General features: G+C 40.1%; 4 protein-coding genes across 18 annotated transcripts in view; 2 read left to right on the forward strand and 2 right to left on the reverse strand.

Annotated features, from left to right (window-relative positions):
- Window positions 1-127,117, reverse strand: part of LOC136866204 (uncharacterized) — a 327,755-nt gene extending 200,638 nt beyond the window's left edge. The window contains exons 1-2 of one of the 2 annotated variants that reach the window (XM_067142964.2): window positions 127,052-127,117; window positions 44,706-44,746 (exon numbers count right to left, since the gene is read on the reverse strand). In XM_067142964.2, the coding sequence (XP_066999065.2) occupies window positions 44,706-44,746; window positions 127,052-127,069 (59 nt within the window). In that variant the 5' untranslated portion in view covers window positions 127,070-127,117. Of the gene's footprint in view, window positions 1-6,631; window positions 6,723-44,705; window positions 44,747-127,051 lie in introns of those variants that run through there. The other variant, XM_067142968.2, reaches the window with a different exon arrangement.
- LOC136866203 (uncharacterized) overlaps window positions 1-437,092 on the forward strand; it is an 873,476-nt gene extending 436,384 nt beyond the window's left edge. The window contains exons 1-24 of one of the 5 annotated variants that reach the window (XM_067142960.2): window positions 58,628-58,737; window positions 148,796-148,943; window positions 185,066-185,210; window positions 202,175-202,450; window positions 209,161-209,292; window positions 212,864-213,029; window positions 215,285-215,409; window positions 218,110-218,234; window positions 224,775-224,993; window positions 245,819-246,015; window positions 260,735-260,926; window positions 264,907-265,107; window positions 268,033-268,171; window positions 268,264-268,414; window positions 300,528-300,729; window positions 307,896-308,057; window positions 314,600-314,714; window positions 334,940-335,055; window positions 346,231-346,386; window positions 348,744-348,916; window positions 351,286-351,494; window positions 392,152-392,385; window positions 405,334-405,492; window positions 436,582-437,092. In XM_067142960.2, the coding sequence (XP_066999061.2) occupies window positions 148,806-148,943; window positions 185,066-185,210; window positions 202,175-202,450; window positions 209,161-209,292; window positions 212,864-213,029; window positions 215,285-215,409; window positions 218,110-218,234; window positions 224,775-224,993; window positions 245,819-246,015; window positions 260,735-260,926; window positions 264,907-265,107; window positions 268,033-268,171; window positions 268,264-268,414; window positions 300,528-300,729; window positions 307,896-308,057; window positions 314,600-314,714; window positions 334,940-335,055; window positions 346,231-346,386; window positions 348,744-348,916; window positions 351,286-351,494; window positions 392,152-392,385; window positions 405,334-405,492; window positions 436,582-436,725 (3,876 nt within the window). In that variant the 5' untranslated portion in view covers window positions 58,628-58,737; window positions 148,796-148,805 and the 3' untranslated portion in view covers window positions 436,726-437,092. Of the gene's footprint in view, window positions 1-58,627; window positions 58,738-137,674; window positions 137,736-142,945; window positions 143,035-148,795; window positions 148,944-185,065; window positions 185,211-202,174; window positions 202,451-209,160; window positions 209,293-212,863; window positions 213,030-215,284; window positions 215,410-218,109; window positions 218,235-224,774; window positions 224,994-245,818; window positions 246,016-260,734; window positions 260,927-264,906; window positions 265,108-268,032; window positions 268,172-268,263; window positions 268,415-300,527; window positions 300,730-307,895; window positions 308,058-314,599; window positions 314,715-334,939; window positions 335,056-346,230; window positions 346,387-348,743; window positions 348,917-351,285; window positions 351,495-365,143; window positions 365,256-392,151; window positions 392,386-405,333; window positions 405,493-436,581 lie in introns of those variants that run through there. The other 4 variants (XM_067142958.2, XM_067142961.2, XM_067142959.2 and 1 more) reach the window with 4 other exon arrangements.
- A 50,580-nt stretch (window positions 437,093-487,672) lies between these two features.
- LOC136866206 (inhibitor of growth protein 1) lies at window positions 487,673-562,984 on the reverse strand. 3 transcript variants are annotated; one of them, XM_067142971.2, is made up of 4 exons: window positions 556,450-556,679; window positions 541,848-542,019; window positions 504,682-504,885; window positions 487,673-491,215 (listed from the first exon to the last, which is right to left on the reverse strand). In XM_067142971.2, the coding sequence occupies exons 2-4, from the start codon at window positions 541,951-541,953 to the stop codon at window positions 490,593-490,595; spliced, it is 933 nt and encodes a 310-aa protein (XP_066999072.1). In that variant the 5' UTR covers window positions 541,954-542,019; window positions 556,450-556,679; the 3' UTR covers window positions 487,673-490,592. The 3 variants fall into 3 exon arrangements, with proteins under 3 accessions (XP_066999072.1, XP_066999070.1, XP_066999071.1); XM_067142969.2 differs by lacking the exons at window positions 541,848-542,019; window positions 556,450-556,679 and adding an exon at window positions 562,698-562,984; XM_067142970.2 differs by lacking the exon at window positions 556,450-556,679 and having other exon boundaries at window positions 541,848-542,039.
- Window positions 562,985-563,147: 163 nt separating this feature from the next.
- On the forward strand, window positions 563,148-961,361 carry Jupiter (microtubule-associated protein Jupiter). Of its 8 annotated transcripts, none has more exons than XM_067142973.2 (5): window positions 800,295-800,424; window positions 928,328-928,517; window positions 928,623-928,697; window positions 929,091-929,419; window positions 960,134-961,361. In XM_067142973.2, the coding sequence occupies exons 2-5, from the start codon at window positions 928,462-928,464 to the stop codon at window positions 960,298-960,300; spliced, it is 627 nt and encodes a 208-aa protein (XP_066999074.1). In that variant the 5' UTR covers window positions 800,295-800,424; window positions 928,328-928,461; the 3' UTR covers window positions 960,301-961,361. The 8 variants fall into 8 exon arrangements, with proteins under 8 accessions (XP_066999080.1, XP_066999076.1, XP_066999074.1 ...); XM_067142981.2 differs by having other exon boundaries at window positions 800,310-800,424; window positions 929,091-929,245; XM_067142975.2 differs by lacking the exon at window positions 928,328-928,517 and having other exon boundaries at window positions 800,278-800,333.
- Window positions 961,362-1,153,433: the final 192,072 nt, after the last annotated feature.

The raw sequence follows: 1,153,433 nt of genomic DNA on the forward strand, positions 1-1,153,433 counted from the left end.
GTTGCAGTGTAAACAGGTTCAAGTGTGACCCAATTACACCCGCGGGAGGAGGTGTTGGTGTTAATGTGTGTCGTTAACAGAGTTAATATAAAACAAATACGGCCGAGAGAACATGTAAATAATTTAACTGCAACGACACTTAACGTTGAATAGGTTCACAATCAACAGCTTAAATTTCGTTGTATCCTTATTATACATGACCATGGACATGTTAGTCACACAGGTGTTTCATAGTGACTCCACGTATGAAGTGCCATCCCTAAAGACATTTTAAAAATAACTGTCATAAAAACCACATCCTATTACCAATATTTACCCCCTGTGGATGCGGACGGTAGAACATACCCACTGTATCCCGTTCCGGTCGTAAAAGACCACTAAGAACGGGACAGGAAGCGTTAGTTGATGGCCACGGTTCTCCTAGATGAGTCTGACATTGTTCCTACTTACTTTTCTCAGGCTCCTCACTTTCATCTTTCTTATCCGACCTCCGTTGGTCAACTCTTGTTCTTTTCCGACTTCGACAGCATTCAATTTGTGAGGCCTAGGCAGTCTTTCACTTTCACAATCTTCTCTTCAGTTTAAGGAGTAAAACATCCTATGACACAGCTCATTAGGGACCTTGGCTTACTGCTCAGCCAGATATTGGAGTGGTACGTGGTCAACGTAACCGTGACCAGGTACACCTCCTCTCATAACAGGCAACTTCTCAGCTGACCTCACAAGACTGAATGAAACCCGTTTCAACTGTTAGTGGCGAGTTTAAATCCTTGTTCTCCAAGGATCGAACCTAGGGCATCTTGATAAGTAGCAGACAACACCTAAACTATGAGGCTGGCATCCGACCTGCTTTGGTCAATATTTGATCGTCACAGTACTCAGTTTATAAGATCTAGAAGTCCTAAATATCCTTTTTCTTTCTTTACCTGAGACCCTCATACGTCTACAGGTAGAACTCATCCATATCTTTTACAATGAATGTTAATAGGACAGATGATCTCGTTGTTTTACACTTTAAAAACAATTACCACCTCTTAGTTTCCCATACCGATTGTGTGGTGTACATGTTCAGATGGTCGCTTTTTGTGTTAATGATTATGAGACCGGATTCCAGCACCGGTGGTTGACATTTAAGAATGCTTAATCCTCTCTTTTCTTCTTATTCTTCTTCTTCGTTTGCCGCTTTTCCCATATCCTGATGGGTTCACGGGTACACACTGTCATGCAAATGGACTTGGCCCTGTTGTACAGCCGAATGCCCTTACTGACGCTAACCCTATGCAGAGGGATGTATTCAGTATTGTATGTTTCTATGATAGTTGAAAGTGTGGTGTGTTGTGTGTATTGAGACAAACACAAAACATCCAGTTCCTGAGCCCGAGGAATTAACCAGATGCAGTTAAAATGCCCGAATCGATCGGGAATAAAATGTAGGGCCGTATGATTATTTTTCCATTTTTGAAGCTGAAGGTTTATTTTATAAATAAATCAACATATGAACATTTCAAAGAAGAAAAACTATCTACAACAACCTAAATTTTCAGTACTTTTGAGTATTTCTAGCTTTTCCAGCATAAAATTAGGGATTTTTTTACTCTAGACGTTTCTATCAGGTTCCATCATACCCTTCTCAATTTGCTTACCAGTGGACGCCATGTCATATTTTTATTTGTCACGTATAGTCTTCAGAGAATATTCATTCCATAATCTAGAGGCAGCTACATTTTTAAGGAACGATTATGTCAGTTGTTTACATTGCTGACGGACCTTCAGGTTCGTACGCAAAATGAATGAAGTCGAGCGAAAGGAGCCCTGTTCGTTAAACGTATACGGAACACAAAAGTACCAATAATAATAATAATAATAATAATAATAATAATAATAATAATAATAATAATAATAATAATAATAATAATAATAATAATATTTGCTTTACGTCCCAGGGGAGTTCCTCAGGGCAGTGTTATCGGACCTTTATGTTTTCTTATATATATAAATGATATGAGTAAAGGAGTGGAATCGGAGGTAAGGCTTTTTGCGGATGATGTTATTCTCTATAGAGTGATAAATAAGTTACAAGATTGTGAGCAACTGCAACGTGACCTCGAAAATATTGTGAGATGGACAGCAGGCAATGGTATGTTGATAAACGGGGCTAAAAGTCAGGTTGTGAGTTTCACAAATAGGAAAAGTCCTCTCAGTTTTAATTACTGCGTTGATGGGGTGAAAGTTCCTTTTGGGGATCATTGTAAGTATCTAGGTGTTAATATAAGGAAAGATCTTCACTGGGGTAATCACATAAATGGGATTGTAAATAAAGGGTACCGATCTCTGCACATGGTTATGAGGGTGTTTAGGGGTTGTAGTAAGGATGTAAAGGAGAGTGCATATAAGTCTCTGGTAAGACCCCAACTAGAGTATGGTTCCAGTGTATGGGACCCTCACCAGGATTACCTGATTCAAGAACTGGAAAAAATCCAAAGAAAAGCAGCTCGATTTGTTCTGGGTGATTTCCGACAAAAGAGTAGCGTTACAAAAATGTTGCAATGTTTGGGTTGGGAAGAATTGAGAGAAAGAAGAAGAGCTGCTCGACTAAGTGGTATGTTCCGAGCTGTCAGCGGAGAGATGGCGTGGAATGACATTAGTAGACGAATAGGTTTGAATGGCGTCTATAAAAGTAGGAAAGATCACAATATGAAGATAAAGTTGGAATTCAAGAGGACAAACTGGGGCAAATATTCATTTATAGGAAGGGGAGTTAGGGATTGGAATAACTTACCAAGGGAGATGTTCAATAAATTTCCAATTTCTTTGAAATCATTTCGGATAAGGCTAGGAAAGCAACAGATAGGGAATCTGCCACCTGGGCGACTGCCCTAAATGCAGATCAGTATTGATTGATTGATTGATTGATTGATTGATTGAACTACTTTTTCGGTTTACGGAGACGCCGAGGTGCCGGAATTTAGTCCCGCGGGAGTTCTTTTACGTGCCAGTAAATCTACCGACACGAGGCTGACGTATTCGGGCACCTTCAAATACCACCGGACTGAGCCAGGATCGAACCTGCCACGTTGGGGTCAGAAGGCTAGCGCATCAACCGTCTGAGCCACTCAGCCCGGCACACTAAAGTACCAGTACAGTCGCTCAAAATATTTAGCACATATACACATTTTTCGCAGGTATTTTATGAAACACATTTGAACCTATAGATATAATGTTTGTTGTGGAGTGTCACAGGGTTTGTATCTATATAGGAGGTGAATTATATTTTGGTAATAATTACAATAAAGTCTGATAAAATATTAAATGTGAGGAAGATACAATACCACGCGGTCTTTCCTTTTGTGAATAATTACATGAAAAAATCCACAGCCTGTTACCATTTATTCGACCGGGTCAGGGATGGAATGAATGAAGGCCATCTAACGGCGAGGATAGGAACTGTACCGGCTGCCGAAGCCTGTCGCACTCCTCTGGGACAGTGATTAATGACTGACAAATGAAATGAAATAATATTGGGGAGTGTTGTTAGAATGAATGACGACAGGAAAAACCGGAGTACCCGGAGAAAAACCTGTTTTTTTTGTTTTTTTTCTTTACGTCGCACTGACACAGATAGGTCTTATGGCGACGATGGGATAGGAAAGGCCCAGGAGTTGGAAGTAAGCGGCCGTGGCCTTAATTGTGGTACAGCCCCGGCATTTGTCTGGTGTGAAAATAGGAAACCACGGAAAACCATCTTCAAGGTTGTCGACAGTGGGACTCGAACCCACTATCTCCCGATTACTGGATACTAGCCGCACTTAAGCGACTGCAGCTATCGAGCTCGGTGAGAAAAACTTGCCTCGCCTCCGCTTTGTCCAGCACAAATCTCACATGAAGTGACCGGGTTTTGAACCACGGAACCCAGCGGTGAGAGGCCGTCGCCACATTTCCTTATACATTTGTGTGATCGTTCAGTTGAGAACAGAAATCTAAATGGACAGGACAGACTGCAAGCAGCAGTTGTTGCGAACACCACTATAAACACTTCAATGGCCCTGAAATATTGCAACGCTCGCTCCACGTAGAATAGACCTGAAAATGCCAGTATACTGTTATATCACTCTATTGGAGAATGAGACAGAGAGCAGCTTATTGGTGCGGTGAGGAGAAACAGGTTCCGTACTCCGCTAACATTGCTACTCGCTGTAACCAAAGACCTGACGGTCCTTAACGAGGATAGAGCACCTATAAAATCACCCTCACTTGATGCAAACAGTACGATTTGTATAACATGCGGCCTAGTTTATTTTATAGGTTCGGCGTCCGTCCGACCTTCCATCCCAAGTCATGACACAGTTACAACATTCCCTGACTTGTTACTGAGTAATGTTCACGAAATCAGTTGTTAGACCTCATTTGGAACTCTAAGGGCGACAGTCGACTTAATGTCATATTAAAGAACATCACCTCCAGAACTATTTTCCGGTACTCTGGGGTCTCTTATTCCCAGCCACCCAAAGCAGTTTCATAGCGGACTAAGGAGTGGAGCGGGGATCACTTAACCGTGCGAAACCAGCTGACGAGGTGACTGATAGAAGAAGCAGCAGAACTAGTCAAGAAATGTCTAGTCGGTGAAATGGCTCAAGTTCTCACCACGTCAACGTCAACCAAGTGACACTCCAGTATTTGCATCATCATTCGTTCAAGTAATAATCTTGGCTGGCCAAGGCCATCAAGGATGCATGTCCTACGAGTTTTGTTTGTTTGTTCACCACATAGGAAATAAGCTGAGCTGACGGGAAGGAAGGAAAATGTAGTGTTGCATCAAAATCTGAAATTATACGTTTTCCATTATAGAATAGCAGAAGCTGTAGAACTTTTCTCATTTGAATTAACAAAAAAAAAAAAAACGATTTTAACTGCGGTAGTTTTGTTAACAAGTCAGCAGCTCTTACTTTATCTGGAAGTGAAGATAAATTTGTGAATAACATCATACATATCTGAAGGCATGTAGGCCTACTGTACAAATAATAGAGAGCAAATTTTCAGATCCAGGAGTGCAAAATACCTAAATACTTGAATATTCATTTTAAGGGAAAGTCAATTAGATAACCAACCCCTTTTAACGCTAATCAGAAGAGAAAAAGGAACAGGTTTGATCCTTCAAAGAATGAATGCATCAGCAAAGAAACAGAAGGATCACAAATGGCGTCAAAATAAAAAAGAATCCGCAGGTCTCGTATAATTAATCCCAGCGGAATCGGAAGAGAACTAGAGTTGACAGAGGGAGGTCTGACAGGGGAGGTGAAAGTAAGGGGCAGTAGCGGCTGCTGGGAGGGCTCAAATCTGGGTAACAGATACTAGAGTTGAAGCTAAATCGTCGGCTTGTGTCTCTCCAAGGTATAGATACTAGTAAATGAAATGTCGTATGGCTTTTAGTGCCGGGATAACCCAGGACGGGTTCGGCTCGCCAGGTGCACGTCTTTCTATTGGACGCCCGTAGGCGACCTGCGTGTCTTAATGAGGATGAAATGATGATGAAGACAACACATACAACCAGCCCCCGTGCCATTGGAATTAACCAATTAAGGTTAAAATCCCCGACCCGGCCGGGAATCGAACCCGGGACCCTCAGAACCGAAGGCCAGTACGCTGACCGTTCAGCCAACGAGTCGGACATAGATACTAGTAAAAGAACACTAATGTGCGGCTTCGGTGCTGTAGAATTGTTAACACCTGCCACAATCCCTCCCTGCTCCATTTGGATCGGCCGCCGCTGGTTAGGAGCTTAGTTATAGCCTATCAGGTTCAAATAGGGCCCCTGTGGTGGACCAATCTACGCGGTCACAAGTTGATAATTTATTAAAATTGGTGATATAGCTCCTGCACCACACGGAATATGACACTTTTTCTTTAACCTTTATACTGTAATACAACCACAGAACTGAAACCGCAGACTGAAAGGCTGATTTCATTAACTTGATATTCATTGCTATCAGCACATTTCAATTTCTACGTATATTTCGGAAGAACTGATAACAATGTTGATAAAATAAATATGTTCACAACCACAACTGAAACAGCAATGATCTTACGAGAGAAGCCCTGTGTCAGTTAGCCTACTCCACTTAATGACGTCACATACTTTCCCCAAGGAACGTCATATTGCAGCACCCTTTCCATCCTGGTTCAACAAGACGCCCCACGTGGAAACATTAAACTTAAAATTATATCACCTGATTTCCGATTAGGGCATTTTGAGTGATTCCATTTTTACTAATTTCTTACGTAATCAGTGAATTGCACCTAAAATTAAAAAAGCATGTTATGAAACCAATGGAAAATTGCTATCAGCACATTTCAATGTCTACGTATATTTCGGAAGAAATGTACGTATGTAATTGTTCGCAAAGAAGTCACTATATTCGTACACGTTCAATATCAGATAACTATCTGTTTCCAGTGAGTCTACTGTCAATGTTACGGAACAATGCGCTGCTCATCATCAGACTTAACCTGAGAGGAGACTACTACACATTGTTGCCTTTGAAAGTCAGAGAAATCTCAAAAATACTTAGAATCTTAGCAACAAAGTAACAACTCGTTCTTTAATGTCGTCATTGAGAAGACGATGTTTACTTACTGTTGATGGAGATGGTCAACTCTCCCTTGGTCCACCTGTGAACAGCACTGTTGGAGCGAGAGGCGCCATCTTGCACATCCTAGCCGTATTGATCCTGGGAGAGCTGGGGTTGCTATGGAGACGGCGGGAGGCTGCTCTCCACTGCGGATCAGACACTAGAGAGCGTGTTATGCTATGCTTCCGGCTAAACTCCTCCGCTTCGTTCCAACTTCCCACTGCCTCTATCTGAAACAGTGGCGGTTCCAACACGTGCTCTCTCACTGATGAGACGTGACTCGCCTCAAGTTAGATCTGGCATTGCACCCATGTCTTAAATCAGGCCGTTCTCCTTCCTTCGTCGTGCCCAATTTTTCCTCCTCATGCTCTTTCTTTCAATTGCATTTACGAGCGGAACTCATGCGGTCCGGTGAACGTACAAATCGTAATAAGTTGCGAGTTACCAGTGTTGTCATTCAGCCGGTCCGCACCGGTTGGTCCGAAACGATTGTTCAAATTACTACAGTTCAGAGAACTGGTAGTTAAATTTAACTTAAATGTATGCCCAGATTTTTATATTTATTTTTATTTCATTTTTTTTTTACAGAGAGAGCTACAATTTCATATGAAATTCGCCTTTGATATTGTAGTGAACATTGCAAAACTCGACGGGAGTCCATCTCAAAGCAAATTAATATAACTTCAATGTTATGTTCTGCTAAAGGCTCAAAGAGCCAAAATGGGATACGCCTGAATCCCTGACTCCTAACTGCGATTAGTGTGAATTAACTGAATATGGGGTTGGTTTGTAAACTTACACCAAACAAGCAAACAAATGAACAAAGAATGCCATGCCTGTTGGTCAGTTGGCGTTTTAAACAGTGCTTCATTTAGGACGTAAATAGCAAAGCTAAGCAATGTCATCTCCGTACAGGCCATGAAGGCCCTTGGAGGGGTGGAAGGTGAAGGCTTCCACTATCCGTAACCGCGGCACTTGGTGGGATAGAGTGGTTAGCTCTACGCCAGGCCGCCTTTGCCCCCAGGAATTAACCTGGTACGCATTTTTGGTGTAGGCTGAGTGAACCTCAGGGCCATGTGCACCTCCGGAAATTGAAATCTCGTTTCTTAAATTTAACGACTTCCTGACGGGGATTCGAACCCACGTTCTTCCGGGCGAACTGAGCACGCCTTTACCGCCTCGGCCAGGCAGTCCCTTAGGACGTAAATGGGAAGAAAATATTCACAGGATCAGCTAGCTTTATGGTCTATGTATAATCTTCATACAGAATTGGTAAGATCTGAAATTATTGCACGCTTAACTGCCAAAGCATGTTGCATTCAACTTTTCTATATTTGTAGCAGATTGTTACCTTATTTAATATGCATGTTATGCACTCGGTCCAAAGGGTGGTTGGATCATCAACATCTCTACCATCAACTGTCATAGACGGCCTAGGCATCACTGAGGCGGTGGACAAGGGAAGTAAGGAGTGAAGCAGTCTCCAGAAGTTGCTACTAAATACCATTCTGTCAAGCCCATGTAATGCACGCACCAACCGAAACTATGACAGCGACATTTCCACATCATTCGTAACAGGAACTGACTGCATAAGAAATGGCATTAATAGCAACGCGAATACTTCCATCACTTTCATATTGTCAAAGCCAAGGATGAGACAGACAGGTCAATTAAAGTAACACATTTACTCAGCCCATTCCAGAAGACATAGTACACCGGAAAAACTAGATCTTACCAGCAAAATCAGGTATTTATTAAGCCATCTTTATACTGGTCCGCCTCTGTGGTGTAGTGGTTAGCGTGATTAGCTGCCACCCCCGGAGGTCCGGGTTCGATTCCCGGCTCTGCCACGAAAATTTGAAAAGTGGTACGAGGGCTGGAACGGGGTCCACTCAGCCTCGGGAGGTCAACTGAGTAGAGGTGGGTTCGATTCCCACCTCAGCCATCCTGGAAGTGGTTTTCCGTGGTTTCCCACTTCTCCTCCAGGCGAATGCCGGGATGGTACCTAACTTAAGGCCACGGCCGCTTCCTTCCCTCTTCCTTGCCTATCCCTTCCAAGCTTCCCATCCCCCCACAAGGCCCCTGTTCAGCATAGCAGGTGAGGCCGCCTGGGCGAGGTACTGGTCATACTCCCCAGTTGTATCCCCCGACCAAGAGTCTGAAGCTCCAGGACACTGCCCTTGAGGCAGTAGAGGTGGGATCCCTCGCTAAGTCCGAGGGAAAAACCGAACCTGGAGGGTAAATAGATGATGATGATGATGATGATCTTTATACTGAAATTAAGACGGTTACGGTAATTATTGGAGAGAACTGTATGTACGAAAATTAGAATTACACCGCTGTATATTACCAATGGAAAGGAGCGAGTTACATGATGATAATTATTAACAGCTGAAGAAGGACCAGTGCTTTCTTCACATTGAAAATCCACAGCCTGTTTCCAGTCATTCAACCGGGTCAGGAATGGAATGAATGAAGCCCCCAACTAGCGGCGAGGATAGGAATTGTGCCGGTTGCCGAAGCCTGTCTCACTCCACTGGGACAATGATTAATGGATGAAAGATTAAATAAAATGATATGGGAGAGTGTTGCTGGAATATGACAGGAAAAACCGGAGTACCCGGAGAAAAACCTGTCCCGTCTCCGCTTTGTCCAGCACAAATGTCACATGGAGTGAGCGGGATTTGAACCACGGAACCCAGCTGTGACAGTCCAGCGCGCTGCCGCCTGAGCCACGGAGACTCTTTTCTTCACATTAAAAGTCCAAATTACATTCAATAATTATGCACTGAGATTTATTTCCTACAGATTTATTTAACTCTAGCCTTTACCCTAGCTTCGCACGCGTAGAATTACTCTTAGGTGGATATCGATTTCATAGTGCTTCTGTGCTCATTGTGAACAGTATGTGAAGCTTGTCAGTACGAGCGAAGCTAGCGGAAGCGGCATATATGACACCAAGAAAGTCTGGATCTTGTGGTAGGGAGCAACTACTCCTTGTGTTCGTTTTCTTTTCTTTTCTTTTTTTCGCATCGACATACATAGATTTTGTGGCGACCATGGGATAGCAGTGGGAAGAAAGCTGCAGGGCTGCCGACAGCGGAGAACGAACCCACTATCTCCCCAATGCAACTGACAGCTACATGACCCAAACCGCGCAGCTACTCGCTCAATACTCCGTGTCTCCCTCTCTACGCGAGGGGAAAACCTTCCTTCTATCCTCACCGCTTAAGAACAACGAACCTACCGAAAAGCGTGTTTTGTCTTAAACACTTTCTAAAGTGATTGATACTAGCCTGATGATCCAAAATACTGTTACGAATAAAACGCTGATTGCTTTATTGAACTACGATGACTACGATGACTCAACCGCGCGCACGCAATTATTATACTCTACAGTGAACGACAGCACTTTACTAATTATTGCCAATTTACAAAAGTCTCCTATCCTCACAACGGGTCTTCGGCTGGCAGTCTTTAACTGAAATGGGCGGTCCTCTGTAATCTCTGAAAGCTTTCACCCTTCATTTTCACTTCAGTGCACGCGCAACACAAGCACTTCACAGGCAGTTCCATGTAGTCAGGTTCGAACGCACGACTGCTGTACACTAGGCTCGACTCCAGACAAGACCGACAACCCGCACAATCAGTTTACGTGACAGCCCTACACACTGAACGCTCAGCTCACGACTCGTAACTGACTACTCAACACACTACATTCAACAACAATAAAACACAACCTCTTAGAGGTGAACCTGCTTTTATATACCTGTTGATAACAATGATGGAGTGCGGCCTCCGGAAAGGCCTGATGCAGGTTTTCGGAGTTGGCGCAAATAGGCGACCCTCGCGCCTATGAGAAGGAGGTTCTACCTATGATGAATTTTAATACTTAAGACGGCACACATTTAAGACCCCGAAGTCATTGGAATTAACAAATAAAGGTTAAAATCCGGGATCCGGCCGGGTATCGGACCAAGAATCCCCTGGACCAAAGGACTGTAGACCATTTAGCCATGGGGCCGTACTCCCTGGTGATGAAGTTCTAGTATCTCGCCGTACGGCCAGAATATGGGCGTTCTAGTTTCGCCTTCCAGAAAATTGCCAGATATACCAGACGAAATGGACAGCCAAACCAGACGGTGTCACGAGCCCACAGGCCGGCTGGTAGCTCCTCAGTCTGACTCAATCATTCCTTCCACGTACTACTGAAGGTGACTTCAAGAGACCTGATAGTCACATTAAATTGTAACAATACATATTGTAGCATACATTATTCCAATGTTTACACTGAAATTCATTTTATGAAGATCTTGCTTGCATCCGGGAGATAGTGGGTTCGAACCCCACTGTCGGCAACCTTGAAGATGGTTTTCCGTGGTTTCCTCATTTTCACTTTAATTAAGGCCACAGTCGCTTCCTTCTCAGTCCTAGGCCTTCCGTATCCCATCGTCGCCATTAGACCTATCTGTGTCGATGCGACGTAAAGCAGCTAGCAAAAAAAGAAAAATCTTGAGTTTTCTTTTCCAGTATTGGACCATGCACTATACGCATAATTTTAAGACGATGAACATGGAAAGCCCTGTGCCGCAAGCTCGAAATGCTCCTCTTAATACTGTAGATAAAGCCATTTTTAAAATTTTAAAGTAGGCTACATAATTGAAAAATGCTGTCGACGCTCGTCCAAGATCACTTTGAAAACAACCGGGCTGGGTGGCTCAAACGACTGAGACCCTGGTCTTCTGACACCAACTTGGCAGGTTCGATCCTGGCTCAGTCCGGTGGTGTTTCAGGGTGCTCAAATACGTCAGCCTCGAGTCGGTAGATTTACTGGCACGTAAAAGAACTCCTGCGGAACTAAATTCCAGTACTTTGGCGTCTCCGAAAACCGTAAAAGTAGTTAGTGGGACGTCAAGCAAATAACATTAACTCTGAAAACAGGCTATCTCTAGGAGGTGACTCGTTTTCGAAACGGCAGTCCACTGTAGATGATTGACCGATATGCGCTTGTAACAATTCCCAACATGGCTTATCTGTGTTCGTACTGCTACACGGCTGAAGGCAACGAGAAACTACAGCCGAAATAACTTCCAAGGACATGCAGCTTCCTCAGTATGAATGACGATGACCTCCTCCCCGGTAAAATATTCCGGAGGTAATATAGTCCCCCATTAGGATCTCCGGGTGAATACTACTCGGGAGGGGGCAATCATCCGGAACATGGATACTGACATTCTACGAGTCGAAGTGTGGAATGTTACTCGTAGAAGCTTGAATCGTTGTGGTAGGTTAGAGAATTTGAAAAGGGAGATGGATAGACTAAAGTTAGATGTAGTTGGTATAAGTGATGTACGTTGGAATGAAGGATTTTTGGTTAGGTCCCTACAGAATCATCAACACAAAATCAAGCAAGGGAAATGAAGGAGTTGGTTTAATAATGAATAAAAAGATCTGGCAGCGGGTAAGCTACTATGATCATCATAGTAAAAGAATTATTATTGTCAAGATAGACACCAAACCATCAAAATAGTGTGGTTCTGTATGCCTACTAGTTCCGCGGATGTTGAAGAAATAGAAAGAATATATGAAGAGATAGAATATTTAACACAGTATGTAGAAGGAGACGAGAATCTAATAATTGTGATGGTAGACTGGAATTCAGTGGTAGGCCAAAGAAGAAAAAGTAATACAGTAGGAGAATTCAGATTGGGGCTAAGGAACGAAAGAGGAAGTCAGCTGGTTGAATTCTGCACCGATCATAACCTAGTCCTTGCTAATACTTGGTCCAAACACCACAAACGACGGCTGTGTACATGGACGAGACCTGAATACACTGGAAGATATCAAATAGACTTCACTATGATAAGCTAGAGATTCAGAAACCAGGTGTTGGATTGCAAGACCTTTCCAGCAGCAGACGTGGACTCTGACTACAATGAAATGAAATGCCGAATGGCTTTTAGTGCCGGGAGTGTTCGAGGACATGTTCGACTCGCCAGGTGCAGGTCGTTTGATTTGACTCCCGTAGGCGACGTGCGCGTCATGATGAGGATGAAATGACGACACATACACCCAGCCACCGAGCCAGCGAAATTAACCAATGATGGTTAAAATTCCCGACTCTGCCGGGAATCGAACCCGGGGCCCCTGTGACCAAAGGCCAGAATGCTAACCATTTAGCCATGGAGCCGGACACTCTGACCACAAATTGCTGGTCATGAAATGCCATCTGAAGAAATCGAAGAAAGAAAGAAAGGAAGGAAGGAAGGAAGGAAGGAAGGAAGGAAGGAAGGAAGGAAGGAAGGAAGGAATGCTTCGGAGATGGGATCTAGACAAGTTGAAAGAAAAGAGTGTTAGGGATTGTTTCAAGGAACACGTTGCATAAGGAAATGACTGAAGGAAACACAATAGAGGAAGGATGGACAATCGTGAAGTGTGTGGTCAGTAGGGCTGCTGAAGAAAAGTTAGGAAGAAAGGAAAGATCAACTAAGAATCAATGGATAACTCAGGAGATCGTAGACCTGACTGATGAATGACGAAACTACAAGAATGCAAAAAAAAAATGAGAAGGGCAGAAAAGAATAAAGGCGATTAAAGAATGAAGTGGATAGAAGGTGCAGGATAGGTAAGGAAGAATGGTTGAAAGAGAAGTCCAAGGATATTGCAGGTTGTATGGTTGCAGTAAAAGTAGATGCCGTATACAGGAACATCAAGTGAGCCTTCGGAGAAAGGAAGACTAGGTGTATGAATATTAAGAGCTCAGATGGAAAACCACTTCTAGGGAAAGAAAACAAGGCAGAAAGATGGCAGGAACATATCAAACACTTGTATCGAGGGAAAGAAGTAGATGGTTCAGGCACAAGAAGAGGCTGGTGATGCTGATGAAATGGGAGACCCTATTCAGAGGTCATAATTCTACAGAGCTTTGGGAGACCTAAACAAGAACAAAGAACCTGGAATTGATGACATTGCCTCTGAATTGCTGACTGCCTTGGGAGAAACAACCATGGTGAGGTTTTTCCATTTGGTGTGCAAGATATATGATACAGGAGAAGTGCCATCCAATTGTTGGCAGAATGCTCTTATACCTATTCCCAAGAAATCCGCTGCTGACAAGTGTGAACATTATCACTCCATTAGTTTAGTATCTCACGCCTGAAAAATTTTAACACGTATTATTTACAGAAGAATGGAATTACAACTTGAAACTGAGTTGGGAGAGAAGATCAATTTGGCTTCATAAGAAGTGTAGGGGCACGTGAAGCAATCCTGACTTTATGTCCGATCTTAGAGGATCGAATTAACAAGGACAAGCCCACGTACATGGCGTTCGTAGATGTAGAAAAGGCTTTCGATAATTTTGAGTTGAGGAAGCTATTTGAGATTCTGAAGGTGATCCAGATAAAATACCCAGAAAGACGAACTATCTACAACCTGTATAGAAATCCATCTGCAGTGATAAGAATCGAGGGACTTGAAAAAGAAGCTGCAATCCAAAAAGGAGTGAGACAAGGCTGTACTTTGCAACTCCCTCCCCCCTCCACTAATATTCAATGCTTATATAGAACAGGCGGTAAAGAAAACCAAAGAAGAATTTGGAAAATAAATCACCCTCTCTAGAAATGCCGATTATACTGTTATTTCATCTGAGACTGCAGAAGATCTGGAGAAATTGCTGGTGGTATGGACAGAGTCTTGGGGAAGGAGTAAAAAATTAAAATAAACAAGTTCAAAACAAAAGTAATGGAGTGCAGTCGAATAAAGTGAGGTGATGCAGGAAATATTAGATTAGCAAATGAAGTCTTAAAGGAAGTAGATTAATATTACTACTTGCGTAGTAAAACAACTAACGATGGCAGAAATGAGGAGGGCATAAAATTCGGACTAGCAAGAACAAGGAAGACATTTCTTAAGAAAAGAAAGTAAACATTGATACAGGAATAATAATAATTTCGTGTGGCTACTTCTAGCCGAGTGCAGCCCTTGTATGGCAGACCCTCCGATTAGGGTGGGCGGCATCTGCCATGTGTAGGTAACTGCGTGTTATTGTGGTGGAGGACAGTGTTATATGTGGTATGTGAGTTGCAGGGATGTTGGGGACAGCACAAACACCCAGCCCCCGGGCCATTGGAATTGACCAATCAAGGTTAAAATCCCCGACCCGGCCGGGAATCGAACCCGGGACCCTCTGAACCGAATGCCAGTACGCTAACCATTCAGCCAACGAGTCAGACAGATACAGGAATTAGAGACATGTTTTGAGAACTTTCGTCTGGAGCGTAGCATTGTATGGAAGCGGAACATGGACGACAACACCTCGGAAAAGAGAGTAGAAGCTTTTGAAATGTGGTGATACAAAAGAATGCTGAAGGTGAGATGGATATATCAAATCAAGAATAAAGTACTGAATCGAATTGATGATAGGAGATCAATTTGGCTATTTTTTTTTCTTTTGCTAGTTGCTTTACGTCGCACCGACACAGATAGGTCTTATGGCGACGATGGGACAGGTAAGGGCTAAGAGTGGGAAGGAAGCGGCCGTTACCTTAATTAAAGTACAGCCCCAGCATTCGCCTGGTGTGAAAATGGGAAACCACGGAAAACCATCTTCAGGGCTGCCGATAGTGGGGTTCGAACCTACTATCTCCCGAATACTGGATACTGGCCGCACTTAAGCGACTGCAGCTATCGAGCTCGGTAATTTGGCTAAATTTGAAAAGAAGAAGAGATAGAATGATAGGACACATCTTAAGACACCCAGGACTTGTTCAGTTTGTTTTTGAAGGAAGTGTTGGCGGTAAGAACGTTGGGATAGACCAAGGTATGAATATGACTAGAAGATTGGAGCAGATATACGATGCAGTAGTCGCGTAGAAATGAAAATTTTAGCACAGGATAGGGCGGCATGCAGAGCCGCATCGAAACAGCCTATGGACTGATGACTCAAACACAACAAAAGGAAAGCATTTCTTAAGAAAAGAGATTCGAACATTGATACAGGAATTAGAAAGATGTTTTTGAGGACTTTCGTCCGAAGCGTGGCATTGTATGGAAGCGAAACATGGACGGTTTGCTTACAAATTTCAATTGCAAATCAATACTTAAATTTGAATTGGAATGTAATTTATTGCCGGATTATTTCTATTGCATGCCATTATGTAGTTAATGGAAAATAATGTACTTCGTATGTTGAAGTGATGAAATATTATCCGTAGGTTAAATAATAAAATTAGGGGTCGGTATGCTTCATGGAGTGGCTTCCTAGGTAGCAAAGACGTGCACTGTTCACCCGGAAAGTAGCCCATGACCATGAGGTTCACTCAGCTCACACAAAAAATGAGTACCATGTTAATTTCTGGCGGCAAATGCGGCCCTGCATAGAGCTAACCGCTGTACCCCCACTTAGTGCCGAGGTTAGGGATAGTGGACGCCTTTACCTTCCACATCTCCAAGGGCCTTCATGACCTGTACAGAGGTGGTCCGCATTCTTTATACCTTACAAGCTGTGACTTTCCTGACTCTCTTACTAATTTTACAAATATTATAAAACTGCATTTAACTTGAAAATCTGTGAATATCTGCATTTAAAATGGAAATTATTAAAATTAATATTCATTAAATAAAATACACACTCGTCGGACCTTGTACTCACACTTACTTGTTACCTGCTTACTTACACATACATTATTTGAAGGGCGCCAGCTACCACTCAGTGCAGCAATAATAGAATGAGACTCTTGACTATCTCTAGGGTGTGGGGTAATAAGCTTACTTTTGACAACATACAATATAAGTTCTGGGAAAAGGAGATTGGCGTTCGACTTCCCCATTAATTTTGAGGTTAAGATATTTTACTGTAATTGAAATAAAACTATGAATTTGTTTGATAGAACAAAATATTACTTTAAATAATATATAAAAAATAGTGAGTCTTGTTGCGATAAAACAGATGAGAATATGAAATTATGACATTGCAACTGAAAGAAACTAGGCATGAATTTGAATTCTTCTTGACCGGACATTTAACAATTTATACGAAATATTTCCCTCACTGATTCACTTGACTGTACCTTCAACACTTTGAGTGTAATTACGACGTAATCCTTTGATCTGGTGTTTACTGTAGATATGTCACGCCTAACTTGGTGATACATCCTTGTGACTGCTTCTTCTCCATATCATCTGACTTCTTTGTAAGTCAATATGGTATTACCTCTTGGCAGGTCCAGGGTTGACCTCTCTGACTCCATGGTAAGCCCTTGCGTCCGTGTCTTCCACTAAGTGACGGACCAACTTCGGCCTCACTCTCTCAATGACCAATAATTAATGGCTCACTGAGTCTTCTCCATCTCTCGTTCACACTCGTTGACTGACCGACTGAGGCCTCTTCATTTAGTAGACTTGTTCACTGTACTGCTTCCGTTTAAATAATGGCTGACGCTACAATATTCATCCACCTTTTATAGACGTTGGTTGACACAGCTACGTAATCTCCAGAAATAACAATGACATACTCCCACAACGCGGCAAATATTACATACAGTTGTGAAACCGCCGCCGGCTCGTTGGGTTTCTCAAAGAAAGTGAGCTCAGTGCTAACTAAATACGATGACGTAGCCATGGCGGAGCAATGACTTGGCAGAATCGTCAGTAGTATAACAATATAACGACGTCATATCCACATCTGATACATCGAAACTCTCACTGTACAGGTATTTACTGATAATCTACATATACGTATATATGCATACACTCAATTACAAATACGCATGCGACAAGCTTTGCGTACTGGAATTGAATAATAATTATAACAAAATAATAGTAATCTCACAAATGAAATAATAATAATAATAATAATAATAATAATAATACTGACATAATAATAATAATAATAATAATAATAATAATAATATTAATAATAATAATAATAATAATACAGTTAAAATAAAATAATAAAAATACAGATATCACCTTGTAACGGGATTTGAACCGTTACAATTCGCCTCCCTCATAAATAAATCGAAGAACAAAGAATCGATTGGTTTATGAACAAAATTATATATATAACACTGACACAGATAAACACTTTAAATGAATATGCAACAATAATTTTCTTTTTCAACATCCATACATTTTATAAAATATCACAAATATGAGAATTTTTCTCGCACATTGCCATCGTAGATAACTGTTCAGTGTCCCATTCTCATACAATTCACAAGAGCATAGCCCTTAATTTAACACACACAAATAATTTTAAATCAATATACAACATTCTTCTTTTTTTAGCATATCAAAACTTTTTGTGAAATATCACTTATATGAGAACTTTTCTCGAATATTGTTATCGTAGATAACTGTCCAATGTCCTGTTCTCCGCTTTTGCCACACAAACACATGACAATGTAGCACTTATTCTTCCAATACACCAATACGACACTTGGTTCACACGCAAATTCACATATGTTAGTTTTATTTTGCCAGTTTCTCACAAAAACTTAATCATCTTATTCTTATCTCAACAAATCTCACGTGAAGTACTTCTTCAAATTCCTAATGTTTTAAGTACCGACAATCTTCCCTTCCTGATCTTTTAAGGAATATGCACAGTTCCCGATACGGTTCACAATAGCGAAATACCCCTGATACAAAATAAAGAATTTAAGACATATTTCCCGCCTCTGCAGATGATGGGAATGGAACTCTGAGTAGCACTCTGTCACCCAAACTGAATCAATTTTGCCCTCATAAACTACATATCTCAAAAAATCACATCCTACTTGGCAACAATAATTAAAGGATCAATACCATGGCTACAAGATGGTTCAATTATTCCGTAATCCAGCATAATGTTTATTTGTTCTTAGACTTCACCAGCATTTTTAAGTTGAATGGGGTACATACCTCCCACAAATGATGAATGGTCGTGCACAACAAATTTATGTTCATATACGTGTTCTTCCTCACTTAACCACTAAATACATCTCGATGCTTACCTAACATCGAATACAATTACTCCTCCTGTAATTCACTCAAATTACCTCACGTCACTGCCTCATACCGACTATCCCTCGGATACTGGTCGTTATAGACACGTAACACACATTTCACCACATTTCCTCTCACTAGGAACAACTTCACTTACCTCTCATATATTTCAAAGAACACACGTTACCAAACACTTACCTCAGACCATCATAATTAACACGTACTTCTTTGCTAATTTTACTCCCAGAACAAACACACACTACCTAAATTAAAGTCTATTCTACTTCCACAATTTGCAACCAAGTCAGCTCCTAAAATAACTGAATACACACGTTTTGGTACAACAAGGCGTGGCTGAAACTTACAATTATCTTCAATTACGATTAGTACCGCTATCATTTTATTTACTCACTTTGACTTACCCAACGACTGTTATAAAATAGTACCTTCTTCACATCACAATTTCCATCATCGGAGTTGCGATCTCACTACTTACAGTAGATTCTCAGTATTATACGTACTTACATCACTTAACAGAACACTTCTTACGTCTGACTTAATACTACCATTAATTACTTCATGATCTACGACTACGTCATTACATAAATATCTCACTTAACACTACTTAGGTCACAATCACACTACTCTTAAATCTACTTTCACTACATAACTGCTTATACTAAATATCAGTTCATTTTCTACCTTCAGCCTGTCTACTTAACTTACCCGATTCCCTGTGAATCTGAAATACTCTGGCTCGATAACGACACCTTGATAACATTCATATTCAGACTATCATAGTCCCTCTGATAACTTAAACCCGTACGCCTCCCATCTTCCGATTCTCTCTGATTACTCTTCTGACCTTCTCTCTCACAACTCAAATATATACGCCTCCCATCTTCCGATTCTCTCTGGTTACTCATCTGACCCCTATCACCATCGACATAACTCTTAATCCTCTGCTCATCAGGATTACTACTACTCTGATACACGACTAACATTTTCCCCCCCTCTCTCTAATATACTACTTTCCCCAGCCATCATGCGCTCTCTCTCTCTCTCTCGCGCGCGCCCTTGCACACATTCCTCCCAAAGCCTATCAATGAACTCTTTAATCTCTCCTAAATTATACATATTATCCCAGTACACTCGAAACCACGTTTTACTTTCACCAATAAAAACATTCGACAAAATCTCCAGCACATATTCCCATTCAATAATATTATTCCTCAACTTACTAGCAATTCTTTTCTCAACTACTTTTACAAATTCTATAGAACTGAACTGTTCTCCAGAAAACCCAGTTAAATCACGATCCCTACTGAACAAACCACTCGCTAGTATCCCCTACCCGCCGACTCACCTGCAAATTCCTGCGTCACTCCCTGGCAGTTCACAACTTCTTCTTCTTCTTCCGCTGCTCTTTCAGCATTCCCTTCCACTATTCTCACGTCTTCCCGCAATTCTTCCTCTCTCTCTCTCACCTGCTGTGATAGCGTTTCCCGTTCGTTCCGTAGTTCAGTGACCTCCACAAGTTTGCTTTCAATTTGTTCATTACTACTAATCTGTTCCCTCATCTCTTCCACAACTACAATGTAAATCTTGTCCAATCTTTTCTCGACTACCTCATGAATTTCTTCCCGATTACTAGAAGTTTTATCACTTAACAGTACGATATTGCTAGTCCTCTGTAAATATTCCCTTGACTTTCTCGGTCTGAATATGAAGATTGCTCTGATCCAACTCCATTTCTCCTCTAAGGTCAATACACTCTTTATTTAACTTATTTTCTAACTTAGATATTTGATCATTGATCATATTAAAATTTTCGTTACATCTACCAATCATTTCTTCCATCTTTTTATTATTATTATTATTTTCACTACTAGTATCAATCTTGTCTTCCATTTTGCTACAGCTACCAATCATTTCTTCCATCTGTTTATTATTATTTTCATTACTACCAATTAATTCTTTCATCTCTTTCTTATTATTTTCACTACTACTACCAATCATTTGTTCAGTTTTATCACTTATCTCTTTCTTACTATTTTCGTTCCTAATATCCAACTTTTCACACAGCTCGTTTATTTTGGCCAACATCAAAATAAGAAATTGTCGTTCCCTACCCCCTGGGACTTCGTATTGAGTTTCAACGTGCTTCTCAATTTCTGCACTTTCCTGAATTACCTCAGAAACTTCCATCAAATTCACCTGCTCCCTACTCTGAATTTCACCTTGGATGTCTGCAGAAGCAACAACCTCGTCGTCACATGACTTGTTATTGTCTTCCTTGTCCATCTTTGGTTCACTAATACGCGATATCAAATTAATTTCCATCTTCAAATCCCTTGACATATCCCCAAAATACAAATATATATCACAAAATTACACTCCTGACATTTACCGGTAATAATTTCCGTTGGCTTAAATGCGCATACTCTTCTCAAAATGAACCTATGATATGTTATCATTCAGAGCAAGTACTGAATTTCTTCGTGTACCACGTTGCGGAGCCAAATTGTGACTTACCTGACTCTCTTACTAATTTTACAAATATTATAAAACTGCATTTAACTTGAAAATCTGTAAATATCTGCATTTAAAATGGAAATTATTAAAATTAATATTCATTAAATAAAATACACACTCGTCGGACCTTGTACTCACACTTACTTGTTACCTGCTTACTTACACATACATTATTTGAAGGGCGCCAGCTACCACTCAGTGCAGCAATAATAGAATGAGACTCTTGACTATCTCTAGGGTGTGGGGTAATAAGCTTACTTTTGACAACATACCATATAAGTTCTGGGAAAAGGAGATTGGCGTTCGATTTCCCCATTAATTTTGAGGTTAAGATATTTTACTGTCATTGAAATAAAATAATATTAAATGTTAAAGAATCTGCAGTCAGATAATAAAAAGTCGTACGATGTCAGAAGTGAATAAATAAGTCAGTTGATAATTCTGTGAGAAATAAATGAATCAAGGAATATTGAGATAGAAAGGGATATAAATTCCGTACGAGAGACACTTCGGATATTGAAATGAGTGTAAAATGTACGGGCAGTGTCACAGAGAAATACTGAGTTACGTAGCGGGTAGAATTCGAACCCGTGACAGCACGTACGAAATAAATAGACTGCGTAGCTATTCGTTGAGATACAACGGATCTAAGGATAATGAGAGTTCAGAGTCCACATAAATGATCGTATATTGTAATCATTGTAATGACGAGTGATGACAATCATGATGTCGTGATAATGATAATAATAAATATTGCAGATAAAGGATTGGACCGCCTTAATTAAATGAGCGTTGATAAAGATGTTAAACGGGAATCTAAATGATAATATGCAACCGATAATAATAATAACAATGTTAGGACGATGTTAAATCATCGCGGTCAGATTAATAATAATTGTCATAATAATAACAGTAATGATGTCGCTGGCTGATCAGCGAAATAATTGTAATTACGACCGATATCTTAATATATTTTGGCGGAAGTGACCGGTTCATTAATAATAATAATAATCTTGAGTGACATTAATAACAATAAAAAATCTGGAGTCACCTATTCATTAATAATAATAATAACCACAAGAGGGATATAATAATAATAACAGTAATAACCATTTGTGTTTGGTGTGCTTGTTTACTTCGCTGGCGATGCGAGGGGAGGTCATTGGCACGGTATTTCCCACCGCTTCTCGTTATCTCATTTGTGGCAGTAGTCTACTGAGGCTACTTTGTAACATTTCAAATCATGTGTAAATAAAATATAAATGCTAGTTCAGTGGTATGGCATCAGCTGGACATCGTAAGATAGGAACTGTCCGTGTAATCCATTTTTCGTAATTCACGAGAAACATTACCCAGTCCGAGTACCGGTCTCGGAAAAATGTATATAGCCGGGGTACATCATCTTAGTTAAATCGAGAAGCCGACCGTAACATGGGTTATGCTCGGGCTCCCGATAGAAGGAAGCTATATCCTTGAACAACGGTTCGATTCAAATGGAATCGATCCGTAAGTTATACTCCACTTGTAATTCCTTTCAGAAGCAACCCAGCAACGTATTGATACCACTTGCGGTATAGCAAGTGATTTGTTTATGTAACATGTGTGGAAATTTAAATATCATTGCCAAATGTATCAAAGTTTCGTACGTCGGATGGCGTAATAAACTGCTCCTTCTGGCAAATTATTTCAAAGGAAACCATTCTCATAATCTTTTTGTTGTAGCTAGATGATACCCTTTTTAAAGTTAACTGCAACTTCCTAGTCCTATCATGGAGTCCTTAAATTCAAGTTTACAATCGAGCTTTCCCCATTTTAAATTTAATTGCTCCGTTCATTCCCGTGTTCTATTATGCCTCTATATTTATATATTCGTGGACTTAAAATAATGAACCGACACCCCTGAGATTAATGCTAGTCTGGGACTCGGGAGGTGGACGGGTGCAGTATATATGCATACACTCAATTACAAATACGCATGCGACAAGCTTTGCGTACTGGAATTGAATAATAATTATAACAAAAAAAATAGTAATCTCACAAATGAAATAATAATAATAATACTGACATAATAATAATAATAATAATAATAATAATAATAATAATAATACAGATAAAATAAAATAATAAAAATACAAATATCATCTTGTAACGGGATTTGAACCGTTACAAAGCAAAAGGGGTAGGGCATTACATTCACCTTATGAAATTTGCGTGTGAACTAACAAACCAAAAAGAAGTAGGCTCGGTATATATGTATGTATGTATGTATTTTTTATTTTTTGCTATTTGTTTTACGTCGCACTGACACGGACAGGTCTTATGGAGACTATGGGATAGGAAAGGCCTAGGAATGGGAAAGAAGCGGCCGTGGCCTTAATTAAGGTACAGCCCCAGCATTTGCCTGGTGTGAAAATGGAAAACCACGGAAAACCATTTTCAGGGCTGCCGACAGTGAGGTTCGAACCTACTATCTCCCGATTACTGGGTACTGGCCGCATTAAGCTACTGCAGCTATCGAGCTCGGTGTATGTATGTATGTATGTATGTATGTATGTATGTATGTATGTATGTAAATGAAAATGAAAAACTACCTTGGCCTCGCGAACATACCTGTAAAAAATAACACACTAATGAGCAAAGAATGACATGTTTCTTTCTACAAAAACATCCTATTATATCAATCACGTTTAACCATGCGTATATAAGCACTATATAATTTTCGTTGCGTGAACTTGTCAATGATTATGAACTGATGATGTTATGTGCAAGCGAGACTAAATTATGAATGCAGAAGTCCTCCACTGTCATCTTTGTAACGTTGAGAAAATTTTCTGAACTTATCTTAAGCTGCTAACCGTCCGTAACCTCCGGCGAGTAAGTTTGGACTGCAGCCAGTTTCTTTGCTCCAATCGAGGGATGAGGGGAAGGCGGTAGCCAATAATTCTGTTCAGTGAAGTGCGTTCTCGCCATTAGAGACTTTTACTATGTTATTATTTATCCCTAAATAATAATATAAAGGTACTTTTTGTAATTCATTCCCGCATTTTTATTAAAAAGCATTATCATGAATTCATCAAGACAAACATTACATAACCAAGTAGCATTTCCCCTGGCCATCACATCAAGCGTTTTTAAAATGTTACATTAAATTTTAGATTGTTTGAAAATCCATTTTATTGTAAGCAAAAATGGTGGTAATGTTTAAAACCGCCAGTTTATTGAAAATTTATATTTTACATTAAACTGCAAGTCCTAAGCCTACAATAGAAGCTCTAACTCATATTCATAATTCACTACTTAGAGTAAGTGTGAAGGAGAAATTACTATAGTTTTCTTATATGTAACAAATTCGCGCAATGTATGAACATATTTTCATCCAATTTACGTAATTAGTTACTGAATTTGAATCACGCATTTCAGATACAGATTGTGACCATAACGCGAAACGTCAGTACTCTTTGCATTCGATACGACTTAACGAGCTGCAAACCTATTTCAAGTTGGACCATCATTGTCTCGGAGTCAAAACAGACAACGTTGAATTATATTGTATATTTCATTTTCAATTGATGTATGAATTGCTTGCTCCAAATTTACCCACTGCCTCTGAGAGATAAACTTGATCGAGTCAACAGTAATCACTTCTGTATGAGAAAAAGCAATCACAAGTGACTGTACTGCAAAAATTTGGTATATGGACCATTTTAATTGTATTCTGTAACTTAGAACACGTCCTGTTTTTTGTATGGTTTCTATTTCAGAAGCAATGTATTTACCCTGTCCATTTTAAAAACCAAGGACGTTAGTCCACATGTTTTATAAATTGAACTCCATCCGCAGGAGAGGTGTCGTGCTAAGGGATGTCAAGGGGAACATTTAATGAAGCACCTGGCAAGCGCTCAACAGCGATCGAAATGGAATAGATTATCACAGATGTATGAGAATGAAGTGTCGTTCAGGAGCGTTCCACGCGTAGGCGTCTACGACAAATACAACTTTTTCTCTCCCTCTCGCTACAGGAAAACAACCAGGGTCCATCGTAAGTGATGGCTAGGTGGGGAAACCTCCAGGGGCTCTCAACTTAGGAGCGTTGGCTGGTGACCATAGAGCCACTAGCTGAATCAGGCATTGTTCCCGCTTACTTGAGCCAGTGATCTCGCACTCAGCTTTCCCATCCGGCCTCTTCCGGGATAAAATGTATACATATTAGAAGCTAAACATTACTAGTTTTCTTTATTGAGGCATGCGAAATTTAAAGAAAATTCATTTTTACGACTATAAACTTTGTCCACAGTTCTGACTGAGAAGCGCTAATCTGAGAAATGTCAGCAAAATCTGTGTAAAATTATACATTGAAAACAATTTTCTAAAGAAGGTCCTTACAGATTACCTTTAGGGAAGCTCAGTTTGCAATTGGATTTACGTCGCACCGATAGAGATAGGTCTTACGGTGACGTTGGGATAGGAATGGGTTAGGAGTTGGAAGGAAGCGGCCGTGGCCTTAATTCAGGTACAGCATTTCCCTGGCTTGAAAATCGAAAACCACTGAAAACCAGCTTCAAGGCTGCCGACAGTAGAGTTCGAACTCATTCTCTCCCGAATGCAAGCTCACAACTGCGAGCCCCTTACCGCACGGCCAACTCGCTCGGTGAACGTTAGTTTGCAGCGTTTGAGAACTGGTGGGGATTAATGACATTAAGATAATAATAAGAATAAGAATAAGAATAAGAATAATTGTACCGGTTGGTACACCTATACGCCGCACATTTGAATTTTCCGCCTTAAAGTACGCCTCTACAGCTGAAACTCTGAACTTTAAAACTGAATTAATTCAACCGTTTATCTGAAGATGTCACTGTGTTAATTTCGAATTGTTTTCGTTTACTAATTATCAAGAAGTGTGGACATTTTCTCACAGATGTCTCTACCAAAAACTATGATCATGCACCCTGGTGCGGAGTGATGGAACTTTTCTTGAAGATATTTTATACTCATAAGTTTTCCTATAACTAAATTTCGTTCTTTCATTTGTAGGTTGGCAATATAAATCTTTCTTTCCGCCAGTTTTGAACTTAGCCAATCCCGAATTTCTTTAATTAATTTTGGACCAATCGTGCCCTTCTTCCTCAATTTTTGATCTGTAACTTTAGACGACCAATAAACGTCTGTGGGTGTGTCTTAATTATTCATGAAAGGTCTCGAATCATCCCCGAGAGTATAAAAACTGCTGATTTTCCGGGCGCTCGGCCACTCGTACAACATCTAGCTTAGTGTATGGAAGCGCCTCTTTCATCCGCCAGCAGCTCTTCTACAAGGTAATGGCCTTTTAACATCTTTAATTCTTGCTAGCTCAGCAGTTTAGCCCTCGGTGAAGGTTCGAAACCATTTCAAAGTATCCTACCTGTTCAAAAATGTAACTTAGTGCCGGCTTATGTAAACATTTTCTTATTACTTTAACTGTAAATCGGGGATAGAGAGTGTTTTACCCTCTCGAGCTCCCCTTCAATTTGGATTTGAGGTGACTACGTTTTCATAACCGATTTTCTTCATTAATATGTTTAATTACTTTTCTTATACGAGTCACCTCCCTAGTATGGGAATAGCCCCTGCGTAATCGGCCTAGTGCCCCTTAGGTTTTTACAAGTTGCATGTAGGAGTGCAAGCAACGCCTCCATTCATATTGGTATTTTGGTCCATTTCATTAACCTATTATTTTTCTTTTAAGGCCCAGTAGATTGGGTACGAGATACCCCTGTTCCATTATAAGTTGTGCCTTGATGGCAGCTCAGTGTAATATTCTGTTATTGCCTTTAATGGGCTTGGACGATTGAGAGCGGATCAACTCTTTCTGGTATTTTGAAAGGTGCCTCTAGGAGGCTTGACATTACGAGGTGGGAGCAAGTGCTCCATGTAATTAGGGGTTTTCTGCCCTTTGGTAATTTGTGGTTGTGAGCCGAGAGCTCAAAGATCGTCAAATTGGGGCTCGAAGCCCAGGATTTGTAAAGACATCTTAACTTGTGTTTTCGCTTGTAAAATTATTATTGTACCTGAATATTCATTGTTATTTCACCTACTGAAATATTGTTAAATCTAGTTATCTGTTGAAAATATAACCTTTATTTAAATTTTGAATTAATCTTTCGGCCTTTTAGTTAGACCCATTCAAGCCCGCACCTTCTTTCACCTCTGCTGATCCACAGATACCTCGGAAAATAATAATAATAATAATAATATTAATAATAATAATAATAATAATAATAATAATAATAATAATAATCTGTGGCCTCAGTTTCCATGAGCAGGCATTTTAGTTTGACGCCATTTAGGTTGTCTACGCGTCGATTTAGATTTAGATGGCAGAGTAAACCGTTTCTCTCTGGGCGATCTATAACCGAGTTTTAAATTACTTTTATTTCGGAGACGTAAAATGTATCACCGGAGATTTTTTTACATGCCAGTATCGTACAACATGGAGTGTCCAATGGACTTTCTTCTCCCCTTCAAAAAATCCGATCCTACCGAGCGAGTTTTTCGTGCATTTAGGAGTGCTCAGCTGTGAGCTTATACACGGGAGATAGTAGGTTCGAACCCCACTGTCGACAGCGCTGAATATGGTACTCCGTGGTTTCCCATTTTCACACCAGGTAAATGCTCGGGCTGTACTTTACAACACGGCCGCTTCCTTCCCACTCCTAGTTCTCTCCTGTCCCATCGTCACAATGAGACCTATCTGTAAATTGTAAAAAAAAAATTCCAAATACCTCTGCCGGGTTTCCACCCGCGATCTTTACATTCGGAGGCCGACACTCTACCACTGATCTATAGAGGGAACTATTGAAGTACGTGGTGCTGAAGAACGAAGAAATTTAGTACTGTAAATTCTTAGTACCCTGGAGTGAGCAGTCTTGGTGGGGGTGGTGGTGGTAATTATTATTTTAAGGGGGCGACCAACTTTCTTAACACTTTGCTGTTTGCGTTACGTCACACCGACACAGACAGGTCTTATGGCGACGATGGGTAGGAAAGGCCTAGGAATAGGAAGGAAGCGGCCGTGGCCTTTAATTAAGGTACAGCCCCAGCATTTGCCTGGTGTGAAAATGGGAAACCACGGAAAACTATCTTCAGAGATGCCGACAGTGGGGTTCGAACCCACTATCTCCCGATTACTGGATACTGGCCGCACTTAAGTGAGTGCAACTATCGAGCTCGGTTTTCTTAACACTAAGAATGAGGATGTCAGCAAAAGAAAGTGAGGGGTCGCGAAGGGTGTGAAAATAAGGCCTTACAAACCTATTACTTTCAGAGGCGGAAGAGAACAGAAGGAAACCAAGGGAGGTCGGGTAGGAAAGATAGGACGCTGACAGAAGTCAATGGAAGCAATTCTGGAATCAGCTAGGGGGCCCGTTTTACTCAATCTACTCTCCCAAGATGAGAGCCCTTAGGCTTCCCCTTTTAAACGTCTCTTACGATAGATCGGTGATACCGCGGACGTATTCTACGTTCCCACCCTCCACCCTATTACAGACAGTAGCCATCACTGGAAAGGTCTTCCACAGTAGCCAGTACGCAACTGGTCCAAATATACCCTTCTGTATTCAGATTTCAGTACAGCATTACAAAGGAGTCCAGTAAATTCCATGAAAAAACTCGTGATTACATTGCCAACTCCTCTGCTAGCTCTACACATGCTGACAGATATCGTTCTCCAGGAATTCACCACACCGAAACCTTGCCATTAGAATTTCACAAGCTACAGTGTAATTCATCACCCCAGATAACACGTTTCCACGAGACAGCAGTTCAGTCAGAACTAATGTATGTAGATAAACAAATCATAGATAATTCTTAATTTATTATGTACATCGTCAGAAGTTTCGTTATGAGATGAAATTTCAAACTACTTTTTAGGTCTTCTGATGTGTTTTACTATCTAATCTTGAATATACTCCTTGTCTTATATACTTTTGTTGTTAAAAATAATGAAATAGACCGCGGGTCCCGGTATTTCCCCTGCATTAGTACACAATGTCAACATAAGTAATTTAAAGACAATCTATAATCGAATTAGTTCACCGTAATATTTAGCTTGTAGTACACGTTCATAATACAATAGGTCAATAAATGGATCAATTAAATTTGTAAATTACCGCACGGTTTATCTATGATTCATTATCATTATATTAGATAATCCTTATAACAGAGATGCACAAAACATGGCTCTGGGAGTAAGAGCGTGTATTGAGGCTCTTGTCGGCCATCCCGAGCTCACGTCCCCACCACTCGCCTCGCTCTTAACTGTCTACGGTCCCTCGCACACTCTACTGTTTGTTTGATGTCGTAACCCTCGCACAGGAAAGTTAATTTTCCTTAATGAAAATTATGCAGCCTCCACTGAGAACATTATTTTCTGAAACAAGGTTTAAGACTTCACTTCTTCGATGTGCTGGAACTCCCTCGCATCAGAAGTTGAAACATTAGTGGAAAGAAAAATGAGGAAAGACGATAAATTTTAAACGCACCTTTCCCTAGTCCCCTCTATTCCGCAATTAGCGTATCAGTATTGCGAATTTGTTTATTTCTGTGACTTTGTTTTTTGGTATCAATTATTTAGCGGGAACTGAATATTAATTTGCATTAAGACGTCAGCTGATACGAGATAGCGATGACTTCCCACCAGTAGATAACGATATTTATCACACGTACTTACTTTTCCAAGTTGAACATTAAAACGTATCTACTAATAAACAAGTGATACCATGTAAATAAATATGAATATACAAATAACAAAGCCTTTGCAAGGGCCCCTTATATTAGAGCGGCCTTGGCAATGCTCAGCCAGCCAGCTTTTGCAGATAAAACTCCGTATCGTGCTCCGTACCGCTTGGTGGCTCCCTATGCATACTCGCCAAACAAATCAATCATCCCACGGCACAAGAGTATAATACGGGCCTCCTGATATCCTTTGTGAAAACGTAGTTCGTAACAAAGGGACCATGGAAAATAAAGCGGACAGACATGTTTAAATCCCTAAGCGAGAGGATATCCCCCAACATCTCCGAGAAAGAAGCCTTCGAATCACTATCAACAAAATAGAAATGTTTATGAGCTAATTGGAAGTGTCTACGACAAAAGATCCTATCCTTCAACACTATACAAGTCCATGTCTTGCATGTTCTTAGCTTTGCCTTTTTTTTGGATAACCAGGTATGCTTTAAGTTTCTTCGCGGGGGTTTACGCTTCTGCGTGTCTTCACGTGTAATCATCGGACAGGAGACCCTATGCGAAGCGCAATGCTTCGCGATAATAGGAAAGTGTCGATGAGAAACCAGAAGTCAAGGAAAGAAACATCCTGAGAAAAATTTTGGGTCAGAGAAAACAGTGAGCATCACATAGAGAAGATAACAGCGCGATTCGGAAATAAGGATTGCTTTGGCTATATGACGCGAATAAGCCAATGACAGTGGCCAACAGGTTAATTATCTATTTTCTACCTCAACAAAATCAAGGGTGGCTCCTCATGGATATGTAAAGGAATATGCAACAAGTGGTGATTACACGTGAAGACATCCAGAAGCGTGAACCCCACGAAGAGACGTAAAGCACACTTCGTTGTCCAAGAGAAGGCAAATCTAAGATCAGGCAACGCATGGACTGAAGAGAGAAAGGAAGGAAGGAAGGAAGAATACAAGAGTATAGAGAACGAGTGAGGGAATAATAATAAGAAGATTAATAAGAGGCCTAATAATAATAATAATAATAATAATAATAATAATCATAATAATAGCTCCAAGGCCTCAGCCACAGGTTAGTAAACCACCTAACATGTTGCCTGTCTAATATGTAAAAATCTTCGCAGACCAAGGCCCAAATGGGCGGGGGAGAGGGGGTAGACTTCTGTTATCAGTGCAGTGATTCGTTCTTCATTCGCCACCCGTAGTGCAAGTTAAAAGTTTGTTTTGATCATTTTGTGAACTCCGGTGATGACCACTTCGTGGAATATAACTCCTATCTCCCACTGATCAATTCCTAGTCAGAAGCAGATATGCTTTTTGTTCCACTCAAAGGTAGATTTCCCAACGTTATTCCTACAGACAAGGTTTACCATTAATAGGTGATATTACGTATGCAAAGGAGCCTCCGTGGCTCAGACAGCAACGCGTTGGCCTCTCACCACTTGATACCGTGGTTCAAATCCCGGTCATTCCATGTGAGATTTGTGCCGGACAAAGCGGAGGCGGGGCAGGTTCTTCTCCGGGTACCGTACTCCGGTTTTTCCTGTCATCTTTCATTCCAGCAACACTCTCCATTCTCATTTCATAGCATCTATCAGTCATTAATAAATCAATTTGGGAGTGGCAACCCCATCGTACTAATAGCCTATATACAGTATATGCTTCATTCATTACATCCCTAACGCGGTCAATGACTGGAAAAAAGGTTGTAGGTTTTCATTTTCATTACGTATGCAAATTAGACGTTGTTTGGCATTTTCAACGATATCAACGTATTCATGACCTCGAAGTGGTGTAGGTGCCGTGGTAGTTTGAAGTCGATAATGGGTGTGAAAATACTCCGATATAATAAAGGGGAAAAAAAGAACCGAGCCGACACGCATGTTAAAGAACGTTGTGCAGGATCCGCCTTGAAGTGCTGGATAGAAAGCTTTGGACTTTCTGCAATAATTTCATTAAAAAATACTGTACGTTGTTATAATTACTATTCTAGATTAGCATTTCTGTCGAATAGCAAGCACAATAATAATTAAACATGAATTAAACACGTACTTCATTCCCAGTGACGTCAATCTAATAATAATGCATGGATTTGTAATATAATTTAAACTTCATTTAATGAAATACCTGTATAACACTGAACCTGGAACGGGAAATTAAATTGGATTTAACCAGTTAAAATTAAATTGGCGTTTTTCAAGTAAATCTCGACAAAATGAAGCTTACATAATTGCAATATTTATCCTTCAGTGATGCCGTCATCGAAATGAAAGTACCAACTAAGCAGCCCTGACAATATTATTATTATTTTATGAAACCGAAAATTATTACACATTATTACTAGGTTTCGCACCAATCCAGGGAAAGTAATATTCTCTGTTTGTCTCGCTGCGTAACCATCTGACAGGTCAGTGAGATTAAAATTTTTGTTCTGATAAATTTGTGATTTACGCCTATATAACATAGAGGAAAGTACCTATTAAGATGAATGATATACTGATTGAAACTGATTGAAATCAAACTAATAACACAGTTCGATACATTAATTATATTATATTATATTATATTATATTATATTATATTATATTAAAAACTGGCGGAAAATGAAATCTCACCACCAAGAAGACATTAGTTCAGAAGAATGCAATCTATGTTAAGTAATTTTCTAGGTAATATATTTATTTGATTCAAGTTTCCAGGTCACAGAATCAAGTATGCGTGAGAAGACATGTGACATGGTAATACATTAATAACCGCTGTAGTCACCACGATTTTGAATGCAAGCATGCAAAAGTGCGTGCAGTGTGTCATGCAGGTGGCCTATGTCATTTTGTGGGATGGAGTTCCACGCCTGTTGCACCTGGTCTGTCAAATCAGCAGCGGTCAATGCTGTTATTGGATGGCGCTGGATTTTTCGTCCCATAATATCCCATACGTGTTCAATAGGTGATAGATCTGGTGATCTCGCAGACCAAGGCAACTGGTCTGAACACCGTAGAGCACGTTGGATGACAACAGTGGTATGAGGACAAGTGTTATCCTGTTGGAAGACTCCCCCTTGAATATTGCAAATGAATGGCAGCACAACCGGATCAATCACCAGTTTCACGTACAAATCCGATGGCAAGGTTACTGGGATAACGACGACAGTTCTCCTGCTGTGAAAGGAAATCGCTCCCCTGACCATAACTCCGGGTGTAGATCCAGTGTGTCGACGCCTCAGACAGTTTTGTTCCAAGAGCTCACATGGTCTCCGTCTTACTAATCGAATTCAAGTCTGCGCATTTCACCTGCGACACATTCAAACACAAACACACAAACAACGTATATTGGAAGGGAAAGCTTCTGAACCATTTCTTCACTCCCAGATATCTAGGAGTCACGAGTCACCCTGGATAGCACACTGACTTACAAGAAACACTGCCAGAACATCAGGTAAATGGTATCCGCAAGAAACAACATTTTTCGCAAGTTCACAGGTACTACTTGGGGAACTCAACCACAAACCCTTAGAACATCTACTTTAGCCTTGTGTTACTCTGAGGGTGAAAAAGCTGTACACTGTACTGAACGAAAGCTGTAGAATCATTACTGGATGTCTGAAGTCTACTCTTGTTGAGAAAATCTACTATTAGCTGCTATTGCTCCTGGGGAGATACCCAGACAGGTAGCAGCGAACAAGGTATTCACATCACAAACGCGCCCACTATTAGGATATTTCCACGCACGAACTCGCCTTAAATCTAGGGAAAGCTTCCTTCAGGCAACAGTCGGTCTCAACATGAATGCCGATATCGCTAAAACCAGAATGTGGAAGGGAAGAACTGGTCATCTCTCCAACTGGATGACCCCAAAAGAAAGTCTCCCTCCTTGCGCAAGAAGGAATGGACTACATGGAAGGCTCTCAACAGACGACGAACTGGAGTCAGTAGAACCTAGCTGAACCTGCTGAAATAGGGGCTTTTGAGTGGCCGTCCCTTCTGTGATTGTGGCGAACTACAGATAGTTCAACACACCTTTACCAGTGCACCTTGTACCCAACAACATGCATGATGCAATACTTAACACTTGCCAACCATAATGTCATTTACTTCACCCGCTACTGGAAACAGAACATTTAATAGGATAAGGCTACCTGGCGATCAGACCTTTTTTGGTATGGATCAACTGACTTGTGTCTCGGCGTCATGAATTTATAGCGTTAGGTTTAAAACAGTTTGAATATTGTATTTCTATTAATAATTAACTGCACTATATCTTACATACATACATCATCACCATTATATACCGATATTCCTTTCAGAGTTCAGTCTGAGAGCCTCTGTGAATATACTAAATGTCGCCACAATCCTCTATTTGCAACTAGTGCTGTAGCCTCATTTAGTTCTATACCTCTTACCTTTACATCGTTAGAAACTGAGCCTAACCATCGTCGTCTCTACTACTATTACCCTCCATAACAGAGTTCATTATTCTCCTAGGTAGCCTGTCCTCCTCCATTCACCTCACATGACCCCACAACCGAAGCCGGTTTATGCGTACAGCTTCAGCCATATAGTTCATAGTTACCTCCTCATTCCGAATATACTCCTGCCATTGTTCCCACGTGTTTGTAACAGCAATCATTCTCGCTACTTTCATGTTTTTATTGCTAGTGGCTTTACGTTGCACCGACACAAGTAGGTCTCATGGCGACGATGGGATAGGAAAGGCCTAGAAGTTGGAAGGAAGCGGCCGTAGCCTTAATTAAGGTACAGCCCCAGCATTTGCCTGGTGTGAAAATGGGAAACCACGGAAAACCATCTTCAGGGCTGCCGACAGTAGGATTTGAACCCACTATCTCCCGGATGCAAGCTCACAGCCACGCACCTCTAACCATACGGCCAACTCTCCCGGTACTTTCATGTCTGTTACTTCCAACTTATGAATAAGATATCCTGAGTCCACCAGCTTCCGCTCCCGTAAAGCAAAGTTGGTCTGAAAGCAGACCGATATAAAGATATACGTAGTTTGGTCCGGGAGCTGACTTCCTTCTTACAGAATACTGTTGATAGCAACTACGAGCTCACTGCATTAGCTTTACGACACCTTGATTCAGTCTCATTTACTATATTACCAACCTGAAAGAACACACACCCTAAATACTTGAATACAGTGAATACTTAGCCTGGTATACTAATCAATGAAATGAAATGTCGTATGGCTTTTAGTGCCGGGATATCCCAGGACGGGTTCGGCTCGTCAGGTGCAGGTCTTTATATTTGACTCATGTAGGCGACCTGCGCGCCGTGATGAGGATGAAATAATGATGAAGACAACACATACACCCAGCCCCCGTGACATTGGAATTAACCAATTAAGGTTAAAATCCCCGACCCGGCCGGGAATCGAACCCGGGACCCTCTGAACCGAAGGCCAGTACGCTGACCGTTCAGCCAACGAGTCTGACACTAATCAATAAGATACCTCGATAGTCGTTGCGATCGTTCCTGTTCCCTTGCTTATAGATAGGTGCAATTACTGCTTTTGTCCAATTTAAGGTACTTTACCAACACTCCATGCTAATCTTACTCATCTATGAAGCCATTTAATCCCTGCCTTCCCACTATATGTCACCATTTCAGGTCTAATTTCATCTATACCTGCTGCTTTATGACAATGGAGCTTATTTACATACCCTTCCACCTCCTCAGGCGTAATTTCACCAACATCATTTTCTTCCTCCTCATGAGCTTGGTTGTTCGCGATACCATCAGGAAGATTTCCCTTCACGTTGAGAAGATTTTCAAAATATTCCCTTCACCTGCCCAGTGATTCCCTGGAATCTATTGAGTTTACCTGAATTACTCAAAACACTGTTCATTTCTTTTTTTCCTCCCTTCCTAAGATTCTTTATTACTGTCCAGAAAGGTTTCCCTGCTACTTGACCTAACCTTTCCAGGTTATTACCAAAATCTTCCCACGACTTCTTTATGGATTCAACAACTATTTGTTTCGCTCAGTTTTTTTCATCGATGTACAGTTCCCTGTCTGTATCAGCCCTTGTTTGGAGCCATTTCTGATAATCCTCCTTTTTACGTTTACAAGTTGCTCTCACTTCATCATTCCACCAAGATGTTCACTTTTTCCCATCTTTACACACAGTTGTTCCTAGGCACTACGTTGCTGTTTCTACTACAGCATCCCTGTACGCCACCCTTTCTCTTTCTGTATCTTGAACCTGCTTACTGTCCACTGTTCGGAAATTCTCACTAATTATATCCATGTACTTCTGTCTAATTTCCTCGTCCTGGAGATTTTCTACCCTTATTCGTTTGCAGACAGATTGCAAATTCTCTATCCTAGGCCTAGAGATGCTTAGTTCACTACAGATCAGATAGTGGTCTGTATCATCGAAAGATCCCCGAAAAACCCGTACATTCCTAACAGACTTCCTGAATTCGAAGTCGGTTAAATTATAGTCTACTATAGATCTGGTACCCCTAGCCTCCCATGTGTAGTGGCGAATAGTCTTATTCTTGAATAAAATGTATTCGGTAACTGCTAAACCCATAGTAGCACAGAAGTCCAGCAAACGCTTCCCATTCCTACTAGCTTCTGTATCTTCCCCACATTTACCAATCACCCCTTCGCATCCTTCAGTTCTATTTCCAGCTCTCGCATGGAAATCACCCATTAGGACTATCCTATACTTTTTATTGACCCTGACTACGATGTCACTCAGTGCTTCATAAAACTTGTTAACTTCATCCACAACTGCACCCTCACATGGTGAATACACTGAGACATTTCTCGTTCTAATTCATCCAACTGCCAAATCTACCCACATCATTCGCTCGTTTACGTGCCTAACAGAAACTATTTTGCGTGCAATAGTATTCCTGATGAACAGCCCTACCCCAGACTCTGCCCTTCCGTTTTTAATACTCGTGAAGTACACTTTATAATATCCTATCTCTTCCTCGTTATCTCCCCTTACCCGAATATCACTTACTCCTAGTACATCCAGATGCATCATCTTTGCTGACTCAGCCAGTTCTACTTTCTTTCTTCCATAAGCCCCATTAATATTGATAGCTCCCTATTGAATTCAATTTCGTTCGCCAAGTTATTTCCAAGGAGTCCCTCACCTGTCAAATGGGAGTGGGACTCCGTTACTCCCATAGGTCCAAGGCTTGCTTAAAATGTTCTGAGCTCGGCAAATTCATGAAGCAGGATGCTACTATACTTACACATAGTACAAGTGAGGATCTTCCCTCTAACGGGTTAGGGACCACGGTGGTTTGTATAGCCCTAGCCGCCTGAGCACAAGGAAAGCCATGACTCAGAATATGTCCGAGATGCCTACTCCCCTTCCATAGCAACTGGTATTCAGACTCTCAGGGCCACTTACTGGCCACTCAGCCGTTGTCCATCGTTCACAAACTACAGTAACCCACACCATGAACCATACTATACCTTAATGTATGTGTTTTGCTTATTACTGTCCGTTATCTGTGCTTATGCTACTAACCTACGGCCATCATTGCCACCAAGCCAGATACTGTTCTGAGAACACAACAGATCTCCACTCAGCCCTTCAATGAGCTCTAGCTTAACACCACTGAAGTCGCAGATGGCAGTGATTCGGAGTGTGCTACACATTGTCCGCCCCTGTGGTGTAGTGGTTAGTGTGATTAGCTGCCACCCCCAGAGGTACGGGTTCGATTCCCGGCTCTGCCACGAAATTTGACAAATGGTACGAGGGCTGGAACGGGGTCCACTCAGCCTCGGGAGGTCAACTGAGTAGAGGTGGATTCGATTCCCACCTCAGCCATCCTAGAAGTGGTTTTCCGTGGTGGTTTACCACTTCTCCTCCAGGCAAATGCCGGGATGGTACCTAACTTAAGGCCACGGCCGCTTCCTTCCATCTTCCTTGTCTATCCCATCCAATCTTCCCATCCCTCCACAAGGCCCCTGTTGAGCATAGCAGGTGAGGCCGCCCTGGCGAGGTACTGGTAATTCTTCCCAGTTGTATCCCCCGACCCAAAGTCTGAAGCTCCAGGACACTGCCCTTGAGGCGGTAGAGGTGGGATCCCTCGCTGAGTCCGAGGAAAAAACCAAGCCTGGAGGGTAAACATATTAAGAAGAAGTGCTACACATTTCGCGGACTTGACCTACGCGTTTAAAAAAGGAGGTCAGGAAGTCCTTCGCTGGGAAATACAAAATGAAACATATGAAGAAGTTTCCACCTCGCTCTTCATAGCGTGTTGCCAGTAGAAACAAAAAGAACTTGTCGAGTGGGAGGAACAATGAGCTGGCGAGACTGCAGGCTCTATTATCCACTTGAGTGCGCATGAGCAAAACTCTGTAACACCTTTAATTCTACTCATAGGGGTGATGCGGGGACCTGGGGTTCATTTACATAGCGTTCTCATTTCCGACTAAAATATCCTTTGATCTTGGAATAAGAATCACTTCAAAACGCCGTCTCTCTTGTAATACAATATTACCATTTCTTCTTTGTAGCGAGTCATTTCATTAGCTTCCCTTCCAGACTTCATACGTATTATTTCAAGAGGTACAGGTTGCTCAATAGCACGTTCACTTAATAGAAAAAGTTCTCTTTCACAATCCATAGACAGTTTCTCATGAGAATCAAAAAATCCCCTGGATTTCTACATTTCCTTCAGAGTCCTACGTTAGAGAGTTAACGTTGGTCAACTGGACCCATCACTACAAGAACTCAAAAGTCTTTTTAAGCAGAATACATCTATCACTCGATTTCTGGGCTCCTCCGTAAAAATCAACTTTCTTCTTTTTTCTTAATCCGTTTACCCCCCAGAGTTGGTTTTCCTTCGGACCCAGCGAGGAATACCACCTCTACCGCTTCAAGGGCAGTGTCCTGGAGCGTAATAAGACTTTGGGTCGGGGAATTAGAACTGAGTGGAGGGCCAGTATCTCGCCCAGGTGGCCTCACCTTCTATGCTGAACAGGGACCTTGTTGGGGATGGGAAAATGGGAAGCAATAGACAAAGAAGATGGAAGGAAGCTACCGTGGCTCGGCATTTTCCTGGAGGAGAAATGGAAAACCACGGAAAATCACTTCGATGATAGCTGAGGTGGGAATCGAACACCCCTGTACTCACTTTACCTCCCGAAGCTGAGTGGACCCAGTTCCAGCCTTCGTACCACTTTTCAAATTTCTTGTCAGAGCCGAGAATCTAGACCAGGCCTTCGGGGGTGGCAGCTAATCACACTAACCACTGCACCACAGAGGCGTACCGTAAATATTAACACGCCCCAAAAATATGTACATTAGACTTCTTTCAATCATTTCAAAAGTGGTGGTGGTGGACAACCATCCTCTATTAACACTAATCACAGGGAAAATAAAAGAGGTCCGATACTTCAAAGAATTAAGGTATCGCTAAAAGAAAGGGAAGGATCACGAAGGTCGTGAAAATGAAATACTTCCTAGGCCTACAAAACCTAATACCGTTGGGATTGGAAGAGAACAAGAGTTGACCACGCAAGATGAAAGTGAGGAGCCTGACACAAGTGGATACAATGCCAGATTCACTTTGGGGATCCGTAGTTGCCAGCCCACGCCCCCAAAATGAAATATTTTGGGTCCCCTTTAAGTCACCTCTTTCTTTCTTTCTTTCTTTCTTTCTTTCTTTCTTTCTTTCTTTCTTTCTTTCTTTCTTAATCCGTTTACCATCCAGTGTTGATTTCTCCCTCGGACTCAAGCGAGGGATCCCACCTCTACTGCCTCAAGTGCAGTGTCTCCTGGAACTTCATTCTTCGGGTCGGGGTGAGAAGGACCAATAACGCTCAAGTACCTCACCTGGTACGCTGAACAGCATCCTTGTGGGAGGATGGTAAGATCGGAAGGGATAGACAAGGAAGAGGGAAGGGAGCGGCCGTGGCCTTAAGTGATACCATCTCAGCATTTGCCTGGAGGAGAAGTAGAAAACCACAAAAAAACCACTTAGAGGATAGCTGAGGTGGGAATCGAACCCCCCTCTACTCAGTAGACCTGAGTGGAACCCGTTCCAGTCCTCGAACCACTTTTCAAATTTCCCGGTAGAGTCGAGAATCTAACCGGACCTCCGAATGTGGCAGCGAATCACACTAACCACTACACCACAGAGGCCAGGTGTATATTTCTATTCGCTGCGAAATTTGGAATTGTGCTCTTAATTATGTTAGTCCTGAAATGACTGTTTTAGACATACAGTAAATCTATCCATCGGCTTGAACAACTTGTTGGAGCCGACATGGCATTGTCTCAACAAGCTTCCTAAAGTATTCCTCGCCGAGGGTGGTCTCGTCCCATGCGTCCAGCATAACACCCCACAAAGCAACATGCGAACGGAGGGGAGGATACTGTTTCTTTATAGGGCGTTTCCCGCTTGCCCGCACATGTTCAACGGGATTCAAATCTGGAGTTCGAGGGACCCAACTGAGCAGTTCAGTGGAGTCCAGCTCAGAAAACACGCCATAAACACGGTCGCTCGTGTGGATTGGAGAGTCATCTTGCACAGAACTCAGAACCATAATAATTTGCAGCATGTCCAAATGTTAGTCCCATGTGAGACGATCATCTCTCAGATGAAGCACTTCAGCCTCATTAGATGATGTCCACCCCCAACTCTACACAGATAGGCATCCACTGCATGAACACTCGTCTATATTATATTTTGTCGTATTGGCTCCCCGTGGCCTGTAAACATGAACCGGCCGGACCTTCGCCCCGAAAGAAGTCTCGTCAGAGAAGATCACATGATCCAAATTAGGGTTTAACTCCATTTCGGCAAAGGTACACCGATCGACCATATCTGCATCGGGGAGAGAGACTCTTTGACGGCAGCTATTCATCAATGGAGTCCGATTTCTCGTAGTCGTTTACGGACCGTGTATGGACTTCGGGGAAAATTGGTCACCTGCATGAGCTTCTCCGAATTTAAGAATGGGTTCTCCTGTGAAGTTCCAACTAACCTGTACTCTGCTTACCTAGTAGAAACCCGCTGTAAACCAGCGCTTGGTAAACGTCCAATGTACCCTGATACCCAACAGTGAGCAGCCCTAGACGAAACGCCACACACATTTCACTAGCTTCTCTTCCAGGTTTTTTAGTACTGTTTCAACAGGTACAGGCTGCCCAATGGTATGTTTGCTTAATAGAAAATTTCTATTTCACAATCCTTAGACAATATCTCATAATAATTCAAAACTCATCTCAATTCCTACATTTCCTCCGGAGTCGTACATTAGAGGGTTAGTGCTGGTCCTTACAATTGGGCCCATCACTACAGAGAACGCAATGGAAGAGGTCCGGTACTTCAAAGAATTAAGGTATCAGTGATATAAAGGGAAGGTCCACGAAGGGCGTGAAAAGGAAAGACTCACTAGGCCTCCCAAACCTAATACCATCAGATCAACCCACGCTTCCAAGATGAAAGCACATGTGTCTCCTCCTACGACAGACAAGAGATACCGTGGATGTATTCTACCCTCTCCTCACCCACACGGAGACGTGGACGTGGGAGGAGCCTCCCCTTCCCGATGAAGGAAGCACAAAATAGGACCGCATGATTGACAATTCACTGCGATGAGAAGACACCAGAAAAAGGCGAAGAAGAACTAATCCCCGCAGTTTTCTCTTCCAGTATTGAAACATTGCCTTTAACTAATATTTCGAGTAATAAGCAAGCTGGCAAAACGCTCACTCGCTCTAATAGAAAGGCCACAATCTGTATCCATTTACACAGGTGAAAAGTTATATGTTGCCTCACGGCAACAGTATGCAATTCGAGTACCCTCCTGCTATTGCTCCCGCTAGCCCAGCTCAGCCTGGCGTGTTCCGTCAAGCGGAAGAGGCCAGGCCCGGCGGAACACACGTACAGTGTGGCCAATGAGTGCTTCATTCTGATTGGCTCCGCCGTGTTTTAGCCAAATGTCCCGTCAGCTGATTTAAACGTATGTATTCCGTACAGGGAAGATCACTCTTTATGCAGTTTTAGCGAAGTACAGGCTACCTGTTTTAACTTTAATACTATCGAAAATACGTTTTTATTAAACACGGGATATTACTTTATCTTAATAGTTTCAAAATGTGTGTGAATTTACGTATTTCTGAGGTCTGAGGTTTGAATAAAATTACGCCAGGCTGTTGTTCTTATGGATGCAGAAACAGATCAGAAGGGGATTTAAAATGAAATTGGACAATTGCTTGGTTTCAGCTCTGAAAGTAGCACGTTATAGGCCTAAGACGCTTCCAGCAACGAGTAGAGTTGTCTCATGCATTATAATGGTAACAATAATTACAAAATGGGATAGTAATTTTATGGAGGTCAAGGCAGTAAATGTCAGATTTCTCCGTTAATACTCGCCGTATCGAAAACCTGTACCCTTCATAACGAAGATTGTTTAGAATATAATTTCCGATCTTTTACGCTTCGTGAGATTTGCCGTGTAAGGAAAAATAACACATGTTCACATTTATGGCATTTTTCACAAATTTCTAAATATCACCGAAAATATCTGTTTTATCCAACACCTTTACATAACAGAAGTTATAAGAAAGGTCACTCCCGATCATTAATGTGTTATTCATTTTCACCGTATGAGATATCATGATTGATATTCTCGAATTCAAGCTTTTATGGCTATTCATCTCTTAAAGGACGTGGTTATAAGTGCCACCTAACATCAAGTTGAGTTTTCCGTACATTATAATGATAACAATAACAGTCCGTCTCCGTGGTTGAATGGTCAGCGTACTGCCCTTCAGTTCATAGGGTCCCGGGTTCGATTCCCTGCCGGGTGGGGTATTTTAATAGCTCGAGCTTGGGGACTGGGTGCTTGTGTTTGTCCCAACACTCTTCTCTTCATATTCAGACAGCACACCACACTACAAACCACCACAGAAACATGCAATAGTGATTACATCCCTCCATAAAGTATTGGCGTCAGAAGGGGCATCCGGCCGTTAAACAGGTCCAGATCCACATGTGTGACGCAGCTCGCACCCAAAACGCCACAGTTGTGGGAAAAGCTGTTGAAAAAGAAGAATGTAATGATAACAGTAATCACAATGTATTAGCAAAACCGATGGAAGCAAATAGAATGTTTAAAATTCAGCGGATATCTACTAGTACTAAGTGAACCGGGGCCCAGAACTAGTCTCACATCACGGGGATCGAACCGCGGGTGGTCGGTATAGTACTCCGAGAGCAGAATAACTGCTTGTTTTCACCGAGCAACAAGTAGTATTTACACAAACGATATTGTATAGTGATGCCAATATTTAATTGCTCATTCCGGGGATCAAACCGTAGCATCATTAACAGAACACTATACAAAACTACCCCGGGACCACGGCAGTTGCTTGTTTTCATCACTAAAGAGTAGCAGGTTTGTGTTTTTATTTATATTAGTACCACGAGTAGAATGGTACAGTAGCCTATATTATGTCAACATAAACATGGAGTTAGGTAATAAAATTTTGTCTACACATCGATTAACTAATCATATTACTTTCTATCTTCTGCGTGTGTTAAGATTATATACATACCGATAAGTCATACATCAAAAAGTACTTTTCTATGTATAGTAAAACCATGTAACCTGGAATATGGTAATGTTAATGAATTGAAATAGGCTAATTTTACAGTCATCACATACATTATTCAAGACAATGACTGTACTATTTTATACCACATGTATTATAAATATTATTATATGCCTAGCACCCAACACAGCATTTGTAACCTCATAAATAATTGTGACTTGTATACAACGTATAAATCTAAATTTTGAAGTCTTACATTAGGTACTCAGAATCTGAATATAACAAATACTGATAAGCCTATATACACACAATAAATAACATCTTAAAACGTTGAATTAGCCCACTCTTTATTGAAACAATAATAATATCACTCTCCTTCATCTATCAGCTGATTGAGTACTTGGCTAAAACATCGCGGCTGGACTGGACTTGGCCACACTGTACATATACAGTCACTGTAAACACACGTAGCGCTGGGTTCTGAACGCCCTGTATATGAAGAAGGAACATAACACCCACCCCCTAATCTGGATTATTACACCTTTTAAAGAACGTAGAACTGCAACGACGGCTGCTACCCAGAGAGGTAGTCTGCTGATATACAGTAAGAGCGCCAGGTGGTTGGCATGAAGACTTTCTTAGTGTTGTTCCTTAGATTTTTTGACCGAATTTCTTATATAAATTAGCTTAGAAATTTACATCATGAAGCTAGTTGGATCCCGTTTCGATCTTCATATCAGCATTAAAATCTTTGAACTAGCTGGGAATCGTATCTAGGGCGTCTTTATAAGAAAGAAAGATGCTGCTAGGTTAGCAAAAGAGAAAACGTAGTTATGCCGTACGGTATAGAAGGCAAGCAATGTTTTCTCGGGAGAAAGGAACAGTCTGTTATCTTCTCTTCATAAAACTCTATGTTTGTCCATCTACCGAGGAACCAGTTTGAATCCATACTTGTGAATTATCTGGAGACAATTGAGAATACTTCTGAATTAAATACATAATTTGACATGGAATACCGTACCGTACTAACTTTTAGAAAAATGTATATTAAGTGTCCTATGTACTCTTGGTCTAGCTCTTGCACAAGAAATACCGGCCGTTGCCCTTTCGGAATATACTTGACAAAACGATTTGATTCCCATACGGTACCAACTTTTATGAGTCGTTTAAAATGTGGAGTGAAATTAAAAATAAAAATAAAAATAAAATAAATTAAATTAAACGATTCTGTTGTTATATTTGATTATTAATTGAAAATTAGCTTACCTCTTCTTGGATCTCACTCTCCTCTTCGAGACACTCGTTGTCTGAAAAGAGAGAAAAAATATGTATCACAAATTCTCAACCAGAACACTAGATGACTGATTCACTGACACATCCATGGAGAAATTCATTTCCATTTATTCATCTGATAAAATATTTCAAGGAAACGTATCAGAAAAGAAGACCTGCGAAGCTGTGCTTTTTGATTGAAATGTGCCGCTTTCTGTGGTCATAGCTGAAACCTAAAGGTAACTTTCTAGATAGGTAGCCGCTTGAAAATACGTGTAGAACACCAAAATGGCGGCCATTAAAGAAAGGCATCCATAGCAACTACACTAAACCAATTCTCTACAGGTTGCCATAATAGAAGGAAGAGAAGACCAGGCCAGACCGGTGTCCACTCCCCAGCAACCATGGTTCATCCCAATCCTTCTGGCTCCGGAATGTTGTCCATCACTGAGCATGCATGATCCCAAACTTGTTCTGCTTACTGCCTCTTTTGCTGGGGATCAGACTTTGTAGACTGCGACTTTTGAAGCAAAAATAAGATTTCTAACATTTTTTCTATCTGTACGGTTGTGGTATAGTCATTCCTGTTCAATTTTCCACTCAGTTCCAAATCTGAAATTGACATTTCGAAAGAGGTTGTTTGGTTTACTTTGGCACATGTGGCTCCTTCGAGGGTATTGTTACAGGCTTGACAGCACTGTAGCTGTCTGGAAACTCTGGCACTTTTCTGTTGCTATAATAATTATAATTTCGTGTGGCTATTTCTAGCAGAGTGCAGCCCTTGTAAGGCAGACCCTCCGATGAGGGTGGGCGGCATCTGCCATGCGTAGGTAACTGCGTGTTATTGTGGTGGAGGACAGTGTTGTGTGTGGTGTGTGAGTTGCAGGGATGTTGGAGACGGCACAAACACCCAGCCCCCGGGCCATTCGAATTAACCAATGAAGGTTAAAATCCCCGACCCGGCCGAGAATCGAACCCTGGACCCTCTGAACCGAAGGCCAGTACGCTGACCATTCAGCCAACGAGTCGGACTTTTCTGTTGCTGTGATCAATACATGAAATGCTTGTGACAATTTCACGAGGTTCACAGACCTCTCCTTAGGTGGGAATATGAAAGATAGAAATTTCTCTTCCATATAAAGATGATTCTGAAATTGTGCTGCTATCGTTATGATCAATGTTGCCATGTAGCAAGTTTGAAGGGTAAATGACACCTTCTTTTTGAGCTCTGAGAATCTCCAAGTAAGACTTGATGTTATCTCCCTACTTCTACTTGGTGATATTGAGAGGCCTCTTTCAAGCATGCCTTCAATTATTGTTTTATTTTCTGTTCTTCTAAATACAGACAGACCCAGGTGTAATGTAAAAGGCGATTCAAGACTTTTCTTCTGTTTCTATTGGGAATACATTCTCAGTTTCTCCAGATTCAGAGGCCTGGATTTTCTCTCTCATGAAGAGTGCAACGTAACCAAAGGCCATACTTTCGCAGATAGATCTGACCTCTTCCTCTTGATGTTATCAGACAGTTTGTCAGATGCGTAGCACTTCGAGTAGTACTTTGCTTCTTTGGCAACTAAATCGCCACAATCAATCAAACAATCAATCAATACTGATCTGCATTTAGGGCAGTCGCCCAGGTGGCAGATTCCCTATCTGTTGTCTTCCCAGCCTATTCTTAAATGATTTCAAAGAAATTGGAAATTTATTGAACATCTCCCTTGGTAAGTTATTCCAGTCCCTAACTCCCCTTCCTATAAATGAATATTTACCCCAATTTGACCTCTTGAATTCCAACTTTATCTTCACATTTTGATCTTTCCTACTTTTAAAGACGCCACTCATACGTATTCCTCTACTAATGTCATTCCACGCCATCTCTCCGCTGACAGCTCGAAACATACCACTTAGTCGAGCAGCTCGTCTTCTTTCTCCCAATTCTTCCCAGCCCAAACTTTGCAACATTTTTGTAACGCTACTCTTTTGTCGGAAATCACCCAGAACAAATCGAGCTGCTTTTCTTTGGACTTTTTCCAGTTCTTGAATCAGGTAATCCTGCTGAGGGTCCCACACACTGGAACCATACTCTAGTTGGGGTCTTACCAAAGACTTATATGCCCTCTCCTTTACATCCTTACTACAACCCCCAAACACCCTCATAACCATGTGCAGAGATCTGTACAGTTTATTTACAATCCCATTGATGTGATTACCCCAATTAAGATCTTTCCTTATATTAACAACTAGATACTTACAATAATCCCCAAAAGGAACTCTCACCCCATCAACACAGTAATTAAAACTGAGAGGACTTTTCCTATTTGTGAAACTCACATAACCCCGTTTATCAACATACCGTTGCCTGCTGTCCATCTCACAACATTATTGAGGTCACGTTGCAATTGCTCACAATCTAACTTATGTATTACTCTATACAGAATAACGTCATCTGCAAAAAGCCTTACCTCTGATTCCACTTCTTTACTCATATCATTTATATATATATAGGAAAACATGAAGGTCCAATAATACTGCCTTGAGGAATTCCCCCCTTAATTATTACAGGGTCAGATAAAGCTTCGCCCACTCTAATTCTCTGAGATCTACTTTCTAGAAATATAGCAACCGATTCAGTCACTCTTTTGTCTAGTCCAATTGCATCATTTTTGCCAGTAGTCTCCCATGATCCACCCTATCAGATGCTTTAGACAGGTCAGTCGCAATACAGTCCATTTGACCTCCTGAATCCAAGATATCTGCTATATCTTGCTGGAATCCTACAAGTCGAGCTATAGTGGAATAACCTTTCCTAAAACCGAACTGCCTCCTATCAAACCAGTTATTAATTTCACAGATGTCTAATATAATCGGAAAGAATGCCTTCCCCAAGCTTACATGCAATGCATGTCAAACTTACTGGCCTGTAATTTTCAGCTTTATGTCTATTACCCTTTCCTTTATATACAGGGGCTACTATAGCAACTCTCCATTCATTTGGTATAGCTCCTTCAACCAAACAATAATCAAATAAGTACTTCATATATGGTACTATATCGCAACCCATTGTCTTCAGTATATCCCCAGAAATCTTATCAATTCCAGCCGCTTTTCTAGTTTTCAACTTTTGTATCTTACTGTAAATGTTATTGTTATCATAGGTAAATTTTAATACTTCTTTAGCATTATTCTCCTCCGCTATCTGGACATTATCCTTGTAACCAACGATCTTTACATACTGCTGAAAGAATACTTCTGCCTTTTTTGAAGATCCTCACATACACACTCACCTTGTCCATTAATTATTCCTGGAATGTCCTTCTTGTAACTTGTTTCTGCCTTAAAATACCTATACATACGTATATAAAACATATTTTGTCTTTCATTTTAATGGGTAATGTTGTACGGCTCCCAGACCTTGTTTTCCTTTTCTTCATTTCATTCTGATGGAATCTGAAGACCGACTTCAGATGTCGTACTGGACAAGGATGATGAACATTTGTGTTTCTTTGACCTTTCAAGTTTTGTTTCAATAAAATTAAGGGCAAACTTTTGTGACACTTTGCTTTGCTTTTTCGAAATGTTCCTTCTATTGTCTCTCTCATTTAACTTTTGTAAATTCAAACCATGGGGTACTGCGCCTAAATTCTGAAAATCCATTAAATTTTCTGTAAGTTTCCTGCAGCCAGCACCAACAAGTGATTCAGCAGTGTGTGTGACAGGGCAAATGAAGTCTTCATCGCTAGACTTTTGACATAAGCAACATATGGTCCAGTATATGGTACTAGGAGGAGAATTAATATGTGCCGGTCGTAGACGTCTTGAAGTCATGTTCATTAAGTTTCAAAACGTTTCAATGTGAAACAAAGAGGGTTCAGTGTTTAAAATGAGCAAACCCGCAATGGAAACAAATTTAAGATAACGCCACAAATTATCAAATTACAAAAACGAACTCCTAATTACTTTTTAAATTACGCATAATCCTTAGATATAAATGAATGGGATTAAAAGCACCCTCTTCACAACACCTTTAAAACAAACAAGATAAAAAGAAAATTGAAATCCGACCATTAGAGCTGAGATACAAATCAATTTAGTGCGCCAATACGGTGGCTAATGGCGCCATCTTTGATGGCCGCCATTACATGGATTTTCAAGTGGCTGCTTATCTGGAAAGTTATCTTTTGGCATCGACTACGTCCACAGAAAGTGGCGCTTTACTTGGTGTACCCACCGTACTATATATTGTAGTACTAAAAAATATAGATCGACTACTATACAAGATGTAATGTTACGGCGTTTGGGCGCTGCCATGGAGACCTAGTAGACTGGTGAAATATTTGCTGTCGCTTAGCAATTCAGCATAGCTTATTCCTTCTAACTTTCCTGGATTCAAGAGCCAGTTATTCGCTATTCGTTTTCCTCATTTAAACTCCACATATTTTCGGAGATCAATGGCGCTTCCTGGAGAGATTGGGAGAAAACTATCACCGAATATGTTAAAGGAAAAACGGCATTTCACTCAAAATAAGCCTACAGTCTATAGTCGTGTTTTAATTGCGTACATCACCCTCATCATCAGCATCAGCATCATCATCATCATCATCATCATCATCACCATTATTTATACATATTCATTATAAACTGTTATGCCTTTCAGCGTTCAGTCTGCAAGCCTCTGTGAATTTACCATACACCACAATCCCTTTATTTGTAACCAGTGCTGTTCCCTCGTTTATTCTATGATTCTTAACTTAAAATCATTAGAAACTGAGTCTAAGTAACGTCATCTTGGTCTTCTACTGTTTTTCTTACCCTCCAGAACTGAGTCGATTATTCTCCTAGGTAACCTATCCTCCTCCATTCACCTCATATGATCCCACCACCGAAGCCGATTTATACGTTATCTGTCGAGTTCACCCCTAAATTAGTCTTTATCTCCTCATTCCGAGTACCCTTCTGGCATTGTTCTAACTTGTTTGAAGCAACAATCATTCTCGCTGCTTCATGTACGTTACTTCTAACTTTTGAATAAGATATCCCGATTCCAACCAGCTATCACTCTCGTAAAGCAACGTTTGTCTGAATACAGACCGGTGAAAAAATATAGTTTTGTCCGAGAGCTGACTTCCTTCTAACAGAATGCTGATGATCGCAACTGTGAAGTCACCACGTTATCTTTGCTGCACCTTGATTAAATCTCACTTACTGTACAACCATCCTGGGAGAATGATGATGATCAGGTGCCATCAAGTCGACGTTGACTCCTGGCGACCGTCTGGATGGACTGCCTGCAGATGTTTCGGTCTTCAGCCATGTACTTCATGTCCTTCAGTAACATGTTCATGTTGGATTTGATGGAGTCGATCCATCTCAATGCTGGTCGCCCTCTTCTCCGAGACCCCTCCACCTTCCCAAGCATAATAGTATTTTCCAGTGAATCAGAGCGTCTCATAAAATGTTCAAACTATGACAGCTGTAATCTTGCAATGAATGCCTCAAGAGACAGATCTGGTTTGAACTTTTGAATGACTCATCCATTTGTCTTTTTGGCTGTCCACAGGATACGCAGTATCCTTCTCCAACACCAGAGCTCAAATGCATCAATATGCTTCCTATCTCGCTGTCTTATGGTCCAGCTTTCACAATCATATGCAGCTATGGGAAAGACTAATGCCTTAACCATTCTGATTTTAGAATAAAAAGATACACTGAACACTTGAACATCTTATCCAGGCCTTTGAATTCTGCTCTTCCGAGGGTAGGTCTTCGGCGAATTTTTGGACTGCTTGAGCCACTTCTACTAATGGTTAATCCCAACGAACAGAAACTATTCACCTCTTTTATTAACTCATTAATTGATGGTAAACCTGTTGTCATGATTTGGTTTGTTGACATTAAGGTACAGGCCCATGTTCTCACTTTGTTCTCTAACTGTCATTATGTTGTCCCCGAGCTCGTCCTTACCTTCAGCAACCAAAGTTGTGTAATATGCATACCTCAAATTGTTTATATTCAATCCACCGATCTTATAACCATGAGGCGACTCATCCAATCCACACTTCCTTATGATGTACTCAGCGTACACACTGAACGAGTAAGGTGAAAGTATACAGCCTTATCTTACGCCCTTACTAATGGGAAACCATTCTGTTTCACCATACTCGGTTTTAACGTTGGCTTCTTGTCCCAAGCAGAGGTTACGCATCAGGACATTGAGATGTTCAGGTATGCCCATTTGTCTGAGTACATTCCGCATCATCTCCTGACTTACGCTATCAAAGGCCTTCCAGTACTCTATAAAGCACATGTGTAGCTCCTTCTGATAATCCTTTGTTGTTTTAATCATCCAATGTACGTCACCAATGATGTCTCTGGTTCCTCTACCTAACCAGCTTGAGTAATAGACATTTCACGATCCATGTATGATTCCAATCTTTGTTGTATGATTTTCAGCATCGCCGTGCTGGCATGTGTAACAGAGCTATTGTGCGATAGTTGGATCAGTCCAACAGATCTTCTTTTTTAGGTAAGGAGATGAAAATGGATCGTTTCCCATCTGTGGGCCTAGTTGAGCTTTTCCAAATCTGTTTACAGATTACAGTTAAAACTTTAACAGATGTTTCTGCTGTTGCTTGCCAAATATCAGGTAAGAGAATACACATCCTGAATACTGAAAAATATCTACCTGACATCCATTTCTCCTAGGTTTCATACCTACTTAGCTACTTACTTATCTTTAGTCATGGAAAGGCTAATTTTCATATCATACTCATAGCGCCTATTTTCACGTTACATCATATTAGATATTAGATTGTAGGCTTCCAGCACTATTATTATTATTATTATTATTATTATTATTATTATTATTATTATTATTACAAGCTTAACAACTACTGAAATCACGACTACTTTGGCACTGCACTATTTCACTGATCACAATCACAAGCGACATTAACTAAATTCACGAAAACAAATAGGCTTTCAACGTTCACGCCCGAATTTTTCCCGTCTTGCCCAAATCTCAAAGCATAAAATCTTGTTTAAGAATTTTACCAACCTACAAATAGTGCCGTCAACTTATGGTTACTTTTTCAATCATTATTTTAGCTTCTTTGTAGAAATGAATTGTTTAAATAGCCAGTATAATGGAATTCATTGTTCTGTAAAATGTTTTGGAATGAATCTCTTACAACAATTAATGTACGCCAGTCTTACCTAGACAGTCAGCAGGTGTAGACGTGCTGATGCGGGTGTGCCGGTACAGCGGTAGTGGAGTGCGAGCGGTGCGTGGAAGAAGGAAGACGGGAGCGAAGAGGAAGATGATTGGTGTCGAACAATATCGGGCAGTTATCGGAAGTTGGCAGGGGCGATGGAAGAAGAAACAGCCAGGAGTGAAGGAGATAAAGTGGAATCAAGATTGAAGGGTGAGGTGATATTGGTGGCAACGGTGATTATGCTACTGCTAGTCGTAGGGGTTGTGGAAGTAAACCCCGGACCGACTCCCATTGGCAATATGAGCTGGGAAGATGTGGAGGTAATAAGGAGGGTGATTAGGGAGGTTGTGGAAGAAGTATGCCCATTTGAGCGAATTAAAAATATGATGAAGTAACAAGTGAAAGAAATTGAGAATATGAGGTAATGGATACAGGGAAATACAGACGAAACAAGGACCAAAGTAGGAATCAACGAGAGAGAAATTGCGTCACTTAAGGAGAAAATAAGGGACATGGAGAAAGAGGTGGTGAAGCTGAAGGATGAAATAGCAGCTGCCAAGAACGCAGGAAGAAATGCTTATTTACATATGTAGTGCCAGATGAAAAAGGAGAGGACAAAGTGTTGATAATCTACAAGGTTGTGGATCTTATCCAAAAAAGGATGAAAATTAACTTCAGTGAAATTGATATAGACGATGTAGAGAGGATAGGTAAAGCTCGGGGCAACAGACCGATAAAAGTGAAGTTGTTTTCCACCCTGATGGCGGAAATAGTGATAAGAGGCGCGGATAATCTACGGATCACAAAAATATGGATTAAAAGAGACATGGGAAGAGAAGGGATGAGGAATATAAATACCCTAAAAAACATTTAGTCCGGGCGAGACTTCAAAGGTTAAGAGCTTACATTAAGGGTCAACAACTAGTGGAAACCAATGGCCGTTGGACCAGGTTTTGGACAGTGACAAAACTACGGGATTTGGAAGAGAATATGAAGAGAGAAGAAATGGGGAAGAGAGTGGAAGAAAGGCAAGTGTTAGAGTAGTGTTAGAGAAGGCGGACATGGTGATAAAGAAATAACTAAAGGAAGCAGGAAGTTAAGCGAGGAAAGACAGGGAGATGAGCATAGTGAAAGTGCAACCTTACATAGTGAATAGGAAAGTGCAGTCGACAACGGGGCGAGAATAGGAAAGCTTAGGGATACAGCTATTGACATAGACAGAGAAGAGGAAAGTCAGAGAGGCGAATGCAGTGAAGGAAAGGATGTGCATAGAGAAGAGGAAAGAGCAGCGGAAACCAGGCAGAGAATAGAGCTATATATGAGCAAAGGATGAAGCAGGAGCTTAAGGGACATGTGGGAAATGAAGAAAACTGAAGAGGGTAGTGTCACAAGAAGTAAAAACTCTAATAACTTAGTAAGTAAATAAGGGAATAGTGGTCGAAGACATCGTGATGTTTTAGGGAAAGATAGATAAGTAATTTTAGATCGTATATGTCTATATTTTAAGGTTTGGTTCGTGAAGAATGATGAAATTGTAGTGGAGGGAGGTTTTGATATAGTCGAGATAAAAGTGGGATAATTTAAGTGAATGTGTATTTATGTTAATTGCAATTGTATGGCAATTATGAGTGAGTTATCAGCAAGTTAATGATAGTATTTTAAGTTAATATAGCTTTAGCAACTTAACGGTGGACTCAAGTATATTTAATTTATAAGTGGAAGTGTTTGGTAAACAAGTATAAGTTGGAAGGTGTCGGACTGAGGTTGTTTTGGTATAAGAGGTAGGTTTGTTGGTATGTGTCGGTGTTTTGACTGCTTTTTGCCAAGTAAAAAGACAAACAGTATTAGTAAGTAAGCTGGGTAATAATGAAAGGTGATACGAGGAGGTGGTAGAGTATGTGTATTGATTGTATGTGAGCTAAGAGAGAGGTAGCCATTGAACTGTAATTTAATGTGGAGTTTGGAATGACACCGGACTGAAGTAGGATCCAACCCACCAATTCAGGCTCAAAACGTCAGAACTTGTCCATCTGAGCCACTCAGACCTATAGTAGTAGTAGTAGTAGTAGTAGTAGTAGTAGTAGTAGTAGTAGTAGTAGTAGTAGTAGTAGCATCATACTGCCTTCCTACAAAAACTCATAATCCAAACAAAACATTAAAAAGTAATTTCCTTGCACAGAGTATATTATAGCAAAAATCATGCTTGAATGTGCGTAATCCCAATGATGGAAGGTTCCGAAGTATCGCTGTTTAAAAGTTCGCGCACTGAAGGAAGACTTGTTACACATTAACGTTGAAAGTATTTATCTTGTTCATAGAATCTGTAAATATGCAAAGAATGTACAAGTTTGGACTCTTTACCATCCATAATACAGTGGGAAAAAGATTCTGTTAAATATTGTATCTTAATTACTTTACGTAAATTATGAAAACATGCCTGTTGGTTTTACACAAAATCTCTGTGGTTGAAGAAACATGGTCAACTAAGGAAGATGATGATCACTTAAAATCCCACCCTCTGCGTAGTAGTAAAGATTATAAGAAATACCACTCGGCACTCATTAATTTTAAAATGTACAGGAACCTTCGAAGAACCCACAACCGTTTGAGTAAAATAGAACAAAATAAGCAGCTAAGGAAGCAAGGAGGCCCTACGTTGGGTTTTCCCTTTTTCACTATGTAAAAATGCCCTTCATGAAGTAGACAGACTTAGAACAATGGATGACCGTTGCCAGGGAGACAACCGTAAGGAACTTCTGTATTCTATAGAAAAAGTTATGGAATCTCGGGTGAAAACAGTACGGATTCATTTCATATATTTTGGTCGAATGTTTGATAGGTAATCAGCCCAGAAGCTGATAGAATTCCCAGATAGTATCACCCAATGTTATGCGATTATTGGGAAGGCGCACAAACCGATGACGGCACCAAAATTTTAAATTTTAAATTTCTACTGAAAAATTTCATTTTCGGGATTACGAGGTGCCGCACTTGCAGTGTTGATACTTGATATCACACGCAACCATGTTCCTGTTTTAACTAGTAGGAGCAATTCATCAACCTTCAGTCTTCATTTCTTTTTTTTTTTTTTTTTTTGCTATTCGCTTTACGTCACACCGACACAGATAGGTCTTATGGCGATGATGTGATAAAAAAGGCCTAGGAGTTGGAAGGAAGCGGCCATGGCCTTAATTAAGGTATGGTGTGGAACTGGAAACCACGGAAAACCATATTCAGGGCTGCTGACAGTGAGATTCGAATCCACTATCTCCCGGATGCAAGCTTACAGCCGCGTGCCTCTAACCGCTCGGTCAACTCGCCCGATCAGTCCTCATTAGAGGGACTGATATTCCTATATATTTACCTCTTAAAACGCAATAAGAATTGTACCACCAACTCCTTATCTGTCGAGGAGGGTATGAACTTGTACCATAGTGAAATACGTGGCTGTTTGTCACGGTGACCTGATCACAGCACCATGAGTCACAAACGCCTTATCTCTTCGGTTCTGACCTCACTGTCATGGTCACTTATCACTGCTTTGAAGACAAAAACACATTTTACTCCGGGTCATTATTGATAATAATCTTTTCGCAGCAGTTCGACCATCCTTCTCGTTCTATCATTCCTAAGCTCGTCCCAATAGCTTTCACTGTATCCACCTCAACTAATATAATGTAAACAGAACTTGGATTACTTTCTGTTATCATTTGGGGGCTGGTGGATTCGAATCCCACTGTCGGTAGACCTGAAGATGGTTTTCCGTAGCTTCCCATTTTCACACTAGGCAAATGAAGGCCACGGTCGCTTCCTTCCCACTCCTCGCCCTTTCCTATCTCATCGTCACTATAAGAACTATATGTGTAAAGCAAGTTGGAAAATCAAAGGACTTCATGACACTCCAACGAGTTTCGAAACGGAGGTCACGATTGCATACGAGATGTTTTAATTTCAGAAACTCATTTCTTGGAATACCTAGTCTGGTTTTGATTTCTACAGCCGGAACCTTTCCTTGTTTAGCCAGCGTCCTCACTTGAAAGGTGACATCCATTCGATGATGCCTCTGTTCAGGGTGATAACACGGTTGGTGAATTTCTGTTTGATGGTGACCATGAATATTGTTTTCTGGATGTTTGAATTTCTTCATTCAAAAGGAATTATTGAATTACCTACTAAATTAAGCTGCTCTTAGTAGTAATTACACGTGTTTATGGACCTTGACAAAAATATTGTACCGATCGAGTTGACCGTGCGGTTAGGGGCACATAACTGTGAGCTTGCATTCGGGAGATAGTGGGTTCGAACGACACTGTCGGCACCCCTGAAGAGGATTTTCCGTGCTTTCCCACTTTAACACCAGACAAAAACTGAGGATGTACCCTAATTAAGGCCGCGGCTGCTTTCTTCCTATCCAATCCTCACCATAAGACATGTCTGTGTCGGTGCGACGTAAAGCAAATTGTAAAAATATATATTGTAAGTATAAATGTGCACGACACAAGAACACTGGATGAATGGTTAACTTGTGCTGATGAAAGCTGAGCATCTCGAATTGCCGGTCCTCCAGATAGCATTGTTAGGAGCATCAAACACGTAACATTCACCTGGAAATGCTACTTTCTTCCAGCCGTGCTTGATCATGATATTGAATACTATAGCGTTGAACTGATTATGGACAAGATAATAAAGAGTGATTATAGCATTACGGCTTTGGAGGTCGATATCAATGTTGTCGATCAAACCTCGCTCACAAAAGCACTTGACGAACTTCTTCTGTTGACAAGAAAATGTATACATCTAAAGGTTGAACCAATGAAGCTGCACCAAATGGAGTGGTTGCTAATCCATGTAAATGTGCGGAATTGGTTGATGGGGTGAAAATGAATCAAGAACCAGAAATCTTTTCGTTTCAATATTAGTGTAGAGACAATTATCCCGCCGTTGTTGAAGAATATCCTTGCCCAATTTTCCCAGATTTTCAACTCGTAACATACGAAATACAGCCTAAGTTTGGAGGTCGGATTTCTATTGCTCAAGAGGACCAAACACGTCACCTGGTTCATGTAAGACAATAAATCATACATCCAGTTGCGTATTGCCACGTGAATTTATCCTAATAAGTATTAAAGACCTCATTTCCGATTTACTGTAGGCTGAGTGATTCCAGGGTCATGTGCTTCTCCAAAAGTGAAAATCGGGTTTCTAAATGTTCCCAATACCGGAAATTAGGAATGAACTCTTTGGATGAAGCTGTGCGTATGAAGCATGTGTGTGGCGAATAGAGGGCAGGTTACCTAGGACAATAAAGGACTCGACTATGGAGTGATGTGATGTAGCGTGGTCTCTGAATAGGCCTAGTGCAGGTCTTTCTAGCTGACTCCCATGGGCAGCCTGCGCGTCTGGTATGACGACGACGACGATGATGATGATGATGATGATGATGATGATGATGATGATGATGATGATGATGATGATAATAATGATAAAGAGGTAGGTAGAGGGTGAAACCCAGTGTTGTCTCATAACCTACTCTTGTAAAATAACACAAAATTCAACATTAGGGTAGATACAATTATCCCGCCATCGCGGAAGAATATTCTTCCCCGATTTTCCCAGATTTTCGCAGGCTTCACGTCCGTCCGATGGACGAACCACTATCAACTGCATCTATACCCTCACTCCATCCGAACATTCCGGAGAGATTTGGTGCGCTATTTAATGATTAGCAATAGCACCATCTCTCCTACCTTGCCGGCAAATGTTCTGCTGGTGAAAATGTTTCCAGCAACGTAACTTGAAACAGCTGACCATGATGTCCAGATCACACTTGACGCCTTAATGATCATGATCAACAGGCGGGATAGGCCATGGAGTGTAAGAGAAACAGACCGAGGGGACGGTGGTTGGGCCACAAAGCTAGTTACAGATAGAGGATACCGGGTGAGTTGGCCGTGCGGTTAGGGTCGCGCAGCTATGAGCTTGCATCCGGGAGATAGTCGGCAGCCCTGAATATGATTTTCGGTGGTTTCCCATATTCACACCAGGCAAATGCTGGAGCTGTACCTGAATTAAGGCCACGGCCGCTTCCTTTCAACTCTTAGGCCTTTCCTATCCCATCGTCGCCATAAGACCTATCTGTGTAGGTGGCGACATAAAGCAAATAACAAAAAAGTGGATAGAGGATCATGGAAGTGCTTAGTTAATTCACAGAGTCAAACAGACGGAATGAATGATGAATAGTCTATAATGAAGATGTACGTATTGAATGTTCTTTTACAATGTGTTTTACGTCACACCGACACAGGTAGGTCTTATGGCGACGCTGGGAGAGGAAAGGGCTAGGAGCGCGACCGTGGCCTTAATTAAGGTACAGCCCCATTTGGCTTGTGTGAAAATGAGAAACCACGGTTGCCGACAACGGGGTTTGAACCCACTATCTCCCGAATGCAAGCTGGCAGCTACGGGACCCAAACCCTGCAGCCACTCGCTCGGTATATACAGTATGTATGTATGTATGTATGTATGTATGTATGTATGTATGTATGTATGTATGTATGTATGTATGTATGTATGTATGTGACTGTGGTGCCATTAGCTTGTCGCGATGAAGTGATCAAAGTACACTGGCAGAAAACCATGCTCGCTCAGCAGACAGTAATGTGGCCGAAGGTTACGCACACGGAACAGCCATCTGATATCGTGATGCAACCACGTGGAAGTCATTTCCATTCAGCTCGGGCGACATACAGTCAGTAAACTATCCGCTCTGTGCTGGTGGTAACACGAGACATCCATTCGGAGGCCAGAATTCTCAAGTAAGTTCCTTTAACTACAATACAAATACACCCAGGTTCCTTGAAAAAATCTTACTCAAAGTCGAAGAAGTATATATCTGATCCAGGATTGAATATTTTGCTTTCACGACCACACCGACTATTTTTGTTCTGTACTTAACGTCTCTTTCCGCCTCTGTGGTGTAGTGGTTAGTGTGATTAGCTGCCACCCCCGGAGGTCCGGGTTCGATTCCCGGCTCTGCCACGAAATTTGAAAAGTGGTACGAGGGCTGTAACGGGGTCCACTCACCCTCGGGAGGTCAACTGAGTAGAGGTGGGTTCGATTCCCACCTCAGCCATCCTGCAAGTGGTTTTCCGTGGTTTCTCACTTCTCCTCCAGGCAAATGGCGGGATGGTACCTAACTTAAGGCCACGGCCGCTTCCTTCCCTCTTCCTTGTCTATCCCTTCCAATCTTCCCATCCCCCTCCAAGGCCCCTGTTCAGCATAGCAGGTGAGGCCGCCTGGGTAAGGTACTGGTCATTCTCCCTAGTTGTATCCCCCGACCCAGAGTCTGAAGCTCCAGGACACTGCCCTTGAGGCGGTAGAGATGGGATCACTCGCTGAGTCCGAGGGAAAAACCAACCCTGGAGGGTAAGCAGATTATGAAAGAAAGACTTAACGTCTCTACTCGAGACGGCCTAATAAGTTATAAGTCTATGTATGTCAAGAACAATGCTAAATATTCAATCGAATGGCGCACAGCGGACTACTAACACGCACTCTATACACGTGCTGACCGTAGAGACAGAAATGTAGCTCAGATCCCAGCCAAGAGAACAAGAATGACCGAGACCACTATACCTCAATAGGGGCAGCATTGAACGTGTAATCCGAAGGTTGTGGGTTTAGTTGCCACCAGTGTTCCGCTGATCATCTCTCTTTTGTGGCTGGAAGTCTATTTAGCGGGAAAAGAAATATGTCATATTTTGTAATACCCAGTAATAAAAGTAAGATAGCGATTGTGAAGTCCGAAGCAAGGGTGCTTCTACCTTAAGAGCGAGAGGTCACATTCTCCCCGACCAAAGGTTGTTAATTCTATTGAAAAAAATATGTCACTTGTTTCAGATAGTTCCTCGTTCAAAAACTGGCTCCATTTTAATTTGATTTCGTGATTTGTACGCCTTCACAATTTGGCAACAGACTGGTGTGGATTTCTTGACACATTCTCTTAGAAACATCCCATGCACTCAGCTGAAGGAGGTGAAAAATTTCATTGATTTAGGGCAAATATAATTCTCTTGTTTCTCATCGTAGCGCTGTCATAATTTTATCGATATACGGTAGTTACTTCTGCATCGCTATATAGGCCCTAGTCTTTGGTTTCTTTGCTATCTGGTGCTATTATAATTCTGTCCGTACAGTTACTCCTGCAGACGCTAGATGGTGATTGTTTTTCAATTTGTTATTTATTTCCTTTCCTTAATAAGAATGGTTTCACTTCTTTGTTTATGGCTCTAAAAGGAAAAGGTATGTGCGTCCAAGGTGTTTTTGTTGAGAATTTTCAATATTACAGCAAATGCCCAGAGAGAGATTTCATACAATTGTCACATTGAATCCTAAACTAGAAGTTACAAAATTCTGCAGTCGTGAAGACCAGCGTAGTGCCTTTAGTGAATTACACCTGTTTGCAGTTCTTTATGACAATAATATGTCGCTGACATCCTACGAGGGTTAATTGATTCTGATGACTGAATTTCATGACAATCCTATCCTTTGAGAAGAAGATGGTACATTCCATAAGCTGATAAAAGGGAAGTCCGCTTTTTATAAAATGGGAGAATAGAATTGATCTACAAAAAAAAATTAATTAAGAATGTGTTTTGGTTAAGCAGGTTTTTCATTTCACATTTAATGTTAATTCCATAAAAGTGATTAACTCATAGCTTAACACTGAAATACCGGGCGAGTTGGCCGTGCGTGTAGAGGCGCGCGGCTGTGAGCTTGAATCCGGGAGATAGTAGGTTCGAATCCCACTATCGGCAGCCCTGAAAATGGTTTTCCGTGGTTTCCCATTTTCACACCAGGCAAATGCTGGGGCAGTACCTTAATTAAGGCCACGGCCGCTTCCTTCCCACTCCTAGCCCTTCCTTGTCCCATCGTCGCCATAAGACCTATCTGTGTCGGTGCGACGTAAAGCAACTAGCAAAAAAAAAAACACTGAAATAAAACGACATTTAAGAGCAGATTTTGTTTAACCGGAGCTTGAAAATGGTATCTTGATACAATGTACAGTATTTCATGAAAATATTATGGTGAAAGAGCGATAATCAACATATCTCCGAAGTTAAGTGGCGTTGAAATAACGTATTGCCAAACTTGCAAAAAAATCCCTGCATCTCCAAAACATCCACAGCTAGGACTTCAAAATTTTAGAGTTACTTTCAGCATCTGTTATAAGTTTACTATACTAAAAATAAGAGGTACGTATGGTTCAAGCGTGATTAGTGTATTCTTTCTTACTTTATACAATATTTGAAAAGAAAGATAGCTGCAGATTTGTATACTTCAATACGTTAAAGAATTCTTCCTATAAATTTCGTTCAATGGTTTCTCTTAATGTCGTTTTATTGCACCTTTTAAAATGTGTTGTTATCAGTTTAATAATTGGTGAAACAGATATGAGAAAAAATTTCAAATTCTAAAAGCTGACATCAGAGTACTTCAATATCAAAACTCCCACAGCAGAACCAAAATTATTTATTTATTTATTTATTTATTTATTTATTTATTTATTTATTTATTTATTTATTTATTTATTTATTTATTTATTTATTTATTTATTTATTTATTACAAGCCAAGGCTCGTAAGGGTTCAGTACAATTAATTACAATTGACAACAGAAGTGAAATTAGATCACATTAGCACAGAACAAGAAATATACTATATATTGAATGCTAATATGTAAATATTATGGTGATACAAATTAAATTAGGGGGTTATTAGTACAGTATCCTAGTTTCTGGCTTTCCATCCGGCCGCGTTAAGTTCGAATCCCCGCCACTCCTGGATTGGAATTTTCACCTGGCGTCAGGAACAACATCAAGCGCTAAACTTCTGACCAAAACCAAAATCAGCTTGAGTTGCACTAATGACCCAAGAAATTTCTGGGATAAGCTAAAGAAAGAAACTGAATGTGACCAGAAGTAATAAAAAATACTGACATATAACTCTATAAACTTTCATCCCTTCAGATAATCAACAATCTTAGTTTTAAGGACTGGCAATTTAGTAGCATATGCTCAAGAAGGCTATCGGTAAACTTGAAAGAGTAATGCCACAAAGAATAGTAGATTGTGTTGACTAACAGACTTACTTCGAATATCACAAACTAAATACCGAACTACAGGCAGATATACTTGGTAAGTAAATGGAAAAAAATTAAATGTACTCCTTAAGTTAGAGCTCAATCATTCAATCAATTAATCAATCAATCAACCACTCAATCAATCAATCACTACTGATCTGCATTTAGGGCAGTCGCTTAGATGGCAGATTCACTATTTGTTGTTTTCCTAGCCTTTTCTTAAATGATCGCAAAGAAATTGGAAAATTATTGAACATTTCCCTTGGTAAATCATCCCAATCCCTAACTCCCCTTCCTATAAACGAATATTTGCCCCAATTTGTCCTCTTGAATTCCAACTTTATCTTCATATTCTGATCTTTCCTACTTTTAAAGACACCACTCAAACTTATTCGTCTACTGATGTCCTCCCACGCCATCTCTCCACTGACACTTCGGAACATACCACGTAATCGAGCAGCTCGTCTCCTTTCTCCCAAGTCTTCCCAGCTCAAACTTTGCAACATTTTTGTAACGCTACTCTTTTGTCGGAAATCACCCAGAACAAATCGAGCTGCTTTTCTTTGGATTTTTTCAAGTTCTTGAATCAAGTAATCCTGGTGAGGGTCCCATACACTGGATTGGGGTCTTACCAGAGACTTATATGCCCTCTCCTTTACATCCTTACTACAACCTCTAAATACCCTTACAACCAAGTACAGAGATCTGTACCTTTTATTAACAATCATATTTATGTGACTACCTTAATGAAGGTCTTTTCTTATATTAACACCTAGGTACTTACAATGATCCCCAAAAGGAACTTTCACCCCATCAACGCAGTAATTAAAACTGAGAGGACTTTTCCTATTTGTGAAACTCACAACCTGACTTTTAACCCCGTTTATCATCATACCATTGCCCACCGTCCATCTTACAACACTATCGAGGTCACCCTGCAGCCGCTCACAATCTTGTAACTTATTTATTACTCTGTACAAAATAACATCATCTGAAAACAGCCTTATCTCTCATTGCACTTCTTTACACATACCATTGACATATATAAGAAAACATAAAGGTCCAATAATACTGCCCTGAGGAATTCCCCTCTTAATTATTACAGGGTCAGATAAAGCTTCGCCTACTCTAATTCTCTGAGTTCTATTTTCTAGAAATATAGCCACCCATTCAGTCACTCTTTTTTCTAGTCCAATACCACTCATTTTTGCCAGTAGTCTTCCATGATCTACCTTATCAAATGCCTTAGATAGGTCAATCGCAATACAGTCCATTTGACCTCCTGAATCCAAGATATCTGCTATACCTTGCTGAAATCCCACAAGCTGAACTTCAGTGGAATAATCTTTCCTAAACCCAACCTGCCTTCTGTCAAACCAGTTATTAATTTCGCAAACATGTACAATATAATCAGAAAGAATGCTTTCCCAAAGCTTACATGCAATGCATGTCAAACTGACTGGCCTGTAATTTTCAGCTTTATGTCTATCACCCTTTCCTTGATACACAGGGGCTACTATAGCAACTCGCCATTCATTTGGTATAGCTCCTTCGACCAAACAATAATCAGTAAGTACTTCAGATATGGTACTATATCTCAACCCATTGTCTTTAGCATAACCCCAGAAATCTGATCAATTCCAGCCACTTATCTAGTTTTAAATTTAATTTAATATCATCGTTGTCATATGTAAATTTGAATACTTCTTTAGCATTAGTCACTGCCTCTATCTGGACATTATCCTTATAACCAACAATTTTACATACTGCTGGCTAAATACTTCTGCCTTTTGAAGATCCTCGCATACACACTCCCCTTGTTCATTAACGATTCCTGGAATGTCCTTCTTTGAACCTGTTTCTGCCTTAAAGTACATATATATCTATATATATATAAAGTAGCTTGTCCTGACTGACTGACTGATTCATCATCGCCGAGCCAAAAGTACTGGACATAAAGAAATGAAATTTTGGGCATGGATTCATATTAAGATGTAGGTGCTCACTAAGAGAGGATTTTTTGATATTCCGTCGCTAAGGGGGTGAAAAGGGGGGTGAAATTTTAAAATGAGTGTGTCTATATCTCAAAACTTTAAAAGTTTACAGATGTGAAAATTGGTATTTAGAATCTTCTTTAAAAATAAGGAAACACGTATTTTTTTGTTTTCAGACAATCCCAATAGGAGGGGTGAAAAAGGGTGAAAAAGGGGTTGAATGCCTTTAATCCGGATGCGCTACATATATCTCAGAAACTGAAGATATTACAGACCTCAAAATTGGTACTTTTGATCGCTGTGAAAAATAAAGAAACACGTATTTTTTTGTTTTTGGAAAAATCAAATAATGGGAGGGTGAAAAGTGGGTGAATTTTTAAAATGAGTGAATCTATATCGCCAAACTTTTAAAGTTTGCAGATGTAAAAATTGGTATTTAGAATCTTCTTTAAAAATAAGGAAACACGTATTTTTTTGTTTTCGGAAAATCGCAATAGGAGGAGTGGAAAGGGGTGAAAAAGGGGTTGAATGCCTTTAATGAGGCTACTTATATCTCAGAAACTGAAGATATTACAGACCTGAAAATTGGTGTTTGGGATCTCCTTTAAAAATAAAGAAGCACGTATTTTTTTATTTCTGGAAAATCCAAATAAGGGGGGTGAAAAGGGGGCAAATTTTAAAATGAGTGTATCTATATCTCAAAACTTTTAAAAGTTATAGATGTGAAAATTGGTATTTAGAATCTCCTGTAAAAATAAAGAAACACGTATATTTTTTTCGGAAAATCCTAATAGGAAGGGTGGAAGAGGTTGAAAAAGGGGTCGATTGCCTTTCATGAGTCTACTTATATTTCAGAACCTGAAGATATTACAGACCTGAAAATTGGTATTTGGGATCTACTTTAAAAGTAAAGAAACACGTATTTTTTCGTTTTTGGAAAATCCAAATATTGGGGGGTGAAAAGGGGGGCTGAATTTTTTAAAATGAGTGCGTCTACATCTTAAAAGTTTAAAGTTTACAGATGTAAAAATTGGTACGGTAGTTAGAATCTCCTCTAAAAATAAAGGAACACGTATTTTTTGTTTCCTGTAAATCCCAATAGGAGGGGTGTAAAAGGGTGAAAAATTGGTTGAATGCCTTTAATGAGGATACATATATCTCAGAAACGAAATATATTACAGAACTGAAAATTTGTATATGGGATCTCCTTTAAAAATAAAGAAACACGTATTTTTTAGTTTTTGGAAAATCCATTAATGGCGGTTAAACATGAGTGACAAAAGGGGGTGAATTTTTTGAAAGACTATATCTACAGAATCTCTTGGAAACGTAAAATGTTACAGACGTAAAAAGTGGGTGTTTGGAATCTCCTGTAAATGTAAAGAAACACAGGTGATTTTTTTTTTTTGGAAACTCCACTTAAGGGGAACTCAAAAGGGGTGAAATTTTAAAATGAGAATTTTTACAGTATATCTAAAAAAACTTAACATGTTACAGAAGTGAAAAATGGTATTTTTATCTCTATTAAACATAAAGAAACGTGTATTTTTAGTTTTCGGAAATACCACTTGAGTGGAGGGGGGGGGTAAAAGTGACTGAAAATGGTGTTGAATTCTTTTAATTAGGCTACTGATATCTCAAAAATGAAGATGTTACAGACTTAGAGACGAGAAATTTGATATTTGCAATCTGCTTTAAAAGTAAAGAAACACGTATACTCGGTAAATCCAATGAAGGGGGGGGGGTGAAAGAATTGAAAAATTAATTGACTTAATTGTATGAGAATACATACATCTAATAAAAACTAAAGTTGTTACAGACGTGAAAATTCGTATTTGGATCTATTTTAAAAACAAAGAAAAACGCGTTTGGGGGGGGAGGGGCATCTTGGAGGGTGGGAGTGTAAAGGAGTTGAATTCCTTTCATGAGGACACATAAATCAAAAACTGAAGAAGTTAGAGTCGTGATAATTGGTATTTAGATTATCCTTTACTATTAAAGAAACAAGTATTTTTGCGGGAAAATTCACTTAGGTGGGGGGGGGGGAATAGTGTGACCTGAAGTGAAAAAAGTAAATTATTTTTATGGGGATACTTATATCTCAAAACTGAAGGTAATAGACGTGAACATTGGTGTTTGGAATCTCCCTTAAACATAAAGAAACAAGCCTTCTTTTAATTTTTTTTGGGTGGGGGAGGGTGGGGGAGGGTGGCGGTAAATAAACTTAACGGCGGTGCGGTGTAGAAGGAGGTGAGACCAATTGATATTACTGTTCATAATGTACTTATAAGGATCCTCCGTTGCTCAGGCGGCAGAGCGCCGGCCTCTCACAGCTGGGTTCCGTGGTTCGAATCCCGGTCACTCCATGTGACATTCGTGCTGGACAATACGGAGGCGGGACAGGTTTTTCTCCGGATACTCCGGTTTCCCTGTCATGAGCCACTCCAGCAACACATAATAATAATAATAATAATAATATTCCGGACCGTCGTCAAATGTGCGGACCGCGCTGGAAACGGGTCCTGGACGGGTAATGACTAAGAATGCAGTCCGGCCGCGGGTTCAGTGCCTCCAAGGCGCCCATTATGTCACCACGCCTGATCTCCTGAAGGATTTTATCCACATTAAAAATTATTATAGGAAAAGATGGCAAAGATTTACGGACCCAACTGACCGGGAGGAATACCTGAGCCTAGCCCGGGAAGTACGAAATCGATTGCTGGAAAGAAAGATTGATAAATGGGAGGAAACGTGCCGTAATCTAATAGAAAACGAGTCAGATCAGGAATTTTGGTGGATTCTCGCAGAAAACGAGTCAGATCGCGAATTTCGGCGGATTATATATCTAAAACAATAAGCATTCAATTATAAATTTCAGTATAATACCGTAGCGAAGCACGGGTATCTTGCTAGTATATATATATATATATATACCCTTGCATTTTTCACTAAAATTTGTATGACCACCAATTATGCTTGCCATCATGTTATCCTTAGCCGACTTCTTAGCTAGATTCAATTTCCTAGCAAGTTCCTTCAATTTCTCCTTGCTTCCATAACAATTTCTAAATCTATTTCGTTCCAACCTGCACCTCCTTCTTAGTCTCGTTACTTCTCTATTATAATATAGTGGATCTTTACCATTCCTTACAGCCTTTAAAAGTACAAACCTATTTTCACATTCCTCAACAATTTCTTTAAACCCATCACAGAGTCTGTTTACATTTCTTTTACCATTTTCCCGCGATCATACTTACTTTTTTAAACTCCCTCGTGCCTGTTTTATCAGCCATATGGTACTGCCTAATAGTCCTAATTTTAATATCTTCCTTTCTTTCACATTTATTTTTAACTACGACAAAAACAGCTTCGTGATCACTAATACCATCTATTACTTCTGTTTCTCTATAGAGCTCATCTCGTTTTATCAGCAGCACATCCAAAATATTCTTCCCTCTAGTTGGTTCCATCACTTTCTGAATCAGGTGCCCTTCCCATATTAACTTATTTGCCATTTGTTGTTCATGTTTCCTGTCGTTCGCATTACCTTCCCAATTGACATTTGGTAAATTGAGATCACCCGCTACAATCACGTTCCTTTCCTTATCGTTTCCCACATAGCTGATTATATTATCAAATAATTCTGAATCAGCGTCAGCGCTACCCTTTCCCGGTCTGTGCACTCCAAAGATCAAGTTGCCTATTATCTTTAGAGATGAGCCTTACACCCAGAATTTCATGTTTTTCATCCTTAACTTTCTCGTAGCTTACAAATTCTTCTTTCCCACCATTCCTATCCTATCTCTACGATACACACTCCAGTTCCGTGAGAATATTTCTGCATCCATTATATCATTTCTCAGCCATGAGTCAACTCCTATTTTAAGTATATATCTATAAAATAACTTAATTCGATACCTTTGTTTACAATGCTTCTACTGTTGAGCACTAACATTTTTATGTCATCCCTACTTGATTTCCAGTTCCCTGTTTCCTTAACACCGCTCCCTACGCCACCCCGTTTCCCTGAATGTACCTGCCTATAACCCTTCTAAACAAGTTTCCTAACTTATACCACTGCGGTTTAAGTGAAGGCCATCTGAGCGCAGATCCCTGTCTCCTACCCACCCATTAGGATCTAGATATCTCCCTCCCAGTTTCCCACATACCCACTCCATAGTCTCATTTAAATCCCCAATCACCTTCCAGTTAGTATCCCTCCTACACAGTATTCCACTGATAACAATCTCCGCTTCCTTAAACATCCGTGCTGCATTTACCAGATCCCACACATCCCCAAACATGTTGGTACTTATACCTGCTTGCCTTACGTTGTTAGTACCAACGTGAAACACTACCACCTTCTCCTTTCACTCTTCCTTCTCTTCTGCTTTCCTCAACATCCGCCTCAACCTGATTCCTGGATAACACTCAACCCTGGTTCCCTTTCCTCCACACACTTTCCCCACATGTCTAACGATGGAATCCCCCATGGACCAGAGCCACAACCCTACCCACCTCATTTGAAACCCTCCCCTCCTGTTCAGCCCTATCTTCTCTCACTGCTGCAGAAGCTACTTCCTCCTCCCTTTTATCCCTCCCATGACCCTGTTCCACCTGTATTTTCCTTTCCAATACACTACATTTCCCTTCCTCCTACTTCCACACATCTTAGCAAGAGTTCGCTGTTCCTCATCTTCCCTCGGTTGTTCTACCTGCAGTGATTCGTACCGATTTCTCACAGACACCTGTCCTGAATTCTGATCCTGAACAGAGCCCTTAGCCTGCAATCTCCTTCCCCTTAAAACATTAGACCACCCGTTTTCACAGACTTCCATGTTTGGTAGTTTAGGAAATGCAGAGGGTTCTATACAATCCTGTCCAAAATGGGACAGTTTTAACACAATGAACGTAAAATGGAATTCGTGAGTCAAGAACGAGGTTCTTAACAATTTTATTACAGCATTCTTGAATTTGGGGTGGGGGTGATTAAAATCTGAAATTCTCAATAAGTTTACTTATAGTGTTCTTATTACTCTTCTCAGACGGTTGAGGCGCTGTCCTTCTGACACCAACTTGGCAGGTTCCATCCTGGCTCAGTCCAGTGCTAATTGAAGATGCTCCAATACGTCAGCCTCGTGTCGGTAGATTTACTGGCACGTAAAATAACTCCTGCCGGACTAAATTCCGGCACCTCGGCGTCTCCGTAAACCGTTAAAGTAATTAGTGACACGTAGAGCAAATAACATTATTATTATTATTATTATTATTATTATTATTATTATTATTATTATTATTATTATTATTATTATTATTATTATTATTATTATTATTATTATTATTATTATTATTATTATTATTATCTTACTGCTCTTAAGCAACACTAGGCGTGGTAATCTACGTACATTTGGCCAGAGCAGGAGAAGAAAGGAACTGGCACAAGGATACCTTTAAAGCAGGCTCTAGTTAGGCAGGGGGGAAGTAACTAGGGCGCCATAGACCAGGTTTGGATAAGCCACTTACAGCATTAACGTCAAACTCGACAAGGAGATCCATGGTCGCCACGTCTAGACAAAACTAGTGATTTGCAGCCGCTTCCGAAATAAGGTTCTTGCGGTAAACAACAAGAATGTATCATGACGCATGGAAAAGTTTCTCAAGTCATGTCATTTCAGTAAGCTATTTGACTATCAGTTTGTTTGTGAGAAATGCATGAACTTGCCTGATTATCTTTTATGTGAGCCCTGACTTTTCTGTTTACAGGCCTTGTCTCATCTCCATTCGTGGGAGGTAACGACCTACTTCCTCAGTGACGTAGCTAAACGCTACGTTCTCAGTCAGGTCAGAATCATGGCCGCCTAAATGTAGCACAAATAGTACAGCTATGGCCAATATCATAGCCTCCTAAACGTGATACAAATAGTACAGCCATGGCCAGAATCATGCCTCCTGAATGTAATAAAAATGCATCTATATCTAGGATTTATTTATTTATTTATTTATTTATTTATTTATTTATTTATTTATTTATTTATTTATTTATTTATTTATTTATTTATTTATTTATTTACTAGGTGATGTACCCGTGCTTCGCTACGGAATTCTACATTATATACGGAGTTCTACTGTACACATTGTGAGCAAGATTGTATCAAATTGCATAGCTCTGAATGTCACCCTAGAGAAGCGACGGGGAAGTCACCAAACATCTTTCCTCATATGAAGACTGAGCTAGGGAATTATCACTGTAATGGTAGACCCGCTTGCATACCATCAGTCACAATCAGGTTGGGGAGTTTTCATTATAATGGTACCGAGCTCGATAGCTGCAGTCGCTTAAGTGCGGCCAGTATCCAGTAATCGGGAGATAGTGGGTTCGAGCACCACTGTCGGCAGCCCTGAAGATGGTTTTCCGTGGTTTCCCATTTTCACACCAGGCAAATGCCGGGGCTGTACCTTAATTAAGGCCACAGCCGCTTCCTTCCAATTCCTAGGCCTTTCCTATCCCATCGTCGCCATAAGATCTATCTGTGTCGGTGCGACGTAAAGCAAATAGCAAAAAAAATAAAATTATAATGGTAGACACTCACTCTCCACCTGCCTTTTTACATCTTCAGAAAGACTGTCTTAGTGATTTCCCAACTGAAATGAACATACATTACCATGACGTCTGTATGAATGGCGCGATTAAAAGCAGTGCTTTCATGTGAAATGCTCAATCAAATGAAACACCATACATTTTCTCACTTTTAATGAACAGGATTACACTGACGATCTAACAGTCCAAAGTTCCAGAGCTGGAATGACCAAGCCACAGACAGCCGTGATTCGTGAACACTCTTCGTCATTTTTCGGCGGGGAGAGAGTTGAATAGTGGAAACTCCCAGGGTAAATCTATGCCCTTTTACTAATCTGTTTCCTAGGAGTGCCCAATGAGTCGGAAAATATCAATTCCCTCCACTGGTGGTGGAAAAATATGTCTGTCTTGGAGGCAAATTTTTTCCTCTAAGCCAGAGGAGAAACCCCTCTTCACTGATAATTTGGAATAAAATTAATGTAGAATTTGATAAAAGTGAAGGAGAAGAAGATTTTCTTTAGAAACGACCCTTTTCAGGGTTGAATTTTGAGTTATTTACTGAATTGTGGTGCTATGATATGGAATCGGCCTAAATTGTCACTCCTCAGGCCATACTACTACTACAACTAATACTACTACCACTACTACTAAGTCAGCCTCTGCCTTAAGTATGCACACTGCTCATTCAAAACAGCGCGTCAGAGTAGGGATCGAATAACTGGAATACTATGAAGAACCAGTGTGTTACGTACCAGCTGTATCAGAAAATGTATGAACCAGAGAAATGGCATGCTGAAGAAGAATTTTTCTAACTCCCCGGCTATTTCCCGCCAATATTTAGTCAGGCTCGGTACGCAGCAGTAATCCCATCTATCGGAGTTGAGAGGCAGCATAAAAGACAAATAACATCACAACAAACAATGGTCAATCTAATGCTTGTTGATCAATGTTATGCGCTTTCGATATTGTAGGCCTTCACATTTAGTTTTCTCCCGACTCTGAAATACCACTCATCATAGTCGGTACGGTAAAACTGAATACAACTTAAATGATCGGAAATTGTATTCCCTGTAACTTTCGTTATGTAGTACTTTTCGATAGGACCAAAAACATAGCTATTTAAAAATAAAATTTTAGGCGCCTTCCCCTGAACTACAATTTCATCCAGGGTGAATAAAATTGTTTATAGCTTAGACTGTAGTTTCTTATTCCCCGACTCTATAAATCGATTTTCATTAAATTGTGTTAACCCATTTTCTCGTGGCTCGGCGTCGGTAGTATTTATCGATACGACCATTAATACACTGAAGAAAATGGAAATTCCAACACCCAGAAGTAGTGGTGCTACATTGCTGCAATTGAACATGCAGGACGAGTGTTCGGTTATGGTTCGATGATTACACTTTCAGGTCCCTCTGACCGCAAGTTTGGACAACAATCAATACAGGATGTACCCACCACGAGCTGCAATACATTGATGAATTCGTCGAGGCATGGAGTCAATAAGGCCCTGGATCGCTTCCTGAGGAATTGTGGTCCATGCTTGCTGCACTGCACGGGTCAGTTGTTCCAGAGTTGTGGGTGGCTGAGGACGGTTGGCCAGTTGTCGACCCATCATGTCCCACACATGCTCAATAGGACTGAGGTCCGGAGATCTGGCGGGCCATTCTAAAGTTGTGATGCCTTGGAGAACTTCTCTGGAGATGCGTGCGGTATGAACCCGGGCATTGTCCTGCTGAAACATCCCATTAGCAATGTTCGCCATCATAGAGACAACCACTGGATTGAATACCTTATCAACGTACTGTCGAGCAGTCATAGTGACCTCAACAAGCACTAATTGTGATTTCACATTAAAGCCAATAGCTCCCCAGACCATAATGTTTGGTGTTGGCCCTGTGTGCCTCTCGACAATAAGATCTGGGCGGCCCCTCTCCCCGGTACGTCGGCGCACACGATTCCGGCGATCACTGCGGGCAAGACAGAAGCGCGATTCATCACTAAAGACGACCCTATGCCATTCGTCGACCCACGTCGATCTTTCTCGACACCAGGCCAGCCTTACACGTCGCTGTTGTGGGGTCAATGGTACACCTTCTGCAGGGACACGGGATCGTAAGCCAGCTGCACGCAGGCGATTACCAACTGTTCGTTGTGTAACGTGGGGTGCCACAGCTGCTCGAATTTGCGCTGCTGTTACATGGGGTTCCATCCGGGCCATCCGAATGATGCGGCGATCCTCTCTCACAGTTGTCTGTCGCTCTGGGCCTGTGCTAGGTCTACGAGTGCGGGTACCTTCATTTGACCACTGCTGCCATACACGTTGTACCGTAGATGCCTGTCGGCCAACACGTGCAGTGACAGTCCTTAGTTATAATCCAGCCTCACACAGCCCAATTATCCGAGCCCCCTCAAAGGGCGACAGCTGTTGATAGCGTGCTCTTCTCTGTCGTCGAGGCATGTTTGACGGGGAATACTTCACTGCACAGACTGCCACTTAACTACGCTACACCAGAGTCCGTATACTGGAGTTGATTCCTCCGCGACCAATCACGTGGGGAGACCTGTAGCAACAATCCAATGGGTCCGAAACTTTGATCGTTTACATGCCTATATGGCGTCGTTCCATATCTTGAAAATCAACACAAACAACCAATGCCTTCATGGTATTGCAATTTCCATTTTCTTAAGTGTAATATAAATATGTGAGAATTAAATTTTAGGCATTTCCTTAAACTACCATTTCATTCAGCGTGAATAAAATGGTTTATAGCCTAGACTGTAGTGGCTCATTCTCCAACTTTGTATACTAGTTTTCATTGAAATAGGACCACCAATGACCTAAATATTTAAGAATTAAATTTTAGACCTTCCCCTAAACTACCATTTCACTCAGCGTGAATAAAAATTATTTATAGGCTAGATTGTAGCGACTTATTCTCCGACTTTGCATAACGATTTTTATTAATTTCTCTTTAGCCGTTTTTTAGTGATGCGTGTGCAGACAGACAGACAGACAGAAATTATGGAAAAGTAAAAAGGTGCATTTCCTTGTTACTGTGGATATGACCGATACAGAAATACCACCCTTTTCAAATTCTGAGCAATATACAGACAAAACTCTTATTTTAGTCCGCCTCTGTGGTGTAGTGGTTAGCGTGATTAGCTGCCACCCCCGGAGGTCCGGGTTCGATTCCCGGCTCTGCCACGAAATTTGAAAAGTGGTACGAGGGCTGGAACGGGGTCCACTCAGCCTCGGGAGGTCAACTGAGTAGAGGTGGGTTCGATTCCCACCTCAGCCATCCTCGAAGTGGTTTTCCGTGGTTTCCCACTTCTCCTCCAGGCAAATGCCGGGATTGTACCTAACTTAAGGCCACGCCCGCTTCCTTCCCCCTTCCTTGCCTGTCCCATCCAATCTTCCCATCCCTCCACAAGGCCCCTGTTCAGCATAGCAGGTGAGGCCGCCTGGGCGAGGTACTGATCATTCTCCCCAGTTGTATCCCCGACCCAAAGTCTGAAGCACCGGGACACTACCCTTGCGGCGGTAGAGGTGGGATCCCTCGCTGAGTCCGAGGAAAAAACCGAACCTGGAGGGTAACCAGATTAAGAAGAAGAAGAAGAACTCTTATTTATTTATTTTTTTTATTTATTTATTTATTTATTTATTTATTTATTTATTTATTTATTTATTTATTTATTTATTTATTTATTTATTTATTTATTTATTTATTTATTTATTTATTTATTAATGTCTCGTGCAATGGCAAACCTAGAGCTCTAGGCTCTAGCTTACATTTAACCACATTATGTTTATAATCTGCCGGCCCCGTGGTGTAGGGGTAGCGTGCCTGCCTCTTACCCGGAGGCCCCGGGTTCGATTCTTGGCCATGTCAGGTACTTTTACCTGGGCCTGAGGGCTGGTTCAAGGTCCACTCAGCCTACGTGATTAGAATTGAGTAGCTATCTGACGGTGAGATAGCGGCCCCGGTCTAGAAATCCAAGAATAACGGCGGAGAAGATTCGTCGTCCTGACCTCACGACACCTCGTAATCTGCAGGCCTTCGGTCTGAGCAGCGGTCGCTTGGTAGGCCAAGGCCCTTCAAGGGCTGTAGTGCCATGGGGTTTGGTTTGGTTTGGTTTTATGTTTACAATCTCAAGTTAATAATAAATGTATTAAAATAGTTAAAATAATAAAACTACAGCGGAATAATTAACAGACTAGACGCAATACAAAATATAGTAGACCGTGGCCAGGTTCATGGCTTCCTGAACGTAATATTAGTAATACAGTGAAATGAAATGGCGTATGGCTTTTAGTGCCGGGATGTGTCCGAGGACTTCGGCTCGCCAGGTGCAGGTCTTTTGATTTGACACCTGTAGGCAACCTGCGCGTCGTGATGAGAATGAAGTGATGATGAAGACGACACATACACCCAGCCCCCGTGCTAGCGGAATTAACCAATGATGGTTAAAATTCTCGACCCTGCCAGGAATCGAAGCCGAGACCCCTGTGACCAAATGCCAGCACGCTAATCACTTATCCATGGAGCCGGACAATAATACAGTCATAACCAGCAACATGGCAACCATGGGCAGGATTATGACCTCCTAAAACGTAACAAAAATAACACATCCATGGTTCCTAGAACAAACTTCCATTATAGAGAAGTAAAAAAATGACAGTCATCTCACTGGCTTGAAGCCCATCATCAATAGTTGATCGATAGTGTACCAACATACTATTGCCGTACCCACTCAAAACAGAATGGTTTCCAAACAATAAATAATGAAACGTGTTCCTTCCACTACTAAGTTAATAGGGAACATGCATGATCCGGGGTTTTAATTAAAAATATGCTAATCTGATTCCAAATTGCATGCAGAATTCAAACATGTGATCAGAATGTACAAATAATAACTCCAAACATGATAAAAATCTACGAAAATGTCACGTCACGCAAGTACGCGATCTCATTGGCCTGACGTCATCGTACAGGTTGACTGAATTAGCAGACGAAATAACACATAGTGTGCTGTGAGAAGCAGGATACACTTCGCGTATTTCTACTTTACGATAGTGTCTAGTATGGTTAAATTCGAGGTCTATACATTGGATAATAATCTGAGTGGTATATTTTAGACTTAAAATGAATCCTGCGCAGACACTGAGGCAGAAAACTTATAAATGGTGTAGAGTTCCGATGTGCAATAGCACATCGCATACCATACCAAACAAATTGTTTATAAACGTTCCAAAGACGCTAAAACTAGGGAGAAATGTATTTTGGCGAGCTGGAGAAATGCTGGTGATATATCGGAAAAATCTACAGTTTATTTGTTTGAAGATTTTAACGTAAGATGAATTTGTTTGAATTTTCAAATCACTTTTCCATGTCAGCTGTTCTAGTGGTAAAATTTTAAATTTTAATGTATGATGCTTTATTTAAATGCTTCAATTACATCTTGGAATATGAAAGTAATAAACAGTGCATTAAATAATGCTGATTATTAAAGTATTCTCCAAACCTAACCAATGTTTTGGGTGATCCATGTCAAGATAATAAATCAAAGGGGTTATGAACCATTTTGACAGCTCTAATTCTACCAATATATCTTGGCATGGGACAGTTATGTATGTATTTATTGAAGAGCTTAATTGGTAAAGAAATTTAGGCTATATCTAAATACTCTATAATGTAACAAAGAATAGGCGTGTACATCATGAAAGGAAACAACGTGAATTTAACAAATGTATAACTCTACACAAAACCAATGCTTGTCTGTTGGGGTCCTATAAGTTAACAATGCTCAATTATAATAATTATCATAATATTAATGAAATAAATAACATAATTGCACACAGGTGAAAATAGTGATGTAGGTGTTTAAAATATTATCCAACTTAGCCTAAGTTTTAGGTTATACAAGCCAAGTCAATAAACCGAAGGGTAAAAATACCGCGCGAGTTGGCCGTGCGGTTAGGAGCGCGCAGCTGTGAGCTCGCATCCGGGAGATAGTGGGTTTTGAACCCCACTGCCGGCAGCCCTGAAGATGGTTTTCCGTGGTTTCCCATTTTCACACCAGGCAAATGCTGAGGCTGTACCTAAGGCCACGGCCGCTTTGTTCCCATTCCTAGGCCTTTCCTGTCCCATCGTCGCCATAAGACCTATATGTGACGGTGTAACGTAAAGCAAACAGCAAAAAAAAAAAAAAAAGTAAAAGTCACAGCACCCAAAGACATTCCTGTATTGAGCGACTAAAATGTCACCAGGACACTTTTCTTTCCTGATATGCTCAGCTTGTTAAAAGCCAAATGTAATTAATGTTACTGGCTTCACGCCCCGCTAACTACTTCTACGATTTTCGGAGACGCCGATGTGCAGGAATTTAGTCCTGCAGGAGTTATTTTACGTGCCAGTAAATCTACCGACACGAGGCTGACGTATTTGAGCACCTTCAACTACCGCCGGACTGAACCAGGATCGAACCTGCCAAGTTGGGGTCAGAAGGCCAGCACCTCAACAGTCTGAACCACTCAGCCCGACTTGTGAAAACTAGATGAAGTCATATTTATCTTTATCATGTTTAACTTTTTCCCTCCACAAAGATATTTAATTCTCTTTCATGGGCCCCGGAAGTGGGTAGGCCAGTTGTCCCAACCATAAATATATATTTTTTTAGGAATGATAGATTATAGCCCTATAGTACTATGATCTTTCTTTCTTTCCTTATTTCTTTCTTTCTTAATCAGTTTATCCTTCAGGGACTCCGCGAGGGATTTCACCTCTACCACTTCAAGGGCAGTGTCCTGCAACGTGAGACTTTGAGTATGGTGATGAAACTGGTGAGGAGGGCCATTACCTCGCCCAGGCGGCCTCACCTGTTATGCTCAACAGGGGCCTTGTTGGAGGATGGGAGGATCGGAAGGGGTAGACAAGGAAGAGGGAAGGAAACGGCCGTGGCCTTAGGTGCCTGGAGGAGAAGTAGGAAAATACGAAAAACCACTTCGAGGATGGCTGAGATGGGATTCGAAACCCTTCTACTCAGTTGACATCCCGAGGCTGAGTAGATCCCGTTCCAGCCCTCGTACTATTTGTTTTCAACTTTCATGGCAGAGCCGGGAATCGAAACCGGGCCTCCGGGAGTGGCACACATTAACCACTACACCACAGAAGCGGACTAGTAGTATAATGCTACCTATATGTTTATGTTGGTGCTGAAATCCGATTTCTTATTTTACTAATGCTGAAAGCCCGAAAATGTAATGTTATTCTTTAATAGGGGAATCAGTCTAGAAGGAAATGTTGAAAGTGATGTGATTTCTATCCAGGTTCGTTGTTATCCTAATACTATGGGTTACAGTACATTGCACGTATATAAAAGACGCCACTTACAAACTTGCTTGTTATCCGCGAATTTCTGCGGCCACAAAAGTCACTATTTTTCAAGAATGATGACATTTACACATGATAGGTTGTCTGATTGTGCTGTTTTGAACCTTTCTTCTGTCATTTTGAAGTTATTCGCGATCACGAATAATAAACAATCTGCTTTTAGCAACGGCTGATGCACAACGGCTGGTAGAGCTGCATGCGGTACTGGATCGTGACGTCACAGCGCGCCGCTTACGTCAGAGACCGTTTCACTCGCCTTGCGGAAAGGCACTATTAAATATTTTTTAATGGTAGAAAACAAGGCAACATGCCACAATGTAATACGTTTACGTACTATTTCATTGGTGTACTTTTCAAAAAAAATATTTTTGGAAATGATGCATGTTCCCAATTCTATCGTGTTTTATGTGAAGTAAAAGGTACAGCGAAGCACAGACTTCGTTATGTTATTGGCTACGGAGTAAGCTGTGGCCATTTTTACAACGGGATAACCAACCACCCTCCTGATACGAAAGATGAAAGTGGACAGAATGACATGAATTGGCAAAAGCACTGTCAGGCACAGTCTGGGGCCCCGATGTTGCTGACTCACGTCCACAACTTGAAATAAACTGGGAGTTTTCATAACAGTCTATCTCTAGTTCCGTTTCCTGATATGGGGCTGGGGATCAGGTGAGATAAAGTTATATGGAATTATATGGCCAGACACCCTTCCTGACGCCAACCTACTGTAAGCAACTAATGAAGATGAAATAGATGATGGTTTATGAAAATGAGTTGGGAGGTGGAAGGAATTTCAAATTACAATTTTGGCGAGGAGCGGGAAGGAAGCAACCGCGGCCATAATTAAGGTTCAGACCCAGCATTCACCTGGTGTTAAAATGGAAAACCACCAAACGCCATCTTTAAGGCAGCCGACATGGGTTTCGAACCTGCTATCTCCCGAATGCAAGCTCAAAGCTACGCGACCGTACCCGCACGGCCAACTCGCTCGGTATGGAAGGAATCATATGTGGCCTATGAATAGGAACTGCCCTGGCATTTGCCTGGAAGTTAAAATGGTAAACCACAGAAAACTATTCTCAGGATAGCCGACGGTGGGGTTCGAACTCACTCGTCTCCCGAATGCAGAGTTTTACTACATAGCGGAAGAGCGTTGGCACGCCACTTCGCTCGGTTGGGAGTTTTGATAACTATATTGATTTATTTGTCTGCACCCATTCCCAAAAACAAGCCTTCTTTATTTGTAGATGTAATAATAACAGTCTTAAAGGACATCGAGATGAAGGCATTCTGAACTGAAAAATGCGCTTGTGAACTTACTGACACTGCTCTCTCATATGTAAGCTCTAGTAAATGAAAACTGACTGATGAAATTCGATTTCACAACACTGATCACGAGAATGCTTTGTCAAGGAAAAATTGACCGCCACTGCATGATACGTTATTCTTCTTTTTTAGATTATTATGCCTATTAGTAAGATGAAGGTTATTTATGTTGTTTTTTTTTTTTTTTTGCTATTTGCTTTACGTCGCACTGACACAGATAGGTCTTATGGCGACGATGGGATAGGAAAGGCCTAGGAGTTGGAAGGAAGGGGCCGTGGCCTTAATTATGGTACAGCCCCGGCATTTGCCTGGTGTGAAAATGGGAAACCACGGAAAACCATCTTCAAGGCTGCCGATAGTGGGACTCGAACCCACTATCTCCCGATTACTGGATACTGGCCGCACTTAAGCGACTGCAGCTATCGAGCTCGGTATTGATGTTTTAAGGGGAAATCAATTATATAATCAGCCTCGACTTAACACTAAAACAAGAAAATGGAAGACGTCTGGTCCTTCGAGGAATGAAGGAATATTCGAAAGAAAGAGAAGGGCAACAGTCTAGGATGTCTAATACCATAGGATTTGGAAGAGAAAAACGTGGACAAAAGAAGGCCGTAAAGTAGCTCGACAGAGGAAAGTCGAAGAACTGCCCAGCTCAACCCTAGGGTCCCACGTTGTCACTCCACGTCTCCAAGTTAGACTGAGAGCTCGTGGAGGAAATTCGCCTAGAAATAAATGCATATTTATCACGACATTGTTTTTCTTCTATCCTTCTTTCCTTAGTACGGCTCTTCTATTTCTTTACTTCCTTTTCCTAATACCATTAGCTGTGTGACGAACGCTGTTGTAGACCACATATTGTAAAATTGAATGTAACGTTTGATAAATCAATTCATTCGCAGCTCTATTGACATGAAAATGCAATCACACCACAGTTTACTTTACAAGCGGTATAGAGGCGGACTGGAAATCCATTCATTTGTAAATCATACTGAAGCTCCGTATATTCCAGCAGGGAATAACGCAAACAATTAAATAACTACTACGGTGAATTGTGGCACAGTATATTTGCCAATTTTAACATGCAGGAAGGGCCATACATGGCTAGAGTTCAAAACATTCATCAAGTTTGCAGCAGTTTGCTTTATTTATAATAAAAAGGATATTCATAAAGGAAGAGGGTGTGTTCTAATCCCACCGCTGGCAGCCGCTATCTGTTCATACCTAGCCCTTCCCCATCACTGCGTTGCCATAAACCTTCTATGTGTTAGTGTGACGTTAAACCACTAGCTAAAATATATTTTTTAAAACAGAGAAATACGATCTGAACTCGTATGAGCACAGGAAAGCTAGTTACCCCGAAGACGTCGTCGCAGTGATGGTTATTCATCGTGAGTTTGAAAAGAATAATCACAAATTATGGTACGAACAACAGATTTCTTTTATTCATAAAAGGTTACTTCAATGGCACACTGAGCCATTCGTTGCCCTTCTATCCCTAAGCTAGCGGGTTTGTTAACGGTTGAGGTCAGTGGCATTTGAAGATTTTTAAATGTGACAACTCAGTGTCACTGGCTCCTGGCACTTTAAAGAACGAGTGGAGGAGAAAAAGCTGTCACCCTAGCGTCATTTAAGATCTACAACAATAATTGACATCATCTACTCGTAACTGTCGATACAACGACTGCGTTTTTGCCTGTCAATGGATACCTGTCGTAAAAGACTATTGAAAACGGTCCTTGCGAGCTGGATTTGGGGATTGAATATGCAGTAGAGTCACTAAGTTTGTGAACTGATCGCTTAGTGTCCATGTGGTGCACTACAGCGGAGAGTTTCTACCACAGGATGTTACCGTGAAGGTTCTTCCCTAGTCCCAGCAAGAAGCAGTTGCGTGAATACAGTATAAGCAGAATTACTGTCTGTGTTGTGAAGGGTAGTTGAACGTCAGCGGCGGAACTTTAGAATGTCGTAGTTTGAGCAACGGGCAAATTTCAAGTTCTGCCAAAAATTAAGCAAATTCGTTAGTGAAATGTTTGAGATGATCAAGTCGAAATCACCCGGATGACTACGACGGGAAAAAGACGCGAAAATACAGGTCAAATGTCTATGTGATCCTTGAACTGTTAGTGCCAGTCCACGAACATGTTGGCTTTAGTACGTTGCCTACACGTAAGCGCCAGTCCAAGAAGTTATTGACTGTAGTGCATGAGTGTACGTCGTGTTGCCTAAACTTTAGGCACCTGTGCACGAAGTTATTGACTGTAGTATATTTTTGATATCCACTGCTTCTCGTGAAAAGCAGACTCTCTTAAACTGGGAGCAGGAAATTAAAAAGAGTGTCTGATAAAGGTTCTAAAGCTTGGAAGTGTAATTCGGGGACTGAATACATACTTCGTATTCGCTGCTTGTCGTAAAAAGCGAGCGAAAAGGTTATCTGCTCAGGTTCTTTCAACTTGGGAGCGTGATTTGGTGACTGAATACATAATCACCACATAAAATTAAAGCCATTGTAACAGTGATCATAACAGTCTATATCAACACATATTAAAATAATTTAATCTAAACCCGGTTTTTCAGAATCTCCGTTCCATCGTCAGTGGATCATTAAAATTAAAGTATCAAAATTCACATAATTGTGAATTTTAATATTTCAATTAATACTTCATATAATTGTGAATTTTAATTTTTCAATTTTAATGATCCACTGATGATGGAACGAAGATTTCTAAAACCTGTTTTAGATTAAATTATTTTAATGTATACTGATATAGTTATTTTTATTTTAATAACTGACAATACATCCTTGGTACCCACCGCCTTTCGTAAAAGACGAGTAAAAAGGGTGTGTCTTCTCAGGTTCTCTCAACTTGAGAGCGTGATTTGGAAACTGAATACATTCTTGGTATCTGCTGCCTGTCGTAAAAGGTAATTAAAAAGCGTGTGTTCTCAGGTTCAATAGTTTGGGAGCATGGTTTGGGGACTGAAAGCATCCTTGGCATCCGCCGCCTGTCATTAAAGACAGTTGAAAAGGGCTTCTGCTCAGGATCTCTGTGGGTGGGGGCGATAGAATAACACCCACGCTAGCCCCTAACTGTCGTAAGAGGCGACTAAAAGGACCCCAGTTGCTCTTAACTTGGGAGCGTCAATATGCGACCACGAGGCCCTTAGCTGAGTCCTGGCATTACTTCCACTTACAAATGCCAAGCTCCTCACTTTCACGTATCCAATCTGACTTCCCTTGGTCAACTCTTGTTCCTTTCCGACCGCGACGGTACTAGAGCATTCGAGGCCTAGGGTGTCTTTCATTTTCACGCCCTTCGTGGCCCTTGCCTTTCGTTGGCCGATACCTTCATATTTCGAAGTGTCGGAGCCCTTCCATTTTTTTGCTCTCTGATTAATATTATAAAGAGGGTGGCTGCCTTATTTTACTTCCTCTTAAAACAATAATCACCACCACCACAGTCTCAATTTGGGGACTGAATACATCCTTTGTATCCTCCACCTGTCGTAGACAACGAGTAAAACGGGTGTCTGCTCAGGTGCTTTTAACTTGGGATCCTCGGCTTTCTGGTATTGCAGCCAAGAACTGGATCGAAGATGTATTCACGTAAAAAAAATAAGTGTTTTAAATTTTGAAATAATATATTCGAAAATAAAGTAACTGGAGATACTCATATCTTCTCGATATAAGCTTCCTTTATTCAACACTTTTTATTGTATTAAATATTGAGTAGAGTATATGTTTTTGTCTTGTTTTTTACAATTTGCTTTACGTGGCACCGACACTGATAGGTCTTATGGCAACGATGGAATAGGATAGGGCTAGGAGTGGGAAAGAATTGAGTATGGCCTTTAGTAAGGTACAGTCCCGGAATTCGCCTCGTGTGAAACTGGTAAACTACGGAAAACCGTCTTCAGGACTGCCGACAGTGGGGTTCGAACCCACTATCTCCCGAATTCCAGCTGATAGCTAGGTGGCCCAAGCCGCGCTACCACTTGCTCGGTATATACATTACATGTCTCCGAATGTCAACATTTTACAGAAATATTATGAACAAACTATTAACATGACGAATATAAGAACAAGTGTGAGGACTCCTTGAGTTCAAGCGCGCCCCGCCAGGCAGCGCTAGACTGGGAAGCTCCACAGTACCGATCAGCTGGTCATAGGAATGATGCCATAGGAAACGTATTACTCCGTCACTGATAAGTACAGTATATACACTGTCTTTCAAAAAACAATGAGAGGTTACAATTCAAATACCACGGCAGGGCACAATGGAAAAAGTTATACAGGAAATAAGAGCTACGGCCTTCATCACATGTTGCGGAAAGCACAGGTTACTGGAGTGTATATATACAGATAAATAGCACAGAACTCCCAGCATATTAAAACAAATACCCACGAACTATTTACTTACAAACTCAATTTGTGGGTTACTGGACTTTCGAAAGCTTGCGTGAAGATTTGGCGGATGTTCGAGATTGAAAATCTCGCCGGATTTCCTTCGTTCTGAAGAAAAATAGCGACTTCAGATAATGTTAAACAAGTCTGGGGATTATATCCTTAACATGTTGAAGACAACAGCCAGCTGCTGAAGGATCAACTGAATTTTTTTCTATGGAATCCTTTCGGTGATTTTACTCTCAACAATAAACTCTCTAAAGTGAATTCATTGTTGTACCTCATTACCTCATTCCATTAGAAGATTTCACCTGGCATTTCTAAAGTATAGTGTCTATTATCATCTTTTCCTTCTTGCGAAGGTGTTTGTTATCTCTATAATTAAATGTCTGTGTATTTCTAACCTAAATCTCCAGCAAATTAATACTCGATTTTGCTGAGTTGAGACTGGATTTAGCTCGAATTAAATTTCGATTAGCATTTTCAGACGCCTTTTGAACGATAATATTGTATTTTCGGCATCAGAAAGTACACTAGAATGACACGAATGTTGATCAACATTAGACTGAACTTTTAATTCTCCATTCTCTGTTGTACTCCCGTCTTCAATCTTCTTTCTTCTTTTCCTTATGGTGTCTAGGTTATTTTTTCACGTTGGGAGTTTCACGGGACTTAATCTCACTTGAAAGGTATTTCGGCAAATTAGGGGAAATGTGAGGCACGGATCTTGGGCGTAATTTCCATCTCACACGAAAGGTATCCACTTTTTCACCATTCACAATAAAATTATCTGATTTTACTATCAAATCATCAGAGAAATGAACATGACAAATTCTACTATTACGCATTAACTAAGTATCCTTCCGTTAAATAGCTCTGCCCCATTTTCAAACTGATTTATATCCTTGGGTGGTGAAAAAAATCGCATATCATCAACTACTCTACCATAGCCTGACTTACAGCCAGTCACAAAACAGCACGGCATGCTGAACTATTAAATTAATCAAGCCGCATAAGATACCTGCTTGAAGTACACAACACACAGTGAACTGAGTTTAGGAAGAGAAAACAAAGAAAATTCAACTTATTCACCGAAATATCTCGCACTGTAACGTCTCTCGCAATTTTCTATACCCGGCTTGCCGGACCTACAGGATCACGTGTTGGATATAATCGCTTGCAGTGCTTGCAGTGGCGGGACCACAAACTACCATGCTATAATGGTTGATTCCTCACACTTAGTCTTATATTCGTCATGCTATTAAAGATAAGATCTTCATTTCTTTATACTTGTAGATATAATACTACTATATACAGAATAAAATAACTGTTTTTAAGAATTCCGTTTCATATTAATATGATCTGAAAACAAAATGTATTAAATTTGGTCTACTTCCCTACATTTAAAAAAATCTTAGTCACTATTGTTTCCTCCTCAAAGCAAGAAACGGACTCTGTTGACAAAAGTGAATTTATTTGTTCAGATTTCGAAACTTGCGCCTGACCTTATGCAGCCCTTCACAGACTGCAGCCGACAGGAAATTACAATCTCTGCCCACTTCAGTTGAACAAGTGTTGCATTTCTGTTTGCTTGATGGGTAGCCTCGTGCTTCTTGTGGGAGCTAAATCTCACTGTTTGGAGGCCGATAACTTTCGATGTTAGGCCCCTTTAAACAACAAACATCATCATCATCATCATCATCATCATCATCAAATCTCACTGTTTTTATTATTTATCATCTATCAATATAAATAAAATTATAATTTTGTCTGTACACTTCAAATTTAGGCCTACTCCGTATGTTTTTTTTTTTTAAATTTGCATTACGTCGTACTGACACAGAGAGATCTTATGTCGACGATGGGATAGGAATGCGCTAGGATTGGGAAGGAAGTGGCCGTGGCCTCAACTAAGGTACAGTCCCAGTATTTACCTAGTGTGAAAATGGGAAACTACGGGAAACCATATTCAGGGCTGCCGACAGTGGGGTTCGAACCCACTATCTTCTGGATACTAGCTCACACCTGCCCACCCGTTACCGGTCGCCCAACTCTCTCGGTACTTCGTATTTATCCCGGATTGGGTATACAGTAGTCGAAAATAGGTTCAGTTCAATTTTTGTCCGGATGCTTGTGTGAAATTCACGGGAACATGGCTAGATACAGTTTCTTGAAATTCGGAATTTATGTTCATGAATATCTGTAGCTGTTTAGAAAAACTGTACACAATACAAGTTGTGCAAAATATAATTCCCAGTCTCTTACCTTTCGTGCCCTTTTACCGTACCTACTTGAAGTAATAACGGAGATATCGGAATTATTACATTTCTTACAAACCTATAAGTATCTTCGTAAAAATGAATTCTATCAGTACATAACAACAACTACATGAAATCCTTTTCAATATTTTTTGTCTTGGGCAGCTTTGCCGTACAAGCTGTACCAACTGGGATAATGACGAATTTAGGTTTTTATTACGAAGTCCACAACCGGTGAGCAATATAGACGTGGAAATATTGTTCAGTTGTTATGGTAACGAACCTGCTGGCGATGGTGGTGTTAGTTGTGATTTTACCCACATTCAGAAAAACTGCGTGACCATTAGCCCCCTAATGATCAGGATGATAATAATAAAGATGCCTATCGAAATGAGATGAAGAGCGTGAAGGAACGATCATTCGAAGAATGAGGGAACACGGAATCATAAAACAGGGGGTTGGAAGCCAAGGCCTCGAATGTTCTAATATGTGCTCGTGTGCAATGTCCTGATTCCCTAAACATTATCAACAATGACATTACACTGACATAGTATTGTTATTATTTGAGGTGTGCTCTGTCTCTTCTGCTACCAGTCGTCTCCGCAAAATGGCATTGCTGCAGCCAGTATATAAAACTTACCCGTCAATGACGAGAACGACAGCTAGTCGTAACATAATAAACACTATAGTTTCCGAGAAAATTGAAACATTTTCAACCTTTTTTAAAGACCACCACAACTACAGCTAGCGTAATTCCTCTGAGTCACAATTCCTTTTCCTGTATCATTCACGAAAGTCTCCGTGGCTCAGGTGGCAGCGTGCTAGCCTCTCATAACTGGGTTCTGTGGTTCAAATCCCAGTCACTCCATGTGAGATTTGTGCTGGACAAAACGGAGGTGGGACAGGGTTTTCTCCGGGTACTCCGGTTCTCTCTATTATCTATCATTCCAGCAATACTCTCCAATATCATTTCATCTGTCAGTCATTAATCATTGTCTCAGAGGAGGCAACCGGCGCAATTCCTATCCTCGCCACTAGATGGGGGCTTCATTCATTCCATTCCTGGCCTGGTCGAATGACTGGAAACAGGGCGCGGATTTTCATTTTTTCATCATTCACGGCGCCATAAATTTGACAACGCAGATTCATTAAACTGCCAAGACGTCGGCGGATGCAGAATCGGCCATGACTGGACCGTGGCTCGACAGCTCTGCAATCTGACCGATCAATCGAGCAGAGTAGGCTTCGGCTGACTGGTCGCCTCAGCTCTACCATGGCTCTACAGCTCTGTGCGACTGGACCCCACCGTCAGCTGTCCTGAGAATGGTTTTCCGTGGTTCTCCATTATCCTGCACAAAGGTGAAATTCACACCACTACCACAAATCTCCCTGGCCTGAGAGACGGCGTTATAGTCTAGGTCGCCAGCCTATCCTGTCCGAGCACGATATGAAAACTTTTACCTACCTAAACTGCCAAAACTAAAAGTATTGATGTATTCAGATATGTGGTTTTTTTCGAATAAAAGTAGCATTTTTATCTTAATAATATTGTAAACAACCCTTACGATATAGGGCCTAATTAAAAAGCTTATATTATGCATGTGAAAACAAAACCTTTCAGATTTATATCTCTAAGGTCCTGCCTGCTGTCATTTCTTGATGGATACAGTACTTTTGCATCCATCTCTTGGCACAGGCCAGAGTAAAGTGTAGCTTCCACCGAAGTCCCAGTCAACATCCATGGCTGTGAAAATGTGGAAGTTGCTGGGGTATCTGCAGTGCTGAGTAATGACATTCAGAGCATGACTAGTGCATCTGAGTGTTATGAAAGGTGCTGCTCATAGGGTCAGTCGTGCTGCAATAGTACTTTTTGATCCAGTGAGGAAAGCAATGGCAAACTACCTCACTCCCCATATTGCCTAGTACGCCTCATTTTGGTGCTGCCATTGGTTTTGGGGGTTTCCTTATAACCGCATAACCGTTGGTGGTGCTGTTTGAGGATCCAACCAGCCTCTGGGCTGATGACCTAACAGACAGACATCTCTAAGGTCAACTAATTGTAACGACTTTTTCTGTGAGCGTTATTGCAGTTAGCAAAATTGTTTTATATAATCTTGATTTTTGAGGCTTTTCTACATTTATTTAGAAATTTGCGAATTTTTTAAAAGACGCAAGTTCACTTTTGCAGATTTTTGTCCTCTTTACATTTATTCTCCTGAGCAGTGCTTTGACTGTTCGAAGTGGTAAAGGCCTTCATGGACAACTCAACGCCATTCCAGTCTGTTAGATTCTGTTATCTTCCAGTTACCGGTAATTTGACACTTCTTAGTGTTGGACTTAGAATATCTTCAGACAGTGATTTCTTCATAAACATCTTCATAACATCTCTTAGCCACCATCAAAATCCATTTTCGTTTCTCCTTCGAAGCTGTTTCCAAGATGGCTGTAACGTTTTCTCTGTCCTCCCTGAGATCTTCGGCCATCGTTTCTAAACACCAATCACAAGGGAATAAATTGAAGGGGTCCGACACTTCGATAAATGAAAGTATCGGCCAAAGAAATACAAGGGCCACAAAGGGCGTGATAATGAAAGATTCCCTCGGCCTCAAAAACGTAATACCGTCGGGGTCGGAAAAACAACAGTTGACCAAAGGAGGTCGGATAGGACAGATTTAATTTAATTTCGTGTGGCTATTTCTAGCCGAGTGCAGCCCTTGTAAGGCAGACCCTCCGGTGAGGGTGGGCGGCATCTAGCATGCGTAGGTAACTGCGTGTTATTGTGGTGGAGGACAGTGTTATGTGTGGTGTGTGAGTTGCAGGGATGTTGGGGACAGCACAAACACCCAGCCCCCGGGCCATTGGAATTAACCAATGAAGGTTAAAATTCCCGACCGGACCGGGAATCGAACCCGGGACCCTCTGAACCGAAGGCCAGTACGCTGACCATTCAGCGAACGAGTCGGACGGATAGGATAGATGAAAGTGGGTAACGTGACATAAACTAGTTGAATCAATGCCAGGATCCAGCTAAGGCCCGTGTGGTCGCCAATCCACGCTCCAAAGTTAAGAGACCCTGGGACCCTTAGTTGGCTCTTACGACAAACAGGGTTAACCGTGTGTGTATTCTACCACCCCCACCTACATGAGGAGACCATATGCAGTGGAATTGCCAATAATATGTGGAAAATTTCATGAAGAAGAAGAAGAAGAAGATAAGGAAACGGAACGCTATTTGTTTTAACGGGACATTCGGCGTCCCGAGCACACTTTTCTCAGGATTTCGGAAACGATGCTGGTCACCCTGTGTGTTATTGCGACGTTGAACTGTTAATGAATGGAAAATGGTTGTCAAGATATTAAAAAATAGTAATACCTTAGTGGCCACTAAATAGACTTCCATAATACCGTATAGTGTGTACCTCATATGTTTATGAGAGCTAACAAAGCACTTATGGCCAAGTGTGTTATACAGTTTACTGCTCTGTTCCCGTAAATTACGGCTAATATAAGTAATTGTGTTAGAACGTTGAATATGTAATCCAATATGCAAACTGGGCAATAAATAGCAGTAACATTCATCGCTTAAATTTAATAGCGGAACGAGCTAATTGCTTTAACGTCATTAGGTACAACCTGCGTCCCCTAATAAAGGCTGGGTGGAGAATCACGTTCACAAGTTTCCGAAATCAAGTCCTTATTAAACTCACATACTCCTGAAATGGTTTCTGTGTGTATCATTTCACACATTGTCATACAATTAGGAAATCAAAGTTGACAGTTCCAGTCTAAGTTGGTAATTTCTGACGCTGTTATCTTAGATTCGAATCCTGGCTCTGCACCGAATTTTGGGGACTAATTTGAAGGTCTGAAACAGGGTATCATCCTCGATGTAATGAAGTGGGTTAAGAACATTCTCTCTGCTATCCAAAAATAGTTTCCTCATTTTATTTTACCTCCTATCAGGATCTTTCAAATTGGGAGTGTGGAGTGGCAACGCTTCTATCTTACTCAGGCAAAACTTCCTCTTAGTGTCTGCTCCTCTCTCTCATATTTCCTATCTGATCTACTTTGGACCATAATATCACTTATTTTAAGCCCCACTTACTAATTTTTCTATCTACTATTTTTATTTTTTTATGTATTTTTACATCTGTCTCTTGGGAGGATGGTTGCCTAGTTGTACTTCCTCTGAAAACAAAAATCACTACCACCATCACCACTCTGTCTATTAGTGCAGTCCAGAGAAAAATGTAGCTCCCACTGAAGTCTATTTCATTTGTGCCTGGGACGTTATGGAACCTGCTGAGGTATCAGTGGTGCTGAGTAGTAATATTCAAGAACACGACTACTGTGTCTGGATGCTATGAAGGTGCTGTTCATAGGGCCCGTCGTCGTGCAATTGCACTTTCTGGCCCAATACGGAAAGAAATGGCAAGGTAATTAAATCACCATGCCTTCTACGACTCCTTTAGTGGTGATTTGTTTGATAATCCAACCATCTTTCAGGCTGAAAACTACTTCCAGACAACTACTTTTACGGTTCTCGGAGACACCGAAGTGCCAGAATTTTGTCCTGCAGAAGAAGTTTTTAGATGCCAGTAAATCCGCTTATATTAAGCCGGTGTATTTTTTAGCAACTCCGAATACTACGGGACTAATCCGGAACAAACCCACCAACTTGGGCTCAGAAAGCTGTCACTCTGCCACCTGAGCCATTTAGTCCGACCATTCTTGTTCTCTTCCATCTCTGTGGCAGATTTTGAGGCCTAGGAAGCCTTTCATTTTCACCTCTCTTATGCCCTTCGCTCTCTTTTGCTATTACCTTATGACTAGCTCCCTCTATAAACCAGTGGTAGAGGGCCGGTCACCGCATCGCAGATCGTGGGACTAAACCCGGCAGAGTTAGTCGGATTTTTGAAGGGTGGGAAAAATTCCAGTCGGCACTCCATGTTATACGATGCCAGCATGTAAAACACCTCTGGTGACATATTTGGTGCTTATCCGACAAAATTAATGAAAATAATATATCCCATGTTGGTGTCTTAAGACAAGGAAACGAAATTGTAAAGTAAGTATATAAATTTTCCTATGTAGATAGTATTTATTTCCCTAAAAGATCCTTACTTTGGCTTCCTTATTCTCTTTGAAGATGTGAACTACTGTAAGTTTGAAGCATTGCTTACAGTGAAATTCCTTCCTAGCAGTTTTTCATGGCAGTCACCGCTGGAAGTTTCTCTGAATACACATGTTTTAAAATATCCTGACTTGCTCATACGACAGGGAATGGTGTGAGCGATCTCACTCGTGAAAGTCCTACGTAACGTTGCCTATGGCTGAAGTTTGGTTTTGGAAAATAAAGACATATTTCGTCAAAATGTTGACACCGAGACTTATTACCGTCATTGAGACAGCTAACCCTGTTGGGAATTGTCTTCGTTTAAACTTGATAGGTATGCATGCGTCAGGGGAAGCAAGTGATATTCTGTGTTTGAAAGCAGTTTCTGTACTAACGGAATACACAACATTTTTCTCCATTATACACCCTGCAATTATTCAAAGAATCTTGCATTTTTAGGTAGCATTTTGAAGGCATTTTGAAGGCATTTTAATCGCCGTTCCAGTCTTACCTTCTCCTACTTCTAAAACCAAATACCACAATTTCTCTCAAAACTCTAAATTCACACACGGATGTTTTAGGGAGTGTCAATACATTGAATTTATTTCGAAGTTTATGCTGCTTCGCACGGATGGAAACAGTCACAAAACGTTAACCTCTCATTATTACAGGCAGTACTTGACAGAAATCCGTTATCCAGTAGAATGACCTTACCACCGAAAAGTTTGGCACAATTAGTTAGATCCTTGAGAAGTTTCTCTACTGCTAAGAATACAGTACATTAACGTGCGTCATTCGAGATTCATCCCCCATTATAAATCATCATCAGAAGTCTTTTGTTTCACGAGCATTTGGCTTTACATTGCATTTGTAATTAGCATTCAGAGTCATTGCTATTCTGAAAGAAAAAAAAAAGGAATGAGCTCTTCTTCCTCCAGGTAAAAGTGTATCTGCTATTCCGGTAGACTTTACTGGACTAGCTTGACTTCCCCTTTTTTTCGTCTGATTATATACTGGCGAAAAATCAAATATCAACACCAAGGAGTTGTACTAGATAATCTAAATTCAGCAGGCACATCTGAAAAATGACGCCTATTCAAAATTTGCGCAGTAGTCGACGAAGAGTGATGCTAGAAGCGCTACTATGACTTTCAAAGCAAGTTTGTTTTAAATACGTGCTGTACACTTCGTGAGCTTTTGTCATCGCCCAGTATTGACGTTGTGAGGTAAGTGTGAATCAAACGTGCCTTTAAGGAGACAAAACATGCAGTATGAGCAGCGTACTGAGTTCGAACGAGGCCGCGTAATAGGACTACTAGAAGGTGGATGTTCTTTCCACGATATTGCAGAAAGTGCATCGATGTTGGCAACAATGGTCAAGGGGAGGCACTGTCTCAAGAATATCGCGGTCCAGCCGCACACGGGCTACTACCGAGAAGGAAGACCGTCGCATTTGCCACGAGGTTGTGGCGGATCGTACTGCATCTGCAAATGCCATTAGAGCTTCAGTTTGGTACCAGAGTGACACAGCGAACTGTAACAAATCAATTACTTGAGGGACAGATCCAAGCCAGACGTCCTGTAGTGTTCATGCCACTAACTCCAAATCACATCGATCTGCGACTTCAGTGGTGTCAAGCTAGAGCTCATTGGAGGGTGGAGCTTAGATCTGTTGTATTCTCAGATAAGAGCCGTTTCTGTCTTGGTGCCAGGGATGCCCGTAGTTTGTTAATGAGAAGGCAGGTGAGCGCTTGAAACCAAGCTGTCTGCGTCGTTGACACAGTGGGTCTACACCAGGAGTTATGGTCTGGGGAATGATTTTCTTTGACAGCAGATGCACTCTTGTTGTTATACCAATAACATTGACAGCGGATTTTTACGTGAAATTGGTGATTGATCCGGTTGTGCTGCCATTCATTTGCAATATTCAAGGGGGAGTTTTCCAACAGGATAGCGCTTGTCTTCATACCACTGTTGTCATCCAGCGTGCTCTATCGTGTGCAGACCAGTGGCCTTGGCCTGCGAGATCACCAGATCTGTCACCTATTGAACATGTATGGGACATTATGGGACGAAAACTCAAGCGTCATCCAATACCAGCAACGACCGCTGCTGATTTGACAGACCAAGTGCAACAGGCGTGGAATTCCATTCCAGAAAATGGCATACGGCACCTGTACAACACAATGCGTGCACGTTTTGTATGCTTGCATTCAAAATCGTGGCGACTACAACAGTTATTAATGTACCACCATTCCATATGTCCTCTCACGCATACTTGAACCTATGACCTGGAAACTTTAATCAAATAAATATGTTACCTAGACAATTGCTTAGCCTAAATTTCATTTCGAAGCTTGCATTCAGGAAATGGTGGGTGCGAATCCCACCGTCGGCAGCCCTGAAGATGGTTTTTCTATTGTTTCCCATTTCCACACTTTGGTGTTGCCATTTCACTTTCTGCCAGTGTATGTAGCAGTCTCACGTAAACAGATGTCTTACCTATATCAACTGGTCTATCTGAAAAGAAACAATTTTATGTACGTGTTTGATTTTCATATATTGCATCAAGGACTGCATCAACAACCATTCGTTGTCCTTCATTGAGGTTTTGTCTAGTGCTGATGGCCAGAAGGGGTGCACTCCTATAATGTGCATGTGCAGCTTTGCACCTGATAAATTAAATTTCTTCACGCGTAACTCGTAAGAATAATGAAGGTCACAGATTTCTAAAAGTGCATATTTTGGACCACTTTCTTCAGAATATGTCAAAATATCGGTGTATAAAATCTTGAGATGTTGCATCGCTATTATGGTCCCAAAGTCTGAGAATGTTTTCTGGTCCACATAAACCATAGATTGGTGCAAATAACATTCGCAGGTAAAGCGGTATAGGTGTGTAAGTTAACTTCAAATAAAGTATAATGCCTAATTTCATCTCCCTGAAAGAGTCTGCGCTCTTTATTCTCTGAAAAGGTTTGGCTCTCTCCTGCCTCGTTATAAACATGCACATAAAGAAAGTATTCTCTATCCTGCATACTAGCTACTGATATTTTTCCGATTACCCCTTCGCCACCCCGCTATCGCCGTTTCCATTTTGTTTTACCTTTATCGTACCCATGTTAATTCGGTATATCTGTGTAAGTACGGATACGCGCTTGTTCTTCACATTCATTTTGAACCCAGCAATTAACATCGTGCTGCAATTGCCTGGTGTTCTTGTACTTCGTGAAGAACTACTTCATGTTATTGTTGAGGTAAATGCACAGGTAATCTGATCACTGCATTTCTCTTAAATGGTAAAATCACTGATTACATTACTTCCAGAGCACTAACGTATTGACTATCGACGATAAAATTTCACCAAGATTGAGTTTTGGCTTAACTCTTTTTGTTTCCAGCTTAAAGGATGCGGAATCATGCCCCGTGCAGTTATATTTGTAGAATTGTTCTACATTCTACGCAAAATTATTGATTGCCATGGATTTTTTATGCTAACGGTTTAACGTCCCACTAACACATCAAAGTTTCTCGGCGACGGAAGGACAGGAAAGGGCAAAGATTGGCCTTAATTAAGGTGCAACCCCAGCTTTATCCTGGTGTGAAAATGGGAAACAATGGAAAAACCATCTTCAGGGCTGCCGACGGTGTGATTCGCACCCACCATCTCCCGAATGCAAGCTCACAGTTATGTGACTCTAACCGCATGGCCATCTCGATCAGTCGTTGGATTTCTTTCATAAACCAGCAGTAGTATAATAGACGGGTTCTGCGGCCTCCTCCTCCCCCGGCTCTCGGAAGAGGCCTCCTCCTCAGCCAGTGGCCTCCTCCTCCTCCTCAGCCAGTGGCCTCCCAGTGGCCACCTCCTCCTCCTCCTCAGCCAGTGGCCTCCCAGTGGCCACCTCCTCCTCCTCCTCAGCCAGTGGCCTCCCAGTGGCCTCCTCCACCTCAGCCAGAGGCCTCTTCCAGTGCTGCCAACTTAACCTAACTAGCGCGAGATAAACAAAGCCACGTGCTTTTTGACAGACAACAACGCACCGCTAACCTCAGTACTGCCATCTTGACGGGCCTAAACCTCAGTAGTGCCAACTTAACCTCACAAGCGCGAGGTAAACAAAGCCACGTGCTTTTTGACAGCCACGTGCTTTTTGACAGATTTGTAAACAAAGCCACGTGCTTTTTGACAGACAACAACGCATCGCAAACCTCAGTACTACCATCTTGACGGGCCTAAACCCCAGTAGTGCCAACTTAACCTAACTAGCGCGAGGTAAACAAAGCCACGTGCAGCTGTCATCCGCCATCTTTGAGCACAGTGCTGCCCTCTTTAGCTACTTACCTTTGAAATGTGGTGGCGGATAATTTGAAAAATGCTTTTTTGACAGCAGCCATATTGCATCGCAAACCTCAGTGCTACCCTCTTTAGCTAGATACCTGTGGTAGCAGACAATTCCACGTGACAGCAGCCATCTTTGAGCACCGTGCTGCCCTCTATGTGGTGACGGCAAATTCCACGTGCTCTTGTTTGGAAACAAACCCACGTGCTTTTTTTGACAGCTACCATCCACCATCTTTAATCAACAGAGCACAGTGCTGTACTCTTTAGCTAGATACCTTTGAAATGTGGTGGCGGCAATTTGAAAAATTCTATGTGCTCTTGTTGGGAAACAAAGCCGCGTGCTTTTTTTTGACAGCTGTCATCCGCCATCTTTAATCAATAGAGCACTGTGCTGCGGGCAATTTCGTTAGCTGTCATCCGCCATCTTTAATCTAGAGAGAACAGTGCTGCACTCTATGTGGTGGCGGTAAGTTCTATGTGCTTTACAAACCTATGTGCTTTTCTGACAGCTGTCATCCGCCATATTTAATCCAGAGAGAACAGTGCTGCCCTCTATGTGGTGGCGGCAAATTCCACGTGCTCTTGTTTGAAAACATACTCACGTGCTTTTTTGACAGCTGTCATCCGCCATCTTTGAGAACAGTGCTGCCCGGTGACGGCAAATTCCACGTAGAAACAAAGCCATGTGCTTTTTTGTCAGCTGTCATCCGCCATCTTTAATCACCGTGCTGCCCTGTGACGGTAAATTCCACGTAGAAACAAAGCCATGTGCAGCTGTCATCCGCCATCTTTAATCACCGTGCTGCCCGGTGACGGCAAATTCCACGTGGAAACAAAGCCATGTGCAGCTGTCATCCGCCATCTTTAATCACCGTGCTACACTCTATGTGGTGACGACAAATTCTAAATGCTTTACAAACCCATGTGCTTTTCTGACAGAGCTGTCATCCACCATCTTTAATCACCGTGCTGCCCCGGTGACGGCAAATTCCACGTGCTCTTGTTTGGGAACAAAGCTTTTAATCCAGAGAGAACAGTGCTACCCCGGTGGTGGCAAATTCTACGTGCTTTACAAAGCTATGTGCTTTTTTGACAAAAAAAAATTCTGCTCTCGAGATACTTACCGAACTATACTCACGAAACTGCTCATCACCTTCTTTCTTCTATGAGTAATAAACAAAAACTCTATCCTGCAAATAAGGAGCGGGAGGAAGGTGATACCTAACCTAAAATAAAAGAATATGCCAATTCTACATTATTTATTTACATCTTGTATGTACAAGTTTTATCTCGAATCATTTCACCCTAGCGTACTTCTCGATGCAATTCTTGAATGTACAAGTTTAGACTTGCCGTACCAGCGTTCCTCCCCGAATTGTGATGTAAGACAGCGTAACGTAAGTACACACACCTCTAGCATAATGTTTATGTAAAGTAGTACTTATCAATACTACTATGCCCCCAGGCTAGCGTGTTGGTAGAATTTGGAATGACAAACCGTTTACAATCATCGCTATTAAGGGCTACCTTACTAATTAAATGAGTGTACAACTGGTGCTTCTTGCTTCTAATGACAGACATTTGCTTATGCAAAACAGGTGGATTACTTTTAATGCAATTGTTATAGTTTTCAAAACTTAGCTGATTCTGAACGACATTCTTTTTAACCCCCTTCAATCTCTTTATTTGTAATTCATTTAAGAGTTTTATGCAATATGACTTGGATTTAGTACCTACAAATGAATCGATAATATTCCCAGCACATTCATCTTTCATTTTACCTAGAACCTTTTTGTTCACTAGCGGTAGATGATATTGATTATCTGCAGGATAGTTACTCGTATCAAACCTACCCAAGTCAGGCTTTATATCATTGTAATAGTCATCAGTTTTGATTTGATAAATAAACGAATCGGTATCTGTGTAGAGCAATTGCGCATTATGCGCGTACTTCTTCATCATATAATCGTAATGGAATTCATACATGAGTGTTTTAGCCAATTCAAGTACTGTGAAGCCGACGTAGGTAGGTTTGTCATACTTAACCTTGACACGATTCATCTGTATAATAACTAAATTCTCGTGTATGATGGTGCAGCTGTGGAAATTTGGTTTACTTATTAAATAGTTAGCACCATACCTTTTCTTAATATTATCCCAGTTTGTAATCAATTTTACATCAACGCGTTTGTCAACATTCTCCATAGTCTTACCAAACACACTATTATTCATGAGCTTGTAGAAATCTTTTTCAAACTCGTTAACCGCATTCGTTCTTAAATTATTGTTCAGATCGATATATGGCTTTAGCCACGGTGACTGATTAAATTCTAGTACGTGATGAATTTTGGATAACTTCAAACCATGCTGCAAACACTGTTTTAAATTTCGGTAATGAATGATATACTTAGATTTATCGCATAAATTAGCAATGAGCATTTTCGTCGTTGATGCAATGTACGGGGACTTCATATTTTCAGGGCAGAACGGTAGGTCATTATGAGAAGTGTGTAACTCTTTCGGATACTGTAAGTCAACTTCGAGGAAATAACCTTTATCAGCTTCATCGCCTAGGGCGTGTAGCTGTAAAGCATCAATTTCGCACTGCGTCAGCCAGCGGAAACCACTCACCGGTAGATGCTGACTCATCGCCCACCCATACTGATTATTAGCATCCAGATAAACAATATACCGAGATTCCTGACTGGAATCGAAACTCGGCATGTACTTATTATTAGCACTCGAATACCGGCCGCTACACTGACTCAGACCGCCTCGAATGGATGCTTTTATAAAGTGCACCATATCGATATCCGTTAGCAGCTCCAAATTCACTCGCGTGTATTTTAACATCGCGTCCCAACTTAACCCAGGTGCAGTAAAATACTGACATGGGTCAAGGCTGTAGGTGTTCATGCAAACACAGCGAAAATTTTCAAAAACATCAGCTAACAAAAGTACATCTGTCTTTAAATATAAATCGGAGTATTCACCCAGCGTTTGAATGTGGAACTGCTCCCAGATATGTTGTGCATGTAAATAGTCATCATCACTAATATCTGCTGAATTCAGCGAGCTGTAAAAGGATTGTTTCGATGGTAAGGCACGTTCTTCGAGGCGGTCTAAGCAGTCGAGATATTCGTAACAAAAAACACCCTTACGCCGAAGTAAATTAAACTGCGCTTCTTCAGGGAAAACGCGTCGAATTTCCGTAAATTGTTCAGGCTGTAAATGACTAGAAAGTTTATCGAGGCTACTCGCCATAAAGCGAAACGAGTCAAGGAATCTCAGTTTTATAGAATGCTCAGCATCTACTTTTACAGACTTTGCAAACGCAATGTACCGCTCTTTATTCTGAGGGATTATATCTACTTTTTCATCCGAAGCTCCAAATTGTGAAATGATGAAATGAGAGTCGTAACCGGATAAGTTATGAAAAATTACAGGGATGAATTTAGGAACTCTATACTTAAGATTACAGCTATAATGAGCGGCACATCTGTAGAAACCAGTTAAATGATCATGATCAAAAACTTTAGGGTCATTTTCGGAAAATTCCCCATCACAAATGCTACACTTTGTAGCACGTTCATGATCATTTAACTGAATGTCGGTGAGTGGCTTCATAGGAATATTACTATTCAGAATACGACCGAGACGAACTGCATCACTTTCAAGTCTTTCTAAAAATACTTTAGCAGCATCATGTCCTCGATACAGCTCTAACTTGTTAAGCGTACTATCGTAACTACACTTGATGTAATACGCGAAGCTATACGGGACATGCATGTGCGTAGTATTAGTGAAAGAGTTGTCAGGATTAGGTGAGCATGTGTTGCATGGCGTGAGGATGGCTTCAAAGTCTGCATAAATCACGAACGGTACCCACATCTGCTTGTGAAAATTTGTAAATTTTAAAACATTATTGCCTGTAGTAGGTATCTCTGTACGTACATGATTGCAGTCATTCTTGGAATGCTTCGTTAACTGATCTTCAGTTTTAAAATACTGCAAGCATCCATCACATAGCCACTTTTTACACTTATCTTTGGATAACTGACTACCAACAAGTCTACCCAGATTTTTAATCCAGCAAAAGTGGCTATTCTCACTGTTTTCAATATAGAGTAAATTAACGTGAGTACTCTTCTTATGACATGTATAATACAGAGGACCTACTACAGACTTTTTCTCTACACCATACACATTGATACTAATGTTATTTAGTTCCTCAAAGCGCTTAATATCCTTTAACTGTACGGGAAATTCTATACTATCGAAATTTAGCTGCGTTGAATAGTGTGGATAGGATGATGTTCTCTTAGCTACGTCTGATTTCGCAGGATTTAAAGCCGACATCACCGCCCATGCAAAACATGCTTCGTCATTGTTTTGGATGTTTACAACAGCTTTTCTTTGCTGAATCCATGTCGGCAGCTCGATGTACGATGAACCTCGCATGGGATTGTACTTATTGATGTTAACTTCTAGATACATTATTTCAACTAAAGCCCACCCTGATTCCTTTTCCTGAAATTCCTCGCTCTTAGTTGAAATAATGTTAGAGACATCCCTAAGTACATCACCAAAATTAGTCGACTGACTTATGACAAAATTCTTCGTATTAAATGATTTAATGTCCGTTATTTCGGATTCATCCGTGCTTTTAATGTACAAGGCGAAAAGTTCAAAATTAACTTTAAATAAACTATGATTGGACAAAGATTTAGCAAGAAGCTGTTGTACATCCGGTTGAACGCAATTTAAAAAGTTTGAAGTGCTCTGAAACTTTTGACTGGTGCGAATTCGGTAACTAGCAATCCTACTTTTAAATGCTGTATTAATTTCCTCGATGTTTGCGTTACTACCACTTCTACACGCATTATTTTTATGCGCATTACTCCGTAAGTGTCCCTGAAAATGCGAAGATGGTACATCAGTGTTACAGTGCTCGCAGTGAATAGTTTGAAGTTCATTTTTCCTAGGTTTTTTACTACTAGTACTTTCTACAGCTACATCAGTAGCTGCACGCTTTTTCCCTACTACTACCTGAGGGCAAGTAGATATTTGATGTACCTCTGCTAAGTGAGCCTGGTATTGCTCTACATTAGCGAAGTACAGCCCGCAAACATCACATAAAGCAGATGTTATGCTAGGGTGTTTTGCTTTTATATGACGTGCGAGGTTATCCTGTCTTACGAACGTTGCCTTACACTGTTCGCAGGGGAACATAGTTGGGTTATAGTCGCAAGCAGATAGCTGATGATGTTTTGTTTTTACATGGCGTGCAAGGTTGTCACGTCTTGTGAACATTGCCTTACACAGCTCGCATGGGAACATAGTGTCTTCTCTTTCTTCGAATAAAGTGTTTAGGTGAACAGCGTATGCAACAAGTTCTGAAAAGAGAACAACCAATAGAGATTAGCCTAAAGTTGCGATGTTCAACCTATAGAGGTTGGACATGGCTGTGAGTTAGGCCTATAGCATGAGGATTGAAGAGAACGACTAAAGTTACGATGTTCGGAAGAAACCAAGTTTCAACCTGTTGAGGACAGACATAGCTACGTGTGCGTGTTTGAAATTATACCACGTCTATAGTATGTTGATTAAAGAGAACAACTATTTATCAATAGACTAAAGTTACGATGTTCGGAAGAAACCAACTTTCAACCTGTTGAGGGCAGACATAGCTATGTGTGCGTGTTTGAAATTATACTACGTCTATAGTATGTAGATTAAAGAGAACAACTATTTATCAATAGACTAAAGTTACGATGTTCGGAAGAAACCAAGTTTAAGCCTGTTGAGGACGGACATAGCTATGTACGCACCTCGTCTATAGTATGTAGATTAAAGAGAACAACTATTTATCAATAGACTAAAGTTACGATGTTCGGAAGAAACCAAGTTTCAGCCCGTTGAGGGCAGACATAGCTATGTGTACGTGTTTGAAATTATACCACGTCTATAGTATGTTGATTAAAGAGAACAACTATTTATGATTAGCTTAAAGTTACGATGTTCGGAAGAAACCAAGTTTCAGCCTGCTGAGGTCAGACATAGCTATGCGTGCGTGTTTGAAATTATAAGATTAACCTCTTCTATGACATGCAGATTAAAGAAAATAACTATGTGTCAATAGACTAAAGTTACGATGTTCGGAAGAAACCAAGTTTCAACCCGTTGAGGTCAGACATAGCTATGTGTGCGTGTTTGAAATTATACCACGTCTATAGCGTGAGGATTAAAGAGAACAACTATTTATCAATAGACTAAAGTTACGATGTTCGGAAGAAACTAAGTTTAAGCCTGTTGAGGGTGGACATAGCTATGTACGCACCTCGTCTATAGTATGTAGATTAAAGAGAACAACTATTTATCAATAGACTAAAGTTACGATGTTCGGAAGAAACCAAGTTTCAACCCGTTGAGGGCAGACATAGCTATGTGTACGTGTTTGAAATTATACCACGTCTATAGTATGTTGATTAAAGAGAACAACTATTTATGATTAGCTTAAAGTTACGGAAGAAACCAAGTTTCAGCCTGTTGAGGGCAGACATAGCTATGTACGCACCCCGCGTGAGGATTAAAGAGAACAACTATTTATCAATAGACTAAAGTTACGATGTTTTAGAAGAAACCAAGTTTCAACGAATAGAGGTCAGACATACCTTAAAATCTTCGCACTGCAAACTGTTACTCGGATGTATAAAATGCGTGCGTTCAAGCCTGAAACTCGAATGATAATATTCTGGTCGTACCTAAAAAAAGAAAAAACATATATGAATGTAGTGTAGGGTACATCATCTAACCTAATTATCTTTACAACTCAAAGTTCGAAAACATACCTTTAAAAAAAATGCACGTGCTGCAGGCTGTTACTGGGATGAATAAAATTGTTGCGTACTTTCGAACGGTACCTAAAAAGAAAAGAACATATATGAATGTAGATGTCTAGCGTAGAAGTTGCTTTGCAAATAAAAAAAAAAGGTAATTAACAGTTCTACCTTACCTTAAGCTGAAGAATAATATTCACTGCAGACGGGAGATGCGTGTGTACGTAATAAACGCATACAGAGAACTGTGAGCACTTCGCGCAGACTGCTGCGGCTAAATATTCTGCTTGTTACCAAGCGGATATGATAATCGCTGAGCTGACAACTGCGGTACAGTCGGAACGAATGCAAACAAGAGCTCCTACCTGCAGGCTGACGTATTCAAACCTCCTGTTGATACCGAGGTGTCAGAATTTAAGAGTTCGATCCTTGGAAAGTTAGCGTGTGATCCTCGACTTCTCGAGGGTACATACGCGGTATTCCTTACCTGTAGGTATTGAGCTAAAGCTAGATCATGTAATGACGATCGCGCAGGCCCCCCTCGCCTAGCATTTACGGCTTCTAGTTCGAACCCGCTATCCCCCGAAGTAGTGAGAATGATTGGAGAGTGTTGAGGGTGATTCATTCGTCGGATGGAGGCGTTAAGCTATGTGCAGGCTTCTTCTAGTCAGGGTACGCGATTCAAATCCTGGCAACTTATACCGTCGGGAAGGGCATCCGGCTAGATCATGCAATGACGATCACGCAGGTCCCTCGCCTAACATTTACGGCTTCCAGTTCGAACCCGCTATCTTCCGAAGTAGCGAGAATGATTGAAGAGTGTTTGAGGGTGATTCATTTGTTGGATGGAGGTGTTAAGCTGACTTCTTCGGTAGGAGTAGGCTATGTCGGGATATCGATTTAAAATCCTAGTCAGGAAGGGCAACCGGTCGTATAAAACTATGGTGTGAGGCGGGGTGTGTGTAAAAGCTAGCAATAAGTAAGGGCTGTTGATGGGGACGTTAAACCTTGTGCAGACTCCTTCGAAAATGATTTTTGAGTACATGACTTGACGGTGATTCATTTGTCGGATGGAGGCAATAAGCCTTGTGCAGGCTTCTTCTAGTCAGGAGTAGGCTATGTGTCGGTACTGGGATATCTAGTTATAAAACCCACTACAACAAATTTATCGCGTATACTGCGATTTAAAATCCTAGTCAGGAAGGGCAGCCGGTCGTATAAAACTATGGTGTGAGGCGGGGTGTGCAAAAAAGCTAGCAATAAGTAAGGGCTGTTGATGGGGACGTTAAACCTTGTGCAGACTCCTTCGAAAATGATTTTTTGAGTACAAGACTTGACAGTGATTCATTTGTCGGATGGAGGCAATAAGCCTTGTGCAGGCTTCTTCTAGTCAGGAGTAGGCTATGTATCGGTACCGGGATATCTAGTTATAAAACCCGCTACAACAAATTTATCACGTATACTGCGATTTAAAATCCTAGTCAGGAAGGGCAGCCGGTCGTATGGTGTGAGGCGGGGTGTGCAAAAAAGCTAGCAATAAGTAAGGGCTGTTGATGGGGACGTTAAACCTTGTGCAGACTCCTTCGAAAATGATTTTTTTGAGTACAAGACTTGACAGTGATTCATTTGTCGGATGGAGGCAATAAGCCTTGTGCAGGCTTCTTCAGTGGAGTAGGCTATGTATCGGTACCGGGATATCTAGTTATAAAACCCGCTACAACAAATTTATCACGTATACTGCGATTTAAAATCCTAGTCAGGAAGGGCAGCCGGTCGTATGGTGTGAGGCGGGGTGTGCAAAAAAAAGCCAGCATTAAGTAACGGCTGTTGATAGGAGGCGTTAAACCATGTGCAAGCTCCTTCACCAGGAGAAGCCTACATGCCGGTACCGTGCAGGTTCTTTCGATAGGAGTAGGCACTGTGTGTGTTTTAACCTCTCCGTACAATCATGATAGTTTACGTTAGGAACTTATATAGGCTAAATGCTACACATTCCGTGGCAGAGCCAGGAATCGAACTCGGACCTCCGAGGGTAGCAGCTAACTACTGCACTACAGAGGTGGACTATTTCAGAATATTTTACAACCTTAATTAGTACTGTGTTTTAAGAGCTTGAATGGTACTCACATAAGAAGACGTTCGCGAGTTACAAGCCGCTTATCAGTGTCCTAGCTCAAGGTCGAGCCGGAAGATACGTGTACAATTTCAGCTAACACATGCATTCTACACAACTCGCTCAGAATGACTGTGCTGATACTTCGAGGACTGTAGAACAAATCTATAGCCTACAGTATGCATGCCTCTCACCCGGTAGTCTCGGGTTCGATTCTCTTGGGGATAAAAATGTGTTTAAATCACATGAATGTGTTGAGTTATCCTTCCTGATGCAAAACTAGCAGTATCTAACCTCATAGTTTTACGACCGGTTGCCCTTCCTGACAACTCAGATTAAGAATCTGTTTTACAACGTCTAACACGGGGAATCGGGGATTTACAGCTAGATGCACTTCTTAGATTTTAAATCACGAACTATTGTTTTACGGCCGGATGTCCTTCCTGACTAAGATTTTAAATCGCAAGAATTTGTTTTTAAGACTAGTCGCCCTCCCTGATGCAAAACTAGCAGTATCTAAGCTCTTGGTTGCCCTTCCTGACAACTCGGATTAAGAATCTGTCGAGAATCGGGGATTTACAGCTAGCTTAGATTTTAAATCACGAACTAACAAGAGAACGTGGAATTTACCGCCACCGGGGCAGCACTGTTCTCTCTGGATTAAAAGCTTTGTTCCCAAACAAGAGCACGTGGAATTTGCCGTCACCGGGGCAGCACGGTGATTAAAGATGGTGGATGACAGCTCTGTCAGAAAAGCACATGGGTTTGTAAAGCATTTAGAATTTGTCGTCACCACATAGAGTGTAGCACGGTGATTAAAGATGGCGGATGACAGCTGCACATGGCTTTGTTTCCACGTGGAATTTGCCGTCACCGGGCAGCACGGTGATTAAAGATGGCGGATGACAGCTGCACATGGCTTTGTTTCTACGTGGAATTTGCCGTCACAGGGCAGCACGGTGATTAAAGATGGCGGATGACAGCTGACAAAAACGCACATGGCTTTGTTTCTACGTGGAATTTGCCGTCACCGGGCAGCACTGTTCTCAAAGATGGCGGATGACAGCTGTCAAAAAAGCACGTGAGTATGTTTTCAAACAAGAGCACGTGGAATTTGCCGCCACCACATAGAGGGCAGCACTGTTCTCTCTGGATTAAATATGGCGGATGACAGCTGTCAGAAAAGCACATAGGTTTGTAAAGCACATAGAACTTACCGCCACCACATAGAGTGCAGCACTGTTCTCTCTAGATTAAAGATGGCGGATGACAGCTAACGAAATTGCCCGCAGCACAGTGCTCTATTGATTAAAGATGGCGGATGACAGCTGTCAAAAAAAAGCACGCGGCTTTGTTTCCCAACAAGAGCACATAGAATTTTTCAAATTGCCGCCACCACATTTCAAAGGTATCTAGCTAAAGAGTACAGCACTGTGCTCTGTTGATTAAAGATGGTGGATGGTAGCTGTCAAAAAAAGCACGTGGGTTTGTTTCCAAACAAGAGCACGTGGAATTTGCCGTCACCACATAGAGGGCAGCACGGTGCTCAAAGATGGCTGCTGTCACGTGGAATTGTCTGCTACCACAGGTATCTAGCTAAAGAGGGTAGCACTGAGGTTTGCGATGCAATATGGCTGCTGTCAAAAAAGCATTTTTCAAATTATCCGCCACCACATTTCAAAGGTAAGTAGCTAAAGAGGGCAGCACTGTGCTCAAAGATGGCGGATGACAGCTGCACGTGGCTTTGTTTACCTCGCGCTAGTTAGGTTAAGTTGGCACTACTGGGGTTTAGGCCCGTCAAGATGGTAGTACTGAGGTTTGCGATGCGTTGTTGTCTGTCAAAAAGCACGTGGCTTTGTTTACAAATCTGTCAAAAAGCACGTGGCTGTCAAAAAGCACGTGGCTTTGTTTACCTCGCGCTTGTGAGGTTAAGTTGGCACTACTGAGGTTTAGGCCCGTCAAGATGGCAGTACTGAGGTTAGCGGTGCGTTGTTGTCTGTCAAAAAGCACGTGGCTTTGTTTATCTCGCGCTAGTTAGGTTAAGTTGGCAGCACTGGAAGAGGCCTCTGGCTGAGGTGGAGGAGGCCACTGGGAGGCCACTGGCTGAGGAGGAGGAGGAGGTGGCCACTGGGAGGCCACTGGCTGAGGAGGAGGAGGAGGCCACTGGCTGAGGAGGAGGCCTCTTCCGAGAGCCGGGGGAGGAGGAGGCCGCAGAACCCGTCTATTATACTACTACCAGCTTTAACAGGAGTCGTGTATCGTCTTGTGTACTTTCTCTGAACTCCTTTAGAAAGTTTTTGCAACACGCAACCTCCTTCATGCTTGGTGAACGTTGATCAATTATACCACATTTTGTTACGATTCCAAAATATCTAGGGTTGATAGGCCTATTTTTATCAAGTATTTCCACGCTTACCATCTCGTCAAAGTAATCTCCAAATTCCATTACGTAAATTTATGCTCGAACGTTTAGAAGGATGTTGCGTTTTAGAATACCATTCAAGAGTTCAGTTAATTTCATTTTGTAAACCCGTATTACTATGTCTGTTCATTTTTCAGGCCGTTGGAAGTCTTACATTTCGTACATAATTTCAGTTGACATGGGGTTGCATGTACAATTGGCTATATTTTATGATAAATAAAGTTCGCCTTCTGCTACGAAAATAATATATATTTAATCTTATAACGGAAACTCAAATTCATCGCCACAAGACCTATCTGTGTCGATGCGATGTAAAGCGAATTGAAAACAAAACTCCATCGACTTATTGTGTGCTACATACATGTGATATACGTAGATATAGGTAAATCTGCAATTGGTGAAACCAAGTCAACATTTGTGATTTTCTGTTTTTCATGGAAATTGATACCTGAGACTAAAGCCGACCATTTGGTCTTATAATGAAACAAGTCATAGTTCTGTGTATGGAATAAATTTTTCAATACTATATCTTTCATCTATGAATATAACGTAGAGAAATTATTCCAGGTTCCTTAGTGGCTTGCTCATCTAACAGAGTGTCTATTTTAAGAAGTATATTGGAACATGAACAAAACAATGTAACTGAATAAGAGCCATCCAAAGCAAAATCATTCTATAATGAGTTACTCTCTTTGCCAGTGGCAAACTGAATATGTTTACAAACAGTAATAATGGCGTGTGGCCTCCAAAGAGGCCTGGTGCAGGTCTTTCAACTTTACGTGGTATAGGCGACCTGCGCGTCTGTGAGAATGAGGCCTTCACTACGATTAATTCTAATTCTGAAGACGACACACACACACACACACACACTGCCCCCGAGCCATTGGAATTAACCAATGAAATTCAAAATCCCTGACCCGGTCCGGAATCGAACCCGCGACCCTCTGGATCGACGGCCAGCGCACTAACTATTTAATCATGGAGCCTGACTTTACATACAGTACTCACATTTATTTGATATCATTATAAAAGAATGTGTTATGACTTGCAATATCGTCATACTCAACAGTTTTCTATATGTAATGAAAAAAATGGAAACTCACATAAAAATAAGTTTATTTATAATTTAATTGTTGAAACAAAATACGTCAGAAATATTCGATATTGTTAAAACTAAATGATACGCAATAGCTTAATATTTCTGTTGTCTTATGCGCAAAATCAATTTATGTTTCCTTCTTCTTCTGACGCTTTTCGCACACCAGTGGGATCGCGGGTGCAAACTACGCCGCACAATTGAATTTGTTCCTGTTTCACTGCCGGATGCCCTTCCTGACGCCGATCCTATATGGAGGGATGTAATCTCTATTGCGTGTTTCTGTGGTGTTTGGTAGTGTGGTGTGTTGTGTGAATATAAAGAGAAAAGTGTTAGGAAAGACGCAAACACCCAGTCCCCGAGCCAGAAGAATTAATCAGAAGCGATTAAAATTCCACAACCAGGATGGGAATCGAACCCGGGACCCTCTGAACCGAAGGGCAGTACGCTGACCATTCAGCCAAAGAGTCGGGGAAATCAAGTTATACATCAACTTTAAAAAATTCACATTTACAGCAATAACGCAAATGGAGACAATCAGTTCTTCTCTCACCTAAGTGCGAAAATCTGACTTACTTCCCTTCACCACTGACGATTCATATCCCCCTGTGGGTGGGGGCGGCAGGATAACACCCGCGGTATTCCCTGCCTGTCGTAAGAGGTGACTAAAAGGGGCTCCAGGGGCTCTGAACTTTGAGCGTGGGTTGGCGTCCACGGGGCCCTTAGCTGAGTCCTGTCATTGCTTCCACTTATTTGTGCCAGGCTCCTCACTTTTATGTATCCTATCCGACCTCCCTTGGTCAACTCTTGTTCTTTTCAGACCCCGACGCTATTAGGTTTGCGAGGGCTAGGGAGTCTTTCATTTTCATGCCCTTCGTGACCCTTGTCTTCCTTTGGCCGATATCTTCATTTATCGAAGTGTCGGACCCCTTCCATTATTTCACTCTGATTAGTGTTATATAGAGGATGGTTGCCTAGTTCTACTTCCTCTTAAAACAATAATCTTTACCACCACCACCTGACGATTCATACACAGCGTGTTCAAAAACAACGTGAAGCGGGTATATGTGCGTTAGAGGGTTGGTCATACTAGTAAGTCATTTGAAAAAATTAATTCGATGTCTCGCGCCGTTGTTATTTTATTAGCTTCTGAGGTTAGCCAATGAGATCACTTCGCGGGCGAATTCAAATAGGCTTTGCGAGGCGATGTTGCTAAATGTGCATGTGACTTAAACCCGGCTTGAGAACCATGCCAAGAAATCGGCATCAAACACAAACACACCGTGTGTTTCAGCTGGTGTCACCATAGCGCGATCCTGTCAGCTCGGAGTTTCGTGTTTCTTCGATTGATGCTCTCAAGCCGGTTTTTAGTCACGTGCAGATGTAGCAACACAGCCTCACAGAGCTCATTTGAATTCTCCCGCGAAGCGACTTGACTGGCTACGTTCAGCAACTGATAAAATGACAACGGCGCGATGTATTAATTTTTTTTTTCAAGTGGGATATTGGTATGAACCCCTCTAATGCTAATATGCCCGGTTCACGTTGTTTCCGACCACCCTGTACAGAAAGAGTAAGAAGCAAAATTATTTTATCTAGCGCTGAGAAAATTTTGAACATTATTTAATATTCCTCGAGAAAACAATAAGTCCGCCTCTGTGGTGTCGTGATTAGTGTGATTGCCTGCCACTCCCGGAGGCCTGGGTTCGATTCCCGGCTCTGCCACGAAATTTGAAAAGTGGTACGAGGGCTGGAACGGGGTCCACTCAGCCTCGGGAGGTCAACTCAGCCATCCTGGAAGTGGTTTTCCGTGGTTTCCCACTTCTCCTCCAGGCAAATGCCGGAATGGTACCTAACCTAAGGCCACGGCCGCTTCCTCCCTCTTCCTTGTCTATCCCTTCCAATTTTCCCATCCCCCCACAAGGCCCCTGTTCATAATAGCAGGTGAGGCTGCCTGGGCGAGGTAATGGTCCTCCTCCCCAGTTGTATCCCCCGACCCAATGTCTCACACTCCAGGACACTGCCCTTGAGGCGGTAGAGGTAGGATCCCTCGCTGAGTTCGAGGGAAAAACCAACCCTGGAGGGTAACCAGATTAAGAAGAAGAAGAAGAAGAAGAAGAAGAAGAAGAAGAAGAGAAAACAATAACACGACGATAACAAAGTTTATATGAGGAGGATCAAACGCGAGAATTACAGGCGGGATTCCACTACTGTATGTTCATCCAGCTTCCGGAAAATCACATGGGGAGAGGTCTGGGATGCAGGGAGGTTGTTGGTGGGTTTCCCATCCAAATCTCTGCATCATATTATTCACAGAGTTGGCAGTGTGGGGGCGGACATTGTCATGAATAAGGATAATGCCTTTGAATAACTTTCCAGTGCTTTTTGACATTATGACACGCCTCGACTTCTGCAACGAATCTTCATAGCGCGGTGAGTTGATTGTGGCCCAATGATCGAGCTGAAGAAAGACATTCGTGCAAATAGATTTTCATCGGACAACGACATGGTTCCTTCCACAGCCCACCATCGATGTCTCATCACCCAGTGAGATAAATGTTTTAACAGTTCTGTTGATTCGTTTTGAGGTTTAAAAAAAAGTTCTACTACACTTTCTGCCAGGTAACCCGTTTTCGCTTGACTGTCCGTTATAGAAAAAGTCATACAAAAAAAACCCTTATCTGGAAAGTGCTGCTCTATAGTTGTGACTCCTGAATATTAACAAAACAAGACAGGAAACACATCGAAGGTTTTGAAATGTGGGTCTGGAGACGAGTTCTGAGAATTAGCTGCGTAGAAATCTAGTAAAATCCAGAGATCTAGTAAAAGCGCCCTGAACAAAATGTAAGGCAAGAGTGAACTACTCACAATGATTAGGTAAAGAACGTCGAGTACCCTGGGGAAATCCTATTACGTAACAGCTTCCTGACCAACGTTATATATTTTTTATTATTGAACATAACAGGCGTTCAGCCCAAATAAATGTTCGACCAACGTTATAGAGGTAACGTTAAGATAAGGAATAAGAGAGGGTGAGAAAGACCACGGAACAAATAGCTTCCAGATCTGATGGTACATCGTCAGAATACCACCTACCATGAGATGAAGCACGAACCTGAAGACAGGGGTTGTAGTTACGTCGACTAGGCATCGCCTTCAGAAACTAAAAATTAGTCCAGAAAACATTCAATTACGATTACTACCTGTTCTAATAAGACACTACAATTCTTACTGAAGTGACGACAGCAAGGAATTTTCAATTTAATCGTAGATTTTGTGATGTGATGGCTGGAATTCCCTTAGTTGCCGTAAAGGTAAAGTAATCGCCTGAATATCATACAAGCCCGCTAGTCAGGTAAGGCAGAGAGGTTATCGATGCAACCTAGTGCACCAGGTGCCCTATCCCTCCGGTTATGGCATGTCACTGAGTAACCTTGAAAATAAAACAAGCAAGTAAACAAGCGAGCTTCTACTTTTGACATGAAGTCTCGGTCCACAGCATGAACAGAAATCTGGCGTTATCTATCGCAGGCTGTTTCTGGCAAACTATAAGTGACACATTCGATATTTCGATATCGCAAGCTAACTCAAGGCCTCAACTAAACGTGGCATTAATAAATTTATCACGATGATGCAACCTATCCACGTGGGATCATCGTATTCTGAGTTCTCGATTGCACGCACTCAGTACACTTCGGAGCACCGTAGCTAGCAAGTGAACGTGTCGCACTTTCCCCGCAAATTGGCATTACAGCAGACATAGGGACAGTCTGTGAATAAGTGATTTGAACAATAAAACGGTTTACCGATGTTTTGAAAAACCAGCGATTTGTCCATCTAAACTTCAATTCCAACCCTTAATATGGTATACCACTAGTAAGCTCGAGATGATGGAATCACAACGGTTACCCTACGACCCTTAGGGACAAAGTTTTGCGGGGTCTAATGTGTAACATTTCTGAAGTTTCATCATATGGACTTATAAATGTAAATTGCGGCCCATGACGTGTGTACATTTGAATAGAGAATCTTACGCCCAACATAACGGCATCATAGTGGTAGGCCTGGGCAATTAGGGCAGCAGTTACTTGGCGTATGAAATTTAGCAAATTATCAAATGTAAAGAAACATAATACGCTCGGGCATATAATTAGCAAAGGCAAGCAGCCAGATAAGTTATAAATAAAGTGAATAACATAACAGCCGTAAAGATAGATTAAGTTAATTGGTATTTCGATTTTTAAATTTATTTATTTAAACAGTATACTCCAGCGAATATATGGATTCCTGATCATAAAGGATTGCCTTGCAATGAATGGCGTGAGGCAAAAAAAGAATTAATACCAATGTCTCTGCTGTGTGTACTGTGTCTGACAGATCCCAGGGCAACAGCCTCTGTTGGCGTTGCCACAGAGAGTTCGAAACTCTTTCACTTGTCCTGGGAGCCTGTCCACATGGTGATTTACTACGCACCTCACGCCATAATGTAGCCAGATCAATGATACCTAATGTTTGAGAGGACAAGGTTATAACGTCTATGAAGAAGTACAGAGACGCTCCAACAGAGGAAGCAACCGACGCATTGACATTATTGCTTTTAATCCATCCTGTCCTGAAGCAATCTTCACGCAAGCAAAATCCACCCCCACCACTTCACAAGGAGCAGGAAAGGTAAATTTTGAATGTTTGCCAGATTCTAGAGAAAGAAGGAGAGCTCTCTTTCGTCGACTAGATCAAAGCGTTATATTCAGAAAGTTTGACACCTCTCTGAACCATTTTTTAAATACGAGAGTAGCACTGCGCCTAATGGCACTTGTGCTAAGCCTGTGGAAATACAGCTGCTGTTCAAGTCAACTAAATATTGTCCTGTAACTTCTAAGTAGGAGGTGGTACAAGTCAGGTAAGCATTCTCTCTCCCTACTTCTTCAACATCTATACAAAGCATATAATGTACTTGAGAACTGAGAAGGAGGCATTTCCGTCAGGGAAAAGAGGATCAGTAACCTGAAGTACGCTGATGACATGTGATCCTAGCCACTAGTGTGCAGGAACTACAAACTATCATGGAGAATCTCATGTTAAATAGCAAAGAGTGTGGCTTGCAAATTAAAACAGAGAATAGGCGAAGGTGACGACTGACAATCAGCCGGTCCCACGTGATGGGAGATATTGTTAAGAAATGTAAGTATTTGAGCTCTATCAAATCCATATAATGTCCAGACGAAAACAGGTGAAGAAAGTCTGTGGACAGAATAGCCACCAAAAAACTAAACATAGTCTGGAAAGATTGATAAGAACATCAAGTTATGCTTGATACACTCCCTCGTCTTGCCCACAGCAAACTGTGCAGCCAAGACATGGATAATTAAACACTTCATGATGGAACAAATAGAGAGCGTGCTCCACCATCACAGATTTTTCTAGCGACGATGACATTTATGTTTTTCGTTCGGTAGTCCCGATATATACCTTTCCACACGAATGGAAAATATGGTACACATCTGCACTGCGGAGGGGTCTCTAGGGTCCTTAATCGAGCTTAACCGCTGGGATATTTTCTTTGTTGTTGTAAAGACGGTCTTGTTGTTGTGACTATTTAACACCTTGCCAGTTAGGTACGTAAACACAGGGATGTATGAAAGGAATGCCTTTCTCCGACGTGTCTGTTCTTGGTTTATTTCTTCAGATCAGGGAAAAGACTCGACAGTCCTCTTGATCTCAGTTTTGCTTTATCCATTGGTTCTTAAAGCCCAGCCCGCTTTCGCTCTGATACAGATTTGTCTGACACAATCTCTTGGCTCATTCAAGCAGCATCCTCATCATTGCCTGTTTCTGTTTAGGGTGATTGTTGGAGTTCTTAATGAGATAGCGGTCAGTATGTGTAGGCTAGATGTATGGGCTAGATGGCGGTCCTACCTCTTCACAAGCATGTCTAAGAATAGAAGTTCCCCTCCGTTTCTCTCTCCATTGTGAACTGGATTTTTGGGTGGATGCTGTTGAGATAGGACGAAAGTGTCGTAGACATAGCAGTACCATCTAGTGGGCTTGTACGTCACCGCCACCAGAGCGGATTTCTATTTCTTGAATTTGTCCATGTAGAAATTGGTGACGGCTAGACTTAAGGGGCTCCCAGTGGCAACCCTATCAATTTGTTCAAAACATCTGCCATACCACTGGAAGTATGTGGCCCGAAAGCGATGGCTGAAGAAAGCCGTGATGTCAGAAGGGAAAATTTCAGTTAGAAGTGAAATTTTAGCTTCGAGCAGCATGTTGGTAAAGAGGGACACAACATCAAAACTGATCATCATGTCAGGTGCTATTAATATTTATCCCTTCTAGCAGTTTGACAAAATGTTCAAAAATCCTAATGTGAGACTCCGTTTATCCGATGTGTCCCTAAAGTAGTGTAGCTTAAAGTACCTTAGGTGGGAGAGCCAATTGTATTGACAATGAAGAGTAACGGAACATCAGCATTATGGATCTTGTGGAGACCGCACTAAGTCTGAGGACTGCGGCTTTTCCTGAAGACGATCTCATGAGCATATCTTTAGTCTGTCTCAGAATGCGAGTAGTGGGGTCTTGTATCAGTTGCCTGTAGTTCTTAGGATTAAGTAGCTCACCGATTTTATTCTTGTAATCACCAGTGTTCGTGATTACGGTCTTACGAGCGCGGTTTCTCTGTCTTTGGTACGACGACAATGTCCTCATTTCTTCTCACTTCTCGCAGTGCCTTTCTCTCACATTTTGCACAATAGTAGTTCCCAATATTCTGCTGATACCAATACGTACTTCTTCATCATCATCCATTTCACATTGAAGCTTCAGTTTAACCCATCCTATTAGTAGTAGGAGTAGTAGTATTTTATTACAAAATGAGTAACTAAAGTGTTCAATGCTAGGGCCTAGCTTGATCTTCCATCTGCAATCGAATTTTTTATAGAGGTTATAGCAGATTGCTTCGTTATGAGATTGGAGATGCTGACACCAACTCATGTTTCGGGACACCCAGTTGCCTATAGTACTGCTAAAGATATACTATTTTCGCCTTCAAATAAAGCAATTTACGTTTTTATGGACTGTAGTTCCACCTGCTGTACTTCATCACTCGTTAGAGAGGACATCCGACCATTACTACAAGCTGAAACTAAAGTTGGTCAGAGGCTCTGTTGAAATTGAAGTTGTGAATTTACATAACGATGCTTTTATTTTCGTTTTTAATATCCGCAAATCCCATGTGTGGGCGAAAAACACAATGCAGTTACAACAAACTTCATAAGTGTGATATAATGGGTTTTGAAAGTTATTAAAGTTCACAGCGCTTAAATAAGTGACATACACCATTCTCTCCAACAGTTGATAGCTCCACAAACATAGTACATGATGAAGCTGTATATATAAATTGCTAGCTGACTTACGGTCAAAAGGAAAATTTAATATACTCCCAAACGGTTTCAGTAAACTGTGTTGTTAAAGAGGATACAGCGCTCTGTGAAACATGTTGTTTCAGACGAGGGAAAATTAAGAAATTAAGTCGATACCAAATAAGATAATACCGCGTAATCGATTTAAAACTAGTTCTAATTTGCAATTTGCATGTTTTAGAATTACGAGATAACCAGGAAATTTTTGAGATCGCATCGATGTACACGTTCTGACACAAGTGTGGATATATTGTACAAGTCGATCAGCGTTAGACTTCGTGTATTTCATCCATGCTATGATCTTTATTGATAAAGAATTTCTTGTCTTTCTCTTTACTGAACATTTACCCAGTACACTCTTTGCCAATAAACTGTTTCGTTATGTTAGGGAAGTGCCAAACAACGCTTAGAGCATTTTTTTAGCGGATGCTAGTATTTAAAGTCGTTTCAAGAAACACAGAAGTTCACTCTTTTTTTCTGGCTAAGTGTAGATAAACCTCCGCGTATTAAGAAATCGAGAAAGCTCTACAACGATGAACTCCATCGTTTGCAGTCGCGCTTATGCTTGGGCCATTAGAAATTTTCAGTTGCGATCTGTCTGTCTGTCTGTCTGTCTGTCTGTCTGTCTGTCTGTCTGTCTGTCTGCCTGTCTGTCTGTCTGTCTGTCTGTCTGTCTGTCTGTCTGTCTGTCTGTCTGTCTGTCTGTCTGTCTGTCTGTCTGTCTGTCTGTCTGTCTGTCTGTCTGTCTGTCTGTCTGTCTGTCTGTCTGTCTGTCTGTCTGTCTGTCACGATATGTAGAAAACGCCATGATCATTAAATTCAAATTGAGTTTTTAAACTCAAAAGTTGTAGGGGATGCCTATACCAGACGGTAAAGAGCTGCTCAGTTCATCGGGAAGGTTATCGATTCGATTGTGCATCAGAGAGCAGAGCAATTTCGAAAAGAAATTTTCACTTCTAGAGAGGCACTGGCCGAAATTCACTTAGCCTACGCCTGTGGTTAATGGGACGTAAAACCTATACCGTTATTATTGTTCATTACCAGAAATGAAATGGAGTGTGTTTTTTAGTGCCGGGAATGTCTGAGGACATGTTCGGCTCGCCAGATGCAGGTCTTTTTATTTGACTCCCGTAGATGACCTGCGCGTCGTGATGAGGGTGAATTGATGATGAAGACGACACATACACCCATTCCCCGTGACAGCGAAATTATGGTTAAAATTCCCTACCCTCCCGGAATCGAACCCGGGATTCCTCTGACCAAAGGCCAGCACGCTAACTGTTTAGCCATGGATCCGGACCATTACTAGTAATGAGTACAAAGTGAATTTCTAGGGGGCAAAGGCAGCCAGGCAATAAGCTAACCACTCTCTCTCTCAGTGCCGAGTTCAGAGGTCGTGGAAGCCTTTACATTCCCCTTTTCCATGAGCCTTCATGCCTGTATGGATATAGCTTTGCTTTGCATGGAAGGCATAAATTTTATGGAAATACTATGTGTCCTTAACCAAGGGGCTGATTGGATCCCCAACAGTTCTATCACTACCTTTCCTACAAAACCCAGGCTTCAATGAAAAGGGATGACTCGTTGGCTGAATGGTCAGCGTTCTGGCCTTCAGTTCAGAGGTTCCCGGGTTCGATTCCCAGCCGGGTCGGGGATTTTAACCTTAATTGGTTAATTCCAATGGCCCGGGGGCTGGGTGTTTGTGCAGTCCCCAACATCCCTGCAACTCACACACCACACATAACACTATCCTCCACCACAATAACACGCAGTTACCTACAAATGGCAGATGCCGCCCACCCTCATCGGAGGGTCTGCCTTAGAAGGGCTGCACTCGGCTAGAAATAGCCACACGAAATTAATTAATTAATTAATTAATGAAAAGGGATGCGAGAGGAATTAGAGGTGAGCTATTTTTCCCGTTGGTTTCTTCACCGAGCCCAGGAAGTGTTATTAACACATCAGTCTGCCAAGGCCAATCAAATATACACACGACTTTACCAGCTACACCTTCACACTCATCACCGCAGAGACTGGTTGCTTAAAGAATGGCATTGCTAGTGCCATCTGACCCGTACTACATTTATATTGTAGTTAATGGGTCGTAAAAGCAATAACATTAATATCTCTATTGTACCCATGACCTTTTTACCTTAAAGGGTTCACTATCAAAGTGAAAAGTTAACTCCTTCTGACTGTAAACCCACGTAATAATAATAATAATAATAATAATAATAATAATAATAATAATAATAATAATAATAATAATAATAATAATAATAATAATAATAATAATTCCTTCTCTGGATCAGTAGTAGAGTGTTGGTCTTCGGATACCAAGATCACGGGTATAAACCCGGTAGAGGTAGTTGAATTTTAGAAGGGAGTGAAAAAGTCTGTTCGGCACTCCATGTCGTACGATGTCGACAAGTAAAAGATCTCTGGTGACACGTTCGGTGTTTACCCGACAGAACTAATTAAAAGTCAATCATAGATAGCCCAATATAGATCCGGTACTCTGCTCTCTGGTGGAGTGAAAGGGAACGTCAAAATTGACACGACTGGGCGAGTTGGCCGTGCGGTTAGGGACGCGCAGCTATGAGATTGCATCCGGGAGATCGTGGATTCGACCCCCACTGCCGGTACCCCTGAAGATGATTTTCCGTGGTTTCCCATTTTCACACCAAGCAAATGCTGGTGCTGTACCGTAATTAAGGCACGGCCGCTTCCTTCCTACTCCTAGGCCTTTCCTATCACATCGTCGCCGTAAGACCTATCTGTGTCGGTGTGACGTAAAACAGATTCTAAAAAATTTGACACGCAATTAGCCTAAGTGGCTACAAATAAAAAATTCAGCACACGGTAGATGAGGCCATATGAAGAAGAAGAAGAAGAAGAAGAAGAAGAATTTCAACACCGAAGTGGGCTGAAAGCATCATGGCAGACGTGGCTCTAGTAAGACGCTTCTACAGTAAAAGCTAGGAGAACAACAACTGCAGGCGTGCGTGCGGTGAGATTGAAACTCCCAGACACGTTCTCAGCTACTGTCCATTCGGCTCATTGCTTAAGAATACTCGCCATCACACAAATTCGCGCCCTTATTGCAAAAATAGTTCGCAATAACGGGTGGGTAGTAAACGGAGTGAACTGCTTAGCTGAAAATGGTAGCACGAGAAGAGTAGATATTCTAGCCATCGATAAACAGAAAGATCATTCTGGGATAATAGACCGAACAGTACGGCTAGAGTCAAGCGAACAATAGCCGCATGATGTGCACTTCGAGAAACAGACAATCTACGTTCCAGTATCCAATAACGTCAAGGAGAAGTATCAGGTAATCTCCGTCACCATTTATTTATGATGGGCGCAAGGGGTAGCATGCCGAAGATGATGTCTGAGTTGGGGAAGAGATTTGCCCTCAAGGAAAGCTACCTATCCACGATTGCCGACACGACTGTCCGTGTGTCTGTGCTTCTTTTAAGGAACCATATGTACTCTTTAAAAAAAAAATTCTTACAATACTGTGTCTTATGGCAAACCCGTTGACGATCAGTTTCCTGAAAAAGGATTATAGGCTATAATAATAATAATAGTAATAATTATTATTATTATTATTATTATTATTATTATTATTATTATTATTATTATTATTATTATTATTATTATTATTATTATTATGTCCGGCTCGATGGCTAAAAGGTTAACATGCTGGCCTTTGGTCCAGGGGTTCTTTGGGTTCGATTCGGGCCGGGCCGGAGATTTTAACCTCCGTTGGTTAATTCCGACGGCTCGGGGCTGTGTGTTCGTCATCAGAATTCATCGTAGACGAATAGGTAGTCTATACGGCGTCAACTCGAAAGACCTGCACCAGGCCTTTTCGGAGGTCAGACGACAAAATAATAATAATAATAATAATAATAATAATAATAATGGTGGAATTCTAGAGTTTTGTTGATGTTAAATAGCCCACTTCCGAAAAATTTATCTTGGACAAGACATTGTCCATTCTCACGACATAAGCATATAAGTTCAATCTCCCCTTCCTCATGGATGGTGTAATGCTTTCTAATTGTTGGTATAGTTTATTGTTGTGCCCGATTCTGTACTTGCTTCCTTTTATAATAGGGCCCATGATTTTCTCAGGATCTTCCTTTCCTTCAGCTCCAGTTTTTTGAGTTGCCCTTTTCTTACCATGTTTAGGCATCCTGAGGCGTATAGTACTGACGGTCTCACTAAAGTACTGTAATGCCTGATTTTGACGTTGGAGGATTTGGATTTGTACATACTCTTATATAATTGATAGGCGCTTTCCAATTTGAGCATCTGCTCTGTTAATGGCCTGATCATCATTCATGTTTGGGGTTATCCATTCTCCTAGGTATTTGAAGGAGTTAGTCCTTTGTACTTCTCTGTCTCCGAGTGGGATTGATTTGGGTGCATCTCTGATGTTGGTGATAAACTGTGTTTTGTTGAAGGCGATCTTCAACCCTACTTTAGCTGCTGTGTGGTCGAGAGAGGATAGTTGATGGATAGCTACCTCCACACTGGATGCCAAGAGTGTAAGGTCGTCTGCGAAGGCTAAACAGTTGACTGTTAACTTGTCTTTCTTGTAGCCTAATCTCAATCCAGAGTCATCCTTTAGCACTTTCGTCCACTCACGAACGACTTTTTCGAGTAGGCAGTTAAAGAGGATTGGAGATAGGCCATCCCCTTGTCTAACACCTGTTCTGATCTCAAAGCTTTGGGACAGTTCCCCTCTGAATTTTATTTTGGTTGTAGTGTTGGTGAGAGTTGCTTTCACAAGATTCAAGGTTTTCTTATCTAGTCCCAGTTCAGCAAGTGTCAGGAAGAGAGATTCTCTATCTACTGAATCGTAGGCCTTCTGGAAATCGACAAATGTTGTCACATAGAGTGACGCGCTTAGGAATTTTTAAGTGATGATGGTTTTGAGGGTTGTTTTTAACAAAATGTATTATTTTTCCTATACTTGATACGTGAGGTATACAAATAATTCTTCACTGAAGGTGAAGTCACGAACCGTACAGGCACTGTTAAAACATTTGAAAAGTATATGTGATTTTCCTTATGAAGAAAACTACTCTACGACAACTGTTAATAAAACATAGGTTTTGTTTAAACATTCTAAGGAAAAACAGACATATTGATGATACTTCTTGTATAAAGGGGACTAACATCTAGGTCATCGGCCCCAGAAATATACTATAGTGGAATCTATTAAAATAGTAGCTTGACGATATAAATTCACAGACCTTCTCCGTTCCAAGAGGTGTAGAGTTATCCAACTAGATGAAACCTGGTACGACGCTCATGTCATTGTGAAGAAAGTGTGGGATGATGGAACTTGTAATTGCACATTGAAGGCACCACATCTAAATGCAGGCAAATTATGGTGTTGTATGCTGGGGAAAGTGATGGCTGGATGGAACATTGTCTTTATTTATCGGCTAAGAACGTTAGTGGCTGCAAAGCTGATGTCCATAACGAAATGACAGCCTTTTTTTTCGAAAACTGGTTTAGGTCCAATCTTGTAGAAAACCTACCACGTAATCGAACACGTGTAATCATGATGGACAACGCAAGCTATCACATGAGGCAGCTGATTCAGTTTCCTTTCATGAACAGCAATTGTAAAAACATCATTAAGGTTATTGAGTACAGAAGTATTCCCGTACCTATACCTATCAAGGTAATTGTGTTGCAGGAAATCAAATCAGCCAATATCAATTAAAGGTACGCTGTAGACGAGATCGCAGCCACATGCGGACACGAAGCGTTGCGACTCCATCCATATCACAGTATTTTAAATCCCATAGAAATGATTTGGCTCCACTGAAGTCATATGTTAGGAAAATTTATGATACCCCAACTTTGAGTGATAGTGTGTGCCAACTTCTGCATGAAGGAACTGGAACAATCCGTCTCGAGAGCTGATCTACTTGTACGTCACACACCAATAAGATAGAAGAGAAGTACATTAAACACGACATGGATAGCAACCACGATAGATTTATGATTCACCCAGCAGAATCACGTGGACGACCAACAGAGGTAAGGTAAAGGAGAAATATATTGCATTTGATTAAAAATAGCAAAGTTTTCTGGTTATTTCTTTTCCGAAATACAAATTTCGACATTATTATTATTATTATTATTATTATTATTATTATTATTATTATTATTATTATTATTATTATTATTATTATTATTATTGTACAGGGAAGTTATATTTTATTACAAATAGAACGATTGCGCAACATTACACAACCGCAACATTTAACAGACGAATAGGGTTAGGGAGAAACGCAGCGGTAACGTTCTCGCATGCTGTGCCCAAGGTTCTGAACACTTTTTGCCAGTTCTACTCACTACTACAGTTGGAATTCAAAAGGATAAATCGGGGCGAGTGTTCGTTTATAGGAAGAGAAATTAGGAATTGGAATGAAATGAAATGGCGTATGGCTTTTAGTGCCGGGAGTGTCCGAGGACAAGTTCGGCTCGCCAGATGCAGGTCTTTCGATTTGACACCCGTAGGCGACCTGCGCGTCGTGATGAGGATGAAATGATAATGAAGACGACACATACACCCAGTCCCCGTGCCAGAGAAATTAACCAATTAAGGTTAAAATTCCCGACCCTGCCGGGAATCGAACCCGGGACCCCTGTGGTCAAAGACCAGCGCGCTAACCATTTAGCCATGGAGCCGGACAGGAATTGGAATAATTTACCTAGTGAGGTGTTCGAAAAATTTCCAACTTCTTTGAAATAATTTAAAAGATTGATTGATTGATTGATTGATTGATTGATTGATTGATTGATTGATTGATTGATTGATTGATTGATTGATTGATTGATTGATTGATTGATTGATTGATTGATTGATTGATTGATTATGATGATGATGATGATGAACTAGATTTTCCTGAGACATTAAACTCTATCAACAACTTTCCGTACCTCGAACTGCGATGAGTTCGTTATAAGTGTTTTAATTAATGTCACCTCATATCCCCGCCCCCACCCCAACATCAATGTGAAATCTCATCCTTTACCACATTTCAGCGGATAGAACACCTTTTGTTGGTGTTGGGAACTGATAACTCGTTGTTAGGTCGTCTCCTGAGTCCGATCTACCATCAAGCACACCTCCACGGGACATACATATTCTGCTGACAAGCAACACGTTTTCCAGATTTTTTGACATATCGGTTGGGAACTGATCACAAAGGATAGAACAACAGAGGTTATCACTTCTGGTTTCCGCACCAGATGTGACATTAAATGGTTAAATGATAAGCTTAATATAGCACATTGTATTCTTATGACAATGATAAATTAAGATAACGAATGTCATAAACTAGTTGCCTTAAAATAAAGGAATACACTAGAGTAGAAATCTTTGAAGGTGTATTGTATTCACCTTTATGCTGGAAATTGTCCGATAAGGTAATGTAGATTATCTTCCGCAGATATACAGGTCTGACCGACTGATCAAGGCGGCTCGGTGCAACAAAGCGATTGAATAGGTGACGATCATCAATGAACTCTGCCTGGAAGGACATGAGGTTTGAATCCCACCGTCGACCACATTTGGAATGACCTTCCGCGGTTCAAACCCAGGAAAATATGGGACGGGACCGTTCGCCGTCTGAGGTCGGTTCCTCTGTAAACAAATAAACCCTGACAAAACCTGTGGTATGCACAGACAATAACCTGCAAGTATTGAAGTGTCATCTGTATTGGTTAACTTTATTAACCGGGACATGGTATCCCCAAGAAGCCATAATTCGTGACTGATCTGTGAGAGAACGTTTCAGAGTTCTGTAGATTAGAAGGCAGAACCTCTTATTTTAGGTCCAAATCTTGTGTTACGAGAGGTTTACACAAGCAGTTTTCTACAAGAGCACTAATTTTGGCACATCTTGCATATCTGTACTAGCTCCCCCTGTCGGTCAGTTACAGGAAATTCGCCTCCAGATCCCAAGATCGCAGTTTCAAAGCCGACGGATGTAGTCGGATTTTCGAAGGACGGAAAATAGTCTATTCACAAATCCATGCCGTACGATATCGGCATGTAAAAGACGTGCCAGTAAATCTACCGACACGAGGCTGACGTATTTGAGCACCTTCAAATACCACCGGAATGAGCCAGAATCGAACCTGCCACGTTAGGGTCTGAGGCCAGAGCTTGAAGCGTCTAAGCCACTCGGCCCAGCTCATTATATTATTATTATTATTATTATTATTATTATTATTATTATTACTATTATTATTATTATTATTATTATTATTATTATTATTATTATTATTATTATTATTATTTATAAAATCTTAAATGCGTGTTTTTATTTGTTTAACTGTTGCAGAAGTCAGAAGTGGTGGCTTCTTTTCTTTTTTAAGGTACCACAATTCTCAACCCAGGATTTCGATGAAGGATACATGTATTTGTTCTAATGTAATTCTAGTTCATCTGATGAGTTGAAGAATTATTCTGTTTTTCTTATCTTAATAACAGTAATAATACACACAGGCCATTAAGTTCCTTGCCTGCCAAGAAACTACTGCCCATGACTGCAGATAATGGACTGTCAATTGGTCAACGAGCATGATGACATCCTCAGCCTATTGTTTGACTTCTGCGACCGGATCAGCTACGGTATCCCTTATCACACAGCTCCTCGGCTTGTCTCAGGAGGCAGAGTGAACTCTGTTCCAGCCCTCAGTCGGAAATTAAAATCGCAGGAATTGAACTCGGGGCCTCCCGATGTAAGTGGCAGGCACACTACCCCTAAGCTACGGATAATTATTATTATTATTATTATTATTATTATTATTATTATTATTATTATTATTATTATTATTATTATTATTATGTGAGGTTCCAAGATCAGCTACGTAATCTCACGAGAAATCTTTTCGAATGATTCGGCCGCATCGAACTTTTAATGTTGACTGACATTCCTCCTATAAATTCGGCTGATATTTTCAATGTAAGTAATCCTTTCCTTCGTTGTCGAAGTGGGGTGGGCTTCTCGTTAATACCGGAAAGTGGGTTACAACAAACAAACAAACAAATAAACAAACTGAAATATGAAAGACATAATGTAGCTTACTAGTAAATAATGCCGGCCCCCGTGGTGTAGGGGTAGCGTGCCTGCCTCTTACCCAGGGGCCCCGGGTTCGATTCCCGGCCAGGTCAGGGATTTTTCTCTCGACCTGAGGGCTGGTTCGAGGTCCACTCAGCCTACGTGATTAGAATTGAGGAGCTATCTGACGGTGAGATAGCGGCCCCGGTCTAGAAAGCCAAGAATAACGGCCGAGAGGATTCGTCGTGCTGACCACATGACACTTTGTAATCTGCAGGCCTTCGGGCTGAGCAGCGGTCGCTTGGTAGGCCAAGGCCCTTCAAGGGCTGTAGTGCCATGGTTTGGTTTTACTAGTAAATAATAGTAGTACGAAGGGAGTTCAAAATAGAATGCAACACATTTGTTTTCTACAAGCAGATTGGTTTTATTGCGGATTAAAATACACCATGTTATTTCCCAATCCTTGTGCTACGATACTCTGTTTTTCAACATAATCTTCATTCAATGCTACGGCCTTACGCCACCATAATGTGAGGGCCTATATGCCTGCATGGTACCGCTCCACTGGTCGATGTCGGAGCAAACGTCGTGCTGCACCGTTAACTTCCCCATCATTCCCCATCATCCACGTAGTGCTTCCCGCGGAATACATCCTTCATTGGGTCAAACAAATGGCAGTCAGAAGGCGCGTGATCTGGGCAGTTTTGTGAGCTCCTGTCGGGTGCGCAGAATTGTGCGAGGTCTTGCGTTGTCGTGAAGAAGGCTCACCGTGCTTTCGTCCACTGCCAGGTCTCCGTAGCACCTGTGAATATCTGTGATACCCTGGTTTTCCGCCAAAAGAAACTCAATAACTGCTCTCTGTTTGATACGCACCTCCGTTACAGACGTCAATTTGAAGGCCAGTTATAGCGCTGCCACAAATCGGAAATTAATTAAACTCTACGAGGCGAAGCCGGAATATTCAAAGATGTCCCAAACAAAATTCCAATTCTTTAAAACCGAAATTGGCCGAAAAAAATAATGTGTGTGTCATTATATAATGAATGCATCTCGTAATAATAGTAGCTGAAGTTTAGGAAACAGTGGTTTTTGGCCAACGGTGTAGCTATTTGAAACATTGGTCCTCCGAAGTTACGCAACACCGGACGTGGTCAGCACATGGATAAGTGAACCGTGCAAAAACTGACCACCGCTCCACAATTATAATCTGCCTCAGACTGCCTGGTCAGTGGTTAACTGGCTTATCTGAGGGCACCAATTAGGTCAGCAACATCCAGTCAAAGGACAATTTTTATCGTAAGTCTTCACGTCTTTCGCATCTAATAGATCCTCTGTTTACCTCGCGAAGCTGAATAAACCCCATGTTAGTTCTCAGACCAAGGTTAAAGTTATTGAACTAGTTGAGAATCGAACTCTACCTTCTGGGTAAGACACCTTTACTACGGGCCTAGCCCATAGAAAATACTCATGGTTAAATAGCATACAGTTTCGAAGTGATATTGAATAGATTAAAAATAATATCTGGAGTGATGGTAGTGGAGATGGTTGCAATGGTACAGTAGTTGTTGTCAAACTGGGCAACCATACTCTCTTAACACTAACATAATGAAAAGCGGAAGAGGTCTGTCCCAACGAAGATCACGAATATCGGTAAAAGATAGGAAATGGCCACGAAAGACTTGAAAACGGAAGACTCTCTAGGCCTCGCGAACCTAATAGCAACGGGGTTGGAAGAAAACAAGAGTTGGTCAAGAGAGTTCAGATAGGAAAGATAAAAATGAGGAGCCTGGCAGAAGTAAATGGCAGCGCCCCATGGTTGCCACCCACGCTCCCAAGCTGGAAGCCCTTTCAGTCGCCTCTTACGACAGGCAAGGGATGCCGTGGATATATTTTACCACCCCCATCTACAGAGGAAGGTTTTCAAAATACGCTCTGAATGTGAGATTCCCTGAGAGATTCTCCTTCAGTCGCCTCTTACGAAAGGTAGAGGATACTGGTGGTGATGGTACTGGTGATGATGGTAGTGATTATTCTTTTAAGAGGAAGTACAACTAGCGAACAATCCTCTCATAACACTAATCAGTGAAAAAAAGATGAGGTTCGAACCTCTAAGAATGAGGGTTTTGGCAAAAAAGAAAGGAAGGGCTACGAAAGGCGTGAAAAATGGAAGATAACTTAGGCCCTGCAAACCAAATACAGTCGAGAACGGACGTGAACAAGAGTTACTCAAGAGAGGCCAGAAAGGGAAATAAAGGCGAGGAGCTTGAGCGAAGCAAATACAAGACTCAGCTGTGGGACCTGTAGACGCCAACTCATGCTCCCAAGTAGAGTCCCTAGGTGTTACCCCTGTTAACGTCCCCTTCTTAGAAAGGTTCGGCATGGTCTTGAATAGAAGGCTAGCACATCTATCCTTCAGACAAGAATAATTATAGCATTGCTTAGAATATACATGTCACTTGGACCGACATCATCACGACTGCGTTATGAGATGAGGTTAAATGAATCACTTTTTAAAACATCCCTCCATTCACGCATTGCTGAATACGTCCAAATCTTGAAAGACGTGCTGTATAGTGTACTTACGGTGGACTTCTGGCGCATGATATCCCTAGAGCGTGTACAAGGTTGTCTTGGCGATAGCACAGCCAGCAAACAGACTGACTACTCATGAGAAGGCCATAGGCCACAGTAAAGACCATTCTGCTATCTCTTTTATCAGGCAACTGGTTCACTCTTGTGCATTATCTCAAAATGTCCGGACAGAATAAGTTGACTACTTCTTGACCACAGTTTAAATGACTCGTTGACAAAGTTCCTAATTGTCGTTGGAAGCATAAATTAGAAGGTATTGTAATATTGTAGTCTACTTACGGTCACTGGTTACAAGTAAAGGAGAATGTACTGGGGAAATCAGAAGAAAAAGAAGAGCAATTTTAAAGTTCATAATGGCACAGGTGACAAAAATATGGAAGAGCAACGACGATTTATTCTTCTTTTTTATTCTTGGACTTTTCCAGTTACCTGGAGTTGACAATAGATGTGAATCAAGACCAGTTTAATGGCCGGGTGTTTCCTGACGCCCACCCTATGTGGGAGGATGTATTCACTAATGCATGTTTCCGTGGTGGTTGGTAGTGTGGTGTCTTTTATGTACCATATTAAGATGCGTATAACAACAAACGCTCAGCCCTCGAGACAGAGGAATTAACCAAACGCAACTGAAATCTTCGGTACGGTCCTCTGAATCGACAGCCACAATTAAGCTAAGGAGTCGGCCTGGCCACGATATTACTGTCGTCACCAAAATACGCCTCGTCAACACTTCTGTGTTCTCCAATTTTATTGACCAGGCGAGTTGGCCGTGGCCGTGCGGTTAGGGGCGCGCAGCTGTGAGCTTGCATCCAGGAGATAGTGGGTTCAAGCCCCACTGTCGGCAGCCCTGAAGATGGTTTTCCGTGGATTTCCATTTCCACCCCACGCAAATGCTGGGGCTGTTCCTTAATTAAGGCCACGGTCGATTCCTTCTCACTCCTAGGCCTTTCCTATCCCATCGTCGGCTGTGCTATCGCCGAGACCTATCTGTGTCGGTGTGACGTACAGAAAGTTGTAAACAAAAAAAATATTGAGGAAGTCTGAAAGAAGTCTGACTACACCTTTTGCTTGGGGAGAATGCTGAGAATCCAGTGGACTAACAAGTCAATAGTACTGTAAATCAGTTGAAAGTTAAGGTACGATTGAGATCCACAGTAAAATAGATGTAAAATAGATGTAAAATAGATGTAAAAGATGTGGCTGGGAAAAAGTGGTCTCATAAAGCATAGCTGATGGCTCAAGAGGCCATAGGGCAGGCCCACCACGAAATATGGATCTAATAAATAATAATGGTTATGGTTTCCTTCTGATAACTTAATTGTACATACAAGACTAAGCCAAGCATTTATACAAGTGAAGGAACACACTTTCCCTAGAGCATCGCCACTGCATTGTAGTGGTGTCTCAACGGCGCACTAGCCTCCAGTGTCTTGGAGGTAAGGTAAGGGTGTATTCTGCCCGAAGGTAGGTCCGAACCTCCGCAGAGGTGTGCCTGAGCCGGAGTTTACGTGCGGTAGGGTGGCCAATTCCTTTCCGCCCCTCCATTCCCTTACCCCCACCAACAGCGCGTGGCAACCCATCCAAATCTTGACCACGCCCAATGTTGCTTAACTTCGAAGATCTCACGGGATCCGGTGTTTCAACACGGCTACGGCCGTTGGCAGTGTCTGGGAGAGGTGTAGCAATCCAATGAGCCCACTGCTACACTGGAGCGAAACGCTGGTAATTTCACGATTGAAAACGCCTAAAGAACTTGAATGTTTTAACATTTTCAATCGATGAAATTAAATTATATTTCCTTCTGGGAACACAACAGTAACTGACAGCCCTCTCCTGCAGTTCATGAGAATGGCTGAAAATTTTGATTTGTGCAATTACGAATTAGTACATAATTTCACTATACCCGATTCGGGTCATCGACAAAGAAGTAGCTGTTAGTGCCAAAGTCATGCAGATAACGTCTATATCATCATCATCATCATCTGTTTACCCTCCAGGTTCGGCTTTTCCCTCGGACTCAGCGAGGGATCCCACCTCTACCGCCTCAAGGGCAGTGTCCTGGAGCTTCAGACTCTTGGTCGGGGGATACAACTGGGGAGTATGACCAGTACCTCGCCCAGGCGGCCTCACCTGCTATGGCGAACAGGGGCCTTGTAGGGGGATGGGAAGATTGGAAGGGATAGGCAAGGATGAGGGAAGGAAGCGGCCGTGGCCTTAAGTTAGGTACCATCCCGGCATTCGCCTGGAGGTGAAGTGGGAAACCACGGAAAACCACTTCGAGGATGGCTGAGGTGGGAATCGAACCCACCTCTACTCAGTTGACCTCCCGAGGCTGAGTGGACCCCGTTCCAGCCCTCGTACCACTTTTCAAATTTCGTGGCAGAGCCGGGAATCGAACCCGGACCTCCGGGGGTGGCAGCTAATCACGCTAACCACTACACCACAGAGGCGGCTTAACGTCTATATGCTTGAACAAATTTATCCGTCTCTAGAATCGTCAGTTCTTGAAATATATAACCGTGGTCTTGAAGCTGCCAAGACGAATGGTGATTAGTCAGATACTGGAGTCTAACGTGATGGTTGGGCAATTTTTCAGCTACATTGCTTTGTTTTCCTTGACTGTGTTTGCTGCCTCTCGTATCAAACAGATGCTTTGATTATCCTCTGATTATCTCCATCAAACGAACAAATTAACCCTGAAGTTTCAGAGCAGGAGAAAGTTTTTGGAGGAGCAGAAAATTTAACCCGATATCATCAGGTGGAAACGCTATCCCTACACCACGAGGCAGTAAGTCCAATAAACAGAACTCAGCATCTCACAACTTACTGTATTAGTTGGAACCACGTATTTGCTGGGCATTTTATGCTAGTTCATTGACGTCAGTGCTACCATCTTTGAGCAAAATATAAATCGCCATCTTGCAGGACAACTTAAATTTTAGAATGTGGAGTAAATTCTAGAGAGTCTTTTTCTCATTTTCTTCTTTTTTCTAATATATGTACCATCGGTTTCATATTTCTTTTCTGGTAAGACTCACATAGTAGAACAACCTGCACTCTGGACAGCCCTGAACTTGGTTTCCGCGGTTTCAATTTCAACACCAGGCAAATGCTGCGGGGTGTATTCTAATATTTCTAATTCATGTTTTACAGCGTTCATTTAGCTGGTTACCCTTAAGGACTATCTTCGTAAATTATCTGTATAGTGGTAAAGTAGAGGTGAAATGGTGTCATAGGGTAGTAGGATTATCATGCAGTTATTAGAGACGAGATTTTCTGAACGGTTGAAAGCAGTAATTGAGCCCGTTGGGAAGCAAAGAAATAGGAAGGAATGCAACAACTATCAAGGCATTTATTTGATTAGTGTGCAAGGAAAGGTTTCCAAATATATTTTACAACTAGCCGTTACCCACGGCTTCGCTCGCGAGGATTTGGTAAGTTGATAAAAATTAATTGTTCCTCAGTACTGCACTAAGACATTTTCTGAAAATCCGTAAAGTATAAAAACTCGCCGAAAAATTGCATTCCATTTACCCCAGAACCTCTTTGTAAACCACGTGTGTGGCATTGCCTTTTGGGGCTAAGATGACCAGGCTACTGGCAGAGCTAAATCTGGAGCATGCGACATGGAAATCTACTTATGAGAAACAGTCCTCTTTTTAAGTCGGAAAAAAAGGGTTTCTTTATTTCTAAAGGAGATTCCAGATACCTATTTTCACGTCTGTAACATCTTACTTTTTGAGATATAAGTATCCTCATAATGAGACTTCAACTCCTTCTTCACTTATTTTCGATCTCCAGCTTAAGTTGATTTTCCGAAAACAATAAGTACGTGTTTCTTTATTTTTAAAGGCGATTACAAATACTTTTTTTTTTCGTCTGTAACATGTTATGTTTATGAGATATACTGTAGATATACTCATTTTAAAAACTGCCTCACTCCTTGGCTAAGTGGTCAGCGTTGAGGCCTTCGGTTCACAGGGTTCCGGGTTCGATTCCCGGCTGGGTCGCTGATTTTATTCGCACGGTTCGGGGTCAGGTAGTTTTTGTTTGTCCCACCACTCTCCTCTTCATATTCACTCAACACATCACATTACCAACCACAACAGGAACACATAATCGTAATTACATCCCTACACACGGGGTTGGCGTCAGGAAGGGCATCCAGTGGTAAAACAGGGTCAAATACACATGTGCGACACAGTCCGCACCCGCGACCCCACAGGTGTGGGAAAGCGGTAGAAGAAGAAGATACTCATTTTAAAAATTCACCCCTTTTTAATTATTTCACGCCGTTAAGTGGATTTTCCAAAGACAGTGAGTTCATTTATTTTTAAAGGTGACTCCAAGTACCCGTTTAAACATCTGTAACATCTTCATTTTCTGAGTTATATGTATCCTCATATAAAGAATTCAACTCCTTCCTCACTTCTTTTCACCCTCTTCCTCAGTCCTTAAGTGGAATTTCTGAAAACAAAAATTCGTGTTCTTTTATTTTTAAAAGAGGTTCCAAATACCAATATTCATGTCTGTAACACGTTAGGTTTTTGTGATATATTGTAGACTAGCAAATGTACCCATGCTTCGCTACGGTATTCTACATAGTATACGGATATCGACGTAAAGACTGTGCGTGCAGTAAATGAGATTGTTTTAAAATTGCATGTCTCTTAGCGTTATCCTAGAAATAGCATGGGGAGGTCCCCATACGTTGTTTCCAATGCAAAGTGAGGGTTGCGGAGTTGCGATGATAACGGCAGGCTCACTTGCCTACTGCCATTCACAATCGAGTTGGCAAGTTTACATTATAATTGCAGGCCCCATTGCCTACTGCGCGGTCACAATAGATTTGGGGAGTTTAGTTACATTTCCTACTTTCAGACAGATTACAGTTGAGGAGTTTTTATTATAATAGCAGGCAACTTCCCTACCACCAGTCAAAATTGAGCAGGCACTATGCCTAATGCTAATACTGGTCAAATTTTAGATTGGAACATTTGTTTATAATTTGTTGTTTATAATTTGTTTATAATGGCGGGCACCCTGGCCTAGAGCCAAACACAATAGGGTAGGGGACTTTCGAACAAAATTGCATGATCCCTTGCCTTCTGCAAGACAAATCGAGAAGTGAATTATTCATTAAAATGGTAGGCCCTCCTTACTAATGCCAGTTACACAGGAGTTGGAGAAGAACCCATTCCTACTGCCAGCAGTCAAAGTTGGTGTAGGGAGTACTGATTACAATAGCAGACACACACTTTCTCGATCGCTACAAATCGACATCAATGAATATATATAGATGGACATAAGAAAGTATATGCAAGTTTACAATATTGCAGACCTTCATTTACAGATTAACTGCTGCTAAACGGTACGTCATATTGACAAAGGATTGTACCGTAAGGCGCAGTATTTAGCGATCTAAATGGATGGTCCTATGATATTTTCTCGCATCTCATCTATTCATGGGTCAGATTGAGTCAGAAACGTTGAATAGGTTGAAATTTGTGTAAGATTATCTTGCATTGGATTACTTTTCGGATAATTATGTGACATAGCATTTGGCTCACATATGGGTACTGGGTGGGCCAATGTTCTTGTAGAGTTTGATCATACTATCTTTCCTGTAAGTGATGGAAAGTATGAATTATATAGGTAAAGAGTCCAAATTTACTTTAAAAAAGAGAAATAGAGACGAATCTAACGTATAAGCGATACAGATACGACAAAAGTCATAAGACCAAGGTTGAAGATCACTCCTAATTCAACGAAGATTGTGCCATCCGTTATGTGATAGGACTTCCTGTTTATCCCACGAAATACCTCGAAACGAAGGTCTGCACCATCATTAAAATTGCTTCCATATTTCGATATTCTTCGGGGATAAAAAATGAAAAAAATAAAGATCTGTGAAGTTTTTCGTTCGTTACAGGCTGAAACGTATAATTTTGCCAAATTTCAATTTTCTTGCTTGTCTGGCAGATTATGCTCAATCTGGATTTTGGGTGAGGGGGTAAAAATTATGACTTTCAGGAAATTAAACCAAAAAATATTCAGACGATCATTATTACCCCTCAAACGGGTATCTGTACGAAACTTTCACCAAAATAGCCAATGTACAGGCACACAAAGTCGCTACGATTTTATTTATATAGATAGATAAGGAATCTACTCCACGTACAACACATTTTGGCTACGTCCGCTGGACTTAACCTGGAAAACCAACCGTTCATGATATCTCACTTATTAATCCTCCTGTCGAAAAATTCACATGAGAACAAAAGGTTTAGAAATGAATTTCCATTAAGGATTGTAGATTTCGATTAATTTCGGATGTGTATATTTTGGGGAAGTGCAAAATTATGGTTCCGGTTTCGGATAAAACCCCAGTAAATTTAGGTATTCAGAAATAACATTGGCCCTAAAACCTACACAAGGACAGGTGGATTCTAAATATCAAGTTTGGTAGAGATATATTCAGTAGTTTTCAAGTTATAAAAACTCATACAATCAAACCGACAGATACCAAAGTTAAGAAATATGCAGATGGTCATTATTACAGCTGAAACGGATAACTGTACGGAAATTCCGCCAAAATAGCCAATGTAGAGACAGACGGTCGTTGCGATTATATTTATATAGATGACAGATATGCATGGGCACGTTTGAAAGTGCAAACCTTCATTTCGAGATTTACTGCTCCTAAAAGGTACATCATACCAACAAACGGTTTGCACCCTCAGACAACCCTTTTATCGCTCTACATGTTTGGTGTTAAAACATTTTCTCGTATCTCACATATTTATGGGTTCTATTGAGTTACGATATTTGAATGGGGTGAAATTTGGGTACATTTTCATCATTTTACATTATATTTCACATATATGGAATCTAGAATCATGCAATTGGGTTCGAATATAGCCATTTGTTGTGTCAATGTGCGTGCCAAATTCGATGACTCTACCTTTCCTATAAGTGTGTCAAACTATGTAATACACGTGTAAAAAGTACAAAATTTACGAACCATCGAAATATACAGCCAAATCTACCCTATAAGGGAGAGAGAGAGAGAGAGAGAGAGAGAGAGAGAGAGAGAGAGAGGCGACAAAATATCACAGGACCAAAGTTGTAGATCACTCGAAATTGAATGGAGATCGTGCCATCCGTTTTGTGATAGGACTTACCGTTTAGCCGCGAAGTACCTCGACACAAAGGTCTGCACCGTCATTACATTGCCTATATATTTGTGTATTATTCGGCATAAAAAGTGAAATATTTAAAGATCGTGGAAGTTTTCCGTAGGTTGCCGGCTAAATCGTATAAATTTGCTTGAGTTCAATTTTTCAGCTCGTGTGGCAGATTGTGAGGCAATCTTGATTTTGGGCGGGGAGGGGGGGGTAAAATTTAGGACTTCCAGGAAACTATAGCTAAAAAGTATGCAGGTGGTCATTATTACCTCTTAAACGGAAAGCTGTACGAAAATTTCGCCAAAATAGTCAATGCACAGACACACGGTCATTACGATTTAATTTATCTAGATAGATAAGGAATCTGTTCCACGTATAACACCTTTTGGGCTATGTCCGCTAGACTTAGCCTGAAAACCGACCTTTCATGTTATCTCCATTATTAATCCTCCCGTTGAAAAGTGCACATGAGAAAAAGAAGTTAGAATTGGATTTCCAAACCGTTTGATCGATTTCCAGTCAGGTTGGTCTTGTACTTTATATATTGTGGGAGAGTAAAAATCGCCATTTCGGTCCCCTATAATACCCCAGTACATTCCGGGAATTTGAAATGGTATAAACCTTAAAAACCTACCCCTGGATGGGTGGATGCTAAATATAAAGTTTGGTTCAAATATCTCAGTAGTTTTCAAGTTGTAAGAAATACGCTTTACGCGCACCCGCTCTTGCGTTAAGTCTGGTGGGACTTGTACCGAAAAACGGTCTGTTAATGACATCTCCGTTATTAATCCTGGTATCGAAATGATGCACATGAGAAAAAAAGGTTTAGAAATTAATTTCCATTAAGGCAGGTAGATTTCCATTAAGTCTGGTTGTGTATATTTTGAGGGAGTGAAAAATCATGGTTCCGGTTTCGTATAAACCCCCAATTAGTTCAGGGATTTAGAAACAATATTTGCCCTAAAACCTATCCATGGACAGGTGGATTCTAAATATGAAGTTTGGTGGAAATATATCCAGTAGTTTTCAAGTTATAGAAAGACAAACAGACAAACAAACAAACAAAAAACAAACAAACCAAAAGCAAACAAACATACACCACGGAAACCTACCCTTGGACAGATGGATGCTATATATAAAGTTTGGTTCAAATATCTTCAGTAGTTTTCAAGTTGTGGAAATACGCTTTACACGCACCCGCTCTTGCGTTAAGTGCGCTGGGATTTGTACCGAGAAACGGTCCGTTAATGGTATCTAGCTTATTAAACCCTGTTATTGAAATGATGCATATGAGAAAAAAAGGTTTATAAATTAATTTCCATTAAGGCAGGTAGATTTCCATTCAGTTTGGTTGTGTATATTTTGAGGTAGTGAAAAATCACGGTTTCGGTTTCGTATAATCCCCCAATTAGTTCAGGGATTTAGAAACAATATTTGCCCTAAAACCTACCAAAGGACAGGTGGATTCTAAATATGAAGTTTGGTTGGAATATATCCAGTAGTTTTCAAGTTATAGAAAGACAAACAGACAAACAAACAAACAAACAAACAAACAAACAAAAAAACAAACAGACACCAAGGAAACCTACCCTTGGACAGATGGATGATATATATAAAGTTTGGTTCAAATATCTTCTGTAGTTTTCAAGTTGTAAGAAATAAGCTTTACACGCACTCGCTCTTGCGTTAAGTCCGCTGGGATTTGTACCGAAAAACGATCCGCCAATGATATCTCCCTTATTAAATCCTGTTATCGAAATGATGCACATGAGAAAAAAAGGTTTAGAAATTAATTTTCATTAAGGCAGGTAGATTGCCATTAAGTTCGGTTGTGTATACTTAACGGGAGTGCAAAATCACGGTTTCGGTTTCGTAAAAATCCCCACTCCGTTCAGGGATTTAGAAAAGATATTTATGCTAAAACCTACCCAAGGACAGGTGGACTCTAAATATGAAGTTTGGTGGAAATATATCCAGTAGTTTTCAAGTTATAGAAGGACAGACAAACAGACAAACAGACAAACAGACACCAAAGCTAAAAATGATGCAGATGGTCATTCTTACTCCTGAAACGGATAACTGTACGGAATTTCGCCAAAATAATCAATGTACAGACACACGGTCGTTACGATTTTATTTATATAGATAATCTCGCTGCTGTAAGAATACTGGAGCTGACGTTGCCATGGTTACGGCAGTTCATTTCTTTATCCGATTCCTAGAGCAGGGGTAGTGTGGTGTCAATATCACCATAACGGTTGTTTTTAGGGCCTTAAAATATGGTTTTCCGGCCCGTAGGGCTTACCGAGTTTCGTTCTTTGCGTTAAGGGGCTTAAAATGATCTTTGCCTCGTCTTTGTACGACAAATTCGATTTCGCCTATATTAGCCTATTAATTTTATATTTTTATATCTCTCACTCGTCGCACCCCCCTCGAATTGTTTTGAAAATAAAATACAGCCCATGTTACTCACTAGCAATGTAGCTTTCTATAGGTGAAGTAATTTTTAAAATCGGTTCAGTAGTTTATGAGTCTATCTGTTACAAACAAATATACAATTTTTTTCCTCTTTATAATATTAGTATAGAAAAAAGGTGCGAACAGTGGTGGAGAGGTAATTAAATTAAAACCAATGCGGTTTCAGGCTATAGAGGGGCTGTCAGAACAAGATTTTCACTATGCATCCAGTAATTGAAAAATTCGTTAAGAGGAATAGACCGTTGTGCTTATATTTCATTCGTAGGCAGAAGGCATAAGACAGAGTACCCAGAGAAAAAATGTTGGTCACAGAGGGATTACGGAATTAGGGGTAAGTTATTACAGACATCAAAAGTTTATGAGAACAACACTGACCAGGCACGTGAAAGTATTTTTGAAGTGTCTCTGGTTATATCTGAAAATTGCACGGTATTGATTGGTATATCTTATCACATCCGCCGTATTTACCAGACATTGCACTATATGACTTCCACTAGTGTCGATCTAATCGAATTCCTTTCAGCGAAAAATAATCTTTAGTGATTTATACCACCTCTAAAAACACTGAATGACTTCTTTGTATATAGGCCAGCGACTTTCTATTCGGGTGAAATTTTAACATTGCCAGAAAGATGGACTAAAGTCACGAAAAATACGGAGGATACATTGGTTAACAGAGACGTTTATTAAGTGCCAAATTTGCTTCATTTGTACCAAAGTGGACGTTAGTAACGTTTCGTACAACTTAACAAAAGACGTGGCCACTTGCTTGCTTTTCATAGGATTTTGAAAATCTCTACTTCTGACCTACATGTCAACGTATTTAGGTACTTGTGAGTGTCAGAGTTGACACTTGATTGAGTTAATAACTAGACAGGACCTTGCGCAAGCGTGCTATTGGGGAGCAAAGAGGTGTCCTCCAGCATTGGTTCAGTTCGCCGTGTGAGTGTCACCAGCATGTACTCCACATCCTATCCGTCTCCTAGTATCGCTAGGAAACAGGCCTCCAGGTACTATTTCTTTTAGTTTTCTTTATTGTACGTACTGCATTGCCAGAAGCCAAGCTTATTCATGGAAATTATTGTTGTTCCATCACGGTTAGTGGTCTCGGCCTCCTGTAAATGGATTGGATCTGATTATCTCTCCTAGGCTGTATATCAATAATCAAAGCACCAGGATAATGAGTAATCATTTAGTTTTGTAGTCGATCGTATGACTGACTGCCTGACTGCTTCTCTCCGAGGGTCACAACTTATTAGACGTAGTCTGGTGGTCACGTGACCAAAGTTGAACCAGGCATTGCTTTCCTATAGTTTGGACTGATCCCAAAAGCTAACCACTCCATCCCTCTTAGTGCCGAAGTTAAGAATAATGGAAGCCTTTACTTTCCGTTCCTCCAAGGGTCTACATGGCCTGTATAGAGATGGCTTTACTTTGGTGTATCTGTATACCATGATCCTTACTGGTTGTCTGCTAGATCGCGAAATCGTGGGTTCAAACCTAGTAGAAGTAGTCGGATGTTTTGAAGACCATAAGAAAGAGTCCACCAACCCTTATGTTGTACGAGGTAGGTACGTACATCTTTGGTGACATTTACCCGTCAAAACTGATTAAATCTCAGTCAGACAGTCTGCATTGTCATTCTCCTTTCCTTTCTCTTCAAGAGCTCAACACTTCGACTTTCTGCTTTGATTAATGTTAAAATAGACTGATAATCACATTTCTTCACCAACCACCACCTGTCTGTCTTGCAATCATGTACATAGAGCTCTCCTAAATGATATAATTACAGTTAAGCTGAATATAAAAAGTAAATGCACCTATGTGCAGGCTATGAATGCCAGGTAAAGGCTTCCACTATCCGTAACCTCGACTCCTGGTGGAATGGAGTGGTTAACTCTACGCCCGGTCGCCTTTGCCCCCAGGAGCTCACTTGGTACGTTTTTTTTTTTTTGGGGGGGGGGGGGGGTAGGCCGAGTAAACCTCAGGGCTATGTGCACCTCCTGAAGTGGAAATCTCGCCTCTTGATTTCCTGACGGGGAATCGAACCCACATCCTTCCAAGTGAACTGGGCACACCTTTACTGCCTCGACCAGGCAGCCCCTTAAGCTGAATATACTGTAGTACATAACATATTCCCAAAAATGTTATAAAGGATAAGAGACATAGGACCTTACTTTATTATTATGTTATGCCTATGTTTGACGCATATTCATAAATTCCTGGATGACTTCTATGTAGAACAAATAAATAGTTATTTATCCCAAGATCACGTGTTCAAATCTAGCAGAGGTAGTCCGATTTTCGAAGGTATGGTGAAAGTCTATTCGGAACTGTATGTCATACACTGTCAACATGGAAAAGATCCCTGCTGACGCATTCGGTGTTCATCCGACAAAATGAACTGAAACTCATTCATAGGTTGCCCAACATTTTTCCAGTTTATCTGCCATCTAGTATAGTTAAATGAAGCATCGAGATGGACACACAAACAGCTCAGAGCCATCTGCTAATGTGGAACACCACACGGCTGTCTCGCTCATAGATATATATCTATATTAAGAAATTAATTATATACACTGACTGAGCAAATGTCATGGGATAGCGGAGCACTGATGCGCAGGTGTGTTTTCTGCGCACCACACGCCCCCTGTGCCAGCGGCAGTTGTATAGGAGACCTTGTGAGCAGTGGCTGTGCATGTGACAGGTGTAACATGGAACGTCTTCGTGAGCTGACAACGTTCGAACGGGGTATGGTGGTCGGTGCCCGAAGGATGGGAAGTGCGATTTCGGAAATGGTGCGGGAATTCGGGTTCATACGATCAACCGTGTCCAGGGTGTATCGTGAATGGTTGAATGCGGGTGTCACCGTCCACAACAGACGAACGACCGGCCGTCCAGCCAACCTCGACGACCGTGACCGGCGACATTTGAGACGGATTGTCAATAGTGACAGACGGGCAACCGTGCAACAAATCACGGCTCAGTTCAACACAGGCCGTGCTAGACACGTCTCCCAGTGGACAATACGTAGGAACATGGGTTATATGGGGTGTGGGAGCCGGCGCCGCACACGGGTGCCACTGTTAACCCAACGTCATCGGGCACAACGACGCGCATTTGTCGCCAGTTACCAGGGATGGACACTGCAACAATGGCGTAACGTGATATGATCGGACGAATCACGATTTCAACTGCACCATGCCGATGGGAGGCACCGTGTATGGCGCAGACCACATGAAGCGATGGATCCCGCCTGCCTCGAAGGTGTGGTCCAGGGCGCTGGTGTTTATGTTATGGTCTGTGGTGCATTTTCCTGGTATGGAATGGGCCCCCTAGTTGTTCTGGAAGAGACTTTGAATGGTACACGGTATGCTGAGCTGCTCGGAGACCATCTCGACCCATTTTTGGCCTTCCAGCGCCCAGACGGTTCTGCAGAGTTTCGAGATGATAACGCGTGGCCACATCGCTCCCACATTGCCCGGGAATGGTTCCAGGAACATGCAGCGGAGGTCCAACGACTGCCCTGGCGACCCAGGAGCCTCGATATGAACCCTATCGAGAATTTCTGGGATGTCCTGGAACGCAGGCTCCGAGTCATGGATCCTGCACCCACGAACAGACCAGCATTGGCGGCCGCTCTGCAAACGATTTGGTGTCAGCTGCGTCCAGAGGACTACCAGGGACTTGTCGACTCACTTCCACGGCGTCTCACTACAGTTCGCAGAGCCAGAGGAGGCCCCAAACGCTATTAGGTGACTATCCCATGACATTTGCTAAGTCAGTGTACTTCTACATCATCATGGTGACTGAGTGGAAATACTATATTCTAAGTATTTTCTGAAAATAAGGGAGTTCATCTCTTCTCTCAGAATCTGTCACTAACTGTAATAAAATATCTTATGATATTTATAAAGAGGCCTAACCCACAATAAACCAATTAATTTAGTTACGTAAATCACATATGTTTCGTGATGATATTTCCAAAATACTGTGCCGACTACCTCCAACAAAAGTTAGGTTTTATGGCGACGATGGGATAGGAAAGGCCTAGGAATGGGAAGGAAGCGGCCGTGGCCCTAATTAAGGTGGAGCCCCAGCATTTGTATGGTGTGAAAATGGGAAACCACGGAAAACCATCTTCAGGGTTGCCGACAATGGAGTTTGAACCCACTATCTCCCAGATGCAAGCTCACAGCCGCGCGCCTCTAACCGCACGGCCATCTCGCCTGGTCCAACAAAAGTTTTAGATTCCTTTTTTTTAAATTTCGGAATCGGTGCTGTTTCGTTGTCAGCTAATCACCTTGATTCATCTGCATACTGCAAACCTTATTGGTCACCTTTCGAATCATAAGATCGTAGCTTCAAATTCGGTGGAGGTAGTTGGATTTCTGACGAGCGGAAATAAGTCCATGCGGCCCTCATGTCATGCGATGTCGGCATGTTAAGAATGTCTGGTGATGCATTCTATGTTTACCTTATAAAAGTAAATTAGTTCTCAGTCATAGGTTCCACCGTAGAGTTCCGATTACTGTGCCATTCGGTAGAGTAAAACGAAACGTCGAAATTGACAGAAAGGCAGTGTAAATAGCGTCAAATCAAAATGCCAGTACACCTCAGCCGAGGGCATATTATTATTATTATTATTATTATTATTATTATTATTATTATTATTATTATTATTATTATTATTATTATTATTATTATTATTATTATTATTATTATTATTATTATTATTATTATTATTATTAACATCATCGCTTGGAACTGAAACGGAAATCCACGAAAACCCATTTCAGGAATTGTTCACGTGAGATTCGCCTCCCCTTTCCGAATGTACTCACCACACCGATCAGTACTGTAATGCACTGAGCTGAAGTGTTCGGTCAATAATCAAGTTTTATAGGAGTTTTGTGACATGTAGCTAGTTATATAACTATAGTACAGTACTTTGGGCCTGAATAAATGCGAATGTACGAGATCAAGAATGTTCGAGGTAGGCCTAGGCCTATGTCTTGTTTCACAAGGTACAGTAGATAATCGAAACAGGTTATTTAGATTTTAAGTAGGCCTAATTGTCAATTTCTTATATACTGTATAGATAAAATAAAGCATCTCAGATTGCTCCTGCCCCAGTCCTAATATTTTCTCTTACCATCTGAACCACCGATTCAATCGTAATTTAAATTCATACACATAAATCAAGCCCACTTTACAAGATACAATTATTAAAATCCTGTACGAAAACATCTCTCACTGTTACCAAAATTATAAATTAATGAATTCTTAAGCCTTAAACTTTCAACAAAAGGTGCATTTATGTTATAACAGTTAAAGTATTGCTCAATCAATCAATCAATCAATCAATCAATACTGATCTGCATTTGGAGCAATCGCCGAAGTGGCAGATTTCCTATCTATGGTTTTCTTAGCGTTTTCTTAAATGATTGCAAATAAATTGGAAATGTACTGAACATCTTCCTCGGTAAGTTATTCCAGTCCCTAACTCCTCTTCTTATAAACGGATATTTGCCCCCAATTTGTCCTCTTGAATTCCAATTCTCAAAGAATATTTTCTAAACGTAGGAATGATTAAATTCCATATAGCCTTCCGGTAGTTAACAAGGCAAGGAAGTTTGTAAGATTCAAAGATTTGTATTCCATAAAAAGTGTGGAGAATATACGTCCTTAAGGTTAGTCATCTATGGTCGGCAGTAATTTTCTAAGATAAGTGCTGTTTTTTATCTTATTTTTAGAAACAAGTCGTACTCACTCGTACTCCAAGGGCATTCAACTACACCAAGCTACGTAAATCGCTTTTACTTCACCCACGTGACTGTATCTTTTATTTCTAAAACTGCTGAGAATACCGGTGGTCTTCGAGCATACAATTGTATTTGTATACTCGAAGCCGGTGGCGTAAAATATTTGAAACTTAAAAAAGAATGAATGTTTTGAACAAAATATAAATTAATATGAATTTTGAAACTTAAAAAAGAATGAATGTTTTGAACAAAATATAAATTAATATGAATAATTCAGATTTTTTACTTCCTTTGTTTCAGTCAAGTGGGGCTCTTTCACTCCTTGTTTACGATAAATCTCATATTATCCGGGATTTCTGGCAAGTATAAGAGAAATGCAATATTATATTTGGCGCTCCATTGACGAAGTACATGTTGAGCAGTTGCTGGTGACAAGATCGATATATGTGAAGTGAGTGAGCACTGAGCATGTGACCATTCCTGAAGAATTGCGAGAGACAGTGTTACATTCTGAAGTACAGACATCAGAGACTTTCCGTAACAGGTTTCTATTTCCTTAATATAAAATATATTTGCATTTTTGTGGCACTAATAGCACCATATTTTACACACTTCTTATCTCCAGTAGGCTTTCCGATTAACGGAAGATGTGTTAGCCGTAAGCCGGTTGGTATCCCTGCAATGATGTAATACCCTAATAAGATGTGTTTTTAATATTGCGTGAATAGATACTTTATTTTACTTATCTGAACTCAATCATTCATGTAAAAAAAATCTTTGTTTGGGGTAAGGTACATAAATGCCGGCACATCTGAATAAAATTGTTTGTCTGACTAGATCATTTTGAGGTTAAGGTACCCAGATCTGACTACTCACTAAGATAAGAAGATAAAAGTTCAGGCGGTAGAGCGCTGGCCTTCTGAGCTCGAGTTGGCGGGTTCGATCACGGCTCAGTCCGGTGGTATTTGAAGATGCTCAAATACCGTAGTACGTCAGCCTCGCATCGGTAAATTTACGGGCATGTAGAAGAACTCGTGAGGGACACAATTCAGGCACGTGGCCGTCTCTTAAAAATTATTTAGTGGGACGTAAAAATATCATTAGAAAAAAAGAGGAAAGCATGTAGCTCACGCGCATCGGATTGGTCTTTGCATGAGAAAGTGATTTGCAGCACTTGATAAGAATCTCTTGAATACTAGGGTCTCTGCAACTACCCCGATTAACCAGTAATGAAAGTGTGAATACATCAGCCCATCAACTGAGGCATCTACCAACACCATAGCGCAGAGAGCTCCCGTTCCAAGGTGGATAATTTACATGTGGTTGATTCTCTTCTACATCCTTGAATTTGGGCTATATCGGTCCAAGCATGCACATTGCCCATGTTGTTTGTTCTTGTGCCTTATTCCCCTCTGTGCTTAGCTTGTTATGTGTGTATACTACACACTGAAATAATTCATGTTGACAACGCTTCGCAGATGAAGAGGTGAAACACTCCGTTTGGTGATTCAGCATTCAAATCCTGTCGCTGATACCTGTACCTGTAGTTGCCAACCTCCTCCAAGTTTATCTACACTCGCTCCACATTGCTACAATATGGTCTTGTCAAGTTCCAGGGCAACTATCCTAGTACTAGGATCAAATAATTCAGGCATCTGGCCATCTCGTAAAAAGTAGTTAGTGGGGCATAAAAGTATTATTATTAGAAAAAAAGGAAAGCATGTACCTTACGTGCATGAGATTGGTATTTGCATACTAGCAAAGAACTCACAATAGCACAAATTACCATACTGGACATTATCTACACAAATAAACTGGGCTCTGTATGTCTGATGATCAAAGATATCCTAAGTCTGGGGTTACCATGTCTGTCCTCTGTCCTCATCAGCATGCAGTATCAGCTTGAATGTTGCTATGAATAGTCATTCATGATCCTTAACACAATTGAAGCAGTCTGTATTCTCTGTGACAACTACCAGAACTCTTGTAAGAAGACATGATGATAATCTATCCTTTCTCCTCTCCAACCTATGGTTCAAACAGCTAACAATACACCAGGAGTCTGAACATACATCCTGGAACACAAATAATGAATCTTGTTGAAACCTCTGCAACATTAATCTATTAATAGGTTCTCATCAGAGAAGAAAAAAAAGCCTTTAGTACGGGTACTCTAATTTCTTTTTGGTGCTTATTTTTATATTAAAAGTAGGAAGCTAAGAAATGAGAATGGGAAACAAAGAAAATAGACAATGACAGGCTAGAATGAGAAGAGGATGCAACAGAAAAGAGAAGCATGGACAAACATGAAAACACAAAAATACTGGGACTAACTATAGTTTCTTTTTCAGATCTACCATACCATATTTCTTCTCACCCTCTTCTGAGCTAGAAAATAGAAACGTCCTGCTCATGCATGAAATGTGAATACCTGTATATGAAAGGCAAAATCAACTGAGTGCATGAACTGTAAATCCAAACATTTCATTGCTTGATCCATTTATTGATTTTACTTTATTGGTTGTGGCATCATACACAACCATTAACCCGGCTCAAGCGAGATAGGATCTCCGTCCCTATCCTTCACTTGAGTAATTCTTGTCTGGCGCATCCAAGTTGCGGGGGTGGGTATCCTCCTCATCAGTAGGCCAGTGTGAAAGAGAGCTAAGTTCATTCAGGCAGGGACCCAGTCTCACAGGGTATAACGTGGAACCCATGCCCAGGGTTACGGGTAAAGATCTTAACAGCATCTTAGGCAGAGAAGGAGACCTTCAGAATGGCGAAGATGGTAGATGAGACAACCCATCCTCTCTGGGGAAAATTAGAATAGAAAACCATTGCCTTGTGGAAAAGAGGGATCTTCAAAGGCTAAGGGAGTAAACCTCAAAAGAAAATCCTCAGATGCATTAGACTTAGCAGGTCAGCAGATGAGTAAATTTGTACTTGCTTTCAACTAGCTACAAACCCCGGATGGAAGTTTAAAAATGGAAATGGAAATGACAAGTCTCTGGCTATAGGTGCATAGTATGGTGGTAATCCTGATGTAAAGAGGAGTAGCAAGGAAGAAAGGGAGAAATATGGAGAATTTATGAGCAAAATTGAGCAAGATAGTCGAGGAAATCAGAAACTACTACACAGAGTAATAAAATCAAAAAGAATATACAATCAGCCATTTCAATCATTAAAATGATGTGGCCTCTTTAAGTCGTGGGTATAGGTAGGCCTTCAACAGTCTTCTCCAAGTAGAACGGTCTTGGGCAGATCTCATCCAAGTGGTACCAGCGATCTTCTTGATATCTTTGTCCCATCTGTCCGGTGGTCTTCCTCTAGGCCTTCGATGTTCTCTCGGACTCCACTCCAGCACTAGTTTTGTCCATCTATCATCATTTCTTCGTGCAACATGGCCAGCCCACTGCCATTTTAAGGAGCGTACTCTCTCTAAGATGTCTTTAACCTTTGTAACAGACCGGATGTCATCAGCTCTTTTCCTATCTTTCTTTGTATAGCCTAGCATTGACCTTTCCATGGCTCTCTGCGCGGTCCGAAGTTTCCCTTTTGTGAATTCGTTCAGAGTCCAAGTCTCACAGCCATAAGTCAGCACAGGAAGGATGCATTGGTCAAATACTGTTTTCTTCAGATTTGCTGGCATTTTTGATCTTAATACTGAAGAATTCCTTCCAAATGCTTGCCATCCGAGCTTGATGCGCCTATAGATTTCTGGTCTTATATCACCTGTCATATTTATAATCTGGCCAAGGTAGATGTAATCACTGACCTCTTCTAATGGCATGTTCTTAATATTCACATTTCCAGCTTGAACCCATTCGTTGGACATAACTTTTGTTTTGGAAAGGTTTATGCTTAGGCCAATCAACTGACATTCTAATGCAAGATCTGTAATTAAGGTCTGGAGCTCTTCGAAGTCGTTTGCCAGTAAAGCAATATCATCTGCAAATCTCAAGTTATTTAGCCTTTTCCCATTAATTCTAATTCCCTTTTCTTCCCAGCTCAGCTTAGACATAGCCATCTCTAGGACCGCTGAGAATAGTTTCGGGGAGATGGGATCACCTTGTTTGACACCTCTGTTGATGGGGAATTCTGGGGTTGATTTACCGATATTAACGAAAGCTGAAGAAGTCTCATAGATATTGTTGAGCACTTGGATGTAAGCTGCTTCCACTCCTTGCTCATGTAAAGCTTGCATGACAGCTGTATGGCTGACAGAGTCAAATGCCTTTTCAAAATCAACAAAGGCAATGCAGAGAGGCAAATGATATTCATTTGCTCTGCTTATCACTTCTCTTACAGTCAGTATGTGGTCTATTGTGCTAAAATTACTACGGAAACCTGCTTGTTCAATAGGTTGGGCTGAGTCAAGGATGAAACTGATTCGATTTAACAAGATCTTTGTAAAAAAGTTTATACAAAATAGAGAGCAAGCTGATAGGACGATAATTTTTGATACTGTGAATATTTCCTTTCTTATGTATCAGTATGATCTTTGCTTTGTTCCATGATGTTGGAATTGAAGCCGAGTGCACACAGGAAGTGAATATTTTTGCCATTAAAGAGAGAAGATGGATCCATAGTACATGATGAAAAGGGTCTTCAGGTGATGGCAAAATATTTTGAAAAACTTTATAATGAGGATGACTTCTTGGAGGAAGAAGGAAATAAGGAAATGGAAATCATAGATAGAGAAAAAGAAGAGAACCCGATAACATGATTGGAACTTGAAAGGGCAGTGAAAGCAATGACCAAAGGTAAAGCAAGTGGGAAAGACGAATTCAATGCTGATATGATTAAGGCAGCAGGAAGCAGTGGACAACAGTGGCTATACAGAGCCGTCAATGCCATTTGGAAGGATACCTGTAGATTGGCAACAAGGAAGCATTGTACCATTGTTCAAAAAAAGAAATAGGAAGAAATATGAAAATTATAGAGGTATAACCCTATTATCACATGGGCTAAAAATAATGGAGAAAATCATAGACAAAAACTGAGGGATATAATAGAAACACAGTTAGAGGAAGAACAATATGGCTTTAGACCGAATAGATCAACAATAGACTTTATATTTACAGTGCGAACCATAATGGAAAAACAACTGGAAAAGAACAAGGAAATCATCTTCGTATTTTTGGATTCAGAAAAAGCTTATGATACAGTTAAGAGAAAACATGTAAAGGAATACATATGGAAAAGGAATGTACCAAAATCATTAATTAACAAGATAAAAATGTTGTATCATGAGAGTAAAAGCAGTGTACAAGTGGGGAGTGGTGACTGAAACATTTTATACAAAAAAAGGTCTCAAGCAAGAAAGTGTACTATCGCCATTATTGTTTATTATATTGATGGATGAAATCATAAAACGTGTAAAACAGAGTATCAGTAGTGATGAAGTGAATGCTTTGGTATTTGCAGATGATGTGTTGATTTGGGGAAAGGGAGAAAAGGAAGTACAAAGGAGACTGGACATTTGGAATGAAAATCTGAAGGAGTTTGGAATGGTAATTAGTAAAAAGAAAACTGTAGTCATGCGCTGTGGAAAAGAGAAAAAGAGAAGCCAAGTGAACATAGACGGAGAATGTAGAGCAGTTTACCTATCTGGGTAGCATTATTAATGGAAGTAATGAAATCAACCCTGAAATTAATAACAGACTAAGTAAAGGTACAACATTTTATCTTCAAGTCAAAGAGCTTTTATGGGGTGACAAAGTACCCAAGAGAATGAAATTAACGTTATATAAACTAGAAACGCTGGTAAGTAATAAGAGACAAGATAGTAAGATCCAAGCAGTAGAAATGAAATTTTTAAGAACATCGGTTAAAAAGGCAAGAAGAGATAGAATCCAAAGTATTAAAATCAGAGAAGAGCTAAATATAGAACTGTTAGTCAGAACATACAGAAAGCAAGATTGAGATGGTTCAGACATGTAAAAAGAATGGGAAAGGAATGGGTAGCAAGAAGGGAATTGGAAAGAGAAGTTAGGGAAAGAGACCAGTTGGAAGACCAAGAAGAAGGTGAATGGATCAGATTTGGAAGGACATTAGAGAAACTGGATTGGATGCGGCAGAAGTAATGGAGCAGGAAAAGTGGAAGGACAGAAAAGAGTGAAGGAGGCTTGTTAACCACACTCGGGCAACTGGAGTGGGACATTGATGATGATGATGATGAATGAAAAGCCTTTAAGATATTCCTCAGATTGATTGATTGATTGATTGATTGATTGATTGATTGATTGATTGATTGATTGATTGATTGATTGATTGAAAATGAAATTCCTCTGATCTTGTTACAGGTCTAAACAAATGATGGGACCTCACAGTTTGTCCTCGATCTCCAGTATGGATGACTACGACAAGCAAGGTTGTTTGCATGACATGTTTGTGAGACAGGCTCGAGCCACTCCTCATGCTGTAGCCATCGTTACCCATGAAGGTCAAAAGGTGAGTATATTTAACTCATTCTAGTTACACCAGAAATATAATGTGGGTGCAAGGTATATAGTGAACATTTTTCATATGTATTAATGAAGCAAACTAGTAGAAGACAGTTTGCTTGGTCTCCACAGGTACTGAAGTTTTTATAAGTTATTTTTTATTCATTTATTCTGTATTTCTTAGCTTTCTTATGGTATATATACTACGTAATTCAGAAGATTGTGCAGAAACTGAAGTAGGGCCTAGCTCATATGGGGCATGAAGTACAACTTTCAAATGGGAACGTACAGTCTAGGACGAAACCTTGCATCAGGACACACCTGGGAATGTCAGAAACAATATGATGGATAATTTATTTGATTTATTTTTCTATTTCAAAACAAAACCAAGTAGAGTGGGCACGAACACATTACGGTTATGGAGCCAAGCCTGCAATGGGTGGATGAGTGAGTTCGAACCCCACTGACGGTTGTCCTGAGAACAGTTTCTGGTTTTCCATTTTCACTTCCAGGCAAATGCCAGGACAGTTCCCATAGGCCAATTTCATTCACCATCATTCATTTCATCTTCATTTGCTCCTCAACTGAGACTGGCATCTGGAAGGGCATCTGGCCACAAAAACATGCCATATAATTTTATCTCTCCTTATCCCATATCAGGAAACAGGACTGAGGGGTAGACATACATTTTTTCTATTCCTAAACAATCCATACTGGCAATCAGTGGAGGGATAATCGTTGGTGCACACAGTGAAATTAGATAATGGACACTGAATATTGTTTACAAAACCTGTTTGGGCTTTGTCCACTACATTCATACTCATTACAGGCTTTTCATTTCATTGATTGTCAGTTTTGGATTGTTTAATAATGTAAAGCATTTAGGATTTTTTTTTAAATTGCCCATTATATCATTTGTGACTATTCCAGGCATGGCCTGATACAGGGTTTCTTCGTATGCTGTACGAAAGTTGTTCTGTTTCCACCCCTCTGCAGACTACTTCAGTTTCTGTGCAACCTTTTGAATCACTCTGTATTTGTTCCATAGGAGTTGCAAATTCTATGACAGAAGACACTCATTATTACCCCCTTTCTTATTTCCATATTTAGCCTTGAATTATCCTTTATTTCACTTTCCATGTACTTGAGGCTCTCCAAAATTTAATATCCACTAGTAGCGTGTAGTAGCAATGCTGCTTGTTGAATATTGAACATGCTGCAACAAAAACATCATCAATAATAATAATATCATCGCTCATCTCCAATGTATTTACTAGCGGTAGTTGTAGAACGACATGGGACCTTCATATGAATAAAATCACAAAAAGAGAAGGAAATGTACTTACCAAAACAGTCCCAAGGAAGAACTGTGAATGAATTAAAACAATCTGGGCCCTGAGGTCAGGTGGATTAGTAAAAATAAAATCAATTAACGTGAATTATGAATTATGTTTTGAATCTTCTTTCAAAATTACAATAAGTAATTAATTAAGTTTTGAATCTTCTTTCAAAATTAAAATGAATAATGTGAAAAGGTCGACCCTGTTAAATGACTATACATACATTAATGTCTCCAAGAAATGAAATAATCTATTATCTGAAAATTAAATTGAGCTTAACGTCATTTTCACACAAATAATTAATTGATTAATCTGAATAGGATGAATAACTTAGAAATAAGTAATAATAATAATAATAACTTAAATGTTTCCACCTTTTCAATACAATATATTCACAAAATTACAAAATTATACGGTACTAGTTTCGACCCATCTAGGGGTCATCATCAGCCGTATTGGAGCAAAGATCATTTGTGGCGAAATCCTAAGACAATATTATTTTAAACGGCTGATGATGACCCCTAGATGGGTCGAAACTAGTACCGTATAATTTTGTAATTTTGTGAATATATTGTATTGAAAAGGTGGAAACATTTAAGTTATTATTATTATTATTACTTATATATTGTTCAATACGGACCAAAAACATGAAATTCATAACCATCAATAACTTAGAAATATTACAGATTAATATTGAGTAGAGAATTGTTTCACCATGACTTCCAATGCTCTCATAAGAAATGCAAAGAATAAATTCTCTCTCTATTTACTGTGATTAAGTCAATACAGACCCATTACTGGCCATTATGGTCAAGATTATTAATAAGGTTAAATTGCCACAAGGCAAAAATAATGTGGCATCATAAAGCAAACAAACAATGATACACTTAAGAAGGTAATAATTCCCGAAGTCAATATTAATTTAGAATATCAATTCAATTAAAATGGTATTGCATACAGATTCAGGCAACTCCATTCAAAAAGCAAGCCATGACATCAAACAGTACAATCACGACTCAATCATCGAAGCTCAAATGTTCCAATGTCAACACAGGTCACACACCCCCCCCACTTTAAGTTTACAAAATGTCACCCATGACAACCAGATCACATAACCAAGAAAAGGAATATGGCTGCCAAAGAATTACCAGATAGCCACCAGAAACAATTTCCAACTCATTGGGTTTACATATTAGTTCTGCGAGATTTACCTCCATTAAACATAACTTACAAAAGAAGGCTATTGAAACCAAAATGTTACCAGCTAATTGACTTAATTAGAGCCCTGAAAATAATGCCTAACACCAGAACCTTTCACATTTTCTTGATTAATCATCAGAGTCCAATAACTTTAACAGCTTAAGTACATTTTGAATGTTACAGTCCTACATAGTTATGCTTGATATTCTGAAGACATCACTGTAGTACAATCCAGGCGACAAAGGAAATATTACTTAGCTACTTACAGTTATTCCAATAGATAAGGATACAAGATCTGGAAAACAACAAAAAACTCGGCTCCTCGCTGGATGGCGATTGGATCAACCCAGGTCAAACATTAGCATCATCTCTTCTTCTTTCTTTACTTAAATTTTCTTAAACTTTCCACCAGCGACCAGGGCACGATGTTTCTTCTTCAACGGTCTAAGCAAAAGAACAGACACTCAACTCATTGTCGTTTTACAATTGACTCAACCAATGACGACATAAGGAGTTTAAAGTCAAGAATTTCATGTTTGGTCCATTTTGAATAGAGATTACAAAACAATAAGTTAAACTGTAAAAGATCCACCTTTTCAATACAAGTTATGTTGTTGATTAAAATTACAACATCATTTATTAAATGGTAACGGTTTCAACATCCATGGACATCATCATCAGTCAAATAGGGTCATTATACAAAGATACACATTCAAGTTAAAACACACAAAATTGACCCTCATAATTAAAACTATCTATAACAAGTTAAAATATAAAGCATATTTATGCTAAATGTCCAGGTTTGAACATGTAATTAGTACAAGACTGACAACTTGTTAGTCACGAATAAAATAAAAAAACTGAAGCTGAAAAGCCTCGTAGAAATAAGTATGAAGTCTTTGACAGTCTTAAAAATTTCAGATTTGGGTGCTTTGTACAGAATTGGCATCAATGTGTGTAGAGAAATGTATGCTAAGTGTGATGCAGTAATGTTAAATACGTTGAAAGAATTGGATGATGTTCCTCTGTGAGCGTAAAAACAATACTAAGTCAGTAGATAATACATATAAAAACCATCTTCGTAAATATGATGTTATGTCGTATTTTTCTGGAGTGAGTGAATGTTGTAACCGGAACTGTATGTTGAAGAAGTTAAAATATTCTCGATCCAATGCGGGCCTGTAGTATGAAAGATAAAAACGAGTTAACTCGGATATTGGAAATAGAGCAAGAAAGTAAAGCTTTATGAAGAGACTCACCTTTTGGTTGGCTGGTTGTTTGTACTGCGGAGTTGAGTTGAAGAGGAACTGGCAAGGGTGACGTGTGGACCGATTGGGGAAGGAAGGGGAGAGGGAGGAGTATGTTAGGTAGGAGGAGGAGGAGGGGCGATAAATGGGGCGGGATCAGGGTGTTTTGGAGGCAGGAGGGGATATTGCGTCAAAGAGTTACATCCTATCTGACAGACTGAGCTATTTTCCAGAATTTTGAACATATTAAACACTGCAATGAGAACATCAAACAGGATTTTTGGTTTCTCAGAGATGTCATTTAAATTAAAGTTTGAATTAAAAAATTGGTCTAAGTGAATGTAGCAGCTTTCAGTAGTATCTAAAAGAGGACCCTTGCTAAGCGTGTCAAGGATCTCAATATCTTGCTCTATTCCGTAAAATTTGTGCTTAGCGTCATGAATATGCTGGCCTACCGCAGAAAATCTATTATACCTAATTGCATTCATATGTCCCGTGTACCTAATTTTTATGCTATGGCCACTTTGCCCAATATATGAGCTGCTACAGTCATTGCATCAAAATCTGTATACACCTGATTTTGAGAAAGGGTTAGAGCTATTGATCGTGCTGGAATTGTGTAGAACATCTGAATTTCTACTGTTAATTCTGAAAGAGATGTTAACATTATGATTCTTAAATATATTGGTGACGTTATATATGGTTTTATCAAAAGTGAAAGTCAAAAACAGTTTTGGTTGAACTTGGCAATAGCACGAATGGTATTGTTTTGAATTCCCTACTCAGATCCGTTTCAGATATGGAGACTTTAAATGCGCGGTCCACTAAGCTGTTGTATGTGGCGCGTTTTTGAGTCTGAATATGCATTGAGTCTTGTTTAATTGCCATTGCTGTTTGGGTGGGTTTACTGAAAATTCTATAGAAGAAAGGAGAGGAAATTCTGGTGATTGTTAAATCTAAAAAATTGATGGAGCCATTAATTTCTGATTCTAATGTAAAGTTAATGTAGTTAGGCAAGACAAACTTATATGTGTGAAGCAGAGTGATGCAGGAGAACATTTCCAACATCTTCTGTCATAAGGCAAATTAGAGAACTGGAGAAGCACTTCATCAATTCAAAAGATCCCATACTCTTTTGATAGGAGCATTAGTGAATAACAGCTGATCTTATATCAATATACCTAGGTTGTATTCCAGAAGGTGGTAATAGGTAGAAAGATTTTTTAAAATTACCATAATTAACATGAGTTATGACATCAGACAAAAACATTAAGCCACAGCAAAATATGAAGAAAGGATCTCTGCAGACACTTAACTCTTTCAGTACCTAAGACTTAAAATACCCTAGGTTACACAATTACATTACATACACATATGTAGTTTCCACAGTTACATGTATAGCACATGTACACACAATTTTAATCCATCGAGATCATCTCTCAAATATTTCCCTATACATCATAACCACACTTGAGGTTATATGTGCTATCCCATACAAGGATTAAAGGACATTATCAATTCCTTGACACGTATATCCTTTTCTAAATTCACATCAAACATTACAATTACAGTAAACCCCAGAACATACACCAATAGCAACCTTTTAGAAGAATATATATCTTGTTAGATTATTTCCAAGCACCCTTTTCACAAACTTAAGGACATTACACACTTGATCTGGTCACATCCAGGGCACTACATATGGACTACCTATACACACAACTCACCAACATCCTTATTAACTTCAGGATATAAATTCAATTAAGATTAGAACAACAAATCAACTAAACAGCATACATAATCGAAGGGATCAAAGGGACAATCATCATGGGTATACCCAAAGTAGAAAATTCTAACAAATAACAAATACCATAATCACAATGAAATTAAAGCAGTTTTCACTTGAGACAGATGAATTCTTCTTATCCTCTTGGCAATAAGATCATTCACTAGCATAGATACAGGACTCAAAAACTGCAAGATGGTACTAGGTTCTTGGAACCTAGGGGCTAAGTTAGAAGAAAATTTATTAACTGCTTTACTAATAAGATAACACCTAATGAACACTTAGTCTCTGATCGTTAACTTAATGGGTTTTTGACCTTTGTCATGGTTTTTTTCGTACCTTCTCATATGAGATGGCTAACTTTGCCTTAGCTTCATCCCACACAAGGAGTAGATAGGTCCGATAATACTTCCTCAATATGAAGGAGGTTTGACAGGGGTGAAAATGGAATATACCGGGCAAGTTGGCCATGCGATTAGGGGCGTGTAGCTGTGAGCTTGCATCCAGGAGATAGTGGGTTCGAACCCCACTGTCAGCAACCCTGAAGATGGTTTTCTATGGTTTCCCATTTTCACATTAGGCAAATGCTGGGGCTGTTCCTTAATTAAGGCCATGGCCACTTCTTTCCCACTCCTAGCTTTTTCGTATCCCATCGTCACCATAAGACCTATCTGTGTCGGTGCAACGTAAAGCTTGGGCCGATGACCTTCGATGTTAGGCCCCTTTAAACAACAAGCATCAAGCAGCGTAAAGCAAATTGCAAATGGAATATAACAAAACATTAATTCTGTAGGAGTTTTACCACGGAATTCATGGGTAGCCAAATTGAAAGCATATGACAGCCAATGTAAACAGGTATCCCACTTGGTTTAATTAGCATTATGGTATGCTATTAGGGCAGATTTCAAATTCCTATTCTTCCTCTCAGAATATGATGGGTTGATGTAATAGGGCAGGGATGGCGAACCTATGACACGCGTGTCACTAGGTCACTAGGTGACACGCGGACATGATTTCGGTGGCACGCCACATGAACATAATATTTTATATATACGTCTCGTACTACAGACAGTGCATATCTTACAGTGTTTCACGTGTAAGAAATAAATATCGAAAATCTAAATACTAGTTCCATTCGGACATGCAATATGGCAACACTGCTACACTGATAGGTCCGAAAGTCAAGTGAGATAGTGTCGTTTTCTGGTGGTTTTGTATACGGACATCGCAAATATGTTTTCGGTGCCGAAAAAAACAGAAACTTAACAAAGGTGGTGACCGTATTTTTCAAGAACTCTGGCCAAGGAAATTCGGGCTGTTAAAAAGATGTGTTGCCTGTGTTCGAAAACAGTTGTATCACCTATATTTAATGTAAAGCACAATTTGGAGACTGGTCATTCAAATGTTTGTTCCATTTCAAATGAAGAATGAAGAGAGTTCGTTTCACAAAATATCCAACATTACACAAACAAACTAGTTCTTTAGTGTCATCTTTCTGGCCCAGGAAGAATATCAGTGCAGCTTTTTCTATCTGTCTCACTGCATAGTACAGCATGCATGGGAAACAGATTTCTGACGGTGAGTTGTTGCAAGAAAGTTTCTTATTGTCGTCCGACACATCATTTGAAAACTTCCCTAACAAACAACTAATAATTAACAAGATTAAAGGAATCCCAGCCAGCTGAACTGCTTCCAAGAGTAGAATAATAAAAATGAGTGAAGAAGTTTCGAAGCAGTTGAAAGCTAATTTGGATAACTCCCACATATATGCATTATGTTTTGATGAAAGCATGAATGTGACCTTACAAACAAGGATAGCTGTTTTTTTAGATTTCCTTATGGAAATGTGATGAGGGAGAAATTAATTTAATTGTTGAGTGTACAAACTACAACATGGGAAGATAATGAAGCTAATGGAGGAAGTATTTACAAGATATATTGCAAATATTTATAATAAATAAATAAATAAATAAATAAATAAATAAATAAATAACTTATTATGAAACATAATCGGGAAATTGAAAGGAAGTTGCGAGGGGGGGGGGTTGTAGGTTGTAGACATCCCGTAATGGAAGTGGCACAGTCAACGGATGAGAATAATAAACCAGAGTTAAAATGGCACGCTAGTTGGAAAAGGTTCGCCATCCCTGTAATAGGGCATTGTGGTGGCATGCGAAATGCTCAATTCGAACAAAAAAAAATTTAAATAAGTGACTGGTAAAGGCACTAGCATTATCAGATACTAAGAAGTTGGGCGTTCCAAAAGAAGTGAAAATTGAATTCAAACAGTTAATAGTAGTTTGTGAATTAGTAGATCTGGTGGGGAAAATCCTACAGAACCGAGTAAAGGCATCAATGCACATCAACGCATGAGTATTGCCATGGGATGAATGAGGAAGAGGTCCAATATGATCAACGAGTAATCGCTCCATAGGATGAGATTCTTGGGAAGAGGACAACAACCCCACATGGTTGTTTAGGTTAGGTTTACTAACTGCACAACTTTTACAAGATTTAACCATAGTCCTGATATTTCGATGCATCTTCTTCCAGATGAAGAATTGTGTGATTTTCTGTCTTGTTTTAAATGTATCTAAATGACCACTAAGAGGACTATCATGATAATACTGAATAATAGGAACCAAAATCTTTGGAGCAACAATCTTCAACCTTTTGTCATTTCAATCTTGACAACAGAGTACACCTTTTACACAAGAATATGGTTTTACAATGTCACCAGAATTAATTCTCCCTAAAATACTTTTTAACTCAGGATCTTCTCTTTGATATTGGCCAATGTCTTGGTACAACATAGGAAGGTTCGACAAGATTGCATTTACATTTACTCAGTCACCATCAAACATACAGCTAAGTTCATCAACAATAACATTGTCAATACCACAAATGTGGCGAGCATTAAAACTGAAAGCTGAAATTCTTAACGCCCATCTAGTCAACCTTCCAGTATGCTTAGGTCTTCTAAGAACCCAAGAGAGAGCCTCATTATCAGTTTCAAGGTCAAAATCTACATGTTCAATATAGATGCAAAATTTCTCTAATGAGAAGAGTACAGCCAAACACTGAAGCTCATAAATCGAATATTTTCTTTCTAGAGGAGTAAGTGCCCAAGAAGCGTAGGCAACAGACCTTCTTCCCATTTCAGAATCTTGTAACAAAACACCAGCAATAGCCTTGCCAGAGGCATCGGTTTGGACAATAAATCTCTTGTTGAAATCTGGAATGGCTAGTACCAGTGCATTACTCAAAGCAGTTTTTAAAGGATCAATGGCTTCCTGTTGAGGGTGATCCCATACGAACTTAACATCCTTGCAACATAAATAATTTAATGGGGCAGCAATTTCATCACAATACGGAACAAACTTTCTAAAGAAGTTCATCATTCCAATGAATCTGGCAATACCTTTTACATCTTTGGGGGTTTAAAATCATGAATAGCCTGGGTACTGGCATGATCAATAGCAATACCCTGTGCTGACACAATGTGACCAAGGAAGGAAATCTGAGATTTTGCAAAACTAGTCTTTGTAAGTTTCACAGTTAAATCAGCCTTCTTCAATCTCTCTGTTACCTCTTTGACATGCTTAAGGTGATCCTTAAAATTAGCTGAATACATAACAAGGTCATCTAAATAATTGATCACAAATTTAAATTTGACATCAGCAAAGACCAAATCTAACAAACGAGTGAGCATTGCAGCTCCGGTGGAAAACGTTAAAGGAATCCTCGTGTACTCATATAGGTTCTAATCAGTTGCAAACGCAGTTAATAGGATAGATTCCTCATCAAGAGGCACTTGATTGTATGCTTCATTAAGATTGAAAATAGAAAAATAATTTGCACCTTTGAACCAAGAAAAACATGTGTGTAAATCTGGCAAGGAAACTGATTGGAGAACAATATTATGGTTCAGTCCTCTATAATCCACAACAGGCTGGTAACCACCAGATGGTTTAGGCACAAAGAACATTGGGGCAGAGTAAGCTGAAGTTGAGGGTCTAATTACATCACCTTTGAGCATTCGATCAATAATTTTCTGTAATTCAGTCATTCTGGGTGGAGCCAATCTGTATGGAGGAGTTCTTACCAGAATATTATCAGTCACATTAATGTGATATTTGAGAACATTAGTTAATCCCAGCCAATTAGTAGAAACTTCTGGGTACTGTGGACAAAGCTCACAAATTTTGGAAGCTTGAGCATCAGACAGGTGATCAAGGTCTAACCTATCGTCTTCACCATCCTTACCATCCTCATCCAACACACAAGCAACATTTCCTTGCAACATTCTAACATTGTTAAAATGAAATTCTCGATCAGCACAGAATTTAAAGAAAAACTTCCTATCTTGTAAATTCAAGACCATCGCAACCTTAGCCATGAAGTCAGTACCCAACATGACTTGGCACGACAACTTAGAAGCCACAAGACAACTTATCTTCCAAGTAAATTCAGTATTTCTAATTTTGATCAACACAGATCCAAAAATTTCTAATTTACTCCCATTTGCAGTTTACAATCAATCTTAGATGGTTCAATTTTACAATTTTAGGCAACTTACAGCAACATTTCATTCTCTGATACCAAATAGCATTCACTAGTGACACAATACTACCTGAATCAATCAGACCCAACACTGGTTTGTTATTAAGTTCAATTTATACCAGAGAAGCTCTGGTATGACCCTACCTGAAATCCTTACATACTGAGGAAGATGAAAATCACTGACTACATTTCTATCCTAAAAACATTTTTCATTTAACTTTTTAGAGCTTTCTACTAGTTGCCATGAATTGGTTCTAGGTAAATTAGGACAATTTCTTTTCACATGCTGTTTGGATCCGCAAACATAACAACAGACATTAGGGTTTTGCTCTGCTACCAAAACACTATCGTGCATCTCCAAGGTATTCACTAGCGATAGTTGTAGAACAACATGGGATCTTCACATGAATAAAATCACAACAAGAGAAGGAAATGTACTTACCAATACAGTACCTCTCACATCTTTTCTTCAATAAAGAATAGGTATTCTTATGTCAATTTTTGTCTTTGTGTGTTCCTGATGCTGCCTTTCATAATATCTTCCATCACAATTATAAGCAGTGAAAGTGACCATACATTTAATACCTTCAGAACATTTCACTAGTCTGTAAACCATAGCTTTCAGCATTGATATAGGGTAGGCCTAGAAATTAATAATTATTAATAAATTGATCATTTAAACATACATAAAAGATTCATTTATTTTACTATGTGACCAACTTTATCAATTTCAACTACTGTTTTTTAATGTTGTCTAATGACAAAACAAGTATTCTGTTCTAATATTAAAATGAGTTTATAGGGAATAATGCTAGTTGCTATAAGTTTCCATATCAAAAACAATTACCACAATGTCTGATGAATTGGGTACCATATTACAATAGCTGTTGAAATATTTATATGATTGGAAAAAAATATCTCTTGAAGTGTAGCATCTGTAGTTATTGCGCCGTTCCTGCGTCCAGGGTGGGTTGCGAAGAAATCGAGACTAGCTCGTTTCTGATTAAATTCCAATTTCCATTTCGTCCTGAGGTCATGGATTCGCAGAGATCATTAGAAAGCTGTATGTGCTGGCTGATTTCCTTTCAGTGAAGTCGATGGTCATCTCCATCGCACCGATCAATCATTTTTATGTAGTATAATTCATAATCTTTAACCTAAAGTTGACTATTATTGTCTGCTTATCTTAGTATAACATAAAAATGCCATTAACTTTTGATTATTCTCATTTATTCTAATAGAAAAGTCTAGAAAAGGAAAGAAAAAATGAAGTATTTTTGGGAATAAATATCTATCTTCATTACAAAAATTAGTTAATTGCTGATTTGATTCATCAAAGATCTTTGATTAAAATATCATATTTACAATTATGTATATTGAAAAGTACGAAAAAGTATGAAATTATTTCATGAATTCTGTACAAATAAATTAAAATCACATCTCTGATTCATTTCTTTCTGTGACTGAATGAGATTACTATCCCTACATTATTTCTTATTGTAACATTTACAGATCTATCTGGAAACATTTATTGAGCATCAATCCGTTGTCTTGAATTAAATATAGTAATCTTAAATATTCATGTCTTCTCATTTTCATCATACCATTAATATCAGTAATATCGAGTATATCAATCACATCAATTTTCATCTATGGATATGTCAGGAAAAAGATAATATAGACATTGATTTCCATAGGGAATCTGAAATATTTGTCCCAAATGAGTAAATTTATAATACCAATATAAATGGTCCATTATTAGACATAATAAATTTTCCAGTTAACTCATTCCTGATTGCCAGCGTTTCGCCCCCATGTGCTACGTTGGGCTCATCAGTTGGTACCTAGCACACCTACCAAGATGCTGGCTAGTGCATACCATGGAGGCTTTATTCTTTATTCAAAGAGTTATTTCATTCCTGCCCGGTAAGGGGCAGGCGGGCCACCAGCTAAACATGTAGCTCTTTGGCCGGTGAGTGAGTACATAAAAGTAGAATTTTGAAACACATACATAGAAGTATGTCTCGTACATACTGAAAACAAAACATAATCAAATACAGATTGAAGCAGAGAAAATGAAAAACATAAACAAGTATATAACAAGGAAATATTATGTGATTTCTTCCATGTCAGTCTATTTTTCATTGATTTCGATTGGCACACAAAGTATAAACGCACAACACATCGTACTGAGAGAGAAATGTCTTCAGTTCATCTTGACGTACAATACGAAAAACACTATGGTGGAAGCAGAAAGAAATGGACGTACACTAGTGGAACAATGAGGACGCGAAAAACACAGAATGATTGAAAATGAACATGGATAGAGATGACACTGGTAGTGTCGTAAAGCACTCAGACACAGATATTGGAGGCCGGTACCACTGCCGCGAGGAGCATCGTAATATCCAGTAAAAGAAAAGTTAGAATAGAAAGGCAGTGGGACAGGGGGGGAAGTTACGTGATAGGGGTGGGGAAAAGGTAAGAGATAGCAGGAGAGCGGTCATTATTAAGGATAGCGGTGGCAAGAGGAGAAAGGTTGAGGGCTTCTTTAATCGCAGAATGATTGATGGCTAGGGCAGATTGTAAGTATTTGAGACGAAGATCATGGACATGAGTAAGGATGGTGGGGAAAGAATAAAGAGGTTGGAAGTCAGCAGAAGGGGTGTCAAAGGGGAGATGGTATGCAATACGCATAGCATGTCTGTCAAGTTTAAGCAAGGTCACGTATTGTTGTCTGTCAGCTGTGAGCCAGGTCAATGAACTGTATGTTACGACAGGGCGAATAAAAGATTTATAAACTGTGAGGATTTGGGAAGGACGGAGGCCCCACGTTTTACCAGTGAGAATACGAAGGGCTCGGAAGCGTTGAAGGGCACGTTTGTATACTTGTGTTAAATGATGTTTCCAATGAAGGTTGTTCTGGAATTGAATACCAAGGTAGATTAGGGTATTAGTTTCTGTTAGTGGAGTATTATACAACGTTAAAAGAACTCGGTGACGGGGTCTAGTGAGGCGGGATTTTTTCCGAAATACAATAAATTGGGTCTTGGTGGGATTAACAGCAATATGCCAGGCGTCGAACCAGGATTCTAGAACGGAGAGGTAGGTCTGTAAATAACGGGTAAGAGTAACAGTAGTAGGTGTAAGTGCAAGGATAGCCAGATCATCGGCATATTGATAGAGTCTTAAAGGGGGATCGGGATGTGGGATATCATAAGTATATAAAATATATAAAAGTGGGGAAAGTGGGGAACCTTGGGCTACGCCCGCAGTCATACGAAAGGAATAGGAACGGGTACCACGGATGAGGATCTGTGCTGATCGATGTTGAAGATAGTTGAAAATAAATCGAATGATAGTGATAGGAATGGGAAGATGGCGTAACTTAAAAAGCAACCCAGCATGCCAGACTGAATCAAAAGCCTTATTCACATCGAGGCAAACTAAAGCGGCAGTTTTACGGGGGCGAAGATAGGCATTGAGAGAAGAGGATATGTGAAAGAGGTGATCGTGAGTGGAATGATGGGATCGAAAACCGGCTTGAGAGGATGGAATAAGACCTAGAGAGTCGAGATAGGAGGAAAGTCTCCTACTCAGAATCCCTTCTAGGATCTTGCTGAGGACAGGGAGTAAGGAGATTGGGCGATAAGACCGAATGTCAGATGGGAGTTTATGGGGTTTTAGGAATAGGAGAAGATTGGCGTTACCCCAATGATCGGGGTACGCGCCTGTATAAAGAATGTAGGTGTAAATAATGCTAAGAAGATAAAAAAGAATAGGAGGGGCTTCTTGAATATGACGATATGAGATGGTATCGGAGCCAGGGGAGGTGTTTTTCCGATGTTTCAGGAAAAGCCGGATATCAGTGGGTGTAATGGGAGCATTTAATGGATGAGTATAATCAACATGAGAAAAATGGAGGAATGAAGGTTGAAGTTCAGGGAGGTTAGGATCAGAGTAAGCAATGATGGTGGGTTCGTGAGGATGATGGAAATTAGGGGCGTGGGAGGGGGAAAACACAGTTTGATAATAGTCAGCGAAAAGATTAGCCTTGTCTTGGTCAGTTTGTGGATGAGTGGGGGGATGTGTAATAGGGTAGCGAGGAAGAGGGTTGGTAGTTTTGGTTAGTTTTCGAAAAGTCGTCCAAAAACGTCGAGGGTCGTGATAATCAGCTAGCTCAGTACACTTGTCCATCCACATTTTACGTTTAATAGCTTTAATATATGAGCGCGCGTGGCGTAAAGTTCGGCGGTGTTGTTGGAGCGTAGTAGGGTCCTTGGTTCGAGTATATGCAGTAAAGTAGTCATGAGCTAGCTGCAATAAGCGGAGAGCTGTGGGGGGTATAGGAGGTTTAGAGGGGTGGTAGGAGTGACGAGGAATATGAAGAGAATCTGCGGTAAGGATAGCTCGCTCTATTTTAGAAATTAGGGCGAATAGAGTGGGAATATTAGTAGGCGGTACAGCATCACTGAGTAAGTTAGTGAGAGTAGTGCGATACGTATTCCAATTAGTGTGATTGAAACGACGAGTAGGGGGAGGGCGAGGAGGGGGTAAGGTCTGACGGGGAAGAACACCAGGAAAGGTGAGAAGGGCTGGGGCGTGATCGCTACCTATAGAAACGAGCTGCTGGATGGTGATAGATGTGGCAAGGGAGGGAGAAAGAAGGAGGACATCAGGGGTGGAATTATTGGCTGGGAGGGTGTGGAAAGGAAAATGGAAGCGCATGCCCCGGAGAGACGTACATAAATTAGTGAACTCGGAGATTTGAGTAGGGGTATATGAAGTAACATTAAGGTCTGCAACTATAATATATTCAGAAAATGTAGCGTCTATGTATTTAATAAAATCAGAGGGAATGGAAGGTTTAGACGGTATGTAGATAGTAGCTACCGTAATGGTTTTCTGAGGAGTAATTACTTCGAGTATTAGATATTCAGAGAAATTAGTAGGGAAGTGAAAGTAGTGCTGAATAACAGTAAAATCCCGTCTGACGCCGATAGCCACGCCACCACGGCCTTGAGTCGGACGATCAGCGCGATAGAAAGTAAACCGGGGAAATTGAGGCATTTGGGCCGGCGTCAGAAATGTCTCATTCAGAACAAAAATATCCGGGGTATACAATGAAAGGGAGGTGTCCAGCAGCAGCCGATTGGACTTAAGAGATCTTATGTTGGCATAGTAAAGCTTCAATACGCTAACGCATAAAGTGAACAGTACTTAGGGGAAAAAATGCAAAATGCATTTTATTCCCCGAGTACGCCACGTCGACATGAGTGTTCAAAACCAATCGAGCCGCTAGCTGGATCTGATTTAGGATGTGTGGGCGATGGAAGGGGAGGACGTTCTGTAACACCATCGTAATAAAACGAATGATGTTCTCAGAACTCGGAGAGGGGAGGGTGGAGGAAGAGGCAGGGGTAGGTAGGTCTTGAGATTGAACAGGGACAACGGTTTCAGGATGATCAGGTTCAGGAGCAGGTTTGGAACGACATTTATAACTGAAAGCAGGATGATTTTGATTACAATTAACACACTTTGGATTCGACTTATTGGGACAAGCATGAGTAGGATGCTCCTCACGTGAACAGATGGCACATACCTCCGGATGAACACATGGTGTCCCTGGGGCGTGGTCGAACCTCTGGCACGTCCCGCAGCGGATCTTCTGAGGTGGCGATGTTCTGGAGGGTTCCACCCGATGGCGCCGGGCGTAGATCATGGCGCCGTCACGGAGCAGGGCGTCGAGCGTCGAGACGTCGCGTGATAGAATGCGAACCAAGGAAGTGGGTCCTTGAGCGTTCCGAATACGGATGACTCGGTAGATGTGGTGACCCTCGAGTTGGAGTTGAGCAGCCACCTCATCGTCGGTGTAGTCTCGGTCGACTCCATAAGCAACCACAGATAGAATTGTTGCTGGTCGGGTGGGCGGTGCAGGACGTTGTGTTGGACGCTGTGTGGTGAAATTAGTGGCCCGTGCATGTGTCCCCAGTTGATGAGCTCCGATGTTATTCGTGAAGTGATGGTAAAATGGTTGGCAGGTTTTAAGATTATAACCATCTCTCGACCGTTGGATTTCAAGTTTATAATCCTGAAGATTGGGCGTAAATTTTGCAATTAGTTGATAGATGCACCTGACGTTGGCCTTGGTGATGTCCAGATTTGTAAGCTTTATCAGATAGAAAGGCGGTTGAACAGTTGGCTGGAGCGTTGGAGTAACAATACTGCGCTGGCGAATATTAGGTGGTATTGCTGGGTTTTGCGCCGCCTGAGCATAACTACGTACATGTGCAGGCATGTACGTTGCAGGTTGGTCCAACAGGTTGGGCAGTTGGTGGGCGGTCGATGGTCCAGGGCCCAGCAAATGAATCCCAAGGTCCGTTCCAGAAGATTCCAGACGAGCATGAGATCCCGGTGAGGTTTCGACAGAGCCTGGAGAACGTTGTATCAGGTATTGTGTCGGACAAATTCTTTTCCTTTCTCCATCAGGACTTCCAGAACCAGATTCCGATAAACGACGAGGTTGTTTGGTTTGAGTAGTTTCCATGTCCTTTGGTGGCGACCTGGGTGAACGTGATCGCGTTGGTGATGGCGGCGGTGAAGGAGTCATCGCGTAACTTCCAGAAACTTCCTGATATGTAGACGTAAGACTGTCGACGTGTAGAGATTCCGGTCCGATCATATACTGTAGACTGAGAGTGTCACCATGGAGGCCACTGTGCAGGCTAGTTGGAGCCACCGGCAGTGCCAATGCTCTATGAGAGACTTTGTCTCTTTACCAAAAATTGATACCTGCCTGGCCATCATATGATATAGACATTGATTCCCATAGGGAATCTGAAATATTTGTCCCGAATGAGTACATTTATAATACCAATATAATGGTCCGTTATTGGACATTATAAATTTCCCAGCTAACTCATTCCTGGTTGCCAGTGTTTCGCCCCCCATGTGCTAGGTTGGGCTCATCAGTTGGTACCTAGCACACCTACCAAGATGCTGGCTAATGCATACCGTGGAGGCCACTGCGTAGGCTACTTGGAGCCAACAACAGTGCCAATGCTTGGCCATCAGATGAATCAACGTCTATATCATCTTACATATGGCACTTTTGCACCAGTTACCACCAGTGTTCTTAGAGAACATAGATAAGATTATTCGAAGTTCTGTTAAAGAGATGCTTTTCTTACCAGTTGACGTCACCAATAGTATGTTGTATTCAGGGAGAAAATTCAGAGAGCTAAATTTAATTTGAGCTGATGGGAAGCCATCCCCCAGTACTGTAATGTCTGTGTAGTATTAATGAGAGCTGATAATGCACACATGAATGTAGTCAAGATGTTGGAAGATGGGTTAGGATCTTCATGTGAGCACCTTAACTTTCCTCCACCATCAGAAATAACAAAGTGGACAGTGTTCAGATTCTGGAAAGGACTGCGTAACCGCAAGTCTGAAACTTTAAAATCTATTTCTGGATGTCGTAAGGGAGTATCAATGTACAGCATGGTTCCCGAGGCTAACAAGTGTATATCTAACAAGAGCAGGTTATTTGTTTCAGAGTAGGTGAAATGTTAAAATATGGATACGAATGTTGCTGCAGTTTGAACCAATCCTGATCAGTCCTTAGTTCGTATTACAAGTTATAAATTCCCAGTGACTGAAACCCTAGACATCTTGAGACAGTGCAACCATGGGATGCTCCTTCAGAACTCACTTCATCATATTGTAAAGTCAAAGATAGCGGAACCCTGAAGAAGGAGGGCTGGACAGTATATGAGGAAATTTCCTGCCTTGCTGTGAATGAGTCAACTCAAGGATTGATTTGGTAGCATACTCTACTAATACAAAATGAGGTACCATATAATTTTGGGTCCCACAGTAAGATTTGATTTTGGAATTTAACAGGATACAGAGGTACACCAAGAAAAGAAGAGTATTTATGAACCCACAGTAAATTTATTCAAAGATAAATACCATATTTACCATAAATACCATATACTATATTTTTTCTCCCTGATTTTTCAGAACGAAAATTTGGAAAAGAAGTTTAATTTCATATTTTTTCCCCTCTTGTTTTATTTACAGTTTCCACTACTTGGCGAAGCACAGACTTATCTCATCTTCGTGATCCATGCCGATGTACGGAAATCAGGAACTAGTTTGGAAATTCCAGTTCATGTTTCCCATGCTAGGAGAGGCGGAAGTGACTTATTCCTGTATCTCCTAAGTGGAGCATAGGGGATCAATGAACTTCCACCACCGGACTCTCTTCTGCGCCATCGTCCTGATCTCAATCCAGGTCTTCCCTCCTTTCTCCATCCCTTCTGTTATTGTACTCCTCCTCCATGTGTTCCTTGGTCTGCCTCTTCTCGTGCTACCTTGTGGGTTCCATTCCAGGGCTTGTCTTGCTATGTTGTCTTTATCTCGCCATAATGTATGCCCGATCCACTTCCATTTCCTACGACACATCTCAGTATCAATGATTGTTTGATGGGTTCTTCTCCATAGCTCTTCATTGGAAATTACTTGTGGCCACCATATCCTCAGGATATTCCTCAAACTTCTGTTCACAAATATTTGAAGTCTGCTAATCAGTTGTTTGTTAGTCTTCCATGTTTCACACCCATAGAGCAGTACTGACTTGACATTTGTATTGAAGATGCGTAGTTTGGTATAGGTGTTGAGTTCCCTTGATTTCCAGATTGGTCTCACCATTGCAAATGCTCCTTTAGCCTTATTTATTCTATTTCCTATATCCTCTGTAGTTCCTCCCTCGGGGGTGACTACACTTCCCAGGTAGCAAAACTGCTTGACTTGCTTGAACTCTTGATTTTCTAAAAATAATAGTGCCTTGTTTCGGTTGTTACAGTGCATCTCCTTTGTTTTGTTTCCATTTATCTTCAATCCCACCTCTGATGCTTCAGTTTGTAAATCATTCAGCTTTTTTTCCATATCCTTAAACCTGCTGGCTAGCAAACACAAGTCATCTGCAAAGTCCAAGTCCTAGGAAGTGACTGATTACTCAATATTCCAGCACCCGGGACCAGAACACACCTGTGACTATTAACCATAACTCGCCCTTGTTATCACCACTTCTCATCCATCGCCATTTTCCAGTCCAAATTCTGTTGCTTTATGCACCGCTGGCAAAATTGCATTGTGCTTGGCTTGGCGCTGTAAATATAACTGTTAAGGGTTAATACCCAAGGGTGTGGTCATGACCTGTGGTCATTTTCTTCTTGCATCCTATGCAGAAATCTTGCTCGCAGAAAGTTCAATGACATTGATTGAAAGAAAGTAGTATGGCTGAATATAAGATCGAGAAACACCCGTGTGCAAACAGCAAAAAGCTGTTGAAGGAAGACAATCTATCAAATGGCTATGATGGCAATTTGAAGGCATTCTACCACCTGGAATACATGTGTATATCCAGGTAAATTTTAACATACTAAAATTAAAGAAAAATTCTGGTTCTGCCCTAAACATAGGCAGAAGCTTGTCTCTTACAGTATCAATTCCAAACCACCTGAGGAAGTGAAACAAAACTTGTGGTTTTAGAGAGTAAGAAAACAAATTCAAACCAAGCCCCATGATGCAACAGCCCCAAAGGACCCTGGCCTACCAAGCGACCGCTGCCCAGCCCAAAGGCTTACAGATTACGAGGTGTCATGTGGTCAGCACAACGGATCCTCTCAGCTGTTATTCTTGGCTTTCTAGACTGGAGCCGCTATCTCACCATCAGATAGCTCCTCAATTGTAATCACATAGGCTGAGTGGACCTCAAACCAGCCCTCAGATGCAAATAAAAATCCCTGACCTGGCCAGGAATTGAACCCGGGGCCTCCGGCTAAGAGGCAGGCACGCTACCCCTACACCATAGGGCCGGCATAAGAAAATAAGTTCTGATATAGAAAAACAAAGTGTCTGAAATAAAATCTTTTCTCAATTTCTTCAGCAGAACATTGCTAAACGAGGTAGGTCTAATGCTCAAAGTACTAGTGAAGCAGTCAGAAATATTAATAGACCAGCTGAAAACCCCCATATGTCCACAAATGCCAGAACTCTCAAATCTAAAAATGAAATTAACCTATGACTTCAAAAACAACTTAAAATCCACCTCTATATCATTACCAACCACAGACAAGCAGCTCAGAACTGAGCCCTTTAAATCGCATTGCCTCTGAACAGACTGTGAAAACTTCCCCAGCAGCAACTGTGCCTACACTAATTGACTCAGAACAAGGCATAGACAATATGGCATGGGAATCTGCAAGGAAAGCATTAGTTTGAGAGCCACAGACAGACTGGCATGATTCTTCATCTTGACAGTGGAACAACAAACAATGACATCAGGAAACACTTCACAGATAATGGTGTCAATGGCATATGAGAAATCACACCTTTAACATCAAGAGTATAAAACATGGCCTATGGAATCATGATCTCATTCGTGATATTTTGACCCTGTAAGTTTCACTAAGCAATTATCCTGACAAGAACAACTCAAATATCTCTCTCTGAACCATTCTATGGAATGTAGAAAGACTCAGGTCTATACTCTTCATGGAACCAAGCAGTAGATGGGGCCTTTATAACATTATGATGTTAATTGAAATCAGCATTCAAGGCTACTATAGAGTCCACTTTCTGGCTAGACAAGGAAGCAGAGGGCACCCCGAAAGACGCATTGTGAACCCACATCGACAAACCCTGCAGATTATCTTAAATTCACAGTTCATGATGGTGTTATCTACTCAGTTCATTAATATTCACACTCCAAGGGAGGACTGGACCTGCTAACTCTGTGGTATGCCCTGTTCATGATATCATCTAATCAGCAGCAGTGCATGACTTACAGTTAAGGAAGCACATGTCATAAGCTAAGATGATATATAAAATAAATATAACAACACACATTGTCTTGTGCTATTTGAATGTTATTCCATCCACCTCTTCTTCTTGATGAGTTCTTCTATGACTAGGCTATAGAATTCTTCTTCATTCTCTGATGATTTCAGTTTTAGTAGAGTCTTCTCAATTGCCAGCAGAGACAAGTTCAAGAGTCTTTGTTGTCCCTGTGTGTTTCTGCAGTAGGTGCAGATCTCTGAAGTGCCAAAAATGAACATTCAGCACTACCATTGAACAGTGGGATAATTTAAATCAACACATAACTTGAACAGTTCAGAAAAGGCAGAAGTTGACAATCCACTATTTTGAACCCTCTAAGTGCCAACGTCCATTTGAAAGCCATTTGGTTTTCATCTGAAAAATGCCAACATCCTTTCAAAAGCACGTTCAGTATTTATTTCTTATTATTAAAAGTAACAGTTGTTTCCTTTCAGAATTACCCAATATAGTTAGTTGAAGACTTACTATTTTTTGCAACAAACAGCCTCCTTTATTTTCAAGGCCATTGTTTCAGTATATCAGTCTAATCAGTACGCATCTGAGTGGCTCAGACGGTTGAGGCGCTGGCCTTCTGACCCCAACGTGGCAGGTTTCATCCTGGCTCAGTCCAGTGGTATTTAAAGGTGCTCAAATACGCCAGCCTCGTTTCGGTAGATTTACTGGCACGTAAAAGAACTCCTGCGGGACTAAATTCCAGCACCTTGGCGTCTCCGAAAACCGTAAAGGAGTAGTTAGTGGGACGTAAAGCAAATAACATTATTATTATTAATCAGTACGCATAATTACTGGCACACTTTTCTTGGCACAGCAACAACACTAGCATTCTCACTATGCACGTTGTTCACTCTGTGTCTAGTTGCTCTCGATCTTTTACTTGTTCATTTATTATTATTATTATTATTATTATTATTATTATTATTATTATTATTATTATTATTATTATTATTATTATTATTATTATTATTATTATTATTATTATTTGTAGTATGTTATGTAAATGTTATGTAAAAAAAAGTTTGTATCGTATTTCATAAGTATTGACATATAAACCAAACAAATATAATTAGACTTGTATTTTTGGCTCATTTGGGTATGTAAATTAATTATTTTTACTTCAGATTTATTTTAGGTACAAAATGAATGAAATCTATATAAAAGAACATGTCCTGACTGACTGACTGACTGACTGACTGACTGACTGACTGACTGACTGACTGACTGACTGACTGATTCATCATCGCCGAGCCAAAACTGCTGGACATAAAGAAATGAAATTTTGAGGATACATTTATATTACAATGTAGGTGCTCGCTAAGGGAGGATGTTTAGATATTCCATCGTTAAGGGGGTGAAAAGGGGGAAGAATTTTTAAAATGAGTGTATCTATATCTCAAAACTTTAAATCTTTACAGATGTAAAAATTGGTATTTAGAATCTCCTTTAAAAATAAAGAAACACGTATTTTTACATTTTCGGAAAATCCCAATAGGAGGGGTGAAAAGGGATGAAAAATGGGTGGAAAGCCTTTAATGAGGATACTTATACACTGACTGACAGAGCAAATGCAACACCAAAAAGGAGTGGTCAGAACTTTATGCCAATTGCAGGGTAGACTGACGTCACTGAGGTATGCTCATGATGTGAAATGCACCGCTGTGCTGCGCACGTAGCGAACGATAAATGGGACACGGCGTTGGCGAATGGCCCACTTCGTACCGTGATTTCTCAGCCGACAGTCATTGTAGAACGTGTTGTCGTGTGCCACAAGACACGTGTATAGCTAAGAATGCCAGGCCGCCGTCAACGGAGGCATTTCCAGCAGACAGACGACTTTACGAGGGGTATGGTGATCGGGCTGAGAAGGGCAGGTTGGTCGCTTCGTCAAATCGCAGCCGATACCCATAGGGATGTGTCCACGGTGCAGCGCCTGTAGCGAAGATGGTTGGCGCAGGGACATGTAGCACGTGCGAGGGGTCCAGGCGCAGCCCGAGTGACGTCAGCACGCGAGGATCGGCGCATCCGCCGCCAAGCGGTGGCAGCCCCGCACGCCACGTCAACCGCCATTCTTCAGCATGTGCAAGACACCCTGGCTGTTCCAATATCGACCAGAACAATTTCCCGTCGATTGGTTGAAGGAAGGCCTCCTTCCCGGCGTCCGCTCAGAAGACTACCATTAACTCCACAGCATAGACGTGCACGCCTGGCATGGTGCCGGGCTAGAGCGACTTGGATGAGGGAATGGCGGAACGTCGTGTTCTCCGATGAGTCATGCTTCTGTTCTGTCAGTGATAGTCACCGCAGACGAGTGTGGCGTCGGCGTGGAGAAAGGTCAAATCCGGCAGTAACTGTGGAGCGCCCTACCGCTAGACAACGCGGCATCATGGTTTGGGGCGCTATTGCGTATGATTCCACGTCACCTCTAGTGCGTATTCAAGGCACGTTAAATGCCCACCGCTACGTGCAGCATGTGCTGCGGCCGGTGGCACTGCCGTACCTTCAGGGGCTGCCCAATGCTCTGTTTCAGTAGGATAATGCCCGCCCACACACTGCTCGCATCGCCCAACAGGCTCTACGAGGTGTACAGATGCTTCTGTGTCCAGCGTACTCTCCAGATCTCTCACCAATCAAACACGTGTGGGATCTCATTGGACGCCGTTTGCAAACTCTGCCCCAGCCTCGTACGGACGACCAACTGTGGCAAATGGTTGACAGAGAATGGAGAACCATCCCTCAGGACACCATGCGCACTCTTATTGACTCTGTACCTCGACGTGTTTCTGCGTGCATCGCCGCTCGCTGCGGTCCTACATCCTACTGAGTCGATGCCGTGCGCATTGTGTAACCTGCATATCGGTTTGAAATAAACATCAATTATTCATCCGTGCCGTCTCTGTTTTTTTCCCAACTTTCATCCCTTTCGAACCACTCCTTCTTGGTGTTGCATTTGCTCTGTCAGTCAGTGTATCTCAGAAACTGAAGATATTACAGACCTAAAAATTGGTATTTGGGATCTCCCTTAAAAATAAACAAACACGTATTTTTTTGTTTTTGCAAAATCCAATTAATGGGGGGTGAAAAGGGGGGTGAATTTTTAAAATGTGTGGATCTATATCTCAAAACTTTAAAAACTGGTATTTAGAATCTCCTTTACAAAATAAAGAAAGACATATTTTTTTCCGGAAAATCCCAATAGGAGGGGTGAAAAAGGGGTTGAATGAATTTAATGAGGATACTTATATCTCAGAGACTGAAGATATTACAGGCCTCAAAATTGGTATTTGGAATCTCCTTTAAAAATAAAAAACATGTACTTTTTGTTTTCAGAAAATCCAATTAATGGGGGATGTAAAGGGGGGTTAATTTTTAAAATGAGTGTATCTATATCTCAAAATTTTAAAAGTTTACAGACGTAAAAATTGGTATTTTGAATATCCTGTAAAAGCAAAGAAACATAAGTTATTTGTTTTTAGAAACTCCACTTACAGGGAACTAGAAAGGGGGTAAAACTTTAAAATGAGCATTTCTACAGTATATCTCAGAAACTTAATATGTTACAGAAGTGAAAATGGATTTTTTATCTCTATTAAAGATCAGGAAACATTTATTTTTTGTTTTTGTAAAAAAAAAACACTTGAGTTGGGGGGGGGTGTAAAAGTGACTGAAAATGGGGTTGAATTCTTTTAATTAGGATACTGATATCTCAAAAACTGAATATGTTACAGACGTGAAATTTGGTATTGGGTATCTCCTTTAAAGATAAAGGCGTACGTATTTTTTTGTTTTCGGAAATCAACTTAGGGGGGGGGGGGTGAATTGAAAAATTAGTTGAATTATTTGTATGGAGATACTATTATCTCAAAAATGAAAGATTTTGCAGACGTGGAAATTGGTATTTGGAATCTGATTTAAAAGTAAAGAAACACGTATTCTCGGAAAATTCAACGAAGACGGGGGGGGGGGGGTTGAAAGAATTGAAAAGTTAATTAATTGTATGAGTATACTTACATCTAATAAAAACTAATGTAGTTACAGACGTGAAAAGTGGTAATTAGCTCTCCTTTAAAAAACAAAGAAAACGCGTTTTGGGGGGGGGGGGAATCATATTGGGTAGGGGATGAAAAAGAATTGAATTCTTTTTATGAGGACACAGATCATAAAAACTGAAGATGTTAGAGTCATGATAATTGGTATTTAGAAGATCCTTTACTATTAAGGAAACTAGTATTTTTTGCCAGAAAATTCACTTAAGGAGGGGGGAGGAGTGTGAAAGGAAGTGAAAAAAGTGCATTCTTTTTATGGGGATACTTATATCTCAAAACTGACGTGAACATTGGTATTTGGAATCTCCTTCAGACATAAAGAAACATGCCTTCTTTTTATGGGGGAGGGGGGTAAATCAAATTAACGGCAGTGAGGTGAAAAAGGAGTTGAGACCAATTGATTTTGCTGTTCATAATGTACTTATTCTGATCATAAACCGATCTTTTTTTAATCTTTCCTGGGTTCGTTTCCAAGAGCATTCTTTTCCTTTGGAGAACTCAAAGTTAGATTACAGTAGATTCTCCTGGCGTATAAATAAAAATGTAAACTCATTTGAAATAAACGATAGGAATGATATTGACCGTGCAGTTGTTCACCTGTATAATAAGCTCAATAATGCACGGAAGTATATCATTTGTGTCGCCAAAAATCCTGCGCATTTGCCTACGCACAACAATGGTGCTGGTCACATTGTCAGCAATGATAATGTCAGCAGATGTAATTTACCGTCAAGTAGCGGTCTTGCTTCTTACTGTGGGGTGCCCAATCTCGTGCGGCTAGAAGCCGCCTGTCCCTCTAAGAAGATGTGTTGTCGCCGGTAGCACGAACGGATACCGGATGCGACTATTTAGCAGGCTAGAGTCTCGTTCGTTATCGGAATTAACCAGACAAATCGCTCCACCAACTAAGAACGGCCATGCACCACCACCCACCGAATCAAGAAAGAGCTCTCAATCTGTCAATCCTTCCGGTGTCCGGGCCTGGTGAGGTTTCCCGTGTTGAGTCAAATTAAGCCGCAGGCTCCACTCCTGGTGGTGCCCTTCCGTCAATTCCTTTAAGTTTCAGCTTTGCAACCATACTTCCCCCGGAACCCAAAAGCTTTGGTTTCCCGGGAGCTGCCCGCCGAGTCATCGGAGGAACTTCGGCGGATCGCTAGCTGGCATCGTTTATGGTTAGAACTAGGGCGGTATCTGATCGCCTTCGAACCTCTAACTTTCGTTCTTGATTAATGAAAACATACTTGGCAAATGCTTTCGCTTCGGTCCGTCTTGCGACGATCCAAGAATTTCACCTCTAACGTCGCAATACGAATGCCCCCGCCTGTCCCTATTAATCATTACCTCGGGTTCCGAAAACCAACAAAATAGAACCGAGGTCCTACTCCATTATTCCATGCACACAGTATTCAGGCGCAGCCGGCCTGCTTTAAGCACTCTAATTTGTTCAAAGTAAACGTGCCGGCCCACCTCGACACTCAATGAAGAGCACCGCGGTAGGATTTCATCGGGGTCCGCCTACGGCGCGCAGGAACCGCACGCGGATAACCACGGCGGCCGCGCGCTTTCGACTCGCCACCACCGGCAGGACGTCCCACGAACCATGCCAGTTAGACACCGACGAGCGATGAACCGACAGCGTGGGACACAAATCCAACTACGAGCTTTTTAACCGCAACAACTTTAATATACGCTATTGGAGCTGGAATTACCGCGGCTGCTGGCACCAGACTTGCCCTCCAATGGATACTCGTTAAAGGATTGAAAGTGTACTCATTCCGATTACGGGGCCTCGGATGAGTCCCGTATAATAATAATAATAATAATAATAATAATAATAATAATAATAATAATAATAATAATAATAACCTAAATTCAACTAATATCACCCACCCTAATAATAATAATAATAATAATAATAATAATAATAATAATGTTCTGGACCATCGTCAAAATGTGCGGACCACGCTGGAAAAGGGTCCTGGCCGGGTAATGACTAAGAATGCAGTCCGACAGCGGGTTCAGTACCGCCAAGGCACCCAAGACGACACCACGCCGGATCTCCTCAAGGATTTGATCCATATTAAAAATGCTTATAGGAAAAGATGGCAAAGATTTAGGGACCCAACTGACTGGGTGGAATACCTGGAACTAGCCCGGGTAGTACAAAATCGATTGTTGCAAGGAAAGATTGAAAAATGGGAGAAACTTTGCCGTAATCTTTCGGAAAATGAGTTAGATTGCGAATTTTGGTGGATTCTCTCAGAAAAGGAGTCAGATCGTGAATTCCGGCGGATTATATTTAAAAAGTTAAGTATTCAATTATAAATTCCAGTATAATACCATAGCAAAGCACGGGTATCTTGCTAGTTTTCAATATAGCTTCATAATAAGTTGTACTATTCAATAAATATGTTCGCATTGTATAATTTTTTTTGTTCTACCTAAATTTTATTGCTAAACTTATGTTTTGTTTTCTTTTTAACTAATATTGTTGAGTGTTGGCTGTCAAATGTTTACTAATGATCATAAATGAACTGAGTAAGGCTTTATTCATATAGGCAATCATATTAGTAAAAAAATAACAAAAATTTGAAGTTTCTACCTACAGTAACAGCTGAACTGTGAGTGATCAAACAAAAGCTTGCAAAAAAGGGAAACTGGCCTTGGCGCTCAGTGGTAGGAAAACCTTAATAGCACGTGGTGCTCAAAGGGTTAAATAAAGCAAAAGTTTTAGAACTCCCATCATAAGGCCTCATCTGAGTAATAAGCTAACGCTGAGCTCGCTTCTGAGACGAGCGAAGTCAAAATACTGACTGTAACTTTGTTTTCAAAGAACAGAATGCTGCTTCAGGAAAACTTTTCTTCATGTTCTTTTGATCAGCTAACTGTAAAAATGTTAATTTCTCAAGTGCCTGGAACCAAACTTCTAGTTGGGTATATATATGCAATGGTAGTGTGAATTTATGTCACAATGATCACTTTGACATTGCCTCTTCTTTGGAAGCTCATAGCTTTCTTGACATGTTCCATACTCTTTCAAATTCATTTCTTTTTTCTTGAACGATACTTTTTGTATATTTTACTTTGGTTAAATTAATAAACATTTTTTGTCTGTATTGAACCAATATTATAACGTTTATAATAATTTGGGTCCACCTTATTCAACACATAAAAATTGTTGTGTAGATTGAATTACAATATATATTTCAATAAGTGCTAGTTTCGATGCCCCTCCTTTACTTTGGCAATACAGAAATTTACATCTAGTGCTTTCATTTGAAGAATTTCAGAAAGAGAATCAGTCAAGCAAACACTTCACTGAAAACTAATAGAAATTGAGCTGGAATTCTGAGAGAACACTGTTAAAACTTTGAGCTTTGTGATACGTTGGACTATCTCATTGCTCTGGATTATCAAGCATATTATCAAACAACTGAATTAATTCTTGTTTTTGTTCATGAACTGTTTCAGCAAGTCTTTTGTTGTAATTCCATTGTGTTGGACATACTTCAGGAAGTCATCTCTTGGCTTCTTTATCTATCAAACAGTAGAGAAAGGTCCACCTAGATTAGATTAATATTATATCTTATATTATTGATACTAGTTTTGATGTTGCTACATTAGGTCATCTTCAGCCATAATCAAATTGGAAATACATGCATATATATAACCACCAATAAAAAATTACAAATGAGTACGTCTTAAGTAAAGTCTTAATCTGAAACAGAGATGAAAGGTCAGACTACACATTTAAAATTGGAATTAAAATAACACATTAAAACTGTTGTGAATGGTGTTGTTGGACTGTTCCAATGTCCTTATAGTAAACAAGTATTCTTGAGTCTTGAATTGATCTTGGAGCTAATTTTCATCGTTTGTACAGTGGACCCATTTGATCTAGAATATATATTGAATGACTAACAGTTTATATAGCTTTGAAGTGAATGTTCACAACTTGAATAAGTGGCCTTTCCATCAGGTGTAATGATCTTTGTTTTTATTCAGTGTGGAGTGAATGTCTGAAATGAAAAAATGTTTGAAGTGAATTTTGAGAAAAGAAGGGAAGCTAAAAGATCGAGATTAACATACAGCTGTATGAAACTCACTCCCATGTTCCTCGTAATTTATGTGCTCTCAGCATGTACACCAACACCAAACTGATAGCTAAGAGGGAACGGAGGCATAACTTATGATGGCAGGGGTTGGAGGAGGGATGTGTGAGGAGGGGCAGGTAGATGAAGATGAGCAGATTGGTGGACTTGACATGTCTTTTTTTGTTTAGAATTTACATATATGGGAATGATTATGTCACACAGAATTTTATGTTTTTCATAGATTTCATTAATATTATACTTAGGATTAAAGTGCTGTTCTAAATGAATGTAACCATTCTCCAATATGTTGAGCATGGTACCTTTTTTTCCACCTTCAGTATGTTTAAATCTTGGTCAATTGATGTGAAACTATACTTTAAGTCTGTCATGTGCTGTGCCATGGCAGAGAATCAATTGTATATTGAAGCATTAACATGTTCCATGTATCTTATTGAAAAACTACATCCTGTTTGTCCTACATATGTAATTTTGCAGCTATTGCATTGTAGTTTGTAAACACCTGATTGAGAAAATTTATTAGTTTGGTTAATGTTACGTGTATTATAGAAATTGGAAAAATTGTTATTATTAGTTTTGAAAGTTATTTTTTGGTTGTTTTTCTTGAAAATATTAGTGATTCGGTATATATTTGCACTATTGAATGTAAAAGAGGAATACTTTTTTTGCCTGATGATCTGTGGTTAAAGTGGAAATTTGATGTCTTTTGTTTGTATTGACGATCTTATTGATAAATTGTGCATTATACCTGTTTGATTTAGCTATTGATCGTATAACATTCACTTCTTTTGAAGGTTTCTTTTAGATAAGGGGATGGTGAGTGCTCTATTTACCATACTATAGTATGCCGCTTTTTTATGGGATTGGGGATGGAAAGAATCATTTTGGATTGTACTAACCATTTGAGTTGATTTTCTGAAGATACGAAAAGATAGCTGGTTGGAGGGTCTAGTATGCTTAAGTCTAAATAATTTAGATTCTGTTGGGATCCGGATTCCAGTGTAAAATTGATATGTGGATCTAGAGCATTTAAACTTGATAAGGTACAGTACAAATTTCCAAGGTTTTGATTCATTACAGCCAGAACATCATCCACATAGTGAGCCCAGTAACAGATATTATTGAATACAGGTTTGTTTAAGATTTTTGTGTATTCTGAATTATTTAAATAAATTTCCGCCAAGATCTCTGATGCTGGTGCCCCATGGCCAAACCATTCTGTTGGTAAATAATATTATTAAAACTGAAGTAGTTGTTGTTTAGGACCAATTTCAGAATGGACATAAATTCCTGGATTTCTTGTATGAATAAATTACTATACTTTCTTAAGTTATTGTATGTTATATTTATTGTTTCTTTTATAGGAATACTTGGATATATGTTATTAATATCAAAAGATCGTCGCCATAAGACCTATCTGTGTCGGTGCGACTTAAAACCCCTAAAAAAATATATATATATATATATCAAAAGAGTAGATTGTAGCAAGGTCAAAACTAGTACCAGTAATATAAGATATAGTATTAATCTAATCTTATTGAATAGGTGGACATTTCTCTACCCTTTGATAGTGATCAATTGTCAATACGGACCATTATAAAATTCATAACTTATGATTATTTATCTAATGCAGCAGTTCTTTTAGTTGAATAGGAAAGAAAGAGGTCGAGCTACTCAGAGTCATGAAGAATATTTTACATTCCTTTATATTAGAGGTTGTCTGTGTAAGGACAAGGTTCAGTCTGTGAGCAAAACAATGTATGAATAAAGCATTGAGATATTTGTCTTTCACTCTTTTCTGTAAACCACTGAGCTCTCCTGACATCACTGTGGGTCCATCATAACATTGAGTGGCTAGTTTAGAACCACAGTTGAACTCATCCATTATGTAGAACACGTGCTCTGCAAGAGCAGGAGCACTACAATTGGCGCGTACATTGGTAAATCCAAGAAATTGCTCCTCTGCTTCTCCATCAGCAGACATGTACCTAACAACAGTTGAAAGTTGGGAATGGGAAGAAATATCAGTAGTTTCATCGATAATAATCACCACAAATGGTGAATCTGATATTTCTTTCTTTATTTCAGTCAAGAACACACTGTCAAATAATCATTTTGTATTTGATGTGAAAGACCTGTGAACACTGTTGCTTTCTGCAAATGATTTGCCAGTGTGTCATCGTACTTGCTCAACAGCATTATGAGTTGTATGTAATTTTCATAACTTAAGGAACTTTTATCTTCTGCGTCTGCTCTAAAAGGAAGTTCTTGTCTTGCAAGATATATTACATCAGTCAGTCGTTGGATTACCTTTCTATTATTTTTTACCTATAGTATGCGCACTTTTTAGTGATAGATTTTTGTACTCGTTGGAGAAGTAAGAAGGGTTCCGTTAATACTGCCAACTGAATGGAAATGAAATCTGAATTGAATCGATAATATGATCGATCGATATGAATTTTATAAACCTTTATTATTTTAAGCAAACAACTGTGTCACACACAGAATATATAATACTATATAACATTTCCCGTTGCGAAACGTGTTCCTAGCATGAATTCTATAGTTTGGCTTTGCTGTGTAAACAACAACAGTACGAGTACTCAAAGTGTACGCCAGATGTCGCACAGCGATGATAAGCGACTCTTAGTTTGTGTTTCAAAGGTTGCCAATACGAATCTCGAAGATAACCGAATTCGACCACTTCAGCACTAGGGTGTAAATCTATCACTAAAAAGTGCGCAGATAGTACTTGTTATGTTTTATTGTCTCCAGTTTACACTGCTGATTGAGTTGCAAATCTATTCTGGTCATTCCAAATGCTGTTAACAGAATTTCAGCTTGGATATGTGTTTGTGATTGCTAATGAAGTGGGGATGCTTTAAGCAGGTTATTCATGTCATCAAATCACACACTGTTCCACACCCCCTTTTCATTTGAAAATAGAACACAAGGACAACAGTAGAGTTTTGATGTTTTTTGACTACCACATAACCAGTTTATTTTTCCATACTCTTCTGTATTAAATCATCAAAAACATTGTTTTGTTTAAATTTTTACACCGGGTAAATCAGGCATTGGTCTGCCACCAGAAATTATATTGCTCTTCTCTTGAAAAGCCCTCGAACTCATGTTCTGGATTAAGAGAGATTCTAATACGTACCCAGACTCCCCTCTGCTCTCTTCACTCGCGCCGACATTTGCCAAGCTTAGTGACTCAAAGTGGGGTATGAGCACAGTCAATGCAGTCTCTACTCATCCAGCAGAATCACAATAGTGCCCTTAATTTATATGTGTGCAAGTCACTTTGGTGTAGTTTTCACAAATAACACAAATTAAAATAAATGGTACTACTGACAGTATGAATATTTCACTTTAGTTGAAAATACAAGCACAATTAAACCTTTTTCTCACAAGGTTTATTACATACACATACTCTTGAATGGAATGAAGAAGTCAAATGCATTCCTTTTGGATGGAGATTCCCAAACACAAGCAAAGAATTATGAAGGGAGCTTAGTGGAACCCTGGCTGGGCCTGGCAACTAGCCAGCCATTTAACTGACATTGGCCTGACGAATGGCTTTGATAGCACATTCTTGTGTAGCTCTTGGAGACTGACGTATGTTTGCAATTCTCAACTGCCATGCATCATTGTCATGTTAAAATAATGTTATAATTACAATATAAATGGTCTGCTATTGGAAATATATGTGGTCCATTATTGGAAATGACGGACCATTTATATTGGAATTTTGAATTTGCCCATTTACAACAAATAATTCAGGTTTCCTATGAGAATCAAAATGTGTACAAGATAATGTTAATTGTACATTATATAAAATGCCACAAACTTTAAAATAAATACTGGCTGCAATAACATGCTTAAATATATAGTATTATTTTCTTTGTGTGATAACTTTTAAGGGAATGACCCCCTGGGGTCCCCACAGTGAAGGGGCCCCCTCAAAGCCCCTCAAAAAACACAAAGGAAGTGCGCAAAAGATAAAAGTTCCTTAAGTTGTGAAAATTACATACAACTCATAATGCTGTTGAGCAAGTACGATGACACACTGGCAAATCATTTGCAGAAAGCAACAGTGTTCACAGGTCTTTCACATCAAAAGTGCAAAAATAAAGAACTGAGAGAAAAAAAGAAAAGAAGGAAAAGGTATTGAAAGAGGGTAAAGTAGTAACCACAAGATAAAATAATACAAATTAAAATCAAACAACCACAGAGGTTTTGCATCCAGGATAATATTCCCTGCCTATGTTCACATTTCCCTTCTATCCTACTTCTTTGATCACTTGTATCAGGCTGTGTTTCTCATATCAGAAGATGTGACTGAAATGAGCTGCTTTTGTGCATTTTGCCAGGATTAAGACTTCACACAATTTCCTGGCATGATGGAGTACTTTCTCGTTGGTGACATGGTCTATCCATGGGATCTTCACTATTCTGCAATACATTTGCATTTCAAAGGGCTGCAGTTGATTTATGGATGAAGCCTGTAGCATTCATTCTTTGGTATTGTAAAACAGCAATGAAAACATGCCACACTTCTCAACATGCCAACAAGTTTTGAAGTGAAGGCCACAGTTGTACAATAAGATGTTTTACCTGTAATTTCAGAAACACATTTCTTGCAATGCCAATTGTGGTTTGATTTCTATATCTGGATGAAAATTCAAACTAGAGTCTCAGCTTATTCTCATTTAGAAATTATGATACAAATTTGACTAGAATCCTTTTTAGAATAGGTGAATGTGCATAATTTGACTCAAAAGTAAATCTACTTAAGGATTCAAGTCAGGGATTGAGAGAAAGGTGGGAGGGTGAGAGAAGAAGAAAGGAACATACATAATAGGACGAACACAATGACAGATCAGTAATAGAAATAAGAGATGAGAACAAACATGCAAACACAAAAGGACAAGGACAGTCTCCACATCTTCATACATTGCTAGGGTAACCAGACATCCTCTTTCATCTGGACATGTTCTCCTTTTTAGACTCTTGCCTGGAGTCCAGGAGGATTATTTAAAAAACCTAAAATGTCTTTTTTTTTTTTTTTTTTTTTTTTAGTGAATCTGCTTATTTTGGGGTAATTGGTTTTATTAGCGCGACAGGCTTCGGCATCTGGCACAATTCCTATCCTCACCACTAGATGGGGGCTTCATACATTCTAATTCTGATCCGGTCAAATGACTGGAAATAGGCTGTGGATTTTTTGTTTTATTACTTTGTTTTTGCAAGTACATATTTTTTATTACGCGATGGCATGATTGGTATCGTATCGATATATAAAAATATGATTATGGATATAGAGTACATGTGATTATTCTATGCATACCTTGTATTGTGATAATAGATGCTATTTACCACTTTGTATATAGCATGCTTCTCTCTCAGAAATACCCCATCAGGACATTGCTACCGGGCGATTTGGCCATGCAGTTAGGGGCGCGCAGCTGTGAGCTTTGATCCGGCAGATAGTGGGTTTGAACCCCACTGTCAGCAGCCCTGAAGATGGTTTTCCGTGGTTTCCCATTTTCACACCAGGCAAATGACGGGGCTGTACCTTAATTAAGACTATGGCCGTTTCCTTCCCATTCCTAGACCTTTCCTGTCCCATCGTCGCCATAAAACCTATCTGCGTCGGTGCGACATAAAGCAAAAAAAAAAGGGACATTGCTACATTAATGTGTGACAGCTAACACCATGACCAGCGACAGGAGATAACTGGATTTGAAGGAAACCTGTTTTAAATAGAGGGCACTGAAAGTAATATTGATTATTGTGGTGTTGAAAAATGTATTCTGTATTTGCAAGTTAAGTCTAAATCCTTTTTTAAGTCAGTTGATTGTAGTTCACAGTTATTGTAACTTGCAGAATCCTATTTTTTCTATACCAGGGCAGAATGCAAGTGTAGAGCGACCATTTTCATTGATCTGAGCACAATGGACTGATAATTGGAACGGTTTCAAAGAAGAATCTGTGAAAATCCTCTTACTGGTTCAGTATAATCTAAAGGAATTTATATGTGTATCTTTTTATATGTTAGACATGCCAAAACTCCTGAAGGCAACTGAATCTTCAAAAAAGTACCAGCAAGGCATGTAAATTTGTTTCATTGTTTAAATTTTGTAAGTATTTACTATATAATATGGAAATGGATAAATTTTGTTAATGTATGTGAAAATTAGAATATATGTCTAAATTCAGACTCCCATTGGAGGATGTTTTGTCCTCTTTTTTCTGGTATTGTCCTCCTTTTTAAATAGTTTTGTCCTCCTTTTTATCTATTTGTTTCTGGCCACCCTATAGTGTGCCCTCTTCAAGTAGATAAGTTCTCTCTTCATCAATCCCAGTTCTTCTATATCCGTCTCTTCTCAGTCCCTGATGAGCTTGTTTCTGCTTCCCAGCTTCAACAAGAGGTTGGGCATCACACCTGAGGGGCCATCTTGAGAGATCTTCAGTCTTGATGTGGGGAGTACAGGATAAGAAGAAAGTCAGGCAACCCACCTATTTGCCTGACTTAGTTCCATGTAATTTTTATCCCTCTCCATCAAGGGTGTAGCTAAGTAGTGTTTACTGAGTCCTGTAACGCTACTGCTCTCCAAGAATCACCGTAAGCAGGTTGCTATGTTGTAAACAATGACTTCCAGAAGATTTACTGGTGCTGGCAGTGCAGTATAATTGCCCAAGGATATTACTTTGTTGGTAGTTGTACAGTGGTGATTTAAAGTATCCACAGTAAGGAACATTACGCCTAGTTCATGAACATTTTCATTGTACTTAGTAGTGTTATCTAATATTTCTAGTCCGGATTTAATGTAACTAAACAGCACTTTACTTTTGAAAATTTCTGATCATAAAAGAATGAAAAAGGTTATAAAATTTTGTCAATATATTATGTATCATGTTTCACAGATCACTTATGGGGAGCTGGACAGAATGACCGATGTCCTAGCTCTGCGTTTGCGCCATCTTGGGGTCAAGAGGAACATTGTTGTGGGAATTTTAATGGATCGCTGTCTTGAGTACACAGTTAGCTACATTGCAATTCTTAAAGCAGGTATGTTTCTCTAAAATTTCATCATATTTGCATGTTTTCGATGCAACTGTCTTACTTCTTTAAATTGTGTATTATTTGGCTGGCTGAGTGGCTTAGATGGTAGAGTCCTGTTTTCTGAGAGCAAGTTGGCAGGATAGATTCTGCTTCAGTCATCTAGTGATATTAAAGGTGATCAAATTAGCCTCATATTGGTAGATGAAAAGAAAACTCAAGTGAGAAAAATTTCAGGCACTTTAGTGCCTTGAAAAAAAAAAGTTAGTGGGGTGTAAAATCAATAACATCATTACTTTTTTCTATTTGTTTTACGTTGCACTGAGACAGATGTGTTCTCATCTTAATCCTCCTACCTTTTCCCTTTTCCTGTCTTTATCTGGCTGTCATCTTCTCCTACACTTCTCACATCAAGCCTGAAGATTTGTCAAGATGGCTCCTCAGTAAGAGTTGATGCCAACCCTCCTGATGAAACTGAGGAGCAGAAAACAAGCTCATCAGGAGCTGACAAGAAACTGATGCAGGAGACCTGTGGTTGATGAAGAAAGAGTCCATGTATTGTGTGAAGCTTCCCCTTGACCTTTGTGTTTTCATGTTTGTTTTGGTCTGCTCTTTAATGCTCCTTCTTCCCACACTGGCCTGTCATTTTTATTGTATTGTGTTCCTTTCTATGTTCCATCTTTCTATACATGGTTTGATCTGCATATCCTAACAGTATAGCATAAATAGGGTGTCTGTCAGTTCTTGTTTACTTTTAGCAAGGAACATGGGGCTGACATAGAAGAAGATCCTAACAGGTTAATATAAGTAATGAAGAAAAACAAACAATTGACAAATCAAGTCATGTAGACGAAGATAAAAATATGGAAAAGAACCCATAATAGCATAAACGCAATAACAGGTCAAGTTTGTCCTTGTCTCCTCATTCTGTTGTTCCCTCTCACCCCATGAACTGCCATTGTGTTTGCCGTATTATGTGTATCTTTTCCGTATATAGCTTGATTTGTGAATGGTTTGTTCCTTTCTATTTATGTACATTAGGATATGCAAATAACAGGGGAGGTCAGTACATATGTTCCTCTTGTGTTATCTTGGTTCTTTGTCTCTGTTTTATTGCTGAATGATGGAGACATGTTAGTAACAATAATGTAAATTATATAGTTTCCTTTTCCTTTTTTAACTTTCCAGCTACTTGTCTTGAAAGCAACACGTTTTCAAGAAAACAATTTATGGCAGATGTTTCTTCGAGTGGGAAAAAATTTATATTAGTTTTTTTTTATTTAGCCAGGGTTTACAAGGTCAGCACATGTTTTCTATTGGAAACTCCAATTATTTTTATCATATTCTGGTTTTATGTACACAAAAAGAAAAGTAAGCAACTTTTGTATGAAACATTATTTTATTAAACCAATTGGTTGGTCTCTTCTGTTCGACATGGGAAGCCCATTTCCAACATCTTAACGCTTGTAGAAAACTTCCCGGAGAAGACAAACATGCTTGCTGGTAAAAACGTTTGCTCAGAATTCATAAACCACAAATTTGATAAATGTACCTCTCTACCTCACGAAGAAAAGGGGTAACACTATTCAAGGCCTACACACCAGCAAATACAGTAGATGGTTACGATGGGCATTCATGCAGTGAATGGTGGGAGGCTCATCACTCATCACAATCACAAGTCTTGTGTTTCTCAGTTTTCTTCCAATTTTCTTCCAATTTTCTTCCTATTTTCAATAAAAAGAAATTAGTATTCTAAACCCCCTTCTTTATTTTTCTCCAAATTTCCTCCAGCAATCACCCACCATTCCACATCCCTCAGCACCACCTTAGGCTACACTATACCTCCCATCTACAACTCAGCTCTATTCCATTTCTTTGCTTTTGCTCTTTCAAATTTTCAATGATCCATAGTGGAAACCAATGAATATCTCAGTACTTTTCCATCAACATTATTCTGTTCACACTTGTTTCAGCTGAACTGAATTCAGGAAGATTCTTCAAGTGCTAGAATTTTAAGTGTTTCACCTGGTCTTTTGTGAAGTGCATTTTTCAAATTGGAAGAAAACTGAGAACTTAGTGTGCAGAACATGTGGACAGTGATAGTATTAAAGAAAATCCTGATGCCTTGTTTGTTCATATTGGCACAAATGATATTTACAATTCGTCAACACCCAGTGACATAATGGTCGAGACTGATACACATATTACTGCGATAAAAAGGAGGTTTCCAGCTGCAAAAGTTTTGTCCGTTTTATATCTGCACGATGTTGATTATCATTATATAGATGCTGTAAACTCCACTCTTGACTGGTTATGCCATAATGGAGATGTCCTATTTGTCGATGCTAATAGTTGGCTTAGAGGCAGTGATTTTGGAAAAGATGGGCTACACCTTAACAGATAAGGAATCTCTAAATTTGTTAAACTTCTCAATAGAATATCTAGGAGAATGCTCTTGGGAAAATAATTCAGAAAATGTGGGGGGGGAAGGGGGTTGCAAATCCTAATGGCCAAAACTTAAGTGATACAGTAAATGATTTAGAAAGTATAACCTATATCAGGAATGAAGTATAACATGTAAATAGGGAATTAGTTCACAGAGGTCAGATAACAACCCTACGAAAGCACCAAAGACATTAGTTGAACACTTTAGAGGAAACTATCAAAATGTGAATGGACTTCGAAGCAAACTAACTGAACTTAGAATTTCTTCATGTTTAGTTGACTACAACTTTTAACCGAAACAAACTTAAATGATGTAATTAGTGATGAGGAACTGGGACTTGAGACATATTCTATTTTCAGAAGTAATAGATCTTCTTTAACGAGTATGAAGGCATCCCGTGGGGGTGTAATGATCTGTATTAGCAAGAGGTTTAAACCTACTCTGATACTGTGCATTAGCACAGTTGAACAGTTGTTTGTGTCCCTGGCTTTTAACACCACAAAATTAATCATTGGTGCTGTATACAATCCACCCAGGTCTCCTGTTCAAAAATATTTCAATCATTGTCTTGCTGTTGAAAAAATTATGTCAAATCTTGACAACCATTTATTGCTCCTTGTTGGTGACTACAATCCACCACATCTTAATTAGATAGTAAATGAAAAAACATTTTCTGGCCTTATGTCAGTAGATAACCACACAGTGCAGTCCAGTTTAGTTAAGGACACATTTTCTTATCTTTGCTTAAATCAGCAGCCCTGCAGGTTGTACCATAATTAAAGCCACGGCCGCTTCCTACCCATTCCTAGGCCTTTCCTGTCCCATCCGCCATAAGACCTCTCTGTGTCGGTGCGACGTAAAGCAAGTAGCAAAAAAAAATGATCCCAAATTTTATGAATCGCATTCTTGATTTGGTTTTCGGTAACTGCAGTTTCATTGAAGTAAAATCTAGTAATGAAAGTATTGTTCCCCTCAATAGACATACCCAGCATTAGAGATTTCTTTACCTATAAATTCGCTGTACAATTCCTTGCCTGCTGTTAGTTTTGACTTTTTAAATGGTGATTATAATGGACTAAATTATTACCTGCCACAGTTCAGCTGGAAGGTGATGTTTCAGAATGTATCAATTGATAAAGCAGTAGAAACCATTTATTCAGTACTACATCATGGCATGGAATTTTACATCCCTATATGGAATTTTAAGACTCCCAAATTCCCAAAGTGATATAATCATAAATTGCAGTCACTGATCATTGAAAAGAAGAAAGCACACAAGCAGTACAAAATGTCAGGTCTCAATAGTGATTATCACCATTTCTCGAAATTAAGAAATGAATGCAAGTCTGAATCCAAATCTTGCTATACAAACTGTGTCTTGAACTGTTAACAAAGTATTAGTTCCAATCCACAGGAATTCTGGCAATATCTAAGTTCTAAAAGGTCATGTAATAATATTCCTTCAACAATGTATCTTAATGAAGTTACAGCAGATACTGGAGAAAACATTGTTAATCTTTTTGCTAAACACTTTTCATCTGTTTATTCTTCTTAGCAGCATAGTAATAGTCTGGCATATGATTATCCTTTTTCTGTCAATCTGTCAGTTATTAACACAATAAGGCAGAAATTTACAACAAACTGATATATCTAGAGTTAAAGAAAACCATCAGACCTGATGGTGTTTCAGCTTAGGTACTGCTCATTTATTTTATGTGAAGCACTCTTTTATCTGTTCAACTTATCATTAAACCAAGGTATTTTTCCAGAGGAATGGAAGAAAGGATTTGTCAGTCCAGTTTTAAAAATGATGATAAAACTGACATAAAACAATATAGACCAGTTACAATTTCTTCTCATATTTCCAAAATGTTTGACTCCATAATTCTTGACAGGATCACACCTCTCTTTAGAAACGTCATTGATGAGCAACTTGGTTTCTTTTCAGGACAGTCAACCTGAAGCAGTCTTCTTTTATTCTATAAGTTCCTCTTAGATGCAATAGAGAACCACTCTCAGGTGGACTGTATTTATACAGATTTCTCAGAAGCTTTTGACACTTGTTGGCCATTACAATTTGCTGCAAAAACTATCAGGTTATGGAATTAGTGGGCCTCTCCTCTCCTGGTTTGAACTGTATCTTAAAAATCGCCTACAGATTGTTAAAATAAGGAATCATTTTTCTGTGCCTACTATTGTTACCAGTGGAGTTCCTCAAGGGTCTCACTTTTCCCTCTTACTTTTTTACTCTTCTTCTTCTTCTTCTTCTTCTCTTCTTCTTCTTCTTATTTTATGACCGCATAGGATCACTTTAATCAGTCCATTGTTCAGGTCTCTTTGAAGGTATTGTTCAGGCTTTGCGGCCCTCCCAGTACTTCTTCAATGGCTCTGATCTTCGTGCCCTCTCCTCGGTTGAAAATGTGCTAGTTGTTGGTTTGTTTCACATTAGGGTAAAGCGGAGGTTTGTAATCTTGAGTTATGTATTTTATCTTATTTGTGGTGTCTTCTGTTGTAAGGCCTATTCCTTCAGATCCTTTCTTACTTCTCTGATCAGTTTACATCCTGTTGTGGTATTTTTTGAGATGATGTTGTGTTGAACTAGTTGTTTCAGAAGTCTCGAATTCTGCATCCTCATGATATGTCCAAAGAATCCCAGTCTCCTCTTACGCATAATATCTGTAATGGGTTCTAGCTCTTTGTACATGACTTTGTAAGGTATTATCTGCCACTGTCCATCTTCCTGGTACTTTTTGTTTAAAGGGGTCTTCCAATTATTTCAATTTTCTGTAGTCTGTCAGTCTTTGTTTATTCAGGTGATTTCTGCTGCATATGTAGCTTCCAGTTTTATAACTGTATTGTAGTGTTTTATTTTTGCACTTATGGATAGACATTTTTGTTTGTAGATCTCCCATGTTAATTTTTGTGCTTTAGCTAATCTATTTGTTCTTGTTTGGATTGAGATTTTTCATTTAGGTTATGTGTTATTACTTCTCCAAGATATTTAAATTGAGTTACTATTTTGATTTTATTATCATTTATGGTAACTTCTTTTAGTTGTGTTGGTTTTTGGGGCATAATTTCTGTTTTTTCAAATTTTATTTTGAGGCCAATTTTATTTGCAATGTTTTGAAGTTCTGATATATGGGTTTTTGCTTCTTTTATGTCAACTGCTATTAATGCTAAATCATCGGCGAAACCGAGACAATGTTTTGATTTTTCAACCAAACTTTATATTTGGGGGACATTTCCTAAACTATTCCCTCATTACCATTTCTAGAGCACAATTCAGTAATAGTGGTGAGAGCCCATCTCTCTGGCGTAGTCCAGTTTTAATTTCAAATGACTATGATATTTCATCCCTAAACTTCACTTTTGATTTGGTGTTAGTGAGAGTCAATTTTATCATGTTTATTAATTTGGGGTGTAGTCCAAGGTGTCTTAAAATTTCAAACAGGGATTCTCTATGGATGCTTTCTTGAAATCTACAAATGTTATCATCATATCTCTGTTTCTTCTTATGTTATAGTCCATTATCAACTTAAGACTCATGATCTAATAAGGACAGTTCCTTCAAGTTCCAAAACCCTTGATATTCTCCTAGTTCTTTCTCAAGTTGTAAACTTATCCTATTAATGATGACTATTGAAAAGATTTTGTATGTTATGTCTAAGAGCGAGATTCCCCTGCAGTTATTAGGGTCGGTTTTGTCTCCTTTTTTGTGCAGTGGGTGAACAAGGACTGTTGTCCAGTGTTTTGGTAGTTATTCTTTAATCCAGATAGAGACAAGTTGTTGATGGAGAGCAACTTTTGCTGATCTTCCTGCATATTTCCATATTTCTGCAAAAGTGTGGTCTTCTTCATTTCATTCAATGTGTTTAGTCTAGTCAGTCTACAATACCAGCCAAACTATTTGTCTTATATATATTTAAACTACCACAGCTGTTTTGAATCCCAATATAAGAACTTGTAATTAGTTTTTAAGATTAAAAATGTTGATAAAATCCAATAATACATTTTGAACAACATCAGAATCCTGATCTAACTTTAAGGTGTTATGATGGCTGATGATGCCTGTAAAACAGGTGAAACATGTCCCATTCATACTATTGTAACAAGGATTAAATCCTGATTCTAAAGATTTTGATGTATTGAAGAGGTGGTTAATCAAATAAATAATTTGTAATTTTAAGAAGTACATACCACTTAGTCGAGCACCTCGCCTCCTTTCTTCCAAGTCTCCCCAGCCCAAACTCTGCAACATTTTTGTAACGCTACTCTTTTGTTGGAAATCACCCAGAACAAATCAAACTGCTTTTCTTTGGATTTTTTCCAGTTCTCGAATCAAGTAATACTGGTGAGAGTCGCATACACTGGAACCATACTCTATCTGGGGTCTTAACAGAGACTTAAAAGCCCTCTCCTTTACATCCTTACTACAATCCCTAAACACCCTCATAACCATGTGAAGAGATCTGTACCCTTTATTTACAACCCCATTTATGTGATTACCCCAATGAAGATCTTTCCTTATATTAACACCTAGGTACTTACAATATTTCCCATAAGGAACTTTCAACCCATCAACACAGTAATTAAAACTGAGAGGACTTTTCCTACTTGTGAAACTCACAATCTGTCTTTTAACCCTGTTTATCGTCATACCATTGCATACTGTCCATCCCAAAGATTACATGCAACGCATTTCAAACTTACTGGCCTGTAATTTTCAGCTTTATGTCTATCACCCTTTCTTTTATACACAGGGGCTACTATAGCAACTCTCCATTCATTTGCTATAGCTCCTTCAACCAAACAATAATCAAATAAGTACTTCAGATATGGTACTATATCCCAACCCATTGCCCTTAGTATATCCCCCGAAACCTTATCAATTCCAGCTGCTTTTCTAGTTTTCAACTTTTGTATCTTACTATAAAAGTCATTGTTGTCATATGTAAATTTTAATACTTCTTTAGCATTAGTCACCGCCTCTATCTGGACATTATCCTTGTAACCAACAATCTTTACATATTGCTGATTGAATACTTCTGCCTTTTGAATATCCTCACATACACACCCCCTTGTTCATTAATTATTCCTGGAATGTCCTTCTAGGAACCTGTTTCTGCCTTAAAGAACCTACGCATACCCTTCCATTTTTCACTAAAATTGGTATGTCTGCCAATTATGCTTGCCATCATGTTTTCCTTAGCTGCCTTCTTTGCTAGATTCATTTTCCTAGTAAGTTCCTTCAATTTCTCCTTACTTCCACAGCCATTTCTAACTCTATTTCTTTCCAATCTGCACCTCCTTCTTTGTCTCTTTATTTCTCTGTTATAATAAGGTGGGTCTTTACCATTCTCTACCACCTTTAAAGGTACAAATGTGTTTTCATTTTCCTCAACATATTGCTTTAAACCCATCCCAGAGTCTGTTTACATTTTTATTTAACGTTTTCCACTGATCATAGTTACTTTTTAAAAACTGCCTCATGCTTGCTTTATCAGCCATAATTGGTACTGCCTAATAGTCCTACTTTTAAGACCTTCCTTTCTATCACATTTATTTTTAACTACAACTAAAACAGCTTCATGATCATTAATACCATCTGTTACATCAGTTTCCCTATAGAGCTCATCTGGTTTTACCAGCACCACGTCCAGGATATTGTTCCCTCTACATAAATGACATATGTCGTATGGGAATCACCTCGTGTTGCAACAAGTTGGGCGATTTCAATCACAAGTTTACTGACATTAAGCAGGATATGGAAATCCTCAAAGTTATGAATAAAGGACACCTCCTTAACATAGCAGAAAACTGCTTTATACATTTGGACCAATATTTTAATCCAAATTACAATCTTAATTACATTTCCAAAAAACCAAATATTCTATTTGACCTGCTCATTCGTATTGTCAGAAACACACAATCAAATAGTCAAGGTCCGATTTTTGTTCTATTTACAGTACTTAGGCAATCGTCTGTATTCCCAAATCCCTCAGCCCCGCCTTGACACCCCATCCATTCTTTCCGCTTCACTTCCTTCCTCTCTCCTCTCTTCCTCCCTGCACCTCCTTATCAAAGCTTCGTTAAAAACCTCACCCACTCCACTCCTCATTCACGCTTCATTTCCAGCGTTGCTCAAATTGTAGCAACACGAGGTGATTCGCATACGACATATGTCATTTAAGTATATTCTTCCCCCTAACATAACTCTTTCTATCTTAGCTGTCATTTATCCAGGTCACCTATACAGTCCGCATTGAACTGCGAAATCCAACCACCTTTAATTACTATTATGTATTTAGACCTCCATGCGCAACAATTATCATCTTTCAAGATACTAAAAACAGAAGAGCCTTTCTAATATCATGCATCGCATCCATGTATACTGAATATATGAATATCTTGAGAGGACAGTGTGACTTCGGCTCAGTTGAACTTTGAATAGTAAGCAGCATATTTAAGGAGCCAGCCTTTATTGAACTTCTATGCATCATTCTTGACCAGCAATTTAAGGATCTCTACCATAAATAACTTTTTAATGTAGTACAGCGCACTGGATTTTTATGAATCTCTATCAAAGAGGAACTTTTTAACGTAGTGCAGCGCATCTCTTGAACCTTACCTTAATTTCTTACATGATCTGTATATTTCATTTTTATGTCATTGACACTGCACTGTGTCTTAAATTACCTGAACTTTCAATGGAATTTTATTTTATGTAACCAGTCTTAAGTTCAGTTCTATGAGTTGCGCATACAGTTTTTAAGACCTTTGTATCCATACATTGTTTATTTTCTTCTATGTATTTGTGTTGATATGCTTTAAGGCTACAGTTAGGTCAAAACTAGTCCCTGAACGTAAATGTAATGTAAAACATTGTACAGTTATATTGAAAAGGTGGACCTTAATAATAAAATATTTAAATACTATTGTAATTGACATTTGGTAAATTCAAATCTCCCGCTACAATCACATTCCTTTCCATGTCATTTCCCATATAGCTGATTATCTTATCAGATAATTCTCAATCCATGTCAGCGCTACCCTTTCCCGGTCTGTACACTCCAAAGATATCAAGTTGCCTATTATCTTTAGAAATGAACCTTACACCTAGAATTTCATGTCTGTTATCTTAAATGTTTTCGTAGATTACAAATTCTTCTTTCACCAGAATGAATACTCTCCTTCCCGCCATTCCTATCCTACCTCTACGATACACACTTCAGTTCTGTGAGAAAATGTCTGCATCCATTATATCATATCTCAGCCATGATTCAACTCCTATTACAATATCTGGTAAGTATATATCTATTAAATTACTTAATTCTATTCCTGTCTTTACAATACTTCTACAGTTCAACACTAACATTTTTATGTCATGCCTACATGAGTTCCAGATCTCTGTACCCTTATCCCCATTCCCTAGACAACCCCGTTTCCATGAATGTACCTCCCTATTACCCTTCCAAACAAATTTCCTAACTTATATGTACCAGTGCTGTTTAAGTGAAGGCCATCTTAGTGCAGATCCCTATCTCCTACCCACCCATTAGGATCTAGAAATTTCAGTCCCAGTTTCCCACATATGCACTCCATAGTCTCACTTAAATCCTCAATCACCCTCCAGTCAGTATCCCTCCTACACAGTATTCCACTGATAACAATTTCTGTTCCCTTAACTTCATCCATGCTGCATTTACCAGATCTCACACATCCCCAAATATGTTGCTACTTATACCAGCTTGCCTTACATTGTTGGAACCAACATGAAACACTACCACCTTCTCCTTCCCTTCCTCCTTCTCTTCTACTTTCCTCAACATCTGCCTCAACCTAATTCCTGGATAACACTCTACCCCGGTTCCCTTTCCTCCACACACTTTCCCCATATGTCTAATGATGGAATCCCCCATGACCAGAGCCTTAACCCTACCCACCTCATTTGATCCCCTCTCCTCCTGGTCTGCCCTATCTTTCCTGATAGCTGCAGAAGCTATAACTCTTCAGTGACATTTACCCCATCTATGACGGCTGATGATGGAGCTGTTGAGGATCAAACCAGCCCTTCAGCTGAATACTCAACATACGTAATGTGACCTTGGTTTAAAAAAAAAAAAAAAGGAAAATGCATAGTGGCAGATTCAATCCTGGCTCAGTCTGGTCGTTTTTGAAGGTACTAAAAAACAATTGCCTCATGTCGGTAAATATACTGGCACGTAAAAAAAACACATGTGGAACAACCTTCCAGCACCTCAATGTCTCCGAAAACCATCAAAAGTAGTTGATGGGATGCAAAACCAATTACCATTATTAAAATTAGTGTTGTGAGGAGCCATCTGGTGGCTATGATCAATAAGGCGTGAATTCTGTATGGTCTGACACTATGGTTAGCCGATGCAAGTCCTGTTGGTCGAAAAAAATTGCATCATCAGAATGATCGCTGGCAAGGTAGGAGAAGTGGTGGTATACAATTTGTAATCACTAGATCAATCAATCAATCAATCAATCAATCAATCAATCAATCAATCAATCAATCAATCAATCAATCAATCAATCAATCAATCAATCAATCAATCAATCAATCAATAACTCATTACTGATATGCATTTAGAACAGTCGCCCAGGTGGCAGATTTCCTATCTGTTGTTTTTCTAGCCTTTTCTTAAATGATTGCAAAGGAATTGGAGCTTTATTGAACATCTCCCTTGATAAGTTATTCCATTCCCTAACTTCCCTTCTTATAAACAAATATTTGCCCCAATTTGTCCTCTTGAATTCCAACTGTATCTTCATATTGTGATTTTTCCTACTTTTAAAGACACCACTCAAACTCATTTGTCTACTAATGTCATTCCATGCCATCTCTCCACTGACAACTTGGAACATACCACTTTTGTTACAATTTACAAACTTCATCATATAGGTCCGTATTGATACAGCTTAATTAAGAACTAGTATTAGGTTTAATGGTCCACCCATTCAGTACACTTCACAAATGAAAACACATTCAATGTTAAAATATGTTATACATTCTTTGGTACATATTCCATCTTATTTAAGACTTCTTCAGCCATAGCATCTCGTATCTAATTAAAATACATAATTATTACTGTCTAACATTACAACATTATATCTCTTCTCAAGACCAATCTCTTCTGCACGTCTTAGCCAAGAGGTCATTTAATCTCCTGCACCTTTCCTTATTTTCACAGCCATTTACTCTCTCCTTCTTCCCACACTTCTTTACAACCCCGTCACCTCTCCCGGCCAGAGAGAGGGCGTTACCCTCTAGGTGGCCTGCCCCAGCCTTTCAGGGTGGGGAATGAAACTTTAAGACGAGATGACGGCGATGCCTCCATGGTATGCACTAGCCATGCATCTTGGTGGGTGTGCTATTTACCAACTGATGTGCCCAACCTAGCACACTGGGGCAAAATGCTGACAACCAGGAATGAGTTAGCTGAAAAATTTATAATGTCCATTAACGGACCATTTATATTATTATTATTATAAATTTACTCATTCGGGACAAATATTTCATGTTCCCAATGGAAATCAACATCTATATCACTGGAGTGTGTATCGTAGAGATACGATAGAAATGGTAGGAAGCTACAAAAAAGTTAAAGATGACAAACATGAAATTCTAGATGTAATAATCATCTCTAAAAGTAATAGGCAGCTTGATATCTTTGGAGTGTACAAACCGGGAATGGGTAGCCCTGATGCTGATTCAGAATTATTTGATAAGCTATGTAGGAAACGATATGGAAAGGAACTTGATTGTAGTGGGTGATCTGAATTTACCAGATGTCAATTGGAACATCTGCTTCTCGCCACGCTGCTACGGGTGTTATACTTTCTTTTGTACCCATACATATTTTGTCTTATTTAAGACTTCTTCAGCCATAGCATTTTGTATCTAATTAAAATACATAATGGGCTTTACGGAGCTTTACATAAAGGTGTTAGGGAGAAAGTGGAGAGCTAGGAGGTGGTAAAATGAAGAGAAGTTGACGAGGGAAGTGAGGAGAAGGTGAAAAGGGTCTGGGAGAGGTAATGGGGGCATAAAGTAGTTGGGTGGTGGGGGGATGGGGGCTGAAGAAAAGCGAAGATGTGGGCCGAGGGGATTGTGAAGGTGGAACAGACCGGGGACAACTGCTTGGTGAGGGAGGACAGTGCGACTGTTGTGGAGAAGAATCAGAAGTTTCAACCCCATCATAGCGGCCGTAAAGGTGGATTCCGTGGTCGATGAGGCGCTGGATGTCGGCGAGTGTCAACATTTGAAGTCTCACCAGAAATGTAGGGCCGCCGGTATTATAGATGCGAGATGCTCTCCTTACAGGTATTCCTGCCTGGCGAAGGTCACGTGTAATGACGTCAGGCGCTATGCTGGGATCCGTACCATGGAGGACACAGCCGTAAGTAGACGGATGATCAGATGGCGGTGGTGATGGAGGTGGATGTCCCACAGTCTCAGGAGAATCAGTAGAAGGTCCCTCGGCGGATGGTAGTTGAGTCGTTTGCTGATGACTTGTCTGATCGGAGACTGGAGGGAGAGGAAGAGAGGTCAGGAGGGGAGAAGGGTGGGATGTAGTGGTGGTAGTAATGGGAGTGAGATGTGCAGAAGTAGTTGTGGTAGTGGTAGTTGTAGTAGGAACAGGTACGGTAAGCGAAATGGTGGGAGAGGTGGGGGCAGAGGTGGCGGTGATGGTATTAGTTGTGAAACAGGAAGACAAAGAAAGGGGAGGTAATAAATATGGAGGAGGTGTTCTGACGGCAGGCGGAGCAGGTTCTTGAGCTTTGATGTACGTTGGGGTAGATGACACTCAATGAAGTCTGCGATTAATAACCACTCTGGTAGCTTGGATGGAAGTGTAGGCACTGGCAGAGTGAAAATGAAGAAGTACCTCTGGTGCTGGAGCAGAGCCATAATAAAGACAAGTGACACTAAAGACACCGAGCGGGCGAAGTTCATTAGAGATGTCCTTGACCGAGAGACCTGGCTCAACATCACTGGCTAGACGAGAATACATGGCTGGGGAAGGCTGGCCTCCAACTTGGCACCAGCCGATATGCGTTATTGGGCTCGGCGAGGGACAGAAGTCACCCCGGCCGATCAAAAATAAAGGATAATGCCCACTTGTAGAGAGATCTTTGAGCCGTGGAGGCCAAATGCGTAGGCTGTTTGAAGTCACCAGCAGTGCCAATGCACTATGAGAGACTGTCTCATTACCAAAATTTGATGCTTACCTGGCCATCAGATGATATAAATGTTGATTCCCATAGGGAACCTGAAATATTTGTCTCGAATGAGTAAATTTATAATACCAATATAAATGGTCCATTATGGGATTACGCGATCTCTCGGGACAAGAGATGGGAGTGGGTTGAGGAGACGTGAGGGAGAAGGAAGGTAGGTAAACGAAGTGAGAAATGATGGGAGATGTGTGTATGCGGTGGGAGAAGGTTAGAAGGAGAGGCCAGGGGAAAGATGCATGAAAAGCAGGTGGAGAGTAGCGGTGATATTATTAAGAGATGTGGTGAGAGGCGGATTATATCTAATGTTGGAAGGGGTAGGAGGAAGTGACTAAATTGGGGAGGGGATGGAACAGGAGGAGGGCCAGGCCGGGAGCGACGATGTGTGTTGTTGTGGCGAACTGTTGAGGGTGGGGAGCGAGAAGGCTCCACTCAGTAACGATGTCCATGGATTCAGGCGCTGGTGCTAATGAGGCAGTGGACATCATCTGGAGTGGGAAGATGGAGTCGTATCTTATATGTGGGGCCATTGACATTGTGAATCCAGAATGTGGGTCGAGCTGGAACGCCTTCTGCTTGGAGGGCCTATATGATGTCCTGTTCTGAGATGTCCGGTGCTATCCCACGGGGAACACAACTTCACATAGCGTGGAAGGATGGTGGCGGCTGTTGGGGCGAAGATGGTGTGGTGGCGGTGGTGGCTGGGATGTTGTCCTGTGTAGGTGACAGCGGCAGAGCGGTGGCAGTTCAAGTTGAAGTCAGTGAGGTGGTAGGGGGTTGCTGGGGTGTAGTAGTTGAGGAAATTAGCAGGGAAGATGACATTACGGGCAAAGGGTGACAGGTCGTGATAGTAGTAACTGGAGGTTGGGAAGGGGTGTAGGCAGACGTTATAGTGGTCGTGGTGGTTGTAGTTGTAGAGAAGGGTGGCGATGATTGGGGATGTGATGTCCGGGGTTGAGACACGTTGGCGAAGGGAACAATAGAGGGGTTTGTGGATATCTGGGCTAGGATGTACGAAGGAGTTGGCACCACTGCATGCGTTTTATGGTTAATAGTTGCGCCGGAGGCTTGCAGTCATCGCAGGTTGTCCTCATTGGCTAGTTATACTAGAACCTGCGATGAAGTTGAGGAAGTTGCGCCATCCTCCAGTCTGTAGATGTCAACTGGAACGCCGGATGTGCGGAGGTCGATGAAAATGTCATCTTCAGAGACGTCCAGATCAACATCGGGAATGAGACAGATAGGCATCATTGTTAGGGAGGCCGACTTCCTACTTGGTGTCAGGCCGATATGCTTTATTATTCAGCCAGGTAGCGAGATAAGATGAGCACCACCCGGTCGAGCAAAAATATTGGGAACTGCTGTGGAGTTTCATAGTCCTTAATGGAAAGATCTTCCTGGTAGGTTGTGCTGCCGTGGAGGCTGGCTGGCTGAGAAAGTTTTCATTCCCCACCCCTAAGGGTGGGACGGACCACCTAGAAGGTTACGCCTTCTCTCTGGCCGGGTGAAGTGAGAGAAGCAAGAGATGTGTAGGACGAAGAAGAGGGGAGAGACAAAGTGAAGAGTAGGGAAGATGTTATGTTGGGACCTCTTGGCTGGGGGAGATGGCTATAGATGGAGATTTATACAGGAGTGTCGAGAAGGAAGTTACGTGGAAGTGTAAGGTGGTGAAGTGTTGAAGCGATGTGATAGAGGACAGTTATGAGGTGTCAGAGATGTTCAAGGGTCGTAGGTGGTGGTGGGGTGGAGATATTAGCAGAAGAAGGAAATGGATGGACATAGATAGAATGCTGGAAGGGAGGATGATCAGGCCGGGTATGGCGACGAGATGTGGAGTGGTGATATCTAGGACGGGGAGGTGAGCGAGAGGGTTCGACGGGATGATGACGGCCGTAAAGGAGTGCTCTGTTGGAGATCAGATGGTTGACGGCTGCTGCGCTGGGGAGCTGAAGACTGATTAACTACGTCGGACCGGTGGAATTGTAAATACGAACGCCCTCTGGTATTTCTTGAAGGCAGAGTTTGCGGGATGAGTGGTTTTATGCCGCGGATGACGCAACTGAAGACTTCAGGTGTGGCTGATGTTGCTGACGGTGATAAATGTTGACTGGCAGCTGCTGCTGGTACGCTGGACAGTGGTGGTGACGTAATGGTTGGCAGGACAGACGTAGACGGGTGGGTGAAGTAGCAGGGAGGAATGTGTAACAGTCGAGGTGGATCAACAGGAAGTAGCGGGGGAAGGGAGGTTGATAGAATCGGCGATGGATGGAATGACATAATAGTTGTGATGGAGAGAGAAGAGAAGGTGGGAGCAGGGGTCGCAAAGTTAGTGGTGATGGTGGTGGTCATCATGATGGGTGAGCGTAGGGAGGCTGGCATCCAACGAGGAGTCGGCCTATATGCATGATTCAGGTTGGCGGGCGCTGGTATTAGAGATGTGGAGCCACCCAGCCAATCAAAATAATTGGAGATGGTGCTGCGGAAACCGAGGGTGTCCGCTTTAGCGAGGTCGATGAAAGACCCTGTGGAGGCCACTGCATAGGCTACTTGAAGCCACCGACAGTGCCAATGCACTATGAGAGACTTTGTCTCATTACCAAAAATTGATGCTTGCCTGGCCATCAGATGATATAGATGTTGATTCCCATAGAGAACCTGAAGTATTTGTCCCGAATTAGTAAATTTATAATACCAATATAAATGGTCCTTTATTGGACATTATAAATTTTTCAGCTAACTCATCCCTGGTTGCCAGCATTTTGCATTTTGCATTTCGTGTTTTGATTTTTGGTAATGAGACAAAGTCTGTCAAAGTGCTTTGGCACTGCCGGTAGCTCCAAGTAGCCTACGCAGTGCCCTCAAATGAGACACTTTTGCCATAAATTATTTTCTTAAAAACGAATGGCCTTTGAGGGAAGCAGTTGGAAATAAAAAAAAAAAAACCTATATATTTGATCATGTGCTAGTTATGTGGTAATATCAGAATTCTCATGCATTTCCTGTCTGGCATATGAGTTACAATTAATGGAAAATTAAAAATATGTTTCATTCTATCATCTCTCTTGTCCCTACTGGATAAGAAAATTAGAGTACCCTTTCAAAAAAAAATTGAGCTGAGCTTGAAATCCATTACTAAATAAAATGTAACTAACATAATTGGTTTTCCACTTCAAATGAGGAAAAATATTTGCCATAAATTGTTTTCTTGAAAACGAATTGGAATAGGAAGAGTCTGAATGTTTTACATCTCTTTGTGTAGGTGGAGCCTATATGCCACTTGAGGTTTCCTACCCTGAGAGTTTGCTGCAGTCTGTACTGAAGGATGCTGAACCTTTGGCTGTTTGTACCAAGACTCAGTATTATAATCGAATGCATGGTGTACTGGAAAGTGACAACATTCTCATCATAGAAGGTGACTGGATGAATGAGCTTCAAGATAACTGTAAATATCCACCCATAACTGAGCCAGTAGAAGTGGGTCTTGATGATATGGCCTACACTGTTTATTCATCTGGAACCACAGGCAAGCCTAAAGGTAAGGTATTGCAGATGCACAGCTGTGATAATCTTGATCCAGTTAAGACATTCAAATTGTCTACGGTTCCCAGAGAGATTTTAGTCCGACTCGTTGGCTGAATGGTCAGCGTACTGGCCTTCAGTTCAGAGGGTCCCGGGTTCGATTCCCAGCCGGGTCGGGGATTTTAACCTTAATTGGTTAATTCCATTGGCCCGGGGGCTGGGTGTTTGTGCTGTCCCCAACATCCCTGCAACTCACACACCACACATAACACTATCCTCCATCACAATAACACGCAGTTACCTACACATGGCAGATGCCGCCCACCCTCATCGGAGGGTCTGCCTTACAAGGGCTGCACTCGGCTAGAAATAGCCACACGAAATTATTATTTAGAGATATTTTAAAAAATACAGAAACTGGTCACTAAAGGTAATACTGTATTTTAAAAAAAGGAATAGACAAATGAAAATGTAACTTTATAATTTTAAATATCAGTCTCTTATACTCTGGATAGCACAACAAATTATAGAGAATTTATCATATGAATGAAATAGATCATCTTGATACCTACACGATTGACGTAATAGATGTCAAATCTAATATGAAATATTTATGGAATAGAATTTATTTTGCTAGTTATTTAACATCGCACTAACACATCAGAAGATTTTCAGTGACGCAAGGATGGGAAAGGGCCAGGATTGGGAAGGTTGAGGCCATGGCCTTAATTAAGGTACAGCCCCAGCATTTGTCTGTTGTGAAAATGAGAAACCCTGGAAAAACCATCTTCAGGACAGCTGACAGTTGGATTCAAACCCACCATCTCCCGAATGCAAGCTCGCAGCTATGTGACCCTAACTTATTTTGAAGCTCCATAGTTTCAGTCCATTTCCATTAATAACTTGATTGAGAATGGAGTTGAAGCACTTACAATTAACACTTGTGTGTTTGTTTGTCCACATATACATTTTTTTATCATATAACTTACATATTATTTTTAGATGTGCAATCCATCAACTGGAAACACAGGTTGTGGTAACACATGTGATATTAAAGACATCGCTCACTTTAGCAGTTGTACTATCACAACACACTCATCAATTTCTTTTGTAGCAGTGTGCTGGATGATGTCAGTCTTTCAACTATACCATGTTTGATATTACAAACTGCACCACACAGAAATGGAAACAGTTTTTAAAGAATCAGTTAAATTACACTTCCTCTTTGTCTATTTCAAAATTCAATTTAATCCAGCATGTACTGGAAAAATGATAAAAGGTTAACAGCAATATTCAGTTATTAATACTTACTTGCAACAAGTAGCAACCTCATTTCACTCGGAGAAGTGTCTTCATCATCTTCATCATTGTACAGTTCCAGTTTCCCGGGTACTGTTAATGAGCCTCTTCCTGTCCATATACAACTTGTCATGGAGAACATTCTTTTTGTGCACTTCATTTCAATGCATATATATTTCATCTAGTTTAATTAGATTGTAACAAGACCAGCAAGTCCAAGAACATTCTTAAAGCTCCATGTGTTTCATATTATTATATGTGTTTCATGTCGATGTGTACATTTTCAACCAGTGCATATGTATATAATTTTTCATTAGTTTTTTATTTCATCTGATTCACATATTTTCAAATTGATTGTAACAAGACCGACAGTCTGCTCCATGTTCTACAAACACACCACAGTGTTTTAAACCCAGAACCAAGATCTTTCTTGAAGTACAAAATGTTCCATGTCATTGTGAGCATAATTTGTCACTATGTTTTACAACTCATTGATATGTTTTTAGACAATCGCCATTATGTGTATAATTTTATTATGATGTCTTATGGCAACCAATCGAGATTTATGTAGGCAACCCTAATAATGATTGTTATCAGATTTCCCTTGTTTTGATATTGAACAAGAACTGATGATGACTCCAAGGGAGTCGAAACCCGTCTTCACTTAATAAATTTAATATATTTTACAATGTGTTGAGTGGTGGAACATCCCTCAAACTCTATTATATTAGTTATACGTCAACATGGAAATGAAAATCATAACCTTTTATAGTCCACAACCATTCGTTTCTTGTGATTAGCATTCGATGTAACAAGAATTTGCACCCTCCAAGGCGACACACTCTTTTCAATTATGCCATCAGTCACAAATTAGAGATTTCAGCTTCTATCAATTTGTTTTTGTTGTCTTCCTGAGAATGTTTGTAATATTTTAGAGTGATAGGATGACAGTCCTGAGTGAGATTAGAGAATAATGACACAGGTGGTGTAGAAAGTGTGACATGTCTGCAGACATAAAGGGGTTCTTTGAGGTCCTCGAAAAACAACTTCAATCAAAGAATGAAGTTCAGTGTGATATCAGCACAGAGGTCATCCATGATAAATAGCAAGATGTCACCATAAATATGTACACCAGGCGAGTTGGCCATGCGGTAGGGGCACATAACTGTGAGCTTGCATCTGGGAGATTGTGAGTTGGAGCCCCACTGTTGGCAGCCTTGAAGATTTTTCCCATGGTTTCCCATTTTCGTACCAAGCTCATGCTGGGGCTGTACCTTAATTAAGGCCACAGCTGTTTCCTTCCCACTCCTAGGCCTTTCCCATCGCATCATAAGACCTATCTGTGCCGGTGCAACGTAAAGCAACTTCAGTGCAGTGCAGTAAAGAGATGCCTCATACATGAAAATCAAGAACCAATGACACTATTGATATCTGTGCATTTGCATGTGTCCTTTCAGATTTGTTTACAAGGTAGCTGTTAATGAAGTTAGTGGTACTTCCTGTGTCATTGAGGGTCTTAGCCAGAACTCCATTACTAGTTATTCAGATTTATTTAAAGAAGTCACTGAAGCCCCACAGAAAGTTTAACTAGAAGTAATCCAGGTATTCATATGTTTATTTGTTTCTTGCTAATTTCACATATAGCAGCAGCTACAGTATCATAAACTTTCCTTTTAGACTGACATACTTCAGCAAAGTGTCCTCTTTTTTGTAAGTATTACAAGTAGTATTTAAAGCAAGACAGTCACTTTTCATATGATCATTGAAACTGCAGATGAAACATTTGTTTTGTCTTTGCGCGATGGCAAGCATGTTATCATCAGAAAGTGATTCATCAGATTTCTTACCTTCCTCTTGTATGTTACCATACCTGAAGCTGTACTGGCTGATGACATATTGATGTATCCTTATTCTTCAAATTGTCTGAAGGCTATATCTAAAGCCATTGCTTGAGAAAATGCTTCATCTAATTTTAATGTTTTCTAAAAGGTGTTGTTTAATTTAAGAGGATAATTGGATATAATTGCGTCGTAAATGTATTCATTTGCATTTTGATCTGTTGATACTGCTTTAAAATTGCAATCTTTCCCCAATAGTTTTCATGCCTGTAAATTGTCATCTACAGATTTGTGCTGCTGTTATAGTCTTGTATCTAGACAGTGTCTAGCATAGATTTAATTTTTCAGTTTTACAAATATGACTTCAAAGCTGGCAATAGCCATAGTATAGCTGTCACAGTCACCAATAAAAGAATAAACTTTAGGAGAGATGTGATTTATTAACAGCTGAGGCTTTATATCTACCATTGAGTTGTTCTCCCAAATTAGGTGTCAAGAAATTGGTAAAAGTTTTCTTCCAGTACGTATATCAATATTGTTATTTTATCAGAGAGTGCCAAAGATCTGGAGAAATTGCTGAATGGTAAGGACAGAGTATTGATTGATTGGTCGGTCGGTCGAAATAAGTGCAAAACAAAAGTAATGGAGTGCAGATGAACAAAGTCGGGTGATGCAGGAAATATCAGATTTGTAAATGAAGTCTTGAAGGAAGTATATGAGTATTGTTTACCCAAGTAACAAATAACTAATGATGGTAGAAGTAAGGAGGGCATAAAATGCAGACTAGCACAAGCAAGGAAGGTCTTTCTTAAGAAAAGAAATTTGTTCACCTTGAACATTGATATAAGAATTAGAAAGATGTTTCTGAAGACTTTCGTCTGGAGTGTGACATAGTATGGTGTTACAGAAGAATGCTGAAGGTGAGATGGGTAGATAGAATCACAAATGAAGAGATACTGCATCAAATTGGTGAGAGAAGTTTGATTTGGCTAAATTTGACCAGAAGAAGAGATAGAATGATAGGACACATCTTAAGACACCCAGGTCTTGTATGCTGGTTTTTGAGGGAAGTGTAGATTGTAAGAACAGGAGGGGTAGACCAAGGTACAAATATGACAAGCAGATTAGAGCAGATGTCGGATGTAGTAGTTGTGTAGAAATGAAAAGGTTAGCACAGGATATGGTGTTATGGAGAATTGCATCAAACCAGTCTATGGACTGATGAATTAAACATGTGCATTTCTGTGAAGAGGATTGCAATGCAAGATCCAAATCTAATAATTCTGGATGGAAAAACCCCATATTCCTTTCTTTTATCTGAAAATAAAATAAAATTAATTGTTTTCATTTTGCTACTTTATAGGGCTGATGACCTAGATTTTAGGCCCCATTAAATACCAAGCATCAACACAACTTTATAATATATATGTTAAATAAATTGTAATGAAGTCACTAGTTAGACCAACAATTGGTTTTATTTAACTTATAAATTCTAGGTGCTATATACACATAAACAAAACTAAAGACTCGATTCATGCTATACCTATGTTATTAACAAATGGATTTTACAATCATACTCATTACATCAACATTGCTTATGGAATAAAAGTTGTAATTCAAGACTTACATGATATTTTTAAGATATGTCAGTTCAGATCTCTTTGAAAACATACGCTGACTGACAGAGTAAATTCAACACCAAGAAGGAGTGGTCAGAACTTTATGCCAATTGCAGGGTAGACTGACGTCACTGAGGTTTGCTCATGATGTGAAATGCGCCGCTGTGCTGCGCACGTAGCGAACGATAAATGGGACATGGCGTTGGCGAATGGCCCACTTCGTACCGTGTTTTCTCAGCCGACAGTCATTGTAGAACGTGTTGTCGTGTGCCACAGGACACGTGTATAGCTAAGAATGCCAGGCCGCCGTCAACGGAGGCATTTCCAGCAGACAGACACTTTACGAGGGGTATGGTGATCGGGCTGAGAAGGGCAGGTTGGTCGCTTCGTCAAATTGCAGCCGATACCCATAGGGATGTGTCCACAGTGCAGCGCCTGTGGCGAAGATGGTTGGCGCAGGGACATGTGGCACGTGCGAGGGGTCCAGGCGCAGCCCGAGTGACGTCAGCGCGCGAGGATCGGCGCATCCGCCGCCAAGCGGTGGCAGCCCCGCACGCCACATCAACCGCCATTCTTCAGCATGTGCAAGACACCCTGGCTGTTCCAATATCGACCAGAACAATTTCCCGTCGATTGGTTGAAGGAGGCCTGCACTCCTGGCGTCCGCTCAGAAGACTACCATTGACTCCACAGCATAGACGTGCACGCCTGGCATGGTGCCAGGCTAGAGCGACTTGGATGAGGGAATGGCAGAACGTCGTGTTCTCCGATGAGTCACGCTTCTGTTCTGTCAGTGATAGTCACCGCAGACGAGTGCGGCGTTGGCGTGGAGAAAGGTCAAATCCGGCAGTAACTGTGGAGCGCCCTACCGCTAGCCAACGCGGCATCATGGTTTGGGGCGCTATTGCGTATGATTCCACGTCACCTCTAGTGCGTATTCAAGGCACGTTAAATGCCCACCGCTACGTGCAGCATGTGCTGCGGCCGGTGGCACTCCCGTACCTTCAGGGGCTGCCCAATGCTCTGTTTCAGCAGGATAATGCCCGCCCACACACTGCTCGCATCTCCCAACAGGCTCTACGAGGTGTACAGATGCTTCCGTGGCCAACGTACTCTCCGGATCTCTCACCAATCGAACACGTGTGGGATTTCATTGGACGCCGTTTGCAAACTCTGCCCCAGCCTCGTACGGACGACCAACTGTGGCAAATGGTTGACAGAGAATGGAGAACCATCCCTCAGGACACCATCCGCACTCTTATTGACTCTGTACCTCGACGTGTTTCTGCGTGCATTGCCGCTCGCGGTGGTCCTACATCCTACTGAGTCGATGCCGTGCGCATTGTGTAACCTGCATATCGGTTTGAAATAAACGTCAATTATTCGTCCGTGCCGTCTCTGTTTTTTCCCCAACTTTCATCCCTTTCAAACCACTCCTCCTTGGTGTTGCATTGTCACTGTCAGTCAGTGTATGACATATGTGGTACTAGCATGATCTATCTTAAGGAATGAAATTAGGCCCATTTTTTTTAAATGACATCAATACATTTTCTCTATCAGATTGCTACTTATAGTCACAAATGGGGTCATATAATATAAAAGATAAATTTCACATAAGAGAAAGCTGCTTTAAATCAGTAGGAAGCAGATTGTGATTAGATTGTTGTGATTAGATTGAATCTGTCATACCTCTGTGGTAACTACCTGCTTTTCCTACTTGAACTTGTATTACTTCATCAAGAGAAAGAAGTTATAATCTTTCTTTAGCTTCAGAGAAACAACCAGACCATTTAAATGTCCTCTACCTCTAGCATTTTTTAGTTGTGTCAATTGTGGGGTATTGTAAGACCATTGTGATACATGATTTTTATGTTGTAAATGAATTTCTATCTTGTACAAAATCAATGCACTGTGTTAATAGTTTGTATTTATAGAAGATAAACTACTGCTTTTCTCTCTATGTGTATTAGGTATCCAGTGCCCACACCGAGGAGCAGTTTTCTCCTACCACTGGCGCCATGTGGCACATCCATATCAACCAGATGAACGTGAGGCTTGCAACGTATTTTTTGTCTGGGAGATGTTACGCCCACTTATTAAAGGTATTTCATATTGCTTGGTAATATTCATTTTTGTATATCCTCTAAATCATTATACAACAAAGCAAAGTCATCTCTGTACAGACCATGCAGTCCCTTGGAGGATTGGAAGTTAAAGGCTTCCACTATCTGTAACTTCAGCACTTGGTGGGGTAGAACGGTTACCTTTATCCCCAGCAACCTTTGCCCCAGGAATTAACCTGGTACTCATTTTTGGTGGAGGTAGAATTAACCTCAGGGCCATGTGCACCTCTGGAATTGGAAATCTTGTTTCTTGAATTTTTTTAGAATCACCATATTGAGCCATCCCCTGGATGCCTCAATGTGTAAAATGATAACACTGTGGACCTATCTATTTAATAATATGCAAGGAGCTGGGTATGAAGTAAGAGAGTCTGTTAAACACTGAATTTGGCAAGGCGCACCTAGTATTTTTCCAGGAAGCAGCGAGCTGTTCAAATTCAAAGCGAGTAGTTGGCTTGGTAACTACGCATGCTGACCCCACTCCAACTTTCAAATTCAACCGATTCGAGCCTGGGGAGGTTATATTTGAACGATGGGAACCCTGCAACAGTAATTCAGGTTGACTAACTTTGTCTTCACTGGACTGGGATCTCAGTATTTACATAGCAAATTTCGCCACCAACCTAGGATTCCACAGGTCCAAACTAAATAACACTTGCATATATATTTATCATTCACTCCGGTGTGAAAACAATGACTACTTGTGCACTCTCATAGTAATTTCATTTGAATGTAAAGTTGTTGGGCCAAGCTAGAGCCCGTTAACCGGCCGCCCTCAATCTTAGGCTGGGATTCATCTGCCACCACAAAGGGACTGTGAGTTTATTTAAACACCTGTGGTGGGGGAAGCGGCCCCATTCTCCAGAAGTGTTTTGTGTGAACTGCATGTTGTGCACAAGTAGTGAAAGTTCTTTGTATTGACTAAAAGCGGTTACCCGCTAGGTGCGCGTTGGTACTTAATATATTGTTTACTCAAGCAGAACTTTCACAGAATAATTCTTATATCCTAATATTGTTTCAAATACATTGAAAGACCAAGTTCGGTTTGGTATCATGGATGTAATAACTTTATAAATCCGAGATTAATGATAGCTCGAGACCCACGGGTGAGATAAATATACATTTTGAATAGTGACCAGTATCTCACACCGGTACGCGATCGCGAGTTATATATATGAATCGTGTGCGTTCCGCTTATTCCATAGCCGCTAAGAAAACTAATGTTGATTGGTCCTAGACCCTTGATCTAATGACGCCCAAGTCAACCTTCACTCACCCTTTGCATGATGAGCTAAGCAGCTGTGACAATGCGGACATGGGATCCGTGATGAATGGCAGCTAATTGCAAAAGATAAGTATGATAATCTATTATAAGCATATTCCCGAAAGGCTAATACATTAGGTTAGGGAATTTTTCAATATGTTTAGTATAGTTAAATGTCAGCCACTTTGGCTGGAGTTTTGTTTAAAATCAGTTAATGTTAAATGTTTGGCTGAGGCTGGTGTGCATGAATTAGCCCAGGCTATTTGTATATATATATATATATATTATGAGTTAGATGGGATAGAGGAAAAACACTAGGAGTAACGTAGATCTTTGATTTGCTTGTGTAGTGTATTCTGAGTTTTTTCATGTCATGTTTCCTATAGATATTTGGGTAAAAGTCCCAAGCAGGCTAGACGTCTTCTGCATTGGTAATATTTACGTCAGTTTATAGTATAAATTTAGTCAGGTTTCTTTCTATGCATGCAGAATGTATTATTTCAGCTACTACGAGAGCTGCAGTGACAATGTGTCCATTGTTGGGACATGAGAGGCTTATTTAATTTAGCAAGAAGGCGAGTCCGGGAACTATCATGGGATTGAACCAAAGATACGTAAAATGAAAGGCTGGAAATGCCAGAGGGATGATTTTGGGGCCAAGTGTATGTGATTAGGCAAGATATGCCATTTTATTGATGGGAGCCATGTCTGTATATGTGTTAATTAGTCAGCTGTAGAGTTGCCAAGAATGCAACGGCTGAGCGAGGAATGTGAATGGACATTTGTTTACCTCCTGGGAGAGGTGTATTGCGGGTGCTGCCCTGCCTCATTGTGTGAAGTTCCATAGATATTGAATGTGTCCAACTGACAGCCGAAGTGCTGCATTCCCCTCATGGTGAAAGAAAGTGAAAGGATGATCCCGTTATGCTTCCCAGACTAGGCACTCCCTTGCCTGTCAAATTTGTTTGATTCTACTACAGCTGATCGACTGAAGCACGGAGAGATGTGAGACCATTTGTGTCTGCTTGCAGACGCATACCAACGTAGCCTGCTGACGTTGGGTTCAATCCTCGGTAATTCTTTTTTATTCATGTATTGAATATATGTATTTTTTTTTTCTCACAGGTGTGATCTCATTGTGTGTGTTGTGTTGTGAGCGTTTCTTTGTGATTTTATGTCCTGTATTATTTAACTTGGGTTTGTCAGCTCGTTAGCTGAATTTTATTGATAACCAGTTCTGCCTGGTATATGTTTGTATAAGCACGGGCTCATAGTAGATTCAGTGTTAATTTTAAGATAGAGTAGGGAACCTCCTTATGCTAAAGTGTTTTATTTATTTGTATCCGCATTAGCTGGAATGTAAATATAGTGTTATAGTTCTTGTACCAATGTATTAGTATTCCCGGTTCATCCCATAAACAATTTCTACGTCGATGCCTACGGGCAAATATGGATTTCAGTACTTATCTGGCGCAATTAAAATTAATATGTAACTCAGATCAACATTTCCCATGTAAATAGACGATGTAAGTTTATTTGATTTTCCGGGTCGTTGCCCACATTTGTTTAGTTTTTTTAATTCACTGTCAAGTGTTTCTTGTATGCGTATATCGCGAGTTTACAACCGTTTTGAGGTCGAGTTGTTTTATTTTAATCTCGGTATTCAAATTAGAATGGACCAATTTTGTATTTTTTTTTTTATTTTTTTTTTATTTTTTTTTTTTATAAATAAATCCATTCTACTCCTTATTTTATGTTCTCATTTCAAGATATGCCTCCATTTATCCTGTTATTATACTCTTTAGTATAAGAATACTTAGAATTTGTTTTGCCCATTTTTCGAACATTACTGCACGCTTTACCAATCCCCTGAGTTAGCCGGATCGAAAGACAGGAAATGGTGCAGTATAGCTGATGATGGTGATGATGATGAAGATGATATTCTTCTTCTTCTTCATTGTTAGGGCCACTAAGGACCACAATATCTCAACTGTTTGTCTTCTTGTGGGCCCACCAGGTTTCCATCTCTTCAGAGTGTGCTTTCTTCCATGCATCAGAATGGACATGCTTCAGTCAATTTCTTTTTGATGAACCTGTCTAAATTTTTGATTGAATTGTGCGAGAAAATTATTATTATTATTATTATTATTATTATTATTATTATTGTTATTATTATTATTATTATTATTATTATTATTATTATTATTATTATTATTTCATGTTTCTCTAAAAGCATGTGATCCCTTAATCTTCGACTTCTTGATGTATTTAATGTTACTGTTTCAGGAGTAACAATGTACATCATTCCCGATGATGTGATTTATGATCCACCAAGACTGGTCGCCTTCTTGAAGCAGCATAAGATCACTCGAATGATGTTCACTCCATCTTTACTGCAGGCCATCCTAGACTTCAAAGGACTAGATATAGAAAAGGCATTCAAGTCTATGAGGTACTCCAACAATCAATCAACAATTGGAAGCTTTAGACACTAGAAGATGGCATAAAACAATAAAGCATTTATTGTCCCAATACAGGCCTACAATAATATATTATTTAGCATATGATGCTTACATGACAACCAGCAGACAGACAGACAGGCAGGCAGGCAGGCAGGCAGGCAGGCAGGCAGGCAGGCAGGCAGGCAGGCAGGCAGGCAGGCAGACAATAGAAACACAAACAGAAGTAGGCTACACATATATAGACAGAATTAAATTAGCTCACATATATATGTATGCAGAGAAAAGCTATACCTTGAAATATACAACATTTATACACAACATTATTGGCTAAGTAATGGTAGAGCTAATATAATAAAAATAAGAATAGTACAGTATAGACTGTGAAAATTTTAAAATAGAAATGAGTAGATTTGTAACGAAATCATTCAATATCCAGCAAAATGCTTGTGGGCTCTTATCATCATGTGTATTCTTTGAGAAAAATTCAGAGATTGGAAATGCAGATGATATAGCAACAAAATATTTATTTGCAGAATTAAACAAAAAGTGAATGAAAATTCAACTTTGTTAACTTGCAATTCAAGAAACTATACCTAGTAAAAAGGGTTTGCTAGGAAATGAAACTCACTGCAGGTAGCAAGAGGAGATGGAACAGCTTGCGATAAGCAAGGGGCCAGTTCCCCACAAACTTCACTCATCAACCAGAACAATAATAAATGCATATCATAATAATGAATTATTTAATTACAAATGAAAATTTAAGGGGGCACCAACACCTTTGACTGACCAAAAATGCAATTTCTCAATTTATTTTTTCATTTAAAATTGATCTTTCCTTTTTATAACAGTGCAATTTTTAAAATATCTTCAATACTTTCAAAGTTATGACTAAAAACATGAAGCCCTGTCACCCAAGCTAGCCCTTTATTGGTAAGTTTGTTGCTTGTTTCCCCGCAACTTTTGTGTTTCAGAATCGTTTCTAAGATATTAAGATAAAATATTTTGCATGCATGTATATTTCGTAGAGAAGAAGAATTTATACTAGAATTATTGAGACCGGGCGAGTTGGCCGTGCGCATAGAGGCGCGCGGCTGTGAGCTTGCATCCGGGAGATAGTAGGTTCGAATCCCACTATCGGCAGCCCTGAAAATGGTTTTCCGTGGTTTCCCATTTTCACACCAGGCAAATGCTGGGGCTGTACCATAATTAAGGCCACGGCCGCTTCCTTCCAACTCCTAGGCCTCTCCTATCCCATCGTCGCCATAAGACCTATCTGTGTCGGTGCGACGTAAAGCCCCTAGCAAAAAAAAAAGGAATTATTGAGCTGTCTTCATAGGTTACATTTTTTTTAAATTTCAAATGAAAATTCATGAAAAAATTGACTATTTGAAAATTACTTCATGAAAAAAAATATTTGTACTTGATGGACTTCACTGGTTCTTGTATATGTTGTAGCTATAACATTATTATCATAATAAAAAATTAATCATGGAAAAATATTCACGTGTTTGGAAATTATCGGGAAACAGCAAAGTAGTGACCCTGATACACCACCATTTTGAATAATTAATTATACATAATGGCATAGGTTTATATGATTTCTATATATGTTGAGATATTATTAAGGAATAATGTGTTTGTCTTACTAAGTTTCCTTTTAGTATTAATTTTTATTGCTATGAGAAAAAAGTTTAATACACCCCATTTTTCTATGTTCAAAGGTATAGGTCCCTCTTAAATAATATAAAATGATGTAATTCATTAATTTACCTGACGCGGACACTTTGGATCGAACTGAGCATTTAGAAGGGGAGAGAAGAAGAATTAGTGCATTGTTGTAGGAATAAGACTAAAGACTAAGCAACAGTCTTGCTCTCTTTCTTGCTATATGATATGTTATTAGTTAAGTCTGCTCAAGCAGATTATATTGCTATGAGCATTTACGTTGATTTTTTGACTTTGTAATGTTATTTTACATTCCTTATCGTTCATAGGTGGAAACTTATGAGAATGTGATGAAAATGAAGAATAGGTTTTGTTTTCATTCAAAATTTTACTCCCATTTGGTGTGCTTTACAGGAAGCTTGAACATGGAAAGCTGTTTTAAAATCTCATCTGCCATTCACAGGCCTTTCACACTGGAATACCTTCAACAATGGTAGCTGAGTTGTACTTCCTGGCAAATGCCCTTTAATACTCTGATCAATATTAAATAAATAAAATTATTTTCTTTCTTTCTTCATAGACAAATTTGGTTTTGTGGTGAAGTGGTTACTACCATACTGAAAGATCGTTTTGCCAAGCTCTTCCCAAATATCCAGATGATGAACCTGTATAGTATTTCAGAATGTCATGATATTGCTTGTGCAGGTGAGTAGGACTTTTTTCAGATAATTATCGGTATACTGTTCAGTGTTACAATCTTGTGAACTTGGGAACAATGATTTCAATCTCGGTCTGCAGTGCACTTGTAAGTTCCGCATACACCACCTACACTCATGTCACAATACTGAACACAGGACCAATTGCAGAAAACTTTATAAAAAAGTAAACTTGGGTTATATTAATGTTACAATGGTACACCAGAAACTACTAGAAGGTGAGAGAAGATAATGTAGACCAGAAAAGGTAATGCACAGAAAGAAATTGGTCTTTACAAATTTTAATGAAATTACTGTATGCAGGGAGTTCTTTGGGGGAAGCCCATATCTGAACTGTCTTGCAATGTCACTCTCCTCTGTGAGATTGAATTGTAGTTGCTCTTGTTATTAATCTTGTGCCTCATCTATCAGGTGCCAAAGTGTCATGCATGAAGCTGCACAATAGAATTAAAAATTAAACTGTCACTGGCAAAAGTACATCACCATGCACCTTTCTCATATGACCAAATAGTAAACAGTATTGAGAGAATGGTTTGACTGTCACAAAAACCACTATGAATGATAAAAGTCCCAGTGCACACAACAGGGGACTCTTGGTAAACATTCATCCACAAAATGTTGCCATAAAAGGACATCAGGGAAAGTGTTGCCTGTTGTAATTTGAGACATGCCGTACTGGGAAAATCCACCAACCCAACATGAAATGGTCAGGAGGGGGAATATTTCTCCTTCCACCATGTACATAATCATCCTTAACTGTCTCGGTCTGCAGTGCACTTGTAAGTTGAGCATACACACCTACACTCTTGTCACGATACTGAACACAGGACCAGTTGCAGAAAACTTTATTTAAAAAAAAAACTCCTGTCCTCATCCTGAGGTGGTGCAGCTCTTTTCAGGCACACCCCCAATGGAGGTGAGCTGCATGTACAATTTTAACCACATAACAGTTCTCCTGCTATTCTTAAGTTTCTGGCAGTACCGGAAATCAAACCCAGGCCCCCGAGGACGGCAGCCAGTAACACTAACCGTTGCGCTATGGAGGCAGACAGAAAACTTTATGAAAGACACCTAGCAAGGTCAAAATGGAAGACTGTGGTTGCAGTGGATGAAATGTACATATATCTGATTGCATGTTGTCAGAGCCTTTGTCAATTACATACCATGACAAAATGCCAAGAGGTGCAGCATCTTTGATTTGCCCCTGCAGGATACTTTTCCAAGGGTCTTCATGGTTGCTACCATATTCGGTTATGCAGGGAAGTTGCTGATGTATACGGTGGACAGAAATGTGAAAGTGAATGCTGTCTACTATCAAGCATCCTTTATGATTGCCATCTACTAAACAGACATCCCTTGTTTGTACAAAAATGATACTCCACAGGTATGCATTCACAACATTTAGGTATCAAGTCATACTGCCTGAACATCCCTTCGCTTTTATCAACAGGTGGAGCAGGATACATGTATTCATGTATTCATGTATTCCATTTGAGGACATTGTGGTGAAAGGCCCTAATGCCAGTCATATGGATTTCTCTGCATTTGGTCTCTTGAAAAGATATCTGAAGCATTACTGTCCACATATCCTTGCTGGTCTTTGGAAATCCTTTATGAGGGATGGGATAGGATTCCCAAGTCCCTTCTCCAGTGCAGTTTACTACAGTACAAACTACAGTGTAAGGCAATAATCCACAATGTTGATGGTCTGAAAGAATGCAACTGCTGGCAGCAGCATGGAATTTCATGAGATAGGAAAACTTTCAAATTTGTCTTATATATTCTGCAACCTTCTGTATATTTCTGACGTGAGCCCCTTTAAAGCTTGTAGTTAGTTTATCCCATACGTATATAAGAAAAATTGAGAAAACTTTATCCTGGCATAGTTGGTTGAGATTTATTGCTGTAGATTTTAAGAAATGTTGGAGTGCCTGAATTTTGCCATGAAAATGTGTTTCTTAATGTACCACTAAATCTAATGACATACTCTGTAGCTTTCCCTGCATTTAAGCACTCTTAAACACATATATTTAAATTGGACTTCAGAAATGAAAATAACATCCATGTGCTGGCCACATAACTTACTATGTATCAATCCAGTTGTGAGCCATTTATAAGGAAATTAAAAAATGGATAGGTCAACAAAGATGAGCATGATGTGTCTTCTTATTAAGGTGCAAAATTTGTAGAATCAGGTAGCACATATAATTACTACCATAAAGAACAAAAGGCTGGGCTGAGGGACTAATAGATGTTCAAGTGCTTGCTCTTTGAGCCCAAGTTGGCTGGTTCAATTCCATCTCAGTCTAGAAGTATTTAAATTTGATAGATTTGCCAACATATAAATGATCTAGCGTGGAACAAAATTCTGGCTCATTTACGAGTATGTCTCCAAAAACCAATAATATTATGACACAAAGGAGCGCACGTCAAGTATTGAAGTATAAGGCATGAATTTTCTTCTGTGACTTGTGATTTATTTTTAAAAAGTACCCTCTTCTCTGTCATATTTGAGTTAATTAGCATGCTACAAGATAAGTGATAGATATTTCATGTTGCATATCTTTGATACACTTTATTTTATGAAACAGAATGTCAAAATTGTTATAACTCATTTTCTTAAAAGATCTTTTAAATTCAATATTAAACAAATAATGTGTGATATGTATTGTTTATGTCTGTTGTCTAGATTTATCAGAAGTATCAGGACCTGAACCTCGTAAGTTCTGCCCTGTTGGCAAGCTGCTACCAGGGGTACACATTATAATCCTGGATGATGATCAAAATATCCAACCTGTAGGAGCACCAGGAGAGGTAAGAATCATGTTAACAAAGCTTAAGATAAGTGCAGTATCTGTTTGCTGAAGGTCTGTAGTATTGTTTATCATATCTAAAGTCCAGTTAAAGATGAAAGAATTATCATAGTCAATACATAGGCTCTTGAAGAAGGAAGATGCATGATCAGTCAAAGGTTTTAAAGAATAGACAATAAGTAGATCCAAGATATTGACATTTATTGGCTGGTATATTAGGAATGAAGTACTAGAAACAGGAATGGTACCTTCTTGGAATAAAAATGGGTAAAAGTGGGAAGATATGTACATCTAGTAGAATGACAAAGTGAGAACAGCATAAAAACATTAAGAGAAGACATAGTTGCTTAGACAAGCAGTTGGAGTGATGCTTGCTGACTGAAAACTTATGATGTTCAAGAGAAAATGCAGCTAGAAATTAAGACTAAAATCTAAGAAGGGACTCGTTTGGCTATGTCACATTTCAAGAGGGGAAAATAGCAGTCTTCTCAGAAAGTTCGGGGTGAGCAGAGTGTTATCATCTTTAGAAGAAGAGACAAGCCAAATGTAACCCTATCAAGAAAAATTACGACTGATTTGAGAGATATGAAACTCTCACAGGCAGAAGCCTTGAAATGGAAACAACATTTTTACCATATTGGCATCCTGGTATAGGGACAAGGCATGGAAAAAGTAAATAATCATATTGCTTAACAAACAATGTAGCTGAAAGGACCGCAACAACATCACGATGTTTTAAACGTTTATTTATTTCGTAAAGGGCACCTGAGCCATGGCTCATATAGGTGCAATACATATCTGATATACATGTAGCAGAATTAGGAGATAACACAGAATCTTAAATGTTTTACATGAGAATAAACGTAAAGTGAGTTAAACTCATTATAGAGGTACGATGCATATAATGTACTGGCCTACATATTACATAGTCAAGATATCTCAGATGTTCATAGCATGTTATGTAAATATTTTACAAGTTTCTGCTTAAATACAGTAAATGAAGCAGCCTGTCGAATATGTTCAGCAAGTGTGTTATACACATGCTGAGTAGTACCATACAGATTTGTTGCTATATTTAGTTGAGTTAATTAATTCAGTGTGAATTTTATTGATACCTCTTGTATTGTATGAATGTATGTCAGAATTTGTCACACATAAAGTATTGGAGTGAGCCATATTATTTATCAGTTTATAGACCATCACAGCTGAAGCTTCCTGACGTAAAGCCTTAAGTGGAATAACATCACAGTGTTTGTATAGCTGTTGTATTATGAGAAAAATCAAACCAAGACTTTGCATTTAATTTCTGTATTCTTTAAGAAGGAAGTTTGCAGACCAAATTATCTTTACATCACTCTGTTTACAGGCCAAGAGTCAACTCAGATTTTGCTCCAAATTATAAGTACAAAATGGAGATAACAAATCTTAAAGTATGGTAGTGAAAATGATTGTTATTTTGAACTGGTGGAAACTCTGGTGGGAGGAAAGGCTTGTTGTAAAGACCAGATGAACGATAAGGTAGGAATGAACATGTTGAATGAAACTGTGCCTCTGGACCAGTTTAAGTACTAGAATGGTGATGGTAATAATTGTTTTAAGAGGAAGTACAACTGGGCAACCATCCTCTATTAACACTAATTAGAAAGAAAATGGAAGAGGTCCAACACTTTGAAGAATAAAGGTATCAGCAAAAGAAAGGGAAGGGCATGAAAATGAAAGAAATCTTAGGCCTTTAAAACTTAATACCATTGGAGTCATAAAGGAACAATAGTTGACCAAGAGAGGTCAGGTAGGAAGAACGAAGGTGAGGAGCCTGACAAGTAAGTGGAAGTAATGCCAGACTTAGCTAGGGAACCCATGATCATTCAGTAGTAGAGCTGCCGGGCTGAGCGGCTCAGATGGTTGAGGCACTGGCCTTCTGACCCCAACTTGGCAGGTTCAATCCTGGCACAGTCCAGTGGTATTTGAAGGTGCTCAAATACGTCAGCCTTGTGCTGTTAGATTTACTGACACCTAAAAGAACTCCTTCAGGACGAAATTCCAGCACCTCAGTATCTCTGAAAACCGTCAAAGTAGTTAGTGGGATGTAAAAATTACAACATGATTATAGTAGTAGAGTTATGTGGTGTAAATTAAGGAGGACAGGTTCCTTAGAAAAACACTAATGAACTTGTCTGTTATAGGTAAAGAGAGAGGCAGGGGAATATATAGAATATTATAATTTTGTAGAAGAGCAGTGGAAACAGAAAGGGTTTCAGTGTTAACTATGACTAGAGGATATCTAGAGAAAGTTTTTATATGGAAGCTTGTAGACAACACTGGAAAGCATAATAATTTATATACATGCAGAAAAAGAGTTCTGCATCACTGCTGTGTGTCATTTAACTCTGTTGCTATCTTAGCCTGTCCTATGCAGAACAGAAAGACAACCCTTGGAATGTAAACATACTTACAAATTCACATACCCCAACCCCACAGGCAGAAGGCCATGCTCAAATTGGAGGCAGTATTTCAGTTGAAGTTTTAGTACTAGTATGGAAGGATTAAAGCTGTGTTTTAAGCAGTGTAGTGGGGTCTAGAATGACACAAGATTCAATGTTGACATGTGAATATATACATATAATCACATTATTTCAAGAAGGATGGTCAACAAGGGCAGTTGCTCGACATGTGGGCCATAGGCAAAGATATCAAGGATAATTTAATAAAAAACCACCTATTCAATACTTTCCACGTTTAATGTGGTTATTATCTACATGATTTTATGTAGACTTACAACAATCGGCTTTTTAAATCTCCACTTGTGCATGACAACACATTTAAATATTAGTTACGTCAAGAACATGAAAATGAAAATCGTGGGTCAAATAAGCCCCAGTTTTAATATCACCCTTTCTCAAGACTTATGATAAAAAAGAAGATCCGTTTCATTTTATTTTTATTTTTGAACATTTTAAGTTAACCAGAATAGAACTGCCAAGTTAAAACACATTTAATTTAAATTTATATTTTCAATCTTGACCAACCTACAAGCAACAGTCAGTTCAAATCTCCACTTATTGTTGACGACACATCCTGTCACCAGACACGGTACGTCAAGAACTTAATATGATATAGGGGTCACATAAACCCCGATATGTAATCCTCTTTACCGAAAAGAAGATCCATTTTAGTTTTGGACATTTTTCATATTAGATAGATTAGGACCAAAAAACTTAACTGTATTAACTTATGTTACCCATCTTAAGAGTTCATTAATGTTTGTATATATTGTATATAATGTATATATTGTATATATTGGTATGTTTATATTGGTTAAATAAGGTCCCAAACCTTGACCTAAAGGTTGTTTACAGGCTGAAGATGCCCAAAATAATGGGTGAAACATGTACCTGACCAAATAAGTCTACATAAAATCATGTAGATAATAACCACATTAAACGTGGAAAGTATTGAATAGGTGGTTTTTTATTAAATTATCCTTGATATCTTTGCCTAACGTCATCTTCAATACGGAACAATAATGAGAGTTGTTACTTGTAATGTGGACCATAACCAAAGTGATGTGGTATGAACATAAAAGCAGTACAGGGAGAACAGAACTGTTGATGACTTGCCTCACACAGGTCGTCCAAAAGCCACGACTGTAGCTGATGATCGTTACCTTCGAAATTCAGCTTAGAGGAACCCTGAACACAAAGTCACCATGCTGAATAATATTCTTCAGGCAGCACAGGTCGCTGCATTTCAGGTCATACTATGAGAAACAGGTTGCACGAGGCTTAACTCACTCTCGATGCCTATGGCAAGGGCCAGCTCTCAAACCTAGACATCATAGGGTATGGTACAGATGGGCTCAACGTTATGCTGACCAGATTTGTCATAAAGTCCTTTTCACTGATGAGTATCACGTACGCCTTGTTCCAGACGATTTTCGGCAACATGCCTGGAAGCAATCTCATCAGGCTTCATGTCTCAAGACACACTGTCCAACACGTGCAGGAAGATGGTGTTTCCCTGATGTTTTGGGGTGAAGTTATGTGGGGCCACCGTACATCTCTCCTAGTCATGCAGGGCAATGTCACAGCTGTACGATACAGGGACGAGATCCTCCAATACGTAATGACACCGTATTGCCAGCATTTTAGAGGAGAAGTTGTCTTAATGGATGAGCAACATCCATTGTGCAGTTCTCATTAAGAACTTCCTTCATGATCACCATATTGCTCGACTAGAGTGGCCACCATGATCTCTGGATATGAACCCTATCAAATGCCTGGAATAAATTAAGAAGCTGTTTATGGATGTCACAACTCACCAACCACTCTGTGAGATCTACTCTGAATCACCGTTGAGGAGTGGGACAATTTGAACCAACATTACCTTAATGAACTTGTGGGCAGTATGCCAAGATAAATTCAGGCATGCATCAATGCAAAAGGACATGTTATCTGGTGCCAAAGGTACTGGTGTGTTCTACAGTATATTTAATCATGCAAATTGAGAAAGCAACACTGTATTGTTGTAGTGGCTCTCATTTTTTATTTTGTTGGGCAATAAATAATACTGATATGGTACCTCTGTTTGTCTCTTTCTTGTTGTGTAAAAACTCAGGAATTTTATGTTCCGAGGTGATTCAAAACTGTTTTTGATGTGTGTATATGTGTGTATACGAACTTATTTGGCGAGCTCTTCGCTGTCATGGCGTCCCTGAAGAGTATGTAAGCTGGGTGCAACTTCTGTATCGCAATTCCACTAGTGTTGTCCGGAGTCCTGCTGGAATCTCTCCGCCTTTCAATATTCACTGTGGGTGTTCATCAAGGTTCTGCCCTTTCACCATTGCTATTCATACTCTGCATGGATACGGCAACAGCTGACATACAGACTTCACATCCCTGGACCCTTCTTTATGCCGATGATGTGGTACTTGCACAAGAAACCCGTCCTGAACTCCAGCATCAGGTTCAAACGTGGAAGGACAGACTGGCTGAAAATGGACTGCACCTCAATATCCAGAAGACAGAATACCTGGAATGTGGCCCCCAAACCAGAGGTACCATAAGTATCAGTGAAGAAGACCTGCAGAAGACCATGCAATTTAAGTACTTAGGATCCGTCGTCACCTCAAACTGTGACACCACTCCTGATACTCGGATGAGGGTAAATGCAGCTTGGCTCAAGTGGAGACAGGTCACTGGAGTCCTCTGTGATAAAAAGATGCCTCAATATCTAAAGGCAAAAGTTTATAAGAGTGTGGTACGGCCAGCAGCGATCTATGGGACTGAATGTCGCCCCATGACGAAACAACAGGAGCAAATGTTGACAACCATGGAGATGAAGATGCTTCGATGGTCCATGGGGCTGACCCGATGTGACCACATAAGGAACACGGACGTCCGGCAAAGGTTTGGTGTCGCGCCCATCATAGACAAAGTGAGGGAAGCCCGTCTCCGCTGGTACGGCCACGTCATGAGAAAACAGGACGACTCAGTTGCCAAAACAGCGCTCCACATCAACCCAGAGGGAACAAGACCACGAGGAAGACCGGCAAAGAGATGGACTGACAACATCAGGGCAGACATGCACAGTGTTGGCTTAACACCAGAAGATGTCAACGACAGACAGAAATGGAGGAGATGTAGCAAAGCACCAGACCCTGCAAGTCGGGATTAATGCTAAGAAAGAGAGAGATATGTAAAGAGAGAGAGAAAGAAGGTTGGTGGTAACTATAGTTTTCAGAGGAAGTATTAGGCAACCATCCGTTCTTAACACTAATGAAAGGGAAAATGAAAGAAGCCCAGTCCTTCAGAGAATGAAAGTTATCAATAAAGAAAAGTAAGAGTGATGAAGGATGTGAAAATAAATGACTCTCTAGGCCTCAAAAACCTAATACCATTGGGGTTGGAGGAGAAAAAGAGTTTACCAAGGAAAGTTCGATATGAAAGATGAAGGTGAAGAGCACGATATAAGTGGAAACAATGCCAGACACAGCTAGGTAGTCCTTGGTCACCAACCTATGCTCTCCAGTTAAGAGCATCAGGGGTTACCCCTTTTAGCTGCCTCTTATGACAGGCTGGGAATACCATGGATGTATTCTACCACTTCCACCTACAAAAAGAGAGAGATAGCATGCATGGGTGGGTAATATTTTGAGCACACACCCCGATTGATTGATTGATTGATTGATTGATTGATTGATTGATTGATTGATTGATTGATTGATTGATTGATTGATTGATTGATTGATTGATTGATTGATTGATTGATTGATTGATTGATTGATTGGTTGGTTGATTGATTGATTGATTGATTGATTGATTGATTGATTGATTGATTGATTGATTGATTGATTGATTGATTGATTGATTGATTGATTGATTGATTGATTGATTGATTGATTGATCGATCAATCGATCTTCCTAATGTATTGAGTATATCATTGTAAATTATTTCCATTGTAAACCTGCTGTGGTGAAGTATTTATTTGCCAGTATGCTGTGAAACAGATTTTAATTAAAATATAAATGTTTTCTTTTGTTAGATATATGTTGGAGGGCCAACTCTGGCAATTGGCTATTTGAACCGACCTGAGTTGAATGCCAAGCGCTTTATACAACGTCCCGCCCATGTACCAGCATTTGTTGGTTCAAGATTATATCGTACCGGAGACTGGGGTTACATGCTGACTGATGGCAACTTGGAGATCTGTGGACGCTGTGACTCTATGGTGAAGATCCGTGGCTACAGTATTGAACTCCAAGTAAGTTTTTCCAAAAAGGAAACATTATTATACATACGGGTGTAAAAATAAAAGACTCCATAGTAGTGAGCTACAATAGAGCGAGCGGAACATATCGTAGTTCCTCCAGGAATACACAGAGGAGGTGGATCATGATTATCGCAAGAGTTGCCGAATGTTTCCAATGAATCATAAAGTAGGGTAACTAACAAGCGTTCATGTCATAGGAGAGAGATCGGTGTTTGTTGAATGCTCCTCTCGTATTAGTAGGTAAACCGTGGCTCTAACTAGTGAGCTTGTAATAATTTTAAGCATCAGATTGAATGTTGATGATGGTACAACTCTGTCGACCTCAAGTAAAAACTCGGACTCAGTTTCTGCTGATGAAAGACAAAATGTCAAAATTATGTGCTGAAAATAAAATGAAATCAGGAGAGTTTGCAGTAGCAGAAAAAAAGGGAAAACAGTTTCAAGCTCTTCTTGGATTAAATTCGGAGAGGTAGGGGGTAAAAATACTTCAAAATACATGAGATTTGTCTAGTGCTTCTCACGTAAAACAATTTTTTTTTTTTTTTTAGAAGAAGACAGCTGGGCCCTTGGTCCCTTCAAGAAACATGTGTCTTCAATTGTGCTCTAGTATGAATAAAGTTCATGTAACACCTGAGATGAAAGAAAATGTTCAAGATGCTTGCAGATATATGACGATTTAATATGTTCAATGGACAACAGTTCACAAACTTTATTCAAAAACCCTGATCAAAGGGAGTGCTTGCTTTCAAACTCTGATATGTATAACTGTGCATCTCCAGAAAAATGTCGACAGCATATTACATAGTTCAAAAAATTAGGGGAACATGTTTTGTAATGTCTGGTATGTGAATGTTAATTTGATAGATGGGGGTTCCAATGATCGTACAGCGTACCTTGAGACCTTAGCTACTCAGGGTATATCAGATCGAAGTTATACTCCATCTGTAGGCGTATCCATCCATTAAACTGTCAGGTGACCCCTCAAAACAAAGTGAATAGCGGTGCGTCCGCGTGTCATTGTGAGGTGCACAGACTACTGCGGTCATTTGAGCACATTGTACGTAAACCAGCACATCCCGTGAGACATCTTAATGAGGTTCAAATTGCAAGGGCCATCACTTTGTTCCAGGAAGGATGGACTTTCCGTTGTGTTGCTGTGGATCTCAGTGTCTCTACAATAAGACAGATCAGTTCACAAGGAGGTTTGGACAAGGTCATGGACGCATGATAAGCCCACAGGATAACCGATATCTGACCATCTGTGCATTGCGGCGTCATTCATCAACTGCCAGAGAACTGCAACAAGACCTCAGGAGGGTCACTGGAGTCACAGTGTCTGACCAGACAGTAAGGAACAGGTTAAGAGAAGTGTCCTTACAACACAGACGTCCTGTTCAAATGCCCCATTTAATCCAGCAACATTGTGCATCTTGCCTTCTGTTTGCCTGTACCCACATCAACTGACTTCGCAAATGGAGACCTGCGTTGTTCACAGACGAGTCCAGATTTTCCCTGACACAGAGTGATGAACTTCAACATGTATGGAGATGCCATGGTAAGCAGTACCTGTCAAATGTTGTCCAGAAAGGCGACCGATTCGGACAAGGTTCTGTGATGGTGTGGGGTGACATCAGTATTCGTACTCTTGCTCGACAATGCCAGGGCTCATGTAGCACTCTGTCTTGCGAGAACTGGACATTTAAGAGATGGAATGGCCAGCAGTGAGTCCCGGTTTTAATCCCATCGAGCACGTGTGGGATAGGCTTGACAGAAGTGTTCATAGGCGTCCTGTTCCACCACAGACTCTCCAAGGCCTCGAACAGGCTCTCATTGAAGAATGGGACCTGATGCCGCAACGTGACCTCCATTGACTTATACAGAGCATGCCACGTAGGTGCCAAGCTGTGGTAAATGCTCATGGAGGACATACATCATACTGAAGCTTTCTAACTGTGATAAAAATCCACCCTAGAGGACCGTTATCACTTTGTTTTTGCCCCGGACATTTCCGCTTGTGTTCTGAAAATTAACGTGAATCCATCGATGTTCTTTTGTATACTTCAACGGTAAAGAATAAAGGTTTAGTTGGTAACGTACCTCGGTGTGAGGTATTGTTTTGTGGAGCATGGCATACGTTCAAATAGATGTTCCCCTAATTTTTTTACTGTGTAGTTTTGCACAGTTACCTGTACAGGAAAACAGAAAAATTACAAACGTGGGGAACATATGCCAATAGATCTAGAATAGGTAACTGCAAGAATTAAACTTTTCACTCATAAAATAAAGTGAGTTATTTTTTATATTAAAATAAGTAAACAAACAAACGCCTTGGTGCAGCAGCCCAGAAGGGCCAAGGGCCAAGCGACCTCTCCTCAGCCCCAAGGCCTGCAGATTGTGAGGTAAAAAATCCCTGACCTGGCCAGGAATCAAACTCAGGGCCTCCGGGTAAGAAGCAAGTACACTACCCCTACACCGTGGGGCCAGCAAAAATAAGTAATAGACTACATACATATTTATTGTAAATATTTTAAAGTCGCTTTCATTCTTTCATGGGGCTCATATCTTCTCGTCACTTGGACCTTCTGTTTTCTCCTCTTCCAAACAAAATATGACAACATGTACTAAATACAGAAAATAAATTTACCCAGAAGTTAAGAGTCCATTGAGAAGAGAGCTGAAAACCCATTTTAAAAAAATTAATAAATAAATTTTTTAAAAAAGGAATGGGATCACCAGGATAATGAAGAGCTAATTACTGAATTATTATGCATGTACATTTTAAAATTAAAATTATAATTAATTTTAGTAAAATGAATACAAGGAATCTATTTTGTGTGATTATAAGAATAACTTCAGTAAACTAAAGGAAACTTGTTTGACAAAATGAAACTTGGTAAGTTAAAAATATATTAAAAGATTTACTACAATAAAAACTGGTGCACCTACATTGTAACTTTTTGATGATTACTAAATACATAATAATAATAATAAAATAAAATCATAAATACAAATATATAAATAAAATTACTCAAAAACTTAATAAAATTAATAAGCATAATTAACCAAAATGTCCGTAGTATGGGCGCCAGAGTTCACCAGAATGGATCCCTCGAATTTAGATAAGAGCATGATAAACTGTATATCCCAGAGCGTGTACATAATACTGTGAACTGGTACATCTGCTGCAGGCCTTACCTAACCTACTGAAAACGACTAATTAGGTAGGAACTGCACCTAGGTTCATCAATAACACTGATTCTAAAATAGCTAACTATATTCTTAACAAATTCCGTGCATGAGCACCTCATCAACATACAACATTATACATATAATACACACATAAAATATTGCTGGAAGACTCCATATTTACAACAACAACAACAACAACAATAATGAAAATCGTGGGAAAACGAAAGTGAGAACTAAGCTACCATTTGTAGATAGTCCGATGAACAATGTACATGTATGAAGATAAATACCCTTCACTGTCTCTATATTAATTCGACTTACCGATTCTTATAATCGGCAGTTATCACATCACACAGATACTGTACCTTATACTACTGTGTTCACATATTTTAACACTTGTTGTAAAGATATATACACACGTCTGTCGATTCTCAACATAAATTTATGGAAAGTCTGAGATAGCTTTCACCAACATATAATGCTAGGCCGCCACAAGTGCTACAATACTTAATGCGCAAGCACTCTCCACAATCAGCCACTTTCCACGAACATAACAAGACTACGCTCCACGAACGTTTGAAGTCCAGTCCATTGCAGCCGTGTCATTCCAGTACCGTGTATCAGCACCACTTCCTTCCCGTACAGTGCGTCAGTTGTAGTTGTAGTTATCTTCCGTCTCGTTCCTTTACAATCACCTCTACAATGACCCTTACAATGTTCCAGGTTGCCGCCGTATGATCAACCTTTATAGACATCAACATCCCCCTCCTCTCAGATGATACGTCTGGATTGGTGCTTGCCAGCCAATCATGGGTGGTCCTCTTCTCAAGCCCAAGCCCTGAACTACTTCTTCCTCCCAAGACAATAACAAACTCTGGGGTATATTCCATGAATCACCAAACTTTCCTAATACAACAACAAGCTCATCTCATCAGGCTGGGATATATACATGACACATGAATTTCCCAACACAAGTACATCACAACAAACACTGGAGTAGCCATATGACTCATTCAAATTACCAGAGTTATTAAAGCAATCTTTTCCCACTCGTGCAAAACAAATTACTCATACCTACATATGTGGATATCTTCCAGCTTACCAATATAAATGGCAAAATATATAAATGAAATACTAATAATAATAATAATAATAATAATAATAATAATAATAATAATAATAATAATAATAAATCGAATACTGACAATAATATCTCTAACTTCTACATATAATTCGGGGGTGTGATATATGTACTATCACAACATGCTTAATTTAATTTTTTTTAATTTGAGTATTATGTAATTTCCTAAATTTACATCTCTAAGAAACATCTTGGGTGAATCAATGTAAAAATTTATTGTAGTTCCCAGTGGAGGGATAAACACACGAGAAAAAACATCACATTAAGTGTAGATCAAATGAAGCGACACAATAAAGTAAGAGCATAAGGACCTCCCTGAAGATAAAATATCAACTCATGAAAACTGCCCATGAAAGATCAATCACAGATCAAAAACAAACAAACACAAAATATTAAATCAGAAGGATCAGAAAACAGGAAAAATAAAATCACATGGATGGAGAAATAATAGACAGTTATCCAAGTATCAGCTCAGAAATCCATCCATCCATACCACAGAGCATCAACAACAATCAATCCCAAGAAAACAAAAAACAAATCAGCATCCCCACATGAGAAAAAAAAGAAGATCAAGGTCAGGTAACAATCGAAGAATTACACAATTAAGCAAAATGGAGAGGGGGATCACAACAATACAAGTTCAAGGAAAGAAATTAAACGCATGAAGCACTCCGCTAGAACTACGATAAATCCCAACATAATTACAAGTATTAAAGAAAATATCACCCTTTTTGAATGCTATAGGTATAATATATGTTTAAAGTATTCATGTAAAACTAGCAGTTTCCTGCTGGCTCCGCCCGCAATGTACAAAGTTTGGTGTCGTTCGTTTCTATCCTCACAGATGTATTTGCAAAGTTTCGAGTTAACTCATTGGGCCCGAGCCACGCAACCGTTCCGTGCTTTGTCTCAGTGGACCAAACGCCGGACTACGGAACTGTTCCGTTGTCTCACTGCACTATGTAATTCAACTTTTCCTCAAGAGATGGCAGAGTGAGTCGAATTTGTGATTTGTGTAGGGACTCTTTCTTTGCAATGTTATATGCTCTTTGCTAATATATATCGATAGTGTGCTTGGTAATATTAGTTTGAAGTGGGCTATCTCTAGCTTTGAGATTCGCTTGTAAACAAGATGGCTGCCAGTATTTTACTGATATATAACCCCATTTAGGAAGTAATGATGATTAGGAATGTAATTTTTTCAGTGAAATTACTAGTAATATTAGTACTAGTGTGAGCAACGCTCCTGAAGAGCAAATAGATGTGGAAATCAAAGAGGAAGTGCAAAGAGAAGACTGTGTTACAGCTCAGCAGGCAGACAGAGTACGGTCCCATGATGCTAATAAAATAAAATGTATTTCTGTATTCCTTGTTCCGCAGTTTGTGGTATGAAAGCCTTTTGTTTTCATGTATATTTAAATCTAAATGGTCTTGTAAGTAATAAATTTCTCATGATATGAAGCAACACTACATTTCCTCCAAAATAATCCCAGCACCAATGCAGTTTCAATCCAACAAATATGCAGGGCTCAATGGGTTAATGAAATAAAGCACATGATCTCCTGTGGTAATAGAATGTAATCTTATGTCAACAAAACACTTGAAAATACATCACAAACAGAAAATGAATTAAACGTTCCTTAGAACAACACTACACACCAAACTGTTAAAAAGTCCTTCGAATATCTTCGTCATGGAGACAAATGTACTCATAACTTTTCTCAGAATCTACCAATATAATTAGTTATTACCTCAAAAGAAAGTGCTTACTCCTCTGAGTGTTTTTAGATCAAAACAAATTGCATACCTCAATTAGAACAAAAGATATGATTGCTTCAATGAGAAAAAATGTTGAAGAAATGAGACGTCAAATTGAATGTGAACTCATAACTTTCCTCAGAATCAACCAATTTGAATAGTTAAGAGCTGAAATGAAAGAGCTTGATCCAAAACGAACTCTGTACCTCAATTAGAACCAAAGATACAATTGCTACAAAGAGACAAAAAATTGAAAAGATCAAATAATTTGAGGAAGGCAGAAGATAAAGTGATTTATAGTACCCGATAACAAATCTGTGCATGAATACCTTTCAGTTTTAAAAAATTAAGGAAATCGACCGGATGGAGTGTTTTAATATATAGATGGCAATGTTTTAATAGTAAGATGTCCCAAAAGATTAAAGAATAATATCTTGAATAATATTCATATTTAATAATAATATTAATAATTGGTTATGTAACCGTAATTTAAGGAAAATGGAAGGTATTAAATGTCCTAGAGGAATTAAAATTTATAAAGTGAAATAGTTTTAAATGACAAACAGTGCTTTTTTTTTTATTATCACAGGTTAAATTAATTTCATGCATTACATAAATTTTCTGAGGATATATATTTCATAAAATTGTATTTACTTTACTGAGCGAGTTGGCCATGCAGTTAGGAGCGCACATCTATGAGCTTGCATTCGGGAGATAGTGTGTTCAAACCCCGCTGTCAGCAGCCCTGAAGATGGTTTTCTGTCATTTCCCATTTTCACACCATGCAAATGCTGGGCCTACACCTTAATTAAGGCTATGGCTGCTTACTTCCCACTCCTAGCCCTTTCCTGTCCCATCATTGCCATAAGACCTATCTGTGCCAGTGCGACGTGACGCAAATTGTAAAAGAAACAAAAAAAACAATGTATTTACTTTTTCAACATCGTGTTTTCATTTGTTTTTGAAGTAAATGTATTTTGTCAAGGTGAATATTACACTGAGTAGAACTTGAATACAGTATTTGTACATGAAATTATTTTAGACTGTTTCAGTCGAATCAAAGTATGTAAATAATTTTCTGCTGTGTCCATGTGATGGCATTAATAAAATATATGGAAAGTGTTAGTAACTGAATGAAAAAAACTGTCGTTAATCATCTGGGAAGTAGCATTGTTTCAGTATAAGGTAGTTAACAGAAAAACATTATTACAAATACAGGAAAGATATGGTGATGACATAATATAGGCTTTTCGGCTTATGCCGTGTCAAGAAAATAAGGTGAAATTCTTTACGTGTCGCAGAGAACTTTGCTCTGCGTCTTCAGAAGAAAATCTTGACTGTCCACGAGAAAGGCTTCTCAAACAATGAGGTTTGTATTTAGATGTTATAGTTGAAGTGGAAGTGGTATGTTCATTCGTCACCAGGTGGCTCACCGGACATGGTACAGTGCTAGCGTTTGACTGATTCTGACAGACCAAATAAACTGGTATTTACACATTATATATGAAATCAAACTGCATGTTACTGACTTTATCTACAAGTTAAGTTAACATATTACTGCCTCATTGATGGATTTTCATGCCAAGATACCATTGGAATGTACTTATCATTTTGGTGTGTAACCTGCAGTCATCTGGTGATACCCATATGGATTTAGTTATTTATGACCACCATCTTGCTAGTAGAAGGTCCTGGGTTCATCTGGTTCCGTGTTGACTCATGATATCCTAGCAACTGCTACCTCCAAGCCGTTGAAGGTCCCACATTGTCTCTCCACTCAGGATTATCTCTGGCACACAGGCACATTCTCGAAGCAGTAGATCCTGGGTTCTAGGAGCTCTCACAAACATGTGAAGGTAAATAGAAGTCGGGTCATTTGAAGCAATGTTTATCTGACTTCAAGATAATGTGACAATAGTAGTAACCACTTATAAGCTCGCGATGGACTACCACAAGTAGCGATTAATGTCTCTGAAGATTTCCACTTGCTCCCTGTTTGTTACAGATATAGATATTCACTAATTTGTCTATTCTCAACTGATATAAATGGTCCGTTATTGGACATTATAAATTTTCCAGCTAATTCATTAATGGTTACCAGTGTTTCACCCCCGTGTGCTAAGTTGGGCCAAATACAGTAGAGACAATACACGACACTGAGCGAGATATCGAGGGACAGCTATTGGAGCTCACTCTAACGGATAGACCTGAACGGTACTGATTCTGTCATAAGAGCACGTGTATTTTTGTGTGAAGTTTTTGGTGTTATTTATGCGTTTTCAGTGAGTTGGCATAATTAAATAGTAGCGTGTGTCATTCCTTGATATCTCCTCTCAACATGAGGGGAAGGGTATGTGCTGTGTTTGGCTGCAGTAATTACGAAGTAGAGAAAAATGCGCGGTCGTTCTTCAGGTTCCCTCGTGACAAGAACATGTAAGTAATATTGTGTTTGCATATATATTCTTCCAGTGACAGTGATTTTTATAGTACTTCATAATCTTCTAACCTGCTCGACCCATATTTTAACGGGCTTAAAATATAATACGCATATTTTATTGTGTAGTGCAGCAGTTAACCTTCAATACCGATGTGTTGTTGTAGGTGTGAACTGTGGGTTTTGAAACGTCACAGAAGCGATTTGGATAAAGTGTACAAGAAAGAAGGGACGTTACGCTTGTATAAGAATTATAAGATCTGTTCAGATCATTTCCAGGCCAGCGACTTTAAAAATCCTCGACTATACAGCCAAGGGTATGTTACATTTTACTCTAATTGTACGTAAATATTCCTCAAAGCATCACTATCGACAACATTTTCAAACTTTTCTTTCTTTTATCCCTCTTCTCAGATTAAAGCCGAGATTTTATAGATTTTCTTTCTGTTAGTAGGCTTCATGTTAAGAGGAAAATTGTCCAGCTATTAAATGTTAATTCATTGCATCATATGTGTAAGGAATGTGCCGATATTTTTATTGACAAATGTCTTAATGTGATGATACAATGTTTTCAAATGAGGAAAAAAGACAAATCCAACCGTAAGATTTCAGGCAGGTATGCTAAAGCTAAAAAAGTAATGCATAAATGGAAGATCAAGCCATTTCACAGCAGTCCATTTCACACCTTGTTTATATGTCTAATTTCAGTCTTTGAATAATAACCTTTTAAATAATTCTTCATTCATTTATCCAGAATTGCTTTAGCAACTTCGAAGTTAATATCTCAATACCACTTTCTTTCTAGACGTAATTTATTTATCCATTTCCGTATATACATTTCCATTGATATTTGAATTTAGCGCGATTTGTTCAGGTCAAGTCACTAGGAGCGCCACCGTCGAATTGTCTCCCATTTTAGCAAGGCGAAATCCGTAAGTGTCGTGTATTGTCTCTACTGTATTTGGTTGGGCTCATCAGTTGGTACTTAGCACACCCACCAAGACGCATGGCTAGTGCATACCATGGAGACCATTGTGTAGCCTAATTGGAACCACCGGCAGTGCCAATGCACTAAGAGAGACTTTGTCTCATTTCCAAAAATTGATGCCTGCTTGGCCATCAGATGATATATATGTTGATTCCCATACGGAACCTGAAATATTTGTCCCAAATGAGTAAATTTATAATACCAATATAAATGGTCCGTTATTGGACATTATAAATTTTCCAGCTAACTCATTCCTGGTTGCCAGCATTTCACCCCCATGTGCTAAGTTGGGCTCATCAGTTGGTACTTGGTGGGTTGGCTAGTGCATACCGTGGAGACCATTGTGTAGCCTAACTGGAACCACCGGCAGTGCCAATGCACTAAGAGAGACTTTGTCTCATTACCAAAAATTGATGCCTGCTTGGCCATCAAATGATATAAATGTTGATTCCCATAGAGAACCTGAAATATTTGTCCCGAATGAGTAAATTTATAATAGCATTATAAATGGTCCATTATTGGACATTATAAATTTTCCAGTTAACTCATTCCTGGTTGCCAGCATTTCACCCCCATGTGCTAAGTTGGGCTCATCAGTTGGTACTTAGCACACCCACCAAAACGCATGGCTAGTGCATAACCTGAAGGCCACAGTATAGGCTACTTGGAGCCACTGGCAATGCCAATGCACTATGAGAGGCTTTGTCTCATTACCAAAAATTGATGCCTGCTTGGCCATCAGATGATATATATGTTGATTCCCATAGGGAACCTGAAATATTTGTCCTAAATTTATAATACCAATATAAATGGTCCGTTTTCAACATTATGAATTTTCCAGCTAACTCATTCCTGGTTGCCAGCGTTTCACCCCCGTGTGCTAAGTTGGGCTCATCAGTTGGTACTTAGCACACCCACAAAGGCGCATGGCTAGTGCATACCATGGAAGCCACTGCATAGGCTACTTGGAGCCACCGGCAGTACCAATGCACTATGAGAGACTTTGTCTCATTACCAAAAATTGATGCCTGCTTGGCCATCAGATGATATAGATGTTGATTCCCATAGGGAACCTGAAATATTTGTCCCAAATGAGTATATTTATAATATCAATATAAATGGTCCGTTATTGGACATTATAAATTTTCCAGCTAACTCATTCCTGGTTGCCAGCATTTTGCTCTGTGTGCTAAGTTGGGCTCATCAGTTGGTACTTAGCATACCCACCAAGACGCATGGCTAGTGCATACCAGTGGCCTCCACTGCCAGTGGCTCCAAATAGCCTACATAGTGGCCTGCACGGTATGCACTAGCCGTGTGTCTTGGTGGGCGTGCTAAGTACCAACTGATGAGTCCAACTTAGCACACGGGGGCGAAATGCTGGCAACCAGGAATGAGTTAGCTGGAAAATTTATAATGTCCAATAACGGACCATTTATATTGGTATTATAAATTTACTCATTCGGGACAAATATTTCTTGTTCCCTATGGGAATCAACATCTATATTATCCTCAACTGAGCGTCACTCTTCACTTATGGTACACATTCCTGGCTGATCTGCCAACATTTATTTTATTACGTTTATTGCCTCTAATAACTGCACATGAGCTAATTAAAGTACAATGCTCATTCATTTTCTAGGCTCACTATCTCACTACGCACTGACGATTGCAGATATCATAACACAGTCTTTAAATGAAATTCATTTATTTAGCCTGTGTTCGCTCCCTCACTGAGTACTGATGTCGTTATCACACACATCCATCACACAATAACTGTAGTTCTACACAAAGAAACACTAAAGCCGGGTATTGACTGCACGCAGCTGCCGCGCGTGGCAATGTTCGTTGCTTTGCCTCGCGAAGTCGATACCATGTTGCCTCGCGCGGCAAGAAGAACACTGCCACGCTTGAACTTGGCGTGGGTCGAGCCAAATCGGAGCGGTCTTTTGTCCTGCGGCAAAGGGATTTCAGTGCGCTGTGTTCGTTCAGTTGAGACGGGTGTTGGGGTGGTTCTACCACGGCGAAATGGAGACTGAAATTTGTATAGCTCTGATACAGCTGTATAAATGTAGAGAGAACTTGTGGAATCTTAAAAGTGCTAGTAATCACAACAAAAGTATGTGCGAGGACACCTGGAAGGACATAGGTGAGGAAATTAAAATGGCAGTCCAAGAGTTTAAGAAGAAAATGACAACTCTATTGGCGTCATACAGAAGAGAAAAGTCCCGGATAAAGAAGTCTCTCTGGTACGTACATATTTATTGAACTGTCTGTCAGTATACCACTCATGTTAAGCCGGGTATCAACTGCGCATGGCTGCCGAGCGTGGCAGTGTTCGTTGCTTTTCCTCACGAAGTCGATACCATGTTGCCTCGCGCGGAGAGACAAACACTGCCGCGCTCGAACTTGGCGCGGGTCGAGCCAAATCGGAGCGGTCTCTTGTCCCACGGCAAAGGGATTTCAGTGCGCTGTGTTCGTTCAGTTGAGACGGGTGTTGGGGTGGTTCTACCACGGCAAAATGGAGAATGAAATTTGTATTGCTCTGATACAGCTGTATAAATATAAATAGATCTTGTGGAATCCTAAAATTACTAGTTATCACAACAATGATGATGGTGATGATGATGATGCTTGTTGTTTAGAGGGACCTAACATTTAGGTCATCGGCCCTTAATGGTACGAAACGAGCCGAAATGCAATGACAATTTAAAAGTACAAAATTCAGCCACTGCCCAGAATTCAAAACGTGATGATGAAGAATGAATGAATGAATGAATGAATGAATATGAATTTAAAACAATCAGTGGATCCACCCCGCAATGCCTCATCTGACCAGAAACAATATTATCGACCAAGGGACTGTTTCCAAAGCAAAATCCTGAATCGATGATGCTTGTTGTCTAAAGGAGTTCAATATCATTGTCAACAGTGCCTCGTAATGGCGTTTATCGCTAGTAAAGGAGAACCATGGTATTTCTCAGATTGCGGTACTAATCAAAGGTAGCGTAAACTCAAGGTGTTCCAAACATTACTCACAAGTATTGCATGTCGTACACGTAACGCAGATCTCTGGTGTTTCTCACATAATGGCGAAAATCATAGGCAACGCAAACCCATAGTGTTCCTCACCTAGCTAATCACGGGTGCTGGCATTCCTATGGTATTCCGCATATAGTGGGTACTAATCATAGGCAACGAAGACCCACGGTGTCGCTCATATTGTGTTACTAAATACAGGCAACGCCCAGACCCGTGGTGTTTCTCACTTAATGGTACTAATCACGGGCAACGTAAGACCGTGGTGTTCCGCATTTAGTGGTACTAATCACAGGTACCGGAAACCCACAGTGAACCCCACTCTACTGCTATGAATCACAAAACTATTCAGTACCTAACAGAGTGGTACTACTCGCAAGTAAAGGCGACCTATGATGTTCCCCGCATGATGGTATTAGTCACAAGTAGTTTCATGGTTCTAATGTCATCATCCCTTGGTCACCCCTTTTAGTCTCCTCTTACGACGGGCAGGTGATACTGTGGGTGTATTTTTCGTCTGCGCCCCCACCCCTGAAAGGGGTAAACACAGAGAGAAAAAAAGAAAAAAGCAGGGATCCGTCACTTCGAAAAACGAAGTAACAGACGAAGAAAGGCAAGGGCCACGAAGGGCGTGAAAATGAAAGACTTCCTTGGCCTCAAATGCTCTAATACCGTCGGGGTCAGAAAACAACAAGAGTTGGCCAAGGAAGGTCCGACAGGATAGATGAAAATGAGGAGCCTGGCACAAGTAAGTGGTAGAAATGCCAGAACTCAGCTAAGGGCCCTGAGTCGCCAACCCACACTCCCAAGTTGAGAGCCCCTGGGGCCCCTTTCAGTCGCCTCTTATGATAGGTAGGGGATACAGTGGGTGTATTCTTCATCTGCGTCCCCCACCCACAGGGGATAGTTATCACAACAAAAGTACGCGCGAGGATGCATGGAAGGACATAGGTGAGGAAAAGAAAATGCCAGTTCAAGAGTTAAAGAAGAAAATTTCAACTTTATTGGCGTCATACAGAAAAGTCTCGGAATAAGAAGTCTCTCATTATTTACATATGCAGTTACTGTTTACATATCCAAGTGGTTTGCTTTCAAGGAATTCTACTTCATGGCCGACAAAAATACACCCAACGATACTGTGGATACTTTGTGTGATGTACATATCTGTTTCATTACAATACATCTGCACGTGCAGTACTCATAGTGTTCGCGTGAGAACTGAGGAACCAGTGTCGATCACCTGCGTGCGAGGCTGCCGCGCTCGACTCTGGCATCACAAGCATGGTGTTACGCGTAACACAAAAGAAAGAGTTTGCCGTGCTTGAACAGATACGCGCGGCAGCCACGCGCAGTCGATACCCGGCTTTATATGCAATTATTCTAATGCACTAATCCTGCCTTGTTTATTTACAGATGCAGGTATTATTTACGTATCCAAGTGGTTTGCTTTCAAGGAATTCAACTTCATGACCGACAAAAATACACCCAACGATACTGTGGATACTTTGTGTGATTCACGTATCTTCTTCATTACAATACACATGCACGTGCAGTACTCAGAGTGTTCACGCGAGAACTGAGGAACCAGTGTCGATCGCCTGCCGCGCGAGGCTGCCGCGCTCGACTCTGGCATCACAAACATGGTGTTATGCGTAACACAAACGAACGAGTTTGCTGCGCTCGAACAGATACACGCGGCAGCCGCGCGCAGTCGATACCCAGCTTTAGGCTGCACTAGAACGAACAAACCTCTGGCTGACATAGAATAAACCTCTGACTGGAAACAGACTGAGTAGACTGAATATTGGTAGGCAGGGTGAAGCCCGTTTTATAGCAGACCAGTGGAATTCACTCTGGAAAGGGAATGCTCCTCCCACTTTGACACAGTCGCTCCGCTAGCAATCAACTTCCAGAGTTGAACGGATATTCAATTTATAGATCTTTACACCTTCTATCTACTGAATTATTTTCTTTCAAATCACATTGTAGGTTTAATAGTAATTGTTAAAGCGTTCTTTGACTTTTTGGCACGTGATAGTGGGGTTAGTGGGGACTCCCCAGTCTGTGTTACAAAAACTACCATGAACATCCAGTATTCATCACTGAGATGCTATCTTAAGTGTGTCATTAAGAATGCGTTCAAGCAATAACTCATATTTATATATTATTAAATACAGTAAATTATGCAGAGTTTATTGATTGCTACTTCTCCTGGGCTTGTGATGAATTTTCCTTATTATTATTTAGCCTATGAAATTTGTGAGTTGGTATCCAAGAAATAGGTAGAGAAATGGTGGTAATATCCAGTTCTTGAGTTGAAACACTGTAAATTAAAACCACGCCTTCTGTCACAGGCAACAGTTTGAGCATAGCGTCATCTGTCTATCTCCCTTGCACGATAGAGAAGGCAATACCAAGGTCGTGCTTACTCAAAGCTTCTCCCTCTCTGTACGCATAATTAGGGCTCTTGCCTCCAAACTCGCGCAGCATCATTGGTATCCTGGACAATGTGTAATATGCTGTTGCAACCAAATCCTTCATAAACTGATGCAGAAAACAGCACTAATATCTTACTGGGCTTCATGACATGTCTATTAACATGGTATTGAGCGGTTTCAATACATCGCTGGAATGCAGCAGAAATTTAAGTCTATATGCACTCAAGTAGAAAGAGGTCAGACTACTTCAAACTCTTTAGAAATAAAAGAAGAAACATGTTTTGGGCTGATTCATACATACAAGGAAGGCGGATATACCATTTCCATCTTGACTACTTTAAAACTTTACAAGCTATAACAAAATGACGTTAGGCTGACAGGGGTGTATACCGTGCATGGAGGTCGGCGGCAGGTGAAGAAATGAAGGTCTCTACTATGTATGGAAGTTGGCGTCAAGGAGATAAGGCATCAAGTCCAGGTGATCTGACACCGTGGTTTTCCGGTTTAAGTCCCATTGGTCGAAAAAGAATTCACTATCAGAATGTTGGCCAGCAGGGTAGGAGAGGTGACTGATTACAATTTATAATCATTATGGAGTGAGGGTATATGATAATGTTGATGGTGATTCGTTCATCAGATGGGGTCGGCAGGAGGAGGCTATGTACCGACACTGGGTTTCACCCCCTCCCTTCCTATTACCATCATCGTCCCACATCGAGATCCGCGTCAAATAGGAAGACCAGACAATCGATGGATGTCCTCAGACACTTCTGGCACTAAAAGCCATATGATAAATCTAATGATGAGTACGGCTGATATGGACCCAGAAAACCATCCTTTATGGATTTGTTACTTTACAGTGTTTTATGCATGCATGATAAAAGATAATCTTCAAATATCCATTCATATTACCTTAAGTGTTCAATATATAATGCCATCACCCTAACAATGTTCCATATGAGCACAAGAAGTACAGTGTGGGAATTGAATAACTAGACCTTGTAAAACTGGAGATCTCATAGCTATGATTTATAGGGTTGGGCACTATGTCCCTGTTTCGGCACAATGTGCCGGTGCACAGTTATGTTCCTCTGTTCCAGAACACCGAGTGTCAATTGTTCCAAAACATTCTCAAGCGAGCCGGAGACACTGACTCGCTGTCCCATCAGAAGCGCCACTATGCACTGCCCTTCGCCTACTAGCTGAACTGTGCAGCGGGCGCACGGGACGCGGGACTGTAACTGCGCAGTGTAGAGAGAACTTCGAGAGGCAACATTACATGCTCCGCGCCAGTGGGAACTGGGAATGTGCCTGTACGGAACGTGCTGTGTGGTGTGTGCCTGTGTGTAGTTATGGCCATGGTCCAGCATAAAGCTGCAGGGAACGTGAACGAACAGTCGGAACACTGAAATTCGCGCCCAATAATCACGTTTAAAGGCTGCTTTTAGGTTAAGATTTTTCCGGTCAATATAAAATACACATAACACGGTTACAATGGCAGTGCAGGTGTTTAAAAGTAACCAATTCAAGAATATTTTCACCAGTTGAATGTATTGGCCTGTATTGTGAGTAATTAGTGAGTAATTAATATCTCGAAAATTTCCCTCAACACTTTCTCGGAGATTGACGTTAAACATTAATTTGGACTTTAAGGAAACTTTTAAGCCCAAGAAAAACATGGGTCGTCGCTTTGGAATTAAAAACATAACTGGATGAAGACACTGTTGTACTTTCGTGCTGTTAGGCTGGGCGCACATTGAGAAGCAGTTCGCCGCAGAGCAGAACAGCGCGAAGCTTACGAAACTGCGAAGTGGACGTGAGCGCACATTGCCACTCAGGGTCTCGCCGGTTTTAATAATAATTCTATTTGCTTTACGTCCCACTAACTACTCTTTTACGGTCTTCGGAGACGCCGAGGTGCTGGAATTTTGTCCTGCAGGAGTTTTTACGTACCAGTAAATCTACCGACACAAGGCTGACGTATTTGAGCACCTTCAAATACCACTGGACTGAGCCAGGATCGAACCTGCCAAGTTGGGGTCAGAAGGCCAGCGCCTCAACCGTCTGAGCCACTCAGCCCGGTATAACATGTTTTCTTTAGACTCTGTGATACTGGGGCATCCAGTATAAAGAGGCTCTTTTTTTTTCTTCAAGCATTCGCGATTTTTCTCATTTTGTTAGTCATCTTCACAATTTCCCTTGTGCTGATGGCAACGCGGTTATTCAGCTTAAGACAATCGCAATTTTAAAAAAACAATCATCGCCATAAGACCTATCTGTGTCAGCGCGACGTAAAGCCCCTAGCAAAAAAAATAAAAATTAAAAATAAAAACAACCACCTTCGCCAGTTTACAAGACTGAACAATATTTCTATGTTACCGATGTTCGGCGTTCATATGGACTAAGCAAAGAATTTAATTCATGATTATTTTTTATATTTTTTACGTCGCACCGACTTAATAGGTCTTATGGCAATGATGGAATAGGAAAGGTCTAGGAATGGAAAGGAAACGACCGTGGCCTTAATTAAGGTACAGCCCCCCTAGCATTAGCCTGTTGTGAAAATGGGAAACTACGGAAAACTATCTTCACGGTTGCCGACAGTGGGGTTCAAACCCCCTATCTCCCGAATGCAAGCTCATAGCAAGGCGATCCTAACCACACGACCAACTTGCATGGTAAATTCATTCATAGGATCACAGTGGGGGAGAGGGAAAATATGTATTTACAAATGTACTGCTAGATTTTCATCTAGTTGTCACAAGACACAAGATACTAAAATCAATCAACATTGATAATCTGTTGTGAACTCGTTTGCATTTATATTTGATAAGACATGATAAATGATTTTCCGTATTTATCTCTTCACATAAATGTGATGATGGATGACGGCGATGGACTCGGCGATGATGCTCTCCATAATCAGCATTAGATCTTTGTCTTAAATTCTATATGTTTGCAAGAACTTGGGTCACGGATTGTTTAATAGATATATGAGGATTACATTCTTTTGTTTGCTGTTTGTTTAACGTCACACTAACATATCGAAGGTTTTCGGCGATGGAAGAAGGGTGGAAGATTGGGAAGGTAGCGGGCGTGGCCTTAATTAAGGTACAGCCCCAACATTTGCCTAGTGTGAAAATGGGAAACTACGGAAAACCATCTTCAGGGCTGCCGACAGTGGGGTTCGAACTCACTATTTCCCGAATGCAAGCTCACAGATGCGCGACCCTAACCGCACGGCCTTTCTCTAAACTACCTTGTTACGCAGCATGAATAAAATGATTTATAGCCTAGACTGTAGTGCCTTATTCCCCGAATTTACATACCGATTTTCATTAAATTCTGTTCAGCCATTTTCTCACGAACATACATACATACATACATACATACGTACATACTCCATTGCAGTCCACATGATTCACATAGTACCTACAAAACATGATGAGACTGAATGGCTGTGGTAATTTTCTCCTCCATTTCTTAACTAACTGCGTGACACGTGCGCAGGAAACTGTGTTTCGAAGACTTCATGTGGTAGGCGGAAGTAGGTGCAGAACCGGCCTGCTCTGCTCTGTCCTGCCCTGTCTGTCAACTTGCAGTGCTGCAATGATTTGTGTGGATTACAAAAATCTGCTCTGCAATGCACTGCTTTAGCTGCTTCGCCTGCGTCCCTATGTGTGCCCTGCCTTATGCTCTCTGCACTTCGAATTCCTTCCCTCTCAACTTCCATTTACTTTCTTCAATATCTCGAAAATTTCCCTCAACACTTTCTCGGGGATTGATGTTAAAAATTAATTTGAACTTGAAGGAAACTTTTAAGCCCAAGAAAAATATGGGTCATCGCTTTGGAATTAAAGATATAACTGGATGAAAAAATGTTGACACTCCAACACAGGGCGGCACACAACCAGTATCGACAGGCAGACACAGCCAAGGCCAACTAATCTATCTGGTGCGGCCTTGGCACAGCACGTTCGGTTCAGGCATATTCCAGCTGAAGCGGAGCATGTCCTGTTGCCTCTCGAAGTTCTCTCTAGGACGCAGTTACAGTCCTGTGCCCTGTGTCCCGTGTCTCAGCACTCTGTACCGAAACACTCCGCCTCAAGTTCCTAATGTTGCGGAACAAGTGAATGTTCCGGTCTGCCCAACCCTAATGATTAAGATATCAACTGTCATATAAGACAACAAGCTTTCTTTGCTTCAATTTGACATGTTTGCAGCACTGTATTGGTTTGTGTATATGAGGAACTATTCACTTAATCTCAAACTATTCTACCAAATGTAATGAATACCGTTCTTCTCCATTATACCAGGAATAAATATAAAATGCATTTTAGTTCTTTAAGATCTCAAATAAGTAATGATCATTGTCCATAAGTGGAAGTAAGTGTCCTTTTGTGTTTCTATAATTTAATAATGTACCTCCAGAGTAATGATTTTAGACACTATTTTATATCTCTTCTGCTGTGAACCATATCAACTTATTAGGAGGAATAAAAATAAATTAGAATAAAAACGAGTTCCTTCATATACATGAAACCTTCTTGTCTTGAGTCATCAACTCAAAGACAATTTGGCTCATCAAGGTTATGTTGCTGGAGGTTAAGAAATTGTAGTAAAACCCCAGAATCTTGTTAATGTTTAGGTATAAAAATGACGCAAGACTAAGAACAGTAGACAAACACAGAAAGATAAAAGGATTTCAACTGGCTTCCCCTCTATTCCATCTAAATAAAGTGCTTCTTCCCTTTTCTCTCATACATTTCACATCAAGACTGAATATCTGTCAAGAGCCCTTTAAGAGTGTGGATGCCCCTTACTTCTGATGAAACTGTTAATTAAAAATAAGCATACATGTTGAAGAATGGGTTTGATGAGGAGAGAACCAATCTGTGTGATGATAGCAGCGTATGAAAATGTGGATATTGCCCTTGTCCTTTTGAGTTTCTATTTAATTGATTTTATTCACCACCTCTTTTTTCCCCTTTCTATTAGTAGGATAACAAATATAATAAGATAGGAATCTATGAACATGGACAGGAATACACACACAAAATGAACACACTGACAAGACATTGTAAGCAAGAAGAAGAAGAGACAAGGACAAACACATTACATTAGAACACACACTCGACATGTTTATACGCTGCCATCTTCATGGCTATTTCTTTAACATCAACTCTTCAAAATCCAGTTCCTCTTAGCCCCCATAGAGCCTGACAGACAGAAGTCTCAATGGAGACTTCATTCTGTGGAGGATTTTCAAATAAATAATTAAGAATATACAGTACAGTTTTGAAACTTATGGCATGAACTTACACATTAGAAAAACTGTACTTACTAATTGCATCTAAATTTGTGAATAGTTGTAGGGATGTCCAAGATGAAACCAAAGTCCTGTGGAGTAGTATAACATTGGCTGGTGATCACAACCTCGTAACTCCAAAACGGAAAACTTTTTGGGAGAAAGGAAAATCTTTTGAATGCCTTCAGTTCTGAAGGAAATTTGGAGACTTTTTGAATTTGACGATTGAAATTTGGTCAAGACCATATGTAGGACTTTAACACAATGTTTGCAATGGTACTTGTTTGCTTGTTGTTTAAAGGGGCCTAACACTTAGGTCATCGTCCCCAATGGTAATTCATAACAATTCATGGAACTAAGTTGTTTTAGCTTGAGGATAGAATTACGTGGTTTTGATTGCTGGGCAATGATAATGTGAATATATGCTAATTATAACATAGGTCTTAACATAGGATTTTTCTAATATTTCTTGGGGCTAAGAAAAATGGACTGGTATTTTTAATGTGTTCTGATTATGTAAGGCTGTGGAAGCTGCTCTACTGGATCTTCCTATGGTTAAGACTGGCTGTGTATTGGCTATAGGAGAAGAAGGTTCGGACAAGTCATTGGTAGCGTACATTGTGCCACAAGGGAACACATCTAGAAAGGAAGTACGTGCAGCTCTCAAGAGAATGTTACCTTTCTACATGATACCCTCCAAGTTTGTGTTTCTAGCAAGGTAAGTGAACATTTTATCATGACTAAATCCTGAGCTTAATTATACTAAAACTACAATCTTAGTGTTTGTAACGCTGCAAAGAATTTCACTTTAAAACATTAAAATTACTTGGAATTTATAATTGTAATATCATACTCTTGGATAAATCAGATTATTCTGTTGCATCTATTCAGGAGTGGATTAAGTGTGTTATTAGTAGGGCCTGGATGTTTATGCAGTAATAGGTTAGAATGCAAACTTACTGAAGCGAGCAATAAGTAAAGTCTACCCGCACGACGGTAATGCTATGAGGTTTGCATAAACATTAGGGGTTTGGCCCATTCGACACTTCCTACTAAGTAATTATGTTACTAAATAATGTTGTTAGTAGGAAATGTTGACTAGCCCGCTCTAACGTAATGTAGTGGGAGTAACATAAATTCTAGGGGTATTAATGGGCCTAACCCCTAATGTTTATGCAAACACCTCATAGCATTACCGTTGTGCGGGTAGACTCTACTTATTACTCGCTTCAGTAAGTTTGCATTCTAACCTATTACTGCATAAAGATCCGAGCCCTAGTTATTAGGCATCTGATGAGTGACAGCTAGTGGCAATGGTGGGAGTTATTCACCATAAAGAGAGTTATGCATTCTGCTACCTCAGTGCGAATTGTAAAGTCATGTTTTCACGGTACACTAATGAATTGTCTTATCAATAGAGTTGCTGTTGTTCATGAGCAGTGAACTGCTATGAGAGACTAGTATTTTGTTTGTTACTTCTGTGTTGTGTAATAGAACTGTAACTCTGTATACAATGGAAATGTCCCCAAAGAAATCACACAGTGACCAGTTCTCAAAGCAGAAAGATCGCATTTCTTTTAAAATTCTGTAAAGAATGAATACAGCAGACCAAATGCAACTCAACTAAATTTTAAAGTGGCATAAAGCAATCTATAAAGAAAACACATTTAATCCTCATCAAAGAAGAAAAATGAAAATTTATAATCACAAACCCCAAAATCCCAACACTAATAGCACTCCCCAAAATACATAAAGACACATGTCCCATCAGACCAATAGAAAATTTCAAAAATGCATACAAAATGCAAAGGTAAACAAAGTGACAAGACATTGTGAGCAAGAGAAAGAAGAGACAAGGACAAACAGATTGATACTTTAGAACTAACAAAAGAACTAAATAAACTAAAAATAACAGAAAGCACAAATATGATATATTTTGACATCACCTACATGTACACGAACATACCAATAGGAAAGTCATTTAAAACTATAGAAAAACATCTAAAAGAAAGCAATTCAACACAATAAACACAAAACAGAACTTATTAAAAATGACCTCAAACCAAAACACATTCATGTTGAACAACAAAACATATTCACAGAAGGAAGGATTAACCATGAGTTCATAGTATCAAAACATATTCCTAAATAGCACTGAGAGCAATCTCTTAACCAACCAAAAGCTCCAAAGGAATATTGTACTGGGGCAGGTACGTTGATGACATGATATGTGTTTATGTTAATGATGTCACACTTGCACAACACTTATACGATACACTAAACTCTTTACACAATTCAATCAAGTTCACAATGGAATCAGAAACAAATGAAAAGATACATTTTTGGGACATTACATTTAGCAGAAATAAAGACAAATTGTCATACAAGATATACAGGAAGTAAGGGAAGATTTGAACTGTGAGAAAAAATGTATTATTTGGAATTATAAGAAAATGTAGGAATGAAATAGTGAACACAGGGTTTGTGAAGAATAAAACCAGAAGAGATAATGAATATACAAAAAGAATATTTCAGTGAACTGCTAAATGCGAGAAACTAGACATGTGGAGAAGGTGTCCAGACAGCAAGATTAGAAGTAACAAAGAAGGAATCAGACAATACAATGACAGAGGTGGAATCAGCAGTTAAAAGGGATGTTTCACTAATAGTTATAAATTTAATTTTGTTCCATATTGAAGTGGGATTACAGTAAAATAAAGGTTTTCAAAGTTCCACCTTTTCAATACAGTAATGTTTTGTTGTGAATCAATCACATATCATAAGGGTACTAGTTTCGGCACCTGTAATGTGCCATCATTGGCCCTAGATGCAAATTGAACAATTATATACACATACTGGACCTTAAACAACCTAAAACAGATTTTAAAACACATTACTAGCATCTATGATGGTACATGAAATGAGTTAAAATTATGATATAATCTGAATGCTGCGGTATAAAATTCTTATAGCAACCAGGTTAAGTGGCTCCAAAGAAGTTGAATTGGTCTTATAGAGATCGTAGTGTGAGCTGGGATTGAGATTCCCACTTCAATTTGAAACCTGAAGAAGAAACTAGGAAGCCAAATTAGGCAGAGAAGATAGTGAAAGCAGTGTATGGAAATTACTAGAACCATTAAAAATTAATGATTAACTCACCTTGAGCAGCATGTTTAATGTATGTGTTGGACTGATGGGTGGAGCTGAACAAAAAAAGAAAAAAGAGAGAGAGTGTGTGTGTGTTTGTTTGTGTGTTTTGCTAGAAGGAAGCGACAAGGGGAAGGAAGGAGGCAGAGCACCGACAGGGAATGAAACTATGGTGGGGCGGGAGGGTAGGGTATTGAAGGCAATTGACAGGGATGTGTATTGCGGATGACTTGGAAGATTGAATTGTTTTTTGATAGTTTGATGTTTGTAAGCCAGTTGATTAAAAGATCAAAAAGGATATTGGGTTTTTCATAGATTTCATTTAGGTTGTAATTGGGGTTGAAATACTGATCGCAATTAATGTAACAACTTTCAATAACATTCATGATGGGTCCCTTATTTGCTGTTTGAAGAATTTCCATGTCATGTTTGATGTCGGTGAATTTATGATTAGAATAATGCATTTGTTGTACCTCGTTGCGTTGACGTGTGGTGATGGTGGTGGTGATTATCGTTTTAAGAGGAAGTACAACTGGGCAACCATCCTCTATATAACACTAATCAGAGGGAAAAATGGAAGGGGTCGACACTTTGAAAAATGAAGGTATTGACCAAAGGAAGACAAGGGCCATGAAGGGCGTGAAAATGAAAGACTCCCTAGGCCTCCATATATAATAGCGTTGGGGTCAGAAAAGAACAAGAGTTGACCAAGAGAGGTCAGATAGGATAGATGAAAGTGAGGAGCCTGGTGCAAGTAAGTGGAAGCAATGCCAGGACTCAGCTAAGGCTCCCGTGGTCGCCAACCCACGCTCCAAAGTTCAGAGACCCTGGGGCCCCTTTTCGTTGGTTCTTACGACAGGCAGGGGAGACCGTGCGTGTTATTCTACCACCCCCACCCACAGGGGGAGCGTTGACGTGTTCTAGATATCTAATAATCGTAAAGCTTCGTCCTGTTTGACCCATGTACAAGCTGCTACATTCATTACATTTGAGTCTGTATATTCCAGATTTGGAGTAAATGTTGGGGGTATTAATTGAAGAAGAGTTGTGTAAAATTTCAGAGGTTCTGTTGTTGGTTGTGAATAAAATTCTTACATTGTGTTTTTGGAAAAGATTGGTGATTTTGTGGACATCATTATTATAAGTGAAAATGGATGAAATAAGAGCTTTTGGTTTTTCTTTTATGAGAGTGGTCTTGGGCCGGTGCCTGTATTTGTGAATTATTTGTTCTATAAAAGGCCTGTTGTACTCATTACACTTGGCAATTGCTCTTATGGTATTAAGTTCATTATTAAGGTCTTTCTTTGTCATGGGTATCGTGAAAGCCCGATAGACCATACTATTATATGCTGCACGTTTATGCATTAGGGAATGTGTGGAATCTTTATGGATAGTATTAACAGTTTGTGTATTTTTCCTACAAATGTTATAAGGTAGGTTAGAGGGATTTCTGATAATGGTTCGATCTAAAAAGTTGATTGTTCTATTAATTTCAGAATCAAGTGTAAATTTAATGATGGGTTCAATGCTATTCAGGTCTTGGAGAGTGGAGTTCGCGTTCTTGATTGCTTAATTCATGATGAAAAATGTATCGTCAACGTATCTGGTCCATATAAGAATATTTGGAAAATTCATCATCATCAGGATGGAAAATTGTTGTTGTTAATTTTTGAATATTTCAAATCATCCAAATGGATATTAGCTAAAATTCCTGATGCAGGTGATCCCATCATCAGTCCATTCTGTTGGTAGTAATTTTGTCGAAAATAAAGTTATTATTGATGACCAGTTTCAGGAGATGTATGAAATCTTGTATTTCTAGTATACTGACAGAACTGTATTTTTTTAATTGTTTTCAATGGTGATGAGAAGTTTTGAAGTTGGTATGCTCCAGTACATATTTACTATATCGAAAGAATGAAGGGAGTGGTTAGGTTGTAGGTTAAATGACTTTAATTCCTCAATTAGTTTGATAGTGTTTTTAATGGATTTGTTGGAGAGAAAATTATAATTTTTAGTTAGGAAACTTTGATAAACTGGGGTGCTGGTAGATTCTTTCTTGATTATTTTAAATGTGCTGTTATTAAAGAGTTCTTTAGTTTTAGATATGTAATTGGTTTTGTCCATTATAACCATTGCCTTTATCTGCTTTTGTGATTATTAAGTCATTTTTATTTTATTTAAGTTCTATAATTTGTTTGTGTTCAGAAATGAAATCGTCATCATTAGAATTAATGGAGGTGTTTTTTCTGCTTACGTTGTTAGCTATGTTCATCTTGTCTAGTTTTCTTTATATTTCAAATCCAATTTCATCGTGTTTTTCTAAAGACATTTTATTAATTGTAGCTTCTGGCTCTATAATCTTGTTGGTGGTTGTGTATATTTTATTCATGTTAGGCCAGTTTTGTTTCGGGCCTTTAAATAGGATGGCAGTTTCTTCATTATTAAAGTTAACATTGGAAAGGTTAACCACAGGGGGGTGAAAATTCTCGATTATGTTTTTAGTCAAATTAGTCACTTTGGATTGGTTTTTTAGTTGAACCTTGTTTTTTTTTTAATGTGTTTAATTTTCTTCAAAGTAAGCTGTTTTGGTGAAAGAATGTCAAAAATTTTATTGTCAATTTGGTTTTGGAATATATTCCATTGTACACTAGAAAGCAGATGAGCTGCTTCAAGGTGAGTCTCGTAAAGTTTATTATTTAAGAAGAATTTTTTCGTTTACAAAAAACGATTTTGTTTTTCAGCCTAATTGTATTCGTCTTTTATTGAGTTTTGATCAAATGTGGTGCATAACGATGCTTTTTGATTGTTTCTTTCAGGCTAGTTAGGTGTTAAATCATATGTGATACATTGCTTCAGGAAGTTGATATCTTTGCCCAATTTGGCGACTTTAATTTTTAAGCCCATATATTGATAGGCTTTTTTCTTTGCCCGGTAAGCTGTTTCACTAATAGTTGTAAATTTCATTTTGTTCCATGTTGAAGTGGGATTACAGTAAAGTAAAGGTTTTCAAAGGTCCACCTTTTTAATACAGTAATGTTTTATTGTGAATCAATCACTAGTTTCGGCACTTGTAATGTGCATCAGCCCTAGATGCAAATTGAACAATTATATATACATACCCAAAACAATCTAAAAGACATTTTAAAACAAATTACTAACATCTGTGATGGTACATGAAATGCGTTAAAATTATGATATAATTTGAATGCTGCAGTATAAAATTCTTATAGTGGCTCCATCATAAATTTTATGTAATATTGTAGTAATCCAGCCTGTGTATGTCCAGGTTAAGTGAAATCTACAATATTTATTTTGTCTATATGGGTTGTCATTTGTTCACTTAAATTAGGTGGTTCCAAAGAACTTGAATTGGTCTTATGGAGATCGTAGTGAGACCTGGGATTGAGATTCCCACTTCAATTTGAAAGCTGAAGAATAAAATAGGAAGTCAAATTAGGCATAGAAGATGGTGGAAGCAACGTATGAAAAGGACTAGAACCATTAAAAATTAATAACTCGTGACTCTTCATATTATCTTTTACTTCTATTTCATTTTTCATTCTCATATTCTCATACTCAGCTTTTTGTTTTCCAATTTTAGATCCTGGCTATACTTGTTTTCTCCGTGAAGAAATGTAACGGATTTTTCAAAACTTCACATAAATTTTTAGGTATTTCCTCCAGCCAACCAATATTGTATTAAATATGGTTGGACCCACACTTACAACTAAATTCATCCAAGTTTGAATCTGTGTACATTTTTAACACAGATTTCCATTGTATTTGTTGAGTGTATTTTAATACTGAAGCTATGTACATTTTAAACATAGACTTCCATTGCATTTGTTGATTGTATTTTATCTCAACTTTTTATGTATCTCTGTTTTTGTTATATGTCTTTCTTCCTTATGTTATTTTGATGATGATGATGATGATGATGCTTGTTGTTTAAAGGGGCCTAACATCGAAGGTCATCGGCCCTTATGTTATTTTAGCTGATGATGACCATCAAGCTAGGTTGAAACATGTCCTATAAAGATTTTTAAACAACTATGTAGCTTTTTAAACAACCATTTATTAAATGGCAAATGTGTATTGAACAGGTGGACTTTACACAATTAAATTCTTTTAGAATTTCATCTTAGATATTTAAAGTCTATACAGAACCAGAATGAAGATCATTACTTGTAAAACAAGAGTAAGTGCATTCCCTTTTCACTTTTTTTTTTTTCACCAATTTATACTTCATAATTTGGTTGTCACCATATTAGTTCAATTCTTTTCTTTTTCAAGATTCATGTTTATACTAGATTATTACAAATGAAAAAGTTCCGCACAATTCAATACAGCCACAGGATTCAACCTTGAGGAGCATTTCCTTCTTCCATTAACACGTGCCTGCAACAAAAGTTTTTTTTTAACTAACATTGCTGGAGAGTAATTTGTTTTAACAAGAAGTATTTAAAAATGGGACTGTTGTATTTTCGATTTTAATTTAGACTACGAACTTATTTCAAGATTCAAGTGGAATTTGCTTGATACATAACGGTACTGTGTGTATACAGTGTTTTAAATGTGTTAGATGTTGTTTTAAATGTTTATTATATTTGTGCATACCATCATGCCCAACCAAGGCATTTTCCTCTTCATTATCATTTTCGTGAGGTGTCTCTTCTCTCCTACTCTTCTTAGCACCTCATCATTTCTTACGTTATCTGTCCACTTCACTTTTTCCAGTCTTCTCCAAACACATGGATGACGTGACTTTCCAAAACTTTCTAAATACTTTGTATCTTTCTTTTCTTTCTTTCTTTCTTTCTTTCTTTCTTTCTTTCTTTCTTTCTTTCTTTCTTTCTTCCTTAATGTCCATGTTTCAGCTCCGTACGACACCACACTCCACACAAAACACTTTGCGAACCTCTTTGTTGAATTTATAGGGATTGCCTTAGATGGCAAAAGCTCTCTCACCTTTCTGAAAGCTTTTCCCATAGATATTCTGCTTCTTACTTCTTCTGTACACCTTCCATTCCATGTTAGCAAACTCCCCAAATATATGAATGATTTTATTTTTATTATTTATTTTACTTGTTCCAATTTCTTTCCCTCTAGTGTTACATTAACAGTATTTTCCTCCTTTCTTACTCTCATCACCTTAGTCTTGCCAATGTTTACCTTCATTCCAAACTCTTTGCCCACTCTTTCAATATTTTCCAACGTGGCTTGTAGATCTTTTTTCTGATTCTGCTAACACCATCACGTCATTCATGTATTTTATGATCTTTAGTTGTTCTCCACTGGCAACAATGCCCCTTGCTTTTCCCAGAGCCTTCTCTAACAGATTTTTCATCATATACATTGAACAGCACCAGTGACATGCAATGTCCCAGTCTCACTCCTCTTCCAATACTCACGTCTTCTGTTTCATATTCTTCTACTTTCTGATTCTTACACAACTCTTTCATCTTCTATATTTCCAGTCTCTGCCAATATCTTTCAGAATCTTCACCAGAATACACCACTTCACTCTGTCAAATGCTTTTTCCCAATCAATGAAACATACATATATTTCCCTGCTCACTTCTAACATCTTTTCTGCAATCATCCTTAGGTATCCAACTCCATCCCTGGTTCCTCTTCCTAACCTATTAAAATATATGTATTTTTTGCTATTTTGCTTTACGTCGCACCAACACAGACAGGTCTTATGGTGACGATGGGACAGGAAAGATCTAGGAATCGGAAGGAAGTGGCCATGGCCTTAATTAAGGTACAGCCCCAGCATTTGCCTGGTGTAAAAATGGAAAACCATCTTCAGGGCTGCCGACAGTGGGGTTCGAACCCACTATCTCCCGGGTGCGAGCTCACAGCTGCGCGCCCCTAAACGCTCGGCCAACTCGCCTGGTAAAATATTTTTAAGATATCCAGAGCTGTATTTTACTTATTTATTGCAGAAATTGTACAATCGGAATGTGATGTTACGTATGTATTCTGTTTGAACTCCACATGTAATCTGTAGAAACCAGAGTATTCATCGTTCTGAGCACTTGCTGCATTAAACAATGCAATGCAATGCTTCCTACCAATGGATCAACGTATTCTAGTGTGACTCCACTATCTGACATCCATACAATCATTTCCAAACCCAAATAAACATTCATTTTTTGGAAGCAAATAGGTATATGACCATACCACATCCAAAATTATAAGCGATGACAAAAAATAAAATCGGCCAGTATTCGAACATGTCTCTGGACAGTCTGCTTTTGTAGCAAGTGTTGCATGTTTCTATCACCTTAGCTACAGTGAGATCTAGGGTAATATTCAAAGTTCACTATGTATATTAGCATGTACATAGACTTAATGTACACTTCCTCTCCTAAATTAAGTGTTTATTGCAGATATGATCATATTATGCATTCAATAGAGCCTCTGTCTTCATCTGTATTCTCAAGCATACAGTAGCGGCGATTGGGGATGGGGCGAGTTGTGGAGGGAAAAATATTCCGTTTTAGTCACCTGATTTTATTTTTAATGTTTCAGCAGACTGAAGAACCTAACAGTTATTTTAAAAATCGCCTGAAACGACGAATTATTAAAAAAAGCAATTTTTTACAATCCCTATTGCTTTTTCATCTACTTCTTCCTTAATATTTATAATTATTAAGAAAAATACTTCGCGGAAATATGCACAAAATGTCGCTCGTTGTGGCTAACCAATTCGTACAGCGTCACAGCAAGTAGTTGGTGAGTAGTGGAGACTCGCGCAACACTGGGGTATGATTCACCTGCTTACCGCATGCATTCGTCAGTCTGGCAGTCTCACTCAGTAAATGTGTCTGTGCAGTTCTATCTAGTGTCCGTTATTTTGTTAGTGTGTAGTCAAATACTAAATGATATTTTAATTGTGTAATCACTCCAAACTTCTATTTAATTGTAATACATGTTTAATTATTGTTCCTTTGGTGGAAGTTTTATTGTAAAGTACTATTATTACAGCACCAAAGTTGGTAGACTCAACCTCTATGTCTCTATCAAAATTCACTCAGAGAGTATCAAAAAACCTACCATTTTGTAGATATTTTTTCAATTTTGATGCCTTCCACCTCTCCCCCCCTTTATAGCCATAGACCCAGGTACTTTTTGTTGTATGTACATTTTTGACCCCCAATTCTAATTTCTAATCGCCGCTCATGCAACCGTAAACTCAAACATATGGTTGTACAAACACTGTATAGGAACTGGTAAGTTTTTTGCTAGTGGTTTTACGTCGCACAGACACAGGTAGGTCTTATGGCAACAATGGCAAAGGGAAAGGCTCGGAGTGGAACGGAATTGCCCGTGGCCTTAATTAAGGTATAGCCCCAGCATTTGCCTGGTGTGAGAATGGGAAACCACGGAAAACCATCTTCAGGGCTGCCGACAGTGAGGCTCGAACCTACTATCACCCGGATGCAGGCTCGTAGCTGTGGGCCCCTAACCACATGGCCAACTCATCCAGTGAACTGATAATTTAAGGTTGTCTGTAAATAATGGGTTACACAAAAATTGCTCAGTGGGAAACCACTGCAGTCAGCCACCCAGGTATTGGCGGGAAAACCTTTTTAGGTTTGGAGAAAATGCCAATCCAAAACCATGAACATCTTTGGTAAACATTGGCCCAGAGCGTAGCACCTGGGAAGAATGAGGTGGACAGGGCTCCTTAGCTGTAGTGAAGGCAACCTTTCTAGGGGTGAATAATAAGCCTCCCAAGCTAACAACTTGGGTAGTATCTTGGATGGTGGCTCATCACTGTCCCACGAAGAATGATCTTCAACTGTGCATGGAGAAAAATTTCACTGAATGCACTACCCCAGGTGGTAACCAATCCACTATCACCCATGGTGACGTTAGCGGACCTTTGGATTCTGGGGAGTCCGCACCGACATTCTTTAAGGATGAGATGGAGCACCCTGAAATCACCAGACGTAAACTCATATCAAGACAGTAAAGCTTCTTTGCAACATTTAATGTTAACTCACTGCTAAAAGTAGGTAAACTGAAACATCTGACTGATTCACTAACATGACACAACATAGTGCTGACAGCAGTACAGGAAACCAGATCTACAGACGAGGATGCCTTCGAGTCCCAAGGCTACAGAATCCTCAAAGGAAAAGTTGGTCAGCAGTTAATGAAGAATGTACCCTACTTAGGTACAGGATTTATAATCAGTCACAGGATACTGGATTCAGTCACTGAATTTACCTCCCCGAGCAGTCATATATCCATCCTCTCTCTCAAATGTGCTGATAAGGGCTACAGTGCAATCAATGTACATGCCCCCACCAACCAGGACAACAGACGCAATCCAGACAGAACTGACAAATTCTGGGAAGACTCAGAAGATATTCTCTCTAAACTTCCCGAGAAGCCCACCATCATACTGCTTGGTGACTTTAATGCCCAATTGAGAAGAAAGAAAAAACACAGAAACATAGTGGGCAATTATCCAGTGCATAAGCGAACCAACCGCAACGGAGAACGCTTGGTGGATCTGTGTAGAACTTTTGGGTTCGTCATGAAGTCAAAAGCCTTCAAACACCTGCCAAGGAAGCAGAAGCCTTGGATTTCACCTAATACCAACCTGGGTGAATTCCAGATAGATCATGTGGCCATGTCACGAAAATCTCAAAAGGAAATACAAGATGTGAAAGTACTAAGAAGTGCCAATCTGGACTCAGACCACTATCTCTCAAAGGTCAAAATGATACTCCAGCCTAGAAACACTAGGTTACACAGAACCTCAAAGATGATAAAATTTGACGTAGAGCGACTTAAGGACAGTTAAGAAGTAAGTCAGAGACTGAACAATACAGATCTCAACAGCTGGGAGCAACTGAAGGAGACTCTTGTCAAGGCGGACAATGAACTCGCTCCCCTCACTAGAAGAAGGGGGCATCTGTGGTGGACTGAGGACTGTGACAATGCAATAGCCCAAAGACAGTCAGCCTGAGTGAAGTGGAATTCTAGAAGGACCAAGGAAAATTGGGAGAATTTTTTGGAACAAAGAAAGTTTACAGCCAAGATAATTCGAGGAACCAAACAGACCTTCACACACAACCAACTAAACCAAATTGAAGAGAGCTTTGCTAAGAATAAGTCCAGAGAACCTTCAAGCAGACACTCAGAAATTACACTCCGCCAAGCCTCCGCTTCAGAGACTCACAAGGCAAACTGGCTTTTAACGACAAGGACAACTGACACCTTTTAGCTCAATACTTTAAAAACCTACTCAACTGTGATCCACCCAGCGAAGACTTCAACTACAAACAATCTACACCAAACCCAGACTCCTTCATTGGCAGGACTGTATCATTGCTGACCTGTGGAAATGTGCTGGAAGCAATGCCATGGGCAAGCCCACCGAGATTTGTTTCCTTATTCCCCCTCCACATCCCATCCCATAGTACCAGAATGAAGACCCTATTCCTTTCTCTCACCCAAAGGTCCCTTTCTGTACGTATTCCAGCAATGTTTAATACATTACCTATCAACAAGAACCTAGACATCTTTGTAACGTTTCCTTCTGTCATGATATTTCTCATACACTGACTGACAGAGCAAATACAACACCAAGAAGGAGTGGTTCGAAAGTGATGAAAGTTGGGGAAAAAACAGAGACGGCACGGACGAATAATTGATGTTTATTTCAAACCGATATGCAGCTTACACAATGCGCACGGCATCGACTCAGTAGGATGTAGGACCACCGCGAGCGGCGATGCACGCAGAAACACGTCGAGGTACAGAGTCAATTAGAGTGCGGATGGTGTCCTGAGGGATGGTTCTCCATTCTCTGTCAACCATTTGCCACAGTTGGTCGTCCGTACGAGGCTGGGGCAGAGTTTGCAAACAGCGTCCAATGAGATCCCACACGTGTTCGATTGGTGAGAGATCCGGAGAGTACGCTGGCCACGGAAGCATCTGTACACCTCGTAGAGCCTGTTGGGAGATGCGAGCAGTGTGTGGGCGGGCATTATCCTGCTGAAACAGAGCATTGGGCAGCCCCTGAAGGTACGGGAGTGCCACCGGCCGCAGCACACGCTGCACGTAGCGGTGGGCATTTAACGTGCCTTGAATATGCACTAGAGGTGACGTGGAATCATACGCAATAGCGCCCCAAACCATGATGCCGCGTTGTCTAGCGGTAGGGCGCTCCACAGTTACTGCCGGATTTGACCTTTCTCCACGCCGACGCCACACTCGTCTGCGGTGACTATCACTGACAGAACAGAAGCGTGACTCATCGGAGAACATGACGTTCCGCCATTCCCTCATCCAAGTCGCTCTAGCCCGGCACCATGCCAGGCGCGCACGTCTATGCTGTGGAGTCAATGGTAGTCTTCTGAGCGGCCACCGGGAGTGCAGGCCTCCTTCAACCAATCGACGGGAAATTGTTCTGGTCGATATTGGAACAGCCAGGGTGTCTTGCACATGCTGAAGAATGGCGGTTGACGTGGCGTGTGGGGCTGCCACCGCTTGGCGGCGGATGCGCCGATCCTCGCGTGCTGACGTCACTCGGGCTGCGCCTGGACCCCTCGCACGTGCCACATGTCCCTGCACCAACCATCTTCACCACAGGCGCTGCACCGTGGACACATCCCTATGGGTATCGGCTGCGATTTGACGAAGCGACCAACCTGCCCTTCTCAGCCCGATCACGATACCCCTCGTAAAGTCGTCTGTCTCCTGGAAATGCCTCCGTTGACGGCGGCCTGGCATTCTTAGCTATACACGTGTCCTGTGGCACACGACAACACGTTCTACAATGACTGTCGGCTGAGAAATCACGGTACGAAGTGGGCCATTCGCCAACGCCGTGTCCCATTTATCATTCGCTACGTGCGCAGCACAGCGGCGCATTTCACATCATGAGCATACCTCAGTGACGTCAGTCTACCCTGCAATTGGCATAAAGTTCTGACCACTCCTTCTTGGTGTTGCATTTGCTCTGTCAGTCAGTGTATAACTTAATTTTCCTTCTTGTTTTTTTCCTGTTCTGCTCCTGCATTTACTGTAAATGTATTTTTCTTTGTTAGTGACCAAGCTCGATAGCTGCAGTCGCTTAAGTGAGGCCAGTATCCAGTATTCGGGAGATGGTTTTCCGTGGTTTCCCATTTTCACACCAGGAAAATGCTGGGGCTGTACCTTAATTAAGGCCACGGCCGCTTTCTTCCCACTCCTAGCCCTTTCCTGTCCCATCGTCGCCATAAGACCTATCTGTGTCGGTGCGACGTAAAACAACTAGCAAAAAAATCTTTGTTAATGTCATTGTTTATGTAAATATGTATTATATATGATTGTACAGTTTTTATTTTGTGTATTTCTATCCTTTGTAAATATTTATATATCTTTCATTTTAGATTCATGTCTATTGTACATAGCTTGGACCTTTGTAATTCGGCGTTATGCTGTTGCTGATCATGAATAAATAAATAAATAAATGAAAGATTCTCTCCAAGGCTTTACTAATAAAGGCAGAAAATCAGCTGGATAGTCAACTGGGAGAATATCAGGGAGGCTTCAGGAAAACCCGATCCTGTACTGAACAGATCCTCAACCTGAAAACTGTACTTGCATACTCCAAGATGAGAAACCGCAAAGTGGTCATCACCTTTGTTGATTTTAGGAAGGCCAACGATTCCGTTGATAGAGAAATGCTTAACAAAGTACTCCAGGAACTAGGGCTAGACAACAAAACTCACTGAGTCATCCTAGAAACCTTGACCAACATCCATTCCAAGATTAAATTTAGAGGTGAGATCTCAGAAAGGTCTGAGATAAAAACTGGAGTGAGACAAGGGGATGGACTTCCCCTCTTCTCTTCAACTGTGTCCTTGAGAAGGTTGTGAGAGAATGGTGCAAGAAACTGATCAACTTGGGTGTTCAGAATGGTGTCTACTTGAGCCGTAAGAATGATGGACTGGTTGTAGATTACCTGGCCTTTGCAGATGACATGGCACTGATTGCTGATTCTCGTGAAATGGTAACAATGCAGGTAAATTGCCTCAGGAAACAGGCTGGCAAAGTGGGTCTTCGAGTGTCGCTGGAGAAAACAGAATTCTTCAACATCAAAGAAGCTAACAGAGAGATGTTACTAGAGCAAGGAAACATCAAGAGGACTGAAAGAGCATCATTATCAATGAGAGTCAACAAGTTGGAACTAGCCTATCGACTGACTAAGAACACCTACAACAAGAAATGTCAGATTATTTATTCTTTATTAATTTCTGTATTCTGTATTTCAGTATTCCAATCCTAGAGTCTTCTGGCAAGTTGGACAAGAAGGCTCTCCCTAAGATAGAGACCAGTGAAGATAGTGGTATTGACCCACAGGATCTACCGTCTACTCCTATGGAATGTGCAGTAGCTGCAATATGGTGCCAAGTGCTACAGCTTACTGCTGTTGATGTGCAAGAAAATTTCTTTGACCTTGGAGGGTAAGTAATGGCATTTTGTCTTGTAATTTTCATAAAAACACATAAAAAAGGTAACTCATAAAACTTTTTTGTCATGTAACATTTGCCCTTCATGTATAATAATACTTTATTAATGGTAATACCATTTTACATAACAGTAGAGAAGAATAAACAAAAAAACACACTAAAAAGAAAGTTCAATGGAGTATAAATAGAAAAATATGTACAGATATATACACAGGTTATATTACAAGTAATCACAGGAAAGTAATAATCAGTTCTGGAGATTATGTAAGTGATTTCTCAATTTTGATAATGAGCAATAAATATATCAATATCCACTTCGTTTAGAGATCTTGACATTCGTTCAATTGGCCCATTGAATGCATAGTTAGTTCTATGCCAATTTGTAGACAATGTATTCTTGAACCTTGTGCGTCTGTCTGGTACATGTACGTTAATTTTTGCAAGGAGTTGTGGACAATTCACCAAGGAATGAAGCAATTTAAAAATGAAGAGTGTATCCAATAATTCACGGCGTTGTGACAGGCTATGCAGATTTAAGGACTGTTGGAAGGATGTATAATCAACATTATCATATGAGATTCCTGCTCTAAATGAATATAAACAAAGAAATTTATGTTGTACTGAATCTAATCTATGGATAGAGGTCTGATGAGAAGGGTTCCAAACAGGTGTACAGTATTCTAGTATAGGGCGTACCATAGACACATACAGCAATCGATAGGTAGCTAAGTTTCAAAATTCTCTAGAATATCTAGTAATGCAACCCAATCTTTGAAATGCTTTCTTACAAATATTTTCAATATGTTCATTAAATGATAGGTTTTAACTGAATAAAACACAAAGGTCATTAACTTGTGAACCAGGAGTTAGAACGTTGTTATTACTAAATGATATTTTCTTCTTGTTTTTAAAAAACGATATTATTTTATATTTCTCATGATTAAGTTTCAACCCATTTTGAATACAGTACTTTTCCAGATGATGTAAATCTTCTGAAGTTTTAAACAATCAAGTGGACAATTAATTTGCATAAAATTTTTTGCATCATCAGCAAACAAAAGCAATTCAGAATTCTTCGTATATTTTTAATGTCATTTATGTAGAGAGTAAAAAGTAAGGGCACAAGGTGAGACCCTTGAGGAACTCCACTGGTAACAATAATAGGCGCAGAAAAATGATTCCTTATTTTAACAATCTGCAGGCGATTTTTAAGATACGATTCAAACCATGAGAGGAGAGGCCTATTAATTCCGTAGCCTGTTAGTTTTTGCAGTGTCAAAAGCTTTTGAGAAGTCTGTATAAATGCAGTCCACTTGGGAGTGGTTCTCTATTTCATCCAAGAGGAACTGATAGAATAAAAGAAGAATTCTACAGGTTGACCGTCCTGAAAAGAATCCATGTTGCTCATCAATGATGATGTTTCTAAAGAGAGGTGTGATTTTGTCAAGAATTATTGAGTCAAATATTTTGGAAATATGAGAAGAAATTATAACTGGTCTGTATTGTTTTATGTCAGTTTTATTACCATTTTTGAAAATTGGACTAATGAATCCTTTCTTCCATTCCACTGGAAAAACGCCTTGGTTTAATGATAAGTTGAACAGATAAAAGAGTGCTTCACATAAAATAAATGAGCAGTACTTGAGCAGGTAAGTTGAAACACCATCAGGTCCTACAGTTTTCTTTAAATCCAGAGATATCAGTTTGTTGCAAATTTCTGCCTTACTAATATTTATAACTGATAGATTGACAGAGACTACTACTATTCTGATAAGAAGAATAAACAGATGAAAAGTGGATGGCAAAAAGATTGACAATATTTTCTCCAGTATCTGCTGTAACTTAATTAAGATGCATTGTTGAAGGAATATTATTACATGACCTTTTAGAACTTAGATATTGCCAGAATTTCTGTAGATTGGAAGTAATACTTTGTTCACAGTTGGAGACATTCATTTCTTAATTTCGAGAAATGCTGATAATCACTATTGAGACCTGATATTTTGTACTGCTTGTGTGCTTTCTTCTTTTCAATAATCAGGACTACAATTTATGATTAAACCACTTTGGAAATTTGAGAGTCTTAAAATTCCATATAGGGATGTAAAGTTCCATGCCATAATGTAGTATTGAATAGAAGATTTCTACTGCTTTATCAATTGATACATTTTGAAACATCTCCTTCCAACTGAACTGTGACAGCTAATAATTTAGTCCATTATAGTCACCATTTAAAAAGTCAAAATAAAAACTATTAGCAGGCAAGGAATTGTATAGCTCATTTATAGGTAAAGAAATCTCTAATGCTGGGTGCTGTCTATCTAGGGGGACAATGCTTTCATTACTAGATTTTACTTCAATGGAACTCGAGTTATTGAAAACCAAATCAAGAAAGTTATTCAGAAAATTTGGGATAGCATTAAACTGATTTAAACAGAGATAAGAAAAAGTGTCTCTAACTAAACTGGACTGCATAGTGTGGTTACCTACTGACATAAGGCCAGAAGATATTTCTTCAGTTACTATCCAATTAAGATGTGGTAGAAAGTAGTCACCAACAATGAGCAATAAATGGTTGTCAAGATTTGACATAATTTTTTCAACAGCATTGCAATGTTCGAAATATTTTTGGACAGGAGACTTGGGTGGAATGTATACAGCACCAATGATTAATTTTGTGGTGTTAAAAGTCAGGGATACAAACAACTATTCAACTGTTTTAATGCATGGTATCAGAGTAGGTTTAAACCTCTTGCTAATACAGATCATTACCCCCCCCATGGGATGCCTTCTTACTCGTTAAAGAAGACCTGTCACATCTGAAAATTGAATACGTTTTGAGTCCGAGTTCCACATCACTAATTTCATCATTTAAGTTTGTTTCGGTTAATACCATGAAGTCATAGTCAGCTAAACATGAAGAAATTTTAAGTTCAGTTAGTTTTCTTCGAAGTCCATTTACATTTTGATAGTATCCTCTAAAGTGTTCAACTAACCTTTTTATTGATGCCTTGGTGCTTTCTTAGTATAGTGTATCTGATCTCTGTGAAATGATTCCCTATCTACATTAGGTATTGTATTCCTGATGTAAGTTATACTTTCTGAATCATTTTTTGTATCACTTAAGTTTTTGCCATTAGGATTAGCATCCCCCCTCAATTAGTTTCCCGAGAGCATTCTACTAGATATTCTATTGAGAAGTTTACCAAACTTAGAGGTTCCTTTTCTGTTAAGGTGTAGCCCATCTTTTCTAAAATCACTACCTCTAAGCCAACTATTACCATCGACAAAAGGACATCTCCATTACGGCATAACCAGTCAAGAGTGGAGTTTACAGCATCTATGTAGCGATAATCAACATCATGCCGATATAAAACGCCACTGAGACAAAGCTTTGCCACTGGAAACCTCCTTTTTTATCGCAGTAATAAGCCTATCAGTTTCGGCCTTCAGGTATTTAACATGTTCATTTTTGTGAGATGTACAAGGTATGTTCAAAGTCATACATAGAGTGATAGGAACTCAGACAGGAGCACATATTAAGATAAACACAAAGATAGATCACTGTGAGAAGAGGGAGCAATGTAAAGCAGTGACAAGGAGAAATATGAAAATACAAATACATAAGAACAATCTCCGTAACTTCTTGGCCGAATGAATTGGCTACACAGTATACAGTAGCTATGTAGCTGTAATTTTGCATTTGGAAGACGGCAAATAATATATCCCTATAATCTTACAGAAATTTAAAATATTCTCTTTTAATAATCCTTCCAGGATTAAAAAATAATGCTTAAATATCAAAATTAAAAATCATGTATTTAAGGGTTAATATGTGTGAAAATGTTATTATATTATTTTTTAATGGCTAAACGTAATTTAATTAAGAAATTTCCTTTGTACTTTCAAATCTTACTTTCCAGTAACTTTGTTGTCTCAATTTAAAATATGTGTACGTTTTATGATACATGAAGTCACTCGTTGCTTGCTGCTCGACTCCTAAGTGAGATGAACGAAGAGTTGGGACTGAACCTTGTGATAACAGATTTGTTCAACCACCCTACTGTATCATCTATGGCAAGCTTTCTGGAGGATCCATCTACTGCCAATGGAGGGCAGCATGTTCAGTTGGACCTGGAGGCAGAGGTAGACCGACATGATCAAGGAAAAGCACTGTAAGTACTCCTTGTTATAATATGCTGAGATGACTCTTAATAAGCTATAAAGGAGGGTTGTACCTAAGGTACCTTATACTTGAGAAATGATGTTCCAAAATATTTTTCATTGAATTATGTGTGAGAATGTGTTTTACCACCTCGTCGTCTTCTTTTTGAGTTTGGCCTATTGTGGACCATGCAAAACAACTGGTTTGCTTGTTCATCTTTTCCTTTCCCCCCAGAATTTCTTCATTCTTTTGCTGAGATTCCTCCTCATTTCCTTTAATCAGATGATCTTGGCCTTTTGACTTTGTTTTTCCTGGAACCCCGTGAAATGATTAAGTTTAGTTTGAAACACATTTTTATTCCAGATCTATTTTGGATCAATCCCAATTTCCTCCATATCCTTTCTTGTTTCTGCAGCCCATTTTGTGGTCACTTTTATCTTTGCAATGTAGTTTAATACCATATTTATGCAAATAATCCCCGCATATTTAAAAAAATTGAGGCACAAAATTGGGGTGCGGGTTTTATTTGCATCAATGTTGCATTTATTTTTTTTTCAAAATGAGCCTTCCTAAAATTAGGGTGCGGGGATTAATCCCCACTTTTTTAATTTTTTAATTTTTTTCAAAATGAGCCTAAAATTAGGGTGTGGCGGGGATTATTCGCGTAAATACAGTATTCTCTTTGTCAGTCGTTCTCACTCATTCTTGTGAGGTGCCCAAAAAACTTCAGTCTTCTCTTGCACATTGATCTGTAACATTCCCTTTCTGTCTGTCTTCATTTTGCCTCATCCTCCATATATCATAATTTCCTTCTTCTGGTCTGAGAATTTCCCCCAGAGAATATTCTTTCTTTCTCCTTTAGTTCTTCTATTACCCCTTTCCTGTTTCTATTTACCCTTTCTGAACTATAGATAAGAGTTGTTCCGGCTTTATAACTGTGGTGTAATGTCTTACTTTTGCTTTATAAGATACTAGTGGACTCGTGCTTCTCTGCCGCATTTGTTATAAATAGGTCAGATAACTCCTCTTGAGATTTCTGTCATAGTCATAATGTTTTGCCTACCCTTTTAAGTTTTAAAACCGGCATATAATGATTGGTTCATTTGTAATGTAGTTTATAACACTTCTTTCCATACGATATTCAATGTGCTTCGACCACTCGGGCGTATCAGGGCCTTGCCTTGCCCGAGATAGTCCAATATACAACTGGCCGTGACTGAATATTGGTTCGGGTACTCGATACCTTCTCGCTTGTGTATACGTCGACTGTTTTCTCTTGGCAGTATGTAAGTTATATTTAAAACTTGCAACAAGCTCATTTCTGCTTCCTTGTTTCATCTGGGGGACAGGTTTCAATACTCAATGAAATTTCCATTCTTGAGATATATTGTCCTTGTCTTGCCTTTCTATTTCCCTCTCTGGTTCCACTACCCTGACATTATATTTATGCTTTGTGTAGGCTCTTTTCATCCTTCCTAGCTTCCAGCTGATAAGCTGTACTTTCAGATATTTCCTCTGCAACAGGATGCACCAGCTAAACATGCTGGTTACAGATAGCTATGCTATGCTGTCAAAGGGCTGAATGTAAACATAGTCCAACAAGGTATGCAAGTAAGAACTTTAGAAACCAACTGCTGCTGCAGAGGGACTATCTGAATGCAATTTATACTTGTACCTTTCCTTGTTGCTTTTCCATTACAATTGTATTTAAATCCCAAACATTCTCATTGATTTTACATGTGTTTTTTCTTCACTTGTATCTAGGGATGATGTTTCAGCCTTCATACAGGCAGCACACCTCTATTTGATAAACAGGGTATATCAGAAGTGATGGCACAAGCTGAAATGGTGCAACATACACGATAGGGGAAGCAAAAATGCCTCAGTAAATATGGATTTGTATTTGTGAGATAATGGCAGATGTATGTTTGTGCTCCACCACTGACCTGGTTGCTTGTACACCTGCATATCATGTGTTTTATGTGTTTGTACACGTTGTGCCATGACCCTAGTTAGTACCAAATAACCAAAACACATTTACATCTCATTAACAGTTGCTTTTATTAAACACAGTGTCTGGACTACAGCTTTGAACAAGGACAACATAACATGGTTCTATATTTTGACATTTTGAGCATCTCCAGTAACAGATATGAGTGTATGATACTGTATGATGTAGCACCATCCTTATTCAAAGCTGTACTCCAGACACTGTGTTTAATAAAAGCTATTGTTAATGAGGTGTAAGTTGTGTTTTGGTAATTTGGTACTAACTTGGGCAGTTGCACTTGGAGTACAAATGCATAAACCACAGTAAATATCCATGTATACAAGCAAACACACCAATGGCAGACTGTTAACATTCATCCACCATTAACTTGTGAACAATTTGATTGCGTCTTCACGTTCACTGAAGTGTTTTTGATTCTTGTATCATATACCTTCCCCATTTCAGCTTGTGCTTCTGATGCACCTGTGTACTTACATGATGTCTTTTTTAAACCAATGAAGATTTTGAAGTTAAGTTCTAGGAAAATATCTTGTACTTGAGGAATATTTTACACCGGGTGAGTTGGCCATGTGGTTAGAGGCGTGCGGCTGTGAGCTTGCATCTGGGAGATAGTGGGTTCAAATCCCACTGTCGGCAGCCCTGAAGATGGTTTTCCATGGTTTCCCATTTTCACACTTGGCAAATGCTGGGGCTGTACCTTAATTAAGGCCACGGCCACTTCCAACTCCTAGGCCTTTCCTATCCCATCGTGGCCATAAGACCTATCTTTGTCGGTGCGACGTAAAAACCACTAGCAGGAAGGAATATTTTACCACATATTATTTAGTTCTGTTTAGCTGCTGAAATATGTTACTCTTTTAAACAGGCTCATTGACATCTTTATTTATAAGATTACAATAAATATTGCCTTAATTTTCTTCCAAGTATGGACATCCGACTTCGTGCATTTTGGCGTTCCTTTCAACTCTCCAACTCCAAATGGCGCCGTGAAAAGATCTTACTGACAGGAGTAACAGGATTTGTAGGTGCATTCCTCCTGAAAGAGCTGCTTGAATTCACTAAGGTAACTATTTCCCTCATTATCAGTAATCTGTTATACACCATACGGTTATAGCATATAAGATTAATACAGATTTTCTTTTATATATCTTATAGACAACGGTGTATTGCCTTGTTCGAGAGACCCCTGATCTAACTCCACTAGGCCGCATTAGGAAAGCTTTCACTGATTATGGAATAATGGGAACTGGAGATGAAGCCCAAGAAATGGCTAAGAAACTCGAATGGCGAGTAGTTCCAATTAGAGGTGTGTAAATTTAATGTAATTTTATGTAATGCACCTTATTGAAATTTGGACTCATTAAACAACAAGAAATAACTTTTCTCCTTCAGCAGCTCATCCTATTTCTAGACTGCATTGATGTTTTCAATGAGTCATTTCCTTTGAGCCTAGTCTTGTACCTGTAGTGGTTTCTAACTGCTTCTTTCTCATGTACAATACAATATTTAACCAAATACATAACTCGAATCCAAATCTAAGACACTCATTATTCTGAAGACTGGTTTTAATGAAAATTATATTCATGTCCTTTGAGATGAATGCATACCTGCCAGCCCTTCCGATTTACCCGGAAACTTTCCGGTTTTTAACTTGTCTTCCGATTTTCCAATTTATGTTTACTTCTTCCTATTTTTGACCAATATAACCCCTAGTATGGCAAGTACTCTTCCCCTAGGATAAATTCTTATGTGCTTGTGTAATTTACAAAACCTCATTTTCAAGCATATTTATATGATGCTTTATTTCATGAGTGTTTCGTCCGTCGCCTTTGTGTATCGTATTTCCCGCTCACTATAGCATCGTCCTGCAAGCAAGAGGGCTAGTGCATACTGTTACACCGTTTCTGTGCGTAGTTTTGTTGGAGTTGTAGGCCATGTACTTTTTCTTGCATTTCTATGCTTTCCCTCTCTGTCAAAGTCGTATGTTAGTAATGTATGGGACATATCGAACTGTTTTGTATGTGGCAGTTTCGCGTATTTGAGTGCATAATTTTAACGAGTTGAGTGCTTTTAAGGGGGGTTGTGTCAGTGACAGTTTCTGGTATTTTCTTTTCTCATTATGGCCAAAAAATATAACAAATGTTATCTCCAAGTTTCAGAGACCTATAAACTTCCGTTCATTTTACCATCTGATAAAGCATACTACCGTTATTTTTTTGCATAATTAACGCCCTTGCATAATTTATGCATTATTTTTTAATCCAAAGTTGAGAAAAAGAAATGTTCACGTATTTGACGCACCCACAACTTCGAGCATCCAACACGCATTTCCGGACACGTTTCGAAATAAAGATGTCAAATACTCAAGTAGCAGGCTTCCTATTGCGAAAGCAGGCATTCCAAATTAAAGGGCAACGTGCTGTTATTAGCCGGCAGGAAATCCCACTGCACTAGTTTTAAGAGTGTTTCGGGTATGGGACATTGTGTGATCTCAAAATTGTTTGTCAGTCCACAGTATTCGAGTAATACTGCATCATACAAACTCACGATGATCAGTTGCACTGAAACGTACGGGAATTGGGCAGCAAGTATTCAGTGTCCAAATTTTTATTCGTGTCAGTAGCACAATATACATTACAGATTGCAAATTAGATAAGATATATGAAATTTCAATATTACATAAAATTAAACAGTTATTCACAAAATATCGGCCCAGAATTTGACCACGTTAACAGCACTGATACTGACCTGTGCGAGATCAAGGGCATAGAGGGCAATTAATAAGGTTCCTTGTTGTTTGTACCATGCCACATTGACATAGGGTCTGATCCCCCTTCAGGAGGCCCCATTTCTTCATATTGTCCTTTGATCTTCCAATGTTCATGTTCCATGTAGTCCAGGTTTCTTCATGACTAGGGGGAAGCTTTTCCTCCAATTTCAAGCTTTCTGGATGAAAAGGGATCTTCTGATTCCAGAGTAGAAGTCTGGTCTTCCTTGCATCTGCACTAGCGGGACATGAGGAGTGCATAAAACTGTTCCTGGACTTCAATCGAGTGGGTGGTAGTTTGTGTCCATGTAGGGGGTGGGCTGAGCTGGTAGAAGCCCTTAACCTCTCCACATTTGCAGCTACTTCGCGTCTAATCTCAGGAGGAGCTATTCCTGCAAGGGAGTACAGTTTGTCTGTTGGTGTTGGTTTCAGACATCCTGTAATATGTTTGCATGTTTCATTCATGGCGACATCGACCTTTCTGGCATGTATAGATTTATACCAAATGGGACTAGCATACTCCCCTGATGAGTAACAAAGTGCTAAGGCTGTTGTCCTTACCGTATGAGGGTGAGCGCCCCACTTTGAACCTGTCACTTTACGGAGCAGGGAGTTCCAAGAGGAGACCTTTGCCTTGATGTTTGAACAGTGCTCCCTGTAAGTTAGAGAATGATTCAAAGTAACACCCAAGTATTTCAGTGTGTAATTATGTTCTAGGACTTTGTCCTTCCAATTCACTTGCAGCTTCCTTGATGCTTGTTTGTTCTTCAGATGGAAAGCACATACTTGAGTTTTTGATGGATTTGGTTTGAGATTATTGGTCTCATAGTAGTGAGACAAAATACCCATTGCTGAAGTGAGATTGTTTTCTATACTTCCAAAGCATTCACTCTGAGTAGCCAAGGCCAGATCATCAGCGTATAGGAAGCTTTTAGTATGAGGTGCATGTGGCTGTTCGTCGGTATATATATTGAAAAGTAAGGGAGTTAGCACACTTCCTTGAGGAAGACCATTCTTTTGTGTTCTCCATCGACTTCGCTGACCCTGAAATTCAACAAAGAATTGTCTGTTCTGTAAAAGGGCAGCAACAATTCTGGTAATCTTGAAATCCTTTGTAAGGTTGTACAGTTTTTGTAACATGATTTGATGTTGTACGGTGTATTTACATGTGATATTGCCATACATCCGGGTGTCTCCTAGGCAACAGACTAGGACCATTCCTAGACGGCTGATTCTCTCACTCCAGTAGCACTTTTACTAATCAGTGTCCAAATAAAATGTGCATTACCGCGGTAACAGAAGTGCACTTCAAGCGGCCAACAAGTCTCGCAAAGCATTTTGCGGACCAAAAAGTGGCAAGTTTCCGCAAGTAAATGAGGATCTGCTTAACACCATGCGCCCGCCAGTAGTAATATTACTACCACATGGCATGCGCCTGAGTGCCGCTGTTAGTAATACTACTACCACGATCTTTGAAATTCAGCCACTTGAAAGCTATTCACATTATCGAATTAGTTTTTGCTTTGACGTGTTGTCGATTTCCTTTACTATTGTTAGCTGGTGTTGGATCAATAGTGATTGGTGGTGCAACTTAAGGACCATGTTTCATAGCCACATGCGCTCAGTTAGATCTTACGTAATTGCTGACATACATACTCCTCGTGCGCTCCGGTTAGATAAGCTCAAATTTATGTGCGTGTGTTCTGATGATAGATTATATGACTTCACAGATTTAGAATGAAAATGTTGTGAGGCAACACTCTGCAATCATCTCTCAAGTAGTCGATTTATACTGTATAATTATTGAGATATGGATCCCGGACCTTGTACGAGTAAAGGAAATCCTACGTGTGCATACAGCCTACGGATAAGTGAACAGATTATTACGCAACTTGTGAACGATTCAGATTCTGATCTGTATGACAGTGATAGTGAAGAAGAAAATGAAAATATACAAGTCCCTTAGAATGCTGAATCATCAGATTCATTGCCAGAAGAACCAGTCGCAAAAAGACGAAGGAAGGTGAGAAGCACGGGAACACAATGGAAACAAGATATTACTCCTATGAACAGGCCCGTTGTTTCTGGTGCACCAGGACTGAATGCTAATAACCTTGGTATTTCTGCAGAATCTTCACCTCTAGATTTCTTTAGAAGGAAGGACACGCCGAGTGTACATGTAAGGTTTGCTATGACATGTCCAAACATAACACCGGTCGTGCTGTGAAGAAAATGACAACCATATATTGTTGTAAATGTGACGTAGGTCTTTGCATAGGAGAATGTTTTGAGTGTTACCATACCAAAGCTAAGTATTGGGAATAACAATGTGTAATTCTGTTATTCAGTGACTAAAAACTATCAAACTTTTCTAGTGAATTAGAAATTCAAGTGCGTGAACAAGGATATCAGAATGGACCAATATTGTAGCCTAAGTTTCTTTCCAATGCTGAAGGTAGACATTTTTATTCAATTTCGTGGGATAGCCCACTCTTTGTACAATATGTATATAAATTTTTTAATTTATAATGCAAAAACTGACAGAACTGTGATTTTTTTTCTGAGAGTGTAAATTACGCCGGCACAGGGCAGGGACACCATCTTGATACATCTGGGCTCATAGTGTTAACTATATGCTTTTGTTACTTATGCCATTTTTCATGAAATGCTGTATTTTAAAGAATGAGAAATAGCTGCTGCACATGGAATCAGTGTCTCGGATTTTAAGGTTAGCCAAGGCTTGATTAATTTTATGAAGAGAAATGGACTTTCTCTTCAACAAAGAACAACATTATGCCAAAAATGATTAATAATTTCAACCATTTTCATCACTTTGTGATTGAGAAGTGTAAAGTGAAGAAATATTTAATCTGCCTTATAGGAACCGCAGGTCAGGCGCAAATCAGTTTCCATGCCACAAAGTCGAACAAACTATAAGAAAGGAACACAGTGTTATCGTACGCACTACCTGAAGCAAAAATCAATGATGTACTGCAAAGCTTGCTGTAACAGCTTATGGCAGAAGGCTTGCACACATTGTACTAAAACGAAAAACAATGTCTAAAGCAAAATTTCCGTGAGTGATCCACGTTCGTATTCAAGAAAAAGGGTGGATGGACACGTCACTCGTACAAGATTGGATACATGTTCATGTTTATTTCACTTCTGGTCGTATTGTTAGCTTGTAATGGGAAGAATATTTTCCAGTGTCAGTACTTCAAACCCACGTGTCTAACTTACCTGATGTACCGTATTTGACTTTTCAGAAAAAAATCTCACGTCGGAATTTTACGCCAAATGACGATAACCACAAATGAGTTGAACCAGTTGTGTTTATATTATATTTGATGTATCTTTTAATAAATGTAAATGAATTGTGAATAATTTATCAATATCTCAATTCCTTGAATAATTTACACATCCAAAGTTTTCGCCTGTATTTTTCATCAAAAATGTGTGTTAATTAGGCAAGAAAATACGGTTTTATGTATTTTGTTCCATGTGTCGGTGTGACATAAATATTATTATTCGTATGTAAGTGTCATAAATAAGAATGATTAGGTACTTTATCTTGTAACCATTTTTATGTTTTCTTAGTTTAAGATTTTAAATTTAATGGTCAATTCACATTGTAACTCTAGATATGTATGCATTTTATCCTGACCTTTTTTCACCTAGACAGTGGTGGAATATATGTGATGAAATCCAAGAATTAATAAATCTTCCTATTTTTGGTTTCTAAAAGTTGGTAGGTATGTGAATGTCACATTGATTGGCATATCCAAGTAGATGGTTGCCTGATCATCGTTACTGATTGGCTGAGTAAATAGTCATATTCTTTTCCTAGTTTTATTGCATAATGCTGAAATGAAGAAGTTTCCTAGAATGCTGCAGGGAGATGCTGTGCTAACGTTCTTCTGCATCTCAACACTCTTCATCATTCTCATACACCAGCCCATACTAGATTGAATGTCACAATGAACATCTCACTAACTACTTCTACAGTTTTCACAGGCACTGGGGTGCCAAAGTTTTGTCCTGCAGGAGTCCTTTCAAGTCCCAGTAAATCTACCAGTGCAAGAATGGTATGTTAAAGCATCTTCAAATACCACCATACTGAGTTGAGATTGAACCTGCGAGCAGATTAGATACTTGCAGCTCAAATCTACACACACAGTTAGGTATACTTATGGTGTGTTACCATCTTTCAACAATAAAGAGAATTACTTCATTAAAACACTTTGAACCAACTGAATATGGCCCCCTTCAGCAACTGACTCCCAGGAACAGGGACACTTAATGTTTGTACCAGATACCAAATTGTGTATGAAAATTCATTTATGTATCTTGTGACCACATTATCTTACAAGAAATTTCAATTGTATCTTTTTGCTAAGAATGGTATTCTGAAGTCTTAAGGACATGTCATTTGTGGCTGCTGATGTAGAGAATCAATCAATCAATCAATCAATCAATCAATCAATCAATCACTGAGTGCTGTCACCCAGGTGGCAGATTCCCTATCAGTTGTTTATCTAGCCTTTCCTTAAAATTATTTCAAAAACTTTGAAAATTATTGCACATTTCCCATTATAAATTACCGTATAATATCAGTATAGTTGGTCTGTTATTGAACATTATAAATTTTCCACCTAACTCATTCCTGGTTGCCAGTGTTTTGCCCCACTGCGCTAAGCTGGGCTTATCAGTTATTAAATAGCAAACCTACCAAGACGAATGGCTAGTGCATACCGTGGAGGCCACTGCGTAGGCTACTTGGAGCCACCAACAGTTCCAATGCACTATGAGAGACTTTGTCTCACTTTACAAAAACTGATGCCTGCCTGGCATATCTATATCAAATTACCATATTCCAATCTTTAATTCCTCTTCCTACAAAAAAATATTTGCTACGGTTTATCCTCTTGAATCCCAATGTTATTTTCGTATTATGATATTTCCTACCTTTAAAAGCTCCACTCAAGTTTATTAATCTACTAATGTCATTCCATGCCATCTCTTCACTGACAGTTTGGAACATATTGCTTAGTCGAGCAGCTCATCTCCTTACTCCCAAGTCTTCCCAGTCCAAAGTTTGCAACATTTTTGTACCACTATTCTTTTGTTGGAAATCACCCAGAACAAATCGTGCTCTTTTCCTTTCAATCTTTTCCAGTTCATGTATCAAGTAATTCTGGTAGGTGTCGCATACATGGAACCATACTCTAATTGGGGTCTTACCACAGACTTGCACACTCTCTCCTTTACATCCTTACTACAAACCCTAAAAACCCTCATAACTTTATAAAGAGATCTGTAACCCTTATTTACAACCTCATTAGTGTGATTACGATCTTTCCTTATATTAACACCTAAGTACATACTTACGGTGATACCCATGAAGTACTATCATCCCATCAACACAGTAATTAAAACTGAGAGGACTTCTCCTTTTGGTAAAAACTTATAATCTGACTTTTCATCCCATTTACTAGCATATCATTGTCTGCTGTCTATTTTACAATATTTCCCAGGTCTTCTTGCAGCCACTCACAATCCTGCAACTTATATTTATTACTCTATAGATTAGAAAGCCTTATCTGTGATGCCAGTTCTTTAGTTATGTGATTTATATATCCATCAGAACAAATTTTGTAGTGTTCATTTTCCTATGCCCATGTGTAAAGGAAAATTAACCTTACTGTACCGTAATATACGAATGTATGCTTGCATTACGTATTTACGCACTCCTATTGTATAATGCACGTTAGGTTCATTTTCGGTTACTCGTCGGCATAGGAAAACGAACACAACGGACATTGCTCTGATTGGCTGCATATCCATATGTGGCTGGGAGGCGTGACCAGTCTTAAGGAGAATAATCGATAGGAAGAGCTTTGTGGATTACAACCTTTTACCGGTGAAGCGACGATATATTGTACAAGAAAACATAAAGGTAGATTTCCTGGCACATAAAAGAACTATAGGATAAAATTCTGGCACCTTGGCATTTCTGAAAACTATCAAAGTAGTTAGCGGAACATAAAAACAATAACATTTAAAACATTAAAAACATAAATCTATATAAATAAAGTTGTAGGGGGTCCGCTGTCTGTAATTTTGTTTGTTTAGCCAATATTTCAGATATTTATTCAATTTAGATCAACTCAGGATGGTGTCAGTGGTTTTTAGGTTTTGTGTCTGTTTGTCCATTTGTTCCACCATCACAGCAAAACAGCTGGATAGCTTTTGGACAAACTACAAATTTAGAATTTACTCATCCAGGGGAAAGTTTAGATATGCATATGATTAAAAAAAATCACTCAATAGGCTTGGGTTTTATAGGAAAACCACAACAGTTTTCTTCTATTTTCTCTTATAGTATTGATTTTCTGCTCTGCATTGAGTGATCGACAGACCGACAATGAGCCTACCGGTTACCATGGCAACGTCTCTGGCTGCTTTCCAGCAGGAAAGTAACATAATGCCATTTTCATCAACATTCTTGTAATATTATTTAATATTTAACACAATGTGTACATACTATTTTAAAAAATAGAGAAATTCACTGTCAATACAAGGTTTCATCTTAAGCATAATGAGAAAGATTAAATGTTCTTTGTATGCAGTCGAACAGGTGATATAGGCTCCGTGCACTGCTGGGAAAAATGCACCGCTGCGCTACGAGTGGCGAACATTGTAAGTTAATGCGATCACTGCGCACATATCTCTATCGTTTCACAGAGTGTTGCCATGGCCAACTAAATAATAACAGTGGGATTTCAGAGTGTTTTATGCAACAACAATCGGCCAAATTATTCCAAACTTCCAGAAAGTGGTCATGTATTAAATTTACATGAAAAACTGTTCACAGGAAATAGCAACAGAGTGAATAACTGCAAATATAAGAGAAAAACGTAGGTTCATTAGAGACACTACCATTTCACGATAGAGAAAACATAGTAATTTATGTAATACTAGCAAGATACCCGTGCTTCGCTACAGTATTATACTGAAATTTATAATTGAATGCTTATTGTTTTAGATATATAATCCGCTGAAATTCGCGATCTGACTCGTTTTCTATTATTTTACAGCACGTTTCCTCCCATTTTTCAATATTCCTTTCCAGCAATCGATTTCGTATTTCCCGGGCTAGGCTCAGGTATTCCTCCTGGTCAGTTGGGTCCGTAAATCTTTGCCATCTTTTCCTTTAATCATTTTTAATATGGATAAAATCCTTCAGGAGATCTGGCGTGGTGTCATATTGGGTGCCTTGGCGGCACTGAACCCGCGGCCGGACTGCATTCTTAGTCATTACCCGTCCAGGAGCCGTTGCCAGTGCGGTCCGCACATTTGACGACGGTCCGGAACATTATTATTATTATTATTATTATTATTATGCGTTGCTGGAATGGCTGATGACAGGGAAAACCGGAGTATCCGGAGAAAAACCTGTCCCGCCTCCGTTTTGTCCAGCACGAATGTCACATGGAGTGACCGGGATTTGAACCACGGAATCCAGCTTTGAGAGGCCGGCGTGGTGCCGCCTGAGCAACGGAGGATCCTTGTAAGTACATTAATAACAGTAAAATCAATTGGTCTCACCTCCTTCTACACCCCACCGCCGTTAAGTTTATTTACCGCCAACCCCCCCCACCACACACACAAAAAGAAATGAAAAGAAGGCGTGTTTCTTTATGTTTAAGGGAGATTCCAAACACCAATGTTCACGTCTATTACCTTCAGTTTTGAGATATAAGTATCCCCATAAAAGTAATTTACTTTTTTCACTTCATTTCACACTACTCCCCCCCCCCCCCAAGTGAACTTTCCCGAAAAAAATACTTGTTTCTTTAATAGTAAAGGATCTTCTAAATACCAATTATCACGACTCTAACTTCTTCCGTTTTTGATTTATGTGTCCTCATGAAAGGAATTCAACTCCTTTACACTCCCGCCCTTCAAAATGGTTTCCCGCCCAAAACGCGTTTTTCTTTGTTTTTAAAGGAGATCCAAATACGAATTTTCACATCTGTAATAACTTTAGTTTTTATTAGATGTATGTATTCTCATACAATTAAGCCAATTAATTTTTGAATTCTTTCGCACCCCCCCCCCCCCCGCTTCATTGGATTTTAAGAGAATACGTGTATTTTTACTTTTAAAGCAGATTGAAAATATCAAATTTCACGTCTGTAAAATCTTCATTTTTGATATATCAGTAGCCTAATTAAAAGAATTCAACACCATTTTCAGTCACTTTAACCCCCCCTCCACCCAGGTGATATTTCCGAAAACTAAAAATACACGTTTCTTTATGTTTAATAGAGATAAAAAAATACCATTTTTCACTTCTGTAACATGTTAAGTTTTTTAGATATACTGTAAACATTCTCATTTCAAAATTTCACCCCTTTTGAGTTCCCCTTAAGTGGAGTTTCCAAAAACAAATCACCTATGTTTCTTTACATTTACAGGAGATTCCAAACACCCACTTTTTACGTCTGTAACATTTTACGTTTCCAAGATATTCTGTAGATATAGTCTTTCAAAAATTCACCCCAATTTGTCACTCCTGTTTAACCGCCATTAATTGGATTTTCCGAAAACAAAATATACGTGTTTCTTTATTTTTAAAGGAGATTCTAAATACCAATTTTCACATCTATAACCTTTAAAAGTTTTGAGATATAGATACACTCATTTTAAAATATTACCCCCTTTTCACCCCCTCCCTTAATTGGATTTTCCAGAAACAAAAAAATACGTGTTTCTTTATTTTTAAAGGAGATCCCAAACACCGATTTTCAGGTCTGTAATATCTTCAGTTTCTGAGATATAAGTAGCCTCATTAAAGGCATTCAACCCTTTTTCTACCCCTTTTCACTCCTCCTATTGCGATTTTCCGAAAACAAAAAAATACGTGTTTCTTTATTTTTAATGAAGATTCTAAATACCAGTTTTTACATCTGCAAACTTTAAAAGTTTGGAGATAGAGATTCACTCATTTTAAAAATTCACCCCCTTTTCACCCTCCCATTAATTGGATTTTCCAAAAACAAAAAAATACGTGTTTCTTTATTTTTAAAAGAGATCAAAAGTACCAATTTTCAGGTCTGTAATATCTTCAGTTTCTGAGATATAAGTACCGGTATCCTGATTGAAGGCATTCAACCCATTGTTCCCCATTTTCACCCTTTTTCACCCCTCCTATTGGGGTTTTCAGAAAACAAAAAAATACGTGTATCCTTATTTTAAAAGAAGATTCTAAATACCAATTTTTACATCTGTAAACTTTTTAAAGTTTTGAGATATAGATACACTCTTTTTAAAATTTCACCCCCCTTTTCACCCCCTTAGCGATGGAATATCAAAAAATCCTCTCTTAGCGAGCACTTACATCTTAATATGAATATATCCCCAAAATTTCATTTCTTTATGTCCAGTAGTTTTGGCTCGGCGATGATGAATCAGTCAGTCAGTCAGGACAAGTTATTTTATATATATAGACTAGCAAGATACCCGTGCTTCGCTACGGTATTATACTGAAATTTATAATTGAATGCTAATTGTTTTAGATATATAATCCGCCGAAATTCGCGATCTGACTCGTTTTCTGCGAGAATCCGCCAAAATTCGCGATCTGACTCGTTTTCTAATAGATTACGGTATGTTTCCTCACATTTTTCAATCTTTCGTTCCAGCAATCGATTTCGTACTTCCCGGGCTAGGTCCAGATATTCCACCCCGTCAGTTGGGTCCCTAAATCTTTGCCATCTTTTCCTATAAGCGTTTTTAATATGGATCAAATCCTTCAGGAGATCCGGCGTGGTGTCGTCTTAGGTGCCTTGGCGGTACTGAACCCGCGGCCGGACTGCATTCTTAGTCATTATCCGTCCAGGACCATTTTCCAGGGGGGTCCGCACATTTGACAACGGTCCAGAACATTATTATTATTATTATTATTATTATTATTATTATTATTATTATTATTATTATTATTATTATTATTATTATTATTATTATTATTATTATTATTATTATTATTATTATTAAAAGATGTTCTGAACCCCACAGCAAGCTGCAAGATCGCTACTTGGCGGTAAATTACATCTGCTGCCAGTGTCATTGTTACAATGTGACCAGCACCATCGTCGCGCGTAGGCAAGTGTGCGGGATTTCTGGCGATACCAATGACATACTTCCGTGCATTGTTGACCTTATTGTAGAGGTGAACAATTTGAGGGTCCATCTCATTCCTATCGTTTATTTCAAATGTGTTTAAATTTTTATTTACATGCCAGGAGGATCTACTGTAATCTAAGAACGTTCTCCGAAGGAAAAGATGGCTGTTGAAAACCAGCCCAGGAAAGATTAAAAATGATCGGTTTATAATCAGAATAAGCACATCGAAACTATATAGCCTGTTTCCAGTCATTCGACAGGGTCAGGAATGGAATGAATAAAGCCCCATCTAGCAGCGACAATAAGAATTGTGCCGGCTGCCGAAGCACACCTCTGGGGCAATGATCGTTGAATGACAAATGAAATGAAATATTGGACAGTGTTGCTGGAATGAATGATGAGAGAGAAAATCGAAGTATCCGGAGAAAAACCTGTCCCGCCTCCGTTTTGTCCAGCACGAATGTCACATGGAGTGACCGGGATTTGAACCACGGAACCCAGCTGCGAGAGGCCGGCGCGCTGCCGCCTGAGCAACGGAGGCTCCTTAAGTACATTATGAACAGTAAAATCAATTGATCTCACCTCCTTTTACACCCCACCGCCGTTAAGTTTATTTACAGCCCCCCCCAAAAAAATAGAAGACGTGTTTCTTTATGTTTAAAAGATATTCCAAACACCAATGTTCACATCTGTTACATTCAGTTTTGAGATATAAGTATCCCCATAAAAATAATTCACTTTATTTTCACTTCCTTTCACACTCCCCTCCCCCCCCCCCCACCCCGTAAGCGAATTTTCCAGCAAAATATACTTGTTTCCTTAATAGTAAAGGATCTTCTAAATAGTAATTATCACGACTCTAACTTCTTCAGTTTTTGATTTATGTGTCTTCATGAAAGGAATTCAACTCCTTTTCACTCCCGCCCCCCAAACGCGTTTTTCTTTGTTTAAGGAGATTCAAATACCAATTTTCACGTCCGTAACAACTTTAGTTTCTATTAGATGTATGTATTCTCATACAATTAATTCAATTAATTTTTCAATTCTTTCACCCCCCCCCACCCCCCCTTCATTGGGTTTTCCGAGAATACGTGTTTCTTTACTTTTAAAGCAGATTCCAAAGCAGATTTTACGTCTGTAATATCTTCATTTTTGAGATATCAGTAGCCTAATTAAAAGAATTCAACACCATTTTCAGTCACTTTTACCCCCCCCCCCTTCCACCCAAGCGGTATTTCCGAAAGCTGAAAATACACGTTTCTTTATTTTTAATAGAGATAAAAATACCATTTTTCACTTCTGTAACATGTTAAGTTTTTGAGATATACTGTAGAAATTCGCTTTTTAAAATTTCACCCCTTTTTATTTCCCCTTACGTGGAGTTTCCGAAAACAAATCACCTATTTTCTTTACATTTACAGGAGATTCCAAATACCCACTTTTTACGTCTATAACATTTTACGTTTCTCAGATATTCTGTAGATATAGTCTTTCAAAAAATTCACCCCAGTTTGTCACTCCTGTTTAACCCCCATTAATTGGATTTTCCAAAAACAAAAAAAATACGTGTTTCCTTATTTTTAAAGGAGCTCCCATATACACATTTTCAGTTCCGTAATATTTTCAGTTTCTGAGATATATGTATCCTCATTAAAGGCATTCATCCCATTATTCACCCATTTACACCCCTCCTATTGGGATTTAAAGAAAGCAAAAAATACGTGTTCTTGTATTTTTAAAGAAGATTCTAAATACCATTTTTTTACATCTGTAAACTTTTAAAGTTTTAAGATGTAGACACACTCATTTTAAAAATTCACCCCCCTTTTCACCCTCCATTATTTGGATTTTCCAAAATCAAAAAAATACCTGTTTCTTTATTTTTAAAGTAAATCCCAAATACCAATTTTCAGGTCTGTAATATCTTCAGGTTCTGAAATATAAGTAGCCTCATTAAAGGCATTCAACCGCTTTTTCACCCTTTTCCACCCTTCCAATTGGGATTTTCCGAAAACAAAAAAATACGTGTTACTTTATTTTTAAAGGAGATTCTAAATGCCAATTTTTACATCTTTAAACTTTAAAAGTTTTGAGATATAGATAGACTCATTTTAAAAATTCACCCCCTTTTCACACCCCCCATTAATTGGATTTTCCAAAAACAAAAAATATGTATTTCTTTATTTTTAAAGGAGATCCTAAACACCAATTTTTAGGTCTGTAATATCTTCAGTTTCTGAGATATAAGTATCCTCATGAAAGTCATTCAACCATGTTTTCACCCCTTTTCACCCCTCCTATTGGGATTTTACGAAAACAAAAAAATACGTGTTTCTTTGTTTTTAATGAAGATTCTAAGTACCAATTTTTACATCTGTAAACTTTAAGAGTTTTGAGATATAGATGCACCCATTTTAAAAATTCACCCCCTTTTCACCCTCCCATTAATTGGATTTCCCCCAAACAAAAAAATACGTGTTTCTTTATTTTTAAAAGAGATCAAAAGTACCAATTTTCATGTCTGCAATATCTTCAGTTTCTGAGATATAAGTACCGGTATCCCGATTAAAGGCATTCAACCCCTTTTTCACCCTTTTGTGCCCCTCCTATTGGGATTGTCTCAAAACAAAAAAATACGTGTTTCCTTATTTTTAAAGAAGATTCTAAATACCAATTTTCACATCTGTAAACTTTTAAAGTTTTGAGATATAGACACACTCATTTTAAAAGTTCACCCCCCCTTTTCACCCCCTTAGCGACGGAATATCCAAAAATCCTCTCTTAGCGAGCACCTACATCTTAATATGAATATATCTCCAAAATTTCATTTCTTTATGTCCAGTAGTTTTGGCTCGGCGATGATGAATCAGTCAGTCAGTCAGTCAGTCAGTCAGGACAAGCTACTTTATATATATAGATTTGTGGTGATAACAAGATTCATTTTCATGTACACATTCAACAATGCTGTCTTCACAAAAATTGTTTGGCCTATCTCTAATACGATATCATGTTAGCGTAGGTTAATGTTGCGAGGGAGGCCTTGGTAAAAAGAATAAAAATATTTCCAAGAAATGTAAGCATATTTCTGCTGTTATTTATACAGGTTACTCAGAACATGTCACCTCACGTACTGATGAACCCTGTGAATGGCCTGGACCTTGCATCTCAAAAGCAGGGAAAGAGAAACACAACAAGGAGAAGAGCTTAGAGGAACTTTTTCCAATAAAAAGGCACAGGTTTGATGTTGGACCAACTGAAAATATCAGAATATCTTAACGTCGCCAATCAATTATTGTGTCTCTATTTATAATATGATCGTGACCACCTCTGTAATATAATGGTTAGTGCTACTACTTTCCTTTGTTGGGGGCCCGGGCTTGATTCCCGATACAGACAGAAATTTAAGACTGACATGAGGGTATATGCAGCTCATGTTCATTAGGGGTTGTTTGAAAAGAGTTGCACCACCTCGGGCCGAGGACAGAACTTTAGGTATGTAAAATGCGGTATTTCTGTGAGCTATTGATATTGTATAATGGAAGCCTATTTCTATAATTAGCCTATATTTGTCTACTGCCTTTTAAAATCCATTTTGTGAGGTTGTAACAGAATACACTACTATAAAATTTCACATTGTGGTCTGTAGTACAGTACGGTATGTTATTATTATTATTATTATTATTATTATTATTATTATTATTATTATTATTATTATTATTATTATTATTTATTTTGCACACTTTCGTGGTAATGATGTTCAAGCAATTGTACATATTTTAGGAAATCAAAGCAGAATAAACCTTAATTTACACTACAGTTTTATGTAGAATTTGAACTCATAAATTTCCGTACAATTCCAGTCATGGCAATGACCACCGTCTTCTGCATGGTCTTGTGTTGATATCCAACTTCTTCAGTATTATTATTATGGCTATCATTAAGACTGTGTTAATAGGATACAATGTATCTCTTACAGTATGACGTGTGTACTTTAAAAAAGATGGCCTATTGTAGCTTACTTTGAAATTTAACGTTGCTATAATAATTACTTTGTAATTGTTAACTTTTACATTGTGTAGAGAGTTGTTGTGTATTAAATAAATATACAAATCCTGAATCACTTCCTGCGATTTACTGCTAAGATCCACCGTCTTTTCAAATCCATTTTGTGAGGTCGTGAATGAAAGCTCTGTACTACAGTATCTATTAATGCAGTCAAGAACAAGCACATCATTCTGCTGGAACATTGTGACATTAAAATATAATAATCTGAAGACAGCACTCTAAAATAACTGAATAAATGCATGTAAATATCACACATATTCCAGCTTATGGTGAGCTGTTGATGAAGATGCCTCTAAGTAGTTCTCATAGTATCCACCCACATCAGCAGAGTGCTATGCGCTCGGAGCCTATAGTGAACAATGTCAGCTGCAGATTTCACAAACACAGTCACTGGATACCTGGTGAAAATCTTTCTTGTTACAAATACGGTGATGAAAGCCGTAAATTGCTCATCTCGTATAGAGGTGACGTAGCTCAAAATTGGCTGATTTCCATTCATCATTGTTCATGGCAAGAGTATTAAAGAATTCCGGGTCCATTTCTGCAGTTTTCTGGAGACATTCATCCAGGAACCTTTTAGTAGCTGTGGTTGGTGCCAGATTATAAGTTGTCATGAAGTGTTCTATAAAGGAAGAATTTTCTGCTATCTGGTATACAAGTCAATTTGGTGAAAACTTTGAGATGCAAAGTGATTTTTTTATGTATGTGGCTTTAGTTCTGTCCAAAGTTTTCTGATTTCTGTATCAAAGGTATGACCATATAATCTAAATTGCATACAATGCTACCGGTGTAACTTTCAGCTTGAATAATGACATAGCTGTTCTTAATGAAAAGGATTTGAAATTGCGAATCTCCATTGCAGCCTTTATCACAGCTACTGTTCTATCTTCAATGTGCATTGTGAAAGTGAATCCAGTGACTTGTAAACACCCCTAAATATTTGAAAGATTTGATTATTTCTTTTGTTTGGTTTCCGCAGGTAACTATATCCGTTGATGACAGTTTCCCTCCTTTTTGCAACTTCATGACCTTTGTCTTACTCTGGTTTATATGCATATCATTCTTTTGAGACCATTTCACTAGTCTATTAAGAGCTTCATGTAATGAGCTCTTGCTGTTGCTCATTATAACCATATCATCCGCATATAAGTACATATTCACATCCCCAGTTACTACTTTTTGTACTACGTCATGTGTGATCACATTAAACATCATGGGACTCAAGGGGTCACCTTACAATACAACATTCGTTTGTATGATGTCTTTTGACTGAAGAAGACCATCACTAATGTTTATTATATTCCCTTCCATGATGTTATCAACTGGAGGAAATGATCTTCAGGTCTTAAAGCTGCTTCAAGCTTCTCTGTGAACTTGCGGTTGTTCCTTGCGTAGAAGGCGAGAGAGACGTCAAGCTGCCATTCTGCATGATATTTGAGGAATACTATTGGAGGTTACAATCGTCTTTGAATAGCACTAAGGGGGGCTGTTAATATTCGAACAGTACCGCAGAGTTCAGCTCATTATTTCACACCGTAAGGAGTTTTCTGGCATTTGCTATAATTTTTACTGTATTTCTCTTCTACTTCTGTTTTCTGCTTTAATTTCTTGCCTCTGCCTTGCCTCTCTAGGCTTAAGTAATAACACCATGAGTTATCTTCTTATCTGGTGCCTAAGAATCCTTACGCCTAAATTTGTCCTGTGTTACCAGTTCTTATATCCGTAACTTATATCATCACAATTTAAGGAGGGACATTTCATTTTCCAATACATCCAGTTGGTATTTACATATTTGTCCTATCTGTCTGTCCTCAGTTATAATCCTATTTCCTATTAATTTCAACCTTCTTAACTGTATTACTTTCTTCCTTAATTACACCGTATGTGTGCGAGTGCTAATCCGGAAACCTGGACATTCTTTTCTTTGAGGAAAAATTTGAAGCTGTTCATATACATGACATTTTGTCCCCAGTAAATATAGAAATGTGGAGGGAATTTCAATGACGGTGCAGACCTTTGTTTCGGGGTAATTGGTGGCTAAATGGTAAGTCTATCACAAAACAGATAGCAAAATCACAGTTCAATTTGGAGGGATCTACAACTTTGGTCCTATAACAAATTTTTGTATCTCGATTCCTTATATGTAACGTAGAGCTCCATTTCTCAATTTTAAGCGAATTTTGTACTTTTTACACGTATATGTTATCGTTTGACACACTTATAGGAATGATAGAATTATCGAATTCTGCATTCACATTGACACGACCAGTGGTCATATATTAGCCAAATTTTCTGATTCCAACTGCCACGTAAGTATCCAAATAATAAAGTAATGTGTGAAAACTGTTCCCAAATTTCATGATATTCAATGTTTCTAACCCAGTCTAATCCATAAATATAGGAGATACGAGAAAATGTCATAGGTCTAACCATGTAGAACACTAAAAGAGGCATCTAGTGATGGAATCCATTTGTTGATATCAGTTACCCTTTAAAAGCAGCAAAATCTCGAAATGAAGTTCTGCACTTATAAACGTGCCCAAGCTATCTATATAAATAAAGTTGAAGGTGGTCCGCTGTCTGTAATTTAGTTTGCTTTGCCAATTTTTCAGATATTTATCTGATTTAGGTCAACTCAAGACCTTATCAGTGGTTTTTAAGTTTTGTGTCCGTTTGTCCGTCTGTCTGGTTTTCCGTCTGTTCCACCATCACGGTGAAACGGCTGGATAGGTTTTGACCAAACTTCATATTTAGAGTGTACTCATCTGAATGAAGGTTTAGATATGCATATGATTAAAAAATCACTCAATAAACTGAGGGTTTATAAGAAAACCACAACAGTTTTGTTCCATTTTCTCTTATACTATTGATTTTCTGTAAAATCCGTGGACTGTATGTGAAACACCCTTTCATTTTAAACAACTTTTGTTATGAGCATAGTTTCACGTACTCTTCAAATGACGGAGATAGTTACTACTTTCTGTGGGTTTCATACTCTTCATTGAGTGACCGACAGTCCGGCAATGAACCTATCGGTTACCATGGCAACGTCTTTGGCTGCTTGCCAGCAGGGAAGTAACATAATGCCATTTTCGTCAACATTCCTGTAAACTCGTGGTTGTTCATTGTGTAGAAGGCAAGAGAGACATCAAGCTGCGATTCTGCAGGATATTTGCAGAATACCATTGGAGGTTACAATCGTCTGTGAAAGGCACTAAGGGGGGCTGTTAATATTTGAACAGTACCACAGAGCTTAACCCATTAATTCACACGTAAGGTGTTTTCTGGCATTTGCTATAATTTTTACTGTATTTCTTTTCTACTTCTGTTTTTCTGCTTTAATTTCTTACCTATGCCTTGTCTCTCTAGGCTTAAGTAATAACACCATAAGTTATCTTCTTATCTGTTGCCTAAGAATCCTTATGCCTAAATTTATCCTCTGTTACCAGTTCTTATATCTATAACTCATATCATCACAATTTAATGAGGGACATTTCATTTTCCAATACTTCCAATTGATATTTACATATTTGTCCTCTCCAGCTGTCTTCAGTTATAATCCTATTTTCTAGTAATATCAACTTTCTTAACTGCACTATTTTCTTCCTTAATTACTCTGTATGTATGCAAGTGCTAATCCAGAAACCTGGACACTCTTTCCTTTGAGGAAAAATTCCAAGCTGTTCAAATGTATAACATTTTGGCCCTGGAAAATAAAGAAATGTGGAGGCAATTTCAGTGACAGTGCAGATCTTCATTTCAGGGCAGTTGGTGGCTTAACAGTAAGTCGTATCACAAAACAGATAGCACAATCACTGCTCAATGTCAAGAGATCTTCAGCTTTGGTATTATGTCTTTTTGTCCTGTCTCAATTCTTTATATATTAGATAGCGCTACATTACTCTATTCTAATCACATCTCACCAATTAAATTGAAATAAGATATATAATGGTTCAATCTTTTCAATACAAGTAGAATTAGAAATGTAATGTTACATTCCTAGTTGATTAAAATTGGTACCAGTTTCGACCACTGATCCAGGTCATCATCAGCCGACCACTTAAAATATAAAGAACTATGCATAGGAAAACAATAGGTGATGTATAAATCTTTCACCAGTTGCAGTTTATGAAGCATTATAACACTTTAGGGATTAGCACTGCATGTTGAAAGTTCCCAAAATCCTGAAGAAGTCTAGGATCAATCACATAAATTAAGCAAGACGCAAGTTCTTGGAGAGCAGCGAAACATTTGTGCTGACCAGCACTGTGCTTCCAAATGTTTAGGAAAACTCAATGAAAAATTAAATAGTTCAAGGATCAAGCCTCCAAATGCTGCTAGGCATGAAATCATACAGTGCAGTTTAATATACTTGACAATAGAAATATATATTAATGTTTATAGAATATCGTATGTCAGATTCTTGAAGTTTGGAAATGTGGAACAGTTGACATAAGAAACAATTGTGAAAAGAAAAAAGTTCAAAAGTGCAATATTAGAACAACTGAGAAACGTATTTACACAGTGTATGATTTCTTGAAGGAGAAGAACTCAGGTAGTTCTCGAGGTGGCGTAAGGTATAAATTTAAATTTAAATGTAATAATGATCTGAACTGTAAGTGATAATATAATACACAGTTCAATGTGGAAAAGAAAAAAGAGAGAAAAACAAAGATGTTAATAGAAGATAAGTAGGTGTGGATCAGAATATACACTATGTGATCAATAGTATCCGGACACCTGGCTGAACATGAATGTACAAGTTCGTGGCGCCCTCCATCGGTAATGCTGAAATTCAATATGGTGTTGGCCCATCCTTAGCCTTGATGACAGCTTCCTCTCTCGCAGGCATACGTTCAATCAGGTGCTGAAAGGTTGCTCGGGGAATGGCAGCCCATTCTTCATGGAGTGCTGCACTGAGGAGAGGTAGCGATGTCGATCAGTGAGGCCTGACACGAAGTCAGCGTTCCAAAACATCCCAGAGGTGTTCTATAGGATTCAGATTGAGACTCTGTGCAGGCCAGTCCATTACAGGGATGTTATTGTCATGTAACTACTCCACCACAGGCCGTGGATTATGAACAAATGCTCGATCGTGTTGAAAGATGCAATCGCCATCCCCGAAGTTCTCTTCAACAGTGGGAAGCAGGAAGGTGCTTTAAACATAAATGTAGGCCTCTGCTGTGATAGTGCCATGCAAACTAAGGGGTGCAAGCCCCCTCCGTGGAAAGCACGACCACACCCAACACCACCACCTCCAAATTTTACTGTTGCCACTACACATGCTGGCACGATGATGTTCACCCGGCATTCGCCATACCCACACCCCGCCATCGGATCACCACATTGTGTACCGTGATTTGTCACTCCACACAACGTTTTTCCACTGTTCAGTCTTGCAATGTTTACGCTCCTTACACCAAGCGAGCCGCTCGACTATGAAATCCAAATTTTCTAACCTCCCACCAAACTATCATAGTACGTGGAGTGGATCCTGATGCAGTTTGGAATTGCTGTGTGATGGTCTGGATAGATGCCTGCCTATTACACTTCACGACCCTCTTCATTTGTCGGCGGTCTCTGTCAGTCAACTGACGAGGCCGGCCTGTACGCTTTCGTGCTGTATGTGTCCCTTTACATTTCCACTTCACTATTACATCAGAAACAGTGGACCTAGGGATGTTCAGGAGTGTGGAAATCTTGCATACAGACTTCTGACACAAGTGACACCCAATCACCTGACTACGTTCGAAGTCCGTGAATTCCGTGGAGTGCTTCATTGTGCTCTCTCAGGATGTTGAATGACTACTGAGGTCGCTGCTATGGTGTACCTGGCAGTAAGTGGCAGCACAATGCACCTAAGATGAAAAACATATGTTTATGGGGGTATCCGGATACTTTTGGTCACATAGTGTAAATATTGAGTAAAGCAGGTAAGAGAAATTTATTTTTTGAATTAGATAGAAGATGGTTAATTGAGTGGGAAGTGGAATGATGAAAGAAGAAAAGAAAGGATGGGATAGGGAAATAAAAGAGGAGTAGTAGTTTAAGGTGGGGCAGGTGGATGGGTTATTGGAGGTAGGAAATGTGGGTAGGAACTCTGTAAGGCATGTGAAATCAAATTCAAGTTTAGAAATTTAGCATTTTTGAAAATGAGAATGAGGAAGTCGAAAAGAATATTGGGTTTTTTAGAAATGTCATTTAAATTGAAATTATGGTTGATGTATTGGTCAAAGTGAACAAAACAATTTGCAGTTGTGTTTAGAAGGGGACCTTTGTTAATGATTTTAAGTATTTCCATGTCCTGTTCAATTTTGGTGAAATTATGTTTAGAGTCCTGCAGAGAATCTGTTATATTTTATGGCATTGAATTGTTCAGAGTACCTGATAGTAAAGTTACGTCCAGTCTGTCCAATGTACGAAGAGCTACAGTTGTTACATTTGAATCTGTATACTCCAGATTTAGAAAAAGCATTAGATTTATTTAATGAGTTAGAGTTGTGTAATATATCAAGATTTCTGTTATTGGTTCTAAAAGATATTTTCATGTTGAGTTTTTTAAGAACGTTGGTGACTTTATAAGCACCTTGAGTGAAAGTAAAAGTGGAATATGCAGTGGCTTTAGTTCTCTCCTTTGTTAATGTGGTTTTGGGATGGTGTTTGAATTTGTTAATAATACGGTTTATGAAAGAGTTGCTAAAGCCATCAAATTTAGCAATAGTACGGATGGTGTTCAATTCATTATTTAAATCTTTTTTAGACATAGGAGTGTTGAAGGCATGAAAAACTAGGCCATTATATGTAGCACATTTATGTGCTTGTGGATGTGCAGAATCTTACCGAATTGTGCTTGCTGTTTGGGTGGTTTTCTGAAAATTTTGTAGGTTAAAGAAGGATGTCTGGTAATAGTTAAGTGTAGAAAATTAAGAGTATTGTTATGTTCAGATTCAAGGGTGAATTTAATATTAGAGTCATTGTTGTTAAGAAGAAGAAGAAGAAGAAGAAGAAGTGTAGAGGCTGCGTTGGTTGATGCTTCATTTAAAATGACTAAAGTGTCATCAACATATCTGGCCCAAAAATGATGTTAGAGAAATTATTATTATTATTAATTTTTGTGTTTTCCAAGAAATCAATATACCGGGTGGTACAGCTGCCCCTATTTTTCCCCGAATATATGCAACCAGCTAGGACGTAAATGCCTCTTAGTCCCATCTTGCGCAACACCTTACAGCAATGTTATGTGCAGTTAACCCGATGTAGACTTCTCCGCACAATGGAAAAGTGGTACAAGAGGCAGTAAGTGAGGTCCATCTCAAAAACACTGTACCATTCTATGTAGAGAGGTGTCCAATACTCTACTAATTTTTACGAAATGTTACTATACTGTACAAACCATAAACACGCCTATAGCTGTCGGTAAAGAATTGCGCACCTGATTGGTCCAAGAGGCCATTTTCTTTTGATAGAAAGGGCGGTCATGGTATCATAGAAAACGTGATAGGGTAAGACCAATTACAGACATGTCAATGCACCACCATTTTGTACAGTCTCATCACATCGAAATTGATAGAAACGTGTTTTGCACTGTAGTTTATAATCTGTGGCACGCAAATGCTGTACAGCAGATGTGATAGCTTACACCATGTAATTACTACTGTTAGAGCGATCAAAAAAGGCATAAAACGGGACCATAAGGCTGTAACTCATCAGTAACTTGTCGAAGCGGGAACTTCCGCTCTCCTCGTGAATACAGAGTTACAAGGATAGCGCTTGTACGTTGCAAATAGCTGCGCGGAATTACGTATGGAAGACGTACCTCGATAGGTTACTTGAAGCAGGAAGGATTCCAACCATTCTTGAGTCATGCATTTTTTAATGTCATTTCGTATTCGCCTAGGCATCGTTTACGAAGACCTTTCTGAAGTCTCTGATATTCTTCTATGGAAGTTATAATAAACAGGTATCATAAATATCGCCACATACGCACCGATTGTGAATACCGCCTGAAACATAACGCTGGACTCATTCAACCAAGTAACGCGTAGAAAATGGTTGCAACTATCTGGGCGTAAGAGAGACATGATTCTTTAGTTCACTGTGGTGTTTGCACCTTCGAGTTCAGAACTTTTAACATCAACGATCAGTATCGAAGCGATAGCCTAGGTAATTCCATTAGTACAGAGCTACGAGACCAATTCTTCGTCGCCTGCAGTGGCTACATGGCACCAATCGCAGCGAGCATACTATATGTTAGCAGGCATTTAGGGTTCGAATCTAGTTACGATATTTTCAATTTCATTTTTATATTATACTTGTAAGGCCATTCGTAATAAATATTTAACGTTCTTAAGTCTCAAAAGTAATTTGCCACCTTTACAAAGAAAGCATACACACGAAAGGAATAATAACATGCGACTAACATATGGCAAACGACTACAGGGAATGAAGCGCAGTGCACGTGTTGTCAACATTCTGACCCACCCATTCAACCAAGCAACTGCGCACCTTCGACTCGAAGACCAACTAACAGCGGTCTACACTTCACACATAGGGCACATGAAACAGCATATAGTAATCCTAGCAGCAACATGTGAGCACGTACTGTACGGTTAGCACGAAAGCAAACATTATGTATTCACGGGATGATTATGTGAATATGGTACTACTTTATGGAGAAGCAAGGCAAAATGCACGGGAAGCCAGACGCTTGTATCAAGAACGATTTCCTGGACGAAGGATGCCAACTGCAGATACATTTCGACGTGTTGAAAGACGGTTGCGTGCAACGGGGTCATTTCATACATTACCCCCCGTTCGGGATGCTCCAGTGACGTCTGGAAATAACGACGAAGCTGTTCAAAGTGCAACTGCATACAACCCGCACACAAGCTCACGGGCCATAGGAAATGAACTGAACATCAGTCATGTATCTGTACTGCGAATATTGCACCGCCATAAATTCCACCCTTTCCATCAACAGCTGCACCAGGAACTTCACGGAGATGACTTTCCAAAACGGATAGAATTTTCGCAATGGATATTACAAAGAGTTGAAGCTGATGCGAATTTCTTAATGGACATTCTCTTTAGTGATGAATCCAGATTTCACAACAACGGAACTGTTAATCGTCACAACGTCCATTACTGGAGCGTTGAAAATCCTCACTGGATCAGGGGAGCTCGATTTCAGGTACAATGGGGCGTCAACATGTGGTGCGGGATACTAGGTGACAAGATAATTGGACCATATTTCTTCGAAGGAAACCTCACGGGACGACGCTATCTAGAGTTTCTTCGTGAGTACCTCCCACTCTTATTGGAGGATGTGCCCCTTATGATACGGTTACGGATGTGGTTCCAGCAGGATGGAGTTCCCCCACACTGGTCGTTGGCAGTACGGAACCACTTGCATAGGACATATCCTGGACGATGGATTGGACGAGGGGGTCCGGTCACATGGCCGGCTAGATCACCTGACCTTACTCCACTCGACTTTTTCCTCGGGGGTTATTTAAAGGAAAGAGTCTATGAGCAGGAGCCTGAGAGCCCGAATCATTTACGGCGGCTCATCACGGAAGCCTGCAGGCAGATTCCACCACATATGTTGCAGCAAGCAAGAATGTCTCTCCTCCGCCGTGCTCAGATGTGCATTAACGAAGCAGGTGGTCATTTTGAACATTTGCTTCATTAATCAAATGGCCATGCATAAGCCCATCGCATCGCTGTCGGTACAATCTCACTTTATTGCACATAGCTCTTTTAAGAGCTCCTTAAAAAACAAACATAGCTGAGTACCTGCAATATGAGAACTGATCATGATTTAGATTTGTCGTCAACAACACGACTCTCATGAACATCAACAACGCAATAAAAATATTCGTCGTACACAGGACTCGAACCGCCTACTGACGAACACCGGTACTCACCTCTAACTTTTAGCAAGCTCGGCTATCACGGGTTGCTGTTTAGCGCTGTTGTGTTGCTGCTACTTCTAGTCATTCACCAATAATATTCTCTGTACAGGACGTTTCTGCGACACATAATTTTCACGATTCTTTACCATCAATCGGTATTTTATCATTAATGCTGATTTGCTTGACATGAATAAACGAATTGTGGAAAGCGTTGTAAGAGCAGACATTGTAGTGAGTAATCAAGGTCAATATTTTTAGGTTCGACTATAATCTGCGGGTTGCATAAAACTGCGTGAATAGGGGCAGCTGTACCACCCGGTATATTTCAGCTAGGATGCCTGAGGTTGGCGAGCCCATAGTTAAACCATCTTGTTGGTAAATAGTGTTATCAAAGGTGAAAATATTATTGTTGACGACCAGTTTTAAGCTGGACATAAAGTCCTGAATTTCTAGTGTACTCAGATGACTAAATTTATTTAAGTTGTTATCAATTATGGGAAATAATTTGGAAATTGGAATACTGGGATACATGTTTACAATGTCAAAAGAATGGAGAGAAAGGTTTGGTTGAATGTCGAATTTTTTTTTAGTTTGTCATTAATTCAGAGGTTTTTCTGATAGATTTATTGGATAAAAATCTATAATTTTTTAGTATAAATTTTTGGATGAATTTAGAAGTATTATATAAGGGGGCTGGGTCTGTAATTGATTATTGGGCAGATCGGAATGTTAGTTTTATGACTTTTGGGAAGAGCTTTAGTAGTGGGTAGGCCTGGGTTCATGTTTAAGAGTTTAGTCTTTCCTGAAGAGAAAAGGGGTGTTTTTTTAACACGTTCAGTGTGCGTGATGCTACTTTATAAGCACATGCGGAGCATGCACCTAGCGCGTCATGGGACGGTTGCTAGGAAATGTGAATCCAGGTTTCCCGCATGGTAAGGAAGGCTCTGATTGTCATCCCACACATCGTGTTGTAAGTCCAGTCTACTAGCAGATTCATCTGTAGCCATATTTACGCATGAGTATTCCATTTCCCGCGTATATTCTCTCCAGAGTTGTCATCATACTTCATCATCATACTCCAAATTTAGAAAAAGCATTAGATTTATTTAATGAGTTAGAGTTGTGTAATATATCAAGATTTCTGTTATTGGTTCTAAAAGATATTTTCATGTTGAGTTTTTTAAGAACATTGGTGACTTTATAAGCACCTTGAGCAGCAAGTCCACTTCAGTGCGAGGTAAGACACTGCATTTTCTGTTTATTATTACTTCAAGAGAATTATGAGTGATTCCGCTTTTGAAATAAATAAATTCCACTACTGCAATATGTTCAGTAAAAGAACTGAACTTGTAATTGTCATTCATTCTTGCATCATATATGTGTATAACATGAAAGAACTTCTAATTGTCATTTATTCCTGCATCATATTTATAAGTAACTTGATAGAACATGCAGTAATCAGATTTTCTTTCCTTCTTTCATTCTTTCTTTCTTTCTTTCTTCAGAGAATTATGAGTGATTCCACTTTCGAAATAAATAAATTCCACTACTGCAATATGTTCAGTAAAAGAACTGAACTTGTAATTGTCATTCATTCTTGCATCATATATGTGTATAACATGAAAGAACTTCTAATTGTCATTTATTCCTGCATCATATTTATAAGTAACTTGATAGAACGTGCAGTAATCAGTTTTGACTGCGTCGTGATGCTTATGTTATCATTTTATTTATATTTTTTCTGATGGCTGACAATGTGGTTCCTTCAACATCATGAGACCCACCCAATTAGCCAAAGTGTTTCATTTTTATAATCACAGCAATAGAACCAGCTTTTGGGTGGTTAGGCCGTGGGGCATAATGCAGAGTTTCGTCCAGACGTGCCATTTGGACTCATCAGCTGGAATGGCACGCCCCTCCAGGACTCTGCATAGCAGAGGCAGACCAACTGTGTGGCCCCGCCGAGTTAGCAAATCAAGTTTGCTAACCTGCTAAAGGAGAAAATATTTCTCCGTTCAAAAAATGCTCCCCCATTGGAGATACAACATCAAAAAAGATTATAAGATCTGCGGCCGTGAAAGCCTTTTTTGATGTTGTATCTCCAATGGGGGAGCATTTTTTGAACGGAGAAATATTTTCTCCTTTAGCAGGTTAGCAAACTTGATTTGCTAACTCGGCGGGGCCACACAGTTGGTCTGCCTCTGCTATGCAGAGTCCTGGAGGGGCGTGCCATTCCAGCTGATGAGTCCAAATGGCACGTCTGGACGAAACTCTGCATTATGCCCCACGGCCTAACCACCCAAAAGCTGGTTCTATTGCTGTGATTATAAGATCTGCGGCCGTGAAAGCCTTTTTTGATGTTTCATTTTTGTTTGTCAAATTCTGTAATAGAGAAGTGTAAATATGAATATATTTATGTATGTAATATACTTTATGCATTTGTTTGCTATCCACGACAAATAATGCACAGTAATCTACCAACGCACACCGCACGTGATTCCTCTGGTGACCAGTATTACTTCTCGATTTCAACCAACATGCAGGTCACGCACCATGCGCGTGAGTGGGATAAGTCCACGAGTTTGATAGAACTCGTCCTACCAATGTATAAAACTTCGATAACTACAACTTTTAAAGAGTCCCACACAGATATTTTGCTCAGGTTTGCGGGTATGTCATGCTCTGCTAATATGCAGTGAACATGTTAAGGTTTGTTTAAGCAGATGTTGGATTTTATTGGCCGGGTCTTTTTTAACTATAGAAAAAGAAGGATTGTTGAAGAAATCTTTAGTTTTATCTATCTAGTCAGATTTGTCCATTAAGACAGTGGTATTACCTTTATCACACTTGGTAATGATGAGGTTATTGTCATTAATTTTCTTTTTAAGACCTAAAATACATTTATTGTCATTAATTAAATCCTTATTATTATGATTGGGGGAAATGTTTTTGTTATTATTAATGTTTTTTTCAAGTTTTCTCTTTACGTCATATCAGTTTTCATCTTGTTGTTCTAATAATAATAATAATAATACTTTATTAATGGTAATACCATTTTACATAACAGTAGAGAAGAATAAACAAAACAAAACAAAACAAAACACACTAAAAAGAAAGTTCAATGGAGTATAAGTAGAAAAATATGTACAGATATATACACAGGTTATATTACAAGTAATCACAGGAAAGTAATAATCAATTCTGGAGATTATGTAAGTGATTTCTCAATATGTAATATACTGTATAGTTGGTGAATATAGATTCTTTGATATTTAGGAATGCTCTGATGTGTTCTGTGTACCTTAATTTAATTTAAACCAGTCTGTCGAGGGTTGAACTAGGGGCATTCACTGCAGTTGAGTGAACATGGGGAAATAATTATAGTTTTAAGGGGAAGTACAACTAAGCAACCATCCCCTCTTATCACTAATCAAATGGAAAAAGAAATTCAAATGGGGCTGTGTCAGAGACACGACCACAAGTTTTGACTAAAAATGTGTACCGTGCCATAGGTATAGCTGAAATAAAGTACCTAGGCCATGTGGTTTTGAAACTTGATTGTTCAAAATTTATTTCTTAATTTTAAAAAATGTACACAGCTTCAAGACCATGAGTTACAAACCATTTTCCACCTCTGAGGCAGTAGATGTTATCAGCTTGGTTTCCAGTAGAGTGGAACTTGCCTCATGGTGCACATCTGCCTTAAGTTTGAGATTCTCCTGAGAAGCCTTTTGATGCTTGATGTTTGTGATTTTGGATTTTCTAGAATTCTGACATACTCTCCTTAACATGTTTTCTGACCGAGCTCGATAGCTGCAGTCGCTTAAATGCGGCCAGTATCCAGTATTCGGAAGATAGTAGGTTCGAACCCCACTGTCGGCAGCCCTGAAAATGGTTTTCCGTGGTTTCCCATTTTCACACCAGGCAAATGCTGGGGCTGTACCTTAATTAAGGCCACGACCGCTTCCTTCCCACTCCTAGCCCTTTCCTGTCCCATCGTCGCCATAAGACCTATCTGTGTCGGTGCGACGTAAAGCAACTAGCAAAAAAAAAACATGTTTTCTGCAATCTTGAAACAATTTGTTGTCCATATATCACAACGTTTTATGAAAGAAACATTTTTGCAATTCTTCACGCCACAAATTTCTCAAATGTTCCCTATTTGAATTTCTTTTTCTGTATATATGTATAACCCATTGAGCCAAATTACACAACACCCCTCACAACTTGCTGTGATGCTGGAATCCAGAATTACACTAATTGTTAGCTGTGCAACACGCGATTTTAATACCACAAGATGGCAGCACTATTGCATCACTGATGATGTTGTACTGAGGTCAGACTCACATTGCTAGATACAATGGCCCTTCATCTTTAAAATGAGATATTGAACACTGTCATCACATGTTGTCTAGAAATTATTTTGATTTTAAAACTCATGTTTTTGTAACACTCACCAGTCAAGTACAGTTCCAAAACTATAGACATATTCTATGTCATTAATGAAAGAGTTTTGATCCTTTGAAGAGTGAGGTATTGGCATAAGGAAGGGAAGAGTCATGAATCGCATGAAAATGAAAGACTCCCTCAGTCTTGCAAACCAAATATCGTCAGCGTTAGAAGAGAATAGGAGTTAGCCAAAGGAGGTCAGATAGGAAAGGTGAAAGTGAGGAGCCCGGCACAAGTAAGTGGACACAATGCCAAACTCATGTAGGAGCTCCACTGTTGCAAACCCACGCTCCCAAGTTTAGAGTTCTTGGGGGTCTCCCCATGATGGTGGTAAAAATGAAATGGCATATGGCTTTTAGTGCCGGGAGTGTCCGAGGACATGTTCGGCTCCCCAGGTGCAGGTCTTTCGATTTGACGTCCGTAGGCGACCTACGCGTCATGATGAGGATGAAATAATGATGAAGACAACACATATACCCAGCCCCTGTGCCAGCTAAATTAACCAATGATGGTTAAAATTCCCGACCCTGCCAGGAATCGAACCCGGGACCCCTGTGGCCAAAGGCTAGCACACTAACCATTTAGCCATGGAGCTGGTCATGATGGTGGTGATTACTTTTTAAAAGAAATTACAACTGGATAACACCTCTCGTAACACTAAAGAATGAAGGTACCAGGGCAAGAAAGGGAAGGGCTATGAAGAGCACTGAAATGAAGAACACCCTAGATGTCATAAATCGAATACTGTCAGGGTTGGAAGAGAACAAGAGTTGACTAAGTGAGGTCAGAAAGGAAAGTTGAAAGTGAGGAGCCAGTCACAAGCAGAAACAATGTCAGACACAGCTAGAAGATGGTCACTAATCCATACTCCCCGTTTGAAAGCTCCTGGGGGTTAAGTGAGGTCAGACAGGGAAGATGAAAGTGAAGTGCTTCTCACAAGTAATTATATGTAATATTGGAATCAACTAATGGCCCTATGGTTGCCAACACACACCCCAATGTACTTTCTCTTAAAACAATAATCATCAATAATCACCACCACCACCAACACATACACCACAACTTGAGAACCCTTGGGGACTCAGCCCTTTTATTTGCCTCTAGCTGCCTCTGTGGATCAGCGGTAGAGTGTCGGCCTCCGGATCCCAAGATAGCGGGTTCAAACCCGGCAGAGGTAGTCGGATTTTTGAAGGGCGGAAAAAAGTCCATTTGACACTCCATGTCTTACGTTGTCGGCATCTAAAAGATCTCTGGTGACACATTTGGTGTTTACCTGACAAAATTCATTAAAAATCTCAGCCATAGATGCCCAAGAGAGTTTCGGTTTACTCGGTCTGCCATCTAGTGGGGGCCTAGAGTAAAACGGAACGTCGAAATTGACAAGCAGGCAGCCAGATGGCATCAGATTGAAATGTCTGCACACGGTAGCTGAGGCCATACGATTATTATTATTATTTGCCTCTTATGACAGGCAGAGTTTACTGTAGATGTAATTTATGGACCCCGCCCATATCAGATCATTCATAAATGTCATGGTGCTGAACATAGTTTCTGGGTTGAGTTCTGTTCATTGTTCAGCTCTTTTGTCTGAAGAGATGAATATTTAAACATTTTAATGTGACACATGTTTCTGTTCTGATTTTTTATTTTTATGTTATGCAGGAGGCTGTTAATGATGTGTAGTTGTAATCACTTGAAGATGTCCCTAGATCAGATGAACACCAGTGACCTTTTATTCAAATCATTCAGCAGTTGTGATTTCTTCTCAGATAGTGACTCAAAATCTTTTTGTCAGTGCCAAATTTTGAGTCAGTTTGTCACATATTTTGTGTAGCATAAACTTAAAGCACAATTATGCTTGAAATGAAATGGTTTGAGATTATTGTTTATGATAGTAATAAAATGTTCTTCTCTTATTGTGCCCTTATATTTCTGTTTTGTATTATTGGAAATGGAGATGAGTGAAGTGCCTGCATATGCCTTTCACATGCAGTTACATGCACCTACATTACTTACTTAACTACTTTATGTTACAGGAGACATCACTCTGGTGAACCTGGGAATGAGTGAAGATGATTACATGTATCTCTCATATGAAATCGATACCATCATACACGCTGCAGCTACAGTAAATTTGATCTATCCATATCGAGCACTGCACAGTTCAAATGTGTTGGGCACTGAAAATGTTCTCATCTTTGCTCAAGACAACAAGATCAAGCCTGTGCATCACATCAGGTAACCTACACTAATTGTTTAGCAGCAGAAATGAAGAATTGGTGTGTCCACACAAATAAAGTTGGTCTAACATAACAGCTTAGGCATTCACAGCTGGTGTTCTAATGCATAGTACTAGCCTGTGATTACATGGTAATGTTCCAGATAGTGAAGTTAATGAAGTATCATTCCATCAATTGTAAATCAGTAATCCAGAAAAAAAGATATTATAATAATAATAATTTGTTTACGAGGAATTGTGGAAAATCTTCAAAAGACACTTGTGAAGGATCTGCATTCCACAAGTGTGTGGGATTCTTACCCACTAAAAACCACACACCCTTTTTCCACGATGTGTGTCATCACCCCGGAACTGTTCTTGCATTACTTCAGGATGATATCGTGCTTTGTCTTTCAGACTTCTTTTTTCATTTCTCCTTTACAAACATCCGTACGCTTCCAAATCCTTCTTCTTCTGACAAAGGACATCCTCCACATACACTGCCATGCGATCCCAGGATTCCTGGTTTCGTAGCATCGCCGAAATAATACTATCTGTTGTCAGTTCTCCTAGTTCACTTTCCACGCATCTTCTCTGTATCGTCCAATGGCTGCACACAAAGAAGGTGTGAAATACGTCGTCGATGTCATCACAGTATATGCATGCTGCGTCACTCGCTCTGCCCACTTTATACAGGAATTTCAAAAAATATCCATGTCCTGTTAGAAACTGCATGAGATAGTAATTTACTTTACCATGGACCCTTTCAACCCAGATATCCAAGCGTGGTATCAGTCGCTTGGTCCATTTACCCCGAGGGTCACTTTCCCATCTGAGTTGCCATTGCCTCATCCGTTGATTGAAGGCACTCTTCTTTGCACGTTTCTTTCCCATCTCTCCTTGGTAGGTCTATTGGGGCTATTGCTGCCACTGTGAGGACTGCAGGTTCGGAAACAGTGCGGTATGCACATGCAATACGTGAAGCTGCTCTCCGTTGTACGGCAGCTATCCTTCTCCGATATCAAGCAAATCTCAAGGATTTAGCCCAGATTTCAGAGCCATACAGGAGCACTGACTGAACCGTCGACATGAGAAGACGCCGTTTACTGGATTTCGGACCTTTAATATTTCCCATCAGTCTGCTAAGTGCAGTAATGTATTTTACTGCCTTATCTGTCGCTCTCTGAATATATTCCAGAGTGTGAACTATGAGTCAAGTGTCACTCCTAGATATTTTGTGCTTGCAGATGTTTCAATCACTAACTCTCTAACAGTCATTGGTACAAGAGTTTCGAACCTTTTCCTCGTCCGTTTTGTGATCGGCAAGTGTTAGACTGTGGCTTATCATCCATTCATTTATGCGCCGCATCACCTGGTTCAGTTTGATTTAACCCATTTCAACATTACTAGCCACTATCAAGGCAGCCACATCGTCAGCGTAGCCCACAAGCTTCCTGTCCTCTGGCATCTCCAAACGTAACAAGCCATCATACATCATACATTATGTTCCAAAGATCTGGACCAAGGATCGATCCCTGCGCTGCACCAGCCATCTTTTGTCTATCTTCTGTATCATACAGCAGAGTGTGATCTTTGAAGTAATCTCTCATTATGCGCATAAGATAATGTGGTAGCTTGAAAGTTTCTTCAAGAGCTACCAACATGTCGCTCCACCTTGCCGAATTGAAGGCATTCTTCACATCCAGGGTCACAAGAAGTGTCAATTTACGGGAATGATGGTTGCCCGTTTGTGCTCTTTCTGCTGTATTCACCACATCCCACACTGCATCTAGCGTCGAGTGACCTCTCCGAAATCCATCTTGGCGAACAGATAGATCCCCTGCTAGTTGAACTGCTGAGAGGATTCTGGGCTGCAAAAGTTTCTCCTGGCCTTTTGCAGCTGTGTCCGGCATACATAAAGGTCTATAACCACCAAGATTTCCTTTGCTGATCAAAACCAAACGGGCCATTTTCCATTGGGGACTATAAACACCCGCTTGCAGGCAATGATTGTGCATATTCAGCAACAGTTCTGGACATAGTTCTGATATTATCTTTAGCACTTCTGTAGGTATATCATCTGATCCTGGAGTTTTCTTGTTTCTAAGAGAGCTAATAGCTCTATTCAACTCTTCTGCTGTGAAGAGGGGTATATCATCCAGTTCTTTTTCATCGTCACAGTCAATCCTCTCTGGATGGTCTGGGAATAGTGTATCCACAATTTGTTTAATGGTTTGCGGATCCAGACTCGGGGTTGAAAATGTCCCGAGTTTCTTCATTACAATCTTGTAACCTAGTCCCGATGGATCATCTTCTACTTCTTTAGCTAGTGCCCACCATTTGTCAGCTTTACTTTTTCTAATTGCATTATGAAGTTCCTTCTTCGCTGACTTGTACTCCACTGTGACTGAGGTATTCTCTGGACTGTCTCTCATCCTCTGAGCCCTGCGTCGAAGTCGCAGACAATTCCTTCTCAGTTCAGCAATCTCTTCGGACCACCAGTACACTGGGCGCTTGCTATTTCACGGTCTCCTTCGGGACATTGAGGCGTTGCATGCTTGATGGATTAGCTGCATGGTGAGTTCAACGCATACACCAGCTGCTTCTTTCCCTCTACAAGCGAAACATTTTATGTTCTCCATTCCATTCCATATTACATCAGTGAACTTTACCTTGTCAGTACCGGCTACTTTCCACCGTGCTGGCCTGCGCAAGATGTTTCTTTCTTGAGGAGATTCTTGGAGCAGTCGAAAGATGATATATTGATGATCACTCCCCGTATAGGTCTCGATCACTTGCCATTCAGTAATCTTAGGCGCGATATCCTCTGATGAAAAGGTTACATCCGGTATTGTTCCCTGGCATCCTGGCCATCAAAATGTTGGCACATTTCCAATGTTGTTGACCACCAAACCCGTTCTGGATGCCATCTCCATTATACGCCGTCCTCTGGAGTCTGTTTGTGGCATGCCCCATTCCGACGCTTGAGCATTTACATCACCAATGACCACTAGTCTGTTTTCCGTTCTGTGTATTACATCCTCAAGGCCATCAATTTACATCTGAAAGTTGGAAACAGATTCATTTGGCATAAAGTAACAGCTTAAAATAGTAATTCCCCAGTCTGTACTCAAACAAAACCGTCTTTGCATCCATGCTGAGTTACTGAAACTTTTCCTAGATCTGGTATACAAATTGCAACTGTTCAAGGTTATCCACAAACCACCCTGAATGGTCCCTCTATTTATTTGGTTCGCTAATAATAATGATGTTTACTTCCATCTCATAAATCAGCTGTGTCATAAGATCGTTAGCTGTTCGACTCCTGTGCATGTTTGCTTGAAGGATTCACATCATTTACTGTGATTTTTGGCCTTTTCCAGAGCTTCACGAAATATTGCACATGCTCCCGATCCAGGAACATTATTTCATTTAGCTTCATTGACACCCTTGTCTGTACAAATCATGCATCACGGATTGTTCTTTTTACAATCCACTCCCTTGTGACCAGATTCTCCACACTTTAAACAGACCTTACTTCTGTCAGGGCCTGTGCAGTTTCTTGCCAGGTGTCCATATGATAGGCATTGAAAGCAGCGAGGTAACATGGTTCTAGCATGTACTCTGTAGTATAGCTATCCTATCGTAATGTTTCCTGCTTCCAGTAGTTTCTGAGCATTCTCATCTTTGGTTTCGAAGATGGCAAGTTTCTGTCCCCAGCTGTTTGGTTTCGAGATCGATATTTTCAGCTCTCCATGGGGATTGCCGGAATCTCATCTTACAGCTTCCTCCATGTTTGCAGCAGTAGTGACTCCATCCATGTCTTGAATCTCCAGTGTAGTTCAGGGGATTAAAGCCTTTACATCGCCATCTTGTCCAAGGGTATCTCTCAGAGAATTACTGAGTATCTCCCTATTTGCAATCTTTGTTGTTTTATTGAATTCAAGAAGAACATCTCCAGCTCTTGTTTTGCGGATAGATCGAATGCCTGCTCCACTGTCTTCTGGCTTCACCCTGTTCCTGATATCCTTCAAAACATCAGCAAAAGTCTTACCGTTCATTGGTTTAATTATTACGGCTTCTGAATGACTCCTAGATTTAGAATGAAGCCGTTTTCCAATTTCGCTAAATGTTGTACTTTCAGGATCATTACTGGCCTGTTTCGTTGGGATATCTTCGTGGTTCCTATCCTCACTCTTCTTCCTTCTCTGCTTCTTGGATAGAAACGTTTCCCATTTTCCTTGATCTTCCTCCAAGTCATTTGTCACTGGTGATGTGTTGGACAATTCCTTATTCTCCGTGGTAGTTGATCTCTGCTTTACTTCTTCTGCAGATTTCTTCCACGACATCCTGTATGTTGCTCCAGCCTCTAAAGCTTCTTCCAACTTCACGAGGCCATTCTTTATTTCTGTTTTTAGGTTCTTAAGAGGAATAGCCATGATGTTCTTCAACAGTGATCTTGCAGTCTTAAGATGCACCTCTTCTTTATACTAATTCTCCATTATCTGCCAACTGATATCATCAATCAGATTTAGGTCAATAACACTACAGTTTTGGCCATTGTGATTGCTTTCCCTTGATACTCCAGGGAGCTCCACTGTATCACACTGAATCTCTGTTTCTGCCATCATGCCAATGAGGGAGTCTAGTTGGCCGTGTCTTGAGCCAAGGGGATGATGTCGTGAGTGGGCACTGGGAGCGCTTACATTAGAAAACGATCACCAAGCTCGATAGCTGCAGTCGCTTAAGTGCGGCCAGTATGCACTATTCAGGAGATAGTAGGTTCGAACTCCACTGTCGGCAGCCCTGAAAATGGTTTTCCGTGGTTTCCCATTTTCACACCAGGCAAATGCTGGGGCTGTACCTTAATTAAGGCCACGGCCGCTTCCTTCTCATTCCTAGCCCCTCCCTGTCTCATCGTCGCCATAAGACCTATCTGTGTCGGTGCGACGTAAAGCAACTAGCAAAAAAGAAAACGATCGTCTATCTACCGCAGTGCTATTTCTACGTGATTTTGATCTTTGGCAAGATGGCTGTTCTCAACAAGATTATTTTAGTGCAAACTTTGCAATATTTCACTCAATATTCTGTTCATCCAGTTGTAAACAAACACATCTACCATGTAATGGAGCTTAAAATAACCATACAAGCTTGTTTCGGTAAGTACCTTCACAATATATACCCGCTTTCTTGAGCTATCTTGTAGCTGCAAAGTTCACGCGTCCTTTCATGTCCAATAATAATAATAATAATAATAATAATAATAATAATAATAATAATAATAATAATAATAATAATAATAATAATAATAATAATAATAATCCAATTCTTATGTGGAAAGTTGACATTTCTTCCTCTTACTACAGGCTACAGGTCCATTTGCCTGCTGTATACATTCATGTAGCTAGGCAGACCCTCTGACAAGGGTGGATGATGTCAAACTATTTGTTCAGAGCCAAATGGGAAGCTGTTCTCCAACAACTCAAGGAATTGAGGATTGAGGACTCTAAAAAATCTGCAAATCCATACATCACTAACTCCCACAATTTGGATGAGGAAAGTGACGTCTGTCTATGTCAGTTGAAATTATCAAGATCTGGAAAAATGTTAAATACCAGAGACAATTGTGTGTATATGCTTGTAAATTTAGGACTGAGTTCCATGACATGGAATATTAAGCGTGGTCTAAAAAACCTCACAAGTGTAAAGGGGTTATTCTTTATAAAGCCTACACTCCTGCTAATAATTGGATCCAGCAGCACAATGGACTCTCTTGCTCCGAATAGAAGGATGCCCTCAAAATGAAGTGTAATGTTGCTGCAGTCCAAGCTGTGCAAGGGAGAAGTCTGGATGGTAACCACTGTCGGCATTGCCACAGTGAGGTATAAACCCCTCCACATGTCCTTGGCTTTTGCCCGCATGGTGAAATTCTTTGCAATGCCCGTCACCACACCATTCGTCACATGCTAACCGATTCTTTACAAAGGAGAGGAAGTCTCTGGAATCACTATATAAGGGACCACAAGCCGACTAGACCTCATAGTTTTTAAAGCCGACTCAAAACCTGGCTATATACTAGATCCAACCGTGAGGTTCGAACTGAATTCAGACCAGCCGCAGGAGGTTGACAACGAGAAGAAGGCTATCTACGAACCTTCAGTGCCTACTATAAAAACAAGTACAACCTTGAATGTATTCAGGTGATTGGATTAATGGTGGGTGCTCATGGAATGATACCGAGCCTTTTTTTAAAGACCTGTAAAATGCTAGGCATCCCTAATAATACCATAGAAGATATTGCAATCTCAGCAGTTACGGGATCTGTCGTAATTTTATGAAATCACTTTTATGCTACATAATAATGTGTTATTGTTCTTAATCTCTTATACTGTTTTCCCATCTTTTATCAGCAATTGTACAACCATATTTAGTGTCTTTCTTATGATTTGTCCCTGTAGCAGCCTTGATAATTTTCAGGAAGCTAATAAAATAAAAAATGGAGGATAGTATCATGTGTGAGTTGTAGGAATGTTGGGGATGGCACTGATACCCAGTCCTCTAGCCAAGAGAATAAACTGTTTATGATTAAAATCCCACCACCCAGCTGGGATACATACAGATAACCTCTAGGCCTGAGACTAAGATGCTGGCCAAGCAGACATTGAGCCAAACAATTCCCTGCTTATTAAAGGCTCTTAATCTTGTCTGGAATTAAGGATGGGGTTAGTTCAGCGTTGTGAAGTCAACCGCTGTTATGCCTTTCTATAAGCCTCTGAATTAACTAAGCATCTCCACAATCCTCTGTTTATAACTAACTCTGTGATTTGCTAAATATTTAATCCAGAAAATCAAAATCAAAATAAATCAGCAGTCACTATGTTGTATTTCTGTTTTAAATATACATAACAGTTTTCTTTGTAAGGGAATGTGTTAACATGTGATGAACTTCAAAATGTTGTGCCACTTGCAAGTTTCCAAATTCCTAGCAATGATGCATAACCCATGGTGGAGATTATTTTAGTTAGTTTGCTGCATAATTTTGTGCTGGCATTATAACCACTTTTATTATACATGTAAGCCTCAATTAATTTTCACTGACCCTCACACAACGATGTAAGATACAATTCTATATCAATCAAGAAAATGAAATCTCTTGTTAGTGAAAACCAATTCCTTCTCATTACAGCACAGATGCAGTGTTTCCTGAAGGACTAATGGACTGCAGGGAGGACACTGACATGTCTCTTTATGCGGATAAACTAACCAGTGGATACAGTCAGTCCAAGTGGGTAGCAGAGCAATTGGTCCTACGAGCTAGAACAAGAGGTCATCCTGTTGCTATATACAGGTATTGAATTAGTGCTTTTATATTAACTTAAATTTCATTTATATAACAAAGCAGACTTTTACCTTGCACCACAATCAGCAAATGAAGAATGAGTGACTCCACTGATGACAAAAGTTCACATTTTCATTTTTTTAAATGAACTTTTTTTGTTTGGTAAACCATTTAGGGTGATCACTCATGAAGAATGCATATTGAATCATGATGCTATACAAATATGATCCAACTTCATGGTTTTTCCATATCAAAGGAATTCACTTTTGGTTTAGATAGAGTAAACTTTTGTGTTCAGCAGAGTGACTTATTCTTCATTCGTTGTTCATGGTGCAAGTTAATAATTTGATTTGATCATTTTCTGAACTCTTTCCATGACTGGTTTTTGAAATGTGACTGCTATCACCAATATTATCTTCCTATTCAGAGGTAGACTCTTTTCACACCACCCACAGGTAAACTTTACATCGTTTTCTTGTGAATAAGGTTTTTCTATTAACAACTGATAAGAGGGCATTTAAGTTATTGGTAAGCCCCCAATCAATGTATGGTTCCAGTATACAGAACTCTCACTAAGATTATTCATTCATTCATTCATTCATTCATTCATTCATTCATTCATTCATTCATTCTTTCTTTCTTTCTTTCTTTCTTTCTTTCTTTCTTTCTTTCTTTCTTTCTTTCTTTCTTTCTTTTTCATTCATATCCATGTCCGGTCAGCATTTCCAAAAAACTGCAGCTGCGATGGCCTTGTTGTTTCCTCTAAAAACATCTTGTGATGTGCCTGGGTTGTCCAGGAGGGGACAAATAAGTAGGTGGCTTGGGTCTAATTCAGCACCACATTCACACGAGGTGTCTGTATTTTCTGGAAGGATCCCCCATTTCTTCAGGTTGGTCTTGCATCAAGGGACACTCACTCTTAAAGATTTGAGGGACCTCCATACAGGGTGAGGTAGGTCAGTGCCTGGAGCTAGTTCTTCCTTTGGTGACATGTCTGTGAGCAGTGAGTTCGCTATCTGTTAAGATGAGTTGTCTGTGGTGTTCCCTCCATCAACAGAGTCCTAGCAAGGAGGCTCTTGCAAGATTTGAGGCGAGACTTGCAGCTTGGTGACCATGGAGTGGATGTCTATGGTCATTCTCCTGCTTTGTTCTCTCAGTGTCTGCAGCAGTAGCCCTCCGGATGTTGGGTGGGGCTATTCGAACAATCGAGTACAGTCTCTGCTCTGGCGTTGGCTTTAGGCATCTCAAGATTGTGTTCAGACATTGCTGCCTGTACGTTAGAGCATGGTCTAAGTGTAACACCTAGATAAACTGGTGTTGGGCAATGTTTCAGTCATTCCCCTCTCCTCGTGATGTTCAGCTGTCGCCACGCTTCCTCGTTTCGTAGATGAAATGTAACCACATTTGACTTGATTACACAAATTAAAATTAAAAAGTAATAATAATAATAATGAAAAACCTACAACCTGTTTTCCAGTCATTGACCGGGTCAGGAATGAAATGAGTGAATCATATATAGGCTATTAGCACGATGGGGTCGCCACTCCCAAAGTGATTTTATTAATGACTGATAGATGCTATGAAATGAGAATGGAGATTGTTGCTGGAATGAAAGATGACAGGGAAAACCGGAGTACCCAGAGAAAAACCTGTCCTGCCTCCGCTTTGTCCAGCACAAACCTCACATGGAGTGACCGAGATTTGAACCACGGTATCCAGCGGTGAGAGGCCAATGCACTGCCGTCTGAGCCATGCAGGCTTAATAATAATAATAATGAAATTTTAAACACAGTGAAAGGAAACTTTGGGACGTAAAGCAAATAACATTATTAAAAGAAAACTTAAAGTTCAACAAAAGAATTGTAGCACAAGACGTAAACACACAGGTTAGGAAACATGACAACTACATAATGGATGTGGATAGTGGCATGGAACCTTGAGAGGTAATGGAACGTATCCTTTTGCTAAGAAAGAAAATGGAGAGGGTAATTGCCCTTGGATTGCACACATTTATTTTTTAAAAAGGAAACAAATAAAAAACTCAAAATAGAAAGATCCTTACAAAGGTAAATAGCGTTATTAAGCATGCCTGCAGACATACACACTTCGTTAAAAGAAATTTAATCACTGAATTTGAATCTGAAGAAAAACTATATGATACATGATAATTAGAATGAGGGCTAATCCCAATCTTCACAAATGTAGAAATAAAACCAAACACAGAGGTATAGTCAACTTGCATCACTATCTAAAACTCTTCAGGTAATGTGAATAGATTTTCCGTACTTATGCAAGGTGACACAGAAATATGGGGAGGTAAACTAGAGGGATAATTACACTATAAGTTACAAAGTTAAGAAAAAGGGTATTGCCTCAAAAACAAAAGGTATAAGATCTTAGCTGAAAAGCTAAGTCATTTCAACAAATTTAGCGGTGAACATGAAACTCAAGGATAAACTCCTGTGAAAAAAAAAGAAGAAATGATCACGTTTTAATGAAGTTTAAAACCTAAATAAATGTAGAAACAGTGCTTACCCTGAGATCAGGTTTCCCACGAGCGGAGCGAAGGAGGAGCACGTCCACTCACTAAGATGGTCAGATGATCAAAGACACAGCTCCTGCCTTGTTCCTACAGAAGGAGCAGGGTAAGATCAAGAAACAGGAAATTTTGCAACCACCAAAGAGAACCAGTCAGAATAGAGAATTCACCTTTGACTTTCACATTCACCAATTACATTAACTCTTATTCCCCCCAATCAGAAGTTTCTTCGTTCTTGCTGACACAGTGATAATAAATGCTCAAGAAAAGTCTTTGTTTACACAACAGGAAATGCACTTCCTGAACTGCACGTGTAGGTACACACAGTTTCACAAATTTTGACAACAAAAAACAAAAAATGAAAATATTAAAATTCACAGGTAAATTATCATTTTGAAACAACCCATAAATAAGAGTTTCTAATACAGAATTTAAAATGATCTGGATAGATCGAAACAATTCTTCTATGTCCAAAGGTCCAAACAGAACAAAATCATATACAACAAAAAATAATTTTTAAAACAATAAAATAAGTAATTATGCAACAAAAAATCATTTTTAAAACAATAAAATAAGAAATTTCAATCAATTCCCACTGCTGTCTTTATATTGCCACACTTGTGTTCTACTGGGGTTTGGCTTCAGATGGTTGGCATCATAGTACTTGGAGAGTTCATCCATTGCTGAAGTCAGTTTTCCTTCTACTTCTTCAAAGCAGCTGTCGCTGTGTCGTCGGCATAGATGAAGAGCCTGGTGCTTGCTGGAAATGGCTGATCATTTGTGTAGATGTTGTACAGCGCTGGAGCTAGCCCACTGCCTTGGTAGCGAGACTTGGAATCTTCCGTTCTGAAGGAAGGTGCTTATAAGGGATGTTAGTTGGTGGTCCTTGGTAAGATCATACACTTTCTTCAACAGCTTCCTACGATTCACAGTGTTGTAGGCAGCTGTTAGGTCAACAAAAGGTGACTCCAGTTATCTCACCATGCTCAAAACCATCCTCAGTTTGTTGGGTGAGATTCAAGATCTGGCTACAACATGATTTGCTGATGTAATATGGTAATGAGTCTCTCATAGTTCAGTGGCCTCCACGGTATGCACTAGCCAAGCATCTTGGTGGGTGTGCTAGGTACCAAATGATGAGCCCAACTTGGCACACAAGGGCGAAATGCTGGCAACCAGGAATGAGTTTGCTGGAAAATTCATAATGTCCAATAACGGACCATTTATATTGGTATTACAATTTGCCAGCATGAAAGCCTGCTCGTTGTGGGATGAACTTCTCTTCAACGATGATACTGATTCAGTTAAGTACCAGACTTTCCAATATCTTGAAGTTATGGTATAGCAGGAAAATATGCCTAAAAATTTTTGGGTTGTTTGGCTCTTTCCCAGGTTTGAGTAGTGCAATGACTTGAGATTTCCGCCACATTTTAGGGATAAGTAAAATTCTTTCAAGAATAAAATTGACTGTGTCCACCTATTCAATACAATTATATTCTGTAGTGATTCAGTTCCGTACACTTGCACCAACATCACATGAATCTCCATCACCATTTTTTCCAATCTGTAACTGTTATTGTGATTTCCACAGAGCAGAGAAGGAAAGAAGCATGAGGGGTGAATGGCTGGACAAGGCATGAACCCAAGGTTAATTTTTGCCAACAGTATCTACTGAAAAAATTATTTTGTTTCGTTTATTATCTTTTCGAGCAAGAGAAACAAAGATTAGACACGAGAGAAACCTTGACAATAAATACAGGGGAGCTTATAAGCTCAGAAAATTTACAACATGGGGAGAAGAACTCCTATCTCATATAAGGCAGGCAGAGAATTCCAACCAATTAGTCTCATAAATTTACAAATTTGCAGAGATAGGCTAGCCTTTACATAGCAGAGAGAAAATAGAGTCAATTCAGTTCAGAGAAAGAAGCCGAAGCTTTTGAAACATAGGGTGGGTCTCGAGCCCTGAAGCACACTTTACAATTTATACCTTAAAAATTCCCTTTATGGGGCCAGGAGATTACATTAATGTTTATAGTCAAACACCACTTATACTCAAAACAGCAAATATATTCTGCTTTAAGAACTTAAGAAAGGATTACTTGAAAATGGAAATATGGGGATGATAGAGGGAGAGTAATACTGTATAGCTGAGGCAAGTGCTTCCACTAAGAATAATTTCAATGAAGCTTCAGTTGATATGTATTTGTGTTGGTTATCAAGGGGATAAAGAATAATAAGTAAATTTCTAACCCCATTCATACCCCCAATCATTAAGTGGATGTAATGGCAATGAGCGTACGTAGTGCTAAAGTAGCCATAAATTGAAGCTTTGCAGAAGTATTAAAGATTAAAAAGGAGGACAATCCTATTTATAGGGTATGAACCCATTAGCTTATATTCAGATTATCTTTTTATAGATTTATTATCTGTATAACTAGGTGTATGAGGTACAAAAGTTTTTGATTCTTTAGGGGGTAGTTTAAGTCTATTAGATATAATGAAGGTAAATAATATAAATAATTATTACTGTAACGTAAATTATCACTGGCAAACCATCAGAAGGTGCGGCCTCCATAGGATCTGGACTTTGCGGGGATAGGAACTACCCAGAGGGCAAGAACACTGATACCCGTAGGAAATCAGCTTAACAAAGTTTATTGAACAAAATAGATAAACACCGAAAAGAGTTAGAAAGATTTAAATATTTAAATACCAACATCACTAAGGTTACGTTGACACGTGCCCTATACTAATTCACAGGGGTCCAGCCCTGTTCACAGTTTAACACCAGAGGACTACAATGTAATGGATAATTCTAGATAAAGCTTATTGATAATACGCCACTTCAAGTGACTCAAGGAGGAGCGCAAATTCTCCTAACATACATACCATGGTACCGTATACTTTCATTAAGAGATGCTTCTAAGCGCCTAAGACTCCTAGGGAAGTTGAATACATCATTCAACATATATATATATATATTTACAATTGCCAAGGGCACAAACTCCCAATAACTTCTCTTAAGCTGCAGTGAGCTGCAGTAAACAGCAAGCAACTCGGCATTTATAATGCCTTAAAACAACATTCAGCATCCATTCAGTGGCTTACAATTGAAGGAATGTCCTCCCATCATCCGTAAGTTTAAGCAAGTCTAGATGCTTACCTCCCATACCCCTAGCGGTCCTGGGTTCAAAGACGGGTCTGTGAAGTGCTCAAGTGAGAAAGAGCAAAGGCAAGAACAAGAGTAGCTATGACGCAAGACCACGTGAAGCAAGGCGACACAGACAGGCTGCGTGAAAAGAGAACGGCGCATCCGCAGGGGCAAGGGAGGGAAAGCAAAGGGAGACAAATACAGGGCAGGCTGCTCCCAGGGCGGAAAAAGCTCCTTTACCCTGGGACCATAATTTAGGAATACTTTATTATAATTTGCCCAAGGGCACAACTCAAAGGGACGAAATAACACAGTAGTGCATAAAATTAGTTGAAAACCATTAAAATAGACATAGTAAATAGTATAAGGAGGAGGGGAAATCAAATACATGGCTCAATTACTATAATAATTAATTAATAATTAATGTATTATTATTATTATTATTATTATTATTATTATTATTATTATTATTATTATTATTATCATCATCATCATCATCTTAAGAGGAAGTATAACTAGGGCATAGATTGAATTAGTTTGAATCTCTGAAGATGGTTTTCCGTGGTTTACCATTTTCACACCAGGCAAATGCTGGGGCTGTACCTTAATTAAGGCCACGGCCGCTTCCTTCCAACTCCTAGGCCTTTCCTATCCCATCGTCGCCATAAGACCTATCTGTGTCGGTGCGACGTAAAGCCCCTAGCAAAAAAAAAAAAAAAAAAGTTTGAATCTACCTTATGATCCGAGCACCTTGCCAGACATAGGCTAAACTTAGTCCAACTACTGTGCCTAACAATGCAGATCTTTAGATTTAATGGAATATTTATTTTTTTAATATCCATGACCTGTTAATTTCAGGTGTGGAAATGTGGCTGGTTCACAAGAGGTTCCAAGTTGGAATACTGCAGACTTCACACTTCGTATGTTACAAGGGTGCATATCCACAATGACGGCTCCAGACATCAATTGGCAGGTATATTACTGAAGGTTTATTTAAAATGAGAACGAATAGTTTTGTTTACTTTCATTGGTGCTGCAGGTCATTCTGATGTAAACAAGTATTGTAGTTATTAAGTAGTCCATATATAAGTTACCAATTGATATGCTCATCCCACTTACCCTAATCTGTAAATATTGCTAGTAAAACTATCCGTGGAGATTTTTAGAAGAATTTAGAAACTTGAATATAGTCCAATGTGTTTCAGCAAGTAACACTCCATGTAGGCTGTGTTCATACTAATTTTTTCAATCATTGCATTTTAAAATGGTACTATTAGATGTACATTAGAACATCGTTGGATACCAGCCTTTCACCTTTTCTTAACAGCACATTCTTTGGTTTGTTCTGGTCTGACCTGGCTGTTCTCGGTACAGTGAATCTCTTCCCTTTCAAAGTTTTTGTTTGGCTCCCTTTGCATAAGGCATAGTATACCCAGCAGTATTAGTATTACTATTAATACAGTCAAACCTAAATATCTCGAACCTCCATTACTTAAATTTTCAGTTTATCAAAGTAACTTAAATTTGTCAAAAACATATCAGATGTAAGGCTTTTCAGGCGTTTGCTCTATTAACCAGCGTTTCGTCTTAGGTCTGACACTAGACTCATCAGAGTGGGATGTGTCAGACCCTACCCACTGATGCTGGGGTGTATGCAGGTGAACCCATCAGAAGCCCTTATAAGAGGCACAGTCTGATTACTGCATACAGGAGATAAATCTCCACAATGGAATTATTGCCCGCCTAGCAATTCCGAATGGAAAATTCTAAAATTCTAAAATTCTAGTGTCAGACCTAAGACAAAACGCTGGTTAATAGAGCAAATGCCTGAAAAACCTTACATCTGATATGTTTTTGACATTTTTGACATGCTCTATTGGTGAAAAATATCTAATTCCCTCTATGGGAATTTAGAATTTTCCATTCGGAATTGCTAGGTGGACAATAATTCAATTGTGGAGATTGCAACAGTCGCAACCACCACCTCTGGACACTATGTCAAGCTGTGTCATCCGCGGTGTAGAACCTACCATCTCAGAACGGGACATTCTCGAAGAACTCCAGGCAGCAGGCATCCCCGCTCGTCGTGCGTTCAGGATTTACAACGCCTCCGGCCCTACTTTTATGGTCCGAATACACCCTCCCACAGACAATGATGTGGAACAACTTATCAACACTGGTGCCTACATCTTTCGACATCGCTTCAAAGTGGAGCCCTCACGTTCCTCACCCCAACCTTTTCGCCATACTTCCAACACTCCCTTTCGTCGCCCCCGGCCAGCCAGTCCTTCATTTCAACCTAGTCAACCCGTCCATCCACCCCTACCTCCACCTAACTTCTTCTATCAACCGCCTCTGCAACTTGAACTCCTCAGACTCCTCACCACCTCATTATGCAATATAACCGCAACATTACACCTTCTAACTCTTCAGTTCCATCCTAGCCCTCTCATCTAAAACTTATTTAATCCTTACACACATATCCAATCATTAAATACTATCCGCACACACCTCCTAATTCCATACATCAAATTACCCACCTCCCTCTTTTCTCACATCTTCTCAACCCCGTCATCTCTCCTGGCCAGAGAGAGGGCGACACCCTCTAGGTGGCCCGCCCAACCCCTTCGGGGTGGGGAATGAAAACTTGTAAAGTAAGTAAGTAAGTTCACCTGCATGGTCGGTAGATGCAGAGTGGGTTATTGTCCCATAAGCTCTGTACTCTGACCGGCCAACCGAGCAGAGGAGAGGTGGTCACGGCTTTACCGTGGTTCTACGCCTCTGCATTCGGGAGACGGGCCTGGGGCACAGTGCTGCATTTCTCGCCTGTCGACTGTCCTGAGAATGGTTTTCCATGGTTTTCCATTCTCCTGCACTAAGACGAATGCCGGGAGAGTTTGTGGTATAGGCCACGGCCGCTTACCCCCTCACCTTCTCCGCACATCTCCTTCACCGTCACAAATCTCCCGGCCTGAGTGACGGCGTCACCGTCTAAGAGGCCCGCCTCCCCCTTCAGGGGAGGAATGAAAACAAGAATAGTAGTAGTAGTTCACCTGCATACACCCCAGCATCAGTGAGTAGGGTCTGACATATCCCACTCTGATGAGTCTAGTGTCAGACCTAAGATGAAACGCTGGTTAATAGAGCAAAAGCCTGAAAAGTCTTACATCTGATATGTTTTTGACATTTTTGACATGCTCTATTGGTAAAAAATATCTAATTCCCTCCATGGGAATTTAGAATTTTCCATTCGGAATTGCTAGGCGGGCAATAATTCCATTGTGGAGATTTATCTCCTGTATGCAGTTATCAGACTGTGCCTCTTATAAGGGCTTCTGATGGGTTCACCTGCGATCGGTAGATGAAGAGTGGGTTGTTGTCCCATAAGCTCTGTACTCTGAACGGCCAACCGAGCAGAGGAGAGGTGGTCACAGCTCTGCATTCGGGAGACGGGCCCGGGGTACAGTGCTGCATTTCTCGCCTGGCCTCACCTGTTGGCTGTCCTGAGAATGGTTTTCCATTCTCCTGCACTAAGGCGAATGCCAGTATAGTTCGTAGTATAGGCCACGGCCGCCTACCCCCTCACCCTCTCGGCACATCTCCTTCACCGTCACAAATCTCCCAGCCTGAACGACAGCGTCACCATCTAAGAGGCCCACCTCCCCCTTCAGGGGAGGAATGAAAACAAGAATAGTAGTAGTAGTAGTAGTAGTAGTAGTTCACCTGCATACACCCCAGCATCAGTGGGTAGGGTCTGACACATCCCACTCTGATGAGTCTAGTGTCAGACCTAAGACGAAACGCTGGTTAATAGAGCAAACGCCTGAAAAGCCTTACATCTGATATGTTTTTGACATTTTTGACATGCTGTATTGGTGAAAAATATCTAATCCCCTCATGGGAATTTAGAATTCTCCATAACTTAAATTTCCCGGTCGTTTGTCCTATTCTTCACGTGTATTTATTTCTCTATTACTCGAATTTTGGTTACACGAATTTCTTGATTTCTTGAAGCAAACATTTCCTTTCTCCCAAGTCTTCCCAGCCCAAACTTTGCAACATTTTTGTAACGCTACTCTTTTGTCGGAAGTCGCCCAGAACAAATCGAGCTGCTTTTCTTTGGATTTCTTCCAGTTCCTGAATCAAGTAATCCTGGTGAGGGTCACAGCACTGGAGCCATACTCTAGTTGGGGTCTCACCGGAGACAAAAATGCTCTCTCCTTTCCATCCTTACTACAACCCCTAAATACCCTCATAACCATGTGCAGAGATCTGTACCCTTTATTTACAATTATATTTATGTGATTACCCCAATGAAGATCTTTCCTTATATTAATACCTAGGTATTTACAATGATCCCCAAAGGGAACTTTCACCCCATCAACGCAGTAATTAAAACTCACAGGACTTTTCCTATTTGTGAAACTCACAACCTGACTTTTATCCCTGTTTATCATACTATTGCCTACTGTCCATCTCACAACATTATCAAGGTCATTTTGCAGTTGCTCACAAATTTGTAACTTATTTATTACTCTGTACAGAATAATATCATCTGCAAAAAGCCTTATCTCTGATTCCACTTCTTTACACATATCATTGATATATATAAAACATAAAGGTCCAATAATACTGCCTTGAGGAATTCCCCTCTTAATTATTACAGGGACAGATAAAGCTTCACCTACTCTAATTCTCTGAGTTCTATTTTCTAGAAACAGAGCCACCCATTCAGTCACTCTTTTGTCAAGTCTAATTGCACTCATTTTTGCCAGTAGTCTCCCATGATCTACCCTATCAAATGCCTTAGATAGGTCAATCGCAATAGAGCCAAATTGACCTCCTGAATCCAGGATATCTGCTATATTTTGCTGGAATCCTACAAGTTGGGCATCAGTGGAATAACCTTTCCTAAACCCAAACTGCCTTCTATCAAACCAGTTATTAATTTTGCAAACATGTCTTATATAATCAGAAAGAATGCTTTCCCAAAGCTTACATACAATACATGTCAAACTGACTGGCCTGTAATCTTCAGCTTTATGTCTATCACCCTTTCCTTTATATACAGGGGCTACTATAGCAACTCTCCATTCATTTGGTAAAGTTCCTTCATGCAAACAAAAATCAAACAAGTACTTCAGATATGGCACTATGTCCCAACCCATTGTCTTTAGTATATCCCCCGAAACCTTATCAATTCCAGCTGCTTTTCTAGTTTTGAACTGTTGTATCTTACTGTAAATGCCATTGCTGTCATAGGTAAATTTTAATACTTTGGTATTAGTCACTTCCTCTATCTGGACATTATCCTTGTAACCAACAATCTTTACATACTGCTGACTGAATACTTCTGCTTTTGGAAGATCCTCGCATACACACTCCCCTTGTTCATTAATGATTCCTGGAATGTCCTTCCTGCCTTAAAGTACCTATACATACTCTTCCATTTTTCACTAAAATTTGTATGGCCGCCAATTATGCTTGCCATCATGTTATCCTTAGCTGACTTCTTTGCTAGATTCAATTTCCTAGTAAGTTCCTTCAATTTCTCCTTACTTTCACAGCCATTTCTAACTCTATTTCTTTCCAGCCTGTACCTCCTTCTTAGTCTCTTTACTTCCCTGTTATAATATAGTGGATCTTTACCATTCCTTACCACCTTTAAAGGTACATACCTATTTTCACATTCCTCAACAATTGCTTTAAACCCATCCCAGAGTATGTTTACATTTTTATTTACCGTTTTTCACTGATCATAGTTACTTATTTAAAACTCTCTCATGCCTGTTTTATCAGCCATATGGTAATGCCTAATAGTCCTAATTTTAATATCTTCCTTTCTTTCACATTTATTTTTAATTACCACAAAAACAGTTTCATGATCACTAATACCATCTATTACTTTGGTTTCTCTATAGAGCTCAACTGGTTTTACCAGCACCACATCCAGATAGTTCAATGGCTCCAAATAAATTATGCAGACATTTAGAAACCAGTCACTCTGAATGCAAGACAAAGATTTTAATTTCTTTAAAAGAAGATGTGATTTACTAGAAAACATTGAATTTACCCGGAATAAATTTGCTAAGACCAATAACAATAGTGCAATGGAAGCATTTTATTGTGTACGTTACCATATAGTGTATGCTGGGAGAGCACATATTATTGCATAAATATTTGTAAAGCTGTGTGCAAAAGATATTGTGGCCTGCATGTTGGATGAAGAGTCAGCAAAGAAAGTTGACAAAGTACTGTTGTCAAATAATACAATTTCATGATGAATTCATGATTTTGCTGATTACATTAAGAAAGAGTTCCTTCACTGACTGAAAAATTCTGATGGGTATGCCTTTCAGTTAAGACGAGTATAGTGACGTTTCCAGACTAACCGTACTGCTGGTATTTGTTTGATATGTTTCTAATAACTCCACAGCATAGAAGATTTGCTCCTATGTGAATACATAAAATAAAAAAAATAAAAACAACTGGAGAAGAAATACTGTATTTAATTCCATTAATAACTTTGTAATGAAGCAGGAAATTGGTTGCAGTAAAAGTTGTGATGTTTGCAATGACAGTACACGAGCAATGATATAAAAAGAGACTGTAATGAAAATTCTGAATGTTGCTCCACAAAGCACCAAAAGTTATTGTGCTTAACGTAGACAAGCTCTTGCAACAAAAAGGATGCCAGAAACCCTTAAAAGTGTGCCTGATGATGCAGTTAAAATGGTTAATTGTGTCAAATCTCACCCACTTCACTCCAGGCTGTTTACTCTGTGAGGAAATGGGTAGACAGCATACAAGGCTTCTACTACACACAGAAGTAAGATAGCTATCTAGTGTCAAAATACTTGTCAGGCTATTTGAACTTCAGAGCAAGTTGTTAGTATTCTTAACAGATAATTCAGGACAATTTACATTTAACACATTAATTTTGACAAATTCATCATGCTAATGGAGCCCACATATATTGCAGATATTTTTGCAAAGTTGAATTAGGTTAATCTCCCTATTCAAGGAAGTCACAATATTTTACATTTCATCATTTAAAAGGAAACTTTATTCTGGGCAGCAACTGAAGAAGAGAAAAGCTTATCTTACTTTCCTACACTGAATCAATTTCTGGATGAAACAGAATCTACAGTTGCAGATGAAGTTTACAGCAGCATCTTGCAGGACTTACAGGTAACATTATCAGAGTATTTTCCTGCAATTGAAGAGGATACAATTTCTTGGGTATAGAATTCATTTTCAGTATTGCTCAAACCAGACAGTTTCAGTGGAAGTGATTTTGAAATATTAATTCTCTTTATTTCTGACTCTAATTTAAAACAGAAGTTCATTGACCTCCATCTGAATGACTTTTGGTGCAGTGTTATGGGAGAATACCCCAATATTGCTAAGCATGCTATACGAGTACTTCTTCCTTTTGTAACAACATATCTATGTGAAGCAGGTTTTTTTATATTATGCTTCAACAAGAGCAAAGTGTAGAAATAGAATTAACGCCGCATCTGACATGATGATCCAAGGAAAGAATGAAGGTAATGAGAAAAGGAATAGAATGGCCATAAAGGTCATGCCTGGCTGTGGAGGAAAATGAGGAGACTAGCACAAGTAAGTGGCAACAATGCCAGGCTCAACTAGGGGCCTGAGGGTTGCAAATCAACACTCATAAGACCAGAGCCCATGTGGGAGTTACCCCATCAGTCATCCTTTACAACAGGTAGAGGACACCATGCTTGTATTCTACCACCCCCACCTGTGGGACAAAGCAAATGTTGACCAAGAGGGTACATACCATAAACCTGAATAAGTGACACTTGCCAAAAATTAATGGAAGCAATGTTAGACTCAGCAGGAACATGTAGTTGCCATACCTCACTAAGTGTGAGCCATTGGAGATGCCTACCATAGCATGTCATGTTATAGTTGTGCTTTTTAATGTGGTCAGCATTCCAGGATGACTAATGTGAATTTACAGTAGTGTGGCAATTATCTATCTATCTATCTATCTATCTAGCTATCTATCTATCTATCTATCTATCTATCTATCAATCTATCTATCTATCTATCTATCAATCAATCAATCAATCAATCAATCACAGCTATTTTGCATTTAGTATTCGGTCCAAAGCTTCTGACATGATTGCCTCCAAATATAAGTTGAAAGTGACATTACATACTGCTGACTTCATTTTTCATGACTATCCACTCTTTCTCTATTGTGTTTCCTTCAGTCCTTTTGCAACATGTTTCTTGAAACAATCCCTCACACTCTTTTCTTTCAACTTCTCTAGATCCCATCTTTTTTCATTCTTTCCTTTCTTCAATTTCTTCAGCTTCAGATGGCATTTCATGACCAACAAGCTGTGGTCAGAGTCCACGTCTGCTCCTGGGAAAGTTTTGCAATCCAACACCTCGTTTCTGAATCTCTGCCTAATCATAATGAAGTCTATTTGATACCTTCTACTGTCTCCAGGTCTCGTCCATGTATAAAGTCGTCATTTGTGGTGTTTGAACCAAGTATTGGCAAGCACTAAATTATGATCAGTGCAGAATTCAACCAGCCAACTTCCTTGTTTGTTCGTTTGTTCCAATCCAAATTCTTCTACTGTATTACCTTCTCCTCCTTGGCCTACCACTGCATTCCAGTCTCCCATCACAATTAGATTCTCGTCACTTTTTTTTTTTACATATTGTATTAAATCTTCTATCTCTTCATATGTTCTTTCGATTTCCTCATCATCCGCTGAGCTAATAGGCATATAGACCTGCACTGTTGTGGTGGGCATTGGTTTGGGGTCTATCTTGACGACAATAATTCTTTCACTATGCTGGTCATAGTAGCTTACCCGCTGCCCTATTTTCTTATTCGTTATTAAACCAACTCCTGCATTTCCTCTGTTTGATTTTGTGTTGATAATTCAGTAGTCGCCTGACCAGAAATCCTGTTCTTCCTGCCAACGTGTAATGGATCAAACACCAGAACAAACTAAATCCTGACAAGATAAATTGTTGTTAAGACCTTGCTCCTCAGTGGCAATCGTAATTAACATGCCCACGAGTTACGATCAAGATAATTAACAACAATTACAAGCTGAGCGCCAGGCTTCTAAATTAATTGTAATTTGAAACCTAATTTAGATCTAAAAAATACTAAACTTAATTTAATGAGACTATCCCGCTCGTGAGGTATAAGGATACTAACCATTACATACTATGTAGAAAAACATAGGGAACCTACTGAAAAGAATTATTTAACGATGTACAAAGAAAAAGGTTTTATTCCATAAAAGGATGAAACGAGTTATTCCCCAAATTGAAAATTACTGACTGAGATTACAATTAAACACAACACATGCGGACTTGCGATAACTAATAATAACTAATGCTCACCGGAGGTTGATCTTTTCGTCGTCTGCTTCCGTGGTTGATAGTTGTCGTCCCTCTTCCAACAGCATCATCCTCGGCATCTGCTTCATGGAATGGATTCCACCCTGAATCTATCACTCCCTATTTTGCTAAGTACCAAAAACATAGTACCAGCCTTACAATATGAAATTCTACATCGGAATTTATTGGAGAGAGAGGACTGAAAACATCCAGTACTTCTATATTATATGAACTTGCCTTTCTAAATAATCTGAGTAAGTCTCACAGAGCCAATAAGAAATATTGAGTGTAAGCACATCATAAGCGATGCACTCAGATAGCAGAGTGACTCTCTAAAAGCCCATGGACTACCTGAAAATGGAGACTGAAGAAAGCTGGATGCAGAATGTAGAATAATCCTCTTCACAATCCCACTTCCTCCCTCAATGTCACATGATATGTCATTCCAATGAGAGCTGATGTACGTCGCCACCCTTTTGATATATAGATGTACACTGCGTGGTGAAAATTATTCTGCATTCTGCATCCAGCTTTCTTCAGTCTCCATTCTCAGGTAGTCCATAGGCTTTTAGAGAGTCACTCTGCTATCTGAGTGCATCGCTTATGATGTGCTTACACTCAATATTTCTTATCGGCTCTGTGAGACTTACTCAGATTATTTAGAAAGGCAAGTTCATATAATATAGAAGTACTGGATGTTTTCAGTCCTCTCTGTCCAGTTAATTCCGATGTGGAATTTCATATTGTAAGGCTGGTACTATGTTTTTGGTACTTAGCAAAATAGGGAGTGATAGATTCGGGGTGGAATCCATTCCAGGAAGCAGATGCCGAGGATGATGTTGTTGGAAGAGGGACGACAACTATCAACCATGGAAGCAGACGACGAAAAGATCAACCTCTGGTGAGCATTAATTAGCCCTGTTATCGCAAGTCCGCATGTGTTGTGTTTAATTGTAATCTCAGTCAGTAATTTTCAATTTGGGGAATAACTCGTTTTTACATAATTTCATCCATTTATGGAATAAAACCTTTTTCTTTGTACATCATTAAATAATTTACTTTTTAGTAGGTTCCCTATGTTTTTCCACATAGTATGTAATGGTTAGTATCCTTATACCTCACGACTGGGATAATCTCATTAAATTTTTAGTATTTTTTAGATCTAAATTCAGTTTCAAATTACAATTAATTTAGAAGCCTGGCGCCCAGCTTGTAATTGTTGTTAATTATCTTGATCGTAACTCGTGGGCATGTTAATTACGATCACCATTGAGGAGCAAGCTCTTAACAACAATTTGTCTTGTCAGAATTTAGTTTGTTCTGGTGTATGATCCGTTACAAACGTACTTCACTTACACCAACTACATCTAACTTTAGTCTATCCATCTCCCTTTTCAGATTCTCTAATCTACCACAACGATTCAAACTTCTAACATTCCATGCTCCGACTCGCAGAATGTCAGTATCCATCTTCCTGATGATCGCCCCCTCTCGTGTAGTCCCCACCCGGAGATCCGAATGGGAGACTAGTTTACCTCCGGAATATTTTACCCGGGAGAAAGCCATCATCAGTACATCATTTATACAGAGAGAGCTGCATGTCCTCGGGAGTTAGTTACGGCTGTAGTTTCCCGTGGCTTTCAGCTGTGTAGCAGTATCAACACGGCTAAGCCATAGTGAGTATTATTACAAGGCCATATCAGTCAATCATCCAGACTGCCGCCCTTGCAACTTCCGAAAGGTTGCTACCCCCTTTTCGATGAACCATTCCTTAGTCTGGTCTCTCAACAGATACCCATCCGATATGGTTGCACCTGCGGCTCGGCTATCTGCTTCATTGGGACACGCAGGCCTCCCCACCGTGGCAAGGTCATATGTTTTGCAGGGGGGATTATTATTATTATTATTATTATTATTATTATTATTATTATTATTATTATTATTATTATTATTATTATTATTATTATTATTATTATTATTATTATTATTATTATTATTATTATTATTATTATTATTATTATTATTATTATTATTATTATTATTATTATTGTTCCGAGGTATCTGTGGAACAGCAGAGGTGAAAGAAGGTGCGGGTTGGAATGGGTCTAAACTACAAGGCCAAAAGATTAATCTAAAATTTCAATAAAGGTTACATTTTCGAAACTTAACAAGGGTGACAGAGAATTTTGAGCATACAACAAATAACAACAAGTTAAATCAGGTACACGATCAAGAAGTCCAAGATTAGAGAAAAATTTAACCAGTTTCCACTAGGGGAAATAACAAAATCAGGTACCAGAGTAGTTTTACAAGGAAAGCCCGAGTTTCGGGTTCTTACAAGTTCTGGGGTCCGAGCCCCAATCTGACAATCTTTGAGCTTTAGCTCAACTATACCAAGTTACAGAATTACATTTCAAAGGGCAGAAAGCCCCTTCATTACAGGGAGCATTAACTCCAAAGACACATATTGGGCCTCCTAGAGGCACATCTATCACCTCAGAAAGAGCTAACCCGCTCTCAATTTCTCACGCCTGTTAAAGGCAACAACAAACTTTCCTCTAAACTGCCTCTCAAGGCACAATTATAAAGGCACAGGGGTATCTAGTACCCAACCTACGAGGCCTGAATAGCAAATTAAAGGTTAATTAAATGGCCCAAACACAAAGATGAATGGAGGCGAGTACTTGCACTCCTACACTAAAGCTTGTTAAAACCTATGTGGCGCTAGGCTGATAACACAGGGGCTAATCCCAAGCTAGGGAGGTGACTCGTATGAAGAAACTTTAACACATTAAGGAAGCGTAGAAACGGTTATGAAAACGTAGTCACCTCAATTACAAAAGAAGGGGAGATCGAGAGGGTAAAGCACTCTCTATCCCCGAATTACAGTTCAAGTTCTGTGAAGTTTTTACAAGGATTGAAAAGGCTTACATATTTAAAGATATAGGTTGCATATTAAAGGTTTCGAACCTTCCCCGCGAGTTAAACTGCTGAGCTAGCGAGAAATAAAGATGTTAAAGAGCCATTACCTTGTTGAAGAGCTGCTGCCTGAAGAAAGAGGTGCTTCCCGCCCCCTGTTACATATTCACACACTGAGTTAGATGTTATACGAGTGGCCTAGAGACAAGAAAATCAGCAGTTTTTATACCCTCACGGAAATTTGAGACCTTTCATGAATGATTAGGACCCGCCCACAAAGTTTTATTGGCTAACAGCAAAAACTTATACACAAGACAATGAAGAAACACCTTATTGCTGGGAAATTAATTACAGAAATTCCTGATTGGCTAAATTCTAAACAGGTGGAAAGGAAGCTTAATATTGCCAACCCTCAAAAAAAAAAAAAGAACAAAATTTAGTAAAGACAAAACTTATGAATATAAAATTTCTCCAAGAAAGTTCATTCCTTCGCACCAGAGTGCGTTATCATAGTTTTTGGTAGAGACATCTGTTAGAGAATGTCCACACTTCTTGATCAACAAAAGCAAATCAAAAACTCCTAGAGACATCTTCTGATAAACAGGAGAGTTAATTCAGTTGTTACAGTTCAGGGTTTCTCCCATAGAGAAGTTTCAATTGGCGCAAGATTTGAACTTGCATCGTAGAGGTGTACCGCCCGGTACAATTATTATTATTATTATTATTATTATTATTATTATTATTATTATTATTATTATTATTATAAATGACTATGCGTTGTCAACTATTAACTATTATATTGGCCTGATTCCGTATGAGCACGAAGAATTTAACAACATTGATCTGAAGGTGAGAGGAATCTTGAGAGAGCATAATATCGTCAGAACAGCAGGTAATATGGAACGACTGTACCTGAAAAGACATGAGTTAGGAAAAGGACTACAAAATATTTCTGAGAAGGCCGAATTGATTTTACTTAAACTATGTAAATATTTGTCAACAAACACAAGAACGAAGTTTATCGCAGAAAGTGAAAGAAGAAATGCAACCCATCTGGGACTGATTGAAGAACATCTGAAACGGAAGTACCTAATTGAGGACGGAAATGATGTAACGGTAAAAATAGTTACAAAAAGAGATGCGAATGGATCGAATCATGGCTAAGTCAATGCATTCCACATTGTTTCGTGAACAACAGGAGAAATTTGTAGACGTAAAACTGTCATCGTTATGGCTAATGAGGGGGAATATATCTTCACAGGAAGAAGGAATGTTCTGTAAGATACAAGACAGAAACATATTCTTTAGTCATGGGAGCATATTCCAGAGGTGCCCACACTGTAACCAGGGCAATAAGACACTAGACCATCTGGCAACACAATGTGGACGAATGCTTAATTTGGATTACAAGAAACGCCACAATGACATTGTCAGATGCTTGCATTTCATGTTCACAAAAAAGTATAGGCTGAATAATTCTAAGAAAATAAAGAACTATAAAGTGGAAAATGTCATATCCAATGAGCAGATTAGAATAAAGTCAGACGTCATCATACAAACTGAGCTTCACATTGAACACAACAAACCGGATCTGATGATACATGACCTCTTAAAGAATGAAATCCTGTTAATTGAAGTTGGAATCACAAACAAAAATATCCTAAAACAGACTGAAACCACTAAAGGAAGAAAATACGAGATGCTAGCCAACAAACTCTCACTTATGTACAATGGAGCCAAGGTGACGATGATCCCTGTGGTAATAACGTGGGACGGGCTAGTTACCAACTTGTTCAAGAAGCACATGGACAAATTGGAAGTGAGCAAACAGCTACAGGCCTACCTACAGACCATTGTACTAAAAAGAACGTGTGAGAGTGTGCTAATCGACTTCAGACGAGGCAACTTGGATAATGAGTTGTGGACGGCGGACTTACAAAGAATGATGGACCAGATGGAGGCGGTCCTGGTGCCGTAAATGGTGTGCAAAAAGTGTGTATATAAATGCGTAGAATCATTGGATGTAACATGGACTTGAAAACTAATTGAATAAATTATTTATTATTATTATTATTATTATTATTATTATTATTATTATTATTATTATTATTATTATTATTATTATTATTATCATCATCATCAGTTTTGTAAATTTTAATATTTCTTTGGGATATATATTTTGGGTTAGATTTGTTTATTTTCATCTTTACTGTGGATGTTTTATGTGTATTGTCCTAATTATTTTGCTAAACCCACATTAATTTTTATATTGTAATAATGTAGTACCCGTAAATTGTAACTTCACGGGTTTTAATCGAGGGTTTTTGGACAGCCCTAGTGTGAGTGATCTGGAGTTCGGTTCTTATCTCATCTTCATATTGTTGTTGCTTATCTCTTCGTGCTTGGCAGTTACGTAATTGATTATTTGTCATTATTGTCTTATGCGTGATAGCAGCAACTTGTGTGTGGCAACGTGAATATAATAATGGATTGTTTCATCTTGAATGGTGTTCGCGTGTTTGACTTGGTCATGTTAATTGAACTGGCTAGTTCTCTTATTAATGTTGGGTGTTTTATTGATTCCCTAGCCTACTCTGGCTTTGTGACTTAAATTATGTATTATTTGGCTTAATATTCTCGATTCTGTGTGGGCTTGTATTATTCAAGGTATATTAATTATTTGTGATGTTTGGAGTAGGCTGGTGCACAAGGATGTTTTTTGTCTGATAGAATGGTACCTTTTATTATAAAACTATGTTTATTTACATTTAAATTATTTATTTACTAAATATTAATTATACTACTTATTTTTGTTCTTTGCAAGTTTCTCTTCATAATTATTTTACCAAAGATAATTGATTTTTTAAAAATTTAATTTTAATGTAAATATTATTTACCAAATTATAGTTTTATTTTTAAATTCTTTGAAATTTGGTGTCGTTTTTTGGTGAGTGCCTCAGTAATTCCTTGGGATCCATACCTTTTTTTTTTTTTTTTTTTTTTTGGGGGGGTGGGTTCCAGTACTCTTCCTAGTATGCTTGATGTATTGCTTGATTGCTCTCGTCAGTTTGCTCTATTTTTACCTTTTGTTGTGTGAGCACTTCCCTATGATGTTTACTAGCCGAACGTCATTTACCATAGTTGTTAGGGGGAGTTGCATGTAAATACTCACTCTTCATATGAATTCTAAGAATTTAGTTTTTTTTCTTCTTTCTTCACCAACAGTACCTCCAATGACCAGTGGTCTCCAATTTATTCCCATGTCAATAGTGAAAAACTTACTTCCAATTTAATGTCTCCATACTTTCATTTTCTTCTGCAACGAATTAACTTTGAAATTCGCCCAATGAAAATAATTAACTCCTCATTTCTGGTGTTTATTTTGGAACTTGTACTTTTGACATAACTCAGTCATAAACTCCACACTTGTAGTCATAACTTTGAAATACAACTGAGAATGATCCATCTTCGAGAACATCCATTGAGGGAGCCTTATCACAGGATACATGGTTCCATGGTAATGGCATCAGTATACATAGTTTTATAGTGATGGCATTAGGATGTGTGGTTCCATGGTGACGGCAACAGGATGCGTGTCTAGGTGTACGCATCATCCCAGAAAGCTGCAAGTTTCTTATACAGGTGATATAAGTCAAAACTGAAATAAAACCAGAACTTAACAACAAGATTAATGAGGATTTTTGAAAATAAATCTCTCTGTACCCTATCCAGTGGTGTACAGTACACACCCTGCATATAGCTGCTCATGCTCTTCAAGCTAGCCTCAAGTGTGGGCATTACCCGGTACAATATTTACAATTACATGGCCCAAATGATGATTACATAACATCTGGCTACAAAGAACATGAACCATCAGTACTACAAAGTGAGGTAGAGGATACCGTAAAACGGGGTAACTTCGACCACTTTCTCGTATATTTTTAAATTAAAATGTGAAATATTCCCTCTAATTTTCTGAAAAATATAATAGTAGTTCTGCCATGTTTGTTCTACATTTCTAAATATGAACATAATTCTAATTGTTATTCAGTAATGAATTATGATTATCGAAAGAGTGGCCAGAGTTACCCTATGTTTTGGGGGAGCTTCGGCCGCCATAAAAATATCTCTTAAAACGAAGTTTTCTTCAATGTAGTGTTACTTCGGCCACTGTGAATGTTTTTTAAAAACCTGCAAAAAGCCCAGTATCAACAATCACAAACAAAGTAAAACGATTTGTGGTGAAACAGAAGTATAGTGATCAAATTCACATTTTTCATAAAGAAGAAACTATTTTATTCAGCCTAAACGAACAAGCATTGTATGATATTACAAATTACGTGTTGCATTGCATAATTATTCATAATGGTACAAAAGATAATAAATAAAAAGTACGAAAATCATAAAGCCCAATAGTATGAAGGGGAAAGGAGATCGGAAAAGAAGCAATCTTGTAGACTGTTCTCACAATGCACTGCCTTCTAAATTAGAAAATATCTGGGCCGTCAATCAAGTTCTTAATTGCGCCTCGTCCATGTCAACTGATTTCCGTCTATTTATCATTGAAAATAGGAACCGTCTTTCTCCTCCCTGTCGGGATAAACTTCCCCGTTTATTGTTATTGTGGCTTTATTGATCTCTTCTAAAGCATTCTTGAAGTAAACAGGCTCATAATTACAAAACCCGTGGCCGTGTAATGTTTTCCTGTACGTTCTTGGAATGGCCGAAGTTACCACGGAAGTAGACAACTTTTATCACAAAACTATTCCCTGAAGAACCTATTTGAATAAAATGCATCAAATTAGGTTGATCAGTTACCAGGGGTACTTACATTTTGACCCCATAAACCACTGGAATGGAGAATCGAATACTGGGGCTAGAGAACAGTTTGTTTTCTGCTGTTACCAGACAAGACAATAGTCGGGGCTGCAAAAAAAATGGATTGACTAAAAAATGAGCCCGCCAATGTTCTTTGGACTACCGAGTGTTGATAAAGCATTCTATTGTACGGGCATTTCAGTTGTTGAAAGTGGTTTATATTTTTCAGTTTAGGAGGCAGGAGAAAATGAGTGTTGCTATTCATCAGTGGCCGAAGTTACCCTGTATGGCCGAAGTTACCCCACTTTACGGTACCATCAAACATGTTAAAGATCACAAAGCAACTAGATATGATGATATATCAGCAGAGATGATAAAAGTTTGGGGATGATGACATAGATATACTTCTTTTCATCATCAGCAGAGTCAGGGATACCTGCAAATGGCCTCAAGTGCAAGCCTTAGCATCCGCTGCACTACTTTTCTCTATTATTTTAATATTTACATTCTCTAATAATCCTTTTTATATAAATACCAAAATCTTTTCAACCCTAATATGTTCAGCATTGCTACTAAAAATGGGAGCCACCCCCTTCCATTATAAATCGACCTGGATTATTTTATGGTCAATGTTCAGAAAACCAGGATATTTAATTGGTGACGACCAAATTTATAATGTAATTGTCACTGCTCACGCATTTGCTTCATAAGCAAGCATCAATGAGGAACTGCAAGAATTATCGGACTATAGTAGTAATTTTACATGCCAGTAAAACTCTTCTCCATATCACCGGTCAATATATAAGTCCATCATAATACTGTGTAGTTGCCTTGTCAATTCTGTGACCATCAACCAACGGCTAAAATTATAGTTATGCACTCTGGTACCAGATATTTTGTATCCTTTCTCCCCAAACTGCTCCCATGTAAATATGTTAATATATGCTTTATAATATTTCCTAACTTTTCTATAGTGTAGCATCAATGTTCATGTCAGACCACTACTGCTGGACACTGTCAAAATGCCCTGTGGTTTTACGCATTGGTGCCGATTACTTGTATCTTTTACCTTAGGCTGCCCCCATGTAAATATGTTAATATAATCCTTTATAACTCCATATTATTAAGAACATTGTTTTTTCTCATTGAAGCTTAGTAATTATTTTCCTAACATTTCTCTTAGTGTAACGTCAATATTTCATGCCGGACCACTGCTGCTGGACACTGTTAAATGCCCTGTGTCTTACGTATTGGTGCTGGTCACTTGTATCTTTCCCTTAGACTGCCCCCATGTAAATATGTTAATATAACCTTTGTAAGTACATACCCTAACATTTTGATACTGTTATCCTTCACAACTAATAATTTACAGCCAATGGCTGATATGTTGGGATCCATAATTATTATTACTGAACATTGTTTTCTCACAGACCATCCCTACTGTAATATGTCAATATTATTTCTTAGTAATTATAATTGAATTACAAATCGGATACCTGATTTATGCCTTGAGGTAGTACTGTGACTGATGATGCCTCCAATGATAAGGTGAAACATGTCTCATATGGAAATAAAGATAATTCCTAATTGTTAAAAAATTTTAATGTATTGAATAGGTAATATTATAAACTAATTAGCATCCTACATATACTATTTTCAATACGGATCCATAATGATATTTATCACTTACTTTAGAGGTATTCAACTGTTCTAAATTGAATACATTGTAAAAGCTGTCAAATCTTTCAAGGAAAATGGCTGTCCTGCCAATCCAGCTAGGAAGGCATTTAAAGTACAACCGTATTGGTGAGTGAAGTGGTAAGGTGGGCCTAATATTTATTCAAATTTTCCCAAACCTAGGGTTCATCTTTGTTAATATTTTAAAATTGTTTAATATGGTCCCAATATGTTCCTTATACTGACCATTATAGCAAACCTTTTAAAGTAATTGGGAACTGATTTCAGCAACTGTAGTAAAATAAGTGTACACTTTACTACCATTCAATTCAACAAATAGTTCCTGATTAGATATGATTAGCAATCTGTGTAGCTTCAAGTTATTTGACCCTTGATCACTATGAGTAAAAAGTCAGAAAGTGTTCTCCTCTTATGTCAATTGTATAGATTCCATGGTGTTAATATTCTGTGTTAAACTCTCATGGGAAACTATGATGGTTACAGAACTCGAGTGAGGCAAAAATGAACAGAAATATTTTTTACGTGATTGTTGGTTTCCTCATTCCAAGGAGCTGGCCTATACCCCCAGCTGCTGTATCGGTATGGGAAGGAAGCCACCAAGTCACTCACTCTGCTACTTCACCTTTGCATGGTTTGAATTTTCAGTATTATCTTTCAAGATAGAATTTCTGAGATACGCTTATATGCATGTAATACATATTTGAGTTAGTAACAATACTGGCACTAAGCAAATTATGATGCTCCAGACAAGGAAGAAATGTCAAGGATTTCCTAAGGTCTCTTTCAAAACCTTATTGCAGGAGAAATTCTCATAACTACTTATTAAATTTCTTGTTGGATTGGTGCTCAGTCATATCCAAATAATATTTTGAAACAATTTTCTCACAGTAAAAAAATATCAAAGATGATTGCTGCAGTATTCAAACCTTCTACCTATCACCTTTTGGGTGATCATAATAGTCATCATACTACAGGTTTAGAATGTCTGGTCTGGTGAAATTTTGTAGTACTTAACATTTAGCATTCAGTACTTGACCAATCTATTAACAGTGTGATAACTAATTAGCAGCGTGCCATTGCATCAGGAATTGTATAAGTGACTATATGCTGTTCCTGAGTTGCCACACCCTATTGTGTAGGTAGCAGTATTGTTGAATTTCTTGCTGAAAACAACCAGCTGTTGGTTTTTTTTGTAGTATTTGGTAGTATCTCTATGCTGGAAGAAAGATGAATAATCTCCATTTTACTGACATTACTACTATGTTCACCATCACTGAGGAAGAGCTTGCTATCTTGTTGGAATGCATTAAGGCAGAAATCAAACTGTTAGTCTGGAAATTAACCTTATTAAGACAAAGCAGATGGTATTTGACCATGGCAAGCACCTTCAGTTCACTGGTCTCTTGATGTATCTTGGAGTTGTTGTACATGAATATATTTATCTAGGTTCAGTTCTTAGTGATAAGGTGGCTGAGAACAGGAAATTGAAAGAAGAGCAGCCCTTAGATGCTGTGCAATGAAAAATTTGAAAACCACCTGGTGTAACAGTACTGTAGAACATCTAGAAATACTAAAATTGGCTTGGTGCAGAATCTCATATTTTCTGTCTTCTTGAATAGTTGTGAAACCTGGACTGTCAAAGCTATAGAACATCAGCGTATGTGGTGCTAACAAAAAATACTAAGAATACCATGGACACAGAGAAGAAGGAATGTGTCAGTCAGCAGTGAGCTGGGCAGGAGAAGACCTCATTCTTGACTATGCTACCATAAGATATTGCAGTTCTTTGGCTACATCATAAGATGACAGGGGGACAATGTAGAGAAGGCTATAGTTCAGGGAGCAGTCAATGGTAAAAGGCAAAGAGGAAAAGCATCATACAGATGGGTTGATCAGATAAAGGAAGTCACCCAGATGCCTTTAGGAAAGATCACGTCAGAGGCAGAAAATCAACAACAATGGAAGCAGCAGGTTATATCCAGAACAAATTTACACAACATGTATGAGGTCATGATGCTCAGTTATGAGCACAATAATTAGAGAGAGTAGGTATTTACAATGCCATATATTTGAGTAATATACAGTATGTCATATGTATTTTAATTAAAAACTGTACTAGCACAAAGTCCACTTCATATAGTAGAAATGCAATACTGTATATTAATATCTGAATATCTAGGATACTCAGTCGTCTCCCACTTAATATGTGTTTTCTTCATGGTCCATGTAAGAGCATTTTATCAGGGTTTTACTGTATTTTTTATTATATGAAGATCAGCATAGTAGTTATGTAGTAGACTTCTGCTGGGACATAAAAGGATATATATTTTGTAATTAATTCAATGCCATTCCTATTCACAGATAGAACTGACACCAGTGGATTTTGTGAGTAAGGTGATTGTTTGTTTGACACAAGACATTTTACAGTCCATTGGGAAGATCTTCCATATAATAAACACCAATACTATGGATTTTCAGTGAGTATTCAGATTTCTTCATTTTTTTTTTTTTTTAGATAGGAGCACTAAAGTAAAATGCAAATACATTGTTCTATATTTATTTAGCCTATGGCTTTTATTGCCAGAAGTGTATGAGGACATGTTCGCTTTGCCTGGTGCAGGTCTTTCTATTTGCGCCCATTGGCAATTAGCGAGTTTGAGTGTGCGATGATGATAATAATGAGGAAGGGAGAGGATGAAACCCAGTATCTGCACATAGCCTGTTCCTGTCAAATAACACCAAGGGGTCTACTCAGTGTTTAACATCCTCATTTGATGGATGAATCACCATCAACAGCATCATATGCCCTCTCTTGATTTGAAAACTGTGGAGAGGTTTGAAATTGAATCCAGACTTTTGACACCCAATTAAGTGATTACAGATTGTATACCACCACCTCTCCTACCCTGCCGGCTAACATTCTGATGGTGAATATTTTTTTTTTTTTCCCTCAATGGGACTCTTTTCTATAAATTCCTAATGTTAGAATATTATAACTAGCTGGCTGCCTGGTCTAAGGGTAGCAAGTCTGCCTCTTCTGTGGAGATCCCAGATTCGATTCCTGGCTAGGTGAGGGATTTTTACATAGTCCTAAGGGCTGGTTCTAGGTCCACTCAGTCTACATGAGAACAACTAAGGAGCTATCTGGTAGTGAGATAGCAACCCTGGTCCAGAAAGCCACAAGCAACGGCTGAAAGAATTCGTTCCACAATTTTAAACAAATTTTGTTACCTACATAATTTCACTTACTCTGCAAATGACGAGGACAGTTACTATTTTCTACGGGTTTCGTGCTCTGTGTCGAGTGACTGACACCTTCACAGACTGACAGACTACTGGTTACCATGGCAACATCTCTGGCAGCTTGCTAGCAAGGAAGTAGCGTAATGCCATTTTCGTCGTCATTGCTGTAAATTCGTAGTTGTTCATTGGGTAGAAGGCAAGAGAGCCATCAAGTTGCCATTTTTGTAGGATATTTGTGGAATACTCTTGGAGATTACAATTGTCTTGGATTAGTACTAAGCATGGCTCTGAATATTTCAACAGTACCGTGGAGAGTAGCTCGTTATTTCACACTGCAAGGTGTTTTAGCATTTGCTATAATTTTTATTGCATCTCCCCTACTTCCATTATCTGCTTTAATTTCTTGCCTCTGCCCTGCCTCTTTAGGCTTAAGTAATAACACCATAAGTCATCTTCTTATCTAAATACCTAAGAATCCCTGCACCTAAATTTCTCCTCTGTTACCATTTTCTTAAGTCTGTAACTCATATCATCAGAATTTAGTGAGGGACATTCCATTTTTCCAATACTTGTTAAGTATTCTGATATTTGTATTGGTATTTTGATATTTGTCCTATCTAGCTGTCCTCAGCTATTATCCCATCTTCAATTAATGTCAACTTTTTCAACTGTATTACTTTCTTCCTTAATATCTCTGTATGTATGCGAATGTTAATACCAAAACCTGGACTCTCTTTCCTTTGATTGATACTATTCACTGTTCCATTCATGCATTTTTCCCTTCACTGTGTATGATTTCACCTATTAACTTGTATAACGTACCATTAACTTGAACTTATTTAGAGTCAGTAGGTAGGTTGTGACACTTTTGAGAGTTGGTGCCTCTTTCTATGGCAACTATGGAAAATCTTCATTCAAAGCCTAAAAACAGTAGTCCACATCTAGGGCATCTGAGAATGCTTCTGAATGTGAAGCTGGTTTGAATATGGCCATATTTAGGAAAACACTTAAGAAATGATGCTGATAGCAGGCAGTAGGTTCAGTTTGTAGAGAGAACGTCATTGAAAATCTAAGGCGTCTGGGGCTGCGTTTAATAATGTTGCTTTACATCCCGAGGTTTCCAAAGATACCGAGGAGCCGGATATTTTGTGGCACAAGAGTTCATTTATGTACAGATAGATCATCAGCTTTCCACGAGCAACACCCCTTCACATACCATCGAACTGAGGCAGGATCAAACCCACTACTGGTTTTGAAATTTGGGGCTCAGCATAAGAACGCAAGTGGGGTGTATTTTTCCAAAGCAGTGACCTATAGTTTTCATGGGCTTAACTATTTCCTGAAAGTCCTAATTTTTACCTCCCCCCTAATCAAGATGGCAGGCACAAACTGCCAGACAAGCTAGAATATTGAAATTTGGCAAAATTATAGCTTTTAACCTGTAGCCAATGAAAAAATGCCAAGATGTTCAAATGTGTAACTTTATAGCCCCCAAAAATATTTAAATATGGAAGTAATTGCAGACCTTCATTTTAAGGTAACTGGTAGCTAAACAGCAAGTCATATCTCAAAGCATATAAATCACCACCCAATTTGGAGTGATATACAACTTTGGTCCGGTGACTTTTTGTCTAATCTCAATCCTTTATATGTTAGATAAAGCTGCATTTCTCATTTGTAGGTAATTTTTACACAAATATTTTTTAGTTTGACACACTTATAGGAAAGATAAGAGTCATCAAATTAGACACGCACATTGGTACAAATAATGACCGTATGTGAGCCAAATTTCATGATGCTAGCTGTCACGTAAGTATGCGAAAAATAAAGCAATGTGTGAAATCTGTACCCAAATTTCACCCTGTTCAAAGTTTCTAACTCAATTTAACACATACATAGAGGATATCCAAGAAAATATCATAGGATCACCCATGTTGACTACTAAAATCATCATCTGATGACACAATCCGTTTGTCAATATGACATACCATTTAGCAGCAGTTAATCTTGAAATGAAGGTCTGCAATTATAAACGGGCACGAAACATAAACAACCAGGTGAGGAAACATTACAACTACAGAATGGATGTGGAAAGTGGCATGGAACGTAGCCTTTTACAAAGAAAGAAAATGTAGATGGTAATTGCCCTTGGTTTACACCCATTTATTTGAAAAGGGAAATAAATCAAAAACTCAAAATAGAAAGATCTTTACAAAGGGAAATTAAAGTTGCTAAGCATGTCTGCATATACTGTATATACATGGAAGTCAATTTGAGCAATCTAGAAAGTGGGAGGCTGCCATTATAATTAAAACTCCTCAAATCGATAGTGACTGTCAGTAGGAGAGGGGTCTGCAATTGTAATCAAAACTCCCCTCATCGACTGTGACTGGCAGTAGCAAAGGGGGTCTGCAATTATAACAGAAACTCCCCAACTCCACTGTAACTGGAATTAATAAATTGAGCCTGCCATTGTAATGAAAAATCCCCTTCTCGATTTGACTGGCATTAGTCAAGGGAGCCTGCAATTTTGGTCAAAACTCCCTTACCCAATTGTATCTGTCAGTAGGCAAGGGTTCCCATCATTATTGTAACCTTGCTTGGCTTGATTACATAAATAAATAAAATAACAATAAAGAATGAAAGTTTAAACACAGGAAAAGAAATACTTAAGGTTCAACAAAAGCATCGCAGCATGAAACTAAAACATTTTGGGAAGCCTATATAGTTTCGGAGGAATAGCATCCCCTGGAAGGAGACTCTTCACTGTATCTTCTGGAATAGAAAATATACCTCATGAATAGTTACACAGGCTGTGAAAGTCTAAATGATAATATTAGAAGCCTCTGTGGGGAGGATATTTTTCGATCAATGTCTAAATTGAGTAGATTACAACGCAAGAAGGTGTGTCTTATTTCCTCTCTCACTTTTCTCCTAAGATGCCGGGACCACAATATACTGCCAAATTTTGTTAGGTTTAAGCATACCTTCAGAACACCAAAAGCTATGCGAATCTATCATTGTACAAGCAAGGCGTTATTGATAGAGAGGATACAGCAGACTCGTAAGGAGTTGGATTTAATCTTGAAGGAGTTGCTTCAGCTGCATCTACGCCTCTCAAACTTCGTAAATGAGGAATTATGGAAGGTCTTTGATCGTATTACTGCACAATCTTCTATTCCAGAAGATACAGCGAAGAGTCTCCTTCCAGGGGATGTTATTCCTCCGAGACTATATGGGCTTCCCAAAATACATAAGGAAGGTGTACCTCTTAGGCCTATTGTGAGTATGATTGGTTCCCTGACATATGCCCTTTCTAAATATTTAGGTAGTCTACTTTGACCACACCTGGGTAACACCCCTTCCCATATTAAGGATTCCACACATTTCATTGAGAAGTTAAAAACTATATCGCTTCAGCCAGGCGATATTTTGGTGAGTCTTGACGTGGCGTCTCTGTTTACGAAAGTACCTGTTGATGGTGTTATGTCTCTCATTAATGATATTTTCACTGAAGAGATCGCAAGGCTTTTCTACCACTGCATGACCTCCTCCTACTTTCTATGGAATGGGAAATATTATGAACAGACAGATGGTGTGGCTATGGGAAGTCCTCTCTCTCCTGTTGTGGCTAATTTCTTCATGGAAAACTTCGAAGAGAAAGCTTTGTCGTCGGCACCTTGCAAACCGAAGATCTGGTGGCATTATGTGGATGATACGTTCGTCGTATGGACGGAAGGTGAAGACAATCTTAGTCACTTTCTGGGTCACCTTAATCGCCAGCACCCTTCCATTTGTTTCGCCCTGAAAATGTAATCTGATGGCAAAATACCATTTTTAGATGTTCTCGTCACCAAGAAAGAGGATGGATCTTTAGGACACAGTGTTTATCGTAAGCCTGCACACACCAATAGATATCTCCATGCAGATTCTCACCATCACCCTGCCCAGAAACATAGTATCCTTACAACTCTGACTAAGGATTTGTGAAGTGTCAGCTCTACAAGAGGAAATTGACACCTTGAGAACCACCTTTGAGAGTAATGGTTACAGCAGAGCTTTGATCTCAACGGTTCTGAAATCAGCACATAATCGGACGTCTGTTAAGGAAAAAGATGTAAAAGGAACTGCTTACCTACCTTAGATACATAACACGATGTATCGTATTGCTAAAATCTTACGTAGGTACCATTTACGAACTGTTTTTGGAACATCAATTAAGATTAGGCAACTCCTGCGACCAACTAAGGATAGTTTGCCTAAATTGCAACAACCTGGTATCTACAGAGTTCCCTGTACTCGTGGCAAGGTTTATATTGGGCAGACTTTAAGAACGGTATGTATCAGACTCAACCAACCTGATACATCAGCTGTTGCTGATCGTGCCTTAACACCTGGTCATGATGTCTTGTTCCAAGAAGTGGATGTTCTTGCCCGTATAAAGCAATATCGCCCAAGAATTATCAGGGAGGCGGTTGAAATACGTAAACACCTAGATAATTTCAACCGCGATACAGGCTACAACCTCAGTGAATCATGGCTACCTATTATTAGAACCATTAGAGAATAATGCTTTACTGTTGCCATTCGTTGTCTCTATCTGGGGCTAAAATGGCATCCCGTTTACATCTTAGGGCACCATTTCAAGTTCCTTGTTGCTTTCTCCTTGCAAACTTTTATGCGTCATTTCATTTCTCTCTTGTCTCCTGATGAAGAAAGGCAAGGTTCCTTTCGAAACGCGTTGAGTGTGTTTTATAATTAATTACACGGCATAAGCTCAAAAATATACCTCATGAATAGTTACACGGGCCGTGAAAGTCTAAATGATAATATTATTTAATTCTGTTGCCATGCTTTCACGGCCCGTACTTATAGACATGATACTGTATAGGCTTTTGGACTTATGCCGTGTCAAGAAAATGAGGTGAAATTCTTTACGTTTCGCAAAGAACTGTGCTCTGCGTCATCAGAAGAAAATCTCATTTCATTCTTGTAATAATATTGTATTGCAGATATTTAAAGAGGTTTTAAAGGTTTGGTGGTTTTAAAGATCATCATTAAGATGACACAACGACACATATCGAAAATGACTGCTATGTAAATTTTAAACAGCAAATTATTGCATCCTTGTGTATTTCTGCTCCACAATGCATTATTGGATCTATGGTTTCTTCAGATGCACACAACGTTACCTAGTCAGTTTCACAGACAACATAAAATGCAGAATACTCAACACCTTCAACAGTTTGGGAGATCAGAATGCTCAAGATGCATTCAGAACCTAATAAAGGTTAACTCTAAGAAAACAGAACATGTGTCTCAAAGTGGGAAAAAAAAGAGGCAAAATTCGCAGCACAAATGAAGTATTCCTGTTTTTTAATAGCGAGACTTGAATATTGTTTAACTTGTCTCATTTTGCAAAATATTTATGAGCTATCATGTAATTTCCTTAACAAAAGCATTATTTTTTTCAGATCCTTATCGATGAAGTGTAAATGAAGTCGGCAGGGAGGGGTTTGCTAGTATCCATGGTATTGATGTAAAGTGGGTCAGGAGACTTTCTGATCTCAGGCAGGAAAGGTATTAACAAAAGGAAAGACTTGCAAGGAAAACAAAACACAAGGCCAAAAAGGAAAAACATAGACATAGTGCAGAAAATTAGGGATCACATTGAAAGCATTCCATATAAATTAAGTCATTATGGGAAACGCGGTAGAAAAGCTAGATATTATTCACCTGCTCTAGATACAGTAAAACTCTATTTCATGTTCCTGGAAGACCTTTTCCTGGAAGTCTACAGTGAACTTAAAGCAAAGAAGCAAAATCCTAAAACTGCGTCATGCGAAATACCTTATTCATAATTTCTTTTCGCTTTACGTCGCACCAATACAGATAGGTCTTATGGCGACGATTGGATAGGAAAGGACTAGGACTGGGAAAAAAGTGGGCATGGCCTTAATTAAGGTACATCCCCAGCATTTACCTGGTGCGAAAATGGGAAACCACAGAAAACCATCTTCAGGGCTGCCGACAGTGGGGTTCAAACCCACTAGCTGCCAGATGCAAACTCACAGCTGCTCACCCCTACCCGCACGGCCAACTCGCCCGGTATTCATATTTCTTAAAGTATTGTTGGGACAACCACAACTACCCATTCGGCCAACCTAGAAGTGACGCCTGCTTAACACGCGAAGAAGTGAAAGCAAAAATCCAGCTAGAAATGAGAGTAATGGCTAAGACATCACTTGGAGAGGATCTTAAGAGCTACAAACATACAGCTCATGCATTTGATGTTAAGGTGAAAGAACCAAAGCAAAAAGAGTGTAATGTAGTGCTGGCCGAGTTAGAGGCAAAGAAGGGGATAACGAAGTTCTATCAGTACTAGAACATTACTTTCAGGCATTTTTTAACAGTGATATAACAAGTTTCTGGTATTCAGAGATGGTTGCTGTGGACAGAATATGAACATTACACTGATACGATATTGGAACAATCTGGTCATCCATGGTAGATTTGAAGAAATCACTCACTTCTTTCGAGAACATGGACACAGTTAAGTGCCATGTGACCAGCACTTTGTTGTCATAGAGCGTATGCAGAGGAAACTTGAATGTATGATGTAATATCAACAAAATTTATGACAGTGGAAGTGAAAGGATTTATTATAAAAGATTATTCAGAGTACTTGGAACCCTTCTTCAGATATAGTATTGTAGCAAAAATTGCCAAAGATGTCAAATTCACGATCAAAAAATACAAACGTTTCTTTTCAATCAGTACCAGAGGGCACTTGAGACCAGTGTTTCTATCCATGATTTAAGATCATTATGATAAGTTTGAAATTTTAAAATCTAATTTAAATCTTGTCCCTCTACTTTTTGACCCTCTATACACAAACACTCTGTCTTATAAGAGCAGCAAAGCTAAGAGATGGCATGAAGCTCTCAAAATATAAGTGTAAACTTAAAAGCTTTCCAGTTTGCCGAATACACAATTTCAATATAAATACAGTGAAACCTGGTTAGTGCGTTCCTCATGAACATGCTTTCCTGCTTAGCACATTGTAAATTTGAAGTCCCAATTCTCGTTGTACTAAAACTATGTAAAAATACTTCACTTACTGCGTCACGAATTTTCCCTATTACTGCTTAGTATGATCAAATTTTCCTAGCCCTGATAATGTTATTTGTCATCCCTTGTGAAAGAAACGTAATTTCCGACTTGGGAAAAAGCCATCACCACAGTTGCATGACTACGGAAAAAGGCCTTAAATTCCTGAACTTCACAGGATAAGTTGAACCTTCACGGAGCAAGTCGTTAGCCTCAAGAATGTTCAGTTTTGCTTGCTGGTTAGCAGCAATATTGCTGAATAACACAGTGAGCCTATTTGTGCTTGTATTTCACATTACATTCAGAAGTTAGAAATTTATTCTGTGTTGACTGGTACAGTGAAGTGTAGCGAATATTTGTCACGTGGTATGGTAGCCTATATCTGGATTAGGAACATGTAAACATACCTATTGCATCACAAATTTTCACTATTACCGCTTAGTAGAGTACAATCATATTCTTCCTAGCCCTGAAAATGTTATTTGTCATCCCTTGTGAAAGAAATTTGATTTTCAAATCTGGTAAGAGCTATCGCCACAGTTGTGTGATTATGAGAAAAGGCCTCAAATTCCTGAACTTCACAGGATAAGTTGCACCTTTGGGAAGCAAGTCGTTAGCATCAGGAATGTTCAGTTTTGCTTGCCGGTTAGCAGCGAAATTGCTGAATAACACAGTGAACCTATTTGTACTTGTATTTCGCATCACATTCAGAAGTTGAAAATTTATTTTGTGTTGAGTGGTACAGTGAAGTGTAGCGAATATTTGTCATGTGATTCGGTAGCCTATATCTGGATTAGGAACATGATCATGTGAAATTGACTAGCATGGTGCATATTAGTTTGTTTTGTGGTCATCTGTGTTGGTGTGACGTAAAGCAACTAATAAAAAAATGTCTTGTGATAGCCTAGTTATGGATGCGGAAAAAGTCATGAAATTCCTTACTATTGAAGACAAAATCTGTCAGAAAGTGGACTGGCATCCACATCTTAAAGCGCGCAGAGGTTGTGAATGTTTTAACTCGCACATTCAAGTTTCGACTCGATCACTCGAGTTGGTCGAAGTTTATTCAAAATGGCAACCAAAGTCATTCCTCCTGGTCGCACATGGTCTAGTGTAACCTCCAATTCATTGTCTAAGAGTGTGACCAGGAAATAATGTTTAATAACCCACTGCTCTGAAATAAATGGCTCCTACTAACATCTGTTTTAGAAAGAGTGTGATCTATAATAATACTTTGATATTTTTATTCCCCTATGCACATGTTTTCATATTTGATGTTTGGTGTTTTTCTCACCTTTCAGTGCACTTGTTATTTTATAAGCCTCAGCAGAAAAAGTTTTCATATTTATTCTCGCATGTTTTCACCCTTTTTAATACTTTCTTCTCATCTTTAGAAATGGTAGATATAACTTTCATTGTAGGAGCTACCTGCGGATACACAACTTAAATTCCCTCATGTCGGAAAAAATCATATCTAGTGTTTCTGAATCCAGTTGGATAGTTTTTATTTGTATATTAAGTAGTATGTTTCCTCTCTTAACACGTTATTTTTTGTTGTCTCCTGCAGAAACATCTTAACGAGGTTTTACTGTATTATGCTATAACGTTGTATAAAATACCTTGTTAAACAAGCAATAAATACTGTGTTCATTCCGTGTTTAATAATGTGTTTATTTACAGGTATGTTACAGTGTAATATTTATACTGGAATTATGTGTTTGGCAGAGTGGAAAGCTTTTAAGTTTACATTTAAACTGTGTCAACACTGAAAAGTATGGCTTCCTTCTTAACAAATTCTCAAAATATGTAATAATAATAATAATAATAATAATAATAATAATAATAATAATAATAATAATAATAATAATAATAATAATAATAATCGTATGGACTCAGCTACCGTGTGTAGACATTTCGATTTGACGCCATCTGGCTGTCTGCTAGTCACTTGTGACGTTCTGTTTTACTCTAGGCCTACTAGATGGCAGACTGAGTAAATAACCAAAACTCTCTTGGGCATCTATGGCTGAGATTTCATGAATTTTGTCAGGTAAACACCAAATGTGGCACCAGAGATCTTTTACATGCCGACATCGTATGACATGGAGTGTTGAATGGACTTTTTTCCCGCCCTTCAAAAATCCGACTAACTCTGCTGGGTTTGCTATCTGATGGTGAGATGGCGGCCCCGGTCTCGAAAGTCCAGAATAACGACAGAGGATGCGTCGTGCTGACCACACGGCCCCTCATAATCTGCAAGCCTTCGGGCTGAGCAGCAGTCGCTGGGCAGGCCAAAGCCCTTTCAAGGACGTTAAGTGCCGTGGGGTTTTTTTTGGAAGTAATTTAAATTAATGGTCTAGACAAAGAAGCACATAAATCAAGAACAAGGAAATTGGAACAAGCTTACCAACTGATCAAGGATACCTATAATAGGAACAGTATCTCCATCAAAACTAAAATCAGGCACTACAACACAGTAATTAAACCAGAATGTCCATATACTACAGAGTGTATGTTCTCCATGGAAACAGGCGGAATAGAAGGGGAAAAAAAATTCTAAGAAAAATGTGGGGTCCATTAATGACTGAAAATAAGGAGTTCAGTCACTGGAAGAATGCAGTCCACTACAAAAGTAACGAAACTGAAAGAATGTCTGATACAATCAGGAAGAGGAGAGTTAAGTTCTTGAGCTGCATTAAGAGCATGGATAATGCCAGACACACAAAACAAATTTTTAATCATATTTACAAGAGTAATAATGGCAATCAGTGGATGCAAAGTATAAAGAGAGATATGAGAAAGATGGGAATAATAGCAGAACAACTTTCAAGAGACTGATACAAAATTTCAAAGATTTCCAGGAGAAAGAAAAGAAGGAATGGAATAACATCTAGACAGAAGAGAGGGGGGGAAAACACTTTTAGAGCCCTCAAATATTTTTTCCTGACTACTCACCCCATTCAAGACAAAGGGCTTTGAAGTTAGATATTAGCTAGTGCCTAGACCTATTGAAGTACCTAGTTGCAACATCAGATAACTGCCACCTTTTTTCTTTTTCCCCTTTCTTTCTCTCTCACTTTTCCTCTTTTAACCCATAGCACTGTCAAGGATTCAACAGTAGAACTTATCCTTTGTACTTGTTCTTCCATTGATAAGAGTCTAGCCAAAATATTTGGATTTATGTGATTTAAAAAAAGTATAATCAGTCAATTCCTTTGGAAAACTACACCATTTGCTCAAAAATTGTAGGCCCTTTTCTACATATCATATGAGATAATTAAAGTGATGGCTTCTTTCAGTTTGCTGTGGCAGTTGCTACGGGTTCACGGGTATGCTGTACAAGTGTTACCCTACAAAGAATGGTACAATAAAGTTAAGCAAACAGCTGAGGAGAATTCTGAACAGTCAGCTGGCAACCTTAAAGCTCTCTTATATCTGCTGGACACACTAGTCAAGTAAGTTGCATTGTGTAGATTTACAGTAGTTGTTTCTTCAAGTAAGAGAGACTTAAGATCTGTGTTTTGGTATGGGGCCTTTATTGTCTATAATGTGGGGAAAGTGTGTGGAGGAAAGAGAACCAGGGTAGTGTTATCCAGGAATTAGGCTAAGACAGATGTTGAGGAAAGAATAGGGGAAGGAGAAAGTGGTAGTTTTTCACGTTGGTACCAACAACGTAAGGCAAGCAGGAATAAGTACTAAAATGGTTGGGGAAGTGTGGAATTTGGCTATGGCAGCACAGGAGAAGTTTAAGGGAGAAGAGATTATTATTATCAGTGGAACACTATGTAGGAGGGATACTGAATGGAGGGTGATCAGGGATTTAAATTAGACTATGGACTGAATATGTGAAAAACTAAGTGATCCTAATAAGTGAGTTGGAGATATGGATTTGCGCTCAGATAGCCTTTACTTGAACGACATAAGTGCATATAAGTTAAAGTATTTGTTTAGAAGGATTATAGGGAGGTACATCCAGGGAGACAGGGTGACTAGGAAGCAGTGATGAGAGTTCAGGTGGCTGGAAGTCGAGTAAGGCTGGCATAAAGTTGTTAGTGTTAAACTGTAGAAGTCTTATAAAGAAAGGAATAGAATTAATTCAACCCAGGATCACTTGTGTGTATTTCTATTGTGCCATTACTATATGTTACATTTTATCTCAAATAATTCATTCATACTTATAATTGTTTACTGCAGAGTTTACGGCACAGGAGATGTAGTGGTTAACTAGTTGGGTGGGGTAAGCCTTAGTGGTAAAGGGCTTCCTCAGGTTGTCATTGTGGGAGGCACAGGCTTTAGGGTTTGAACAAACTTGTTTGTCTTGAATGGCAAGGCTGAATGATAGAGATCATTTCATGTGATATGGGTGAAAACTATTGTAATGGAGATACTGCTAGGTTTAACGTGTACAGAGATGTCCATTATTCTGCATACCACCTTGCAAACACCATTTACCAGTCCTGAAATCAAGAGGGTGACTTGCCTTCAGTTGGCAACAAGTCTGATATATATTGATCAATATATCCCTTTATTTGAAAGCAATATGGGCCATTCCTAAGATTTTCCTTCCATGTAAAGAAAAAAAGAAAAGAGAATGCCACAGCACTGATATCATTTCTGATGTTGAGGATAACATTCAGGCATTTAAGAAATAATTCTTACAGGTCTGAATTGACTTGTGATTCTGGAAGGGAAATTATATCATTATGGTTGTGGTGACTATTGTTTTAAGGGGAAATACAACTAGGTAGGCACGCTTTCCCTTCTAATGCTAATTGGAATAGAAAGAGTTCCTACCATTTGAAGAATTAAATTATTGTCAGAAGAAAGATAAAGGCAAACCTAATATTGTCAGGATCAGAGGAGAACAATGGTTGACCAAGTGAGGTCAGACAGGAAAGATGAAAGTGAGTAGCCCAGCTCAAGTGAGTGGAAGTAATGCCTCACTCAGCTAGGAGGCGCATGTTTGCTAACCCTACTTCCAAGTTATGAGTCCCTGGGAAGTTGCCTCTTTTGACAAATGGGGTATACCATAGATATAAATACCCCCACCTCCATGAGAAAAGGAGAAGAAATTAGGTGAGGCAAGGATAAATGCAAAAGATAAGAGCCAATTTCACATCTTCCCACACTGCCATCTTAATAAATTTGGTTTTCTTCAGATAGGATAAAGTTTGATAAACCCAGGAAAGAATAATTTAATGCAAAAGGAGTTTATCCATGTCTGTTTGTATATTTACATTATTTTGTTCTTGTTCACTTGCTAATACTCCCAGTATCTACACCAGGGCCTCTCAGGCTGCATGTGCTTGGTGCATGCACTGTGCAAAAGACGACTTCGCTTGGTTGACCAGAGTGCAGACCCCCCCCCCCCCCCACTCCTCGATTTGGAGCAATAGCGCTTACTCTCTCTTTCCTCATGCCTGTCTTGCTCACTCCGCCTGTCTCCCTCTTCCACACTTGCCCCGTAGCGCTCCAAATCCAAGCTGAGTTGCACCGAGCTTAGCCAAGTAGCCCAGAGACGAAGCGTTGGTCCAAGACAAGCCGAGCGCGACCAATGCACAGTGCACGGAGCTCTTGCGCCTCCATTTGCACACGTGAGATTTTGGGCATTTGAGAGGCCCTGATCTACACTCATCTATCCTAATGGTACACTGGAGGAAAGAATGGATTTGGGAGATTGAGCTACAACGATTCCTTGGAAAAGCCTTGTTACCTTGATTTTAGATAGTTTACAATTCAAATATGCAATATTTAATGAGTGTTGTCATAAAAGTGATTATTTTAATACAATTTTTTTTTTCATTTTTCATAGAGATGAAAGTTTTTTCTCAAATATGAGCACATACACGCAAGAAAATTTGGATGCTGTACTCAAGTTACACAACCTTGAGTACCCTCCTGTAAATACAGAACTGATGAGAAAATATTTGAGGTATTTGACACGAATTGGACTGATTCCTCGACCCCATAGGAGACGAAAAGATAGTAAGTATGAAGATTTAATAATAGTTAAAGGTTTTAAGTGCTTTGCTAATGTTTGTTATCCATTATGTGATTTATGGTAAAGAAGAAAACAATATCCAGTGGAATAAAAAGATATGCCCTCAAATATCTTAGTTATTATGTTACCATACTTCTTCTTTTAGTGCTACAGACGTAGTCAGTTCTTGATTTGACACACCCTTTGCTTCCAAACATTTCTCATCACTCCACTGTCATTGTTGGCGGTGGCGGCAGTAGTTACTCGTTTCTGAGTTTACAGATTTCCTGGTTAATAGCTCACTTCGATTCACAGCAGTTTGTGTTTAAACTTCCGGTGACTGTACAGGCCAATTCTTGTGTAGAACATACGTCCACACATCGCGCAGCTGAGAGATGGGGGAGATCTTGGCTGCGTTTAGCGCAGTTTGCGTTCCTGTTGCTTACTATCTTCATGAATGCGGCGTTCTTGTTCGAAGTGTTGAACTGAGGCACAGACACTTTTCCGGCAAAGTAAAAGGTCCTTGGGAAGTGTTTCCCAGGTGTGTTGCTTTATTTCTGCCATCTTTAAGGTTTGTTTCAGTTGGTCTTTAAAATGTCTCAGGGGGTGGGGGGGTGGGGGCACACCGTGGTCTTGAACCAGAGCCAAGTTCACCATAGAGGATCTGACGCGGTAGTCGGTTGTCATTCATACAGCGCCCATCTGAGGCGATGGCCAATGACTAATGCTTCTACACTCTTAGCACATGCTTTCTCGAGAATTTCAACATTAGAGATGTAGTTTTCCCACTTGATGTTCATGATAGAGCACAGTTTTTGCTGGTGAAAGCGCTCCAGCTATTTTGATGTCCATGCCGGTATTACGTCCACGTTTCACAGCCATAGAAAAGTGTAGAGATGGCTAAGCCTGGTACACCATTAGTTTTGTGCGAATTGTAAGGTTTAATTCCTGAGGACTCTGTGTGATGGTCGGCCAAAGGCCTCATGGCCAACACAAAGCCTGTTTTCCACATCCTGTTCTGAAGTGCAGCTCTTTGACACGATACTCCCAAGGTAAGTGAAGTGCTCTACTTGTTCAAGTCTGGTGTTTGAGATGGTAAAGTTAAATTCTGGAATGTTAGTCCCTAGTGCAGGCTGAGCAAGTACCTTGGTTTTTTGGCATTGATGGTGAGGCCAAAAAGGTCATACACATCCTTGAAACTGTTGACTGACTGTTGCAGTTCCTCAGGTGTAAGAGCCGGTGATGAGGTATCATCAGCATACTGCATTTCAATTACTCAAGTAACACTGGTATGTCTTCGTGAGCAAAGTCTGGCCAAGTTGAAGAGGTCACTATCAAAGCGGTATTTAATCTCTATACCGGGGTTGTCTGTTGTTTCATAAAGCATGGCCACCAGATACAAGGCAAAGAGAGCTGGAGCAAGTACGCAACCATGCTTCAATCCATGTGTGATTGGGAATGGTTCAGAGAAGCTGTTTTGATGGAGAATCTGTCCAGTCATACCATCATGAAGTGCTTGCACCAGGCCTACAAAATGCTCTCGATCAAAGTGTCTCAGAACTGCCCACATAGCGAGTCTTGGAATACTATTGAAGGCCTTTCCCAGGTCGTAAAACACAAAATAGGTTTGTGCTGTTCTCTGCATTTATTTTACAATTGCCTTGCTCAAAAGATCATATCAACAGTACCTCTGGAGGCTTTGAAACCACATTGAGACTCTGACTCTGAGACCTCTCAGAGATGACTTGCACGCAGCTAAGCAGGATCCTTGTAAGAAGTTTACCTACAATGAATAACAGAAAAATGCCATGATATCACTCTACTGTATATCTGACATATTCATATCTTCCATTACACTGTACTTCCAGTTTTGTTCCTAGTCATCTTCATGATGACAGTCCAACATCCATTTTTCTTTCTGGAATTTTTTTTTCCAGAATGGGTTATTAGACTTTTGCTAAACCCTCATTATTTAGGCAGATCTAAGATTTTCTCTCAGGGTTTCTACCCAAGTCTTTGAAGAGCCCTCCTCCATCTGCAAGGCAGTAGCATTTTTGGTCTTCCACTACCCCTACCATTGAGGATCTCTCCTTCTTCTGCTGTTGAAGTCATTGACTGGTTGCCAAAATGAGAGAGCTGAATTAACTTTCTGATTACGTTATCTGTTTCACTATTCATAACCATAGAAGCTTGATTTCACATCATAATTTATATATCAAGAAAACTCACAACAAGGAATGGATATTAATGTAATCATAGTTAGATGGGAAGCTATATGAAAATACAATAATGACTCCAGAATAGTTTTTAATAATAAAAAGAAAAGAACTTAAGATATTTTTGTTTCCTCAACAAGCTAAGTAACATGTTGCAGCTGCCCAGCTGCTTCATGGACAAGTTGCTTTGGTGACTGGAGCTTCTTCTGGTATTGGAGCAGCAATTGCTGAGCACTTAGCTGTGGCTGGAGCGAAGGTAGCCCTTGCTGCTAGGAGAGTTGACAGGTTACAAGAGCTTCAGAAAGAAATTGAGCGTCAAGGAGGTGTCGCTATCTGCGTAGCTATGGATGTGTGTGATGAGACACAGGTAAAATAAATTATGGTACTTGCATGTATGCATATGCGCCAGGTTCCTCTCTCCCATCCTTTCAGTCCACTATCTTTTTTTTATATCACAATAATATTAGAATTATAAGTATTCAAGATCTTTAGGTCATTTCAATAATGAAATTACCAGTGTTTTGCCAAATGAAGCAGTGGGCTTGTCAGTTGGATTGCCTCACTTCCCCAAGATATTTACACCTAGTGTAGGGTTACCAACTGAAAATTTCCAAATGCAGGACATTGCTTAGCAAAAAGCAGGACATTTAAGAAAAGTGCCTGACAATTTCAATCGATAACAAAATTATACATATATTACACACAACTTTTTACAAAAGGAAATACCTTACTTAATGATCAGTCCTTGCTGCAGTTCATTTCCTTGAAGCTGTATTTTTCAACAGAACCTACTTTTGAAAGAAGATGCGAGTTATTTTCTTTAAGTACATATTTATAATATTCTTCACACGACACCTTTTTGAAACTGAACTTCACAAGTAACATTCCTTTCACTGATTCTTCCAACAAATGGTTCCTTTCTTTTGTCCATTGAGCATTTATGAATGAAAACACACCTTCAGTGGAGGCATTGCTGCCTGGTATGGCAAAGAAAAACTGGCAAATGTTCAAAAGTTCAGAAAATACCCAATGTTCTGGCACTTATTAAAAAAACCCAGACCATTGTTGGTCTAGTGTTGTATCTTTATCCAAAGTTGAAGTTTTAGAATAAGCCCTTACGTTGCAGAATTGGTCGAATAATTTTGAATCATCTATTTCTACACCTATTGACTGTAAGTACTGAATACATGGTACAATATCGTCAAAGCTGAGGTCTTTAATGTTTTGAGCTTTCAACCATTTGAAACACTTGAATTCCTCTATAGGATGCATCCATTTATCCAAGTACTCAGTGCAGGTTTCATAGAAACAAGATACATTCTCCATAAACACTTTGCATTCTTTATCCAAACCATCTTCGGAAATTGTATTTAACATCTGTCTGACTTTAAGGGGAATGAGTTGACCTTCAAATCTGCATTTCAATGAATATTGGACAGATTCTAATAGTTCAAGCACTTCTACAACTGAATTATGTTCTTTCTCAAGTGACAAAATTTTATAGTGAAAAATGTGCATGGTTGAGGAAAGAAGCAAAAGATAGAGCTCTTAAAAGTCATTTTCAAGGAAGTTTCTAATTGATGAAGGCAATGACTTCCTACCCTGAGAAAGAAAGTAGGATTTCAGAGCGGGGAACAATTGCAGGATTCTTTCAACTGCTGGATACAATGTTAACCACCTAGTCTTAGAATGATTTAAAAGCTGCAGATAATTTACATCAACAAATTCACAAAAGTCTTTCAGTTCCTGAGTGCACACTGCACATATATGAAAGAAGTTGAAAATTTTCATCACCACAGACTCAATATCAACAGGAAGAGCATCAGCTCCATGTTGCAAACAGTTACGTAGAATGTGAGCAGGACATCCAACACCTACTGTGTTTTCATTCAAGTCTTTTTTGAGAGCAGAGAATACATTCTTCCTTTCCCTGTGTGCAAGGCCTCCAAAATTAACATTGGCATTGTCTCCAGAAAATGCAATGCATCTAGAAGTAATTTTATGCTTTTTGAGAGTATCTGAAATATAGGAGGAAATACATTCAGAACTTTCATTTGGACATGCTTGTAAATCAAGAACTTTTATCTGAATGCCATTATTTTTGTAATCAAAGAATTGGATAACAATTGGAAACAACTTTAGTGCACCATGATTGCTTGCATCTGTTCCTAGGCCAAAAAATGGAACTTTATTGTTAAGAGTTTCAATTATAATATCTGTCGAGTGAGGAGCAATAACATTATTTATTATGGCTTCTGTTTTAGTTCTTGCACAGGTCAGTTTCTGTGCTACTTCAGAACCTAAGAACATACTCTTATTCAATTTAGCTGTGCAGTCCATTGATTTGTACGACTGGTGATGGAAAACTGTATGAAATGACATTGTAGCTTCCGTGGCTTGAACATTTTTATCATCTGGTGAATATTTGGGAGTGACAAATGATAACATTGAACATGATATTGACCTAGTTCTCACCGTCTTTTTGTATTTTTCACTGTTAACGTGTCTTTCCAAGTCACCAACACCTTTGTATCTGACATTAACATAACTATCACACACTGCACATTTTGCTTCACTTTCACTGCGTCCGTGAGTAAAGCAAGGATACTTATGTTTTAGTTTATCCAAAAATTTACACTGTTTTTTTTTAGATTCACGCCTTTCAGGTTCCAAAGATGACATACCGGTACGTAATAGGATGCAATGAGATTAATATTTCACTCCACTCGCTGCATACTCGCACTATAATTTACGGTGACAACCAGATAACCAAACACGATAGCTGCAAATCATATGGTAAGCACATGTAAACTGTAGCTCTCGACACTTCCGGTTTCTCTCACCATAAACGTGGAAATGAAGCGCGTTGATTGGTTGATCAATGCCTGGACTTCGAGTTCAATATATCGAATATTAGTATTACTTATTTCCACCCTCAGAAGTAGCACCCTGAGCACATGGAGTTGATGTACGATACAATAACATGCTGTCTTCAGCCTAAAACCTAAGTGAGCAATCTTTTACGAAAAATGCTGGACAATGTCAATAAATTAGAAATGCCGGCCGGACATAACCAAAATGATTGAAAAGCAGGACATGTCTGGAAAAAGCCGGACGGTTGATAACCTTAATCTAGTGTCCTGTTGGGACACCAGTGCAAGCCACCAAGTGTTGTTGAGTTTGAGATCAGTGTAAATCATTTCTAATTCTTGCAAGGTCCAAAAATACCTTTCAGTGAAGGAACTTGAAACAGAAGTTTATAAATAAATCTCCACACTGTAACTAAACAGGAACACGTGAGGATGTGAACACAAAACCTACTAAACAAACAGCAACTAATTAGCAGTTAAAATCCATTATAAACAGCATGGGAAATGAATTATGCCAAATTATCCTACTCGTTCTTCCTAAAACCAAAATAGTTGACAGTGTAAGAACAGCGCCCACAGCTCACCACAATATGAAGTTTCCCTCATTCATGTTCTAAGATGTCTCTTCCCGAATGAATTTGAAACTTGTTTTAATATTTTTATGGACATGATTAATTTTTTTGTCATCTCCATGAATTTGTCCCCCTGGTCCCAGACCTATGCCTAAATGTGGTCCTGGATACAAGTATACACACACCAATACAAAATCCACTGAGGTAGACATTACACAGAGGCCTACTTAGTACTGGGGACTACTGATCACAATTTTCTAAGTGTCTAACTTGAAATAACAAACAGATTTTCCTCAAACTTGCATCTACCCACAGATCATGATATGAAAAAACTTTCTACAGGATATGGAAGCACATCGAAAATTATTTTCCCTATCAAATAAATTCATATGTTCCTTCATTTATATTCCTCATGGTTCCAGCAGCAAAACAACTTTTGTAAATTGGATTTTTGACACATGGTTATGAAGTACTGTATAATCATAATAATGGATTTTCTGTGTGCCATTGGTAAAGAAAGCCTATATTTTGTTCTCTGCTCTTTCAAGATGAGTTACAGAGCAGAAAGATAAAAACTGAAGTGCCCTTGTTCTTCAGAGAAGAAAAGTGGGTAAAATATTCAATTATACCATACTACTTGTCCCGTGACAAATCCTAAATAAAAATTATTATTATTATTATTATTATTATTATTATTATTATTATTATTATTATTATTATTATTATTATTATTATTATTATTATTATTATTATTATTATTATAACTGTTATTTTCCTAGCCATTTCTTAAATGATTGCAAAGAAACTGGGAATTTATTGAACATCTCCATTGGTAAATTATTACAATCCCTAACTTCCCTTCCTATAAACAAATATTTGCCCCTATCTGTCCTCTTGAATTCCAGCTTTATCTTCATATTGTGATCTTTCCTACTTTTAAAGATACCACTCAAGCGTATTCATCTACTGATGAATATATAATAATAATAATAATAATAATAATAATAATAATAATAATAATAATAATAATAATAATAATAATAATAATAATAATAATAATAATAATAATAATAATAATAATAATAATAATACACTGCCAGCCATTATACTACCATATATTATTATTATTATTATTATTATTATTATTATTATTATTATTATTATTATTATTATTATTATTATTATTATTATTATTATTATTATTATTTTACACAATACTGTTCTTTTACTCAAACTCAGATGACTCTACTTACCTAATTTTATTTACAGAAAAGTGCACAAATGTGTATAATATCTATTCTGTTCTTTGCTGTATTCTGCGAGAGATTTTGTACTCTTGTGGCATTTGCTGAAGTGATGTCACACAATTTCAAACAGAGCTGGCACACACATCTTGTATCTGGTTGATGAAAGTACAGTTTCTCACAGAACTTGTGGTGGATCCCATGCACTGCCAGCCATGTGTGATAGTGCTCTGCATTTCCTGGTTTGGACCTGACCAACCTGTGTCCATCATGGCATCCATGACATAGAAATTCTAATTTATTTCTGCTCTTTATTTTTTCTTCCTTGATGTTAAATGTTCCACTAACATCATACAGATTAAAGCAACAACACATGCAATCCTTTATGTTGACATGTTGGACAAGAGTACTTTTCATATCAAGTAGCTTTATGTTTGTTCTTGAGCTATTCCATGGGAAATCAACGCAGTCCTGGACTTTACTATCTTTGATTTTCTTGAAACTGTATACATACTTTTGTCTTCATCTGAAATGTACTGTACTGCTATATCTTTGGCCCATTTTCATTTGAACAAAAAAATAGAGAATGTTAGAAAAAAATGTCTGTGTAGTAAACAGTCAAATTTTGATATTCTCATGAATGTTTACGTATTGTAGATAGAAAATGGAACCATGGCTTATTTGAAAGTTTTGTTGAAATTTTGCAGAAGTGTTACAAATTAGTTCAGCATTCTTGATTTTAAAAAATGGATTTGCAATGATAGAAAATTTCTGAGTTCCTGAATTTCAAACTTTCTCAAATACTCCTACCTCTGAAAGAGTGCTTTCAGACCCTGAAATTCTGTTGCTACCACCTGAAATCGTCTAGTAACTTAGAGGAATAGTCAGGTTCTGTATTGGTAGTTTATATGATCTTCCGGTTTCAAACACGGGACTGACAAAACACAAAATTTGAGATGCAGGTATAATCAATTCATCTGACTGAGGTGGGAACTCAAATGGCAGAGGTGGTGACTTTTGTTTTAAGAGGAAATACAACTAGGTAACCATCATTTCTGAACAAGTTAAGCGGAGATAGAAACAAAATAAAACTATTTATTCAACAAGGGAATTTGAAACGGAATTTAAAAATAACACTAAAATTATTTTATTAAGCTGAAAAGGACACAAGCACATCAAAAGGGAACATAAGTTTCCTGAGTAACACTGTTTTTTTGCTATTAGTTCAATATCGCACCAACAAATCCAAGGTTTTAGGTGATGGAAGGACAGGAAAGGTATAGGATTCTGAAGGTAGCAGCCATGGCCTTATTTAAGGTACAGCCCATTGGGATTTGTGATGTGATATTAAAGTTCATGTAATGATAATACTTCTTACAGTATATTTATCTTTTATTCTGACCATCAACTGTATGCAAAGAGGAAAGAAAATGGGGAGAAATAAATACATGCATGGAGAAAGGAATTATGGAGGCTCAGCTTCTCAGTTCTCCACATTCTCCCCATCCTGGCTGATCTCCAGAGGGAAGATCAGCTGTATAGGCCGACAAATCTTCAATCAATCAATCAATCAATCAATCAATCAATCAATCAATCAATCAATCAATCAATCAATCAATCAATCAATCAATCAATCAATTGTATCTGCATTTAGGGGCAGTCACCCAGCTGGCAAATTCCCTATCTGTTGTTTTCCTAGCCATTTCTTAAATGATTGCAAAGAAATTGGGAATTTATTGAACATCTCCATTGGTAAATTATTCCAGTCCCTAACTCCCCTTCCTATAAACAAATATTTGCCCCTATTTGTCCTCTTGAATTCCAGCTTTATCTTCATATTGTGATCTTTCCTACTTTTAAAGAATCCACTCAAACGTATTCATCTACTGATGTCATTCCACGCCATCTCTCCACTGACAGCTCAGAATATACCACTTAGTCAAGCAGCTCGTCTCCTTTCTCCCAAGTCTTCCCAGCCCATACTTTGCATCATTTTAGTAACGCTACTCTTTTGTCGGAAATCGCCCAGAACAAATCGAGCTGCTTTTCTTTGGATTTTTTCCCGTTCTTGAATCAAGTAATCCTAGTGAGGGTCCCATACACAGGAATCATACTCTAGTTGGGGTCTTAACCAGAGACTTATATGCCCCCCTCCTTTACATCCTTACTACAACCCCTAAGTACCCTAATAACCATGTGCAGCAATCTGTACCCTTTTTTACAATCTCATTTATGTGATTACCCCAATGAAGATCTCTTCTTATATTAACACCTAGCTACTTCCAATGATCCCCAAAAGGAACTTTCACCCTATCAATGCAGTAATTAAAACTGAGAGCACTTTTCCTATTTGTGAAACTTACAACCTGACTTTTAACCCTGTTTATCATCATACCATTGCCTACTGTCCATTTCACAACATTATTGAGGTCATTTAGCAGTTGCTCACAATCTTGTAACTTATTTATTACTCTGTACAGAATAACATCATCTGCGATAAGCCTTACCTCTGATTCCACTTCTTTACACATCAAATCAAAATCAAATCAAAATCTCTTTATTTGCAAATGAGTGGTACACTAAAATACATTATTGTCAAGCACTAAATTTTAAATTAACAAGAGACGAAGAAAATTTTCCTAGAATACAATATTATACAATTTACGCTAATAATTTGTTCTATTAAACACACAAATCGTCCTTAATAAATTTATATTGTTTACAAAATTCTACTTATAATATCTTACAAACATAGTCAACTCATATACAGTATGTGAAATTACTTCTAATAATAATATACAACTGGTATAAGATTAAAATTAACATTGAGTTTATTTACATATTTATATTTTACCCATTTTGGAACCTAAGTAGCATAACGACCTGCTGCGTCTTAACCAGAGCCCCTTTTGCCACCAGTTTTCAGAGTTCCTGAAGGGCCTTCACAGCTACCGTAGCGGTCCCAGGGCCCTCGTAGTCCCCACTGTACTTCACCCCTACAGGCAGTCCCCTACTTGGGCTGTCCAAACTCCATAGACCAGGGGATGGAATTAATTTAATCACACACATTTTTTTATTTACAATATCCTGCACTGGTCGAATGCCCTCTAACATTTCATTGATTTTCTCTGTTGTTGTTTATTCTCTTCTTGAATATCTGTACAGATTTTGGAAAAGGATCAAACACTACCCCTGGTAAACTGTTCCACTCGTTCACGCCCTTCCCAATGAATGAAAATTTACCCCAATCGTTTCTGCTAAAATTCTTTCTAATTTTGTACTTGTGGTCAGTTCTACCAATATAATTATTTTCCAACTGAAGCCTCTCACGGATATCTCTCCATGCTTCTTCTCCTGTATAGGCTCTATATAATCCTATAAGTCTAGTTTTCTCCCTTCTCTTACTTAAAGTTTCCCAACCATGTTCCTTTAACATTTCTGATACACTACTCTTTCTCCTGAAATCCCCTGCTACAAACCTTGCTGCTTTCCTCTGCACACCATCTAGTTCTTTTATTAGGTATTCTTGGTGAGGATCTCAAACACTGTTTGCATATTCCAATAATGGACGAACCATACTTAAGTAACTTTTTTCTTTTAATTCTTTGTTGCATCCTTTAAATAGCCTCATTATGACATGTAACGATCTGTATGCTTTCCCAACAATGTCATCAACATGACCCTTCCAGTGCAGATTACTTTCAAATCTCACACCTAAGTATTTGCACTTGCCATCTTTAGGGATAACTACCTCATCCAAAGTATATTCAAATTCAGTTTTAAAGCTCCTGTTTGTAAATGTTGTAACAGTTGATTTGCCTCCATTAATCTTCATATTATTTTCTTCAACCCATTCTTGGATACTCTCAAGGTCCCTTTGTAATTCTGAGCAATCCTCAATGTTATTTATTTCCCTATAAACAATTATGTCATCTGCATACAATCTTATTTTTGATGTTATATTGTTCCCTAAATCATTTGCGTATATTAAGAAAAGTAACGGACCGATTATACTACCCTGTGCAATTCCCTTCCAAACTTTCTCTTCCTGTGATATATTATTTCCTACTTTGACTTTCTGAACCCTTGAATTTAGAAATGTTCTTATCCAACGTATAACCCTTATGTCCAATCCTGTTCCCTCCAATTTCTTTAATAATATTCCATGTTCCGCTCTATCAAAGGCTTTGGAAAGATCTATGGCTATGCAATCTAACTGGCCTCCTGAATCCAACTGATCTGATATGTCCTGCTGAAATCCCACCAGTTGTGCCTCGCAAGAAAATTTCTTTCTAAATCCATACTGGCTCCTCATGAACCAATTTTTATCATCACATATCCCTCTGATGTACTTTGCTATTAAACTCTCCAGTATTTTACAAACTATACTGGTCAGGCTGATTGGTCTGTAGTTCTGTGGTTTCCTTTTATCACCCTTTCCTTTATAAATTGGTATTATTATAGATTCCTTCCATTCCTTTGGTATTACACTATTATTTATGACATAGTCAAAGAGAAATTTTAAATAAGGCACTATATACCACCCCATTGTCTTTAATACCTCCCCAGTAATTTGATCACTTCCTGCTGCTTTTCCTTGCTGAAGCAGTTGGATTTCTCTGAAAATATCTTCATTTGTGAATGAAAAGCTTCTTGTTTCCCTATGTGTCTCTCCCCCTCTATCTTCTGTTATGGTTTCCAAGTCCTGACAATCTTCTACTGAATCTCTGAATTCCCTACTAAAGAGGTTTGCTTTCTCAGTATCTGTTAAATAGTGTTCACCCCCTTCTCCCACCATTGTAGGAATTTGGATTCCTTTTCCTTTTTGATTCCTAATATATGAATACAGCTTTTTCCATTTCCCTTTGTGGTCATTACCCTCTTGAAGAATGCCATTCATATAATTCTCTTTTGCTTCCTTTTTCACTCTATTCAGTTCCCTCATTAGCTGTTTTCTAGTTTCTCTATTCTCCCTACCCTCTTTGATTTTCCTGTTTACTATTCTACATTTTCTTTTTAATTTTTTTTTCCCCTTGTATAATAAACAAGGTCTGAGGTCATTTTACCCTTCTTAACAGGTACAAATCTCTTCTCTCCTTCCCAAATGATTCCTTTAAATTTAGCCCAAAGTGTATTCACATTACTCCCTTCACTTATCCAACAACTGAATTGTGATTTAAGGTAAGTCCCAAATTCATCAACTTTAGTTTTTCTGTACAATTTCTTGTCTTGTGTGACCCTCTTATTAAGCCTTTTTGGTACCAGTTCTACATCCATTATTACAGCCTTATGGTCACCTATTCCTTCAATTACCTCAGTTTTATCAACAATTATCCATGGTTTAACCAAGAATACATCTAGTAAGTTATTGAGACGAGTCAGTTCTTGTACTACTTGTGTAAATCCTCCCTCCCAAATTAACTTACCGTATTTGCCAGTTTCTGTTCATGGGCTTCACTTGCAGCTCCATTCCATTCAACTTCAGGCAAGTTTAGATCTGCCCCAGTTATTACCATAACATTATTATTGTTTTTATGAGTATAATCTATTATTTTCTCAAATATTTCCATGTCTCTTTTCTCTCTTCCAGGCCTGTATGTTCCTGTAATTCCCACCTCCTTCATATTATGACAAACTAATTTTATCCCTAATGTTTCATCCGTTTCATCGGTAAACCATTCATGTGAACAATAAGTTTCCTTCACCAGAATAAACACCCCTCCCTCCCTTTTTATCTCCTCGGTCTCTACGATAGACTGTGTACCCTTCTGGAAATACTTCTCTATTACCCACCCCTTCTCTCAACCACGATTCCACTCCTATCACCACATCAGTCTCATAAGATTCCATCAATGTACCAAATTTTAATTGTTTATTTACTACACTCTGACAGTTTACCAAGAGCAATCTCAGACCTCCTTCCTCCCTGAAACTTGACATATCATTTATATATCCCCTCATAATTATTACAAGGTCAGATAAAGATTTGCCTACTCTAATTCTTTGAGTTCTGTTTTCTAGAAATATAGCCACCCATTCAGTGACTCTTTTGTCTAGTCCAATTGCACTCATTTTTGCCAGTAGTCTCTCATGACCTACCTTGTCAAATGCCTTAGATACATCAATCGCGATACAGTTCATTTGACCTCCTGAATCCAAGATATCTGCTATATCTTGCTGGAATCCTACAAGTTGAGCTTCACTGGAATAACTTTTTCTAAACCCAAACTGCCTTCTATCAAACCAGTTATTAATTTTGCAAACATGTATAATATAATCAGAAAGAATGCTTTCCCAAAGCTTACATGCAATGCATGTCAAACTGACAGGCCTGTAATTTTCAGCTTTATATCTATCACCATTTCCTTTATATGTACACAGGGGCTACTATAGCAACTCTCCATTCATTTGGTATAGCTCTTTCATGCAAACAATAATCAAATAAGTACTTCATATATGGTACTATATCCCAGCCCATTGTCTTTAGTATACCCCCTCAAACCTTATCAATTCCAGCTGCTTTTCTAATTTCCAACTTTTGTATATTACTGTAAATGTCATTCTTATCGTAGGTAAATTTTAATACTTCTTTAGTATTAGTCACCTCCTCTAACTGGACATTATCCTTGTAACCAACAATCTTTACATACTGCTGACTGAATAATCCTGCCTTTTGAAGATCCTTGCATACACACTCCCCTTATTCATTAATGATTGCTGGAATGTCCTCCTTGGAACCTGTTTCTGCCTTAAAGTACCTATACATACCCTTCCATTTTTTCACTAAAATTTGTATGACAGCCAATTATGCTTGCCATCATGTTATTCTTAGGTGACTTCTTTGCTTGATTCAATTTTCTAGTAAGTTCCTTCAATTTCTCCTTGCTTCCACAGCCATTTCTAACTCTATTTCTTTCCAACCTGCACCTTCTTCTTAGTCTCTTTACCTTTCTGTTATGATGTAGTGGATCTTTACAAACCGGGTGAGCTGGCCGTGCAGTTAGCAGCACGCAGCTGTGAGCTCGCATCCAGGAGATAGTGGGTTCGAACCCCACTGTCGGCAGCCCTGAAGATGGCTTTCCGTGGTTTCCCATTTTCGCACCAGGCAAATGCTGGGGCTGTACCTTCATTAAGACCACGGCTGCTTCCTTCCCATTCCTAGGCCTTTCATGTCCCATCGTCACCATAAGACCTATCTGTGTCGGTGCGACGTAAAACAAATAGCAAAAAAAAAAAAAAAAAAAAAAAGGATCTTTACAATTTTTTTTTTGTTAGGGGCTTTACGTCGCTCCGACACAGATAGGTCTTATGGCGACGATGGGATAGGAAAGGCCTAGGAGTTGGAAGGAAGCGGCCGTGGCCTTAATTAAGGTACAGCCCCAGCATTTGCCTGGTGTGAAAATGGGAAACCACGGAAAACCATCTTCAGGGCTGCCGATAGTGGGATTCGAACCTACTATCTCCCAGATGCAAGCTCACAGCCGCACGCCTCAACGTGCACGGCCAACTCGCCCGGTCTTTACAATTCATTACCACCTTAAAAGATACAAACTTGTTTTTGCATTTCTCAACAGTTGCTTTAAACCCATCCCAGAGTCTGTTTATATTTTTATTTACTGCTTTCCACTGATCATAGTTACTTTTAAAAACTCCCTCATGCCTGTTTTATCAGCCATATGGTACTGTTTAGTAGTCCTACTTTTAAGACCTTCCTTTCTATCATATTTATTTTTAACTACAACAAAAACAGCTTTGTGATCACTAATACCATCTATTACTTCAGTTTCTCTATAGAGCTCATCTGGTTTTACCAGCACCACATCCAGAACATTCTTCCCTGTAGTTGGTTCCATCACTGTCTGAATCAGCTGCCCTTCCCATATTAACTTATTTGCCATTTGTTGGTCATATTTCCCGTCATTCACATTACCTTCCCAATTGACATTTGGTCAATTGAGATCATCCGCTGTAATCACGTTCCTTTCCATATTGTTTCCCACATAGCTGATTATCTTATCAAATATTTAGTACTACACACCGTGGAAGCATCACTTCTAAGATCTTATCAAATAATTCTGAATCAGCATCAGCGCTACCCTTTCCCGGTCTGTACACTCCAAAGACATCAAGTTGCCTATTATCTTTAGAAATGAACCTTACACCTAGAATATCATGTTTGTCATCTTTAACTTTTTCGTAGCTTAGAAATTCTTCTTTCACCAGAATGAATACTCCCCCTCCTACCATTCCTGTCCTATCTCTATGGTACACACTCCAGTTCCATGAGAAAATTTCTGCATCCATTATATCATTTCTCAGCTATTATTCAACTCCTATTACAATATCTGGTAAGTATATATCTATTAAATTACTAAATTCTATTCCTTTCTTTACAATACTTCTACAGTAAAACACTAACATTTTGGTCCCATTCGCCATCTGAAGGATGAGGGTTCGTATTTTATTGTCTCTGCCTGGTCTGCTTTCGGCGATTTGTGCCTTCTGCCTCAGATGTGTAGGTTGCAATTTATCCCGAAGCAGCATGATGTCTTCTACTTGGCATTAACCCTTGTCTGTATCCATTTGGGAGTCGAATTTCATGGTAGCTTCTGAGGTCAAGAAGATATACATTCCTCCATCTCTAGGAAGTCCCCCTGAATTTCCTTCCTGAGTCTGGCCTCCTTCGTCAGGTGTCTCTGGGTCAAGGGTTTGGAGCCGGCGGGCAGGGCAGTTACTCTTGTACCATTCAGGAAATGACTTGGTCTTGAGTTAACAGTTGTTTCTACTAATAGTATTCTGAGTCTTACTAATTAGAGTCTTTCCCAGAACCTTTCCTAGGCATCTTTTAATCATCCCCACCATTCTTTCCCACCAAGCTGCCTGGGATGCTATAAATTTCCACCAGACTCCGTTGTGTGTTAACTACTGGCTCGTTCGTGAGTTGGTGAGGACTTGGCTGAGCTGTTGCATTTCTCTGTGTTCTATCTGGAATGTTCTAGTGTTGCCTGAGTAGATGGTATGTAGGAGCCCTCTTCCTTCTACAAACCATTTAAAAGTCATCGTAAACTTTTCCACAGTCATGTCCAATGCTAGTTCAAGGTGAAGGGCCCTTGTAGCTGCACGTGACAAGAGAACAATATATGATTTCTGTACAGGGCCCCCACCTTAACATGTAGTGGTCATGTAAAATTCACACTAGTAACTGCAGGTGGCATAGTATGTTGGACACGGTCTGCAAGCAACGGGGCTTCGATCTCATTGCCTTGTTGGCTCCTCGCGATCTTGCATAGCAGAATGATATGTAATGATGACCTCCTTTACAATTTACAGCCTGGTGTGCCTTGAGGATCCAAAATTCTTCGCTTAGTACTGAGAGGACGATTCTGACTCTGAGGTGGTGTAGCCGTATGTGCATCTGAAGGATCAACAACTTAGTGAAGCGGTGTGTACTGTCGAGTAACAGAGGATGTTTCTGCTGTATCGGCAGGTCTGCATGGTGGAGGCACCCTCCCAATGTAATAAGGCCAACCTGTAAGAAAGCTGTATTCTGGAATCTTGGGGCTTCCAGACAAGTTTCTTTCTTCTTTCAGGGCATTGTACTCTTTGGAAAAGCTCTCTCGCTGGATTATATACATCCAATGCAATCATGCAACCTCTAATTCTCGTGTAGTGAGATTACAAAGAAGTTTTTCTGACTGACGTTCAGAAAGCATAATTCCAAACCATAAAATGCAATTTTTTCCAGTAACTGCCAAATTTTGAGACTTCAGTGGGAGGTTCCCAGGTGACAACAATGAAGATTTGATGATGCGCGTTTCCAGTCTCTGAAAGTGAGATGTTAGGCGCACTATTCTGGGGCCAAGAGTCTGGATGATCAGCTAGCCACGGCGCACCATGCCATCAAAGTGAAGATGATTGCAGTTCCTCTGCGGACATTCTTCATGACAGGAGGTCTGCTGGATTATCCTGGCTGTGAGCTGGACTCAGAATGCATTGGATTTCCGTCACTTGGTTGGAAATAAACATCTGCCAACAGTTTGCATCACTTTCTAATCTAGCCTAGATCAACCATACAGTCACTCCACAGCGTAGATTTTGTGATGTCGAAATCCATTGCTTGGCAGAAATTCAATTAAGTACTGATCCCGTTCTTTGATATCAATAAATCATGCTTCTTGCACATTCCTTGGATTGCAGAATAGCCATATTTAGCATTGGAAAGAGCTGTTATGTAACCCTCCCAGTAAGGGTCGGTCTGCTTCGGCATCGTTGCAGCTGTCACTAAACTCTACACACACATTCTCAGTACTGACGTGAATCATCACTCCCAGTTTTGATGTGCTCAATTTGATAATGCTGCCAGGGTCTTTCAAAATCTTCACCAGAGATACCGAATGACCTGTATAGTGCGGCTCCATAGGCCCATTCCGATGCATTGCAAAACACGTGGACATGCAACATCTCAGGTGCCAAGTATGATAAACCAATCACCTTGGGATGGTCACACTTGATCTGTAAGGTTGGGAATCCAAACCTGCCATTTCAATGCAATGTCATGGGGAAGTCTCTTGTCGCATTCTCTACCCCTACACCTGGTGTCTTAGAAGAGAATTTTTCTGACTGTACTGTAGACAACAGTGAAAGTAATCCCAGAAGATCGTACAACTTTGAGGTCATGTTCAAAAGATGCTGTTTTGTTCCTAGATCCTGCAGAAGAATTGTCAGTGATGAATCTGATTCAGTCTCCCATCATACACCAAGTACTCCAATTTCCTTCTTCATTTTGTATCCTCCAGCTTTCCAGACATCTTCGAATGGTCCAGAGCTCATTGCCCATTTTGCCATTGGCATTCGTATCTGTTGTAGTAAACCTGTCAACTCGTAATATAAGATGATAGCTCTGTTGTAATCTTCAGCACCGGCAGTAAAGTAGCCCATGAAGGTGCTCTGATCTGGAACTGCTGCTGCTGTCAGAAAACGATCGTTGAAACTCGTAGCTAGTTCCTGGAGTATAGCGGACAGAAGAAATGGACTACTTGTGAGTCCAAATGGCAGGAGCGTGAATCTATGCATGGCCATATCATCTCCAGCTTGCCAGTTTCCTTGTTTGTCTTTTTTGACACTGTACCAGAAGAATAGTGTTAAATCACGGTCATTCGTATCCAGAAATAATTGTAAAAAAGCCCGAGCTCCATCTCCTACTATGGCTTGACGGTAGATCCAGAAGGAGATTAACGTAGACAATATTTCTGGCACAGGTTAGGGCCTGCTTCCAAAATATCATTAAGGGATGGTGCGTCTATCTCCTGTGATAATGCGTCACAGACGATCGTCTACTTCACAGTACCATTTTGCTCTTTCTTTGCAGCGTGATGAGGCAATAAAAACACAGTCGATTCCTGTGTAGAATCTCAATGTGTCTCCTTTTGATGTACAGTAGTCCATCATAAGTGATTGATACATCTCTTCAAAGTGAGCATTTCTGGCAAGTTTTCCTGCTATATGCAAAAACAATATTTTGCGTTGTTATGGTTGGAGGGCAAGACCATATCTTCGTTCTTCAGTAGGGACATAACTCACTGCCCATCTTGAATTTTAAACAAGTCATGAAATCCTTGAAGAATGGCAGCATCTTTTGCAGCGAGTGTCCTTTTCTGATGTTCCCTAACTCCTAAGATCTCTAGATCACAAAATCTTTGCATATCATCGTCCACATGAGATGGTTCCTCATCAGTGTGAATGTGGTTCACGTTTACGTTGCTGACTATAGTTCCTGATTTACCACTCAAAATCCACCCAATTTAGAAGCAAGGAGTAGTAACGAGTCTGATAGGCATATTGGCTGGTGATCAAGAAACACCTTCCAATACTGGTCGCCCCCTATGAGAAGTTCTGTTGGAAGATAATTATTGTCATCCTTGGGATCAGCAAGTATCAATTTCTGTTTGTGTGATAGGGACTGTACTTTGTGTGGAACAAGCAGATGCAACATGTAGACATTTTCATGCTGAACTGCTGAAATATGCAATGTAGTCTTAATTCATACTCCAGCAGTGAGCTGAAGATGTATGAAAAAATGACTCAAATTCAGCAACTGTCAAATCCTTATTTCCCATGATAGTTAACTGAAGCTGATCTACCAGACTTCTACTTACAAAACTTGATTGACTTCCAGCATACAAAATGCAACATGTACGTTTTCTGAGACCAGCTGACCCTGTGATCCAAATATTAACCGTTTGAAGATATGTGAAGGTCAGTAAATTAACTTTGATCTTTCCCGCAAAGTGTGGCGACCTACTCACCATGGTAGATCGAAACGTGATGAGACTGCTTGCATTTTGTGCATGACATCTTACTCTTCTTTGTGCAGACTTTCATAGTGTGACCTCTACTGAGACACAAAAAGCATTGGTTGGTTGCCTTTAGCTTTTCAATCTGCTCAGTTGTGTTGGAGATCTTTACACAGTCCTGGTTCCAGTATCCTCGTGCCTCTCAGAACAGACAACATCCAAAATGTGGTTGCTTTGTTTTCATTCTCTACGTTTTGACTTCTTGATCAGCCATGGCATAGAAGAAATTTGATGAACTGAAATCTTCCCTGTTTTTCTGTGTGATCATAGCAGCCTCTACCTTCCCATTTAGGAACGCCATCACCTTAATGATATGACCTTCATGAACGCCCTCTCATCTGAAATAAGTTATACAATGGCAGACAGTATTATGAGGGATTACTCGTAGAATTTTTGGAGATAACATCTATCCGTAGTGATCTACATTCTCCCGTAAGGTTCATAAGGCTTGTAGACACCAATTGTATTCTATGTAGATGGTATTTGGAGCGGAGGGTGTCGTCTGAAATTGGTTGCAAGGCTGCAAAGATAATCCAAATGGGCTTAAATGATGCGGTCAGTGTTTTTGTAGTGAGAAATTAATGTGCATTTTGTTTCTTCGTATGCATCAGCTCTAAATGGTATTCCATCAACCAGATTCTTCGGCTCTTCCAGATATCCTCAAAAGAAGACATGCTTATCGATGTTAGCGAGAGATTGACTGTTATTGATAGGTGACTTGAATTATTCCCAAAAGCATGCCCAGTTCTCAGTGTCACCTGTGAATTTTTCTAATTTTACTGCAGGGACTTTTACTGTGGCCATGGCGTATTGATTCTGGATATCGTGGCATATCAGCTGTGCGTGGTTTTGGTTTTATGTTCATGCTGGTGACAGATAATGTCAAACTGGAGATCAGTGAAGATTTTTTCTCTTCGATGGCCTGCAATGCCTTTAGAATCGCTCTCTTCGACATCTACGTGATATCTAACTCATATTCAGCATCTAATAAAACTTCCTGTATGGTGTCATCGATGGCGGTGAGTCAATGTAAAGTATTTTCTTTTCTATTTGCTTTGCGTCGCACCAACACAGATAGGTCTTATGGCGACGATGGGATAGGAAAAGCCTAGGAATGGGAAGGAAGCGGCCGTGGCCTTAATTAACGTACAGCCCCAGCATTTGTCTGATGTGAAAATGGGAAACCACGGAAAACCATCTTCAGGGCTGCCGACGGTGGGGTTCGAACCCACTATCTCCCGGGTGCAAGCTCATAGCTGCGCGCCCCTAACCACACAGCCAACTCACCCGGTGTAAAGCATATTGGAGTCTGATGTGATTATATTCATATTTGGAGAGGTCACCGTAAGTTGCACTAGTTATTGCTGTACTGAATTTTTTCACAGCTGTTCTGTCTGTCTTTTTCTTCCTTTTCAAGTGTTCTTGCTTATTTACAGAACTATTGTATGCCATTCTGAAGCATATGGCACCGGTAATAATTCTTGATTGACAGCTGCTTGACCAGCCGTGTTCCAGAGTGATTTCGTACTTGTAGTAGACTGCAGGGTGTGTTAGCAGATAGAAATGCATGCTTATGTTAGCCGCATGAGGGTGTAACTTTATCTTAAAGTTCAAACTCGGTTAACAGTGGTGGAGTGGCAAACTTGTGTTCATGTAGTTCAAGTCTTGTTTCCCAAGTGCACATGCAAATGACAGATTAAATTAAATCTGATTTATCTGTAGTGAATGGGTATGGAACGAGAGCTCTTACAGAGTGTTGGCGTTAGTGGCATGATGTGATGTGAACTGACATGGCATAGTCTTCTTGCTATAATGTCGTTCGCGATATTGAGTTTCCTTCTTTAGTGTAGAAGGCGACAAAAAGTCTGAACACTATATGCAAGCTGCGTCCATATGTCACTAGTTTCATACGTGTTTTGCCACCAAATGTTGGGATTCGTGATGTGATATTAAGGTTCATGGAATGGTAATAAGTCTTACAGTGCATCCATCTTTTATTCTGACCCTCAACCATATGCAAATAGAAAAGAGAACATGGAAAGGAAATACATACATGAATAGAGAAAGGAATTATGGAGGCTCAGTTTCTCAGTTCTTCACAGCCTTAGCATTTTCCTGGTGTGAAACTCTGTGTGAAAAAAACACTGGTAATTTATATGCACTTGATAATCGTCTCTTACATATAAAGCAAATGACAACATCAGCAGTATTCTCATCATTGGTTAGTATGAGGTCAAGTGTCTTCTGCAGGTCGAGATTCCATCTTAGGCCAGAGAGATTGTTGCACTCTGTGAGGATGTAGGCCATGGTGAAGTCAACGCCACAAAAACTCCTTGGAGGTCCTCCCTATATATGAGGTAAGAGTGTATAGGCCCAGAGATCTTCCATGACCTACCCTCAGCGTTCACAAAAGTATGGCCTCTCTCCATGAAGACCAAAAAGAGGACTGCCACACGGCAGTTGTCTTCCGTAATTGTTCACAAATTGTTAGGAATTCATACAGCTAAACACAAATGAGTTTGACAGTCAATGTGGATGAAGGAATTTTTTATTTTCATCCTTCTGGGAGTCTCAAAAGTTGCTTGCCCGAGTAAAATACTGTATATGATGTAATATAATGTTTATGATGGTTGTTGCAGTATGTTGGTAGCAATTATTCTCAGCTGATTGCATTGTTGATTGTGTTATGTACAGCATTAGCCATGAAATGTAAATTTACAAGGAAATAAATAATTTTTGCCTTACAATGTTGGTGGAAGACTGACAAGAATAGTCATAAAGTTGTTCAGCTATTTTTGAAAAATTTCCTCAATCTCCAGCACCATCCAGGCAAGCTATTATACCCATTTGCGACCTAGTATGTTTCTTAATTCACCTCAGCTTGACTCAGAAGGAACATATTATCATTGTCAAGTCATCCAGGTTACCGAATGGTTGCAGGGTCTTTCGTTCATAGAGTTTAGTTTTAAAAGATGTTTAATTATCAGACATGATACAAAGTACAAAAAGAAACAAATGGTAAATTGTGAATGAAATTGTGCACCAAGTTTAATGAGAAATAAAACTATGCAAAATTATAAAAAAATTGGGTGGACAATTATATACTCAATTTTATAAACACTATAGATTAATCATATGATAAAAATTAAGATTGATACGTTAATATCACAAGATAGTTGGTGTAGGTGTAATGTCGAATAATACGAGTTCTTGATCAACAGTGTTAACAATAGGGCAATGATGGCTGCCTGTACAATAACATTATCCATTACACACACTTCCCATTGACATTTAAATACACATGAAATTTCCACAATACATATCTTTCTCAGTCCAATTAATAAACAAGAGTTCATCTCTTAATAAACAATAGTTCATCTCAGTGTCAAGGAGAAAAAAGCCAGTTCCCTAATATAGCATTAAAATTTGACATCATTATCCTTAATTTGGATTGGTTTATTTGTTCATATCCTTCGCTCAAATTCTTGCACTTCCCCTACGTTATTTCTCTTTCAAATAAAATGTGAACTTCACAAAACACATTCATAAAATCAATTTGCAACTTGAGAGGAAAACAACAGCCAAATAAATACACTGACTGACAGAGCAAATGCAACACCAAGAAGGAGTGGTTCGAATGGGATGAAAGTTGGGGAAAAAACAGAGACGGCACGGACGAATAATTGATGTTTATTTCAAACCGATATGCAGGTTACACAATGCGCACAGCATCGACTCAGTAGGATGTAGGACCGCCGCGAGCGGCGATGCACGCAGAAACACGTCGAGGTACAGAGTCAATAAGAGTGCGGATGGTGTCCTGAGGGATGGTTCTCCATTCTCTGTCAACCATTTGCCACAGTTGGTCGTCCGTACGAGGCTGGGGCAGAGTTTGCAAACGGCGGCCAATGAGATCCCACACGTGTTCGATTGGTGAGAGATCCGGAGAGTACGCTGGCCACGGAAGCATCTGTTCACCTCGTAGAGCCTGTTGGGAGATGCGAGCAGTGTGTGGGCGGGCATTATCCTGCTGAAACAGAGCATTGGGCAGCCCCTGAAGGTACGGAAGTGCCACCGGCCGCAGCACATGCTGCACGTAGCGGTGAGCATTTAACGTGCCTTGAATACACACTAGAGGTGACGTGGAATCATACGCAATAGCGCCCCAAACCATGATGCCGCGTTGTCTAGCGGTAGGGCGCTCCACAGTTACTGCCGGATTTGACCTTTCTCCACGCCGACGCCACAGGCGTCTGCGGTGACTATCACTGACAGAACAGAAGCGTGACTGATCGGAGAGCACGACGTTCCGCCATTCCCTCATCCAAGTCGCTCTAGCCCGGCACCATGCCAGGCGTGCACGTCTATGCTGTGGAGTCAATGGTAGTCTTCTGAGCGGACGCCGGGAGTGCAGGCCTCCTTCAACCAATCGACGGGAAATTGTTCTGGTCGATATTGGAACAGCCAGGGTGTCTTGCACATGCTGAAGAATGGCGGTTGACGTGGCGTGCGGGGCTGCCACCGCTTGGCGGCGGATGCGCCGATCCTCGCGTGCTGACGTCACTCGGGCTGCGCCTGGACCCCTCGCACGTGCCACATGTCTCTGCGCCAACCATCTTCGCCACAGGCGCTGCACCGTGGACACATCCCTATGGGTATCGGCTGCGATTTGACGAAGCGACCAACCTGCCCTTCTCAGCCCGATCACCATACCCCTCGTAAAGTCGTCTGTCTGCTGGAAATGCCTCCGTTGACGGCGGCCTGGCATTCTTAGCTATACACGTGTCCTGTGGCACATGACAACACTTTCTACAATGACTGTCGGCTGAGAAATCACGGTACGAAGTGGGCCATTCGCCAACGCCGTGTCCCATTTATCGTTCGCTACGTGCGCAGCACAGCGGCGCATTTCACATCATGAGCATACCTCAGTGACGTCAGTCTACCCTGCAATTGGCATAAAGTTCTGACCACTCCTTCTTGGTGTTGCATTTGCTCTGTCAGTCAGTGTACGTACAACACTGAAGGACATGTGAAACAAAATAACAACAAATGCAATCAGTTGTCCACAGCTCTGCCTCCGAATCTAAATAAGAATCTTCACAATGAAAATATCCTTACTGCACCTGTATCATGCAAGGGAATATATATATATATATATATAAAATAATCCACCTTAAAAAAAGAAAAGGAACTACCAAATAAATAATTACACAATAATGTAGTGGGATTGGTACACTTGTCTGCTTCACCCTCATGATGATTCAACCCTTTATACACTAAGTACACACTCAAGTACTACTGTGAATGATACTGAAAGAAAATAGAGTGAACCTTTTGATGATCATGTTGTTGTTTGAGTCATCAGTCTATAGACTGGTTTGATGCAATTTTCCATGCCACCCTATCCTGTACCTATCTTTGCATTTCTACGTAACTATTACGGTACATCCTACGTCTGCTCCAAGGTGGTTGTCATATTCATATCTTGGTCTTCCCCAACCGTTCTTACCACCTACACTACACTTCCCTCAAAAACCAACTAGTTCTGGGTGTCTTAAGATGTGTCCTATCATTCGATCTCTTCTTCTTATCAAATGTAGCCAAATCGATCTCCTCTCACCAATTCAATTCAGTATCTCTTCATTCCTGATACGATCTCTACATCTCTCCTTCAGCATTCTTTTGTAACACCACATTTCAAAAGCTTCTATTCTCTTTCTTTTTGAGCTAGTTATCATCCATGTTTCACTTCCATACAAAGCCACGCTCCAGACAAAAGTCTTCAGAAACATCTTTCTAATTCTTATATCAATGTTCGAAATGAGCAAATTTCTTTTCTTAAGAAAAGCCTTCCTTTCTTTTGCTAGTCTGAAATCATTAGTTATTTTGCTACCCAAGTAACAATATTCATCTACTTCCTTTAAGACTTCATTTCCTAGTCTAATATTTCCTGCATCACCTGATTTCATTCGAATGCACTCCATAACTTTTGGTTTGGACTTTATTCTCATCCTGTACTCCTTCCCCAAGACTCTGTCCATACCATTCAACAATTTCCCCAGATCTTCTGCAGACTCAGATAAAATAACAGTATCATTGGCAAATCTCAAAGTTTTGATTTCCTCTCCTTAGTTTGCCGTTCCCTTTCCAAATTCTTCTTTGATTTCCATTACCATCTGTTCGAAATAAACATTGAAAAGCAGGGAGACAAACTGCAGCCTTGCCTCACTCCTTTCTGGATTGCTGCTTCTTTTTCAAAGCCCTTGATGTTTATCACTGCAGGTTGATTTTTGTACAGATTGTAGATAATTCTTCTTTCTGGGGATCTGATTCTCATCACCTTCAGAATCTCAAATAGCTTGGTCCAATCAACATTAACAAATGTCTTTTCCAGATCCACAAACGCCTAGCATGTGGGCTTATCCTTCTTAATTCGGTCCTCTAAGATCAGATGTAAAGTACTTTCAACAATGCATTCCTACTTGCAGTGTTTAAGAGTATTCTTTCACCTCATAAATCAATACAGAGCAAGTAGGATTGCTTCATGTTTTCCTACATTTGTAATGAAGTCAAACTGACCTTCTTCCAACTAAGTTTCAATTTGTCTTTCCATTCTTCTATAAATAATGTGTGTTAAAATTTGCAGGCATGAGATACTAAACGAACAGTGCAGTAGTTTGCACACTTATCAACACCTGCTTTCTTGGAAATTGGTATACCGAGCTCGATAGCTGCAGTTGCTTAAGTGCGGCCAGTATCCAGTATTTGGTAGATAGTAGGTTCGAACCCACTGTCGGCAGCCCTGAAAATGGTTTTCCGTGGTTTCCCATTTTCACACCAGGCAAATGCTGGGGCTGTACCTTAATTAAGGCCACGGCCGTTTCCTTCCCACTCCTAGCCCTTCCCTGTCCCATCATCGCCATAAGACCTGAGTTGGTGCAACGTAAAGCAACTAGCCAAAAGAAAAAAAAAAAAAAAAAAGAAAAGAAATTGCTAATACAACATTCTGCTTAAAATCAGATGGCACTTCTCCTATATCATACATCTTACAAACTTCTAAGGCAGTCAGTAAATCTGAGGGTATGTCATCAATTCCAGGTGCCTTCTTCCTATTTACGTCTCTCAAAGCTCTGTTAAATTCTGACCTTAAAATTGGGTTTCCTATTTCATCAGCATCAACAGCCTCTTCTTGTTCCTGAACCATGTCATCTATTTCTTTACCTTGATACAACTGTTGGATATGTTCCTGCCATCTTTCTGCCTTGTCTTCTTTCTCACAAAGTGGTTTTCCATCTGAGCTCTTAATATTCATACACCTAATTTTCTTTTCTCCAAAGGTTTCCTTGATTTTCCTGTCAATGAAAAACAGAAATAGAGAAAACTGGACAATTATTTCCTGAAAGTGAACTGAAAGCAAATCATATGAAATACAGTATGTTTTTAAATGTAATATTTTGTAAATAAGTTGTCAGTGTCCGGTGAGTAACACGTAAGTAATACAGTGGGCTTTCAAATGTGATATGTAACATGTTTTGTAAATACAGTACATGTACAGTTTCCAGTAAGAATATGTGTATTTTGGAACATCTGTGGTTTTTGGTTATCTGTGCAATCTCCGTTCTGCATTAACTCAGGTAATCGACAGTTTACTGTATTTGTGTGTGTGTATTTTTGAATTTTTCTTTAATTTGGTAGATAATTTCTTGGAATTAAAGTTGTTTTACATTTTTTTTTTTGGTGGAGAATACTCTGAATCTGAGAGCATTTATTGAAGAACTGATTACCAGTACATAATCTTTTAATTTGGAACAGTACTTCCTTTTTTGTTTCTCTCAGGATTAATGACAAACTTTCTATACAAGGAGCACAAAGCTTCTGTCCTAGTACACGCTTTAGGAGAAGATTATACATATCACATGTCATACCATTGTCAATCTTACTAAGACCTTTGATGAATATTTCATTTATATTTTTACTATTAGGATCACTTTTTTTTGTTAGAGTTCATAATATTTTGTATAAAGATCTTAAGTTCAGGCAGGGACCCAGTCTCACGGGGTATAACATGGAACACATGCCCAGGGTTACGGGTGAAGACCTTAACAGCATCTTAGGCAGAGAAGGAGACCTTTGGAATGGCGAAGATGGTGGATGAGACAACCCATCCTCTCTGAAGAAAATTAGAAGAGGAAACCACTGCCTTGTGGAGAAGAGGGATCTTCAAAGGCTAAGGGAGTAAACCCCGAAAGAAAATGCTCAGATGCATTAGGCTTAGCAGGTTAACAGATGAGTACATTTTTACTTGCTTTCAAGTATAATACAAGCCTCAGATGGAAGTTTAAAACTGGAAATGAAATTGACAAGTCTCTGGCTATAGTTGCACAGTATGATGGTAATCCTGATGTTTGTGCAAGTGTTAGATCAGAGAACAGAACCCGATTTGGAACAATAAATATTTTAACACTGAACGGGAAGGAAAATGAATTGATTGACCTAATGGAGAGATGAAAACTGGACATCCTGGGATTAAGTGAAGTAAAATGGAAAGGGAAAGGAATGAAGAAACTAAGAAAGGGGTACACCTTGTACTGGATGGGTAACAGTAAAGAGAAAAGAAAATAATGGAGTGGGATTTGTAGTGAATCAGAATGTTGTACCAATAGCTGAAGTTGAGCATGTAAATGAAAGAATTATAATAATGCACATACATGTAAACAAGGAACTACTGAAGATAGTACAGGTGTATGCTCCACAGATGGGATGTAGCATGGAAGAAAAATAAGAGTTCCTCAATGAACTAGAAACACATATTGTTGGAGATGGTATCATGATAATGGGAAATCTGAATGCTCATGTAGGAATTGATAGAATGGGATATGAGAATGTTCTGGGCACACATGGTTATGGTGAAAGAAATGAAGATGGAGAGAAACTGTTGGGATTTTGTATCAGAAATAACCTGATAATAAAGAACACATGGTTTAAGAAGAGGAATAGCCATAAAATCAACCAATATAGTTGGGATGGACAGTATGGAACACTCATCGATTTTATAATAACAGACAGAGAATGGGGAAGATACGTCCTGAATACGAAGATAATCCCCAGTGAAAGTATGGAAGGTGATCATAGATTATTAATTGTGGAATTAAATCAAGAAAGACTCCCTAAAATTGTATTGAAGAAGAAACCAAAGATCAGAATTTTGAAATTGGAGGAGGAGGATAAAAGAATGGCACACCAAGATTGGATGAGAAGGAAGTTGCCTAACACGGAAATACGAAGTGGAGAAGAAGAGTGGGACAATTTAAGCAGACATTTGTGGAAGCAACAATTGAGGTATGCGGAAAAACAAAAGCAAAGATTAAGGAAAAGGAGATACGGTGGTAGACAGACAAAATAAAAAATAAAATAAATAAATAAATGAAAGAAAGGAACATGGTGAAGAAAGAAATGGATAAGAAAAAGCAAAAAAAAATGTATCAGATAAATGAGAATAAGATAGAAAGGTTACATGTGGAATACAAAAGATTGAAACTACAAGTAAAGAGGAGTATCAAGGAAGAAAAGGATCAGATGGAAAATCATTTAGGAAAAGGCTAGGAAAGCAACAGATAGGGAATCTGCCACTTGGGCGACTGCCCTAAATGCAGATCAATATTGATTGATTGATTGATTGATTGATTGTTTGATTGATTGATTGAAAAATGTTGGGGAGAGTTTACCAGCAAAATTGAGCAAGATAGTCGAGGAAATCAGAAACTATTATACAGAATAATAAAACTGAAAAGAAAAAATCAAGGCATTAGGGAGAGAAGATGGATCCATAGTACATGACGAAAAGGGTCTTCAGAAGGTGATGGCAAAGTATTTTGAAATACTTTATAATGAGGATGACTGCTCAGAGGAAGAAGGAGATAAGAAAATGGAAATAATAGATGGAGGGAAAAAGAGAACCCGATAACATGACTGGAACTTGAAAGGGCAGAGAAAGCAACGACCAAAGGTAAAGCAAGTGGAAAAGATTAATTCAATGCTGATATGATTAAGGCAGCAGGAAGCATTGGACTACAGTGGCTATACCGAGCGCTCAATGCCAAGTGGAAAGATGAAAGGATACCTGAAGATTGGCAACAAGGAAGCATTGTACCATTGTTAAAAAAAGGAATAGGAAGAAAAATGAAAATTATAGAGGTATAACCCTATTATCACATTGGATAAAAATAATGGAGAACGTCATAGACAAAAGACTGAGAGATATAATAGAAACACAGTTAGGCCCGGTTTCACAGTATACGCTTAAGCCTTGGATCGGGCTTAAGCGGGAGCTTAAACACTGGATGAGTTTCACAGTGGGGAGTGCAAGTGGTAAGCCGAGCTTATCTGTGACTGGCTTAAGCTGTATGAAACTGAGGTTTAAGCTAAGGATTCAGTTCAGATGGTAGAGCGCTGGCCTTCTTATAGCCCAACTTGGCAGGTTCGATCCTGTTTCAGTCCTGTGGTGAAGGTGCTCAAATTCATAGTTAGTGGGACGTAAAACCAATAACATTAACATTAAATAACTTATATTTCTGAATATATTTCGAGGCTCGTGAAAGAATACAGTTTCCGTGTTCCGATATACAGTAAAAGAGACAAAAATGTCGGTCGGTCACTTGCTTTCTTGGCTTATGCTGCGTGAACCATCAACGATAGACCCCAAGTGTAAGCGTACGAATTGTAGAGCATAGAAACCTACACAAAAAAGTCTGCAATGGTATATACCTATTTCCAACCGTTTGCCCTCTAGAAGCGATTTTATGCTATACTCAGCGGTAAAAAATTATAACTCCTTAACATTAAATAAATATTTCGATATTATCCTTTAATTCCTCATCGAAATAAATTGTTTGACCTCCTCCAGTATTTTATAAGGATTACAGTAACCTTGTCAGGACATTATTTGCATGAATGGTTCAGAAGTTATGGCCATTTTAGACTGTAGTGGTAATACGTGTCAGCAGGACGGGCGAGTGACCTTTTTTAAACTTTATTTTTGTTACTATTATTGGAATCACATTTTCCGTTCATTTTTCTAAATTATCTTGGCTGATAAACGATGTATAACCTACAAGTCAATCAATCATAGGCTACGGATGTAAACAAAGATGAGAATTGAATCACTGCGCATGCGCAAACATTACCAACTTCAGAGATGTTCAGCTTAGTAAAGCTGCACGTGCTTCCCCCTACTGTGAAACTCGTTGTGTTTAAGCCAAAGAGTAAGCCTTGCTTAAGCGGCGTGCGTGGCTTACTAAAGCTTCAGCTTAAACTCAAACTGTGAAACCGGGTATTAGAGGAAGAACAATATGGCTTTAGACCAAATAGGTCAACAATAGACCTGACATTTACAGTGTGAACAATAATGGAAAACATCTGCAAAGGAACAAGGAAATCATCTTTGTATTTTTGGATTTGGAAAAGCTTATGATACAGTTAAGAGAAAACATGTATGGGAATGCCAACTGAAAAGGAATGTACCAAAATCATTAATTAACAAGATATATATATAATTTTGTGTGGCTATTTCTAGCCGAGTGCAGCCCTTGTAAGGCAGACCCTCCGATGAGGGTGGGTGGCATCTGCCATGTGTAGGTAACTGCGTGTTATTGTGGTGGAGGATAGTGTTATGTGTGGTGTGTGAGTTGTAGGGATGTTGGGGACTGCACAAACACCCAGACCCCGGGCCATTGGAATTAACCAATGAAGGTTAAAATCCCCGACCCGGCCGGGAATCGAACCCGGGACCCTCTGAACTGAAGGCCAGCACGCTGACCATTCAGCCAACGAGTCGGACATTAACAAGATAAAAATGTTGTATCATGAGAGTAAAAGCAGTGTACAAGTGGGGAGTGGTGACTCTGAAACATTTTATAATTTAAAAAAAAAAAAAAAAAGTATCTCACCAAGCTCGAGGCCCCAGGGGCTCTGAACTTTGGAGCGTGGGTTGGCGACCACGGGGCCCTCAGCTGAGTCCTGGCATTGCTTCCACTTACTTGTGCCAGGCTCCTCACTTTCATCTATCCTATCCGACCTCCCTTGGTCAACTCTTGTTCTTTTCAGACCCCGACGCTATTAGGTTTGCGAGGGCTAGGGAGTCTTTCACTTTCACGCCCTTCGTGGCCCTTGTCTTTCTTTGGCCGATATCCTCATTTTTCAAAGTGTCGGACCCCTTCCATTTCTTCTCTCTGATTAGTGTTAAATAGAGGATGGTTGCCTAGTTGTACTTCCTCTTAAAACAATAATCACCACCACCACCACCTCACCAAGCTCGATAGCTGCAGCTGCTTAAGTGCGGCCAGTATCCAGTAAGTCTGTACCTTAATTAAGGCCATGACCGCTTCCTTCCCATTCCTAGTCCTTTCCTGTCCCATCGTCGCCATAAGACATATCTGTGTCGGTGCGACGTGAAGCCAATTGCAAAAAAAAAAAAGTCTCAAGCAAGGAAGTGCACTGTCACCATTATTGTTTATTATATTGATGGATGAAATCATAAAACATGTTAAACAGAGTATCAGTAGTGATGAAGTGAATGCTTTGGTATTTGCAGATGATGTGGTGATTTGGGAAAAGGAAGAAAAGGAAATACAAAGGAGACTGGATGTTTGGAATGAAAATCTGAAGGAGTTTGGAATGAAATTAATATAAAGAAAAGTGTAGTCATGCACTGTGGAAAAGAGAAAAAGAGAAGCCAAGTGAACATAGATGGAGAACGGTTAGAGAATGTAGAACAGTTTACATATCTGGGTAGCATTATTAATGGAATCAATCAATCAACTACTCTTTTGTCAGAAATCACCCAGAACAAATTGAGCTGCTTTTCTTTGGATTTTTTCCAGTTCTTGAATCAAGTAATCCTGGTGAGGGTCCCATACACTGGAACCATACTCTAGTTGGATCTTACCAGAGATTTATATGCCCTCTCCTTTACATCCTTATTACAACCCCTAAACACCCTCATAACCATCCTGATCTACATTTAGGGCAATTGCCCAGGTGGCAGATTCCCTACTGTTTTCCTAGCCTTTTCTTAAATGATTTCTATGAGATTGGAAATTTATTGAACATCTCCCTTGGTAAGTTATTCCAATCCCTGACTCCCCTTCCTATAAATGAATATTTGCCCCAATTTGTCCTCTTGAATTCCAACTTAATACCTTCATATTATGATCTTTCCTACTTTTAAAGACGCCACTCAAAATTATTTGTATACTAATGTCATTCCACACCATCTCTCCGCAGACAGCTCGGAACATACCACTTAGTAGAGCAGCTCATCTTCTTTCTCCCAGTTCTTCCCAGCCCAAACTTCGCAACATTTTTGTAACACTACTCTTTTGTCAGAAATCACCCCGAACAAATCGAGCTACTTTTCTTTGGAGTTTTTCTAGTTCTTGAATCAAGTAATCCTGGTGAGGATCCCATACACTGGAACCATACTCTATTTGGGGTCTTGCCGGGCTGAGTGGCTCAGACAGTTGAGGCGCTGGCCTTCTGATCCCAACTTGGCAGGTTCAAATCTGGACTAAATTCTGGCACCTTGGCATCTCCGGAAACCATAAAAGTAGTTAGTAGGATGTAAAGCAAATGACATTGTTGTTGTTGTTGTTGTTGTTGTTGTTGTTGTTGTTGTTGTTGTTGTTGTTGTTATTATTATTATTTGGGGTCTTACCAGAGACTTACACACCCTCTCCTTTACGTCCTTACTACAACCCCTACACCTTCATAACCATGTGCAGAGATCTGTATCCTTCATTTACAATCCCATTTATGTGATTACGTCAATGAAGATCTTTCTTTCCTTATATCAACACCCAGATACTTCCATTGATCCCCAAAAGGAACTTTCACCCCATGAATGCAGTAATTAAAACTGAGAGCACTTTTCCTATTTGTGAAACTCACAACCTGATTTTTAACCCCGTTTACATCGTACCGTTACCTACTGTCCATCTCACAACATTATTGAGGTCATTTTGCAGTTGCTCAAAATCTTGTAACTTATTTATTACTCTATACAGAATAACATCATCTGCAATAAGCCTTACCTCTGATGTCACTCCTTTACTCATATCATTTATATATCTAAGAAAACATAAAGGTCCAATAATACTGCCTTGAGGAATTCCCCTCTTAATTATTACAGGGCCAGATAAAGCTTCGCCTTCTGTAATTCTCTGAGGTCTATTTTCTAGAAATATAGCAACCTATTCAGTCACACTTCTGTCTAGTCCAACTGCACTCATTTTTGCCTGTAGTCTCCCATGATCCACCCTATCAAATGCCTTAGACAGATCAATCGCGATACAGTCCATTTGACCTCCTGAATCCAAGATATCTGCTATATCTTGCTGGAATCCTACAAGTTGAGCTTCAGTGAAATAACATTTCCTAAAACCAAACTGCCTTTTATCGGACCAGTTATTAAGTTTTCAAACATGTCTAATATAATCAGAATGAATGCATTCCCAAAGCTTACATACAATGCATGTCAAACTTACTGGCCTGTAATTTTCAGCTTTATGTCTATCACCCTTTCCTTGATAAAGAGGGGCTACTGTAGCAACTCTCCATTCATTTGGTATAGCTCCTTCGACCAAACAATAATCAATAAGTACTTCAGATATGGTACTATATCCCAACCCATTGTCTTTTTTGTATATCCCCAGAAATCTGATCAATTACAGCCACTTATCTAGTTTTAAATTTTTGTATCTTACTGTAAATATCATCATTATCATATGTAAATTTTAATAATTCTTTAGCATTAGTCACTGCCTCTATCTGGACATTATCCTTGTAGCCAACAATCTTTACATACTGCTGACTGAATACTTCCGCCTTTTGAAGATTCTCACATGCACACTCTCCTTCTTCATTAATTATTCCTGGAATGTCCTTCTTGGAACCTGTTTCTGCCTTGAAGTACCTATATATACCCTTCCATTTTTCACTAAAACTTGTATGACTGCCAATTATGCTTGTCATCATGTTATCCTTAGCTGCCTTCTTTGCTAGATTCAACCCTGAAATTAATAACAGACTAAGTAAAGGTACAACATTTTATTATCAAGTCGGAGAGCTTTTATGGGATGACAAAGTACCCAAGAGGACGAAATTAACATTATATAAACAGTATTTCATACCAATTGTAACATGCAGACTAGAAACGCTGGTAACTAATAAGAGAGAAGATAGTGAGATCCAAGCAGTAGAAATGAAATTTTTAAGAACATTGGTTAAAAAGACAAGAAGAGATAGAATTCAAAATATTAAAATTAGAGAAGTGCTAAATATAGAACCGTTAGTACAGAACATACAGAAAGTAAGACTGAGATAGTTTGGACATGTAAAAAGAATGGGAAAGGAACGGGTAGCAAGAAGGGAATTGGAAAGAGAAGTTAAGGGAAAGGGACCAGTTGGAAGACCGAGAAGAAGGTGGATGGACCAGAAATGGAGGGACATTTGGAGAAGCTGGATTGGTTGTGGCGGAAGTAATGGAGCAGGAAAAGTGGAAGGACAGAAAGGAGTGGAGGAGGCTTGTTAACCACACCCAGGCGACTGGAGTGGGACATTGATGATGATGATGATGATGATCTTTATGATAAGAACATACAAAATTAAATTCAGGGAAAGCTGATCTTAGGCAATAACACAACCCAGCATTTTCAATTTTTTTTTTTGCGTCAAGAGGTGTGATAGGTGACCCTAATTATTTTTGGGTCACTGAACACGAATCCGTTGTCCTTTTCTATGTATCATGTCACGTTTTCTCACAATAGGTATATCAAAATAAGAGATAGACCTGAATATTGCATATAAAAAGTACTGAAAAATGTTGATAATATTGGAAATATTTATAATTTTTTGTATTATTATATATATATTGAAATAGTTGAATATTATCTTGAATTATTATATGCAATGAATAATTATTGAGTGTAAAATTACAATGAAATATTTAGCATTTATTGTAATACAATACTGATTTACACAAAACACATAAACAAACAACTCTGAGGAAATGAAAGCAATTTATGTTGACAATTAAACATGATTTACAAGCAAACAATGTAACTTTTATTCAGTATCTTTATGAATTCATAAATGTGAACAAAATAAACTTTAACAGTCCTAGATGTCCCCTTGGAATGAACACTTGGCTGCCCAGTGTCTGACTGCATCAAGTTTGCCTTCTCTTTTCAAACACCAACAGTAGTCGGTCATCATTGGTTCATCCAATCTCCCATCTCTCCACTAACAGCCCCAAGATTTTCCGGAAAGTAATCGAAATGAGAATGAAGGAAGTGCAGTTTCAGGCTCATTCTACATCCCAACTCTTTCACATCATCCAACATTGTTTTCAGTATTGTTTCATATTGTTCATCCTTTACATTTGCTAGGAACTTCGTTATGACATCTCTTACTGAATTCCATGCAGCAAGTTCCACGGCATTCATTGTCCGTTCAAAGTTTCTGTATTTCAGAAGCTTTCTAATTTGTGGTCCATTAAAAATGTCTTCCTTGATTTTTGCATCAGATAAATGTGGAAATTTGTTTGCAATGTACTTGAAACAGGGGCTACTTTTGTCCAAGGCCTTAACAAACTGCTTCATGATTACCAGTTTGATGTGTAGCGGAGGCAAAATAAATTTTTGTGGGTCAACCAAGGCAGCATTTGTAACATTTTTCACACCAGGTGTCAAAACTTGTCTCTTGGGTCAGGAAGGTGTAGACGTGTGTTTGTCCCTAGCTCTGCTGTCCCATTCACATACATAACATGGGAATTTAGTGTAGCCTGTTTGTTGTCCTAATAGAATACCACACACCTTCAAGTCACTACACACATCCCACCGGTGCTCATGATATTTGATTTTATCTAAAACAGTTTGCATTGTGATATAATTTTCTTTTAGTGAAACGGAATGTGCCACAGGAATCAAAGTTAGAATGTTTCTGTTATGATGTAGTACATCCTTTAAGCTCCTCTTAGAAGAATCCACAAACAATCTCCATTCTTCAGGATTGTAATCCCTTCCTAGCTGTTCTATCAATCCTGCAATGTCACAGCAGTGGATCAGATCATCTTTCTTCTTGAAATACTTCCTGAACTCCTTATCTCTATGTCTATACCAAGAAAAGGTAATTCCAGGCACAAAAAGGTTTTTTCCTTTCAATCGTAACTGTAGCAGTTCACTTTTTTTTTTCCTTTGTGAGACCAAGGTCTCATATCAGATCACTCAACTCTGACTGTTTAAACAATTATGGACCTACTGCATCTGCAGTAGATGAAAAATCCATATCAACTTGCTCGTTATCAGAATTTGAGGAACCGTCAGAGTCAGGTAAACTGGTAGGAGAAGAAGGCATTGGAATTTCCAGTCCATGAGGAACAGGTCTCATCGCCGACTTTAAATTTGGGTACACAATACTGTCCTTGTTTCTCTTATTGAGCCCTGCTACTTTACACAGGCAAAAGTAACAGACCCTGGTATCGTCCTGGGGCTCGCGCCAAACCATTCCTATCCCAAATGGAAGGGCCCTACGTTTCCCAATGCTCCACTCTGGTAGGTTTTCAAGGCACGTTTTACAAATTACGTAGGGAGCCCACGACTTGTCCAAGACTTCTAATTTTACCTTAAAATATGCATAATATAAACGTTTCAGTGAAGCAGTTATTGGCCTACTCTGTCCCTTCATAATATAACACCCACACACGTAACAGAATGAGTCTGGCTTATTCACACATCTTCTAATTCCTGACACACTTGCCATTTTTGCAACACAACACAGTATAAAAAGGTCAGATTTTCACCACACTCACAATGCAACTGATTGGCTTCACCGCATTGCCACTACCATGAGGTAAAAATAGACTCTCCAGGAAACTACTACGCTGGCGGAGCAGGGGGAGAGGTGATACTTCCATGTGGCGCGTCCCAGGTGGCGGATAGGGGGGTTCTAACCGGCTTGCTAGCGGACTTGAGAGAAATAAAATACTTCTTGCGGACCAAACACAAAACCCCCGTGGGTGGGGGACACAGAGGAAGAATACACCCACGGTATCCCCTGCCTGTCGTAAGAGGCGACTGAAAGGGGCAACCAAGATATGATCCAATTAGAACCATGAGACTACTTGTAATTAGTACCATCACGCAGGGAACACCATGGGTCGCATTTACTTGCGTGTAGTACCACTATGTTAGGTACGCAATAGATTTGTGATTAGTAGCGACAGTATGTGAATCAGGAGGTGGGTCCTACAGCACCTGTGATTCATACCCCTATATGAGCGACACCATGTGATTAGCGACACCATGGTTCTGCCTTACCTATGCTCAGTTCCCACTATGTGAGGAATTCCGTGGGATAGTACGAGTCCCTGTGGTTAGTCCACTTATGTGAGGAACGCCATAGGTTTGCGTTGCCTGTAAATTACTATCAAAGGGTAGGAAGAGTCCACCTATTCAATACTATTAGTTTGTATATTGTCTTATAAAACTGGGACTAGTTTTGACCCCATATATATTGGGTCATCTTCAGCCACACTCCAATTGGAAGACATAAGCAGCATATATAACCAATAATGATATAATCACTGATATGACACAATTTATAGTCTTAATTTAAACTATTGATGAAGTCTGAAATAACATATCTACACTTTGAACTAAATAACACATCAAAAATATTGTGGTTGATGGTGAACTATTTTGTCGTTTCTACAGCACTATCGTTTTTGAGTTGATCTGGGAGTTGGTATATTTTTCTGTGTAAACACTGATATAATTTAAACCATTGATGAAGTCCGAAGAACATATCCACACTTTAAACGAAATAACACATCAAGAATGTTGTGGTAGATGGTGAACTATTTTGTCGTTTCTACTACAGCCATTGTTTTTGAGTTGATCTGGGAGTTGGTATCCTTTTCTGTGTAGACGAGCAACTTGATTGATATTCATGTTTGTTCATAGTAATATGGGTCAAGACTTATGTAGCTTTAAGAAGAACATTCGTACTTTGAATAGGTTTTCCTTATTAGCAATGTAGTGATGTATTGTTTAATTAATTTGGAGGTGAATGTCTGAAAAGAAAATATGAAGTAAATAATTGAGAATATAAGGAAATCAAGAAGATCAAGATAAGTATGTATAGCTATATGAGACTCACCCCTATGTTGTTTGTAAGTTACGTGCACTTGGTACGGATACCAACACCAGACTGATTGTTGAGAGGGAGCAGGAGTATAGCTTATGATGGCAGGGATTGGAGGAGGGATGTGTGAGGAGAGGCGGTTGGGGGGCGAGTAGGTAGATTTGAACTGTTTGGCGAACTTAACGTGTCTTTTTTTCTTTTATACTTTATATCAATCAATCAATCAATCAATCAATCAATCAATCAATCAATCAATGAATAAATCAATCAATCAATCAATTAAAAATAGACTCTGTTATCTGACTAATTCAATGGAGGGGACATAGTCGGTGGAGGAGGTTTGGATTGACAAACGTACACAACATTAACAAAGCAAACCACGGCCACTCCAACAACAGCCGATTCGCTGTTATCACAAAGCAGCACTGTGCCGCAGTGACACATTTTCAGACAGTAAATGGCAAATAACACGAAAACTAGATGTGATACAATAGAACCAATGACATTTCTGAAATCAGGAGACCTTATTTAGTTAAAATCACATATCAGATGCTTTGCGCAAAAATCATGCTGGGTAGTGTACCAGTAGTTTGTTGTTTGTCACATGACTTCACCAATACAGAACACACAACACTTGAAGATCTGATGCAGAGCTTGATGTGGCTGGTAATTCTACAAATAATGAACAATGTACAGCTGCCATAATCCCAAACTGGTTTTAAAGTGTACTTCTAAACAATGTTGTTACAAACACAACCTGAAATAAATTAAAATTCATTCACTGTTGGCAGCCGAAGGATATTTATGACTACATATCCTAAGAAGGAAATACATTTTGCAGGGAAATGTTCTCGTGTGCATAAAAGCATTGTGCTGAGGCAGTAATGTACAGCAATTCATGGTATCAAAAACATCCCTAGCTTTCAAATGTCTAAAGGGCCCATAAAAATATGTTGTATTGCACCTGTCATGCCGGGCTCAGCTCGGCCGGTGAGCGAAGATCTCCAGGGTGTAGATCGTTCGCTTATCGGCTGTGCGAAAATTTTAAAGTGCAGGGATAGATAATGAACTAGTGGCAAATGAGAGAAAGCTAAATAGGTTTTAGACATTTATTACAACTACTGCTCTTCATAAATTATACAATAATTAACAAAATCTAGGTATTCTGTTTATATGATTGTCTTCTTTTACGTCGTAGTCACACAGATACTTCATCGGTAAACGAAACAGGAAATGCCTGTATCTGCAAATATAATATTCATATTTTTAGTGAAAAATTAATTAAATAATTAATAATAATTAATTTGAGATGATCTCTCTCTTTTATAATTTAATAATTTGAAAATAAACTTCCTTCCTTCATGGATTTGATTTTAAACAAATTTGAAAATGATCATTTTCATTTCTCTTTGAAAATTAAATGAAAATTTTTCTCTTATAAAATTATAGTTAAGTCGTCTTCTTTGACCTTTAAATTAATTAATAAACTCAACTTTATAATTATTTAGCAGTTGCTTCTCACATAATAGCTCGGAACTTGACCTCATGTCAATTTACATTTATCCGTTACTCGAAACAATTAATTAAATTATTCTTACAATTTTCGACTTTGTGAGTTCAATCCACTGACATGGCCTATACTTATTCATGTGTATTCGTTAAATAAGATCCTATTCCTCCTTAAAAACGAATAAAATTTACTAAAGGTTTGAATTCATTCAAATGGTGAACCACTAAAGTTGGCGTAAATTAGGCCGAAAATTCCACAAAATAATGAAGAGCATCATCACAAACATGGATTATAAACTTACATTAAGCAAAACACAGTCAAATCACACATACTACACTCACACAAGGATACACGGAAATATTATATACATATTTACACGAACGCTAGCCCTTGATTATTAATTTTTATGTTTAGACAAAGTTAGGAAAATTATTCTCACGATGACACTATCGTGGTGACCTCCTCTCATCAACTGGGAAATGTGACAGAGCAAGAATTATCACTTAATTATAGAACACAGTTATACGACAACGTGTAGAGAAAATTTACGAACACAAAATCATCCAAAAAATCATCGATAAACCGCTTAAACATAGGCCAGAATAAACATTCCGCGCACGCGGTTCATGAGCTACGACATTTATTTTTACTTCCCCACTATCATTGTGATTCTCGATTAATCTGCACTCATAACGAAGACATTACATCAAGTAACATATTTATTCCATCATTGACTCATTAATGGATGCACAGCTCGACTGCTGCATTCAATAATATCCATCAATCAATCAATCAACTAATCGTCACAGCACAGCAAATATATAACAAATTGTATCGGTCAGATACTGCCATTTCCCAGGCCTAGATTACAATAATGAGCGCACATCAACCATTTTCAATAATAACTAATATTATGCTCATGACCTTAGGTGTTCTTTTACGCGGTAATTTAGTTAAATTATTTTTAATATTATTATTATTATTATTACTACTGGCCGCGCAAGATCATACGTGCGGAAGCTACTACACAATAATATTTCAGATGACTCTATTGCACACAAACTCAACCATATGTCGCATAATTGAAGAATGAACTCTGACATGATAGAATCCACGGAATTTCTGTCCCATTTGATCTCATTAAAAGTCAAAAATATTCAAATAGTCCAAGTTTAACGTTGGGGTCAGTTTACACTTATTTCTCCTGCCACAACGAACTCGGGACAGTTGAAACACTTCTCGAAGACATCCACTCAAACAAACTAATAGGTTCAAATACTCACTCATCCTCAATCTACCATCACCAAGAAAGAAGAGATGGAAAAATTCTAACTAATAGAAAATGTCTAAACAAATAAGTAGAGGCTATGTCATTACAATTACTTTACAAAAGGAAAGAAAGAATAACAAAGTTTAAATATTACTTGGTGGTGACTGTCGGTTGTAGAACTCGGGCTGATGACCTAGTGCATTATCACCTTACGCACCATCGATCCTCGTCACGCCCGTCTGGACTGCCTTACATTTTACTCGTGCATTGGAGACATGCTGGCGCGCTGGAAATCACACCGTTCACGAAGAAAGAAGACTGACATCCTGACTCGGACTCGAACCGGTGACCTCTTCATTGGAAATCTTGTGAAGCTGAAACTAAAAATCACGTCTAAGACAAGGTCCAAAACTCACACCGATGTCTAATAAGATGACAAGGAAACTTAACTTTTAAAGTCTGCTGAATTATAGGTGGAATCCGCAAACATCTGAACTGCAGTTGTAACCAGTTGTAGGCTCTGAATGACGAAGTTCCCTGGCAAGCGAAGTGCGTCTTCTTCTGCCCGTAGTCGAAGCTAGAGTAATTCTTCTCAGTAAGCGAAATACGTCTTCTTCCGTCCGTTGTTGAAGCTAAAGTAATCCTCCACAAGACGTGTTCAGAGGTAGAAATTTCTGTGAAAATTTTCCCTAGGAAAATCCATTATTCACTGTCTTAAGACAGGGGTGCATCCTTTCCTCATAAGCGATTGGTTAATTCATTAACTTAGTACCAAATTAATCGCTTGATTGGCTGCCATAGTCAGACGTCATGCACCTTCACAATTATCGATCGAGCACTTGACACACATTCAGCCTGGTCACGTGTCGTTCACGGCTGATTCCAAGGTTATTTGGCTAGCTGTCTCTGCGTTCTCCCCTCGCCTGGCCTTGAGTGGAATTCCCAGCCACCTGGCGTATCTCGCTCAGTCAACTCGACGTGATAAAACTCCCTTCCTGGTTCATAAAATAATATTTTAACACACAGTAGAAATAAATGCTTTCCAATAAATGATTTTGCCAATTTTGAAGGGGACAGTATATTTAATGTTGGGGTTATGCTCAACATAGTTTTGAAGAAATTGAAGGTGCTACTTTTGGGTTAAACATTTTAAAAAATATTCGAGTTAACACCTTATATCTAGCAGAGAGGTAAGGTTAGTAAGCATGTGAGTGCACAGTTAAAAGTGTATGTACTAAACTTTAAAATGATGTATACTGGTGACTGCCCTAAATGCAGATCAGTAGTGATTGATGATCATTATTCTCTAAATTTATTAAAAATTACTTAAAACATGGAGCCTCCGTGGCTCAAATGGCAGTGCGTTGGCCCTCTCACCGCTGGATACCGTGGTTCAAATCTCGGTCACTCCATGTGGGATTTGTGCTGGACAAAGCGGAGGTGGGACAGGTTTTTCTCCGGGTATTCTGGTTTTCCCTGTCATCATTCATTCCAGCAACACTCTCCATTCTCATTTCATAGCATCTATCAGTCATTAATAAATCACTTTGGGAGTGGTGACCCCATCGTACTAATAGCCTATATATGATTCATTCATTACATCTCTGACCCGGTCAATGACTGGAAAACAGGTTGTAGGTTTTCATTTTCACTTAAAACATGCACTTTTTTAAATTAAAGTTTTAGCTATGTTTAACAACCTATGGATTTTTAACTGTGGATCATAGCACATTAATAAATTGCATGAACTTATTTGACTACAGGCTGAATGCCTATGCACATTTTTAGGTAAATTTTGTACCAATGTGTGTTGGTTTCTCATAGAATGACTCCATAGTGTGACCATATTCAGTCCTACTCCTGTTTTTCTCTGAATCCTAAATATAGTGAAGGCAAAAAATCACACCAAGGGATTACAAGATAGTGTTAGAAATGCTTGCAAACTGATAGACCACTGGGTATTTGTAACCTTTTTGCATTTATGAAGCATCATTTTTATTTGCAGGTACACAGTGCAGTTCGACACACAGAGTCTCTCCTTGGACCAATAGATATCCTTGTGAATAATGCAGGTGTCATGTATTATACATTAATGAAGAATCTACATCTCAAGGATTGGCATCAAATGGTGGATGTTAATGTCAAGGGCACTTTGAACTGTACGGCTGCAGTACTTGGGGGAATGGTAGAAAGAAAGCAAGGACACATTGTAATCATCTCATCAGATGCTGGCAGGAAGGTATGAATACATTCATTGTTACTAAAGTGTTATATAACTTCCCTAGGATATTTTTAATAATAATAATAATAATAATAATAATAATAATAATAATAATAATAATAATAATAATAATAATAATAATAATAATAATAATAATAATAATAATAATAATAATAATAATAATAATAATAAGAAGAAGAAGAAGAAGAAGAAGAAGAAGAAGAAGAAGAAGAAGAAGAAGAAGAAGATTACAATGTTTCAGTTTTGTGCCTAGAACAGCTAGAAGTTACTGATCAGATTACTGAACACTGTTACTGGAAGGATTTGGTAAGCCCTTAGTTCAATCAAATGGTGGAGACCTCTGAGAGCTGGTAATCACATTGTTTTGTCCCTTAACCTTTTGTTGGATGCAACTTATCTAATAGGTGAAATTCTCACATTCTTTCCCTCTCTTCTCCCTTATAGATAGTGATCTCACTAGCACTGTTTAGTAGTTGTCTTTTCTAGTGTTTAAGCACAGATCAGTCAGCTAACAGATTCTTTGAATATTTTGTAATTCTTTAGTAAGATCTTTGATAATCAATTTTTTTTAGATTGATACTTTCATGGGCCAGTATAATAGAACTGACAAGGTGTGTCTAAAATGTATAATGAATGACCGATATCATAATTGCAACATGTGGTAATACTGCATGCATGTGAACAGAAAGACGTCTCGAGTGGCCAGTTGAATGTAGTACGTGTGAAGACTCGAGTCATAGCGCAAAGGAGCAACGCATAAACATCAAGTTTTGTTAAAAATCAGGAAAACTGGCGACAGAGACGCATGTGATGTTGGTGCAATTGTAACGAACAGAAGCTATTAGAAGAAAATGTGTTAATGACTGGTTCAATGCTTTTGGAATGGATAGGAAACTCTTTATGATGCACCATCTCTGGGTCGACTGTCAACAAGCAGAAGTGCAGAAAATATCAAGCAAGTGTGATAGATGCTGGCACAAAACCAGCAACTGTCTCTGAAGAATTAGGGATTATCAAAGACAGTGTGAACACCATCATTCATAACAATTTAGGTAAGTGGAAGATCTGTTCTGCATTTGTGCTGCCCACACTGACTGACAAGCAGAAGACAACACTGATGGAAATTGCTAGGGATTTCACTTACGTGTGACCGAGATAAATTTTTTCTGAAAAAAACATCTTTAGAGACAAAAGAACTGGTGCTACCAGTTCTGTCTGGAGACCAAGCAACAATCAATGGCATGGTGTTCACTGGGTTCCCGATGTCCCAAAGAGGGTTGGAAGATTGTAAATGACCGACCTCGATAGCAGCAATCGCTTAAGTGCGGCCAGTATCCAGTATTCGGGAGATAGTAAGTTCGAACCCCACTGTCGGCAGCCCTGAAAATGGTTTTCCATGGTTTCCCATTTTCACACCAGGCAAATGCTGGGGCTGTACCTTAATTAAGGCCACGGCTGCCTCCTTCCCACTCCTAGCCCTTCCCTGTCCCATCGTCGCCATAAGACCTATCTGTGTCGGTGCGACGTAAAGCAAAAAAAAAAAGATTGTAAATGATGTCAAAGTAATTCCTAGTGAAAATTTGGATGGAGACCACAGGCTATTGGTTGCAGATATCACAAAGAGAAGACATGCTAAAGTCTACAACAAAAGAACACCAAGAATAAAAACTTGGAGAAAATGTTTGGAAGATGTTACCAAAAGAAGATCTGAGATCTGCAAATCAGGAATGGGATAACCGTAGGAGAGTATTGGTGAAGACAGCTGAGAGAGTATGTGGAAGGCAGAGCCAAATAGGAAAATCCAAAGAAATAGCATGGTGGAATGAGAATGTAAAAGCTGCTGCCAACGCTAGAAATGGCACAAGAAGAGCTTTGTACCATGCCAGAGTGCAAGGAAATCCAAGTGAAATCGAGGATTAACTATTATTTTACAGAGAAAAAAGATTACAGGTCAAAAGAATAGTTGACATTGAGAAAAGGAAATGCAAAGAGGATCCTGCCAATAGAATAGGGCAAGACAAACACAAGAAGCTCCTGTATAGCATTGTTAAAAACAAAAGAAATGATAATAGTACTATCAATACAGTAGAGCTTCCAAATGGAGAGGTAACTAGAAATGAAAATGAAATATTACAGGAGCTCAGTAGATATTTCAATCACTTACTGAACTGTAATACAACTGACTACACACAAGATGACCCTCTAAACCCTATAAATTATAATGTAGAAAGTTCAACCTGGAGGGAAGTGAAGACAGCAATATATAAAATGAAAAACAACAAGTCTGCAGGACTGGATGAGTTCAGTGTGGACATAATCAAAGCACTTGGAGAACCTGGAATACAATGGCTGTACAGAGTACTAAATAAAATTTGGGAAGAAAATGATATCCCCAATGACTGGAGGCAAGGAGTGATTATTCCACTATTTAAAAAAGGTACCGAAAGAAGTGTAACAACTATAGAGTTAAAAATATATGAGACCATCCTGGAAAGAAATTCAGAAAATTTGTTGTACCTAAACTTGAGGAAGAACATGGATGTAGAGCGAACAGATCAATGCTAGATCTCATTTTTTCGACAAGAATGCTCTTTGAAAAATACTGGAATAGGAATAGAATGGTTATAGTTGTATTCTTGGATATTGAGATGGCATATGGTCATGCACCACATAAGCACATATGGAAATGTCTGAAATGTAAAGAAATGCCAGATGAGATTATAGCTTGAGTAAAACAACTATATCGAGAGACAAAGAGCTGTGTGCAAATTCAAGGAGGCAGGTCAAACTGTTTTGAAACCAAGAGCAGAGTCCAACAAGGAAGTTGTCTATCGCCACTTCATTACTATAATGGATGAAGTTATAAAAGCAATGAAAATGAAGGATCAGACAACAAATGCACTTGTATTTGCTGATGATGATTTGCTATGGGGTGAGACAGAAGCAGAAGTTCAAGCTAAACTAGATCTTTGGCAAGAAGAATTTGAAAGAATGGGAATGATCATTAGCCGATGTAAAACCGTCGGTTTAGTGATGAGTTAAAATCCTGAAGCAGTCCATCTGCGAGTGCAAAACAAAGAAGTAGACATTATCAATAACTTCAAATACTTAGGGAGCTTTGTTTCTTCTGACAATACCATAAACCAAGAAACAGGCAATAGAATACAAGCTGCACCAAAATTCTACTACTCCGTTTGTCAATTACTTTAAGATGACTCATTTCCCCAAGCTTGCAAGCTCACACTGTACAAAATATACCTTGTACCAATTCTAACATATGGACTGGAAGCAGCATCGTTGACTAGATCTGCACAAAGTCGCCTTCAGGCCACTGAAATGAAGTTCCTTCGGTCATGTCTCTAAAAGACAAAGAGAGACCAAATAAGGAATGCAAGTATTCGGCAACAACTTGGATTGGACAGGAGCCTGTTGAAAACCTTAGAATTAAGCAGATTATGATGGTATGGACATATGAGAAGGATGGCTTCAATTAGGACCCCAAGAACATACTATGAAAGGAATGTTGTTTGGTTGAGGCCTAGTGATAGTTGGGAAAAGCAAATTTTCAAGACCTTGCTAAACGTGATGGTAAATTGGCAGCATAAGGTAGAACATCAGCTGTGGTTGGACAGGACAAACTGGAAGAGGCTCATAAACACCTGCACCTGACTTCCTGGTGCAGGAAATTGATGATAATGAATACAACTTTTCAAACTCTTGACTTAAGAACAGTAATCAGCACCTTATATTTACTGAAAATGACTGTATTAATGAGAAACTGACTTAAGAACCTCTCATTTTATGCTATATCTAAAGAAATACTGAAAGAAGAAGTCTCTCTGTTGGTCACAACTTCAGGCTCTTGCAGAAGTTTTACTATATTATCAAAGGCAAAACGTTATCCATCACAGTAGGCCACACATATTCACTGCTCTTCTGTAATGCAGAGGATCTACTTTGGAAATAATTTTCCCAGCACAGATTATATACAGTTTGTATGTATATATGTTTTTACAAGTTGCTTTCTGTCGCACCAACACAGATAGGTCTTATGGAAACGATGGGATAGGAAAAGGCTAGGAGTGGGAAGGAAGCAGCCATGGCCTTATTTAAGGTACAGCCCTGGCATTTGCCTGGTGTGAAAATAGGAAACCATGGAAAACCATCTTCAGGCTGCATTAGAAATGCAAGCTCATAGCTGCAAGACCCCCAATCACATGCCCAACTCGCTCTGTTATAGAATAATTATTGTTGTCTTTTTCTTTGGTATCATGACATTTTTCCACAGTCAGGAATTGATGAATCAGGATTTCCACTGACTTGCAGTTAATGACAGGAGTCGACTTCAACAGATACAGTTTTCAGTCTATCTTTGATGGGAAGAAATTGGTAGTTATTTGTGACTTTCCAAGTGCAAAACTCCTTAACTGATACTTCAGATTCATTTAAAACATAAACACAGTGAATCTAATGAGTTTTTGGCATTCCTTAGATATCTTGTCATTGTTTATTTAGAAGAGGTATATCTTTTTTTTTTTTTTACATCATGTTTTGAAAAAGTAGTTCTGATTTTTTTCCCAATGAGAGAGCCACAGTAACAAACTCACCTCTACTTTATTGGCCACAACTTGGATATGGACTGCTCTCCTTAATTCACCACCAGTCTCAGCCATGGGGTTCCTTCCATTGCCTTATAGAGGAGTTTCAAGAGACTTCATTGTATATAAATCTTGTAAGATATCATGCTATCAAATGAGAAGTTCTATTTGAAATGGCTAGTTGCACCATCACTAAATAGAAAAGAAATCAAGTAAAACAGTGTTTTCTGCACAGATTTAAACAAAGAGAAAGATTTGAGAAACTTGATGTAATTTTGTTACTATGATTTTTATTTCTGTTACTGTTGCTTGTAATTCTGTCACCATCATTAACCCAATATACCGGACGAGTTGGCCATGCGGTTAGATGCTTGCGGCTGTGAGCTTGCATCCAGGAGATAGTGGGTTCTAATCCCTCTGTTGGCAACCCTGAAGATGGTTTTCCGTGGTTTCTCATTTTCACACCAGGCAAATGTTGGGGCTGTACCTTAAGTAAGGCCATGGCCGCTTCCTTCCAACTCCTAGGCCTTTCCTATCCCATTGTCGCCATAAGACCTATCTATGTCGGTGCGACGTAAAGCCACTAGCAAAAAAAAAAATTATCCCAATAAAATATAAAATAAAATTCTACTAAAAACCACACACGCTTGTCTTATCATGTAATTAGAAAAATCTATAAAGAGAAAAACATTTTTTGTTAACCAAATTACTTTTCATGGAGCAGGTTATTGAAAAGTCTTATACCAGGTTCACCAGCCCCTTGCAATTTAGTTATGCATTCTGCCATGTTTACTACAATTCTGAAATACATCGGTCCCTCTCCCTAAACTGTGGTAATGTAACGAGATGTGTTGCTATGGGCTAAAAGCCAGTAGGAATCGTGAGCGCTACTATTAATTCATTGTAAGGACCCCGAAGGAACCCGTAAAACGAGCACAGATACAAAGAATATGTACCTTAATCAGGAGATGCACACACACACAGAGCAGGAACAGGTATTGTGTGGGCTGGAAACTGCATGCTGCAAGTCAAGCCTATACAATACCTCAATAGCTCACTTGACAGGGGCGCGGTGGGAGTTATGATAGTGAATGGTGCTCGAAGGTTCGAATCCCACGCAAGTTGTAGTTTTTTCTCTTTTATTTTTTATAGTCAGTTGACTGAGATGTGGCTAGGTTGCATACTTAAGTTTCCACGGACTTATTTGTTTATTTATTTGGCCTTAGAAAGGGCCATTAGTATGGTGACATATGGTATGGTGCTAGGTTGGAAGAGCCTAGGAAACATGTGACAGGATTTCAGTTACTTACATCTTTTAATGCAGTACCTGCTCGAACTGATGAACTCCGTGGTCGATACAGAGCTGTGTGCAATATTGTAAGGACCATCTGGCATTTTGCAACATCTCCGGCGCAACGGATCGGCATGCCTTGCTGATGAGCTGTCTAAGATGACCAGGATTGCTCAGCTCCTGTGCATACACCAGTTGTTATACATGGTCCCACAGAAAAAATCCAGAGGTGTAAGATCGGGCAATCTGACGGGCCAAGAGATAGGTTTGTATTCATTTATTAGGATATGTCGCAAAGACGACCACCGCCGCGTGCGGTGAGCTCCATGATGTTCAAACCACATTCCGCAGCAGTCAAGGAGTGGCACATATTCCAAGAAAAGTGGTAGGTCATTTTGGAGAAACTGTAGATAGCATTCTCCCATCAGAGGTCCCTCAAAGAAATGGGGACCAATGAGGTGATCACGAATGATGGCACACCCTATGTTCACACCCCACAATACCTGAAAAGCTGCCTGTCGTACCCAATGGGAATTATCCACACTCCAGTAATGCATATTATGTCGATTAACGGTTCCATTGTTGTGGAACCACGCTTCGTCCGTAAATAAGATGCTCACTAAAAAGGCACGATCAGTGTCCACATGCTGTAGCGTCCATTGGCAAAATTCCACCGTGCTTCAAAATCATGACCATGGAGCTCCTGGTGTAAGTGCAGATGGTACAGGTGAAACCGCTGGGTATGCAATATCCAGGTAACAGGCGCCCGGCTGATGTCCGTCTCATGTGCAATGGCGCGTGTGCTAGTGTGAGAGTTATGCCCGACAGCGTCCAACACAATCTTTTCATTGCGAGCAGACGTCATGCGATGATCTCGAACAGGCCGGGCCCTTCCCAGGGACGCAGTAGCCTGCAGACGTCTTTCCACATTCTGAAATGTCATACCTGTCGGTTGTCGTCTATCCGGATAACATTCTTGATATAGGCATTGTGCCTAGTATGTATTCTGTCTAGTTTCTCCATAGATGAGTAGCATATCCATATACTTGTCACTGGAATACATCACAAGGCAATGAATAAGCTTTGTGTTCTGTTGTAACTTGCCTCAAATAAAGGGAGTTCACGCAGCTACATATCTACCGGCCATTGCATGTTGTTATTGTTCCAATAGGGCACACTTTGTCCTACCTGTGGTCTACAAAGCTTGAAACATGTATGACATAGCTAATTGGTTGCCTGTGTCCTAGCCACAGACCATCACCTCCTCATCCAACCCAGCTCAATACCCTATGCCACGATACATACGGCCCATTACAGGGCCAAAGAAACAAATCAGTCTGCGGAAGCTATCAAGTATGCAATCTAACCCCATTCCAAGCAACTTGCGGCAAAATTTTAAAAAAATTAAAAATACTTGCCTGGGATTTGAAACTTTGAGTACCATCCACTATCACAACTCCCAACATGCTCCTGCCATGTGAGCTACTGCGAGGATTGACATGCAGTGCACAGTTTCCAGCCTGCTCCTGATCTCTGTGTGTGCACCTCCTATTGTAAGGTATGCGTTCTTCGTATCTGTACTCGTTTCACGGGTTCATTCAAGGTACCCATAATGAATTAATAGTGGCAGTCATGATTCCTGCTGTCTTCTAGCCCATCAACACACATCTCGTTACATTACCCCAATTTAGGAAGAGGGACTGATGTATTTCAGAATTGTAGTAAAAGTGGCGGATGCATAAAACTAAATCACAAGGAGCTGGTGAACCACCCGGTATATTATATTCTGCAATGAAAAAAGTCTAAAGAATGTAAAAAAAAAAAAAAATAATAATAAACATTCTCTCTAAATTATTCTTTAATTAATACCTTCTAAAGTACACATCTATTTACAATGAGGAAACCAGCAATTTGTGACATGATTGAAGATTTTCATTAAAAAATATTAAAATCTAATAAATAATATTGTTAATCCCACTTATAAACATGAAACTTTATAAATGTACCGACTGTTTGATATATTTTACGTAGAGATTGCTTGCATTTTAAATGTTCATGAGCATGTCCACTTTTTTGTGGAAAAGCTGTGTAGTCAAGAGTTAAAACTAGCATATACTTTGAACATTTCTATTGCATTCCTTGCACTCTGTGATGAAACATTGAGCAATGCACCTAACAAAAGGTTAAAATAATTATCACCACCCCTATCTGAAGGGGTCAGGAATAAATGTTTTCATGATCCATAACCTCAGCACCAAAAGAGATGCATACTGTAATATGGTTTGCTTTATGCTTCACTGACCCAGTGAGATGGCTATGTGGCACAGATCATGTAGCTGTAAGCTTGCATTCAGGAGCTGTTGAGTTCAGCAGCTCTAAAAATTGTTTTCTGTGAGTGGCCATTTTCATGCCAGGCAAATGCCAAGGCTGTCCTAACTTTTTCCCATTCCACTATCGCAAAAAATCTGTATCTACTTGCTTGACATTAAACCACTAAGAGCTGATTTGATACTCAAGCCTGTAGTAAGTACTGCAAAGTACAAACAATTGTCAAATCAAGTCATATATAGAGAGACAGAAACATATAATAGGATAAAGACAATGGCAGATCAGTGTATTCCTTTTCTTGTTCCTCTTTTACGATTTGTTTTACATCGCACTGACACAGATAATCTTCTGGCAATGATGGGGTAGGAAAGGGCTATGAGTGTAAAGGAAGTGGCGTTGGCTTTAATTCAGTTACAGCCCCAGTATTTGCCTGGTGTGAAAATGGGAAACCACAGAAACCCATCTTCAGGGCTACCGACAGTGGAGATTGAATCCCCTATTTCCTGAATGCAAGCTGACAGCTACATGACTCAAACAGCACAGCCACTCACTCATTTTCTTGTTCCTATCAAGCCTGTACTGCGTTGACTTAACTCCAGGGACATATGCTTCTTCAGAAAGAGTAGCTGTATTTCTTGATTTCATTATGGAAAGTTCTAAAATATTCTTCCAGTGAACTGAGCAGGCTTTTATTGCCTTAGCTATGCAGGAGATATCAACAGTGACCTTGCAGAATTCTGAAATGAAGTTCAAGAGTTATTACGTAAATATCCAGTTTATATTCTTGCAATGTATCCAAATTTTGTGTTTGTCCTTTTGTGACTAAGTTAACCTTGTACTAGCTCATCTTTCTATCTTAAATCAGTGAGGGCAGATAACACTGAATCTATTTTAATTGAATGTTTGTGTACAACAAGGTAAGTTTACTTTTTAACTTATTCTAACTAAAAATATCTGTACATCAAAACACATATTATACTTTACTAATTAATAATAAGGTGCAGTGATAAATCAAACAAGGACTATGTCTCAATTTAAAAACAAATAGCTATTTTGAGGATATCAAAGAAATCAGTTTAACAAATAGATGTATTCAGACACAAGCAAAAGTATAGAATGTTACATTTCTGATCATGACAAATGATCAGAAACCTTTTACAAAATTACAGATAAAGCATGACAGTATTCCATTGGTTACATATCATCTGAGTGAGATGATGTCAAGTACAGAGTGAAATACATAGAAACTCTTTTCCAATCAAGTTTAAACAAAGATAGAGAATACAACGTTTTAAGGAAACATTGAATAGGACACTGCTAGGTTAAAATGACATAGAGACTCCACAATATTCTCAAATGAAATTTATAAATCGAAATCGAAGGCATATGGTTAACTTGAAAACACTGAGCGGATTCTGAATAAGAGAACACTTGAAAAACAGTCCACAAATATGAAGAATGACCAGCCTACAATTTTAACAAAACAACCCATCTTCACAGTAAAATTATACAAATGGCATTGGAATACAAGAGTTCTGAAGTATTGACTAAAATTATGTCCAGTTTCTAAAAAACCAAAACATTGGAAGATCCTAATAAGTTACATGAATTATGAATCTGTTGGCTGCCATATCGATTCCAAGATCGAGTTCAAACACTCGATAACCTTAGACATCAGAATCTAAAAATATAGTTCAAGTTGCACTACCTCATGGTGCATGCTGGTATGGAGAAGTCCTGAACTTGATTAGAAATTTACAGTAACATAATAAAGATGATCTTCTCCGAGTCTCTCTCTCCCCAACAGTTGAAACATGTCTCGATGAGAAGTCTGTATGAGGCAGTATTTATTGCCAAGTCGAAGAGGGGAGTGGCATGAGGGAGGTTATGTCACATGCAGCACAGAACAAATACGAAGATACAGGAACATTCGAGGCGTGAGGTAAAGCTGATAGCAATGACATCAGCGGACTCTTGACGTATTACCACGAGGTTCAGCGATACATCAGCCGGCGAAGAAGGAAGGTGGTGATTGCCGCTGGTCTTCAACATGAGGCAATGCAAAGAAAGTACAACGATAATTGGCGGACATGGTGAGTACATTACAGGAGCTTGGCAAAATTGGACACAATGTGAGGCTTAATTGAAGGTCCTTAGTCACCACGTCTCACTCCCACAGTTGAAAGCCCTGGGGGAAGTCATCCCTTTCAGTCACCTCTTATGACATCTTGGGATACCTTAGATGTATTCTATGTTCCCCACACACAGGGAGAAAAAGTACTCTAATAAGGCAAATGGTTTTACCAGAATCAGAGTACAGTCAGTATTATTCAGTTGTATCATGTCCGCTTCCTTGGCCGAGTGATAGAGCGCTAGTCTTTGGTCAAATGGGCCCCGGGTTTGATTTTTGGCTAGGCTGTGGATTTTTACCACTGATGGCCAATTCCAACGGCTCAGGGACTGGATGTTTGCACTGTGTATACACTTCACAGAAATTCACATACAACATGTTCCTCCACTTCGACCACATGCAGTTTCTCACTTAGCAGATGCTACCCACCATCCACACAGGTTCTGTTTAAGAAAGGCTGCACCCAGGTTATCATAGCCATTCAACATTGAAGAGTGAAAATGTTAAAGGGTGAAAATGCCATAACGGTGAATGTTTTTTTTTTTGCTCAGAACTGGCTGAAAGGATCATACGCCATAACATGGTGAAGGCTGGAAGTTGAACTTTAGTCTTCAGTCAGTTGGCAGGCACACACTTGCCTTCTCTTCACTGAAGTGGTTGTTATGAAATCAACACACTGATGGTATAATTGTTTTAAAAGGATGTACAACAAGATATTATCTTCTCTCAAATATAATCATAGGAAAAATAGGCCCATCCCACCAAAGAATGAAGGTATTGGTAAAGGAAAGACTCTCTGTCTCAAAAACATAATACTGTTGAGGTAGGAAGAGAGCAATATTTGACCAAGGGAGATTGAATAGGAAAAATGAAGGCGAGGAACTGGCAAAATTGGACTTGAACTTCCAGCCATTACCATGTTATGCAGTATGGTCGTTTCAGCAAATTCCAAGCAAAAAAAAAAAAAAAAGGAACATTCACCATTAAGGCACTTTCATCCATTTCCATTTTTACTCTTCAATTATACTACAAGCAATAGAAAGGAACAAACAAGTGATAAATTAATTAATAAATATAAATATGAAAATAAATAGGAAAACATGACAGGATAAACATAATGACAGGTCAGCACCAGACGAGGGAGCAATAGAAAAGGAGACGAAGATAAACATGAAAACGTAAAAGGGCAATTTTTACATCTGCAAATAGATAGGTCGTCTCCTCATCAATCCCAATTCTTGTACATCTATTTCTTCTCAACTCCCAACAAGCTTGTTTCTGCTTCCCAGCTTCATCAGGAGGGTGGGCTTCAATATTCACAGTCTTGATGTGGGAAATGGAGGGTAAGAAGATAGTTAGGTAAACACAAAAAAAAAGGAAGGGAGAAAAAAAGTTAAATACAGATTGTCAAAGATTAGGAACACAGAACAAACACAAAAGAGAAACGACTGAGCTCGATAGCTGCAGTTGCTTATGTGCAGCCAGTATTCAGTATTCGGGAGATAGTGGGTTTGAACCCCACTGTCGGCAGTCCTGAAGATGGTTTTCCGTGGTTTCCCATTTTCACACCAGGCAAATGCTGGGGTTGTACTTTATCTGAGGCCATGGCTGATTCCTTCCCACTCCTGGCCCGTTCCTATCCCATTGTCGCCATAAAACCTATCTGTGTAAAAAAAAAAAAAAAAAAGAGAGAAACAGAAGTAATGGAAAGGAACTAACAGTGACAAATTAATATTTTGAAAAACAGGAACATGATTTGAACACATAATAGGAAAAATAAAATATCAGATCAGCATTGGAAGTGGGAGCAGTAGACATGGAGACGAGGACAAACATGAAAATAAAGGACAGGGACAGTATACATATCTTCATACACTGTCATCTTCAAATAGATAGGTTCTCACCTCATCAATCCCAGTTCTTCTACTTCCATTTCTTCTCAGCCCCCGACGAGCTCGTTTCTGCTTGTATTACAGTTGCATCATGTACAGTACCTTGTAATAAGGAAATAATGAGGAAACAGTCCGGTTAGTTTTTACTCGGTCACTAGACTTCATTATGAATGACTTCTCTGGTAAAGTCATGTCAGGAAGGCCATCAACTTCAAGTGTGAGATGTGTCCTAACTTTCCAAAACAAGTTGAAGAGGCTATTTTTTTTTTAACTTTTCTCCAGCCAATAATTTAAAATCAGATCACATGCCATTTAGGACAATACTTCTAAAAACAAGCAGTAACTAAATTATTCATTATGTAGTAAGTTAAGAACGAAACAGGAACAATTTTTTTCTAGATGGTATGTTCATGATAGAAACATTGAAGAATGACCTTTACTAGCACAAAATGAAATGTTCCTCTTTTTCTTCTATTCAGTATCCCAGTACCCAAATAGAAAACATCTTTATGCAAACCACCAGTTTATCTAGTTTACCAACTTGACTGCTGACATCTTGAGTGACTATCCAAAACTCAAAAAACTTTTGAATTTTCTCAGAATATTTTTAAAACATAATTTCAAGTGATAACATTACTTTGTTGAATTTTCTCTGACTTTTAAAACATAATTTCTCATAATAACAATATTTGCTCATTATTGCAGGCATATGCTGGTTTAGCTGTGTATTCTGGAACAAAGTTCTTCCTTGAAGCCATGGCCCGAGCATTAAGAGAGGAAGTGGTGGATTCTGGTATAAAAGTAACATCTATTCAGCCTGGTGATGTGAAGACGGAGCTTCAGGATCACACAAAAGATCTTGTGGTCAGGCCTCTTTACTTTATTATTCATTTCAAAATCAGTCAAATAACTTGAAATTTTAATATACTACTGGTCATTTATTTCAGTATACCTACTAATTTTCATGAGATCAGCATTTTAATCAATTGAGATACATCATTATGCAGTTGGTTATGTTTAATTACCTAAATAAATAAGCACATTTTAAAATGACAGTTTTGAGCTATTTTATCTTGATAAGAGAGTAATAGATTTCCATCAGAGCAAAACAATCTTATGTTCGCCCTTTTCAAGGCATGTGTGGTGGTGATCCTCTTGTAGACTCTTGCCTCGGCTGCTGCTGAAAAATTAAAAAATACTCACCACATACTTAGATTCTTACCTCAGGCGTGGTGCGTCCATTGTTTCCTTGTACTAGGGCTGATATTGGGGGTGGAAAGAAGTAACTAGGGGTCAAGCTAGCTACAAAATAATGTTACCCAAGACTGATTCATATTAAATGAATAGAAGTTATTAACGAAAGCAAAAGGAATTATGCAAAAATTTAAATTTAATTGCAATAAACTGGATTAAATGAAATTAATTAACAAAAAGAATTGGATTAAATGGGATTAACTAAAAAACTGGATTCACTTACATTAAACAACCAACCAAATAGATTAATTCCAAATTAAATAACAAAACAAATGGATTAACTCATACTCGTCAAAAGGATGCTAATGCCATAAAGTCCTCTTCCAAACCTTCTAGCAATCTAGGCTAGATTCACAACATCATAAACTCAAGTCCCAAATTGAAATTACCACATGATTGAAAATCATCTCAAGTTAAATAATTAACCAATCAAAATAATTAATATTTAGCTGCCACAACACAAATAGTACAGAACTTCACACTCTCAAATCATGACCTCCAACCTGGTCAAATAACTCAAATGTTACCTTCAAATTAATGTTAAAACCAAATTATACCATGAACACATTGTTCTCTAGGTGAGACCTTACTTCTCTTATCATTGTTATAAACCTTGATACACTATTATCTCCAAGTGGCTGAAAGTTGCCTATCATGGCTGCCTTTACTCTTAAGTCAAATACACGTCACAAATTAATTGATCAGCCATAATACAATCTAAGTTTGTTCACTGTGATAGTTACTGGACAAAATATTACAAATAACAAGAAAATACCTCTGTTCTGCCATAGTCAAATGAACTTGCCTGCTACACCTAAGATTCATTACCGCTTGTTACCTTCAACCTACTTAATTCATATCCAACACATTGCATTGTTACTGGCGGCAGGTTCCACCTTCTTAAATGAAAATTTGCGGCATTATTTTACACTTTCATACAATCCAAGGTCAGTTCATTTGAATGATTCAAGCCTAATTTACATAAACTGTAGTTGTGACCTTGTTTATTTTTGCGGTGCCTTTAGTAGTGTAAAGAATATGCTGCGATTTATAGACGGAGAGCAACGGGCTGTTCTTGTAACTCTACAACTATAAACAATCCTGCTTGAAATTTATATTTACAAATATTACATAACACTGTCAACATAGTGTTCAATAAAAACAAAGGAAAGTAAGAAACACAAACAAACCTAAACTACGCCTATAATGAATTCAATGAAATGATCTGATATCCGCGTACCTTCTACGCAAACTGGTTTTAACCATGGTTAATTAATTGAGTTATTATTACAGAAGTATTATACAAGTCCTCTCGCTACATCAAAACAAATTAAGTCAACGATTATTTAAACTCACACGGTTATAATTTTATTATTACCTTTTACAGATGCTGAGGTGCTATTGGTGGCAATCAATCAAAATAATTCCTTTTACTCATAATCCATAACACAAAACTTCAGTCTAGAAATTAATTCATCTCCTCAACAATCACAAAATAACTACTATATCATTGCTAACTCGTTCAACAGCTTCGTGTTTTATCTCAGGGCAACCTCCCTTCATTGGAGTATCTCTGAGTATCTCATCATCCCTGTTCTATATTTTGTATATTCAACACTTTCCTAAATTATCTTTATCAGCGTAGACCTGAGCTCCAATTCACCTGAGCTAATAACTTGATTTACTGGCACATCCAGCCTCTGCTTCTCATATATATTTCAATGTAGATTTGAGCTCCCTTCATTTGAGCTAATACATCATTTCTCTCATTATTTCAATGCAGCCTTGCTCTAATTCACATGAGCTAAATAACTTCACAGATTCACTTTGTCGTCCTCTTAACCATAAGATGACATTCATTTAATATACGCGACGTGGTCCTCTAGACTCTATTCTATTACTTCTTAATTATATTCAGGGATGCTATTTCATACTCATAGTCACCTTTTCCATCTTTCATTTTGGACCTCTATATCAAAATACATTTCAACATTTCTATCTCTGCAAGTCAGTAATGGACTCCTATTTCAACATGTAATATTATTCTCTATTTAAAACATGACTGCCTACCAATAGACTTAAGCTCTCTAACTCCATTTTACATCAAAATCATGAAATCTATCCATTTACCTTTGAAATTTGGATTATTAATATTATTATCCACAAAATACAGTATTATTATTATTATTATTATTATTATTATTATTATTATTATTATTATTATTATTATTACGGAGTTATCCGTGGTAGTTAGAGGTGAAAGAAGGTGCTGGGATGAACAGGTCTCAACTAACGAAATTAAAGTTAATTTAAAATTTAACACGGTTATATTTTCTTTTCAAAATCAAGAAATAACAAATATAACAGGTACTCGGTAGCATAGCAATAAATCAAGAATGTACAATTACCGAAGTTACAGGATTTGGGCTTCGAGACCCAGACTTACAATCCTTGAGCTATAAGCCCAACTTTACCCATATACAAGATTCAACAAAGGGGCAGAAGACCCCAATCATGCTCAAGAGCACTTGCTCCCAATTACATAGTGAAAGCCTCCTTGAGGCACACAGAAACAAATTTTTTTTGGAAGAGCAACCCGCTCTCAAAGTTCCAGCCTATCAAAGGCCACACCAAATTCCACCTTCAAGCTGTCCTCCAAGGACATAAACACAGGGGTAAAAATACCCAACCTACTGAGGCCGATTTAGTAAATAAACAGGAAAATTACAAGGCCCCAAAATACAAACTTGAGTGGAGGCGTAACTGGCACTCCGAATATACTTTATTAAGACCAATTTGGCACTAGGCCGCATATGGAAGGGCTAATCCCATACTAAAGAGGTGACACGATAGGAAAACTTATTACATTACAAAACGAAGAAAATTGGTTGAGAAAACATAGTCACCTCAAAAACAATATGAAAGGGAGCTCGAGAGGGTTAGGCACTCTCTATCCCAATTTGTAGTTAAAAGAAAGAATTTAGACCAAGTGTATTTTACATTTTAGGAAGGTTACATGATAAAGGTTTCGAACCTGCCCCGAGAGTTAAACTGCTGAGCTACCAAGAAATGAAGTTATTAAGAGGCCATTACCTTACTGATGAACTGCTGCCCGAAGAAAGAGGCGCTTCCCGCCCCCTGCTACATAATTGCACTAAGAGAGATGTTACTGAAGTGGCCCGGAGACCCGAAAATCAGCAGTTTATATACCCTCGTGGAACATTCGAGACCTTTCAAGAATAAGAGCACCCGCCCACAAGCTTTTTATTGGACGGCCAAAAGATTACATGTCAAAACTGAAGAAGAAAACCAGGATTGGTGGAAAATTAATTACAGAAATTTATGATTGGCCAATTTCAAAACTGGCGGAAAGAAAGGGTTAACGTTGCCAACTTAAGCAATGGCAGAAAGAAATTTAATAAAGAACAAACTTATAAATACTAAATTTCTTCAAAAAAAAAGGTTCCTACACTTCGCACTAGAGTGCACAATTGTAGTTCATAAGAGGTGCCATCTAGAAGAGAATGTTCGCACTTCTTGCTACAGAGAAAACAAAAATGCATCGAAAACGGAGCAGTTCAGAATGCTTCAAAATTTACTAGTAGGGACATCTTCTGAGAAACTTGAGAATTAACCCGGTAGTTAAAGTTCAGGCTTGCTCCAGTACAGGAGTTTCAACTGGCGCAAAGTTTGAATTAGCGGCGTAGAGGTGTACCACCCGGTACAGACCTCCCCCCCCCAAAAGTCCTTCCAAGGGGTGACACATAAGAACATCAAATTGTTTGAAAACAAAGTCCAAGTTATGACGTTGATTTAGACATTAATTGCAGAAGAGAAAAAAAAATTTCTTAAATGATTGGATCCAGGTTCAAAGTTCTTTGTAGTAACTTTTGAAGTAATGTCTTTATGCTTGTAGAAGTTGACTTCAGAAGGAAAAACTTTTAATTCTTGAAAGTGAAGAAAAATTTCCTAAGTCCACCAAATATTGCAGTTGAATCCAAAAATGTAGTAATTGTAGGTATGAAATTTCCATGTAGCTGATTAAGTACATTCAATGTTGATTAAGTTTGACGGCCAGACCAGCCGCCGCTGCTTGTGTCCAGAGGAGGCCGCTCGGACCCCTCAAGTACCCTGAGATACCGCTTGCCCGCACTATGAGAGGAGTAGTGGAGTTGAAGCACGCCGCGCCCGCAGCGAACATACAGGTCGCGGGCAAGTTGCAGGTTGTGCGCCGCACATCAGCCTTGGCCGGGAGGAGGACTCCGGCTCGCCGTACACTGGTTGGCCTCACTGGAGAGGGGCGGGCCCATACCCCACCTCAGTGGCGGTACGGCGCCGCACTGCTGCGGGGGCACTGAAACATTAAGATCTCGGTGGCAGAATTTGTTGGACCAAAATGATTTTAGGGTACAAACTTTGTGGTGAAGTTGAGGGACCAGCGGCGTGGAGATATTTATTTCATTCCAATTAGCCACAGTTTTATGTGAGCAGGAGACGGGAGCATGGTAATGGCCATGGCAAGGACAGGATGGCAGTTTAACTGGTCGGGGAAGGTGTACAATAAATGCTTAAATACAAAGAACCTGACTCCAAGGGCAGAAGGCCTCAAAATGCAACCAAAAAAATATATAACCTTCCGAATTCTTTCAAAAATGTTAAAGTAAATATAAAATCAGCTACGTTAGCGCGGAAGCTACACAGGTTTCACCTGCGACAGGTGAACCCTAAATATCCTCTCGGTGGCTGGATTGCTTAGCAATAAGGTAACGGGTGTAAGGAAATCGAGAATAATACACGGCCCATGAAATCTGGGGGTAAGCTTGCCCGCGGGAACAAAATTTTTGACCATCACCTGGTCACCTACCTTCAAATTGGTGGGTCTCCGTCCACGATCATATCTTTCCCTAACCTTTTCATGAGACACTTTAAGATTGGCTTTAGCCTTCTTCCAAAGATATTTAATATTATCTGGATCTATTGTCTCAGGTAGAATATCACTCAAAGACTAAAGGTTGGAGAGCGGCGTGTTGGGAACAAACTTGAACATCAACGAAGCTGGAGTAAATCTATGTGATTCATGAACAGCCGAATTCAGAGCGAAAGCTAACCAATGCAGGGACGTGTCCCACCTGGAATGGTCTTCATGATGATAAGCAATAAGAGCCGACCTGAGATTACGATTAACTCTTTCGGCAAGAGATGGTTGGGGATAATAAGCAGAAGTAGTCACACGAGATCTGGACAGATCAAAACAGAATTTACGAAATAGATTGGATGTGAAAGCCTTAGCATTGTCAGACACAATATACTGACACGGACCAAAAGAAGCAAAGATAAATTTAAACAAGTAATGGTGGACTGAGCGGTAGCCAGCTTAGTCGGGAATAACCAAGAAAATCTTGTAAAACCATCTACACATACAAGGATGAACTTGTTGGCATTGCCCTTTGATTGGAGGAAGGGTCCTACGTAATCAATATACAGGCGTTCCATTGGGCGCGACGCTTGGGGAGAGGACAAAAGGCCTATCTTGGTAGATATGGTGGGTTTACTAAGCAAGCAAGATTTACAAGCCTTTACTAGTTCACGAATTTCACCGTCCATACCCTTCCAGATAAACATTTCACGGATCTTTTCACGGGTTTTAAAGATGCCTAAATGCCCCCCTAATGGGGTCTCATCATAGTACTTGAAGATCATTGGTACAAGAACAGCTGGAACTACAACTTTCATCATCTTATCATGCCTCGAAGGGCAACATAAAACACCATTCCTCAATACATAAGGGACAACATGTTCCCCAGAAGAAAGGGTTTCCATAATGGGAGCCAGCACTGGATCTTCACGTTGATATTTTTCAATATCCCTAAAGAGCATGGGAGCATCTGTTAAGATGGCATTAACCTCAGATAGCATGGACTCGGGAGGTGATGAACTATCGACCAGTTTGTGGGTCTCGACGTCATTGGAAAACATACGGCTGAGTCCGTCTGCGACAACATTTTCAGTACCTCTGATATGCCTAACGTCAAATTGGAAGGCAGAAATTCGGATGGCCCACTGGGCTATACGACCAGTACGACGTGGCCTACCCAGCTTAAGGCTTGATTATCAGTCTCCAGGTCGAATTTGACATGTTCCAGATAGAGACGGAACTTTTCTAAGGCAAATAAGACTGCCAAACCTTCGAGCTCATAGATGGAATACTTGGCTTCTTGAGCCGATAGAGTCCTAGAGGCGTAGGCGATGGGTCGCCTCCCTAGTTCAGTCTCTTGAAGAAGGACTGCAGCTACCGACGCCGACGACGCATCGGTTTGGACGATGAATTTCTTGGAGAAATCGGGCATGGCCAGAACAGGGGCATTACACAGAGCTAATTTGAGATCTTCAAAAGCGGCTTGTTGAGAAGGTCCCCACTCGAATTTGATGCCTTTCCTATGAAGAAGGTTCAAGGGCGCCGCTCTATTAGCGAAGTTAGGAATAAATTTCCTAAAGAAATTCACCATACCAATGAATCTGGCAATACCTTTGATGTCCTTGGGAGGCTTGAAATCACGGATGGCCTGTGTTCTAGAGTGATCGACTGCAACACCATCGGGCGAGACAATATGCCCTAGGAATGACATGGAAGGTTTAGCGAAAGCTACCTTGGACAACTTCACAGTTAGCCCAGCCTTACGAAGGCGATTGAGAACTTCCTTTAGATGATCTACATGTTCTTCAAAAGTCTCCGAAAATATGACGACATCATCAAGATAGTGGTACAAGTACTCAAATTTGATGTCGGAAAAGACCCTATCTAGTAGCCTCGTAAGCACAGCTGCTCCCGTGGGGAGCCCGAAAGGCACGCGGTTGTATTCATACAAATTCCAATCCATGGCAAACGCTGTAAGATGTTTAGACTCTTCAGCCAGGGGAATTTGATTATAGGCCTGATTCAGGTCCAAGATGGTAAAGAATTTAGCTTTACGAAACCATGAAAAACAAGAATGAAGGTCAGGAAGGGGCACAGATTGTAACACCACCTTCCGATTGAGAGCCCTATAATCAATGACAGGCCTGAAGCCACCTTGTAGTTTCGCGACTAGAAAAATAGGCGAAGAATACGCTGACTTAGAGGGCCGAATAATACCATCCTTTAACATATGATCGATGATTTCTTTCAATGCCTTCATTTTAGGTGGAGATAGCCTATAAGGTGGAAAACGGACAGGAATCGAATCCGTGACCTCAATTTTGTATTCAATAAGGTCAGTAACACCAAGAGTATCAGAGAACACCTCTGGAAACGACTGACACAACTTACGAATACTATCAGCCTGCTCCTCAGGTAGATGTCTAAGATCTAACAACATCTTATCCTGGGTAGGCGAAATAGATGAACATGATACGGAACTACACTTTAACAAAGGGATTTTACTAATAGAAGCAAATTTGAATGTGCACGACCTACTCTGAAGATCGAGCACAAGACCAGTATGGGACATGAAGTCGGCTCCCAATATAATGGGGCAAGACAAATGCTTAGCCACAAACAGTTTAACTTTCCAAGTAAATTTAGAAATACGAATTTTGGCATTTAAGGAGCCTAAAATTTCTAATGGAGATGAATTAGCCGAAACATATTGAACCGAAGACGAACAATAGTTAGGAAATTTACAAACGGATTTCAATTTCGAATACCATTCAGCCGAAATAATAGAACAAACACTGCCTGAATCTAATAGAGCTGTTATAGGCTCATTATTTAATTCAATTTTAAGAAAAGGCACAGGTGCGGGGGTATCCGCCGCAATCCTAAGACATTCTTTGGGAGCTTCAAAAGATAAATTTGACGCCTGAGTTTTCCCAGAAATTTTAATATGTTTACTTAGGGATGAGCCTCGAGAAGAAGGGTTCGCCGACTCAGCCGACGCCACTAGTCACTTATTATTATTGGCATTGGTGAAAGTTACACCAGAAGTCGACCAGGAGGGGGTGCTGCTAGCATTAGGGCAGTTCTTGGCAATATGATAAAACGCGCCGCATTTAAAGCACCCTTGCGATGACCCTGTTCCATTCCTTGTTCCACTAGATTTAATTGATGGACACTTGTTCCGAAGATGGTCAGGGGACCCACAAGCATAACATTTACGGACAGTGATGGTTCGGCGAGGTGTAGGCCGAAAGTTACTTGATGGCGGAGGGGGCTCCCTGGCAACACGTAATGTGTCCGCATACCTAACCCCTTCGGCTGACACAGCCAATGCTTCAAGTTCAGAGAAGGTTTGCGGGCACGCCGCGAAACACAAATATGACCTATAGGATGGTGAAATACCTTCCACAATAGCATGAACGATTTGGTCTTCGGGAAAATGAAGAGCAAATACCCTAGTATAGAACTTAATATCTTGGATGAAATCTGCCAAGTTTTCATCCAACCGCTGTACACGATAATAGTACTTCTGAATAAGTGAGGACCTTGCCCTAGCCGGAATGAAGTTAGCTAGCAAGTGGGCGTGGAAGTCTTCAATAGATGATTGTTCGGCAATGGCTCTTACTAATTTGTCTGAGAGGACACCCACGGAATAAGGGTAGATTATCTGCAAAATCTGACACGGAGAAAGAGAAAAAACGAGGGCATGACCCTGAAATTCAACTAAAAACCTTAAGAATGAAATTACTTCACTGGTAGAGTTACAGAAAACTTCGAAATACCTCTAAGCAGCATGGCTAATGGATGAGGCAAACTACTGAACCCTGGTGACATAGTAGGTAGAGGTTTAAGTGGCGAGGAAGCTAATTCAGAACGTGCGTTATTCAACGAGGTACGGCGTTCAGACTCGTTGTCCAAAGGGGCAGAGATTTGTTGAGCTCCAACGGTTTTCCTATTGCCTTCTCCCTTAGGAGACTCTTCCTCGCTACCTACGTTCACCGTAGTGGGTTGATCAGTTTTGGGAGGAACTTCCCCAGTTAACAATTGGGTAACCTTACTGGACAATTCAGAAAGATTTTCAAGAACCACACTAGCTTCCTTCCTTTGAATGTCATTCAACTTCAGAGACAATAGATCGTTAACTCTATTAGAAAAATGAAATAACCTTGCTTGCACACGTTTAATTTGGTTAGGAGACGGGTCATTTTCTTCAAAAAAGGTAATTACGGATGCGATTTATAGACGGAGAGCAACGGGCTGTTCTTGTAACTCTACAACTATAAACAATCCTGCTTGAAATTTATATTTACAAATATTACATAACACTGTCAACATAGTGTTCAATAAAAACAAAGGAAAGTAAGAAACACAAACAAACCTAAACTACGCCTATAATGAATTCAATGAAATGATCTGATATCCGCGTACCTTCTACGCAAACTGGTTTTAACCATGGTTAATTAATTGAGTTATTATTACAGAAGTATTATACAAGTCCTCTCGCTACATCAAAACAAATTAAGTCAACGATTATTTAAACTCACACGGTTATAATTTTATTATTACCTTTTACAGATGCTGAGGTGCTATTGGTGGCAATCAATCAAAATAATTCCTTTTACTCATAATCCATAACACAAAACTTCAGTCTAGAAATTAATTCATCTCCTCAACAATCACAAAATAACTACTATATCATTGCTAACTCGTTCAACAGCTTCGTGTTTTATCTCAGGGCAACCTCCCTTCATTGGAGTATCTCTGAGTATCTCATCATCCCTGTTCTATATTTTGTATATTCAACACTTTCCTAAATTATCTTTATCAGCGTAGACCTGAGCTCCAATTCACCTGAGCTAATAACTTGATTTACTGGCACATCCAGCCTCTGCTTCTCATATATATTTCAATGTAGATTTGAGCTCCCTTCATTTGAGCTAATACATCATTTCTCTCATTATTTCAATGCAGCCTTGCTCTAATTCACATGAGCTAAATAACTTCACAGATTCACTTTGTCGTCCTCTTAACCATAAGATGACATTCATTTAATATACGCGACGTGGTCCTCTAGACTCTATTCTATTACTTCTTAATTATATTCAGGGATGCTATTTCATACTCATAGTCACCTTTTCCATCTTTCATTTTGGACCTCTATATCAAAATACATTTCAACATTTCTATCTCTGCAAGTCAGTAATGGACTCCTATTTCAACATGTAATATTATTCTCTATTTAAAACATGACTGCCTACCAATAGACTTAAGCTCTCTAACTCCATTTTACATCAAAATCATGAAATCTATCCATTTACCTTTGAAATTTGGATTATTAATATTATTATCCACAAAATACAGTATTATTATTATTATTATTATTATTATTATTATTATTATTATTATTATTATTATTATTATTATTATTATTATTATTATTACGGAGTTATCCGTGGTAGTTAGAGGTGAAAGAAGGTGCTGGGATGAACAGGTCTCAACTAACGAAATTAAAGTTAATTTAAAATTTAACACGGTTATATTTTCTTTTCAAAATCAAGAAATAACAAATATAACAGGTACTCGGTAGCATAGCAATAAATCAAGAATGTACAATTACCGAAGTTACAGGATTTGGGCTTCGAGACCCAGACTTACAATCCTTGAGCTATAAGCCCAACTTTACCCATATACAAGATTCAACAAAGGGGCAGAAGACCCCAATCATGCTCAAGAGCACTTGCTCCCAATTACATAGTGAAAGCCTCCTTGAGGCACACAGAAACAAATTTTTTTTGGAAGAGCAACCCGCTCTCAAAGTTCCAGCCTATCAAAGGCCACACCAAATTCCACCTTCAAGCTGTCCTCCAAGGACATAAACACAGGGGTAAAAATACCCAACCTACTGAGGCCGATTTAGTAAATAAACAGGAAAATTACAAGGCCCCAAAATACAAACTTGAGTGGAGGCGTAACTGGCACTCCGAATATACTTTATTAAGACCAATTTGGCACTAGGCCGCATATGCAAGGGCTAATCCCATACTAAAGAGGTGACACGATAGGAAAACTTATTACATTACGAAACGAAGAAAAATGGTTGAGAAAACGTAGTCACCTCAAAAACAATATGAAAGGGAGCTCGAGAGGGTTAGGCACTCTCTATCCCAATTTGTAGTTAAAAGAAAGAATTTAGACCAAGTGTATTTTACATTTTAGGAAGGTTACATGATAAAGGTTTCGAACCTGCCCCGAGAGTTAAACTGCTGAGCTACCAAGAAATGAAGTTATTAAAAGGCCATTACCTTACTGATGAACTGCTGCCCGAAGAAAGAGGCGCTTCCCGCCCCCTGCTACATAATTGCACTAAGAGAGATGTTACTGAAGTGGTCCGGAGACCCGAAAATCAGCAGTTTATATACCCTCGTGGAACATTCGAGACCTTTCAAGAATAAGAACACCCGCCCACAAGCTTTTTATTGGACGGCCAAAAGATTACATGTCAAAACTGAAGAAGAAAACCAGGATTGGTGGAAAATTAATTACAGAAATTTATGATTGGCCAATTTCAAAACTGGCGGATAGAAAGGGTTAACGTTGCCAACTTAAGCAATGGCAGAAAGAAATTTAATAAAGAACAAACTTATAAATACTAAATTTCTTCAAAAAAAAAAGATTCCTACACTTTGCACTAGAGTGCACAATTGTAGTTAATAAGAGGTGCCATCTAGAAGAGAATATTCGCACTTCTTGCTACAGAGAAAACAAAAATGCATCGAAAACGACACAGTTCAGAACGCTTCAAAATTTACTAGTAGGGACATCTTCTGAGAAACTTGAGAATTAACCCGGTAGTTAAAGTTCAGGCTTCCTCCAGTAGAGGCGTTTCAACTGGTGCAAAGTTTGAATTAGCGGCGTGGAGGTGTACCACCCGGTACAATTATTATTATTATTATTATTATTATTATTATGTATTCCAACATCGTAGATACATTATTGCTTTATGAAATATGCTACCTCAGCTGAATTTAAAGTGCCTTTCAAACAAAATAAATTTATTATTATTATTATCTCCAATCGATCAGCAATAATTATGGACTTAATCTTGTGGTCAATTATTTATTATAAAGACTTGTATCATTTAACGGCTTAAGATTGACTTTTACTTCCTTCTCCTTTATTATTATTATTATTATTTCATTTTATCATAGTGCTCTTTCAAACATAAGACATTTATTATATTTCACAGAAAGTATGCGTTAAGACACCAAAATTTATAAACACTCACTGAAAGTTTACACTGACGCAAACAGAATCCTGTTATTATTATCATTCATTACTCGAGCTCAGAACATTCACATTTCGATCGTTAAATCTGATTGCTCCAATATCAACAGTGGGATATGATTATTATAGCAATTGTTTCACGATTATTATCAGTATTAGGTATGCAAATTAACTCCTATGATTAAACGATATCATCTTAACCTAATCGGACAACGCATTGTTTACGTCATTTTAATTACAACAAGAATAAATACAACATGTTCTTTACCTGGTGTCTGCCGTTATCTGTATTCCTCCAGCCTCCGCTTCATAGTGATTTTCTCCATGATGGACATAGTGGTTAACTTATAAAATATGTCACACACACAAATTAGATCCATTATAATTATACGGAGCAAACACAAGTTGGTTAATACACATGCATTCTTCTAGCTTAAATTAAGAAACAATTCATACAATATAAACAAATTTTACATACTTAATGTTGGATTCCCGTTTGTATTCAGAATGACAGGAACTCGCTGCATGAAATTAGCCTCCCAGTCAGCTGGTCAAACACCTGCTCCCCGTTCCAAAGTTCTAGCCATTGTTTGTTTAAGAGATTAGTGGTCATTCATCTTACGCTGCTGAACTATAGGAATTCGATCTTGCCTGCCTGTCTCCCTTTTATCTGCAGTTGGCTGTCAGGAAGCTAGCCTTGTAACTGTACAACTGGTAAGCTGGGCTCATTCCTCCACTCTCGAAACTGCTGTTGTCTTTATTGAAACATCATCAAACGCCAGATTACCTTGGCAGCTTTACTGATTGTAAAACTCCCTGCACATTTAGTCCTTGTGAGTTGGTGAGTTTCACCTGAGCTCTCGTATACTGTAAATGAATACTTATAAATCTGCAACTCCCGCTGATAAATACATTATCCCAACTGCGTCCCAGATCACGGTCTGATGCAAATGTAAATGTTCCACCATTATCTCCCTTGACTTTGCAAAGTTCATCTAAGTGTTGCCATTAATTTAAAGACTGAATGTCGACTGATGAGAAAGTAATACTGATCGTTCAAAAACATTCTGACAGTTCTAAATACTTGGACAGTTCAACACCTAGTTGTTCGTAACATCTGAACAGTTCTATAACACTCAGATTATCTTACAACTCACCAAATATTCGCAACCACCAAACCCACTCTGGTGTTTTAAAATATACTTCGCTGGTTCGCATTCCGCGGATGGCTCGCTACGCTAGACACAATCTTGACTTCGGAAACGATGCCTCTGAAGTAACTCTTGGAGAGGGGGTGACGTAGTGATATAACCTCACGTTGATTTTATAAGCGTCTGTAGGTTAATTAATTACTGAATTATATCTTGTTACTTCTAAAATCGATGCGGTCTCAATGTTTCACAAGATTATAACAATCGATCATTCACTTTCACACAATTTATCAAGCGTCACTGGAATTATTTACACTGGTGAATTTTGACCGTTTTGCGCCATACGGCTCAATCTTGCGGACGAATCCCTTCTTCACAAACTTACGATGTAATTGCTGATAATTCATTAATTATAGAATAACTTATACTTAACTTCACAGAAAATTCCTTATAAATTAGTCCAAAACTAGAGCACAGTATTTCTTTAATTCCCTTCTCCAGATCGCAAACGACTAAATAACATTTCTGCTTCGGCAGGGTGGTTAAAATTTCTAATTTTGTGATTGGCCGAAAACTGCCTACAGCTGTTCTGACGTGATTGAAGAAGGACCCAACCCATTTCTCAAGGGGTGCCAGCTATCATATTGTCTTTTAAGGAATAGTGCTTTCTTTGTCTCTCTTTAAGGTGTGGCAGCTTTCGTTCCAATGTCCCCTTTCTCATGGGAAAGTTTTGCTAGGATGTCCCGCTATTGGCTTCTTAATTTTATTAGAGGCTGTTTATTACTCTTGGATCTTCCTGGGACGTGATTTAAAGCAAGTTGAGAGGATGTATTTTCTCTCTGGGAGGTCTCTTTGTTGCGAACTTGTGAAATATCACCACTAAATTTGCTCTCTGTAGTTTCCCTATATTGAAACTGATGATTTAATTAATTTATTCATTTGGCTATTCACCTTATGGGTGCAATACATGAACTATAGAAGCATGGAACTGTGTTTCTTTAGTTGCTTCAGGGAACAAAATTATCCACCTTTGTAATGTGGACACCAGTGCTATCCCTTATATTACTTACTATCAAGAACACAGTGTGCATTCAAGTACTGCCATAGCAAAAAAAAAAATTATTATTATTATTATTATTATTATTATTATTATTATTATTATTATTATTATTATTGAAAATGAAAACCTACAACCTGTTTTCCAGTCATTGACCGGGTCAGGAATGGAATGAATGGAGCAGATATAGGCTATTAGTACGATGAGATCGCCACTCCCAAAGTGATTTATTAATGACTGATAGATGCTTTGAAATGATAATGGAAAGTGTTGCTGGAATGAAATATGACAGGGAAAACGGGAGTAGCCGGACTGAGTGGCTCAGATGGTTAAGGCGCTGGTCTTCTAACCCCAACTTGGCAGGTTCGATCCTGGCTCAGACTGGTGGTATTTGACGGTGCTCAAATATGACAGCCCCGTGTCAGTAGATTTACTGGCATGTAAAAGAACTCCTACGGGACTAAATTCCGGCACCTCGGCGTCTCTGAAGACCTTAAAAAAGTAATTAGTGGGACATAAAGCAAATAACATTATTATTAAAACGGGAGTACCCGGAGAAAAACCTGTCCCGCCTCCGCTTTGTCCAGCACAAATCTCACATGGAGCAACCGGGATTTGAACAGCGGTGAGAGGCCGACGCACTGCCGTCTGAGCCACGGAGGCTTTGTTATTATTATTATTATTAACAATAAATATGGAAGTGGCAAAGTCTGCTTTCTGTAATACAACAGTGAAATTAAATTAAAACAAGCTGCATACCAACAACAAAAAATCAAACAATTAAATGGAAAAAATAAAGATCACAAGGAATTATATCTGTTACCATGATTTCCGTGGTCCAGAGAGGGAAAGAAGCAGAGGGGTGAATGGCTGGACAAAGCATGAAGCGAAGTTTAAAATTTGTCAACACTATCTACTGAAAATTTTATTGTCTTTCTTTTATTATTTGAGTATTCAACAACAAATGTTTAACAAGAGGAATATTTCACTGAGGGAGCTTAGAAGCTTGGAAATTTACAACGGGTGAGCTTATGATCTCAGAAAATTTACATGATGGGGAGAAGCACACCCATCTCGAATAAGTCAGTCAGAGATTTCCGACCTGTAGGTCTTATAATTTTACACATTACAACGATAGGCTATCCTGCACATCACTGGGGAAAACAGAGTCAGTACAGTTCGGAGAAAGAAACCGTAGCTTCTATAACAAATTTATGTCGGATGGGTCTCGAACCCTGGGGTTCAATTTACAATTACATTTACAAATGCCCTCTACTGGGTCAGAAGATTACATTCATGGCATTGTCTGACACCACAGACACTTGAAGCAGCAAATACACTCTGCTTTAATAAGTTAATACATTCGCCACCCTTACCAATGGGGGAGGCACTCCCAAAGAAGGATCGAAAGACCCAATAAGATTACAGAGGTTGAAGCCCATACTACATGGCCATGAACAGGAAAAAAACACGAGAGAAAAAGTACACCAGAAAGGCCAATAACAAAAATGTGAACAATGGAGGCTAAAATACTTAAAGCACTCTAATATTTCAGTTTAAAGTAAAACCTAACAAGGCATAAGGCCCAATGACACAGAGGATAAGCCATTCTATTTGGTGACTAGGGAATGCAAAACTTATGTCGGAAATAAGGTAGCAGAATTTTGAAAATGGAAAACTAGTCACCCAAAATCAATTACAAGAAGGGAGATGAGGGTACACACTCGTGTGTCCTTGCATTTTACAAAATCCCCATTAGGGGTGAATAATTTTAACTTCTACGACTGCCTAGGAAAACCCTACATTTTAAGTTTAAATGGAAAGAGAAAGCCAAATAAATTAAAATTCAAATCAAAGCAGGTCGACCTAACTGTTATGCTACTGGGGAATGCTGGAATCTTCCCTTTATTCACATGGAGTTACTCTTCATGTGATTAGATGATAATTCTGCCTTTACCTTGTGCCGATAGATCCTCACATCAGCCACCACCTCAGTATCTCCCAAGGGAGATTTCCTTAGTTTGCTGTACACTCAAAGTGTCACTGCAGTTAGACCTCTTAGCTCAAAAATCTTGCAGCTTTTAAAGGGGACTGACAGATATTTCCAGAATAATTATGTCATATAATTTTTGAGTGGAGGAACAGATTTTGATATCAAAGCTTTTGATAGGCAGATAAACTTAATAACAGTGATGATAACCCAAAAATATTAAAAAAAGACAACTGAAGGTTTATTAGGTTACCAAACTTTCAAACACAAACATTCTTGATAACTAGTTACTGTATAGCCCCTCAACACAAGGTAGTACTAGAAAATTGCAGCTATGGACATCTGGTCTCAGAAGGTACAACTTCTAGGATATAAAATAGTTCAGTCAGTTCTGAATAGATAACACCATTGTCAGAGATATGGCGGTACTTGTGGAGAGGCCCAGCTTATGGTACAATATCAAAGTAGATAATTTCTTATTAACAAAAGAATAAAAAAAGGAAATACATTAGAAAACTGCCATTTAAAACAGTTATTTATGAAGAAAAGCATACTAACAAAACAAATTTTTAACCATGTTTGCAACAGCAAGATGGCAACCAGTGGATCCAAGGGGTAAAGATAGATGATAATACAGTTTTCGGAGATGCCGATGTGCTGAAATTTAGTCCCACAAGAGTTCTTTTATGTGCCAGTAAATCTACCACACGAGGCTGACATATTTGAGCACCTTCAATACCACCGGACTGAGTCAGGATTGAACCTGCGAAGTCGGGGTCAGGGGTCCTGTCCGTCTGAGCCACTTAGCCTGGTAGTAAAGAAAGATATTGCAGAGATTAGATTAACAGAAGATGTAATACAACAGACCAACTTTCAGAAGGATGATTTAAAAAAAAAAACTTGAAGAGTTTCAAGCAGGATGAGAAATAAAGAAGAAGAAGAAAATTTTTTTTTTTTTGCTAGGGGCTTTACGTCGCACCGACACAGATAGGTCTTATGGCGACGATGGGATAGGAAAGGCCTAGGAATTGGAAGGAAGCGGCCGTGGCCTTAATTAAGGTACAGCCCCAGCATTTACCTGGTGTGAAAATGGGAAACCACGGAAAACCATCTTCAGGGCTGCCGATAGTGGGATTCGAACCTACTATCTCCCGGATGCAAGCTCACAACCGCGCGCTTCTACGTGCACGGCCAACTCGCCCGGTGAGAAGAAGAGAAAGGTAGTAACATCTTGATAGGAGAAAGGGAGAAACAGCAAAGTGAAAGGATGAAGAGTTATTGAAAGCTAGTAAAGAAGCACTGAGATGAATGCCTAGATTATTTCATGCTGTCCTTAGGTGATCAAAATCAAGGAGGAGGAGGAGAAACAAAACATGACTACTAAAAATTACTTACGAGTAGTACAACATATATGAAATTTATAGAGAATAACTTAAAATATTTCCTTTCATGTAGCATAACATAATTACAATACAGTCGCTCTTTGGAATAACATAACGTAACATATGATACCATAACTTCGCTGAATATAAGTGAGTCAATTGGTGCTATAGTGTTTTAGTATACAGATATAGCATCCAGTGCAGTGATATTTATGGTTTTTTAACATGACGATGTGTTAACTTTGAATATATTGATTGATTAATAGTAGTTTGACCATTAAAATCAATAGTGTTGTAGGTTTATAATAGGCCCGCCTTTTTTTGTCCAAGAGCGACAGTTTTTCTCTGTTAGAAGGTGAATTCCTGTGCGGATGGATGATCTCTTACCGGACTGGGAGAACAATTTAGATCTGATTAACAGTGATAGCCGCAGTCTTGTAAAGGAGTGTTTGATTTATTATCTAGCAGGATATATATTACGCAATGTATCCAAAGGTCACAAAATGTCATAAATGTGTCAGCCTGCTTCACGGAAAGCCTACAGAAGAAATACTTGCCGCAGCTCTCACATTTATTAGGGACTATAACAACAAATACAGATTCCTTCCCAGTCCTAGCTCTTTCCTGTCCCATCATCGCCATAAGATATATCTGTGTCAGTGCGACGTAAAGCCAATAGCAAAAGAATAAATCCAAGACTACAGATATAGAAGAAATTACACAGAAAATAGAAACTACACTTAAATTTCTTGAGAAGAATTTGGCTGAGAAAATAAAGGAAGAAATAAGTAATGCCATGAAAAATGAAATAGGAAAATTAAAAGACAAGTGTCAGAGGACCTGATTTAACAGAAACTGTGAGTCAACGTACGAGAACTACTAAGCAAAATTATAATCAAGTGGCAAAGAAACCAGCACCAAAACCATTTTCAGAACAACAGAAACATCGATTTGGAAGGAAATGTAAGCTTTCCTGTCTCCACCCAGAAAGCTCGAAATGAAATTGAGCACGTCCTTGTCTCCACCCAGAGAGTTCAAAATGGAATTAATAATAATAATAATAATAATAATAATAATAATAATAATAATAATAATAATAATAATAATAATAATAATTTTGTGTGGCTATTTCTAGCCGAGTGCAGCCCTTGTAAGGCAGTCCCTCCGATGAGGGTAGGCAGCATCTGCCATGTGCACGTAACTGCGTATTATTGTAGTGGAGGATAGTGTTATGTGTGGTGTGTGAGTTGCAGGGATGTTGGGGACAGCACGAACACCCAGCCCCCAGGCCTTTGGAATTACCCAATGAAGGTTAAAATCCCCGACCTGGCCGGGAATCGAACCCGGGACCCTCTGAACTGAAGGCCAGTATGCTGACCATTCAGCAAACAAGTTGGGCAAAATGGAATTGTGAATATAGAACAACAAGATGTGGGAGAAAACGGAGAACCATGGATCAATATACAAAGGAAACCTCATAAAAAAGGGAATAACAATAGGAACAAGTATACTGAAATCTGGTCCTCGCAGGGCTTGGCTTTATATAGGAAAATTGCACAGAAAAGCAACAGCCGATGACATAACATTTTAAAAAACAATGGCGTTGACACCCAGGAATGTGAGCAACTAGAATCAAAAAGTCACTTAAAATCCTTTAGAACAGTAATTCCATTTGAGATGTTAAACCTAGTGAACAAACCGCAGTTTTGGCCAAAAGGAATCCAGGTACGAAGATTCAATTTTCGGAGAAGTGACTTCTCAGCAGTCCTGCTTCAGTGGCAGTACTTACGACGATAGCATAACGAGTGGAAGAGAAAGTGTGAGCTCTTAAGTTGTTCCCTGTTGGCTAGTATAGGGACTGTGATGAATCGTATGCTAGGGGCAGCACTGTTGCTATCTGACAGTTGGTATCTGTAGCTATAATACGGTTATGTTCGGTAGTGTTGTTCTGTGAAGGCAAAAACTTAATTGTCATGCATTATTTTTAAGTGAAAGTGAAGAGCGTGTGATTTCGTGATGGTATTCTTTTATTCAGTGTAAATATAGTGCTGAGTTCATTAAACTTACAAAAATTCTGACGAGGGAAAAATGCCTACTTGCTTCGTTCCAGGCTGTAAGTTCGGCTACAAAACTACGAAAAGTAAACACTTCTTCAAACCACCTAAAAATGAAGTAAAATTTTCAAAATGAGAAAAGGCGATTCCCAGAAATGACAAAAAGCTTTCTGATAAGTGTTATGTGTGCGATTCACATTTTTCTGATGAATTTATTGTTAAATCAGATTAATTTGTAATACAAGACGAACAGGTAGAAATTCCTAGAGATAGATGGAAACTGAAAACTGGCACTGTCCCTCATATATTTCCCAATTTTGCCAGAATATCTCACAAAACAATTAAACAAACGAAAATCATCCTGTAAAAGACAGCCTCCGAAGATGGAGGAAGGTTCAAGAAACAAATCACACAGGCCTCACCGCGAATTACATTTCAATGCTTTTTCTGAGAGTGATAAAAGAAATGAAATAGATTCAGCATTGACAGCACTTTCCTCACCCATCCTTCAAAAGGAGGTTATAATGTGTTCATGCAAGTTGAAAGTGTAGTGGAACAAAAATTCTCCTGTGAACATAGTCAATGGGGCGTTATATTTTACGATTGTTTGGACAGTTTGCGCAGTATAACTATTAATTTGAAAGAATTAGGATGCTGCGATGACCATGTTGTGGACATTATCTCTAAACTTGCATTGCATTATATGAAGAGTCGATTTTATTTTGTAACAAGACAGATGAGAAAGGAACTGAAATCTTCTAAGACCACAAGTCTACACGGAGGCTATCTAAACTATCTGACAATTGACTTCTGGAATGGTAAGCAAAAGTATAATATTTTGCAAGCAATAATTGTCTTTTATTCATATGCTGACTTGTAAGCTCAAGCTCACTTACTGCTGGAAGAGCGGCCTAGCGGAGGAACCGGTGAACTAGGGGAGAGATCACACTTCTACCTTCTACTCGCTATGACGATAGAATAAACACCAGCAGAATCATACATAAAGGATCACTTCACACAATTTAAAAGAAAATATATTTACTTTTATGGAACGTAGAAGGACTAAGAAGCATTCTCAGTAATGCACCTGAGGATTTATGCTTATACAATGACATTATCACAGCAACAGAAATATATTTATTGGAGCCGCTTGGGATATCAGGCTATTACGCAATACACTCATATGCCAAGCATAAAGGCTTAGGAAGATCAGTAGGAGGAGTCTCCATTATATTCAATGATGCAGCAGGGAAAATTCAAGATATTGTAAAGGAAGAAAACATGATCTTGAAGCTTACTGATTTAACAATAACTGGGATGTACATCAAATATGGAACCTCCATCGAAGACACAGCAGAACAGATAATAAGGGCCCTTTCAGTAGTCAAAACTGAAAATAATGCCATCACAGCAGAAGACTTTAATTGTAGACTAGATAAGCGTAACTTCAAAACAACAATGATGTTGGATATCATGCTACAGGAAGAGTACACTCTCATCAACAAGGCAAAAGAAATAATCAATATTGCTTACAACAGTACAAATACTATAGACTTAGTCCTCTACAGAGGATATAATATACAGTGTGATTCAGCAGCCCCTTCCAATATCGTTTGCTGCGGCCCAACTAAAGTGCACATGGTTATAGGGGTGTTATTATCCTGCAGGCGTACTGTATAGTACTAATGTTCAGTGAGCACATTTTGCACATGATTCTGAACCCTAGCGAAATGTTATACCATCCGTTCACAAAACATGACACCTTGAAATCATGTAGCAACGTCCTTTTACCATGTAACTATGTTAATGCATCGTGCCTCGTGACCTGGTGTATCGAAGAAGGGAATCGATACATAAAACTTGGTAAAAGTGTAGTAATTAATGCCTTAATCACCGAACCAGATGGCGTATGTACTCTGCTCTCGTTGTACTACCAGCATGTTTGAGGCAGTGTAGCATAGCGGATGTGCTTAGGCGTTCGCTTAGCAATGGACGGAATTTGCCAGTGGCGGTTCGAATCCTGCGTCGCTCAAATATTTTTACATCGGTATGATGTGTGAATACATAAACACAGGCCAACGTTTGCCACATTCAAACAGTAGAATGAGCTGTTATTCATCTGGTGCCCTGCGTATACTTCGCTAGTTAGGGCCTGAATGTACTGTAATCTCTGCTGTCATTCTGCATGATTTCCACAGAGGAATACGTTAACATGCTCCTCATTTATGGGAAAGCAAGACAAAATGTGTGCGAGGCACTGTGTCTGTACCAAGAACGGTATTGCAACACCCGGCTGCTACGACATTCCGCCACGTTGAAAGGCGCGTAAGGACAACAGGCGCGATTTCCAACCAGCCACCAGTCTGCGATAGGCCTGTTACATCGGGTGAAACAGAAGAGGTCATTCTGGAGGCAGCTCGTAATAATCCACACATCAGTACAAGGGCAACTGCATGACAGGTAACACCAGCCAGCCATCCGTCTGGCGAATACTGCATGAACATAAATTTCACCCATACCATCTTGAGCTACATCAAGAGCTCCATGGGCGGTATTTCGAAGCTCGAATGGAGTCCTGTTGCAGCTATTAGGCATGCTGGACAATGATGCACCATTCGTATCACATATCTTGTTCTCGGACGAATCACGCTTCCACAATAATGGGAACGTCAATCACCACAACATGCACTATTGGTGCCTGGAAAATCCTCACTGGGTGAGACAGGCGGCCCATCAAGTACGATGGAGAGTGAATGTTTGGTGTGGAATCTTGGGATATCGCCTAATTGGACCTTATTTCTTTGAGAGCCATTAGACGGGCCCATGCTACGTGCACTTTCTGGGTCAGAAACTCCCACTGCTGTTGGAGGATGTGCTCTTGCACGATCGTTAATCCTCACTGGGTGCGACAGGCGGCCCATCAAGTACGATGGAGAGTGAATGTTTGGTGTGGAATCTTGGGATATCGCCTAATTGGACCTTATTTCTTTGAGAGCCATTAGACGGGCCCATGCTACGTGCACTTTCTGGGTCAGAAACTCCCACTGCTGTTGGAGGATGTGCTCTTGCACGATCGTTTGACGATGTGGTTGCAACAGGATGGAGCTCCACCACATTCAACTTTGCCCATTCATAACCATCTGAACGAGGAACTGCCAGGGAAATGGATAGGACGAGGAAGCCCTGTTTCTTGGCCCGCCAGATCACCGGATTTTACGCCATTAGACTTCTTCTTGTGGGGATATTTGAGGAATGTCGTTTACACTCAAGCGCAGGTAAACTCCGACCAGCTCCGGTAACACATCATGGACGCCAGCTGAACAATTACACCTGGAATGCTTCAGCACGTAAGACGATCTATTGGACACCGGGCCCGAATGTGCATAAACCAAAACGGTCATCACATCGAGCATTTGCTGCAATAAAACATTGTCAGAACAGTTGTCTTCCTGTTATTTCTGGTCTGTATGTGTCCGGCCTACTAACTGATCGGTCCTTCTTAGGGCCACAGACACATTCATTCACACACAATTTGCACGGAAGCAGGTACTGAACTTACATTGCGTCCGGTACATATTAAACAAATATTTTAAAAATTTGTAATCTTTGCCCCGGGCTCGAACCTCTCACCTGATATGCAAGCTCGGTCCACAACGCTTTTACCAACTACACTACGGTTCCGTACGGCACACTAGGCAGCCTGCAGCAAATATTAGGTTAACTGTGGTCATAATATCAATTTAGTGTTTTGCCGGTGTGTTGGGTTCATAATATGATCTAGAAGGCACATGCATGTCTTCCAGTGTTTAATACGAGTATAACATTATGACATCCTATCATGGTGAGGCAGTAAATACCAAGATATCCTGTTGTGTTGTCTGAGCATACCAGAAGGGCAGATGTTTTCAGGACGGAATGAATATTGAGGGTTGCATAAAATTACATTGGAAGGGGCGGCTGAATCACGCTGTATATGTCATAAAAAACAACTTGGTGAATGGAGGTCAGCAAACGCCCCACTGACAAAACGTGTACCAATGAATATGTACCAGCTTCGTCCTTATGGCAAGTAATGTCAATAAACGACCAGCCTCAGACTCACACAGACTCCTAAGAAGGTTAAATATATCAGACTTAATCAACAACAAACAGGCTTTACTGTAGATGTCACAAAAAGATAATTGACAGAAAATAACAGTAACCTTGTTATGAGTACCATTTGAGATACTTTGAATGCTGCAACCATGCTTATCAGGAGGAGGAAGAGTAAACCCTGGTTCGATACAGAATGCTACCAATCCCTGAGAGAAACCTTAGACGCCTTGCATTTAGCTAATATCAACTCTAGTAAAGTTCTCTTAGAAGAATACGCAAGGAAGAGAAAGATTTACAAGAAACTTCTAAAGCATAAGAAGTCGCAGTTTAATGAAAAGGAAGCATTATTAGAGGCAGAGAAAGCCCGCAAGGACCCCTTCATTGCTCTTAAAAGAAGGCCAGTTACAATACCTGGTGAGGTGGGAGGATCATTTCACGCGGATCTTGAATTCCAGACAAACAGGTACTTCACCCAATACAAGACATCAGGTGAGGCGGTAAATACCAAGATATCCGGTTGTGTTGTCTGAGCATACCGGCAGGGCAGATGTTTTCAGGATGGAATGGATATTGTGGGTTGCATAAAATAGGAATAGCTTTAGAAAACAATATTTTTAAAATCTACTGAAAATTACTCACTGAGAGACTCATGAAGGTAATAGAGCCACTAATTTCTGATGAACAGTTTGGTTTCAGAGAACGAAGATCAACACTACAAGCCATAGGCCATCTTCTAAATGACATTGATCAAGCTCTAAGACATCTAAAAGGAAAATTTCACACAGTTTTCATTGACTACACCAAAGCATTCGATCTAATCAACAGAACAAAACTTTTAGAAAAACTGGATGCCATGACAAAAGGAGGAAATCAAATCAAATCAGCTGTTAAACACATTTTGACTTTCAACAATTTGGAAATAAGGGATGGAGTAACTAGATCACAAGAGATTACCCAGACAAATAGGGTTTTACAAGAAGACCCAATGAATCCTTTATTGTTCAATATTGCAACTGCAGATTTATTATAAAGATTTTAGAGGTAACAAAATCAGTATTGCTATATATGTATGCAGATGATGTGGTTCTGGACTCAGCAAACAGGCATGAACTACAAGAAACATTAAATGCTTTATATCTCTGGGCTGATGTAAATGACTTCACCATCAATTTCACCAAAACATTGTACATGATCTTCCGTAAAAGGGGAAAAGCCTCAGCAGAAAACAAAGTGACCCTAGGAAAAAAGAGATTGATACTGTAAATGAAATTGCGTATGGCTTTTAGTGCCGGGAGTGTCCAAGGACATTTTCGGCTCGCTAGATGCAGGTCGTTTGATATGACTCCTGTGGGTGACCTGCGCGTTGTGATGGTAATGAAATTATGATGAAGATGATACATACAACCAGCCTCTAAGCCAGATAAATTAACCAATGATGGTTAAAATTCCCAACCCTGCCAGGAATCAAAGTCAGGACTCCTGTGACCAAAGGCCAGCACACTAACCATTTAGCTATGGAGCCAGACAGACTGAAAATTCATATAAATATCTTGGCATTACCCTACAGACTTCATATAATTCATTCCAACTCCGCATAAAGGAGAGAGAGCTACAGCTGCCATAAGAGGGATATACACTATTAAGAACATTACCAAATTGTCTTTACAAACAGCCTTAATGCTATTCCACGTAAAAATCTCCCCAATACTAACATACAGCATACTGTAGAATAGATTTGGGAAAAACTATCTGTAACTGATTTAACAACACTGGAAAATATAAAAGCAGCACTCTATCCAGAAGATCTATGGTTGAATCTACCACTACCTGCTACTAATCTTGCAACTAAAGTGACTGAGAGAAGAAAACAAAAAACGTGCAGAAATACCTCAATACTTCTACACTACTGATGCAATGATTGACAGGAGATAGACAAACGAAAACCAACCATTAAGATCTGTTTTAACAAGACTCGCAATTCATGGCTTTCATCATAACTTGTGTACTAATAAGAAATTTCATAAGCCAAATATTGAGTGCGTGTATGTATTATGTGGAAAACACTATATAACTGTTTGCAACAAAGCAGTCACATCGATAGTCGATTACAGTAAAGACTGAATTACATAAATTGTAATTTCATATTTGTGCACAATTCCAAATATATATAATACAGACACTCAGAAGATCACTCAAAATTTACAAAATATGTAATATAAAATATTACACTGTAAATAGTAATATATGCCTTTGCTGGTGGGACCTAGTGTTTACAGTGCACTATGTCTTCTGGTATAGGCTAGAGCAATTTTGTTACTTTCATTGACCTGTCTCAGTCTTATCCTTGGCTTTGACAATATGAAAGTGACTGAGGTATGAGCAATGCTAGTAATGCCATTACTTATGTAGCCAGTCCCCGCTATGAATGGTGTGGAAATGTTGCTCATAGAGTCGGATGATGCATGCATTTCAGTGGACTTGACAGACTGATATGTAATAGCAACTTCTGGCTTGGTGAGGAAAGCAACGGGAAACTACCTCACTCCTCATTTCCCTAGTATGCCTCTTCAGTGATGCCTAGGCCATCTATGACAGCTGATGCGGAGCTGTTGTGGATCCAACCAGCCTTAGGACTGAGGACCGAACATACATACAAATAGTAATAATAATTACAATTCAAACACGTACAAATTCACAGATAACATCAATCATTTCATTATCGTACCTTAACACTATGATTTATACAGAATGTGGCAAAACAAAGGACATTACATTGCTCATCTGCTGTTCATGTTTCCCTAGCAATAAAATTTTTATTTATTGTATATAATGGTTTGACATAATGTGAATTCATTGTTATGTTAATTTTTTCAATCCTGGTTCTCACAGTAGAGGAGAAGGCGTTAATCATGGAATATTATTTCCAGTCATACAGAGTAGGGCAACAGAATGAGCTGAGTTTGCTTCATGTTAAGGAACAGTACAAGGTGTGATTTAATAAGGAGGCACCAGATAACAAAATAATATTAGCTGTTGTTGACAAGTTCCGTCATATGGGATCAATCTTACGTCAACGAAAAGGAATAACAGGGCGCCCAAGAAACATCACCACAGACAAGAATCGTGGATGACTTCTCCAACCGGTGTTACAGACCCCAAAGCGGAGTCTATGATGAATATTGTTGAAAATCAGTTTGAGTTGATAGGTCTGTTTGGTGGATACTTAAAAAGCTAGGCGGATTTGCATGCCAGAAGTTGCTCAGCATTCAACAGAAAGGGATGAATGAGTCCGAATACAGTATTGCAGCCGAGTGTTGTCCACGAAGTATGAGGATCCAGATTTTTTCTGCAACATATCATTTTCAGATGGCTACATCAACGGACAAAAAACTCGTTTTTTAGGGTTTGATGATCTGATAGTTATACAGAAACCAGTACACAGTGTGCTGGTCACGATTTGGTGTGCCATATCCGGTCATGGAATATTGGGCCCTTATTTTGTTGAGGATGTTGCACAGAATCCAAAATCAGTGGACCAGATAGTCTAAAGAGACATCATTATTACCTCATGTATGGGATTTGTGTCATTTTTGGCATGCCAGTTACTTACTGCTCCAAAGACAATTGATGCAGCGAGATGGAGCCACAGCCCACACCGCTGCGGAGGTGCTTGTCCTTCTGCAATGCTACTTTAGAGATCGCCTAATTTCTCAAGCAAATCCACTCCCCCACCCTTCCTGTTCTCTGGATCCCAAGGCTCCAGATGTCTACATATGGGGCATGTGTTAGTGATTACAGGGTTTTTGTAGCTCTAAAGGTGAAAATATGTTTATTTCTTCAAATGGCTGTGATTTTAAGATCAGGGAAAATTGGTTTATAAATTCATCAAATTGATAAAGAACCACAATCATGTTAGTCATGCAGAACTATAAATCACAATGATAAGAAAGAGTAGAAATGAACAAAAAGACTGTGTGTGTAACAACTGCAAGAAAAATGAGACTTTGAGAAAGTGGTCTGAAGGGTCATTTAGCAGTGAGAAAACCACTGCTTTAGCCAATCAATGAAAGGGTTATATGCCATCAACGCTGGGAACCTGCTGATCAATCTAAAATGCTTTTCGTACAATTTGGATTTCAATTTTGAAATGGTTGTACTGTATTCTTCTGTTTGTCTCTTTTGCAGCATGGGTACTCTACATAACATCGATTGCAGAGGGCAATAAAATAGTGTGTGTATTAATGCTTTTATACTCTTCTATAAATACTGTATTGTTAATAGTCACTGGGATGTAAAACCATTAACATTATTATCGTTTGTTATTGCACAATTTCACAAACATGATTGTACAACATTGCTACATTATTTGTTTGATATGTAAGATCATATTTTTAGTTATTGGCCTCATTCATTTAATAGAAAAGAAGTAATATATTGGTTTGTTTATCCAAGCATTTTTGTATAATACTAACCTGGGTACCTCAGCAGAGCACAGCATTAGCCAAAGTAACAAGTACTCATGGCTTGAATGAATTCTCAAACATCCCTGAAATGTTATCTGTAGTTTTCTCATTTCAATCTAGGCAAATACTAGGATGATAGCTTTCTGAAGACCACCACTGATTTACTCTCCATCACAACGAATGAAAATACATACGCACATCAAAATAGACATAAAATTAACATAGATTTATCAAAAGAAATGGTGATATTTATTGTTTTACATGGAAGTACAGCTACATAGGTATTCACTCTAACCTCTGATCAGAAGAGAAAAAGGAAAAGATCTGACGTTTTGAAAAATGAAGGTATTGGCAAAAGGTAGATACTAAGGGTATTTACAGCCATCACCCAGGTGGCAGATTCCCTATCAGTTGTTCACTTAGCTTTTTATTAAGTGATTTCAAAGAAGTTGGAAATTTATCAAACATTTTGCTTGGTAAATTATTCTAATACCTAATTCCTCTTCTTATAAATGAATATTTGCCCCAGTTTGTTCTCTTGAATTCTTATCTTTATCTTTCCTACTTTAAAAGCCTATTCAATCCTATACATTTACCAAGGTAATTTCATGCTATCTCTCCACCAGCAGCTCAGAACATACCGCTTAGATTTCTACTAATAATTGAATCGACTTCTTTAAATAAGCGTAACTCACTATTTGGTCTATTTTCTGTTTTTGTGAATTTTGGAAACTTTAAACATAGGCCTACCAATTACTTTTAAATGGATATTTTTCATTCCTCGGGTTGAGAGCGGACTGAGGGTCAAAGATGGCAGTTTGTTTAAATAGGCATATCTCACTGACTTTGTCACTGAAGAGAGAATTACAATTTTGACCTATTCCAAATTATAGCACTACAATTTACTAAATAACTCCAAATTCAACCCTGAAAAGAGCCATTTCTTAAGATAAGCCTCTTTATCTTCACGTTTATTAAATTTGACATTCATTTGATTCCAAATTAGCAGTGAAGAGAGGGGGGGGGGGGTGTTCTCCTCTGGCTTGGAGGAAAACATTGCCTCCAAGTCAGATTGTTTGTACCCTGCCAGTGTAATGAATCGAGATTATTCGACTCATTGGGTAGTCTAATTAAATAGATGAGTAAAAGGGCATAGATTTTGCCCTGGGACTCTAAATATTCGCCTCCCGCTCCCCCCCCCCCCCCCCCGAAATTAAAGTGTTCATGGCTGTCTGCAGCCTGGTCGTTCCAACTCTGGAACTTTGGACTGTTAGATTGGCAGCATAGTACTGTTCGTTAAAAGTGAGTAAATGTGTGGTTTTTCATTTGATCAAGTATTTCATATCAAAGCATTGCTTTTAATCGTGGCATCCTACTGGTGTCATTGAAATGACCTATGTTGATTTCAGTTGGGAAAACCACTAAGGCAGTCTTTCTGAGGATGTAAAAAGGCAGATGGAGTGTGTCTGCATTTATATTGAAAACTCCCCAACTTGATTGTGACTGATGGCAGGCAAGAGGGCCTATCATTGCAATGAAAATTCCCTAGTCTTCACATAAGGAAAGACGTTTAGTGACCTTCCCGTCGCGTTTCAAGGGTAACGTTAAGAGCTTTACAATTTAATACAATCTTACAACGTGTACACTACCTAAACTTGAGTTCTGTATACAATGTAGAATTCCATAGCGAAGTACAGGTACATCAGCTAGTTACTTATAAAATACAATTTTATAGTCTTATTTGAATTCGGCTGTATTTTAATGGTACTCTCTAACACCTGAGTCACATTAGTCTGTATATCAGAGGTTTTACTGTAATATCAAAATTCAGCTCTCGTATTATTTTATCATACAATGCATACGTGATGATAGTTACAAAAGGAATATAAGCAAAATAAATTAAAAAGCTAATACATAAAAATTTTAGGCATTAGGACGTGACTAATATCTTGAGATCTTCTATCCACACAAACTCAATTATGATGTATCCCAAAGATTCTCCATGATTCACAAGCCTAATATTGTCAGCTATAGAGACCAGGAATTGATGTGGAATACAGAATAGCATGGTGCAAGCAAGTGTGGTTACCCCTTAACTTGGCTCGAGGCTCGTGGTTATCACACAAATATCTCAAGTTGCTAGTGCTAGTTTGGTAATTAAAAAAATAAAAAACCAGTATGAATAAGTTGAAGTAATGCCTGTGTCAGCTTTAAGGATAGTTTAATTTAGAATATCTATGACCTACATTGTATAACATAAGTTTGTAACTGGAAGCTTTGATTTTTGTATGTTATTCTTTATGTGCAGGCAAAGGAGATGTTCGACATGAGTGGGAAGACTAGAATCCTCGAACCTTATGATGTAGCTCAAGCAGTCATGTATGCAGTCACACAGCCAGGATACTGTGCAGTCAACGAGATCCTAGTGGAACCACGAGAATCTCCCATCTAACAACAGAATCTTTAAATTTTTCTCCTCTTGAGAAATGGTGTATTGCTTGTTAATTGTTTTAAACTTCTGTATGATAATGATAAGCCCATTATTGTTACTGACATAGACCAGTGTTTTTCAAGTCAGAGTAAGCTTTATCTTGGTCTCTCAAATTATTTTAAAATTTGTTTTCAGCAGGTATTCCTCAGTAAGCAGTATTAAAATATAATTTTTATAAGTCTCATGGCTCTAATCACTGAGCTCTGTATATACTGAAACATAGGAAAACATTATAATGACAAACAATTTCACTGCAAGCTAGTTTTGCTTCACACATTAAATGCGTAGTCATCTTATAAATAAAGTCGTAAAGCTGTCTGTAATGTCATTTATTTTGCCATATTTTGATATATTTATCCATTTTAGGTCAACTCAAGATCATGTCAGTAGTTTTTAGCTTTCATGTCTGTTTGTTCCGCCATCATAGGTACACAGCTGAATACATCTTGAGCAAACTTCATATTTAGAAGTCTACTCCTCCAGGAGCAGGTTTCAATATGCCTGTATGTATGTTCAGTCTTCAGCCCTAAGGCTGGTTGGATCCTCAACAGCTCTGCCATCAGCTGTCATAGATGGTCTAGGTATCACTGAAGAGGTGTACTAGGGAAATGAGGAGTGAGGTAGTTTCCCGTTGCTTTCCTCACCGAGCCAGAAGTTGCTATTACATATCAGTCTGCCAAGCCCACTGAAATGCACGCACCAACTGACCCTATGAGCAATGTTTTCACACAATTCATAGCAGGGACTGGCTGGACAAGGAATCGCATTACTAGCATCGCTCATACCTCAGTCACTTTCATATTGTCAAAGCCAAGGATAAGACAGAGACAGATCAATGAAAGTAACAAAATTGCTCTAGCCCACACCAGAAGACATAGTGCACTGTAAACACTAGGCCCTGCCAGCAAAGGCATTCAATATGCCTATCATTTATAAATCACTGAACAGACTGGGGAGTTTAGAGGAAGACCAGAAGAATTTCTTACACTATTGATTAGATCTCTACCAAACATATTCAGAGTTTATTCATCCAGGAGCAGGTTTCGATATGCATATCATTTAAAAATCACTGAACAGATTGGGGTTTTATAGGAAGACCAGAAGAGTTTTTTTTTTTTCAATTTTATTTTACATTATTAATTATAACTTGACTAACTTCATATTTAGAGTCTACTCATCCAGGAGCAGCTTTCGATATGCATATCCTTTAAATATCACTGAGACTGGGGGTTTACAGGAAGATCAGAAGAGTTTTTTTTTTTTCTTTTCGATTTTCACTTACACTAGTGATTATATCTCGACCAAACTTCAAAGTTTGAGTCTACTCATCCAGAAGCAGGTTTTGATATGCATGTCTGTCAAGTCATCAGCCCAGAGGCTGGTTGGATCCTCAAATAGCACCACCAAAGGTTATGCGGTTATAAGGAAACTCCCAAAACCAATGGTAGCACCAAAATGAGGTGTACTAGGCAGATGAGAAGTGAGGTAGTTTGTCATTGCTTTCCCCACTGGGTCAGAAGGTACTATTGCAGCAAGACTGACCCTATGAGCAACACCTTTCATAACATTCAGATGCACTAGTCATGCTCTGAATGTCAGTACTCAGCACTACCCATACCCCAGCATCTTCCATACTGTCACAGCCATGGATGTTAACAGGGACTTCGGTGGAAGCTACACTTTGCTCTGGCCTGTGCCAAGAGATGGATTGATATGCATATCCTTTAAAAATCACTGAACAGACTGGGGGTTTATACAAAGACCAGAAGAGTTTTTAAATGTTTTTTTTTTTCTTACATTACTGATTATAATTTGTAGACTAGATGTATTTTAAATAACTTTTTGTTATGTACATAATTTCACTTACTTTTCAAATCAGGGAGGAAATTACTATTTTCTATAGGCTTCATGCTCTGCAGCTAATGATGGGCACTCTCGCAGACCTCCAGTTATTTGAAGGATCCATAACAGAACAAAATCAGAGGATGTATAATATTTCACTCAACTTGAAAATTAACCCCAATTAATGTAACTGAACACCAACGAAACATGAGGTAGAACTTTTCCCTTTGGTGTTTGGTTATCTATCTCTTTGTATATTCCTAAAAGTGGAAAACTGCTAGACTTATTTCAACCAAATTATGTACTTGGAATCTGCTCACTCAGCATTGTGTTTTCAGGTGCATATGATGTCATGGTAATCACATGGAATTAATATATATAGGGAGATTTTCTCAAATATTTTCGTTAATATTAGGTCTGTATATAACAAACATTTAAGAATATGTTATTTCCCTTCCTTTATGCTATGTACGTATTTATCATAAGATGGATAATAATGCAGATGATTATGAAAAATTGGATTTTAAGTTTAAGTTCCGTGGGACATGCTGTGCATGTCGCTTCAAGGTGGGTAAAGGGAAAAACTAAAGAGCTATTTTACTCTTTTTGATAGGGCTGATATTAAGGGAGGTATCATCAACATCAGAGCATCATGCTGGTGGTCAGAGATACAATATGTAACCTGAGAAACACGGAGAATTTCGCACAACTTTGGACCAGGAACTATACCGTACAATAAATTCAGAAATAGTCCTCGTTCTTTCTCAACTTTGTTCAGCTTCATCATATTTTATGTTACTGCCATGCATTTTCGTAGGAAAATAATATAATTTTAACGTCGCATTCAACGTGCAAATAGAGCCAGGTTATTTCGCATAAATTCCTGAAGGAAATATGTAATCCACTGCTAATTCCTGTGCAAAGAATGGGGTACAAATTCTAGTCTACACTATTAATAAAAATGACATAGTGTTTGTCTATGTGTTTCTTTCTTTCTTTCTTTCTTTCTCTTTCTTTCTTTCTTTCTTTGGGATGAACTCAAAAACTACCGGACTGAGCTGAAATTTGGTAAGAATATAGCTTGAAATCCCGAGTCCCTCAAGGGATACTTTAGATTTTGATATATTTCACAGTTTTGAATTAGTGGGGGAATTTTACAGAGTATGTTCCAAATTTGAGCTTTTTTACCTTATATCAACTATAATAAAGGATAAACGGTTGGCCCTATCAAAAAATGAAGTGCACCACATGGCCTTAAATATTAAATTTTCTAGAAGAAATGCCATATACTTTTTTTTTTCTTTCATAACTCCAATGGCCTTCAAGAGAATTCAATTTTCTTGTGATTTTAGCTGTGGTTCATGGAGAAATAACAAAAATTATGGGTTAACGCTTGGTCCTATAAAAAAATGGAGTGCAGCAAGCGACTTTGACATTACATTTTCTACAACGAACGTCATATGCATTTTCTAAGTAACTCTTAATGGTTTTCAAGAAAATTCAGCTTTTCACTAAAATGAATGGGCCGCTCATTTCATGTGTAGCTAGGGGTCACGTGAAGCCATGTCCATCATAATTTGTGTAAAGTCGTTCATTTGTTAACAAGCCAGCTGAAGAATGAGCACGCAAAAAGCTTTCCGAGACTACCATTGTTGAGAGTGCTGAGTGTACTTATCCATATTTGAGAACTGCTATGGGCTGTAGTTTATTTATTCGGTCATATTCATTACCATCGTCATCATGTTATAATTATATTCTGTCTTTCTATATTTTTAATATTGTATACATAGGTTTAGAATTCATAATTAGTGAGTTTATAATTCACATATCATTTTCCATCATTAACCACTTTAATCCCTGCTCGTAAATCTGTACTAAGAATGGGTATTTCAGCTAGTTTATAACATAATTTTCAGCTTGTGATTTTCAGAAATGGTGACCATTTATTTGCTTGATTTTTTTTGCCTGACACGAAGTAGATCATATGATGATGATGATAATAATAATAATAATAATAATAATAATAATAATAATAATAATAATAATAATAATAAAAAAATTGAATCGTGAAGTAAATAAACAGAGGATCTCAAAATTACAGAAAGCCTATAAACTCACCTGGAACAGATATAACAAAGAAGCAATACCCAGGAACACAAAATTAAGACAATACAACTCATTATTTAAACCTGAAGCACTATGCCTTGGAAACCTTGATTATTGGAGGCAGATCACTTATTAAAGACATAGAGAAACAAACTTATGCACATCAGGAGGTTGTGGGTCCGGATCCCACAGGCATCCGGTTAGCCATTTTTGTTTTGTACTTAACATATCTTTTACATGTACTATATGTACGTAACATGACCTAATAGGTTGAAAGTCAGTTTCAATTACAATGCTGTTGTGAAAATTTAATATTCATTGACTTGGCCCACAACGAGTGACTTGAGCGCATTCTACGTTGTGATGGCAGTAGTGCCAGACCTGTAGCTTAAATCCTTTCCAACAGAACAAGGATGACCTAGGCCACCATAGCTTAATTGGTAGAGCAACCGATGCAAAATCGGGAGGTTGTGGGTTCGGATCCCACTGGTGTCCAGTTGGCCATTTTTGTTCTGTACTTAACATCTCTTCTACACGAACTAAATGTACGTAACACGACCTAATAGGTTGAAAGTCGGTTTCCAATATGCCCAAGTTAAATCAGCATCACCTAGATCACAAAGCCTGAATGAAGAATGGGGGATAGCTGATTATGTAAACAAAAAATACTGTTCTTAGTTTAGTTGAGGAATGTTTATCCACTATAATAATAACGAGAAGAAGTTACATGATCTTTTCATGTTGTTTATGATACATTATTTGGCAGTTTTGAAACAAGATATTTGCTCTGCAAATGTGAACAAGCTCAGCTGGGATTACTCCTATGTATGATTTGGATTTTAATTCCGGACTGAACAGGGTTCAGTCAGCCTCATAAGACCAAATGAGGAGCTGTGTGAGATGAAAAGCAGTGGACCCAGTCACAAAAGCCAATCAATATAGCCGAGGATATCATCAAGTTAACCTGTGGCATTCCAATACCTACAGGCCATCGAAATGGGTAGCGGTCATCTTCACAAGCCAAGGCTCCCTAATGGGCTCTCCGCTACTGTGAATTATCACAAATTCAGTTTTACAGCTTGCCAATTATAGCATTATAATGATCAGAATATACCTTTTTTCTTTTAAACTTGCTTTACGTCACACCAACACAGATAGGTTTTATGGCGACGATGAGATAGGACCCTACAAGTGCGAAGGAGACAGCTGGGGTGTCAATTAAGGTACATTTGCCTGGTGTGAAAATTGGAAACCAGGTAAAATCATCTTTAAGGCTGCTGATAGTGGGGTTCGTTCCCACTTAGTTCTCTAGTTTATTTTTCTTCTTCAGATATGCCAAAGCATTAAAACAGCTGTAGGACAAAGAAGTACAACAGACCAGGTATAAACTTTATTAATGTGCATGATGAAGCAACCCTTGGTGCATTTAATGATAATAGGTATCAATTAATAGGGGGGTTAAAAACCATACATGTCGAAATTTTGTAATGTGTAGGATAAAGATTTTATCTTCTTTTAGAAAGAGCAAGTAGTGATCCTGATATAGGAAATTATTTCTATTTAACATTGCTTTTTATTATTATTTAAAGATATGTTATTGATGTAGGATGATCATTAATCTGCAATCAGGGTATGGATGTTAATGAGATATTCTAGAGTGGTAACTTACTTTCAGTGGGTATGTCAGTTTTATATACTTAAGTACTAGTGCTGTACTTGGTTCTGAAATTTACCGGTTCTTATGTAACACGATAAAGCGGGAGATTCAGGCTCAAGTACCAAGTGTGAACTCATTTTCAACTTTAATACCTGAGGTAATTTCTTCTTTTTACCAATATTAAACTTAAAAGTTAAATAAAAGGGAGACAAACACTACTTTAATTATTACAGATTTTCTGACTTGAAGTACCATAACACTACTGCATGTCAGTTATTGACAAAAATGGATTTTTATTAGGCATCAGCACCAGCTGGTATGAGCTCAGCTCATCGTTTGTTTGTTATCTTAAGTCATGAGAAGTACAAAGTTTCCTTTCATCATCCGAGTTCATGGATTCTCAGTAGCCTTACAACAGAATAGCTAAATGTCAAGTGCTGTTTTCTCAACTGTGTATTTCTTGTCACCTTTTACAAATGCAGTAGTGATATAGCTAGCCTACTAATATCTGTGTCTGATGAGAAGTTACAGCATCTTGTAGTTATGGCACGAGTAACCGATACACACTAAGTTACAAATATTAGACCTGATAGACCGTGCGATCTCTCTGAAATAGATGCATGCTCATTATTAAACAGTTCTTTTTGCAGTACTTACAGTAAAAGTGCAACTAAAGTACAGCTGTACTACCACTCTGTAACTTCACAACAGCACCTCACTTCATAAGAATCACCGCAGATGGAGCAGATGTTTATTGTCAGGCCTCAAGACTTGAGAGTGAAACATGCGCAGCAGCCATGCTTACCCCTCGCAACCCTTACCCTGAATCCACGCGACTTCTCATCAGACGAACATAGTATTCTTGGAATCTCAGTGGATTTGTTTAGCTTGGGCCTATTCATTTGTGTCTATCCTGAAACTTCAAGTGGGTCTGTTAAAATTGTAATTCTTGCAAAATATTATATGTGTACTGTTTAATGAATATCATAAATATCAGCCAACAATGTGTGAAAAAAGAAGGAAGAAGAAAAATAAAACATGCCTTTGTATTTCTGAAGTCAATTGATTGCATGCTGTCTTTTCTGAATTCTGAAACCTCGTATTACTTTAATTGAACGCACATTTTAAGGAGAGTTTTTCCCAATTGTTGTGGTGGCAACTTTTGTTCTAAGGACAGCTACTTAATTATCATATCTTTAACCACAGAAGAAAAAAGAAGATGAAGCTGTTGACAAAGGAAAGAGAAGGTCCAACAAAGGTGTAAATATGAGAAACCAACTAGGCCTGAGAATACACTGTTGAGTTCGGACGAGCTGACCAAGGAGGGTTGAAGAGGTAGAGTGAAACTGGGGAGCAAGGCACTACTAAATAGGGGCAATGTCAGCCTCAGCTAGCAACCCTGTGGTCATCCCTCTAACACTTCCATGTTGAGAGCTCTGAACACACATTCTTTAGTTGCCTACTTCGATAGACAGGTGACATTGTGGACACCTTATCCCCCACCTACGATGGTACAAAGCTCAGATTTCCATTAAATTACTTTATATTAGTGTGCATTGTCTGAAACCTCAACAAGTACATCCATCAATCCAAGCATAAAGTCTAATATAAACATCATGCTTTCAATCTTTAATGATACTTATTCTGTACAGTATTCTTATATGAAGGTCATACTGAAAATAATTAGCAACAATTTTTCATGAATCAAAATTTATTATTGAAAAACCACACACACTATCTTAATATACAGACTTTTCTTCTTCTTCTCTCCCTCCTCCTCGTTTCGATCTTCTATGGACCATGCTATTTCAACTGCTTTCTCCTACTATCTTTCACATTTACCAGTGTTCCTGCATTCTTCTTCGGTGAGCATCCCTCTGTTCTTCAGACCACTTCTTGCCGGTTTTAATTTTGGGTTATGGCTGAAAACTCTGTACTCCCCCCAAGTTTCTTTTCTTCAAAGAGTCACGTTCCAAGTTATTTGTAGGAGTCTCCGATACCTCCAAGCATATCGGTGGAGGTTCCCCAGAATCCGAAGGCCTGCATGCGTTGTGCGAGATGACTGTGGATTGGTTACTACTTGGGGTGGTTGCTTCTGCTGAATTTTCCTCCATGCTTTTCACAGCTGAAAAACTGTAGATGAGGGCCGGTGATAATTCACACCGACCAAGTTACTGCCAAGGTTGTGAGCCTTGGAGCCCCCAGCACTGATCGGCTCGCCGACCCAATTTCCCGCTGGGATTGGTTACCCAACCTTCCACTGGGTTGCTCGGCTTAACAGGGACACCTCTTGTAGGTTACGTGCCGGAGTTGGAGTGAAAGAGGCTAAGTTGGATTCTCTTGCTGAATCCAATATGTTATAGCTGCAGATGACATGCAACGACGCATTTCACTCCCATTTGCCCGGAGCCATAAGGGCTCCTCCCAGGTTGATTCCTGGGACCACAGACTTTTCTTCATTTGTTAATATAATCTACTTCTTTGCACACATATTTCCCACTGTTCTGCAATTTTGAATATACCCTCATTGTAAAAACCATTCTAGCAGCCCGCAGACACAGGCACACTGATTTCTATGTGTCCTCCATCATCTCATAGCATCTTCATAAAATTGAAAAGGTGATGGAGGTGCCATGTTGTGACAGATCTACCCATCCCATTTTCCTCCTTGTTGAACTGAGCAGGGAGAAGGCAAGATTTATAGTATAGAAGGATGATCTTTCTAGGGCATTCATCACGCAATGCAGGACGGAGCTATGAAGTGTTTTGATATAACAGAGAGCATTAATGGTTTCCCCGAGTTCAAGAAATTCAACTAGAATGCAATCCTCTGGATCCCAGAAGATAGTGACAATAACTTTTTCTCTGACTACACTGTCGTCGTTTTCCTTTTTTGTCTGCGAATTCAATAGTGCCATGCCATACACAGCCATTTTATTTCCCACCTTATAATGATGAAACCACCTTTCATCACTCGTCACAATACTCAATAAAAGAATTATGTCATTTTCGATTCCCTAAAGGTCTTCAAGTGATGTCCTTTCTCTGAACTTTGAAGTCTTTTCCATCAATAAATGTGGGAGTGAGCAGTTACAAACTTTTCTATAGCCTAAGCTTGCAATCACTTCCTGCACTGTGTCCTACAGCAAGTTGTTCACAGTGACATGTCTATCTTCTTCCTTAACCCTTTCAGACTTGAATTCATACAGTCATGAAAAACTATCAACTTGCTTGCTTGCTTACTTTGCTTAATATCTTGCTGTCCAGTTTCAAGATTTTATAGTTGCTACTAGTTGTTATAGTTGGTACTAGAAGTTTTCTACTCTGACTATCCAATCCTCAACTCGCAGTATTGGTGTTATATTCCACACAGCCACTTTGGACACTTCTTTCTCCACATTTATCACCAGCCCAACTCTGCAAACATTCTTGGCTAGGTGTGTTACTCTTCCATCAGTTCCTCATCTGATGCAAAGAGGCTCACAATTATGGTTTTATACGTCAATAATCCCCGTTTTCTGGAATGGTGAGATATCTGTTTGATCTGATCTGTTACAGCTGTTGACTCGATAAACCTTTGCTGCATTGCACAGCATAATAGCAGCTAATGTATCAAACTGTTAACTATCGATTCAATGATCAAATTTCATAACTATTCACTAGATGCCACCCCTCGCACCACTTCGTTTTTGTGCATTAGATGTGTTCCCCAGACTGTCAGGCACATGCACACAAGTAATGTCTGATATGATATTAGGTTCATTTTTCCATATTGATGGGTCTACAATTCACAATTATAAGGGTTGAATGTTACCCCCTAATCAGTACTATTTGTATTTTAAATTATATTGCAGTACTAGTTTTTGGTCATATAGGCCATCTTCAGCTGCATATATACTAGTCTCTAAAATAGCATGGTTCACTACTATCAAATATCACTATTCTTATTTTATAGTTTAATATCACAGTTATGTTTCACTGATGGTGTCTTAAGGCTGCAGGGAGCAAGCCCACAAGGACTCGAGGGAACATCACGCTTCCACTATAATTTTAATCGCAATAGATTCAACCTGACATGTCTGGCCCCGTGGTGTAGGGGTCAACGCGTCCACCTATCACTCGGCAGCCCCAGGTTCGATTCCTGGCTGGATCAGGGTTTTTAATCGTAAATGATTAATATCCTTGGCCTGGGGACTGGGTGTTTGTGTCATCTTTAATGTTCCTTTCCTCACAATTCAACACTTTACACTTCCGCCATTTACAAAATACACGCAGGTTCCTCACATATGGTGCAAGTAGGGGCAAAAGATCTTTCTAGGTCGATGCCCCGAACAAATAGCATTAAAAAATAAATACAAATTGACATTCTACAATTCACATCCATATGAGCCTAAAACAGTCATCACAAGGACAAAAGACCTCTTAGACAAACTACACAGCAATACAACAACATCTAGCAAGTGGGCTATTAAATACAATATTACCCTATGCATTAATTTAAGAAAATATACTCATGTTTCACATGTAATCAAAAGGTGCACAGCAAGTTTTAACCACCCAATTTTATGACAAAATTATTTTAAGATATTTACATTATCTGTGGGGTTTTTTTTAACAATCAGTGTGTTAATATGTACTGTACCAGTAAAAGAGTCCGACTTTAAGATTTTAATTTTAACGTAAGCATGAAATAGTTCTCAGGGCGAAACTGGATAGACACTAGCTAGGGCTTGGTACAGGAGGCAGGGTCCTATCTACAAGAAAAATTTTAATCAGACTGAATAAGAGTTTATTCATGAAATGCATATCAAATTGCACATCACCTCATTGTAGATAGGAGTTGTCTTCAACATTGTCCTTTTAATGGTCCGGGTCTCCAACTCACCGGGTCGAACAGGCTGGAACACGTTCCGGAAGATGAGGCCGGAACACCCAGGTTGGTTGTGTATGAGTAAGTCTCGAACCTCCGATGTTCTCTGACGATGTTGCAGGTAATCATTCATCACCTAAGTCCAATGTGGGTGATGGACTCAATGTCCACAAAGACATCGAAAATGTGTTCTTCGACACTCGCAGAATTTACAAGTCAAAGTTCATAAAGACCTTGAATAACTGGTCTTTCACCACTGGCGAAATTACAAGTCACTGTCCATAAAGACTTAAAAGAATTTGTTCCTTAACACTCACGAAAATGACAAGTCCATAAAGACTTTGAATAATTTCAGAGTTCATCACTGGCGAAAATTACAAGTCACTGTTCATAAAGACTTAGAAGAATTTGTTACTTAACACTCGCAGATATTACAAGTCCATGTTCAGAAAGACTTTGAATAATTTTAGAGTTCACGCGCGCACAACTGATAAGTCCCATATGGCCGTGATGGTTTAAGTTCCGCATGAAGACTGTAACTACTCGAAGATAGCCTCTGACGACTACGGCAGCGTGTAGAGCCAGGCTGAATACTCAGCTGTGACTGACTGATCAGGCTAAAGTGAGCCCTCCTTATATTCGGTTTGGGAGCTTCTACATCATCATATAGCGTGATCCCTTGAAGCTGGTTATCCCATGAATCCCTCGACGGATTTACTTGAGATTCACGCTTTGTGACGTTTATGTGATTCCCTACAAAATGACATGTCGCTCAAGTCGCTACCATAATTATTAGAGGAGTTTTAAAATTTTCTTAAAAGAATGTTCGTGAAGGTGTGACGCTTGAATCCAGAACATACCAGGTCAGGCCAGCTACACTTGGCGTGTTAAGCGGGTGATCTATCTTGCCCCTGCTGCTACGTCACACACACAGCTGTCCTTGACTTGCTCGCTCGTTCCACCGAATGTAAACAAACCAGGCTTGCTCGGAATATTATGCGTGATGATTAAATGCAATTTACTAACAAAAAATACGCATGTACAGGCCGTAACCGGTACAGTACTAAATAAGTCACTCTTGTTCTACTTTATGCATCGTTATTACTGAAGAGAGAGCAAGGGGAACAGAAAAGAGCGTTCCATACCTCACAACCACATATCAAGCTGTTGTCACCTTTGAAACTAAATTTTCTGTAGTTAACACAACCCACCTTTAGTTTTTTGGTTTATAACTGTACAGTACCAGGTGTCAAGTCGTCATAATGGTTTCACTTCAACTGTTTCTTCCAAATTTCTTTCAAAGAAGAGATTTTTAATTAAGTTATGTAATCAAAACCCTTACGTAATGCAAAAATGCTTTGCAAGTATTATGCAGATCACATCATCGCTATGCAAGCAGACTCAGACTGCTGTGCGGTTCTAGATTAAAATAGGTCCAGGAGTGCCTTTTGGAGCTTGACACTGTTATGGTGAGGAGGATGCACGCATAGATTGAACTTTCATCTGTAATGGGCTACAATATTCAGTAGAACGACTAGCAGAGAGTAGTGTAGCAAACTACCTAAATATTGCACTTTTTTTTTTTTTTTTTTTTACAGAAACAAGATATTGCACATTTATTTAATTACAAATAATATTATAATTATTATTCAATAGAGCAATTGGATTTCCAAATGAACAGTGTGCTAAGTGCACTAGCACGGGGACTGGCCATCCCTGGCCCTACCACTACTACTCTACGTCTAAACCCTTCATGATGTATCGGATGTTATACAGTATTTCTGATCGGCTTCTTCAAGTCCTTCAGTGCCGCTTTCATCTACCTGGTTTTGTGTTCCTTCAGAGGACATTATGTTCTTCCATAACACTTTTTCTCTCTTTACACAGGACTGAACCACTCTCATGTTTTATGTCTTACATGACAGAGAGTATTTGATTATTTGAAGACTTCACAAATCATCATCTGTTTGCTGCATAGTTACCCATAGTTCGAGTTCTGCGAGAACAATGCTAATTTCCAAATTTTATGAAGCTATAATAATTTACTAGGGGCTGCCTGGCCGAGGTGGTAAAGGCGTGCTCGGTTCACCCGGGAGGACGTGGGTTCGAATCCCCGTTAGGAAGTCGTAAAATTTAAGAAACAAGATTTCCACTTCCGGAGGTGCATATGGCCCTGAGGTTCACTCAGCCTATACCAAAAATGAGTACCAGGTTAATTCCTGGTGGCAAAGGCGGCCGGGCGTAAAGCCAACCACTCTGCCCCATCACGTGTCGCGGTTAACAATGGTGGACCTTCCACTCATCCAAGGGCCTTCATGGCCTGTACGGAGGTGACTTTGTCTTTGTCTTTGTCTTTATAATAATTTACTACCCGGGAACTCTGACGTCTCCTTATTCCTGGCAATTTTCTCGAGTTTATTGAGGGATGAGCACTTCATGTGGATTTTTCCCTTTGACAGCCGGAGACCCTTCTTGACGCCACTCCTATGTGAAAGGATGGTGGTGGTGGTAATAATTATAATGTCGTGTGGCTATTTCTATTTCCGATGAGGGTGGGCGGCATCTGCCATGTGTAGGTAACTGCGTGTTATTGTGGTGGAATATAGTGTTACGTGTGATGTGTGAGCTGCAGGGATGTTGGGGACAGCACAAACACCCAGCCCCCGGGCCATTGGAATTAACCAATTAAGGTTAAAATCTCCAACCCAGCCGGGAATCGAACCCGGGACTCTCTGATCCGATGGCCAGTACGCTGACCATTCAGCCGAGTCAGACATGGTGGTGGTGATTGTTTTAAGAGGAAGTGCAACTAGGCAACCATCTTCTATATAAGACTAATCAGAGAGAAAAAATGGAAGGGATCCGACACTTCGGAAAATGAAGGTATTGGCCAAAGGAAGGTAAGGGCCATGAAGGGCGTGAAAATTAACATACCACTAGCCCTTGCATACCTAATAGCATCGGGGTCGGAAAGAAGACAATAGTTGACCAAGGGAAGTCAGATAGGACAGATGAAAGTGAGGAGCCTGGCACAAGTAAATGGAAGCAATGCCAGGACTCAGTTAAGGCCCTCATGGTCGCCAACCCACGCTCCAAAGTTCAGAGCCCCTGGGGCCCCCTTTAGTCGCCTCTTATGACAGGCAGGGGATACCGTGTTGTTTTGTTTTTGGAAGTGTGGTGTGCTGAGTGTTGAGGAAGAGAAGGGTATTAAGCTGAACAAAAACAACCAGTCCCTGGGTCTAAGAAATTAACCACATGAACTTAAAATCCTTAGCCCAATTGGGAATCACACTTGGGGTCCTCTGAACCCATCAGAACGCTCACCATTCAGCCAGGTACCAGTACCAGAAAAAGTAATTCTCTCATTTCCTTTCTGAATAATCTGTATCGATTGATGAGGACTACCACAAGGAACCTTGCAGCAGTGAACATGGGAATGGGAATTATTCTCACTCACGAGACTCAAGGCCAGTAGCTAAAATCTCATAACCTCTCTCAACTCAATGTGAATAGTGTTTCATTCTTGGTGTGCATTTACGAATAATAATGTGCTATAAATATCTCTCACAAAGCTGTTTAAAAGTTAACATTTTCTGACATAAAACATGTGGGACATCTTTTTTAGAATTCCTTAATAATAATGTTATTGTTTTTATGTCCTACTAACTAGTTTTCTGATGGCTTTTGGAGATGCCGAAGTGCTGGAATGTTGTCCCGCAGGAGTTCTTTTACGTGCCAGTAAATCTACCGACACAAGGCTGACATATTTGAGCGCCTTCAAATACTACCGAACTGAGCCAGGATCGAACCTGCCAAATTGGGGTCAGAAGGCCAGCACCTCAACCATTTGAGCCACTCAGCACAGCTTAGAATTCCTTGCCTTCATACACTGACTGACAGAGCAAATGCAACACCAAGAAGGAGTGGTCAGAACTTTATGCCAATTGCAGGGTAGACTGACGTCACTGAGGTATGCTCATGATGTGAAATGCGACGCTGTGCTGCGCACATAGCGAACGATAAATGGGACACGGCGTTGGCGAATGGCCCACTTCGTACCGTGATTTCTCAGCCGACAGTCATTGTAGAACGTGTTGTCGTGTGCCACAGGACACGTGTATAGCTAAGAATGCCAAGCCGCCGTCAACGGAGGCATTTCCAATAGACAGACGACTTTACGAGGGGTATGGTGATCGGGCTGAGAAGGGCAGGTTGGTCGCTTCGTCAAATCGCAGCCGATACCCATAGGGATGTGTCCACGGTGCAGCGCCTGTGGCGAAGATGGTTGGCGCAGGGACATGTGGCACGTGCGAGGGGTCCAGGCGCAGCCCGAGTGACGTCAGCACGCAAGGATCGGCGCATCCGCCGCCAAGCGGTGGCAGCTCCGCACGCCACATCAACCGCCATTCTTCAGCATGTGCAAGACACCCTGGCTGTTCCAATATCGACCAGAACAATTTCTCGTCGATTGGTTGAAGGAGGCCTGCACTCCCGGCGTCCGCTCAGAAGACTACCATTGACTCCACAGCATAGACGTGCACGCCTGGCATGGTGCCGGGCTAGAGCGACTTGGATGAGGGAATGGCGGAACGTCGTGTTCTCCGATGAGTCACGCTTCTGTTCTGTCAGTGATAGTCACCGCAGACGAGTGTGGCGTCGGCGTGGAGAAAGGTCAAATCCGGCAGTAACTGTGGAGCGCCCTACCGCTAGACAACGCGGCATCATGGTTTGGGGCGCTATTGCGTATGATTCCACGTCACCTCTAGTGCGTATTCAAGGCACGTTAAATGCCCACCGCTACGTGCAGCATGTGCTGCGGCCGGTGGCACTCCCGTACCTTCAGGGGCTGCCCAATGCTCTGTTTCAGCAGGATAATGCCCGCCCACACACTGCTCGCATCTCCCAACAGGCTCTACGAGGTGTACAGATGCTTCCGTGGCCAGCGTACTCTCCGGATCTCTCACCAATCGAACACGTGTAGGATCTCATTGGACGCCGTTTGCAAACTCTGCCCCAGCCTCGTATGGACGACCAACTGTGGCAAATGGTTGACAGAGAATGGAGAATCATCCCTCAGGACACCATCCGCACTCTTATTGACTCTGTACCTCGACGTGTTTCTGCGTGCATCGCCGCTCGCGGTGGTCCTACATCCTACTGAGTCGATGCCGTGCGCATTGTGTAACCTGCATATCGGTTTGAAATAAACATCAATTATTCGTCCGTGCCGTCTCTGTTTTTTCTCCAACTTTCATCCCTTTCGAACCACTCCTTCTTGGTGTTGCATTTGCTCTGTCAGTCAGTGTAATACTATTGTATATTGGATCTTCTTGGTAAATATTAACACAGCAGCTTATTTGGCACAAGAATTAAACCTAGTTTACAAACTCTTCAAAAACAAAAGAAATATTATTGACAATTAAATAAAAACATATTGTTGTCATTCCTTTGAATATTGCTTTCTCTTTTTCTTTAATAAAAACTTGGTATTAAACTGTAAAATTATATCTACTTGCAAAAAAGGAATGGAGACAAAAGTGTAGTTAAAACTACAAATACAATTTGCTAAGTAGAGGTTCGAATCCCACTGCCGGCAGCCATGAAGATGGTTTTCTGTGGTTTCCCATTTTCACACCAGGCAAATGCTGGGGCTGTACCTTAGTTAAGGCCACGGCCGCTTCCTTCCCACTCCTAGGCCTTCCCTATCGTTGCCAGGAGACCTATCTGTGTCAGTGAAAAAAAAACAATTAAGTAGAGGAGCCACTAGTATGTGCTTGACTGCCTTGAAATATTTCATGGCTCTTCCCATGGTGAATCATGCTGGTATAAATCTGCTTTCATGTCTAAGAACCAGGAACAGGTATTACATTTTACTTTATTTTCTGGGATTTCAGTGAAATCTTCCCAGGCCCATGTGGCTCTTGGTGGCTATAAAAAAAAAAAAAAAAAAAAAACCATCATTCAATAAATTATGATCAAAACGGAGCAAATCTTTCCCATCCACCAGTGAAGGCTTACATTGAAATGAAATGACAGATTCTACTATCTGCCTCGTGGTTTAACCCGGCAGTGGTCGCGTGGTGAGTGAATCCCTCACTTCTCGAAATGAAGTGTTGTCATTGCCTAGCCCATGTGCCCAGCTCCCCTCCCCTCTAGGTATTCCTCGGCCATACCCTTATCTTCCATGCAGGATGTTCAGTATGAGTCAGCCGTTCACTAGAGAAGAGTTATTTTTGTTCTTAGTATGCAGTGTGCTCGGTGAGGGATTTGCTCAGCACGCGACCACTAGTGTTACTGTTTTATTATAACTCGACAATGTATCTCTGGTGTATTGTTTTATTTGTTAGGGTGTTCTTTCATTAGTGATTTACCGAGTTGTGAACATTGTGTAGTTATTCAATGGCTAATTCACAAGAATAGCGAATCCTGCAATGGATGGACGAAGTGGAACAGGAACTAAAGCAAGTAAGAAATACGATTGGTGAAAATGATTTGGCACAATTTGGTGATCCTTATGACAGTGAAAATGAGGGTGAGAGTGACCACGTGGAAAACAGTGATCATGATACTGATTCAGAGGTATCGGGAGAAGAGCTGGAAGAGGAGCAGCGTGTACCAGTACCTCGTTATATTGGAAAGGACAACTGCACGGTGTGGGGCATCCACTGTGCACCGAGCACGTCAATGACAAGACACACAACCTTATCCTTAAGTTACCAGGCGTGAAAGGAAATGCCAAGTTTGTCAGATCACCACTTAAGTCCTGGAAATTATTCTTTCCCTCTGAAACGTTACATGACATAGTCACAATGACACACATTAAAAACTTTGTATTGCTTTATACTGTATTTATGTATTATTTACATTTGTAAAATAAATACATTAGAAGTCCACTTCAAGATAATTATAAAACCAAAGAAAGGATAAACAATAAACAAAACCGATTTTAGTATTGCTTTTGAAAAGAACGAAATGCTCACCACGCGACCACTAACGTAACTGACCAAGTGAGCGAAATGTTAATGACGCGACCACTATTGTATCAGAATGACATCATAATTCTCAGACTAGAATATTATGCTGGAAACTAACACCATAAATAATTTCGTTCATATTACGTGATGGGACATGTCCGTGAACACTTCCATATCATTAACAGATGCATTTAAGTAAACTACTTATCACAATAACATAAAAATTACTGGGTGAGGGAAACCCTCAGACGCGACCATTTATGTGCCACCAACCACGCGACCACTGCCGGGTTAAGTGGGATAAATCAGACTTCCACCAACCTTTCTTCTCACTTGCACATACATCCTTGCTATTTGCTCATTTGCTGTGAATGGAAGAACAAACTGCCTGTCGCACCAACACAGATAGGTGGGAAAGAAGTGATTGTGGCCTTAATTAAGGTACAAACCAAGCATTTGCCAGGTGTGAAAATGGAAAACCACGGAAAACCAACTTCACAGCTACCAAGAGTGGGGTTCGAACACACAGGCTGGTAGTGGTAAATCATTCCAGGCCTGTTCAAATACAGTGAACTGAATGAGATCATCACAGCCCTCAGAAGTTGAAACACATTCTCCAAAGTACACTGAGCTGCTTGTGCAGCAAGAGAGTGGGTGTTTCTGTTGAAGAAGTCAGTCCCTATAATCCTCCATGAAGGTAAGCAACACGAGGCAGACGGCATCCTGTAACTCGGACAGTACAAGAAGCATGAGAGAGAATAAAATTTGTTTATTGTTAGTATACAAATATGTTTCTGAAATTGAAACATCTTGCGTGCAACTGCTTTACTGTGCTGAAGGACGGAAACTAAAGGTTTTGTCATGAACCGATTTCAGGCCTTTGAAATGTGGATGTATCACAGAATATTCAAGATCCTATAGGTAGACCCAGTCACGAAAGAGTACAGACTCCACTGAGCTAGGAAATCAGACGTCTTAACCCTCACAAAACACAGGAAAACAGCCTAGTTTGGTTACATCTTCAGAAATGACAAATAAAGCTTGATACATCTCCATATAAGGTAAGATAGAAGGTAAACATGGACATGGATTTCTGACAGTGGTCTAACATCCTCAATACAGCAAACACAAAATAGGGATGCTTACTCCATGGTGGCTGCCAACCTTCTGTGAGGAGACGGCACCGAAAGAAGAAGAGAAGACTATAGCGTTCCAGTTGGTACTCTCTCATGCAGGACTGATTGGAAATGGAACAGATGATCTTTAGCACAGAAAGGAGCCATACTTCAGACCTTACCAACACTACCAATCTATGAGACTTAAGAGAGCTACCAAGCTCAAAACATAAGAAGAATCATCGATGATAAACAATGGAAAAATGTAGGATTCACTTGGGAAATCAACAAAAGTAATTTGTTGTTTAACGTCGCACTAACACATTGAAGGTTTTTTGGTGATGCAAGGATGGGAAAGGGCAAGACGTGCGAAGGAAGAGACTCTGTAGTCTTACTTATGGTATAAACCCAGCATTTGCCTAATGTGAAAATGGAAAACCACCTTCAGAACTGCAGATGGTGGGATTTGAACCCACCATCTCCCAAATGCAAGCTTACAGCTACACGACTCTAACCACATGGCCAACTTACTCAGTAAAACGTAAGTAAAACAAGGAAAGAAGTAGTAGCAAATTTTCACCTTAACCTTCAGAGGACATAATTTAATAAATCAGTCGAAGATACAGCGTCGCCAGCACATGTAGTACTTTACAAAAGAAAATATTTATAAAATCCTCCTATCAATACAAGTCAAGTCATCTGTTAGATGAAGCAAAGTCTATACATGTTTCAGCCTAATCTCAAGGCCATCTTCAGTAGTAAAACAATGATTACATAATATAGAAACAAATTTAAAATTGTAACGATGTGAAGTGACAGTGATCATGATTAGTGAGTTAAAAACACATTGAGGTACAAAGTCCTCTCGTCTAATAGATCTTGCTGACTGTTCAACCACAACGATTTAATCATTACGTTGGCTGAATCTGAATTAGCGGTTAATAGGTTACCTACAGACGTTCAAAATGAGGTTAGATATGAAGTTAAGCGAAAGTTCCTTTCATCTTTCGATCAGAAACATACCGGTTCTGGCAAACCCAATAAAGAACAAGTCACCAACATACGCAATCTCAAAAAGAAAATTAAAGATAACGATTTAATAGTAACTAAAGCAGATAAAGGTAATGCTACTGTAGTTATGGAGAAAAGTGACTACGTAAATAAAGCACAATTCTTCTTTACTAACAATAACTTTAACGCAGTAAAAAAAGACCCTACTAATAGAATACAAAGAGAGCTGAAAGCTTTAATTAAGAACCTTTTATTTTTGTTTAATGACGTAGAAAAATCAAAACTGATCATCATGAATCCCAAGTTACCTACGGCGAAAGCGTTACCGAAGATTCACAAGGCGGATATCCCCATAAGGCCCGTTATTAACTTCAGAAGTAGTCCGACGTACAAAATATCCCAATTTATTCACAATTTTCTTAAAACACATTATTCCTTTCAAGCTAACACGTCAGTTAAAATTCCCTGGAATTCTGCAATAGAATAAAAAATCTCACATTACCAAAACATTACACCCTTCACTCCTTTGACATAGTAAATATGTACGCGAATGTACCCGTCAACAAAACCATCGAAATAGTAAAAAACAATCTTTCCAAATTCAGTAAATTGACCATAGGGGAGATAGAAGAGTTTATTCAGATTCTCAAGTTTACATTAAATAATGGCTTCTTTACTTTTAATAACATCATATACCAACAGAAGGGGCTTCCTATGGGGTCACCGGCCTCGGGAATCCTCGCTGATATTTACGTAGATTTCCTCGAATACACTCACATTATAGGTAAAATTAATGGGATCAAACATTGGACTCGGTATGTGGATGATACTTTTATTATCCTGGATTCTCACATTACTGACAGCGACACCGTTCTTGAATTACTTAATAACCTGGATCCACACATAAAGTTTACGATAGAATCCGAGAACAACAATTCCCTTAATTATCTCGATTTAACTATTACTCGCAATCAGAATAAAACCATTTCTTTTAATATTTACAGGAAGCCCACTCACACAATAAACACAATCCACCAAACTTCTCTACACCCAGGGACACAGAAGAAGACAGCTTACAATAGTATGATTTTCAGAGCTCTTAATGTTCCTTTATCCCGTAAGAATTTTAGAAAGGAAATCAACACCATTTATGCAATAGCCGAAGGTAATGGTTTCAGTAAAGCTTTCGTGAATAAAATTCTCAATAAATTTAGAAATAAACCCAAGACCACCTTAGAAAAACAATAAAATTCTCAATAAATTTAGAAATAAACCCAAGACCACCTTAGAAAAACAATCTTCCCACAAAGAGAAGTTCACCACATTTACCTTTAATAATAATAATATATATCCTATTTCAAACATCTTTAAAAAGCACAAGTTAAAAGTAGCTTTCAAGACCGTTCACACCAATACAATAATGTTTTTTAATTCTCATACTGTCAACAGCAAAAAATTTTCTAACTCTGGAATATAAAAATTAAAATGCCAATCATGTCTTTCAACGTATATTGGGCAAACAGGCCGCAGTTTCAATGTAAGATATTCCGAACATCTTAATGCCCTAAAGTATAATCGCTACTCAGCCATGAGTGAACATTGTAGAGAGAAAAATCATAAATACACAACAATTGATCAAGACTTAAAGATCCTGCATTACGAACAGAAAGGTCCCTTACTCAATATACTAGAGAATATATATATAGATATCGACCAATATAACAATCCCGTCTATAACTTAAATGAAATCAACGAAAAGAAAAATATTTTATTGGAAACCTTTGTCCCGCTCATCTGCGAACAGTTTATTAATAAAAAAGAGTTTCACTACCGACATTCTAGAACAAGACCCGCCCTTCCATCAACACCCTCCTTCCGCGAATCACAACGTCCTTCCCTCCCCCTCCATTACCCCTCCCAACCACATCGACACAGATACACAGTAAGCCACACACAGGCTTAGTTGTCAATGTGACTTGAGACCGACAAGGTCATCTCCATTTGAGACGACAACTTTTAGTTACAAGTAAGTCATATGAGTTTTCCTTTTGTACATCATTTTAACTTGTTCTTCATCCACTCATACATTCCTTTTTTTTCTCATTACAGATGTTATACACGTTTTATTCGTAGTATTGACGGTCTCACTACACTCCTCAGCATAGTGTTTTTATTTAACAGTCAGCAAGATCTATTAGACGAGAGGACTTTGTACCTCAATGTGTTTTTAACTCACTAATCATGATCACTGTCACTTCACATCGTTACGATTTTTAATTTGTTTGTATATTATGTAATCATTGTTTTACTACTGAAGATGGCCTTGAGATTAGGCTGAAACATGTATAGACTTTGCTTCACCTAACAGATGACTTGACTTGTATTGATAGGAGGATTTTATAAATATTTTCTTTTGTAAAGTGATAACCGTCAATACAGAATGAGATTCATAACTTGCAACAGCACATGTAGTACTTCAAAAAATGGTAGTAAATGACACTTTTAAATTTGGCTGAATGGGAATTCCCAAATAGTTTGAAATTATCTCTTTCCTAGTTTATTACAAGCAGTGAAAAGGGTTTGTCTTTAGTTGTTGTACAATTGTCACAAGTTTTGAGACCGACTTTTGCAATTTATAGCATTATTTTGTGACATGAAGAGTAAAATGAGAGCAAGATATTATTTTGATTTTGGACTTCACCGATGCATATGAAAGTGATCTTTTTGTCATCAATCACTACTGATCTGCATTTAGGGCAGTCGCCCAGATGGCAGATTTTGTTGAAGAGTTGGAAGAAAGATATTCAACTGACTAGTCTTTTGTGCGAAAGAGAGATGAATGTCTCAGGGAATAAAACAGCTGATGAACTGACCAATGTAATTTAAACCCAGGAACTCTGACTACCATTCTTATACAATGGGCTATCACTCAGTGATGAGTATGACTGTCTTCTTCAAAACTCAATTTGTGTGGGTTCTTAGATGTCTGTAGCGGTCAATCCTGGAGCTGCAGATACTACCACATCATTGACATATATTTTGTCTGGTGGGGGCTGGGCTGTATAGTGTTGTTTTTCTTCAGAAGTTCCCGTTATTTCCTATCAGAAGTTCCTGTTTATTTCCTAGCATTGCGCATGTCAGTTTCTATTTTCCGATGTTGCTCAAAGAGCTGAGTTCCTTCCAAGACATTACGGCACCATACTGAATGATCAAGTGCACTAACTTCCCAGTTGTCAGTTTTAATTAGACATTTCTTCATGTACAGTAGGTCTTTATTATATCTTTGTACCACTTCTGTGGTCCTCTGTGCCGTCTTTGACCATCCTTTAGATGGGAATAAGGAATTTGTTTCTGCAGATGGAATTGAGAAATATGAACAATGTGGCCTATCCAATGGAGTTGGTGCTTGATGATCATGGCTTCAATACTAGTGGAGTTTGCTGCTTCTTTTTGTTTTGTTTTGTTTTACATCATACTGACACAGATAGGTCTTATGGGGATGATGGGATAGGAAAGGCCTAGGTGTGAAAGGAAGCGGTTGTGGCCTTAATCAAGGTACAGCCCATGCTTTTGCCTGGTGTGAAAATGAGAAACCACAGAAAACCATCTTCAGGGCTGCTGACAATGGGGCTTGAACCCACTATCTCCCGGATATTATTTGCATCTTCTAAAACACTTTAGTGTGCTGATCTTACCATTTCACTCTCAGAATCCTTTTCAGGCAGTGCTGATGATATTTTTTCTGGCATCATATGTGCCTTCTGTAGGTAGTCCATGTTTCACAACCATATGTAAGGGATGGTATAACAATAGCTTGGTACACTGGTTTTAGTTAAAATATCGTGGCCACAAATATTCATTTCGGGCAAGGAGATCAGTACAGCCCTCAGAACTGCCCAGTACCAACTTACACTCAGTCTCCGATTGGTCAGATCCATGCTGAAGCATAACACATGAACACACCCGAAGAGCGAGGGGAGATGGAGAGAGCAAATGACGGGAAATTTAACATGAACCTAACACACAGACGTGAAGGTACTTGCTTCCCCACCTGCCCCCATGACTCAACCTTGAATATGCGCTAGAGAGCAATGAAGGGAGGAACCACAAGGGCTCGTACGTCTATTCATTAGGGGTCAAATTCTTCTATTTCTTTGTAATTCTTTTGTGCGAAGGCAGGCTGAAATGTTAGTTATCTCGACCATGACCTTACCGTCAAATGGCAACACGCTTGACCATTGTAAGAAAAAAATATTTTTAAAAATCCTTATTTTCGTCAATACAGACCTTATTATATTACTTTACATTAATAGTTAATAGCTTTGCAGTCACTGTCAAAAGAAGTAGTGATATATTTAACACTAAAATATGCACGGATATCAAATTTGAATGAAAGAAATTAAGATGAAAGAAGGTAACCTTCACTAAAAACTTAGTAAGGCGATTTGTGTTTCATTTAAAGACATACTCTTTTTCTTAACATAATTATGGGGTGGGGGAGAAATTAAATGGGATAAAATGATGTATAAAACTAAAATACTGAGACAATGCTTACATTTATGAGACTTGTAAATGAAGAATCCACAAAAAAAAAAAAAAAAAAAAAAAAAAAAAAAAAAATAGGTGAGTTGTAATAAATAAAAATAAGATACTCTCATTATATCACAGTCTTAAAGAAACAAAGAGCATTTTTAAGAAAAAGTTAATAAATAGAATGAACACTTTCTGCACATGAAAATAATTGTATGTGTATAAAATGACAAGTAGAGTATAATTTTAAAACAATGCAGTAGTTTTACACAAAAATAATTTTATAGCCATTAATATAATTTGAGGAAACTAATCAGGGGAAAACCAATACTGAATGGTTCTTCATTGTTAATAGAAAAGGATTTTCATTTCTGGCTTCTACAATAGCTGTCTTGCCCCCTAGTTGTCTTCTTAGGTTGCTCCGATTTTCTGCGAGTTTTAAGGCCCTCCATGCTCTCTTCTTATCTAAAACCAAACTGTGTCTTCTGAGTGACCGACTGCTTCAGCAATATTTGATACTGGATGACCACATTCCCTCATACCCACAATGCGCCCCTGGTCACCTCTGATGTATAAAGGCATGACGGATGATGTGTAGGAAGTGGTAGGTATAATGCATGTATACTCCATTCACTTGAAGGAGGGAGTATTATTTCAAACTTCCATTCGTTGTGGTAGTTATGACTTGTTCATGCACTTTTGAAACGGTCGGTTGCATCCGCGTCCTTTCACACTAATTTCCCCCTATGCACAGACTGTGAAGAAAGATGGCAGTAAAACAGTAGAATAAAAAGCACTAAAAACATGCAACAGTTGCCGGCATTTTAACATCTGTATGCAACAGATCTTTGGAAACACAGAATTACATGAGATATTCGTATTCATCCGAGACTGATCATGATTAGTATTAGAATGGGTCGAGGTGCTATGTGCTATTCTATATTGCCGAAAATACATTACAGGTACAGAAATTATCCACAGGGAAAAACGTCCTAAGTACGTCAGTCTTTTCTTTTCACAGACTGCCATGTGGTATAAAAATATTCCTTCTTATTATGACAATTTTTTCCAGCTTTATAAAGCCGTTAAATTGAGTTTATTTCTCGTAGGATGTATTATTATTATTAATAATAACAACAATAATATCACATATTATTTTTAACAACCAAAGTAAAAATAACCTGGCATTAAATAATTTTGATCATTAGGGACGCAAGGGTATTTGAAAACCCATTCCTATGGAGTTATTGTCACTGCTGATCAAACGCTTACCAAATGCCATACATATTCGAGCGGAATTACAACACACTGCGCACATTTCTTCACATTTAAATTACAGGTAATTGTTTTCCTTGATTAGGAAAAGTCAGTATAGCCAGAACCAAAGAAACCTCTTAATCACTTCACGAGAAAATGGAGTCGGGAGTGGCCTTTGAGTGCGTAACGCCACAAGCCACACCTCCTGGAAGATGAACACGTGATGTTGCCTCACTTGTTTCTCCTCAATCCTCAGGGTTACCTGTTTTGCTCTCCACTCAGACTTCTTCTGGTTCCAAATGTGCACATAAAGCTTCGGCTGAGCAGTAATATTACGATAATCAAAGACTCTTTACCTGAAGGTTCCCGACAGCCATGCTAGCAAATTTGAGGTGGTGTTTGATTTCGGCATCAATATTTGCATTTGCTGAGAGTTGGCTACCAAGGTACGGAAGTGTCCAATGTTCCACAGAACTTCTGCTTAGACTGTGATTGGCCACCTTCTGTTTTTAAGGTCATGAGTTTTTCTCTGTACATCGCTTTTCACTTCTTGATATGCTTGTTTCTTGGAAGGTGAGCCAGGATTGCTCTGCCAAGATTGGTATGCTGTGCTCTTTCTGTTTACAAGAATCTGGTTTCTTGGTCATTTACATCAAACCAGTCTTGATGTTTGATCAGGGTGTCCACCAAATCCAGATTTTGAAATTCCCTGACATTTCCCTGTTTCCCAGACATAAAAACAAATTTTTTCCTTGACACACAATAACAAAAAATAAAATTACAAAAGAAGTTTCCAGTTATTAAAATACATTTTGTGAACTTAACATCCAAAAAATAAATGAGCAATTAATCTGTACATTAAATTTTAAAACTTGGAAGTTGAATTTAGTCTAATTAAATTCACTTTCTTCCAATGCTTCACGTTTCTCCTTTAGATTTTGAACATACAAAGCATTAGCATTCCTTGCAGCATAGAGCATGTTCTTAGTAATGGAGACTTTTTCAATTCCACCAAGGTTTGAGATAGCATCATATATTCTTCTTTGTGCTACAAGGGATTCTTGTTGAAGTGAAGCATTTCCATGAAACAACATTAGTATCATTTTGAGAACTGAAGCCAACTTTCCTGTTTTAAAATTTACTGCTGGCGAAAAAGTGCGGATCCAAAAGTGATCTAACCTCTCATCTTTAGAAGACAAAGAATTCACTACTTCTTTGAAAGTATCATTCTCACAAACTGAAAACTCCCTTTGTATATGATCGGCTTCATTACCCGAGATTTTTTTTCAGCAAAGGCATTTAAAGCTATCCTTAGCCGTTTGCTGTGTAGAGGTTGCTTGGCTACATTTGGATCGAAACAAGAAATTCCTTTAGTCAGTCTATATGCCACCGGTGACCATTCCAGTAACTTCTTGCACAAAGCTACCATTCCTCTTAGACCACCTGTGCAAAACTCTAATATATCTCTATCATTTAATCCAGGAGTGCCATGAAGTGCTGCTCTAGCAGCATAACCTATGTCAATTTTAGATCCAGGCAGAAGATTTTCTTTACTGTCTAAATTTATTTTGAGGACATTTTCCGATGACTGCAGTGACTCAGACTTAACAAACCATGTCATGACATTTTTCATTGTTGCAATGAGAGATTCATACAGGAGTGGTACAAATGGAAGATCTGTCAAACTGTTTTAGGAATGGTTCCGAATCTCGAACAAGTGATAATAAAAATGACAATTTGGCCTAACGGAGATTATCTTTAAATACTACTTTGAAGCTGTTACAGTTTGGGAATTCCTTGTCTCTGTTCCTTCCAGAGGAATGATATCTATAGCATGTTCAACGACTTTCGAATTTTCAAGTCATCAAGATATTTCAAAGGAAATATGTCTGAACCTGAATAATGTGTATAAATAATGTGTAGGAACATAACAAAACAAGGAGGGAAGAGCATGATAAAACTGCAATATTTCACTGGGTTTCTTTTACTGCCATTTTATATGAATTGTGCACAGTATGCAAGCCACATGATCCAATGTTCACTAAAATAGGAGCATCTGGATCATCATTTAATAAATTACTGATATCCTGAAGGAACCTTTTAACATTTGGACCATCCACTGAAAAATGTAAGAGTTTTTTAGAGTCTGCAGTGCTCGCAAGAAAACATTTAACAAATCTGAGGATGTTGAGTGACCAAGAAACATGGAATTAAAATAAGAATTCACTATTCGAATGTTCTTTTTAAAAATAACTTGAAAGGGATGACGAGAATTGGCTGAACTTGACACTACTGGCATACATCTTTCCTCCCATGTAACTTTTTAATGCCTGCTTCCCCATGTTGCTAAGAGAAAATGATGTTTTACATATTATGCAATATACTGAAAATTTGTCCTGAGGCATGTTATGAAAGTATCATCAAGCAGCCACCTTTCGTTAAACAAAGTTTTCCTTAGCTTTACTGAAGACACTGTTATCTGAAAAAGGAAGTAAGATACGGATATTGTAAAAACCTTTAAATAATTCTATACTCCGTACGGCTTTCTTCTAAACTGACAGTTCGCAAAACATGTGAACATTGCCTTACCCATGCTGCTGGCACTCTACTGCTTCGATAACAGCTGATGCAATATAACTGCGGCACATAGCCCTCATAAAATGTAATACTGTACTACGAAAATAACATGAGAATCACAAGTAAAAGCATATTCACAAAACCTTTATGGATAGTGTATGCACTTATTAACAATATCCGACACTAAAACAAGAATAGGTACATTATTCTTGCGTGTGTTAAGAAAACCTACAACCTGTTTTCCAGTCAATGACCAGGCCAGGGAAGGAATGAATGAAGCCCCCATCTTGCGGTGAGAATAGGAATTGTGCCGGCTGCCGAAGCCTGTCGCACTCCTCTGGGGCAATGATTAATGACTGACAGATGAAATGAAATGATAGTGGAGAGTGTTGTTGGAATGAAAGATGACAGGGAAAACCGGAGTACCTGGAGAAAAACCTGTCCCACCTCCACTTTGTCCAGCACACATCTCACATTGAGTGACTGGGATTTGAACCACAGAACCCAACGGTGAAAGGCTGATGCACTGCCGTCTGAGCCATGAAGGCTTAACAGGTACATTATTATTAAGAATAAAAGAAATAAATTATACACGGCTAATGACTGGCATAAGAAGGAGAAGGAGGTTATGGCTGATCGAGACCACGGTGGCAATTTTTGCCGAGTCACATTATTACCACTTGTCTTTCAAGAACTTTACTGGGGTATGGTACACAAACTATATAATAACCAACACATGGATGTAAATAAAATTACATCTACACTGAACACTATTAAATACGCCGAGTGGCAGCCAGGTTTCGAGATTGCATTCAACCGATATAAATTCATATGAATGGCAGCTTGGGATTGGCTGGATCAAGACCGAATACATACAAACGTACATCACAAACTCAAAATCTCCTAACCAACAAACCACCTTCATCTTACAATGTGATGTCATATAATTTTAAATATTGTTCTGTATTCACAAAATTACATGTGATATTACAAGCTACTAGTCGTGCCTCAAAACTTCTGAACCCCTCGCATGAAAGATAGCTTAGAAATTCAACAAGGCGCGACCCGAACGGTGTCACGATGCATTACACATTTACACAAGGCTTACCTACGTCAGCACATTTAATAACAATTATAATCATAAGCAACTGAACGAGTATTAAGTTTAAGTGAATTTTCACACTTTCCTGCATTCAGTCAGTGTTTTTTGTCTGTTTCTATATTTTAAGAAGGTAGTAACTCGCACACGTCATTACATAGTAAACAAACACAGTCATCCAATGGATTGTGGAATTTTGTCTATATGCATATTTTATTGTGGAAGCCATGTATTTAAGTGATTAAAAAAACTGAGAACACAATTTAGGCCTAATTCATCAAGCTCGCCATTCCCCAACAACACAATATTTAACAGTAAGCAGATCAAAACATTGAAAATTCGATTGATCAACTGATCGATCATATAGCTATTGATGCTATCGGTTACTTCACATTCGAGATCACACTTGTTTTTTTTTAGTGTTTATTAAGTTTTCATACATACATACATACATACATACATACATACATTATCATTATAGACTGTTATGCCTTTCAGCGTTCAGTCTGCAAGCCTCTGTGAATTTATTAAACGTCGCCACAATAATCGATTTGCAACTAGTGTTGTGGCCTCATTTAGTTCTATACCTCATATCTTTAAATTGCTAGGAACTGAGTCTAACCATCGTCATCTTGGTCTACCTCTACTTCTCTTACCCACCATAACAGAGTCGATTATTCTCCTAGGTAACCTATCCTCCTCCATTCGCCTCACATGATCCCACCACTGAAGCCAGTTTATGCGTTCAGCTTCATCCATTGAATTCATTCCTAAATTAGCCTTTATCTCCTCATTCCGAGTGGCCTCCTGCCATTGTTCCCACCTGTTTGTACCAGCAATCATTCTTGCCACGTTCATGTTTGTTACTTCTAACTTATGAATAAGATATCCTGAGTCCACCCAGCTTTCGCTCCCGTAAAGCAAAGTTGGTCTGAAAACAGACCGATGTAAAGATAGTTTCGTCTGGGAGCCGACTTCCTTCTTACAGAATTCTGTTGATCGCAACTGCGAACTCACTGCATTAGCTTCAAGACACCTTTATTCAATCTCACTTACTATATTACCATCCTGGGAGAACACACAACCTAAATACTTGAAATTATCGACCTGTTCTAGCTTTGTATCACCATCTGACATTCAATTCTTATTCTTATTAGAGGCATGTCGAATCGGGAACAGAAGGCTTCTTTTTCATCAGCACAAGTGAGGGTCGGGGCATGTGCACTGATTATTGTAGCTTGTTGGTTATTGTTGAGCCTTTTGTTTTTGCCAGTAGTAGTAGTTCATTAAGGTGAGGAAAAAATTTGTTTGCAATGGCAAAACCAACACAATGAATGTGGGGCTCATGATTATCCTTTCCTTTCCAAAAGTAAGTGCAACTGCCTCCTTGTTCTTTAATTTGGCCACCTGGTTTTCTAGTTAGGGCTGCCTGGCTGAGGCAGTAAAGGCGTGCTCGGTTCGCCCGGAAGGACGTGGGTTCGAATCCCTGCCAGGAAGTCGTAAAATTTAAGAAAGGAGATTTCCACTTCCGGAGGTGCATATGGCCCTGAGGTTCACTCAGCCTACACCAAAAATGAGTACCAGGTTAATTCCTGGGGGCAAAGGCAGCCGGGCATAGAGCTAACCACTCTACCCCATCATGTGCCGAGGTTAACAATGGTGGAAGCCTTTACCTCCCACTCCTCCAAGGGCCTTCATGGCCTGTACGGAGGTGACTTTGCTTTGGTTTTCTAGTTTTATTCAGTACTGCATTATCGATGTTAAATCTTTTAAATTCACGACACACAATAGCAGTTCATCTTCCCAGTCGATAAACTATATCATTGTCCATTAGAGTACGGATGTTCCAAGTTGAAGATTCATCTTTATTTTCTTTTGACCACACCTGGTGTACATTCTGGGTGTGGTTTCCCAGTCAGATAGTATGTAGGCTAACTATGTTCAGGGCACCTAATCTAGCTCCCTCCGCATTTCGGGTGAACAGAGTGGTTCCTGAATAGTCCTGCTCAGTCACGAACGCAGCACACAAGTTGCTTTACAGCCTCTCCTCAACCAAAACGGTGATTGAACACTAGTCGCCTACATGTCGGTTTGTCACTAGGAGCTCCCAGACTCCAAAATCCTGCCCCCCTTGCAACTCCCCGATAGCTGCAGCACTTGTAGTGATATGTTTATCTTCACGAACTTCTGCAGAATATGCCTGTGTATGAAATCTTTCAGCGTGAGAATGCAGCTGCACATCAACAATCACACTTTCCTTGATAGACTCGGCATGCCCCAGCGGCATAATAGTTATGATGATTGGAGGTTTTAAACTGCTGCAACCTTTGTACACCTTCCCAACCACCAGAGAAGCTTTAGTTGTCCCTGCACCTGCTCTGCCTTTGAAAACTTTCTAATAACAAATAATGCTATTTGCTTTACGTCCCACTAACTACTCTTTTACGGTTTTCGGAGACGCCGAGGTGCCGGAATTTAGTTCCGCAGAAGTTCTTTTGCGTGCCAGTAAATCTACCGACACGAGGGTGGCGTATTTGAGCACCTTCAAATACCACCGGACTGAGCCAGGATCGAACCTGCCACGTTGGGGTCAGAAGGCCAGCGCCCCAACTGTCTGAGCCACTCAGCCCGGCCGAAAACTTTCTATGATATATGATCACCATACATCCTTTTCTCTTAGAACATGAGCATCGGGTTGCCTCTTCTGCCATCTACACTGTACTGAAGTCCATCTTCTCCACTGCATATGCCAATGAGTACTTCACACATCACCCGGTGTAAAGGCCCTCTATATTTATGACCCCTGCAGAGAGGGTGTCCCAGCATTTTAAATCCCCCTGGAATTGGGCTACCTGTTGTTCTGTGGATCCGAAGATCATCCCTATAGTGAACCTCTTATCCACTACCCGGGGTCGTGTTTTAAATGAGTCAGGTTCCCCAGGTTACTCATTGGATATTAACCCCACCCACAATGTCTGAGGTTACTTGCATAACCTCGTTAGTGTATTCCTCCTTAACACATTCACGCCTGTATTTGAGTTATTGCCTATAGTGCGTGTCCATGCCCTGGACCGTATCCGAGTTAGCCCAGATAAGCGCAACCTTGAATTGTAACCGTTCCTACTCAGCTGTGCTTTATTTTTGTCACAAATATGTGCGACAGAGATGAGGTTAATACCATTATGAATGCTTCTACCTGCTTCTGCACACCAGAAATCACATGGCCTTGGAGATTTTCCCTTCCAATGCACTTTGTATTAAGTTTCTGAACAAAGGCTAGTGCTGGCCAAGCTAGCTGCATAGTTGGTTTGTGATCGCACAAGCGTGTGTATAGTCACATTCTGAAGTGTAACCAAGGTGCTTAGGGACAATATAAATGTTGACAAAATTGCAGACATCCTATTCAATAAAGACGCAGGTGAACTAATTATAAATTTACTCATTCGCATTGGTATTATAAATTTACTCATTCGGGACAAATATTTTGGGTTCCCTGTGGGAATCAACATCTAATCATCTGATGGCCAGGCAGGCATCAAGTTTTGGTAATGAGACAAAGTCTCTCATAGTGCATTGGCACTGCTGGTGGCTCCAAACAGCCTACAAGCTGGCCTCCAGGGTATGCACTAGCCATGCATCTTGGTGGCTGTGCTATTTACCAACTGATGAGCCCTACTTAGCACACTGGGGCGAAACGCTGGCAACCAGGAATGAGTTAGCTGGAAAATTTATAATGTCCAATAACGGACCATTTATATTGGTCTTACAAAGTCATTCCTCCTGGTCATACATAGTGGAGTGTAACCTCCACTTCATTGTCCAAGAGTGTAACCAGAAAATAATGTTTAATAACCCACTGCTCCGAAATAAAATGCTTCTACTAACATTTGCTTTAGAAAGAGCGTGATCTGCAGTAATAACATATTTTTATTGGCCCCCTTCATGTGTTTTCATACTTGTTGTTTAGTGTTTTTCACACCTTTCAGTACACTTACTTTATAAGCAAGGGAAAAGGTTTTCATGTTTGTGCTCTCATGTTTCTCACACATTTTAATACTTTCCTCTCATCTTTAGAAATTGTAGATACAGTTTTCACTGTACCCACAGATACACAACTTAAAATGCCTTCATGTCGGAAAAAATCGTATGTAGTGTTTGCATATCCCTGTTGGATAGTTTTTATTCATATATTCAGTAGTACGTTTCCTCGCTTAACACGTTCCATTTTGTGTCACCTGCAGAAACGTCTTAATGAGGTTTTACTGTATACAATATAAATCAAGGACGAATTTTCTTTACTTTGCACCAACACAGGTGTCTTATGGCGACAACTGGATAAGAAAGAGCTAGGAGTGGAAAGGAAGTGATCGTGACCCTAAAAGTACAGCCCCAGCATTTCCCTGGTGTGAAACTGGGAAACCGCAGAAAACCATCTTCAGGGCTGCCCGACTGTGGAGTTCAAACTTACTATCTACCGAATGCAATCTAACAGCCGGAGGCTCCAAACCATGCAGCCACTTGCTTGGTAGGACCAATTTTACACTCACATTTTGACATGGCAACCAAGCCTAAGGAGTGCAACATTTTTGACGTAATTCACTGGGTAAAAGTAATTCAGGAAGACAAACGGAAATGACAGGCAACACCTTCAGCAAGAAGATGTACAATCAAATATAGGTCACCTTATTTTTTCCTATTTTGGTCTTATTTTTTGTGGGATCACTCTTAAGCTGTCATGCACTAACATGCCACCAGAAAAAATTTTGATCATTTCCTATGCACCTTTGCGATGAAATACATCCATTAGTCGAAGTACAGTAAATCATTTATATCATGCACATATGCATGTTAGATATGTTTTAATTTGCCATATTTTCGGTGCCCACATAGACATAAAAAGCTTCCACCTGCGAAGGCTCAATACTTTTCACGACCGTCTAGCTGCACATTTTCATAAAATCAAAAAATTTAACAGCACAATATGCAAAAAGCAGAACTTCACAATGGATAAGGCACATCCGACATGCTCAAAATTAGGCTGAATCTTTAATGGGCCAACGATATTGTATGTTCTTTGTGCTGTGTATATTTATAAAAAAAATTAATTTTAGTATTTAAAGTATGATATATATAACACTAGCCAGATATGATTTCCCAGTTTTGATGAAAGTAAGTGCTTCATATAAAAACCAATGTGCTGATTTCAAAAACAATAATCATTTTGCCATAACATGTACAGATTTTATGTAATTAAATATTTCATATATATATACCGATGGTCGAGATTTAATGTAAATTGAAGGAAATTTGAATTCATTTCATCATGTTTTGAAAACTATTACCAGGCATCAAAATACGTGAATAACACTAATATTAGCGTGTGGAATTCAGTGGGGGGGAAAAAAAAAATGCCAGTAGGGTGTCACTATTGTAACGGCCACAAGACTTTCAGGGTTTCGTAGACTTACTTATTTAATTGTTTCTGCTGTTTGAATTTCTCATAGTAATGCCTTTTCATTTATTTCATTCATTCCTTCATCATTCACTTTTCTTGTTTCAACTCTTACTTTTGCACGATTTTGCTAAATTCTAATTAAATTTTTCTTTTCCATTATTAAATCTGTCATTCTGTACAAATGACCATGATGTATACACCATGACAGATAACCTCCAACTGAGCGCGCAAATCAACACACCGCCATCTTATAATACAGTGACATCACATACACTAGCAGAAAAGATATCCAAACACCAAGAAGGGGTTGGGCTAGATTAATGAACGCTGGTAGACGTGTTTATACGTCTGAACGATGACGCCGATTCAAATTTCCCACAAATCGAATTAGCGGCCCAACGACATTGCACATCAGGTTTTCTTTAAAAACGGGCTGTACTGTGCGAGAGTATTAGTTACCTGTGGATTGGACGGAGTGACTGTGAGTGGGTCAAGAGTGTCTTTATGAAGACGAAGAGACCAATATCAACAGCTTACTGCAGTTGAACGGGCCCATATAATAGGGCTACGCGAAGGTTGCAGAACGACTTCTGGGGAGCAATTTCCTATGACAGCAGGAGCACTCTCGTGGTTATCCCACGCACCCTGAATGTAGATGTGTACGTCCGTCTGGTAATTCGACCTATTGTGCTGCCATTCACGAACAGCATTTCCGGGGGTGTTTTATAACAGGATAATGCATGCCTCCATACTATTGTAACCCAGTGTGCTGTACAGTGTCGACATGTTGCCTTGGCCTGCTCGATCCCCCGATCTGTCCCCAACTGAGCACGTATGGGACATCATTGGACGACAACTCCAGCGTCATCCATAACCAACATTAACCGGCCCTGTATTGACCAACCAAGTGCAATAGGCACAGAACTCCATGCCACAAGCTAACGTCCGGCACCTGTAGAACACAATGCATGCATGTTGCATGCCTGCATTCAACAGAAAGGTGATTACACCGGTTATTAATGGACTAGCATGGCACATTTGTGATTGCTTTTCTCATGCGGGTATTATCATAACCTGTAGTCTTGTACCTATAATCAATTGAATATGTTACCTCAACAAACATATTGTCAAAATTTCCGTATTCTACATTCCTTATTTCATGGTGTTTGGATATTTTTTTTATCCAGTGTATTTAGCACAAATTTTGCCTTACTTTGAAGCGCTATTTCATGAAAACTAAACTTCAGATTCTCAATATTTTTTCTGCAACAGATAGCCCCTTCTTTTATCTGTCGGAATGCGTTGGAGTGTAATATTTGCTGGTGTTCTGTATAGTGATATGTTAATCTATTATGGCTTCAGTCTCCACAACACCAAGAAAACAGTGTGTGAACAACCCAAACAATTTCTGCTATGTATGTGGTTCATACTTGTTACAGGGGGCAGAAGCATAAAGTGTACCTTGCCTATTTGAAAGTTAAGTTTGGAGATCAAGACAAAAAGTGTAAAACATATTTTGAAGGACTAAGACAGTGGTTTAGTGGGAAACAGAAGTCTATGCTGTTTGGAATTCCCATGAATTGGAGTGAACCAAAAATCATTATGGTGATTGCTACTTCTGTCTGTGCAATGTATCAGGGTATAACAAAGTTAATGAATAAAAAATAAAATATCCCAGATGCTTAGAATCAGCTATTAGGCCTGTGCCACACAGTAAAGATATTCCCGTCCCTGTGCCACAAATGCAACTAGAGGATGTGGAGCAGTTCATCTGAGTCTACAGAACGTTTTGAAGTGGATGAGGATTTCTCCTCACTCACTTTAGAAGATAAACCACAGCTTTTTTTACTCTCCCTACTCACTTCAGCAGACAAACCATAGATTTTTTTACTCAGGCAGAGATGAATGATTTCGCGCGGGACTTGAACTTACTGAGGAAAAGAGTGAGATTGCAGGACTGAGATTGAAAGAAAAGAAAATACTGGCACCAGGAGTGGTCTTTAGTTGGTAAAGGAGCCAAGATGAATTCCACAAGTTCTTCAAAATGGAAAAACAGGCAGTATATTGCTCTAACATATCAGGTTTAATTCCTTGGTTCTTCAGTTTGGTGGTGAAAATTATGATAGTAATGACTGGCGTTTATTTACTGATGTGTCGAAGAGAAGTCTGAAAGGAGTGTTACTACCTGTTGGGCATTCTGTTTTTCTCAAAGAAACTTACAAAAAAATTTGGTTGATTCTAGAAAAAATTAACTACCAACAACATCAGTGGGTATTGTGTGGAAACCCAAAGGTAACCACTATCTTGCTAGACCAACAAGCAAGTTACACAAAATGTCCTTACTTCTTGTGTCATTGGGATAGTAGAAGTAGAGATGAATATTGGACAACAAAAGAGTGGTCTACACGGGAAAGTTTAACTACTGGAGAGAAAAATATAATTCATGCTGGTCTAATTGATCCTAAAAAAAATTACTACTTCCCCTTTGCATACCAAGCTTGGGATCATTAAGCAATTTTTAAAAGCAATGGACAAAAGTGGTATGTGCTTTGAGTATTTAAACCAAAGATTTCCCCTCTTGTCAGAAGCTAAGATTAAAGAGGGAGTATTTGATGGAGCACAGAGTAGGCTTCATATGAAGGACACTGCATTTTTGGGCACTATGAATGATGCTGAACATCTGCATAGTGCATTTTCAGAAACGTAATCAATTTTTTTTTTTTTTTACAGACGTGAACTAAAAACAATTAAACATATACAAAATATGAGACGTTTAATATGTAATAAAGACAACTGTGAAAAATATGTTGAACTGATTTCAAGTTCTCGGCTGCAACATGAGTTAAAAACTCAATTTCTTGAACAATCATCTGCACTATTTTCCTGACAATTTGGGAGCCATAAGTGATGAGCAAAAGATTCAACCAACAAATCAAGGAAATGGAATAACACCAGGGACAGTGGAACAAAACCCTCCTTCTAGGCAAAGAAAAAGTTTTTCTCTAGTGATGCTATGTAAAGTTATGTAGATAGTATGTTTTATTTTGTACACAGTTTTTCTTCTATTTTACAGTGCATTTTATTAGGTAAAAACTAACTTTTATGACATTAGTTTTGTGTACTGTACAACTCCTGCACTGAAGTCAATGTGTTAAAATTATTTACAATCACATATAACATCTCAGACCTCAGAAAAAAGTTTATATTGCTGGCAAGTCATTTACAGTCTATTACATAATTTTTTGGAAGATCTTTAAGGAGTGTCAAAATTTAGCAACATGTTATGAAATTCATTATATTAAAGGAAATGAAAAACCTGAAAGCAGATTTGAAATCAGCAAACCTAAGTCAGGTAAGATCACCTACTAAACATTTTACTGGAGGAAAAAAAATTACTGTTTTGCAGGCTAGTGTATTTACCCCTGCAGGTAAGACACAATATTGTATGATGCCTACTCTGTGTTGAGAGCTAGTGCTGCATTAAACAGATTGTTATTTTCCATTTCTTCACATCATTTATATTTTTGTGTGATTTAAGATTCTGCTGCTCGCGCTCTCAGCCTGACAAATATACTTACACAGCGTGAGATACATAATTGAGGACTGGAATTCTCTAAGGGGTTAAGCACCAAAATTTACAAAATTGAGATATTTCCTCAGAAATGTGCTTTAAACCAAGGCCATTTTGAGTGAAACTGATGGTGACAAATGGTACTGGTGTTAGCTCCAGTAGTCATGGCCTCTTGAAATGTGATGGAAATTGCTTAAGTTGGCAATTCAGATTTCAGGGTGGTTCAGGTTTTGTTAGCATATGTATTTAATTTGGTGCTGTTACTTAAAGTGGAATTTTTTTTTTTTTTTTTTTTTTTTTTTTTTGCTAGTGGCTTTACGCCGCACCGACACAGATAAGCCTTACGGTGACGATGGGATAGGAAAGGCCTAGGAGTTAGGGGGGAAGCGACCATGGCCTTAATTAAAGTACAGCCCCAGCATTTGCCTGGTGTGAAAATGGGAAACCACAGAAAACCATCTTCAGGGCTGCCGACAGTGGGATTCGAACCCACTATCTCCCGGATGCAAGCTCAGAATCGCACGCCCCTACCCGCACTGCCAAATCGCCCGTTATCGGTTTTTTTGTTTGTTATGATCATGCCTTTTAATACAAAATCTAAAGAGATGGAACTTCTAGCTCTGAAGATGTGTGAAATGCAAGTTAAAATTGTGGGTTTAAACTGAAACCAATATCTACGCGTTGCCCTGTCGATGCAACTGTAATCCCCTGTCTTCAGGTTCATGTTTCATCTCATGGTAAGAGGTATATCTAAGATTTAACATCAGATCGTGAAGATACTTTGTTCTTGGTCTTCTTCGCCCTTTCTTTCCTACAACTTTTCCCTCAATAATGTTGGTTACGAAGCTGTTATGTCACAGGGTATGCCCAAGGAATTTGGGTGTTCTTTTCCTCATCACGGTGAGTAGTTCTCTCTTTTCTTTGATTTGATCTCTTTTCTGCCCAGCTAATCCTCAGCATTCATCTCCAGATCCATATTTCAAAAGCTTCTAGTAGTTTCTTGACTTGATCAGTTAATATCCAGAATTCACAACCGTATAACAGCACGCTTCAGACGAGAGATTTTGCAAAGCTATTTCTGACTTGGATGTCGAGGTGCATACTTGCCAGCAAATTTATTTTGTTGATGAGTGCTTGTTCAATCTCTATCTACATGCTCAATGCTACATCTGTTGTCTGGTGTAACAATACTTCCAAGACAGGGAAATTTTGTGACCTGTTCTATCTTATTGTTCTCAAGCTTGATATTAATACGAACTAGCTCACGATCAAACTTCCATTGAAATCTCTTGAGCCGCTCTTTCTTGAGTTATCATAATCAATTGGATCGCCAACCTTCATAGGGAAAAAAAGCAGCTCAGGATGTTTGCTGACAACTAACACTTTTGTTTTCTTAGCAATAATTTTCAAATGTAAGTCGGCTAGTGCAGATGATGGCACTTTTAACATTGTAGATAGTTCCTTCCCTGAGTCAGTGGCTACTACTATATCATTTGCAAAACAAATGCGATGAGTCCTGCTGACTGTTAATCTTAACACCTTTAGTGTTGGCTTCGAACTTCTTTGTGGCCTCTTCAATAAACAGGCAAAGTGATAGTAAACAGCCTTCCAAATTCTTGCTGTTGTATTGTACTCTTGTACAATAGTCATGGACTCCGCTTGGTACAGAATCAATCTTCTGTCTTTCCAGTCCAAAAGTTATATAGAATTTAAAAAATTTTCGATCATTTTTGTCATATATATTTATACAGTACAGACTATGATAAGAGAGATATTCATGAATTTTGATGTTTGTTGTCAAGTCCGTAGCAACGCCGAACCACGAGAAAATGGGGGAACAGATTTTATGAAAATCGGTATGTAAAGTCAGGGAATAAAGTGCTACAGTCTAGGTTATAAATAATTTGTATTTGTGCTGGATGAAATGGTAGCTTAGGGGAAGATGCCTAAAATTTAATTTTTAGAATTCCTATGTTACTGGTCCTATCGAACTGTATTACATACCATAACAAAACTGAGAGAATAAGAGTTCTAATCATTTGTGTGTTATACAGTTTTTTTTTGTTTTCTTTTTGCTAGTTGCTTTACGTCGCACCGACACAGATACGTCTTATGGCGACGACGGGACAGAAAAGGGCTAGGAGTGGGAAGGAAGCAGCCGTGGCCTTAATTAAGGTACTGCCCCAGCATTTGCCTGGTGTGAAAATGGGAAACCACGGAAAACCATTTTAAGGGCTGCCGACAGTGGGGTTCGAACCTACTATCTTCGGAATACTGGATACTGGCCGCACTTAAGCGACTGCAGCTATCGAGCTTGGTTTATACAGTTTTACTGTATCGGCTATGGTAATAGAATAATTAATTTAGACTTTTGTTGCACAGTCCGTACCAGTGCTAAGCAATGTTAACATGGAAATAATGTTTAATCGTGTTAACTGGCAATGGGTTTTGTCATAATTGTCTTAAGGTGTAAAACCGAGTGGCCATTGGTCCGCATCGACAAGGAAAAATGTGAATATGATTATAAAAATGAGGAAAAGATCGTAAAGGAATGATAGCTTGAAGAATAAGACAAGAGGGAGTCATGAATGAAGGAAAGACTGCCTTTACATTAGATGCTCTAACATCCAGAGTCGAAAGAAATGTAAATGTGTAGGCCTACAATATTGAAAGCTCATAAAAGTGATCAACAATAACACTGTTTTGACCAATGTTGTGATGTGAATTGTCTCTTCTGCTGCCACTAATCTCCAATAGAGGGATTACAGCTGCGTCCTGAGTAAAACACCATGCCTGAATATTGGCGGAAAGCAGCTGGGGAGTTAGATAATTGTCCACATTTTATATAATTATCCTGTCAACGACGGGTACTGCAGCTAGTATTACAGTAAATTAATCAGCTTGGTGAATGAAGTAATGATGCTGAAGTCTCGTATTTAATATATCTGTCACTTGTTGACTGTATTGATTCTTAATACTGTTTTAAAAGCAAATGAAGTTATGCATTATTCAATTTACTGGAAGTGCTTCATTCTTGAGTCACTGTTGGAGCTACTGTTAACAATAAGGTTAATCGTTTTACAGCTAATCGTCGTGAGAGAGTGTATTTCAATCATTTTAAAGATAATCCACCTATACTTCAGTTAACTGCACCTAAAATTACTCATTGGGACACTGGTGTCCCTGTGTACCGAAGAGGTAACTGTACCCTTTTTAAGATTTATCAATATATGAGGTGCCTAATATCAAACACGGACATGTGCCACCTATATCAAAATTGAGTTAAGAATAGATCATTATAGTATTTTTAATGCTCTCTCTGAATTAGTGGCCAATGTCTTTCATAAACATATATTTGTACTTTATCTATATATATATATATATAAAGTAACTTGTCCTGACTGACTGATTCATTATTTATAAAGTTTGTATCATTTCGCACTCGTACCGACTTGTCCAGCAAGCGCGCTTTCCCACTGAGCTCAAGGTCACGAATAACCATAATTGCTGAGTTTTGATGTAATTTTTTCTTTCCAACTTGATTGTGATTAATGACGGGCAGAATTGAATATAATGCATTCGAGAACTTTTGAGAATCGATACTTACATTCAAAACCATATTCTAGAATTCAACATAACCTTTTAAAAGTTGATGTATGATGTCCCAAAGGCGGTACAAGATTTCCATGAACTGACTACGAACAGTATACCAGTGCCCAAATTACAATGGAAGATTTAAAAAAGGGATTTAGCCATCATGTTGGGTGCTTCTGTATCTAATGTGAGAAATCAAAACTACTTGGGGTCAATTGCTGTTTGGCTTGGCGTCAACGGTAATGGATTTTTCGAAGAGTTCGGCTGACCAAAGTTGATAAACTGAAAGAAGTTTTCACGGGAAACTGATGAAGTTTCCCTGGTAAAACTTAATAATAAAGTTCCAAGATTTTTAAGTCGCGTACTAGTAATTACTGTTCGAGGCCAGCTCCGCCTGCCTGCCTCTCACCCAGAGGACCCTAGTTTGATTCCAGCCAGGTCAGACATTTTTACCTGGATATGAGGGTTGGTTCCAGGTTCACTCATTCTATGATTACCTTTTATTGAGGAGCTATCGAACGGTGAAATGACGACCCCGGTTTAGAGCCAGGAATAACGAACAAGAGGATTCGTTACACTCACGCTGCGTCACCTGGTAATCTGCAGGCCTTCGGGCTGAGCAGTGGTCGCTTGGTAGGCGGAAGGCGCATTGGGGCTGTAGTTTGATTTGCTTTAGGAGTGTTTGTAAGATTATAATCATACACATTTCATCTTTGTGATGTTAGTGATGATTTATACATTGCCGGATTTTCCGTTTTCCCGTGTTGTACATTTTTTTCCGGGGTCGTTTCTAAAACAGAGAATCGATGTTCCACTGTACACAATTTCTAAGTCCAGACTTGAATATTCATAAACTGTCAACTGTGTTTAACCTAATGGCTGCCAAGATCTAATGCCTTAAAGCAGGGCCTCTCAAACGCCCAAAATCTCACGCGTGCAGATAGAGGCGCAAGAGCTCCGTGCACTGTGCATCGCTGCCGCTCGGCATGGCTCGGATCAACGCTTCGTCTCTGGGCTACTCGGCTAAGCTCGGCTCAACTCGCCTATGCTCGGCTCAAGTCAGCCTGGATTTGGAGCGCTACGGCGCAAGTGGGGCAGAGGGAGACAGGCGGAGCGAGCGAGACAGGCGTGAGGAAAGAGAGAGTAAGCGCTATTGCTCCAAATCGAGGAGTGGGGGGTCTGCACTCTGTTCGACCAAGCCAAGTCGTCTCTTGCACCGTGCACAGTGCACGCACCACGTGCATGCACCCTGAGAGGCCCTGCCTTAAAGGCTGGTTTTCAAATATCGTTTGTTCAGTTTTAACGCAACAGATGACTCATGTATGCATGTTGGCTGATCCACGGTATCTGTAACTACAAGTAAATACCATTTTATGTCTGACGAAGAGAATATAACATTCATATTTTCTATTTCTTTGAGAGGTTGGCACGCGCTGACCATGTCATGTGCGCCATGAACGTTGCGCAGCAAGTTTCTTTGGCACAAGGTATTGTTTTTATTGTGTTTTTGCATATTATACTGCAAATTTGTGTAGGGTAAGATGCTAAAATATTATTCAGAACACTAGTGTTAAAAATGCATTCAGGCTATGTTGTTAGGAAGTGACAGTGATATCTTTTAGTGAAGATGAAAACAGTGAGAAAAACCGTAACAGTTCATGTGACAGATATTAGGCCTAATGGTATTATCCCTCCTCAAACTACTACTACTACTACTACTACTACTACTACTACTACTGATGATGAAAGTGAAATGACAATGACCTCAATTTTCAATTTAAAAAACTAAAATCATTTGGACATTTTTAAACGGAGGTTTAAAACTTTTCACAATAAAAGAAAACACAATTTAGTGATTCTAACAGGGACATTAAGATTATGTGAAGTAATTATAATTATGCCAAATACTAATTAAAATTTACAAAATTAATTACAGAAAGTGGAAAAGTAATTCATTAACCTTTTTTAACATAAAGACATAAGCGGTAATAAAATAATCACAGGAAATATACACAGATATATGAATCATAAAAAAGAACATCTATATAGCTTAGGCGAGTACAAAATTTTAGACCTTACATTTTGCCTTTATTTAGGTTGGCAGTTTTATCAGTACTACAGCATTTTAGCTTGACAGGGAAAGTTCATGAAATATTTCCAAACAACAAAGTTTGATAAAAATTCTACATACAGGTTTTTGAGAAAAATTTCCCTGTACAGAAATTCTGCCAGCTAAGGGTAGATACACATAAAACCTGCAAGAAAAATTTGAGGGATAAGTACTAGAAGTGTACCTGCAAAACAGTCACTAGAATTGCACCTATGTAAAGCACAAGATAAAATCCAATGTTGCTCTTGCTCAAATGCCAGAAAGTGAAATGTCACTATTTCAGTGAATTTGCAGCTAGTAGTGTATGTCCCTAAACTTACTCATTCTGAGGTGTTTCATCGCCATCAGCTGAGCTGTTTTAACGTCTGTGTTAGCCTAGGTGATACTCTTGACTTCCTGTATGTGTTTTTGGCTTGAAGGTATTACTAACAGAGGAGCCTCATGTCTTTTACATATCATTAATTTTGGTTTCAGAGGGGGGGGAGGGGAAGGTAACTACATGTGTTTAGTGATAACTGAGTAGGACAAAATAAAAACAGAGTTATCATATATTTGTAACAAATTGCACATCAACTTCTATAAAACGGACGACCATCTAATCCATGTCAACTTCAGAATAAAGGAAATGAGAGCGATTATGAGCAGGAGACTAATACACCCACTAAACCTTTTACTTTATCTGAGCTGAATAGACCAATAAATCAGTGTAAGAATGGTAAGGCTGCCGGCCTAGATGAAATATGTATTGAGCAAATTAAGCAATTTGGACCTGTTACTAAACAATGGTTACTAGAACTGTACAATAACTGTGTAAACACCTGCAAGTTAGCACATGTGTGGAGGAAAGCCAGAGTAATCCCAATTCTCAAACCAGAAAAAGACCCAAACGATCCAAAAAATTACAGACCTATCTCACTGTTGTGTCATCTGTATAAGATCCTAGAATGGATGATCCTTGAAAGACTTACAGTGATCATTAGTTTGTAGTTTTTAGCATTTGCAATAAATGCAAAATATGTTGAAAGTTTGTCAGTGTATGTGCCTTCATCTTATATGACCCCTACGAGTGGTTTTTAGTGATTTTGAATCAGCGATAAAATATGAAATTGGTTCAAAATGCAAAATTATACAGCATCTTAAATCTTTCAATATGGGGAATATCTTTCAATACCCCCCCCCAAAAAATTAAAATAATAATAATAATAATAATAATAATAATAATAATAATAATAATAATAATAATAATAATTGGCGTATGGCTTTTAGTGCTGGGAGTGTCCGAAGATGAGTTCGGCTCGCCAGGTGTAGGTCTTTTGAATAGACACCCGTAGGCGACCAGCCCCAGTGCCAGCGAAATTAACCAATTATGGTTAAAATTCCCATCCCTACCGGGAATCGAACCCGGGACTCCAGTGACCAAAGGCCAGCACGCTGACCATTTAGCTATGGAGTCGGACAACGGCCAAAGAGAAGTGCAAAGAACAACCAAACAACTTAATACAATTTCACGTACACGCGTTCATTCACTCTGTGTTCACCCTTGATCATAGTCGGTTATTCTTGGCATAGGTGTTGAGTACTAGTTCCGTTTTAATGTACAGTAGCAATTTGTTGCCTAGTAGCCATGAGTAGAAGCGAAGTTATGATCAAACAGCGTGACGAGTTACAAATTGGAACATTTTTATGTAAGCGATACAGATATACTGATTGCCAACTTTGCAATCAAATTATGCCTATTTTTAACCAATTTGCTACAAGACGCTAAATTTGAGAAGTATAGATACTAGAAGTGTAGATGCTACAAAAAACAAAACTCTACATATCTGATTTTTAAATGCTATAAACCACGAACTCTAGTGATCATTGAACCACTTTTCATCCCAGAGCAAGCAGGATTCCAAAAAGGGGAGAGTTGTAGTTCACAGGTCCTCCATCAAACACAGTATATCAGAAAATCATAAAATCACAGGGGTGACTTTTATCAATTTATCTGTTGCGTCTGATACAGTTATTCACCGTATACTGTTACACAAACTATACAACATGACAAAAGAGTACACTATAACTGAAGTCATTAGCAACCTTCTCCAAAATTGTAGGTGCTTCATCAAATTTCAAGATCAGAATAGTCGATGAAGGAAACAAAAAATGGTTTGCCACAAGGCAGTGTTCTCGCCCCTATGCTCTTCAATATCTATACCTCAAATGAGGTTGAAACTGGGAAGGGCATCTGGCTGTAGAAACATGTCATATAATTTAATCTCTCCTCCACACAGACCTTGCATCAGGAAATTGGAAATAATGAGGTAGACCCACATATATCCGTTTCCTACAAATCCTCAAAATTCAGCCTCCCTGCTTTAAACATTCAAGGGAAACTACACCGCACTGTATGCATTTTAAATAAGGTAGGCCTAAGTATTTTGAAAGTTACATGAAAATCCACAGCCTGTTTCCAGTCATTCGACCGGGTCAGGAATGGAATGAATGAAGGCCCCATCTAGCAGCGAGGATAGGAATTGTGCCAGCTGCAGAAGCCTGTCGCACTCCTCTGAGGAAATGTTTGATGAATGAAATGATACTGGAAAGTGTTGCTGGAATGAAATATGACAGCCGGATTACCCGGAGAAAAACCTGCTCCGCCTCTACTTTGTCCAGCATACATGTCACATGGAGTGACCGGGTTTTGAACCATGGAACCCAGCGGTGAGAGGCCGGTACGCTGCTGCCTGAGCTATGGAGGTTCTGTTAAAGTTACATAAAACAGTTAAATTCAATCTTATCTAATAAGTAAAATAAAAATATATCTTCAGTGTGTGGTCCACTCATTCACTCCTTAGCATCACTTGAACAAAGCAGGTTCTTTTCAAGACTGTTAATTCTGAAGGTCTCTTGCCTTGTAACAATCATGGCAAACAAATGAACTGGCCACATGAGGCACGAGTATCTTGTCAATCGACCTTTCTTAAATTTCTGTGACAAGGACACAATGCCATGAGGCACCCTCGTTGCTAGTGCTGCTGTAATTGTTTGTCATCTACTGCATTGGGCTGATCAGACTTTGGCAAAATTTCTCTGATTCTTAGAGAAAACAGATGCAGCAGACAGGTAGGTCCCAACCTCTTCTATAATTGGCCTTCAAGGTGTTATCTTCCCAGATGTCAGAAGAGCAGCCAAAATGGTGGAACTTCATTTCCGTTTCCTAAAATATGACTTGGGAATTCATTCCGACGATGTTCAGCATTGAAAAGAAGATAACCATTAGCCACCTTCTGGTATTCCTGCCAACACTCTAGACAGAATTTGACTTGTCAACAGTATAAATACCACCTTTACGTTGTTGATGATGATAATAAACACAGGTTTCTTTTTCCTCCTATTTCTTATCAATTTCACCATCCACGTGCATACTTGACATCACACTCACATGCTTTTTCTTCACCTTATTCTAAGAAAAATAGGAAAAGGGTGTTCCCTCCTTTCGGTAGGCAAACGTTTTTCTTCTTTATATATCTCATTTCATGAGGAATTTGTTTTTGTTTTACTTAAGCATTCCCGCAGATGACAGTGTATGGTTTTGTGACAAATTCTTGAAAAGCGTTACATCACTGAACCAAATCAGCTCTAAGGTTATGACACAACCATTTAGTAAACAACATCCAACTCTTATTATTTATTTCATACGGTCCTTCTAGTTGCTTCTTCACTTAACTTCTAGATGAGTAGTGGAAAAACATTTTCAGCCCAGTAGAGAACAGATCTTTATGCTGGCCAGCTTTGACAAAATATACTGAATGAAGGAACATCTGCCTCTAAAGGATTCAAGTTTCGAGTCACATTTTCATCGCTAGTGTAGCAGATTGCTAGTTTGAAACAATCGTTCAAACATGCCTCGAATAGGTTCTAGGAGATCTATTTCTCTCCTGGCCAATCAAATTTCTTGGTTGGCAAATCATATGGCTTGGAAGAGAAATCTGAAACTCATGGTTGGACAAAATATTTCAATACAAAATCCATCCGTTTCCCACAAATCCTCAAAATTCAGCCTCCCTGCTTTAAACATTCAAGCTAATTACAGAAGTCGGTTGCATCCATGTGCATTGCACCCCTGGCATCAGAGCCAATGTATTGATTTTTAAATGTCACAATCGTGTCCAAAATGTTATCGTCAAATCAACACCTCCGGATTACTAAAATTGTCTTCTTGTTTTTAGCAATACCGGTAACACATAGAAGCCTGGTAAACATATAGTGCGTTGCCGTTTTCCGTTGATTAGAATAGGGAGTTCTTTTCTAAGGGAAAGATTAAAAAACCGTATTGCTTTTCTTTCAAACACAAACACAGAAATCCTGTTCATATTCTTCATAGCTGTGTTATGGTGTAGTCCACAGGAGGTTGGGACGGGGGAAGAAGCGGCAAAGACAGAACTGGGTGAAGGAAATAGAGAGCAAAACACCACAAGGCAGTAGAAAGAGAGTTTATTATCCTAATACCCTTTGGTTTTTTTTCACTTTTTCCTTTTTTAACAATATACGAATAACAATACTGTAGAATACAATCTGTAACAATAATATAAATAATTTGAAATTTTACAATAGTTATTAACAAGCTTAATGCTCTCAGAACATTAAAAGGAGTATGTAACAATTTGGGTTTCCACCCCTTAAAAGATAAACCAGGCTTAGATACCTTTGGGAATGATCGAGCACAGTGTTCATGCTTGTTACCACCTCAAACATCTGGCTCCGTGGCTAAATGGTTAGCGTGCTGGCCTTCGGTCACAGGGGTCCCGGGTTCAATTCTTGGTGGGGTCGGGAATTTTAACCATAATTAGTTCATTCCTCTGGCACGGGGACTGGGTGTATGTGCAGTCTTCATCATCATTTATCCATGACACGCAGGTCGCCTATGGGCATCAAATCAAAAGACCTGCACCAAGTCTCTCTGGAGGCTACATGCCATTATTATTACCACCTCAAACAACTATGTAACAAAATTTGCCTTTCAAATGACAAGAGAACCCCAAGGTAAAACACGAGCAGAGTTCATACTACTGACAAGACGTGAAATAATTCCAAAAAAGACAAGAATGAATTTTGGAAAACCAGCTGACATATAGAAAAAGAATAGGGAAACCGTAAACATACACTACGACCCCCAAACATTACGTTACAACAAAGCCTAATGGAGCACATTCATTCGGGAAAGTTTTGTCACAGATAAGAAAAGCAGAAAAAGGGAAATGAGGGACCACACACGCCCCTCGTTTATTTACAGCCTTTTCGGGCACCTACAGTTGTTCTCGAAGGAACCAAAGAAACCTACATAATACGTGAATAAATAAGTTTAACAAAAGTCCTACATTTATACAGGCAAGGTACAGTTTTTGCCATAAACTTTACATGCCAAGATACTAAGATATCTCCGCCAGTCAGACAATATTTTAGAGTTACACGTTGTTTAATACGTAGTAGCCTATCTTCAAGTTGTCCCAGCGATTATCTGCTCACAGTAAGGTTTTAACCCCAGCAGATGATCAGAAGAAGATGCCTGGCAGGCGACTGCCAACTTCTTTTATTATGGCAGAGTGGTTGCTGACTGGGCAGAGAATAAACAGGTATTGGCAATATTAAGGAAAGAAAACGGTAAGGGCGTGCCAACTCCTAGAATTCACAGTTCTTGCTAAAAAAAAAAAAAAAGAATTCTAACACAGGCTGCTAGGAGGCAACTGCAGTTAGAAAGTGGTATCTATATGTAATCTAAAGAACTAAACCAATACCAATGGCGTCTTGAGAGAGTCCAACGTCTCACCACTAGATGACACTAAGGCAACATGTTTAATTAGTTTCCTAACTCTGGGGTTAAAGTGGCTAAAATCTGTATGTCTGTTCAGTGTTTGAGTCATCCTGTCCTCTCTTCAATTTCTTTAGAAACATCTGTATCATAACATTCATCTTTGACAACAAAGTGCTAAACCAACTATCCTCCCATTTGGGGCCACTCTCATTGTCACTACCAGCTGGATCTTTTCAGTATCGTCGTGATCATTCAAATAGTACTTCTTTGATGCCACTTCTAATCTGTAACAAAGAACAGAAATGTGCACTGTTGAAGGAAGTTCAATGAATTAATAGAACAAATGTGCTCGCGTTGTATCTATGAGAGACAGTACCTTTATACATACCATGGACCTTATGACAATAGAAATATTATGATGAAATAACTGCCATAAAATACATTAAACATATGAAGGAATAAGAAAACAATTGTAAGAATAAGGAATACTTACAAAAATGGTCATGAAATATCATACAGATGCAACGGCACTTGGCTGTCACAACCACTTGTGCAATGGAGGCCAAAGAGGAACTGAATGGTTCCACTACTGGTGGGCTAAGACGACAGAGGGAGGGAAAGTCTTGCAGTTTTCAGCACGCTCTAGTTATTAAAAAAATATTGAATCATATACAGTATCTTTGAGACAAGTCACAAGCAATGGAATGCTGTATGCTTTAATGCACAATGATTTAATTTTTTCTTTGCTCGAATAATTTACTATATTAGTACATCTTGAATACCACCTGATTGTCAAAAAATGTGAAAGCCATTGTTTTCAAAGCTCTTAACTATGAAAATGAAAAAAACACACTCTCTCTGTTATAAAGTAATTCCAAAGTAATGTCCATGCATTTTCATACAATATACTGTATGTCATATATTTGTATCCTATCGAGCACGCTTGAAAAATATATTTTTTGTTGGAATCTATGGCTGCAGGCAAAGATGTGTGTGGAATCTGCGATTGCCAATTAAAAAAAAGTCTGTACAGTATTTACAGTAAATACTTAATGAAACTAAACAAGATAGCTTAGTAGGTCACAGTACCATAGCTCTCGTATCATCCACGCTGCAAAATGTACGAACCACAACAATATTCAATGCTAGAAAAGTTGTGGAAAATATACCATACAAAAAATAAATGAAATGTTTAACACATAAGACCTAGTAGCAAAGTAAAAACCAGCAGAAAATCAGCATACAGTAAAATGGACTTCTTATATTGTATAAAGCACAGCAAATAGTGAAAGGAAAGTAGGAATAATATATGGACAATGGATTATAAAGAATTCAAAAAGGAGTACATGGAAATTCTATTTATTCACATAATATAATAATATATATTTAAATACGTAAACATTTAAAATTTTCTCTGTAAAGCCCCAATGTGGGGCATGCATAAGTCTTTCATAAAAGTTTTTGTTACATTAAGATAGGAATTGCAATTATGTCAATCTTTTTTTACATGATATTGCAACCTTAATGTGATGAGAAAACAAATTTCACTTGAGAGCTAATATATATTTTGCACTGCTTTGTACGTGGGTAGCCACAGAGGGTATTCATCCCTTAATCATTGCTCCTTGAAGTACAATACTTATATGATCTAATCACTTACCGGCTAGCATGACATTCTGAATGCAAGAAAATAGATCTCAAACAAAACACAAAATACAAAGGCTATCTAGCAAGACTGCCAAAAGGGAGACTGGTGAATATCACTGAAGAATACAGATGACATCATGGGAGATAGCAACTTCTTAAGTTAGCAAAAAAGGCACATTAAACATCAAGATGCATAACTGCAGCAAAAGCTTACCCCAGTCTTTATCTCCAAACAAAGACAGATCCTCACTGACTTTCTGGGTCACTGTAAAATAGTATATAAATTATGGTATATAAAATATGTAATTAAGTTTTAGAATCTACATTTCTCCTTGGAATGAAATAATTTTAAAATACCTTCTTCACAAAACTTTCTTCTCATGGCTAAGATGTCTAATAAATAACTCCATACAGGAGAAGAATCATAAGAAGTTGTAAAACGTTAAGGACTAAGATTTCTCCAGCCTCAAGAAAGCTTCATGATAAACACCGTATACTGGGTTTAGCATAACTTGTGTTGAGTTTGGATACACAATAAAGCTTTATGAAACTGCTGTTATGAATCACACACAATTTAAAATTTTATAAAAGAAAAACCTTTTTTTAATGATGCAATGCTCTGCAAAACAAGGTGCAAGAAATGCAACATATTCTCTTCTACATAATGTGAAATTTTGAAGGCAATAACAATATGATTTACCTTCAGTGTAGATCTGGAATAACTGCATACCATTCCAATGTTGAAACTCAACACTGTTTGTAGATAGTAAAAATTCCACAACTGTGCCAAAATTAACGATTACACCACAGAACAACTATTACATTCATAAAATAATTGAAAGAAACTGAATTTGCTGAAAATTATGACCATTAAAGAACTTCATATATTTATTCATTTCATCCATAAATATTTTAGCTCTGTGTATGAAAATTTAAAACTAAAATATTCATGAAAAAGAAGTATCTCTACTCACCATGAAAGCTCCCACTGAATGTAGGATACTTCTTCCATCTCTTCACTTTCCTGCACATACTTACAAATGAACTCACAGCACCACAGAAATTCTTGACAGTATGAAATATACAAAAAATAATGTATACCATGGGAAGGAAAACTTTGACACAAAACAGGACATGAGGCATTTGAGGGTTAAAGTACATAGCACCATAAACATGAACAGGCTAACATGAGAGAAAGACAAGCAGTGAAATACAGTTTTTCTACAGTATGCCCACTTCCAACTGATCAGAGAAAATTTATAAAAAAAGTTACCATATAAATTATATAGAAATTCAAAATGAAATTAAAGCCAGTCATAATCATACAGAACTGATTGAAGTTACGAGTTTAAAGAACTTAATGTTATGATAATCAACCCAACAAGCAGGAAGATGAAGTGTATTAATTAAGTTTAGAAAATGTTATATAATGATAAAAGAAGTAACGGCTAGTAATAAATTATTTAGAAAAGAAAACTGTAATAAAACTGCAGGACTGTGTCTATGTATTATACTTGGCATCTTCTTGTCAAGCAAGGAACAGCTTTCCTAACGTAACTTTTAAGGTTGATATTCTTTCACGGTATTTTCCTTAATATAAGAAAAAAGTGCTTATCACTGTTAACAGCTAGCTAGCAGGATTAAGTTACCTAATAGCATACCTATGACACTTCAAAATATGCCTGCCTGATCATGTTTTTATACATTTTTCAAGTAGAAAAATGTACATTTGCCTTTACTGATTAATTACAATTGAATTAGGAAAATTCTGCTAAGTTCTCCTAGATTTGTATTAAAGTTATAATCAACTTGCCATGCTGACACAATGAAATTGAAAATGCTATAGATAAAAGTAATACCCATACAGGATCATCTTGTTATAAGAGATCTGTTCACAGTCAATATGCTGTTTTGTTAGGTCCATTGCCAACTCATCTCCAAACACTGAAGATTCCTGCTGTTGAAGATGCTTAATCCCCAATAAAAGACCGGAGAAGCTTTCAAAAAATATCATTACCGGTATACAATCTATAATTTAAGTTACTGCAAAAGCCCCATAAGAATTACATATCATTTACCACTTTGAAAAGGTCACTTTGCAATAATAAAGTATGTGTATACTGCAAAAGAAAAGAAAATTAAGAATGAGAGAAAGCAAAAGTCTAATGAGGGACCAGTACCTAAGATCCACAATTTAAAAGTTCTTTCAGTTGGAAGCTATCAATTATATGGAATCAGGATTAGCAAATAAATTTCATTATCTGTTATGTAACATCTCCAATAGCTCATTTTGCATACCTTCTGTTTCCTAAAACTATCCTCCTACAATAACAAATTATACATCTGAATGATGCCACTACCTCTGAACAGTTATACAACGTAAGGAAACATTTTTGGTTCCACATATAACAGTGATCATATAAGTAGTACTATCATCAAATGTAACATTAGTGGTCATTAGGAAAGAAATTCATGTCACACTGCACAGACTCAGTAAAATATTACAATGAAATAATGTCACTTGGATAAGATTTCTGCTTAATGATATTAACAACGGCTACCCACACTGTAGTAATTAAAACTTTAAAAATAATGTAATAAAGGAAAATGAAGAGATTACGCTTTTTCCTCCTTTTCTTTGTTATACCTTTCGAGTTCTTTGAGAAACTGTGCCTTCGGTTTCATGACATTAGGTCTATCCCCTCGACATTTTGGGCAAAACCATTTCCCTTTGGGCTTCGTAGCAAGAGCTACGCATGAGAAGTGGAACCACTCAATAGGGCAGAGGTCATTGTCACACAGGATCATTTCACCATATGAGATCTGATCACATAGGCAATATGTTGGTTCATCAGGGTCTATTGCTAGCTCATCTTCATGTGGTGGAGATTCCTCTCGTTGTTGCTGCTGTTGTTGCTGTTGTTGTTGCTGAGACTGTCGAGACTTGCGCTTCTTCTTCTTGCTTGTACTGGTGCTTTTCTTGTGGTTCGCTGTGGAGTTAGTTGATGCATTAGCAGCATTGCTGCTGCTACCACGAGTTGTAGCAGGTTCAGGCGTTGCTATCAAATCGGCAGCTGTACTCGTGTCTAGCCCTGATGGGGTCTCTGTCCGTGTTCGACGAGCACGCTTTGACTGTCTTTCACCACCACTTGTATTGCTACTACCCCCTCCAACCACACTACTCACCCCATGATGATTCTCACGATTTGGTTCAGTATTCTCTTGATCTTTACCAAAATCTGGAAAATAAAAGAACTGAATCACTCTCACTATTCACAATAAAATTAAACTTGGCTTGAATGAAGTCGGTTCAACATCTATGTCTAGAGCAGTAAGAAAGGTAAAAGAAGATCCAGGTCATGTCAGAGAAAGATTAAAAAAAAAAAAATCCTGATGGCGATCATTGCCTTTCTCAATATCAACATGAGGAATATGTCTGAATATTTTAAGAATGATTTGATAAAAAATACGAAGTGCCATAAAAGGCAAGGAGGTGAAGAACTTCATAGACTTCGCAAATATCAGCAGCCAGAAGGTGCATGTTAAGCCCATTGAAACAAACACATCAATCGACCTTAAAAGCCATACTTTCACACTATCCAACATAGGGCTAGCTTCATACAGAACTGCATAACTACATAACTACTTTCATACAGATAAAAACCAAAAAGCGGGAGAAAATAAAGTTAAAATAAAGTTAAAAACAGATACTAGAGTGTAGGAATTTATGCCATTGGAATTTATCCTATAGGATTTCTATTAATGTGCTAGAAGCTAACAACATGAGTTGTCACATGTTTACACACTATAATTGCCAGTGCTGACAACTAGGAATGAACTCTCTGAACTAGCAATAAAAGACCAACAATTAACTGACAATGCAACAAATGTCAGAAAAGAACAGGAGTTGTCAGGAAATGCTGGATAAGAAAGATGAGGTGGTTGTGGTGATTGTTTTAAGAGCAATAACAATATGCATTAACCAGCTAAGCGCCAATTTTTGGAAATTGTGATTTTAGCACCATCTAATGTGTACGGTCGGGAACTACTCATTTCTTGTACACTGATGTCCTTTATTACAATGCTAACGTTAATATTTTAGTAAAATCTACGCGCCATCCCTTTTATCTTGGGTTAGGAGCGTTGCATCAATCAGCTATGAGACAAAAACTATGAAGCAATTCCTACAAACATCATAGCGAGTTCTGTATGAAACGGCTAAGCAACAGTTTGTCTCCTAGACTCCCAGACTCTACTGTTAGTGTTATGCGATAATCGGCTATGCGCCAAAAGATCTGTTATTTGTTGCCATCTTTAATCTTGCAGGAAAATATTCTGCGTGTACTGAATGAGTGTGTGTACACATCATAGCAAGCAGAGCACAGAAAATTCTTTCACTTTTGAAGAAGAATCAACCTTAGGATTCAGACACTTAAATGAATACATAGTAAGTCTTCAAGATTCCTTTTTATATTACAATAGCACTTAATTTTAATTACTAACAGAAAATCTCTGAATACAAACACTGATATATTTAGCAATTATTTGCAGTGTTAATTGCAATAAGCACGCTGAAGTTTCACAGAATTATTTTATTTACAGGGAATACAAGTTAATGACACAAGCACCATGCAGGACCACTCCAATACTTCAAGCTCAGATACATTAAGGCTAGGAGCTGTTTCCACTGATCTAATTCCTCTACAAACTGTTCGTGGCACTCTTTTTCAGAGCAGTCAAGTACTGAAGTGCGTGATTTGTCTGCTGTTCTAGTGAATTTAAGTGATCTCAGTGCTACCGTCATAGAAAATAAAAGTAGTGACTTTTATCCATGCACTAATTTACCACACACATTAACAAGTCCAAATGCAGAATCTTCCAAAATTATTGCATCAAATTCTGTAACTGGTACTCCTAAACACCAGTCATGTAGATATTACAATGAAGGTACAGCATGTAATACAAATATTAAAGCCCATAGCATTGTAACTGCAACTTCTGACCCCGTTCTTACAGTATCGTTAGGAGATGAATGTAACGGAATTGCCACTTTTTCAGTTAAATAAACCAGTGATAATGCAGGATGCAATGACCAAAACTACCAGTTTACTAGTAGCCCAAGGAAAGAATGGAAAAGAAAACATCTACATCAGAGCAGAAAAGAACGAAAGAAAAGATGCCAAGGAAAAGTCAATGAACCAAGGGAATTCAGAGACTTTCACTGCCGATCAGAATGTCACAACAAAGTAAGTCTAGAAGACAGGAAAATCGAGTGTGACCGTTTATGGAACTTGCCATATGAAGGTAAAGTTCTATACACTGCTAATAAAGTAATTGTAAGCCAAGTAAAGAGGAAGAGGACAAAATGTGCGAGTAGAAGATTGTTCAAAAGACTTACACCCTGGCCGGAGTACCAGTGTGTAAATAGTGCTTTACCCAGACACTTAGAATATCCAGTGATCGCATTAATAACTGTCTTAGGAAAGCCAACAAACTGCAAGGAACAATAATTAAAGATAACAGAGGTAAATCAGGAGGTTCTAATAAAATATATGATCTTAAGATGGCAGATTCTTGAGCACATTAAGAAATTCAGTGAGTACAAGTCACATTATTGCTGATCTGAAACAAGTAGTCTCTCTCTCCCGTCACATGTCATGCTTCCAGTCACGCATGAACTCCACTCATGTTCATAAAAAACGGAACACCTTGAAAGACTAGAGATAGGAAGTTCATATTCACAGGTCATGTTCATTAGTATGTTCTGCAGAAACTATTAGCATTTCAGTCACCTAAGTTCAGCATGTGTCCTGTTGCCTAGTAGGCTCTAGGTCCTCCATGGGCATTGATAACTTCTTCCATGTGTGATGGCATTGACGAGTATAAGGCGCAAATGGCGTCCTGGGGCATAGCCATCTATACTGCATTCACCAGATTGAACGGTTCATCTTTGATGGTTGGCACTGGGTCACAGCGCTGCACCCGTCGCTTCACCATATTCCACACATTTTCGATAGGCGACCAGTCCGGTGATCGGGCGGACCAGGGCAGCAGTCTGACATCCTGTGACAATAAGAAGGCACGGGTCCATGCAGCAACAAGTGGTTGCTGAATATCCTGCTGAAATATGGCGTCTGGGGTGTCGTGCAGAAAAAAGGGTATGGCTACGGGTCGCAGGATGTCATTCACGCAGGTCAAACTGGTCACAGTGCACTGGACATGCACCAGCTGTGATTTGTGGTTGAACTCAATAGCACCCCACACCATAAGTCCTTGAGTTTGCGCTGTATGTCTTGTGCGAATGCAGTCAATGTGATGCCTCTCCACTTCTCTGCATCGAACCAAAATGCAGCCATCATTTTCAAACAAACAGAACCTGCATTCATCCAAAAGCACTATCTGCTGCTATTCCTGTCACCAGTGACATCGTTCCATACACCATTGCAGTCTAGCATGTTTATGCACAATAGCCAAACGTGGCGGAGAAGTGGATGACGAACCGGAAACCCAGATCGTGGTAAACGGCGACGGACTGTCACTCCTGATACTGTATGCTGTGTTACACTGTTCTGCTGTTGCGTCAGAGCCGAGGAGGATGTAGATCTGTCCTGCAATGTAATTTGCATGAAGTGCCGATCTTCAATCAATCAATCAATCAATCAATCAATCAATCAATCAATCAATCAATTAATCAATCAATCACTACTGATCTGCATTTAGGGCAGTCGCCCAGGTGGCAGATTCCCTATCTGTTGTTTTCCTAGCCTTTTCTTAAATTATTGCACAGAAATTTGAAATTTATTGAACATCTCCCTTGGTAAGTTATTCCAATTCCTAACTCCCCTTCCTATAAACGAATATTTGTCCCCTTTTGACCTCTTGATTCCAACTTTATCTTCACATTGTGATCTTTCCTACTTTTAAAGACACCACTCAAACTTATTCGTCTACTGATGTCCTCTCACGCCATCTCTCCACTGACAGCTCGGAACATACCGCTTATTACAGGTCATTATCCTCATGGTTGTTCTGTACTGAATGATGTTATTCACAGCAATTATAATAAAAAGTATTTCTTATCCACGTATTCAATACAAACCTCCTTTATTGGTGTTTACATTTTCATACAATTAATTCTACCAATGGACATGCTTCGCTCTTATAAAGAGCATCTTCAGTCATTTTAATCTTAAAATGATATTCGTGAACAGTTGTAAACATATTAAGAAGACAATAGTCAAAATTAAAATTACAGTAGTCTAAAAACCAAATTACATTACATCTAAAAAACAACATTAAAACATGATAACATGAACATTTAAAATTATCACAATGTCCATTCAAACCCTTGTGTCTGAAACTATTATTGAATCTTCGTCTTAAAAACAGTAGTAAATGTTTTTCTATAAAAACAGCGCCAAGGTGAACACCAATCCTACGGAAAAACGAAAATTAAAAGGCAACTTATGTGATGTAGTGTTTCCAGAATGTAAGTTAAAAAGAGTGCCCACAAGCTGAATTGTGAAAACACAATGATCCATATTGCTGTTATGTTTAAAGATGCTTGCTCATCAAGAGGCTGCAGAAGATGTTCGAAGTCTAATGAAGAGTGACTTCAAAAAAGCAAGTGAAATTCATGGACTGTCAGTGCTAAGCTTTGACATGCAGAGAACACTACCCCCACCAAGAATTCCAACAAACATAATATTCTATGAACGTCAGTTATTGTTGTATAACTGTCGAATTCATGACGCTTCATCAAACAAAGGCTTCTACTACCTTTGGCTGGAGGGTCAAGCTGCTCATGGTGCCCAAAAAGAAGGCTCTTGTCTAATGAAATGCACCAATGAATGCTTAGAAGACGGAAGAAAATGTGCTTTGGTCCGATTCCTGCGGAGGGCAGAATTGTAACATAAAAATGATCTGTCGTGGAATCGCATCCAACATTGAAGACCACAAAAATGAGATTTCTCGTTTCCGGGCACAGCTATTTGCCCAATGATGATGATTTTGGAGACATTGAAAGTAAGTTCCAGCAAAGATTATATTCACTGGCAGATTATATGGAAGTTATGAAGAAAAACGGAAAGAACAACAAACTTGTCGTCGAAGAACTAAGAAAAGGATTTTATGGGCACATCTTCTAATGAAAAACAGATAATAAACAGAAAGAAAGACACCAATGGCAACGTGGTAAGGTGGCTAAAAATGCGGCAAATTGAAATAAGTAAGGAGAAGCCATGGGTGCTGACTTTGAAACGAGCTTTCAATGACACAGAAGGCCAAGAAATTAATTTGAAGAGGAGAAGCACACGCCAGGGTGACCAGAACAATTTTAGTTTTTGCCTTGATGATTTATGGCCAAAAGGAAAAGCTATGTTTCAGCCAAAATTGCAGGACATTAAGAGTATCATGCATCTGTTACCGTCCGATGCCAAGGAGTTCTTCGAAGGTCTTTATTCAGAAGGGAACAGTTTTGACGATATCGAAGTTTTTGGTAGTAAGCTTGATTTCTGGATAGAAGGTGAATAGAGAATGAAACCTAAGACAGTATCAGTTTCTTATCTGTATAGCAAGAGTTAATTTTGTATTCTTCTTCTTCTTATTATTATATTATTAATTTAAATATGATTTTAAAAAATATATATATACAAATATATCTGCGCTTTGACTAAAATATTGAAAATAAAATCACTATTGTTTTAAAACAAAAGATTTCTCAGTGTACACTTCAAGTTACTTGTCCAGGATCGTGAAATAGTTCAAATTAATGTACAAATAAAATGGGAAAACTAAAAAAGGGTGCTTAGCTATTTTATGCATAACTGTTGTGTTTGATACAATAATGTAATAACAAGCTTGTGCCAAAAATGACGCTTAGCAGTTTTATGCGTAACTGAACTCACAAATAAGAGAAAACATCTAAGTGAAAATTACTCATAAGTCAATTTCATGTAGTATTTTTCTAATTTAGATGCCAGAACGGTCAACACTGCATAAAAATAGGACTTTATGTGTTTTTGAAACTCAAATAGGGCCATCAGGGGAGATTTACAGTTGTTTAAATGTCCATACTTTCAATAGAAAGAAGGCAGTTTGGGTTTAGGAAAGATTATTCCATTGAAGCCCAACTTGTGGGATTCCAGCAAGATATAGCAGATATCCTGGATTCAGGAGGTCACTTAGACTGTATTGCAATTGACCTGTCTAAGGCATTTGATAGGGTAGATCATGGGAGACTACTGGCAAAAATGAGTGCAACTGGACTTGACAAAAGAGTGACTGAATGGGTGGCTATGTTTCTAGAAAATAGAACTCACAATTAGAGTAAGTGAAGCTTTATCTGTCCCTGTAATAATTAAGAGGGGAATTCTTCAAGGCAGTACTAATGAACCTCAATGTTTTCTTATATATATCAATGATATGTGTAAAGAAGTGGAATCAGAGATAAGGCCTTTTGCAGATGATGTTATTCTGTACAGAGTAATAAATAAGTTACAAGATTGTGAGCAACTGCAAAATTACCTCGATAATGTTATGAGATGGACAGTAGGCAATGGTATGATGATACACAGGGATAAAAGTCAGGTTGTGAGTTTCACAAATAGGAAAAGTCCTCTCAGTGTTAATTACTGTGTTGATGGGGTGAAAGTTCCCTTTGGGATCATTGTAAATACCTAGGTATTAATATAAGGAAAGATCTTCATTGTGGTAATCACATAAATATGACTGTAAATAAAGGGTACAGATCTCTGCACATGGTTATGAGCGTATTTAGGGGTTGTAGTAAGGATGTAAAGGAGAGAGCATATTTGTCTCTGGTGAGACCCCAACTAGAGTATGGTTCCAGTGTATGGGACCCTCACCAGGATTACTTGATTCAGGAACCGGAAAAAATCCAAAGAAAAGCAGCTCAATTTGTTCTGGGCAATTTCCGACAAAAGAGTAGAGTTACAAAAATGTTGCAAAGCTTGGGCTGGGAAGACTTGGGAGAAAGGAGACGAGCTGCTCGACTAAGTGGTATGTCAAATATGAAAGTTTATTTGTTCCACCTTTTCAATACATAAAAAGAATTTCATCGCTACCATAGCAACCATTTAATACTATTACAATTGAAAATAAATGAAATTACAAACAACATTTTCTCTTCAACTCTTTTTCAATATTACTAAAAAGGTAAGTGATTTACACACTTCATTTTCTCTTTAAACTCTCCTTTCTTTAAAATCCTTTCTTTAACACACAATTCTCCATTTGTTTCAGACTTCAATCCTAATTTCTCTTTCAATTCTACACAAGTTACTCCTTCCAACTACCATTTGAGAAGCCACTTACCATCAAGCACCCTTCTTCTCACGGACTTCTGGAGGACTACAATTTTATTTCTTCACATAATATTATAAACTTCACTTAAAATGGACCACAGAAGCGTCTCTACGCTATAAAAATTTTAAGAATTGGATCTGAACTCCACTCTGATTTATTCCCGACGTTCGAAATATTTAACACTGATAAATTTTCTCTACTACTCTTCCTGTTTCAACACAGCAATTTACTGTAGACCTCACTTGAAGTGAGCAATGTATTAATGCACCATTTGGAATTGTCAGCTACATTTTATTTAATGTGTTAATCAATATGTTTAGGATCTATCGGTTTTCTATTACGCCCTCAACCTCCACAGGACACCTATTTACTATATTTAAACAAGGACTTTCAGAAGGGTGTATAAATTTTACGACTATCCATATTTTAATCTTTAAACTATTGTCAACCATTTCGCTCACCATTTGTAACATCATCTTTACATTTACTGTATATTTAATTTAATTACAATCAGGTACCTGATTATTTACCTTTCAGTTTGAGATATAGGCTGATTATGCTCTTGATTGAAGAGCGAAACATGTCCCTACAGTTTTAATTCTTTTTTAAAATTCTTTTTATGTATTGAAAAGGTGGAACAAATAAACTTTCATATTTATTTGTCTTTATTGTACATTTCAATACGGACCAAAATATAAGAATCATACCATATAAGGGGTATGCTCCGAGCTGGCAGAGGAGAGATGCCATGGGAGGACATCAGTAGACGAATAAGTTTGAGTGGTGTCTTTAAAAGTAGGAAAGATCATAATATGAAGATAAAGTTGGAATTCAAGAGGACGAATTGGGGCAAATATTCGTTTATAGGAAGGGGAGTTAGGGTTTGAAATAACTTACCAATGGAGATGTTCAATAAATTTCAAATTTCTTTGCAATCATTGAAGAAAAGGCTAGGAAAACAACAGATAGGGAATCTGCCACCTGGGCAACTGCCCTAAATGCAGATCAGTAGAGATTGATTGAATCGCGTTTTACTCAACTTCAGCATTTAGCGGATACCTGTCTAATGCATAATACCATCCAAATGGACAACCATTCTCTCTTAACAAGAGGATAAATCGGAAGGAATCCTACCCTTCGAAGATTGAGGGTATTGGCAAAAAGAAAGGTCACAAAAGGCATGAAAAAGAATAACTCCTTACGCCTCGCAAACCCAATACCATCAGAAATGGAGGACAACAAGATTTGAACAAAGGAGGTTAGGTAGGAATGATGAAAATGAGGAATCTGTCAAAAATGAAAGCTATGCCAGACTCAGCTAGGGATCTTGTTACCAACCCATGATAGGAACAACAAGGTGTGGTCTCTAGGAAAATACTTGGCTCTTGAAAAGATAGCAAATAGATCAATGTGTTTATTGAAGATGAGAACTAAAACTTACTTAATGGTATAACCTTTTAAAAATCAACTGTTGATAAATATAATAGAAGTTAAATGATATAGATTTTAGTGTTTTTGCAATGACCCTGTATTGTTCCACTTCTTTTTATGTCACAGAAGAAGTAATTTCTTTTCCGTTTTGACTTAGTTAACCTAGAAATGTTAGGTTCTTCAGTCTGTCAAAACTAATTTATGATTGAATATAATTTTAAAAAATACCTGAAAAAGAAAAGATTTAAAAACAGATTACACTGAAAAATTTATTTTGTTGTTTCTTTTTAAAAACTGTTAGGCTTATCAGTCTGCTGAAATTAACTTTGAGAAAATACATTCATAAACCTTATAAACAAAACTTCAATAACAATGAACTTCTGAATTCCTTCCCCCACCTTACAAGAGCCAGTCAAGAAGAATGAATTCATCTCCATTTGACACCACAAACTGTGGAGACAATAATGCCACATACCAGTAGATTCTTAGCTTAGTTGTCACTGTGTTGTCAGTGGGTCAAGTCATGTTAGTTTCTTAAGTTGTAATTCTTTTTAATTCTACTACAAATATAACACACATTCAAGACAAACTCAGGATTTTTTTTTTTTACGTTATGTTGCTCTGGTATACAAGTAAGTAAATCCCAAATTAAAGATGAGAAACAAAATACATGACAGTTGCAACACGCACTTTTCTTAAACAATATAACTCTTGCGAGAAGAGGTTAGACACACAACCATACTTGGCAACCATATGACTTAGTTTTACAGCTCTTGGATAGGAGTCTTCAGAATAAAATGTTCTTCCTGATTATTTCCTTTAGTCACCCTGATTGTGCACGATTCTCATCAGTACAACTGATAAACTAATTCTTGTAGCGGGTGTGTATCCGCTGACTGCACTTAATAAGAACGGTGAAGGATGGTAAATTTTATAGGGCCCTAAATTTAAATAATATTATTTCATATGTTAAATTACCTAAATCTTACTTAGCATTACTAGTAGAAGCGACATGTGTTCATTACCAAGGGTAGGGCATCACCAACCCAAGGAGTAGTATTTACTTTTATAAGAAAATATCATGAATTGTGCAGCAATTTCCATACCACCAGTAACAACAGACACAGCCATTGGCCGAAATTGATAATATATGGTGTCACTCCCAGAACTCAACACAGATGTGGTTATCAACTGTGCCACAGTAAAAGCATCAAGGTCCTTGCTCAAACATTGTGGTACTGGTGGAGAGGCTCTTTACTTTTTTTTTGCTAGTGGCTTTACGTCACACCGACACAGATAGGTCTTATAGCGATGATAGGATATGAAATGCCTAGGAGTTGGAAGAAAGCGGCAGTGGCCTTCATTAAGGTACAGCCCCAGCATTTGCCTGGTGTGAAAATGGGAAACCACGGAAATCCATCTTCAGGGCTGCCAACAGTGGGATTCGAACCCACTATCTCCCGGATGCAAGCTCAAAGCCGCGCGCCTCTAACCGCACGGCCATCTCACCCGGTTGCTTTGTTCTCCTGGTGATTTAGATCACGGGCCAGCAACATGTCGATTAAGAAAACTACTGGTAGATCATAACAACAGATTTAGTATATCACAAGGTTTCCAGAAAATATTCAATCCTCTCACACTACATCCCCATGCACAGTTTGTTTTGCATGTTGGCCTTCAATTACTCAGATGAATAGGTTCTGCAACAGCTGAAAATATTAGTTCCCTCACATAAGGATGATGTAGTAAGGCTATACTGCATCCCCATTGTCATATTTATCCATTCTAAACAATGTGACAGAAAGCAAAGCATAATGATGAGTAATCCTGTGATTTTTTGCAGAGTGAACTGATATCATGATGTTGTGGTATAAGCGATTTTAATCTGTAACGTGATCACTTCTATATCCTGAAGAGACACTTTATATGAAGCACACAGCAGTAAAAGAACCAGTTAACTTATGTATAATTTAACCTTTAAAGAAGACTGCCATTGTACTCCATTTGAAGGCATTGTACTTGCTTCACGTACCATAGTGAATATTTATTGTCAAGCGTGAACTTTATCATAAACAAGTACAGAACTAGGTTAACAGGCGGAAATTAGAATCATGTATGCGACTCAGTGTAACCAGTCATTCCATTCACCCAACAAAAAGACTATTGTTGGGAAGTTTTGCAAAAATTTCACACTAACAAGGGATGTTCGCATTCTGTAAAATCACTGATCTTACGTTAAATGAGCCAAGGGTAACACAACGGCCAAAACATTCTTTTCTGAAACTAACTCAAATGACCTACATCATTAAAGTTCATATGTTTGAATTAGAACGCTTGGCTACGCGGAACTGCACCGCGGGCTGGGTTCACTTGTCGAAAGGCGGCTACTCCAAACCCTATTCACAATTGGCACCATCCAACAGATGATTTGAAACCATACTGACATACATTTATAGCTGCAATACAGGACAAATGGTTGTTTGTATAATGGCAATCAATGTAGGCAAATTTATTTTTGTATAAGCAATAATTTCATGGTTACGCCTGTATTGGTGGATATGACTTACTTTCTACCAACTTTAGTTTATTCTCCACCTAATCAATATAGAGTTTTACTTTCAAATAGTACTCGTTTTGACCGTACATAGTGGTCATCCTCAGCTATACATCATAAAATAGGTCCCTCCCCTTTCTCATACTTCCTCCTCTGCTATGTCACACCAAATTCAAAGCTATAGTCGACACTAACAGCTGTGCTGCGTGCACAACTGTAACCTCGAAGGATAAGCTTTCTCTCCGTTATCAGTCACATTCCCGTGATTTTGTTTCAATTCTGTCCGGTAATTTTCTTTATTTTTCTTTTAGATATTCCCCCATTAACGTCCTCAAGGACAGATAGACTTGCTTTAATAACACCGGGATATCCTTCGCTTACTGTAACCACAGAAGATTGTTCCTTTCATTATACGGCCATTCACATGCACATCAGCAAATAACCAGTTTCATTTGCGTCAAAAATGTTATTCTTGTGTAATGTATATTTTACTATGATCCATTGTGGAACTACTAACAGACAATGGTATTTCACGTAACTCTTATTCGACACGTGCAGTTTTGAATGCAGCTACACCAAAATCATTTTCAAGTTTCATTAATCGTGTGATCTACTAGTTTTTATCCCAAATCCCCTTGAACATTATCAAGGGTCTAATGTTTGGACTTTTAAGTGTGCACTTTAGTGTATTTTGTATGTATTTATAGTCTTAACTTTTCAAATTCCAATTTTTATAATAAATAGCCGAGGATGACCGCTATATATGGTTGACACTGGTACTATTTGAAATTAAAACTAAGTATTGCTTAGGTGGAGAATAAACTAAAGCTTGTGAAGAGTAAAAATGATTTTTGTATTGGAAGAAAATTATGGAACATGTGATATTAAGGCTCTCAACATTCAAGAACATTATGTGCTCGATGTTAGTGATGGTATGCCGATGGGTCTGTTTATTTGTTGGTTTGCATCTGTTTCAAAGCTTATATCTAACTTTTTACATACTGATATTTACAGATCTCGCTAGAAAATGCCTCGAAAATGATAACATTTACTTGGACAACATGTCTTGTCTCACTTTTGCCTCAAATGACATGTCACGTGATCTTGAAGCAAATGATTCTGATGACAAATATTTGGTAGAAGGTGATAGCGAACTGGAAAATGCTAAAGATGAACTTATACATATTTTTACTATAAAATGAAAGCTGTTTAATATTGAAGAAGTGGTAAGCGGGGCCCGCTTTTGCTTCCGTCGGTGAAATAAAAGTTCAACTGCGTCAAAAGCAAAAAAAGAGTTATATTTGTGGGAGAAATCAGATAATTCATGATGTGACCATTCAGCAGTGGGCTATGCAAACTGCTCGTGAAGAACAACGCAGAGGGTTTAAAGCATGCCACATGTGGTAACATAACTTTAAGAAATGTAATGGTATTGTGTCATGTAAAATAACATCTGTAATGATGAAAAAAGAAGACCAACAAAGAAATAGAAACCATGGCAGCAACAAAAATATTTGCAGAAGTAGTTAAATCTGTTGCAGAGTCTTACGACCCTGAAAGCATGTGTAACAGTGATCAGAGCAGCTTCAGTCGTAACAATCTTTTCCACTGTCTTCAATGACCAAAAATCAATGCAGGAATTAAATTGTTTCACTTAATGACACATCATTTTTGTGACATGCTACGCATTTATTAACTAAATGAAAGAGAATATTAGTGGCATGGTCTCTGATGAGTGAACGCAGCACAAGCTGCAGTCCTGCATAGCCAAGAACGCTAATTCGAACATACAAACTTTAACGCTTTCTGTAGGTCGCATGAGTTAATTTCCAAAAGAAACATTTGGCCGTTGTGTTATATTTGGCTCATTTAACACGTGAGCAAAAATGACATTGGTGATTTCCTGGTACGAGAACTTCCCTTGTAAGAAAGGTGATTTTTGCAGCTGTTTCCAGTATAATTTCCTTGCATATGAAAATCTTATTTTTTTATAGTCCAGAGCTTCCTTAACCGTGTCACTAACTGACCTTTGAAAAAAAAAAAAAAAATGTGTAATTGCAACTGATTATGGGGTACAGAATTTGCTCCCAGGATTATAGAAGCATGTGGGTTGCTTGACGCTAATTTAGACCAATGGAGAGTCAATACGAGCCAGGTCTGTCCACACCAATTACGTTGGTATAGTGAGTAAGCTACCAAGTAACTCACTAGCAACAAGAGAGTATCGAGCCTTGCCAAGTCCTGCAATTGTGTTGCTGGGCATATATGACTGATGGGTGTTTTAAAGGGAAAACAGTTGGAAAAACAGTTTAACTGGTAAGTCCTTAAAACATACATCAATTTCAGCATTACTATCATTACAAATATTTTTGACAAACTGCGACTGAGTATTACCAAGATTCCTGTAATCCAAATCTAGCTGACGTGCTTTGTTCTCAATGAGATCCTGGATTTGCTGAACAATCTGCACCTTTTCATCTCCAACTTCCTGAGCAGCAATTAGAGCCTGCTGAACACGTAAAAGAGAGCGACGCTTCGAAGCTGAGTCAGTATCTCGTCGAGAGGCTTCCTGCTGCTGTTCAATATCTTTCAAATAAGCTGCAAAGAACAATCCTCACATTTCAGCAAAATAACACAAAAGCATGTATGAATAAATCATAGAATTCATTTTAATGTAAATAATAGTAGTGCTGCCTCAAAATCCACCGACATCTACAAGCAAAATTATAACCCTTTCCAGAGCCCTTGGAAGTACAAGAAATGTTTGTGCAATTTAATATCGTATTAAGTCCATGTTTATTTCTTGAGATATCCAAATGGGCAAACACTTTATCAGGAATGTACAAAAAAAAAAACAGTATCATTAGTCAAAGACAATAAATACAATTTTAAAATATTAATTCAAGCTACAATATGCAAATGCAATGTGAAAAAAAAAAAGATCTCGTATCATGCACCTAGAAGTAATATGACATACTGTACAGTATATTAAAACATCTTTTCTTGAACTCTATGTGTTTATCCATCACTCCTCATATTTCAAGGTATATCACATACACAATCATGGGAAGTCTGTAGGTCCCTCTGTGGATCAGTTGTAAAAGAGTTGGTCTCTAAATCCCTAGATTGCAGGTTCAAACCCAGCAGAGGCCGAAAAATGTTCATTCCGTACCCTGCGCAGTATGATGTTGGAATGTTAAAAGATCTTGGGTGGCACATTCAATGTTTGCCCAATTAAATTAATTTACAACTCAGCCATAGCTCACCCAACAGAGACTCTGTTCCCCCTCTCGTTTGGTAGAATAAAACAGAACATCGAAATTCCATACAGGCAGCCCATATGGCATCGCATCAAAATGTCCTTGCAGTAGCTGAGGCCGTATAATTATTATCCACTGTAATCTCATTCTTATTCAGACTGAAAACAAGAAATGCAGGTGACGGTATATTTAATTCTGATGATTTTTTTTTTTTTTTTTTTTTTTCCATGCACGTTATGGTGGACCTCAAAATTTATCACTGTATGATGCTTTGTTCTCTTCTTATACTAAGTTTGAGTTGGGTTGTAAAATCAATGACTCATCTGCTTCTATCCTTCCAACACTCCTGTTCTCCACATCTTTCATTCTTTCTTCCCAGATCTGCCTTAACCTGCTTCAACCATTTTCTAGGTCTCCCCCTTGGTCTTGTGCCTTTTACTTTCATTTCAAATACTTGCTTTGGTGTTCTCTTTTCCTCCATTATCTGTAGGTGCTCAGACCATTCAAACGTGACTGTTCTATCATTTATCTGAGACTCTATTCCAAGCATTGCCCTTACTCCTGCATTCCTTATACCATCCCTCCTTGTTTCTTCATAGCATACTTTGCAGTACCTTCACTTCTGCTCTATATGTCAGGATTAGTACAAAGCTTTTGGAAAGGGTTTCTTTGCATTCCAATGGTAAATCATTATTTCATATGAGTCATCTTACACTCTGAAAGAACACTCCTGCAAACTTCACTCTGCTACTGATCTCATGGCTTATCTTCCTGTCTTCTGATAACTCACATCGTATTTTAACTTCTTTTCTGCCTCAAAATGCCTCTGTGGCTCAGGTGACCTCTCACCACTGGGTTCCGCAGTTCAAATCCCGCTCACTCCATGTGAGATTTGTGCTGGACAAAGCAGAGGTGGGATAGGTTTTTCTACAGGTACTTTGGTTTTCCATCTTTCATTCCAGCAACACTCACCAATATAATTTCATTTCATCTATCAGTCATAATCATTGCCTGAGAGGAGTGTGACAGACTTCCGCAGGATGGCACAATTTCTATCCTCGCTGCTAGATGGGGGGCTTCATACATTCCATTCCTGACCTGGTCGAATAACTGGAAATAGGCTGTGGATTTTCATTTTCATTACCTCCAAGGCCGACCATTCACTTTCATACACCCTCTTCCATTCCTCTCCTTTATTGTTACAACTGTCTTACTTTCTCTTTATTAATTTTTCTTCCCCAATTCAAAATTCCTTCACTCCACACACTAATTTGGTCTTGTATTTGCTCCTCATTGTCCCCTATCAGTACTAAATCATCAATAAATGATAATGAACTTACTTTTTCTCCTCCAATGTTTTTGATCTCCTCATGCATTTCATCCATGACACCTATAAATAAAAGGGATGACAAGACACTAACCTTGTCCCAGTCCTCTTCTTACTTCAAAATCATCTGAATCACACTCTAGAGTTCTTATTCTAGTTTTACAATTACTGCACACATTTTCATGATTTTGATTATTTCACTACTTATAGCTGAGACGGACTACGCGTACCCAGCGGCATTCAAAGAGTTCGGCAAACGTTTGATCTCCCTGGCCACTCACTTGCCTAGTAGGGGAAGATTTATGATGGCAGTGGGCTTTAAAACGGAAGTTCGCATTCCCCTTCAGAAATCCTCACAGCTCTGTTGCCAATGCACCTCTTGTTAAATAGACGTCAGTCTCTCTTTTCAGCTCAGACAATTCACACACTTGCTTTGTTCGCTGTTTGAAAGTTTTGGATTATTTCTGTGCTTCGTTAATTAATATTTGTGAAGTGTGTTGTTTTTCACTTTGCTTCACGCAGTAATGTGGAGGCCATGGGAATCACACCTGAAAACTATCGCATCAGAAAATCCTGAATTAAATCTGCCAGTACAGGCAAAGGATCCTCAACCAAGCATCGGTAACAGTGATATTCAACTGAGTAGTACTGGTTCCGTGTACGCGAGTGATACTCAGCCGAGCAGCAGTGGTTCCGCGCCCGCGAGTGATATTCAGCCGAGCAGCAGTGGTTCCGTGTCCGTGAGTGATACTCAGCCGGGTAGCAGTGGTTCCGTTCCCACGATTGATATTCAGCCGAGCAACAGTGGTTCTGCGCCAGCGAGTGATACTCAGCCGGGTAGTAGTCGTTCCGCGGAGAAAAGAAAGGCGATTAAAACTTTAAGTAACAAAGTCAACGGCTGGTATGTAATGTATACGAATACGTTATGAAGAACAACGTTCGCAAGGGTTATATTTCTGAGACAGCTAAAATGTTGACAATTAACAGGAAAACTGTAAGTAAAATAGTAAAGAGAGGACCTACAACTCCGAAAAAGCATGGTAATAACAGGGTTATATTTAATAAAATTGATGATACTTGCTGTGACTTGGTGAGACGCGAGGTATGTATGTATGTTGGGTATTCAGCCCGAAGGCTGGTTTGATCCTCTGCAGCTCCGCCAACAACTGTCATAAACAGCCTAGGCGTCACCGATGAGGCGTACTAGGGAAATGAGGAGTGAGGTAGTTTCCCGTTGCTTTCCTCACCGAGGCCAGCCGTTGCTATTACATATCAGTCTGCCAAGCCCACTGAAATGCATGCACCAACCGACCCTGTGAGCGATATTTTCACACCATTCATAACAGGGACTGGCTGCATAAACAATGGTATTACTAGCAAAACTCATACCTCAGTCACTTTCATATTGTCAAAGCCAAGGATGAGACTGAGACAGGTCAATGAAAGTAACAAATTTGATATAGCCCATACCAGAAGACGTAGTGCACTGCAAACACTACATCTCGCCAGCAAAGGCATACGCGAGGTATGTGCATTCTTTACTAAAGGTAAGTCACCAACCGTACAGGAACTGTTAAATCATTTGAAAAATGTGTGCGGCTTTCCTTATGAAAAAACTACTCTACGACAGCTGTTGAAAAAACTTGGGTTTTGTTTCCATATTCTGAAGAAAAAACAGATTGTAATGGAATCTGCTAGAATAGTAGCTTGGCGATATAAATTCATAGACAGTCTCAGGAAGTTGTGTTCCGAGGGATGCAGAGTTGTCTATCTAGATGAAACTTGGTACGATACTCATGACATTGTGAAGAAAGGGTGGGATGATGGAACTTGTAATTGCATACTGGAAGACCAACATCGCGAGGCAAGCGTATTATGGTATTGCATGCTGGAGGCAGTGAGGGCTGGGTTGAGAATTGCCTTTATTTATCGGCTAAAAACATTGGAAACTGCAAAGCTGATAGCCATAACGAAATGACAGCTCAAGTTTTCGAAAACTGGTTTAGGTCTCATCTTCTAGAGAACCTACCACGTGACCGAAAATGTGTAATTGTGATGGACAACACAAGCTATCATTCGTGGCAGCTGATAAGGTTTCCTTCCATGAACACTAATATTAAGGACATTAAGTTTATGGACTACAATAACATTCCCGTGCCAAAACCTGTACCCATCAAGGCAGTTATGTTGCAGGAAATCAAATCAGCCAATATCAGTAAAAGGTACGCTGTAGAGGAGATCGCAGCCTCACGTGGACACGAAGTTTTGAGACTCCCTCCATGTCACTGTATTTTAAACCCCATAGAAATGATCTGGTTTCAGCTGAAGACGTATGTTAGGAAAAATAATGTTACGCCAACTTTGAGTGCTAGTGTGTGTCAACTTCTTCGTGAAGAAGCTGGAACAATCGGTCCTGAGAGGTGGTCTGCTTGTGTTCGAAGCACCATTAAGACAGAAGAGAAGTACATGAAACACGACACGGATAGCAACCAAGATAGATTTGTAATTCACCTAGCAGACAATGACGAGGATGACGAATAGAGGTAAGGTAAATACTGCATTTGTTTTAAAAGTAGCTAAGTTTGCTGGCTATTTTTTGTCCGAACTACATACTCCGATATTTATTATTATTGTTATTATTAATCTGCTTACCGTCCAAGGTTGGTTTTCCCTCTGACTCAGAGGGATCCTACCTCTACCGCCTCAAGGGCAGTGTCCTGGAGCGTGAGACATTTGGTCGGGGGATACTACCGGGGAGAATGACCAGTACCTCGCCCAGGCAGTCTCACCTGCAATGCTGAACAGGGGCCTTGGTGGGGGATGGGAAGATTGGAAAGGATAGGCAAGGAAGAGGGAAGGAAATGGCCGTGGCCTAAAGTTAGGTACCATCCCGGCATTTGCCTGGAGGAGAAGAGGGAAAACACGGAAAACAACTTCCAGGATGGCTGAAGTGGGAATCGAACCCACCTCTACTCAATTAACCTACCGAGGCTGAGTGGACCCCGTTTCAGCCCTCGTACCACTTTTCAAATTTCGTGGCAGAGCCACGAATCAAACCTGGGCCTCTGGGGGTGGCAGCTAATCACACTAACCACTACACCACAGAGGCGGACAATTATTATTATTATTATTATTATTATTATTATTATTATCCCAGTCCCTAGTTCGTAATTTTACTTTTCCTTTGCCAGGCGAATTGGTCGTGTGGTTAGGGGCGTGTAGCTGTGAGCTTGCATCGGGGAGATAATGGGTTCAAGCTCCAATGTCGGCAGCTCTGAAGATGGTTCACCGTGGTTTCCCATTTTCACACCAGGCAAATACTGAGGAAGTACCTTAATTAAGGCCATGGGCACTTCCTTCCCACTCCTAGACATTTCCTAGCCCATAGTCGCCATAAACCTATCTGTGTCGGCGCGACATAAAACAAATTGTAAAAAATTGTTGCACTTTTCATTTCTTTACTGAAAGCGAGACACTGATATTAGCAGCATAAAATTAATATTTTAATGGGTCTACTTTGGTATCAATTTAAGTTTAGTCTTTGTCGACTTTATTTGCCAATGCCTTCTTCCTGTTTTTTCTTTCTTTCAACATCTTCGACCACCGCACGGGTTAAGCACGAATCAAATTATTCTGCTATATTGGTTTGAGCTGTGGTTCATTATCAAGTTTTTATATTTATATTTTGACTTTAGAATAAATTAAATGTTAACATGTTTAAATAATCGACGCAAAATATGACAACCTTGCTTTTGACAGAGCTCACTTGCCTTTTAAACGACACGCGCCTCTTGTGACAAGAGGAAAGGAGCCGACTGTCAACCCTCATTATCACTAGGGCGGGCAGACTGACAACCCTCATTATTACCAGGGTGGGCCAAGTTTTGAGATCAGAAGATACTGCTTGGGTATGCGTTGAGCGTCAGGGCTATACCTCTTTTTTTCCGAGTGCCTACCAAACCTTGAGACAATGACGTAACAATTTGCTCTATCGATGAATGTATGTCCCTTAGTACCATTTCCTGATACAGAGTCAGGGATGATGTGAGATGAAATTAACTATATGGCATGTGTTTAGGACAGGATGCCATTCCTCGTACCAGCCTCAGTTGAGGAGCTAATGAAGACTGAATGAATGATGGTGAATGAAAATGAGTAAGGAGGTGGAAGGAATTGACTGTAGTCTATGTATAGAAACTGTCCAGGCATTTGCTTGGATGTAAAAATGAACACCCACAGATAAACACTCTCAGGATGCCGACAGTGGGGTTCGAATCCACTCGTCTTTGAAGCTGTAGCTGCAATAATGGGTAGGGTCACTTCGCTCCATAGTTGTTACATCGATGAATATCAAGATCAAATTACTGCCAAACTCTCAAGCTTTTCCCTATGAACTGTCACATTGCATAACTGGAGTCAGATGTCGAACTACCACTCCAAAACCCATATTGCTTCTCTTTCAGCTGTGCCTCAATCTTCGACCTCATTCTTTTTTTTTTTTCCCAATGTTCTTTCAAAGATTTTTACCACATGATATATTAAGGGGATTCCTCTGTAATTTCTAAAATTCTTTGTCTCCTTTTTCAATACAGGGACAATGATACCTCTATTCCATTCAGTAAATCTCTGAAGTATTCTTGCCATCTTCTTTTTAACTTCGTCTGCCTCAGTCAATAGTTCACTTTTCTCATCTTAGACAAATAGCATGTTTTCCACAACAGATCTATTCTGCTTCACAAAGCCATACAGTTTCTTCTTTCCTGCAACTAGATCTTCATCTAAGTCCTTTGTGAAGTTCATCCACCTTTTCTGTTACCAAATTTTGGCACTTCATTTTAGCTTCCTTATACTCCTTTTCTTTACTTCTGTCATTCACCCAAGCCTTTTCTCTAATTTTCTTTCCGCTAATATTTTTTATTACCTTCTTATTCCAAAACAGCTTCCTTTTATAAAAATTCTTATCGCTAAGCCTACTAAGTCTCGGCTGCACTCGCAACAAATACTTCCTTAAAATCTTCCCACTCTTCCTCAACATTCCTTGTCTTTATTTTTGGGATGCACTCCATTAATTTCTTCTTAAACTCCTCCTTAATTTCCACTTATTCCAGTTTCCATATTTTTAATGCCCTTCCCCCATGTTTTTATCTCCTTAATCGTTTCTACTTTCCCACACTTGATCTTTGCCATTATCATTGTGTGGTCTCTATTACTTGCCTCTCCTAGCATAACTGTTACATCCAGTAGCTCTTTTCTTCTAACATTCTCAATGAGAAAGTAGTTAACAAGTTTTTTCTGTTCTCTCCAATGGTTTTTTTTTTCTCTCCAGGAATTACTCTTCCTAAACCATGTATTTTTAGCAATTAAATCATTTCTCCCAGAGAAATCAAACAGACTGTCCTCTTCCTTATTCTTTTGCCCATATTCATAACAGCCAGCCAACCTTCTGCTCCTGTTCTTCTTCCGTATTCATATGGCAATTTAGATCTCCCATTATGATTACAGGTTCATCTGTTCTCCCACTTTCTCCAAAAATTACTTTCATTCTAATTTCCTATTTGGGGTGCACACACTTACATAAAATCTCTCAGTTCCCTTGCAATCTTGATTCGAACTTTATTATTCAGTCATTCATATATTCTACCTCCACTACAATGTGTTTAATTTCTTCTTTCAAAATTATTCCCTGTCCATTCTTTGCTTCATTCCTCATTCCAAAACAATTTCAGTTCATTCCTCAGTTGTTTTCCTCCATTTTACCTCTAAAGTGCCCACTACTTTCCATGCATATAACTTTTTTTTTTTTCCCCGCCAGTGTTAAGAAATAGTTCGTCCTCACTATCATGATCTTCTCATTCTCTTTGCTACGTTTTCCCAGTTGCTAATTTTTCATTGCACCTCCAGGAGGGAAAAATACTACGCGTTGCTCCATGGGGTTTTCCTAGCTTTTGTCTTGATCCATATTTAAACATTTTAGGATATTAGTACCAATGAGGTTGCCAGTCTCAAAAGGCATTACCTCTGCCAGCGCAGATCATGATCACTGATACATATGAAATTCACAATCTATTTTGTTCCTTTTTTTCTTGCTAGTATTTCTTTTTTCCTGGTGATTAAAACATTCCATTAACACATCAAAGGTTTTCAGCGATGCGAGGATGAGAAACGGCTAGGATTGGGAAGGTTGTGGCCGTAACCATAAGGTAGAATGGTGGTGATTACTGTTGAAGTACAACTGGGCAGCTATACTCGATTAAGGTACAGCCCCAACATATGCCTGGCATGAAAATGGGAAACGGAAAACCATCTTCAGGGCTGCTGACAGTGGGATTCGATCCTGCCATCTCCCAAATTCAAGCTCACAGCTACGCAACCTTAATTGCATGGCCAACTTGCTAGTGTTCTAACATCACACTAACTCGGATAGATTATTGACGCCAATGGGATAGGAAAGAGCTAGAACTGTGAAGGAAGTGACCTTGCCTGCTGTGAAAAAGGAAAAACACGGAAAACAATGTTCAGCGTTGCCAATGGTGGGATTTGAATCCTCCATTTCTGAATGCAAGCTAATAGCTACATGGCCTGTACAGAGCAGCTAACTTGCCTTTTTAATTCCTAAATAATAATAATAATAATAATAATAATAATAATAATAATAATAATAATAATAATAATGATAAAATCATGTATGCAAATAAAAAGGTATATCTAGGAGAGTACAAGTGAATATGACCATTTAAGTTACAATGGAGTATGTTGTTGTTGTAGTAGTAGTAGAATTATTTATTGTATGGTGAAAGCAAGTTATGTGCAGGTGTTTTGATGTCATGCCATTTAGATTTTCATGTTCCATTTTACATGTAGGCCTAGACATTTTATGACAGAGTGACAAATGTACCTTCTGTGTCATTCAAAAGTCTACCTCTTTTTTTTTTTTTTTTGCTAGTTGTTTTACGTCGCACCGACACAGATAGGTCTTACGGCGACGATGGGACAGGAAAGGGCTAGGAGTGGGAAGGAAGCGGCCGTGGCCTTAATTAAGGTACAGCCCCAGCATTTGCCAGGTGTGAAAATGGGAAACCACGGAAAACCATTTTCAGGGCTGCCGACAGTGGGGTTCGAACCTACTATCTCCCGAATACTGGATACTGGCCGCACTTAAGCGACTGCAGCTATCGAGCTCGGTAAAAAAGTCTACCCCAGCAGGGTTTGAAACCATACTCCTAGGATACAATGGCCAACCACTATACCAATGATCTACAGAGGAAGATGGATTAATTAACAAATAATAATCATAGCACATACATACATCTTATCATAGACTGTTATGCTTCACAGCATTCAGTCTGCAAGACTCTGTGAATTAGGTACATGCCTCCACAATCCTCAATTTACAACTAGCTCCACAGCCTCATTTTTATCCAAGCTCCATACTTTAAATTATTAAAACTGAATCTAACCATGTTTTCTCTGCTTCTCTTACCCTCCATGGTCCAGTCCATTATTTTCCTAAGTAATCTATCCTTCTTGCATGAAGCCACCCTTTAAAGTTTATATGCAGGTCTTTATACACAGTGATATAGATTTTGATTCCCACAGCGAATCTGAAATATTTGTCCTGAATTAGTAAATTTATAATACCAATATGAATGGTCCGTTATTGGACATTATAAATTTTCCAGCTAACTCATTCCTGGTTGCCAGGGTTTCGCCCTCGTGTGCTAGGTTGGGCTCATCATTTGGTACCTAGCACACCTACCAAGACGCTTAGTAGTGCATACCATGGAGGCCACTGCGTAGGCTACTTGGAGCCACCGGCAGTGCCAATGCACTGTGAGAGACTTAGTCTCTTTACCAAAAATTGATGCCTGCTTGGCTATTAGATGGTATAGATTTTGATTCCCATAGGGAATCTGAAAGATTTGTCCCGAATGAGTAATTTTATAATACAAATATAAATGGTCCATTATTGGACATTATAAATTCTCCAGCTAACTCATTCCTGGTTGCCAGCGTTTCGCCCTTGTGTGCCAGGTTGGTAGGTGTGCTAGGTACCAACTGATGAGCCCAACCTAGCACACGAGGGTGAAATGCTGGCAATCAGGAATGTAATAATATAATAATGCTATTTGCTTTACATCCCACTAACTACTTTTTACGGTCTTCGGAGACGCCGAGGTGCCGAAATTTAGTCCCGCAGGAGTTCTTTTACGTGCTAGTAAATCTACCGACATGAGGCTGTCATATTTGAGCATCTTCAAATACCACTGGACTGAGCCAGGATCAAACCTGCCAAGTTGGGGTTAGAAGGCCAGCGCCTTAACCGTCTGAGCCACTCAGCCCGGCCAATCAGGAACGAGTTAGCTGGAAAATTTATAATGTCCAATAACGGACCATTTATACTGGTATTATAAATTTACTCATTCGGGAGAAATATTTCAGATTCCCTATGGGAATCAAAATCTATATCATCTGATAGCCAAGCAGGCATCAATTTTTGGTAAAGAGACAAAGTCTCTCATAGTGCACTGGCACTGCCGGTGGCTGCAAGTAGCCTACGCAGTGGCCTCCACGCTATGCACTACCCAGCGCCTTGGTAGGTGTGCTAGGTACCAACTGATGAGCCCAACCTAGCACACGAGGGCGAAATGCTGGCAACCAGGAATGAGTTAGCTGGAAAATTTATAATGTCCAGTAACGGACCAATTATATTGATATTATTTATTCACAGTTGCACCGTACGGGGTACATTATTCGTATTGTGCCTTTTCCCTCACTGCCTCAAATACTCCGGCTAATACTCTAATATAAAATGTTGGATGGACAAATAAATATAATCATCTCCTAAAAATTAAGGACGACGCGCAGATAAGAATAAAATAATTACATCAGCTTAGGTCTGCGACCAAATCATATTACCATCATCTGTATCTGCAAAAAAAAATCATTTGTATCTTCCATCCCATCCAACATGTGCATTGATTTATCTACATCGATACTGGCTTATCTCGGTGAATAACACATGAGAACCATATTTTATCATCAAATCATATATTCGTTCGCTGCACAATACCTTTCAGGGATACTCATTTCAATTAACCTTTTTATATATCGTGGACTCAACTGAGTAATGCACAGCCTTTTCCCCAAATCCGTCCGCAAAATCAATTCCAATTAACTGTAGTCAACAATAAAATAGATCTTTGACTTTATCTATTGATTATTTATAATTACTCCATCTAATACCTCTTCCAATGATGAATTGAATAAATAACAAGAATTCCAGTTGAAATCCTTATCTCCTATTTTATTGAAAAAAATTCGTTGTACTTGGAGTGAAGTATAATTACAATTACATATTCTGTTACACTCTTAGGAATTCCAATTCCAAATTGAGATACAATTCAATAATTTTCTTATCATATATATAAAAAAAATTGTTGACATTAACATTACAATCTCGTTTCAATATTTTTGAAATACTAATAATTCATCGAAATGTTATTAAAACCTTGTAAAATATCCCCTAAATATTGTCGAGATGTCGTTGGAATGGTCGAAACACCTTGGAATATCGGTGAAAATCATGTTTCAATATTGCTTAATAATTATTGAAAGGTCACTGAAGTGACTGAAATTCCATGAAATATCGGCGGAATAATGTTTCAATATTGCTTAATAATTATTGAAAGGTCACTGAAGTGACTGAAATTCCATGAAATATCGGCGGAATAATGTCTCGATATTGCTTAATAATTATTGAAAGGTCACTGAAGTGACTGAAATTCCATGAAATATCGGCGGAATAATGTTTCAATATTGCGTAATAATTATTGAAAGGTCACTGAAGTGACTGAAATTCCATGAAATATCGGCGGAATAATGTCTCAATATTGCGTAATAATTATTCAAAGGTCACTGAAGTGACTGAAATTCCAAGAAATATCGGCGGAATAATGTTTCAATATTGCGTAATAATTATTGAAAGGTCACTGAAGTGACTGAAATTCCAAGAAATATCGGCGGAATAATGTTTCAATATAGCTTAATAATTATTGAAAGGTCACTGAAGTGACTGAAATTCCATGAAATATCGGCGGAATAATGTTTCAATATTGCTTAATAATTATTGAAAGGTCACTGAAGTGACTGAAATTCCATGAAATATCGGCGGAATAATGTTTCAATATTGCTTAATAATTATTGAAAGGTCACTGAAGTGACTGAAATTCCATGAAATATCGGCGGAATAATGTTTCAATATTGCGTAATAATTATTGAAAGGTCACTGAAGTGACTGAAATTCCAAGAAATATCGGCGGAATAATGTTTCAATATAGCTTAATAATTATTGAAAGGTCACTGAAGTGACTGAAATTCCATGAAATATCGGCGGAATAATGTCGAAATATCAAGAATATTAATTAAGTATCACTCAAATATCAACTAGACATCATTATAATAACGTTAGAGTTTCTTTGTATATCCTAAAAAAAAAAAATAAAAAAAAATTCATAAATTTATGATCTTTGCTTTCTTTGTTTTCTCAAGTCTTCATTGTGTAATAACGAAAACAACATAAGTAAGTTCCATAAATATGGTTCAAGAATCACCATACAGCTATATATATATGTATATATATCGACTCAAAATAAAACCGAAAATGAAATATTCTTTATACTAGGTAAACTAATTCGGTCATAAAACCATCTGAAAAATAAATAAATAGGATTAGCCTACCATAACATACGTATGCAAACAAGCTAATCAAACATCTAGGAATGCAATACTTCCATTCGTAAATAAACATCTTTCTGCAAAATTAAAACAGAAAATGGTATCGGAAATTTGCCTGTCCATAAGCAGTAGTCATTTTAGTCATGAAGACGTTTCCTCCCTCCAAACCTGCGTTCGACAGAACTTCAACTTAGGCTTAGTTTATTATGTGAGATTCAATTGAAAAAAAAAATATATGTTGACTTTCAGTCGCGAATGCCTTGTTTTAGGATATAATTTTTGATGACCATATACCATAAGTAGCCTGTAAATTCATTTACCTCTTAGAATCGTATGCATGTGCCACATAACCCAACTTCGTATACTGCTACGTAATTCACACGACGAAAACATCAACTGTAACGTAACATTAGCATTATGTCGCTTAAATATTACCAACTGCTCCAATCTATTCGTATTTCTCTAAATACTCATTCTGCCAATAATAATTCCTTATTACTTATACACTTCCCTATCTCCATTCTTTAGCTTATAATCTCTAAAGATTATCGGTCATAACAACGATTCCACCTAACAAAATCATTCGTTGCTCTAACTGTAGTGCAGTATACGTATAATCCATTCACATATTCTCATCATCTATCATGGGTTTACGGCATTCCGTAACACAAGCAATCACATATTCTCAGCAAAACAATGCGAGTATTAATATTTCAGGTTCTACTTACTTACTTTTAGTGTCAAATTATCGTCAAATGAAATTCTATTAATTTAGAAGACGGTCTAATACCATTCTGCATTGGACTGGAGTTGAATTACCCAGTGAAAGGCATAAGTCTTCAGAATTACATCGATAACGTCGGTTTTCAAAGCTTCACATAAAATAAACAAGCACTCCTACTCGTTGATTATAGATTTGAAACGTCAAAGACTACCTAACTCCGTATCTTAAATAAACTATAAGGATTCCTTTTTAATGACCCTACTCATAGAATTTTTTCTTGAAGAATTAAACATTAACCATATTGCAATCATGTATTAAATTAAATATTTACTATCGTTCATTCAAATATACGTAACTTTAACTACGAGAATTTAAATATAAGGAACTTGACTTATCTTGCTTTCGTTATTCGACTGGGATGGTCTTCATTCTGGATCTCTGCCTCCCGACTCGACTTGCGGTTCACGTCATCATTGGTTACTGGTGACTGGCCTCGGGTGTGGGTGATGTCGGCTGGCACGGGCTCCCACCGGATTGCGATCCCATTCTTGTGGTTTAGCTAGCCATCGTATCTCCGTCGATTACGTGCGGTAAAAACATAATAAAAGATAGCATTAGGGAATAAATAATTTCGAATATATATATTTTAGCTATCTAGTAGGTTATTCGTGAAGGTGCAATATTTAGCCCAAATACTTTCGGTATTTCTAGTTTGTCGCTAGCTTAAAGAATAAGCTGCCGATCTCTAATTCTTCTTTAAAATTTCGGCTATGAGTTCGTGTTGGTAAATCTTATGGGCGATTCACTTCTTTCACGCCCGATGCTTTCACTTCGTACTTTATGGCTTATTCACCGCCGTAGTTATATTATTCGCAGATTTCTTCTGTAAATTCAACCTCTTCTTTTCTTGAATATCAGTTCTTGCTGACAATCTCGTTCTGATGATCAATACCAAATTTTTTTTTTAAAGTGTCGTCTTTTTTTACTCGGGACAACAATCTGATTCTCTTATCACGGCCATTTGGATTGCTAAGGTCCGATCGTCGCAATATTAACTCATGGCCTACTTGATTAGTTATATCTGCATTTTCTCTTCCATTATGTAACCTCCGTCATTTTTATCGCGATGCATGGCAAGTATTAGGGATGCAACTCCCGATCATGACGCAAATCGGGCAATGAAATGGTACATTTTACTTCCCCGTCAAAAGGTAAATAAATGTACTGCTTGCAGTATATTTATTTCGTTTCTACTTCTGTATAAAAAATGGAGCTTTCATTGACCCTTTTGTTTCAGATCGTCCCACATAAACTTAATAACGTGTTTTCTTTAATATTTAGATCCTATTCCTGGTCTTCTTCATAATACAATTTTAGAGTAGATGCGTTATATACATTCCTGTAGGTTCCAGTTAAGTTCTCGACTACATATGCGTTGTTGCCTAACGCTTTCCTTATTACGTATGGACCATCATACAAATGAACAAATTTCGCGAATATTCGTTCTGATACATTGGAATTAGGTGCTTTTCGAATCAATACTTTGTCATTAGTCTTAAAGGGTAGATGGAACTTTTTATTTTGGACCCTTTTTAACCGTTTATTTGCTTGCTCTACGAGTTTGGCTGTCACCATCTGATTGATCTCGACGCTACTGGGGTTGGGTTCATCATTTTCCCCTATAACTTTATCCCAAGGTCTTTGTGGTTGTTCATTCAAGTGTATCATACGGGGTATCTGATTAGTTGACTCATGGATAGTATTATTCATGCATTCCTCGATTATATTTATAACGTTGATCCATCTCCAATGGCTTTCTGAACAATATATTCTACAATATTTTGCTATTTCCCGCATACATCGCTCTACGGGGTTCGCTGATGGGTGTCTGACCGAACAGAGTATATGTTTAATTTCCAGGTTCTCCATCATCTCTTCAAACTCTACTGACGTAAATTGGGTTCCCCTGTCAGTTAATATTTTTTTCGGCTTCCCCATTCGAGGTATTATGTCTCTACTTATTGCTTTAAGCACCTGCTTAGATGTTGCTCTTTGGATTGGTTGTAATACTGTGAATTTTGAAAATACGTCCATGGTAACGATTATATATTTATGTCCTCTAACAGCTGTTGGCAACTTTCCATATATGTCCATTGCAAAAATTTCTCTCGGTGCTGTTGGTATTATAGCTATCGGTTGATGCTTGGTTAGGAATGAATTGTATTTTGTTCTTTGACAGATATCACATGTTTTAATCACGTCCTTGATGTTTTTCGTGATTCCTTTCCATGTGAACCTCTCCAGTATTGTTTTCGTTACCTTTTCTATTCCCCCATGTCCGATTATTCTGTGAGTATGCCAGATTAGTCCTTTTTGTAATGATGCTGGTACTACTATTCTCAATTTATTGAAATCCTTGTTAATACGTTTCATTAGCATTCCGTTTTTTAATACAAATGGATTGCTTTCATCTTGTAAATCCCCGTTTTCTGAGTTATCGTGCTCAATTCTCCTGATCTCCAATATTAGGTTCTCGTCTGCTCTTTGCAATAGTGCGATATCCCCTAGTTTTCCCAGAAATTCTTCATCCTGTTGTACCAATTCAATATGTTGAACAAGTTGTTCTTTCTCTACCGGGTTTCTACTAAGTGCATCCGCAAGAATGTTGTCTTTTCCACTACAATGTTCGATTTTAATGTTAAACTGTTGCGTAAATAACATCCATCGTGTAATTCTTTCACTCGACATGGCTGCTTTTAACCCAAACTGTAAGGCTTTGTGATCTGTTCGGATCTTTACTGGGAAACCGTATACTATCTTCTTCCACTGCTGTAGGGCATATATAATAGCTAGTAATTCCTGTTCAGTCGTCGTGTAATTGATTTCATGGTTACGTAATTTTCTACTGGCAAATGCTAAATAGGTTCGACTCTTTGGATCCTCAGTCGTTTCCTGATATAAGTAAGCACCAATTCCTATACTGGAAGCATCAGTCTGTATTATAAATTCCTTAGTGTAATCAGGATATCCCAGCTTTATGCTATTAGCTAATAATTTCTTCATTGCGAGGAACGCTTCTTCGGTCTTTTCGTTCCACTTCCATTTGTTGTTTGCCTTTAACAACTCTTGCAAAGGTGCTGCCGTTTCCGTATACCCTTTGCAACGGTTGGCAAAAAATTGTGTCATTCCCAAGAATTGCCTGACTTGTTTGATCCGCATTGGGCGTGGGAATTCGCATATCGCTTGAATTTTTATTGGGTTCGGTTTTACCCCATCTCCATCAATGACATGTCCAACGAATAAAATTTGTTCCTGACAAAATTTTGATTTTTCCAAATTGATTTTAAACCCTGTGTTTTCTAAATTCTCTAATAACCGATCGAGTTTATTACAATGATCATCTAATGTTTCACTTGCCAATACCAGGTCATCTACGTAACACGTCACGTATTCTTTTACCTCAGGTAACAAATTTCTATCCAGGGCTCTTATCAACACAGCGCAGCTGTTTTTTAGTCCAAAGGGCAATCTGCAGTACGCGTAAGTTTGATTGTTGAACATAAAACCGGTTAGTAGTCTGGACTTCTCTTCTAGCAATATATGATGAAATGAAGTAAAATCTAGGCTTGTGAAATATTTCATATTTCTAAATCTCCTTATTATTTCCTTGATCTTTGGGACTTGATCATATTCTGGGATTAGTTTTTCATTTAATCTCCTAGCATCTAGGCACATTCTTAGCTTTCCATTACTTTTTTTAACGATAACGATCGGATTCAGATATGGTGTTGTTGTTTTAACGATTATTCCGTCATCCATCATTTCTTGAATAATTTTCTTTACTTCTTGAAAATACTTTTCGGGAACATCGTATAATTTTCCTTTGAACGGTGTCCAATCGTTGACAATTATTTTATATTTAAAATTCGGTATTTGACCAGGTTTGTCTTTAAATATCTCTGAGTGCTTCTCTATGATTGCGTATAACTTCAGCTTCTCTTTGGCCTCTAGGTTGGTTTCAGCAATTTTTTTCCATAAACTTGGTTCTTCTTTTTCTTCATCGACCGCTAAAATCTTTTCCAAACTTTGTATTATTTCTTCTCCGCTCTCGGCTTCAGTCAGTCTCCCGCTTGATTCATATTCATCCATTAGCCCCTGTACTTCCAATCCTTCGAATTTCATAAGTTCTATGTCTTGAATCACGTTATTCAATTTAATTCTCTCTTTAATTATCTTTCCATCATCCTCAGTGATAGGAAACCTTATTTCTTGCTTTCTTAGGTCTATAGTCATTTTTGTAGTTGTCATAAAGTCAATCCCAAGGATCACATTGTATCTTATTTTATTCATCACTATGAATGGTTGTTCGAATATTAGTTCGCCGATCCTGATTTTCAAATATGTTTGTATTTTGCATTCAATTGATTTATCGGGTATTATTCCCCGTATCTTTGTCTGGGCAATTGGTATTATGGGTACCTTCTCCTTTCGACTGATTTCGTCGAATAATACTTTCGATATGACGCTAATACTTGCCCCAGAGTCGATTAAACAGTGTGTCTTCAATCCATTCACTCGTATCACAATAATAGGCAAACGTGCTTTATTTTCTTTACTTCTTTCCACTGGTTCATCCACTAACTCGTCTGGGTCTACGTCCCACGATTCGATTTGTAATATGTACCAACTTCCAATTTTGTTATTTGTTTCATTCCAAGTACAACTTATTTCATTTGCTAATTCAACATCGGCGTTTTTTTTTACTCCCGACGTCCAATTCGTATGTCTGGGCATCTGGGTTTAGTTTATGTTCGTCTTTCTTCTTCCTTTTAAATTCTTGGAGCTCCAAACTTTCGGCTCCTTCTAAATCCCCATTAATGTTCTGGTTATTAATTGCATCCTCCCATTTCTTCCTTTCCTGAGTTTCTCTCCTTGAATTTTGATTATATTGCCTGTTTCTGTTTTCTCTATTATAGTGATTATTTATTTGTGTTCCTCGATATGTTGTATTTCGTCTAAAACTGCCTCGATTTCTGCCGTCTCTGTACTGAATGGATGGTCGATGATAAGGCACAAATTTTTCATGTATTTGCCTTTCATTCCCATTACCATTCTGTTTACACTTACATCGGCTTTGTTCTCTTAATCCCCCTTCGTCATCACTATATTCCCTTTTCTTGGGATTCTTATCGGTATCTCTTCGCTCAGGAAACGATCTTTTCTGATTGTTTTCCCAGTTCAGCACATTTATCTCCTCCTGGTTACTTGTATTTCTATTTATTTTTGGCGCTGTATGACTAGATGTCATATCGAGTTGCCTCAATATGTTCTCCATCTCCACTGCTGATTTTACATTTGCCGCCGCCAGCAATCTTTGAGTTTCCGGAGGGAATTGTTTCTGAATAGTTCTTATCGCTTCCAACTCACTGGGCGCTGAATCTAGGTCTTGGAACCTATGGAATTGGTACGAAAAATAATCGCTGTACCTAGTCTGCCCTATTGATGAATATTTTCTAGAATACAGTTCCAGCCTAAGGTTTTGTTGGATTTCTGGGTTCCAAAATCTTTTTAAGAAAGCAATCTTAAATTCCTCATAATCGTGAAATGTATATTTAAATGCTTGATACCATACGTTCGGATTGGCATCCAGATGTTTCTCAATTACTCTGAGCTTCTTCTCGTCGGGAATTCTATTCTCCCGGAAGTACTCTTCCATTTCTCTTAAAAATCTCTTCGGAGACATTGCTGCAGAGTTATTGAAATGCTTAGGTCTGTCATCGTAAGTTTTGATGATATTGATTATCGCTGGGCTTCCATTCCCATTATTTCCAATCATCACGTCCTTGCTACTTCGTTCTGTTTCTCCACTTATCGTGGGTGTCCCTTCTCTTTCGTTGATCTGTATATCCACCATCCTTTGCTCGTTTAATTGTTTTGATACCTCTGCTTTCGTTATCTGTATTTCCCCTCTGATGTTCTGAATCTCTTTCTTCATTTCGTCTATTCCTTGCTCTGTTCTAAGCATTCTCTCTTCTGCTTCGTTTTTATTCTTTCTCATTTCATCATTTATCATCTCCATTTTGCTTCCAATCTGGTCATGTGCTAGAGTGAATTTATCCTCCACAGTTTTGTTTGTGGACATTACATTTTCATTTATCTTCTTTAACTCCTCATTATATTGACTCCATTTTTCCTGAGAATCTATACTTATCGATTCCATATTCTCGGTCAATTTCTTGATCTCGTCTTCTTTCAATCCTTGGATACAATTCTTACTTTCCGTTAGTTCGCTTCTAATTTTATTTATTTCACCGTAGATCTCTCTGTTCTTGTCTTCCATTTTCTCCATCATTTCTGTTTGCAGATCATCTAATCTGGCTTTCATCTTGGAAACTTCTTCTTCAATTTTTCCAATTCCTGTCTTTATCATTTCCTCTTGTCTCTTCTCCATTTTTCTTATCTCTTCCATCTGGTTTCGATGCCTTTCTTCTTGCTTCTGCTGATATTCTTCTTGCTTCTGCTGATATTCTTCTTGCTTCTGCTGATGTCTTCCTAATATCTCTTCTAACTGCTTCTTCTGTCTTTCTTCTTGCCTCTCCTCTTGTTTCATCATCATTTCTCGTAACATTTCTATCATTCCTTTTTGTTCTTCTTTCGTCTTCTCTAGATCCTCGGTTATCTTATTTATCTTCTCCTCCTTTTCTTTCAATCTCTCCTTCTGTTCTTCTTTAGCCTTTTCAAACTCCTCGATTATTCTGTTTATCTCCTCATCCTTTTCCTTTTGGTATTCCTCAACTTGTGACCTCAATTGATTAATAGTCGCCATTTTATGTCTATTATTGCTCAACCTCGCTAAAGACTCTATTTTGCTAATTGTTTATAGTTTACAACCAATAAAATATATCAGTATTTCAATTCAGTATGAGATCAACAATCCGGTCCTCCCACATAACCGACCATTCCATCGCCCCAGTTATTTATGAGACTTGAGAAAACAAAGAAATCATTCTTGATATTTCGGGACTTATTAACTTATTTGCTATCTCTACCTTAATAGAAAACAAAAATCATACAGCGATCTAACTTAACATTATTAACTATCTTAACTAACTATTTATCTGAAATATTTCTGCTACATATTCATTATCATTATCATCCACTTCTTCTTCAACTCCCATTCTCGATCATATGACTCTTTGCTTAGTTCTCCATTCCTTCTTCTCTAGGTTTCCTTCATAATTATCGACTCTCAATCATTTGCTTCCTATCAGTTCTGCTTCATATCTGGGTAAATCTTTCTCACATCCACCATTTTCTATTTAACTCTTCATGTTACATCTCCTCAGTTTTACTTCGTTCCTGGGTGTCAATTATTGCAATTATTCTTCTCTAACGACGAGCGTTAATTAATGTCGCAGCTATTTTCCAGAGACTGCTCGGCATTGTCAAATAATGTGCTAACAGTTAACTAATAACTTGGTTTAGCATCCACAGCCTTGCTTTAACAATGAGAGCAAATTAATGCTCATTATTCATCTCATCATCGGACTGGGTGTCCTCACTTTACTTCCATGTTAATGCTGTGCCCCTGGGTATCCTCAGTTTCTGCTCCACGAATGGGCGCCAATTTATGCACCGTACGGGGTACATTATTCGTATTGTGCCTTTTCCCTCACTGCCTCAAATACTCCGGCTAATACTCTAATATAAAATGTTGGATGGACAAATAAATATAATCATCTCCTAAAAATTAAGGACGTCGCGCAGATAAGAATAAAATAATTACATCAGCTTAGGTCTGCGACCAAATCATATTACCATCATCTGTATCTGCAAAAAAAAATCATTTGTATCTTCCATCCCATCCAACATGTGCATTGATTTATCTACATCGATACTGGCTTATCTCGGTGAATAACACATGAGAACCATATTTTATCATCAAATCATATATTCGTTCGCTGCACAATACCTTTCAGGGATACTCATTTCAATTAACCTTTTTATATATCGTGGACTCAACTGAGTAATGCACAGCCTTTTCCCCAAATCCGTCCGCAAAATCAATTCCAATTAACTGTAGTCAACAATAAAATAGATCTTTGACTTTATCTATTGATTATTTATAATTACTCCATCTAATACCTCTTCCAATGATGAATTGAATAAATAACAAGAATTCCAGTTGAAATCCTTATCTCCTATTTTATTGAAAAAAATTCGTTGTACTTGGAGTGAAGTATAATTACAATTACATATTCTGTTACACTCTTAGGAATTCCAATTCCAAATTGAGATACAATTCAATAATTTTCTTATCATATATAAAAAAAAAATTGTTGACATTAACATTACAATCTCGTTTCAATATTTTTGAAATACTAATAATTCATCGAAATGTTATTAAAACCTTGTAAAATATCCCCTAAATATTGTCGAGATGTCGTTGGAATGGTCGAAACACCTTGGAATATCGGTGAAAATCATGTTTCAATATTGCTTAATAATTATTGAAAGGTCACTGAAGTGACTGAAATTCCATGAAATATCGGCGGAATAATGTTTCAATATTGCGTAATAATTATTGAAAGGTCACTGAAGTGACTGAAATTCCATGAAATATCGGCGGAATAATGTCTCAATATTGCGTAATAATTATTCAAAGGTCACTGAAGTGACTGAAATTCCAAGAAATATCGGCGGAATAATGTTTCAATATTGCGTAATAATTATTGAAAGGTCACTGAAGTGACTGAAATTCCAAGAAATATCGGCGGAATAATGTTTCAATATAGCTTAATAATTATTGAAAGGTCACTGAAGTGACTGAAATTCCATGAAATATCGGCGGAATAATGTTTCAATATTGCTTAATAATTATTGAAAGGTCACTGAAGTGACTGAAATTCCATGAAATATCGGCGGAATAATGTTTCAATATTGCTTAATAATTATTGAAAGGTCACTGAAGTGACTGAAATTCCATGAAATATCGGCGGAATAATGTTTCAATATTGCGTAATAATTATTGAAAGGTCACTGAAGTGACTGAAATTCCAAGAAATATCGGCGGAATAATGTTTCAATATAGCTTAATAATTATTGAAAGGTCACTGAAGTGACTGAAATTCCATGAAATATCGGCGGAATAATGTCGAAATATCAAGAATATTAATTAAGTATCACTCAAATATCAACTAGACATCATTATAATAACGTTAGAGTTTCTTTGTATATCCTAAAAAAAAAAAATTCATAAATTTATGATCTTTGCTTTCTTTGTTTTCTCAAGTCTTCATTGTGTAATAACGAAAACAACATAAGTAAGTTCCATAAATATGGTTCAAGAATCACCATACAGCTATATATATATGTATATATATCGACTCAAAATAAAACCGAAAATGAAATATTCTTTATACTAGGTAAACTAATTCGGTCATAAAACCATCTGAAAAATAAATAAATAGGATTAGCCTACCATAACATACGTATGCAAACAAGCTAATCAAACATCTAGGAATGCAATACTTCCATTCGTAAATAAACATCTTTCTGCAAAATTAAAACAGAAAATGGTATCGGAAATTTGCCTGTCCATAAGCAGTAGTCATTTTAGTCATGAAGACGTTTCCTCCCTCCAAACCTGCGTTCGACAGAACTTCAACTTAGGCTTAGTTTATTATGTGAGATTCAATTGAAAAAAAAATATATGTTGACTTTCAGTCGCGAATGCCTTGTTTTAGGATATAATTTTTGATGACCATATACCATAAGTAGCCTGTAAATTCATTTACCTCTTAGAATCGTATGCATGTGCCACATAACCCAACTTCGTATACTGCTACGTAATTCACACGACGAAAACATCAACTGTAACGTAACATTAGCATTATGTCGCTTAAATATTACCAACTGCTCCAATCTATTCGTATTTCTCTAAATACTCATTCTGCCAATAATAATTCCTTATTACTTATACACTTCCCTATCTCCATTCTTTAGCTTATAATCTCTAAAGATTATCGGTCATAACAACGATTCCACCTAACAAAATCATTCGTTGCTCTAACTGTAGTGCAGTATACGTATAATCCATTCACATATTCTCATCATCTATCATGGGTTTACGGCATTCCGTAACACAAGCAATCACATATTCTCAGCAAAACAATGCGAGTATTAATATTTCAGGTTCTACTTACTTACTTTTAGTGTCAAATTATCGTCAAATGAAATTCTATTAATTTAGAAGACGGTCTAATACCATTCTGCATTGGACTGGAGTTGAATTACCCAGTGAAAGGCATAAGTCTTCAGAATTACATCGATAACGTCGGTTTTCAAAGCTTCACATAAAATAAACAAGCACTCCTACTCGTTGATTATAGATTTGAAACGTCAAAGACTACCTAACTCCGTATCTTAAATAAACTATAAGGATTCCTTTTTAATGACCCTACTCATAGAATTTTTTCTTGAAGAATTAAACATTAACCATATTGCAATCATGTATTAAATTAAATATTTACTATCGTTCATTCAAATATACGTAACTTTAACTACGAGAATTTAAATATAAGGAACTTGACTTATCTTGCTTTCGTTATTCGACTGGGATGGTCTTCATTCTGGATCTCTGCCTCCCGACTCGACTTGCGGTTCACGTCATCATTGGTTACTGGTGACTGGCCTCGGGTGTGGGTGATGTCGGCTGGCACGGGCTCCCACCGGATTGCGATCCCATTCTTGTGGTTTAGCTAGCCATCGTATCTCCGTCGATTACGTGCGGTAAAAACATAATAAAAGATAGCATTAGGGAATAAATAATTTCGAATATATATATTTTAGCTATCTAGTAGGTTATTCGTGAAGGTGCAATATTTAGCCCAAATACTTTCGGTATTTCTAGTTTGTCGCTAGCTTAAAGAATAAGCTGCCGATCTCTAATTCTTCTTTAAAATTTCGGCTATGAGTTCGTGTTGGTAAATCTTATGGGCGATTCACTTCTTTCACGCCCGATGCTTTCACTTCGTACTTTATGGCTTATTCACCGCCGTAGTTATATTATTCGCAGATTTCTTCTGTAAATTCAACCTCTTCTTTTCTTGAATATCAGTTCTTGCTGACAATCTCGTTCTGATGATCAATACCAAATTTTTTTTTAAAAGTGTCGTCTTTTTTTACTCGGGACAACAATCTGATTCTCTTATCACGGCCATTTGGATTGCTAAGGTCCGATCGTCGCAATATTAACTCATGGCCTACTTGATTAGTTATATCTGCATTTTCTCTTCCATTATGTAACCTCCGTCATTTTTATCGCGATGCATGGCAAGTATTAGGGATGCAACTCCCGATCATGACGCAAATCGGGCAATGAAATGGTACACAGTGTTCATTCCCAAATTAGCTCTATAGTTAAACTATACTAACTAGTCTGCAAAAGAGGGGTTAAGAATCCAACATGGCATGGCTCACACAATGTCACAGAGTGGAACACAAGGCTGCCAACTTATGAACTTAGGTCTGTCTAGCGACAAGACTATTGGCTAGTGACAAGAACATGACAATATGAGATACACCCAACTAGTGATAAGACCATTGGTCTGGACTGGTTAGGTCTGGCTAGTGATAAGGCCACTGAGCTAGGGGCAAGCAAAGGGAGTCTGGGGGCATAAGCCCCTACCTTGGAGCTGTGAAGCAGCCTTCAGGCCTCTAGTACTATGGTCGTCTGACAAGATGTCATGTAGATGTGCGGTAAGGAGTGCAAGGGGTAAGCATGGCTGCCACGCACGAGCCTGTCTTGAGTCTCAAGGCCTGACAATAATCATCTCTGCTGTTGGTGGCGACTCTTGCAAATTGAGAGGCTGTTTTGAAGTTTCAAAATGGTAGTGTAATTGGTCTTTAGTTACACATTTACTATAATTATAACTACTGCATAATGAATAGTTTAATAATGAACATGCATCTGTTTCTTCTGTCATGACTAATGTTTGTAACGAGTATAGTAGTACCTGTTAATCACGCTGTACCTACAAGATGCCGCGACTTCTCGTCAGACACAGATAGTATCCCTTGTGATAATATTGGCTAGTGACAAGATCATTGGTTAGTGTCAAAACCACTGGCTAGTGACAAGAACACGAGAGAATATGATACCATAAGATATCACTTTCAAATGTTGCAGTTTCATTATTTTCGTGGAATGTGGTAGCAGTGGGCCACACACGATGCGAAATCTATTGGAAACAATAGGAACAGAGGAAATGGTCACATCTTGGGGACCGACAGTGTCAGAATTTTTCTATATAAGAATATTTTTAAAGCATAAAAGAAGGATCTCTCATCTATTTTAAGTATTGTTTCACATTATTTCTGCACGATTTTCTCCTTCCTAAAAATGCGAATCACCTAGAATAGGTCTCTGTCTCCTCATTCCAAATACCCTCTTGTCATTGTTCCCACCTACTTGTACCAAAAATAATTACTTGTATATTCATGTCTGTTACTTATGAATTCGATATCCCGAGTCCACAGGGTTTTCATTCCTCTACAGCAAAATTGGATTGAAAACTGAGTGGTATAAAAATAAATTCATCTAAGAACCTCAACTCTTTCTTACAGAACACTGTTGATGTCAACTGTGAGCTCACCACTTTACCCTTGTTACATGTTGATTAGGTATCACTTACCTGGGAGTATACTTTAAAGTGATCCACCTGTACCAGATTTTAATTTCCTACATGACATTCAATCTCTTTTAGATCTGTTCCCAATTGACATCACTTTAGTCTTGGAAATGCTAATTTTCATACTTCACATTCACTCCACCTCTTCTCAAGCTACAAGATAGTAAATGCAGATTTTAGCATAGTCTGCCATTAGGACCAAGTAATAGACATAGGACTAGTGCTTTGTATGTTTTAACTCCTCTCAATCATTTTATACCTTGCAGCAAATAATCCATGCAAAGTAAAGTTTGAAAGATTACAGCCTTCGATTGCCTGGAATAACCTACCTCTGACCCCATAGACCCACATTGTAGTCCGCTTGGTGGCTACGGTAGTTAAAGTGTTAAAGTCTATATGGTCTGACACTGTGGTTAGCCAGTTCAAGTCCCATTGGTTGAGAAAATTTTCACCACCAGTATGTTGGCCAGCAGGGTAGAGGAGGTGGTGGTATACAATTTCTAATCACTAGATTGCATGCCAAAAGCCTGGATTAAATTCCAAACTTCTCCACAGTGCTCATATGGAGTGAGGGCATATGACGATGATGATTCGTCCATCGGATGGAAATGTAAAGCTCTGAGCAGACCAGTGTTATTCGACAGGAGTAGGCTACATGCCAACACCGGGTTTCACCCTTTCCCTACCTCATTATCATCACCATCATCCCACATCCAGACATGCAAGTCACCTATGGGCGTCAACATGTTGCACCAGGCGAGCCAAACATGTTCTTGGACACTCCTGGCACTAAACGCCGTATGATGAATAAAGCCCCACAATTTGGAAAACACCTTTCCACTTGCAACTCTACCACATGGAGGGGTCAGTGCTAGAGGTGACTAAGAACCTGCCACATTTTGAGAAAATGCAGTATGAAGTCAAAAAGGAATTTAAAATTACAGCAGCTTTCAAAATCATTTATTGAACCATCTGGACACTGAGAAAAGTATCCTCTTTCATAATGAAAAGTATTCAAAAATTACTCTTATGCTAGTATTATATCAGTAACACAAATTCTACAAATTATTCCCTCAAATAAATACCTATAATATGTCCTCTGACAGTCAGCATGTTTTATGGTGTAAAGACAATGGGAAAGATTTTTTTTTGACTTTTCAATAATTGCACATACCCTATCATCACCACCATATACAGTTTCCAGGTATTGGCCAGGTCTGCATGGAACATAAGCCTCTCCATCTCTTCTTGTCTTCCCACCACTTCCCCCTCTTCACTGTTGCCCAGTCCTCTCCTCTTCTCTGCACATACTCTTCTGCTCCTTTTATCCACCTGTCTCTTGTTTTCCTCTTGGTCGTTTTGCTGTTATCTCCATTTCGTGAAACGTCCTGGGTACCCTTTCCCTTCATGTGTCCATACCATACACTATTGCAGGAATTAAACTATAATATGCCCTCTTCATCGTGATCTGTTGTTGCCTCCACTGCTGCCAGATTTCTGTAGAGCTGATGATGAACGAGAGTAATATACTTAACAGATCGAATAGGTCAGCTCTATTTTCTTTGTTTGCAGAGGTTACCCTGTGCCACTGAGGATACAGGAGTGGGGTTGTGCCCCTAAATCCACTTGGGCTATATACTTTTCTCTTACTCAGATCAATGGCCACTGGAACAAGTTCTTGAAAACTGGAGAAAGCTGTGAACCTGACTGGGCTATCTTTATGAAGAACAATGAGTCAGATCTGAAACCACTGCACTTTTCGGCCTGCAATAGATGTTGTGACATACCCGCTCTGCTAGCTCCACAATACAGTAACTAATTAGTTATGTGACGTGTCCAGAAATTGCCACACACTTGGAAACTAATTCTGATAATTTACGATTAAAAATTTGATAAAAAACGCTCTCTGTGGTTTCCCATTCCCCGTCATTCTCTGTTGAGCAGCTGCTCATCTGGTCATTATGGTATCATTCCTGCCTGCTGCGTGTGTCAATCACTAATTGAAAAAAGTCTTATCTAGCCCTAACACTCCCTGTTGCCCAGAAATTCATAATGTGAATATTAGTCCTGACAAAAGACAAACCACCATGGGTTCACTATAGAGGAGAGAAATCAAGATCGGAATTCTTCCAAGTTATTGAGATCAACTTTCCATTAAAATCCAGCTATAATCAAAGACTTAACAAGTCTTTTTGGGAATTGTGGGTGTGTTAGGGCCTAGGCCCAGAGAAATCTGGAACATTCCCCTCCGCTATAAAAGCTGGCACATTTCAGGCCATGTTGTCTTTGTGATGGCTCCAGTCTAAAGGTTTTGAGTGTGTTCATAGCGGAGGCAGGGGGGAAGGTCTCCCTCGTCCATCTATGAGAGGTCCACCAGCTCAAGGTAATGGCAGATTCTGCTTAACTATGTGATAGTCTTTGAAAGCTCGCTCCAGGGGAAGGTTTCAATTTTCTTTCGCCATGTAACTTTTATTTCTTAATGTAAATTTTCACACAAGTCTACAGAACTTACTCGAACTTTTAAATTTATCTCTTAATTTTGTAAACTTTCTCTACATCTAGTCACATCCGTAGTATAGGCTTAGCCTCTGTAACGTCGGGCCATCAGTCCACCTACGGGATAAGTATTTTCACATGAATTTCAAGGAGTGCAAGAGTTCGCCTCCTAATATTTTTCTTTTCTGTCTGTAACGTTAAACTTTTGTTTTTACCAAAGGTCATGTAGAAGGGGTCCTTGTTACCCCTGTTAAACTCAATTTCATTCACTTCATTTTAAGCCAATAAGACTGCTGAACAGTTAAGACAGTGAACACTGTTTAATTTGGTTAAATGTAGGTTGTGCCTTTGATAGGCCTGGTAAGTGTAAATTTGTGGAGCAAGGATGCTCTTCCTACTGGTAAAAAAAAAAAAAAAAAGAGAGAGAGATCAGTCTCCTTGACTGCTGGTTGAAAGGAGAGTAGTGCTCCTGTAAAATTTGTAAATAGGGAGCTTCAAGCTCAGGTTGTTAATTTGTTGTTATCTGACCTTCACCTTTTCAGACAAACAAGACACCAGTGGCGGCCGGTCAGTACGTGCTACCGGGCTCCAGCACGTAGCTTGAAACTGTAAGGAATATTATTTATGTACAGTAAAATTATCGTGGTGCCTTTTCGTTTTGAGTACGATATGAATTTGTGTTTTGTGAAAATCAGGACGAGATCTGTCGAACACCTAGCGCCGTTCTCCCGGGGAACAAGGCTCGTGCTCATGTGAAGTGAGCCCTTGCCTGTAGCCTGGAGGAAGCAATACGCAGGCGCAGCCAAGCTTGCAACACTCCCCCTAGCCGGCGGAGTATACCATAAACCGGGATCAACTTTCACTGATCCCGTCTATAGTTACTTCCTCTCCCGCAAGGGGGTAGAAGTACTCGATGTCTCCTGCTACCTTGATGTTCACGGCCGACTGGATCCCTCGCTGCGCTCCTTAGCTAGCTAGAGCGACGCATCAAGTCGGCCGTGTGATGTTGAACGTGGTAAGCGAGTCTGCCACTAGAGAGTAGCATCGTCTGGGCTCGAAAGTAAAGCGTAAGCGGAGGCAATCTATCTCACACATGCTTATTAAAATATCCATCTTCCTTTTGTGTCAAAAATAAGGAATTCGTAGGTGAGTCAAAGAATCTTTGAGTGACCCTAAATGTGATCCCGCATTACAATGTAATTTACTCTGGTGAAATGAAATAGCGTATGGCTTTTAGTGCCGGAAGTATCCGAGGACATGTTCGACTCGCCAGATGCACGTCTTTTGATTTGACGCCCGTAGGCGACCTGCGAGTCGTGATGAGGATGAAATGATGAAGAAGACAACACATACACCCAATGATGGTTAAAATTCCAGACCCAGCCGGGAATTGAACCCGGGATCCCTGTGACCAAAGGCCAGCGCGCTAACCATTTAGCCATGGAACCGGACATTTACTCTGGTAATAGGGGAGGTCTCAGTGAATCAGTTGGCAGCTCTTTCAGTTGCTTTGTGCGGTTTTTAATCTCGCGGTTATATTACTGGTGCGTGTTTTTTCTGTCATTGTGTTAGTGCTCAAGTTTATACGGAGATTTATCAAATTATTTATCCACTGCAGTGTATATAAAGTGAAATTAAATTAGTACTCTTAGTGGGGATCTATATTCCCACGATTCTATTTGCACTGATGTAAGTTGCGCCATTAGGTTAGTAAAAACAATATTTCTCGAATGAATTATTTATCTCGTAGACAGTTGTCGAAGAATTCATCTGCTTCCAAATTAATGTTGTTTTTGTTTGTTCTGAGTTATAAATTGTGAGAAAAGTTGTATTATTATTATTATTATTATTATTATTATTATTATTATTATTACCAAGTTTGAAGTATGCGTTGTTCATCATGGCAATATGCAGATTTAAAACAGCGTATTTAGCTTGTTTTTTTGTAGCACGTAGGACGATTTTTTCACGAGCCGCCACTGCAAGACACATCTGTACTTAGACTGTGCTTAGGAATTTTGTAAGTCTTCAAACTTCCCATCTGAGAATCCTTACTCACAATTTTGCTCCTGATAAAGTAACCAAAGGATTCCACAGCAGCAAAATCCTATCTAAACACCTTCTTAGTGATAACCATCAAGTAGGCACATGCTTCAGACTTTTTCCTGATCTCTGTGTGGTGTAAAGTATGAAATTCTCTGAACTTTTCTTTCCTCTTTGCACTCCTTTCCACATAATAAAATATATCAATTATACTTCTATCTACATTAACAGGCAAGCACGCCGCACCCTTCTCTGCAGCAAGATTAATTAGGTGACAAGAGCAGCCTACGATGATTATGTTACCATTTTCCCGCTTCAAACATTCTGCCACACCATTCTTTAATCCTACGAATACTGGAGCATTATCAGCACCAAGAGCTAAGTAGTTTTTTAATGGAATGCAGAATTCCAGAAAAGTTCAGAGCAAAAGATTGGCAATGTTAGCATCAGTAGCATCCCCTTCTAAATTAGGCACAGAGAGTAGACAACTCTGAATTTCATTCGGCTCAGGCCTAAAAAATGTAGCATTCACCTACAAATATGATACAATTTTCACACTTTCTTCCATGCACATTTCTGTAATGATAGCCGCTATTTTCATTCTAGCACACCCATATCATTAAGCGATTTCTGAATCGGGAAACATTTTACGAAACTAAGGCCTTGCCTGTTCGGCACTATTTACAGGCAGGTTATGTTCTACGATAAATGACGTAAATAAAGCCTCGGCATTCTTCACAAGATTTACATCTTGATTTTTACGAGAAAAGTTCAGTTTCTGGTTTCTATCTACACACTGGACACCCTCCCTATGTTTTTTGTTTGCACATATTTGAGTATATCGCACTTCCTGCAACGCACAACTGAAAAATCTCACCTACATATACCGTAGTACAGAATGTGAATGTTTGTCCCTCCCTGCATTAACTGAAACAGGGAAACTCTTCCCTAAAGTGCTTTTAAACACTGCATCTTATTTCTTATTTGACATTTTGGCCAAAACAAATACAGTATTAAGACACACAACCAAGAAGAACTACTACATGATGTAACACGAGCACTTATGCTGGTTCTGTCCCGGGTTAGACATCTATGGCGTGCGACTTCTGCGGTTAGGTTACTCGCCTGCGACTTCCACTTCCTATTATTAAGCTGCTTTAGTATTTGACTGTATTATAGACCAAAGAGGAGCGCGTGGCTGGCCACCATGCCCCGTACTGCCATCCGGTAGTGATTATCAGAACTACTATTGACCAGCCATACTCAGCCATACATCGACAGAACGAGGAAATGCGCGGGAGTTTAAAAAAACACGAAAATTACTGAAACTGCTCTGAAAATCGGGGGATTAGTCGTAGCGATCGGTAGATCGGAAAGAACGATGAAAAATCGGAAATCTCCCGCTTTGTAATCATAACTTATGGGATTTAACCACATTTGATATTAATGATACTGGCCCTTCTAATAATTTATGGTGAATAGCTGAGGATGGCTGCAATGAACAGGTGAGACTAGTACTATTCGATGATATTAACTATGTATTGATTAGGTGGAAGAATAAATTAAAATTTGTAAAGAAGTGTTAGTATGAAGGGTACGTTGGAAATGAGTCATTGAACTTAAGCACCTTCTCTCCAGTACTTCTAGGAGTTTTGTTATGTGGAGTGCGTTTCTCTCAACAATCAGGAGCAGGCAGACCCATTTGTTTCCGCTTCAAGGCCAGATAAATAGAACTGCCTGAACTGCATAGCGTTTTGAAGTAAAACTTCTTGCAGATAACCTGGTCTCTGCCACTAGCATCTTGCATTCTATATACCCTAATGTTACTCCATCAATATTATTCAGCCTTAGTATGGCATCTTCCACCAACGGTTACTGTTATTGATCCCACAATGAAAGCATTCTTTAATGACCAGTCCGATTTGTAAAAACTATGATAAATTTCTACTCGCCTTTTCTAAGGTATCGGATTATTACAATTCTTTGAACAACAACGTTACTTATCTGTTAATTCTCGGGTTTTAACAGGCTGCCACATGATGTATACTCCTGCCCAGATTCTAACAGTTTTTTTCCTGATTACTTTTTTAATGTTTGAGTCTAGTTTCCGTTTTATCCCATGATGCATTTGAATATCATAATCTATAAGTAAAATGGAAGGGAATAATAATAATAATAATAATAATAATAATAAATAATAATAATAATAATAATAATAATAATAATAATATTTTTTCTTCTTTCTGGCTGCACAGCAGTCGCTTGGTAGGCCATGGGGTTTGGTTTGGTTTTCTTTAAGTTTGGTCTACTCTGGACCATGGTAAACAATCTTCCTCTCTTCTGACCATATATTCTTGGACTTCTCATTTTGCTTTTCCTGGAAACTCCTGAATTTATCAATTTTATCTTGAAACATATCTCTATTAAAGATTTCTTTTGGATTAATGCCAACTTCCTCCATGTCCTTTCTCATTTCTTCCACACATATAGTAGTTGCTTTTAATCTGATGATGTAGTTAAAGACTTTCTTTGTTAGTCGACTCTTGTTCATTCTTGTTTTTTTGCAATCTGCTTTAGGTCGCACCGACACAGATATGTCTCATGGTGACGATTGGATAGGAAAGGCCTAGGAGTGGGAAGGAAGCAACCATGCCCTTAACTAAGGTACAGCTCCAGCATTTGCCTGGTGTGAAAATGGGAAACCACAGAAATAGATCTTCATGGCTGCCGACAGTAGGGTTCGAACCCACTATCTACCAGACGCAAGCTCACAGCTGCGTGCTCCTAACCGCACGGCCAACTCGCTCGGAAAAACTATATTTTATAAGAAAGGATATTTGATTCACAATTAAGTATTTATTTATTTTCCACCTAGTCGATACAATGATTGCTTAAGGCAATTTTTAATGGTCAAAAATGGTACATGTATCGTATATTATCAACATCTTCAGCCACATAACACTGTTTAGATGAAAAATATATAAAATTGACAAAGTAATGTTTTAGAGGAAGTGTCCTTATGTTAATTTTAAGGACAGTTCCTCTAAAGCACATATGTTAATTTTAAGGACACTTCCTCTAAAGCATTACTTTGTCAATTTTATATATTTTTCATCTAAACAGTGTTATGTGGCTGAAGATGTTGATAATATACGATACATGTACCATTTTTGACCATTAAAAATTGCCTTAAGCAATCATTGTATCGACTAGGTGGAAAATAAATAAATACTTAATTGTGAATCTATTGAAGTGCAATACGGACCATGAAGCTGATTTTATGTAAAGGTTATTTGATACGGAGGAGACGTCTATCGGCCTGATCGATAAAGGAAATAGCCGCCAAGCATAACATTATTTGCAATCTCTTCGAATCCACGACCACAAGACGAAGTGTGAATGGAAATTATAGACATAAATGAGCTAGTCTGGAGTTCTTCGCAACCCGCCCTGGACACAGGATCGGCGCAATATTCTGTGACGTTATGATGAGGGCAAAATAAGCTTTCATTTCATGTATGGATACATCTTTCCATATATTACCACAATCCCCATCCGCCAGAAATGCATTGCATGCATATACTTATTAGTTTCATTGATGATCTCTGTCCAGAAATCACCGTCCAAGAATTTGCCAAGTACATCTGTCTCTCTTCCAGGTTCAAGCAATTATCGAGAAATCAATGGATTGGTTCCGCATTGACCACTGAAATGGAATGGTTTCCATGGAATTCGTATGTTACAGAAGCGTTTCTGGATATAACAGCATTAAAGAACACCACTACTGGGGAGATATTCACGCAGTTTTAGAAGTAACTGTTCAAAAAGTACAGTTGCTTTGGGAGAAGCTAGTATCTGTGACTTTGGATGAAGCTCCCGCTAGGGTGCGTATAACAGCTGATTTTGATTCCCATTTACAGTCCAAAATACAATCATGAGGATTAATCATGTGCCCTGTGCACTGAGTGCTTCATCAGGAAGCACTGCACCAAAGTATTACGGTATGAAGAAATTATGGCAGTTGTCGTTAACATACTTAATTTCATCAGATTTAATCACCGACATTTCAGAGAATTCTTAACCGATTGGAGACTAGCACAGCTAGTGATATTTATTCGTGGCGTGGAAACCATTTTATGTGTGTACTTTCATCTAAGGACAGGGCAAGTGCAATAAATTGTTTAATTTTTTTGGACAGCTATTGTTTTACATCTGAACTGAGCTCTTCTATACGGCGAGCTATAGTTCGGACTGAGACACTTACCATATTAAACGTGAAAGACTCTTCTGGAGTCAGTATCTCAGAAGCTGTTTTTAAACACTGTTTTACAACAGGTCCTTCAGTGCAAGGTTGGCACTGTCTCGCAATTAAATGTGCGATTTTATAACTTACTTCGACAGCAGCTGGATTCCATAATTACGGTGTGATTTCCTGTTAAAAAGAAAACACGTGTTTCGTTAAATCTGTTGTTTAAACACTTGCATGCAGTAAACTGAATATTTTAAACAACCAAAATTTTTGTATTGTTACCAATAGAATCTACAGTACTTTAAAACTTACAAAATGAAATACGCCAAAAACTGGAAAATACGTGTCAACTTAAACACTAATTAGAAAACGTACCTGTTTAAAGTCTTCAAATCTTTTATCAACTTTAGACGTTCATCTTCTTCTAATATGTCATGTGTGCTCACGTTTAGCTTTGTAATGTCTTTAAATATATTTTTTTGCAACTATAGTCGCATTACACAAGAGGCATGTAAATCCACCATCACCACTCGCAGAAACAAAATACAGTATTTGTCTTCCCACAGAGAAGTCGGTTGACTATACGACTTAGCTACACTGCTGCAATGAATTTGCTAAGCCATGATATGTAACTTCAATGTTCACTACTCGCAGCCGCTGCTCAATGACTTACTGCCCACCCAGCTTGAGTTTGGAGAAGCAAATATGCGCCCAGACACAGAAGTCGCTGAATGCTGAGGCCTGCTCTAAACCCAGCAGACTCCAATGTCTCCTCGTACAGATAACTTGTTTCTTGCAATGCCAGAATGAATATGTTTCTTTCCTCCGAAATTTTCATTAAATGTTCCAGTTTTCCTATTTGATGGATTGTATTGTGTTTAATGTTCCAAGCAGATGTTTTCATTTAGGTCTTTTTGTGACGAGGTTTCAATAAGCTCCGACTCTTCCTTACATGACATTCCGGGCACTCCAGAATACAAAGACCCAGTTGCATCGCTGAGGGATTTCCATTTTTGGCTGCCCCCTGGAGGAGTTGCCACAGAAGATGTTTCCATCATATTAAAATACGTGTCAACTTAAACACTAATTAGAAAACGTACCTGTTTAAAGTCTTCAAATCTTTTATCAACAGGAGATCCTATTTTCAAATACAGAACTGAGGTTGTAAGCCCCAGAGCCCTTTTCTCTCGCGATAGATCCACAAACCTCTGAAAATCCCTTCTCTAACCACAAGGCAGTGGTCTAATTAATCAACGTTAGTTGGGAGGGGTTGCCTCTTCCGCCAATTCCACCATACCGATGATGAACTCCGCTTTCACTGTCACAGAGGTTTGCACAGGTAATGTTGTGGTAGTATGTAGAAGGCAGATGCTGAATAACAGGAAATAGATGAATGCACATGAGAGCAATACAAAACCATTACATCCATCGTAATGGCACCCAGAATTATACAGTCCACATCCCAGCCAATGTTGGTGAGGGTATGTAGAGTACCCGTCTTCAAGGTTTCCATGGCTTTGATGGTAAATATAAGAAGATGGCTGACAGTTAGGGTAAATATGGTAAACAAATACACCGAGTCTCTCTCTACATAGTGTTATCTATGGACTGAATTGCAGGTAAAACAAAATGGCTGACACTTGGGGCACAAAAGGTACATTTTTTGAGCCAAAAATCAACATTACAAGATCTCAGATCCACTAGATATCACTAACACACACTCGATACATGTTACAGTGCCACAAACACTGCCAGGAAATCATAAACGAGCAGAGTTCCTTCTTACAGATGGATATTTGCTGCACCAAAATTACACACGTCCATCTACTGCCATTACTTTATTATTATCAATTTCAGAAAGGTATGCACATTAGCTGATGTATCAAATATAACGGATTTAGTAGGCCTATGCAATGCAGTAGGTATGCTGTAAAAGCGCCAGACATGACAAGTGCCACACTGCTTTAAAAACCTCTTACATCTATTTTATGGACTGCCACCCACACTTTTTATATCTAAAACAAATTAGGCATACCTGATTCATTAGTGAAGATATTTCCTTCCATCTGATATGTACTATCATCATCGTTAACAGTAGATAAGTCCGATACTGATGAACTCTCATGCAACACCACCGCCATCTTCTCGGCAGTTAGTCATGTATGGCTCACACATCACAGTCTTCTTTACAGTGCCAGACTTGCTCACTGATGGCAGCACGTTACAGACATAGTAAGGTTGTTAGTCATGCCTGGCACTGATAGAATACGATCTTTTCAAGGCATTACACTAAACATATCAAAATGAGCTGTTATGCCACTTAATCACCTCTGGCACTGAGGCACTTATATAGGCCTTCTCTAGATCTACAAAACATACTTGTTTATTCCTCTCGCAACATTTTAATAATAATAATAGTGTTAATAAGAATAACAAAACGTGTTTAACAACCTTTTATTTCTATTGATAATAAGAGATTCTGGCAAGCTATATATATGAAGGAATTCACTTATGTGGCAGTAAATCTTCTCATACAAGTTTTTATATGTGGATTACCGGTAATTGTTCGCGAGTTACGACCCTGCCTTCGGAACTACTCAAAGAGCTACATCCCTTTTACATTGCAGGATCGTGATAAGAACTTCCTTCTTGTGGCAGGACAATTAGAGATACAAACATGGCGCATCAGCCCCAAAGGGTTTTTGTCTACCAAGCAATCGCTGCTCAGCTTGAAGGCCTGCAGATTATGAGGTGTCATGCGGTTGGCACGACAAATCCTCTTGGCTGCTATTCTTGGCTCTCTAGACCGGGACCGCTATTTCGCCATCAGATAGCTCCTCAACTATAATTATGGAAACTGAGTGGACCTCAAAACAGCTCTCAAATCCAGGTAAAATCCCTGACCTGACCAGGAAACAAACCTGGAGCCTCCGGGTAAGAGGCAGACACGCTACTCCTACACCACAGGTGGGTCAGTTACTTGAAGATACACAGGAGTTAACAGACAAAAGTCTGAAGTATAGAATGCAAGAGATAAACAGGAAAAATTAGTATAAATTAAAAACAAGGTGGCAAACAACAAATACAAAAAAGTAAAGGATCTGTTAAATCTGGTATCAATAGAACTGCTCATATATTATCCAGTTATTATAATCTATTATACCGGATGAGCAACATAAAGCGGAACCAGTCCCTCAGGGCAGCCTCCACACGACAGGTGTGTGCATGACAGGAAATCCACAGTAAATACATTGTCGCGTAATCTATTTCTAACAAACAACACATCCTGTGTGTGGGAATTCGTGAGTGAGTGAGTCGACCAGTGGCAAAATAGAGTGCCGGATGTACTCAAGGCCGCACTACCGCACCAGGTTTCAATGTTTGTTGAATGTCTGCAAATGTGGCACATGTTTTGTTGGTGGTATTATTAATAATAATGTTATTTGTTTTACGTCCCACTAACTGCTCTTTTACGGTTTTCGGAGACGCCGAGGTGCCGGAATTTAGTCCCCCAGGAGTTCTTTTACGTGCCAGTAAATCTACCAACACGAGGCTGATGTATTAGAGCACCTTCAAATACCACCGGACTGAGCCAGGATCGAACCTGCCAAGTTGGGGTCAGAAGGCTAGCGCCTTAACCATCTGAGCCACTCAGCCCGGCGTTGGTGGTATTAGAAAAGTGTGTGAATTCAGTGAAATGGCTCAGGTCAGGTGTCAGTATTCTGTTCCCAAAGAGTATTCACTTACGATTCATACGTTCGTATAGAAAGTGCGAGGGCCGTAAGGAGAATATTTCAAGAAAAGTTTCCTGGTGTTCAAATTCCAGGTTGGATTTCGATTCATAGATTAGTAAATAAATTACGTAAGACGGGAAGTCGTCTTGATAAGAAACGTTATAAACCACGTATAGTACTCGCACAAGAAACTGTAGGTAACATTGGTAATGCTCTGAAATGGTCTCCTACAAAATCACACACTTTAGATGAACATCGAAATAACATTTGTCAAGAATCGAGGATTGTGGTGACGTTTAGTAAATTCACAGAGGCTTGCAGACTGAATGCTGAAAGGCATAACAGTCTATAATGATAATGTATGTATGTATGTCTGTATGTAAGAAAAATTGCTGCCATTTCTCAGAGGGAACTGCCGAGGGTAATGAACAATTTCCTAAGCAGGTGCCAGAAATGCTTGAACAACGAAGGGAGGTAGTTTCATCTTCTGGCGTGATGTACGTGAGTACTTTTATTTTTGTTGTTATTTGTTTGTTTGAAATAGATTATGCGACAATGTATTTACTGCGGACTTCCTGTCACGCACACACCTCCTGTGTGTAGGCTGCGCTGCTGGGCTTTATGATGGTCACCCTGTAGAAGAAAGGGCACAATACAGGAAGCCGACTGTCTAGAAAATAGAAGTTACAGAGGAAAAGTGGCTTACTTATGCAAGTGACACCAATAATCACCTTAGGTTTATGTCTTAACCCTCACAGAGAATTTTAAGAGGAGATCAAAGGACAAAGGCAGGAGATATAAACTATCAACTTGAAAAAGAAAATACCAAAACCCAATATATTAGTAATGGAAGTACTATAATAATAATAATAATAATAATAATAATAATAATAATAATAATAATAATAATAATAATAATAATAATAATAATAATGTCTTTCATTAGTAAACAAAAGGGATATGCCAACCTATGTAGCACCGAACGAATCCAATGCAACTGATTTGCTTTTTTTACAAGTGGGAGAATATAAAGGTACAGGGGAAAAAATGTGTATAAGTATCATGTATAACATCGTAAACAAAACACATCCCAGTAGAAACAAGGATGACAGTAGATGCACAGTCACACATTCAGTAGAAACAACAAAAAGACGCTACTGTTTAATTGTGCTATCCTGGGTAATACACACTTTCTGCACGGTCCCTAGACATTTCCTACAGAAAGCATTACAAAATACCCCATTATATTGTGCTTTGCTCCCATTTAAGATGCTCTTTTCCGAGGAAATATTCTTTAGTTAATTTTTAGCAAAGTTCAGAAGAAATGGAAAATTTTACTCCCTCACTGCAAGTGTACCTATTTACTTGTTCCCCTATCGGGCGCATCCTAGGTGGCAGATAAGGGGGCCCTTTGGGACTTGTCTGGCGGGTCTGAGGGAAATAAAATACCCTCTCACGGACCAAAAACAGGTATTAACAAAAAACGTCTTGAGGCATTGTGATTGTTACTCACCCAAGTCAAGGCTTGGAAGTGGAAGCCTCGCTCAAACATGCTAGAGAGGCATCCATGTTACCCCCACATGGGTAATACAGTGGTTCAGGTGAATTGGGGCTGGTGATTGAGGTGAAGGCTCACTGTGGGATGCTGGAACCAACACATCACTTTGCTCTACGTAGCCTGGACGAGCTGCGGGTTGGGAAAGGGGCAATCCCAACCTAGGGGGGAAGTCATGGCTGTGAACTGTCATGATAATGCCAAGTGGAGACCATGTGAGTAGGCCTACTGAAGGAGGAACAAACATGGCTAGGTTCTGGCCTGGGGCGGACAGCTGGATGGACGACTGAGGGGCATGGTCTCTGCTATGGAGAGCCTGAGTTGTGGGAGGACAATTTCTGGCTGTATGCCTCACCACGGATGTTAAGAACGACGCTCTGGACTCTAGAAGGGACAAAAACCCTATGATTGATTGAAATATGGATGCTTATAAAGAACCAATTTCAAAAATTATGACATCAAGAGAAGCCAAGGAAGCTCTAGTAGAGCAGATCCAGGAGCAAGCCCAAGGTGAAAAAACGGAGACAGAAGTATCCATTGGACAGGCTGTCGCCGAATCAACACAAGAAATGGCAACAGAGGCTCCAGTAGAGCAGACTGCTGTCAGAATCAATCAGCATGATATCTAACACAAGAGTGGAGAGTGCTGAATGCCACTTCAATCGATAAGACAGGAAGGACAGTCATTTTAGCCTAAGCTCGGACTTGGGCAGATCAAGTTTCAAGTCATCAGGGGAAAAACGAAACCCAATGTTGATAAAGATGGAGCTGAAGGTCAATCTTCACCATAAACAAGCAGATGTGGCCAATTTCGCCAGGAAGTTCAAGTCTGAGACTATTGACGTGGCCCTCATTAAAGAGCCATGGGTAGTTAAGGGAAGAGTAGCAGGACTGGCAGAATTTGGAGGTAAGCTGATGACACAACATCGGAAATACCCAGAACATGTCTTCTTGCGAACAGGAAATTAAAATGTCTTAAAGTTGCAGGAACACTTGGAAATTGGGAAGGACCCAGAGAAATAAGCATAGGCTCTGCATACCTCCCATATGACTCAACTAATCTATCCCCATCAGAAGTTGAGAACCTAATTTGCAAGGCAAACACCTAGTCCTTGAAGTAGGTGCAAATTCACACCACACGGCATGGGGCAGCACGAACTGCAATGCAAGAGGTGAGTCTTTACTAGAGTTCATTATTGGAACTGAGTTGACGATATTAAACGTGGGAAACAAACCTACATTTAAAAATAAAAATCGTAGGGAGGTAATAGACATTACACTAAGCACTATGCATATTGCAAACTTTATTAAAGACTGGAAGGTGCTGGAGGAACGATCACTGGCAGACCACCAGCACATCCAATTTGCAATAGATGCGAGACTATGTGGGATTAAGATGTACAGAGACCCATAAGGAACTAACTGGTACAGATACAGAGAAGTTCGAAGGAAGGCTGTACAAAAAATTCCAACTAATGTGAGAAGATAGAAAGAATTGGATGAGGCAGTGGAACTATTAGAAGAGGCCCTTAAAGACTCATTCCATGAAAACTGTCTTCTCAAAGAAAAGAAAAACACCAAAAAAGTAAGGTGGTGGAACAAACTAGCCAAAATGAAAAAAGAGGTTAGGATGTTGTATAGATTGTCATCTAGAAATGGTATGTGGGACGTATATCATAAGAAACTCATTGAATATAACCTAGAGATACGGAGAGCAAAAAGAAAATCTTGGAGACTGTTCTGTGAGAAAGTAGAATCACACACTGAAACAGCAAGGCTCCAGAAGCTTGTGAAAGCAACTCATATAAATCAAGTGGGGACACTGGAGAAACCAGATGGGTCATTTACTCAGACGGGGAGGGACACGTTGGAGATACTAATGGCGTGTCACTTTCCCGAGGCTGGGGAGATGACAGAAGAAGAAATGGTTGGAACAGAGACCGGAGCTCGAAGACAGACTGGAACTGTGCCAACAGACTAATAAAACATAACCATGTAAAATGGGCAATCAACAAGTTTCATCCTATAAAGGCTCCAGGGCCAGATGAGATACTTCCGATACTCCTACAGGAAGGACAGGAGATACTCGTCAATGCCCTGACGGACCTTTTCAGAGCTAGTCTAGCTTCAGGGTACGTGCCAAAATCATGGTCTGAAGCTAAAGCAGTATTCATACCTAAGCCTGGAAGGGTAAACTATGCCCAAGCCAAAGCATACAGACCATTATGTTTAACCTCCTTCATAATGAAAGCAATGGAGAAAATTCTGGATAAATATATCAGAAGAACGGTGCAACTGAACTCAACGTTACATGAAAATCAGTTTGCATATAGACCTGGCAGATCAACTGAAGTAGCACTCCATCAGTTGGTTTGTAAACTAGAGGAAAGCCTAGAATTTAAAGAAATTGCACTGGCAGCATTTCTAGATATAGAAGGAGCCTTCAGCAATACAACCTATGTCTATGATCAATGCATTGGAAAAGAGCAAGGTGAGTAAAACCGTCGTCAAATATATTAAATCCATGTTAGACGGAAGGAAGATAAAAGCAACCCTGTTTGAAGAAAGGCTGACGTTTAGGGCCACCAGAGGCTGTGTTCAGGGAGGAGTTCTTTCTCCTCTGCTGTGGAACCTCGTGGTGAACAAAATCATAGCTATGCTCAATGAACAAGGTTTTTATACACAAGGATACGCGGATGACCTAGTGATTGTGGTACGAGGTAAGGTGATGAGTGTTATCCAGGACCTCATGCAAAGATCACTTAACCTTGTGGAGAACTGGTGTCGGGAAGAACAACTATCAGTCACCCCGAACAAGATAACTCTGATCTCTTTTAGAAGAAGGAGGAAATTAGAGGGAATGAGATCACTGAAACTCTTTGGGTAAGATATATATATGGAAGAACAGGCACTGCACCTAGGTGTAGTATTAGATAAAAACCTAACGTGGAATCCACATATGGAAAGGAACATAACCCGAGCCAAGAACTTCCTGTATGCAAGTAAAAGAGCCGTCGGGAAGACATGGGGTCCAAGACCATCAATCGTAATGTGGATATATCCAATGATCATTAGACTGTTGATGGCTTATGCTGCAATCATCTGGTGGCAGAAAGTAAGCCAAGGAAAAGTCAGTAGTAGATTGGATGGCCTACAGAGAATGGCATGCATAGTCATAACTGGGGATATGAGACTGTGCCGACAGAAGCCTTGAATACTTTACTAGACCTCCCATCACTATGCAATTTCATAAAAGGACAGGCTAGAATGAGTTCATATAGATTGGCGCAATCAGAGTGCTGGAATGCACAAAGACCCAATCCCTCCATTTGCAAGAACAGCATCATATCAAAGTGGCTTCTTTATTCATTCTGCTCGGCTGTGGAATGAACTCCCACCACAGATAAAAGAACTACCTGCAAAAATTGTTTGAAAGAAGTAAAAAGGATGTATACATAATGAAACCTTCTATACATAACATAATTTTTCTACTGTGTGAATGTTCAGTATGAGTGGGAGGACAGATGAAAATTTATGGGATCCTGAGTGAGTGAGACTGAATGTGGGTATGAGTGAGTTGGCCTAGCTAAAGTATATGTGGGGATCCTAGAGAGAGAGAGAGAGAGAGTGTGTGCGCACGTGTGTAGAATTACTCGAATGTGAACAGGTTTTGTGAGTATTATGTAAATATACCTATGTAAACTGTAACTGTATATAAGCCCACTATGTAAAATGGAATTGCATACTTGAATAGTATAATTTTAAGTGATGATGGAGGCACTTTCGTGTATGTGGGGCTATGCCCTTTCTCCATTCGCCATCCCTAAATTGTACCTACAATTAGTGGAAAATAATAATAATAATAATAATAGGACAATGTAAAATTAACAGAGTAATAAGAGAGGAAGTTCTACGCATGCCTTCTGATCATATGATACCAAAGTACAACTATGAAAAACCGTTCGAGACCCAGATAAAAACAAAAGACTGGGATATCAACAGCCGGCCCTGTGGTGTAGGGGTAGCGTGCCTGCCTCTCACCCGGAGGTCCCGGGTTCGTTCCCGACGAGGTCAGGGATTTTTCTCTCAACCTCAGGGCTGGTTCGAGGTCCACTCAGCCAACGTGAATAGAATTGAGGAGCTACCTGACGGTGAGTTGGCGGCCCTGGTCTCAAAAGCCCAGAATAATGGCCGAGAGGATGCGTCGTGCTGACCACATGCCCCTCGTAATCTGCAGGCCTTCAGGCTGAGCAGCTGTTGGTGGGCAGGCCAAGGCCCTTTCAAGGGCATTAAGTGCCATGGGGTTTGGTTTTTTTTTGGGGGGGGGGGGGATATCGACAAATGGAATACCGAAAAAGAAGATATAGTATGATGGCTCAAAGACTGGGGATGGCACAGGAGGAGGGATCAATGGGGGAAGACCTGAGAGACCAATCCAGATGAACCTGGGCAAACACACTACAGTCTTTCAAGCGGAAGTGATAGCTATCACAACACATCTTGAAGAAAATCTGAAAATTAACTATAGGAATAAGAACACTTTCATTTTTACAGACAGCCAAGTGGCCATTAAGGCACTAGAAGCAGTCCGGATAATATCCAGAATTGTCTGGTATTGTCAACATTGTCAAAATAATATGGGTACCGGGGCATGCAGGTTTAGAAGGAAATGAAAAGGCAGATAAACTGGCCAGGGAAGGGGCAGAAACACATTTTGTAGGCCCAGAACCTGTATGCGGGATTTCCTATGGACAAGCCCGACACTACAAAGGAAAATGGGTACAAAAGAAACAAACAGAGAACTGGAAAAATACTCCAAGATGCAGGCTTGCAAAGGAACTGATAAAAGGCCAAACAAGAAGCATACTAAAGAACTGTTGAAACTCAGCAGAGAGTAGTAGGACTGTTGACAGGACATTGCCATCTGAAAAAAAAACACCTACACAGAATTGGAGTAATAAGAGACAATATATGTAGGAAATGCAATGAAGCAGAGGAATTAGCTGAACACATACTTTTGGAATGTGAGGCACTGGGTAGAATCAGACTCTCCACTCTAGGACTACCAGGTGAACAGAGAGAAAAAATCCAAGAAGACCCAATAAGAACAATCTGCAGCTTTGTGAAGGGAGCAGGTATATCAAAGTGGGAATGAAGGAAAAACATGGTAGCAAAAGATCTTAGAGGTCGACGCTAATTAGGAACTAATATTTAGAGGCCCCATGAAGAAAAGAAGAAGAACACCTACAGACTTGAAAAAACTTTATCTGGAACTAATGGCTAGGTAGAATATGTTGACATTCAGACCTCACAATCACCTTATCTTAATCTTGCCATGAGGAATCAGTATTCTGAGGTATTTTAATTTTTTCACTATTTTTAATGGCTTATCTTTCTGCAACAGGTGAGGGAGAAAAGGCCAATTTAGGATTTCTTGGAAACAAGTTGTTATATACCAAAGAGAAATCATGAACATATGAACATCATATGACCACATCGCTTATTGATTTACTTGCCCAGCCCTAATATTGCCATTCAATTGTGTTCAAAGTACTGAAGTGTGTCTGTAATAATGAGTGTGAAAAGGACAGCGCTTTCCTCATTAGATAAATTTAAAAAATTGTATAAGCACTAAGAAAACACTAATCTTAACCAGAAACAATAGGCTGAAATGTTAGGAATGTGACTGTCTGCATTAAGAACAAAACTGAAAAATCATGATTCAATCACCACAGCCACATCAGAAGGATGTAATGCTGTATCTACAATCTACATTTTATTTACTACAGTATTTACAATGAGAAACATACATATTACGTAATCATATCACTAAGTATCTTCCAGCTTAATACGTGGCATGCATGTGGTCTCTTTGACAGTGTCTTGGACACTGTACCATACCTGAATAGAGGATGAGGGCAATTCTGAAAACATTCTATAGGCTAAAGGTAAAGACAGTGTGGAAGACAGACTTATATTGGGAGTAGTTCTCGAGAATATGTCCTATAAACCATACATTAAGGTAAACACAAATAGGTTGATCGATCCTACACTCTGAGTGCTTGTAAGTAGCAAGCACACTTTCACACATATTCAAAGTAAAATAATTTCTCATCTTCTCACAGAAGATGTTGAAAATGTCCTCCACCTGCATCTACACATTTCTGGCTTCATCTAAGGAAATTTTCATTCATATGCATTACTGAGATAGCCTCAGTTTCTCTCGTGATATTTTGTTTCAGTTCATTTAGAGTGTGAGGGTTTGTTGCATAAACCTTATTTTTCAATTTTCCCCATAAATAAAAATCACAAACCATAAGGTCTGTTGAAAAATATTGTTAAGAAATGGTACAAAAATGTCATTCCTATGTCTCTGCCCAGTGATTGTACTTTCAAAAACAATAGGCCCTATTATACCGTCTGCAGTTACTGCTGCCAACATTCCCATTTTCACACTCTAGATGAACTCAAAATATCACGAGAAAAATTGAGGCTATCTTGGTAGATGAACTAATTTGTATGAATGAAAATTTCCTTCTAAGATGAAGCCAGAAATGTGTAGATGCAAGTGGAGGACATTTTGAACATCATTTGTTATGAGGTGAGAAATTATTTTACTTTGATTATGCGTTATTATGTGTACTTGTTATTTACATGCGATTTATACGGGCGTTCTCCCAGCCCCAAGGTCAGCAAGTTGCCGTGTGCTCGTCTGACGAACAGCTCACCCATCTATCCGCTGCGCTGCACCGGTTGACCCCACCTTGAGTGAAAGACCCTGTACAACATGGTACAGATATATGATAGAATGACGTTCTCAGAAGATAGGAAACAAATGCAGTGAGCAAGGCGATCCAATCACCCCACCTGCTATTCAACATTATTGTTGACATTAGGGATAGTCACGCTGATAATGTATGCAGATGATATGGTACTAGGATCGCCGAATGAAGGTGAACTGCAGAAAGTTTAGGCCATACTACATTAAGCAGCGGGTTCAAGAAAATGAATTCATAATAAAGATAAAACTGTCCAACGGTGTTTATAATAGGTGGAAGGATACTGTACCAGCAAATACTGTATATCTGTATCTGATAAACACAAATGAAAGACAATCTTAGAGCTGACCAAGTAAATCAATAAGCGATGTGATGATATCTTCTCTCACTTCATCCATGATTTTTGCTTTGGTATCTAACAACTTGTTTCCAAGAAATCCTAAATTGGCCTCCACGCCCTCACCGGTTGCAGAAAGAAGAGCTACTAAAAATAGTGAAAAAATTAAAATATCTCAGAATACTGATCCACAGAAAGGCATCCTCATCCAGTGAACACATACAGGAGAGAACAGTGGCAGCAGTCAGATCAATTTTTGGTCTCAAGAACTTGACATCAATGAAACATTTTTTTTTTTTGCTAGTTGATTTACGTCACACCGACACAGATAGGTCTTATGGCGACGATGGGACAAGAAAGGCCTAGGAATAGGAAGGAAGTGGCTGTGGCCTTAATTAAGGTACAGCCTTAATGTGAAAATGGGAAACCACGGAAAACCATCTTCAGGGCTGCTGACAGTGGGTTCAAACCCACTATCTCCCGGATGCGAGATCACAGTTGCGCGCTCCTAACCGCACGGCCAACTCACCTGGTGTCAATGAGAATAGCAACAACAATGAGGCTCTTCAATACAAGAATAACACCAGGAGTTATATACAGGACTGAAATAATTTGGGACAAGCTAACAACTACAGAGTCTGCCAGAAAAAATTTATACACTCCATATGGAACAAAACTTATTGAATTTGGCGATATAATGAGGTGATACAATTACCATGTCATCCGCGTATAGATAAATTACTGCATAAATCATAGCAATTACTTCTGTAACCCCCCACGGCACTTAACGCCCTTGAAAGGGCTTTGGCCTGTCCAGGGACCGCTGCTCAGCCCGAAGGCCTGCAGATTACGAGGGGTCGTATAGTCAGCACGACGCATCTACTCGGTCGTTATTCTGGGCTTTCGAGACCGGGGCCGCCATCTCACCATCAGACAGCTCCTCAATTCTAATCACGTAGGCTGAGCGGACCTCGAACCAGCCCTCAGGTCGAGAGAAAAATCCCTGACCTGGCCGGGAATCGAACCCGGGGCCTCCGGGCAAGAAGCAGGCATGCTACCCCTTCACCGCGAGGCCGGCCACTTCTGTAACATCGCGTGTTATTACACTGAAAAGAAGTTTACTCAGAGGATACCCTTGAAGGACTCCTACAGTTTGAAGAATTGGTTTTGTCTGTGCTAAATCATTGCATATTCTCACATAGTTTTCTGATAATACATTTTTAATAAGCTTTGTGTAACAGTTTTTCCCTGTTATCTCTTCCAGTTTCCAAAGGATCAGGCTCCTGCTTGCGGAGTCGAAGGCCATGCGGAAGTCTATAATCACTGAATACAGCTTTCCTTTCTGCGACCTGAGTGCTTCTTGTATATCTGAAACAAACAACTGTTTGCTTGGATTGTTGATCAGCCTCTTCTAAATTGGAATTGTTCTTCTGGTATTTTGCCATCTACTATATCCCTTAATTGATTTGTCAGTGTTTTTGTAAGAAGCTTCAGTAATATGCACTTGAGAGCGATTCCCCAGAAGGTGTTTGGGTCACTCACATCTCCTTTTCCCTTGTACATCACTTTTAAAGTTGATTCCCGCCATCTGTCTGGTGTTTTTCCTTGTTTGAGACATTGGTTCATAAGTTCTGTGATGGGTTCTTTTAGTTTTCCCAACTGTCTTTGATATGTTTGTAAAGTATGTTATCTGGACCTCCTGCTTTCCTAGTCTTACTCTCACAGATGACTTCTTTTAATTAGTCAACTGTGAAGAATTCAATTGGTACTGTATCCCAGTCTATCTTCAGTCAAGTCTCGGGTTTTCTTTGCTTGTAGCAGTTTAGTGAAATGAGTTTGAGATTATTTAGTTTCATGTTAAACTTTGTCCTTGTGGAAGCCCAGATTGTCTGGGACGTATGTCTCGATCACGGAATGTTAGACTGATATTTCCAAATAACAGGTAATGAGTTGCCTAGTTACATGAACCTCCTAGCAAGAAAGGTACTTCATAAAGCATGGTGGCGTGTTCCCAACTTTCTATACACAGCCACAGTCATGATGCTCATAGCAAAAAAGATACTTCATAAAACATGGCGACGTGTTCCCATCCTCCTATATACAGCATTTCTTACCAGACTATCATGATATAGAGTAAGTTGTCGCCTAGCGACAATCTATCACGGTCAATCCAATTTGGTGTGGCTTTATAATTAAATTAATTCCTGGAACACAAAATTACTCATCATAAAAATCTACTATCGGATATCGTTCAAACCCCTTCCTAACTCTCAGGAGTAATAAGAACAAACTGTGAAATTTTCAGCAAAATCTGTCCAGTAGTTTTTGAATCCATTCGAGACAAACAAACATAGTTTCATTTTTATATATATATAAAAGTAGAAATAATGCAAATTTTACATGCAATTCATTTCAGAGGAGAGATGTGTTCATTACGATGTCCAGGAATCCACCAACCCGTCTCCAGCAGTACATTTATTTTTATAACCTAATAAAGAGTAGGACATTCTCCATTGCTGAAGTAGCTACTAGCATTGCTATTGGCTAACATAAGATGCGCTGCGACATCATTCCCATAAATGATGAGAATTACATTGTTAACAATCCTCGCAAAATAAAAACAAAAGCAAATCAAATGTGTAAAGGAAAAATCAACAATGAACTGCTATTAGTGGGAAATTGTAACGTCAAGCACACTGCATTCTTGACCTGGACGCGCTACCTACCCACAACAATGTGACATTCTGTCATTAGGCAGCTTTTCACCACTAGCCCAAACAGAATGCGGTGTTATTGTCCTAGGTTAATGTCCGTTGTGATAACAGTGGTCCAGGGACCCGCCAGCCAGCAAGAATAAAGTGGTAAATTAACTCAGCTTTCCACGACTAGCCCATATTGAATGTGCTGCTATCACACCAGGCCACTTTCTGTCATGAGAACAGTGGCCTCTTTACTGTCCGCACAGCAAGGGGGGCAAAAAAAAAAAGGTGATAAGGTCATTTAGTGGTTATCTTAATTCCTAGATTGGCAGCCTGGTGCACAGCCCAATCACGTTATCCACAAGACAGAAACAACCGACATTCATTCCTTGTGTTGATGTTTGCGATACAGGTGATGACCCATGGTAGGCTTACTAATGTTGTGTGGCATGAGATATAGTTTACATAAAAGGACAGGGGCTGACAGACTTACAAAGCAGATAGGCTGTGAGAAAGATTGTGAAAAAAGTCTGGTTTTTACAAGAATCCACTAAGGAAAAAAGGTATCCCTTAGTTGAATGAATGAAAGGAGCTACTCTAGAAGATGTGACTATACTGGACAAAGATTAAAGAGTAACAGTTGAACAAGTATGGTCCCAAGTAGGCCTAATTGAAAGAAAAAGGGCAACAGGAGAACTTTAGAAAGGAAATACAAGATGAAGACTCATCTAACTGATATTACTTCCTTTGGTAGATTGAAAGAATTTCCAAATAGGAATAGAATAATTTTTTTCAAACAAAGAGCAACGCATATTTCCCCCCCCCCCCCCCTCAAATCCTCATCAATGTCCCACTCCAGTCACCCGGGTGTGGTTAACAAGCCTCCTCCACTCCTTTCTGTCCTTCCACTTTTCCTGTTCCATTACTTCAGCCACATCCAATCCAGCTTCTCTAATGTCCTTCCAAATCTGATCGTCCACCTTCTTCTCAGTCTTCCAACTGGTCTCTTTCCCTTAACTTCACTTTTTCTAATTCCCTTCTTGCTACCTGTTCCTTTCCCATTCTTTTTACATGTCCGAACCATCTGTCTTGCTTTCTGTATGTTCTGTACTAACAGTTCTATATTTAGCTCTTCCCTGATTTTAATATTTTGGATTCTCTCTCTTCTTGTCTTTTTTACCGATGTTCTTAAAAATTTCACTTCTACTGCTTCGATCTAATGTCTTGTCTCTTATTAGTTACCAGCGTTTCTAGTCCGTATGTTACAAATGATATGAAATACTGTTCATATAATGTTAATTTCGTTCTCTTGGGTACTTTGTCATCCCATAAAAGCTCTCTGACTTGATAAAATGTTGTTCCTTTACTTAGTCTGTTATTAATTTCAGGGGTGATTTCATTACTTTCATTAATAATGCTACCCAGATATGTAAACTGTTCTACATTCTCTAACCATTCTCCATCTATTTTCACTTGGCTTCTCTTTTTCTCTTTTCCACAGTGCATGACTACAGTTTTCTTTTTACTAATTACCATTCCAAACTCCTTCAGATTTTTATTCCAAATGTCCAGTCTCCTTTGTACTTCCTTTTCTCCAAATCACCACATCATCTGCAAATACCAAAGCATTCACTCCATCACTACTGATACTCTGTTTTACACGTTTTATGATTTCATTCATTAATATAATAAACAATAATGGCGACAGTGCACTTCCTTGCTTGAGACCTTTTTTTTTTTTTATAAAATGTTTCAGAGTTACTACTCCCCACTTGTACACTGCTTTTACTCTCATGACACAACATTCTTGTCTTGTTAATTAATGATTTTGGTACATTCCTTTTCCGTAGGCATTCCCATACATGTTTTCTCTTATAGTTCGCATTGTATATATCAAGTCTATTGTTGATCTATTCGGTCTAAAGCCATATTATCCTTCCTCTAACTGTGTTTGTATTATATCCCTCAGTCTTTTGTCTATTGCTTTCTCCTTTATTTTTAGCCCATGTGATAATAAGGTTATATACCTCTATAATTTTCACATTTCTTCCGATTTCCTTTCTTGAACAATGGTACAATGCTTCCTTGTTGCCAATCTTCAGGTATCCTTTCATCCTTTCATATGACACTGAGGGCTCGGTATAGCCACTGTAGTCTACTGCATCCTGCTTCAATTCGATTCAATGACCCCCCCATCAAATATGCACCTAAATATTAAGAAAATGCTTAGATCAAAGTGATCTTTATTATTCTGAATTTTACAAAACTAACAGGCCTACTGAATCAACAACTATACCAATACTACACTACAAGGAAATATTACCTCTTTCTAATAATACTTCAGGTCCTACATCGATAAATGATATACGGGTCTTGGCGTGTTTGAAGCAAGTTTAGAGGCTGTGCTTCAGCAAATGAATAGCTATAATATACTGCTATCGTCAGGAAACCAATATACTAAAGCCATGAAGAACTTGAATGAAGAAATTAGCAACTGCATGAGTAAGCTTAATGTGGACTGGTAACAATGGCATTAAAAACAGGGATGGAATGTACAATACCAAGAACATTAGAACTGTACTCAGGGATCAGGAATTCAGGAAGCGGTATCAGGAACAAAGTCATGGGCAGGGAGTCTGCCTTTATAAAGAATTTACTTCTCGTAACTATTGAATAAGAAGACAAAATGGTCTCTCTAGTTTGGAGTGGAGGGATGCTCTGAAAATGACATGCAACGTGATACCTGTAAGAGGCATCTCTGGAAGATACCATTACGATACCCACTAGCTCATGTTTTGGGTTTCTGCCCGTTTGATGAAACTCTTAGAAACACGTGTCAACATACCATCATGTCATCTATCGCGTAGTCCCTTCGAGGCAAAGACATTCAAGTACACAAAGGGGTTCATAGTCTTGCAACAAATGGCAGCACAAGGAAAACTGATATGATCGTCATTAAGGGAAAAGTGGGCTATATTCTAGACCCCACAATAAGATAAGAGTTCGTACCTAACTCAACCAGCCGAAGTTGACGATGAAAAGAAACGTATTGGCCTACAGCACCATGTTACACAGAAATGTACCAGCTAGAGGATATGCAGGTGAAGGGTCTTATGATTGGTGCCAGAGGGATGATCCCCAAAAACATGGTGGAAATTATGAGCATCTTAGGGGACCACCAAACTCATGGATTAGGGACTAAAAGCTCTCTCAGGGGTCTATATTCATTTTGAGACATCATCTATACTCATCAGAATAAGGTCAACAGGCCACAAGCCTGAATCATACTTATATTTGAAATATTGTAGAAATTCATTTACCATGTGAGTTGGCCATGCAGTTAGGGGTGCTCAGCTGTGAGCTTGCATTTGGGAGATAGTGGGATCGAACCCCACTGTCGGCAGCCCTGAAGATGGTTTTCCGTGGTTTCCCATTTTCATGCCAGGCAAATCCTGGGGCTGTACCTTAAGGCCATGGCTGCTTCCTTCAAACTCTTAGCACTTTCCTATACTATCATCGCCGTAAGATCTATCGGCGTCGGAGCGACGTAAAAAAAAAGCCAACTGTAAAACAAAAAATTAAAAAGATATTTTTCAAATTATTCTTGTAACTATTTTATTGTTTTTGTCGTTTTTAATTCCACTAACTGTTCTTTAGAATTGTTTTAAAATTGAATCTAATTTCACGAATTATTCTTTAATTGTTTTGAGTTCTTAACCAGTGGCGGCCGGTGGACTCTGCGGTCAGGGCAGAGGGGGGCGGGTAGAGTGGCCACAGTACTTTTTCCCACCAATCTTTCTTTGCTACTGACCAGTACCACGCACTCGTTTAAGTCTTCCGCGCAAAAACAAACTAATTCACTGCTGTCAACCCTCCAAAACCAAGGGATGCAAGCCAGAAGCCCAATTTGAATCAATTCCTGGTCTCAAATGTTACATTACGATGTAATTATTATTCTTCTTCTTAAAATATAAATAAATTATTTAATTTTATTGTACGCAACCTTGGAGATTTGGCTGGCGCATCTTCATATAGGCGTTTGTGAGGACATCTTTACTGCAACGGACTCTGTCCACGTGAAAGCCTCTTCCTACCGGGCGAGTTGGCCAAGCAGTTAGAGGCACGTGGCTGTGAGCTTGCATCCGGGGGAGATAGTGGGTTCGAATCCCACTGTCGGCAGCCCTGAAGATGGTTTTCTGTGGTTTTCCATTTTCACATCAGGCAAATGTTGGAGCTGTACCTTAATTAAAGCCACGGCCGTTTCCTTCCATATCCTAGGCCTTTCCTATCCCATCGTTGCCATAAGACCTATCTGTGTCGGTGCAATGTAAAGCCACTAGAAAAAAAAAACCCCTTCCTGCACCCTTCCTTTCCCCCGAAACTGTCCACCAGCACGCTTCCCCGTTGCATCTCAACTCCCTCCCCACTCACCAACACCTTATCCTCAGACAGAAGCTGAAGAGTCTGTGCCTTATCTTCAACCTGAAAATATTTACCAGTGAACTGCGCGCTGAAAGTCAGTCTCCTTAGTTTGATAACTTATTGCCGAACAGTTTTTCTTATTGATGAGAATTAACAGCTTTACAATGAAATATAATTTTCTTAGCATTATTCGAGTCCTATATTTGACTTGAAATGTCAGGAGAAAATAAAAGGACCTTTTCGTTCCCTAGAAAGGACACCGTCCGGGAGTCCTTAAGCGACAGCCGCTACTGTTCTTTACAAACTAATTCATTTCTTAATGAATATTCACTCTAGGCTATTCTGTATTATTTTTCTTCAGGCAGCCTCCAGATGGAGGAAGAATTGAAACAAGAAACTCAGATAAAACAGTAAGACATAATAATAACCACAACCACAGAAGCTTGGTTTCAACGAAGAACTACACCATCAATCAATCAATGATCTCAATTTAGGGCTGTCGCCCACGTGGCAGATTCTCAATCAATTGTTTGCCTAGCATTTTCTTAAATACTTTTGAAGAACTTGTAACTTTATCTAACATTTCCCTTGATAAATTAATCCACTCCCTTACTCCTCATCCTATAAATGAATATTTTCCCCAATTTGATCACTTGAATTCAAACTTTATTTTCCTATTATGATCTTCCCTAGTTTTAAAAGCTACACTAATGACATTCCACACCATGTCCGCACTGACAGCTTAGAACATACCACTTAGACCAAGCACCTTGTCTCCTTACTTCCAAGTCTCCCCAGTCCAAAGTTTGCAACATTTTCGTAACACTACTCCTTTGTCGAAAATCACCTAGAACAAATCGTACTGCTTTCCTTTGGATCTTCTCCAATTCTCGTATGAAGTAGTCTTGATATGGATCCCACACACTGGAACCAAACTCTAACTGGAGTCTAACCACAGTCTTATACACACTCTCCTTCACATCCTCACAGTACTACAACCCCTAAACCCTCACAACCATGTGAAGCGGTCTGTAACCTTTCTTTACAACCTCGTTAATATGATTTCCAATGAAGATGGTTCTTTATATTATCACCCCATCAACAGAGTAATTAAAACCTTTTCATCCCGTTCACCATCATACAACATTGTCTACGAATTTTTATAGCCACTCACATTTCTGTAACTTATTTACTGCTCTATACAGTATAACATCATCTGCAAATAGCCTTTTCTGTGATTCCAGTTCTTTACTCATATAATTCATAGGCCTATACAAAAGAAAACAAAGATCCTACAATACTGCTCTGAAGTTAATAAATCACAATTTTGCTTTAACACAAATCTGCTAAAACTTCTACCATACAGAGATGAATTTCTTTATATCCAAAATATGTCATTCATTTGTAACACACTGGCCCCACTGATGCTAATTCTGAGTTTCATTTAACATATTATGTTTCACATTATTCCAGAGAAGAGCAATGCACCAATAGAGAGTTTCATTTAAAAATAGTGAAGAAAATCTAAATAATAATAATAATAATATACAACTTTATTGCAGTCTGTGGTCAAACATGGTAAACAGAATAAAAATTTAACAGCATGGTACTGATTTCTTATCTCCAAAACTGAACATGAAGTTGCAAGAGAAATATGTCCTAATAGATAGTTTCAAAACAACCACATAAAAGTACATAAAACCATAAAATCTAAATACACAAGATCAAGGTCGTCTACGAACTCGCTGGAGAACCTTTACTATTAAAATTATTTAAAAGACGTATAATTTTAATATATCAACTTGAATACCGTTCCATTATGAGATTAATTACATGGCACCTTTTCTAACTGAGACGTTGAAACTAAAGTTCCCCCTACTATCAACTGACAGCTGGAAGACGCTAATGGAGGAGGGGCAAGAGAAGAAGAAAGAAATCTGGTTAGAGTTTTACTCCACTGAGGCCATGATGAACAAGACATGAGTGAATACAAACCAGGCGCTGTGACACTTTGTGACCTCAATGACTGTACATGGATTCCATCACAGGATTTGCACGACCCAAGTAACATGTGCTTGTATGAACTCTGCGATAATCATTGTGATCGTTATCATGTCGTTAACTGCAAAAAACTATTTAAGTCGCTCACTGAGTTCTGTACGTCTGATTGTCTTTACTTAATGCACAATTTTATTATTTTTTTTTTTTTTGCTAGGGGCTTTACGTCGCACCGACACAGATAGGTCTTATGGCGACGATGGGATAGGAAAGGCCTAGGAGTTGGAAGGAAGCGGCCGTGGCCTTAATTAAGGTACAGCCCCAGCATTTGCCTGGTGTGAAAATGGGAAACCACGGAAAACCATTTTCAGGGCTGCCGATAGTGGGATTCGAACCTACTATCTCCCGGATGCAAGCTCACAGCCGCGCGCCTCTACACGCACGGCCAACTCGCCCGGTAATGCACAATTTATTCGCTATAATAATAAATAAAAGAAGTGAAGCCTAATTATTATACTCCTCCTTTTCAGTTTCTGCTAACTCTTCACACACAAAACAGCACAATAAAAGAAATTCTATGTGACAAATATTTACACATGACACTACTTAAAATAAGAAAAAGAGGATCCCACTGGTATTATTGTAGCATCAATTAATCAATCAAAAAATATACTGTACGTTGTTAATGGATAGTAAGCCTGTGCATTATATCTGTCAAAAAACTCTGCATGAAAATGAGTTAAAATGAACATAGTGAACAGTGTGCATGTGTGCAAACTGTGCAGCAAGAACTGTGAATGTTACTATTTCCTCATATGATTGAAAAGACAAAAGGCTGCAAGTCAGTTCAACAAGGAATAAACACAAAAATTTCTGCACGATTATATTTAAAACAATGTAAAAAGAAAAATGAACCTACATTTCTTATCAGACAAGAGTAAACAAATACCATAATTAAACTATAGTACATATGCTTCCTCTATGTTCATACTTTTTGAAGGGTCTCAGAACCGCAATAAAACACGAATATATATTAAAAAATGCAAAAAATACTATAAAATGTCATGAGTTTCTAGAGATCACTTTGATTTATAATAAAGATTCATACAGATCACCTGATTATTGGTGTTCATTTGTAAATGCATTTTTACGTCAACACGAATATTACGACAACATTACTAACAACGCATTTAAGGATATTAGTAGCAGAGTGTCTCAGAGCAAAATTTATGTATAAATACACATTATTCCATGCAGTTCCCCAAAATTACTGCTAAGGCAAGTAAGTTCCACTATGAAAATATACAAACCGCAGTTGTCAGAACACCGTTGCACGGAATAGCAAAAAATTTCTAACTAACCTTGATACGTAACATCAAGTTCCCTCATTCGTGAGAGATACCTCTGCAAATCATCCGGCAAATTTTCAACGCAGTCCAGGTAATTTTCGACGTATGTGGCCGAGTACAGTGCTTCAACAGTTGCTTGATTTAACATAGCGTATTTCTCAGTCAAGTAATAAAACTAGATAAACAATTTCAAAGCCTCATTTGAACATAAACCCTACCATAAAATTAATTATGCATTAACTGTGTGTCCTATCACACACAAAAAATAATTATCTATAAAAATAACTTTTAAAACAATCACTCACAACATCTGTTAGCGACATATTTGTTGCTATGGAAACTAATGCCACCTGGTGGTAGCATTACAAATCTGTATGATTTGTTTATTGTTTAAGTAAAATATTTTATGTAAACATCATATTGGATACTATATACGAATATAATTTCATTTTTTTAATATGTTATTAATATTCGTCCTTATATTGTACCGTTATCAAATTTATGCTCTTGCAATGTAAATTCGAACAGTTGATACGTTTTGTGCGTGAAGTGACGTAATACCTTCCCTCCAATAGCGTTTCGAAGAGGGTTTCAACTTTTGCGGCATTCAGCAGAGGCAAGTTCGCTTGAAATTCGATCAAGTAAACCATACGTCTGGACGACCTGCTTGATTAGCGATGTCTTCTACCAACTTTAGTATCGGACTGGGAGATAATGCCAGGAACACCAGCAAGTGAGTTAACTACTATTGTCATTTTTGCACATTTGTAGAGTAATTTTTGTTTGTTCCACGCTGTATGTCAGTTACGCCAGGGTCGATCGGTAGTATCTCATGCGATGCTAGGTAACGTGAATGGGGTGCGGTCTCATGTAGTCGAGTTGGAATTCAAGAACACCTTCCTTCATTTATATGTGACTGATAATGTTTATTCTCGATGATTTAAAAAAAAAATCTGATCGGTGGTCTTGCTGAATGATCGTAGCATGATAACTCGATAAAACGCATTAAAATCTAAAACTTGCTCAATTTTTCATGTGTGTCTGTTAAATAGTACATTGTCTAGTTACTGTACTTGCTGTAACATTATTCTTTCGAACCAATTCCCATATTAATACGTTGCAATTATTAACTTCAGTTTTAGTGGCATGACTGCGCTTATTTATTTTTGACTGGTTTAAGCTTTTTCTGTTTAGAGATGTAAAAGGGAGATGGACTATGTCTGGTTTTCTTCGATTAACACTTACAGATGTGAAATTACATGCATAGACTTGTTGACACACTATTGCAAGTAGCCAGTTTCCACCGGTTTGTGACAGGACAGGCAATGGCCTCAAAGTACGGGCGCCAGTATGTCTTTGTTCAGTAATGGTTTACCGCAGTGAAGCACGGAGCGCTGATGTACAGGGCGGGAATTACAACCGTCAGTTAACATCCAGTACGTTTACACGGGGTTTGAGATTTGAGTACACTTACGGTATTGAATACGATCCCCGTTTACATTTAACAGGGCTATTTGAGTATCGTATTGAATCCGCCAGGCAACATCAACGTATACGAACGACGCAGAATTGTAGTAAAATCGATATCACCTTTTAGAATTTAAAAACGCCAAATGCAGCAGAAAACCAGGAGATAATTTTTAATTTTGAAAGCAAGTGTAGTACTCCAAAGGTAATTGGTGCAATAGATAGAACGCACATTCCAATTTTACTGCCAACTGAAGGTTATGATTTTGTTAATCGCAAGGGCTGGCCGTCTAATAACATGATTGCAGTTGCTGATCATTTATACAGGTAGATATATTTACTGGCTTATTACATTTATTTCGACAGAACTTTGACGATGATGATTTCGTTAGAACAAACATGGAATGTGTGCGCAGTCGTTTTCAATACGATCTCAGTACGATCCGCGTTTACATGGAACTCGATTCGAACAGAGTACGATACGATCCTAGATTTTACCGTATCGACCTTGAGACTCAATACGGGAAGTGTACCACTTGAGTGTACTCAGATCGATCTGAATCCTGCATGTAAACGTACTAATCGATTAGTGGCAACTCCGCATCCAAGACAGACTCCAAGCTTGCTTTATCAAAGACCATTATCATTCGTGCTCTAATACGATATTGTAGTTGGTCTTGTTGTTTACATATAATAAATGTTTTATTTCGCACAAATGTGCATGGAAAAAAAAAATATATATAATTCTTATGAGCAGTCGTCTGTACAGAATTTTGTTAAGGATTCTATTCTCAGTTTACACTTAAGTACGTGATAGCGTTCACAAAGTTCGCCGCATCTTTTGCACCTGCAGTCCGGACTTGGCTCATGAAAACTCGCTTTAATACACAGGCGTTGGTGAAACCCATGGACTGTGAGTCTGGTCACAACGTGTCTCAACTCATAGCCTCCCTGAGTGTGAGTCCAGTTTGCGGTTGATCATGTGGTGTTTACATATATATGTCGTCGCGCTGACCGCGTAACACCCGAATACCTATAGGTCATGTGGCTGAGCAGCTGATATATATATATATAGCGGAAGTAATCTTTATCGCCAGGGATGTTGTAATTACGTATCCAAAAGTAAAGTAAATTACGAAAAATGCCTGCTTTAATTTTTAGATCCCAGAATACGTAATGTAAAGCCTAGTCCACACCAAAGTTATTAAACAATATTAATGTAAACATTTTTCATAGTTAATAAACTTCAACATTCTGGGTATTACTCCAGCCTGTTGGACAACATATTTCTAAGTGGAAATTAATGAAATATTACTTGGATTGCGTCTCGGAGAGATGTGTTCAGTGCGATGTTCCGGAACCCACCATCCCGCCCCAAGAAGCACATTTACTTTTATAACCTAATGAAGAGTATTAAATTTCATTTCTGAAGTAGCTACTTGCAATCCTATTGACCACTGTATGGTGGCACGTGATCTTGTTCCCATCAATAATGTTAATCCTAATCCTCTACCAACCCCAGCACATTAAAAGCGCAAGAAAAGGTAATATGTTAAGGAAACAATGCAGGCCTACAATACGGAACAGCAATAAAGTTTTATGAAACTTACCTTAATGTAGAGGAGGGTAGAGGGTTGCATCAGCCTTCAGGAATTTGTGCACCTGGACGTTTAAGGGGAACGAGCTCCTAAAAAGAGATTCGGCAAGATAATCAAGGAAAAATAGTTTCCTCCTGCTGAATCCCAGAGCTTAGTAGCTTCCGTGCTTCATATAACTCCACTGGTTTTCTACATTCTGAGTATGCACGGGAGGGCAATTGATGGGCATCACCCTCCTGTTTCCCCTATTCACGTGACCACTCTTCTTAGTGTCCAGTAACAGGGGTATAGTGCGCATTGGTAACGCCCAAATATCACTATAAAATTTGTCATAAATGGAACATAATAAGTGAAAAATCTGCGGCAAATTAAAAAAATATTTGACTTTTGGAGAATATTATGTATACGTACTTTACCGCTTTACAAGTACATTTGGTGTTGCGCTCACAGTGAGACACGTATGTCTTTTGTCTTACACTTTCAACAATTTTGTGTGTGATATCTGTGTTCACTGAAGTTCTTTGCTTTAGTTTCATTGCTTCACTTGTCAGTGACATCATTTCATGAATTGTATTGCAATGTGCAATATTTAATAGGCGACAAAATGGTATGGCCAATGTACATAAGAAAAATTCAGTGGAATAGTGATTTATTGGTCCAGGGATCATGCTATTTTTCTGTTGACCTCTATTTTGCTGTCTGAACTGGCCGCTCTAGTCATATGGACAAAGATAATGAGAATCTACAGACATAGCACTCCCATTCCACGGTGCTAGCCCTGGACCTGAAGAAAGTAACAAAAGACGGCACCAGCAGCGGAGTACAACATAAACCAGTCCTGTCTACAAGCCTTAAGTATGTTTTCATATTTCTCAAATAACGACGGTATTTCTTAATTTGCCGCAGATTTTTCACTTGATGCGTGTAAAAGCAATTATGTTCCATATGTGACAAATTTTATAGTGATATTTGGGTGATACCAATGCGCATCGTACCCCAGTAACAGACCAGAGTGATTCATGCGGAGATGCACGAATCCCTCCTAAGCCCTCCAGCAATCCAATATAGCCTAATTATCGTCCCTGGGATGATCCACTCTTTAATGACAGCTGTTAATGTGTCTTTATCTCTTTTTTGGACAGGAACAACAAAAGAGTTTTTGAAGTTGTTCCTCTCCACGCCTCCAAAGGGCTACTGCCCTTCCACCCGCCCGCCTCGATTGTACTTCCTCCTTCCGAACTTGCTTTCATCAATCAATTTCTACTATGATGCTGGGCTCTCCTATATTTTTAAATTTTTTTGTTATCTAAATGTCAGAGAAACCAAACTCTAGTTTCACACATGGACCCCGGGGTTTCGGTAAACGCACCACAGGACGGCAAAGTGACCAATTTGATATAAGCTCAAATTAGAGCCTTCAAAGAAGGTATTTTTTCTTCCACTAGCAGACCAAATACATTGCATACCCTGTTCGATTCGTCGACACTGAAAGCCTGTTTGTTCAAATTGTTTGCCAGACTTATTCACACGCAATGGAACTTCATGTCTGCACTTTTCACAAACTGTCTGCAATAGCAGATAGAACTCCAGTCCTTTAAATTGCAATTATATTTGATTGCAAAGTCAGAAGCACTGATAACATAACCACCGCAGGCAGCCATTCCATCAATAATGAATCAACTATCGACAAGAAACTCGTATTGGAGGGAATGTGTCTTATTGAAAATCAAAGCCACTTCATCAGTCAATGGGCAATCATCAATGAACTGATATTGGAAGCGACGTATCTTATTGAAAAATCAATTGCAGGGAAGTAGCGAGTAAAAGTACACAAGGAACTTGTAATTCATATTCCAAACTCTAGACCTCATAGAATGCGCTGCTGTCGTCCATATATCACAGGTCATGTCCAGATCCTATCCTAACATCCGCATGGCAGGAACCACTCCAGACCAATGGTCTTGTGCAGGTCCTATCCTAACATCTACATGGCAAGAACGAGTCCAGACCAATCCAGTTTCCACACAGAACTAGAGGTCTAGAGCCGCTTCACGGCTTCTAACCTGGGGACGTCCGCACGGCAAGAACAATTCGCCAGTCGTGTAACAATAATCGCCACCAACAGCTATCGAAGTTCCACTCGTTCATTAGTTCCTAAGTACAGAGGTTCTTGACAACATCCTTCCCAAGAAGGGCGCGAGCGTGTAAACAAACGACAGTCTTGGTCATTCCACGGATCTTGTCCAACGGGCTGGAGTAATGATAACATTCTGTCCACGCCAGAAAAGCTGTTGGTGAGGTTACAATGGATAGGGCCGGGAAGAATAAAATACAGTTGTGGCTTTCATTATTTGTTTGAGTACAATTAGACAAAAGTGCAGACGTGAAGTGTGGCAAAGAAAAATGTTGGAAAGGTGTTTTGAATTAAGACTGGAGAGAAGGCTTGTCAGAACATCCAATTCATGATGCAGCAGGCTTTTTTAATTTTCCTGAGAATGCCCTTACTATCTGCACACTTTTTATTGATAGATTTGTGTACGGGTTTGAAAAGTAAGGAGGGAGCAATTCCGGTTCCAGTAGTACTGCCAACTGAATGGTAATGAAATATGAATTGAATCGATAATATGATCGATCGATATCAATTTTGCTAAACCTTTGTCATCTTAAGCCAACAACTGTGTCACACACACACACATTATATAACATTTCTCGATGCGAATCTTATTCCTAGAGTGAATTCTGTAGTTTGGCTTTGCTGTGTAAATAACAACAGTACTAGTACGTAAAGTGTACGCCAGCGATGCTTAAGCGATTCATAGTTTGTGTTTCAAAGGTTGCCAGTACGAATCTCGAAGATTGCCAAGGTTGACCAATTCAGCACTAGGGTGTAAATCTATCTGGAAAAGGTGCGCAGATAGTACATGACTTTCATTTCTTGTTGACAGTAATTGGATTTGAAGTTGCAAGAAGTTATTCCGATTATCGGAAAGATGCCTCCATTAATGACAGGCTAGGTATAACTTCCAAGATTCCTAGCAGCTGGGGACTCCTACATTTCACTTATATCGATTTGTCTAGAATATCAAAACAAGTAATTTCAGTTATTGTGTCTGAAGTGTGTGAAGCTTTGTACAACAATGTAAAGAAATATTGGTAAAGGTACGAAATAAAGAAAATCTTCATGTAACCTAGGATATTATTATTTTGGTGATATACAAATGATTATGGAGGGTTAGGTTATTCATTGAGGAGCACAGCTGGAAATGAAACTACCTTATAACATAACTAAATATAATACAGAATTTGAAATATTGCAAATTAGAACTCGCTTGCGATCTTAGTCAATTTTAGAAGAAATATGAAAGCATCATATTCTGCACTATGAATTTTCGTGCTCTAATTGAGTCTTCGCGCATGTGCAAACCCAAATGTTAGCAGAAACACTGAAAGTTAAAAAGTTAGAAACTTCATTATGTTCCATATTGAACTGGGATTACTATAAATTGAAAATGTTAAGGATCCACCATTTCAATACAAGGTTGGGGTTATGTCGCACATTCCTATCTATGAAATGTCACTGTAAAATTTGTCACAAATGGAACATAATAATTGCTTTTACACAGTTGAAGTCTAAAATCTGCAGTAAATTAAGAAATATTTTATTTTTTGAGAATATTATGTACACCTACTTCACAAGTACCTTTGGTGCTACGCTCACAGTAACACACGTATGTCTTTTGTTTGTTTTACACTTTCAACAATTTCGTGTCTGATGTCTTGTGTTCACTGAAGTTCTTTGCTTTCGTTTCATTGCTTCAGTTGTCAATGACATTTCCTGAATTGTATTGCGATATGCAAGATTTACTAGGCGACAAAAAGCTACGGCCAAAGTAGGCCCTACATAAGAAGAATTCTGTGGACTAGTGATTTATTGGTCCAGGGGTCATGCTGTTTTTCTTTCAACAAAAATCATTTTTGTGGTACCTGCGATATTTCTCTGTAATGTGCGCCACCAAGTTGTTGAATGCGTCCTTAGTTGTTGTTCCATAGAGTTCCAGCCACATCACTATAACATGGTCATTTGCCTCATTGAAAAATGAAATAGCATCGTGAATGCTGTTAACCTCCATTTTGCTGTTTGAACTGGCCACTCTAGTCATATGGACAAAGATAATGAGAATCCACAGGCATAACACTCCCATTCCTTGGTGCTAGCCCTGGACCTCAAGAAGTTAATAAGACGTCACCAGCAACGGAATACGACATAAAGGGTCCTGTCTGCAGGCCTTAAGTATGTATTCATATTTCTGTAATAACGACGGTATTTCTTACTGTACTGCAGATTTTTCACTTCATTTAAGTAAAAGCAATTATGTTCCATTTGTGACAAATTTTACAGTGACATTTTGTAGATAGGAATGCGCGATGTAACCCAAGATTGGTACCAGTGCTTGGACTCTTCAGTAGTCATGATCCACTCCTTTCAACAACTGCGCCAGCATGCTTCTCAAGGTCACCACCATTCCGTATTGAGCTGGGAATCACAACATTGGTTCAAATTAAGATCTTCACATGACCACATTTTTTTGCTTCAGAACCACCTGAGTTAATTAAGTCTGTTGAATACCACAGGTTAGGGGAACAAACTATTCTTCCCACGGATAACACATTTTGCAGTTTCTTTTTAAGAAGACTAAAGATACACCTTATGATCTATATGCCTCGAGCTAGACTATTTTCTTGTGTATGAAGACTCAAAAACTTAATTACATTCTCAGATTTTATAGAATTTTACTGTATGGTCAGACGCACCATACTCTCATCTTGGACCACAATTTTAACTTGCTACAATTTAACATTTGTCATTGTAGGTGCTGTCATGTGTTTTATGTTTTTTTGATTAGCTGTGATTTGCTTGATTGTTTCATTGGCTGATGATGCACAATGAGCATTGAAACTAGTACCAATCTTGTATAAAACGACATGTGATCTAACTCGCATCAATAAATTGTCATTGTATTGAAAAGGTGTATCCTTAACATTTTCAGTTCACTGTAATCAGCGCTCCTAACGGGTGAAAGTTCTTCAAGGGCACCCTTGTTTCAAGTTGTCAAAACAAAGCGAATTGGCGCGAGAACTTACGATCAGGTGACGGGGAGATGGTGCGTGGCGATTGAACATCGTAAGCTCTTTCAAGAATGCCAGCCTTGCGTATGGTTTTTTTCTTATTGGCGTCCGTCCACGCCGCACGAACTTATCTATAAAAGTTGCACTAATCATTGAAAGTTGTTTTGGAAAAACCCAACTCCAACTTGATAGTCAGGTCCAGAGGTTTAATCAATATGCACCATAGAACCGAGAAGTAACCTATTTGAAATAGGGAGAACTTTGACTCGGGAAATAAAGTATTTTTCCGCGCAGTTGCATACCAGCGGCACTGGGCACCCTCTTTGTTTTTCCGACAACAGCTGAAAATTATCAGATTGATTTTCTTAAGCAATCAATTTAACGTCATGACCACACTTCTCACACTCTCTCCCTAGAAAGCAAGTAATGTTGCTGATAGGATTCCACTAAATCACTGCATTTCTCATAATGCTTTCACGCAAAAGCACGAATATTAATCACACACCCACCGCACAAAGCCACCGGCGCAGTTAGACAAAACTATCAACAGTCATTGGTGGGCAGACGTCACCAAAGTCAGGGCTTCCCCCATGCTTGATCGTAGTCCAATTGCTTTGTCACTAACCTGCCGTAACGTATCCAGATCAATGGAGGTGGCACGCGGGTCACTAGAGGCCTAGGGCTGCTTTGCGTGTTCTAACCTGGAGTCTTAACGTCCCCAGACCGCCTTTGCTTCATCTAGACCAATGGCACTATCACTATCCTACCCTAACCAATCCAGACCAGTGGCTTTGTCACCATATCAGATTCATAAATTCAACAGTAGCGCTGCTGCTCTAGGACTAGTTCTTTAGATGAACAGTTGGCAGCCCTATCCATCGCACGATCACGACCATCGCGAGAAGCGAACGAGAGAGAAACAAATGTCAGTGCAATTGAGCCTAGATGCGTGCCCTGCAAAATTGTGAGTCTTGCTGAACTTTTGCCAGAATTTCATATTGAAGTCCTAAGAGCTACTAGCTTAGCTTGTCTTAAAATGGACAGGAATGAAATAACTTTGTTCGCTTTGCTTCCCAATCCTACCCTTTTCTCTTCTCTCCATCGCTGAAAACCTTTGAAGTGATAGTGCGAAATTAAAAAAGTGGCAAAAAAAATTAGTAATGCCGGTATGACACCGCAATGAGAAATGATGTCCCCTACATTATAAGAAATAATTACATGAAACCATTATAGAGGCAAACATGGGGATGCATTACTTCTTAAAATGTGATCAGAATGAGGTTCTAGCCTGTCGTAGGTCCTTTTAGTTATAAGGGTTTCCATCGTAAATACTCATTTATGCCCACGGTTTTTATTTTAATTTATGATTAACCACATCAGCCGAGCAGGGTAATGCACTTGTTCAGATTTCGTGGACTGTTCTTATTTCACTGTATGACTATTCTCCTTATATCATTTTTGAACTACCCTACAATCAGCTGATCATGATGTTTTCCTCACGCCGCAGCATGGATGAAGTGGCACTTTTCACACCCTATGATAATGCTCTTAGCTTTCTGCAAACGGTCTTCATTTTTGCACCAGTGATTCTATATTGCTTATTTTCAATGTTTTTGGTTATTCTAGAACCACGTCCCATTGCTTGTATGACCACTGGAAACATGGCGGACGTTTGTTCACAATTAGCTTCAGGCAGGCAGTGCTTCCACCTCTCTGTTATTGTAGCTCGGTGTGGATGGACCTTAATCCAAGTATTCTTGAAACCCAGAGGGAAAGGAATGCGAATTTCCTGCGGCGCCTATCGTTTGTCACTTGTTTTCATCTGTTTATATTTCTTTCTTGTGTATCACTTTCAAGGTCCTCTCAAACCTTTTACTTTTTTGTTTTGGATATGAGAAATGACCCCTTTGCTGACTAGCCTAACAGCTTAATCGTGTTAAATGGTTAATGTTTGTCCTGCCAGGCTGAGTGACTCAGGTGTGTAAGGCACTGTTTTCTGAGCCCAAGATGGCAGTTTTGATCCTGGCTTGGTTTGGTAGTATTCACAGGTGCTCAGATAAGTTAGCCCCGTGTCAGTAGATATACCGGCATGTAAAATAATTTTTAAAATTAGATGGTGGGATGTAAAAATGAATTACATTTATTTTCTAGGGATTTGGTGGAAAAAAATCCTTTATCACATTGATCCAAAATTTCTAATTCTGTTCAAAGTCAGATTTGTAGTAGTGGTTTCTAAATTTGACAACTGACTTGTATGCTTCTTATTCTACACATAGGTACGGTAGAAACCTATTGTAGACACTGCAGCGTATAACTTATAACTTTACAGAAAAACAATATATATACAAATCTCCACCCTATCAATACAAATTTATTTTACATTAAGCAAGTAAATATAGTCAAATAGTCAAGACTAGTTTCGACCCCTAGGGGGTCATCCTCAGTTGACATGCAATAAAAATTGTATTGTTCATAAAAACATCACATATAGTGGTAAAAGTTTGGACTAATTTAGACTGATCGTTAATGTTGGTATGTCTAATGCATGACTAGTGTGCATCGTTTATGAAGACACATATCACCTTACTGCTATTACCATCCAATTAGGTTATATAATATGGAACACACATATGTTTGTGTAACTCAACAGTGGCAAGTTCAACTATGTACACAATTGGCTATTGATTAGTCACATGAAAGTACAAAACACTGGCTTGAACATTTCTGATTGAGGTATCAATGCAACACCTTACTTGCATACATCCTAGAAGCTAAATTCAGTTTGTAAGGCCCATTACTTCTGATTGAAACTTAGTATGAAGTTAAAATTTGAATAAAAATATTTGCTAATGTAGACATTAAAATGTTGTTAAAATGGGCATATAGTCAAAAACAGTGGTATGTATGCCACACATGTCTAGTTAAAAATACATTACATTGATGTTGTTTATGTGCGGTACAACATGTACACTGATTTGGAATAAATGAGGTTTGTATATATAGTGTTCCAACAAAATGGATCCATAAAAATATTATATGTAAAGACAATTGGTATTATAATGATCCGCTGCAGATCAGGTAATGCTGTTTATTTATCTGGAGATATTATTGGCAGCTACAGATGTATGGAGTTATTAGAAATGTTAATGGAGCATGTTTTCTTCCGTAGTCGCGATGTTTATAGTTAGTGGCATTAGTCAAATATGTTGAAAGTTATGCGTCTTGGTGCACGTTGATTTGTCCTGGAAGCTTATATGTTGTAAAAAACAAGGTGGAGTGTCTGGAAATAGAAATAATAGTGTGATAATGTTGTGGATAGAAAGTGTAATAGTGAATCGTATGTCGTTTTACTTACGTAAAATGTTGGAACCGTGCGTTCTTTGTAGCTGCCTGTTGGGATCTGATACGTGTAGCTCTGAGATTGTAGTTAGCGGCGGTAGAGGGGAGGTTTGGGGGGATGGGTGGAGTGTTAGTGATGGGAGTGGGGTTGGAGGGGAGAGGGTTTTGGGGCGGTTGATTTGAACATATCGATTTTTGTTTGCTTATTCTTTTGATATAGAAATCTTTTAATAAGGGAATTACTGCATGAAAAAGAATATTGTTTCTGTCTATACTTTCATTTAGGTTGGAGTTTGGATTCACGTATTTGTCTAAATTTATGTAAAATTCTTCTATTATACTGAGCAAGGGACTTTTTGGATTCATATTAAGGATTTGCATGTCGTTCTTAATGTCCGTGAAATTATGTTTTTGATCGTCAATATGCTGACCCATAGCTGAGAAATGTCTGTGTTTGACGGCGTTTACATGTTCATTATATCGTATTAAAAAACTTCTACCGGTAAGTCCTATATAGCTGGCTCGGCAGTCGTTGCATTTTAGGCGATAGACTCCTGAGTGATTGTATTTATTTATGTTATTAACTGATTTGGAATTGTATAGTATGTTGGTGTTATTGCGTGCCGTTTTATATGCTATTTTTAGGCCTTGTTTTTTGAAGATATTTGTTATGGGATGTATATGGTTATTGTTGTAAGTAAACAGTGCATATTCTTTTTTATTTTTAGTGATTCTGGTTAGCTTGGTTTTAGGTTGGTTTTTGACTTTATTGATGATCCGGTTTATCATTTCTCTTTTATATCCGTTTTGTTTTGCTATTTCATGGATTGTGTTTAGTTCTTTATTTAGCAACTTCCAACAAATAACTAACGAAAAGATAGAAAACATAGCCATACAGAAGCAGAATACCTTAAACAAGAAACTCAACGCACTCAAGGCATCACTAAACCAAACCAACCATACACAGTATAGACAACATATTACTGTTTCTACAGATAACAACCAACATATTTTCCATCCCCCACTCCAAAACCTAACTAACACAACATTCAATGAAAAAGAAACAACTATACTGAGCAAAGGACCAAAACATAACTGGAAAAACAATTCAGTATTTGAAAACATAGCCACTATTATTACTGAAACAGAAGATGCTCTAAACAAAATACCCCAAGAAAAACAAAATGAAATTAGATATGAAATTAAAAAAACACTACCACAATATGTTGATAAGATCACTCAAAAACCTCAGAATCAAGATATCACAAACCAAACACAAATTAAGGTACTCAAAAATAAAATCCAGCAAAATAACCTAATAGTAACAAAGGCAGATAAAGGAAACACTACAGTTATTATGGATAAAGAGGAATATATAACAAAAACAAAAACCTGCTTTCAAGATGAAACTTTTCAAATCAAGACTAAAGATCCTACTAACAGTATCCAGAAAAACTTAAAAATTCTCCTAAAAAAACACCAATTTTCTTTTGAACGAACAGGAAACTGCAAAATTAACCACCATGAATCCAGGGATACCTACAGCTAGAGCTTATCCTAAGATCCATAAAAACAATATTCCTATGAGACCCATAATAAATTATAGACCAAGCCCTATTTATAAATTATCCAAATACATACAAAAATTCCTTAAAAAACATTACGTTTTTCAAGCAAACAAAACCATAAAAAACTCAATAGATTTCTGCAACATTACTAAGAATATAAGAATAGAACACTTCTACAAGCTAGCAACATATGATATAACAAACATGTATCCCAATATACCCACACAAAAAACTATCACTATCATAGAATCCAACCTTTATAACCACAGTAAGCTAAGCAAATTGGAAATAGATGAATTTATTAAACTTTTACAATTCGCTATCAATAACAATTATTTCAAGTTCCATGACACTATCTATCAACAAAAAGGATTACCCATGGGATCACCAATATCAGGCATAATAGCTGATATATATATGGATTACTTAGAACACCAAGAAATTAAAAAATAGAAAATATCATCTATTGGTGCAGGTTTGTCGATGATGCATTTATAATCATGGACAATAGACATACTAATGAAAACATAATCCTAGAACAACTAAATAAAATAGATCCCCACATTAAATTTACCATGGACACTGAACACAACAATACTATAAACTACTTAGACATATCCATAACCAGACATAACAACCACCTAACATACAATATATATAGAAAACCTACCCACACATCAAATACAATAAAGATAGACTCCACCCACCCACATGCCCATAAAAGAGCTGCATACTATAGTATGATTCATAGAGCATACAACATTCCACTTTCAAAGGAAAATCTAAATAAAGAACTAAACACAATCCATGAAATAGCAAAACAAAACGGATATAAAAGAGAAATGATAAACCGGATCATCAATAAAGTCAAAAACCAACCTAAAACCAAGCTAACCAGAATCACTAAAAATAAAAAAGAATATGCACTGTTTACTTACAACAATAACCATATACATCCCATAACAAATATCTTCAAAAAACAAGGCCTAAAAATAGCATATAAAACGGCACGCAATAACACCAACATACTATACAATTCCAAATCAGTTAATAACATAAATAAATACAATCACTCAGGAGTCTATCGCCTAAAATGCAACGACTGCCGAGCCAGCTATATAGGACTTACCGGTAGAAGTTTTTTAATACGATATAATGAACATGTAAACGCCGTCAAACACAGACATTTCTCAGCTATGGGTCAGCATATTGACGATCAAAAACATAATTTCACGGACATTAAGAACGACATGCAAATCCTTAATATGAATCCAAAAAGTCCCTTGCTCAGTATAATAGAAGAATTTTACATAAATTTAGACAAATACGTGAATCCAAACTCCAACCTAAATGAAAGTATAGACAGAAACAATATTCTTTTTCATGCAGTAATTCCCTTATTAAAAGATTTCTATATCAAAAGAATAAGCAAACAAAAATCGATATGTTCAAATCAACCGCCCCAAAACCCTCTCCCCTCCAACCCCACTCCCATCACTAACACTCCACCCATCCCCCCAAACCTCCCCTCTACCGCCGCTAACTACAATCTCAGAGCTACACGTATCAGATCCCAACAGGCAGCTACAAAGAACGCACGGTTCCAACATTTTACGTAAGTAAAACGACATACGATTCACTATTACACTTTCTATCCACAACATTATCACACTATTATTTCTATTTCCAGACACTCCACCTTGTTTTTTACAACATATAAGCTTCCAGGACAAATCAACGTGCACCAAGACGCATAACTTTCAACATATTTGACTAATGCCACTAACTATAAACATCGCGACTACGGAAGAAAACATGCTCCATTAACATTTCTAATAACTCCATACATCTGTAGCTGCCAATAATATCTCCAGATAAATAAACAGCATTACCTGATCTGCAGCGGATCATTATAATACCAATTGTCTTTACATATAATATTTTTATGGATCCATTTTGTTGGAACACTATATATACAAACCTCATTTATTCCAAATCAGTGTACATGTTGTACCGCACATAAACAACATCAATGTAATGTATTTTTAACTAGACATGTGTGGCATACATACCACTGTTTTTGACTATATGCCCATTTTAACAACATTTTAATGTCTACATTAGCAAATATTTTTATTCAAATTTTAACTTCATACTAAGTTTCAATCAGAAGTAATGGGCCTTACAAACTGAATTTAGCTTCTAGGATGTATGCAAGTAAGGTGTTGCATTGATACCTCAATCAGAAATGTTCAAGCCAGTGTTTTGTACTTTCATGTGACTAATCAATAGCCAATTGTGTACATAGTTGAACTTGCCACTGTTGAGTTACACAAACATATGTGTGTTCCATATTATATAACCTAATTGGATGGTAATAGCAGTAAGGTGATATGTGTCTTCATAAACGATGCACACTAGTCATGCATTAGACATACCAACATTAACGATCAGTCTAAATTAGTCCAAACTTTTACCACTATATGTGATGTTTTTATGAACAATACAATTTTTATTGCATGTCAACTGAGGATGACCCCCTAGGGGTCGAAACTAGTCTTGACTATTTGACTATATTTACTTGCTTAATGTAAAATAAATTTGTATTGATAGGGTGGAGATTTGTATATATATTGTTTTTCTGTAAAGTAATATCCATCAATACGGAAATGAAACTTATAAATAACAGTAACTTATAACTTGGCGAGTAATATGTATGAATTGGCTTAAAATCATTTTAGAAGAGATGTGTTCCTTATAAATGCAGGGACCCAATTCGCCCACTCCAAAAGGTACATTTACATTTGTAACTTCATAATGAAACATTTCACGCACCTTTGTCCATTCGTCGATCAGCTACTACCACTGCCATTTGCAGACATGAAGTCATTCCCGAAATTCATGACTGTTAACTTCCGTTACCAACCCGTGCAGATTAAAAACTCAAAAGGCTCTGTTAGTAGCTGTAACCTATTTTGCAAATCCAAGCAAATCTGTCATGAGAACAGTGGCCCCTGAAGGTAATTTAGTAGCTGTAACCGATCTTTGCCAACCCAGGTCAATCTGTCTTGAGAATAGTGGTGCCCTTGGGGGCCACACTCCCATTGAGAGCTTTTATCTGTAGCTGCGGTTCACAATTTCCGCATGGCAAAGAGAAAAGGTAATTTAGTGGCTGTAACATATCTTTGCAAACAGCCTTGCACAGTGTTCTCCTCAGAAATTTTAGTCAGCTGGTTGGCAGGAATGAATAGCTGGGCAAGGAATACTACATAAAAAATATGATAAAATTTCAGTTTCTCTCAGGGCATTACCTATAATATTGGACAGGTAAATATTAGCTGCAAAATTGAACTATTTTGGTGTTATCACGAAGAAGACATAACGGAGTATTTAACTTCTAGTGTTCCACTGCTCGTTCATAATCACTCGGTTGCTGTTGAGTGCCAGGCGGGTTTATGTCCCACGGAATAGTGCTCGCATGTAATTAGTGCTAATCCAGACACCGCTCTCGCACGACACTACGTGATCAGCTAAACATTTAAACTCCAATGTAACTCGTGCGATTATGCTGACAACAATGAAGATTTTTCATTTAAAAAATGTACAGTATTTACATTTTAATTTGGAAGACACGACTCAAATATGTAGCCTAATAATATTACGTAAACCGAGTGAGTTGGCCATGCAGTTAGGAGCGCGCAGTGGTGAGTTTGCATTCAGGAGATAGTGGGTTCGAACCCCACTGTCGGCAGCCCTGAAGATTGTGTTCCGTGGTTTCCCATTTTCCCACCTATCTTAAGGCAATGGCCGCTTCCCTCCCACTACTAGCTCCTTCCTAAACTCTCCAGTTTGATTGTGACTGATAGTAGGCAAGAGGGCCTACCATTACAATGAAAATTTCCTGACCCATCTTCGCACGAGAAAAGACGTTTGGAGACTTTTCCGTTGCATTTCTGGAGTAATGTTGGGAGCTATGCAATTAAATAGTTTTATTCACAGTGTGTATACTAGCTACCCTAGAATTCTGTTACGATGTAGAATTGCGTAGCGAAGCATGAGTACGTCAGCTAGCAAATATATAAATAAGCATAATTAAATTTATATTTAAACCCTACCTTAATCCAGGGGAGAATATAGTTCTCCAGCTGCTCAGAAGAAATGGTGCACTCTCTGGTAATGGAAAAACATGAGAAATTCTGCATTATAGCATACAGTGTGTCCCTTTCTTCTGAATACCGGAATAGAATAGCTTCCATGCTTTAGATTATTCCACCTATTCTGAATATTTTGCATATGAACAGTAACCCCACCACCCACTATTTGATGCCTGTTGGCCCTGTTATCACGTATACTCCAGGAATCTATGAACTGCAGATAATGTTTTACTTGGAGATAAACAAATCTATTGTCCTCTAAGCAGTCATAACCTTTCCAGCAGTTGGAAATAATTATGGAGCCAGGCAATATCCACTCTCGAATTATGGCCTTAGCATTTATTTCTCCCTCCTTTCAACAGGAGCAACAAAGAAGTTAAGTTCTCACTTTCCACTCCTCAGAAGAGTCACTGTCCTGTAATCTTCCTTCCCCTGTGATATATGGATCTTCCAAATTCACTTTGGTCAGTTGCCACCACCACATCCGCCCCTCCTCCACCCACCCCACACATATCACGGCAGAAGCTTTGCCACTCATTGTTTGTCTTGGTACACCTAGTAAAATTGCAGAAGAGGGGTATGCAGCTTACTCAGGAGACACCACAAGACAGAAAAGAACCCTATCTGATGCAAAGATAGCCAGGAATGTTTGAAGATTGTTCTTAGTCCCCCTGATATTCCATGTGCACATGACAGTACCTATGTGCTGACTGCACTTGAAAGCAATGTTATTTTTCACAAGACCGAACTTTTCCAGCCCTCCACACTTCTCACAATTCCACTCCCTCATTATACTGTAGCATTCATAAATATTTAAGAGCTCCTCCTAATTATCCTCGAAATGACTAAAAGTACTACTTTCCAGTTCACAACCTTCACATAAAGCCATAGTACAACTAAACCTTCATTTCCTCTGCTGTAGTTTCTTATAATTTCGTAACAGTTCGTAGCACGTAAGGACACTCCTGTTGGCATCCTGTGAACTAACCTGAGAACATAAGTAAGAGCATCATCTTCCGCTTCAGTGCGTGGATGGGGGCTGTAGAATAACACCCACGGTACCCCCTGTCTGTTATGAGGCGAGTAAAAGGGGCCTCAGGGGCTCTTAGCTTGGGAACGTGGGTTGGCGACCGCGGGTCCCATAGCTGAATCCTGTCATTGTTTCCACTTAGTTGTGCCAGGCTCCTCACTTTCATCTATCCTATCTGATCTCCCTTGGTCAACTGTTCTTTTCCGACCCCAGTGGAATGAGGTTCGCATGACCTGGGGAGTATTTTTTTTTTTTTTCATGCCTTCGTGAATATACCTCCTAACAATAAGCAAGTCTCACAAGTTACAAGAAATCAGTGAAGAACTCTTTGAAGTTATGTCCCATCAAGAAGAAATAGTCTTAACTTAATCTCAGTTCAAACGAGCGAGTCAACATTTTGCCTCTCGACAGCCACGTAACCTCTGCAATAGCAAATGTTCATGGTGACACGCCATCTCTTTGTGTACCTCCAAAAGTAATTTGGAATTTAGGGACTGGTTTCGATTAAATTGATAACTTCCACAGCTTCATACATCGTCTAGTTCTGGAGGCATGTTGCGAGTTGCTAGTGCTTCACAATTGTTTCGAGTACTTTTCACCAAGTATAGTATTTACCATCAGTTTTGTTGCAGGCAATACTATCTTCTAATTGTATGCAGTGGGCCATGTTTTACAATAAATAGGAATGGTTGATACGGTGCTAAAACTAGGTTTCCCATGTCTCCCGTAACACTGTCCATTAGTACTTCTTAGGTATATGTAGTTCAGCGAGTTTATTGTGGTGGTGGTGGTAGGTTTGTCAGGTGCACTGTCTTGCATGGTTTGGAGATGCTTTCTTAATTTCAATGGTTTTATACGCTTGTTAGATAAAACATTACAACACACACACACACAGGCTTCTCGTCATATTCAACATTCAGCATTTTAAGTCCCAGTTTTAGGTATTTGTTGTCATATTTAGGCCTACAACATTTCTACATTCATTTAAGTTGCCCAGCTGGTGCTTGAGTTTTACGGAACACATACTGTTGCATTGTTGTTGGAATGAGACGCACATTTCAAGGAACCTGTCCGTATTGTTGTCTGGGAGTACTCTTATGCTTGTAGTTTGTTTGCAGAGAGCAAAGATAGCCTCTGTATTAATATAAAATAATGGCCCAGTTATTGTCAGGTGACACACTTGACTGCACTGGCGCAATTGGCTGTGTACCAAACCAGACAACCAGTGAAAACGTCTCGTTCAATCTATCAGCCTCTTTTAAGAGTTACTGTCTGCTGCTTTCTGATACCATCTATGGCTAAATTTAGGAATTACATATACTGTATGTCAGTTAGTGAAGACATAGTTCCTAAATGTAAAGTAATGATGAATTGTGTGTATGCAATAAAATTTCACTCTGTAACTGCTTACAGTTTACATGGTTATTGCGGACCCCTTCGATTAGTGACGCGGACCACAGTTTGGAATGTTTGCAATAGCACATTTACCAGCATAAAAGGAGCCACTTAAGTTCAAATTGTAATTTTTGTTTTTAAAAAGTTAGAGCTATATGTATGGCATTTTTGTCTTAAAATCATAAATATGGTATCTAATAAATCAGGCTGTCCATGAAGGAACTTACATATACATTTATTTTGTTATGGAATACCATGAACACTTTGGGTGACACATGTCCTCCATGCGACCATTCGTATTGCTAAAAAGTACGCCCTACTCTAGGGTTAAAAATTATGTAATTGTTGCATGGTTTATTTGCTCAAGGATTCTCAAGCAGATTAGGTGTGGCTTAGGCAGGGTTTCCAGATCCTGATTCCAAACAGTAAGGTTGTCTATGTTAAGTCCCATGGTGTCTGACCTTTCAACATTAATACAGTTCTGAAGATCACTTTGAATAGATGCCAGCATATGCTGGTAACACCAAAACAATTTTTTCAAAATGTAGACTCGTCTGAAATTGTCCTCTTGCAATATTTTTCAAGAAATGTAGTTCAGCATCTCAAGCTTGTTCCATCGAATGTTGGCAGCTATCATTGCCCAGCACATTTTTTTTTACTGACCATAGGATTTTAGGAGTACCTGCTTAGAAGACACATATATTTGATTTCATGAATCACCTTATTCATAGCTTTGTTAAACACTTGGCAGATCACCTTGTCCCAGACAGTTGTATAATATTCAGTACTCAGTGGTGACCTTAGTTTTGACACAAGCTTAGATGCAATTGGAGTCACTCTTGAAAATGTTCATTTCCTTCGTCCCGCCCTTGGGAAGTTTCACCTACAGTGACGAGGACACGATAATCCTCAAATACCGAGCTCGATAGCTGCAGTCGCTTAAGTGTGGCCAGTATCCAGTAATCGGGAGATCGTGGGTTCGAGCCCCACTGTCGGCAGCCCTGAAGATGGTTTTCCGTGGTTTCCCATTTTCACACCAGGCAAATGCCGGGGCTGTACCTTAATTAAGGCCACGGCCGCTTCCTTCCACGTCCTAGGCCTTTCCCATCCCATCGTCGCCATAAGACGTATCTGTGTCGGTGCGACGTAAAGCAAATAGCAAAAAAAAAATTTAAAAAAATTTAAAAAAAGTCCTCAAATCAGGAAACCTAACATGAATAGGTCTTAACATTGAACAGTTAACACCCTTAGAAGATGTCATAGCGACAATCATGCCTACACTAATAAAAACAATCCCCGGAAGCCCTATAGTCTTTGTCGTAGACTTTAACTGCAGGTTGTGATATGACAACCGCAGGAGTAAGAAGCTACTACTGATAATGGAACCAGAATGCGCTCTTGTCAATAGAAATGACAAAACATTTTTGCATACAATGGTAGTAGCACAATAGATTTCCTTTTCTTTAAGGGAGTAGGGATTAAATTTACAGACTGCGAAGTATGTTACTCAGGAACAGGAACACCCCTTAAGCAGCATTGCCCTGTCATAGCAAGCTTCACAATAGCTGGTCATACACATGGTAAGAGTACAATAAGCCTTGCAAAGAATACCTTCTGAAAGTTGAATTAAAGTACTGACAAAATCACTCGCTTTACTAATAGAATAAAGACAGATGATCTGGACTCTGTTGCCTTTGCCTTACAGGATGCCATTAAATCCTCAGTTACCTCAATAATAAACTGAAAGTTTCAAAAATGGTTCAGTCAAACTTACTACTTACAGAGTCTCCTGCAAGTTCTCCAAATAGCAAAAACCAGCAGTATTCAAAACTACCTAACTGCAGGGATAATTCATCTCAAGTAGGGGATTGTTGTCTGTGCTGCGATAGTGTCTCCCACCATGCACTTTGTTGGAATGCAGCCAGCACTCACCCGACACTGTCATCTGTGTTTTCTCATTAGATTTCCTATGCTTTATGAAGGTATTATGTATTATATACACATGCTCACATAATGAAAACTATATTGGAACAACACACTGAGCTCTAAACACTTGACTAAACTGAACCTTGCATCGATAAAGCTCTTAGCAGACTGCAACAAAGGTAACTTGTGGTGCCGAGAAGCACATAACGGCGAAGTGCTTGGTGGGAGACAGGCTCACAGCGCAGGCGACCGGGCAAGTGACAATCCCCTGCATAGATAAAAGTTAAGTTGTCTTGGGAAAAATATAACCGCCTATCCAAGTTGATACAGATGGATTTCGCTGAACTCGAATCAGCCAGGATAGTGGAAGAAGGATCCTCGCAAAGCACAAAGTGCGGGGAAATTTGCTAAGACCGTCTGGGAGGAACATTTCACCCCTATCTTAAACCAGGGAGGGGTCAAAACAGCATACCAAAAGTAAACAATCCAATCAGATGATATCTGTATCAGCCCTTTCACAACAGGGGTTTGCATTACCCTGCCCAGTTTAAAAAACAGGAAAGCATTTTCTGTGAACATATCAAGATAGCAGCTAACTTCTGTCTTCCACCTTTTACAGATCTAATGTATCCATGCCTGCAATAGGGGATATTCCATTAGTGTGGAAAACTTGAGCAATAAAGTGCTCTGCAATTGGGAGATTCATTTGATCCCCATCCTTACAAAAAGGGTCGCCTTAGAAAATATGTTGAAGATACAAAGCTTGTCACAAAGACTTGCTGTAGAAATTGACAACAAAATCCCAGAGGAGCAATTTGAATTTAGAAGAGGGAGAGACATGCTCCAGGCAATCAGAAATCTCAAAGATGATTCAGAGACCCTCCTTAGAACACCTAGAGGCAAATTCCATTCGGTATTCATTGATATATCAAAAGCCTTCGACAATTTAAGTAGGACTATCACATCCATGAGACTAAATATCATAGTGAAGCTAAACAAAAGACTCGCAATTCTGATCCACAATATGCTGAGGAGTAACAACATACAACTTAATATTTTCAAGAGATAACTTACTCCAGGGAGATTCCTACTGTCGGATTTTTTATTATGGACACTTGAGTTTAGGCATTAATTCTAAGCAAACACACTGGCATATTTCAAAATGAGTTATACAAATATTTTCCTTGTTTAATTCTTCATTGGAGAATATTAGACATTGTTTTTGAATTTCATTGATTATTTCTTATTAGTGGTTGCAGAAAGTAAATATTGTCCGGGCTTTTGGCTTCTTCTCTAGGAACTGCTCGCTTAAATATATATGCATGGAAGACTACTTGTCTGGTGGTAATGAATTTTATCGTATGTTATGGCCACATGTATTCATATTATAATAATCAAGTAACAATTTTTTTCAATCATGCCAAAAAAGTTATTTTTCTAAAGGAATATTTTCTCAGCCCAGGGTAAATGCCCTTGGAGTATCTAAATTCACTCGCTCAATACTGATATACGAGCTCACTGGGGTGGGAGGACTTACTTTTAAAGTCAGTTTTGCTTTCTACAACCAACTGGAAGAGAGGACATTGAAAATAAGGGAATTCTGAATAGACGTCTACTCAATCGAGTCCACGATGAACAGAGCCTGAGTGGATGTGAACCACGACCCAACGCACTTCATGAACGTTCTGGCTGTGCAAGACTACCACAAAATCTGAAAGACAAAATTCTACCATAAAACAAACTCTACTTGCATTTGTGACCTGTGACCAAAACTGTGAAAATCACCAGGTTATTAAATGTACAAATCATGTTAAACCATCGTACTGCACTAACTGAAATTTACCTTACGTTTTTGCACAAATATCTGCATTTATTATTTTAATTTTCAATGAGGTTTGATGAACAGCAAACTTGGCCATTCTAGATTCTGAGAAAATATAGTGGTAATGCAGAGAGTTGAAGCATTCAGAACTCCTATATTTAACTAAGGGTTGAATTCCAGACATTTATTTTATTTACTTATTTATTATGCTTCAGACAGGTACAAACCTAATGATGTGAAACATATACTATTACATCAGATAAAAACAAATACTAAATTAAAATTATAATCTCTCTTATGAAAGTCCTTGTAAAATAGTCATAAATGAATTAAAAATACACTTCTTCAGTAACGTAATATTACAAATATTCAGTTACATGTGCACATAGTATATCAAGGTATTTAAAATATTACAATTAAAATGATTTACGAACAGTTTTAAAGTTGCATTAGTACTGTAATTATACATGATGGTAGTGATGTTATCGAATATAATGATGATGAGGTAGCTGGTGTAACTAGAAAGATAACTAAAGTTAGGAGCTTAACAATAGGAGTCTTCAAAGTGGGATTTTAACTTGGAACAGAAAACAATTAAGTTTTTTGTTTACATAGTTTTACTATGGATGTGTATGTAGTTGTAAATATATATCTATTGTCACGGCCACCAAATTAGGCAGGTCAGAGAAATTACATCGTTGCCAAGGGTATGTAGCAACCGGCGAAGAAATGTCTAACTGAACACATTATTTCGGAGCGGGAGGCAAGTTATCTCGCAAGCTCCTGATGTTACTTCATACAATGTTTCAAAACAAATTATACTACAAGCTTCAGAAAAGACTGCTGATTTCAGTGGTATAACTATTTTCCATATAAACTACTTCAAATAATACATACATACATTATCATTATCGACTATTATGTGTTCAGTCTGCAAGCCTCTGAGAATTTACTAAACGTCGCCACAATCCTCGATTTGCAACTAGTGTTGTGGCCTCATTTAGTTCTATACCTCTTATCTTTAAATCGTTAAAAACAGAGTCTAACCATCGTCGTCTTGGTCTCCCTCTACTTCTCTTACCCTCCATAAGAGTCCATTATTCTCCTAGGTAACCTATCCTCCTCCATTCGCCTCACATGACCCCACCACCGAAGCCGGTTTATGCATACAGCTTCATCCATCGAGTTAATTCCTAATTTAGCTTTTATGTCCTCATACTGAGTATCCTAATGCCATTGTTCCCACCTGTTTGTACCAGCAATCATTCTTGCTACTTTCATGTCTGTTACTTCTAACTTATTCATAAGATATCCTGAGTCCACCCAGCTTTCGCTCCCGTAAAGCAAAGTTGGTCTGAAAACAGACCGATGTAAAGATAGTTTTGTCTGGGAGCTGACTTCCTTCTTACGGAATACTGCTGATCGCAACTGCGAGCTCACTGCATTAGCTTTACTACACCTTGATTCAATCTCATTTAGTATATTAACATCCTGGGAGAACACACAACCTAAATACTTGAAATTATCGACCTGTTCTAGCTTTGTATCACCAATCTGACATTAAATTCTTTTGAATTTCTTACCTACTGACATCAATTTAGTCTTCGAGAGGCTAATTTTCATACCATACTCATTGCACCTATTTTCAAGTTCCAAGATATTAGACTGCAGGCTTTCAGCACAGTCTGCCATTAAGACGAAGTCGTCAGCATAGGCCAAACTGCTTACTACATTTCCACCTAACTGAATCCCTCCCTGCCATTTTATACCTTTCAGCAGATGATCCATGTAAACTACGAACAAGAAAGGTGAAAGATTACAGCCTTGTCTAACCCCTGTAAGTACCCTGAACCAAGAACTCATTCTACCATCAATTCTCACTGAAGCCCAATTGTCAACATAAATGCCTTTGATTTTAATAATCTACCTTTAATTCTATAGTCCTCCAGTATGGCGAACATCTTTTCCCTCGGTACCCTGTCATATGCTTTCTCTAGATCTACGAAACATAAACACAACTGCCTATTCCTCTCGTAGCATTTTTCAATTACTTGGCGCATACTGAAAATCTGATCCTGACAGCTTCTGTGTGGTCTGAAACCACACTGGTTTTCATCCAACTTCCTCTCAACGACTGATCGCACCCTCCCTTCCAAGATGCCAATGAATACTTTGCCTGGTATACTAATCAATGAGATACCTCGATAGTTGTTGCAATCCTTACTATTCCCTTGCTTATAGATAGGTGCAATTACTGCTTTTGTCCAATCTGAAGGTACCTTACCAACACTCCACGCTTATTTTACTACTCTATGAAGCCATTTCATCCCTGCCTTCCCACTATACTTCACCATTTCAGGTCTAATTTCATCTATTCCTGCTGCCTTATGGCAATGGAGTTTAGTTCCTATTCTTTCCACTTCCTCAAGCATAATTTCACCAACATCATTTTCCTCCTCCCCATGAGCTTGGCTGTTTGCAACACCACCAGGATGATTTCCTTTTACGTTGAGATGTTCAAAATATTCCCTCCACCTCTCCAGTGATTCCGTGGGATTTATTATTAGTTCACCTGAATTACTCAAAACACTGTTCATTTCCTTTTTCCCTCCCTAAGATTCTTTATTACTGTCCAGAAAGGTTTCCCTGCTGCTTGACCTAGCCTTTCCAGGTTATTACCAAAATCTTCCCATGACTTTTTTTTGGATTCAACAACTATTTGTTTCGCTCTGTTTCTTTCATCTACGTACAAATCCCTGTCTGCCTTGGCCTTTGTTTGGAGCCATTTCTGATAAGCCTTCTTTTTACGTTTATGAGCTGCTCACTTCATTCCACCAAGATGTTCGCCTTTTCCCATCTTTACACACAGTTGTTCCTAGGCATTCCCTTGCTGTTTCTACTACAGTATCCCTGTATGCCACCCATTCACTTTCTATACGGTATCCTGAACCTGCTTACTGTCTACTGTTCGAAACTTCTCACTAATCATATCCATGTACTTCTAATTTCCTCGTCCTGGAGATTTTCTACCCTTATTCGTTTGCAGACAGATTTCACTTTCTCTACCCTAGGCCTAGAGATACTAAGTTCACTACAGATCAGATAGTGGTCTGTATCATCGAAAAATCCGCGAAAAACTCGTACATTCCTAACAGATTTCCTGAATTCAAAGTCTGTTAAGATATAGTCTATGAAAATGAAAACTCGTATGGCTTTTAGTGCCGGGATATCCCAGGACGGGTTCGGCTCGCCAGGTGCAGGTCTTTCTAATTGACGTCCGTAGGCGACCTGCGCGTCGTGATGAGGATGAAATGATGAAGACAAGACATACATCCAGCCCCCGTGTCATTGGAATTAACCAATTAAGGTTAAAATCCCCGACCCGGCCGGGAATCGAACCCGGGACCCTCTGAACCGAAGGCCGGTACGCTGACCGTTCAGCCAACGAGTCGGACATATAGTCTATTATGGATCTGGTACCCCTAGCCTCCCATGTGTAGCGGTAAATAGCCTTATGCTTGAAGAATGTATTCATAACACCTAAACCCATACTAGCACAGAAGTCCAGCAAACACTTCCCATTCCCATTAGCTTCCATGTTTTCCCCACATTTACCAATCACCCTTTTGTATCCTTCAGTTCTATTCCCAACTCTCGCATTGAAATCGCCCATTAGCACTATTCTATCCTTGCTGTTGACCCTGACCACGATGTCATTCAATGCTTCATAAAACTTGTCAACTTCATCCTCATCTGCACCCTCACATGGTGAATACACGGAGACAATTCTTGTCCTAATTCCTCCCACTGACAAATCTACCCACATCATTCGCTCATTTATGTGCCTAACAGAAGCTATGTTGCGTGCAATGGTATTCCTGATAAAGAGCCCTACCCCAGACTCTGCCCTTCCCTTTCTAACACCCATCAAGTACACTTTATAATCTCATATCTCTTCCTCATTATCTCCCCTTACCCGAATATCACTTACTCCTAGCACATCCAGATGCATCCTCTTTGCTGACTCAGCCAGTTCTACCTTTCTTCCATAGGCCCCATTAATAAGGTTAACATTAATTTACAATGAATTAAGAATCGGGTTCTAGCTTCAAGGCAGTCTTAAGATTTCTTAGTCACTGTCATCACACATCTCACTATCTGTCGAGTCGTCATTTACACTGATGAATGGCTCCATTCTTTCGTCCCTTACTATTTCCTTTTCCCAATCGTTTGATGAAGATTTTCCGCACGATTGAAGCACTTTTCCCAATTTGCAGCAGTCACACGGTCGATGGCTTCTGACGTGAGTTTTTCTACGTCCTTTATTTTGAATGTCTTGGTCCTGTGTGCCACTTCTCTCTTGACTTGAGCCCAAATCAATTCACATTCACTATCCATTTTAACTGCACCGTAGGTAGAGCTGCATGACAGGGAATGGCATGGGTAAGGTGGCCTGGAGCGGATGGGCTTCAACTAGACAGCACTGCACGATCAGCGTTGCCAATCCGTGCTCGGAGTTAAGCTACTCTCAACCATCTGTCGCTTTGCCGTTCCCATATCTGACGACAGCGCAGTTTTCCTCACCCGCCTAATTTGGTGGCCGCGACAATAGTCTGTACTCATTGCTATATTTTCTATTAAACGTTTTTATTGAATTACTGTGTTGTTGGGTTCTTGATTTAGAGCAGTAGAGAGTAACATGTTTTGGGCGTGTAGATGCATTCGGGACAGGCAAGTTGAACAGAGAGAACAAGTTAGAGCTACCAATACGATTGTTAAATAATTTGTAGACAAATAGAATAACTGCAATTACTCATCTTTTTGCTAAGGACTTAGAGCCAAGTTGTTTAAGTCGTCATACGAATCAAATTTAGGGTAATTACTAGTTGTTTCGTACGTAAGGTATGTAAGAAATTTGTTTTGCAACATTTCAACTTTGTTTTCATATAGTTTAAAGGTGGGATTCCAAATGGTCGATGCACATTCTAGCCGATTTCTTACGAAGGAGTTGTATAATAGCTTTATTGCCTCGGGATTTGTGAAGTCACGTGTGCATCTCTTAATAAATCAAAATTTCTGTAAGTATCTGCAACTTTGTTTATGTGTAGAGAGAGCGTCAGCATACACACCAAGATCCTCGATAGAATTCACTGATGACAGATTAGTATTCAAAATGTTATACGAGTGACTAATTTTATTTTTATTCCTGGAAAATACCATTAGATGACACTTGTTAATGTTGAAATCTGACTTGTTAATAATGCTCCAATGTGATATGCTATGCAGGTCTTTCTGAAGAAATCTACATTCCACGTGTGAACGAATGGTTTTGAAAATTTTTACATCGTCTGCGAATAGCAATGTGTTTGAATACTGTATGCATTTAGGAAGATCATTAATAAGCAGTAAGAAGAGCAATGGTCACCATATTGAGTATTCTAATACTCAGATTCAAATCCTTTATAAGACACAAATTGTTGTCTATGAGAGAGATATATGATGCAAATAATTTTATTAAGCTATGAGGGAGTCCATAATAAGCTTATTTAAAAGTACATCGTGATCAACTTCATCGAATGCTGTTCTAAAATCTGTGAAAACTACATCAACTTGGCTTCCTGCATCCATGGCTGCCGACACTTCATGAGTGAACTCCAACAGATTTGTCGTCGATTTCCCCGGTCTAAAGCCATGTTGAGTGTCACTGGTGATAATTCCTACATGTCGAACACATGCCGATACACGTTGTTTTTTTTTTGTTTTTTTTGTTTTGTTTTTTTTTTGTGTGTGTGTGTAGACTTTTGCTAACGCGGAAGAAATTGCAACGGGTCTGTAGTTGTTAATTACTGACCTATCCCCGGATTTGTGAAGCGGACTAACTCGCGTTATCTTCCACTTTTTAGGAAAAGTTCCAATTTTTAGCGAAATGTTAAAAATAATTGAGATAGGGTGTAATAAAATATCTCCACAGCCTTTAATTATATACGGAGGGATTAGATCTGGGCCGCGGGCTTTTTTAGGTTTCATCTTGCATTTTGAATTTTGGTAGTACTGTACTAATTTCATTAACTTTTAATACATTCATCAATGGATGTATTTCGGTAAATCATACCACACCCATCTCTGAGTATACAGATGAGAAATAGCCTGCAAAACTGTCAGCAACAGATTCGTCGCTTAATAGTTCTTTTCCCATTGTATTTCAGTACACTGACATGAGAGTTCCTTTGCTTACTTTTAACGAATGCCCAAAAGTTCTTAGTATCTACGCCTATTTCATGCTCTACCTGCCCAATATAGTCTTATACGCGATGCTTATCTTTCTTACCACTTCTCATTTATTTGAATTTCAAGAAATGGGAAGTCTGATTTTCTGCCCTTCGCGCATTTTCCTGTGACGGTATGCTTTCCGCCTAATATTTCTTATCTCTTGTGTAAACCAACAGGGGTATCATTTCTTTTTCCTGGCGGTTGCCAGAACACGAATTTATAAAAATAAAATTTAGAATAAAATATATCTAGTTAACATCAGTGTAATTTTCCAGAAAGCTCCAATTTATGTGCGAAAGTCCTCTGTATAACAATTCAAAATCTGCCTTGTTATAATTGTATAGTTTTATTTCCTGCATCATTACATTTTGCTCCCTTTTTCTGGTAACAAAAAGTAATGTTTTAAGGCCGGGTGATGTTTGTCCTCTGGTACGCGAGTCCATTATAGCATACGATTCTTTCGATGTACCTTGGCTCTGTATGTATTGCTTCAGAGGAAGTTCGGATCCCCGCCAGTGTCCAGTGTGCTGATAAGGAGCCATTTGTATCTTGTCTCGCTGAGCCGTGCTTGCGCCCACGATTCCTTCGGTGTGCCATGATTCACTGTATGTCTCGCTGCAGCGGAAGCTCGGCTCCCCGCCAACGTCTAGTGTCCCACTAGTGAGCCGTGAGCTCGCCGCTCCTGTGAATCGATTCACTCGGACACTTAAATGAATCGATACACTGCTTCGAATCATGCATTCAGTAGCCAACACTACTATATTCAGCTTTGTCTTTGATGGGGCACAAGATTTTCCTCAAAATCTTTCTTTGATCCCTTGATCCTTCAACCCCCTCTGGGTGGGGGACGCAGACGAAGAATACGCCCACGGTATCTCCTGTCTGTCGTAAGAGGCGACCTAGGCGCGGACATGGAATGCGGGTTGATATCGTGTGTTGGACCTCTTGTGGATGGGAGGGGCGTGAATACATTTACGGGTAATCCCTGCCTGCCGTAGAGGGCGACTAAAAGGGTCATGTGGTCATGGTCCCCTGTTTTTTTTAGGGTTAGTTGTAGACCGATTAAACATTCTTGATGTACGTACTGCTCGGAGATGGGCCTCTTACGTGTGCAATTACGCCCGAAAGCCCGCTTGTGACCACCTAGGGATCGCCGGGTGGGAGCGTCAGGTACCCGTGCAGTAGTATCCGCCTGACAACACAGGTCCCTGCACAGCCGAGTGCCAGAAGGACATATTAATTGTATTTTTTCTCCACATTTAGTGCTCTGTACTCGCTGTGGGGTACATGCTATTGAGGGTGATTGGGATAAGGGAGTCGTAGTGCTCATTGCCTCAGTTATTCCGTATTAGGCATCGTCCAACATCGGACCCGGGCAGTACCGGCTACGACCAGGTGGGTATTGCCTTGGCTGCTTGGTTCGGCTGCAGGGACCCCTGTTCGGAGTGGGTGGCATTCGGGGAGGATGATTTCGGGCGTGGCATCGAAACGTCTTAGACTTGCCCAAGGTGGTCCCCCACCGAATTTGATTCCTTGGTACAGTGAGACTTATCGACAGTCCTGACGCTCAACGCATACCCATGCGGCAGTTTCAGATCTCGAAACTTGGCCCGCTCTAGTGATAATGAGAGTTGTCAGTCGGTTCCTTTCCTCTAGACACAAGGGCCGCGTGTCGTTTAAAAGGCAAGTGAGCAAGGTTGTCACATTTTGCGTCGATTATTTAAACATGTTAGCATTTAATTTATTCTAAAGACAAACTATAAATATAAAAATCTGATCATGGACCACAGCACAAACCGATATCGCACAATATTTTGTTTCGTGCCTAACCCGTTCAGAGGTCGCAGATGTTAGAAGAAAGAAAGAAAAACAGAAGGAATTGGCAAATAAACTCGGCAAAGAACTTTCAAATATAGCCATAAATGATGGTCATGAGCAATTTTAAATACAAATAGCAAGTCTGCCTGAATAAAATGTTAGAATTTGTATCAAAGTAAACCTATTAAAATATTACTTTTATGCAGATAATATCAGTGTGTCGCTTTCAGTAACGATAGGAAAAGTAAAATCATGGATTAAGGACTGGAATAATAATACCGAGCGAGTTGGCGGTTCGTTTAGAGGCGCGCAGATGTGAGCTTGAATTCGGGAGATAGTGGATTCGAACCCCTCTGTAGGCAGCCCTGAAGTTGTTCTTCCGTTGTTTCCCATTGTCTCACCAGGCAAATGCTGGGGCTGTTCCTTGATTAAGGCCACGCCCGCTACCTTCCCACTCCTAGCCGTTTCCTACCCCATTCTCGCCATAAGACCTATCTGTGTCAGTGCGACGTTAAGCAAAGTGTAAAATAATAATATAGCCCTCAACTATGTTCTTCGTTAACGTATTCGTATGCTTGACATATCAGCCGTTGACTTTGCTTGCTTGAAGTTTGTCTCCTTTCTTTTCTTCGCAGAACTTCTACTACTAGGTTCAGTATCGCTTTTGGGCACGGAACCAGTACTATTTGGTAGAGTATCAGTGCTGCTGATGCTCGGTTGAGGATCGTTTGTGTGCACTGGCAGATTTAATTCAGGATCTTACGGTGCGTTAATTTCCAGGTTTGATTCCCACAGCCTCTACATTTATTACATGGAGCTAAATGAAAAATAATACATTTCACAAATATTAATGAAGTAAAGTCAACGGCTGGTATGTAACGCATACGAATACGTTATGAAGAACAACGTTCGCAAGGGTTATATTTTTGAGACAGCTACAGTAAAATGTTGAAACTTAACAGGAAAACTGTAAAATAGTAAAGAGAGGACCTACAACTTTGAAAAAGTGTGGTAATAATAGGGTTATCTTTAATAAAATTGATGATTGTTGCTGTGACTTGGTGAGACGCGAGGTATATGTATTCTTTACTAAAGGTAAGTCACCACCGTACAGGAACTGTTAAAACATTTGAAAAATGTGTGTGGCTTTCCTTATGAAAAAACTACTCTACGACAGCTGTTGAAAAAACTTGGGTTTTGTTTCCGTATTCTGAAGAAAAAAACAGATTGTAATGTAATCTGCTAGAATAGTAGCTTGGCGATATAAATTCATAGACCGTCTCCGGAAGTTGCGTTCTGAGGGATGCAGAGTTGTCTATCTAGATGAAACATGATAAGATACTCATGACATTGTGAAGAAAGGGTGGGATGATGGAACTTGTAATTGCATACTGGAAGCACCAACATCGCGAGGCAAGCGTGTTATGGTACTGCATGCTGGAGGCAGTGAGGGCTGGGTTGAGAATTGCCTTTATTTAGCGGCTAAAACATTGGAGACTGCAAAGCTGATAGCCATGACGAAATGACAGCTCAAGTTTTCGAAAACTGGTTTAGGTCTCATCTTCTAGAGAACCTACCACGTGACCGAAAATGTGTAATCGTGATGGACAACACAAGCTATCATTCGCGGCAGCTGATTAGGTTTCCTTCCATGAACACTAATATTAAGGCCACGGGCATTTCTTTTCCACTCCTAGTCCTGTCCTAGCCCATAGTCGCCATAACACCTATCTGTGTCGGTGCGACATAAAACAAATTGTAAGAAATTGTTGCACTTTTCATTTCGTTACTGAAAGCGAGACACTGATATTAGCAGCATAAAATTAATATTTTAATGGGCCTACTTTGGTATCAATTTAAGTTTAGTCTTTGTCGACTTTATTTGCCAATGCCTTCTTCCTGTTTTTTCTTCCTTTCAACATCTGCGACCACCGCACGGGTTAAGCACGAAACAAATTATTCTGCTATATTGGTTTGTGCTGTGGTTAATTATCAAGTTTTTATATTTTGACTTTAGAATAAATTGAATGTTAACATGTTTAAGTAATCGACGCAAAATATGACTTGACAGCGCTTACTTGCCTTTTAAACGACACGTGCCTCTTGTGGCCAGAGGAAAGGAGTCGACTGTCTACCTTCATTATCACTAGGGCGGGCAGACTGACAATCCTCATTATTACCAGAGTGGGCCAAGTTTTAAGATCAGAAGATACCGCTTGGGTATGCGTTGAGCGTCAGGACTATACCTCAAGTCATCCAGGCTCTCAAGCAGCTCCGTCCAAGGTCACGGCTCAACACTTGGCTCTTGCATCATGGTAATGCTCCAGCACATCGTGCTAATGTAACAATGGATTTTCTTGCCAGATTAGGGTTGACTGCTTGAGCATCCTCCATACAGTCCTAATTTAGCCCCATGTGACTTCGCACTCTTCTCAGAAGTGAAGATGAAGCTGAAAGGGTGGCGTTTTGCATCCGACGAGGAGGTTCTGGCAGCATGGAATCAAGAGTGTGGAAATGTAACCGAAGAAAAGTGGCATAGTTGGTTCAATGACTGGTTTCGACGTATGGAGAAGTGTGTTGAGTGTGGTGGAAATTATTTTGGAAAATTCTAAATCGTTCACTCACTTTGCAAAACTTTCCTAGTGCCTTTTGTATCTGGGCGGGCGCAATACAAGACAAAGCTCACCCAATCATAGCAATAGTCTAACCACAAATACGCAATGGGACGCATTCATATCGCTGCATGGTACGAACGTGAAATTTTCCTGAGTAGCGTATAGAATACACGTCGCCATATGAGCTCAACCAGAACGTCGTACGAGGAGAGAAAAGGACATGCTCTCAAATGCAAATACATCGTAATCAAACAGCACCACACACACGTAAATTAAAAGGTGTTAATGCTACCTTTTCGTCTCTACGTAGGAACAGATACGTAAATATTTATATCAGGGGAAAATATGAAAAGGAAACAGTGAATATAAGTTCTCCACATTCAAAAGAAGGAAAAAGAACACAACCGGGATCACAATGAACACTAGCTTAGCATAGCTGTGGCAACCCAAAGAAGGTAGGGTACTGGGAAAAAGGTCCATATGTATTAAGAGTCAGAGCGACGTTTGTTAGAGGATATTTCTTATTATACAATTAATATGAAACGAAACACTCTTCATAATATAGCCTGTCCATCTTGTTTAGTAAGGCTTCCATTTTTCTATCTCTCAGAGAGTAAAGCAAACAAATTAGGATCGAAAGAAATGCATTGGAAAATAATCTAACCGTGAAAGAGGTAGATGTCTAGTGAGAGAAAAGTTATCAATTAACAGACATGTGAATTCTATATCAGGGAATAGACTAACAAGCCCATTCTGGGAAATAAGTAGGGACAACACTGGGTGCGACACAAACCACGGAAACACTTCCAGGGTAGCTAAGATGGTTACCGAACCCACTTCTTCTCAGTTCTACCTCACGAGGCTGAGTGTACCCCGGACCACTGCGACGTCAGCTACGAATGCTAGCCGCTCTACACGTGATTAAGAAACTCGGCAGGCTGCGAAGAAGAGTGGCTGTTATTTCATTTCCGGGGCTGTGACAGCGTGGTCCTGTAGCGCCGTTTGCTTGGGTGTGTTGTACAAAGCGCACCTCGTTTTCTGCTGGGTTATTTTAGGCGAAGGAGCAGTGTTACCTATGCTGGATTATTTGGTTTGGGATTGGTTAGACATTAGGAGACAAACAGCTCGACTTATTATGTGGGATGTTCAGAGGTGATCGTGGTGAGATGGCAGCAACACTATTACTTATTTTACGCGCATTAATCTCAGCGGAGCTCGAGCGCGACTGTAGTAGCGTGCATTCGGGAGAGCGCAGGTTCGAGTCCTGCCTCGCCCAACCTGTAATTTCCATGGTGTCCCATGTTCAACACGAGGCAAATGCTTGATAGGTACCTTTTGGGATAGTCCATAACCGACATCCTTTCTATTCCCATCAGTGGGAAAATACTCTAAACTAAGCGCAACCTATTACACATGGATGTCAAAACAAAACAACTTTAATCTCCCTTGCCCGTTGTGTGTTTGCCAGTCATACAATATCGCACACCCAGGGTATGTTACGGTACATCACATTATGTTTACAGTACATGCCTGGTATCAGTTCTGTGGCTGGAATCAATGCCAGGAAGCAGCTGCGTGCCAATACGTCCTTGGCCGACTGCACGCCGTCTGATGCGGCACGCAGAAGCCCAGATGCGATTTTTATTGATATCTCAAAAAGTAACTGTCCGAATTTGAAAATACATATCTGAACTTGTATGCAGTTGAACTTTTCGGCCAGCTGTATGAATTTGTGCTGTTCCATTTAAAAATATGAATTTAGTATCAATATCTCGGTTATTAATCACTCCGTCACACTAAGTAGCACGTTATTTTACAAGATCCTGGGTACTATTTACGAATGTGAAAACAGAATGCCGATATCTTTAATGGTTTAGAAGTTATTTCCGTGCAACATCTTAAGTGAATAACCCTGTATATCAGAATATGAAAGTGTTAGTTGCTTAGCAACCTGCTGAGTACACAGTGTATTGAGGGTTAGGGTAAGCCTTCGCCTGAAATTATTGGAGTGATCCTTTAATGATTTGATTTTATGATTACTGGAAGTTGGCTGAACTTAGACTTATCAATGTCTCATGTTTCACCGGCAGGTAAGTCTGGAGTGAATAAAACAAAAATGAAGCAGATCGGTCCATTAGAACAGACGAACAGATTTGCCAAAGCTTTTAGTAAACTCATTTAATATATAGATTACTTTTAAGAAGTAAAGAACAGTCTGATTTTTCGCGGTAAAACTTTCAGTATTGTTGCGTATATTTGACATCATTTTAAGTGTGATTGGATTGAGGGATGCTCCTGTGTAGTAAAGCTAGTGAGGCTTTATATCAGCCTTCTGTTAACAACGAAAGTACCGCTGTTCACTAGTGCCGCTTTCAATAGGAATAGGAACTTGCTCCGTAAGTTCCCCATTTTCTGCTCCTCTGGTGCTAGTGATCTGGGCTACATTGAGACGATCTTCATTTCACAGGGAATCAGTATTACTCTGTAAGATGTGAAAGAAATCCCGCTGAGCTGCAGCGGCGTTCTCGTCTTACACCTAAGTTTCTGCGTCATAAGGAAGCAAACTCAAAAGATCTATGTCGAATTTAACAGCCCATAGTAGAAATCGCTTGAAGTTTGTCTCTCGATATGCGGCCTCCGTAAACAGTCATCGGTACAGTCGTTTGGCTCGCATTATTTTTTTCTTCTACGCAGAATAGTATGCTTCTGAGAACGAATTTGAATATGCGCCTCTTATTAGAACGCGAAATACATGAAATTCTCTGTTATGATGTTCATCAATCATTTCATTCCGCATTTACAGATGAAACTGCACAGCCAGCCCATAAACACAGTGCCAGCTTGGTTTGTATGAGATTTTCTGTATGAATCAGTTATGGTCTCAAATAGCGCTGCACAATAATTCAGACACTAATAGTAGCCAGGCCAGTCACCCCATTATCGACCGCGATACGTTGCCAAGATTACTTCGTTCATACTCCAGTCTTGTCTTTTTCTGGTTAAATGGGGATGCCAAATACGCATTGCAGTTACTCGGCAATAATAGGCCGTTTAAAAATTACAATTACCACTGGTCATCATTCTGCCCCGGAAAATTATATGAAACCAGTAACTCCTGCAATTGCGTTTCGTCGAACTAGTGCGCCGCCTTCGCGTATATTGCAAACAGAATACATTTCGAACTTGTGAGGAAATGGTTATTTACGGAACTGCCACGCAAGTTGATCTTGGTAGGTTACTGTACGAGTGAGTATTATAAATTTATCATTTTAGCGACAGTTGCGTACAGTATTTTATTTCATACTATGGCGAATTTTCATATTTTAAATTACATACATTATCATTATAGATTGTTATGGCTTTCAGCGTTCAGTCTGCAAGCCTCTGTGAGTTTACTAAACGTCGCTACAATCCTCGATTTGCAACTAGTGTTGTGGCCTCATTTTGTTCTATACCTCTTATGTTTAAATCGTTAGAAACTGAGTCTAACCATCGTCGTCTTGATCTACCTCTACTTCTCTTACCCTCCATAACAGAGTCCATTACTCTGCTAGGTAACCTATCCTCCTCCATTCGTCTCAAATGACCCCACCACCGAAGCCGGTGTATGCGTACAGCTTCATCCATCGAGTTCATTCCTAAATTAGCCTTTATCTCCTCATTCCGAGTACCCTCCTGCCATTGTTCCCACCAGCAATCATTCTTGCTACTTTCCTGTCTCTTCTAACTTTAAGATACCCTGAATCCACCCAGCTTTCGCTTCCGTAAAGCAAAGTTGGTCTGAAAACAGACCGATGTACAGATAGCTTCGCCTGGGAGCTGACTTCCTTCTTGCAGAATACTGTTGATCGCAACTGCGAGCTCACTGCATTAGCTTTACTACACCTTGTTATATTACCATCCTGGGAGAACACGCAATCTAAATACTTGAAATTATCGACCTGTTCTAGCTTTGTATCACCAATCTGACATTCAATTCTGTTTAATTTCTTATGTACTGACATCAATTTAGTCTTAGAGAGGCTAATTTTCATACTATACTCATTGCACCTATTTTCAAGTTCCAAGATATTAGACTGCACGCTTTCGGCATAATCTGCCATTAAGACAAAGTCGTCAGCTTAGGCCAGACTGCTTACTACATTTCCACCTAACTGAATCCCTCCCTGCCATTTTACACCTTTCAGCAGACGATCGATGTAAACTACGAATAGCAAAGGTGAAATATTACAGCCTTGTCTAACCCCTGAAAGTACCCTGAACCGAGAAGTCATTCTACCATCAATTCTCACTGAAACCCAATTGTCAACATAAATGCCTTTGATTTTAATAATCTACCTTTAATTCCATAGTCCCCCATAGCGAACATCTTTTCCCTCGGTACCCTGTCATATGTCATAAACACAACTGCCTTTTCCTCTGGTAGCATTTTTCAATTACGTGGCGCATACTGAAAATCTGATCCTGACAGCTTCTGTGTGGTCTGAAACCACACTGGTTTTCATCCAACTTCCTCTCAACGACTGATCGCACCCTCCTTCCAAGATGTCAGTGAATACTTTGCCTGGTATACTAATCAATGTGATACCTCGATAGTTGTTGCAATCCTTCCTGTTCCCTTGCTTATAGATAGGTGCAATTACTGCCTTTGTCCAATATGAAGGTACCTTACCAACACTCCATGCTAATGTTACTATTCTATGAAGCTATTTCATCCCTGCCTTCGCACTATGCTTGACCATGTCAGGTCTGATTTCATCTATTCTTGCTGCTTTATGACAGGAGTTTATTTACCATCCTTTCCACTTCCTGAAGCATAATTTTACCATTTTCCTTCTCCCAATGAGCTTGTTTGCAACACCACGAGAAAGATTTTCTTTTACATTGAATATTTTCAAAATATTCCCTGCACCTGCCCAGTGATTCCCTGGGATCTATTATGAGTTCACCTGAATTACCCAAAACTGTGTTCATTTCCTTTTTCCCTCCCTTCCTAAGATTCTTTCTACTACTGTCCACAAACGTTCCCTGCTGCTTTACCTAGCCTTTCCAGGTTATTACCATAATTTTCCCACGACTTCTTTTTGGATTCAAGAACTATTTGTTTCACTCTGTTTCTTTAATCTACGTACAAATCCCTGTCTGCCTCGGCCCTTTTTGGAGCCTTTTCTGATGAGCATTCTTTTTACGTTTACAAGCTGCTCTCACTTCATCGTTCCACCAAGATTTTCGCCTTTTCCCATCTTTACACACAGTTGTTCTTAGGTATTCCCTTGCTGTTACTACAGCATCCCTGTATGCCACCCATTCACTTTCTGTATCCTGGACCTGCTTACTGACTACTGTTCGAAACGTCTCACTAATCATATACATGTACTTCTAATTTCCTCTTCCTGGAGATATTCTACCCTTATCCGTTTGCAGACAGATTTCACCTTCTCTACCCTAGGCCTAGAGATACTTAGTTCACTACAGATCAGATAGTGGTCTTTTATCATCGAAAAATCTCCGGAAAACTTGTACATTCCTAACAGATATCCTGAATTCGAAGTCGGTTAAGATATAGTCTATTATGGATCTGGTACCCCTAGCCTCCCATGTGTAGCAGTGAATAGCCTTATGCTTGAAGAATGTATTCGTAACTGCTAAACCCATACTAGCACAAACTCCAACTAACGCTTCCAGTTCACATTAGCTTCCATATCTTTCCCACATTTACCAATCGCCCTTTCGTATCCTTCAGTTCTATGCCCAACTCTCGCATTGAAATCACCCATTAGCACTATTCTATCCTTGCTGTTCACCCTGACCACGATGTCACTCAATGCTTCAGAAAACTTGTCGACTTCATCTTCACCCTCACATGGTGAATACACGGAGACAGTTCTAGTCCTAATTTCTCCAACTGACAAATCTACCCACATCATTCGCTCATTTACGTGCCTAACGGAAACTATGTTGCGTGCAATGGTATTGCTGATATAGAGCCATACCCCAGACTCTGCCCTTCCCTTTCTAACACCCGTCAAGTACTTTATAATCTCCTATCTCTTGCTCGTTATCTCCCCTTACCCGAATATCACTTACTCCTAGCACATCCAGATGCATCCTCTTTGCTGACTCAGCCAGTTCTACTTTCTTTCTTCCATAAGCCCCATTAATATTGATAGCTCCCCATCGAATTCCATTTCGTTCGCCAAGTTATTTCCAAGGAGTCCCTCGCCTGCCAAATGGGAGTGGGACTCCGTTACTCCCATAGGTCCGAGGTTTGCTTAAAATGTTCTGAGCTCGGCAAATTCATGAAGCAGGATGCTACCCTACTTCCACATAGTCCAAGTGAGGACCTTTCCTCTAACGGATTATGGACCACCGGTGAATTGTATAGTCCTAGCCGCCTGAGCACAAGGAGGGCCATGACTCAGAATATGTCCGATATGCCGACTCCCATTCCATAGCAACTGTTATCCCGACTCTCAGGACCACTAACTAGGCCACTCAGTTCGTGAACCATGGGCAACGGCTAGGACGTGACTACAGTAACCCACACCATGAACCATATTTTAAATTAAATTAATTTTATAACTTAGATTGGTTTGCGACGCAAATCCTCCATGCCATGCATTTACATGTTCTTGTTTTGTTGGTCGTGTCTTGTTGTGGAAGATCAGTCAGGGGAGATTTGTAATAAAACAATGCGGAAAGTAAGTACAGTGCAGCATAGTGTCCTTTTCAGTTCTCTTTTGAGTACCGGAGAAGGCAGTTAGGTCATAGTATGACATAAAATGTACTTGTGCATCTCGATTGGTTTGTCTGCGTTGCCGCAGTCTTATGAAATAAAGGAATTCGAATGATTCATATTAAATGTCATTACTACGGTAACTAACTCCCCTGGTGGCCAGGATCTATAACGCGTCGGTTTTCTACACCGGCGTCTCAATCTCTATATACTGCCGCGAGAATTGCGTTTAGAGCGACATTGCAGATGGCAGCACTTACTGCACCCAGAGCACATGTTGGTTAGATTCCGTCCGTAACACCAATATAAAATGAAAAATAGTCCTTAACATGTTACTAATTCAGAAGATAATGCACATACAGAAATTAATATTTCGAGTTTGAGCTTGGTATATCCACCACCCAATCTCACTGCACTAAATAGAGCTTCTACTGTATCTCCAGAAAAAATCTAGTGAGAACATATGAGAACCCATTTTATAACAGGTGAGTCACGCATTCCACTGGAGATTTCAGTTAGCGAGACAGTATCTGCCGTCTCATTATTCAGACACTTCAGTTGGCACGTTTTTGATTCCAACTGAATTATTTTAACGTGCTCGATGAAATCATTAAACCATTGCAGTATTTTATCTGCTAGTGAATAGAAATGCTCACAATCTGGATTGTTTTGCCGAATGTGCTGAGTTCTGATACCGTGGAATGTGAAAAATTTGTAAATTGATTCCATGAAGCGCACCGTTGATTCCGCGTCTGAAGTCGTCTTGTGTTTATAAACGGGCATGATTTTCTTTCGTGAAGTGAATAGCAGCAGTAACCGCTGGAGAAATATTTGTACAGCAGAACATTAATCTTTTCCAAATTCCTTTATTCGGAATTTTGTTTTCTTTCGCAATACCGAACAGGCTTGAATGTCAAGTCTCCCTGGAGGCCATACATTTCTTTCACATATTTGGAGGTGATGATGCCATTGCTGTCATTTCTCTGTCTAGGAACTGGGATATCACACTTTTTATCAAATGTCAATAGTCAAGACTGAAAAGTAATTTCTGGGATCACATGAATGAGTCACACAGGTTCTCACTTTTCCCTCTCCAAAATGTTTAAACATACAAACATTGGTTCTATGATTTTCAGTCAACGGCATTAGTCATTTCCGAACTAAAAGGAATAGATAGGGGACTTCTAAGCCTTTAACGAGGAAATAGGCAGCCAGAATAGGGAACTTTTTGAAAGTCCGTTTACAACAAAACGACAGTTTATTCGCGAGAGCAGGAAATTTTCCCATATCTGTGCCGTATACACCTTCAGCATTGACCACGCAAACGAACTTGTCACGGGTTCGGTCGTAGAGGAGTCGTACCTAATTAGCCATTTAATCGGCAAATACTGTTACACACTTCTCTATTGGTCTGTTTCACATTCAGCTCTAAGTCTATCCTACATTAATTGGGAAATCTCGACACCACACTTATTTTCCATTTAGGCTAACCATCCCGAGTACATCATAATATAGTCCAGGAGTCCTCCAATATTCGCAACCGTTTGGAATACTATTCTCCACGCCACACAGTACCGTGTGATTTGTTCTGACCGCGCGGATTTTGTCTTGCGAAAAATATGGATTTGATCTAAAAGATAAACGATCTATTGTTCGTTATGTTTAGTTGCTTCCTTTAATTTATTCAGACGATCAATTTCTGGTTTGTCTTCGAATTTCCTCTGTAGTCTTTGAAGTTCATTATGGTTAGTCATCAGCTTTTATCGCAGTCTCAGAATACTCGATCGGAGCCTGTAATGTATGATTTTCTGATGACTGCTGCCATTCTTACTCGTTGGAATATTGACTTGGATTGAGACATCATTGTTCACATGAATTTCGTACTAGCCATCCAATGTATTTCCTGCTGTTCAAGAGCTTATTTCATTATATTTGTCCGACTCTTTGGCTGAATGGTCAGCGTACTGGCCTTCGGTTCAGGGGATCCCTGGTTCGATTGCCGGCCGGGTCGTGGATTTTAACCTTAATTGGTTAATTCCAATGGCTCGGGGGCTGGGTGTGTGTGGCGTTTTCCGCATTAGAAATCTTCCTAGGTGGGACCCTAGCTGCCTCTGTGGATCAGTGGTAGAGTGCCGGCCTTCGGATCCCAAGATAGCTGGTTCAAACCCGGCAGAGGTAGTCGGATTTTTGAAGGGTGGAAAAAAGTCCATTCGGCACTCCATGTCGTACGATGTCGGCATGTAAAAGATCTCTGGTGACACATTTTGTGTTTACCCCACAAAATTCATTAAATCTCAGCCATAGACGCCCAGGAGAGTTTCGGTGTACTCGGTCTGCCATCTAGTGGGCCTAGAGTAAAACGCAACGTCGAAATAGACGAGCAGACAGCCAGATGGCGTCAAATTGAAATGTCTGCACACGGTAGCTGAGGCCATACGATTATTATTATTATTATTATTATTATTATTATTATTATTATTATGTAGGGCCCTCATCTTCAGACATGCAGGCCGCCTAATAGGCCATCTACGAGAAAAAAGACCCGCATAAGGCCTCTCCGGAGGCCATACACCATTATCATATATTTTTTCCGGAGAAATATTTTGTCGCTGTATAGTCTTTCGTGGAACTAATTTTCTGGTTTGAAGATAATGGGGGATAATTCGAAAACAGACTAGGCACACTCTCTGGCTTTATATTTTTCTTTTAGATTTATATTTTATCTCCATTTCGAAAATTCAGGCTACAAACACGAGAATAATCGGATGGAATCCATTGACTACCCTTGGTTGATCCTTGCATTGATATAGGTTTAAGCCAATTTCCCCCGAAGTTCTTTACTTAGGGGACTTTATGAAACCTCACGCCTCAAGAATTTGGGTTCCTTGCTATGATATACAGAGAGGAACACAACAATTCATCATTTTGCAACCAGACGTCGATGCAAACGCTCGAGAACAAAACAACGTGGGTACGGAGATAAACTAGGTGCGTTAGCTGGCGTCCCTAGCGGAGGTTTGTGACACTCACGCTGAACAGCATGTTAATCGCATAGCATAGAGCAGGCAGTATATAGGATTGAGACGGCGGTGGTTTTCTATGGTCTGGCACAGAGGTTAACAGGTTCAAGTCCCGTTGGTAGTAGTGAGGGCGTGCAACTTCTAATCGCTATCAAATGCATTTAGGAGCTGCCTGGCTGAGACGGTAAAGGCGTGTTCGGTTCTCAAACGGACGTGGTTCGATTCCGCGTTGGGAAGTCGAGAATTGAAGAAAAGAGATGGGGGTTCTGTAAGAAGGAAAATAGAACTCGCCGAGTCAGCCGAGTTATTGGTATTTGGATAAGGGGGAATAACTAAGAAACAGATAAATTATAAAGTATTCATAACAGGTGTTAAAAAGGAAAGGGCAGAGTGTGATGTTGTACTATTCATAAGGAATTGCGTTGCACACCACACAGTTTCTGTTAGGCTCGTAAATGAGCAAATCATGTGGGTAGATTTGTTTGTTGGAAGAATAGGGACGACAATTATTGTCTCCGTGTTCTCGTCATGTGAGAGTGCAGGTGAGGATTGAGAAGTTTTACGAAGCACTGAGGAGCGTCCAAGTCAGGCTCAACACCAAGGATAGAATGGTGCTAAAGGGCAGTTTCAGGAGTTCGAAATAGAACTGCAGGATATGAAAAATTGATGTGCAAATATCGGCAAGATATGGAAGCTAATTGGATTGGGAAGAGTTTACTGGACTTCTGTATTTACATGGGATTAGCAGTTACGAATACATTCTTCAAGCATGAGGCTGCTCACCAGGTCCACAATAGACTATATTGTAACCGTTTTTAGCTCATGAAATCTGTCAGGAATGTGCGGGTGTTCAGGGGATTTTTGATCCACACCGCTATCTGATAGGTAGTGAACTATCTCTCAGTGTAGGACAGTGAAAGTTAAGTCTGTGTCCAGACGATTAAGGGTGGAATATCTCCAGGACAAGGGAATTAGGCATACATGTATATCACTAGTGAAAAGTGAAAAGGTTCAGGATTTAGCTACCGGGCGAGTTAACCGTGCGGTTAGGGCCGCGTAGCTGTGAGCTTGCATCCGGGAGATAGTGGGTTCGAACCCCACTGTCGGCAGCCCTGAAGATGGTTTTCCGTGGTTTCCCATTCTCACACCAGGCAAATGCTGGGGCTGTACCGTAATTAAGGCCACGGCTGCTTCCTTCCCACTCCTAGGCCTTTCCTATCCTATTGTCGCCATAAGACCTATCTTTGTCTGTGCGACTTAAAGCAACTAGCAAAAAAAAAAAACAAAAAAAAACAGGGTATAGCCAGAGAATGGGTGGCATACGGCGATGCTGTAGAAGAAACAGGAAGGGAATGTCGAAGAACATCCGTGTGTAAAGGTGGAGGAAAATGCGAACATCTTGGTGGAATGATGAAGGATCTTGTAAACATAAAAGGAGGGCGTATCAGAAATGGCTCCAGACAAGGACTGATGCAGACGGGGAGTTCTTCGTAGAGGAAAGGAGCAGTGAAACAAATAAGTGTTGAATCCAATAAGAAGTAGTGAGAAGATTTCGCGGATAACCGGGAAAAGCTAGGTCAAGCGGCAGGGGAAACCTTTCTGGATAGTACTAAAGAATCTTAGACCGGGCGAGTTGGTCGTGAGCGTAGAGGCGCACGGCTGTGAGCTTGCATCCGGGAGATAGTAGGTTCGAATCCCACTATCGGCAGCCCTGAAAATGGTTTTCCGTGGTTTCCCATTTTCACACCAGGCAAATGCCGGGGCTGTACCTTAATTAAGGCCACGGCCGCTTCCTTCCAACTCCTAGACCTTTCCTATCCCATCGTCGCCATAAGACCTATCTGTGTCGGTGCGACGTAAAGCCCCTAGCAAAAAAAAAAAAAAAAAAAAAAAAAAAAATCTTAGAAAGGGACGGAAACAGGAAAAGATTAGTGTATGAGGTGAACTTATAGATCCCAGGGAATCACTGGACAGTTGAAAGCAATATTTCGAAAATCTTCTCATTGTAAAAGGAAATCTTTCTAATGGGGTCGGGAACAAGTAAGCCCATGGGGAGGACGGTGGTGTTGGTGAAATTACGCGTGAAAAAGTGGACAAAAATGGTAAATAAACTCCATTGTTATAACGCGGGAGGAATTTTGGAAGACCTGGAATGTTGAAATATAGTGCGGAGGCAGGAATGGCATGGCTTAATGGAGTAACGAGCTCGGCATGGAATGTAAGTTAGGTACCTTGTGATTGGACAAAATCAGTACTTGCTCCTATATAAGAGTATAAGCAAGAGTGATTTTCGCCCTGGGACTCTCATTTACTTGCCCTCAACAGCAACAACAAGAAAAGGATTGCAACAACTATCCAGGTATTTCATTGATCAGTATAGTAGGCAAGGTATTCACTGGCACTTTCTTAAAACTAAATTTTCAGCGACTTTAGAGAGACGTATCGTCACAAACCCTCGCGACGTATTTAAAAAAGAACATAGGCCAGCATATAAGATATGGTACCACAATAAAACATACAAATTCCTTTGAATTCCGCGCGAGCCATGTAAACACTACATAGTAACGCCGGTCAGCTGCGCGTTTTTTTCACCAGTTCTTCCAGTCCACATCGGATTCTCATCTCATAGGCTACTGTAAACGTTTATAAAAATTTGTTTAGACTTTCTACTTAATCCCCCTATCCCTCTTCACTTTTTTTAATTAGCTTTAAAGTATTTCACGTGCGACTCAAGCGTCACAGCATCACCCACGTGTTACTCACTTTTGGCAGCCATTATGAATATTGAGCAGGCTATTGCAGCCAGTACTGTCAACAGTTTTCTTGGATCCATCTTCAGTTCCGTAAAACTTATGCGAACTGTATAGCAATGGAATGAACTCGAACAAAGCTCAAAAGTACACAATGCAGTAAGATATCAAACTCATGTTAGATAATTATTTTGTTACATACACTGCCGAGAACAATAGTTATTCACTGCAGTCTACGTATTAAATATGAGTTGGTAACGAACCCGAATAACATACGACTTGAGGAAATATTTTCCATATTTTTACAGCACAAAAATGTTTAATTGGTCAAATCTGTTCACCAGAATATCTAACCAGACTGAGGGAGGCTCCTGACTGTAGCAACAAGCAACACACATAGGAACCATTTACCGCTGCGGAAACCTCTTCACTGGCCAGAAGTCTGGCTAACATCAAAGGGACCGCTTAGGTCTTGAGTTGACTCTCAGTGTAGTAGTTCTTCTGTTCCCGAGATATCCGATTGTTTCCATACTGACTTTGGTGATATTTCAGTTGCTCAAATATTACAACACGTTAGAGAACTTACGCGGGACAAAATTTTGTTACTGTCTGTAGTAATTGAACGGACGTTAAGCAAATAACATGATCAAGAGTCCTCTGTGAAATCGCTCGTTGTCAGCTCTTCGCGCAACGCAGACAACCATTCCACTTAGCTGAAAATGAACACCGGTATAAGGAAGCACACCATTAGACACTATCATCCCTGTTTCCGATAATCTGACTCTGAATGACAAGGACCTTTGTTCAAAATAATTTTGTTCGTTGGCAAGTTGCGTTCAAGTTATAAATTGCAAAGATATTTTGATATACACGGACAAATTGCGAAGAAAATGCCCTGCTGGATTTTTCACGAACTGGAACAGGTAAGAGTAGTAATTGCTATAAACTTGTATAGATCATAATACTTATAATTCGTTTTATCATAATACTTTTAATTTGTATTGTGAAAACTTCATGCTGTTCACATTAACCCTCGAATGGTAAGGCGGGGTCGTTTATGGCACCAGTCAGTCTGCACCACGGTCCTCGCTTCTCTCAATAACTGTTTACGATGGGAGCAATGCAAGAGATGGGTGGATAATGATCTGCGTTTCAGTCGGTAAGTTCTGAAGCAGAATCGGATTAAGCAATAATGTGTCTTGCAACCGTCCACTGTGTCAAAACTGCCGTTCCGTTGCATGACGCGAGTGTTCGGAGAAGTGTGTGAAGTATTTCACAGCTTGCGAAATCAAAAGTCGAAAACATTAGTTCTTCATTTTTAGGTCGGTAATAATAATTTTAATAGTATGGCGTCAGGTACCGCGTGCTAGCATTTTTAATTCTGCGCCATCTGTCTGCTTGCGCGTCATTTTCGACGTTCTAGACCAACTAGATGGCAGAGTAAACCGAATTTCTCTTGGGCGTATATGGCTGGGTTTCAATGTTTTTTTTTTTTTTTTTTGTCGTGTAAACACCAAATGTGTCACCAGAGGTCTTTAAACATGCCGACATCGTAAGATTCCGGCAGGGTTTGATAGTGATTTCTCGGTCTTAAAAGATTAAAATCTAGTATCTTTTAGGATCTTACAATTCCTTCCCGAGTAAGATCGAAGAGTATCATTCTGCCCATTAATCATACCGCTGGGCTGAGTAGCTCAGACGGATGAGGCGCTGGCCTTCTGACCCCAGCTTGGCAGGTTCGATCCTGGCTCAGTCCGGTGGTATTTGAAGGTGCTCATACGTGAGCCTCGTGTCGGTAGATTTACTGGCACGTAAACTCCTGCGAGACTAAATTCCGGCCCTTGCCGTCTCCGAAAACCATAAGAGTAGTTAGTGGGACGTAAAGCAAATATTATTATTATTATTATTATTATTATTATTATTATTATTATTATTATTATTATTATTAATAATCATACCATATTTGACATATTCACATGGGCTACGCAATAACTTCTGAGAATGTCGCTGTGAACGTATCTTTGATGTTTTCCCATATTAATACATTTAGATTATGTACGTTTGTATGAGTATTTTACGTTGGTGCCAATTTTTGAGCCCACCTCACCGTTTACGTACCGGTACATAAATTTCGCCTCCATTTGAGGGTTGTATTTCGATGTGTCGTCTATACATTTGTATATGTAGATGTCATTGTTGGATAAATAGTGCTTCGCAACAATGTATCCGTCGTTAAGATATGGCCCCCGAAACTAGAAGAAAATTGTGTAGTGAAGTTTTCTTTACTCACGTCTGTAGTTCGTCTTAATTAGCACCGTATTTGTTCCGCAACGTTTGCCATGGTGGACAAGGGAGGAGGATCTCTAGCGGTGTCTGATGACAGCCAAGAAGGATCTTCATCAGTGGTTGACATCCGTGAGGGATCAACATCAACGTTGTCGGTTGTTGACAACCAAGAGGGATCTACCTCTGCGTTATCCGTGGTCAACAATCAAGGATCCTCTCCTGCTTTGTCAGAGGTAAACAACCAAGGGTCCTCCGCAGAGTTATCTGTTGAAAATAAGGAATCTTCTACTTCACTCTTAGCTGATAACAAAGAATCATCTCCTTCGTTATCAGTCTTCGACTGCAAAGGAGGATCTTCAGCAGGGATTTTAGAGATAGATAATAAGGATTCATATCCAGGATTTTCAGGTTCTGGCACGGAGGAAGAATCGACATTGTCTGTAGCAGATAATCAGTCTTCCCCAGAATTGCCTGAAGTGTACAACCCAGTGGAAACAACCGAATCAGTGGTGCATAGCAAAAAGGAATCCTCACCAGCCTTAACGGCCGAGATCGAAGAGGTACATCATACTGATCAGTCAGCGAAAGAATCTGCAGATTTGCCAGTCGCGGATAGTCGAGAAGAATCTTACAGTGCATCGACTATGGTAGGTGATGAAGATGGATCTTCGACTCGGGCGGATGTCGGTCACGAAAGCCGGTGAGTTATGTTAGTGGAAGAAGTTCGGAGGTCGGTACGTCGATTACGTTTTTCCTGAATACGCAGTTTTCTCGTTTCGTGTACGTATCCTGCATCTAAGAAAAAAGGATATTTCTAATATTCTCTGGTCTAAAACCTTATTTTTTTGAAGTATTTAGACTAATTTTTTATCCATAAACGCAATTTTCAACTCATACATTATCGGAAAATAGGTTTGGAATAAATGTTTGATCATTTCTAAAACCTTCCTCACATATTAGGCGCGTATTTTTCTTTCATTTTTTATTTATGCATTTATTTATTTATTTAATTATTTATTTATTCATTCATTCTTTCACAAAAGTTACATTGAGACATTCCTGTACTGCCAAAGAGTCAAACGTTGATATTTATGTAACAAACAAAACATATGAATAACAAAATTAGTTGCATGTTAACTATCCAAATTCGTGAGAATGTCTTTAGGAGTTCTGGGAGCTTGAAGTGATGACTACTAGGCGTGGCATTGCTTTTACTTGTGGGCTTATCACTTTCATCTGTTCTATACCTTAATCAAAATACGGGACAGACATGTGGTCGAGGAAATCAAACGGGGCTTGTATTCTAAATGTCGTAAACTGTTCCAGAATGATAATTTCATCATTAATTTGACTTAGCGCAATTTATAAATGAATGCCGTTACCGAATTACGTGTTATTTCATTGTTCATTCAATTTCAATATAAGTTATTTATTTTCATTCCTCTGAATTGTTTTTGTTATTCTTTGGAATTTCATAAAATACTTTTGCATGGCACTGTACCGGAATAAGCTGTTCAGAGTTAATCAGGCCAATAGAGTGGCCGTTTCTCTCATCTGCCCATTCATGCGTGAAAACATCCTCGCGACAAAATGTCTTCAAACAGTTATACGAAAAAAAATTCCACTAACTCAAACACTTCTAATAGTATTTGTGTTAGGAGCGCGCAGCTGTGAGCTCGAATCCGGGTGATAGTGGGTTCGACCCTGACTCTCGGCAGCCCTGAAGATGGTTTTCCGTAGTTTCCCATCTTCACACCAGGCAAATGCTGGGGCTGTACCTTAAGGCCACGGCCGCTTCCTTACGATTCCTAGGCCTTTCCTGTCCCATCGTCGCCAGGATACCTATCTGTGTTTGTGCGACGTAAAACAAATACAAAAAAAGTATATGTGCACTGAAAGTAAATGGCTTTACTTCCTTTTAAAATACGAAAATGAAGTTTTGAAACATGTTTGCACGAACCTACTACGCTGGCGTAGCAGGGGGAGAGGTGATACTTCAACGTGGCGCGTCCCAGGTGGCGGATAGGGGGATCCTAACCGGCTTGTCGGCGGACTTGAGGGAAATAAGATACCTTTCGCGGACCAAACACACTACTCCCTGCGGGTGAGGGACGCACATGTAGAATACACCCGCGGTATCCCCTCCCTGTCGTGTGAGTCGACAAAAAGGGGCGACCTAGGCGCGGACATGGATTGCGGTTTGGTATAATGTGTTGGACCTCCTGTGGATGGGAGGGGTTGAATACATTCACAGGTAATCCCTGCCTGTCGTAGAAGGCGACTTAAAGGGTAATGTTGCCGTGGTCCCCTCTTTATTTTTTATTGTTTTTTGAGGGTTAGATGTAGACCATTCTAAATGTTTTATGTGCGCGCTGCTCGGCGATGGAGTTCCTACGTGTGCGACTACGCTCGAAAGCCCGTGCCTGCAACCACCCAGGAAGCGGCGGGTTGGAGTGTCATGTACCTGGGCAGTAGTACCCGCCTGACAACACAGGTCCCCGCACAGCCGAATGCCAGAAAAACATATCCTTATTGGTTATTTTTATTTAATTTTTCCTAAATTTAGTGCTCTGTCCACGCTATGCGGTACATGCTATTGCAGGTGACTGGAGGGAGTCCTAGTGCTTATTGCCGCAGTCATCCCGTATTAGGCATTGTCCAACATCGGACCCCGGGCAGTACCTGCTACGACCAGTTGGGTATTGCCTTGACTGCTTGGTTCGGCTACAGACCCCCCTGATCGGAGTGGGTGGCATTCGGGGAGGATGATTTCGGGCATAGCGTCGAAACAACTTCCGCCTGCCACCTCGCGTAGTTCGCTACACCTTGGGAACAAGCGCAGCGAATTAGTCTGGGTTCCAGCTTCCCTAGGTTCCTGGTTGCTACCAGAACTGATGGGCAGGATTTCAAGCTGGTTAAATCGATCCTTTTCATTCGCTACATCGAAGGTGTATATGGTGAACTTGAGGACCTGAAGAAAATGTGCAGTTATGGTTTGCTTCTGAAGACGAGCACTGCGCGCCAGGCCGATCAATTGCTTAAGTGCGACCACTGTGGCGACATCCCCGTCAAAGTGGAAGAGCACAAAACCTTGAATCTGGTTTGTGGAGTTATTTTCCTCCGTGATCTCGTCCTGAATACTGACGATGAATTGATGGAAAACATGAAGCACCGTGGCGTGACCCTCGTCCGGCGTATCACACGCAAAGTCAACGGTGAAGACGTTGCCACGGGTGCGTTCATTGTCTCCTTCAAATTGTCAGTGTTGCCCGAGAAAGTCAAGGTAACAACCTATCGTTGCGATGTGAAGCCGTACATCCCGCATCCTATGCGATGCTATCAGTGCCAGAGATTCGGACATATGGTATCTCGTTGTTCGAATCAGTCAGTGTGTGGTACATGTGGAAAAGTAGCTCACGGCGTGGAGGAGTGCACACCTCCTTACAAGTGCACTAACTGCTCCGGTCTTCATTCTCCTCGGGATCGGAACTGTCCGACCTATCTGAGCTACAAGAAAATCCAGGAGATCAAGACCCTGGATGCTCTTTCCTACCGGGAAGCGCGCCGTAAGTTTAATTCTCTAAATGCAACGGCCAAGACACTAGACTTCAGCTTGGCAGGTCAGTCCCTGCCAGGTTCCTCATTTTCATCTGCAACACCTTTCCAGAAGATCGCTTCGCCCAAGGCGGCGGTTGCTTCTGCGAGCAACGTCGCAAAGAGAACTAGCTCAAATGCGGTTCCAACCCATCCTTCGACCACCAATAAGCCTGCGCCGGCTAAGAAACCTGCGCCGGCACAGAAGGGGAAGAACACAACGTCTCCTTTTTTCCCTACCAGGTCAGCGAAAGCCGCGCCTAAGACGGCGGAGGCGGCATCGTCGACCAGGGCTGGGAAATTCCCTCCCGGCCCGTCTAAACAAGAATCGACGGCGGGGAAGAAGAGTGCCCTTACCAGGCGTTCTTCCAAATCTTCTACAAATAGGGCCTCACGCCCTCCACCTGGAGGGCCTGATTCTGTGCCAGCAGGTTTTCCTTCTGGAAAATCTGCGCGCTCCCCTCGTGGGCAGAAACCCCGCCCCCGGACTACGTCAAAGAAATTGAACGCCTGCATCACCTCGTCTATTGACGAGGCGCTGCACATGGAGCATGAATCTCCATCTTCGGATGGGGATGCGAGTGTAGGTTAGGTTGGGTAGCATTATGCTGCCCCTATCCTAAACCTCAGAAGTCCACACTTACAATGTGGCACTCTTACAATGGAATTGTAACGGTTATGATAGGCATCTTGCTGAGCTGCGCCAGCTCATTAGCGAGTATTCGGCGAGTATTGTCTGTATTCAGGAAACAAATTTCCGACCAGGTCATCATACGGTATTTAGAAATTTTAGACTATAAACGACCTTATGCTCACCGGGCTTATGGCGGCGATGGCATTTTTGTCCGTTCTCATACCTACAGCGAGGAGGTTACAATAAGAACCCCGCTGGAGGCTGTAGGTGTTCGCGTTCAGCTGCCTGTCATTACAACAGTGTGTAATGTTTATTTTCCACCCGGCCAGACTCAACATCAATGTCACTAATCTAGATCAGCTTCCACCTCCCTTCCTCTTGTTGGGCGACTTTAACGCCCATCACCCCATCTGGGGCTCTGAGACGCCTTGCCCCCGGGGAAGAGAGCTGGAAACATCAGTAACCGAGCTGGATTTATGTATTTTGAACACACGGGAACCAACACACTTCAGTGTACGTTACGGCACCTATTCTCGCATAGACGTAAGTCTATGCAGCCGAACGTTGGTTCCGCTGTTACGGTGGAACACACACGACGATCTTTGTGACTGACCATTTTCCTATCATCCTTACTTTGATGAAACAAAAATCCGTCGAGGCTCCTCCTCGATGGATTTTTTAACATGCTGACTGGCCAAAGTACACATCACTAGCCGTCCTTAACGACGATATCAGGCAGACCGTCGGCGAGGAAATAACTTACATCACCCAAGTTATTCTTGCTGCTTCTGAGCAGTCTATCCGTTCTTCTCGAGGATTCCTCTCCGAAAACTCGTTCCTTGGTGGAACGAAGAAATAGCAGCGGCTAACAAAGAACGCCGTCGCGCTCATAAACGTTACCGTAGACGGTCTACGGCGACCAACTTGCCAACGTTTAACAAACTCCGCACTAAGGCGCGAGTTCTTATTCGCCAAAGAAGGCTTCATGGGAAAGATTTGTCGTCTATGACGTCACATACTCCATCTCAAAAGTGGACTAAGCTTCGACGGATTTCGTGTATCCAAGGATCATCTCATGTACCTGGAATTTCCATTGCAGGCAGTGTCGCCACTGACCCTCTAACGATTGCTAACCATCCAGCTAGTCATTTCGCGGATGTATCTGGCTTCGGAAATTACCATCCTGATTTCCTCGCTCTGAAGCAGGAGGCAGAACGTAATCACCTTACTTTTGCCATCCAAGCTTCAGAGGACTACAACGTGCCCTTTACGGAGTGGGAACTCCGCAGCGCCTTGGCGCTTTGCAAGGACACGTCTCCTGGACCGGACATCCATAACCAGATGTTGAAAGACCTTAGTGGTGGTAGTCGTTATATCTCCTTCGTGTGTTCAACCGAATCGGGATAAAGGGTGATTTTCCTTCTCAGTGGCGAGAGGGCATAGTCATTCCTGTCCTCAAGCCTGACAAAGATCCTCAATATGCAGGAAGTTACAGACCGATTTGTCTTACAAACTGCCTGTGTAAGCTATTAGAGAGCATAGTAAATCGCCGACTTGTGTGGTGTCTGGAGAAACAAGGACTCGTGTCCGAATACCAGTGTGGTTTTCGAGCCGCTCGATCCACCACTGGCCACTTGGTACGCATGGAGAGCTCTATCCATGATGCGTTTCTCCGTAAACAGCACTTGGTAGCTGTTTTCTTTGACTTGGAGAAGGCCTACGACACCACATGGCGATATGGTATCCTTTCAGTCCTGCATCAGTGGAGATTCCGAGGCAACTTGCCGATATTCATTGCGAATTTTTTGTTCCTCCGTCTATTCCGTGTCCGAGTAGGGAGGACATATTCGCAATGTCACATTCAGGAAAATGAAGTCCCACAGGGATCGGTCGTTAGTGTCACTCTGTTCGCGATTGCCATAAACTGTATCGTTGCTGCTGCTGGTTCAGCAGTAATACCGTCGCTCTATGTGGACGATTTTGCTCTGCACCATGGTTCGTGTAGTATGGCAGTCGCAGAGCGCCAATTACAGCAAGCTATTCGGAGGGTGGAGCAGTGGACCTTAGAACATGGCTTTCGGTTTTCTGCTGCAAAGACCTCCGTTGTCCACTTTTGTTGTCAACGTACTCTTCATCCACATCCTGAGCTTTGTTTAGGAACTGTCGTTCTTCCTGTTTTTGACACCGATTTCTTGGGCTCCTTTTTGACAATAAATTATCGTGGGAGCCACACGTGCGGGAGCTAAAAGTGCAATGCACCAAGAGTCCTTGAAGTTTCTTAGCAGCACTAATTGGGGAGCAGATCGCACGGTGCTACTAAGATTGTATAGGGGACATATTTTATCCCGGTTAGACTACGGCAGTGCAGCATTTGGCTCAGCAAGACAGTGTTATTTCAAAGCTGAACAGCATCACCACAGCGGGGTTGGGTTGGCGACGGGAGCTTTTCGAACAAGCCCCATAGCCAGCCTGCTCGCTGAGTCCGGTGTGCCGCCTTTACACCCAAGGCGCCAGCAAATGCTTCTTTCCTCTGCTGCTAATTTGCGACAGATGCCACTTCATCCAAGCTATCCTTGCGTGTTCAACAATGGCGACCGTTTGCTGTACGCTGCTTGTCCTCAAGCAACTCCGCCGGTTGGAATACGCTTGGAGAGCAGTTACAGATCGTTTCACGTACCTTCGGTTCCTTGCCTTGTCAGACAACCAAGTGGGGTAGCTCCGTGGGTCGTAGGACGACCTGAAATAATCCTGGATCTGCACACTGGCCCGAAGGAAAACACGGACCCTTCGATTTATCGGAGGCTCTTCCTGTCCGTTGTTGGCCGCTATCCAAGTTCAGTCCTCGTCTACACGGATGGTTCAAGGACGGATACGAAGGTGGGCTGTGCGTTCGTTGTCGACAATGATAGGTTTCTTTTTGCTCTCCCGGAAACCTATAGTGTGCGTACACAGCAGAGCTCTATGCTATCTGTGCAGCTCTGCCGTACGCACTGTACAATGAGCGCCGTCACTTTCTTGTGTGTACCGACTCCTTGAGTTCGCTTCAGTCTATTGATACCTTTCTTCCTCGGCACCCTCTGGTGCAGCGGATCCAGGACCTGTTGGCCGGGTGTTCGGATGCCGACACCAGAATCACGTTTCTGTGGCTCTCAAGCCACATGGGCATAGAGGGAAACGATTTAGATCAGGCTGCCAAGGAGGCAGTTATACTGCCCCCGTTGTCTTTCAAGGTTCCAGCAAGTGATATTCACACTCAGCTGAGACATCTGGTTATGTCGCATTGGGAGATGGAGTGGCATGCCATTCCACTTCCCAATAAGCTGAGAGCGATAAAAGGAACAACGAAGGTATGGAAGACTTCCCTTCGGGCTTCGCGGAGGGAAGCCGTGGTATTATGTCGTCTGCGGATCGGTCATGGTATCGTGACTCACTCGCATCTTTTGGAAGGAGTACCCCATCCGGTGTGTACCTGCGGCGATCATCTTACCGTGGTACACATCCTTACGGAGTGTGTGGACCTGGTCGATCTTCGCCGTAGTCTTAACCGCCCGAGTACCATCTCCCTTATCTTGCGAGATGACGAGCAGTCAGCAGGCCTCGTCATCCAGTTTATGAGGGATAGTGGTCTGTTTTATCGTATGTAATTATGTTCTTTGTGGTCGTGTCTTTGTGTCAATTGCGCTTTTATCCTATTGACTTCATTTTAGTTTGTGTTGCGTATTTTAATGTTATTTTAACGCCTAATGTAAAGTGTGTGTGTGTGTGTATCTGTACTAGCAGGCAATGCCTTATTCCTTTGTCTCCTATATTTCTCTTATTTTATTACAAAATAAGGCATTGTGAATTAGATCCACTGATTGTTTTAATATACTCATTTTTATCACCATTTTTTAAACTCTAGTCATTGCATACGTTTTATAATTTTAACTGTCATATATCATTACGTCCATCTCGTTCCACTAGGGGCCGATGACCTTCGATGTTAGGCCCCTTTAAACAACGAGCATCATCATCATCATCGAAACATGTTTACTGTATTGTCTTCGCTCTCCTCGTGCTGGAGAACCGCGAACTAGACGGTTTGAGGTAAAAGGGACAAAGGTCAGTAAGCTATACTTCCAAAACTAATTATCAGAATTTGAGAAATAAGTGATGAACGGTTGAACAATATTTATTTAATTAAGTAGAAGAAATAGAACTGAAGGATATGGCAAGGTGATGCGTAAATGTGGCGAAGATACGGAAGCTTATAGCTGCCTCTGTGAATCAGTGGTAGTGTCGGCCTCCGGATCCCATCTAGAGGGTTCAAACCGGCAGAGGTCGTCGGATGTTTGAAGGGCGGAAAGAAGTCCGTCAGATACTCCATGTCGTACAGTGTTGGCATGTAAAAGATCGGGTAACACATCTGGTGTTTACTCGAAAATTCACTAAAAACCCTGCCCTAGACGCCCAAGAGAGATTCGGTTTAGTCTGCCGTCTAATATGCCTAGATTAAATGGGCACGTCGAAACTCACGAGTAAGCAGCCAGAACTAAAATGATTATACAATTTAGCTGAGTTGTTATTATTATTATTATTAATAGTATTACCTTTAATCCATTAGAACTGCTGAGGAAACAATACATTCCTCGTCCGGTATACCTCTCCGCAAACAGGTCACGTGGTGGATCGGGACTTTTACAGTAGCCATACGTGATAACCGATGGGCTTTTAAACATTATCTTCGGAATCCTGCGGTGGCCATCTTATATGTAAGCGTCTGTGCACTATGGCCCATTTTTTTCATTCGTGAAAATAAGAAAGTTATCAATCACTACTGATTTGCATTTAGGGCAGTCGCCCAGGTGGCAGATTCCGTACCTGTTGTATTCCTAACATTTTTCTTAAATGATTTAAGAGAAATTGGAAATTTATTGAACCTCTCCCTTGGTAAGTTATTCCAATCCCTAACTCCCCTTCCTATAAACGAATAATTGCCCCGTTTTGTCCTCTTGAATTCCAGCTTTATCTTCATATTGTGATCTTTACTACTTTTAAGATACCCCTCAAACTTACTCGTCTACTGATGTCATTCCACTCCATCTCTCCACTGACAGCTTGGAACATACTACTTAGTCGAGCAACTCGTCTCCTTTCTCCCAAGTCTTCCCAGCCCAAACTTTGCAACACGTTTGTAACGCTACTCTTTTGTCGGAAATCACCCAGAACAAATTGAGCTGCTTTTCTTTGGACTTTTTCCAGTTCTTGTCCGTACACTGGAACCATACTCTAGTTGGGGCATTACGAGACCTATATGCCGTCTCCTTTACATCCTTACTGTCCGGCTCCATGGCTGAATGGTTAGCGTGCTGGCCTCTGGTCACAGGTGTCCTGAGTTCGATTCCGGCAGGTTCGGGAATTTTAACGTTAATTGCTTAATTTCGCTGGCACTGGGGCTGGGTGTATGTGTCGTCTTGATCATTTCATCATCACGACGCGCAAGTCGCCTACGGGGTCAAATCACAAAGACCTGCCGCCTGGCGATCCGAACTTGTCCTCGGACATTCCCGGCACTAAAACCCATGCGCCATTTCATTTCATTCTTTTTTCTATTACATCCTTAACTACTACCTCTAAATACCCTCATAACCATGTGCAGAGATCTGTATCCTTCATTTAGAATCATATTTATGTGATTACCCCAATGAAGATTTTTCCTTATATTAACACCTAGGTACTTACAGTGATCCCCAAAACGAACCTTCACCCCATCAATGCAGTAATTTTTATTCTTATTCTTTATTATTATTTTTCTCTAGATCACAGTAAACAAATACCCAATCGATCCGTTTAATGAGAAAAAATAACAGCGTTCATCTTAAGCCACACACACAAACTACTACTAACTTTAAAACAAACAGACATAGTTAATATACATATAAAGAAAGAAAAGAACACCACAGTTTATAAACAAAAACAAAAGGAAAAGAACACCACATAATAACCTACCGTCCGGCCGAGTCATCACCCCTGGTGAGAAGGAGGCCACCCTCCCAATGATGACCCGACCGGCCCTTCCCGTGGAGACCTCCTGAAGGCCCCAAGATTTAACCAGATGACAATGTGTTCCTTCTCACCATTCCACTCCTAATCGTACTCCTTGAACATGCCATGAAGTCCGTCGGATACTCCGGATCTGTGACCCCCTCAGATAGGGCCACCCAGTAGCAGCCATCCTCAGTGTCTTCATGTCATGTCCAGCATAAGTATATTAGTCTTGGGCCCTTCCCACCCCGACTTCTTACGGGTGAGTCCATCTCACCCTTTCCCCGCTTTCCTTGCCATCTACACAATCATTTCTCCATATTTCTCCCTCACCACCTTTCAACATACATAATAAACGGCATATATACTTAAAAATAAACATAGAATACCACCTATGTAATCCCGAAGCAAGACTACACCTTGCACCCAACTGTCCTTGTCGACACAGCACATTCCATCACCGCCATTGTTTTTCTGCTTGACCTACTCCGGATTGCTGAGTCCAGACAACCTTACCTCACCAGCCGTGTCTGTGTTTACATTATTCCTCTCCTGTAGCAATTTCATCCTTGCTACATCCTTGCTTAACCATGCTTGATCTAATTCAATACCAAGCCATACTCAATATTAAATTTGCCATCTCGTCCACAAAACCACGATATTTGCCAACTCTCACGAATACATATAGACCCCTATGTACTTCTTCTCTAAAATACAATATAGTTAAGATATACCTCTACCATCATTTCTCCAACTCCACATTATAGCAATGAAGACACCACACACCCCTCCATCTCCACAATTCCGCCATCAATAGATTTACATATTACAACAATACATACACCATCACTTTACCCTACTTCTCTAACACCCCATTTCATCATACCACACACACTTCATATTTTTTACCTCTACCATCACCTCTCAGCCAATACTTTAACTTCACTCTTTAATAATTTATTACAACAATAAATACACCACCACTATTCTATACTTCTCCAGCACCACATTTCAACATATCCCAAACCGAAATATACCAAATGACACCACTTCTCAACACTACATTCCGACATAAATAATCCATGTAGATACCAAGCCATCTTCACCTTAAAATACCAAACACTCATATACCATCTCTTCACCAACACCATATTTCAACCTCCACCATCATAACTCTGCTCCCTCTCAACACTCGCTTACTTTAGCATTAAATAAATCATACCAAACACAAAAGCTATTACAACTACCATTCAATACCAACACATCGCCTCATATACCACCTCTCAATCTCCAAGATTTAGCAATAAATAATCAGTATCACACTTCTCCGAGCCTTTAAAATAATACAACTATAAATAATACTACTACAGTAAATAATATAGTTACAAGACATACCTCTACCATCATTTCTTCAACACCACCTTATAGCAATAAATACACCATACATCTCTCCAACTCCACAATTCCACCACAAATATATTTACATATTACAACAATACATACACCACCACTTCACCATACTTCTCCAACACCCCATTCCGTCAAACCACACCTGCTTCATTTATATCTATCCCTTTCAATAAATAACCATCCACAGACTCGCATTATACATCCAATTACATCACTTCTCCATCACCACATTTCAACCTCCACCCTCATAACTCAGCTCCCTCTCAGCACTCCCATATTTCCTCAATAAATCACCATCCCCCAACTACACATTATACATCCAATTACTACTTCTGTCCTCACTCTTCAATACTCTAATGTTTTTTTTTACTTCGAGTAATCACACCCCCTTCATTTCTACCCGTACCCCACGTGTCTGTCAATTTTTTCTTCCTTTCTGCTTCTCTATCACCTCTCTTGGCCGTCATTTCATCGCTATCTTCATTCTGTTGACTTCCTTTGCCACCAACAGCAGCTCCTTTCAGGTTCCTTAAAGCTTCTACTCCTCCCTCTGCTTCTACTCAGGTCGAGACTCCCCCAGGTTACCTCTGACCTTGCCTTCTTACCCTGCACTTCCGTTACTTCTTTGCCTTCGCTTTCCTGCCTTTCCTCTTCACTGTTTCTGGTCACACTTTCACTTGGTCCCTCTGCCTGCCTCTGTTCACACAGAACACTGTTACTGTTGGTAATTTGCCTACCTTCCCCACTGCTCTCAGCACTTCTCTCTTTTTCTTCGTCTTGCTTTATCTTCCTTTCTAAATCCATCAATCTATTTACAGACCAGATTCTCTTCCAGTTTCTGCCTGACACCACTAGTTCTTGTCCTTTGATAGTTGCTCTTAGCCCCTGATTTATAGCTCGAATTCTGTGCTTTCTCAGTATTTTTTCATTCCTAATCGCCTCCCTTCCCACGTCTCTCTTGATCCATATTTTCTCCCTCTGCACATTACCCGCATTGCCTATCACAGCATCCGCCATCAGCGTAGAGAACAGTTGAACTTTGATAGGTCTGTTGCCCCTCCTTCTTCCCACTCTCTGCACATCGTCTATGTCCACTTCACTAAAATTAACTTTCAACTTCCCCTGTATTAAGTCCACTACTTTATAGGTCGTGAGCACTTTGTCTTCTTTCCATTCCTCTGGCACACCATATATAAATAGGCACTTCTTCCTACAATTTAAAGTGTTAGCTTCTACTTCTGCTTTCAGCTGCTGCGTCTCCTCCTAATCGTCCTATTCTTTTTCTTAGTGTAGCCACTTCTTCGGCATTACTCCTCACTTGGGATGCTATATCGTCAGTCCTTTCCCGTAACCATCCCTTCATTTTCTCAAACTCCCTGGTCTGTTTTTGCAGCATATTTTTAAGCTGCTCAAAGGGGCAGGCTTATTCAACCACTTCTTTTACTAGTCTCCTGAATTCTTCAAAATCTGCCCATTCCTCATTTCTACTAGATGTCGGACCTGGGTTCAGCTCGACCCCCCCCCCCTCCCAATCCATAGCAATATTATAACCACCGCCGCTGAAAGCAGTAATTCTTCTTTAATCTCCATTTCCATTTTGCACCCACCTGATTTCACTTCTTTCTTCTTTCTCCCTTGCCATCTTCCTAGAGATGCTCTATATTGCTCCACACCAATCATTGACGCTACAACTCCACACTGCCTTCCAGCACCCAAGACTCTCGCTCCCTACTCCCACTCCCGTGACCCTTCGCGCAATATGTCCGCGCTCGACCGTGGCTTAAGCTGAACTGAATGCAGTAATTAAAACTGAGAGGACCTTTCCTGTTTGTGAAACTCACAACCTGACTTTTAACCCCGTTTATCATCATACCATTGCTTACTGTCCATCTCACAATGTTGTATGTTCGGAATTCAGCCCAAAAGCTGGTTTGATCCTCTGCAGCTCCACCAGCAGCTGTAAATAGCCTAGGCGTCACTGAAGACGTGTTCTGGGGAAATGAGTGGTGTAGTTTCCCGTTGCTTTCCCCATCTAGCCAGTCGTTGCTATTACATATCAGTCTGACAAGCCCACTGAAACGCATGCACCAACCGACCCTATGAGTGATATTTTCACAATATTCATAACCGGGACTGGCTGCATAAGGAATGGTATTACTAGCATCATCCATACCTCAGTCACTTTCATATTGTCAAAGCAAAGGATGAGACTGAGACATTTCAATGAAAGTAACAAATTTGATATAGCCCATACCAGAAGACATAGTGCACTCACTGTAAACACTACATCTCGCCAGCAAAGGCATCTCACAACATTATCGAGGTAATTTTGCAATTGCTCACAATCTTGTAACTTATTTATTACTCTGTACAGAATAACATCTGCAAAAAGCCTTATCTCTGATTCCACTTCTTTACACATATCATTGATACATGTAAGAAAACATAAAGGTCCAGTAATACTGCCTTAATGAAATCCCCTCTTATTTCAGGACCAGATAAAGCTTCGCCTACTCGTAATTCTCTGAGTTCTATTTCCTAAAAATATAGACATTCATTCAGTCACTCTTTTGTCGAATACAATCGCACTCATTTTTGCCAGTAGTCTCCCATGATCTACCCTGTCAAATGCCTTAAATAGGTCAATCGTGATGGTCTATTTGACCTGAATCCAGGATATCGGCTATATCTTGCTGGAAACCTAAGAGTTGAGCTTCAGTGGAATAACCTTTCCTAAATGCAAACTGACTTCTATCAAACCAGTTATTAATTTTGCAAACATGTCGATAATTTAATCAGAAGGAATGCTTTCCCAAAGCTTACATGCAATGCATGTCAAACTGACGGGCGTGTAATTTTCAGCTTTGTATCTATCACCCTTTCCTGTACACACTGGGGCTACTATAGCAACTCTCTATTCATTTGGTATAGCTCCTTCATGCAAACAATAATCAGATAAGTACTTCAGATATGGTACTATGTCCCAACCCATTGTCTTTGGTATCCCCCCTGAAACCTTATCAATTCCAGCAGCCTTTCTAGTATCTTACTGTAAATTTCATTGTTATCATAGGTAAATGTTACTTCTTTAGTATAAGTCACCTCGTCTATCTGGATATTATCCTTGTAAGCAATCTTTACATATTTTCTCTTCTAGCCTATTTCAATCCACTGCTGAATATAGGGCTTTTCCATATGCTTCCATCTTCGGTCTTGAGCCACTTGGAACTAGCGTTTTCCAGCCAACAGCTTTGTCATCGTGCCATCTCTTCTGGGGTCTTTCATTGCCCTCTTGTGTTCCCGTGGCCTCCAGTGAACAATCCTAGAGGCCCACCTCTTGTAGTCTTGTCGAGCTACGTGTCCTACTCATTGCCATTTTAGTCTTGCTACTCTCTCTAGGATGTCCGTTACATTAGTTCTTCTCCTGATATCCTCTGAACGGATCTTATCCCTAAGGCTGATCCCGAGCATATCCATGGCTCATTGTGTTCGCTGAAGCTTGCGAGCACTTTCCTTCGTCAGTCATCGTTTCCAGACTGTAAGTAGTAACTGGCAGCACGCACGTATTATAAACCTTGTTCTTCAGGTTAATTGGAACATCCTTGAGTGATTAAGATGGCTGTGAGTAACGAACATGCAAAACTTTATAGCTCAGCTGAAAAAGAAATCAAAAACATATTTGCAGTTCTAAATAGTGACAAACGACTGGATAAGAAGTGGAAAGAAAATATTACTAACTCCGTGAGTATAGTTAAATCAGTATAAGCAAACATTCACGAGGAATTGATCAAACTGGAGAATACCTTAACCTCCAAACCAGATCAACACGAACAACAGATCAACAACACGAACAGCCGGTTTATTCTGACACAGTATCTCGTACTCATATAAATAAACAAAACATTAAGACTAGAAATGTGGTATTCATCTCAAAGAACAAAGACACAATAAAGAACTCCGAACAGACTTTACACCTATTGCAAGCTACAACTAAATTCAGTTGTCTAAATGTAGCAGTAAATAAAGTAGAGAAAACTAGAAATGGAGTGTTATTTGAACTAAGGAATCATGATGAATGCACGAACCTAGTCAGTCGCATTCAAGTAACTTCCCTGGACCTGACGGCTATAATACCAAAACAAGAATCCTAGACTCATCATTCATGGTATTGAACCGGACTTTGTGGAGGAGGACCTTGTGGACGCCAATAAAAACCAAACCCGTGCATTAAGCAGTGCCTACTAGATCGTACGCAAGTCTTGGAGAAAAGATTGTGAAGAAAGTTCGGAGCGGCGACAGCCAGTATGCAGTGATATGTGATGCCTAAGATCTACCATGCCGTGATGAAAGAAGAGAAGCTATATATTGGCTACCAAAGGTGCAATGTTAGACTATTTCCCTGTCATACGTTGTCACTCATGTTGCTGTTATGGCCATTTTGCAACAGACTGTAATTCGCAAAGATGCCCAATCTGTTCAGAGGAACATACTGTAGATGTATGCCCCCGAACAAGAACTTAATGTGCCAACTGCAAATCATATAACCAAAAAATGGGGAACAGGACATCTTTTCAAGCCATAGATACAAATCACACAGCAACATCCTCACAATATCCGGTCTATATTAGAATCTTAAACATAATTAAATCCAAGATTAACTATGGCTAAAATAACAGTATATCAATATAACTTACACAGATCTCTTATTCCTACACAAGAACTACTTATTGTCGCCAGATACACAGCACATCAAACTCTTGTGCATTCAAGAACCGTACACTCGAAATAATGCTATTGAGTGACTAGGCACAAATTTGAACATTCATTCTGCTGATCCATCAGGGCACAGAATAAGAGCTGCAATGGCTACAAATTATCCCAATGTTTTGAAGTTAACAGTTCTGTTGCCATGACTGTGTCGTAGTGTGTGTGAGGTGCCGGAGCACAACCCTATATGTGTGTAATGTTTACCTCGATCCAGATTGTGACTTTGACTTCAGTTAGCTGTCCTCAGCAGGTAGTCTCGGCAGGTGACCTTAAACCTTTGTAAAGAGCTAGTTTCTCTGACCGGAGCTGGCAGGGAATTCCATAATCTGGCGCCGGTCACTACAAACGATCTATTAATTTTATTTGTGCGGTGCACTGGAATAGAAAGAGTGGATCTTGAACGTGTATTTAAGTTGTGAAATGATGATAGAAAGGTGAATTTAGAAGAAATATACAGTGGCTGACTTTCCGCTAGTACTCTAAATACCATCGTTAAAATGTGTAGCTGCCGACGTTTATCAGGCTTCAGCCATGAGAGAGCCTTATAGTATGGAGTAATGTGAACATCGTACCCAATATTGTAAATAAATCGCAGGCAGGAATTCAGTGCTCGTTGAAGTTTGTGTTTCTTCTCTTGTCATATCAACTAGAACAACGTCGCAATAATCAAGAATAGGGAGAACCAGTGTCTGTATTAGTTTGGCCTTAAGCTCAAATGGAAATACATCCCTTTGCCGTTTAAGAGGGTGTAGCGCTCCAAAAATCTTTTTACATATGATTTTCGTATGATCAGACCAATCAAGTGTTTAATTCATAATTACGCCGAGATTTTTAACTGTTTTATTGTAGGGAATAATGTTACCATTCAGTAGGATAGGCGGGATTTCAATATTGTTTGAACAGTTCAGTAATTTTCGTGTTCCTATTATGATTGCCTGAGATTTTGTGGAGTTTAGTATAAGAGAATTTCGTTGTGCATATATACTGAGTCGTCGAAGGTCATTGTTAATATCTTGTATTGTTTCATCTAAGTCTGAAGTCTTGCAGTGTCGATATATCTGAAGATCGTCAGCATAGAGGTGGTGTGTGTTATTTCCTGTCACCGATGATATGTTATTGATATAAATACAGAAAAGTAAGGGCCCTAGAATACTGCCCTGTGGGGCACCACTAAGTTTCATTTTCCATTTAGAGACCTTGTCGTTTACTGTTACACGCTGCTGACGGTTACTCAAATAAGAACTAAAAAACTTAAGCGCAGCCAGGTCAAAATGTAGTAGTTCCATTTTCTTTATCATAGTCTGAATGTCTATAGTGTCAAAGGCGCTACTGAAGTCAAGAAGGATAAGTATAGTAAGCAGTCGTTTGTCCATAGCATTTCTAATGTCTTCAGTAACCTTCAAAAGTGCTGTCGCGGTACTGTGCCCCTTCTTAAATCCAGACTGCAAAGGGTCCAAAAGAGCATTTTTATTTAGGTACTCCAGAACCTGCTCGTATACTAAACGTTCGAAGGCTTTAGAAAGCGCAGGGAGTATGGACACCGGACGATAGTCAGAGGGTGATTGTGGGTCTAAACTCTTAGGTACCGGTATAATATTGGCTGTTTTCCAGACAGTTGGGAAAGTTCCGTTTAGTAAACAAGCGTTCAGTATGTGCGTCAGTATAGGCAGGACAGCACCCATTATGTTATGTATAAAAGCAATAGGAATATCGTCTACACCTGTGGCCTTTGATTTAATCGAGAACAAAGCCTTTTTAACCTGACTTTCTGTGACACTGTGAAATGTTAATGGTGGATTGGCTGGAAGGGAGGGTGGTGAGACGGTGCAGTTAATTGGGGTACGTTGAATATTTATTCTACTAAAGTAATCGTTCAGTTCGTCAAGTGGAATGTCAGGAGTTGTCTGTCTCTGATGTTTTCCTATTCCCAGAGCTCTAAGTTGGTCCCATGCACGATTAGAATTTATGTTAGCTAAATTCCGGAAATATGCACATTTTTTATTTCTGATTAATTGCTTTGTGCGATTTCTTAAGATCCGGTAAGATTCAAAGTCTGCGTCATCTAGGGTATGCTTATAATGTCGAAATAAAGAGTCACGGTGGGCCATCATTCTCTTGGTTTCATCATCTAGCCATGGACAAGAAGGGCGACAAACCTTTATTCGACGTTTGGGGGAATGTCTGTCATAAGTTCTTTACCATCGTATTAAACAAGTTAACTTTAGCGTCAGTATCATTTAGACTCCGTTCATTGATATCACCACCTGCATTGCTAGGCTCTTTCCATTTGTTTCTGATTGGATTGACAAAGACCCAACGACTGATCATGGGCTAATTAAAACCGCAATTAGCTATACAAGATGTCCTCCGGTTATTCCTGCGAACGTTTATCATACACGTAAATTCAAAACTCAATGTGAAGTGGCTCCATTTTAAATTATCTGCCAAACGAGTTCTCCAAAATTCAATTGAGAAATTGGAGGGTATCTCGACTGAACAAGAGTTAAACAACTTTACGCAAGATATCACACAACATATTGTAAATCTGTGCAACTCCCACCTTCCCAAACTGTCACACAACCACCCAAAGCACTACTGGTGGACGCCTCAACTTACAGCACTCCGAAACCGCTTCTTAGCAGCTCAGAGAAGATACAAAATATGCACATGTGACACTCTCAAGCTTGCATATGAAGCCTCGTATAAAAGTATCAGAACTATATAGAAAGACAATTATGCAAACTAAATTAAATAGTTGGAAACAGTTCTGTTTCTCGGAATCGACTAGAAACCCCTGGGGGAAAATTTATGAAGTATGTCGAAAAGCAGGCAACCTCAACACTGCTCTGCATACTATTGGCACTGACAGTGGATTCACAACACCACCATTAGAACCTGCAAATGCCCTAGCAGAGACATTTTTTCCCAGAGACGATGCTGATAATGAAAGGCAGGCTACACTTCGAAAGGAAACCATGCTTGCACCAGAAACAGAAGATGAAAAGCCTTTTAGCATGGAGGAGCATGTGATCTCGAAGTTAGATGATAAGAGAGCCCCAGGAATTGATGCCATATCTGCAAATATTGTGAAACATATTCATAGTGCCTGCCCTGACTTTCTCCCGAAACTATTCAATAAATGTTTAGAACTTTGTGTTTTTCCAGACTGTTGGAAGGAGGCCACGATAAAAATGATCCCTAAACACGGAAAGCATAATATACAGCCAATTGTCTACGCCCAATAAGCCTACTCCCTGTGTTAGGAAAAGTCTTACAGAAACTCATAATTAATAGTGATGTTTAACTTCGCGATGAAGAACAGTTTACATGAAAACCAATTTGGGTTTTTGCCGTCAAAATCTACGGAAGATGCAGTACATAAGGTGACACAATGGATGAAATCTGTCTACGACTGCAAAGAATTCGGACTACTAGTATCATTAGATATCTCCGGTGCTTTCAACTTTGCGTGGTGGCCTAAAGTGTTGCATCATCTGAAAGCGAAGCTTTGTCCAAAAAACATTTATAGGCTAATGCAAAATTACTTCACAAATAGAAAAGTGCACCTGACCATTTGTGGCACAACTGTGACAAGAAACGTAGATCGAGGATGCCCACAAGGCTCTGCTTGTAGCCCGGGTCTCTGGAACATACTCTATGATGACATTCTTCAACAGAAGCTTGCCGATAATTGTTCGCTAACTGCTTACGCAGATGATGCATTACTACTAGTTAGGGGGTAGAACAACAAATACATTAACATCTGCAGCAAATGAAGCACTCGACATACTTCTAAGGTGGGGACAGAACAACAAATTGAAATTCAACGCATCTAAGACTGTTGCTGCGCTAGTCACCAAGAAAGGAAATTTGAGATACCGGTGGTTAAACAAGACGGCCAAAAATTAGATATTGTAGATAGCATGACATACCTAGGAATAATTTTAGACAGCAAACTTTTATTTAGACCGCACTTTCAACATTTGGAAACTAAAGCAGCCAAATTGTATAGGAGCCTGACAATGGTAGCACGGCCCACCTGGGGACTAAACTCGGAAATTTTGAAGATTATATATCGTGGAGCTGTTGAACCAATGGTGCTTTATTGTGTCACTGCTCTCGAACATGTTCTGCATAAAAAAATGGGCACAACAAAAATTGTCTCAAATTCAAAGAGGTTTCGTGTTAAGCATCACACGCGCTTACCGTACAATATCGACAGACGCTGCCCTTATTATTTCTGGTATAGAACCTCTGCATCTCACAGGACTCAGCATGTCATCTTCTGTCAACAGTAAGAACAGAATACATCCGCGGGATTTGGAAGGAGTGGAACTTGAACTTCCTGTACATCATACTGCCGCCGGACATCCAGCAGACTATAGGGGAACTGTATTTGAACAACCATGTACCAGGGATCTCAGCCATTCAATATACACAGATGGTTCTCGCATTTCCAGCAACAGAACACTAGTGGGCTGCGCCTTCGTGGTATATGAGGGTGAAGACGAAGTTCGTTCTAAGAAAATAAAACTAAAGGAATACTGTTCCGTGTTTTAAGCCGAGCTGCTTGCAATATTGAAAGCAGTCGAGTGGTGCATAAACAAAACTACGTGTGCGAATATACTCAGTGACTCACAAGCGGCGCTGAACTCCATAAAAGATAAGTACAACTTACACAATTTGGCAGTACATGTAAGAGAGAATATATCAAAGTACAATAAACATATGTTTCGGCTGGGTGCGAGGTCATTCCGCCATAAAAGGAAACGAAAGAGCTGACCAATTGGCCAAAGAAGCTTGTAATTCTAACTTGTCAGAGAGTTATACTAAATGCCCAATTTCTTTTGTCAAAAGAACCGTAAAGGATGAAATGCTCTCTCGCTGGAATGAACTGTGGTTAGCAAGTAAGAGTGGCTCAGTAACCAAAGACCTGTTTTTTTTCCAAATGTATATAGTAGGCTGGGATGTAAATATATAGTGTGCAACTTTCATTTAACTCAAGTGCTATCAGGTCATGGTAAATTCAATGCTTACTTCGAGCGATTCAAAATTCCAACACAAAATGGCTCACTGTGCTTCTGCACTGAAGACATTCAAACTGCAGAACACATTCTGTTCAACTGTCCTGCTTTTGAGAGAGCACGTTTTGAACTTAAAATGCATTTGTTAACTTGCAGTTGCTATTTTGAAAAACTACTAAATTTCATATTTTACAAAAAATGCTGCACTTCTCAGTTTTCAGAATTTATTGACTATGTACTTAAAAAAATATAATTTGGTACTGTCTGCTTATTAGCTGCTTAACATATGTATTGTATATATTGTATACATATTGTATGTCTGGTAATTTAAATATTAGTACGGCACTCTTAGTATTAAGGATTGTATATATCATATATCATACTTTTATTTTTCCATTTCAGTTCATGTCTATTTTGCTGTTTATGTATTTTGAATTTTACCAGAGAAATTGTATATTTTGTATAAACTACAACCCTAACATACCTTATGGTAAAATAGAGTTCACAGCTCTTTGGAGATTAAATAATAATAATAATAATAATAATCCTTGTTGGTCAGGATGAATCTTAGTTTTCGGAATGCTGTCCAACTCATACCTATTCTGCGAGGAATTTCTGCACGTTGGTTGTCTTTTCCAAGTTTTATCTTGTGTCCAAGATAGATGTACACATCGACAGCTTCTATATATTGGTTTCCCATTTTAAGTGGGTGACTGTCTGGGCTTGGTATTTTCGTTTTATTAATGTTCATTTTCAAACCAATCTAAGCAGAGACAGCTTTTAATTCTTGGATCGTGCTTTCTAGCTCATCTAGCTTTTCACTTCTGAGCACAATGTCATCGACAAAACGCAGGTGGTTCAAATATAACCCGTTGAGTTTTATTCCTTTATTATCCCAATGAAGGGTTTTGAAAACATCTTCCAAGGCAAGGGTAAACAGCTTCGGAGAGATTGTCACCTTGTCGAACTCTTTTGCCAACTGGGATTTTATTGGTGATGAGGTCTTCGTCCACTCTGACTACCATTATTGCTTGATCATAAATGTTTTCCAGGAGCTTTATATAGCTTGAGTTTATCGTGTCATTTTGATGTGCCTTCATGAACGCTCCAATCTCCACTGAGTCAAAAGCTTTTTTTTTTTTTTTTTTTTTTTTAATAATCAGTGAAGGCCAGATGAATCTTAATGTTGTACTCAGTGGTTTTCTCAAGGAGACGAATAATCTGGATGTGTTCAACAGTAGACAAACCTTTACGAAATCCCGCATGCTCGGCAGGTTGATAAAAATCCAGTTCTCGTGTGAGGTGGTTGGTTACAATTTTAGTCAGGAGCTTGTAAAGGTGTGATAACAAACTCGCAGGACGATAGTTCTCCAAATTTTCCTTATCACCTTTCTTGAAGAGAAGTATCACTTCAGCATTTTTCCAATTTTCTGGTATTCTTCCAGAGTTAATACACTTGTTGAGTATTCTCACGGCTTCTAGCACATCTCTTCCACCTAATTTCAGCATTTCATTCGTTATTTTATCCTCCAGGGGATTTTTTATTCCTTAGTTATGTGCATTTTCAATCTCAGCAGTGGTTACTTCCGGTGTTACTTTATGTGTATAATTGTGGGCTGCTAGTTCATCACTGGGTGGTTTTTTAATGGTTAATGTATACAGCTTGTAGTAGAAATCTCTTAACTTCAGTAATGTTTTGCCTATCTGTGACTATTTCTCATTTTGGTTCTTAAGTGAAAGTCGGCTCCTCTTGTTAGTTTTCTTCAATGAGATCTCGTTTGCTTCATTTTGAATACTGACTGTAATTTTCTCATTAAGTTCGTTCACGTCCAAGTATTTCATATCTTCTGTTGTCCAAGTATTTCATATCTTCTGTTGGGTTAAGTTTTTTGGTAAGAGCTTGTTGAAATGATGTTTCATGTTTTTCTAAGTCCTCTACTCTTGGAAAAGTGTACCCCCTTGTCATTTTGGACCGTTCAAGTTTGAGGTCAAATGTGAAGGTTGCTCGAACTAGCCTATGGTCGCTTCCTGTATCAAATCTATTGAGAACAGTAACATCTGTACAATATTTCTTCTTGTTGGTCAGGATAAAATCTATATCATTCTTGGTTTGTCTATCGGTGCTCTTCCATGTCCATTTTCGTTGGATGTTTTTTAAGAAAGTAATCATGCAATAGAGATTTTCGGCTGTGAGAGATTCTAGCAGTCTTTCACCTTTCGTTCCGATCGCCTAGTCCATATGTACCAATGTTCTCTGGGTCTCAGATTTCCTTTTGACACACTTTTGCATTGAAGTCTCCAATGATGATACAGAGTTGTCTTTTCTGAATTTTTCGCTTTGGTGATATCACAGAGTTGTCTTTTCTGAATTTTTCGCTTTGGTGATATCACAGAGTTGTCTTTTCTGAATTTTTCGCTTTGGTGATATCTTCATACAGCTGTTCCACTTTCTCTTCGCCAGAAGTACTGGTTGGAGCATAGGCGTGTATGACTTGTATGGAGAATTTACTATTCAATTTGAGGACGATATATATCACTCTGAGAGAGATACAAATCATATAGTGTATGAATTCTTTGATATTTTTATTGACGAGGATAGCAACCCCATGTGTAGAAGCATCCCCGTTATTACGTAAGATGACATGACCTGATAGAAGGGTCTCAGCTTTTTCTCCTTGAAGGCGAGTCTCACAAAATACCCAGAATATCCCATTTTATGTCATGCAGTTCTTGTTCTTGTCTTTCGAGATCTTTACATACTGTTGACTAAATACTTCTGCCTTCCGATGATCCTCGCAATCACACTCCCCTTCTTCATTAGTCATTCCTGGAATGTCCTCCTTGGAATCTGTTCCTGCCTTAAAGTACCTATACATACTCTTCCATTTTTCACTAAAATTTGTATGACCGCCAGTTATGCTTGCCATCATGTTATCCGTAGCTGACTTCTTTGCTAGATTCAATTTCCTAGTAAGTTCCATCAATTTCTTTTTACTTCCACAGCCATTTCTAACTCTTTCCAACCTGCGCCTCCTTCTTAATCTCTTTACTTCTCTGTAATAATATAGTGGATCTTAATCATTCCTTACCACCTTTAAAGGCACAAACCTATTTTCACATTCCTCAACAATTGCTTTAAACTCATCCCAGAGTCTACATTTTCATTTACCGTTTTCCAACACTCATAGTTACTTTTTAAAAACTCTCATGCCTGTTTTATCAGTCATTTGGTACTGTTTAAAAGTCTACTTTTAATGCCTTCCTTTCGTTCACATTGTTATTTTTAACTACTACAAAAACAGTTTCGTGATCACTAATACCATCTATTACTTTGGTTTCTCTATAGAGCTCATCTGGTTTTACCAACACCACATCCGATATTCTTCCCTCTAGTTGGTTCCATCACTTTCTGAATCCGCTGCCCTTCCCATATTAACTTATTTGATTATGATTCCTGTCGTTCGCATTACCTTCGCAATTGACATTTGGCAAATTGAGATCACCCGCTACTATCACGGTCCTTTCCATATCGTTTCCCATATAGCTGATTATCTTATCAAATAATTGTGAATCAGCGTCAGCACTACCCTCACCCGGTCTGTACACGTAAGATATCAAGTTGCCTATTATCTTTAGAGACGAGCCTTACACATAGAATTTCATGTTTGTCATCTTTGACTGTTTTCGTAGCTTACAAATTCTTTCACCAGAATGAAAACTCCCTCTCCTACAATTCCTATCCTGTCTGTACGATACACACTCCAGTTCCGTAAGAATATTTCTGCGTCTATTATCATTTCTCAGCCATGATTCAACTCCTATTACAATATCAGGTAAGTATATACAGTGAACGCCGCTTATTATAATCACTCTGGGACTCAGATAATTTGATAACATTAACCGGCTGATAACAGTAGCCGAAAAATAAAAAAAGATGATAGGCAGCCTACTGTATTTATTCTTAACCTATATTTACTACAGTGAAACACTAATTCATAACCTACACGCACTACAATGAAACAGATACCGTTACACAGCACTGCAATACCGTTAAGTGTTTTCGGCTATGTAAAATCGTCTCTAATCGTTGTTTGCTTCTTGTTGTGTCTCAAAAGTCCATTAATATCTAGCGCCTGTCTCATTTCAGCATTCGTTGGTGTTCAGGAAGTTTCAGCAACATCAGCATCGCTATCTTATATCTAAGTCGTCTTTGTCTGTTTCGCATCAGTAATGATGCCCTCTTCATTGTTCATCCATTCCTGAAATTCATCTTTCGTTAAGCCTGTTGGACAAAGTTCAACATCCTCGTCTACTTCTGGTAATTCTCCTAAAAATTCCCCATACCGGAAACAGTTCCTTATTGTATGTGGTGAGGCATTATCCCATGACATGGCTAGAAGATGCAGGGGAACGAGAAGGCTGGTTGTTTTGACAAGGGCATTGGCACTAGTTTTATGTGAGTCTTCTGTTTTCTAAGATTCTTGTGCGCATTTCATGGCAATACGCTTTCATGGTGCGAATGATTCCTTGATCGCATGGTTGAATTAATGAAGTCGTATTCGCCGGTAAGGAAACCACCTTGATGTTCTTGAGCTCACAATTCACAATGTGTAATGCGCAGATGTCAACCAGCAAAACTAATTTACCGCCCAGCCTATTATCCCACTTCACTAGCCATTCTTTGAAAATCAAGGCAGTCATCTATGCATTGGAATTGGAATGATAATCGACTGAAAACGTATTGATGCCTTTAAAGCAACGTGGGTTCTTACTTTTCCCAATCACTAACAGTCTTTTCTTTTCACCGCACATACTCGAACAACATAAAACTCTTACTTGTTCCTTGGAGATTTTACAGCCTTTAGCACTTTCATATTTGAAGTGTGTTCAGGCAAGGCGCGATAATAGTCGCATACTTTAGAACGAAATCCTTGAAAAGAAATATTACATAAACCGAATTCCTGATGACAATAAAAGGAAGATTTTCTATGTTTTAGTATTTGTCAGTACGGGACTTCATAAAAGTGATTACATAATACGGTTGATAACATTATCCGTGATTACAATAAACGGCGTCCACTGTATCTTCTATATAAATAAAATCGTAACGACCGTGTGTCTGTACATTGATTATTTTGGGGAAATTTCCGTACAGTTATCCGTTTCAGGTGTTATAATGACCATGTGTATAATTTTTAGCTTTGGTGTCTGTTTGTCTGTCCTTCTATAACTTGAAAACTACTGGATATATTTCCACCAAACTTCATATTTAGACTCCACCTGTCCTTGGGTAGGTTTTAGCGCAAATATCGTTTCTAAATCCCTGAACTGAGTGGGGATTTTTACGAAACCGAAACCGTGACTTTTCACTCCCTCAAAACATACACAACTAAACTCAATGGAAATCTACCTGCCTTAATGGAAATTCATTTCTAAACTTTTTTCTCATGTACATCATTTCTATAACAGGATTTAATAAGGGAGGTATCATTAACGGACCGTTTTTCGGTACAAATCCCAGCGGACTTAACGCAAAAGGGGTGCGTGTAAGCGTATTTCTTATAACTTGAAAACTACTGAAGATATTTGAACCAAACTTTATATATAGCATCCATCTGTCCAAGGGTAGGTTTCCTTGGTGTTTGTTTGTTTGTTTGTTTGTTTGTTTGTTTGTTTGTCTTTCTATAACTTGAAGGCTACTGGATATATTTCCACCAAACTTCATATTTAGAATCTACCTATCCTTGGGTAGGTTTTAGGGCAAATATTGTTTCTAAATCCCTGAACTAATTGGGGGTTTATACGAAACCGAAACCGTGATTTTGCACTCCCTCAAAACATACACAACCAAACTCAATGGAAATCTACCTGCCTTAAGGGAAATTAATTTCTAAACCTTTTTTCTCATGTGCATCATTTCGATACCGGGATTAATAACGGATATATCATTAACGGACCGTTTTTCGGTACAAGTCCCACCGGACTTAACGCAAGAGCGGGTGCGCGTAAAGCGTATTTCTTACAACTTAAAAACTACTGAGATATTCGAACCAAACTTTATATTTGGCATCCACGCCTCCAGGGGTAGGTTTTAAGGTTTATACCATTTCAAATTCCCGGAATGGACTGGCGTTTTATAGGGGACCGAAATGGTAATTTTTACTCTCCCACAATATATAAAGTACAAGACCAACCTGACTGGAAATCGATCAAAGTGTTTGGAAATCCAATTCTAATTTCTTTTTCTCATGTGCATTTTTTAACGGGAAGATTAATTAGGGAGATAACATGAAATGTCGGTTTTCAGGCTAAGTCTAGCGGACATAGCCCAAAAGGTGTTATACGTGGAGCATATTCGTTATCTATCTAGATAAATCATATCGTAACGACCGTGTGTCTGTGCATTGACTATTTTGGCGAAATTTTCGTACAGCTTTCCGTTTAAGGGGTAATAATGACCACATGCATATGTTTTAGCTATAGTTTCCTGGAAGTCCTAAATTTTAACCCCTCCCCCCTCGCCGAAATCAAGATTTCCTCACAATCTGCCACAAGAGCTGAATAATTGAAATTAAGCAAATTTATACGTTTTAGCCGGTAACCTACGAAAAACTTTCAAGATATTTAAATATTTCACTTTTTATGCCGAATAATATCGAAATATAGGCAATTTAATGACGGTGCAGACCTTCGTTTTGGAGGTATTTCGCAGCTAAACGGTAAGTCCTATCACAAAACGGGTGGCACGATCTCCGTTCAATTTCGAGTGATCTACAACTTTGGTCCTGTGATTTTTGTCGTGTCTCTCTCTCTCTCTCTCTCTCTCTCTCTCTCTCTCTCTCTCTCTCTCTCTCTCTCCCTCCCTTATAGGGTAGATTTGGCTGTATATTTCGATGGTTCGTAAATTTTGTGCTTTTTACGCGTGTATTACTTAGTTTGACACATTTATAGGAAAGGTAGAGTCATCGAATTTGGCACGCACATTGACACGACCAATGGCTATATGTGAACCCATTTTCATGATTCTAGCTTCCACATAAGTATGTGAAAAATAATGTAAAATGATGAAAATGTACCCAAATTTCACCCCATTCAAATATCGTAACTCAATCGAACCCATAAATATGTGAGATACCAGAAAATGTTTTAACACCAGACATGTAGAGCGATAAAAGGGACGTCTGAGGGTGCAAACAGTTTGTTGGTATGATGTACCGTTTAGGAGCAGTAAATCTCGAAATGAAGGTTTGCACTTTCAAACGTGCCCATGCTTATGTGTCATCTATATAAATATAATCGCAACGACCGTATGCCTATACATTGGCTATTTTGGCGGAATTTCCGTACAGTTATCCGTTTCAGTTGTAATAATGACCATCTGCATATTTCTTAACTTTGGTGTCTGTCGGTTTGATTGTGTGAGTTTTTATAACTTGAAAACTACTGAATATATTTCTACCATACTTGATATTTAGAATCCACCTGTCCTTGTGTAGGTTTTAGGGCCAATATTATTTCTATATACTTAAATTTACTGGAGATTTATCCGAAACTGGAATCATGATTTTGCACTTCCTCAAAATATGCACATCCGAAATTAATCGAAATCTACAATCCTTAATGGAAATCCATTTCTAAAACTTTTGTTCTCATGTGAATTTTTCGACAGGAGGATTAATAAGTGAGATATCATGAACGCTTGGTTTTGCAGGTTATGTCCAGCGGACGTAGCCAAAATGTGTTGTACGTGGAGCAGATTCCTTATCTATCTATATAAATAAAATCGTAAAGACTGTGTGTGCCTGTACATTGACTATTTTGGTGAAATTTTCGTACAGGTACCCGTTTGAGGGGTAATAGTGATCGTCTTCATATTTTTAGGTTTAATTTCCTGAAAGTCATAATTTTTACCCCCACCCCACCCAAAATCCAGATTGCAGCATAATCTGCCAGACAAGCAAGAAAATTGAAATTTGGCAAAATTACTATACGTTTCAGCCTGTAACGAACGAAAAACTTCACAAATCTTTAATTTTTTTCATTTTTTTATCCCCGACGAATATCGAAATATGGAAGCAATTTGAATGATGGTGCAGACCTTCGTTTCGAGGTACTTCGTGGGATAAACGGGAAGTCCTATCATATAACGCATGGCACAATCTTCGTTGAATCAGGAGTGATCTTCAACCTTCGTCTTATGACTTTTTGTCGTATCTGTATCGCGTATACGTTAGATTCGTCTCTGTTTCTCGATTTTAAGTAAATTTGGGCTCTTTACCTAATATAATTCATACTTTCAATCACTTAGAGGAAAGATAGTATGATCAAACTCTACACTAACTTTGGCCCAGCCAGTACCCGTATGTGAGCCAAATGTTATGTCACATAATTATCCGAAATGTAATGCAATGTAAGATAATCTTACACACAAATTTCAACCTATTCAACGTTTCAGACTCAGTCTGACCCATCAATAGATGAGATGCGAGAAGATATCATACGACCAGCCATTTAGATCGCTAAATACTGCGCCTTACGGTACAATCCTTTGTCAATATGACATACCGTTTAGCAGCAGTTAATCTGTAAATGAAGGTCTGCAATATTGTAAACATGCATATACTTTCGTATGTTCTCTCTCTCTCTCTCTCTCTCTCTCTCTCTCTCTCTCTCTATATATATATATATATATATATATATATATATATATATATATATATATATTCATTCATTGATGTCGATTTGTAGCGATTGAGAAAGGGTGTGTCTGCTATTATAATCACTACTCCCTACACCGACTTTGACTGCTGGCAGTAGGAATGGGGTCCTTCAACTCCTGTGTAACTGGCATTAGTAAGGAGGGTTTACCATTTTAATGAATAATTCACTTCTCGATTTGTCTTGCAGAAGGCAAGGGATCATGCAGTTTTGTTCGAAAGACCCCTGCCCTGTTGTGTTTCGCTCTAGGCCAGGATGCCCGCCATTATAAACAAATGTTCCAATCTAAAATTTGACTAGCATTAGGCATAGTGGCTTGCTATTTTCATGGAAACTCACTAATTCTGTGTGACTGGCAGTAAGCTGGCTGGCAGCAGTAAAAAGGGCCTGTCATTATAATAACTGCACAACTGAATTTTGACTGGTGGTAGGGAAGTTGCCTGCTATTATAATAAAATATCCTCAACTGCAATCTGACTGAAGGTAGGAAATGGGTCTGCCATTAAAGGTGCTGAAATATGTCATCCTCGTGTCGGTAGATTTACTGGCACGTAAAAGAACTCGTGTGGGACAAATTCCCGGCACCTCGGCGTCTCCGAAAAGGGTCAAAAGTACTTAGTGGGACGTAGAGACAGTATTATTATTAGGAATGGGGAGGGTAAACCCCGGTGTCGACATAGCCTACTGCTATCCGAATAGCACCAAGGGCTCTACTTAGGGCTTAGCGTCGCCATCCGACGGACGAATCACAAACAGCGTCAATGCTCCCACTCCATATAAACACAGCAGAAAGGTTCGGGATTCAATCCAGTCCTTTAGCACGCAATCTAGCCATTAGAAATTGTATACCACCACCTCTCCAACCATGCCCGCCAACATTCTGATGGAAAAATATTTTCGACCATCTGGTTTCGAACCGTCTAATTACGGGTTCGGACGATGCTGACCTTACGCTTTCACGAACACAGCTGTTCGCTTATGAATTATAAATCCATCAAAAAACTCCTTTACATCCGATTTTCGAAATTTCCAACTTTTGTTGGAATGCGGCTTCTTAACTGCAGTTGCACATCAGATTTTTTTTCCTATTCATCAAAGACTTCAATAAATTCTTCCATTTTTCTAATGCTAATACTACGTTCTAATTTTAGTAAGTTTTCAGTACGGCAGTACTGGTAATCAAAACTAACCATTCTGCTAGGAAAATCACAGATACGTTAATACAGTGTCTAGAAGGCTGATTATAAACAGCAGTTTAAACCTACAGTATAGAAGGTTTAACTCTGAACCAAGTTTTAACTTGATACAAAGTTTAAATCAAGGTGGGGAAAATGAATGTTAGTTTAAACTCAGGACTTAAACCGGATTAAAATATAATTTAAACTCATTTGAAGCAAACGGCCCAGGGAGTCAGAAAACGGAATGCCTATTTTTTTACAATTTGCTTTACGTCGCACCGACACAGATAGTTCTTATGGCGACGGTGGGATAGGAAAGGTTTCGGGAATGGGAAGGAAGCGGCCGTGGACTTAATTACGGTACAGATCCAGCATTTCCTTGGTGTGAAAATGGAAACCACGGAAAACCATCTTCAGGGCTGCCGACAGTGGAGTTCGAACCCACTACCTCCCGGATGCAAGCTCACAGTCCATATTTTTAAAGGTACAAAAGAAACTGTACTTGAGGTGAACAACTTACCTGAATAATCCTCTATATTATTACGAATAAAACACTATTTTAGCACTCTAATTTAATTCTAGGATGGCTTAATACAATATTCTACTGAACCGTGAATGACCAGAGTCCACTAATTGCTGTCTATTTAAAAGCCTCTCTTAGGAGTACTCCAAATGTGCAGTCCTGACATGGACGGGCAATGATCCTCATTGACAGGCTCCGTCTTTCAGTTTTCGCTCGCACCCTCAGTCACTTCACAACAATTGCACGCTGTCAGGTAACACTATTGCTGACTTCCACGACACTCGATAACTTTTGTTTCGACTCCAGAAACGGTGCACCACTCACGTTCAACACAGTGAAATATTCTTCTAATACGACACAGTGTTGACTCGCGCGTTCAGTGGGAGGTTTGCTGAAACAGCGAAAACAATTTAATTAGTAAGTCTACGAAACCCTCAAAACCCTGTGGCCGTTACTATAGTGACAGCCTACCGCCTATTGTTTATATCCTGATGGAGTACTAGAAAATTCGGGGTTCGAGTAGAGACTGAATGTTCCCGTTTCCTGTTTAAGAAGGTACATGGAGAAACTAGACGAAGATAACAATAAAGGGGAGAGGCTGCCACTATGCCCTCAGGCTGAGAGCTTCCAGTTGACTCACTAGTTCCAGCATTCACCCCAGTAAATTGTCAGCCGGGTGGCAGAAATGAGTGGTTATGTGCCAGAAGCGACCGTGTCGGATGCGACCACGTCAAAATCGTCCTGCTAGTGACTAAGTGGATTAAGCATCGTGCCGCATGCGACCCGTCATCACTGATCTGCATTTAGGGCACTCGCCGAAGTGACAGATTGCCTGTCGGCTGTGTACCTAGTTGTTTCTTAAATTTCAGATAATCTGGAAATTTACCGAACATTTCCGTTGGTAAAATATTCCAGTCCGTAACTTCTCTTCCTATGAACGATTATTTGCCCCAATTTCTCCTCTTGAATTAAAGCTTCATTTTCATATTGTGACTTTCTACTTTCAAAAACGCCACTCAAACTTATTCTACACCATCTCTATACTGCCAGCTGGAAACATACCGATTAATCGAGCAGCTAATCTCCTTTCCCCTAAGTCTTGGCGTAAAGCTGCAAGCTACAGACCTGTGAACACAGCTGAATGTGAAAGATATGATTTCAATAGAAGTTAGTCTTGCTAAAAGATTCCTTAAGTTCACATGTTGTAAACTTAATCATAATTTGTTTAGGTCTTAACCTTATGTACAACTCTTCGTTTTTAAATGAAACAGACCCTTTAAATTTAATGCTAGTATAATTTGTGACTGAAGGGCTTCCCTTTTTATTCTAGAAATCAATAAGGAACGCAGGCGCATCATTTTGATCTTGACTTTTTGCATCAAACACTCTCGAAAAGCTGGTAATGATTGACATATCTAGAAACTGTTTTCTAGACGTTGGGTAACAGTATACACTTGCCAAATTGTGGTGATGTGGTGAGAATTTTATGTTTCTTGAACGCTACAAGCACCATCACATTATGTTGTTCCTTAACGATCCTGGGCCAGTATTATGCGGCATATTTCTTCCATTTTTATTGCAAGGGATGTGTTACGATCGTTCTTCATTCAAATATTACCTTATTGCTTTGAACTTCTGGTGTTCTACTGCTCGTTCATGTTACACAGGGGCTTGCCCCTCTGTTGCTGTGTTCCATACGGGTTTGTGACTTTTTGTAGAATAAATTAAGATTTGATATGAGAAATTTAAGTGTCCCACTTGTGTTTGTTATTTTAATGAATGTAAATTGGCTGTTCATAGTAATTCCTTTTAGGAACTTCGATCGTTTTTATCACACTTTTGGGAAATAGTAGTAGTCTAATATTAATTGCTAGCGAGATGTTTTATCGCGAGAAAGAAAAATTACTATTTTGTATTGATAGAGAAGATGGACACTTTCAGATACCTGAAAACACGCTGTGCAATTGTCACCATTTCTAGATGCATGTAAAACAAAGAAATAAAAAGTCTCATTTGATATTCGAATGCGAATTCTCCTTCCGTAGGATTGTCAGTGGTAGCTTTCAGTTAAATGGAAGGAATCTCAAATATATATTAAATTTTGTTTGCAAAATCCAAAATTACGTGTAAGTAAATGATCGCATTCCTTAGCGATTTTTTTTTCGAATTAAATATCGTACGACCAAGGATTAAATAATGTTAAATCTACCAAAGTGACATTGAATATGCGTTAATAAAGCAGACATTAGTCCAGTCTGTTAACTGCATTCTAATTGTTGTAATCTTATTACCTTAATGATTTCAAGGTTAAACGACTTAACACTGCTAGGAAATGAGTGCTCGTAAGCTCAGTGGCCTACAGCTGGCCTGATTAATTTGGAAACTTTTGTGAAAATTATTTTAAAGTTCTAACTTAGAAAATCACCAGATGCGATTTGAGGTATTCCTTAAGTTATGAAGAAAAGTCCTTCTCCATCGTGCCAAGGTTGGAGCATAGAAACTTCGAGAAAAGATTGTAGATTAAGTACCTATTTTATATTTAAAAGTACCTTTCCTTCTGGAATATGTCGATAGTGTGAATAGACTCTGTACCAGGGATTTCTTAATCCTAATAGCTCGTCTATTTCTTTAAATAGATTTACGATACGTTTGTAATTTGTTTGTATACGAAATTTATACAGTTGTAAAGGTTTTCATTCTGGTATTTCTTGTGTATTGAAATGCGGTGTCAATTGAAGCTTTGTCGCGTTAGGAAGTTTAGGTGTTTTCAAATAAGTTCAATCTACCACACTATAAAATCTGAGGCAAAGTAGATGGATGGCATTTATACAGAACTTCTGACCATATTTACACGTGCAGCTCGGCAGAGGAGCTGATGATGCCGGGCTGAGTGGCTCACTGTTAAGGCGCTGGCCTTCTGACCCCAACTTGGCAGGTTCGATCCTGGCTCAGTCCGGTGGTATTTGAAGGTTCTCAAATACGTCAGCCTCGTGTCGGTAGATTTACTGGCACGTAAAAGGACTCCTGCGGGACTAAATGTCGGCACCTCGGCGTCTCCGGAAACCGTAAAAGAGTAGTTAGTGGGACGTAAAACAAATATTATTAGAGGAGCTGATGACCGCAATGCTCATGAAGTCCACGGTGAAGTCTGATTTGTGCTCTTACTCAGCCATTGATCCCTATGGGATTACTTCGCGTCCGTCTTTCGGGTATTGGGCGGGGGGAGGGATTTTTATAAATCGCACAGTTCTGCTTGCTAAAAAATAAGTTAATATAAACGTTATTCGCTGACAAAATCGTAACTGATATTTCTCCAGAAATTGCGATGCTATTACACTCCCAGTGTATCATTTTGATCTAATGTAAATTTTATTTTCTGTTCATAAATGACCCACCCTAGTAAACAGAAATAACGGCCTTGTACGGTCATGCTCTCGTTAACTCCTGCTTTTGGTGCGTGGAATTCCGTGAATCGCACGCCACTATCAGTAAGGTGGAATTGCACTACCATGGAATCCCACAGTTATAGTAATATAGTAATCGCTGAAGTGATTGAAAAAAAAATGACTCATTTAATTTTGATTTCTGTCTAATTTTCGTGAATTCGTAATTATCAACAGCAGTTCTGAGCATGAAAACAGATCAGTCGAGTGTTGCGGATAATTGCTAATAGACTTCTATTTTATTCCTATCGCTACAAATTAATTGCATTGAATTCTCTCAGCGTGTACCACTGCTACAGCGCGTAGTACACCAGAACACTGCTGCTGTAGCATAGACATACAATATAAACATCATGATCTGTATAGACAAAAGATTCACATTCATAACAAATTAAAATGAAGGTCCACCTACTCACTCGTCTTATCGTCGGCATGTCCGGCTCCATGGCTAAATGGTTAGCGTGCTGGCCTTTGGTCACTGAGGTCCCGGGCTCGATTGCCGACAGGGTCGGGAATTTTAACCAACATTGGTTCATTTATCTGGCACGAGGGCTGGGCGTATGTGTCGTCTTCATCATTTTATCCTCATCACGACGCGCAGGTCGCGTACGGGAGTCAAATCGAAAGACCTGCACCTGGGGAGCCGAATGTGTCCTCGGACACTCCCGGCACTAAAAGCCATGCGCCATTTCATTTCATCGTCGGCATAAGACCTATTCAATGGAATAGAGTTCATTTTTTCTTAATAACCCTCTGGGGTTCTCAGTCTATCTGCACCAGGGGGAGGATTATTCAGCGATTTATCCACCAATACAGTATTTATGTGTTGAACACAATGGAACCTACTCACGCACATGGCACATTCTTCCACCTGCTTGTCGGCTTGTGCAGCCGTGCGCTATTTCCCTTGTTATAATTGCCTCAAAACAAATTGGCCCTTGAGCATATCTCGTAAGGAGCTGAACAGCGAGTCTCCTCACCTCAGCACCATATAGTGTGTCGCCTGCTATTCTTTTTGCGTATCACCCATCACTCGTCAGAAGTACTCGGTTTCCGCGACAACTCGCAAATTTATTCACATGATAACCACTGTTATGTTATGGCGTGAGGCCTCCGGAGATGATTTGTAATGCTCAAGTCGGCACACACATACAACCTCCAATTCATGGGAATTACCTAATGAAAGTTAAAATCTGAGTCGTCCGGGAATTGAACCCGGGATCCTTGCTAACCATTTAGCAATGGGGCCGGACACAAGATAACCCACCGGGCGAGTTGGTTGTGCGGTTAGGGGCGCGCAGCTGTGAGCTTGCACCTGGGAGATAGTGGGTTCGAATCACACTGTTGGCAAACCTGAAAATGGTTTTCCGTGGTTTTCTATTTTCACGCCTGACAAATGCTGGGGCTGTACTTTAAGACCACGGCCGCTTCCTGCCAACTCCTAGACCATTCCTATCCCATCGTCTCCATAAGACGTATTCTGTATCGGTGCTACGTAAAACCACTAGAAAAACTCATTCTTCTTTATCTCCTCCGAAGACAAGAGTATCTATAATGACAGTGAAACTACACACTGGAGTAAATACACCAAAATTACAATAAATGAGTAGTAATGACATCAATATACAATAGGGCAAAAAATGAAAGGCATGTTTTCGACACTTGCAGTCCTTATCTTCATTCACATCACAAGGAGCCCAACTTAACTGCTTTTCAGAACAGTCCTCGCATATGAATATGGTATGAGATGTGCCGTACTCACACTCCTACTACACTTGCCACATACATATGGGGTCTTTCTGTCTTGCGAACGAGGGCAGAACGGGCATATTTTCCTTTTTGTTCCACCCTCAGCTCGGACTGGGTCGTCTATCACTTGGCTTTCGTTGGCCTGAGTACACACCTCTGACGAAGCTCTCTCCGCCCTTGTTTCGATGTGGTTTTGTATGAGCCCCATTCCAACGCTTTTTATAAAACTGCTGCTATTCAGTTTAACTCCTACATTGGTAGCCTTAAAGATGTGACTTAACGCACGAAATGTCCAGGAAATGATACAGTATGACCAATGGCCACATCCGGCATCTTCTACCCGTGGAATACGTGCACATTTCTGGTCAATACCGTCAACGCCTCCCCTTGATATATTATAAAACTCATTCATTTCTGTTTTTCCACTTTCATGTTTTACTTTTCTATCGTGATACATGCTTGAAACCAAGACAACTGAATTGTTTTTCTTGGATTTCCCGTTTATTCTTACGTATGGTTCCAACATATGTAAGGTCTAGATTTTGAAGCTCGGGTACAAACTCTGTAGGTGAAAACCAGTTATCACCAGTTATATTTCGATTGGTCATTACAGCAGGAGGCACGAGGGATAACACTGTCATTGTAGGCACTGAAGTTTTTGAGGATTTCGTTGAACACTCTTCCCTGTATATATGGAAGCATTTACCAGGTAATGGGTTTTTGTATCATAGAGGCACGTTACCGTTATTCCATATTTCCGTGGTTTTCTTTTCATATACATTCTAAAAGAGCAACTGCCGCGGAAACCAATCATCATCTCGTGTACCGTACAATATTCGGAACATGTATGATTAGATACGCAGTTGCTGATAAATAAACATTTCTGAAATAGGTTGTATACGGTCAGTTTCTTATCTCATCTCTTGTTCGCAAATCATCGAACCGAATCACCAACAGGAGGAGAAGATATCATGTTTTAGTTCTTGTTGCTTATTGCTCTATTCAGGATCAGGGCAGGTGTCTGAGAAATCGGTACAAGCCACTCCAGGTAGAGCAACAGAGGGAAGATGAGGAACAGGGAACTATTGCTGAGATGTGTGGAAGTAGGAGGAAGGGAAAAGGTAGGAAAGGAAAATCGAGAGTAGAGAATAGGAAAAAACAGGTGGAACAGGGTCATGGGAGGGAGATAAGGGAGGAGGAAGTAGCTTCTACAGCTCCCAGGAAAGATATGACTGACCAGGAGGGGAGGGGATCAAAGGAGGTGGGTAGGGTTGAGGCTCTGGTCATGGGGAATTCCATCGTTAGACACGTGGCGAAAGTGAGTGGAGGAAAGGGAACCAGGGTAGAGCGTTATCCAGGAATTAGGTTGAGGCAGATGCTGAGAAAAGTAGAAGAGAAGAAGGGAAAGGTGGTAGATTTTCACATTGGTACCAACAACGTAAGGCAAGCTAATATAAGTACCAACATAGTTGGGGATGTGTGGGATCTGCTACACGAGTGAATTTTAAGAAAGCGGAGATTATCAGTGGAATACTGTGTAGGAGGGATACTGACTGGAGGGTGATTGGGGATTTAAATGAGACTATGGAGAAGTAACTTAATAGATATATATTTACCAGATAATGTAATAGGAGTTGAATAATGTCTGAGAAATGATATAATGAATGCGGAAATTTTCTCACGGAACTGGAGTGTGTATAGTAGAGATAGGATCGGAATGGTGGGAGGGGGAGTATTCGTTCTGGTGAAACATGAATTTGTAAGCTACGAAACAGTTGAAGGTGAGAAACGTGAAATTCTAGACGTAAGGCTCATTTCTAAAGATAATAGGCAACTTGATGTCTTTGGAGTGTACAGACCGGGAAAGGGCAGTGCTGACACGGATTCAGGATTATTTGATAAGATAATCAGCTATGTTGGAAATGACATGAAAAGGAATGTGATTGTAGCGGGAGATCTTAATGTTTTACCAAATGTCAATATGGAAGGAAATGGGAACGACAGGAAGCATGACCAACACATGACAAATAAGCTAATATGGGAAGGACAGCTGATTCAGAAAGTGACAGATTAAACTACAGGGGAAAATGTCCTGGACGTGGTGCTGATAAAACCAGATGAACTCTATAGAGAAACCGAAGTAGTAGATGGCATTAGTGATCACGAAGCTGTTTTTGTCGTAGTTAAAAATAAATGGTAGAAAGGAAGGTTTTAAAAGTAGGACTGTTAGGCAGTACCATATGGCTGATAAAGCAGGCATGAGGGAGTTTTTAAAAAGTAATTATGATCGGTGGAAAACGGTAAATAAGAGTGTAAACAGACTCTGGGATGGGTTTAAAGTAATTGTTGAGCAATGTGAAAACAGGTTTGTATCTTTAAAGTTAGCAGGTAATGGTAAAGACCCACCTTATTATAATAGATAAATGAAGAGACTAAGGAGGTGCAGATTGGAAAGAACGAGTTAGAAATGGCTGTGGAAGTAAGCAGAATTTGAAGGAACTTCGTAAGTAGGAAATTGAATCTAGCAAAGAAAGCAGCTAAGGATAACATGATGGCAAGCACAATTGGCAGTCATACAAATTGTAGTGAAAAATGGAAGGGTATGTGTACGTATTTTAAGGCAGAAACAGGTTCAAAGGACATTCCAGGAATAATTAATGAACAAGTAGAGTGTGTATGCGAGGATCTTCAAAAGGCAGGAGTATTGTCAGGAGTATGTAAAGATTGTCAGTTACAAGAAAAATGTCCAGATAGAGGAGTTGACTAATGCTAAAGAAGTATTAAAATTTACATATAACAATGATGTTTACAATCTATATATATAAAATTGATGTTGGTATATTTGACGTTAATAGACGCAAAAACTACTGGACCGATTTCGCTGAAATTTTCGAAATTTGTTCTTATTACATCTGAAAGGGATTATGAAGTGGTTTAAAGGAAATCGGTAAGGTAGTTTTATTGTTATGAGTAATTTTATGTAATTTTATTAAATAGCAAAGCCGCACCAAGATTGGATCGACTTGACGGACAGATTGTCGCTAGGCGACAGCAGCTTACGCTATACCATGATAATCCGCTAAATGAAATGGCGTATGGTTTTTGTGCCGGGAGTGCCCGAGGACATGTTCGGCTCGCCACGTGCAGGTCTTGTAAGATACAAACGTTGCAAACTAGAAAAACGGCTGGGATTGATAAGATTTCTGGGGATATACAGAAGATAATGGGTTGGATATAGTACCATATCTGAAGTACTTATTTGATTGTTTGGTTGAAGGAGCTATACCAAATGAATGGAGAGTTGCTTTAGTAGCCCCTGCATATAAAGGAAAGGGTGATAGGCACAAAGCTGAAAATTACAGGTCAGTAAGTTTGACATGCGTGGCATGTAAGTTTTCGGAAGGCATTCTTTCTGATTACATTAGACATGTTTGCAAAATTAATAACTGGTTCGACAGAAGGCAATTCGGTTTTAGGAAAGCTCAACTTGTAGGATTCCAGCAAGATATAGCAGATATTTTGGATTCTGGAGGTCAAATGGACTGTATCGCGATTAACCTGTCTAAGGCATTTGACAGCGTGGCTCATGGGAGACTACTGGCAAAAATGAGTGCAATTGGACTAGACAAAAGAGTGACTGAATGGGTTGCTATATTTCCAGCAAATAGATCTCAGAGAATTAGAGTAGGCAAAGCGTTATCTGATCCTGTGATAATTAAGAGGGGAATTCCTCAAGGCAGTATTATTGGACCTTTGTTTTCTTATATATATAAATGATTTGAGTAAAAGAGTGGAATCAGAGGTAAGGCTTTTTGCAGATGTTATTATCTATAGAGAAATACGTTACAAGATTGTGAGCAATTGGAAAATGACCTCGATAATGTTGTGAGATGGACAGTAGGCAATGGTATGATGATAAACGGGGTTAAAAGTCAGGTTGTGAGTTTCACAAATAGGATTACTGCGTTGATGGAGTGAAAGTTCCTTTTGGGGATCATTGTAAGTATCTGGGTGTTAATATAAGGAAAGATCTTTAATGGGGTAATCACAAATGGGATTGTAAATAAAGGATACAGATCTCTGCGCATGGTTATGAGGGTGTTTAGGGGTTGTAGTAAGGATGTAAAGGAGAGGTCATATAAGTCTCTGGTAAGACCCCAACTAGAGTATGGTTCCAGTGTATGGTACCCTCATCAGGATGCTTGACTTGATACTTGTTGCTCTAAACAATTCCCTTCCAGTACAGTCAGTTGCGAACATACAGTGAGGGCCTGATTCAGAAAAAGTATTAGACGATGTGTACTTTCAAACAATGCCTCACTATGGTTGCCACATTGCAGAAACGTTATTTATCACTTAGACATTATCGCAAACCGATGTTCAACCGGTCATGTTTAAATGAGAGGAGTGAATCACCACCAGGGGTTATGTACCATGAAACATGCAATTTGTATTATGTTCAGACGATTCCGGGAAGAATGTTTATTCCGACGGCCTCTCTGTGAGACGCCCGCTGCTAAATCGCAGCAATTCGACATGTAGGCCTACGGGGAGATAGATCTTAGATCTTGTTTCTTGAGACTGACAAATGGACAATCCGGTAACTGTCAACTTGAATACAATTATTGGCAACCGATATATTTTATTATACAAGGTGTCCGGGTTAAAGGTATAATATAAAATTTAATAGAGAAATAATGGAGATATACTATTGGCGGTTTGTTTTTGTAACCAGGGTAACTGAAAATGTTTTCTTTGTTCGCTTGTGGTGGCGGTGGTACCATATGCGCGTGCGCGTAACTACATTGTTCACGAGAAGCGCGCCAGTAACCATGTGGACTGAGAAAGTGTTCAGTGTGCTTTAGCTCACGAAGATAAAATCCGTTACACTAGTACAACGTACGCCCGCCTGGTGGCCATGATCGTTAAGGCGCTGAAGTCTAAACGGTCCGGCACCGAGGTTAGCCGGTTCGAGTCCCGTTGGTCGAAAAAGATTTCACCATCAGAATGTTGGCCTGCAGGGTAGGGGAGGTGGTGGTATACAATTTCTAATCACTAGATTGCGTGCGAAAAGCCTGGATTAAATTCCAAACCTCTCACATGGAGTGAGGGCTTATGAGGCTGTTGGTGATTCGTCCGTCGGATCGGTACGTTAAGCCTTGAGCAGACCCCTTGGTGCCATTCGACAGGAGTAGGCTATGTGCCGGCACCGGGTTTCACCCACTCCCTACTATATCACATCGTTAATAATAATAATAATAATAATAATAATAATAATAATCGTATGGCCTCAGCTACCGTGTGCAGACATTTCGATTTGACGCTATCTGGCTGTCTGCTCGTCAATTTCGACGTTCCGTTTTACTCTAGGTCCGCTAGATGGCAGAGTAAACCGGATCTCTCTTGGGCGTCTATGGCTGAGATTTAATTAATTTTGTCGGGTAAATACCAAATGTATCACCAGAGATCTTTTACATGCCGACATCGTACGACATCGAGTGTTGAATGGACTTTTTTTCCGCCCTTCAAAAATCCGACTACCTCTGCCGGGTTTGAACCCGCTATCTTGGGATCCGGAGGCCGACACTCTACCACGGATCCACAGAGGCAGCTGTTGTTGTTTGAGTCATCAGTCCATAGACTGGTTTGATGCAGCTCTCCATGCCACCCTATCCTGTGCTAACCTTTTCATTTCTACGTAACTACTGCATCCTACATCTGCTCTAATCTGCTTGTCATATTCATACCTTGGTCTACCCCTACCGTTCTTACCACCTACACTTCCTTCAAAAACCAACTGAACAAGTCCTGGGTGTCTTAAGATGTGTCCTATCATTCTATCTCTTCTTCTCGTCAAATTTAGCCAAATCGATCTCCTCTCACCAATTCGATTCAGTATCTCTTCATTCGTGATTCGATCTATCCATCTCACCTTCAGCATTCTTCTATAACACCACATTTCAAAAGCTTCTATTCTCTTTCTTTCTGAGCTAGTTATCGTCCATGTTTCACTTCCATACAATGCCACGCTCCACACAAAAGTCTTCAAAAACATCTTTCTAATTCCGATATCAATGTTTGAAGTGAGCAAATTTCTTTTCTTAAGAAAGCTCTTCCTTGCTTGTGCTAGTCTGCATTTTATGTCCTCCTTACTTCTGCCATCGTTGGTTATTTTACTACCCAAGTAACAATATTCATCTACTTCCTTTAAGACTTCGTTTCCTAATCTAATATTTCCTATATCACCTGCCTTCGTTCGACTGCACTCCATTACCTTTGTTTTGGACTTATTTATCTTCATCCTGTACTCCTTACCCAAGACTTCATCCATACCATTCAGCAACTTCTCGAGATCCTCTGCAGTCTCAGATAAAATAACAATATCATCGGCAAATCTCAAGGTTTTGATTTCCTCTCCTTGGACTGTGATTCCCTTTCCAAAATTCTCTTTGATTTCCTGTACTGCCTGTTCTATGTAAACATTAAAAAGGAGAGGGGACAAACTGCAGCCTTGCCTCACTCCTTTCTGGATTGCTGCTTCTTTTTCAAAGCCCTCGATTCTTATCACTGCAGACTGATTTTTATACAGGTTGTAGATAATTCTTCGTTCTCGGTATCTGATCCCTATCATCTTCAGAATCATAAATAGCCTGGTCCAATCAGCATTATCGAATGCCTTTTCTAGATCTACGAATGCCATGTACGTGGGCTTGTCCTTCTTGATTCGATCCTCTAAGATCAGACGTAAAGTCAGGATTGCTTCACGTGTTCCTACATTTCTTCTTAAGCCAAATTGATCTTCCCCCAACTCAGCTTCAACTTGTTTTTCCATTCTTCTGTAAATAATACGTGTTAAAATTTTGCAGGCATGAGATACTAAACTAATAGTGCGGTAGTTTTCACACCTGTCAGCACCGGCTTTCTTGGGAATAGGTATAACAACATTCTGCCGAAAATCGGATGGGGCTTCTCCTGTCTCATACATCTTGCACACTAAATGAAATAACCTTACCATGCTGGTTTCTCCTAAGGCAGTCAGTAATTCAGAGGGAATATCATCAATTCCAGGTGCCTTGTTCCTATTTAGGTCACTCACAGCTCTGTCAAACTCTGACCTCAAAATTGGGTCTCCCATTTCATCAGCATCAACAGCCTCTTCATGTTCCAGAACGAAATTATCTACATCGTTACCTTGATACAACTGTTGGATATGCTCCTGCCATCTTTCTGCTTTGTCTTCTTTCCCTAGAAGTGGCTTTCCATCTGAGCTCTTAATATTCATGCACCTAGATTTCCTTTCTCCAAAAGTTTCCTTGATTTTCCTGTATGCAGCATCTACCTTTCCCAGGACCATACAGCCTTCGACATCCTTGCACTTCTCCTTCAGTCATTCTTCCTTAGCTACCTTGCACTTTCTATCCACTTGATTCTTTAATCGCCTGTATTCTTTTCTGACCTCTTCATTTCTAGCATTCTTGTATTTTCGTCGTTCATCAATCAGGTCTAGTATCTCCTGAGTTATCCACTGATTCTTAGTTGATCTTTTCTTCCTTCCTAACATTTCTTCAGCAGCCCTACTGACTTCATTTTTCATGACTCTCCACTCTTCCTCTACTGTGTTTCTTTCGGCCTTTTCATTTAGTCCTTGTGCAACATGTTCCTTGAAACGATCCATCACACTCTTTTCTTTCAACTTGTCTAGATCCCATCTTTTTGCATTCTTTCCTTTCTTCAATTTCTTCAACTTCAGATGGCATTTCATGACCAACAAGTTGTGGTCAGAGTCCACGTCTGCTCCTGGGAAAGTTTTGCAATCCAACACCTGGTTTCTGAATCTCTGCCTAATCATAATGAAGTCTATTTGATACCTTCCAGTGTCTCCAGGTCTCGTCCACGTATACAGCCGTCGTTTGTGGTGTTTGAACCAAGTATTGGCGAGGACTAAATTATGGTCAATGCAGAATTCAACCAGCCGACTTCCTCTTTCGTTCCTTTGTCCCAATCCAAATTCTCCTACTGTGCTACCTTCTCTTCCTTGGCCTACCACTGCGTTCCAGTCTCCCATCACAATTAGATTCTCGTCACCTTTGACATATTGTATTAAATCTTCTATCTCCTCATATATTCTTTCGATTTCTTCATCCGCTGAACTAGTAGGCATATAGACCTGCACTATTGTGGTGGGCATTGGTTTGGTGTCTATCTTGGCGACAATAATTCTTTCACTATGCTGGTCGTAGTAGCTTATCCGCTGCCCTATTTTCTTATTCATTATTAAACCAACTCCTGCATTACCCCTGTTTGATTTCGTGTTGATAATTCGGTAGTCGCCTGACCAAAAATCCTGTTCTTCCTGCCAACGTACTTCACTTATACCAACTACATCTAACTTTAGCCTATCCATCTCCCTTTTCAGATTCTCTAACCTACCACAACGATTCAAACTCCTAACATTCCACGCTCCGACTCGCAGAATGTCAGTATCCATCTTCCTGATGATCGCCCCCTCTCGTGTAGTCCCCACCCGGAGATCCGAATGGGGGACTAGTTTACCTCCGGAATATTTTACCCGGGAGAAAGCCATCATCAGTACATCTTTCATACAGAGAGAGCTGCATGTCCTCGGGAGGTGGTTACGGCTGTAGTTTCCCGTTGCTTTCAGCCGTGTAGCAGTATCAACACAGCTAAGCCATGTTGAGTATTATTACAAGGCCGTATCAGCCAATCATCTAGACTGCCGCCCTTGCAACAACCGAAAGGCTGCTACCCCCCTTTCGATGAACCATTCGTTAGTCTGGTCTCTCAACAGATACCCATCCGATATGGTTGCACCTGCGGCTCGGCTATCTGCATCATTGGGACACGCAAGCCTCCCCACCGCGGCAAGGTCACATGGTTCGCAGAGGAGGAGAGGCAGCTATCACATCGTTAATTTTATCTCATTAACTCCTCTGATGATGTTGACCCCGTAGGGAAACGGGACAAGGGTTGGACAAACTAGTACAACGTAGATTTCGGCGTGAGTATGGACTGTTCCAAACTGATGACTTACATAACAAGTCATGAAATAGGACAGGCTCCTTCGAGAATCTGGCACCTTGCTGTCGATATCGGGCGGCCACGCCAAGCACGGTTTCAGAGGCTACTGTTGATTTAATCCGTGAGTCCTTAAAGCGGAGCCCTCGTAAGTCAATTCGACAAAAAAGTAGGCAGTTACCTTGTTCGTCAGTACACGATGTCGTCCACAAAAGGTTGCACCTACGGGCGTACAAACTGCAGCTTCGTCAGAAAATCAAACCTCAGGACACACCGCTACGGAGGGCATTCGCGGAGACAATTCTGGCACAAACGAGGCATTCTTCGATTCGATCTGTTACTCGTATGACGCTACATTCCATATTTCTGGCACGGTAAACAAGCACAATTCCCGCATATGGGGGATCAGTACCCCCACCACACACACACACACACACACACACACACACACACACACACACACACACACACACACACACACACACAGTGATAGTTGGAACGGGACTCCGAAAGTGAATGTGTGGTGTGGATTGTTGGACAGGGTTATTGGCCCAGTCTTCTTCGCGGAGCCTACATTTAATGGAACACGTTACTTAGACGTGTTGGAGCAGTGTTGCCAATCCATAAACCTCTTCTCCGCTAAATTTTTGTTGAAAATCTAAATTCCGCTAAACTTCAAACTGAAGCAACATAGCATATAATCAAACCCCATGGCACTACAGCCCTTGCAGGGCCTTGGCCTATCAAGTGACCGCTGCTCAGCCCTAAGGCCTGCAGATGACGAGGTGTCGTGTGGTCAGCACGACGAATTCTTGGTCGTTATTCTTGGCTTTCTAGACCGGGGCCGCTTTCTCACCGCAAGATAGCTCCTCAGTTCTAATCACGTAGGCTGAGTGGATCTCGAACCAGACCTCAGGTCCAGGTAAAAATCCCTGACCTGGCCGGGAATCGAACCCGGGGCCTCCGGGTGAGAGGCAGGCACGCTACCCCTACACCACGGCGCTGCAAAATAGCATATACCAGCTGTTTTAACATAAGAGATTAACGCAACACTCACCAGTTTCAGAACAGGAGTTAATCATTTTCTCTTCCCCATACTGCACTGAAGCAGATGTGCTGGGTTGAGGTCTTTTTGTTTTATAAGAAGCCACATGGTACTACTCCATCAAAATATATGCTGGCAGTTCACAGCAGCAAAGCAGATAGGGAAATTTGAAATCTATTTCGAAAGTTGTTTTCACTTTCATGACTTTACATTGTTTTTGATAAGTGCGGAAAGAAATATCAAACAATTTCGCATTCATATTGCACAGCTATTAGATGCAATGTCCATGTTTGGGATCTTTGGGAAGCTCAACCAACTAGTCTTTTAATGTTCAATTATGTACCCACTCTTTACGAAATATCTGACTCCTTTTTAAACCTTTTCTTTCGACAGATTGACGTACCAAAATTAACCTAATCTAAAAAGAAATACGATATAAAAGACGACACTACTCGGCTCATCAAGAATACAGTAACAGTTGCAACAAATTCTGACTGAGGCTGTGGACCAGAGCTGGTCCAGCAAACGATTGGTAGTATGCAGCATAAGTTCAATACAACGGGATTAATTAGACTATTATACCGTAATAAGTTCTATATTTTTTTCTCCTGGCGGTGAAAGGTAATATCGTTACCGCTGAAAATCGCTGAGAGAAGTTCGAAAATCCGTCAAAAAAATCCGCAGTGCGCTAAATGGAAAATGTATCCGCTGTTCCATTTAAATATCTGCCAAATTTGGCGGAAAATCCGCTGAGTTGGGAGCAATGTACTTGGAGCAGTATGTTGTGCCACAATCCTCGTGACGTGATCTTGCTGCAAGATGGTGCACCATGCCATTATGCGGAAGTTGTGAGGGATTTCTTGAATCGTGAGTTCCCAGATCGCTGGATTGGAAGAGGTAATCCATCAATTGCTTGGCCCCCTAGAAGCCCCGACATTACGCCACTTAAGTTTTTCTTGTGGGTGTTTGTCAAGAATCAAGTGTGACAGACGTTCGTGATCTACTAGATCTGAGTCTTCGCATCGTGTAGCTAACACAAATGTTAAGTCTACACTGCTGCAGAACACGTGGGAAGAAGTGGAATACCGATCAGATGTCTGTCGCGCCATTAATTGTGCTTATATCTAAGTTTATTCGGTTTGTAAACAAACATTTTGAGTTACCCTACTTGTAGAAACAAACCGCAAGTAAGTATCTCCAGTACTTCTCAAGTTATTAAAGGTTATGTTGTTATACCTTTAACCCGGACACCCTGTATACATGGGGTAATTCCCATGGAATTATAGGTCACTTCCACTACACACATCTGAATTACGTGTCCCGATCGTCAGAGGGCTGTCACATATATCAACCGGGAGGGATTCAGCTATATTTACTGCCAAATAAACACACACAATAGTGAAAACTAAAAAGTAGATTGTATGTGGTTTAAATATATAATCGTGTAAGTTTTTGGCAACTATCAGATAGGAAAAAACAAGTGGCGGTGATGATGGTGATTATTGTTTAAAGAGGAGGCTTGGGGAAAAACCGTGGCCATAACAGCCCTGATATTTGCCTGGTATAAAAAATAGGGAAACTACGGAAAACAATCTTCAGGGCTGCCGATGATGCTTTTCGAACCTACGATCTCCAGAATGCAAGTTTCATAGTTATGGCCCGTACAACACACACACTTCATCTTCCCTTCGTCGAAGCTACCGTATTTATGAGTAGATTACACTCAATGTAACAACGCTATAATCAAAGCTACACTTCCCCGTATGGTGGCGTGCCGTTTTAGTGTCGATAATATTGTGAGATTTAATTTTCACCGAGAGCGATACTCTCTTATCTGTGGGCAAGTCATGCTCATGCTTAGCCATATTTGAGTAATGTGTAGGAATGGCCACAAAGGGAAATCGAAAAAGCTGTATTCATATATTACGAATCAAAAAGGAAATGGAATCCAAATTCCTACTATGGTGGGAGAAGGGGGTGAACACTATTTAACAGATACTGAAAAAGCAAATCTATTTGGTAGGGAATTCAGAGATTCAGTAGAAGATTGGCAGGAGTTGGAAACCGAAACAGAAGATAGTGTGAGAGACATAGGGAAACGGGAAGCATCTCATTCACAAATGAACATATTTTCAGAGAAATCTAACTGCTTCAGCAAGGAAAAGCAGCAGGAAGTGATCAAATTACTCGGGAGGTATTAAAGACAATGGGTTGGTACACAGTGCCTTACTTAATTTTTTTCTTTGACTATGCCATAAATAATAGTGTAATACCGAAGGAATGGAAGGAATCTATAATAATAATAATAATAATAATAATAATAATAATACCAATTTATAAAGGAAAGGGCGATTAAAAGGAAACCGAAGAACTACAGACCAATCAGCCTGACCAGTATAGTTCGTAAAACACTGGAGAGTTGAATAGCAAAGTACATCACAGGGATATGTGATGATAAAAAATGGTTCATGAGGAGCCAGTATGGATTTAGAAAGAAATTTTCTTGTGAGGCACAACTGGTGGGATTTCAGCAGGGCATATCTGATAAGTTGGATGCAGAAGGCCAGTTAGATTGCATAGCCATAGATCCCTCCAAAGCCTTTGATAGTGGAACGTGGAATATTATTAAAGCAATTGAAGGGAATAGGATTGGATGTAAGGGTTATTCGTTGGATAAGAACATTCCTAAACTCAAGGGTTCAGAAAGTCAAAAGTAGAAATAATGTATCACAGGAAGAGAAAGTTTGTAAGGGAATTGCACAGGGTAGTATAATAGGTCCGTTACTTTTCTTAATATACGCAAATGATTTAGGGAAACAATGTAACATCAAAAATATTGACGTAATTGTTTATAGGGAAATAAAACATTGAGGATTGTTCAGAATTACGAAAGGGCCTTGAGAGTATCCAACAATGGGTTGAAGAAAATATGAAGGTTAATGGAGGGAAATCAACTGTTACTATATTTTCAAACAGGAGGTTTAAAACTGAATTTGAATATACTTTGGATGAGGTAGTTATCCTAAAAGATGGCAAGTGCAAATACTTGGGTGTGAGATTTGAATGAAATTTGCGCTGGAAGGGTCATGTTGATGACATTGTTGGGAAAGCATACAGATCGTTACATGTCATAATGAGGCTACTTAAAGGATGCAGCAAAGAATTAAAAGAGAAAAGTTACTTAAGTATAGTTCGTCCATTATTGGAATATGCAAAGTGTTCAGGATCCTCACCAAGAATACCTAATAAAAGAAATAGTGTGCAGAGGAAAGCAGCGAAATTTTTAACAGGGTATTTCAGCAGAAAGAGTAGTGTATCAGAAATGTTCGAGGAATTTGGGTGGGAAACTTTAAGTAAGGGAAGGGAGAAAACTAGACCTACAGGATTATATAGAGCCTATACAGGAGAACCATGGGGAGAAATCCGTGAGAGGCTTCAGTTGGAAAATAATTATATCAGCGGGACTGACCACAAGTATAAAATTGAAGGAATGTGAGCAGAAGCGATTGGGGTAAATTTTCATTCATTGGGAAGGACGTGAAGGAGTGGAACAGTTTACCAGGGGTAGTGTTTGATCCTTTTCCAAAATCTGTACAGATATTCAAGAAGAGAATAAACAGCAACAGAGAAAATAAATGAAATGTTAAGGGACATTCGACCAGTGCAGGTTTTGTAAATAAATGTTGTTTTTTTTGCTAGGGGCTTTACGTCGCACCGACACATATAGGTCTTACGGCGACGATGGGATAGGAAAGGCCTAGGATTTGGAAAGAAAGAAGCGGCCGTGGCCTTAAGGTGCATCACCAGCATTTGCCTGGTATGAAAATGGGAAACCACGGAAAACCATTTTCAGTGCTGCCGATAGTGGGATTAGAACCTACTATCTCCCGAATGCAAGCTCACAGCTGCGAGCCTCTACGCTCACGGCCAACTCGCCCGGTAATAATAAATGTTCATGGCTAGATTTCATTATCCCTGATAGCGAAAGAGGACCTAATAAAGCCTTCCCTTCATCCCTCGTCACATGAGCAGCCAATTTTGCTGTTGCTCCATAATTTACACTTAGGTTCGTTATCATGATATTTGTGTGTTCTACGATAGTCTACAACATATCGTCTGTGAGCAATAGAGACAAACCTTCCAGTGGAGTAGTGGGTGGGATTCCGTCTTGCCGGTCCCTTAGAGAAGGTATACGACACTACGTGGCGATATGCTATCCTTTGTCCTGCATCAGTTGAGATTCAGAGATCACTTGGCGGTATTTATTGCGAATTTTTTGTTCCTCCGTCTATTCCGTGTCCGAGTAGGGAGGACATATTCGCAATACCACGTTCAGGAAAATGGGGTTCCACAGGGATCGGTCCTTAGTGTCACTCTGTTCGCGATTGCCATAAACGGTATTGTTGCTGCTGCTGGTTCAGCAGTAATACCGTCGCTTTATGTGGACGATTTTTCTCTGCACCATAGTTCGTGTAGTATGGCAGTCGCAGAGCGACAATTACAGCATGCTATTAGGAGAGTGGAACAGTGGGCCTTAGAACACTGCTTTCGGTTTTCCGCCGCAAAGTCCTCTGTTGTCCACTTTTGTCGGCTCCGTACTCCTTATCCACAACCTGAGCTTTATTTAGGAACTCTCGTTCTTCCTGTTGTTGACACCGATTTCTTGGTCTCCTTTTCGATAGCAAATTATCGTGGGAGCCACACGTGCGAAAGTTAAAAGTGCAATGCACTAAGAGGCTGAAAATTATGAAGTTTCTTAGCAGCACTAATTGGGGTGCTGACCGCACGGTGCTCCAATTCTATAGGGCACATATTTTATCCCGGCTAGACTACGGCAGTACAGCATATGGCTCAGCAAGACCAAGCGTCCTTACGAAGCTGAAAAGCATCCACCACCGTGGGGTTAGGTTGGCGACGGGAGCTTTTCGTACAAACCCCATTGCCAGCCTGCTCGCTGAGTTTGGTGTGCCCCCTTTACACCTGAGGCACCACCAGCTACTACTTTCGTATGTTGCAAATTTGCGACAGATGCCACTTCAAGCTATCCTTGCGTGTTCAACAATGGCGACCGTTTGCTGTACGCTGCTTGTCCTCAAGCAACTCCGCCGGTTGGAATATGCTTGGAGAGCAGTTTCAGATTGTTTCACGTACCTTCGGTTCCTTGCCTTGTCAGACAACCAAGTGGTTTACCTCAGTGGGTAGTACGACGACGTGAAATAATCCTGGATCTGCACACTGGCCCGAAGGAAAACACGGACCCTTCGATTCATCGGAGGCTCTTCCTGTCCGGTTTTGGCCGATATCCAGGTTCAGTCGTCGTCTACACGGGTGGTTCAAGGACAGAAGCGAAGGTGGACTGTGCGTTCGCTGTCGACAATGATAGGTTTCTTTTTTTTGCTTTCCCAGAAACCTTTAGTGTGTACACAGCAGAGCTCTATGCCATCTGTGAAGCTCTGCGGTACGCACTGTCCGATGAGCGCCGACACTTTCTTCTGTGTACTGACTCCTTGAGCTCGCTACAGTCTGATACCTTTCTTCCTCGGCACCTCCTGGTGCAGCGGATCCAGGACCTGCTGGCCAGGTGTTCGGATGCCGACACCAGAATCACGTTTCTGTGGCTCCCAAGCCACATGGGCATAGAGGGGAAACGATTTAGCAGATCAGGCTGCCAAGGAGGCAGTTACACTGCCCCCGTTGTCTTTCAAGGTTCCAGCAAGTGATATTCGCTCTCAGCTGAGACATCTGGTTATGTCGCATTGGGAGATAGTGGCATGCCATTCCACTTCCCAATAAGCTGAGAGCGATAAAAGGAACAACGAAGGTATGGAAGACTTCCCTTCGGGCTTCGCGGAGGGAAGCCGTGGTTTTATGTCGTCTGCGGATCGGTCATGGTATCGTGACTCACTCCCATCTATTGAAAGGAGAACCCCATCCGGTGTGTACTTGCGGCGATCATCTTACCGTGGTATACATCCTTACGGAGTGTGTGGACCTGGTCGATCTTCGCCGTAGTCTTAACCTCCCGAGTACAATCTCTCTTATCCTGCGAGATGACGAGCAGTCGGCTGACCACGTCATCCGCTTTATGTGGGATAGTGATGTGTTTTATAGTGTGTAATGTCCTTTGTCCTAGTGTATTTGTATTAATTGCGCCTTTATCTCATTAACATTTTAGTTTGTGTTGCATATTTTAATGTGTTTTTTTTAACGTCTAATATAAACTATGTATATATATCTGCACTACCAGGCAATGCCTTATTCCTTTGTTCCGTCTTTTCTCGTATTTAATTAGAAGTAAGGTATTGCGAATTAGATCCATTGATTGTTTTAATCTTATACTCATTTTTCTTCACCACAATTTTTTTTAAAACTATAGTCAGTGGATATATTTTAAAATCTTAGGATTCATTTATTGTGTCGCCCATCTCGTTCCATTAGGGCCCGATGATCTTCGATTTTAGGCCCCTTAAAACAAGCATCATCATCATCATCATCATGTCTGTGTCTCTCTCCCCACGGCCGGTTGGGTTTCGGATTGATAGCTTATGTCATGATTTGAATATCAATATCGGTGGTTGTCTTGAACAAACGCTTAGCGAGGTACCTCCGTGGTTGGTTCAGCGACCGGATATACGTCTAGATCTGCTCCGTGGACCCAAGGTGAATTTCCTCCGTTTATCGGAGGTATTTCCAGGATTTCGTTCACCAGTATCCGGCTGCGAGACTTATCTACACGGATGGTTCTAAAATCGGAGATAAATGTTTGTTGCTCTTTCGTCATTGATAATATGAGCACGAAGATCTCGCTCCCTAATGTGTGTAGCGTGTATACTGCAGAGCTTTACGCCATCTTAGAGGCTCTGCAGTTTGCACTGTGTGACGAAAGAAGCCTTTTTCTTATGTGTACCGATTCGTTAAGCGCTCTGCAGTCAATTGGAACCTGTTTCTCGCAACACCCACTGGTACCGCAGATACATGCCCTAGCCAGGTTAGGGGATGCTGCCACCAGAATCACTTTCGCGTGGCTTCCAAGCCACGATGGGATTGCGGGAAACGAACTTGCGGATGAAGCTGCAAAGGAAGCTGTACTTTTACCCCCAAGACCAGTCAATGTACCTACTAAGGATATTTGTTCTCAGCTACGTCGAACCATCTTGGCGTCCTGGGAATCGGAGTGGCTAGATATTCGAACTCCCAACTAGCTGAGAACAATTAAGAAGACAACTACCGTGTGGCGGTCCTCTTTCCGACATTCACATAGAGAGGCCATAGTACTATGCAGGCTGAGGATAGGTCATTTACGATCCACGCACTCTTATCTCCTAAAGAGGGAAGACCCCCCCCCCCGGTGTGTTCTTGTGGTGCCGACTTCACCGTGGCCCACATCCTCACGGAGTGCGCCGATCTCTCTGGCCTAAGACGGAGCCTCGGTCTGCAGGAAACACTCGAACGCATACTAGCCGATGACGCGACTACTGCTGATCTCGTCATCCGCTTTATGTGCGACAGTGGAGTTATCAAGGGTATATAAATTACAAGTGCACTGTTACTCAGGGAGGTTACGTTCCCTTTTGATACGTTAGTAATCCTTTCGGCCTAGTTCTATAATTGTTTTTGTTTTATTTTGTACTGCGTTTCCAAATTCCTTTGTTGAATAAATAATTTTGTTTTATATTTTAAATTTCTTTTCCACTTGTTCAGAGAGGATGATTACCTCGTTGTACTTCCTCTTAAAACAAAAATAACCACCACCACCACCACCCACGCCTGTCTCGCTCGCCCCGCCTGTCTCCCTCTTCCTCACTTGCACCGTAGCGCTCCAAAGCCGAGCCGAGCTTAGCTGAGTCCCCCCCGAGACGACGTGCTGGTCCGAGCCGAGTGGGACGAATGCACTGTGCACAGGACCTCTGAACCTCATTTTGCACGCGTGAGATTTTGGGCGTTTGAGAGGCGCTGGCATAGAGTCACAAATTATGCTCGATGACTGTTAACATCGTCACATCATTCCCCCTGTGTGTAGGGGTGGTAGGATAGATCATATTATCTGCTGTCTTTGCAAGAGGCTCTCAATTTGATTAAATGGGCTGCCGTCCATGTGGACTCTTGGCTGAGTGTGACATTGATTTCACTTGTACGACCCTCCTTACTTTAATCTTCCTTATCAAACCTCCCTTAATCAACTCTTTGTTTTCTTTTGGCCCCAATGGTATTAGGTTTGTGAGGTATAGGGCGTCTAATTTTTATGCCCTTCGAGGGTGTAATAGCAGTGTAGCATACTCACCGGCTCTCACATAGGTGGCCGTTGTTAGTATCCTGGTCTGTGCATGTGGGATATCTGGAATGGTTATTTCCCTGTGGTACGAATTCCATGTAAAAGTGGAGTTTTTGCGGCTATGATCACGATGTGACGTTACGCAAAACTGCAAATTTTTTTTGTTCATGCTCCTCAAGCCTTTCCCATTCCTTTGACGTTACCACAGTTTTCCAGAGCATCAGAATTCTCCCACTTTCATGTGTTAGTGTTTTGCGTGACGACCTGCCTGAAACGTATTGCTTGCATTTCATGAACAGTTTGCTATTGTTGTAGTGACGGAATAAATTTTCTGGTGTTAAGTGACCCCGAAAGTTACTCGTGTAGCTGGAGTGGAATTGGAGCCCAGTATGGCTGTGGTAGATCGATACGATCCGTCTGAGCTAGGATAGGTAAAAGTCGTCCATGCTCTATGGCAACATAGTCTATTTTTTGTTCCTCGCGTGTTAAGCACGTTCAGAATTGTTCAACAGTACGCCTGCATTATGATACTAATCGTAAATGCGTAACAACGACCATTTTCAGAATTTGTAGTTATGAACGACGGTTTTTTAATGTTAATACCTCTCGATATGAATCACGTGAACGTGGACATGGCATTAACGGAAGTTGTAAAGTTTCGAAATACGATTTTGTAACCTCGGCGCCATCACTGATTGAGATTGTGAATACTAGGAAATGCTGATGTAGTACCCGGACTAATTCCCGATGCCCCTATCGCAATCCACTGTTCAAATCACAAACCCCCTGTACTACTCCATAGAGTTGGGGGGGAGGGGGTGCTCACAGCCTGAGACAGCGTAGCGACCACTTACGCCCAAAGGAACCTACAATTGCTTCCACTGACAAGAGGCTCGTCTATTTCGTATATCTCCGAACTCCCGTCCACGTTTGATTCGCTTTCAACCCTGACGGTATTAGGTTTTCGCGGACTACGAAAGCTTTACTCTCTTCCATTTCATGACTAATCTGTTTAGCAGATATCATTTTCTTAGGTGTCTAAAAAACCTATTACTAATATCAATAGGGATTGACAGGCCGTGTGGTTTGCCCGTAAAAGAACTAATTACCACATTCAAACTCCATAGGAAAATACATGAGAATGATGATAAACTATCCCAAACCCTTATTATAAATCGCACACAAGCGTTAACACAAATTGAGTGTACAAAAATCCTTCCTCTTCTGTCAACCATGTGACCTCACCAATTTAGGGAGACCCGTGTCTGTGTGAACTAGGTAACCAGTGCAGCTATATTCGCCGGGAATCTTTCGAGACACCATTCTAATGAATACTTCGTCGAAAGAAACAAACTTTCATAAGGTTGTAAGTGGGACCGTCTGCATAATTGACGAGTACGCCCTTATACTCAGCATAGCTTAGCTATGTTGATACAGTTGCACGGCTGAAAGCAACGGGTAACCAGTTTTTACTCCCAAGGAAATACTATCTGTGTACATGGGTAACTGCTTCCTCGCGGGTAAAAGAGTCCCTTCATTCCATAGTCTTAAGAAGCCGGCATAGCAAATGTTTCATTGGCTATGCAAAATGTAGTATCGCAAACCCCTCGTGTCTCCTGCCCTCCCTACCCACCCCTACCCTGTAATGAAGACTTGACCCCGATATAAACTCTGCACTTTTTTTCGGTATGCTGGAGCAAACGTTATGTTGTATCTTTTCTCCATATTTTTTTTCGCCTTCATTGGTGTAAGATGTTATAAATCATACGGGATTTTTAGCCAAAATTAGTCAGGCGTCTCATTGCACTCATTCCTATTTTTTAGCATTCACCTGTAAACTTATGAAAAGTGTCTACTTTCGATTTACCTTGCGTACATGTTTTTGACCATGGACTGCCGCTTTCTTTGGGAAGGTATAGTAAAACGATGGTTAATTCCATACATGCATCATTATTGTGAATATTTTTGAAGACTTGGGGGGACTAGGCAGATTTGGCAGTAATTTTAACAATCTGACTCTTTACAATTACAAAATATATTTACGAAATCCTGTATCGTTGGTACTTACATTGACATTTTAAAACTGAAAGCTAAATACAAGAAATGTATTTCAGATTAATTATAACACACTCCTGTAAACTGGCAAGTCCCTAGGATAATTTGCCTGTAGTACTCCTGAAATTTGGCAATAGTGTTATGTTAGCCTTTAATCTAACATTCCGCAGATATTCTGTAATACTTACGTACTCCCTGCTTTCATTGCATTTAAAATTCCGTCTGTATCACTCCAGTCCTTTGAAAATCGCATGATGTCAATCCAGACGCTATGCACATTGAATCCAGGATTCACCATCGCCATCATCTTCGAATGGCTCATCAAATGTTTGCAGACATCTCTACTTGGCAAAGTGCTTCGTGTCGTCAACATTGCGTCCGCCAGTTGGACTTGTCTCCGTCTGATTCTATCATTTAATCATAATTTAGGCTTACACTGATAGGAGTTCATAAAGCAAAACTCTTGAAACACCGGCGGAGCCCTCGGCGCTGCGCTACGTCTTCGTTGCTCACTTGGAAACAGCTCTGACAATCTCCTATTGCCTTCTGATGACTGTTACACTTCGTTCCTGTCATGCACTGCTCCAGGATATTGTCCTCCGAAAGGACATTCATGTTGAAAGGATGAATCCCGGTGATTTGGAAGACACTGTGTGTGTTTCTAATGGACAGTTTCCTGCTAGCACACCTGAAATATTTGGAAGAAATCTTCACTTGCTGTTATCCTTCCATTTCCTTTGAGGAAGTATTTATTCATGGTTACGGTTACAACAGCCAATGTAACACTCCCTTACAGTACGCATTGTGGCTGATAGGTGACAGGAAATAACAGAATTCGTAAACATGGCCCAAGAACACACCGGTAGCAAGTGTGTCATTTCATTAAGTCACATTTGCATTTAGCTGTTATTCCATAATCTCGTATTATCTTAAGTTACTAGGGCTATAAAGTAGTGGCAACGTAGTCCAGGCACTCATATGATCGGGCATGCACAAATAGGTAATGGGAGGGGTCACTTGGCGCTATTCTCTTTGTGGCGTGCATTTGACGGGCATCCATTTGGGAGTGGTGTTGCTGTGTGGCGTTGAACTGGAGAGTGTCGATTTTACTCCTCTAAAGCATGTTTTCAAAAGGCGATCAGCGTTTATGAATTAGAATAGAGGTTGCTTGTTTCAAACATATCAGAATGTTACCGAGGATTCCATGAAGTCTGTGGCGAGGATACATTTCGGTATACGACGGTTGCACAATGAGTCAAGGCGTTGTGTGCGGGTCGGAATGAGACTGCGGATTTGCGCAGCACAGATCGGCCGTCCATTCCTCATGATCATGTGCACCATCGATAGACTCTCCGGGAATTATTCGTAGAAGATGGTCTGTCGTCAAACGGTTTAGCACTTACTGACGAAATGTCTTAACATTAGGGAAAAATTTGCGTCCCGGTGGGTTTCCACATCACCTCACCGACGTACAAAAATGGCACCGGTATGCACTGGCTGGCATCCATCTGGACAAATACCGCAACGAAGGAGACTCATTTCTGCAGCGTATTATCGCCATTGATGAGACGTGGGCACGAGCCTACGAGCCTGAATTGAAGCGTCAGTCGAATGAATGGCGTCACGCATGTTCGCTACGTCCACAGCAATTTCGACAGGAACCCAGTCAGGTGAAGCTTATGCTGATTGTGGCCTACGACTACGAGGGTGTTATTCTTACACATGCTGTGCCTGAGAGACAAACCGTCAACAGAGACTAATATAGCCGATTTCTGGAGCGACATCTGCGTTCGGCTATGCGGCGCGAACGTTCGCGTTTATTGCGAGACAATTGCCCTATTGTGTTGCATAACGACTATACCGAACCCCTGCCTCGCTAATGATATACGACGGAATACATAATGCACGACGGGAGATTCGAGGGCGTGGATCCCGGCCAGGAAAGGCAGATAAAAGGCCCTGAACTGGAGATGTCCCTCATTAATAATGCATGACAAGGAAGCAACTAATAGTAATGAAATACAAAAAAATTAAATGAGGGTTTATTTATATAAACATATAAGAAAAGGAGAAAACGAAGCCACCGATGAAAATTAAACAATAAAAGCATACATACTTTCGTCCCTCAGGTTTATGAGAGGTAGTAATGTAAGTCAGCGTGCACAGCATATCTCAGACATTCAAAAAAATACCTTACGACGTGCTCACCACTTGAATGATAGTTTCACAACATATTTAAGTATCTTAAGAGAAAACAAACCACACGGACTTTGTTTGGTCGTTTCTTTCTACGAGGTAAATTACATTTTTATTTCCAAGCATTAATAAAGGCTCCGCCATCATCACGACAACAATAGCCATTCCCAAGATAAAGGATCACAAAGCATCACGGAGTAGAGCGAAACCAGATATAATGGAAAGTATGCCGGTATCAGGATGACCAAGAATGGAACATCTCTATACCAAAGAAGAATGCGTAAGGCAAAGAGAATCAGGTGTGTGCATCACCTGTATTTAAAATAAACAATAATGGCGGCCACGTGAGCAAGCAGAAACGGTCAAGACATAGACCAAGGCAAGATAATAAACATCGTACTCGAAGCGAAAACCAAGTACGGAAGGATTTAGGAAAATAAATATCAATTAACTGACTAATACATATTTTCACCCCTCGCTCGTGCCCACACACACACAGACACAATTATTCAGCCATTACCGGTATCGGGCAACAATAGGGTCAATAACTCATTCAAATCAGATCCCAAACACACGTAATATGACTCGCCTGGTCATAAGTAAAAGCCACATATACGACGCAGTAACGTGCACAACTCAAATATTTCATAAACAGGATGATATGGACCCATGGTTCAAGTCCACCAACATACGCATTGGGTACGACTCGAATGGATCTCCGTGTCGACACCCAGTGCATACTCATATTTGGTGGCAAAATACATCACAATACTGTGCACATAATCAGAATTTTCGTAGTGACCCAGTTACCACATCATCACAATAATGCAATCAAGCACACAGCCCTTTCATATCACGGAGCAAAAAGGCGTATACCAATGTTACGATTTAAGGCACAAGAAATGGCCAGGAGATAAACATAAAATTAAAACGAAAACACAGCTCACAGTACCTGTAGTATGAGCTGATTAATTAAAAACCCGAACGGGAGTACAGGCAGAGTTTAAACCTTATGAATACCCATCTGTAATTGAGAAATGCCACTCCGATCAGAGATGACTCCATCTTGGTATTCCTCACGTCATAACCACAACAAATATAGCAAGTCAAGGAGATAAAGTCAAAGACTCGCCGAAAGGAGGACCATCCGTGTTCAGAGCAGGGTGCTGCCCTCTGCGGTACAGTTAGGGAAATAGTTAAGTCAGTCTACCAAGAGCTGATACAAACTTAGCAATTACGGGAAAAGTTACATATTATGAACATGCTAAATGAGCATGTTTCACGACGCACGTTCGCATGCCCAAACAGTGTCGAGCTGTTATTGCAACGGTGGCATTGGGAGGTCTTTGAACACCCTCCGTACTCACCAGACACTAGTACTTGTGACTTCGACCTGTTTCCGAAAGTGAAGGAGCCCCTCCGAGGCCGCAGATTTCCTGATGTGGCATCTGTACTCCGCGCAGTAGGGCGTTCCGTTGCTATCATAAGCAAAGAAAACCTTGCCAGCGGTCCCCAGCGGCTTCCCGACATTCGGCAAAAGGTAATAGAATTTCCGAGTGAATACACTGCAGGAATATAATACAATTGTACTTACTAATTCATTAAATATTTGCGTTCTGTCAATATTGCCACTACTTCATTTACAGCCCTCGTATTATCTATTTTATCGGGACTAAAAATCACGTTGCATTGCTGTTTAAAACAATGGACACCCCTATCTTATCTCTTCATTGTATACTTATGAAGATAATCTTTGTTCTACTGAATAATAGTGTGAATTATGTTGAAATTTCAGATGCTACAAACTTAAATGTCTATACTGCCCTTGCTATGACTTGTGGTATGTTATGCTTGTTTTTTTTTTCTCTTTCAGGTAAGTCCTTCAAGCTATTGTTCGTTCAGCCGATGTACAACGGTATGTTAATCTAATGGAAATCCATGGCTAAATGGTTAGCATGCTGTCCTTTTGGTTCAAGGGGCTCCAGGTTCGATTCTCGGCTGGATCGAGGATCTTAACCTTAATTAGTTAATTCCACTGGGAGCGGATGTAGTTTTTGACATAATTGTTTATTTCTACTGTTCGTTCAGCCGATGTTAGTGGTTCATCAATTAATGAAGATCCATTGCTAAATGGTTAGCAGGCTGACCTCTTGGTTCAAGGGCCTCCGAATTAGATTCCCGGCGGATTGAGGATCTTAACCTTACTTATTTCCACTGGAAGGATGCAGTTTTTTACATTATAATTGTTTATTTCGAATGTAAGTTAATTTAATCTTGTTTAATGACTACTGACTGCTATTAGTAGTAATATTATGTAAGTATAGTACAGATATGCTGGTTGAATGCTAAAACAACCGAAAGCCATAATTTAAAAAAACTAATGAGGATCTTTTCCGTATCTGAAGTTATTTATGTGCCGGTAATATTAAAAACATTTTCTTTCAATTTTTTTTTTTTGAAACAAAAATTGTGAACCTCGAATGATAACTTCGCTGTGCGAATGATTTGTGTCTGGAGCGAAGTCGGCGTTCCTGTAATCCATTGCTGTGAAAAGGACAGTTCTCAAATATTTCTCTGCACCACATCTCACTAAATGTCCAGCTCCTTGGCTGAATGGTCGGCGTAGCGACTTTCGTTTTAGAGGGTCCCGGGTTTGAATCTTGGCTGGTCGGTGATTTTAGCATCGTCTGGGTTGATTCTTGTGGCTCGGCGATTGTGTTTGAATTCATTTTACAACATATTTCTTCATGTAAACAACTCGCCACACAGACAACGTATTAGTTGAATACATCCCTTCGCATGGTTTGGCGTCATGAAGGCATCCGGCGTAAAAACTGGCTTAATTCACGTGACGCTACCTCACCTGGATCTGAGAAAATTGGCCGAGAAAGATATCTTTTAATATCTTACATCATCCTAATAAAATCCTGCAAGTTTATATAAGCACACAACGAACAGTTGTCAACCAATACAAGAACATTTCAACTTTGTAATAACTCTGAACTTTGATTAATTATAAAAGATACGAAGACAACGTTAAGTATCTTTGTACATCTTCTAACTGCCTATAGCCTGTGCCAAATGGGAACCAAACCCCATGGCGCAACAGCCCCGAAGAACCATGGCCTACTAAGCGACTGCTGCTCAGCCCGCAGGCCTGCAGATTATTAGGTGTCGTATGGTCAGCATACGCTACCATACGCTACCCCTACATCGCGGGGCTGACAGACAGGTTGATATCAAAGGGAAAAATCCGTTAGATCAGTATCACGTATAAAACAACGAAGGAAATTTTGCTCATATGATGATTGTAGGCTACAGACACGCGATACGTATGATTTTTATCTATGTAGATGATGATGATGATCGTGATCATGAACGTCCAGGTATTCACATGTATCTTCTATTTTCGGTTACCTACATTAAGTGGGATTAATTTCCAAGCATAGTGAAATAATATGCATCCTCTGATTTTCTCCCATTGTGGATCCTTCAAATCACCTGCTATTCAGCACTTTCCTCGAGGTACCGGTACTACAGTTTTCATAAAATCTTCTGCAGTTCAACGTAGATGTTCTACCTGAGGTTTAGGTTATGAAATGCATAATATAGCTTTGGGGAAAGTTGTCCTCTTTCTGGCCGAGACCTTAATGTTTCGAATTGTCGGATCCCTTCCATTTCTTCCCTGTGATTAGTGTTATATCGAGGATGGTTGCCTAGTTGTACTTCCTCTAGAAGCAATCACTACCACCACCATCACATGACTGTTTTAACAACGAAAAGATGTTTCTGAAAAGCACACTTTTCCGAATCTGTTCTTAACAAATTTAGTTCACCGAGCAAGTTGGCCGTGCGGTTAGGGACGAACATCTGTGAGCTTGCATCCGAGAGATGGTGGGTTCGAGCCCCACTGTCGGCAGCCCTGAAGATGGTTTTCTGTGGTTTCCCATTTCCGCACCAGGCAAATGTTGGGGCTGTACCTTAAGGCCACGGCCGCTTCCTTCCCATTCTTAGGCCTTTCCTATCCCATCGTCTCCAATAAGACATCTGTGTCGGTACGACGTAAAGCCCATTCAAAAAAAGTTCCCGGAACTGTTGTCCCTAACTAATGTGACTTCACGTATAAAACAGTTTCAAACACGTTTGTTCTATTTTCAGTAATACATATATTATGCCGAATAGCATTTAAGTACACGCTGTCTCTGAAAGATTGAATCGAATTGAAGACGTGCTCGCAAAAACGGTCTTACCCTCAAAATTAAAAAAGTGAGTTAGGTGCTGCTATGTATTGAGCAACATGAATAGTAACTATTCCTACATGCCCTAATATCAGCAGGGATCATTTAGAGGAAATACAGTGGGTGAAAATTTTTGCGTGTTTAATCTGAGAGCCTTTGTCAGATTGAAAAATGGGCTAACTCATGTAGAGCAGAAATCGTACGAAACATTGCAAGCTTAGCACGAGCATTATGGTATAGAATGGTGGTGAACAGATTATTGAAACAAGGAATTTACCGAGAGCGGCTAACATTGTGAACATTACATGAGAATTTTAATGTAACTTATCATTTTAAAGAAATCTTTACTGAGAATACGATGTCTCTGATATGTGAATATGTACCTACTCCAGAATGTTTATCGCATCAGTGTTGGTGACCCTGGCTACTGTTAGTAAACAAGGAACATGGACACAGAGGGTGAATATGCTTAGTGGGCTGAAGAAATGTGCGGAAGTTATTGCAAACGGAAAAGTAATCCTGGAGAAATGGTGTCGGGAAATTCAGAAAAAGACAAAAGGGATAGTGGTGAGGAATATGTTAATTACAAAGGTGTTGTAATAGAAAAGAATATTATTGGTGCAAACTGCCGTTGTTCGCGTGTTTTAAAAAGGTGACCAAAGGTTATCGTGAAATACGTTTTCTCAATTTCTGGAATTTGGGTGACCATGACTTACAAAATGCGTACATTTTGGGTTGTGTACAGATTTGCGCAGTGAAACGAAGATATGTGAACGATTCTCCTAGCAGTAGAAGACAATGTTCATGTGTTTTCAAGGTTATAGTAGATGCAAGAGAGGTTTGAATCTGTAAAGAGGTCCTATTGTCTATATTTGGATTGAGTAATGGACGACTTTCTCGAATAATTCAAGAGAAGAAAACTTCAGGCACATTCAAGTTAAGCTATCACTGTGCTTCTAATAACTTTTCACTGCAGTTCTCTACTTAAGTTAGGTTGTGCTTCAAGATAATCAAACAAGTTTATAACAGAACATGGTTAATTCTGTTTTAGTTGGATCAGAGGGGTCAGCATGGAAACTGTCTCAACAAAACAGAAGAGGCAGACGTAAACTACGTAAGGGAGCATATTTACAGTTTCCCCACTCAGTCGAGTCATTATTCTCGGAAAAAGAATCCTAACATGAAGTACTTACGTGGAGAACTCAATATCAGTGTTTTGCATAACCTTATAAGGACAAGTGCACCCAGGAAAATAGGACACCAGTTATCATTGCCATTTACAGAAGTATTTTCTATAAATATTATAGTTTGCCTTTCCAAGCACCTCGTAGTATTTCATGTAAAATATGTGACAATACAAACATTCAAATTTCAACACAGACAGAGAATGATCTTCTGAAAAATAATCCAGAATGTAAGTTAGAGCTGCATAAACGATAAGCAGAGTCGGCCTATGAGTAGTTAAAAGCCAACACACAATTAACTAAGGAAGACAGCACTGTTGATGTGATTGCTTTTGATATGCATCAATGTCTCCCCACTTCACTGTAGGGATAATCTATATATAATAAGAGTTTTGTCTGTACATTGCTGAGAATTTGAAAATAATGGTATTATGTATCGGTCAAGTCCACAGTAACAAGGAAATGCACTTTTTACTTTCCTGTCTGTCTGTCTGTCTGTCTGTCTGTATGTATGTATGTATGTATGTATGTATGTATGTATGTATGTATGTATGTATGTATGTATGTATGTATGTACATGCATCACTAAAAAACGGCTAAAGAGAATTTAATGAAAATCGGTATGCAAAGTCGGGGAATAAGTCGCTACAATGTAAGCCATAAATAATGTTATCCACGCTGAATTAAATGGTAGTTTAGGGGAAGGCCTAAGATTTAATTCTCAAATATTTATTAGTGGTCGTATCGATAAATACTACATAACCAAAGTTATTTAGTATTCAATTTCCGACCATTTATGTCTTATACCTTTTTACGGTACCGGCTATGTTAACACAGATATTCATGAATTTGTATTTCTGTTGCTAAGTCCATATTGATGCCGAGCCACAAGAAAATGGGTTGGCAGAATTTAATGAAAATCGGTATATAGAGTCGGGGAATAAGAAACTACAGTTTTATTCAACCTGGATGAAATTGTAGTTAAGTGGAAGGCGCCTAAAATGTTAATTTTTAAATACCTACAGTATGTTTTTGGTCATATCGAAAAGTACCTCATAGCAAAAGTTACAGAGAATACAATTTTCTATTATTTGTGTTTTAATCGTTTTTACCGTGCCGACTATGATAAACAGTCGGAAGAATACTAAATGTCAAGGCCTACAATATCGAAAGCGCATAACATTGATCAACAATACATTTACATTGAGCATTATTAAAATTCAGGAAACTCAATCGTCAAATTACCAGTGTTTCGCCCAGAGTGCGGCATGGGCTCATCAGTGGGATACCGCACCTTTTCCAAGACACTGGCCGGCTAGCACACCGGTAGCGACACCTCTGCAAGCCATACATGTGATAAGCACAGTGCAGTGCCGACGTACTAGGGGGAGAATTGCATGTCCACTTGCTATATTGCCCTCCCGGGCTAGCAGTACCTGCTAGGAGAGTAGTTCCTAGCGACCCCCTCCAGATACCGGGCGTCCTCTGGAGTACATTCGGTACATTTCCTTGGCACTGCCGAAGGTCGACCTCATATTTCTTGAATACTCGTGGCACCAAAGACGGAACCTCTTTCTCTTCCTTTTTTCAAAGGGTGGCACCCTTCAAAAAAAAACAGCGTATAAAATTGGTCAAAACGTAAGCGGTATACTCCAGTTCCTGTAGACTACATGAGTGACGAACGTCTTCCTCGATTCCTGGTTGCTTCCAGGGTCGATGGTAAAAGTTACCTTGACGATTGTCCATTTATGACGAGCAATTCAATCGAAATTGTTGCTGGTGAAGTCGACGAGATGCCCAAGCTTCGAGATGGATCCGTACTTATCAAGACATCTACGGTTGAACAGTCCAGGCGGTTACTTAAAGCCAAGTTATTCGGTAAGGTAGAGGTGAAAATCGAGAAGCACCAAACCCTTAACTCCTGCAAGGGAGTTACATTCCACAGGGATTTGGTTAAGTCTTCCGATGATACAATGATCGCGTACCTGGCACGTCAGGGTGTAACCGACGTGAAGAGGTTGAAGAGGCGTGTGGGTGATAAGTTACTCGATACGGGTGCTTTCATCCTTACCTTCGACGCTGAGACCGTACCTGAACGAATAAAGGTAGCAATGTATCGTCTGACTGTTCATTCGTACTTGCCAGCACCAATGAGGTGTTATAACTGTCAAAAGTTTGGCCACACCTCACTGCGATGTACAGGTACGACGACCTGCAAAATGTGTGGGAAGTGCGAGCATGCTGTGCGTCAACTGCTCGGGTACGCATGCTCCAGTCTCCAAGGAGGCCCCACTTTCAAGCAGGAGAAGATCCAGGAGATAAAAACGCTGGATAAGCTATCTTATCCAGACGCCCGGAGGAAGTTCAAATCCATGGCTGCTCCGGAGTTCCCTATCTGCTTTGCTGAAAAGGTCACAAACGTGCAGATCACTCCAGAGTTTTCTACAGAACAGCAGTATTGAAAACGCATCGATAAGTCAAAGCCAGCAACAAAAGATAACCGCTAAGGAAACTGGAGTTTTAACAGCTCAGGAATCGAAAAGTGCGTTATTGCCGACGTTGCCTGGGAAGGCTGTTTTCCAGGAACGCTCGGCTGGGAAGTCCTCCCCCAACAGGGCGGGGGAAAAACTTCTCCAAATAGGGCTGGAAAGTCCAGCCCTCCTTCCAATGCCCAGAATACAAAGGAGGAGGAAAGGAAGCCACAGAGCTCCCTTAGGAAATTGGAGAAGTCTTCTCCAGCTCAATCGGGGGTCACAGGATCCCCGAAGCAATCCGGTAAGCCATCTGCCGGCTCTCCTCCAAAAAAGAGAGAAACGGTGAGCAAGAGCGAGAGACCCCGACGCCCTCTTGTTCGACCACTTTCTGGAGAACCTAGTTCTCCCAGGAAGAAGGCCCACTGTAACCGATCAGTGAGATCACCGTCCGCGGAGGGTCCAGTCACCGCGCCTCCTCCTCCTGGGCAGACAATGGGGACTGAATCACTCATTGTCGTGGATGGAGATTGTGACAAAAATGATTCCGATAAAGACGGTGGAACCTGGCAGGTAATGAACCGAACGAAAGGCAAGAAATTGCTCTAAATTCGAAGTCTTATCGATCCACACGCAGTGGAACTGCAGTTGTTACCACTGTCGCCTAGCTGAGTTACGTCAATTGATATCAGTCTGTGCGGCCTCCATAGTCTGTCTACAGGAATCTCGTTTGAGACCTGTCACGACACGACTATGAGAGGATACCGTCTTTTTTCCAAAGACAGAGTAGCTATGGATGGCGCGGCAACTGTAAAACAAAAATTACCACCACCACCGTTTTTGTACCCTAGTTCGCTCCGACATCTTCAGCGAAGTAGTACCGTTCCGTACTCAGCTAGATGCAGTTCGCACTCCGTTGCCAGTATTGACAGTGGTTTGCCACGTATACTTTCGTGCACTACAGGATTTGATCAGTCAGCTGCCTCCTCCTTTCCTCATGCTGGGAGACGTGAACGCCCGTAACATACTATGGGGTTCTCCGTCTTCCTGTTCCCTGTTCTAGGGGGAGGATACTCGAGCGAATGATCAACCTATTTCATCTTTGCGTGATTAATTCAGGGGAACCGACACGTTTCAGCAGCGCACATGGCACATTCTCACACCTGGATGTCACACTGTGCAGCCGTGCGCTAGTTCCCCTGCTACGGTGGCAAGTACACGACGACCTCTGTGACAGTGAACCGTTCGCGATAATTCTGTCTCTCTTGAATCAAAGACAGTCCGAAGTACCCAAGCGCTGGTTACTTCGGCGAGCAAATTGGCCAGAATTTAGAAAACGCGCAGTGATGGCTGATGATATGCTGGAGTCTGTTGACGGCCACGTTTCTTCCATTGCTACTGGAATTTTGGCTGCTGCAGAGGAAACAATTCCTTCCACGTCCGGTATTCGTCGCCGGAAACAGGTCCCATGGTGGACGGACGAAATTGCAGCCGCCATACGTGATCGCCGGCGGGCTTTTAAGCATTATCGTCGGAATCCTACGGTGGCTAATCATCTCACATTTAAGCGTCTGCGTGCGAAGGTCCGTTTTTTGATTCGAGAAAGTAAGAAATCTACGTGGGAAAAGTATGTCATATCCATCACGACACATACTCCGTCATCACAAGTGTGGACAAAACTCCGCCGTATTATCGGAGTACAGAATGTGCCCTCAGTACCCAGAATCTCCATTAATGGAGATAGTTAAGATTCCTTCAGTCATTGCAGACCACATCGCGTCACATTTCGCAGATACGTCCAGCTCTAGGAGATACGACCCTGCATTACTTCCAATTAAGCGCGAAGCAGAGGCACACAATCTCTTTTGCCTCTAGTGCAACGCATCCCTACAACGTGCCCTTCACGGAGTGGGAGTTGCGGAGTGCACTCGCGCTATGCAGAGATACGGCTCCTGGACTGGACAAAATCCATATTGAAATGCTTAAGCATTTGAGTGACAGATGCCTCAAGGATATCCTCACCCTATTCAACAGAATATGGAGTGAGGGAGTGTTTCCATCTCAATGGCGTGAGGGAAATGTGATACCAATTCCCCAGCCAAGTAAAGATCCAAAACTTCTGGATAGTTATAGGCCAATATGCCTTACAAATGGCCTCTGTAAGCTATATGAAAGGATGGTTAACCGGCGTCTTGTGTGGGCCATGTAAAAGGAGTGTCTCCTGTCTAACAGTGTGGTTTTCGATCTCATCGGTCTGTCGCCGATCATCTGGTCAGACTGGAGAGCGCCATTCAGGAGGCTTTTCTCCGGAAGGAACTCCTAGTCGCCGTGTTTTTTGACCTGGAGAAAGCTTACGACACTACCTGGCGATATGGGATTCTCTCCACTCTACACCAGTGGGGATTTAGGGGAAATTTGCCAACGTTTATTGAGAACTTCATGTTCCTCCGTCTCTTTCGAGTCCGAGTAGGGAATGCATTTTCTCAATATTACGTTCAGGAAATTGGAGTACCTCAAGGATCGGTACTTAGTGTCACGCAGTTATTGCCATCAACGGCATAGATGCGGCTGCTGGGCCCGCAGTCGTATCTTCGCTGTATGTAGACGACTTAGCTCTACATTACAGCTCCGAAGGGTCAAGCTATTAACCGAGTCGACAGATGGGGCCTATTTTCAGTGGCTAAAACCTCAGTTGCACACTTCTGTCGACATCGGCCTGTGCATCCCGAACCAGAGCTCCGCTTGCAAAACAGTGTCTTACCAGTGGTTGACACCTGCAGATTCTTGGGTCTCAATTTTGATAAGAGACTTAAGTGGCAGCCCCACATCCGTCAGTTGAAGGCTGCCTGCATGAAGAGACTTAACGTAAATTACACAAAATTCCTGATTGGCCAGATTCAAAAACGGGCGGAATGAAAAAGAAGTGTTGCAAACCTTGAAATAAAAGAAATGAAAGATAATTTAGTTGAGAAAATATAACACCCAACATCCTTAATTCATAATTTGTTTGCCTTGCACCACAGTGCATTACCTCAGGTTTTGTAATGACATCTATGGAGAAAAGTCTAAACTTCTGACGTAAACTAAACAAAACAAATAAGTCTAGACTGTTTAGGCAACTTCAAAATAACACATTACTCAATAATTCACTGGTGACATCTTCAGGTCAATGTCCCAACTTCATGCCGTAGGTGTTTCACGTTTAGTTAGAGATAGCATTCTGTAAGGCGCTTCTTTTGATGAGGTGAGTTGAGATGTACCTCCCGATACACTCCTCATTCCTAGTGTATCCATTGTTCCCACCTGTTTGTACTAGCAATCTTTCTCGCTACTTTCATGTCTGTTACTTCTAACTTATGAATAAGATATCCTGAGTCCACCCAGCTCTCGCTCCCGTAAAAGAAAGTTGGTCCGAAAACAGACTGGTGTAAATATATTTTGGTCCGGGACTTCCTCCTTACAGAATACTGTTGATCGCAACTGCAAGCTCACTGCATTAGCTTTACTGCATCTTGATTCAATCTCACTTACTATATTACCATCCTGGGAGAACACACATCCTAAATACTTGAAATTATCTACCTGTTCCAGTTGTGTATCACTAATCTGACATTGAATTCTGTTCAATTTCTTAGGTACTGACATCAGTTTAGTCTTCGAAAGGCTGATTTTCATACCACACTCATTGCGCCTATTTTCAAGTTCCAAGATATTAGACTGGAGGCTTTCGGCACAATCTGCTATTAAGACCAAGTCGTCAGCGTAGGCCAGACTGGTTACTACATCCCCACCTAACTGAATCCCTCCCTGCCACTTTATACCTTTCAGTAGATGATCCATGTAAAATACGAACAACAAAGGTAAAATATTATGGCCTTGTCTAACCCCGAACCAACAACTCATTACCATCAGTTCTCACTGCAGCCCAGTTGTCAACATAAATGCCTTTGTTTGATTTTAATAATCTACCTTTAATTCCATAGTCCCCTAGTATGGCGGACATCTTTTCCCTCGGTATCCTGTCATAGGCTTTCTATAGATCTACGAAACAAAAACAAAGAAGTATCTATTCCTCTCCTAACATTTTGCAGTTACCTGGTGTATACTGAAAATCTGATCCACTCTCAACTACTGATCGCACCCTCCCTTCCAAGATGCCAGCGAATATTTTGCCTGGTATACTAATCAATGAGATATCTCGATAGTTGTTGCAATCCTTCCTGTTCCCTTGCTTATAGATAGGTGCAATTACTGCCTTTGTCCAATCTGAAGGTACCTTACCAACACCCCATGCTAATCTTACTACTCTATAAAGCTATTTCATCCCTATCTTCCCACTATACTTCACCATGTCGGGTCTGATTTCATCTATTCCTGCTGCTTTATGACAGGAGTTTATTTACCACCCTTTCCACTTCTTGAAGCGTAATTTCACCATTTTCCTCCTCTCAGTGAGCTTGGTTGTTCGCGACACCACCAGGAAGATATCCTTTTACGTTGAACATTTTCAAAATATTCCCTGCACCTGTCCAGTGATTTCCTGGTGGGATCACCTGAATTACCCAAAACATTGTTCATTTCCTTTTTCCCTCCCTTCCTAAGATTCTTTATATTCCAGAACGGTTTCCCTACTGCTTGACCTAGCATTTCCAGGTTATTACCAAAATCTTCCCAAGGCTTCTTTTGGATTCAACAACTATTTGTTTCGCTCTGTTTTTTTCATGTACGTAAAATTCCCTGTCTGCCTCGGCCCTCTCGCTCAGTGGCGGCTCGTGGGGTGTAAGTTTGGTGCAGCCCAACACTCGCGTCTGCAGTAAACTTGTACATTTTCAATAGGTGTGTTGGATACTCCAGCTAGGAGGTAATAAGGGATCGGGGTGATCTTTTGGTAATATAATGGTCTATGCTCCGTGGAATACCAGTAACATTTAGCGTTTGTTCAACCCTTGTCCCGTTTCCCTACGGGGTCGGGTATGAGGTGAGATGAATTTGTCGTGGCGGTTTTTTATGACCGGATGCCCTTCCTGACGTCAACCTCATCAGAGGAGTTAATGAGAGATGAAATGAATGACGTGATATATGATAGGGAGAGGGTGAAACCCGGTGCCGGCACATAGCCTACTCCTGTCGAATAGCACCAAGGGGTCTGCTCAAGGCTTAACGTCCCCATCCGAAGGACGAATCACCATCAACAGCGTCATATGCCCTCACTCCATATGAGCACTGCGGAGAGGTTTGGAATTTAATCCAGGCTTTTGGCACGCAATCTAGTGATTAGAAATTGTATACCACCACCTCCCCTACCCTGCCGGCCAACATTCTGATGGTGAAAATTTTTTCGACCAACGGGACTCGAACCGGCTAACCTCAGTGTTAGACCGTTTTTGGACTTCAGCGCCTTAACGATCATGGCCACCAGGCGGGCTACCAGTAACATTTAGCGATCATGTAAAAAACCTTGGAGTAGTATTCGGTAAATATGTAAGTTGGTCGGAACATGTCACAAATTTTGTCAAAGTATTCTATTCATTACATTCTCCAAAAAGGATGTGAGGGACTTCCTTCCAAGAAACACAAGAAAATTATTAATACAGAGTCTAATATTTCCAATATTTAACTACGGAGATGTAGTTCATAATAGTATGAGCAAAATGCTTTCATGTCGACTACAGCGAGCCTACAGTGTTTGTGCTCGATTCGTATTAAATATGCCAATCCAAACTCATATTAGCCCTTTCCTCTCTCAGCTGTCATGGCTAAGATTGACTGAACGACGTAAATACCACGCTGTTTCCCTTCTCCACAGTATTCTGCAAACAAGCAAACAAGACTATCTTAGAACAGACTTTAAATACCTCTCCCATTCCGATAGTTCCTTAAAGGTCATCCACACGTTACCTCTTGTCCATTCCCACTCACCACAGTAACTCGTACAACTCATTCATACCTGCTACCATACGTTCCTGGAACTCAATACCAGCTGAAATTAGAGGCATAGGCAATCCGAGGCTGTTTGAAATGTTTAATGTGGTATTCAAATATGTAAAAGGTAGACTTCACTAACGTAAAAAATTAATAATTAGCTCTCAATTATCAATAAGGATACAAAATTCTAGAGGTTAAGTAAATTAATTTTAGTGATTTTTAGAAATATCCGGTATGTAAAAATGATTTTATTTACATTATTCTGTAAATTGTATAATGATGTTGTATAATATGGTTTGGCACAATAGCAGGCTTCATAGCCTGAGCCCCGCCATATAAGGCAATAAACTAAACTAAACTACAAATATCCGCTGTATAATTTTCATGCACTTACTTTAAAAAACACATTGTAACTAAAAAACAAATATTACTCACATTCGGTAACGTCTACTGCTTGTACGTTAAATCTATTCTTCGCTCCTTTGAAGCAGCGAACTCGTCAGTGATGTCATCGTAAAAGGGCATTGTATCCATCAAGTCGCTGAGCAGTGACTTCTCCAGGGATATGGTTGCCAGCGCAGTCAACCTCTCCTGCGATGTTTCTCAGCAGCACTTACCGGAAGAGTAATATAGTTCACTACAGCCTACACATAGTGCTGGTGAAAGTTACTTACGATTTAAAAAAATTAAATTTCAGTTGTCGGCTTTTGTGGTGTAGTATAGCGTGATAAGCCGCCACCCACGAAGGGGTTCGATTCCCACCTCAGCCATCCTTCAAGAGGTTTTCCGTGTAGTTCCCACTTCTCCTCCAGAGAAATGCTGGGATGTTACCTGCGATAACTTGAGGACGCGGCCACTTCACTTCCTCTTCTTTGCCTGTCCCTTCCAATCTTCCCATGCCTTCACAAGGCCCCTGTTCAGCATAGAAGGTGAGGCTGTTTGGGAGAGGTACTAGTCCTGCTTCCCAGTTGTATCCCCATCCAAAGTCTCACGCTCCAGGACACTGCCCTTGAGGCAGTAGAGGTGGGATCCTTCGCAGAGTCTGAGGGAAAACCTACTCTGGAAGCTAAACAGATTAAGAAAGAAGAAAAATATTTCAGTTGCAAATCTCTATTTGTACTGGAAATGAATCAAGAGTTCAAAATAACGATTTTTAATTTTCATCCACTCTGTGACAAGAGACCACCGACATTCTAACTCCTCGTTCAGTAATAATTAAATGATTATTTAAATTTAAGCAATATAAATTATTGAAAGTTCACGACTGATACAGCAGTGCAAGAAAACAAATGTCCGCAGTATTTAATTTAATAGGCCTATAAATGCTACAATGAAATGCGATCGTAGTTCAATCACACGAAAAAAAGGGTAGAAAGAACAAACGAGCTTGCCTCCTTACAACAAGCTTGGCAGAAGACTACCCTTCCGTCCGTAGTGAAATTGGGAACCCCTGTGATCCACCGCTTGAGCCAGGAGGACTTCGACGATTTTTCTTTGCAATTACAATTTTTCTTTTTGCGTCACCCCGACACAGATAGGTGTTACGGTGACAATGGGATGGGAAAGGTCTAGGAGTGGGAAGGAAGCGGCCGTGGCCTTAAGGCACATCCCCAGCATTTTCCTGGTGTGAAAATGGGAAACCAAAGAAAACCATCGTCCGGGTTGCCGACAGTGGGGCTCGAACCCACTATCTACCGGATGCAAGCTCACAGCTGCGCGCCCCTAAGCACACAACCAGCTCGCCCGGTGATTTTTCTTTGGGTATTGCCACAGACACACTTCTTTACAATAAATCACAATACGTTCTGAAGATAAAGCATACTCATAGAGCAGTTCACATCGAGGAGGAGGTATAAGGGATATGGGATGTGCAACGTAGTTCGACGTTGATTGGCTCTCGCACATGTATTAAAAGGTTGGAGGCGTTGAAGGCTTCGAGGAAAATTGTTCCTTGCTTCTCCTGATGGACATTTCCCAAGAACTATTTCTCGTGACCTCCGAGAATTCCCATTTTTGTTCGTGGGGTAAACAGATCTTGAGAAATGAGAAGATAATTCTGCCAAGCACATCAGTTACCATATAATGCTCTGGAAGAAAATCAGCTTCTTTAAAATAGATAGAAAGGGCATCAAATAGGCAAATATATTCAAAATAGGCACAAACCCCTGAAATAGGCATTTATAGGCACAATAAAACCAACGAAATCTAGCTTAAAGGACCCCAAAACGGATTTATATCTCAAAAGCCTACGTTTCTGAACACAGGAATAAAATAGGCAAATAGGCAAATTCCCGTCTCTAGTCATATCTCTCTGTAGCTACCTCCGCAGACTTACACGAGAGGAAGATTCAAATTTCTAACTATGTAACCACCTTTTTCTAAAATGTAAATTTTCTTGCTGCTAATGTAAAATTTCCTAAAGGCTTAAACTGTAAATCGGGGATAGGTAGTGCGTTACCCTCTCAAGGTCCCCTTCAATTTGGTTTGAGGTGACTACGATTTTGTAACTGTTTCTCTGTTCTGTAAATCGGTTAATTTACCTTCATTCTAGTCGCCTCATAGCTTGGGATTAGCCTCTGCATCATCGGGCCAAGGGCCCAATTAGGGTTTTATATTTAATTTTCTAGGAGCGCAAGTGTACGCCTCCATTAATTTTGTGTTCTGGCCAGTAATCTAACCTGTTTTCTTCCACGAAGGCCCAGTAGTTTGGGTACTAGTTACTCCTTTGTACTAAATTGTGAAATTGTAGGTTGGGCATAGAGAGGCCAGAAAGAATTTTTGGTGTAATGTTGTGTTAAGTGGGTTGTAAGAAATCAGGAGCACAACTCCTTCGTTAAAGTGGAAGAGCATGTAAGCTCTTTTCTGTGATTTCTAATTCAACTGTAATGTTGAGGGGTGCCTCTGGAAGGCTGTAAATTTGTTGGAGCAAAGTGCTCTTGTTTTGGGAGATTTCTCCTTGTCTCTGTAAACACTAATTGGCGATATTGTAAAGTGGAAATTAGGAGTTTGAAGCCCAAACGTGATAAATTCTCTAATCTTGGGTTGTCCAATTCTTGTTCCAAGATTTGCATCTGTCACTTTAATATTTCACCCAGTGAAAATTTTGTTAAGTTTGTGATTTAAAAAGAAATATAACCTATGGTAAAGTTTTAATCTTCGATATAGTAGAAAGACCCATTCTACCCAGCACCTTCTTTTACCTCTTTCTGCTCCACGGGACCTTCGTAACAAGGAGATAAAGGCTAAGTTAGGTATGAACTCGATTGAGAAAGCTGTACGCATAAGCCGGCTTGTGGTGGGGTCATGCGTGGCGAATGGAGGAGGATAGGTTACCTAGAATAATGGACTCTGTTATGGAGGGTAAGAGAAGTAGAGGGAGACCAAGACGACGATGGTTAGACTCAGTTTGTAACGATTTACAGATAAGAGGTATAGATCTAAGTGAGGCCACAGCACTAGTTGCAAACAGAGGATTGAGGAGACGTTTAGTAAATTCACAGATGCTTGCAGACTGAACGCTGAAAGGCATAACGGTTTGTAACGATTATGTACGTTTTACGTCGTACCGACACAGATAATTCTTATGGCGACGATGGGATAGAAAGGCCTGAGAGTGGGAAGGTATCTGCCATAGTCTTCAGTTACAGCCTGGTGCGAAAATAGGAAACCAAGGAAAACCATCTTCAGGGCTGCCGACGGTGGGGTTGGAACCGACTATCTCCCGAATGCAAGCTCACAGCTGCACGACCCTCACTTCACGGCCAACTCACTCTTGTTATAATGAAAATATAATTCATCTGTCTTGTAGATACAAAACCGGTGACCGGGCGAGTTGGTCGTGCGGTTAGGGAAGCAACGGGAAACTACCTCACTCCTCATTTCTCTAGTACGCCTCTTCAGTGATGCCTAGGCCATCTATGACTGCTGATGGCAGAGCTGTTGAAGATCCCACCAGCGGCATCGCTGACGAACTATACATACATACATACTGGTACGTAACTCACTGGTTCATCATAGCATTCCAGCTATTCAATCCCCACTTTGAGGCACTGATTAGAATGAGCAGTGCACATTTATCGGAATAATGGCAGGGCGGTGTTCGCGGCTGTCTGCGGTCTGGACATTCCAGCACTGGAATTTCGGACCGTTAGATCGGCAGCCTAGTACTGTTCGTTAAGTGAGAAACTGTGCAGTTTTTCATTCGATCGAGTATTTTATATGAAAATGCTTTTAATTGCGACATTCCTGCTGACATCATTGTAATGTCCTGTGTTCACTTCAATTGGGAAAATCACGAAGGCAGTTTTTCTGAATTCCGTACTGAAGCAAGGGTACATCAGCTAGTTTTATATAAACGGGATTAATTATTTTACTGTTAGTTACTATAGTCTAAAACTTAAAGGAGCTTAAAAAATAATTACCGAGGCATGTTCAAAAAATGTTACATTCTTTACGAGTATGTCAAATGACACATGTATAACCCTATCAGAACCACACATTTTTCATTTTCAGTTGTCTGCAAGTAAAGGAATTGGATATGTAATTACTAATTACATAAGAATCCGGGCCCTTCTCATCAGATTCCGAAAGCTTTGTGTTCACGAGGCTATTCGTGACCCCTTTGTTTAGAATAAACTTCCATGTTCTGTCAGGTGGAACTCTTCCTCCTATGATTAGGTTTAGGTGGGGATGATAATCTCTTTGTTTATCCACATGAAACAATTACCAATACCTTGTAGCAGAGTCGAATAATTAATTTGACCGCCTTCGGAGCGAATCTTGGGACTGGGCATTGATAGTCGCGAAGAATCCCAGAGAAAACGTATGTTTGGGACGGACCATCAGGTACCAAAACTTAGATCGCAATGCCAGCCTCTATCGTCTGAAATACTGTATGCCTGTGCGATGTAATGTTGGCAGTTCTATTTACTGCGAGGAAAGTTAAATATGGCCTCATCTTGCCACATCCGTGGGAACCAAACATCCGTTTCAATTATGTATTACTCATGTTATTGGTTTAGGGGCAGTTTTCCGTATAGAAAAGTATAGCTTGGAATTAACATTCATTTCAGCTGTAAAATATCAGACCTCATTTCAGCGAAATGCAATTGGCGAACGTTCAAGAAAATTTGATTATTTGCATAACGTTACTTCCAGAAATTGTATGTGAAACCCCTAACCAAGGGCTCTGAACGTAGAGCTTGGGTTGGCGACCACGGTTCTTCTAGCTGTTGGTGTGCCTGGAACATTTATCACCTTCGTAGAGTTCATGTTCGTTTCCTGAAGTCTCCTTCACTTGGTGATTTGCTAGAATTGCCTCGCCCATACTGGGGTGACATAACTGTAGGCAATTATGATGCGCATCTAATGAGTTTCCAGCTTGTATGATGTTATCGTCGTTGCCGTCAGGTGTTTTCTTTTCTCTCTTTTTCTTTCCAGTCATTCCTTGGTCAGCACAAGATACCGGGTTTCCGCTAAGGTAACCGTTACTTTGCTCCTCATAACAACGTAACAACGTAAGCAGTAGCGACTTAATTGAAGGAAATCTAAATGTACTTTTATTTTTTTGAGGGTGTCGGTTTGATCAGAATTTTGAATTTTTTGTCCTCCTTGGTTGGTAATCTGAGGGGAAATGGAGTATTTCATTAGACTGTAGTAACATTATTATAATAGGCATTGGTGTGCTTTTATACCTGTTGTGGACAATCTTGTGAAACTTTTCTTATTAGCGGTGGTGGTGGTGAAAATGACTCTCAATCCTAACACTGTCGTTGTCGGACGAGAACAAGAATTGACCATAAGAGGTTCAGTAATGAAGTTTATTTATTTATTTATTTATTTATTTCGTGTCAGAGTGTTGAAAAACTTAGAAAACTTAGACATTTTATGTCACAAAATATGTTTCACACAGTTTGCCCAGAAAAGGGCAGCAGAAATTCCCTCTTCGGTGACTTGAATTAAGTCTTGAAGTGTACAACGAACAGGGCAGGACTGACAGTCATACAGGTGTTGGGTAGTTTGTTGCTCCCCACAATTGCAGAAGTCTGACTGATATTTCAGATAATCCCTTTTTTTTAGGCTATCTTTGGATTTACCTACTCCACTCCTCAAACGATTCAGTGCCTTCCAGGTTGTCCATTCCAAATGATGACCCGGGAGTGGAGATTCAGAAGGCATCATTCAATCATAAAGATGCTCTATTTTTGCTCGCCACATATCACAACGTGTTGTTCTTGTTGGTTTATCCAGAGCCTTGGAGACTTGGAGGAAACTTTTCTTGGACTTCCGTGTTCTGGGTGGAGGTTGATGTCCAAATAACGGGTGGTTGCTTGTGAGATCCACCTTCGACCTCTCTTGCCTTGCAAACACTTCTCGCCGAATGTCTGGAGGAGAAATACCAGCCAAGCAGTAGAGTTTGTCAGTGGGAGTAGGTTTCACACACCCAGTTACTATTCTGCAGAGAAACTCGGAGCAAGAGGTGAGGTTCTTAACAAAGTTGGATGGGCTCCCCATTTGCTTGAGCCAAGTTTACGGAGGATGTTATTTCGGAGTGAGACTTTCATTCCAGAGTTAAGTGTTTCTTGTATGTTAAGGTCCGGTCTAAAGTGACACCCAGGTACCTTGATGTAAAACAATGCTTCAGTTGCTTATCCTCCCACGTCACGCACAGCTGTCGAGTAACTTCTCGATTTCGAAGATGAAATGCACACACCTGGGTCTTAGTCGGGTTTTGCAGTAGCCGGTTCTTCTGATAGTACACTGAAAGTTCCTTAAGTGCATTTGAGAGCTGCATTTCAGTGGTTTGAAAGTCTTCGCACTGGACAGCTAAAGCCAGGTCATCGGCATAAATGAAGCTTCTTGTATAGGAAGGCCTTTGCTGGTCATTTTTGTAGATGTTAAAGAGGATTGGCGAGAGGACACTGCCCTGAGGAAGTCCATTCCGTTGATCCTTCCACCTACTGCACTTTCCTCAACAAAGAACCTGCGATTCTGCACTAGAGTTTCAACAATCTTCATGAAACCATAGTCTCTGGTGAAGTTATAGAGCTTGGTGATCAAAGTTCTATGATGCACTGTGTCGTACGCTGCTGTAAGGTCCACGAGTACCACTCCTGTGATTTTACGTCTTTCAAACCCATCCTCTATGTGCTGAGTGAAATTGAGCACCTGTGAAGTGCAGTTCCTTCCGGATCTAAAGCCCGCTTGTTCTGGAATAAGATGTTGATCTACTTTAGATGTGAGGCGCTCAAGTAGGATCCTCTCAAATATCTTATATAAGTGACTAAGTAATGATACTTGCCTTAGCTCTTAGGATCTAATGGATCCTTCCCTGGTTTCAAAATAGCTATCACTCTAGACTTCCTCCACACCTTAGGTATCTGTTTACTCTGCAGGCAATTGTTTAGAAAATCAACAACCCACTTCCTTGCTCTGGAACCAAAATGTATTATTTGTTCCACTCTCGTATCATCCAGACCTGTAGCCTTGCCATTTTTTTTGGATTTGTTTATGGCTTTCTCTAGTTCCTCTAGAGTGATATTATTAGTGAGGTCGCTAGACTCCTTATCTATTTGGCGTTCTATTTTAACTCTATTCATATAACCCCCTATTTTTCCATTGGACAAAAGTTGATGAGCAATGGCATCTGGGGACAAATTGACGTGTACTGGGGCTTTTGTGAAGTCATAATTAAGCCTCTTTAAGAGTCGCCAGGCTTTCTGACTACTTTTAGACATGTCCAGCTCTTCAAGGGTAGATATCCAACGATTTAGTTTATCTTCCGCTAACATTGTTGTCAACTCTAGATCTTTCTGCACAGTCTGTTCGCCGAAGGGATTCGTCTCGAATAGGTCAATGTATTCAGCCAGCAGAGCTGAGGAACGTTCATTGAGACCAGGAAGATAATTCATTCGACAACCTCTGGGAATTGACTGTCTGGAACTCTTGTTCACTGAATCTACAAAAAGGTCGTAGTCAGTCATAGAAATACCTATATCAGATACAGCATCTTCCAGATATGCAGTGAACTTGTTCCAGTCTGCTTTCTTAAAATTATATCGCCTGCGGAAAGGTACGCTCATGGGACGTACCGCAGCAAATACCTGACATGTGTCTGTGCTGTGTGTGTGGTATAGGGGTGCCGATGTTCTTCATACACTGCTGAGCAATTCCTTATCTAAGAAAGATTAGATCAGGGTTATAACCTCGTTGCCAACGTCCGCTGTTAAGAGGAGGAAGAAGTTTAACATCGTGTAACAGTAGCATTTGGTGGGTCTCAGCCCATTCCAGCACAGTCTCTCCATCTTCATTCTCATGTTCATATCCCCAGACGTTGCTTTGGCTGTTAAAGTTACTAACTACAATGAGGACGGCTTGATTGTCCAAATTCCTTGGTTTCTGGAAATGAATGCAGAATTCGGTGGTTTATATATAGAGGAAACGGTGCAATGATTTAACTCAGCTGTAAGGAGTTCTACGTCAGCACAGTTAGATATATCAGTGGATAGGACCGCTATACCAGATTTGACAAATATTGCACTTCCATTCTGTTGACTTGGTCTCCCTACCACTAAACGCATGCCAGAAATTCTTGGCCTGCTCTGATTGTCTCGTTGGGTTTCTTGTACACAAACAACATCACAGCCATGTTCGTTACATAAATACTGCAACCGTTCTTCTTTTACAAGGGACGTTCCTTCGATGTTTATAGACATAAGACAACTGTGGTCCTGAAAAGGACCTTTCAAAAATCATCTTTCAACACTTCTGGAATGGAAGAATTAGCTGGTAGATATGTGCACACTCTACCGTTTCCAGGGAGCACCACCAGTCACAGTCTGTTTAATCAAACTTAACTGCACAATTTATTCTATGGCTGCACACGTGGAGGTTTCTTCCGCGCTCCCCGTAATAAAGATGAAAGTGAGGAGGTTAGCACCAGTGAGTAGAAACAGAGCGACATTTAGCTTTGGTACCTGTAGTCGCAAACTCACTTTGACCAGGCCTCTCTGGAGGCCGCAAAACAGAAATCAAACCGTGTAGTTACCTTGCCTTGTCGCTTCCACTCACAGGCATACGTTGAGCAGCTTAAAATTTGTGGTGTTGGTGGCGTTTTTTTTAAATGACAGCTTAATATTAAGTGATAGATTTAATGCCCTGTAAAAATTAAGTTTCGTTTTACATTCTTGGATTTATATTAAGTGGGTTACTTTAAGAGAAACCGTCTTGGACATTAGTTCAACTCTTGACGTTTTTCAGCGTGTGCATTTGCACAGTTGTGCTTTATCCAGATTTTAATTGTGCTATGCTCGAAACCCCATAATCCGCTTTTATTTTAATTATTAAATGCTAGCGAATTAAAGGTTACTCGATCAATTTTGATTTTACTTTGTACTTTAATTGTTATGACAGCGAGTTGGCACGCTCATTCTTTATAATATATGAGACTCTTGCTTGCCTTTACATTTTCACTTATTTAGAATTGTATGCATTTGAAGATGCTATTACCGGGCGAGTTGGCCGTGCGCGTAGAGGCGTGCGGCTGTGAGCTTGCATCCGGGAGATAGTAGGTTCGAATCCCACTATCGGCAGCCCTGAAGATGGTTTTCCGTGGTTTCCCATTTTCACACCAGGCAAATGCTGGGGCTGTACCTTAATTAAGGCCACGGCCGCTTCCTTCCAACTCCTAGGCCTTTCCTATCCCATCGTCGCCATAAGACCTATCTGTGTCGGCGCGACGTAAAGCCCGTAGCAAAAAAAAAAAAAAAAAATGCTATTAGCCGAAAGTGAACAGGCTCTAAATGGAATGAAGCTTGTGGGTATGGAATGAGGGTTAATTGAAGACATCAAAATGCTACCAGAAGGTGAAAACACGCATCGTTATCGCTGATGAAAAGGAGACTTACGGGCAGCTGGATAAAGGACCGAGGAAAGTACTTCTCAAGTGCTTTGCTTTGAGTGGACGCCGAGAAAATAGGATGAAAGGAGGCGTGGGTTTGGCGGTGAACGGAAAAGATAAGTTGGCTAGACAGAGTGAGAATAAGAGAAAAGAGAGGAAAAAGTTATCAGAAAAGGGAAGAGAAATTGGACTTTGGACAAGACAAGAAGGCGTGTTTTGTAGATTCTCTTGAAGGGTTTGTTAATAATGTTTTATTTTACCTGGCAAGATTCCATCTAACGAGGCACTGAAATATATATATTACATTGTATCACTTCACAATAATATATTTAATACTAATTAAATTAATAGTAATACGAGAATGGTGAGTGATAAGCTTAAATGAGGATGAAATAAATTAGGTATAATAAAAGGATAAATTCTTAAAACTAATATCCTACATGTTGGGTTGGTGTTCGGAAAGAGGAAGAGGACGGAGAAGATAAATGAGTGGCAGACAATATAGGCCTAAGGATAAAGAAATTGCGTCAAAATGAAGAGTGGCAGTAGGCACAGAGTGCGTAGATTATCGTTGTGTTCTTTTTCTGTGGACTGATATTCACATTATTCATTTTGGGGTAACGGAGTGTTAGGGCTAGATAAGACTTCTTTCAGTTAGTGATTGACGCACGCAGCAGGCAGGAATGATACCATAATGACCAAAAAAAAAAAAATCATTACATTGAAATACTTAACGTATGCATTAATACAATCCTTAAAAGAATCATACAAGTGGCTATGTGGTATTGAGTTGTTCTTCACATCAAGCCATGTAGATAGCAGCACTATCGACATTCTCGCTGAAAACCGCAAGCTATCCGGTATTGGTGTATTAAAGTATTTAGCACAATGCAGGGAACAACACGCATAACAGAAAGTGGCCAAATATTAAGCCACTGAACGGCTGCAGATACCACCAAATTCAATACGGCTCAGTACGAATGTCTTCTGTCAATCATCTTCGACTTTGTGTCCACTTTTTTAGTCACTGTTCATGTACACAAAATTAACATTAATATGAGCGTTAAAGGGTTACCACATGGAATTTATGTTCAAAATGTCCTCCGCACCCAAGATTTAATGTAAGAAAGAGTCCCATGTGTTATACGGGCACGTCTTCTTTCTGTGTGTTTCTTATGATTAATGTACTATGTAGAGTTGTAGAAAATTAGTTCTAAAATGGGAATACAATAGTTTTCAGCACCGCCGTCTCAATCCCTATATATTGCCTGCTCTGTGCCGCGAGAATCGCGTTTACAGCTACATTGCAGATGGCAGCACTTAACGCACCCAGAGCACATGTTGGTTAAATGAGAGTTGGTCCGTAACACCAATATAAAATGAAAAATAAGCCTTCACATGTTACTAATTGAGAAGATAATGCACATACAGAAACTAGAATTTCACATTTGAGCTTGGCGTACGATATAGAAACGTAAAATATATAAAATCTTCCCAGTTATAGTGGTTATACTGTATTAGGATCATCCCATGCTGCATGGTACATACCAATTTCAGAATTTTCTCGACACGCGTGACGAAGCACCTTCTCCGTCCTTTTCTTACTGTTATTTACCAGCAGTGGACGCAACAAAATTTCTATCACTACGATATTTCGCTGACCCTTTGTTCATGACCAGTTTTCAGGATACGTTTTATAGCACATAATGCAGTGCGTGCGTCCGTCATGCCATGTCATAAAATCCACCACCCAATCTCACTGAACTAAATACACTGACTGACAGAGCAAATGCAACACCAAGAAGGAGTGGTTCGAAAGGGATGAAAGTTGGGGAAAAAACAGATGGCACGGACGAATAATTGATGTTTATTTCAAACCGATATGCAGGTTACACAATGCGCGCGGCATCGACTCAGTAGGATGTAGGACCACCGCGAGCGGCGATGCACGCAGAAACACGTCGAGGTACAGAGTCAATAAGAGTGCGGATGGTGTCCTGAGGGATGGTTCTCCATTCTCTGTCAACCATTTGCCACAGTTGGTCGTCCGTACGAGGCTGGGGCAGAGTTTGCAAACGGCGTCCAATGAAATCCCACACGTGTTCGATTGGTGAGAGATCCGGACAGTACGCTGGCCACGGAAGCATCTGTACACCTCGTAGAGCCTGTTGGGAGATGCGAGGAGTGTGTGGGCGGGCATTATCCTGCTGAAACAGAGCATTGGGCAGCCCCTGAAGGTACGGGAGTGCCACCGGCCACAGCACATGCTGCACGTAGCGGTGGGCATTTAATGTGCCTTGAATACGCACTAGAGGTGACGTGGAATCATACGCAATAGCGCCCCAAACCATGATGCCGCGTTGTCTAGCGGTAGGGCGCTCCACAGTTACTGCCGGATTTGACCTTTCTCCACGTCGACGCCACACTCGTCTGCGGTGACTATCCCTGACAGAACAGAAGCGTGACTCATCGGAGAACACGACGTTCCGCCATTCCCTCATCCAAGTCGCTCTAGCCCGGCACCATGCCAGGCGTGCACGTCTATGCTGTGGAGTCAATGGTAGTCTTCTGAGCGGCCGCCGGGAGTGCAGGCCTCCTTCAACCAATCGACGGGAAATTGTTCTGGTCGATATTGGAACAGCCAGGGTGTCTTGCACATGCTGACGAATGGCGGTTGACGTGGCGTGCGGGGCTGCCACCGCTTGGCGGCGGATGCGCCGATCCTCGCGTGCTGACGTCACTCGGGCTGCTTCTGGACCCCTCGCACGTGCCACATGTCCCTGCGCCAACCATCTTCGCCACAGGCGCTGCACCGTGGACACATCCCTATGGGTATCGGCTGCGATTTGACGAAGCGACCAACCTGCCCTTCTCAGCCCGATCACCATACCCCTCGTAAAGTCGTCTGTCTGCTGGAAATGCCTCCGTTGACGGCGGCCTGGCATTCTTAGCTATACACGTATCATGTGGCACACGACAACACGTTCTACAATGACTGTCGGCTGAGAAATCACGGTACGAAGTGGGCCATTCGCCAGCGCCGTGTCCCATTTATCGTTCGCTACGTGCGCAGCACAGCGGCGCATTTCACATCATGAGCATACCTCAGTGACGTCAGTCTACCCTGCAATTGGCATAAAGTTCTGACCACTCCTTCTTGGTGTTGCATTTGCTCTGTCAGTCAGTGCAGATCTGTTGCGTCTCCAGCAAAACCATCTAGTGAGAACATCAAATAACCGATTTTGTAACAGACAAGACACACAGTCCACTCTAAATATCAGTTAGTGGGACAGCATCTGCCGTCTCATTAGTCGGACACGTCAGTTTTTCACGTTTTGATTCCAACCGAATTATTTTAACGTAAATGATGAAATCATCATTCAGCCATTGTAAGTATTTTATCTGCAAGTGAATAGAAATGCACACAATCTGGATTGTTTCGCCGAAAGGCATTACAGTAATCACTTCTGAACTAAAAGGGATAGATCGGAGACTTCTATGCCCTTAACGAGGAAGTAGGCAGCAGGACTAGGGAACTTCTTTGAAAGTCTGATTATAAGAAAACACAACAGTTTATTCGCGAGAGCAAGAGATTTTACAATATGTGTGCCGCACACACCTACAAAATTGACCACGCAAACGAACTTGCCACTGGTTCGCTCGTAGAGAAGCCGTACCAAATTAGTCATTTAATCAGCAATCACTGTTAAGGTAATCGCCCACTACACCGCGCTGCGCAGCGCAGCCGAGAAGAAAGTTCCGTGGTCTGCTTCTTGTGAAATGAAATGGCTTAACGCCCACTGCAGGGAGCCGCGCCGCGCTGAACAAGGTTGTGGAATTTCCGCGCCAGATGCCTCCCAGGTTTCTGGAACGGAATTTTTTCCTTTCGGCGCGCTTGTGTGGACGAGGGTAGAAGGAAGGAATAACGGAAAGAATGTGGTTTCGTGCCGTTTCGGAAGTCCTCGTGAGTCGTCGACTAGTGCCAGTACGATCGTACCTTCACGCGTTTAGCGGTATTGTCCACTGTACGCCTTTCTCGGCGAAAGGTGGTATTTTCTCGCTCTACACACGTTTTTCATTGCTTTACGTCGCAATGACACAGATAGGTCTTATGGCGACGATGGAACAGGAAAGGGCTAGGAGTGGGAAGGAAGCGGTCGTGGCCTTAATTAAGGTACAGACCCAGCATTTGCCTGGTGTGAAAATGGGGAAACCACGGAAAACCATTTTCAGGGCTGCCGACAGTGGGGTTCGAACCTATTATCTCCCGAATACTGGATACTGGCCGCACTTACGCGATTGCAGCTATTGAGCTCGGTACACACGGCTTAACTAGGTTCAATAGTTCATAGAATTTTTCTTGGGACATACGAAAGTAGTGGGAAAATTTACTTCGGTCCTTTAGTAGATCAGGAAATAAATGGTCAAACTCTCCTTACGTTTCCCTTTTCTCATAAATGTTGTGGACTCAAACTTTTCTTTCGCGTCTTTCTTCTTCCTCATGTGCAAGTAGCGCAACCGCAAATAATAAGTCGTCCTCGGAACTGGAACTCATATTTATGTGTGAGCTGCCGGAGAGACGCGGCGCGGTGAGGTGTGCTGTATGGGCGAAGTCTCGGAAAATGGCCCGTGGAATGTTCCACAAGCTAGTTCCGCGCGGCGCGGTTCCCTGCATTGGGCGATTACCTTTACACTCCTTTCTGTTGCATAGATGGTTTTACATTCAGCTCTCTTTCCTTCACTAATTGGGAAATCCCGACAAACACTATCAACATTTTCCATTTAGGCTACCTGTACTTTGTGACGGAGCTGACACTACACCAGGAGTCCTGCCATATTCGTAACCGTTTGGTATACTATTCCTCACGCCACATAGTACCGCGTGATTTGTTCAGACTGCCCGGATTTTGTTTCGCGAAAATTATGGATTTGATTTTAAAAAACGGTCGTTTTTCCATTATATTTGTGTGCTTCCTTTACTTGATTCAAACTATCAATTTCTGTTGTCTTCGAATTGTCTCTGTAGTTTAACTTCATTATGGTTACTCATCAGCTGTTATCGCAGTCTCAGAATTCTTGATCGGAGCCTGTAATGTCTAATTTTCTGATCACTGCTGCCATTTTTACTCGTTGGAATATTGATTTGGATTGATACATCGTTGTTCAAATGAATTTCGTACTCGTCATCCAATGTATTTCCTGCGGTTGAAGAGCTTGTTTCATCAGATTTCTTCCGAAAAAATATCTTGTCGCTGTCTGGTCTTTCGTGGAGCTATTTTTCTGGTTTGAAGGTACTGGGGATAATTCGAAGACCGACTAGGCACGCTCTCTGGCTTCAATATATTTTTCTTCTAGTTGTATCTTTTATCTACATCTATAATATTTAGGCTACAAACACGAGAATAATCGGATGGAATCCATTGATTACCCTTGGTTGATCCTTGCCTTGATATAGCGTCAATCGAATTTTCCCGAAGTTCTTTATCTGGGGGAATAACAGGAATCCTCACACCTGAAGAATTTGGATTTCCTGCTTCGATATACAGAGAGGAACACAACAATTAATCATTTTACAAACAGAGACACACACATACATGCTCGATGCAAACGCACAGGAACACAACGTGGGTACGGAGATAAGTTGGGTGCGTTAGCTGGCGCCCCTAGCGCAGGTTCGTGACACTAAGAGGTGACGCAGAGAAGCATGTTAACCGCATAGCATAGAGCAGGCAGTATATACAGGATTCAGGCGGCGGTGGTTTTGTCTCGTGTCCATACACCATTCTACGTGTGAAAGTTTGGCGATACCTTACTGTTACAACCTGTATATACATACAGGCGTTGAGATTCGTATACTATATATTCTTTTGCGTTATTCTTATTTATTAAGATCATAGCAAAACGGCGATGTGTAACGTTGGTTTTTCGACAAGCAGCGAAAATATAACTATTTGCAATCATGGTCCCGACACATTAGTACAACGAAGTCTGTGCTCAGATAATCAGTGAGTGCATCTAATATTCTGAAACGTAAAATAGTAATCAGAGTTTACATTAAAATTATCAGCAGATATATTCGCGATGTTTCTTCAGTCGGTGAGCTGCCTCTGTGGATCCGTGGTAGAGTGTCGGCCTCCGAATCCCAAGATAGCGGGTTCAAACCCGGCAGAGGTAGTCGGATTTTTGAAAGGCGGAATAAAGTCCATTCGACACTCCATGTCGTACGATGTCGGCATGTAAACTATCTTTGGTGATACATTTGGTATTTACCCGACAAAATTAATTAAATCTCAGCCATATACGCCCAAGAGGGATCCGGTTTACTCTGTCTGCCATCTAGCGGACCTAGACTAAAACGGAACGTCGAAATTGACGAGCAGACAGCCAGATGGCATCAAATCGAAATGTCTGCACACGGTAGCTGAGGCCATACGATTATTATTATTATCATTATTATTATTATTATTTCAGTCGGTGGATCTTGAACATAACGCTCTCCTAGCGCGACCAAGGTCTGTCTAGGGAGGTCTGGTCACGCTACCACAATCCTTTGCGGCGGCCATATTGGGTCTTAAATATCGTTATGTGGGCGTGCCCGATGTAATGATGTATGTTGTTACTTGTATTTTGAAGGAAAAATAGGGTACTGTGCCGCACCAAATTGTCAAAATAAGACAACTGACGGAATTAGTGTTTCGCTTCCCGAGAGATAAGCAAAGGAGAGCTCAGTGGGTACAAAATTGTAGGCGTGACAAATGGCAATCTACAGATAATTCCGTCTTGTCCGCGGTTAGTGAAGTTATACATTCGTATTATTCCTGAATAATAATGCTTATATGAACGATGTTTTATATTTATAGGTCTTATGTATTTTCTTTAGCATCGTTTTGAAGAATCTCAATTTGAACTAAAGAGGGCAGATAGACGGAAACTACTCAAGTGGAATTCCATCCCAACAATCTTCAACGTCCCTAATCCACCCAAGTCTTTGGCATATAATAGGAAACGTCCCAAAGAAAGAGAATTGTCTTTCAAAACAAGCAGGAAAAGTAACAGTAAAAGTTTATGAAAATTTCCCTTTCATGTGTCCGGCTCCATGACTAAATGGTTAGCGTGCTGGCCTTTGGTCACAGGGGTCCCGGGTTCGATTCCCTGCAAGGTCAGGAATTTTAACCGTAATTGGTTAATTTCGCTGGCCTATCACTTCAAACCAACAATTTGTGTCCAGCTTGCCATGATTACATTTCTTAGTAGCAGTCTTATACGGTACTGTAGTTATTATTTACAGCTATATTGTTTTCATCTTAAATGTCCTCTAGAGTACATTATATGGCTGGATAAATACTTCAAGATCACAACACTCGCTTCACTCGCACTAACCAACTACTGTAATTTAACGTATCATAGCCTAACATAATATCCTAATGTAATCCCTAAAATAGCCTAACCTAGGTTAACTCAATTTAATAGTGACTGAATTTGTATTTCTTACGGAATCGTGTCTACCAATGGATTTAATTTTCTTAACCATTATTATTATTATTATTATTATTATTATTATTATTATTATTATTATTATTATTATACGCATGAATGTTAGGACTCAGCTAAGAGCCCCGTGGTCGCCAACCCATGCTCCCTAGTTAGGAGGCCCTGACGCCCCTTTCAATCACATCTTATGACAGGCAGGGGATACCGTGGGTGTTATTCTATTGCCACCACCCAGAGGGGGGAAATCAATTTGAGTTGTGACTACACGAGGCCCTTAGCTGAGTCTTTACATTGCTTTCACTTACTTGTCAGGCTCTCTCCTATTCCAGCCCATCCGGCCTCCCCTGGTCAACACTTGTTCTTTTCCGACCGCGACGGCATTAGCGCATTCGAGGCCAGGAAGTTTTTCGTTTCCACGCACTTTGTGGCCTTCTTCTTTTGCCGAAGTGTCGGACCCCTTCCATTTATTTTCTTCTGATTAGTGTTTATAGAGGATGGTTGCCCAGTTGTACTTTCTCTTAAAACAATAATCACCACCACCACTTTGTACTATATAGGTGCATGGGTTATCAGTAAACTAGCAGCCAAAAACATCACTCTTGTTGCACACATGCAGAGTATTTTTGCCTTAGAACCCAAAGAAATACCACATTAATGGATAACAGTTTAATGCATTCAGTGTTTGTCAACATACTGGGGTTATCTTTTAGAAACGCAGTATCGGTAATTACTTTCTTAATAAAGAAAACGCTGAAGGTAATTTATTACAACTGTCTTTTAGTACTTTAAGTACAGTACTTCAAGTTCAGTGTTTTGTTTTTATTTCATTGTACGGTACCGAAATCCTCTGAATTCGAATACACTTGCCTTTGGTTACGCTCGCTTAAAGACCCAATATGGCGGATCCATAAGAAGCATTCGTGACTTGACCTCCCTAGACAGACCTTGAGCAGGACGAATTGAACGTACTGCAATCTTGATTGTTGTCAGCAAAATAATCTTCAGCTGAGTTTGCCTATAGTTCATTATCCACGGCGATGTCTTGACATGTCATAGGACGCTATGGTATAATGTGTGTAATGCCTGTTGCTCACGGTAAAATTTTCCATCAAATTTGGTGTTCAATAATTTAATTTTATACAATTTCTGTTGCTCACGGTCAAATTCAAGTTTTATAAAACCTTTGATAAAACTTCTCATAAAAAGGACATGTTCTATTCCGTAAAATTAATTTTGCGGAAGGAACCAGTTAGCGACGGTGACATGACGATGATGCTGGCGCTACGATGTGAGAAGATTGTGAAGCTCGTTTGCAAACATAAACAAATGCTTCCAAAATGGCAGGATTGGGGTGGACTACGGAAGCTGTTAGTGTTTGTATGAGGTTATAACGCCAATGTATCACAACAGAAATGCAAGAAGGGAGGCAGAAAACTCAACCGCCGAATTTATGTCACAAATTCGGCCGAACACAAGCCAGGCTGATGTGAAGACGAAGATTAATGGGCTTCGAACTTAATTATTGGCAGCACATACATATGTTAGTTCTGAATTTAGTTCATCGATGGCCACCCTGATGCTTCCACGGATTGTATAACAATTTTACCGTGAACAACGCAACTTGTTTGCTTCATATTTTTGTAAAATTACGAAACATTTTACTGCGAGCAACGGGCATAAGACTTGGCTGCTGATCTGAATTTGACCTCAGGGTTCAAAGTTCAGCCAAAGTTCATATGCAGTTTCTAATTTGGTGTTCTTTCAAGGACTGGCCTCAGAGGCTTCTGTAAGACTAACAACTAATCTCATGTCGCTGTATTTTTAGGTTAACACGATTGGGAGAGTTAACAAGACGAGTTTTTTTTCTCAAGGTACTGAGCAGCGAACTAGTTTCTTGTTCCTTGCTCAGTGTTGCGAACCGAAGAGTGCGGATAAGAAACGAAAAGAGAAGTGGAGCGGAAACTTTCCGCTCTACAGCTGGTGAACTGATGTTCGTTGGGCCTCCCACAAAACTCATTTCTGGTGGGACGCACTTTGGACTCCTATTTTGGTATTTTACTAGATTATTTCCTACTGCAGCTTGGATTTACATATGCCAGCTTTATCCTTATACTGGCTGTAGTACCCGGCTTTGCTCGGGTACATTTTCGAGTATTTAATTTTTGGATTTGGGTTACCTGTTTGAAGTGACTTTTTGTAGATTTCTTGTGGCGATTAATATATTACGAACTCTTTGGTAGATTTTGGAGTTTCCGTTATGTGGTTAAAGTTTGATATTATTTAGTTTCGCGTTAAAATTTGTCGTTGTAGACGCCCAGATTGTCTATTGTTGATTTTTGTAATTTTTGTAATAAAAAAACTATAACTGTACGCGTTTACACTTCCCGCTATAGATATGTACAAAATCCCACATGTCATTGGGACCGTCATCAACCAGCTTAACGACCCCGAAAATCCTGGATACAGCTCGGTCATTTTGGACATTTCCTTTTTCACCCCATCTCAATCTCAACGCCGATGAAAGCTGAACATCCCCTTTCCCCCTATGGGTAGGGGACTGTGACGAATACACCCACGGTATCCTCTGCCTGTCGTAACGCGTCCAAAACGGGTGACCAAGGGATGATCATTAGACCCCTGAAACTCCTTGTGATTAGTACCACCACGCGGGGAACACCATGGGACGCTTTTACTTGCGCGTAGTACCACTATGTTAGGTACCGAATAGGTTTGTGATTAGTAGCAAAAGGGCTCGACAGCTTTTACAGTACCTGTGATTGGTAGTACTATCCGAGCGACACTATGGGATGAGGGAACCCATGGTTAGGGCTTGCCTATGATTAGTACCCACTATATGAGGAACACCACGGGATGGCAAGAGTCCCTGTGGTTAGTGCACTTATGTGAAGAACACTATAGGTTTGCGTTCCCTGTAAATGGCCCCGCAATTTGTGACACACCGTAGGTCTGTGTTACATGTCGAATTTCATTACCTGTGAGTGGTACAATAATGTATGGAATACCGCGAGTCTAAGCTACTTTCGATTAGTACCGCAACATGACACATACCATGGTTCTACTTTTCTAGAGATAAGTACCATTATGAGGGGCCGATGACTTGGATTTTGGACCCCTTTCGACTACAAGCATCATCGATTCAGTATTGAATTGTAGCAGCAGTCCCTTTTTCAGTAATATTATTGTTGTTTTGTGCCAGCTTCTGTGCATGTGAGGCACTGTGGGTCGGTTCCACTGATCGTTTTAAATTCGTATCCATCCATCCTTTCTTCTTCGTCCTCACGCTTTGAATTCTGGTCAGTGGAGGATTTTAGACTTTTGTCATATTTCGTCTCATTTCGTACCTTTAGGGGCCGATGACCTCGATGTTAGGCCCCTTTAAACAACAAGCATCATCATCATGAACATGCACTTAAACGGAGTCAAAGAGTGTCAATTCATCTCAGCGACCCCGAAAAATATTACACCAATATCTGTAGTATTCGATCATTTTTACACGTCGCTCCAACCCCTAGGGACGCTAGGGGTGCCTTACCACCACAGTGGTTTGTTGTTTTCAGATAGTGATACGTGTACAAAGTTTGGTTGAGAGATATTCTGGAATATCCACACACATCCTCACACAATCTCGGTCATTTTGTACATTTTCCTTTTCACAACTTCTAACCCTCTATGGCCTTAGTGACAGAACATACACTTACGGCATCTGGAGTGTCACTGTTCGTCCCTATTCCTCAGCGATACCGAAAACTGTGGAGGCGGTATTAGTTGTTCTCAGTTAGTTTTACAAGTCACCCCCTCCCCACCCCACACCTAGAGTTATCTTCCCACACTATTTCATCATATTAAGTCTATGCTGACCATGCTTGGTTGTGAGCTGTGCTGAAACATGAAACACGCACATATATGATACCGGTTATTTTGGACATTCTCTTTTTCATCCGTTCTCACCCTCATGCCGGTCGATGTGGGCTGAACTTAACTTGAACGGCATTCGGATTATCATTATCCGAAAACTATGGATACGTTAGTAATATTGGTAGTTTTCAATTGTTTTTACACGTCATGTCGCCCCACCTCTCCCCGGATCCTGTTGGTGTTAGGGGTCTTACTGCCACAATATTTTACCGAGCTCGATAGCTGCAGTCGTTTAAGTGCGGCCAGTATCCAGTATTCGGGAGATAGTAGGTTCGAACACCACTGTCGGCAGCCCTGAAAATGGTTTTCCGTGGTTTCCCATTTTCACACCAGGCAAATGCTGGGGCTGTACCTTAAGGCCACGGCCGCTTCCTTCCCACTCCTAGCCCTTCCCTGTCCCATCGTCGCCATAAGACCTATCTGTGTCGGTGCGACGCATAGCAACTAACAAAAAAAAAATGTAGCCACAATATTTTTGAGATATTAGGTCATGTACCAAGTTTGGTTCTGAGGTACGGTATGCTAGAACCATACATGCATCCGTAATCTGGTCATTTTGAACATTCTTTTTCAAGTCGTACTAACCCACATTCCCATTATTTTTGCTAGTTGCTTTACGTCGCACCGACACAGATACGTCTTATGGCGACGGATAGGAAAGGGCTAGGAGTGGGAAGGAAGCAGCCGTGGCCTTAATTAAGGTACAGCCCCAGCATTTGCCTGGTGCGAAAATGGTGAAACCACGGAAAACCATCTTCAGGGCTGCCGACAGTGGGGTTCGAACCTACTATCTCCCGAATACTGGATACTGGCTGCACTTAAGCGACTGCAGCTATCGAGCTCTGTGCATTCCCATTAGATCTGACCTTTGACTTGTAAGGCATCCAGAGTTTCACAGTTCATCTCAGCGACCACAAAAACTATGGATTTGACACTAATATCGGTCGTTTCTACTTAATCCGCAACGCACGTTTGGAGTAAAGGTATACGACGTTGTTTATGATGATTCGTCCGTCGAATGAGGACGTTACGGAGGTTTTATTTCTTTAACATGATGATAACAACGTGCTACTAAGTATCTACACTAAGGTGCGATAAATACTTGCCAGTTACTATTCTAACATTGTCTTGAAGAAAAAGAAAGTAAGAAACTAACTAGGCTTACTTACTAAATTAGCAGCAAAAAATATAATTAATAATATAATTATCCTACACCACACACAGTGGCATTAATCACGAATATAAACTTTAATTATATTAATAATCAATTTTAATATTTCTTCGTATGTGTAGATTTCGGAATTTTTTTTCTTTTACCTGAACTTCCACATTACAGCTTAATAAGAGTCTGATATTGAACTCCAGTAATAAAATTTCAAAAGGAATAGCGCTAAATTTCACTATTTTCAGTAACCTTGTTACCAACGCAATAAAAATGTTACGACATCTTCCGCATAACAATATCGTCGTTAAAATCCGTTGGCAGTACGCAAGGAAATATTTAACTTCTAGTTTGCTAAACTGCATTCTACGTATTTGGCTGTTTATCTGACCGTCGTAGTGTACACTCTCAGAATTGGGAGGTGTGACTTAGACAGTTGTGCATTCATATTGATCTCCGTGGATAGCTGTAACTTCAACGTATTTGTCAACTTTGGCCTGATTGAGCTTGAATACTTAAAATTAGCATATCTACAGTATATCTAAAAAACTTAACATGTTGCAGACGTGAAAATTTGTATTTGGAATCTCCATTAAAAATAAGGAAACATGTGTTCTTTGGTTAACGGGGCGGGGAATGAAAAATTACTTGAATTATTTGTATGATGATGTATGTAGATATACCAACAAATCTAAAGATGTTACAACCGTGAAAACTGGTATTTGGAATCTCCTTTAAAAATAAACACTCATTTGGGGGGATCGGCTTGGTAGGATGGATGAAAACGGAGATGAATTCCTTTTATGAGGATACATATATCTCAAACTCGATGTTACAGACGTCAAAATTAGTATTTGGAATCTCCTTTAAAAATAAACACGCATTTGTTTTCTTCGGAAAATCGACGAAAGGGGTATGGGGTTGAAAATAAGTAAATAAAGAGTTGAAATATGTTTGAGGATACTTTATCTAAAAACTGAAGCTGTTACAGACGTGAAAGTTGGTATTTAGAATTTCGTTCCAAATTAAAGGAACACGTACTTTTTTTGCTCTCAGAAAGTCCACTTAAGGCGAGAGGATGATGGTAAGAAGAAGAAGAAGAAGAATAATTCTTACGAGTATACATTTATCTCAAAAACTGAAGGTGTTACAGACATACAGACATGAAGACTGCTATTTGGTATCTCCTTTAAAATAATGAAACACGTTTTTTCCCCCTCGGAAAATCCAGTTAAGGGGCTGAAAAGAATTAGAAAATGAGTACTGGTATATCTACATTATGTGTCAAGAACTTAACATGTTAGAGACAAGAAACTTGGTATTTGGATGGAAAGTCCTTTAAAAATACAGAACATGTAGTTGAATTATTTTATATGAGGATGCTTATATCTTAAAAGCTGAAGATGTAACAGACGTGAAAATTGGTATTTTGAATCTCCTTTAAAAATGAACATGTATTTTTGTTTTCGGAAAATACACTTAGATGGGGGTGGGGGAAGGACTAATCAAGGAGTTGAATTATTTTTATGAGGATACTTATGTATATCTCAAAAACTGAAAACGTTAGATGTGGGAATAGGTATTTGGAGTCTCTTTTAAAAATAAGCACATGTATTTATTCTTTCGGGTTGAGAGAGGACTGTTTCTCACATGTACAGTTCTATGTCGCATGGTCGTCTTAGCCCCAAAACGTAATACCACAAACACGGTTTACAAAGAACTTCTGGGGTAAATGAAACTCAATTTTTTGATGAGTTTTTATACTTTCGGAATTTTCAGACAATGTCTTAGTACAATGCCGAGGAACAATTACTTTGATCAAATTACGAAATCCACGCGAGCGAAGCCGCGGGTAATTGCTAGTTTGGAATAAAATGAATGTAGAATTTAATAAAAGTGAACAGGAAGAAGCTCTTCTTAAAAAACAGCTCTTTTCAAGGTTGAATTTTGAGTTATTTAGTGAGTTGTGGTGCTGTCATTTGGAATAGGCCTAAATTGTAATTCTGGACAAGGTCTTATTATTATTATTAATAATAATAATAATAATAATAATAATAATAATAATATTATCACCACTACTAAGTGAGCCTCTGCCTTGCGTGTGCACACGTCTGCCGTTGTTTGGGGTGTTTGAACCAAGTATTAGGAAGGACTAAATTATGATTCTTGCAGAATTGAGCCAGACGACTTCCTATTTCATTTCTGTATCCCAGTCCGAATTCTCCTACAGTATTACCTTCCCTTCCTTGGCCTCTGCCATTGCATTCCACTCTCCCATCACAATTAGATTTTATTTACCTTTTACATGTTGTGTTAAATCCTCTATCTCTTCATATATTTCGATTTTTTAATCATCCTCTGACCTTGTAGGTTTATAGACCTGCGCTATTGTGGTGGGCATTGGCTTTGTGTCTGTCTTGACAGCAATAATCCTTTCAATATGCTGGTCGTAGTAATTTGCCGGCTGTCCTATTTTCTTATTGTTAAACCAACTCATGCATTTCCCCTGTTTGATTTTGATAATTCTGTAGTCGCCTGACCAAAAATCCTGATCTACCTGCCAACGAACTTCATATATACCAGCTACATCTAACTAGTCTATCCATTTCCGTTTTCAAGTTCTCTAATCTACCATAACGATTCAAACATCTAACATTCCACGCTCCGACTCGTAGAATGTCGGTATCCATCTTCCTGATGATTGCTCCTCTTTCGTCCCCCCGCCCGAAGATCCGAATGGGGGAGTATTTTACCTCCGGAATATTTTACTTGGGAGGAACCAATCATCAATATATCATTCATACAGAGGGAGCTGCATGGCGTCTGGAGCTAGTTAGTAGTGTCCAGTTGCTTTCAGCCGTGTAGCACTGTCAACACAGCTAAGCCATGTTAAGGCCATATCAATCGGTCGTCAAGACTGCCATCCTTGAAACTTCCGAAAGGCTGCTAACACCCCCTCCGTCGTTTCAATGAACCATTCGTTAGGCTTAGTCTGTCGTCAGATCCATGCGATATGTTTACACCTGCGGCTTGGCTATCTGCTTCACGGGCTCGCACAAGCCTTGCCAGCACGGCAAGATCACATGGTTCGCAGGGGGAGGAAAAAACAATCATCATCACATCCCGAAATAATCACTAAGGACCACAATATCAAACTATTCCTTTTGGAGTGGTTTTTTTATGTTTGCCCAGTAATTGCGCATACTCTGGCTTCTTTCTTCGTAGTTATTCCTGGAACCTCATTTGTTTAAGGATACAATCATATCTTTTATATTTCCTTAAATGTCGATTTCAAGCTAAGATATAAATTTCCTGAACTATAAAACAGAATGATATTAATGATTTTAGCATTATAATATAATGCGTAGCATATTATGTTGATTCATGATTGTGACCCCCTTGTAATTTACAGGTTCAGAATCGTCTAAGTATTTTAGGCAATAAAACTACATTGTTATTGGTGATGTATTCCAGTGCTCTGGATGGTGATAATGTTGGTGTGCATATTTCTTGAAAGTAAACATCAATCAATCAATACTGATCTGCATTTAGGGCAGTCGCCCAGGCAGATTACCTATCTGTTGTTTTCCTAGTCTTTTTCTTAAATTATTTCAAAGAAATTGGAAATTCATTGAACATTATTATTCCAGTCCCTAACTCCCCTTACTATAAATGAATATTTGCCCCAGTTTGCCCTCTTGAATTCCAACTTTATCTTCATATTGTGATCTTTCATAATTTTAAAGACGCCACCCAAACTTATTCGTCTACTAAATGTTATTCCACGCCATCTCTCCCCTGACAGCTCGGAACATACCTCTTAGTCGAGCAGCTCGTCTTCTTTCTCCCAATTCTTCCCAGCCCAAACTTTGCAACATTTTTGTAACGCTATTCTTTTGTCGGAAATCACCCAGAACAAATCAAGCTGCTTTTCTTTGGATTTTTTCCAGTTCTTGAATCAGGTAATCCTGCATACAGAAAGTGATACGGCACCCAATATCGTGTAACCTGTTGCTATGTTTGCTACTTTTTAATTTTATTAATTACCTAGTTGTAGTACCAGTAGTTGGATTGGACAATCATATAACATCTGCAAGGCTACCTAACACCCCGGCTGCTTTCCGCTAATATTTAGGCATGCTATTTTACTGCGGACGCAGCAGTAATCCCATCTATCGGAGATGAGTGACAGCAGAAGAGACTCTTGTCTTAACTCGTCAAGCGACGATCATTCCTTTACCACAGTCTAATATATACAGTCGCGAAGCTCTGATGATATTTTTCATCCGATGCTACTACAACGCTCAAAGCGGCGAGGTAGAGGGAACTTGCTAGCAGACAACAGGGAACGAATTACCGCTACAGTCTGAAATGGTCATAATTGCTGGACTATTCATGCAAATAATATCCTGTCAAGGTTATTGTAATCCTTATGAAATAGTGGAGGAGGTCAAACAATTTATTTCGATGAGGACTTCCAGGATAATATTGAAATATTTATTTAATATTGAGTTAATTTTCTTTACCGCGGACTGTAACATAAACTCGCTGCTAGAGGGCAACCGGTTCGAAATAGGTATAAACCATCGCGGACTTTTTTTTTTTTTTCTTGTAGAGGTTTCTATGCTCTACAATTCGTACGCTTACACTCGGGGTCTATCGTTGACGGTTCAGGCAACGTAAGCCAAGAAAGCAAGTGACTGACCGACATCGAACCTGCCAAGTTGGGATAAGAAGGTCAGCGCTTTGCCATGGTCGGTGTGTTCTATTGAACAATGCTCGGCGTTAATCTGGACTAAGCAGCGAAGGTCTGAATTAATTCATATCATAGTAGTCGGTATGGTAAAATTGTGTAAGACAGTAGCAGAAGTACCCGTTCTTCGTACGGGTTATCAGAGACTGGCTTTACTCATACCATCGGTGTGACTGACTTCATTAGATATATCACTGGTGTATACGTAGAAATTATTTGTCATGTTTGAAATTATAGTGTAAGTATACTGTCGCTAGACAGGACTACACATATAATTGAATGTATTTGTTTGATCAGACATTTCGTATCTGTTACAAATGGTAAAGGAAATACGCGATGCATAAAAGAAACTACTATACGTAATTATCGAGAATTATAATTCTCAGGGCGTGTCACTCATGTCGCACATCATTTAAATGTTGAAATAATTTGTCTATTCATGGGCGCGCCAATGTGTATACAGTAGGCTATAGGTTGTTTTCAAGATTACAGTGATCGTAAATGTGGACCAAAATATATCTCCCCCCCCCCCCCTTCGCGAATTATTTTGAAAATAAAATACAGTCCATGTTACTCACTGGCAATGTAACATTCTCTACGTGAAGTAATTTTTAAAATCGGTTCAGTAGTTTTTGAGGCTGTCCAATACAAACAAATAATTTTTTCCTCATAATATTAGTGTAGATAAATGATCGTGTTGTGTGGTCTGGTTCGAGTTACTGAGTGGACTGTATAACGGTTTCATGAAGTTGAGCTGGTACAAATAATAATCACTCGGATTTTAATAATGCATGAAATATAATTCATATTGGTTTATAAAAATTAATTATATACTCTGAAACACTTTACAATTGAACTACATGATAAAACTGAGATTCCACATAGCTACGGAGCTTGATGTTCGTGAGACATCTTAACATCACGCGGATCGCGCGTGTATCACACCATGTTGTCTAACAACTGTCTCTCTACCGGAAATCAACCCCCCCTCCGGGAACACATTGTTGGAGGAGGGTGCTGCACTCTGGTGAGCAAATATTGTTACCCAATAACAATCTCCCCTCTGTTGATTGTTCACAATCAAAACAAAGAGAAACACTAAGTTTTTACACACTGAAATAAATGTCACAAAGAAACAAAAAAAAACACAAAACCCTCAAATAAAAACTGCCACTGACAGTTAATAGATCATTCAATAGGTAAGGGACTAAGTTTCACAATGGGTCGTTTGAATTGACCATTTGTCATTTTTACAGTTGCTACTCTAAGTCCATCTTTCCCAGGATGAAGTTTTTGCACCACTGCAGGGGTGGCAGGTTGTCGTCCTTGACTGCGACCATAGTTCCAACCCTAAGGTTGGGTTGCTGACTGACGCACGTGGGCCTCTGCTGCAACTGAGTACGGTTCTCCTTGTACCATCTAGACCAGAAATGCTGCACTATCTGCTGAAGACGTTTCCAATATGTTAATCGATTGCTGGGAACAAATGTCAGACTGGGTTCAGGGATTGAGGATATATAGTTTCCAATCAGAAAATGTCCTGGTGTTACTGTTAAGCCTTAGGATCTGTGGGATCAGAGGAGAGATGTGAGCGGTCTTGAATTTAACCCTAAACCGGGCGCGCTGGTGAATGTCATTCACCAACCTGCGTATTTCATCTGTAGTTTTTGGTTCCTAAGAGCTACAGCCGTGCCACTGTTAGTACCTTCCGGCGAAGTCTTATCGATACCCTCCGTGTAGCGGTATCTGTTCAGGAAGTTGTACGTGTCACGCTATTCGACCTTGACTCGCACTTGCCATCGTTTGGTGAACTTTCTTCACTATGCGCCCGGAATTGTAAGTCAAATTGTACCGTAAACGATCTTGGAGTTTCATTATTTTGAAATGTAGACTATAGAGGAAACAAAAGTAACTATCTATTTTTATTGTAGGGCGAAGTTTGTGAAGGATGAAGACATATTAACGCTGTTATATGAATTGCCTGATGAGGAGGAAGGATCTGAGGGAGCTGAAGTTTGTGATTTTTCTGATGGTGAAGATAAAGTGGTAAATTATTCAGATACTGATCATGACAGTGATAATGAACCAGGCGGTGATGTAGGCCTAGTTGATAGCTATGAACACGACGAACTAGTGAGGGATTTTTTCTTTAGGAAAGACGAAACAGTGTGGTGCACCACTAGCTTTTCAAGGGCTACCTCTAGGATTATATAAAAAAATGTGATAGAAAATATATTTCCTTGTCCAAAAGGCGACGCGAAAACAGTGTCGTGTGAAATTGATGCTTTCTTACATATAACTGATTCTGAAATGATTGATGAAATAGTTTTTTTTACTAACATTTATATTGCAAGGCATTGCGAACAAGCGAATTACAGCCGTGAGCGCGATGCTAAACCTACTTGCCATAAAGAAATAATTGCTTTGATTGGTTTGTTCCTCACTGGTTTGAAAGGTGAACAGTACACATCTGTGGAAGAAATCTGGGCGAAAGATGGAACTGGAATGGGAATAGCAAGAGCCTGCATGTCGTCAAAGAGGTTTCTTTTTTTTGTTACGGAGTCCTCGTTTCGATCCCCCTGTGGGTGGGAGCGGTAGAATATCACTCACGGTATCCCCTGCCTGCCATAAGAGGCGACTAAAAGGGGCCTCAGGGGCTCTGAAATTTCGAGCGTGGGTTGGCGACCACGGAGCCCTTAGCTGAGTCCGGGCGTTGCTTCCACTTGTGCCAAGCTCTCTTGGTCAATTCTTGTTCTCTTCTGACCCCAATGGTATTACGTATGGAGGCCTGGCGAGTCTTTCATTTTCACGGCCTTTGTGTCTTCCTTTGGCCGATACCTTAATTTTTCGAAGTGTCGACCCCTTCCATTTTTCTCTCTGATTAGTGTTGTATAAAGGATGGTTGCCTAATTGTACTTCCTATTAAAACAATAACCACCACCTCTTCGTTTTGACGATAAGACTACTCGTAACGATCGCCTGCGAATAGATAAACTAGCAGCAGTTCGCACATTGTTGGATTCCTTTGTAGTGCACTGTAAAAAGAGCTATACTCCAAGTGAATTTGTAACGATAGATGAGAAGCTAGTGCCTTTTAGAGGGAGATGTGTATTTATACAGTTTATGTCAAATAAGCCGGCAAAGTATGGGTTAAATTTCTACGCCCTGAATGATGCTAAAACGTTTTATATTTCATCCCTGGAGTTTTACTGTGGCAAGCAACCTCTTGGCCCCTATGAACTCGCTAATAAACCATATGATATAGTGAAACGTCTAATTGACCACGTGAAGGAAAAACATCGTAATCTAACAATCGACAGCTGGTATACCAGCTATGACCTAGTCCTTGATTTTTTTAGAACATGAAATAACGTGTAAAGGCGCTCTCAGGAAGAATATGAGGAAGAAACTGCTGTGGAATTCTCTTTTAAAGATAGGCCAGTTGGTTCAACAACGTTTGGGTTTCAGTATGGAACCCACTATCTCCCTGATGCAAGCTCTCAGCTGCGCGCTCCTAACCGCACGGCCAACTCGCCCGGTAGTGTAATTATTATGGTTTCCTTTAACTTGTTCATTTCAGGTTACCTTGCTAATTAACATCATGCGAGGAAACTTTGTATTTACTGACTTTTAAACATTGTTTTTTTTTCTTTCGCTTTTTGTTACAAATTTTCGTAGTTTCGAAATTGCCTTAAACGTTCGAGCATCGTAATCTATCGGAATTTAGGACAGTATAAACGTTGGGGTTCCGGAATGAGTATAATAATTGTAGGCTACACTATCGTAGTAATGAGACGTGTTTTGCGTACTCTTACTATTTTTGGAACACTTCAGTGCTGGAATTTTGTCCCAGTTTTCCTGTGCCAGTAAATCTAAAGACACGAGGCTGACACATTGGTGCAACTTCAGGTATCACCAGGAACTCTCTGACGATATTGCTAGCTCTACCGTCCGATCCACTCAGTTCCGCAATCTAAACTACACTCGTACAAATATTTTCTGTTAGACGGTAATCCGTAATTGTTTCAGAAACTGGCCATTGTTTATATGCTGAAAATACCGAAGCAGGTATGCCGAGTGACATTAGATCATCTCTGGAATGAAGTAGTTTATCTTAACAATATGCGGTGGTATATTCAGCCTCAACACATCCGTTAGACACACTTGAGTTCTTCTCGAATATAACTGTTCAGTGACATTGTTCTGTGCCGAACGGCAACTTAAAAGAATGTCTCTTCTCTTAATGGTAGTTTGGATACCTTTTACGACGTTTTGAAACAGTCACGCATGGCATTTATAAAGGTATTTCCGTTGCAGACAAGATAAACAGATTTTAAACTTTCTGCCCTAAGAACTTAGAGCCATAGGTCCTAGAGAGTTACATTGGTCTTCCCGAACTGTAAACAATGTCGTTTGTGATTAGCCTGCAGTTAACGTTTGGAGTTCCAAAAATATTTACTCTGGTAGCTCTCATGCAACTTCCGCGGGCAGGTTTCTGTTTCTTCATTCTGCAAATGTGAAACAAGTTTGTTAACGTGCACATATTATTACAGGCTGGGATAGAAATCTAATTCCTCAAAGATTTGGAACCTTTTCTTACTCATTTTTGTACAATGTTTGTTCAAAATGGAGACGCTGTTTCACATAGTTTGGACACTGCGTTACAGATGGACGATCTTCGATTTTTCTCGAATGCCAGATCAGCTGGTGATTGCGAAATTTTGCGGAATGCTACTTTCCACTCTGCTCTGCGTGTGAATGAAAACCGACAATCTGTTTTCCCGTCTTTGACCGGGTCAGGGATGTAACGAATGAACCATATATAGGCTATTAGTACAATGGGGTCGCCACTCCCAAAGTGATTTTTGAATGACTGATAAAGGCTATGAAATGAGAATGAAGAGTGTTGCTGGAATGAAAGATGATAGGGAAAACCGGAGTACTCGGAGAAAAACCTGTCCCACCTCCGGTTTGTCCAGCACAAATCTCACATGGAGTGACCGGGAAGGGAACCGCGGTATCCAGCGGTGAGAGGCCGACGCGCTGCCGTCTGATCCACGGAGGATCCCTTCTCTGCATGTACCAGGTGTAAAGTTTGTTCGATGACCTTCAGAGCTATAATGGCCGAAATTGTGTATTAATTTAGCTAGTGCTGCAAAGGAAGCGGCCGCAGCTTTGGCAGTCGAAAACCAACGAAGCGCACATTTAATGATTGTTCAGAGTGACTTTATTTAACTTCGTACCTTCCCATAGGCTTTCGGCGATACTACAGTAGGATAGGAAAGGACTACGATGGTGGTGATCGTGGCCTTAGTTACGATGCAATTCTGATATTTGTCTGATATGGAAATTGGGACTGCGGATGGTAGTGTTCTTTCATAGAACGAACGTATCATCAAAACAGCGGAAAGGTCAAAGAAGAGGGTATATTGATGTGTTAAGGTGCAAGTTGAAGATCGAAGGGAAGATGTAAATTATCGTCCCCTCTAAACGTCCATTGAAGAGTAAGAGACGAAGACGTGGTCTATCCAAAGTTGAGACCGGCGACAAAATTATGGGCCGGGCTGAGTGGCTCAGACGGTTGAGGCGCTGGCTTTCTGACCCCAACTTGGCAGGTTCGATCCAGGCTCAGTCCGGTGGTATTTGAAGGTGCTCAAATACGTCAGCCTCGTGTCGGTAGATTTACTGGCACGTAAAAGAACTCCTGAGGGACTAAATTCCGGCACCTCGGCGTCTCCGAAAACCATTAAAGAGTAGTTAGTGGGACGTAAAGCAAATAGCATTATTATTATTATTATTATTATTACAAAAATATGGTCGCAAAGTGCTAGAAAATGAGGCTCCCGAGGACTCTCAAACCTGAAACCATCGGGATCTGAAAGTAACGCGAGTTGACTTACGATTAATTCAAAAGAATCGGGTAGGAAAGATCGGAGTGAAGTGAGGAGCCAAGCGGAAGCAATGAATATAAGCGAGGGACATCTTGGTCACCATACCGCGCTCCTAAGTGGACAGACCCTGGGGGTAGTGATGGGATAATCGAATACAAAATAATCGCTTATTCGATTATATTTCTCATTCGAGTATTCATTGGAATGAAGGAGGCAGTCGAATAGTGAATATCTTTTCCATTAGATTTTTTTTATTATTCCATCCGAAACTCCATTCGAATCAGAGGCAATCGAATAGTGAATTTTTGATCACTCATTTGTTTTCAACGTTTGGGGATACGTTTGAAAAAAAAAGGCGTATTTCTATTTTTCCTACGAGTTCATGTCTTCGCTTATTTCAGTCTGTTATCCATTCGACACACATCAAAAAATTGATTTATGACGCATCGGAAAAATCCTCGCGATACAACTGAATGATATTTGAAACTAATTGGATTATCTAAATAATCGGGTGGAACATGACCAACTACAATATCTCACACCTTAACCGACCTATCGAAACGGTCCATAATGGCGGCAGTTGCGTGCTAGTATGTTTTGATTTGTGTAAGCCGTGTTTTTACCAAATATTTACGGAAATTTGAATGCTATTAATCGTAAATTACATTTATTTATAGGCTTAAGAAGGTTATGGGGCCTCTTTCATTGCCGTTTAAAGCTGTTTGTTCTTAAAGAGCTTATTTATGGAACAATGTCCGTGGTGGTTCTCGTGTTCTTCTCTGAACGTGTTTTCTTTATATTTTCAGTTACCTGTACAGCATGTTCATAGTTAAATGTGCTGCGTGCCTGAATGTAAGTTCAATTATAGGGATAGTGCACACGCTTCTGTATTCAGATTTCCAAAACACCCAGTATCAGGGCAAAAGTGGGGCAGGTGTATGTATAGGGAAAACTTCGAACCAAATGCTAGGATAAATAGTATAGTGTGCATTAATCATTTTGATACAAAAATTTGTTAGGGAAGATATTATACCCATAGGAGGTGGTGATCCAAGTGCCACGCAAACTTCCGAAGCTAAAAGTAATGATGCCTATCGTAGCATTTTTCCCTATCAGCCAACGTACCTTATTACAAAGAAAGGTAAATACGTCCCAGAAAGATCTGGAAAATCGCGATCAAGAGTTATGATTGAGAGACGAAAATAATTTTAAACAGTGGTGCAAGAATTGATTTTATCATGTAAACTCATGGTGTTCCATTCAAACCAGAAAACCTACCTGACAGACTGGTTTGTCAAAAATGCAGGCACTTCTTATTTTCGGAAACAGTAACAACAAATTGATTTATTCAAGGTAAGACTGTATTTCCGACACATCTATATACACAACATAACCATAACTCTAAGACTGTAACAAGTGACTGTCTCGTGTCCGTGCACCAAAGCCCATCAAACGTAAAGTTATTTCACTCAGCTAGATCTCTACAAAAGGACAGAACGTGACATACCTCCCACCTTGATTTTTTGTTATACAACAAAATCAAACGATCACCCCAAAAAATTATCATCATTAGATTACTCCCTAAACCGAACTGGTACATTCACTGAACGCCCACTCCTAGTCTTCAAGACTGCAGGCTCTACAGCTGGAACGTCAGTTCTCAGGCTGACATCACTATCTCTTTCCAGATGTGGTACATCCTCTGGTGAAGACACCTCCAAGGGAAAAATTCGTTGAATAGGTCTGATGATATCTCTTCCTGCAACTCTAACTTTCACTACTCTCACGTGACCATCTTGTCCTGGGATTACCTCTACCACTCTAGCAACAGGCCATTCCAGTCTTCTTTTATCATCAGAACCAACCAGAACTATATCACCAACCTTCAAAAGTTCCTTGTGTACCTTCCCAGTCTGCTGCTGCACCAAAACACTCAGATACTCCTCCCGAAACCTTCTCCTCAGCTGCTCCCGCAGGTGTTGGACGTACTTTGCTCTCTTCCTGATATCTATAGCATCCAGGTGGTCAAGATCTGCTACCCCAACTGAAAGATTGTCCTGCAGGAACATTGCAGGGGTCAGTGGTGTCAAGTCATCTGGGTCTTCGGACAGGTAGGTCAGGGGTCTGGCGTTAGCCACACTCTCCACGTCGCACAAGACTGTAGACATCTCTTCATAGTTCAAAGAAGCCCTCCCAAGTGTCCTCCTTAATAGCTTCTTTATCATCTGCACCACCCTCTCCCACCATCCACCCCACCATGCCGCAGTGGGTGGGATGAATTTCCACTGGATTCTCTGAATGGTTGCAACCTCCTTTAGCTTGCTCCAGTCTAGTGAGGCCATCAAGCTATTTGCTCCGGTGAAATTTGTGCCATTATCGCTATAAATTACACGAGGCCTTCCTCTTCTTGCGATAAACCTCCTCAAACCCTGGAGGAATGCATCTGTCGAGAGACTCAGAACCAACTCCAAATGTACGGCACGATAGACAGCACATGTGAATAGCACGATCCATGCCTTCTCACCACTCTTCAGGTAAAGCGGGCCGGCGAGGTCCACTCCAGTTACTTCAAAAACTAAAGCATCATTTACCCTGTCCTTTGGCAGCGGTGCAGGCTCAGCCATTATCTTGTTTGACTCAAATCTTCTGCAGGTAACACATTTGGATATTACTCCACGAACTGTTTTCCTGCCTCTTAAAATCCAATATTTTTCTCTTAGCCCTCCCAACGACATCTGTACTCCAGCGTGTGAATGTTTCACATGGTACTCTTCTATCAGAAGTTGTGTGATTCTGTGTTTGGAAGGTAATATAATAGGGTATCTGAAGTTTTCATCGTCCTCCCTTCGAGTAATTTTTGTTTTTAGCCTTAGAAGGCCATCCCGATCAATGGAGGTGCAAAGTGATTTCATACTGTCACTTTCTCCTTTTCCCAGTGCTTCTGTCTGGACGAGCTTCAGAAGCCTTCTTTCAGCCTCTTCTATTTCATCAACTGTGAGGTCATCGCTTTCACACCTTATCCGCCTCAGCGTTCTGGCAACGAAGCGTAGTATCCAAGCTACAAGTCTGACAATCTGAGTAAATTTGGAAAATCGTCGTAGATACCATGCTGCGTCTTGGTGCGAAGTACTAACCAAGCATGGAGACGACTTTTTCTTCTCTTGCCGAATTTCTTCTTCGTCTGCATTAATACATGATAGGGGCCAGTCCTTTTCTTCCAGCTTTAACCAACCTGGCCCCTCCCACCATCGGGAGTCAATCAAAGATAGCACAGAAGATCCTCGCGATGGAAGGTCGGCAGGATTCAGGTCACCGGCTATGTGTCTCCAGTCTTGCTGTCTCGTCAGTGTTCTAATCTCTTTCACACGGTTACTGACAAATGGACCCCACGAATCATTTGTCTTGATCCAGTGCAAGGCTGTAGAAGAGTCAGTCCAGAAATATTCTGGGATGTCTTTACCTAGAGTCTCCCTCACAGTGGCTGCCAAACGGCTCCCTATACAACAAGACAGAAGTTCCAACCTGGGCATTGTTAAAGTCTTCAGAGGCGTAACTCTCGACTTCGCCATGACAAGTTGCACCAGAACAGATCCTTCCAGTCCACTTCTCAGGAAAATAACTGCGGCATAGGCACTTTTGCTGGCATCACAGAAGGTGTGGAGGCTCCAAGTTTCTTCAGTTTCACAAGCACTTATGCGTCTTGGTACCCTCAACTCGGAAAGCTGCGGAATTTCTTGCTCCCACCTTTTGAATTTCTTTTGCATCTCTTCAGGCAATGGATCATCCCATCCCATCTTGAGGTTCCAACTATTCTGTATAAGAAGTTTCGGGATCAAAGTAAACGGACATGAAAATCCAACAGGATCAAAAATCCTTTGGGCCATAGACAGGATCTTTCTTCTGGTGATCGTCCCCGTTTCAGTCATCATTCGAACGTCACAGAACAGTTCATCATTCTCTTTATCCCATAGCAGGCCAAGAACGGGATTAACACTTTGCAGTCCTATAGTCCTTTCCAAGCAGTTACTTTCCCAGCCTCGAAGTTCGAACTTTGCTTCTGCAAGAAGTCGTGTGGATTCATCAATGAACTGGATCAATTCTTCTTCGGTGTCAACGGACGCAACACAATTGTCAACATAGAAAGATCTCTTTAGCATTTCAGATGTATGCCTTAATTCGGGTGGACTCTTCTCCAGAAGAAGGTTAAGTACAGCACTCAACAAAAAAGGGCTACAGTTGAGTCCAAACACTACTCTTCTATGTCTAAAAACCTTGAATTTTCCTTGGGAAAAATCCTCCCACCACAGAAATCTGAGAAAGTCTCTATCAGGTTGAGCAACAGAAATTTGAAGAAAGGCCTTCCTGATGTCAGAAACTACACCTATTCTCCCACGGCGAAATCTTGTCAGAATCGGTGGAATTTGCTCCAGTAAATTGGGACCCTTTTCTAGGCACTCATTCAAAGATGGAGATCCCTTACCCTTGCTGGAGGCATCGAATACCGGCCTGACAGATGTAGTGGAGTTGTCTTTGAAAACTCCCCGGTGTGGTAAGTAGTGGCATTTCTTATTCATTTCTTTGAGTGGTACTTCTTCTATCACTTCTTCTTGTTGCCATTCTTTAAGTACCTCATCATAGTCACGATACTTTCCTTCACAGATCAGTTTCACTGAAGTAGACCTGCACCTCTTCTCAGCAATTTCCAGGTTTTCTTGCAGATCCTCGAACCTCTCATTCCAAGGTAAGCTGACCTCATAGCGTCCCTCACTATTAATAGAAACGGTACTCTTAAAATAGTCAAGTGTGGCCATTTCCATTTCTTCTCGGGACTTCTTTTCCACAGGATCTTTGATTCCAAGAGTGTCTAATTTCCACAGTTCAGTCACACTAGAATTCAATGTCAGCAAGGATGTTACAAACATGTTAGCGCTACAGGAGGAATGACGACCCGCCAAACTTCCCATAACAACCCATCCCAAACGGGTTTCTACAGCTACTGGCCCACAGTTCAAAGTTTTAATTCTCCCGGTCAGTAACAGCCCATATACGTCAGCTCCCAGAAGCAGTTCAATTTCAGGTCTATTGGGACCACAATCAGAAATAAAAATGTTGTTTTGTTTCAGTTCCTTCATTAAGGGACCCCTCTGGAGCCTAGGAATTTCACCACAAATCACAGGCTGACTGAGCACAGGAATCTCACAACAATATTTTCCATCCATGCTGCAGATCTTCAACTGGTAGGTTGAATGCAACTGCCTGTCCGTTTCGGCACCTCCAAACAAAGCATGAGTTAAGGTCTCTGTACCTGAGGATTGAAGTCCAACAGACCGAGCAGTTTTATCCAACAAATAAGATCGCTGCGATCCACTGTCGATCAAAGCCCTGACGATGCGTTCTTGTCTTCCGGATACGATCTTCACCATTAGAGTTTGAAGAAGAACCTCTTGACCATAGGTTTGACTGCTCAAAGTAGCACTTTGTCTTTCCGTACTTCGCTCCTCCTTCTTCTGCTCTTCATTCGACTCCTTCGATGGCAAGTTTGGACACATAAGAACACGGTGTCTCTTCCCACATACCTGACACCGCACAGTCGCTTTACAAGCCTTAGCCGTATGACCTTGTTTCAGACACTGGTAGCAGCACCCCGTTTTCATCAATATACTTTTCTTCTCAAACAAAGTCATATTCTGTGCCTTGAAACAATCGTTCGTATCATGGTTTCTCTTACAGAAGACACAATTGCTTCCATTTGATGAACTTCTTGCTTCTCCAGAAAACAGATTACTAGCAGTAGGTATAGATTCAGGTTGAGGTGACTTGCTCTTCTGCTTTCCCGGTTTCTGTGAGGATATGTGGAATCCCCCTTGGGCTAGAGAAATTCTCTGTTCTCCCTCCACTTCATTCTTCAGGAAAAGTGATAGCTGTGACAATTTCTCACAATAAAGATTCTCTGCTGTTTCACTGATAGGCAAAGAAATGGCAGTTCTTAACCACACTCTTAGCAGATCTTCTGGGAGTGATGATTCAACTAGGGGGAATAAAAAGGCTGCATATTTATCACTGGTCATTCCTAACGATTCCAGTGACCTAAGATGCGACTCTAATCGATCATGGAGTTGCAAGGGAGTGAGTTTCTGAGTCGCTGTGAAATTCTGAATAACTAATCCTAACAGTTCGCGAACATAAAACTCCACCAATAATTCTTCTCTTCCGAACCTACTCTGTAAACACTGAATTGCTTTCTCATAGTTATCAGCTGTAGGCGGAAAGCTATTTACGACGTCTCTCGCCCTACTGCCCTCTGTAGTAGCTTGAATTAGGTACTGGAATTTATCTTCCCTTTCTATGTCCGGATCATCGTGTATCCTACGGAACTGGCTCCAGAAACCTAACCAGTCTTTAACTTCACCACTGAATTTCCTCAGTTCGATCTTAGGCAACTTAAGTTTTTTCTTACCGGAACTGGAATTGTCACTCAACACATAGACACCTTCACTTGAGACAGTTGCTACATTCACTGCATACGAGTTCTCGACCTTCTGACGTGCTTCGTCTAATTTATCGCGGTATTCTTGCACTTGATTGTATTCACTTTCATAATCTGCGTCATCGCTACTGTTGAGAAGCACGTCTAAAACTTTATCATCAGCTTCTTTCAGTTCAACAGCCAGTCTTTCTAACTTAGTTAAATATAATCTTACCTTGTCGAGTTGTGTTTCCGTCATCAAAGAGTCAAAAGTCTTCGTAAATGCTGCACGTATGGGTTTTCTCGACTTTACGAGTCTCTCCATCTTGACTTGCTTACAGCTTCTTCACGTCGAATCGAATATATCCTGGCAGGGTCGCCACTAATGTTCCATTCAAACCAGAAAACCTACCTGACAGACTGGTTTGTCAAAAATGCAGGCACTTCTTATTTTCGGAAACAGTAACAACAAATTGATTTATTCAAGGTAAGACTGTATTTCCGACACATCTATATACACAACATAACCATAACTCTAAGACTGTAACAAGTGACTGTCTCGTGTCCGTGCACCAAAGCCCATCAAACGTAAAGTTATTTCACTCAGCTAGATCTCTACAAAAGGACAGAACGTGACACATGGGATACTTTAGGTGTGCCCAGAATTTTCAGACGACAGATAATCTCGTTTTAATAGCAGTCGCAAATTTCGTATTTAAGAAAATGTGTGGAGGCGGCGCAGTCCTAATGAAAATATTTCACGAATATTCTTACAGAGGATTCACCTGGTTACTAGCAAGTAGAAATCACAGAGGGATATATGTAGGCCTAAGATTTTTTAGTATCATACGCTATCGAGTGGCTACTCGACGAATTTACTGCGAGTGTTTACCATACACATGGCAAATTACTAACTGTAGTCCGCTGTATCTCAGCAATAGCAATTGAGTCACAGTACAGAAATGCCAACACGGTGGTATTTTATAAAATACTCTGTATTGCTTTCTCCAACCTACTGCATAGGTACAGTAGTTAAAATGCTAATGTTTGTCCTTGCCATTCCTTCATTATGGGTTGTCTGCCCAGCAAATAAGGCATGGCGATCGGCTCCGGTTTGGGCGTGCCATGGGTCACACGCCCATCTTTCCGGGGGCGGCTCTGCCAGAAGTCCGTGTCATGGTCGCGAGAGGGTAGCTGCAGTCCTTATCTGCAGAGTCGTAGTTCAACAGTCTGCCGTTGTGTGCCGCCACTTGACAATTGTTTGATGGGAAGGGGGGCGGGGTGGGGAAGGGTTGCCCTCGCTTCGCTCGCTGAGTCACGGGAGCTGAAGGTAGCCTGTACAATAACGAAATAACGAAGGACAAAGTTATCCGAATCCATTCACAGTGCATTATCATCAATACGCTATTCTATTGCTGTTTTCTACTGTTATGGTAAATCCATCTTAACATTCAGCATAACACGTCACGTATCTTGCACTGAACTTGATAACTTTTCATTCCTTGACTTCAAGCGATGAAAACCCTTTGAGGAGTTCAAGGTAACTTGCACATTTGTCATACGTTCCGGCAAACGGTGATTGTCCTGAATTTATGGACGAAGAAATTGTTCAGCAAAATTCCTGTAAAACTCCCGGATTTTTACCCTTACCGGTTCGGTGTATATTATAATACAATACTGAAATAAATTCAAACTCCTGCCATTAAGTAGTCGTTCTCCTGCCCATACTGGAGTTATATACAACAGGTGACAGATATACCAATGCCTGATCCGCTTAGAATACCACACCCGCTTCTGTTTCTTCTTTACTTCATGCACATTTTGGTGCGTGAATTCCAGTACGTGCCGTTAAGATTTGTTTCTGTAGAATAGATAAATATTCTGCAAGGAACATACGGCATAACTTGTCACATGTATCTTGCACTAACGTTATTACGTTTGCTTAAAATAACAGTTTTGTCGATAATCCAGATTTAAAAAAAATACTATTTCTCTTCTGGTTTTGCGGAAGAGAATTACGTCAACCGTGGACTGATCGGGCAATGGCTGCAATCTCAAAACTGCGTGGTGCATGGTTGACGTTAACTCAATTACGCACTTGGAAGTGATTCTTTTTCCTGGTTCAGGACGTGTTCTCAGAGTAATTTGTATTCTAAATTTTCTATACTCCTCGCAGATATTGCGATACTTTTAGACCCAGTTGCACGTACACACCGGAACAAAATTGAGAAGACAATGGTGTAATGTTTCACCCTTGGCCATACTAAGAGGTTTTCCTCTACAACTCCTGGGGAATGTCGGGTTGTTCGTAACTTACAGGTCACGTAAACTACTTTTCCACTATTGGCCGTAGTTAATAATACATCAGGTGCACATTGACGCAGATTCAGGCATAATTTCCCCTTGACTGAGCGAGTTGGCCGTGAGGTTAGGGGCGCACAGCTATGAGCTTGCATTCGGGAGATAGTAGGAACCCTACTGTCGGCAGCTCTAAAGATGGTTTGCCATTTTCACACCAGGCAAATGCTGGGGCTGTTTCTTAGTTAAGGCCACGGCCCTTCCCACTCCTAGACCTTTCCTATTCCATCGTCGCCGTAAGACCTATCTGTGTCGGTACGACGTAAAGCAACTTAAAAAAAAAAAACAGATCAGTCATACATTTCCTATTTGAAGGTCCCGTGTCACATACAACTGCTGTAACTTTTTAAGTCCAGTGCTTTCTACGACATGAATTACTTCTACTAACAGTTCTCGTTACATCGCTGTATCAAAGTTGTAGTAGATAGATTGCATCCACTTTTGAGCTAAACTTCTTATTACAGTGACTTGGACATTACCATGGGGTCATCTAATCATTTCTTCATTTTACCGGGTGAGTTTGCTGTACGGTTAGGGGCGCCCGGCTGTGAGCTTGCATCCGGGAGATAGTGGGTTTCGAACCCAATGTCGGCAGTCCTGAAGATGGTTATCCGCGGTTTCCCATTTTCACACCAGCCAAATGCTGGGGCTGTATCTTTAATTAAGGCCACGGCCGCTTCCTTCCAAATCCTAGGCCTTTCCTGTCCCATCGTCGCCATAAGACCTATTTGTGTCGGTGCGACGTAAAGCCACTAGAAAAAAAATCTTCATTTTGATCGAAGCACAAGTCGTTGCTAACCTTCATTTCATCAAAGCTGAGAACATCTCTCTCAAAATTTGTAAAAAGACTTGGATGCTCAATTCAATGCATCCAGGAGAAATATAAAACTGTCTCAGCCGTCGTTTGATTCCAACTTCGCTAGGAAGAGGATAATTATTCACTTCTCTAACAAAACACAATGCTTTATATAGACCGTAAGGTGACCGCCTTAGCAATGTCCTCAGATGACCAGCTTGAGGTTCTGCCGTTTACTAAATCTTGCGTTGACTTTTAGAAAAAGTACCCTCAAAAATTGATTGTTCTTGTTGTTGTTGTTGTTGTTGTTGTTGTTGTTGTTGTTGTTGTTTGAGTCATCAGTCCATAGACTGGTTTGATGCAGACCTCCATGCCACCCTATCCTGTGCTAACCTTTTCATTTCTACGTAACTATTGCATCCTACATCTGCTCTAATCTGCTTGCCATATTCATACCTTCGTCTACCCCTACCGTTCTTACCACCTACACTTCCTTCAAAAACCAACTGAAGAAGTCCTGGGTGTCTTAAGATGTGTCCTATCATTCTATTTCTTGTCAAATTTAGCCAAATCGATCTCTCACAAATTCGATTCAGTATCTCTTCATTCCTGATTCGATCTGTCCATCTCACCTTCAGCATTCTTCTGTAACACCACATTTCAGAAGCTTCTATTCTCTTTCTTTCTGAGCTAGTTATCGTCCATGTTTCACTTCCATGCAATGCCACGCTCCACACGAAAGTCTTCAAAAAACATCTTTCTAATTCCGATATCAATGTTCGAAGTGAGCAAATTTCTTTTCTTAAGAAAGCTCATTCGGCCATCGTTAGTTATTTTACCTCCCAAGTAACAATATTCATCTACTTTAAGACTTCATTTCCCAATCTAATATTTCCTACATCACCTGCCTTCGTTCGACTGAACTCCATTACTTTTGTTTTGGACTTATTTATTTTCATCTTGTACTCCTTACCCAAGACTTCATCCATACCATTCAGCAACTCCTCGAGATCTTCTGCAGTCTCAGATAAAATAACAATATCATCGGCAAATCTCAAGGTTTTGATTTCCTCTCCTTGGACTGTGATTCCCTTTCCAAATTTCTCTTTGATTTCCTTTACTGCCTGTTCTATGTAAACATTGAAAAGGAGAGGGGACAAACTACAGCCTTGCCTCACTCCTTTCTGGATTGCTGCTTCTTTTTCAAAGCCCTCTATTCTTATCACTGCGGACTAATTTTTATACAGATAGTAGATAATTCTTCGTTCTCGGTATCTGATCCCTATCATCTTCAGAATCATAAATAGCTGGGTCCAATCAGCATTATCGAATGCCTTATCTAGATCTACGAATGCCATGTACGTGTGCTTGTCCTTCTTGATTCGATCCTCTGAGATCAGACGTAAAGTCAGGATTGCTTCACGTGTTCCTACATTTCTTCTGAAGCCAAATTGATCTTCTCCCAACTCAGCTTCAACTTGTTTTTCCATTCTCCTGTAAATAATACGTGTTAAAATTTTGCACGCATGAGATGCTAAACTAATGGTGCGGTAATTTTCACACCTGTCAGCGCCGGCTTTCTTGGGTGTAGATATAACAACATTCTGCCGAAAATCAGATGGGACTTCTCCTCTCTCATACATCTTCCACACTAAATGAAATAACCTTACCATGCCTGGTTTCTCCTAAGGCAGTCAGTAATTCAGAGGGAATGTCATCAATTCCAGGTACCTTGTTCCTATTTAGGTCACTCACAGCTCTGTCAAAGTCTGACCTCAAGATTGGGTCTCCCATTTCATCAGCATCAACAGCCTCTTCATGTTCCAGAACCAAATTATCTACATCTTTACCTTGATACAACTGTTGGATATGCTCCTGCCATCTGAGCTCTTAATATTAATTATTAATATTATATTAATATTAATATTCATACACCTAGATTTCCTTTCTCCAAAGGTTTCCTTGATTTTCCTGTATGCAGCATCTACCTTTCCCAGGACCATACAGCCTTCGACATCCTTGCACTTCTGCTTCAGCCATTCTTCCTTAGCTACCTTGCACTTTCTATCCACTTGATTCTTTAATCGCCTGTATTCTTTTCTGCCCTCTTCATTTCTAGCGTTCTTGTATTTTCGTCGTTCATTAATCAGGTCTAGTATCTCCTGAGTTATCAACTGATTCTTAGTTGATCCTTTCTTCCTTCCTAACATTTCTTCAGCAGCTCTACTGACTTCATTTTTCATGACTCTCTATTCTTCCTCTATAGTGTTTCCTTCAGCCTTTTCATTCAGTCCTTTTGCAACATGTTCCTTGAATCAAACCCTCACTCTTTTCCTTCAGCTTGTCTAGATCCCATCTTTTTGCATTCTTTCCTTTCTTCAATTTCTTCAACTTCAGCTGGCATTTCATGACGAACAAGTTGTGGTCTGAGTCCACGTCTGCTCCTGGGAAAGTTTTGCAATACAACACCTGGTTTCTGAATCTCTGCCTAATCATAATGAAGTCTATTCGATACCTTCCAGTGTCTCCAGGTCTCGTACTCGTATACAGCCGGCGTTTATGGTGTTTGAACCAAGTATTGGCAAGGACTAAATTATGATCAGTGCAGAATTCAACCAGCCGACTTCCTCTTTCGTTCCTGTGTCCCAAACCAAATTATCCTACTGTACTACCGTGTCTTCCTTGGCCTACCACTGCATTCCAGTCTCCCATCACAATTAGATCCTCGTCACCTTTTACATATTGTATTAAATCTTCTCTCTCCTCATATATTCTTTCGATTTCTTCATCATCCGCTGAACTAGTAGGCATATAGTCCTGCACTATTGTGGTGGGCATTGGTTTAGTATCTATCTTGACAGCAATAATTCTTTCACTATGCTGGTCGTAGTAGCTTACCCGCTGCCCTATTTTCTTATTCATTATTAAACCAACTCCTGCATTTCCTCTGTTTGATTTTGTGTTGATAATTCAGTAGTCGCCTGACCAAAAATCCTGTTCTTCCTGCCAACCACTTACACCAACTACACCTACCTATCCATCTCCCTTTTCTGACTCTCTAACCTATCACAACGATTCAAACTTCTAACATTCCACGCTCCGACTCGCAGGATGTCAGTATCCGTCTTCCTGATGATCGCCCCCTCCGGTGTAGTCCCCAGCCGGAGATCCGAATGGGGGACTAGTTTACCTCCGGAATATTTTACCCGGCTGGAAGCCATCATCAGTACATCATTCATACAGAGAGAGCTGCATGTCCTCGGGAGGTAGTTACGGCTGTAGTTTCCCGTTGCTTTCAGTCGTGTAGCAATATCAACACAGCTAAGCCATGTTGAGTATTATTACAAGGTCGTATCGGTCAATCATCTAGACTGCCGCCCTTGCAACTACCGAAAGGCTGCTACCCCCTTTCGATTGATTGATTATTGATTATTTTTTAATTTTATTGTCTCGGTATTAGCTGCACTAAGACGGTCCTGGAGAACCTTGTTTTGCTGTTTTAAGTCACAGTTTTCTAGTCTAACTCCAATTCTGCAGTCACTTCAACAATTTTCTCATCACAGAAGCATTGTATTTACTTTTGTTATCCGATTCCTTCCTGAAGATTGCATTATTAATATTTTCTGCTTCAATTGGTGCCTGCAATTGTAACATTCGCCGTATCTCCTTACGACGATTTCGCTTTTGTGCCCTTATTTCATGATCTTTACTGGATCGACTCGCTAAATCATTACCTACTAGTCAGTGGCAAATACACTATATATGGTACTGTGTCAGGCCTTAAATCACGTCTAATTGGAAGGTTTAATGACTCGCTCTTCAAGTCCCTTATGTAGTCCGCGTCGTCGAAGTGTACAGAGCACACACGAGCATTATCAACAGTAAACGAATCGGCCCGTTTACAGGCATTAATCCACTTTAATTTAATGCCATTGTTCTTTAAAAAACGATGATATTTAATGTTTAAGTCCTTATGGTGTCTATCGTGGTTAAAGCAACCAGAGACAGTACAACACACCAGGTCACAGCACAGCACAGAAAAATTAAACTCTTACACTTGTTTCCCTCAGCTGTAGTAGTAATGTACATACGATGCTGAGATAATATAGTTATAGAATTAGTTAATATATAGTTTAAGCATACAAGTGATAGAAGAAGCACAAATAACAATAATAATAATAATAATAATAATAATAATAATAATAATAATGATTGAACGATGGAAACGCGCAGTGAGAAGGAACTAGGTCAGGAAAAAAATATAGGAACAAGAGAAAACCAAAGGTTAACAATATAAATAAGATATATTTAACAATAAATAAATGAATAATTAAACATTTCTCAACAAGGTAGTAAATCGCACAGAAGAGTTTGATACAATGAATTATATAGAGGAAACCTCAGAAGACATGGAAAATGTGCTACATTTACAGTATAGATTACTAGAAATACATCAAAAACCGTATGAATAAGTATTAAGCGTACAGTGAAGAGTAAATACAAGTCGAATAAAAGGAAGCAACCTGAAAGAAGATGCGAAAAGAAGGGAAAGGGGACTGGAAGTAGGGATCGAACTAGAGAAAGGATTCTCTTCGCCGGGTGTAGTTACGCTGCAGTATCTGTTGTTATTATTATTATTATTATTTATTATTATTATTATTATTATTGCAGAACGTGGCATTGGTCCTAGGAAGCAAATAATGTGATTTAAACATTTCATTGTCCGTAGTACAGTTCGTGGTTGAAAAGTTTTAGTAGAAATAATGCCTTGCATATTTAGTTTTGATGCCGGAATCAGCTGGCGAAAGCGAAGTTCAACTGGGGCAGATGGCCCATTGAAGAATTTATTGTCAAAATAACATAAGTCTTCTCACTAAATAACCTGAAGAAAAAGCAGTCCAGGTGGTAATGACAATATAGAACGTAGCACAGTTGTTTTGATGCTCCACTACTCCGAGACAAAGGCAGACTAGAGGCGGAAAACTATCGATAGCGACCACTATCATCTGATATCGATAGTCACTTGCCTACTATCGATAGTCAACGATAGGGTTTTTTCCCCTCATTGGCTTATTTTATACTGTTTGCAGTTACCGTAACTGGTGAGGAGTTTGTTCCAATTCAAAGGTGTGCATTTAAGTATCTCTGTGTACCTGCGACTTCAGTGCCGGCAGAAAGACTATTTAGCATTTTGGAAGGTGGGATTCTCCATTCAACCTAACCTTAGTTGAGTTGGTGCTAGTACGGGACAAGAAATGAGATTTATAAGTTATCAGAGATTGTATGTTGACGAGAAAAGATAAGGCACATTTTAGGTCAAAGACTTAATGAAAACAACTGAAAACTCTCCTACCAGCTGTTGAGAATGCTGTAAAACATTTTTCCAAATATATTACAATGCCCAAGAAAATGTCGGGCGATTGCAAAATAAACACTGCAGCTGATCAAGAATTTCTTGGGCGGTCCCGTTATGGGCAAGCGCGTGCAGCCCAAGAATGTCTCGGACGTGCCACTGAAGAGATTTATGAGTGATTTCGATTTCAATTTCAGAAATTACATAGCATGAAATTGTCGAGCTTTGTAATGATTTTTTGTAGATTGTGTTCAATAAATGTTCTATTTTCAGGCATAATGGTATGATTCGTTTCACTTTTTGAAAACTATCGATTTTTTAAAAAATGCTGTTTGTTCGGGGCGTCGACCTATAGAGATATTTTGCCCCTACTTGCACCATGTGATATGAACTTGCGTGTAATTGGAATGGAGGAAGTGTAGAGTGTTGAATGCGAGGAAAGGAATGTTAAGGACGACACAAACACCCAGTCCCCAGGCCAGGGATATTAATCATTTACAATTAAACACCCCTGACCCGGCCGGGAATCGAACCCGGGCCGCCGGGTGACAGGCGGACGCGTTGCCCCCTACTCCGCGGGGCCGGACAAACTATCAATACTAACTATCGATTACTATCGATAGTAGAGCTCATAAAATCGGAAAATATCGATGGCGATTACTATCGATAGTTTGCCGCCTCTAAGGCAGACTCACTTTTTAGAACGGCGGAGCGAGAATATATAGCAGTGCAGAAACGTCGTGAAGAGTAGAGAAGCTGAAAGCCAGCATGTTCCAGAAACGTCATAATCACGTGTCCAATAGAGGTACGCACAAGCGCGAACACAAGCGGAGAAGGCGATGCGTGGAGATGACGTTAGTCACGTGATGAACGGAGTAGGCAGACGACAGGTGAGCAGAGCAGTAGAATGAGTGAAGCAGCGGCGGCGTGATCGGAGAAAGGGCAGCATGCGAAGGTAGGAAATATACGTAGGATTAGCTGTTACGAAAGTAAACACCATCACTAGTAAAGATGAGACAGAAAATACGCAACAGCTATTTTGAAACTGTTTCGGTATCGAAACCTTTAGGAATGTAGCTGTTTCACAAAATACTCTCTTACGACCACTGCTTCCGAAACAGTTATGTTGCTACCTCGCTAATCGCTACAGATATTGGTCGTTCTGCGTGGTCCGATATCAAAACAGTTTCGTAATGTAGCTGTTACACCAAACACCCTGGTACGACCACTGCTCCTGAAACTACTGTTTAGACTGTTTAATTTATTTTTGCGTTAACTCGTCCTGTACAGTAGCCTTTAAGTCACTATTTTAAATATGTTTAACACGTATCGTACAATAACAGGCTGAATGGGAAGATGCAATCTTTATCTTAATAAAACGCATATTCTGCAATAACACTGCAGCAATCGTGTCATGTTGCTATTTGTAAGGAGAAACAAAACTGCTATTCGTAACGGTTATTTTGAAACTGTTTCTGTTTCGAAACAGGAACAGTTGAAACTGTTTCACGCAAATAGCACTTTAGCCCACCTCTAATCACTAGACTAATGGAGCTCTGCTTGGTTTAGTGAACTTGAGGACCGCGTGACGTCAGGAGGCGTGGCTTGCTACTGCGCACCCAACTGATGGACCCCCTACAGTCTAGTAACCATGGTTCCAGCCCTCGTATCACTTTTTCAAATTTCGTGGCAGAGCCCGGAATCGAACCCAGGCCTTCGGGGGTGGCAGTTAATCACACTAATCATTACACTACAAAGGCGGACTTCTTATATTCTTATTACCGGGAAAGTGTCATAATTGATATGTATTAATGATTTTCGGGCATTCTTTTATTGCGGGGAAAATAATGTAATGCCTTGTTAATGCTGCAGTGGCAGCAGGAATTCTTTGCAGGATTCTACACACTTTTTCTTGCACTCGTGAACATAGTCGCCTACAGTTACATGAAGTGTCTCAAGCATAATGTCTAACAAGTAGAGGCCGGACCCTGCGGTCAACCGATCTCACCGTGCTTTAATGTACCTGTGGGGAGACACTCAACGGTAACTCGTGTATAAGGGTGTAAGTCAATACGCTTTCGTTTTCGAAAAAAAAAAAAATGAGGTCAGATGTTATTACACAGGGTCCGCTTCGGACAAAGTGGAGGTGGTAGAACACCAAAAGGCGAACAAATTTTACTTAAACATGTCAGGTCCGCAACGTAATAACTTCTGAAAAATTGATGAATTCCCGATTCCAACGCAAGGCATATATATTTGGGAGTTACATCAGCTTGGTAAGTGGTGGCCAAGTGGTCACCGTACTTGTCTCCAGTCCCCTAGCAGCTATAATTGTTGCACAAAATAAATTAATATGATTAGCTGCCATCCCTGGAGGCCCAGGTTCCATTCCCAGCTCTGCCACGAAATTTGAAGAGAAGAACGGGGTCCACTCAACCTCGGGAGGTCAACTGAGCAGAGATGGGTTCGATTCCCACTTCAGCCGTCCTGGAAGTGGTTTTCCACTTCTCCTAACTTAAGGCCACGGCCGCTTCCTCCCCTTTTCCTTGTCTATCCCTTCCAACCCCTCCCCCGCCCTCAAAGCCCCTGTTCAGCATAGCAGGCGAGGTCGCATGGGCGAGGTACTGGTCATCCTCCCCAGTTGTATCCCCGACCCAGAATCTGAAACTCCAGGATACTGCCCTGGAGTGTAAACAGATAAAGGAGAAGAACAGATTAATATTTGAGGGAACGTTAAGATAAAAATTGGAAAAATTGCAGTACACTTTATTTCCTACTTGAAATTAATATAGACCTAAACATTCTCGCAGTTACTGCCGGATCTCTTTCCTGTATATATTAATTTGAGGTAGAAAATAAAGTTCCACTGCAATTTGATTATTCATTTTATTTGCATTTTTGCCTTCACATTCCCTATGCCTTTGGCGGAACTCGAACTCTCGTAGTCGCGGCTCGGACACAAGTACGATGGCCACTCGGTCACTGCTCCACTTGTTCGAGTTACAACACTTCAAGTATATACGCGTTGCATTAGAATCGGGGGATTCAGAAATTTTTCGGAAATCAATTAGGTTGCGGACCTGACAAGTTTCAGTAAAATGTGTTCGCATTTTAATGTTCTATCACCTCCATGTGGTCCGAAGCGGATCCTGGGTCATGATATGTCCTCACTGTTGGAAACTCTAGCCTATTTTCAATATCGTCTAGTACCTTGTACATTATGACTTTGGTAATTGGAAATATTTCTCCTGACAATTCTAAAAAGCCGTTATATCTTAGTATGGGTCGTCCTTTGCCTTCTTCAGTTTATAAATAGTCTCCATACAGCAGTAACGCTTCAAACTTACGTCTTCTACATGCTTCCACTTTGAAATTTTAACAACTGTTAAGAGCTTTAACACAGGGCTGCTGCCAGGTTAATTTGACACAAGTATTAACAATTTGTTAGGGTTAACAATTCCTGATGAGACGACCATTTTGTTAAATTGTGTGTTAAGCCTCCTTAACAGCAGAGTTAACACTTAACATTCATTGAAGAAACCAGGCCTACTGTCGGATTTTTTATTATGGACACTCGAGTTTAGGTTTTAATTACAAACGAACCGATAGGCCTATGGAAATTCGAGTTATACCAATATTTTCCTTGTTTAATTCTACATTAGCGTATATAAGACGCATTGTTTTCGACGTTCATTAAATATTTTTTATTTGTGGTTGTAATAAATATTTCCCGGGTTTTTGGCTTCTTCTCTAGGAACCGCTCACTTAAGAATATGTACAAGGAAAACGACTTGTCTGATTCTAATGAAATTTTTATATGTTATAACCACATGTATTTGTAGTGTAATGCTCAAGTTACAATTTTTTTTCAACGACCCTGAAAAAAGTTCTTATCATTTTTCTAAAGCAACTCTTTCTCAGCTCAGGATAAAGGTACAACAGCAGACGTGGGCTTATTTTGAAGCACGCAGTCGTGGTTATCAGAAACTACAACAACTGTAACCGTACAGTGTGGTACCGAATTTATGAAGATTAATATTGAAAGGAGGTTTTGTGTACGCCGGACCGTGCGATTAACAGCAGGCCGGGTGGTGAAATCGGGCGCAGTGTTGCCGCGTTCAGTTGTAATCACGCGCGCAACGAACACAGCTTTTCGTTTACTTTCAACCTTTAATTTTATTTCTTCTTATAAATTCCACTTCCCATCACCTTTTCTCATAAGGGCTTTGGACATTCAACGGCAGGTTTATAAATGGTTAACTTCCTAATTTAGAAATATCACACTGTACAGTTTTTACAAGAGTTATTTGTATTATTATTTACATATAATTACGGTATTTAATTATATCAATTTTCTCCGTTTGAAAAATCACTGCGTTCCGAAGAATCGGTGCTGCTGTCATTCATGTTGATTATGACTGACTCGAAATAAGGGACATTTGCAGACAGTCCATCTTTTTTCCCAGTAGTGGTCTTCAATTTTTTTAGCGTGTTTAATACATTGTTTCCAGAGTTCAGGGGTCACGGTACGTAAGGCTTCTCGGCATAAAGCGTAAATTGCTTCCATACCTCTACCATTTTCTAATGTGTTAGCCATATTTGTTTTTGCTTTTTTCCCTTTTACGTAAGCCCAAATGAGCTCGATTGGATTAAGCTCGCAATGGGCCACTGGTAACCAAATAATCTGTACATCTGGTCGAAGTCGTTTGGGCAGTTGTTCCAGCTTCTTTACCGGCGTTTGAAACTAAGGCCTGGCAAGGACAATCAGCTCTGATTTAGTTAATTTGTTATAATCGTCAACTCCAGGTGGTAGTGAAATATTCTTTGACGTTATCCAATGTATAATTTCACGTTTCAGCCATGACATGTTCGGGTTTTAAGATGAAGGATCGGCCCTCGTATGATATGGAGCTTGATCTATAACGACAGCCGAACTTTGAGGCAATAAACTCAGGACTTTCATGAACCATTCTTCATAATGAGTCGAGTTCATCTCATTCTGGTAATCACCACTACTTTTCTTGCCAATAAAACAAAGTTCTGCACCGTCAAGAAAGCGTTCTTCACTTCCGATGTGTAAAATTATGACCTGGATGACGTATTTCCATCCTTCTCCTTTGAAGCGGCTCCTACTCTCTTCACTGACGACAGCGATAATCCAAGACAATCTGCCACCTTCTGGTACACAGGGAACCTCTTGTCCCCTACTTTTCCCCCTCACATTGAAAGAAAAAATAGCACTCAAAATCATTGCGAACCGGGTGAGTTGGCCATGCGGTTACGAACGCGCAGCTGTGAGCTCGCATCCGGGAGATAGTGGGTTCGAACCCCACTGAGGGCAGCCCTGAAGATGGTTTTCCGTGGTTTCCCATTTTCACACCAGACAAATGTTGGAGCTGTAGCTTAATTAAGGCCACGGCCGCTTCCTTCCCATTCATCGGCTATTCCTCTCCCATCTATGCCGGTGAGACGTAAAGCAAATAACAAAAAAAAATCATTGGAAGTTCACCCTCTGATAACGGCGGCCTCGGAGGCATCTTGAAGTGACGTGGTCAACATGCAGAACATAGGAAAACTGAAAAAAACTTCCGGACAAACCAAGGTCACGGGCATTCCGTATCACAACTGCCCGGGGCGAGTGTACTGTGTTCGTTGCGCGCGTGACTACAACTGAACGCGGCAACACTGCGCCTGATATCACCACCCGGCCTGCTGTTAATCGCTCGGTCCGGCGTGGACAAAACCTCCCTTCAATATTACTCTTCATAAATTCGGTACCACACTGTATGGTTACAGTTGTTGTAGTTTCTGATAACCATGACTGCGTGCTTCAAAATCAGCCCAAGTTTGCTGCTGTACCTGTATCCTGGGCTGAGAAAGAGTTGCTTTAGAAAAATAAGAACTTTTTTCAGGGTCGTTGAAAAAAATTGTAACTTGAGCATTATACTACAAATACATGTGGTTATAACATATAAAAATTTCATTAGAATCAGACAAGTCGTTTTCCTTGTACATATTCTTAAGTGAGCGCTTCGTAGAGAAGAAGCCATAAACCCGGGCAATATTTATTTCAACAACAAATAAAAAATATTTAATGAACGTCGAAAACAATGCGTCTTATATGCGCTAATGTAGAATTAAACAAGGAAAATATTGGTATAACTCAAATTTCCATAGGCCTATTGATTCGTGTGTAATTAAAGCCTAAACTCGAGTGTCCATAATGAAAAATCCGACAGTAGGTCCCTCAATGTCCATGCACTGCACTGCACCGCACCGCACGGCCCCGCCCCCTCCCCCATATTCACCCTTCCCGTAGTTCATCCTGTATCTTCAGAGATAGCCGTAACGCCTTTTTTCGTTTTTTCTTCCCAGAAATTATTCTTATTTTACACGCCATGAGCTCAGAAGGCTACCAGTTGGACTGTTCTGGGCCTCGAAAACACACAATTTTGGTACTATTCAGCGCAGTGTGCTTTAACTCCGGACGTAGTTAAAAATTCCGTTGAACTAATGAGGTACTCAGGTGTGCAACAGCAGTGCATGATCCAACCATGCCCCATTTCTCTATGGGGTAGGATATGGAGCAAGATGAAACTTCGTAGCAAGTTTTTACGACTAGATGTCCTTCCTGACTTCAGCCGTATCAGAGGAGTTAGTGATGAAATGAATGTCGTATTAGATGGTAGTTGGAAATAATGTGAAACCAGGTGCCGGCACATAGCCTACTCCTGTAGAAAGCATCAAGGGGTGTGCTCAAAGCTTTATACTCCCATACGGCGGATAAATCACCATTATGCTTTCACTCCAAATGACCACTGCGGAGAGATTTAGAATTGAATCCCGCCAGGCTTTTGGTACGCAATCTAGTGATTACAAATTGTATACCACCACCTCTTACTTTGCCGGCCCACATTCTATTCTTTTTCGACCTACGGAACTAGGACAGACTTTCAGACCATACAGACTTCACGCCTAAACTAACATGGCCACCAGGTGGGCTATGCAGCAGCATGAATAATAATAATAATAGATAATAATAGCTATTATAATGAAAATATTCAAATACCTTTTGTGGTACTGCAACTATTCCTTCCCTCAACTTAGGTGAGGGTTCTTTTAAGAGACAAATCACGGGATTATTTCCCTCCCTTCAACTTAATTATCGAAGAAATGGTCGTTCAATAAGTGCAATTCCTAAATAAATAAAAAAGGTGGGGAAAATAAGATTCCCTAAACTATTTTGTGCACAATGGTAGACCAGTGTTGCCAACTTATATTTTCAAGATCCGCTAAATACTACTAAAATCCGCTAAAATTCCGCCAAGAAATCCTATCTCAAATAATGGACGATAATAATAATAATAATAATAATAATAATAATAATGTGAGGACAATTCTCGGCCCCCGAAAACAGAAGATGGATATAGACTGAGGTCAAGCTAAGTGACAGAAGAGCTTTCCAACATTGCAGCAGACATCCGCAAAAGACGTCTGAAATTTTATGGGCAGGTTCACAGACTGCCGGCAAGTAGACTGACACACACGATTCTCACCTACATAGAACATCAAAAAAACATTCCATGGGTACTGGAAGTGAAGAAGGATCTGGAAAAAGCCCAGATGAACTCAAATGACACCGCGGACAGAAACTTCTATAGGAAAAAAATTAATGGATGGAAAGTGCAACCAGAGAACGAAGTGAAAATGAAGACTGGAGCAAAGTGGAGAGAAGAACGAAAAAGGATCCACGGAGAAAGGATGAGAGCTGTTTGGCAACTCAGAAAACAGAATCGTTAGAGCTTTGCGTGATCCATTGGGTCTATACGCACGTAGTAGTAGTAGTAGATGTCTGTACTCACCTGGGATTAGCCCCCTGCCGGCGAGCTAAAACTTGTAGGCGTTTTGCTGCGGGATGCAAACTAGGTGAATCTGCAACCTCAACGGCCACACACAGAACAGGCCAGTTCATTAAACTGTCGTTAAGTAAAATGATAAAACGCTAAATTCCGCTAAAATAAATCTAGAATTCCGCCAAACAAATCCGCTGTCCGCTAAATGGTATATTTCTCCGCCGACAGTCTTCTAATTCCGCCAAATTTAGCGGAAAATCCGTTAAGTTCACAACACTGTGGTAGACATTCCTACAGGAAATAAACGGTCTGCGGATTCTGAAGAGATCGGAACCTCCTCATCCTCAGTACAAGAATCTTGCAGGAAGAAAGCTAAACTTGCCTAAAAAGACTAATATCTGATGACGAACTGGTGAACCCTAATTTTTTTTTTACTCTCGGAAAATCAGGGATATATAAGGAGACCTGGAATTTACGAAGTGGTGCGATCTCCCCCACAAACATAAATGCGTTATCCTTTTTAAAGAACATCCAACTTTCAATAAATGGGTCAGCAACCACGAAGGATAATCACACAACGAATGAAGAGACTCTCAAAATGACGGGAAATGTAGCAGCAGTTCGTGTTGTGCCCGTAGGTCCATGGACAGTAACCGTTGTAGGCGATGCCTCAGTGAGATTGACGTCCTTGGTTCCTGCAAGCAAGGCGAAACTCTGCGCGTCGCTGGGCATTAAATAAGAACTCCCATTGCCTAGACCCTCAGGAGAACTGGATTCGCCGTCCATGAAGACATCCAATGTTTGGCAGTGAATTGAAGCACTTGAAGGATCGATATAATCGCCTACAAAGACGACAATGTAGGATATATAATCGATCCAACCGTCCGCTTAGAATCCTCTGAGTCAACCTGGACGATGCTGATCGTGAGAGGGGGAATAAACGAGCCCACAATTCCGTTCTGCAAGGAAGCATACAATCTAAAAAGTATCGATGTCATAGGATTGCTAATCGGGAGGTAGGTGCATGATACTTAAAAAATTCGTTTACTTGAAGGCATTCCACCATTCTTCGATTGTTTACATCGCACTTTCTGCCTTGAAATCGTCAATAAGTATTTTAAGAAACAGTTTTCAGTAGACTTATTAATTTTCCATTTCACCATTTTTGTTCATACTTGTCTTTTAGGCAACCTCTAAATCGAGCAGGAGTTCCTATGTAATAATTTCACGTTAATCATCGACGTCGTCGTCCTTATTGTTGACCATCTCCAGTTACCGGATGTGTTGTACGAGCCCCCTCCATCTTTGCCCATGAACCACTGTTCTCTTGTAAATACCTTCTCCGAATCTTGTCCTCCCTTCTTGACATCTTTCTTCACCAGATCGGTCCATTTTTCTCTATCTGCCCACTGATCTTTTTCCTTTTACTTCTTTCGTATTGACTTGCAGTCCTGCTTGCACTCATCCTTTTTACATGGCCAAACCAATTCAGTCTTGCTTTATGGATCCTTTGTAGTATTCCCACTTTCTCTCGGACTTCTTCGTTCTTGACCTTGTCCTTCCTGGTCTTCTGTATCATGCTGCGTAGAAATTTCATTTCTGTAGCTCGGAGTTTTGAATTGTCTATACCGGGCGAGTTGGCCGTACTGTTAGGGGCGCGCAACTTTGAGCTTGTATCCGGGAGATAGTGGGTTCGAACTCCACTGTCGGCAGACCTGAAGATGGTTTTCCGTCGTTTCCCATTTTCGCACCAGGCAAATGCTGGGGCTGTACCTTAAGGTCACGGCCGCTTCCTTTCCACTGCTAGGTGTTTCCTATCCCATCGTCGTCATATGACTTATCTGTGTCGGTGCGATGTAAAGCAAAATTGTATAATAATCTTAAAGCAAAATTGTAAAAATTATCTTGTCTTGCCTCGGTAACATAGTAGTTTCCAGGCTATACATGAGGATGGGTGTTTAACCCTGGACCGCGCGCGCCACTCCGTATCACGCTACTGTGCGCGCGGCGGTGTTTGGACCGCACAACGTAGTTTGCCAACTTCCTCGCACATTATGTGAATTTTATCGTTCTTAGGTTAAGAAAATTTATTGAAATAATTGAAAGATGTCATGTATATTTTAAAAAGGCAAACATATATACACTTCATGAAATTGAACATGTTTTAGAGAACACACAAATACAAGTCAAGAAATTCAAACACGGGACTCCTCTACATAGGTTTATGAAATCAAATAGCAGATTACTGTTCGGAATGAAATGAAGCACATTTAGTTTTCATCTTCAGCTTCTTGACTGCACTTTTCACAGGTAACCGTATGCTGACTATGATTGCGGCACACATTTCGACGACATAGGTCACAGGTAACACCAGTCTTCGTATTTTTGTGCGTTCCACAAATGAAGCAGATTTTCTTTTGTGATGCACACTTCATAGTCTCCTTGGCTTCACGAAACTTAGATAAGAATACCTGTAAATCACTTGGAAGAGACAGAATCTGAGCTCTTTCTCGGAGATTTACCTCCATCAGACTCAATCCCCATTCAGTGAGATATTTCCTTCTCACACAATCCTTTGATGGGCTGTTGGCCAGAAATATCCTGTACGAGTTTATACCTGCAATATCGAGTTCACGAAGAAACACTACAAGAGGCCATCGCCTGGTTTTCCTTGCTGTTGAATATGTAGAACACATCTGATCAACAGTATCTGTGCCACCCTTGGTCCCATTATAGTCAACGATGACGAATGGTTTATTAGTTGTGGGATCGATTTCACCTGTGTCGTGCATAGTTGATAGAAGAAGGACAACTGTCTTCTTTTTCGTCACATAGGACACTAGTGTCATATCAGGTTGGAATCCAAACATCCTAGAGCCCACCTGGAGAGATTTGTCCATTAGAAATTCGGGAGGTATTTCCCTTTTATTTTTTAGTGTCCCGATGAATGTCAGTCCTTGCTCCAATAGGTATTCGGCTAATGGAACGCTACTGTAGTAATTATCAGTGGTAACATTCCTATGTGAATTCTTTATTGGGTCAGTTAGTCTTTTAACGATGTCCATCGGTTTGTTGGAACAACTGTAAGGACCTTCGGCTTGTTTGCCACAGTAGAGTTCCAAATTGAACGTGTAAAATGTTCTACTGTCGCACAGAGCGTAGAATGTGAGCCCATACTTAGCTGGTTTTAGAGGCATATACTGGATAAATCCACAGCGGCCACGGAAAGCCACCAACATCTCATCAATTGTTACAAACTCCCCAGGAGAGTAGGAAGCCTGACAATTAGCAACAAACTTCAGGTGGAATTCCCTGATGGCTGCTAATCTGTCTGTCGCAATTCGTACGTTTCTAGTACTTACGTCATCAAAACGCAAACTTCTCATCAAAACCAGAAAGCGCCTGGAGCTAAAATTTGCTCTCAGGATTATCATTCCAGTACCATCTCGTGACCAAAGTTCTAAAGTATCTGCACGGTTGCCCTTTTTAGTTGCAATAACAAATAATGCCCCCAAAAGTGCCATAATCTCGGTACGTGTAGTATCCTTGTAGTCCCTACTTCGCGATTCCGGATTCTTTGACCGACACTTGGCAACGTAAATGTTAGTATATCTTACGATATCATCGATCATTTCTAGGGAAATTATTTGCAGGAAAGCATCCATCGGTGTTGGAGTGTTTCGTGCACGTGCTTTTGGCCCGGGAAACGTCGTCACGATATTTTTCGAAGGGGTTCTAGAATCATTCAGAACCACAGGAGTACTTTTCCAGATCGTTTCACCATCTTTTCCAATATAAAATCTGACGTCGTTGCACCCCGTGTCCTCTTCCATTGGAATATCACTCGTAATAGATTGTGCGGAGTCACTAGAATGATCATCATCTACGAAGCCCTCTCCTTCAAAATCGATGTCACTTTCGAAATCACAGTCACTGTCTACTCCGTCTTGCTCCGAGAGTTCCATAAGACACTGTTGTATGTCATCAGGTTGCATATATCTTCTTCGATCCCTGTAGCGAAAAAAATAAAAACAGATTACTATATTTATATACGTATAATACTTCATACCTGCAATTATATACATAATGAAGTATCCACCTCCATTAGTCACTAAAACATTCTACAAGGAACGTTGTTACAGCGGAAATCATGTATAACACCGCTTGGAGCAATAAACGTAAGCTAAAAAATATACTTACATTTCTGTGCGCGTTGCGGTGTTAGGACCGCTGCCGGCAAGCTGAACGGTGGAGGCTGTCATCACGACTGTTCCCACGTTGAACTGAAGCATTACACAACTTATCAGTAGCGCTGTCTGATGCTTAGCAGAGTAAGCAAAGATTAGCAGTGGACGTAATCGGGCTGAGTGCGCATTAATCGATAATACAAATCAATAATTCAAAAGTGCGGTCCAAACACCGCCTGCGCGCGCTGTCCAGGGTTAATAGAATTTACATAATGCCAGCTTTCAGTGGTACTTGTTCATCCCAAAGCAGTTGTCTACAATTCTTCTTAATCTACTATGATTTTTTCCAGATGTTTTAGACCATCAGAGAGCAGAGTACTTGCACTGTAGTTAATGCATTTCAGTCTACGTACTCCACTTCTTGAAAAAGTACGATTGTGCCCTTCTTCCAGGCTTCTGGGGATTGTGTTTTCCTGCCATACATTGTTAATGAGTCTATATAAACACCATGGACTATTGGAGTTCCTGCTGCTCGCAACATATCTACACTAAACTTGTCCATTCCAACTGCTTTCTTTTCCTCATACTTTTCAGGGACTTTTCTGTCTCCAGCCATGCCATTGGTGTTCCTATGATTGTACTTTCCTCGTTACTACTGCATGGTTCCTCAATATTTGATGTACTTGCAGCTCCATTTAAGAGCTTATCGAAAAAGGTATTAAATTTACTCCTGATTTCATCTTCTCGCACTAAGGTTCCGTTGTCACCTTCTATAGCCTGTATATCCTTTTGCTCAAGTCTTCTATTTTTGACCACCCTGTACAATAATTTCCTGTTTCCTCTGCTTTTCAATTCCATTGTCCACAAACTCATTCCATGCTTCTTCTCTTCTCTTCTCTTCTCTTCTCTTCTCTTCTCTTACTGCCCTCATGAGTTTCTTTATTCTATAAAAGTTCCTGTAGTCTTTACTTCTTGACTTATTTGGTCTTGTATAATTCTCTGCTTTTTTTCTTTCTTTATCTAGCATCGATAATCAAGATGGCGGAGTGTACATACGTGCATGAATTATATCGTAGTGCTGAAAATTACATAAATTTCATTAAGGAGGTGCTTAACTCTGACAAAAGGACCAACAAACATTGGAAGAGCAAAGTACTTGATTCAGCAGATCATATCAAGAAAACTCTTTACTCATTTAAAGAAATACTCAAGTTACGGGAAGAACTAACTACAGTTGAAAGCAAACAATAAAGCTACTCGGATGTTCTTCAGGTCACTACAGTCCACACAACCAGTTTCACAGAAAACAGCTAATACTGTGCTGGTTACTCCAAAAGACGCTACTAAAGTTAAAGATTCGCAGCAAACCCTTAATATATTGCAATCTGAGACAAAATTGGCTTCACTGCAGGTAGGAGTTAAAAACATCGACAAAACTTCAAATAAGAGTGTTATATTGGAATTAAGAAATAATGACGAGTGTAAGAACTTTGTAAACCATCTCCAGCAGACGCAATCTAGCTTGTCTGCACGAATTCCGAAGAAATTAAATCCTCGAATTATGATACATGGAATCGAGGTGGATTTTCCGGAGGAGGAGCTAACGGAAGCCATATTGGAACAAAATCCTCTCGTGAAGCACAACTTGCTAGATACGGGTGCGTTCCTGAAGAAATGCTTTGTAAGGAAGTCAAGGAATGAAAGATCTCAATACTTTGTGTTCGAAGTGTCACAGAGTGTTTATAACATCATAATGCGATCAGAGAGGTTATTCATCGGTTATTGTAGTTGTCCAGTCAACGAGTATACACGTGTGATACGCTGTTACAAGTGCCACGGCTTCAATCATTTTGCGAAAGAGTGTGAAAGTCCTTTAATCTGTTCTCAGTGTTCTGATTTACATGAAACAAGACTGTCCTAAAAGTAAAACTGAATGCGTTAATTGCAAGAACACAAATCGGAAAATGGCTTCCAGAACAAGGTACGAACACTTGAAAACCGATCACCCTGCCACATCAACTGATTGTCCCATTTATCAAAGAATCGTAAATATTATCTAATCGAAAATCAATTATGGCTGAAATTAATATCAGCAAAACTTACATAAATCAGTTGTCCTAACGCAGTAACTCATACAAAAATCGGACTTTAATAATTTAAAACAGAAACATGTTACAAAACTTCTGTGTGTACAAGAACCGAACACCAGAGGGAACAAAGTCGTTGGATTTGGTCTGAACTGTACAGTTCTTACCAATAATAATGTGCAAAACGGTGATAGACCGCGTGCCGCTATCGTAACAACTTCCGTTTTTCAGTTGATACAATACTGTTCCCTTGACAGAGTTGTAGTAGGAGTTGACTTAAATGGTAGGACTTTGTTTATATGTAATATTTACTATGAATCCAAGGATGATTTAAGTGAAGTTTTAAATTACCTCAACGAACTCTGTATTGATTTGAAAGGCAAGGCCTTGTTAGTAATTGGAGATATTAATGCTAAACATAGTGCATGGGAAGTCCTGTGACCGATAATCGTGGAAATCAGTTTTTCGATTTTTGCTCCTCCAATAATCTAATAATACTTAACGATGGACGAATTCCAACTTTCAGTCGAAATGATAGTAATAGTTTTAAAAGTGCAGGTGAACAAACGCTACCATCTATAAAACACATTGTGTGGAATGGGAAGTCAGTGAAGCTCCTAGTCTTTCTGATCATAGACTTATTACTATAAAAATTAAAACAGACATAAATACAGTTAGTGCTAATCAATCCATTACACGTATTTTTAGAACAGAAAATGTTCAGTGGACTCATTTTCAGATGGCTGCTCGGAGACTTGAAAAAATAGCAGAGCAGGTGATACAAGTGACTACGAGCAAACAACTTAATATAATGATAAACGACCTTACGCAAACTATTTATAATATCTGTGAAGCGCATCTTCCGAAATTGTCGCAGAAACCTGCAAAAAATTACTGGTGGAACTCGGAACTGGATCGGATGAGAAAGAAGGTCTTACCATCATACAGGAGATATAAGCGATCTACTTGTGAAATACTTCGTCGACATTATGAAGAGGCTTATAATAGAATTAAATCGGATTATAAAAATAATTCAAACCAAAAATGAGGCATGGAAAGCTTTCTGTTCTGCACAACAGACCAGTAACCCTTGGAACATTGTATATAAAATGATACGAAGACCTGAAAATTTCAATAATACTATCACAACCTTACAAACAGCGAGTGGGTTCACAACAACCATTCAAGAAACAGCAGAGGTACTTTTGAAAAAATTCTTCCCTGAAGAATCATAAGATAACTTTCAGAAATATGTCGGAAATCCCACAAAAACTGCACCACGATAAATGATTCTCCCTTTACACTTTAAGTTCAGCGTGTAATCTACGAACAGTGTGATAATAAATCCCCAGGAATAGACAGAATATCAGCCAATATAATAAAACATATCCAAATGTGTTGCCCTCAACTATTTCTGAATATATTTAATATGTGCCTGAAACTTTGTGTGTTCCCTGACTGTTGGAAGGTGGCTGCAGTTAAAATTATTCCAAAACCAAATTCTTCAAACAAGGCTAGTGCAAAATCTTATAGGCCTATATGTCTATGCCAGTGGTAGGAAAAATATTAGAAAAACTAATAATTGATCAAGTTATGTTCCACCTCCGCAGTAACAATCTATTAAAGGACAACCAGTTTGGGTTCACAGCACAGAAGTCAACAGAGGATGCAATACGACTGGTAGTCGAATGGATAAAAGAGGTATTTGCAGAAAAGACCGCTCTGCTGATCTCGCTAGATATTTCAGGAGCGTTTGACAATGCCTGGTGGCCAAAAATATTACATCAATTGAAGAAAAAATCCTGTCCTAGAAACTTGTATATAATAATCAGAAACTACTTTAATAATCGAATGGCAAAGCTCACAATGGGCAGTACTACATTTACCAAAAATGTCACTAAAGGCTGTCCTCAAGGTTCTGCATGTAGTCCAGGATTTTGGACAATTCTTACTTAAAAATGATGTTTCAAATTTGACTTTTCGAGCTAATACAGCACTGAATATAAATTACAACTGGGGACTTGAAAATAAATTGGAGTCAACCCTCAAAAAACGAGCGGCATGTTCATTACGAGGAAGAGGAAAGCTGAAACACCTGTAGTACACATGAATGGACAAGTTACAAAATTGGTGGACCAAATGTCATACTTAGGTGTTGTTTTAGACAGAAAACTAACATTTAGAGATCATTTCAATGCTCTGTCTACCAAAGCTAGCAAATTGCTTTCTGGCTTCACTATTGCTACCGGACTGACATGGGGTCTTAATTCAGAACTATTAAAGGCAATGTATCATGGAGCAGTGGAACCATTATTATTGTATGGTTCATCTGCGTATCGTAATATATTGAAAAGGGAGTGGGTTCAAGCCAAACTAGCCCAAATTCAAAGAGGTTTCGTACTCAGAATTATTAGTGCATACCGCACAATATCCACGGAAGCAGCCCTTGTTGTGGCGGGAATCCCACCTCTGTATTAACAGCCATTGCCAAAGCTGAGCTCACATTAACAAAAAAGGTGTTTTGTATCCTGATAGGATATTAACGGTCACTCCTGAATTGCAAGCTAATGCATTGACAGCAAGTCACCCAAGAAAAATTGCCAATAATCTTGTACAAGAAGTGTGCAACACACAACATCATTACAATATTTATACCGATCGATCCCGGATTATCTAAGAAAAAGATGGCTGGCTTGTAGGATGTGGTTTTTGTAGTGCTACAGAATAACAGTGAGGTGCATGCTGAAGAATTTAGACTATCTCCCTCATGTTCAGTCTTTCAAGCCGAATTGTGCGCTATACAACAGGCAGTTATGTGGATTAAAAACACAGTTGTGCTGCGCAAATATTGAGTGACTCTCAGGCAGCTTTGAGAGCAATCCAAGAAAAATATAACTCATCCGGTAGCTGTTAATATAAGATCACACATATTAGGCTACAGTAACCATATCTGCATGAAATGGGTCCGAGGTCAAGACGGAGTATAAGGAAATGAGAGAGCTGATGAACTTGCCAAAGCAGCTACTTCTTCTGACGCCTTGTTGGTATATGAAAAGTCCCCTATGTCTCGTGTACAAAAGGAACTGAGGGAGTATACACAAGATATGTGGAACAACCAATGGATCACCAGCACTAATGGCCGGCTAACGAGGGAGTTGTTCTTTCCAAATATTCAAGACAGACTAAAAAGGTTTTTGCAACATGAACATATTATAACTAAGTTTTTCACAGGACATGGAAAGTTTGGATCATACTTCGAGAGGTTTGGAATCAGTATTCAGAAGCCCTACAACTGTACCTGTGAAATGCAACAAACTCTTCATCTTTTATTTGAGTGTCCGATTTTTAACAGGAGTAGATATGAATTATTAATGCATTTAAACATGTGTAATATAGAATACCAAGCACCTCTCACTATGGTATTTCAGAGAAGATGCTGTTATAAAGTGTTTGTTAAATTTCTCCATCTCATAAGTCATCTCTATTTTAATTCAATTGTCATGTATTAACTTAGTCTCACTATCTATAGCCCTAATATGCTACTTGTAAAATAGGGTTTGTAATGGGAAATTCAGTAATAATAATTTATCTAGCATCCATTTTGCTTGGTTTCTCTCTTTAATGGCTGTGTTTACTTTGTCGTTTCACCAAGGTGTGTCTTTTTCCTTCTCGGTCGATCCTGTTATCCCTCGGAGCTCTCTAGCTTCTCCCACAAATGTAGCTTAAATCATTTTCCACTCTTCCTGTAACTGTTCTTGTTTCTCCCTGTGGTATGTTTTGTTGCATTCTATTCTGATATTCTTCCTGGAACTGGGCTTTTTTGTAATTTTAATGTCCTCGCTTTTCTTTTTTGTTTTTTTCTGAGTTACATTTGTCGTATGGTTAAAGTCCTGACAGTAATGTTGTTTCGAGATACTGTGGAATTTGTCTGGAAACGTCCCTCTATCTCTTCCAAGTCTTTTCTTTGTGGGACAAAGTTGAAAAAACTTACGCAGCTCTTTCTTTCTGGGGCCGAAGAATACATAGACGGTATCTTGTGCCTCGTAAGAGACTGCTCATATGGTAGACCACCACTGCCTCTCAACTTCGGAGCGTATGTTGGTGTTTACGGGGCTCTTAACAGAGTCTAGTATTCGTTACACTCGTTATGCTCCTAATTTTCTATACGCCATTGGTTAACTTTCTTTTTTTCGACACTTGACTGCATTAGACATGCGAGGCATAAGGAGTCTTTTCACGAGTCTTCATTCTTTTGCCGATAGTCATTCTTCGATGTACTTAATTTTTTTCCTTTTTCACTTCAATGCTTGCCAAAACAAACTTAACGTTCAAGTCACCGATTGGGCATCTCTGTTATTGTCTCTCGCTTCTTGTGCTGTGAATTGTAGAATTGTATTGCGAATTAAGGTATTAAAATGTGACACGCCCCTTTCCAGAAAAAAATATCGCACACCATTGTCCAGGGATGTCTCATATCCTGCAATACAATCGGCTTATGATGTTCATACAGGTCTAGTACTTCGTCTGAAAATTTCGCGTTCCCAACTTAATATTCCATCTAAATCGTTCTGTTTCCTGCTGCTACTTTTACAATGTCATGTTCAAAAAATTTTAAAATTATTACTGCGTGAAATTTCGATCGGATTTGGATATACTAGTTATAGAATAAGAACTATAATTGGGATAATTACCAATATTTACTTCAAAATACTATCTTGTAAAACAGTTCGCTGGCATTTCCGTTAACTGTTCCCGTTTTTTCGGAAATACGTAATAGTATAGCGGTTTCGTGACTTTGAGACATCCTTGTGAGGGTGGATGCGATAGAATGCATCCACGGATCCCCTGCATGTCGCAAGTTGTTTTCAACGCGGTGTGGGTTGACAGTCACGGGGTCTTTGCCGAGTCTTGTAATTCTTCCAGTTGTGCCAAGTTCCTATAATCTTTCCTATCCGACCCCTCTTGTTCTTCCGACCCCGACGGTATTAGGTTTGCGAGGTCTAGGGAGTCGTTAATTTTCACGCACTCTGTGGACCTTCGCCTTCTTTTCCAGACCTTCATTCTTCGAAGGTTCGAACCTCTTCCTTTTTTCCTCTGATTCGTGTTAAGAGAGGGTGGTTGCCCAGTTGCACTTCCTTTTAAAACTTTATTATTATTATTATTATTATTATTATTATTAATCTGCCAGTCAAGTATTAGGCCAAGTGGCCTATTACTGTCTCAATCCATCTTTTAGCTAGACGTCCAATAGATCGTGTAGTATCGTACATCTGCTTTGGAACTCGTTCACCAGGGATTCTGTTGGTGTGGTCTCGCCAGTTGTTCCTGTAGGTTCCTATGTAGTTTAATACAGGTTCTAATTTTAGTTCTTTCGTCACATCTTCGTTTCTCTTATGATTCCATCGTATGTATCCAGCTGTGAGTCTCGTAAATTTCATCTCAGCAGCTGTGATCCTGTTTTCGTCTTGTCTCCCGATTGTCCATGCTTCGCTTCCATATGTGAGGATTGGTCTAGCCAGTGATTTGTAGACTGGAAGTCTTCTGTCTCTGTACTAAGGATGGCTTCATTATTCAGTTCATTGTGCCTACGGCTTTGTTGAATTTCACTATCTTATTAGAAATATCTACATCATTGTCGAATGACAAGGAGTAGTCGAGGTAATTGAAGGTGTTAACTGTAAGGCTGCGTGCACACCGAGCCCGCTTCGCATAATGTGTCGCGTGTAGCGTGAAGTGCTATGCATAACGCAAGGCGTGTTTGCTGTTCACACCGAAAACTCTACGCCGTGCTCTCAGCTTAGTTTAGCGCGAAGCGTTTTAGGGTGATCACAAACTAATGCCGTTATCCAAGTACAATAGAAACAGTTTACTGATGGATAATAGTTACCTAAAATTGAAAGTTAGAAAGAAGAATTGAAAGTGGGTTCATGAATTTAAGGGAGAACGAATTACTTTCGGAGAATTCCATCGTTTGTACAGAGATACAAGACTTTATCGCCTTAAATTTTATGGTTAATTAAGAATGACAATAAAATACCTTTGACCTTCCAAACCCCAGCAATTTAAATGTGGCGACAAGAGATGTATTGGGAGAAATTCAATTTTCCCAATTATCGAGGAGCACCGGGCAGCAAACAGGTGGAAATTAAATTTCCGACTAAATCACCCTCTTTATGTAATAATTATGTATAGTATTTTGCAGTATTGTTATAATTACCATACACGACTTATCATCGTAACAAAAGTGGAGTAAATGTGTGACAAATATAATTCATAAACACAAATATTTACTTCCAAGCCCACTTCTAGCCTGCAGAGTGATATTCTTCATGTTACCACCCTCCATTGGCAAAATTATAAACCGATATGACAGAGCCTGGGAGATTCTATGCACTTTATCACAAAGTTTCCGACTACATGGCTAAATGGTTACCGTACTGGCCTTTGGTCGCAGGAGTCCCGGGTTCGATTCCCGGCAGAGTCGGGAATTTTAATCATAATTAGTAATTCCCATTGGCACGGGGGCTGGGTGTATGTGTGTATTCATAATCATTTCATCCTCATTACGACGCAGGTCACCTACGGGAGTCAATTCAAAAGACTTGCACCTGGCAAGCCGAACTTCTCCTCGGACACTTCCGACACTAAAATCCATACGCAATTTCATCCTGTCACAACGTTAAGCCCAGTAAAGTGTGACCGTAGAAGTAATATTATTGTATATGTTTACTGTAGGAATGCGATAAAACTATTGTAGATTCTTAAGTCCACTTATTTTGCAAAACAGTTACAGTTTTATAGTTTTTGTGTCTTTGGTTCCGTATTTCTTCTCCTTGAAACACTGCATGAATAATTTCTTCTTCCATAGCTTCAGAACCAGCTGGGTAACGCTAAGCAATTAACCAACACTGCGCGTCGTCTGGCGCTTCGCTTAGCTGTAAGGTAGGCGTTCAGCGCAGCAGAGCGCGGACGGTGTGAACACCTGGCTTAGGGACAAAACACTGGTTATGCTTAGCGTTGAGCAACACGTGACGCCTAAGGCCGCGTGCACACCGAGCGCGCTTCGCATAGTGTGTCGCGTGTTGCTCAACGCTAAGCGTCACGCTAAGCATAACCAGTGCTTTGTTAGTAATCCAGGTGTTCACACCGTCCGCGCTCTGCTGCGCTGAACGCTTGTCTTACAGCTAAGCGACCGAGCTCGATAGCTGCAGTCGCTTAATTGCGGCCAGTATCCAGTATTCGGGAGATAGTAGGTTCGAACCCCACTGTCGGCAGCCCTGAAAATGGTTTTCCGTGGTTTCCCATTTTCACACCAGGCAAATGCTGGGGCTGTACCTTAAGGCCACGGCCGCTTCCTTCCCTTTCCTAGCCCTTCCCCGTCCCATCGTCGCCATAAGACCTATCCGTGTCGGTGCGACGTAAAGCAACTAGCAAAAAAAAAAAAAAAAAAAAAAACAGCTAAGCGAAGCGCCAGACAACGCGCAGTGTTGGTTAATTGCTTAGCGTTACCTAGCTGGTTCTGAATCTATGGAAGAAGAAATTATTCATGCAGTGTTTCAAAGAGAAGAAATATGGAACCCAAGACACGAAAACCATAAAAATGTAACTGTTTTGCAAAATAAGTGGACTTAAGTATCTACAACAGTTGTATCGCATTCCTACAGTAAACATATACATTAATATTACTTCTACTGTCACACTTTACTGGGCTTAACATTGTGACAGGATGAAATTGGGTATGGATTTTAGTGTCGGAAGTGTCCGAGGAGAAGTTCGGCTTGCCAGGTGCAGGTCTTTTGAATTGACGTCCGTAGATGACCTGCATCATGATAAGGATGAAATGATTATAAATACACATATACACCCAGCCCCCATGCCAATGCAATTTACTAATTATGATTACAATTCCCTACTCTGCCGGGAATCGAACCCGGGACTCTGTGACCAAAGGCCAGTATGGTAACCATTTTAGCCTTGTAGCCGGACACTTTGTGAAAAAGTGCATAGAATCTCCCAGACTCTGTCATATCGGTTTATAATTTTGCCAATGGAGAGTGGTAAAATGAAGAATATCAATCTGCAGGCTAGTAGTGGGCTTGGAAGTAAATATTTGTTTATTAATTATATTTGTCACACATTTACCCCACTTTTGTTACGAGGATTAATTGCGTATGCTAATTGTAACAATATTGCAAAATACTATTTATAATTATTATATAAAGAGGGTGATTTAGCCGGAAATTTAATTTCCACGTGTTAGCTGCACGGTGCTCCTAGATAATTCGGAAAATTGAATTTCTCCCAATACTTCTCTGCTACTTGACGCCACATTTCAGTTGCAGGGTTTGGAAGGTCAAAGGCATTTTTTATCATTCTTAAGTAATCATAAAATTTATCACGATAAAGTCTTGCATCTCTGTGCAAACGATGGCATTCTCTGAAAGTAATTCGTTCTTCATTAAATTAATGAACCCACTTTCGATTCTTTTTCCTAATTTTCAATTGTAGGTAACTGTTATCCATCAGTAAACTGTTTCTAGTGGACTTGGTTAACGGCATTAGTTTGTGACCACGCTAAAACGCCTCGCACCAAACTAAGCTGAGAGCACGGCGTAGAGTTTCGGTGTGAACAGCAAGCACGCCTTGCGCTATGCATAGCATTTCACGCTACACGCGATACACTGCGAAGCGCGCTCGGTGTGCACGCGGCCTAACAGTTTGTTGAGCTAAATCTCGCTCGAGATTGGTTCTTTACCCTTGAAAGCAAGTACTTTTGTTTTTTTATGTAGATATTTCCATATCATTTTGGTTGTTCTACTGAGATGATGTATGGAGCGTTGCAAGTCATCCTATGTGCTGACAAATAGTACTTGGTCATCAGCATAAGAATCGTGTTTAATTTCAGGTGTCGGTTGATTGTGATACTACCGTGGGGGAGACTTATTCAGTCTTCTATAAGGGCATTCATACATACTCGTCTGTTGATACGTTTCCATGGTGAAATTTTACTATGAACCCTGACTCCAATCAAGTTGTTTTCATTCGATCAACTGTTGTAGTGCTACATCGTTATGTAGGGTACCTATTCATGTTGTTCTGTTTGCTCTGTCGAAGGCCTTTTTGTAGTCCATGAATACTAAATGTGTAGACACGTTAAATTCCCTATGGTTCTCTATTAAAATTGTGAGAGGAAAGTAACAATCTGCACGTGAACTTTCTTTCCGGAAACCATTATGTTCTTCACGAATCAGGGTTGAGTAGTGTTTATATAGCTTATTTTTTATGATGTTGGCAAATATAGGTAGAGTTAAGGAGGCTTATTCCTCTAATTTTCGCAGTTTTGCAGGTGGCCTTTCTTATGAATGGGTACTACAAGTGCCCTGTGCTAGCTCGCAGGAAGATTTCCACCTTGCCAAAATTTATTTAAAAACCGAAGGAACCTACAATTCAAGCTATTCTCTGCATGTTTGAATAATTCTAGGTTTAGACAGCCTCTTGGTGGGATTTATTTTCAGTTACTTGACAACTACGTGTAGTAATAATAATATCGAACTGCAGTTTCAGGACTAAAATAGAATGTTAGAGGAGAAGTTGACAATTTTTTTTGTTTCTTGGCCTGTGGTAACCGATACGCAGGTTGGGAAGGTTTCGCGTGAAATCTGAACGCACTTGTGGGGATTGTATATCTGATTTCCTCATGGTGGTTTTCCGTTGTCCCTGTCTGCCTTAACTGTAAGAAAATAAGGGACTTGACAACCCTCTTCGATGCGCCTTAATCATCGTGTGAAGATCGTTATAACACTCCAGCGAAATTGTATGCACACTTGCGCATTCAGTTTTAATATTTGTTTCGTGTACTTGAATGCCAATCGGGCGGTAATGTCTTGTATTAGTTTTTTTTTCTATCACATTATGTATCATTATGATGCTTAGTTTTTCAACCTTCTTAATTTTTAGAGTGATCTGTGCAGTTAGAATATTATGCGTCAGATATGTTAATATCTGACATTGCAAAAAATCATGTTATATAGTATATGCTAATGTTGAGTAGATAACGATCTAAGCTACAATTTGCATAGGGGCAGGCATAAATATGAAAGCTCACATAATAGCAGCTATTCGGTTACATGGGGCGATGCTGGTTAACCTTCGGTATAAAGCTTCATAATCTGCTAAATGAACATTGCGAGTTCTTAAAGGGATGGGCTCTAGTCGGGTTTATTTCACGAATATCGTTAAGACCTTTAAGGCCCCATGCATAGAACTCGTCTGAAATCGGAGGTTATGGAAGTAAAACTGTCTCTCTTTTAATCAGTTTTGCTGAGATTAAACTTCTTCATATTTTTTACAGCTGCTTGTATCTGTACTTCTTGCACCTTTTCTGGTGACAAAATAAGATGTGTGAAATCCTAACGCTCAACTCTTCTACATTGTTTGGGTCATCAGTCTGTGTAGAAAATTTGAAATAGTGCTGCATGCCGCTCTGTCTTATGCTAACCTTTTCGTCTCCGTTACTGTGTCTACTCCAATAACATACAGTAGTTAACATTAGCTCTGACAGTAGAGCGCTGGACTTCTAACTCAAGTAAGCGGGTTCGAACTCTGCTCAGTTTGATGGTATTTCAATGTCTTCATGTACGCCAAGTCCCGTGACTACATTTACCGGTCCTGCTGTACAAGATTCTGGCACCTCGAGTTCTCGGAAAACCTTAAAAGTAGCCTCGTTAGTAGGACGTAAAACCTGGCACATTATTCTCTCCTAGTAATTTATTTCTCACAATCAATTAGGGTTTTCTGACTAATGTCGCTATCATTCTCCCTGTGGTGGTGGTGGTGGTGGTAAGAAACGATTAGGAGGGAACGCGCGCGCGCGCGCACACACACACACACACACACACACACACACACACACACACACGCACACACACCTACCTCTGGGATTCTCGTCTTGGGAGCGTAAGTTGGCAATCACGATGCCATTAGCTGAATCTGGCATTGTGTCTCTTAGTTACAGACTCTTCACTTTCATCTTTCTTATCTGACCTCCGATGATAAACTTATGTTCATATCCCAATGATGTTAGGTATGCAAGACCCCTTGTCCCGGGGGCTGGGTGTTTGTGCCTTCTTCTGCCTCAAGAACATTCATCTTAGGTATGGTCCCATCCTTACAGGCGCGTAGGTGGCCTATACGGCGTCAACTCGAAAGACCTGTAATAGACCTCTCCGGAGACAACACGCTATTACAAAAATTGTAGTTTGCCTACAAAGTTGCATATGATTTTTCGGCCGTATTGCCTTTGGGATGTGTGTCCTTAGGGTCCAGTAGTAGTAGGCAAGCTTACTGAGACTCCGTTTGCCTTATGTTTTCCGTTAAAAATCTGCTGCTGATAAAGCTCACGATGTTCATCGTTGACAGCTGGAAGATTTTCTGGGAAGAAATCTCGATGGGAGTGAAAGATATGAATTTTAATGTAGCACCGATAGCTTGATACGATTTTAGATGATCACCCGCTATTTCATTATAGTTTTCTGCTTTATGATTTCTAAGTAAACCAGAACAGATATTTTTGAACAATTTTCAGGCTGCTCTTTCCTGTGGATTTAAGTTCCTCGAAATTGTAATCATCATTACTAACCCTATTTCTGGCTCTAAAAAGGCGGCTTGATTCATTTTTGCACCACTTGGGAGAAATTTAGATTGGTATATAAATGCGGCCACAATCTTCATCAAATAATTGATTTTATAAAATGTTTCGTAAGTCCCAGTTTTATGTGTAGGATATTTAGGATTCACATTTTTGTGGCCCGGAATAAGATGCTCGTTTAGGCCATTCTTTCTTAATGTAGTGAGACTTCCTTCACCATCTGCGGTGCTGTTCAATTCATATAAAAAGCAGCAGAACTATTACATACTATCCATGTCCGGAGAGATGTGACAATCTAAGAATCAGAGAATTGTTTAACCACCTAGTCAATGCCTGATGTCAAAACATGCACAACGAATGATTGTATAAAATTGCCAAAGGAAATGATTAGGTGGTTAAACAGTTCTTTGATTCTTAGTTTAAGCAGCAGGTGTTTCGAGATGTGCCCCATCATTCTCTCGTCTTCTGGTCAGATTAGCCCAAACGTTCTCATCTCACCGGTTCCATTTAGTATCTCTTCATTCCTGATTCGATCTACTTATCTAACCTTCAGCGTTCTTCTTGTTGAAAAGTTTGTTCTATTTCTTTCTAATAGGTATTAGCCATGTTTCACTTCCATACAATTTCATGCTCGTGGCGAAAATCATCAAAAAATGTTTCTAATTCTCAAATATATGTTCGAAGTGAGTAAATTTCTCTTAAAGTTCTTTCTTGCTGTGCTAGTTTACCACTTTGTCGTCATTACTTAACTGCCACAGTTATTCTACTACCAAAGTAATAATATTCATCTACTTCCGCGAAGACCTCATTTCCTAATGTAATATTTCCTGCATCACATGGCGTCGTTGGACTCTGTTCCGTTACTTCTCCAAAACTATGTCCATGCCATCCAGCGTAATCTCCTGGTGTTCTGCAGACTCAGATAAAATAACAGTATCATCGGCAAGTCTCAAAGTTTTAATTTCCTCTCGTTGGATTGTAATTCCTTTTCCAAATTTCTCTTTGATTTCCTTTACCGCCTATTCTGTAGACATTGAAAAGGAGAGGGGACTAGTCAGTCTTCTCACTCCTTTCTGGGTTGCTGCTTCTTTTTCATAGCCTTAAATTATCACTATAGTCGGATTTTTGTACATATTGTAGATAATCCTTCTTTCTCGGTATCTGATCCTGATCACCTTCGGAATCTCAAATAGCTTGGTCCATTCAACATCGAATGCCTTTCCTAGACGTACGAATTACAAGTAAGAGGGCTTGTCGTTCTTAATTCGATCCTCTTAAGTTCAGACGTAAAGTCAGGGTTGCTTCACGTGTTCCTACGTTTCTTCTGAAACCAAACTGATCGTCTCCCAACTCAGCTTCAGCTTATTCCATTCTTCTGTAAATATGAAGGAATACGTGTCAGAAGTTTACAACCATAAAATACTAAACTAATGGTGTGGTAGTTTTCACACCCGTTAGCGCCTGCTTTCGTGGGGATAGATATAAAAAATTGTGTAAAATCGGATGGCACTTCTCCTTACCGTACTATAAATCTTGTACACTAAATGGAATAACCTCTCCATGTCAGTTCCTCCTACAGTAGTTTATAATTCTGAAGGTATGTTATCAGTTTCAGTTGCCTTGTTCCTATTTAATTCTCTCGAAGACCTGTCAAATATTGAGCTCAAAATCGGGTCTCCGAATTTCATCAGCATCAACAGCCTCTTGTTCCAGAACCTTATCTACTTATTTCTCTTTCAACAATTGTTGAATATGTTCCTGCCATCATTCTGCATTCCTATTTCCATAGAAGTGTTTTTGTCTGACCTCTTAATATTCATACACCTAGTTTTCCTTTTAGGGGCTGCCTGGCCGAGGCGGTAAAGGCGTGCTCGGTTCGCCCGGAAGGACGTGGGTTCGAATTCCCGTCAGGAAGTCATAAACTTTAAGAAACGAGATTTCCACTTCCGGAGGTGCATATGGCCCTGAGGTTCGCTCAGCCTTCACGAAAAATATGTACCAGGTTAATTCCTGGCGGCAAAGACGGCCGGGCGTACAGCTAACCACTCTACCCCATCACGTGCCGAGGTTAACAGTGGTGGAAGCATTTACCTTCCATTCCTCTAAGGGCCTTCATGGCCTGTACGGAGGTGGCTTTGCTTTGCTTTGCTTTTGCTTTGCTAGTTTTCCTTTTACCAAAGATTTGAAGGCCCCCCCCCCCCCCCGAATAAGGGTCTATGCCACAAAACTAGTTCAGGAAACAGAAAAAACGTCTGAATAATTAAAAAAAATGAAAAATACATATTTTGAAATAAATCAGAATGCTTAAAGACCACTTGAAAACCGAATGATCACAAATTAACCTTATTAATGTAGTAATTTCTAATTTTGAAATCATGGCATAAGGATCTGAACCACATTTTCACAATTTAATACAGTGTTACTTATTTGGAGATGAATCTCTTCAAATCACTATAGAATCCTCTGAATTCTTGAGACATATAGTCACACATCTTCAGTAGGTCATTCTTTTTGCTTTCTTAATGGGCAGCGTTGAGCCGTAGAGTTGTGGCAATTTTTGTGGCAGGAATAGTGGCTGATTCCGTCTGTTCTTGACACCTTTAACTAATGTATATCTTTCTCGAGGAACAATCAAATTGTAGCATCTTCCCATAAACACAGATGTGGGGTCATCTTCAGAAAACTTCAGTCACATAGCTTCAGTAACCTTGAATTTAGGGTATTTGACCAACATTTCGCGTCTTCGAAGTCAGAACTCTTGGCGGACGGACGGACGGACGGACGGACGGACGGACAGACAGACAGACTAAACATGTCTGAAAAGGTTATTTTACAAACCTGCAGTGAACTACTGTCACTACCTTTTCCTGGAACGTGGTATTCAAAAGAATGTTCCCGACGTGCAGTGGCATCTGTTCTCTGATTACACCTTTTCGTTTCAGAGATTTTGAGGCACTTATTCACAAGAAACAGACTGCTCATTAAGGTCCATGGTATAGTATTCTGTACACTACTCCTCCTTTTCACAGTCAGTGAGCTGAATACACCCATTCTTGTTACAGAACTCTGGATCATACACACTGCCCCGAAACAACGAAGAAGCAGAAAATTATTATGTTATACCCTATACCATTTTACCGTAAGGATAATTGAATGGTTTTTATAATGCATTATGTAATGACCAAATTTATTGTAAGGAACTTCCTTAGCACAACATAACCTATTTATTATAGACCCCTATTCCATTCGCCTGTTGTGGCCTCGTTTTTGCTTCTTTTCTAACGCCTTTCGTTGCTGTATAAGCCTCACCCCTATTTCGTTTCCTTTTACGTTCATTATCCTTCCAGTTATCCATATTTATCTTAGTTTTTCTGGTTTTATTCAATTTTTTTAACTCGTTGGACGAAAGATTCAACACACTGGCAGCCATCTTGAATGAGTGGCATAGACCGTTCTTCCAGGCAAAGAAGTTTAACAGACACATGACCTATTTCTGTTAAAGGTATGACTATCATAGTTCGCATGCAATACCTGAGATGATATAGGCCCTCATTCCGCAAAAAACTCAACTTGCTGAAAAATGTGGCTTAGACCCTTCTTCGGGCGGGGGGGGGGGGGGGTTTGTGCTTCATTTACTGATTTTGCTGTATGTAGGATGTATCTTTCTTACAACCCTGCAACCTTCGAAACACATGCTATATAGCAAATATTTAGGATCCGGTCTTTATCAAAATCACCAACATTACACCCCAAGTAAAATTAATACGTTTCTTAGAAGTACCGTGAAATTTCGCCTCTCGGACTGGAGAGTTAGTTGATCCACACACGTAGCAAAAATTATCTGGATGATTTACACTTTCTTACCATGTTGACACTCTTTTAAAAAACTTGTAAAACATTAAAATATACAGCACAAAACAGTACGGCTTCACTAAAATTCCAATAATAATAATAATAATAATTGTTTTACGTCCCACTAACTACTTTTTTTAAGGTCTTCGGAGACTCCGAGGTGCCGGAATTTAGTCCCGCAGGAGTTCTTTTACGTGCCAGTAAATCTACCGACACGGAGCTGTCGTATTTGAGCACCTTCAAATACCACCGGACTGAGCCAGGATCGAACCTGCCAAGTCGGGGTTAGGCCAGCGCCTTAACCGTCTGAGCCACTCAGCCCGGCACTAAAATTCGAACGCTGGCTTTCTGCTAACCATAGCAATGCCATATTTAAACATTGCAACATGTCTGACACATAAATAAGCCTGCACCGTGTTGCCAACCCATTCTAGGTAAATAAAATCACCTCGTGTGGAAGCATAATTTCTTACATACGACCATAATTCCCATTTTCAAACTTATTCGGATTCAAAATTTGAGTTCTGCATTACAAAATTGCATTAGTCGGTATTTGGTTTCGTGGAAAAAGGTCCAGTGTTAGACATGGAGCCTTGTTGTCTAATTGTACTTCCCTGTAAAACATCACAACCACTGCCACAATGTATCTTGATACCCAGAATTTGTGCGTTAAATTTACTGTGTGGAGAGAACTTGCAACAAAGAAAACTTCATATTAAATGGAGCAAATCTCGCCGTAGGTAGTATGAATGAACTTTCACTTTACTTTTCGCAACTTCGTGGAAATAGTCTAGTTTTACGGCACATTTCGAGGATTTCACTGCTCTTCGTAGTAACTTTTTGCTACAACGTTGCACTAACACATCGAAGTTTTCGGCAACAGAAGCATGGGAAAGGCCCAGGATTGGGCAGGTAGCGGCCGTGGCCTTAATTATGGTACATCCCCAGCATGTGTTTGGTGTGAAAATGGGAAACCACGGAAAACCATCTTAAGGGGTGCCGACGATGAGATTCGAATCCACTATCTCTTGAATGCAAGATCACTGTTGCGCGACCGTAACCGTGTGGCCAACTCGCTCGATAGTAAAAAATGTCTCTCAGTAAACATGAAGAGAGAGAAAAAAAAGGAAGTCCACCATTTCGAAAAATGAATATATCTTCAGAAGGAAGGAGAAAGCCTTAAGCCTCTCTAGGTCTCCCCAACCTAATACTGCTCGGATCTGGAAAGAACAAGAATTGGCCGAGAGGCTGGATAGAGGAGACGAAAGTGAGGAATCTGGCGCATTTAAAGGCAGTGCAAAGACTCTGGTAGGAGCCCCGTGCTTTTGCTACCCATTGCTCCGAAGTTGAGGGCCTTCGTGGGTCTACGTTTTCCGGGTGTGACCCGATTCGACAGTGCACGAGAATATGCTCTTACCATAACCATAGGGGGCATCGAACTGAACATTCGGTGCTGCTGACTGTATTGTGACCGGTTGGGAAACTTAGTCGTTTCGGCACGTGTGATCAGGCGTGGTGGTGGTGGTGGTGGTAGTTGGTTTATGGCGCAAAAGTGCGGAAATAGCAAACCCATCTAAGCAGGTTACCTCGCACGTTCAGGACAATATCGTAGTACTTGGCGGCTCTTCTGTTCTTCAGCCATTGACGACACATCATTTATTTGCTTTATGTCGTTCAGGCACAGGCAAGTATTGTTGGTATTGTGCCGAAGAAGGGATTTTAAAAAAGGCCTACGATTGGGAAGGAAGTGACCGTGGCCTTCAGGTACAGACTACAAACCCAGCATTTGCTTGGTGTTGAAATGGGAAACCACAGAAAACAATCTTCAGGGCTGTAGACAGTTGGGTTCAAACCCAGTCTCCCTAATGTAAACTCACAGCCATGTCACCGAAACCGGACAGCCAGCTTACTTGGCGGCGGAGTTATTATTATTATTATTATTATTATTATTATTATTATTATTACAACGAAGTCTAAGCTCATTGAAATAAACTACAGTGGTAACATGTTGCATCCCGTTAATACTGTATTGTATTTGCGAGGCCCAGGGAACTTCAGTTCCCGTCGTTCATACGTAGGTCTTCTATTTCATTGCCCTAATTCTACCGAGGGATAAACTGTTACGAGTTACTGAGCTGCCGATGCTAATTTTATCCTTTAAACTAATGATGCAGGCTATAGTCATTGTTGCAAACTCAGAGGTTCGCTAGTCCGTTTACATCCTCTGTGTTCTCTGGGGGCTACCGGGCGAGTTGGCCGTGCGCGTAGAGGCGCGCGGCTGTGAGCTTGCATCTGGGAGATAGTAGGTTCGAATCCCACTATCGGCAGCCCTGAAGATGGTTTTCCGTGGTTTCCCATTTTCACACCAGGCAAATGCTGGGGCTGTACCTTAAATAAGGCCACGGCCGCTTCCTTCCAACTCCTAGGCCTTTCCTATCCCATCGTCGCCATAAGACCTATCAGTGTCGGTGCGACGTAAAGCCCCTAGCAAAAAAAATCTTCTCTGGGAAGAGAGGAGAAATTACCATAAAAATCAAAATGAAATGGGAGTTCTACTACTAATAATGTTTTCTAAACACTGAAGTCCACGAAGATTTTTAATTCTGTGTTCATTGTGCAGCCAACTTCAAGAATTTCTGTTTTTAGAAGACGAGTACTTGTAAGAAAAATGGAACCAGATTTAGTCCCAGGGTGCCCAATGCAGGAGATTGCACGTGCTGACGTTCCCACCTTGATGAATAGTAGTTCGGTGTCTGCCAGCTGTTCGTTTACCAAGCAAGGAGCTGATAGAACATAATGTGCTCATTACTGCTCCCATTATCGCGGCACAGTGTTTACCTCTTTCGGCGAAGATAATTCCATGTATTAAAACAGGCTTATGATAGATTTGCTATATTTTTCTACAGCAAAGCGTTCTGAATATTGATTTATTCAGTTTCCATAGGCGTAATTTAAGTAGTCTTATCATGCATAATCATCTACATTTTGACGGGCGATTACCAGATACAGATACATGTCCTTGCTTTGCCGTTTTCTCAGAACACACAGTAATTTTCTTATACGTAGAAGTACAAGGACAAAAATAAATCGTTTTCGCTTTGAAAATGTTCCTTACCCTTCTTAGTAGTAGGAGCTTGGAAATGCGTTTATGTGGCATACTAAGTAGTTCAGCTACTTTAAAATTTACATTTCATAAATTTGTTTCATAGTGTCTCGATCAGAAATTTTAATTAATAGACGTGGTAATTTTTTTCTTTTTAAAAGTAAGACACTTTTGAACATTTATAATACATCGTAAGTCAACAATACATCGTCGTATATGAATCTGTCGGTGAATACGTCCGTCTCCGAACATTGTGCCGTCTATGGCATAAATATAGATAAGAGATATCTTAAGCTTACCTACGTTTTTAACTGAGCTCCTTTTATTCACGCTCCAAAATGAGACTGCGAAGTTGAACCTATCCGATACCCCAGTCCATTCTTAGATAATAGTTAATATATATCACACACACACACACACACACACACACACACACACACACACACACAAAGTGCGCGAAACTGATGACTACGATACCCGTAGGAGCTAATATGAAGGGTGTGACAGCCGAGTGACATCGTCACTGGCCTTCTCGCCAAGGTTTTCGCCTTTTGAATCTCTGCCAGTACGTACATAATTTATGAAATTAAACTTCTACGTAAAACTGGAGGTTTCCTAGCTATAACCACGATATCAAAACACACTTGTGAAAAAGAGCAAGCTTGTTGTTTAATGTGTATTTTACCTGTACAGCAGGATACTAGATTTCTCTTATATGATTACGCTTAATCTTATCTGATACCTATTTGGAGAAGGCAAACTAGGCGTACGCTGAGTAGTTCTCTCGGCTTTGTAAGTTTCAGCTTTCCATCTCATTTACTTGAGTTCCATTCGCGATTCTGTTAAATGAAATGGAACAAGTGAAGCCCTGTCGTCCTAGAAGTTGATTTTCCATGGTTTCCGCTCTCAGCACACTATAACGTAAATGCCACTGGAAAAGTAGAACTAGTGTACCGACTTCGGAAACCGTACTCTCACCTCAGAGGATACTTCGGGGAAATATCGCAATGGTACGTAACATGGCCACGTAAGTTTCCTTCCCAGTAACAGCCCTAATTAATACATGGCAAGACACTTGTTTTGTCAGGCATCTTTGAGGTAGAAGCGGTACCACTACTTCATAACGAGCCAAACGGGTGGACACCAGTAATCTCGTTTCAACTGAGGAAGGAAGGGAAAGGTTGCAAATCTATTGGAAGAATGAGTGTCCGATGAGGAATGGGTAGGCCATGTAAAACCTGAGCTTTATTCGTAAAAGAATGCATTCCTATTGTAGGCAGTTGTTGGCAACATTTCACTCAATGTTCTGTATTGGCCATTTAACTTCATAGTTTAATTGCACAGCTTACAGCACTGCAGTACCGAAACCTTTAGTCTAATATTCCACAGCTTTATAGCATAAAACCGTGGCCTGCGCAATTGGAGTACTCAACCCACAAAGGTCGGCGGGTTGGTTGCGGCTCGTCAGCCTTTTCATTGTCTACCTGAAATGTGGAATGACATGCTTCACCCTAACCACCACCACCACCACTTTTGTACAAATATACCAGATAACGTAAATTATGGCAGATTTTAGCCTACTTACAATGTCGTAGCTCAATTACTTGTAGTTGAATTTCAGTTTGTCTATTACTTAAATTTATAGATTGTTATTTTCATTATAAATAACTTATATTCTATTCTATTTTCTTTTCAGGTGAGTTAATGTCTGCATTCTGATTGCTGGGATATACTGTTATACGACAGGTAGGCTTTCTGTTTCCATGCGCCTTCGCGCTATGGGGCATCGGTTGTTCACTTACCATCAGCTCAGTATTCTCTCTCTATGGTCATTCGTAATTTGATGAAAGGAACTTCCTTATAGCTCTGGGAGGGGCGGGGGGGGGGCATAGGCATTGCATTAACGATATATAACCACTCTGATATTGCGACTCCGTAGTATCAACGAACTGAACCAACTGCTCTGAAATTACTCTTTTCATAACGGGCGGCAGTGACCGAGGTTCATAGCTATATATATAATATAAAAAAAACTGACTAGTCTCCGTTCTGGTGAAACTTTCGAATAACCTTGTTCTTGCGTTTAATGGTAAGAGGTGTTGCACAATTTTCAGGATTTTCTAAAATCATTCTAATGCATTCTTTGAAAAACCGAGTTTTTTCCTTGCTGGAATGTGCAGACGTTATGGGTCTGAGAAGTAAAACAATATTTTTCCTTGGCTTAGGTGCATTTTAGCAATTTAAAAATTCCATCCACTGGAAGAATATTTAATGATCACTTTTATTGAATAGAAGTGGGTGCGACACTCCGCTGAAAGGTACTGAGAAACAAGGAAAGCTGGCAAAAATAATCGATGAAACACATGATAGAATTGAACATAATAATAATAATAATACGCTGACTTAGCAAATGTCATAGGATAGTCACCTAATAGCGTGTGGGGCCTCCTGGACCTGCGAACTGCAGCGAGACGCCGTGGAAGTGAGTCGACAAGTCCCTGGTAGTCCTCTGGACGCAGCTGACATCAAATCGTTCGCAGAGCGGCCGCCAATGCTGGTCGTTGGACCTCCGCTGCATGTTTCTGGAACCATTCCCGGGCGACGTGGAAGCGATGTATGTATGTTCAGTCCGTCAGCGATGCCGCTGGTGGGATCCTCAACAGCTCTGCCATCAGCTGTCATAGATGGCCTAGGCATCGCTGAAGAGGCGTACTAAGGAAATGAGTGAGGTAGTTTCCCGTTGCTTTCCTCACCAAGCCAGAGTTGCTATTACATATCAGTCTGCCAAGCCCACTGAAATTCACACACCAACTGACTCTATGAGCAACATTTTCACACCATTCATAGCAGGGACTGACTGCATAAGGATTGGCATTGCTAGCATCGCTCATACCTCAGTCACTTTCATATTGTCAAAGCCAAGGATAAGACAGAGACAGATCTATGAAAGTAACGCAATTGCTATAGCCTATACCAGAAGACATAGATAGTGCACTGTAAACACTAGGTCCTGCCAGCAAAGGCATGGAAGCGATGTGGCGGCGCGTTATCTTGAAACGCCGCAGAACCGTCTGGGCGCTGGAAGGCCAAAAATGGGTGGAGATGGTCTCCGAGCAGCTCAATATACTGCGTACCATTCAAAGTCTCTTCCAGAACAACAAGAGGGCCCATTCAATACCAGGAAAATGCACCCCAGACCATGAGACACCAGCGCCCTGGAGCACACTTTCGAGGCAGGCGGGATCCATCGCTTCATGTGGTCTGCGCCATACACGATGCCTCCCATCGGCATGTTGCAGTTGAAATCGTGATTTCTCCGACCATATCACGTTACTCCATTGTTCCAGTGTCCATTCCTGGTGACTGCCGACAAATGCGCGTCTTTGTGCCCGATGACGTTGGGTTAACAGTGGCACCCGTGTGCGGCGCCGGCTCCCATGCCCCATAGAACGCATGTTCGTACGGATTGTCCACTGGGAGACGTGTCTAGCACGGCCTGTGTTGAATTGAGCCGTGATTTGTTGCACGGTTGCCCGTCTGTCACTATTGACAATCCGTCTCAGATGTCGCCGGTTACGGTCATCGAGGGTGGCTGGACGTCCGGTCGTTCGTCTGTTGTCGACGGTGACGCCCGCATTCAACCATTCACGATACACCCTGGAGGTGTTTGATCGTGTGAAGCCGAATTCCCGCACCACTTCCGAAATCGCACTTTCCATCCGTCGGGCACCGACCACCATACCCCGTTCGAACAGTCAGCTCACGACGACGTTCCATGTTACACCTGTCGCATGCACAGCCACTGTTCACAAGGTCTCCTATACAACTACCGCTGGCACAGGGGGCGTGTGGTGCGCAGACAACACACCTGCGCATCAGTGCTCCGCTGTCCCATGACATTAGCTCAGCCAGTGTAATAATATACTGAATATTGGGAATGCACATTCACCCGTTCTCGAAAACTCTTCATACAAGCTTCAATGGGAACGAGATGTCATAACAGATGTCACGCTCAGCAACGATAGGTCAGATATTGTAATCGATAACGCGAAAAGATCCGCATCCCTTATAGAAAGTGTTTGTTCAAACGCCTCCAATCTGCAAACAATAGCCACAAAGATATCAAAATACCCAGAACTAGGCAATAGAAATACAGCGCCTTCGGAAACTATAGACAGTCGTCACAATTCCAATAGTAATATCATGTTCTGGTGTTATTCCGAACAGCTGGCATAGCTCTCTGGCCTCATTAAACCTGCATCACCACGCGTACGTTGCACTGCAGAAACCCGTCCGCCTAAGCACCTGCCACATTGTGAGAAAGTTTCTGGAAACCGCATGAAGATCCAGGCCCCATTCCGATTTGTGAAAAAAAAAAAAAAAAAAAAAAAAAATTAAATGAAAAAGTGCTTAGGGACATTTGTGCACATTTATGTGATGAAATTATGTCTCGTAAATATTAGTAGATATCCCTATAGCTACATAGAGGAGAGAGAGAGGGGGGGGGGGGGTGCTCCTTGGCCGAGTCAGCCCATTACGTTACTGGTAAAAGCAGAGCCTTCCTAAATGGATGTAGTAATAATCCAACCGGACAATACAGCTTTCACGGTGTTCCTTCAAAAGGCTAGCAGTGACACACACGCGAGTGGTAATCTAAGAGTTGGCTAGGACATAGTAAGGTGAGATGAATTGAACTGCGTTAGGCCAGTTCAAGGGCTGATGATGATGATGATGATGATGATGATGATGATGATGATAATGATAATAATAATAATAATAATAAGACATTAATTTGACGCCACTTAGGTTGCCAGTTTGGACGTTCCGTTTTACTCTACCAGAGTTGAAATTGTTAGTACGTGTACACAATTGACAAGATTATTTTCATCTTTTGATGAAAATTGTTATGAATTAAAATCATTATCAGACAGTCTAGTGTACTGGAGTGTGATTGCCTATGTAGGCTTCGAGGTTTTGTTATCGTACCGCGTTTTCATTTACGTAACTTTGTCCTCGGCATTTAAGAATAATTTAATAAAAGATGCACTTGTTAACACCTGGTCTCCGAGCCAGAAAAATTAGCTAGGTGCGTTTACAATCCTCGATCCTGCCGGGAATCGAATCTAACTGAACAGCAGGCCATTCCTTGAGATTATATTATTTCTACCCCACACATAAACAGCTACTTGCTCGACCTGACAACGGTTGTGTGGGATGGTAGGCGGTTGACCATGTTGCCACACGCTCTCGCACGTGGCCCAGACCTTGTACCACTTCCCCGGAAAGGAAAGATCAATCAGTACACTATGTCTGAGCCCACGAATGCAAGACTGCGCTGCCAAAATAGTTTTGCTAAATCCTCAAGGGTAGACAGGGACACCTGCTCACTGCACGATTGACACTTCTTTTGTTCTACTTTTCTGTAAAAGACTATAAAGCGAAGTTTGAATCTGTTCTCAGAGTTACACTTAAGTGGAATAGCTGAGTTTGTGGGCAAATCTTGAAATAGGTTTCTCGTTTTGTGCGAAATATCCTTGTCTCGAATCTGTCCGGGGTTGCGGTACAAACTAGTACTTTTCCTTCTCTCTCTCGCTGCTATTTGAAAGAATTTATTGCAGCCGAATGGCCATATTGGTACACAAATGAATTATATTACATTACCTTGGGCGCTTATCCTATATAGGAGTATCTAATTATAATATTCAATATGGTATTCAATATGATAACAATGCTATTTACAATAAGATTAAAAAGTTGAAAATTAGAAAAGCGGCTGGAATTGATAAGATTTCTGGGGATATACTAAAGACAATGGATCGGGATATAGTACCATATCTAAAGTACTTGTATGATTATTGTTTGGTCGAAGGAGCTATACCAAATGAATCGAGAGTTGCTATAGTAGCCTCTGTGTATAAAGGAAAGGGTGATGGACATAAAGCTGAAAATTACAGGCCAGTAAGTTTGACATGCGTTCTGTGTAAGCTTTGGGAAAACATTCTTTCTGATTATATTAGACATGTTTGCGAAATTAATAACTGGTTCGATAGACGGCGGTTCGGTTTTAGGAAGAGTTATTCCACTGAAGCTGAACTTGTAGGATTCCAGCAAGATTTAGCAGATAACTTGGATTCAGGAGGTCAAATGGACTGTATCGCGATTGACCTGTCGAAAGCACTTGATAGGGTGGACCATGGGAGACTATTGGCAGAAATGAGTGCAATTGGACTAGACAAGAGTGACTGTGACTGACTGACTGACTGAACGGGGTGGTTGCTATATTTCTAGAAAATAGATCTCTGAGAATTAGAGAAGGCACGGCTTTATCTGTCCCTTTAATAATTAAGAGGGGAATTCTTTAAGGCAGTATTTTACAAGTTGCTTTATGTCGCACTGACACATATAGGTCTTATGGCGAAAATGGCAGAGGAAAAGGCCACGAGTCAGAAGGAATCGGCCGTGGCCTTAAGGTACAGCGTCAGCATTTGCCTGGTGTGAAAATGGGAAACCACGGAAAACCATCTTCAGGGCTGCTGACAGTGGGGTTCGAACCCACTATCTCCCAATTACTGGATACTGGCCACACTTAAGCGACTGCAGCTATCGAGCTCGGTCAAGGCAGTGTTATTGGATCTTCGTTTTCTTATGTATATATATAAAGTATGAGTAATCAAGTGGAATCAGAAGTAAAGCTTTTTGCGGATGATTTTATTCTGTATAGAGTAATAAACATGTTACAAGATTGTGAGCAACTGCGACGTGACCTCGATAATGTTGTGAGATGGACAGCAGGCAATGGTATGTTGATAAACGGGGTTAAGTCAGGTTGTGAGTTTCACAAATAGGAAAAGTCCTCTGTTTTAATTACTGTGTTGATGGGGTGAAAATTCCTTTTGAGGAACATTGTAAGTATCTAGGTGTTAATATAAGGAAAGATCTTCATTGGGGTAATCACATAAATGGAATTGTAAATAAAGGGTACAGATTTCTGCACATGGTTATGAGGGTGTTTAGGGGTTGTAGTAAGGATGTAAAGGAGAGGGCATATAAGTTTCTGGTAAGACCCCAACTAGAGTATGGTTCCAGTGTATGGGGCCCTCACCAGGATTATCTGATCCAAGAACCGGAAAAAATCCAAAGAAAAGCAGCTCGATTTGTTCTGGGTGATATCCGACAAAAGAGTAGCGTTACAAAAATGTTGCGAAGTTTGGGCTGGGAAGAACGGGAGAAAGAAGACGAGCTGCTCGACTAAGTGGTATGTTCCGAGCTGTCAGCGGAGAGATGGCGTGGAATGACATTAGTAGACAAATAAGTTTGAGTGGCGTTTATAAAAGTAGGAATGATCACAATATGAAGATAAGTTGGAATTCAGGAGGACAAACTGGGGCAAATATTCATTTATAGGAAGGGGAGTTAGGGATTGGTAAAACTTACCAAGGGAGATGTTCACTAATTTTCCAATTTCTTTGAAATCATTTAAGAAAAGGTTATGAATAGGTAATCTGCCACCTGGGCGACTGCCCTAAATGCAGATCGAGATTGGTTTGATTGATTGAACAGTTTTATCCTTCCTCATTTCTCCCCATTATATTCATTTAACTGTGTGGTTCCTTTTAAGTGTGCACGGTTATGTCTTACTGTAGTCAACAATAGACTTTTGCCTCTTATTACACATGGTTAAGTGGTATCTGTCACATAGCTGGTTAAACAGTGCGCATACACAGTTTTTGGATGGTTTTGTGGTATTTTTTGTTCTGGAAGATTTTACGGTGAAATTCATCGATTGCCAGTCTGGTGACTACGTTCCTTAGTTTTATGGTTTTCGTTCATCCATCTCCTGTGTATCATAGCGTCTGTTGCATAGAAGTCTAGGGGTATTTCTCATAGTTTCTTCTCTCTAATCTCGGTGTCCGCTGGCTTGGTGTATGGCAGGAATAACTGGAGTCGTAGGTCTTCTATATAGAATGTCTCTTCTGTTAGTTCGTAAACAATCTTTAAGTCTGTCAGGGATAATTTTTGCCATATTACTTCCAGACCGTATGATAGGACTGGGCTTATTTTCGTGTGGAAAAGGGTTATGGCTGTTTGTAGTGATAGGGAGGTAATATTCTTTACGCTGTAGATTCACCTGATTGCGGCAGTTGCTCTTTCTTTCACGTGTTTCCTGAAAGAGTTTCATGTTGTTTGTAGGGTGATTCCAAGGTATTTGTAAGAGTTTACTAGCTCTGTTTCTTCCTCGTCCAGTGTCATTCTATCTGTGGCTGCAGCTTTTCTTCCTTTTCTGAATACCGTGTATACCGTCTTGTTCTGGTTAATTTTGAGTTCGTTTTTCTTCGCCCATGTATGTACGTTGTTCAGCGTTGCCTGTAGTTCGACCTTGTTTGGTGAGATTATGACCATGTCATCTGCATATAAATACAGTGAGACCGAGTTGGTTTTCCCTAATATTTTCGTGATATCTGCCGTGGCAATATTGAATAGGATAGGGCTCATCGGGTCTCCCTGTAGTACTCCGTTTGTTTGTCCTATTTCACTTGATGTTGAGACTCCATCCTTGATTTCTATTTTGTTGTAGGTCAGAATGTTGTTAATCGTTTCTGTAATGACATGGTTTTCTCCCATCATGTTTTCTAACTTTTGTAGCAGCTTCGTCCTGCTTAGTAAGTCGAAGGCTTTGGTGTAGTAAATGAAGATAGTATGATGTTTACCTTAGGGGTGCCTCAGTGTTTCATGGATATCATTTAGTAGGTTGTTTATGGCATGTAATGTCGACCTTCCTTCTCTGAATCCGAGCTGCTGGTCGGGAATTAGCGAGTCTACTGATGCAGTGAGTCTTCTGGTGAGTAATTTGGAGTATACGTTGAATATATTAGTCTAATAAGGCTATTCCTCTGTATGCATTTGGATTGTTTTCTTCTCCTTTCCCTTTATATACGACCTTGACCGTTGATTTTCTCCAGTATGGTATTTCAGCAAGTGTCATACATTTATTAAAGAGATCAGTCCATACGTCTATTAGTGTTTCCAGAGTCTTTCAGCATTTCATTGTGGATTCCGTCGGGTCCAGCTGTTTGTAGAAATTATTACACCTTCAACCTCTGTTTTAGTGAATGGGGTGGTATTTTCCTCATTACAGACTGGTCTGATATATAAGTTCAAGTTTGACATGTTTAATATCCGGGAGAAGTGACTTCCCCAGGTCTCCATAGGAACTTCTCCAGGGGTTCTGTTGGATTTTCTTTTAAGTGTTATGTAAGGGTTCTTGCGTGCTTCTTAAGCTTCCAGTAGTGCCCGTTTTTCTACCCATTGTGCCTTCTTGTCCTTCAGGAGTAGTTTGTGGGCTTTCCTCTCTCGCGCGTATTCTAGTCGCTCTCTATTACTGGGTCTTGCCTGTTGGAGAGCAGCTAGTTACAGTTTTCGCTGCTGGTAACACTCAGCATCAAACCATGGTTTCGGCTTTTACTTTCACTTCGTCTCACAAAACCCAGTCACCATGCTCAGTAGCTGCACGTAAGACAGGTTTGCACACAGCGCTGCTGACCATCACAACACACGACGGCTGCTCCTTGGCTCAACTCGTGAATAAGAAATCCTGAGTCCACCCAGGTTTCGCTCCGTAAAGCAAAGTTGGTCTGAAAACAGACCGATGTAAAAATAGTTTCGTTCGGGAGCTTCCGCCAACAGTCTATTCACATGGCCGCTCCACACAGTGGACTACGCAACAATGACAAACCAGCTGTTCCATACAATGACTCTTGATGGCCTCTGTAGCGAGAGCACACACACACACAATACTTTGCTCAATACACGACGTTATTCTTTATTCCGGCGAGACTCTCGGTACTGTGTTCGTTAGGTGCCGACTTCGCCGTGTCCCACATCCTCACAAAGTGCGCCGATCTCTCTGGCCTAAGACGGAGTACCGGCCTGCGAGTAACGCTCGAACGCATCTTAGCCGATGTCGCGACTACTGCTTATCTCGTCATCCGCTTTATGTGCGACGGAGGTTTAATCGAGGGTATGTAAATTGCAAGTGTTCTGTCACTCAAGGAAATCCACGTTCTCTTTTGATTAGTGATTTTTCGCTGTAATTCAGTAGACGTACTTTTGTTTTATCTTGTATTTCGTTTCCAAATTCCTTCGCTGAATATTTTTTTTTATTTTTTTTTAAATTTCTTTTCCACTCTTGTTACGAGAGGATGATAACCTAGTTGTACTTCCTCCTAAAACATAAAGCACCACAAACGCCAATACCGATCACGGGGTATTGTACATCAACACTTGTATCCGTGACCCGTCAGAGCCCTGTTCGATTTGTTATTTTTGAGACGTTTATGTTCTTTCTCGAACGTATTAAAAACACACACACACGCGCAACGAGAGAGAAAGAGAGAGGGGGGGGGGGGCGATAATGGCTGGTTTAACGGGATCTATGGCAATATTAGAGCTTGAAGACTTGTGGCTTGCGCTAATTGTAGTGCATCCATATAAATACAAATTGAAGTTTAAAATCCTTGTGCTCAACCACGTGCGGGCTTTTTAATGACGTTCCCTTTGTTTTTTGCGCGTGCATAAATAGCATTGTTCTTCTGTGGTGCGGGGAAGTGTTTATAATTTGTATTGTAAGAGACACCAGCATTACTCATGGTTTGTAAGTCTGCTAATAGCCGTGAGCTTGTCGTGTGCCACCGGGGACTGGAATCATTAAACAATTGATGAGAGCTGTAAAACGAGGCTGCTGCTCGCGTCTTATCGGCGGCGGGGGTGTTTTAGCTGTCACCCTTTTCCAAAGGCAGCACTGTTGCGCCGTAGGGATTACGAATGTAATGCTTATTGTCGTATAATTTGACACTGAGTGTGCAAGCTAACCAGGAGGAAATCACAGCAAAGAAATATACACCCTTGGACATAATCATTAATATGATGACCACGAAGGAAGTGCCAACGTTCATTTGAAAGGAACCGTTGAAATTTTTTTTCAGTCAGCTTGAAACTCCTCATCAAACAGGTTTCCCTCAAGAAATCATACGCTATATTTAAAACGAAGTGCCCTTCGTTGTATTGATTGCCCCCTCGAAATTGTTCAACTGCAACCGTCGTATTGAAACACCCTCTAATTATCTCGTGATTCCGAAATTAGACGCTCATTGTATGACGCCATATTCTAAGATGGGTGATAGAGAGCGAGATGCTCTACTCTTTTGAGAATTAGTTGGTACTTCACTTGCCTTCAGGCTAGCTGAAGTGGTTCTCACCTTTGTATCTTAGTTGACTTCATTCTTGTTGCGCCTCTTCGAGCATAGGGCTTCCGCGAAACACTTCGGTGGTATAGGAAGGTGTGTTCTGAAACAATGGTTGCTTCTTCAGCATTTTCCCATGAGGTTATTGACCCCCTATAAGTACGGCTAGGGGGTTTTTACCCTGAGGTCATTGACCCCTAGTTGAGTAGTAGGGCTATGGTTGTTCGAGGATTTTGCGTACGAGAGCAAGCCTAGCCTTACACTCGCCATTTTAGAGGGGCCTAACCTCACGCGGCCCAGTTCTACGGTCAGATGCCCGTCCTCGTCTAACCTATTTTTACGGCTGGATGAAATTTTTATAACCGGATGCCTTTCCTGACGCCAAGCCTTCGGGCTGAGCAGCGGTCAATTGGTGAGGATATGACGTTATACGAGGGGCAATAGTAACTTCACGGGCCACTTTGGAGAAGCCGAATCGACGGACCCCCTTGTTTCGGAAAAGTAAAAAAAAAAAAAAAAAATTATTAACCAAACGCACTCATAATTAACATTACAATTGAAGAGCTATCTGAAGGTGTGCTGCCGACCCCGGTCTAGAAAGCAATGAATAACGCCTGAGAGGATCTGTCATGCTGACTATACACTACATAATCTCCAGGCCTTTGAGCTGAATAATTTAATAACTAATATAACATGTTATCCTTACTTCCCTGTCACCTATCACCCCGTTTAGCAACAGAATTAGGTGATGAGTACAAGAAATAATCATTAAACACATGGATAAAATGCAATTACCGTTTTTCATGACTGTTATACTTACGTTACAATGTCATCAAACCGGTGAGCACGGTGTAGAAGAGTCCTTTTGACCTGTTTTTCCTTCTGATAAGACGTAAGAAAAATGCTGAACTCAAGGCTCACCTTCTTTTATTTTTACCCTTTTGCGAGGTGAAAGAACAGGAAGGTGCGGAGGATGAATGAGGAGGGTGCGCTGAGGAGGAGGAGGTGGATTTTATACGTGTAGCACGAATTTCTTTTTCTTTCTTTGGTTCTGCATTTTTCATTTCTTATTTTTCAGTCATTCATATCATATATTAAAAAAAACATAATTAGAAGGATAAAGGAAGAGGAATAGAAGTGTAATATTAAACTATTATACTAAAAAATAAAAGCAATATAGCTTTTTTCTTTTTTGTGTTATTAATCATTGTCAAAATCATTAGTGATTGTTTTTGTATATTGCAAACAAATATAAATATAATTGGTGAAATGTTATCACAATTAGTGATTTTGTATAATGAATTTATATATTTAAATAAATAAAGGAGATAAATGTATTTAAAATGTACGGAATATTAAATTTCTAACAATACATCTTCAGTATAGAAATGAAAATAGAATTTAAAAATAAATTATGTAATCTTTTATGATTTATTGTATTTACAACCAAGCACAATTTTTTTAAGAAATGTAGAAAACTTTGTATTTCAGATTATCTCATCCCCCTTTTACACTTAATCAACATATTTTCATTCAACAATAAGAGTTTATTCAATAAAACGATGTAACATTGTAAAACTACAATAACTTTGTGTTCTGATTATTTACAATTTAGAAAATCATGTCATGACAAACAGTTACATGTTTTTGTATCCCCAAGGTACACTCGTAAGGAAATCACTTTTCCACTGTCGTTTATTATCAAATGCAATTATTGAACATTTATTTTCAATAGTAAAAACATGTCTGCGTGAATGTATTCTCATATGTATACAAAAAGCAGCATGTTTAGAAGCCAGTACGTTACAATACTGTTGTAAATGTAAATGTCTACACTTGAACGCACACCTTTTGCCTTTCGCACAGATTGTGAATTTTCTGTCTCGTACGCATACATTTTTGGTGCTAAATCAATAAACTGTTATAATATTCATACTACATTCATCTTTCACAAGACCTATTACTTTCTTATTAAGGGCCGGTTCTACCACCTATTGGCAAAGTAGCGCGTAACTTGCCCTCCGCATAAAAGGATGTTTTCGTTCGACCACTCCCATGTAGCGCTATCGGCAGCATAAATCGTAGTTACCCGGCGCGTAATTTATCGGCCACTTCGAGGGCCCGATAAGACTTTACCTGCCGGGCAAGTTTTGAGAGTTGAACATTATTAGCTGTATTCCTGATGACATACAACTCAAATTAGTTTAATATACTGAAAAAAGCATTATACTGTGATAGTGATCGATGTTGTATTGCAGGATTTTGAACATTAATGCTTCCTTTGAGTTGCAACGGTCACACCAGCCTTCTCGCATTGGTAGCGTAGGGAACCAATTTTATACGTCAAGCTTTCGCAAAGAAACTCTAAAAGGATATAAAATCAAAACCTATTTGGGAATAGTTTCAAATGGGATTTAATTTTCTACTTTTTCAGTTTTCAGACACCAGGTATAACACTGTATGTATCCCATTTACCCCAAGTTTCGTCGTAGCGTAATGGCTAACGCACCTAGTTCATAATACTAGGTTTGCAGGTTCGAGACTTCATTATGACTAATCTCTTTTATTTTCATTATTAGCGTTGTATTAATCTGTATGCCTCTTTTCATGCGTTTTTTGTTAATATATTTCATTGAAATGTATAATCACAATATTAGGTCTACTAGGAAAATGCTTTATATGTGTGCTACTTATAGAAAGTGATGTTACGATTAATATAGCATATAGGGGTGTACCTCATAGGAGGGACTGCACACAGCAATAAATTCCCGCATGAATAATCACGACCGCCTTGAGGATTCTGTCCATTATTAGTTAATTCCATAGCCACAGTGGCTGGGTGTATGTGATGCCATAACCCCTACAAGGCCCTGTTCAGCATAGCCGCTGCCTGGGTGAGGTACTGATCATTATCATCAGTTGTATCCCCCTAACCCATTCTCTCTCGCATAAGGACACTGCCCTTGAAACGGCAGAGTTGCGATCTCTCGCATAGTGTAAGGGTGAATAGATTAAGAAATACGACGGTCTTGTGATATTGAAAAACATTTATTATTATTATTATTATTATTATTATTATTATTATTATTATTATTATCATCGACATGTCACCAAGCAACTGCTGGGGCTGTATCACTCAGTCCGACAATTATTATAGAGGATCGTAGGTTTGATTCCCCGGCTGATTCGTGAATTTTTATCCCATCATTGATTAAATCCATTGACGTAGGGGGGCTGGGTGTGCTGTCTCAGTCGTCCCTACATCACACTCGTCACCCATAACACTATACCTTTCGGGCGATAACTTGTAGTTTCACATAGCAGATACATTTTACGGTTTTCGGAGACGCTAAGGTGTCGGAAATCAGCCCCGCAGGGAGTTCTTCTATAAATCTATCGAAACAAGGCTGGTGTAATTGGCAACATTCACATACCACGGCACTGTGCCAGAATCGAACCTACCAAACTGGCGCTGGACTGTTCTAAGCTGAATGGTCAGCGTTGAGGCTTCAGAGGATCCAGCCAGAGGGGCTGGCTGGCCAGCTAGCACCAAGCAAATGCTGGGGCTGTATCACTCGGCTAGACATTATTATTATTATTATTATTATTATTATTATTATTATTATTATTACCCGACACCACGGTGAATGAAATATGGGAGACCATGACGATTCCGTTACATACGAAAGGCGATCGAACGGACCCCAACAACTACAGAGCATATCCCTTTTTACCAGTTACAAGGGTCTATCTAACCTTTGTAAAGCGTTATTAAACAGAGTTGAACAACAAACAGATCATTTGATTGGTGAATACCAAGCAGGCTTCAGAAAAGGTAGTTCGTGTTCTGAGCAAATTTGGAATCAGAAGACGATATTAAGGACACGCCGCAGTACCACCACATTTGTCACTTTTGTAGACCTTAAGGAGGCGTATGACTATCGACAGACACTGTTGTGGACATCACAGGTGAGCTCAGTATGTACAAGAAGACCATAGAATTAATTAGCCAGACTCTCACAGACACCTCACGTGAAGTTTCTAGGTGAACTATCAAGAGCCTTTTGAAGTGCATACAGGAGTTCGGCTAGGAGAAGGCATTTCGCCGATCCTTTTTATAGCGTTAGACAAAGTCACCTGGGAATGGGGAAAAGAAATAGAACAATTCAGCTGGTTAGAGGAAATAAAGCAGGACCTAAAAGAAATGAACATCACGGAAGTTACCATCGGGGATCGCAAGGCTTTTGGAAGTCTTGTTGCAACGTTCACGGAAAAGGCTAAAAGAACCACAGGGAAACAATGGACGGAAGAACGCAAGAAACAGCATAGCGAGTTCATGAAAAGATTTGGGGAGGAGAAGTAAACCATCAAGCTAACCAGTTGCAACGCGCTCTGTAAACTGGCATAACGAGACAGAAGAAAAAAAAGATTTTACTAGAGCTAATTTGACTGTTCGTTTTGGACCCACCTCTAAACTCTCACTTGACCTTGCTGTCATCAAATGGTCCATAGCATAAGTTACAACCCTTCCTTGCCTCATCGTAGATCCCAAGATTCGTAAAATAACATCAAACTTCATGAGGTGACAAAAGCATTTCGAACGGGCTGTGTCGTGGTGACGGCTGTATGTCTTCAGTAAAATACTGTTTACATGTTGTAATTCTAAAGGATATTACGTGTTGAAAATCCGGAGTTCCACTGGGGTAGTCGACGCGATCGGCTGTCGATTCAGAAGTGCAACACTTTCCTCGTGACATTCGGCCACCTTAACTTCGAGATGCGAATGTGAAGGGGTGGTTAACATTAAGTACAACTGGGCAACCATATTCTCTTAAAGGTTTGGTACTTCGAAAAACGAAGGAATTTGCAAAAGAAAGGGAAGGGTCATGAAGGGTTTGGAAATGAAGACTCTACTATTCTCCTTTACGTCGCACACAGATAGGGTTTCCGGCGACGATGGGCTAGGAGTGGGAAAGAAGCGGCAGTGCTCTTAAGGTACAGCCCCAGCATTTGCCTGGTGTGAAAATGGAAACCCACGGAAGACCATCTTCAGGGCTGCCGACAATGGGGTTCGAACCCACTATTTCCCGAATGCATGCTCACAGCTGTGCGACCCTAACCGCACGGCCAACTCGCCCGATATGAAAACTTCTTAAGCAGACCCTACACGGTCAGTAATACTGTCAGTACCGAAAAATATTGACAGTAATACTGATCGCGTGTGGACTGGAATGATGGAATGAAGGCCAGTACTGAAGCAGATCCGGATTTCCTGATCTGCGAGCGTCAGTACTGTAGAGTGGTGGGGATACTGACAGTTATACTGACCGTGTGAGTGCGCTTGTCATTATTTCTGTCAGTATCAACGGAGCAGCGGTGGACGACAAATGCGTTTCACACCAAGGCCAAGTAGAGGTGCTTGTGGAACCGTCAAGTAGGCATATTGCAAAAGTTTATCGAGCTATATGAAACGCTGCCAGAATAAACGTACTTAACACAATACTTTACATGTTTCCACAACTGCTGTACTGATGGAAACTGGTGACATTATAGCAGAAAACTTTAAATCTTCAAAATTTATACCAGTTGTAAGATACCTCACTGTCACCGCTAATCTCTCTGCCACCGATAAACAGCACCGCATGTTTGTATTTTGCCTTATTACAAAAGGCTCTACCAATCTTCAAAATTTATACCAGTTGCAAGATACCTCACTGTCACCGATAAACAGCACCGCATGTTTGTATTTTGCCTCATTACAAAAGGCTCTACCATTCGTAGTAATTTCGAAAAAGTACCCTCACGCATTTGGAGATAGTTCTGATAATCTTCTGCTTCGGTATATTGTGTTTCCCTCAACACTTCATATGAGAATACTTTTCTCTTTTCCTAAGCCAATCTTTAACCCATCGTTTACGTTTAAAACTGCGTTTCGTGCAGTACTAATATGATAGCTACAAAATGCCCGTCTTTTACGATCCATTTTGATAGAATACCGCAATTGCATGTTATGAATCTCATTCCGTAGTGACGGTTATTGACTTTATTTGTAAAATGAGAATACCGCAATGGTAAGCTAGTGCACTGGTACTGACCAAAATATTGACAGTAATAATGATCGTGTAAGGTCGCTACAATATTGATGCGTACTGTCAGTATTATTGACTCAGTATTACTGATCAGTATTACTGACCGTGTAGGGTCTGCTTTAGGCTTCGCAAATCTAATACCGTCGGTGTCGGAAGAGAACAAGAGTTGACCAAGGGAAGTCGAGCAAAACAGAGGAAATTGACAAATAAGTTGAAGCAGTGGTAGATGAACGGTGGTCGCTAATCCATGCTTCCAAGTTCAAAGCCGAAGGTCCCCGTTTTAGTCGCCTTTTACGACAGGCAGGGTATACCGTGTGTATATTCTACAGAGGAATGTATTATATCGGAAACACTACTTCAGCGTTCTATTTGAAGTATCTCAAGTTCAAAAACGCGGTGCGCGCGAGGAGAGCCGACCCCGCTAGCGGACTTCGATTGAGCTCGTAGCCTGTCTCTAGGATAACTGACCTCAGAATATTCTATTACTCTACGATTAATAACTTCCATCATATTATTATTATTATTATTATTATTATTATTATTATTATAAGTACACCATCGTGTAGACCACACAAAAGCCTGCGTAACTACTTAGTTTCAGGAAAACCCTTGCAGAATCAACTAAGTTACAACAGATAGGATTGTAGAATTCCGTGTTGCACACGGCAAGTTTTGTATAAAAGGGGCAGGAAGTAAAGGCCTGGCAGTAGGACCTTATTTTCAAACTCTTTGATTTTCTCCATATAATCACTCGCCTCATTTCCTGTTACCTTTCTTATACAGTACAGTTTCAGGTGGAGGACAACGGCACTCCCCGGGCTATTGCGCTGTGGTCCCTCAGGGTGCGTTTTATCTCTCATATTATTTAACCTATATATGTCAGACATGCCCTGTCCACCGCGCGCGAAGATTATATATTATACATGTATGCAGATGACACTGCCATATCCTGTCTCATGGCAACCCCAAATTTATCTTCAGGAAGCAGTCTCCACTTTACGAACCCTGGCTTCGAAAGTGGAGAATCAAAATTAATACAACTTAAGAGTAGTTCCGCTCTCTTTTCTAAACGAACCAGGGACGATATCCAACCACTGATCTTTTTTGGTGAAGTGATCAGATGGTCAAATGTAACCAAATATCTGGGTGTAACCAGACAGAGGACTGACGTTTAAAAACTATGTCATCAGAATTTCGGTCCAGGCGATCCGTCGCCTATTTGAAATTATTCCACTAAAGAAAGGCGGCAATGGGATCAACCTAGGAAACAGGCTCACGCTATATGAAATCTCCATACGGCCAATCCTTGAGCATGCCAGTCCAAAACACACATTGACAGAATACAGCGCGCCCTGAAGAAAGCCTTACGTTTAGTATCTCGCGCGCAATGGATTGAACGGAATCGAGAAATCCACGAAATTTACATCAGAATCCAGAGGATTCCCGTAAAATCTATTCTGTGTAAATTCAAATCCCAGTGAACTCATCGGCTCATTGGAAAATTACATTACTGAAGACTTAGTTTATAAATGCCATGATCCTACTTGACCGAGCTCCCACTTTTAGGGGTCCAGGTCATATTCTGACCAACTCGATTCTGGTCAGGAACGTTACATCACTTCCAATTCCACCTATGCAGCGTAATTAAAATGTGTTATGAATCGCACTCGAGGCCTACGGTGGGAAGGGCTAAAATTGCTCAGTTCGCCCGAACCTATAGAGACGTGTGGTCTGTCTGCCTACCTGCCTAGTCACCAGTGGCATTCCTCATTCCAGCCGTGCCGGTTGGCTGTTGGAGATTCTCCGTCGTGATAGTATGATGTGTTGCACAAATTCAACGAAGTGCACCGTGACAGGTGATACAAAAATTTCCGTGTACGAAAGGGTTTTAACTTCGCACCTTAGTAGAGTTGTTCAAACTTGTATTCCCAACTGACTTTAAATATGACGGAACATTTAACTTTTAATTCAGTCGTATAGCATAATCGTGTAGAACTTCAAACCTTGAGACTGCATTGTAACTTCTGTTTTATTTTGTAGAGACAGTGCGTTTAGACTTAGTGCTTTTGAGTGTAGACTCGAATGTTAGAATATTTGACTCCTTGGTTCAGTTTAATAAGTGATAAATTTAGTGAACGGGACTAAATTAACATTACTGTAAATAGTATTTCAAAGTGTTATCTTCGCTTATGCGTGAACGGGACTAATTTCTCATGCAAGTATTTTTACTTTATGAATCTTAGCGAAGTTATTACCGTAAAAGGTGATATAAAAGTCTCTAAATATTCCTAAACAGGCATAAAACGGTTACCTCTTCATGCTTTTGTGTTCTCTTACAATAAACAGTGTAAACAACAAACGTTCTCTAGTAACAAACAGTGAAGTACACAATTAACTATTTCTTTTGTGTGTAAACTGTGGAATGTGCCATAAGTAAGTGTTCGGTTCTATTAACATTAGAAAGAAGAAAAGTTTATTTAATTTCAAAATATTCAGTGGCAAGTTTCATTAAACAAATGCTCGTGTGTGATCTCATTGACATTTCACTCGATACTAACACTTTTTTTATTTTACAAGTTGTTTTACGTACGTCGCACCGACACAGGTAGGTCTTATGGCAACGATGTGATAGGAAAGGGCTAGTAGTGGGAAGGAAATGGGCGTGGCCTTAATTTGCCTGATGTGAAAATGGGAAACCACGGAAAGCCATCTTCAAGGCTGCCGACAGTGGGACTCTAACCCACTATCTCCCGAACACTGGACACTGGCCGCACGTGAGCGACTGCAGCTACCGAGCTCGGTGCACACACTTTTAATCCCTTCATCGGGAAAACATGACCTCAAACATGTCAAGTGTATTAACTCGAGTGTTCACCTCGCCTTGAACGAATGAACCCTGCTACTAGACCACCTAGACCGTCGTGATGTACCTTCGGTGGAATATTGCATGGCGCTGTGGTGCAGAGGGCTGTTCCATAGGAGGGACAGGCGGAACAGTGTCAACGCGGGACGCCCCCAGCTGCAAGACAAGGGACCATTGGACCATGCATCAACATCAACTGTGTCAAGAAATGATATCGACTTGTTTTTACTGAATAAATCCAGTTTTCAAGCTAAACGGTTATTCAAAATGGCCCTTTCCGTATTCAGTCCACTCCATTGTACCGTACACGCCCTGCTTAAAACCCATGCTCTTAAAGCTGGGCAGGGACGTGCATTTCCTGGTACAATATACAGGGTGCCCCGCAAACGGAGACAAGGCCTAGTATGTTGTGTGGGATGGCGGACTGATCGGTTTTGAACCAGGAGCCCCTGTCCGGCAATGCACGGTTTCGGCGCCGGAGAGTGTCGATGATTGAAGGACACGGGGAAGTGTTTGCCGATGGAAATGCCATTAAAATATGTTGTCATTTAAATTCCATTTAGTCCTCTCCATTTCAAGATCTCAATGAAATTTCGTAATCATAACTGGGGACTTTTACCAAACACGATTATGGTAAATAAGATACCATAGATTTTAAATGCCTTTTAGGAGAGATAATTTTTTCACTTCCTTTATTTAGAAGCATTTGTATACCGATTAGGTACGAGGACGGTTTGAAAAGTACTCGGAATCACCGCTAGATGTCAGTGCTAGAGCAACGAGGTTCCCGCGCAATAATCACATCCTTTGTGAGTGAACACGTGGCGCGTCAGTGCTCTAGCTGCAGGAGTGCTGTAGTGACGACTCTTTGTTCCCGCGTAGTGATTTGTGACAATGGAAAAACTGAGATTCGAGCAGTGATTAAATACTTTGTAAAGAAAGGCATGAAAACAAAGGAAATTCATGCCGACTTTCAGAACACACTGGGGGACTCTACTCCTTCATTTTCAACTGTCGCCAAGTGGACCAGCGAGTTTAAATTTGGTCGGGAGAGCTTGGATGATGATCCGCGTAGTGGACGGCCAAAAAGTGTTAACGACTCCAGAATTTATCGCAAAAGTGCATAAAATGGTCATGGAGGATCGTCGACTGAAAGTGCGGGAGATTACTGATGCTGTGGGGATGTCTTCTGAACGAGTATATTATATTTTAACCGAAGAATTGGGTATGAAAAAAATATCCGCAAGATGGGTACCGCGGCTCTTGACATCGGACAATAAACGCACCAGATTGGAAATATCCGAACAAAGTCTGGCCCGTTTTCAGTGCAACCAACAAGATTTTTTGCGCCGGTTTATGACTACAGATGAAACTTGGGTCCACTACTATACCCCAGAGACAAAACAGTAGTCAAAGCAGTGGAAACATGCTGATTCACCACCACCACCACCACCAAAGAAAGCAAAGGCAGTGCGTTCGGTCGGAAAGGTCATGGCCTCAGTTTTCTGGGATGCAAAAGGCATTCTGCTGATAGATTATCTTCCTACTGGCCAAACAATTACGGGGCAATACTATGCAAACCTCCTATACCAACTACTGGAAAATATACGCGAAACAAGGCCTGGTTTGGCAAGGAAAAAGGTCATCTTTCATCAGGACAACGCTCCGCCGCACACAAGTGTTATTGCCATGACAAAACTTAATGAACTGGGTTACGAATTGTTGCCACGTCCACCTTATTCACCTGATTTGGCACTATCAGAGTTTCATCTATTCCCCAAGCTAAAAATTTTCCTCGGTGGGCGGAGATTTTCTACAAGGGAAGAACTGACATCCGAATTGGAGAGGTATTTTGCAGGCCTGGAGGAATCTTATTTTCGAGATGGGATCAAGGCATTGGAACATCGCTGGACCAAATGCATTAGTCTACAGGGAGACTATGTTGAAAAATAAAAGCAGTTCCACCGAGGTAAGATACTTCATTCTAGTACATTCCGAGAACTTTTCTAAGCACTTACGTACACTCCTCTTCGAAACTAGTCGTCAGATTCCACTAAAATTTTGATACGTGACTTCTAAGACCCTGTTTAGGTGAAATATAAAGTTACAATCTTCCTCCTTGCATTTAAAAAATAAAATTGTTGACATACATGAAGTTTCTTACAAAATTTTGAGTAACTTTCATTTTTTTCTGGACACTGTTCTGCATATAATCACCATATCTTTCACCAGCTGTGTTGTACTCAATCCTGTTAATAACCACCTAAGAAATCAGACCTGTACGAGTAATAGGGCTTGAGAAAAGTACCTAAATAAAGAAATTTTTTGAAAAAACATCTCAATTTAGCACATACCAATGGTGTTAAAACTTCCCAGGACCACACTCATAATCGTTCCTGGCCTCCTCATTTTCTTTCCTCTTTTTGTCTGCCCTCTTTTTCAACCTAGCTTCCTTGGTCATCTGCTGAACAATTTTTTTCAGCTTCCATGACTCTCTGCTAGTATCTTCTGGAGGACACTCTCCATGTTCTTTCCTGATGCCAAGCTTCTCCATAACTTGCAGTATTTTAACACTTCCATCGTTAAAGCATATAACAGCATCAAATACTGCAAGTTTTAAGGTTTTTATTCCTATGGAAACAGTTTTGGGTACCCTTTCCCATATGCAATGCCTGAAGCTTCCATTGGGGTTCTGGGTACGACCATGTAAACATTTAGCTAGCAGCTAAGCAACTGCTTTATCAAGCCTGACAGAAAAAATAAATCAACAATCGCATATCCGTGAGACTTTTCACATTACCGGTATTTACGTAGAAAGTATCATCACAATGATGCTCCAGTGCGGTCAGTTTCTTCTTCTTGGAGGCACTAATAGGTACTGTACATTCGTAGAGTATTCCATTGCTTCACTACAATTGGCTCTGTTTCTTGTTGTGGCAACACGGGAATAATACTTTCCCTTCCCAAATTTCTTAATTTTGCCCATACTCGTAAATTAGATACACAACATAAGAGAAAAACTATTAAAAACACGTCGCTTTCACTAACTTTCTAACCAAAAAACACCTCATGTAAACATACAAGTAATAGGAAGGAAATACGCTGTTCATTTGTTTTTTTGGCCTTCATAACTACTGAGTGGCCAGAGATACCAACTTATCAGTTGACATTTACCACAGACTAGTCAATATAGATAATTGTTTCAGCTGAAACATTTACATTTGCAGATCATTGCAAGCTTGAAAGGAGGGCGTGGTTATACAGACGCCATATGTAAAAGACCGATTTGGGGACTTTAAATTATTATATATATATATATATATATATATATATATATATATATATATATAATTATATCGGCATGTAGGGAATTATCACACCAAAAGAGAAAATTCGAATTTTTGACCGCTAAACACCTCCCAGTGTCCTTACGATTCTGCATTGGCACACTCCAGTACAGAAGTAACGCAGTATGATGCCCATCAACGACTGTGGAGGGATGTAGCCCATGTGTGGGAATATTATTAGGCTGAAGTCGTCCGTCCGCAGTACACAGACGGCTAAAGAGTTGCATACGTTCCGTATTAAGACACCAAATCGAAACAAATTTTCACAGCCGCCTTCAAGTTTCTAAGAGAAGTGTACCTAATCGGTAGACAAATGCTTCTAAATATTTTCAAGAGTGAAAAAAAAATTTTCTCTCCTAAAAGACATTTAAAATATATGGTATCTTGTTTACATAATCTTGTTTGGTAAGGGTCTCCAGTTATGGTTATGAAATTTCATTGAGATATCTTGAAATGGAGAGGACTAAATGGAATTTAAATGACAACATATTTAATGACATTTCCATCAGCAAACACTTCTGTGTCCTTAACAGCAGTGCGACATGTTCCAGTACACAGCTGCGGAAATGAGACATGGAGCTTGCATACGGCGAAGCGCATTGCAATGGTAGAGCTGCTGCCGGATTGTATACGGAACGTTTTTCAAACAGACGTGCCTCATATCATGTCAGGTTCGTGGCCATCGAGAGACGACTGAGAGAAGTCGGACAGTTCTACGTAGGTTGTATGAAGAGTATGGTGATTGACACTCCCGAAACTTCAGCGGAGGACGTTATTGCTCGAATCCACGGAGCGATTGAAATTCTTCAAAGACAACCGCACGTATTGGGTCATGTGTGTGAGGCTCAGCACCGCAGATGTAGGCTCTGCAATGACGTAGAAAGTACACAGTTCGAACGCCGTTTGTAATGAGCCCGATGTGCTACTCATGTTGGGCTTATTGACGACATGTGGAATCAGTTTGCCTTCCCGCACAACTTACTAAGTGTTGTCGGCGGTATATATATCCTGTATATGGGTAGCATGGGTAGACCTGTTAGCTCAGAAAAGAAGTTGAAGGAGCACACAGAGGTGGTTATTGATGTAAGGGGGCAATCAGGTAGTATTTGAGGCCCGTCCCCCGTAGTCCTGGTTCATGTGGTGATTGTGGTTCTTTTAGGGGTAGAACGGGAGAATCATTCCCTCCTATGTTCTAATCGAAGAAAAATGAAGAGGCTGATTCTCTGAAGAATGGAAGTATCGGCAAAATGAAGGTCACGGCCATGAATATAATTGAACAACTCCCTAGATTTGACAACCTTAATACCATCGAGATCAAACGTGTTGACTGTGGTCTGATAAAGCCAACTATGGAACGTTACCGGAAGCAGAAGGGGTTCGTCCCATCAAACAGATACGAAAATAAGACTACAGTATATTTATTCTCTGCCATTGTTCTTTATTGTGGAAACAACAGTCTCCATCTTTCAGTGTCTGTACAGGAATAGGGAACTTGGATCGTGATAGCTTCAATCTAAACGATAAAAATTGGAAATTTTCGCCTTTCTAATTCGCGCATTTTGAAAAGTGTTATTTTGGATTCACCCACCTGGCGACCTTACTTTCTCTGTCTCAGTTTTGAATTATTGTTTCATATTTCATTTTTATACCTTGAGATACCAGCCGACAGTGTTGCCATATGACCACATTTAGATTCCGGATTGTAGTCGAATGACTTACTCAAGCCCTTCATGCTCTCAGAATAGGGTCAAGTGGAACACTTAGCAGAGTCTGACTTGCTCTCTAGAAAGGGAAATCAAGTATTAGTTCCATATCTAAACGTTTCCGGCGCTTTCACAGTGTATTATGTTCTCTTTTGTTTGCAAGTGGTGAGGCGAGATTGTCGAGAGGAAGCGGGCTGGCTCTTCCCCTCGATAGTTGACAAGAACTTCCTTTCTCCTGTCCTACAACGATTAAAGCGCAAAATATATTGTTTTGAAGGCAAGTATGCTTTGTATCTTTTAATCAGGTATTGTTTTAAAGATGTGCCAGATGACTGTAACGGAGGAAGATATGGAACGGCGAACCGAATCTATCAGACGAGTGCATGTATGGCAAGGAGGGTATTTTTTTTGTCAACTAAAATCTTGAAAATGGATTTGCCTTTTCTTTCCTAACATCGAGAAATGTCGGGAATATGTGAAAGAGAAAATATAAAGTATTAAACAGCAATGTTAATGTTTCACAGTTGAAATGGCATCTTGGCCTTTATAGCCCTTGGGTTGGGAATATCACCTCCGCTTACTGAATTCCATTATGTAATATTCAAACCAGGCGATATGTATTTTGGGAAGTAAATCTTTCCAGCACATTTTTTATGTAATAGAAGTCTCTTTTTAGTCCAAAGTGGAAACTCGTGAAAAGTTAGAGAAAACTGTTACGCAGTTTAAATTGTCTCCAGTCAAGGATAACTCTGACTTTTAAGGTAGGTCTTCAAATGATTGTTTATGCCAATGCAGTGGATTGCTGTGTATGGCATGGATATGGCAGTTTCATAGAGAATTTCAAACGAGTTTATATGGAGAACTAAACCTCCTGCGATCCTGAATCTGTATTTACGGCAAGTCTTCTAAATCGTATTCGTATAGCTTAAGTATACGAACGTGTAAATGTGCTTTTTAAGGATTGAATAAACTGGTTACTTATCTACAAAATAAAAACAAAGTAAAATCTAATGGAAAAAAGGAAATACAGTACATTATTACTGAGGTAATCTTGCTTTTGTGTGACTAGAATAATTGTAAGATAAAAATTCTTGTAAAAGAAGTTATGGTTATTCGGAATTTGATACCAAATAGCCGAAATAAAGAAAATCTCGTTGTGAATCAAATCGTGAAAATGACACCAAAGAGATCTAAAAACATTACCGGGACTTAGTTTGGTTATGTTTCTTCCACTTTGATAGTTAGTCGTAAGAATAATTATGCAAATCACTCAATTACTCAATTTGGACAATTTATGAATAGATGAACTCGTTATTTTTAATATCAGCACACGAGAAATAAGGCTTGTAGGATTAACGGACCTCTGATATTGTGAGCATAACCTCTGAACTTCCAATTTTACATGGAATCCGAACCACGGAGATGTGACTTTTCATTTCAGTAATCTTGCTTCCATTGTCCGATATTCAAACCACGGCTCGCACGCCCAGGAGGAGTCTAAATGAACTTAAATAAGATACTTCGGACGCTCTCTCTACAGGTATTTTACGTGGTGACACACTACTGTTAATTCTAGATCCAGTTAAAATTGGTTACTTGCCAGTTGCGACCGTGCCGGATGCGACCAGGCGTTATCGTGCCAATAGCGACCGAGTGGATAAGCATCGTGCCGCATGCGACCCATCAATCACTTGAAATTGTTCTGCAATAAGGGCTGTCACCAAGTGGCAGATTGCTTATAAGTAGCTAACTTGGTCTTTTCTAAAATAAAGGTCTGACACCGTGGTTAGCAGGTTCGAGTGCCGCTGGTCGAAAGAAAAATATAATATTGCTGAATTTACGTCCAAGTAACTACTTTTATGGTTTAAGGAGACGCGGAGGTGCCGGAATTTAGTCCCGCAGGATTTATTTTACGTGCCAATAAATCCACCGATACAAAGCTGACGTATTTGAGCACGTTCAAATACCACCGGACTGAGCCAGGATCGAACCTGCCAAGTTGGAGTCGGAAGACCAGCATCTCAACCGTCTGAGCCACTTGGCCTGGATGAAAAAGAAATTCACCATCAGGATATTGGCTGGCAGGGTGGGAAAGTTGGTGGTAGACAGTTTCTAATCACTAGATTGCATGCCAAAAGCCTGGATTCAAATCGCAGTGTTCAGATGGGAGTGAGGTGAAATGCTGTTGATGGTGATTCGGTCGTCGGATTGAGACGTAAAGCATTGATCAAATCCCTTGGTATTATTCGAGAGGAGTAGGCTACGTGCCGAAACAGAGTTTCATCTCTCCCTACTTCATTATCATAATCCCACATCCATACGCGCAGGCCGTCCACGGAAGTCAGGTAGAAAGACCTGCACCAGGCAAGCCAAACACGTCCTCGGACACTCCTGGTACTAATAGGACACGATAAGTAAGTAGGCCTAAGTCCTAAATGATTTCAGAGAATTCGGATTTTTTTTTTTTTTGCTAGTGGCATGACGTCGCACTGACACAGACAGGTCTTAAAGCGACGATGGGATAGGAATGAGAAGGAAGCAGCCCTGGTCTTAATTAAAGTACAGCCCCAGCATTTGCCTGGTGTGAAAATGGGAAACCACGGAAAACCATCTTCAGGGCTGCCGACAGTGGGATTCGAACACACTATCTCCCGGATGCAAGCTCAGGGCCGCGCGCCTCTAACCGCATGGCCAACTCGCCCGGTGGGATAAGACGTACACGCATCACCATGTTTCGTGTTGTAAAACGAGTTTCGGAGTTATTGAAATGGCATTGCACTTCGTTTAGCTTACGTTATCTTGGGTGATGACACAACTTACCAAATGACAATTTGCTTGTCAACGCCAGTCGCATCCGACACGGTTACAGATTATGCGGTCGCTAGTGGCACGGGTCGCATCTAGCACGCCACCTTACAATTATACCGGTACAGATACCGGAGCCACAGTGACTATTAGGGCCCTTTCACACGATCCACTGCTTGCCACGCCACGCCACTCCACCAGAGGTGTGGTAAAAGGCCGGTAGCGTTCACACGAGACACTTGGTGTGGCGCAACCTCCGTCCACTCTCGTCAACAGCAGGCTGCTGTCGACCGGCCTGAAGTGTCTTCCACTCTGGGCGACCGGAAGCTCTCATCACTGAATCAGATTAGCTCGTTCAGTCAACATATGAGCTACAAGTTCGAAGATTTCGTTTCAAAATGTCGGTTCCATTCATAGATACTGAAAAGTTAATAATAGAAATACAAAATCGGCCTTGTCAGTGGGATTAACGAACGACAGACTATTCAAATAAAAGGCTTCAAATGTGGAATGGAGTTTCCCATGAAGTGATTCCACTTTCTGCCGAACTGGACAACTCCAAAGAGAGAGAAGTTGATATCTAGAGTAATAGGCTATATGTGTTATATGTTAACAATTTTCGATATTACAATAACATGGGTCATTGAAAAATAATTAATCAAGGCTTTTTAGCAGTCTTCATTTCAAAAGAACTGCTTCCAATTAAATTACATAACATTTTCTTATTCGGACAGAACACGATAGCCGCAGTCGCTTATGTGCCGCCATTATCCAGTATTCGGGAGATAGTAGGTTCGAACCCAACTGTCGGCAGCCCTGAAGATGGTTTTCCGTGGTTTCCCATTTTCAAACCAGGCAAATGCTGGGGCTGTACCTTAAAGCCACGGCCGCTTCCCTCCCACTCCTAGCCCTCTCCTGTCCCATCGTCGCCATAAGACCTATCTGTGTCGGTGCGACGTACAGCAAAAAAATCTTATTCGTGAGAACTACCAGTCTTATTTACAGAAGGTAGCTGTAGGTAGCAAGGCCATACTGGTAGCTCACTAAATCAGTCGTTCAAACGGCCAACAATGTGTGCGTCACAAGTTTGAAGTTTTTGTTTCAAAATATCGGCGGAATACATTTTCTCATGTTGGTGTCCTGACGCTGTAAACTTGCTTTAAGGATTGACAACAATTCAGACAAATTCCCACTCATACGAAAGTAATTAAGGAACATTTTTAGATCATTGGTACGTTCATCTAGAAGAACGATGAGTTCCTCGTTCTAGGCGACATGAATTCAATGGATGGACTCAATGAACCTTAGTACTGTTCTTTCACCTCAACCTTCTTTTCGGAAGAATAAAAATCCCAAGGATAATGTGCGCGTCCATGTACCAGATTCAAACCGAGACGCAAATATGAGGTGGGGACGAGAAGTTGCCGGTAAGTTGACGGAAGTGGACGGCAAGTGTCTGAGAAGTGGAGTGGAGTGGCGTGGCAAGCAGTGGATCGTGTGAAAGGGCCCTAATAGTCACTGTGGCTCCGGTATCTGTACCGGTATAATTGTAAGGTGGCGTGCTAGATGCGACCCGTGCCACTAGCGACCGCATAATCTGTAACCGTGTCGGATGCGACTGGCGTTGACAAGCAAATTGTCATTTGGTAAGTTGTGTCATCACCCAAGATAACGTAAGCTAAACGAAGTGCAATGCCATTTCAATAACTCCGAAACTCGTTTTACAACACGAAACATGGTGATGCGTTTACGTCTTATCCCACCGGGCGAGTTGGCCATGCGGTTAGAGGCGCGCGGCCCTGAGCTTGCATCCGGGAGATAGTGTGTTCGAATCCCACTGTCGGCAGCCCTGAAGATGGTTTTCCGTGGTTTCCCATTTTCACACCAGGCAAATGCTGGGGCTGTACTTTAATTAAGACCAGGGCTGCTTCCTTCTCCTTGTCGGCCACTTCCGTCAACTTACCGGCAACTTCTCGTCCCCACCTCATATTTGCGTCTCGGTTTGAATCTGGTCCATGGACGCGCACATTATCCTTGGGATTTTTATTCTTCCGAAAAGAAGGTTGATGTGAAAAAACAGTACTAAGGTTCATTGGGTTCATCCATTGAATTCATATCGCCTAGAACGAGGAACTTATCGTTCTTCTAGATGAACGTACCAATGATCTGAAAATGTTCCTTAATTACTTTCGTATGAGTGGGAATTTGTTTGAATTGTTGTCAATCCTCGAAGCAAGTTTACAGCGTCAGGACACCAACATGAGAAAATGTATTCCGCCGATATTTTGAAACAAAAACTTCAAACTTGTGACGCACACAATGTTGACCGTTTGAACGACTGATTTAGTGAGCTACCAGTATGTCCTTGCTACCTACACCTACCTTCTGTAAATAAGACAGGTAGTTCTCACGAATAAGATTATTATTATTATTATTATTATTATTATTATTATTATTATTTTACAAGTTGCTGTACGTCGCACCGACACAGATAGGTCTTATGGCGACGATGGGACAGGAAAGGGCTAGGAGTGGGAAGGAAGCGGCCGTGGCCTTAATTAAGGTACAGCCCCAGCATTTGCCTGGTTTAAAATGGGAAACCACGGAAAACTATCTTCAGGGCTGCCGACAGTTGGGTTCGAACCCACTATCTCCCGAATACTGGATAATGGCGGCACATAAGCGACTGCGGCTATCGCACTTGGTCCGAATAAGAAAATGTTATTATGTAATTTAATTGGAAGCAGTTCTTTTGAAATGAAGACTGCTAAAAAGCCTTGATTAATTATTTTTCAATGACCCATGTTATTGTAATATCGAAAATTGTTAACATATAACACACATAGCCTATTACTGTAGATATCAACTTCTCTCTCTTTGGAGTTGTCCAGTTTGGCAGAAAGTGGAATCACTTCATGGGAAACTTCATTCCACATTTGAAGCCTTTTATTTTAGTTGAATAGTCTGTCGTTCGTTAATCCCACTGACAAGGCCGATTTTGTATTTCTATTATTAACTTTTCAGTATCTATGAATGGAACCGACATTTTGAAACGAAATCTTCGAACTTGTAGCTCATTTATATGTTGACTGTCTGAACAAGCTAATCTGATTCAGTGATGAGTGAGCTTCCGGTTGCCCAGAGTGGAAGACACTTCAGGCCGGTCGACAGCAGCCTGCTGTTGACGAGAGTGGACGGAGGTTGCGCCACACCAAGTGTCTCGTGTGAACGCTACCGGCCTTTTACCACACCTCTGGTGGAGTGGAGTGGAGTGGCGTGGCGTGGCAAGCAGTGGATCGTGTGAAAGGGCCCTTAGGCCGTGTTCACACTAAGGCGATGTAAGATAAGTGATATATCGTAAGCGCTATACGATACGCGACATGCACAGACAGATACTTGAAATCTAAAGAGAGGTGATAAAAAAGGTTCACGGCTGCGTGATTGCACAACATATCGCAAGTGACATATCTCTCGAAGTGGCACTTGCCAGTCTTTTCAGCGATTACCGATTAGTATCGTACGATATTTCGAGCTGTGAACATGACGGGAAGAAGAGAAGACAATTCTGTAATACCTTTCATTAATTTAGTGGAACTGATTGGTACAATTTGTAAAAAAAATATGTAAAAAAATATCTTTCTTTTTTGCTAGTTGCTTTACGTCGCACCGACACACAGGTCTTACGGCGACGATGGGACGGGGAAGGGCTAGGAGTGGGAAGGAAACGGCCCCAGCATTTGCCTGGTGTGAAAATGGGAAACCACGGAAAACCATCTTCAGGGCTGCCGACAGTGGGATTCGAACCTACTATCTCCCGGTTACTGGATACTGGCCGCACTTAAGCCACTGCCGCTATCGAGCTCGGTAATATCAAATTTAAACAGCTAAATTTTATTAATACTGCTTTTTATATTCATATCTACTTACCTTATTGTAATCAAGTTTTTTTTTTTTTTATCTGAAGAAACGGCCTTCCTGAAGTGTGTACCTATATTTTCAAGGGTTCGTGACACTAGGCTTTTCAGAAAAGGAAAGTTTTCAGAATTCATTCCATAAAACTCCCTGAATTTTGATTCATGTTCAGACAGCTTTCGAGAAACAGCTGAACTATGGTGCAGGCTGGTAAGATTGTAGGTATGTACCCAGTATTTCCTCTTTCTTCTCATCCTACGCTTGAAACAATAAGCCACTACAAGTCTTCCTCACTTGAACTCATATTTGTAACTGATGTAGTGAGAATTGTGTTCTCACCAAATTTTTATCGCCAGCTCGCGCCGATTTATCGCCCAGTGTCATGAACCTTCTTGGCAATATATCGTCGCAATATATTCCTTACTATATATCACTTATCTTACATCGCCTTAGTGTGAACGGCGCCTTAGACTTCACATACGTACACGCGTCTGTTGATCAAGTCAGGAGTCTCTTTCATAAAACAGCAACAAGGAAAACATTGCCTCCTGTGGAACGCGATTCACACTGCTCAAGCAATGCACCTAATATGCCTCGATCACTGTTCTTTTCTAACTCGGCATAGGCTGAAGCAATTATCAGACCAAGAGAAAATTAAAGAAAAATACCTCGGATATATTGTTAATTAACATTCTCGAAAGGCCGGGAATCGAAGACATCTTGAATCGTTATTGGAAATCCATCGCTTCCATATTCTCGCATCAAAAAAATTCTCCGCCAACCAACCTGAAAGACAGGGAAGAAAAGAAATGCTTCGACATGTGCTGACGAATGAGATGCTATCTACCGGAATAGGAAAAAGTTTACGTAGTAACAAAATATGACGGGAGAAACAGTTCACAATTGATACAAGAGATCGCTAGGAACGCGACGTCTTCAGAACAGGCAAACGTACCTTAAAATGATATGATGCGGTTGAAACCTTAGGTTGGCTTTCACACGCTAGCCGACCCCGCTTTGTAGGGGTTATATGCACGATTACCCGGATCTGAGGGCTGGTGATCACAATTGAGCTGTCTGACGGTGAGAGTGCGGTCCCGATCTAGGAAATCATTAATCACGGCAGAGAGGATTCGTCTTGCCGACCACACGACGCCTCATAATCTGCAGACCTTCGGGGTGGGTAGCAGTCGCTTGGTAGGCCATTGCTCTTCGGGGCAGTTGCGGCGTGTTTTTTTTTTTCATACGCTGCCTCTTATGGAATTTCTCTTTGACGAACATAAGTCTTGAAAGTCCCTTCTCACACGTACGTCGTCGAAAAAAAAAGGCACCAAGAATGTTGCCTTTTTGGCAGTCACATTGTGCTTTAATCCAAAAGTCAGAAGATATTTAGAAAATACTTCAGGGCAGTTTGCTTACCTTCCAATAGGTTGTGAGCCTAAAATTTCCCATTAGATATTATTAGGTTCCACGTAACAGTTCTCTTTCATATAAAGTACCCTTTCTAGTATAATTTGAAGATTTTATTCCTGTTTCAAAATTATGCTCAGCCACTTCGTTGCGTACCACTGGACACCACCAAGTACCACCGGTTGAAAAACGCGGCAGAGAGAGAGTGTGTGTGTGTGTTTTCTAATACGGCAGTCTGATTTCGTCCTTACTTCACTTGAAGACTATCTGCGGCCAACAACGCACCAGTTCACCACACTTGTAAATTTTAAGATATTAATAAATAGTGTGTCTTGGCATTGTATCAGCCATTGGCTGTAGTGTGTTATTCAGTCTTGATTTATAGATCTAGGTTTTTCACCTGTTCTGAATACCACAAGGAAAATACAACCAGCGAGAAAGTTCGGGGCTGATTTTCTTTCAGTTCTCTTAAACATCAATACAGTACAGTACATATGCTAAACCACAACACGTTTGAAATAATTTATCGTAAACTTGTATTGGGTTATGTAGATAACGGTATACAGTCCGAGCGTTTTAATTGCACATATTTTTCCTCTCGTGTACATAAGAACGAATTATTCTCCTACTTCTGATATTGATCTTGAAATCTAGTCTGAAAGAAAGAAAAAAAGGATTTGGGTGGAGCTGAACAAACAACTAGTTATTCCAGAAGAATGCTATGTAATTATTTTTGTTGACATCCGTGTGTGATTGAACACCCCCCCCCCCCCCTGACATGTTTTGACGGATGATCGCGTAATTCAATAATGCTATGATGCCTGTCTGCTTGTGTGTTATGAAAGGGAAGCTTGTTAAACCAGTTGTGAATGATGTGTCATAGCTGAGTATTCCGTATTTGGTGTTGATGGTGTGGCAGGCTTGGCAACTCTGTATCACACAGCACCACGCTCCCACGTGTGTTCCCTAGTTGGGCAGCGTTGGGCGGCAGCTTGCTCTCGGGGTCTTTAGGTCCTCACCAGTTCTCTTCTGTCTTCAGGTGCTGCTGTGCTTGTAAAGTGTGCCTGCTTTGTGATTTTTAGTTTCACTTTTTTCCCGTAAAAAGAGAGAGAAATTGATCTTGATATTGGGCAAGTTTAGTGTCGTTAACGTTTAAAGAAATCAAGAAACCAGTTGTTACACATTTATATATTCGTGTAATTTGAATGTTCTAATTACGTTAAACATACTTATAAGCAGTTAGGAAACACCATTTTCGATTGTAACATGATACATATGTAGATAACGTGCGGAGTTTTTATGCCACTTATTACGTATATCTAGTTGAAGGTGACTGGAATACAGATGCATGCTTCTATATAATACCACCTGGTACTTTATTCTTGGCAGATATTGCATGCTTATTTCAACTGTTGTTTTGATACGGTATGTTCCATGTTTGTGATTTGAAGGGGTTTCTTTCTTATTAACATACGCGGAAAATGCGTGTTAGTGAATCTCTGCTTATTTGATTGATTTCCATCGTTATTTTTCATTTTAATTGATGTCAACATGTCTTCGTTTATTACTAGTTTAACTGCAGAACAAGAAAGGCTTCATAACTGTGTGGTATTAAGGTATTTGTTTTACAAGTTCTGGGCATCCTGCGTTACCTTCAACTCAAGTTATCACAGCACTTTGCTATATCGAATTACTTTTACTGAAAACCCCTAAATTTTACCCCATTTAAAGATGTAATATATGGAGGTCTGCATAGCGAACCAGGATCTTTCCACATCGTATACGTTGTAATAGCCCGGATTTCAAAGAACAAATATAGGTTAGAATACAAACGTATTTCAGCGAGTATCAAGTGTCTTTCCAGCCCCTAGCACGGTTCTGCAGTGAGATTTGCATACATATCAGGGTTACGACCAATTAGAACCTTACAATTTATGAAACTACATAACGGTAGAGCGGAATGGACGCTACATGCTACTCGCTTAAATAAGTTTGCATTCTAACTTATTATTTACAGGTCCAATCTCTATAATAACAAATCTTCATTGTTCGTCGTCAGAAAACTTCCTTTGTGCTGCTGTTTGCCCAGTAGATTTGAAGGAGTCGCAAACTGATTCCACCGCTAACATGCGGTCGAATGGGAATGAGTAGTGTCCTAGTTCCAAATCTTTCGAACTATTGGCGCCACTAGTCGATATTCAGTACTATAGCGCGTACAGATTTCATTCCTCCAAATGTAATCGAAACTAAGAAATAGCATTACGATAATCACCTCGTGGCATTCTGTGCGTCAGTGGTAATGTATACCTCTAGATCCCAAGATCGCGGGTTCAAACCCGGCAGAACTAGTCGGATATTTGTCCACTCGGCTCTTCTTGTCGTATGAAGTCGGCATCTAGAGGATCTCAGGTGACTCTACTGTTTACCCGACAAAATGTTTTAAAACCTCAGCCATAGTTCTCCCAACACACATCTGGTTTCTCTGGCAACAGAGTAAAATGGAACGTTGGAATAACACTCATGCAGCCTAAATGGCTTCAAATCAAAATATCTACACCTGGTGGCTAACGCCAAATAATAATAATAATAATAATAATATATATATTATATAATATATATTATATAATAATAATATATATATTATATAATAATAATAATAATAATAATAATAATAATATATATTATATAATAATAATATATATATTATATAATAATAATAATAATAATAATAATAATAATATATATTATATAATAATAATATATATATATTATATAATAATAATATATATATATTATATAATAATATATTATATATATATATTATATAATAATTATTATAATATTATTATTATTATTATTATTTTATATTTAGATTCATTCTTTCATGGTCCGTAACTGTAGACGTAATAATAAGCTCTTGGGATTTTGCCGTGTCGAGAAAAGGAAGTTCTTTATGTTCCCTAGAGAACTACTTCTGAAGACGCGAAGCAAAGTTCTCTGCGAAACATAAATAATTTAACCTTGTTTTCTTGACACGGCAAATGCCCAAAAGCTTACGTCTATATTGTTTTTTTAAATTTCCGCGTCGTACCTCTCTATTGAAATGTGCATCAAAATATGAGTGCCCAATTTGTACTGCTTGGGCTGTTTACCATTAAATGTGCTCATTTAGTATTGAAGCTTTATTTATCTCGCGGGGTATTCATTGAATCTTCGGGTAATGTTAGAACAAGGCGTATTCCGTTATAAACTAGTTTGCCGTTTTTGCCCACATTATACCACACACATTCTATATCTAGGTACGAAGGTGTGATTGCTGTCTGGAAGAATGATTACCTCGCACTGAGAAGGGGTATTTAAGTCGCCTTGACAAAGAACACTGCAATGTATTCGAAACGTCGCCAAACTGGACGGAATGTACAGAAAACACGGTTCAACCCGGAAAAATAAATAATTCTGTTTACTTTGGAAGCTTCACTTCTAAGATAATTTACTTGTTTTTATTTTTTAAAATGTAAAACACCTTATCACAGGGGGCTGAGCAGTTCATATGGAAGAGCACTGGCCTTCTAAGCTGAAGTTTGTGAGTTCGATCCCAGCTTAGTCAGGTAGTATTCGATACGCCAGCTTCGTGTCAGATTAACTGGCACGTAACGGAATCCTTTGAGACAACATTCCGACACCTCACCGTCTCAGAAAAAAGTAAAGAAATGCAGTTAGTGGGACTGTTTGACTGTTAGGTCATCAGCGCGAAAGACTGGTTAGATTTTCAAATATCACTAAAGGTTGAGCAGTTACAAAAGAAGCCGACGACTGCGCCAAAATGAGGCGAGTAGGCTTGATGTGGAGTGAGGTAGTTAGCCATTCTTTACTCATTGAGCCAGAACATTCTGTTGCAACACGACGGACTTTATTAGCTCTTTTCATATCAAGCACTAGTAGTGTTCCGAATGTCGTCTCATTACTCAGCATTACCCGTACCCCAGCAGCTTCCGTACTGTGACTGCCGCTAATAGGTCTGAAACTTCGGTTTTGTGGGACGTAAAACCAATAATTTTATTATCCCGTGCTATCTCGGAGGTCGAACAACATTGTGCGTGACCACCACCTGGATTTGTAGCGCCAAGGAATAGGTCTCTCTACCGCGAGTAAGCTCTCGCTCAGGATGCCTGATCAGTGGTTCATTGGTTCTTGGCTTACCTGAGGACATTGACTGGCGCCAGCGTTTAGGTTTGGATAAGGTAAGTTGATATTTATATGTAAAGCTGGAGTTTCCTGTTGTCTTTAACATCGTTTGAAGGGCATACATCAAGTGTTGGGTGTTCAATGAAATATTGGAGAGTTTAGGTGGGTGTGGTGTTTTTATTTTTTTTTAAAGAGTAGACTTGATCTCCAATATTTTCACTCATTATTTTATCATCTGGATTTTTAGTTGCTGTTACGTGTTATTTTTGATCGCTAATTGAAAACAAGAGTGCTTAGGTAAGGGGAAGAGGGTGATATAAATGCATTCAAAAATGCTCTTTACAGCTAAAGACTCGCTTGTTCTGATCCTGAGTCGCAACCTACGGATTGATAGAAAATATATATAGAACCTACGGTACAGTATTTCATCGATTAATATGTATAATTATTGGTCTCTTGATTTGCTCCGGATTCTATTCCGAGTAGTGTCTGGCTGATTTGCTGAAATGGTAAGAGCGCTTAAAGTTGACGGATTCGATTCCGGCTCAGTTTTCGAAGGTGCTCGAATAAAAGTCTTGCAGGGCCATATTCCAGCATCTCGATGGCTCCAAAACCCGCAAAGGTACTTATCGGGACGTAAAACCATTAACAAGAAGAAATGCTCCATGCTCGACATTTGCTCTTCTAGTTCCGTGAGTCTATAGTATAAAACAGACGATACTGTCGTATTATTATTCTTCTTATTATTGTTGTTGAATATTTAATATTTACGACCGCATTGTACTTGAAAAAGAACTTAATCTAAGGTCGTGTTGAGTTCATAACAACGTATGCCGAGGAGACATTAAGTACAGAAGAGTGACCAACCGAACACCAATGGGGTCCGAACTCATAACCTTCAGATTTGGCGTTGGATGCTCTATCGGTTGGCGTATGGTAGCCTCGGTTATATTTGTTCTGTTGGAAAGTATCTGAGCTGCTTCTGGCACAGATGTCAGAACAGCTGTAGTGTACGCGTTTGTTATTAATGCTTATTAATTATGCGGGTTCTGCCACTATGGCATGCGTTAAATAAAAGATTCGTTATTGCGAAGTCTCTTATTCATAGCATTCTTGAGATATTTTCTCTGGTAGGTGCTGACGATAACTGCAGCTTCAAGGTGGTTTGTATCCACTTCTTGTTAGCAGAAGTCTGCTGTTGTGGGAATGTGAAATTGGATTGCCCGAGATGATCATGTCCTACCGAGTCTCCCTGGAACCTTAAGAATGTTGACCTGAAGTGATGTTGGATTTCATCTGAAGGAGTATTTGGTACAGGGAATGTTAAAACGACTGCCCCTTGTTTAATTCTCTGTTCAACGAATAAGAAAGTGATTGCCTATGTCTTTATTAAAGATAATTACAGATTATGATGATTCCTTCCTTGCGGACGGATTACCTATATTAATCTTTCGTGTAAGCCACCGAAGCTCAGAGGACCACAAAAGGGGCCGGACGAAACATACGGTACCTGGTCACGAAGACCGTTTTGATGTCAAACTAGTGGGAATTTACATCATTAGGGACATACACCCCAGTCTCATCTTGTTATAGTTAAATTATAATTCGTAAGTACATCGTTATAATAATATTCGATTCCGAGACAAGCAGCAATAAATGCCTTTAGTGTCCCGTGTAATGCTACCATAACTCCACACTGCCCCAAACCTCGCCCACATTCACAAATAAGCACCATGGTCTAGGGCAGGGATTAGTACAGTTACTTTTCGCCTTGTTTGTTGAGGTTTAATTCGTGAGTGTGTTCTACAAATTTGACTAGTTTGAGATCTGAAGTCTCGTTACTTCCAGTATACCTACATCGTCCCTCTAGTACTGTCTAGTATTGGCAATACCTGACTGATGGGAATGGTGTTCGGTGTTCTGGGTTTATATCTCTAGCTTATATAGTGTGTTTTTAATTAAGAAAGGGATTTACTTGTTTCACGCACCCTCACTTCCATCTTTTCTATCTGGCCGCCTGTGGTCAGCTCTTTTTCTCCTCAGACCTCGACAGTAAAAGGTTTGCGAGGCGTAGGGAGATTTTCACATCCTAACCCCATTCAACTTTTTCCTCTGGTATGTGTTGAGAGGATGATTGTTCAGTTGTAGGCCGTGCTGCTTCTTACTGGAAAACAATCGCCACTGCCTGCGATTTGAGTGGTTTCGTTGTAATTCAGCCCTTGCTCAGCAGATGCTACTTGAGATCCAACATCAGTTACGTGGGGAGTGGAGGTCCATGTTAGAGTCCCGCGGGCGATGACAGTTCCCCAACTCTTTCGTCTTACGAACATACCCGAATGTGTTTTACGGCGAAGCTTTGTACAGTTATTTTTATTAGGATCTTAATGAAATATATTGTGTAATATGATTGTGATATTTTTCGCAAACTATATAAAATGGCATGTTGAATGACGTTATATTTGTTTGCTAAAGAAAGATTATTAAATACACGGTGGGCGGTTGTAAAGTAGGCCTGCAAGTGGTAACTGCTGTTCCGTAGTCAGACAGTTCTGCTCTCCGACCAATCAACCGAGCGACGGGGGGTGCCGATAACTCTACCGTATTCGGGAGACGGAGAGGGGCTGGTCCTCACCGTCGACTGTCCTTAAGAATAGTTTTCTGAGGTTTTCCAATTTTCTGCGCTAAGGCGAATGCCGGGACAGTTGCTAGTGGAAGCCACGGCCGCCAAACCCTTCACGTTCTCAGAGCATCTGCTTCGCCGTTACAAATCTTCCTGGGCTAAGAGACAGCGTCGCTGTCTAAGAGGCCCGCCTTCCCATTCAGGGGTGGAATGAAAACTTGTAGTAAATGCACTTGGGATTGAACTTTGCCTTGAAGATGTTCTTCAAAACCATTCTAACTATGAAGGTTCGAATGCGGTGGGTTAAGTGACGAATTACTCCCTTGAACATGGGGTAATTAATTGGCATTTCTGGGAATGATTAAAATAATCCTATTCTAATATTAATATGTATTCTATAATTAGGTGTTAGCAGCTTCACAATTATGTATTCTTATTCTTCCTGTATTTTTCTCTATTTATCGCGCTCGGCGTTTGATGTGGATTTGGCCCTATTTTATGGCCGGACACCCTTCTAGACACCAACCCTATGGAGGATGTATTCACTGTTGCCTGTTTCTGTGATGGTTGGGAGTATGGTGTGTTACATGTACAGTAGATAGTGGATTAAGACGAACACAGACGCCCTGTCTCCGAAGTATAGAAATTAACCATATGAAGTTCACATTCTCGGCCCGGTCAGGAATCCAACCCAGGGTCCCATGAATCAAAGGCTGATGTGCTGCCCATTTGGTCAAGGAGATGTAGTTTCACGCACTATAGTCATAACTCTGTAAGAAAGTTGCAGTAGGCATGTTTCCTTTGACCTAGTCAATTGTGATCGCCCCGTGTGAGCGTATTTACAACAGGTTCGTGCTACCTGCCTCGTGCGCACAAGTAACACACTAACGGGCATACTCTGCATCCGCTGAGCGTTGTGTGTGGGGGGGGGGGGGAGTCCTTCTCCCTTACAGTGATCTTTTGGCGCGGGTCGTTACATTTCTTTGAGATTAGCTTCACCTTTGAAGCAAAATTTTCAGTCACATTCGTTCAACTGTACGTCTCGTAGCTTCTTACTCGAGACTTATTCACTTAACAAGGTTTGAGTGCAATGAACTCGGCTTCGGTCCAATTGCGTCCCTCTGTACATCTTTTGCTAAGAGGGGAGGTGCTGATACGCAAGTTTCGCCGTTTTCTCTAGTGCATGCGTTCAGCGTGATCTGTCCCGTGTTTTTCTGGAATCTTCATTTTGAATCATATTGAGCCAGCATCCCTTAATTACTCATTTTCTATGCGTGGATGTGGCTATCAGTTACTTCAAGAAGTTGTAGGTTTAACGTGAGCCTGTGTAGCTATGGTTCCATAAAATTCCTTGGGTAATCTTTGAACTCTTTCATAGTCCATTCAACGGAGTTTAATCATGGCTGAAGGCACATACCAAGTAGAATAATTAAAATATTGACCTTAGTTAATTGATGTACGTATTGCCAAATACAACTTTGTCTATGACTTCGTGTTCGAACTCCACTGTCGGCAGCCAAAAGATGGTTTTCCGTGGTTTCTTATGTTTATACAATGCAGCTGCTGGGCCTGCACCTTAAGGTCACGGTCGCTTCCTTCCCACTCCTAGCCCTCTCCTACCCTATCGTCACCATAAGACTTGGCATCTGTTGGTACGTTGTAAAGCAAAAAAAAAAAAAGTTTGAAATGCCACACATCAAAGAACATTAAAACTGCTTGTTTGCGGTAATGCCCATTCGCTATAAGGTGGTGTTTTTTTTTTGTAAACGAGTTTGTAAAACATTTATGAAGAGAAGAGCCTCGGTTGCTCAGGCGGCAGCGCGCCGGCCTCTCACCGCTAGGTTCCGTGGTTGTCATTCCATGTAAGATTTGTGCTGGACAAAGCGGAGGCGGGACAGGTTTTTCTCCGGGTACTCCGGTTTTCCATGTCATCTTTCATTCCAACACACTCAAAGATAATTTCATTTGTCAGTCATTAATCATTGACCCTGAGGAGTGCGGCAGGCTTCGGCAGCCGGCACAGTTTTTCTCCTTGCCTCTGGATGAGGTTTCATTCCTGGCCCGGTCGAATGACTGGAAACGGTGTGGATTTTCATTTCTGACGTACTGGATCGTTCCGTAGCCTTTATCAATAAATCATTACAATACTTTAGACTTCTAAAGCGTAATTGAGTGTTCACAGTCCACTACAAATTAGATTTCTGGGTAGGACCTACTCTTTTACAGTTACCTTCTCACGAGCATTTCTTCGCATGCGACTTGAGCTATTTGTACAGTTTTCATTATGTTGAGTTACGGAAGGACCTGGCCAGAATGACAAAATGTCAACGATCAAAGAATTTGGCGGATGGCAGCGCAGGACAGAAATACCTAACTCCACCGTTGGGACTTCCTTATAGATGACAGTTTACAGTAATGTGACGGCTGCTTCGGCAGTTCGACTATCTAGACAGCGATTTCTCGCCTTTCAGAACATTTAAACACTCCACGTAGTAACGTGATCGAATTCGTCCATGCGTTTTTTTTTTTTTTAAATCCTATCATTAAATGCTCCAAACAGATTTTTCTTCCTGCCTTTATTTTCTATTTCTTGTCACCCTTTATCTTGGAAAATTGAAATAAATTTTTACTTTCTCATAATTTCCCTTTGCTTACCATGCTCTGCAGTCTCATCCAGACTTCATTGAATCAGCAATGCACTTAATACCGTCGGAATTAGCGCAACATTGTCAGTTTGCTTCTCAACATTGTTAAGCGCTTCATGAATTGTGTTGCCTTGTTTAGGTAAAACCTGGTGCTTGCGGTTCCGACCTCCCTTGGCAATAACTAAAATTGATCTATGCCTCGTCAATGCCGAAAGCCGCCAGAAGTACGCAAACAGTCTTAATGCCACACGACCGTTTCGAATTCGAACTGATAGCTTGTGTCGTGAGTTAGATGCGGCTGTCGGTGGTTGTTTTGAGGGGACTCCTGTTAAGGTACCTCCGTGGCTAGTCCTGCGGCCGGATATACGGCTAGATCTACTCTGTGGATGCAAGGTGAACACGGATGCTTCTGTTCATCGGAGGCGTTTCCAGAACTTCGTTCACCAGAATCCGGACGCGCGACGAGTCGACACTGACGATTCTAGTATGTTCTTTTGTTTTTGATGTTTTTCAAAGATCTCGCTTCCCAGTTCCTGTAGCATATATTCTGTGGAGCTCTTCGCCATCTTAGCTCTGCCAGTTTGCGCTGATTGACGAAAGATATCACTTTCTCGTGAGTATCGACTCAAGTTCTTTGTAGTCTCGGTACCTGTCTCGCGCAACACGCCGTGCTGTAGCAGATTCATGCCAGCCTGGTTGTGCGATGCTAGCACCAGAATCACTTCCGCGTGGCTTCCAAGCCACGTTCGGATTGCAGGAAATGAACTTGCGGATGAAGCTCCAAAAGAAGCGTAATTTTACCACCTAGACCTATGAACGTACCTGCTACGGATATTTCTCAGCTACCTCAAACTTGGCGTCGTAGGAATTGGAGTGGTTAGTTATCCGGTCTCCCAACGAGCTGAGAGCAATTAAGAAAACCACTGTCGTGTGGTCCTATTTCCGTCCTTCTCTGAGGGAGGCCGGAGTTTAGTGTAAGCTGAGGTTAGGTCATGAAAGATCTGCTCGCTACCTCCTAAAGAGGGAAAACCCCCTCCTCCTCCATTGTGTCCTTGTGATCCCAAATTCATCGTTGCACACACCCTCAGAGTGCATCGATCTCACAGGCCCTAGATGGAACCCCGACCTGCAGGAAACACTCTAACTCAAATTATGATTGCCGATGATGAGAATACTGCTATCGCCATTGGCTTTGTGTTCAGGAGTAAAGTGTTTTCGCCAGATCCGCTCCTCCAACTTTCAGCATTTCACTTCTAATCATATCCTCGCCGTCCAGGTTTTCAGTAGGTCTCCTCTTCGCAAGCTGGATCTCAATATTCTTATATTACTGGCCTTTTCGATTGTTTTCATGATAGTTTGGTATTCGGCTCTGTGGTCTTTCCTTTTGGCTTTGTTCACATATTTATCGAAGTTTGCATACCTCGGCAAACCTCTCTCGTTAATTGTGTTGTGAACATAAACAATAAAAAATATTAGTCACTGCATGTTCGAAGAGAGCTCTGTCACTTTAGTGTTGGCTACTGAATGCATGATTCGAAGCAGTGTATCGATTCATTAAAGTGTCCGAGTGAATCGATTCACAGGAACGGCGAGCTCACGGCACAGGATTTAGCTTACTCCCAGCGGACAGTGCTGAGTGGTGCGCTCACTGGACGTTGACGGGAAGCCGAGCTTCCGCTGCAGCGAGACATTCAGTGAGTCATTGCACACTGAAAGAATCGTATGCTATAATGGACTCTCGAGCTCAGCTCATTTGAAAATAATACCCATTTTCATTCACTGTCCTCTTCTCACGGAGAGGTTTAAATAATAGATGGATTTATTTGCAGTGTTAAAAAGGTAGTCAAAACATAATTCTGAAGTAGCTAGTAAGTACGTAAGCTATTAGGTTATACTGTTTATTAGTTTAATGAAAGTATTATAACTTAGTTGACATTTGAGAATTAAACTCGACTCTAGCCTGCCCTATGACTGAGTCATGCTCATGACCACTCAAAAGTACCTGTTTTATATTGGGAAGAACGGCTCAGTATTCTCTCAGTTCATATGTCACATCGTTGCACAAGACTTCAATCATATGTGGACAGACGCAATAACATAACCAACAGTATGTTGAATCAGAAAACCAGCGGGCTACTGTACATCTCGGGTAGCCTATACAAAATATGACTATTTAAAAAAAATCCTCAGCTGATAGAAAAATGCATATTTTAAAAATGACTGAGCTAGTTGTCGTGCGGTTAGTATCGCGTAGCTATGCGTTTGTGTTCGGGGGGGATGGTGGGTTTGAATCCCACCGTCGGCAGCCGTTAAGATGGTTTTCCATTGTTTTCCCATTTTCACACCAGGAAATGCGGGGAATGTTCCTTAATTCAGGCCATGGCTGCTACCTTCCTAATCCTAACCTTTCCCACCCTGCGTCGCCGGAAACCTTCGATGTATTAGAGTAACTAGCATTTTTTCTAAGAAAGGAGTTCATAGTATGGAGACCAGATGGCAGCTGCGAGCACTGAATGCTTTTGCTGCTGTCTTACCAGCACATACTACACAGATGCAGTAGCAGCGGTGACTAATGTGCCGTGAACCGGGTCACTGTATCGATTCAGTAACGTGAACGGAATCAAATGAATCGATTCAGTAAAATGAATCGAATGCCCCATCACTACGTCACTTAACGTAATGTGAGGTACTAGGAAAGAACATGCATTCGATAATTAGCACACTGATGCGTCTCCGAAAGAATGTCACTGGCGCTTCTACCGCGACCCACGAACTTGCGTAGTGGCCTTTCTTACAGTTACTGCTTGACACGTCACAAAAGACCCTGCGCAGATGCCAACTAAGAGGCGCGACTCTTGTTAGCGGTGAACTTACGATTCGCCATGCAGACACACCGGTCTGTTGACATCATCTTTAGTGAACTGCTGTGTATCGTCTTTTAATCGACTATACATATAAAGCAATTTGTGCATACTCTTTGTAATAAGTTGATGACTACTGTTAAATAATAAATAAAATCATGAAAAAAATATATAAATAAAATTACTCAAAAACTTAATAAAATTAATAAGCATAATTAACCGAAATGTCCGTAGTATGGGCGCCAGAGTTCACCATAATGGATCCCTCGAATTTAGATAAGAGCATGATAAACTTTATATCCCAGGGCGTGTACATAATGCTGCGTACTGGTACATCTGCTGCAGGCCTTACCTAACCTCCTGAAAACGACTAATTAGGTTGGAACTGCACCTAGGTTCATCAATAACACTGATTCTAAAATAGCTAACTATATTCTTAAGAAATTCCGTGCATGAGCACCTCATCAACATACAACATTATACATATAATACACACATAAAATATTGCTGGAAGACTCCATATTTACAACAACAACAACAACAACAACAATAATGAAAATCGTGGGAAAACGAAAGCGAGAACTAAGCTACCATTTGTAGATAGTCCGATGAACAATGTACATGTATGAAGATAAATACCCTTCACTGTCTCTATATCAATTCGACTTACAGATTCTCATAATCGGATGTTATCACATCACACAGATACTGTACCTTGTACTACTGTGTTCACATATTTTAACACTCGTTGTAAAGATATATACACACGTCTGTCGATCCTCAACATATAAATTTATGGAAAGTCTGATATAGCTTTCACCAACATATAATGCTAGGCCGCCACAAGTGCTACAATACTTAATGCGCAAGCACTCTCCACAATCAGACACTTTCCACGAACATAACAAGACTGCGCTCCACGAACGTTTGAAGTCCAGTCCATTGCAGCCGTGTCACTCCAGTACCGTGTATCAGCACCACTTCCTTCCCGTACAGTGCGTCAGTTGTAGTTGTAGTTGTCTTCCTTCTCGTTCCTTTACAATCACCCTTACAATGTTTCATTTACAATGTCTCATACCATGTTTCTCATAATGTTCTTGGTTGCCGCCGTATCATCAACCTTTATAGACATCAACATCCCCCTCCTCTCAGATGATACGTCTGGATTGGTGCTTGCCAGCCAATCATGGGTGGTCCTCTTCTCAAGACATGCCCTGAACTTCTCCTTCCTCCCAAGACAATAACAAACTCTGGGGTATATTCCATGAGTCACCAAATTTTCCTAATACAACAACAAGCTCATCTCATCAGGCTGGGATATATACATGACTCATGAATTTCCCGACACAAGTACATCACAACAAACGCTGGGGTAGCCATATGACTCATTCAAATTACCAGAGTTATTAAAGCAATGTTTTCCCACTCGTGCAAAACAAATTACTCATACCTACATATGTGGATATCTTCCAGCTTACCAATATAAATGGCAAAATATACGAATGAAATAATAATAATAATAATAATAATAATAATAATAAAATCGAATACTGACAATAATATCTCTACCTTCTACATATAATTCGGGGGTGTGATATATGTACTATCACATCTTTAAGTTTATCTCTTATCTTTTATTCGCTCTTATATACTGTACCTAGCGACTCTTAATCCTAGCGGACGTGCCCGCATTTCGTTTACAGGTAGTTCCCATTACGAACTACAGGAACACAGCGAGGTAGAGCGAAGAACTTCAGCGCGCAGATGTACCTGCGCAAGTACACAGCAACTTTATAAGGTCGATAGAATAGTTATGTGGTGATGTTCGTTTCATAGTAGACGTTTCGATAACAGAAGCGATGTTGGTAATATTTGTCATACATTTAAAATCAAAATTATCATGACGAATACCATATTGTTGTGAAATAAGTTTGCTGAAAAACAGCGACAGACAGTATAAAGTCCTTTACTAGTTAACTCCGCTATAGATGAAGAAACTATTTCTCGTTGCGCTCGCTTCACTTCTCCCAAGCAGCAATGTTGGCATCAAAGGTTCTTCTGTTCTTGATCTGATGGACCCTGTAATTACCAACGTGCGCGTTTCGCTATTTTCTCGTAGTGTGAAGGGTGTACAGCTGATTATGACAAAGAGCCGAATGATCTGTCTTTTTCCACCTTCAGCGTTAGAACTGCAAAAGCTCCTTACAGCGAAAGTATTTTTTCTTTAAATTGTAAAACTGTAGCTATCGGTCATAAATTTCAATTTGTGGAGAACACAGAGTAAATGCCAGTAATTAGTTGTTGTAATAGATTTATCGTTATCAAATACTATAATAATTAAGTTGAAGTACTGAATGTCTGACGAAAGGTAGGACCCATCATCTGTGTAATAGAAGAGATCATAATACGAATTCTCTTATACGGTATAATCCAGCAGATTATTTTTTTGAAAATTAGAATCTTAGGTCCTGTTATCGAAACTTGTGAACATTAAACTTAAATTCACCGCCTCCAGTTCCATTAGGTCGCAATGATTACTGTATACATGTTCAAGGGATTGGTACACATTGGATCAAGTGTAGATTATTTTAAGAAGTTTCACTGAGAGAGTCGGGGCGTATTGTTGCGATACATGTACCAAGACTTGAAGTAGGAGACAGTCATAGCATTAGCTCGGAATGGTAATAATAATAATAATAATAATAATAATAATAATAATAATTAAGTGCTACTGTGTGAAGACAATTTAATTCGACGTCATTTATGCTGTCTGAGTGTTAATTTTGACTTTCCGTTTTACTCTACCCGATGACAAGGACCTTTTTGAGCGATCTAGAACTGAATTTAAGTTTTGTCTGTTGAACTCGCCTATCTGAGATCTTTTAGATGCCGCCATCCTAAGACTTGGATTGACGAATGGTCATCTTTCGCGCCCTTTAAAAATCAGACTGCCCTACAGAGTATGAAACAACGATCTACTAAAGGAGCCAGGCTTTGGAACTACCTACTGTCGAACAGTTCATGTCAGTTCGGCGAAGATGGGGGTACATTCAACTGGTGATAATGTTTTCTCAGACTCCCGGAGAAAAATAAAATAGCAACAGGTATGCTTGACAAACTGAAACTCTCACGAAACTTCGATTTATGGTACGTGGTGACGAGGGTTTAGTGGTGTTGATTTACTAGCTGTAGGTATTCGATGTTTCTGAGAGGTTTATCAGACCGCTCGTCACAGAGTAATATTTTTAGTACGGCTGTTATCGTAGGAGTCAGGCGTGTTAGTTTCAAATTTTCAGTTATTTCAGACATTTGTGTGTGAATAAGTGTCATTAGTGTTTTATATCTACACTAGTGGAATTTATAATGCAGGAACGAAGAACATATTTTAGATTTAGTTCAAGTAGTCAAATATTACTGAAAGTAATTACTCTGTCGATGAAAACCTTCATGTGACATAATGAAAAGTAGATAATTGTTAACCGTAAAGCAATTACTGTAGTTATAAAATGTGAAATTTCTTGTTTTCCTATCTTTATTTTGAGGTATTAGAGATCGCACGTTACCGTTGGCGGTACGAACACTGCAAGTCACCGGTCAAGAGTTGACAGCATTGCTTGTGGTCAATTCAATAAAATTACCTGATACCTAGCAGTTGCTACTGAAAGGGCTTCCTTGTCTAAATAAATACATACATACATACATACATCAACCACTTAAATTTATATACACATACTCTCATATTGTCTGTGTTCAAGAGCATTGTAAATACTGTTATAAATTGGTTTAATAACGGACGGTTACGGTATTCAATGACTCTAATAAAATTCCATCGCTTGGGGCTGTAGCCTGTTTAGTGACCACCAGACCGCTTAGAGAAAGGCAGACACGTACACTCGGCTCTGGTTCTCGGTCATGGTCTTTGGGTGTGACCTCTACCTTGTGTTACTAACCGGCCTTCTGAGGACGTTCTGAGATCACAGAGCTGCTTTTAGGACCTCGATAATTCGCCAGGAATGCGATCTTCAATAATTGGAGCCGTGTGTGTGTGGGTCTTTTTTTTTAGGTGATAAGTTTAGTTACCGCGTTAGTATTCTCTGGTTTGAATCCAGACTCCATTTATGTTCCTGTAAATTAAAATTAATCTTTACCATTATCTCTATAGTAGGCCTACTACATTAAGTCTCTGACATGGTGTCTTGTATCGGAGCGTGGTCTGAGGCATCTTCATGTCCGAAGAAGTATTTTAAGTGAATTGTTTTATATTTGTTCGTAAATTTATCAGAAATTTGTATGAGGTGTTTTTTGTTTGTAGGAAATTAGCTGTTGAGAAGTGACCGCCTCGATGAAAAGACTTAGACTCGGTTGTTTACATCAAGGGCAAGTGAAGTAAGAGCAATCATGTTTCATCGGATTTAACCAAGCGTAGGAATTTTCGTTTCTGCAAGGACCTGGAACATGGATTATGGTTAAAAGATCTGAAGCCAGGCCATCTTCGTGTCTAAAGAAGGAACCCTTCCCAATCAACACCCCAGATATCGGTATTGAGCCTTAGTGGAGATGAAGTCCAGTTTATTCATGTTTTCCATGCAAAATTTCGGCTGCATATGACTACTGCATACCTGCCTAGTATTCCGGTTTTTCCGTAAAATGTACGGATTTTGAGTGTGCTTTACGGTTGCACGGATAAACAACGTTATTCTACGGATTTTGAATATCTGCGCTTGGTTTCGCTTTCAGCGGTGAAATTGGATTTGTTTGACTTTCTATGAAAATGAAAACCTACAACCTGTTTTCCAGTCATTGACCGGGTCAGGGATGGAATGAATGAAGCAGATATAGGCTATTAGTACGATGGGGTCGCCACTCCCAAAGTGTTGACTTTCGATAGTAGCTGGTAATAAGAGATGCAGTGTTTGAAATTCTACCAGTAAATGTATCGTTAATCACATTATCCATTATCACTGTGCTTTTGTCACCTGTTCGAGCTCAACTGCTACTTCATTCACTGAGATGTTCCCAAACAAGTAGCAGGCTGTGATTTTAAAGAATAGAAATTCGTGAAAAGTAGCAGGCTGTGAATTTATATAAAACTAGTAACTGCGTCGTGCTTCGTAACAGCTGTAAAGTCTTTGTGTGTGGGTGTGAGTAACATTGGCGGTAGTTATGAAACTTGTGGAATTGTGTGACGAATTTATTGGCGATTTAGTATTTTTAGTGGTGTTCGTAATGAATTCAACTAAGAAACGGTATTATCAGTCTTTAAGGCTGGCATATCCTGCTTAATTTCCTTGTTTTATACGATCACGGAAAGTGTTCCCAGTGTTCAGTGTAAACAGATAGCTGCCTCTGTGGATCCGTGGTAGTGTCGGCCTCCGAATCCCAAGATAGCGGGTTCAAACCCGGCAGAGGTAGTCGGATTTTTGAAGGGCGGAAAAAAGTCCATTCGACACTCCATGTCGTACGATGTCGGCATGTAAAAGATCTCTGGTGATACATTTGGTATTTACCCGACAAAATTAATTAAATCTCAGCCATATACGCCCAAGAGGGATCCGGTTTACTCTGTCTGCCATCTAGCGGACCTAGAGTAAAACGGAACGTCGAAATTGACGAACAGACAGCCAGATGGCGTCAAATCGAAATGTCCGCACACGGTAGCTGAGGCCATACGATTATTATTATTATTATTATTATTATTATTATTATTATTATTATTATTATTATTATTATTATTATTTATTGGAAACAGATGAGCACTCATCAAGATGTAACTTTGTGTATTTCATTTCAGGGGTGATCTCAACATATATATGACTTGTATTAGTATTGTTTATAATCTACCGCCTTACCGCCCTTTTTCATTATGTCTTAAGACTTTGCGACACATGTGAGTGTTGTTCAAAATTTTCCGTTGTAGGATCTTCCGGATTTCACTTTTTGAAAGTTGGCAAGTATGCTACTGGTTTCGGAGCGCCAAGAGGAAGGGCAACTTGACCACGGTATGTTAAGGACATAAAAGTATAACAAGATACATTGTTTTTTTTTTAAGTTGTTTGCTTATTGAAATATGTGGACCCGCAAAATTTTATTCTGATAAAAATGTTGCATTATACCGTAACAAATGGGATACTCTTGAAGATGATTTTCAGTCTTTTCCCGTATTCACACTAGGCAAATTCTGCGGTTGTACCTTAATTCAAACCGAATTTGGCTACATAATACATCCTAACTAAATTACTAGGTATGAAGGCACCGAATATCAAGGTACCTTTCCAGGTATTGTATTTAGCAAAATTATTGTTCGGTGAATGCAGTAAATATTAAAAGCAAAACTTGAGTTTACACCATCAACAGCGAATGAAACGGGTACGGGTACAATCACCCTGCTCAGTGATAAACTCCTTTCACAGTAAAAGCATAAAGAAACATTTATCCAACCAGTCAGGTATGTCAGTGGAGTAGCCTAACCTACAAGATGCATATTTAATCAGATTTACATATCATAGGCCGATGACCTAGATATTAGGCCCCTTTCAACAAGCATCGTTCATATCTTGGGAGACCGAACTGATAATGGATATAGATGAGCATTTTTTTTTCTTGTAAGTCTGCTGTTTGAAGTATTTGTAAAGCTAAATCGAATAAAATTCGGAATTGTTAATGCGATATATTTCTTGAGTGTAATGTTAAAAGTGGTACCTTGCTGATCAGCGTCTTCATACCTAATAATTGAATTAGGATTTCTGATTTTGCCAAATTGTACTTCGGTGTAAGAGGGACAGTAATTATGCTGTAATGTAACATATGTTGATACTATCAATGTTTTACTAGTCCACGCAAACAGTCATAAAAACAAATTGTTGCACTTTTACATCTGTGGTCGAGTTCTTCCTCACTGTGCTCCGTACTCGAATCAGAATTACATAAATCGTTCTATATTCTCATTCAGAAGTAAAAGTGCATAGTCATACGCATCTGAATTTTTGCATGGAACCTTGAAATAAACTGTACTTTCTCTCCGCAAAGGCTCATCTCCATATGTGAGGTGTCTTTTGGGAAGGATTACCTTTAAGAATGATGGAGTATTTTACGCGAATGAAACTGCTAATTGTAATTGTTTTAGTTGTTTCATGGCACAGATAAAAGTTTCTATCCACCAAGTGCGGCCAGTATCCAGTTTTCGGGAGACAGTGGGAACCAACCCCACTGTCGGCAGCTCTGAATATGGTTTTCCGTGGTTTCCCATTCACACCAGGCTGTACCTTTAGGCCATGGCCGTTTCCTTCCCACTCCTACCCCTTTCCTGTCTCATCGTCGCCGTAAGACATGTGTGTTGGTGCAACGTAAACAACTTGTAAAAAAGTTTCTTTCCCTCTTTGATAGTGATTGAATTTGTCTGCTGAAACATAACTTCTGTTTTATCTGCTTATTGAAACTTGTTTTCATGTTATGAGCTAGTCTTTTAATTGGTTTAGACAAGCTGACCTTTGCGTTATCTTGCTAGAATTTGGTCGAAATAAGTATTTCAAAATATAGTTCTAAGAGTTGCTAATGTTTAATATCATCTTCTCCCGACGTTAATCATGGTGCTCTTCTAAATTGTTGTCTTCTGTCTGGTATTAAATTTATGCGCTGTGACAATTGACAACACTGCCGAACTCTAATCAAAATTGCAAAAATGGTTCTATATCCTCATGCAGAAGTGCACGTGCATAGTTTATAAAATAATGTTGCCTCTTTATCCTGGAGGTCAACTTTGCATATTAACTGTTTTGTTTTAGACATTTCGGCTCCCGCGACTGGTGCAGTCCTAACATGGCAACTCTTGTTGTTGCGCATCTCTTTTTGCATGTGCAGTTTGTTCCAGATCATTAGTAAAGGGTGTAGTAGAGGTTTTATATTGGCCTTTCGAATAAAAATTACGTTCAGAACAAAGAACATCAATCTTATTGTATTGTGTATGAAGACGTTACGAAACAGAAGTGGAAAGGATTTGGGAGGAGCTGTGATTTCTTAGAACAATGTTGGGGAAGTACAGTTTGTTACAACAAAGGCACTCTTTCGACACTCGGAATAGACCTTGAAACAACAAAAGGTAATCGGTGCAGGTTATTTAAGCGCAAGAAAATAGTTTTGTAAAAAGAAGTGAAAACTAGAATGGATCAACTCGTTTTAGGATAGCTTTCTGCTGCAAAGTTCCTTGTTCAGATTTCGGAATATGTGACAAATTCACTCATAGGAAATATTTTTAAGACACAAACCAGCGTGAAGATAGTGGAGCTTGTCGGTGTGTTTAGAATAGAATATAGTACATTCAATTCTGTGGAAGTTTTAGTTACAGGGTTCAATAATGATTATCAGATTCTATCTCTTTCGTTTCAAAGTATTCGAGTAAACGGTATTATTTAGTCTGCACTTGCTAGGAGAGCAGTCTTCACCTGATTTATATTAAAATCCTGATTTAAGATTTCGTAGACCTAAAATCTCGCTTAGTGTACTGTATTCGAATAATAATATTAATATTAACAATAATCATAGTTATTATTTAAAATTCGAAATTAGTTCCACTCGTCGAGTGCACGATCTGGGAAGACCCATTTCCTCAGGCTTTTGTCACCAGCTTTCCGCTATCCGCTGAGGATTGTATCTGTGAACAAGAGAAAGAGATAGCTGTTACATGTGTGATCTTATTCTGCACTGGACTCTTCATTTTCTTTGTTGCTCTATCGTAATTAAAATAAATAGAATTTCATGTAATAAAGACTGCAGTTTAAATCACTAGAATCAGATATATGCACCGCATTATATTCTTACAGTAATATACTTCACGAGAATGACGTGAATTGAGAAAAGACAGGCCAGATATTTCACCCATCGTTACCTGATTACCAGAGCTTTCGCTTGCCCAGAGATGGTTGGTGGTAAATCTTATTGCGACGAATTACACACATCGTGTACCATCGTACTATAGTTGCAAGCCATCCTCCAGTCGTCTCATGATCACTTACTTTTCAAATAGTTCTTTGCAAGAGAGTCTGTTCGAACCCCACTGTCGGCAGTCTGAAAATGGTTTTCCGTGGTTTCCCATTTTCACACCAGGCAAATGATGGGTCTGTACCTTAAGGCCACGGCCGCTTCCTTCCACCTCCCAGTCCTTTCCTATCCCATCGTCGCCATAAGACCTATCTGTGTCGGTGCGACGTAAAGCCACTAGCAAAAAAAAAAATCTGCCATCTAGGTGAACACAAAGAATTTTGTGTAGTATATTTATTAAGGGGAACGGAAGATGTCGGCCCAGAATCTTGGTTTGGTTTTCTTTTGCCCTCAGCTGCTCTTGAATGTTGCAAAAAAAAAAAATTACATTTAGGTATTAAATTATCCCTTGAAATTTATATTACGTTAGTTGATACTTTCGTGGCATCTTATTTTGATTTTTACATTCTTTTTTACACTGCTCTTTTCCGTTTTGGCAACTACAGTATTTAGGTTTTAGTCATAAAAATGAGTTATGTCTATCTTAACCCGGTGTGACCAGACTAGCGCAGAGCAGACCTGCCCCATAGAGGGAGGGAATTACTTCCTGTACACGGTGCCTCCCAAAAACAAAGACCGGACGCATTGTCATTGTTGGGGCTGTGTAAGCGGGTGCCGCCTTCTCCCGTGCTACCTCGTGCTGTCTCATCTTAGCCATGAGTTGATCAAGCCTCCATCGATAAGAGATGCACTACTTAAAAGTATGGGCTTTCCTTGTCTGGAGGGAAGACGTGTTGACACGAAGTGGACTTGTACGCATACCGTGTAACCAAGGGATTCGAGTCGAGTCTGTTCGCAACAAACTTCTTTAGATTCTAATATAAGTAACGTAAAATTCGCAATCGGCATTCGAACCACGAAGGCAGCTCTGATGTTAGTTGTACGAAGCCGCAAATAGTTGACGTACAAGGGTGCGAATTCATTAAAATATTGACTGTTTTACTTCATATTTTGTTTCATTCTTGTCAGGATAATTTGATACAGGTTACAATGTGTATCTTCTACTTTTACTTCTTCCTAGTTTTTGGGTTGGCACTTAGTGTGGATTCGGCTCAGTTTTACAGTTGAATGCCCCTTTTCGGGAGAGATGAGTAATCACAGTTAGGTTTTTCTGTGCTGGTGTATGTAGATTTTTATGATTGTATTAAGACAAAACACAAATACCTAGTCCCCGAACCAGAGGAATTAACCTCACGCAGTTAAAATTTCTGGCTCAACTTGCAACCGAACCCAGAGCCCTCTGAACTCGAGGGACATGACTGATCTTTCAGCCAAGCCTGACACCGTGCACCTTTTCCGAGGCTAAATTTACTGTCGATTGAAAAAAGAAACTTAAAGTAGCTGAGCAATGGGAATACGCAGTTGGAGCAAGCAGTGCTTTAACGTATTATCATCGTTGAAGTATAACTAGAGAAATCTAAACGATGTTTTCAAAATGTAATGTGCTGATCTCACAGCTGCAATCGGCGGTATTCTGTGAGGTGAAATTTCTTTGCAGACGAAATTAGAGTTTTACGGCTCCGTTCTCGAGTACATTTTGTTGTACGGCACGGAAAGTTGGGTGGATTCAGGACACTGTAAACGCTTTCCGGCTCCATGGCTAAATGGTTAGAGTGCTGGCCTTTGGCCACAGGAGTCCCGGGTTCGATTCCCGGTAGGGTCGGGAATTTTAACCATCATTGGTTAATTTCGCTGGCACGAGGGCTGTGTGTATGTGTCGTCTTCATCAACATTTCATCTTCATCACGACGCGCAGGTCGCCTACGGGTGTCAAATCGAAAGACCTGCACCTGGCGAGCCGAACATGTCCTCGGACACTCCCGGCACTAAAAGCCATACGCCATTTCATTTTACTGTAAACGCTGTTAAAGAGAGTCCATGCTGAAGAAAAGTGCCTATGAACAGGCTACAGTGGTGAAGTCATGTAAATCTTAGGAAGAATAATGGATTCAACCCTGGAGGGGAAGAGAAGCATTCATGATCGTCCATTCACTGAAACTAGTACTTTGAGCTCTAAAATGCATAAGGTTAGAATGTGAGATAACACGAATGGCTGAATTCTCTTTCGCTGATTTACACACCAGTTGTAAAGTATTCAGAGTACTCCCCTGTTAATTCAGTATTTTAGCCTTCTACATGTGTTAACCTAAGATGGTAACTAAGTTGTGTATCAGCTGCCTGACTTCTGATCACCAATCTTCATGAGATAACTCAGTGAGTCCAGGATATTTGTGATATAGTTTGAAATCTTTTACACTAGTGACTCACGTTTCGTAATATACTGGCTCTTAGAATTACACTTACTTGATTGTACTATATGTGTTGAGTAGTAGCATTGCACTTATTTCTATCAGTTTAACGTTGTCTAAACCTACCTAAATATCTCCACACTTCCGAGTTGGCACAGTCCGGTGGTATTAGAAGGTGCTCAAATACGTAAACCCCGTGTGGGTAGATTTGCCGGCTTACAAAATAATTCTGTGGTACAGAATTCCGGCACTTCGCCTCCGAAAACCGTAAAATGTGGTTAGTTGGAAGTAAAAGCAATAGCATTACAATTTTCTCCACACTGTAGTAGTTAATTTCATAGTGTTGGATAAGGTGAATTTTTGTTTATTTGTAGGTAAGGAAAATTTGCTAGCGATTGTAATTAGTGCCGTATGTCTAGTCAGCGCGACTCTTACACCTGCTTATGGAGACGGATTGGTTTGAATTCGATTTTATGTTGGTTGTCCCTGTAATTTCCATGGTGTCACATTTAATGCTGACATATCGGTAATCTTTTTTTTTCGGGCACCGCCCTTATTTGCAAATGAAAATTCCATTAATAGAATATAGAAAGGACTGGGCTCTGCAGTAATACATTATATCAAAGTAACGCTCACTCCTGCAGCTGCATATTCTTTGAATATTTTTTATGATGTAGGGATTGCTTATTTCATTTTCTGTTCTGTTTTGGAAAGGTTTAAATTCAACTCCAATGGCAGTTGAACGTCAAAAAATAAATCTCAACCCTATTTTCATAGTGCCTGACGTCCGGGATACATGTACTCACGGATCGAAGCATTCCTCTTATTTTTAAGATTATGCCTACGTTTGTTGTTGTTTGAGTCATCAGTCCATAGACTGGTTTGATGCAGCTGTCCATGCCACCCTATCATGTGCTAACCTTTTAATTTCTACGTAACTATTGCATCCTACATCTGCTCTAATCTGCTTGTCATATTCATACCTTGGTCTACCCCTACCGTTCTTACCACCTACACTTCCTTCAAAAACAAACTGAACAAGTCCTGGGTGTCTTAAGATGTGTCCTATCATTCTATCTCTTCTTCTCGAGGCTAGATAATATGGGAAAGCTATGGCCTTAACTATTATCTGTATTACGACTAATAACGCCCTCTTTATGCTATTATTGATGCACTAGTTGTGCTTCTGTCTCTTCGCACAAGCTGGGGCAAAATTATAAATTAGCTCCGTTTTCTCGCAGCTTAAATACAGATTTTAATAAAATATCGTAGTCTACACGTAATGTCATGCTCTAAAATGCAGGTGAAACCATGTTCGGCTTGTATGCCTAATTTGCGATCACTTACATATGAGGCATTTCAAATTTTACAAATACCGTAGTCTGAGAATATATTATTTTCTCGCCAAGTTCATTTTCTAACAATAATAATGTTAGAAATCCAGTGTGTGAATATGTTCGGATTCAAGTTTATCGAAATAGCACGTAGAGACTTTCTGTTAGTTTTCCGATGGGTCACAGGTGGCTCCTCTGATCACGTAGAGGAACTGCAAGTCGAACGTGATTCACGATTGTATGATTGTGTTCACTGACCCCTGCGTAAGCCAACGCAGGCTATCGTGCATATACAGTACGGTATTGTTTGGTACTCTCACACCGTACTTTCTCTACAATCTTTTGGGATCGTGAATATTACTTATCCTCTTGCATATTTTTACATGATCCTTCTGTTTTGTTTGCCGCTGTAGCCTATTTACGAGTACAGCGTACGTTATAAGTAAATTAGTTTCCTCGTCCCGAGAGGGTTCTGCTCTTTTCAGGCACACTGCTGATGTGGAGATGTGCATAGTACGTTAATGATCGTGCAGTTATGGCAGTTGTATCTGGAGATTCCTTCACATCTCGCTACTGCGTGCTAAATTGAAGCTACTTTTCTACTAGACAGGTTTCGGTCCATTTAACTCGGTGAAAGCTCGGACATGCTACGAAATTTGGTGAGCGTATCCAGAACTGACGTAGGGATAGTAACGTTTCATGTCATATAAGAAACCTTTTTAACATAAAAAAGGTAAGTTTTGGCATCGCACTTTGCCACCGTATTTTATTTTGAATACAGAATTGTTTAAAAATTGTCCGTAGGTGAAAAGTGGATGGAGTATTTCTAAAATAATAAATTTGGTCTAGTTCTATGGCTGGCTGAGTTGCACAGTTGGCTAGAAGCTTACATTCCATGCCTCAGTCGATTTGCATTTAAGAATGCTTTTGCGTGAAAGACATTTATCGGACATACTAACGAATTAAAAGGCCTTTTTTCAGTGCTAACTTCAGGCACTCGGAGACAGTCGTTTAATCGATAACATTACGAGGGAGCTTACTTAACCTGTCAGTATTATTATTGTTATTATTATTATTATTATTATTATTATTATTATTATTATTATTATTATTATTATTATTATTCGGTTTGCCATTTCAAAGTGCGCGTTGGAACTTGTTAGCTGGCTTGATGGCTTTCGCCTTCTTATCTTCCCATAATGTCTAATCTCTTCATGAATTCGCTATGTTGTTCCTTGCGTTCTTCTGAACATTTTCTTAAGAGTTTTTTCTTTTAGGTTTCTACGTAAATGTGTGCTTAGTTACTACTGTTCTACGGGCTCGCGATTTCTTGTGATGCCTTTTGCGATTTTCATTTCTTGTAGATCTTCCTTTGTTTCTTCTAGCCAGTTTATCTTGAATTTCTCTAAGTTTATTATATTAAATAATCCTCTGAGTCTGTTGTTCATTCTGTAGATATGTCCATAGAATTCCAAGCTTATCTTGCGTACGATATGTGCGTCAATTGCCTAGTTGAGCATTCTCGCATTTCTAAAGAATGCCCCACATTCAGGTAGGAGAAAATGAACCGGAAGATCAAAACTTCAGATAAGCTCTCTTATCCAGAGACCTGGAGAGAGTTGAAATCTGCATTTGTTCCGAAGTTCACGTTCCCCCTGGCCGAAAAAGGTGGCGGATGTACAGATCACGCCACAGAGCATTGTTCCCGCAGTGACATCTACACCTTCAAGTAGCTACGAACCAGTAACTGTAACAATCAAGCAGAATTATGGTCCGAAAAACGTAGCATTACCCGACAGGAAGAAAAAACACCTAAGTGCGTAATCGCCGACGTCGTTTAGGCGTGAGAATAGTTCTTTCACTAAGCCAATTCGGTCAGAGATTCGGTGCCGTACATTAAGTAAGATAGGGAACAGAAAAAACAACCAGTCCCTCTTCGTGGGTACAACACGGTTATGTACCGTTACACCGTCAATAGTAATGAGCTCTGTGCCTAACGAGTGCCATTATGGAAAAGAAAAGGAAAAACGTCTGGTATGAGAAACGGCTTCTGCTTGGGCAGACTGCAGGAAGATTAGAGGAAATTATTCTGCGAGAGCATTTGACGGTACCCATTGTTGGTTGTCTCATTTACAGCATGACGATGAGGCGTGCTTCTGCGTTCAATCAGGCAGCTTTATACTGTCAGGGTGTCTACTGATACTGGAAATACTGGGAGTACTGGAATTACATTGGAATTTAATATAGATATTGTAAATATACTGGAATTTTGAACCATATACTGGAAAAATTATAAAAAATATACCGGAGCAAATATCATTCTTTATAATCTACTCTGGATATTTTCACCCCAAAAGTCCAGATAATAATTGTTTAGGTTGGCATTATAAGTTAAAGTGATTTAATTGAAAATTAATACTTATGTAGTACAGTAGTAACAGTATAGTTACTAGAATAATAACTTGTAATTTTCTCTAACCTGGCGTCGGGACGTGACGCCCTCATCACCCAGCATCTCTCTTGGTGTTGTAGACAGTCGCTAACTTCCCTTTTCTACTAGTACCGTTTTCAATTTCCGTTCCCTATTCCTTCATTCTTCCTTTTTACAATACCTAAAGTATAATAACAATAGATGAATTATATGCTATACTTCAAGTAGCCTATATTATGCATATAATTCATCCATTATTTATTTTGGTATTGCACTGATTTTTCAGAGACAATCTTTCACTAAGCCAATAAGAGGAACGACTTCAAGTTCCAGCAAAAAAGCTGTTTCACATGATACTTGCCAAGGAAACAACTACAGACTCTGTTCCTGTGAATGCTGCTCCATCAACTACAAACTCTTCCAGTGAACGCTGAACTTTCTGAAGTGCTAACTTCAGTTGGTAATGAATGATAAGCATACTTGCGTTGTGCCTAGAAGCACCCGTAACAATGTTTTCGTCAAGGATGACTTAATTACTGCAGAAATATTGTGGGCTATTACTCAAGTTGTGACCCATTCTTCTGCTGGAAGTTTTTGGCATTTGTAGTGATCTTTTTAAAATCATGTTTCCTGACAGCGAAATTGCAAAGAAGTTGCACAAGGATAAATTCGATACGTACTTTCATATGGACTGGTTCATACTTCCAAAAAGAATAGACACTTGGTTAAAGAGTGCCCTTGCTTTTGTATATCTTTTGATGAAAGTTCAAATTTTGTCGCTCATAAAGGTCAAATGGATATGGCTGTTATATTTTGGGAAGGAAATTTAGTTCAAACAAGATATCTTACATCCACATCTTTAGGTCATCCTACTGCTGAAGATCTTCCGAGGACATTTTTGCAAAACTTGGAAGACACTGGTTTGAATGCGAAAATGATGCTGCATGTACCAATGGACGGACCGAACGTAAACCTGAAGTTTTTGAAAGATCTAAAGAAGTACTTATTGATTCACCATCAGATCCGGAGCTGTTGTATTTTAGTACCTGCTCCTTGCATGCTATACATGGTGCATATACAACAACACACAGCAACTATGAAGGCAACATTATGGAACATTCACATATTTTTGCTCTCTGTATATTACTTCTTCAAGGACTTTCCAAGTAGACGTGCAGATTACAAACGCGTAACAGGATCACATCTCTTTCCTCTGAAGTTCTGCTCTATCAGATGGGTCAAAAACTCAAGAGCTGTGGAAATGCTGCTACATACTAAGAAGTATTTTGATGCGTACGAGAACAAACCTCCTGCATCAGAAAACTTCGGAATTATATAAAGTTTTGTGAGAAATGATTGCTCCCAGCACAGTTGGGACACATGCGTTCAGTTTCCCTTGAAGTAGAACATTCCAAGTATCAGAGTATTGATCCTCTTTTGCCTTTTATGTTATCTGATCTGAGTACGGTAGTATGCTTGTGCAACTGTTCGGAAGAATTGTAAGATCCGGGGTTTTAGAGTCAGCAAATACTAGTAAGAAACTTCTCGATTGATATGAAGAAATTAGAAAACCGCAAGCCCATCCATGCTGTTGACATTGGATTTGCAGCCTCAGCAGCTTTAAAAGGTAAGGGAATAAAAGGTGTGATATTTCTTCAGTTCTATGGAGACTGCAGAAAATTGTTATTTTTATGAAGATTTTTGTCAAAAGCCCTCTTGCTTTCAAGTTTGTTAGAGGTGCCAGCTGCTTCAATCTGCAATTATGACTCGTCTATTAGGACCTGCAGGGTAACTGCTGCATTAGAAGTTCTTGTTGAGACAAAACAATTATCTCGTATGGAAGGTGATATTGCAAAACGAGACTACTTAAGATTTCTCATCGAAGAAAGAAGTAGTGAATATCTCAAGAAGTTTGATCCCAAAACCGATCGATTCGACGATTTTCTTAGCACCGCCTATTTTCAACACGATGTTTCAAAAGAACTGATACACTTCACACAAAAAGTACCCATTTTGTTTCATGGCAGCGCTACTGTAGAAAGAGGTTTTTCAATTAACAAAGAATGCCTAGTAGCGTATCTTCATGAAAATTGCTTGATTGCACAGCATCTGTTGTACGATGCAGTGTTCTGCAGCTGGAAGAGTATTAGCTGTCAATGTTTCGAAAAGGATCATCCATGCAGCCAAAAATGCATCAACATGGAAAAATGAAGCTTTAGAAAAGTATAAAGAGTGCCGATAACATCGCGGCCTAAAGAAAGCAGCAGAAAAAACAAAACGTATAGAACTGAAGAAACAATGTATTGTGCAGTGCTAAAGAAGAACTGACGAATCATTACTGATCTGAATTTAGGCCAGTTACTCAGGTGGCGGAGCACACAACTTTTGTACGTTGTTGTTGTTGAGTCATCAGTCCATATACTGGTTTGATGCAGCCCTCCATGCCAACCTATCCTGTGCTAACCTTTTCATTTCTGCGTAACTATTGCATCCTACAACTGCTCTAATCTGCTTGTCATTCATACCTTGGTCTACCCCTACCGTTCTTACCGCCTACACTTCCTTCAAAAACCACTGCACAAGTCCTGGGTGTCTTAAGATGTGTCCTACCATTCTCTCTTCTTGTCAAATTTAGCCAAATTTGTTAAAGGTACAATATGTATAATTTGTTTTAACAATGCAGAATATTTTTCTAGGTTCAGATGACTTGCATTGCATAATTCATATGAAAATAACATATTATAGGAACTTCAACCATTTAAATGAAGAGAAATTAACTAACATCTTCACAAAAGAAGAAAAAAATTGAATCCTTCCGGGTCGAGGCATTTATGGCACACCTCCATTTTGTTCATTGCATATGTTATAAAGCATTAAAACTATTGCATATAGAGTAACTTTTTTTTGTGATGCATATAAAAGATTGATTTCATATATGTCTCTCTTGTGACTTATTATCTAGAACTTAGAATAAACCTGGTAGAGAATCTACTCAAGAACGTTTTTCTTCCACAGTGTGTGTTACGTGATACTCTTTCTTTGGCTGTGTTTATTGGATGTATTAACGAAGTGATCCAAATAGCCAAAAGTGTATTGTCACTTAGAGGCAGTGATGTTAGATAAGACTTCAAGTATTGTGTGTGTGTGTGTGTGTGTGTGTGTGTGTGTGTGTGTGTGTGTGTGTGTGTGTGTGTGTGTGTGTGTGTGTCGCTCTTCACTGATTCAATTCACCTTATTCTAGGTCTTCCTCTTGCTCTCTTGCCCTCGCACTTTGCCTTCAGCATCTTTCTTGGAATTCTATTCTCCTCCATCCTCATGTCCAAACCACCTTAGTTTATTCGTTTCAACTTCCCTCATTTAGCTTTTCTATACCAATTTCCTTTCTAACATCTTTTCTCACTCTCTTTCCTTGTCTTTCCTATCATACTACTTCGGAATTTCATCTTACTGGCATGAATTCTACTCTCTTGCCTCCTAGTTGAAGTCCAAGTCTCAGCTTCATAAGTCAGTATGGGTACATAGTACATTTTGTACATTATCACACTTTTCCTTTGGTACTTCTTTGCTTCAAACAAGTTTTCTTACACTTTGGTAGAATGCATTACCCTGCTGTACCCTCCTGCGAATCTCCATGTCCACCCTAGTATTTTGCATTAATTCACTTCCTAGGTATTCAAAGCTGTTCACAATTTCCAGATTCTCACTTCCAATTTTTACAGTGCCCTTTCCTTACCTTTCCCCTCTCGACATCACCATAGTTTTGCTGTTCTCTCTGTACTGATTTTCATGTCATACTTCCCAATTTTGTTGTTCAGTACATTTAGTTGTTGCAGTTCTTTGCCAATATCTCATCTTCAAATAGTATCTTCATTACCTCCATAGGCTTCCTTTGTTTCCTTTATGATTTCGTCCATGACCATGATAAACAAGAGGTGGCAGTACATTCCCCTGTCTTAGTCCAGTCTTATTCCTAAACCGTTCTGTCTTTCAACTGGGGTCAGTACTCTGCTAACACAGTTGTTGTACATTGCTTGCACCATTTTTAGCATTTCTCTTTTGAGTCTCTTTTTAACCATAGTTTCCCAAGCCTTTATGAAGCTATAAATACGATTTTTTTTTCATTTATATAAAACCGGCAATTTGTCAACTTTTTGTCTTGTCATTGTTTTAATAGTATTACAGTTTTGCATTCGTTTGGTTGTAAATTTCTCCAAAGCAAGAGTTGTATAAATTTTCTAATTCAAGAGATTTAAAAGCAATGGGTGGAGCGGTGGACTGTGAGGGGAGTTGGGAGAATTGTATTTAAAAAATCAAGGCTAACTGAATTTATTAAAAACAAAATCATTTGTTGGCAATACAGTACAAACCTGAAATCATCAAGGGTGTAATTTTTCCTGGAAAAACTTTCTAAAAAAATTCATAGCATTAGGTACTGGAATGTTGTTGATAGTTATACTAAATATAGCCTACTGGAGATATACTGGTATTTTGAAAAAAGAAATCCGTAGACACCCTGACCTGTTTATACAGGAACTGTAGGTAAACAGAAAGAAAACCTAATAGAACAACTAAAGCGTTGTGACCAAAATGAGTCTGAAATAGTGGAGAAAGACTTTAAAATATATAAAAGAAAAGCTGTGTACGATGAATAGTAGTTGAATGAACAGTATAAAGCTGTCTGATTGAACGCAGAAGCACTTCTGATCGCATTGCTGTAAACGAGAACTAACAGTGAGCACCTTAAAATTCCCTCGCAGAATTATTTCTTCTATCTTTCTGCAGTCTGCCCAAGCGGTAGCTGTAATGTTTTCGATCCCCTCCTTCATGGGTCTATCAACATCTGCTTTCCAGCACTTTGACTTAGAGCGGTGGCAGTGTAGTGCTAATATCTCGAAAACTTTTTGTATTAGGGCCTTAAGACGATTTCTGGAATCCCCAGTGACATGCCGAGATTCGTTACCCGCGTCGTAAGACTGACAGTGAGCTTTGCCTCCTCCTTATCCAGCACATTCGGTTTTCGCGTATATTAACCTATTCTCTTATGGCAAAGGGCATAAATATAGGGCAGAATCTGAATTTTGAAAAATCGTTTCTTAATGTGTGTCTAGGGCAAAAGACGAACCTTTGTTCCTAATTTCAGCTTTCTTGGTCCTTTGGATGTGGAGATTTTGTGATCAGTTAGTGGTACTTTACTTGTATCCAGTATATACAGGATAGTAAGAGCTGGTTGCCTGGGACATGATAGCTTCCAAGGACTGATGTGTTTACTTCATCCTGTAAAAGACCGTATGTATCGTTGCATTGGGTATGGTGCTGGGTTGTTCGAGGATGAAGAGATGGTCTCTGGCCAGTTAGCTACGTCGTACATATTCCAAGCTTCGTAGACCACAGGTGGGGCAAAGTATGCCTCATTGGAAAGATATCATGCGATGGCAGGTAAGTATGTATCTGCGCGAACTCCCCTCCTTCGAAGCAATTCACAACACAGTTTATTCACTGCGTGGAGATGTATTCCAGCGACGAGTATGTGCTATGGAGAATCTAGACAGAATATATACCAGGCAGAACGCCTGTACCATGAACGCTATCCGGATAGACGGCAACCGACGGGCATGTCATTTCGGAGTGTGGAGACACGCCTGCGGGATACTGCATCCCTGGGAAGGACACGGCCTGTTCAAGATTATCCCGTGACGTCTGTTGACAATGAAAAGATCGTGTTTGACGCTATCCGGCGTAATCCTCATACTAGCACACGCGCCGTTGCACAGGAGACGGAATATCAGCCGAGCGTCTGTTATGCGGATATTGCATACCCACCGGTTTCACCCGTACCATCTGCACTTACACCAGGAGCTCCGTAGTCATGATTTCGATGCCCGGGTGGCGTTCTATCAATGGATCCTACAGCATGTACACTGATCCTGCTCTTCTAGCGACTGTCTTATTTATGAACGAAGCACGATTCAACAACAGTGGAACCGTTAATCGCCATAATATGCATTACTGGTGTGTGGATAATCCCTATTGGGTGCGACAGGCAGCTTTTCAGGTACAGTGGGGCGTGAATGCATGGTGTGGAATCATTGATCACCTCATCGGTCAACATTTCTTTGAGGGCCATCTGACCAGCCAACCCTATCTGCGGTTTCTCCAAAATGAACTACCACCGTTTTTGGAACATGAGCCACTCCTTGACCACTGCAGGATGTGGTTTCAACATGACGGAGCTGCACCGCACGCGGCGGTGGTCGTCCGGAACCATCTCCATGCGACCTATCCTGATAAATGGATAGGAAGGGGAGGACCTGTTTCCTGGTCCGCCAGACCGCCCTATATTACGCCCCTGGATTTTTTTTTCTGTGGGGCCATGTAAAACTGGTGTATGCACATGAACCGGCCAGCCCTTGTCACCTTAGACAGCTCATCACCGAGGCATGCCGATCGGTTTCGCCAGAAATGTTGCAATGGGCCAGACGGTCGTTGCAACATCGCGCGCAGCTCTGTATCGACCACGGAGGTCGTCAGTTCGAGCAGGTTCTGCGTTAAACGACGTGGATAACTGAAATCCTATCGCATGTTTCCTAGCCTCCATTAACCCAGCTCCATACCAACGACCTTTTTCAGGGCCACATAAACAAATCAGTATATGTAAATTCCGGTATTAAGTATACAACCTTGCACATCCCAGGAAACTGGCTTTAAAAAATTCTTGCATGGGACTTGAACCCTCTAACCATGGACGCCCGAAGGATCTTTTACGGGGGGGGGGGGCACATTAGCAGTTTTCTTGAATATAAAAACCAATATAACGTCAGCAACATTAAATTATTTACAGAAATTCCCGGTTATAACTGATGCTAGATGACTTAGTAAGTTCAGTTTATGAAATAATCTGGTATGATATTAAACAACTGAACATCAACCTTTTTAGAATTCCAGGGGGAGGGAGGGCAAATGCCCCCCCCCCCTTTCCTCCTTGCGGGCGCCCATGCTTCTAACCCTCGAGCACTGTAAAGTGTAAACTATCACACATCCTACCGCGCGCTAGCCATGTGAGCTACCGGGACACTTGACCGACTGCGCACACTCCCAGCCTATACAATACCGTTCTCCCTGTCTGTGCGTCCACCTCCTGTTTTAGAGTACGTGTCGTATCTGTACTCGTTTTACGGGTTCATTCCAGGTACTTAATGAAAATAGTGGCGCTCACAATTCCTGCTGCCCTCTTGCCCGTAAACACACATCTCGTTACATTACCCCGGTTTAGGGAGAGGGACCGATGTCGTTCAGAATTGTAGTAAATGTGGAGGGATGCATGAAACTGGATCGCTAGGGGCTGCTTGACTAATTGATATAGTATAACCAGTTCATATTTCCCTATGGTGTTAGGATTTGCTTGGGCTGTAGGAGAATGTGGAGAAATGATTGCGTTCATTGATGTCAAAGTGAATGTAAACGTAAATTCGTGTCCTTGTCACGAGATTGTGTAGCTCTCATCAGGCACACGCACAGTGGAGGTGAGTTGCATGTGTACTCTTTTAATCACATACCATCTCTCCTGCCAGTCTTAAATTTCCTGGCCGAACCGGGAGTTGAAACAAAGGTTCGGAAAACGGTAGCTAATAGCGCTAACCATTAACGCTACGGTGGCGGGCGAAGTTAAAGTAAGGGGAGCGTGACAGTCTAGTTGAATCTTCGCTGGCTACTCTGCAGGGTGACCGCAGGTCTGCTTCTTGCCAGTGCAAGTAGAGTTTATGAAATAATAGAGGTCACTTCCCAGTGGTTAGAATTCCACGTAAAATTGGAGGTCCCGTGGTTGATCACAATATCAACAGTAGTGTGCAAGACTGCGTGCTTGCTTTGATGTTTAAGCGTGTTCATTAATGAAGGTATGTTGCATACTTGTACGTTCAACTGATTAGTAGTTCCAGAACCAAACGCGAATATATGTGGTGTATTGATTGAAGGGGATTGGTTTGCTAAGTGCATTGCGCGGGTCTCGATGGAAGTGAAGACCCTCATGTAAATTCGTATGTAGCTCAGGGTATTTAGACTTGGCACATGCCTTGTTCTCTCTTTGTTAAGTATTGGAGAACACTTTGCAGTATGTGTAGTTTCGTTGCAGATTCGTATAGTTTTGATACTTTTCCTTTATTTACATGTATATTACTCGTATATGTTTATTAACTTGACGAAGATAAAGTTCAGTTGTAATGTCTAGGAAGTGTCGGAGTGTTCGTGACCAGTACTTGTGTGTCACACGTGGTTGGTGAACACTCGTTGTAGTGCCGTAGGTGGGACGTGAGCTTTATGGTACCTATATAAGTACTACGCCGGAAACAAGGGCTCTTGACACCGTTAGTCCCTAATTAAGGTTTAATTTTAAGTGTACGGTACTTCGCGCCTGCTTCTTAGTTCCATGAAGTGTGTCGGGTTAAATAAGCCATGCTTCGTACGAAGGAAGTTAATAAGTTACGAATGAATAAATCCGTCCCATTGATCACTAGCGCAGCCGTAAACACTTGTTTATAATGCAAACTTTCGCGGATATTCTAAGATGAGTGTTGTTGTTTGACGCAGAATCTCCCGCACTCCAGAACGGTGTGTCAACATATTTATGACAAGACAAGAGGCATACACTCAGTTCTTTGATAATATGAAAATGAGATTATCATATTGACCTTCCGTAACACCAGATTATGGAAACATCTGTTACTTGGTTTTATATTTTAATGGCTTTTCTCATTTCTCCAGGAGTCGGTTAAAGCATCACATGGACCGGAAGTGGTACCCAGTTGGCCGCTGGTTAAACCCACTGCTCTTAATGCCACTGCAAAGTCCTGTAGAAGTCGACCGCTAAGTGTAGTACATATCATCTCGGTGACTCTAGCGTCTCCTCAGTGCAAACATAGTTCAGAACCCGTGGTGCATCTTTGATTTTCTCAATAGAAAGTTTAATTCCTGTGGTTCGGATTCCACGTGTGATTGTTGAGTCCATAACGTATGATCCCATGTGAGGGGTAAACTAGGGGTGGGATGTATGGTGGTTAAAAGTAGAGACGGCAGGAACTCCAATAAAATGTATAACTACCTTCGAGAGTTGGGAATAAATTCCTTTCTCTATAGTGATTTTGGATTTTTAGTAGGCCTGTAGTGCAAGATGTATTATTCTTGCTTGGCATCAGCCAAAGTGCAGTTGAACGCTCGGTATCCTCCACCACAATAACACGCAGTTACCTACACATGGCAGATGCCGCCTTACAAGGGCTGCACTCGGCTAGAAATAGCCACACGAAATTTTTTTTTAAAAAAAGTACATACTACACACATACGGTAGGAGCGGTGACTAATGTGCCGTGAATCGGATCACTGCATCGATTCAGTAACGTGAACGGAATAAAATGAATCGAATGTCCCATCACTAGTTCCTTAGAGTTATTCTTTATTCCGTACTACTTATTAGTTCTGTCTAATAATCCACATGATTAGTTTATGTAGCTAGGACTGGTAACAAAGCACCTGTGGCCTTGCGAATGTTACATCCCTTCATGACAGTTATTTCTAATGTGTCCTTTGTAGAAAATTTCTTACAATGTTTTCAAAGGGTACCATCGAACGAGGTAAATATCCAGTACGAATAGTACAATTGTGCGCTCGCAGTCGTGAGGTAGTGAGTACCCCATCGCCAATGACTATGAAGATTATTTTCCATTATTCCATATTTTCATATTAAGCAAATGCTGGGGCTGTATGTTAAGGGTATTGCTTTCGAAGTTAAACATTTTCTGTCCTAGAGACTCATCTATGTTATTGTGACGTTAATGACCCTTCCCTTTCTTGCCAGTACATTCTTCGAAGGATCGGGCATATTTCTGTTCCTCTCATGCGGTAACAGGTGATGATATGCCGTATTTTGCCGCTAGAACCACAAGTAAAATGTTCCTTTTATTTCTCTCCAGGAGCATAGTAATGAAAGGGATTATACACGTACTTGTGGTTCGTCCTGTTCGTTTTTGTGGCCAGGCTGTTTATGGTGGCAGTGCCTATTGTGTGGTATACATTAGTGCCAGGAAGCTGTGCTTCGAACAATAACCCCGACCAGAAAATCTCCGCCCGCACACTTTGTATACCTCCTCTGTTTTTTTGTTCGGTGCGCTTCATGGTGATCCTACTGAGCTTTATACCGCCGTAGGCGAATCGCAGGGCAATAGACCTTTCCACTACTGAAAAGTTCGCACATATTCCTTCGGAACTCCACCATTGTGATAGTTCGTTGTTTATGAAAAAAGAAGCCACATTGTAATTATCATAAATAATTATATAAACTTATAGGGCTGTCGTATATTATGGTTTAGAATTCATGAAATATAGTTTCTCAGTTGTAGTGAAGTAGGCTATAATTTTCAAAATAGTATTTCCTGGTAGTTTTTACCATTTAATAATTATACCTACTTCGTGTGTGCCATTAAGCCTTTCCTATATGATTCGCCTTCAGCTCTTGAAATGTGGGTTGTACTGTGAGTTTAAGTAAATGAATAAATAAATAAATAAATAAATAAATCTGTAGACTGCACCGACCCCTCTGAAAGCGTATTTGTTTTGTATCATCTTAATTTTGTCACGTTAGTGCTCTCTTTATTAGGCAGTAGATTTTGACTTCCATTTCATAAAATTATGGAATCAACCGTAATGATTTAGTATTCATGGTCGGTTAGTAAAACTTTTTCTTATAATCCAGGACGAAAGAGTTCAAACGGACTTCGAAGACGCTGAGCGCTCCGCTCTCTGGCCGTGCGTTTGCGATTTCTGCACACGCTCCTTGACGTTGAACTGGCTCTCTGTAGAAACGCAGTCTTTTCAATAATATCACGATACTTATTTGTTACTAGGGATATCATGGTTTGTCCGGTGTATCCATTTAATTTTGAGAGAGGACAAAGAGATTGGGAATTACGGAAATTTATTCAAGGTCACTCTTGAAACGAATCTCTCTGCAACCCATGACCATTGCTTGTCGCTAGATCTGCTTTGAGTGATAGAATTGAATGGTTAGTCGCCATACGACCTATCTGTGTCGGTGCAACGTAAAGCCGCTAGCAAAAAAAAAAAAAAAAAAAGAGAATTATTTGATAATCCTGCTAATGAATTGTATCTAAATTGTTATTGCGTTTGAAAACCACCATGCACCTTGTAGGTGTGTGCCATGCGAGTTATCCCTGCAGTATATTATAAGACTAGCGGACGTACCCGTGCTTCCTACATTGTATACAGTATTCTAGGTTAGGTAGTGTACACGTTGTGAGCAAGATTGTATGAAATTGCATAGCTCTTAACGTTACCCTAGAAACGCGACGGGGAAGTCACCAAACGTCTTTTCTCATATGAAGACTGGGCTAGGAAATTTTCATTGTAACGGTAGGCCCTCTTGCCAACTATCAGTCACAATCAAGTTCGGGGTTTTTCATTATAATGGCTCACTCCACCTGCCTTTTTACATCCTTAGACTGTCTTACTGGTTTTCCCTACTGAAATCAACATGCAATGACACCGGTAGGAATGTCGTGATTGAAAGCAGTGCTATCGTATAAAATACTCGATCACATGAAAAACCACAAATTTTCTCACTTTTAACGAACAGTACAGTACTATACTGCCGATCTAACAGTCCAAAGTTCCAGAGGTGGAATGACCAGGCCGCAGACAACAGTGAGCAGTGAACACTCTTTAAGTTCGGGGGAGAGGGCGAATAGTGTATAGTCCCTGGGCAAAATCTATGCCCTTTCACTCATCTGTTTAATAGGACTACCCGGTGAGTCGGAAAATCAATTCACTACACTGGCGGGGGGAAAACTATTTGACTTGGAGGCGAATTTTTCCTCCAAGCCAGAGGAGAAGCCCCCTTTTCGCTGCTGATTTGCAATAAAATGCATGTGCAATTTAATAAAAGTGAACAGGAAGCAGCTTTTCTTAAGAAACGGTTCTTTTCAGGGTTGAATTTTGAATTATATAGTGAATTGTGGGGCTACAATTGGAATAGGCCGAAATTGTAATTCTAGACCAGGTCATAAGTGAGCATCTGCCTTTATTCCGTTAAGTGTGCACACTGATAATTCCAATCAGCGTGTCAGAGTAGGAATCGAATAGCTGGAATACTATTATGAACCAATGGTACGTACCAGCATATCAGAAAATTTATGAACCAGAGGAATGGCATGCTAAAGAAGAAAGTTTTTTAACTTTCCAGCTATTTCCCGCCAGTATTTAGACAGGCTGTTACACGGTACGCAGCAGTAATCCCATCCATAGGAGATGAATGACAGCATAAGAGACAAAGAACATCACAACAGTGGTCAATTTAATGTTATTGTTGATCGATGTTATGTGCTTTCGATATTGTAGGCCTTCACATTTAGTTTTCTTCCGACTGAAATACAACTCTAATCGTAGTCGGTACGGAAAAACTGAACAAAACATAAATGACAGAAAATTGTATTCTCTGTAACTTTCGTTATGTAGTACTTTTCGTTAGGACCGATAACACAGGTATTTAAAAATTAAATCTTAGACGCCTTCCCCTAAAGTACAATTTCATTCAGGGTGAATAAAATTGTTTATAGCTTAGACTGTAGTTTCTTATTCCCCGACTCTTTATACCAATTTTCATTAAATTCTGTTAACCCATTTTCTTGTGGTTCGGCGTTGATATGGATCTAGCAACAAAAATACAGATTCATGAATATCTGTTATCATAGCCGGTGCGGTAAAAATTTTTAAGACATAAATGATCGGAAATTTAATTCTATATAACTTCAGCTATGTACTATTTATCGATAGGACCACTAATAACATTTAGGAATTAAATTTTAGGCCTTCCCCTAAACTATAGTTTTACTCAGCGTGATTAAAATGATTTATAGCCTAGATTGTAGTGGCTCTTCCCCCGACTTTATACACCGATTTTCATTAAATTCTCTTCTGCCCACGAATCTACTACGCTGGTGTAGCAGGGGGAGAGTTGATACTCCCACATGGCGCGTCCCAGGTGTTGGATAGGGGGGTCATAACCGGCTTGCCGGCCGACTTGGAAATAAAATGCTTCTCGCGGACGAAACACGCAACCTCCTGTGGGTGGGGGACGCCTGTCGTGAGAGGCGACTAAAAGGGGCGACCAAGGATTGATCAAATTAGAACCATGATACTACTTGTAATTAGTACCACCACGCAGGGAACAAAGTCGTTTTTACTTACGCGTAGTATCACTATGTTAGGTACACAATCAGTTTGTGATTAGTGGCGACATTGAGTGCTCAGGATGAATTTTACAGTACCTGTGATTCGCACCACTATATGAGCGACACCATGGTTCTGCCTTTCCTATGAATAGTGCCCATTATGTGAGGAACACCACGGGATAGTGCGAGTCCCTGTGCTTAGTCCACTGATGTGAACAACACGATAGGTTTACGTTGCCTGTAAAGAGCGACACAATGTGCGAAACGCCATAGGTCTGTGTTACATGTCCGCATTACATTACCTGTGAGTAGTACCATAATGTGTCGAACACCGCGAGTCTACGCTGCTTTTGATTAGTATCGTAACATGACAAATACCATGGTTCTACTTTCCTGGCGATAAGTACCATTATGAGGGGCCGAAAACCTGGATTTTGTACCCGTTTAGACTACAAGCATCATCTATTTAGCAGTCCCTTGATCAGTAATACTGTTGTTTAACGCTAGTTTCTGGGAATGTGGGTCATTTCGGGTCGGATCCACTGATTGTTTTAACTTCATATTCATTCATTCATTCATTCATTCTTCGTTCTCGCGTTTTGAATTCTGGTCAGTGGAGGATTATGGCTTTTTAATTGTCCTTACATTTCGTCTCATTTCCTGCCATTAGGGGCCGATATTAGGCCCCTTTAAACAAGCATCATCATCATCATCATCATCATCATCATGTCTTCTGCAGTTTTCTCGTGATGCGTGTACTTACTTACTGACGGACAGACAGAAATTATGGAAAAGTAAAAAGTTGATTTACTTGTTACTGTGGGCATGGCCGATACAGAAATATCATTCTTTTCAAATTCTGAGCAATGTACAGACAAAACTCTTAGTTTATATATATAATGTAATTTGGATATATCGACGTTATGTTAGCCGGGCTGTCTATAAAAACTGTAGGACCACTAAAAAGGTCCTAGGGAAACGCTGAATTGGCTAAACCTCAACCCTCTGCAATCCCTTCCTGGCTTGTTTAGGGAGTAGCTGCATAAAACGCATAGCTCTGGTGATAAAATGCCGGCCTTGTAACTGAGCTCGTGCTTGATTGCTGCTGTTAGCCGCCTTTGAAATGAGTGTGTTTTGTGTATTTGTGTTGGAATAATGTATGCCGACAAGAAAATCCTCATTAAATAAAATGTGTCTACGTAGAATATTTAGCTAACTAAATGGGCATCGACTGTATGATCAAAATCAAGAAGATAGCAATTTCGCGAACTAAACAGTTTATTCTGTATCCGTATCACGAAAACTTTTATTTTTATTCGTATGCGCGGCCCTGTAAAAGAGCCGTTTGTTCAGTAGAGTTGAAGTTGAGCAGGTGTCAGAAAAACGTTATCATCCGTCCGCTAAAAGTATGTACTTGATTAATACAGACCCGCACAGGCTATTGACCGAACATTCTGATACTTAAAGGTGGTTGGTGGAACAGATCTGTAGGCCATCTTGATGAATACCGAGATATCTCAATACTTGCCGGCTCTTCTATGTATACTTTGTTTATCGTATAATGGCGCCACAGATCGAAGTCCAGTTATCTTGTTAACGACGTTTCTTAAGATTGTTTCTTTGGTCTGTATCTCGAGTTTCCAAGTACTGCCTGTCCTACTCATTCATCGGTATGTCTAGCATGTAGATTAAAATGACCGCAACAGCTGATGGCCCATGAAGTGCAGCTTCGTCATTTTGAAAAATGATTAATCGCTCTTCTGATTGGTGACATTTCCGATCAACATTGTGGGGAATATGTAGGTAGAATGTTCTCATTACACGATTTTTAATGTGTCCGAACTGACGCAAGAATACACACTACTTCCTACTGAGCTAAGAATGCTATATGTATAACCCAGTGGGAGCGCGATTATCTTCTCTCTTGTAGCGTATATTATAGTGGTCGCAGTACAAACCTCTTTTCATTTTCACTGGATGTCTCTAGTGCATCTCTTAACAAAAGGTACCGTTCTGGTATCGCTTTTGTACACTAATGTCGTTCCACACTGAAATGTCACGCATATATGCAATATGTGTTGTTTCTTTGAGCTATATCGAGAGTTTCCTGATACTGATGCGTTCGTTACTACGTATTGCGGAAGGTAGTGTCCCTGGTCTCTTTGTGTGCCATCTGGGCTTTTGAATTGTAACATTTTTGACAGTGGAATGCATGCACGTGTTTGTTAAAATCAGCATGTCAGGGGTTTAGTGACAGCATGCTGGACGTACAAATGAATACAGATGGTCGGTACAATGTTCATTACTGTACAATTCAGCACCCTGCGGAGCGATTGGCTCTCCGATAGCTTCTGCATCGATCCGCGCAAACAATATGCACGGGACTCATACAAAGTAAATCCAGTGTACTTTTCATGTACGTTCCGCATCATTGTAGCGAAATATCTGCATCGAACGAACGTTCTACTATAGCAGCGCATTTGGCATGGCTTCAGCTCAATCCTATGGCTTATGCAATGCCACGGCATTAACACGGTCTTTTTCATAGGGCGCGGAACTTCGCTAATACTAATTGTGGTCTGGAGGGTGCGCCTGCAAGGAGTGGATAGAAAATAAGGAACAAGTCCAGGGAGGTGGACGAAGCACTCTTGAAATATTTGTACATTTCCGTGTTGCTTTGGTCTCCAGACTTCGCCCGTGCGAGCCTGAACCTCCAGCGTCCGGGGTGTACTTCAGAGCAATAAGCATATCGATTGGGACGTGCAGTAAGTACTTCGCGAGTGTGTCACTGACCGGCCGCTAATGACATTAGTAGTGGGTGTTCGCCAGTCTTTACGTTCTGTTCCGCGTGCGCACCTGTGCGGCTTCTAACGCGTTTCTGATCACTTTTAGCCGTCAGCTGTGTATTTGTTTGCTTAATAAAACTAGAACCACGCATAGACTTCTGCCTGCTTTACTAACTGTGGCTTTGTGGACGTGGTAAATCCCCAAAATGAGGGAATTTTAATATGTAATTGGCCGATGACCTTTATTTCCTACTTCATATTCTACTTGCATCCATACAACCTGGGTACTACTATAAAATGCTATGGCCACTGAAACTTCGTATTTCGTAATGACCCTTATCTTACCCCATCTAGACTTGGTTTCATTTCTTTGTGGATGTGTGATAGTGATCTGAACAATGAAGTTACCGCATATGTTTTAAATTCACTGCGGATGGCATGGGTTTTACAAATCTCGGATTGCTGGAATTTTGCGCTGGAAAACAGTTCCCTGACGTACCAGTAAATGTACTGGCCAGGTTCTCTTACATTTCAGCACACTCTAACTCATTTGATTGCGTGGATTCGACCGACAACCCTATTCAGCTGCGCTGTGTGTTACGGCTCCACAGGTAAATACCAGGATTAGGAGGATAATGTCCGTGGGGTCTGGGGAGCTGGTAAGATGCTAACCAACTTCAGTATTGTTACTTGAGACTGATTACATACTATTCACTCTCAAAAATACTCTAAAATTTGTTGTAATGAGAATTAAACCAGGATCTGCTGGATTACTATTCTAAGCACTTGCCACTGCAGCGAACATAAACCATTTTCACTCAGGCTGAGATCTTTTTTGCTTTACGTCGCACCGACACAGATAGGTCTTATGGCGACGATGGGACAAGGAAGGGCTAGGAGTGGGAAGGAAGCGAACGTGGCCGTAATTAAGGTACAGCTCCAGCATTTGCCTGGTGTGAAAACGGGAAACCACGGAAAACCATTTTCAAGGCTGCCGATAGTGGGGTTCAAACCTACTATCTTCCGAATGCTGGGTACTGGCCGCACTTAAGCGACTGCAGCTATCGAGCTCGGTCAGGCTGAGATCAGGAAATGAATGACTCTATAATCTCTGTGAGAATAATCGTAGTAGTGCTTCTATGGAGTAACTTACATAACGTAGTTGCGCCTCGAAATAACCCTATGTGTCAAGTTTTTCCGCTTTAGTACTGTTCCATACCACGTATTTCATTCAGTGAAATACCCCTTCGGTAGGTAGGCTGAGTACTCAGACCTTCTGAGTACAGGTTGGCTCAGAGTGGAGGTGTTTGCTAAAGTGCGTTAACATCGTATTGGGTACTTCGTAGATTTACCGGCGCATAAAAGATCGCTTACGGAACATTTCCTCACCTCAGAGCCCCGAAATCTGTAAAACAACAAGGGTGCTTTGAAAAAGTAAGGTAATAACAGCTCTCACGATTGACATATCCCCCTCCCCCCCCTCGTGTTCGAATTTTCCATCAGGACCGAAGTAGAGACCACACCTCTATTATATAGGTATTGGATGGCGCGTTTGTTGCGATAGATCCTCGCAATGTCAGCTGCAAGTTGGATGTGCCCATGAAAAGATGGTCGAGCGTTGAAGTTGTTACTGTCATCTGGTGTTTGCTTCTGAAGGGCACCTCATCAGCGGAAAATCATCGTAACTTGAGGTGTACAAGCGTCATGTTGCTGCATGGCAATTAGACGCGTGAATTGTTACTGCTGCGAGGTTAGATAGCCAAAAGGAAAGGGGAACACACGCAGTTTGAATTGAGAAATGTTTCGAATTAAGCGATTAATTATGTTGCTGCGGAAAGAATGAAAGTGTAACTTTCTGATAGATCTGCCTCATTTTCAGTTCTACTGAATCTGATCAATTGTGAACACAGAAGCAGCGAAGTGTAATCCCAAGCGAGATGTTCTCGGGTAGCATCACTTGAGGATAAATTGAACTCGGAAATGGGACTATTCTTCGTGCACTGCATTTTCTGGAGCGTTTTTCGTTCATTGTAGCTCGACGCTTCTATCGTTGTCGTTCCATGGAACCTTTTTGGTTGTCCAGTGTACGTGTCTGACCCAGGGAGATGAGAAGAGTAATGGAATGGCCCTTAGCCAGGCCAAACGGGACTACTCCTTGAAAGCGGCAGCCATATTGTTCGGCACCACGGCTGGCTGGGGAGCAGTGCATGCTAGTTGCTAGTCATAAGTTTTTCACCCAGTGAGTTACTTTTGACAAGTTGCCTATTGTAACCGTTTATCATGGGTCTTTGTTGTGCGTATGGGTGCAACAATAGAAGTGACAGGAGCAGAAAACCTGGCATTGCTTTTCATCGGTAAGTTTTTCTTCTCGGAGGCTAGTGCGTATTAAACGTAGACATGCATGGTTATATTGATTGATATAGGTTCCCTAAGAACCCAGACCGTCGGGCCCTGTGGACGAAGGCAGGAAGAACTGGACACCTCATGTTCATAGTGTTACTTGCACTTTAGCCCTGATCTAGTGAATAATACATACTTATCCAGGGCGAAACTGAGAGAGAATGCCTTCCCGAACGTATTCCATGCCTATCCCAGCTACTTGGTCATCAGCTCGTATGTAGTTATCACTTGAAGATAGTGGCTGATATGCTTTTTTGCTTTACGTCGCACCGACACAGATAGGTCTTATGGCGACGATGGGATAGGGAAGGCCTAGGAGTGGGAAGGAAGCGGCCGTGGTCTTAATTAAGGTACAGTCCCAGCATTTGCCTGGTGTGAAAATGGGGAAACCACAGAAAACCATCTTCAGGGCTGCCTACAGTGGGATTCAAACCCACTAATTTCCCGGATGCAAGCTCACAGCTGATGTGCTTTATGGTTCTTTTTGGATGATACTCTAAATAATGGTTTCCAGAAAAGGAATGAACCACGACCCAGGGATGGTGACATTCTTTAGCCAAGTAATATCGTATTGGAGGGGTTATAAGTGCCATTAATACTGTTCAGGTGCAAAAGGTGAGAACATTTTTTATTTTATTATTATTATTATTATTATTATTATTATTATTATTATTATTATTATTATTTACAGGAAGAGGTTTGAACACACTATACTCCCATCATAGTTCGGCAGTCTCCAGTTTAACTCATACTATTCTCGTTTATTCATGGTGTTGAATCCCCGGCTGCAGAAAATGGAGAAAACTTTGAACATGCACAGTGTCGAATGAAAGAAGAGAAATTAAAATTGATAATTAGGAAATTTAGGGCTTTCTGAGACGTACGAAAATGATCGTTAAAATCTGACAAAGAAGGAATGCTAGGATGAAAAAGAAGGCGACAACTATGAAAACTTTATTTCAAGATTTGAAATCAAGAAGTTACAAATGAGTGCGCTATTTGGCTTACTGATATTTCACGCGTTTATAAGGAATTGTTTTTGAAACCTTGTGGTAAGGGCAAAGGTTAGTCACCTGAACTGCGGTCATTTGCATTGACATTAGACTTCTACTCCCCTAAGGCATATTCTTACATCAGAAGTATGTTCAATACTTGCTTACCCCACCCTAGAACTCCTGCTAAATGGCACACATCTGTAGATGCTTCTTCAGGATTCTGCACGGAAGCACTTAAGGCTTCGAAAGAAAAGGCTAACGGGATTTTCCTCTTATATTGATGAGATGGCAATTAGGAAGTGTGTTGAGTGGGATGGACGAAAAACAACAGGGTACGTAGATTTTGGGTCTGTAGCAGAATGTGATAACAGGTGGCAAGAGAAGCTTACGTTTTTATGGTTGTTGGTACAATTACACAATGCGTGCGAATTTTGAATGATGCCAAGGTTACAATAGTGTCACTGACTCGTGATGGATCAGTAATATAAGCATGGCTAATCAGTTAGGCTGCAATTACAATCCTGATGGTTTGTCATCTTTTCCTCATGACAAAATCTATTATCCCCCCCCCCCCTCCTAGATCCATGCCACATGCTTAAACTAGTTCGAAATACATTGGGCGACGAGAAAATTCTGTATGGCAAGGGTGGATAAATATCTTGGAACTACATTATATTTCTTCAGGTGATGAACTCAACGCAGCAGAAATAGACAGTTTGTTTGTTCACTTTGACTGTATCAGTAACCTGAGAGATGCGTCTGGGACTCTTTGCTCCGGTAGCCGAAAAACTGTATTTCTTGGCTTCGGAGTCTGTATGCAGAGTGCTATTTAGACGTATATCTGGTCATCTCGAAACAAGTGCTGGACTATTAGCCGTTTATAAAGTGAGCCGAGAACATATTGAATTTTTTTATACCTCCGTTCGCGATTCGGATGGAGCAACCCTAGATCTAAACGGTTCATTTCAGCTTTCAAGAAGATACTGATTCACAAACAACTCCTTGCACCAAGAGGATTGAATTGTCTAGCCATAGAGGACATCCCTGTTTTGACTTTCCCTGTGAAGGACCCGGTCGAGGGAATACATTTTTTGACTGCACGCTTTGACAACGAAGAATTCGGCACGGAAAATGACATTGAATCGAGTCGTAATTATCTGGAGGAACTTTCCGGAAGTGATATCAGTGAGTTTTCGTTTGAGGTTGTGAAACATCGGGTTTTTTTTTTTCTTTTTCAGATTGAACGTAAAATAGCGTAAGGATTAAGAATAGAGGTGGTTTAGTTTTCCCGTCGAAAGACTTAATTAATGTGTGCAGGCGAGCTGAGAAAAGAATACGGGAAGTACATAATTTCGCTAATAGAGTGACGGGGAATACGCTAGACTTGATGACGTCGCAAGTGCTAAAATACTTTTTGCATGAACTGTCTTCACTGAGTTGACAGCACATTGTACTGAACAGTCTATAGATAGAGCCCTGCACGGATGCGGATATCCGCGAAGTTAGTGTTTTGGCGGATACAAACTGTATGGCAGTGCGGATAATTTTGCCGATAATTTCTAAATTATGAAGTTTAGTTATTTTCGCTTAGGTATACTCTTGTTTTTCCATGTGGTTAGGCGATCCTTGACATTGGTGTGGGAGAATAGTGATATATAAAGAGCCTTGAGCCCAAAAAACCGTAAATTTGACCTAACCCTAACTGGCTCCTGCCCACAAGGAAGGAACAAAGCTCAATACATCGGTAGTTGTTGCAAGAGAAAATCCCTCCTAAACCTGTGACTGTAGGGGTTCAGGTGTCATGACTTCTGTTATGTTAACAGATCTATCCATTTCAATACCTTGGGTGTGATATATTGTAGTTAAATATTTAAATTATCCGCGGATAACCATTTTGCGGATGCGGATAACCATTCGCGGGTGCGGATGAAGAAAATGTGGAGCGGATGCGGATATTTTGTATATCCGCGCAGGGCTCTATCTGTAGAAGACAATCATGTCCTTTATCCGATTAGGCTAATGTGCCAACTGTATTCCAACATTCGACTAAGACACACATTCAGAGCGCAAAGTGGCAAGGTCCAGGGAACAAAAATTACACATTTCACCTTAAGTTACGCATTTCAAAGGATAGTAATGCTCACATTTGGACTGTGATTGCAATGCTTGTTCTTGTCAATTTGTGGTCTGTGGAAGGCTTTAGTTTGATAAAATGTAGTTTTGTCACTATTTTGTGTGCAGCGTATTACATTATTATTAGGTGCCTTGTGCTTGAATAGGAAGAAAAAACACTTAGTTTTAACCACAATCTCCCTCATTCAGTAGCGCAGGGTTGTGTCGAGTGGGCTTGGGCCCACTTTCTCCACAGGCTAGCTATGGCGAAGGGCCACTCCATTACTCTTCTCAACTTCCTGGTCTAACCTCTCTCTCGATCCTAAGATTCTTACTTGGCACTTAGTGAATTTAATTTCCAGATTCACATTAGCAAATTTAGTTCAATGCTTTTATTCTGTAAACCCAAATTGTCGCGCCAGAGCTACTGCAGTTGTACACTGTCACTAGCATTGTGCGATGGTGGCCATAGAATTCTGGTCGGTACATGTGAATTAGAGATCTGCATCCATATGGTTCGCATTCCATCTAAATCTGTAGGTCCTGTGTATTAGGATTACAGAAACTGGCAATATGTATTGCTGTTAAGTCTATCATCTAACACACGCTACCGGTTTTCACAGCGTATTCATGCCATACTAGGGAGTAAATTGATCAAGAAACAGAATGGAAAATTGCACATTATAAGATTCCGCTGTATGCATGGGCCAATGTGACTCGTTAAATCGGTAAACAGTATGCATTAGAGATCGTATTTCCTTCAGTTATCTTATCTGATTGATTTGGCAGTTAATACATGTATATATACAGCATATTATTGAACACAGACCCCGATTCGTTGCAAAGGGATGTATACAAAGGGTTCACTACCCCAATTCGTTTAACTCGTTGAGATACTTGTAGAAATATGCATTTATATAAAATTAAATGGTTATCACTTTAATAACGTCAAGGAATGGAAATAAACTGGCACCTTGTTAATCATTAAACTAGGTACAAAGGATAAATATTAGAACCAGGTGCTCAGTAAAGGAAGAAAGAACAGCGAGCGAGCTGTGTTTTTAAAAAAGTAGTGAAAAGCCTGTGGAGATCCCGATTTTGAAGTGTGTCCAGGAAATCTGAGAGGGAAGGTACATAAAGACGGCTGGAAATAGTGTGATCCAAGTGAAGAATGAATCCATATCGGGTCTAACGAAGTTTTATAGTATTATTGTGGGGAGTCTACTTGCATCTTTGAGAAGCACATACTATTGCAGTAGTATTTATCTTAAGCAGCGTAAAGTGTGCTAGCTTCATCGTTTAGCGGAAGTTCTATATTCGTTTGTGCTAGGAATTTGTGTGCCTTTTCTGAGCTGGTTATTTATATCGAAGAAGATAGCCTCTACATCGCTTGGAACATATGCGGCAAGATTATCGATTGCCGTGGTTTGTGAGGGTCTGGTCGGCCAGCTGAATTTTGGTCAAGCTGCTCCTCTGAACAGAGACGGAATTGATTGCAGCGTATCGTTTTCAGAACCCCTGCCAATTCGGCAACCTTTTTATACAGTACAGCTAAGTGTTGTGCATGAGAACATTAAATGCTCTTTGAGGGAGTTGACCGGCGCCCTTCCCGCTTGATGTTCGTTGGTTCGAAGAGGAAATCTGTAATGCATGAAGCCGTGATAAATTATGCAAGTTGAGCTGACATGTAGCGTTATTCTTGTAAAAGGGCCAAACCGGCGTAAAAACCATTAGTTCCACTCAGCGTACAATATGTATACATTGCATCTTATGGCAAATCTCTCTCTCTCTCTCTCTCTCTCTCTCTCTCTCTCTCTCTCTCTCTCTCTCTCTCTCTCTCTCTCTCTCTCTCTCTCTCTCATATCTAGAAACACAATCTTCAGACAGTCACCTAAGGGTTTAGATTCAGCGAGTCATTGCCCCCATCACATGCTAATTGCACTCCAGGTTTTCCGAACATTTCGCTTACTTTGAACCTGGTTCCTTTTCTGTCTCCGTATTTCTATTGATTCCACTTTTGTCCTTTTCAAGTCGCTTTTGAAATAAACCTCTCCCGTCCCCATTCCTTGCTGGCTCTTAAGCGGAAGTATCACTTCATACAGACAATGCTTGATAATCTCTTAGGTCTGGCGGTTGTCATAATATATTACTGTACTAAGATGGGCTAGTGTGCGGAATACGTCCAGAATTGTACTACTGAGATAAATGTGTACGTTTTGTGGACAGCCAAATGTGAAAGTACTGCATTCATTGTAGGAAACAAATTGCTAAAAATCACGGGATGAACTGTAATGGAGCTATAATAAGAGGGTAAACTGGATAACGCAAGTATTTTTCGATTATCAAATGAGATTCTTGAAGTTGCACATTATTCGATTTAGGATGTGGTCCGGACGGTAAAAGACTTCACTAGAGATAGAATGCGTCTTGTCAACAGTCTGTCCCCACACCGTTGGCAAGAGACTGTCATGCGTGTTCAACAGATACATGTGTGAATAGGTTCGACCTTATTGATTTATGTATTTAATGGGCCGTTGGACAATGGACCACATAATACGCAGTTCACTATGTTACTGACAGTGCATTCTTGAAGTCTCTTTAATTGAACGAGTTGGGTCATGCTAATCTTATTTCCAGGTCAGTTAAAAATAAGAGATGTGCACAAAATATCGGGGTTTTTAAAAGTGCATATATTCTCTTAATTATAACGTACAATAACAATCCGTACCTCCATGGCGGAATGCTTAGCATAGCGGCATTCGTTTCATAGGGGCCCATGATCTATTCCCGACCACCGGGAATTTTATGTCGCGTGTGGTCAGTTTTTCTGACTCTGGGACAGTGTGTTCGTCTTCCTCTTACGTCGTAATTAATCAAAAAAGTTAAATGTAACAAATAAGACCATATCAAGCTAGTTTCCTTTCGTGCAGATGCCCGCTTGCTCGTGAAAACCGGCGGCCGATGTTCTTGAGAATATATTTTTCGAATTTTCCGCTAAAGAAAGAAGACTTGAAACAAAGGCTTTAGGAAAGACTTTTCCACTTCTGAACATTTCTCAGGACCGATCTTGTTGAAGGTAAATAGTTCGTTTGACTTGTATACAAGCGCCAAATTTATTTTCAATTGTTGAGAAATGCCATCGATTTCCACATTTTGGGCTTAGGAGAGTGTTTTATTTTATCCTTATGGTCTGATTTTATGATCTGTGAATGTGTTGACAAGTCAATTCATGGCGAAGTTAATGTTGTAATTTACAAAAATTAAATACGTGAATTCGCAACAAGCCGGCACTGCTTATAAGCCATTCTTGTCATTGTCGACATAGTTAATATAACCTTTAAAATGTTCGTCTGTCTGTCAAACACAAAATAAGAATTTAAAAACTACCGTATTTGAAAAAGAAAATTTCATTTGGAACAGAATTCATGTTTTGGTTCTCGAAATTGAAGTATACATTCGTTTTGGGTAGGTTTTTTGTTTTACTGCGTTTTTTCGTGTTTTTTACGTATCTATGACGGTGGGCAGTTTTCATATGAAATTTCTTTTATTATGAACATATATATATAGTTCGTGGTTTCGTAAACAAAACTACGTACGACACACAGGTCTGAAAACGTGTTATTTTGTTAATAAAATATTGTCCATGTGGGCCTGTTATACTGTCCCTAAATGTGTAGGATGTGCTAGTCAGACTGGACGATTTAGAGATGATATCGAAATAAAAAGCCAAAATTACAAGAGATGAAAGGTAACTAGTGAGTTAAACACTCACTACAAGAACTCTGTGTGAAAACCTTTGGTCATCGAACGCACATCCAGCCGGTAGTCGAACTTTTCCTAGACTCTGGTGATTAGATATGGACATGTGGACTCCGCCTTAATGATATGGTGTGTGTACAAGAAATGAAATATATCGAGAGAGACGCCCAGCCCCCGAATCAGAGGAATTAACCAGCCGTGGCTGAAATCTCAGACCCGGCCGAGAATCGAATCTGGGACCATGTGAACCGCAACACTAATTATTTAGCTACTCGCGCTGTGGCGAGAAGGATGAATAACGGGCACTCACTTTCGCGCTCGCCGACTCCATGCATTTGAGAACCTGCTCCAGTTTCAACACGGGAATACATAATTTAATTTTCCACCCGTTTACTTAAATTGGTGTTTCCATGCCTCTGGATCAGTGCTTGAGTGTCGGCCTCCTGATTCCAAGATAGGGAGTTCAAATCCGGCTAAGGTAGTCCAATTTTTGAAGAGCGGAAGAAAGTCCATTCGAAATTCCATGTCGTACGATGTCAGCATGTCTCTGATAACACATTTGGTGTTTACCCGACAAAATTCATTAAGGCTCAGCCATAGACGCGCACGAGAAGTTAGATATCCTGTGCCATCTAGTTGACCTAGAGTAAAACGGAACGTCGAAATTGATGAGCCGATAGCCAGGTGGTGTCGCATTAAAAATGTCTGCGCACGGTAGCTGAGGCCATATGTCGACGATATTATCATCCTCGTGTCTACGTACCTATTTTGGGCCCACGTTCTACATTTCCTTTCGTATGCACTCTGGTGAATTTAAATCATTTGTTTTGAAGCAGTTACTTATTTGGGGGCAAGGTATTTGCCATGGATGTGTGGTAAAGTCTCTAGAGCCCTTATTTGTATCCTCGGAGTTCAAACGAGCCCTTACACTACATTAACCAGAAGTCACTACTGTATAGTATGTTGAATGTTAATCGCAGTAGAGTAGCTCGCTCTCACCACACGAGATGAAAGGTCTTGGTGTGAAAGGATTGTTTGAAGTCCATAATTATCGGAAGAACAACAAGCGGATTGCGGACCATACCATGATACTGACGGAGTAGGCTACGCGATTTGGGTCACCAAGTGTGAACTTGAATTCGGGAGACGGGTTTTGAACCCCCTCTGTCGGCAGGTCTGAATGTGATTTTCCGTGTTTTACTATTTTCACACTTTGAGACTACGGTCTCGTCCATCCCAGCCTAGCCCTGTTCTATCCCATCGTCGCCATGCAATCTGTTCCGGTGCGATGTAAAACAAATAGTAACGACGCGTGGTTTTTACAACTCTCCATTCTTGGGAAAAGCTGTCTATAAACTTATCTTCGGATAATGCCATGAAAACGTAAACTTCCGTATTTCACGGATTCTCTAACAAAGATATAGGCTGTGCGTGTGTGCGTGCGTGCGTGTGTGTATGTGTGTGTGTGTTTGATCTTATCACTGAGGTAAAATGTCGATCAATCCCTGTTCATTACCCGGTAAAATAAATCATCTTCCATTAGTTGCTGCATTTCCTTGCTTAAATTTGCATGGGCATCAAGGTATGCATCCCTTACAACCTGTAACGGTTGAAAATGATACGGTCGTACATTTCATTCGCTTTCGTGGCACTTTTCATTCAGTCATCCTCGGCAAGTGCTAGTTCAGGATTAGCCCCTCGCACGTATGTTTCAGGATTGCATAGAATATGCCCCGGACACATTCGGCTGTGTCCCTGGCGTTCGTGGTTGTTCCAGATTACTTCCTTTACACAGACAGCCCGTCTTGCGGAACTATTGATACCACAGCTCGATCATCAGATGGAAGGTTGCCTCCAAATTGTCGCTGAAACTCGCGCTGAACTGTAACACTTCGTAAACTGTAAACACAGAAAGCGTTATCCACGAGAACCGCCATAAATGTGGTTAAGTGTAAGAGAGGGCCAAGCGCCCTAACTTCGCCACTTGAAAAAATAAAAATAAATATGAAATTTCCTAAACCTCGCAAATCTGATCTGCTTGAATCGGAAGAAATGGAATGTTGACCAAAGGAGATTCGATAGGTAAGACTAAAACCTATCAAAAGTACGCTGGAAGCAATGCCAGCCTCGATTAGGACGCTCTTGGTCGACACGCCACAATCTCAGGTTGGTTGCAATTTTTTTCGTCGCATGTTATTTCAGACAAGGGATGGCGTGAATATATTTTATATCATAACATAGAGTACACCTCAGCCAGAACATCAAGAACAAAGTATGGCCTTACTTGCGGTGGTCTTCAACATGGTAACTCAGGCCTTTCTATTTTCTGGTTGTTGAAGAATCATTATATATATAAATATAAGAGTTTTGTTTGTACATTGCTCATAATTTATAAAGGACGGCATTTTTGTATTAGTCGTGTCCACAGTAACAAGAAATGCACTCTTTATTTTTTCGTAATTTCTGTCTGTATGTCTGTACACGCATCACGAAAAAACGGCTGAAGAGAATTTAATGAAAATAGGTATGCTAAGTTGGGGAATAAGTCGCTACAATCTAGATCATAATTTTATTCGCGCTGAATGATATGGTAGTTTAGGTGAATGCCTAAAATGTAATTCTCAAATATTTATTAGTGTTCGTATCTTAATAAAAATCGGGGGAACATTCGCTACAATCTAGGTTATAAATAATCATATTCACGCCGTGAAAATGGTAGTTTAGGGAGAAGGCGTAAAATTTAATTCCCAAATATTTATATTAATGGTTCATGGTGTTACTGTAGTCACGTCCTAGTTCGTGAACCATGGGCGACGGCTGAGTGGCCTAGTTAGTGGTCCTTGGGTCGGGATACCAGTTGCTATGGAATGGGAGTGGGCATCTCGGGCATATTCTGAGTCCTGGCCCTCCTTGTGCTCAGGCGGCTAGGACTATACAATCCATCGGTGCTCCCTAACCCGTTAGAGGAGAGGTCCTCACTTGGACTATGTGTAAATAGGGTAGCATCCTGTTTCATGATTTTACAGAGCTCAGAACATTTTAAGCAAGCCTCGGACCTATGGGAGTAACGGAGTCCCACTCTCATTTGACAGGCGAGGGACTCCTTGGAAACAACTTGGTGAACGAAATGGAATTCGATGGGGTGCTATCAATATTAATGGGGCTTATGGAAGGAAGAAAGTAGAGCTGGCTGAGTCAGCAAAGAGGATGCATCTGGATGTACTAGGAGTAAGTGATATTCGGGTAAGGGGAGATAACGAGGAAGTGATAGGAGATTATAAAATGTACTTGACGGGTGTTAAAAAGGGAAGGGCAGAGCATGGGGGAGGGAAGGGCAGAGCATGGGGTAGGACTGTTTATCAGGAATACTATTGCGTGCAACTTAGTTTCTGTTAGGCACGTAAATGAGCGAATGGTTTGGGTAGATTTATCAGTTGGAGGAATTAAGACTAGAACTCTCCTCGTGTATTCACCATGTGAGGGTGCAGATAACGATGAAGTTAAGTTTTATGAAGCACTGAGTGACATCGTAGTCTGGTTCAACATCGAGAATAGGATAGTGCTAATGGGAGATTTCATGCGAGAGTTGGAAGTAGAATTGAAGGATACGAAAGGGTGATTGGTAAATTACAGAAGTTAGTGGGAATAGGAAGCGTTTACTGGACTTCTATGCTAGTATGGGTTTAGCAGTAACGAATACATTCAAGCATAAGACTATTCGCCGCTAGACATGGGAGATTAGGGGCACCAGATCCATAATAGACTGTAGCCTATATTATCCGACTTCTAAGTCAGGAAGTCTGTTAGGAATGTACGGTTTTTTTGGGGGTGGGGGATTTTTCGATGATACAGACCACTATCTGATCTGTAGTGAACTAAGTATCTCTAGGCCTAGGATAGAGAAAGTGAAATCTGTCCGTAAATGAATAACGATAGAAGATCTCCAGGACGAGTAAATTAGGCAGAAGTACATGGATATAATTAGTAACAAGTTCTGAACAGTAGACAGCAGGTTCAAGATACAGATAGAGAACGTGTGGCATATAGGGATGCTGTAGTAGCAACAGGAACAACTGTGTGTAAAGATGAGAAAAAGCGAACATCTTCGTGGAATGGTGAAGTGAGAGCAGCTTGTAAACGTAAAAAGACAACTTATCAGAAATGGCTCCAAACAGCGGCTGATGCAGACAGGGAATTGTGCATAGATGAAAGAAACGGCGCGAAACAAATAGTTGCTGAATACAAAAAGAAGTCGTGGGAAGATTTTGGTAACAACCTGGAAAGGCTAGGTCAAGCGGCAGGGAAACCTTTCTGGACAGTAATAAAGATTCTTAGGAAAGGAAGGAAGAAGGAAATTAGCAGTGTTTTGGGTAATTCAGGTGAATTCATAATATATCCCAGGGAATCACTGAACAGGTGGAGGGAATATTTTTAAAATCTTTTCAACGTAAAAGGAAATCATCCTGGTGTCGCGAACAGCCAAGCTCATGGGGAGAAAGAAAATGATGAAATTACGCTTGAAGGCGTGGAAGGGATGGTAAATAAACTCCTATAATAAAGCAGCCGGTATAGATTAAATTAGACCTAAAATAGTGAAGTATAGTGGGAAGGCAGGGATGAAATGGCTTCATAAAGTAGTAAGATTAGCATGGAGTGTTGGTAAGGTACTTTCAGATTGGACAAAAGCAGTAATTGCACCTATCTATAAGCAAGGGAACAGGAAGGATTGCAACAACTATGAAGTATCTCATTGATTAATATACCAGCCAAAGCATTCAATGGCATCTTCGAAAGGAGGGTGCGATCAGTGGTTGAGAGGAAGTTGGATGGAAACCAGTGTGGTTTCAGAGCACAGAGGGGCTGTCAGGATCAGATTTTCAGTATGCGCCAGGTAATTGAAAAATGTTACGAGAGGAATAGACAGTTGTGTTCATGTTTCGTAGATGTAGAGAAAACATATGACAGTGTACCGAGGGGGAAAATGTTCGAAGTGGGGGACTATGGAATTAAGTGTAGATTATTAAAATCAATCAAAGGCATTTATGTTGACAATTGGGCTGCAGTGGGAATTGATAGTAGTATGAATTCTTGGTTCAGGGTACTTGCAGGGGTTAGCCAAGGCTGTAATCTTTCACCTTTGTTGTTCTTCGTTTACATGGATCATCTGCTGAAAGGTATAAAATTGCAGGGAGGAATTAAGTTCGGTGGAAATGTAGTAAGCAGTCTGGCCTATGCTGACGACTGGGTCTTAATGGCAGATTGTGCCGAAAGCCTGCTGTCTAATATCTTAGAACTTGAAAATAGGAGCAATGAGTACGGTATGAAAATTAGCCTTTCGAAGACTAAATTGATGTCAGTAGGTAAGAAATTCAACATAATTGAATGTCGGATTGGTGATACAAAGCTGGAACAGGTAGACAATTTTAAATAATTAGGTTGTGTGTTCTCCCAAGATGGTAATGAACTAAGTGAGATTGAATCAAGGTGTAGTAAAGCTAATGCAGTGAGCTCACAGTTGCGATCAGCTGTGTTCTGTAAAAAGGAAGTCAGCTCCCGCACGAAACTATCTTTACATCTGTTTTCATACCAACTTTGCTTTACGGGAGCGAAAGCTGGGTGGACTCAGGATATCTTAGTCATAAGTTAGAAGTAACAGACATGAAAGTAGCGAGAATGATTGCTGGTACCAACAAGTGGGAACAATGGCAAGAGGGTACTCGGTACGAGGAGATAAAGGCTAAGTTAGGAATGAGCTCGATGGATGAAGCTGTACACATAAACAGACTTCGGTGGTGGGGTCATGTGAGACGAATGGAGGAGGGTAGGTTGCCTAGGAGAATAATGGACTCTGTTATGGGGGGTTGGAGGAGTAGAGGGAGACCGACCGCGATGGTTAGACTCAGTTTATAACGATTTAAAGATAAGAGGTATAGAACTAAATGAGGCCACAGAACTAGTTGCAAATACGGTGTTTTGGCGACGTTTAATAAATTCACGGAGGCTTGCGGACTGAACGCTGAAAGGCATAATGGTCTATGAATATGTATGTATATTTGTTATTAGTGATTGTATCCATAAATACTACATAACTAAAGTTATATACCATTAAATTTCCGATCATTTGTCTTACACATTGTTACCGAACCGGCTATGATCACAGTGATATTCATGAATTTGGATTTTGTTATTAAGTCCATATCAGCGCCGAGTCACGAGAAAATGGGTAAACAGAATTTAATGAAAATCCGTGTGTAATAGTCGGAGAATAAGGAACTACAGTCTACACTATAAATAATTTTACAAGACGCCGTAATGTGAGTCGAAAGAAAACTAAATGTGAAGGCCTACAATATTAAAAGCTCATAAATTTGATTGACAATAACATTACATTGACCATTGTTTGTGATGGAGTGTTGGTTACTGAATGCATGATTCGAAGCAATGTATCGATTCATTCAAGTTTCCGAGTGAATCGATTCACAGGAACGGCGAACTCACGGCACACGATTCAGCTTACTCCCAGCGGACAGTGCTGAGTTGCGCACTCCCTGGACGTTGACGGGGAGCCGAGCTTCCGCTGCAGCGAGACATACAGTGAGCCATCGCACACTGAAATAATCGTATGCTATAATGGACTCTCGAGCTCAGCTCATTTGAAAGTAATGCCCATTTGCATTCACTGTCCTCCTCTTACAGGGAGGTTTAAATAACAGATGGATTTATTTGCAGTGTTAAAAATGTAGCCGGCCCCGTGGTGTAGGGGTAGCGTGCCTGCCTCTCACCCGGAGGCCCCGGGTTCGATTCCCGGCCAGGTCAGGGATTTTTACCTGGACCTGAAGGCTGGTTCGAGGTCCACTCAGCCTACGTGATTAGAATTGAGGAGCTATCTGACGGTGAGATAGCGGCCCCGGTCTTGAAAGCCAAGAATAACGGCCGAGAGGATTCGTCGTGCTGACTACACGACACCTCGTAATCTGCAGGCCATCGGGCTGAGCAGCGGTCGCTTGCTAGGCCAAGGCCCTTCAAGGGCTGTAGTGCCATAGGGTTTGGTTTTTTGGTTTGGTTAAAAATGTAGTCAAAACATAATTCTGAAGTAGTTAGTAAGTAGGTAGGCTATTAGGTTATACTATTTATTAGTTTAATTAATCTTAGTATTATAACTTAGTTGACATTTGACAATTAAACTCGACTCTAGCCTGCCCTATGACAATGAGTCATGCTCATGATCACTCAAAAGTACCTGTTTTATATTGGGAAGGACGGCTCAGTTCATATGTCACATCGTTACACAAGACTTCAATCATATGTGGACAGACGCAATAACATAACCAACAGTATGTTGAATCAGAAAACCAGCGGGCTACTGTACATCTCGGGTAGCCTATACAAAATGACTATTTAAAAAAAATCCTCAGCTGATAGAAAAATGCATATTTTCAAAAATGACTGAGCTAGTTGTCGTGCGGTTAGTATCGCGTAGCTATGCGTTTGTGTTCGGGGGATGATGGGTTCGAATCCCACCGTCGGCAGCCGTTAAGACGGTTTTCCGTAGTTTCCCCATTTTCACACCAGGAAATACGAGGACTGTACCTTAATTCAGGCCATGGTTGCTACCTTCCTAATCCTAACCTTTCCCACCCTGCGTCGCCGGTAACCTTCGATGTATTAGAGTAACTAGGATTTTTTTCTAAGAAAGGAGTTCATAGTATGAAGACCTGATGGCAGCTGCGAGCACTGAATGCTGTTGCTGCTGTCTTACCAGTACATACTACACAGATGTAGTAGGAGCGGTGACTAGTGTGCCATGAATCGGATCACTGTATCGATTCAGTAACGTGAACAGTCAAATGAATCGATTCAGTAAAATGGATCGAATGTCCCATCACTATTGTGATGTTCTTTGTGTCTTCTGTTGCCGATAGATAGGATTACTGCTGCGTACAGAGGGTTTTTTTTTTTTATGATTGCTTTACGTCGCACCGACACAGATAGGTGTTATGACAACGATGGGGTAGAAAAGTGCTAGGAGTGTGAAGGAAGCGGCCTTTGCCTTAATTAAGGTACAGCCTCAGCATTTGTCTGGTGTGAAAATGGGGAACCATAGAATACCATATTCAGGGCTGCCGACAATTGAGTTCGAATCCGCTATCTCCCGGATGCAAGCTCACAGCTGCACGCCCAAACCACACTGTCAACTCGCCCGGTCGCACTGAGTGTAACAACCTGCCTGAATATTGGCGGGAAGTAGCTGGGGAGATGGATAACTTTCTTCTTTAGCATACCATTCCTCTGATTCATAAATTTTCTTATAGTACTGGTACGTAATACACTGGTTCATCATAACATTCGAGCTATTCAATCCCATTCTGAGGCACTGATTGGAATGATCAGTTTGCATATTTAACGGAATAAGGTGGGAGTGTTCACGGCATTCTACCGTCCTGGTCATTCCAGATCTGGAACTTTGGACTTTCAGATCGGCACCGTAGTACTGTTCGTTAAATGTGAGAAAATGAGCGGTTTTTCACTTGATCGAGTATTTTATGATAATATTGCTCTTAATCGCTACATGTCTACTGACGTTTTTGTAATGACCTATGTTGTCTTCTGTTAGGAAAACTGCATAGTCAGTCTTTTTGAGAATCCCGTAGCGAAGCACGGGTACATCAGCTAGTTCGTATATAAGATAGCTTCCCCTCGCTGAAATCTTGATTGCTTTACGTCGCACCAACACTCGTCTTGCGGCGACGATGGGATAGGAAAGGCTTACGAGTGGGAAGGGAGCGACCGTGGCCTTAAGGTACTGTCCCAGCATTTTCCTGGTGTGAAAATGGGAAACCACGGAAAACCATCTTCAGGGTTGCCGGACAGTGGGGCTCGAACCCACTATCTCCCGGATGCAGACTCAAGGCTGCGCGCACCTAACTGCACGGCCAACTCGCCCGGTTATTGATGAAATGCGATCAGAGCCCTGTTTTCCTATCCCGCCTTTTTTTCTTTTTCTTTTTGCGCGCGAATCAGTGCCAGTCCCGAGGTTCGTTCTTGGATCTTATACCTTCTTTCTTTGAGTTCGTTCTTTTCTGTCGTTGTGACAGTCGACCTAAATGGTGGTTAAAGCTATCTTCGTTAATTTATTTGCTGCTGTCGGGGTGCTCGACAAAAACTGCAAGCGTTTAAAGTTCTGAAGATTCATTTGTCGTCTTCTCACATTTAGTCTGAAGAAATTGTTTGAAAGTAATGTGGAAGAGAGATGTCACAATACCTGGCCTTCTTTTCTTCTAATGTATCACAGTTCCGGAAAGTCATGTGTGTTGTCTCAAGTTATTCAGTTTCAGTGTTCTGTGATAATGATTTGATGTGCGGCTAAAGGTAGTTAGGTCACGAGTTTTGAGGAAACTGAAGATCAAACTTCACTATTTTTACTGTACGTCAGGGAATACTTTTACAAATGTATAAAACGCATTAAAAGCTAACATTATCTTTTGTTTTTCACACACACTGCAAGTTAATATGAGAGATTTCTTTAAGCTTGGGCAATACTGAATTTGAATTAAACGAAGTACTGACTTCCGAATAACAGTGAATAAGAGTGGAAGGATGAAGGAAGGCAATGCTTCGAAATGTACTCATTTTAAACGTATTTTATTTGCTGTATATTAAAGGTTGTGAGTGGATTGGATAATGCGTTAAAAATTTCATCTGCAGTTACCTATCGCTACTGCAGGAACTTTTATCATTAACTCACATTGCTTACCTTCATATTCCATAAATCTATTCCAGCTTCATACTCTGACGTTGTTAGGCTCAAATGTTTCCTTCATTTGTTCTCGCCCGCCTGCGAGGATCCTCTTTATCAGGTTTCAGAACGTTCGTATATTCGAGCTACACGTGTGCAGGGGGTAGGATCCATTCTCCATTAGTTTCAAGAATCCTGCTACCATTCTGCATCTCTACATCACACGTGATATCACTACTTCTGATCAAAACGCATAGACGCATTTTAACGTAATAAAACTGAAATATTTCACTCATTAGTGAATATTTTCGTACTAACAATGTTAAGAGATTCATTATCGTTGGCATACCGAATGCATTTCTCCACTGTGATGAATCCAAATGTCATATGTTGTATTGCAGTAACTTTGAGCTTAGTAGGCAAAGGCTGCTTTGGACTTCACTTGCTCACCCTAATTGCGAATACGGATTACCGTGTCGTGTTACTCTGGATTGTTCGTCCTTGATTCTAGTGAATTATCAAATTGAGATGCATATTTGTAGCATTGTTTTTGTGGCCATGTAATAGAATCTGAGGAACTGGAATTTCATCCTTTGCATATTATTATTGAGGAAGTGTTCAGTGTCATGCGGAACGTCGGTATTGAATTACGACGTCGATTCTGGTTTTGGTATTCGTCTCATCGTTCTTGATACCTGAAGCGGAGCGCGGTGTCCTTGATTTATATCTCGGTCGGATACTGGAAAATTGCTGCTTAGATAAGTAGTTGAACAGTGCATTTCATGGGAGGCTAAATGTCCGCTGCTTGTGTCTAGAAATCTGTTACAGCCGTTTTTACCAATATCAAAAAGAAACCCTTCCTCTTTTAGAACGAAACCGATTAACTTAGAATTGAAGTTCCGGTGATGGAGTAGAAGAATCTCAGTCCTAATTTCTGCTGCTCGTCCTAACTGATGGATTGCTGTTAATGGCCTGTGGGTGGTTACTGTTTAATTAGGCGCTTGTACTTTCTGCTCTTAATGAACCATTTTAAATCATACTGCTGTGAGTTCTGTATTGAATGTCGCCAATTAGAATTCAAGAGAAAGAAAACTTGGCTGTTGGTATTGTGATCATAGCCTCGGGACCTCCAGTTTTTCATGGACGGAATTTTTCACTAGAAAAATCTCGCTTGCATTGGCTGAGGTTTGAACCGCAGCCACTGTGGAGGGAAGCCAATGACGACACTACTTTCGCGCGTCGGTCGGCGTTTAAGAGTGTTAAAAGTTTAGAGATTTGCTCTGTGCTGGTTGTTGTAGAAGCTAGTATTGCATTTCGTACATTTTGCCAAATTATTTAAGGAATGGAGGAAGACATTAGGGATCTTTCAGTAGAAGAGTCTGTACTTTTATTATGTACATACGTCAGATGATACCGTAATTAGTTGCAACATGAATGAACTGGACGGCGAGTAGTAATTTCGACATTTATTTTCAGTTACATTCCTCCGTACGTACATCTAATACCTATACTTACATTCATGGTTGGAATGAGTCCTGATCTAGGCTTCGGTAGATATTGCGGCTTCGTCGTGTTTACAAAGGTCACTATGTAAGAACTGCGGGGTAAAATGCCGGTACTTCGGCTTCTCCGAAGATAGACTTAATGAGGTTGTATATTGCGAACGGTTATTTAAAGATTTTTTTTTTTTCCGACCTCTTACCAATATTTCAGAACAGTTGCTAAAATTTCGGGAATTCGGAAAGGAAGCGAAGAAAGAACTTGGAATTGAACGGGAAAATTCCCGATAACTTTTTCCGTTTGCATTCCTTTCTGGCATGTACATTACATAAGCCTGATCTGGATTGCAGAATGAGAGTAGTACATTGCCTGCTTCGATATGCTCTCTCAAATGCTTGTTTGAGTGCTCTGGCGTATGAATTATACTTCTCATCTGTTGAAGAGTTCTGAGGACGCTTCATATTTAGAGTACAGACAGAACATGTTAGCTAAGTATATGACTAAATAATGCTTGCAGTTAACTGAGTTTTTTGTTTGGTTTTTAAGAATCTCTTGCTACTCTTTCTCCATACGGAATATCTCTTTTTCTTCCTCTCGACAGGCACTCAGTGAATTTCCTGGTTACTTGATTCTCACATCAGTTCTGCCTTTGTTTGAACACTGTGTCTTAAACGCGCAACCCGTAACTTACACCTGACTGCTTGTAGACGTGTTCTAGCGAATTGTTTTACATCTGCCACTAATAAGAAAGCCTAGATGTAACGGTACCGCATTTAAAGGAAGCGTTGGGACGGAACTGCTCACCAGTCGTGTAATTGAAGCAGTCAGCAGGGATCGATGACTCTTCGGACTTCGTTGACCCTGGCCTTATTTTTTTTCCTTTTTCTACATTAGATTTTTCGCTACATTTATGAAAAGAATGTTTAATATAATTGTTCAAATTATATGCTACCATTTCTTTTATTGTTTGTTTCTGTAGGCCTATATCACGAATTTCAGATAACGTAGTCTTGGGTTATGTCCGGCTCCACGTCTAAGTTGTGAGCGTCTTGGCGTTCGATCATCATAGGTCCCGGGTTCTATTCTATTTGATTCAATTTGATTTGTCATAATCGGTTACCTAATTCCCTTGGCGCGGGGACTGAGTATTTGCGCTTTCCCCAACTCCTAAACACCAAGCTAGTAATTGCCAGAAGAAATTGTATCTTTGTTTTTATCATTCGGGCACTAGAGGTACATATCCCGTAAAGTCGCAGTGCCATGACATGAGAAAATTACTGAGTTGATTGCAACACTGACTTAATTGGTTCCGACCAATGTACGTGGAATATGTGGAATGACAAGTCGCTTCCCTGTAGTTCGCAGTCAACGTAAAAATGGGGCTCCTCTTTCTTAGATCAGTGTCCGCAGTCTCGTAAAACTGCTTGCTTGCTTGCATTAGAATACCAAGCTTCTCACAGTTCCGGAACAGTCATGAAGTATGTTCAAGCAATATCTCTTAAACACTTTGGTGACTGGTAGAAAGTGTTCTTGATATAGGAGACCTTTGTGTATTGTTATCAACTAATAGAAGTCCGGCTCCATGGCTAAATTGTTAGCGTGCTGGCCCTTGGTCACAGGGGTCCCGGGTTCGATTCCCGGCAGGGTGGGGAATTTTAACCTTAATTTGTTAATTTCGGCTGGCACGGGGGCTGGGTGTATGTGTCGTCTTCATCATTTCATCCTCATCACGACGCGCAGGTTGCCTACGGGAGTCAAATCAAAAGACCTGCATCTGGCGAGCCGAACTTGTTCTCGGACACTTCCGGCACTAAAAGCCATGCGCCATTTGAACTAATGGAAGACCCACACAACTTCAGTTTATTTTAAAGAGAGGTGCTTCGCATTACGAGCTGAATGATGGAATAAAATCGCACCTTATAACAGGTTACCTACAACGGCTGGCTTGCTGTCATAGTCTATTCGAGCGTGACGTCACAGATACCTGCTCTCAGATCGCGGGAGCGCTTTCCAAAGGAATTTAGAGATTGCGATATGTTTTAACCGAACAATTATTTGCTTGTGTGTCCCGTCCGGCTCCATGGCTAAATGGTTAGCGTGCTGGCCTTTGGCCACAGGGGTTCCGGGTTTGATTCCCGACAGGGAATTCCCGTGGCACGGGGACTGGGTGTATGTCTCCATTTCATCCTCATCATGACGCGCTGGTCGCCTATGGGCGTCAAATCAAAAGGCCTGCATCTGGCGAACCGAAGTCCTCTGACACATCCCGGCACTAAAAGCCATACGTCATTTCATTTGTGTATCCCCTACATCTGCCAAACTGACTTCGTAAATAGTAGATAATGAGCACAATAATATACAATACGTATACAACAGCTAATTGTATCAGAAGATGGTGTTTATTGCCACACTACGCTGCTGAAATCCAATAAAGTATTCTGTGTTAAACAAAACTGAGCATTCGATTTGACCAATAAACAAGCAAGCGAACAAAAGAACGAACAAACAGTTATATTATGATAAAGTGAATCTTACCTTAACTGGCAAGTTCCTTCATTTTCTTTATCTTCTTGACTTGCACCTCCATAACGTTGACACGTTTGCTTCCAGATGCTATTTTGAAAAATTTTATACGAGGCGAGCGTATGTCCCCATTTTCACAAATGTGGCTACCAGATCACTACTTAAATTAGGATTACTTCCACATACTAAAGAAACTAGGTTCTGTATTACTCTCAACCCTCTTCGGACTGTAAGTCCGTGGTAAGAACAGAAACGTTTCTCTATGTCCCGTACATTTTGTGACCTCTCAACTGTTGGCTCGGTAAGACAACCGTATGACAGACTTCGAACCAAGGACTCCGAACAAGACGTATGTCGTATGTTCCTCCTGTCTTTTAGGGGACCTAAGTGTGGGTGAGTGCTTTCGTGTTATATATATTTAAATTTCCGATCATTTATGTCATACATTTCTACCGTACCGGATATGACAAGTGATATTCATGAATTTGGATTTTTGTTGCTAAGTCCATATCAGCGCAAAGTCACGAGAGAATGGGTAGGTGGAATTGAATGAAAATCATTACGTATAGTCGGGAAATAAGGAACTACAATGTAATCTATAAATAAAGTATTTGTCGATAGGGCCACTAATAACATAAATATTTGAGAATTAAATTTTAGGCCTTCCCCTAAACTGCCATTTCAGCATGAATAAGTTTTATAGCCTAGATTGTAGCGACTTATTTCCCGAGTTACACACCGATTTTCATCAAATTCTCTTCAGCCGTTTTCTCGTGATGCGTGTACAGACAGACAGACAGAAATTACGGAAAATTAAAAAGTGCATTTCCTTGCTATTATGGACACGATCGATACAGAAATACCATCCTTTTTAAATTCTGAGCAATGTACAGACAATACTCTTTATTTTATATATTTCCTAATATGGGGAGATTACGAGATGATTGAGGAGAAATGTCACAATTTCACCAGTTACGCTCACCCAGAGATGGAAATTTGATATATTTGCTACAGAAACTTTAAGTGAAACATACTCATAGTTTGACTATGCAAATGATACGAGGTGATAAAAATACACGAAAAATGCTTGAGATAGTTATGCCATAGTTAACTTCCGTCTAGGTAGATCCTACTTCAATTAGTGCTGACTTGGAGTCATTTCTTTTACTGTTCTTGACCTTGGTTGCTTTCGACACCACCACTCTCTCATACCAGTAGGCCTATCTCTAGCATGAAATTCTTCTACTTCAGGCTTACACTAGAAACAAACCACTTCCCAGACTGATCTCTCGCTCTCTGGTTTTGCCCAGGAAGTCCGTCGCCAAAAAATATTGCGGCCTAGCCAGGTGGTCTGCAGATTTTGACTCAGTCTTGCATAAGCTTTGGTCGTGTAAATGATAAACAATACAGTTGTGGTATACATTCGCGTACGTATTACTGCAATGTATCCTGATTCGAATTTGAGAGGTGATGGTGGTTGTCGAATTTGAGAAGGTGCACCGGACTTCAACAAGGATCTGGGTTCACGGCTAAATGGTTAGCATGCTAACATTTGGTCCAAGGGCTCCCGGGTTCGATTTCCGACCATCGCATACGCGCAGAATCACCTATCAAGTGTCAACTCGAAAGACCTACACGAGGCCTCTCCGGAGAAAATACGTTATTATTATCATTATTATTATTATTATTATAGCATATTTCTGAAATGTGGAGATTGTAAAGTCACTCAGAATGAGGCATGGTATTGTATGTTTATCGCATTTAACCGCTTACTGCATGACCCTTTTTTTTTTTTCTTTTTTCTTTTTGTTTCTTCTGAAAAAATTCTGATTGCTTAAATATAGGGTTCTGACGTACGGAAAAGTAGTTTTAAAAATCTGAACTTCATTTGGCAGATCTTTGTTGTTGGTTTATGGTTTATGCCATATATGGAACAGCATGCAATAACGGTTATCATTCGACTGTATCAGTGGTAACTTGGAAACGTAAAATAGCATAACGGTACATTCAGAGAGGGTTATACATATCCAATTAATAGTACTACACTTAGAAGTTGTTTTAATTTATGAAAATGACAAAAGGTTTCAGAAATGACGCAATAATAGCGAATTCTTATGACACTAGGTACAACTAGGTACTTACAATGATCTCCAAAAGGAACTTTCAGCCCATCGACGCAGTAATTAAAACTGAGAGGACTTTTCCTATTTGTGAAACTCACAACCTGACTTTTAACCCCGTTTATCATACTATTGCCCACCGTCCATCTCACAACACTACCGAGGTCACCCTGCAGCCACTCACAATCTTGTAACTTATTTATTACTCTGTACAGAATAACATCATCTGCAAACAGTCTTATCTCTGATTCCACTGCTTTACACATATCATTTATATATATGTATATATAAGAAAACATAAAGGTGCAATAATACTGGCTTGAGGAATTCCGCTCTTAATTATTACAGGATCAGGTAAAGCTTTGAGTTCTATTTTCTAGAAATATAGCCACCAATTCAGTCACTCTTTTTTCTAGTCGAATAGCACTTATTTTTGCCAGTAGTCTTCCATGATCTACCCTATCAAATGCCTTAAATAGGTCAATCGCAATACACTCCATTTGGCCTCCTGAATCCAGGATGTCTGCTATATCTTGCTGAAATCCTACAAGCTGAGCTTCAGTTGAATAACCTTTCGTAAACCCAAACTGCCTTCTGTCAAACCAGCTATTAATTTTGCAAACATGTCTACTTTAATCAGAAAGAATGCTTTCCCAAAGATTACATACAATGCATGTCAAACTGACTGGCCTTTAATTTTCAGCTTTATGTCTATCACCCTTTCCTTTGTACACAGAAGCTAGTATAGCAACTCTCCATTCATTTGGTGTAGCTCCTTCAACCAAACAATAGTCGAATAAGTATTTCAGATATGGTACTATATTCCAACCCATTGCCTTTAGTATATCCCCAGAAATTTTATCAATTCCAGCTGCTTTTCTAGTTTTCAACTTTTGTATCTTACTGTAAATGTTATTGTTATCATAGGTAAATTTTAATACTTCTTTAATATTACCCACCTCCCCTATCTTCTTCTCCATAGCAACCAGATATCACTTCTTTGACCTGATTTGAATCCTGTAATGTCATCTCTTTCCTTCTGTACGTAATGCACTATCATCATTGCTAGATCAGGGTCGTCACTAATATTCCCGTCGGGTATAATTAGAACGCGAGTTGAAGAGGCATAAAACTTCCCTACATCCATTGCAGTAAACCAATTGAAAGGAAAGAGATTGGACTGTGCTACTTCCAGTAGCAAGAAATAGGTTATGTCACAACTGCATATTGTGCCATATCTGTCACAAACCTAAATTGGAAGATTATAATTACTCCAGTAGACAAATGTTCAAAGTTACCTCTTTACAGATGTCCTGACATATCAATGCTTCCACAGTAATTTTATAAAAACACAAATCGAACTATTACTGTATGAAATACACCTCTCTTTTGGTCAGATATCTAGTCAACTGCTTAGAATACAAAATGAATAAGGGATGAATGTAAAATAGTTCCTTACTCCCTCAGCAGATGGCACATGCTGCTCGCATCCAGTTATCGTTGATAGTGTACCATATGTCACTCTATGCAGTAACAAAATACACTTCAATATAGGCTGTATAAAAATAAAACCGGTGTGTGCCATATGTCACAGTATGCGGTAAGAGGTTAATATTTTATCAGGTTTAATTTTAATTATCAAAATAGAATTCATCTCCCATATAGGTACAAATCCTTCAGATACAATAAACATAGGTTCATTTGTTTCTGAAAAGTGTGTGCGTGATGAACTTGCTCAATACCATGCGCTCATTCCTTTTTTGAGCGACTGTACAGTAGCCAAACTCAAGATGACTTCAAAATCTCTCCTCGGTGCGGACTCTGAATTTAGAACTCGCAGTTTAGTATGTGCTCGTATTTTGATTTGGGATAACGGGTATTGCTAAATGAATATTAGTGATTCACATAGAGCACTTATTGTTGATCTGCCGTGATAGTGGCATTATTGTTTCAAAACTGCAATATACTATTCGACAGAAATAGGGTAAAGCTATGGATTATTTTATTCCGCCTTTTATTTATATTTTTAAAGAAAAAATGTGTTTGTAAATTGATGAGGAAAGTTCTTATTGCTAAATATCTCTAGTAATAACATTTTATAATAGACGAGAAAGTAGTATTTTGCCTATTTCTGTAAGCATGAATGTGTCCAATGAGAAATATTAACGATGGTAAACTCTCTGAAGTAGTACTTCATATCGTAAGTCTTGTCTGCGTCTTCCAGGACGTGCTTATGGTAGTGTTCTGGAACAAGAATTACTGTCTGCTTCACTGGCTTGCCGTACTCATTTTCATGCCTGGTCAAGCTGCGATGCATCGTTACACTTGCCAGTGGGCAAGTGTGATTTTCTGTACCGAACGTAACTCTGTCGTGTGTACTACGTGGAGCGTACTGCAGAGTTAAATGTCGGTGTGCTTCATAAAGTATAACCAAGATCATGGGCCGGTGACAACTGCTTCAGTGATGTGTCTGCTTGAGTATTGGTAGCATATAATTTGTCCCATTCTAGTTCACGATGGTGTGGGATATTTACTTGCGAGTGATGTGTTCCCCTTTCTCTCGAGAACACGTGTCGGTTGACCGATTCGGTGCAGAGGTGGTAGAGTTACGCCCTCCTTTCTTCAGAGCAGTTTCTTTCGCGTTTAGACTGTATCATGCTTCAACTCTCAGATATTATGATGTTTACGATAAAGGATGAACAAAAAAATCGAAGTAGATAACTGCTTCGTAGTTGGATTAGATCTTGTGGACTTCCTAAGGCATATTCGTTTCGTATGTGTTCAGTTTTGTGGCATCAGACAGCTTTACAGGGGATTGTTCAGTATGCGGTAAGGAGATGGACAGTTCCATTAATATTGCAAAATCGCGTTACTGCTGTAGTTCTGAAAACTTAAAAATACTTGGTTCAGATTAATGATTGGAGTTTATCTCCGGGAAAAATGGTGATATATTTCTTATTTATTCTTCAGTAGGAGTATTGAATTTTCTCAAACTTTCATTCTACCTATTACAGCTGTTAAATTGTGAATAGGTATGAAGTAGACCCTACGGAAATGACATTAGACGTTCTAGCATCGAACCCTAGACATTCCTCTTCGGAGTGAGAAGAAAATCGGCTACCTGATTAAAGGATGTGTTTGGGGTAGCTAATGAACATCTACTAGTGCCGCGGTTCAAGACTGTGCCTCCAGCAAAGCCTCTCTCAAATTGTACGTGAATTATCAATTATAGAAAAATTGCTGAAATGAAATTGACAGTGGAAATCGGAAGTTGATGGTAAAATCTGCAGCGCTTTACGCATCGCAAAAAACATGAACCAAAGATGCAGCGGTGGAAAAGCTAAAACCTTCTGAGCTGTGGACCGACTTCCCTTCAGTAGGGCGTCTCGCAGTTTTAAAAGCGCTGCTTCGAACATACGTCTGTGCTGCTCGAATAAGCTGATAAAACGCATATTCAGTTATCCTCACCAGGGGATGATAGAAGAGTCGAGGCTTAGAACTTATCATCCCGATCTTGGGAAGGAATTCACCAAGATAAGTTGTTTTTTTTTTTTTTTTTTTTTTTTTTTTTTTTTTTTTTTTTTTTTTTTTTTTTGCAGGAAAGTAGGGAAACATTTCGTATTTTGCCGGCAGCATTGAAGTTTCGGGCCATACTATTCATAATTGTTAATGTTATTTTAATAGTTGGTCAAATTCGTACTAACCGCAGTGAAATTAGTGTCCCTGTGTTAGCCTAATTTATTTCTGTAGCATTAAACATTTCTCCAAACGCTTCCTTCGGAAACAATTCTTGATTGGAAATCCATTTTGTCCCTGTAGCGCACTTTAAATCTATTCTTACAGCTTTGAAAATAGGGTACTTGTTTTCTTCTTGTATCACTTTTTGGCTGGTGTAGGACCAAAGTGACAGCATATCCTTCTAGATGTGTTGGTTTAAAAATAAGTCGAAAATATGGCTAGATCTGCTGTTAGTTCTTCTCTTGTAACCTTGATATACGGTTTACAGTGATGTATCTTCCCGCAAAAATTGTTTGAAAGTTTTGAAATACTACCGAGAAGTAGATTAAAAGTATAGCTGGTAGCCTTCCGTAGTTTTCCCACTTCCACTCCAGCCAAATTCCATAATGGTACTTGGCATTACAACCAAAGTCGCTTCCATGCTAAACTACCTCCTGTGGGTGGGGCGGTAGAATAACACCCACGGTATCTCGTGTCGTAAGAGGCGACTAAAAAGGGTCCCAGGGACTCCCAACTTAGGAACGTGGGTTGGCGACCACGGGGCTGTTTATCCTATCCGATCTCCCTTGGCGAACTCTTGTTCTTTTCCGACCCCGGCGATATTAGAGCACTCGAGGCCTAGGGAGTCTTTAATTTTCACGCTCTTCGTGGCCCTTGCCTTTGGCCGACACCTTCATTTTTCGAAGTGTCGGATCCCTTCCAGGTTTTTTCTCTCTGATTAGTGTTATGTAGAGGATGGTTGCTTAGTTGTACTTCCTCTTAAGAGTAATCACCACCTCCACCATGCTAAACTAGCCCCTTTGAATTCCTAATGCACAGTTGTTACAGTTACCAAAACCGGGCGAGTTGGCCGTGCGGTAAGAGGCGCGCAGCTGTGAGCTTGCATCCGGGAGACAGTGGGTACCCACTGTCGTCAGCCCTGAATATGGTTTTTTCGTGGTTTCCCATTTTCACACCAGGCAAATGCTGGGGCTGTACGTTAAGGCCACGGCCGCTTCCTTCCCATTCCTAGCCCTTTCCTATCCCATCGTCGCCACAAGACCTATGTGTGTCGGTGCGAGGTAAAGCAAATAGCAACAACAAAAATGTCAAAGCCACGCATGTTGTGATTCAGACCTCTATAGAGTACATGAAGTAAGAACTCTTCACATAACCCGGAAGTAGTTGATCAGATGGTGGTAGTAATAGGTGATTATGGGTTCGATCCCAGCTTACTCCGGTGGTATTTGAAGATGCTGATACACCAGACTCGTACAGGTAGATTTACTGGCACGTAAAAGAACTCCTGCCGAACATCCTGGAACCTCGGCGTCTCCGAAAACCGCAAAAGTAGTTGGTTGGACTTGTTGTTGTTCAAATAGTTACCCTTTCAGAGTCCAAGTGACAATTCTATATTGAGCTTTCGTATTTGAAGAAAGGAGAAATGTCTTCGAATGTAAATGAATTGATTTGGTCCTTACCGGAATAAGGATTGAATAATAGAGTAAAAACTTTCATGGTAATGTACGGGCTCAATATGGCAAGAATTATTAGTGTGCAGTAGGCCTACCTACCACTTATTGATTTGTCAATGCTAAACTCATATCCTTCATCTTCATGTCATTGACCGATGCTCGTGCTGACGTAAGCGCATGTTCATAGTGGTCTTCTTTTATTGCCCGTGTAATCCTAGAGATTCCATATTTTCTTTAAAAATCAATAGGCCAGTGTGTCCTGATCCTATCACAATTGTAGCTTCTCCGGGCTTAATGAGGAACTTCAGTTTAGGATCAGCATTGTAAAGATCCGAGAAATAAATGCTTACCGAAATTTTTTTCTCTACACTAGTTCCTGTGTAAAGCACTCTGCATTCCAATTTGTGGCTGTTCACGGGGGTGACTGGCTCGCAGAAGTTCTATTAGATTTTATCTTCTGCTTGCCAATTTGTATAATTCTGTTGTGTAATGCTGTAGAGGATGGCCTGTGCTGTAATGTAATGCCGCGATCATTGATCTGAGAAAACGGTCTGTCTAGAACGGGTAGCGTCAAAATTCCATTAACAAAAATTTGGAAAGAATGGGGTATCGCTAGCTTTAAGTATACTCTTGAAACGAACTGATTTCCTCCGGCAATATATATGTGTGCAAATACAGTTGCGTTTCACAATTATTTCTTTATTTTATTATTTTATTATTTTAATGAGGTCCTCAATGATGTGGAAATTTTCAGGTTAAGGCTTGTGGAGCATTTATCCTTGGACTCGTACTGTATGTGGAGGTTGTAGAGGGCGGTGACTTCATTCGGTCGATACGCCGCGGAGATCTCTGCGCCCTTGTAAAGCACGCTCACTGGATCTTTGGAGGTTATTACGTCAGGGAGCGTCTTAGATGTCCATGTGTATAATAAAATTTGACGATATAGAAAGTGGACTAAGGGTTAGACATTCTTGAAGTGGTAATTTTGAATTATGCTCTACGACTTCACGTCACTGTAGGTTAAGAAATTGCCAATGAAAGAATGATCTGTCCTGGAAAATACTTCATATTACACATTTCGTCTTCCTTTGAATTTTTCTGAACAAGGTATGTTATCTGTTCATCTTGCCGTTTAATGAAATACTTCGTTCAGTCCTGTTTTCAGGTAATCATACAGTTCATTTCTGATCTCCACCCCTTCCAGCCTTCGTTGTGTTAGTGCGACGTTAAACTACTAACAATAAAACGTTTTGCTGCATTTGAGTAATTAAAGGATCTTCCTTGTTTTGGATACCGTACTCGCTGCAGTTGTATAGTCACTACATTTCGATTTTTTAATTTTTTTTTTTTTTACACACTTCATAATATGAAACTAATCTGTTACATACGAATAGTGATATTTTAGTAAGGCTCTCCTTTTCAATATCATCCGTTTGCATTGAAGGCGCATATCTGTGGTGCTAATACGGAGAGCTTGATTTTTAAGGGGACGTTCTGAAAAGTTGGCGAGCTCGCTGAAACTACTTTAGTGACCTTTAAATTGAAACGGCAAACATTTGTGAATATAATAAGAAGGAAAAAGTTTTATTTTCATTTATTCCGCAAGCTCGGGAAACAGATCACTCGGTTGTTGCAGTGTCTATGTACTGAATATATCGGAATATTTATTTTGGAAACAGCATATTCTACGGGCACTAGAATCGTACCGAGCTTTGCCATACGCTTCGTCGCAGAATCTACCATACTGGCATTAAAACTTAAATTTATATTATTATTATTATTATTATTATTATTATTATTATTATTATTATTATTATTTTATATCTAGTTCTGCCTTAGTACCACAGACATTTTTACTATTTACTCCGTTAGGGGTTTGTTTCAAGTACGTCAGGGTAGGGAAACTAGTCAAAATTAGTTTAGTTATTTAACATTTTTTTTCTTTTTCCTGTACTTCGGTTTTTAAGTTTGAATATCGTTTTCTATGAAAGCCACTTACCAAGTATGAAATTAATTTCGTGTCACCGTACTGGTGCCAGATTCATATTTTTTCTCCTGTTAACATAGCCTATGTTGCAACTGCCATCTGCTGGTGTCTACCCGGTGTAGACTTCAGTCCAATATTTCGAAAGTCTTGCCCAGACAAGTGGAAACAAGTTGTTTCTTGTTCTCGATAACTTTTCTTAGCTTGCTGTTCCTAGAATATTGTCGCTTATACATAGACCGGAGAAGAGCTTCTTAGCAGTTACAGTAAAGGAACTCGGCAGGAAATTACTTATTTCGCTTGTAACGTCAGACTGGTGTCGTGAACGTTCTGCTCAGTGAAACATCCTCTCGCTCGTCCCGAAAGTTCCACTCAATAAAATATCAGCTCGGTGAAATATCCGCTCTACGCCTTGTCCCGCATACACTTCATTAGTTTAGCTGACGTTGCATATGACGTTTATGGCTTCATTCCTGACACAGTTGATTGGTTGGAGAATAGGCGAAATAATTGAAATATCCTTCAGCTATGTAGTCGTGTTTAAAATCCGTCTGTACCTAATACTATTTTCTTTCTGTGAATATTTTTCTTTGTCAGTTATTTACATTATATTTACAAAATACACGGCAAGTTTTAATCAAGCATCAAATGTCATGAGATGGGACTATGTAAATTTATTCCATCTTTAGTAAGAATGAGATCTCTCTGAGACACACTGTTGTTTCCTGTATCCTCATACCTCTTTACTGAGTCGTACCTCTTTTCTATGTTCTCGATTCTTTCATCCAACCTTTGGTATGTAGTTTTAATTCTTTCCGTCAAAATTAAGCTGAGATCTAATGTACGTGAAGGCGGAGTTTTCCTTCTTTATCCAAACAAAGACCAGGTCTCTAATTCTGGGATTACTTCCAGAGCAGTGAGTCATGCGAAGTTCAGAGATGCCACCCCTGTTTCTACACAGTAAAGCTCCTGCTGTCCGTTGTATTGGATTGCGATCAGTTTTGCCTAAATGATTACACAAAAGTTATTTTAACTAATGTTAAAATTAGTCCTAGTTGTTACTGTTTCGATTTCACAACAAAATTCAGTCTGAATTCAGCAGACCATCTGTTGCATTGCAGATTAAACCGACAAAGTTCGATCAAGTTGACCGATCACTTGCAAAGAGCTTCAGGGAGTAATGTTACAAACACTTCACAATACACAGATTCGGAATGCAGGCAAGCATAAGTGTTTGTCCCGAACTGACATATTTTCACTTTCCACCGAACTATTCTATTAATAACTTGTCGACACTTCCTTAGCTGCGTCAAAAGGCGGCATAAATTTCCTTCGCGTACTGAAAGGATCAAGATTATTTTAAATGGCAGAAACCCCAATGCAAATCAGAACTTTTCTTGAATGGAGGTGAGGTAACTCTTCCTAGTGAAATGACTCTAACTTCTGATGATTCTCAATAGGCACGTGTGGTCTCGAGTTGCCATGATGGAACACCACTTCATTGTTTAATTCTGGTCGTTTCTCATAGTCTCAAACAGACCGGGATCGAACGCTAATTTAAAGGGATGGAAGTTCTGTTTGTAGGAATTTGAGGTCAACCTGGCTGAAACTTGCGAACGAATGCTTTGATATGAGACTGTATTGTTAGCATTTTTCTTAACCCTTGTCTGTTCTACGTACAAAGTGGATATGTAAATAAAATAACCTGGTACACTGCTGTCAAGCGACTGGCTCGCGGTCCACATCTGGCTCGCGTAGGCATTTTAACCGGCCTGCTTATGAATTTCTGATACACAAATATAAAATCAAATTTCTCGCATTTCGCACTTGCTTGTTTTAACTGAAGTTACGTGATGTATTGTCTCATTTCATTGAAGAGTAATTGAAATTGTCGTATAACCCTTGCTTTTGAACTTCGAATTATTTGTATAAGTAGTAGGCCTATTGGTGGGGATAAAAGTCCGTTCGTATCACAATTTAGAACGCCTAGAACTTATGCATCATGGCGTGGGCTGTCATGTTGCCGAATTAACTCCTAGTCATTCCAGTGCAAGGACACCTGTGTTTTATGTTTACATTTTCTCCATTTTAATACGCTAGAACTGAATAGGTTACTAGAGCAGTGCCGTCGGTGCAGTGGGAAACGGTGATAATGTACCAGCGTAAACTGTGTCTCAATCAACTGTTAGTGAAGCATGTAAAAGGAACCATTAATTAATTTTTTCACATCTACATTGGGGTGTAATCCAAATTAGTTTGATTTCTCTAAATGTGCATTATTTCATCCCCCAAGTCTTACTTTGTACAGTACTTTCCATTATGAATTATTTTTTTGCAATTTAAAAGTACCAGTTTCCCAAAACATTGCAGGTTTTTCTTGTATGAACTGTTCGATAGTCCTGCAGTCATTCAACGAAGCAAGGCGCTTACCATTCAGAAAATTCTGCATAGATATAAATACATAATCAGATGGAGCGATATTAGGGACGTAGGGCAAGTTAGGTAACGTTTCCTAGTCTGACGATTCGCAATAGGCACGTGTGGTCTCGAGTTGTCAAGATGGAACACAAATTCATTGTTTAATTCTGGTCTTTTTTCTTTAGTGGCTTCTTTCAGATGGTCCAGCTGAGGGCAGTATCTCACTGAATTGATGATCTGTCCACCGGGAAGCAATTCGTAGTAGAAAATGCCTTTCCAAACCCACTCAATGCAAATCAGAACTTTTCTTGAATGGAGATTTGGTTTAGCAATTGTGAGTGCAGGTTCACCTTTTCTTCGCCATAACTGTTCCCTTACAATGTCGTATATGGTCCACTTCTCATTCATTACCCGTCACTAGACGTTTAGGAAATACCTTAATGAGTCACGCGCGGTACCGAATTGCGTTCACTGAGTTCATGTGGCACCGAAACATCGCAACGAAGTATGTAACCAAGCCTCTTCAAGTGTTTTATTACATTACGAGACGATAGATTCAGCACTTTAGCTATTTCTCCCGCTGCTATACTTCGGTTGCTTTCAACCGAGCCCTTACGTCTTTCATGGCCTGTAACAATGGGTCTTCCGGTACGAGGTTTGTCCTTTAAGGGACGAATTCCAGGTCGAAACCTAGAAAACCATTTCTGGCATGCTCGAACGGTTACCGCATCTTCACCGTAAAGGACATAAATCTCCTCAGAGTTTGTAGATTATTTCTGCCCTTGCGATAATAAGAGCATAAGGTGTCTGAAATGCTAATTTAAATGTTCCGTGTAAATAAATGCTAGCGATCGCGGAGTGCAGCATATGCTAGCGAGGTCGGACAGGTACACATTAACAGCTGATTGAGTAAATGCGTGATGCGGCAACTGTTCTATCGTTGCTGTCGAGCGGTTTGTGGCATCCCCAGGCTGAATATTCCTGCAGTATGGATTAAAATATAATATACCGGCAATGTTAAATATCAGATATCGACTTGTAAAAGGTTTTGGCGTATATCTTGAAAGGAACTTTACTTCCCATTTCCGTAGTTTGCTCAGTCTAATGATATTAACTTAAACTATGTCTGTGCATGCATGGCAAGTCTTCAGGCTAGAGGGATCCTCAAATGGCGACGCCAGTGAGGTCCAGAGGGCATGCCATTGTTTTCTTTACTGAGCCAGGGAGTTGTAGCACGAATGACCATGTGAGTAGCACCTTTCATAAAACACTCACTAATCGTGCTCCGAATGTCGTTTCCCAGCACCAGCCATTTTTCAGCAGTTTTCATAATGCCACAGCCATGAATGAGAACTTTCGTGGAAGCTGCATTTTGTTTTGACCTGTGCCGAAAGAAAGATAGACAGTGGGTGCATCCATTAAGAAATAACCATTGGCGGGATTAGTGCTTAGCATAAATATCTTTGATCTGGCTCGAAGGTAGATATAATTAATATAATTGAACCTGCGTCTTTTATATCTTAACAAAAACATCTCCAGTATTATTAAATCTGAGCAATCGTACTTTTTCATTATCTAATGTTCATGGGATTTTTTCTTCCCGGCCCGCGAAGGTGGCCTATTTTTTTTCAAGGTACAGTTAGGCCTCCATAGTGGAAATACAGTAAGTCTGTCATCCTGTTGTATTATATCTGAGGCGAGCACAGTTCAACTTTGGCTGCCCCCATCTTGAATGATGTCTTAGTGGTGGGTGTTCTAACAACTCAGAAATGTTCACCATATTTTTAAATGTTGTTTAGCGTGGGAGTGACTTGGAACAGGTGACCTTCCGTCTAAAGAGAACAAGTGGTCGGTCCTCTTCCGTGGTGCTGCCTAGAGAAGTGTGTACGCACCGCTAGTAGTTCTGCTTTACGAGTTCTTCTGTCGTGTCTCAGAACTATCGATTAGGGCAAATACCCTATTAATTACAAGGAAAGAAATATAGGCCCACGGCTTGTAAGAAAGAGTATTGAGGGCTTGTAGGAAGCAAATTGGGGATGGGTCCGTTCCACGCCAGGTGGAGCCCAAGCTCGCTCTAGCAGCGCCAAGCTATATAAGCTAACCCGAGTGCTCTGCTCGCTGTAGTTACTCTGCAGTGCCGCTCGGCCCGGTTTCACTCCACGAGGATGGCTGTATACGCTGCCTACAGACACGTAGAGTTGGATAACGTCGGCTATGGCAAGAAGAGGTAAGAAATGCCTCCTTCGCCAATATAAGTGCGATTAATACAGTGGATTGTGAAACGTGTTCATAAATGTAGTAGCTTAGGCCATGAAGAACGTACACAGTGCATCAACCATAACTTAGTTATAGGTGTTCTTAGTGATACTCGAAATTGTGTCGTGATTTACTTCTGGATTATTAATAGGTCTATCCATATTGCATATGTTTTTTGTTTCGCTACGCTTCCACATATTTTGCTATAACTTCGGTGTACTACTTTTTGATAGGCATAGCTCATTTCTCCTTGCTGTGGAGGGAGGTCCTTTGACTTTAAGTCAGTATTGGAGTAAAGCAAAGCAAAGTCATCTCCGTACAGGCCATGAAGGCTCTTGGAGGGGTGGGAGGTAAAGGCTTCCACTATCCATATCCTTGGTACTTGATGGGGTAGAGTGGTTAGCTCTACGCCCGGCCGCCTTTGCTCCCAGGGATTAACCTGATACTCATTTTTAATGTAGAATGAGTGAACCTCAGGACCATATGCACCTCCGGAAGTGGAAATCTCGTTTAACGATATCGGAGTGCTTGTGAAATTTTATGTTATTTGAACCATTGCATTATAGTTCGGCAGCCCGTTCAGCGCTGCCTCGGATGGACTTTTTATTTTTTTTATTTTTTTATGATCGTACACCATCGCTGTGATTTCAATTTGTTTTAGCATTTTACAGGGTTCACTTACTTGTAGCTATTAGTTTTTCAGACTGTTCTAATTATTCCCGTGGTCTTTGCTGACAGGACCTAGTGTTTACACTGCATCTGTCTTATCGTTGGCTTTGACAATATGAAAATGACAGAGGTATGAGCGATGCTAGTAATGCCATTCCTTCTGCAGCCAGTCCCTGCTATGAATGGTGTGAAACTGTTGCTCATAGGGTCGGTTGGTGCATGCATTTCAGTGGGCTTGGCAGACTGATATGTAACAGCAACTTCTGGCTCTGTGAGGAAAGCAACGGGAAACTACCTCACTCCTCATTTCCCTAGTACGCCTCTACAGTGATGTCTAGGCCATCTATGACAGCTCGTGGTGGAACTGTTGAGTATCCAACCAGCCTTCGGGCTGATGACTTAACATACACAACCATGGGTACTGTTTGCAGTTGGATTAAGCACTGAACTCTTCCATCTAAAATACATGAAAATTGTTTGTTTTTGATATTGCAACAAACCGTATATTACTGTGCACTTCACTGGAATCAACCACGCACTCGTAAACTGTAGATCGATAACAGTGTACTAGAGAGAGGGCAGACTGGTGAAAGTACAGGTAGACAGGACTGGGTGTTAAGTTCTGTGACAGACATACGGTATACATGCGAAGAGGGAAGCCATATAAGGGTCCTGTGTTACCTGACACACATACACGCGCAGCCGGCCGGCTCCCCCTTAGACCAGAATTACTCATTTCCTACCGTGTCCATAAGGGAGGGCTATGTCAGTTCTTTGTAGAGTTGACAGTTTTCCCATCGTGGCAACGTAGAATTTTCATTAACCACATCTGACAGTCTCGTGTTAGCTATTCATTGCATGCCAGTCATGTCACACGCCCTGAACCACACCTCTTGGAGTTTTCTATTTCCCAATCTTCGTAGTCTTACAGTATATGTAAAATCTCATTCTACATTTTGAGGAGTCTTTTTCGCGGTGTTGAAATACGGAGCTGCCACTTCATTTTGCCAACTCCTGGGGCACCTATGTTAGCCCTGGATCCAAGTCCCTGTACAACAAACTCTGCATCAGAGATTATTGTACGCGCGCCCACAAAAGCTATCAGTTGTTTCCTGTCTTTCTGGGCAATACGCTCAAGTCGTTTCTCGTATGATGCCGTTAATACTATGAGTGATATCATGCCTACGAGGAGGAAGAAACTTTCGAGAGAAAACTTCATTCCTTGTTTGACTTTGCAACATTGAATTAAAACAATATAGGGAAAGAATAGGAAATTACCCAAAGTATAACCACCCTACTAGCAAAAATAACTTGGTGCCCTAAAGAAAGGTGATGATTTAAACAGAAATTTGTATGTTTAGTAGGTTACTATACTGTTACGATATTTGAGTTGTATTCCTGTTTCAAGCCACCATTTCAGACTGTTTAAAAGGTAAGATGTCAGATCAGCTGACACACTCTTCAGTCAGAAACGTCGTTGAAACCACGTAATACTAGAATGACATGGGGATCTCATGCCTAACTCGTGGGGAACAGGAAGTACCATTAGTAACATAAATTGAACAAAGTTGCCACATAATATTGAGCAAAGTCGGCGTGCTTTTCTCTGGACGGGAAAGCGAATGGCCACATATCAGGCTCAGTTTGCCTTAAAACTTGACCCCTTGTCGTACGAGGCGACTATAAGGGGCCTCAGGGGCTCTTAACTTGAGCGTGGGTTGGCGACCACGGGGCCCTTAGTCGAGTCCTGACATTGTTTCCAAGTACTTGTGCCAGACTACTCACTTTCATTTATATGTATTATCTGACCTCCCTATGCCATCTCATTGTTATTTTCCGACCCCGACGGTATTACGCATGCAGGCCTAGGGAGTCTTTCATTTTCACGCCCTTTGTGGCCCTTGTATTTCTGTAGCCGATACCTTTATTTTTCAGAGTGTCAGGCCTCTTCTATTTTTTCTGTTTGATTAGAGTTATATACAGGATTGTTGCCTAGTTGTACTTGCTCTGAAAAGTCACCACCACCTTGTAATTTTTGGATCTCTCTACTAATACGAATAATGTATGGAACGTAAAATTGTTATTATTATTATTATTATTATTATTATTATTATTCTGTTCTTAGGAATTATGAAACTGTGGGCCGACCAGATATTTCCCGTAAGTTCCTGAAATTACGGTTCCTTTCTTTTTTGCCCAGATTGTATCTTGAATGTTCACATTATATTGATGTAATGCCTATTTGCTGTTAGTATTGTTTGTGAGGGGTTTTCTCCGCAAGGTGAAACTTTTGCGGTAGCACAACAACAAAAGAAACGCATTGGGACACGGATGAAACAGGCATGTACTGAATAGGATTTACTGCAGTGGTAGTGAAGCATTTGGAATACCAGATAACGTCGTAATTATTTTAAAATTCTCCTAATATTCATCCCATGGTACTTCAGAACAGTTCTGCCATATGTTTTGTTAGTTCCGCGTTTTCTTTTTCATAATAGGTGTAATTATATTTCTTGTTGCTATTACAAGCCTGCTGGGGCCATTTGTGAGCTAGACCGACCTTCCAACAATGTAGGACGAAGTCTGCCGTGTATAGGAAACAATATTAGTGTAGTAGAGGCTGTGTGTGTGTGTGTGTGTGTGTGTGTGTGTGGTTTTTTTTGAGTTGTGGGAATGATGGGGACAGCGAAAACACCCGATGCCAGGGTAAAGGGGAATTAACCGTTCCCAGTTAAAACCTAATCCGGCCGGAATAGATCTCGAGGCCCGAAAGTCAAGGCTTGAAGCCAAGCAGTGGCACTTCATGTTGTATTTATGAGGCTCCGACGGTGTTCAAAGTGGATGAAAACCTATGCTTGTTGCTAGACATCTGTCGAAATTACCATTCCGTCCCCTTGAGAAGTTTGTTTCTTCGGTATAATTTTAAATCCAAAATATATCGGAAGTGCCTCCTTTGTGCTTCCCCTCCTTTCACCACGTCTTCGTGCATTTATTTGTTTTAATTAATCACTGACCTATTAATGCATACTTACGAAGTGTAATTATATCGTACTTATAAAGAAAATCTTCCATAATGGATCAGGCATAAAATTTACGTTTCAAACCATAACAGGTGATTTCAACCAGGCGGGCTGACGGACTGTTCTTATTCTTCCGTATGTTGCGGTTGATGCTTAATTATTGATACTGCTGTTAAATTAACTATCGGAGCGGATGTCCTAAGACTTACGCCAGTCTTGCAAAGTGATATTGCCATCCGCCTTGTGCGAAGTCCCTTTAAACTTTTAAAAGGCTTCGTTGTGTGTCAGCAGTCATCCGGAAGTCTGGCTTACCACATACCCGCTACGGAGATACTAGAGCAGAAAAACTGTACTTGCGCTGAGCATGTATGGCGTACAGGATGTGTATTCTCGAGCTGTATGTTTTCTTCTGCACTACGTTGATCGTGATAAACTAATGTGGGCGTACCGTAATCTTGATTATTTATACTGCATAGTACTACGATGTATACTGTGGTCGGAAAATAAGATGTTTGATTGCAATTTTTTTCTTATAAATCTACTGTTATAGTAAAGACACATAGCTCATTTCGCAGGATTATGCGTGATGGAAATTTGGTTTTGTGCTTGCGAAACTTTGTTCTAATGCTTTCTTGATCACTGATGTCCGTACTATTCGCGAGGTAAATAGTGAGAGAGAACAGTAATTTCAGTAAGATTAGAAGTTCAATCCCAGTACTAACTTGTCTGAAAATGGTTTCCCTTCGAAATCCAATGCAAATCCAGAAGTAGGACCCTGTCTATGCTCGGAGGTTGTGTCTCTAAAATGTTGACTAGACACAAACTAGCTCGCTGTCGTATCAGCACAATTTATCTGACCGGTTTCATATTCTTCTCGGAGTAAACCCACAAGCACATCTGCATTGTCGACAGTTTTGTCTTTCCAGCGTTCGGTCTGCAAGCTTATCTCAATTAACGAAGCGCTTTCACAATGCAATTAGCAATTTGCAATTAGCTCTGTGGCTTCTGTCAGCTCCACACTTCCTACACTTAAATCATTAAAATCTGCGTCTAACCATCGTCACGTTGGTCATTTTAGTGTCCTCACACCTAGACCCCCTCCCATGGATGACCGACGAAGACCTGCCACTCCCAGCACTGAAGGCTATACGCTAAAGAAAACCTCTCCATGACGAGAGTCCATCATCATCTTACTTGACCTATTCTCCATTTACCTCACATCATCCCACCACTGAAGCTGGTTTAAAGGTACGGCTTCAGTCAGCTAAATAGAAGCAGTATTCCCTGATTTGGGCCGATCCTGGCTGTTAGGCCTCTGAAAGCAACAATCACATTTCTTGAATTACCTCCCTCCAAGCCCTTGTTCATGTGGTTGTAACCCTGAAGGTGGATATCTCATTTGTTCCCTGATGGTAAACGAATGTTGAATATCTGTGTTCTAGCTACTGCATGACTTGAAAGTCGTTAACCTGGAGCTAGAGTTCAAAACTCGGACATTACGTAGTCGAACTTGGACTTTACGGAAGGGGAATCGTGATAGATTTTTCCTGGGATATCCGTTTTTGTTTTCTCGCTCTCTCTCAATTGCCTTTCAGTATAATTCTCCCACCTCTCATCCTCCGCACCCTAGAAGTGAGACACAGGCACCGTTCCTGTTCATCGGAACTTCGCTGGAATTTAAAACGATTGTTATAAAAAAACATTAAAGCTCTTTAGTTAGGCATTTTCAGTCTTGAAATGACCAGTGTTTCGCCCCAGTGAGGCAGGGGGCTCATCAGCTGAACTGCCACACCTTTCAAAGACACTGGTGGCTAGTGCGCCGTAGAGACACTACTACAAGCTTCCTATGTAGAACACTGCCTTTTCACGATTGAAGAGGCCTAAAAAGCTTGAATATTTTTAACATTTGCAATCGATGATATAGTTTCCTTCTGGGAACTGTATTTTTCATTATTATTATTATTATTATTATTATTATTATTATTATTATTATTATTATTATTATTATTATTCAGTCACTACACTTCTCCATGTGCACTGTTCTCCACGCCGTACAAACGTAGCATTCCCATTTTATACAATCCTGTAAGGTTTTGACTTGTCTGATTCTATCTTCTGAAGTAAACTGATTTCACCCAATTGTTGGCCAACGAAATTGTTCCCAACTACCTATTTGAGCGTCAGTGTTTCAAACAAAAACAAAAAACAAAGCAGTGAATGTAATAGTAACTAGAGGACCCGTGCTGCTCCGCAGCATTTGATATAAATAGGTCAGATAACTCGTCTTGATATGCCTCGTCATTTTGCCTACCCTTTTCGGTGGTTTTATGAACATTTAATAGGAAGCGCATTATGGTATGCCGCAGTTCATAGTCAGGATTCATCCATTCTGACGTCGTCATGCCGTCTGTTTGTTAAAGTTATATCCATATATTAACATTTTATCTTGCAGTTTTTGAAGTAAAGCTTGGCATTGTCTCCTAGAAGGCAATGGTATTTTTAATCCCAGTTCTGTTGTCTTGTGAGCTCATAGATTAGTCTCGAAGGAGCGTTTTTGCCAGGCAAAGAATATATTCTTGAGATACTGTACATAGCCTCCACTCTTTCTAGTGAAGCTACCTTATCCTACGCATGTCATGATGGGCTCTGTTTGTACGTAGGCATTTTCTCTTAGCAGCATGTAAACGCTCTGCCATCTGTTGAATAAATTTGGAAGCTGGAAAAGGTTAGAGAATCAAGAGTATCTAGCAGGGATTAGTACTACTCCGTGATCAGAGGAAGTGTACATTCTCTGGCTTGACAGGTAGTAATAACATTGCCGCATGCAATGATATTACTAAGGGTGAAAATAGCATATTTATATAAAGTTATAGGGGGTCCGCTGTCTGTAATTTCTTTTGTTTTCCCGAGTTTTCAGATATTTATCCGTTTTAGGTCAACTAAAGACCGAATCGGTGGTTTTTACTTTTCGTGTCTGTCTGTTCCACCATCACGTCGAAACGGCTGGATAGTTCTCAACCAGACTTCATATTTAGAGTAGACTCATCCCGGGGAAGTTTTCGATATGCATATCATTTTAAAATCTTTGAATAGACGGGGTTTATAGGAAAACTACAACGGTTTTCCTCCATTTTCTCTTATACTATTGATTTTCTGTAAACTCCGTGGACCGTACGTGAAACGTCTCTTCATTATAAACAACTTTTGTTATGTTCATAAATCACCTTACTCTTCACATCTCCGTTCAATTTGAAATGATCTACAACCTTGGTCTTACGACTTTTTGTCGTATCTGTATCCTTTTTGCGTTTGATTTTTCTCTATTAATCGATGTTAAGTAAATTCTGACTTCATACCTTCAGTCATAGGAAATATAGAATCATCAAACTTTTCACGAAAATTGGCCCACCCAGCAGCCGTATGTGAGCCCAATGCTATGTATGTAGCTATCACATAATTATCCGAAAAGAAATTCAACGTGAGATTATCTTACGAAAACTTTACCCTGTTCAACGTTTCTAACTCAATCTGGCCCAAGAATATACGAGATCTCATAGTACCAGCCATTTAGGCCACTAAATCCGGCGTCTTATGGTACAATCCTTTGTGGATATGACGTACGTTTAGCAGCAGTTAATCTGTAAATGAAGGTCTGCAATATTGTAAACACGCATGCACTTTCGTATGTCGATCTGTGTATATTCACTAATGTCTTATTTGTAGCGATCGAGAAAGGGTGTGTCTGCTATTGTAATCAGTACTACCCACACCGACTTTGACTGGCAGTAGGAACGGGTTCCTTCTCCAACTCCTGTGTAACTGGCAGTAGTAAGGAAGGCCTACTATTGTATTGAATAGTTCACTTCTCGATTTGACTTGTAGAAGACAAGGGAGCATGCATTGTTGTTTAAAAGTCCCCTACCCGATTGTGTTTGGCAGTAGACAAGGGTGCCCGCAATTATAAACAAATGTCCTCATCTAAAATGTGACTGGCATTAGGCATAGTGGCTTGCTATTTTGATGGAAACTCACCAACTCAGTGTGACTGGCAGTAAGCTGGCTGATAGTAGGAAAAGGGGCCTGACATTATAATAACTCCTCAGCTGTTATCTGTCTGGAAGAAGGAAAATGGGGCCGCCATTGTAACGAAAATTCTCCAAATCGATTTTGCCCGCGCAGTAGGCAATGGGGCCTGCAGTTATACGTAATGTAACCTTTCCAACTCGATTGTGAATGGCAGTAGGAAAGTGAGCCTGCCGTTATATCACAAATCCGTAACAAACGCTTAACATTGGAAACAGCGTATGAGGACCTCCCCATGCTGTTTTTCGGATAACGCTAAGACACATGCAATTTTAAAACACTTATTTACTGCATATACAGTATTTGCTTCGATATTCGAATACAATGTACAATACCGTAGCGAGGCACGGGTACATTTGCTAGTATCAAAATATTAATGAAACTGTTAGTCGTTTAGCAAGCTGTTAGGCCGAGAGAGATATTTATTAAAGAAATAATCATCCGTTCTTCTTCGAGGGTGACCGTCCAGATCCGGAATGCAGTTGCAATTTTAATGGAGTTCGGTAAGCCCTCGCCTGCAATTATAGGAGTGATCATTTAATGATTTTGAATGGTCGAAGTTGGTTGAACTTGCAGACCTATCGATGCCTCATGATTCACCAGCAGGTAATTCCTAAAAGAACATAATGAAGCATATAGGTCCAGTAGAACGTACGGACGGATTTGCCAAACCTGTTTTTAGTTAACTAAAATACATATGGCCAGGATCCCGTCGTACTAACAGCCTATATCTGCTTCATTCATTACATCCCTGACCCGGTCAATGACTGGAAAACAGGTTGTAGGTTTTCATTTTCAGAAGGTTGGCCAGAACTTCCCTGCATTGGGCTGCAGCAAAGTGAAACGTACTCCTGTACGACATAATTGCTAATGACTCTATAATGATATTGAATATTTATCGTCCATATACCTAATCTTTATTTTGAGAGGTAAGTTTTGCTATTGCGGACTTCCATTCTGATTGCATACTACTTACGCATAATCACAGGGTACAAAATAATAGAATGTAACATTCATTTTGACAGCTCGAATCTTATTTAGTGTTACTGAATTATCTCTTGCTGTGCAGTGACCATTTATAACTTTACCGTACCTTCACCTCAGACAAGCTGACTTCCTGCAATCGGTATGGAATGAAAGAAAAAAGAAAATATATTACCATCACGTCATGGGACCGTGACAAGATAGCGTGTGGCAGTTCCTAGCCGACGAGCAGAACAACAAAACCACAACTTAACCTGAGAGCAATGTGTAACATTTTGTAAAGTTCTGTTTACTAAAACATGACATGGAATATACTTACAATTCTGCTAATTTAATCTCGCTTGTGAATTTTTGTAAATTGGTTTTACGTCTCACCAGCACATAGGTCCTACGGTGACGATGGGATAGGAAAGAGCTAGGAATGGGAAGGAAGCAACCGTGGCGTTAATTTAAGGTACAGCCCCAGCATTTGCTTGGTGTGAAAATGGGAAACCACGAAAAACTATCTTCAGGGCTGCCGACAGTGGGGTTCGAACCCTCTATCTCCCGAATACTGGATACTGGTTAAGCTACTCTAACTATCGAGCTCGGTTGTGAAAGTAATTAATGGATCGTAAAACCAATCGCATTGTCTTGTGATGGTATAAAAAACCACCAGTCGCTCCAGATTACTGTACTAACTTGACTATTCCGAGACGTGACCTGGATTTTGTGATCTAACCAGAGTACGTTATCTCCTGTTTCGTGGTAGCGCATGAAAGCTACAGCATTCTAGTTCTAATCCCATCGCCGATTAAGACTATTGTTGATGTGGCTCTTACCTTTGCTATTCTTAGACGTAACAAATGCTGGAACATTGTCTTATTTAGAGTAGAAATGCAAATAGCATTTTTATTGCAGACTATCAATATGTCTTCTTGAAACAGTATTGAGAGAAGAGTGTTTGATTTGTGGTAAAGGTTCATCTACAACAATGTGCGGCAGGTTTATCTGAGGTCATTATCACATAATTCGATGCTATTAATGGTCTTCCGTCAAGCTTGCTAATGGTTAACCATGCGGTTGATGACAGCCGGGCGGTCTGTGGTTCATGGCCGCTCGTCACACGCCCAGTGCATATATCAGTGCGCACAGGAATCTTCCTTACGGCGGAGTACAGTTTTGTTTTAGAACTAACGATACGGTACCCTTCTAAAATCCTTGAAAAAATGGCCCCATAATAATGCGATTTTGGTACACTCCGAGCTTAAGAGCTCGTGGTGATAAATCTTTGCACATGTGGTCATTTCTTGCGGAGACATTAAATCACATCTGCGCGTCTCTGTAACTGTTTATTTCTCAAATATATTGTTCTGGAATTCAAAATGCTCCATATCAATCTGTTTTAACCTGATAAGTCAATATGTTCATAAGTTTTAGTATCTGTTTTAAAAGTTGAAAACTACTAAATACCTCGAGTCAGTGCATATAAAAAGCTTGTAGTGCTTGTCGTTCCCTGCACCAAGAGACTGACGGCTTCGAGTTTTGTAGTTATTTACATGGAAGCTTTGAATAGCATTAATTCCTAGACATTCTGGTCGTATGTTAAGATCAGTAGGTAAGTTTTTTTAACACAGTGTCTAATTTTTCTGTACGCCGGGCTGTGTGACTCAAACGGTTAAGGCGCTGGCTTTCTGACCCCAACATGGCACGTTCGATCCTCATTCCGGTAGTATTTGAAGGTGCTCAGATACGTCGGCCTCGTGTCGGTAGATTTACTGAGACGTAAAAGAACTTCCGTGGGACTAAATTCCGGCATCTCGGCGTCTCCGAAGACCGTAAAAATAGTCCGTGGGACGTAAAGCCAGTGCCATTATTATCTCTGTACGTTTTAACTGTAGTTTAGAATATGTTTCGTATGTTAAACTAGGTCTTGGTACCTTCTTTAGCAGATCTGTAACCATATTTGAGTGATGATTGGTGAGAATACATTTATTCAGTCTTTTTGCGCTACTTCTGGGTTGCACAGTTCGTTTCATGCTCGCCTCCTGGTGCTCGAAATATGCGGATTTCAATCCCGGTTTTTAAAAAAAATTATCAGTTAAATTCGAGTAGCTAATAGCAAGAAGAACATTCTTGGCAGAAAATTCCTGTTGGGTTCGTTTCGATTCTACCAAAGATATGGATTCCATTCGTAGTGATCGCCATTTGACTCATTTAAACACAATATGGTAAAAATTGTTTCTAGTACGTTGGTAAACAAACTTTGTTCGGTTCGATTCGATTCCATTCTACTTGGTGGGAGCGGTCCTTTACTCGTTGACTCAGAGTAATCATTCCGTGTTTAAGGTAAGGCCGAATGAGAGAGACCAACAGTTACTTCTTCGAATTGATACTTGTCGATAAAGTTCCTCTAGGAGGGACTCTTAATAGTTATCGACATCGCACATTAAAATGAAAATATAGGTGTGAAACCATTTTTTTAAATTAAAATTCCTCATTCGAAATAACATTTAAATTATACAAACTATTAATCATAATGTTTACAACATGAACTATCGTGTCACGTCATTCATTTCACCTCAATAACACCTCGGATGACGTCGACGTCAGGAAGGGCATCCGCTCGTAAAAAGTCGCTACGAAGATTCGTCTCACTTTATACCCCAGCCCGTAGCGAAACGGGATGGACTAATATCTAATGAAAATTTCGAATGCAAAATTATATCACTGCAGCGTTACTTAATGTCCATAGCAGTCGAAGTGTTGTGTAGGCTACTTATAATGTAAATGTGGCTCTCATGTCTGTTTTTTTGCCGAAAATGAAATACTTCCCAGTGTCCATTGGTTGGACAGGTTTTTTTTTTTATTTTTTTTATTTTTTTATTATATCGAAATCGTCACCAAATAGGAATTCTTGCATGTCAGGTGGTGATTGAAGTTTGTTAGTGGTCAAGGTAAAGTGTCTAGATTTTGTTACTGTCATATAATAGACTGAAAGGCATATTGGTCATAAAACTGGTGCGTACTCTCATGATCTCTCTATACCAGTTTTCATACATGGTTTGTTGCCCAACGATATTTGATAGATACACACGAAATAGTGTCGGTGTCGTTGTGCTATAGGCTACTTATTGATCGCTGCAGTCATTTTCTGTACTGGAACTAAGCTGTTATGCTCATTCATGAGTCCTGAATTGTAATGATTACTACGTCCCGAAGGTACGTATGCATCAGGTACCATCAACATTTCGACATTTGTAATAACTTAATTTAATCATCTTCCGCTTTTCCCACACCATTGTGGGCATGAACTGTGGTGTACATGTGGACTGCCCTGTTTTCCGAAAGTATTTTAGTGTAAATCTGCGCCTCGTTCCAGTCAGAATATTTCCAAACACTGTAGAGGGAATGACCTCACTGGATGTGATTGGGCTATAGGACTGCTCTGTCGACTAGCGAGGTTAACTTTTGTTTGCATATTTAGCAGTTACAAGAACAAATGGGCATTTCAGGAAATATTTTCGGCTTACTCATGAGGTTGAGTGGAGGTACAGGCCTCATGTAAAAGACAGCAGAAAGCCGAGCAGAAAGGAGGATGAAGGCGTGAGATGGAAGAGACTAGGCGTCGTACCTGTCGGTGTAGGAAGTAAACAAGATTTGACAAAGGAAGGATGAACAGGAAAGTTGTCGAGCCCTGCAGACGTTGACTGTGGAGGAAATTGGTGCGCTGACCACGTGGCACGCAAGTATTTGCAGACCAGGGTGCTAAATAGGCTGAATGTCTGGTTGTGTCTCGAATTTCATAACCTCTAGTGAATTCGTTTTGTACCACTTGATACATACGGAACGGAAACGGCGGCATTAGTGACTTCTGCTTTCGTCAATTTTAAGACCTAACGAATACTGTACCGTCTGTACGGGGTACGGTATGAAGTGGGATGAATATTTGTAAACAGTTTTTATGATCAGATGCACTTCCTAACGTCAACCTCATCAAAGGAGTTAATGAGATGAAATTAATTGCGTGATATAAATTATAGTAGGAAAGGTGAGGGTGAAACCCTGTGCCGACGGGTCTGTTCAAGGCTTAACGTCACCATCCAACGGACGAATCACTATCAACATCGTCCTATGCCCTCACTCCATGTGAACACTGCGGAGAGCTTGTAATTGAATCCAGGCTTTTGGCACGCAATCTAGTGTTTAGAGATTGTATACCCCCACCTCTGCTACCTTGCCGGCCAACATTCTGATCGTGAAATATTATTTTCAACCAACGGGACTCGAACCGGCAAACTACGGTGTTATACCATATAGACTTAACACCTCGATCATGACCACCAGGCGGGCAGAATATTGTATTGTATCAGCGTGCTTTTATAAACATGTACGCAGTTTTGAAGGTAGGCTGGGACTCTGTAAGGTCGGCCATTCTCATGTCTTGATTGAAGAGTACCTTATTTATAGTGGTTGTTAGGTGTATATCTCACTACCGGCAGAGAATTTTAGCTTGAGTGTGGAACGACGATCATGGAGCCTCAAGCAGAGTCTGTTATTTCTTCTAAGTCTGTCAGGCTCTTCTGCTTTCCTGTTCATCCTTCCGTAGTCTACTCCTTCACGTCCTTCAGAGAGTTATGACGCCTAGTCTCATTTCGCACCTTTCATGCCCCTTGCCGCCATTTTATTGCGGATCTCTTCATTGGTCGAAGTAATAAACATTTCTCTCAATCATTGGAGTTAAGATTTGAATCATCAGTTTAGTTGTACCCATTCTTTACTGCACTTTCCTCAGCCGAGGAAGGAAACTTCACCAATAAACTGCCGTAGTGATGTTAGCTGAGTATTTTGATGAAAGGAAATAATGGTCGCTGGTGAATCATTTCTTAGAAATTGTCTTTTTCTTTTTTTTGACTTTACGACTCTATTGCCTTTTAGTTTGTTTACATGGTGTTCATTTTACAAGCTACACTACTCTGCTTACATTTACACGGCGCATTGTCATTTGACTAATTGCCACGGTGCTTAGCTGTAGAGCGTTAGGCCTGCATTTTATACCATGTATATACACTACCTACTACGTGCATTGTGAACTTACAAACTAGTACAACTTTATACAATGAATACAGTATATGGACAGGTTGGTCTCTCCAGGCTGACTACTGGTACTTCTTTTATTAAAGAAAGTGGTACCCCCATCACGGGAAATGTAACTGTTCTAGCAATTTTAGCTCTCAATCCAGACTCCAGTATTTAATGCTCTGCGCTTTATAGTAGACTAAATTTCAAGAAATTATTACTATTTTTATTATTGCCCGGCCCCTTGGCTGAATGGTAAGCGTACCGGCCTTCGGTTCACAGGGCTCTGGATCGGGTGGTGCAGTGAATTCTCGTTAGCTCCTTCAGATTCATGCTTTTGCACCGTATGAAAATTGTTTCTGCAATGGATGAAACACGTGCTGTAAATACAGATTACTTACTCTGTCATCTTGTAAATATATAGTAATATCGCTAATAGGATCTTATAACACGTCCTGCATTCTGAGCATTGACATTTATTAACTCATCTGGCACGCAAAGCATAAAATACGTCTTTTATTCTGTGTACCTTACTCAAAGCTTGAAACCGTGCCTTTGTGCGTATCTTGCATGACGTACAATGTCTGTCGCGTGCGTTGGGAACTTGGGTTCTGAGTTGAAGTGATAAAAGAACTCTTTCTCGGAATACCGCCTCGCAATTTAATTCGTGCACTGAGATTTAAGTAAATGGTTGTCATTAGTACTAATGGTTTACGGGACGTCCAGTGACCTCATTGCATCCCATACCATTCCTAAGTTATTGTACGATAATTGAATCCTACCTAGAAATGAATTCAGGTGGAACCTCTGGTGGCAGTTACGGAAGTGTAATTTTTGTGTTCCTTCGACAGAAGTAATCGATTAACATGAAACCGTGTCACCGGCATTACAGGACTACAAAGTCTTTGTCTTTGTACGGTTATCAAAGTGCTTTTATTCCACTCAAAATATTGTTAAGATATACGCACGGGTATGGGGACAAAGGACGGTTCGGCAAGTGTCGTGTCATATGATGTTCATCCCAGTCCCCCGAGGTGTCCTCGCACAAAACCCCATTTATTCAGGTTCTCTTTGGATCTATTCTTAACTCGTAGCCTGTTTGACTTACATGCAGTTCAGATTTTGGGCTGACGCGCTGTGAATGTGTACATGTTGCACCAATACATAGGACGTCCTTTTGAACACAAGAATGATGATGATGATACTTCCCCATCTCATAAATAAATAAAATAGTGCATGAAGTTCGCTATTAAACGGTTGAGCTCGACAAATGGAAGTCAGGTCAGACGTCTTTATGATCCCAGGGTTCGAACACCGAGGCAGCTTGACACATTTGGTGTTCATTTTTATCGGCGAGCAGCTCAGTGGCGCAGCCGTTTAGCCGTTCATCTTGTGTCTATGGTTGCGCTAGTACTTGAATGCGAGATCTGTAGGTTTGCAGACGCGCTAAGGAACTCTTTAAGTAAGAAAAGAAGGTTGGGGACGGGAGGGTGCGACTTTCCAGTATAGTTTAAACATTCAACAGTTAAACAGTCATTGCTAGAGCTGTGAAGCTAAGATAATATTCTCAAGGAGTGGTTTAGCTGTTGTGCCGATGACGAGATAATTGGTATTATCCATCACTTGACAGGTTATGTCATAATTTTATATTTCGTGTCATTGGTGAGTGCAATATGTTATACATGTTACTTGACTGCATTTAGTATAGTGTTTTTGCTCTTGGCACTGTCTAATATAATATTGTCCAATCCCACAAGGTACGTAGGAAGCTAAGCAATTCGCAGTATTAAATTTCTTATTAATTACTGCATAGCTGATCGGCAAGACCCGAAATACTGTAAGTCGCATTACATGTCGAACAGGGTGCTGTCTCCGGAGCCTGCCTTGGAACCTAAGTGACCTCGTATATTTCTATATGAATGATTATAAAATTTCGAGCCCAAGTGAAAGGGTTAGAATCTTACTGCTTGCTAGCAGGGAGTGCAGTAGAGGGTTTCTGTCTGGCTCGCGTGAGTGGATCTTCAGTGCTGGCATTGGTTCCCTTTCGTGATGTCTCCTGTCTGCTCCAGCATTCAGATTAAATTTTACATACGGCTACGCACGAATCTTCGGGATCACGTCATTCGTTTGTGTGTTTCCCTTAGGATATTGAGGGATAATAGTATGTCATTTCTCAGGACGTTATCTAGTCTTGATTGGCTTATTTCCTGGGGTGGGGGAGGCTCGCTGGCTATTAACAAGTAATGGTTAAGCTTTTGTCTTGTCTAAATACTTCTGGCTGGTGATTTCATTGTTATTGTACACTGGGTATATTTTGTGCAGAGCATTCAGATTAATAATTGAATTGCGCCTTAGTCAGATAATAGTCTCACTGTCTCACCTGACAGCTAAATTTGGCAAATACTGCTTCCCTAGCTTCTACTATTCCTAAAGTAGAACTAAAACTGCTCCATCAAGTATAACAGCACTGAGGTTTCACTTTGGTTTCAACGTCCACGGAACGAGTAAGCTCACTTGTTAGAATTACTTGTTACGAATTTTGACTGAAGTAAGTTTGTATCGCTGATGACTCTCCTGTTTGTTTAAGAATAATTACTAGCCTGGCATTGTATAGGTCAGCGATTAATCATTTTTGAAGTTGAAGGTGTGGTTAAACAGAAAAAATGGAATTATTTAGATTGATTCCGTTGGAATTTTGGGCGAGATTGTCTCCGCCTGTAGTTTGCATTTGTGTAGCTGAGGCTGTAAATCATCAGATTGTCTCTGCACTTCAAGTGCAAATGAAATGCATGGGGCATGAAACGTTTCGGTAGTCTTCACTTTACTTCCCCTTCTTTTCTGTGGCCTTCATTCTACTTCCTCTTCAGAATCAGCATTAGAACGTTTGTTACTAACTATATCAACTAGAGTTGAACCCGACATATTCAGCATTCACTTAAAAGTGACTTACTCGGCATTGCTTGAAATGGAAACTGCTGCTAGGTCTTTGTTCTACGAGGTTGAGGATGCTGCGGCACACATCCCGAGACAGCACGATCGATCCGCCTGCCTGCTCTACAACCATCGCCGTTGTCATGTCTCGCTGAATCGCCATTCTTTCAAACTGTACAGTATTTTCTGTACAATAGCTTGATGTTACAAATATGTTCTTACACGTCACAAACCGCAATCGTCCTCTGTATATTTTCAGAAATAGCCGACATTAACTTCGTTATAACTTGGAAAGGAATATTGGTAGACGAATGGCTTGTATCATCTGGATGTTCTACCAAGTCTTCCTTAATTTCTGTCTGTATCTAACGTACTCGACTTACTAAATTCGCTTGTTAGTCTAAATATTGAAGAATCACCAGCTTGAAGGCTGGATGCATTCTCAAGATGCAACAGCATTAAACACATCCTCGACAATCCTCTGCAGCTCTAACGAGGAAAATTGCCATTAGGGTATATCCTATTTTGCAGAAGTAGGTGGGGGAACAATAGTTATATGTAGAGTATGGCTGCTGTTATCAATAACAATAAATGAAATATATACCGCATTTATGAGCTGTTTTTCAAGTATAGACCCTGATAGTTGAATATTTGTATTGTTAACGCTTAGCCTATTTCGCACAGAGTTAACATGAAATGGCGAAGATATATCTTAATTTTTGTTAAGTATCTTATTTAAATAGCAAGTAGTTCGAGAACTGAGCGAGTTGGTCGCGTGGTTTGGGTCACGTAGCTGCGACCTCTCATTCGGGAGATATTGTGTTAGAACCTCCGTCTGTTGGCAGCCCTGCAGATGACTCCGTGGTTCCCATTTTCACACCAGGCAAATGGTGGGGCTGTACCGTAAATAAGGCTTCGGTCGCTTCCTTCCCAGTCCTAGTACTATCCCATCCCATCGTCGCCGTAAGACCTGTCTGTCGGTCGGCGTACAGCAAATAGCAAAGAAAGTAGTTTGATAAAAATCTTCCCCCTGCCTTCGTAAAATGGCCCGTGTAGATTAAGTCTCCTTCCTCGTCTGAATTCACCCTTTCAAGGATGGATTGAAACTCCTTACACTCTTGTCATCCTGAATGTAAGTGTATTTTCTCTGTCCGGGCATGCACATATCCCATTCGCATGGGTTATAATCTATTTTACAGATCAGTGGCTTCACTATGGCAAATTTAATAAATTTGTTCGATCAAGTGTAGACTTGACAGTTTTGGAATTGCACAGCATATGGACTTGGATAGTTTTGACAGGCTTTTGTTGCAGATAGAACAAATATGTGACGGAAATTATCGTGCAAAGAAATAACTTTATTAGTAGCCTATACAGGAAGTTTCCGACCGTTATCCCCGTGAAGTAGCAAATGAGACCTATGAGAACAGGGTCCAGACTTCAGCTGCCAGCTGCGCCCATTGATCTTGTGTAGCGTGACACAGTTCCCAGCATCCCTGGTTACAAGCAATATCGATCGGCCCACATCTGACTGCCTGGGGTTGTTCATCCCGCGCACGTATTTCATGAATGGCCAGCCACCATTCTGTAATTTGCTTGCAAGATATGCCCTTAAGAGTCTCCCTCGTGTTAGGCCACCTTTGTCAACTCTTCTTTTCCGACCCCGATTACTATATTTCGGAACTGTAGGAAGCTGGTGGTGATTTTCTCATTTTTGTTTACCCGAAACTTTGTTTTGGAGGGTATGCAACTCCCTTTCCTTATACATTGGCTGGTGCTAATATTTAAGTAAAGGACCATGTCTTTGTGAAACTTGCAGTCCGCTTTTATTTTCCCCGTGAAAGTAAGTATAATAAAGACTGTTACAGTACTGTCATTGAAAGTAGGCCTAAGCCACTCAAGTCTCTCAAACAGTCATTAAAACTAAAGTAGCACTTTCTATGGATCGGCGATATCAGCCTTCGGATCGTAAAATCGTGGATTCAGATCAGGCATAGGTAACCGGGTTTTTGAAGGGCGAAGAAAACTTCCAATCGGCCCGTCAGTACGTAAAATATCCGTTCTAATAGGGCGGAACGGAACGTCGAACTTGACACAGCAGCCTAATTGACGTCGTATCTAAGTAATTTTGATTAATACAGTTTTAAGGTAATATTTGAAAACTTGTTTTTGGCGCTTGTCTCCCTCAGAAACGAAAGCCTTCTTTTCTCGGAACTTCATCGACCCTTCATTCTTCCAGGAACTTACCCCACATTTACTTGGCCCCGAAGATATTCTGCCGAAGTTCAGTTAACGGAATTGTCTTAGGACTGAAATTTCATCCTAACAAAGTGTCATCGGGGGAATTGATTATACGTGGAAGCAGATGGCATTAGAAATACTAGTATATGTTCAGATAGGTGGGCATGGAAATAATATGCAGATAATATCTTAGTGCATTAATGAAATATTTCAAAATATCCTTGTCCACAGATTTGTAACCTAGAAGTTACGACATAACTGCTAGTTGATTCATCCATATGTTGCGTTGAGATGACTAAACAAAAACTAATCTCAGAATGTTTGAAATATTGCATATAAAACACACTACGTAAAAGGAACTGCAACACTGTATCAGACCATGAAAAATAGAGAGAATTTAATGTTTTGAAAACACGGGCAAAGGAAGAATATGACAGCATGTTACAAATCATTGGGCCATATTTCTGTAAGCCTGCTCACGAGGATATCAACATCTGTTGATATATTAGTGTATGTGAAGCAGCTTACGTGTGATCCACGACGGCATATCTTTGGGGAAGTTGCATACTTCCTTCGTGGGTGCATTCCCATAACCTAACATTATTTTGAATTTTATTATTGTATAGATGTAAAACTGCTTCGAGCAGACTGGTCGCGCGTGTTAACGCGTTACGGTTATGGACGCTCTGCATTCGGGAGGACCGAGCTCGATAGCTGCAGTCGCTTAAGTGCAGCCAGTATCCAGTATTCGGGAGATAGTAGGTTCGAACCCCACTGTCGGCAGCCCTGAAAATGGTTTTCCGTGGTTTCCCATTTTCACACCAGGCAAATGCTGGGGCTGTACCTTAAGGCCACGGCCGCTTCCTTCCCACTCCTAGCCCTTTCCTGTCCCATCGTCGCCATAAGACCTAGCTGTGTCGGTGCGACGTAAAGCAACTAGCAAAAAAAAAAAAAAAAAAAAAAGCATTCGGGAGGCGAATGGGTTCGAACCGCACTTCCGGCTGTCCTGAGAATGGTGTGTGTTTTCTCCATTTTCACTTCTAGGCAAATACCGGTACAGTTCCTATTCATAGGTCACAGCAGATTCCTTCCACCCCCTGTCGGCAATTTCATTTACCCTCATTCATTTCATCAACTCCAACTGTTTGCGTCAGGAAGGGCATCCTGCCGTTAAACATGCCACAAAATGTTCATCTCTCCTCATCCCCAATTCCGCATCAGCAAATGGGACTATCGGGTAGGCGTAGATACATAGATATAACGGTGATTCTTGAATGAAAACATATTTCTTTTGGAAGATGTACTTTGATGAGCAGGAATTGAGGTCATATATTTAACACACTTTGTCAGTATATATTATTTTGCTGGCTTCATGACACACTTCCTGGGAACCAGTTCCTCAGCTTGTAACTAGAGTAAAATTAATTTCGGTATGTGTTATAATACGGGGTAACACACACTATTGTAGATGAGTTCTCTCTTGTCAGACAGGCCAAGTGACGCGCGTGGTTAGGCGCTGGCCTTCTAACTCGATGTTGTGGGCTCAAATACCATAAAGTAAGCTGGTATTTAACATACTTATGTCAGTAGGTTTACTTGTGCCTACCTTCCTATAACATCCCTCCGTAGCAATATCCCGACACTTCTTCCTTTATAATAAACTCTAAAGTGGAAATATAATAATAATAATCCTAAATTTATCAACGGTATTTCTGAGGTCACTGGAACTGCCTTAGCTCATTTTGGGTTTTCACGGGATGCCCTTCCTGACACCACTGGCTTTCCAGATAAAAATTCTAATCCAAAATCACTAGGATTCTAACCTCGGCCATGTCGATAAACCTCCAGCTGAGCCCCTGCGCTAAACACTCCTCCTTGTCTGTTAAAAGTATCGTTACTTCGTGTAATTGTTTTAGCCTGGTACAGCCCTTGTAACGCAGACCTGCCGAAGAGGCTGGGTGACATCTGCCGTTTATAGGGAAACTGGAATTTATTGCGGAGGAGTGATACGTGTGGCGTATTAGTTGCAGAAGCGTTCAGGATAGCACAGACACCCGGCTGAAAATTGGTCTCGGTGCCCGCGGACCAAATGCTAAGACGCTGACCACTCAACTGTGGCGTTGGTCAAATTTTTAATCAGTTACCTTCACTCCTGTAGTATTTTGAAGTAGTGCTTTCTAATGTTGCAGAGTTTTAAAAATGGGTTTTCTGTGGGTAAGCGGCTTATTATGGAAGTACAACTGCTTGGTTACGTGAAAAGAAATAGAGCCTACAGTACAGGGTGTGTTCGTGATGATACAAACTTCCAGGGATGGACGACGGCAAATGGATCAATTTGAGATAAGGAACCATTGTCCAGAAACATCAGTCAGAAGTTATTAATAATCAAAGTTGTTTAACGTCCGTCCGTTCTTAACAGACGCCGGGGTGTCGGAATTTCGTCCCACAGTAGTTCTTTAACGTGCTGGAAGCCAACGGCATGGGGTTGTCGCCTTTAAACACCCTTGAAAGCCACCGACGTCAGTGGGGGTTTGAACCCGTTAACTTGGGATTAGTAGACCTGCGCCGTATCCACTACACCACTGCGGCCGGCAGTCAAAAGTTAAAGCAAAAGTCGCATGGGGACACCATTTCGAACATTTGTTGTAAATGGAGCAACTTGTGAAACTTTTGCAGGTAAACTGACTCCAATGAGTAGAATTTTGCTCAACTTTTGACTCCGTCGTTTCCGGAATACGGTTCGTTATCTCAAATTGATCAATTTGCCGTCTTCCATCATCCATGAACATTTGTAGAATCATCACGGATACGCCCTGTATATTCATATTACCTTATATGAATACAGTGCGTGTTACTAAAGAACTGGGTAGCGGACTTCTTTTCGGAGAGATATCTTTTATTTTGCGAACATAGAACCTGTAGGAAGTCATGCGTCTTCGTATGTAATTAGTTGTACCTTCATTTTAACTGAAGTAATGTTCGAAGTAAAACCCGTAATCGTAGTTTTATATCGTTACTTATGTCTGTCAACGCTCATTGCATCGGCCGGACAATTTTTTTTTTTTTTTTTTTCCTTGCGTGTTTTTACTAATTTGAGGTTGAATGCTAAACATTTTTCAGATAATGAATATTACGGTTTCTACTACCAGTAAACTCTGTATTAAGCGGAATAGAGTGGTTGGCTCAGTGTCCAGCCGCCTTTACTCCCATGATTTAATCTGGCACTCTTTTCTAGTGTGATGTGAGTGTACTCCAGAAGAGGAAGTTTCGTTTCTATTTTCGGCTTCTGTATGAGGAAATGAATCAGTCCTTGCGGGTGAATCGAACACTTAATTACCGCTTGGCTTGCCAGCCCCTGGCTTCTTCAGACACACACCACGAAAGGTGTTGCATTACCTTTAGAGCAGCGGTTTCCAATTTGTAAGGGTTCGAGGGCCATATTGGAAACCTTAGTCATATTCGCGGGCCGCACTTGAATAATAGACCAATTTTCGTAAAATTCTGCATATCGTAGGCCTACAGAAGTACCATTATGAAAAAATAACATGCTAAATTCAATTGAAATAAAGGTTTGATAATTGTAATTACTTATGTGAAACATTATTGTACAATTGCATAAAAGAGTGAAATTTGGATCCGGACTGAGTGGCTCAGATGGTTGAGGCGCCGGCCTTCTGAAACCAGCTTGGCATATTCGATGTTAGATCATTCCGAAGGTGCTCAAATACGTCAGCCTCGTGTCGATTGATTTACTGGCACGTAAAAGAACTCATGCGCGACAAAATTTCGGCACCTCGGCGTCCCCGAAAAAGGTCAAAAGTAGTTAGTGGGACGTAAAAACCAACCATTATCTGAAATTTGGATATTAGTTTTTTTTAATGAAAAATAATCCATTCAGATCAAGTGCATTTTTAAAAAGAGGAAATAATATTAAAGAGTGAACTAGTTCGGACGTGGGTCTATAACGAATATAAAATTTAATACTTTTTTGAACGAGTGACACTCCGCATAAATTCCAGTTACGTTCGATAGGTGCTGTGTTTAGGGAACTGGTGGCAGACTCCATTTAGTTAGTATCAGCGAAGCGAAGGAAAGCTGAAACTAAAACAGCGCGATGGACACGCACATTATCGCCATTTATAACGTGAAATCTTCAAAATGCTGCTGATATACTGGTGGTTGGAAGATGCCCCTGTGCTCTAACGGGCTTCATATCTACCTGCACTTCTGACATGGCGAGGTCTAGCGTACATGTCCACATCATACTACGTGTTCTGAACTGTTAGATTGGATCCACGATATCATGTAGTCACTGCGAACGTTGAATTGAGCCCTGTAGCATTCATCTCTGGCTTCTGAGATGCTTGTCATCTGCTGCTGTTGTATAACATGAGCAGCCTGTGCGGGCTGGCTGTCAACACAATGTATTTTTCTGAAATGTCTCGGTGTTCAAACTTCATTAGGGCCAGAACAACTACTTGACTAGTGTTATGGTTTAATGAAGCAAACTTCGGCTGTACACACACCGGATATTCTAGAGCTCAGAACGTTTGTAGAGAATATCTGGAACAGTAAGCACAACGTTGTGCTCTCAACATGGATTTGAGAATCAGATTCCCTTGTCCGTTATCCCAGTGTACCGTACTTTCCCCATACTGTAATGGATGAACTGTATACTTTTTATTTTATAAATGCTATTTGTTCGGGACGTCGACCTATGAAGATCTTTTGCCTCTACTTGCACCATATGTGAGGAACCTGCGTGTATTATGTAAATGGTGGAAGTGTAAAGTGTTGAATGTGAGGAAAGGAACGTTAAGGACGACACAAACACCCAGTCCCCAGACCAGGGATATTAATCATTTACAATTAAGAACCCCTGATCCGGCCGGGAATCGAACTCGGGGCCGCTGGGTGACAGGCGGAAACGTTGCTCTCTACTCCGCGGGGCCGGACAACTGAATGCTTAAGAATGAATATTCTGATTCTCTGTTGTACAATCCCTTAAAACAACACATGGTATTTCATAGAAACAATTGAATCTAAGATGTGGGCCCATTTGTAGGTACCGGTGTCCTCAATGTTTATATCTACATGAGAGGTGAATTATTTTGATACAATCAAATTTCGTCGAATGAAATGCAACGTAGAGTACCATGCGGTTTTGTTTTTCAAGTATAAATCATGAACAGTACTGTAGTTTTATGGTTAGAAAATTATAATCCTTCCGGCTCGACACGCATCACATCAGTTCGCTTTGAATGGTTCTCCTCCTTGAGCTGAATTTACTATCTGGAGAACTTGCTATCTGCGTATTTTGCAGTGAGGGGGAAACTTAACCTTAAGCATCAAATTGTGATCTCGCTGAATGTCTATGCTTATTTGTGTATTTCCTTGTTGAACTTTACGAATTCATATTACATGGTCTGCTAATTAATATGAAGAATATGTTGATCTAGTTTGAACATTCCAGCAGTACAAACTGCGAATTAAAATATGCGGGTCAATTGCATGATATGATAATATCGCACAGGAACCAACATTTTGCTCCATGGCTAAATGGTTAGCGTGCTGGCCTTTGGTCACAGAAGTCCCGGGTTCGCTTCCCGGTAGGGTCGGGAATTTTAACCATCATTGGTTAATTTCTCTGGCACGGGGGCTGATCATCATCATTATAACGCGCAGGTCGCCTAAGGGAGCCTAATCGAAGGACCCGCACCTGGCGAGCCGAGCGTGTCCTCGGACACTCCCGGCACTAAAAGCTTACGCCATTTCATATTTACCAACATGTTTAGTGTTTTTAGCACCAACTGAGTCTTGTCATTTAGAATTGTTGGTCATATTCGGTATAATGTGCAGTAATCCTTTGCTCAGTATATTGTGCTTACCCTCCGCATCTACAGTCTTATGAAAATGTCAGCTCCAGAAGCTATCTGTATCGCAACGCTTTTCATAGTAGTATGCATTATTTCTGGTAGACAAACTCTTCACTGTCGTAAACTTTTGTGTAAGATGTGAACCTCGAGTCGTCACCATCCCTTGAGAGACTCAATCCCCGCGCTATAAATACATCTTTATTTATACTTTTACCCACTCGTTCACCTTTCTCGACCTGTGCACTTGCTGCTGGAGACAGGCTCAAGGTAACTGGAAGATTAGGATAGGTCCTCGAGTCTCAAAAGGTCACCTTGTACAAGAGATCTCGGAACTATTTTTACGACCATTATATTTTTCTATGTTTACTATTACAATGCTTGTATATCTTTCATTGTAATCAAAAGCTAACATTGATTACTTCATGTCGCAGCTTCATCTTGCGTTGTGAAAGAATGCTTTAATTTTTTCTCTACTGCCTATAGGAAAAGGATCATCATACTGTACTTGTGGTGCGTGCGGTATTGTATAATGTAAATTGGCAGACGCAATTTAGACTTCTCTTGCATTCCAAAAGCAGCACGTGATTGTTAAAGGAACTCGTGGGTAACTGATATTTGAATCTATTTGAGATTACTTTAATGCGTTAATCTGCGAAATTCTTAAGTGGTTGGACTTTGATGAAATGAAAAAAAAAAAAGCCATGTAAATGTTCTTACAAGAACTGGCATTGTAATGTAATCAGACCTTAAAATGTGGCACAAATTCCTAAATGTTATACAGTTGATTTTTATATCTGGCATAAACATTTCCTTAATGTTAGGCACTGTATGCGTCTTCCTAATATCCCCTTGCCAGCAGTAACACATAATCATATGTCGGGGAATGTATATAATTTACGAATTAAATAGTATGTTGTATTTCACATCTAAGCACAAGGATGAGTTTTGAGTAGAGTTGTAAGCATGGGCGCCCGCAGGATCTTTTCCAGGGGGGGGGGGGCACATTAACAATTTTCTTGAATATAAAAAACCAATATAACGTCAGCAACATTAAATTGTTTACAGAAACTTCCAGTTATAACATATGCTAGAAGACTGTCAGTAATTTCAGTTTATGAAATAATCTGGTATGATATTAAACAATTGAACATCAACATCTTTAGAATTCCAGGGGGGGGGGGGCAAGTGCCCCCCCCTTGCGGGCGCCCATGGTTGTAAGATACAGAGTCCCTTGCATAGATATGCTGACTGGAGATAATTTTCAGCAGACATTTATGAAGATAACATAAGCGTTCTGTACCATTTACAGATTAGAGTTGTTTGATGATACTGGCTCAAACTTAGTTCCATTAAATGAGTTCGTAAAGGAGAACAGAAAAACGAAGTTCTTTAAATGAAAATAAGATGCTAGTATTCGAACTACAGCAGAGATTACCGTACCGTAACTGTTGGATACAATTCTCAGTTCACACTAATTGGAGTTTTGCTTACTCCCTTGAAGTTCATTCTTTATTGAAGTATTCATTGTCTTAATGGAACCAGGATTAAACTAATTGCGAGCTCGTTACACATTTGTTATTATCTAATCTAGGTTCTCGCTTCCAACGATGTTAGTGAACACAAAATAACTAATTTATTGTACAAAAACGTACACTTACTTATTTTTTTCAGACACAAGGTCGTCATCTGGTAATTAAACTGGCATCATGCTTCATTAATGTAGTTACCATAGCTCTTAATCTAAAAAATATTTAATGCTTACTTGTTCGCTTCAGTCTCGTGGATGCTACATAGAGTTCGTCACCTTTTGAGGTTTTTGCATGACTGGAATGATGATGATGATTATGATGATAATAATAATAATAATAATAATAATAATAATAATATGGCCTTTTCATTTGACACAATTTAAGCTGCCTGCTTGCCAGTTTCGACGTTCTGTTTTACTTTACGAGATCGTGAAGAATCCGGAGTTCTCTGGGGCGATATATGCCAGAGTTTTAAATGCCAACATCGGACAGCGTTTGCCAAGTGGACTCCCCCCCCCCCCTTCAGAATCGGACCACGACTGACGGGTTTGACCCCATGATCGTGGAATCTGACGGCAAGTTGGGGGGTGGGAGTTCTTAGGTAGAAGTTACATCTTCACCTGAAGATAAAATCTCCAAATTCAACTTCGTCCCGCGTAGAGGTTGTATTGAGTACTCTTCGTACGTTTCCGCCATATTTCGACTACAGCGGAAGAAAATAAAAATCAGCCTTACTGATCGGCTTTATTGGCCTCAAGGTACAAATGGTATTTTCTTCGTAAATGATTCCAGAAAGGTTACTGCTTGTGTTCTTGCCGCTCCTGGCAAAACAGGATACAGCAAAACCTGTTAACGGAAACGCAAGGGGCAGTGGTGGTGGTGGTGGTGGTGGTAGTTTTTCTACTTAACGAAGTTCTCCGGTACTAGAAAATGGACTGCATTCTTTATTCGCACCGAGCGAGATGACTGCGTGGTTGGCGTAACGTAGCTATGAGCTTGCACTCAGGAGAGATAGTGGGTTCGAACCCCACTGCGGGGCTGAGAAGCTCGGAAACTCCGTATTTAAATTCAGGGATATCCGGAGAGTATGAATAGTAGAGCGCTAGCCTTCTGAACCCAACTTCTCGGGTTCGATCCTGCCTCAGTCTGGTGGTATTTGGAGGTGCTCAAATAAGCCTCGCGTCGGTGCTGGCACGAGAAAGTGGTGGTGGTGATTGTTTTAAGAGGAAGTACAGCTAGGCAACCATCCTTTATATAACACTAATCAGAGAAAAAAAATTGTAGGGATCCGACGCTTCGAAAATTGAAGGTATCGGCCAAAGAAAGACAAGGGCCACGAAGGGCGTGAAAATGAAAGACTCCATAGGCCTCGGGAACCTAATACCATCGGGATCGGAAAAGAACAAGATTTGACCAAGAGAGGTTGGGTAGAATAGATGAAAGTGAGGAGCCTGGAACAAGTGTGAGCAATGCCAGGACTCAGCTAAGGGCCCCGTGGTCGCCAACCCACGCTCCAATGTTCAGAGTCCCTGGGGCCTCTTTTAGTCACCTCTTACGTCAGGCAGAGGATACCGTGGGTGTTATTCTACCGTCCCCACCCACAGGGGATGGTACGTGAAAGAACTTCTGCGGGACACAGCTCATGTTGGCGTCTCCGAAAACCGTGAAGGTAGACATAAGAGCCAATAACGTTGTTATTATTATTATTATTATTATTATTATTATTTGAACCCCACTGACGGCATCCTAAATATGGTTTTCCGTGTTTTCCTATTTTCACATCAGGCAATGAAGAACGTGGTCGCTTCCTTCCCACAACTAGCTCTTTTCTATTACATCATCGCCAAAAGACCTGAGTCGGTCTTGCTTGGTAGTAAAGTGTTTTCGGGTCCATGTCTGTATAACATTATTTTCCCTCCCCCACTTCTACGTGTGAGGAATATGCCCTGAAAGTTTGCTCGTTTCTTGTTACACCCTGCATAAATAGTTACGATCTTGTTTGCACGCTACGCCTTTTGCCTCGTACTAAATATATAATCTCGGATTAGGAATACAAAAGTCGAAAATAGGTTCAGTTCAGTTAGTCTGTCTGCATGTTCGTCTCAACTGGACGGGAAAACTAGACAGAATTTCTTGAAACTCCGTACTTAAATTCAGGGATATCCGGAGAGTATGAATAGTATGCAGTGGCGTAGCAATATTAAGGATACCGAAACAAAAAATGACGAATTTCTCCGTTGACATTACAGTAACTCTGTAGAAAAACTGTACGTAATAAAATATGTGCTGAACATTATTTCCCGTATTTTATGATTCGTGTCCTTTTACCGAACAAGGTAGCGGAAATATTTGCGATTTTTACATTTTTCATAAACTTCCAAATATGTTAGATATAAAATAATTGTAGCGGTAAATAGTTACGTAAAATCTGTTTCTTCAATCTTGTATGTCTGATACAGTTTTATCGTACGGACTGTAATGGAGATAATCACGAATTTGGGTTTTAATTACGAAATCACCAACGACGTGCTTCACTGACGTGGAAATATTGATCAGTCTTCGTAGTAACGAACCTGCTGGCGATGGTTGTGATTTTTGTAATCAGAAAAAACCACGTAGTCACTGGCTCCTATCGATCAGTAAGATAATGAAGTTGACTTTCGAAATGAGTAGAAGAACGCGACCGGGCGAGTTGGCCGTGCGCGTAGAGGCGCGCGGCTGTGAGCTTGCATCCGGGAGATAGTAGGTTCGAATCCCACTATCGGCAGCCCTGAAGATGGTTTTCCGTTGTTTCCCATTTTCACACCAGGCTAATGCTGGGGCTGTACCTTACGGCCACGGCCGCTTCCTTCCAATTCCTAGGCCTTTCCTATCCCATCGTCGCCATAAGACCTATCTGTGTCGGTGCGACGTAAAGCCGCTAGCAAAAAAAAAAAACGCGAAAGAACGATCACTCGAAGAAAAAGGGTAAACGGAATCTTAAGAGGTTGGAAGGCTAGGCCTCGAATGCTGTAATATGTGATGACTGATAACATATAATATCGCGAGTTCCTTAAACTCATAAACAATGTCATTACACCGACCTAGTAGTTTAGTTGAAATTATACTCTTTTCTACTGCCATTTATGTCCGCAAGATGGCGTTAACTGCGGTCATTATCCAAAAACAGCTAGTTGGACTTACCAGTGGACGCTAGCTGTAAGTTCGAAGGTTCTGGTAAGTCAACAAGAGTACTGTGAATTTTTTTATTAAGGAATGTGATAATCCTGTACGTTTGACATTTATTTATTTATTTATTTATTTATTTATTTATTTATTTATTTATTTATTTATTTATTTATTTATTTATTTATTTATTTATTTATTTATTTATTTATTTCCTGGTTTAACAAATTGGGAAACTCCTCCGTTATAGGGTGGTTGAGTTAATATTGTGTGTGTAACAGTGTTTTTTGCAGTAGGGTAGACCTTAACGAGAGCGGTTGGGCACCACTCCCTCTGGAGCATCATGGTTTGTTAAACCTTTATTCTAGTATTTTATTCTTTCTACGCCTGTTTCATTAGACAATGCATGTGCGTTCCACGTGACTCTTCTCTAGCTATGTTTCTGCTTGTGTTGCCTTAGTTACGGCTTGACGGGCATGAGGGTGCGTTTCGCCACCCCCGTCCACCTGCCACATTCCCAGTCGATCGGTCGGGGGAGTCTCTGTTCCAAGCACTCCTGGGATTTCAAAATCTCTGTCGGGATGAGGGCCTGATTTTGTTCTTCAGTCGGTCCCATCTATGTTTTTCCTTCCTCCCTAACCAAAACAAATAATTCCTCTACGGGAGATTAGTGTGTCTGTATACACGCGAAGCCGGTCCCTGGCACGAAACAGCCTCGTCGCATCTGGTGGCGTCAAGATGTACATGCCACGTGGCTCTCTTGACATTCATTCACATGACTTCGGTCGTTATGCACCATCGTCTATTTCCTGAAGTAGTTACGTGTACGTAGATAGTCATAATATATTCTTTGGCTTTGTTTAGTTGGCACGGCCGTTCAATCTGTTCCCAAGACAATAGGTTCGATCCTGGATTAAGTTGACGGCATTTAAGGGTGTTCTAATGCATAACTCCGTGTTATTGGCTTTCAGCTTGTTAAATGACTTGCGGAATAAAATTTTGGTACTCCATCATGTTAAGTTTACAGTAAATGACGGGATATTTAAAATTATTATTATTATTATTATTATTATTATTATTATTATTATTATTATTACTTCCGTATCTGGAAAAGAAATTTGTGAACAGTGTGCCCTTTCATATCATGTAATCTTTGAAGTTACGAAGTTGCGTTCGTGATAAAAGAATTCTAAGACTGAAATTACGTGAAAAGTTGGAAAGCCAGGTGGTGGAAACCAACTTAAGGTGGAATAATGCAAGATGTATGCATAGCACGTGCCCTTTCAGGCTGAGATAAGTCAAGTTGTGTGTAAAGCGAATAAAATGGGCCCCAGGGGCTCTGAACTTTACAGCGTGGGTTGGCGACCATGGGGTCCTTAGCTGAGTCCTGGCATTGCTTCCAGTTACTTGTGCCAGGCTCCTCACTTTCATCTATTCTACCCGACCTTCCTTGGTCAGCTCTTGTAATTTTCCGACCCCGACGGTATTAGAGCACTCGAGGCCTTGGGAGTCTTTCATTTTCACGCCCTTCTTGACCCTTGTCCTTCTTTGGCCGATACATTCTAAGCGTCGGATCGCTTCAGTTTTTTCCTCTCTGATTAGTGTTAAATGCAGGATGGTTGCGTAGTTGTGCTTCTTCTTAAAACAATAATCACCAACACCTTACTCGTAAAAAGACTAATCCACCTGATAGCCGCCCCTACTACTCTTGGCCGAAGTCGGCACGGTATACACGATACCCTATATTCCTATCTCGGTAGGGGTCTGGCCATTCTTAGTAATCCAACTTAGGATTTCCGAACATTGCGGCTTCCCAGGCCTATTGTAATGTCCTCGATTACAAGACAAATGAAGAATCCTCTGATTCTTTGGAGCTCAGACATATCCATCGCCTGTTGTTGCATAGCGTATGGTTATTGTAAAGCTGGACCTCCCGGAGATAGGCAGAGTGAGCTAGTTTCCCTGTTGCTTTCTTTACAGAGTCAAGAGCTCTTGCATCCATTTATGTTCTCTCGATAAAGAATTCGACTGTACCTAGCCATACGTCCATACCTTAATCACGGGAACAGAATGCATGAAGAATGGCGTTAGCATCGGTCGAACCTGTCACTTTCATATTGTCAAAGCCAAAGATTAGCATGAGACAGATCAGTGAAATTGGTCTAGCCTGTGGCAGAAAACGTAGTGCACTCTCTCACTTGAGACAATCGAGGTTTTATGTATTTATGACGAATACAGAAGGATTATCTAGGGAAATGAGGGGCTTTGCCATGGAGAGTAAGAGAAGTAGAGATACAAAGGTAATGATGGTTAACTCTGTATTAATTATACAATGGTTAGAGATGTAGAACTTAACGAGACCGCAGGGCTAGTTGCAAAAAGGGATCGTGAAGGCGTTTAGTTCATTCACAGAGGACCGTAGACTGAAGGCTGAAAGACATGTCTATGAGGAAGATGAAATAGTGAAATCGTCCTAGCTTGTTCTCGGGGCGGCAGGTCAGTGCACATGAGATTTTTTAGGTTTGGATTCCCCGCAAAACTGGATATTCCGTGGTTGTGATCACGATGAAAAGTCACATGAAAGTACAAGCCTGTCTGCGAAGATATTTTTAATTAATGCATTTATGTAGCGATTAGTGCTATAATAATAAGGGGGCAAACAAGGTGATTATTAACTATTATTTCATAACAATATAGAAAAAGACCCGCACCAGGCCTCTCTGGAGGTCATACGCCATTATTATTTTTAACAATATCTAGTTCAGACACCAGACTATCCATCGGTCACTGTGAAGAACGTGGCGTCACTGGCCATGTTCTCTCTAGTCTGTAAAATAGAGCAGCAATCCTGTCTCGTAGTGTTGTGGTAGTTCAGTGATACCCTTGGGTGACGTAGTTCAATTATATCGAGGTGAGGCGTGGTGAAACTTACCCTCATCGCTTAATTGTTCTTAATGTTATTTATAGTTATGGAATATTCACGGTTAAGGGAGATGCTGTAGCATAGCTATTGCATATTATGCAAAGTTAGCGGGCGAGCAATAAGATGGATGATGTCAGATGCGACAAGGCCACCGGTCTAATATGGGGCAGACTCCACCCAGTAAGATTTGCACACAGGAGTCTGCCATATAAAGAGGTTTATGCTTGCCTACTGGTCCGTTGCGGGCTCATCTCAAGCAATTATCTTGAACTCCAGCCAGCCCTGCCCGGCCCTAGGCACGTCAAGTGGCTCACTGATTTGCATGCTCATATATTCGCAATGATTGGTCGGCGTATTATGTCTATAGGAAGTATATTCGTTGAATGAACGGTTCACTGGCCTGGTACGTTATGGAGTGCCTGAAAAGGCGTTCGTAGCTCATGGTACCTTCGCCAAGAATGTGTAATTAGAAGCTAAGTCACACTAGGCCATTAATTCAGCGTACGTGCAACCTAAACTTCTTTTGTTGATCGGGAAGAATTACACCTTAAGAAGCAATGTTGGCCATATCTTATGTCAAGGTTTCACCTTTCGGTGTAGATCATGATGACGATAATCATCATAGTCATCATCTACTAAAGGCAATGCCTTGTCGCTGTGTTAATTGTAGGGGAATGGTGTCTCTGTCCTTCACCAACGAACATAAATTTACGGTGCTCGTGAAGATTTTGAAAAACTGTTTTTAAATTAAATTTTTGTACTATATTTGGAGGCCAGTTAATTTTTATTCTGCATCCGGGAGATAGTAGGTTCGAATCCCACTATCGGCAGCCCTGAAGATGGTTTTCCGTGGTTTCCCATTTTCACACCAGGCAAATGCTGGGGCTGTACCTTAATTAAGGCCACGGCCGCTTCCTTCCAACTCCTAGGCCTTTCCCATCCCGTCGTCGCCATAAGACCTATCTGTGTCGGTGCGACGTGAAGTCCCTAGCAAAAAAAAAAAAATATTCTCTCTGTGCCACTATGCAGCAACAAGTGATGAGTGAGAGAATAGCAGAAACCGTGCGACTAGTTCCACTTTTCCTTAAAACTACCACCACCAGTAATAGATTGTTACGCCTTTCAGCGTTCAGTCTGCAAACCTCTGAGTTAACTAAACTCTTCCACAATCTCCTTTTTCAATTAGCTCAGTGCCCTTGTGCAATTCTCTTACTATCAAATCATTAAAAGCTGAGTAACCGTCGTCGCCTTGGTCTCCCTCTACTCTTAACCTCCGTGGCAGTCAGTTACTCCTCCAATCTCCTCGAATGACCCGAAGCCGGTTTATACGTACAGCTTCATCCGGCGAGTTCGTTCCTAACTCAGAGTAACCCTTCTTTTGTTGTTTCCATCTGTTTTTGTCAGCAATCATTTTCTCTGTGTTCATGTCGGTTACTTCCAGCTATCAAGATATCCAGATTCCACCCAGCTTTCAGACCCGTAAAGCAGTCTGATCTGATTACAGACTGATGCCAATATGGTTTTGTCTGAGAACTTCATTCTTTTTTTCTTTCAAAATACCGTTGGTCGCAATTCGGAGGCCATAGCATTAGCTTCGTCTTGTTGAACCGTGATTCACTTTCACTTGGTATACTACCATCCCAGGAGAATACACATCCTAATGCTTAAAGTGATCCGCGTATTCTGTTTTGTATTCGTAAACCAGTTGCCTTGAAATGATGTAGTTTGACATCGCACTATGAAGGAAATAGCATGCATTTTGCTTCTTGTCTCGATGGCGGATTTAGTTGAGAGCTATCCTCCCAAACTATTATAGTATTACCAAATACTTTACTGTACATTACCAGGCAGCTAGCTCTATCTAGCAAGCCTGGAAACTGCATACTCTTCTTTGCTAGAGACAATCGCGATAACCATCACGCTACAACCTATGAAGTGTGAAATTTGATACCTAAATCAATCAATCAATTTCAATCAATCACTACTGATCTGCATTTAGGGCAGTCGCCCAGCTGGCAGATTCCCTATCTGTTGTTTTCCTAGCCTTTTCTTAAATGATTGCAAAGAAATTGGAAATTTATTGAACACCTACTACTTGACAATGCGGACCCTGAAGTTCCTGTGCATTGAGATGTTATTGTAACAACTCCTACCACTACTCTTACTATTAAATTTCCTTCGCACAATGTACTATACATTGGTTGAGCGACAGTTACTGTAATAAGCAACAAAATTCGGAGAGCATGCCTCTTATCTTAATTATTCTCAAGGTGTGAGGTGATAAACTCACACATCTGGCAATATACAGGAATATGGATCAGGACAATATTGTAGATTATGGTTGAATATCCACAATTGAAGATTGTACTTGGAAATGATATCACTTGTTATTAAAACAGAATTCATGACTATATGTCACAATGAACTAGCATTGCCGTACTTTATAGTATTAAAGAATACCCTGTGAGATTTGTTACATATACAGAAAATTTGATCTGAAAGAAAGAAAGCTATTGGCATTAACTTGAATTGAACTATGAGATCGCCGCTGATTGAATTCTTTTTCATATTATTTATGCGTAACATGTTTGATTCTGTAATTACCTGATGTCTGCACACACCCCTGTTGAACTTGAAATTTCTGGAAAAATCATTGGGTTGAAGTCAAAAGCCGTCTACTGTTATCTAATCTGGAGTTGACCTACATTCCCTGTCAGAGTGTAGTGAGCTCCAATGCGGTTACGTCCGCTCAATATTTATTGTTAGAAATTGCAAAAACTTTACTGAAAGACCTGTGATATCCTAGCATACTATCTAGTTTCACACGTCTTAATAGCTAATATAGAGACTGTTGAAATACAACAGTTCTATGCGATGTTAGATGTATCTACGTTAGATTCAATTCTCGAACACAGTTCGCGAATTGCATAGTAGAATTCATTAAAGAATTCTGAGTACCATGACGACTGTTAACTGCATATTTGGGTTAAATTCCTATACCTCTGCAGGCCACGGCACTAAATCTCTGTTGAATTTACTGAAATAAACTTACATTGCAAAGTTCTACCTCGCAGTTACAGTAGACATTGCTGCTTCACTATCAGCCCAGTACAAGTCTCTACTCAGATCAGACCGCCACTCTTACACCTCTTCCACGATTCTTAGACCACTTCTCTTAGCACACACAACTATCCTTACATCGACTTATATAAACTCGGGATGACCGCACAGATCCCTTCCACTCCGTCATCCCTTTAACGCCGACACAGGGTAGCTAGCGAATACAGACACTCGATCGAAACCACGTGGCCACGGACTATACAAAAGTAGTCATGTGTCTTCATAGTTTCCCCACGCGTACAAACGATGATTGTCTAGATCTGTCAGCGGAGAATTTACTTACCTAATACAGCCGCGGTTAAACATAGCCTCGATTGCAAACTATCATGCCAGCTCACCTGCCCACAGTTGCAAGTCACAGCATAACCATTTCAAATCAACAAATCTCATTTATGTACAGAATAATTACAAACAAAATTCCCTTATCTTATGATTAGATGACATAATATTCGTGATACCTACTTTTACAGTATTAGTCTAACTGATGAAAATCAGAATATAAAATTTAATAAATCGGGTCAAACGATGATGATGATGATGATGATGATAATAATAATAATAATAATAATAATAATAATAATAATAATAAAAAATTATGAACGAAATCTGTGACTCTGTTGTACGGTTATATTATATGTATATATATTTGAGAAACTTTGCAACTTTCCAGACATTCTAGGTTGCCGCAAGGACAAAGTTGAACTACATTTTTTAAAAACTTGGCGTAACAGCCCCGGAGGGCTATGGCCTACAAAGCGACCGTTGCTCAGCCCGTAGGCCTGCAGATTACGGCGTATCGTGTGGTCGGCAGAGAAGAGAACATAAGAAAATAAACCAAATGAGTCACTGTCGCAGGCAATGCAAACATCTCCATGTACAACCATATTTTTTATTCTTATAAGCGCATTATCAGTAAAAAAAAACTACAGTAAAAGGAAATACTCCACTCATAAGACAAAATTTACAATGAAGTGATGTACAGTAGATGTACAGTATATAACAATATATTGGAATATTTAGTAAAGAGAGCTTAATACTAACCATAAAGAAACTTCACAAATCAGGTATGTGTAAATCAATGTAAAATAGAAATTCGCAAATTGGCATTGCAGAATCAATATTATTAATATTTAAGACTTTGATTTAACTGTTCAATATTTTAACCAATGGTAAATTTCTTTGACTAACGGGCATGGAACGTCAGTTGATTTGAATTCCTGTAGTAAGTTTTTATAGGAGAGACTTCCATTTAGAGACGAACATTTATGACTTTATAGTAGAGAATTCTAAGACATGTCTTCGGAACCTTTTCAATATCACTTATATAAGATCGGTAACACGGATTCCACACAACGCATCCATATTAAAGTTTGCTTCAAACAAATGTATTCTATAGTGTGGTCAGAGTACGTATGTTCTTCAGCTCTCTAGAGTTTATGAAACCTAAGTTCGTTAACGAAGGACATATGTCCTTATCAGTGCGCTTTTTGAAAGACATTGTATTGAGCATTATGAGCCCTAGATCCTTTACTGAGTTTGTCTTCTGAAGGATTATATTATTCATTTTATAATCAGCTAAAATTTCAGTGTTTTTCCTGGAAAATGTTATTTTATTAAATTATATAAACTGCATTTTATTGCTGATGCTCCAAACATATACAGTATATTGCAATTGTCTTTCTGCAGTTCAAATGAATCTTCGTAAGTAGTAAGTTCCGTATAATTTTAAATCGTTCGCATATGAGACAATTTGAATGTTTAATATCCGTGAAAGGTCGTTAATGAAGATCGTGAAACGTCAACATATAGCAGGTAACTAAATGCTAGTCGGATATGAGTTGGACAGTTTGTTGGCATTTAAGAGCAACATACATAACATCTTAATCAGCAGTTTACCGGTACGTTAGAGAATACCTTTTCATCGCAGAATTCCAGCACTCCTATTCGTTGACTTTGACGGTCAGCGCATCTCAATGGATGTGGATCTATGATAAGAGATGTTATCTGTTGAACAGATGACTAGTTTTTCTCTCGGGCAGTTCAGTGGTATGTCTTGTTACCATACGGATTTCATGCACGTTTAATGATAGCTCGGTTTTCTGCTCCACCAGGAATTTGATATTGAGTTTTGGAGGCTACTTAGCTGCAGGAACACAGCTGAGCAGCTGTTTCATGAATAATAATAATAATAATAATAATAATAATAATAATATAATAATCCTAGTTCTGCTAAACGACAACCAAAGAGAAACATTGAGTACTTTGCCACAATAAACATTAATTTCCTGCTGAAGGTAGGTAAGCACAAACAAACGCTTGACGTGCTGGAAAAGTACAAGGTTATGATAGCAGCGCTACAAGAGACTCAGTTTGCCGATGAGGATACAATAGAGTCCGGAAGGTACAGAATCTACAAGGGGAAACCTGGTGAGAGAGTTATCAAGACACTTCCTCAATTTGGTACTGGGTTTGTGGTACACCACAAGATGGTTGACCATATTTTAGATTTTACTTCATCAAACGGAAGGACCTCCTAGTTATCCTTCAGGTCTCGTAATAGAGCATACACAATCGTAAATTTACACTCACCCACGAATGACACAAACCGTTCAAACCTGGAAAATGTAGAACAATGCTGGGCCACCTTAAAAGAAACTCTTGATAAGATCCCTTCCCACCATTCCATCATACTCGTGGAAGATTTCAATGCACAAGTCGGTAAGGAGTGGAAGTACCGGAAGATAGTAGGCCATTATCCGGCCCATAAGAGAACAAACAGAAATGGAGAACGTCTCATTTAACTTAGTGACAAGTACAACTTTGTCCTGAAATCAACAGCCTTCAAACGTCTACATAGAAAGGCCAAAACCTGGAAGAGTCCAAATCCTATGCTTGGTGAATTCCAGTTAGACCCTGTTGCTATAGCACGGCAACATCATATAGACATACAGAACGTCAAGGTATTACGAGGAGCCAACATAGACTCTGATCACTACTTTTCACTTGTCAAGATTAAGATGCAACTCACAGGAAAACACAAAATCTCCAAAGTAGTCATAAGATACCCAGGTTCAACACTCTGCGACTGCGTGATGAGGATTGTGATTTTCAGGATACCCTCAGGAAGAATACAGAGAAAGAAGGATGGCCTGCCTTACAAAAGGCCTTGCTGGATGCCTCTCAAGAAACTATCCCTGCCTCATCAATCAAAGGCAAACACCCATGGTGGAGTACAAAGTGTGATGAGGTTGTAGAAGAAGGGCGTAAAGCCTGGACTAGGTGGAAGCAAATTATGAAGCCTTCCTCATGCAAAGAAAAGCTACAGCTAACACCATCCGCAATGCCAAGAGAAATTACCTCAGGAGCCCAATGCAAAAGGCTGAAAATAAATTTTAGAGAAACAATAAAGAGACCTATTCAAAGGACTTAAGAAGCAAACGACCCAGTACACAGCTCCTACCCTCATCCTCTATGGGCCAGATGGAAAACTTCAACTGAACAATAGACTGCACCAAAACTCTTGCACATTATTTCCAGAAGCTACTAAACGCAGAGGAACCTAAAGAAAAGCTTGTTTTCCATGAGCCTTCACACAGGAACCCTGATTCTCAACCACCTACGAGAGAAGAAATAGTGGACGTCATCGGTGGTCTCAAGAACAACAAGGCTTCAGGTGAAAACGGCATAGTTGCCGAGATGTGGAAACATGCAGATGACCAGTCTTTGCAGAGCATCCATCAAATCATAAAGGACATATGGACAACTGAGTCCCTACCCGAAGGATGGACGTCTGCCGAGATTCATCCCCCCCCCCCCCCACGAGAAGGGAAGTAAGACAGACCTCAACAATTATAGAGGTATTTCCTTGTTACAAATTACCCACAAGATCCTCTCCGTAGCCCTGCTCAATAGTCATCACACAGCTAGACTCACAGTTAGGTAAATACCAAGCTGGTTTCCGTAAGACTAGATATTGTCCAGAGCAGATACATAATCTTAAGACAGTTCTCAATTACAAAAGCTGAGGTGGACATCCCTGGGTGGTAAATTTTCAGAAAGCTTATGACTCTGTGGACAGACACCCTTTTCTCCATACTATGGGAACTTGGTCTGGATGGGAAGACCCTACGATTAGTTCAAGCCACTCTGAGGAACACGACGTCCAAGGTCAGATTCAGAGGTGAACTATCCGAAAGCTTTCCAATCAGAATAGGAGTTAGACAGGATGATGGTCTCTCCCGCACTCTCTTCAACTGTGTCCTGGAAAAGATCATTAGGGAATGGAGAACGATGCTACCACCGGGAGCTGGACTGAAGCTTGGGTACAAGAGACAACCTCATTGTCCCGTGCCTAGCCTTTGCCGATGACCTCATTCTACTGGCAAACAGTATAGAGGAGGCTACCTACAACTTAGTCTTTATAGTGTAACGGTTAAGACTGGTCTGAAGATCAGCGTCTAGAAGACTGAATTTATGACCAATATCAAGGAGGACCCTTCTAAAATTCCTCTCTCAGACTCTACCATACGAAAAGTACCTGCAGTTAAGTACTTGGGAGAATGTATCTCTGCGAATCAGAACGAGAACCTAGCCATAGATGCCAGATGTACCAATTTTGAAAGGGCTTATCACTCTTGTCGTATCTATTCATCTAAGTGCCTCTCAAAGAACCTCAAACTGACACTACAACTCGGTCGTCAAACCATCTGTTCTGTATGCTTCTGAGTGCCTTGCAATGGCCAGGAAGGGCCCACTCAGAAAGTGGGAGTTAAAAGAGAGGAGGGTATTAGGACCAATCAGAGAGGAAGGAGGCATTTACAGAATCCGCCATAATGATGAACTGTATGAACACCAGGAGGACATCGTCACGTGTATAAGGAAAAGGCGTCTGTCCATTTATCGACACTGGGCCCGTCTGGATTCCGAAAGACTCACCAACAGGATATTCACAGTAACAGGAAGAGGCAAGGCGTCTAAGAACAAATGGATCACGTCAGTTCAGTCTGATATGGAACAACTAGGTATCCTGGGACAAACTCATGACTGACTACTGTTCCGTCCAGCCATCCGGCACGGAGTTTTCCCAACGTCCCTTTCAGTAAGAAGACTACAGGAACTACAGTCAAGTGGACAGAGGAGAGAAAGCTGGCTCATATTCAGCAAATGGAGTAGTATTGGAAGAAGAGAGCAACAACTTTACCGAAGGGTAGGTACTAGCCCCGTGGTCCTCGGTAGGCCCAAACGACAAAAAAGAAGAATCATAGACTATGGCCTCAGCTACCGTATGTTTGTCACGCTACTAAGGTGGGTCCTTTCTTCCTATATGTGTGTCTTGAATGAAGTCCTAAAAGAGATAAACTACTATCACTCGATAAAACCGCTCCATAACCTTTTCGTCACTGCATAATGACTGCAGCCTTCATCTCGTAGCCGGTATAAATGTCTTAGCCTCCCTTTGCCATCCGTAACCCCCATTCCTGCCACTCCCCTTTAAAAATGCTTGCGCGCGCATTTAGTCTGTCCCGTGTTTTTTCTTCCTTACGTTGTTACATAGGTCTGATTCTAGGAGTAGCAGTAGCTCTTGGCAAAACAGCGAGCGAGCAATTTATTTCTCTGCAGTTTTGCTAACATTCGCTCAAAAATTGAATGCTTGAAGGTATATATATTTGTTTCCCCCAACCGAAGCTGTAAAAGGGTTTTAATCTGTAATCCTCGACACCTGGTTAAGCCTTTACAAGCTTCAGATTAGAGCTGAGCTCATCAGTCCTGCTCCCTTGATCTTGAAGTGCTTCCACGTTTCGATCACAATTTTGTTGAGTGCTTCTTTTCTATGAGTATCTAACCGTAGGTGCTTTATATAACTTGCTTCTTTTTTTAAAAAATGCGTCGCCTTAGGGAATTTGACTTAATTTCAACCCTGAAACTTATCTGTACGTTTAAATAAAAGTACCTATTTTAAGTTTGTTCCTTCTTTTATCAATCTTCCGACACATTCGGGGAGAGGGTTGAGGTCCCACTATTAGTTCGGTGTTTATAATGAATGGTGTGTTGCCGTGACCGTGCCGTGTGCGACCGGTGCCACTAGCGACCGCACAAACTACAGATACTCCCATAAATATCCGGTCACTCTGATTTTTGACACACTTTTATTGGGTAGTTTACGAAACATGTAGGAAAACATACCACCTTCTACAAACATTGTGATGTAAGTCAAACTCTTCTGACAGTCATTAGTATGCCGTCTGTCGTGCATTAAATAAAAGCAAAAATTCCAGTGCCGCTGCAAAAATATTCGGCCACTATACCAAAAGTAAAATAAACTCGCATAATCCACAAACCTGTTACATATTCAGAACTTCGTAGGTACTTTGTATGACCTCTTCCAGTCGATTCGACATGCTGCCGATAACTTTCTTGATATAATCAGGGCTTAATGCCGCCCATTCTTGTAGCTGTCTCCTCTTGAAGTCTGTGAGAAAACTTGGCGGCCGCAATTGCAGAGCTGCCTTCGACTCCACACATTCTCTCGATGGAGTTCAGTTCGGTAGATTGTGGTGGTGTCTCCAAAACCTTCGAGCAGTTGTACTACAACCACTCCCTGACAAGGTACGTCTTGTGCTTGGGGTCGTTATCTTGATAGAACTGTGCGCCGTATACCAAGTTATCCGCAGATTGTCGTAAATTGTGTTTAAGGATAGCACGACAGCCCTCGGTTGTCCAAGTATAGGCTATTCAATGCAAGGCAGTGTACAAACTCCGTTCGATGCAACACATCCCCACACCATAGCACTTCATCCATGTTTTACCGTTGCTTCTATATTGCTTGTTTTCGGTTTCTCGTTACGTTTCCGCCACGCCAATTACTTTCCGTCGGACCCGTAGACTTTGAACTTTGACTCAACAAGTAACACATCCTCCCACCAATCACTGGGTTTGCTTACGTAGGTTTTTGCGAACTCTAGCCGCTTCTTTTTATTTACCATACTAATGTATGGTTTCCTCCTAGTTCTTCCAAAGAACTCATTTCTTTGCAGTGCTCTTCGCACGGTTTCAGTACCCACTTCCTTTCCACACTCCTCTAAAACAGCTGCTGCCAGTTTCGGGGAACAAATTTTCGGATTTCGTTTTACATTCGGAAGCACAAACCTCTCTACCTGTCGGGGGGAACTGAATCAATTTTGTCTTCATTTTTTAATATTATTATCGCCAACTGTTGTTCTGCTTATGTTAAGCATCTGCGATATCTTTCTATGCGATTTACCTCGAGCATGGTGGAATGTCACGAGCTGGCGTTCTTCAATCATGGTATTGTTGTCTTTTGCGCCTCATTTGATAGCAGTTCGTAACCCAAGTTGGAAGTCAAGAGGACAAATTGAGACAAATATTAGTTTATAGGAAGAGGTACGGATTTAAATAATTTACCAAGGGAAATTTTCGATAAATTTCCAAATTCTCTGAAATTATTTCAGAAAAAATAGGTTAACGCCTGATAGAGAACTTGCCACTTCGGCGACTGCCCTAGATCCGGATCAGTGGTGACAGACTGACTGTTCGCATGCGGCACGATTTTGGCTTGGTCTCATCCGGCACGTGACCTAATTAATACGAAACATGCTGTAATTGTGGGGATTATTTACTAGTAAAATTTCGAATACACAGAAGGTTGCTTACTTCTGAACTCGGACCTGCTTAACACTCATCACGTATATTGCTCATCTTATGTGCAAGTTTTATTTTGTCGGTGCTTTTATCAGAAAGTTAACATTACGTGTCTACGGTATCAAACTTGTAAATTACGTGCTACTACTGTTCTCGCCAGTAAATCGCCACCACATTTAACAGCAGTCAGCGCTCTTGGTTGCGAACAGTTTCTTTTCCTCGTCTCAAAAAATACACTGACCTCAGTAGATATCAAACCTGCTAACCGCTCCTCCACCGATTCCGCTTTAAATCGACCTAAAAGAGTAACACTTCCGGAAGTAAAGTAACCTTGGAATTAATTCCTCGAGTTTGCTTAAAGTAATAGTTTGCATTTGATTATAAATTTTTCTCGCTCTGATTCTGAATCTCCTGCATTTGTTATGACCTTCCTGATACTGTGTTAATCGCGCCTACAATGCAACCAGTGTCGCCATCGAACTTTCTAGTACATTCACTCAAATATGAAAAGATTCTGATATTTTGCTTGGTAGGCTCTATACTTACGTTACTTCTAGCCTATGACAACTTTCTTGTCGCACTAAAAGTAGGCTGAGTGATTGCTGGCGTAAGTGCATGTGATGAAGTGCAGAGACATTATGTAGAAGTGAAGACAGGTCATTGATACGGACTTGTTTTCATAATTTTCTACCTGAACTCCTCATTTTATCGAGATTCGCACTTCATATGGACTAGGTCCACTTTCATAGCCGGATGTTCTTCGTGACGCCAACACTGCGCGGAGGGGGTGTACTGTATACACTGTTAGGTGTCTGCGGTGGTTGGTTACGCGGTGTGTTTTATGTTGAGGAGGAGTTTGTTATGACGAACTTAAATACCCCGTCCCTGAGGCAGAGGAATCAACCATACAGAGTTAAAATCTGCAGCCCAATCGAACCTGGGGCCTCTTAGGACGGCTTATTTTCATTATATATTATGTCTATACTTCGTTCCGTTCCCCGATATGGTGCCGGGGATGAAGTGGGATATTTTTATGGCGGTGTTTTTACGGCCAGATGCACTTATTGACGCCAGCCTCATTTGAGGAGCTGACGAAGATGAAATTAATGGCTGAGGCCTATGAACAGGAACTGTCCCGACATTTGCCTGGAAGTGAAAATGGTAAACCACAAAATTCTCGGGATAGCCGTCGGTGGGGTTCGAATCCACTCTCCTCCCGAATGCACAGCTTGGCTCCATAGCCATAGCATGTGAACACGCACATCCACTCTGCGTATTTTCTTAATATAATGAATTTGTTGCTGTATAGTAATATTTTACTTACAATTCTAAGCGAATATTCACTTCAACTGTTGTATATTACATTATACATTTATATTAAATACATCTGTTAATTGTCAACAATAAATGGTATTTATTCAATTACCGTATAACATATCGTTGGCATGTAGTCTTCAGTTAGCGAGTTCATTTTTGGTCAAGATGAGAATGTGCTGCTGCTGCTGCTGCTGCTGCTGCTGCTGCTGTTATGGCATCGGTGGACAAATCCAAACTGTTGGGGTATAATAGCATGTTACTGCTGGTCACCAGGCCGCCCGCTGTTAAACTTCGTCGACGTTCGTGACATTTACCGTGTTTAACATAAAAACATTAGGTCGCGTGGTTTACGGCCACAAGATTTTAAACCGCCTAAAACATTGAATTTCGCAAATTAATCCAACCTTGATGAATTGCCAGTTTCAGTATTATGTTCCTCACCAGACAGCATCTACTCAGAGAATCTGCGTTCTTAGTGGTAAAACGTATATGATGTGGGCGGATGTGAAATAATTCATCGCATGGAGAACTCACGACTACACCAAAATTTTTACTTACATCCGAACATCTACCAATCGCAATCTTGGGCAAAAGAATATATTTTTCTTACTACTCCGCTGCACTTAACAGGTTTTAACAATAAGGTACGGCTAGACTTTTAGGGTACATTCCTTGCACGTAGAAGAAGAAAGTGTTCTATGCATCAGCCGACCGTCGCATTGAATCCCGGTTGGCCGTGCTGTTATGGCCGCGCAGCTGTGGGTTCGATCCCCACTGTCGGTAGCCCTGAAGATGGTTTTACGCGGTTTACCATTTCACACCATACAAATGGTGGGGCTGCACATTAAGGCCACGGTCGCTTTGCACCCGATCCTCTATTCCATCGTCACCATAACACCTATCTATGTCGGTGCGACATAAAGCCAGTTGTATCTTTTTTTAAATGTCCCGGTTGCGCTGATACATCCCTGGAGTATTGCGTATGCATATATTATGGTAACGGAGGGCATTTTGAAATCTCGTGTTAGATGTTTCATGCGCTATGCTGATACGTTGTGTCCCTACGAATTTCCCATGCTTAGTGTACTATATCGAATTGTAAAAGAAAATAAGTTACAACGTGGGAAGAAGGGGTTTCCGGATCCATGTCCATACAACATATTTTTTCCCTCTATATGTGAGGAATATGTCCTGAAAGTTTGGCCTACCATATTGTTAAATCTTGTATATCGCACTGTTAGATCGCTGTCACGTCTCGAATTGGTGATTGAGTGGTCAGTATAAACATTGTGTTTATTGCTTTTTTTCTTCTGGTCAGTTTTCTTCCGGTTATTTGTTCCACGCACGCAGTATAATGTGAGCTTTAAATTACACTTCCGAAGCAAGTGAACTTGATCTTTTCAATCAAGAAATTGGAGAGTATGTATCGGAACAGTTGCTGGTTGCAGTTTGAATTAAGTCATTATGTAAGCTTCCCTCAGAATTACAGTAGTTGTTTAAAAGAACGACCTTTTGACTTGTACGGGTGTCTGTTGTTAAATTTAACGTGTAGGAAGTTTTCTTCTTACATCTTAAATACTTCTTCCTTCTCTCAAGGCACGGATGAACGAACATCCACATGGGAATCTCGTAATTTACTCGCAGCTGAGTTTCTACTGTGAATCCAATGCACAGCAGCAAGTAAATGATATACATAATTTTATTTCGCTTTAAACAAGCTAGTTGGACGTGTGTCCTAGCTTCGATTTTAAACAAATATTCCACAGTATCAGTGTCTCTTACTCGTCCCTGCAGAGTTCAGATGCAAACTCCAGATGCTTGAAGATTTAATTACTGTTGATATCTGTAGTCTGTATCTATAGCTGGACGTTACATGAATTAATTTGTGGAATTTGATTAATAGGAGAGCAATAATTCTAGTATAGTTGGTACAACTCTGGTACGTTTGTTTTTGGACCCGCACACACAAAACTCTGTTTCGTGAAATTCATTCTCCGGCACTAACATACAGAATACTTATTTTATAATGTTTCTAGGAACGATACATTCATTCATCACGATGTATCGTAAAATTGCCGTGTTTGTATAATTTCAATTAGGTTTGCCGGATGGGTTTAGGAAACGGTCTCTTTAAAAAATGTATTTTTGTAGACGAGGAGTTGAGTGATGGTGGGAGAAGAGTTCAGTGGACACACAAGGATACTGATACTGTAATAGTCTCAGCTTCCTGACATAAAGCGTGAAACAACGCCAATTGCATTAAGTTAACGTCTAGTGCTTGGCCGCTGGGCTTTTGTTTCTTGTCAAGGACGCACGTGCTTGTTGGCTTACCCAGAATTGTTATTTTGAATTTCCTTTCCTTTGTCGTACATTATTTACGTGATCGAACGTACTTACGCAGGCGATCCATTGCTTTTTTTTACTACTACTACTACTACTACTACTACTACTACTACTGAAGTCAGGGTGGTGGGTTTTCTCTTTCTTCGTTTTCTTTCTTTCTTTCTTTCTTTCTTTCTTTCTTTCTTTCTTTCTTTCTTTCTTTCAGACATGGTGAGCTGGGTGGTTTCCATCATTAGCCTCATCTTTAAGAAGGATCATCCTGTTATAATATCCTCAAGTTTGTATATACAGTAGTAATTAGATTCCTCAATCCCTTCCTTGTGCAGCTAGCTTAATCAAGAGTAATGTTGTTCTTTTAATTTTAGTTACAACACATTTGTACCTTCTTCCTTTAGCAGTGCTGCTCTGGCTCTGCATTGAAATGGGCTATGTAGAATCTTATATATGGAATTGGTTTCTAAACAGTTGGGCTCTGTGATGATGCACTGAGCTGTATAAATTGCTCAGGAATTAAAGGCTTCAGCCCCACAAATATCAGCACTGTTGGTACACAAAATACTTATACAAGCAAGATTGTGCCAGACTTGTAGAGTTTAGGAAGGCTGTTTTGGCTGCTGTAATATTAAACTATCTGCTGCACTTTAGTACTTATCTGCATAATATAACTTTTAAGTTATTATATTTTCATGATAGTGCCTTGCTTTGATGTTTAACAGTTATTCCACAATATCAGACAGACAGTTACTGGATATTATCTTTTTGAAGTTGTAGTCTATTGAAGTTTATGTTGTGTGTGTTATTAACAAAGTAAAAACAAATGCTCATTTTAAGTTTTAAGCTTGGGAGAACCCTTTGCTGTTGAAACTTATTCTGAGGCATGTTAGTTTCTCTGGTAATAAAGTAAAAAGCATTTACATTCATTAGTATTCAGTTAGACTACAAAACTTGCTGTATTGCCCTATTGTTTTGATTTCAATAGCAGGAAGCTATATGATGATTCTGATAAAGGATGAGAATGGGAGAGAAACACAATGGTTTGTGTGTTCAAAATGGGCAGATGTTGCTGTGCAGCATGAGAGAGAGAGAGAGAGAGAGAGAGAGAGAGAGAGAGAGAGAGAGTCACACATCTGATAATGGTCATAGACTAAGACTTTAGAATCACTTGTGTGGAGGCCAGAGAGGGCAAGAGACCAAACTGTGAATCATAATTGTGACTCTCATGATTCTTAAGTGTCTTCTGCAAGCGAGCAGCCTATCCAGTCAGTAGTCTGGTGGTGAAGAGAGAGAGAGAGAGAGAGAGAGAGAGAGAGAGAGAGAGAGAGAGAGAGAGAGAGAGAGTGTGTGCGTGTGTGTGTGTGTGTGTGTGTGTGTGTGTGTGTGTGTGTGTGTGTGTGTGTGTGTCATGAGTTGGAACAGTAGGTGCTCCTCAAAGATAGTGTTTCAGAATTGTATAAGTAACAAGTGGCACAGAAATTGTCCTCTTATATGGAGCAAGAATCCTCCTCACTTCCTAGACTAAACCCTTTTGTACAGTTATTTTCTGCTTACAGTATATTCATTATTTAATAAGGGTCTAGGAAAGAAATTTCTCGTACAATAAACTAGCTAAATTATATTTTATTTGTAGTGGCATAAAATACAAAAGTGGCATACAATACTTTCATAAATGTTTTTATAGAAAGGAGCAGTTTACCTTAACTCAGATAGTAATGTCTAAAGAAAGTCTTTTTCACTTCATTAGATATTTTGGACATATTAAAGTTGGAAGAGCATACTGGTTTCTGTGTAGATTTAAGCTTACCTACAGTATTGTAAACATGGGGAGAAATATGGAAGGTAATTAAAACATTGGCAAGGAACATTGATTCGGGTAGCATGTGGAGAATGGATCCAGAGCCCTCACAACATTGTGTCACCGGCTCTCCAAAGAGGTGTAGAGAAGTTCAGAGTGACTTAAAGTATTTTCTGTGTCCTAGAAATGAATAGTTAGCATTAGTTTTTGTTGTGTAACAACTGGATGGATGAATGCTTTACAGGATGATTCAACCTCCAGGTGGTGATAGCCATGACCTTTGGGGAGCAGAATTTAAAGGCTCTCCCTGCCATAATAGGCAAGTATTGTGTGTTATAATATTCTTTTGCACAGGTTCCCACCCGTGAATTGTTTCTTGTAAATGTTTATTTGAAAATTGTGTATTAATTAAAATATTCAGAGGATTATTCAATTACTCCAGAAAATTATAAATATCATGCTTCATATCTAAAATCCTTCAAAGCAGTGTTCTAGCTTATGATAATTAATCTTTATGTAGGCTACTGTTGTCATTTAAGAATATGAATTGTGCAAAATCAGATAAATTATGTATTTGTGTTCATCACCACATGTTAAATTTCTAGAGAGGGTGGTTACCTAGTTGTATTTTCTCTTAAAACAAAAACCACCACCACTGTTAAATTTCTTAGTATCATCTGTATAATGTTCTACTGTGTTTAATTAATTGCAGAGTTTTGAAGCCCCCTGGCGGTGGAACCAGTGACATCTTCGGTGCTCCTGAGCCTGTGCAGAACTCTCCACGCCGTGTACAACGTTCCCAGATGCAGTCTTCGCTGTTTGGTCCTCCACAAGATGCAACGGATACTCCTGTGCGCAGCAAGCCTGGTAATGATTCCTACAACAGACTGTTTGGGCCTGTTGATCCCAGGCCTCCCTCTGCTTCCAAAAACCATCAGAAAAGTAATATAATGCTAAACAATGAGGAGCCCAGCATAACTCCTGCCGAGAGTAAATCCTCAGATTCCAATTCTTCCACAATATCGGAGACTGATTCTCAAGGTAAGGCATGCCATGCCATATTACTTCAAGACCAAAAAACCTGCCTCACATCTTGGACACTACCTTGAAGTATTCTAAGGCTCAGTTAGGCTGAAGGCTGCAATACATGAAATAGGTTGTAAAATAAGGAAGTTAAAATTCCTGTAGTACAGTATCAGCATTGACAGTAGAATCTTGTTTGCCATATTGCTGCTGCTTTTGGTAATGCTGCTGCAGTTTTTACAGATTTCAGTGCTTTCTAAATTATTTCATGGTCAGTATTTTTGTCTATCAAGACATTTTTAATTGCATTATGTTTTATTTATGCTGAATCACTTCAGTGGATATGAGACCCTGATCTGATAAGTCTTGAAGTATGTTTTCATTCAATAGTTTCTGTATTCAATAAAGATCAGATGCTGAGCGATACATTCTGATATTAAAATACTTTCAGTATGTTTATTTGCATTAATCCAAACTAGTGTTATTAATCTTTTTAACAGTTGAAATTTATAATTTGTGCACATTTAAACCATAATTTCAAAATAAGAATTTAAAACACCGAACAATTTATTTTGTTTTGTGTAGTAGAGCTAACAAATATCAATGACAACATGCATTTTTCTCTATTATTCAGTACCGTATATAATAATTGCATCCTTTTTTGCAGTAGCTGTAGGTGATACTACCGAATACCAAAGGTAGCCAAGAGTGAAGTAGATACTAGTATTGTTGGGTATAACATGACATTTTCAGGGAATCCAGCTGTGTTTGTTGGCAGAAATTTTTCATTTTGCGCTATGGCTGAAGTAAGAGAACTAGTTCATGCCTTGTTAGTTTACCAACTGGGCGAGTTGGCCGTGCGGTTAGGGGCGCGCAGCTGTGAGCTTGCATCCAGGAGATAGTGGGTTCGAACCCCACTGTCGGCAGCCCTGAAGATGGTTTTCTGTGGTTTCCCATTTTTACACCACACAAATTTGGGGCCTGTACCTTAAGGTCACAGCCACTTCCTTCCCACTCCTAGCCCTTACCTATCCCATCATCGCCATAAGACATCTGTGTCAGTGCAACGTAAAACAAATTCTAAAAGAAAGGTTAGTTTACCATAATTCAGGTTCTAGTTATGATCTAGGCTTATTTGGAACAAATTAAAGGAGCACCTCGTAATGTTCTTCATTCTAAGGCCAAAGAGACCTTGAAACAAACCGATCACCTTCCAGAATTAATCCATTAAATAGGTATATGTAGGCAGCTATAATGTGCTGATGTGCTGCAATTTACCTATTTGATTTAGTTTAGTATCTTTAAAAAAAAAGTAATACATTAATACATGCCCCAGATTAGCACAGCAGCCATTTTGAATTTATGGCAATAGGCCTTGTAAGATCTTGTAAACAACATTAGTAGTTTCCCTTTATGTATATTTGTATCTTAGTGTGACGAAGCCACCTCATGCCAGCTTTCTCCCTTGCAATATTTAAGGCATTCGTGTGCCTTCTCTAAAATGATAACTCCTAGATCGGTCATGCAAATTATATGCCATAAATGACTTATCTTCAAAAGATTATTGAGGTGAAAAATCATTTACCAAGAGAGTGGCTGCATGGTTTTGATCACACAGCTGTCAGCTTGCATTCGGAAGATATTGGGTTCAAACCCCACTGTGAATAGTCTTGAAGATGGATATCGTGGTTTCCCATTTTCACTGTAGCCAAATGCTGGGGCTGTACCTTTTTGGCCAGGGTCTCTGCCTTCCATCTCCTAGCCCTTCACTATCTCATCCATCCATGAGATCTACCTGTGTCAGTGCAACATAAAGCTAATTGTAAAATCATAATCATAATAATAATAATAAACACTTCATTTAGTGATGATGATTGTAATTAATCTCAAAATATAATTTTGTTTAAATTTAAGGTAGGTTTTTACTGCAAGCTAGAACATTTTAAAAAAATCTTGAATGCCACTTCCTACTGATAAGTATATATAGTTCCAGACGTACAATATTTGAGGTGCTTCAGTTCTCTCGCACATACTTGGGATCTACCATACGCAGGTGTCATAACTGGGGAAAACACTCGGAGAGCTATTTTTTTCTTCAGACTCCCTTCACTAGCATCGCCACTGCTCAGCTCTTTTGATGCAGATTCATTTGTACACCTAAACCTCCTCCAATAAGTGCTCTGTTCAGCAGTAAAAACATAGATTTGTTCAGTGGTTTTAGCATGAATTAGCACAGCAGGGCCTTCATTTTGGTGTATAGATGAGTATTTTGTATAGAATTCTTTACTCTACATATAAGTACAGAGCTTAAGGGAGCTAAATCATAAACTTACAGAAACCATGAACTTCATCTGTCCAATCCCGTTATAATATTATGATATAAGATATATTCACCACACATTGGGCGTAAATTGTAATTTTGCCTTGAACCTGGAATGAATGAAGAATGAATAACTGAACAAATAAATAAGTAAATAAATCTTATAAATAAAATTCTAGCGGTCTGTTGTCTGTATTCGTCAAAGTTTGATATATTTATCCGTTTCAGGTCCATTCAAGATCGTATCGATAGTTTTTAGCTTTCGTGTCTGTTCCACCACCACGGGAAAACTGAACATTTAGGGTCCACTCATCCAAGCGCAGGTTTCAGTATGCATATCATTTAAAAATCACTGAATAGACTGGGAGTATATAGGAAGACCAGAACAGCTTTATTTAATTTTCTCGTACACTATTGATTATATGTAAAATCTGTTGACTATCGCTTCTTCCTTTTAAATACTGTAATTTTTGTTTGGTACATAATTTTCTTTACTCTTCAAATGACTGAGTAAAGTACTGTTTTCTGCTGCTGCCAGTGACGGACACCCTTGCAGACCATAGTTATCCAATCATCGACAAATTGCTTATGTATCTGGACACTGAGGTAACACGAGGTAGAACTTTTCCCTTTGGTGGGTGTGTGGTTATCTATCTGTTTGTATATTCTTAAAAGTATATCAATCAAAGTACACGTTTGTATTCTACTCGCTCAGGATTGTTATCGGTGTATGTCATGATCACATGGAGTTGGTACTTACACCAAATATTTTCATTAACATTGTGTATCAAAAGACTGTATACAACAAACATTTAAGAATATGTGGTTTCCGTTCCTTTATGCCATGTGTGTATTTATCGTACGATGGATAATCACTTAGATGATTACGAAAAACTTAATTTTTAGTCCAGGTCCCGTGGGACATGTCATGCGTGTCACTTCTGGATGGGCAGTGGGAAAAACTGAAGAGCCATTTTACTCTTTTCAATAGGACAGATATTAAGGGAGATATCTTCAATGTTAGAGCTCCACACCGGTGGTCAGAGATACAATATGCAACCTGAGAACCATAGAGAATTTCACCTTGTGATTAGTACCAGCAGGCGGGGAACACAATGGGTCGCTTTTCCTTGCGCGTAGTACCACTGTTAGGTACCAAATAGGTTTGTGATTAGTAGCAAAAAAGCGTGACTGCTTTTACAGTACCTGTGATTAGTAGCACTATATGAGTGACACCATGGGATGATGGAACCCATGGTTCTGGCTTGCCTGTGATTAGTACCCACTGTATGAGGAACACCATGGGATAGTACGAGTCCCTGTGGTTCGAACACTTAGGTGATGAACACCATAGGTTTGCGTTGCCTGTCAATGGCGCCGTGACACAGTAGGTCTGTAATACATGTGCGTATTTCACTATCTGTGAGTAGTACCATAATGTGTGGAATACCGCGAGTCTACGCTACTCTTGATTAGTACCACAGCATGACAAATGCCATGGTTCTACTTTTCTAGCGATAAGTACCTTTATGAGGGGCCGATTACTTGGATTTTGGACTCTCAACTGCATGCATCATCAATTCAGTATTGTGCTACAGAAGCAGTCCCTTGGTCAGTAATACTATTGCTTTACGCCAGCTAATGTGCATGTGGGGCACTGTGGGTCGGTTCCACTGATCATTTTAAATTCATATCAGTTCTTCCATTCATTCTTCGTTTTCACGTTTTGAATTGTGGTCAGTGGAGGATTTTGGGTTTTTAATTTGTCATTTCATTTAGTCTCATTTCATACCATTAGGGACCGATGACCTTTAAACAACAAGCATCAATCAATCAACAAATAATCGGAGTTTCACTATATATGCAAGCCACACGTATTGTGTATTGAATGCAAGTGTATGCTGTTTCACTGAAAGATAGAATGCAACTTTGCAGCAAGTATTTAATTTGTACCTATGTTCCTTTACTCAGCCATAGCATAAATTTGTAACACATTGCTTTCCATCTGAAATGTTCTGGAATATCCAGTAATACTGTTTCAAGATTTTGAGTCTGAAGTTTTGTTCACTAATACTGTTTACTAAGTCGCAGGCTATGTAATTCATGCTGGGATTATCAAGACTGTAAGTGAAGCATGCCTCTATGAAGAAGAGCGGTTCTGGTTTTTTCTTCTGAACTTTTGCATGTGAATATTATTACTTTTTTAGTAGGACATACAGTAATCACATCTTCCGATTCCTGTCAGCATGGAGTTGTCAATCTCACTTACCAGCTGCTTTCTCTTTCACTAATTCTGTGCCTTCTGTTGTGCTCTAGTGTTCAGGCTTGGTTAACGTGTCAACACATAAAGGCTTCTACTGGTGTAATTTGTGCAGCTTCTCTTCATAGTTTGTGTAAAGCTTCTGTCAGTGTATGTACTTACTGCTATCTAGTCTGTTGTACATTGTTATTTCAGCCAGCTTGAAATATAATAATTGTTCGTTTTGTTTTAGGATACTAGTCTATTCCAGCAGTGTATCAATGTGGGAATATTGAAGTTACCACTGCTGATGCATAACACTAACTTATTTCACGGTGATATTTCTTTTCTCCACCAATCTTGTCCTAAGTTTTGTGATAACGGTTATTGTGTTACTACCCTACCAGATTTGTATGGAAGGACACTGTGTGTGTAGGAAAGCAAGACAGTGGCCATTAAGGTTTACCAATGGCTAAGACTGATTCAGAAAAGAAAATATGATTGTAGTTGACCATAACACAAGTTGTCTTTCTTGGTCAGTGGTGGTAATTTACTTTTACTAATACAGTGGAATCTCATTAATTCGAAAATTGGATAATTAAAATAAAAGATCATTTTCCCTGAAATTCCTGTTATCAGTGAAAAAAAAATTTAAATTTTCAAAGCATAAGTTTGGATAATTCAAAGCCAGGCTTTAATCACAAGTTACTTTTGTAATAGTTCCATGAATTGAGGCCTTCAAATAATTTCCATGAATTCTCCATTTTTATTGTTGCTTTTTACTTATGGTCAGGTAATTGCTATGTTAACGGACTTTACCTTTATCTGTGCGACTGTCGATGAGTATAGGATCGGCATTGTCTTGACCATCGCTTGTCTACAGTCATCCACACTTGGCAACAAAGTCGTCAACGTTGGAATGTGAACAAACCATTGCGAACTGTTTTCCATAAAGCAGGTTTCTAAAATAATGAAACAGTGGCAGGTGGAAACGTCTATGCGTGAACTTTAATCTTATTTGGACGTAAAAAAAAAATATAGTATTGACTGGGAGGATTAAAATAGTTTTTGTACAATTTTGTAAGAAAAAAGAAACGAACAAACAAAAAAGAAAAACCAATGCAGAAATTGTTCCAGAAGAACTAGAAATCCACATGGAACCTGAGTGATTGCAAGAAATAGTGACTGGCATCAGTTACGGCATGTACTGTATTTAGCTGTTAATACTGAAGTTGCAGTATTTGGAAATCTGACTATTCTGCAGGAAGTACTACAAAGTTTCAATCCATTCAGTGATAAAAGAGAACAGTTATGGCAACATAGAAGAGCCTGTACTGATCATGTCTGAAGCTTTCAAAATGATAATTGCAAACTTTTTTTAACACTAGAAATGGCAAAGTTAAATTCTGTACCGTCAGCCATTTTGTGTGATTTACCTACCAAGTAGATTCTTATTTTCGTCCTGTTGTGAAAGATGTTCCATGGCACTGTTGCATATCGTTGGAGAGCTTATAAACCTCAGATTCAGATGGTAACATTAACTTTTCTGTGAAATTTGAAAATGGTGGAATTTTTATTTCATGACCAGTATCATAATTCTAACAACGTAAAATACAAAAAACAAAGATATACAAAATGATGCATATACATAATGTGTGTGAAAGTTTCAAGTTTAGACAATAATATTTGTTGGATTGGTAAGAAAAAAAAATATTTTCCCATATATGCTGGCTGACCCATAACCTACACGAGTGCACAAACTTGTTATAATAAATGTTATTACAGCAGCTATGCTACATACAGTAAAAGCTAACTAAAAGGAAAATTTTGTAGATGGAAATAATAACAAAGGTGCCGTTTTAACTCGCCAGTGCATACAATTACAGCCTTAAAATAGTGGTAGTGATAACAAGTACAGCGCCATTACACAATGTTGTGGTTCATATAGCTGCAAGTCACTCATTTGTTTCCAAGGGAACATACACAAGGAGATTGTTTCTATGATGAAAATGAGTAAGAAGCATCTGTAAACTTCTAGGATAACAAGACAAGACACGTCACACCATCTGTTAGCAGAATAGTGCTACTAAATGAACAAAAATACATTGACAAATCGACTCTGCCGCTACAGAAATGGGTAAACCGTTGATTCGACGCTTGCCGGTTCTAGGGTTAAAGTCGGCAGTGGAATTGGTGTACTTCTACATCTGCTAAATTGTGTGTAAATGCTGTTGTTCTACTACTCTTTATACAGTATATATTCTTGTGAAAAGTTTCATCTACAATACGGGACAACATGGCAGGTGTTACAGTAAAATTCATAATACTGTAAGAATTATTCAATTTTATGTATTTATACAGTACTGTACTATATTCTCAATAAAATAGTCATTCTTGGTTACTTTGAATTTTGGATAATTCAAATGATTTCAGATTCCCCTTGAAGTTCGAATTAAAGAGTCCACTGCATGTTCATCATGACATTCCTCTTTAAATCTAATTTTCAGGCATAAAAATGTAATGTTAACAGAGTATATGTTAAAAAAAATTAAAGTGTACAAAAATACTGGTAACAAGACTAATAGGAAGTAATCCAAGAGCTCAGGTTAATGAAATTTGTATGGATTTAAGAGACTGGAAATCTAAACCTAGAGTACAATGGCTAAATTTTCCTTCGTAGCTTAATGCTGACTTTTTTCTATTGTAAAAGTGACTGCCATCTTTTAAACAGAAACTTACAAGGCATCATTACTGGCTTCTGATCTCTAGAGCTGTGATTTAGAAGCTTTAGAAAACTTTTTATACACTTAAAAAAGTGTTTATTCATCATTACATTAAAATATCCACTACTTTTCTAAAATCTGTAGTTCATTTATTGTAGATACGCATTTCAGAGCACACATAGTTGGCCAGTAGTGTAAGGCAGATGGTGGCTTTTTGGAGTAAACTAATGTGTGATTTAATACTAATGTTGTATTATTGTTCTCAGTATTTTTGGTGGTGGTAGCTTTGTGGGTTGGGTCTAGCATGTGTGTGTGTGCGGTTGTGGTGTGTTGCATGCGGGGTTCTTGATTACAGCAACCCCCCGCCGAAATCCAGTGACTGGCGATGGTATGTACTGCAGAGACTCCTTCGTCAGGAGAAGTGCCAGAAAAAGAGGTAAATGTGTTGAACTCTGTGCTGGAAATCCTTACCTTACTGCTATTCTAGATTTAATGTAATACAGAAATAGCATGAAGTTGAAGCTGCAGTTTCAATAGAAGTTGGAACATACGCACTCGACAGATTCATAAAACTTGATGTGTCCCTTAAGTGATCTGGATCAGTAGCTGTTATTATATTATGTTCCAGCTTCTTCTGAAATTGACTGCATTTATTAGAAGGCACCTAGAAAGAAGCTCCTGTCTCAAGTAGCTCTTACTCAGTGGCAAATTTCCATGATCCCTTTCTATATTGGTTGACAAATGCTAAAGTAAACACCTGTGAATGTTGTAGTTGTATTAGTAACAATTACTGCTTCCCAATAGTTATAATTTCATACTTACGTTTTTCCAACCTTCAGTTTATTTTTCTTTTTTAATTTTTATTTACTTACTGCACGGTTGGCTCCCAAATTACAATAAATGGTATAATTTAAATATTCAATACTATGATAATTTTATGAAAAACTCATTAGTTATATCACAAGTAAATATAGTACATTAATTAAAGAATGAGAACCTACTAGGTTAATAAAATAACACACAATAATAAAGTGGCAAAAATATAATCTAGCCCAAATAAAGTTCATAACTATAATGACAGCGTTGCTGGCTGAGTGGCTCAGATGGTTGAGTTGTGCTGGCCTTCTGACCACAACTTGGCAGGTTTTGATCCTGGCTTAGTCTGGTAGTATTTGAAGCTGCTCAAATACGTTGGTCAGGTAGATTTACTGGCACATAAAAGAACTCCTGCACGACAAAATTTCCTACACACACACACACACACACACAATCTACAGTAAAGTACAGTACTGTACAGTACTTGCATACAGGCAGAGTACTGGTGCATTACACTGGTTTTAAAAATGTGTCGATATTTCTTTGCTGCTTTGATTTTTCCATGCAATCCTATACGAGTCAGTTATATACACGTTTGCAGTGATAATGCATTCCCTAAAAACATGGTGTCGCCATCTGTCGGCTCGCTTAATGCATTGTCGGCAGCAACCCTTTTATACGGGCTATGTACATACTCTCCATTGCCAATAATGACTGGACACCTATAGGGGTACTATTTTAACTGGAGCTGCTATAATGTCAACTATGCTGTTATCAAAATGTGTCCACTAATGCGGAATGAAGGAAAGTAGACTTATTTGGGTGTAGTCTGTTATGATTCTTCTGCTTTTCTCACACTCTGGTATGTGTCACTTATGCAAACCTGGCCCAGTTTTATGTCTGGGTGCCCTTTCTGAAGCAAACTCTGTGTGAAGAAATGTAGTCAGTATTACATGTCTCTGTGGTGGTTGGAGGTGTTGTTTGAGAATAACGAAATGAGCACAAAGACAAATAACTAGTCTCCAAGCAAAAGGAATTGCCTGGGTGCAGCTAAACACTCCAGCCCAACCAGGCCTCAAACTCAAGACCACATGAACCGAAGGCTACTAGTCGAATGATTAATAAACATATGAAAATTTTACTAGTGTATCGTCATAACACTTAGCAATATCCTCTCCGTTTTTATTATGTTCTACATTGACTCTAATTTCAATAATGTAAAGGGACAAACAAGCGATTTGTATATGGAAAGATAATGTGTTCCAGTGAATCGCAGCAGTTTCATGGACACTAATTAATGTACACTATTAAGTTCTGCATTCATCTACGTAATATTTTACTTGGGACAGTTCAGTCTAACAAAACTATTTTATGAAGATGTTTTTCTACGTGAGAGTATTTTTTTTTTTTTTTTTTAGTGTAATGAACAAATTGTTCCTCCCTCCACCCCCCCCCCCCCCCACAATGTACAATGTGTGATGTTTATAGAAAACTTCTCTTAATCGTTTTTCAGTATATTTTATCAAGTGTAATGGCTGAAGAAATTCTGTAACTCAAGGACTAACATTACCAAAAATAGTGCAATTTGTAAATGATGAGGATTATTATTATTATTATTATTATTATTATTATTATTATTATTATTATTATTATTATTATTTTAAGGATCTGATTGGTATTGAATAAGATAGGACCAGAAACATTTCTTTTTGGGGTTATTATACGAAATTGATGTCGATAACGGAACCGTGAATATAAGATTTACAGTGGAACCTCGATTATCCGTTCCCGGAAAATACGTTTTCCCGGAATATGCGTTCAAATTACGTGGTCCCGCGAGCATCGTAATTAAATCACGTTGTAAAAGTCCCGCATTATCCGTTCCTCGAAGAAACGATTTCCCGGATCAACCGTCCAGAAATTCCAGTCCCATCAACGCTAAATCCTCGATCAATCGTTTTTTAATAAACTGTATCTCACAAAAGGACGGCTATGGCATATTTATGGATCTTGGCGTTAACGCCCCGTCACTGCGATAATTAAAACAAGTACTGTACCGGTACTGGAAAAGCGATCGGCGGTGAACTTGCATAAGGGACCATCTTAGCATCGCATTCGGGTGGTATTGTTTAGAGAATCTCGGAAAATCATAAAGCAGAGAGTGGCGACAACAATTGCAAGGAGACACGGCGCATTTCGACAGCTCTGCTTGAAGACGGAACGAGTTTCGTCAAATGTTCGCATTTATAAAACGTCCACATTATGTCCAGGGTTAGATGTTTATATTTTTACATTTTTCGATCGTACTGCCGAAGAGGTTTTTGGCACTTTGCTCACGGCACTGCAGAGTAACTGGGCTTTCAGGCAGGAATCGAAACTGCTTCTTAACACAAATTCAGTATTTTTGATATTATCGTACGTGATTATGTTAGCGAGACAAAAACACATGTTGCACCTAAATGTAATTTTTTTAAAAAAAGAAAGCCATGGGAGGTCTTCGAATTGCCTATTACCGGTACTGTTTAGGTCCTAATGTAAGACTGGGAATTTTACGTTTTCGTGTTAAAATACCAAAAACCGCAGTCGTTTTATTTGCGCACGTTACATTTTAAATGGTTGGTATAATTTCAAACTCGTACTGACCTTTGCAGCGAGCGCGCTTTCCAGATGACCTCAAGGTCACGAATAATCGTAATTCCTGAAGTTTTGATATTTCTTTTATCTTTCCAATTTGATTGGATTTGTGGACACGCAGAATTGAATATAATGCATTCGAGAACTTTTAAGAATCGATACTTACATTCGAAACCATATTTTCGAGTTCAACATAACCTTTAAAAGTCGACGTATGCCTAATTTGCGCGGTACGAGATTTCCAGAAACTGACTACAAACAGTATACCGGAGACCAAATTACAATGAAAGATTAAGAAATGAACGGATTTTGCATTCATTTTGGGTGCTTTCGTATCTAATGTGCTTTATTTTATTAGATGAGAGAATTAAAAACTACTTGTGGTCGATTGTCGTTTGGCTTGGCGTTATTAGATTTTTCGAAGAGTTTGGCTAGCCTAACCAAAGTCGCTGAACTGAAAGAAGTTTTCACGGGAAACTGACGAAGATTCCCCTGTAAAACTAAATATAAAGTATCGAGATTTTGAACTCGCGTACCGGTAATTAATGCGGTTTCGTGGTCTAACATGCCCGCCTCTCATCCAGAGGCCCGGGTTCGATTGCGACCAGGTCAGACAATTTTATGTGGATATAAGTCTGGTTCCAGTTCCACTCAGCCTATGTGATTACCTTTAATTGTGAAGCTATCTAATGGTGAGATGGCGACCCCGATCTACAGAGCCAGGAATATCGGCCGAGAGGATTCGTCGCACTGACCATGCACACCTCGTAATCTGGAGTCCTTCACGCTGAGCAGCGGTCGCTTGGCAGGCAAAGTCCCACTGGGGCTGTAGTTTGGTTTGGTTTAGGAGTTTTGTAAGATTATAATTATACATATTTCATTTTTGTGATGTTTAGCCAAATTGTTGATGGTTTTCATTCATTCCCGGATTTGCCGTTTTCCCGTATTGTACGTTTTATTTTCATGGTCCCTCGAAAAACGGAGAATCGAGGTTTCACTGTATAAACTACTACTAAGTGCTTATGGATGGGCCATTTTGGTAGATCTTAAGTCTTCATGAATGAATTACAGAATAATAAGAAAGCTGGATAAAAGCAAGAAAAGGTAAGGAACAAGATGATGACGATAGCATTGAGATTTAGGAAATGATCCTAAGTTCTTTTAACATAGGCTTGGGGGCTCATGTAAGCATGCAACTTCAAATAAGTTAACACATGGGTGACAGGCCCCGAGAAATCTCGTAGTACGCTCGCCAGCGGTAGGTGACGGGCCCCGAGAAATCTCAGTTTTATTCACGACTGTTTTCGGTCTTCCTGTGTCATCTCTTGACCATATCTTGAACTATTTCGGACGTGCACATTGAGTAGAATAAATCGTAGATGTAGATCTGCCACTTTTCTTTTATTCACAGCCTCTTTTATTCTTTGATTTCGTTTTGAAACGTCGACTTTCTTTTTGCCGGTTCAGTCAATGACAAGATGGAGCGCCCGCGGAATACGGTGTTAGCTGATGGCGATATTTTAGAATTATATGCCGATAAGCATTCAAATGGAAATAGTCTAATGAATTAGTGGAAACTGAATGTGAGAGTGATAGTGGAAGTGATATTCAAGCCTCTACAGGCCGTGATTTACCTAGTGTACTTCTTTATTCAAGTGATTCTGACGACAACGATGTAAACATTAATGATGTGTTAGGAATTGACGCTGAAGATGGTTTTATAAAGGCATATAGACTACTACTAGGGGCATTGGAGAGTATCCATACCAACTCTTAAAGATAAAATATTGACTGGTTTAATATGTATGTACATTTTTATAATCAAGTGCACCCTGGTATGCTTAGTTGAAAAATGTCCAGTCCACAGGGTATGTGACAAGCTCAAGCATCCGGTCAGCAATGTGTTAATATTTTGAACACGTTACAAAGACAGTACACATTGGACTCATTTTCCCTACAATGATTTCTATGGTCTAGCGAGCGTACGGTATGGAAAGGAATAATGAAAGCAGTGGGAATATGCAGCTGTACTAGTCAGTGGTAAGAATAGAGGGAAACTGAATACAGCCTGGCAATGCCAAACTAAAAATCTGATAAAATAGTGAGAGAAATTGTAGGTATGCTGTCTTCTAATACACATATTAATTGCTGTTATAGGAAAGGAATTTTAACTTGGAATCCAGCACAAAGTTTCACCCATAAACTTTCTTTACTTGTTCTTAATTTCATTGTAGTAAATTAGTTAGTAGAATTTTGTTTGAAAAGCTTGTTGTGTTTTGTATGTGTATCAGTGTTGTAAAATTAGTCTAAATGTGGTACTAGCATGAGCTTCGGGATCTAGTAGCTTTCAGTTTTAAAATTTGGATTGACATGATAAATTGGGGATCATTGTATTGTACTGTAGTACTGATCATTAGCAACTTCTGCTCTGGTAAGGAAAGCAGTGGGAAACTACCTCACTCCTCCTTTCCTGAGAATGTCTGTTCAGCAATGCCAAGGCCATCTATGACAGCTGATTGTACGACTGTTGAAGATCAAACCAGCCTTTGGGCTGAATACCCAGCATTTAAATATGTGGACCATGATAGAAATGTCTTATGTACTAATAATAACCACTTTTATAAAGAATAGAAAGTATTAGATCAAACCTTTGCTTTTCATAGATGAGAAAAAAAAGGATGTGACCTCCTCCTCAAAAATTATGGTACAAAGATACAAAGATATTACTGTTAAATTTTTTGATAGCTTGCAAGTGTTCTTCTGCAACAACTTCTGAGGAATATATGTAATTCAAAATTTTATTCACAACTAACATGATCATGAAAGTAATGGACAGGAACGAACAAATAACTACTACTAAAGTCATGAAGAAAGATGTTACTATTCATGTTCCTGTCCTTTTCGAAATAACGACACGATTATGAGGTTATCTAACCTTCATGCTACTAAGATTTGTGAATAGAGTATCTGTAGACTTAACATGGTGTCAACATTGAAAAAACAATCAACATTGATTGAGGCAGTAGCTAGATTTTTTTTAAGAGTTTGGCAGCCTCAAAATAAAGCACTAATGTTGATGTTAAGAATCAGTAAATATTGAAATGCGAACTACAACCTGTCACTCAATTCACTTAACAAATGGACGTAGCAAGATCATTGCTTTCCCCACCCTATACCGTTGCACATCTCGTAAAAATGTATCTATTTGCCTCCAGGTGATTCTCCAGCTTCTTCCTGTTCGGTATTGTAGTCTAGGTTTTTCCTGTTCTGTATTGCCTGCTACAATGCAGTATGCTGCTTCACATGTAGATTTTAGTCGTAGAAATGTTGCAACAGAACAGTGTAGCTGCTTGGCTGTATGGTGATTGTTGTGGCCTTTGGTTCAGAGGATCCTCGGTTCGATTCCTGGCTGGGTCGGAAATTTTAAGTGTTCCGTTGATTTCTCTTACTTGTTTGTCCCAACACATTCCTCTTCCTCTTCATATTCACACAACACACCACACTACCATCCACCTCTGAAATATGCTATATATTCAATTTATCTCTTCACATATCAATGGCACCCGGAAGGGCATCTGGCCGCAAAACAGGACCAAGTCCAAATGTATCATGCTACTATTTAGACATGGCACTCCTTTCTCTTGTTAGATTACCTACCAGACAAGAGATCAGAAAATATGTATATTAATTCTCTGGATGTTTGCTATCTATTGTTTTAAGGACAACTGAGCAACCTTCATCTAAAAACCTCAGTAAAGAGGGAAACAATATTTGTACTTGCAGATTGAGGTAAGAAGAAAGATTTGGAAGTGTCCTGTTAAGAGAAACAACTTTTGCTTCTGGTCAAGATCAAATATTGCATAGAACAATCACAGCTGTCTGGAGATTGAAGATAGGTACTCAAATTAGTTTGATAGCCTACAGGCAAGTGAAATGATTTTTGAGAAGTAGGATAGGAGTGACAAGATGAGGAATGAGAAGGTTAGAGATATAGAAGAGCCACTATAGAACAGGACAGAGACATCTAGACTTACATGGCATGGACACATGAAGAGAATGACAGAGGAAAAGATGTCCAGAAGGATGAACGAAATGGTGAAAGCAGGAAAATGACATAAAGAGGAAGACCAAGAGACAGGTGGATAAAAGGATTGGAAGAGTGTGTGAAGAGAAGAGGAGAGGACTTGGGCAAGAGTGAAGAGGGAGAAGTGGTGGGAAGTCAGGAGATGGCGGGGCTGATGTTCCGAGCAGACCTGGCCAACAGGTGGAAACTGCAGATGATGATGATGATGATGATGATGATGATGATGATGATGATGATGATGATGATGATGATGATGATGATCAGACATCCTGTTCTTACTGGAATTGTTCCTTTTTCAACTGTTGTCCTGTTGTCCCCAAGAAACTCTTAACAGGGTGCCCAAATGCCCCTTTTTATTTATCGGGTCCCCGATCTGTCTATAAATAATAGCATGACTACACTAGTTGTACAGTGAACATTTTGAAAGTTAAATACTTGGAGGACTCTGCTAATGGTGCATGAATAATTATATTTAGAGACCTAATATCTTCACACTCTGTGATAGTCAACTATTCTGAATACATTCTCCCTTCAATAAGTTTGAACTTGATGCTGCAACATATGGCAGTACTGCTGTGTAAGTTATTCTAACAGCAAAACTGTGAAAAATGATTCATTGTATCCGTATGCTTTGTTACTCAGAAAACTAAATTCTTTTAGATATGGTAGTTTCTTTTTGAAAGTGAATTCTTTAGCTTGTGAAGTATTATTGTTAATTTTGTAGTGATATTTCATCCCTTAGATCATACCAAAAAGAAAATGTTTTCATCCAAATTTTAAAAAAAGATATCACAACAGACAAGTTGCAATGTAGATTGTGTCGTTTAGTTTCTTCAGTTGACTGTGGGGGCCACATTGATATAAGACAGCACTAGAAGCTAAGAAGCGCAAACTAGCAGCTGCTGCTAACAGTTCAAGCAAAGGTGTTGCATCCTCCTTCTTCTTCTTTTACAGCTTCATTGGACCACTACAGTCATATCTTTTTCTGGCCGCCTTCGATAAGTTTTCTGTCTGAATTGCTCGGTAGTTTTCATTTGTTCTGTTTTCTGTCATTCCTCATCCATTTTCATTGCATGTCATTTATTTTTGGTTTAAATTGTATTTTTGTGTTTCTTCAGTTTCTTAAAAAAAAAGTTTTTTTGTTTTACAAATCATTCTGAGTTATTTTTAGTTCTTCCATGTTCTCTCTAATTTTGCTAATCCATGGTACTTGTTGAGTTCAATGAATGGCCTTTACTAGAGTCCAATCTCGCAAATTACTAGGAGACCCAAACAAACTGCTTTCAAACAAACTTGAAAGATCAGAACAACCTTCTGCCACTGTGTTACATGATAGCTTTCCTAGTCAACTCCTGTTGCCGCAATCACCGCTAGATGATCGGGTACGATTTCATTGAAGTACAGGACAGTTAGGATGTAAATGTGTCAGGCCCACACTCGTAACACTTACGTTCTACGGGCTGAGAACCGGAGTTACCACTGCTAGGTTTAGAAAACTGCGGCTGAGGACAACCATTTCATAGATGATCAGCCGATTTACACAGAAAACAACGTTGTCTTGTCTACAGAAGCGCTACTAGATGATGGTCTATCGATATTACGGAGTGAGTCTGCATACTTCACTCCTTCTGCAGCAACACAAGCTTTTCTAGCTCAAGGAAAGAATTAGGCCTTGATGAAAATGACAAGTAAGACCTATACTCGAGCGTCAGACCTTCAACAATAGAACTCGCAATCTCACCTTCCGATATTTCAAGCGGAAACTTCTCGAACATTTTTCAAACACATTTCTCTAGTAACGACGGTATTTCTTAATTTACCGCAGATTTTACACTTCCTTTGAGTGAAAGCAATTATCTTCCATTTGGGGCAAATATTACAGTGACATTTAATTTACCTAACATATTCTGAGTGATTCATTACTTCGTTGTACTCGAAAGAAATATCACTGCACTACAGATGATAGTGCTCTGGTAGGAATAAATTCACATAATAGTTTCGCATGGAAATCCCCAAGAGAATCATTTTCAGACATAGCCACAGCTATGCGACTGGCTAAGTTTCGAGAAGCATGTGGATAAATGATTTGAAAAATCAATCATATTTGACACCATAATACAGCACTGTGCTCGAGAAATTCAATTGGTGTGCAAGAACTCAATAACTTGTTCGATAGTCTATAGAATAAGACTTCATCCCTTTAATAAGTAATTGCAGCGGATGTGGTAGCTTTGTGAAATTAACAACTGAAGAAATATTCTGTCGCACATAAATCATCCCCGGATGAAACGGGGTGACCAGACGGTGGTTGCAAAATCCCCTGTTCAGTAACTTAAGCAGGTTTATTTTCATCCTCAAAAGCGACTCAATTTTACTAGACCCCAAAACTAATAAGGTTTTCACATCATCGCCCATACTATCACCAAATAATACCTGGAGATGAGACGCATGGTTCCTGTAATCAAAACAGGCGAGCTTTAATACTACGAATCTGCTTTTGTGTGACATCACCTTGACCTTGACTAAACCCGTCCAACGTGGACTGTTTGAAACAGACAAACCCGATACGACCTAACGCACTTTCTGTAACAATGGAAGGTTGACAGCTCGATAAACTCGATAACAAGGAACGAAGTAATCTAATGTTATCGTCTAATGTGCCAGCAGGAGAAACTCCCCTAATACTCGGTTCATATCCTGGCTCCTTGGTTCGTAGCAATTGGAGACCGAAACATCCGCGTATCTTGTCTTCATTAACAGGTCCCATTGAATGCTTGTGCATCTTTGCTAGGATCAGTCATATTTGCTCCTTGAAATACGAAGGAATAATAGACCAGATTGAATTTACTGATGGAAACCACGTAATAACGCTACCACCTGAGGTGCGAGCATTGGAGCCTAGGAAAACAGGAACCTACCCAGAGGGGAAGCGAGGTGGACCAAGGTTAGGGAGTTTTCAATTCGTAAATTCATCAGTCATTTATTCAAAGGTAACAAAATATTTACAATATCATGCCTGAATCACCCTTTCAAAAGAAAACCTATAAACTTCTATTGGCCTCGTACATAAAACAGAACAGAAGATCTATTACCCACAGGTAATATAACAGAAATACAAGTACAGTAGTACTCGAATGTAACATTAAAGAAATACATGTTACGAAAAAAAATCGGCCTTCAACTGGCCATAGGCCCGTGGGCTACGAACCTGGCATATCCACACAGCGCACACAGAAGCACAACTCTAACCCAATCACACACCCATTCGAGGCCACAAGCATTAATCTTTCACTCAATATAAACATGCAACGTTCACTCACGACTTTCACTCCGAGGTTCACAGCCTCGGGTTCGAAAGGAACCCCAAAGTAGATGCTCTGGTAGAGGGACAAATATGAGAGACAACCAGCCACCAAGACTACGCTTGAGAAGGGAAGGAGAAGAAACGGGATGGGGAACAACCAATGTAGAAACAGCAAATCGCATATCAGTAACTCAAATCATAGCGCAGGCGCACTTCAAGTGTCTGTAAGTGTCTATTGAGTCTGAGAGCGTAATTAGAAGTGGGGTTGTGGTTTTTTTTATACAAGAAAAACATCTGTGAGATAATATTTAAACATTTGAAACACGTGCATGGTGGGGAGAGAACTTTCTGCTTCAATGTTCTTGAACAAAGCAAAGTGTTCTGTGGTATAAAAAGATTCTAGCCAAAGCTGATGGGGTTGGAGGAGACTTCTTGTTTAAGAAACATTTGTATTCCCTTAATCACTCAGGAAATATAAATTTTTACAATATCGAAAAAATTGGTAATGGATTACCAACTTGAGCAATAAGTCAGTCAGAGTAGACAGATGCAGGAAACAAGATGCGACAGAATCCAGGTATGAGAAGTTTGAAAAGGATATCAAAGTTTTGGAACCCCTAATTATTATTGGGAAAAATCAATCAGTCACTACTGATGTGCATTTAGAGCAGTCGCCCAAGTGGCAGATTCCCTATCTGTTGTTTTCCTAGCCTTTTCTTAAATGATCACAAAGAAATTGGAGAATTATTTGAATATTTCCCTTGGTAAGTTACTCCAATCCCTAACTCCCCTTCCTATAAACGAATATTTGCCCCAATTCATCCTCTTGAATTCCAACTTTATCTTCATATTGTGATCTTTCCTACTTTTAAAGACACCCCTCAAACTTATTCGTCTACTGATGTCCTCCCATGCCATCTCTCCACCGACAGCTCGGAACATACCACTTAATCGAGCAGCTCGTCTCCTTTCTCCCAAATCTTACCAGCCCAAACTTTGCAACATTTTTGTAACGCTACTTTTTTTTGTCGGAAATCACCCAGAACAAATCGAGCTGCTTTTCTTTGGATTTTTTTTCCAGTTCTTGAATCAAGTAATCCTGGTGAGGGAACCATACTCTAGTTGGGGTCATACCAGAGACTTATATGCCCTCTCCTTTACATCCTTACTGCAACCCCTAAGTACTCTCATAACCATGTGCAGAGATCTGTACCCTTCATTAATAATCATGTTTATGTGATTACCCCAATGAAGTTCTTTTCTTATATTAACTCCTAGGTACTTATAATGATCCCCAAAAGGAACTTTCACCCCATCAACGCAGTAATTAAAACTGAGAGGACTTTTCCTATTTGTGAAACTCACAACCTGACTTTTAACCCCGTTTATCATCATACCATTGCCCACCGTCCATCTCATAACACTATCGAGGTCACCCTGATGATTCAGATGGTTTGACTGTTTGTGGAATTGACTGGTAGAGAATAGCTTGAACATAATTGGGATGTAATGTTAGCAGACATAAGCAGAGGCCAAGGAAGAGATGAATGGACAATGTTTCAAGTAGAAATATCGAGTGAATGACTGCTGAAAAGGAGACGTGCCTCCTTGAATTGGAAAAGGCTGATTAAGATACATTCTGACTGGAAATGGTCAATGATGTTTCACCCTTCACTTTGTTGCACATATTATGAATAAAGCTTACAGATTAACATGATATTACAGATCAATTTGGGATATTAATAGGCATTTACACATTTCAATAGTCATTGATATTTTTCATTGTGCATATACATAGTTCTTTCATGGTGTGTAAAATGTAATTTAAGTTTATTGTTGTAATTTAGGATACTTTGAATTATTTAGCAGGCCAGCTTTGATTTGATATTAAAACCACATTGCTCTTCAATGCAGATTTCTGAATGTTGTACTAAGGAAGTCTTTCTTGTTTGGTCGTCATAAAGTCATTAGTACTATACCGTGTGATTCAGCTGCCATTCCAATTTAGTTCCATGAAATCCACAATATTAATTCCGTCCTTTAAGCATCTGCCCTGCCAGTATATTCAGACAACACAACCGGATATCTTGGTATTTACTGCCTCTCCATGATAGGAAAATTCTAAATTCCCATGGAGGGAATTAGATATTTTTCACCAATCTCCATTGTGGAGATTTATCTCCCGTATGCAGTTTTCAGACTGTGCCTCATATATAGGCTTCTGATAAGCTCACCTGCATACACCCACCATCAGTGGGTAGGGTCTGACACATCTCACTCTGACGAGTCTAGTGTCAGACCTAAGACGAAACACTGGTTAATAGAGCAAACGCCTGTACATCTGATATGTTTTTCAGCATGATAGGACGCCGTAATATCATACTCGTAATAAACACTGGAAGGTATGCACGTGCCTTATAGATCATATGAACCTCACACGCTGGCGAAACACTATATTGATATTGTGACTTCACTAAACCTAATACATGCTGTAGGCTGTACAGTGTACCATGCAGAACCTAACCATTATTGGTAAAGGCACAGGGGAGAGGGCTAACGTGTTAGGTGGGAGGTTCAAGTCCGGGGCGAAGATTCCTTATTTTTTTTAACATGCATACATACATTATCATTATAGACTGTTATGCCTTTCAGTGTTCAGTCTGCAAGCCTCTGTGAATGTATTAAACGCTGCCACAATCCTCTATTTGCAACTAGTGCTGTGGCATCATTTAGTTCTATACCTCTTATCTTTAAATCGTTAGAAACTGAGTCTCCATCATCGTCTTGTTCTACCACTACTTCTCTTACCCTCCATAACAGTCCATTATTCTCCTAGGTAACCTATCCTCCTCCATTCGCCGCACATGCCCCCACCACCGAAGCCAGTTTATGCATACAGCTTCATCCATCGGGTTCATTCCTGAATTAAACTTTGTCTCCTCATTCCGAATACCCTCCTGCCATTGTTCCCACCTGTTTTTACCAGCAATCATTCTTGCTACTTTCATGTCTGTTACTTCTGATTTATGAATAAGATATCCCGAGTCCACCCAACTTTCGCTCCCGTAAAGCAAAGTTAGTCTGAAAACAGACCGATGTAAATATAGTTTTGTCTGGGAGCTGACTTCTTACACAATACTGTCGATTGCAACTGTGAGCTCACTGCATTAGCTTCACTACACTTTGATTCAATCTCGCTAAATTACCATCCTGGGAGAACACACAACCTAAATACTTGCAATTGTCAACCTGTTCTGGTTTTGTATCACCAATCTGACATTCAATTCTGTTGAATTTCTTACCCACTGGCATCAGTTTAGTTGAAAGGATCATTTTCATACCATGCTCATTGCACCTCTTTTCAAGTTCCAAGATATTAGACTGCAGGCTTTCGGCACAATCTGCCATTAAGACCAAGTCGTCAGCATAGGCCAGGCTCCTTGCTACTTTTCCACCTAACTGAATCCCTCCTTGCCATTTTATACCTTTCAGCAGATGATCCATCTAAACTACGAACAGTAAACGTGAAAGATTACAGCCTTGCCTAACCCCTGTAAGTACCCTGAACCAAGAACTCATTCTACCATCAATTCTCACTGAAGCCCAATTGTCAACATAAATGCTTTTGATTGATTTTAATAATCTACCTTTAATTCCATAGTCCCCCAGTATGGCGAACATCTTTTCCCTCAGTACCCTGTCATATGCCTTCTCTAGATCTACGAAACATAAACACAACTGCCTATTCCTCTCGTAGCATTTTTCACTTACCTGCCACATACTGAAAATCTGATCCTGACAGCCCCTCTGCGGTCTGAAACCACACTGGTTTTCATTCAACTTCCTCTCAATGACTGATCGTACCCTCCCTTCCAAGATGCCAGTGAATACTTTGCCTGGTACACTAATCAATGAGATACTTCATAGTTGTTGCAATCCTTCCTGTTCCCTTGCTTATAGATAGGTGCAGTTACTGCTATTGTCCAATCTGAAGGTACCTTACCAACACTCCATGCTAATCTTACTACTCTTTGAAGCCATTTTATCCCTGCCTTCCCACTATATGTCAACATTTCAGGTCTAATTTTATCTATTCCTGCTGCTTTATGACAGTGGAGTTTACCATCCTTTCCACTTCCTCAAGTGTAATTTCACCAAACCCATTTTCCTCCTCCCTATGAGCTTGGCTTATTTTTTAAATCTATGTCCAATATGTACCACACACAATTCAAGTTCAGTGCCTGCTTTCATGCAAATTGTGCGTGAATTAATGTGTTTTGTGGCCCTGAGAAGGGCTGATTAGTTAGCAGGCCGGACTCGTACAAACCAGTAATAATAGGAACACAACTGCCCTGACAGTGTTTTATCGCAGCAGTGTCCACTAGATTGTCTTGCGCACTGGAGCATTCCATATGTAATTGCTTGGCAGGCGTCAGTCACGAGTTGCTGGAGCTGGTCAGGGTTTCCGGCACTTGAGAGTAAAAGACGTTCTTCAAATGCCCCCACAAGAAGTCGTCTTAACGGCATTAAATCCGGTGATCTGTTGGGCCATGAAACAGGGTCTCCTCGTCCTATCCATTTCCCTGTCAGTTCCTCGTTCAGATGGTTATGAACGGGCAAAGTCGAATGTGGTGGAGCTCCATCCTGTTGCAACCACATTGTCAAAAGATCGTGCATGGGCACATCCTCCAGCAGCAGGGTGGAGTTCCTGACGCAGAAAGTGCAGGTAGCGTGCGCCCGTCTAATTGCCCTCAAAGAAATAAGGTCAAATCAGGCGATCCCCCAAGATTCCACGCCTCAAGTTCACTCCCCATCGTACTTGATGAGCCGCCTGTCACATCCAGTGAAGATTGTGTGGACTGCAATAGTGAATGTTGTGGCTATTGATGTTCCTGTTGTGTTGTATTGTATTTATTGTATTTTATTTCATCCAACTGATACAGTGATATGGGACATATCAATAATGATATTTACAGTAACAAAGGATAAAACGGTAATATACATGCCATGAGAAATAAAGAGAATTATACAATGTGGTAAAGAGGCACAGATTAAATAAAGAAAAAGTGATACGTAAGTTAATTTTCAAGAGCTAAGTATTCTTCAACAGAATAAAAACAATGGTTAGAAACAAATTTGAATAATTCTTTCTTAAATTTTGAACATGGTTTTATCTGCTTAATGTAGTCTGGCAATTTATTAACACGTTGAAGACTATGTGGGGTGACGGACGCCCATACAAAATATAGTATGTCACCCCTCATGGGGTGACACTGTAGTGTAGCCTCTCAACTTTAGGCTGTCGCATGAAACTAGTGCTACCATTCGCTATTGTATTGCATTGCTTGTTCACGCAAGGTGTTTATAGAGTGCCTTTATCAGTGTGCTGTGCATTGCACAACAGACAGTGTTATTTCTCTGACATTTGTCACCCCATACACAACAATCAGAATTCAATTATTAATGGCAAGGAAAATGTTAATTTGAGTCTATTATTGCGTTATTCTTACATACTGGTTGAGATTTACCACTCAGATGAAATTGTAGAGCGGGGCTACATGTGAATATAAAAGGTTTCTGCGAACCTGAGAATGTTCCCCAGTAATTGTCTCTGGCTGGTGATTGGGTTGAATCATCGCCCGATGCAGCACTGGAATCATTGTCCTCGCTACACAATCTACTGTCGAATTCCGACTCGGAAAAGGTGGCATCACATTGCAAATCCTAAATGTCAATATCACTTGATTCAGCACTCGAACCCTTTTCAAGTTGTTCTATCTCTATGGGTAATGATGGCTTATTCAACACAGAATCTCATGTAACATGAATTAAATTCTTGTCACAAAACTGTAAATTATAAGGAACTCGTTGAAAGGCACGTAAACAAACAGCTCAACACAGAGCACAATGTTTCACAACAAAGGTAAAAAGGCAGTCACCCCTTCACCCCATCACCCCTGTAGGAGTTACGTGCACTTTCTCTGTTGCATAGTCAACCTAATTACCATATGTCATCCCAATGGGGGGACACAAAAATAGTAACTTTTAACATAAATTATGTCTTTGATTATCATCTACGAATGAAGTTACGAACATCCATAGCCCACAACAACCTGAAATATGTATATCGCATTTCTGCAGTTTACCACAAAAAAGCAAATGTACACGTCGACGCTAAAGTGTTAAATAAATGTACTCCTGCATAACTCAAACTTGATTCATATATCTTAGCTTAGTTTTGTGTGGTTCTATGTGCAGACTGTGTCTATTTCTAATATTATACCTATGTACATCGAAGTTTATGCTGAAACTGTTTACATTCTCCTTCATATAAAATTCAAGTCTATGGAAGATATAAAGGTTAGGCAATGGTAAAATAAAACAAAATTTAAAGTATTTCTTGCAGCTTGTTCTCCTGTCGACACCGGCCATTACTCTAATTATTTTCTTTTGTAACTTGAAGATGACTTTTCTATATCATGAATTCCCCCACGAAATGATTCCATAGGTTAGTATGGGATGGACATATGCAAAATACATTATTCAGCAAGCTTCTAAATTAAAACTATTTTTCAAAGATATTATCATGAAATAAATTCTACTAAGCTTTTTCCCTATAAACTCTGTATGTTTTTGCCTGGTTAATGATTCATCCATCCACAAGCCAAGAAACTTTGTTGATGAGTTCTCAACTATGGTCTCTCCAAATTATATTGGACTAATTTCCATATTCAGATTAATCTTACGGTGAAATCTAATCACAGAAGTTTTGTTTACTTAAAATTAATTTATTTATCTTCAAGCCAGTTCAGGATATTACTCACTATATTGCCTGCCTTTAATTCTAACCCTTCAGAACTTTCATCAGCTACAAAAACAGTAATATATCATCTGCAAACAAAGTTAATTGCACTCCTTGAGCATCATCTACAATTTGGGCGATATTATTAATAAATACTAAAAATAATAATGGTCCTAAAACTGACCCCTGTGGAACACCATGGTCTATGTTTCTGGCACAGGAATACACATTCTTTATTACATTTTTGCTCAAATCAGTATACTCCATACATGTATAACTTTTCTAAAAGCAAGCTGTGGTCAGTTATATCAAAAGCTTTTGTTAAGTCCTAGAAAATACCTAAACATGCATGCTTCCCATCTAGTGTGTCATATCCGTTCAATAAAGTTAATGAATGCTGCGGTAGTTGATCATTTTTTTACGAAAGCCATTCTGGCAACCAGCTAATATATTATGCTTTTCTGAGAATGATAACAGTCTATCGTTCATAATTCTTTCCAGTGTTTTGGAGAATACAGAGGGGAGGCAGACAGGCCTATAGTTACCAGTATCTTCTTCACTACCCTTTTTATGTATCATAACTTTGGTTACCTTGAATTTCTGTGGAAATTTACCAGTGGTTAGTGACAAATTTATCAAATAACAGAGGCTTGATAATATATTGGTAAGAGCATTTAATACAGTAGTTTGAATAACTATCTAAACCAGAAGACTTCTTCTTACCCATCTGTTTTATAATCTTCTCTATCTGTTGCTCAGTCACAAGAGCAAGAAACATGGATGATACATTCCTGCGAACTATTTAAGTTCGTTCCAGTCATTGATGTTTGAAAATTTTCCGTTAACCTCAAAACTGCTTCTAGAAAATATTTACTAAATATTTCTGCAACTTCTTTTGGATTACCGACTTCCTTCCCTGCATTTGTAAGAGTAATATTCTTTTTTAATGGAATTAGAGTACCTTTCTCCCTTTTTATAATGTTCCACATACATTTAGACCTGTTTTTAGAATTTTTTTAGCTCTTTCTCATTATGCAATCTTTTGGCAGCCTTCAAAACTTCTCGATATATGTTCTTATATTTCTTATAATAATCCTTCAATTCAGATGATGTGGTACTCCCTTTCGCACATTTGCTTAAAAACCTTCATCATCTACTCGTTCTAATTCCTGTTGTAATCCACCCATTCCTATAATTCTTTAGTTACCCTTTTGACTGGTATTTCCACTTGATAATAGTTGAACAAACCCAAAATCTCACTGAAGGCCTCATTAGTTGAGTTATTTCTATATAGGTTGACACTCTCCCGAGTTTCCTTGGCCAATAACTGGTTAAAATGTGAAATAATTATTTTCCTTGTACACATTCTAGTTTCCCTGTAAATTACATTGTTATTTTTTAAATTATGGTTTCCTATTACCCTAAAATTTAGATGCACAATTTGAGCAAAATTATCTGAAAAACCTGTATCATAAACTTCTATTTCATAATTCCACATTTCCTCATTCAATACAACTTGAGATCTACTGCTGACTTTGTATCCTCAGATATTCTAGTTGGTTGATTTAGAACTGCCTTTAGACTGTAGAAGGAAAGCAACATTTCTAGCCTTTGCTTATCTCGCCCACCATTATTCCCTAAAAATCTACATTAAAGTTGCCCATGATAATTATATTTTTGTTCTTATTCTGTAGGTCATCTAAAATAATTTCAATATTATTATAAAAAGTTTCAACATTACTAGGAGGATATCTATAAATGCATAAAAGTATTCACTTATAATCCACTAGTTCAACAAAGCTAGCCTCAAAATGCTCCTCTACATTCAGTAATTCAAATGTATCCAACTGCTTACATGTGATATTATTATTCACATATATACATGAATCTCCACACTTCATTTTCTTTCTACAAAACTTACTTGCAAGAGCATAACCTAATACAAAGTTTGAAATCTCATCCTCTATCAACCAATGTTCAGTTAAGCATAAAACATCATACCCTTGTAGGTTATCTGCCAACAGACCCCCTATACTTAGAATTTTATTTTTTAAGGATTGAACATTCTGCTGGAAGAAATTTAGCTCTCCCTTTAGATTATTACTATTGCTACCTTTTACCTTTATAAAAAATCCTGCTCTAGTAATGCTGGTCGTTCCCTTGTCCTACTCGACGTTCTTATTTCTGGTTGTTTAGCTTGCCCTCCTTCAGTTCGTCCTGATGGGTCTCCAACATCCAACTTCTCCAGTAACTCCTCTCCTTATTCATCCAAGTGACTGCTACTGACGAGCTCAGTGGTTTCCTCGCAAGTTTTCTGCGAGTACTCAGTGCTTTCTGGTATTGCTGTCCCTGATGATTGTGGTAGAATCACATTAATCCCTTTCAGCTGATTTTATTCTCCTGGGCATCCTTCTTTAGTGGTAGCACTCACCTCAACTACTTCCTCAACTCTTCTTACTTTCATTACCTGCAAATGTTCTGCAACTTCCTCATCTTTATCGAACAGCAATGGTATGGCATTATATTTGTTCCTGGGGTCTGTATTTTTTCCTAATCATATTACATAGCTGCTTTTTCCCTCTTCTGCTAAAATGCAAGTCATGATTTGTGAAATATCCTCTATCCATATTGCTCATATCAATTATTTTTGTATTTTGAAAGCATTTCACTATCTACTGTAGCTGCCTGTTTGTATCACCAACTAACTTATTTACACAAGACCATTCAATTAAATCATGTCGATATGGAATATTACATAATATTACATTGGTGGTCTTTAATTTGCAAAGTGCTTTCTTCATCCCAGAAATCACATTTGATGCTTCATTTCTAGCAATATCATTCATCCCTGCCATAACCACCACGTAGTCATTCTCATTAAATATTCCCATCTCTTCCATATCCGACTTAAGAACCTATTATTGTGGAAGCGTGATTTGTCCAAGAACAAGATGAGTAATACGAATGCTGAATCATTGTCCAGTCTGGCTAATAGCCACTGACAGAACTCCATTCAACCTTTGAAGTCCTGCCCATGCAGTATTCACCAGACAGATGGTTGGCTGGTGTTCACCTGCTATGTAATCGCCCATGTACTGATATGTGGATTATTGCGAGCTGCCTCCAGAACAGCCTCTTCTGTTTCACACAATGCAACGGACCTATCGCGGACTGGTGGCTCCTTGGAAATTACGCCTGTTGGGGGGTATCGTTCCTTGTACAGAGGTAGTGCCTCGCAAGTGTTTTGTCTTGCTTCTCCATACCATGTCAACATATTCCTCTGTGTAAAACATACCAAATAACAGCAGAGATTACATTCTGGGCCTAAGCAGCGGAGTATGCGCATGGTACAAGATGAATAACAGTGTCATTCTACTGTTTGAATGTGGCAAACGTGGGCCTGTGTACCAAACATCATGCCGATGCAAAAATATTTCAACGATGCAGGATTCGAACGACTGATGGCACATTTAGTAGATTGCTAGGCTAATGGTTAACCACATCCGCTATACCACACTGCTGGGAACGTGCTGGTAGTACGACGAGAGTAAGTGTACATACGCCATCCAGTTCGGTGTTTGAGACATTAATTACTGCACTGTTACCCCTCATTGTTACACCTGGTCATGAGGCACGACACATTAACATAGTTACATGGTCAAAGGAAGCTGCTACATGATTTCAGGGAGTCATGTTTTGCGAACGGACGATATAACGTGTCGGTAGGGTTCAGAATCGTGTGCAAAATGTGCTCACTGGACATTAGTACCATACATTACACCTACAGGGGAATAGCCACTTTATAACCCTGTTGCACATTAGTTGGGTTGCATAAAACTATATTGGAAGGGATGGCTGAATTACACGGTAGTGTGTTATGGCAGTAGGGTCAGAAAACTGTTAAGAATCATCTGAAAATCTCAGGCGAATTGGTCATGCGATTAGGGGCATGCAACTGTGAGCTTGTGTTTCGGAGATAATTGGTTCATACACCACTGTCGGCAGCCCTGAAGATTGTTTTCTGTGGCAAATGCTGTGGCTGTACCTTAAAGCCATGGATATCTGCATCAGTGCAAAAGAAATCTGAAAATGTCCTGGTGTTCGAGAATTTCAGAATTTAACTCAAATCTATCCAGTTTCCAAAGCTGTGTAATGGTAATTTTGACAGTGACTCCTTCAATATCATTTAATGGCATTGTTGTGCCATAAATAAATCCTTGAATTTCCTTCAACTGTTCCAGTGCACTAGTTGGGTAAAGTTGAAACTTGTATGTTTGAATATTAGAAACTAGGGAGGTGTAAATTATCTCACATGTCCAATTAAAGTACCTGCATATTGTGCCTTGCGAAGGTGAGGTAACAACCAGTGTCATTTCTAAACTGTTTAGTGCATTATTTTTTTATAACTTATTCTATAATTTTTTAATGCAAAATTGCGAGTTAACTGTAATGAAGGGCGTTTTTGAAGAGTTGACTATTCGAGTGAAGTCGAGGTGTTATTTTTGTCCCTTATCAACAGATGAAGTAATTTCTCAACTGCATGTATTGCATATTATATTTTCATTCATTTAGAGCTGAAACCCCATAAGGAAACCACCAAACAGAAATTTAACTTCTGCACAACGTGGGATATTTTGGGGTTTTGACAGATTTTGCCTTTTTTCTGTTATGCTGCACCTTTCAGACTAGCACTGGTTTGCAACTTCTCTCTTCAGCACGACAAAAAAAACTGGTAGGATGTAGGGACAGGAATAACTGTCTGCAGCTGATGATAGCTATGCCTCTTCAGTCTGGAAGTTCATATATAATTTTTCTTGTGCATGTTTGGTTATGACAAGAATGACTGAATTTTGTCATTGCTTAGTACATGATTATTTTATATGCTAAAATAATATATTACTTTGTTTTGAATATGTTAAATCTGGGCAGCAAGAAATGCATGCATTTCATGTTTACTTTTGGCCATTTCTACTCTATCCTTAATTGGAATGCATTCAGTTAAAGTTTGTCTTTTGTCTCGTTGTGCAACCTGTGTGCCTGCTTAGTCTTCACGATAAGACTATGTGAATGCTATCTTTCTCCTCTAATTTCTTTAAACATCTTGTGTTGTTAGTTGCTGATGTTTGCCTGAGTATGTGTTAACACATTCATGAAAATATCCAGATGTGGTTACGAGTACTCTTTGTTGTTAAAGAGAAAATAAACAGAAATAATTTGTTTGCAACTATTAATCACTGTACAGAAGGGTCATTGCTTCATTTTATAGAATTTACCTCTGGGTGATGAACAGTGTACCGTAGTTGGTTGGATTACCTTCTACGCTGAAAATTGTGGGTTTGAAACTTGATGAACTCTTCAAATTTTCATTTAGAGGGCCTAATTTTGTGGGCCTGTGACAATTTCAGATACTTGTTTCCTTTAATTCTTAGGTGGAAATATAGGGCCTTGGCAATTTTAGTAGCATTGTGAAGGGAACTTGGTTTCTTGGCAAAATTCCATTTTGTTTAGGCTCTCTTAAAATCTATTGGAATTTGAGGGTTAGTGTCATGATTGAACCATTGTAAAGAGAAATGTAAGAGAGGGGATGTTTTTCCCCTCAGAAGAAATGACTCTTCTTTATGATGCACGATACAGATCTTCATGATTTGCCAAACAAAAAATTAGTTCTTTTGATGATGAATTCAGCTTTTTATAACTATAGTTACTCCTTGATTGGGGCAGCAAAATATACTACAATCGTATTTAAAAATATTTTGTTGTTCTGTGAATAAATGGTATTTGTATCTGATTATTCATTATTCATTTGACAGATGGAAATCCAGTCACTGGTGAGGGATATGCTGCTGTAAATGGAGATAAAGAATCGTCTGCTCCTGCATCCAACAATTCTGCACCTGTCACAAATGGCAGTACTCATTCTGCTCCACCTCAGCGCAACAGAGTGCCACCAGGTGGCTATTCTTCTGGCCTCTGGTGAAACCATCAGCAGTCTGCATGTATGCCAACCCTGCTGCCAATAATCTCCGTTCAGATACTGGCTTCCAGAACAAGTTGCTTAAAAGAAACATAATTACTTTAAAAATAACAAAAATAGTAGTACTTCAATTTCCAGAAATTTGTAAAATTTTGCAGGGGTTGGTATGCACATCATAATGAATTGCATGGGTTTGTGTAAAATTATCAGGTAATATGTAAGAGAATTGACATAAATATTCCAGCCAAATATTAGGAAGTGCATTATGTTTTTCTTTTGCAACTGTGGTTCTACTGTAAATGTGGATAGTACTGTGGTGGGTAGAGAACTGTTTGATATTGATTCTGTGTTCCATGTCCGCTAATTATCCTGTACCCTCTGCTATCCACAGTTACAACTGTTCTAGTTTGAGTGCCCACCTTCTTTATATTTTCACATTTTTATATTAATACATTAATTTCTCAATCTTCCCCTCATTGCTTATTAGTTTAATTACTTAGTGATAGTAACCTACTTCCTAGTTTCACTGTTGCTTTAAAGTATGTTAAGAGGGGGAAACAAACATGTGCATGTACATTGTCAGTTTGTGCCTTGATCTTCCACGTAAGGTATTCAGTCACGTAATAGTTCAGTGGGTGTATTACATTTCTTAACAAGATTTTCTCTTTCCTTGTTAATTTTACTCACGGTTGAAATAGTTGGAAGTGTGGCTTATGTACATAATTATTTATTTGTTTCCTGATTACTGAAAGATTTCCACAGTAAATATTTAATTTTTTGAAAACAGTTACTGCAAGTGCATGGTAGGACATTATGTGCACTTGCTTCTTGTATTCCTGTAGCCTCACTATTTGTAGGGAACAGAAGCCTAGGGCTAAGACTGTGTTGTTCCATTTCCAGAACGATTGTGAATGTTTAAAAGACTTTATAGCTTGTACAACTACAATTTCCCATAAACATTTATATGAGTGATTTTACTCAGATTTTATAATATAATAAAAAAATGCTGTCAACATTGTGATGATCAATCTTGCAGTGTTTGAATAAATCACACTAGTATTGTAGACATGTCTTATTTGTCTTCCTTGTCCTCTGGTCCTGAGATCCTACTGTTCCTTATTTTGAGACAGATTTTCTGTGCTTGTCTTACCTGTCAGTACTGTGCCAAACTGAAGACTGTACGTGCATTTACCCCAATGTTGGAATATTCAGATGTCGTGCTCTTCCACTGTAGCTAAAGTCTGGAAAATAGGCATGTTCAAAGAACATTGTACTCCACAAAGTACGGATCTGCATAGAAAATCCAGTGACATCAGATTTTAAAAATGAGATAACTAAAAAATCATATTTAAATGGCCCAGCAGAGAGGTTGGAAACATGCTAACATATAAAATCAACCAATGGAGAGGTTTCTTTTTCTCCTGAAATTTTGTGTGTGTAATAGCAAAAACATGAACTCTCCAGTTACATTGCCTCGATAGGATTGCTCTAGTGGTAACTTCAAAACATTTGTTTAAATGAGGACCAAAGTACACCTTTTGGCATTATTTTTTCCATTGTTCAACTTATTTCTTTCAGGATTGTTCAGTTGGTTCGTCACGTATTGTTTCATTAGAAATTTTGTTGAACGACGTTTCCATACATTTCAGGAGGGAAAAAAATGTGAATTTGGGTGGTGGTTGCATCTCGGACTTTTCCGGAAAAACTTTAGTACTTCCTTTGCGTCGTAGTGAGACAAACTTTCTTTGAAGGGCCGATCGTATTCTTGTTTAAATCTCTTTCCACCCACTCAATACTATTATCTCTATGGTCAGAATTATCTTAACACTTAATGGAATATTTTGCCTCTTATGGGGAATTTGCAAGGCTATGAATCTGAAATTCATTTCAGAATACGACGACCCCGTCCCCTTTTCACTGTGTGAACTAGAACCGCATGCATTTCTGCAGTTATAGCACTGGGAGCTGTGTTCCTTGGCACGACCACAGCTTGTCAAATGGTCAGTTCATTCAAACATATTTGTTTTAATGGAAATTTCAGTAAAGGATATCCATGATCAGACGTACTTGTCTACCACTCAGACACTAGACCCAAAGAAGAAACTAGTCAGAGGTCAAAATTGTGTTCATTCAATGTATTGAGACAAAATGTGCGAACCTCTTCTGCACATATAAAATGCCATATACTGGTTATTTTAGCCTGTACATGGAAGAGCATTTATTTTCCTTCTTACTCTTATTCTCTAGAAATTATAATATTGGTGGTTTTTTTTTTTTTTTTTTTTTTTTAATTTTTATTAATAGACTTTCTATTTCATCTCCATATTGTACACTGCTGCACAACTCATTGCAGAAGTTCAAACTAAACTGTTAAAGAATGTTATAGCTAGGGGCTTATTTTTTGGTGAAATAAAATAGTTCATTTCGATGTTAAAACTGACAATATTTTGATGGAACAAATTGTCATACCGATTGGTTTCTTGTGAAATCTTATCAGTGATGTGGGGGGGTAAACCTACATAATTTCATGATAAAGTGTTTTAAGGAGAGTAATATCTGTTAAAGTTATTAAATCTTGGAACAACCAAAAATACAAAATGTCATAAAAAAGTCAGTAGTAGCCAATTAAGGAGAGAAATCCCCGATACCTGTAAATTTAGTTCCGTAGATTTGCCCGGGAATATATATTCATACATACATATTAAATTTTAGATTTACCGAGCTCGCTAGCTGCAGTCGCTTAAGTGCGGCCAGTATCCAGTATTCGGGAGATAGTAGGTTCGAACCCCACTGTCGGCAGCCCTGTCCCATTTTCACACCAGGCAAATGCTGGGTCTGTACCTTAATTAAGGCCACGGCCGCTTCCTTCCCACTCCTAGCCCTTTCCTGTCCCATCGTCGCCATAAGACCTATCTGAGTTGGTGCGACGTAAAGCAACTAGCAAAAAAAAAATAATTTTAGATTACTTGTGTCCTAAGTACACACTAAGTCTGGTTTTAACATTATCAGCATGCAGAGTTGCATAACAAAGTGAAATACTGTGAAATCTAGTTGGTTCATTCCTCATGGACTTGTTTTCCCACACCACACATTGTAAATTCAAACTCCTGGCTCCAGTTGTATTAAATCTGTATAAAAATACCTCGCTTAACACAACGCGATTTTTTTTGCTTTCTCAGCTTAGTACGATCACAATTTCCCCAGACCTGTAAATGTTCTTCGTCATTCCTTGTATACAGGGGGAAATGGCCTTGAATTCTCAAACCTAACAGGGTGTATTGTACCTTTTGGGGAGTAAGCTGTTAGCTTCAGGAAAGTTCAGTTTTGCTTGGCTGATTGACAGCAAAATGCTTTATACTAGAGAAAAACTGGACAGCGCTATGTTAAAGCACAGTAATGAATTCTATTGTGGTTAGGAGTGCTGAATGCAGTTTTCACATGATTTTGTCAGAGCTGTCTTGTTTTGTTCTGTAGGAGGGTCTTATTGCCAGTGAGATTGCTGAATAACCCGGTGATCTTATATAGTCTTCGTATTTTGTATTGTAGTCAGAAATTTACTGCACGTTGAGTGTCAAAAGGTAGTGAATATTTGTCAAATGACAGCCTGCTTACTAGGAAATAATCATGAGAAGTTCAGTAGAAATCGGTCACTACTAATCTGCATTTAGGGCTGTCGCCCAGGTGGCAGATTCCCTATCTGTTGTTTTTCTAGTCTTTTCTTAAATGATTGCAAATAAATTGGAAATTTATTGATTATCTTCCTTGGTAAGTTATTCCTACCTATAAACGAATATTTGCCCCAATTTGTCGTCTTGAATTCCAACTTAATCTTCATATTGTGATTTTTCCTACTTAAGACACCACTCACTTATTTGTCTACTGATGTCATTCCGCGCCATCTCTCCACTGACAGCTCAGAATATACCACTTATAATATCAATATAAATGGTCCGTTATTGGACATTATAAATTTTCCAACAAACTCATTCCTGGTCTACTGATGTCATTCCGCGCCATCTCTCCACTGACAGCTCAGAATATACCACTTATAATATCAATATAAATGGTCCGTTATTGGACATTATAAATTTTCCAACAAACTCATTCCTGGTTGCCAGTGTTTTGCCCCAGTGTGCTAAGTTGGGCTCATCAGTTGGTAAGTAGCACACCTTCCAAGACACATGGGTATTGCATACCATGGAGGCCACTGCATAGGCTACTTGAAGCCACCAGCAGTGCCAATGCACTATGAGAGGTGGCGGAAAGGGGGGTCAGAACCGGCTTGCCGGCGGACTTGAGGGATTTAAAATACCTCTCGCGGACCAAACACATAACCCCCTGTGGGTGGGGGACACACACGAAGAATACACTCACAGTATCCCCTGCCTGTCGTAAGGTGCGACCAAGGGATGATTGTATTAGAACCATGAAACTACTTGTGATTAGTACCACCACATGGGGAACAACATGAGTCGCTTTTACTTGTGCGTGGTATCGCTATATTAGGTACCAAATAGGTTTGTGATTAGTAGCAACAGAGTGCGTTGCTGGCTCCTACAGTACCTATGATTAGTACCACTTCAGGAGCAACTCAATGGTTCTGGCTTGCCTATAATTGGTACCCACTACATAAGGAACACCACGGGATAGTGCAGTTCCCCGTGGTTAGTACTCGTATGTGATGAACACCCTAGGTTTGCGTTGCCTGTAAATGGTGCTGCAATGTGCGGAACACCATAGGTCTGTATTCCATGTCCGAATTTCATTACCTGTGAGTAGTACCGTACTGTGTAGAATGCTGAGAGTCTACACTACTTTTGATTAGTACCGCATCATGACAAATACCATGGTTCTGCTTTCCAAGCGAAAAGTACCATTATGAGCTGCCAATGACTTGGATTTTGGACCCCTTTAGACTAAAAGCATCATCGATTCAGTATTATGCTATAGACACAGTCCCTTTGTCAGTAATACTATTGTTTCACATCGGTTTCTGTTAATGCGAGACTTTGGGGGTCAGATCCACTGATTGTTTTAAATTCATATCCATCCATTCATTCTTTGTGCTTATGTTTTGAATTCTGGTCAGTGGAGGATTTTGGACTTCTAATTTGTTATTCCATTTTGTACCATTAGTGGTCGATGACCTAGATGTTAGGCCTCTTTAAACAAGCATCATCATCAACATACCGCTTAGTCGAGCAGCTCGTCTCCTCCCAAGTCTTCCCTGCCGAAACTTTGCAACATTTTTATATGCTACTATTTTGTCGGAAATCACCCAGAACAAATCAAGCTGCTTTTCTCTGGATTTTTTCCAGTTCTTGAATCTGGTATTCCTGGTGAGGGTCCCATCACTGGAACCATACTCCAGCTGGGGTCTTACAGAGACTTATATGCCCTCTCCTTTACATCCTTACTAGGGATGGGACGAACAGTTACTTTCCTGTATCATGTTCCACTCTATCCGTTGCAGTGTGGTATTAGGTTGCAGTATTAGGATATAAATTTAACCTAATACCTGGTACAGGGCAGCTTTTGGGAGGAATAGTCGTTGACCCCCTGCTGCCTCTGGCAGCCCCTAACCAGTACGTAAATAGCGGTACTCTATCTCCATCTCGCTTTCTCCACTACCTCCATCCCTTTCACCTGGTCGTCACTTACTATTCCAAGAAATGTTTGCAGTGACCCATTTACATTCCTGTTGTTGTGGAGTCAATGGAACACCTTCTGCAGGGACACGGGCTCGTAAGCCAGCTGCACGCAGGCGATTACCAACTGTTTGTTGTGTAACGTGGGGTGCCACAGCTGCTCGAATTTGCGCTACTGTTGCATGGGGTTCCATCCAAATGATGCGGCGATCCTCTCTCACAGTTTTCTGTCGCGCTGGGCCTGTGTCAGGTCTACAAGTGTGGGTACCTTCATTTGACCACTGCTGCCATACAGGTTGTACCGTAGATGCCTGTCGGCCAACACGTGCAGCGACAGTCCTTAGCGATAATCCAGCCTCGCACAGCCCAATTATCTGAGCCCTTTCAAATGGCGACAGTTGTTGATAGCGTGCTCTCCTCTGTCATATAGGCATGTTTGACGGGGAACACTTCACTGCACGGACTGCAAGTCAACTACGCTACACCAGAGTCCGTATACTGGAGTTGATTCCTCCGTGACCAATCACGTGGGGAGACCTGTAGCGACAATCCAATGAGTCTGAAACTTTGATTGTTTACATACCTACATGGCATCGTTCCATATTTTGAAAATCAACACAAATGACCAATGCCTTCATGGTGTTGCAATTTCCATTTTCTTAAGTGTATTTTTAACTACAACAAAAATGGCATCGTAATCGCTAATACCAACTATTCAGTTTCTCTATACAGCTCATCTGGTTTCACGAGCACCACGTCCAGAATATTCTTCCCTTTAGTTGGTTCCGTCACTTTCTGAGTCAGCTGTCCTTCCTATATTAACTTATTTGCCATTTGTTGATCATGCTTCCTGTTTTTTATATTACCTTCCTAATTGACATTTGATAAATTGAGGTCTCCCGCTGCAATCACATTCCCTTCCATACAGTTTCCCACATTGCTGATTATCTTACCAAATTTTTCTGAATCAGCGTCAGCGCTACCCTTTCCCGATCTGTACACTCCAAAGACATCAAGTTGCCTATTATCTTTAGAAATGAGCCTTACACCTGGAATTTCATGTTTCTCATCTTTAACTTTTTCATAGCTTACAAATTCTTCTTTCACCAGAATTAATACGCCCCCTCCTACCGTTCCTATCCTTTCTCTACGGTACACACTCCAGTTCCTTGAGAAAATTTCTGCGTCCATTATATCATTTCTCAGACATGACTCAGCATCTATTACAATATCTGGTAAGTGTATATGTATTAAATTACTTAATTCTATTCCTTTCTTTACGGTACTTCTACAGTTCAACACTAACATTTTAATGTCGTCCCTACTTGACTTTCAGATCCATGAACCCTTATTACGGCTCCCTAGACCACCCCCGTTTCCCTGAATGTTTCTCCCATAGGCTCCGTGCGCTGATGAGAAAAATGCACCGCTGTGCTGCGAGTGTCGAACACTATAAGTTAATGCGATCACTGCGTGCATATCTCTGTCGTCTGACAGCGTACTGCCATGGCCGACTAAATAATAACAGTGGGATTTCAGAGTGTTTTATGCAACAACAAGCTGCCAAAGTATTCCGAAATTCCAGAAAGTGGTCATGTATTAAATTTTAAAGGAAAACTCTTCGCGGGAAATGGCAACATAGTGAATAACTGCAAATATGATAAGAGAAAAACGTTGGTTCACTAGATACACTACCATTTCATGATAGAGGCGACATAGTAATTTATGTATTACTTGTGGTGATAACGAGATTAATGTTCATGTACACATTCAACAATGTTGTCTTCAGAAAAATGTATTTGTTCTAATTCTAATATGTTATCATGTTAGCGTAGGTTAATGTTGCTAGGGAGGCTTTGGCAAAATAATATTTCTGTTATTTATACAGTTTACTCAGAACATGTCATCTCGCGTACTGATCAACCCTGTGATTAGTTTCGACTTCGCACTTCAAAAGTGGGGAAAGAGGAATAAAATGAGAAGAGCTTAGAGGACATCTTTCTGATAAAAAGGCACAGGTTTGATGTTGGACCAATTGAAATTCAAGATTTCGAAACCGAATGTACACTACCAAAATGTTGCGGGAGGAGAAAATATCAGAATATTTTAACGTTGTCAATAAATGATCGTGTCTGTATGTATAATATGATCACGACAACCTCTGTAATATAACGGTTAGCGTCACTAGTTTCCCTTCGTCGGGGGCCCGGGCTTGATTCCCGATACAGACAGAAATTTAAGATTGACACGAGGGTACATGCAGCTCATGTTCATTAGGGGTTGCTTGAAAAGAGTTGCACCACCTCGGGGCGAGGACAGAACTTTACGTATGTAAAATGCGGGATATTTGTGAACTATTGATATTGAGTAATGGAGGCCTATTTCTGTTATTATATTTGTCTACTGTCTTTTTACATCCATTTCGTGAGGTTGTGACAAACACTATAAAATGTCACATTGTGGTCTGTAGTACAATATGGTATGTTATTATTAGGCAAAGTATCAAGGATAATTTAATAAAAAAACCACCTATTCAATACTTTCCACGTTTAATGTGGTTATTATCTACATGATTTTATGTAGACTTATTTGGTCAGGTACATGTTTCACCCATTATTTTGGGCATCTTCAGCCTGTAAACAACCTTTAGGTCAAGGTTTGGGGCCTTATTTAACCAATATAAACATACCAATATATACATTGAAATTCAAGATTTCGAAACCGAATGTACACTACCAAAATGTTGCGGGAGGAGAAAATATCAGAATATTTTAACGTTGTCAATAAATGAGCGTGTCTGTATGTATAATATGATCACGACAACCTCTGTAATATAACGGTTAGCGTCACTAGTTTCCCTTCGTCGGGGAACAAACATATACAAACATTAATGAACTCTTAAGATGGGTAACATAGGTAAGTTAATACAGTTAAGTTTTTTGGTCCTAATCTATCTAATATGAAAAATGTCCAAAACTAAAATGGATCTTCTTTTCAGTAAAGTGGATTACATATCGGGGTTTATGTGACCCCTACATCATATTAAGTTCTTGACGTACTGTGTCTGGTGACAGGATGTGTCGTCAACAATAAGTGGAGATTTGAACTGATTGTTGCTTGTAGGTTGGTCAAGATTGAAAATATAAATTTAAATTAAATGTGTTTTAACTTGGCAGTTCTATTCTGGTTAACTTAAAATGTTCAAAAATAAAAATAAAATGAAACGGATCTTCTTTTTTTATCATAAGTCTTGAGAAAGGGTGATATTAAAACTGGGGCTTATTTGACCCACGATTTTCATTTTCATGTTCTTGACGTTACTAATATTAAAATGTGTTGTCATGCACAAGTGGAGATTTAAAAAGCCGATTGTTGTAGGTAGACTGGTTGTTTACAGGCTGAAGATGCCCAAAATAATGGGTGAAACATGTACCTGACCAAATAAGTCTACATAAAATCATGTAGATAATAACCACATTAAACGTGGAAAGTATTGAATAGGTGGTTTTTTATTAAATTATCCTTGATATCTTTGCCTAACGTCATCTTCAATACGGAACAATAATGAGAGTTGTTACTTGTAATTTTTGTCCAAACCTTGTCCAGTTTCCTTACGGGGTCGGGTATGAGGTGAGATGAATCTGTCGTGGCGGGTTTTTTATGACCGGATGCCCTTCCTGACGTCCTCCTCATCAGAGGAGTTAATGAGAGATGAAATGAATGACGTGATATATGACAGTAGGGAGAGGGTGAAACCCGGTGCCGGCACATAGCCTACTCCTGTCGAATAGCACCAAGGGGTCTGCTCAAGGCTTAACGTCCCCATCCGACGGACGAATCACCATCAACAGCGTCATATGCCCTCACTCCATATGAGCACTGCGGAAAGGTTTGGAATTTAATCCAGGCTTTTGGCATGCAATCTAGTGATTAGAAATTGTATGCCACCACCTCCCCTACCCTGCCGACCAACATTCTGATGGTGAAATTTTTTTCGACCAACGGGACTTGAACAGGCTAACCTCGGTGTTAGACCGTTTTAGACTTCAGCGCCTTAACGATCATGGCCACCAGGCGGGCTAGAGTTGTTACTTGTAATAAATGTTATTATTATTTATTTATTTTAATTATTTTATTTATTTATTTATTTATTTATTTTACACACGTTTGTGGTAATGATATTTAAGCAATTGTGCAGATTTTAGGGAATCAAAGCACAATAAAACTTAATTTACACTACATTTTTATATAGAATTTGAACCCATAAATTTCCGTACAATTCCAGTCGTGGCAATTACCACAGTCTTCTGCATGGTCGTGTAGAAGTTGGTGTTGACATCAAACAACTACTTCTTCTTCTTCTAGCTATCATTAAGACTATGTTAATAGAATACAATGTATCTGTTGCGATGTGTGTGCTTTAAAAAAGATGGCCTATTGTAGCTTACTTTGAAATTTAACTTGCTATAATAATTTGTTTGTAATTGTTAACCTTTACAATTTGTAAAGTGATATCTGTTAAATAAATGTAGAAATCCTGAATCACTTCTTGCGATTTACTGCTACGATCCACCGTCTTTTCAAATCCATTTCGTGAGGTCGTGAAGGAAATCTCTATTACAGTATCTATTAATGCAGCCAACACAAGCACATCATTCTGTCGGAATGTTGCGACATTAAAAAATAATCATCTTAAGACAACACTGTAAAAACAATTGAATAAATGCATGTAAACGTCACACATATTCCAGCTACTTATGGTGAGCTGTTGATGAAGATACCTGTAAGTAGTTCTCGTAGTATCACCCGCAGCAGCACAGTGCTATATGCACGGAGCCTATACCCACTCCATAGTCTCATTTAAATCCCCAATCACCGGGCGAGTTGGCCGTGCGGTTAGGGGCGCGCAGCTGCGAATTTGCATCCAGGAGATAAGTGGGTTCCGAATCCCACTGTCGACAGCCCTGAAGACTGTTTTCAGTAGTTTCCTATTTTCTCACCAGGCAAATGCTGGGGCTGTACCTTAAGGCCATGGCTGCTTCCTTCCCATTCCTAGACCTTTCCTATCACATTGTTAGAAATCAGATCAAAAATTAGATGGATGGCTTTTCCGGCGTTTGCTCTATTAACCAGCGTTTCGTCTTAGGTCTGACACTAGACTCTTCAGAGTGGGATGTGTCAGACCCTACCCACTGACGCTCACTATCACATTGTTGCCGTAAGACCTCTGTGTCGGTGTGATGTAAAGCAAATAGAAAAACAATTCCCAATCACCTTCCAGTCAGTATCCCTCTTACACATTATTCCACTGATAACAATGTCTGCTTCCTTAAATTTCACCGGTGCTGCATTTACCAGATCCCACACATCCCCAGCTATGTTGGTACATGAACCTGCTTGCAGTGCATTGTTGGTACCAATGTGAAACACTACCCCCTTCTCCTTTCTCTCCTCCTTCTCTTCTACTTTCCTCAAAATCTGCCTCAACCTAACTCCTGGATAACACTCTACCCTGGTTCCCTTTCCTCCACACACACTTTCCCCACATGTCTAATAATGGAATCCCCCATGACCAGAACCTCAACCCTGACCATCTCATTTGATCCCTTTCCTTCCCAGTTAGCCCTATCTTTCCTGACAGCTGCAGAAGTTACTTTCTCCTCCCTTTTCTCCCTACCATGACCCTGTTCCACCTGTCTTTTCCTATCCTCTACTCTGCATTTTCCTTTCCTCCTACTCCTACACTTCTCGGCAACAGTTCCCTGTTCCTCATCTTCCCTCTGTTCTACCGGCAGTGACTCGTACCGATTTCTGACAGACACCTGTCCTGAATTCTGATCCTGAATAGATCCTTTAGCGTGCAATCTCCTTCCCCTTAAAACATTAGATCACCTGTCTTCTACAATTCCCCCCTTACCTTCCCATCCCTCTTTTACACTTATCCTGTACATTGTTTCAGGGAGGCCTACCTTATTTCTTTTCTTCTGAGAGATTCCTAATTATCTCTCTCAAACTCTTCTACTCCTCCCTCATACTCCACAATGCTTGGCCACACCCACAGTTCCTACACTTGCACTCCTTAGTCATTCTTTACAGAAAAATGGAAAGAAAAGGAAAAATAAAATACTTATTCTGTGCAAAAAATCAAAGTGTAATAGTAGTGTTTTTTATGCAGTATATGTCTTGCCATAGCATGGTTTTGAACAAGAAAAGCTGCAAACCCGCTCACTGACGAAGGCAAAATTAAAATCCCTCAGGATATTGATAAGCATCCACGTCTTAACGCAGATGGAGTTGGCACAATGGTTGAAACTTGCACCTGTGACTTTCAACACTATATTGAGCTACGGAGACAAAATTGAAAGTGTGTATAAAGAGAACTGAAAAGGAAAATAGGTGCGCCGTTTGCGCGTCCAGGTCGAGACGCACAAGATCCAGGCTAGCTAAAATATGATCACATTTCTCGCTGTTCAGTTTACGGGCTATGGGTTCCGCATTAGAGACAAGATCACCGATTTATACTAGTAGAAATACCTAACTTACGCAGAGGACGTCTCCTACTCGTATTCCTAGTTAGTTTCTACCTGTGGCTTACGAAATTTCCAAATTGTTAGCAACTTACATCTAAGCAACTATTCTAAAAGTCATTATAAGAATGGTTAAATTTTACTATGCGACATTTATTATAAATCAGAAAAGGTTAGACGTAAAAGGTTGTCAAGATTTCCTCTTTGAAATGGTAAGTAATGAGTATGGATATATGTCTCAAAATTCATCTTGAAATATTACGTTAGAGACATTGAATCGAAATATCAAATTAGGATAATTAAAAATGAAAAAACATTACAATAAAGGATATTGATTGAAAACATTGGATTGAAAAGAAAATAATTTGAGTTAGACACGCTGTCGTAGATTGAGAGTCTTTAAATGTTGGACGCAGTTTCTATACTTGGTAATGAATAAATCAAAAATTGGAATCACATCTTTCATGTAAATTCTTGAAAAATTATTCTGAAAATTCTACTTGCTTTCATCTCATTTTCGGTAATTCATTGCAATAAGTTAACTTCGAAATTATTTGTGTGCAAGTACACAACCAAATTGACATGGGAAAATATCTTCGGAATTATTTAAAATAGCTCGTATGAATCACGTCTTTCAAACATGTTCTCATATTTCTTGGCATTTCTTCTTACAGAGACAGACAACTCCCTTTAAGTCAATATATATTCCTTAAAATATTATGATTAAACATCATATCTAGAAATTACGCAAGTTGTTCTCTTAATTGGGATCATTAATTCAAGTGCACATCTATGTCATAACATTGTGCTATCAAGTGTATCTGACCATCACTCCCTCGAAACATACTGTAATCAGGTGGTCTACCTTGTGCGAAGACTTCACCTACTACCAAGAACTCGTATTTGTGAAGCTAAGTCACCAGTGATATCGGGTAATGCATTGGAATAAACTTCAAAGCTTCCCTAACATGTGAGAAAATTATTACGATTAGAAGAAATACATGGATGTAGGCTACTTTAATATCATTTTCCTCTTCAAGAATCATTTGGTGAACTACAATAAAAATATCAACATACGGACGTCATTGAGATCGTATCCTACTTTACTTATGGCTTATTCAAGGATAAACGGTCGACTGAAGACAAATTATATTCATTAACTACCTCAAAAATACGTAACTTTGAATACTATCTTCCTTAAAACAAACTATGACCATACCTTAATCATTGTGACCTCATATCATTATTCACATTTCATATCAATATAGCATTTCACTTCACCGTAACAGCATTAACTCATTCCAACTCGACGTATTTCGGTCATCATTGACCGTGTTCCTAACTACTCTGTCATAGTCTCAATCTTTTAATAATTCCGTAAAATATTACCATATCCTTCTATTTAGTAAACATATCCTACATACTATCTCGTTTCCTCTATTACTTGATGTCATAAGTTCTCACATAAGCCTAATATCGCGACGTCGTTTGAAATTCTCCAAGAGATAAAAAGTTAACCTCCTCTCATATTACATTGATAGCATTACGAACAGATGCTTTTTTTATCACTGGTTGACTATATCCTACACATGGATTTGACATTTAGGTCCGATGAATACCTATCAACCTTTAACCTAATTATGGTATTCGTCTTCTCATATATCATTTCACTGACATTAATTAGAATAGCACTTGGAAAAATAAATAAATTCTTACTTGTATGGTTGACTTAAAGAAACCTATCTTTGCTCTGCGTCCCCCATAGTCGTCTCATGACCGGGTGGATGGACATGGGGGCACAGCTCCTGGCATTTCCCTCATCTGTTTGGGAACTTCTGGGCCTGTCTCGTCTGGTTACGGGTCCTTATGGGCTGGAAACGTAATCCTGTGTGGCCTTCATCTAGGTAGCCTCGTCTCCATTTTCTTAATGCATGCTGCAGGTCTCTCGAGTAATTGGAACAAAACAAGACGTCAGTTTGGTTAATGTCATCTTATGGATATGCTTTTCTACCATCTGCATGTGATAAATGAATATTGATCTTAGAAAAGTTAACCTTGGAAGTATTCTGATTTGGAATATGTAAAAGTGAATATTCCAATCAAATTATGGAGATTTATGTGACTATTTTTCTTCTCTCCTCGATATTACAGTCCTTCTTAACCTCTCAGAATTGATGGTATCGGCTAATACGTCGTCTGTGATGTGTATTGTGACGTAGCAATGTGGAACTCTCTATATTTTAAAATACAATTTAATTTCGCGGCGTGAAATATACTGTAGCACTAATTCTTCATAAAATAGTTGTGAACAATAGCCATAAAGCCTCAATATTTTTTAAATGTTCGGAGCTTGCCGTGCAGTATAAAGCAAACAGCAATGCATGGATAATGACGTCCTTACTTGAAGAATTTCCTGCGTGCACTCAGTGCTAAAATGGGGGACAAATATTCTAAAATATGACTGTTAATTGATCGGTGTGGTGCAAATCCTGAAAATGTTCCTACCAGAAATGTAAAGGTAGTATTTCTCCTAGCAAACTGCATGAGTCGAGTTCAGTGTCTTGATCAGAGTATTATTCACTGTGCAAAACTAGTACCAAAAAACGCTGGTACAAGAAGGTTGGCCAATAGTGTTGGCTACTGAATGCATGATTCAAAGCAGTATATAGATTCATTCAAGTGTGCGAGTGAATCGATTCACAGGAACGGCGAGCTCACAGCACCGTTCCAGGTTACTCCCAGTGGAGAGTGCTGGCGGGGAGCCGAGCTTCCACTGCAGCGAGACAGTGAATCATGGCACACCGAAGGAATCGTGTGCACAGCACGGCTCAGTGAGACACAAGATACACATGGCTCCTTATCGGCACACTGGACACTAATACCAATATAAATGGTCCGTTATTGGACATTATAAATTTTCAAGCTACTCATTCCTGGTTGCCAGCGTTTCGCCCCCGTGTGCTAGGCTGGGCTTATCAGTTGGTACCTAGCACACCTACCAAGACGCATGATAAGTGCATGCCGTGGAGGCCACTGCGTAGGCTAATTGTAGGCACCGGCAGTGCCATTGCACTATGAGAGACTTTGTCTCATTACCAAAAATTGATGCCTGCTTGGCTCTCAGATGATATAGATGTTGATTCCCATAGGGAATCTGAAATATTTGTTCCGAATGAGTAAATTTATAATACCAATATAAATGGTCTGTTATTGGACATAATAAATTTTCCAGCTAACTCATTCCTGGTTGCCAGAGTTTCGCCCCCATGCGCTAGGGTGGGCTCATCAGTTGGTCCAGTATCACTACTGCAACCCCATTAAGGTGAACACAGGCATAACAATGCAATTACCAGATGTGTCAAATCTCCCGATTTGAGCGGGAGACTCCCAATTTTTAATCATTCCTCCCGATTTTCAGAGCAATATCCGTAATTTTTGTATTATTTTAAACTCCCGCGGATTTCCTTGTTCTGTCGATATGTGGCTTGGTATGGCTGGTCGATAGTTGTAATAATGATACCAGATGGCAGTACGGGGCACAGTGGCAAGTCGTGCTCTTTTGTCTGTAATAATCATTCTCTTTGCAAGCGAGTAACATTCTCATTGGAGTAATCTAACCTCAGAAGTAGCTCACCATAGTCGTTCTACCCGGGGCAAGACCTGCAGAAGTGTTCGTGTTGTACCTTAATATTTGTTTTGGCCAAAATGTAAAAAAGAAATATGCTGCAGTGTTTAAAATTCGGAGTAGGAGTGGGGAAGCGGTCGGGCCAAGTGGGCGGCAAAGAGATGGATAGGATGAGCTGGGTAGACGTAGAAGTTATGAGAAAAGTGGTAAAATCGGTAGTACAGGAGTTATGCCCGTTCGAGCAATTAAAAAAGATGCTTCAGGAGCAAGTCCAGGAGCACGAAAAGACGACACAGTGGATCCAGGATTACATGAAAAATACGAAGGCAATAATGAAAGACAGCGAGAAAGATCTGGTGTCACTAAGGGAGAAAATAAAAAATATGGAAGAGGTGGTAAACCTGAAGAAAGAAATAGCAGTTTGCAGACAGGAGCGTAAGAAGAAATCCATATTTATTTACGGGGAGGAGGAAGAAAAGTCAGAATCTGAAGTGGACATTATTTACAAAGTGGTAGATCTCATACAAAATAAAATGAAGATTAATTTCAGTGAGGTCGATATAGACAATGTGGAGAGAGTTGGCAAGGTGAGAGGGTACAGGCCCATGAAAGTGTCGCTGCTATATTCATTGATGGCAGATATAGTGATAAGGAACGCTGGTAATCTGCAGAGTGAGAAAATTGGAGTTAAGAGGGATTTCGGAAGAGAAGAGAGTAGGAATTTCAAAATTCTAAAGAAACACTTAGTGAAAGCGAAAATCCAGGGGCTGACAGCGTATGTTAGTGGTCAGATACTTGTGGTAAGCGACAGGAATTGGACCCGGAAGTGGACAGTGTCGAAACTGAAATCAATGGATGGGAGTTTGAGGCAAGAAGAAAAAAGCAGGGCTGAGAGTTCGAGGCAAGAAGAAACTAACAGAATAATGGTTTGAGGGATGAAGCAGAAGTGAGAAGTGCCGTGGTTGAAGGGAGAAGCTTGAGTTTGAAGGAGCTATGGGGTAAAAAGGGAAAAATGGAAGGAGTAATTACGAGAAGTAAAAAGACAAGTAACAGTAAGTAACATGGTTTGCCTGTGTTATGAAATAGATGTCTGTAAGGGGCGGTGTTAAGTATATGTGATCGTTGTGTTAAAGTTGAAGTGAATGATGGCGGAGTTCAAGAGAGATAACGAGGTTTAGAGGGTATTCATTCAAGTGAAGGTGTCTTTATGTGTATTGAGATCGTATTGGTGAGTGATTTATTAGTTAATGATAAGAGGTATATATGTAAGGATGTGTGGTATGGAATTGAAGAGAATGAATGTGGAGTGCGATGGATGGATGATAAGAGAGGTAGTGAAGCTTAGAGGGTATTTATTTAAGTGAAGAACGATAAGAGGTAGATATGTATTGATGTTTAGAAGTTGGATCAGAGTTTAGATGGATGGATGATAAGAGAGGTAGCAAAGTTTAGATGGTACTTACTCAAGTAATGATGTCTATATGTGTAGTGTAATTGTTACGAGTTTGGAGATATAAAGGAGGTTGGTTGGTATCTACTGGAATTGAAGTGTTAAGTATGAAAGGTGATGATGATAGATATATGATAAGAGAGGTAGCGAAGTTTAGATGGTATCTATTCAAGTGATGGGGTCTGTGTGTGCACTGTAATGGTTAAAGTGATGGTGTCTGCATGTATATTGTATGATGGTTGAGTGATAAGAGAGGTAGCGAGGTGATAAGGTGTTTTTAAGTGTACTGTAATTGTATGGTACTTATTCAAGTAATGATGTCTTGAGATGGATGGATTGTTGAATTCGAAGGATGGATGAAAAGAGGGGTAGCGAAGTCTAGATGGTATTTATTCAAGTAAAGATGTCTTAATGTGTATTATAAAGTAAATGAGGACTGGAATTGAAGTGTTAAGTATGAAAGATGATGATGGATGAATGATAAGAGAGGTAGCGAAGTTTAAATGGTATTGGTAAGTGATTTATTAGTTAACTAGCAAGATACCCGTGCTTCGCTACGGTATTATACTGAAATTTAGAATTGAATGCTTATTGTTTTATATATAATCTGCCGAAATTCGCGATCTGACTCGTTTTCTGAGCGAATCCGCCAAAATTCGTGATCTGACTCGTTTTCTAATAGATTATGGCAAGTATCCGCCCATTTTTCAATCTTTCTTTCCAGCAATCGATTTCGTACTTCCCGAGCTAAATTTACATCTGCTGCCATTGTCATTGTTGAGAATGTGACCAGCACCATTGTCCCGCGTAGGCAAGTGTGCGGGATTTCTGGCCATACGAATGACATACTTCCGTGCATTATTGACCTCATTATGGAGGTGAAAAATTGGACGGTCAATCTCATTCCTATCATTTATTTCAGATGTGTTTAAATTTTTATTTATATGCCAGGAGAATCTACTGTAATCTAAGAACGTTCTCCGAAGGAAAATATGGCTCTTGAAAACGAACCCAGGAAAGATTAAAAATGATCAGTTTATGATCAGAATAAGTACATCGAAAATCTACAGCCTGTTTCCAGTCATTCGACAGGATCAGGAATGGAATGAATAAAGCCCCCATCTAGCGGCGACAATAGGAATTGTGCCGGTAGCCGAAACCTGTCGCACTCCTCTGCGGCAATGATTAGTGGATAACAAATGAAATGAAATGATATTGGACAGTGTTGCTAGAATGAATGATGTCAGGGAAAACCGGAGTATCCCGAGAAAAACCTGTCCCACCTCCGTTTTGTCCAGCACGAATGTCACATGGAGAGAACCGGATTTGAACCACGGAACCCAGCTGTGAGAGGCCGGCGCGCTGCCGCCTGAGCAACGGAGGCTCCTTATAAATACATTATGAACAGTAAAATCAATTGGTCTCACCTCCTTTTACACCCCCACCGCCGTAAAGTTTATTTACCTCCCCCCCCAAAAAAAAAACTTATAGAAGGCGTGTTTCTTTATGTTCAAAGGAGATTCCAAGCACCATGGTTTACGTCTATTACCTTCAGTTTTGAGATTAAAATAATTCACTTTTTCACTTTCACACTCCTCCCACCCCCCCCCCCCCCCTCCAAGTGAATTTTCCGGCAAGAAATACTTGTTCCTTTAATAGTAAAGGATCTTCTAAATACCAATCATCACGACTGTAACTCTGTAACTTCTTCAGTTTTTGATTTATGTGTCCTCATGAAAGGAATTCAACTCCTTTTCACTCCCGCCTCCCAAGATGATTTGCCCCCCAAAAGACGTTTTTCTTTGTTTGTAAAGGTGATCCAAATACCAATTTATACGTCTGTAGGCCCTAACAACTTTAATTTTTAATAGATGTAAGTATTCTCATACAATTAAGTCAATTAATTTTTCAATTCTTTCACCTCCCCCCCCCTTTGCCTCCTTCATTGGATTTTCCAAGAATACGTGTTTCTTTACTTTTAAAGCAGATTCCAAGTATCAAATTTCACATCTGCAACATCTTCATTTTTGAGATAACTGTAGCCTAATTAAAAGAATTCAACACCATTTTCAGTCACTATTACCCCCCCCCCCTCCACCCAAGTGGTATTTCCGAAAACTAAAAATACACGTTTCTTTATTTTTAATAGAGATAAAAAAATAACATTTTTCACTTCTGTAACATGTTCAGTTTTTTGAGATATAGTGTATAAATTCTCATTTTAAAATTTCACCCACTTTTTAGTTCCCCTTAAGAGGACTTTCCAAAAGCAAATCACCTATGTTTCGTTATATTTACAGGGGATTCCAAATACCACTTTTTACGTCTGTAACATTCTACGTTTCTCTGACATTCTGTAGATATAGTCTTTCAAAAAATTCACCCCAAAATGTCACTCCTGTTTAACCGCCATTAATTGGAATTTCCAAAAACAAAAAATACGTGTTCCTTTATTTTTAAAGGATATCCCATATACAAATTTTCAGTTCTGTAATATCTTCAGTTTCTGAGATATATATACCCTCATTAAAGGCATTCAACCCATTATTCACCCTTTTACACCCCTCCTATTCGGATTTACAGAAAACAAAAAATACGTGTTCCTTTATTTTTAAATGAGATTCTAAATATCAATTTTTACATGTGCAAACTTTTAAACTTTTGATATATAGATACACTCATTTTAAAAATTCACCCACCTTTTCCCCCTCCCATTAATTGGATTTTCCAAAAACAAAAAAAAATACCTGTTTCTTTATTTTTAAAAGAGATCAAAAATACCAATTTTCAGGTCTGTAATTTCTAGTTTCTGAGATATAATTACCGGTATCCTGATTAAAGGCATTCAACCCCTTTTTTTCACCCTTTGTCACCCGTCCTATTGGGATTTTCTGAAAAAAAAATACGTGTTTCTTTATTTTTAATGATAATTCTAAATACCAAATTTTACATCTGTAAACTTTCAAAGTTTGGAGATATAGACACACTCATTTTAAAAATTCACCCCCTTTTCACCCCCCGATTAATTGGATCTTCCAAAAACAAAAAAATACGTGTTTATTTTAAAAGGAGATCCAAAGCACCAATTTTCAGGTCTGTAATGTCTTCATTTTCTGAGATATATGTATCCTCATTAAATGCGTTCAACACTTTTTCACCCCCTTTCCACCCCTCCTATTGCGATTTTCCGAAAACAAAAAAATACGTGTTTATTTTTAATGAAGATTCTAAATACCAATTTTTACATCTGTAAACTTTCAAAGGTTTGTGATATAGATACCCTCTTTTTTAAAATTCACCCTCATTTTCCCCCTCCCACTAATTGGATTTTCCAAAAACAAAAAAATACGTGTTTCTTTATTTTTAAAAGAGATCAAAAGTACCAATTCTCAGGTCTGTAATATCTTCAGTTTCTGAGATATAAGTACCGGTATCCTGATTAAAGGCATTCAACCCCTTTTTCACCCTTTTTCACCCGTCCTATTGGGATTTCCTGAAAACAAAAAAAATACGTGTTTCCTTATTTTCAAAGGAGATTCTAAATAACAATTTTTACATTTGTAAACTTTTAAAGTTTTGAGATATAGGTGCACTCATTTTAAAATTTCACCCCCTTAGCGACGGAATATCCAAAAATCCTCTCTTAGCGAGCACCTACATCTTAATATGAATGTATCCCCAAAATTTCATTTCATTATGTCCGGTAGTTTTGGCTCAGCGATGATGAATCAGTCAGTCAGTCAGGACAAGCTATTTTATATATACAGATGGTAAATCGGCAAGCAAAGTTGGTTTTAGATGATTATTTAATTAGATTAAGCATGGTTGAATAAGATGAGCAGGAACAGACAGGTAGTGCAGTGATAAAGTTGCAACATGAGTAGAATGCGTATTAGCAGAATGTGAGTGCAAAGGAAGTATGCAATCAGCAACCACGAGGGAGTCAAGTAGAGGAAATGTAGTAGGAATGGAATGTGCTAAGGTTAGCGTGTATGAGGTACCGCTGAAGCATGGAATCAGCAACCCTGAGGGAGTCAAGTAGAGGAAATGTAGGAGGAATGGAATGTGCAAAGGTTTGTGTGTATACTCAGCATGGGCATGGTGGCGAATGGATGATAAGAAAGATAGCGAAGTTTAGTGGGTATTTATTCTAGTAAAGGTGTCTGTATGATAAGAGGTAGATATGTAATATGTGGCATGGAAATGAAGTGAATGATTGTTGAGTTAGATGGATGGATATTAAGAGAGATAGCGAAGTTTAGAGGGTATTTATTCAAATAAAGGTGTATTTATGTGTATTGAGATAGTATTGGTGAGTGATTTATTAGTTAATGATAAGAGGTACTAGGATAGAATTAGTATAGATTTAATGTTGTAAGTAATTAGTTATAGGCTTAATTTAGATGTAGGGGGTGCCCTAGCATGTGAGCTAGTCATCCGTCCATGTTAGAGGCAGCATAACAGATTTAGCTAGGGGTGGAACCTTGCATGGTTGTCTGGTATTCCGCCTGTGTGGGGGTCCACCAAGTTAGTTGTATGAAATTTGGCTTAGGCTGGACATTGTTATTTTTCTTTATAACGGATCAAATGGGTATGATTACTGTAGATCTAAAGAAAAATAATAAATCTAAATCAGTGTTTAAAAGTGCTTATAGGGAAGAGTTTCCGTGTTTGTGTGAATCCAGAAAGGGACCAACGTTCACATTCTGTACTATATGTAGGATTGATTTTTCAGTTGCGCATGGCGGGAAATGCGATATACCCAAGCATATGCAAAGGAAAAAACATAAGGAGAGTGTCCAATGTGTAGAAAGAAACCAGAAACTGAACTTTTCATGTAAAAACCAAGATGTAAATCCTGTGATGAATGTCGAGGCGTTATTTACGTCATTTATAGTAGAACATAACCTGCCTGTAAATTGTGCCGATCGCGCGGGACCTTTGTTTCGCAAAATGTTTCCTGATTCGGAAATCGCTAAACGATATGGGTGTGCTAGAACGAAACAGCGGCTATCATTACAGAAATGTGCATGGAAGAAAGGGCGAAAATTGTATCACTTTTGCAGGTGAATGCATTTTCTGTTGCTACTGATGGTAGCAATAAAAGCAACTTGAAGATATATCCCATTGTTGTAACATTTTTTAGGCCTGAACTCAATGAAATTCAGAGTTGTCTACTCTCTGTGCCGAATTTAGAAAGGGATGCTACTAGAGCTAACATTGCCAATCTTTCGGGAGTTCTGCATTCCGTTAAAAAACTGCCTAGCTCTTGGTGCTGATAATGCTCCAATAATGGTAGGTTAAATAATGGTGTGGCAGGATGTTTGAAGTGGGAAAATAGTAACATAATCATCGTAGGCTGCTCTTGTCTCCTAATTAATCTTCCTGCAGAGAAGGGTGCGGCGTGTTTGCCCGTAAATGTAGTTGAAAGTACCTATAATTGATATATTTTATTATCTGGAAAGAAGTGCAAAGAGGAAAGAAAAGTTCAGATAATTTCAGACTTTACACAACACAGAGATCAGAAAAATTCTGAAGCATGTGCGTACTCGATGGTTATCACTAAGAAGTTGTTTAGATAGGATTTTGCTTCAGTGGGACCCTTTGATTACATTATTCAGGAGCAAAATTGTGAGTAAAGATTCTCAGATGGGAACATTGAAGACTTACAAAATTCATAAGCACATTTTAAGTGCAGATGTGTCTTGTTTGTCTGAAAAGTTTAAGGATTGTCATAATATTTCACCTCACTCCTCAGTTAAAAGGAAAACCCAGTCATCAGTTTCACTAAAAAAATGAAACTACTTATGACACTAAGAGCCATGCATTATCACGTGAAGAACGACTTTTCATGTTCCTTTCATCAAATTTACATAAATCTTTTTGCCTTTTCCCCTCAAGTTTTATGGATATCTTTGAGAATCCAAACGTAGCTCTTCAGTCAAGTATGTCGCACATCCACTTATTGAGGTCAGTTTTGGAGGAACTGTTGAAGAATGTGATGGCAAAGTGTGTGAAACGACACGTTGTTAAAAGCTCCTCCTCTCTCCTTGATGTAGATTATCATACTCCAGCAAATCAAAAGGATGATGTGATCTGATGATAGAAGTCTGTTAGAAAGTGTTTCTCTTCATCGTGTGACTACATGGTACACAAATTTCCATCCAAAGATGTTTTAATTAATGCAGAAGTTGCAAATATTTCTGCTATAAGTAAGGCATCATTCTCTAGCCTTAGATTTTTCATTAACAAGTGTCCGAACATTTTGACTAGTGAAATGGAACATTTGGATAAAAAACTGATATTCTGCACTCCCAGTTCTGTAACTTTCAGCTCGAAGAAATAGACCTGGCAGAAGGAAGAATTGGTGTTCATTGGGCATTGGTAGGTCAGATGAAATCAGCTGATGGTGTTCTTAAATATGACAGACTTTCTAAGGTGATGCTTGCTATTTTATCAATTCCACATAGCAGTGCAGAATGTGAAAGGATTTTTAGCAGAGTCACAGAGACAAAAACACAGTCCCGATCCTTGCTGTCTGAACAAACTTTGGAGAAACTTTTAACCTTGAAATCAGTTCAGAAAGGCAAGTGCATTGAGCAAAAATTTAGTTCCGAGTTTCTGGTAAGGGCTAAGTCAGCTACTGGTGTGTTGAACAACAATTAGTCGTAATGGGATCACCATGTTGAAGGATGAGAAGTCACATGTTCTGAAGCAGACCCTACACGGTCAATAAAACTGTCAGTACCGAAAAATATTGACGGTAATACTGATTGTATGTGGACTGGAATGTTGGAATGAAGGCCAGTACTGAAGCAGATCCGTATTTCCTGATCTGCGAGCGTCAGTACTGTAGAGTGGTGGGGATACTGACAGTTATACTGACCGTGTGAGTGCGTTCGTCATTATTTCTGTCAGTATTAACGGAGCAGCGATGGACGATAAATTCGCTTCTCTCCAAGGCCAGGTAGAGGTGCTTGTGAAACCGCCAAGTAGTCCTATCGCAAAAGTTTATCCAGCTATATGAAACGCTGCTAGAATAAACGTAACACAATATTTCACATGTTCTTCAAAATTTCTACCAGTTGCAAGATACCTCAATGTCACCGCTAATCTGTCTGCCACCGATAAACAGGTCTGCACGTTTTTGTCTTATTAGAAAAGGCTCTGTCCGCCTCTGTGGTGTAGTGGTTAGTGTGATTAGCTTCCACCCTCGGAGGGCCAGGTTCGATTCCCGGCTCTGCCACGAAATTTGAAAAGTGGTACGAGGGCTGGAACGGGGCTCACTCAGCCTCGGGAGGTCAACTGAATAGAGGTGGTTTCGATTCCGACTTCAGGCATCCTGGAAGTGGCTTTCCGTGGTTTCCCACTTCTCCAGTCAAATGCCGGGATGGTACCTAACTTAAGGCCGCGGCCGCTTCCTTCCCTCTGTCTGGTCTATCCCTTCCAATCTACGCATCCTCTCGCTAGGCCCCTGTTCAGCATAGCAGGTGAGGCCGCCTGGACGAGGTACTGGTCATCCTCCCCTGTTGTATCCCCCGACCCAGAGTGTGAAGCTCCAGGACACAGCCCTTGAGGCGGTAGAGGTAGGATCCCTCGCTGAGTCGGACGGAAAAACCGACACCTCTATTCAGTTGACCTCCCGAATCTGAGTGGGCCCCGTTCCAGCCCTTGTACCACTTTTCAAATTTCGTGGCAGAGCCGGGAATCGAACCTGGCCCTCCGAGGGTGGAAGCTAATCACACTAACCACTACACCACAGAGGCGGACAGAGCCTTTTCTAATAAGACTCCTAGTAATTTCGCAAAAGTAGCCTACCCTCACTCATTCGAAGACAGTTCTGAATCTTCTGCTTTGATATGTTGTATTGCTGCTGGAAAGCTTTCATTCCCCGCCCGAAGGACGGGGCGGGCCCCCTAGATCGTGTCGCGATCTCTCGGGCCGGGAGATGTGGAAAGAACAGTGAGATGTTTCAAATGAAGAAGAGGGAAAAACGGTATGAAAATTTGGATGAATGGCTACGGGGTTGAGTTTATGAGGGTGTGCGGGAGGAGTGACATGTTTAGAGGAGGGTACCAGGCTGTAAATGGAAACTGAGGAGGTGCAGGGTCGCCGTGATGTTATAGAGGGAGGAAGTTAGGAATCTCAAGATGTCGAGTGTTGGAGCTGATGGGGGGAAGAAACTGATTGATGGGAGGGGAGGGTAAACGGGTGGAGGGGGTCGATATGGAGGGGGTGGCCGGGTGTGACGACGGGCATTGTTGGAGTTATGTAGAACAGGTTGGGGTGGTGAAAGAGATGGCTCGACTTTGTAGCGATGGCCAAAGATGTAGACTCCATTGGCGATGAGATGGTGAACGTCGACGGCAGGTGGATGCGGACCATGTACGTCAGACCGGAGGTGTTCTTGATCCTGAAGACTCGACGGACGGGTACGCCTTCTGCTCGAAGTTGTTGGAGGATGGCTTGTTCTGAGTGAGCAGGATCCACTCCACGGATCACACAGCTATACATGGTGTGGCGGGACGGTGATGACTGCGATGAGGGTGGTGCTTCTTCGGCGGCGTTGAAAGACGACGAAGACGACGGTGTTGCAGACGTTGCGGGAGGCATGTATGAGGCATGACGTTCTTCAGGTGTTGAAGGAAGAGGGAGGGAAGAAATCATTATGGACGCAGGATGACTGGTTGTAACCACAGTGGTGGGAATAGGGGAGGGGTTGAAGGTTGATGTTGTAGTGGAGATGGTGGTGGTAGTGGTAGTTATCGGCGATGTAGAAACGGCGTGTGATGTTGGCTGGCTTGACGGCGTAGATTCCACTTGGTGCGAAGGCAGCTGATAGGAAGTCTCCTGTGGTGGCGCGACCGTTGCAGGCGGAGTAAAATTAGTGGCTATGAGCTGATCCATGAGTGACGCAGGAGTAACTTCCACACGATGGAAGATGTGATGAATATGGACGCCGTTGTTCAGGAGGCGGCAGACGTCGTCCTCTGTGTGGAAATATAGAAGGGCATCTGGTGACAGTCCGGAACTGTTTAGTAGTCTTGTGGCCCAATGAACTGGAACGCCTGCCTGGCGGATTTGTTGGACGATGTCGTCATCTGAGAGAGCGAGGTTGACGTTACGGAGTAGGCAGGTAAGCATGGCGGGGAGGCCGACTACCAACTAGGTGTCAGCCAATATGCTCTTTAGAGTCGGCGAGGTAGCGGAGGTAAAGATGGTGAGCCACCCGGCCGAAAAAAAATTAAGGACTAAGGAGTAGCTTTGATGTTCCACTCGGAGATGGCGCTCCTAGCGAGAAGTAGAGAATGTGTTGTATTTCCCTCAACAACTTCATACGAGAATACTCTTCTCTTTTCGTAAGCGTGTCTTTAACCCGTATTGACGGTTGTTGACTTTTTATTTGTGAAGTGAGAATACCGCAATGGTAAGTAAGCAAGTGCACTTGTACTGACCAAAATATTGACAGTAATAATGATCATGTAAGGTCGCTACAATATTGATGCGTACTGTCAGTATTATTGACTCAGTTTTACTGATCAGTATTATTGACCGTGTAGGGTCTGCTTTACAGTTCAGGTATGTCCAGTATTTAGTATTCACATGTAAATGATGAAATATATATATATATATATATATATATATATATATATATATATATGGGCAAATAGAATTGTTAATGTATTGAATTATAATGAATTTGTACATGTTCTGCCATCAGTGATGTGTCGGAATACGCCGCGATTCGCTGCGAAATTTCTCCTGATTTTTCACTTTTGAAAGTTGGCATGTCTGAATGACATAAAAGACAAAATGAAAACAAAACAGTTACTTACCAAGAGGGCAGTAGCACAAAAATACAATGCGTGAAGGGCTGGAGCATCAAGGATAAAGGACTGGATATTAAAATTAGCGGTTGAAAGGTTGCCAGGTCAATATTACTAGCTACTAAATAAGAAGCAAGATTAAAATTAAATTAAAGAATTTTACTTAATAAATTAAATATTAAATTTCATAATATTTATGTACAGTTAAATATATATATAAAATAACTTGTCCTGACTGACTGATTCATCATCGCCGAGCCAAAACTACTGGACATAAAGAAATGAAATTTTGGGGATACATTCATATTAAGATGTAGGTGCTCGCTAAGAGAGGATTTCTGGATATTCCGTCGCTAAGGGGGTGAAAAGGGGGGTGAAATTTTAAAATGAGTGTATCTATATCTCAAAAGTTTGAAAGTTTACAGATGTAAAAATTGGTTTTTAGAATCTTCATTAAAAATAAAGAAACATGTATTTGTTGTTTTCGGAAAATCCCAATAGGAGGGGTGAAAAGAGGTGAAAAAGGGCTTGAATGCCTTTAATGAGGATACTTATAATATCTCAGAAACTGAAGATATTACAGACCTGAAAATTGGTGTTTGGGATCTCCTTTAAAATTAAAGAAATGCGTATTTTTGGTTTTAGAAAAATCCAATTAATGGGGGGTGAAAAGGGGGTGAAATTTTAAAATGAGTGTATCTATATATCAAAACTTTTAAAGTTTATAGATGTAAAAAAATGGTATTTAGAATCTCCTCTAAAAATAAAGAAACACGTATTTTTTTGTTTTCGGAAAATCCCAGTAGGAAAGGTGGAAGAGGGTGAAAAAAGGGTTGAATGCCATTAATGAGGCTACTTATATTTCAGAACCTAAAGATATTATAGACCTGAAAATTGGTATTTGGGATCTACTTCAAAAATAAAGAAACAGGTATTTTTTCGTTTTTGGGAAATCCAAATAATGGGGGGTGAAAAGAGGGGTGAATTTAAACATTGGTATTTAGAATCTCCTTTAAAAATAAGGAAACATGTATTTTTTGTTTTCTGAAAATCCCAATAGGAGGGGTGAAACAGGGATTGAATGCCTTTAATGAGGATACTTAAATCTCAGAAACTGAAGATATTACAGACCTGAAAATTGGTATTTGGGATCTCCTTTAAAAATAAAGAAACTTTTTTTTTGGAAAATCCAAATAGTGGGGAGGAGGTTTGAAAAGGGGTTGGATTTTTAAAATGAGTGTATCTACATCTCAAAACTTTAAAAGTTTGCACATGTAAAAATTGATATTTAGAATCTGCTTTAAAAATAAAGGAACACTTATTTTTTCTGTGAATCCCAACAGGAGGGGTTAAAAGGGTGAATAATGGGTTGAATATCTTTAATGATGATACATATATCTCAGAAACTGAAGATATTACAGAACGGAAAATTTGTATTTGGGATCTCCTTTAAAAATAAAGAAATACTTATTTTTTTTGTTTTTGGAAAATCCAATTAATGGCAGTTAAACAGGAGTGACAATAATTTGGGGTGAATTTTTTGAAAGACTACATCTACAGAATATCTGAGAAACGTAGAATGTTACAGACGTAAAAAGTGGTATTTGGAATCTCCTGTAAATGTAAAGAAGCATAGGTGATTTGTTTTTGGAAACTCCTCTTAAGGGGAAATAAAAAGGGGGTGAAATTTAAAAATGAGAATTTAGACAGTATATCTAAAAAAACTTAACATGTTACAGAAGTGAAAAATGGTATTTTTATCTCTATAAAATATAAAGAAACGTGTATTTTTAGTTTTCGGAAATACCACTTGGGTGGACGGGTGGGGGGTAGTGACTGAAAATGGTGTTGAATTCTTTTAATTAGGCTACTGTTATCTCAAAAATGAAGATGTTACAGACGTGAAATTAAGTTGATATTTGGAATCTGCTTTAGAAGTAAAGAAACACCTATTCTCGGAAAATCGATGAATGCGGCCGGGGGGTGGTGAAAGAATTTAAAATTAATTGACTTAATTGTATGAGAATACTTACTTCTAATAAAAACTTAAGTTGTTAGGGCCTACAGACGTGAAAATTGGTATTTGGTTCTCCTTTTGAAACAAAGGAAAACCCGCTTTGGAGGGGGGGAATCATCTTGGGGGGCGGGAGTGAAAAGGAATTGAATTCCTTTCATGAGGACACAAAAATAAAAACTGAAGTAGTTGGAGTCGTGACAATTGGTATTTAGAAGATCCTTTGCTATTAAACGAACAAGTATTTTTTGCCTGAAAATTCACTTAGGGAGGGAGGTGGGGGGGGAGTGTGAAAGTGAAAAACATTATTTTAAATCTCAAAACTGAAGGTAATAGACGTGAACACTGGTGTTTGGAATCTCCTTTAAATATACAGAAACACGCCTTCTTTTAGTTTTTTCGAGGAAGGGGGGGGGGGTGTAAATAAACTTGACGGCGGTGGGTTGTAAAAGGAGCAGAGACCAATTGATTTGACTGTTCATAATGTATTTATAAGGAGCCTTCGTTGCCCAGGCGGCAGCGCGCCGGCCTCTCACAGCTGGGTTCCGTGGTTCAAATCCCGGTCTCTCCATGTGACATTCGTGCTGGACCAAACGGAGGCGAGACAGGTATTTCTCCGGATACTCCGGTTTTCCTGTCATTATTCATTCCAGCAACACTGTCCAATATAATTTCATTTCATTTGTCATTCATTGATAATTGCCCCAGTGGAGTGCGACAGGTTTCGGCAGCCGGAACAATTCCTATTGTCGCCGCTAGATGGGAGCTTTATTCATTCCATTCCTGACCCTGTCGAACGACTGGAAACAGGCTGTAGATTTTCGATATACTTATTCTGATCATAAACCGATCATTTTTAATCTTTCCTGGGTTCGTTTTCAAGATCCATCTATTCCTTCGGAGAACGTTCTTAGATTACAGTAGATTCTCCTGGCATATAAGTAAAAATTTAAACACATTTGAAATAAACGATAGGAATGAGATTGACCGTCCAATTGTTCACCTCTATAATAAGGTCAATAATGCACGGAAGTATGTCATTCGTATCGCCAGAGATCCCGTACATTTGCCTACGCGTGACAATGGTGCTGGTCACATTCTCAACAATGACAATGGCAGCAGATGTAATTTACCGCCAAGTAGCGGTCTTGCTTCTTGCTGTGGGGTCCAGAACATATAATAATAATTATTATTTTTATTATAATAATAAATGTGCGGACCGCGCTGGAAACGGGTAATGACTAAGAATGCAGTCCGGCCGCGGGTTCAGTATCGCCAAGGCACCCAAGACGATACCCCGCTGGATCTCCTGAAGGATTTGATCCACCAACTGACCGGGTGAAATACCTGGACCTAGGCCGGGAAGTACGAAATCGATTGCTGGAAAGAAAGATTGAAAAATGGGAGGAAACTTGCCGTAATCTATTAGAAAACAAATCAGAATTCGAATTTTGGCGGATTCTCTCAGAAAACGTGTCAGATCGCGAATGTCGGCGAAGCACGGGTATCTTGCAAGTATATATATATATATATATATATATATTATGACCTTCCAATGACGTGCAATTACATGTCAGGGAGTCATTGGAGGTCATAAGCATGATAAATGCATGTGGACGGCATGGGGGTAAAATAACTGTTGATTTGCGGCGAATTTAATATTCGTAAGATATGAGCCGACACAACTCGCGAATTGATAGTAGATCGTATGGATGAGAATCGATAGATCAAGCTCGGAACCCCGTGGTACACACCGGACCCCGTGTAAAACCGTGTAGTCACAAGCGGGTATCAATAAATACTTGCAGTAACAGTTGAGAAGAAAATCGGCCAGACATCACATCTAGTATAACAGACATTAAGGAGGCCATGGACTGAGCCGGAATTATGCATTTAATTATCTAACAGGCGTGTGGTATGACGTATTTCAAGTGGAAAGAACAAACAATAGTAGCGTGTGTTCCTTTGTGGATCTCTGTGATAACGTTCCTCAATGTCAAAACCAGATGTAAAGAAATCAGGATCGTAGTTATGTAGCTTATGGAAAGCAGCCTCGTTTTTTATTGAAATAATGAAGTTGGAATTTGTTTTAAATGTCGATTGTTGAAGAGTACAAAAAGGATCGTGAAGCAATAGAGAGCTCAGCCCGTATATCCGAATTAAAGCTCATAAAATTGAAGAAGTTGAGGCCTAAATACGTTAACAAACTAAGTATAGCATTGAGCGATATAAAATTTACACAGGCCAGTATTAATCTATAACAGTGGATTTAAAAAATATGTACGAATTCGATCTAACCATTCTGTTCAAGTTTCAGGTTGAACTCAAGATGTTGCCTATATTTGTGAATAAGGAAGTTCATATAGAAGAGATGTCCGAGTAAACTGGTAGGATCCTGGTGGATCCGCACTCTGCCGAGATGAATGAGATGGCTGAAGAAATAACCTGACGACCAATACCCATGGAAAAACGAAGAAGTCAGATGAGTAGTCGAACCTTGCCCTTCTTGTTTACTTGTAGATGCTTATAGTAGAAGTAGATTTTTTTTTTTTTAATGTCACACAGGTGATATAAAATGAAATGACTTGAATGTTCTAACGTGCTAACGGTGTTGGTAACGTCATGTAATTCTACTGCGTATATTAGAATATCGTTTTCCGTTGGTGAATACTAGGGTTAGGCGATCTTTCCTGCGTTGTTTTCGGTGTTTGTGGAACAGTTATAAGGCGTGTGTGATCTTGAATGCCACAGGTAAGTTTTGATGTGCTGATGTGTGAAATATTTGAAGTGGTGATCTTATGGTAATGTATAATTCCGCGGAGTGTTGTGATATGTTTAGTGGATCGACTCAGTGATGGTCGTATGAATAATAGTGAAGCTCTTCAAAGATATTTAGCTCATTTATGTAGGGGATGATGATTTCTCATTATGTGGTGGACATTGTGAAGCGTAAAATATGTAGGGTCATCTAAAGGTATAGTTGACGGTATAAGCAGGGAAAGATTTATTGAGTGTGAATTGCGGTAGTAATGTAATTCTTTGAGATGGCCAATGGTTAGGATAATAGTATTGAAAGGTATTTCCGCCGCGTATATTTGAGTTTATTAGATGAGCGTGTTTCGTAGCGTTGTTTTGAATGCTTTTCGAAGAGTTTGGTTAGGCATGCGAGCTGACATGAGTTTAATTTGGTATCACATGGGTAGCGGAATGTATTTACGAATATACGAGTAGGATCTTCGACAAGCTACTCGAACGACTATTTGATTGTGAGATTATTGTCACCTGTACTGTAGATCAGCTTGTAGTATTGCTAGATGTAGTAAGTTAGCGCTGTAGGTGTATTTTCAGCAGGATGGAATGGAGCCGATGCAACGCAGATCGTCTGGCACTTGATAGTTTGCTTATTTATGTCAGTAGATAGTACCTTTTCAGGTGCAGCCACATGACGCCGTTGGTTGGACGGAGACATGCAGTTAATTGATCATGGAGCACTGATATTATTATGTATTTGATGGATTTTCGGTGTTTATCATGCGCTGTTAGAAAATTCAAGTTATTACTCAGTTAGTTAGGTAATTATAATGAAGTAATAAGAGAAGTAGAGCAGGGAGGACAGGTTCGTCTAGTAATACGTCAGAAATGAACAAACAAGATGAACGATTTGTGACTGAAATTGCTGATTTTCCATTACATCAATTTATATTTATTTAAATGAAACAGTGTTGCGTAATGATGTGATTTTGACTTAATGACTGACAATTATTTTTCAAGATGGACTTGATTCTTTAATACGGTGCGGTTGTGATGCACAAAGTTAATATTTTTTTACGTTGCATATTCAGTTGTTCAGTTGTAGCCAGTTAATTTCATGTTATTAAAATTATTATACTTCCAATTTCTCATTGCAAATATTCATTTATGCTTAGTTTTAGTGAACTTATTATCTTGAATCTGATGTTAGATTATTATCGGACTAAGATTGATAGGATGTGACCTCTTCCTTTCCGAAGGGCCATGCCCTGAGTGGAAGATCATGTAAACCCCTGAATACTAGTCGAGCGAAATTATAAAATTTATTATCATCTCCGAGTTAGGCGTCCCACGAACGGTCACAATATATACTAGCAAGATACGGTATTATACTGAAATTTATAATTGAATGCTTATTGTTTTAGATATATAATCCGCCGAAATTCGCGATCAGACTCGTTTTCTGCGAGAATCCACCAAAATTCCCGATCTGACTCGTTTTCTATTAGATTACGGCACGTTTCCTCCCATTTTTCAATCTTCCTTTCCAGCAATCGATTTCGTTCTTCCCGGGCTACTCTCAAGTATTCCTCCCGGTCAGTTGAGTCCGTAAATCTTTGCCATCTTTTCCTATAATCATTTTTAATATGGATAAAATCCTTCAGGAGATCCGGCGTGGTGTCGTCTTGGGTGCCTTGGCGGCACTGAACCCGCGGCCGGACTGCATTCTTAGTCATTACCCGTCCAGGAGCCGTTTCCAGCGCGGTCCGCACATTTGACGACGGTCCGGAACATTATTATTATTATTATTATTATTATTATTATTATTATTATTATTATTATTATTATTATTATGTGTTGCTGGAATGGCTGATGACAGGGAAAACCGGAGTATCCGGAGAAAAACCTGTCCCGCCTCCGTCTTGTCCAGCACGAATATCACATGGAGTGATCGGGATTTGAACCACGGAACCCAGCTGTGAGAGGCCGGCGCGCTGCCGCCTGAGAAACGGAGGATCCTTATAAGTACATTAAGAACAGTAAAATCAATTGGTCTCACCTCCTTCTACACCCCACCGCCGTTAAGTTTATTTACCGCCACCCTCCCCCCCCCCCACCAAAAAAAATTAAAAGAAGGCTTGTTTCTTTATGTTTAAGGGAGATTCCAAACACCAGTGTTCACGTCTGTTACCTTCAGTTTTGAGATATAAGTATCCCCATAAAAATAATTTACTTTTTTCACTTCATTTCACACTACCCCTAAATGAATTTTCCCGCAAAAAATACTTGTTTCTTTAATAGTAAAGGATCATCTAAATACCAATTATCACGACTCTAACTTCTTCAGTTTTTGATTTATGTGTCCTCATGAAAGGAATTCAACTCCTTTACACTCCCGCCCTCCAAGATGGTTTCCCCCCCAAAACGCGTTTTTCTTTGCTTTTAAAGGAGATCCACATACGAATTTTCACGTCTGTAACAACTTTAGTTTTTTAGATGTATGTATTCTCATACAATTAAGTCAATTAATTTTTCAATTCTTTCACCCTCCCCCCCCCCTTATTGGATTTTCCGAGAATACGTGTTTCTTTACTTTTAAAGCAGATTGCAAATATCAAATTTCACGTCTGTAACATCTTCATTTTTGAGATATCAGTAGCCTAATTAAAAGAATACAACACCATTTTCAGTCACTTTTACCCCCGCCCCCTCCACCCAAGTGGTATTTCCGAAAACTAAAAATACACGTTTTTATGTTTAATAGAGATATGAAATACCATTTTTCACTTCTGGAACATGTTAAGATTTTTTAGATATACTGTAAAAATTCTCATTTTAAAATTTCACCCCTTTTGAGTTCCCCTTAAGTGGAGTTTCCAAAAACAAATCACCTATGTTTCTTTACATTTACAGGAGTTTCCAAACACCCACTTTTTACGCCTGTAACATTTTACGTTTCCAAGATATTCTGTAGATATAATCTTTCAAAAAATTCACCCCAATTTGTCACTCCTGTTTAACCGCCATTAATTGGATTTTCCAAAAACTAAAAAAATACGTGTTTCTTTATTTTTAAAGGAGATCCCAAACACCAATTTTTAGGTCTGTAATATCTTCAGGTTCTGAAATATAAGTAGCCTCATTTAAGGCATTCGACACCCTTTTCAACCTTTTCCACCCTTCCTATTAGGATTTTCCGAAAACAAAATATACGTGTTTCTTTATTTTTAAAGGAGATTCTAAATACCAATTTTCACATCTATAACCTTTAAAAGTTTTGAGATATAGATACACTCATTTTAAAATATTACCCTCTTTTCACCCCCCCCCCTTAATTGTATTTTCCAGAAACAAAAAAATACGTGCTTCTTTATTTTTAAAGGAGATCCCAAACACCTATTTTCAGGTCTGTAATATCTTCAGTTTCTGAGATATAAGTAGCCTCATTAAAGGCATTCAACCCCTCTTTCACCTCTTTTCACTCCTCCTATTGCGATTTTCCGAAAACCAAAAAAATACGTGTTTCCTTATTTTTAAAGAAGATTCTAAATACCAATTTTTACATCTGCAAACTTTAAAAGTTTGGAGATATAGATTCACTCATTTTAAAAATTCACCCCCTTTTCACCCTCCTATTAATTGGATTTTCCAAAAACACAAAAATACGTGTCCCTTTATTTTTAAACGAGATCAAAAGTACCAATTTTCAGCTCTGTAATATCTTCAGTTTCTGAGATATAAGTACCGGTATCCTGATTAAAGGCATTCAACCCATTTGTCCCCATTTTCACCCTTTTTCACCCCTCCTATTGGGATTTTCTGAAAACAAAAAATACGTGTTTCCTTATTTTTAAAGAAGATTCTAAATACCAATTTTTACATCTGTAAACTTTTAAAGTTTTGAGATATAGATACACTCATTTTAAAATTTCACCCCCCTTTTAACCCCCTTAGCGACGGAATATCCAAAAATCCTCTCTTAGCGAGCACCTACATCTTATTATGAATATATCCCCAAAATTTCATTTCTTTTTAATTTAAATGGATGATCATCAGTATACGGGCCAGCAACTACTAATACTGTTGGCTCGGCGATGATGAATCAGTCAGTCAGTCAGTCAGGACAAGTTATTTTATATATATAGATTTAAAAAACGCAAAGAAAATTAAATCATGAAACACTATTTCATAATGAATTTTAAATTGGGATAAATGAAGCTGATATCGACATAGGCTTCTTCAAATAATCAAATATTGGAAGACTTAAAACTCATATCGTTAAATAATATTGTAAATAATGTTTACTTATGGTATAGAAAGATTAAAATGTTAAAAGGGAAAACTTGGTTGCAACTATTACATGAAAATTTGAACGATAAACACCAGATAATTAGTTTACGGGAAATTCATAAATAATTTAAATGGATGATCATCAGTATACGGGCCAGCAACTACTAATACTGTTTAAAATTGAAATTTTCTGAATAAATATTGAAATAAATTAAATTAATAAACATAATTAATCGAAATGTCCGTAGTATGGGCTCCAGAGTTCACCAAAATGGATCCCTCGAATTTAGATAGAGCATGATAAACTTTATATCCCAGGGCGTGTACATAATACTGTGTACTGGTACATCTGCTACAGGCCTTACCTAACCTCCTGAAAACGACTAAATAGGTAGGAACTGCACCTAGGTTCACCAATAACTCCACTGATTCTAAAATAGCTAACTATATTCTTAACAAAATCCGTACATGAGCATCTCATCAACACAAAATTATCATATAATACACACACAAAAGATTGCTGGAAGACTCCATATTTAGAACAATAATGAAAACAGTGGGAAAACGAAAGCGAGAACTAAGCTACCATTTGTAGATAGTCCGATGAACAATGTACATATATGTAGATAAATACTCTTTACTGTCTCTGTATCAATACGACTTGCCGATTCTCATAATCGGCACGTATAATATCACACATATATACTGTACCTCGTAATACTGTGTTCACTGACTAACACTTGTTGTAAAGATATATACATTTGAGCAACACACGCTTGTCGATCCTGAACATAAATTATGGAAAGTCTGAGACAGCTTTCACCAACATATAATGCCAAGCCGCCATAAGTGCTACAATGCTTAATACGTAAACACTCCACAATTTGCCGATCAGTCACTTTCCACGAACACAACAAGACTACGTTCCACGAACGTTTGAAGTCCAGACCATTGTAGCCATGTCATTCCAGTACCGTGTATCAGCACCACTTCCTTCCCGTACAGTGCGTCCGCACTACTTCCTTCTCGTACAGTGTGTCAGTTGTGGTTCACTTCCGTTTTTTCTTTCTTTTACGGGGGCCTCCGTAGCCCGCTCCCGCGCCGTGACCATCGACTCAATCTACATGGCCTCCGACATGCTATTAATTTCTAAGAAGAAAGAGATAGCAGGGAAGAGTGGGAACGTGATACAAGGAGTATCTGCCGATATCAGAGTTAAACTCGCTACCACGACAAGAGTTTGTGTGGCCGGGCTGAGTGGCTCAGACGGTTAAGGCGCTGGCCTTCTAACCCCAACTTGGCAGGTTCGATCCTGGCTCAGTCCGGTGGTATTTGAAGGTGCTCAAATATGACAGCCCCATGTCGGTAGATTTACTGGCACGTAAAAGAACTCCTGCTGGACTAAATTCCGGCACCTCGGCGTCTCCGAAGACCTTAAAAAGTAGTGGGACGTAAAACAAATAACATTATTATTATCATTATTAGAGTTTGTGGTGGTAAGTAGTGTTGAGATTGAAGCGTCAGGGAAAAATCACATAGGCAGAAAGAGAAAGAGCCTAAATGTAAAACCTGACATTTTGTGATAGCGCATGCAAGGATGTGGACTGGAAAATGTCCAGTGGTAGTGTTAGTTGAGAAGAGGTATCATTCACCAGCTAGCCATAAACCATAGTCTCGCCGTTCCATCTGCCAGGGGATCAGTCCGTCTGGGCACTGCCGTGACTAGCGCGGGCCTTGCCGGCTGCGGAGCCATGCGTCGAGTACCAATAGGGCCTGCCGCACCGCACCACCTCCTTGGGGTCCCTCGTACCCAGTCTCCGATCCCGGAGAATGAGGCCAAGCCCGCCGAGGCGGGGGTCTCCTGGAAGGGTGTGGGTCATGACGCTGGGCCTCCTTCCTCTCTGCCCGCGCCATGGCTCGGTAGACTGGGCAACTGCGATGGGAGGCCGGATGGCCCCCCGCGCAGTTGGCGCATACCGGCGTCTCCTTAAGTGTCGCGCATGCCGTGTAGTGGTGATCACCCCCACAACCGTTGCACTTCACTTGGAGCCCGCAGCTCCTCTGCCGGTGGCCCCACCTCAGGCAGCGGAAACACTGCAAGAGCTGCTGAGGGGGACATTTCCATCTCACCTGGCTGCCGCTACCCGCTTAGGTCCTCTCCTGATTTGTTCCTCGGTATACTGCTGTCCTGTGAGCAGTCCTGGGTTGCGGCTCGGTTGCCCTCTCCTGGTAGGCTGGCGTCGCCTTCTGCTTCCTGGTCTGGCGTCGTCGTCTTCTTCCTGGGGTTTGCTTCTCGGAAGGGGAAGATGCCTCGTCCTGGTAGCCCTCCTCCCGGCCTGGTGACACTGGGGTAGCTGGTGGCTCCGCTGCGTCGCCGTCTTCTTCCTTCCCCTGGTTGGCGGCGGCGGCGTCGGTCGGTGCTAACACTCGACTGCGTTCCCTGTCCTGAGGGGCGCACATCGAGGTCTGCAGCTCGACAGACATGCAGGCAGGCTGGGCCTGGGCAGCAGTCTCAGAACGCCAGGGGGCGTCCTTCTCCACTGCTGTACTGCTGTCCACCATCACGGGCGCGTTCCTGACTTGCGCAGGCCTGCGTCTGCGACCACTTCGCCTTGGTGGGTGGTCGACGATCCTGGTTGGCGGCCTTGTTGGTCTGCGTGTACTCCGCCTGTGTGGCTGCTTCCTGGTAGCCTGAGACATCCAGGTGCTCCCTAAGTCCTCGTGGCCGGGCAACATGGAACTGCTGGGACATGCGCTCCTCGTAGACCTTGAAGCTAGCTGCGTCATTAGGGCGAATGATGATCGCCCAGGCAGTGACCATATGGCTGATGACCTGCAGCAGTGGCTCCCCGATGGACTCCGCGGTCGCGTTAAGGTGGTCGAATACTCCCAGCGTCCCCTGGTGGTTGTCCTCCCCCCACCGGTTGACACCTCTAGCCCCGGCCGTTCATAATGGGGCTTCAATCGTGTAGAGCGCGTCTTGTAGCTTCTTGAAGGCTGCCTCGTAGTCGTGGTCGACCAGTCTCACTGCTAGGGTCGGCTTCTCCATCCTGGTCATCCTGAAAATGAACTCCTGAAAGAGAAAAAGCGAGCACTTAGAAGTGCTCAGCTCAGACAAAAGCTCTTTCGAAGTCGTACTAATAAGTACAGCAGCCTGGTTAGCACTTAAGTACTGAGCGCCTGGCAAGGACAGAGAAAGCGGAGCGAGAGGCACGTACGTCCTTCCGCTGCGACAGTCAGCTCGTTCCTTTCACTTCCGTCGCTTCTCCCTTCCTTTCAGATGATATGTCTGGATTGGTCCTTGCCAGTCAATCATGAGTGATCCTCTAGTCAAGACCATGCCCTGAACTCATACTTGGTCCCAAGACATAAACAAACGCTCGGGTGTTTCGCATGAGTCATAGAAGTTTCCTAGAACAACAACATCAACAAGCACATCTCATCAGATACTGGGATGCCCGCATGAGTCATACAAATTACCAGAGTCCAATATAGCAATGTTTTTCCACTCGTGCAAAACAAATTACTCATACTACCTATATGGATACCTTCCAGCTTACAAAGATTAATGACGTAGCTTTTTGACCAGATACCTTGAACACTACAACGCTTCGAAACATAAAAAGTATTCCGCCATGAGCACCCATATGGAAGAAACTGGCCACAGTTTTACGACAATTGAAAAAGACCTTCAAATCTTGAAATACGTTAATAAAAGTAAACTTATGACAGAGTTTGAGAATATTTATATATTCTTAGACCAGTATTTTAATAGGAATCAAAATTTAAATGATACTTCGGAAATTAAAAGTCCAATAATCGAAAAAATTCCAGAACTACTTTCTCTTTTCAATATAAATAATAATAACTTTATGAGAATTTTTAATGATACAACCGCTAATAATATTTCCTCTGTAACAACAGCTACTGTTCTACCGCCCCTTCATGCAACACCCCCTCCACGAACATTCAACCCGCCCAAAGAATTGCTCGCCCCTCTGCCTCACATGACTCACTCCCCGCCTCTACATATACATACATATAACACTAGAAGCAGCAATAAAGCTACTCGCCAGTTTACTTCACGCAGCTAACACTAGCGGACACCTCACACTAGTCCCAAGGGTAAGCCTCCTCTTTCAATTTTTTTTCTCCTTCTTCATTTTCCGTTATAACATAATTTCATTTCCCTCCCTTTTCTTTCATTCCAGATTTCAAACTCCAATTGTGCCATAATCTGCTTCATTCATCTACGGATTGCCTGAACTCTCCCTTATTCAAGATCACAGTTACTCCATAATGAGTTCATCATTGATGTTCTACATTGTATACGTTTTTAATTTTATGCCAGCGCGTGAATGTGGACTATTTCAACTTGTATTTCCTTCTGGCATTGTGATTCTCTCTCCTACAGAATTTGCAATTATTGGTGACCACGTCATATCATCCTTGGTTACGTCGTCATGCGCCTTTCGACTGGTTCTATTTGACTCGTACTGTTCAATTAACTCTAATTCAACTTTTGTTTTCGCACAATTGTAAGAACTCTAACGTCAATAATTAATCTACGCTTCACACATTGACGTATATTTTAATTGTCTACAATATCTATTTTTGTTTTTTACTTTAACAAACCCATGATTGTTTTTAACTCCACAGACTGCCATCGTTCAATTAATTTCACCATAAATTATTGCTGTTGATCTGTACATACTGTTACTAATTAAGTCTAATGTTAACATATTACTTTTTATTATGACGTTGTTATTCTTTTAACAATTTTAATCACTTAAGTTCAGGGCCCTGACCTTAGCCTTTGTACTAACGGCTGATGATGTTCGCAATGCCGAACGAAACATGTTCCGTTATTTAAGCCATTTTTTAAGACGCCTCATGATTATTTTATAATTCAGTGAGTGTGTTATATTGTATTGAGTAGGTGGTTGTTAATAAAAGAATTTTATAATTTTAATATGATAAGAGTGGTGGTGGTGATTATTGTTTTAAGAGGAAGTACAACTAGGCAACCATCCTCTATATATTAGTAATTGGAGAGAAGAAATGGAAGGGGGTGAATACTATGAAAAATGAAGGTATCAGCCTAAGGAAGACCAGGGCCACGGAGGGCTTGAAAATAAGACTCCCTAGGCCTCCATACATAATACAATCTGGGGGAAGAAAAGAACAGGTGGTGATCGAGGTAGATCGGATAGAATGGATGAAAGTGGGGAGCCTGGCACAAGCAAGCGGAAGCAATGCCAAGATTCAATTACGGGCTCCGTGGTCGCCTACCCAAGCTCCCAAGTACAGAGCCCCCATGGGACCCCTTTTAGTCTCTTCTGACAGCAGGCAGAGGATGCCGTGGCTGTTATTCTACTGCCCCTACCGACAGGGGGACAACTATGATAAGGAAAGTTTGTACAACTGTTACCATCACATTAAATGAATGGGTTACCAACATCACAACAATCACAAAAATTAATTTAGTTACTTGGAGAATGAATACATACCAGTACATTCTTGTGTAGAGGAGGATGTGCATACAAATTGCAAATAAGAGAGCAGAGAGCGTAACATATTTCCTGTGTTCATATGAAAAATGTTGTCCAAAATACAACATTTTCAGTGAAACCTCCTTTGGTAGAAATGGATGCTTAACCAAAACGATGACTTCTTTACAAAAATCATCCACGCAATATCACACGACACTTCCACTTCAGTACTTGATTATTATCATACAATTATACAGAAATTGTGAGCTCATATAAAGGAACAGGCTATGAGTACAGTAAACCACATGTTTGAAAGGTTCATTGCTCTCGTAAATAACTCCACATTACAGTTTTTCACTTCCCATTTAGCAGACATGCTTCGTACTGTACTTAATCACCCTATAATAATATTAATAGTAATACTAATATTAATGAGAATGCATGTCCCATGAAGTTTAAATAAAGTGCTTGTGTATACAACAACTGTACGGCAGGAATTTATACAAGTCGTTATGATGCAATTAAGACAAATGGAGTCTGCAATATGCAGATGCATGGCATATTTTGAATTACAACACTGAACATGAACTGAACATACCTGTTTTCCACCTTTATGAACAGTTATAATGATGTTAATGGCTTCATAATGATGTCTAATTTCTTTTGCCTGTGAGGCTCATATAGCACCGATTCATGGCAATGATGGAATGGGCCTCAGAAGGAAACAACTGTGGCCTTAATTAAGGTATGGCCTTAGTATTTGCCTGCCTATTGTGAAGAAGGGAAACCATCTTCAAGATAGGGGACAGTGGGGTTCGAACCCACCACTGCCCGAGCGCAATTTCATAGATACATGACCCCATTGCACAGCCTACTTGCTGGGTGTTTTGTAATAATTAAATATATTGATAAACAATCAATAGTATTCACAAATTGAAATTGTTTAATTTGAATGTAAAATGAACATTAATAACATTAGCACCAGTGTTCTCCCCAGCAATGTTTGTCAGCCGGGTGGCAAGAATGAGTAGGCAGACAGGGAATACTACGTAAAACTTCAATATGAAAATAAATTTCAATTCGTTCCCCTTGGGGCATTAACAAAAATATCAGACAGGTAAACATTAAGTGCACAATTGAACTATTTGAATGTTATCATCACAAACGAGATATAACAGAGTACTTTGAACTTCTAGTGTTCTATTGCTCCTTCCAAATCATGTAACAGTGGACTTAGGCCTCCCACTCGGTTGCTGTGGGCATGTAGACTGCCATACAGGTTTGTGATGTTATGCGGAATAGAGGGCTCGCATGCGATTCCACGCTAATCCAGACCCCTGCTCGCGACTACGTAGTGGTCAAGCTAAACATTTGATCTCCGATGTAATTGATGCAATTTTGCTAATGATTTATCATTTAAATTCACAGTTTTACAGTATTTATAGGTGAAAGCAGTTGCAGCAGGAGTGGAGGTCACGACAGCAGCACTACCAGTGGTAGTAATAGCAGCAGCACCATCACCCATAGTACCCAGTCTTACCATAAATAGTCCCAACTTTTGAGGGTGGCTGTACTTCCTCCCGAACGAGGGAGCGGCTTCAAAACCGGTATCGTGAAGCGCAAGTCATTGTTGGTTGAGCTGCAGAAGTGTACAGTTGTCAGTTTGAAGTTTTCAAGATGGAATGGGGGGAGTATGAGAATCGTGTGGCCGTGATAGCATTACACAAGGTAGGGCAATCACCAGGGGAGATTTTCAAAACCCTCCAGAAGCTGAAAATTAGTAAAAAATTTGTTTACCAGACTATAAATCGATTTGTTGAGGTTGGAACTGTGAGAGATCGCCTGCAGCAAGGAAGACCACACACAGTACGAACGCAAGAACTCATCAAAGCAGTGGCAGCTCGTCTGCGACGAAATCCGGTAAGGAGACAGTCAGTGATGGCTCGTGAGTTACAGATATCAAAAATGTCTGTCTCGCACGTTAAGCATTGACCTGGGACTCTGTGCTTACAAATGACGCAAAGGACATCTTCTGACAAATGGAACTGAAGCGCCAGAGGCTCCTAAAATCAAAGCACTTACTTAAGCGTTGCGCGGCTAATGGTCATCGTCGAATCCTGTTTACGAATGAAAAGATTTTCAGTGTTGAGGAGACTTTCAATGCCGATAACAACAGGGTATATGCTCATTCCTCTAGAGAAGCTGGTGAAAAGGCTCCAAGGATCCAGAGGTGTCATCATCCCTCATCAGTTTTGGTGTGGTGGGGTGTGAGCTTCGAGGGCACAACGGAGCTCCATTTCTGTGAAAAGGGAGTCAAAACTTTTGCTAAAGTGTACCAGGAGACAGTGCTTGAATCTCAACAACACCCTCTTCCATGGACGGAACTGGAACTTCTAGCAGGACTCAGCCCCAGCGCACAAGGCACGGGCAACCCAGCAGTGGTTGGAGGCAAATGTTCCTGATTTCATTTCCACTTCAGATTAGCCGTCTGGAAGTCCAGATTTAAACCCTTTGGTCTACAAATTGTGGTCCAAGCTTCAGGAGATGGCTTGCAAGAAAAGACATTCCAATATTGAAAGCTTAAAGCAGTCTCTTCGGAAGGCAGTTGCAGAATTTCCAGTTGATGTGTTGCGTAATGCCATTGATGAGTGACCATAAAGACTTAAGGCCTGTGTGCGTGCAAATGGTGGCCATTTTAAATAATTATTTGTGGTTATGGTTCATAATGCATCTATGTAACACTTGTTATTAGGATATTAAAATATCTCTAACCATTTTGTGTCAATTTACTTAAAAGTTTGGGACAGTATTTATGGTAAGGCTATGTAGTAGTAGTAGTAGTAGTAGTAGTAGTAGTAGTAGTCATGGAAATGGTGGTGGCAGTAACAGCACCAGTGGTGGTGGTAGTAGTAGTAGTAGTAGTAGTAGCAGAGGCAGTAAGAGTGCAGGTAGTGGGAGCAGCAGCAGTCATAGCAGCTGAAGGACTTGGCCGTGGACCAGGCTCATGTCGAGGCACACTTATATGAAAAAAAACAAAAAAACACTAAGACCCTCCGATGAGGGTGGGCGGCATCTGTCATGTGTAGGTAACTGCGTGTTATTGTGGTGGAGGATAGTGTTATGTGTGGTGTGTGAGTTGCAGGGATGTTGGGGACAGCACAAACACCCAGCCCCCGGGCCATTGGAATTAACCAGTGAAGGTTAAAATCCCCGACCCGGCCGGGAATCGAACCCGGGACCCTCTGAACCGAAGGCCAGTACGCTGACCATTCAGCCAACGAGTCGGACTCTACTACAGTGAATGCGGGGTATTGCTTTTCAAATCTCATTATGTCATTCATTCATAAACATGTATTATGGTTCTTATGATCCCTCTATGGTTCTTACGGTATGCAAAACAGCAATAAAATTACACTGAGCACATTGTCCACCTAAATTCATTAAGCACTTGAATACATTAACAGTAACTGTATTGAGAGATGTCATACAACTTTTTTTGCTCCATTCATGTTCAGTTGAAATTAATGAAGAAAATCTTATTGTAATTGCAAATTTGATATTCACTGACTCCAGAAAAGATCCCCTACATGCTGAGAGGAAGTTGGACAAAAATTAAAAATGGTACATTCAAATGTTAGGAACCCCCCCCCCCAGTGGCTGGGTTTACCTCTCCTTAGCCAACCTTTCACTCGAAGCTCCCCCAGGGTCACCTGTACAGACACCAAGTTAACGTAGATCACTGACCACCAGAACTCCTGACCTCAAACCATCCTCTAAATGAAAAGTGGACAATGCAGTTCAGCATATAATGAAAGCCATCAATATAGTGATAAATGAAGAGCCTGTAGTTCTGGGAGGTGACTTAAGTTGCAGAGTTGATAAACCAGATCAAAAGACAATGATTATACTAGAATAACTAAATGGTGAAGGATACAAGGTAATCAACAACTTAATGGAAAAGACTTATATAGCCCCGAGCATTACAGTACCACCAACCTAGTCTTTGTGAAAGGCGCCATTGTAAGAATTCTACAGCAACAGGTTATGCACACCGATCCGGGAAACATGATCAGTAACATGCAGCTAAATAATAAACAATGTTTTGTCACAAAATAAAGTAAGACTTCATGATGGCAAAACAACTTCAGATCCTATTAAACAGTGCAGTGGAGTATTACAGGGTGATCTATCAGTCTGCTTCTATTCAATATCACCACAGCAGACGTTGCAGATATAATGATTACCTCAACCAAATTGAACTTACATGCTGATGACCTAGATATAGGTTCTAACAACAAAGATGATCTTCAAGCAACTGTGGTCAGCCTTGAAAAATATTCTGAAGACAACAAACTTAAGGGGACCTGGGACACATTTTTTTTCAGTAAATAGATGAAATTGTTGAAATTTGAATTCTGGCATAACATAACAAAACATAACAAAAGTGGTTTTGTGCCGTTGTGACTATTTTTGACGTAGTTGCGGCCGTTTTTAAATGGCTCTGCACAGTCATTTAATTATCCACCATGCCCCCTTTCCTCTGTGTGCTGGGCTATCTGTGTCCCTTCTGTTACCATTAATTCCCTCTTTACAGTAACACTGAGATTATACTATTTTTAAATACTGCAACCTGTTAGCTATGTTATGAACTACTTTATCCTACAGTTTAGTCAACCATGAAGGAACTACACTTGGGGGAAGGGGGCCTGGAAGTTTGAAGGAAGCAACTACTGCGAAGCTCACAAATTATTAAAGGCGGGCAATATGTGCAAATATTCCCTTTGTAGATAATATGAAATCTGCAATATATGCCACACTATACCATTACTTCTCCACAGATGAAGATCTTAAGCATAAGAAATGCCCCCAAGGACCTGAATCATGGTGCTTCTACAACAAGAGTATTGCAACTGGACAAACCCCTCAGTCACAAAAAATGTCAGTTCAGTGCACAATTGCAATGCTGCTGAAAATTGTGCCTGTATACCAAAGGCTGGCATCAACAGAACTTCTGTCTAGATGTTGTAGAGGGGATACTCAAAATGCCAATGAAAGTCTTCATGCATGTAGCATGTATATGGAAAGAGTGCCCAAAAGACACTTTTGTGTCCTCAAAAAGACTTGGAATAGCTGTTTCTAATGCAGTTGCAGAATACAACATGGGATGTAGTGCAACACAAGAAATGAAAATGGCTGTAAGGAATTATAAACTTTCACCAGCATTCACCAAACTTGCCACACAAAGAGATGAAAGAAGAAAATGTGACAGTCAGTAGTCAGTCACCCAACAAAAGAAAACAGCCAGGAAAAATAAACTCCTAAAGGTACACAGGGAGGAAGCAGGAGGATAGGAGTTATAGTGCTGGTGAATTTTAAGAGATTTGGAAAGGCCATTATGAAAATTTTTAATGGTTTTAGAACTAATATTCAATTAACCCAAAACACCATTTTTTGTAACCTGCACTGTTCCATGCAGGTCAAATCTAAACATATATTTACCAAAGTTGGTATATAGTTTCTATGTAACCTACCTAAGAAATTGTAGGATGAATTTTTCGTTCTTCTTCAATATACTCATTTTATGAGGCAAAATGTACAGAAAATTAGTGGAAAATTCATGAAATAAAATTTTAAAATTGAAACAGGAGTTAATTGAGTGACATAGGGTGAATAAAAAATTCCATCCATGAGGAAGAATCATTTCACAAGTTTTCAAACTCGCAGGTACAAATCATCCCGCAGGGAACTTTTTGAAAGCTGCCTGTTTTGCAAGTGTCATAAACACAAAGTACATCATATCTCATAAACTGATGAGGATATTAAGCTGAAATTAAGATATGTTATTTCTATAATATTCGTACATATACCATAACAGTTTCATTGTGATTGCTCAAAAATTGTGGAAAATAAAAACATGTCCCAAGTTCCCTTAAAATTAACCTGGACAAAACGGTACAAATGGTTTTCAGACAAAGAGGGAGTTAGGATAGCGAGCTCATTTAAATACCTCACCATCACAATTCAGCTAACGTAAAGCCACTGATGGATTATAAAAAGGAATAAAATTTGCACATTTGTGCACTATTCTGTTAATAATAAATGTTAAGACATTTCAGCTACTCTCTGCCTCTAAGAAATGTACAAATTTCAACTTGCAGGTAAGGCAAGACTAGGTATGACAGGCATTATAGTAAATTTAGTTATGAGAAGTGAGGTTCCCAGTCATCTGGCACTGATGAATTTATCATCATTACCTCTGGAGAGCAATTTGAAATGAATCCCCGGGAAAATTTGATAGGTCACAGTACTGTGAAATTAATAACAACAATTACCTCTTTCCGGGACAGCATCTTTATACAGCAACCTTGATAGCTGTCCTGGATAGCTTGAGTGGCAAAAGTACCTCGAACACACAGTGCGGTTCTTCAGTTGCTTCGGAGGAAGCTGCCGCAAGCGTTCGACCAAGACCATCTACAATAATATCAGACCTTAATACAAAAACAACATGGCCGACGCATCGGTTCCATGAAAACACGCATGTGATACATAAACATAACCTTTGGATTATCGCACTGAATTGCTAAGCTGTCAATAATAACGAACAGAAAATTTACTTTGGGTAATAGACCAGCACTAACTAGAAATAGCCTATATTTAGGTAAGCAATATGTGGATAATTAAAAAAATATATATTTTCTACGAGCTACTATGGTAAAGAAAATAGGTAATACAGGATTGCATTCTAAAATAACAGTCCTGGGGGAATATTTGACGCGTTTCAATTCAGTCAATTAATTAATTAATTAATCACTCACCGATGATCTGAATTTAGAGCTGTCATCCAAGTGGCAGATTACGTATCAATTGTCTACTTAGTACCGTATTTTCTTAAGTGATCTCAAAGAAATTGGAAATTTTTCGAACTGGTGTAGATATAGTAGGGAGCACCCTTGGTAAATTCTTCCTATAAATCAATACTTGTTTTAGAAATACATTTATTTGAATTACCTTTCTGTTACCATATACTTTTAAGTATAATAGCCTACCTCGTTCAAGAAATTTATTAGAAACATAACCTTTGGCGAATTTCAATTATCTCATAACAATGATTCTGACAATGATCCACGAAACTGCTATATCAATTTCACTTCAGATAATCAATAGGAGAATCTATTTGAAGTTCTCTGGTAGCATGTGCATTTTCGTATAAAGCACTTTAACACCCAAATCGTTGGCAACGTAATAACGTACTGTAAGTGACAGTATATCAGTTGATACCTTGTCCTCTAATTTAACAAGGTGAATATAATCTTCTTCATTCACAGATAAAATAAACAGCTTTAATCACTTTTAATAACCTCACTTTTAAAATGGATTGGCACCAACACAGAGTTTTGGACTTATCCGGAAAAACAGCTCATCAAGCACGCGGAACGCATCCACTCTATTGACAAATTTATCCTCGAATGTTTTAATGCACTAATAAAATACTTGTAACTACGAAATCGTCACGATGCATTAAGAACACTTGTTCTGAATGTGAGTGCATCTGCTGTAATATGAATTACATCCAGGCATGCAATACGATCGACACGTCCTAATATATCAAAATAGTTTTAAAACCAAATTTCAATAAAAACATCTCTAAACTAACGTTTTCTAATCAAACCAAACCAACAGAAAGAACTAAACAGATGCTTCGCACATGCTCATGTTTACATTTGAACAAACCGATCGGGCCGCCATTTTTGCTATTATCGATAGCTGCATTAAGGTCTGATATATTGTAGTTGGTCTTGGTTCGACCCCCCACAATGTCCAACCACTCTCTGCAAATATCAGGTCTACCAACAGGGAAATGATGGAATAAGATTCCCTGTTGCCGGCCTTCTTTGCTATCTGTGTAAATGCCACAGATCTGACACTTTTCGTGCATGGTCTGAGACATGAAAAGAAATAGAAGAAAGTAATTAAGGACACTGTATCAGTTTATAGGTTATGTCGCGCATTCCTATCTATGAAATATCACTGTAAAATTTATCACAAATGGAACATAATAATTGCTTTTACACAGATGAAGTCTAAAATCTGCGGTAAATTAAGAAATATTTTATTTTTGGAGAATATTATGTATACCTACTTAACTACTTTACAAGAACTTTTGGTGTTATGATCACAGTAACACGCGTATATCTTTTGTTTCACTTTCAACAGTTTCGTGTGTGATGTCTGTTCACTGAACTCCTTTGCTTTCGTTTCATTGCTTCACGGTAGTGCTATCATGCTATTTTCCTTCAAACAAAAATAAAAATATTTATTGGTCCAGGGATCATGCTATTTTTCTTTCAACAAAAATCATTTTTGTAACATGGTCATTTGGCTCGTTGAAGAACGAAATAACGTCGTGAATGCTGTTCACCTCCATTCTGCTGTTTGAACTGGCCGCGCTAGTCATATGGACAAAGATAATGAGAATCCACAGACATAGCACTCCCATTCCTCGATGCTAGCCCTGGACCTCAAGAAATTAACAAAAGACGGCACTAGCAGCGGAATACGACATAAAGGATTCCTGTCTACAGGCCCTAAGTATGTATTCATATTTCTCTAATAACGACGGTATTTCTTCATTCACCGCAGATTTTTCACTTCATTTAAGTAAAAGGAATTATGTTCCATTTGTGACAAATTTTACAGCGATATTTCGTAGATAGGAATGCGCCACGTAACCCAGTTTATATTTTTACTGCTAATTTCAATACCCTCAAAACGATAGTGGCTTATCAGAAATAATATAACATTACATCAACTAAATTTTAAGGTGTCTGTTTCAAGTAGGCTTATGTAACTGTCATATCAACCACCATGCATAAAGGTAATAGAGAGGTGACAGCCAAAAAGAAATTTTTGGGAACATGAGCAGCTATCAATCATCAGCTTAATAACTTACTTAAACTCCTGCGGCCTACTATCCTTTTAATAGGATTTTGTTTAAAAATAGAATGGAATATCCCGCAAACAATATTCAAACGTTAAATAAAATAAATAGCAAATTTAGGACTAGGCGATTATGATTCAATTTATCGGAAATTCATTTGCATTGTTGTGATATGTTTTCATGTTCTGGCCTCAGGAGATTAGTAAAACAAGAACCATAAGGATGCTTCCCTCAAATATCTTGTACTTCTTCAAACATGAAAACGAAGATAACAGAGAAGAAACAAATCAAAGGGTCACAAACGTGGTCATCCCACGTGGTCCAAGTTTTCAAACAGCTGTCAAGCAGGACGGGAGGTTCTCAAACTCAAATCGACCAATAGCAATCGGGAGATGTTTCTGCCAATAGCAGCTGCCGTACTCGTCACATGGAGGCTCTGATGAGTGATGTGATGTACTACAGTGCGCTCGTTGGGAGCAGGGGGGGGGGGGGCAGGGCTGAATCAGTGTTGCCAACTTAGGGGTTTGCCCCTAATTTAAGGGGGATTTATTCGTCTTAGAGGGCAAGTTGGGGGGATAAAATAGTCAGGGGGAATTTTAGGGGGGAAATTATTTTTTGAGGAATTTTGTCTGACTATGGGAATGACAATTTATTTATTTATTTATTTCATTGCTATAGCATGCTTGGGTCCGCTAGTGTGTCAAATTTATCTTGAGGTTTAATTTTTCACTGTCAGCCAGCCTGTCTCAGATACTGCAGTTCATCATGCAACGTCATTTTCTCTGCTACACCTCTTAACGTACGATCCCTTCACGTGCCTTGGTATTCCCTCTTCTCGCCTCTTTTACGAACCCACCGGCCCCTTTTGCTGTACATTTTTATTGACCACCAGCAGAGAGGTGGATTTATATAAAATCTACTGATTTTGTCAGTTAGAGCTACAAATTACCGATACATCAAAACATTACAGATATGCATATCTCTCACTTTCTTTCTCTCTGTATCACCTTCTCCTCAGTAACCGCAGCAGCATTGATTCCTATTGGTACATGTTGAGGGGAAGCACAGACTTCGGGCCTCGCATATAGTTCATTGGTCCGCTTTGTAGAATAAACGTCATGTAGGAGGAAAATCCCCGCAGTGCCTGATTGTAGCAGTCTGATAGCGTAACTCGAAGCAGTTTTCACTGTGGCTGTGCAGTTCATGCAGATGTAAGCTTGTTTGCGAGATCTGTTAATAATTCTGTGCAGTGATTTATTATTTTTTATGAATGTGTAGCGGTGTAATATATAATGGCATCCAAAGAGATATATACGCACAGAAGTATACAAAGACGTGGGAAACAGATCCCGTATTGAAAGGTAAGTTATATATGAAATTTATGTAGGGTAGAAGGTTACGTATTTCAGCAATTTGAGTATACTGGTACATAAAATGTGTTAAATACCGCACTAAAAATACCCTTACGGGATATTTATTTTGTTATTATCTCAAACAGGAAATTGTACATTTAAAAAATATGGTACGATGTTGCTAGACATGATGTTTCTAATAAGGGTAACCCACAACTGATTTTCCTACAGTCCTAAGAGACTAGGTCATTACAAACAACTGTTTAGAACAATGAATAACAATCGCAACCCCAAAAGGATTCAAGGGCTTAGTGGCACCCGGTGGCTCGCGAGGTATGCTGCCATTGAAACAATTCTGGAACAATGGGAAGAACTGAAATTGCTTAGCCAGAACTGAGGTCAACTGTTTCATGGCTGAACATAATATAATGGACTGCTCTGAGTATAAAGCCCTTCTAGTGTACCTCAAAACTTAGTTAAAAGCTATATGCAGGATTAATATGATATTTCAAAGTGAGCGAGTTGAAGCAGAGAAAGCACTGAAGGGTGTCTTTCTACCCTTTAAATCAGTACTGAAAAAAATTGTTGTCCCCAGTCAGTTGGAAAAGCAGAAAGATGTAGATCTCCCATACTTTGACTTTGAGAAGTACGTGATGCATACTTCAGGTATGTATTTAGGATATGATTTTGAATGTTTGGCGCAAACTCTGAAACCTGATGAACGCAACGACGTTCATGAAAGATGCAAGAAGTTCTTAATTGAACTGGACGAGGAACTTCAGAAAAGATTACCAGAAAATATAGCAACTTTACAGACGATGGCAGTGCTACATCCTTCTACAGCAACATCACAGAAGAAACCTGAAATACTTCAACTTGTCTCCAATTTCAGTGGTCCTAAAGTGGCTGGGAATGTAGATGACATTGTCTCAGCCACTTAGGAAATTGCAAAATTATGTCACTTATCACTGTCGAATGTTAATAAAAATCGACCTAAGAATAACGTGATACTTTAAAAAAAAGCACTTCACTCGGTGATTATGTAAGTTCACACAGTTTTCAACTAACTTGAAATTAATCACTTCAATAAATTATCAATAAAGATTTCTATCTCGTGAATTTAGTTCCATTCACTTCACTTAACTACAAGCAATAACGTAACACAAATATAATCTGTTCGAAGACAGTCCTTGTTTCGACTTACACGAAAGGTAACTATTATTATTACAGACACAAGTTCTATCAAGAAAAGAATGTTTAAGAAATACGCGAGAAAATGTCCTCCACTCGCAAAACACAAGTTAAATGAAGTAATCACAAAGTTGTGACAATTTATAAAGTACTACTTGGAATGTTATTCACTCGAAAAATCCTAAGTTCAATTGTAATGTTTTACTTAGATATTTTAATCACTTGGTGAAATTAAACGTACAGTTCGAAGTTTATTATCGGAGAAATATTCCTATCACCTTAGAATGTGAATACTGAGTTATTCAAAATATTTCAACCACTTGAAGAAATGTTGCACTCGTGAGAAAATAAGTTCTAATAACACTTGAGTTGGTCTCAGAAATAGTTAGTCACTTGAAATACAAGTTAAATAGAACTGTTTAAATTCGCGTTGGAAATTTTTCTATCACTCGCGAATGATGTTGAGAATTTCTAAGTCCGACACAGATTATTGCAGAGTTAAAGTTCTTAGCACGCAGAATTTGTCAAACACTTGACGCAAACCGACCCTGTACTTCACATTACGACCGCCAGTCGACTGTGGTACTTAGTTGCCTTCCTTTCATACCAGATTCTTGAAAATTAATCCCCCTGTGGGTGGGGGCGGTAGAATAACACCCACGGTAACACATGTCTGTCGTAAGAGGCGACTAAATGGGGTCCCAGGGGCTCTGAACGTTTGAGCGTGGGTTGGCGACCACGGGGTCTTCAGCTGAGTCCTGGCATTGCTTCCACTTACTTGTGCCAGGCTCCTCACTTTTATCTATCCTATCCGACCTCCCTTGGTCAACCCTTGTTCTTTTCCGACCCCGACGCTATTAGGTTTGCGAGGGCTAGGGAGTCTTATATTTTCACGCCCTTCGTGGCCCTTGACTTTCCTTGTCCGATATCTTCATTTTTCGAAGTGTCGGTTCCCTTCCATTTTTCCCTCTGATTAGTGTTATATAGAGGATGGTTGCCTAGTTGTACTTCCTCTTTAAACAATAATCACCACCACTCTTGAAAATTAAGGCTATTACATTTTAATGAATATCTCCCTTAAATTAACCTTACTTGAATTTTCTTCAAACTTGGGAACTATGATGATAAAATATCGGTTAACATGATGACGTGTTTTTAATTGTACTCTGCTCCATAAAATGTTATTAGTAATAGAACATTTAGAATGTTCTCTCGGCTGACGTAATCTAGCCCTGGCGATGATATGCAGGACGTGACGTCACATGTTCCACGTTGCTCTCAGCTGACCTGCTGTAGCCGGTTGGGTGCTAGCGCACGGCGCGTACTTCGACTTCAAACTAACACATTCCTCTGTTACCTATTTATGTGTATACAAAGTTTGGTAAAGCTAACTCTAAAATGCCCCGAGTTATAATAAAAATGCTGTTAGACTGTAATATCGCATACATCCCCCCTTAAAGAGTTTTGAGAATTCTTCAATGATAAACCTGGTGTAATTGAAAATTTCCAGTACCACTTGAATGTCAAAGATGCCTCACCGTATAGGAAGCGACCTTACAAATCTCCGAAAAGTCCAGGAGGAAGCTAGCCAGGACTCTGATCAGGCAGATGGAAAGTGACGGCATTATCTTCAAATGTGTCACTCCGTATTTGAACCCTCGGGCTATCGTAAGGGAACCGAATGGCAGTTTACGCTTATGTTTCCACGCTCGTGCATTAAATGAAAGACTGGTGTTCAAATACAACCACCCACCTCTACTTCGGGGCGTCATCAGAAAATTTCGAGGAATGAAACTCTTCTCCGCGATGGATATGACATCGTCGTACTTCCATATTATTTTGGAGGAAGATAGCAGGAACTATACCCGGTTTATCTTCGAGAATATTACGTAGGACCTTATAAAATCGCAGATGTTCTTGATAATTGGGCCTGCTAAATAAACAGGCTAGATGGAAACATTGAAGGTACGTATAACGTGGCTAACCTGAAGAAGTACTACAAAAGGGAACATTAAAACAAACCCTGATCGGATTTTATTTCTCCCGAGGAGAGGGAGAAATGTACCAGAAACGCTGGTCCAAGACAGAGTTCCCGAAGTTTGAGTTTTGCCATGGGTTCATTTTTTTAACAGATCTGGGTGTGCTAGAATCCGGAATATGGGCTTGATGGCATTCATTACAGCTTCAGGAAGATTGTGTTTATGTTTATATGATCTTCCTTCTGCCTGTGCTTGTTTATATTTGCACCAGGTTATGCTGCAAAGAGTATGTATTGCATGTTCATCAGTAGAGAGCTTGTGAAAAAATATTGCCCACACTGCTTTTTGCACGGCTTTGACATCTCCAACATTGTCTCTTATGACCTTTCCATAGCAAACCTGCAGTCTGTGTATGTCTTTATCTGTGAGCCTGTGTAAGCCTCCGAGTGGTTTCCCACCTTCAACTCACTCACTTACTCCGCTCACTTCAGAAATTGGTTTATAATCTGGCAACAACAACAATTTGCAACTCTGTTTACAGCGGAAGTAGGCTATGCACATACGGCAATACAGCGGAAGTTGTCACAGCCTTCTTGATCGCGCAGTAAGAATTGTCTCAACTTTTTCTCCTCCAAATGGACAAAATATTTCAGTTTATGTCATGATGACTACCACGAAGGGGGCGTGCCTTATGCACGTCGAAACAAAATATTACTTTTGACACACTTGTAGGCTGAATATCATCACGAAACGTTGGAAATATATTGTCAACCTATCTAACTAAATAAACTGTTTTCAAAAACTCGCATTTTTGACCCAATATCGCCTTAAATAACATCTGGGTCGCCTCTCTCACCTGAGAATTAAACTCTGGGCTTTCAGTTACACTGGTAGAAAATATGAAGTCATTACGATCCAAGTGAAATTCATCTTCGATGATGGGCGCTTCCTGGCCCTCGACTGGTCCCTTTTCATCGGTCTACCCTCTTGATCGATAGGCGGGCATCGCTCATTTTGCCTTCAGCATTAAATATAGGGGCATCTAGACCCTGGTACTTCACATCCTGACAATTGAGTAATTGTAACTCGACTGAGTTAATATTGAAAAATTTCAAAGTGTTGGCAGGGTAGTCAATGACACCATTGTACTTGACAAGAAAATCAGACCCTACAACAACATGAAATGTCATCTGTGTTATTACGAGAAATATATGTTCAAAGAGGACGCCTTCAATTTCGAATGTCAAGACAGTTTGGGTTTTGCATTTGATAAATTTGTCAGGTACAATCCCTTTAACCTTGAGTTGAGCGACTGGCATTAAAAGCGCATCCTCTGTTTTCTTCAAATCATCAATTAATCTGTCGGAGACTAGCAAAGCTTGAGCTCCGGTATCGACTAGGGCAGTTACAGTGAGATGGTCTACCGCAACATTAATAACTGGGAGACTGCGTTGTTTCCTAGGATTTGCAATTGTAGGATCCTCATGCAATAGTTCGGTGTCGTCCAAGTGCCAATAATTATTACTAGTGATGCAAGGTATTTCTTCTCCACTTCGGTTTTCAGGCAATCTCATTGCGGGGAAATTGAAGATTTATCGCGCCCTTTGACTCAGGATTTGGCTCGGAAGTCTCATTCCGTCTGCCAATGTTTTCCTGGTACTCCAGTAAAGCAGCGCCTGGTAATCCTTCGTCTTGATTTCTACACTGGATATAGTCACGAGTACCCCTCCACCTTCTTTCAATTTCGGCCCTTTGTGCACCTCGGTCTGGGATAGGTGATTCAGAGGGCTTTCTCCAGGTCTGGTTACGCTCATAGGGTGTTCTACCCTCATATGGGCTTCTTCTAAATCTTCGGAAACGAGAGGGTGGATGTCTTCTTTGCTCCCCTTTTTCGCGAGGTTCGGCGTTCGACCTCGGCTGCGATTTAACTTATACATGGTTAGTTGTAACATCTTTCGGCGTATTAGCCTTCGTTGGATTCTGCGTGTGAACAATGTCCAATCTCCTCAGAACTTCGTCAAGCTGTCCTAAGTCTTGAACATTAGCTGCCGCGAGAATCTCTTGGACATGTGCAGGAAGTTGAAGCGCCACTACTTGAATTAGCCCTTGTTCAGGTAGGGGCGGATCGAAGGACTGCATTTTCTTTAATTGAGAAATTAAGAAATCTGAGTAGCGTGGGGAATTGATAGCCGTATTATATTTTCTGGAGTATAATTGCAGTTTTATTAAATGATGAATTTTCGAGTTCCAGAATCTCTTTATCAATGCCTCTTCGAAGTCATCATACGTCTTAGCACTGAATTTGAATGCCGAGTACCACGTTAGCGCTCTTTCCTCCCCGGGAGGCTATCCGTAACTTGCAGTCAAGTCTCACGTGATTTTCCAAGAAATATTCTTCAGTGTTGAGGAGGAATTACTTTGCAGTATACTCATCTTTCCCAGGGAACTTTTCGGTCTTGTCATCTGACATTCTTACGATAGGAGAAATGTTGGGATTTTCTCCGCTATCACCTTGAAAATTTGGCACTGTTATGACTTTCGATTTGAGTAACTTTATTATTATTTTTCGATATTGGCTTTACGTTGCACCGGCACAGATAGGTCTTATGGCGACGATGGGACAGGTAAGGGCTAGGAGTGGAAAGGAAGCGGCTGTGGCCTTAATTAAGGTACAGCACCATCATTTGCCTGGTGTGAAAATGGCAAACCACGGAAAACCATCTTCGGGGCTGCCGACAGTGGGGTTCGAACCCACTATCTTCCGAATACTGGATACTGGCCGCACTTAAGCGACTGCAGCTATCGAGCTCGGTAACTTTATTATTGAGAGTCTCAATCTTTCCCTGATGTTCTACTTTAACGGTTTTGACCTGTCCACTAATTGAATCTTCGACATCCTGAACTTCTTTTTCGAGGCCTTGCTTAACTTCGGCAACATCGTGCCCCATACTGGGCGCAATTTATACTTATTTCTCTCTCTCTGTAACCGTAATTATTGATCTGGTTAGCTACCTGAGCATAAGACTGACACAAGGTGTGTTCGGTTTTTAACTGAAGCGTTACAAATAAGGAAAGGTTTGCATGAAATAAGAATAATGGATTATTTAAAATTGCTGATGAGTTTATTAACAAAATAAATGTTACATTTCATATCACATCTGTACAGAAGATTTTGAGAATGCCCTTGGTCCGGGCTGGTAATATCCACTGCGGTCCTGTTATTATACTCGTTCACCCGCGATCGTCTTCCGATGGAGGTCTAGACGGTTTGGGAGGTCTGGAAGTTCTCGAAATTCTAGGAGGTCTAGAAGTTCTAGCAGACGTTGAGATAGAACACGGCAATGTACTTGTGCCCGAGATGTATTTCGTTAGGCAAATGGATTTTGCGTAGACAAAATCATTAATAGCAACAGCTTCATGTCAATGAAATCTGATCGCTTTTGCAAGTTAATCACTTGAGAGAAATTAAAGAAGGTTAAATGTTACTTGAGTTGAGCACGCAACTGAGTTATACAGTTGAAAACATTATGAGACCGAGTCGAATGTAAAATGGAACTGAACTCGTAATGCAAAACAGCCACTTAGGAAATTGCAAAATTATGTCACTTATCACTGTCGAATATTAATAAAATCGACCTAAGAATGACGTGATATTTGAAAAAAAAAGTACTTCACTCTGTGATTATAAGTTAACACAGTTTTCAACTAACTTGAAATTAATCACTTCAATAAATTATCAATGAAGATTTCTATCTCGTGAATTTAGTTCCGTTTACTTCACTTAACTACAAGCAATAACGTCGTAACACAAATATAATCTGTTCGAAGACAGTCCTTAGTTCGACTTATACGAAAGGTAACTATTGATGATGCCTGTTGTTTAAAGGGGCCTATCATCGAAGGTCGTCGGCCCAAAGGTAACTATTATTTACACACACAAGTTCTATCAAGAATCGTAAGAATGTTTATGAAATACGCGAGAAATATCCTCCACTCGCAAAACACAAGTTAAATGAAGTAATCACGAAGTCGTGACAATTTATAAAGTACTACTTGGAATGTTATACTGCACCCGTCCACCTCCCGAGTCCCAGACTAGCATTAATCTCAGGGGTGTCGGTTCATTATTTAAGTCCACAAATCTATAAATATAGAGGCATAAGAGAACACGGGAATGAACGGAGCAATTAAAATTAAAATGGGGAAAGCTCGCTTGTAAACTTGAATTTAAGGACTCCATGATAGGACTAGGAAGTGACAGTTAGCTTTAAAAGGGGTATCATCTAACTACAATGAAAAGATTGAGAATGGTTTCCTTTGAAATAATGGCTAGAAGAGCGGTTTATTACGCCATCCGACGTACGAAACTTTGATATATTTGGCAATGATATTTAAATTTTCACACACGTTACATAAACAAATCACTTGCTATACCGCAAGTGGTATCAATATGTTGCTGGGTTGCTCCTGAAAGAAAATACAAATGGGGTATAACTTATGGATCGATTACATTTGAATCGAACCGTTGTTCAAGGATATACCTTCCTTCTATCGGGAGCCCGAGCGTAACCCATGTTACGGTCGGCTTCTCGATTTAACCAAGATGACGTACCCCGGCTATATACATTTTTCCGAGACCGGTACTCGGACTGGGTAATGTTTCTCGTGAATTACGAAAATGGATTTACACGGACAGTTCCTATCTTACGATGTCCAGCTGATGCCATACCACCGAATTAACATTTATATTTTATTTACACATGTTCTGAAATGTTACAAAGTAGCCTCAGTAAACTACTGCCACGGATGAGATAACGAGAAGCGGTGGGAAATACCATGCCGAAGACCTCCCCTCGCATCGCAAGCGAAGTAAACAAACACACTAAGTATTACTGTAACTTGTCCCGTTCGGAAACCGTACGATAACGAGGTAATAATAATAATTTCGTGTGGCTATTTCTAGCCGAGTGCAGCCCTTGTAAGGCAGACCCTCCGACGAGGGTGGGCGGCATCTGCCATGTGTAGGTAACTGCGTGTTATTGTGGTGGAGGACAGTGTTATGTGTGGCGTGTGAGTTGCAGGGATGTTGGGGACAGAACAAACACCCAGCCCACGGGCCACAGGAATTAACCAATGAAGGTTAAAATCCCCGACCCGGCCGGGAATCGAACCCGGGACCCTCTGAACCGAAGGCCAGTACGCTGACCATTCAGCCAACGAGTCGGACGATAACGAGGTAATAAATGACTATAATATTTATTATTCTTATTATTCAAACTACTCGAATAGAGGAATGTTGTCACCACTTATTTAATCCACTATCGTCAGAATATTTATTTATCCACGAAATTATCATTCTTGAAATTATTATTATTATTATTATACGGTTCCTGGCACTGTCACGTTTGATTAATATCGTCATTATTATGCGGGACGCAAACACAAATGGTTATTACTGTCATTATTATTATATCCCCTTGTGATTATTATTATTATTAATGAATAGGTGACTCAAGATATTATTATTATTATTATTATTATTATTATTATTATTATTATTATTATTATTATTATTATTATTATTATTATTATTGAACCGGTCACTTCCGCCAAAATACATTAAGATATCGGTCGCGATTACAATTATTTTACTGATCAACCAACGACATCATTACTATTATCATTATGACAATTATTATTAATCTGACCGCGATGATTTAACATCGTCCTTACATTGTTACTATTATTATCGGTTGCATATTATCATCTAGATTCCCGTTTAACATCTTTATCAACGCTCATTTAATTAAGGCGGTCCAATCCTTTATCTGCAATATTTATTATTATCATCACGCCATCATGATTGTCATCACTCGTCATTACAATGATTACACCATACGACCATTGATGTGGAATCTGAACTCTCATTATCCTTAGATCCGTAGTATCTCGACGAATAGCGGTGCAGTCTATTTATTTCGTATATGCTGTCACGGGTTCGAATTCTACCCGCTACGTAACTCAGTATTTCTCTGTGACACTGCCCGTACATTTTACACTCATTTCAATATCCTAAGTGTCTCTCGTACGGAATTTATATCCCTTTCTATCTCAAGATTCCTTGATTCATTTATTTCTCACAGAATTATCAACTGACTTTTTTATTCCACTTCTGACATCGTACGACCTTTTATTATCTGACTGCAGATTCTTTAACATTTTTCTATCTCATTTTGATCTACGCCTTAGTTCGTTCTCCACAAATAATCGTAACATTTTGAAATTATATTTACCAAAATTTGACAATCATGGTTTCGTAATATTAGTCCTACGTGTTCCGGCTAATGAATTGCAACTTTAAGACACGACATTTATTCGTAAAAAAAATATTGGACCGTAATTTAAACCACACGTTCATTAACATGTACGGATTATTAGCACTGATATTAAATTTCAATATTATTAATTGATCAAGTTGAATTATCACACACTTTAATTCCGAATTAAAAACGACATCCCGTCATTAAATGATTCCCGATAAACTCAACATCTTATCACTTAAATTTTATTATTACGCACTGCTCACTAAAATTTCCAATATCTCTTGAATTATTATTATTATTATTAATAATATCGCTTCTCACAAATTTAACAACTTCACTTTGAAATTCTGAACACACTGATCAACAACAAAACACAGCTGGCATGACAAGGCTGGAATTTCCTCCAACGTAATTACATAACTCGTCAAATGATTAACAGCAAAGCACAGATCGGGTCTATTAGACTATGATAACAAATTCAAATGTAAAAATATTATTGACTACAAAGAAAATATGAATGCATGCATGCCTTAACGTACTATCCTACATCTACAAAATGTTACATCTACAACAAATTAAAGACCCGATTATTTACGTTGTTATTACTTAATCCTGTCCGTGCTACAAATTTAGGATGGGATCGTTAAGCGACCCATCTTGTTACAGAAGGTAACCAAATCTAACCAAATGATTCCCATTTTCCCAATCACGCTAACATTTCCCAAATATTATTTTACATTTTGGTACTCATCTTAGTTATTGGTAATCCATTGCAGCGTAGCAGATGAGAGGCTCCTTTCGGCCCCTATCCGCCGTACTACTCGCCCATTCTTGATGGCGGAATTCCACAAGTGACTTCCTGGCACATTACCATTTTTACACAAATACTTTAACTATCACACTACTTCACCATCGACAATGTTAACACTGAAAAGCTGACTTTTACAAAACAAATTAATACCCTAGATCCAAGATTTATTATATTACACTGTTTTAAGCTTCGTCCAGTTACCGCACAAAAGACTTGGACACGTACGAGGAGGTGTCGAATTATTCGCCCGGCACGAGTTATGTTGTCCGACGCAATACGCCCGACGCAATACGCCCGACGCACGTTTCCCTCTTGAAGTGTTCATGATAGCGGTTCGATCCTCCTAAGTACAGGCTATTATTTCCCAGGTACTGTTCGTCACACAGTATTCTAATCTTGCACTTAGTGCTGTGCAGTTGAATTTTATATTAGTCACTCTTGCAATGCAATTAATTAACTTTACTACGATATTTGTAACTGGCACACACTGTCCTAAGTTACTATTTTCAGTTCACGGTTTTCGAGCGCGGTCACATTTTATAAGTCCCGGCGGATGCTCGCACCAATACATGTTGAATTACTGTAAGCACGACAAGTTTGCATTCAGCTGCGGACGGTCGTTCAGCTTCGAAGTACACTTTCAAATTAAGCGCGGACGGTATTTCCGCTCCGAAGTTTAGTTTCAAGACAAGTAAGACTAGCACAACTGCTAAGACTGGTAAGACTGGGGTAATGAGTGTTCCATGCGCTCGTATATATTGACGAAGCTTTCCCTAGCGCATTAACTGACGTCATATCCATGATGGAGGGGGTGGATTTTTAATATCGGCACTTGCACTCCGAATTGTACGTTAAAATTTATATAACATTATCCACTCCGCTAGCATTTTTGCTGGATTAAATATGAACTCCTGACGATCATAGATTTAGGAGATACGGGTGGATTTAGCTCCTCACTTTTCGCGCCTTTGGAAGCGTCCCTTACAACGTGGTTTTCGTCCAGCCAATGGCATTCAGGCTGTCTGGTTTCCAAGAAATCCAGCCTTCAATTTATTTAATTTGCCCATAATTATCGATTATTTTTCCATGCGTGACATCTAATAAGTTCATTACATTGATCCGTGTACTCACAATAATTTATTACTGATTACTTTCGAAGTTACATTGGTGTCTCATCCCCCATCTCTTAAGATGGTATCCCTGAGTCTCCATCTAAATTTTCGTGATTGGCCTACAAGTGGTCACGTGATTTAAGTTTCCACCTGCAATAACCTAGGCTAGCGAATGTCGTTGAAACCGCTGTACTTTTCCATTCAACCTTTCCTGGAATTCATGACGTCGCGGAAGTTTCCGTTCGCCCAGAATATCCCAGCGCGCTGCACGTGTGGCAAGCTTCCCTTGTCTCAAACTACCCTCTTCTCCTTCTGACCAAGACTTATTTGTGGACTTGTATTTTTCCTGGTCGCCAAACTAATGGGCTCCCCTGCTGTGAAGCAGCTAAATTCTGTTGTGCCAGGCTAATCCGTCAGGCTCCAGTCTGTCGTGTTCCTTAGCTCATATTTCAACACTACACAGATGAAATATTTTCAACTACACTTCTGTATTTCAATAAATGTACTATTTCCCTTCATAAATCAAATCATGATTGACTTTGGGCCTAAGTCACTCGGGTTCAATACTTAGTCAAATATAGTTATCACTTGATGAAATTAAACGTACAGTTCGAAGTTTATTATCGGAGAAATATTCCTATCACCTTAGAATTTGAATACTGAGTTATTCAAAATATTTCAATCGCTCGAAGAAATGTTGCACTCGTGAGAAAATAAGTTCTAATAACACTTGAGTTAGTCTCAGAAATAGTCACTTGAAATACAAGTTAAATTGAACTGTTTAAATTCGCGTTGGAAATTTTTCTATCACTCGCAAATGTTGTTGCGAATTTCTAAGTCCGACACAGATTATTGCAGAATTAAAGTTTTCTTAGCGCGCAGAATTTGTCAAACACTTGACGCGAACCGACCCCGTACTTCACATTACGACGATATAGGACCACCTGTCGACCGTCCGGCCTCGACTCTGGTACTTAGTTGACTGACATGAACATGCAAATTTGCCTTCCTTTTATACCAGATTCTTTAAAATTAAGGCTATTACATTTTATTGAATATCTCCCTTAAATTAACCTTAGTTGAATTTTCTTCAAACCTGGGGACTATGGTGATAAAAAGTCGGTTAGCACGATGACGTTGTGCTTTTAATTGTACTCCGATCCCAAAAAGTTATTGGTGATAGAACATTTGGAATGTTCTCCCGACTGACTTAATCTAGCCTTGGCGAAGATATGCAGGAAGTGAGTCACATATTCCACGTTACTCTCAGCTGACCTGCTGTAGCTGGCTGGATGCTAGCGCACGGCGCGTATTTCGACTTCAAACATCGGGAACTCTGTCTTGGACCAGCGTTTCTGGTACAATATCTGTGAAACATTAACATAACTGCCTATTCCTCTCAGAGCATTTATTAGTTACCTGGCGCACACTGAAAATCTGATCCTCACAGCCCCTCTGGAGTCTGAAACCGCACTGGTTTTTATCCATCTTTCTCTCAATCACTGATAGCACCCTCCTTTCCAAAATACCAGTGAACACCTTGCCTAATATAATGGTCAATGAAATACCTCGACGGTTACTGCAATATTTCCTGTTCCCTTGCGCTTAGATTGGTGCAGTTACTGCTTTCATCCAATCAGAAGGCACCTTACCAGCAATCCATGCTAAGTGTATTACTATTGTCGTGAAAACAAGTATAGGCACCCAAGTTAATACGTTCATAAAAAGTTCATCCTTTGTCCCACATAGAAACAAGCTACACCAAGATTTAGCTTAATTTATCATCATCATCATCATCATCATCTGTTTACCATCCAAGTTCGGCTTTTCCCTCGGACTCAGCGAGGGATCCCACCTCTACCGCCTCAAGGGCAGTGTCCTGGAGTTTCAGACTCTTGGTCGGGGATACAACTGGGGAGAATGACCAGTACCTCGCCCAGGCGGCCTCACCTGCTATGCTGAACTGGGGCGTTGTGGAGGGATGGGAAGATTGGAAGGGATAGACAAGGGATAGGGAAGGAAGCGGCCGTGGCCTTAAGTTAGGTACCATCCCGGCATTCGCCTTGAGGAGAAGTGGGAAACCACGGAAAATCACTTCGAGGATGGCTGAGGTGGGAATCGAACCCACCTCTACTCAGTTGACCTCCCGAGGCTGAGTGGACCCCGTTCCAGCTCTCGTACCACTTTTCAAATTTTCGTGGCAGAGCCGGGAATCGAACCCGGACCTCCGGGGGTGGCAGCTAATCACGCTAACCACTACACCACAGAGGCGGACAGCTTAATTTATTCTACGTTTAATTATGTAGAGTAGAAATTTATATCGTACCCAGTTAAAATTTTAACTCAGGTTGAACAAAAAAGTTGCGGTAGTTTTTTTCCATTTCTAACGGAGCGCTCGCTTCAAAAGTGCACAACTTTAAAAGTTTTAAAGTATTGAACTGATCGTTACCAAACTTAAAGTAACGTATTGTTGATTGGTATACCAAGTTTTTATTTCATCTGATATTTGTGAAAAAGTTTGTTGTAAATTTTGTGAAACAACATTTTCTCATTACTGGGCGATCATAAGCCGTAATAAATTTGGCTTGTTTTTAAGCTCATGAGAATGTCAGGCTAAAATTAAAACTGCTTTTTGCCAGCATTTGAATCGGATAGTGTGGGAGAGGCGAGGAGGCCCATGTTGTTAACAACGTCACCTACGATCAACTTGTGCTATTCAACAAATAGTTCGCCTTTCTGTGACTCATTGTATGAAGCTAATTAGATGTGGCATTAATCTCGCGCAGTCTATGTATACAGTCAGTAACTTGTGCAATATTTTTACAATGTTGGGTTATGTACATGCGCCGGCCCCGTGGTGTAGGGGTAGCTTGCCTGCCTCTCGCCCGGAGGCCCCGGTTTCGATTCCCGGCCAGGTGAGGGATTTTTCTCTCGACCTGAGGGCTGGTTCGAGGTCCATTCAATCTACGTGATTAGAATTGAGGAGCTATCTGACGGCGAGATGGCGGCCGCGGTCTCGAAAGTCCAGAATAACGGCCGAGAGGATGCGTCATGCTGACAACACGACCCTTCGTAATCTGCAGGGCTTCGGGCTGAGCAGCGGTCGCTGGGCAGGGCAAGGCCCTTTCAAGTGCGTTAAGTGCCGTGGGTTTTTTTGTGGTTTGGGTTTGGGTTATGTACATTATTAATTCATTTTATAAAGCCACTCATGTTGTATTACATCTGTGCAATCCATGGATGTAGTGATATTTTAACCCGTGCAATATTTGGACTTTATGATTCACATCACATTCTTGTTCGTGTTACTTTTAAGACTCAAGACTTGAAAAGACGCCAATACGTCACGCCATAAGATCCATAGACTTTTTATCTAATGGTTTTAACGACTCCTTGCCATATTTTTAAATGATTTTGTTAATGACTGGATTTTGTTAATGACTGAAGATGTTTCGAAAGCGGGACGAAACGTGTCACACTAATATATTTTAATGTACTCTTGTCAAAAGAAAACTATTTATGATACTGCAAAGGTGGAACATTTGTTGTAAGATGCTCAAATACGTCAGTCTCATATCGGTAGATTTACGGGCACATAAAAGAACTGCTGGAAAATATTCTGGCACCTTGGCGTCTCCAAAAACAATAAAAATGTGGTTAGTAGGATGTCAAACCATAACATTATTCTTATATTTATTTTTTAGTGCTTGACAAACTCCATGCATTTCATGTTTGAGGTTAGATTAGGTTCCGGGTTGGCATTAGCCAGCATGTAAGAAGTTTGGTCCAAAAGCACTGGCCACACTCAATCATTTCTAATTACTTGAAGGTGCGGTAGAACCCATCTATTGTTGAAACTTTGCATCACACTGCCATTGTCTGTTTTTTTAGAAAGTAAGTCAAAGACATGGGTTTCAATGGCTGTCGTTCTAGCAGTGTTAATAAAATGTTCAGAACATATCTGTCTGCCTATCAATGGTTTCATTTAGGAAGAAATATACTGGATTTTCATCTAGTACTTGCCTGATCTGTTTCCATTTTTCTTCATGCAGAGGCTGAAGAGATCCTCTCATCTGGAAGAGACTGCAAATACGATTTCATAATAGGGTTGTTAAGCTTCAAAGGTTGAATACTACACGCCCCAAATGTCATTACAGTATTGGTGAGAAATTCACTTTTTTTTCCTGAATTTGGGGAGGCAAGTGCCTCACCAGTAAACTGATGTCACAGTCCACCTTCACTACATTATAATTCCTTATTCTTCACCTATATGCCTCTTGATGCAATAATTGTTTTTTTTAATCAATCGTCACTGAAATATCTCAGAACAAAACCATCACTTTGAATATCATGTGCTTTTAACTTTTTTAAAAATCATCACGCATTTTCCCAGTGTTCAGTTTCGGTCTTGACATGTTGAATATTGGAAATAAAGGAGAATGACGAAGACACTACACAGCAGCTAAAGTGTACTCTGGTCTGAAAAATTACAACGGTTTAAATTTGCTCCCCACTCCAGCAGTCAGTGATACTGATTGATGGGATTGCTAATTGGTCTATATGACTCCACCTTCCTCCTTTTCTTCCTGTTCGAAAGCTTTCACCCTACTGCAGTACGATGAAGCACAAACTGATTTGTGAACCTTTTGCCTAATGGGAGTTCATTGAGGTGCAAACTAATCTGGAAGCTTTCACCTAACATGACAGCGCTGAAACAAAAGTAATATGATACCACCCTAAAGACCGCATTTATATATTAAAAAAAAGTCGACTGGAGAAAAGTACATTAAGCAGACTTTCGGTTTCCTTTGTTTAATTTTTATGGGAATTAAATGTGGCAAAAGTGCAAGTGTGGGGAGAGTGCTAAAAGGTGCTGGCATAAAGTGCAGCACCTAAAATTCCTAGCTCTACTTATTACTCTATAATAATAATTTCGTGTGGCTATTCTAGCCGGGAGCAGCCCTTGTAAGGCAGACCCTCCGATGAGGGTGGGCGGCATCTGCCATGTGTAGGTAACTGCGTGTTGTTGTGGTGGAGGATAGTGTTATGTGTGGTGTGTGAGTTGCAGGGATGTTGTGGACAGCACAGACACCCAGCTCCCGGGCCATTGGAATTAACCAATGGGGATTTCCTAGTTCAAAGTCTGTTAAGATTTAGTCTATTATGGATCTGGTTCCCCTACCCTCCAATGTGTAGCAGTGAATAGCCTTATGCTTGAATAATTTATTTATAACTGTTAATCCCATACTAGCATAGAATTCCAGTAAACATCACCCATTCCTGTTATCTTTCATTTCTTCCCCACATATACCCATCACCTACCAGCATCCTTCAGATCTGTTTCCAGCTTTCATATTAGCACTATCCTATCCTTGCTGTTGACCCTGCCTACGATGCCACTCTGCCCTTCCCTTTTTAACACCTGTCAAAGACACTTCATTATCTCCTACCTCTTCCTCTTTATATCCCCTACAGCAAATATTATTAACTGCTGACTCAGCAATTTCTGCTTTCTTTCTTCCATAAGCCCCATTAATATTGATAGCTCCCCAGTAAATTCTATTCCGTACGCCAAGTTATTTCCAAGGAGTCCCTCGCCAGTCAGATGGAAGTTGGACTCCGTTAGTCCCATAGATCCGAGGCTTGCTTAAAACGTTCGTAGCGTGCTCATTGAAAATTCTGTGAAGCAGGATGCTACCCTCCTTACAAATTGTTCCTGTGAGGATCTCTCCTCTAACGGGTTGGGGACCACAGTGAATTGTACAGTCCTAGCCGCCTGAGCACAAGGAGGGCCATGTTTCAGAATATGTCCAAGATGTCCACTTCCATTCCATAGTAACGTATCTCAACTCTCAGAACCACTTACTAGGCCACTAAACCGTTGCCCATGGTTCACGAAGTAGGACATGAGTTCAATAACCCGCACCATGAACCATTTTCCTCGGATGATATAACTTGTAAATTATTGCACACATTCAATTGGTCTCTTAGTACTGTATATTGCACGCAGTAGAACCATTAAACGGGCTCGGGTAAGAGGAGTGAAGATATGATATGTAGCCCAAGATTTTTGAATTTCCCTTAGTATCATGTTCCAAGAGTGGTCAACCGTCAGAGTGGACTAGTGATGGGCGCGCGTAATGCCTGGAATCGCTGTACTAGACACTTTCGAGTCCAGGCTTGGACACATTTCGTTTATGAACTCTCAATGCCAGCATGACATCATACGTTCGCACCCTCACCTGCTCTTGTATGGATGAAGCATGCATTCAAGTGGTCGTAGAGGTTTTATGCAACTACGATAGCGCTGTAGGGTGTAAATACAACCTGTGACAATAAAGTTCAGTGAATGAAGTCAGAAGGGTCGATCCGGCAACACTGGCGACACACAACGCTGCACCTGCGTAGCAGCAGGTTTTGACCACCTGCTCCCAACGTTGTTCAGTTGAGCATCGTGTGTGTGCCGTGTAAGACCTGTTTGACACAGTGCGTGTTTAGTGCGTTGGTTCTCAACTGCGAACAAGAACATGAACGACCAAAAGATCAATGTACAATTTTGTTTTAAGCTTGGCAAGACACCGAAAGAAACGCATGCGATGCTGGTACGTGTTTATGAAGATTAAGCTCTGTCCTTGACGTGCGTGTACGAGTGGTTCGCCCGTTTTCGAGGAGGCCGGGAAAGTGTTTCTCACAAGGCCCGTAGCGGAAGACCGGCCATCGCCGTCAGTGACGAAAACATTGAGAAGGTGAGGACATTAATCACGAACGATCGGCGATTAACTGTGTGCATGATAGCGAATGAAGTGCAGATTAAACGTGAATCCGTGCGACAAATCGTTACCCAGAAGTTAGGGAAGAGGAAAACATGTTCTCGTCTTGTGCCACATCACTTGACTGACGATCAGATTCATAGGATTTTGTCGAAACGGCGGATGCGACACCAAATTTCTTGAACTGTATTGTCACTGAGGATGAAACCTGGTGTCTCAGGTACGACCCTGAAAAGAAACGGCAAAGCATGAAATGGCGTTCTTCGGGATCCCCTCGTCGGAAAAAGGCCAGAGCCGAGCAGTCTCGCATCAAACTCGCTTTGAAAGGAAAGAGATTTGAGGATATTCCTGACATCCAACGAAACGTGACGAGGCTTTTGAACACCATGACATCCAACGAAACGTGACGAGGCTTTTGAACACCATCCTAAAGGAAGCCTCCTTGCAAAGCTTCCAGGATATATATCGCCGATCGCAGCAGTGCATAGTTATGAGAGGGGACTGTTTCGAAGGACAGTAAGGTCACTGTCCTGCATAATTCATCTATGTTGATAGTACAGGACTATTCACCGAACTTTATTGTCCCAGGTTTTATTTATAATGAATGAGCAGAAGGAATAACACAATTTGATAATATTGACTTTAGAACGATAATACTACGACTATATGCATGTAACAAAATATGAAAAGATCAGTCCACATCTCTCACCCACTCCACTGTATATGCCACCTATTCTTATACTGACAATAAAGCTTATAATTAATCGGCCTGAGATGTTAGAGCGCTGGCCTTATGAGCCCAACTTGGCAGGTTTGATACTTGTTCAGTCCGGTGGTATTTGAAGGTGCTCAAATACGACAGCCTCATATTGGTAGATTTACTGGCATGTAAAATAATTCCTACGGGACAAACTTCCTACACCTCGGTGTCTCCGAAGACTATAAAATGTAGTTAATGGGGCGTAAAACCAATAAAATTATTATTAAAGGTTATGACTGTTGCCATATGCCAAACGACGTTAGAATTAAAATGTTACACACTACAGAAGTAGATGTATTTAGCATTTTACCTGTGTTGATTCCTTAACTGTAAGAATGCAAGCTTTATTGCTTAATGTTTACGTATAGCCTTAAATTGTGTGTGGGGGAGGGGGGAGAGAGAGAGATGAGGGGGTGCTAATCTGCCAATCTAAATCCTCAAAAATTTCTTATTTTACATGAAATAAAAACAAACACATATTATTTTATATCATGTTGTTATTGATATTATCATTGCATCTATATTTATAAAAGCAAGTCAGTTTGGAGCGATTTATTATATATAAAAGGTATAAAAATGAAAATAAACGTGAATTAATGATGCACTTCCAGGCATCTCAGAAACTTACAACTTGGTACCAGAGAAGCTGATGACCTCAGGATCCCTAAAAAAATTTAAAATTCTCAAAATTCGCTGAGGGGGCATGCTGCGGATGTCATCATATTTTGGGCTCAGCATAATAACGCAGTCTTATATATTTATCCAAAGCGATAACGTATAGATTTCGTGGGCTTAAACAACTTTCAGGAAATTCCTCATTTTACCCCCCCCCCCAAAGCAAGATGACGGCACAATCTGCCAGGCGAGGTAGAAAATTGAAATTTGGTGAAATTATAGTTTTTAGCCTGTAACCTACGGAAAAATTCCGAGATGTTTACATTTTTGACATTTACCCCCGAAAACTATCGAAATTTGGAGGCAATTTTAATGACTGTGCAGACCTTCCTTTCGACGTATTTGGTGGCTAAACGGTAAGTCGTATCACAAAACGGACGGCACGATCTTGGTTCAATTTGGAGTTATCTACAACTTTGGTCCTATGACTAATTATCGTAACTCTCTCCCTTATACGTTAGGTTTGGCTGTATGATTAAGGCTTCCACATAAGTATGCGAACAATAATGTGAAGTGTTAAACATGTAACCAAATTTCACCCCCATTAAATCTGACCCATAAATAGATGAGATAGGAACAAATACCATAGGATTTACCATGTACGTCGCTAAACGTGGCGTCTGATTTTTCAATCTGTTTGTCGATTTGATGTACCTTTAAGCAGCATTTAATCTGTAAATGAATGTCTGCTGTATTGTAAACGTGCATATATCATCGTATATTTATATATACTCATTGAGGTCGATTTGTAGTGATCTAGAGAGGGTGTGTTTGTCTTTATTATTAATACTTTACAAATTGATAGTGACTGTCAGCAGGAGGGCTTCTCCTGTTGTAATCAATTCTTCCCACATCTACTTTTACTGGCAGTGGGAATGGAGTCCTTCTCCAACTCATGTGTAACTGGCATTAGTAAGGAGGGCGTACCATTTTTATGAATAATTCCCTTCTCGGTTTGACTAGCAGATGGTAAGGTAGCATGAAATTTTGTTCAAATCTCCCCTACCGACTGTATCTAGCAGTAGGAAAGGGTTCCCTCTAATATAAACAAATGTACTCATTCAAAATATGATTGGCGTTTGGCAAAGTGGCCTGGTATTATAACTGAAACTCGCCAACTCGAGTGTGACTGGCATTAGGAAGAGGGGCCTCTCATTATAATGATAACAGCATAACTCTATTTTGACAGGGAGTGGGGAAGGTGCCTGCCGTTATATTGAAAGCTCCTCAACTGGAATATGTCCGAAAGTAGGAAAGGGGGACTGCCATTGTAACGAAAACTCCCCAAATCGATTGTGACCGACATTAGGCTAGAGGGCCCGCCGTTATAATGAAACTTCTTAAATCGATTGCGAATGGTAGTAGCAAAGTGAGCCTGCCGTTATCATCAAACTCCACAACACGCACTTTGTATTTTTGGGTTGATAAATAACACAGACTGATTAGATAATCCATATATTTAGAGGATAAAACTGCAGTTAAGTACGGAGAAGAACAAAACTCACGGTTAATAGTTGCAAGTCACTCTGTGTCCACCATACTGCCAACTGTTAGGTGTGAAATCGCATTAGTTACACAGAGTTTGAATACACAACATTTCCTCCCTCTTTTAAACTGAACTAGCTATGTCTATGGTGAGAATCTTACTGGTCTGCGACGTGTGCGTGTAGATCTGCGTGGTATGACTCGGGTAGCCGGTTTAGCTGGTGTTGGTGTTTGGTTTCCACGGATCGCTTTTGGCATCCTCTCGACTGGTGCTGCAGTAGCTGGTGCTTGGAAGAACCGAACACGTCGTGGCCTAGGTGGAATTTCGACGGGTCCGTCACAGGTCGGTTTCGGGGTCTCTCTGTTCGCCTGTGTACCTGGAAATTGCCTAATTTGGTCGATGTGGCGCTTTATTTGTTTTCCATGGTGGTTGATCTCATAATGTAGATCTCCAATGCGGGCTGCAATGGTACCGGGAAGCCACTTGTTCAGGTTCGGGTTGCCATGCAGGAAGTAAACAAGACTGTTCCGCTTCGAGTGTGCGGAACGTCGAGTCCATTTTTGCTTTCTGTTTTTCGCAGACTCTAATGCGAACATCTTCGGGTCTCGCCAGGTTGAGACGAGTCCGAATTTCTCGTCCAAGAAATAGTTGAGATGGAGATTGTCCCGTGGAAGGGTGCGGCGCTTTTCGGAATTGACGAAGGGACTCGTTCAGGTTGGTTTGCAGAGTTCCCTTGGTGGTTTTCATAGCGTAGAGCGCGTCCTTCACTGTTTGGACATACCGTTCTGCTTGGCCATTAGTTGATGGATGGTACGGCGCTGTAAGCTTGTGGTACTTCACACCACTGTTCTGCAGGAAGGCCTTGAATTCTTCTGCGATGAACTGCCTATCGTTGTCCGGTGACCGGAGTGCCATGCGCTATAAACAGGTCGTCCATCAGGGTGATTGTTGCTGCTGCTGTCGTCGAGGTCGTCGGCTTGACCTTGAGCCACTTGCTGTATGCGTCTACAACAATCAGAAGCATGGTGTCGGCTACTGGGCCTGCATAGTCGATGTGGATGCGTTCCTACGGTGCCTTCGGGTACTTCCAGTGATGCTCGCGGAACTTAGGTGGAGCGTGTGCATGGGTTGCGCATCTGGTGCACGATTTCGTGATCTTCTCAATGTCGGGGTCCATACCTGGCCGAAACACGAAGGAACGTGCCATTCCCTTCATTTTGATTATTCCGAGGTGAGCTGCGTGCGGGATGGCATCTCGTAGTGCAGGTTGGACTCCAACCACTCCTCCCACCCCCACTTCCACTTCTCCCCAGCTTACTTTCTCCGCTGTTTCCGTTACTCGACGCCCTATCACTCGCTCCCGTTTCCTCCAACCCGCCCCAGCAGAAACTCATTTCTTCTTTCTTACTAGTCCTTCCTCTGACTTCCATTCACCCCGTGCCATTTTCTCCACCCTATTACGCTGCAACATACGCCGAGAAGACGTAGCGGATATCCGCAAAACTACAAATGGAGTCATCATCCAGGTCGACGGGGACGCTGCTGCTAACCTTCTCACCACGACCATCGGCGCTCAACGTCTCGGATCCAACAACCCCCTTCAACCCCTCCCACAGCCATCTCTCAAAACTCCACCTCCCTCACTACGCTACAGCCTCCTTAGTTGCGTCATTCGCGGCGTTGACCCCTCTATTTCTGAAGACACCATCTCCGAGCTCAACGCAGAAGGCATCCCGGCGAAAAAGGCATTCCGGATCAGAAACGCCACGGGTCCACCTTACATGGTCCGGATTCTTCTCCCCAAACCAGCAGACATCGACCGGGTACTGGCCAGTGGAGTCTCGATTCACCGTCACTACCATAAGGTTGAACCTTCACATGCACCGCCTCCCCAATCCATCAGGTGTGAGAGGTGCCTCACCTGCAACCATCATCTCACCACGCACTGCACTGCCCAACGCCCATCATATGGACACTGCAACCAACAACACGCTACGCCCTGATGTCCCAACACCCACCAACCAACCCAGTGTCATACCTGTGCAGACACTCACCCCGTAGACTCCCGCCGTTGTAGAAGCCGCCCTTCCCCTCCCCATAATCGCCCAGAACTGGTGGCCCCTATTAGAACCATAGACCCGCCCACATCGCCCAATCGCTCTCTAGTCTCACCACCCACCGTTGAAGATCTCATCCGTTTCGTCACTCTCTCCCTGTTTAACATTCACCCCTACAATCGCTCCTTAGTCCTCCATCACCTGCAGGCCTCAGCCAACCAAACCTTAAACCTCCACTTCTCCACCACGCATTCCGGCTTAAATTCTCATTTCTGTTTCACTCCTCTGGAAACACTGGTATAACCTCCCGTACTCTCCCGTATATCTTGCAGGTCTGTAAGTGTTTTACTAGAACATTGTCCCATGGTTAAATATTTCCACCGTTCGCTGTCTGTCTTCATATCTGGTATCCCAGGCGTCGGATATAATGGACAATCCCTGAAGTTTTGTTAAAGCTGTAAATTATGTTATAACCCCCCCTCCCCCCAAATAAAGCAAACTGTCCGAAACCCTTCCACTTTATTATGCATATACTTGTTGCTTGCATGTACGTTCTAAAAAACCATAAAAAACAAAAAAGAAATAATAAATAAATACAGTAGTAACATCCTTAGGCATAGGCGAAATTCATCTGCCATTTCCTCCTTCGTCACATTCTCTACCTACCCCCTTCTTCCATCACATCTCCCCAACCCGCCCGCATCTCTTTGGCCAGAGAGAGGACGTACCCTCTAGGTGGCCCGCCCCACCCCTTCAGGGTGGGGAATGAAAACATTCATAGATAGATAGATAGATAGATAGATAGATCCGACGAACGAGTCACCGTCAACAGCGTCATGTGCCCTTACTCCATATGAATACTGCGGAGAGGTTTGTAATAGAATCCAGTCTTAAGGCACGCAATCTAGTGATTAAACATTGTATACCACCACCTCTTCCACCCTTCCGGCCAACATTCTGATGGTGACACTTTTTTGGTCAACGGGACTCAAACCGGCTAATCACAGTGTCAGACCGTATAGACTTCACGTCTTAACGATCATGGCCACTAGATGGGCTCCATTCACCATTGAAATGGTATTTCAACAAATGAATGCAGAAGGTGCAATGGATTGCGATATTTAACTTCTTCTTCTTCTTCTTCTTCTTCTTCATCATCTGTTTACCCTCCAGGGTCGGTTATTCCCTCGGACTCAGCGAGGGATCCCACCTCTACCACCTCAAGGGCAGTGTCCTGGAGCTTCAGACTCTGGGTCGGGGATACAACTGGGGAGGATGACCAATACCTCGCCCAGGCGGCCTCACCTGCTATGCTGAACTGGGGCCTTGTGGGGGGATGGGAAGATTGGAAGGAATAGACAAGGAAGAGGGAAGGAAGCGGCCGTGGTCGTAAGTTAGGCAACATCTCGGCATTTGCATGGAGGAGAAGTGGGAAACCACGGAAGACCACTTCCAGGATGGCCGAGGTGGGAATTGAACCCACCTCTACTCAGTTGACCTCCCGAGGCTGAGTGGACCCCGTTCCAGCCCTCGTACCACTTTTCAAATTTCGTGGCAGAGCCGGGAATCGAACCCGGGCCTCTGGGGGTGGCAGCTAATCACACTAACCACTACACCACTAAGAAATAATAATAATACTTGCTTTACGTCCCAGTAACTACTTTTACGGTTTTTGGAGACGCCGGGGTGCCGGAATTTAGTTCCGCAGAAGTTCTTTCACGTGCCAGTAAATCTACCGACATGAGGCTGACGTATTTGAAAACCTGCAAATACTACCGGACTGAGCTAGGATCGAACCTGTCAAGTTGGGGTCAGAAGGTCAGCGCCTCAACCGTCTGTGCCACTCAGCCCGGCACTGAGAAATTACGTAATAGGGGGACTCAACTACTGGAAATAAGCTTTACTGCAAGGTATCATGTTTTCAATAAATTAGTAATAACAATGTTGCTTTTAATTATTTTGGCGCTCCCTGCAATCGGCGCCCTGAACCGCGGCTCCACTGATGCTCCTTGGGCCGGTCGTGGTTAATTGCGCTATTGTGTTCCTTTCCAAAAATGAGCACCACATCCATTTGCAGCACGTTATATTCTAAATAAACGCCACTGTTAAACTCTGCCCTAAACGATAACTTACCTAAAAAGACAACGCATCTCTATTGCAGTTGAATGAGTTTGTAAGGACAGACTGCTATCTAGCGGAGGAAGGAGGAAACAAATGAACGTTCCCATAGTGTTCGCTGGGTTGCTGACCAAACAGGCGTCCTTTGGCAAGTTCTGTGTAATTAGCGCAGGTTTTGAATACTAACGATTACCACTGACGTCAGCATGTTCGTTAAGTAACACTGTCTATGCATGCCAGCTTTCAAACTCTCCTTATTGAGTTTATGTTGATCTTGCTCCAGTAGCACACACGAGAGAAATATGACAGTGAAAAATGTTTGAGTAGTTGTTACTTATTAGGAACGTGTTGTTACGTATTGTAGTACGTCACGTCCAGTATACACCGCACTACACAACTCGCCAAAATAAGTGGTAAATGATGATGGCGTCACTCCTCGTGGAGTTCTCATGAATGATTTTGGGAGAAGATCTGAAATTATGAAATAAATGTTCAAATAGATTTTCTTAAAATACGGTTATCCATTTGGTTAAGCAAGTTATTCTGCTTATACAAACTTACGAAAGCATTATATTTACTGAAGAAAATTCTGTATCATCACAATATAGCACATGCAGCTCCAGTCATAATATGGTTCTCACTGCTAATGATTTAATTCTATCTTGCAACTAATGATTTAATTCTATCTTGCAAATAACTCATAATAATTATGTAGTGCAGTTTTTTACAACTTGTTTTATGTCGCACGAGACACGTAGGTCTTATGCCGACCATGGGATCGGAAAGGGCAGGGAGTGGGAAGGAAGTGGCCGTGGCGGTGGTCTTAATTAAGGTACAGCCCCAGCATTTGCCTGGTGTGAAAGTGGGAAACCAGGGAAAAACATCTTCTGGTCTGCCGACAGTGGGGCTCGAACCCACTAACTCTCGAATGCAAGCTCACAGCTGCGCGCCCCTAACCGCACGGCCAACTCGCTCGGTAGTGCAATATTATTAAGTTTTTGAGTGAATGCATATAAATATTTGAGGATCAACTACTTTTTACGTAAATACGTCTTTCATTTCGTTCGCGTTCTGAGCCCCATGTAGAATTTCGAACGTCACCTAAGAATGTACAGGAAGTTCGGCTTCATAACTTTTCAAGTGTAAAACGATATCTAAATTTTTAATATAGGGTTATAAAGGTGAAAGATGAAGATATTATTTGAGTTTCAATAATCGGTGACGTCGTAGGGAGCAAGTATTGGTGGCTAAGTCATTTTGTGCTTAAATCGAGATTGTCGTGACGCAGTAAAATTAGCATAGTTCGCAACTCCGTTGTTGCAAGTGGTATCGTTACATTGGTCTCGTTGAATTAGATCATATTAGCTACCATTAGTTACTATAATTTTCGTACCTTCGTAACCAAGTCGGTTGAAACGTTCACTATTTTTCAAAATTTGCATAATGGCTAAATACCTTCCGGCCGGGCTGGGTGGCTCAGACGGTTGAGGCGCTGGTCTTCTGCCTCCAACTTGGCAGCTTCGATCCAAACTAGTCCGATGGTATTTGAAATGTCTAAATACGTCAGCCTTGTGTCGGCAAATTTACTGGTACGTAAAATAACTCTTTCTGGACTACATTCCGCCATCTCGGCGTCTCCGTAAACCGTAAAATTAGTTAGTTGGAATTAAAACCAGTAACATTATAATTAAATATAATCGGTTTGAACGCATTAGAAACTAGCGTAAACGCGTTCAGGAGAATAGAGGGAAATACCAGTAATCATGTCAACCCAAGAAGTACCCAGATTGTACAGGCAGTGGAAGAAAGTGGAGGCATCCGCGCAGCGGGACGTACAGCCCAGCACTTCTACGGCGGCCTGTGGAGCCCTCTTCATCGTTTGCTGCCCTACAATCTACTCAATAATTGATAGATTAATCTATGATCATCTTAATATTTAAATTCAATCTGCTTCATTTATATCAAAAGGACGCATTCTGCGCCATAAATCTTGCTGTCGTTCTTTTTACACAGCCCGTCCGCTTTTTTGGGAAACAAATTAATTAATTAATTTCTTATAAAAAGAAAATGAGTTTCGAAAAACATGACGTAAAGAACTCAATTTTTTATATAAGTGCATTTTATTAGCTTCCTGAAAATTATCAAGTTTGCTACAAGGATATAACATAATAAAGACATAATACCGTATATGGTTAGACAATTGGTGATAAAAGATAGGAAAATCGTAGAGGAGATTAGGAACATTCCGTTTTCTCCTATTTTCACTGTACCTTAATTAAGGCAATGGCCGCTTCCTTTCCAATCCTAGTTTTTCCATCCTTTCGATGCCGTAAACCTTCAGTGTGTTAGTGCGACATTAAACCACCAGCGAGAATAAAATAAAGAACATTGAAACATTGTTACGTAGCATATAGGTAAACTCAAGATAGATCCAGTAACCGCGAGATTGCAGTTTCTTTTATAGTATTATTTGGGATGCTTAGCATTTTTCAGATCTTCACGAGCACCCATCATCAATCCAATCACCTGAATACGATCGAGGTTGTATTTATGTTTAGAGTAGGGCACTGTAGGTTCGTAGACAACATTCTTCTCATTGTCAGCCTCCAGCGGCTAGTCTGAATTCAGTTTAAACCTCACAGTTGGATCTAGTATATAACCAAAAAGGATTCGAATGACTGATATCCTCAAGAGTTGATGAATGTGCTTAATATAAGAGTTCTTTTAAGGCGGAGTGTGATGAGGGAGAGGAAGAGAATATACCATTCAGAAAGGTAGCAAGGAGAAAAAGGGAATGGAAAGGCCGTAAAAGGCCTGCAAGATGAAAGTCTCTTAAAGTCTCGCTAACCTAATACTGGTGGTGGTGATTGTTGTTTTCAGAGTAAAAATAAATGTATTTATCAGTCCTACTGTCGAGGTCGAAGGAAACCAAGAAGTAACAATGAGAAATCAAATAGGAAAGATGAAAGCGAGGAGCCTGGCGGGTGATTGATGCTCATTACCGTGTAATACTAACCGTTTTTATATTATCTAATTTATGGTTAACTGTGATAAAAACTCGATGCAACCGAATTCAGGATAGCTCATATTAGAGAACCTTGAATTTGTAGAAGAGCAGCATATTTCCAGTCGCCCCCTACTCCCTTCAAAAACGTACATCTTATGAGACGCGTGTAGTAATAGTGAAAGTACACCTTATGGGTGATGTAGTAAAATGCATCTGCTTACCTGTCGTAAGAGGTGACTGAATGGAGTATTCCCCAAGGGCGGCTCTCAACGTGGGAGAGTGGTTTGGCGGTTATGGAACCTCTTATTGAGTCTGGTATTGCTTCCAATTACTTGTTCCATGCGTCTTCCTAATCTGAACTTTCGTCAATACTTATTCACTTCCTACGCCGATGGTATTCGATTTGCGAGGGAGTATCTTATTTTTACGCCCTTCGAGGCTCTTCCCTTTCTTTTGCCGACAGCTTCATTCTTTCAATGTTCGGAAATTTTCCACTTTTCCTCTGATTAATTTTATGACAGAATGGTTGTACTTTATCTTAAAACAATAATATCCATTACCACCATAATCTTTCTCCGATGATTAATGTTAGGAAGAAACGGATTTTTCTCGGTTTTACCCGTTAGAATGTCAGTCGCCACACTTACGCTTTCAACTGTGGTGTCCGACCTTCTTTGGCAACTCTTGTTCTTTTCCGATACCGATGGTTATAGAATCGGGACGTCGTGGAATTCCTTCATTTACATACTCATCTTGTAAAGAACACTGGTCTTAGATTCGGCCTCAGGGACGGTTTGGATAGCATAGTATTGATTCTACTGTCTAATCCCTAGGCAGGGCCACCAAGGAAGGCCCTTTGTTTTTCTCATCGTCTTTCAACTCAACCGTGTCGGGTGAATGAGATACACGTAAGCTGTGTATGGTCATGGGTTCGACCTTCTAACTCCTGCTCCCTCAAATGGCAATGGCTTGACAAGAACAGTCCTTTGTAATTCTCAAGTATGGTGGAAACTGTGTGAGGAGGACACACGTAACATTCATCCCAATACAGTCCACTGAGTTCTACCTCTGGTACCCGCAGGAACACACAATGTGTCGTTTTGTGCATTATCGAACTCAACGATTTGTATGATTTTAAATACTACTACTACTAATAATATTAATAATAACAGGGGTACACCTCCTTCAGCTATTTAAACTGCGCGCCTTCTCTACGGCCATCTATGCCAAAGGAATTGAACTTTTAATCTCCGAAAAACTTACTTCATCAATGGTGAGATGGCTGTGCCATCTATGTATTAATGCTATCTGCTGGACTAAAAACAAACTAATGGACAGAGTAATGATTATTTTGGGAGTTGGTAAACCTTTCTTTCCGAGGATTTTTTTTTTAATGTACCGAAGCTGTCAACACTATAGCTGGTTCCTCCTCTATTGTAATCTTCCTATCAAATGCTTTTAAATATATTCTCTAGCCAGTCAAACGTGGGGGTGTGTATGGGAATTCAGCCTATCAGCAAAATGTAGTTCACTTAAATCTGGATGCTTCCCCCACGGAACTAAAAAGCAGGGCACTTAAGGGCCGTCTGGTCTGAATTGTTCCAGTGCTTGGGAGTGCGACTTGACGGAGGCCTAGGGAGTAGAGATGGGAGTTACATATCGTAACATGATACTGTATCCTAATCCATAAGAGTAAGCTGTTCCAGAAATATTATGTTCCTTCGGAGACCCTAATTCAAAAGTGACTGTGTCAGCAAAACCAAGGGAAGGATATGAAGTTTTTGATTGCCTAACGGATATTAGGAAGCATAGCAGCTCGCAACAATTAAGTGGCAGTACTGATATTCCTATCCTGTTACTTGCAGGTCGGTTACAGATATTCTTTGGTTATTCCAAGTGCTTTGTATTAGGCTTACTGGTGGTAATACATACAGTAGCGTAGTTCCTCGGAACAGTTACGTGTAGTCTTCCCACCTTGCATCTCGACTTTCACTCCGAGTTTTGGACAATGAGCGAGTGGATGTAATAATTTTAAAAATTAAAAATTCTACCTGTTCATATAGTTCTGATAATGCACATGAGTAGATAAAGTCACGGGTTCGGCCACCTCCAACTCCACCGGCCCTCCGCAGAGGCCTCCTCCTCCCGCGGGAAATTTGAATTTTGCGGCGAGATTTGAATATGTACACAAAGCCACGTGCTTTTAAATAGCTGTCATCCGACAACAACGCATCGCTAACCTCAGTGCTGCAATCTTGACGGGCCTAAACCTCAGTGCTGCCAACTAAACCTTACTACCGCGAGATTTGAATCGGTAAACAAAGCCAGGTGCTTTTTTGACAGCTGCCATCCGCCATCTTGCATCGCTAACCTCAGTGCTGCTATCTTAACGGCACAAAACCTCAACAACAACGCATCGCTAACCTCAGTGCTGCCCTCTTTATGGTACTAAACCTTATCGTGATGGTGGTGGACAATTTCCACGCGCTTTTTTTTTTACAGCTGTCATCCGCCATCTTGCATCGCAAACCTCAGTGCTGCACTCTTTAGCTACTACCTTTGAAATGTGGTGGCGGCAATTTGAAAAATTCCACGTGCTTTTTTGACAGCAGCCATCTGTAATCAACAGAGCATCGTGGTGCCATCTTTAGCTACTACCTTTGAAATGTGGTGGCGGCAATTTGAAAAATTCCATGTGCTTTTTTTGACAAGCTGCCATCTTTAATCAACAGAGCGCCGTGCTGCTATCTTTATCGTAGTAGCGGGCAATTTCCACGTGACAGCTGTCATCCGCCATCTTGCATCGCTAACCTTAGTGCTGCCATCTTTAGCTACTACCTTTGAAATGTGGTGGCGGATAATTTAAAAAATTCTACAGCAGCCATCTTTAATCATCAGAACACCGTGCTGCTATCTTTAGGTACATAGCTTTGAAATGTGGTGGCGGCAATTTCTACGTGATTTTTTGACAACCTGCTATCTTTAATTAACAGAGCAAACAAAGCCACGTGCTTTTCTGACAGCTGTCATCCGCCATCTTACATCGCTTACCTCGGTGCTACTATCTTTAGCTACAACTTTTGAAATGTGGTGGCGGACAATTTAAAATATTCTATGAGCTTTACAAACCTACGTGCTTTTTGACAGCTAACAAGCTGACCGCAGCCATCTTTAATCAACAGAGCACCGTGCTGCTATCTTTAGGTACTACCTTTGAAATGTGGTGGAAAGCAATTTGAAACATTCTACGTGCTCTTGTTTGGAAAGAAACCCACATGCTTTTTTGACAGCTGACAAACGACCTTCTTTAATCAACAGAGCACCGTACTGCTATCTTTACGGCTACTACCTCGTTAATTAGCGCTTAGAGGCTACTACACAAGATGGCGGTGGCTGTTATAGCCCCCTCTACCTCCACCACCTCCTCCTCCTCTGTTAAGGCATAGCTTTATCGAACAATTTTAAACATGCTTCGCGATAGCTAGAGTGAGCATGTGCTGCAGTGATGACGTCATTGTGCATGTTTAGACTTGATTGTTTTCTTAGGAGTAAGTAGGTGTAAGGAATGCAATAAGTACAACATTTTGAATGCGATCAAATATTTATTTACAATGTACTACAACAGTGTTCGTTTTGCTGCTGATAAGTTTGGTATGCTTCTTAACAACGTTTTGCGGTATGCTTCTGAAATGCCTCCTGCAACATTCAAATTAAACCAAACACTTAGAAATATATTATACTATGTTATGCTTTACAAAGAAGATCATACACTTCTTACCTTGTTATTCCTTTTCTGAATCATCATCACCATGAGGTACTAGAAAAATTTCATTCATAATGTGCCATATCATATATGCCCCAAATATCAATTATATAATATGGTGTAACAGTGTGCATTGAATACAAGTAGGAGTCATGATGCGACCTAGAAGTTGCGTAATGCAGTATTCCGTCATCGGGTGACATCAGTAATAGCTTCTTATCTAAGCATAGCAACAGTGAATATGTCGCGTACTCCGAATGAGTCACTCGGGGATGCACGAGAGTGTTTGAGAGCGGCCGATTATAAAAGGACCAATCACAGCCCTGGAAGCGATATGGCAGAATGAAGGGATTTACAAAACAAATTAAGTCAGTCTTACCAACTTCTAAATTTACAGTGCTGCACTACTCTTTATTTTATCAGGCAATTTGTTATAAAGCTCGACTCCACGGTTTTAATATGAAAGAGAAGCCAGTTAAACATTAATAGAACTACCTGTAGACAGTTGCAATACTTAATTTGAATTAATAAAGTAATTAACATATTTTTATTGAATCAGCGCTTTGCAGAGTAGTGGGTGAGCAGTAACGTCATCGCGTCAGTGGAATCCCCTAAGACATGACTAATACCTGGAGCTTGGTGTATATAGTAGCCTCTGGACATGGAAAGTCACTCTGCTTTTGAAGTGTGAACCGCGCGGGTCGGTGTTTTTGATATTAAGCCAGTGGTATAGGAAAGTAACTTTTTTTTAAGTGACCAGTTTGAACATATGAGTAGTAAATTTGTGAAGCTGAAACGTTTTCCTTTCTGAAAATATGCATTACATGAATGCAAGTGTTAGATTGCAGTTACGAGTGTGCATAGTATATTAACAGAGCAATTACCTTTGCTATATAAATAATATCAGGTATCACGTATGTCAAAGTGCGGTGGTGACACGGGATTATATCAATAAAACGATAGTTACTGTCGATATTTCCGTACGATTTGTGCAAATACCGTGTCCGGTACGCGTTCGGTTTCGCGAAGAACTTGTACGAACCGTCGTTATCGTATCGGTACAATTAAATGGTGTGTGCGAAGCACTATTTCTACATAATGAAGAGAGAAGAAAAGACTTGCAGAGTATTTGATAACGCCATGCAGTTTGGTGCAATAATGGCGTAATTTGCTGGACGCTGTGGCCTGGAATCATGAAGAAACTGAGACGCTACCAGTTAAGTTCATTTTTAATTATAGGCATGCTTAGATAGAAGGAATTAGGCTAATTCGATCCCAGTGTAATGTAAATGTAAATGTCAGTCTTGTTGTGACTGAGCTATGTTGTATTTTTATAGATTAGTGTCATGTTTCAGGGAAATGCATGTTTGGAACCCTGATTTTTACATTTTACTTTATTACCTTTTTATAAGATGGGAAAGAGGGAAATGATTAGGTGTAGATGAGGATATATATGTCTAAAGGTAACTGTGTATTCCATTTTGGTACAAGATGTAGACTCTTTTAGTATGAAGGCTACACAGCCTAAAGTTTGGTCTGGGAATAAAATTTAGCAAGGTATTTTTTTTTCCTGCATGTAGCACGTTTATAGGAATACATGGCAGTGATGACCAACGTATAAGTGCACCGTCGAACTAATATCTTCTAGATCCGCAGAGAGAACTAGCTAATTGGTATTGAGTTATGTTTTTACGAGAAAAAGGCAAGATTAGCCTGTAACTGAGATTACTATGTGTGAATATCGGAAAGATATAATGGTGTCAGCTGCATGGAAAGAGAGAGGTTTGATTTGCCTCAAGTGTTCATTATGATTGTGAGAATCGAACTCACGGACCCCAAAGTGTTAGGCCAGATGTGTTGAGTATCATATCTGCAAGCCGTGTTATATTGGAATATGTAGTTAAGGCCATAGGAATGTGTATTGTGCTTTAATTGGAGTTCGAGGCCTCGTATTAATTAAATGAACCGATAAGTGAATGGCAGCGTAATTTATGTTTTCAAACATATTAGAATTTCTCAGGCAAGATTTACCAAACCAATTAGTTAGAGTCTTTTCTGGCGAAGTAAGATGTTTCATAGCTGGAGCATTAGAAGTGTTCCGTGATTTATATTACAGCGTGCTAGTGAAAGATCAACAGACGGATAGCTGAGCCTGGAGTTCGGTGTTCTTTTTATATGAAGGAGTCTAGTATCTTATTGTTTATATTTCAGATATTGAATACACAGATGATATATTTTTTTTATTGCATGTCATTACAGGTTTCTCCGAGAGTGTTTTTTTGTATTAATTTGTGTTACTTGGATTGTTGTTGTTTATGTCATGGCCAGCGTTGAAAAGATTTGTTCTTAAATATGAGTCCGAAACTCATTCTATTGGGAAGCAGGCTTCTAAGCCATCCAATTTATAACAGAACGGTCTGTTAAGTAAATTCAGTGTAGATGTAAGCTAAGGTCCCTGAAATATTGATTTGATGATAAGTGATGTATATATATAGTTTTATTATGGATCGGATTTAGCATAATTTTATTCTGTCGCGGTATATCCTGTAATTATAATTTATATGATATCCGTCAGGATGCGTTAAAATGAATTTAACTGCGTAAGTCGAAGCGAAGTGTGAATTTCTTCCCCAGGTCGTTGCGTTTATTTTGTAAATGTTTTCATTTTGAAACGGGACATTGCCCGTCCTTTGTAAATTGTTGTAAATTTATGTTAATTATGTGCTCGGCACATATTAATTTTTTTTGGCATTTATTTGAGCCATATTTTAATTATTTTTTGTTTATCTCGAATTTCAATAATGTTTTATTAGTCAATAAATCCATCTTACCCCTTTATTTTGTATTTTATTTCGGAAATATGATACTGTTTCCCGTTCATATGCCCATGGTATTTATTTTTTCCTGAGATTTTAAATTTATTTTAGCCCGATCAATTTTTTAAGAACCGAACACGCAGCTCTCCGATTGGCGCCGGTAGACTATTTCAGACGGGAACTCTACAATACACTGTCCATCCCAATCATCATCAACATTTTCTCCTCTATGCTTGTAATGTCGTTGACAGGTTCTGCATAAAGTTACATCGATCGACATCTTACTGTGTAGAGGAAGGATGTCCCAAAAATTATGTACGTAAGAGGCAGCGTACGTAGATAAAAATCCTGGCGGTAAGTATTGAATAAGATGTTTTGGCATCGAGGTTCTATGTTTATGGAACATCTTAATAGCCTCACTTACTAGTGTAAGATAAATAAGATGTTGCGTATGAGCATGCAAACAGCATGTACATTTACAGTTTTGTTCCATAGCGTACGATGTCGAAGCACACACTAATGTTGATGATAAAGAGCTATCCTTATTTATAGTTCGGTAACAATATTCGTTAGCGGATGGTAAGTAACATGACTTATATAAGACAATAGGCTGCTATGTCAGCAGGAATGTTTTCGGATGTTTCAAATTCTAAACGAATATCAACTGGAGATTCTTTTTTGGATTCTTCATGATAAGAGCAGTCTATAAATACAATCGGTGCTTATATTTCTAAGTGTTTTGTTTCATTTGAATGTTGCAGGAGGCATTTCAGAAGCATACCGCAAAACGTTGTTAAGAAGCATACCAAACTTATCAGCAGCAAAACGAACACTGTTGTAGTACATTGTAAATAAATATTTGATCGCATTCAAAATGTTGTACTTATTGCATTCCTTACACCTACTTACTCCTAAGAAAACAATCAAGTCTAAACATGCACAATGACGTCATCACTGCAGCACATGCTCACTCTAGCTATCGCGATGCATGTTTAAAATTGTTCGATAAAGCTATGCCTTAACAGAGGAGGAGGAGGAGGAGGTGGTGGAGGTAGAGGAGGCTATAACAGCCACCGCCATCTTGTGTAGTAGCCTCTAAGCGCTAATAAGCGAGGTAGTAGCCGTAAAGATAGCAGTACGGTGCTCTGTTGATTAAAGAAGGTCGTTTGTCAGCTGTCAAAAAAGCATGTGGGTTTCTTTCCAAACAAGAGCACGTAGAATGTTTCAAATTGCTTTCCACCACATTTCAAAGGTAGTACCTAAAGATAGCAGCACGGTGCTCTGTTGATTAAAGATGGCTGCGGTCAGCTTGTTAGCTGTCAAAAAGCACGTAGGTTTGTAAAACACATAGAATATTTTAAATTGTCCGCCACCACATTTCAAAAGTAGTAGCTAAAGATAGTAGCACCGAGGTAAGCGATGTAAGATGGCGGATGACAGCTGTCAGAAAAGCACGTGGCTTTGTTTGCTCTGTTAATTAAAGATAGCAGGTTGTCAAAAATCACGTAGAAATTGCCGCCACCACATTTCAAAGCTATGTACCTAAAGATAGCAGCACGGTGTTCTGATGATTAAAGATGGCTGCTGTAGAATTTTTTAAATTATCCGCCACCACATTTCAAAGGTAGTAGCTAAAGATGGCAGCACTAAGGTTAGCGATGCAAGATGGCGGATGACAGCTGTCACGTGGAAATTGCCCGCTACTACGATAAAGATAGCAGCACGGTGCTCTGTTGATTAAAGATGGCAGCTTGTCAAAAAAGCACATATAATTTTTCAAATTGCCGCCACCACATTTCAAAGGTAGTAGCTAGAGATGGCACCACGATGCTCTGTTTATTAAAGATGGCTGCTGTCAAAAAAGCACGTGGAATTTTTCAAATTGCCGCCACCACATTTCAAAGGTAGTAGCTAAAGAGTGCAGCACTGAGGTTTGCGATGCAAGATTGCGGATGACAGCTGTAAAAAAAAAAGCGCGTGGAAATTGTCCACCACCACCACGATAAGGTTTAGTACCATAAAGAGGGCAGCACTGAGGTTAGCGATGCGTTGTTGTTGAGGTTTTGTGGCGTTAAGGTAGCAGCACTGAGGTTAGCGATGCGAGATGGCGGAAGGCAGCTGTCAAAAAAAGCGCGTGGCTTTGTTTACCAATTCAAATCTCGCGCTAGTAAGGTTTAGTTGGCAGCACTGAGGTTAGCGATGCGTTGTTGTCGGATGACAGCTGTCAAAAAGCACGTGGCTTGTTTACCAATTCAAATCTCGCGCTCGTAAGGTTTAGTTGGCAGCATTGAGGCCCGTCGATATGGCAGCACTGATGTTAGCGATGCGTTGCTGTCGGATGACAGCTGTCAAAAGCACATGGCTTTGTTTACAAATTCAAATCTCGCGCCAAAATTCAAATTTCCCGCGGGAGGAGGAGGCCTCTGCAGAGGGCCTGTGGAGGAGCTGGTGGAGGAGGCCTCTGCGGAGGGCCGTTGAAGGTGGAGGCGGCCGAACCCGTGACTTTATCTACTCACATGGTACTCAAATATCAGGTCCTGAAAAGCTATCGCAAGTCCCATCACGTGAATCTGTGCGTCCTGAAATTTCGTCATTGATTGTAACCTGTGAGGCAGTACAGCAAAATCTGCTATCATAATTTTTATCAGTTCAAAAGAGGAGTGATATACAGGAAAAAAGAAAAGAAAATAAGACGCTGGACAAACCGCTTACACTGTTGTTTACCATATATCCACAACCTTCTGTATATGACGAAAGACGATTGTGGAGCCTTTATACTGGATTTACAGAGCGAGTTTGCTACACGGTTTGTGTTTCGTAGCTGTTAGCTTGTATTCGGGAGATGGTGGATCCGAAACCCACTGTCGGCAGTCCTTAAGATGGTTTTCGGTAGTTTCCCATGTTCACACAAGGCGAATGCTGGGACTCTTCCTCAGTTAAGGCCACGGTTGCTTCCGTCCTAGTCCTGTCCTATCCTATCCCATCGTCATCGTAAGATCAGTATGTGTCGGTGCCACGTAAAACAAATAATAATAAGGCAGTACTTGGTTAAACTCTGGTTATGTCTTGCCTGATAAGCTATTTCCTCAAGACCCATTCTGGCGGCATTTGAAGTGTATATGATACCTCATTCAGTTTATAAATTCTGGTCCTAGTGTCTGTTTAACTACAGATCCTTGGACATCTAAGAATCCACATAGCTACCTAGCAGCCATGGCGCTTTTTATAAATGAAGGTTTCGAAGTGTTGGTTCTGGGAATATAAATGGGTCATTGCAAACATTTTTCTACGAATGGTTAAGAATGTGAGTGACGAGCTGGCGAAACGGACAGTGGGAGAGAAGAAAGCGTGATGAAGATGTAGTATAGCTATTTATAAGTACTTACTAAGGTGAGATTAGGGGCGCAACTCTGCGGACGTCTGCGTTGAGCTTGGTGTACTCTGGGGTGAAGCACTCCGCACCAGTATGGTTGAACAGCGCCCATACTAACAAAGTTGACGTCCAACTTAATAGTACTATGCGCATTATTATAGGAACAATCAGGTCTATTCTCACCATCTGGCTGCCTGTCCTAAGTAACATGCCACCCCATAACCTGCGAAGGAAAGTAGTTTTGATCAGAGAATACAACAAGTTCCTAGCGAACCCTGGACTACCGATACACTCTGACATCTCGGACCTCAAAATCAAACGACTCCGTTCGAGACATCCACCTCTTGCAGCCGACATCAGTCACATCGGATTCAACATCACCCATTCCTGGAGGGAAGAATGGATGCAAAATGCTCCAGCTACATGCCTGGAAATGCCATACATCGATAAGACACTTCCAGGGTTTGATCAACCTCGCAAGGTACGGTCAATGCTCAACCGACTCAGGACGGGACACGGAAGATGTGGGGATTCACTTTTTAAATGACGAATGCTGTCCTCACCGGTATGCGACTGTGGTGCACCGTGACAAACTATTAAACATATCAGGGAGGAATGCAGTATCAGAGCATATGGAGGGCCATATGAAGACTTCTTGTTAGCAACATCAAAATGTATTGAGTATATACAAGATCTAGATGTTTGTTTGTAGTTTGATTCATTGATTGTTGTTGTTCATTTGTAATAATGTATTTGTATGCCATACGCTAAACAGAAATAGGGGCTACAAGAGACAACAGATATAAGGAATGTTTCTTCCAAAAGTTGACCTCCAACTTGTATTAGTTACTTTTATACCCTAAAACTCCAACCTAATACTACAGTGTACTGGATACACAGGAAAATGATACTGGAAAGTAACCATTTGTCCCATCTCTACTACATAGGGAGACAGAGGCGCGGCCTGCTTAAGGATGATCCGGCGATACAAGGTAATGGCAGAATTTACCTAAACACGTGATAGCGCCTGCGGGTAATTTGAGGGGAAGGTTTCAGCCGTTTCTTATGCAATTCTGTAATTTAGTGGTTTATATGTAGGATTTTCGGCGAAGTTTGAGGACTCTAGTTCTTTTCCCTACTGGGAAATATGTAATGTAAGGGAACGCGAGTGGTGACCCTCTGGCGTTTCCCGTTCCACCTTTCAATTGGGCGACTAAAGTCTTGTCTCGGCTTTAAATGTTCCTTCTTTAGTCACCCTTTTTAGTATGGAATTAGCTTCGGTGTCATTGGGCCTTAAGCCCACTTAGGTTGCCAGAAATTTCTATAAGGAGTGCTTGGTGTTTCGCATCCTTGCCTTTTGTTAATGGCCGGTTATGTGCAACCTTTTCTTTTTTACTGTAGAGGTCGTGCAGAATGGATATTTATGCCCCTGTTTATTCATAGGGTAACTCTTTCTTCGTATTAGTTCCCTTTTGGAACCGTGGCTAATATTATTATTGAGCTATGGATAAGCCCACCCTGGGGCAACCGTGTATGAACACTTTAAAGTGCAGTCACTCGATGGGTTGTCTAGTGTAATTGTAGTGTGTTAAATGAAACTGATCGCCTCTTCGAGGCTAGACTCTTCTATTTTGGAGCTCAGATTCCTGTGAAGTGTACCTGCTCGGAGCAAACCTTGCTCTTTCAAAAAATTGTACCTGTCAGGAGCAATTATGGTTTTTTCTATGTAATTTAACGACTAGGTACTTATCCCAAGTTTTTGTACCTGATTCAGGACTTCTAAGGCCAAGATATTGTTAGAGCTGATGAGCTCGTTATTAACCTTTTCAGTTGTTCTGTTAGTCTATTAGATTTTCTATCTCTCTCAATTTTAAGAAAGGAAGAAAAAAAATCCAAATTTGTTATGCTGAAAGTTGCTTTAAGTAATCCCTTGTCTAGCCATTCAACCCAGGCGCTTCCTATTCCTCTGTGAACCACGGAAATTCCGTAATAATAATAATAATAATAATAATAATAATAATAATAATAATAATAATAATAATAATAATAATAATAATAATCGTCATCATCATCATCATCTGTTTACCCTCCAGGTTCGGTTTTTCCCTCGGACTTAGCGAGGGATCCTACCTCTACCGCCTCAAGGGCAGTGTCCTGGAGCTGCAGACTCTTGGTCCGGGGATACAACTGGGGAGTATGACCAGTACCTCGCCCAGGCGGCCTCACCTGCTATGCTGAACAGGGGCCTTGTGGAGGGATGGGAAGATTGGAAGGGATAGGCAAGGAAGAGGGAAGGAAGCGGCCGTGGCCTTAAGTTAGGTACCATCCCGGCATTCGCCTGGAGGAGAAGTGGGAAACCACGGAAAACCACTTCCAGGATGGCTGAGGTGGGAATCGAACCCACTTCTGCTCAGTTGACCTCCCGAGGCTGAGTGGACCCCGTTCCAGCCCTCGTACCACTTTTCAAATTTCGTGGCAGAGCCGGGAATCGAACCCGGGCCTTCGGGGGTGGCAGCTAATCACGCTAACCACTACACCACAGAGGCGGACAATAATAATAATAATAAATAAAAGTATAATTTTATGCATGCACTTCAAATTTATGCCTCACACTTCGTTGTTACCTCGAATTAAGTATACAACATTGACAGTAAATTCTAATTAATTTTCGCCTGTCTGTTCGTAGTTGTCACGTCCCTAGAAAATGGTTAAACATATTTTCTGGAAACTCGGTATTTATGGTCAGGGATAGTCGAATTACGCACTAGGATCTAAAAATTTTATCAGTCACTTAATATTAAGGGAGCCAAAACAGGAAATGTTGACTTTATCCATTTTATTAGCTGTATCGAAATGCTATTTTGGGTTTTCTTCATATTCATTCATTTTGAACATAAAAGTTACGGTAACGCAGATATCCATAAATTTAGATTTTTTGACTAAGCCTATCAACGGCAATAATCGCTAATATGGAAATCTTGTTCAGTTGAAATGGTAACGATAACGAGAATATTATATTATTTGCGTCATCAGCCCATCAACTGGTTTGATGCTGCCCTCCATGCCACCCTATCCTTTGTTAAGCTTTCCATCAATACATAACTATTAAATCTTACATCTACTCTAATCTATTTGTTACATTCATACATTGGTCTACCTCTTATTTACCACCTACTCTTCCTTCAAAGAACAACTAAACCAGTCCTGGGTATCTTAAGATGTGTCCTGTCATTCTATCTTTTCTTCTGTCTAGCTCCATGGCTAAATGGTTAGCGTGCTGGCCTCTGGTCCCAGGTGACCCGGGTTCGATTCCCGGCAGGGTCGGAAATTTTAACCATCATTGGTTAATTTCGCTGGCACGGGGGCTGGGTGTATGTGTCGTCTTCATCAATTCATCCTCATCACGGCGCGCAGGTCGCCTACGGGAGTCAAATCAAAAGACCTCCACATGGCGAGCCGAACATGTCCTCGGACACTCCCGGCACTAAAAGCCATACGCCATTTCATTTTTTTCATCTCTTCTTCTGGTTAAATTTCGTCAAACCGTTCTCCTCACCAATTCGTTTCAGTATCTCTTCATTCGTGATTCTATCTACCTATCTCATCTTCAGCGTTCTTCTGTACCGAGCGCGTTGGCCGTGCGTTTAGGGCCGCGCAGCTATGATTTTGCATTCGAGAGATAGTGGTTTCCAAACCCACTGTCGGCAGCCCCGAAGATGGTTTTCCGTGGCTTTCCTTTCACACACCAGGCAAATGCTGGGGCTGTGCCTTAATTATGGCCACGGACACTTTCTTTCCATGCCTAACCCTTTCCTATCCCATGGGCGCTGTAAGAGCTATCTGTGTCGGTCAACCTAAAGCCAGTTAAAAAAGAACATTTTTCTGTAATACCACATTTCAGAAAAAATCTATTCTCTTTCTTTTTGAGCTAGTTATCTTCCAGGTGAAAGTCTTCAAAAAGGTCTTCCTAATTCCTATATCAATTTTTGAAGTGAACAAATTTCTTTTCTTAAGAAAGGTCTTCCTTGCTTTTGCTAGTATGCATTTTATGTCCTCCTTACTTCAGCCATCATTAGTTTTTCTGCTACCCTAGTGACAATATTCATCTACTTCCTTCATTTCCTAATCTAATATTTCCTGCATCACTTGACTTCATTTGACTGCACTCCATTACTTTTGCTTTGGGTTTATTTATTTATTTATTTATTTATTTATTTATTTTATTTTTTATTTATTTTCACCTTGTGATCGTTCTTCTCTCCAGATTAGGCAAATCTCAGAGTTTTTATTTCCTCTCCTTGGATTGGGATTTCTTTTCTAAATTTCTCTTTGATTTCCCTTGCCGCCTGTTTTGTATAAACACTGAAAGTTGGGGGGGGGGGGCAAACTGCAGCATTGCCACACTCCTCTCTAGATTGCTGTTTATTTTTCATAGCTCTCGATTCTTATCACTGCAAACTGATTATTTTGCAGATTGTAGACAATTCTTCTTTCTCGGAATAAGATCTCGATCTCCTTTAGAATCTCAAATAGCTTGGTCCAATTGACGTTATTGATTTTTTTTTAGATCTACGAATGCCGTGTAATAAATAGGCTTGACCTTTTTAATTCAATCCTCCATGATCATACGTAAAGGATTGCTTCAAGTATTCCCACATTATTCTGAAGCCAAATTGGTTTTCTCCCAGCTCAGTTTAAACGTTTCTTTCCATTCTTCTCTAAATAATACATGTTAAAAATTTGCAGGCGTGAGGTACAGAACTAATGGTGCGGTAGTTTTCACACTTGTCAGCACCTGCTTTCTTGGGAACAGGAATAAATTATATCTAAAATCGGATGACATTTCTCCTGTATCATACTTCTTACACAGCAAGTGGAATGACCTCGCCATGCTCGTTTCACCTGGTGCGGTCAGTAATTCTGAGGGTATACCATTAATTCCAGGTACCTTGTTTCTATTTAGATCTCTCAAACTAATTCGAATTCTGACCTCAAAATTGGATCTCCCATTTCATCGGAATCAACAGCCTCTTCCTGTTCCAGAATTTTATCATCTACTTCTTTCCTTTGATACAATTGTTGAATATGTTCCTGTCATCTTTCTGCCTTGTTTTCTTTCCCTAGAAGTGGTTTTCGATATACACCTAGTTTTTCGTTCTCAAAAGGTTCCTTGATTTTCTTGAAAGCAGCGTCTACCTTTGCTACAACCACATAACCTTCAACATCCTTGCACTCTCTTCCAGCAATTATTTCTGAGCTATCCTGCACTTTCTCTCTACTTCATTCTTTAATCTCCTGTATTCTCTTCTGTCCTCACTTTTTGCATTCTTGTATTTCCATCGTTCACCAATCAGGTCTAATATCTTTTTATTTTGCTATTTGTTTTACGTCGCACCGGCACAGATAGGTCTTATGGCGACGATGGGACAGGAAAGGCCTAAGGATGAGAAGGAAGCGTCCGTGGCCCTATATAAGGTACAGCCTTTGCCTGGTGTGAAAATGGGAAACCACGGAAAACCATCTTCAGGGCTGCCGACTGTGGGGTTCGAACCTACTATCTCCCGAATACTGGATAGTGGCCGCACTTAAGCGACTGCAGCTATCGAGCTCGGTAGGTCTAATATCTCCCGAGTTATCCACTGATTCTAACTTTTCATTTTTCGCGACTGTCCACTCTTCCATCTATTGTGTTTCCTTCAGACTTTTCATTTAATGCTTGTGGAACATATTCTTTGAAGCACACCCTCGCACTCTTTCGGCTTATCTAGATCCCATATCTTGTATTCCGTCCTTTCTTCAATTTCTTCAACTTCAGATGACATTTCACGACCACCCAGTTGTGGTCAGAGTCCACGCCAGCTCCTGGGAAGGTCTAGCAATACAACAACTGGTTCATGAATCTCTGCCTAATCACAGTGAAATCTATTTGATATCTCCCTGTGACTCCAGGTCCCATTCACGTATACAGCCGTCGTTAGTGGTGTTTGGACGAAGTATTAGCAAGGACTAAATTATGAGCCCGCCTCTATGGTGGAGTGGTTAGTGTGATTAGCTGCCACCCGCGGAGGTCCGAGTTCAATTCCCGGCTCTGTCACGAAATTTGAAAAGTGGTACGAGGGCTGGAACGGGGTCCACTCAGCCTCGGAAGGTCAACTGAGTAGAGGTGGGTTCGATTCCCACCTCAGCCATCCTGGAAGTGGTCTTCCGTGGTTTCCCACTTCTCCTCCAGGCAAATGCCGGGATGGCACCTAACTTAAGGCCACAGCCGCTTCCTTCCCACTTCCTTGTCTATCCCTTCCAATCTTCCCATCCCCCTGCAAGGCCCCTGTTCAGCATAGCAAGGGAGGCCGCCTGGGCGCGGTACTGGTCAACTTCCCCAGTTGTTTCCCCCGACCCAGAGTCTGAAGCTCCAGGACACTGCCCTTGAGGCGGTCGAGGTGGGATATCTCGCTGAGTCCGAGGGAAAAACCGACCCTGGAGTGTAAACAGATTACGACGACGACTAAATTATGATCTGTGCAGAATTAAACCTAAGGACTTCCTCTTTCGTTCCTTTGCCCCAGTCCGAATTCCCGTACTGTATTACCTTCCTTTCCTTGGCCTACCACTGCATTCCACTCTCCCATCACGATTAGATTCCGTCTCCTTTTACATATTGTATTAAATCTTCTATCTATTGATATATTCTTTCAATTATTCCATCATCTGCTGAACTGGTAAGGCATATAGACCTGCACTATTGTGGTGGGCATTGGCTTGGTGTCTATCATGACAATAATTCTTTCACTATGCTGCTCATAGTAGCTTACCGGTTGCCCTATTTTCTTATTCATTATTAAACCAACTCCTGCATTTCCCCAGTTTGATTTTGTGGTGATAATTCTGTAGTCGCCTAATCAAAAACTGCTCTTCCTACCAACGTACTCCACTTATACCAACTACTTATAATTTTAGTCTATCTATTACCCTTTTCAAATTCTCTAACTTACCACACCTATTCAAACTTCTAACATTCCACGCTCCGACTCGCAGAATGTCAGAGTTCATCATCCTGATGATTGCCCCCTCCCGTGTAGTCCCTACCCGAAGATCTGAATGAGGGACTTCTGTACCTCCAGAATATTTTAACCTGGAGGAAGCCATCATCAATACATCATTCATAATAAGAGAGCTGCATGTCCTCGGTAGTTAGTTACGGCTGTCGTTTCCCGTTACTTTCAGTTGTGTAGCAGTATCAACAGAGCTAAGCCAAGTTAAATATTATTGAATGGCCGTATCAGTCAATTATCCAGACTGTCGTCCTTGCAACTTCCGAAAGGCTGCTACCCCCCTATCGATGAACCATTCATTAGTCCGGTCTCTCGTCAAGTACTCATCTTATACGGTTGCACCTGCCGGGTTGAGTGGCTCAAACGGTTGAGGCGCTGGCTTTCTGACCCCAACTTGGCAGGTTCGAACCTGGCTCAGTCCGGTGGTATTTGAAGCTGTTAAAATACGTCAGTCTCGTGTCACCAGATTTACTGGCACGTAAAAATATTCCTGCGGGATTAAATTCCGTCACATTGGCATGTCCGACAACCCTAAATGTTGTTAGTGGGACGTAAACCAAATAATATTATTATTGCACCTACGGATCGGCTATCTGTTTCATTGGGACGCGCAGGCCTCTCCACCGCGGCAAGGTCACACGGTTCACAGGGTAGGAACTCGAATAATGAGGGAGAAAATATTTGGGAATGAGCGAAGGAAAGCTAGGCTTAAGATGCCGTAATATCACTAACCGTAAGGAAATAGTGTGATACGTTGCCACATCGGCCAGTCGGACGCTACATCCTCTCAGGTGCTTTATCAGTTTAACATATTCGACTTTTAAACGTCTCTGTGTCCCTTTTGATGTCGTCCCTGAAAACGTTCTCCATTCTTCAGCTGAGAATGCAACACTTGCTTTTGAAGGCGTGTGTTAGGCATGCAGCCGACAAGGCCGGCTCATCGAAGTTGATGTTTGATAGTTATTGCCTCAATGCTCGTGGTATTGTGTTGGCTTCTCCCAAGTCAGTAATCAAGAGCATAATTACAATAACCGACTGCTGTTAGCCAAAGTGTGCTTTGTATCTTCTAATGTCACTCTTCTCTTGTTATTTATTATTCGCTAATAGGCCAAACTAGGGACTACGATTCGTTTAAATATACATTGTGGCGTTTATTCCATTTTCATTTGATCCTATAGGTTTTCAAGCACGTATTTCATCCGACCACTTTGCACCAGTTGGCCACTTCTCATCCCGGAAAGTCCCAAAAGTCGCGATGCTTGTTCTGAAAAGGTCTCGTTTGTGCGTGTCTTCCATTTCTTCGATGTCTTTCTTGACGTTAATGTACCAGGGAATTGCTGTTTTTGTTTTTGAGTTAACATGGTTAAAAATGCGTTTTGTCCATCGAGAGTCGTCCATCCGTCGTAAGTGACCGTAGAAGTGATCCCTGTGTTTGCGCATTGTGTCCGTGATCTTTTCTAGAATAGATTTCTTGTCTGGATTTTCTTGTGTAGATCTCGGTTTTGTAGTTTGGACCAAGCACCTTGTGGAGAATTTTTCTCTCTTTTTGCTCTAATTTAGCGAACGCACATTTCTGGGAGAGGTTAGGGCATTCTGACGCATAGAGAGGTACCGTCTAACGACACTGTTGTAATTATGAATTTTGGCATTTATAGAAAAGCACATTTTGTTATATATATTCTGGGAGGTTTTGAAAACTACCTCGATGTATTTTATGGCCGCTACGGCCTTTGTATCTGGTCCGTTTGATCGGATCCATTCACCAAGGTACTATTTAAATTTATCCGTTCAGTGTCCAGTCTGGAAACGTAAAACTTGGCAACAGAGAATCTAAGATCAGGAAAAAACGAGAATTCACAAAGTTCTTGGATAAGGTCGAACTGGATGGAGGAGATTTTCGGAATTGTAGCTCAGAAGCCAAACAGCATAAGAACGCAAACGTTAACATTTTTGACCCATTGGAAAACACATTTTCCAAAGCTATACGGTACACGTGCTTAGGAACAAACAATTCATTTTACGTCCCACCGATCTTATGGCGACGATGGAATAGGAAAGAGACAGGAGTGGGAAGGAAGTGTCCATGGCCTTAATTAAGGTACAGCCGCGGCATTTGACTGGTGTATAAATGGGAAACCACGGAAAACCATCTTCAGGGCTGCAGACAGTAGAGCCCTCTCTGGGTGGGGGGCGGTAAAATAACACACACGCTATCCCCTGTCTGTGTTAAGAGGTGACTAGAAGTTGCCTCAAGGGCTCTTAGATAGGAAGCGTGCGTTGGCGACCATGGAACCCTTAGCTGAGTCCAGATATTGCTTCCACTTACTTGTGCCGGGCTCCTCACTTTCCTCTATCCTATCCGAACTTCCTTGGTCAATTCTTCTTTTCAGACCCCGACGGTATTAGGTGTCGAGGCATAGACAGTCTTTCATTTTCATGCCCTTCGTGGACTTTGTCAGTTAGAATAGAACAGAATACTCCCATCTCCTGGAACTGGAGAGAGAGTAATCATTTATTGCAATTCATATTATTCTGATACACGCATCCTTTTCTTCTGTCTGTTAGGTCATCAGCCCATAGGCTGGTTGGATCCTCAAATAGCACCACCAAAGGTTATGCGGTTATAAGGAAACCCCAAAAACCAATGGCAGCACCAAAATGAGGCGTACTAGGCAAGATGAGGAGTGAGGTAGTTTGCCATTGCTTTCCTCACTGGGTCAGAAAGTACTATTGCAGCACGACTGACCCTATGAGCAGCACCTTTCATAACACTCAGATGCACTAGTCGTGCTCCGAATGTCATTACTCAGCACTACCCATACCCCAGCAACTTCCATATTGTCACAGCTATGGATGTTGACTGGGACTTCGGTGGAAGCTACACTTTACTCTGGCCTGTGCCAAGAGATGGATGCAAAAGTACTGCATCCATCAAGAAATGACAGCAGTCAGTATCCTTTTCTTATTACATTTAAATGTATCTACTACTACCGCCTTAAACATTATACTTACACTTTACTCTTTCCACCTAATATGTAAGTTGTAGTTTAAAAAAAAGACAACTATTTATTTTTGTCCTAGGCATTAACAGGGTTTTATTGCCTAGGACAACATGTATCTTACCTTTATTATCAATTTGCGCGAGTATTTGTTTGTGTTTTTTTTTGTTTGTTTGGCTATTTGCTTTACGTCGCACCGACACAGATATGTCTTATGGCGACGATGGGATGGGAAAGGCCTAGGAATGGGAAAGAAGCGGCCGTGGCCTTAATTAAGGTTCAGCCCCAGCATTTGTCTGGTGTGAAAATGGGAAACCACGGAAAACCATCTTCAGGGCTTCCGACAGTGGGGTTCGAACCCACTATCTCCCGATTACTGGATACTGGCCGCATTTAAGCGACTGCAGCTATCGAACTCGGTAAGTATTTGTTTGTTATGAGTCCGAACAGATTTCTCCTTAGCTTACAACAGACACCGTGGATTCTCGACCTACAGCTACGGAATTCCAGCAGCTGAGGAAGACACAGTTCATCTACTGCAAGCTAAGCAGATTCGCATGCAATTTAACACATTAACAGTGACAACAACAATACAACCAGCATTCTAAACGTTGACTTTGCTCTTGGTTTCCTTTCATACCTTTAGTTACTGCTAATCTCTTTTAATTTACTTTTGCCACATATTTCTTAAAATACAAAAGAATTTGCTATTCGTCTTGATGTGATCCATTCTTTGTTTAACAATTTAGCAATTGTATAGAATTCTTTCTCTCCTTCTATTTTTGATTTCTATTCACCACCAAGAGAGCCTCCGTGGCTCAGACGGCAGCGCGTCGGCCTCTCACCGCTGGATACCGTGGTTCAAATCGCGGTCACTCCATGTGAGATTTGTGCTGGACAAAACGGAGGTGGGACAGGTTTTTCTCTGGGTACTCCGGTTTTCCCTGTCGTCTTTCATTCCAGCAACACTCTCCATTATCATTTCATAGCATTTATCACTCATTAATAATAAATCACCTTGGGAGTGGTGACCCCATTGTAATAACAGCCTATATATATGTTTCATTCATTACATCCCTGACCCGGTCATTGACTGGAAAACAGATTGTAGGTTTTCGTTTTTTTCATTCGCCACCAAAATATTTAGTTCGAAGTGCGTCAGTTACCGTACATACTCTCAATACATGAGCTTCTTCCATTATTTCTCCACAGAGTAAACAATGATTTTCATTTTCTTCCTCAGCCCCTTATTTTTATAAATCCAAATTTTCCAACACACCACACCTCTTAGTTCTCTATTTGGGAGTCTTCTTTCGTTATTGACATATTTCTGATGATGTTCTTTTAGTCCCACATTCTGCCATAATCATCTGCTTCTCAATATCCTTCACTCTGATCATTACTTTTTTTTTTTTTGGCTAGTTGCTTTACGTCACGCTGACACAGATAGGTGTTATGATGACGATGGGACAGGAAAGGCCTAGGAATGGGAAGGAAGAGGCCGTTGCCTTAATTAAGATACAGCTCCAGCATTTGCCTGGTGTGAAAATGGGAAACCACGAAAAACCATCTTCAGGGATGCCGACAGTGGGGTTCGAACCCACTATCTCCCGTTACTTTCTTGATGAACCTCTTCTCTTTACTGTGCACCTCTTTATCCCAGTATTCTCCCATTCCTATTCTGCCTAGCATGCTTTTCACTTTCGTCAGCCAATAATCATCACCTAGGTGTTTCATCCGGTGTTGGTATGCTAGGTTCAATATTTCCCTCCCATCTCCCCGTTTTAATCTTAACCAATATTTTACTTTCCTAGTTATATCTGCTTGGATGCTGATATCTTCGTATAGTCTTCTAGCTCCACTATTTTCTGTACATTATGGTAGACCCATTATTATTTTACAGAATTTATTACTTATTACATCTAATTCTCTTTTGTCTACTTCGATACCCCATTTTCTACTTGATATCACAAGCGCATTTAAAATAATTTTGTGTATTCTATGTTTGGCTTCTTCCCCTCTAAAGACGTGGTTGATAAGGCGACCAATCCTTTCATTTTGGCACGTCTTATTTGTTCCTTCCACATCCCATTCGATGTTATTATAATTCCTAAATGGAAATGAAAACCTACAACCTGCTTTCCAGTCTTTGACCGGGTCAGAGATGTAATGAATGAATCAAATATAGGCTGTTATTACGATGGGGTCGCCACTCCCAAAGTGATTTATATTAATGAGTGATAGATGCTATGAAAATGAGAATGGAGAGTGTTGCTGGAATGAGAGATGACAGGGAAAACCGGAGTACCCGGAGAAAAACCTGTCCCGCCTCCGCTTTGTCCAGCACAAATCTCACATGGAGTGACCGGGATTTGAACCACGGTATCCAACGGTAAGAGGCCGACGCGCTGCCGTCTGAGCCACGGAGGCTCAATAATTCCTAAATATTCTAATTTATTGAAAACTTCTAATTCTACACCTTCTAACCACCAGCGCCTTTCGTTTCTCTTTCATTTATTTCCTCTGTTACAAACCATTACTTTTATTTTCTTGATATTGATTTTCAAATTCCATGTCTTTCAATATTCAGCAGTTTTCTTAAAACTGTTTTGCATACTGGCTGTTGATATTGAAAGCAGAAGGATGTAAAGCAGGGGCTCGTCCTATCCTCCTTCCCCTCACAGTCCATTACATCTTATAAATAAAGTTGTTCGTGTCTGTTTGTCTGTTTGTTTGTTTGTTTGTTTGTTTGTTTGTTCGTTCCACCATCACGTCGAAACGGCTGGATAGATCTCAACCAAACTTCATATTTAGAGTATACTCACCCCGCGGAAGGTTTCGATGTGCATATCATTTTAAAATCTTCGAAAAGACGGGGGTTTTATAGGAAAACCACAACGGTTTTATACTATTATAGGCAAAATATCGAATTTGTCGTATAAGGACGAGACAAAGCTCATTTTAATCCTCTTGACGCAAAGAACAAAACTCGATGGGCCCGAAAACCATGTTTTAAGGCCCTAAAACCAACCGTTACGGAGATATTGGCACCACACTACCCCTGCTCTAGGAATCGGATAAAGAAATGAACTGCCGTAACCATGGCAACGTCAGCTCCAGGATTCTAGAGCAGTGAGATTTTGTATGTACGTTTGGGCATAGCTGCCAACCAAAATTAGTACAAATAAGACTTATATCTGGAAAAAATATACTGTTGTGCAAGGCACTCATAGGACTTCTTTGGGCGGGGATGGAAAGGGGGTGAAGTATGAGTATAAAAATATTACTATATTTAGAAATGGAAGTGTGTGTGTAAATGACACATCTCCTCCTAAACCACTGGAGCAATTTCAACCAAACTTGGTACACGTATTACTTACTATCGGGAGACGATCACTATGAGGGGTAAGCCATCCCTAGCGCCCTTAAGGGAGAGGGTCAGGGGGAGGGGTAGTTACAATAATAATCTAGAATAGTGTCGAATTCATAGTTTTCGGGGTCGCTGATTTGAAAAGTAATACTCTAGATTTTTTAAAGTCCAGCCCCCTTTTAGGTGGGGAGCAAAGGGGGTTGAGATATAGAAATAATTAAAAACAGTTTCGAATCCATAGATTTCAGGGTCTCTGAGATGAATAGTATTACTCCGGATTTTTTGCAAGTCCAAGTGGGGACTAAAGGGGGTGAGATATAAAATTAATCGAAAAACTACATATAAAAATATTATCTTCTTCTTCTTCTCTTACTATATATAAAAATTGATGTGTGTGTGTGTGTGTGTGCGTGGGTGAGTGGGTGTGGGTGTGTAAATGACACATCTCCTCCTAAACCACTGGAGCAATTTCACCAAACTTGGTACACTTATCAATTAGTATCAGGAGACAAACCGCGTGAGGGTAAGACACTTCTAGCACCCTTATGGGCAGGGGGCGAGGGGGTGGTATAAAATAATCTAGAATATTATCGAATCCATAGTTTTCGTGGTAGCTGAAATAATTGGTGACACTCCGAATTTTTTTAAATTAATGTTCAGCCCCCTTTGGGGTGTGGGTGAGGGGGAGTGAGATATAAAAATAATCGAAAGCAGTGTCGAATCTACAGTTTTCTGGGTCACTGAGATGAATGGCGACAATCCATATTTTATATCTCTTAGTGGTGGAGGGCGGGAGGGGGACAGCCTCATTGACAATTGAAATCCCGTACATCGTATCTCTAGTGCGACGGCTAAATACATATAGTTATCACTTATTAATTTTTGACAGGATCAAATACTTCCCAGTCGATTCGAGCTTCCATAAGGACGAAGTTTTACTCGAAAACTAAATAATCTAAAACTTGAAATCAAACATATCTAAATAATGTTAAAACTACATAATAGATCATAACATATCAATCTGCAAGTCAAAAAGGAATTCTATAAAAATTCACATCACACATAACTAACTGGTAATGCAAATCTTAAAGGTAAATATTCAGAAATTATCCGGGCAACGCCGGGTACTACAGCTAGTCTTATAAATAAAGTTGTTCGTGTCTGTTTGTCTGTTTGTTTGTTCCACCATCACGTCGAAACGGCTGGATAGATCTCAAACAAGCTTCATATTTAGAGTATACTCACCCTGGGGAAGGTTTCGATATGCATATCATTTTAAAATCTTTGAAAAGACGGGGGTTTGATAGGAAAAACACAACGGTTTTGTTTTCTCTTATACTACTGTAGGCAAAATATAGAATTTGTCGTATAAGGACGAGACAAAGCTCATTTTAATCCTCTTGACGCAAAGAACAAAACTCAGTAAGCCCTACGGGCCCGAAAACCATGTTTTAAGGCCCTAAAACCAACCGTTACGGAGATATTGGCACCACACTACCCCTGCTCTAGGAATCGGATAAAGAAATGAACTGCCGTAACCATGGCAACGTCAGCTCCAGGATTCTAGAGCAGTGAGATTATGTATGTACGTTTGGGCATAGCTGCCAACCAAAATTGGTACAAATAAGACTTAATATCTGGAAAAAATATACTGTTGTGTAAGGCACTCATAGGACTTCTTTGGGCGGGGATGGAAAGGGAGTGAAGTACGAGTATAAAAATATTACTATATATAGAAATGAAAGTGTGTGTGTAAATGACACATCTCCTCCTAAACCACTGGACCAAACTTGGTACACGTATTACTTACTATCGGGAGACGATCACTGTGGGGGGTAAGCCATCCCTAGCGCCCTTAAGGAAGAGGGTCAGGGGGAGGGGTAGTTACAATAATAATCGAGAATAGTGTCGAATTCATAGTTTTCGGGGTCGCTGATTTGAAAAGTAATACTCTAGAATTTTTTAAAGTCCAGCCCCCCTTTTTTTCTAGAGGCTTTACGTCGCACCGATACAGATAGGTCTTATGGCGACGATGGGATAGGAATGGCCTAGGAGTTGGAAGGAAGCGGCCGTAGCCTTAATTAAGGTACAGCCCCAGCATTTGCCTGGTGTGAAAGTGGGAAACCACGGTAAACCATCTTCATGGCTGCCGACAGTGGGATTCGAACCCCCTATCTCCCGGATGCAAGCTCACAGCCGCGCGCCTCTACGCACACGGCCAACTCGCCCGGTCCTCCCACTTTTAGGTGGGGAGCAAAGGGGGTTGAGATATAGAAATAATTAAAAACAGTTTCGAATCCATAGATTTCAGGATCTCTGAGATGAATAGTATTACTCCGGATTTTTTGCAAGTCCAAGTGGGGAGCAAAGGGGGTGAGATATAAAATTAATCGGAAAACTACATATAAAAATATTATCTTCTTCTACTTACTATATATAAAAATTGAATTATGTGTGTACGTGGGTGTGGGGGGGGGGTGTGGGTGTGTAAATGACACATCTCCTCCTAAACCACTGGAGCAATTTCACCAAACTTGGTACACTTATCAATTAGTATCAGGAGACAAACCGCGTGAGGGGATGGTATAAAAATAATCTAGAATATTATCGAATTCATAGTTTTCGTGGTAGCTGAAATAATTGGTGACACTCCGAATTTTTTAAAATTCATGTTCAGCCCCCTTTTAGGTGTGGGTGAGGGGGAGTGAGATATAAAAATAATCGAAAACAGTGTCGAATCTACAGTTTTCTGGGTCAGTGAGATGAATGGTGGCAATCCAGATTTTATATCTCTTAGTGGTGGAGGGCGGGAGGGGGACAGTCTCATTGACAGTTGAAATCCTGTACATCGTGTCTATAGTGCGATGGCTAAATATATATAGTTATCACTTATTAATTTTTGACAGGATCAAATACTTCCCAGTCGATTCGAGCTTCCATAATGACGAAGTTTTACTCGAAAACTAAATAATCTAATACTTGAAATCAAACATATCTAAATAATTTTAAAACTACATAATAGATCATAACATATCAATCTGCAAGTCAAAAAGGAATTCTATAAAAATTCACATCACACATAACTAACTGGTAATGCAAATCTTAAAGGTAAATATTCAGAAACTATTCGTGCAACGCCGGGTACTACAGCTAGTCTACAATAAATCACAAAAACCTAACATGTTACAGACATGAAAATTGATATTTGGAATCCCATTAAAAAATAAAAGAACACACAAATTCGTTTTCAGAAAATCTACTTTAGGGGGGGGGGGGGGGTGAAAAGAAGTTGTATTATTTATATGATGATACATATATCTCAAAAAATGAAGATGTTACAGATTTTAAAATTGGTACTTGAAATCTCCTTTAAAAATAACACTCTCTTTTTGGAAAATCCACTTAAGGGGTAAAAGACAGCGGGTGAATGTTTAAAATGAGTATCTTCTTCTTCTATCGCTTTACCCACACCTGTGGGGTTGCGGGTGCGAACTGTGACGCACATGTGGAGTTGACCCTGTTTTACGGCTGGATGCCCTTCCTCACGGCAACAGTATGTGTAGGGATGTAATCTATACTTCTATACTAATATCATAAAGAGGAAAAATGTGTATATTTGTTTGTAACGGATAGACTCAAAAACTACTGAACCGATTTTTAAAATGACTTCACGTATAGAAAGCTACATTGCCAGTGAGTAACATGGGCTGTATTTTATTTTCAAAACAATTCGATGGGAGGTGGGTGACGGGGGAGATATAAATATATTAAAATAATAGGCTACTATAGGCGAAATCGAATTTGTCGTAGAAGGACGAGCCAAAGCTCATTTTAAGACCTTGACGCAAAGAACAAAACTCTGTAAACCCTTCGGGCTCGAAAACCATGTTTTAAGGCCCTAAAACCAACCGTTATGGAGATATTGGAACCACACCACCCCTGCTCTAGGAATCGGATGAAGAAACGAACGGCCGTAACCAGGGCAACGTCAGATCCAGGATTCTACAGCAGCTAGATTATGCATGTACGTTTGGGCATAGCTGCCAAATAAAATTGATACACATATGACTTACTATCTGGAAAAAATAAACTGTTGTGTAAGACGCTCATAGCACTACTTTCGGCGGGGATGGAAAGGGAGTGAAGTATAAAAATAATAGTCCCGGAGATCTCCGTAGTACAGCGACAAGCGGTTGCCGACGGGCCTCCGTTTTTACGTACTGGCTTAGGTTTTAGCATTTTGCGGAGTCTGTTACCTATAATTTAAACTATTTTCTATCAGGTCATGGAGTAGTAGGATCACTGATGTTATAATTGCCGATATTTTGGTCCACTTTTACGATCATTGTAATCATGAAAACAACCTATATACTGTACACAATTGTCAAGATGGTGCGCCCATGCCTTGAAAAAGTTTCTCAACATTTATACTCAGATTAATTACATGATGTGCGACATGAGTGACAAGCGCTGAGATTTATAATTCTCGATAATTATAGTAGTTTCTTTTATGCATCGCATATATCCTTGATCATTTGTAATAGTTACGAAATGTCAGATCAAACAAATACATTCAATAATATTTATATTTGTGGTACTATCTACCGGAAGTATACTTACACTAAACTTGCAGCTTTGTGAAGCGAACAGGTATATCTAGGTGGGAATGAAGGAAAAACATAGTAGCAAATTATCTTAGAGGTCGACGATAATTAGGAACTAATATTTAGAGGCCCCCGTGAAGAAAAAAGAAGATACACTATAATTCTAAACATGACAAATAATTTCTACGTACTTAAGTAAATACACCAGTGATATAAATATCTAATGAAGTCAGTCACACCGATATTATGAGTAACTAAAGCCAGTTTCTGATAACCCGTACGAAGAACGGGTACTACTGCTAGTCATTAATAAAAAGTAAGTACAATATTGGTGATTATTTACATTCCTTAATTAATAATAATATATTTTATTGCAGCCAACGGCCAAAAGAAATTTACAGCTCCAGCATTTGCCTGGGTTAAAATGGGAAACCACGGAAAAACATCTTCAGAGCTGCCGACAGTGGGGTTCGAACCCACTATCTCCCGAATACTGGATACTGGCCGCACTTAAGCAACTGCAGCTGTAGAGCTCGGTGGAGATATCATTAACAGCCCGTTTTCCAGTCTAAGTTCGAGCGGACACTTTTTAAAAGCCTTTTTTGTCGATTTGTCTGCCCGTCCGTTGCTGAGTTCTTATAACTGGGACCTGCTCCATATATTTCTACCAAAATTCATATCTGTCGTTGGGTACGTATTAAGGTCAATATTATTTCTAAATGTCCGCCTCTGTGGTGTAGTGGTTAGTGTGATTATCTGCCACCCCCGGTTGCCCTGGTTCGATTCCCGGGTTTGCCACGAAATTTGAAAAGTGGTACGAGGGCTGGAACGGGGTCCACTCAGCCTCAGGAGGTCAACTGAGTAGAGGGGGCTTCGATTCCCTCATCAGCCATCCTGGAAGTGGTTTTCCGTGGTTTCCCACTTCTCCTTCAGGCAAATGCCGGGATGGTACCTAACTTAAGGCCACGACCGCTTCCTTTCCTCTTCCTTGTCTATCCCTTTTTTTTTTTGCTACGGGCTTTACGTCGCACCGACACAGATAGGTCTTATGGCGACGATGGGATAGGAAAGGCCTAGGAGTTGGAAGGAAGCGGCCGTGGCCTTAATTAAGGTACAGCCCCAGCATTTGCCTGGTGTGAAAATGGGAAACCACGGAAAACCATTTTCAGGGCTGCCGATGGTGGGATTCGAACCTACTATCTCCCGGATGCAAGCTAACAGCCGCGCGCCTCTACACGCACGGCCAACTCGCCCGGTTGTCTATCCCTTCCAATCTTTCCATTCCCCCACAAGGTCCTTGTTCAGCATAGCAGGTGACGCCGCCTGGGCGAGGTACTGATTATTCTCCCCTGTTTTATCCCCCGACCCACTGTCTCACACTCCAGGACACTGCCCTTGAGGCGGTAGAGATGGGATCCCTCGCTGAGTCGGAGGGATAAACTAACCCTGGAGGGTAAACAGATTAGGAAAGAAAGACATTATTTCTAAATCCCGGCTTGGTTTGTGTGTTTATAGGAAGTCGAAGCAATGTTTCTACCCTCCCACAAAATATGCAGGACCAACCTTAATGGAAACCAATTTCTATAAATGTTTTTCTCATGTGCACCTTTTCGATAGGAGGATACCAAGGGACATATTAATGGATTTTTTTTACAGGCTGTCATGCCATTTCAAGTTCGGTTAAAGGGTTTGATTAAAGAGCCATTTTACTCTCTTCGATAGAACAGATAATAAGAGAAGTTATCTTCAACGGTTAGTTTCATGTGCCACAGTGCCACTCCCGGTTTCAGACGAACAGCAGGTAATCGAGAAGTAGGGACAATTACGCTCAACTCCGGACCAAGAACTGTACCGTTCAATAAACTTTGTGATCTGCCCTATTCTGTCTCCACTTTGTTCAGCTTTATCGTACATCACGTTACTACCACGTGTTTTCGTAGAAGATATGCCTACTTCCAGCAGGATAACACCGCTGCCCATACAGCTAATCAGTCAATGCATACATTAGAACAGATATTCGATGAGCGAATAATTAGTCGTGGAATTTGGCACCTCATTGTCCCGATTTAAGTGTATGTGATTTTTATCTGTGGGGAACTTTAAAAAGTCCGCCCACGCTCCAGCTTCCCAGTGAGTCTAGCAATGGATTCCGGTAAGTCTGTTCCCCCAACGCTCCCTCCTTAGTGCGGTAACTTTTCGCTGCCTCTCGCTGTACGTTTACTATATGACTGGACATTACAGGATGAGAATTCTTTACGTATCTTAAAATTGAACTACTGTATATAGATACAATAAATAAGAAGATGGGCGTGATAGCTGAGTGGTATTGTAACCGGCGTCCCAGCAAGACGGCAGTGGTTCTAATCTCGACCATTGCTCATGGGATTTTTGAAATGAAGAGTCACGTTCCTGTGGTTCGGATTCCACTTAAAACTGGAGGTTCCATGGCTATGATCGTAATATCAACTATCCTGGAAGACTACAAGCTTGATTTTTGAAATCAATAAGAAATATGATCTTATAATATCTGAAACAAAGATTTGCACTTAACAGTTATTGGTTTGACGTCCCACTAACTACTTTAACGCTTTCGAAGAAACCGAGGTGCCATAAACTTTTCCCTGAGGAGTTCTTTCACGTGTTGGTAAATCTACTGACACGAGCCTGACGTACTTGATGAGCTTGAACTGGACTGTGTCAGGATCGAACCCGCCAACTTGAGCTCAGAAGGCCGACGCTGTACCATCTGTGCTATTCAACCCGGAAAATAAATCTATTAAAGAAGTACTCAATTTGTGACAGTTTTAACACAGGTACTAAGTAAAGTAAAAGTACAGTCGTGACATGATCGCAGTAGAGCGCGATTACCGTCTGATGGCAAAAAACCTTTATTGCGCACTAACTGATTTTTGTATGTGGACAAGTCCATGTGCTGCAGTATGAGTGAGAGGGAAGGAACGTTCACTTTGCTAGTTGCTACGGAAGTGTTCACATCGGCTCCTGGCGACTACATTAAAGTCGCGGCCACCAAATTAGGCGGGCCAGAGAAATTACGTTGTTGCCAAGGTTATGTAGCAACTGGAGAAGAAATGTCTAATTGAACTCATCTTTTCCGAGCACGAGGCAGTTTGTTCTCTCCCAAGCTCCTGATGTTACCTCCAACGATGTTGCAAAACAAATTGCACTACAAGCTTCAGGAAAGACTGCTGATTTCAGTGGTAGGCCTATAACTATTTTCCACTTAAATCAATTAATATAATTATCAAGAATAAAAACCTAAACAAGTAAATTTAAATCCGTAAAATCATGCATTAACATTTTCAGTAAGCGGCCACGTTTTGTTTCATCAGCCCATGAAATGTTGTCTGCGGGAAATATTTACAAAATCGCCTAACTTAACTTTTTTATCTGAAACATTTTTCCATCGGTCCTTTGGTTTTCCTGGAAAATGGCCTGGAATGTGGCCATAATGTCGCTAGCTGAGGAAGTTCGGGTCGTGCGCGTCAGCGGAGGACACAGGACACGGTAAGTATTTTCGGATTACGCATTAATCTGTATCAGTTTTAATAAAATATTTGTATATGTTCTCCGACACGTTGGCTGAACGGTCAACGTACTGGCCTTCGGTTCAGGGGGTCCCGGATTCGATTCCCGGCCGGGTCGGGGATTGTAACCTTAATTGGTTAATTCCAGTGACACGGGGGCTGGGCGTATGTGTTGTCTTTATCATCATTTCATCCTCATCACGACGCTCAGGTCGCCTACGGGCGTCAAATAGAAAGACCTGCACCTGGCGAGCCGAACCCGTCCTGGGATATCCCGGCACTAAAAGTCATACGACATTTCATTTCATTTCATTTGTATATGTTTATGGTGTACAGTATAACTTTAAATAATTGAATACTATATATTGAACTGCGTGATATAGGAAAGAGGACTACTTTAAAGAATACATGGACCTGGAGCAGACCGACTTCGACTAGGCAGCCCTACACAGTCAGCGTTGCCAATCCGTGCTCAGAAGTGAGCGACTCTCGACCACCTGTCGCTTCGCCGTTCCCATATCTGACAACAGAGCAGTTTCCCTCACCCGCCTAATTCAGGTTTAGTGTGACAAGGCTTCATTTTGCTCCCAGCAGCACAGCACTATACTTACCGCCTCCTTCCCCCTCCTTTCTCCTCCGAGCTCGGGGCTTCGCGCAGGTTTGTGCCATCAGGTAGAAACTGCAGTGTAGTAGCGAGGTGATTATTGTCTTAAAGCTGCCTCTGTGGATCAGTGGTACAGTGTCGGCTTCCGGATCCCAAGATAGTGGGTTCAAACCCGGCAGAGGTAGTCGGATTTTTGAAGGGCGGAAAACAGTTCATTCGGCACTCCATGTCGTACAATGTTGGCATGTAAAAGATGTTTGGTGACACATTTAGTGTTCACCCGACAAAATTCATTAAATCTCAGCCATAGGCGCCCAAGAGAGTTTCGGTTTACTCGGTCTGCTATCTAGTGGACCTAGAGTAAAACAGAACGTGCAGACAGCCAGATGGCGTCAAATTGAAATGTCTGCACACGGTAGCTGAGGCCATACGATAATAATAATAATATTGTTTTAAGACAAAGTGCAACTAGGCAACCGTAATTTCATATTAATCAGGCGAAAGATGTTCCAACCCTTTGAAGAATGAGGGATCGGTAAAAGAAAAGAAAGGGCCACAAAGGATGTGAACATTTATTATTATTCTTCACAATCCTAATACCATTGGGATCGGAAAGGAGACAGGAGTTGACCAAGGGAGATCAAGTAGGAAAAATCGAAAGTGAGGAGCCTTATACAGGATATTTCTAAAATACTTTTACAAACTTTGGGGACAGGTTCCTTACACCGAAACAAGAAAAATAGTCACATAAACATATGTTACAAAATCCTTAATTCCGTTTTTGCGTTATTATTCTATCAATGAATAAGTTTTATGTTCAACGGCTTTGCAGGTCCAACCCAGTAGCTTTATTTATCTATACACTTACTCATAGAAGGCTTTGACTCACTGTATTCTACGTAGATGGCAATGTGTTGCCATGGAGACTTTACATGTGTCATTTATGTACACATAGCGAGTTAACTGAAAGTGTACCTATTAGTCTGTCTTTGACGTTTCAATTGTATTGCACATTACAGTGAAAATGTTCCTTTCAATCATGGCAGGATATTGGTATCGTGAGCAGGCAGACGTGATTGTTATGTAAGGCCGCGCGAATGGCATTGGACGTGAGGCTACACGGCTGTATAACAGAGGTCGTTTCCAGACCGAAGACAGCCGAGTCATCCAGATCCAACCTTTGCTGTTGTTTATCGTCACGTTGCTGAGACAGGGTCCGTAGCACCACAGACTTGATCGAGGAAGACGAAGAGTTGCTCGTACGCCCGACCAGGTCTTAGGCAGCTTAAGCAATTGGTTTATGCAATAGAAAATCCGAAATCCTGCGAAACTATTCGACGCCGTCGGGGAGTATTTGAAATGGTGCGACCGTCCATGTTTCAACGGGTGCATGCAAGACGAGGACATTTCGAGCATTTGATATGAGTTTATTTGTCGAACACTTCCTAACAAGCTACCAATGTCAACGTCAAGAACATACTAACGAGTCACTTAAAAATATTCTATCGCTAATGACATTTTAAATTGAATAAATCGAAAACGAAGGATTTTGGTATGGGTGTTTACATGAATTTTCTTTTCTTGTTTTGGTAAAAGAAACCCGTCCCCAAAATTTGTAAAATTATATCAGAATCGCCCTGTATAAATAAGTAGAAACAATACCAGACTCAGCTAAGTCATCTCCTACGACCGGCAGGGTATACCGTACATGTATTCTACCGTCCCTATCAACAGGGGAATCCTGACATGTAACATATAACTGGTTAATATAGAGTGAAAAATCTAGTGGAACTAAGTACCAAAATTGAAGAAAATGATTTTGCCTAGCCGGCTCCGCGGTGTAGGGGTAGCGTGCCTGCCTCTTACCCGGAGGTCCCGCGTTCGATTCCCGGCTAGGTCAGGAATTTTTACCTGCATCTGAGGGCTGGTTCGAGGTCCACTCAGCGTACATGATTACAATTGAGGAGCTATCTGACAGTGAGATGGCGGCCCCGGTCTGGGAAACCAAGAATAACGGCCGAGAGGATCCGTCTTGCTGACCACACGACACCTCGTAATCTGCAGGCTTTTGGGCTGAGCAGCGGTCGCTTGGTAGGCCATGGCCCTTCGGGGCTGTTGCGCCATGGGGTTTGGTTTGGTTTTTTGATTTTACCCGGCTAATCAACCAGCCAGCTATTCAGTTTATATTACTTCGTCTTTCCATATAGTTTACAATGTCAGCACTTCTTTAAAGCCAATAGAGCTAAGTGCCAACAAAGAACTAGAGGTAAATAATGGAAACTCATGTGCCTTTATAAGTAGAAATTCATCTAAATCATTCAGAGGAAACCATCATTAAGCGAGAATAAGTATGTGACAAAAAAAAAAGAAGAAGAGAATATCTCATCCAAACAGCCACCTCCGAATTATGTTAGTTCACGATATCAAAAAAGTATCATAACAGAGGATGACAAAAGAAAATCCCGGAGTCATTGAGTTCAAACAAAACTTCAGTGAATTTAGCGAGTAGGAAACGTTTTGCATTTTCCGCAGGGTAATTACGGTGGAAAATACATCAACGGATTTAGAAGACTTGTCAGAAATCGTTCCACTTCCAGACTTAAAAAGAATACCTGCGCTCTATGGTGGACTTCGTTGGCAAGTAAATTAAAGACTTTTACTTCGGAATTAGTGCTTGAGTAGACTTCAGTCTGGCCCGAGTGACTGGAGTTAACTCAATTAACAAATTAAAATATGAGGCACATAGCTCTTTTCCAAATATTCAAATGTATGGTTATTTCCTTCTGAGATGTAATGAAACATCATAATCAAAAGATATGAAACTTATGTAAAGACAATCAAAAATTAAAATATATCTTATTTCAAACGAAATCGTTTTTGTTGAATATCTCTAAATGAACCTTTTGGCACTTAGCTTTTGTAGCTTTTTCACCCTACAAAGCTTTCAGTTCCTTCATTCTCTGTTTCGTCGATAACTGAGAAAGGAATGCAAAGTGCAGACTGTAATGGATGTGCATCAATAAGTTGGGTGTATTATACCACCAAGTACAATGTACTCAGAATTCATCTATTACTTGGCGTTAGTTATTTGCAGTTTGTTACGAGAAGAGAGATTGAAGACAATTGAGAGACTGAACAAAACAGAAACATGTATGGAGTATTCCGCGAAATTCTTAATATCCCTATTGTATCAAGCATACAATGTGTATTTAATTGAACCATTTATTTCTCGTTGACAGATTACAAGTGATTTAAGGAATGTAGAAACACTAAAAAACAAGATCCATATCTCGTGACGCACAGGTAACAATGTGTTCGTCATTAGTCAAGTTCATACTAGACGTTCGTAAGATACGTTTTTTTACTTCTTGGCACTACTAACCTGGAACGTCCTTGGCAAGCTGTTGAAAAATAAGATGCTGTAAGATTAAGAAATAGTGGTACAGAGTTTATTGTCCTTTCGCCTTAAGTGGTGTGTGTGGAAATCACAGTCAAATATTTTATTCTGGCAATGCTGACACTTACTTGGCCAGACTCGTTTGTCTGATCTTTTTTGGTCAACTATTTTTCTTTTCCGACCTCGATTTGTCAGAACTGGAGGTTCTACTTTTCTTAATTCTTCCCTGTCTTTCCAGCACCCAGTTTTACGGACGGATGCCCTTCCTGGCGCTATCTCTATAGGGAGGGATGTATTCACTATTGCGTGTTTCTGTGATGGTTGCTATTGTGATGTGCTGTTTGCAAATGAAAATGATTGCTTATTAAACCGATCACAAACACCTATCCACTGAGATAGAGGAATTAAAAAACGTGGTTAAAATCCTCCAAAAGGTCGGGAATCGAACCCGAGTTTTTCTGAACCGAAGACGACTAGACTTAGCTTTCATCTAAAGAGCCGAACATCCAGCGTGTCTATATATCTGTGTAAAAATAAATGTTTGCAATTTCATTCAAAACGCTGCAAATTGCTCTTAAATCTCTAATTTCAAAATGCCTAAATTCTGAACTTAACGGCTTCTGTATCTGTTGCTAGCTGCCACAGGGGCGCCATGTATACCAATGAGTTGCCCCACCCATGGCTTCTCGACCCAACCCAATGGATGAAGCTTGACGCAATAACTTTGCCGCAAATTTGTAATTTTTCTTTATCCCGTTGCTTGCATTTGGGTTTGGTCCAAGATAGCAGCATCGCCATTATAGAAGGAAGGCTTGGTCCAGCCGTGTTCTACAGACCGAAAATAATTTATGTCTGTTTTGTTTGAACAAGTTCGCTGAACCGAATGTTCCACGTATCAGGTCGTGGTCTCTATCAGCATTCCAATTAGACCAGCATTCAGTTCGGGACTCAAAACTCGTCTTAAGATCTTATGTTACATATATTCTCCTCTCGAGCATGTTGTGGACACGTGATGAGCAAAGCGGGATGGGCATGTTTGGGTAAATACTCGGTGGACCAGCTTAGAGGAGACCCCAAGGGCCAACCAATCATCAGCTCACATAGATGCTATATCTCACATTTAGCAAGATAATTGAGCAAGTCCACCGTTGCAATACTGTACAATGTTATTCCTTTCTATTTTATTTTAAAAAGGGACATGTTTCGTCTCTTTCTTGTGAGACACCTTTAGCCTAAAAATATAATAATAAAAACATGATATTCTCGATAGCGCTGAACACAATTACTTATCCTCAAAATGTTTAAGAGTCAAGATGACTCTTTCTATCATATTGCACGTTATAAATTTCATATTAGAGCCCGTATTGTCAAGCTATCAACTTGTGAAAATTTAGATTTTATAATTCCACCTTTACAATAATGTAATTGTCTTTATTACAAAGACTACATTAAATTACACTCGTGAAACATGTTTCGTCCTCTTATAGGACATCTTCAGTCACAATTACAAATACATAACATTAAAAATAAAAATGTGGCATCACCAGAACACTGTTTTATGTACAATATGCACATAATTTTATTTGCATAGCCACTTACGGTGTTTTATAATTGACAATTGTTTTGAACAACATATGATTTTAATTGGACTTCATGCTTCATATCATGTTCACACCGCACCATTTTAACATTGAAGATTGACAAGACGCTATCACGCCGCGTCACAGTATACAAAGACTTTGCATTTACTTGTATTGATATGTCCTCGCCTTATTTTTAATGTTATGTATTTGTAATTGTGACTGAAGATGTCCTATAAGAGGACGAAACATGTTTCACGAGTGTAATTTAATGTAGTCTTTGTAATAAAGACAATTACAGTATTGTAAAGGTGGAATTATAAAATCTAAATTTTCACAAGTTCAGTCTATCATATGTAAACACAGTTATAAAAACAGTTCATGTTGTTAAAAATTGTCATAGGAACAAATTACTAAATGGTAAAAAAGACCTTCTACACTTTCACTTCGAGATAATACTGAGGCTACCTTAATTAAGGCTATGATAACCTTCCTATCGTCACGAAGAGTTGGTGCGATGAATGCTAGCAATGGGTTTCTCTTCACTTTTGATTGTTGTGTCTGTTACACTAAAGTAGAGTCCCCTTCTAATCTCCTGAGTGTGAGGCTAGATGAAGTGTTGCTTTTTGTTCAGTGGTTCCTTATGTTGGCCAGCTCTGCGGTGTAGGTGTATCGAGTCTGCCTTTTATCCGGAGGTCCTAGGTTCGATTCCCAATCAAGTCAAGGACTTTTACTTAGATATGATGGTGGCTTGAGGTCCATTCAGACTTCGTGGTTACAACTGAGGAGCTATCTGACTTTGAGATAACGGTCCTGGGGTAGAAATCCAAGAATAACGACCGAGAGGATTCGTCGCATTGACCGCGTGCATCTCGTAATCTGCAGCCCTTCGGGCTGTGTAGCGGTCGCTTGGTTGGCCAAGACACATTAGTGCTGCCGCACCATACAGTTCATTCGTTCCTCGTCTTGAGGAAAGATGTATAAGATCTACTTCATAAACCATGAACAGGTAATTTAATAATAATAATAATAATAATAATAATAATAATAATAATAATAATAATAATAATAATGAGATTTGCTTTACGTCCCACTAACTATTCTTTTACGGTTTTCGGAGACGCCGAGGTGCCGGAATTTAGTCCCGCAGGAGTTCTTTGTCAGTAAATCTACCGACACGGGGCTGACGTATTTGAGCACCTTCAAATACCACCGGACTGGGCCAGGATCGAACCTGCCAAGTTGGGGTCAGAAGGCCAGCGCCTCAACCGTCCAAGCCACTCAGCCCGGCAACAGGTAATTTAGAGACGTAATATTGCTGAAGCATTTCTAAACGTTTAAACGATTTCATCAACGCGTCCTATTCTTAAAACAAGCATCTGTTGGAAGAGTTCAATAAATAATTTAAAGCTTTAATTTTCAACTACCGAGCTCGATAGCTGCAGTCGCTTAAGTGCGGCCAATATCCAGTATTCGGGAGATAGTAGGTTCGAACCCCACTGTCGGCAGCCCTGAAAATGGTTTTCCGTGGTTTCCCATTTTCACACCAGGCAAATGCTGGGGCTGTACCTTAATTAAGGCCACGGCCGCTTCCTTCCCACTCCTAGCCCTTTCCTGTCCCATCGTCGCCGTAAGACCTATCTGTGTCGGTGCGACGTAAAACAACTAGCAAAAAAAAAAAAAAAAAATTCAACCCCAGAGAGGTGGAGCAGGCCACGTAGAGAGTTATGCCCTCTCTCTGGCAAAGAGATGCGTGGTGATTTGAGGTGAGGTGATGAATGAAGGAGAATCTAGTTGTCGTACCTATCTTCAGTATAGGTGATTCAAGGAAACGGAGAAAAAATCTTATTTGCGGTTGTCCTAGCAGCGCCCCCATAGCACGGATCAAATAGCTCGAATACTGTAGTTTTGACGTCCCGTTGTTTATTTACCTGCAATGCCTTTATAGGTTTTTTTTGCTAGGGGCTTTACGTCGCACCGACACAGATAGGTCTTATGGACGATGGGATAGGAAAGGCCTAGGAGTTGGAAGGAAGCGGCCGTGGCCTTAATTAAGGTACAGTCCCAGCATTTGCCTGGTGTGTAAATGGGAAACCACGGAAAACCATCTTCAGGGCTGCCGATAGTGGGATTCGAACCTACTATCTCCCGGATACAAGCTCACAGCCACGCGCCTCTACGCGCACGGCCAACTCGCCCGGTGCTCGAATACTGTGATGGACCAGTGTGTCAAATACCAGTAGCTATCAAAATACGATCCGGAAAATGTCAAGATAAAAAGAAAAGTTGTCTAACTCCCCAGCTCCTTCCTGGATCGCGTGGCACGTACTCTTCCACTTACGACCCGCTATTGGGCAGAATACATTTAAGTATCCGCGTCGGTAACCTTGTTCCTAGCTGGGGCTGTACCTTAATTAAGCCCACGATCTTCCTTCCCACTTCTATCCCTTTCCTCTCCCATTGTTGCCATAAGATCTATCTGTGTCGGTGCGACGTAAAACAAACTGTAAAAAATATTCCACTTCGATAAAAATGTATGAGGCATGGAAGATCAGAATATGTATGCTATTCCTCCTTTCTTCGTTACAAAGGAGTATTTGATAAGATTAACACAATAACGGTAGGACACAGGAAATAAGAAATATAACATCATAAATAGTTTCCTCATTATTCGTTTCAAGATGAATTTTTATTGCGCACATGATTGGAAAAGTTATTTTCTATAACTATTGTTATGTATCATTCATTGATAGGACAAGATATTGGCTAGTTTATTTTTATACCTTCTCCTAAACTGCCCGCCAGGTGGCCATGATCGTTAAAGCGCTGAAGTCTAAACGGTCTGAAACGGAGGTTAGCCGATTCGAGTCTCGTTGCTCGAAAAAAATTTCACCATCAGAATGTTGGCCGGCAGTGTAGGGGAGGTGGTAGTATACAATTTCTAATCACTAGATTACGCGCCAAAAGCCTGGATTAAATTCCAAACCTCTCCGCAGTCCTCATGCAGAGTGAGGACATATGACGCTGTTGATGGTGATTCGTCCGTCGGATGGAGACGTTAAGCCTTGAGCAGACCCTTGGTGCTATTCGACAGGAGTAGGCTATGTACCGGCACCGGGTTTCACCCTCTCCCTACTATCATATATCACGTCATTAATTTCATCTCATTAACTCCTCTGATGAGGTTGACGTCAGGCCGGTCATTAAAACCCGCCACGAAAGATTCATCTCACCTCATACCCGACCCCGTAGGGAAACGGGACAAGAGTCGGACAAACACAACACCTTCTCCAAAACTACTATTTCAACCGGCGCGAGAAAGATATGTCTTATCCCTTGACCTAAAATACCGATTTTCATTTAATTCTATTAAGCTATAGGCCCTTGATGCGCGTACATACATACATACATAGATACATACGTACATACATGACGGTAATTTAGAAACTGCATTTTCCTCTTATGGATACAAACACCAATTTTAAAATATTCTTACCTAATTTATTTATACAGATATTACAATATAATGAAATAATTACAATGCAACTAGTACAAAGAAAGACAGGCACTACTGTACGGGCCCTTAGGCATGTGAGTTCTTCGGGGGCCCCTTGACAAAAATCTCCTACTACTGTAAGAGTTTAATTTCACCCCTGAGTTTGAATGAACCAATTTTGTTACACAGCCGAACATTATCAAATCATTAAATTTAAACTAAACTTCCTGTTACTTCACAGGAAAATATATTACGTAATATGAACATGATTAAGGGATATGATAAAGCACTATAGAATGGAAAAGGAACGTACTAAATCTAAAATTCGAATATAATTTTAAACAATCATTCCTTAGTGTTTAGAGTGAAATCTTTCAGGATATCTCAAAAGGCTTTGTGTAAGATGTCATATTCAGTGGACATAATGGCAAGATAATTTAGTTGCTCTTGTGGTACTGAAGATCGATGCCAACCCTTAAGTAGTTTTAATTTGGAAAATATCCGTTCAGCAGTGGCATTGTTATTATGAGACTCCTATAAATCCTCATTGCTATCATAATATATGAGAACGCAGATTCAAATTTGTTTTCAAAAATGAGGGGCTTTATGATACAGAATCTGGCAGATTCATCAGTTTTGAGTTCTTCTAACTGTGATAAAGATGTTGATTCCCATGGGGAACCTGAAATATATGTTCCGAATGAGCAAATTTATGTAGTTGATCCGTTATTGGATTATACATTTTCCAGCTAACTCATTCCTGGTTGACAGCGTTTCGCCCCAGTGTGCCAAGTTGGACCCGTCAGTTGATAAATAGCACACTCACCAAAACGCATGGCTAGTGCATGCCTTGGAGGCCACTGCGTAGGCAAATTGGAGCCACCGGCAGTGCCAATGCACCATGAGAGACCCCGTCTCACCTTCAAAAATTGATGCCTGCCCGGCCATCAGATGATAAAGATGTTGATTCTCATGTCATGCGTCTTGGTGGGTGTGCTATTTACCAACTGATGGGTCCAACTTGGCACACTGGGGCGAAACGCTCGCAACCAGGAATGAGTTAGGTGGAAAACTTATAATGTCCAATAACGGACCAACTATATTGGTATTATCTTCTAACCGTGGCATGAAAACTTGAACTGAACCATCCTGTATGAAAATCTAACGCTACATCCTCAGGCTAATTCTCTCTGAATCTTTGGGCAGATTCTCTAATCGTGGTACATTTCTTCATTAGAAATCCGACCAGGAACCTATGTGATACCAAAGCTCTGCAGTATTGTGAAGTACGTTAGCAACTTGAGATTTTCTCTTCCACGAAGAACAACACACTGCCATCTTCATGGTGTCTTCTCCTTCTTATACGAAAGTGCCTGCTTTCGTCTGTGTATCGCGCATCTGTTTTCACACTTGCCTTCTCATAATCGTCAAATATGTCTCTGAGTGATGGAAAGAAGTATAAAAAAATTCAGTAGATCGACAACGGTTTGAATTTCTATGTTATGCTTCCGCAGGGATTTGCTTTCTCCGATCAGATTACATCCCATCAGCTTGCCATGACAACATTGTATTTTTTGACAGACAATTTGGCAAACGTTTGGCGTAGTGTAGGCCTACTTTCTCTGAGTTTAATTTATATTTGTTCGTGGTGTCGATCCCTCTGGATTTCGTGCCACTAGGCTACTTGCACTATATGACATGAACCTGCGTGTAATTAGAATTGCGGAGTGTAGAGTATTGAATGTGAGGAAAGGAACGTTAAGGACGACACAAACACCCAGTCTCCAGGCCAGGGATATTAATCATTTACAATTAAAAACCACTGACCCGGCCGGGTGTATGAAATTTTGTTAATTACCAAATGTATTGAAACACATGATTAGGGTATATAATTAGCCATCCGAGTCGCTACGCGATAAGTTAGTTCGCAATAAATAATATCAATACCGGTAATATAACATCGTATTGACTATCTAACGTGTCATTCATTCGTTTCACGCGAAGTCAGATTTAGCTAGGTGACGTTGTCACGAAAATCCAGCAGGACAGTCCCTCACCTGTCCCCACCAGTATTCTTTTCAACATAATTACAATATAGCGAATACCAGGTGAAAAAAAAAATACACTCATTCATGGTATTCAAGTCTCTCAGCTGTAATGTGTAATGTGCAGGAGGGCATTGACTGGAGAGGAGTGTCACACAGTAAGAGGATGCAAGGTGCTTACCGCACACTGATAACAGCTTCTCACACCCTACTTATCTCTTAATTTACCATAAAATGTGCTTGGGTACACTGGCACCGCAATAAGAGCCGTCTGCACAATGTGCCCAGTGTTGTCTCAATACCGTGGGACACAATGAAATAGACCGCTCTCTCTCAACACTGTACAAGTCTAGGGTCGGAAATTCCCGTACCTTCTGTCAGACATTCTATTAGCAAAGATAAATGTTATCCAAAATTACAGACCGTGATAAGGGGTCTCTAACTCAGGGTCGCCAAAGTGTCGAGCTACCGGAAGCAACTAAGAGGGGCCCCGTGAGATCTTAACTTCGAAGGGTAGGTTTGTTACCACGGGACCCTTAGCCGAGTCCTGGCATTGCTACAACTTATTTGTACCAGGCTCCTCACTTTCATCTATCCTATCTGACCTTACTTGGTAAACTTTTGTTCTTTTCCGACTCCGACAGTGAGTCCTAGGGATTCTTTCATTTTCACGCCCTTCGTGACCCTCTCTCTATTTGGCCGATACCTTCATTTCTCGAAAGTGTCGGACCCTTTCCAATTTTACCCTCTGATCACTGTTCATAGAGAATGATTACCAAGGTGTACTTTCTTTTAAAACAGTGATCACCACCACCTTTTCAACTCTCCGTTCCCTCGCTTCCCTGTGGCCAGTGATCTCTGTCCGCAGTGAACTGTACGCTGGTTAGCTGTGAAGTTTGTGTTTCAAGTGAGTGTCCAACCCTTGTGCTGCTTCTCTATAAGATCGGGTATGAAGCGACATGAGCCTTCGTAGCGAGTTTTTACGACCGGATACCCTTCCTGACGTCAACCTCGTTGGAAGAGTTAATGACATGAGATAAATGACGTGATGTATGATAGTAGGGAGGCAGAAACTCGGTTCTGGCACATAGCCTACTCCTGTTGTATAGCACCAGGGGGATCTTCTCAAGGCTTAACTTCTCCATCCGACGGACGAATTACATCTACAGCGTCGTATGTCCTCACTCCATATGAACGCTGCTGAGAGGTTTGGAATTGCATTCAGGCTTTTGGCACACACGCTAGTGATTAGAAATGTATACCACCACCTCTCCAATTCTGCCGACCAACATTTTGATGGTGAAATTTTTTTCGAACAACGGGACCCGAACCGGCTAACCATGGTGTCAGACCATATAAGCTTGACACCTTAACAATCATGGCCTCCAGGCGGTCACGTTTATGCTTTACCCAACGAGTGGGCCGTGCGATTGGGGTCGTGTTGCTGTGGCTTGCATTTGGGAGGTGGTAAGTTCGAATCCCGCCGTCGGGAGTTCTAAAGATGGTTTTCCGCGGTTCCCCATTTTCACACCAGGCAAATGCTGGGGCTATACCTTAATCAAGGTCACGGCCGCTACCTTCCGTCTCTCGCAGATTATCGTTCAAAAGAAGAGACCGTTAGAGGATGGTGAAAGAAAAAGCTTTCTTAAATTGATTGCATTGTTTTATCAAAGATTGAAATTATAAATGTTACACAAGCTATTTGGCTTTACCTTATAATTTGATCATTTATAACTCTTTTAATTTACAATAAATTAAAGTTATAAACTTATTTCTATTGGTAAATTAATAACAAAATTACTGCATATGTTGTAAGAAAATGACGTCTATTTCATCACACTTCGTCACCATGAAATATTAGTGGTATATCACCATACAGAGTATTCTATTTTAAAGTACGGAAAGTAACTGTTTGAAACAGGAAGTTTGACATCTGCTCCAACTCAGTTTTCATAGAGAGTCAACGGAGGTAAGGTAATGTAGTTTTGCAACCATATTTTATCAAGGGCAAGTGTTCGCGGTCATTCTGCTTGGTCGGAGTTAGTTTTTTTCTTTCGAAGAACGGTGTTAGTATTGTATTCGCGCAAACTATCGACATGTAATCACAGGAATAGAACCAGCTTTTAGGTGGTTAGGCCGTGTGCAAAGCTGGTTCTATTCCTATTCCTGTGATTGTAAGATCTGCGGCCGTGAAAGCCATTTTTGATAATCGACATGTAGTTTTTTAATGGATCTTGACGTTTCTTGACTACTAGAATCCGGAAAGGTTTATTTCACAAAGGTAAGGTAAGGGTTATTCTGCCCGAAGGCAGGTCCGAACCTCCGCAGAGGTGTTCCTGAGCCGGAGTTTACGTGCGGTAGGGTGGCCAGTTCCTTTCCGCTCCTCCATTCCCTTACCCCGCACCAACAGCGCGTGGCAATCCATCCAACTCCTGACCACGCCTAATGTTGCTTAATTTCGCGGTCATTCTGCTTGGTCGGAGTTAGTTTTTTTCTTTCGAAGAACGGTGTTAGTATTGTATTCGCGCAAAATATCGACATGTAATCACAGGAATAGAACCAGCTTTTAGGTGGTTAGGCCGTGTGCAAAGCTGGTTCTATTCCTATTCCTGTGATTGTAAGATCTGCGGCCGTGAAAGCTGTCAATTAAGATGTCGTGGGGGCTCCTTTCGAGGCATTTAGGCCGTAGATCTCGTCTTAAACGACATTACGTTACTTTCCTCCATTTAATTGAGATAAAAATTGCGAGTCGAAAGGTTGGTTCCTGTCCTTAGGTCAGCTTTATTACGGCCTGAGTGTAAGTTGGACGGCATAGTTTGCTACAATGGGGGTGCCTGTCCAAGGCGGTAAAGGCGTGCTGGGTTCTATTCCCTGCCAGCAAGTCAACAAATTTAAGAAACGAGATTTCCGCTTTCGGAGGTGCACTTGGCCCTGAGGTTCTCTCAGCCTTCGTAAAAAGTGAGTACCAGGGCAAAAGGTGGCCGAGCAAACAGCTAACCACGCTACCCGACCAAGTGTCGAGGTTTCGGATAGTAGAAGCCTTTACCTATCACCCCTCCAAGGGCCTTAATGGTCTGTACGGAAATTGCGTTTGCCTTTTTATATTTCTTACAACGTGTATAATGAAATGAAGTTGGTTCTGATGTAATTCGGAAACAGCTAGACGTACTTCAATGAAATTTTATGAAAGTTTAGGTACATTCTCTACTTTATATTAGGTTATGCATCCTATATAAATAAAATTACAGTTTTTGTCTGTGCAGTTCAAACGTTTTCCTTATAGCCTTCTTCATTTCTTTAAATATCTCGGATTACGTATACGAAAGTCGAAATGGGGTCCAGTTCAATTTTTGCCTGCCTCTCGGTTTTGATGTTTGTGTTATCATCATGGCTAAACGGCTGGACAGAATTTCTTGAAACTCTATATTTGAGTTCAGGAATATCCGGTAAGTGAACGAGTTTGTATATTATTTGATAAGTGTACAGCGGCGTAGCAATACTAAGGGGGCCAAAAGAGAAAATGTAAAATTTCCCCGTTATAAATAATAATTTCGTGTGGCTTTTCCTAGCTTGGTGCAGCCCTTGTAATGCAGACCCTCCAACGAGGGTGGGAAGCATTTGCCGTGTATAGGAACTGCGTATTTTTGTAGCGAAGAATAGTGTTATGTGTAGTGCGTGAGTTGCAGGTATGTTGGGGACAGTACAAATGTCCAGTCCCCGAGCAAGGAGAAATAACCATTTAAGGCCAAAATCTCCGACCCGGCCGGGAATCGAACCCGAGGCCCTCTGAACCGAAGGCGACTATGTTGACCATTCAGCCAAGGAGCCGGACATTTCCCTGTATCGAAAAGCCGTACGTTATAAAAAAGTGTGTAAAATATTTTATTATAATTTACGACGTTTTATGTTTTATACACCTTTATCTCACGAATGTCCGACTCGTTGGCTGAATGGTCAGCGTACTGGCCTTCGGTTCAGAGGGTCCCGGGTTCGATTTCCGGCCGGGTCGGGGATTTTAACCTTAATTGGTTAATTCCAATATCCCGGGGCTGGGTGTTTGTGCTGTCCCCACCATCCCTGCAACACACACACCGTACATAACACTATCCTCCACCACAATAACACGCAGTTACCTACACATGGCAGATGCCGCCCACCCTCATCGGAGGGTCTGCCTTACAAGGGCTGCACTCGGCTAGAAATAGCCACACGGAATTTTTATTTATTTTTATTTCACAAATAATAAAAACAACGATTATTACATTTTTTACGAAATTCAAAATATATCCGGAAACACTAGTTCTATTTAAAATGTGTAAATAATGAATGTTTCAGAAACTAAAATTTCCTATCATTTACATTATTTCAAATATTTTTATACACGAGCTATAACAACCGATATATCCATGAATTTAGATTTCTAGTCCATCAATGCCGAACATCGCTGATATGGAGATATTGTTCAATCTTCATGCTAACGAGTTTATTATTGTTTATAGTATAGTTAAAATTAGTCATGTAAAATTAACACTACTTTATTTATATTATAAATACTACACCAAGATATCTAAACTGGTGACATAAGCTCACCAGACAAATAATTAGCCATTCTAGTGCGCACGCACAAATGGATCGTTTAGCCTGTAGGGATGGCGCAGCGATCGAGAGCTCACTGCCTCTACGTGAGCATAAGGCAGTAGAGCGATCAGTGAGACATTGATGTTTCAAGCGGACAGTGTAGGTCATCATGGGTAGATGTAAGGATGTGATAGAGTGGCAAAAAGGGGCAAACGTGTTTGGCCGTGTCCATGGCCGTACGGTACGTGAAGTTGCTGGATTTGTTGATGTATCGCAGCGGGCTGTTCAACGTGTCTACAAGCAGTGGTGTACTATACGTGGCCACGAAGCGCGATGTCAGCATTGTGGTCGAAAAGAAAAACTGACTGAGGGGGACCAGAGTACGTTTCACGGTTTGTGAAGCAAAATCGCTTCCAAACCCGACAGGAATTGCTGCAGTCAGTGAATGAAGGTCCATCTCAACCTGTTAGCAAGAGAACATTGCGATGGGAACTGCATGGAATGAACACTTGGAGTCGGTCACCTCGCAGGAGGCTATTACTCACACAGGCACATAAAGCAGTGCGTATTCGATGGGCTAGAAATCATCGAACGTGGACAGTATCTGACTAGTGGAATGTAATGTGATCTAACGAAACACGTTTTTGCCTGTATTCCAATGACACACTTCGTCGAATGAATCGAAAATGCTAAATGAAGCATTTCATCCTGGATGTGTGCAGGGTGAGGTTATAGCCGGAGGAGGGTCTGTGATGTTACTGGGGTGTTTTCTGTATCATGGATTGGTCTCTCTCTCATTGAGGTGACCACTATAAGGAACTAGCATGTTTTTTGAACATTCTTGATGATCAGGTGTTGCCTTTCAGTCAACATCTGCATGATGAGTATGCTATTGCTACCCCGACTTTTCAAGATGCCAAAAGCAAAGTTCATCGGGCTGGACACGTATGTGCCTGTTTTTATGAACACTCCCCCAGCCTTTTACATCTCGATTGGCCTACAAAATCACCTGACTTGAACCCCATTGAAAATCTGTGGGGTATGTTCGAACTGCGGGTAAAACGCCGACACCAGCATCCCCGCAATTTGGTGGAATTGCGCGACCAAATCCTCAGCGAGTGGCTTAATCTGGATGCGGCGTACCTGCAAAACCTTGTGGACTCACTTCCCAATCGAATCCAGGCGGTTATCAAGTCCAGAGGCGGAGTTGGTATTAAACTATGTTTGTAATGATTTCTCCTGGAGTGACTATTTTTTTGGCCGGTGAGCTTATTTTATGACATCATCAATCGCCATCAGGAAATCGGTGAAGTCCCCATTATAGGACATGGTCTTGCAGTCCTGTACATGTAACGGATGGTCTGTCTGTCAACACCACAGTCACATTTTGGAAATTGTACTTTAACGTAATTACGGAGAGCATCTGGGCACCTGCCATGGTTGGTCCGTATTCTATTTAAGGCAGACCAAATTCTGCGAGGCTGTTCAAATGCCGGAGGTTTCTCTATTACGACTATTATGTCACACCTGAAAATCAAAGGTCCTTCTCAGGGCCAAATGTCAAGAAAAATTTGGCTCCTATGTTATAATTTGTCAGATTAATGTAGATGGCATATATAGAGTGAAATATCGAATCTTGCAGAGTATCTTAGCAGGAAGTGACATAGATAATTTTCGTTTTGTGTACACAAGCAAATACTTGTGCAAACACGAACTTAATTTTATTGATTCACCAATTTACACGTTTAAATTGTACTGAATCTAAAGATTGTTCTTGCTAGTGAGCATGAAACTTAACTATGTACATATTATTTACAAAGTGGTGATTAATGGGAATGACTGTTGTCAGTTCCTGTGTGTGCTTTAAATCACAATAATATTCACGTTGTCAGAACACAAATGTTAATGGAAGCCCTATCTTAAAGCACATTAAATTGAGAGTAAGGAATTAAGTCCTTCTGTACAATAGAATAAACAATGAGTATGCTGAAAGGATGGAGGACTAGTGAGAGGTAGACAGGGAATGGCCGTGTGGTTAGCGGCGCGCAGCTATGGGCTTGAATCCGGTGGATAGTGGGTTCGAGCCGCACTGGATGGATGTGGGACATGGCGCCGGGCCTCTTTCTTCTCTGCCCGCGCCATGGCCCGGTATACAGGGTAACCGCGATGAGAGGCCGGGTGCCCCCCGCGCAGTTGGCGCACATCGGCGCCGCCCTAAGTGTAGCACAGGCCGTGTAATGGTGATCACCTCCACAGCGGAGCTCACAGCTGACCTGACGGTAACCCCACCCCAAACAGCGGAAACACTGGAAGAGCTGCTGAGAGGGACGTTGTATTCTCACCTGCCTGCCGCTATCCACTGAGGTACTCTTCTTATTGGCTCCTCGCTTGTCTGCTTCCTGGGAGCAGTCCTGGGTTGCGGCTGGGTGGCCCTCTCCTGGTGGACTGGTGCCGTCTTCTTCTTCTTCTCCTTCTTCCTGGTCCGGCGATGGCTTCTGCTTCCTGGCAGTGGCGGTCTCTTCTCGGCGGGGGAAGAGGCCCTATCCTGGTAGCCCTTCTCCCGGCCTGGGGACCATGGTGTGGCGGGTGGCCCCGCTGTAGTGCCGTCTTCTCCCTCCTGGATGGCGTTTCTGTGCCTTCCCTGTCCTGTAGGTCGTGGCCCTAGCAGGTGGTAGACGATCCTGGTTGGCGGCTTTGTCGGTCTGCGTGTACTTCGTGAAGTGCAGCAGTTCGACCTGAGTAGTGCCGTCACAACGCTCGGGAGCGTCGCCGTCCTGCTTGGTCACCGACTCTGGTGGAGCCAGGAAGCGTGGGCCTGTGCCCACCTACTTGTGTTTCAGCCTCCTGGCTGTCTGCTTCTCCTGTGACGTCTGGATCGCCGCCTCCTGGCTGCCGGTGTTGGCAAGGCAGCTTCTCTTTTCTGGTAGTAGGGTAACCTGATAGTAAGGAGAATAGCTCCTCTCATAGTGGCCAATCAGGCCTGGTTCCATGGGGCGAATTATTATCGTCCAGTTTAGGACGTTCTCGATGGCGCCTGTTGAGAAGTCCTTCGCTACAGCCCTCTCTAGCCTAGTGAAGAGTTCAGTGATAAGGTAGGCCTCCCTGTAGCTGTCGTGTCCCGGTCGATAGTACGGAACACCATCTGTGCAGGGAGGGCCAGGTTCATCGAGTGTGTCCTGTGGTCGACCCACTGAACAATCTCCGCCACTGTTTCCCTGTTGTCCTCTGGTAGGTCGCCTTGTAGTTCCGCCATTCCTGTTGTTTCACGAAATAAATGCCTGAAAGAGAGCACTGAAAAGTGCTTCCTGAAAATGTTGACAGTGCGTACTGCAAAAGTACACCGCTTAGCAGCTCATCGTGCGCGCAGTTCAATTAAAGGGCACCACAACAACATTGTCGCTATGCAGGAAACACAGACAGGAAATACATGGTATCGAGTTAAATGGCGATGATGGTCGTAATTGTTTTTAAGGTACAAAGCCGTGTGATCATCAGCCTCCACTGATCAGGAAGATAATCAAGAATACTATCGAAATGAAAAGGAAGACATGAAGAGAAACAATACGAGAAAAGGGAGTCTTGGCTTGACTTCTTCTCCAACGTGAGGCCTCTGTTTAGCACTGTTCGGTAACGGCCACGAATACAGGGTGTTCAATGCGCACCTTGTTCTCAAATGCTACCGTACGCGTTCATGTTGGAAGGCCGTCATCGAAAGTGCAACAGTGCAGTTCCATATGGCAACGCCCTAGCGCCCTCAGCTTGTTATAGTTCCGAATGACACTGACGGATATTTCTGCCACGGAGAACTGCTATTATCACGTATGACCACCGTTCCACTTTACATACATCCATCTTTGAGCATGGCCGGACGCACGTTGACTGTGTCGGGTGCTGGTACAATTGCGATCACAAGAATTCCGGGTGGAAAAGGAAACAGGTTACGTTTGGGCGAAGATTTTGGCCAACCCTGAGGATGAAGAAGTAACCAAGCCCGTCACATGTGTTCGTCGTTCAGGAGGTGTGGCTTGCGACGTTGCACACTCAGAGGTCACTCCCAACTCCATTTTTTTTTTCGGGAGCTGATTAAGATGTTCCTATGGTTATACATTCTGGCTGTACTAGCTTTTCCTAATGAAGGAAAACAATTAATTAACTGTAATTTAATTGCGATGAAGTGTGCACGATGTAATCCCACTCCAATATACGGCATTTAATTGTTTGATCAGCGCTGACATTAACTTCATAAGAACGGTTTTCTAAACCCCCTTGCATCTCTGATAATCATAATTATTTAATGCCAGGTTATTTTTACTTTGGGTTTTGAGGATAAAAATTATTATTGTTACGGAGATATTGTGGAGAGCAGAGGTGAAAGAAGGTGCGGGCATGAATGGGTGGTTACGAAACAGAAGATTAATTTAAAACTTAAAAATTGGCAGTTTTTTCCTGTCTTAACCTTTAAAGTTTAAACTTTGCCAATAAAATGACAAAATCAGGTACAATTTTAGCCCCTGAGCTCGAAAGATAACTTAAAATAATCAGATAACAATTTTACAGATTGAGCTTGAAGATCCCAATTACAAATGTTACTTGAGCACTACTGCTCCAATTCTTACATCAGAAGGAAGAGCATCTTTGCTCTGGAAGTTACACTTAGTAATCTATTTTCGAGAATTCACAATTTCCAGGCCTGTCAAAGGCACAATCTACATTTAACAAAATTAAACAGTATTCACTGTCTTAAATGCCCAACAGTCTGATACCTTTTATCGTGAAATAAATAAGACAGAGTTTAACAGTGGTAACAAGTACCCATTCTGCATGGTATTCGGTAAAAACAAAAGATTAGAGTTACTGGCCAAAAACTAAACTGGTAAGGAGGTGAACTCTTCCACGCCTAGAAATTTACAGAACTGAATAAAACCCTATTTGGGCTTATGGCTCGACGTTACAGAGGCTAAGCCTATACTACGGAGGTGACTAGAGGGAGAAAAATATTTAAGTTGCAGAAATTACAAGATAGATTTTAAAGGTTACAAAATCATAGTCACCTCAAGATCAATTTGAGAGGGAATACAAGAGGGTACCTCACTCTCTATTCCCTGATTTCAGTTAAGTTCTTTAGACTTGTTTGAAATTTACATTTAAAGTTACAAATTCACATTTTAGAAAATGAAATTACATTACTAAAGATTTGAAACCTTCCTCTCGAGCTAGCTTTGAAAGACTATCACCTGTTAAAGGGGATCTGCCATTACCTTGAGCTGGTGGACCTCCCGAAGATCGATGTGGCGGCCCCCGCCTCCGTTACGAACACACTCTAGACTGGAGTGATCACTAAGACAACCTGTTCCGAAAATGTGCCAGCCTTCATAGCAGAGGGGAAGGTTGCAGGAAACTCTGGGCCAAGGTCCGGACACACCCCTAATTCTCATTGGATAATCAAATGAACATCAAAATTTTATCATTGGTGAATAAATGAAAATCCTCAGCCTGTTTCCAGTCATTCCACTGGGTCAGGAATGGAATGAATGAAGCCCCATCTAGCGGCGAGGATAGGAATTGTGCCTGCTGCCGAAGCCTTTCGAACTCCTCTGGGCTAATGATTAATGACTGACAGATATCATTGGTGAATAAATAAATGTGGAAACATTTTTTTCTTTGACCAACGCCTTAAGTTGGCGGGAAGAGATACAAGTGTTGATAACTTTTGAATATCAAAAACAAACACTAAACATTCCAGTTTAGGAATAGTTAACACACAAAATTACTCTTGAATTTTAGTAGTTCATCTTGACCCCAGAGGGCACAACCTAAGTTGATAGTACAGACATCTGTCGAAAAATGTACAAACTTCTTGTACTAGTAGTTTCCAAGTTTATGTTACAGAGGGCCTTATACAAGGTTCTAGTTTTAAACGTATGGAGCGGGTGTATCTCCGGTACAATTATTATTATTATTATTATTATTATTATTATTATTATTATTATTAGTAGTAGTAGTAGTAGTAGTAGTAGTAGTAGTAGTAGTAGTAGTACGTAACAGGGCCTATATTGACGAAAATAAGGGTCATTCTTTCTTACAGAAGTTGGGCGCAATGCCATTTGATAATGAAATCATTAGTCGAGACCGCTAACATTTCAGCCAGAGTTTGCACTCAAGAATTACAAAGAAACTGGAGAATTTGACCCTCAATGAGTTGGCATACACATTGCGTCTGTTGCCTTGAAGGAGCCGTGTGGTTCCTCCCTTCATTGTCGAGCCAGTGGGACGTGTGGGCAGGCGGGGAAGCCGGAATCTTCCCCTCCGTGTGTGTTTCGTTGATGCTATATACCCTCGTACTTCGTTTTCTCCACCTCCTCTCGCTCTTCAGATGTGTGCATGTGTTAACGCGTCTAATGGATGTAATCATTGAGAGAGATTATGTAAGCAGGTAGTGGGTGGTTCTGAGGACTGTACTGATTTCTTGTCTGAAATGAATATTTCTGGCCACGAGATACTAAAGATTTCGGGTGTACTAAGACACCCGTGCTCACAGACCTGATCTGTTCATGACATGCATTAGTGCTATCTCATGTTTCGACGATATAACACCGCTGAATGACTTAAGAACCTACGTACGTACATAATGCGTACTTGTTCTGAAGAGGCATAAAATCTAAAATGCAACTTAAAAAATTGGAAAATTTGTGTTTCTTTTTAAAAGTCTGCTACTTGAAAAATGTTCGAAAATCTTCGCTTTTTCAAGTAAATCGTCAGATTCAGTACAGTAAAAGAACGGAGAAATACATGAAATATTTATCAAGATTTTGTCAAAATAAAGTGAGCATTTTCAGCTAAAATAACTCGCCAATTTTGGAAGGGAAATCTGCAAGATCGGCTGACACTCCAAGAGTTGATATCCCCGTCAAGTCATAATCTTCACTGCGCCCTAAAAAACCAAAGGCGTTGTATTCATGTGCCGTGCTATGTTCAGATATTTTGAGGATGGTCAGGATTTGGTTGGGTAACCGTTCGTTATGGACTAGTCGAGGATCTGGCCAATCAACCGCTAGTTATCTGTGACTCAAGATTTTATCAGTTACGATGGCTATTATTTCTTGAATTTGGCCTTGAGTGGGCATGTTTTCATGATTCAGTTTCTTACATGTCTGCACGACTCTCAGATCGATACCGCGTGAATCAAAAACTTTTCTTACATACATGGGCTGGGATTAATAAATTTACATTTGAGTCGGTCGGCGATAGGTGCTTTGAGTGAGGAATGCTGCTTCAGTTCCTCAGGCTTCTTAATTATTTGGTTCGCGGAGACAAGAACGCGACGTGCTACGTGAGCAGACTGGTAAGGCAGTCGCTCTTGTGAAGAACGACTGACGCTGCTCACAGATAAAATGATAATGGCTCATCACAACACTGCATTATTCTTGTCATAAGAAATGTAAGCAGGCTGCTGGCATGTGAGAGTCATCTTCTACAAGAAAATAATCTTATCTGCTTAGGGCCCACGGAAGACTGGGCGGCAGAGACTTCTATTGCAATTCAGAGGAGTCTCAATCCTAAAAATAGAAAACATCCTATTATTTCGTTCTAAAAACAATTTACAATTTCATGACAAATTTTGTATATATTTGTAACGAATCTCATTCTAGAAGCACGTTTCTGACATTTACCAAAGTATAGCATTTATTTGTATTTATTTATTGCTAGCAAATTAATACGTAAAAGGAAAACATCATTTGCTCATTTCTAGAACCATCCTCGATGAGAAAGTCGGGTGTTCTGGAGAGGGGGAAATACAAATAAACTTAAGTACAAAACATACAAGTCTATATAAGAAGTAAACATTATAAAACTAAATTACATCGAGTAGAGTAGGCCTAGGCTTCGCTTTAACAGCGGATAGATTTTGGCTAGCATTGCAGTTTTACATTCATGAGGCGAAGGAGCTGGTCCCCAACTTCGGCTGTCCTGAAAATGGTTTTCCGTGCTTTTTTATTCCTCCATTCTCCTGCACTAAGGCGAATTCCGGGACAGTTCCTTATAGGCCACCTTACCTTCTCCGCAAATCACATCACCTGCACAAATCAAATTTTCCTGCCCTGAGAGACGGCGTAACTGGCTAGGAGACCCGCCGTACCATGTCTAGCCACGGAATGAAATCTTTTACCCCCACCCCCATCTAAATTAATATTTCTGAAAATGAAAATGAAAAATGCATTCAATTTAAAGTACAAAATGCTAATTTGATGAGCAGCTCCTAAAGTAAGTAACACTCAAATTTAAATAAAAAAATAATGTGCTGAAGTAATACTTACAATAATACACAAACAACAGTAATAATATTCATTTCAATTATACAAAAATATTTTAGTTATCCAAATTCTTCCTCGCCGGGTTGAGACGCTGGCCTTCTGACCCCAACTTGGCAGGTTCGATCTTTGCTCAGTCCGGTGAAATTTGAAGGTGCTCAAATACGTCAACCTCGTGTCGGTAGATTTACTGGCACGTAAAAGAACTCCTGTGGGTCTAAATTCCGACACCTCGGCATCTCCGAAAACCGTAACAGTAGTTAGTGGGACGTAAAGCAAATAACATTATTATTACTACTGTTAAGTTCGTCCTTGATAATGTTTGTGTTTTTTAATATAAAAACGTTAAATTGCTGCAAATTCACATTTTTAAAAGAATCATCATATTGTTATAACCTTGACCCAAGATAGCTACTGTGGTTGAAGGCTGCAATTGTTAATATTTGCGTTCAAACAAGCACACAAAGTGACATTTAGTTCTGCAATTATGAAAATACAAAAGGAACTTATTGCGACTTTTGTGTATACGAGGGCTGTAAATAAAGCTGTAACAATATTGATAGAACGTAACATTTAATTAAACTAACAGGTACAATTGCATTACATTCCTTCAATGTAGTCATCCGCAAAGTCTGTTACCTTCTACCAAATATCGGGAAGCCGTTTGGGGACCGTTGGCAGGGCGTTCTCTGCTGATAACAGTGACGGAGCGTCTTACTGCGCGGAGTACAGATGCCGCGTGAGGAAATTGGTGGCCTCGGAGGGGTTCCTTCGCCTTCGGAAACAGGTCGAAGTAATAGACGTTGGTTGGTTAGAGATCCAGTCGCAGGCTCCCGTCAACGCAAAGCTAACGGAGTTTTTTTGATTATTTTCTCGAAAGACGGATGGAAAACGAAGATATTCCAGTCGAAACTTGGGACATGCTACGAGAGACGATACCGAACTACGAATGCTCTCGAAGGATGGCATCATCGCCTAAACAACATACTAGAACGACCGAATCCCGAAATCAGAGACGTGGTGCTTCTCTTGAAAAAAGAAACGGAAAAGTGAGCCTTCGCGTATCTGAGATCGCAGTTAAATTTTGATGGACACAGAAGGTAAACGGCATGCCGAAGGCTGGATGAAAGAATTGAGAACGCAGTAAAGAGGCGCGGAGAAACAGGCAACATTAGAGCGTGTCTCAGAGCGATCTCATTCTTAGAAAAAATGGAATAAAATCGATGAAAAGGTTGTTCCATCCCATGACGTATGACCTGATGGTTGTTCTGAATATATTGTGTATTTTGTAAATAACATGGTTCTGACTTACTAACTAGTAAGAAAATAATGACAAAGTTTTAATAAACTGATGAAATAATACATGAAAATCCACAGCCTATTATCCAGTCAGTCGACCGGGTCAGGAACCCCTTAACTTCATAAAATTCACCAGGGCGTAATCAAAGTTAGCTAAACGAGAGGAGTATATGTGGGACGACAGAAGAGCGGATATTTCACTGAGCTGATATTTTGCACAGTGGAACTTCCGGGACAATGTGTGAGCCGATATTTCACGGAGCTGGTATTTTACTGAATGGAACCTCCGGGACAATGTGTGAGCCGATATTTCACGGAGCTGGTATTTTAGTGAATGGAACTTCCGGGACAACGTGTGAGCCGATATTTCACGGAGCTGGTATTTTACTGAATGGAACTTTCAGGGCAACGTGCGAGCGGATATTTCACTGAGCGGAACTATCACGGCATCGTCTCGTAAGTTCAACTGAGAACCTGCATGCTATGAGAGATAGCGGATTTGATCACAGAAGACAAATAATACGGCTGACCACGCAATGTTTCGATATCTGCAGACCATGCGGCTGGGTAGCACTCGGCTTGTTACTGTAGACTATGCTGCTTAATGGAGCTCTTCTCCTCCCTCTTCCTGCCGCTGAAAGTTTATTCTATCGCGAGTTTTCGCCCTCGCCTTTACCCAATACGCACGTTAAATGGTGAGACATAAGTCAGTGACATTGTATACAGCCAACCTGGGTACGTTCTGCTAGTAATGTAATAGCTTTGTTTAATTTCACCTTCCTGCAACTTTAGGCCAAATGTTCCTTAATCAATCAATCAATCAATCAATCAATCAATCAATCAATCAATCAATCAATCAATCAATCAATCAATCAATCAATCAATCAATCAATCAATCAATCAATCAATCAATCAATCAATTAATCAATCAATCAATCAATAAGAACTGATCTGCATTTAGGTCTGTCACCAAGATAGCAGATTCCTTATCAGTCCTTTACCTAGTCTTTCCTTAAATGTTTTCAAAGAAGTTGGACAATTTTCGAACATCTTTCCTTGGTAAATTACAGTATTCCAATCCTTAATTTCTCTTCCGATAAAAGAATATTTGACCCAATTTGTCCTCTTGTATTTCAAATTTTATCTTTATATTATATTGAACCCTTGAATTTACTTTTAAAAACTCAATTCAAGCTTATTCGTTTACTAGTGTCATTTTATGCCATCTCTCCGCTGACAGCTCGGAACATACCGCTTAGTCGAGTGGTTCGTCTCCTTACTCACAACACAAGTCTCCCCCGGTCCAATGTCCGCTTAATGTTCTTTTTTTTTTTTTGCTAGTGGCTTTACGTCGCACCGACACAGATATGTCTTATGGCGACGACATAATGTTCGTAAAACTACTCTTTCGTTGGAAATCACCCAGAACAAACCGTGCCGATTTCCTTTCGATCTGTTTAAGTTCTTGAATCAAGTAATCCTGAGGAAGGTCCCGTACAGAATGAGACAAAATGACAAAATGAGTGATTCTGAACTGGAATACGGCAGTTTCATAGCTTGTTATGTATTTCTGGTACTTGGTGTTCTGTTTCTTCTACACCTCATTCTGCCTAGCCGAGGCGATGAAGGTGTTTTCGTTTCACCAAGAAGGACGTGGTAACATAATAGAATGCTCAGAATAGCCTGGACAGATTCTGTAACTAATAATGAAGGGTTAATGTGAACTAGAGCTGAGCGTGAACTGGGAAACAACATCAAATCCAGGAAAACAGCTTATTTAGGCCATGTTCTACGAGGTAGAAAGTACGGCCCTCAACGCCTCATATTAAAAGGAAAGATAGAAGGCAAGCAAGGAACTCAAAGACTGGACTTACATAAAAAACACCGGACAACTCTTCAAGTTAGGTAAAGAAAGGGGTGCCTTCTCTAGGGTGATCGCCAACGCCTGGGGAACAGGATATGGTACTTGAAGAGGAAGAAAAAGATGACGATGAAGAAGAACGTTCAATCGATTCTCCATTAGAAAGTCGAACATTCTGATTTGCAAAAGAAAGGCAATGTTTCCTAGTGAACTGCCGAGCAGCAAATATCGCATCGGTCGTTCCAGGTACTTCAACGAACTCACCACATTCGCTGTTGCTAATTTGTATAATGTCGCAGGAACTGTTGTCCAGAATCTTTTAAAAAGAATGACACGTGGTACTGAGGTTCACTCAACCTACAGCATAAAGTACCAGGTTAATTCCTGGGGAAAAAGTGGTTGGTCATAGAGCCATTCACTCTACTACCGTACTTCCCACTTACAAGGGACCTGCCTGGGTTGGACCAGTTCGATTGCTATGAAACTTGATAGGGTGATCAATTAAGACATCAGAACATCGCTGCACGCCTGCCGTTGTTGCATAGGTTGTCCGCCAGTATTGTTATTTGTGCTACTAAAATATTATATGAATAGTATGCACGTTTGTGTATAATGACCAAGATCTCTTCTTTATAGGGGCTTTACGTCGCACCGACACAGATAGGTCTTATGGCGACGATGGGATAGGAAAGGCCTAGGAGTTGGAAGGAAGCGTCCGTGGCCTTAATTAAGGTACAGCCCCAGCATTTGCCTGGTGTGAAAATGGGAAACCACGGAAAACCATTTTCAGGGCTGCCGATAGTGGGATTCGAACCTACTATCTCCCGGATGCAAGCTCACAGCCGCACGCCTCTACGCGCACGGCCAACTCGCCCGGTGGTACCAAGATCTCATACTAAACCATTTTTTGCCTTCCATTGTAAACGGTACAGAAATATTAAAGTCCTATTATTTGAATGTATTCATAGAATGCACGTTTTTACATAAACAAGTTTCTAGAGCGTAAAATTCGTCTCGTGTTGTCAAAATCTAATTCTCTCTATAAAGCGTTTCGCGTAACTTCAAAATAAAAGTATTGGCAAATTATCTAGAAAGCATACACAAAGTCATTCTTACGTCACCATCAGCTAACTGCTCCGAAACGCCCAGCTGTTTTAAGCAATTAATAATAACAGTACCGGTACCGTTGATTTTACTCCGGGCGAGTTGGCCGTGCTGTTAGAGACACGCAGCTGTGAGCTTGCATCCGGGAGATAGTGGGTTCGAAGCCCACTGTCGTCAGCCCTAAATATGGTTTTCCGTGGTTTCCCATTTTCAGACCAGACAAATGCTGGGGCTGAACATTAATTAAGGCCACGGCCGCTTCCTTCCCACTCCATGGCGTTTCCTATCACATCGTCGCCATAAAACCTCTCGGTGTTGGTGTGACGTAAAGCCAATTGTAAAAATAAATAAATAAATAAATAAATAAATAAATAAATAAATAAATAAATAAATAAATAAATAAATAAATAAATAAATAAATAAATTTTACAGTTACCTTGTTAATTCTGAGGTTGTGGATGTTGGAAGCCTTTATCTTCAACTTCTTGGATAGTAAGAATCTTTGGTGTTGCTCTTGGTTTGCTTTGGTTCTGTCATAGCCAACAGTTCAACATAGTTTTCATAGCTTATAGGAAAATGCTGGAAAATATTTTAGTGTGATACTTTAAGCACAGGAATAAAGAATGATATTCTTCGTCAGATTACCTCGCTGTACTTTTTGTTTAGAATAGAATAGAATAGAATAGAATAGAATAGAATAGAATAGAATAGAATAGAATAGAATAGAATAGAATAGAATACTCCCATCCCCTAGTTCCGGATCGCCTGGAAATGAGATAGTAATCATTTATTGCAATCCAAATTGTTGAAACATGCATGCTTTCCCTTGTTACAATTAGTTTATTACACATTACAGAGCCTAATCGCTATTTACACACAATTTCTAAACTGTAGTTTTCTAATTTTATTTTTTGTCTTAGACGTTAACATTGTTATATAGTCTAGGACAATATGTTTCTTACCCCTATTAAGTTGATGGACTGAATGACTGCATGAATGGATGAATGAACAAATTAATTATTTCATGATTGAATTGTAGTCATGCATGCATGCATGAATGAATATACTGTCTTCCCCAGTCACAGATAGCCACCAACTGGGGAGAAGAATTCATAATTGAATGAGGACGATTGAATGCATTGAATGCTCTAAGCCTACGTCTACGGAACATATCCTCGCTGTCTTTATATCACGCACCCAACAATCTTTTACTGATTTCTGCTTCTCGTCTGGTGTAACGGTTGTTATAACTACCAATGTTTCTATCGGACAACATAAAACACTGATGGGACGTAACAAATTGTACTAAAGACGCAACTACTCTACTGACATAAGCCTACTAACAGACTGACGCTCCTTGTTCCCTTTCGTTCTGATGTGAATTGATGCACGGAGAATATTCCGATCAATCGGGTAGAGTGGATCAGGTGGTAGACGTTGGCATTCCGACTCCCAGTTGGAGAGTTCGATGCCGGCCCAGTCCGGTGATATCTGAAGTTGCTCAAATACGCCAGATCTTGTCGGCAAATTTACCGGCACCTAATGAACTCCTGTGGGACATTTCGGCACGTTCCATCTCCGATCACAGTGGAACATAAAATCAATACAATAAGCCAATCCCTGCTAAGTGTCGGCCTGATAACAGAGTGGTGGTGGTGATTGTTGTTTTAACTAGGTAAACCATCCCCTATACTAACAGACTGAAACTTCTTATTCGCCTCCGTTCTGATGTAATGTGCTGTACAGAGAAAAATCTGATCGGCCGAAATGAGTGGCTCAGACGGCAGAGAGCCTATCTAACTTCGATTTTACATAAATCAACTTCCAAAAGTTTAAATGCTATCGGGGGCCTCTCCTTAATATTGCGTCATCTTTCCGAGGAACTTCTGGAACTTTGTACCCATGCGATATGTAAACAACTCCTGTGCTTTCACTAAAAAGACGGAAACTCCTAAACCATACATGCAAATTGCATACTGCAAAGGGTAGTTTTATCTCAATAAGGTTATTGACGGTTGCTGACAGGTGCGTGAATCTAACCACACGGCCAACTCATTAACATATTACAAAAGGGAGACGAGCAGTGGGCCATCAAAGAAGAATGGTCATCCGAACGCTCTCTTGGCTTACGCTGCCTAACAGTCAACGACAGATCCCCAAAAATGTTGAGCATAAAATGAAAATGTCCACAATGGCATATACTGTACCTATCTGTCAAAAGTAGCTCTCAATGAGCGTTTCATGTTATAGTTTATAGTTTGCAGAAAATTTGTGATTAAGCAAGTCATGAAATCAAATGGCGTATGGCTTTTAGTGCCGGGAGTGTCCGAGGACATGTTCGGCTGACCAGAAGCAGGTCTTTTGATTTGACTCCCGTAGACGGCCTACGCGTCGCGATGAGGATGAAATGATGAAGACGACATACACTCAGACCCCGTGGCAGCGAAATTAACCAATGATGGTTAAAATTCCCGACCCTGCCGGGAATCGAACCCGGGACCCCTGCGACCAAAGGCCAGCACGCTAACCATTTAGTCATGGAGCCGGACTAAAGCAAGTAATGCTTATCAAATAAGCGTAAGCCAAGAGAGCGTTCGGATGGCCATTCTTCTATGATGGCCCACTGCTCGTCTCGCTTTTGTAATATGTTAATGAGTTGGCTGTGTGGTTAGGGTCACGCACCTGTCAGCAACCGTCAATAACCTTATTGAGATAAAACTACCCTTTGCAGTATGCAATTTGCATGAATGGTTTAGGAGTTTCCGTCTTTTTAGTGAAAGCACAGGAGTTGTTTACATATCGCATGGGTACAAAGTTCCAGAAGTTCCTCGGAAAGATGACGCACTATTAAGGAGAGGCCCCCGATTGCATTTAAACTTTGGAAGTTGATTTATGTAAACAGTTAACAGATACGTGTCCGAGGGTTTGTACCAGTGGACCTTATTTAACGAGAAAACTTCCCTTTAAATTTGACTGCCTGCATATTTGTTAACCTTTTTTTTTTTTTTTTTTTTACAATTTGTTTTACGTCGCATTGACACAGATAGGTCTTATGGCGACGATGGGGTAAGAACGTGCTAAGAGAGGGAAGGAAGCGGTCGTGGCCTTAATTAAGGTACAGCCCCAGCATTTGCCTGGTGTGAAAATCAGAAAACACGGAAAACTATCTTCAGGGCTGTCGATACTGGGGTTCGAACCCACTATCTCTCTATTGCATGCCCACAGCTGCGCGCCCCTAACCTCACGGGCAACTCGCTCGGTTGGCCATTTGTATGTATCTGCAATACCGCTGGGCTAGTGGGCTGCGGGCGTCGCGAGTTCTAAGGCTCGAGGCATTTTAGCCCTTAAATGTTGTAGGTACTTTCTTTCCCCTTTTTCCTTTATATGTTTCTTTTCTTTTATACACAGTCCTCGGATTCTAGAATGTTTCATGCTACGTTTTTCTATCAAAGTCAAGATTCTGGTAACCTAGAACCTTCTAGAACATACAAAACTGGAGAAAAATGCATTCCATTAGACAGTTTCGAAGCGGGAACCACTAGATTGGCAGGCTCTTGTGGAACACCGATCCTCTCTGACCACGCGACCAGCAATGCTGCGCTTAGACGCACGGAAATTGCCAACAGGTACGCAGATGGTAAATTTAAAAGGGCATATGCTCCTTAAATAAGTACCAATAGCACGAACCTTTAAACACGTGTCGTGGCAGAGCCAGGAATCGGACCCGCAGCTCCGGGGATGGCAGCTAATCACACTAACCACTACTCCACAGAAGCGGACAAGAATTCTTTTACCTGCCACCTTCAAATACGTCAGTCTCGTGTCGTTAGATTTACTGCGGGACGAAGTTCCGGCACCTCGGTGGTTCCGAAAACAGTCAAAAGTAGTTAGTTATTATTTCTTCTTTTTCTTCTTAATTCGTTTAACCTCCAGGGTTGGCTTTTCCCTCGGACTCAGCGGGGGATTCCACCTCTATCGCCTCAATGGCAGTGTCCTGGAGCGCGAGACTTTGGATAGGGGGACTGGGGAGAAGTACCAGTACCTCTCCCAGGCGGCCTCACCTGCTATGTTGAACAGGGGCCTTGTGGGGGGATGGGAAGATTGGAAAGGATAGACAAGGAAGAGGGAAGGAATCGATAGTGGCCTAAAGTTAGGTACCATCCCGGCATTTGCCCGGAGAAGTGGGAAACCACGAAAACCACTTCGAGGATGGCTGAGGTGGGAATCGAACCCTCTGTACTAATTTCACCTCCCGAGGTTGAGTAAACCCCGTTCTAGCCCTCGTACAACTTTTCAAAGTTCATGGCAGAGCCGGGAATCGAACTCGGGCCTCCGGTGGTGGCAGCTTCTTCTTCTTCTTCTTCTTCTTATTAATCTGTTTACCCTCCAGGGTTGGTTTTTCCCTCGGACTCAGCGAGGGATCCCACCTCTACCGCCTCAAGGACAGTGACCTGGAGCGTGAGACACTGGGTTGGGGGATACAACTGGGGAGGATGACAGTACATCGCCCTGGCGGCCTCACCTGCTATGCTGAACAGGGGCCTTGGTGGCGGATGGGAAGATTGGAAGGGATAGGCAAGGAAGAGGGAGGGAAGCGGCCGAGGCCTTAAGTTAGGTACCATCCCGGCATTTGCCTGGAGGAGAAGTGGGAAACCACGGAAAACCACTCCCAGGATGGCTGAGGTGGGAATCGAACCCACATCTACTCAGTTGACCTCCCGAGGTTGAGTGAATCCAGTTCAAGCCCTCATACCACTTTTTAAATTTCGTGGCAGAGCTGGAATCGAACCCGGGCCTCCGGGGGTAATCAGACTAGCCACTACACCACAGAAGCGGACTGGTGGCAACCAATCACACGCTAATCACTATACCACAGAGGCGGACATTATTTATTTATTTATTTATTTATTTATTTATTTATTTATTTATTTATTTATTTATTTATTTATTTATTTATTTATTTATTTATTTATTTATTTTTTATTTATTTATTTATTTATTTATTTATTTATTTATTTATTTATTTATTTCGAATTTGCTCCTATGCGAAGCTGGGACGGGTCGCTAGTTATTGTTACAAAATTCTGATTTGTTTCTTTCAGACCGTTTGTTTCCGATCCGTTCCGATTAGATGTGTCACAGCTTAGCATTTTTGACACAGAATACCTACGTCTATAGTTTCAGACCGGTACTTTAGGCTGGTGAACGTTACAAAAAACATGACAGTTTTAAAATCGAAATCATTTCCAGATAACACGCCCGACGACAGCCATCTTGGGGTGCCGTGCCGCGCGGTTAACAGTTAGTGTAGCACTTCACTCCGACGTGGTAGTAAATCGTGTAAGATTGAGCATTTTTCAGAAAACTGTGGTGCGAAGAACTGCGAAAAATTTCTTTCTTCCAAAAACTGTCGTGACAGATTGACAGAAATGGTTGAAAATGATCGAAAATTAATTCAAGAACACAGAGTGTCTTGTCTAAATTCAAGGAAGTCCAAGATCACCAATGCCAAGCGTCTAAAGGCTTATTGGGAGCATCTCAAAATTAAGGCTGCCGCGTCATGAGGCGAGTTCCGCGGTAGTAGAGCCCCAGCCGATCACATCTACAGCTCTAGAGGCGGAAAATGATTTGGAACTCATAGATGTGGGTACTGATTTTCATGGTGAGGATGAAGAAATAACCTTTGAAACCCATACGGACTAGACTTCTGTAAACGGTTCGGACTTACAGAAAATCTTCATCATTACCATTGCATTTAACGCACTAAAAGGCTCAATCTCTATTTTTAGGACCCACGCAGGAGGATCTTAAAAATGATCACATGTCTCGTTTTTTCGTATGTTATTCGATTTCTAAAACGAATAGGTTAATGCCTAACCAAAATGTGCATGGCATTCTTTGTCTTTGTGGCAGCCTGGAAATGGTGCGGGAAGAATTTAACATGAGAATTGACAATAATTGTCTAGGGTTGCCAACTTGTTCTTGTCAAAATAAGGAAGATTTTTAATCGAGATAATGACTAATGTGAATAACAATAATTAAAATTCCTTAAAACAGGTTGCATCAGACAAACAAACAAGAACTACACAACAGTTACTAACTACAGAAATCTTGCTTAAAATTATATTTGTTTACATTTTTGATTGCAGCCGGAAGTTAATGATTATTAATCTTTACATATTCTACAAATTCTTGCTATTTGTAACTTAGCCTTCATCAGATGTACATTCCAACGATTAGTATTTTGCTTCCTTTTTAAGAGTTTTGTGTCTATGCATTTTTCGTGGGTTTAGTTACAGCAGGTCCAAAAACAGCAGCTACATGTAAACAAATTCAATTCACAAACAAAATGAGGAAGCACAATGACACCGACTGGAGCTTAAGTAGAAGCGGTATTGTTGTCATAGCTCGTATCGATGAAGTCTTCGCAATATCATGGTACAATAATCTCCGAGAAAAGGGATTTTGAAAATGCGCGGCAGGTTTAATTGTCAGTCTGGGGTCATTTTCTGAAATACGGAAGATGAGACCTCTCGGATTAAATTAAAACGGGAGTCAAGTTACGGTTTAAAAATTGATAAGAATATGGGAGTTCCCATATAATACGGGAGAGCTGCCCGGCTCCATGGCTAAATGGTTAGCGTGCTGGCCTTTGGTCACAAGGGGTCCCGGGTTCGATTACCGGCAGGGTCGGGAAATTTAACCATAATTAGTTCATTCCGCTGCCTCGGGGACTGGGTGTATGTGTCGTCTTCATCATCGTTTCATCCTCATCACGACGCGCAGGTCGCCTACGGGAGTCAAATCGAAAGACCTGCATCTGGCGAGCCGGCCTTGTCCTCGGACACTCTCGGCACTAAAAGCCATACGCCATTTCATTTCATTACGGGAGAGCTGGCAACCCTATCACGTGGTACCTATTCGACATCGAAGATCGCACTCATGACACCGACACAGGCTAATTTAAAAAAATCACCATTAAATCATCTGCTACCACTTTTGTAACACCTTACACTCTGCATACTCAGACGGTTAAGGCGCTGGCCTTCTAACCCCAACTTGGCAGGTTCGATCCTGGCTCAGTCCGGTGGTATTTGAAGGTGCTCAAATACGACAGCCCCGTGTCGGTAGATTTACTGGCACGTAAAAGAACTCCTGCGGGACTAAATTCCGGCACCTCGGCGTCTCCGAAGACCTTAAAAAGTAGTTAGTGGGACGTAAAACAAATAACATTATTATTACACTCTGCATACGACCCGAGTTCATGTCCAAGAGTTAGCAGGTGCAGGTCATGTGGGCGAAATGGCAGGCTGTCTGCGTCACTCCCAGCTACATTGACACTCATGTCTGTCATCGACCTGAAGAGCATGGGATATTCAAATGACTTCACATCTCTATTTACTTGAATTATGGAACATGTTCTCCTGGTGGCGCCTACCACAAAACACCTACGTACACGCGCTTACACATTAATTTTGACCAGGAGTCTAATGCCTTTGGGCGTTTCAACTGAAAGCTTGTGGAAAAAGTATAGCCACTCATACAAAGAAATAACAACAAGTAGAATGAACGCATGGTGTTGTATGTTCTTAGCGTTTAATATTTCATCAGACAATTTTGGTTATTATAAAACATAATTTACCTTCCATGTAGTTACAAACCCTGCTGACACCTACAACAAACTTTACATCTATAGGTTCAAATTTTACCTGAGAGAGATTTACACAATACCATGCGGTCATTCCGCACTACTTCCTATATGGACTTATCTCTACTTCTTATCCTTGTCTGATTTTATACATTATTTTTAACATTTACCGTTTATATGTCGGGTTGAGTGGCTCAAACGGTTGAGGCGCTGGCCTTCTGACCCCAACCTGGCAGGTTCGATCCTGGCTCAGTCCGGTGGTACTTGAAGGTGCTCAGGTACCGGCACGTAAAGGAACTCCTGCGGGAAGAAATTCCGGCATCTCGGCGTCTCCGAAAACGTAAAAGTGGTTTGTGGGACAAACCCCAATAACATTATTATTATCTACAGTTCATAATCACATTCGAAAGGTCCTAAAAAGAAAGTCTTCAGAATATGTTAAGACAGGAAATTTTTCTTTTCAGCACCACCTTTCCTCGTTTGAGTGGAGTTACGGGAGGAAAGTTGCAAATCGTGAAAATATGACCGTCCCAAGTTGTTTGCTAGATTCTCGTTTTGTATCTATGAAAGTTTTAGCCCATTCAAACCCACCTCCACCAAGCGAGTTGGATGCAGGATTTGGAAGATGATGGGTTTGAAGCCAATTGTCAGCACCTCTGAAGATGGTTTTCCTCGATACCTTGATTAGAACCACGCTCGCTTCCTTCCCAGTCCTAGCCCTGTCCTATTCCACCCTTCTTGTAAGACCTAAGTCGGTACAGCGTTAAGTAAACAGAGAAAGAAACAGCCCCGAGGTGTTGAGTTTGCATATGTATCTCTTCTCTGGAGACCGTTGGGTTCGATTCTCAGTCAGTTCAACGATTTTTATTCTACACTGAGGGTTGGAATCTGCCTGGTGAATTTGAATTTATTTTACGTCCCAAAGTACTATTAAGATTTTTGAAAACACTGAGGTGGTGGAGATTTTGCCTCGCAGGAGTACTCGAGCAATTTGAAGACCACCGGACTGAGCCGGTATCGAATCCTGTACTGTATGAGCTACTCAGTCTGGGCCTCGTGAGTTCAATTGAGGAGAAACTTGATATAAGAGTCTGAGGACTCGATCAAGGAAATCAGGCAATACAGCAATACTGACCACGTGGTGGTCCGAAATCTGGTAGTCGCCTTGATAGTCAGACTTTAAATGGGCTCTGTGGGAAGGATTTGATTTCGTTTAATCTCTTTAGGAACGACTGTGAATCGTTCAAAAATTTGACAACAAAAATGCAACGAACTTCTGAATTATATGACAAATAGGATTCGGATTGCTATGGCATGTTCATTTCTTATCCTGGTCTTTTACAAACTTTAATTATAGACATTTCTAGCTTTATTGAACAGTGGCACAGTTTTTATCGATCATTATTTTATCATTTTATCGATCGATATTTGACCACAAACGGTATAAAACCATATTTTATTCCTATTACAATTATTGTTCTCACTGGTCCGACTCCTTGGCTGAGCGGTCAGCACAGCGCCTTTCAGTTCAGAGGGTCTTGGGTTCGATTCCCAATCAATTCCTTTAGCTCAGAGGACAGCATAGTACAAACCACCACAGAAACACACACTGGTGAATTCTTCCTTCAACGTACGGCTGGAGTCGGGAAAGCTATCCGGCTATAAAACTGCGCCAAATCATTTCGAAGTGCCGACCACAGGTAACTGGGTAAAGCAAAGCAAAGTCACCTCCGTACAGGCCATGAAGTCCTTTGGAGGAGTGGAGGGTAAAGGCTTCCACCATTGTTAACCTCGGCACGTAATGGGGTAGAGTGGTTAGCTCTGCGCCCGGCCGCCTTTGCCCCCCAGGAATTAACCTGGTACTCATTTTTTTGTGTAGGCTAAGTGAACCTCAGGGCCATATGCACCTCCGGAAATGTAAATCTCGTTTTCTTAAATTTTACGATTTCCTGACGGGGATTCGAACCAACGTCCTTCCGGGCGAACCGAGCACGCCTTTACCGCCTCGGCCAGGCAGCCCCTTAACTGGGTAAAGGCCAGGAATAATAATAATAATAATAATAATAATAATACAGTAATAATAATGTTTTTCGAGTCGTCAGTCCATACACTGATTTGATGCAGCTCTACATGCCACCCTAACCTATGCTAACATTTCTACGTAACTACTACATCTACTGAAATTTGTTTGTCATACTCAAACTTTGGTCTATCCCTAACGTTCTTACTGCCTACACTTCCATTTAAAACCAGTTAAGCAAGTCCTGGGCGTTTTAATATGAGTACAGTCATTCTATCTCTTCTTTTCAAATTTCGCAAATCGTTCTCCTCTCACCGATTGGATTCATTATCTCTTCATTCGTGATTCGATCTGCCCAGCTCACCATCAGTATTATTCTCTAACACCACATTTCAAAAGCTTCTATTCTCTTTCTCTCTGGGATAGTTACCGCCCATGTTTCACTTCCATACAATGCCACGTTCCAGACGAAAGCCTTCAAAATCATCTTTGTAATTCCTATATCCATTTTTGATGTAATGACATTTCTTTTATTAAGGAAGGCCTTCTTTTCTTGTGCTAGTCTGTGCTTTGCCCTCCTTACTTCTGCTTCACCTGACTTCGTTCGATTGCACTCCATTACTTTTGTGTTGATGCATTTAATTTCATGTTATACTCCTTCTCCAAGACTGTGACCATACCATTCAGTAATTTCTCCAGATCTGCTGCAGGCTGAGATAGAATAACAATACTGAATCATCAGCAAATCTCAGTTTTGATTTCCTCTCTTTGTGTTGTGACTCCCTCTTCAAATTCCTCTTTGATTTCCTTCACCACATGTTCTGTATAAACATTGAAAAGGAGAGGGGTCAAACTGCAGCTTTGCCTCACTCCTTTCTAGTTTGCTGTTTCTTTTTTATAGCTCTAGATTCTTAGCACTCCTGACTGATTTTTGTACAGATTGCAGATATTCTTCTTTCTCGGCACCTGATCCCGATCACCTACCGAATCCCAAATAACTTGGTCCAATTAACATTAAAGAAAGCTTTTTCTAGATTTACGAATGCCATATAGACGGATTTTTTTAGACGGAATTACTGCTGTGCCCTGAGTATAACAGCCTGCTTGCATATTCTTTATTATTATTCTTTTTATTATTTTTCTCTAGATCACAGTAAACAAATAGCAAATTGATCCGTTGAATGAGAAAAATAACAGCGTTCAACTTTAGCCACACACACAAACTTCTACTAACTTTAAAACAAACAGACATAGTTAATATACATACAAAGAAAGAAAAGAACACCACATATTATAGGCAAAGACAAAAAAAAAAGAACACCACGTAAAAACCTACTGTCCGGTCGAGTCATCACCCCTGGTGAGAAGAAGGCCGCCCTCCCGATGATGACCCGACCGGCCCTGCCCGTGGAGACCTCCTCCCCAAGATCTAACCAGATGACAATGTTTTCCCTCTCACCATTCCATTTCTAAACGTACCCCTTGGACATGCCATGAAGTCCGTCGGATACTCCGGATATGTGACTCCCTCTGATAGGGTCACCCAGTAGTCATCCTCAGTGTTTTCATGTCATGTCCCACCTAAGTATATTTGTCTTGGGTCCTTCCCCACCCCGACTTCTTACGGGTGAGTCCTCCTCACCCTTTTTCCTCTTTCCTTGCCATCTACACCATCATTTCTCTATACTTCTCCTGCACCACCTTCCAGCATAAAATTCAGCCTTAAATAATCACTTCAAAAATACCCAGCCCTTACCATTACGACCACCCTTACATAATAAACGACATATAAACAAACAAATGGCCCACTGTCAAACGAATGCCATATACGTAGGCTTGTCTTTCCTAATTCGATCCTCTAATATCAGACGTAAAGTCAAGATTGCTTCACGTATTGCTGTATTTCTTCTGAAGCCAAACTGACCTTCTCCAAACTCAGCTACAGCTTGTCTTTCCATTCTTCTGTAAATAATACGTGTAAAACTTTTCATGTGCAGATACTAAACTAATGGTGCGGTAGTTTTCACAATTGCCCGCACCTTTCTTTTTTTTGGGGGGGGGGGAGGGGTGTGTTGTTGGGGGGATGGGTACAGCAACATTCTTTCTAAAATTGGATGGCACTTCTCCTGTGTCATACATTTTACACACTAAATGGAGTAACCTCGCCCATGCTAGTTTCTCCTAAAGCAGGCAATAATAATAATAATAATAATAATAATAATAATAATAATAATAATAATAATAATAATAATACGGCCACTCCGTAGTTGTAGGAAACACTTCTAATGCCGTAAATTAGTGGTCTCACGGAGACAGTCTGAACTGAATGAAGAGTACTTGATTTTCATGTTAAATAAAAGATGTCAATAATTTTGACTTCGGAGTGCCACCTAGGGACTTGGATTGTGTATAGAACTTAATAGAGAAATGCTACTTTTAAGGGTTGACACAACAATGGTTTAAGTCCTTGGTTTCTAAGTTGCCTCTTTTTCTGTTCCAATCAAAACAACGCCCAGCTCGTCCCTATAGATTCTGCTAATATTGGACCTTATGAGCTATCTGGATTTTCGTGGAGTGAACGACAAGTGAGGTTCTCCTCACAGGATACAAGGAACGTGCTGGAGCAGCATGTAAGGTAGGCGGACTGACTTCTCTAACTGGTGTGAACTCTATTGCACGTGGCGACGGGAAGATACCAGCGTTCTTCTCTAGCATGTAACAGATAGGAATTGTTACGATTACCTTAGTTTTAAATGTAGGGTTGTGATATGTAGGTTTCTACACTGTCTACGGACAAAGTGTAATTACCCTAGTGGGTTTCATGTAATTAGGATGTACGAGTGTGTACATTCGTTTTCCTAATCCACTTTACTTTCTGGTAACTAAGATTTCTTTATTTTTCTAAATTTTTCTCTGAGAAATGTTGGCTAGTAAATTCCTTCAGTTTTTGTCACTAATGTAGTATGACTTATTATCTGTGTCACTAGGCCTTCTGCCCCATTAGATTTTATGGCAAGTCATGTTACGGGATCGCTTGAGTGGTGCAGCATCTCAGTATATTTTGTTTCCGGCCATTTCTATTCAACATTTTGTTTTATATTTGTTTTACAGCCGTGTAGTATGGGCTTCTGCTTCTGTGTGTTCTAGATCATTCTGATCTCTATGTTGTTATTGCTTCCTCTTTAAGGGGAGCGTGTGACATCGTACAAAGTTTTAACGTTCCCATCCGAGTGAACTTCATGAAAATCAAGGCCCGTCTGGCCAGTGGTAATACAATTTACGAGTCCCATCTCCTCTACGTTGTATTCTTGAATTGGTAAAGAAGCTTCAGCTTCCTGAGTTAAACTAAAGATGAACTAGTCTTGCGATATACCAAAGTTGATCTACCTGTGATATGTATAAAGACCGACAAGACTTGTAGAATGGTAGCTCCTACTTCCCTGTTAGTTATCAAGCTCTAAATCTTTCTCTTTGTAATAACTTACTTATTGTAAATTTTGTTGTTTTTGCTTTGAAAAAAGAAAGAAAAAAGGAAAGGAAATATTCCTTTGGGAATATATTTTATTTTAGTTTGTCATTTGTCCAGATGAATCAGCCCTGCCTCTTCTTCCCCTCTACTTCCACAACTTAATAATAATAATAATAATAATAATAATAATAATAATAATAATAATAATAATAATTGTTACCGTTTTTTTGTGGTAGGTAGAGGTGAAAGAAGGTGCGGGTGTGAACGGGTCTCAAACTACGAAATTAAAGTTAATGTAAAATTTAACAAGGTTATATTTTCTTAGCAAAAAAACAAGAAATAACAATAATGGCAGGTACAGAGTAGCAAAACCACTAATCAAGAATGTACAATTACAGGATTTGAGCTCCGAGAGCCAGATACACAATTCTGAGCAATTAGCCCAACTTTACGATATACAGAATTCAACAAAGGGGCAGAAGACCCCAATCAAGCCCAGGAGCACTTGCTCCAAATTACACAGTAAAGCCTCCTCGAGGCATACAACACTCAATTTTCGAAAAAGAGCCACTCGCTCTCAACTTTAAGCCTATCAAAGGCCACACCAAACTCCACCTTCAAGTTGTCCTCTAAGGACATATACACAGGGGTAACATACCCAACCTACTGAGGTCTATTAAGTGAGAAAAAGGTTAATTACTTGACCTCTAAAATAACAATTGAGAGGAGGCGATCTGTACTCCTAATACACTTGTTTAAAACCCTAATCTGGCACTAGGCCGCTAATGCAAGGGCTAATCCCATACTAAAGAGGTGACTTTTAGAAGGAAACAATTTACATTACTGTTACGGAATCGGTTGAGAAAAATAAGTACACCTCAGAACAATATGAGTGGGAGATCGAGAGGGTTAAGCACTCTCTATCCCAATATGTAGTTTTGAAAGAGAATAGAGGCTAAGAGTCTTTACATTTTAGGGAAAGTTACATGGTAGAAACGCTTCGGACCCGCCCCGAGAGTTAAACTGCTGAGCTAGCAAGAAAAGAAGTTATTAAAAGGCCATTACCTTGGTGTTGAACTGCTCCCCGAAGAAAGAGGCGCTTCCCGCCCCCTGCTATGTACTTTACACACTAAAAGATGGTACTGAAGTGGCACCGAGACCCGAAAATCAGCAGTTTATATACTCTCGCGGAAAGTTCGAGGCGTTTTTGGAATGAGAACACCCTCCCACAAGGATTTTATTGGTTCACCAAGAAACCCCCATACACAATACGAAGAAGAAACATATTATTGGTTGAAAATTAATTCGAGAAATTCGGGATTGGCTAAATTCAAAACAAGGGGAAAGAAAGGGTTAATATTGCCAACTTAAACAATGACTGAAAGAAATTTAGCAAAGAACAAACTTTTGAAATTAAATTTTCTCAACAAAAACAGTTCTTTCACTTCGCACTAGGGTGCACCGTTGTAGTTCTTCAGTAGTGTCCTCTAGAAGAGAATGTTCACACTTCTTACTACAAGCAAAACAAAAATACATCGAAAACAACACAGTTCAGAAACTTCAAAATTTCCAAGTAGTGGCATCTTCAGGGTAACTTGAAAATTAACACATAAGACAAAGTTCAGACTTCTCCCAGTAGGGGAGTTTCAACTGGCGCAAGGTTTAAATAAGCGGCGTGGAGGTGTACCGCCCGGTACAGACCTCCCCCCCACCAAAAAAAAGTTCCTCCAAGGGGGTAACACGGAAGAACATAAACTTTTGTTTGAAAACAAGGTCCAAGTTATGATGTTGATATGGAGATTAACTGCAGAAGCATTTATCAAAATAGTGAAAATTTGATTTGATCCAGTTTCAAAAATTCTCGTAGTAACTGCTGAAGTAATGTCTTTATGTTTGTAGAAGTTGAATTCAGAAGAAAAACTTTAAATACTTGAAAGTGAAGAAAAATTTTCAAAGTCCACCAAATATTGCTGTTGAATTCCCAAGTGTAGTAATTGCTGATAGTAAATGTCCATGTAGTTGATTAAATATTTCGATGTTGATTAAGTTGGGTGGCCAGACCGGCCGTTGCCGCTTGCGTCCAAAGGCGGCCGCTCGGACCCCTCAAGTACCCTGAGATACCGCTCGCCCGCACTATGAGGGGAGCAGTGGTGTTGAAGCACGCCGCGCCCGCGGTGAACATATACAGGCTGCGGGCAAGTAGCAGGTCGTGCGCCGCACATCAGCCTTGGCCGGGAGGAGGGCTCCGGCTCGCCGTACACTGTCGTCCTCGCTGGAGTAGAGGGGGCCCTTCCTCTATCCCAGTCGCGGCACGGCGCCGCACGGCTGCGGGGGCACTGAAACATTAAAGCTAGGCGGCAGAATTTTGTTGGACCATCATCTTTTTTTTGAGGGCACAGGCTTTGTGGAGAGGTTGAGGGGCCAGCGGCGTGCAGATATCCATGGCATTTTATATAAGCGAGCCACTGTGTGTAGTGGAGCAGGAGACGGGAGCGTGGTAATGGCCGTGGCAACGACAGGATGGCAGTTTAACGGTTCGGGGAAGGTTTCACAAAAATGCTTACATATAAAACAAAATATTATAGAAGGGGCAGAAAGCCTTAAAGGTGAAAACCTCAAAAAAATATAACCTTCATATTTCTTTCAAAATAATATGAAGCAAGTTAACACAGAAATTACACCGGTTTCACCTGTGACAGGTGAACCCTAAATATCCTCTCGGTGGCTGGATTACTTAATAACAACGTAACCGGCGTAAGGAAATCGAGAATGATACACGGCCCATGAAATCTGGGGGCAAGCTTGCCCGCGGGAACAAAGTTCTTGACCATAACTTGGTCACCTACCTTCAAATTGGTGGGTCTCCGTCCACGATCATATCTTTCCCTAACCTTTTCATGAGACACTTTAAGATTGGCTTTAGCCTTCTTCCAAAGATCTTTAATATTGTCCGGGTCTATTGTCTCGGGTAGAATGTCGCTCAGAGACCAGAGGTTAGAGAGCGGCGTGTTGGGAACAAACTTGAACATCAAAGACGCTGGAGTAAATTTATGTGATTCATGAACCGCCGAATTCAAAGCAAAAGCTAACCAATGCAGGGACGTGTCCCATCTAGAATGATCTTCATGATGATAGGCAATAAGCGCGGACCTGAGATTACGATTAACCCGTTCAGCCAGAGATGGTTGAGGGTAATAAGCAGAAGTCGTCACATGAGATATGGATAGGTCAAAGCAGAATTTACGAAATAAATTAGATGTGAAAGCCTTAGCATTATCAGATACAATATATTGACACGGACCAAAAGAAGCAAAGATAGAATTTAGACAAGTAATGGTGGACTGAGCGGTAGCCAGCTTAGTCGGAAATAACCAGGAAAATCTTGTAAAACCATCTACGCATACAAAGATGAACTTGTTGGCATTTCCCTTCGACTGGGGGAAGGGTCCTACATAATCAATATACAGGCGTTCCATGGGGCGCGACGCTTGATGAGAAGACAAAAGGCCTACCTTGGTGGACATGGTTGGTTTACTAAGCAAACAGGATTTACAAGCCTTTACTAGTTCACGGATTTCACCGTCCATACCCTTCCAGATGAACATTTCACGAATCTTCTCACGAGTTTTAAAGATGCCTAGATGCCCTCCTAATGGGGTCTCATGATAATACTTGAAGATCATAGGTACAAGAACAGCTGGAACGACAACTTTCATCATCTTATCATGCCTCGATGGGCAACATAAAACACCATTCCTCAAAACATAAGGGACGACATGTTCCCCAGAAGAAAGGGTTTCCATTATCGGAGCCAGCGTCGGATCCTCACGTTGGTATTTCTCGATATCCCTAAAGAGCATGGGAGCATCTGTTAAGATGGCATTAACATCAGATAGCATGGACTCGGGAGGAGATGAACTATCGACCGGTTCATGGTTCTCAACGTCGTTGGAAAACATACGGCTGAGTCCATCAGCGACAACATTTTCGGTACCTCTGATATGCCTGACATCGAATTGGAAGGCAGAGATTCGGATGGCCCAACGGGCTATACGACCAGTACGACGCGGCCTACCTAAGACCCAGCTTAAGGCTTGATTATCTGTCTCCAGTTCGAATTTGACATGTTCCAGATAGAGACGGAACTTTTCTAAGGCAAATAAGACTGCCAAACCTTCGAGCTCATATATGGAGTACTTTGCTTCTTGAGCCGATAGAGTCCTAGATGCATAGGCGATGGGTCGCCTCCCTAGTTCAGTCTCTTGAAGAAGTACTGCAGCTACTGCTGACGACGACGCGTCAGTTTGGACGATGAATTTCTTTGAGAAATCAGGCATAGCAAGGACAGGGGCATTACAGAGAGCTAATTTAAGATCTTCAAAAGCGGCTTGTTGAGAAGGTCCACACTCGAATTTGATGCCTTTCCTACGAGGAAGGTTTAAGGGCGCCGCTCTATTAGCGAAGTTAGGAATAAACTTCCTGAAGAAATTCACCATACCAATGAACCTGGCGATACCTTTAATGTCCTTGGGAGGTTTAAAATCACGGATGGCCTGTGTTCTAGAATGATCGACGGCAACACCATCAGGTGACACAATATGCCCTAGGAATGACATAGAGGGCTTAGCAAAGGCAACCTTGGACAACTTGACAGTTAACCCAGCCTTACGAAGGCGATTGAGAACTTCTCGCAGATGATCTAGATGTTCTTCAAAGGTCTCCGAAAATACGACGACATCATCCAAGTAGTGATACAAGTACTCAAATTTGATGTCGGAGAAGACCCTATCTAGCAGCCTAGTGAGTACCGCTGCTCCCTTGGGGAGCCCGAAAGGCACGCGGTTGTATTCATACAAATTCCAATCCGTGGCAAACGCTGTAAGATGTTTAGACTCTTCGGCAAGGGGAATTTGATTGTAGGCCTGATTCAAATCCAAGATGGTGAAGAACTTGGCCTTACGGAACCATGAAAAACAAGAATGAAGGTCGGGAAGGGGCACACATTGTAACACCACCTTCCGATTGAGAGCCCTATAATCAATGACAGCCCTGAAGCCCCCTTGGGGTTTCGGGACTAGGAAAATAGGCGAAGAATACGCCGACTTAGAAGGCCTAATAATACCATCCTTCAACATCTGATCGATGATTTCTTTCAGAGCCTTCATTTTAGGTGGAGATAGCCTATAAGGTGGAAAACGGACAGGAATCGAATCCGTGACCTCAATTTTGTATTCGATAAGGTCAGTAACACCAAGAGTATCAGAGAACACCTCTGGAAACGACTGACACAACTTACGAATACTATCAGCCTGCTCCTCAGGTAGATGTCTAAGGTCTAACAACATCTCATCCTGGGTAGGCGAAATAGATGAACATGACGCAGAATTACATTTTAATAAGGGGATTTTACAATTGGAAGCAAATTTGAATGTGCACAACTTACTCTGAAGATCGAGCACAAGACCAGTGTGAGAAATGAAGTCCGCTCCCAATATGATGGGGCAAGACAAGTGCTTAGCCACAGACAGTTTGATTTTCCATGTAAATTTAAAAATACGAATTTTGACCTGTAAATGACCTAGAATTTCTAAGGGAGATGAATTAGCCGAAACATATTGGATCGAAGAGGAACAATAGTCAGGAAGTTTACAAACAGATTTCAATTTTGGATACCATTCAGCCGAAATAATCGAACAAACACTGCCTGAATCTAATAGGGCTGTTATAGGCTCATTATTTAACTCAATTTTGAGAGAGGGGACCGGTGCGGGAGTATCCGCCGCAATCCTAAGGCACTCTTTGGGGCATTCAAAAGATGGATTTGCAAATTGAACGTTCCCTGAAGTTTCGATCTGTTTACCAGGGGCTGAGCCTCGGAAAGATGGATTAGTCGACTCAGCCGAAGCCGCTAGTCACTTATTATTAGTGACATTGGTGGAAGTTGCACCAGAGGTTGAGCAAGAGGGGGGTGCTATTTGAATTTGGGCAATTCTTGGCGATATGTGAGAAAGCCCCACATTTAAAACAGCCTTGTGATGAACCAGCTCCATTATTTGCCCTACTAGATTTGATCAATGGACACTTGTTCCGAAGATGGTCCGGCGACCCGCAAGCGTAACATTTACGAGGTGTGACTGATCGGCGAGGTGGAGGCCGAGTATTACTAAACGAAGGAGGGGGTTCTTTCGCGACACGCAAGGAATCGGCGTATCTAACTCCTTCCGCTGAGACGGCCAATGCTTCAAGTTCAGAGAAGGTTTGCGGGCACGCCGCGAAACACAAATATGACCTATAGGATAGTGAAATTCCTTCTACAATAGCCTGTACAATCTGATCTTCAGGAAAATGAAGAGCAAAAACCCTAGTATAAAACTTAATGTCTTGTATGAAATCAGCCAGATTTTCATCCAATCTCTGTACTCGATAATAGTACTTCTGAATCAGAGATGACCTTGCCCTAGCCGGGATGAAGTTAGCTAGCAAGTGGGCGTGGAAGTCTTCAATAGATGATTGCTCGGCAATGGCTCTTACTATTTTGTCTGAGAGAATACCTATTGCATAGGGATAGATGATTTGCAAAATCTGACATGGAGAAAGAGAAAAAACAAGGGCATGATCCTGAAATTCAACTAAAAACCTTAAGAAAGAAATAACTTCACTGGTAGTGTTAACCGAAAACTTCGAGATACCTCTGAGCAACATTGCCAATGGATGAGGCAAGCTGCTGAACCCAGGTGACATAGTAGGTAAAGGTTTCAGTGGCAAAGAAGTTAATTCAGAACGTACATTATTCAACGATGCACGGCGTTCAGACTCGTTGTCCAATGGGGCAGAGATCTTTTGAGCTCCAACGGTTATCCTATTAACTTCTCCTTTAGGAGGCACTTCCTCACTACCTACATTCACCGTGGTGGGTTGATCGATTTTGGGAGGAACTTCCCCAGTTAACAATTGAGTTACCTTATTAGATAATTCAGAAATATTTTCAAGCACCGTACTAGCTTCCTTCCTCTGAACGTCATTCAACTTTAGAGACAACAGATCGTTAACTCTATTTGAAAAATGAAATAGCCTGGCTTGCACACGCTTAATTTGATTAGGAGAAGGATCATTTTCGTCAAAAAAACTAACTACAGATGCTAGCCCAGTAATATTCTCGATGATCGTGGAAAGAGAGTCGTCAATTTCTTTGTCTCCCAAAGTGGGGATGGAAATGGGCAAATCAAGGGACTCTCTAAGCTTGTTTGTGTCTACTGCAACCGTGCCTCCAGATTGCACATTTCTAATAGTTAATTCATAGATCAACTCCTCCTTGCGCAAATAGTTAAGATGGAGAACATCGCGAGGGCCGGGCATGATGACAGAACAATTTTGAAACAGAAAAACTCAAAAAATTCCAGCAACAGAGAAAATTGTTAGAGTTCGAATCAAAACAATGTTTAGCCGTCAAAAGGGGCTAAATTGAGACCCATTCAACCACGCTCTGCTACCACTTGTTACCGTTTTTTTGTGGTAGGTAGAGGTGAAAGAAGGTGCGGGTGTGAACGGGTCTCAAACTACGAAATTAAAGTTAATGTAAAATTTAACAAGGTTATATTTTCTTAGCAAAAAAACAAGAAATAACAATAATGGCAGGTACAGAGTAGCAAAACCACTAATCAAGAATGTACAATTACAGGCTCCGAGAGCCAGACACACAATTCTGAGCAATTAGCCCAACTTTACGATATACAGAATTCAACAAAGGGGCAGAAGACCCCAATCAAGCCCAGGAGCACTTGCTCCAAATTACACAGTAAAGCCTCCTCGAGGCATACAACACTCAATTTTCGAAAAAGAGCCACTCGCTCTCAACTTTAAGCCTATCAAAGGCCACACCAAACTCCACCTTCAAGTTGTCCTCTAAGGACATATACACAGGGGTAACATACCCAACCTACTGAGGTCTATTAAGTGAGAAAAAGGTTAATTACTTGACCTCTAAAATAACAATTGAGAGGAGGCGATCTGTACTCCTAATACACTTGTTTAAAACCCTAATCTGGCACTAGGCCGCTAATGCAAGGGCTAATCCCATACTAAAGAGGTGACTTTTAGAAGGAAACAATTTACATTACTGTTACGGAATCGGTTGAGAAAAATAAGTACACCTCAGAACAATATGAGTGGGAGATCGAGAGGGTTAAGCACTCTCTATCCCAATATGTAGTTTTGAAAGAGAATAGAGGCTAAGAGTCTTTACATTTTAGGGAAAGTTACATGGTAGAAACGCTTCGGACCCGCCCCGAGAGTTAAACTGCTGAGCTAGCAAGAAAAGAAGTTATTAAAAGGCCATTACCTTGGTGTTGAACTGCTCCCCGAAGAAAGAGGCGCTTCCCGCCCCCTGCTATGTACTTTACACACTAAAAGATGGTACTGAAGTGGCACCGAGACCCGAAAATCAGCAGTTTATATACTCTCGCGGAAAGTTCGAGGCGTTTTTGGAATGAGAACACCCTCCCACAAGGATTTTATTGGTTCACCAAGAAACCCCCATACACAATACGAAGAAGAAACATATTATTGGTTGAAAATTAATTCGAGATATTCGGGATTGGCTAAATTCAAAACAAGGGGAAAGAAAGGGTTAATATTGCCAACTTAAACAATGACTGAAAGAAATTTAGCAAAGAACAAACTTTTGAAATTAAATTTTCTCAACAAAAACAGTTCTTTCACTTCGCACTAGGGTGCACCGTTGTAGTTCTTCAGTAGTGTCCTCTAGAAGAGAATGTTCACACTTCTTACTACAAGCAAAACAAAAATACATCGAAAACAACACAGTTCAGAAACTTCAAAATTTCCAAGTAGTGGCATCTTCAGGGTAACTTGAAAATTAACACATAAGACAAAGTTCAGACTTCTCCCAGTAGGGGAGTTTCAACTGGCGCAAGGTTTAAATAAGCGGCGTGGAGGTGTACCGCCCGGTACAATAATAATAATAATAATAATAATAATAATAATAATAATAATAATAATAATAATAATAATAATAATAATAATAATAATAATAATAATAATAATAATAATAATAATAATAATGTAAATTTTTCGTCTTTCTCCATATTATTCTCTTATTTGGGTGTGCAAATAATGCTAAGTGATTTGTTTGAGATTTGTTATTGTGGATTTCCTTTCCTTAGAATTGTTTTGTGTTGAGATGAAGTTTGAAGGTAATTGGCTTCGCGAGCAGTATGTCATGAAAATAATAAGGAAAAAATGTTAGGAATGTTATCAGTTTGCTTCAAGAATAAAAACGTTTTCTGAGCGATGTTTGGACAATAATTAATTTCATTGAGCCATATTTCTAAATTATTTAGTCATATTTCGGTATATTTTATGACACGAATGCTTTCAAATTTCCTGAGCCATTCCGTCTTAGAAATCTGGGCCCTGATGATAAGCTTTCAAGTGGGGATGGGGTATGATATGCGAGTGACATACACTGAGTGACCAAAAGTCACAGGAAGGGGTGTCTTATTAGAAAATGTGCCGTGTATGACTCCTGAGCATTTCGATTAGCTACGGCGTAGCCGAGCAGTCTGTCACAGACACCAGTATCGTGAAGATGGCAACACGTCTCGGGTTAACCGACTTTGAACGAGGGATGATATCGTCGCACGGCGCATGGATCATAGCATTGCGGAGATTACACGTGAATTCGGGATTCCGAGGTCAACAGTGTCGAGGGTGGATCTTCAATATCGCAGACAGAATGTTACCACCCGGGTGAACCGCCGCACGGGAAGACCACAGTTGTTTAACGAACGGACATCACGTCGCCACAGCAGAACCATACTGGGCGCTCGGGCTACTGTGAGTCAGATCACCGCCCAGTTGAATTTTTGGAGTCAGGAACCCATTTCTACCAGGACTGTAAGGAATCAACTGCACCGCATAGGCTTCACCAGCCGACGACCAACTCGTGTCCCTTTGCTGACACCTCGACACAGAACTCATTGACGTGCATGGGCTCGTGACCATTTAACAGTGGCGGCGTGTGGTATGGTCCGATGAATCCCGGTTCTAGTTGTATCGAGCTGATGGGCGCGTAAGAGTGTGGAGTATGCCCCATGAAGCTATGGAGCCTGCGTGTCAACACGGTTGTGTCCAAGCGCGAGGTGGCTCAGTTTTGGTCTGGGCAGCGTTCTTATGGTCGTAATTGGGCCCCATTTTCCGACTGCTGGGAGCACTGACAGATGCACGTTATGTGAACATCAGACCATCTGCACCCCTTTCTGGCCCTAGAGTACCCTGATGGAGATGCCATGTTTCAACAGGACAATGCGTCATGTCACCGCTCTGGTGGTTGGCACGTAGGTGGTCGGAGGAAAACTCCAGTGAAGTTACGACCATGGATTGGCCTTCCAGATCCCCCGATCTTAATCCAATCGAGCACTTATGGGATGCTGTCGATGCGGTTGTACATTCCATGAACCCCGTACCAACTACACAAGACCAATTGTAGGTAGTAGTGCAAGATGCGTGGCTCCTGATACCTCTAGAACGATTCCAACACCTTGTAGAGTCGATGCCTCGCCCTATTGCTGCCGTTTTGAGGGCTCGTGGAGAAGCAACTCATTATTAACATCACATTCAGTGTCTCCCCATGACTTTTGGCCACTCACTGTAGTCATTGGTTTTTAACCAGAGAAGCCGCGCTTCGAATCCCGACCAATGCATGTGGGAATTTTGAAATATAATTGTAAGTCCCTGAGGTTTAGGAACATTATAACTAAAGGACCCGCACCTAATGATCATGATGTCACTCATCACGTAAAAGTACAGTTTTGCTTACCTTTTACCGACGTTAGTGGAACTGTCGGTGGTATTCGAGGGTGCTTAACCGTCTAATTCACCACTCAAATAACGGGTTAGTAATGATTACTTTCCAGCAAACATCTCCCGAATGCAAGCTCACAGCTACGTGAGCCGAAACGCGCAGTGATCTTGCTTGATAAAAAATTATTATTAACCCTGAAATGCATATCCTATTTTTCTAAATAGAGAAAAGGACTAAAGTTGAATCAAGTCTCTAGAGCAAATATCATTTTAAAAATAAATTTCAAAAATAGAATCCAATATTTCCTGATGAATGGCGCTGCTAATCACGTTGTTTTACCTCTTAAAACGACAATCAGCACCGCCACCACAAACATTATTTTCGAACTAGCGTCTATTTTATCCCAAATTAACATCTTAATACGAATTAGCATTTCACCCAAGTTATCATCCATTTTTCCAAAATTAGCACGCATTTTCTACAAATTCACATTAATCATAGTGAAAATTAGCATATATTTGTCCAAAATTAGCAAAATATCCTCATCTGTTTCTCAACCATAAACAACCTGGTTTAGATTCTACCACACCAGTTAAATTCTAACAAACTGGTATATAAAATCACCTGTAAAAACTATGAATGTTTTTGCATTGGACAAACTGGAAGGGGTTTTGACATCATATTTCAAGCAAACCTGGTGACACTTCGGTACATAAGCATGAAATATCAGCAGTTGCTGGCATCTGCATTACACAGGTCATGAAGTATCAAATGCAAAAAATTCACTCACTGTTTTACACACACATCCAGAAGGGATAAAACTGAACATTTTAGAAAGTCGAGAAATTTATAGACGTCAATTAAGAGATTCTCAACACATACTCATTGATAAAATTGAAAATGACTATTTAAATCAATATTAAGCTTTAGCAGCAACTGTATATTTCTAAGACGATGCACACCTATAGTTGACACAACATAGATGTTATATATTTATAATGCACTTAGCCCCTCCTATTCATTGAAATACTCGTAATATTCTTAGAAAACTATTTTGTATCAAATAGGGTAACAGTTAAATGTCAACATTTTATCACCCGAAACGCGTTGTACAATGCAAATTAATAAAAATTGTGACTGGTGACAGTATTAATTATTTCATAATAACATTATTATTTACTAGCAGTTACCCGTGCCTTTTGGGATTAAGATGACCAAGCGACATAGAACTGTATCTGTGAGAAACAGTCTTCACTCAAGTCGAAAAAAAAAATTTTCTTTATTTTTAAAGGAGATTCCAAATACCTGTTTCCACGTCTGTAACATCTTCAGCTTTTGAGATGTATAGTAAGTATCCACATAAAAAGAATCCAAACCCTTTATCAGTCCATCCTCCACCTAAGTGGATTCTCCGAAAAGAAAAAAATACATGTTCTTTGTTTTTAAAGGAGATTCCAAATACCAATTTTCATGTCTGTAACATCTTCCGTTTTTGGGATATAAGTATCCTCATTAAAAAAAATCAATTTTTTCACTTCTTTTCACCTCCGTTAAGTGCCTTTCCGAAAACAAAATCAAAAAATATATTTCCCTGCATTTTTAAAGGACTTTCCAAATACTAAGTTTCTTGTCTGTAACATGTTAAGTTTTTGACATATACTGTAGATACAGTATATCGGTACTCAATTTAAAAATTCGCCCGCTTTTTCAACCCTTTCCAACCCCTTAAGTTGATTTTCCGAAGACAAAAAATATGTGTTTCTTTATTTTTAAAGGCGATTCCAAATACCAGTTCTCACGTCTGTATTCTCTTCACTTCTTTCCAACCCCTCGCCCTGTAAGTGGACTTCCGGAAAACAAAATAAGACGTGTTACTTTTTGAAAGGAGATAAAAATACCAACTTCCACGTCTGTAACATCTCCAAATTTGAGATATAAGTATCCTCATAAACATAATTCACTTATTCATTATAATTATTTTCATCCCCCCCCCACATTAAGTCGATTTTCTGAAAACAAAAATATACGTTTGTATTTTCAAAAGAGATTCCAAATGCCAATTTTCACGTCTGTAACGTCTTTAGTTTTTTTTAGATATAAGTATCCTCATACAAAGTATTCAACTAATTTTTCAATCCTTTCATCTCCCCCTTAAGTGGATTTTCCAAAAACAAAAAATACGTATTTCTTTTTTTAAAGGAGACTCCAAATACCAATTTTCATGCCTGTAACATATTAAGTTTTTGAGATATACTGTAGATATGCTCATTTTAAACATTCGCCCATTTTTAAGTTCCCCTTAAGTGAATTTTCCGAAAACAAATTATCTGTGTTTCTTTACTGTCATAGGATATTCCAAATACCAATTTTCATGTCTGTGACATGTTACGTTTCTGAGATACACTGTAGATATTCTCATTTTAAAAAATCACCCCGTTTGTCACTTCTGTTCACCATCCCGCACCTCCCGTCTTTATTTGGATTTCCCAAAAAGCAAAAAATACGTGTTTCTTTATTTTTAAAGGGGATTCCAAATACCAATTTTCATGTTTGTAACATCTTTAGATTTTGTGATGTAAGTATCCTCAGAAAAGGTATTTAACCTGCTTTCCACCTTTTTCATCCCCCCTTAATGGCTTTTTCCCAAAACAAAAACAAGTTCCTTTATTTTTAAAGGAGATTCCAAATACCAATTTTTACGTTTGTAAACTTTTAAGTTTTTGAGATACAGGTATACTCAAGCAGCCCTCTTTTATCCCCCTTAGCGATGGAATATTCAAAAATCCTCCCTTAGTGAGCACCTACAGTCTGATATAAATGTAACCTGCATTTCTTTATGTCCAGTAGTTTTTGTTCGGCGATGATGAATTAGTCAGTCAGTCAGTCAGTCAGTCAGTCAGTCAGTCAGTCAGTCAGTCAGTCGATCGGTCGGTCGGTCGGTCGGTCGGTCGGTCGGTCGGTCAGGACATGTTATATCGATTAAAGGAGGCAACGCCCAAGGGTTCTCAACTAGGCAGCATGGGCTGGCGGCCACGGGTTTCCCTGGTTGAATCTGGTGTTGCTTCCACTTGAGTTAGCCTCATCGCTTTTATTTTCTATACGATCTTTCTTGGTCCGTTTTTTATTTCTTCCGACGCCACAGTTATTCTGTTTGCGTCGTCTACAGATTATTTTATTTTCACGCTTTTCGTGGCTCATCCGTTTCGTTTGGTTTTCCGCTGTGATTCATGTTAAGAAATGATGGTTTCGCAGATATACTTCCCCTTAAATGCAAATCAGGGGCTGCTTAGTCGAGGTAGTAAATACTTACTGGATTCACTCGGAAGGATATGGTTTCTATTTCCAGGCAGGAAATCGAGCATTTAGAAACGAGATTTCCACTTCTGAAGAGGCACAACGCCCTGAATTTCACTCAATTTTCACCCAAAATGAGTTACTAGGCTGTTTTCTAGGGAAAATAATGGCCATGCTTGGGACTAACTTTAAGATCGTGCCGGAATTACGGATTGTGGAAGCCTTTACCTTCAACTCCTCCACGGGCCTTCATAGCCTATACGGAGATGGCTTTGTTTTACTTTGCTTAAAACAATTATCACCAGCAGCAGCACCACCACCTCCTCTACTAATCAAATGCACAGTGAATGAAACCAAAAATTGGATTTATTGCATTAAGTAGGCTTGCAGGAGAGAGAAAACTACAACTGGGCAGCCATCCTCCTTCAGAAGAATGGAAGAGGTCCAACTCTTCAAAGAATTAAGCTATCGGAGGAAGAAGTGAAGGACCACGAAGGGCATGAAAATAAGATTCCCTAGGCTTCTCAAACCTAATACCGTTGAGGTCGGAAGAGAACAAGAGTTGACCAAAGAAGGTCGGATAGGAAAGGTGAAAGTGAGGAGCCTGGCACAAGCGAGTGGAAGCAGTGTCAGACTGTGCTAGGGTTTCTGTGATCGCCAATCCACGCTTTAAAGCTGAGAGCTTCTGGTCCACCTTTTATTTGCCTGTTACGACAGGCAGGGGATACCGTGTGTGTATTCTACCTCCCCAACCTCACAGGGGAATTAAGTATAGAAGACTGTAGACCATGGTGTCCCAAGCACCCAACATGAAGCAACAACAGCAACAACTGGGCTCACAAGGCTGAGATCCTCGTACCAAGTACAGAACCAGTAACTGAAATGAGGACCACCGGGGTTAGTTTGACCTCAGCAGTCGTATCTTTACTTGTAATTAGATAGTAGTACACCATGTTTATTGGATGTAATTGAATCCCAGAGCCTTTCCGTCAGGTCACACATACAACCATGTCTCTATTTCATTTAACTCAGTCACATGTTAGTAAAGTCGACAATAATTTATGACGCTGACATAGAAAGTTAATAATCACGATCCAAAACGTGACATGTTCCTTGCAAAAACCTCCGTACTGACAAATATGGTATCATATTACATGATAAAATATTATAATACATTATAAAAGTTAGTCAGCCAGAATAAATATGTCTGGCTTCGTGCGTAACATCTAGCCTCTTTCCATGGTTGGTGAACATATGGTTATACATGAAAGGTATTATCTGGCCATCTACTATTCCAGACGCGTATGAGCGGCGCCACCTCTCAAGACTTACCAATGAGTACTTGCATTTCACTTCCCTTGAAGTTCTTTATTATTCTCCGGAATACTTTCTGATGAGATCGAATCCTTTTTAACACTTAAGAGAGCGAAAACATGCGACACTCATGCCAGCAGAGTTACGGTCTACATGTGTTGGTGCACAGGAAATCAAACTAAAAGTCGTCACGCATGATGATAGAGGCAGTGTTGGGGAAAATTACAAGGAAAAAGTAACTGGACTGAATTATAGTTACCTGAGAAATATTTTACTCAATTACAATTACAAATATTCGTCTCTGTGGTGTAGTGCTTAGTGTGATTAGCTGCCACCCCTGGAAGTCCAGGTTCGATTCCCGGCTCTGGCACGAAATTTAAAAAGTGGCGCGAGGACTGGAATGGGGTCGACTCAGCCTCGGGATGTCAATTGAGTAGACTGGGGTGGGGGTGGGGGAATCGATCCCAACCTTACCCATCCTCGAAGTGGTTTTCCGTGGCTTTCCACTTGTCCTCCAGGAAAATGCCGGGACGGTACCTAAATTAAGGCCAGGGCCGCCTCTTCCTTGCCTATTTCTTATAATCTTACCATTCCCCCCACAAGGCCTCTGTTCAGCATACCAGGTGAGGCCGCCTCGGCGAGGTACTGATCCTCCTGCCAAGTTGTATCCCCGACCAAATTCGTCACGCTCCAGGACACTGCTCTTGAGGCGGTAAAGGTAGGATCCCTCGCTGAGTCCGTATGAAAAACCAACTCTGGAGCGTAAACGGATGAAATAAATAAATAAATAAATAAAATAAAATAAATAAATACATAAATAAATAAATAAATAAATAAATAAATAAATAAATAAATAAATAAATAAATACATAAATAATATCATTAGAAATGACTTTTTCAGCAGGTTATCAGTAATATTACAGTTACAATATTACTGTAACGGTTAGCGCTATTAGCTGCCGTCTTCGGGGGCCCGCGCTCGTTTCCCGGCACTGCCAGATGCGTAAGATTGTCAGAAGAGCTAGTACGTGGTTACATAGATGCACGAGCTCACCTCCGTTGGGGATGTGCCTAAAAAGAACTTCACCACCATGGGACGAGGACACGAATAGTTCAGCTCCTTGGTTAAATGTTTAAACGTGTTGGTGTTTGGTCCAAAGGGTTTGATTTCCTTTTTGGTAGATTTTAACTTTTATAGGCCGATTCCTCTCACACGGGGTGTGTGTGACGCATTCAGCATTAGAATTCATTCTTTCTCTCCTCACAGATTCGGAGCTCGCCTGTAGGAGGCAATTCGAAAGACCTGCACGAGGCCTTTCCGGACACCATACGCCATTATATAATTAATACTTCACAGAACGCTAGACGTGAGGAAATCTCTCTTTTCGCAGGGGGTTGGAATTATACCAAAGTTTGCAAATAAAATTATATTACCTAATTTTGTGTTGTTTTTCTTGCATAGGAACATTAAGTGGCTATCATCACTAATGAGACTAAACATGATACCTTGGTACGTTCAAACTTACGTTGTTTTCCATTATTTTTATTTTATTTTTAGCTTTTCAAATAATTTGACATTTACTTTACAAAATAATTGGTTCTTAAAATTATCATCGTTAAACCTCGATCTCTGGGGAGTGAAGGAGAGTGGGAAGGAGGGGGACGCCTTTTTTGTGGTGAAATGAAATGGCATATGGCTTTTAGTGCCGGGAGTGTCCGAGGACAAGTTCGGCTCGCCAGATACAGGTCCTTTGGTTTCACTCCCGTAGGCGACCTGCGCGTCTTGATGAGGATGAAATGATGATGAAGACGACATATAGGCCTACATCCAGCCCCCATGCCAGGGAAATTAACCAATTATGGTTATAATCCCCGATCCTGTCGGGAATCGAAACCGTGACCCCTGTGAACAAAGACCAGCACGATAACCATTTAGTCATGGAGCTGGACCTTTCTGTGGTAATACCTGTATTTAATTTTAAGAAAATCTCCACCAGATATGGTTATTGTAAGATAAGTTTGATGTCACTGGAAATACTAGAGGGATAATAAAGTGACTCATCCAGCACTGATGAAGCTACTGGTTCTGCTGTAGTAGAAAAAAGTTATCTTCATCATCAATTTTTATTTTCGTATTTCTGCTTCCAGGCGATTTATGTCTATTACTGGAATGTAAAAATTTTATTTCCAGACGTACAGTAGATTACGAGTAAAAATTACATTAAAAAGGTAATGTTTACAAGTAAAAATTGATAAAAATGTTTTCGTTACAGTTCGATTAATTTTACTCAGTTACATCCCATCCCAAACCTGGACATAGAAGGAAAAAACGAGTGTTCGGTCAGAATAAAAGAAGACAGATCCCTTTTCCGTCTAAATTTTTTGTTGTTGAATTTTTCTTTAAAACATACTAAAAGTATATTTTCAACTATGCGTGTTCTGGAAAGGTACCGGTGCCAGCACAATCGTGTTGGTTAAGGGTTTATTGAGTTCTCTGATTATTTGACACAAGAAAATTATGAGTCCGCCTCTGTGGTGTAGTGGTTAGCTGCCATTCCCGGAGGCCCGGGTTCGATTCCCGGCTCTGCCACGAAATTTGAAAAGTGATACGAGGGCTGGAATGGGGTCCACTCAGCCTCGGGAGGTCAACTGAGTAGAGGTGGGTTCGATTCCCACTTCAGCCATCCTGGAAGTGGTTTTCCGTGGTTTCCCACTTCTCCTCCAGGCAAATGCCGGGATGGTACCTAATTTAAGGCCACGGCCACTTCCTTCCCTCTTGCTTGTCTATCCCTTCCAATCTTTCCATCCCCACCTCCGCAAGGCCCCTGTTCAGCATAGCAGGTGAGGCCGCCTGGGCGAGGTACTGGTCATCCTCCCCAGTTGTATCCCCGACCCAGAGTCTGAAGCTCTAGGACACTGCCCTTGAGGCGGTAGAGGTGGGATCCCTCGTTGAGTCTGAGGGAAAAGCCAAGCCTGGAGGGTAAGCAGATTAAGAAAGAAAGAAGAAAACTATGAAAGAAAACAATTTTTAAAGAGTCTTAACTTATACTTTGGAGAGAAAATATTAAGTAATGACAACAAATCATATCGCTAACAATTTTTAACGCAATTAGAGAAATTTATATGAAGATTATATAAATTTATTGGCTTTTCGTCTCACTAACTACAGTACTTTTACTTACGATTTTCGGAGACGCCGAAGTGCTGGAATTTAGTCCCACAGGAGTTCTTTTACGTGCTAGTAAATCTACCGACACGAGGCTGACGTATTTGAGCACCTTCCAATACCACCGCACTGAGCCAGGATCGAACCTGCCAAGTTGGGATCAGAAGGCCAGCGTCTCAACCGTCTGAGCCACCCAGCGCGGCTATATGAAGATTCAGTCAGATATTCCATTTAATCTGTTTTTAGCAGGTCATTTCACAGTCTTACACAAGTATGTAGCTACTCGTTAAAGCGCCAGATTTTTCTTAAAACCTCGGGTCAGGTGGAAAAGGGAAAATAGAATGGAGACATAACTCAATAACAAATTTCGGTACCAACCAAGATAGGGGATTTGTACTTTATTAGGGTAGCAAGCTATGCAAATACCGCAGCGGTACACTTCCGGTGTGTGACGCACGTCATGTCATGCCCTCTTCCCCATACACCCCTCCTTTCCCCATACTCACCGCTACCACTGCGATTATAGTGTAATTATATTGATTTCAATCCCAATACATAATTTATATATTTTTCATTTCATGCGGCTATTACGTTGTATAAATTATGATGTTCTTATAGCCCATATTCGTATGGTATACTATTTTATCGAGAGTATAATATCTGGTAGATCTCCTGTAGCTCAAGCGGCAGCGCGCCGGCCTCTCACCGCTGGGTTCAGTGGTTCAAATCCCTGTCACTCTATGTGTGATTTGTACTGGACAAAATGGAGGTAGGACAGGTTTTTCTCCGACTACTCCGGTTTTCTCTGTCATCTTTCAATCCAGCAACACTCTCCAGTATCATTTCATTTCATCTGTCAGTCATTAATCATTGCCCCAGAGCAGTGCGACAGGCTTCGGCAGCGGGCACAATTCCTATCCTCGCCGCTAGATGGGGCATCATTCATTCCATTCCCGACCCGGTCGAATGACTGGAAAAAGCCTGTGGATTACATTTCATTATAATACTTGGTGCTGGGAGTGTCTGAGGACATGTTGGGTTCACCAGTTCTGTAGCTACTTTTCTCTGTACACCCCATGGGGGTGAGATACATGTACTGCTGTGTGGGGGTGTTGTGTGTAGGTGTAAGGAATGGCAATGAAGCTACCGTAGTCGTGAGATAGGTACCAACCCGGTGTTTAGCAGGAGTTGAAATAGGAAATCACGAAAAACTATTTCGAGGATGGCCGGCGGTGGATTCGAACCCACCTGTCTCCGCAACGCACTGAGTTATGGGAAATAATGAGTCCCATTAAAAGTCAGTCTGCTGAAGGGTCACATTGTCTAAGTATCAGATAATGTAGGCTACCGCGTGAAAACACACAGTAATTCGCATATGAAATGACTCCATTTCCATGCAGCTGAGGTGTGAACAAATAGAAACTGTAGGCTTGCAGGAAGACTCGTAAAGAAATACAACAGAAAAGTAATGATCAATTAAATAGCAGCAACTCACTGAAAGAGTACATGGCAAGAAATGTGTTAAAATAAAAAATAAATACATACAATAGTTTAGAACTGAAATTCATATATTTCAGATCATCGTTTTTTTAGAGCGTGCCTTCTGTTATTTATATCCTTGAGCTAAGCCGTGAACTGAAGAGCAGCGCTGGGAGCGTAGAGAGAAACGTATCTCTAGGGCAAAATGTTTAATTAAAATTCATTTTAGCCCTAGAACCCTTCTTTTTCCAAACTGCTTTGGAAGCTATTTTTTAGGTTTAATGTTTAAAATGGTATTCGGTTAAATTATTATGACTTAGGGAGTGCATTTTCTCAAACGGATTTTTTTCGATTTTTTTTGCTAGTTGCTTTACGTCGCACCGACACAGATAGGTCTTATGATGACGATGGGACAGGAAGGGGATAGGAGTGGGAAGGAAGCGGCCGTGGCCTTAATTAAGGTACAGCCCCAGCATTTGCCTGGTGTGAAAATAGGAAACCACGGAAAACCATCTTCAGGGCTGCCGACAGTGGGGTGCGAATCTACTATCTCCCGAATACTGGATACTGGCCGCACATAAGCGACTGCAGCTATTGAGCTCGGTTTTCGAAATTTTAGTGTGATATCCAATGCACAGACACACAAGCAGTCAAAACTCGCGCGTGTTATTATGCAATAAGCTTCTTATATTGAACCATCCTGTTCATTGGGACAATTGTATTAATTTGAGTATTGGATATTGGAATCACACAAGGCCACCCACGAAGCCAGTGTCTTACAGTATATGTCATAAAGGAGTCCAGAAGAAGCGTTCTTGTGTGAAGTGAGCGCGAGCGTCATTATGAGAAGTCTCCAGAACTCATTAAAAGGAGTTATGTCTCAAGCCAAGCCTCTTGATGAAGATTGGGGACGCTTCCCAGATCCCGGCTAAACTTACTATAGGAGGGAAGAAAGAATTAAATTAATATCTTTGGTTACGGAGGAGTTGCATTGGATTTGAGACAAGAATTGCAACCTGTATAATTTCTGCTTTATTTTGATATGCATTAGGGCTGCATTCATTAATGCATTCGTTAATTAGAGCTCATGATATACTTAATGCGGGAAGAACTTCGCGGGCGCGCGCGGATTGCACGCGACCAAGCGGCTTGATGACGCTAGACGGGATTATAAAATAAGGCCGCCGGGCATATCAGAGTCATTCTTGGACCAAAAGGCTGCTTGAACGAGTCGTCATACTGCGTGTTGGTACTGAGAACAACGCTTTGTCTTCGAGCTACACCTACTACCCGTACTGCTATTTCTGCAAGGAAGTAAGTAATCAACTTGAATATTCAGATGAATTTAAGATTTTACCTGTGAGAATATGCTATGGGGAGATGAGGTACTGCTTATAAGAGACTAATGAACTAGTAGCTTCATATTTCTATGAGGTCAAGGTATTACTGACGAAAGGCTAGAATTAATATTGGCTCAGGTTAGGAATTCTGAAACTATATGTTGTCCGTGTGATAGGGTGAAAGAACAGTGACTGAGAGGAGTGAAGAAACTATTGTGTACCAGGTTAAAACTCTGAACGAGACTTGGTCAATGTGACGTGTGAGACACGATAGTAGTGGAGACCGGCATCGAGTTTGGACAGTCTGTAATATATGAATTTATTTTCAGTTACCCCAGCATCAAGTCAGAACGAGTGTTTGACATCACCATTGCAAGGAAGCCACAACCAGGAGCTGAAGCCAACACGACAACGGGCATCGATCCAGGAACGTTGGGAGCACCTGATCAGCACAACGTCGAAGGGGACACCTTCCAACTACAGAGGGAGCTGTACGAAGACGCAACACAAGAAAGAATGTCTCCAAGTGGTCAACAGTATCTGATGCCAGCCCCGCAGTCTATCATGAGGTGGTAGATTCAGTGGTCCACAGGGATGGCCGCTCCGTAATGTCAGCGATAACATAAGGTCAGAGCTTTCCAATTCTGTTTCAAGCATGTCATTTAAATTTAGATAGGAATATGGGGGCCGTCAGTCAACATATTAGTTATGGTAGGACAATTTTCCTTGTAATATAGAGCTAGGCCTCAAACTCGAACCCCGTACATTAAGGTAGATGTTATTTGTAGAGTCCTTGTTAGCGTGTTCATATTTCATTTTAATTGTGTTATTTTAACGTACATGTGTTTTTAAGGGTCTGATCGAACTCCTTTGGTTAGAGGAGGTTAGTCTAACAGATAGGTACTTTTATTAGATCGCATTTAGGCATTTGTTTCTGCAGACGTAGATGTGTATAGTTGTGACCAAGACGTGACCAGTAATCCACCCAGTTTCACTAATCGAGCGAGCGAGTCCGAATATGTAAGAGATATGAGCCCATGATAGGCAGAATTAAGATTTGCGATTGATATGAGAGAGCCCAGCACGATTGAGAGTTTATTGAATATTTTTGGAGATGCCTAGTATGGCCATGTGACTATCGCTTAATGAGTAGTGTTTTTGTAGCACCAAGATTTAGCCCATGAGAGGCATAAGTAAGATTTGCGATACTGCTGGAGATATTATGACGAGGGCAGATAGCCCAGATGTATTTGAAAGAGGGCTTTAGCAGCAGATTACGTGAGGTGTTTCTTTGAAAGGCGAGAATTTAGCCTGCCGCCCATTTGAGCTCATAAATTAGGGGGCTGCCGCGAGTGAAGTGGTGAGGGTGGAGGTCATTGAGCTTGACGTCACAGGCTTGTGAGTTGGTTATGGTCGTCTGCAGTGTGTCAAGTGTGCCAGGGGGGGAAGAAACGACCTTCATGTTTTGAAAGCAGGGAGAGATCTTTTTATGTCCTATTTGTTCTACGTTATTTTAATACTGGCCCGTTTGATATTGACACCCGTGTATATGTTGGGTGTGTCCTTTTTATATTTTTGCATATGTATCTTATACGCCTTACTCTTCATGGGACTAGGGTTCGTGACCGAGTCAGGTCATTGTACATTTTGTGGTGATTTTTGTTTGCACCGGGGTTCGACGGCGCGAGGCATTGTAAATTTTATGGGAATAACTGTTTATAAGTAGTTAAGCGGATATCCATCTTTCTAAACTTCGTTACTTACACTATTGTAACATGCTTGTTGCAGCACAACTGTTTTCGTGAAGGCAGTGAACTGGTTGTCATCGGCTCAGCGTTATTTTACCCTGTCATAATGAAAAGCTCTATCCTTTGTAAATAATTCAATTTTATGTAATAAATCCCTATTTGTTAAACTTTGAATGCAGCGATGTTTCTGTTAGATATTTTATTTTATTTTTAATTTAGCCGAATCTTACCTGATTTGTCACATATCCTCTTGTTTATCTTTTGTTGCCCCGTTATACCCATGTTATCCCTGAGAAGATTGCTTATCTGGCCGAGTGAAGAGGATTGTGTTCAGGTAAGACTATGTGCACCAGCTCACGTTTGTGAGAGTTCTTTCACTACCGTACTCTGGGTTCGAGACCGGCTTTCGCCTGGCCGGAACTTCAGAGTCCAGTAGGGCACAATATGTAGGGGAGGCACAATGAATAATGAGTCTGTTGCTAAACTGCTTGGCGAGGAGAACGATACTTCTTTTAATAGTTATTACCTTTCAAACCTATTGAATTAGGGAGTGTACATTACTCAAAAAATGGATCACAGTGTTAAATTTGTAGACATTGTGGTATTTTAATTATAAGCTAGAGATCTGAACCAATTCCGATGTTCTTCTTTATTCCTTGTTTAGAAACAAAAGGAAAATATCTTAATATTGGTTTCCAACAACTCTTTATCTTCCCGAATCTCTCAAAAAACTTTGCGATTTCACAAATATATGATATGTCTACCTAGTTCGTTTACCTCCTTTATCAGTGTGGAAAACAGATAGCAGATCAATAATTATATTTTGATCTGAATGAAATAATTTATCCGATAGTTTTGTGAAATATTGTGTTGTCACAAAACATTGGACTCGAATATAATATTCTGTAAGACATAGAAAGGAGGAAACCATTTCTTTCAAATGGAAAGTGCCTTGCTGATATTAAGAACCTTGTTAAGAGGAATGTTTGTTTTTAGAGCGTATATGTATAGTTTATAATTGCATTTCTTCTAAAATGAACACATGTGTTTCATTAGAAACACTAAAGATATGCCTGGAAATTACACTTTTACGTGTTAATGGAGCATTTTGAACCTGCAGCCTTGAGTGTTGCCTCGTCGAGTGGGGTGGGTGGTTTAGGGTGAATATCGCCATTTGTGTTCATTAGTGGTGTAAGTCAATCGATCGCTATACTTCTTCACTCTGTCACTCTGTGAGAGGAAGTTGTTTAAGGCAGAATGTGGAGGAAATTAAGGGAAATATGGAGCATGCCAAAGCAAGTGCACTGAGTAGAACAGATTTCGGCTTCACAGCGGCTAGTTTTGGCTAGAATTGCAGCTCGGCTGTCCTCAGAATGGTTATCCGTAGGTTTCTGCTCTCCTGCATTAAGGCGAATTCCGGGACAGATCCTTCAATAGGCCACGGCCGCTACTCCCCCCCCCCACACACCTCCACATTCTCCGCACCTAAAATCACATCTACAAATCTCCTTGGCCTGAGAGAGGGCTTTACTCTTGAAAGCACCCCCTCCCCCCTTTCCCTGTAAGGTACGGAATTAAAGCTTGCTAAACAAACAAACAAACAAACAAACAAACAAACAAACAAACAAACAAACAAACAAACAAACAAACAAACAAACAAACAAACAAACAAACAAATGTCTCCAAGACCGTTACACTGCCTAATTATTTAGAGGTTCTGGAACACGTGTTATTATTACCTGGATCTGAAGGCTGGTTCGAGGTCCACTCAGCCTACGTGATTACAATTGAGGAGCTATCTGACGGTGATAGGGTGGCCCCGGTGTAGAAAGCCAAGAATAACGGCCGAGAGGGTTCGTCTTGCTGAACACACGACACCTCATAATCTGCAGGTCTTCGAGTTGAGCAGCGTTCACTTGGTAGGCCATGGCTCTTCGAGGCTGTTGCGCCATGGGGTTTGGTTGATTTGGTTTCGGAACAAGTATTGTTCTCCGGTTACGACTTGGACACGCCATTATTAACACAGACGTCGACGAGAGAGGTTGATTAGAGGTTGGATTTTTCGGACAGTTGGGGGAAACGAGACAATCCTTCACAAAGGGTGTATATCGCTTTGTGATTGTACATCCGGGTGTCTCTTGAGCAACGGATTAGGACTTCTCCTAGACGGCTGATTCTCTCACACCAGAAGCCTAGGAGTAATCATTATGAGATCAAATCAACAGCAGTTTACAGTGCCAAACCCCACTGCAATATATGTTAACATCGAAGGCATATCATCTTGCAAAGAACCATTAAGAAGTGTCTGTTCAAAAGGTGCTTTTTCCACTTCCAAAAAATAAATCAGTATTTCGTCCACATGCATTACAGCAGTAGAATATTACCGACTGCCTTGAGCAATCCAGGCCAGAAAGATGTAAAGTTAAGTTTGTGCCAAACCCGATCATGGGTACGTTCCATGTGCTTTTCATTTTATGTTTTTGCGTTTCTTCCCTCAGCTTTGTTAAGGTGGAAATACTTCCTTTTGAACAGACACTCCGCAATTACTACATGATCTAACCTTTGGCGCACAGTTTATTTTCCTCTGCTTTTTATAAATTAAATAAATAAATAAATAAGTAAATAAATAAATAAATAAATAAATAAATAAATAAATAAATAAATAAATAAATTGGACATTTCACTATTGTTACCAGCAGTTTTCAAATCCGACTTCAACACGTTTAAAGCCGTAAGAACTGTTCGTTATTACATGTGTAAATACTGAAGGAGAAAGATGAGGGACGGACGTAAGCCTACGTGGTTAAACAATGGACGCTTTTACATTGAACGTTTTCAATGAATCCATAGAAATTATTGCCCTTGAAGATCCTCACTGAATGCAGAGGTCGAAGCCTGTAAGTACTGTGTATGAAAAGGAACTTGTGTGTTTTAAGATCATTAGCACACTTTGAATTTCTGTACTGTGGCAAGTGAAAGAGAGACCGATGTCGTGGAAGGAGAAGGTTAGGCCGCACAACAGATGATGATGTAAATTTAAATTCTATTCGTTCTGAGTACACTATACTGTGCAAGTAGCACTTTACATGGCAGTAACACTATTTAGGAATGTTTGAGTGAGACTAAAGAATTTTATCAATAGAAATCGTAGCCATTTTCCAACAAAATTAACATTCCAGAGACGTGTGCAGACTGCAAATCGCTGACCATCTGGTGACTGCCGGCACAAGGTCATGAGGCAATGGTTGCTGCGTTATGTGGGTCACCGCGGTAACAATAACACCTGCTACGATAGCGCCAAGTGAACAAAACAGCGTAGTGATGACTTCAAAGTGGCGCCATGGACCGGGTCATTGCTTAAGTACAGGTGAAAGTGCATGGGATAGACTGGGAGCGGCGAGTCAGGATGAGTAACATCACAGCCTCGAACTGCTTGCCGGGAGGAAGATGGAATAATGATGATGATAATAATAATAATAATAATAATAATAATAATAATAATAATAATAATAATAATAATAATAATAATACTTTACAAATAATTAAATCCGTTAGCAGTCACAATTTAAAAAATTTAAAAATTTAAAAATTTAAGTATAAAATTAACATAATCAACATAATCATCCATAAGACAAAACTAATTAAATAAATCTTAATTCTATTATTCTGTCAATTCTGAATTATCTGAGAATATTGAATAGATTGTTTATAGATTATCTGACCACCTCAATCCTCACTCCAAAAAAACCATCAATGACCGAGAAAAAGCTTCCCCTTTTGAGTGTGGATTTGACCCTAAAAGCTCAGCCCGCCTTGAATCTCCTTCACAACTCGTTTCAGTCTAGGCTCCATCGTCAGGTGGCGAAATTACGACATTCAATTATTGCAACAATGGACAAATGGACAACCATCCTCTTTTAAAACTAATGGAAGGGGTCCGAAACTTCGAAAAATGAAGGTGGGTATCGCGAAAAGAAAGGGAAGGGCCACGAATGGCGTGCAAACGGAAGTCTCCCTAGGCCTGGAAAACCTAATACGGTACCGTATGGGTCGGAAAAGAACTAGAGTTAACCAATGGAGGTCGGAAAGAAAGACGAGCTGACACAAGTATGTGGAAGCAATGCCAGACTGAGGTAGGGGAACCGCAGTCACCAACCTTTGCTCCCCGAATTGAGAGCACCTGGTCCCCTTTCAGTCTCCTCTTACGATATTCAGGGGATAAAGGTAGATGTTATTCTACCGCCCCCAATCACAGGGAGATCGTGTCGGTTGATTTGCACTTAAAAGAAATCCTGCGTGACAAAATTCCGTCTTCGAAAACCAGAAAAAAGTAATTATTGAAACGTAAAAGCCAATGTCAATAATAATAATAATAATAATAATAATAATAATAATAATAATAATAATAATAATAATAATAATAATAATAATAATAATAATTACATCCGTTAGCAGTCACAATTTTTTATTGAATCTCCTTCACAACTCGTTTCAGTCTAGGCTCCATCGTCAGGTGGCGAAATTACGACATTCAATTGTTGCAACAATGGCCAAATGGACAACCGTCCTCTTTTAAAACTAATGGAAGGGGTCCGAAACTTCGAAAAATGAAGGTAGGTATCGCCAAAAGAAAGGGAAGGGCCACGAATGGCGTGCAAACGAAAGTCTCCCTAGGTCTCGAAAACCTAATACCGTAAGGGTCGGAAAAGAACTAGAGTTAACCAATGGAGGTCGGAAAGAAAGACGAGCTGACACAAGTATGTGGAAGCAATGCCAGACTGAGGTAGGGGAACCGTGATTGCCAACCCTTGCTCCCAAATTGAGAGCCCCTGGTCCCCTTTCGGTCTCCTCGTACAAAAGCCAGGGGATAAAGGCAGATGTTATTCTACCGCCCCCAATCACAGGGAGATCGTGTCGGTTGATTTACTAGCACTTAAAAGAAATCCTGCGTGACAAAATTCCGTCTTCGAAAACCAGTAAAAAGTAATTATTGAAACGTAAAAGCCAATGTCAATAATAATAATAATAATAATAATAATAATAATAATAATAATAATAATAATAATAATAATAATAATAATAATAATAATAATAATAATAATAATAATAATAATCACAGTGCACCGTATCTTCAGGTACGGTCTAGAGCAAGTTTGTGGCTTTCGTAGGTCTGTCCCAGTCTCATCTCTGGATTTGATAGTATGAATGGGCTATGGTTTTTTCTTGCTATTGGCTTTACGTCGCACCGACACAGATAGGTTTTATGGCGACGATTAGACAGAACAGGGCTAGGACTGGGAAGGAAGCGTCCGTGGCCTTAATTAAGGTACAGCCCCAGCATCTTCCTGGTGTGACAATTGGATACCGCGGAAAACCATCTTCAGGGCTGCCGACAGTGGGGTTCGAACCCATTATCTCCCGAATACTGGATACTGGCCGCACTTAAGCGACTGCAACTATCGAGCTCGGTATGGGCTATGTTGGTAACGCCTTTCTTACGAAGTGCAGCGTATGTATTTCAGTGTACTTGGCAAACTGATAGGCAACAGCGCCTTCTGGCACCATGAGAAAGGCAGTGGGAAACTACCTCATTCCTAATTTCTCCCAGTATACCGTACTTCTTCAGAGACACTTAAGCTATCTATTACTGTTGATGGCCGAGTTGTTGGGAATCCAGCCAGCCTTCCACCTGAGGACTCGTCTTGACTCGAACAATAAGACATATACAGTTGAAACTCGATTATCCGGAGCTACGTTATCCGGACCCTTAATTATCCGGACGTGAAACGTCCACCACACTAGTTTTTTTACTTCGTCGATACGTCATGTAAACTTTGAGACTTCATATGTATGTTTATTTTATTACTCTTCATGTGCACGTAAAGTTTTTATAATTTTTAATTCAAAGAAAGCCTACAACCTGTTTTCCAATCATTGACCGGGTCAGGGATGTAATGAATGAATTAGTACGATGGGGTCGCCACTCCCAAAGTGATTTATTAATGACTGATAGATGCTATGAAATGATACTAGAGGATGTTGCTGGAATGAAAGATGACAGGGAAACCCGGAGTACCCGGAGAAAAACCTGTCCCGCCTCCGCTTTGTCCAGCACAAATCTCACAATGAGTGACCGGGATTTGAACCACGGTATCCAGCGGTGAGAGGCCGACGCGCTGCCATCTGAGCCACGGAGGCTTGTTTTAAATTATTGTTAATAAATATTTTCTATGCTGTACTATAGCTATTGTACGTTTATTACATCTATTTTATTACATTACAATTTTGAATTCCATTGTCTGGAATTTTGCTTATCTGGACGACTCTTAGTACCATTTAAGTCTGGATAATCGATGTTTTACTGTAATGCTATTGCCTCAGATATCGTATTCAGGTGTTTTGATATGAGCTATTGAGGTTGCCCGCATGCCAAATTTAGATAGACACTTCAGTTTATATTTCCAGGTTCTGAGAAACTGGAACTCAGTTGGGCGGCCTATTGCTAAGTATTTATTTTATTTTACTTTTTAAAAATAATTTTGCTTTACTTCGCGCCGACACGAATAGGTCTTACGGCCACGATGGGATAAGAAGGAACTAGGAGTGGGAAGGAAGCAACCGTGGCCTTGATTAAGGTACAGCCCTAGCATTTCGCCCGATGTGAAAATGTGATTATTTTATTTTGTCGGATAAACATCAGATGTTGACATCGTATGAACAGACTTTTCTCCACCCTTCAAATACTGCAATCTTGAGATCTGGAGGCTGAAACTTCCACATCCACCCCATGATCACCTATATCAGAGCAATTTACACTAAATTAGCAGCATAAGAAGAAGAAAGCAATATGATCCAATGTCTCATTTACTATATTAGATTAAATTTTGAATTATTCGTTACTTTACACTGCATGCACATTTTCTGTTATCTATGAAAGATGAAGTGGCGAATTCGTGGTTATACTATATTCGCTTCCTAACTTTCAAATTATGACATATTTACTATGTTATTCCCAATTTCACTCTTTAGATAAATAGTTGTAAATTATGATTATTGTCACAAGATTTGAAAACAAGTATTACAGTTCATTCATTGTGATGCTTGCGTTTCGTAAATAAGAGCGTAAGAGGGCACAAAGAATGAGAACACAAGCTCCAACTACTCATTTCCAAAGACATAATTTGATTGATTGATTGATTGATTGATTGATTGATTGATTGATTGATTAATTGATTGATTGATTTTAATGTCCATTTTATTCATTCACTTTTAGTCATTTCCTCTCTCAGCAGCGCTGAAAACGATTCTGTTTTGGTGCGACATGAAACACGTAGCATGAAAGAATGATATTCTCATATAGGATTGTGTAAGTTTGTTGACTTTCTTCAGAATTTCTGATAACCCTGTAGTTTTGCCCCTTGAAACAACAATTACCATTCGCATCACTATCGATTATCTTTAGATGGGGAAAATGCAAATAAGTCCTAATATATCAGAATCCGATTCTTATCTAGTCAGTTTTCCTTATCTTTCCAAGGATGTTTCCTATTGGATGATGTGGGACAACTGATGTTTTAGCGATTACTATTTTACTTTTGAAGTCTTTAATTTCCTAGTAGCATTTTGTAAAATACATCAGAATGTTGTTCATTCTCTAAATTTTCTCTAAATTTTGTTATATTTTTCCTTGTCCTAGGCTATGTTCTTCCGTAGTACATTATTTCTTGTCTTCTCTTTAATACAAATTTGAGCAATTCACATTTTGTCAATACACTTTTTATGTTAGGAAAGTGATAAGTAGAGTTTAGAGCACTTTGTAATAGATGCTTTTATCATTTAAACTCGTTCATAAAGCACAGACAACTGTACAAAAACATTCATGTATTAACTAGCCAAGAAATCTGTGTGAAAATGTTCTCCTTCCTTTCGGTCATGCTTGCACTCGAGGAATATATCACTTCTGAGTCACGAAGTGTACAATCTCGCTTTTATATATATCCAGAAATTTATTACGCAGGCTCATAAATTAAATTTGTGGTACAACTATGTTTACAGATAAGTTATAGTAGTTCAAAACAAAACCGGCCGAATAGGTCGGACAAAACAAAACAAAGCCGGACGAGTACGTCATGCGATTGGGGTGGGTTCGAATCCCACCGTCGACAGACCTGAAGATGGTTTCCCGTAGTTTCTCATTTCACACCAGGCGAATGCTGGGCCTGTACTCTAATTAAGGCCAGGGCCACTGCCTTCCCAGTCCTAATCCTTTCAATTCTTCCGTAGCCGAAAACCTTCGATGTGTTAGTGTGGCGTTAAACCACTGAGAAGACAACGAACAAGCAAACGCCATTGCGCTAAAGCCTTGTCACACCTTGGACCGGTAAGCGACCGCTGCTCAGTCGGAACACCAACAGATTACGAGGTGCCACGTGGCCAGTGTGATGAATTCTCTCGACCGTTTATCTTGGCTTTCTAGACCGGGGCAATTAGCTCTCAGATCCAGGTAAAATTCTATAACCTAAGTGGGAGTGGAATCCGGAGCCTCCTGGTAAGAGGGAGGCTCGCTATCCCCAGACCATGGGGCCAGCTCACATTGTAGTACACTCTTTTATACATTGCTGGAGGAGGAATTATATTCCGAAACCTACTACTGTAATATCTTGTCTATTACACATCAAGGATACTTGATTTTGTTCACCCCTGGTCATCACGTTAAGGATGGAGTTATTTTTACGAGCATGTGGTAGCCTAGTGCGCAGGAAATGTGTGAAACTCAATGACGAAATGGCGCATTATTCTTCGTTAAATAAAGGCTGAAGTACTCTTAGTCACTTCGTTAATGCTAAACGCATATATTACAAGATCATAAAGTGTGTAATGAGATTAAGTGGCATGCGTCGAAGACCACACTGGAATACCAGCCCACCGGAACTCCTGTCATTCTTCAGAATAGCAACTTGATTTTACATTGCGCCAAGACAGTTTTCAGAAAATACATTTTAAGTTTACCGTGTTTAAGTTATTGAAATAACTTGGGCTTTTCAGTCGGTCAGTACGTGCTTATTTCAAAATTCATCAGGTGGATGTACAAATTTAGAAAAAATACTGTAAAAGCACACGTTAGGTTTATATAAAACATGTAATAATAACATGAATAGTTTACAATGCTATTATTATTTCTTGCAACCTGTTTCACGTCGCACCGACACAGATAGGTCTTATGGCGATGATGGGATAGGGGTGGGAAGGAACTGACAGTGGCTTTAATTAAGGTGCAGCCCCAGCATTTGCCTTGTGTGAAAATGGGAAACCACGGAAAACCATCTTCAGGGCTGCCGACAGTGGCATTCGAACCCACTCTCTCCCAATGCAAGCTCACATCTGTGCGCCCCTAACCGCAAGGCTAATTAAACTGAAATGAAAGGCAAAAGATACATAGATAGACAGGTGATATATTTTAAATAAAAAAAGTTAGGAACAGTGACAGCTGTCCCTGTGCTGCACTGAACCAGTGAATACATAAGTAACATGACGAACTGAAACAAACTACTACTGTATACTATTTTAATGTACACAAGATATCTATATACTACATAATATACAAAATAAATGGACATAATGCTTCCTAAATGTCCGCCTCTGTGGTATAGTGGTTAGTGTGATTAGTTGCCACCCCCAGAGGCCCGGGTTCAATTCCCGGCTCTGCCACGAAATTTGAAAAGTGGTACGATGGCTGGAACGGGGTCCACTCAGCCTCGGGAGGTCAACTGAGTAGAGGTGGGTTCGATTCCCACCTCAGCCACCCTGGAAGTGGTTTTCCGTGGTTTCCGCCTTCTCCTCCAGGCAAATGCCGGGATGGTACCTAACTTAAGGCCACGGACGCTTCCTTCCCTCATCCTTGTCTATCCCTTTCAATCTTACCATCCTCCCGCAAGGCCTCTGTTCAGCATAGCAGGTGAGGCTGCCTGGGCGAGATATTGGTCATCATCCCCAGTTGTATCCCCCGACCCAGAGTCTGAAGCTCCAGGTCACTACCCTTGCGGCGGTCAATGTGGGATCCCTCACTGAGTCCGAGGGAAAAACCGACCCTGGAGGGTAAACAGATCAAGAAGAAGAAGAAGAAGAATAAGAAGAAGAAGAAGAAGAACAATAAGCTTACTAAATACAATAATAAAGTAATAACTTACCTGTGAATAAACTAAATGGCAATATAATAATAATAATAATAATAATAATAATAATAATAATAATAATAATAATAATAATAATAATAATAATAATAATAATAATAATAATAATAATAATTGTACCGGGCGGTACACCTCCACTCCGCTAATTTAAAATGTGCGCCTGTGGAAACTCCTCTGCTGGAGGAAGTCTGAACTTTATTTACCCTATTAATTTTCTAGTTTCTCAGAAGATGTCACCACCGGGAAATTTTTGAGTTTGTGAACTGTGTCATTTTCGACGTACTTTTGTTTTACTTGAAGTAAGAAGTGTGAACTTTCTCTTCTAGAGGACACCACTGAAAAACTACAATAGTGCACCCTAGTGGGAAGAAAAATAACTGTTCTTTGGAGAAAATTTTATTTCAAAAGTTTGTTCTTTGTTAAATTTCTTTCTGTTATTGTTTAAGTTGGCTGTATACCCCTCTCTTTCCCCTTGTTTTGCATTTGACCAATCCCGAATTTCTGGTATTAATTTCTGACCAATCATAGGTATCTTCCCCCAACTTGAATATGTTTCTATACCCTAGCCAATAAAAAGTTTGTGGGAGGGTGTTTTCTTTCCCCTAACACCTAGAACCTTCCGCGAGAGGATATAAACTGCTGATTTTTGGGTCTCCGGGCCACTTCTGTTCCATCTTTCAGTGTATTAAGTACATAGCAGGAGGCGGGAAGCGCCTCTTTCTCCGGCAGCGGTCAACAATAAGGTAATGGCCGATTAATAAATTCTTTCTTTGCTAGCTCAGCAGTTTAACTCTCGGGGCGGGTGCGAAGCGTTCCTCCATGTAACCTTTTCCTAAAATGTAACGATCTTTTCTCCTATTCTATTTTAAGCTGCATATTGGGATAGAGAGTGCTAACCCTCTCGAGCTCCCACTCACATTGTCTTGAGGTGAACTTATTTTCTTAACCTATTCTTCGATAATGTAAATCAAATTGCTCTTTTCTAAAGTCACCTCGGTAGTATGGGATTAGCCCTTGTATTAACGGCCTAGCGCCAAGTATGTCTTAATCTAGTGTATTAGGAGTGCAAGTTCGCCTCCTCTCAAATTGTTATTTTAGAGGTCATTTAATTAACATTCTTTTCGTTTAATAGCCCTCAGTAGATTGGGTATTTTACCCCTGTTTATGTCCGTTGAGGACAGCTTGAAGGTGAAGTTTGGTGTGGCCTGGGAGAGGCTTAAATTTGAGAGCGAGTGGCTCTTTTGAAAATTGTATGTTGTATGCCTCGAGGAGGCTTTTCAGTGTAATTTGGAGCAAGGGCTCCTAGGTATGAATGGGGTTTTCTGCCCCTCTGTTAAAACTTGTGTTTGGGGTAAAACTGAGCTGATTGCCCAAGCATTGTGAACTCGGGGCGCGAAGCCCAAATTCTGTAAATATTGTAACTACCTTATTTGACTTCCTATTGTGTACCTGCCATGCTTGTTACTTATTTATTTTGAAAAGAAAATATAACCGTATTAAATTTTAAATTTACCTTACAGGCACTATAATTTCGTAGCTTGAGATCCATTCACACCCGCACCTTCTTTCACCTCTACCTACCGCTAAAACTCGTTAACAAGTGGTAGCAGAGCGTGGTTGAATGGGTCTCAATTTAGCCCCTTTTTGACGGCTACACATTGTTTTGATCCGAACTCTAACCATTTTCTCAGTTGCTGGAATTTTTTGACTTTTTCAAAATTGTTCTGTCATCATGCCAGGCCCTCGCGATGTTCTCCATCTTAATTATTTGCGCAAAGAGGAGTTGATCTATGAATTAACTATCAGAAATGTGCAATCTGGAGGCACGGTTGCAGTAGACACTAACAAGCTTAGAGAGTCCCTTGATTTGCCCATTTCCATCCCCAATTTGGGAGAGAAAGAAATTGATGACTCTCTTTCCACGATCGTCGAGAATATTACTGGGCTAGCTTCTGTAGTTAGTTTTTTTGATGAAAATGATCCGTCTCCTAATCAAATTAAGCGTGTGCAAGGCAGGCTATATCATTTTTCGAATAGGGTTAACGATCTGTTGTCTCTAAAACTGAATGACGTTCAGAGGAAGGAAGCTAGTACGCTCCTGGAAAATATTTCCGAATTATCTAGTAAGGTCACTCTATTGTTAACTGGGGAAGTTCCTCCCAAATCTGATCAACCCACCATAGTGAATGCAGGTAGTGAGGAAGCGCCTCCCAAGGGAGAAGTTAATAGGATAACCGTTGCTGCTCAAACTATCCCTGCCCCATTGGACAACGAATCTGAACGTCGTGCATCATTGAGTAACATCCGTTCTGAATTAAGTTCCTTGCCATTGAAACCTTTACCTACTATGTCACCCGGGTTTAGCAGCTTGCCTCATCCTTTGGCAATGTTGCTCAGAGGTATTTCTAAATTTTCTGTTAATACCACCAGTGATGTAATTTCATTTTTAAGATTTCTAGTTGAATTTCAGGATCATGCCCTTGTGTTTTCTCTTTCTCCATGTCAAATTTTGCAAATTATCTATCCGTATGCTATTGGTATTCTCTCAGATAAAATCGTAAGAGCCATTGCCGAGCAATCATCTATAGAGGATTTCCATGCCCATTTGCTAGCTAATTTCATCCCAGCTAGGGCCAGGTCCTCCCTTATTCAGAAGTACTATTATCGTGTACAGCGCTTGGATGAAAACTTGGCTGATTTCATACAGGACATTAAGTTTTATACTAGGGTGTTTGCCCTTCATTTTCCTGAAGATCAGATTGTACAGGCTATTGTAGAGGGAATTTCACCTCCCTATAGGTCATATTTGTGTTTCGCGGCGTGCCCGCAAAGTTTCTCTGAACTTGAAGCATTGGCCGTCTCAGCGGAAGGAGTTAGATACGCCGATTCCTTGCGTGTCGCGAAAGAACCCCCGCCTTCTTTTAGTAACACTCGGCCTCCACCTCGCCGACCAGTCAATCCCTGTAAATGTTACGCTTGCGGGTCGCCTGACCATCTGCGCAACAAGTGTCCACTGTTCAAGTCAAGTGGGACAAGGAATGGAGCCGGGTCATCACAAGGCTGTTTTAAGTGTGGGGCCTTCTCACATATCGCCAAGAATTGCCCAAACTCAAATAGCACCCCCTCCTGCTCAACTTCTGGTGCAAATTCCACCTATGCCAATAATAAAAAGTGACTAGTGCCTTCGGCTGAGTCGTATAATCCACCTTCCCGAGACTCAGCCCCGGGTAAACAGGTTGTAACTTCAGGGAACGAGCAATTTTCAAATTCATCTTTTGAAGGTCCCAAAGAGTGTCTTAGGATTGCGGCGGATACCCCCGCACCTGTTCCTTTTCTTAAGATTGAGTTAAATAACGAGCCTATAACAGCTCTCTTAGATTCAGGCAGTGTTTGTTCGATTATTTCGGCTGAATGGTATTCTAAATTGAAAACGGTTTGTAAACTTCCTGACTATGTCTCTTCTCCTGTTCAATACGTATCGGCTAATTCATCTCCATTAGAAATTCTAGGTTCCTTACTGGTCAAAATTCGTATTTTTAAGTTTACATGGAAAGTTAAATTGTTTGTGGCCAAGCAATTGTCTTGCCCCATTATATTGGGAGCTGACTTTATTTCTCACACTGGTCTTGTGCTCGATCTCCAGTCTAGGTCGTGCACATTCAAATTTGCTTCTAATTGTAAAATCCCACTATTAAAGTGTAATTCTGTGTCATGTTCGTCTATTTCGCCTACCCAGGATGAGATGTTGTTAGTCCTTAGACATCTACCTGAGGAGCAGGCTGATAGTATTCGCAAACTGTGTCAGTCGTTTCCCGAGGTGTTCTCTGATACTCTTGGTGTTACTGACCTTATTGAATACAAAATTGAGGTCACGGATTCGATTCCTGTCCGTTTTCCACCTTATAGGCTATCTCCACCTAAAATAAAGGCTCTGAAAGAAATTATCGATCAGATGTTGAAGGATGGTATTATTAGGCCCTCTAAGTCGGCGTATTCATCGCCGATTTTTCTAGTCCCGAAACCCCAAGGAGGCTTCAGGCCTGTCATTGATTACAGGGCTCTCAATCGGAAGGTGGTGTTGCAATCTGTGCCCCTTCCTGACCTTCATTCTTGTTTTTCATGGTTTCGTAAGGCCAAGTTCTTCACCATCTTGGACTTGAATCAGGCCTATAATCAAATTCCCCTTGCCGAAGAGTCTAAACATCTTACAGCGTTTGCCACGGACTGGAATTTATATGAATACAACCGCGTACCTTTCGGGCTCCCCACGGGGGCAGCTGTGCTCACTAGGCTACTAGATAGGGTCTTCTCCGACATCAAATTCGAGTACTTATATCACTACTTAGATGATGTCGTCGTATTTTCAGAGACTTTTGAAGAACATCTAGATCATCTGCGAGAAGTTCTCGATCGCCTTCGTAAGGCTGGGTTAACTGTTAAGTTGTCCAAGGTTGCCTTTGCTAAGCCCTCTATGTCATTCCTAGGGCATATTGTGTCACCCGATGGTGTAGCAGTCGATCATTCTAGAACACAGGCCATCCGTGATTTTAAACCTCCCAAGGACATTAAAGGTATCGCCAGGTTCATTGGTATGGTGAATTTCTTCAGGAAGTTTATTCCTAACTTCGCTAATAGAGCGGCGCCCTTAAACCTTCTTCGTAGGAAAGGCATTAAATTCGAGTGGGGACCTTCTCAACAAGCCGCTTTTGAAGACCTTAAATTAGCTCTCTGTAATGCCCCTGTACTTGCTATGCCTGATTTCTCGAAGAAATTCATCGTCCAAACCGACGCGTCGTCGTCGGCGGTAGCTGCAGTCCTTCTCCAAGAGACTGAACTAGGGAGGCGCCCCATCGCCTATGCATCTAGGACTCTCTCGGCTCAAGAAGCAAAGTACTCCATATATGAGCTTGAAGGTTTGGCAGTTTTATTCGCCTTAGAAAAGTTCCGTCTCTATCTGGAACACGTCAAATTCGACCTGGAGACAGATAATCAAGCCTTAATCTGGGTCTTAGGTAGACCGCGTCGTACTGGTCGTATAGCCCGTTGGGCCATCCGTATTTCTGCCTTCCAATTTGATGTTAGACATATCAGAGGTATCGAAAATGTTGTTGCTGATGGACTCAGCCGTATGTTTTCTAACGACGTCGAGACCCACGAACCGGTCGACAGTTCATCACCTTCCGAGTCCATACTATCTGAGGTTAATGCCATCCTAACAGATGCTCCCATGCTTTTTAGGGATATCGAGAAATACCAACGTGAAGATCCGACGCTGGCTCCGATAATGGAAACCCTTTCTTCTGGGGAACATGTTGTCCCTTATGTTCTGAGGAATGGGGTTCTATGTTGCCCTTCGAGGCATGATAAGATGATGAAAGTTGTTGTTCCAGCGGTTCTTGTACCTATGATCTTCAAGTATTATCATGAGACCCCATTAGGAGGGCATCTTGGTATCTTTAAAACTCGTGAAAAGATTCGTGATATGTTCATCTGGAAAGGTATGGACGGTGAAATCCGTGAACTAGTAAAGGCTTGTAAATCCTGTTTGCTTAGTAAACCGACCATGTCCACCAAGGTAGGCCTCTTGTCTTCTCAGCAAGCGTCGCGCCCCATGGAACGCCTGTATATTGATTATGTAGGACCCTTCCCCCAGTCAAAGGGTAATGCCAACAAGTTCATCTTTGTGTGTGTAGATGGTTTTACCAGATTTTCTTGGTTATTTCCGACTAAGCTGGCTACCGCTCAGTCCACCATTACTTGCTTAAATTCTATTTTTGCTTCTTTTGGTCCGTGCCAATATATGGTATCTGATAATGCTAAGGCTTTTACATCTAATTTATTTCGTAAATTCTGTTTTGACTTGTCCATCTCTCATGTAACTACTTCGGCTTATTACCCTCAACCATCTCTGGCTGAACGGGTTAACCGTAATCTCAGGTCCGCACTTATTGCCTATCATCATGAAGATCCTTCCAGGTGGGACACGTCCCTGCATTGGATAGCTTTTGCTTTGAATTCGGAGGTTCATGAATCTCACAAGTTTACTCCAGCTTCTTTGATGTTCAAGTTTGTTCCCAACACGCCGCTCTCTAACCTCTGGTCTCTGAGTGACATTCTACCCGAGACAATAGATCCGGACAACATTAAAGATCTTTGGAAGAAGGCTAAAGCCAATCTTAAAGTGTCTCATGAAAAGGTTAGGGAAAGGTATGATCGTGGACGGAGACCCACCCCTTTGAAGGTAGGTGACCAGGTTATGGTCAAGAATTTTGTTCCCGCGGGCAAGCTTGCCCCCAGATTTCATGGGCCATGCATCATTCTCGATTTTCTTACTCCGGTTACATTGTTAGTAAGCAATCCAGCCACCGAGAGGATATTTAGGGTTCACCTGTCCCAGGTGAAACCGGTGTAAATTTTGTGTCAACTTGCTTCATATAATTTGATAGGAATATGATGGTTATATATTTTTTTTTTGAGTTCCACTCTTAAGGCATTCTGCTCCTTCTATTTTATTTTATATGTAAGCATTTCTTGTAAACCTCCCCCGATTGTTAAACTGTCATCCTGTCCTTGTCACGGCCATTACCACGCTCCCGTCTCCTGCTCCACTACACACAGTGGCTGGCTTAGATGAAATGCCATGGATATCTGCAC

This window comes from Anabrus simplex, chromosome 3 (genome assembly GCF_040414725.1).
Source record: "Anabrus simplex isolate iqAnaSimp1 chromosome 3, ASM4041472v1, whole genome shotgun sequence".
NCBI classification, from domain to species: Eukaryota; Metazoa; Arthropoda; class Insecta; order Orthoptera; family Tettigoniidae; genus Anabrus; species Anabrus simplex.

Coding starts and splice junctions, on each gene's coding strand:
- LOC136866206 (XM_067142969.2), bottom strand. CDS start 562,833: ATGTTAAATCAAGCAACTGTTGAAGCACTGTACTCGGCCACATACGTC. Junction 504,886..562,697: donor ACTTGATGTTACGTATCAAG/GTTAGTTAGAAA, acceptor TGTTCTTTGCAG/CTTATTTGAAAGATATTGAA. Junction 491,216..504,681: donor TTTGGATTACAGGAATCTTG/GTAATACTCAGT, acceptor TTTATTTTCCAG/ATTTTGGTAAAGATCAAGAG.
- Jupiter (XM_067142973.2), top strand. CDS start 928,462: ATGTGGAGAATGGATCCAGAGCCCTCACAACATTGTGTCACCGGCTCT. Junction 928,518..928,622: donor GTCACCGGCTCTCCAAAGAG/GTGTAGAGAAGT, acceptor AATGCTTTACAG/GATGATTCAACCTCCAGGTG. Junction 929,420..960,133: donor ATCGGAGACTGATTCTCAAG/GTAAGGCATGCC, acceptor TTCATTTGACAG/ATGGAAATCCAGTCACTGGT.